This window comes from Melopsittacus undulatus, chromosome Z, assembly GCF_012275295.1.
Source record: "Melopsittacus undulatus isolate bMelUnd1 chromosome Z, bMelUnd1.mat.Z, whole genome shotgun sequence".
Lineage (NCBI taxonomy): Eukaryota > Metazoa > Chordata > Aves > Psittaciformes > Psittaculidae > Melopsittacus > Melopsittacus undulatus.
In genome coordinates, this window is record NC_047557.1 from 97,896,316 (window position 1) to 99,049,748 (window position 1,153,433).

Consider the following 1,153,433-nt stretch of genomic DNA (forward strand, 5'->3'; position numbering starts at 1 on the left):
AGTAAACACTGTATTTAATGGAAGTACCAAATTATAGATCTAACTAACTATGAAGGAAGTCTAAATTCAGTTTGCTTCTCACCTGTGCGAAACTCTGGTACTCTGAATGTGCTCAATACAGTATCCCACATCCATTTCTAGTTATAACTTAGTAGACCTTCGCTTTCATTTTATTTAGGCTTAATTTTAGCACAAGGTTGTTCTACAGTTCACCTCCCTGTTGCTAAATCCCAATATTTGCAATATGATGCACAACTATGTGAGTTCTTGTAGCATTTACTAAAACCAAAGAATGTACAATGGCTAGTAATGTATAGTATGCAAAGGAGTAAAAATACCCTATCATGGGGTATGTACCATACTCAAATATAGGCCACATGAACAAGAGCAGGTTTTAGAAGATAAGCTGCTAAACTGGCCTATCTCTGGAAGAAAGTCTAGCTAGCAACCTGCTAAGCTAATAGCTGAGTTGATCTTTAATCCATCTTTGTTGTAAACTATCTCAAAAGAGATCACTAGGCACCAAGTAGCCAGCATGGATTAGTTAAAACCTGGGAAAAATCACCGAGAACCTGAGAAAGTGAAGATTTTGAGGCCTAAAAACTACTGTAATGACATAACTGTATGAACTAGAAGGCAGAAGAAAGGCAACTTTCTTTTCTTCATGCCAGGCAAACAAAACACATCCGATGTTACTCTGGATTCGTTCCTTGATCTGGTTTACCAGATCTGTGCAAAACCCAGCTCTTCACTAATACTCTCCATCCAAATCACAGATTCACAGTATCCCAAGGGTTGGAAGGGACCTCGAAGGAGTACATCACACAGGAACTTGTCCAGGCAGGCCTTGGGTATCTCCAACATAAGACTAAAACCAGGTCTGTGCAAAAACCAGCACACTTGGGAAGAGCAGATGTAACTGGTGAAGGTGGGGTGAAGGCGTTTGGCCATGTCATGCAGTTTCATTTTCTATGATGGATGAAGGGCTGTGGCACAGACAGAAAGAAAGTGTCTCTTCTGGTTGTGGTAAGTTTTCATAGCTGTCAGAGGGCTGGAGTAGACCTTGTGCTGGTGGCTGTTGGGTTATCTGGAGGTGAGTTTGCTGATGCAGTTAGATTTAGCTGCTCAGTTATGTATGCCCTTTGAAAGAGACCAGTCTAAAAAGATGCAGTGGGTGCACAGCATGAAGAAAGGCACCGAGGAGCCAAGCCAGAAACTTGTGAGCTTCTGCTGAAATAGCAACATTTCTACTAAATGACTCTCAAGCAGAAAGCCTGTTAATACTGGATGTAGGCAGAGAGTGGCATTGTGGTATCACAGAAGAAGCAGCAAATAGATTAGATTATTAGACACAGCATAGAGATGAGAGGCTGAGGAGGGGTTATTCTCAGGATGGGGATACTACCTCTATTACAGTGTCCTGTTCATATGCCCAAAGGTAATGCTGCATACAGTGCAGCTTATGGAAATAAAGTCATTTGCCTGAGGAGCTTGTGTTGCTCCTTCCTCTCTGCAGTCCCCAGTGATAAGAAAAGCAGTCATGTCTCCTCTCCCCCTGTGGAGTGATGGGCCTTCTTCATGGCTCACAGAAATGCACTACCTAATAGGTTTTGATGATGGAAACACCTGGTATGTTCGTAGTCACTGAGCCATTACTAGTTTATCATTAAAAGAAAGGCTGATATGGATGGTACTAAAAGAAAGGGCATGAATCCTGGCTTGTGTAACAAAAGATGTGTCAGAGTGCTCACAAATAACACAGGTTATACTTTAACCTCCTGGGAGAGGAAAACTTTGGGGATCTGAATAATGCAAAGATGCTCACTGGTGTTTCTGGGTCACTGGCTTGGAACCACAGTAGTCAGGAGCTCATAGAGGCTTGCTCATTTAATCCACATGAGAGCTCCAGGCAGGAGGAGTGGAACTGAACCTGGACTGCGTTTGGTGACTGAGGCTTACAGTCTCCACACAATAGACTTCTAACTTGAGGAAATGCAACCGAAGTGACATACAAATGTAATGTGACATATATGAATAGGAATATTACTTTGACAGTCTTCTCCTGTATTATATTCTTAATGGCAACACTATAAATCATCTGCTCTGATACGTTTTATCATCTGTAAGTACATGATAGCACCAGGATTGTTTTAAAATTAAATTTATCACACTAATTTCAAACCTCAGTGCTGTAATATTGAGTTTCTTTTTATTACATAATCCTTTGCCTTCAGGAAACTAGTATAGAAGATGCTAAAGCTGCCATCAACAACTGCTGTTTTAAAACAGTCTTTCTTTGCTAACATGATTCTGTCGTACGCTGGCTGAGAAAATAAGAATATAGATGAGTATAGCTAGAGATAGTATTGGCCTCAGTATCACAAATTGTTTTTTAAGTGCTACACTCACACAGATTTAGTTTCTAAATAGAGCAACATAATTTTTGTTAGCATAGATTCCATTCCAGCAGTAACATAATAGCCATGTCATTTGTAATGATAATACTAGCATTAGCAGGGTTGTCTTGCTGATAAGTACTGTATTTGCAAATACTGCCTCCTGTACTCCAAGCAGATCCCAGTGAAGTATTGTCTTCTCCGTTTTACAGCTGGGGAAACGGAGGCACAAAGTGGCTTGATCAAAGACACCCAAAGGTGTTTTAGAGCTGGGGAGAGAAGAGGGCAGCTGCAGACACGATCCCAGGAGGAAGTCTGCCCCGACATGCAAAACCTGTGCTGTGCACAGCATCTGCATCTATGCAGGGGGTCTGCCCAGGGGACTGGGAAGACCACACTGTAGTGAGATGCTTTGAGTCTGAGTCCTTGAAGAAGGCTTACAGTCTTTCTGAGTGCTGCCGATGTCTATGCAGCTCTTTCTGCCTAGAACTGTTCCTATCCCCTTTGACATCTAGACCTCTATCATATCTGCTCAAAAAATTTGAGGAAAAATAAGGAAAAAAATACCCCTTGTTTTCCATAGAGTTCACTGTTCTCCCCTGGATGCTTTGTTAGAGTTTTGTTTAGCCCTGTTCTGACTTCCTCCTGTAGCGGTATGAGCAAGCAAATGAGCCAGAACTGTTCATCTCAATATGTATGTATGACCTGACAGCGGCTACACAATGGCAGCACATCAGATGGTGGTGTCTGAAGTGTGACCTGATGCTGCAAAACCACAGACTCCGTTATGTCCTTGGCCATATTATTATTATGGTCTTTGTTCTCAAGGGCCTGAAGCAAACCCTACATAAATAAAGAGTGCCTGTGCTTGGATTTTAGGGTATTTTTCTGAACAAGATGTTGCAAATTAGCTGCTAAAAATATGTCTGTAATTTCTTAAGAAAACCCATTTCCTGTGAAATCAACCAGGATTGTACCCTGCCTGGGCTGCCTTCTCCTCCTGCAGTAGCCTAGCACTTCTGTACAAGTACAGCCCTATCTCCCATGTCTTTTCTCGCCTCAAATATATCCAGAAAGACTGCTGGTCTTCTCCACTTTGTAGGATGACCAATTAGAAAACATCTTCATTTTGCTGGTAGAACCACCTATCCACAAAACATCCACCTTTGCTTTGAACGGTAATAAGGAGAAGAGGGTAGGGCTAAACCAGTGTGATGTAGGAGCTCCATGGACTCTGAAGAGCAACTGCAGCTTGTTTTATCTCCATCTGACCCTAAGTTTTCTGCATAGCCTGATTTTTGATAGAGTGCTTAAACACTACTTTTGATCAGGCCTGGGAAGGCAGCAGATCTGTTCTCAGCACACACATAAATAAAACCATGATGTCTGAAGGTCTAAAAAACTTTGTGAAAGGTTTGTCAGCAAGAACAGCTTTCCCAAGGCAGCTCTACTCTCAACTGTTATGAACATTCTTAAACATTTCAACAGAAATTGTAGTGTGGACTTATTTTTAACCATCGTGGAGGTTTTCACAATCATGGAGGTTTTCACAAAACTTGGTGATTCTTCTTCTGTTTGCAAAATGCTCTTTTTTCTAGTGTTTTAGTATATTATTGACAAATGGCTTACACCTTTTTTTTTTTTGTAAATCAAACGTGATATGTCTTAATGTATTTTAAGGTGCTCATAAATGTTTTGGCAGAACAGAGCTTTTCCTTTTTCTCTTTGTCATGACAAGAACCAGTTGTAGTTTTTCATTAACAAATTTTAAAACACACAATGCTTTGCTTAATTACAGAGTCACTTTTTTTCCAGCTTCTTCATCAGAAGATAGATGTAACTACCTGTGTAACATGCAGATTGAATTCTGGGTATTTCAGCCTACTCTGCTGTTCAAGGACTATTGTTGTGAGCTGCTGAGTGGTTTTGTTGCATTAACTTTTCATTAACATTTACAGCAGTAATGACTGTCAGCTAGTTTACTGCTAATAAGTAATGATCATGGAAGGCCAGATTAAAAGCTGGTTTGTAATTTAAAAAGACATGCTTCCAGCCGATTCCATCTTTTCCACTACTTGCAATATTCACAATGTCAGTTGTGGATTTGTATTTTCAGACACCTTAGTCCTCTTCTTTATTATCTACATGGTCCAAGTTGGGGTAGAGACAAGAGGCAGTCAAAGACAGCAGAAGCAGGGACTATCTTTTTTCATTATAAGGGCTTTTTTTCACTGCATGTACATGAAAAAGCTTTAAACAAATTATGCCTCTGCTCTTCACCTGTAGGGGGAGAGTTAATAATCTCTCAGTGTTTCCCTGTCCTGTATTCTGCTGTTATTAGTGCTATGATCCAAGTATTTTAGCTCTTTGTCATTTCTATAACAATTACAGATGCAGATGCAACTTATTCCACCTGAAGTGGCATTCTTCAGAGTGAAACATGATGTCCATTGATAACTCAGCTAGCTATATGAACCCAAACTTTGCTTTTTTTTTTTTTTTTTAGCTAAAATAACTTTTCTTGTATGCTTTTGTTCCCTGAGGGAAACAAGAAACAAAATTATGTCTTAAATTCCGAGCCCCACACTTCCTGACTGACCCAGTATGAACCACTGCTACTCTGCACACATTATTTCCTCTCTTTGATAAAAATATTTGAAAGAATTAGCCACTGTGCAGCAACACCTTGCTTTCCCACTGACCTTATCTCTCATCTTTTGGGGTTAGCAAGCTGCTCTTCACGAGAAGGTAAGCTAAAGACAGAACAGAGCGTATGTGTGATGCACAACGGAGAAACATTGCAGCCTCTTCTGCAGATGCAGAAGATATCTGCTCCTGCAGCCCTGGTCATTTCTGATCCTGTTAACTCATTTTTCTCCCTGACATCAAAGTACCTTGCTGATGTCCACTATAGGAGGAGGCTGAAAACCTTTTGTTTTTCTTTATCTGCATTAGCAAGGATTTTCTTCTGCTGCTTTTTTGGTTCGGCTATTTTCTTAGCAAAATATATCCTTTCTGCAACAATACTGCTCTTGCAAATGTGCAATGCCAAGTGCTATAGTCTGGCTATTGTTAGATTACAGAAATCATCAAAAAGCAGCTTTAGCTCTTGTCTTTGATCTGTAACTGAGGCTCTCCTTCCACAAGAGTAGCCAAGGTCTCCACATTCTGCTGAAGACTTCTGTTATCAAGTCAACACTCTGCCTGTTACCTCCATCTGTGCTGCCAGACCAGTGGAAGCTGGTGCCTGTCATGTACAGGAAGATGGCTGTTCTTAATGGATCCTATAAAGGACCACTTCTCCAGTTATATTTCTGCATGAGTCTTTAAATTGATTTTTTTAAATTTTTTTTTTCTTTTTGGTCAAATGATGTCATATTTTCTTTTGTTTTCATAAAATAACTTGTAGAATGAGCTCTGTTTTACCATATTTGAACACCCTTTTGATACAAATATTTGGATTTTGTTTTAAACTGTTAAAATTATGTTTATTTATAAATAGCTCTATCTACAGTTCAATTTATAAATTAATATTACCATTTGAGTATAAATAAATAGAAACCTGGTATTACTCAGCTTCAACTTTTTCATTATTTTTAAAATAGAACCCAAAATTGGTGCAAATCATCAGCTGTTGACGAAGGGAACCTTCTTTTAATCTGTTTCCCTCTGAGGTAATAACCCAGCAGTTGTCTTTTGGTCTAACTTTTAAGTCCTCAATTCCACATTTTTGCCCTGACAGCACATGGCTGCTGTTATACATTATACATAACTCAGAGCAGAAATGAGCGCTTTCAATTCTCATGTTTTGTTTTGCTGTTGTGTTTGTTTTAGTTTGTTTCCGTAAGGATCAAAGATAACAGATATTTTCCTTAAAGCCCAGCTGTTGGAATAAGCAGAGTCCATGAGACTCTTAGTGTTTGTTTAAAAAGTAAATTACAAACTCCCTTGGTTACTAACAAAGCTTAAAAACAGACAGAGAAGGCACCCACGGGTTTAGAAAACAGAAAGCAAAGAATTCAAAATTTGCCTAGACAAAACAGAAACTGTAACAATTGGTGTGTTGATCTCAGGTGGGGACATTATTAATATATTACTGCATTATTAATGTGTGATGCAAGTGACAAAGCATGAAAAAAGCTCAGGCCATGAAGACGATAGAAGAAGTTTGCTGGTTGGAAGTGGCATATTTCAGAATCAGTGTTCCACTCTCTTTCTTATGACTTCCATTTTTCTTTTTTTTCCCCTGTTAACCATAACAAAATCTGTCCTTGTGAAGGAGAAGAAAATACTATTTTTTTTTAAATTTAAATTAACTAAAAGGTCCAGGCTGAAAACTTGATTAGAGATTCTGTATGCTTAAGGGGACTTAACAGTGTGCATTTACCCAGGTGGAATCAGAATACAAAGAGGAAGAAACCTCCATTTCATACTGCCTCACTAATCTCAGCAATATATCGTTCATTATTCTGCACAGGATTAAAGGTAAGCTCTGTACTGCTGCCTTTGGGACTCAGCAGGGCAGCTCTCCTTTGCAGAAATGGGGTTAAATACTTCTTGATGTGTGGCAGGAAGGTTCTGGAGAGAAGACAGCTGAGCTTAAATTACTCGGCAGAGCATTCTGTGTTCTAGCTTTTGTCTAATAAAGTATTCTGTAGCTCAGCTCCAGAATAAAAGGAATTTGTTAATCATAAATGAAGTCTAAAAAGCATTTTCTTTGAAAGAGGGAATGGTATCTTAAAATTACTGGCCTAGTCAAAGAAAGAAAGGTGGAAGAAACAATTTGCGTGTATGAAATTTTTAATATCATTACAAACACATACAAATAGGTTCCTGGATGCTCAGCTAAAGATAACCAAGCTATTTTTAATTCACTCCATTTTGGAGATCAAGCTAAATAAGCATTTGTGAATTCAGTTGTTAGGTTCTCTATTCTAAACATTGTCTCATGTTAAATGAGAGATATGTTATATAGTTTCCACTGAAAGAAGGTTGGTTGTTTATTCATGTTCTTCTCTCTGTTGGTAAAGTTCAGATTTAGTGTTTGTTCTTAAAACAGCTCATACACCGTGTAAGTTCAGATTTGCAGTCATATGTTACTGATAGGGGTGAGGGGGAGCTGGTACTTACAAACTGCTGCCAGGCTTCTGAATTTCATAGGACAAAATCTGTTGGGAGATGCAAAAGTCTTCTTGTATGTAGTTTTTAATATGATAAGTGAAATAATATGACTCTGCCTATATGTGAACATATGTATTTGTGAAAGAGCCTCTCATGGTGTGGCTGGTATTTGCCTGAATGTCTGAAAAATGGTCCTGGGTCAACAGAGGCTCTTTTGATGCTGCAAAGTTAAATTTGCTCTACCTGGTACTCAGGAGACCATTACTTCAGACTAAGGGCCTCAGCGAATTTGCACAGGTTGCAGCATCATGTCTTCTCCATCTGCAGGCCCCTGAGCAGAGTATCCAGCAGACTCTAACACAGCTACTCTGTTTTGTTCTGCAAGCTAGAAGGCAGTCTGAGAGACTAGAAAACTTAACCAGCCTACAGTAAATATCTAATTTATTCAGTATTTTAGTCATTAGTAGATATATTGTCTAAATTGACTTCCCCTTCATTTATTCCCTCTTTTAAATCATTAACAAACAGGTTAATAGGATTGGGTTTCCCTGCTTTGGTCTGTGTACCTCACCCAATACTAACTCCTACCTCGATCTGTTGACGCACAGGATCTCTAACACTGTATGTTAAAAAGATGCTTATCATAAAAAGTAGAACAGAAGGTTTTGACCCTTTAATGTGACTCATTCAGTTATGACTACAGTGCATAAAGATAACAGCAGTTGCAATAACGATTTGCATTCTATACAACTATGCTGATCCTAGAGATAGACCAGATGGATGCTCTTCCAAGGCACAGGCATCTGCAATGCATATCCCAGAAGAGTATTTCTCATTCTATCCCTATTCGGAAATTACCACCCAAGTACATCATTAATTTTTCAACCATATTTTGATTTTAGTGAGATTTTGACAGGTGTTTTTACATGATTACATTCTTATTTGTATTAAGACCAGTGTTCTGTCTCCATGCCTGGATAGTTCTACTGTTTGATTAGCTAGAGGGCTTTTCTAAACTTTTCTGATGTAGCATGTGTTGGATTAAAGCTGATCTTTGCATGAGTGCGCACAGATGGATGGAACTTCTCCTCCCTTCCTGTGTGCCCTGAAGGAAGGCCTTAGACAACAATAAATCCCTGCAGTCAGCCATGTATAAAGTGGCTGTATAAAGCCATATATAAGGAGAAAGTCCTGGGTTATGTCTTTTTAGTGGTCCCAGGAGAGCTTTCACCACAGTAGCAGAGTCAATGTTAAGAAGACTTCAGCAGAACCAGAGGAAAATGGGTAATGACCAGAGAGACAGCTCATTGCACCAGTGCTCAGTGTATGTTCTTGTCAGTGCAGCACACCATAAGATCCCTCCAGGGCCCGCTGTGATGAGTTCAGAGCAGTGGCTAACTGCTCCAGCTCTGCCTTACTCATTGCTGTGCCTAGCCTGACTTAAGTTACCCTTCTTTGTACCTCTCAGAGCTTACAAGGATAATGAGTGAGAGTGGGAGGCTAAAGCAGATGATAGCACAGCACTCTTCTCTCCTAAACTCACCCTGGGTGCTACTCTGTAGAGTGGAAGAATTTAAAGGCTGAAAGGTAACAAAGGGGAAGAGCTGGACTTTTTCTTGGTCAGCTGCAACTCACTCCATTCAGAACTATTGTCAAATGCTGCATTTTTCCCCAGTGCTTCCCACTTGCAATCATACTGTTTTTAGGAGAGATTTTAATTTTATTAGCTTAGAAGGCACAGGAGAAAAGTTTTCTGGGTTCCCTACAGAGCCTCCTGCAGTTTTCCTATTCTGCTGAGGTCTTGCTAACATTAAATTTCTCACTGTTGATAGCACAGTTTATCTCTGTGGATGTATTGGCTGTAGTATTTTAGATTTCATCTGAAGGTGTGACTGCAGGCCCTTTAAATACACTGGTGGTCTGTGCAGCCAGCAAAACCAGCTCAAGACACTGAATAAATAGTATGTGTATAGAAAAACACACCTGGACACTTAGTTCAGATGTCATCACGTGTGTTTTTATGTTTCTGTTGATCATCCCAAGTCACAGAGCAAAGCTTCTGCCCAGCTGAAAGTTAAAAAAAAAAGAATTCTGACAAGTGAAAAGTTTTCTTCTGGCATAGCTTGCATTGCTATAAGGAAATACCATTCCTAAGTCAGGATACTAGCATAAAACCTGGAAGCCATGTTCTGTCCAAGGCATTCTACTGCTACGAGATCTCTGGCAAACCTCCTCACTCGTTGGGCCTCATGCCTTTGAAAATGTGAAATAATGATTTTCATTCTTTTTTTAAAAAAATTTGTTTTGACATCTAGAAATTAAAATTAGTACAGAAATTGGAAAGGACAGTGCTGTAATTTGTGTATGAGGGCAGAGAGCAGTAACTCCTCAGAAACTGCAAATCAGAAGGGACAGGGGGATTGAACTGAGTAGCTGAATGTTCTAGGATTCAGACAAACACCGCAGCAGGCAACAGGCCAGCCACTTAAAAGAACAACCTCCCTTCCTTCATGTCAGCTTTTCTGCTAGCAACTCAAGTAGTTTATTTAAATCAATATTTACTTTAAATATTATGATTAAGTGACAATAATTTATCAAGATTAAAATGAAGCTGCGATAAGAACGGAGCCAAGCATACACTAGAACACTTTTAACAAGAAATACACTTTGCAAGGAGGATGGATTCCGTTATGCTGAGATGTGCTGAGTGTGTCAGACCTGTCACACCATATGATTGTGTTTGAAGATGGGTCCCCGTAAAGGTCATTATTTAGGTTGTACTTCTATGGCTGGAAAATATTCTCAGAGGTCAGCTTTGTGCTATGAAGGCCCTTTGAGACACTAAAGATGACATAAAAATCTGATCAAGGCTTTTCAGCATAGCTGAAGCTATTGCTGTGAGGTGCTGGGATGACATGGGACTGCTCCAGTAGTGAAAATAGTCACTGGAAGAGGCATCCTTTCCCTTCTCCCTCCAGACAGCAGCAATTGGTGCCATCTCAACTGTGGAATAGGGCAGCTGGGCAATGGCTGCTGGGCCACCACGAGCAGCCTCAAGTTCAGCACTAGCCTTATTACTATGTCTTGGACATAAGCAAAATCATTTTCTTTGACAAGAGAAAAACTTTACAAAACAAATGAGTTTTTGAATAAAACATATAAAAAAAAGCAAGATGTCCTCTGCATTCACTGGTCCCTAGGATTCCAACAGCCAACTAGTTCATGTGGTTGTGTATGTGAGTGCCCTATCACACATCCATCCAAGAAGCAGTACACATCTCTGCAGAGGTAACACCACTCCACTTACAGGAACTGTCTTCAGATAATCTTGCATGATCACAGACTTCTCTCCCACAAGCTGGCACTTGCTTTCTGATATGAAACAGGAATGACACCTAGTCCTCAGAAGGTGGTATGCAATTTTGTTTGATGACCAATGTAAAATCTGCTTCAGAGTCCTGCAGGTGAAAAGCTCATAAAAGAAAAGTTTGAAAGTGAAGTTTTCTCCGTGAAACTTCTGCTTCTAGGTTTTGTAACGAGAAATTCTACCTGAGCTAGCGTACATCCCGCTAAGGAGTGTAAATACTATGAAGGTGCTAGATAATCTGTCAGTAAGAGTCTATTAAACTGTTGTTCTCCCTGCCTAATGACTCTTTAACATTTCTTGCAATTGATGGGATAAAGCTATTCCACCTCTATCTTCTACACAAAAGCTGTATTTTCTTTTTAGCTCCTGTGAGGAAGTGGCACCAGTTTTGTGATCAGAATTTATTACATCCATGAGGCCACATAGCCATAGTTGTGACTCTGGTTCACACCTTGCTTTATTCTCCAGGGGAATTAATAAAAACTACATTACAAAACATGACAGTAAGGCAAGGCTGAAATTTCCAAGGCTGTAATTAGGAAAGTGTCGGTGTCAACACTATAAATTCAATTTTTTTGAGGGATTTGTAATTGAAATGTAAAAACGTACTCCCAGCTGAAAGATTCTCTTTTCAGTTCTTATAGTATGAACTGAGATTATATTTTTTAAGAATTCAAGGAACCTTTTAAAATTATTAAAAAATGTTAAACTGGTGGGAAAAAAATGAGAAAGAAAAATAAAGAAAAAAGGAAGGAAGATTTTAGTCTAGTGGTTAACCTTCTTTTTACAAACATAGACTTTGCTGGGGCCAGATTCTTCAACTCAGAGAACTTGATTTTCTCACACCTCTCCTCAGCATATGTATACAGGGTTTTTCCTCTGAGGACTGAACCCATCATCGGATAATTATCCGTGACTGTGAGGTCCATAGTCTCTACAGGGAATTTTGTTTTCTGCCTGGTTTTGAGGTTTGACAGCTGGATGGCAGAGCTACTGATTCTGACAGCAACTGGAACCTTCAGTTGTGATTGCGAGAGTGTCTGAGTACACTTCCTTCTGGAGTAGTGGATGTCCTGAATAACAGCTGGTGTTTCTAAGACTTACCATTTAATTGGTTTATTTTTAAAGATTGCTTGCTTAATCTCTATATGGCTGAGATTTTGTTACATCCAGCAATTCAATGTTATGATCTCCACTGCAGCTATGATATTCTTCCATAAACAAATTCTCTTTGACTGATGACTCTTAAGAGAGAGTTTTATGAGGTAACTATAGGGTTATGCAAGAAATGTTGGGAGGTTTTAGTCTTCCTTCCAGGACAACACTGAGGCACAACCACACTGAAGTATGTCTAGACCAAAGTTGGGTATACTTTGCAGTAGTGCTTCACTTCTGCAGCAAAGTCTCTAAGTATCATAAAGATGGTCAACTCCATGCCTGTGTGGCTTGTGAGTTGTTCAAGGGTGGTTCCTGTGCTGAAGCTATGCCATATGAGGAGGCTGTTGGTACTTGGCCAAGTGAAGCAGAACCAGGAGGGGCTGCTGAGGTTGGTATTTGCTGTAACTCACATTCACTGCCAGTGTACCCAGAGGAATTCTGGATCTGATACCTGGAATTCAGAGGATACTGTTATCTCCTGCTTATAAAATGCCCATGATCACATGTACCCTTTGGCTTTCTGTGGTGTGCAGTGTGTACTCTGTGGCTTCAACCATACGAATGTTTTGGTATTAGCTTTTGCAGCTGGGGAAGTTGGCTGCTTGGTGCTAGCATTCTGTCACCACCCTTCATGTAATTTCAAAGGCAGCTTCAACAGGAAACATTGAAGGCTTTAATGATGAAAGGGTAAAAACAAAGCATGGGAGAGGCATCTTGGTGTGACCGATACATATTTTACCATTCCTGTTTTTTTGACTATTCTGTCTCCTGTTAAGATGTTCTGTGAGTTTGTAATTGCCTCACATGTTACAAAGGGGGTCTGATTTGTGAAAAAATGTGAAGAGTCTTTAGCAAAGCAGCTCATGAAACAATGAGCTTGTAATGGTCATCTTTTTATTTTGCATTGAAAATGATCCACACCCTTCACAGGTATTGGGTTTCAGGCTTTGTTTCCTTTTGTGGTGGTGTATTTTTAACATACTCTTCAATTCTGATCCTGGTAAATCCTACTTATGTAAAACTTGCTGGTATTTTTAACTGTGATAAAGGCTTGCTAGTTTGGCTTTGTGAGGAGTTTTCCAAATTGCCCCTACAGCTTTTGCTGAGTACAACTGATGTTTTCTTCTCTTCCTAGGTAGCTAGGTAATAGTGATGTTGATGTTTGTTTGCAGAACCTGACCCTACCCCATTCCAGGTACCATTTTGTTTCAGTTGTTTCTGCATGTCTAGGGTGGAAGTATTTATAAAATATAATGTTTGGCTACTGTTTAACCATTTGTAAAGCTGACTGAAATTATGGGAAACATTTATTTCCTCACAGTAGATTAGATTCTAGCATGTTAAAAGGCACGTCCTTCTTCCTCCTTTGTGCCATCTACCAGTGTTGGAACAAGAGGAAATGAAGGGCTACCTCTGCTACTTCAGTGCTTGGGAACCAACATTTGGAACACGGATTCTGCTGTTGTAACATGGAGCAGCCCTTACAGAAATGGCCAAGAGCTTCTTCTGCACAGGGAAATATGTTCCTTACAAACACTGTGACATTCCTAGGTTTGGCTTCTAGGCATTTGTTTTGTAGTCCTCTGAACTTTGTAGTCCAGAGGAGGCCACGAGGATGATCAGGGACTGGAGCACCTCCCGTATGGAGACAGGCTGAGAAAGTTGGGGCTGTTCAGCCTGGAGAAGAGAAGGCTGCGTGGAGACCTCAGAGCAGCCTTCCAGTATCTGAAGGGGGCCTACAGGGATGCTGGGGAGGGACTATTCATTAGGGACTGTAGTGATAGGACAAGGGGTAACGGGTTGAAACTTAAACAGCAGAGGTTTAGATTGGATCTAAGGAAGAAATTCTTTACTGTTAGGGTGGTGAGGCACTGGAATGGGTTGCCCAAGGAGGTTGTGAATGCTCCATCCCTGGCAGTGTTCAAGGCCAGGCTGGATGAAGCCTTGGGTGATACGGTTTAGTGTGAGGTGTCCCTGCCCATGGCAGGGGAGGTGGAGCTGGATGATCTTAAGGTCCTTTCCAACCCTAGGTACCCCATGATTCTATCAATTGTCATGCCTTGTCCCATTTTCTGCCTATGAACATGGGAATTTTCCCCAGGTTTATCAAATTGGTCTGGGACAAACCCCGATACCTCAAATTCTGCAGCAGTATTGGGGCTTGATCTCAAAACAGTATGACATGTGTTGTCACTGCTCTTCTGAATCCTAACCCGGTAAATACTTTTAGTACTGCTGATTGTAAGCTGAAGTGGTTGTGTTATATTGCACTTTTTAAGCGACCCACTACAATGAGTAAGTTTTGACTTGAAAACCTGAACTCCAGTGACAGTGAAGTTTTAAAGCCTTTGCCTAAACTCACTCTCTCAAAGTTCCGTCCAACATTTCGCATTCCCACCCGTGCTACAGACCTTTCCTCTCCGCATGAGCGGAACATAAGAACTTCTAAGCGGCAGGGCAGCACGGCGCTGCCCGACATGGCAGGAAGGGCACAGCGCGGCTCTCCCTCCTACCTCACGGTGGCTGTGGGGCCCGGAGGGAACAGTGGCAGCAGGGAGCTCGTTTAGACACCCGCGCTGGGGGGAGGTGGAGAAAGGGTGAGGGGGCAAAGAGCCCCGGCCCCCTTAGGAGGGAAGAGCCAGTCCGGTCCGGGCTGAGGAGGGAAGAACCGGTCCGGTCCCGGCTGAGGAGGGAAGAACCGGTCCGGTCCCGGCTGAGGGGGGAAGAACCGGTCCGGTTCCGGCTAAGGGGGAAAGAACCGGTCCGGTCCCGGCTGAAGGGGGAAGAACCGGTCCGGTTCCGGCTAAGGGGGAAAGAACCGGTCCGGTCCCGGCTGAAGGGGGAAGAACCGGTCCGGTCCCGGCTGAGGAGGGAAGAACCGATCCGGTCCCGGCTGAGGGGGAAAGAACCGGTCCGGTCCCGGCTGAGGAGGGAAGAACCAGTCCGGTCCCGGCTGTGGGGGGAAGAACCGGTCCGGTCCCGGCTAAGGGGGAAAGGTCCGGTCCGGGCTGAGGGGGAAAGAACCGGTCCGGTCCTGGCTGAGGAGGGAAGAACCGGTCCGGTCCCGGCTGAGGGGGAAAGAACCGGTCCGGTCCCGGCTGAGGAGGGAAGAACCGGTCCGGTCCAGTCCCGGCTGAGGGGGGAAGAACCGGTCCGGTCCAGTCCCGGCTGAGGGGACCCGGCACGAAGTGCCCGTCCAGCCCCGCGCGCCAGTAGGTGGCCGTAGGGGGGGGTGGGTCACGTGACCCCGCCCCTTCCCGGTTGCGGCAGAAGCAGAAGCGGGAGCCCCGGGAGCGCAGCGGGACGCGGAGGCACCGGTTACCGGTAGCGCCGGGACGCAGCTCCTCGGTGCTGCGCAGGTGAGGGCGGTCCCCTCGGATGGGGCAGCAGGTGCCGCGGGGCTGGGGCGGAGCAGCCGCATCCCGCGCAGGTTTCACTCGGTGGGGGCGGTGGGTGTGAGGGGAGGTGAGGGGTGAGGCATGGGCGGGCTGCGCAGCAGGTGCGAGGGAGGGCTGTGGCAGAGTGCCTGGCGCTGGCTTGAACGGGACAGGGGCTGCTTGAGGGGACTCTGCCACCCCGCACCTTGTGGCCGCTCTCAGCCGTAGGCCAGGCCGCCATAGAAAAAGGAAGGAAACCTTCAAGTTGTGCCTGACAGCTGCCCCGTGCCATGCATGGCTCTGCCCAGGCTGAGGGCCCCAGCGTGGGGTCTCCAGGCCATGACAAGTGGGCAGCCAGCCTTCCTGGTGTGGTTCCACTGCCCTGTGTTGCTCTGAGGGCCACAGCTGCGTCCATGCGTTGACTGTAATTTATTAGCTCTGTGGTACTGAACTGGTGTGTTTGGTGGTGGACATGCATGCTGTGATGTCCTAAGTGCATCCAAAGGCAGAGCTAAGGGCAGGAGATGCAGTGGTCCTTTTGCAGTGCTGAAAGCACAAAGAAACTTAGAAACTGATGAGTCAGACTTTGAATAGCATTTCTTGGCTATACTCATGAACCTGGAAAGTACCTGCTGTGTCATGTAGGTGAAGTTTTAACAGAGTATCAATTTATCAGTGCTTATCTGTGATGTGCTTTACTAGCATGTACATTTGTAGTTTGCCTGTAGTACAGTTTTCCTTTCTTTGTGTTATCACAAAGGGAGTTAAGAGTTGTAAACTGATCTTTAGATAAGAAGGGTTTGTTTCTGTAAAGTACTGTAATAAAGTAAAACTAAATATGCAAGTTTCTGGATAGATTTAAGTAGCGTTTTTTTTCTGTGTCCATGTTCACTTGTTTACTTATAGTGAGTCCTTCTGACTTTTTAGTCCAAATCAGTCTAGCTTTTCAATAAAAAAAAAGTATCAAAACTACTCTTATTACACAAACAGTAACAAATGGTCCCAGTTCTGTATGTGGTACAGGACACCGTCAGTATTTAGCTCCTATAGTACCTGCAGTCAGAAGGAAACAGTTATGTATTAGTGTGTGCATCTGAACTAGAGTTTATGATATGTTTCTGTGATTGTTAGCTCACTTGTTGAATTGTGTAAGTGAAGCGGGGGATCTTTCTACTTTAGGCTTCAGTGGCTCTTTGGTAGAAGAGCAATAATGCTGCTATTTCTCATAAGGGTGTCTTTAGCTCATACCGTGCTGGCTTAGATGTATCCAGAAAATGGGGTAAGGAGGCTCATTACAGAGTTCTGCTGTGTGAATAGGTAGAAATATTGTTGATTCAAATAGTTGTGCAGTGATGGGTATAAGAAGGCTGAGGGGCACCTGTGGGTATGCATAAGACTCTTAATATTTAAAATATTAGCTCTAATATCAAGGGCTTCTATTAGTTCTTTTGGGAGGTCTAATATGTTTTACTGTCAGGCAGCTCTATGTGACATTATTCTTAAACTGGAGCAGGTTGCCAAACCAGGAGACAAGTGGTCATTGATAATGAGCAAATGTAACAAAACTCTTTCCACCTTTTCTGGTGAAGTGGATATCCTCAACTACAGTATTGTTTCACAGTAAGTTAAAAACGACGCCTTATGATTTAACTTAGTCTAAAACTGCTGTTTGCTCTGTTTTTTGGAAGAAAGAGCTACTTTAAAAGGGGAAGTCCAGTATTTTATATTCAGCGGAAACTGTTTAAGAAGCCACCTCTGAGAGTCAGTTCCTTTGTACATAGGGACTAATTTATCAAAAATACCTGCTGCATTGCCTTTTATTAAATAGCTGTACTTAGAAACTCCTTTTCTTATTGTTCTCAGTCATGTCTCATTTTACATCTACACCTTGTTCTGTGAAAAGCAGAGATGTATAATTTGTTATAGTCTCCTGAAAAACAATGCTCATTGAAAAGTTGAGGGGTTACTAAAAGTTGAAGTGTTACTAAAATGGTTAAACCTTGTTCCAAATCACAGCATATTCCTTTTATTACAATTCTTAATGTAAAGAGCAAAGTAAGAAGATGGGGTTTCTTTTTGTTTGTCAGAAAACCAGACACTCTAAAAAGATTCTATTTTTTTGTTTTCCCTTGCTTTCATTTCTGTTATTACAAGTCAGTGTAGCAAGACGAGTGTGGCTGTCTTGTTAGAGGCAAGCCCATGCTAATTTAAATGATCATCTGATTAGTTCCAGGGAGTCAAAGAGGATCAGTTACATTCTGGCTAAAATCTGCTGTTGCTTACTACACTTAAAAGTTGTCCGCTCTCTTTCACTTGTAGGATTGGGATATATATATATATATATATATATTTTCAGTATTGCAAGGATAATTTTCATATTAAAATAACAATTTATAGATATTAAATACCAAATAACCTGTGCAATGTTTTGCAAAACACGGAGATATGGTTCATGCTGTAGAGTGCTTTAGGTTCGCTATGGCCAGTCCTGAAGAGACCACTCTGTAGTTAAGAAGGGACTGTTGTTCTCTGTTAGCTTACAGAAAAAAAAAAGGAAAAAAGGTGTTTATTGAATTGTTAGAATTTAAAAAGGGATTGGAATGGTTGCACCAAACTGCCTCAGACAGATTGCATGGAAAGCTAGTGACACGCTGTTGAAAGACAGTTTTGTGGTATTAATGAGAGCAGAAGAAAGCACTCTTAAGTGAAGAGTAGGTCAGGAGGTAGTGCCATGGGGTGAGGGGGAGGAGGGTCAGAAGAAGGGGAAGTGAGAAGTGGCATGGTTGAATTAGCTATCAACACGGAAACTGAAACTGCTTGTGACGGAGAGTAGTGGACTGAGGAGAGAGGAACAGAACCAGAGGAGATGCTGTGGCTGGTGGCTGCATGTGCACAGAGATTTTTTAAACTTGTCCTATTCAGGGCTGTGGTTAAGGGGGTGTTTGGGAACTGTGGGGCAGCAGCTCCTGCTACTTGTGTGAAAACGATACACTTCCTTCTTTGTGCATGGATGAAAGAGCAGGTTCCAGGGCATTCTGTTTGCAAATAGTATCACAGAGGAGTATTTGGGCTTGTAATTAGCTTTTGATGCAGTGATGTGTGAGAGACCAAAGCACAGAAACTCATGAGAGCTTCTGCACGTGCATTTCTCTTTTGCCAAGATGTGTCCTAAGTGCATGCATACAAATACCTGCCACGTGACATGTGAGTAAGGAAAAGTAGACTGTGTAGGAGAAACAGCCATGAAGTTTCAAAAGAGCATAAACTGAGTCTTTTTAGACATAGCCAGATTTGTTTCAGTATTTGTATTTACTCATATTTTCCCCGCATTTTCTTTACATCTCTTGGGAGGACCTTAAGATGGTTTAAATTTTCATATACCTCTCACATAGGTTTAAATTCTCATATAATGCAAGAGTTCACACAAGCTGGTGTCATTATTTCATGTGTTATCTTGTCACTGGATTGGTAGGCTTCCATCATCAGCACTTCCTCGTTCCTGATGTAATATCAAGACGGCAGCTCTGGCTGAAGAGCCTGTGATGTTTCTCAGACTTTAGAGATCTCTTCAGGCAGCAAGCTCATGCTTCATTAGTAGTACCGGACAAAGAAGAACAACAAATTTGCTGCTGTTCACCATGGAAACAGTATTTTGGTTATCTGAAAATGGCATTAGGAATATAAAAAAAATCATGGGAGTAGGTAAAGATGTTTTTAGTATGATTCAGATCTGTTGCAGATATTTCTCATGTTAACATGTAGTTTGTCAATATTTAGGACAAAATGAATTTCCAGATATTTCTTACAGTAGTGGAAACTAAATTATCCTTAGTTTCAAGAATGTAAAAGTTCACTTCCAGCTCACAGAGAAATTGTGAGTTTTTTAGGGATCATTATTTTACGAATATCCTAAAGCAATAAAGAAATTCCTATAAGAATGGTGATATCTCATAAAAGTTACTTCTGTCTCTGTGTCAGAGAGTATCTCCATGAGCAAAGACCTCTCACTATATAAATTATTAAAAGCAGATTTGATGTTGAAAGAAATTTGCTAGGGTTGAAGTGCACATTTTTGATGTCTTGGGAGACTCTTAGTAATACATTTTGCTGGAGTGTGTCTACCACAGTGTCACTGGTACCTCCGTCTGTGAAGACTGTTCATACTTTCAGGATAAAATGGCAGGGATGCTGTTAATGTAAGCCATGTGTCTACTGTTTTAAATACTGAATTTTCTCTTTCTTTCTTTTTTTTCAGACACTGAAACCCCATAAACGTTTGACTAAAAAATATAAAAATGCCCAGAAAGAGTGTATACGGTGGAGCGCTTCCAGAGTATGAGAAAAGCCAGATCAAAAGGACCTTGGAGTTGGGAACTGTTATGACAGTATTCAGTCTTAAGAAGAGTAGTCCAGAAAGGAGGACTATTCAGGTCATAATGGAAACCAGGCAGGTGGCATGGAGCAAAACAGCTGACAAGATTGAAGGTTTCTGTGAGTATTTGCAAAGTAGACCTGAACTTGCAGTTACTAATAAATTGATGTAATTGTCAAGTGTTGATTTAATGATTCTTTGTTAACATAATGAAGTTTTTGTGTGAAAGGAGTTTGATAGTTTGCTGAGAATATTCTGAGTCATTGCAATGTAGATGAAGAATCTTCTACAACTTGTTATTTAGGTATTTAACGCTACTTATATATGATTAATGTGCTTTTGCCCTAAGCCCTGATCTTAAAGTCTTCATCATTAAATATGACGGTGCTTGTGTTATCTGAATTGAGTTAGTGAGTGACAGCTCTTTTACATCAGTAAGCATCAAGATGTCTTGTAAATTCAAACAAGTAATACTTCTTTACACTCTCTTAAAAAAGAAACCTTTCCAAATTCAAGGAAACTTAAGTGAAGTTTCTGTTTTTTTAGGGAATTTGCTGTTTCAGTATAGAAATCATTATTTATGACCATTATTGGAGAGTACCAATGACTTAGAAGGATGAAGCTGTGCGTTATAAGGCATAGTTTCAGGGTCCTGAGTTGATACTGTCTTTTTAGTTAGTACCTAAACTGATTAAGTAAACCCATTACTTATAACAAATTTGGGAAATAGAAGTGTAAAGCTACATAGGACTGCAAAAGCTATGGTAGAAGAACAAACAGACTTCAGTTTTTACTGAGCATGGTTGATGTCAACCAAGCTCAGCCTTGTACTTTCTGGTATTTGTACAGCTCCTGTTATTATAATGTAATCACAGTGCTTTCATATGACTTCTTTTATTTATTTAGCTATTACCATGGACATGATTTTACTACGCAACTGCTGAATGGTGTTTGTCTTCAATAAAGGAATTGAATAGTTTTTTGGGATTGCAGAATCATTTATTGGCCAGCCAGCTAATATGAGAAATGTAGAGTTTAGGAATTGTGGCTGTTTGGGAAAAGAAGTTGTGATAAGATGTTGGACTTCGGAGTTGGAGAGCTGGGAAAGCTGAGCAGGTATATTGGAGTGAGGGAACCTACAGAGGTGAGAATTGAAGTTACTCAGCAGACAGCGTTTTCAGTGAGGAACAAGTTAATCAAGGCCCAAGAGAAGAAAAATGGTTAATGAACACAGGTGTCTGAAGCACAATTAAGGGAGGGGGTGCAAGATATGCACCAAGAAGCTGCATGATTTTTGAATTGTGTAGCTTGCCTTCATGCTCCTTACTTAGAAGTATTAAATCTCTGCTACTGTTTTGACTGGTTCCTGTCTCATTCCTTGTGCAATTAGAAATACAATGTAGTGGAATGAAAGACCAGTTGTCTGGAGGACGTTTTTATTATTGGTAGTGAAAATATGGTCATACAGAGTGTTCTGGGGAAAAGCAAACAGGTCTGGACACTGTAATTAACAAGTACTCCGGATCATAATCTTTCAGTGTCCCAGTTTCTCATGTGGAAAATGAGGGTAATTATTGCTTCCTGTAAAGACCTGTTGGAATGTAAATACGTTATTGGTTCTGATATGCTCAGATCCCAAAGTGAGGTGTGCCAAAAAAGAAGTCCTGAGAGAAGACAAACAATTCAGTTATGAGAGAATTGCTTGAATATGCTTACCAAATAAAGCTTGGTTTATGCATAGAGCAATAAGATTAAAACAAAATAGAAAATGACCACTTAGTGGGTGAACAAGGCATTAGAGTCCTCTGATAGAAACAGTTTGTGATCATGTAGTTGAAGGCTTAGAAGTCCCCAGAAGGGCTGAATTAAAAGTTATACAGACTGTGCATTCCAGATTTCGGGGTCAACTTTTCAGTGTTTGACTTGTAATCTTCTATCAAAGCTTCCTGGGGATGTTGTGTGTTTGCAGTAGTGCATCCTGATAATTAGCTTGCTGTATGTATAGGTTTTAACCTTTTTAAAAGAAGGTGAATATTGTACTTTGTCTCTTACACCTGCATAATCCAGCATGGTAATGACTTGCTTCCAGTTGCACAAGCAGTCATTACTAGAACTGGGAATATAGCTACAGATCTGTAATTTACCCAAAAGCTGTGTGCCTCTCTCCCTGAGAATCGTAGTACTGAAGTTCTTTAGCTGATCAAAATTTAAGTGACCTTTATAATGGTGGAATCTTTAGATCTGAGAATATATCCTACTGTAAAACATGAATATGTAAAATATAATTTTGTTGCCTAAAAAGCAATTAATCTGTCCAAAACCAAGCTGTATTTTGCAGGTATTGTTTCAGAATATGATATGAACAGTTGTTACAATTTACCATGAACGGTATCTGATCTGCTTAAAATGAAAGTCACTGCAGCTTTAACCTGCTGACAGTGTTTTTACTGAAGAGCAAGGAAATATGGAAATATTTTATTTATTTAATTTGTTATTTAAATGTTGCTGTTGCTTCTTTTAACTGGAACTCAGGCTTTCTTTTGCTTGAAAAGTGGAAAAATGACGGATTTGAAGCTTTCATATTTGGTAATTGAATGGCTGAATTGAATATCAATGATGGGGAATTAAAACTTTTATTTCTCTAGAGCTATACTGAGGACATGGTACCAACTTTGTGGTAGGAGAAAGGTTATTTTGGCTTGAATATATAAATATAGATATGACCGACTCCAAGTGTTCAGAGGCAGATTTTGTTGACTTTGTAAAAAGTAAGAAATACATACTTTTTTAGTGGCTGAGGGCACAGTTTTATTATCTCCAGTATTATATTGCTTAATATGCTTGTGCTGTACAAGAAACAGTATTTGTGATGCAGTCTTAATGGTTGTTCTTTGCATGTGCTACACTCCAGTAAGAATTAATATTCAGTATGAGTAGGAAAGGTAAGATGGCTTCCTGTTGAGTGTGTGCTATTTTAGCTCAAGCAACTGCTCTTTACAGAAGGCAAAACCCCAAATGTTTGCATCTGTTGTGGGGTTTGTGTGTCTAAATCAGGTAGTGAGGACAGTTCACTTTGAGACACAAAAATAGGCTGCTGATAGAGAAGATGGAGACTGACTTTTACATTTTATTTTAATGCTCTTCCTTTAGATATTAAGAAAAAATTTTGTAGTGTTGGGAATTTTGGATGTCATAGTGCGTATTTCCTTGCTGGTAAACTGTAAATGGGTGAAAGACACTAAAATCCACTAAGCTAGAGTTGCTCATAATTATTACAAGGGCCTTTTTCAAGTTTGGTTAATATTATTTTGGAAGTGATTTAAGTTAAACCTCACAGTAACAAAAAGGTATCTACTCTTAATTTTGGAACCCATGCAAAGGAGATGCAGGATTAGGTATACTGATCAAAACATTTAGACATCTCCATGGCCATAAATGTAGCAGTACTGTGTATTTGAAATTGCATTACTCTTGAAAGGGTCTCTTTCATTAAAATCCTGTTAGCAGTTCTGTTTAGAGTGGAAGAGTTGCTAAAATTATGGCTGTTTCCTGCTCAGTGCCGGTGTGGTTCTCTGTATTAGTATGTAAAATGGAGATAATCTGGATGAGAAAGTAAAATGGAGATACCTTTCTTTAGATAACTCTTTCTAAATCCATCCCTTCTGTGTGGAAAGACGTGAGGATATACAAAGGCTAGGAAATCTGGTTTAAACTGTTTCTATCTTCATTGTATGACCACACCATGTCTAAGTACTGGAGATTTTACACTGACTTTCTGAAAGACTTGAGTTGCCATTTAGAAAAGGAATTTTCTAACAAAAACGATCAGGGGGGAAACTTCTGTATTTTCCTCTAAATGAGAGAAGACAGGTTATTTGTGTCCCTTAGGGCAGGATGTCCTATTTTGAACGTAGATTAGAAGGCCAAATTTTAAGCTGATACATACCAAGTAATATCAAGTAATTCCTCTCACTTTAATAGAGCAGCTGCAATTTTTGGCCATGTTTTTAACTTGGCAAGTTACTGTGGTACTGAGAATGATGCTATATGATTTTTTAATTCTTCAAATACAAGACTTTATTTTAGCTTTTGGTAAGTTTTAGCTTTACGAATCTGAGACATAGCATTATGTACCAGCTCTTCTACTGCTAGTCCTCCCTGCCCACCTGCGAGAGGGGAAGGAGCAGCACAACAGTATCTGCTCACACCCTTTCTGAGTTGTCCTAACAGTGTTGATAACCTGTGCATGAGAAGCTGTCCTTTAGCTGTGCAGCCAAGAGTTGTGCAAGTCAAGTGAGTTCTTGGATGAGAGGGCAATTTTTGTGAGATCAGGCTAGCTATTGAGCTTTGTCCAAGATAATCAGGCTTGATGGAGACAGTAGATTTGCTCTCTGTAAAGGAACTCTGATCCTCTTGTACATCTGCATTTCTGCAGTTTACTGTGATTCTGCTGTTGTAAAATGTGATGCTTTGTAGGACCAAACAAAGATTAAATTAAGTGACTGCTGGTCATCTTTCTTTTTAGCCTGTAAAGTTAGGAGGCACTAGTAAATAAGCACCTTTCAAGAAAAGTTAAATAAAATTTGTCCATGTTTTCAGTCTGTTGGAGCCTCAAGTTTCCTTCTAGGTGAAAGGAGAAAGATTAGCAATAGAAAGAGAGGTGCTGCCCATCCTGAAGTGTTTTTCAGGTTTAGTGGAGGCCAGAGAAGTTTTTAGTGCTCCTGCTCTTTGGTCATTTGCTAAAACTGCAGAGTACATTACATACACCTTGCCTGCGTCAGATGGGTCCAACACAACCTGTTGTCAAAACCAAAATGCATAGAAGGGAGCAGTGATCCTTTGAGAATGCTTTTATCGTGGATGTTTGGTATGCAGGGTTTCATTAGTGTATTAAAATGAGTGCCAGCAACATGCTTCCTTATGTGGGCCCGCAGAGAGCTATGCGAATGGCTGAAGGAAGCTAGATGTGACTGTGCTCACCTGTGTTTGGGCTTCTTTTAGTCATCTTGCTATTGTTCTATACATAGAGGCATTTAGGTCGGACATAGTCTGAGGGAAATGCTTGTAGACACTGGCTACAAAATGTCAGAGTTTTTTCTTTTTCCTCTTACTTATTAACAACATTTCCTTGTTTTCTGCACTGTCGTTATTTTCAACTGTTAAAGTTAACCTGAAGTTTGCTGGGTGGACTATGGGACTGCTTGTAGGGCTCAGCATCTCAGCACTGTTTATTGTAAGTTACCTAGGTCAATGGTGATTGATATAACTTATGGTGACAAATATTTTTCCCTTGAGGAGTTGTATGTGTTTTGTTTGATTATTTGTATTGTGGGTTTGTTTGTTTTCCCTTTGTTGTGCTTTGTATGTTGCAGAGTGGTATTAATGCTTTATCAGATCACCCATGCCTTGAAGCCCTTGTGGTTTGTACTACCCCTCCATTTACGTTTCTTGGTATGCACATTAGCCCTATTTTCAGTGGAGCCCCTGTCATTGATTGCAGTAGGAGAAATCTGCTCCATTTCTTTGATGAGAATTAAATTTTGCTGACCTTTGCAACGACCTGGTGAAAGGGTAGTGACTCATACAGAGTGCAGAATGAGGTCTTGGGGACTAAGGGTTATGCACAGGAATGGTATTTCTGATGGTGAGTATTAAGCAGGTAACTTAAAGGCTAGTTCACCTGTCTGCCAAGAGACAGCTGGGAGAATGAAAGGCTCCTCCAGAGCAAAGTTTAGTTCTTGCTCTGAATTAATGTCTGCTGGAGTCTATTCCTCTAGCCATTGAATGTATAAGAAGCAGTTGGTTTAGGTATGGGAGTTCTGTTGCAAAGCATTGTAAATGTAAAAGTGTAAATTGAACTTTGAGAGGAATTTTGAGTGTAAAAGCGCAGAAATACAGGAACACTTTTTGCAGGGCCATGGATCTAAAACTGATGGCACTAAATCTGCAGCTGGTATCAGATTCCATTGCCAGGAAAAATAAGCAAATCTCTTGGAAGTTCAGGGTGGACCACACTTTTTTTCCTCCACACTTTTTCCTGCTAGCACAGCCTGACTTGGAAGTTGCCTGGTGCTAGCAAAAGCATTTGGCAATTTGGATTGTGTAGCAGGAAAAAGCGTGTGGTGGGGACCATTGTATGTTCATGAGTTTGCAGTTTAAGAACTACAGATCTTGGTAACTATAGTAGAGCCAAGCTAACTTTTGTTTTATCAACACATGAGAGAAGGAAGCCTCAGATTCCTCATAGAGAGGGAACAAAATTCCTTGTTTAATTTGTAATGGGCCTTTTTTTTTTTGAAGAAGCTAATTTATGCATAGTAGATAGCATGACTGTGAAGCTGTGACTTACCAGGATGATTTATTGCAGTGTTGCTCAGCGAGGCACTTCCTTATGGCTCTGCTGTGTATTTTTGTATGTTTACCCTTTGCAACTGTGCGTGGGTCTGTGTGACGGCCTCTGGGTCACACACACCCTGTGTTGTTTCTTCCCACTTCAGACTGTCACAGGCCGGCCATACAATGGATGTGTGTGTGTTGTGCATCACTGTGGTATCTGGGGGTCACTTCTGCCTCCACATCAGCTACATTGCTTTGCTGTGTCTTTGCTAGGATACCAAGTGGCCCACAAACAAATGTACTGTCATAGCTGAGAGAGCGGTGGAGGGAACTATGGAACAGCAGTGAAAGGCAGAGGGGAAGGAAGAGGTGGCCAAGAGTGAGAACTGCTTGTCAGTACTCTGCTAAGAGACATGTCTGTCTTGGCTGACTGAGGTTTTGCTGACTGAGAGTACCTTTCAGTAGCAAACAGGGCCTCCCAGATTTCCTCATATTCTGGTATACACATTTATATGCATGTGACTAAATTAGAGCCCAAAGAGGTTATGGTATTTAAGGTTGTAGAGCAAGTAGGTGACAAGGAGTAAATCTCCAGGAAGCTGCGCTATAATTTCCATAACCTAAAATTCATTCTTTATCAGATGCAAAGTGCTTTAAGGAAAATTATTAAGGGAAAGTTTGTGGTGATTAGAGTTTGATTAGTCACTGGAAAATATATGAGTTTCTTCATACTCTTCTGTGAATCCTTGCGTTAAGTGGTGATTCACAGGCAGGAGAATTTATGCTCCGAGAAACCCTTCTTTGAATGTGCAAGTGTGTGTTTCTCTGTGATACAAGCATGGGTGTTTCAAGGAAGAGTCTGCTGAGGACTTAAGATGATTTATCTCTTTTTTTTTTGTTGCCTTTTATGTGAAGAGGCAATCTGCTTTTGTAAAATGATTTAAAGCACAATTTAATCCCTTAAGATTCGGAAAAGTAAGATCACCCATCTTTTTTTGATGGTTTTTATTCATTGCAGACTACTCAAGAAATAAAAAAAGGCAACTAGTGACCATTTAAGCACACAAGAAGTAGGCTTAAAGCACTGAAGGGTCATGTTTAGGATAAGTTCATGTATCAGCTGTTAAAATGCTTTCTGTGTATGTGGAGCAAGAAGTTAAGGTATAGGTAAGGTTGAAAGAGAAAGGGGAATAGATGTGTTAGTACTAATCCAGTCTGAAAACTTTTTGTTTCCCAGAGGGTGAGATACCAGTGTTTGGGAATGGCAGAGATGCAGACCTCTTGTCAATGTAATTGCAAACTTACGAAGCAGAGGAATAAAGGCTAATTAATTGAGGCTTTGGATGCTGATGGTATGCCTCGGTATAATACACAGTAACCATATCTGTTTTCCTCACTCCAGAACTTTATTAACGCATTAGAGCTGTCTTACACCTTTTTTATTTTTCAGAGAAAGATATGACTGACAATGCATAATGTTTCATTTTAGGGTTAACATGGACTGCTAATTTCACATTGTCTCTTCTCCTGTTTTTTTTTTCTGTAACATTTTTACTGAGTTTGTAGAACAGAATGACTGTGGCTCACTTTTAAAATCCATTTGCCATCTCGAAGTCATTTGTTGTTACTGATCTTATGTCTAGCCTATGAAAAAGAATTATTATAGATGGTTAAGTTCACTTGAGATTTTCCTCCTGCTGAAAAGAGGTTTTACAGAACTTGTACTCCAGAATGTGATTTAAGAAAAAAACCTCCAGTATGAAACAAAGTTGAATTTTTATGTTTCACAGGTATATTAAACAAGGGAGTGAATGGAAACCGAGCTCTTCCCTAGTAGATTCATGCTATGTGTAGAATTAGAGCCTGTGGGAGCTGCTCTGGTTTTTCTTCATCTGAAAGTTTGCACTGTGTTTGTGTTTTCAGATTGTGTTACACTGCCAAGCAAAAATCACTAGTTTCTGTAAAATGTGGCACCTGGATATTTAATGATTAAAGCTCATTGGAGGAGCAGTGCATCTATAATACAGTTGTGTAGATAACATGACCAGGTAACAGGCTACATATAGTTTACAGGGTGAGGTGAAATGTGGGGATGTATAACTTAATGTAATGGCAATCTTACGTATGTTCCCACAGGCAGTGCTGTTCCAGCTAACAAGGTCTGGGGTTTTTTAAAACTTCTTGTTGTATTTAGTGAATTTTATCCCTAAAACTGAATTTTCCTAATTTGGCTTTTAAAATCTTTTCTAAAATGACCTGCCAAAAGGAGCAAATTTTGGTTCTGCACATCCTTTTGCCTGTTATATACATTGGGAAACTTAAAAAACTAACCTCTAAAAGACTATTTATGGGAGTGGCTTGCATTCTTTAACATAGATGGGGGGTTATTTTTTTTTTCATAGGTTAAACAGCTAAGTTATTTAATTGGCATTAACAATTCTACTAATGTGAACTTTCTCTATGGGGGAAAATATATTCCCTCTCACTCCCCCCCGATAAGATGGTATGAACATTTGTAGTATTTATATATATACTATATATATATGTATAACATATATAGTATGAACATTTATTGTCTTTTTTGGGAGAAGTGGCGAATATCTATATATTCTGCTGAGGAATGTGAAATGAGGGCTTCCTTTGGCTTGAATGTTAGACCTGACCTTGCTAGTTTCCAGTAGTGACTTTGGTGGTTTATTTTTCCCTGCTAGCACAATTTCTGTCTGAATTTTCTTATTGTTTCAGATGTAAAAAAATAAATAAACTTAACTCAAATTTGCTTTGTATATTCTGAATACTTTTAAAAATCGGGATGTCATTGCACAAGCGAATCCACATCTTGCTCTTTGTGGAGTTCTTTTGTTCAAAACAACATTAAAATTCACCTTTTTCTGTTTTGAAATTGCTGTGCTCTGGTTGTTACCCAACGTATCTTTTTGTAAGTCTTCTGCTGAATATTTAGAGCTTGGTTTCTGTGGTCAAATGAAAAAATGAATGTGTGTAGCCTTTAGCTGTTTTCAAATTATTTCTTCCCTTTAACAGCTCAGTTCTGCAATGTTTAATGCTAACTTAGACCAACCAGACTTTCTGTCAGCAAATAGGGGCTGGAATGAACTTCATGGACCTGAATATGGTTGATACTGGGCACATATATAAATTTTACCCTATTCTAATCTTATTTTGTGAAGGTGCCTTTTAATTTTTTAAATACGAAACCAATACCTATTTGATAAATACTGCCCCTTGAATTCAGAGCTCAGACTGGGAAGGGCTATAGTATATTGTTGCTCTATTAAGCAGTCACGTTCTGTTTTACTGCCTGCCTCTAGGTGTAACTGAAGGAAAGGTAACAGGAATTCAAACCCATAAGTATCTGACTAAATGCAATTGCAGCCAGTTTATTTGAATGGAGATCAATGGAATTGTTGAGTATCAAATGTTTATTGTTAAGTTTATGGCAGTAAAGAGCTGTAACAGGCACTCTGGAAGGCACTGAGCAATTAATCTGTGCAGTCTCTGAAAAGTAGCTATGTAGCAGTGTAATGATGCATTGAATTAACCGATTTGCTGAACAACACACAACAGCAGAGCTGAAGTTCAGCAGCTTTTGGCTCTGAACTGCAATGAATACTGCACCTCCAGACAAGAGCCTGAAACTGGATGGTAATTCAAAGTGCTTTGGTGTCCAGTCTTGTTAAAGAGCCACTTGAGGGGGTTGTCAGAATCAATAGGTGGCTGATGAGGCTGCCAAGGAGACCCTTCTAACCCGTGGAAATAACCACATGAAAGAATGGATGAAATATGAGTTGGTGTTGTCAGTTTTCAGAGTGACACTAGACTTCTGAACTGTTTGGCTGGACATTGAATGCTTTGGCAGTGTCATCCTTGTCTTGTTGTGTGTGAGTCAACTTCTCTACAGAGCATACTTTGATTTATGCTTCCTTGGGAAGTGCAGTCACACCTGCAAGCATATTGAGTTTCATCTGACACTGCAAGCTGCATATGTCCAGGTCTGTGCCTCTTTTCAGGTGTGTCATGGCCCAGCAATATCTGTATGCAAAGCCTAGTGAGTGTACAGCTCTGCAATTAGCATGTGGGATTGAGAAAGAGGAAGGCTCCAGCAGTGCAAGGCAGTGAGAAGATACAGGCGATGTGCTTGCAGTTCTGGCACAGACATGGAGTTGCATTTTAACTGTTCAGTGACAGATTGTGCTATAAAAAGTTCACAGTAACTGCTTAACAGCTAAGTTGGTACAGCTGATTTACTAATCTGAGTCTGAAACATGCTGTGGCTTTTCCTGGCCTGTTCCTTTCTTGGTTCAAGTTGGGATCAGCTGTTCTGGAGTTAGGGGGCATTGTGTGGAGGGTGCAGATGACTCCAGACTACCTGGGGAGACAGAATTGAGTGCCGGACCAAAGTTTATGCTTGTACATGTGTCTTTTCCCTCTCTGATTTTCTGCCTTGGCTTTTCTTTCAATAATACAGAATAATACATCCTAAATGGCATTATAAAATGTCATTAAAATATATGCAGGTAGTTTTCACTAATTTTCTGAAATTATAATGTATTATTTCTTCCTTTCTGTAAAAATCTAAAGAATGTTTAATAAAACTTGAGTTTTATACATCTGTTTCATATATTATTTGAGTAAACATAATGATAACTTGGCATGACATACATAATATGTTGTCTCTCTTTACTGAATGTTTAATGACTGTGGTGTAGTAATCTCTTTTTTAAAGGCCAGTTGGGGAAACAATAATACTGTTATCAGTGTGAAACCTGTACGTACAAAAATCCTTGTGCCTATGTTTATATATCATATGTTCACACGGGAGAATGGGATGGTAGGTGAATGGTTGTAATGCAAGGAAAAGAACTGCAGTGAGTACATATGTAACGGAGGGAAGACATTGAGTAAGTATGTTTGTTTCAGAGGTCAGTATGAGGTAAGAGCTGCTTGAAATGACAACAGCAGTGCAGGTTGTGAAATCTGTTTTATTGCTGCTTATAGTTTATACTTTGAGGGAGACTTTGTGTTGTGGTGTTCATGTGTATGGATTTATAGGAGTCAGAAGTGAAAAGTTTGCCTTGATTTGAAGTTACAATTGTATTTTCAGCAGGGATTTGCTGAGTGAAGGAAAAGAAGAGAAGGTGACACTTGTCCACTCTCAGAATGAGCCAGCATGGTGCACAGTTTTCTGCAGCCATGAAAATCCTTCCCTCTCTGTTTGGATACTTTCTGTCTCTACGTCCTGATTCTTCTCTACTGATATTAATGGGAATTGGTGGGCTTAGATCATAGACTCATAGAATAGTTAGGGTTGGAAAGGACCTTAAGATCATCCAGTTCCAACCCCCCTGCCATGGGCAGGGACACCTCACACTAAACCATACCCCCAAGGCTCTGTCCAACCTGGCCTTGAACACTGCCAGGGATGGAGCATTCCCAGCTTCCTTGGGCAATCCATTCCAGTGCCTCACCGCCCTTACAGTAAAGAGTTTCTTCCTTTTAACCAATCTAAACTTCCCCTGTTTCAGTTTGAACCCATTACCCCTTGTCCTGTCACTACAGTCCCTAATGAAGAGTCCCTCCCCAGCACCCTTTATAGGCCCCCTTCAGGTACTGGAGGGCTGCTATGAGGTCTCCACGCAGCCTTCTCTTCTCCAGGCTGAACAGCCCCAACTTTCTTAGCCTATCATCTTTTTCAGGTGGATACTCAGACACACTGCTAGGGATCTAAGTGAGACTTTGGATGGTAAGAGGGTTAGAGTTATCAGAACGAGCTTTTGGCTTCTGGTCATTTATGGTCATGCCATGAATTTATTTTAGAAGTTTGCATCTGAATTTAGGGGCCTTGGCCAAGCAGATACACAAATCTTAGGAGATGTTTTCATGGTTTCAAAGGGTGGCAGAGACATGGAGGTTGAGATATGTAAAGCTCTATCTTGAAGATAATTACACTTGGAAAGATTAGTTTAAGAAAGATGCTTGTGTCCTATGACTAGTTCAGGTTAATCTTTGAGGTCCCATTTTCCCAGTGTAAGTTGTGTAATGACTGGGAGAAAGGAGTGTCTGGTGGAAAGTTTGGCCTGGGATACTTTGCAGAGAATAAGAAATTTCAATATGAATCAATGTTTTATTATCAGGATTTTACTGATGAACTTCCTTGCTTGTCTGTCCCTTGTTTCCATGTTGACATCAAAGAAACCCAGCATTACACAGGCTGGAGCTTTAACCAGTGTTCATCTCCCACTTGTTGGCAGCAGAGCTGCTTTTTCATTATGTTATTAACTGTCTTCTGTTTCTGATGAGGTGCTCATTTAAAGCAGGGGTTATATTGTGGCATTCTTAAATGCATAGACAGAAATCCGCAGCTATTTTCCTTGGATCTTTCTAAGTCTGATAAACACATTTCAAGAGCAGCTATGAAATATTTTTCTTCATCCTGTAGCTCATAAGTCAAGGCTGTCCAAAAGTGGGAAGAGCTGTTTATTTGTCTGGTCCACAGGCAGAACAAAACCACTTCCTCAGTTTTTCTAATAAGTATCTTATCTTGAGAGTGCACATATTTCTATTTCAGTGCTGCCTCACTACTGTTATGTAGGCCATGTAGCAAGGGTTTGTTGAAAAGGGAGCTGCCTTAAGAAAGTACTTGCTTGTACAGTGTTTCTATTCTGCTATGCTCTAATAGGTACCTGTGTTCTGTAGAAAGCAGCAAGTTGAAAGTACAACATGTTAACACCAAAGAGATCTCTGTCATTTATCCAGGAAGAAACTGAAACATTTTAATTATTAGGCTGGGTTTTTCCCTTTATATTACTACTACAAATACTTTTCTTACAAGTGTCAGTGACTATACTAGCTGACTAGCTGACAAGGTCAATATCTGGTGCATAATTTTTAGGTGGATAAGTTGGAAGTTGTATCTTTTCTTTTTGTCTCTGAAATGTTGTCATGGCAATTGGAAATTTCTTGCTCAGAGTATATGTCATTTGTGAAATCATGTTTTCTGTAACCTGAAGGGGCCGTGTGTATACACTTTGTGGATAATCAGTGATAGTGACATGATTAAGTTGGTGTAATCTGCATTTCTTGAGCAATAAAAATCTCTAAGTTTATATATAGAGATATTCCATATATGTATGCATGCTTTGAGTTGTTCATCTTATTGTATCAGGCTCTGTTGGAATGTATGTGCAGTTGTACTGACTGAATGTTGTTTCCTTTCAGTGGATCTGTTGGAAATAAAAGAAATTCGGCCAGGAAAGAATTCAAAGGACTTTGAGCGTTGCAAAGCAAAACAAAGAGAAGAACACTGCTTTACTATTTTTTATGGTACCCAGTTTGTCCTCAACACCTTAAGTTTAGCAGGTACTTTTTTTCTTCTTTGTTTCTTCTTTAAACCTACCAGTAAAACAAATCAAATACATTGATAGAACAATAATGCAGAGTGCTGCGGTTTTGACTTGTGCAGTTCAGGTGTTTAAAGTCTGGAGATATACCTTTTACTCGGCCCTTCATATCCATGAACTGCTATATTTCTAATGTCTTAGAATCATTGAATAGTTAGGTTTGGAAAGGACCTTAAGATCATCTAATTCTAACCCCCTGCCGTGGGCAGGGAGCACCACTTCCTTTCAAATAATGTATTGTGTGAGTGTAATTTCTGACTTGCTCAATCATTTCTAGAAAGGTAGACTTTTACTGGTTAAATATCTCCTGTAAACTTTTCAACATGCCAGCAATGCATTTGCTGTTGTCTTCATTTGGCCAGAATATTGCCCTGGCATTTTCAGTCTGGAAACAATAAGCATAAGAGTTATAATACAGCTGTATCACAGAAATTTTCCTGTCGCCTATGAACAACTGGAAACTAATTGAGAAAAATGAAGTTCTAGTTTGAGTTATGTGTGTGTGTAATACTAATCACCTAGTAATACTAAACCTTTTCCAAAAGAGGCTTACTAGGGGATCGTAAATAAAAGTGGAAGGTGATAAGCTGAAAATGAAGAGTTCTGTGTGAAACAGGGAAGTTGTATCCTGTATGTATGGAAAGGGTTGGGGCACTTCTTACTTCAGGTGAGATTATCCATGGTCACAACCCCAAAATTTTAATTGTGAAATTAAAAAGGATATGAGTTCTTACAGTGCAGGCTGAATAACAGTTTTCTACTAATGGAGTTTATTAAGAGATGTATCTTCTGAATAGTTGTGATGGATCCTTGGTTTAGAATCATACAGCCCATTTATTTGAAGTGGCGTGTTGCTGCACAGGACAGTGGGAGCTACTTGTCATTTAAATAATTAAATTAATTGCAACATTTTAATGGGAGAAAAGGGGAGTGTTTTGTAAGTGTTTTATTGCTAAAATTGCCCCTTTTAAAATGGAATTAATAGATTTCTAAAATTTCTTTTTTGCAGTCTGATGCACTGGAAATTAAAAAATGCTCATGACTAATCCACTGTTGCAGGCTTTTCACTTTAAATAAATTTTACCATTGTTGGCTGAAGTCTGTGAAAATTTTCAGTAAGTGGCTGTGGTTAAGTTCAGCTGTGCCAGGTTGACTTCCCCTAACCTCCATCTCCATCCCTCTTCCATGGCTGTTCTCAAAACAGGCCTCTGACAGTGGTTTGGAAACTCTTGGTGCCGTGAGATATGTTGCTGTAATGCTGAACTGCAGAACAACGTGTTATAACTTTCAATTAAGGGGGAAATCAACAAGGAAAAGGAAGTGTTTTGTCGTAGTTTCTTAAAACAATATAAAATAATTGTTACTTAAGGGGAATGGTGGCTGTCACAAAGGGCAGAATTGTCCTGGGAGCAGAATTGGGTTGGCACTGGTAGCGAGTGTTCTTTCCGAAATTGTAACAAACTGGAAAACATTTCCATGGGGAGCCAAGGGTAGGCTTTAGCTTCATTCTTGGGGAATAAAGCATTGTTTGAAAGTATGTTTAAATAAAAGGTAACCTTCATCTTTTGAGAAACTGTTTTGCTTTGAAGGCAGTTAAAAGAATAGCACAGATTACAGTTCCTGTTGAAAATAATTTTTCATAACTGGTTTAATTGAAAATGCCTTCATGAAATTTTAGAGCCAGCATGCTAAAGAGAATGGACTTTCCCAGCTGAAGGCTGTAATGATAGCATCTCATCTAAGGGCACAAAAGGGGGTTTCAACTTAACTGTGGTATTCCTTAGGGAAGACTATACCGAGCACACAGTTCATCGTCTTGGTTCTGTTAGGTCAAAGCAATATCAAATGTGATCACATTAAACGATGTGGACGACTCTTCTGGTTTGGGAAATGAAAAGGCAAATTACACCTGAAAAAAAAAACCAAGGCAGTGATAAACTGGTTTGTAAGGTTGGGAGGAAGATGTATCTGGCTTCCGGTGTTAAGCTGTGTAAAGAATTTTAGACCTTGTTTAAACTTTACTTGTATTAAATGTGTTCTATAAGCTACACCAATTTTGTACATTGCTTCCTTCCTGTTCCTCTTGCCTAAGTGTAATCTGGAATAATTTGTATTTAAAGGCAAGGTTAGGACAGACATGAAGTGGTTGTCTACCAAAAACCAGTACTTTACAATTTATTTGTTGGTTGCTTGGAATATAATGAACTAGCTTTATGCTACACCACACTGAGTTCTTTTGTTGTGTGCTTCAAGCTGCTCTACATCTAGGTCCCTGGGCTTTTGCCACTTGGGAGGTAGGAGAAAAGAAAATGGATTTGACTGTGTTACTACAGGAGTTCACCAGCACTTTTGTAGTCTCTGTGCTGAAATACTGAAATTTGCATACCCTGATAAGCAGACTTCTAAATGGAGGTAATTTTTTGTCAGAGCTTCCAGAGTTAACATCCCACCCCCAAATTTATGCTGTTTTAATTAATTTTATCATTAGCAATGTGAAGCAATGCAATGAGGTTTATTAAAGAGAAAGGTTCATCAGCCACTTTACATACTAGGGTTTGTCTAAACATCCCAATTTTGTGCCTTGGTTTGGTGCTGATTTTGTTTCGACGTTTCTTATAGCATATTATTTTTTTCAGCTGACTCTAAAGATGATGCTGATAAATGGTTGTGTGGCTTGAATATCTTGTATCAAGAGGTCATGAGTGCTCCCACACCTGCGATCACCGAGAGGTATGTGGACATGTTTTCACTTTGTGAGACTTGACGTTTCTTTGGAATTGAAAGTGGAAAACCTGAAAGAAACAACTGCTCTCCAGTTAGTGTGTGACACAGAAAAGATCATGTGTAAACTGTTTGTCTATTTTGCTATATATGTGTTCTGGAATGCCACTCTGCTGCATCTACTAATGTAGACTTGCAATTTACCTTATTTTGTATACCCACACCAAACCAAAAGTCTCTTAATGAGATCACAAAAATAGCTGGTGTAAGTGTTCATTGACTTCTTGAAAAATTGAAGTGTCTTACGCAGTCACAGTAGGCTTGCTTTAGTAGACGTCCAAATGCGTTGTATGGCAATGTGACCAGCTGACTCAGAGAGCCAGGTTGAAGACGAGCCTTTTTAAGGCTATCATTTTAGCATCCAGCCATATGATGGTGGAACTGTGCCCTTAATGCTTTGTAGGAAGTTGCACATGAAACTCCTCATGCTCAGAGTGCCAGTTTTGTTGAAGAGCTCTTTAACGCTATCTCTGTACCTGATCGCTTTTCATCACTGCTGACATTTTTGTTTGTGGTCACTGCTGTTACTTGTTGTGAGGATATACCCTGTCCTTGCTTGTTATTTGGCCAGTTTTGGCTTTGACACTGATATTATCTTTACCTGCTTGCTGTTCCATTTGGGGAGACAGTATTCTTATCTATTCTCATCTACTCCATGGTAATGCAGCAGGCTGCTATACAGGGTGCTACTGGTTCCAGGCTGTGTTTGTGCAGCAGAGTGATTCCTGCAGAGGCTGAAGATAAACTTTATTAGTGACATTTTAGATCACAATTGTGTATGTTCGTGTCTGTGTATTTACTCTTAATGCTGCTAATAGTATTTTGCTGTGCACCTAATACAGACATGCACTCTAATGAGGATTTTCTTTAAGATTCTCTAAACTCCTTTCCTTCCTTTCTAAAGGTGAATTTTTATGCATCTAACATATCTTTGAGCCAGCAGCCTCAGCTGGCATAAATTTTGGCTTGATGGAATTACTCTATATTAGCTGAAGTTTTGTCTTGCTTTACCACTTAGATTTTTGCAGCTTCTCGTTGCTCATTTGCTGCTGTCCTGCCCACCCTTCCTGTGTTTTTTATGTGGCTTTAAAATGCAGAATTAAGCAGCAGAAAAGTATATATTTACAAAGACTGTTATAAAAGTGGCTGAATCATTAGATGCTACACTGGAAATGTTTTACTTTATTATAGAGATGTATGTTATGACTCTTAAGTATTTCCATTGAATTTCCTCTGTGGATTTTGGTATTCATTGGCTGTGTTTTCTCTATAATTCTTAGATTAAACCTTTTTTCTTTTTTCTCTCTTTTCCACAAGCTGGCTGAGAAAGCAGATCTATTCTGTTGATCAAACTAGAAGGAACAGGTAAGAAGCTCTCTCTTTGTTCAGTATGTTTTTAGTGAACTTTTGTTGCAGGTTCTAACATGAATCAAAAGAAATAAATATTTTTTGTCCAGTATGTGAAATGAGAGCCCTGAAAATGGTATTTGCTCTTGCTTTAACAACTTGAGTTTTGCCTTTTGCTAAACAAAACACAATGTGTTCATAGCACTCACTCATGTTCATGCATGTGGTATAATGAAGCAAATGATGAAAAATATATAGTTCTGTTTTTTGCCTATAATTACCGTGCCAGAATGAGAGAAGGGAGTTGTCTTCTTCCAGTCTTACTGTAGAGATTAAGCTCATCTGTGCAGGCATGTTAGTTTGTTTGCTTCATAGAGGTCTTTGCCCTTTCATAGCCAAGTTGGAGCCCAGCAGGTTGGACTGTATCACCTGCTGTTCATTGTGTTCATTGGAGTGACTACATTCTAATATAGACAGATAGGAACGAGTTTTAAAAGCTCATTTGGGCATTCATAACAATGAAAGTGCATAAGCAACATTCAGCATGGGCTGCCAAAGATCATGGCAGATGTTTTATTAATTAGCCTAGCTTCAGTCCTAATGTGGCCTGAACATGGCTGGTATGCATGGTATCTACCTTGAAACTGGTCACAACAGCAGTGTCAGATACCTCCAGAGATAGGGTTGTCCCAGCAGTAACTTGAATTCTTTCCTTCAGGAGTCAGAGCTTTGAGGAGAACAGAACAGAATATTAAGAGGAAGAGGAGATAGAAGATATAACTGAGGATATTAGGGAAGAGGAGAAAGAGGCTACTGGTATACAGAAGATACATTGAGGATACAGATAGAAGGAAGCCAAGTTAATGGTTTGGAATAAGGGCAAAATACTTATTTGTTTATTTATTTATATTTAAGCAGTTGGCCTGGCTAAATGGGTTTGTCTCTTTCCCACATATTCAAGCAGAACATTAGAACAGAATATAATTTGAAGTCAGAGAATCACCTCTGACCTGGTGCTTCTCATGTGAAGGAAGTCCCATGGGTTATAGCTCCCAGTGTGCTGTGCAGCTGCATATGTTTGCATTTCAGTAGTTTGCTTCAGGTCCATGTGTATGGGTCTGTAGCTCTTTGAACAACAAAGGAGACTTTTTTACCTCAACGGATTCAGCTGCATACCTCTCCTTAGAGTTGTTATCAACCATGTGGCAATGAGGAGAATGTTAGCCCCTCCTCTCTCAAGTCTATTACTTTACCATGATTTTGCTCTTTGTCTACAACATGCATTTTATTCTAAGGTGTAATTCAGTATAGAAAAGTACATGTGTTTCCTCTCATTTAGGCCTTTTCCTAAAAGCAAAGTAAAGTATGATGTTTCATTGTGTGAATAGGACTGTATTACTGCAGGAAATAACACCATTCTGCAGGCAGCTTCTGGCATTGTGCACCTGGCTTCAGTGTGAGCTGAGGAGCCATTTCAAAGCAATGTTTCATAAACTGGCCAGAAGCGTGAAGGGGCAAGTACCATCCTTTGCTGGATATTGGCCTATACCTCCTGAAGTATTGGAAAATTAGCCCTGCAGCAGGGACATGATGGTGGAGATCATGAAGCAAAAGCTAATCTTAGGGTAGAGCAGTTGGTGTTGATGATGTTATGTGTCTACTGAAAGGGTTTCCTTTGTTGCATTAGGGTTGTTTCATCACTACCAGGCAGTCCAGTTAGGATCAAGGAGGGCTTGCACTGTGTGGAGGGCAGTTTTCTGTTGTCTTGATAGGTGATTCATGCTTTCAGAAAAATTCAGGAAAGGAGTTTGTGCAGAGTTTCATTGTGTTTAGGGTTGCAGTTTCTAGGGAGGTTAATTGTAAAGGTTAGGCTTCCAGGCAAGTCTTGTTTCACAGGTTGAGTTTTTTCCAGTGCTGATGAAGTCCCAGCTCTTTATTTTGGCTTGCATTTGTTTTCCCTGAGGAAATTGCTTGTGCTTGGTGTTTAGGGTACAAACAGAGTGCTCTTTCTTGCCCTAAAAGCAGTGTTTTTTTTCCAGAGGTCTGGCGACAAGGTGGAAAGCCAGGAATTTCCTGAGTTCTAATCTGGCTTTGGCATGGACTTTGGCTAAGTTCCTTCTTGCTTTGCCTCTTTCCCTCTCTACACAATGGAAATGAGAGTATTGCACAGGGTTGATAGAAAATCTTAGTAGCTGACTAGATACAGCAGGACTGTGGAGTTTTGATATATTTGTCTTTTTGCCTCCCTTATTTTTTCCTCAGTATCAGTCTTAGAGAGCTGAAAACTGTCCTTCCCCAAGTAAACTTCAAAGTGAGCAGCATGAAGTTCTTGAAGGATAAATTTGCGGTAACTACCTGATAACTTCTGTCTGTTCAGTGTTGTTATTTCTTTTCAGGATGCTGCCTATATTCTTGCTTCCTTACTGTGTATGGTTAAATAAATTATATCAGTTAATTTCTCAGCTTGGCTTTGCCTGTATCCAAGGCTATAAGAAAATATAGGCATAAATGTTCCTTCTTTTCATTGTTCGGTTGACCAAAGCCAGCACTGTGTTTTGAGCTGATACTGTGCAAGTGCACAGGAAAGTCTTAATTTTAAAATTAATATATAAAAAAAGAATATTTTGTTGTGGTTTTTTTGCAATTTGATCATGTAATAACCTCTTCACTCCAACTTGTGCTAATATGAGTAACCTCTGAAAGTCATTTCCATTCCTACAGGAATTTTAAATATCCCCACCTTTTCCTGCTTTCCAGCTCTCCACCCTTAAAGCATACATTCTTGCTTCTGTTGCTCCAGCTAACAATGACTAAACGGGGCACTACTTCACTGTTTTTAGTGGAAACAGAATCAGGGTGCAAAATGCAAGACTAAAGCTGTGGGCTGGGAGCACTAGGTCAGAAACCAATAATATGTTTACTTGTTTGTATTCTTAAAAAAATAACTAAATTAAAAAAATCCCTGTCGTGGTTTAAACCAAGTCCCCCAACTCCCTGAGAGTTAGGAAGGAAAATCCAAAGAATGTAGCCCCCACAGATTGAGATAAGAACAGTTTAATAGCTAAGGCATAACACAGAATCACCACTGCCATTACCACTACAAATAATAATGATACAGCAAACAACAAGTGAAGAGAATACAACACCCCACCAGCCACCGACCCATAACTCACTCCACCCTGCCCAGCCAAGCACAGCGTGCTCCCTCCTCCATTTTCCTCTAGAGCTCTACCCCTCCAGCCCTCTCCTTCCCAGTATGCATCCTGGACATCATGTGCTATGGTATGGAATACCCCATTGACTAGCCTGAGTCAGGTGTCCTGTCTCTCCTTCCTCCCGGACTCCCCTCCTCCACCTGGCTGGAAAAAACCTTGAACAAAAACACCCTTAAAACATGCTCAAACCATGACAATCCCAAAGGGTTAAGACAAATGAAGTTGGAGTAAAACAGAATGCATGAGAGGGTGGCAGCTGGAGTAAGAGTAACTTATTTGCTGTTTGCAAATGTAGTTCAGGGAATTCTAAATTCTCTATGTGCTGCTTTCTGTTGTAGGAAATAGGTGCTCACAAAGAAGAGCTTAGTTTTGAACAGTTTCATTTGTTCTACAAGAAAATCATGTTTGAACAACAGAAATCGGTAAGCTTTGTCATAAGTAGTCATCAGACTATTAAACTGCTTGATTAGAATAGAGTTAATGCTGATTATTTTTGTTTCTGTTAGTCACTGATTTTCTTTTCCCCCCATTCTTGTAATAGAAAAACAATATAGTCCTGTACTTGAAGTGTGGATAAGTCACCATCAGCAACTGTCTTAGGATAATGACTCAGTTATTTGTATTGCTTCTTGTGTGTTGGCAGTACAGATAGGCACATATATAATGGGTTTTCTAGGAATAACTTGAAACTGTAAGTTTATTCAGGATGTAGAGTGTCTTTTCATTGGCTAATCCTTCTATTGATAGGAACAAAGGTTTTCCATACTTGTATTAATATTTTATTGCTAAAACATTCTGTAAATCATATTTATCCTGAGCATCAAATAACAACTATTGTTCTCATTTTCTGTCATGCTTGGAGTTTACGAGTGGTGAGTCCATTACAAGACATGCATCAGACAGTTCTTGGGAGGTGGGAATTCTGTGGAATTACATTTCAGCAACTGTTTGACTACTGTTTCCATTTATTCATTGCACAGATTCATAAAGCTGGTGGAAACTGCATACATTTAGTGACTCTGAAAGTTAGGAAGCCTTTAAATCTATGTGAAACGCAGATTTTGAAATTACTTGCATAATGACAAGCACATCATCAACAGACATTTGTTCAACTGGTTGTTAAAATAGAAGGTTCAATAGTCAAAGTCAGTGCTGTTTCTTTTGCATACAGCTTTCTTATGCTGTTTAAAAGCAATGCTGAAATTATTGTGAATTAATAGAGTCTCCATTTACTGTCAGGGTTTTAGTTTTGGCCATGAAAGTCTAGTTAATTAGCTTAAGCAGAAAAAGTTGAAGAGTGAAACACCGAGTAAAGAGGGTATCTGACTTCCTTAAACTCTTGTTATCATCCCTAGTGCATCATTTCAAAGAAACTCCTCAATTTGCTCAACAACTGCTTTGGGCCAGTTGGTAATTTTCCTGTGATCTGTAACTGTGCTGTGCCATGCTGGAAGCAATTTAGGTTTTATATTCACACGAATAAATGTAATGGATAATAATTAGTTCCTTTTTTTTTATATCAAACAATTAAAGCTCCCAAGAAACTTAACTTGACTGTGTATAGGAGGTGTGTTATTGACAGCTAGTTTTTTGCCTCAGCATTGCATGTGTTCACACTGAAAACCCTGAAGTGTAGTTGTCAGCCTTGGCAGTATGTTTCCTATGTGTTTAATTAAAAATGCATCTTGCCAACTTCTGTGAAGCTTCTCTAAAAGAGACAGGCATATATTTCCCCTTCTCAAACCAAAGGATATTATTAGATGAAATTAGATAGAAAATTGCGTATTATTTTATTATTTATTATCTTTTCTCCCTTTGTTGTTTGTTTTAAGATTCTTGATGAATTCAAAAAGGATTCCTCTGTGTTCATCCTTGGGTGAGCCTCTTCATTTGTATTATTTTTCCACATTTCTATATGTTTATAGCACTGCAAGACTGTCTTTTAATTACATCAGTGTTTTTGTGTTCTGCTGCTTTAGTAAATAAAATGAAATGATGCATCTTTTTGCATAAGGAAGGTGAACTTTCGTACTTTCCCCAGTTAATCATTTTCAAAAGTACATCAGGAATCCAGGAAGCTTCTTAAAAGCTTGAAATACAGTAATTAGATAATACAATATTACACTATTCTATTGACATCATAAAAAGTTTCTTGGTGGTGGCAGCACATTTATACTGTAAACCCAAGATACAACTCTGTTATCATTTTCTGCTATAACGTCTGGTGACACTTGCTCTCTTATTTCTTTGCTTCACTTAACTTTTGTATTTTTGTGGTTTTTTTTTTTTTTTTTTTTTTTTTTTTAAGAAATACTGACCGTCCAGATGCTTCAGCAGTTCATCTCCATGACTTCCAGAGATTCCTGCTACGTGAGCAGCAGGTGGGAAGGTTGCAGTAATTCCGAATTCTTTTTCTTAAGGTTGTCAAGCACATTCTGTGTCCATTAAAAAGAAATGTGATGTGTCATAGAATATGATTAATGTCAGCTGTGCCACTGGGCCTTACAAATATTTCTCCTTTGCTGCCACTGAAGTTCGTAAGAACTATTATTTTTCATGTACGTAAAGACTCTGAAGGTGCACCAGAGGACAGGAGGGAAGACAAAGTAAATACGGTTTTAACAGATCTCCATTTAGTCATGTAGATAAACAGACAAGGATAGAAATGAACCCTAGATATGTGTCAAAGATGATAGCCTGGCCTAGTTACAGCTGTCATCATAGGTACATCAGGGGTAGTGCCTTGGCCATGGCCCCATTTTAGCAGCTCTTACATAAAAAGATGAGCTGACTGCCTACATTCCAGTCAAAGGTGATTTTTTGTTGAATGGAGCCAGTTCAATGTCCCAAGTCAGCAAGCAAATAAGTATGGATGGAGATTGGAACTGTTTCTTTACAGTCTTTTCTAATGTTATTTAGCACAGATACCATGGGAGAAAGTTGTGCAGTATTTGTTAGGTGCTGCTACACTCCAGGTTTTCATATATAATTGAAAAGTGAGACCTACCCTTCCTGTATAAGCTTGCTACTTTCTTTTTCTCCCTATTTCACTGTATTAAAAGAAAGTTCAGATTTCACTTAAAAATGATAAAGATTATAGTAGTATGTATCTTGTGGGCCTCCAGTCTTCATAAAGGTACTTAGGTGGAGATCTTATTTTCCTCCCTTAGACTTCACAGAGGAAGTATATTCACAAGTATACTGGCAGTAAATTAGCTAGATAATGGAGAAGTAAGTCACATCTGTAGGTCTCCCTGTTCCTCATGCGATTTTATAGAGAATAACACCACTTCTAAAAGTTTTACTATATTATTATTGTCTGAAGGAATCTTGGGCACACGATCTCAGTAAAGTCCGAGAACGAATGACAAAGTTTATCGATGACACTATGAGAGAAACTGCTGAACCCTTTCTCTTTGTTGATGAGGTAAGATAGTGATACTTCCTAGTAGCTCCTCTTGGACTTTTCTTTCTTCTTAATAGGTTTCTTTTGCTACACTGGATTTCTTTTAGTCTTTTGAGGCAAAAACATTTAAATTCAATATCTCTCTTTGTATTGTAGTTCCTTGCTTACCTTTTTGCAAAAGAAAACAGTATTTGGGATGAGAAATACGATTCAATAGACGTGCAAGACATGAATAATCCTTTGTCTCACTACTGGATTTCTTCCTCTCATAACACGTAAGTTACCAAAAGTCCCATTCTCTATCCCTGTTCAAACAAAGCTAGTGTGTGTTAGGAGAAAGTAAGTTATGCCAGATATACACTATGTGGATGTGTGAAACTTTCAAAAGTGTGATGTAAATGTAGCAAATACAGTCTGTGGGACTCGGTTTTCCCCTTCCCTTAAGATCTTAGAGGTTTTGAGATACAACTGAGCTCAGCTGCTAGAAAACCCAAACCCTGAATCCTGTTACAAAAATAAAAAGAAGTCTTGAGTTGAAACTGTTCCAGACTCTCTGCTTTCACAAATTAAAGTTACTGAAGGAGTTTCCATTTTTTCCAAGCACCAACAGCCTCATTGAGCTAGTGTCAGCATTAATTTCACCTGAACATAAGAATGCCATAAGGACTCCACTTGTCCTGTGAGAAAATCTGATACTATTAGTGTGATCTGAAGGGCATTGGATTTGTTGCCTGGGGAAAGGAGGCAGTCTTGCACTATTAATAGATACTTTGATAGTTTACAGTGTCACAAAGTGGAAAAGATAGGTCCTGAAAAGGAAAGGAATATGGAGACCTTAAATTACCACATCTACGGACCAGGGACTTGGTTACTCATGGTCTTTGCCAGCATAAGGATTACAGCAGAGGTGCCTGAGGCAGAGGAAGAGTACAATTTCTATCCATACTCTTTGTTATTTCTAGTTTACTTTACAGTGAGAACTTCAAAGGCCTTTTTTTATTGTCACTGGTTTTAGAATTTTGTGCTTAGTAACTTAGATGCTGGTTTCTGTGGTTTGTGTTTAAAGGTATGTATCTGTCTCTTTTCCTTGGCAGTCTATAGTATGCAATCTCTTTAGCCCAAATACAAACCTATGTGGTTATGAATTTGGACTATCTTCAAATGAAGGAGATCTGCTCATGTAACACTGTAATAAAAAGAAAGAAGAGGAAGAGAGATGAACAAATAAAATATTTCAGGGAATGAAATAAAGTGTAGATGGATATAGCTTATAGGTATACTTTCAAGTATAGGGTGGGTATTACTCTAAATACCTTCCACATCCCTCCAACATGATTATGCCTCAGCATGATGAGGTTTAGGTAAGTTTCAGAGCTCATGATTTCCTCTCCAGAAATGTGTCAGTGTTGGTTGATGCTTAGATTGAGCCTTTAATTACCTATAATTTGGTGCATTCAAAAATCTGCTAGCATCAGGTTCAGCAGAATCCAGTTCTTCCATCACAACTAAAAAAAAAAAGTGATAATAATAATAAGGAAAAAATCAGCATGCACTGCCTATGACAAGAGAAAAAATGTTATGAGTGAGTGGGAAATGGTTGGAATTGACTGCCTGTCTTCTACAATTTTCTTTTTACTCCTTAGATACCTGACAGGAGACCAGCTTCGAAGTGAATCCTCCACAGAAGCTTATGTCAGGTGCCTTAGAATGGGCTGTCGATGTATTGAGTGTGAGTAGGGACTTTGTGGAGTGGTTTGTAACTTGCTGCCCATACAAGTAGAGTTTCCCCTGTTTACCAAGAAAGAAAAAAGAACTGAAATTAAGAAGTAGTTTGTTTTCTGAAGCTAAAGTTAGTCATATAAAAAGTACTGATTCCCTAAATTGTTTTTCATATGCCTCACTGTTGCCCCATCCGTGTTCTGTGTTTTTTGTTCCCTTGGAATTTTAAGAGTGTATTTATAAATCTTATTTCACTGTACACTAAACCAGTCTTGGCTCTACGACAGCACAGGACTTGAACTGGAATCACTTATGTAGCTTAGTTAGTTTGTCTTCATTGTAATACAAACCTAACACACAGAGATTTTTGTAATTTGGTGCCATTTGCCATTGTGTTCAACTTGCTTGTAAATTAATTGATGTCTTGTGTATTTGTTTTCCACCAACTGTATATGCATCTTCATCCCTATACCTTAGTGAAAAGTTTGAATTTTGTGTTATTTCACAAGCCACTTGCTAATGCAAAATGTATCTCAAATTAGTTTCAGGTTTAAAAATGACAAAAGAGATAAACTGTCTACTTGCCACTTTTTGAGTGTATTTATCCCTGGATAATTACTGTGAACTAGTATGCTGACAGTATAGCTACCTGGATTCCTTACTCCCAGATTCCAATATGATAATGCTTTTGGAAAATTTTATATTGTATTTGATTTGTATTGCTCTTACTTAACTGAGCTTAATTTCCTCTGTGAGAAATATAAATTAATTTATAGAATATTTTATTAGAACATGAAAGTCTGTGGCTCAGAATGTGCAACACCAAAGATTTGTGTGTTTCTCTGTAGTAGAATTATTCAGGTACCTGCTTAGTCTCTTCCTTTTTCAACTGCTTGTCTTTCCTAGTGGATTGCTGGGATGGTCCTGATGGGAAACCCATCATTTACCATGGATGGACACGGACAACAAAGATCAAATTTGATGATGTAGTACAGGCAATCAAAGATCATGCCTTTGTTGCATCTGAGTAAGCTATGATTCATTTTCCTTAAGCCTGTTTTCATGCACTTAGAACTTTCTGAACTTTATCTATTCTTAAGCAAAAAAGTAACAGGAGAATAATGACATTCCAGCAGTTTTCATTACTGACAAATGTGGGTCTTCAATAGATTCTGTTTTGAGGAAAATTCCTATTACATAACAATTTTCTCATCAGGAAGATAGTGTGTGCCCTAAAGCTATCTCCTTGCTAGGGTCTTTTGTTAAATTGATGTGTGAAACATGCTGAAGGTTATGCCTTTTTAATGATAAAGTACTACAAGTGACAAAGTTATATCTGTCAGGTGATGTTCATGTTCTCAGGGAGGTCTTAGCTGAGAAGATGTAGAATTCAAAGCATGCTTCCTGAGCTGATAACCTGGGTTTAAATCTGCGTCTCTGCTTTGCCCTTCTATAACTTGCACTGAGATATCTTTAGCATGAAAGCAAACACTGCCTAAAAATTGGGAAAGAGATAAAGCTGTAGTGTCCTGTTTTTCCACTGTACCAGCTGGACATAGAGAAGTGTTATTTTGTCACATGGGACAGTGTCTGCACAGGCATATTGTGTTAATGACAACCACGATATATGATGCATTATGGATTCAGGCCATCAGTACTAGGAATGCAGTGTGATGCTTTCCCTACTTACATTAAGGGATATGCTACCTAGAAAGAATATTGAAATATTTCCTGGATACAGTGACATTAGAAAAGCCAAAGCTCATCCAGAGATGAAATTGCTGAGGGCTATGAAGGACAGCAGGAAAGACTTCTGCAGTTACAATTGCAACAAAAGGAAGCTGAATTAAAATGTGAGCCTGCTACTGAATTGGACAGGAGACTTAGTGACTGGAGAAAGCTGAAGTATTTGGTGCTTTCTCTGCCTCAGATTTCAGTACTGGGGCCAGAGCACATCATAGTCACAGGGAAGTTCACAGAAGCTTGTTTAGGTTCAAGAAGAGGTTAATGAGGGGGTCTGGCTGCTGTCTTTCCCCTCGTGGATTATTATAAGGAAGATGGAACCAGACTTTTCTCAGAATGCATGTGAAAGAAAACAGACACTGTTTTAAGCAGAGGTGAAATAAATTGTCACATAATGGTGCTTTAGCCCTGAAACTGTGCCTGAAGAGCTTGCAAAGAATCTTTGTTCTTGCAGATATTCAAATCTTGGCTGGACAAAACTGAGCAACCTGATCCAACTTAGGAATTTGGCCTTCCCAAAGAAGGGGTTTTGACTAAATGGCCTCCAGAGGTCCCATCTGACCTTAATAATTCTTTGATTGCAAGTCTGTTATTAACTGTTGTGTGTCTGTTCCTTTTGTCTTCTTGTTCTAAATATTTTCTTTGATAGGTGAGGGAGGGTGTGTTTTTGCTTGCCTTGCCAGTCATAGGAAAAAGAAATTGTCTTCATTGACCTTTGTTTTCTCCATCAAAGATACCCACTCATTCTGTCAATTGAAGAGCACTGTAGTGTGGAGCAGCAGCGACACATGGCCAAAGTGTTCAAGGAGGTATTTGGGGATCAGCTTTTAATGAAGCCTGTTGAAGCCAGTGCAGATCAGCTACCATCACCAACCCAACTGAAAGAAAAAATCATCATCAAGGTAGGCTCGCTTTGTGTGCTTGTAGGTAAAACAAGAAAACAAGAGCAGGATCCAGAAATCCTACTTCTGGCTTCACAGCTTAGCTGCTAATTTCTGTTGACAGACAACAAACCCCATGCTTTAGGGGTGTACTAGGAACAATTTGCAATATTGCATAAAATTCTGTAAAACTACATATTAAAGTGCTTGCTATTGGTTTTCTTTGAATAAGTGTTGCTAGTTCAAGTGTCAGATTGAATGTCAGCTCTTTTCTGAAGTTCTTCCAGCTCCTTAAATGTTGTTGCAAGGGTTCACTACTGCAGGTGCTCGTCATAATCTTACACAGTGTGGTCTGCTTAGAGATGATTGAACTATGTTCTTTAATAGAAAGCTAGTTAATATTATTAACTTTCTTTTTCCCCCAAAGAGTGCCTCTCATTCAAATAAAACCCATAGTACTTGCAGGTTGCACAATTACATTGTCAGAATTGCTGGCAAGCTGCAAAAGTTGATGGGTGTTTACTAGCTTAGTGTGATTTGTGAACCTCATGAAATTCAATAAGGCCAAGTGCAAAGTCCTGCACATGGGTCAAGGCAGTCCCAGGCACAAATACAGGCTGGATCGAGAGCAGCCCTGAGGAGAAGGAACTGGGGGTGCTGATTGCCAAGAAGCTCAACATGACCCAGCAGTGTGTACATGCAGCCCAGAAATCCAAACGCATCCTGGGCTGCATCAAAAGGAGTGTGACCATCAGGTCCAGGGAGGGAATTCTCCCTTTCTACTCTGCTCTCACAAGACCCCACCTGGATTACAGCGTTCAGCTCTGGGGACCGCAGCATAAGAAGGACATGGACCTGTTGGTCCATGATGATGCTCAAAGGGCTGGAGCACCTCTCCTGTGAAAGCAGGCTGAGAAAGTTGGGTTGCTCAGCCTGGAGAAGGGAAGGCTTCAGGGAGACCTTAGTACATCTTCCAATGCCTAAAGGGGCCTACAAGGAAGCTGGGGAGGGACTTTTTACAAAGGCCTGTAATGACAGGTGAAGGGGGAATCACTTTACACTGGCACAGGGGAGATTTAGGTTAGACATTAGGTGGAAGTTCTTCCCTGTGAGGGTGGTGAGGCGCTGGCACAGGGTGCCCAGAGGAGCTGTGCCTGCCCCATCCCTGGCAGTGTTCAAGGCCAGGTTGGATCTGGGGAAGTGAAGGTGTCCCTGCCCATGGCAGCGGTTGGAACTGGATGAGCTTTAAGGTCTCTTCCAACCTAAACCGTTCTATGATTATATTTAAATATGCAGTTTATGAGCCACTTGTGAAACACATGGGTGCTCCTGTTAGAAGGCAGTCACTGTTAGACTGTCTAGGCAATACAGATGTTTTACTCAGTGCTGTTGTGTCGCAACATGAGGCAGATAACCAAATTAAGATCTCTCATATTGAAAGCTTTAGTTAGAACCTTTTACAAAGCAAAAATCAGGTGGAGAATGCGTGGGCTGCTCATGATTTCTTTAGTAAAATAATAATTACTTTTGTCTCTGCTTCAGTTCTCCAGCTTTTATAACAGTACTGCATCCTGGTTATCAAACTTCTGAACAGGTGAAATAAGGATAGATATAAGCATACAGCTCTTAAAGTAGCTCTTAAATCTACCTCTTAAAGTATGACTGGAAATAATATCACCCCACTATAAGGTGCAAAAGTTCTGTGCTTAAGTTTTTGGGTTTTTTATCCCCTCCAATTTGTCTGTTGTTACCCTGCAGAACATAGAGGGGAGCTGGATAGGCACATGAATGATAACATGACAGATCTGATTTAAAGGGAATTACCAACTAATATGAGTCTTCACAAGAGAACATCCATATCACTCTGTCCTGTCTAAAAGAGTGTTGAAGAGTCCTTATGTGCTTCAGCACCTGCCAGTAAGCTGGTTGTATTTTTTGGCTTTAGTTTGGAAAATGTTGTCAGTAAACAGCCAGAGGCTACTCCTGCTTCAGGGGCCCTTGGGGTTTTTGAGGTAAGCCTGTCAAGTTGAAATCTACCTATAGCAGGTTATGTAGAACTGAGTGTAGTTGAGAACTACTAGATATGAGATGATTAATCCTATCATTAACTGCAGTTAAGTGTTTGAAGTTATTCTTCGCCCCTTGAGCTGCTGTTTTTAATGAGCTCTCTCAAGAAAGCAGAATTTAGACCCTCTTTTCATAAAGTATTTCTCTTCTGCTCATTTTTTGTGTAGAACAGTGAATTCCCCATTCAAATTGAATTCCTTCTCACTTTGTTTTGGGTTTTGTTCCTTATGTTCTGCTTTCTGCAGAGGGATTCTTGTTTTAGCCTTGTTTCTTGGTATTTGTTACTTCATGTTTTCTGTCCTGAAGAATGGTGAGCTCATTTTAAACTAGTTGTTTCTTCATTCTTTGGCTGGTACCTTCACTAAATCTTTAACCTTTAATTCCAGCCCTGTTGCATAAAGCCTTGTGGAACAGCTGTAGTTATGGTAATCACAGAAGGTGGCTGTGCAGTGGAGAAAAACACTTCCTGTAATATTGTTGTCTGTGTATACTGAAATATTTTGACCAATTTTATATGATTCTATGTGAATGAATATGGTGTTTTGTTTTGGGTTGTTTTTTGTTTTGTTTTTAAGCACAAAAAACTGGGGCCAAAGGGAGATATTGATGTGAACTTGGAAGACAAGAAAGAAGAAAAAAAACAGCAAGGAGAACTTTACATGTGGGACACAATAGAGCAGGTATCACTTAATATGACATCTGCTGTAGTCTGTTACTAGGTTGTGTAATACTGGAAATTTACATTAATTTTCTCAATATTTGTGTAACTAGTATTGTCAGTTGAATAGGTGTGAATGAGGGGAAGAAGTATTCTGTTTGTTGTTACACCTAGTTTTGAAATGGTGGTTGTTTTCTTCTGTCTTAATGCTTTTAATATCTCTCAATTTTTAGAAATGGACTCGGCACTACTGTGCTATTGCTGATGAAAAGCTTTCATTCAGTGATGATATAGAACAGAATGCTGATGAAGATTTAACAAAGGTGATGGCTTTGTTTTGTTATTTAAGAATGTTCTTTTTATTTATTCAGATTATTTGAGTGTCTAGAGATGCATATTTTTAATGCCAGTGTTGAAATTGCAGAGGATGTGTGTCAGGTAACAAGTGTATGTGGAGATAAAACCCTTTTAAAAAGGTTTTTTTGCCACGGTACTCCAGTTAACCTTATTTTTAATAAAAGAACATTTTCCCTTGGCTAACTTGCAGAGGAGTACAAAGACAAATATAATTGTATTTAAATGCCAGTGCTGATGCATGTGCTGACAATCAAAGTCTTTATATGCCTTTGGCTAGACATTATTGCTGTTCTCAAACTAGACAGAATGATGAACTAAGGTTTGTTGTGTTAGCATTACAGCACACCTCTTGCACAATACACGTTCGTTTCATGTTTGGAAAGTGTTTGTCATAGGTGAGCATGTATTACTTGGCTGTTGCGCATGAGAAATATGAAGCTCAGTGAGGTCTGCAATAGCAGTGATGTGCAGGGTCGTTTATTGTTCTGACCTTTCAGGTTTCCATGCATGCTCTTATGTTGCTAACATATATGTGCATGCTTCATAGATCTCTGCACATGCACAGCATTTTACCTATTCACCTAGTTGTTAATGTCAGTAAAATAATTAAGGAAGAACACAGATGAATCCTGGGAAAAGCTGATTAGAAACTCTGTAAATAAGCAGTAGGCTTTTTTTTTCCCTTGAAAATGTATATTGGTGTTTGCATTGCTGCATTTTTTCAATATTTGAATAACACTATAATTGATCACTGTTCCAAAGAAATGGCTTGACTGGGGAGTAGAGTCAGGGGTGACTATGAAGGTGATTGGCTTGTTTGTGGAAGGGGAAGATCAGGGCTAGGAAGCTGAATTCCAGAAATAGTAGATTGTTATATCAGTAAAAGTATTTTGCTTCAAAATAATAAAATTAGAAATGTACTGTAAAAACTCTTATTTTCTGGTCTAGGAGGTGAAACGTACTGAACTGCACTTAAAAGAGAAATGGTTCCATGGGAAAATGAAAGAGGGGAGAACAACTGCTGAGAAACTGCTCCAGGAATATTGTGCTGAAATGGGTGGCAAGGATGGGACATTCCTAGTTAGGGAAAGTGAAGCCTTCCCTAATGATTGCACCTTGTCGTTCTGGTATGGTGATTGTCATAAAATTTTTATGTGGGTTTTATTTGTTTTATGGCATTGTACAAAAAATGTATGTATTTTTCAAGTATACATTTATAGCTTAGAGGAAATGTGAATGAAGAGTTGTTAAAATTACTACAATGTTATTGATGATATTGTGAAAGACTACTTTCTAAATGAAGCTTCAGTCTTAACATAGTGCAATTTGGCAAAGTAGGGTTTATGAAGTGTTACAGTTGTCAAGAGAGGACTGAGTTTAATTTGCCTCTCTCAACCACTAGCTTTTCTGGTGCTCAATCAGGATATAGGATTTGTTATATCTTCAGGGCCAAAATTCAGTCTTTAAATTTAGGGATAAATTACTGCTTTCTATGCTGTACAGGTAGTCTCATGAGTGTACCTTTATTATCAAAGATTGATCTTTTTAATGAAAAGATTCTCCAGAGGGAAATTAATAAAGATTTTTGGGGTGTGTGTCTGTGGCTTTATGGTAGTCTGGGTTTGTTTTTTCTTCTGGTTTGGACAGTATGAAGAATAGTGTATCAGATTTATTTCTGACCAAGAGAACTGTTGGAGCAAATTTTGCAGGGAATAAGTGTATGCCAAATTTAAAGCCATTGTGGGTTGAAAGTTACTATTTTTGATCCTGTAATATTACTTGTCAGGATTTTTGTTGCTATTCTTCGTTTTTTTTATGAGATGACAGATTTCTTGCCTCTTCACAAGCTCACCAGGTAGTTGGCCAAGAACAGGTGAGGAAATGCTTCAAAAGAAGAAAAACTGTTATAAAACCTCTTTTCCTTCATTGCTTTAGGAGGTCAGGTAGAGTCCAGCACTGCCGGATCCGTTCTTCAAGTGATGGGGACACTGTGAAATACTACCTGACGGACAACCTCACTTTTGATAGCATCTATGATCTTATTCAACACTACAAGGAAGCCCACTTACGATGTGCTGAATTTGAGCTGCGCCTGACTGATGCTGTCCCTAATCCCAGCCCTCACGAGACTAAAGAGTATGTACAACAGAAGGCAAGAACCAGGGTTGTTATGTCAGTGTCCTTTACACTGTTTTAGATGGTCTTTGTTTTTTGCATAGAGAATTCAGGAGCACACCGTTGCTTGTCAGGTGGCAAAGGAACAGGCTTCCCTGAAGGATGCTAAGATCACTGACTTTGTGAGAACCTGGTACAGCAGTGAGCAGTCACTGGGAAAGCGATTGACTAGCACCAACTAGGAAAATCAGTGAGAGGTGTAATGCTGTGGAAGTGTGCCAGTTCCTCCTTTCTCTGCTCTATGTTCTACAGCACCCAGTCGGTTGGCTTAGACATTTAGAAGTTGGCTGTGGCCTGGCAACTAAGTAGTCATGATCTGTGCCATCTGGAAACTCTACTACTGGGGCAGTGAGCCCAGTTTCATTTTCCTAATCCCACCCTCCACCTCACCCCTGTTGCAGTTAGTTAGGCTGATTTTGCCTCATGCTGGTAGGAAGTAGTACAGCTCGGAGTTTATTTCCAACAGGCCTTTGCCTGATGTAGATCCTGAGCAGAGCTTGCTCTTGATTGCTGACAGTGTAATCACTGCCCTTTGTTCTGTTTAGTTTGCAGTGAGAAAAAGTAAATCTCCTTTGCTTGTGAAATATTGATCTGTGACTTTAAACTTAATTTTTTGTTCCCCTGCCCTGAGATTTGGGAGTCACTGACCACCTATAGATAACTTTGGAAGCCAGTGAGAGAGGAGAGTATTCTCACAGTGGGGTTTTCTGCCTTTCTGTATAAGGTTGAGATGTACTGCCAGTATAAGTGGCCAAAGCTTCACTAAAGACTCAATAAATCCAAGATAGGTGCACCCCTACAGTGAAAAAAATAGAAAAATACAAACACCTGGTGTTTTCTTCTTTATCTGTATTTGGCCTTTTCCTTAAATCTACTATGTCAACACTGAAAACTGAATGGCTTATTGAAAGGAAGAAATGCAGATTTATTATTTCAGACAGACAAGATGTTCTGATATATTATTGATTCTTTCATCCAAAATAAGCTGCTGTGTTACAATGTCTTGTAATAAGCTGCTGTCACAGGTGGCAAAATGGGTAAAATCTCATGCATATTTTTTCTTGTAATATTTGAAACTATTGTTAATAACACTGCCTGATATTACCACTGAATGGCATTTGGCAAGCTTTGTCATCCTTTGTCCATTTTAACTGTTGTAGTTGGTACTACAGCAACTTGAGTCGGGGAGAGGCAGAAGACATGCTGATGCGAATTCCTCGAGATGGAGCCTTTTTGATTAGAAAGAGAGATGAACCTGATTCGTTTGCCATGACTTTCAGGTAAGAAAAGGCAACTATGACTGCATTACCTAGTAGCACAACAGTGTTCTGATTTCCTTACTTAAAAAATAACGTGTTTTTTTGTTTTGCTTGGGCTTTTTTGGATTTTTTTGGGTTTTTTTAGAGTAATAAGTTTCTTGCTTTCAAACATGGAGTAATTAGCATGGTTAGTTTATATAGTATGAGGATGAATACAAGAGTTGATTTGTGACTGGAATAAACCTTTATGCTTTTATAAAACATATTTGGGCATCGACTGTCCCTTTCTTCTAATACAGAGCTGTGCATGGCTCTTTTTTCTTTCTTGACACTCCCTAGCACAGGGTGTTATTTTGAAGTTTTCTTTGGTGCTGGTTCAGCAGTGATTCTAGGTCCTTATCCCCTGGAAATCCTACCCCATCATGTAACTGACGGAAATGAAATGTTGAAATGAAATTGTCACTTTTATTACCAGGGAATACTTTTGAAACTGTGGTTCTTGGAATAACGGTAATAAAATGTATAGAAATGTGGTATTCTTGATTGTGCCTTCAAATCAAACAGCAGTTGTCTGAGAATGTCTATTTCTACAACATATAAGATTGGTTTTGAAAAAGTAATACTTTTCCCTCTTATTTACATGCCTTATTGTGTATTGAAGGTGGCCAGAATTCCCCAGTCCCCTCTGTACTTTGGTTTGAAGCTTTCTGCTGTTACCAAGGTGAATGTTGAAGTAACTGGAGCAGCAGCATCTCAATAAAACCATTTCACAGTGGGGAAAACAAGAAGCACCAAAACTTCAGCAGCTTGAAAAGGATGCAGGGGTCTTCTGTGGGTGGGATGGTTGCCAGTGTTTCTACTGTGTTACTGTTATCACGACAAGCACAAATCTTGTATTCAAGCACAAGAATTGTTTCCTTTCAAAATTGATTCCTGCAGTTATGAGAGAGATTATAGGGAAGAGACAGCAACTCGCTTTGAGGGGAGTGTGCCTGTCACTTAGGAGCAGTGGAGCATCATCAGCATCAGGTTCCAGAAAGACTCTGATCATTCGTGCATGTGTGAAGGTGACAGATTACCTATGTGTAGGGGGAAAAATCTAAGCAAAATATGGATATGTTTCAAGGCCCTGTGTATCGTAGAAAAGTGAGAATGTCTTTTTGTGCATTTAATCAGGCCACTGGAATTCAATTTGAATGAAAGAGGCTTTGGAAGAGGGAGAAATTATTTCATGTGATTCAGATGCTCAAAGGCATTTGTTCCAGTTTACAGCACTTGTACTTTCACTGCAAGTACCAGTACCTCTTAGAGCACCTGCACTTCTTTCACAGAGCGGAAGGGAAGGTGAAGCACTTCCGAATTCAGCAAGAAGGTCGTCACTTTGTGCTTGGAACCTCGGCCTATTTTGAGAGTTTAGTGGAGCTGGTAACGTACTATGAGAAGCATCCGCTGTACAGGAAGATGAAATTGCGTTACCCAGTGACTGAAGAGCTGCTGGAGCGCTACAGTGTGGTGAGTGATGGTCATGGTACAGTTGCTGTAGTGTACTGTGTCTCAGATCTAGTGGTGCTGGGTTTGATTCTAGCTGTGGTAGATGCACATGGTTTTCTTAGCTGTGAAACTGAGGTGGTTATCCTGACTTCTCTCATGAAGGTTTTGAGATGCGTGAAGGAAAGATCTTCATCTTTGATTACAGGTCTAGTTTTGCCTTCCTCATGGTTTGATTAACAAACAGTGCTCTGTGTATTGGGGGATTGTTGCTCTGCTAAAATGAGTTTTTGATAACAGCCTTGCCTGCATTTGGCCCTGCCTCTGTTACTGGAGTGGGCACAGATCTTAAAATGATCGTGCAGAGGCCAATTCCTAAGCATTTCAGAAGAAAATGGAGTATTCTACTGTGCCCCTGGCTCTGTATGGATGGTGGCTTTTGCTTCACCACACTGGAGCTGTTTCAGAGATGGCATCCAATTGCTTTCTGTGGTAAAAAGTGAGAGGTACTTAAAAAGCTCACTCTTTGAGATACACATGAAGAAATCTCCCTGAGACATACTTGCCTCTGTCCATAGACTAAACTAGGAGCCTGGATAATTAGCTTAGAATGGATGCCTACTTTCTGGATTTATATGTTTCTTGATGAGTGAGCTTTGCTGAGGTAACTGGCTTTTGAAAAGCCTGAGATGACGTCTTCTGTTTTCAAATATATGTCTGCAGGGACATGTTAGAAAAGCTGCAGGGAAAACACTTCTGGCATGTTTGAGAAAATTAAAACCTAGGCTTTTATTTTTTCTGGGGAGACGAAGAGGGATTGAAAATGTTTTAGACCTCAGGATTTTTTATTATATTGCCTATAGCTAAGGTTCTGCATCCTAGGATCAGGTCCAAATGGGAACTCAAGGAGAGAACAAGATTGAATATATGACTCTGTGTATTGTTTTAGAATTTTTCTCTAATAGTGAAACCAGCACTGGGACTAAAATACATAGTCAAAATAACACATAGTTAAAATAACACAAAATACATAAATTAAAATACATAGTCAACACAAAAATCGTAAGTGTAGGTATTGTCTTCCCTGGTTGCACATCAAAGGGTACTCACAATCTCACAGCTATTTGACTGATTGAGAGATACCTTTATGAGGTATTGCTGTTTCATTGTACTTTACTGTTCATTAAACTGAGGCATAAACAGATTAAATAACAAACTCATATTCAGCTATATTCAAGTAACATAACAGGGGTGTCTTGCTTCCTTCCTCTTCCGTTTGCCTAGGTATTGTCAAAAGGTGGTTTCAGCAATGAATGCTCATTCAGTACTTCTATAATTTTTGATTCCTGTAACTTCATATTTTTTTCCTTTTCTTCCTATTTTTAGGAAAAGGATATTAACTCCCTTTATGATGTCAAGATGTATGTGGAACCCAGTGAAATCACCCCTACAGTGGTATGTTTAAAGAGAGATATTCACACTTACTGTAGGCTTCTGAAAATTATGAGACTTGCTTGTTGATTTCCTGTTAGCAGTAAAGAAAAGAATTATTGAAAGCATTAGGCTGCTTGATTTATGGGGGACTGGACAGCAGAAATTTAAAGGCTGTGACACTGTTCTAGTATTTCTTTAAAAGTTGCACCCACACGTTCTTATTTATATGCTTTCTGCATAAAAATGGTGGCTTTGGGTTATTAATGAATTATTAAGGTTTATCCTCCTTTAGGATATATATATTTTGAAAACAAGTGGCACAGCAAATGTCTACTTATCTCTGGGTTTTATTATGCCCTGCCAACTTATAAATTCCCATAAAAATTTGCCTGCTTGTAAATTTTGTTGGTTGTAATTCTTTTTCGTCTTCTTGGCCAGTGAATTTGCATTGCTGCTGAAGAATTTGGGTAGTAGCAAATCCGAGATAAAGAAATTGCTTGTCCTGCTAAAACCGCATGTCTTCGTAAAGGAAATGTGACCAGCAGGATAGCTGGTGTGGTTTGGAAGTGGAGGCTTTGTAGCCACCTAAGCCTACAGCCTCCAACTGTATGAATACATGTAATGAAGATAGAGGATTGATATTTCACTATGTGGTTCTCCTTTTTCCTTTTTTCCCCCTTTTTCTGTGTGTGTCTTGCAGTAATTATGTTACAGCACTCATAAAAGAAAGATTCTTTTTTCCTTTTATCTAAGCTGATAACTTGAATAGCATTTAAGCAGCATCACTTGCTACCACCAATAGATGTCACTCTGGAACTTTAGTATTTTAGTACTGTGTTTTCTGAGCTTCATAACCAAAAAAAAAAAAAAAAAGAGGAATAAAAAAAGCATCCAATCCACTTTTTAAATTTTTTGTTTACTTATTTTAAATAAGATTGCATTATTATTTTATAATCCATCCCCTGGATAACCCCTTTGCTCTGTTTCTCTTAAAGCCTCAGAGAACTGTGAAAGCCTTGTATGACTACACAGCCAAAAGAAGTGATGAATTGAGCTTCTCTCGAGGAGCTTTAATTCATAATGTCACAAAGGAAACAGGAGGCTGGTAAGGACAAAGACTCCTCATAGGAGAACTCCTGGTGACTTCCTAGATGGGTTCTTCGGGTAGTAGTTTTCAAAAGATTTGCCTATTGTCTGATTGCTGCTTACTGACTGTGGCCTTATAAATCTTAATGCCAAAAAACCCCAAACCCTCATCCTCAAGTCTTCTTTCATGTCTTTTCCATTCTTCTATCCTGCAGCAGTAACCTCAGCCTGCAGAACCTCCATAGCCCAGTGTATCCAGTATTTCTCCTTTACTACATTAATCCTTCCTGAACACTTGGGTATTCTGGGAAGTCATACATCTGGTACCATTGACATCATTGCTCTGTTTCTTCCCTTGCTCTGCTAAGTACTTCTTGTGAATCAAACCCACCTTTTTATGTTATCTGTACAGTCTCCTTTCATAACAGGTTTTCTTTCTTAGAAGGCTTGTAAATTGCTTGGAAAGCTTGGGAATCCAATGTTTCCCTGTAGTTTCTGCAGGGTAATCAACCATATAATAGTATTTTTAGTACTGGAGGGGGAAAAAGCCTCTTAAGTAATTAATTGCAGTTTACAATAACTGTAATCCCTCTGAAATACTGTTAATGATCACTTTGTTAGAGCTTTTAGCTGCTTCATCACTTATATTTTGGTGATAGCCAGCTAGACTGTCACCAGTATGGGGTTATTAATGACCAATTTCTTGAAGATTATTGCCTCATTAATGGCCTATTGAACTATGGTTTTTTTTGTGCTTGTATACACACACACACACACGTACACACACACATATATATACACTTTCCTTTTAAAATTCAGGTGGAAGGGGGATTATGGAGAAAAAGTCCAACACTATTTTCCATCTAATTATGTTGAAGACCTCTCATCTGAAAACTCTGCTGAGCTTGAAAACCAGGTGAGGGTTACAGTTTGTCTGCTATCTTACCCTAGAAGTTTCTGCCTACTGGATGTAGAAGTCTGCTTTAGAGAATTATGACTCTGCATGCTGTGTTTGAGAGAACATGAAATAAAGGAATGAGTGCATTCTTCACCATTCTCTGAATGTTATTGTCAGAACACGCCTTGTAAAAAACTACTAAAGGAGATGGCTGGTTTGGTGGGGTTTTAGGTGATAATGGTTTCCTGCTAATGTAAATCATACCAGTTTAGATTTTTCAGATTCTTTGTCTAAACAATAATGTACCTGAAACTTTTAGCTAGTTTGCCTGTGTAATTACTGCTTTAATATTTTTAAATAAGAAAACTATGTGTAAAACCACATCTTACTAGCCATTTCACACTCCATTATTTTTATGCATAACTAATCCTATGCTGTTTATTGGATCAAGTTCTCTTCAAGAAAAGAAAACAAAACTCCGCAGTAATCAGTTTTTAACATTTTGGAGTTTTAAAAATAAAGTGTTGAATTGTGCTGTTCTGAAGCACTCCCAGTGATTTTCCAGGAGTCTTTGGAGGAAAGCACATATTAGATTTCCATCCACAATCACTGCAGGCTTAAGCAGACAAGAAAAATGAGCAGTTGTCAGGACAGAAGCTGCACTCACTATAGTGATTTTCTTGTGTTTGTCAAAGTAGGAAATTCTTGAGATGGAAACAGGCTTTTAAACATTATTGTGGGCATGCTTTCAGTGAAACTGAAATTAGGTTTAATGGTGCGTGTTTATTTCTGTTAATGTCCTGTTTATATTCATTCAAGAGAAGATTTAGGGTCAGATTTACCTCGTGTTTTTCAGATTATTGAGGACAATCCATTAGGCTCTCTGTGTCGTGGCATACTGGTACTCAATACTTACAATGTTGGTATGTATTTTCTGACACTTACATATGGACTCCTGAGCTTTCTGTGTGGAGTAGACTCTTCTATGTTTCACAGGAAAGATTAAAAAAAAAATTAATATGATAAAACTTTATCATACTGACTGTTGCAATAAATCAACAATGACAGCTTAGAAGAACAACTGTTGCCTTTCAGTATAAATCTCTTGCTCCTGTGTTGCTCAACAGTGAAAATGCCACAAGGGAAACACAAAAAGCCTTTTGTGTTCATTCTGGAACCTAAGAATCCAGAAGATCCATGTGTTGAGTTTGCAACTGATAAAGTAGAAGAACTCTTTGAGTGGTACCAAAGTATCCGTGAAATCACTTGGAAAACTACAGAAGAGGTATTGCTAAAAAATCTATCCCTTATTGGTTTTTATAATGTACTGCTATAAATTTGCAATCAGATTTGTCTTTAGCTGCCCTACACTGCCAAACCTTGCTAACACATGGTGCTTCGTTCTGCTCTTGGTGGCGTGTTGCTCTTTGTCTGTTCATTTTATTGATGCTGTAAATCTTATTCCCCAAACTCTTTTGGGAATGTAAATTAGCATTTTGTGTAAATTTGTTAACAGGGTTTTATCAGAGGTATACTGTCTGTGTTGCACTCTGCACCTCAGTGAAGTGCATGTAGTAGCACATAGTAGATACCATTACAGTTTTACATCTGGTTACACTGGTTCAGTCCTAGAGCTAAGCAGAAAGAAGCTCAGATATCATGCTGTTTCTGTTCAGAGTTGTGAATCCACTAGTGAGTATATGTGAAATCTGAGCTGCCTTTACCTAAGCTCTTCTTAATTGTGATTACTAACTCTGCTTCCCAGTGAATGCAGTGGCACTGGTAGGGGATTGTTTGAATAATTATTTATTTGTAGCTAATAGACACATTCTGCATTTGCCAGATCATCAGTAGTAGTATTTCCAAATCCTTTTCTAAAGATTAAAGGATTCTGCCTAAGTTTAGCCTCTGTGTCCCTCAAAAGGGACATATGTGCCACTTAGAGACATTCTTCAGTACTTGCTTTTCCTGTTCTGAGGTATTAATTTATCTCCCCATCAATCTTTTCTAGTATTTAAGAAGTCTTTGACATGACCAGTAAGCCCTTACAATGACTATGCTTAAGTGTACTCTTTCCTTTGTTGCTTTTATTCACATTTCACTAAGTGGGTGGTATAAGTGGTAGAAAACATGTTTCAGTATCATGTTGGTTCATGCTGTTTATCTGTCATCTGGAGTGGTAATGCTCTGAGGGTCATCATAATCCTATTTATAGCATTCAGGTTGGTGTTTCAAGCAAAGAACTGCAAATTCAGCAAGGGAAGAACCAAGAGGAGTTGTTGGCCTATCATTAGGGGAGGAGGAAGGCAGTTCTTATGCCAGGCTTCCATTTAGAAATAAAGATAAGAAGAGAAATGTGACCTTGAAGTGTCTCTAAATGGAATGTTTTTAATGTACAAGCTCTTCAGGAGCTTGGCAGCTTTTTCTCTCACTGTACAGTTAGAGGAGTATTAAACACTACGTATTCAAAGATGCTCTAAAGCTTGTTTCTGTCAATCAGGGGGCTTTTCTCACAGCATGGCCTCTAGAAAGTTCACATGATAAACTGCTGCATGGAGCAGGGATGAAGCTGTCAAGGAAAGGCCCTTTTTGATAGTAAATAGGCTGAACTTTGGGGAAGGAGTAAGCAATGGTGAGACAGCACTATGCTGCAATACAGGTTTTAAATGACTTCATTTTTGGGCAGTGTCCATTATACACAAAAAGTAAAACTAAGCTTCACATATCTTGTCATCTCTGCTTAATACTGACACCATGCTCTTAGTAATGGTTGTTCATTGCCATCTCTCCTGCTTGATTATTACTAGAGGGTTATGTCTAAAGGTGAGCTCATGGCATCTAGAAGTATCCTTTGGTATTTGGAACTCTGATCACTCGTAACAAATGTCTGGGAAACTGTGGTGGATGACTAAGGACAGTGAGGTTCAGACAGCTTTTTCCCAAGGTTATTTCCAATTATAAATACCATATTCTTCTTTGCTTGTCTTAGACTTCAATGTATAATCTCTGGTTCAGTGAAACATTCTGGAAGCCCGTGACTTCCTAGGTCTGATTTTCATTCCTCTTCAGTTTGTCTTGTTGAGGAAATTCTTTTGTGAGACTTCCTAATTGCTGCTGCTTCATAACCTCATGGACCAAAGCTAATCACTGTTCTGTATGAGACTCTTCTAATTGCGCAATTGCTTCTTATGTCTGAAAAGCCCCCAGCCCCAATGTCTTCACCCAAGATAAGTCTTGATGACTTTAGAAGTTCCCAATCTCTGGTTGCACAGACCATTGCTCAGCTTCCACAGAGCAGATGCTGGCAAACATGGAAGTAGATAGTGGGTTATTACTGGTGATAACAAGATTACATGTGATTTTTCCACACATAACATTATTGGTTTGGTGCGCAAATAGAAAGCTAAAGGAATAATTCTTATGGGGTTTGGATTTAGTTATTGGGGAGTTACTAACAAGACGAAGTCCTGCTCAGGTCTGTAAATAAATAGATGCTTCACTACCCATTCCATTTTTCTGCATACATTTGCATTTGTGTGAGTTACAGAGTGGAGAATATAACTAAAATTGAGTAGAGTCACATGAAAAATAAAAAAATAAGTAGTTGTTGCCGTTTACTGAGTAGGACTAATCAGGGAAGCACTGAAATACTTGCTTAAAGAAAAAAAGCCCCAAGAACACAACCCCCTTCAAAACATACCTCCAGCTACACCCCATACCCACTTGGTTAGCCTGTTCTCTGAACTGGGTCTTAAAGTACATTACATTTGTGCAAGTGGCTAAGGTATCAGGTAGGAATCTGAGCAACAAAGAATGCATCAACTTTGTCATTTCATTAGAGTGTACCCTGTTGTTACTCTACCATAATGCTCAGTGTGTCTGTAATCTAAAACTTTGCTACGTTTTACAGGAGAACAGGAGGAAATACTGGGAAAAGAATCAACTGATTGCTATTGAATTATCTGATCTGGTAATCTACTGCAAGCCAACAAGCAAAACCAAGGACAACTTAGGTATTTCCTTTGACATTACATCTGAATTTTACCCTTTCTACTATCTTTACAGATGATAGTTGATATTTTAGAACTGAACATAAAATCTATCCTTTCTCTGCTGGAAAACAAGCTTCTGCCTCTCCCATGCAGTTTTCAGTGGGACTTTGAAATTGTGCACTAGGAACTTGGTGCTATTCAACTGTCACAAAGAAACTGTCACAAAATTCTAACTAGTACTAGATACACCCTCTCCTAGGTCTTTTATGGGGAAGCTCACTAATTATGTGTCAACTGACTTCTTTGAGATGAGAAACTCTGGCTGAACACTTGTGATTTGTTTGTAAAACCCTTCAAAATGGATGTGCTGTGCATCATATAATTTTACTGTAAGAACCTGCCGTTTGTGTAAGCTGTTGGAATGGTATATATAATTTCATAATAGAATTGAGCACTGGGGTCTCTGTAAGTGCTGTGTGGAATCCAGCACTGAAATATGTACTACTTATCCCAGTTTTTTGTCATTGCTGCCTAAGGATCCAGCAAATGTGGCCTTTTTCTTTAAGTTTCTTTGCAAATGTTTTTAATATGCTGTCAGTGTGGTTAAGACATTGTAATTTTAGTCATTGTTTGAGGCATTGGCTAACCTTGGCTCACCCTTTCTTCTCCCCATTTAAACTCTGGAAAAGATGTCTCATTTAAATATGCTATAGTGATCAGAAGTACATTATTAGGAATGATGAGAATGTGACTATAGACTCTTACTTGGCCTTCTGCAAACTGTGTGGCAAGCAGGTAATTTTCACTTCCAGACTTGATGCTCACCCAGTTTGCCTGTGTGAAAACTGTGCCAATTATTGCATTAAAGGACAAAACAAAACAAAGTGAGACAAAGTATTAGTAGAAATGCAGTAGAAATGTCAACTTCTCTCTTCGTGCAGTAACCTCTCTTTTTCCTCCCTATCCTATGTAGAAAACCCTGATTTCAAAGAAATCCGTTCTTTTGTGGAAACCAAGGCAGAGAGCATTGTCAAGCAAAAGCCAGCTGAGTTGTTGAAATACAACCTGAAGGGACTGACACGTGTCTATCCTAAAGGACAGAGGGTCGACTCATCCAACTATGACCCATTTCGCCTTTGGCTTTGTGGCTCCCAGATGGTGGCTCTTAATTTCCAAACTCCAGGTAATGTTTTTGTTAAAAAAGGATCTAAAATCCACCTTCTGTTTCACTATAAACAAGCAGCTTTCTGGCCCCTCTGCCATCCTGCTCACTGTAGCTGTCCTATTTATTTGTGTTCCCCTGCAAGAAGTGATGTGCAAGAACAAAGTTGGGTTTTGAATGTGTGGATTGCCTGATAGAGCTGGTCCCTCAAAATCAGCCTCCAAAAGCCCCGTTTCTGAGCTTAACAAGCTGCAAACTCTAAAACGTTTACTTCACCTTGATTCTTGTTATAAGTAGGCAAAAATATTTCTACAGTATGTTTCAGATGAATGAACAGTTGTTCAGACACAGGGAAGGCTGTACTCCGTTTTCTGGTAAGGGCCAGCTAGCTTGTGACACATTGATAGGAAACTAATTGTGAATAGAGATGGGTTTATTGGGATTAAAATTGGTGAGAAATTGCCTGTAAGGTTCCATTACTGAAGGGAACTAAGTCTTCCAACTTACCTTTCCAGGTCTTTCTGATAAAGTGGTGAAAGAATTGCAGAGAGTAGCCATTAGTCTGGTACTTCCTTAGCTTTATTCAAATAAGGATCTTCTTCTGTTATGACTGTTTAACTCTCTCCTTAGATAAATACATGCAATTGAACCATGCCCTGTTTTCACTTAATGGACGCACTGGCTATGTTCTGCAGCCAGAAAGCATGCGAAATGAAGAATATGACCCAATGCCAAATGACTCGAAGAGGAAATTGCAGATGATTATGACAGTGAGGGTAAAACTCTTTTGTAAATTATGTTTTTTACAAGTCATAAATATCTATAAAACTAAAACTAAAGCTATTATGTTTCAAAGCAAGATCTGACAGATTGTCAAAATACTGTTTTTAAATGTCAGCGTGTTTGAGAATAAAAACTTAATTCCCCTGGTTTCTGAAAAGAAAGCTATACCTTTATCATGCTAATGAAGCACATGCTATAGTGCTGAAAACAGAATCCTGGGATAATTTTATATAATTGCTAATACAAATTCCAAATTAACTAACTTGCATTTCCAATCTAATGACTTCTCAATAGCAGGGTCCTAATGGAGATTGGTCAGCAGCAGACTAACTAGTTCAGAGATTTCCAGTGAGGAAGATAGGTATTTATAATGAAATACAGAAACTAAGCAGAAAAAATAGTAAGCTGACCATCCCCTGCATCATATTTGGTTCTCTGTGACTTAATCAAAATGTCATTCTCATTTTTTCATGGAGAAATGGGTTTATAATTTGAAAATTAAGCCTTGTTATCTTCTTTGTACCAAAGAGGAATTCAACTTCTGTTCTCAGTTGCTATACAGTAGGAGATATCCTTCAAAAATATGTTTTCTGAGAAAAAGAAACACATTGACTACTTTTTATTACAGTCTAGAGAAGAGGTAAACAGGGGCTGTGAATGTAAAGCAGGAATGTCTTAAAATAGGTACGTACTAAAGACAGAAGAAAGATAACAGAACTTATATTACAGGCCTGCCTGGAACCACATACTGTGTGTAGTGAATGTCAGCTACGGTATCTTGCAGTGAAAATCACTGGGTTACCCAAATGGACAATATTATTAATGGTGGCACAGACAGTAAGTTTAATACATACAAACCTATTCAAGACAGGGAGTGTGTATTTTTGCATGTTCTTCTGGATCCACCCCCTCTAGTTCTGTAGGCTACCTTTTGTACAGAAATAATGCTGACAAGTTTCCTTTGGAGGTGGTTATAACTCACAATTGCTTTTGCAGGTTTTAGGTGCTCGTCATCTCCCTAAGCCTGGCAGAAGCATTGCTTGTCCCTTTGTAGAGGTAGAGATTTGTGGGGCTGAATATGATAACAACAAATTCAAGACAACAGTTGTGAGTGAGTATCTGCAGTTTTCTGTTGTAGGTGTGCTTACGTAAAGTGAGTAGAGGATAACCATGAATTTATCTTGACTGTAATTGGCCTGTAACCTGTGTAGGAAGGACTAAGTTAACTGTCACCCTGCTTATTCTCTTGCTTGCCTCAGGGCCAGATAATTCGAGAAACTTCAGTGTGCATCAAATTCAGAAAACTATTGCAGTTTGTAACCCCCCCTCCCCAAAGTCACAATTCTGTTAAGGTTTTGCCTATGTACAAGCTTGTGTATTTGCATACTTTTAAAAACTGTTGTCCAATAGTGGTAGTCAGTTCTCAACAGTCTGGGCCAAATGGGGAGTTACTACTGTGAGATCCAGAATGTGTTTAGTTAAACTCAGGGTCTAAGACAGGCTTGGAGACAGCTTGGGTATATTGGGCTGTGAAACAGCATAACTTGCAACCCAACTGAAGTTTAATCAAAGCTGAATTGGTGAATTCTGCATAAGGGATGTGTGTTTGCATGTACATTAGTTTCATTTAAGTGCACTGAACTGGGGCAATATCTCAGCCATTTAATAGTTCACTATTTAATATTTCTAGATACAGCAGTGTTTTTCCAGTAGACAAGGTTCTAATTATCCAAGCCACTCATCCTAGTGGAAAATAAACATGGAATCAGGAGAAGAATGTGCACTGTGACTGATCATACTTCAGAGAAGGGGATTATGATTTTAACTTTTCTGGGAAGTGACCAAGACTTTAGAGAGCAAACCTGGCTGTGTTTCACATACCGAATTACTCAGCGTTCTATAAATGACTCGAAGACTTGGGCCATGATACATTAGTCTTCTCAGTGGTTTTCATGTTTTCACTCTGACATGGAACATGAGGATCAATAATATAAGCAATGAATGAGCTTTTTTTTTGTTACAGATGTGTCCAATTATATGTTTAATTACAAATAATAGCTTTAATAATAATAGCTTTTCTTCATGTATTTCCATCCCTGCCAAGTTTCCTCCTATCTTCCTGCCCAAATAAACAAATACAAAATTTCTGAAGCAAGGTTACAGCAGGAGACAAATGGTAAATAGGATATTTGGGTCTCTGTATCCCCAGAAAATGTCATAGAACACATACTCATACATGAATGAAGTCATTGCTTCATACTGCTACTGTTTCCTTTTGTTACAGATGACAATGGCCTTAATCCAGTTTGGGCTCCCTGTCCAGAGCAAGTGAAATTTGAAATTTATGATCCAAATCTAGCTTTCCTGCGCTTTGTTGTGTATGAGGAGGATATGTTCAGTGATCCCAATTTCTTAGCACATGCCACTTTTCCCATCAAGGGAATCAAGTCAGGTAAGATCAGTGGGTATAAAAAGGGGCTAAGTTAGAAAGATGCTGCTCAACATTGATGTGTTGCGACTTTGCTGTCAGTAGCAGCTGTAACATGTCAAAGGACAAATGATCTTTTGATCTGAATTCCTTGAATCCTATGGTTTTTAGGATGCTGGGTGTGTAGTGTATAAATATTTAAAATCATCCTCTCACCCTACTGAAATTTCTTCTTTTTAAAGATAGGAAAGCATTATGTAGAATAATTTGCACTGTCTTTACGACATACTCTATTTCAGCAACAGGGTTACATGCTTTGAGTAAAATCTGGGAAGATTTTTTTCTGTTCTGGTGTCAGTGCATTTGTTTTGTTAATTATCTTAGATGTGGACATACGTACAGTAAGTTTTCTGCTTTCCTCTGCTTCTGGCTTCAGTTTTCAAGAGCATATGAAAACATGTCTCTCCCTTTTGTCACTCTTGCCTTTGTTTCCCTGTAGTTGTTGCAGCAAAGCCCACTTTCAGCAGCAGAGCATTTGGGTGATGGAGAATCTGCTAGCCCTTAGCACTAGGGTATATACCACTCTTGTGACTGCAGATAACCCTCTGCCTTGACTCTAACTGCCCTTTGCATGTGTTTCCCCCACTGCAGGTTTTAGATCAGTTCCTCTCAAGAATGGCTATAGTGAAGATATAGAGCTGGCCTCACTTCTAGTTCACTGTGAAATGCAACAAATTCTGGTGAGAACTACTGTTTTTTTTATGCACTTAGAGAATATGTTATCAGTTCTTTGTGGAAAGCAGGAAACTAGGATTTAGTTTTCATTCTGTGTCTGATGTGCTATTGTCAGGCATTTCTTCTGCAGGTTCTGGGAAGGACCAATAACACAAAATGAGTTACTCTCCCCCTGGATGGATAGATTATATAGTTGTTACAAGAAATAATGCACTAACAAAGCCTCATTACCTCCACTAGTTTTTACTATAATAGCATGGTCATTGTCTTCCCTTGTTAGCTGACTGATGCCATGCAAAGCTAGCTAAATTCAACTTTGACTTCATAAAATAATCTTTTTTTTAAAGGTCCTATATGGAAAGATATCACTTTAGAAGAGAAGATAGTAATTTCTCTCAGTACTTCATTATAATAAACAATCCATTAGGTGGAAACATTGTTTCCTGCAGAAGTGCTAATCTGCTTCTTTTAAGTCTTTCTAAAATAACTAATTGAAGTACCAGTATTTTTAAACATGCATGGGAGGAAGTAATGATGCATCCTTTCTCATGAAGCCAGGCATTAAAGTGGCTGATCTGTGAACAGCATTTGTTGGTGTTCCAAAGGTACTGGCTGTATATGTTGATTTGAAGCAGGATTATTCTCAGACTCTCCGTATCTCAGTAATTTATGTAAGTTAAAAACACTGGTGTCGATCCCATGTGATGAATGTTTAAAGATGCTTCTGGGAAGTGGGTATTTTGGGATGCTTTCCAGTATCCCTCAGATTCAGAGAGAGAGAAAACAAAGAGTCTAAATTCTTATTTGTGGTCTTTTACAAGCATTCAGGCTTATGCTGCAGTTCACACTAGTATACATTATTTTTCCTGATTAAAACACCCAACTTCTGCTAACTGTAAGTCATTATGTCTCTGAGGCGATTTGTGCCTGCAGTTGCATACAATGAAATGGAAATTACTGAATTCAGTCACATTCTTCTTCACAAAGGAGTGGCAGTCTCTTTCAAACATCTGTTGTCAAGGGTTTTTCAAAGCCACCTTATAATGCATGATGTAAAATGACTGTGTAGTGACAGTGTTTGGCAGCTGTGGTAGGTTCTTCTGTTGGCTAGCTTAAGAGTCATGACAGCAAGACGGGGCTAGACGGTGAGACCATGTGTGTGTGTAAAGAAGAGGCCTATGTCCTTTGAAGATAAAGTTTAAAATGTGCATGTTTCGTAGACACAAGTCTGATAGAGGAAGCCTGAGGAAGTTCTATTTTCTGGCTTGCTGCCTTTGAGAAAAATGGCAGCAACTCACCACTGCCTCATATGTCGAGCATGGACATCACTTGTAGGTATACTGTGAATTCCTTCTGCTGTGGTTTCTCTTCAGAAATTCAGATCATTACTTGCCTGGGGCAGGAGAAGCTCTTAAAGTGATGTTCATAGCAGCAGTATGTCTCCCAATCTGTCAGCACCGAGTCCTTTGACAGTAGTACATTTCGCACTCTTGAAGCCCCTTCTGCTTGTTAAGCCAAATGAAGATACAACACAGCTCTGTATTTTTACAGTGTCTGATGTCTCCGGGTGCCAATGCAGAGGCAGAAGAACTTTCAAAAAATTCCCCTTTTGTTTGGCAGTCTGCAGCAGATCAAGTCTTGCTGTAGTTAATCAACCTCTAGAACTTATGCCAGATCACTCAAGAAGCATCAGAGAAGATCAAGACTGGCTCCATCTGTTCTTTTGCCCCCTTTTTTTTTAATGATGACCCTCCATAAAATGATATAATTGCGTAACAGGCCTGTTTATATACAGAGCCCATCTGCATACTCTTAGCGATGAAATACAGAATTATGAAGGGGAATTACAGATGGCTGTGGAATTCCTAAGGAATAGAGAAGTAAGAATATTGTAGCTGTAAGCATGCACATTTGTGAATTATTACATGGAGCCTTGTGAAGTTTCTGTTGAAGTTAACGAGTTTTCTTGATAATGTAGAAATTGTACCATACTGAGGTGGTTCTTACATTTAGAAGCTTGTCTTACTTGCTTGAAAATTTATTTACTCGCTTCAGAAAGTGTCTCTCTTCATCAGCATTTTCTGATTACACTCAGCCTCGATACTGTATATGGTTTTTAACATAAAGATTGAAATGGACATTCTTAAATGGGGTTTTAAAGTTTATCTTTGTGGATGCATTTATTTACAAGAACGAATAGTAGTACAGTATACATTTGATGATTACACCTGCAAATTGGTAATTGTCAATCTGCTTTTCCCTTTGCAATTTGTGAATACAAAGTTTCTTTCCCCTTCTAAAAAGATACTTCAAAATCTTAATTAGTAGCATAGCACTAAGGCTGTTCCAGTTGCTTCAATCCATACCTGGGTAGGAGTGTGTTTTGGAATGACACAAAGGATTTACTGAAACCCCTTGGGTATGTTTCTAACCTATCAGGTTTCCTAGATCTGGACTGAGTGCAGAAAGAGGCATTTTTATTAGTATGCTGCCTCTGAAAATGTTTGGATTTATTATATTTATTGATTGCATGTCATTTCTTGTAGGATGAGTATCTTGTTTTGCTGCTGATGTGAAAATTAAGACTTCAGTTCTGCCAGTACTATTCCCTACAAGTAACTCTATAAAGGAGACAGGTTTTGCATCCAAAGTGTTGAAGTATTAAAATTATTTGAAGTCACAAATGGAATCATAATGATTATATTTTATGCTTGTGGAATATTTGGAGACCTGACTGTGGGCTGTATGCAGCAACAGAAACTGATTGCTGCACGATTCTTCAGATACTTAGTTCCTCTGCAATTATTGAATTGCCATAGCTACATAGAAACACAGGATCTGTCCTTTTTTCTTGATCATCCAAGTACCTGCCATTCTTAGAGGCCCCATTTACTGGTCAGTACCTAGACCTTTAGTATAGTTTTCAATAGAAAGACACCAGGATTTCTACTATGTTGTGTAATACACAAATATGATGGCAGAGTCAAAAATAAACTTAAAAAAAGTATTCTTAAAACTGCTATAATCCTGTACTCCATCATGACGCACCATTTGCTGTCCTTTCCTCAGTGGACTGACATGCTTTTTTAGGGAAAAATATTCCAGTGAAAGTGTTCAGGTACACATTTTATGACTTGTGCTGAAATGTCCTTTATGCTCCCATTAGAGGGTATTGTTGGCCATGCTTGGGGCTGAGGCATTTTTTGCGCTTTCATAGTTTGTTTCTGCAAAAATTACAGAAACATACTTCTATAAAACTTTCTTAAAAAAGTTTTAAATAGTACTTAACACTACTTTTATAACATTTTATAAAGCTAATGGAATATGTTTAAGAAAACAAAATAATCCCCCAAACTATGTCGATTCCATGTAATTTTGGGTCTGTGTCTTATAAGTTACGCTGATTTCCAATATTTTTTGAAGGAAAGTGAAGAAGAGCTTTACTCCTCGTGTCGGCAACTTCGAAAGCGCCAGGAGGAGCTTAATAACCAGCTGTTCCTTTATGACGCCCATATGAATTCAAGGAATCCTAACAGAGATGCTATATTGAAAGAATTCAGTGTGAATGAGCACAAACTACAGATATATCAAGACACATGCAACCGCAGGTGGGTGGATAATCATTCTCATTTTCAAGGTAGCTCTATCAAGACATGATTTATGGTAAGGAAATCTCAGATTTATCAAAATGAGCATCTAAAGAGTGGTGAGGGTAGAATGAACATATTTATAGGAAGGCAGGGTTGCGGTGAAGCAAGGCTGGGCTGCACGCCACTAGAGGCCAGCAGATGCTGCGAAATGTCTGCTGAGTGAAACAGTGGTTTCCGTGGCCACAGTGAAATATGTATTCCTGTGAGTTTGTATTCCTTTTTTCTCCAGCTTTCCAGTATTTGTAGCCAAATAAATAAACTGCCTTTCTCCTTCTACGCTATTAAAGTTATGTCCCTGGAAATGTTGTTAGGATATTAGGTATGTGGGAACAGAAGACTCTTCCAGATACACAAACCATAAATAAGATGAAAACATTATTGAATTGTGACAGCACAGAATTGCTAGTTAAGTATCAGATCATTATCCAGAGCTTAGAGGAAGGATCTTTCACACAGCACCCAAAGTTGGCAGCAGAGAAGACAGACAGAGGCTTCATGTACCAGGAGGAAGACTTGAGTAGATCTCAAGATGGGGTGGGAGGAAGACTTTTCTATAAATATTTTTACTCTTTTTTTATGTGTGCTGAACAGTACATGAATCACTGGGTTACTCCCATTTACTGAGGGGAAAAATCTGCAATGCTTGTAGTTCATACTGTACTTGCCATTCAAATCTAAGTAAATTGATCTTGGTAGGCTGTTTTCTTCTGAGAAATTCCTAGTAGACTTGACTTTTTCCTTTTATTTTCCCTTAAGGCTAAAGGAGAAGAAAGTCAGTAACAGCAAATTCTACTCTTAAAGCAGTCATTTTTTGATGCGTGCTTTATGGTGCAAATCGGGAAGAGATTTAACTTACCCTGGTCATCCTACCTAATGGCAGTCTCATCAGACTGAATGATTGGAAGAAGAAGAGGCAGAAAGACGGGTTTCCTTAACAATTTCTTGTTACAAGAAAAACTGTTTTAATTCCTAATATTCTGTACAAAGCAAACCCTCTGTGCAGACCAGACCTTCTGTGTATTCAAGATTTATAAAATTTGAGGGCATGCAGTTGGATAGACCTTGCGTACATCATTATCAATACCTGCAGTACAAGTATAAATCATCCACTCCATTTGTATATGCAGGCTATAGATAAGATGTTCATAACAATTTACATGCATGGAATCACACCACTTCAGCAACCTGGCTATTTAAGATTAACTGGTAGTCAGTTTTTAATTTATTAAATGCTGTAAAAGCACTTCTGCACCAGCAATGTCATGTCATGTATGTTACTGTGCCCAAGGCAGCAGACAGTACTTCTGATACTGTATAAAATACTTTGGGCAGCTGGTAGCTCATACTATATTGTGTCTTATTAAAAGTTTTCTGTTACATTTTTGAGACCTAGATAATATGTAAATCTGATTGAAATGAAATGTCCTCTGACTGTAGTTGTGTTTTTTCCTGTTGAACTCTGTGTGAAGGTTTAAGAAGGTAATGATGTGTGAACTTGTGTTCAAGGCACTTAAGGCACTAGAGAGAAAAGTTTTATGGTATGCAGTAGGAAATATCACTTTGTTTGTGGAAAGGTATTTCAAATTCTGGAAAGCATTTACTTTGGAATGGCATCATTTTGCAAATCCTTTCAGCTGCTAATGTGCTTAGAAATGAATTTTTTAATGAACTGTCAATTTTTAATCTTGCAATCCTACTTAGGCGATAGTGTCAAATGATAGTGTTCTGTAAATGTAGATAATTTCCCCAAAAATGTATTTAATCCAAGAATGATAGTTCTTGCAACTTTAATCAAATGAAGAACATGGACCTCCAGATGAGGAAACATGTTAGATTAGCTAAGTGTGTTTTCCTGCCAAAGCAGAACTAATTTCCTTCAATGACACATTTAACAGCAGTTATCATAATCTGTGTTATGGGTTGGTTCTTTCTGCTAGTACTATCTTATTACTGTCAAATTCCAGCTAGCTTTAGTTGGAGTTTTGCTATCTATATGTTTGACTTTAACTTTCAAATGTGTGCAGAGGAGGTAAGTTTTTCTAAGTGATTTCCTGAGGAATCAAATGGTGCATTCACAGTGCTGTATCTATGATCAGAGAAAACTTGCATGGATTTGGGATTCATGGCCTGACAAAGCTGCCTCAGCAACTTTCAGTTGCTTTTGCTCCTCATGCTGAAATGACTTGTGCTGTTCCAAGAAGCACTTAATTGATGCCATTGTGCATTCACAGATGATGGTTTGAGGAACCCCCTAGAGGTTTTAGTTTCTGTAAAGACAGTCTTGTCTCGAAGATGAAAGTGCTATAGTAGTGTATCCCACAGTGGGGTGGCTTCTGTAATTTTTTTTTATTATTAAGAAAATAATAACCAATCACCCAACTGAAAAAAGAACAAAGTTAAATGCATTCTTTGCTTTTCTTTCTCTTGCCTGAAATCTCTTCAGTGCTCCACTGTGATTAACCTGTTTGAGGATTAGATGGGTGCAGCCCCCCACCTTAAACAAATTATAACCCACATCTACTGTGGGTTTGGTTGGAGAAGCTGTAACCTAGACTGCTGTACGAAGCTAGGCTTGTCTGCAGAATCCAGGTGTAATATGGGGATCTAGTTGCTGTTCCTTGAGGTGGGGATACCTTTCACATGTGTGCATTTTGTAGCATGTTCCAGGACGTGGTTAGTTCGCCTTATGATCAGGCCCTGTGCTATTTATTTCACGCAACATCCTCCACTCTTCCCATTAAATGTTGTGAGAACACTGCACTGTTGATCAGAAAAGGTCTTGTTTGGAAGGTCCTGAGGTTGTTGCTCCACGTGGGATAGGCAGCTGAGTCCTGTCTAGGTTTGGACTGATCACAGAAGACAGGGGACTACAAGATGCTAGAGCTTAGGGAGATCAAACCCTAGAGCTGGGGGCTGTTGCTGTGGGATTTTCCTTTCCTTTTGTGGGGATTGTTTGTTAAGCTCAGTTCCAGGGTAGACATAACCAAATTGTCCATTTGTCCTGGCTTCTTTTGTTGGTATATATATTCCTGACACAGGACAGCCACTGTGTTATGAACACAGGAGTTACTTGTGCTGCTGCTCTGCAAATACTTAAAAATTAGCACATTTTATAGTCCTTTGAAAAGTTCTGTGCACGTTCTTCACACATGATGTCAAAAGTGGCACTCTCTCAGTATTTAAGGAAATGCATTTTATTTTACAGTAAGGCTTTCCCCTGGAGGATGTTACACTGTACTCAGAAGGAAAATACTGCATTGACACTTCTGTTGATTTGCAAGTGATGTGTAATAACTCTCCTGTTTCATGCACTCTGTGTTTTAACTCCAAACCCGCACCCCTCAAATCTTAGGCAGGGCAGACTCTGTAGCAACTCTTGCACAGTCGCAACTGTTTTAATATGAAAGAAGGTCTGAATGTGTGTGCTAATTTTATAATCTAGGAGGAAAATCAGTTATAAATTTTTTGAAGTGAGTATCTGTTAAACTGTTTTGTTCTTATATAGTTTAAAATCCTTAAGATAACTTATTTTTAATGAATAGTTTTTGAATATTGTTTGTAGATGATGCCAGGTGCTTCTTTATTTAAGCTTTGTGCACTAGATTTCATGATTTTTGCCAATCATTCGAGGCATTTCTTACGGAAAAGTGGTCTGCTGGCATATTCTAGCGGCTGGAGGAAGGGCATTTGGGTGTTTTTAAGATGAACTGACTTATTGATTGTTTCCATAGACATGGTTGCTGTTGCACTTCATCTGGCTGCAAACAAGCAGGGCAGAAGGAAAAGGTCGAAGATTATGTTTAACTTGCAACTCTGAACCAACTTTTTTCAGTGATAGGTAGAAACTTCAGCCGTGGTGAGCATCAGATTTATATCAATTCCAACAATAAAGCCTGAACAAGGCAAAGATTAAGTCTGTAGTAATTTCAAGAACATTAATTTTGATGTTCACCATAAAACATCTGCCCCTACACTTTCTACCCCAACGTTACATGGGCAGAAGTGCTGCAGGCTGAATGCATGTGGTCTTTATATTGTGATTTTTTAAACTGTTGGCAGTATTGGAAAAAGAAACAACCCAATCTTTTGATAAAAATCATACACATACTGAACAGGAATCAACATGAGGTATCTGCAGCTGAAGCTGTCTACGAGGTCATGTTTGAATTTGTGAGTAATGGCATGAAGTCCACAAAATTGCTTCATTCTGGTGTTTTGTTGCCTATATTCTCACTTTTTTCCACCCCAATGCATCTGCGTTCTAGATGGTGAGATGGCATTAGGTACGTGCCAACGATTGACTGTCCTTGAATTCTTCAGACTGGTTGTAAAGATTTGCATGCTGCATGTAAGCTGAAGTACTGCTGCTGAATTCTGCTGTGGTCTTGCGCTGACATTTCCAACTGCAGTCATTTCTTCCAGACTGAAATTCCATTTATTGGCATTAGAAATAGTAGTTTAATATAATGAAAATGAACCTTCAGAATCAGTTGGGAGCCAACTTTATATTCTGATCCACAACAGCATTTGTACACATGCACAGCTACTAGTTTTAACAGAACTTTAAGTGCAGTGTCATTCATTGCTAGTCTATGTTCTTAGCTATTACCCCAGCAAAACACGGAATTGTGAGCTTGACTAGAAGAAAACAAAAGTAGATCCCTTAACATTTGTGTACCCCTGAACTGAAGTTTAATCCCCAGATCTTTTATAATATGTGTAAATTATCAGTGTTCAGGATGCTTTTCTCTGAAGATCACATCATAAATAAGTACACCACTATTGTTGAAAGTATGTGGAAATTGATAAATAGGAATAAAGGAAAATTTTGTTTCGGTCAGTTACGAGGCAGCACTATAAAATCTGGTCTACTTTAAGGATGATTGACATTTAAACTTCTAAAATAAATATATTTAACTATGCACTAGAAGAATCAGTTCATGTATATCTAGCAAAGTCCTACCTTAACACACTGTATGTGAGGTTAAGCAGCTGACCAAAGACTCTTAAAACATCATCATCATCATTCTTTATAGAGAGGCACTTGTCAGTTGTTAAGTAATTTTGAGGACTAGGTAAAACTGAAGCTGTGCCATATTTTCAGTTCCACTTTTTCAGTTTTTAGATGACTTTCTGGTAATTCACTTTCGGGAAACAGGTAATAGATTAAAATTTGGAAGCAGACAACACTTGAATTAATTACCTTAATCTACTCAGCTATTCATGCAGGAATAGCAATAAAGAATAAATAACAGGAAGAAAGAGAATTCTTGTTGTAAAACACTTAAAATAGAACAGCTGTGACTGGCTTTATATATACATAATTTTCAAGCAATTATAAAGTATCTCCTTAAGCCACAGATTTCCTGGTTTTATTGTGGAAAGAGGAAAAGTATTCTTCACCTCTGCAGTAGTCAGAACTTTGTTTTTTTTACTAGGAGCAGCTGAATGATGGGGATTTAATGAATATACCAGCACACTGTGGATGGGACTGGAGTGGCCATTGCCAAGCTGCTGCCTGTTTCTCTTAACAAAGCACCTGATTTAGTATCCTGTGCTCCAGCAGAAGTCATGGGCTGTTAGGACAAAATAAAGCCTCCTGTTCTGTTATCAGTGAAAAGTTCCATCCTTGACTCGAGACAAATGGAAATGTTCATGTGTTGAGTCAGCTTCTGCAGAGTGCTGGTATTTTTGGGCTGTTTTCATTTAATTCTTTTTTTTTTTTTTTTTCTCTAATGTCTTCTTAGAAGGTTCCTCTCCTCTGTACCCAAAAAGCTGTCCAGGGCTTTGACTTCAGCTGATATTAACAGTGTAAATTTAGGCTTCATAAGTTTAGGACCCTCTCATAGATTTTCTTCACTAACTCCACCACTGAGCTAATTATGAATGGCAATAGTGAGAGTTTTACTTAATGAAAAGATCACAAATAGCAGAAGAAACTCCTCTGGGGCAGAGGAGTTATGTCCCATATTTTTATATGACTTAGGATGAAATACTGTTACTACGGCTCTGTACACCAGGCTTGTGCAATTTATCGTACATTTTGTTTTTGCCTCTTGCTTCTGCTGGCATTAAAATTTCTTATCTATTTCTGATAACACTGGGTCAAAACCAGAGAACTTAAAAGGGGAAAATAACCCAGTGGCTTTTGCTTGAAAAAAACAGGGCTTGTTGGAAAGAGAACAGCGGTCCAGTGCTTTCATAGGGTCACAACTGTCTTTTTTCTGTTTCATTAAAAATGTTTTTTCTTCTGCAGACTATGATGCTGTGTATTAATGACTTTTGGAAAGTGTCCTTTCTGCCATCCGCACTCTGCTGGAGGAATATAAGCTCTTTATGCAGGCCTATGTACAGTATATGGGGGGGGGGGGTTGGAAGTCAGGAGAAACAGGTTCAGTTCTCTCTTGAGCTGTCTCCCAGGCTGTTATGTTTCTGTCATGGTGGTTTCGTTACATACTGGTGGGAGAATGAAGGAGGAGAAAAGCCAAATTGTTGTGTTTTTTTTTTTTAAGGTAAAATTCTCAAAAAAAAAAATCTAAAAACCAATGCTGTCTTCAGGCATCATACATACATTAACAAAAATCTCCATCTTTAAACATGAATAGCAGCAGACTCTTAACCTGGTCTCTCTATTGAGGCCTTTTTGTTCTCTGAGAATCCTTTACCAGTGTGGTAGAAGTACTGTTTTTCTCTCCAGTTCCCCATTTAAATCACAGTACAGCTTAACAGAAGGGAGTAACTGCAACTTACACAAAATTCATTGAAGACTGGTGTAGTTTCAGCTATTAAAATGGAAGGACTAAAATTTGAACAGAAGTGTAAACTTCTTGAAGGACTGTCCTTTCCCCAAGAGGTACTGAAACCATAATGCTCGTGGATTAAGGGAAAACAATTTAATGGATTTAACATTTTGCGGTGAAGTTTCTCCTGCATTAAACTGACAAGAGTTAAGCAAGTTGCTAGGGACAGTAGTGACCTGTACTTAACAAGGTCTTATTTTCTATTCTCAAAATCTCCACAAAATTATGAGTATTGTCATTTCAAGTGTTCATCATCCTACTAGAAAGGTGAAGTTCTATTCAAATGGTGTCATGTGTTAATGAAGTATTATTAAAGGCTAAAAATGCTGCATAAACAGTGGAACATGAATGTAATCACTTCCTGAATGTCTTTGATGGATTATTTGTTTAACCATTCAATAATGCTGGGGAAATCATAGGTCTTATTTATGAATGCACTTTAGCTGGCTCATTCATTTTAAACAGGCATATTTTACTGTTAGAAAAACCTGCAGATCTGTGCTGCTTCAAGTACTTTCCTCTAACTTAGATTAACACGTGTGCATTTTAGAGAAGTGTTGTTAGGTATCACAGAGGTAACTCAAAAATACACCAGAATGCATTCATTAAAAAAAACCAAACAAACAAAAAAGGCATTTATTTATTGTCTAGTTGTTTATCAGTTAATCTTGGTTAGGCATATATACATTCAAGCTGGAAACAGAATCTGGTTTTGGAACATGGTCAAAGAATAAGTTTATTCTCCGCTAGATCATGTAGCACAAACTCTTTAGGAATACGTGCATGGATCAAGAGTATCATCCCATCAGGGAAGAAGAAGGGTCAGTCTGGGGATGTTTGTTCTATTCACTGTAGTGTGCTATTATACCTGGAATAAAATGCTGTTACTGTAATACTGAGCTTCATGATGTTAGTGATCTGATCAATTTAACTTTGAATGGAATTATTTATAAAAATTACACCTTTGTATGCAGCAGTTCTGTTCTTTGGGGATAAAACTAGTAAAGATATTTACCTGAATGGCAAAAATATGTGGTTGATTTTTTTATTCTCCTTGATTTCTTGTCAAAGCCAAGAGTACTCAGAGAACACAACTAAATTCTGTCCTCTGCACTCAGCACTTTACCTTTCAGAGTGAAAACGTAACCACAGATGGAAACCACGAGACCACCACAGCAATCAGCAGCACAACCAGTGCTCCATCCCTCGTAAGATGGATAATGGTGTATTTTCTTGGCTTTGCTCCACACCCCTGAGACTGGAACCACTCAATCACTTCCTTCAGGCTGTATTGCTGAGGCTCGTACCCCAGTTCCTTTCTGGCCTTCTCCATGCTAAAATAATGTGTGACCCCAGTTTTGTAAACCTCTGTGCGTGTGAGGAGGGGCTGAAAATTATAAACATGGCCTACCAGAAAATGAACCACTTCAGTAAGGAATGCAAAAAAATAGACAAGGGAGAGAGGAAGACGGCAGGTTGGGAACTTGTAACCTAAACCTTCCACCAGCGGGCGGAAGAATTCAAAGTTATTTACAGGCCTGCCATCTGAAATAAAATAGGCTTGGCCTGCAGCTATGTGCTTTTTGTTGGCTTTGAGCGCCTCGGAGGCAAGGATATGAGCCTGAATGAGATTGTCTACGTGTACAAACTCTACTAAACTAAAAGGATCTCCATATACAAATTTAAACAGTCCCCTTTCAATGTAACTAACTATTCTTGGAAGGTGCCTTTGTTCTCCAGGCCCATAGATGCCTGCTGGTCGGAGAGCACAAGTCCTTAGTACACCTTTCCCATTTCCAAGCTCAGCACCATTTGCCTCCAGCACCTTCATTTCAGCTAAAGATTTGGTCCGGGAGTAGTGATCTGGATGAAGGTGAAGAGGTAGGTAAGGCAGAGATTCATCCCCATTTTCTATGATCTGGCCTCCAAATATTACGTTGTATGTGCTTGTATAAACCAGACTAGGCACTCCTGTGCTCTTGCAAGCTTGGATGACATTTTCTGTCCCTTTTACATTAATTTCTTCTATGAGTTTTCGGTTCAGCTGCTCCCTGCCAGACATTCCATAGGAAGCAATATGGAATACACAGATTACGTCTCTAAGAGCCTCTTCGACTTCAGACAGGCAACGGACATCCCCTTGCATGAACTTTATTCCCTCTGGCACAGTTTGAAGTGGCTTCATGACATCAAAGAGAATCACATCTACTCCCTTTTGGTATATGGCACAGCCTAAACTAAAACATGATAGAAACCATATGTTAGTATACCTAGCACAATGATGCGTGAGATGTTTCACCTGGAGGTGAGATTGTTAACTATTTTAATACTGATTTCTTTTTTTCCCTTTTTTTTCTGATAAGAGCCTTTAATATTCAGCCATCTACTACAGATTCAACTGTAATACTTCAGGTACTGAATGACCTTCTCATGATCCATCAAACTTTGTAAAGAAGAAAAAAAAACAGAGGCAGAACTGCTGCAAAGGAAAAATCAGAAAAAGAAATAACTGAAGTGCTTTCAGCAGCCTTTTGGAAGAATCCAGATATTTCTCTGCTTCTGCCCCCAGCAGATCAGCAACAGCAAACCTTTCAGATGTAAACCTGCAGCCAGATATTTAAATCTTGCTGTTTTTATCTTAACTGCTTTTGTGCCATCCCAATTCTGCCACAGCAATAGGTTGGTCTTTGCTGTTGTATTTGAAATTGGAGAAATGAACAAGATGCTTCTATGCTGGTCTGAATACTTTGCCACATGTCCAGGTTTTACTCCAAGTCACAGGTATAAACACAGGTATTGACAAATAGTATAAAACTGGTACTCCTTTCCCACAACCTGTATTTTCATAGTTGTTTAAAGGGGAGACAGTGGAAGAAAAAGCCAAACAGAAGTCAGATCTTGGGAGACTGCCACCCAAGCCCCACCTTGAAATTTACTTTTTGGTCATGACTATAATCTCTCACACCAGTGTAAGCAGTTATAACTCAAAATACTCCAGAATATAGTCTAAGGCTCAAAATGGGGTTTTTCCTTTGCATGGTGTACACAGCCATCTGCAGTAAGGTGAAAATGGATTTCACTGCAATGCATGCCTTATTAACAACTCTAACCCTAAAACATCACTGTTGATGAAAATAAATATATCCTTAAGAGTAGATGGAGTATTTAATCAATATAACTAAGCACATGTGTGCAGGACATAGCTTACTATCAAAAGTGTCTGCATATAGGTGTAGCCTTACTCTGCAAAATAGGCTGAAAGGTAGTGATTTAAATCCCCTTTACAAAGGTGATCAGAGAAGGTAAATGTCAGCAAGTCAGTTGATGCTTGACATTTGGAAACAGAATAGCATATTTATTTAAAGCAGGTGGAAACAGTAGAACATGTTTGTTTAAAACTGAGATCATCAGAAGATGGGGTGAACTGGATCAGGCATTTCAGGCCCACAGATTTCTCTTTTACAGATGGATTTTGTTGCCTTGCAAGCCACAATCTTTTACATTTATTCTGGAGTGTAATAATTACTTAATGTACTAACCGGAAGCCAAAGTAGCCACCTCCTCCAGTGATGAGGACTGTTTGCTTGGCAGCTTTCTCTGGTTCCATCCTCTTTCCTTGGGCACTATATAAGGAAACTGACCTATAAAACACATTGCAAATATACACATTAAAATCAATCAGAGTTTTAACGTTGCTACACATTCTGCTCTTCACCGATCTACTGCATGTTTTAATTGAAGCCCTTCATTTCACCATCTTGTAGGCGAGGCAGAAATACATTCGCAAAGGAGAGTTTATACATATATATATATGTACAAACGGTAACTGCTGTGGGAAAATCAAGTCTGTAACTGCCGCTAAAAAGAGTTAAGTGTTCAGCTCCCGTCCCCGGGCCTTCTTCCACCCCCTGCACACCGGCCGCATGCGGAGCGGTGAGGGTGGGTTGGGCCTTCCCAGAGGTCACAGCAGGGAGCGCACAGCCGCGCTGAGGAGCGGAACGGAGCCTCCGAGGGGGAGAAGCGGGTTTAGGACAGCGGCTCCGGCCCGAAGCTCCCCGGCTCCTGCCCCTACCTCTGCTCCGCCGCCGCCGTCCCTCAGCGCCGCGGTGCCGCTAGGCCTCCCGGGAAATAGAGTGCGAGGGGCGGGAGCCCGGGCAAGATGGCGGCGGGGCGGTGTGAGGGGGAGTTGTGTAGGGATGGAAGCTTTGTCCCTGTGAGCTAGCTCGGTTAGTGGGAGTTTGCCGTGTCCGTTTATGCGCCGGAAAGGTGCTGCAGTCAGTCAGCGCTGCGTCGTTTTTCCACCACCAAAACCACTTCAGCCTCCGCACCGTGTTACAGAGTGCTGGCTTGTGGTGGGTGCACCATGGGGATGCTTTCTCCTTTCTCTTCCCTGAGGACACTCAACCAGCGCTTGGCTCTCAGCGTGTGGCACTTTAAAGTGGGGAATCTCTGATTGCCTTTGGAGCCTGACCCTGTGCCAGCTGTGCCACATCCCAGTGTTTGTTTCCTTCATCAGTGGGTGCCTGCGAGTGTCACCTCAGGGGTGTGAGGTTGGACCGGGGACGCTTGGGAGAGACCTAGTGGCTACAGAGACCTTTGAAAACACCTTGAATTGGGTGTGGGTGGATAGGGTTGTGTCTGGCCTTGCTGCTGAACGTGACAGTGTGAAGATCCCAAATGATCTGCCATGTATAGGAGAGCTGTGCCCTTGCAGTATCTTAGGACCATGAGCATGCACCCTCCTGGTGCACCCATCACAAGTACCGTGTAACATGCCGACACAAATGTTCTGTGCCTCAATCAGAGGCTGATATATGGGTAAAATAACCCACAGTGCTGACAGTGCTGCAGAATTGCTCCTGAGTCAAGCATCAGCAATCCACTGCAAGCTGCCTGCGAGAGGGAGCTGTAATAGGAAAACTGCAAAGAATTACATGATCAGAGTCTGTTTTGTGGTATTTTCCTTGTTTCTTTCACAGAAGTGTGGTTTACTTCGGGAGTGTGACTCAAAAAGTGGATTCAGTGTCAAATCTGCTTAAAAAGCACAAGTTTCTGTTAGCAAAACCTTGATGGAAGCAGGCGCGGTACGCAGTGGTTTTATTATGATTGATGGCTGGCAAGAATTAAAGTGAAGCAGATTCTAAAAAGAATTCTGTGGTCCATAAGGATTTTTTTTTAGCAATGAATTCTTGTTGGTAAACCTCTGGTGACTCTTAAATAGCAATTTCAAGTGCGGAGCTTGCGCTGCACAACCTGACTATGCAGAGCTGCTGCACCTGTGTAGATGTGCAGGGTGTCTAGTTTGGGGGACATACTTCAATCACAGCTGATTTCTGTCTGTATGGGCAGAAGAGGCAGCCTTGAAGCATCCCTTGAAATGCCTTGCAGGCATATAATCAATATTGTGTTCGTAGAAGTGTGAGAATTGTAGCTCAGAAGCAGAAAAAGCAGTCATGTATTCCTAAATGCTGAATATAGGAATTCTGTAGCACTGCATATATTTGTGGATTAATGCATAATACCTCTGTCTTGATGACGAGTTTTGGAGAATTTTCCCAGTATCTACTTACCTGGGAAGTACAAAAGAATCCTGAATTCTCACCGAGGTTGCTAACACGACGTGTTTTCTTGTTGAGAAGTTCCACAGTGAATTATGACAGTTGATGTCTGTCTTCTGATCCTACAGATTGTGTTTGAATGGAACATCTCAGGATTGTGGAATAGTTGAGGTTGAAAGGAAGTGCTGCACAAACGGCCTGCACAAAGCAAGTTCAGCCAGAGAGATTACTCAGGTTGGTATTTAGTATCTCCAAGAATGGAAACTTTTCAGCCAACTTTTCTCCTTATAGCTTATAGAGCTTAGTGCTATCTGCACAGCATCTCTAACCTTGCACTCTGTGTTGTGTAGGTGAATCCTTGTATTTGAATAGGCAGATAGGCAGCTGTTGAACTCAGGATGATGTTTTCTCCTTTGGGCTTTGTGGTATGTCTATACAGGACAGTTTGCAGGATTGAGACCTCTCTTTCTCTCTGCATGCTGCTTTATCTTGCCTTCTGCCTAGTATGCTATCTACAGTGAGTGATTTGTGTCAGATAATCTCAGAGTAAATAATATGGATATAATGAAGCTGTAGTTAAGGTATAGTAAAGCTTCTGCTCTTAAACCACTATCAGTTTTATTTCTCATTATAGTAAATAGCCCTTTTTGGCTTCAAATTATAGTAAGGAACATTCATTCCTTCAGAATGGTGACATCTGTGAAAGCTGTGGTTAAATAGTGTCCTCATTTTACAGTGACAGATTTCATGCGAAGATGCAAAGACTTGACACTCGGATCTCATCATTCTGCACAACCGATTTATTCATGCTCTTTCATTTCCTATGAGAACCTGCTTTTCCCAAGACTTCATGGACTTTCTGAATGTGTCAGAAATTCTATATTGTCATTAAGTAAGTGGACTTCTAGCTTTCCTTTATATATAATAGAACATTTGTCCTGAGTTTTGTTGTTTCAGGTGTTTTTTTTTTTTTTTTCCAACATGTAAACCTGGTCTCTGCTACCAATTTTCACTTTAAAGAACCAGGAATTTTGGAGGATGCCTTGCATATATCCCAGCATGCAGGGAATCAGACTATATTACAGCCACTTGGAGAGATCAAATTTATATGTGGACTTGCACCCTGGGGCAAGATGTGTGAGGACAGAAGCATTTGCAGTATAAATGGGGGGAGGGGAAGTATATCTGACACAACCTTAGTTGCAATTCACCTGAAATAGGCTGCATATAAATCCTTAAATCAGCAACTAAACAGCTAGATAAGCAGCAGTAGTGAGCAATGCAAGTTAGAAACAATGAGCAATGAGGTCATTAATTACTGTTTCATAGTATGTTAGTTCCTTTGGTTCCGTTTGCAGTTTAAAATACTTAGCTGGTAAAATTCTTTTTGTCATCTAAATACAAAGCATGCCCAGAGTAATGTCTTGGGAAGCAGGGCAATGTTTCCTCTGGAGAAATACACTTTAGTCCACTGGTTTTGTATTATTTGATTGATTTCTTTTTGTATTACTTAATTGTGCTTTTCTTCATTGAGCAGTGTGACAAGAGAAGAGGAAAAAACTCAAAATAGGTCAGAACCAACTACATTAATGGTCTTACTAAAATATTTAAAACCAGTTGGTGACAATAGTACTAAAAAGTGCAAACAGCAACTACATTGTGAATGGAGGTACAGAAAATTGTAATGTTCTAAATTAGAATCTTCATTCAACCTAGGTTAGACTGGAATATTTTTAAAGGAGGACAGGGTTATGGATAACAACATTAGTCTGAGTTTTATTTTGGGATCTGACAGATGTTTCCTGAGTTACCTTCAGATCATCAATTTGTGTAACAACGGTGGCATTGCACTTCTTCGCTTCCCAAGGTTGTGGTGGTGCTTGATTCGTTTGTGTTTCTGATACTTGAATTGTAGGTGCTGTACAAATATCGATAAACAAGGAAATCAGTAGTATGGTGCTTGAAGAGTTTAGGCAGGTATGCAAGTTGGACCCTCTGAAAATATGACATTGACTTCTTAAGACACCCATTCATAGTACAGCGTTGTGTGTGGAAACTGTCACACATTTGGTGGTGCAGAGACAGCAAAACAAAGTTTCTTTTTCATGTGAGTGCCAATAATGGAAGAACTTAGCGTGTCTCTTCCACACTGAGAAAGGAAAAGGATTTCAGCATTAATTGTATTTGCTGTTTAGTGAACACCATTCACTAAGGCTGAGTCAAATTGTTCCTCTGAACAGATGTTTTGTATAGTTTTCCTAGTCTAATTCTTCTGTGTTCTCTCATTTTAGGAAATATGACTTTGTAAGCATTTCTAGTCCTGACTAGAAGGAGGTGCATGGAGTAGTGAATTCCTTATCAAAACTGGAATTCACAAAATGGGAGGTAGTTTCTACTTAACAGAGCTCTTGCAAAGGGTTTGACTGCAGATAATTTTGAGATCATTGGGTGAAGGCAGACGTTTGGTATATGTTGCACTGAGGATGTGTGGGCTTTGTTGTATCATTCTTCCAATCTTGTTTGGGAAATTAGTTTTGAGATCATCTTGAATGTGGATGTAGGTTTTGGGGGAAATGTTAATGTGTTTGTAGATTTTCATACATGTCCAGAAGCAAGATCCAGCTAAGATTCCATGAAGGGACTCGGACATGATGCTGGCAGCAGCAGTGCGGGGCCCTGCTCACAGGTTTCTGTCCTACCTCATTTGGTTAAGGCAGCTTTGCTTGAGCTGTACACAGTCAGGAGCCTTCCACAGCCTCCTGTCACCAGTCAATGGCAGCAGCTTGGGTCTGTGGTGCTAGGTGCAGAAGAGTACCATCAACTCTTCAGAAGGCACAAACTGCTCCGTCTTTGGCTGTTTTCACCCCAGAAGATCAGGTTGGGTGGAAATATTGAGTAGTTGCCAGCTGAACCAGCTTAAAGTGTCTGGACGATTCCTTTTGCAGTTACGTATTCTTCAGTGTGATCTGAGAGAGGGTGCTGTTGTACCATGGTGCTGGTGGAGCACAGATACCTGACATTATTAGTATTAGCGCTATATTTGATGTTACGGTACCAGATCTTACAGCTTAGTTATTTCATCCTGTATTTTATAAACAACAGTTTTCATGCCATATGGCTTTTCAGAGATTGGAACAACCTGGGCTTAGTGGTCATGCCTTGCCCATCTTGAATTTTATGGGTGGGTTTCACTGTGGTCATCTTTAGTGTGGTAATTATGAAAAAACATTACTATAGAAGACACTAAAAATGCTTTGAATTATTTTTGCAAGGATTCTTAATGAGCAAGCTTGATTCTGAGGTGTCTGTTCAGCAACATGAAGTGATGCATGCACTCTGAAGTAATCTGAAATGAACTTTTTCTCCATTCTGTAATGCTTCAGAAATGTAGATTAGCATATTTTCAAAGGTAACATTTAGTTACTTATCCTAAGGGCAAGGGAAGAAAGAAAGTTTACGTATTTTAGGAGAAACAAATGGTTAGAACACAGAGCTGAGATTACCCTATGTTCTCTCTTTTTACTTTGATAGCAAATAGCTGTTTATGATCTGTGCATCTCTTGGGCAGTTTGCAGAGCACACTGATAAACCAGTTTTCAGAATGAGTGGATGTTAATCTTCATAATCTCCATGGAGTTAAACAGTCTCAACAGACTCTTAAAAAGCCACTCCTAAGCATATCCCTGTTTGTGTCTGAAGTAAGTGGTTGCTCCAACAATGCTGATGTTAAGCTCTCTTAAACCTAGCATGTTCCTTTTAAATTATAATTTGACTTGATATATTATCTGCTTTTCTGAACTGCTAATGCCAGTTTACAAAATGTGCTGCAAACATATAGAATCATAGAATAGTTAGGGTTGGAAAGGACCTTAAGGTCACCTTGTTCCACCCCCCTGCCATGTGCAGGGACACTTCACACTAAACCATGTCACCCAAGATTCTGTCCACCCTGGCCTTGAGCACTCACAGCTTCCCTGGGCAACCCATTCCAGTGCCTCACCACCCTTACAGTAAAGAACTCCCTCCTTATATCCAATCTAAACTTCTGCTGTTTAAGTTTTAACCCATTACCCCTCGACCTACCACTGCAGTCCTTAATGAAGAGTCCCTCCCCATCATCCTTACAAGCCCCTTTCAGATACTGGAAGGCTGCTCTGAGGTCTCCACGCAGCCTTCTCTTCTCCAGGCTGAACAGCCCCAACTTTCTCAGCCCGTCTTCATACAGGAGGTGCTCCAGTCCCCTGATCATCCTTGTGGCCTCCTCTGGGCTTGTTCTAACAGTAGCATGTCCTTTTTATGTTGAGGACACCAGAACTGCACACAATGCTCCAAGTGAGGTCTCATGAGAGCAGAGTAGAGGGGCAGGATCACCTCCTTGGACCTGCTGGTCACGCTCCTTTTGATGCAGCCCAGGATACAGTTGACTTTCTGGGCTGTGAGCGCACACTGAAGCTGGCTCATGTTCGTTTTCTCATTGATCAACACCTCCAAGTCCTTCTCCTTGGGCTGCTCTGAATCTCTTCTCTGCCCAACCTGTAGCTGTGCCTGGGATTGCTCCGACCCAGGTGTAGGACCTTGCACTTGGCATGGTTAATAATGCTTAACAGCATAAAATGGTGTTATCCAGTATAATTGCAACATCATAGAGGCAAAAAACAAATTTTAGCCCATCCTATAATTTCACTAATAGCTTCAGTAATGCAGAGGAGCACAGAAGACTGCACGGGCTGAAGGACTGAACGTCTTTGTACTCAAAGGGATTATATGCTTTAAAAGCTAGTACAATAAGGAACATCTTATGAAAAGACTAGCAAAATATTCTTGAGAAGATTTTTGCAGGTGTTTTTGCCCTCAAAGTGAGGGAGGACAGGTTTTATAATGCAGTGCTGAATGTCTTTTATTCTTAAAAGCAAGTCTTTTCTTAAGTTTGAATAGGCAACTGTTTCAGCAGGTAAATGTGTACTTAACCTTTCAGTAATTGTCTGATTCAGTTTCAAGAGTGATTTATGTGTATCCAACTGTCCTTATTTACTGCACAGATAATGAGGAACGGCTTTCCTGTTGTAGTAATTTATAATTTAATTCAGCTATCTATAGGTTCACAGAAATCTTACTGTCTTAGTTAGCAAAACCAAGGTGAAGTCAGTCTGCTATGAATTGTTGACACTAATAATTGAACATCCAGTTGATGGTTGGAGTTGTACTACTTTGATCTTTTGCCTGCTTCACAGGCAGCTAATAATGTGTTATGCCATGTGTAGAACAAACTTAAGACTTAATGTGTTCTTTAATCTGTAATTTATACTGTGTTAATTTTCTGTGAATAAGAAGTCTGCAGGCAATAGTGGGGAGGATAAGAAGAGATGTGTCAGCAAGAACACCAAAGCCTGAATTTCTTGTAACATTTCTGTGGGTTTCTCAGTGGAAGCTGTATTTGATGAGGGGGAAAGGAAGCATATTTGGTGAGGAAATGTTATCCATCTTCACACTTACTTCTGCTGCTTTCATATTCACTGTGTTCAAGGTCTAAGCAGTGGTCTACCATTTTCAGGCACTTAGCAAGAAAATAGAACAGACACTGGCTTAAAAATTGACCCATTTTAGTTCTGTAATTACCTTGAAAACATTGCAAAAAATTGCATAATTTTGCACATGAAGGATTAGGTAAGATTTTGAACACCTAAGTAGAGTAAAACAACCTCAGAAAAAGGATGCAATCTCTTTCTTGCTTCAGCCATGTTTAAGTAAGATAACGCCTATAAGGCTTACTTAATGACATCTTGGTGTTTACAGTAGCACTCTGTTCGTATGTATTTGTGATGCTGTTTGTTCTGTTCCATTACACTAATGACTGTAGAATTCAGAATTTGAAAGTATTTTATCATGGCATGATGTGTGAATTAATTCTGAGCTATTTTAAATCAAGTGTTTCTGGCACAAACCTGAGCTTTCTTTTGAAAGGATTTATTCAGAACCAAAAAAATCGAAGGTTGAAGGCACTTGGTCAAAGCAAGATAATGAGCTAGCTCTACAATGGGGCAAAGTTACTAAAGTCACAAAGATAAGAGTTGTAACATGCATTTATCTGTGGTTTATAAGCCTTATGTGGACATATTTTGTCCAGGAATGATAACACAAAGAACATGTTCAAAGTAGGAGCTATTTGACTGAGAGTGTGAGTGTACTGTACTATTAAAGTAGTTTACCGCAAGGGATTCTTGCTCTTCTTTTTCATTCCACTTAGAAGTTGTGCAGCATCTGGTTATATCTAATTTTGGATTTTTGCTACTTTTGAGGGAGAAGCAAGATCTGAATAGTCGGGGAATTCAAGTATATATGATTTTTTTTTTATTGTTGTAGTGAAAGAATTCTAACTGAGTTTTGCATTTAAAATGCTGCTTCTTTACCTTTCAGAAAGTATCCAGTCCACTGAAACAGAATTTGTGTGAGTTGAACATGCTGGATTAATTCCAGGACATGCAGCAACTTAATTCCTTGTTCATCCTAAGAATATGGAAGAATAAAACATCAAAGACATTATGAACATGCTTTATAAAATGAAATGTTCTTTTAAATGACTTAGGAGACCAACATGTTCTAGTAAGTGACTTCATGGATTTGTTGTGTAATGGAATTTCTCAAGTCTAATATGTAATCTTCAAGTTATAAAAAAAAATTAAAACTGTACATAAGGAGCACTTTAGACATTAGCTGAATAAAATTGTATAGAGGAAAATTGCTTAATAAATTTACGTGTTCAGCTGTAACAATTTATTATTATTATTGTTGTTGTTATTATAATTATCATCATCATCACAGGAATGCCTATTTTAGTTCTCCTTTTATGCTTTCAAAGAGAAAGCATTATCTAGTACAATTCTTTCCCCAAGTCTGTCACTGACATTGCCTGAGCTCCTTTGCCCTTTTAAAAAACTCTGGGAAAGCCTGGGAAAGCAGTTTGAGTGGCCAGTAGGAATCCCTTGGGTGCCATATTCTTAACAGTAAAGCCTAACAGACTTCACCGTTTGTGTTTCTCATGTAGTTCCTGGCTCCTTCCCCTACCATCATAAATAAAGGTAATCTCTAAAGTGGAGATTAGGCAGTTAATTACACTTAAGCAACATGTGCATTATTAGCTTATCGAGCAGCATCATCCAGCCTCCCATGAAGTTTTATCTGTTTATGAAGAAGATGCCTTCCATAATTGTAGTTGAAAAAACAAAGTGACTCACAGTTTGCAAATGTTAATGAGAATATATTATACTGCCAGCCTCTCCTTGTGTGTTTGCAAAGGGGTCATGCATTTGGCTTTTCAGTCAGCTTTTTGTCAGTGATGGGTTTCCCATCATGCCCTAATGTTTACTAAAGTTTACTAACTTATAGAGAAGCTCAAAATTAGAATGATCCTCGTGGGAATAGACTACAAATGTTCTTCCATTTTGATATTCCCCTAATTATCTCAGGTAAGAAATGAAGCAGCCCAACTTCACTCAGTCCAGGACTGAGTAAAGAGGCAATACTCCAGTTCCTGTAGATTATACTTTAAGAAAGGGTCTCAGTTAACATCTACTGCTTCTGAATCCAGCTTTTACAGGTGCAATATTACATCATTAATGTGTTCTATAATTTAGATTTCCTAAAATTAGAATTATAAGATTGAGGTTTTGAACTTCTTTAACAAGTTGACCACAGGGTGCTTCCAGCCATAACAGCCGAAGTTAATACCATGGCACGATGTCTTGAGATGAAGCTGCTATGGGTCATGAACTTTTAATTCAGTTTCTCCTTTTCTGGAGTAAAAAAAGGAATGTTTAGTACAAAAAGTAATGCTTAACTAAACATATGTATCTAAATACTACAGAATATACTTCATGCGCAATGGTTATAGCTTATTTAGTGCATCACAGAATCATGCTGGAGGGTTGGTTGTACAACAGCACTCTGAGAAATGTTGTCAAAGTGATTTTATTGTTTTTTCTTTCTGATGCCTGTGTTCTGTGTTCTGTTGCAGCTGTCATATTTCCGTTGCATTTCCGGAGTCTCTGGATGCTGGAGCTGTCCAATTTTGACTCTTAGTAGTTGAACTGTACTCTTGCGGGTGAGGTACCAAATGTAAACCTTTAATACCATTCAGCTAAGTCTTCATGTGCCCTTGCTTTTAGTACTGATCTTATAAAAGCTTTATGTGCTCTTTGGTATTTTAGAGACTTTAGAGATTACAGAGACTTCTTTATAACAGCACAACATGCAACTCATGTAATGGCATTCAAAAGAAAATAGGTGAAAATAATTGTTGCTGCTTCTCACGTTTTAATTAAAAGTTTTTGATTTTCTCTTAATATTCTGGCTTGCATTACTTGAACTTTTGTTTTAATGGATAACTTGTTGAATGTATCCCCCCATTTTTGCAGGTATGTTGCCATACAATGCTGGGCTGTGGTTTAGCCTCATGAGATTTCAGTAGATGTTTAATGTGCTGGCAAAGTTTCACAGATTCTAAAGTTCCAGTTTTAAAGATTCCTGTATTACATCATGTATTGACAATCTCAAGGGTCTTTTCCAACCTAAATGGTTCTATGGTTCTTAGCCCTTAAAAATACTGAGCAGAGGCTCAGCTTTGTACTTCTTCCATTCTGTGAGAATGAACTCTCTGAACTCTCTGAACTCTGTTGGTTAAATGCAAAGAGTTTTCCGCATGGAGCATCATTCCCCAAAAGGGCACAGTGGGTGGCAAGGGTCCTCCTCAGCTTCTCCCATCTGGACTTAGATTCAAGGAAGGTGCCCAAAAGATGAATAGAAAGGAGAAGGGTGCACAAACATTCCTACTGGAATTGTGAAATCGAGGCAGTGCTCAGGACTGAACTTGTAGCTGTTCTGGAAAACAGCATCCTGTAAAGAGCCTGCCCTGGCTTAGCATCTCACTGCTACTTTTTCAACAAATTCTAGCAGAACATGGCTCTGCTGCAACGTAGATACAGCTTGTACCTGAGTGAAGATCTGGGATTTGAGTCTTGTTCTGCTGGCAAGCTGGTTCAAGTCTGAACACATTGTGCCTTCAGAACCAAAAGAGGAAGTAGGAAGAGCCTCACATTTAGAACTTTATAGACTCCTGCAATTAAAAAAAAAAAAATATATATATATATATTTTAAGCTAGCAATTATGCTTGGATTTAGCAATACTGAAATTTAGTTTATAACAGATGTGAACTAAGAGGGGGTGATAACATCAGAAAAGGTAAATAGGAGAAGAAGAATATCTTGTTTGTAGAAAACCCTTCTGTGAATCAGACCAGTGAGGTGTGTCATAGTTGGCAATTGCCCATGGGCAATATCTTCATACGGTAATATTTTTAATGCACGATATTTCCCTTGGATTAGTAATATTTTTTTTTCCTTGCCCCTCTTTGTAAAAGCTGTTTTTTTCTTTTTTCATGTCTGTCCATTGACATATGTATGTCTTGATCTACAGTTGCCTCTGATTCATCAGGCATGCTAATATCCTCTTCCAATGACCCTGCAATCCCAATTTCCAAAGCCCATGTGTTTTTTTAGCTAGGCATCATTGTACTTTTCCCCACATTTCTTATCATTCTCCAGAGGAATTCTATATAAGCATCTACAGTGTGATTCTCTGCTGACCTTTAAAATTGTTATGATGTCTATGAAACATCATTTGATGGTCTTTCTCTTACTTGCACTCAAAGAGTACTTCCTGTCATGTTGATTGCTACACCCAGCATATTCAAGCAGCAGGGTCCAGAACTGACTGCCATGATACAGGAATTTTCATCTATGACTTTCTGACTAATTAGAAGATAATAAGGGGGCTGAAGCACCTCCCATATGAAGACAGGCTGAGAAAGTTGGGGCTGTTCAGCCTGGAGAAGAGAAGCTGCGTGGAGACCTCGGAGCAGCTTCCAGTATCTCAAGGCAGCCTACAAGGAAGCTGGAGAGGGACTCTTCAACAGGGATTGTAGCAATAGGACAAGGGATGATACATTCAAACTGAAACAGGGGAAGTTCCGGCACAAGCAATCCAGGAGGTTTATTGATTGTGTAGAAGACAACTTTCTTCTGCAAGCAATAGAGGAGCCGACGAGGAGAGGTGCCCTGCTTGACCTCGTGCTCACCCACAGCGAAGGGCTCATTGGAAATGTGACATTCCAGGGAAGTCTTGAATGCAGTGATCACGAGATGGTCAAATTCAAGGTCCTCAGGACAGTGAGAAGAATCATAGAATAGTTAGGATGGGAAAGGACCTTAAGATTATCCAGTTCCAATCCCCCTGCCATGGGCAGGAACACCTCACCCTAAACCCTGTCACTCAAGGCTTCATCCAACCTGGCCTTGAACACTGCCAGGGATGGAGCATTCACTACCTCCCTGGGCAACCCATTCCAGTGCCTCACCACCCTCACAGGAAAGAATTTATTCCTTAGATCCAATCTAAACCTCTGCTGCTTAAGTTTCAACCCGTTACCCCTTGTGCTATCACTGCAGTCCCTAATGAAGAGTCCCTCCCCAGCATCCCTGTAGGCCCCTTTCAGATACTGGAAGGCTGCTCTGAGGTCTCCACGCAGCCTTCTCTTCTCCAGGCTGAACAGCCCCAACTTTCTCAGCCTGTCTTCATATGGGAGGTGCTCCAGTCCCCTGATCATCCTCGTGGCCCTCCTCTGGACTTGTTCCAACAGTTCCATGTCCTTTTTATGTTGAGGACACCAGAACTGCACACAATGCTCCAAGTGAGGTCTCACAAGAGCAGAGTAGAGGGGCAGGATCTCCTCCTTGGACCTGCTGGTAACGCTCCTTTTGATGCAGCCCAGGATACGGTTGCTTTCTGGGCTGTAAGCAGAAACTGAAGCTGGCTCATGTTCATTTTCTCATTGACCAACACCCCCAAGTCCTTCTCCGCAGGAATACCATGAATTTCCTTTTTGCCCAACCTGTAGCTGTGCCTGGGATTGCTCCGACCCAGGTGTAGGACCTTGCTCTTGGCATGGTTAAACTTCATGAGGTTGGCATCAGCCCACCTCACAAGTGTGTCAAGGTCCCTCTGAATGGCATTCCTTCCCTCCAGCGTGTCAACGGAACCACACAGCTTGGTGTCATCGGCAAACTTGCTGAGGGCACACTCAATTCCATTGTCCATGTTAGCAACAAAGATATTAAACAAGACCGGTCCCAACACCGATCCCTGAGGCACACCACTCGTTACTGATCTCCATTTGGACATTGAACCGTTGACCACAACTCTTTGTGTGCCGCCATCCAGCCCGTTCTTTATCCACCGAGTGCTCCACCTACCAAATTGATATCTCTCCAATTTAGAGACAAGGATGTTGTGTGGGACAGTGTTGAATGCTTTGGACAGGTCCAGGTAGATGACATCAGCTGCTCCACCCCCATCCATCAGTTCCATAAGCTCATCATAGAAGGCCACCAAATTGGTCAGGCAGGATTTCCCCCTAGTGAAGCCATGCTGGCTGTCACCAAGCACCTTGCTCTTTTTCATGTGCCCTAGCATGCCTTCCAGGAGAATCTGCTCCCAGATTTTGCCAGGCACAGAGGTGAGACTGACTGGTCTGTAATTCATCCAGGTCATCCATTTTCCCTTCTTGAAAATGGGGGTTATATTTCCCTTTTCCCAGTCATTGGGAACTTCACCTGTCTGCCATGATTTTTCAAATATGATGGCCAGTGGCTTTGCAACTTCATTCGCCAGCTCCTTCAGGATCCACGGATGAATTTCATCAGGTCCCATGGACTTGTGCACGTTCAGGTTCTTAAGATGGTCTTGAATCAGATCTTCTCCTACAGTGGGCCCAAGGTCTAGGTTTTCACAGTCCCTGTGTCCGCCTTCCAAGACTCGGGTGCTGCGAATTGCGTGCAGCAAGCTCACTGCCCTGGACTTCAAGAGAGCAGACTTTGGCCTCTTCAGGAACTGCTTAGTAAGGTCCCATGGGATATAGCCCTAGAGGGGAGGGGGGCCCAAGACTGTTGTTTGAGATTCAAGGATCACCTGCTACAAGCTCAGGAGTGTTGCATCCCGACTAGAAGGAAGTGCAGCAGGAGGGCCAGGAGACCTCCTTGGATGGATAAGGAGCTGCTGAGAAAAATTCACAGGAAAAAAGAGGCTTATAAAAGGTGGAAGGAAGGACAGGTGGCCTGGGATGAATACAGGGATGTTGTCCGGGAAGTTAGGGACCAAGTTAGGAAAGCTAAGGCCCAATTGGAGCTAAACTTGGCTAGGGATGTTAAAGATAACAGGAAGGGATTCTATAGGTATGTAGTGGCTAAAAAACAGACTAGGGACAATGTAGGCCCCCTCCGGAAGCTTTTGGGAGAACTGGCTACACAGGACTTGGAGAAGGCCTAGGTTCTGAATGGCTTCTTTGCCTCGGTCTTCACTGGCAAAGGCTCTGACCACAGCACCCGAGTCTTGGAAGGCAGACGCAGGAACTGTGAAAACCTTGGGCCCACTGTAGGAGAGGATCTGGTTCAAGACCATCTTAAGAACCTGAATGTACACAAGTCCATGGGCCCTGATGAAATCCATCCGCGGGTCCTGAAGGAGCTGGCAAATGAAGTTGCAAAGCCACTGGCCATCATATTTGAAAAATCATGGCAGACAGGTGAAGTTCCTGACAACTGGAACTTCCCCATTTTCAAGAAGGGGAAAATGGATGACCTGGATGAATTACAGACCAGTCAGTCTCACCTCTGTGCCTGGCAAAATCTGGGAGCAGATTCTCCTGGAAGGCATGCTAGGGCACATGAAAAAGAGCAAGGTGCTTGGTGACAGCCAGCATGGCTTCACTAGGGGGAAATCCTGCCTGACCAATTTGGTGGCCTTCTATGATGAGCTTATGGAACTGATGGATGGGGGTGGAGCAGCTGATGTCATCTACCTGGACCTGTCCAAAGCATTCAACACTGTCCCACACAACATCCTTGTCTCTAAATTGGAGAGATATCAATTTGGTAGGTGGAGCACTCGGTGGATAAAGAACGGGCTGGATGGCTGCACACAAAGAGTTGTGGTCAACGGTTCAATGTCCAAATGGAGATCAGTAACGAGTGGTGTGCCTCAGGGATCGGTGTTGGGACCGGTCTTGTTTAATATCTTTGTTGCTAACATGGACAATGGAATTGAGTGTGCCCTCAGCAAGTTTGCCGATGACACCAAGCTGTGTGGTTTCGTTGACACGCTGGAGGGAAGGAATGCCATTCAGAGGGACCTTGACACACTTGTGAGGTGGGCTGATGCCAACCTCATGAAGTTTAACCATGCCAAGTGCAAGGTCCTACACCTGGGTCGGAGCAATCCCAGGCACAGCTACAGGTTGGGCAAAAAGGAAATTCATGGTATTCCTGCGGAGAAGGACTTGGGGGTGTTGGTCAATGAGAAAATGAACATGAGCCAGCTTCAGTTTCTGCTTACAGCCCAGAAAGCAACCGTATCCTGGGCTGCATCAAAAGGAGCGTTACCAGCAGGTCCAAGGAGGTGATCCTGCCCCTCTACTCTGCTCTTGTGAGACCTCACTTGGAGCATTGTGTGCAGTTCTGGTGTCCTCAACATAAAAAGGACATGGAACTGTTGGAACAAGTCCAGAGGAGGGCCACGAGGATGATCAGGGGACTGGAGCACCTCCCATATGAAGACAGGCTGAGAAAGTTGGGGCTGTTCAGCCTGGAGAAGAGAAGGCTGCGTGGAGACCTCAGAGCAGCCTTCCAGTATCTGAAAGGGGCCTACAGGGATGCTGGGGAGGGACTCTTCATTAGGGACTGCAGTGATAGCACAAGGGGTAACGGGTTGAAACTTAAGCAGCAGAGGTTTAGATTGGATCTAAGGAATAAATTCTTTCCTGTGAGGGTGGTGAGGCACTGGAATGGGTTGCCCAGGGAGGTAGTGAATGCTCCATCCCTGGCAGTGTTCAAGGCCAGGTTGGATGAAGCCTTGAGTGACAGGGTTTAGGGTGAGGTGTTCCTGCCCATGGCAGGGGGATTGGAACTGGATAATCTTAAGGTCCTTTCCAATCCTAACTATTCTATGATTCTAAGTTCAGGTTAGATATAAGGTAGAAGTTCTTTGCTGTGAGGGTTTTGAGGCAGTGGAATGGTTGCCCAAAGAAGTGGTAAATGCTCCATTCTTGGTGGTGTTCAAGTCCAGGTTGGACAGGGCTTGGAGCATCCTGGTCTAGTGGAAGGTGTCCCTGCCCATGACAGGGGGTTGGAACTGGATGAGTTTAAGGTCCATTCTAACCCAAAATATTCTACCATTCTATGACCTCTCTTTGCTTCAGTTTTTTCAAGTTCACTGTGGGAACAGTAATTCTATCATGCCTCTTTAGAGCATTTATGAAAGCTGAGTGCTGAAGGAAAAGAGTGTCATTTAAAGAGAGATCATACCAATATAATTTTTCCTCAGAATATGTCTTCTCTATTTGCTGCTGTAGGGTCCAATATCCAGAGGTATTAAGGCTGCTAATTTTTGCCCACTTTTCCAAGTACACTTGGGTGCTTCATTTCCATTTGAATGTATCTGTGGGGCTAGAAGTCTAACAGATGAACCAGTTATCCACAGTTAAATATGGGGAGGCAGAACTATATTCCTGAGTATGCAAAGAGATTCCATGTTTTAAACTCCTGTAATTTTTAAAATTTCATTTGAATTTGACTCATGAAATTTGGCCAATGTCTGCTGATTTCTATCGGTATTTCCTGTGGTCCAGTTTTCATAACTACTTTGAAAATCCACTGCCTAACTCTTTTCTAGAGTCATTGAATGGCTTTCTCTAGGACGGTGTTTCCTAGTTTTGCACAACTCATTTTCAATCAAGTTGTTTAATCTACATTGTTTAATCAAAAGTAATAGCAATAAATTCTTCTTTGTATCCAGTTATAAAGGTGAGAACTCTAAAACTTTTATACAATATTAAAATTTTAAATTTTAATGGCACAAACGCATATTTGACATGAGATATTACTTTATTTAAAAATGACGTAAACCCCCAGTTTGAAGGAAGCAAAAAATTGCCTCTAGGTTGATACTTTTAAATCCTGGGTTCAGTCAATAGATTTGATTGTAAAATTAAATTGAAAAACCAAAATATTTAACAAGAAACATAAAATTCTTAAGAATTGGAGATGCTCTCTGCTTTAAAATATTATAATGTAGAAAAAGGGAAATTGAAAACACATATGAGCTTATTATCAAAAGTAATTGAGATCTAAAAACTGCCTTGGATACTTGCGTATACCTGTTTAAAGTTAATAGAAACCATATAATATATCTGAGAACTTTCCTAAAAGCACATTTGGAATAGTTGTCTGGTATGAGCTATCCAATTGTATTCCAGGTAGTTAGAATATAACTCCTGTAACTTGGAACATCTTTATGTTGACCCAGAACACTGTTAACAAGTTTACAAAAAATGTTGCCCTTCAGTTACTCACAAAGATGTGGTTCAGCATTTCATGAGTGGAAGTAAGTGCCTACTGATGGCCATTTGCATCCCATGTCTCAGTTCAATTCCCAGTGACATTTGCTTGCTATAGAGGAGATATCCTGACTTGCATCTCTAAAAGAGAGAGAAAAATTATACCAAATCATAGAGTATGGGTTCTCCTAACACTGCTGTCATTGCCATGGGTTAAGAGTGTAGGATATAGGGATCTGTTAATTTTAATTGTCATGTCCTGAATCTGCCCATATACACATATATATACAAATATATATATATACATAAAGAAATAAATATAAAAATCCCAGAAATCCCAAGGACAAGACACAGAACCTGTATGCCATCTGACATTTTTTACAAGCTCTCCAGAATTAATCTGTCTAGGAGCTACTATGCTCAGCTTAATTATGGAAAGGCTGCATCTGTGTTCAAAGCTGTTGAGAGAGAAAGAAGAAAGTAAAAATGTCCACTAGGTTTGATTAACTGCTTTCAGCCTGATGAATAAAGACAGATGGTTACTAGATATTTTTCCTTAATGGATTTTGGAGATCCATTTGGTGGATGAATTAAAGTTATAGGTCCCAAATCTGCCTTTGAATCTATGCCTGCATAGACCTTAGTGATTCTAACAAATTTTGTATGCATCCAAGAGAGACGTTTGCCCTAAGGCTGTTAAATATGTTGTTAAAAAGCAGTTTCAAAATGAAAACTAAAAGTCAAATGATAGTTTACAGTATTAATAAAACAAGTTACAAAATATGTAATCTGGGAAGGAATTCCTTGCAAGGGATAATTAGGGTGAAGTGCCTGTGCAGACTTATTCCCATAGAATCTGTGCCTGTTCAGATGTGACCTCTGCCTGAGGCTTGACAATGTTTTAATGTTGACTTGAAAACTTGGAGAAGTTCATTAAAGTCGCATTTGATAGTTTTATAACATGGAAAGAGAAATAAATACTTTTATAGTGTAGGTTTGTTTGCATGAATCTATTAGCAGGTGTCAGCTCCAGGTGGAGGAGGTCTTTAAGACAGGGTGTAATTCTGCAGGTGGGCACATGTTTCAATTCATGGGTATGAATATTTCTGTCCTTTACTTGGGTGTGAATGTCTGTGTTTATTTTTAAGAATGTATTTGATTGTCTATGGGTTCGGGCTCTCAGGGAATATTTAGTCTTGAAGGGTATTGGGACATCATTCAGCAACCTCTTAAATCATCTGTCTAGTTTTATGTGTGAATAGTCACAGTGATTTCAGTTGGATTAGACATAACATAAACAATTAGATCTAAATCTGAACAGTTTTTGAGTCAGGGGTTGAGGTTACCATATGATATAAGATGTCTAAGATGACAATAAAGAGAAACAAAACAACAAAAAATTGCACTGAGTATCCTGATTTTTCCATAGTTGGTAGGTTGCCTAAAGTATAAAACACCAGTTAGCTAAAATACTACCTGCCATAGAACCATCAAAGCCCCCCACAGATCCTGAAAGGGACCTTGAGGGGGTCATCTAATTTGTCCCCAGGCACCACTTGAGGATCGTCTGTCACTAAGTCATTCCTGACAGAGAGCTGGTCTCATTGACAACATTTGAACGTGATTACAGCTGTTTACAAGCAGCACAGACATTTCTGAAAAGCAAGGGGAATGCCCTTCTGATCAGCATTAAAGGTGAAATCGGCGACATTCAGTATGTACAAAACATACATTAATCAAAGTAATAATGTAAGTAATTGATTACACACAGAGTGAGGTCACGACTCCTCAACAGGAAAAATACATGGCTTCACCATTCAGAAGTGAGAGACTTGTCCTTCAAGTGACAGAAAACAGAATGTGTTTAGGGCAGGTGACTCTTTTTCGTGGTTGATCACTTAATGCTTTTTGAATCATCACCTCATTTTTCATCTTATTTTGCTTCAGCTTTCATTTTAAAGACTAGCTGATATAACAGAGAGTAAAACCTGCAACTAAGTGAATCCATTTATGAGAGGCAGAGATGTTTTTAAGAGTTTGCAGGTGGGAGGGAAGGCATATTGCAGATGTGCATAGTTAATAACCCAAGTGATGATGAGGAGATACTAGCACCCATTTTCTTTAATCCCCTTTGCAGAATCCATGCTCAGAGTTCAGAGACATGTTCTGGGGCTCCAAGTTTTATGTGATGTATTTTTAGCATTGTCGCTATCTACCAGGAATGACAAGTGATGTTGATGGTGTATTAAACCTCCCCAGTTTGAAGGGACAAAGAGAGGGAAGTGCAGACAGACTTGGAGTTGAGGATTTATTTTTATTTTTTAAATCTTGCTTTAAACAATATTGGTTTATGTCTAGGTTGCACTCAAAGGTCTGATTAAAGGTATGCGTTTATGCTGGCTGCAAGTTAGCACTGCTTGGTTAAGTATTTGTAAGGCTGCTATAGGGCCCAGATTTAAATGGGAACTAATAATCTACCACATGTACCTGGAGTCCCTCATGAGCTGGGATTGCTTTAGCATCTCCATCACTACTGTTACCTGTCTTAGCTACTGAGTTTGTCTACCCATGCCTTAATCAGACTTTTGGTTACCATGTATGGCTCACTTTCTGTTTGCCTCCACATTCACATTGCTGTTTATGAATTTAACTATGATAAAAAAATGTGACTTTTGCATAGATATTACCTAAATATTTGAAAATGCTTTGTGGTCTGTTATGAAGGTGGGTGGAAAAGGTCAGATGTAAAACAGATGTTTGTCCAACCTGCCATTGTTTGGAGACACGCAGGAGAAGTTACAGGAAGAAGATGCAGAAGTGCATTTTTTTCTGATGTATATATAGAGAAACTTCTAAAAGAGCAGCAAGCAAAACAGTGGTTGTATTGCAAGAATTTTAGGGAAGAGTCTGTTGCTCTCAAAGAAGTGGATTAAGATAAATTGGTACATCTTCTCTAACACTGATGGTTCTGTGAAAGCTGTTTCATATTATCTTATGGGAGAAGGAAGGCAGGCAAGTGTAATTTCTCATGAGGATAACATCAAGATGATTCCTGGCTGACTTGCTGAGGAGTACCTAATTGCCTTTAGGTTTTCTGATTCTATCCTCTTTTTGGAAAATAATGACAATTTGGTTGATAAAAAATTAGTTTGGAAAGAGTACAATCCACTTTGAGCTGTTCCTGAAAGCCTAGAGATCCACAGATGTCCACAGAGAAGAAAACCTCCCTTACAAATACACAGGAGTGCTCATAATCTTAATGATTTGTCTGATTTAAGATGTTTTGTCTATTTCAGAAAATTTAAAAAGGGTGATTAGGGTTCATGGAAATACCAAGGAAGACTTACAGCCTATGGCTTTATTTCATATGGCACGTTATTACAAGACCTACTACTTCAAAGAAAAGATAGAGCTGTTGCAGGCATTGAATTCACAAGGGAAAGGCAGGCTACAAGACTGTATAATGCTAAGATGTATGTTGCACGGGTCCCTGCCAAAAGGATTTACAAGCCCAGTTTGGCCATAAGTACAGAATTTCCTCAGTCTGAGGTTCTTACACTTGAGAAAGTAACAGGAGATTTAGCTGAGGAAGTAGTTACTATTAATAGTACTATTTTTTGTTAAAATTATTTCTTAGAATATCGAGAAATGGTGTGCTACAGCTGTTTCTTCAGTGCCAAGTGAAGATCTCCAGGAATTACTATCTTTGAATTTACAATCTTTACTATATTTATAAAAACAAAATCTCCTTTAACTTGGAAGTAAAACACATTTTTCACTTTAATGGACACATACTTCATTTAACAAGAATTATTTTCCCAAAGGATGTATTAAAAAATAGTTTGAACATGAAGGAGAGGTTATACAGCCTTATTTCTTTTTTTTTCCCATATTCATGCCTGTGAGTTCAGAGATCTTAATTCACAAGGTACTTGGCTACATTCCTAGCTTTAGGCAGACTAATAGATTTGCTGCCTTTACTGGATAATTCATGTGCTTCAAGTGGAGTGCATGAATAGATAACTGGCTGAAGGAAAAGAATTATCTCAACCTTTGTATAGCAGTTCAATAGTATTTGTAAGAGCAAAGTCTGTTTGCCTAAATTAGTTTTGTGTATGTGAGTTCAATAGTTCCTGCATCCAGGATTTATAGCCTGAAAAGTGCTTGTGTAACCATTAAGTCCATAAAAATCCGAATGTATGAAAGTGTTTATATACTCTCAGAAATTGTAGTAAACCAAACAAATGATTTTGTGTGTTTTCTGCTCCTATATATATTTAATCAGGAGAATAATTTTTATCTTTTTGTTAATGACTCATTTGTTGAAACAGATTCTAACCTATTGTCTGCTGAAATTGTTTTCCGAGAAAAGCCTTGTAGCCAAGAACCTGCCTGCAGAGCTCAAGATGCAAATCCCTTACCCAAGCCACAAAAGCACACGAAACACACGGAGCAGGGACCCTTGGGAGTAGCTGAAAAAGCCTGAATCAGCAAACAGAATAGAACAAAATGGAAAACTGAAGAGTTCTGTGGTAAATCCCTAGACTGAACTGAAAAACAGGTATGTGACTGGCAGAGACAGAGGAAGCCGAGGTGGAGATTGGACACGTAGACATAATGGTTCATGCTTCTAAAGAATGTAATTTATGTTGCAACAGAGACAGAAGAATATCAACAGACAGCAAATATTGGGAATGGTATGTGGTACTTTGGGATGAAGGGAAAGTGCTTAAAGAAAGAATGCAAGTTGACTAGCAAATTAGTGCAAAGTGCAAAGGAAGCACAGGAGAAATGTGGCCAAAGAGGTGAAAAACAATGCAGGGAAAGGTAACAGAAACATTCTGAAGGCCCTGTGGTTCAATTGGAAGCTTCTACTATGCTGAAACGTTACAGAGGCTTTAATAAAGTAAACAGCAGGAAAACTTCTAAACAAGAAATGAAGCTATGAAAAGACAGAAGAGTGCTTATTACCAGGGTAATACCAGAACAGAAAAAGAGCTTGGCACTGCAGTTCAAAGAAGTTGTGAACAGGCTCAGCTTCCCCACTTTAAAAAAGGAACAGGGGAACCTGAACATTTTGCCTATTTTTGTGTTAAGAACAGAAATCAGAAGCACAGCCTGTAACTATCATGTTGAAAAATACAGAGCCAGAAAAGGATGACAGCAAAAACCTTAAAGAAATGGGAAGGAAGTAAATTAATATCTGGGAAGAAGTGATTTTGCCTAAAAAATGAGAATGTGGTATCAAGGAGTGGATGCCTACAATAAGGATCCCACACATGGGCGAGGTGTTCTTGCGTTTTCCTGGGGAAAGTCTTCTGCAGTGATACTATGTGGGGTGAAAGATGCTGTGACTGTAAAATTCGGGGGTATAAAAGCTGGATTTAGACTCAAGAAATTCTACAGAGACTAGCTGTTCATGTTGCAGATTACCATGCAAGGCTCATTCTGCATGAAAGGCATCTTGTTTTGCCATTGCTTTAATTGACCTTCCATAGTTAGCACTTAGCATGAAGACACTTGTGTCATGGGGCATACTTGAGATCTGCAAAGTCCCAGTTAGAAATATCAGAAACAGAGATTGAAGTGAGGGTAAGTAACGGCACAATGGAACAGTTCACCCAGGAGGCTTGTCTGAATCATGTATCCACTGCTGTTTGGCATTGGCATGGACTGACTATGTAATACTATATTCAGTATAGAATATATAGATTACCAAGGCATAAAGGGACAGGGCACTTGAGTTATTGTGTGATGGCTCTGAAAAGCTTGGAGGACGGACAAATGTCCTGGCAAAGGTAGGTCAAGCTTGGCTCAAAATCAATTAGCTCAAATCCATCCTCCGTGTAACAAGATGTTATGTAGATGCAACATCCTGATAATTTAAAGAAGCCACATCTTCTCCAGCAAAACTATCAGGAAGTGTGAGATAGGGTGTATATTCATAGCATAAGAAGGCATGGCATAGAGAAATAGGAATTAACACAAACTCGATCACAATCTCGTGTTAATGTACAGCTGTTAGAACTGGAGACATCCCAAAGTGGTAGAGAAGGAAGTAGATGCTTTCTTAAGATGGATACTGGGCATATGGTGATAAAACTTAACTTGTTGTGAAATTGTGCCGAAAAGTCCTCAAGCAGCAATCTGTCACCACTGGTTCTTGAGGGAGTTCATGAGGTGGGTACTGCAAGTTAGCGTTTCTCAGCCAGCTTTAGATCTTACCCATCCGAGAGCAGCCCATCTCATGGTGTGTATGCACTTACGTGTAACTTTATTCACACACCAGTGTGAACACGTGGTCAGTTTTTTATTAAAAGAAGCCTTCACTAGTTCTATTTTATGTTAAAAATGTAAGTTCAACTTTAACTCAGACAGAGATCAATCCCCACCAGTTCTTCCCACGGTTTTTCTGCAGCACTGTAGATGCAGATGGGTGTTGTGTCAGTGTGTGCATATGGCATCCCCAGCAGCCCATATATTCACCCAGCCCTCCAGTGCAGTGTGTGAGGGAGAACATGTACACGTGCACATATGCATTCAGTGAGGGACGTGGCAGGGGAGCACAGAGTGGAGGTGAAGACTCATGCAGAGATGCTCTGCAGGGATCATGCATGGTGGCCACCATAGCCTGGCTCCTTGACCACCTCTGTCTGCTCCCCATAGACTAAGGGGAGCCAGGGTGGACATCAGGCTGGAGGTGGTCACTTCTGCCCCTTGTCCCATTATGCAGAAGTTACAGCTGGCTGTATCCTCAAGTGTGAGAGTGGATGCTTTAAATGCCAACACACCTGTGATGATCCAAATAACATAAATAAGGAAGAGGAAGCAAAATTGTCCAACAAAATCTGTAAGAAGATGCCTTACTGGGGCAAGGCATAATTGACCTGGAAACCAGTGTGCCATTAAAAAGCAGAAGCACCAAATGGCAGAGAAGTGAAAATAGTTTATACTTCTTGCACTAGTGACAGGATGGATGAATGAGTGTTCACAATAGTAATGAATGACAGCAGATCTTGATGGTAATGTCCCTTTAAGAAACTGACCTCATCTTTTATGTAAACTACCTATAGAGGTATGCTTTCATTTTCACTGCCTCTAAAAAATTTATATTCAACAGATTCATCATCTCATAAAACCCCAAAGGAATCATGGAATGGAAATGTGCTTGTATCTCATGTTAGGTTTGCACCCTGTACTTCAGTCTTCCAGTGCCTAAAGTAAAATAGGTCAGCACTACATTTTGTATTGGAAAACCAAAGCATGTTGTCTGTGTGATAACTTAGACTCATTCCCCCAAAACAATCAGCAGGGATTTTTAAAACAGGGTTAAATATGGCTAAATTGTATTTCAATCCCTTTAGCTGGATGGATTTCAAAATTTTCTTATTGCTCAAGTAACTTTCAGAGTACACGACAGAAGGTGTTAAATCTCTCAAATGTATTTAATTGATTACATCTTGTAATGCAACTTGCTATGGGTACTGAACCAGTTATTTCTGTCAAAACTAAGTTGAATGTCTTCACTGGAGACAAACTGAAATTCTGTTTCATGTGTGTTACATGTGTTCACTTCATGAAGTGTTCTTAATGGCAAACCAGTAATTGCCCTTTCTCAGCCTCTTAGGCTGGCTTGACTGTCAATTAACTATAGATATTTTCTGAATGAGGAGTAGGTGACTAGCCAAAGGTTTGTGCTAAAGCAAGGAATGTCATTTTGGGCTTTTTGTTGTGAGAGGAGGGGTGGCCCATGTGTGCTAAAGCACAATTCTAACCACACAGATTGCACTACAGAGAGTAAATAACCCTGTCCTGACTCGTTTTTACTACTGCCCATCAGAAATCAGTTCCACTGAAACTACACTAAGTTTTTAGACAGGAAATTCCAACTGTTTGCTATAAAGGAAACTGTTATTTTTTTTCTTCCCCATGTCTAGGAAAATGTACTTTAAACTTATAAAACGTATAGCAGTTAATTTTTTCCCGAAGCCAGCGCTCGCTACATCATGTCTGTTCCCAGTGCTGTCAATCATTATCCAGTCAGCATAGTGTTCAGAAGGTGGAGCTGTCAGGCAGAAGGAATAAAAGGTAAGAAAAAGAAGGCTTCTGCTTTCTTTCTGATGCCAAGGGTAAGTGAGATTATGTCAAACCTTTAAACAGAGTCCCCTTTCTCTGCCCCACCCCCTGCCTGTATATAACACATGCTGCATTTAGCAATACCTGCTTTTACCCAGCCGGTGGTGGGGTGTGTGTGTGCCTGCTTCTCACCCTTGCTATGGATGCTCTTGCTGACAGCCCCCTTGGATGGCTCTGTGTGGGCATCACTGCGCTTTTTGGGGTGACTGTGTTCTGCAGAGCCAAGAGGAACCCAGTGGGTAAAGAAAATGTACTGGTCTGGAGCCTCCTGCCTGCCTTGCTGGGGCTGCTGTGCGTGGCCATGCTGGGCACTGGTGAGGGGCTGGTGGTGTTCTGTGCCTCGTGCCTCATTTCCTCCATATACCTGAGTAGCACGGTGCTGCTGCCTGTGGGTGACAAAGCTGTGCTTATTACAGGTAGGGTGCTGCAGGCGTGCTTCGGGAAGCAAAACTGGCTTTTCTCACAAGTGGGCTAGAAAACTTTGTGTCCTTGGGTTAGGTATCTATGAAATGCATGCTTGTAAGATTTCCTTTTATTGTTTGGGTTTTTTTTTTTTTGCTAATTTTATTTGCTTTGTCTGAGATTTTTTTTTTTAGGTAAATAAGTGTTCTGGAATTAGGTAGAAAAGCGTTTTAATAGATGCTATTATTTTTTAGTGTCTCATTTAATCTTTACAAGTAGCTTTTTAGATGTAGTTGTGAAATTAACCATTCTGCAAAAAGCAGAAGAATGCTTATGGTGTTCTAGCTTTTTAAGAGGGACATTAACTTCTGGGAGCCCTCAGAACACGCTATTCATACTTTACTTGTATTTACTTGAATTTATTGTACTGAATATGGATGTTTGGTTGTCTTTTGGTATGCTCATTTAGACAGTGCATGCTGTGTCTATCCTGCATGTATTTCCAGACAGTAGTTTGGTGACATCTCTTTGAAATGATGTATGAAATCGTTCGACACTGAGTAATTTCCTTCATTAGCAGGGAAAGTTCAGAGCTAATTAATTGAGTCTCTGTTAACACTGTGGTCTACTTAAACCTCACTTTTGTTTTGCAAGGATGGCATTTTTGTGGCTTTATGTCTTTTCTCCCGCTTCTTCTAAAACTTTAGATGTTGTTTATTTGTGTTAATCAAGCCTTTAAACTGGAGTGCTTGCCAACTGCTTCTTCTATTGTCAACTTGCTCTCTTTTTTATTTATTTATTTATTTTCTTTGTTTTTTTTTCTCCTCTGGAATGCTTCATTAAGTCACTTTAGTTTACATAACTATTCCGTGCAGAATTTCATTTTTATAGGGACACCTGAAAATAACTTAGATTTACCTAGCAAGCATTAATGTGGAGGTTAAATGCAGAAGTTAAGAGAGAACAAGGTATGTTCTCCCCTCACAGCTGGGTTTCTTCCTGCAGGTGTATCAGATGAAGATGGATGTTGGGCAGGGGTATTCCTCTTTTCCCACCATTGCAGACATGGGGGTTGTGCTTGTACTTGGGCATTTCCTTGCTTTTTGTAAGACTGCAGTTCTCCAGGGAAAAGCAGTCTCTGAGCTGACCTGCTGTAGAGAATATGAATTAGAGCAATACAGGGGAGTGAAGAATAGTTGGGGATATTCCAGGAAGTGATTGTGCTTTCTCTGTATCCATGCTGTAACTGTCCTGAGGAAATGCAAGTTTGGACACCTCTGACAGCTGACATGTCTGAGGAGGCTCTTCTTGGTCTTCCTTTGAATCCAGACTGTTATGCAATCAATCAACCCCTGCATCAACTGGAACAGAAGTTTTGCTCAGCACATTTCTTGGTTGAATTGTTTTGGCTGTAGTACATTTCCCTGCACCAACCATAGGATGTTTTGCAGGTGTAAGGTGCATCTAAATCAATTTTTGATGTCATATTCTCCAATTTAAAAAAGACCTGAGGCAGGCACTTAATGGGAAATGGTGATTCTATTTATTTATTTATACTGCCACCACCACCCCTTTCAGCTCTGCAGGGCTGAGGAATGCTGCTGTGTTCTGGGCAGCTACCACATATCACTAGTGAGATGGTTGCCAAAGGATGGAGCAATAATCTCTGTGCTTATCTCCCTGGGTTTTGTCAGATATTGTTCTGGCCCTCTTTAGGTGTCCCTTGTACAGATACTGCTCTGTGTTGTTTATTTAACCTGACAGTTCACCAGAGTACCATGGGAAGGGAAAACTGTGTCCAGTTGTCAAAATGCTTTTTCACATGAATAATTGTGCGCATCTGAGCCATTTTAAAGCCTGCTTTAAGTCACTGGTGAAACATTAATTCTGATCCTCTTCCTGAGAGTGAGCACTTCAGTGTCCTAAAACAGAAGCTCCTGGACATGCAAACACTTTCGAGTAGTTTGGTAGATCCAATACCCAGTTTCTGTAAAAAGTTAGATTCCCGTGAAGATTCAAAGTAGCAGGAATTGTGAAATTCTTGCTTCATTTATCCTGTGTGGAGTGAGATGAGTTTCTGCGGTTAATTTGGTCTTTTCAGTCTTGATGTGGGACTTCCCATTTCTGATGCCTAGTGTGAGTCTATGATAAATGCTCAGTAATAATTTGGTTACAGTCAGTAGCGACTGCCTTTCCTATGATAAATCTTTAGATCATTCACAAAGTTTTGGTTTTGACATACAAGTAGGGAGGAAGGAATTCTCTCTTTCTTCCCTATAGGGGATTAACAACTGTTCGAATTTGATGAGTTGAAAGGTATGGGTGTCAATAACAGGTCTGAAATTAAAATCAGACTTGTTTGGATAAAACCTGGGGACAAACCCAATGATAAACACTGCTTTTTATTTCCTTCTTGGAGCTGCTGCACCCATCCCTCTTTGGGAAGTGGCAGAGTGATCAGCAAGTTAAAGCTGTGTTGTAAAACTTAATTTACATCTATATCTGTGGCTGTGTACTTGCTGGAAAGGATGAAAAGGGAAGGATTTGATCCAGAAATAGGGGTTTTCACCAAAAAAAAAAAAAAACCAAAAAGGAAAGACACCCCACCCCCAAACTCAGAAATCTGTCTTATCTTTGGGATGTTTGCAGGCCCCTTCCTGTCTCTTTAGGGAATTCCAAGAATGCAGGTTTTTTCTTCCCTTTTGGGTCAGGGCTGCGAGAAGCTAAATGTGATATATGTGGTTCTCTGGTACATCTTCAACAACCTGCAGACTTAAAAAATGCTAAAAAGCAGGTATTTTTTCTTTAACGAGTTAAAAAGAGCACAAGAAATTCTTTTCAACATCTTGCACTGACTAATCCAGGCATTTAGCTTGTGTTTCTTTCACCTGAAATTAAATATTTTCACCTGAAATTAAATATTTTCACCTTTTGGGACTGAAGATCCAGCTAAAAGGCAGAAATTAAGATCTAGCATGATTGTAGTGAGTCTCTATTGAGTGTGGATTTTGGGTGCAGGAACAGGCCTGTGAATAACTAAGATAATATCTGCCTCTGTGTGGCAAAGTCAGAGATTAACTCTGATAAATTTATGGTAGCGTTATGTAGGGAGTATCACAGCTCTTTCAGAAATGAGGAGATAGTAAAAGATCTGGTAGGAGTCCCAGCCCTTTGTCTGACATTCAGGTTTCCAGACATGTGGGTTTGGAAGCTGAGCATTTATGTAATAAATTGCTATTGAAGGAGATAGCCAAGCCTTGGGATCGCTCCATGGATCTCAGTGCACATCAGCATCCAGGAGCTTGCTTTGCCGCAGTTAGAGTGGAACGTGTGGTGCACAATCATGGTACATGCTGATGTGTGTCTGCTTTGTTGTGCAAAAACTGCATTAGTTTCTTAAGCTCCTCATTTACCTTCTGACATTGTCCTTTGTAAATCTTCTGCAGCATAGACCCTATAAACTCCTTCCCTCTCTGTAGCAGAGCCCTGTGTTGCCTCATTTCGGGTCTTGGTGGGCAGATAGGTGACATGTTTCCTCCCTTGCTGAGCAGCTTCTCTGCAGGTGAGAAGAATGGAAATCAGAGTTAAAAAAGACACCAGGAGAGAAAACACCTTCTTAACATATCTTAAGATAACAAAACACTGCGACAAAGGGTGAGACTTGTGAATCAGCTGAATTATTTGTTAAATATTTCTCGTTATGTGGTTGGAGGAATTGCGCAATTGTTATCGCAGCAATCCTTGTGTGTTTGCTCCAGCAGTGCTTCCTGTGTTTGGTAGTTCAGTGCTTTATTATAGGCACAGTTTGGAATAAGTCTGGATAGACAGGATAAGAAAAACTCTGATTAGTGTTAGCATGAATTAAATAGCTGGTGCTGTTTGGCTTAACCTAAAAATGCTACTCAAGGGCTTTCTTGGGGCTTGAAAGCATTGAACTCCTTTGCAGGTAAAGAAACAGTTGCTTGGCTTTGCCTTGGTTGCAGCCTGTGACAAAAAAATGTATTTATCAGAAGGATCTGGACAGTAGATGTTTGAATGGAATAATGCTGCTTCTTTGAAGTAAGAAATAGAACCCAACAATTTCAATTCCAATGTCTTGTAATTGCTTTCTCCATCTGAGATTTCAGATTAATGCATGTTTTCTTTTTTTTTTCCCCTAGACACTTCTGTTAGAAAGTTTCAGTCTGAATAGTTGAATAAACCCAATCTATGGTTTTATTTCCGCTGTGTGTATGGAGTAAGTCTTGGAATCTGTTACTGGTAGAGCATGAAGTGGTGCTGTTAGCAATAAGCCAAGAGCACATGGTCTATCAAGCTTTGTGGAACATGCAAAGGTCCAGCTCTGCAAACCTTCATATCTGAACTTCCAACTGTCATATGTATTTCAGTGACTTTATTTCCTCACCCTTCTGGTTACATTTGCATATGTGTGCCTTTAATGATGTTTTAGGACAGACCTACTTTTCAAGTCTTTGTGATGCTTTCAGGAAGCGATACTGGGATAGGACATGCACTGGCTAAATACCTGGATAGCTTAGGCTTCATTGTGTTTGCTGGGGTTTTGAATAAGGATGGACCTGGAGCTAAGGAACTGAGACGGACCTGTTCTCGGAGGCTTTCTCTGCTGCAGCTGGATGTAACCAATGCCAAACAAGTCAAGGAAGCCTTTCTGAAAGTCTCAGAGAGGGTGCAAAATACAGGTAACAGCTTATTTTTCCCGTTATAACAGGAGTACTAATGTAACTGCTTACAAGCTGCATCTCTTAACTTCTGGGTGCATCATGACTTCTGTGTGTCATCTCCATTCCACCATCTGTGGGCAGTCCAGGGTATTTATATCCATGACTCCTGCTTTCTGGGCCACATGGAAAATGGTGATGGCTGTTCATAGAGTGGGTACTGTGTGTCTGCAGCTGCATCAGTTTGACCTTTGTGGAGTATGAAGATAGACTGAGAAAGTTGGGGCTGTTCAGCCTGGAGAAGAGAAGGCTGCATGGAGACCTCAGAGCAGCCTTCCAGTATCTGAAGGGGGCCTACAGGGATGCTGGAGAGAGACTATTCATTAGGCACTGCAGTGACAGGACAAGGGGTAATGGGTTAAAACTTAAACAGCAGAGGTTTAGATTGGATCTAAGGAAGAAGTTTTTTGCTGTGAGGGTGGTGAGGCACTGGAATGCATTGCCCAGGGAGGTTGTGAATGCTCCATCCCTGATAGTGTTCAAGGCCAGGTTGTACAGAGCCTTGGGTGCCATGGTTTAGTGTGAGGTGTCCCTGCCCATGGCAGGGGGATTGGAACTGGATGATCTTAAGGTCCTTTCCAACCCTAACTATTCTATGATTCTATGATTTCATGCTGTTAACAACCTTGTGCCTTTTCTTCTTCCCAGGGCTCTGGGGAGTCGTGAACAACGCAGGTATCCTAGGCTTCCCTGCCGATGGCGAATTGCTCCCCATGAACACATACAGGATGTGCATGGAGGTGAATTTCTTTGGGGCTGTAGAAGTGTCTAAGACCTTCTTATCATTGCTCCGTAAATCCAAGGGGAGGCTGGTTAACATGTCCAGCATGGCAGGTGAGCTGAACTACAGCACCAAAAAACTGCTGGTGCAACAGGAAAACACCTAACTTCCTTGGCAAAAATGTCGAGGAAGGTGTTGGTTGTTGTCAATACACCAAGGGAGTTAATATCTATGTAATAAGTGCAGGTTTTTCTTTTGGTTGGGAGACTATTTCCAGAAATCAGCCCTTAAAGAATCAGCTAAAGCAACTAAAAATAGGCTGTTATATGAAAGATGGTGAAATTCAGATCTTGTGTTACAGATGCTATGAATGATGGCTGTGTGAGCTTCCAGAAAGATGGGTGGTAAATCACAGATGTTGCTATAATATGTTCCAGCAGAAGTCTGTGACCATGTCTGTGTCATTGAACCACACTGTGGAGATGCTCAAAAGCTTTCTCTGCCTTCTGCAGAGAAAGGCTTTATTCCATTTGGGCTGGTTACATATAAAGTTTCAAACTTTTCTTAATACTTTAGGTTAACCAGAGCATAAATATCTTTTGGGGAAGTTCATGACATTTGTAACAGTCTCTAATAAATGTTAGATATTTCACTTGGGCAGCTCCACCTCTCCACCCTTGAAGCGCTCAGTTACTATAGTCAGGGTGAGAAAACACAATGATGAATCAGCTGCTGAAGAAAAACATTAAATTCTTCAAAACTGAGTTTTAAATTTTTGCTGCATCCTATGGTTCGTTTCAGAGTACACAGTCTTAGAGCATGGTCTGCTATTAACGTGGGAACTGAAGAGAGTGTATGTCTGTATTTCTGTAAAAATATTTTCAATATTTTCTTAAAAATTACTTTAGCCTAACTGATTAAGAAGATTGTATTTTTTCATGAGTGAAAAAATACATTTTTTTGCATCAATACAATGCATCAATACAAGTGAAATAACTTTTTAAAAATTAATAGCATGTGATATGATTTCTAGTTTTGTCCCATAAATTGTGGTTGCTATATATATATATATATATATCTGCTTTTATAACATGACCTTCTATTCTAAGAGAACAGCTGAGATTAAGATGTAGGAACTGAAGTACTACAGTATCTGGTAGCCAGCAGCTGAGGAGCAAGAATGCTCCTTTGAAATGAGACCTGCTAGAAGCAGGATGTTGTGATGCTGGAAAGTATTTTAGTTTAAGACCTCTTGAGGATCTACTGTATCATTTGCTTCCCAAATGCTCCTTTACCCTGTCTGCTTGGACCCTTACTTCTGCACAGCTTCTGTCCACCCACGCCCTACTGTGCTGCTGGGGTAACTCGTGAAGGTGTTACCTGGTGTTCATGGCTTATGCTGAGGATGTGGCTGCAGGCTAGCTCTGACACTGTAATCTTCTTTTCTCATTTTATAATCCCAAGTATTTTTGTTGTATCTGCATGCCTGTGCTTATGGTTTGTTGCTGATGCTTAAAAATATCAGCACTGAACTGTCAGGACTTTTTTGGTGCTTCTCTGCCCACCAGCCCTTGCAAGCACAGACCTGTTTTCTCTGAGCACCCAAGTGAGGCTTGTACTTACTGTGTTTTGGGGCAGAGGTCTTGATTCCTGGCATGAATGCCTGAGCTTGTTTGCAGGGTTAAATGGAGAGCTGAATGATTTGCCTTTACAGGAGTTGATAATGACCCTGCTTAAACTATATCTGTTTACACAGATGTTCTTGCTTGCGGGCTGCTTTGAGTAAATAACTTTCTCTTAATGCCAGGTCTGAGGGTCCTTTGGTAAAACATTAACAGAGAAGTTAGTGAGGTCTCATTGTGCTGGATCTATTCCTGTCTGTGCAGAGCTAATTTAACTGAATTTGAGGTTAGCCTGACCTCAGAGGGAAAGAGTCTGTGATTCAATTGGCTGAAACCAATTGAAACACAAACTTATTCAGATGCATACAGAAGAATAATTAACATAAAATTGGCCTGAATTCTTCAAAGGTAAGACGGTCCAATGGTACTTTGGTTGTTGTGGTAGAAAACCCAATAAACAGCACCAGTGGCTCACCTGAAAATTCCCCTGTATCAAAGTATTTTGTTTTAAAAGATTCAGACACATTGAGATAAGTATGTAATGTTTGAAACAGGCTGTACTGGAGCATGTGGCCAACTGCTTCCTCAAGAGGAAGGGCTACCCATTCTGTTCCCTCCTCCCTGCAGTGCTAGCACAGCCCATGGGGGCTGCGATGACCCCTAAATCTGCAGTGATACTCTGTGTGGTGATAACACCACACTTGTGGAGAAAGTAAAGAGGGGGATGATGCTCAAATTAAAGCATCTTGATATTTTTCTAAAGCTGAAGAAGTGACAGTCTACCAGTTTTTGGAACAGAATCTCTGTATTTGGAAGGTACTATTTTTTGGAAGATTTGGGTTTGTAAAAATACAGATTTATTTTAAATCCGCCTAAAATACTGGCTGTTTTCTATCTTTTCCATCTGAACAACTGCTGCTGGGATTGGAGAAGATGAGATATAACTATAGGCAGGGGGTCTGCTTCTGTGATGGGTGCTGGGGAGTCCTGTTGCCCCAAGGGGTGTGATTCCAGCCAGAAAGGTTTTCTCCCCACTGTTGTCTCTAGTTTTCTGAAATTAGATGAAAACAACTTATAAGTTAGCTTTATAAAGCTAGAATTGAGATTACTTACCCTGTTGTAACTGTGGTTTATAATAAGAGCTGGAAATTCATGTTACAGTGACAAGAAGAAACAGCGGCATTAAACTGTTGATCCACTATTTATATGAACTAAAACATCATCTGTGTTTCTGAAACCAACAGTCATAATTTTCAGCAGTTTTTATGTTTAAATGCAATAAGGTTTATTTTTTTCTGCCACACAAGGTGTCTTGTCAGGTGTTAGTGTGCATAACTGCTATAAGCAACTGCTAATTTATGACTTTCACTTTTTTTTAACCTCTAGAAAGAAATCAATCCCTTACTGACTTGTCTTTAACCTCAGTGAGAGATGCATAATTTTGGTTGTGCTATAATCTTCCTTCTAAATCATTAAAATAAAGGCTGGAAAGATCTACCATTGAGCTTCATTATGTTTATATTGCTCCTGCAGGAGGCATTCCACTACCAAGGTATGCTGCATATGGTGCATCAAAAGCAGCTCTGGCCATGTTTTCTGGAGTAATGAGGCAAGAGCTTTCCAAATGGGGAATTAAAGTTGCTGCAATTCATCCATCAGGCTTCCGAACAGGTTGGTATTTGACATTTTGAGTAGTTCTTTCTTCCTCGCTTCTTTCTCTGTAGTCAGCATCCCCAAACAGAGTCCTGACTGATTCTCAGCACTTAGACTTTTTCTCCCATTCTTTATGTTGTTTATGGAAATGAAGATCTGCATTTCTTATGAGATATCCTCTCCAGTTCTGCATCTGCTTCCCTCTGCCTTGCAAGTGCAGCCTTTATCCTAGGCAGAGCTTTCCTTGCTTTGAGACAGGGCAAGGTTCATGCAATTGGTGTCTTCCTGTTGCTGCAGCTTTGTTGAAGTTAACAAACAAAGCATCATGGTGTGTTGGGTTTGAGTGTTATCCCTTGCCTGTCCTGCATGAGCACTTCGGGGCTCACTGTTGGTCCTACCTTTCTTAATACCAGAGCTGTCTTTGTTGAACTCTCTCATCTTGCATTGGTGTGTCTGCAGCTATACCTCTTATCCTGCCTACTTGCTGTTCATGTTACTGTGGTATTTCCTCACCACTCCTTCTCTCTGCTGTTCTCCTGCTGCTTTCTGTTCCAAACCCTTCTCTTTCCACTGCTCTGAGCACCTTGTGCAGAGCCTGTCCAGGTTACAGACTCACCTCCTGCTGCACCAAAGAGCAGGATGGGTGTCATACATGTCCCTGCTCTAGGACACGCCTGGCAGCTACCTGAGGACATGAAATCCCACATCTCTCTTCTCAGCATGTCCTGGTGACTTCAGGGAGACCTTAATTCTTAAGCTGATGGAAAGCAAAATGGTCATGAATCCCTGCTGTCCTAAATGCCTCCCCACCAGGGCAGAAGCTCTGTGAGGCACTCTGATAGTGCCTGTGTGGTCAGTGGTACATGCCTGAGGTTTTACTGCCAGGGCCCCATTGTCAGACTTCTGGATGAAAAATTAATGCATCAATACAAGCCTTGATATTTAAGTGTTTATTTAAAGGTTTTATTTATTTACAATGCTTAATAAACGATAGATGGGCAATAAATGCACTGGAAAAGCCACTGCTTTCATTCCCACATGATGCAGATGGGGGGGAGAACAGGAGGGATTCATAACTTTTAAAGAAATCTGGCCTAATACAAGCTTTCTTCTTCACAAAGCTAGTTGTCACTTGTCACTTGTGAAAGAGGAGGAGCTTAGCACTTGACCAACACAAGTAAATCCTGTTCACCTTAGTTTGCCTGTCTTGCCTCAGTCACTCGCACATGTTAATAAATATTGATTAGAAACACCCACAGAATAAGGGCAGAATGGTGAGGGGTAGAGGAAGAAAAAAATGCTGACGTGGCTGTGAGAGGCTTTTTAGGTGGAGCTGGTAACCAAATAGTGCATGAGCCCCATGCTTTTCTAAGTAGTCTGTGCTTCATATTGTCCCCTCAGCGTAAAAGCACTCACAGCTAAGTGGCACTTTTCTCTCTTCTTCACTAACCCAATTTAGAACAACTGTGAATCAGGATCATGGTGAAGAACAACTTATAGATAATTTTAGATAATAAAATATAGTTATAGATAATTTTGTTTAATTTGGCCCCAAACCCACTTGCTGTACTTTGATGTTGCTGCTGCAGGTATACAAGGTACATCCGACATGTGGGATAAGCAAGAAAAGGAGCTGATGGAGAACCTTCCAGCGGACACAAGGCAAGCCTATGGTGATGAGTACCTCCTGGGGCTGAAGACCTACCTTGTGCATATGCCTGCCTACTGTGACGCCAACCTCTCTCCTGTGCTGAATGCTGTCTTGCATGCTTTGCTGGCCAAGAGACCACATGGCTTGTACACCCCTGGCAAAGGGGCTTACATGCCCCTCTGCATCTTTTGCTGCTTTCCTCTGTGGTTCTATGACTTTTTCATTAGTAAGATGCTGAGTTCTGAGCCTGTCCCAAGGGCACTGAGAACATCAGAAGAAGAAAGCAAGAATCTCTAAGGTATCCATTAACATTTGTCTTACTTGATGAGATAACTGGGGAAAACTCTATTTTAAGACACTGCTATTTATTGTCCTGTCTTTGTTAAATTACATCTACACTTCCTTACAAACAGAAGTAAATCTTTGTGTTAAAAGTAATGTTCAGGAAAAGCAGTGGATAAACAGAAATAGAAAGATATTCCCAGATGGGACATTTTTGGAGGAGTTTGAATGTTTTCCTGATGGTTTTGTATCCCACCTTCTGTGTAAGGTATCTCATGAGGTTATATAGTTCCTGTCTGCTTCAAAAGGCACCACCATCACACAAACAGATGTATAACCTTTTTTTTTTTCAAAACAACACAATCCTTGAAGATCAACAACCTTCTTAAACATCATGAAGAGTTACGTGTATTTCTATCACTGAAGAGATTTAGAAATGCTCGATGCCAATCCTTCTCACTGCAGCTTCAGCCTTATACATCGCAGGCTGTTTTAGTTCTGCTGCTGTTGAACCTGAGGAATTACTGACCTTTTCCCCATCAAGTTTTGTGAAGTATAGTTGTGATGTTTATCATGTATCCTCTTTGCTAGACTAAGCAACATATATTAGTTGAAGGAAAATGAACAAAGACAGATCAAGACTTTCATGAAGAAGCAATCAATCTCCTTCCTACAGTATTAGGAAAAGTAATGATTAGGAAAAGTATCAGCTGCTACTTTTATATGACTGTCTTTGGTTATTCTGACCCTTGCTTGTTTATGACTGTGCTTCCTTAATTATTAGTAAACTCTCATCTCTTGTCTGCTTTTTGTACAATTCCTTGGTTGGTTGTGGTGTTATGAAGAACTCATGGTTTTGCCCATTACTCCTGACACCTTCGTATGTCACCCTCTGTTTTGGGGAGAGTGTGCTTACTCCTCTGAGTCAGTTTTCAGGCTGGCTTTACTGGAGTCCAGTGTCTATCTTCTGCTGGATTTTGGTCATTTCCCTAAATTAATTGTAGAAGCATTAGGTGCCCTCCCTGCTACTGGTTGTCCCTGTGCCCTATACCATAAAACCCTCACTGGTGCCAAGAGACAGGGCAACTCGCCTATATTTCCCCTACCCCACTCCCATTTTTCATTGCCTGTCACATCCCCTGGCTTTGAAAGGCTGTGATATTTTGAAAGCAAGCCTCATACTCCCCCTTCATTCCCTGGTTTGGCCATCTGTCCTGTGCCTTGCTTTGACAAGATGTATTTCTTTTCTGATGATGAAAAAGTAAAAGTTGTTACATTCTGGGTTTTAAATGTAGATAGACTTTTTTTCTCCTTCTTTTCTGAGCAAATTCCAGTCTTCTGTCATAATCTTCCTCATGTGATATAGTCTTGCAGTCAACTGAACAAAATCACAATTTCATTTTTATCTGTAATATTTCTTCTCGTAGGACCTCCTTACATCTTTTACATTAGTGCAGAACTCTTGTTAATGCACAGAGGATAGTCAGCAGACTTGGCCCACCATTTTAGTTTGTGCCTCAGTATGGAAATCATCCTGTCCTGTACATTTTGTTATGAGTACTGCTTTTACTACTGAGTCTGATGTCCTTGCAGCTTCATATCAGTCTGCTGATTATAGACATTTTTTTTTTCCAGTGAGAAACTGTAACCAAATGTTTTTCACTCAAAATCTGGGACTATGTCTATCTCTGCCCATTTCTTCATTTATTTTACAAATTTTATTATTTGTCAGCAAAAATGCCTAATAAAATATCATTTAGTAACTGTATTGTTGTGACTTCTTCTTTCTTATCTTACCCTTTGAGCTTTGTGCTCCCTCCCCATGCTGCCCTTTGTTCCCTTAGCAGGAGAGCATTGAGGGGAAAGGGGCAGGATGACATTTGGTGCCTTGTTTCGGGCAGGACGTGATCTCAAATGGCTCAAAGGCAGCTTGTGAGCTGAATGGAAAGGCGGGTGCAATGGGATAGAGAACAAGGGCGGCAGCCTCTGAATTATGGCTACCTTCAGGGCAAGGGAATTTACTGCCAGTTAGCCTATCTCCATCCCCATCTTTGATGGATGTAGTTGTTTTGCATTTCACACACAATTTAGGTGTAACTTAGGTGGGCTGGAATTTTGCCCTCAGGTACATTATATATTATACAACCAAAATTCCTCTTAGCAGCCAGTTGGATGTTTTGAGTAGCAATCTTCATGACAAACTTTAATCCATAGAATCACAGAATCACAGAAGAGTTAGGGTTGGAAAGGACTCTAAGATTATCCAGTTCCAACTCCCTGCCATGGGTAGGGACACCTCACACTAAACCATGTCACCCAAGGCTCTGTACAACCTGGCCTTGAACACTGCCAGGGATGGAGCATTCACAGCTTCCCTGGCCAACCCATTCCAGTGCCTCACCACCCTCACAGTAAAGAACTTCTTCCTTAGATCCAATCTAAACCTCTGCTGTTTAAGTTTTGACCCGTTACCCCTTGTCCTGTCACTACAGTCCCTAATGAAGAGTCCCTCCCCAGCATCCCTGTAGGCCCTCTTCAGATACTGGAAGGCTGCTATGAGGTCTCCATGCAGCCTTCTCCAGGCTGAACAGCCCCTACTTTCTCAGCCTGTCTTCATATGGGAGGTGCTCCAGTCCCCTGATCATCCTCGTGGCCTCCTCTGGACTTGTTCTAACAGTAGCATGTCCTTTTTATGTTGAGGACACCAGAAGTGCACACAATGCTCCAGGTAAAGTCTCACAAGAGCAGAGTAGAGGGGCAGGATCACCTCCTTTGACCTGCTGGTCACGCTCCTTTTGATGCAGCCCAGAATATGGTTGCTTTCTGGGCTGCGAGCACACACTGAAGCTGGCACTTGTGAAGTTTCTCATCAACTAACACTCCCAAGTCCTAGAATCATAGAATGGTTTGGGTTGGAAGAAGCCTTAAAGATTAAATTGTTTCTTTGTTATTTAGCTGTGGTTGTATGATGTAATTTATTTTTTTCTCCCTTTTCTTAATAGGAATATTATCTTCCACATTGCAGACATATTAAACTAGGCATCTACATGGAAGATTCGACTTATTTTATTTTTGCTTTTCCTTGCCAGGAAATTTGTGTTCTAAATAGCCATTTTGCATCTCTTCACCTAACTACAAAGGTATTTTAGCACGCATCAGTAATTGTGGTATCAAAAATTGTTACGGCTTTGTTCCTACAGGGATCTTATTTTGTCTTTCAAAGATAATTCTGTTGTAACACATTATTGAATTGGGCTGTAATTTCAGAGGTAAATTTCTTATGCTGACGGGTTTCATTGCAAATAATCCAAACTGTGAGGCTGGAAGAATTGCAGAATAAATTGTGGGTGTTTGTGGCCAACACACCCATGCAGCTGTTAATGACAATGCCAGCTTGTGCTCTCAAAGACCAATGCCTACGTGTCATGCTCCTTTGGTTACATATATACCAAATGCAAAGCTATTTTAGGTGTGGGAAGAGAGGATGTTTAGTTCTAGCACTGGAAACTGGTGTATTAAAACCCCCAAACTAATGAACATGATTTGGGTCTATTTTCAAAGATAACATTTCTAACAAAAAGCATATGGCATGAAGAAAAGCATCTGATAAATTGAAGAAATTGGCTCTAACCCTAAAAAAGGTCTAATAAATAATACTCTAGAATATAACTTAGTGCCCCAGGCTAGTCAAGTGTGTATGTATTAAACCCACATGTGTACAGTTTAAAAGGGGTTATAAACTGCAGAAATTGTTATTAAAGAGTGGGTTTTATACACATTCCTCTGATCCAGCCTCTGGAATGCAGGTTGTGACTGAGACATAAATGCTGTTGGATGCTTTTTACCAAGCAAATCCATGACTGTTGTCTTGAGCCTCCTACTCTCCCATATTGCTTTTATTGCTCTGGTCGACATAATGCTCTTACTTAATGTGAACGATTGATTTTCAGATACATAGCTTCGTGAGGCAAAAGATGAATTGAAATGTAGTTTGCTTCTGTAACTGTTATTCTGGATCCATTTGCCCTCTCTGTGGGGCCCCTAATGGTCACCTTATCTAATGCTTGCTTCTATCATTGCAAGCTGGAGAAGACAGATAATATATCAGGCCTTTTTGTGGTTATGTCAATAGCTGGCCATGGCAAGAAGCCATGGTAGGGAAGTTTTGGTGGCCACTTGCCAAAGGACGGCCTCTGCATTTCAAGAAGAGCAGGAAGTGTCAACATGTCCATGTGACTGGAAGTAGGGTAAAGGCCTGGAAAGTTTAAAGTGTGTTCAAACAAGAGCTTTGATAGTGAATTTTGGGTTGGATATAACTGGTGGCATAGGAGAGTGGGGAGTGCTGGGTCACTGAGGGATATGGACTCGTGAGGAAAGGGATTAACTGTAAAACTGCTTTCAAGGTCTGTAGAAGGTTGAGAAGACAATTTTGTGCTGGCTGTCTTGGTAATGGTTATGCACAACTTCTTTGTTATTCAAGACAAAGCCATCAATATAGCATCAAATACATACAGTAATCCTAACACCCATTTTTCAGTAGCAGAGGCAAAAAATGGAAATGGGGAGAAAGGGAATAGTTGCTCTTTTTATAATTTAATGATCATGAAAAGAAGCTTAGGTATTTCTAAACTGTAGTATTTCAATTTTGACTGTATGACCATTAAAATGACTTCTTACTGTTAGGGCATACATAAATATAAGAGAATCTCCAGATTTTGCCAGTTTGAGTGTCTGCTATACTGGGAAGAGAGGGAATAACATCCATGTTCCTATGAGTGCATGCTCTGTATACAATGGGTATGTTTTGTTTATAGTTTCCTAAACAATGTCATTATAATATTTGTATGTATTTTTTGCATCTAAAGGATGCTTCCAGGGAACTTTCAGATCTCAGTGATATCAAAAGCCACTGCTTTTGCTGTAAATTAACTAGTCTGGGCACAGCATTGCACAGATACAACTAAAATGGGTCACATTATAATTGCTTGGATCAGCCATCAGCATCCATCTGTGCATAAGTCAGTTTTTCAGTGTGTTTTGGTCAAATATGTGAGTTTGCTCATTTTTAGAATCATAGAATGGTTTGGGTTGGAAAGGACCTTAAGATTATCCAGTTCCAATCCCCCTTCCATAAGCAGGGACACCTCACACTAAACCATGTCACCCAAGTCTCTGTACAACCTGGCCTTGAACACTGCCAGGGATGGAGCATTCGCAACTTCCCTGGGCAACACATTCCAGTACCTCACCACCCTAACAGTAGATAATTTCTTCCTTAGATCCAATCTAAACCTCTGCTGTTTAAGTTTTAACCCGTTACCCCTTATGCTGTCACTACAGTCCCTAATGAAGAGTCCCTCCCCAGCATCCTTATAGGCCCCTTTCAGATACTGGAAGGCTGCTCTGAGGTCTCCACGCAGCCTTCTCTTCTCCAGGCTGAACAGCCCCAACTTTCTCAGCCTGTCTTCATATGGGAGATGCTCCAGTCCCCTGATCATCCTCGTGGCCTCCTCTGGACTTGTTCCAACAGTTCCATGTCCTTTTTATGTTGAGGACACCAGAACTGCACACAATGCTCCAAGTGAGGTCTCACAAGAGCAGAGTAGAGGGGCAGGATCACCTCCTTGGACCTGCTGGTCACGCTCCTTTTGATGCAGGCCAGGATATGGTTGCTTTCTAGGCTGTAAGTGCACACTGAAGCCGGCTCATGTTCAGTTTCTCATTGACTAACACCACCAAGTCCTTCTCCTTGGGCTGCTCTGAATCTCTTCTCTGCCCAACCTGTAGCTGTGCCTGGGATTGCTCCAACCCAGATGCAGGACCTTGCGCTTAGCATGGTTAAAGTTCATGAGGTTGGCATCAGCCCACCTCACAAGCATGTCCAGGTCCCTCTGGATGGCATTCCTTCCCTCCAGCATATCAACCGAACCAGACAGCTTGGTGTCATCGGCAAACTTGCTGAGGGCACACTCAATCCCACTGTCCATGTCACCAACAAAGATGTCGAACAAGACTGGTCCCAACACTGATCCCTGAGGAACACCATTCATTACTGTTCTCCAGCCGAACATTGAACCATTGACCACAACTCTTTGTGTGCAGCCATCCAGCCAGTTCTTTATCCACCGAGTGCTCCACCTATCAAATTGATGACACTCCAATTTAGAGACAAGGATGTTGTGTGGGACAGTGTCGAGTGGTTTGCACAAGTCCGGGTAGATGACATCAGCTGCTCCACCCCCATCCATCAGTTCCATAAGCTCATCATAGAAGGCCACCAAATTGGTCAGGCAGGATTTCCCCCTAGTGAAGCCATGCTGGCTGTCACCAACCACCTTGCTGTTTTTCATGTGTCTTAGCATGCCTTCCAGGAGAATCTGCTCCCAGATTTTGCCAGGCACAGAGGTGAGACTGACTGGTCTGTAGTTCCCTGGGTCATCCATTTTCCCCTTCTTGAAAATGGGGGTTATATTTCCCTTTTCCCAGTCATTGGGAACTTCACCTGACTGCCATGATTTTTCAAATATGATGGACAGTGGCTTAGCGACTTAATTTACCAGCTCCTTCAGGACCCTTCAGGATGGATTTCATCAGGTCCCATGGACTTGTGCACATTCAGGTTCTTAAGATGTTCTCAAATCAGATCCTCTTGTACAGTGGGCACAAGGTCTTCTTTCTCACAGTCCCTGTGTCTGCCTTGCAAGACTTGAATGGTGAGATCAGAGCGTTTGCCAGTGAAGACCAAGGCAAAGAAGTAATTCAGAACCTCAGGCTTCTCCAAATCCAGGGTAGCCAGTTCTCCTGATAGCTTCCGGAGGAGGCTTGTGTTGTCCCTAGTGTGTCATTTATTTGCAATGCTTATCCTAAAGAGACTGTTTCTGGGATCCCTTCTGGGGTAAAACATTGCCTGGTTTAGCCTTTTTATGGCTGCGTTTTAAATCAGCTGGATTCCCAAAATGTTGCAACACCCAAGCGTGTTGTGGATCATGGAGTCTTCGTATTTCTAGGAACTCTCAAAGAAAATTTCTTTGAAATAAAACTCATGCAGACTTCAAAGGAAAAGCATTCAAACAAACGATCTTGGCTCCTGCAAGGACATTAACAGGAGGGTGTCTTTTTTTTCCTGTTTCTTTAAAGTGTTAGGATACATAAATGGAAAGTATTGCCTCTGCCAGGAAACACCCAGCATATTGGATTCTGAGATGCCTGAGGTGCAATCATTCCTGCTGGAACTTGTCAACTGATGTAGTGCTCCCTGGAATGCAGACACCATCGTAGGCAGTATTTCAATAAGCAATGCTTGTGTCATCCAAGCTGTTGCTGTTCAATTATAGATGCATTGTGGCAACCTTGAGGCAGTGGGCTTTTACCATGGTAAGAGAGGTAATTGCTTTTGCTTTTAAAGCATGACCCAATAACAAATCAAGAATCACAGACGTCTCTTGACAGGAGATAAGTTTTAAATCTTTTTAATAGGATGAATGTGTTTTAACCATGTTGTATCGGTCATTGTAATTTAAGCTAATGAATCTGGCTTTAATAACCTGCATGAAAGTAATTATGGTGATATAAACAGTCTCCACAGGTTTAATGCCTAGAATATGTAGGTTACACAATCCAAATTTATATCCTTGTTTGGAGAGAGCACTGAAAAGCTGGAAACTAATTCTGTGAGCTAAGAATTTGGATTTTGGCAGCTGCCATGTGTGAAAGAACAAAGGATGGCTCAGTAGGCAAAGGATGGCTTTCAAATCCTGGTGGAGCCAGCTCAGTCTTTGCTAGTAGTCTGATAAATCAGGAGAGGTCTGGGAGGTGTAGAGTGTGTAGCTCTTTCTAGAAGTGACCTCCTATTTAAGCTAGTTTTCCTCCATCAGTTTTGCCTTCCAGCCATGTTTCCACCCTCTGGATTTGGGACTTTCCTCTTACGTTGTAAAAGGACAAGTTTCAAACTTCAAAATAGAAACTGAAAGATGAGGCAAAAATCGAGGGGTGTGAGAATGAAAGATCTAAATAAAACAAAATTACAGTGATTAATATAAATGGCAGATGGTGGAGGAAGGAAGGAAGCACAGTGATAATCAGCTGGTTCAGCTCTGTTGGCATGTCACACGTTTGGTCATGTTAACCTACCTGCTGTCTTCCACACCTCCTTCACCAAGGGAGATGACTAAAAAGTGCCATTTAAGAGACTGTGAACTGTGGTAAAATTCTTTACTTCGGATCCTTATTTGTGCTCCTTGATTTTGTAGCTTCCCATCCCACAAAACCTTGGGGTGGGTTTGCCTGTTCTGACATCAGTGAGGATGCTCCACGCTTGACCTCTCTCAGTGGCTTTGGGTGGCAATGGGAGAAGCAGACCTGTTATTTCCACATTCCTGGGAATGGGGAGAAGATGTTGGCAGTGGGACAGTACACATCAGCACTCCCACGCTGAAATCTGCACAAGTCTGGCAGTGCTGACTTCTTTGTTCTCCTTCTTTTGTGGAAAGAATATCACACTGCACTTTGTTTCATAATGGAAAACCAACCACATTATTGCCCTTCAGCCATAACAATTTCCATAGCAGCAGTCTGAGAGTAGCCACTGTTGTCTGTCCTGGGTTTCTTATGTGCATGCCTTTTCAGCAACAAGCGCTGACACAGATCCACCAGTATCTGTGGAAATCTCTGATGTGTGTATGACACAGTGAACAAAGCAAACAAGATGAAGATGTGCATCTGAGAATGGCCCGAGGGTGATTTTTAGCCCTGCTGTGCTGGTGAATGTTACCTTCTTCAGAAAAAGCATTAGAAATCACTGTTATGGCTTCTGCATGTCTCAGAAAGCATCTTAATGCCTTTAATTTCCCTAACTCAATTCATAGAATAATAGAACGGGTTTTGTTGGAAAGGAAGTGAAAGCTCATCCAGTTCCAACTGCCTGCCATGGGCAGGGACACCTTCCACTAGACCAGGCTGCTCCAAGCCCTTGTGTCCAACCTGGCCTTGAACACTGCCAGGGATGGGGCAGCCATAGCTTGTCTGGGCAATCCGTTCTATTTGCTGCCTGAAGGACAAAATCCTAAAGGGCTAATTTAGTTAAAAAGATTAATGGGGGAAAAGAGAGCGAAGGTAATACAATTATGTTTTAATGTAAGGTAAGAGTAAGGTAAACTTGTTGCATGCTTGGCACAGGTTAATTAGTGAAGTAGAAGGTTAAAAACTTAGCAACTGAAAAAATGTTTTTATCACATAGATTTATGTTAAAAGTTCTTGTTGGGAGCTGGCTTTTTCATAGCCTCATTTGAATTACATGTTCATGCAATAATATAGAGTTGTTTATATCCCTTCCCCCCAGATGTTGCCACTATGATTGTAAATGTGTTGTTTTAGATGCTGGAGTGGGAAGCACTGTCCTTTAAAGGAAAAAAGAAAACACACACAAAAATATCCCCAAAATGCTACCCTTTCACCAGGGTTGGCCTGAAAACTGGATTTGGGGTCATGCCATTGCTTCCTCTGCATTTTTTTCAAGTGTTCTAAAGGGTAGGGAAAGGCTAACAGTGATAATAAGAAAAAATAGATGTTAAAACAGAGATAAATGACTCTGCTCATCCTACTGGTTTAACATATGGTGTGGAGAAGCAAATGGGAGGTGGTGACAGACCCATATCCACCATAATGGACATCTGTGTCCAAGGGGCAGCAGCACAGCAGCCCCTCTCCAGTGGTGTTGGCTGAATTTGAACATCAGGCAGCAAAAGGTGCCTAAGCATGAATGAGTGCAACATGATGGATGTGCCATGTACCAGGTAGAGCTTAAAGCTGAAACCTAGCAATGGCTTTGTGCAACGGAGAGGAAGGGAGCTCCTGGTCTGGAGAGGCTGTGTCTTCATCAGTGCTGAGGTGCAGCAGTGGGGAATGCTGCCTCGAGGGTCATGGGGTGGCCTGAAGTGGCAGGTTGATGTGGGATCTCTTGAAAGCATTGCAAAGCATCAGAGATTTCCTCCATGAGACAGGGAGGAAATGTGAGCTTTTCCCCTAAAGTTATCTGACACTTTCAATAGCAGTACGTGCTGTCTGCATTTCACTGTCTTTTAGGGGTTAATGCCTTAAGATGTGAGCCTTTCTGCCTATGTGGAAAAGATTCTGGGTAAGTTTGTGAGCTGAGAGGCAGCTCTTGAGACCTTTTGCGTCTCTTACTGCAACAACAATACCCAGTACATGCAAAAAATACTCAGTCCCAAGCATTTTGGGGTAATTGGCTCAGAAGTGCCAGATGCCTCTGTGAGAGTTAATCTTCCTTGTAAACATTTGCACAACCTCCTGGTATCCAGTGAAAGGTATTGGTTTTGGGTTTTCTCTTCTGACTCCACAGTGCTTGATCAGCTCAGGAGGACACTCTGTCCTGGCAGCGTGTGTACCTACGTAAGGAGGGAAAGCAGGGCTGATGCAATAGACTGTGCCTGTGGTCGTCTGTCTGTTGAGGCCCAATAGCCTCATGTTCATCATGGAAACTGGTTCCCCAGAGCTTCTGGTTGGTCTTGATCTGGTCTGGTCTTGAGAAGTTCTTGCTCGGTTGCTGTTTGGTGTTTAGCATCTAGTAGAAGCAGTATTGCTATGGCTAACATGAAGGGACAGCCACTGTAAGACTGATCCTGGCTCCACTAGAGCTTGTGGATTCCCTGAGGTACCTGGCTGGGTCCTACCTGAATGTGTGATATATCTTTAGAGGCCTTTTTCATTCCAGAGTGCCATTACTACTGTTTGCTCAAGCAGGACAACAGTTGCACATCAGAGCTATCTTACAGCTGCCTCCATCTGACATCTCCTGAGTGTATTTATCTCTAGGAATGGAGTCACTGGGAGTGAAGATAAATGTTGGTGTTCCTGCAGGAAATGGGCAGTTAAATTATGTCTGTCAGTATGTCACTGGCGTGCAAGCAGCTTTACAGGAATGCTGCCAGAGCATCAGCTGTGCCTGCAGGATCCCTGGGCATCTTCACCAGGACAGCTGAGGGCAGCATCCAATGCATGCTGCTATTGCAGGAGCCCCTAGAGATACAGCTAATGCTTCCACTGAGAAATCAAAGCTCTTCAGGCTTCTTTTCTTTAACCTATTGAAGCCCTGTTGTAAGCTGGCTTGTTCTTGGTTCTTAATGGATGCTTGTAAATGTAACAAATTCTTAGTGCAGTAATTAGGTTTCCAATGCTGCAGCATTTATGTCAAGTGTCTTAATTTTTATACTACTGAACTGGGATTCCCTGTGGGTTGTCATACAAGCTGTTCACATTCACAGACATCTCTCAGTGCCAAGTATCATTGGTATCTTTTGGGAAGCAGCAGTGGCAGCAGTTTGCTCCTCCTGTGACCCCTCCATGCTGTCAAGCTGTTTGCTCTCTGCTCGTGTCAGGGGTGACTGACAACCCAATTCCCTTTAGGCAAGAGTGCCAGCTGCTAATTTTTCCCCTGAGCAGCTTTTTCTACCCATTTTTAACCTAAACCCAACAAAGTTCCTTTTTGTCCCTGGTCTGATTTATTCCAAGACTCCGGAATGACTTGGGACCAGTGTTAACTGTGAAAAGCAGGCAATGCTGGGACACAAACTGTCTCTTCTGTGGACTGTATGGAGAAACGTTGCTGGCACCCTATGGTGCTCACAGGGACCTTGATAGCCATCACTCACTGGTAATGCGTGGCAGCAGAGCATGCTGCTGCCTGCTTGGGTGGTACCACTCAGGTGACTGTGTTTAGAGAGCAATCACAGCTCGCAGCTCTTTGCCAGCATCTTAACTAAACAATTGACTACACTTAGCTAAATATTTACAGTGTATTTGCACCTGGATTTTAGCAAGAAACCCTCTTGCATACAGAGATGCTTGGGGCTGTGAGGAAAGATGCAGCACAGTGAAGAAAAGTAATCCCAAGAGTTCCTAGAAGTCATGCTAATTTTACCAAACATAAGCATCTCCTCTGCAGCTGAGCTATGATATCTTTAACTCCAAGCTAATTCTTATAAGGGGGACAAGCAGATGATTTAGCTGTTTTTCTGTTGTAATGGTAAATGAAAAGGAAAATCAGGCTGGAACAGAGGTGACCATCTGGAGAATTTGAAGAAAATCAGGGATTTCCATGGCTGAGCTGCATCTGGGGAGACTGGTGTTTTGAGAATGTGTCACCTTGATGTGTGCCACCAAGAGAGGCAGGCAGAACAGCTCCTGTCTCCAAATGATAGAGGTGAAATTAATGGGAAGCAAGGGAATGCATCCTAGTGTGTTGCAAGGAGCTGGCAGGAGAAAGCTAATGAGGCATTCTGGATGCCAGCACATTAAAATTAGAGCTAGCTGTGGTACATCTCTCATCAAACCTAATGCTGCCTTTCCAATAGGAAAGGGGGTACTGAAGGTACTGAACTGCACCTAGCCCGGACTAGTATCTATTGGACTTACGAATCTTGCAATAATCTTACAGCTCCAGAAAGCAGCTTGAAGGCTTGTCAGCTTTGAGGTCATTATGTAGGAAGATTTTCCTGTTTTAATCAAATCATTGCATTCATATGCATTTTGGGGCATGTGTCTGGTTGCTGGTATTGCAGGGTTACACCTGAAGCAGGTAATTCTCACTGTCTGTGTCAGCCTATGGGAAGCTCTTTGCAATGAGCAAGTTTGGGCTTCTTTTTGTTGTCGGTAAAATATATGTTTGTACACTCCATGAATGTAAAACTAGTGATAAAAACAGCAGGAGCCAACCTGAACGAGCTATGGAAGTAGTTTGCAATCAGGTTCTTGGGATGCACTCTCCCCACCTAAAGCTTTAGTTAATTTGAGCAGAAATTAACTCCGCAAATTTTGTTTCTGGGCTAGGAAAGAAACACCAACCATTCAACCTCCTTGCAGTCACACTGCCTCTCCTTCTTTAGCTATACTCACTGGGCTGAGGCAACGATATTCTCATCCTGAGTAAAGGCTTACTGCCAAAAACACTTAGAACGGGATTCACAGGATGTTCTGATTCAAATCCCTGCGAACAACAAAAGCCAAGGGAAGAAAAAATAATAATACATGGCTTGAATTTGCAAATGAAATCATGTTTCATGCATAATTCAGAAGGAATTGTTGAATCTTCCCAGACATGAGAACCACTGCGGCTTCACGTGCGTGCAGCTGGCTGGCCAGAGCCTTGCCAAGGCTCCCAGTTTGTTTCTTCTAAGCAAGAAGCATTTTGTGGCGAGGAAGCCAAGCCCCAACATCAGCAGCCTCATTTCTTGTGGTCAGATAATGCTCATCCAGGAAGTACAAAAGGTTCAAAGCTGATCAACCCTGTGGCTGGACTTAACTCTGTTCATAAGCTCTGAATAGATAACATAGGTATGAATCAGCCAAACCCAAAACAAAACACAAAGGAATGGGGAAAACTCTCTCATCTTATTGACGCTAAGGTTAAACTAGAGAGAACTCCCTCATCCTTCTCACCTAATCCATCCCTGACAGCGGGTTCCTGGTTTCTTTCTTTGTGCCCATAATACACCTCAGGCTGTGTCTGGGTAGAGGTCCTCATCAGGCAGCATTAACTGAGGTGCATCCCTCTCCCTGGAGCCCTTTACACCCCTATCTTTGGTCCAGCTATGCATCCTGAAACTGCTTTTGCCGCTGCTTCATCTGTGTGACTGGCTGTGCTTCATAATTAGGTGACTGACTTTTATTCTTTCAAATCTTGCCCAGAAGTACAATTTTTTATCAATTCTACAGAGATTCAAAGAAATATGAATGACAGCCTCTTAAATATTCCATGATTTCACAGCAGCTGCCACCAAGGGCTTGTACGATGATGCAGTTTATGCAGCCAGAAGGGCAAGTTGTTCTGCAGTTAAGTGGGATATGCTGTAGTTGTGTCACAATCTGCCATCTGTCATGAAAATACAGCTGAAAAGGCAGAAAGGGTGGAATTTACAGCATTATTACATCCTTGCAGTGCCTTGGTGTCCTTTTTGTCCTGCAGGAATACCACTCGGCTTCAATGAGGTAAAATTGTGGTTGGACAAAAGTGATGGATGTCTGTGAAACCAGCCGTATGGTGGTCAGTGATGAATGGTTGGCCATCTGTGTGCTGATGAATGATGCTCTTCCTGGACTTACTCCCCAGAGAGTAGCAGGAGAGGCTCAGCCCTTCTGTGTCTGGCTGTACATGATCCTGTCATGGATCAAATGAGCAGAGCGTGAAGGGAGGGGAAAACTAAAAACCTTCAGTTTTCTAAAACGAAAGTTTTCTAAAACTAAAGGTTTTTAGTTTTCCCTTCCCAAAGTAATCCTGTCAGACACTAATTCCTGCAAATCCAGCCAGCCACCCATCTGAGGAAGTGCCAAGTGTCTTGGACTTCAGAGCAGTGTAATCATAGAATCGTAGACTGGTTTGGGTCGGAAAGGACCTTTAGATCATCCAGTTCCAACCCCCTGCCATGGGCAGGGACACCTCACCCTAGACCATGTTGCCCAAGGCTCTGTCCTGCCTCAGTTCCTGCACATGAGTCCCATGGAGTGCTGATCTGCATCATCAGGCCCACGGCTCCTTCCAAAAGGGTTGTGTGTTAATGTCTCTATCCCCAGACCGTTCTCATCTCCAGCACAGCAACAACATTTTTGTTTTAGCAGTTGGTTTTGCTGCATTTTCAAGCATGAAGTCAGAAGGAACCTGGATAATGCAGTCATTTTAAATGGGCTGGTTCACTTAGAAAACCTAAACAGCTAATTCCTGTTTTCCAAGCTGCTAAAAAAAATTTAAAAGAGAATAATGTATGCTGTTGTAGACAAAATAGCAAAATTGATTGCATTTTTTTAACCTCTTTCATCTTCAAAAATTCCAAGAAGGTTTAAAATCAGATGAAAGGATGTGAAACAGAATAATTAAGAATAATAGATAGGCAGGTTTTTTACTTTAGTGGGATGTATCAGACATCTCTGTGTAGAAGCATACATACCATTTTCTTTTTTTTTGCTTAGAATCACAGAAGAGTTATGGTTGGAAAGGACCTTAAGATCATCTAGTTCCAACCCCCCTGCCATGGGCACGGACACCTCACACTAAACCATGCCACCCAAGGCTACATCCAACCTGGCCTTGAACACCGCCAGCGATGGAGCATTCACAGCTTCCCTGGGCAACCCATTCCAGTGCCTCACCACCCTCACAGTAAAGAATTTCTTCCTTATATCCAATCTAAACCTCTGCTGTTTAAGTTTCAACCCGTTACCCCTTGTCCTGTCACTACTGTCCCTAATGAATAGTCCCTCCTCAGCATCCCTGTAGGCCCCCTTCAGATACTGGAAGGCTGCTCTGAGGTCTCCATGCAGCCTTCTCTTCTCCAGGCTGAACAGCCCCAACTTTCTCAGCCTGTCTTCATACTGGAAGTTCTCCAGCCCCTGATCATCCTTGTACCCTCCTCTGGACTTTCCAACAGTTCCATGTCCTTCTTAAGGGGCAGCCAGTGGGCAAAGAGGGAGTAAGAAAACAAAGGTATTCTCATCTGTGCAATTTATTTTTAATTTATTTTTAAGCATCACATGAGCTCCAAGATACAAGATGGCACCTTCTCAAAGGAGCATGCTCTCCACCCTCATCCTTTATTCAATATGCTGTTGCTAGGATGAACACCATTGCCTGCTTTTGGCCACGTGAGCTGCAGCTCCAGCAGAACATAGCTGGAGATGGCTGTAACCTGTTTCCTGGCTTTGCACTCCTCCTCACCTCCAGCTGTACAGTTGCTTGTATGGAATGCAGATGGTCCTGACTCTGCAGGACATGGATGCTTACAAAGAGCAAGCCAGCCTTGCACAAGCGCGTCTTGCTTCTTGGCTCAGGATCCCTGCAAGGTAGTGGAGCTGCTGATAGTCTTTGAGACTGGATATGTACAGGAGTAATTCAGTGGAGCATCTTTCAGGCACTCTCCAGAGCTGCATTTATATCAGAAGTGAATGAGTCAAATTGTATCACTTTTTGTGATTTTTTATAAGTCTATAGGTACTTGGATTGCTACAGATCACTAAATTGTTTAATGTGTCCTGCTGGCAGCAGCATTCATCAGTTCCTGTTTGTTGAGCCAAACGATTTGTGCTTGACAAAAACATATTCACCCCTTCTGATGTGAAGATGTCCAGAGATGGATCCTACTCTGCTGCAAGGTGCAGTCCAAGCTGTCCCCATCTTGTGTCGCCTTCTGAACCTTCTCCTCCAGGTACAGCAGTGGGGCTGTGTTTTATACAAGTGAGCTCCAGCCATGATGTGAAGGGAAAAGGAGAATGTTGTTTCAGTTGGCCATGGCTGCCCCAGTAAATCTGTCTACAGAATGCTACTGGAAATACGATGATGAACTTCAATTATTTAGCTAACTGGGAGATGAGTCAAGTAGTGCAAATTGATCAATGGTTTAGAGTTATTCAATCTGATAGCATTTTCCTTTTCATTTTTTCCTCTGTTCTAATAGTGAATGTTATTTATTCTTTCCAGAGAGAGAAAAAACAATATCGAGTGTTCTAAAAGCTGTGACCTGAAGCATTTCATTTTGTTGTGAAGTCAAGGGCAAGGCTTATATTCAGAATTGCAGAGAGGTAAACAATAATGTGGATCAACGTAATGAAAATTATTCAGCTGAAAGAAAAAGCTCAAAAAGCTACACCACAAACCTGGAAACAAAACATTTGCTGGTAAGTGCAGTGGAACTTCTATAAAGAGAAGGCTGTGTTCAGAGTGGTGAAGACCAATTTACCCTCCCAGCAACAAGGCCACTAAGTGAGTTTTCTACCCCACCAGCAGCGGCTTCTTGCTGATATTGGTGGCTTTTCTATGAAATAATGGGGCAATTATGCCTTGTTGACCTCGGGGGTGTTTGTAGGGAACAAGGGGAGAAGCGTGTGTTGGTCAGGGCACACCGCCACAGCAGCAGAGCATCATCCACTGGCAGGAGCTCCAGGGTGTCTCTAGGACAGGAAACTTGAGTTGTACTTTTATACAGTTCCTTGCAAATAACATCCCTGGGTGCTGGAATGTGGTTAGCCCCATATTACAGCTTTGACCCCTACAAACTGTATGAGGAGGTCCCCAGGATGAACTGGGGCTGATGGAGGTGGTTGTTGTCCTCTCCCTGTGCTGTGGGTGCTGTCAAATCTCCCTTTCCCAGCCACAAAGGGCAGTGTGTGATGCAGGAGCACTGCAGTAGTGCAGATGGGCTGAGCTGCACAAGGTAACAGAGCACTCCCCCAGATTTCCTCTCTAGTGCCTTAGCTTCTGAGGCTAATGAAGCTTTGAGGGGTAATGTGAATTGCTGCATAAATTGATATCCTTTGCTAATTGCATCAGCATTTTGCTTTGATGAAAGCCTAGGGTAAGGTGCCAAGAAACTAATAACATGCAACATCAATAGCTACTTTACAAAAATCCAAAAGTTGATGATTGATTGAATGTCTGATGATTCATGGAGCCATGAGTCAGGTCACCAGGAGATGTTCCTGAAGGGTTCGGTGGATGATTATTTTAACATGGTAAAGGAAAAAAATCAAAGCAGTAACCTTGTCTGAACATCTTTCAGGTTACTGAAAGGAAGGTCACTGTGTTCTGCTCGCTCACATGGGACTCATCCTCACTCACAAGCTACTTCTATCTTCTTCTAGCTTTTCCCCTCCCCTGATGGCCAGACACTTGTCTCACCCCATTTGCAGAAACTCAGGTGGCCAGAAATACTGCTGAAGGTCTTCAGGGCCAGATCACTCACAGGCCAGAGCTGCTGTGAATGCTTCACAAGCATTTTGATGGCCAAACTGGGATGAGGCACATTGCCTCTCTTTAGCTTGTGGTCTGATGGAAGGAAAAGTCCTGGTATTCTTGTATGACGCTGCCAAGCACCTCTGTGTCAGATGGTTGGTAGCAAACAGATTGTTATTACCTGGCAGTTGGCTGGAAATTGAAGCTCTTCCACTCAAATTTTCCAAGGACATTAAAAAGCCTGTTGAAGCTGTGACATCCACAGAGTCGGAGCTGCGTTCTGCATGGTTGTGACCATTCCTGCTGGCTGCAGCCTCCCTTGCTCCTCACTTCAGCTTATTACACCGATTTTGGACACTTTCATCTTGGCCTCGTGATAACCTCCTGTTACTGCTGTGGTGTTGACAAATGCATTTGATATCTACAGCTTCTTTGCTCCAGCCACACTCCTCTCCATCACCACTATATGAACCAGAGATGTTTGCATGGGCAGCAGGATCACACCATGGTCTCAATGGAGACATGTAAGCCAAAGGCTGATTTTGCTTCCCCACTGAGAGGAAGCCCAATATGGATTCAGCACCCTTATTTTCTGAGGCATAATTTCTTATACAAGCATTTTGTGATGGGCCATGAGGAAGCAGTTGGTTCCCTCCTGGTGCCAGAGGCAGTGTGGGTGATCGCTCAGCCGGCAGCACAAGAACAGAAACAAACACCCTAACAGATGCTGCAAACACGTTACTCCCTGTTACCCGCAGCCAAAATCACTGCTGCCTCATGTAAATATTTAGTGATGCCAATGGAGCATGAGAAAGTCTGAATGAACAGAGAGCAAGAGATGAGTACAGAGGTGGAGGGATGCAGGATGGTGTTTTGGGGATGCACACGCACCCACCTACCTGTTGGAACCAATGGTTAGAAGACATGTCAATGCTCCTGAAGTTTAAGACCAAGGTGCATAAAAGCACTGCTTATGTCTGAATGAAGCAAGAAGAATGCCATTGAAACCACATAGGGAGCCATGGAGGGTTGTCCACTATGGTTTCCCCACCCTTCAGCTCCTAGTTTCACTGGTTCACCTGTATGAGTTTTATTCCCATCTATTCCTTCTTTCTGTCTTATCGGTACCAAGCATGTTACTGGAAAGCCTTACTGAAGAAGACATCAAAGTCTACACAAAAATACATTGCTAAACAGGTTTCTGAGAACAAATAGTTTCAAGCCAACCCAATTTATTTCTAAGATGGAGCTGCAGCATGCATTGATCTGTCTTTATCTTCACAGCAGTTTTGATGCTGCGCCTGTGACCTCCCTTTAAACCAGTAGAGGAAACACAGGCCAAAAACAATTGCAATGAGGTGAATGTATTAAAACTGAAAGAGCATTTACAAAAAGCAGTGAGTAATGGTCCAGTCAGTGCAGTGATTTAGAGGCAAAGATGCGCCCAGTTCTTTTGCACATCATGAAGGTGGTGAATGGGGAGAAAGCGTTCCGGAAGAGAAACAACAAAAATGATTCAAACTTTCTTAAAACAAATTAAAATCCTTTGTCAAAAACTAGAACAGAACTAGAACAGGGTTTAGCTTAGTCCACAAGAGACACAGGAGGGGAGGGATAACAGACTTGTTTGTCTGAGATGTCTGGAGGCGAGCAGTGAGCTGACAAGGGGAGCAGAAGGGAGCAGGGGCTAATGGAGGTGAGAGGTACATGGGGAAGGCAGCTCATGGGGCCATTGTGCCAAACCTGGTATTTGGCTTTGTAATATGAAGGATTTCTTTAGTTCTTCACCTGTATGGTGCAGCTATGGTCTGCTTGAATCTGCCCTAGTGCAGGGAGTGGGAGACCCACAGCTCTTGCTGCTCCTTCACATCCTGCATCCTTGGGACTCATAATCTCAGATCTCAATCTCTGAAAACCATCCAAGTCAAACTTCTGGGTGTTCTGTGCAGCTGCTCAGGCTGTGATTGTACTGCAAGAAGTCAGTTCTCTCTTGCAGAAGGTATAAGCTGGTTAAACTAAGTGTATTTGAAGTTACAATGGTCCTGGGCAATAGTGTCTAAATCACACTGAGAACTGCCATAAGTTCTGGCAGCACAAAGAATCTGCACTTGCTTAACCTGACTCCACTTTTCACATTAATTCAGTTAAATGAATGCAACTCTGAGTGTATTGAGAGGCTGGCTGATTTTAACGAATCTTAAACTGGTTGCAAATTGAATGTGATAAGTAGGAGCAAGTCACAAAACGGATACAAGCATGTCTGTATAGGGATTTCCATGTTTAACTAAATGGGGTACAAGTCATGCTTTATTTAAAATGATGCAACATTTATGTGAAACGGCTTGACTGATTTAAGCAATCTTAAAAATTTACTCTAAAATCTTGCAAATAAAAATGAAAAAATAATCAGAGAATGAAATAAGCAGAAGAAGCACAGGAGAGAAACCCAGGATGTTATTTTCATTATTTAGCTGGTTTATCCATTGAGTTTCCCTGTCCCTGCCAGCCCTGCAAGCTGCAACACTGCAGTTACACAATGTAGATGTGAAGGAGCTGAAATGTGGTCTTCAGCTTCTCATTTCCTCCACATGTCTGAAACATAACGGGTTTCTTCTTGCTTTTTAGAACAGTGTGAGGGAACTGTGACATTGCATGTACTTGTATGGCCTGAATTTGGTCCAACTGTAGGGGTGACTTGGATGTAAGTACATAACATTGATGATGCATCATTTGCTGGTACAGTGCCTGTGCTTTGTGCTGTAAGGGTGCAGTTTCCATGTGAGTGAATCCCAGCCTTGTTCCCCCACAGCTAATAATACAGCTCTTACTTATTTTACATGTTGTGTGGACTTGTGTTAAACCAGAAACAAAGGAGGTGTGTATATATGGATGAAAATTGATAACAGCATCATTCATAACTGTGTTATGACTTTATTCATCTTCCCATTTATGCCTCAACTCTTGATGTTACCCATTATGCAGAGATCAATGTCAAAATGAGGTAGATTTACAATGAAGACAAGGCTGCCTCTGATACTGGGAAAAAAAAGTGAGATATTTTCACTGAGTTAACCAAAGGAATTCAAAGGGAGTTTAAATCTTTCAATTTTCTTTGGCTCATGAAGAAGATGAAAAGTGTTTGACCTCCAGTAAACCAACTGAATTCATACAGTGACTCTGTAAATAAATAAAATGTCCACACAAACAGAATAGTGATTACTTAGGTACTAGTTGCTGAATTATAAATAAGACCATCAAAAGCAACAGCAAGAAAGTATCAAAAAATACATCAGGGCATTCAAAGCACTGGGCTTAATGCAAATAGACAAGTTAAATAAATGGTATTAAACTAACAAAGCTGAGAAGTAGCAAGATGCCATTGCTCCATTGCATTATTCACAGCAGCAATAGGTCCTTTACATCAGCTTGCCGCCCCAGCATCCATCACTCACTTTGGCACTCACTTTAAGGGCAGATCGTTAGAGGGACTGGGGCTGTCATGGAAAGTTTGGCTTCCAAATGCTTTTATTGTCTACCTGACATGAGATACTAGGCTTTTGGCTGGGTCATTTACTAGAGAAGGAATTCCACTTCTGTGGCCATTGCAGTTCATAGTAGACTGCTGAGGCAACCATTCCTGGGGCTTCTGGTGATGCTGCCAACATCATAACTTGAGGCAGAAGTTACCGCAGTGGTGGCCACTATCACTTGGTAGTGTTAACAACATGTAGAGAGGATCCATCACCTCTTGGTAGAGATAAGGAATAAAATGGCATTTTTCCTCACCTCTTTCGAAGCCCTAGCCCTGGGAGAATACACCTGCCTAGTCAAAAAGAGACAAATCTCAGTGCCCAAATCAGGGCATTTGGGCAATGTCCGATTTTTAAGCAAAGACCTTGTGACTGTTTCTGTGAGGGGTTATCTGAGGTAGGAGCTGTGTCTCTGGGTGGGCAGGAAGAGCATATAGGATCAGTTTCCCTGCCTGGCAGGGTGATCTTTCATCTGTTGAGCAGGGTGATGTGGGAAGCAAGAAAAGAGAAGAGAGGATCACAGGAAATGAGGCATGTAATGCCTTTTTGGGGCTTTCTTAGGGAAGCAAGATCTGGCCAATCCCGCTGGGTATTATACACGTTTTTAGCATCAGAGTGAACTGAAAATCTTTTGACAAAAAAGGTAATTTGAAATTTAAATGAATTTCTTAATCCTAACAGAAGAATCATTCCTAAGGAAAACTGTGAAATGAAAGATAACCTACATCAACTTCGTAGCAAGTAGCAGGCTACAAAGGGACGAAGTTACAGACATATTTGCATGAAAAACATTAAAATAAGCAACCTTTGCTCTTTTTATATTTGTGCAAGAAGTAGTGATAAAATGAATACTCTGCTTCACTTTCTTCTCTACAGGAAGTACACAAGCTGCAATTAATTCCAAGTGTAACAGCACTGCTGGAAGAGGTGATCATAAACAAAAACCTAAGACTAATAACCTGGATAGTAATATTTCTGAGTTGAGACAGTTTTGGACTTGTCATTATTGGCTAAAGTTCAGAGCCAGGCAGATTTTCTTTTGTATTAAATGAAAATAACCCTGGAGTTCATTTAAAAAGCTGACTTCAGACAAGTCTGTAAAATCTGTTTTGTTTTGTTTGACTTCTCTTGGAAGACAGCAGCCTCCAAATTGAAAGAATATGTGCTGTAGGAGACCAAGAATGATGCTTTAAGCAGACATGGGCACCTCCAGTAGTTATCACTGAGGGGTATGTATCTTTAGCCATGAGCACAGACATGGGATGTAACTGCGGCTGATGGGAGGACAGACTAAGGGTTGACTATGGAAATCGTGAAGGAATTTTGTTCAGAAAGTGACCCTTATTTACAGTAATTTGCACCATTCAGGGCTTATGAAAGGCAAATGGTTTCACAGGGTTCTGCTGAATTACTGCATGATTTAGGAAATGAGGTATTGACCTCAGTTCCTTTTGAAGGGTTTTTATGTTGCTGGTCTTTGATGTAAGTAAGTGTGCTGGGGAGATGAACTTGCACAAACATCTTCTTGGTTCTAAAGGAGCAGAACAACAGGACAAGGATGAGCTGATTAAACAAATGAGCTCAGTGGAGAATTTAACAGCCAAAAAGGAACAGGCAGGCATTAGGGCTTGTGCTAGCACGAGGCCAGTGAGACTATCAAATATATCTATTAAAGAAAAACCCTCAACAATTAGAGACCATGGATTTTAAGAAAAAGCAAAGAATCCTGCTCAGTTCAGTATCTAAACATCTTAAGAGCAAGACCTCAAGTTCAATGTCTCATGGATAGATATGAGCTAGTACTTGCTTCCTTAGTGTTAGAGAAGAAGTGAATCACTCAAAGCAAAGATTGATTTTTAGGCTCTGTCATGGCTATGGCACGGGCTGTGCTGCCACCATTGGAGGCTTCAGCCTGTACCTGATAGGGTTTGAACATACAACTTATATTGTGCATCCTGTCTAGCACATATATGGGGAGGGTTTCTGCCTTTTACGCTGGCACCAGTGTAGGAGTTGTGACACTGCAGTTGGTCTGCAATGCTCACCAAGCCTGTGGTGGGCTCCTAAGGTCCCCCTCTGCCCGGGGCTGCCTTTATGTGACTTTGTACCTGTGAGCTGAGAGATAAAGTGGAACACAATTCCTAATCTTTATCATCCGGATTATGTATGGCATGGTTACAGGTTAATAATTCACCAGTGAAAGTTATTGGATATGAATGTGTCAGCTGCACTGATCACTGGAGCCTTTTGTTTTCCTATGGCTTCACATGCTTTGGAAACAGAGGTATTCCCAGAAATGGCTTTGTTTGCATGTGGAGCCATTTGGACCATCTCATCCCCAATCTTTCATTGTCCACTTTACTTCCCAGGTGATGCTGCTGTCCGTTAGCTGCTTGTCTCTGTGCAGGAATACCAAGGAAAGGATATAACTTTAAAGTTAGCAGTGTTAGAGAATTAAATAGGGGTCTGATAAATGCATTAACAACAGTAAGTTTTAGCCTGATATCTAGCTGGAGAAATTTGGTCATTATGGTATCAAACTATCCTTCTGCTATCAACAGACAAATTTAAAGTCATATCCGTATGTACAGGTGCTTGGGCTAGATGGCACACACAAAAGCAGGAGTCTGGGTCACTTCCACCTCCTCCCCCCCCCGAGCTCTGTATTCATTGCAATAAGTAAATAATTGTTTATTATTAATGATTAATAATTTTCATGTGTTCTTATGGTCCCCGGTTGGGCACAGACCAGAAACCAAGTAAAATCGTGGTGACATCTAGTGGCTGTTGGGAATTAGCAGTGATACTAGGGGCGAGAATGCCTTTGCTCAGGAGGTTTAAAGATCATAGAATCATAGAATAGAACCATACAATCCTATGTAGAAAACGGTGGTGGAAACACCAAAACTTTCCAGACTTACACGACCTGGATTTAGAGACCTTCCCACCTTGTTCAAGGGCAACATTGCTGGGATTTCTTTGAACAGTGCAGTCCCTGCCATCTGCATGCTCCATGCCCAGCACAAGGGATGCTTTGGAGAGACCAAATTAGGTCTCTCCAAGGTGTTCTTTTGTGCCCCAGATCCTGCTTTCCTTTATGACAGCCTCCTGTGTCCCACCATCTCACCCTCTGTGGGTAGTGTACTCATCAGCATCCACAGACTGGCTGTTTGCTGAAACACGACACAGGAAGACTGCTTTGCAGATGTCCGGTGAGAGAAATTTAGGCCAATTACAGAAATGTTGTGAAAAGCCAATTACAAGGAAAGTAATATGGTATTATGTGTTAATTAGCAAATGCACAAGGAAATAGTCTGTGAAGCCAGAATTTTCGGGGTGAGGTGCTACAATATAGGCTGATTTCATGCCAAGTGGAACCAGTACTTAGACAAGAAACTTCGATGTATTTTGAGTTTAAATTTAGCCTGCAAGAACAGGTTACTGACAATACATATCAGAGGCATGTAGGTAAGCATGGCTGAGGAAGTGTTTGAAATGCACAAATGCAGAAAGGAAGCAACATCTGTGTATTGGAGGGCTCTTGGCAGCTGTTTCCCCCAGGGCAGGCTCAGAGAAGGGCTATCCACACTGTATGGCTGAGCGCAGATGCCAAGTTGGTCTTTCCCCATTGGTCTCCACTCTATGCCTTGAATGGGGGAAACATCCTTTGATTTTTGTGGTGATGAACAAGTGAGACTCTATTTGGGTTCTGCTCAAGCAAATCAGCCATAATTCCAGGGTGACTGATCTGGGGACAAGGCTGGCACGCATGGCAGCACTGAGTTACTGATGATGTGCTCTCTATCCTTCAGTGTGCAACACTAACTAGAAGGTGTTTAACCTTTTTTAACTAGACACTGCCTCACACAGTCAGCATTTCTCAGGATAGAACATAAAGTAAGCACACATACACACAGGAGCTAGCATCAATTAAATGCAATGAAATAAACAGCTGTCAGAGGTGTCTCTGCAGCCAGGTCATTCCTCCCCTGCACCATCTGCCTCTGAAGTTACACATCTCCATGTGCTCCGTGGCCATCCAGCTGGCTTGGCTGTGGGTGGCTGGCAGCAGGTCAGCAGCCCATGTGTATCCTGCACTCACAGTTTGCTGGGGCAGTTTGGAAGAGAGAACATTTGGGAAATTCTAAGGGAAAATGAGGGTTACGATGATGCCATTGGTAGGCTTCAGTATGGCCAGTCTGTGCAAGGTGTTGTGGCCCATTGTGCATAATTCATAAGGAAATGAGAGTTGCATTTACTATGGGTTTGCACAGCAATATGACTGTAATTGATGGGTATATTTACAACCATTATCACTCAGTGCAGAGAGAAGTGAACCCCTTCCTCCTTTCTGTCTGGGACACAGCACTTAGAGCCACCACACACATCCTCTGGTGCATCAGGACTCAGACCACCAGCACATTCCTAGGAGGAAAAAGCAAGCTGCCTTCTTTTTAACAAGAACCCAGGTTAAAAGTGATGATTTAGTTGTCATGAAGCATGGGGATACAGGAAGCCTGTAAATCAAGAGGATGAAAGGAAATCCCTAAAAGGAGGTGGGCTGCAGAGGTGGGAAGGCAGCACACACAAGGCAGCAGGAGAAGATGAGGCTGGAAAAGGTTGTTGCCTGCCTTCCCCCCCCCGTCTCTGCACTGCATGTTACGGATGGCATCTCCCGACAGGAATTTGCCTCCTACCTCTCCTGCAAAGCATGTGAAAATGGAAACTGCTGGAGGTGAAGGATATCGCCTCCCACACCCAGCATAAGCCTAGTTGGTGCAAAACACTTGAGATCCTCTTCATGGGGAGCATCATTTCATTCATGGCCACTTGCATAAAGTGCTAGCCAGAATGAATTATGGAGGAAAGATCTGACCATGAATAAAGGTTTTAAGACTGGGGCTTCACTTTCATTTATAAGCACCTATGTTATTTTTGCATTTAAGTCCAATTTTCAAAATAGAGTTGAGAGCAGCTCCCTGGAAGCCCTAACCCCAGGGCTTGTCTGCATGAGGAACTTTACCAGCGTTTGTCCTGTAGGCAAAGTATAAGCGAATTAAAATAAATCCAATTATGGCCACATTTTGTCTGATGGAGCGCATCCACACAGGCTCACCATCTGCTTTAACTTATCTGTGCTAAGAATTCATAGCCCTGTATTGTTCAAGTTAGTCCTTATGGTGTATCTCTGGGTAAACAAAGATTAAGTCTGTTTAAAAATATGATTTGCAATAATGCTTATGGAAAGATTATTTTTAACTTTTAGTCTCATTTTTTACTTTCTTACATGTAATAATAATCTTTTTTTTTGACTGATTAAATTAAATTAAACTCTAAAGATGTAATCCCTCACTTTGGAATCACCTGTTTATGTTGGGTTTGGTTTAAAGGGTTCCTGTTTGAGTTGAATTATGTTGAAATAAGTCAATGATCTGGAGAGAGATTCTATATGGAAAATGCCAATCTTTAAACAGGGTGTCCTTACATTTGGGAAATTCTAAGGGAAAATGAGGGTTATGATGATGCCATTGGTAGGCTTCAGCATGGCTTAAATTTGTCACACCTGTAATTGAACTGTTTCAACACTTATTATGCATGTGCAATCAGTCTCATGGGTAGTTTGTAACCCTTCAAAACAAATAAGAAAATTCAAGCAGTTCCTTAAGAAGAGTTTGCTATATATACAAAAACAGATCCAGGATGTCATTTTCATTTGTTAGTCACTTTAGTCTTTTTGTTTACCTCTCTCTGTTTACCTTTTTTACCAGTTATCTTGATGAAAGACCTGTTCAGTGCCTGTCCCTGACAGAGGAAGACAACAGGAGAGCTGATGTGATTGCAAATGTCCATCATGGACACTGGCCCTAAGGGCTGTGAGCTTGACAAATGGGTACCCGCAAAACTGGGGTGCTGCACCCAACACAGCCTAAGAGCATTCCTCCTGCCCTAGGCATAGCACTGGTGACTCTATATTAGCTTGAACCCAGGACTAAGAGGTCTCCAATTAAGTAGGAGATATATTTCTGTCTATTGGGCAATAATCTAACATAGATGTCATTGTACTAATAAAGTTCCCAGTAATCTTTTAGGATTAGCAGCATAGCCCTGAAATTTGTCTAAGAAGTTGGGAGGCAAAACCTTTAAGTCTCTGTATCTTCTGATTTGTGTGTTGCTGTTACTCATTAGGGAAAAGGCAGTGTGTATTGTTAGGGGAGATGTGGAGGAGAGTTTCTAAACAGAGGACTGTATCTCTTCAAGTAATCAACGGAACTCAAAGGAAATTCAGGACTTACTTTTTAGGCCATGGCTGGCTTGGAAGATGAAAGGCTTTTGACCTCATGGGAACCAATAAAGCTCCTTTGGTGGCTCCACAGAAAACTGAAATGCTTGTCCAGAAGCATTATTGCTTATTTAGGCTCTCTTTAATGAAACCTGGATAAAAAGGCTCATCAAAAGTGAGATGGTGTCAATACTGGAATGCAGTGGATTAAAGCAGGGGAGATGTTGGGATTAATAGAGGTGGACAGTTCATATGATTTTGATGAAAGTAGCAAATCAGAAGGTGCCTTTCATTTGGGGCATCACCCCCTGCCCAGACATCCCACCTCTCATTTCCCTACAGCAAAGCTGTCATGGATATGGCCAGCCTCTGGCATCCATCCCTTGCCACTGTCAGGACAGCTGTGTCCCTTGGTCTTTTCTTCTTCTTCACCAAAAGATGCCAGCAAAGAGCTTTAGTTCTTCAGGCTCAGCTGCCAGTGCTGCATTAGGAACCCCTGCTCTGCACACCCAATAACTGATTTGTCTTGAAAGACCTGCTTTTGGCACTTTAGCAGCAGGTCTCAGAGTTCAGAGTGAAGACATTCTGCTGATCTCGATAATGCTGTCAGATGGATATAAATGATTTTTAAGCATTCACCACTAAATTCAGTGGTCATTTTTTTCCAGTTAGGGAAAAAAAAGAAATAAAATAAAATAATCCCATGTGTAGCATTGCAGGAGTGTGGTCTGTAATTTAAATTGTCATATCCCAAAGGCTGAGTACAATGGAGAAATCAACAATTCAGGAAACAGGGGATGTGGATTTGAGTTGGCCTTGAAGAAAACATATTCTGTAAAATCATTTAAGGCCAGTGAAAGAGGCAAAATACTTCTATAGAGATTTTGGGGTCCTAAAACCTCTGTGAATAACTGAAGTTAGGGGATGATTGGATGAAAAAGAAGGAGGTGCGATGTGAGTTCTCAGATTCCATGAAGGAATCTGGGCTATGTGTTTGGGAGAGCAGTGGGACTGTTATTAAAGGACAATAATTTCCTGCCACAGGAAACTCTCCATCAGGGTAGCAGCTGGGTATTCTGATCACTGATAAATTCTTCAACAGGATTTTAAAGATGCTGGTGAGGGACTCTTCATTAGGGACTGTAGTGATAGGACAAGGGGTAATGGGTTGAAACTTAAACAGCAGAGGTTTAGATTGGATATAAGGAAGAAATTCTTTACTGTGAGGGTGGTGAGGCACTGGAACGGGTTGCCCAGGGAGGTTGTGAATGCTCCATCCCTGGCAGTGTTCAAGGCCAGGTTGGATGAAGGTGGCATGGTTTAGTGTGAGGTGTCCCTGCCCATGGCAGGGGTGTTGGAACTGGATGATCTTAAGGTTCTTTCCGACCCTAACTATTCTATGATTCTATGATGACAGGATAAAAAAGAAGGAGGTGCAATGTGAGTGCTCAGATTCCATGAAGGAATCTGGGCTATGTGTTTGAGATAGAAGTGGGACCGTTATTAAAGGACAATAATTTTCTACCACAGGAAACTCTCCATCAGGGTAGCAGCTGGGTATTCTGATCACTGATAAATTCTTTAACAGGATTTTAAAGAATCACATTGGTTTAGCAGGGCTGGAGACAGTAAAATTACAGTGACATCTAGTGATCATAAACATATTCCAGTGCTGCTACCAGTGAAAAAATAAAACATTTATTGTTAGACAGCGTTTTAAATCCAAACACACAAAATCAGATCATTAACTGGGGCCAGGCAATGAGGTGGGTTACAAATGAGGGTGGATGATGTGAATTAGAGTGCTGCAGGGATGGGAGCAAAGCACTAGCGCTAGGGAAAGGCTGTGGGTGGGTTTCCGCAGGGATCTTTGCTAGCTCTGTATTTCTCACTACTTCAGCAGAGTTTGCTGCTGGTACTAAATTGCAGCATATTCATATGAAAGAAGCTTCAACGTTTTTGGGACTGGGAATAGAACTAATAAAAAGATGTACAGCTTCGAAAAGTACGTGCTTGTCCCCAGGGAAAAGAAAGGAAAATGAACCCTATTCCGTGGTAGGAATATGTGGTGCTTCAGCAGCTCTGCCTGAGCACAGACCAACACTGAAGGAAAAATCAAATAAAGAGGGAATACCAACTGGCCATCGAAGCTACAAGTCAGGTTTGCACCTTGAATGAAAGTGGGATTTGTGTTTGCATTTGGCAGCAGTAGGAACTCACTGGTTTTGTGATGTTTAGATTGAGTGTTTTACACTACAGATTACTGGTTTTTAGCTAAAAAAAAAAAAAAGAAAAGAAAAGAAAAGAAAAAGGGTGTTTTTCTTCTGGTTTTCAATATCAGATGGGCAGTCTGACCACAGTCATGCTCACTTGGTTAAGCTAGGCTTAAATTCAGCTGTCCTCCTGAAGATCCCGCTGTTGCCTATTCATGTCTTCATCACCCAAAGTGATGGAAACTGAATCAGCCAGGTTAGCTGCTGTAACAACAAAGGCAGATAACTGATGCAGATGGTGAACTGATTTTGTGGTTTTAAAGCAGGTATCTTTGTGGTCCTATAAATATGCAGTCAAATTTTCTTATGATGAAACATTCAGGAGCTGCTTCAATAAAAGTTGAGAAGGAAGCTCCCAGGCAATTTCTGAGCCCTTCCCTTGAGTCCCTAGCAGCCAGGCAGGTTTAGTCTCTCAATTATTAGCTGAAAGCAGAATATACATTCCCACTGTCTGGTTTCAGATGCCGCTGGAGAATATGCCTCAGATACATGCATAAGGGAGAGACAGATTCAAGCATATCAGATGTTCTGGCTGCCTCTGACTGTTGTGAGCAATAACAGCAGAATGGAAGTTTACTAAAAATGGGATCTCAAAATAGCTATTGGGTTTCTGTGATTAGGTAAGAGATTTTCTAGAAGGAAGGAATGTGTAGTGGGATTTCAGGTGCTGCATTTCAGGAAAGCTTTTGATACAGCACTATTTGGAAAGTCATTAGCTATGCTGGTCTAGGCAGGAGTGGGAAGAATAATTGCAAAGTGGATAAGGACCCGGTGCAAGACAGAGGACCTGCTTTTGGTGAGGTTGCTTAGTGTTTCCATGGGTGATGAAGGGGATGGGGTTTGCTTGCTGAAGGGTTCAGAGACCTGCTCATGCAGGGTTGGGGCACAGCTGATGCCTTTTGTGGAATCTGAAGGATTGGAGGAAAAAAGGCATTGCAGCTATTTTACTGCAATGACTCCTGCTACATCTCAGGAATTCCCCCAAGGGTTTGCACAGCCCTGTTATTTTAGCACAAAGCTATCCTGAGTGGAAGCCACTTACCTCCACTGCCTGCTGGGTTCAGGGTCCTGTTCTCCAGCTCCAGCGACATTAGATTTGTCAATATTATATGTGTCTTCATTTGCTCTGGCCAGGGGGGATCATGAGCTGCGATGAGACACGAGGTGCAGCACCCAGTGCTAGGCAGGCTTGGAGCACAACTGCCAAGAAAGCAATTAAAAATAACATTAGTAAGAATCGACAAATTTAATGTTGGGTTTCATCTCAGCGGGACTTCACAGTGTGTGGTCAAACCACAGGCTTGTTTCCATGACAGGTCTATTTATTTAACTAGTGGAACAGCGGAGATGGGTCTCTGGCTGCTTAAAAAGCAGGTGGCTACTTTTCAAGGACTCTTTCACCAGCTCCCATTAAATAGAGGGTGGGAAAGGCAGAACTTCCAGTGTGATGGCATCTTCAGCATCTGCTTGAGGGGAAACACTGACTGGGAAGTGGCATCAGTTTGTAACAGTGTCATGAGGAAGAGGAAGTACCATTGTTGTTGCATGGAATTAGTTCCACTTTACTGTATGGGGTGAAAGTAGATTTGGTCTATGTCGCTTCAGTCAGGTTCATCACACCACAGCAAAGGCCTTTCACCAGTTCAGACAATCAAGGGTCAAACTGGTCCTCACTGGAAAAAGAATTATTATGGGTATCAGCCCTGGGGCAGCACAGCATGCATGGAACTGGATTTTGGGAAAGGACTGCCTCTTGGCAGAGCTTGATTCCTGGAACACGATTTGATTCAGTAACTTGAAATTACTTTTAAAAGATTCAGTCAGCTCCCAGATGAGCAATGCAGAAGTGGCTGTGATTTTAGATCCCACCAGCTATGACAATTTACCTTGTCAATAGATAGTTTCTTTCCCCTCTCTGCTCTCCAGAATACAACCCGCTGCACGGACTGTGTCTAAAAGCTGCTTCCCAGCTTCCAGCTCATCCCTTAGCCCTGGAGGGCTGCATTCCTCCTTCCATTCCTCCTCAGGTACAGCTGAACACAGGGTGCCAGCTAGCAAAATCATGGGCAGTTTCTCCCAGCTCTGTTTTCTCCCCTCCTTCTCCAGATGCGAATACTTTGCCTTTCTTCTTTCCATACACCTATATGTGGTGTGCAGTACTTCATGCTGTATGTGCTCACTGTGGGTGCATAGGGAGGCAGAAAAATTCATGTGAAAAGGGTTTCTACCTGTCCACGAATCCCTGCAGTGCCACTTAGAAGTCATAGCAATGTCCCTGTGTGTAGCAGGGAGGAAAACCAAGAGCTCCAGATTCCGGGTTGCCACAGTAACCCTTGCTCTACCGCCTTTGGCTTTTATACTGGGAAAAGCCTTTCAGTCTGTAAACACCAGCTCCATGGACATGCCTGACATTGATAATGTCTGGGGGGGGGGCTATTTATTGCCAAGGTTCAGTGAAGAGCCCCACACATCCATCTTCTTGCTTCTGAATCTTCCCATAACTCTCCTTGACACATCCATAAACACCCCAATAAAGGTAAGTCTGGGGAGCATTTTGAACCCAGTGCATTTCTAATTTCTTTTCCTGGGATGTGTGTTAGTGCATTGTAATTAATATGTGTTTTCCAAAGATGCAGTTGCTCTTTTTTTTTTCCTTTGCTGTGACTGTAAATCTGTTTTCTACTTTTTCAAGGGGATACAAGGTTTTCCCTCCAGAAAAATAAAATAAAAAAAGTAAAAAAATGTAAGTAATGGGAATGAGAGAACTTGTGTAATTGTTCTTCTTTTTGCCTGTTTCCAGGCTGATTGCCTGAATTAGGGCTGATACGAATTCCCACAGGAATCTAGGAGAGTCTTTTCACTGAAACAACAGTTTGGTTTTGTAGGAGCGGCCTCAAAGCTGGGTGAATGGAAGTAGCATTGCTTCAAGGGTACGGTTGAATTAGGACAAGTTAACCCTGCTGAGGATGGGGCTTGATAGTTTCACTGCTCAGAAACAGTCAGAAATGGTGTCTGCTGCTGCATTTAGGCACATGCACAAAGATATTTATAATTCAGAGCTAATATACGTGTGTATATATAAAAATATATGTCCATTAACATGAATTAGATCTCCATATGGAAAACATATGAATTATAAAGCCAAGATTTCTTCCATTTAGTAAAATTAAGGAATATTTCCTTTTGCAGTGTTCTTTCTGTTATTTCACAACCCAGATGCAGAAAAACATCATTCACAACTGTCTCATCACTATCTCTCTGCTACCCCAAATGTGAGCTCACCTGAGGAATTCTGGAGGGTTGAGTGAATGCTCATCTCTCCCCCATGTATTTCTACATGTATATAACTCTCCTTCAGTCAGAGCACCTGCTCATTAACTGGGAATTATTTTCCTCTTAAAATATATTGCAACAATACTTTTTTCTGCATATAGTACACAGGTTTGGATACCCAGCCATTTATGTGCCTCATAATGACAGAGACTGTTGACTTGTGGATCCTCTTTGAGCAAACAGGTCGTACCTAAATGGGTGGAATTACATTACCTGTGCCCAGGTCACAGGATGCTTTATGTATTTGTTTAGCAACTGTACAGAATTCTTGCAGATGATCAGCTAATTAAATTTAATAGAATGTCATATGTTGACTTCTGGACTAGACTAACATAGCATTTTCAAATAAGGCCTTTCTGTCCCCGCACAGCAAAATTCATTGCTCTGCAATTACCAAGCAATGGTGAAAACATGGTGAAATTAAAGAGAATTATGAACTGGTCTTTAGCAACTGAGTATTTCCCCATAGACCATCTGCTTCGCTTGCAGGCTTTGACGTGGATGCCCATTTTGACTGGATGAATCTCTGTAACAGCACTTCCCCAAATTCTTCCTAATTTTGCCATTTAGGAAACATCCAAAGAAGGCCTTTGACATTGTGATGGACATCTCTCATTAGAAAGCATGAAATGAAGCTGTCTCAGGGTTCAGCCAGCAATGCTGATGCCCCATTACACATTACACTGTTGTACTTCCCTTCGGCAATGACAGCGTAACATGATGACAGTTATTAACTGGTTAATCATGGGAGCATTTATCTGTACAAGAAAATCAGTGAAACAGAATAGATCAAATTCCTAGATAGGGCACTGAAATGAACAGGGAAAGATTAACACCCTGGGTCTCCAAAGGTGCTCTGGGTGCATGTTACATACTGATTTGAGAAGCACTGGAATGTGTTTGCAGCAGTGTGTGCAATGGTTGGACTCAGAGTGTGAGGGAGGTCATGCTGTTATTGCAGAGTTAAGCTGCAAAAGTAAAATCTCAGCCACAGGCAAATGCTGGGTGTGCGAGCTTCTGTGGGAGGCTGCTGAGAGGCAATCCCTTCTGCCCCGACGATTATGGGAGGGAGCAGAAGCCTTGTGCCCCACAGCAGGATGGACCCTCTCTGCCAAGCAGTGCAGGAAGCAGTGGAGCTGTGTGATAATGTGGTGGTGGTTTGACCCTTCAGGAAGGGTGAAAAAAACCCCGCCATTTGCTGACATTCATGCTGAGGACCAATTACACGGCAACCTCCTGCTCACAGGAATGCTGCCCATAGCTGGGCAGCTCCATGGCTGCAGGCAGAGGTGCCCTGGGATGGAAATGGAGCTGCTGGCTCTGCCCTTGGCCCCCAGGAAGGAGAGTTGGTTTCATATGCTTCTCCTGCTGAGATGCATTTCATGTTAGAAAGCACTTTACATGTGCTGGGGCTGCCTTCACTCTGGTTTGTTAAGGAGCATTTTGGGCAGCACCTGTGGGAGTTGAGAAGCAGGGAAATCAGTACAAAAAAGAAATGCAAACTGCAGCTGTGTCTTACAGATATGCCCCAAGCCAAACATTCAGCATGGAAAGGGTTGTGCATGAGCTCTCTTCTCTGCCCAGGATGGAGGCCCCCTCCATGCCCAACCATACAAGTTGCAATCCCAGTGCTGCCTTATTGGTACATCTGAGTGATGCATGAGTGAGTTTTGGGTTATTTTGCTTCCAGGACCAGTACCTGCATACCCCAGAACCCAGAGGAGACCAGTGGTCATTCTGTCTTGAACTGGATCTTTCAGAAGGAAAAACCAGAGGAGTCTGTCTGTGGTTATGAGGATTGTGGATGTAGCAGGCTGGCAGCAGGAAAAGTAGATGAACCCAGGTAGGACAGCATTTATCTCATGAAGGAGCTAATGGGGATGGGGCAAAGCTGGCCAAAGAGCTGTTGAGAAAGCCTGAGTTACCTCAACAAATATTTGGTAGGGTTCACTGGCTGCATTAGTGAGTGGGCAAGGTGGGCAAGCAGATACAGAAAGCTGTTAAAGAGGCTGCTGGCTTCTCCAGCCCCTCCTCCAGTTACCAGGACAACCACCTTTATCTCCTTGTCTTCATCCTCCTCTTCAGTTCTCTACATCACTCCTCCTCTCCAGATGCCAGCAAAGCCAACACCATGGCTCAAAGCCTCCCCAGCCACAGACCCAGCCCTCACAGACCCCAGCTACTGGCACATTTGGAGAAGCCAGCACAACTCTCTGCTTTCCAACCTGAAGGACTTTCCCCTCAGCGTTTTCATAGTTTGACAACACTGCTGGCATCTCCAGGAGAGGTGTCCCACGAGATGGAGACAGTAACAGCACAGTAAGGATGCAATTATTGCTTGTGAAATGGAAGACAACTTCTTCCCACTACACACCCTGAACGCTCACGGTGGAGTGGCAGAATCGCCTATAGTGTGCCCCTATGCATTGTGACCATGCTTCAGTGAGGACCTCACTCTGACATGTCCCATCACAATGATTCATGAGAGAACAGCAGCCAGATATATAGGCATATTTTTCAGGGAAGCCGTTATCTCATTTTTTTCTTTTCTTCAAACCCTCTATGAGATAAAGGCATCCATGTAGAAAAGCCAATTGTTCCCCTTGTAGGATCAATGATAGAATCATAGAATGGTTTTTCGTGGAATTTAACTAACTGAATTACGACCATTTACATGTGAGAGATTTACACTGAAACCTTCAGGTGTGGAAAGCCCTACAGACCAATGTGTTCTCTCAGTCTGCATCAACCCTTGGTGTTGCCTTGTGTTGAGAAACCTGTTATTGGCAAGGTGAAGATAAGCAGAGGGGATTATTTCTGACCCTCACCAGCCCTCATAAAGATGCATCAGATGTAGTCTAGAGACTAAAATTGAGATTTGGTGTGTTCTTCACCAAAAAAACCTAAAGAGGAGCAATGCCCAGCACAACTACTTCCTTCTCATGGGCAAAAGTTGTTGCTGTAGTTGCAGGCTCATCCTTTGGCTGGTGGAGCGGACTCCTTCAAGCTGCACGTGATGAATGCCACAGATACAAATCCAGGAAGATATGTAGCCACAGACATTTGATATCTATAATTACATAAGGCAATTAATATAAGGCATGAGGGACTTCTGCCATTATGAATATGTTTATAGATCATGAATATCTTTTACCAGTCTTGTATTAACACAGCCTACACCTATTAAATCCCCTTTGGAAATGAAAGGCTAAAGCTAGTCAATTGGTTTAGGGTGTGCCTAATGTACCCTTTTCCAGCAACTGCTTGCACAGCAGGATGAGGGAATCTGACCTTGTGTAAGAATTCAAGATTTTCATAGAATAATCAGGATTGGAAAGGACCTTAAGATCATCCAGTTCCAAGCCCTCTGCCATGGGCAGGGACACCTCACACTAAACCATATCACCCAAGGCTCTATCCAACCTGGCCTTGAACACTGCCAGGGATGGAGCATTCACAGCCTCCAGGGGCAACACTCGATTGTTTTATTACTTTAAGTCTTTCTCCTCTCTGGTTATGTAGAATACCACGCAGTTTGTATATTAAGCATCTAACCAATATAATTAATAATATAATATAGTATAACATAGTATAACACAATATGATAATAGAATATAATATGAGAAAATATGATAGGTTATGTACTATGCTATGCCATGCTATGCTATGCTATAATACAATATAATGTAATATAATATCATGTAATGCAATGTAACATAGTGTAATAATGATATAATGATATAATAATATATATAACCTAATGTAACATAATTATATCCTTGGTTTGTTTTACAGCCCATCACAGAGGTCATTGTAGAGGGGACCCTATGCTTTTATTTCCTCAGGCAAACATTGCAGCATATAATAATCTATTAATACAGGGAGGGAGGGATATTTGACACAGCTTCTCAAGAAAGTTAGAATGAGAGAATAATTTCAGTAATAAATCAAATGCTGTCTGCAGTTTATCTTCATAAATACATAAAAGTGAGTGTGATTACTTTGAGGGTCTTCTGGATAAAGCTCAGTGAGCTTCAGCTCCTGCCAAGGTTGGGAAACTGCAGTACAGCATCTGGATGGACAGCCACAGCCTTTCTAAGGACATTCCCATTTCTACCTTTATCCTGCAGTCACACTCCCCAAAACCCAGCCAGCCTAAGCTGGACTTTGCCCTTTGTTGCTTCTGGGGACAGGCACAGGCGTGTCATGGCTGCATTACGCAGCAGCTGCGATTGCAGTTTATTGGCCATCAAGCCTGAGATTAGCCCCCATGATCTGGCACAGAACTGAAATACTATCAGACTCCAGCAAGGCTCCTGCGTCAAGATCAGCCTTTTCTTACCTTCAGTGCTCACTGAGTGAACTTTTCCCTCTGATGGCCTTTGGCACATGTGAGTGGGGATGAGAGCTTGTGGATTTACTGGCTGAAGGAGCAAAACATGCAGGATGGGAAAACATGGAAGGAGAAGAAGGAATAACATCACAGGATGGTGAGTTGGGATGGCGATTTGAAAGACAGAGGAAGAAAATAATATCAGAGCTATGTTTTAGGGAGAGGAGTTGAGAAAAGCTGAGTGTTGAAGTATCAGGAGAAACATGTTTTGGTTAGAAAACACTTGTGGTTTAATGAGGCCCCAAAATTAGCTAGAACAGATCTCCAACCTCTTCACATGTTTGCCCAAGGAAGAACAGCAAATGTCCACTTCTGGCACCATCTGTGGTCCCAAATGCCTCTGGGCAAGGAGGATGGTTGGGTCTGCTCTCACACCATACAGCAACGTGTCCATGGGCTTCTTTTCAGTATGTCTTCTTTTCAGTCCTGGTTCCCTTCAGGGTTGTAAGTTTGCCATCTTTTGGCTTCTCTGTCTCAAAATGAAGGGCTTTAGACTGTGGGAAGAGAAGAGATTATTCCATGTGCAGGAATACCCATCCGGGAATATGAACTTTGTACTGAATTGTATTTGCCCAGAGGAACTTGATGAAGCCAGCTAATCCATTCCTTTCAGCGCCTCTTGGCTTGGGCATTGGTACTCACTTGTGGGGTCAAGCACCAGCCACTGATGGGATGATAAAGAGCTAGATTTTGATATGGGAGTGGAGCTGTGTAATAGGTTACCACAAATATGTCTGTTCAGTCCGATTTTTACCTCTGCTAATCACTCTGATAAATCAGTGTTTGAACAAAACTTGTATTATTACTGTGAAAACCTGGAACTACCATTAGAGAACTAACAGGAAAGAAACTGTGTTTGTGAGAGAATTAGTAAGACTTAGCTTGACAAAATACAAGCAAACTTGGTAGATAAAAAAGCCGTATGAAACACACCAAAAGGATGGAGCCCACTATATGTTAGCAGTCCATAGTCATTACTTTGCCAATAGCATCCTTACCACTGCGATATGCTCATGAGTTACCTGTGGGCAAAAAAAACAAAGAAGGCACACTGCTGTCTCCACGTATAATTATATGTGAAATTCACCATAATAAAAAATGCATGTAAATCATAGAGAGCAAACTAAGCAAAGGCAGTGCTGAAGTTCTTGTGTGTGCTGGTTGAGGCAAGGGGGCTGCATGTGCAAATTGTTGTGCTGAAATCTTGCTGGTTTTTAGAAACAATACAAAAACCTCCTGCAATTGAACATGTGCAAGATTTCTTCCCCACATTTTAAAACAAATAGAAGCCTAATACCTGGGGAAAAATACACATGTATTACCTGAGTGCATTCTGCTAGCTACTGAAACAAAGAAATACACTTTTCCTCACACCCTAAGCTAGCCCCTGCAGAAAGCATGAAATGAATGGCAACGTGAAGTGGCTTCTGCTGTAATAACAGCCAGGTTTTGCATGTGTGGAGCCAGTGCTGTTGGTTTTGCTCGCTCTTTACAGCTCTCATGCTCCACCCTTCTGTTTTTCTTCTTTATTTTTCCCCAGCTTTAGCAGTCTGACAGAGGCAGGTGAAAGGGAGTTGAAGGAAAAGACATTTCCCTGAAAAGGAGCTGGAGAAGAGTCCTCAAGCCCTACCTGTACTAGGTAAAGGACAGCCAGCCACACCACTGTAGCTTAAAGCCATAACCCCCAAGCCCCAGGAAGTACACTCGTGGTTGAACTGATTCTCCAGGTAAGTCTGCTTTTTGAAACGCTGAAACGTGGTAGCTGAGTGCTCCCTAAAAAGGAAGTTGAATCTGTTTGAAGGCAGACCACAGCAGAAAATGGTGTAACAGAGAGTGGGGAATGCTCAGCTGCTTGGTGTAATGTGTACGTTGGATTATTTACTCAGTTATCAGCCTCAAGCAGATTGGGCATTTTTTGCCATCTGAATTATTTCAGATACCACAGTTGAAAGGGCCTTATAAACACATGCAAGAGATGGACAGACAGATAAAAACCTCACACCAACATTTTCCCTTTAAGGAAAAGTTGCTGTATGTGTTTTGCTTGGTATGGCAAAGTGAAAGGATGGAAGAAACAAAGGGAAAAACAACCCATTTGCTGGGGAAGCTGCTTTAAAGTTCACATGGCAAGAACTAGGTTCCTGTCAAATTTTCAAAGTTTAATAGAGTTTTAATTCTGGAGATGTGGGGGAAAGCTTGGGAATGAGCCAAAAGCTGACCAAATACAATCCCCTGAATAATCATCTGATAGTGGATCATTTAGAATCATAGAATCATAGAACAGTTAGGATTGGAAAGGATCTTAAGATCATCCAGTTCCAACCCCCCTGCCATGGGCACGGACACCTCACACTAAACCATGCCACCCAAGGCTACATCCAACCTGGCCTTGAACACCAACAGTAATGGAGCATTCACAACTTCCCTGGGCAACCCATTCCAGTGCCTCACCACCCTCACAGTAAAGAATTTCTTCCTTAGATCCAATCTAAACTTCTGCTGTTTCAGTTTCAACCCATTACCCCTTGTCCTATCACTACAGTCCCTAATGAAGAGTCCCTCCCCAGCATCCCTGTAGGTCCCCTTCAGATACTGGAAGGCTGCTCTGAGGTCTCCACGCAGCCTTCTCTTCTCCAGGCTGAACAGCCCCAACTTTCTCAGCCTGTCTTCATATGGGAGGTGCTCCAGTCCCCTGATCAAACTTGTGGCCTCCTCTGGACTTGTTCCAACAGTTCCATGTCCTTTCTATGTTGAGGGCACCAGAACTGCACACAATACTCCAAGTGAGGTCTCACAAGAGCAGAGTAGAGGGACAGGATCACCTCCTTGGATCTGCTGGTCACGCCCCTTTTGATGCAGCCCAGGATACGGTTGCTTTCTGTGCTGTGAGTGCACACTGAAACTGGCTCATGTTCATTTTCTCATTGACCAACACCCCGTAGTCTTTCTCCGCAAGAATACCATGAATTTCCTTTTTGCCCAACCTGTAGCTGTGCCTGGGATTGCTCCGACCCAGGTGTAGGACCTTGCACTTGTCATGGATAAACTTCATGAGGTTGGCATCAGCCCACGTCACAAGTGTGTCCAGGTCCCTCTGGATGGCATTCCTTCCCTCCAGCGTATCAACGGAACCACACAGCTTGGTGTCATCGGCAAACTTGCTGAGGGCACACTCAATCCCACTGTCCATGTCAGCAACAAAGATGTTGAACAAGACCGGTCCCAACACCGATCCCTGAGGGACACCACTCATTACTGTTCTCCAGCCGGACATTGAACTGTTGACCACAACTCTTTGTGTGCAGCCATCCAGCCAGTTCTTTATCCACCGAGTGCTCCACCTATCAAATTGATATCTCTCCAATTTAGAGACAAGGATGTTGTGTGGGACAGTGTTGAACGGTTTGCACAAGTCCGGGTAGATGACATCAGCTGCTCCACCCCTGTTCATCACTTCTGTAGCCCCATCATAGAAGGCCACCAAATTGGTCAGGCAGGATTTCCCCCTAGTGAAGCCATGCTGGCTGTCACCAAGCACCTTGCTGTTTTTCATGTGCCCTAGCATGCCTTCCAGGAGAATCTGCTCCCAGATTTTGCCAGGCACAGAGGTGAGACTGACTGGTCTGTAGTTCCCTGGGTCATCCATTTTCCCCTTCTTGAAAATGGGGGTTATATTTCTCTTTTTCCAGTCATCAGGAACTTCACCTGTCTGCCATGGTTTTTCAAATGTGATGGCCAGTGGCTTTGCAACTTCATTCACCATCTCCTTCAGGACCCTTCAGGATGGATTTCATCAGGTCCCATGGACTTGTGCATGTTCAGGTTCTTAAGATGGGCTCAAACCAGATCCTCTCCTACAGTGAGCCCAAGGTCTTCATTCTCACAGTCCCTGCATCTGCCTTTCAAGACTTGGGTGGTGCGGTCAGAGCCTTTGCCAGTGAAGACCAAGGCAAATAAGTCATTGAGAACCTCAGGCTTCTCCAAATCCAGGGTAGCCAGCTCTCCTCATAGCTTCAGGAGGAGGCCTGCATTGGTGTGTCATTTATTCCCTACATACCTGTAAGGCCTTCTTACAATTTAGGCCTTCTTGTTGGATGTCAGAGACGTGGAGGTGGCCATAACACAATAGTTAGAGATTTCTGTAACGCTTCCATCCAAAACGTCAGAATTATGGATGCATTGAATGGTTTGGGTTGCAAGGGACTTAAAAGCTCATCTCTTCCAACACCCTGCCATGGGCAAGAACACCTTTCACTAGACCAGGTTGCTCCAAGCCCTGTTCAACCTGGCCTTGAACACTGCCAGGGAAGGAGAAGCCACAGCTTCTCTGTACAATAAAGGACACAAGAGCCAACCCAGGGTACCCTCTGCTTCTGCCAGGATATTACACCAAATGGAAATTTTTCATTTTCATTGCTTTCTTTATATATTGAATATATTTGTCCAAAATCCCCATACAATTTGGGGTGTGTGATTTTTCACCAGATTAAGAATTTAATCCTGTTGGAACAGTTGGTCTTTTTCTTACGATTTTACCTTAAGCATTGTATACAGGAACATGAGAACATTTTGTGACCTTTCAGGTCAATAATCTGAACAACAATAATCTGAACAACATCACTCCATATTCAGAGACATCTGAAGTTTAGGAGTGCTTGGGGAGGAATACCGAAAGTACTTGGCTATATCAATATCCCTTCCTTGTTTCCTTACCCTCAAAGGCTGGGAGGATTCAAGCTGCTTTCCACCCCCTGTGCTCATGACACACAGCCTCCCACTGAGCCCTTCTCTTGCGCTGGGAAGGGTGATGCCTGGTCCCTTACCCATGGGGAGCCATCCCTGCTGGGGAGGCTATGAGTTGAAGGAGCAAATACAACCCCAAAAAATGATGTAAGAAAATGTGAAGCCCGCTGAAACTTGTAGTTTTGGCTCAAACCTTGGTTTCCTCCTGCTGCTGGTGTAGGGTTGTGATTAGCAGAGCTAGGGAGCTAAGCTGTGCTGCAGGGAGACAGCTCACAACAGATGAAGCAAAAAACCTCCCTCTGTGCTGTGTTTCTGCCCTAAAAATCGCCCCAGCTCTGTGCTCCAGGTCACATCTGCTACTGCCAGCATGGCAAGCAGGAGCAACCGAGACCAAATCATGCCAGGCTGCCTAAATAATGAAGAAAATGCCACTTCAGGATAGATTTCTTTCAGATCTGGCTGCAGAGGAGGCTCTGGATTGCTCTGCAAGAGTGGGAGGGTTTGTTTTCTGCTTCTGGTTTGCTGAGTCAAACAGAGAGTAAGGCAGTTCAGATCTGGAGAGGCTTGGTTCCTGTAATTTCTAGTGTGGAAACAGTGCTGCTACTGTTTTTGTTCCTTCCTACAGAGATTTGTAGCTTTGCTGGGCAGGAACTGTACTGAAATGTGCTTAGCACAGCTGGAGCCTTTCATCACAGCTGTAAAAGAAACAATTAAAAATAACATTTGTGCTCATCAGCAGTGTCCCATTGGCTTCCCTCACTGCTAATACTCACTCAGCTGCCTTTGATGGGGCCATTAGTCAAATCCCGCTCATCTTCTGAGCAGGTCACCCATAATAATGAGTGCCCCATTATAAGAGATGGGGAAGATCCTTCCACCACTCTGACAAAACCTATCATTTTTTTCCACCATTCTCTTAGCAGCAGCATGAGCAGCAGCATGGACATCAAGGAATATTTCACCAGGATTTCTTACCAGGGCTCCTATGATAACCCAGACCTGGCTACCTTGACCGATATATTCCAGCATCACATCCGAGCAGTCCCTTTTGAAAACCTCAGCATCCACTGTGGGGAAGGCATTGAGCTGGACCTGGAAGCAACTTACAACAAGATAGTGAGGAAAAACCGTGGGGGCTGGTGCATGGAAAACAACTACCTTTTATCTTGGGTCCTGAAAACCCTCGGCTACAATGTCACCCTCCTGGGATCAAAAGTTTATGTCCCGGAGTACGACGCATATGCAGATGAAATTGATCATTTGCTGCTAAAAGTGGTGCTTGATGACAAACCCTTCATCGTGGATGGTGGGTTTGGGATGGCTTACCAGATTTGGCAGCCAATGGAGCTGATTTCAGGGACAGACCAGCCGCAGACTCCTGGTGTCTTTCGCTTCCTGGAGGAGAGTGGGATCTGGTACCTTGAGAAGGTGAAAAGGAAGCAGTGGGTTCCCAACCAAAGCATGTCCGCTTCCCATAACACTGAAAAAGAAGTTTGCCGTCGGGTTTATCTCTTCACCCTTCAGCCACGGGACATTGAAGAGTTCCAAGCCTGTAATGCCCACCTGCAGACAGCGCCTGACTCGCTGTTTGTGAAAAAGTCTATCTGCAGCCTGCAGACCACAGATGGCATCAGAGCTCTGGTGGGATGGAAATTCACTGAGATAAAGTACAATTATAGGGATAATATGGATCTTGTGGAAACCAGAATCCTTGGAGATGAAGAAATGGAGAAAACACTGAAAGATAAATTCAATATAACACTAGAGAAGAAATTTGTACCCATCAATACAAGCAGGTTGTCTCTATTTTAACTCACTGTCTGAATTATAATTCAACTCAATAGCATTATATGCAATCCTCCCTCATTTCTGAGAAGCATTTAAAGGTTAAGCTTTCTCTTTCCATCTACACCAGTGTAAAGCAGAACATGTTAGCATGAATCTGGAAAATAAATTTATTTTTACAACTGCCCCTGCCTCTCTTTTTGGTTTGGGCACAAATAATTTCTTCCCAGCTCAACCAAATCTCTTCCCTTCTGTTTGTGCTTATCTGCAAACAGACTCTGCTCATCCCCTTATTCCTTTCATCTTGTAAAAGCTCTTCTAAATACATGCAGAGCAGCAGGGCAGAGCAATGGAGCTGTACGTCTCTTTCTTCATTACTTTGTGCTGCCACCTGGGGAAACCATACCCACCTCTTTAAATTAATACCTTATTACTTCTGGAATTTAATAGCCGGGAAAACAAAGACATCCAGCTCCAAGTTTGCTATAGTTAAGCCGTAAGCCGCTCTTCGCTCTCGCATTCACAACGCCCTCTCACACACCAGCTGGACAGTCCCGTGCCTCTGCCACTCTGTGCAAATACTTACAAATGGGCTGTTTATGCCCTAAAACTGATGAGAACCATGAGCAGAAAATTGTCTGGTGTCAGACTTGACACGACTCCTGTTCCCTCAGCGTCATAATCAAAAAGCAGTATTTCTTTGAACTGAAAGCCTCTCCCATGCATTCTGTTTGCTATCACCCAGCAGCAGCCTGCTGGGAGTAGATGCTCCTCTCATAAGACTCCACTCCAAGTGTTATTGCACATTAATTATCACGGCTCAACAATTTATCTGAATTATTTTTCCTGAATTATTTTCCTGAAACTCATCTGTTCTACTGAGGATGTGTTTGCAGTGATACCAATTATATTGATATAAGGAGAAATGATGAATCTTAATCAGATACCCAACAGCTAAGATTTTTAGTATGAGAAATCGCTCAAATGTGATCAGTTATCATTTTGACCTCTGAGAAGATTCTTGAAGTTCCTTTCAGTACAAATGGTGGAAGCATTACAACTATGCACTCATGATGAAGAAAATTATATAAGTCAATTACAATTAAATTAAAAAAATAAGAATTATGAAGTAGAACTATCAAGTTGTTTTTTCCCCAAAATACAACATGTATTCCCTAAAGTAAAAAATGTCATTAATCACTGCAGTTGTCCTGATTATTTGTATGCACTAATATTTTGCAGCTATGACTTTTAAAATACAGTAACTCACTGCTTCTTTTTATTTCTTATGCGATGTGTGCAGCTTTCTATAACCAACAATTTATAGTTAATAAAGCTGCTGCTATTCTGCATGCCCAAAATTTACTTCTTTGAGACATGGTGAGCTCCCAACTCCATGTCTTCCCAGAGTCAAACACATCCATGTGTGCTTGGCTGCGTGTGTGCAATAGTTCCCTACAGCAAGTGAGGTTCCCCCATCCTACAGGGAAATGAAATGTTAACTACTGACCCTGTAGTAGACTGCAGAAGAAAAAGGGGCTTCCTATAGTGTGGACCAGCAACTTGCAACAGATTGTTAGAGGAAACCAGGATCTGGCTTGTTTGCAATCTGTATCCTTCTTTGGTACCCATATTAGTGGAAGAGCTAAAGGAGTTAAACTCGGTGGGTTTATCCTTGCATCAGCCTGGAGAAGAGCAGCAGGACAGAAATAAAAGCCCAGCAGGGTCTTGCAGAGGTGTGGGGCAGGGAAAAGCCCACGTAGAACCAAAAATGTCCATTGTTTGTGGGAACAGACATGGGAAACACCTAGAAAGGGCTGCACCCTTTTTTCTCCCTAAGCCTGGGTGTTTCTCATGCTCTGGGTTGTTTCATGGGCTGAGGGAAAAGGTATAGAATCATAGAACTGTTTAAGCTGGAAAGACCTTCAAGATCAGAGTAGGGCGTTGTGTCCATCTCCGCAGATACTCAGCATGTGAAGGACAAACAACAATGGCAAAACCCACTTTCCTTTCAGCTGGCTTATCCAGGGCCTCTGTGCCTGCTCTGGTTGCTCTGGCTGTTGCCTGCTTCATGGCACAGCTTGATGCCTCTGGCCCTCCTGCTCAGCATACCCACGGAAGCAGATTTTATTGCAGAGTAATTGAATGAAGCTCTCTGTTGGACATTAAAAACAAGAGGCTTTTCATCTCAGAGTGCAGTAGTTTGCTTTTTCCCTGTCACTAACTTTGGAGACAAACACTTAAAGGCATAGGAGGCTCAGGGAGCACAGGGTTTTCCAGGAGCAGCGTCCTTGCTGCCAAAGGACAGGGCTTCTCTTTGAACCCTAAGGGACTTGGCTAAATGACTTGGCAAATCTGACCTTGTTGCTTTCGGGATTGGGTATCATTCACAAAGAATAGCTCAGTGCAGTGTGATTAACTCCGCAGTGGCTATCTCCCACCAGTAAATCAGTGACATCTTGGCTTGGATGACTGTCTTCCTACCTAAGCCACTTCCTGTAGGGCTCCAGGCCACACAAGTGTCAACAATGTAAAATGTGCATCAAAATTTGCACTGTTGTTTTGCTGCTGTTGTTTTTCATGGGGTCAACCATTGAGGTGCCCCAGAGACTGACGCACCCAGTTGACCTGTGGGGTTGAGGATGGGTTATAATTGCTTACAGAAGCTGCTGGATAGACCCATACTGTATTTCTCCTTTGCACTCCTGAAGGGCTTCAACTCTTAATCAGTAACATGGGAGGTTAAAGTTTACTCTATTGTAAGCAATCTGGGGACTGGGTCATTTTTAGGCTCTGTGTACGGCACCTAACACAATGAATTGCATGACAGGGCTTTCTGTGCAGATGCCAAAACAAATAAATCAACTAAACAGTCAGAATATAAACTATTAGAAAAGAAGAAACCCTTCGTCCTCTTTTCCTGCTCTGCTAGAGGACAAGGCTGTCTTTGCAGGCAGTAAAGGCAGCCTGGACCTTTAAAAGCAGCAGTTCCAGGAACAGCGCTTCCTGGGAACTTTGGAGCAGACCAGGGCAGCAAGGCTGAGCTCGCTGGCAGAGAGGTAAGTGCTCTGGTGTCTGATCTTTAACTTTATCTTCCAGCTGCAGGTCAGCCTGTTTGGAAAAGCCCACCCCTGTGGGACTGCATACCATGTGCTTAGCACTGGAGGCATATTAGCAAAGTATAAATTACAGCAGCTCTAGGGCTGACAAGTGTGCGTTGCATTGCAAGGACATTGTCCAAGTGCAAAGATCAATTGCTGGAGACTTAAACTAACCCCTTTATGCTGAGCCACAGTGTATGAAAAACCCAGCAGTGGACTCACAGAGTAGCTTAAAATCAAATGAATGGTACAGGCATTGCAAGAGGATCCAGCCTTGGAAGCCTCTCATGAATTTTAGCAGGGAACTCTTCCTGATATTCAGCCTAATTCTGAAAGGAAACAGTGGTCCCCAGTGATACTTGCAGACAGGCACAACCCACACCTGGATGTCACTACCCACCAGCCTGCATGAATGCTGAGTTTATCCTCCTGCTGTTGCAGGAGCAAAAGCAAACAAGGCTGAGATCTGGACTGAGGCTTAAGATATTTGGCAACTTGGTTTTGGAATACAAACTGTCCCTAGTGAGGGCTTGCTAGCTGCTGCAGGCCCATCACTACTGAGATAGAAATGGTTGTGCAGAGGGGAAAAGCTGTCTGTGGCAAGGCAAAGGAGTAAACAAATTTATGTGAGTATTCCCCAATGCCAATGGTTTTGTACTGCAGGTTTATTATACTTCAACCTCTCCTAGTATTCATTGAAATCAGAGCCCATTTTGTCAGGCATCACGAGGCTGTCTCTACTATACAGGCTTTAAAGAAATGAGGCCAGATAAGGGGCAGATAGGGAAACAGAGGTATGGGCTGAGCATTTCCCAAAGTATGTTTTCCCAAAGCCTCATTGCCAGCACCCTATAGAAGATCTTGATGGGGAGGTTGTGGTGGCTGGAAGTGGGGAGCTGGTTATTCACTGCTGGGGCAATGGGGACACCCAGCCCCAGGAGACAGGTTGCAGAGAGGGCATTACATCTTCTGCTGCTGGCCCAGAACAGGGGCAGTGTATCAGACCCACCAGGCTAATGGACTCGCTTGAGCGTCTCCTGGTCAGATGTTCAGCTTGACACTATCTCAGGGAACAGATGTTTCCATCAGGCTATGCAAAATGGCTAGGACTGGGAATAGAAAAGAAAATGGGGACTGCATGATGAGCCTGCTCCTGTACATGTGTGCTGTCTGTTGGGGAGGGAATGGCTTTGTACAAGCAGTGTTTCCAAGGAGATCCTGCCAGAGATGGGTGCCCTTGTCGTAAAAAAAGTATGGAAAAACCCATAAACTGCAATATCAAAGGCACATTGCTGTTTTTCTGTGTAAGCTCTTTGTGTTCTTTTGAAGAAATGATGTTTATTTCTTATTCTTTTATCAGGATTGTCCTCTATTCTGTTACATTTTCCCATGATTTTGCATCAGCCAGTCTGAGTTCTGTACCAGTGCAGATCTGGAGCAATACAACTAAGTCAAGTGAGTTGTGCTGATGGCATCAAAACTGGGGTTAAAGTCTAGAGGTTAGGTCATTTGATGTGCTTGCCTGCTGGTTGGGGGTATTTCCACCTATGTATTTGAGATAGGATTTTTAAGAGCTCCTGGAACTTGATTGAGTGCTGGCATGGACATCAGGACAAACTGCTGGTCACTCCTAGGGGAGCAGTTGGACCAAAGCTGAGAACAGTTGCTGGAAATCTCACACCTTATCTACATCAAATGATTTTTGGAAAATCCTCCCAGGGAACATATGACCAATTTCAAGCAGCACAAATCATAAAATCATAGAATGGCTTGGGTTGGAGAGCACCTGAAGATCATTTAGTCCCACCCCTCCCTTGTAGGCAGGGATGCCTCACCCTAGACCATGTCACCCAAGGATCTGTCCAACCTGACTTTGAACACTGACAGGGATGGAGCATTTATCACTTCTTTGTGAAGCCCATTCCAGTGCCTCACCACCCCCACAGTAAAGAACTTCTTCCTTATATCCAATCTAAATCTCCCCTGTTTAAGTTTAAACCCCTCACCCTTTGTCCTGTTGCTATAGTCACTGATGGAGAGTCCCTCTCTGGCACCCTTGTAGGAAGCCTGCTATGAGGTCTCAGAACTTCTGGAAATTAATACAGTCCTTAGCAAATTATGAATGATTCTGGAAAACAAATATTCTTGCATGGAAAAAAAGCAAAGTTAAAACTAAATTAAAGTAAAAAGAAATCCTTGCAGATACTAGGTGTGTCAGAGGATTAGATGTGTTACAGGGAACCTTTTGCATCTTGGCCCGTATGTAGCCAATGACAATCTCTTTTGGTTAATGAAAGAAAAGGGGTTCAGAGACATGAAGACATAAAATATATCTAATAAATTGAGCTGAAACTAAGGGTTTTGGTTTGTAAAACATGGTAAAAGAAGCCAAAAGCTGATGAATATACCTTGAATGTATTCTTAATAATTATCAATTCATCTGACCCCTAGGTTAGGAAAATTAACAGTTCTTTCCTTTCAACAGCCAGGGTCAAAGCTCTGTCTGAACTCCACAGGGTAACTAAAGAGATTAAGAAAACAACAATCTACTTCACAGAGAAGCCTGTCTAAAACGGTGACACACTGAGATGTTAATCCCAGCTAGCTGAAGCCATGAATGTAAAACTTCCCAACTAAATTACCTGTGGGATAAACAAAGAATTGCTTACCTATTACAGTAAAAGAAACAGCAAGAAATTGCTGTGACTTTCATGCTGTTATGGTCCAGCAGTTTTTCTGCAAAGCGGATTTTTATCCTTTTTATAAATTTTTTGTCACGTGGGACCCCCATCCAGAGCTAGAGATTCTGTTGTGCCATGTCTTCCCATAGGAAAGACATCCACCTATGTTGAAGACAATATCTGAGAGAGAGAAAGCATTATTGTCACCTGCTCCTATCCTCATCTCTTTTTTAATACAGATGACACAGGCAGATCCAGCCTGCATTCATCTATCAAGGGTACAGGTTTCTTTCAAACCCTCAATGAAACAGCCTAGACTGCATTTGCAGACTGGTTAACCTATGCTACAGTAATAGGAGTGAGCCCCTTGACAGCCACACAACAGTAATTGGCTATTTTTCTACTCACACAGGTAAAATGAACATTCAAGAGTATTTTGCAAGGATTTCTTACAATGAGTCCCATAAGGATGCAGACTTGCAAACCTTAACAGTAATTTTCCAGCATCACATCCAGGCGATTCCTTTCGAAAACCTCAGCATGCATTGTGGGGAGACCATCGAACTGGATTTACAAGCTATTTACAATAAGATTGTGAGAAAGAAACGTGGTGGATGGTGCCTGGAAACCAATTACCTTTTATTTTGGGCCTTGGAAGAATTAGGGTTTGATGTCTGTATTCTTGGAGGAAATAGTTACAAACCAGCAGAGAGAGCATATGCTGCTGAGATGAATCATATCCTACTGAAGGTGGTGATCAAGGGAAATTCCTATATAGTAGATGCTGGTTTTGGTGGTGCCTACCAGTCATGGCAGCCGTTGATACTGATTTCTGGGAAAGATCAACCCCAGACCCCTGGCATCTTCCGCTTCATGGAAGACAATGGCACCTGGTACTTTGAGAAAGTCAAAAGGAAGCATTATATTCCCGAGCAAAGTGAGCCTGCCACTGGTACTCCAGAACCAGGAAATATCAGAAAAATGTATACATTCACACTTCAGCCACGACATATAAATGACTTTCAGGAGCTAAACACAATCCTACAAGTGTCTCCAGATAACATACTTCAGAAGAAGTCAATCTGCAGTCTCCAGACCTCTGAAGGGATTTATTCCTTAGTTGGATGGACCTTCATTGAGGTTAAGTATAAGTACACAGAGGATACGGACCTGCTGCAGTTCGCAACTCATACAGATGAAGAGGTTGAGAAGATACTGAAAGACAAATTCGGTATAGTGTTGGAGAACAAACTCACACCAGTAAATGTTCGTGGCTTGCCACCTAATTTAGTGGATACAATTTAATCCTAATGCTGTTTTAGATGAATCTTTATATAGCCAATATAAAAAGTTCTAAATTAACATTAATGGCATTTAATCTGATTCTAAAGTTGAGCTAGTCAGGTGGACACAAAGCTTGGTAAATTCAAGTATATTGCTAATTAACTGCATATACCAATTACATGTTTTTTCTTAAGCTACTCATTTAGAAACTGAGATACCTTACTACCTCTAATTTGCCTGTATGGAAATAGACTTTTGACTCCGTAACATTTTGTTCCACCTCTCTGGATCTGCTTTTATTTCAGACATATTTTGTGGCAAAAAACCCCGAAATGATACAGAAGGAGCAGCTGTGTTACCATTTCACACAAAAGACCTCTAATCTTTTTTTTTTGTATTATTTCCAATCTTCTCAGCAGAGTTTTAAGAATTATTCACTTCCTTTAACAGGCTGAAATGAAAGTTGAGCTGAATTTGGCTTTCAGACTTCATAAAAAAAAAAAAAGAAGGGTTAAGACCTTTTCAAAACAAGCCACTATTAGGTGCTGATTGGCTTATGATGAAATAAGTTTAAAGACTTGAGTCCTATTCCCTTACCAGAAATTGACGCAAAGTGAGCTATTTATGCAAGATCACTTAAACAATCCCCAAAGCTCTCTAATTTTTCTGATTCTGATTTTTCTGTGTATCCGAAACAAAATCAATAGAAGATGAGATGATTCAACAGTTCTTAAAAACCAGGCTTTTGGTGGCCAAAATGGAAACAATCAAAGTTAGATCAACCTCTGTAAACTATAGTCTAAACTTCTGGGGCCTAACCTTCCTGAGATGTCAAGCAGAGATGACAGCATTACAGATAAAACTCTTCATGTTTATTCTAAACAGCATTCTGCACAAAAGCCACGTGAATTAAGTAATACTGCAGATGAAAAAGAAAACAATGGGAAGTCAGAACATGCCACCGGTGTGATTTCGCAGTGTATTATATATAACACAAAAGCTTTTAACCTTTACAATACTTGTGGCAGGTACTGTATAGGATGTATTATTAAAGAGGGCAACAGGAGAGCATCTGTCCTTGGCCAAGAAAAAGACTTTGACGCTTGTATTAGTCAACCACACAGACTCATGGGGCACTGATGTGCCTAAAGCTCTCGTGCTTTCCCAGATGCAGTCTGATGCGCTCTCTGACTTTCCAAAAGGGACCTCTGACTTCCTACCTCCATCAGATGAAGAGCAGATATGCTTGACAGGGAGAGAATTAAGTAAACAGCTCTGCAGCACTTTGAAGATGCAGAAGACCAAGTTTCAGGGAGGAAAGGCATTACTTTGTGCAAATTAGTATTTGTCATGGAATTTGTTACGTGTTGGCACCTCCAAAATAACTCCCTGCTGCAGTTGAAACTTCGGGCAGATAGCAAAAACTCCTTTGTGGGCAAAGAAGGGTCGTTTTGTACATCCGTGGAGCATGGGAACATGCAGCCTGCAACACCATGGCAGTGTACTCTCAAGGAAGCAGATGACTGTCCTCCACCCCAATGTGCTGGCTTCTGAAATAACAATAATTTAATTTTTAAATGTTACAGAGCTGTTTGCAGCTATCACAGTTATTTTACATGGAAAACAAGTTCATTCTGGTCTTGACTGGGGGAAACATAAACATCTATTAAAAGAAACAAAGTTTAATTTGCTCATGGATCAGTGAAGTCCAAAAATGTGCCTCTATGTTGGATGGACTCTGCCCTTTCTCAGCATTTAAGATTCAGGAGTAAGGGCCAGTAGAACTTAGAAGAAGACAACCCTTTCAGTTTGTACCCACTCCTGGCTTTGCTGACAGTTGCTTCAGTAATAAACAACCCAGAAGCTGAAGACCTTGATAAATAAATAAGGCTATGTTAAGAGGTAAGTTTATTTTCTTAAAGAACCCTCCAATGAAAAGAAAACCTAGTTACTTTATGATAGTAAAGGTTGTGGGCAACAAGACAAGTAATAGTCTCTTTAGGAAAAATATACAGAAATGTGTGGATATGGAGCAAAAATATCATCTGCTAAGCACGGGCTCTTAAAGAGCATAAATTAGTGATAACGCAGTTTCAAATCTTTCATTTCTTGCTCTTCAGGAGGAGATTCATTTGACTGAGATTCTTTTGTTTAGATAAAATAGTAGATACAGATTTTGAATTAGAACCTTTTGTTGGATGTTATTATTTTAGATTTTTAAGTTTTAAAATATTGCAAATGCAAAGGAAGCAAAAGATCAATCTAATAGTAGATACTGCTTTATTTGGAATAAAAGTACAGTCCTCTAAAAACAACTTAAAAGAATTACAAGCTGGTTGCTGTACCCCAGAAAATCCATGTGTTAATGTATTAGGATAAAAGTAGACAGATAATGTATTTTAACAGTGGAATTGCTGATAGTGTGCATAGTATTGGTAAAGAATATTTTTATAAGAGTATCTTCATTTGCACATTTAGAAATAGTTCTTTAAAGTTCTTCTGCTGATGTTTTTCTCTGCATAAATCACAGCCACATTTGTGGATTACCTTTTCAGTATCTAGTTTTTCATCTGCTCAAAATTCAAAAGGATAGTAGCTTTTATTTCCTACAGTCAAGATCTAATGCTGATCAATCATATTATGGAGCCTCAGAGAGAAATTATAAATAAGATAAACTCAAAAAGCAGCTTTATGTTGGTGTGATTTATTCAGCATTCACAATTTGAGCAGGCAGAATTGGATAGATTTGAATTCTGCAAATCAAAAGAAAAATGTGCCATGAGTCTTACATTATAATTAACAAATATTACATTGAGAATATCCTCCAACAATATACTTAAATTTCACTGGAAGCTCAATTCCTCTCTGTAGAAAGGTTTTTGATGGTGCTCTCTATCACCTTTGTACAGCTGCTTCTATACCATGCATATGCAAATCATGAATCTGACCCTGAAAATCATCTTGAGAAATTCAAGCTTGACATAAACATTCAGCAGCTCACCACTGAATTTATCTGAATACAAGTCTTCCTGAGTTGCTAATATTAAGTGTCTAAATCTCAGCTTACTTTATGCACAAAAGATTTCCAAGTAGCTTTGCAGGCTGTCTAGAAGTTAAGTATTTGTAGTAACTCCCCACTGTTGAACCACTTAGTGCTGTCTTTGTGAAGGTTCAAGCCTTCAAAACTTTTTGTGCCCAGCTCCATATCCAAGCAGGCAATCCACAGTGTGCTGTACAAACAGCATCAGATACCTACAATACATCCAGGTCATAACTGTGGCCAGCAGTGACGGGCCATTGCGAAAGCCAGATGACTATATGTGACTTGCTAGGGTATTAGACGGCAAAAAGTAAGTTCAGTACTTTCTCATGCAGCAATCTCGCTCATGAGGAGTCCTATCAAGACGGTGCACTGCTGGAGGCAGGACAGACAGGGATGCACTGTATGAGGCTCCAGCAATTCTCAGTTATGCCTGAAAAGGAAGGAGTTTTGAGAAAGGCCAGGGCTAGAGAGATGTAAAGCAGCTCCCGTTCATTTTCAGGACACCCTGCGAGACGCAGGGCACAGTGGAGAATAGAGATGTGCTCTTTGTCTTTTAGGTCACTCACCTCCTTTCAGATTAATTATTCAGACAACAAAATAAGTTTGTGCAACACTCAGAGCAGACAAGAGACTCGGTGGTCTGTGACTTTTGCGAAGGTCACAGTTTTCTTCCAGTTATAGTTATCTGAATAAAACTTGACACTTTACAAAATGTGCAGGGAGTATCATTCTCGCTTTTTGTAATTGGAGGAAGAGTGACATGTACTGAATGAGCATTCATTTACCATCAGTGAATCAGTGGCAGACTCATGAAAAGAACATGCGAATCCTGGCTTAAATTATCCTCCCTCTGACTGGCAGATAACACTGCTTCCCCCATTGACACTCCTTTCACTGAACAGTGGATTTAGACTGATTTTCATGAACCCTCCTGAACACTCCCTAGTGTGATCTTACATTTCTTCTCAACCCCTCTGTTACAATGCAAATGCAGCAAATCCCCATTTTGTAGCATATCAAGCTGAAACAGCATCAGCTCCTTGCCATAGGGATGACTCTAAGACAAACAGCAAGCCCTCGTACATGCTGCTTTTCTTGCTGGAGGAACCATTTGATATGAATACTTGTTACTTTTAAAAACTGCTCCATTGAGGTTCAGTACATTAAAGCATCTTTGCTGGCAGCAGCTTGGGCAGTTTTTCACAGCACCATACATCACTGATGTAAAGAAACAAAACCAAAAAACAATTCCTTCTTTTACAGGTGACATGAACCTTGAAGAGTATTTTGCAAGAACTGGCTATAAAGGTTCCCTTGAAAAACAAGATTTGGAAACCTTAACCGATATATTCCAGCACCACATCCGTGCTGTTCCCTTTGAAAACCTCAGCATCCATTGTGGGGAGAAAATTACTTTGGAGTTGGAGCATGTGTATAACAAAATTGTGCGGAGGAAGCGGGGTGGCTGGTGCATGGAAAACAACCAGCTGTTGGGCTGGGTCCTGAAACTTCTGGGGTATGACACCAGCTTTCTGGGAGCGTATGTGTTCAATCCACACCAAAACGCATATGCCACCCTCATGACCCATCTCCTTGTAAAAGTAGTTATTGATGGCAAAGCCTACATTGTTGATGGAGGCTTTGGTGTATCCTATCAGATGTGGCAGCCGATGGAGCTGGTGTCAGGAAAAGACCAGCCCCAGGCTCCTGGTGTCTTTCGCTTCACAGAGAAAAATGCCATCTGGTACCTCGAGAAAATGAGACGGAAACAATACATCCCAAATCAAAACTTCTCTAACTGCGATCTTCTGGAGAAAAAAGACTGTCGGAAAGTTTACATGTTCAGCCTCGAGCCACGGACAGTGGAAGATTTCCGTTTCCAGTGCACGTACCTTCAGACCTCTGCAGACTCCCTCTTTACAAAGAAGTCCATCTGTACCCTCCAGACCACCGATGGCTTTCGAGCACTAATTGGGTGGACACTCACTGAGACCACATATAACTACAAGGAAAATATGGATCTGGTGGAATTTGTAACTCTTGAAGGTGAAGAATTGGAAAAAACCCTCAAAGAAAAATTCAACATAACCCTCGACAGGAAACTTGTCCCAGTTAATGTTAAAGGATTTTACACAATCTAGGTGACCAGGAAAACCTATGCTAATGCTATGTACATACAGTACCTCCCACTGTCTGCACAATCACTACTGAAAATCATGGGATTCTTTGCAGGCAACTGAAGGAAAAATACACTAATATGAGATTAAAGTGAATTTTGTTCTGGGAAAAATCAGTCAGGTAGATAAAAAAAAAGAAAAAAAAGGAAATCTGAAGTCAGGTGGATGGAATTAATCTGTTGTGAGATGACTGCATTAAATTTTCGGCACAAATGTAGGATCTCATTTGAATTCGCTTATAAACTTGGGTGAGAAATATGTCTGGAGAATTTTGGAGTGCCTATAGCACATAAATAGGACTATGGATTATTAATTGTGAAATGCTGCCAACACATTTTCTATGGTTATTATAGGGAGAAATGTAATCTGTGACCATTTAGACAATGAAGTACACATTTAGAACTTCATTTTTCACAGGATCTAACCACTTGCAGCTCATCTCACTTCTCTATCTTTAATATAAGTAAAACAATGTCATCCTTGAAAGGAGCATTAGGAGCCATAATTCTTTCACCATCATCCTTAGACAAAACATAGTACAAAATGAAAATTACCATCATGTGCATTCCTTTTGCCATTACTGCAGTAAACTGCCCAAAGTAATTTTTGGTATGTACGTATTTTTCTGGTGATGAAAACTGAATATCCTGCAGCATTATTGTGGCTGATGGGATCTATGGGGATATCTATAAACTCTGCTTCTGAGAAGTAATCTTTCTTTAAAGGGTGAACAAGGCTTAAATGTCACAACTGGCTTAGATTTACTTCTGCTTCAAAGGGGTGGAAAATCGGTATTTTTAGCATTGCAAGTTATTTGTACAATGAAAGTAGAACAATGAAGCTAACCCCACTGTACTGTTAATTGTGCCTCTCTTGTGTATAACAAACATGGGAGTTCATGCAGGTATCCTGAATGAGTACCACTTGGCACAGACGCATTCATGTCACAAGTGAGTTAATTCAGCTGTATCAAAGTGAAAAAAAAAGTCAAGACAACCAAATCTAAAGAAGCCTCCTTCTTTAGAATCATTTCACAATCACATTTCCCCATTTATAAAAACCTGTTGTTCCCTCTACCCTGCTGCTCTGCAAAAAGCCCAATCAAGGGAAACATTCTCAAATGCATCACAAATTAGCAGAAAAAATGAAAAATACTCTTTCTTCCTAATCTACAATAATCCTTGGTATTGGTCAAATGTTAAATTTGTCCTACTGATGTGTTTTTGCTCAAAGACATCATGTGATCATGAGTCTCACAAATCCTGCAACTTTATACCTGAAAACAAATAAAAGTAATAACATAAATGAGTTGCTTTAAGTACAGAGTCCCTAACTCCTTCACTGCTGCACACACCATTTGCTGAGTAAATGAGGTCTGTTCAATCATGCTATCGATCTACTGGACAACACTTCCCACCACAAACTTCTTGAGCCAAACAGGACAATATTGAACAAATCTGGCAATGGTGTTGGTGAAGGTAAGTCCCTACAGGTTCCTGGATAAAGACCTCGCAGGCTGAGGATCAAGATGATCACCAAAGAGGAGGCCCAGTGGTGAGATTGGCAGCCAACAGCTCTGGACTAGTCATAGTGAGTGTCAGCTCTTTCCTGTTATCAGCTGTGGTGGCAGCTAATGGCTTGAGTACTCACGTACTTGCATAGGGACAAGAAACCAAGGGCCAAGCAAGAGGTAACAGGGGACAATGGAAGCTCTGAGGTATGAACATAGTTTTTCTATGGAGCTAAGGACTTCAGGCTGTAATTTGTGCTCATATTATCCTCATACTCATCTTAAAGTCCAATTTTACCCCTTTCTAAATGATTGTTCGAAACAAGGTGGCCCACGAGATCTCAAGGAGCATTACAAGATTCAAAACACCACCTCCGTTCTAGCTGATGGCAATTCACCCAGGTCACCAAACCATACAGAATCATAGAATAGAATCATAGAATAGTTAGGGTTGGAAAGGACATTAAGATCAAGTTCCAACCCCCCTGCCATGGGAAGGGACACCTCACACTAAACAATGTCACCCAAGGCTCTGTACAACCTGGCCTTGAACACTACCAGGGATGGAGCATTCACAACTTCCTTGGGCAACCCATTCCAGTGCCTCACCACCCTCACAGTAAAGAATTTCTTCCTGATATCCAATCTAAACTTCTGTTGTTTAAGTTTTAACCTGTTACCCCTTGTCCTGTCACTACAGTCCCTAATGAGTAGTCCCTCCCCAGCATCCCTGTAGGCCCCCTTCAGATACTGGAAGGCTGCTATGAGGTCTCCATGCAGCCTTCTCTTCTCCAGGCTGAACAGCCCCAACTTTCTCAGCCTGTCTTCATACAGGAGGTGCTCCAGTCCCCTGATCATCCTTGTGGCCTCCTATGCACTTGTTCCAACAGTTCCATGTCCTTTTTATGTTGAGGACACCAGAACTGCACACAATGCTCCAAGTGAGGTCTCACAAGAGCAGAGTAGAGGGGAAGGATCACCTCCTTGGACCTGCTGGTCACGCTTCTTTTGATGCAGCCCAGGATACGGTTGCTTTCTGGGCTGTGAGCACAAACTGAAGCCGGCTCATGTTCATTTTCTCATTGACCAACACCCCCAAGTCCTTCTCCACAGGGCTGCTCTGAATCTCTTCTCTGCTCAACCTGTAGCTGTGCCTGGGATTGCTCTGACCCAGGTGTAGGACCTTGCACTTGGCATGGTTAAACTTCATGAGGTTGGCATCAGCCCACCTCACAAGTGTGTCAAGGTCCCTCTGGATGGCATTCCTTCCCTCCAGTGTATCAACAGAACCACACAGCTTGGTGTCATCGGCAAACTTGCTGAGGGCGTGCTCGATCCCACTGTCCATGTCAGCGACAAAGATGTTGAACAAGACCGGTCCCACCACCGATCCCTGAGGGACACCACTCGTTACTGGTCTACAGCTGGACATTGAGCCATTAACCACAGCTCTTTGTGTGTGGCAATCCAGCCAGTTCTTTATCCACCGAGTGCTCCACCTATCAAACTGATGTCTCTCCAATTTAGAGATAGTATTTGTCTATGCAACAAACTGCAGTTTTCTCATGCTCCTGCCTCTTGTCATGAGAACAGCTTTGAACAGACTGGTTATTTTGCCTCCCAATTTGTCTAAAGATGTTCCTGCTGTTGCTCCCAGCTCAGGTTATGGTAAGCAAGGGTTTCTTACGCAGAGGTCTGTGGTCTCATACCAGCATTTTTAACTGTGCCTGCAGTAATGGGCCGATTCAAGCCAGATTTCCCTCTTCTGATATTCAGCTCTTAACTAAAGATCTGCTGGGCTTCAAACCTCTCCCTGTCTCCATCTGTTCACAACTAGTCTCTTAACTGGGATTTTTCCTCTTGAGATTACAATTATAACCAGGTCCTCACTGTGCAATATCAAATCTCACAAAGACATGTCAACACATACAGCTGAGGAACAGTTTCACAGTTTAACTAGAGCTCCCCAAAGCTGACAAAAGCAGGTTACCTAGGTGTGAATGCCAGACCCAAAAATGCCTCAAAGGTTTGTGTTGAGAAAGGTGTAAAACCAAACAAAACCAAAGAAGCCCTGAAGCCTCATGCTGGGATTCCATTAGGCAAGGCATTACTGTCAGAGGCAGATGCTTTCACAGCCAGAAAGACATGACCAAGTCCTTAAAGCATCAGCTCTGAGAGAAATCTGCATTTGAATGCAAAAGGAAACATAGGATATTTGATGTCCTTCACCACCACTACGCTTTATTAACACTGAGAAAAGTTTAATGAGAGCCTAATAGATTGTGCAGTTTTAGTTGCTGACTGCTGTTGAAATGAACGAGAACAAATGGTTAAGAGCCCCACAACCAGGACTTGTCTAACTCCAAATACAATTTAAACTTATGGTATTTCAACTAACAGAAAGACAAGACTTCTTTTTAAGTCTGAATGCTGGATTAAATCCCAGAATCCTGGCCCAGCTACCTATTAGACACACATGCAATGCCCAATAGCACTGACAGCCACCCTTGACTAGGATTGCATTATAAGAGTGTCTTACTAGAAAGCAGGACACATAACAGAAGAAAGTTGGTTTAAATTCCATGGCACCACTAAACAGCTTCCTCCCTACCCAAAGAATCAAAGTTTAATCAGCTCATGCATTACTAAAGGGAGGATACAGGACAGCTCACTTCAGTTGGACTCTGGTCCTGCACTTCTCAAGATCTAATACTAAAGAAAATAAAAGCAACAAAACCAGAAACATGAGCAAGAAAGATGAAGCTATACAATACTTCATGTTCCAAAGTGAACATTTATTACAAGAAATAAGCACTGTCAGCCTGTCAAAGAGAGGGACAAAACTTTACCTGAGAAGACACATGCTTAAACTCAACACTGTGTGAGCTGTCAGTGAGCACAAACGACAATGCACGCGTTGCTTTGTTCACTTTAATAGGTGCCTTGGTGTAACAGGCACAAACACTTCTGGTGTCTGGTAACTCTTTTCCCACTGAATTTTGCACATAGCCATTTTAACAACCCAACTTGCTTTTGTTCTCAAAGAAGAAATGCTTTTCTTTTAGAAACAAGGCTTAGTAGGAAAATTCTACAGCTTAGGAAGCTGCACATGAAGACGCATCTGCATTTGAGACTGTTTCACAGCCAAGAAAGCTTGAATTAATGTAGGTTCACATGAGGAGTATTTCACTGCTAAACTTACGTCTCTGTCAAGAGTAGCTCAAGCACAGATTTTATACAGCAGAATGTTTCTACCCTGGCTAGGAAGCTACAGCCAGACTTAAAATACATACATATACATATTTATAACATTGGAAATACAGATGGGTATTTCAGAAGATCCCATCATAAAGTGTCTGCTTGTAACTTTGCACACTGAAAGCACATTTTTAAAGTCAGGTGGAGATGATTTTTAGTTGTCTTGCTTATAATAATGTACGATGAACGGTGCTTTTAAAGGCGCATTGTGTAACTCCCTATGAATAAGAGATTACGCTCAAAATTAGCATTGTCTCACTGTAGCACTACAACAGCTCACCTAGCCATCAGCTAAATGTCAATGCCGAGCACCCAGATTTGAAGACAATAAATCAAAATCTGTAATTTCTTCATGGCCAATGTTGTGCATGTTTAGGAAAGAGTAGAACCACCCTTTCCCCCCAGTCCAAATTTCAAAATCATCAGTTTTCTACAAAGCTGGTTAGAGTTGACCCACACTCATACCATGCCATGGCACTCACATTTCCAACTCCATTACGTGACACCACTGGAACCTTCTCCAATCCACTGCCTCTCAGACTGTACAATTGCAGTGACGTGTCCTGGTTGCCGATGGTTCACTAGACCACACTTTCCCTCCCTTCAACTATCAGCTATACAGAAATTCTCTCTCCATTGAAGGAGCATCCAAACAGAGAGCAGTAATTTTCCTACTAACAAGCAGGAAAATTAATAGGATACATTTTGAGTTTTTCTTGGGATGACCAACAATAAATCATTTCTGAGCTCAAGTCACATCTTCCATGGGAAGAAAAACATCTTGCCATCAATAACTTCTTTTCAGCTAGCAATAATACATGATGAGGTTTTAAGTAATTCAACCGTAGTGTTTAATTAGCTCTGAAATGCATTTCAGATCATGAATCACACCCTTTCTACCTGCACGAGGTCCCCTGACTAAGTTAAAGGTGTATTTCACTTTCCATGCATAATCCATCTTGAACATCTAATGAGATGCTCTTGCTATACAGACAGTTCATATATCACAGGCAAAAAACAGCAGACGCGCAGTCTCTCTCTTCATATAACTGACTTTCATGTCTTGCTTCACAGAAGTGTTAAAGAAAGAAACCCCAAAAGCCTCTTATGCCCATAACAGAATGGCCACTACTTGCTTCAATTTAAAAGGATTTCTCTTTGTCCAGAGAACCAGCACTAAGGATGAGTAACTCAAGACATCTTGCTGGGGAAATGAAGTAACAGAAATATTTCCTGTTGAAAGGTGGGATACAGAGAATTGCTACAATTTTAAGCAAGACCACACTGACATTTTTCAGAGCACTGACTGATCAAAGAGCAGGATGTTTCTGTCCTAACATTACTTCAGGTGGCTTCATCACACACTGGGCAGGAAGAGTCATGCAGTCAACTAACGTTTAGGGACATCTGTGACCAGCATAAAACAGGATCTCTTATATCAGAATTTATTAAGCATCATTTTTTACATTAAATTACCTAAACCACAAGCATTAAACATACAAAAAAGTCAGTTTTTATTCAGCTGTCAAATGTTTCTGAAGTCATTATTATGCTTTTATGACAAGATCAATAATTATGACTGCATTTTTTCCTTTTGCTGAAAAAGAGACAAGATTAGCAAACTTCTTGTTGAAGACAAATTCAGACTCACAATCTACTAAAGTGTCAAATTGTAAATGTTGCCCAATATTTGGCTCGCTCTATGTATTATTAAAAAAAGTTTCAGTACAAGTCCCTCTAGTTTTAAATAAGCTTTATAAAAAGTAAACAAAAATGATCTTATTTCTGTTTTCCCATCTTATTTATAGAATAGTAAAAAAAAAACGACACATGTTCACATGTTTCTGAGGTCTTCTTTCAATTTGAAGACAGCAAAGGTTTCATTTTCATAATAAATAAAGCAGTGAAAACTGAACTGCCCTACTGGACTGGACACAGCTTTACTCCAAACACTTCTTTCAGATGTTACCATAAACTGTAAATAATGTTGCTCTCAATTGCATGTGACACTTCTCTAGTTATGCACAACATTTATAAAGAATGATGGGATTAGTGCACAGTAGAAGCTGCTGAGTGGTTAAGTACGTATGACATCTATTAAATACACATCCACTCTGAAAAAGGTTTATTTATGCAGATGGTAAAAGTTTCAGTGAGAACTGACTCAGATTCACACATCTATCCTTTACACTAAACAGAAAGTACTTCAAACAATCTCAGTTTGTGGTACTGTATTTGGTAGAAAACGCTTCTATTGGCTCCAGTTGTGCAGCTGATATTAGTCACGAGGTTTTAAGAACTTTTTCTTAGCTTTTTTGCTAGGCCTTATTTCAATATTCTCACAATTTTCTTCATCCATTAATACACGCTGGTCTCTTCTTCTCATGAATTTCTTCCCTACTGTCCCCACTAATGTTTCATACCTGTGAAGTTAATAAAAAATTTACAGCTTTTACTAAAAACAGACAAAATTTCAATGGAGCAAATCATAAATCTAATCACCAGCTTAAGTGGTGTAAAAAAGCTGGTCACCAGAATTGTAAGAAGCACAAGTACTACAAGATCACTTAGTATACTATTAATTTTGGCAATTTGGTTTTGTTAGTAATTTGGAACAAGGAGGAAATTAGCATGAAATACCTGGATAACAAAGACCGGAAAACCCTTTCAAGATATTTTACCCCCAAAATATCTTATATGGGGTTGAAGATTCTGTGGATAGAGATTCCACTGAATACACACCAAAATTCTTTGAAAATCACCCTTGTAAAGTACCTTATCCGCTGGTGGTTTTTCTGTTTTTGTTTTGTTTGCTTGCTTCTTGGGTTTATTTTCCCCACATATAATGCATTAATATATCATATTCCTAGCTAATATTGATTATGTCCTAAAATGTAACTTACCTTCTGGCCATTTCTGCATCTGACACATCAGCCTCCATTTTATCATCCACTTCAATTTCTTCTTTCTTATTCTTAGAGTTCATTTGGATCATTAACTTCTGAGAATGAAGAAAGAAATAGCTTAACCACACAAGAAATAACTTGACACAATGGCAACTATGCTGAAATTCACTGGTAGGCGAAATGCATTATAGATAAGAATCAAATTTAATAACTCTTTTGTTCCTAGTCAGGCTAGAGCATACTGCTAGGAAAACTCAAGAAGAAAAGGCAACATGTCTGTCTGTTATTCTGCTGAGCTTAGAGTTTGCCTTTGGGAAAAGGGGCAACACAGAGACAGGGTATTAAGTATATTGTACTATTCAAACATCCTAAAGGGGATGCCAGGCATCTTTGGGAGACCAGAGAATTAGATTATAATTAATTTTTCATTGTTATGTTAGCATACAGTCCTTGGTTTTGTTAAGAAGGAAAAATATCTGCAAGCATACACAGTAAAAACCATGTAGCAATAATGTGCCAAGTCAGTGAGAGCAAGTTCAAAGTAACTAGAAACCTCCCAGTAATTCACCTTACATAGCCTTTTGCACATCTCAGTCTTTACACCTTCATTCTCCTGCTTCAGTCCTGGGTTAACATTTTTATTACTATCTCAGTGTAGTTCTACCAGCATGAATTATGTGAGAAAAAAATCAAAGAGTCGCTTGCTCAGAATTTTTACTTTGGAACTTTAAGCCCTTACTTACACAAGTAAGTGTTGAATGTTTTTAGATTAAACTCTAATTAAATAGCAGAGGGAAAAGTGAGCTATTGTTATGGTGAGCAGCATGTGGGACAGCTTCCTCACTTCAGGGAAGTAAAATCTGCAGGAGCCATGCAATTACTGGCCATCAACGCAAGGAGATAAAAAGCTTGTATTTACCAGATGCTGCACCGATCAACATTTTGGTTTCAATCATGGACTTCCTGTACATGGAAGGATTTATGAAAGGGGCTAAAAAGGCCAAACAGCATGCAGTCTGAAAACTCAAATCCTCATCCCCAAGAGCTTCAATCCTAATGTGAGATCACCTCAAAACACTTAAATGGTACCTCAATTTCTGGATTGAATCCGTTGAAGGACATCCTGCCATAAAGTAGTTCCTCGCATACCACAAAGCTTTGCTCTTCTATGATAAAGCTCCTGCATGAAACCCCAAACCCAGCATTTTGTCAAATGGAGCACCTCAAAATGATCAAATTAAATGAATGAATAAGCAAAAAAAAAACAAAACCAAAAAACAGCTTCCTCCCAGTAAACGAAAAAAAAAAAACCTTCCCCCCAATAAACAAAACCAATGTGTATTTTGAACAATCAACTACTTTCTGAAGCTTAACTGCTCTGATAAATCTTCCAATACAAGGATCTTGGAGTGCAAAGGAAGAGTTCTTGCCAGTAAAGCTGTGCCAGTTCCACAAGCAAAATTAACTCTCCTGACAAAAAGCACTCTTTGCTGGTATGATTCCACCTACATGAATGTTTTTGCCAGAATAAAAATACCACATAAATATCACTCTCCAGGTGGCATTACTATACCAGCAAACGCTTCTAATTAATTTTTCATTGTGATGTTAGACTTGGCATTATTGAGTCTGTCAGGATATAAAACATCGTGCAATTCTCTGTTCAGTAAAGATTTCCCCTTTCTCCATCCTTTTTAGCTCTTTTGATGAGCACAGAGTGAGAAAAGAAACATAACCCTGAGGTGTTCATAAACCACACATTTGGTATAAGTACCTCTGTGAATTGTTCCTTCTTTTCCTCACACATACATGCTTTTCTTCCCTCACCCTCTTCATCTTCCATGTAAAACAAAATCCTACAGGAAGTTAGGCTAAAGTAATCAAAGCTCATTCTCCCACCTCAGGTAGGATGAGTTAAACACATACCACAAACAGCAGAGATCCATTTAACCTGTCCAATGACAGAGACTCCAGTGTCTCCTACACCAATCTACTGCAGTGCCCCAATAGCCTTACTGTTGGAAAAATTCTCCCAATGTACAGCTTGAACCTTCCTTGCTGCAGCAGAAGCTCAAATACCTATTTTATCAATGACTTTGTTCAACTGCAGCTCCTTGGATCCGAGCTTTTTGAAAATGATGTATGCTCTCCCTCAGTGGCATTTTTGTCCTCTTCTGAATGGACAAAAAATGACCAATTTTAAAAGTAGTTCTCTTGCTATTTAGAGCACCCTTCATAAATAGCAGGAATGGACATTTTCTTTGTTATTAGTTAAGCCTTCCTTTATTTTTTGCCATGCCCTCTTCTATTTCAAAGCAGGATTTGAAGTGAGCTGGACTAAAAAAAAATAGAACTGTCCTGAATGAACCTAACCATGGGACTGGAGCTGAATTTACTAAGACAGGGGTTTCAAACTTCCTTTTGCAAATGAAGGGAAAAAGCAGCAGTAAATGAGTTGGCCCCTGCTTGAAAGACTAATTATATACATCCAGAAGAATGTGCAAATGAAAAAACACAACACACACAAGAAATGAAAGTAGGTCAAACTTCCCTAGGCAACCTTGAAAATGTTCCTGGAAACAGATAATAAAGCTGTAATGCCAGTCTGCCACTATTTTTGTTTCAATTAATTGGTTATTAATAATACTCCTGTTATAGAAAAAAATTATGTATATTCTCTTTCTACTCCACAACAATCTAATGATGATAAGAAGTATAAAAGGGTACAGGCTTACTCTTTTGCCTTTTTAACTGGCACATCAAGATACCAGTGTTCATCACTAATGACCTTCTTTTCTTCTTCTTCTAGTTCTTTTTTGGTTTTTGCGTCCAAACCCTTTTGCATGAACTACAAAGACAGACACATAAACAGAGTTTCAATTTTTTGCATCATGAATATGTTCAAACATCCAACAATTCCATGACAACAATTATCCATTACATAACATTTAGCAGCTGATAAAAAGTAAAGGGTTTTTTGGGGATTTTTTCCCTGGGCTTTGTCTAAGTTTGGGCAAAGAGAGAATGGAAAAGTAAATAACTAATCACAGCTATCGGCTGGAAGTCAACAGTCATCCACAGTACTTAGAGAAAAACAGACCTTTCCTGGTTAGTTTTAATTCTACAAGCTATGGAAAGTCTCTAACTTTGCTAAGAGAGAACATACTGATGTGAGTTACTGCTGCATATCAGACACCAACACCACTCATTCAAACAGCACTGGAGCTCAGAGTTAGAGGTAGTTTATATCAGATTGCCCGGTTTTGGAAACATCTATACTTTCAACCATCCTCTTATTTTCTACAATTTAATTTAATAAACTGGCTTGCATTTGTAGCTCTGAAGGTGCCTTTGGAAGTAGAAAAGAAACAGAGGCTATGAAAAGAAGTCTTCTGTAAGGAGTTGTACCAACTCTTAACTTATCACTGATGACCTACCAAAGTAGGAGTCAAGTGGTATAAGTATCTTAACTCACTGCAGAAACAGCCTGCCAAATTAGTTGAGACCAGTAATGTAGTTGAGTGTAAGACTGCTATTTTTGCCTAATACAAGGATATTCCTGCAAATTGCTTCCTCAGTGACAACCTTTGGCAGAGGATGGAAACAGGCAGAACGGCAGTCTCTCTCACAGCTGCAAGTAAAAGAGGACATCTGCCACAACCTATGTAAAACTGCTGAGTGCAAAACTACGGACCTATGCGAAACATCCCTTTTACTTGCAGTTGTCTCAAGTCAGGTGCCTGAATTGAGTGATAATTAGGTATTAACAGTGTTAATCGAATATGATAAAAAGCGCAGAAATCTCCAGAACCTTATGGTGATAACTCTCACATTCTCACATCCCTAAGAGGTGGCACCTCCCTTAAGGTCTATAGAAAGTGTCTAAATAAGTTGATCTGTCAGAGGTGTACCTTTACATCAATGTAATTCCCAGCTAGAAGATAATCTACCAATACAGTTTATATGCACCCCTGCAGAAAAATTGTTCTGTGGGTATCAAAGCATACCTGTATATTCAACACTGCAGAGGAATTCTATATCAGCTAGTTTTACCTCTGTCTTTTAGAGGAGCACCATTTTCTGTGTTTAGATAAGCCTGAAGACTGACAAGTAACATGCCAGTGGGGAACACTAGGCTTGGCCATACTTTAGGTCCCAACTAAAATGGGCTTGGCTGAGGACAGATCCCAAGAAGGCATCACAGAACACTTCCCTCCCACAAAAAAAAGACCTTGTTTGAAATATAAAGGCAACACAGATCTGTAATATAGGTATTACATATACCCCACACATCTTTTCAGTTTTTACAAAATGCCCCAGTAAACCAAACTCAAAGGTAAAAGCCTATACAAAGCTTCTGTGATTGTGAAACAGAAAATAAATATTTTCCATTTCTATTTGCATCCAGTGTACAAGATCTTTAATGAAATAAAAATTGACTTTCGCTTTCTGAGTCAATTCAAAATCCGTCAAGGCTTTCCAATTAAAATCACACTATCTTCTCCAGGAAAATAAGTGAATCTATCATGTGGAAAACCACACTGCTCAAGGAAATTGGTTAGCCAGTCAGAAAACTCAACAGAAGAAATTTTGCTACAAGCACCCAATTAAATAATCATTTCACATTACATTTTAAAGATTATGTTCCTAAAGATTAATACACGAATAACTAGATAAAAAATGTGATCACATTTATCTAAAATGTAAACACACACGGATGGATTAAAAAATAGACCCATTATGGTCAACAGAGTACGTACATCAGCAACAGGGGGATTATTTGGATTAAGTTTCCCCAAGCACCTGATGGCAAAAGCCATCCTTTCATATCAAGCAATGAGCACAGGTAGCCTAGTATTTAGTGCAAATGGTCTTCACAAGGCTACCACTGACCACATATCACTCTTTGATTCCACTCCACCAGCCTGCTGAATTGTGATAGTACATCTTATCAGCACCTGTGGAGGCAGCTGCTAAAGGATTAATTAAAGCATTTGTAAACAAGAAGATCTGCAGAAGGGAAGTGCTAAGTACAAGATCTGTGTATGACCTTTTCTGAACCTTTTCATCTCTTCAAAGCTGGCTACTGCTGCCTGGACTGTAAACCTGCAAATGTCATGGCAGCACATCCACAAGCTGGCTCTCCACAGGCTTTTATGGAAGAAAATCTAAGATCTGGGTTGTGAAATCTCCAAGGGGGTTAATTAACTGGCAAACAACAGAGGAGTGGAAATTAACTCTAAAACAGTGTTACCAAAAAATAAGAAAAAAAAATGATGCTGCAATCCAGAACTCTTATTCTATCATACACTGATGGCTAATTAAGCTCAACATCTACTCCCTTTTGACAGTGAGGCAAGCTGTGTTCCATTCCCTCTGTGTGCAAGTTTTAGTCTTTCATTAGCAGCATCTGTTAACTGGGGTAAACATTCCACCATCTTACTGTAGCAGAGTACACTTTATGTGAAATATTGAACTGAAGTCAGCCAAACTCCAGTGTCTGAAACACAGTCCAGTATAAATATGTGGAGGGAAAAAAAGGTGAATAAAACACCATAAGCAAGAAGCCACAAAGACCCTGTCATACTCAGCTGTAAAAAAAAATAATGGATATTAACATTTTAAAAGAACTTAATGGCAACTCATTTTTTACCAGTTGTTTTCCAGCAATAAAGTACCATCAATCACAGCAGAATGTACTCTACTGAATTAAGGTGTTGTGGTGCACAATCTGAAGCAGAATCCATTAGCCAGTAAGTGGGGACTAATTTCACATTGGTTTTGACATGATAGTCACGATTCCAAGGGTAACAGGCACATCACAATGTTACTAACAGCCCTCGCATTTACGACTTGGGAAAGGTGGTTAATACTGCCATTCAAGCTGGGTACTTTATTAGCCAGCAACATAAACAGTCAAAAAATGGACACCGTAAGAGAAAAATAAACCTTTTATTTCCCCTCAAGACTAAAACCACTCCCAAGTAAGGTAAACAATATTAATATTTAAATTTCAACGTGTGTGCACGATATAGGAAGAATTCTCATACTTTTTGTATGCACAGCTCTAAACAAGCTGGGTGAAAAGAAAAGCCTCTCAAATGGTGCCCTGAGGGTTGGCTCTTGCAGGGCAAGAGCTCCTGCGGCAACCACGAGGCTGCTTTCCTGGATGAAACCCTCCAGCATCATACAGGTTATAACCGACGCCTCTGCCCAGCGCTTAAATAGCCCGGAGTTGGGCAACAGCCCTCTGAAATTGACCAAATTGGAGGGGAGCTGCCTACACTGCAGACCTGAGTGAAAGGGCAAGCGAAAATACACAGGGATGTACTTTAAAGTGTGATGATGGGGGAGACCCGGAACAGGCCAGGGCACACGCTCAAGATGGCTGACGCCATGGCAGGGGCTGGGTCCGTGCCTGTCCCCGCTGCTCGCGGCACGGCTCGGGCCTGCTGCCCGCACCGGGCTCCGCCGCGGCCTGGACACACGGTGCGGCCGCCAGCCCCATTCCTCTGTCCCTGCGGCCGCCTCACGGGGCCGGGCCGCTGCCCGGCAGCAGCGGCCCCACACCGGGCTCGGCCGTCCTCCCCGCACTCTACACCGCGGGCCAGACGCCGGGCACCCGCTGCCGCCCCGCTCCAGGGACCCCTCCGCCTCACCTTCATGCGCAGTAGGTTCCTGGATAGCTTCATCTTCGCCTCTCCGGTCATCGCGACAGGCATTACCACCAGGCCGCACCGAATCCCCAAGCTCGCGTAGTGCCGAGGCCTCATATACCGGAAAAGAAGCGGGAGGAGGAGGCGGTGGCGGCGGTTCAGCTCCACCCTCCGTGCCCAGCTGCAGTGACAGGCCTCCATGCACGCCCCGGAGGAGTGGCGGAGCGGGCGGGGATGGAGGGTGCAGGAGGTGTGTGTGGAAACAACGTTAAAGCCCCCCAAATGTCGTGTGTGGAGCCGCTTCTGTGAGGTGTGGGCGCTGGAGGTTGTAAGCAGGAGGTAAATCTGACTCGGTATGAGATGGTAATGCACCCGAGATTTATCAATGCTTGTGCGTTCTGTAGTGCCTCAGGGTTATGGTTTCATCCATAATATTTTGATATTGCAAAAACAGAAGAAAAGAGAGCGTGAAATGTACCTCATATTGGCGTTTGGAGGCTGCTTAACTTATTTAGCTTTCATTTTCAAAATGGGCACTTGCAAAAAAAATAATCACAAAGCGGTCAAATGTAATTATGAAGTGTGTAAATTCGAAGGTACTGCAAAAAGCCTCAAAGCTTTGTTAGTCCTGAACCATGATCTTTGAACCAAATCTTGGCAGCCCTGTCTTTGGACTTCCAGGCTGGGCTCTGCTAGCTGAGGAGGAAATGCTGCTAGGAAATTGCCAGCTGACTCCCAGTCACAAGCAGGGACCACAATTTCTGTATATATCCTCATAAATCCGATTTCTGATGCCTGTTTTGACATTCAGCACATAAACCAGGTGATAAAGCAATAAGAGTGAGGGTTCAGTGTGAAAAACTTTAATGAACTGGTGTGCTCCAAAAGACAATGCAGGCAGAAAAGTTCCTGTATTTGAAGATGTAGATCAAAGCTTGAAGAACTCTGTAAAGATTTATGCTTTAATAGAGTCCACAAAAACATACAATGAAGGGCAAAACCTGGTTGTACTGAGAAAGGACAAATTAATCCACATCCAGGCATCCTTATTGCACAGTTAAGCTGAGAGGGTTAAAATCACCACATCACAAATATGAATGAAACATGGAGCCACAATCACTTCGAGGCAAAGTCATAACATTGCGTGGGAATATTTGATTTTCATATAGGCAAGGTCCCTTCATTTCCAGGCTCCATAAATGAATTGAAGATGCTCTGAAATTCAGGGTCACAGTGAGAAAGTCTTTGTGTAAGTGCAGGAGCTCTCCTGCTTCATTTGGCCCCATCGTGTTAGCTCCTCTGCTCACTTTCTCATTAACAGCTATTAAGCCTTCCCAACAAAAGAAAGCTGGGAAGAAATTTGCAGTTTTGGGAATACAAATGTTCATTAAAGAATGAACATGTTTGAGTCTTAGTGAACAAACCAGTAGGGGAAAGATGTTAATTTATCGAATGGCACAGTACAGCCATAATCTGGACACTTTTTTTTGTTATTTTTCTGTTTATCATGCATCCTAATAATGTATTTGCTTTTTGTTGATCACTGCAGATCAGAGCCCTGTGTTTAATTGCATGGTCTTTAATGTCACTCAGGGCTTTTTCTGAGCATTTTAAGTTCATTTACAGTCCAGGAGCGTACTTTAAATGATTCCATTGAAATATGTTTCTGCACAGTCATCAGCACTTCTTCAGCCATTGAGTGCCTGGCTCTGCTTGATGGCCTCTGCCAGAGCTGTTCCTGTTGCCCTGTCCTGCCTGCAGAGCAGTCCAGCTTGACACTTCTTCAGCAGGCTGCTTAGAGCCTTATTCTGGATGCATGTATCAGCTGCCCAATACTTTTGATGTGCAGGAGTATGATACCACCAACTCTTTAATCTGTGGGAGCTGAGTAATAATGTACAATGCCATGCAGTGTCTAACTGGGAGGGGACAGTGCAAAGGGCTTTTAACTCATCACAAGGATTATTCCTGGTGCTCCCTGATGAGAAAGGGCTCTGGATCCATAGCTTGAGTCCCATTGCACCTTGTGTCTTGGTACCATGCTACAGGCTCACATGGAGATGCTGCCACTGTCTTGTGTGTTAGCACATCAGCTAACAACCCACCACAGTACAGGCAGGGTGAAGTGTTTTGCAGTAAAGGCAGTACAGACTGTGATATTTATTTAGAAAAGTGGAAACTGTAAAAAGGCTGCCATAGAATTTGATGTATTTTGGCAGTAAAAAAGTCTGAAGGAAATTTTTGGATTACATCTCCCATCACTTGAATTGGATGGAGTGGTTACAGATAGCAATCAGCTGTCTCCTGGACCAGATTATACTGTCTGGTAAATCTGAAGACACTCCACTGATTACAGGAGAAATTTTGTGTGATTTACTGGTGGTAGTGGAGGTAACTCAGAGAAGAATCCAGCTCTATAAATATGCCCACTTCTAAGGCAGAGCAAGGTGGGAGAGATGCTCTGCTTAGGAAAGAGTCGAGGGTCATTGTAAATGACAATTAGACACCTCTCCCATAGTTCTGACAGCTGTACAGCAGCTTTGCTTTCGACCTGGAAATCCATTTCTTTTTCAAAACAAAAGTGCTCAGGGAAATAACTCAGGGAAATGGAGCTCCATTTCATCAAAGACTGTACATGAAACAGGCAGATAAAAGATTTTTGTTCCTAGGAAATGCAGTCCCTTCTTCCTTTAGTAATTACAGAAGTCAAATCAAAGTTGTCATTAACATTATTTAAGAAATGATCTGTCTTGGAGCCACTGAAGTGACAGCTGTGAACTGATTTCATGCCAATGGGATCTAATTTGAGGGAACTTGTGGGTTACTTTTTCTGTAGCTGTTTATTTATTCATATTCTCACAGTATTGTGATTTTAGTGAAAAATATCTCAAACCTTACACCAGCCTATCTGGTGATGTGATTTTTAATGAGCTGTCTTTGAATTCTGAAGCAGCTTTTTACAGGTCTCAGAATACCTGAAGCTTTTCCCCCCTCCCCCCTTCAAATATAAAAATTCTTATAGTGTGACAAGTGAATCATTAATTTGTGTCAAAATCCTTCACTGTGTTTTAAGCGAGAATATGATGTGTTTTTCTGTATGAATGAGGAAAAGAAAATGAGAAGTAGAGCTGCCAGAGGTCTGTTTGCAAACCTGAAAGGAAGGTGTGAAGTGCTACATATGACTGGGTGGGATCAGAAAGGTACTTTCATACCCTATGCTCCCTACAGAAACAGCATGAAACTCTCAGTGGTAGAGATGGCACAGGTTTCAAGTGGAAGACTTGGTTTCTATCTCTCTTGCTCCCACCAAGCTCTGAGCTGCTAATACATGCAGCGTATGGACAACTGCTAAGGTCCTCGGTGACTGGAGATTTGTTAGAATATTCATTACCGTTTGATGCATGCATGTATAACTCGCTGGTCTGTGTGCGCTGCTCATCCTACTTTGTACCTAATCCACAGCGGATATGCCACAGCTCTCAGCTTCAGCGTGCGGTGTGTCAGCTCTAGGCTGCACTGAGTCATACTCTTAGCTTTTGAAGTCCCTCTTCAGTGTTGGCACTGGTTTAGGTGGCAGCAGACACATGCAGAGTGTTTTAAATCCCTGCCCCATGTACCTTTGTTGACCCCAAGGTTTCCTGTGGTTGGGGACAATATGGAAAGAATGAAGCAGAAGCCCAACTCCTGTAATTTGGGTAACACAGATCCATATGCACACTTCACCTCTTCAAATGGCTGATGCTTTCCTTTTAATAGCCTTAGATGGTTCACAATCTGTGCAATGTGAAAAGGTGTACCTTAACAAAGTACTTTTAGCAAAATAGAGTTACAAAATGTCCAGGACAACCAAGACGTATCTTTGGCGGAAATGCCTGTTGTCAGTCTAGGAGAAGACAATTTACCATGAATGCTTTTGGCTGTCTGGGTGGCAGGGTGCATTTATGGGAATAAATACAGTAATTCCTTTTTGATTATAGAAAAAAATAGCTTCATAATGGTAGCTCCCTATCTTCTCCCACCACCTCAAGTGGTGGGGGGAGCACACACCTGTCTGTCATTTTACTGGCATACAGAGATGCCTGAAAATTTGATCCTGTGTTGCAATTATTTGATATATCCCAGTGCTAGGAGTCAGAGCAAAGAGGACTGAAGAACAGTGTGGACTGTCCTTCTCTTTGCTTGCCTTTAAAAATTGAGAGGCTTTTAACTTTTGGGATTTGACGGAATCACAATTAAAAGAGAAAAGGAAAATATCACCTTCCGTTTGTTAAGTATAAAAATGCAATCCAGCAGTGCTGCTGGTGCTTTGCTATTTCCCAGGTCAATAAATGGCTCCCCTGACTTTAATAAACATTGATGCTGCAGGCTTGTTCTACAATGATTGAACCTTTTTATAGTTTCAACCACTCACATGGCATCAAAGCTTGATGATTTTTTTTTTCCCTTTCTTTTTCAGAAGGGTTTCTTCTGATTGATTAAATTGTCATTTTCTGAGTTAGTTGCTGAATTATAACTTGGTATTTTAACTGTGTGATTTGTTTAAAGAGACAGCGTTTTGATATAGCATACCAGCTGAGAATTTTTAAGCAGTAAAAGGGAATTTTACTCACTTTGTTCTCAGCCTTTCATCACTGCCTGACAAAAATGCTCCTGAAAACAATGTAGAGGCAATGATATGAGAAGGTACTTAGATTCACACTCACTTCTTCTTTATTCCATCATGGAGCTGATCTGTGCGGTATTATATTGCTTTCAATTAGTAGTGAGACACCCCGTTGTTGTTTATCTTTCCAAGAAGAAGGGAAGGAAGGGGGAATCAGAGACATAAATGTGAATGCTACCCAAGGTGATACTGAGAGTAACTGACATAATTGTTCTTTGGACCAACTTATTTACCCCTTAATAGGCACAATGGATTTCTTTGCACCAAAATGAGGGGCACTGAACACACAGAAGTCAAATAACTGCAATGCTTTCACCTAAATCTACACTGGGGCTGGTTCAAATGGATAACCACCTTGTAATTCTTTAGAAACGAAGAAAATCACATCCATGTGATGATGCATTAATTGTTTTATTTAACCAGCTGCAACATTCCTTCCCTGTGGATAGCTGCTTGGTTTCAATGTGTGACTTATATTTTTAACTTTTCTCTGTCCTCCCAATTTAAATCTGGGTTTGAGACAGTAAAGATGAAGTGAATGAGACTCATATAAAAAACATGTCTGTTCAAAATGTGTTTGGGAAGAAAAGCCAACAAAACTGTCTTGTAGCACATAACAGGGTGTCTTTCGCTTTTGATTTACAGTGCCTGCAGGGGAAACGGCGTAATCTAATGGTCTGAATATGTGAGATCTTATTTCTGTTCACTGCAGCATTTCCCTGGTCAGACTCTGAAACAGTGCTTAGCAGTGGAAGTCTCCGGGTATCGGTATGAAATACTGAAGTCCAATTATACTTCTGCTTGTACACTTTCCCCTCTCTGGTCATTTCAGCTTCTGCTCTGAAATAATAACTTATGACAGCGCAAAGCTGAATTTCAGCAGTGAATTATAACCCTGGCCTCTATATTTAATTGCATGAGACTGCAACTAACCCACTATCCATCTTAGTACCTTGAACTCTTTTTGCCTCTTTTCCTCTGTTTCTATACCATTCATTTAAGACCTTTTAAAAAAGTGCTAAATAGGTGCCCCAGAACAAGGGGAATTGTGAAGTGAACATTTAAACTTCTTACCCGCTGTCAATTTCTGAAGGTCTTTTGCTAAAAAGAGGCGAGTGGAGTTCACCAACATGGGGTCAATATGAAGTTCTGTAGGCTTTGGCTGTTTTTCTTGCAGTGCTGCTGGTGCTGGTTACCTGAAAAAGGGTTCAGGAGGACCCTTTGCAAGCAATGGTTTGGATATGATCCCATCAGCCAGGTGCTTTACAGGATATCCATTTTCCCCCTACAGTGCCAAATGAAGTGACTGCTGGAAACAGGGCCGGGGTTGATGTCAGATTAATGCTCTAATTTAACATGGCAAATCTGGTGTTCCTGGCATCTCTGTTTTAATCATCTGAAGATTTCATGGCAAAATGTTGATACATGTACAAACTTTTAGTGATAAAAGCAAAAAGTAAGGTATTCTTTTGCAATGATCATAAACACAGTATTATAATATTTTTAGGAGAGCTGCTCATGCTGATTTCAAAATCATCTTGAAGCCATTTTGTAGGGTAGGAAATAAGCTATAACATGAAAAAGAGTAAAATATTCATTAAAGCTGTAATGATTTATTGCATTATGAGGTAGCACACTTTACCTTAGTACAGTTCCTCACTGAATGTTTTTCTAATTTCCATAAGTAATTGACCTCTCATTAGCAACTCATTAGAAAAATTGAGGTCATATGAGAAACACAGACCCACTGCAACAGAAACTCTGCATGAGAATAAATTACTGAAAACTCTAATGAATTCACAGTAAAGGACCACAAGAACCTTCCTTTCCCTGACTGAAAAAGTATTTTGTTTACATCTGTAAAATGAAACACTTTTCTCTGACTATATACATATGCACACTCAATGGTCCTGAAATCCATGCTTTGACTCATGGCTGATTTTCAAATGCAGTGAATATTCACTACTTCTTGCAAGCAGCTTAACAGAAAAAAAGACCTATCCAAATAATTCCAACACATATGAAAGATCATGTAGCAACTATAGGCACCAAAGCTGGAAAAAGTAAATACACTTTTGGAATGCTAAGTATATGGCTTAATTTTTGAAGGAACTAAATACCAACTGATGCTTCTCAGTGACTCCAGCGTAAATGCAAATACTTCCCAGAAAAGGTGTTTAGTGCTGAATTTGTGTCCATGAGCAGTTGTTTCAGGAGGCAATCATCTGACATGTCCTTTGTATAGCCACTGTTAGCCAACACATGAATGTTAACAAGCTCAAATAGTAGATTTTGCACATATTGAGGTGTTAACTTCGATAACCTTATATATCTGTCTTTTTAGGGATCAATAAATCAATTTCAAGCTAGTTTTTTGTCACTGCAATGTTGTGAAAAGCAAGGTTGATATTCAATGTAAAGTTTTATGAGTCCTGGATGCTCCTGGATAAACCCAGAAAAAAACCCAGCTCATTTCTTTTTTAATATGTCCCTTAAAATCCAGATGCCTATCTGAAACTTACTTGAAAGTGACAGGATTTATGGGTTCCAAGTTAGTGTTTCATTACAAAGCTACATGAGGATGAGAAAGGAAGAAAAATCCCTGTCTGAAAGTCTGTACAGCAGAGAAGAGATGAGCTGATGAACCTCCTTGACCTTTAGCAATATTGGCTAAGAAACTGCAGGGTCTAAAAGGAGGATAAAAACAAATGGGCTAATAATGTAGAGCAGTGGGAAAAGCGACTGGCTTTGGACTCCCCTGGGAAAAATTCCAGTTTGAATCTCCTTTTCCTCATTTGGGAAGTGTACCTGTTGCCTGGTTACCCTTGTCACAAGTTGTTTTTTCAGTTTTCTTAATGAATTCTCCTTCAATGGGCCATTGCATAACACTGTTTCAATATAGGTGAATATCTGTTTTGTTTTGCCTACTAAACTGTAGAAGAAAGAAAGCACACACGTGATCATGAGGAATTTCCTGTTATGGAAGAAAAATGTAGTTTTAAAAGCTCCCTGGGGAAAATCAGACTATTTAGCTTTCCATGACATTTGAAGATGAAAGACATTTAAAAGAGAAAAGAGGTGGTATATAAACAGTGAAGTTTCATGGCATATTGATTGTATCATGCCATGGGACTATTGCAAGTAATTAGTTTTGTGACATTGCTGCTGTGTCTTCTTTTCTGCATGGCTGCAGGAAGCATGATTGCATGGTTAAGCCCTGATGCTTTCAGTCCAAATGTAGAGTAAAATATGCTCTCTAATTGCTTTTAGCACCAGAGAGCACCTCCTCCTAGAGCTGTGACTGAAGTGAACTGCAGGGCCAGTTAAGAAACCAAACGTGATACAGTCCCAGAAAGGTGAGACTATATTACCCAAACATCTGTTCAACATCTCTAGGATTTTCAGGACTGCTATAGAAACAGAGCTTATAAAGACCCAGACAACTAAGAGATTGGTGTAAACCATCAGAATCAAGTTTATTAATGTGTCTCTCTGCATAGCACTCTGCTCTTCATTAGAGCCCACCCTTTCCCACACAGTTTCACACTCCTACACTGCACTGCCAGGATGACTCATGGGCAGAATTTCTTTAGAATTTAGGAATAGATTTGGATTTCAGTGAGTTGTGGAAAATATACATACTTCCTCTTATGCCCACGCACATACTCTATATATTTCATTACATATGGGATCTGAATCAGTAATACTAAAAGCCTGAAGTTGAATGAAGAGCAAAATGCATTTATAAGCATATTCTTTGGTAAGTTTTTGTTGGTTTTATTTTGCTTTTCTGTTGCTTTTTTTTTTTTTTAATTATTCAGTCATTTTGTGAAATACCTGATACATTTCAAGGTGGAAACAACACACCCCAAAAGAGGTAATTCTCCTTATACAAGTTGACCTTAAAGAAGACATACCACTAGGCATAAAATTAATAATTTAACTGAAGTAATTAATAACAATTCCCCTCCTTCCCTCAAAATAGAAGGAAAAAGCTCACTTGTGGCACATGTGTGTTTTTACAAGACTTTGGGGTTTCACCTAGTTAATGGGCACTAGGGTTACACTAACACTAGCTGTGTCTTGCTTCTTTATGCTGAAAGCTGCTAATGAGAAAAAATAGAGTGTTATGGTTATGGATTCAAAAACTATTTCCAAACCTTCAGTATTGTGCTAGTATCTAATGGGGCTAGCAAAATTGGAATCCACTAAAATAGCTAGGAAGGGGACCTTTAATGACACCATCAGAAGTAAACAGCTACTGTTTAGTTGCAGTATGCTTTTGGTTGTTGTATGCAAAATGGTTTAATATCACCTTAATACCAGCTTGCCATGTGAAAAATGACCCTGTCAACTTGATACAGAAGTAGGATATTGAGAACTGGAACATTTTGTCTAATAGGGAAGAGGTGACATAGACAAACTGAATAATGTTTAATTGGATAAAACTGACTTGATTGTAAATTCCAAACAAAATTAAAAATATTGCACTAAGATTTATAGGATTTGTTTTCTTTTTTTTTTTCTGTATGTTAGCTGGACTTTGGTTGTGTCATCAGTATTTCAGTTTAGCAACAGTTTTATATTCTTTACTGATAAAAGCCAAAGTCTAAATATTGCAAGACATTTAGCAATGCCAATATAAATGGGAATTCTCAGTTGTGCAAGGTCCAGTTATTGATGTTTTTATTAGCAATCCTTATATAAGGCACAGAATGTCTTCCTTCTCACTGCCATACATGGAAATGAGGAAAATGCCTATTGCACTTAACTAACAGTTCTGACTGAACACATCTCTGTCCTGTGAGTAGCCACAAGCATAATGTAAATATGTTTAAGCACAGTGTCTCAGCAATGTGGCTTTTGGCATCTTTGCCTATCAATGATTCTTCTCCTGTCCTGGCTACGGGAATGGAGTAGAACAAAAATCAGATATACAGAAGTTATTTCTCCAGCTGTTTAAAAGAGCTCTCAAGTTCAGGTACATGAACCCCAACCCTGCTGAGTTCCTTCAGTATATATTATTGTATCTACTCAGGGAAAGGCTTGTGAGGATACTATAGGGACATTCTTTGAGAAAATTGTTTTCTTAGAATTTTGAGTAGCCACTATAAAAAACCTGAACTTTTATCTGTGTTATTTTTCCTCCTGCTCTACTTTATAAACAAACATGACACTTTATTCTGAAAAGTGATTTCTTTGTGAGTTATAGAACCACGCAAAAAGCATACAAAACCCACAAACCTTATTATTTTTGGATTCTTGAAACTCAAAATTGATTTAAACCAAGTTCAGACAACAATATTTCCTCTCTGTCTGAGAAACTATATCCTGGGTTTCAGATTAAAGTAAATTTTTATAGGCATGTTGTAATTATAAACCCTTGAGTAACGGATTTTGTAACGGGGACACTGGCACAAAGCTTCACTGTAGTTACTCTGCTGAGTACTGATGCGAAGAGGGTGAAAATCCATTCTCCCAAGAAGGAGCTTATTAAAAGACTGCAGTAGTTTTAATGACATTTCTTGTGACATCAAAATTATTTCGTTTGGAATCACATAGCATCTCTGCTTCTGCAGTTTTGAAGGTCCAAGGAGAAAACACTGCTGCAGCCTCAGAGCTATGAGCAGTGACTGAAGGAAGCAATCCAGAGATATAAATCTCTGCTGGTGCACGTATCCTCTCATGACAGGAGATGTAAATTAATCTGTTTAATTAGAGCAGCATATAATAATCATCACCAGGAAGGCAGGAGATGTGTTTGGAAATACCATACAAGCTTTACAAATTATCTGGGTTCAGCTTTTCCTCCTAAATTGGTGAATAATAGCTGAAACATAAGTAATAGCTGAACTCAAGATGAGGACTTTTGCCTTACATCAGATATATTTGGTGGCTTATGTTTTTACCCAGTTATGTAAAGATCCAGGATTGATTTTTTTTTGCACTATATCAAGCCAAATGGGTATTTTCAAGCAATATCTAATTCTGATTGGGCTGATCTTTGTGCTAGTTATCTCATATAATTTGTTCACATAAATTCAAACTAAATGATGGTAAAGTGCTTGGCCCGGACATATTGTACTCTCCTGTTCACTTGATCAACCTTAAATTACACTTCTCAGCTATACATGTATGCAGATACTTTACAAAGATGGATAAATAGCTTTATCATCATTTTAGATGTGTTCAAAGGCAGCATTTAGCCCCAAAGCAAGTACCAACTCAGAGGCAGAGGTCTAAACTGCATCCTTCTCCACTGTAACACATAGTCCCATTCTACTTCCTATATCCACTGAAACAAAATGTTCACCTGCTTCAAAGCAGAATATCCAGCCTCTGTCAGCAAGTTCAACTGGTTTTCTTCTGCCCCCCTTGGGTTTACTCACACGAGGAAGGGGCTAAAACCTTACATGGTCTTGAATGAGATGTATAAGACAACAAGTTCTGGAAACAGGATACAGGGAAGGGAGGAGTGTTTTACAGGGAAGGGAGGAGTGTTTGGTAAAGCAGTCAGACTGTTGCAGGCTGCTGTATGTGAAATGGCACAGTTTGTATTACAGCCCTTGCTTTTTCAGGGATTGTTGGCATTGGTTATTTAATCAGACAATGAAGTGGAAAATGGAAAACCACAGAAAACTCAACCTCTCCCACTGGGCACATGGGTAGCCAACAATAGCTGCATGAATTGAATAATGGGGCTGGGCAAGTTTTCCAAAGTTTCTCAGAATCTCCAAGGAATTTTTGGCCCATATTCTGAGAGAACCATGTTAGTCTGCCTTGCTCTGTGCCAGTTCACTCATACATGCACAGCTAATGCAGGCACCTTGGGAGTGAATCCAGCTCCTTCTGAAGTCAATAGTAAAGCTCCTACTGGCTTCAGTGGAGGCAGGATTTGTCCCTTTGTGAGACTATCATATTTATATTCAACACCCTGCAACTCAAAAGTGAGGATTAGCAGAATTAAACTCTCTTAATTTGTATATCACAGACTGCCAAACTGCAATTAACTTTTGTGTGTTTGAATTAACAGGGAAGATTATTAAACACCCTTTCCTCGTGTAATTATCATTTTACACTTCTGGAAAATTTCTTCTAAATACAAAAAGTAGCCCACACCCCTATGAACCTATCCCTCTTAATATCCTTTAGTTATTAGAGCAGGAAACAATTTTTCACCCCATTGCTTTCATATGCAAGAGATGCTTGCCCAACACCACTGCTGTGCTGTGCACTCCACTGGTTCTCTTTGCTTTGTATTGGCCTAAGGCTGTCCACTTTTCACAGGGGAACAGGACTCAAAGCTTTAAACTCACCCAAGGATGACACCTGTGTGCATAGCCTTTGGCAAATATTACAATGAGCTTCTATTTTGTGCTGGTTTTAACCACGCAATGTGCAGGCTCAAAATTTCCCCCCTTTCTTCTGCAAATCTAAGGAGGACACCTCTAAAAACCTTACATTTTCCCTGGGCACAGAGCTACAGGTTGGCATGGCAGAATAAAACCAGCATAAAGCAAACAGCTTTCTGCCTTATTTTCTGCTCTTCTCTTGCATGTGCTGACAGGACTGTGCTCTTGCATAGGGCTAATGAGGGTCCAGTCAGTGCCAAAAGTTTGCAGATCATCTGTTTTCCCATGTGAATTTTCCTTGAGTTCTAGCACACCCTCTCCACTGTATAAAGAGCTATGTCCATTTTTCCTTAAAATTTTAGTTTACTGGGAAAAGTACCATCTTCTTTTTATTTTATTGGTGGTGGGGAAAGTGTGCAGGAATTGGCAGGTTTTGATTTATGTATCACCCTTTTATAATAAATACGTCTATAACAACATAATGAAATTGTTGAACAAAAGTTCTTTTCCAGAAGAATAATCTTCAACTGGTGCGAAATGCCTCACTGGGATTTTGTCAGGTTTTAATTTCAGTTTGAATAAATAGTGTGAGACACCAGGCTGGGTAAGATAAAGGTGAATTTCATCTGCTTCCAGCTTGTCATAATGGAAATAATAACTACATTAGCCGAAAACAAGTTTCCAATTAGTTTCTCTAAAATAATATTATCCTTCTTTTTTATAGATACTGCAGCTCATTTTGGAACCTAATTTTGCTAATATATAAACATTACTAAAACAGCTATTCCCACTGAAAGAATGACAAGTACAGACTTTGGCAGCACATATTGGGAGCCTGCCTTTACTGAAAAGCAGTCTTTGCTTTTCTTGAATTGAATCCTAAACAATGAAGAATAAAAAATCAATTTAAAATCTTCTTTAGGGTGAAGACCTCTTTTCTGATACACTTTATTTTAAATGGCAAGATAATGATAATTAAAAAAGACATTCTGGAATTACAAAATGCATCTTTTCTGGAAAATACTTTTTTTTTTTTTAAAGAAAAATTAGTGTGCTTTAGGGGGGGGTTCTTCAAGACACCTGAAAGGTGAAACAATGCTTGCTCTTAAATGAAGCTGAAATTGGCTGATTTATAGATCACATTAAATTCAGAGACCAACACTAATATGGTGCAGAAAAAAAATAATCACAGGACTAGGTTAATATGCCTGAAATGATCCTTTGCAGGGATGTAATAGGTCTGTATTCTGTTCAATCACACCCAGTGATCTCTTCTATGAGAACTGTCATCTCACATACCTGTACAGTGTAAAAAAAATAGACTGTTACTGTTTAGGAAGTTGCCTTTTTACACAAAAAGAAAAACCCAAACTCTGGTGTCCTGTGCAATACACTATACTCAATGAAATGGCGTTCATGCAATGGCACTGCATGATCTGGCACTCTGTCCAAGCCCCTCTGGAGCCTCTAACAGGTAAGTTAGCTGGTAAGACACATCCCTGCAAACATCACGTTAATGCTGAACAAAGCTCCATGGTTAAACCTGGATCTTGCGTGGCTGCATGTGTTTCCCAAAAAATCCCATGCCTCTGGCCTCTGCACTGCAACTGCATTCCATCAAAACACATCAGAACACTAAGATGAGTTTTAAAAAGCCCCCAAAAGAAGGGCAGTTTGGTCAAATGCACAATGGCTGTAGGGCACACCAAGGGCTTTCAGCTGCTTAAAGCTGTGGGGCTTGAGGCACATGCCATGGCAATAACTATTTAATTGAGCATAGCATCACAGCACAGCATTACTTTGCTAGCTGTTCTGACTAAAGCAAAGTCAGTGTGATTGTTTCTGTCCCACAATGGTTAATAACAGCAGCAGCACTTAAGGTATCATGAGCATGGCTTGAGCTCTGATCCTATGTCAAGGAAGCCAATATGTGTGTCTCCATTGCTTTATTCCCCCCTGGTAAAGTGAACTAAAAGGGATGATATTGCACAGAATTTCAAAGACTCAATGCAACAAGGCAGCGTGAACTAAACCAGATGTTTTAAACCCCACATATTTAATTTAAAAGCTATATTCTATAGTGTATAAACCTGTTATTATTGCATGTATATATACATGCAAAACTATAGGGGGAAAATATCTTCTGGGAAGCACTGGTAGTTCCAGTGATGTTTTTCTAAATTTTGATGTTTTACAGCTGTAATTATGGATCTACATGTGGAAAACAATGGAAAATTATGATGAAAGACTGGACAAATAGCTGGTATCTACATTTTGCGAATGTGAATCATGCTGGGTCATACTGACTCAGATATGAGACTCTTCTAATTCAGTATGTTGTCTCTGCCAACAGCCAACACAAAGTACTGTGGATGCAAGTATAAAGATCATGAAGGAAGCAGTTGTAAAATAATTCACTCTTCACACTAGTTCTCAGCCTTCCTTTGCTTTGTAAAGTTTTGCTATCCATGTTTTATAGAAAGGAATGATTACAGCAAGTAAACCTCAGCCTTCTGGTGTGACATGGTGTTAACAAGAGACTTTCAGCTCTTGTGATGGTACAAAAAAAGTCTGTCATAAACTGCCAGATAAACTGCCTTGTCAAAAACCAGGCTGGCATTTGCCTGTAGAGGCGTTCAAACAAATCTGAAGTAAAACATTTACAACCATCACGTGCTGTTTGTAGATGTAGATCTCTGAAAAAAAAGCCTCACCGCCACACGAATTGCAATAAATAATTATGACAGCACAGGTAGCTTTTCATGAAGAGAAAATAAGGAAACAATAGCAAAGCAGGAAGTTGGAAGTATCAGTTGTTGTTTGTATAACATGAAAAGTCTACCAGTTCACCTATATCAAAAGCCACATTTGCATTTGCTTCATCTTGTGTTGTAAAAGATACTGTGTGTGTGTTTTCCAGAAGTATGGAGTGCACAAATGAAAATATGGCACTAACTTTGCAAACCTGAGCAAGGTATTTTTGCAATTAAGAAGATGAAGAAAACCATACTTACAGTGCATAAGATTGTGTGAAAGCTTCTCTGCAGCACCCAATCGTTCATCGTTAAGCCAGATGTTGACCTGTTTTGATTTTTACTACCTAAGTAAATGGACATTACAGGGGAATTCTATAATGCAGTTAGCAGAACCTGATGTGGTGTTGAAAGGAGCATGCAGGGGGATTGTATTGAGGCTTTTGACACCTAATCAGCTCTTTAATCACAGTCCTGAACTTCTTCCCTGGAGATACAGCAGTACTAAACTCAGCAAGAGCAGCAGCATTCCTCAAATGGGATTAGCTCATAGATGTGCTATGTTGAAATCCCACCTTGCCCAGCAGAAAAATGAAGGTATTTTTTTACAGACCTCTGTATTACTCAGTGGAAGGTAAAACGAATCCTTTACTTGAGAGCTTAAATGGAATATGAAGTTTATATTCCATGAAAACTGTCTTGTGACGATGTGCATTAAATGGTTTCTTAGAAATGTGCAGCCCAATAAATAAAACTGGTAATTTTCCCTATACAATAAGGGAACGAGTCAGTAATGGTGTGGAAAAATAAAGGAATGACAGGGAAGCTTCATCACCGGTATGCTGAGGGTCTTCTGTACTTTAGGCAGGGAAGGGGACGTGTCATTTTGTCAAGTTTGCAAGTAGAAATCATTGTCTGGAAAACCAGTAAAACTTATGCTTGATGAAATGGAAACTTAAACCCAGCATAAACAGAGCCACTCAAGAATAATGAAATGAAGTCTTAAAAGGCTTTGGTGCATTCCAGGTTCAGCACCAGCAGCTGAATTTACATACTGCAGAAAGGCAGCTGCAGAGGTGGGAACTAAGAAAATGCTCTTAGAAATTGAAGTGCAAAGCTAAAGGAATCCCAGGAGAGTGATAGCAAATTCAGAGCTGCTGAATGTCTCCAGATAATCCTTGAGGACTTTGAGTTTCTCTCAGTACCTTCCAAGCAGAAAGAAAAGAGTTAATAAATATTGTTCAGTGCCTGGGGAATTGTTCACAAGGCATCTTTTGGAAGAGTAACCTTCATATTTAGAAGTATTTTCTCATTATGGGTAATAGGATGATGAACTGAGAAATGATCTCAGCCACTTACGATTCTAAAAGCCCCTAGCCTGAATAATCTATGCTGATTTAGAGATAATAGCATCAAAGACATAACTCATTTAGCACAATATCCATTTACTTACTCTGAACACTTTTTTTACTATCCTGCACCTATTTTATAGGCACTTATAAAAAGTTGATAATGATATAAAAAGAATAATGTAATCAAAAAAATGACAAGTGTGCAATGAGAAATACTCTGTCCAGGACTGTTCTATAGACATACCAAACCTGCTTTTAATGATGTGCAATACAGATATTGAGAGAGAGAAAAAGAGAGCATTTTCCATTGTGGTGTGTTGACCCTGGCTGGAGGCCTGATGCCCACCAATGGCATTCTATCACTCTCCTCCTCAGCTGGACAGGGGAGAGAAAATATAACCAAGGCTGGTGGGCCAAGATAAGGACAGGGAGACATCATTCACCAGTTACCTTCATGGCCAAAACAGACTCAACTTGGGGAAATTAGTTTAATTTATTAACAAACAAATCAGAGCAGGATAATGACAAATAAAACCAAACATTAAAAATACCTTCCCTCTACCCCTACTTTCTTCCTGGGATTATCTTCCCTCCCAAATTCTCTACCTCCTTCCCACCAGTGGCAGAGGCAGACAGGGAGTGGTGGCTGTGGTCAGTTCATCACACGTTGCCTCTGCCTCTCCTTCCTTCTCAGGGAAGACTCCTCATACTCTTCCTCTGCCCCAGAGAGGGGTCCCTCCCTTGGGCTGCAGTCCTTCAGGAACGGACTGCTCCAGTGTGGGTCCCCTGTGGAGTCACAGCTCCTGCAGCATGGGCTCCTCTCTTCACAGGGCCACAGGTCCTGCCGGGACCCTGCTGTAGCATGGGCTTCTCACGGAGTCACAGCTTCCTTTGGGCATCCCCCTGCTCTAGTGTGGGGTCCTGCACAGGCTGCAGGTGGGTGCATATGGACCTCCATGGGCTGCAGGTGGAGATATGCTCCACTATGGACCTCCATGGGCTGAGTGGCACAGCCTGCCTCACCATGGGATGCACCATGGGCAGAGGAACATCTAATCCAGTGCCTGGAGCACCTCCTCCGTCCTTCCTCACTGACCCTGAAGTCTTCAGAGTTGTTCACATAATCTCACTTCTCTCTACAGCTGCAATTGCTCCTGTGTAGTAATAATTTTCCCTTCTTAAATATGCTTTTGCAGAGGTGCTGCCACTGTCATTGATGGGATCAACCGTAGCCAGTGGCAAGTCCATCTTGGAGCTGTCTGACATCGGCTCTGCCAGATGCAGGGGAAGCTTCCAGCAGCTTCTCACAAAAGCAAGCCCTGTATCCCCACTGCTACCGAAACCTTGCCATGCAAACCCAGTTCCCCCATTCTGCACTCATTAAAGTAAAACAGACTAAGAGGATGGTTTTGTGTGCAAGACACTGCAGCAGCACTTAAAAGATGAGAGTTGCATACTCCCTGTGCCAACGAGAGCACTTGCTGCTTCACTGTTGGGTTTCTCTTTGGTAAGGAAATGATGCTAAGCCTTGATTTCACTGCTGCACCTGCTTAGACTAAGCTTTTGGAGACAGAAGTCATCTTTTATCACGTCTCTGTTCAGGGTCTAGAAGAACTGCCTTTACTGTGGGCTCTATGTTCTCCTGTGACACATGTGGTAGCACACTAGCAGAGGCAGCTGTTCCTAATTGCTCAGGATCACAGCCAACAGTTTCCCTATTTCACTTCCAAGTTCTTATGATTGTAACATCTTATTTTCAGCTAGTGTTTTCCCACACAGGCTGACCTGAGGAACTCTCTTCCTACATTTCCATTGGGCTTTTTCAAATGCCAATTAGGTAATCATAAATCATCTTTCACATCTTTCTTTTTTTATCCACATCATAGAGATTGTGCTTCCATGTGTCCCATTGTTTTTAGGCAGGTTTTGTGTCTCCTGAGATGATCACTGCAGAGATTACTCATAAACTGCGTCATCCTGGGTGACTTGGGTTCAGGCATATGGACAATGGAATCAACACTTGCAGCACTGCAGTGACAAAGAACAAATGTTTGAATTAAGACAGGAGGAATATTAAGAAAGGAGACTGTGATTTATGTTTCTGTGTTTTTAGGACAGAGCTGATGACACAGCTGATGGCACAGCTGAGCCAATACAATGCTGATTGCCCCAAAAGGGGCAATCCTTATCCCTTCTCCACTCTCAAATGCCCACTCCCAGTGGAAATACTAAACTTTGACATTATGCTTGAAAAAATGTCTGTCTACATTCAAACTGATCCTTCCACAGTGGAGTTTTGGCATGTTTCTTTCCTCTAACCAACTCTTCTGTGTTATGAACACAGCCTTACACACAAAGACCAAAGCTGAAGACCAGCCTGGTGGTGCAATGCATGTATGAGCAGCTGCCCATCTCCACCTCACTTAATACCCTGAGGTTTTGTATTCCTCCAATTCGTTTTCTCCTATGCTGAGGCCTTCTGCAGTGAGATCCTTGTTTGATTATGTAATAAACCCATGAATTATTAACAGTGTATAAAATATTGACAAACTGTTCTCTGAGATAGAACAGCTTTAAAGTATTGATCATGAATCCAGAGAATTATAATTAGCTTCTGCATAAGAGATAATTATTACTGTTTCTCTTTCTTCTAATATGGTGATGGATATAAGGTATTTATACCGAACTCTATGAAATCTTATTAAAATTAAGGCAATAGGTTTATGAGCACTCAAGATAATGAGAAAATAAAGCATGGTGGGGAAGCGTTTGCATTTTCAAAGAGCTCAGCTGGCAACGTCCCCTTGTGGAAATAAATCACTTCAAGGTTTGCTCCAAGGAAACTCCTGGGCACAGAGAAGTGATTGACTTCATCAGAGTCAGAATCTTGTTTCAGTTTGGTTTTACCAGAAATCAAGCTAAAGCTACCATGCTTTGTGTATTTGTTCACGCTTTGGACATAGGGGCTGACTTCAGTCAAATTTAGCTGGGGGGGACAGTGTTACAGATATTTAGCCTTTACAGGTTTTATGCAAGCTTGCTGGCAAAACCACTGCACTGTTAGTTTAGCTCCCATTAGGCACCGGAAAATTCATGCCAGGGCTCAATTTCAAGCCAGCATGACACTGGTAACTAGTTTTTGTGGATTCTGCTGGTTCCAAGTGATTTGTTCATCCTTAAAGTTACATGGTTTTGCCTCTAGACTGTGAAAACCTAATTTTGTTCAGTGGTATTTACAGCTTGGACTGAGAGTTCCCAGGAAGAACCAATCAGCAGGGACTCATCCTGCCTGATGTCTCCCAGTGTTGTGTCACAGAGCTCTTGGCTGTACTGCCTCCACAGTGAACAGGGAGAAGGGTCCTTCTAAGGTGTAATTCAGCTGAGCAAGTCTGGGAAGAGACAAATCATTGTAGGCATTTAAAGTTAGGGAGGGTGAATCCCATCCATGGCGTGTGATGTTGCAGTGGAGCCAGTATGAATGTCAGGTATGAGAAGCAGAGGGCTCTGCTGGAGAAGTGTCTGCATCTCAGTTGATCCAGTTCTCACCTGCCTGCTTCTACTCTCTTTGCCTTTTTTATGCTGTTTGTAAGGAAAGAACAAACTCCAGTGATGTGCAGGTTAAATCAAAGAACTGGATGGGAACAAGTGTAACAGCTCCTGGAACATATTCTCTTTATTGAGAATTTGCTGATGCTCTTTAAATACATATTACCCCCTCGTGGGAGGTCCCTTCTCAAGCTGGTGCAAGAGAAAATAGGGTAGAAAGAGAATTCAAGAAGGTGACTCTTTTACTCCTGTGCACCAAGGCAGGATCATTGATGCCAAAACCCTTCCTCATTAGACTGTTTGTTCCTGAGCCCCTCAGAGATCGAGTCCCCAGCCTCCCATAAATCATGAATTTCGTGAGCTGTCCTTATGATTACATCTCCTAATGTAATCATTTTACAGCCAGGAACCTGAAGCAAAGAGAAATTAAGGACAAGTTAAATTCACAGGTGAGTTAGTGCTACAATTTATCTTGAGAGGGTTGTATGACATACTGGGGTACCTGATGCTTCACTTCGGACAAGACTTGCAAATTCTGGACCTTTTTGTACGTTTTCAGATGCTTTTAATCATTTGTATTTATGAGCTATTTGGCATTTCTATTTTCTTGCATAACACAGTTAGATCATACCCGTCACCCAAGAAGGCCTAAAGGCAGAGCTGAAGTGACTTACTTCAAGGCACAGCTTCTTCTCCAGAAAAAGAAATCTCAGCAACGGGCAGACACGTCCCCTCCTGCAGGCACAGTACTGGGTGCAGAGACTGGAACTGAACCATGGGTTTGGCTTCTCTGAACAGCCACTTTCTAATGCCTCTCACCACACCAGTCCTTCCAGCTCCCTGCAGCAGCTGCCTGACCTTCCTTCCTGCTGAGCTGAAGCTCTGAACTGTGCTCAAAAAGCTACTTTTAACAGCTCCTCATTTCCAAGCCTTTCCCTGTGGAATCTGGTGTGGGTAAATTGCCTTGTTAGGCTTCTGTGATCCGGAAACAGATGCGCTGCCCAAGCGATGTGAGTGACAACAATCCCAACAAACTGTTCAGCCACAGTGTCCATGGACATCCCATGGTGGAAATTTAATCCAAAGAAATACTGTATTAAAGAAGCTGTGAGTAGAGGCACATAAGGAATATATTTGCAGACCTCAATAACTGTCTTCAGCACATCAGAAAATACATGAAGCCTATAATGGAATATGCCATTAGGATTTCCACGAAGTTTGTAACAACAAAATTCTTAATCCCACCCTCTAGGCCAAATCCACTCTAATTCTCTGAAAATTACCTGCTAATGACAAACAAGCCTTAGATACAGGTTTTGCTACTGTAAGAAGAGTCTGGAGAAAGGGCTGAGTCATGCATGTGATAAACATCTCTGTTACTGTGAAATAAAGTTGAAAGTGCAGCTATCTGTCAGGAAAAGGGATGTGATGGTGTTCCATCAGCCGTTTAATAGGCATGTGTGGCTGCTTTCATTATTTAGCATTTGTTTGAAAGTACCTCAATTTTTTTCTTTTGTGTGGAGATATGAGCATCTTCACAGAGGACACTGGTCCTGCGCAATCACTGTCTGCCTAGAGAACAGTTTAGATTTAAATGTCTCCCCACCCCTGCAAACAAAATAGGGTGCCTAATTGAAAGCTGCGCCATGAGTGCTTTTCCATCCTCCTACTTCCCCATCACTACATCTTCATCACATCTTTTGTCAGCTCTATATCAAATGGGCCTTTTTCTTTCTTGCTCTGAATAAAAACAACCCCTGGTTCCCTGCAGTGAGCATGAAAACCTCTTCACAGAGCATGAGCACTAAATGAGAGCTGTGCTCGTTCTGTGTACTTTGGAAGGCAGGAATATTTCAAGGGACTAAATTAATTCCTCACATTTTCAAAGTGCATGGCACGGATTTGAACTTCAGCCTCTACAGCAGTTAAATCAAGAGAGAGGAGATGAGGTTCCCTTGGGTTTAATTCCCACCAAGTCCTGGTGTGATGTGTGGCACAGGTTGGCTCTGCTGTGCTCAATACCATAGGCATGGGCTGTCAGACAGCTATCCTATCGGATCCATCCTCCTGCTACCACTTTGGGAAAAGCTTTTTCCTAATCCCCCAACTGGAAACATCTGGACTGTTGGGAGAAAGGGTTACTAGGTGGAAAAATTGTCAATATGATGACATTTTGGGAGTGCACACTGCCTCTTGCTCCAAAATGTGTCGTGTAGGCAAAGAGTGCAGCTGTGCTGCATTGAAAACTGCCTCCTGATGCTCTTGCCTTTGAGCCAGAGGCGTTTATGGGCTCAAAGGACTGAAGAGGCAGGGTCTGCTGTGGCTCGGGGAGAGCAGCAGCCAAGAGATAGAGACATGACCACAAAAAGCAGCTGTGTCCTGGATTTGTCAGGCAGTAGCTGCCTTTGTGGAGGACAGGAGCAAGCTGGAAAGACACTGATTCAGCAGAACAAGGCTTGCCAGGCTGCCTCTTATGCAGGTGTGCCAGCCTGGCTTCCACCCTCCTGGCCACAGGCAGAGCCAGCAGCCCTTGCCCGTGGTTTGGTGCCATCTGGGTCTGTGTAGTGACTGATGGCACTGTCCAGCTCAAACATTCAGCCGCAAGGGCATTCTGTGTTGAGAGTTTCTCCCTGCTTTGCCTTCTCTGGCAACTTTTTCTTACGTGATATTCCCTGCCCCTTCTTTCACAGCAGAGAAATGTCAAACCTCTAGCCGTGTAATTAGAGTGAGGAATTCCAGCTCCCCACTCCCAAACAGGTTGAGGGCAGTGAATCCATTGAAAATCAATGCCCTTTATCAGCAGCAAAATTGTTGTTGCAGGAAGAAAGTCACTCACATCTACTGGGTTTGATGAGTCCCTCTTTCCTGGCTGTTCACCTGCAGGGGCTCAGCTGCTCACTAAGGGGGAATGGTTTTATCTGACATGGAGGTGTGAGCACAAAGTGAGGGTTCAGAGAAGGTTACCTTGAAAAAGAGAGGGAGAAACTTCTCCAAAGAAAAAGAGGGAGCTTTTGATGCAATGCAAGCTTCTCCCTGGGTTGTCACAACAAGCTGCTTCTAATCGAGGTTGCCCTCACAGAGTGCAGTGTCTCTCAACAGCAAAAAGGCAGACGGATGTGCTGCTTCAGAGCAGCCGTTATTTGAAGACAACAAGTAACTACATGTTTTGCTGCATTTTTCCCAGTTTGGATAGGAGTGCAGTACCTTCTGCCTCTGTAGGGAGAACAGAAAACCTTGCATCCCACAGTGCTGCACTATACATTTTGTCTCATTATTAAATCCCCCAACTCTCATACTAATTGCAATTGTCTGTCTGGGTGTTAATCATGAAGATGGGATCATTAAAGATATTAATCAGTCGTGTTTTCAAATGGTTACACTGTGGAGGGGGGGGTGGCTCACTTTAATTTCAAAATTGAAATTCCAGTATATTACTCACCCCTTGCACTAGAAAATAAATTGTCCTTATTGTGGAGGGGATGGACTTTGCTACATGGGAATAAACAAGGTTGTAGCCACAGTTCTTTCGGGCATTTCTTCTATCTTCCCCTTCCTTCCCAAAGATACACAGATGCATTTGTCTCGATGCCGTAAAGCCAAAGCTCAGTTAATCATTGTGCCCAATGTATCATGCATTTTGGATGGGCCAATTTTTATTAGATTACTCACCCTGTAAAGCTTCACTGTGTCTAAATTCTTAAGTGCCTCCTGTGCTCTCCCTTAAAGCAACACTTGCCACCTGCTTTTTACCACATGGACTTTTTCCTCTCTTCTTTTCAAATGCTTGACACAACTGGGCAGAGTCGACTTTCCATTTTCTCCATGTGTGACACTGCTCAGTGGCAGCTGCTAAAAGAAAAGCCCCATCGTAATCAGTGTGTTTTGCCTGTAGCATAAGGCATTTCAGAAACATTGAAAAGCTGAAAGGAAATAGAAGATAACTTGGAAATCACGAGCTGAAATGTGCACTTCCATTTTGGAGATTAAATTAGAAAAATATATTATTGTGAATTTAGAAGAGCATCATCAGCCAGCTTGACAGCTCATCTGGGCTCATGCTGGGCTGTTATTGAAGGAACTTGGGCTAGCGTCCAGCCTTTAGATACTCATATCTCTGGTGTTCAAAGCCTGGATCAAGCTTTAGGGCAATGCTTGGTGGGGAGCAGGAGAGGTTTCTGCTGGAGCAACCTGCTGACCACAGCACTTTATAAACTTGGTGACAGGCCAGCATTTCCATGTTAAAATGCTGCTGATCCACCAAGAGCAAGGAAGAAAAGGAACATAATAGTGGGAAATTTGCACAGATGGAATAACCGAGATTGAACAAAACAGCCCCATGGAGTATGTAGCAGACAGGTAGTTGTAAATGAACAATCATTTCCTAGTCATCAGGAGTACTTCAGTCCCACTTCATTGGTGACACAGCTGCAGGTTCAAGTGACAACGTATGTCCCCGAGTGACAGCATATGGGAAGAAAACCAGAGGGTATCTTTCTTAGATATCTCAGCCTATGTATCCTCAAAATTAAACTAGGAATCAACCACAGATCTCCCTGGGGAACACATGCAGCACAGCAGCAGGTTTGAACACCTCTGATATGTGGTTCCTAGATTTGTGCCTTCCCATGGAAGGCAGGGACTCTCAAAACAGTTTTGCAAAAAAGATAATGAAATTTGGGAAGCTGTGTTCCCTCACAGTGGTAAAGGTAAGAACTGAATCTGCTTCTTGTTGTCACTGCTGGCCCATGACAGAGCAAGAATTCCTCCATGGATTATCCTTTCTATGTTTTTCCTCTTTTGACCATTTTCTCCATGTAGACAATGGAATAAGTGAATACATTGCTGTATGATACTAAGCTCAATCCTCTTTCTGGTAAAAGCAGAAGAAAATGGAAACAGAACATTTGTTATATGAGCCACATTAGGGAGATGTCTTCATTTCATCATCTCTAAAATATGGAAAAGGACCTGGCCTTGACCAGTATGGTGTCTCATCTATGGATAGCTGTTTCATTGGACCTTTCAAGGTGCCCAGTGTTCATGCGGAGAGTGAGCTGAAAGTCCTCAGGAAAGGTTCACTTATACATTGATGAAAAAATCAAGCTGCAAGGCTGTGCAAAGAAGGAAGACTGCACCTTCAAAGGCAGTTGTAGCACCAGATTGAGAGTTTAGAATTAGAGTTAATTTACCATGGCTCAACAGGCTGCTACTGTGTACGAGCTGAGCCAGCCATACTCTTTGGCTACTGTATGTGCAAGGTAAAATGTGTAAGCTTAAACCTCTACATTTCTTAGTCTTCTTCTCCAAGTAGAGAATTAGCACACAGAAGGTATGAAAATAACTTCCAGAAGGCAAGCCAGGCCAAAGAAGTGATACACAGGAAGGAGGCTGCTTCACAGCTTGCTTTGAATGAGACAGATGCTGTTCAAGATGGGTTAACAAAGAGAAGAAAAGAGAGGAGATGTCAGCAGGCTGTGCATATGGAATAGGGTTAGTTGTCCTGAAGAAAAAATAAAAATAGGTAGCTTATTGTGACAAATTCTCCTGGCTTCTATCATAAATGGTCTCAATATCTAGCTGGGAAACCACTGGGAAGATAGACTGGAGGAGCAAAACAGCACAGATTGTGCAAACAGGATTGCTGAGTGAAGACTTTATTGAGGTTCTGAACCTATAGTAGTGGTAGGGACCAAAGCCTTGTCAGAGAACAGGCAGGTCTCAGACTTGATTATTTATTCCTTCAAATACAGTTGAAGGATGTCTTTTCTCCTCTGGTAGTATGACTTTTGGCACCGGCTCTATGGTACGAAACCGTAAGAGAGATTTTGTTCCCATCCCAGCAGGACTATAGGTCAGCATTCTGTGGGATGGTGACATACCTCAGCAGGATCTTAGCATCTGCAAGTTGCACAATGCTAGAAGAAGTACCAGTGCTGCAGTGAGGTGTCTGCATGCAGAATGCAGGCTCACATACCAGCTCCTGGATAATAAATTGAGGTTCCGCTGTCACAGAAGAAGCAAGTGAGAATGTGAGATTTGTGTGTCATGTGAAGAAAAAGAGGCCTGCGTCTGAATGGCAATCTGCAGTGCTCTAAGGTCATTGCTATAGCCAGAGAGGGAAATGTATTTGTACAGATTAACCTTTCAAGACTTCATTCTATTTTCATTTTTATTGAGGCCACCAAAACCAGTGTGAAGTCTTTCTATGATGACAGTTGCAAAAGAATTTAGATGCTGTATCAGCAAACAGCTGAATTTTGGCTTTTCACAATTAGTAGGAAAAGTCACCGAAGGCCTTTATTTATGAAGAAAAACAGGGGAAGCCCAGAGAGCATTCAATCAGCAGCAAGACCCAACAGAAATAACCCCTAAGAGAAGATCGTGAGTTGCCAGTTTTCAGTTGAGAGTCTGTGTTGAATGACTCCACCACTAAACATAGTATCTTAAAATCATAGAATGGTTTAGATTGGAAAGGACCTTAAGATCATGTAGTTCCAACCCTCTGCCATGGGCAGGGATGCCTCACACTAGACCATGTCACCCAAGGCTCTGTTGAACCTGGCCTTGAAACTTAGTGGTAGACTGCTGGGACTGTGAGTTTACATCTGGAAAATATCACTGATTCTTGCCCGTTTGCACTCTGGGACTCATGCTTTTGGGCACAGTTAGAGTCAAGAAGATGTGGGAGGCGCAGCTTAGATGAATTTTCCTCCAATGCCAAAATAAAGACACAGTTCGCAATAATACGTGCTGATGTCTGTGTGTTTCCATTACATGGTTGTATACATCTGTAATTATTTCCTATGTAAATGAATGAGGGGACATTTATTTCAGAATCGCAGATTGCTTGCCATCAAGACGAGTTGGCTGGAACCACCCACAGAGCCCAGAAATGAAGCATTTTCTGCTGTCAGCTGTCTCCTAAGAAAAAAACAAAACAACATCTTTGGCTGAACTGATCCAAGTTGGGGATCTGTCACTCAAAAGAGAGAAAATTAAAGCAAGTGATTGGCTACGGGCTTGATTTCACCAATTCTATTCCCCTAGAACAAGGAAGCCTGTCCCTCTGATGGGCTGCCAAGCGTGGCAACACAAGGAGAGTGAGCAGAGCTGACACCAGATCAGTACTGTATGTATATACCGAGCATACAGCTCAGTCTTTTTTGCAAGGAGCTCATGTGGAATAATTACAGCTTTCATCTGATTGATTTTTGCTTTGTCCATTTTACATTTTTCCAGTAGTGCTTTTAATATTATAAAGCCCCATGGCTCTTTGACTTTCCCATTTCAGATCCTGGGCTCCATTCAAGATATGATATAATCCCCAAACCTTGAACATAAGCCAGGCTCTCTCTTTCCCAAACTGGCAGGCTGCATGGGAAGCAATGAACACATTTTTCACAGTTGCGCATCTTGCATCTGACTCAGGTTGTTGTTATTATGCAGTAAGTGTTTCCATCTCAACATTAAAGAAAAGAAAAAATGTTCGAGTCCTAAGGGGGGAATAAAATCCACTAATCCAACACAGGTTTTATTTGCTCGTTGACTAGCGGCTGGTGTTGAGAACAGTGGGACTCCCAGAGCTTCAAACAAGATTAGAGAGTAGGAAATAGGACATTTATTTCAACTCAGATTCTTATTTAAGTCTTCATTCTAACTACACAGCTAGGTATTTGGACATCTGGCAGAAACTCTTGGCCTCACACAAGCTCTGAAACTGTTAATCTTTAAAATCAATATTGCATTTAGGAAATTGCTCACCTACCTGTCTGTTTGTGACTGCTAATTCATCCATATGCCATTTTGTTAGTCATTAACTGCACAGGAAAAGGCATTACTTTCTCTTCATCACTCTTGGACAACTTCAGCCACCCTTATATTCATTAATGTATAAAATACATTGTTACTGTTTACTCACATCACTTGGAAGATGTAAGAAAAGTGGTTTCCATAGCTGGGAAACAAGTGCTGGTTAAAAAGTACTTGAATCAAGTGCTGGTTAAAAAGTACTTGAATATACCTAACTGATTATATGAGAGCATGCTGTGCATCAATATGCTGTGGTGTAGTCCCTCTGACCTCAAAAGACCAGTTGTCCCACCCTAACTGATGCTCTGAATCCCTTACTGTTAAAGTACTAAGCTGAATCTTGCTTTGCTTGAAATAAAGCAAATAAGGCTTGAAATAGAGATTGTGGAAGGCTTGAAACAGAGACTGTGGAAGTAAGACAGTGGGGCAGTTGCTGTAACTTCCTAAAGTGGCTGTGTTTGATTTGCCTTTAACTCAGTGAAGCATCTTGGCAAACCTTTAATTTGAAACCTGAGGCTGAGCATTCCACCCTGCTAGGCCTACCAACAGATGGAAGAATTACTAGAGGCAAAATGTGTATCTTTTGCTACTTTTTTTGCATCATTATACTAATTATGCATTGAAATTATTAGCAACCTCAGAGACAGACAGATTTCTTTGCAGAAGAGGGTGCCCTGGAAAAATGTGGGACTAACAGACACAGGTGGCAGGGGTTTTCCCAGCATGGGCTGACTTTTGCTGTGGGAAACTTAAAAGCTGATGGTAAACAAGAAATTCAGGTTTGTATCTCAGATACCAGAGAGTTTTGAAAATGACATAGAACATTTCATAGAATCATAGAACAGTTTGGGTTGGAAGGGACCTTAAAGATATCTAGTTGCAATCCCCTGCTATGGGCAGGGGCACTTCCAATAGACCAGGGTTCTTCAAAGCCCTATTCAACCTGGCCTTGAACTGCCAGGGTTGGGGTAACCTAAATTGGGTTGGATGAAGTTGGATTTCATCCAAATATGAAAGTGTTTGGATTGCACACAGTTGTGTACATGACATGAGATCTGATCCAAGCTCTTCCTTGTCTCTTGAGTTCAGACCAGAGTGGTCAGCCCCATGTGCTGGCTGGGGAGGACTAGGCATAGAATTTGCAGGGACATCATGTAGAGTCCATGCTCTTTATGGAGGAAATCAAATGTTATTATCTCATGATGATCTGATACTGAGCCCTCCAAACCTGGACCAGTGTGGCAGCCGTCCTCATTCATATTATCGCACTTAGTTCATAAAGGAGATCCTGAATACACCAGGTTCAGTATAAGGCCTAGCAAAGCCAAAGGAATAAAACACCCTTAAATTCAGTCTGCTTGCCTCCAGTGTACATGTACTGCTCAAATGAACTGCAAGGAAATTAAATAAATAGGTCTTAGCTTGCTAACCTCTTCATTAATCTTGGAGCTAAGTGAGTTACTGTGGGAGTGAGGTTGTATTATTCCTCCTCCTCTCCCAGTAATGCTGTTCATTGCTGGAGTATCCAGTGATGGCACCAGCTGAGGTTTGCTCCTGTGCTCTCAGGTAAGATGTCAGGATTGCAGAGCATTGACACCCCACAGCAAACTTCTCTGGCTTCCCTCTGGCATAGCGCCTTTTCATGCATCCTCCCCAGAAGGACAATTCTCTTTACAAGCAAAGATCTTAACAGGAGGCACATCCTGGAGAACTCTTTTCTCTACTTTTCCTCTGTGATGATACTGTTTTATTAAAAAAAAAAAAAAACAAACAAACCAAACTGTCCAAAATAGTCTCACTAAAAAAAATAAAGTGGAGGTGAACCTTAATATACAACATGGATGTGAAATGAAATCCAACCATGCAGAAAGCACCAATGGCTTATTACAGATGAATGGGATGGGAAGTACATTTTGTCTAATCCCAAGGCATTTCAAAGTATCTGTTCAGCATCTTCTTACTTGAAATGTATCATCATATTCATTTTGAGCTGACTTTTGCAGATTGACTCTGTCTGCCTATTTGGCTTTCATGCTTTCTAGTCCTCAACTGCCCAGAAAATGGTGCCACTGCCATTTTCAAAGATGTTTTCAGTGTAAGTGGTTTAAGGTGAACTAGAACAATAGCCCAGAATGAGAACAACCAAATAATAATGCCAGCCAGCTGGGAATAATGAGCACACAGCTACAGCTGAGCTCTTCTGCTATGGGATGGAAAAATCTGTGTCTGTTTACGGATTAACCACCTACACAAGCAGAAGGATTCAATTTTTAATTGAAACAAGACTTTGTCAATTTTCACAGTGCAACATGGTCCGACACAAAAGAATTGTTAGGTCACTTATTACAGTGATTTATCTGCCAGCTAAATTGTTCCTCCTCAGGCCTTCTGGCAACATTCAAGACTTCCTAAGATATCTTTCAGATTGCCCCCAGATTTTCTTTTGTCAAGTATATAATTCTTTGCAATGAAGAACAAGCCCCATCAGGACAAAAAAGCAGGGCAGAAAAAAAGGGGGGGGGAGGGGGGGAAGAAAAAATAGTAAAACTCTGCAGATATGGGAGGAAAATGAGAGCATATCTCACTTTCAGGACTGGAATTGCATTTCAGGGTTGGTTCACTGAATCATGAACTTGGGCTGAAAGAGTTTCTTGTCTGTGCATTTAGCAAGTCTATTTGACTGAGCATGGGGGACGGCAGGCTGGATGTGATTTCCCTCTGCAAGTTTATGTTTAATGTAATCTTCTTATGTTTAATGTAATCTTCAGTCCTGATGCATTTATGTAAGTGAGAACGTTTCAGACACAGCAAAAGTGAATGCTACCCAAATACCTCAATGCCTGACAAACAGCACGGACAGAGTTCAAATATACCTTGGAGAAACATAGAATCATAGAATAGTTAGGGTTGGAAAGGACCTTAAAGATCATCCAGTTCCAAACCCCCTGTCACGGGCAAGGACACCTGACATTAAACCATGTCATCCAAGGCTTCATCCAACCTGGCCTTGAACACTGCCAGGGATGGAGCATTCACAACCTCCCTGGGCAACCCATTCCAGTGCCTCACCACCCTAACAGTAAAGAACTTCTTCCTTATATCTAATCGAAACCTCTGCTGTTTCAGTTTTAACCCATTACCCCTTGTTCTATCACTACAGTCCCTAATGAATAGTCCCTCACCAGCATCCCTGTAGACCCCCTTCAAATAAATGTTTGAGCATCACAGACACCTGAGCTTGTGCAGTACCTGGTTCATGCCTGCACTGGTGCGGGAAGCTTCTGTGACTGTGCAGAGTGTCCAAGTACCATGAAAATGTGGTTGAAGAGCAGGATGCAAAATCCCAAGCTCCTTCCAGCAACCCCCTTTGCTGAGGCACTGAACTGTGTGCCTGGGGGACAGTGCTCCCAGCAAAAAGCCAGATTTCCCTTTCAGTCTGAAGGGTGCAAACTGACCCCGAATGTTTGATGATCTGGAAATATCCAGAAGGGGATTTAACCCTCATAAAGCTAGGTTAGAGAAAGGTTTCTACAAAATTTAATGTGTCTGGGATTATAATTGATATTCCAGTTTTATTGTCCAATTACATATTAGATATGCAAGGGGTTTAGAGCTGTGGCTTGAATAGGCTGTAAATACTTAGGCATAAAGACACAGGAAGTGGCAGTTCATGTGCTGACAGCCCCTCTGTTTCATTTGTGAGGGTTTTTTTACTAATTAGGCAGAAAAACATTCAAAATATCCAATTTTCTGAGTTTTCAGGAGGGCATTATAAACAGCAGGTATGTGGGCTGAAGGAAAACACTTCTCAGCATATCTGATTGTAAGGGTTTCAAAGCTGAATGAAGGACTCAACATCCAGCTACTTTGGGGTGGTGTAAGTTATTTTTTTTACTCTTATTCTAGAAGTCATTATACCAGTGGAAATCTCCCCATCCATTGCATGGACGCCTTCCTCATAATGGTGTTCTATTGCACTCATCTGTTTCTGTGGCATGTACTCATGACCCACACACAGTATGCAGATGGAGCCCCTCACTCAGCACAGAGCTGTGTCAGCCTTCAACCCCCAATTCTGCTCTATGGATTCATGGGTAGAGGAAAACAACAGAGGTTCAGCAGCCTGGCAGGAGAGGTCAGGGACTGGGGTGACTGTGTGGGTAAACTGATTTGGCTGACCTGGCCATCCCCTCTCATCTGTATGCTCTCAGCAAATACCTTCAGAATAGTGGCTGAGGCAGAAATGATCCTGGAGCCTGGCAAGATGAAGCAGGTGATTCTGAAAGCTTCAGCAGCAAAATCTCAAACTCAGATTTCCCTATTCTATGTAGCCTGAGAATTCCTTTCATCTCTGTTGGAGAGGATCCAGCGCTGCCCAACAGCTCCTGTAGCTCAGCAAAACGAGCAGAACAGCATGCCAGTAATTCTGACATAACAAGAATGACACATTAATCTCACAGCTGGGCATAACTAGCAATGGCCAAAACTCTGCACAGACAGAAATCAAAGGAACACTGCACCATTTATAGGTCGTGCCGTTCAAGGGAACCAGCGAACCAGTGCCTCAAAGGGGACTGATGGTTTTGAACTCAGTGTGCTTTATGTGATGCAGAGATGAAAAATGGAACATTTCTTTGGTCTAAATTGTAGCTTTGGTTTTTGAAAATTAATCATAGCGGGTTGGAGGGCCCAGCATATTTTTAGAAAGATACAAAAACCATGATAATCTTTCTAAAAAGAAAAAAATAAATAGTGTGTTGTAACAGTAACACGTTACCTCTAATGTGGAACAACAGAGGCTCTGCTAAGCAGACATCACTTCACCTGAAGTATTAAGCTAATTTCCCCCTACCATCAGAAGACAGCTTTCCTGTCATCACTTCTGTGTGCATGACAGCTTATGGCTTAACTGCTCCTATCTTGTATCATTTAACCAGATAATATCTGTTTTGACATTCATGACTGAGATACTTGGCTTGTAATTGGGAATGAGTACAACAGAGCGGAACAGAGTGATTTTCTTTCCCCAAGGGTGGTTGTTAGGGTGACGTGGCACTCTGGTGCTTTACTCACTGCAGGATAGAAACCCTCCTAGTAAAGCTGCAGAGTAGGTCAAGTGAAGACTCATGGGTGATTGAAAGCTCGTTGGAAGAAAGGGACATGCCCTGGAGGTACACAAGCAGGGTAACACTGACTGAGTGCCAGTGGCCTCATCCATACTTGTGATTGGGCTCTCCATTGGCAGGATCTAGAAATCCGCATGGACCTTGCACAAAGGACACGGAACAAAGCATCAGCATACCGTGAGCAGGAGCTGCATTTTCTTCTTGAACAGTGTGTTATATTGATTTTTATAATATTTAATAGACTTTCTGGATTATAAACATACATCATCTCCTGCCTTGGTTGTTATTTGAAGTCCTCCATTTACTTAGTGAAGCGTGATGTGCAGATATCATGATGAAATCTGCTACGGTGTTTTCTGCTTTCATCTGAAGAGGACAAGTGGCTGGTGTCTGAACAAGGTGAGCGAACACTGCCCTATTTCAAAGCCCCCAGACCCCGGATTTTCCCATAATTCAAATAAGACAACACAAAAAGTGGTGCTGAATACTTGCCATTTAGATCAGAACCAAGATGGAGAAAGAAAGGATTTTGCACTTGCATGTCAAAACAACACTATCATTCTTCCTGAATATGTATGATGTAAGAAAACCAATAAAGCTATTGACAACACAAACCAGAAAGAATTATGAAACCAGAGGAGGAGACTGAGTTACTTGAGCTGTTTGATGTAACCATTACTGTCAGGTGAAAATCCTAATTAATGCTGGTATCTCATTCTAATTGCATGGATCAGGCTGCTTTGTCTTTTCAATAATCTATAGAGCTGTACCTGGCATTAATCTTATTAATGGCACTATTACGCTGCTTACAAATTAATTTCTAGCATGAGGTTATCTACTGGATGTACCTGTGTGCAGAGGGATTTCTTTCCGCTGAACTATAAGAATGGGAGTGCCCTTTAGAGTCTCCAGAGTTGGAGGTTTACACTTTCAAAGTTGATCCCTGATATTGAAGCTTTGAGCAAAGATTCTGAATGTCCAGATACAGGAATTGTAGTCTTGAATTTCTGCTCTTTGAAACAATGCTGCTGCTTGTATCACACAGCATGTTGTAAGGGGAACAGTTGCATTGCTTACAGTGCAATTATTTCAGATTAAAAGAAATAGTACTGCTTGGTGGGAAGGTTCTGTAGCCTGGTGTCTACAGGGAGAAACAGCCTGTTGGGAGCCCTCATTGAAGCAAAAAAAAAAAAAGGTTTTGAGTAACAAACCCCAAGAAAAGTCCATATAGGAGTGAAACGTGGGGATGCAACCCTGATTTAGTCACTTCCATAAGCAGGCTGCTTTGTAGGTCTCCATGAAGTCCCCAGTTGCCAAAATTGTTGCAAGTGATGAAGTTTCCCCCTTTCTCAAAAGGAGACTCTTGCAGCATAAGAGGTAAGTGACTCTACCAAAGTGCTGAGAAGCAGCAGGAGAAACCTGGAGCTGAATGTTGCAGCCAGGAAGAAAAGGACACAAGAGAGTGAAATTAAGACTGTGAAGGAAAACTCGGTTAATGACTGATGATGCCTCCTTAGCATGTTTGGATGCATGCACTCAATCTTTTAAAAAATGAACAAGAAAGAGTAAATTGGGTTTTACGAAGTATTTAACACTGAAAAATTAAACTGCATCTGTAATGCACATCCCTGTATTTTTGCAAATATGTGTTTAGATTGGCCATATCTTTTGTCAGGATTTATTAAAAAAAAATCCATATAAAAGTCATACGGATGAAATCATCTTTCTGGAGGTGATTACACTTCAGATGCTGATTTTCTCCATATATACATGTGTGTTTTGCACACTTGGTGGCATCCTGTTCTCACAGGAGTGAAGCAACCCAGACAACAGCAAAGTTCTCACCTCTGTCTCACCACTTCTGGAAATAAAGACTGCAATTGGCTTTCCTCATGTAACTTGGGGCGTTAAGTTTAAGAAGACCCTTTTCTTATGGATTCTGTACCCACCACCCTGCAAGATGAGTAATAAGCAGGCATTAGGATGTAGACCCCTCAGAGGCATGCTTACTAGCTTAGCCTTGCTGACAGCAGTGATCTTGGCTGGGATACACAAGGGCACACAGCTACAGTGCTGCCACAAGCTGAGTATTCACCCCTGAACAAAGTAATAATCCATCCTTCCCTCTCTGGAAATAATCTGCCCAGTGCCTGGGAGTCCCCTCTCACCCAGAGAGGGACAAATAAAGTCATATAACCCAACAGCTGAGAGAAAATCCGTTCATGAAAAACACCATTTCCAGACCTTAATATAGGCAGTTGTATTTTTTTCTGTCTCACATTGGTGGAGCATGAAAGTTAAACACCTAATCACTTAGATTTCTATTAGAAACACAAGCAAAAATTGAAGTGACAATAATATAATAGTACTATGTTTCAGCCACCGTTGCCACGATGTCTGAAGCTTGGAGCTGTCAGGAAGTCTAATAAAGTAAAACTGAAGTGACAAAAGAAACAATTCCTTGTTTAAAGCTTTAATTTCTGCATACCTCCTTGGCTGCTGTATGTCAAAATGAGCAGGAATGGGAAATACACCATCCCAGTTGCCCTGAGACCCCGATGCTTGGAACAACTCATGCCTTGACCAAAAGATGTTGAGCCTGGCTGTAGTACAACTCCCAGAGCAAACACATACATCTCCATGCCACAAAGCAGAGGTGGACACAACCTATGTAAGTGAAGGCACTTAATTTCAGCCTGAAAGTCACTGTGCGTTGAAGACGTATTGATTTCCTTACTGTGCTAGTACTTTATGAGTGATTTCTTATGTAAGTGTCAGGTAAGAGACATGAATGGAGACCTAATTAAAGTGTATACAAAGTACACGCAGTAAATCTCTTTGGCAATGTCAACCTGCTTTAGAGCAGCCTGAGAGAGCAAACAAGATGGCATAAATGAAAGATAAAGAAATACTAATGGTTTGCGACATTCCCAGAACAGCCTAGCTTGTGAAACACTAATGTGAAACAGCTTGGGATACCAATGGAGAAAAAGTGCTCAGCCCTAAAACACAAAACAATGGGAATTTTTTTCTCTTATCTTAAATAACAGCCCAGTGTTTTTCTCCTGTGTCACAGCCATTATTCCATCACTGTTTTAAATTAATACTGTCTCTCCAACTGTGATCCGTCTCAGTAGATTTTTTACCCACAAGAACATTGCACAGACAAAGACAGTGCAGAAAATATTAGGTATGTGAAGAAAATAATTATTATTTTTGTATCAGAGATCCGTCAGTGTTAGGACAATGAGCTATTGTTTGTTTTATTACAGTCCCCAGCAAAGCCAGTGCTACCATCTTTGGAGGAGGAGCGGACCCTGCTCACAATGAGCTGGGTAAGACACAAGGATCCTCACATTCAGCTTTTGGATGGGTTGAAAGGCTCATGACTACAATGAATTATCAGCTTTATGGCAACATTTTTAGTGGCAGAATGATTTTGGATGTGTCTATCAGGACAGATGAGAACAGATGCAAGTTTCCTCTGCCTACAGTCCTGGCTAGTTGGAAATTCTTGTGTGGAAGTTATACACAGCTGCTTTCTGCTCCTGGGAAATACCACAGCCAAGATAATAAATACTAGTGGAAATAAATACCACAGTATATTGGCTTGGGCATACCACTGCACTAACTTATCCCTACAGCTTTTTGGACTGGAGCCTGCTTGTGTTTCTACACAAAGAAGCTAAAGTCCAGGTCAAGGTATTAAACACCTGACTCTCCCAAAAGACTATCCAGAGATGAATTACAGCAGGTTTGAGATGGCTGTTTTTTCCTTAGCTCCTCCTGAAGCTAGGACTTGGGAGTCTTTCACAATGGCATCACTTTTCTCTTATAGAAGACTTGTCCAGAATATGCGCCATATTCCCTCTAAACTCCTGCAGTGGTCCTTGGACAAGGAGAAAGCTATTCCCAACCTTTTATCTTGGCTGTGTGGCCTGGGACCTATTTAAATTTTATTCATCCATTCTCTTCATTAAGTCTGCATTGGAGTGAAAGTCTTCTCTTTTAACCTCTGGGTTTCCTTGCACTGTGCCAGTGCCCCTCCTAGATGATGTGATGGAGTGGTGCACACTAAAAAGTCTGCTCATTTATAAAGCTAGCCATTAATAAGAAGCAAGATGGCTTTACCACAGGGATGCCAGCATTACTTGGCTGACAATGTCCCTTATGATCCTGGAGAGATTTTAATGGATTGAACAGGTTGATGTTGTCATTTTCAATTTGCCGAACCATCTGACAGTGTTCCCAACAATTAGCACGTACAAAATGCGGAAATATGTTACCTTTTACGTTAAAAAAATAATATGGGAAGCTGCCTGGTCTCTGGAGTTGTGTAACAACTTGTTATTCTGAAGTGCTTGCTTTGACTTTAAATAGATTTCACTATAGCAGAGTCACCCTAACCTTGGGATAAATTTAGCTGTCGCCTGAGTCTGTAGAGGGGTTTGGGATCATTAAAAGCCGATCAGGAATTAGCATGTGCCTCCTGCGGTTGGGGCTGTGGGATGCTGTGCTTGTGCAGCTCAGCATGGGCAGCACTGGCAGGAGGGACAGGGGTATATAGGGCGATTGCTGCCAAGACCCCCATGTGTAGTGCCCATTGCTTCATCTCTTTCACCTCTGCAAATCCCACCCTGCTGTTACAGCAAAGCATGGGATGGAGCAAAGTGACTTGCCCAGGGTCATGCAGAAGGATGGATCCAAGCTCCAGTCACCTTGTCCTCAGATTCCTGTAGTGTAGCTGAGAGAGAAGAGGAAAACCAGAACAAATTAACACTCATGAATCAGGAGGTGCTACAAGAGAGGTTGTTCACCCTGGCTTGCTGGGATTAAAAGGTTGCTTTTGTTTCTATAGCAGACATGAGACCATGAAATGCAGCTATCAGCAAAGGAGAAACTGAAAGCAACATCTAATGTCAAAAACATGAAGGCAGCAGACATATTTTTTAATGCAATGGCAGCTGCAGTCATTTTAGATCCTCTGCATCTTACATTACGCAGAAGTAAGTCCCCTGGCTCCTGACAGCAAGGCTCATGCTTTCATTGCCTGTGACATGGGATGACCTTCTCTGAGAGGGCAGGTTGAATGGGCATCCAAGATCTGCCACAAACCAAGGGTTTCACGTTGAATTTCTAGTGCAAAGTGACAGGAGGCTCCACTTATGAGAAGCAGGGTTCAGCCCCAGGTTTTTCCTTCCTGACCCTCAGTGGTCATCTCGCACAGCCATGTGTTGGGATGCAGCTGTGATTGCAGGCATATCCTCTCCTTCCACTGTGCTTCTTCCCTGCCATACCAGCTCAGAAGGAGAAGGGATCTGGGGAGCAACAGGAGATTCATTCAGCTTCCACAAAAGCATTATACAGGCTGAAACCTTCCTTTATATAAAGCAGCCAGGGTAGGCTCTGTGATATATTCCCCACCTAGGACAAAAGCAGGAGTAAGACCTCTCTCAAGGCCCTGTCGGCAGGGAAGTGACCCTTATTTTTCACTGTGTAACAACAGATGATGAATAATGACTTAGGTTTTGCTACCTGTGGTAAGGCAGGTCCTGTAACCTGGAAGGTTGAAGTTGTGCTTGGCAGGCTGCATCTGTCTCAGCACTGAGAGCAGCATGCAGAAACTATCACTGCCCCTAGATACACATAGCTCGCAACCAGGAGAAGGGGACTGAAAAGGCACAGGGGAGCCCCAAATCTGGTACCTGACCTCCATGGGTAGATTCAGCCATGCTCTGGCAGCTTCAGCTTTCCATACTTCAGGTTGCTTTTAACCTCCGGGGACTCATCCAGGACTTTGGCGCAATCATCTATCATTGCTGTAGGAAAAAAGAAGCGCAGCCAGAAGGGCTGTGTTGCCACAGCCAAACACTCGAGCCTTTGAGCATCAGCCTTATGTGCATATAGGAAATAAAAGTCTTCTCCTCAAGCACCTAAACCCTGAGCCAGAAGTGTAGGAAGCTTTTTGTTTCTTTGCAGGTTTTTATGCTGCTTTTCCTAGAGACAGTTTTGAGAAAGACTGTCAGAATATCTTCAACAAAACACTAAAGAAACACACTGGGAACTGTGAAAGCTCAGATTTGAATATAAATATGAACTGACAAGCTGCTTCATGTGGTATCATTAAACTTCACAGTTAGACCTTTCTTTAAAAAAAAACAACAAAACCCCAACAAATTATAGTGTAAAAAATATGCCTGTAATGTTAAGATTGAGATGAAAACTGCTTATTTTCATGTTTGGTGTAATAATTAGTAGAAGGAAGAGTTCCTGTGATCTAATGTTTAAAAGGGTTTTAATTTATTTTTGTATTTATAACAGCTTAATTATGAATAATACTCACAATGCTACAACACTTAGAGGCTATAAAACTGAGGAGAACCAGGAGGAAGTTAAGATTGTTCTATACTCTGGGGTTTAAAACAAAAGCTGAGTAGCTGTTAAGAGGCAGCTGAGCTTGCGTTAGGGCATCTCGAGAGAGAGGGAACGGCTCGAACACAGTTAATCTGGTGCCGATGGACAAATATCCCTACTCTTATAGAAGAAAAGGGACTTTGTTCCCGAGCAGGGCGATGTCGGAGGGACCTCATTGACCGCTGGATGTCACTGTTAAGTCGCACAAAGGCCCCAGGGCTCAGCATCAGCAAGGACCGCTCCTGGTTTAGGGGGTAGAACGCTGCTCTTTTCTTGTTTCCCTTTTCTCATTATTTTTGAGTTATGCAAAGTTCTAAGTGCTGCGGCAAAGCTATTCACAGGCGGGGTGAAATTTCGGACAGCAGGAAAGCAAAGCGAGATTTTGCTTTATCCTTTCTTTTCCAATCAAGTCTCCATACCTAAATCACTGTTGTAGAGCAATGCCTAGGATGTGGGTTTGTTTGGATATACAAGGTGTGAGGATTTGTAGGCGACTTGATTTTGCTGCTATTAATGCTGCAGGAGTGAAGCAGAAAAGTGCCTTTATTCACTGGCAGAAACAAATTGGCTTAATATGATATCAGAGCAACGAATCCTGCTTCAGCCTGATGTAGTCCTCAGGACTTTTCTTCTCAAGTGCATGGGTATGTGAGTAAGTTCCTTTCATATCTTAAACAGACACTTTATATTAAGCAGATATGTTCTTCTGAAGGAGGATAGAAATGCCTTTCTCCATGTGTCTCCTATTTCTCTTCATTCACATCTTTGACATGTCTGTACAAACTCTGGACAGAGTGCACTTCTCTGTATTTTTAATGCCAAACCCATGGAAAACGGGCTCATTTTGTCAAAGCCTCAGTCAGGAACAGGCCTGCTTGCTGGCCATTTTCACTAGAATGTGGCCTGTTTTTTCTTAATATGCCATCACAGAAATTTCCTTTGAAGGAAAGCCTGTTCTTGAATTCACAATGGGCTGAGACAAGCTCTGAATTTCAAACAGTTCCACATTTTGTTGCCAAAAATTTCTTGCCTTTCTTCACATGAGAAAGTCAATGTAGATGTTTGCTCCAGCCCTGTTATAACTCCTTATTGGTTCCTATGCTGATCCCACAGATGTCAACTCAGGGGAGCTACCCTGGTGGCAGGGGCCTCACCACCATATAAACAAGTTCAGCCTCCAATCCAGCACATCTTGCTTTAAAATGCCTGGTGATATCTAGGTGGCTGAGGACTGGTCTGTCATCACTGTTCTGGCTATCCATCAAGGTTAACCACTGTTGCCTTGCAGTGTTTTCCTCTTAATGCCCGATGACGATATTCAGATGTAATTTAGAGCAGTAAGGGCTGGGACTGGAGCTGCTGAAGTACATGGGTTGTTCTTACCTTTGGACAGCATCTTTGTAACAACTCTCTGTCCTTGTGTACTAGTTAATAAAGGGGGGTAATGACTCTCTGTGAACCACAGTTGCTGCTTCAGAACAAACGTACAATAATTTAATCCTTTTGGGACAGAACTCGTAAGTGCTCAATCTTTTATGATGGACAAGGTTATGGCTTCTTTCTCTTTTTTCTCCTTAACACCAGTTTCCCATGACCCTGGCTGCGTCACAAAATCACAGCTACAGAGAGGGGACCAAGCACTCATCATGCTACAGCAGCTTCGCAGAGGCTGCAAAATCCCTTCTAAAACAACCCATTCCTCACAAGCATCCAGAGGCACCCAGACATGCTTGTGAGGTAGGCTGATGCCAACCTCATGAAGTTTAACCATGCCAAGTGCAAGGTCCCACACCTGGGTCAGAGCAATCCCAGGCACAGCTACAGGTTGGGCAGAGAAGAGATTCAGAGCAGCCCAAGGAAAAGGACTTGGGGGTGTTGGTCAATGAGAAAATGAACATGAGCTGGCTTCAATGTGCGCTTACAGCCCAGAAAGCAACTGTATCCTGGGCTGCATCAAAAGGAGCGTGACCAGCAGGTCAAAGGAGGTGATCCTGCCCCTCTACTCTGCTCTTGTGAGACCTCCCTTGGAGCATTGTGTGCAGTTCTGGTGTCCTCAACATAAAAAGGACATGGAACTGTTATAACAAGTCCAGAGGAAGCCACGAGGATGATCAGAGACTGGAGCACCTCCTGTATGAAGACAGGCTGAGAAAGTTGGGGCTGTTCAGCCTGAAGAAGAGAAGGCTGCGTGGAGACCTCACAGCAGCCTTCCAATATCTGAAGGGGGCCTACAGGGATGCTGGAGATGGACTAATCATTAGGGACTGTAGTGATAGAACAAGGGGTAATGGGTTAAAACTTAAACAGGGGAGGTTTAGATTGGATCTAAGGAAGAAATTCTTTACGGTAAGGGTGGTGAGGCACTGGAATGGGTTGCCCAGGGAAGTTGTGAATGTTCCATCCCTGGTGGTGCTCAAGACCAGGTTGGACTGAAGCTTGGGTGCCATGATTTAGTGTGAGTTGTCCCTGCCCATGGCAGGGGGTTTGGAAGTAGACGATCTTAAGGTCTTTTCCAACTCTAACTATTCTATGATTCTATGTTGATAAGATACGCCTTTTCCTGGGACTGACTTATCCCTTCCCTTGAACTGTGAGTCCAAATTTGCTTCACTTATTTCCTTCGTCTCATAGGTCTCAAATCAAACTTCTCACTTTTGTTATTTGCTTTCATTGGTGTCAGCTGTAATAAAACATCCTTGCTCTTCAAACTAAGGAGAACTTAGGAAGGTGTCTGGGGCTAAACAAGGTGTTTTATTCCCCCCAGTGGCTGTCAGCTGAAGTAATGACAAAATAGATCTCCAGAGAGGAGAAAATACTCTGAAGCCCTGAAATATGTTATGAGTGTATGTATACAAACACAAGAAATGAGGAGGGTTTAGATCGCAGCTCATCTTGCTGTCATCTCACCAATTTCTTTTATTGCCAAGACTCCTTCCCACACTCCTGGCTCTGCTTCCCTGTTTATTCCTTATTCTTCTCCCTCCCATCCCTGACATTGCCATCAATAGTTCAGCCCATTATGTTCAGGAAAAAAGAAAGAAAAATCATCTTGTGCTGTTCGGGCTTAGAAAGCAGCAGAATTATGTACTTGAGAAATGGCTCATTTTTAAGTGTAGGGTGTGAGTATCGGATGCAATATGTTTTCTAGATCCATGTTAGAAACTGGGGAGACATCAGCTGCAGTAATTGTTTCTGTCTTCAGCTGAATTTTACTCAATTAAGCTACACTGTATGTGAGATGAACTGGGGGGTAAGCTGAACTAATTGCACTGTCTGGGCTGCCTTGAAAGCTGGGATGAGGTGGGAAAGCAGGGTGGTTTTCCTGGGAGACACCAGGCAATGATCAGGCAAAATTCTGTGCTCCATGGGGTCAGAAGAGCAGGTAGTCACACCAGGAGAGCCAAGTGGAAGAAGCAGTTTCCTGGTAAAGAACAGACATCCGTGGTAAGTAAGGGTGTTAAAGCTCTCAGCAGATGAAGAGGAGATGGAAAACAGATATAGAACTGTGTTTCTAAATAACTGGAAGCTGCATTGTGATGAGAAAGGAGAAGTCATAGGTAGTCATGGTTTAGCAGGAGATGTTCAAGAAGGCCAGGTTCTCCCATAGTGAGGAAATAATAGAACAGAAAAACACCATCAATGGGAACCAGGCACAGAACAAAAGATAGTCAGGATTGCCCAGTGATGGTGAAACATAAAAGAATCAAACTGAGAAAGGGCAGAAACACAAGAGCAGAAGAGATGAGAACAGCACCCAGTCCAGCTTGCCAGAGCAATAACTCAGTCCAGATTGCCACCACTGCAGATGATTGTGAGATCAATGTTTGATCCAGAGAAGCCCGTGCAACATAAACCCTGTACCTCCAGCTGTGAATTCCCCTTTGTAACAAATGCAGACCTGCAGTGAAAGATGAAATGACACAACTGTGAAGTACTGCAGACAGGAGAGAAAGATCACTTGTCTGGATGCTAAAGCCATGCACCATGAGAAAGAGATTGCAGTGCTTTTTAAGGAGTAGGCAAGAAGATCAAACCAAATCCTGACACTCTGGTCTTTCTCTTGGTGGCAACTTTTGTCTTGGCTCTAAATCTAGAACTCAGCTTGACCTGAATGCCCAAAGGCACACCAGCAAGGGACCAGTTTGCCTACCACCTATACTGAAAGTAAACGGTAAGAAAGATACTCTTCAAGGGAGAATTCTGTAGATTGGTGTAATTCAAAGTAAAGAGGCTACAGAGATGACTCTGGGGTATGAAGACGCTGTGTTAGGAACATTCAGCATGGGAAAAACATAGTAGAAAGGCAACCTAATAGTAATAATTTTTATGAAGATCACAGATTGACAATGGAGAGGAAATCAGATGCAGGAGTCTGCATAGATGGAGACTATTCAGAGGTCATGTTGGTGCTGTTAAGGTTCAGGGAGGGACTTGGTGTAGTTTTTTGCTTATTGCTCCTGAGGAGAAAAGCTGTGGCTCTTCTAAGCACTCAAAAGCTTTCAGCCATGTAATGTTTGGATTAGGATCCACTTGAAGGAGCAGGGTGCACACTTGCTGAGGTCAAATGTGGCAGAGATTTGCTAGTGCTTATTATAGGGCAAAAAGGAAAGAGGAAGAGTTCTTATTGCTCAGTTATTCACAAGTAGAAGAGGAGATTCTGAATGGAGAAATGAAAAGTATTGTTATCTGGGCAAAGCCATTCCCCCAAAAATTATAGCAATGGGGATAAGATACATAGAGCTGCCATCAGGAGGTGGCAGGGGAGCAGCATATGGAAAACAGGACACCTTGAGGTCAGGTGTTCCTGACAGGATGCTCTACCCTGCAGGTACGTGGTCCTGCTCATTAGCAGCACATGGACTGGAGGGAGCTCCCAGTAGAGCTGCTGCATAGCTCTGATTAGGGGGCAGGAAAGACTGATTTATGATGAATGAATGAAGAGGCAAGATTAAAGTGTGGCTAAATGGCAGGGAAGGGGGAAGATCCTGTAAAAATTTGGAGGGTATTAACAGAGAGAAGGGATAAATTAATGTGGAACAAGGGGTTTTAGGTATGAGCAACAGGATGAAATTAAAAAGAAATACTCAGGTTTTATATCTGTGGCCTTACATAAATAAGGGGCAGCCTAGAATAGCTGCTTCTCGCTTGCTCCCCAGAGGATACCTTGTGCTGCACAAAGGCTGCTTTGAGCAGTCTGGATGTAATGCTAGCCACGTGAAATATAAGGCATTTGTACAGAATTGACAGTGCCCTTCACACTCACTTCAGTTTGTTCCTCACTAGCCTCCCCGTGTAGACAACAAGTATTTATCAGTGTAGCATTCTTTTTTTAGCAGTGAGATTTAAGCCTGTGAAATAATCCCCTCATTGGACATGCAGAAGGAGCTGCAATACTTGGCAGATGTGAAAACAAGTTGGATGACAGAGAAATGGATTTAAGTACAAGAACCTAAGGAAGGTTGGCTCCCAGATTTACCACCCTGGAGGAGGCCATACACCAAAGCAGCTTCATGCCTGGGCATGTGGCTGGAAACATGCCTGGGCACTGCCAGCACAACTGCCCACCCAGTAGAAGTTTGTGAAATTTCCCCAGCATTTTTGCACCCTGGTGATGTCCTCCCTTGAGAGGAAAATAATGCTTTTGTAGAAGTCACAGAGAACATACTTATTATGAATACATGGACTTAACTCCAACTCATCCATCTTAATAGGACTTAGATCATTTTCCTTGATGGTTCTGATTTTCTATCCCATTAATAATAAAGAAGCTTCTCTGCTTATATATATTGCAATTCAACAATAAGTCTCAAAGGAGGATCAAGATCACTTTGGCTTTCCATCAATTTGATACTGATGCCTTTCTAGTTTAATAGCTTGTGTGTGAGACAGTGCAAGGGACTGGAGATTCATCCCCAGCATACACAGCTTTGAACCTGAATTGCTCTGAAGACAACATGAATCTTCCAACCAAAGTTAATGGACTTTGCATCACCTCCTAAAGCGTCTATCAGGGAGATTAAGGCCTCTGTTTCCACCTGATGGAAATCAGGATTTAGAGGAGTGAGGCTGATCTCTACTACCTGAGAACTGGGCCCAGAAGATACCACTGGAAGGGTCTGCAATCATTTTTCTGGTGCACATGGTACAAATTGGTGTCTGGAAAAGGGCTTGTTAGCCAGTGTTTGCTGAATGGAATACTTCCTGACAGTGCTAATTAAAATAAATGAAACTTGACTTTTCAAGATGATGGATTTTTATAGCAAAGTACAGTAGTTTGAAAACATCTTTAATTTAATTGCAAAATACCTTCTCTGGTTATTTACTTAAAATTGTCTCCCATTGCAGAGCTGCACCAGTATTTCTGGATGTACATTCTTGATTTCGACATTTTACATTACATTATCAAGTTAATCTACCCAAATCATTAACCCCCAGCAGGAAATATTTTTAATTATGTAGATTCACCAAGTGTTTTTCAAGAACTGTTTTGTTTCTATGAGTTCAATCATAATGAACTCATCTCGTGGGGAGAGCAAGGGCACTGTCCTACACTTGATTTCACGAACACATCTTGAAAGAGGCCTCTGAGCATCAGCACATTTCAGCAAATATATCTTATCCACAGCAGAAAACAGTCTAACACCCTAGAGAACCCCTGGCTGACTGGAAAGGAGTCCTGATGGGCACTTTAGACCAAACTGAGACTGTTTTTTCTCTATAAAATAAGCCAGCTTTATTCCAGTGTATCTCAGTTCTGATTTACATGTCAGGATGCTGTATCTGAATCAGGCTGAAGCTAACAAAAAAGTGGTCATGACCCTATTAGAGTCGTGATGAGTCCTGCTCTTACATAGGTTAGAAAACACATCAAAGTTTAAAACAACATCAAAACCCATTTCTTTTGGGAAACCAAAGCTTTGGAAAGAAGATGGAGGGATGACACTGCATTAGATTTTAATAATCAGCAGCATTAATAAGTGTTGATTTGAGCCTTTATCCAGTGCCTTAGCTCTCTCATATGGCCTCTCACAGTGGGCACGGCAGTGTGGGAAGCCTTGCTCAGAGTGTCAGCAGGGACTCAGCTGCTTGTTCTGGGGTTGGAGGGATTGATGCTGGTTGGAGCTTCTTCCTGGGGGACAAAAACATTGGTATTGTAAGCGCTGGAAAAATCAGTGAGTCACCACTGGCAGAACCCTGTAAAATTGTGCTGATTTACCCATCTGAATCACTATCAAAAGCTGAGCAGCAGTTGAGAGGAAGCAAATCCACAGAAGTGTGGTGTTCTGTCTGCTAATGTCATTGGTGGGGTAAGGAGCAAGGATTCATACCATTGCATGTACTGCATATACAGGATGATAAATGACACCAATAATCTGATGGGAACAGAGACATTTGAAGTGCCAGGATTTGCCCTCCAAAAAAGAGGACACCAAATTCTTCTGCCTTGTGCAGCCAAGCCCCAAACACAAAAGGGAAGTGAAGCACTTCAGAAAGCTGAGTACATTTTAGTTGAATCTGGGGGACCTATCCTGTTCCTGGAGGCTCAGAAAAATGAAGACATCAAAGCACAAATGGGAAGAGCAGAGCATTTTGTGAGCAATTGACTTTGCAGGTTTGAGAGTGCCAGAGTACCAAAGTGATCCCCATTATGGGAGATCATTACGTGGAAGTCCCAGAAGTGGACTGGGAGGCATCTTAGTATTTTATACAGTGAAATGTGTCATGAAAGCTTACACAAACACTTCTCTATTTTTCTGGTACCTGTCTGTCCTTACAGAGAGGTGCTCCTTGGGAAGGGACATGAGGAGGGACAGAACAACTGATAGTTCAGAGCTGAATTAACAAGTTTAACTCTTTTTGCATGTAGGGGTGGCCAGTATGGTACAGTATAGATCACAAGTCATGCCTCTGAATGCAGTGAGTACAAACCAAATCAGCCATTTGCCCTCTGAAAAAGCTTTAATGCTCTATATTCTGTAGTGTTCCAGATTCATAAACCCCCAAGTTTATTAAAAATTTATGATAGAACTACAGCTCAGTTACTACAGTTCATATTTCTACATTGAAGTACTGGGTACAGTCACTGGTAGGAACCACAGAGTGTTTTTACAGGTGTTTGGAAGTTTCTTTCATGACTATTTTTATCAAAGAAAGTTAACTTCAATTTTTGTTTTCTTTATTATTTCATGTAAAGCAAATGAAATCTGAAAATCTCTAATCTGTTAACCTACGTGATGTTTTGCCCAGTGTTTCTCATTGCTGTGTCAAATTTAGTAACAGCATCTCTATCTAGTGCTACAGACATGATTATTTATTTGCCCTACGCTGCACTTAGAAGTCCCATGTGCAGAATTATCACTGAGTCTGTACCTAATTTAAACGTCAGTCTAATATCAGACAAGCCACTGTACTCTGCTTATAAATATGTGTTCTCTGATCGTGAGAGTGGACTTGCAACAAGCAGCCCTTCCACGCATTTCTGTCTTGGTTCACATCTTTCTTGCATTTCAAATTGGCCAGGATCTTACCAAAGACAAATTTGACACCATCAAGAAGAAACACTTGAAGAAGCACTCCTCTTCACTTTTGTTACCTTCCTGTTGCTATCCCCAAAGCTGAGGATGCTGGTACTATGAGCAGACATATGACTATTGAACACAGGAATGAAAGAAGGGAGACAGAAGAACAAAACATAATTACTTCATTGCAGAACCCACTAGTGCAATGGCCGAGGACATGTTGTCTCTGTTGGGTTGTGGCAGAGATGTGCTGCAGCATTCATAAGCTTTCCTTCTGGGAGGTCTCTGGAGACAGCACAGTCTAGCCATGGCGATATATCATCATATGTCTGCATATGGGAAGACAGCATCTAATTTAGAGAACACAGAAAAATGCAGTGTATATAGTGGTACAAGGGAACTTTGCATGATAGTTTGCCATGATCCTCCTGAGGCCCTTTGGGGAGATCAGGGGATGTTCTCAGGAGCTGCTGGATGTGTGAGCTTTATAACAGGAATGGAAGCTGATCAAGACCTTAGGAAAAAACCAGTAAAACAGTTGTTCAGCTGTGTATTGTTTGACATAAATGAGGTAAAGGGTATGGATTTAATAGCAAGAGAAAAAAAAAAAAGAAACAATAAATTAACCCTTTATCCTTTTGCACTGGCATAACACAGGAAAAGCTTGGAAAACAGCAGCCGAAAACTTCAGCTATTACCAATCTTCCTGGGATTTAAATGCAGTTGAAAGAGTTCTGCCAGTTTACAGGAGCTGAGGATTCGGCCTGCTGGAATTACACAAGCATGAATATCCTGTAAGCCGAAAGAGAATTAGACCCATTATTTTTTAAAAAAGCAGAGCTTGATTAAGGATGTTCAGTGTAGGTTTAGAAAAAAGAACACTGTCACGCCTCACTAAACTTTGCTGTTCTGTTGAAACATGACTACTAGGGAGATATTACACTGCACTGGGATTTTCTGAAGCACCAATCAAGGAAGTGTGGTTTCAGAGAGTGAGGGGAACAGCACTTTTGTCAGTGCTAATTGCAGGCGTTAATAGGAGCCCTAGCGCAGCTCACTGCCTGGTACTCTGAGGAAGTTGGAAGCACAAGTGCACTTCACTTTAAAGGTGCAGACATACAGAGATGGAGAATGGAGAACCAGGATCTAAGCAGGAGAGGAGACATGCTGATCACTCCTGACATGATCAGTCAGAGGTTGAAGAGTTGTGATGAATCAAGGGGGGAGTTCAGAAGGCATTTCTTAAGATTTAAATACAACTGATGTGGATGCCCCCAAGGCTTGGTTCTAAAATTTGTGAAATTCAAAGCAAAAGATTTACAGTTTTTAAATGTGTTGGATAAAACACAAAGTTCTCAGCAGAGGTGCATCAGCAGGTATTTAACAGTAAAACACAATGTTGGCATTGCAAATTAGGCATGTTTTGGATGCAGCCCTGTAAAATAACACATTAAAACCTATGGAAGATGTCAGTCTGCTGAGTCTTGGGTCCAGACCTGACAGCAGCCACCACTACTACATACAGACAGGGACTCTCACTGGGATGGGCTGCATCAGGTACATTCAGTTTGCTGTTAAGGTTCACTGTTAGCTCTTCAGCCACTATCAGAGAGCAGGTACCAAACATGTCCTACACAAGCCCTTTACTTTAAAAGTCTCCGAGTTATTTTCATAGTGATATCCTGCATCAGAGAACCTCACAGAATCACTTCATACCACCCAAAGTATCATTGTGTTATCAGAGGTGTTTAAGCAGTTGAAGTTGATTGCTCTTTTTGTTTCTTTGGTGTTATTTTGGTGTTTGTTTGTTTGTTTGTTTGGTTTTGGGAGTGTGTGATTTTTTATTTTTTTGTGTGTTTTTTTTTGTTTTTTTTTGTTTGTTTGTTTGTTTTTTAATTTTTGTTTGAGTGAAAGTTCCAATGTAAAATACTGGGCAAATGAGGCCAATATAGAATTTCATCACTGACTATCAAGACGTCTATTTCAATTCCCTGGTTTTAGCAGCAAAATGCAAACAGAATCAAAATAGTCTTTTAGATGTGGTATTTTACGTTACTTACCACATCTCCTCTTATTCTGGTTTCTATCAATTCATCTTTAATATTGAAAGATTCCCTTACAATGGAAAGTTTATTAAAGGCCAATGCCTCCTTTCATCCTTGCATCCACCTTTCCCTCCGCTGACGCAGCTCCTGCGGGTACTACGTGCTCTGTCTCCCTTCATCATTTCTAGAGATAGGAAACACAGTCAGAATATCACAGGTCCCCATCTCTGGGAATTGAAGCAGCTGCCAGGGATTTCAGCTAACACCACAGAGCTCCTGAAAAGTCGAGTGTCTTCAGAAGACGTCTTCTGCCATTCTTACTGCAACTCACCCATGTTTTTTCCCTCTCTTCAGATTAACTGCTTCTGTCCCTCTGCATGTCTTGTTCATTGAGAGAAAGCCAGGGCTTGAAGGCATTTTTACTTTCCCACTCTTTCAAAGGGCAAAAAAGAAAAGAGGCTTAATATAGACTGAGAAACAAAGACAACAGCATGGGTAAGTAAGAAAGCACAGGTGTAATTTCTGGGCACAGTAAGAAGTCTTTTAAAAGCTCTTAAAAAAGTAGTGTGTACATGTTTACCACTACTGCAGCTGACGTATAACCACAGGAGCACTGCACTATATGGATAAAATGAGAACTTGTAGAGGGCTATTGAGCACCGGAAATCTTCACAGTGAGGCAGAACAAAATTATTTGGCACTGGGGGGTCTCTAATTTTGGTACACTACAAAAACAAAACAGTGTCTTTGTCCAGACTAATATTTGCTCACCAATGGACAAACCCATCTGCTGCCTTTGTCAGATGTGACCTGGGACATGAAGGCTAGCCTTTGTCATTTGGATTGGTCAAGAAAATATGCAGAGATATTCACCCATGTCTCACTAAAGGCCTGTTTGATTCTAATTTGTTTCCTTTTCCTGCGTAACTTCTCTTAATTGTCCCAGGGATTGCACTTTGGCATGTATTTAAAAATGTAAACAGATTTTCAAGGCTAGCTTTGAACCTCAGGGAGTCTCCATTATAAACAACTGAGTTGGTGAAACCCTCGGAACGTTTGCTGGGAAAGCAGATGGAAACGCTCCTGAGATGTGAACAGTTTCAACAGTGACTGCAAGGCCATCATGCCTTGCAGCCCAGTTCCATTGCACTTGCTTATTATAAAAGGTGATTGTGCACCACCTTTGTAGACAAATACAGATTTTGTGGAGGACAAAGCCCCAGTAACTCGTCTGATTGGTCCATCAGGCTAAAAGCTATGGACCTACTACATGCATTTTGCAGTGGGTTGCAACTTGTGCTCCGCACCTGCTAGGGCTTCACCCTACTACTGCTGAGGCTGGTGCCAGTGATACCATTGATTAGAAAGGCTGCAGAAAGATGCCTCAAAAGATGATCCCATTTTTACAGCTGAAATTAGAGTATCCACAGCTATTAAATGACTTTTTCTTCTCATTAAATTTTGATAATTTTCTCTGATAAAATATGACTTTGGAAGATTGCTGGGGTCCAGCTTTTGCCTTGCTCCTGATGTTAAGGTTTTAAAGGTGTGATCCTGCAAATTACTCCCTGAGTAAGGATTTTTATGCAAATGGTCCTGTTAACTTTACACAAGAAAGAGTTTGCTGGATCATGCCATTATCCCTAGGCTTACAATGGAAACACAACTGACCTTTAGCTGTAATGAGCACCAGTAAAAAAATAAATGTGACAAAATTGCCTGGATCTTTGCAAGCTGATACAAGCTATGCCATGTTCTGGTAGGGGCAGATCTCCAAACAGGCTGAAGGAGTTAAGTCATTTCACGGTGTTAAATAACAGCTAATTGACAGCAGATATAATGCATGTTGATAATCAAGTGTGAATCGACAGCTAAGGAGGAAAAAGCCCAAATATCTAAACCAAGCTGTATAGGAGTTATTATAGGAATGCTCCCAGAGCTTTTGCAGCTGCACCCAAAAAACCAAAAATAAATAAACCATGATGCTGGAATGTAATACAAAAGAAAGAGGAATCAAAACAGATGGTGCAGTTGGTATGTAAGGCGCCAGTGTGATTGCACCTAAAGTGTGGCATGTTGAGTGCTGCAGTCACTGTGCAATGTAAATATGCAGCAGGCTATGAGAAATGCAGCTGAATACAAGCGCTATGACACTGCGTTTATGAGACTAAGGCAGGATGAACTATCTAGTGAACTTGTGTGTGTGAAAACAGAACAGAAAGATCTCTAATATGATATCAAATTAAATTCAGCTATCTGGTGGTGAAGGACAGTGAGCTAAATGTCCTCCATCAGGTGAGCAGGTTACCAGCACTGAAGGTAAAAGTGCAATTTATGGGTGGGTTCTCGGACCAATGGTTCTTAGCCCAGATCTTTCTATCTCTTACCTCTTAGTGCTTTCCCTCCTGTTTTAGTCCAAGTGATAAAGGCTCAGCATGGCTCAACCGTAACACTGACCAAAGGCATCCCTGACACCAGCTAGCCATGGCTCCCATCTCCTCTCATAGCCAAGTATTAGCATTGCTAATTCAAACACTTGCCATCACTCTGCAGCTCCAAGAAAAACAGGTCAGCAGCATCACTGCCACTCCACAATTCCCTTTGCTTCATTTCCACTCCATTTCTCCTCCCTGTTTATGCCTGTCCGTGACTCTGCTCCATCATTCACTGAGTGCTTCTTCTTCATTTTTTTTGCACTGCTCTCATTCTGCCTTCCCTACATCTCTTCTTTGTCCTTTGCTACCCCATTATACAAGTGGCTTTTTTTCTTCATTTACTCCCTTTTACCTTTTCTCCCTGTCTTCTTTCTTTCCTTCCACCTGTGACAGTATTTTTTGATGCCTTCCCTTTGCCTCTCTCTTTATCGCCTGGCTGCATTGTCTATTGTATTACCTGCCATTATCCCCAAATATATTTTGGTATATTTTCCCCCTTTTTCCAGTCCACCTTTTTGTTCCCTTTAAGGCACCAGAAAGCAATGAAGGTTAGAGAGGGAAACTGAAAAGCGTTCCAGTAGTTTTCCATCAGCCTGTGTATAAAGCACTTCTTTTCCACTTGATGAGAAAGCAGTAATCAGTTTCCCCCTGCATCAAGCTCTTTTACACAAAGAGGTGGCTGCAAAAAGAAGCCAAATAGATTTCTAACTGGCCTCTCCCTTATCTCTGCCTAAGAGCCCCAGTGAACCCGCAGCCTTTTCGTTTGCTGTGGCTGCTGCTGCCATGTGAAGCAGACACAAGGTTGAGGGGGATAAGCAGCAACATGGCTTGTCAGTGCTGATGCTGGCTGATGTTGGGAGGGATTGTGGCTTGGGCACTGCGATTTATTTCCCCCCTGGAAAACTTGGTGCAATGGCAGGGAAAGGAGAGCTCTAACTTTGCAAAGTCTGAACTGATGGGAAAAATGGAAGATAAAGGAGAAACTACTTCAGTACTAAAATTCAGCTTTGATCGTCAGAGTAAATGTGTCCCTTAAATACACTACCTGTAGCAATGGGAATCCAAAAATGACAATATGGGTGCAGAGAATGGGTCCACTATAATGCCGTATGGACTGAAATGCAGTTTTCAACCTGTTAAATACGACGTGCTCCCCTATTCAGCATTGCTGAAGAAATCAAAGCACCATCTGGAGACCAATTGCTGCTCCTAACATACATCCTATCAGCTCCCTTACTCTTCTGCACCAGCAGCCATGGACCCAGCTGGGGCAAATTGTCCTCAGCAGAGCCATTCCCTGCACCACAGAGCCACTGATTTGGAGGGGTTGAGGCTGCCAGAGCCCACTAGATTTGCTCCAGACCAGTGTATCCTACAGGTAAGTGGTCAGGGCCAGGTACACGTCTTCCTTGAGCTGTAATAACTAGGTCAGAGCCCCAGGGCTGGCCAACTACTTCTCCCCTTCTCCACAAGCTATTCCATGTAGCAAGGAGGTGTGTGCCTACTGTGGCCCCCAGTGAGCCAGGCACTGCATCAGTGCTGTAAGCATTTCTGCAAGTTTAGGTAGAGATGAAACAAAATGTAATCCTGAAATTATGCCTAATAAGGGGAAGGGAAAATGAGAACATACAGCCAGAAGGCAAAAGCCCCATTATGAAAAATTTGGTCTCCTGTTTTTCTTTAAAAGACAATTTCAGTCAAATGGATCTTATTTGCACAGTTGCAGTTGTTATTTTGTCTCTTTTCTGCAGTCACACAATACTTTTATCTCTGATGAGGAAATAGTGTAACTGTCTTTCTCTCATACTCTACCTTTGCTATGGTTCTCTGCTTTCTTCCCCAGCACCAGGAAAAAAAACCCACCAAAGACATAAATATGAGTCCCTCATCTAAGGCACAGTACCAGAGGTTTAGTGTTGACAGTGTGCTTTGTCGCTTTGGCTCTGGAAAAGGCTTACAAAAGCTTTATTAACAGGCTCATTAGCACGGCCTGATTTACTTCTGCAGACTTTACTCTTTTACTAGTTTCCAGGAGCATCAGCATCAGTTGCAGGGCTAATGAATTCACTCAGATTTGCATGCTAATGAAACTCCCATGACTCTCTGTGCTCTCTACTTCAAATCGATCTTTGCTGTTGCTTGAGGAATATTAATAGAAATAAAAGGGGAGTACCAGGCATTTCAGTTGGTCTTGCTGTAATCCAAGACCGCTGTGTAATTCATATTTCATACATTACACTGTTTCAGATCTTATTTCTTTCATGCCTTATTGACTCTACTGTATGGGAGACATCACCTTAAGGAAATTCCTAGTATAGCAGCTGTCCAGAGACTCAAGGGACTACTTACCTAAATCGTACTTGAGCTCTCAATAAATAGGTCAGTCACCTAAAAGTGCTTCCTTGCACCAGTGCAATTCCAGGTATTTTTCTCCAAACACATTAATTTTCTTTGCCTTCAACAAAACCAGACACTTTTCGACTTCATTCGCCTATGCTGCCTGGTTGTGCAGAACATTGTGAAAAATGGGGTGAGGAAGCTCCCCTAAATGAGACCTTAAACTCAGCTGGGGTGTGGGACCTGATCCAGGGGTACTCTGTCTTCAGATGGGGGCTGCAGCCAGGCAGGGAGCAGAGACATTTCTGGGGATATGGCAACAGGCTTCCCAGCTTGAAGCAGCAAGGGTGCCAGTGCCAAGCTTATTCCTCAGCTTCTGGAAACCATTGGAAATCATCTTCCCTAAGCTATCAATTCATTACACTGCAACTGCCAATATATAAATCAATATATCATCCTGGAGCATAATGATTGCCATTTCATAAGCTGAAAAGTCAGTTTGTGCCTGAATGCCTTTTTAACAGGGGCTGCTTTGCTGTGAAAGAAAAGCAAAAAGAATTTGGAAGTGCAAGGAAGGATTCAGAGCCCCAAATCCTCTGTTCTGGTAGGTCTGTAGGATGCTTACCCCACAGGATCAAGCTAGCAGACCCAATCAAAACAAACAGATGTGATGTTCCTCTGTTAATTGGAGGTGTTTCTCTTTCACCTCTGCTTTAATTTTAGCAATAATGACTGAAGCCCTAGAAAGAAATCCCATTGTGCAATTGTGTTTTTGCAAGAATATTTTTGGCTTCTGAAAGTGCACTTAACACATCCAAATTCATGGAAAAGAGGATTCTTCACTGAGCAGCCTCCCCTGCCTGCTTTTCTTAATTTGATACAATAGCAGAGCCTACATTGAGATTAAAATGCTCTTTTGGATGCTCAATTGTAAGAAATCATTCAGCAAAAAAAAAAACAGGGCACCATTTTCACGTTATCTCTTGTGAGTGAGAATAATCAGAAAGCTCCATTTTCCTTGCTGCAAAAATAATACAATTCCTACACACTTTTTGTTCCCCCTGCCTCCTTTCTTCTTTATTTTTTATTTCAAACAGAAGTAAAGAAAATTAAATAAAATGGAAAGCAAACCACAGACTAATTATCCTTTTCTAAATGACTTCATATTGTAAAATAGCCTATTGAATGCATAATGAGCATCATTACCACCAACTGCTTGCAAGTGGAGGAAAGCAGAGCGGTCATCCTGTCATTATTAGCACTTGTTTTGTGAGTGATGCAGAGTGCCAAGACGAACAAAGAGCAAGCCAAGCTCAGAGCCTAAACTTTTATTTACATTCAGTAGCACCTCAACCTTGCCTCCAACTGCAGACCCTTGCTGTCCTCTAATGAGCTCAGAGGGCCTCAGATTCTGTTTGCAGCATGGACACGTGTTTTGGGGATTGGCAGCTCTTCCAGCTGGGAGCAAAGGGCTGGGCTTTATCTTCTGCTGTGGGAGGTTCGGACGGGAAGTGTGTGCTAGGGCACTCACCAGGGTGGAGGTGAGGATTCCTGCCCATGACCCTGTGAGCATTTTTTACTGTTTATAGCAGCACTCCCTGCAAAGTGGAATGATTTCCTGGGAGAGGCTGGAGGAGCAGAGCCTAAAGCCCATTTCTCCTCCCAGTCCCCAACCAGGCATCTCCCATGGGCTGATACACCCCCTCCTCTGCCCCACCTCACTGCAGTGCTGAGGACAAAATTCCCGTTTCCCCTCCGTTCCCACCTTTCCAGCCAAATGGAAGTGAATGAAGAGCACAAGGTGCTCGGATTGCGCTTTTACAGAAATGAAAATATTCAGAGAGATTAAAATACTCCTCCTAAGTTAGGAATGTTCCTAAATCATACGTGCTGGATAGTTTTCCTGTTTCCAAGCATTGTAAATCCAGTTGCACTGCCTCGCCAGTGCTGTGCAACAGAGGTGCAATGAGAGGCCATGAGAGACGGATGCTCCCGTTGTCTTCCCTTCAGCCTCAATTTGGTAAATAAGTTTCATACTTGAAGGCTAAGAGGTCATTTGGAACAGTTTGGTCTGGATCACCCTGAATGAAAACATCCAATCAAGCCCTAATTGTGACAAATTATATTAGTCTGTATTTGTGCAACTTGCATTGCAGCAACTTAATTCAGGCTGTGCTTAGGTTGTGGAAACCAGATGAGGCTAAAGTGGTCTCTTCCACAAGCAGGGAGGTGTGCATAGGAGATCTGAGCTTCCCAACTGGCTCCATCCTGCTTGGATCCTCCCTGGCTTGATCATGAGCATGCTGTTGTCCCAAAGCACTTATGTACTGTTACCTAGACACTGCCTTAGGGTTCCAAAATATCACCCAGGTTAGTCCCACTTCGAGTTCAATACTGACTGAAAGTCCTGAGAAGAAAGAATATCTGGCCTGTGATACAGAAAAACATTAAAATGAGGTGCAAGAAAGAGGAGCGTGGTGGGATTGTGTCCCTCAGAGATTGGTGTTGGGACCGGCCTTGGTCAACATCTTTGTTGCTGACATGGACAGTGGAATTGAGTGTGCCCTCAGCAAGTTTGCCGATGACACCAAGCTGTGTGGTTCTGTTGATACACTGGAGGGAAGGAATGCCATCCAGAGGGACCTGGACACGCTTGTGAGGTGGGCTGATGCCAACCTCATGAAGTTTAACTATGCCAAGTGCAAGGTCCTACACCTGGGTCAGAGCAATCCCAGGCACAGCTACAGGTTGGGCAGAGAAGAGATTCAGAGCAGCCATGCGGAGAAGGACTTGGGGGTGTTGGTCAATGAGAAAATGAACATGAGCCGACTTCAGTGTGTACTCACAGCCCAGAAAGCAACTGTATCCTGGGCTGCATCAAAAGGAGCGTGACCAGCCGGTCAAAGGAGGTGATCCTGCCCCTCTACTCTGCTCTTGTGAGACTTCACCTGGAGCATTGTGTGCAGTTCTGGTGTCCTCAACATAAAAAGGACATGGAACTGTTGGAACAAGTCCAGAGGAGGCCACGAGGAGGATCAGGGGACAGGAGCACCTCCTGTATGAAGACAGGCTGAGAAAGTTGGGTCTGTTCAGCCTGGAGAAGAGAAGGCTGCATGGAGACCTCACAGCAGCCTTCCAGTATCTGAAGGGGGCCTACAGGGATGCTGGGGAGGGACTCTTCATCAGGGACTGTAGTGATAGCACAAGGGGTAATGGGTTGAAACTTAAACAGCAGAGGTTTAGACTGGATATAAGGAAGAAATTATTTACTGTGAGGGTGGTGAGGCACTGGAATGGGTTGCCCAGGGAGGTTGTGAATGCTCCATCCCTGGCAGTGTTCAAGGCCAGGTTGGATGAAGCCTTGGGTGACATGGTTTAGTGTGAGGTGTCCCTGCCCATGGCAGGGGGGTTGGAACTGGATGATCTTAAGGTCCTTTCCGACCCTAACTATTCTATGATTCTATGTTCACAGACCCACTATTCCCTGTGCCTATGAGGAAGATTCACTGGACCTTCAAATGCTTCTCCCTAGCTGAAAATGTGACAGTGAACCTAAAAAATAACACCCCAAAAGAGGAAAGAAATCCTAAAATTAATTTTCTTGCATGGCATATTTTAAAGGGCACTGTCAATTTGCTTTATAATTACATTTCTAAATCACTGGAAGATTACACTGAAGGGTGAACTTTACAAAACTTGAATATTATTTTTTTTTAAATTGAAAACCTTTTTGGGGATTTAAATACAATCCTTTGGTGCTGTAAGTGCATGTAACAGCAAGAGCAAGGAAATGGCTAGAATATGCTACCCTTGTTCCTGCTCATTTGTACTTCTGATTTCCCATTGAGGCCACTAAACCTGATGGGATTCAGTGGTTCCTTCTCTATGAATGAGGAACGTGGTTAATCACAAGTGTTCAAGTGTCCCCAAAACTATGACACTGCCCTTATTCCTCAGGATCATGAGAAAAGGCTTGAAGTGTTAATATTTGAGGCAAGAGGTTTAATTTGCTATCCAGTTTTTGAGCCTCCCAAATATCCCTACTTCATGCCTTCAGGCTTTTTTCTGCAAGGAGGAAAGCTCGTAGTATCTTAACGAAGAACTGAGCTTCTCACCTTATCAAATTGTTCCAGGTCTGAGAGAGAAACTGGGTGTCAAGAGACTCAGCAGAGATATCTCCAGGACTGCCTTTGGGGAAAAATTTGTTCTGGAAACACTGAAATGAGCCAAAGGGATAAGATCCTGCATGCATGGGCACCTTCCTTGTGCCTCAAGCCTGAATTCCACCTTGTTTCCACACCCTGTGAAAACACAGCAAATCTTGGCTAAATTTATGCCCTAGCTCTTCAGGGGCCACTCAAGGACAGGTATCTGGGTTAAACAAAGATGTAATTTAAATGCACCCTGGCTAAAACGTATTAAATTTTAACATCACTGCTCAACATTGAAATCAGGCTGCTTTCACCTGAGCTCCCATTGCAGCAAGATGAAATCCAGTTTAACTAGTTAACTTTTCCATGTGAAAAAACTCACCAACTGGTCTTAACAAGGCAGAGCAACAAAAGCACAAGGCTGCTTGACTTTGTAGTGGTAAGGCTTGCCAAATGCATGTGAGAAATGATGGAGCTCCCTGTGCTCATCCACTACAGGAGTCTATATTAGGTTCTTCAAAGTCTTACAAACACAAAAAGCTAATGCAGTCTCTCAGTGCAGGTAAGATTTACTTCTCTCTTTCTGTAATATATATGGACCCAGATTCTCTGCTTGTATAATCCATTGGCTTACGTGGATTTACAACAGATATTGGCATTTGATCTATGACTGGTCTTGGTCTTTTGGCTCTATTTTGAGTGAAAGAATAAAGTTCAGAGGACAATTAATAGAGAAAAACTAGTTTTATGTGTATTGAAGACAAGAAAATTGCAGTATGGTATCAAATAGTCATCTAAATAAATAACCCTGAGAAAACCAATTACTTACATGGGAGGAAGCTATTGGCAGAGGTGTGAGTACACTCATGCCCTATCAGACTAAAAAGCCAATACTGGTGTATAAAAAAGGTATCCAGTTACTGAAACAGTATTTCAATTCACTGATTGTAATTAAAAAAATGAACAATCAAAATTTAAGGTAATCCTTCAGGTGATTGAAAGCTGCATCAATAGCACATGCTAGGAGCAAGTTGTGCCTTTGCTGCCAAAGCTACCAGGTAACACAAAGCTCTGATTGCTAAAGATTGGAGGTGACAGTGTGATGACTAACAGGGTAGCTGTAGCCTACCGGAGCATGAGGTAATAACCTGGAGAATTTGGGGAGACAAGAAGCATCCTCCACCTGCAACAGAGCACCTCACATAAACTATGCAAATATATGTATATACAGCACATTTAAATTAATTTATAGGCTGCACTGAAAATTTAGGTTTCATGGCTCTGAACAGACAAAGAGCTTCAAATGGTTTTGCTCCTAATATGAGCATGTTGGTGGTTTTAACAGCATTTGGTCTACTGAAACAAGATGTGGCCTGTAATAATAAGCAGCAGTTCAAAGATTTATCTAAATATGTTTGGCAGTTTCCCCGCCCTTTGCCTCTCAATATGTACACAACACAATTGAGATTATACCCTGCAAATTACCACCCTCCGTGGGGTTCTCATGTTAAATTATTTCAAATAAGCAAGGCCAAATGCTCTCAACTTAGCCAGAGATAATCAACTAATGTAAAGCAATTTTCAACAGTTATATTTTACTGCTTCAGGCTCTTAAAAAAAACCCAACAAACCAACAATCAAACACACAGAAAATGGGGGTGGAAAGGAATAACAAATGTCATCTATTGATTGCCAGTGTTGGACCAGCTATCATGTGCATTGCTATATATCAAAGTTAACAGTGCTGGATACCAAGCCCAAGCCATCCTCTCTGATTCAACAGCAGCAAGATGGGGCTCAAAACCCCCTTGTACTTGACATTGCTACGGAGACTACGTGGTTGAGATCTTTCTCATTAGTTGGGCAATCTGTCTCCTACTAGAAAGCTGCAGGAATTAGTTTCAGTTCCAGGGACTTGTAATTGTGCTCAAATACAAGTGCATCAGTCAGATGAAGAAGTTGCATTACCTCCAAAATTTCAGTTCATGGCACTCTCTTCTTAAGGCATTATGTTTGCTGTTTGAATTGACTTTCCATTTTCAGTAGCCATTTCCTGCTGTAGTAAAACACAACAAATTTCAGTATATCCAGATACTTAGTGCAATAGAGATGAAATTTCATATTTTACACAATCAAGTTCTGAGCTGAAAGTCCTGATTTTAAACATATCCCTGAAATAGAATGGGGGTGTCTTTTTACTTGTGTTTTGTAAGATATGAGCCATCATTTTTTAAATAATAGTGTAATTCTGCTTTGCTATTACTAGTATGCCCTATTATCAGTCAAACTAATGGGGCTGGAGAATGAAGCCCCCAAAAGAAATCCTCCAGATTAGAGAAATAAATACAGTTAATGGTTATAATTAAGTCACTGGGGATAATAGAGAGATTATCCAATTACTATCTATAATACTTTGTCTTGCAGATAAGATAAAAATATGTAGAGCTAATCCATTCTAATAATAATAGTAATAATTGAAAAAAGTACGGGAAAAAGGCACAAAAAGCCCCCAACCCAGGAATTATTAGATTTCTTCACAATTGAAGGTATGTTGCCAGAATAATTGCTTAATTTCAGGTTTTTCAGGTCTAGAATACTTTTATAGGCAGCTGTTGCAACACTTGGCTCTGAGGAGGTGGAGATACTCTGGGTCAGGACTGAATTCCCTGCTTTATAGGTCCTGAGGAAACTGTGTTGTTCCCTGTGCCCAAACTAAGAAGGCTGTATGGACTCGTAGCACAGGACTTAGAGTAACAACAAATGAACTAAAAACGAAGAAGAGATGGGTTCAATCTAGAGTTGTGTTCTGAATTCTGATAACAAATTTAGGACAGAAGCATTATGCTAGCAGACTGTGCTGTACAAATAGACCCTCAGATCCCCCATGAACTGCAGTGGTATTCTTTTGTGGGGGATTGCGTAGACATTCACTGCCATGCAGTCAAGCTGTCACTATGCTAACGAGAGGTGGCTGACCTCCTGTGACCAGACCAGGTACTAAGGGGAGGTTTTGGTCTCAAATATTTATCAGTCTGAGACAGCCTATATCATAGTAGCTAGAGTCTCTAATTTAGCAAATGGACTAGGGACATAACCCAAATCCCAGAAGGCATTGGGTAAGTTTATGTATCCAGGATAAGGATAAGGCTGCTCCACTGTTTAGGAGGCCACTACAGTTTTTTTGTTACTTTTGTTATAAGTCAAACTTAGTGTTAAGTTTGACTTTTGTTATAAGTTAAACTTAACTTTTAGGGTCCCTTTTGGCACAGGTGATTTAAGGAGATCTAAATATGGCATCCAGCAAGTCAATTAAGGATGTGTTTAATTTTAACATGTGCATAGTTCCGTTGGATCACATCCATGGAAATCAATGGTGAGGCTGCTGGTGGTTTGATTGGCTTCGGATCAGGGCCAGCAATTTTGATTGTAGAGATCGAATGCTTAAAATTAATTATATGACTAATGCTTCACTGGATTAAGGAATCAATTAATGGAAGTGGGGAGCTTGTTATAAGGTTTCCATTAACTTTCATGCAGATTTTCTTCCAAACACAAACTGCATATTCATTGCTCTTGAACGCAACAAGGTAACTTGGAAAAAAACATGAGAGAGTTGTTATAACCAGAATCTTCTAATGAAGCCATTGTAAAGGCTATGTGATTCTGTACAGGAAATTGAATATTTGCATTTAAAGATCTCATGCCAAGACCTCATACCAAAAAAGTAAGTACCAGAAAGCTGTTCCAATCCTATTTATGCCAAAAGCTCTTCAGAGCAATGTGGGATAGACAGAGCTGGAAGGCAATCATCTTCACAAGCAAATCAAAGGATCAGAAATGATGTGGCAAAGTGCAGCTTCTTCTCCACACATCTTTTCTCATCTCTGAGTAGCTTCTGGAGAGAAAAGCATCCTTCAATGGCTCAACTCCTCCCTAACATGAGCCTCTACAGGAGCATCCTTGTTTCCACCACCATTTAGTCTTACCAGCCCAGTAAAACCCCAATTCATGTTCAAGGCTCCTCATGCATTCAGAAAAAAAGCCCCAGATCAGGAGCTGGCCATCTGCTGCAGCCCAGAAGCTGATGTAGGAAGGGGATGGCTCCTAGGGCAGGTCTCAGTCTACCCAGCTACCACAGACTTTGATGGGCTGCACTTTATAGCAGTATGGTTTTATTCCTTGGCCCCCAAAGGAGCTCTGGAGGAGTTCCACTCTTAACGGCCCTACAACACCAGCCTTTAGCTGTGGAAGGGGAGCTGCCTTTGGCCAGCAGAGCTGGTGTGCACATCCATACGTGTGCAGATGAGTGTAGCATCAGAGTAGCATGTTAAGCCACAAAATGTTTCTGTAAATATTGTTTCACACTTGAGTGAACAAAGCATGCTCTTATCTGAGAGACAGAGCAGGGTGTAAATTACATCTTAATTGAGAAATTGCAAATACCAGCTTTAGCTTCTTTTATTTTTTTTCTCTTGGTTTTATTTTGTAACTAAAAAGGCCTGATTGTTAATGGGGATAACTCCCTGCAATGAGCCCACTCTCATTTTTGCAGACTTTCCCTCCTTCCATCTGGCTTTGCTTGCCAGGATTCACCTCCTCCTTCCTAATAAAGATGTCTCCAGGCCTGCATCATTCCTGAGCCTTGTTCGCTTGCAGCTTGGCAATCTTCCCCTCCAACAGTTACCGGCTGAGAGCGGGTGGTCTGGCTCTCCCTTTGCCCTGCTGCCACTTCCCTCTTTGCTGTTAGGCAAAAGACAGTCTGCTGAGACCCAATCTTGTCACCTGGGAGTGGAAATCAATAAAAGAGGCTCCATTGGAAGCCTTGGCATGAAATGGTTTTTGCTGTACAATCTCTGAGCATGATTCCCCCCTCTCCAGAGCATCTGGCAGCATTGCATCCATTAAGGAGTTCACTGGAGCATCTCTCAGATTCGACAACCAACTGCTGCCATCCGTATGGGCCATGGTGTGGTGCAGATTTTTTCCCATCCTAAAATATCATTTGTCCTAATATTCCTCCCAGCATTCCACGCAAAACTGGGAGCACAAGGAACATCTTAACATTGTGTATCTTCACAGGTCTTTGCATTATCCTTATTTCATACATGTCACTGCTGCCCCCCAAAGGACCACAATTAATCTAAGACTTGACAGGATTGTGAGGTCCTGTAGGATCTCTCTTTTTTCCTGCCAATAGTTTGTAGCCCAAGAAGACAGCATCCTGATTCCTGGAGTCTCAGATGTCCTCAGTTGCTGGGAAAGTTCCATTTAGGAAGAGAGCTGAGAACAACCTCATTCCTCAGTTCATTTGATGAGCTGTCAAGCACAGGAGTTGGACGTGGCCAGACAGGAGGTAAGGGCAGGAAAAGGAGAGGAGGACAGAGTCAGCTGTACTAAATCACTGCTTATGGTGGGCAGGTTTTGCTGTCAAGGCTCTGAGAGAGCCCCAGGCTGAAGGCACAGAGCTGTGCACCCCTGCTGGGGGATGCAATGGGAGCATGAAGCACTTCCAGCTGGGAACTCAAAACCGCAACTGGAAATTGCATCCTCGGTGCTCAGGGGGGGTGAGTCAAACTCATTAGCCAGCTAATCCTCACAACATGCTTTTGTAAGGCTACTCTTCTGTTCTGGAGAGATGTATGACCTACTGATTACACAGTATCCTAACATGCCAAATGTATGCTTGAAATCAGTAAACAATAAATATTTAATTAGCCAGTCATTTTGACAATAGCAACAGGCAACAATTATACTGGTTTTTGATTTCCCGTTGATTTAGTTGTCAGTCTTATATAGTTACAGTTAAAAGGCAGGTCCTACCTTAACCACAACCTTTATCACGCTTGTGAAGAGGATATTTAGGTTTGATATGAGCTTTTGATCTATTCCTCTGATTTCTCCTGCCTTTGGGCAGACTATAAGCATGACTCAAACAGCCATTAATATAATGTGGGTTCAATTTGAAAATTAGAAGCTTATTCTTTCTAGTCTAACAGTGTCAACCAAGATTTCAGAGAGCAGTCTCACTTGGGAATAGGTATGATTTAACCTGAAACCGTGGATCTACTCCATTCCCCTCAGGACATTTCTCACCTCACCTGTCCATGTATGCTCTGTTTTTCCACATTGAACCTTCTTCCATCTTCACCTCTCTGAGTCCTCCTTAATTCTCTGTTCCTGTTTGAATACAGTCCTTCTGCGGAATCCAAAAGATGCTTGCCAATGGGATATCAAGTTTCTAAATGGAAAATAGAAGAATTAAGCCAGTTATAGAATCATAGAATTCCAGACTGGTATGGGTTGGAAAGGACCTTAAGATCATCCAGTTCTAAGCCCCCTGCCATGGGCAGGGACACCTCCCACTAAACCATGCTGCCCAAGTCTCTGTCCAACCTGGCCTTGAGCACTGACAGGGATGGAGCATTCACAACTTCTTTGGCCAACTCATTCAAGTGCCTCACCACCTTCACAGTGAAGAACTTCTACCTTACAACCTTCCTTATAACTTGAACTTCCCCTGTATAAGTTTAAACCCATTACCCCTTGTCCTGTCACTACAGTCTCTGATGAAGGGTCCCTCTCCAGAATCCTTGTAGGCCCCCTTCAGATACTGTAAGTCTGCCCTTCAGATACTGGAAAGCACCAAACTGAATTTCCATGACATCTATGTTTCCATCTACAGACTCTATATTCCAATTAATCTCCATTCTTTGTCTTTATGTGAATTTCAGGTGGGATGCCTTCTTAGCTGGTTTCGTGGAGAAGCCTAGGGCTGGAAACCAAACTATTCTTACATATCAAACCTGTCCCATCCCATATTATACACCTTAACAGAGCAGTGTAGGAGCAGGATTAGGAGGGACCTTCTCTAACTGCAGATGAAGCTCTTCCTGCTACTGATGATGCATCTACTCTTACAAATTAAACAGGGCTTCTCTTACACAACTGTCTGCCAGCGGGCACAGGTATGATAAGGAAAAGAATGGGGATTTTGGCTGGTTGAATTCAGAGTGCCAGACTATAAATGAGGAGACTTGGTTGTAACCACAGGTCTGCTGAATGGCTGTCTGACTGCAGACAAGTTGTTTCACATCTGTTTCCTTTTCCATCCTTTTCCGTGCTGCCTAAATGAATGTGAGGTCTTCACAGCACATTAACGTCTCCCTAATGTACCCCAGTGGCATTCAGAACTGTGCAGCTATCACACTGTTTGAGACACGTAAGCACCATTATAAAGGATGGCATAAGTACTAGACTTATAAATATTACCCCTTTTTACATATTTTCCTTTCACTACCACAATGCCACATCCTCCTTAAAGCCTTCGTATAATGATAAAGTTTTAATTCCCTTTTTACCATGTCTTTTTAGATTTTAGCAAATGTCAAAGTTTGTTCCAATTTAATTTTGCCATTGACAAGAAATGAAAAGGGAGCCCTGAGTCCGCCCATACAACGGAGGTAACATCCTGCTAAGTGAATGGATTGAATTGTAAGAATCAGCTTTGAATTAAATCTGTCGTTTAGACCTACTAATCAAAAAGCATTTACAGCCATGAGGAACTGATAAAACATGTACACAGTTTTAAATATCCCATTGTAATGTATTGTAAACTTTAATTTTAAACAAGACAGCTTAAAAGCTTTATGGATTTGATTGATGATATACACTCTATATTGATGGCTGAAACCAACATACTGTTATTTCTGCTTTGTCTTGCTAACAACAAAGTTCAGAATGATAATATATCTCATAAAAAGCTTTACTATTGTGCTAGTGCAAAAGTGACATTAAATAATGATAATAGGCCTGAGCCACAACTTCACTTTGAAACAGTTCTGGAGATTACGTATTTATATACCACAGGCTCAGAGGCTGCTGGCAGCATGGGGAAAATGCTCCAGCTCTTCAAAATGTTAACATGAGAACATTCTATAGAGGAAACGATGGAATAATTTTGGAAGCTGAACTATGCAATCCTCCTTTGCCAGCAGTACTGTGGGGCTGGTGGGGAACTTTGAGGTTCAGGGGTCTCCAGCTGGGCTGGTTGAGGTGAAACCCCAAGAGAGTGAACAGCCCATGGGGCACCTTTGAAAACCCTGCTAGAAATGATGAGCCTTGTTCCCATGCAGAATTCCACTCCTACAGGCAGAAGAGCAAACCCAGCAGTTTTCTTTAACAGAGCAGCATTAGTACTTCATTTTCCCTGATGATCCCAGCTTTGTATTGCGGTTGTAACAGAGCCAACACCCGGTAGAATGGAGCAGCAGCTGATCCACATGAGCTGCAGGATGTGCTGCATTGCCTGTCTATGAAAAGAGAGCAGGGGCTTGATAAACACCTTTAGAGCCTTTGCTCCTTCTCTCAGTCTCATACTGGTGGCATCAGATGAGTGTGATTTGGCTGAAGTTGGAGCTGACGCTAAGTCTGAGCAGTGTGACAGCAGTGCCCGCGTGGGGATGGGAAACTGCACTTTGCCACTGTGGTACATTAATTTCTGCACACTTGAGCCTTCTAAACTGCTTTGAGATCATCTGAAGAAAGGTTGTCAAAACCAGGAAATCATTATTGTCTAGCAACAAACTCTGTCCAACTCCAACAAATACATGAAACATGTGCAAAGAGAAAGAGGAGCAGGGAACTTGTAGCTTCAAAAGGCAACAACTTTCCACATTTAAGGGTCTAGTTCCAGTGGTGCAGACCACATGATGCCCTTTAGTTAGTTAAGCAAAGAGGCGGTCATCTTCACATGTCTGATCAAGACAACATTTGTGCTGCTACAGTTTGAGAGACCAATGCCTCTGTTGCACTGATAAATCAAATGCAACCTTCTTATAGAGATCATCAGTGAAAAACTTAAAATTCATAGTTATGGGCAGTCACTCCTGTGCAAAACAAAGTGGCAGCTAATCACATTCAATTAGAAATAATTATAGCGGGAGAAAAATTCACCCTGAGAAATAACCAGGTCAAACAAGAAGTTGGAACACTGACAGTAAAAAGCATTTTTACATTTAAAAAGCTGTATTATTTGTTTAAGCATAGATGAATGGTGAACTGCAGATTTGGAAATGACACAGGTTTGCAGTTGTATAAATTCACATTATGATTCCACAAGGCAATATAGTTAAAAAGTAGACAATGATTCTTGAAACATTTTTCAAATACATAAATTAAAAAAAAATGCATCTACATTCAAAAAGACTTGCTCTAAGCTTTATGTGAAATACTGTCCAACAATAAAATATTGTGGGCAGCCTCCTGAACAGCTAACAATTTTAAATTCCATTTTCAGTCTTACAGGTACAGTGGATCAAGTCCCTGCCTATTATGTTATCACTGGAAATACGTAGCAAAAAGTACATTAAGCTCAAATTGTTAGGCAGACTTAAAAGTGGCACTTTCTAAATCTACATTTTGAGTTTGTAAGTCAAGAAAGTAATTGGTTATCTTTAAAGAATATGTAATTAACATTTACATGTCTTTACATTTAAAATTTAAGCAAGCATTTACATTCAAATTTACCTTACAAAAACCATACTTATAATACTTGGGGGTGTGAAGGAAGTAGTTGGTAGTTTTTCTTTCTGGAACATTTTCAGAAGTCAGATTTTATGATCTTATGAACTTGCACATTGTAGCCCAGATTCCGTGCTTGAAATAAAGTCAAAACACTTCAGCACTGTAAAATTACAGTTTTATCTATGCTGTTAAGGGTATGGTTTGTTGAACTTCATCGTAAGATTGAGGTTGAAAGGAATCTACATTTCCCATTTCATGTACGCACAGATACAAAGAAATGCAGATTTTCTTCAGTATAGATACACATACACATGCATGTATAAACAGCTGGAAGACTACCAATACAGAAAACGTGTTTGTGTGCAAGGATGTAGAAGGCTTTCATTGCATGGAAACAGGGTTGCAGCAGATCTCACTCTTCTCTGGAAGAGTGAAGATGTGGGTTTCAGACAGAGGAGAGCTAAAATCGTACCTCTTTCATACAGGCTGGGTGCTGTATTACAGAAAAGCAGGTAGAAATGCAGTGAAGGGAAGCAATAACAGATGCTGGGGTGTGTTTGGACCCAGAAGAGGAGGCTCTGAGGATATTTACTGGAGAAATATCCTCAGCAAAGAAATGCCGGATTTCTGCCTCCTGATGTAGACTTGGTGTTGGATACCTATTGGGTATTTCCAACATCATTATGGTTAAAAACTACCACCAGGGCTTCTTGTAAGGTCTCTAAGAACTGCGGATTGAAGCAGCTAAGACCTACTTTAGGCACAAATGTTTTTATGTCTGGAGAACATATTTCAGAAGTGTGATTATTATCATTACTGTGCTAAAAACGTGCTAGGCAGTTCATGGAACAGAAACCATGCCTCCTGTCCTGACAAGCTTGCAATCAAAGGTGCCAATCTTGCAGTTTTGTGTACACAGGCAGACTGCAGTGGGAGCACAGCAGTGCCGTCAGAAGGCGAAATGGGCTGCGAGACCCCAGACAAATATACAATTCAAGTGTGGGAAGAAAACTTTAGGGGTGGGAAAGACATGGCAGGACCCTTGTATGGAAATAAGCTCCCTTCAAAAACTGCTCCAAGTCGGAATAAATGATCACAATAGTCTCTTCTTGTATTAAAATCTATGAACTTGGGAGAGAGGAAAGATGAGGGAGATAAGAATTTACGATTCAGGCTTTTGATTTTACATATGCATGCAGGCTCCAGGAAAGCTGTACTGCTGCTTTTTAATTCTTCCTCAAATGGACACTAAATATCTCATCACAGTAGTTCGTCATTATTTTCCATCTTAAGAGAAATGCTATTACCACTTTTTGCATAAATGTTCCTCACTGAGCCATGCAATTTAGGGAATATCTTACTTCCTCTGGTTCTTTTACTTGTGAATCCTGACAGTTTTAGTTTCTGCTCCATTCCCCCAATGTCCCTTTGGCTCCTATGCATCTGTTGTCCCAGGACACACCACATTTAGAAAACTGATCACCAGCAAGTGGTTTTTCCCCCTCCTTCCCTTGTGGAGAATACAAAGTAATTTTTTAGGTAGCAGCTGACAGATCTGTAGGCACCTCTGGATCGCTCCATTTTGCTAGATTCAATGAACCACTTGACAAAAGTTAATTAGAGTATTACTGTCTGGGATGGGAAGGCCCACTGAGAGATGGAGTAAGCGTCCCGTTTCTCACAGCAGTTCAGCCAGAAAGCTGCCCACCATGACTTTTATTATTAATAAACACACCACACAATGATTATACCCTTTGCAAGCAGCATGGATTTGAATCCCATGTTGTTAAGCCTCCTTCATCACTCTGAAAACAAGTTTGTGCTGTGCCCCAAATGCTCAGCCAGTAGGTATTGTACGTGTAAAATTACTACTGGTGTCAATAATCATGCCAGCAATAGATAGAGATGTGAATCTACTGCAAAAACTCCCTCGTGCTGGGACAATTTAGAGTACTTCTAAATGCACAGCTTCATAAAGCTTCACTTGCTTAATTTGGTAAGCAAAGAGGACTGAGAGTAGAAGCAGGACTGCTTCCCCTCTCACACATTTGGTGAATTTTCTTGTATTTACTCCTACCTTACCCACTGCTCAAACTGACCTATGAGCCAGCTGATCAGAAGAACAGAGAAATAGACGTCAGCCTGTAAATCTTAACAAAACCAATATATGAACAACTGAGAAAGACCCAAATAAATAACCCCCTAACTCTGGCATATGCTGAGTGGTCATTTTCTCTGGGGTGTTGCTTTCAGTTAATGGGAGAAAGCTCCATCTCCCAGGCTGGCCTGGCATGTCATTAAACAGAGCAGAAGCTATCCTGACACCAAGTTCCTGACAAACAGTTTGTATTTGTCACTAAATAGATGCACCTTATTCTGTATGCTTTAGTCTATCATTTAGATGAGGAACTGCAAGCTAGATTACAGTATCTCCTAATGACAATTATCAGTATCACTACTCTGACTTTGCTAACTCTTCAGAACCCCATTTGCAGCTCCCATGTGCTACCAAAGGCTTGATCAGGATTTGCAGTCTCAAGGCTTTGCCATGCATGGGAGAGCTGCACAGTTACAATGTCCTTTGTGCAAATGATGTTCACAGTTACTCTGCCCTGGTTCCAGTTCTCTGCTTCTTTACCATGCAAGAGGTATCCATGTTTCCACGTGAACTTTTAAACAACATGGAGAAAGCCTGTCTTATTACCATCTTGCACAGGTAAAATCAGGGCTCTTCACTGATCCCTTTCTGTCAGAGGAATGGTATTTAGCTCTGCAAGCCAGCACCCTGCTTAGCTGTAGAGTTCAAAAGGAACAGAAATAGGGCCTCAGTCCAGAGGAGAATATTTTGCAGAGGCAGCTAAAATTAGGAGCTGGCCCTGGGAGTGCGCTTGCAGACATCTGGATATGGTGTGCAGCAGCAATGCTTCTGTGGTTCGGTGGCATAATTGCAATAAATTATTCAAGAAACACCAAATGATGCTAAAAGTGAGCCCTCCAGCTATGTGACACAGCTGATCGCCTGCAGAGGCAATGCCTGCCAGGGCAGGCATCAGGCACTGGGTTGGGAGCACAGCAGGTCACCATGGGACTGACAGCGATGAAATGGGGCTGCAGATGCAGAGCCAGTCCCTCTGACAGCCTGGCTATAGCCCATAATTATATGACTGCAGTCTTTGCGTCCCAAATGATCTCTTCCACTCCCTTAAACCCCGCATTTTTCCCCAAACTGAGGAACATCTAGAAATGCAGTTACTCCTTTACCGCTTCTGCTTCCAGCACCTTCTCATAAGTCCCCTGATATGTGGTCCCTAAAACATCACCACTCATAACTCCTAGCAGTGCCTGATGCCAGTGAGGATGAGTTGTGACATCAGAGAATATTAAACAACTTAGCAGGATGGAAGGATGTTGGTCCCATTTTGTTTGCTTTTGTGTTACCTCCCAGCCATTTTGGATCTTCTTTACAGCAAACAAAACCTTAAAAGTGCCTATAAACAGCTCTCCTCTACCTTCTCACATTTTACACTAGTGGGCATTTGATATTATGTGATATTATGTGAAAACAAAGAACACTATTATGTAAACCAGCAGTGAGTGTGCTGCACTGGGTCACTGAAGGTTTAAAGTTTTGCCACAACTGAGTTGTTCTACCTTGGTGAACCACCTCTCCTTTCCCTTCATGCTAGATCTGTCTCATTTACAGAAGTCTTCAAGGCATGAATGGTCAATGACTAGTATCTGTGGTATGGAGCCCTCCACTTCAGGAGGGGTTGTTAGGTCTGATGGTGACACAAGTGAGATCAACGGTAATTACACTGCAGAGAGGGTTGTAAAGAGTAAGGTGGCTTCATGACTAGGCAGAATCGCACCATATTGGATTAAGAAGTGACTTTATGTAGCAAATTAAGTCCTATGTTCAGCTTTCCTGTGCACAGTCCGGGTGGATGATTTGAAATAACCACCTTCCAGATTCCAGGATGAAGCCAGATAGGAATTTTCCCTTGTGCCCATTACTCTTTTCTCAGGCAATCAAGACCTTGGTCAGGATAATATGCAATAACTCACAGATGCAAGGTATAAATACAGAGGGAGTGGAGAGGAGAATTTCTCTCTGTACAGGTGACACTTCACCATACATCACAAACCCTTACACTTCAGCACCTCTAGTCTAGCACAGGAACTCAGGTTCACTTCTACTTATAAAATAAATCTGAACACAGAGCTGTGAGTAAAAGACTTCTTTCTCTGGCAGTGTAAGACCTTCAGTCATGTAAGTGCAGCAGCCCCCAGCAATTTTTTCTTGCTTAGAATTCAAACAAGCAGAAATTTCTTGGTTTAATTTATTTAATCAACTAAGAAAAAAAAAGTATATATACATATCTATAAAAGCAGGTCAGATGGCACTACCTTCAACCATAGCAGGAGGAGGATGGTGCTACCAGAATAATCACATCCAACAAAGCTCATCTGACCTCCCCCACCCAACACAGCCACCCTCCATCTGGGAGGGCTTAATATAAATGGCATCTTGGAGACCCCCCCTTTTCCATCTGCTGAGCTGTGGCAGAGCAGAGCACTCATTTGTAATGAATTGAGCTGAATATACCACCCAAAAGTCTGGCCTTTCTAAATGATTAGCAGGTTAACATGGAGTCATTTTGTCCCTCTAATGCATTACAATCTTAGTTTCATAAAGTCTGTAATTGTGGCTCATTCCTTGGAGCACTCACAGTTCTGAGTCATATTTGAATTACAGTTTCACAAAGACTCCTGACACACATAATGGGCAAAACCAAATCTGTCTCCTTCCTCCCCTGCCTCACAACCTACATGATTAAAAATCTATATACAATATGTAGCAGGTGAAGTACATTTCTGGTGAAGTGTAAATGCATTCAGAACAATGAACATGTGCAAAAGATTCTTTTTTGACCCAGTACCTAAGTTTTGTGAATCTGAGTCATGCTGGACTCTCTTTCTTCACAGCTTTTTCTTCCGTTTTTATTATTACTATTAAGCAACACGACTCTGGACAGAAGGATCTAGGTTTCATTTTGCATCCCCAGTTATCACCAGCAACGTCATCAGCTAACCTGCTCTTGATAATGACCTACTTCAGGATGCAGAAACAAAGCTTGGTGTTCTCAGATCCTGAGTTGAATTCATTATGCTTCGTTATGAAATATCATATTTGTCTTACGAAATGGTACAATTCCACCCAAAAACCATTGAGAGACACCAGAAATGAGAGCTTATAGAGTTTATAGAATTCTTTCTTCATGCTCAAAGAGAAAGGCAGCAAAGATAGCTTGACCAGAAATTAGGATGAAGTGTATTTTTTTCCCCTTATCTAGAAAAAATACTGCAGTACAAATACGTAAAACATCCAATAAACTTACTGTTAGTGATCCTAACTTTTCTCCTCAACCTCTTTGCTCATTCCAACAGCTCTGATCTTCTCCTGACGCACTACTATGACACTTGCTCCATGAAAACATAGAGGAGATGTAGTGGCAATTTCAGCAAAGGAATCACAGAGAAGCAGCAGACAGGAATATTACCGATCAATGGCAAAAAAGATTAAAGGTAATAACAGCCTTGTGGCACTCTGCCGAGCAATGAGTGAAGAAGATCAAAGGGATTATCAAGCGCAAAGAGAGAGCTTGTGGCTATTAAGCTGACAAACACACAAAAAACTCCCAAACCCCACACCTATGGGAAATAGGAACAAAACTCTTAGCAAAAGATAATAATTAGGTTTTCTAGTTTCACAAAAGTGAAGATGTTGGAGGGAAAGATATCAGGAACTGAAGTCTTCTAACAGTGCCTGAAGGGCTGGTCCTTAAAGAGCAAAGAGAAGGAGATGTAAACCACAGATGAGACATCACAGGCTACGGACAGAAAATCTTCTGCAGACACTGGAATGCAAAGGCCTCCATAAAGCTCACAGATCAGGTCTGGCAAAGGAGGATGAGAACAGCTGGGGTGCAGACAGCATTTAACTCTGAAATCATATTTTATTCATTTGGACCTGACCTGGCTAAGAATGGGCACAATCTCATCTACCTAAGTTTAAGCTCTTTTTGCTGTAGAGGATTTAGCAGGCTTAAATTTCAACATATTTTAAGTTTTTTTTGTGGATAACTTGAAGCAGGAAGAAAGGGTGAGCTGGATTATGAATCTACTTACACCCGCATTTATAATCAACTCTATTTTTTTTTTTTGCTACTGTGAAGCAGTATTGCTGTAATCTTTAATTAATTAATGGCTTGATAAATCATGAGATCCTTTGTCCATGGGAAACTTACACATACTGTCAGAAATATTATACTCTAAAACCGGTAGTAGACAACCCCATTTTTTTCCCTTCTTCTTAAATTTTTTAGATTTTTATTTATTCTTCATTTGAAAACGTTAAATGACTAAATTAGTCAAAGAATTTATGCAGCAAGGGCTGGATATAGTGCTGGTTAAAATCTGGGTGAAAATTCTCATTGACACCAAAGAGCTTTGGTGATCAAAACCATTAAGTGTGATTCAGCATCCAGGATGATGCAGGAGCACAGCCATATCAATGGCAGACACCCCCCTGGTGGCTGAGGAACCAGAAGGCTTCTGGAGGGCATTCCCACAGCACACACTATGCAAGAGCTGCTTGGGTTATATTCCCATGAGAAATCCAAGAAAAAGAAATCCTTAGATAAATATGTAAGCCTTGCGGTAGGGTTTTGCAACACCGTGTTGCATGTAGCATCACTCTTGTCATGGTTTAAGCTGAACCTAGAACAACTCTCAATGCAAGGGATATCCCACATCACACGTGTCTGGCTGTCACTTCATTCATACATGTTTCTGGAGAAAAGCCTGGTCCAACACACAGAGAAGAGGGGAAAAGTGCAGGTGATAACGGGCTTTGCCCCTCATCTTGTGCTATGGGCATCCTGCTCTACCTGGGCTTGCCTCTGTCTTCTTTTTGTCCTTGGCTCTTTGATCTCTTGCTCAGTTAAACTTAAAGCTCTCTCACATAAGGGCTCTCTCTTACTCTGCTTGCAATGCTCAGGTTACTGGGACATGAAATAAAAGAGCAAGAAGACTTGGCATGGAGCAGCAGTGACTGACAGGGACTTTGTCATTCATTAGCCAGCTTTTCCTCTAGTCACCACCTCAAGTCCACTCTCTCCCTCCACAGCAGTGTTAAAATAGGTATTTGCTGCCCTGTGTTTCTTGCTACTCAACACACATAAACAAATGCCTTTCACTGTTTTCTCAGGAGGGAATTGACAATCCTTATCTTCATTCTCTGAGTGGGGATGTGAAAGCAAAGACAGACAGGGCAAGACTTCTCTGTTAAAACATGCATCCCTTATTTATGTAGGCAATGGCTGTGATGTGACAGCCCAGGGGTGCACCAGTGCATGTGAAGTAGTCCAGCACTTAGTAGGACATGGAGGCTAACCTGATTGCAGCCCTTCCTCCTGCATTTCTGCTTGTGTGGCACAAGACAGAGGAACCATAGCATGATGCAAAAACCTCTGTGGTTTAGACCAGCTCAGAAGGATCATAACTGCAGTAAGACCCTGAGAATTGACAGGAAAGAGCAACTTCTTAGCGACGTGCTACAGGAGCTCACATTTGGAGGGCTCTTAATTTCATCTGGTGATGGCCTCTGTCAGAGCAGGTTTGATGGGCTTTGGGCTCTATCCCTGTGCAGGGTTTCCTTATGTTTTACCATCCACAAAAAGAGAAGACTTTATTAATGAACTGTGCAGACTGAGTATCACATCTGTGTCTGAAAGCTGCAGCCACTGCAGCTGGCTGTGACTCCTGGGGGAAGGTGGTTGCAGTGCCTGTGGACATGGCAGGGCACACAACACAAAGCAAAAAATCAGCCCTATTTCTGCTATGTAAAATACAACGTCTTTCTGAAAAGTTGTGATATTGAGAAAATGATAGCACTGCATTCAAGACAGCCCCTGAATGTCAGGGGAACATCAATCATTCTGTTTGTTTACACCAGTAAAGACATAGCTTCCTATACAAGTGTTGATAGAAAAACAGGGGGGGATGTGAAACTGTTTCTGTTTGAAATCTTAATTATTCCAGAAATCTTTCAAATACAGCTCATCAACTGGATAGAAACACTATCCTAGCTGCAAGCACGAGTGTGAAGAGGGAAGAATTCCTATTATCAAAGTAATCTGCAGCTCTGAAGACTACCATTTCCTGTACCAGCAAATTTCTAAATGTTCCTCATGACTGGTGCTGACAATAGTTTAGGAAAGTGAATGAGCTCCTAATGCAGGATGTAAGGTATTCATTAAAGACCAGGTAGAACATTAATTTACCCTTTAAAACATATCAGGAGACAAATAAGGCAATGAATTCATTAGTATGCATACATTGCCTCTGCTAGATCAAGGCAGACTGGCTCAGTTGTGCCTCCTAATGCTTGCACTGCAAAACAAACTGCAAATGCTTGGTAGTCTTAACGTTTTAATAATAACTGCTATTATTTACTGTTGTTATTAAAATGTTAAGACTATCAAGCGTCCAGGCAGGATGTGATTTACTGTAAGCAGAAGTCTTGGCTTTTCTATCTAGCTGGCACACAGGTTCACACTTAACTCCTTTTGCATACCATGGTCAGCAGCAAAACAGGTAAACCAACAACAGCCTGCTTGAAAGCAGCCCAGGGAGTCTTAACAAGTTGCTATGGTAAACATCCTGCACTAACCAAGAAGGCAAAAAAACAGAGGTGAATTAAAAAAAAGGGAAAAACTCTTTTGTTTGGTATATACAAGAAATAAATAAACTCTATTCTGCCCTGCATAAAAATGAGTACACTTGCTATCATTTTTATATTTTACTGAAATCCTCTGTTCTAAGATTTGGTCCCTCCTTCTGAGATTCCCTTTGGAAACCCTTCCCATGGCCCCACAGTCACCAATGGACAGTGATAAATCACTGCTTCAAATGCTGAATTATGCTCTTTTCTGGGGTCTCCAAACACAAGGTGAGATCCTCCTTCATGTATTGGCCTGATGCAGCACTAGTGCAAAAGATGAAACAACACTTGAGCACTCTTTGATGTGGGTATTGTCATGCGGAAACCTGTGTCCTGTGTCAGGAAAACTGCTGTGGGAAGGGCTGGGTAGCAATTACCTGAAGATACTTTAAAGTGAAGTTGCCTGCTGAGATTAAGCAAGGAAATGCAACAATATCTGCATATATTTATTCTGAAGAGAATAATCAGGAGAGGCAAGGATTTAAGAGGTGTGATCCTATTTCACTGAGCCTGAGCACTCAGACTATGAGTTGTCAAAGAACCAACTTCAAAGGTAAAATTCTGGGGAACAGAAGGTAGAGGCATGAGTGTGAACTAGACACTGATGTAAGGGAAACCAGGCTTGTAGAGCTAATTAATTAAGTGCACTTCTTCACCATATTTCCAATACAGCAACTCACAGAGACAGAGGGCAACCCACTGCAAGACAGAGGATGGAGTCATCTCTATGGTTGGCTGCTCCCAAGCCTCTCCCCAGTCCAGCAGCCACTCTTACACATCATTAGGAGACAAGCTCCCCACAGGGAACGCCACCAGTCTCATCAACATGAATAGTAGCCCTCTTGCTTTGCATCACTGAAGTCTTGAATATTCCCACATAACCTCTATCTGAAACACCACAGCTTTTTAAGGCAGCTCTGGGATTTTCATGACTAAAATAATACATCCAGAGAGGGTCAAATCAAGGAGATCCCTGATGTTCAGGGCAGCATGGAAGCCAGGTGAAAATACAGTAGGGTCCATTCAGTTCTGGTTTATCAAGGATCTGTCATGAATGGTTGTGGGGTGCTCAGAGGGAGCCCTATAGATATGAGTTGTAATTGAAAAGGGATTGCAGGGCATATAAACCAACATAAATGTCAGGATACTGTTACTTTCCCTAAAGGTCAGAACAAGCATACTGAAACTGTGCCTGAAAATGATACCTCTGAAAGTGCTGTTCCAGCCATCAGTGGTTAAATAGCAATGGTCATCTATTCCAGCCTGGAAACTGGCAGGGAAGGATGGGAAAACAGTCTCATAGAGGTCTGGGGCCTGGAAAGATCTTTTCAGGTGCAGCTGCAATAAAAGAGTATCCAGATGCCTTCCAAAGGCACAGCCTAAGTTATAGCAGCATTTGTTTGCCATTAGAGCTTGTTGGAATCAGAGGAGAAGATTTTGATTTTTACAAACAAAGTCAAAGAAAGACATAAGTGAAAAAAAACCTCACATTCCATCTTTTTAAAGTCTGACCTAAAAAAACTTGCAGTGTAAAATAAGCACTAAAATATTTATGTCAGGTTTCCATGGTTATATGTGTGTACGCATATGATATAGAGCAAACTCAACCTTGCTCCTACTGGCCTTATACACCATGAAACTCAAAGAGTTCTTCCCAGTGGAAGGGTAAAGCCTGACTGTGGTCAAAAGAGACAGCTGCATTAGCTGTGTGGATGAGCCAAGTGGGATAGTACAGCTACCAGATCATTGATCCCTCCCTCAGGAAGAGTTTGTTAGCACGGATAAGAGAGCTCAGGGCACCTCTTCTGCTCTCCAGTACACCCTGGGGATATTGTGAAGCTCTACTACAGGTTACCTGAACATCTAAGCTGCAGAAGCATCATACACCAACATCTGTTGGGACAAGGTGGTTCAGTGCATTCTCTTTCCCTACAACAGCCTGTGTTTTGGAGGCCTGTACTAACCTTATGATCCTGGTGGTAAGGGCTTAACTTGAAAATGGATGTAGGGTTACTGGATCAGTGTTAACTCATATCCCTAACTCCTGATGAAAGTACTCCCATGGACTTCCATGATCAGCTTGTTATTCCTGCGTGCAGAGGGCCCTGTGCACAGTATGTCAAACCAGAACAGTGTCAGTGTGAAAAGGGTGGATCTATTTGGTGAAACTTTAACAGAGGCAAGAAATTTTGTTTGCTTTATACCGGAAAAAAATTATCAGTCCCCTCCATCCCAGAGAAAGAATTCAAGTCTCCATAAAAACAACAAATGCTTAGTTTTTCATGGAAACAAAGGACCAGATTCAGACCTTATCCATGGAAAAGGGGGGGAAAAAAAAGGAAAAAAGGAAAAAAAAAAAAGCCAGGGTAAAGCCTCAATGTTAATGAGTTGATTCACATTTCAAGCAGCGTAACGGAGCTAAGCCTCTATATGAGTGTGCCTCTTGGTTTCTAAGGAGCCAGCTGTTATTTATGCAGTCTATTTACACGTTCTCTTGGCTTTTTACGCAGAGGAAACATTTTATAGTATGAGCTCCTCTCTCCTTTTACCCCTTATATATACACACAAGCACACACTACAAACAGAGAAGGTAGGACAAAGATGTTTAAAATAACCACATGTAGGAATGTTTTAAAGAAAAAAGATATTTCTGGTTGTCAGTATGAAATTGTCATAGAATGTAAATTGTTATTGTCTGTGCGTTTTCCCCTCCTAAGAGGATTGTGCTAATTAAATAAGAAGAGATTATCAAACTTTGTCTACAGCTGATAAAATCCAGCTACAAATTAAAATGCATGTTAAAGCTAATCCATCACAAAGGGAAAATTAAGCTAGCGCATTTGTAACATTTCTAAGCATCTTTTGTCCTTCAGACAGTGCCCAAATACCAGATTTTGCTTGAGTTTAATGTTTTACACTTTTGTAGGGATTTAATTTGTACATTCCATACAGTTTCTAAAAGCTCATCTTTTTTCCATGTTTAAGATTATGTCAGTAATTTGCATGCTCTTTTACAAATGGAACTGTAAAAGAGGGGAAAATGTAAGCAAGCTGGATTAAAATAAACATTTACCTCCTTCCAGTGCCAATAAGTTTTGAAAAGTTTCCTCCTGTTGTTACATACCTCTTTATGATTCACAGCAGCAGAAGTGCCAAAATGCCACCAAAGGAAGGCTTTTCTTTCTTTGTTATTGGAACAAGCAAGAACAAGAAGTTCTAGAATTTCAGAGGGAGACACATACTCCTTGGGTCCCAGTCCTGTTTGCACGTATGTGCCTGAGTCATTTTAGCTGTGATTAACCCAATCAGAATGATGAGGGAGTTGGTCCAAAGTGGCACACCCAAAGGCAAGCATTGCTGAAATAAAAAGGCAAAGCTCAGGGGTGCTAAACCAAAGCACTCAATCTTCAGATATCCATCTGGCAACTGATAACTAAAGGGCACTTTCCTCCTGGCGCAAGTCCAATGCAGTCCAACATGGTGCTGGGTTTGAGTATGACAATAGCTAAAGAGTGCAGAAACAGATCTGAAGAGAGAAGATAACCAAGAGGCCGTGTAATCTGGAAGAAAAAGCACAGCTCTCAACCATGGGGCCCAATATATGTTCCTTGGTCTGCTGCTTGCTTATGACATAACCCTGGTGCAAGTCACGTCGCCATTTTCCTTCTAATTCTTTTTGTGTTCTCATCACTTGACCCTTTTAAATCCTTTTTAAGCAGGGGCAGATTCACTGGAGTTTGGTCATACTGAATACTAACCTTAGTAGAGACCTTTAGGATCTATAAGGATTCAAATAGTAATAGTACTGTGAAGAAAAAGTAAAAAATGTGGCATCTTTCAACATAACGATCTCGTACCTTTTGAAGTAGCTGTTAAAATGGTTTACTCATTGCTGAAGTTTTTATTATGTTAGGTTTTTTCTGGCTTTGAAGGATATCATGACTCTGATGGAGTCAAAATTACAAAGAGCACAGCTCCCCCTCAAAACCAGAGGACACACAGTGCAAACTCTTTGCAAAATCCTTGTTTAAGAGAACAAGGAGGACATGGGTAAAATATTTTTGCCCACATTATCATCCTCTTAATTTGCCTTTTGAAATTTCAGCACTGCTTTCATATTTGCCCACCTCTCACCTTGACTGATCTTCCCTGCTGGTGAGAAACCAGCCTGAGGTGCCTCCATTCTGCAGCTTACCTCCTGAAGACCCCTCACCTCTAGTCCAAGACCTTGGGCACTCCTGCAGCTTCCCAAATGCACCAGCAAATCCATGCCATCTAATAAATCTGTCTATACCCTTTGGAGCTCAGGCTGGGTTTAAGCTGCTCTTACATAGAAACCATTATACACCATCACTGTTCACCTCATATCATGGGGAATTATTCAGTTAGGCACACAAAGGGTGCCCGGCTCCCCATGCTGGTTGTCTGCTCACATGGACTCCATGGTGACTCAACATAGACAAGGTACAGGTTCACACTAGCCATTAGAAGTTTTCTCTCAAAAAGTCATATCTTCAGGTCTGTTATTTGTTAAGACCTGCTCCAGCTTCTTGTGTCATGTCCCCCCAGGCAGAAATCAAGATCCTCTTAATATTCGTGGAAAAGAGTAATTGCAGGTTTCTGCATTTTCTCCAGTTTAAAGCGGAGTTAATTCGTCATAGTTCCAGGAATCAGAATAACAAATTCTACGTACCTCCAAAATTGCTTTGACCTTGTACTATGATTTGTGCTGGAGCAAGGTCCATTTAGACAACAAAACACAAGGGTAGTATTTATTTAACTGATTATGCTGCATTCTTTTCTTATGAATCACTCTCTACAGATGGTACTTATGCCATGTCCTACTTTCTCACTTGACAAACAACTGCTCTAAGACTCTCTTATATTTGCTCTTGCATGAATGTAACTGCACTGAATGCAACGGATTTAGTTTTTATTTATATTGGTGTCAACAAAGTTGGACACAGGGCCTGTAAAAGTAAAGAAATGCCCCAGATACCTGTAGAATTCAATATGGCATATTCATTATTTATAAAATGATTGTTTCTGTTGCAGAACATTATTGATATTGTTATTCTGTGAGCTTTCCACATGTACAACTGGTATGTACAACTGTACATAGTCAATACCGTTTGAGATTAATAAGACTGGTAGAAGGTTTTTTAATCAATATATTCTTTCCAAAGAATATGCAACAGTGTGTATGAGGGAATTGATTCTGTTTTCACAGAGGTGTAAATAAGAAACAATTCTTGGAAGTGAAAGGAATTGTAAAAGCAGGAAACAAGAAGGCCATATGTGTAAAGATTAACATACATTTTAAATACAACGTTGCAGCACTTTAGAGACCATTTGGGGATTACGGTAATTTTATATTCAGAAAAAAAAGCACTTTTCAATTATAGAGCAGTGAGTTACTTCTAGGGAGGAAAGAAAAAACAGAAAAAGTTCTGTTTTATATTGGTTTTTTTTTTCCTGAAAAAGGTTTCATCAACTTACGCTTGCAAATGCCTACTGTAGAGAGGCTGGTTGCATGAACATCCTTGTCTCTAAATTGGAGTGTCATCAATTTGATAGATGGACCACTCGGTGGGTAAGGACCTGGCTGGATGGTCGCACTCAAAGAGTTGTGGTCAGCAGTTCAATATCTGGCTGGAGAGCAGTAACGAGTGGTGTCCCTCAGGGATCAGTTTTGGAACTGGTCTTGTTTAATATTTTTGTCGCTAACATGGACAATGGAATTGAGTGTGCCCTCAGCAAGTTTGCCGATGACACCAAGCTGTGTGATTCAGTTGATACGCTAGAGGGAAAGAATGCCGTCCAGAGGGACCTTGACACACTTGTGACGTGGGCTGATGCCAACCTCATGAAGTTTAACCATGCCAAGTGCAAGGTCCTACACCTGGGTCGGAGCAATCCCAGGCACAGCTACAGGTTGGGCAGAGAAGAGATTCAGAGCAGCCCTGTGGAGAAGGACTTGGGGGTGTTGGTCAATGAGAAAATGAACATGAGCTGGCTTCAGTGTGTGCTCACAGCCCAGAAAGCAACCGTATCCTGGGCTGCATCAAAAGGAGTGTGACCAGCAGGTCCAAGGAGGTGATCCTGCCCCTCTACTCTGCTCTCATGAGACCTCACCTGGAGTATTGTGTGCAGTTCTGGTGTCCTCAACATAAAAAGGACATGGAACTGTTGGAACAAGTGCAGAGGAGGCCACGAGGATGATCAGGGACTGGAGCACCTCCCATATGAAGACAGGCTGAGAAAGTTGGGGCTGTTCAGCCTGGAGAAGAGAAGGCTGCGTGGAGACCTCAGAGCAGCCTTCCAATATCTGAAGGGGGCCTACAGGGACTGTAGTGATAGCACAAGGGGTAAGGGGTTGAAACTTAAACAACAGAGGTTTAGATTGGATATAAGGAAGAAGTTCTTTACTGTGAGGGTGGTGAGGTACTGGAATGGGTTGCCCAGGGAGGTTGTGAATGCTGCATCCCTGGCAGTGTTCAAGGCCAGGTTGGATGAAGCCTTGGGTGATATGGTTTAGTGTGAGGTGTCCTTGCCCATGGCAGGGGGTTTGGAACTAGATGATCTTGAGGTCCTTTCCAATCCTAACTATTCTATGATTCTATGAACAGCACCACGAGAAGAAGAAAGCAGTGAAGATGAGCTGTCTAAAGTCTATATGCATGAAAAGCAGCCTACAAAGTTCAAGGAGTAATTTATTATTGCAAAAGCCCTTCCGTTCTCTAAGGGAGAAAAAGAGGTGCTACCACCCCATGACCCAGGGAAGAGATTAGAAGGGCTTTGTGTCTACTGTAGGTTACCCCTGCAGGCTCTGCATTATGAAAGTAATGTGCAATGGCTGTAAAACCCTGACATTTACTGTCTTCCTTTACTTTTTTTCTTCCCCTATTGTTGATTTCCTTCACTCATCCTGTGCTGATTACAGTTCATGGCTTCAGAACTGGTTCTTTGACTAAAGCAAGATCTCCTAACTAACCCCCAGATAGATGAGTTCTCTTGTCCCTGCGGGAAAGGAAAGATTAGGCATCACCCATGAGGCACTTCTTAAAAATAATTAATGCATGCACAACATTACCACTTGCCTCTTTTGCCTAATCCACCCAGAGAGCATGTCTCCACTCCATGGAGCAAGTGTGGATTTAAACCACATAAGTGTTACTCAAATGGAAGGATATCATATATCCTTCAGCCATGCTTTTAAAGGCAGCTTTTGTAAGGTTTGGGTTTAGGCAGCTTTGGTAAAGGAATCTGTTGAGCAAAACAGAAAGTATTGCATAAAACGGGCTGAGCAATTGTGTTGGTTATACTTATCCTTCTGTGTAGAATTAGCTGCACTGAGGGAGGTGCTGTCTCTGGAGGAGCTGTTAGATATGTGTCCTGGACACTGAAAGGAATTGACAACCTGGTGGCATTTTATACCGGATATTTTAGGTGTCCTGGCCAAACTACAATTTGAGTAATTACATCCTGCCCACCTCTGCTGCTGTTATACTTTCAATCAGATTTAATGTTATTCACATCCTGTCCAAAACAACTGTACATTGTAAAAATAGCTATTTCATTTTTTTTTTCACAGAGTTTTCTGCTGCAGCTTAGGGCTTTTTGCAGATGCAAAAAAAAAAATAAATAGGACTTCCGAATAGAAATATTCTGTGCTGGCTGTATTCTCTTTTCACATCAACTGTAATACCCGATCTTCATGCATTAACCCCCAGACCTTATTATTTTCTACCAAGTGCCCAGAAATGCAGAAATACTCAGGACCTTTTCTGCTTGGCACTGTGTGAATCCATAGTGACAGTCCCAGCTGGGAAGAGTTTGCAGCTTGAATACCTAAGACAGTCCAGGCAAAACATAAGCCCAGGAAAACCAAAAAGTCTTGGACAAGGTCATCCATGTCTCTTTGTCTCTGTGGCAGCATGGGGACCTCTCCTGCTGTTCTGGTCCCTGCAACTTTTGAGTGAGGCTTCTGTTCAGTTACCTTTCCCCGTTGCCTGGTTTGTATGTGTATAAGTTGAATTTGATTTTGCCTTATAATGATTTTTATTTCCCTCTTGCCTTCCTCCAACAAAACTTGAAGTCACTGAAGTCTATTTTTTTACCTATTTGCTGCATTTTTAAAGTGCACATTACTTGACTCTGCTTCAACCCTATTGCTGTTTAAAGTTGGATGCTCCAAGTCTTCTGACACCTGTCTGGAGAGAGTCCCTTTGCTAGTGGTTAAGGCTGCAACTTGCTTACCAACAAACCAAAAGCACTGGAAATCCCATATGAAATTTGTATTGCCCCTTGCTACAAGTGTGCCCACTGGGATGGACCAGGGAGGGAAATCAAGTTTCTGACAAAAGCCCCTTCAGTATAAGGAGACAAACATCACAAACTAGAGGCAAAATACCCCAGGACTCCCACAGATGATGTGATATATAGCTCTGCCTTGTCTTCTTTCTTTTTCCTCTCCCTTTTCCCCCTCACTCTGAAGGGGTGAATTAAAGCTGATTAGCTTTCTGGCAGCAGCATGATCCAAGAAGGGATAGATAGATAGGTAGATAGATAGGTAGATAGATAGATAGATAGATAGATAGATAGATGATAGATATAGATAGATGATAGATAGATGATAGATGATAGATTAGATAGACTAGATAGATAGATAGATAGATGATAGATAGATGATAGATTAGATAGATAGATAGATAGATAGAAGACAGAGTGGATGGTGAGCATGGCAGGATGGTGTGTTACCGTGGCAGATGAGGGGGGGAAACAGAAAAATCCTTATGAGCAAGATCTGGAAGTTATGACAAAGCTCCAGTGGAGCTCAGGAAGAGCTTTGCCTGACTCGAGATCTGATTCATTAAGAGTGTTAAAGAGTTCACATTAAGCTTATGGCTCCATTAAAGCCTTTTGCTATGTGCCTCAGATACCAGCATTCAGGTTGGGATCAGATATGGCAATAAAGCATAAGCTTTATTTTTAGGCCTGAATATAGGTTTTTAAATTTTATCATTAATATTATTATTTTGTTTTAGTAGAAATAGTCACTTGGTTATATTCAAATATATGTCACTATTTTGCAGAATCTCCTGTAAAAACAGAGGAGAGAAATCTAAAGGACAGTCAGCATCAGCAATTTAGCACTGAACTGTTAACAGGAGAGCACAGATTGTATAGCCCACAGCCCTAGAAGGGAACACTACTGGGTTGGAGGGTGGGTGTTATTACAGGCTTAAGGATCTGTCCCATGACCATTTTTTTATAGAGGTGCATTTCAAAGCCCTACAGATGATCTCTAGGCCATCAGAGAGGCAATATTGCCTCTGTAAAACCTGCTGGCTGCAGCAGAGCCATCAACCAGTCCTAGCTCTGCTATAACCATGCTGCAATAACCGGTGTTCAAAATAAATTGTCACCTCCTTTCCCCAGCCACTATTACCATTTCTGTGCATGAGAAGTAAAAGGATGTTTCATTTCATTTGCTTCTTGTGGGATTGAAGTGTTCTTGTATGTGCCATGCTCTCTGTCAGAGGAGTAATGGTAAAATACAGCTTGAATTCTTAAGCTCGGTCTGTACTTTAATTTTTGCTAGCCCAGCTCCGACACAGAAGCGTGAAAGAAAAGAAAAAATCACAGCCTCTAGCTGATATAACAGCAATGTACAAAAAATCGTTATATAACTTTTGCCAAATTACTTGGAAATCTGGTTTAATTTATCAGCAAAGACCTTTCTTTTTTCTTCTTTCTTGTTCAATCTCTTCTTTGCTAGAAAGATGCAGTAACTATCTTTGCTAGGGAAGATTGCTAGGGCAGCATGGGCTTGGTCAGTATGGCTGTGGAGACAAACTTAAATTCTGAAGTAGTCAGCAGCTCCTAGAGTTTCTGGACCCACATTTGCTAAATGCCAGACTGGTTTTCACCTGCATTCAGCCTGCAAAGGCCAATGGCACACAACAGTGGCTGCCGCTGAAGCGGGATGAGGACACAGCATTTCAGTGCAGCTAACAGCCACATTTTCTTGCTAGAGAGACAAAGGCAGGAGCACAGGAGTCAGCTTCTATTAGCCCAGCTGCTACAGTAGGAAGAAATGGATTCTGTACAGACACACACTCTTTGATGTTTCTTTTTTTACCTCCCAAGCCATTTATCAGTTTGCTGACTGTTGTACTGATGGCATTACAGAAACCCATGAGCCATACTCCCAGTTTTGCTACCTTCTTCTTGCTATTGCTTTCTCCAAAATCCCAACTTGCCTTCCCTATCTACATGCCAGCTGCATAACCCAAAACAATGGTTTATACCATTTATATATGGATTTCTGACTGCAAACTTGAGCCAAACCCCTATGAAGGTGCTGTGGCCTGTTTTCCCCTGCACTGCTGCTGGGGCTTGATGGGATGTCCATGCCTTTGGGATAAAATTCAAGTTGCTCCATCTGGGTTGTGCTGAGGCAAACACCATGTCACCCTCTGCATCACAGTCCCTGGGACAGCCCTGTGCCAGTGCCTGGCACCACTGCTTGGGGAATGCTGGTGAGGATTGGGTCAAAAAACTATGAAAACGGAAAAACTGGCATGATCACTGGACAGGATAACATCCCCATATGCTTTCTTCAGAAAGTCCACATATTGTTTTAACACTAGCCAGGATCTATAAACAGAACAGAACTGTTCACTGCTGCCTGAGTCCAGCTACAGAGGCTTTGGTTGAGCACAGACGTTCAGCAAGGACATATTCATCTGCAGTTAATACAAAAAGAGCTTTCCAAAGTACACATCAACTCACCAGTGCACCACTGTGCTGGTACAGCTTCACTTTACGTAAGGCTTCTAAAAATAACCTCTTACTATTAAGCTCAGAACGTGGATGTTGCTTTTGCCAATTTGCTGTGTTACCGCTAGAAGAATACTACCAAGAAAAAGTTTCCTGCAATCTGTTCTTCTGATTTGCTTTATGCATAACACAACAGTAACAATATAACACTCTAAAACAAGTGACTGGGAAACATCTGCAGCCCTTTCCTTAACTGGTCCTGCAGTGCTTAGATATTATGCTTAGACAGTCATATCCAGCAGAAATCATCAGTGATGGATGCACCTCTGTATATGAAGGTGGATGGGCTACAGTCATCTTTCCTTATGAGATGTGACACAAATAGTCAATTTATTGCTGCTATAATCAACTGAAACAGCATAGACCACGGATCTGGTCTGCCCTTGTAGTTTAATCACCCCCAGTGTCCATCCACTTCCACCCAGTGAGGACACTGGCTTCAGCCCAGAGGTGTACACTGCAGTGAATCAGTTGGATTGCACTGGGAAGGATGACACATGCAGCAGCAATGCTGGAAGGAGAAAGAACTGATGCCCACCTGCAGCTCACACAGAAGAAGAAACAGAAAGAAGCCTGTTTCTTTCTGTAGTTTCATTTAAGTTTAACTAAATGTCAATTGTCTAGAGGGGAAATCTGCTTTTACTTTCACTAGACCAATTACCTTAATAAATAAATTCTCTCTCACAGATTCACAAAAAAAGGTAAAGCAGTTTGTTTGGTGAGTAGATAAAATCACAGTAAAGAAACACCAACAAGAGAGCCACACAAGAACAACACAAACATTATCAGGGAGAAAATGATCAGACAAGGTCCCCAAAGGATTTTAAATGCCATGTGCTGCTTTGAATGCACACGTTTCACCAATAAAGTGCTAACACACTCCTTCTTCACAGCATGAAGAAGCCAAAGGTCTAGTTAAATCTCTACTCAAATAGGAAGTTTAAAGATAAAGACCTACCTCTATTAAACACCCACATAAACACATACACATGCATGCCATGCACATACTGAATACTCTCCAGCCTTCCAGAGTTCTCCATTATGTTTAGGATAGCAAAACGCTAATTGAAGAGTTGACTTATAACTAGGCTCTGAAAAATTTTGGTCCCCACACTATTAAAAATGTGACTTCAAGTCAGAAAAATGTCTCTGCTGACAGTTTCTAGCTTTTTAAATGTAAAAAGAGTTGAGCTTATTTAAACTTCTGCCTTTCACGTTGCATTTTATTTAAAGATGATTTTAAGATCTTGAGAAATTTTCCTTGTGAATATAAGAATACTTCTGTGGGCTTTTTTAGCTGATTTTTTTAACCTTTCTGTTCACAAACAATATCATAAGTTTTGCTTGGCCAATTTAAGAATGCACAACTGATAGAAATTGTCAAATTTTTTTTTTCTATTTTATTAATGACATGTATCACCTTCTTAGCAAGACACTACGTATTCCTACCTGCCAAATTTCCTTTCTACCCTTTCCCTTTAGCACATAAATAAAGGAACTAGCTTTTCCCACTGCTGTGATGAATTATTTCTCTGTCCTAAGCAATTTGTGATCACATACAAGGCGATACTAGTAAGGACATTAATTAAAGGTGTCAGATTTGTTATTATTAGTGGTGTTTGCTGGTGGACTGTGATGCACAACGTACAATTATTTTCAAGAGGAAAAACACAAAGGCAAAACTCAAAGCCTATAGCGTCCCTCTTTCAGTGTAGTCAACAATAAAATTTAATTTTCCACTTTGGCAAACCATCCTGGTCCTGCCTCATTTACTGGAAGTGCTCTGAGTGGTGGTGTCACAAGCCTCAGAAGTATCACAGACATCAATGCCATCACCTCACCGAGGGATGTGTTTCAGGATGTCACCCCAGAAGCAGGAAGGATGAGGACTGGGAAAAGAGAATAGAAAGGCAGTATAAACTCCAAATAGGATTTATTTTCTGTACTAAGTACTTTCAAACCCAAGGTACCATACAGGGTATTTGTCCTGGGCTGATTTTCTACACCTTGCTGAATACAGAACAGACTAAAGCCTTGACCATTTCTGGACCATCTTCTGATACCCTTATTCTGGCCAGCCACTAAACCCAGAAACACTGTTGCTTGTAACTTCTTTCTACTGAGTGCAATGTAAACCCTCCATGCCTCATCAGCTACTCAGCTTCAGACACCAGGACACATTAGCGTGTCTGCATTTTGCTTATATTAAGGGTATAACCAAACCATCACACAGCCACTCCAGATTCCTTCTAATTTCCAATGCATTAAACATTTGCGCTGCCTTTAAGTATATTTTAAAAGGCACACATTGTATAGACATTGATGGCACAGTACTATGTGTGTTTTAAAGGTAGACTAAGTGAATGGAACATTTTTTTCCCCACAATAAAACGCTTGTTAGTTGATGATCCATGTCTGTGCAGAGGTAGCAATTGTTCAAAACTAATAAAACCAAAACAAAACACTTAAAGTATTTTCAATGTTATTTTTTAAGAATGAAATAATGCTTCTAATTGTATCTGCCTTTAAACTATTTTTTGAAAGTCAGAAGTAACAAAACCAGCCAAAGCCTAAACAAATAGAACAAGTTTTGGTTTCAGATGAGTGAAAAACTCTATATTCTCCAAAATGATTTTTAATCAGTCTTTCTGGTTGAAGAATGTGCATTCTTTGCCTGTATAACATGACCCTCCTCCACATTTTTAGTCTTTCCCATTTTCCAGGTAAACCTGGAAATCAAAATAAGAATAAAAGGAATCAGTTATCCAGTTTTTCCCAGTTCTGTAGCAAGGATCAGCCTTACCTGATGAAGTACCTACAAAGCATAACTGTAAATTTTATCGTGTACTACACATGTTTGGTTGATTGAGTAACAGCTATGAGCTCTTAAAAAATCAATCTATATTTATCACGTAACCTAACCATTCTGAACGAAAAGCAGGACACATTTTCTGAACGTGTTACGAGCTGCAATGTGTGTGTGTCAGTTTGTGTACGTCGGAGAAGGTTCTGACCACAAATGTAGCTGATTATCGATATAATTATGCTGCAACCACACTAGAGGACGGTATCCAGTAAATCAAATCCAACTGTCCTCCCACTTGCAGTGAAGAGACTAAAACCTGTCAAATCAAGGAAGGAGGAACAGGTGGCCTCGTTTGCAAAAAAAGGCTGCTCCTCGCACCACTGAGTGCCATACATCAGTACCCACACACATACACGTTTATTAAATAAAGAATATCACCTCTTTGTGTGCTGCACATTAAATGTGTTTCTGGTGCAAGCATGGATATAAAATCTGACACACAGGTCTCTTCATACACCGAGCAAATAACCTGGGACTAGCTAAGCACTGCCATAAGTTTTCACCTCTTTAATTCTGTTTTAATCACTGTTGACAACAGCAGGCAGCCTTCTGTGGCAGAGCTGCCTGGCTTGCGTTTCTTCAACTGCATCAGGTCCATCAGCGGGTTGGAGGAGTCTCCTGCTATGCTGATGTGGGACATTGTCTCTTCCCACCCTGGGGAATGTCTACCATGTTTGGAAACTGCTGCCAAGCTGGGGCTCTTGCATGCTTGAGTGATAGTTGCTGTTTCACCTGATTTTAGGAATTCTGAACACTGACAGAAGAAATTTCCTTCATCTTCTCTGATCTCTGATATTCTGACATGGTGGGCATCAGGAGGCAGGGCGTGAGCAGGAAGAAATGTCACATTTCTTTGAGTGGTGTGTTAAAGGGAAGTTAAAGGCTAAATGTAAGGAAGAAGTTCTTTAGTGTGAGGGTGGTGAGACCCTGGAACAGGTTGCCCAGAGAAGTGTTAGGTGTTTCATCCCTGGCAGTGTTCAAGGCCAGGTTGGGTATAGTCTTGGATGAGATGCTGTGGTGTAAGGCGTCCCTGCCCATGGCAAGAAGGTTGGAATTAGGTGACTTTGGGAACAAGAAAAAGGAGGAAGAGGACAATCAAAAGCAAGTGGCTTCCTCCTAAATCTGATGTCCTCAGCCAGAACAGCTTTGCAGTTCTACAGGAGGCTAACAGGGAAACACACACCATGAGCAACCGACTGATGCATGGGTAAAGAAGATCTCTGCTGATGCTGCCAGGAAAAAGCGGCGGGTCATAGTAGTAGGGGACTCTAAAAGGCACAGAGGCACGCATATGTTAGCCTGACCTTGTCTCAAGGGAGGTGTGTTGTCTACCAGGGGCGCAGATCAGGGATGTTGCAGAAAGGCTGCCTGCTCTAGTAAGTCCCGCTGACTATTACCCTCTTCTAGTGATCCATGTGGGTGTTAGTGATATAGACAGCAGTAGCCCGGAGAGCATAAAGAAGGACTACAGAACCCTGGGAGAGGTGGTTAGGGGCTCTGGAGCTCAGCCAGTCTTTTTTTTCAATTCTCCAGGATAGAAGGGAGGGCCTTAAAAAGGCTAGGTGGATTGGGCAGGTTAATAACTGGTGCCATAGTCAGGGGTTTGGATATCTAGAACACGGGACTCAATTTGGGAGGCCAGATCTACTGAGGACTGGTGGAGCTGGTCTGACAATGAAGGGGAAGAGTGGTTTTGGTAGGAGACTTGCCAGGCTGGTCAATGAAGCTTTAAACTAGATGTGTTTGGGAAGGGGGCATCATTCCATTCCAGCACACCCAGTCAGCTGCCAGCATCTATAATAAACGCTTGAAGCAATGCAGAGATATTCCAGCCACTCCAGCCAATGAGCCAGCTTCATTTGGAGCTCAGCTCATATACTGCTGTACAAATTCCTGTAGTATGGGGAACAAACAAGAGAGATTAGAGATGTGTGCATGTCTACAGGAATATGATATAATGGTGTTGTGGCTTAAACCCAGTCATGCAGCTCGTTCACTCACTGCCCCCCTTCCTCTCCCAACTCCTGGAGAGCTGGGGAGGAGAATCAAAAGAATGTAGCTCCCATGGGTTGAGATAAGAACAGTTTAATAACTAAGGTATAACAGAAATCACTACTGCTACCACAAATAATAATAATGATAAAGGAAATAACAAGGGAAGAGAATACAACACCTCACCACCCACCAACTGATAACTCACCCCACCCCACCTGACTGAGCAGTGACCAATACCTCCTCCAACCCCACAGTCCCCTAACCCTTTCGGATAACTCTCAGTTACATGCTGGGCATGACATGCTGTGGTATGGAATACATCTTTGGCTAGTTTGGGTCAGATATCCTGTCTCTACTTTCTCCTGGATTCCCTCCTCCCTGGCAGAGTATGAGGCTCAGGAAGTCCTTGGCCAGACCAAACATTTGAGCAGTAACTAAAAACATTGGTGTTATCAGCACCATGCCCAGGCCAAAAGTCAAAACCACAGCACTGCACCAGCTGCCAAGAAGGAGAAGAAATGACTGCTACTGCTGAACCCAGGACAAATGGGCATCACAGAAACATGGTGGGATGGTTCCTATGGCTGGAGTGTTGGAATGGAAGGTTACAGGCTCTTCAGAAAAGACAAGCCTGGCAGATAGGGAGGGGGAGTTGCTATTTATGCTAGGAATAGACTGGAGAGTATAGAACTCTATCTGGGGACAGGTGATCAGTTAAGAGAGAGTTCGTGGGTCAGGTTTAAAGGGAGAACAGTGATGGGGGACATTACTGTGGGGATCTGTTTCAGAGCGCCTGATCAAGAGGACTCCGTGGATGAAGCACTCTATGGACAGATAGGAACAGCCTCATGCTTGTAGGCCCTTGTTCTCACAGGGGACTTCAACCACCCTGATACCTGTTGAAGGGATGGTATGGCCTGGCACAAGCAATCCAGGAGGCTCCTAGATTGTGTGGAAGACAACTTCCTACTGCAAGTAATAGAGGAGCCGACAAGGAGAGGTGCTATGCTTGACCTCGTGCTCACCAACAGGGAAGAGCTCATTGGAAATGTGAGGCTCCAGGGCAGCCTTGGATGCAGCGATCATGAAATGGTTGAGTTCGAGATCCTCAGGATAGTGAGAAGAGCATGCAGCAAGCAAGTCATCCAGAGGGACCTTGACACGCTTGTGAGGTGGGATGATGCCAACCTCTTGAAGTTTAACCATGCCAAGTGCAAGGTCCTACACCTGGGTCAGAGCAATCCCAGGCACAGCTACAGGTTGGGCAGAGAAGAGATTCAGAGCAGCCCAAGGAGAAGGACTTGGGGGTGTTGGTTGATGAGAAAATGAACATGAGCTGGCTTCAGTGTGTGCTCACAGCCCAGAAAGCAACCATATCCTGGGCTGCATCAAAAGGAGCGTGACCAGCAGGTCAAAGGAGGTGATCCTGCCCCTCTACTCTGCTCTCATGAGACCTCACCTGGAGCATTGTGTGCAGTTCTGGTGTCCTCAACATAAAAATGACATGGAACTGTTGGAACAAGTCCAGAGGAGGCCACGAGGATGATCAGGGACTGGAGCACCTCCCATATGAAGACAGGCTGAGAAAGTTGGGGCTGTTCAGCCTGGAGAAGAGAAGGCTGCATGGAGACCTCATAGCAGCCTTCCAGTATCTGAAAGGGGCCTATAGGAATGCTGGAGAGGGACTATTCATTAGGGACTGTAGTGATAGAACAAGGGGTAATGGGTTCAAACTTAAGCAGGGGAAGTTGAGATTAGATATAAGGAAGAAGTTCTTTACTGTGAGGGTGGTGAGGCACTGGAATGGGTTGCCCAAGGAAGTTGTGAATGCTCCATCCCTGGCAGTGTTCAAGGCCAGGTTGGACAGAGCCTTGGGAGACACATTTGAGTGAGAGATATCCCTGCCCATGGCAGGGGGATTGGAACTAGATGATCTTAAAGTCCTTTCCAACCCTAACTATTCTATGATTCTATGATTTTAGGATTCTATGATTCTATGATGTGTATTTGTAGAGTGCTGTGGATCATTCTATGGACAGATCTATAAGAGTGCTTTGTGGTTTAACTATGGTTCACTATTTCCTCATGGTTATAGTGCAGCCAATATCCAATGAAAGAACAAAAAAACAGTCAGTGTCATAAAACAGAGGCAATAAGAAAACACAAATCTCATAAAAGTTACACTGAATTTAGTCCTTACATTGAAAGGAAAAGGCATACAAAGCACATGTCAACCAATCTATTTTGGCAGGCAGTGGCAATAGGAAAACACTACCATGAACTGGGATGCAAGCAGCTGCATGTGAATGCCTGTTCATACAAGACTGATCTCTAAGCTGTGGATATTGTAATGACCAGACTATGAATCTTCGAACTCAAGGTTAATTCCCATTTTCAGTAATGGATGGGAAAAGCTGAAAATCCATCAAAACTACAAATAGGAGCAAAATGCCTCTGAAAGCAAATGTCTTGAGAAAGTACGAGGTATTAAATGAACTGCAGATATGACAAATGCTGTGGGCTCTAAAGATTCAAGTATGCTCTCTTTCCACAGTTACCCAAAGGAAAGGTTGAAAATAGCTGAGATATGTTAGAAGTGAGGTTATGGCAGCTGCCCTCCAATAGGAGCTTATAAAAGGCTTCCAGTTTTAGGGACACCTCTATTGTATGTTATCTAAAGGGAGAAAACTAAAAGGATTGAAAAGTACAGAATGTACAAGACTGGGATATACAGGAATTTCAGTTATGAGCATTAAATAAAAGAGAATGGTGATATGAGGAGTTGTTAAGTGCTTATTTTCCTAGTTGCAGATGATTTTGTCTTACAATTGCTTTTGTAAGCATAAACCATCTAGTTTTAAGTCCTGGTACTGAGGTTGTAACCCCAGAGATCTATAGAAACATTACAAATCTGGAATATGTATATGTCCCTTATGCCCAGGGTTAAAGGAATACTTTCTTTCTGATGGTGGAAGACTCTAGGAGAAAAAGCTCTATAAAGAGGTTTAAATGCCCATCTGCAGGGAAAAGAAGGCATTCACCTCAACAATGATTCATTTTTAATTGTTTTGTGTGATTTCAGTGAACATAAACTGATTTAGGAGAGAGACAATTTGCCAAGTACTCTTGGTTAGTAGCAGTGTATGCTCACAATTTAACCTGTAAACTACTTCTCATAATATCCTGTCATGTATTCCTGCTCTCAGTAGCATAGCAAGCAGTTGCCCATGTAAATCCTGCATGAGAGAGGTGACCCCTTTATGATCCAGCACATACAGTAGATGAGAGAGATCCTGCTTCGCTCATAAAACCAATCATTCTTCCCTAATAGTCTACAATTTGCAGCTATCATAAAAAACACCCTAATCATATTTATCAGGCAGGGGTGCAGTTCTGAGCTAGAAGGTTAAAAACCTGCACATGTCCATCCCCATGGCTGGCCTGCTAACAGAAGTCAGTATTTCACAGCAAACTACCAGCAAATGGCATTGAAAAATAAGAAGCCCTAATATAAGAGCAAAGACCTCCTAGAAGTTGTAAAGTTATGTGCTACTGGCCTATACAGCATTGGAGGATGTTGATAAACTTTGCAGCCAACACACTCACTAGTAACAGTGGGAACATTTTCTTTCCACAATAGCCATTGAAGTCTTTAACGCAGAATATAACATTTTCAGCAAACTCAGTATCTTGACACGTTCCTCACCAAGGCAAGCCATACTGATGACATCTTCCTTAGCATCAGTAAAAATGATGTACAGCAGACTGTGGAGTTATTCAACAAGCAATTTCCAAAGATCACCTTTACTACAGCGTATAAAACAGATCTAGGACTCCCTTTCCAGGATGTCAGAATTTTATGAAGCATCAACTCTACACTTGCAGCTACCTGGTATGAAAAGAATGGTGCTTCAGATAGATATACAGTGTTTTGCTTTCCTCAGCACATTCCCATGACCGTGCAAAAAGGTTGCTTGTGATGAAGCTCGTTATTAAAAGCACCATGGAGGTGATGCAATAGATGGGAGACCATTTGCAAAACACACCTAAAAAGAGCTGAGAGGATGCTGCTGTCTACTTCCTTATCTTGTCTGAGCCTAAAGACCACTCTCTATGCAAATTGCCCCACTAAGCACCATGAACAGAGATAAGCTCTGCTACTGATGAGCTTTTTCCTAATTAATGTTGTTAGAACTGTAAAAATGGCCCTAAGAATTGATTATGCAAATCCTTCAGATAGGTAGGAGGGTTTTTTTCCAATAAAATTGAGCATCTCAGAGTGATTATTTCTGCCATCAGTGGAAACATTTAAGAAGGTGACTTGTCATGATCCCAGCAGCAGTGGGGACAAGCTTGTAGCTAAGCAGATGCTTAGAGCTAAGCACAGACTCCTAAGGGCATTTCTGAATCAAAAAGTGAATCTCTTCCTGAAGATGCAGTGTTTATTCCTCATTGTAGAAATCAGTCATGAAGAGTCAAAACGCAAACTAGAAATACATTTATTACTCTGCTGGTCTAAAGCAGAAATATGTTTGCCACCTCCGTATTTCACACCCATCTTTGCTTTTTCCTATCAGCACCTCTTTTCCTGTAGCTATGTTTTCAGATCCAGGGACATCACCATTATTCAGGAATAGGCCTTCTAGCAAAGATGAATTGAAACCAATATTACCAGCAGGGCACTGCCCAAGTCTGTTAAGTCCTACTTTACCTGAAACAAACAACCACCTTTCAGTGATTTCTGCATCCTCCGATTTGCATCTTATTTAGAAACGGTAAAAATAAAAAGCAGAAAAATTTAATACGTGATTAAAAACAGGGTACCGTAATAATTGTCTTTCACATTTCAGAGCTCAGGTAGTAGAATATACTTTATGGAAGAAAAGGTAAATGGGTTTGCATTTAAGTTTCATCACTTTTAAGTTCTCCAGTATCCAAGCCTCCCTTTAAAAGAGCCCTAGTGGACAATAAACTCTTCTAGAAAATATACAGCAAAGCAGCAGTGCCTGATAAACAGACATAAAATTAGACTGCTGTAATGTTTCAGCTGTTCATTTCCTTTGATACAGGCAGCTGGCACCAAGATGTTTGAAAAGACAGAAGAACAAGTAACTTCGAATGGATAAATACATTTTTTCCATACCATATATATTTTAAACATACATAAATGCACGCATTTACAGACAAGTGCTAATAGGATAAATTTACAGGGCAAACAGAAGTGAACAGTTACCAATACAGACACTGAGCTACCATTAAGCATTTAAAATAATTACAGCTTTTAAACTGTAGAAACAATTTTAAAATAATATTTTGGTATATTTTATTCCAGAGTGAAAATTTCTCAGCTATCTCCTGCTATGTGAAATCAGAATTCACCAGTGGCATTATTTTAGAAAAGCAAAAGTTTTCTGCTGAAGATCTGTGGCAAAGCTGTCCCCAAATTACACCCCCAAAATGGCCCAAGAAAATGATTTCTGCTAACATCTCCAGACACAATTAGGCTTTTATTTTTTATTAATAATGCTTTTCCACATATTGCTTTTATGTGAAGCCATAGCAAAGCATTCTACCTTACATAATGATGATATTAACTCACAGAAATACACTTCCATGTCTAAGTCCCCATAAAACTTCACTCAGTTCAAAGGGAAACAATTGGATGTACAACTCTTTACAATGAATTTCTCAGTAAGATACTTGTGCAGGAATCAAAGGATATTCATTTTCCAAGAAAGCCAATTTCCCATTGTAAGTATTTCATTCAGCAGACTAAACTGACCTGCCTTTATGCAATAGTGCTCAAACAGGGAACTGCTAAGGAATAATAATAATAATAATAAAAAAAAACAGCACAAAAAAAGACCCTACAAAAAAAAATAAATTGAAAAAGAAGTCATTGAGTGACTTGAGTTAAATAAAAAAAAAAAAGTATTCACCATAAGCAGCCAGGAACCCATTATACTTTGTGCAAGAGATCTTTGGCCTTGCTTTCCTCTTCCCTACAGCCCTGGTGTATTACTTGGGAACCCTGGGAGGTCCATGCAGCCTGGACCACACCAGCTTGCATCATCATCATGACCAGGCACTGCTGGACACAAAGGTTTTGTTTGGTCCCCAGGAGCCCATTTCCTCCCCATAGGAGCAAGGAAAAGGGTTTTATTTTGCAGTTTGTTACTGAGCTTTGATGTGCCCTATTCTGCTTGTGTATTATATATTTATTGTCATGAGAATCTGCAGTACCTCCCTGCTACGGGGCAACCTGCATTACATGCCAGGCAGAAATAACAGTATGTTATCAGGTACCACGTGTGCCATTCCTTAACCTATAGCTGAGTGCAAGCTCATCCTGAATCAACCAAAAGAGATTATCTTTTCTCAAAGAAAAAACCCATTATGTGTATTTGTCTTGAAGGCACAGTCAAATAATTTCAGGTGCTTCTTTTAGCATCTGAACATAAAAAATACGAAAACCCTGCTTTCTCATGGATATGGTTTCTTACCCCCTCTGAAACACTGACTGTATTTTTTATGACGTGCATGCCATGAAGGTACAAACTCTTGAGTCCTTTCCTCAATTACAACCTTGGTTTTTTTTCATTATTTGTGCAATGAAAATAAAAATAAACAGAAAAATATACTTTTGCACCTTTAATATGAGCAGGTGCCTATTCAGAAGGATGGGAAGGCATTAATCAACACATGCAGCTGTCCCTCTGCAACGATGTGGGGCAGTAGGAGTTTATTCTGGTGTTTGATTAACAAGCCTGTCCTGGCACCTCCCATTTCATAGAGGTTGGAAAGGACCTCGGAGGCTCTGAGCAATGGTGATTGTTGAAGTAACTGATCCTTATTAACAGAGTTATAGTATGATACTGAAATTCCATGCCAAATTTCCTCCTTCCAAGATATGTGAGGTTTTAATGATAGGGTAAAACTGTATCATGAGCTGAGTACACAAAAGCATACAAAATATCTACCTACGTGTGACCCACACTACCATGAAGAGGGGACTTTAGGACATGTAAGGTAGCCCTAGGAGCTAGCCAAGACACCAGGTTCTCTTCCACATGTTTTGATAAGGCACAGGGCCGAATTGCTGCTTCCTACGAGGAATCTGCTATACTTTGTGCATTCCTCAGATGCTGCTGTAATTATTACTGCTCTCTTAATCATGTTATGCAAATAGGTTGAAGAGGAAGGAGGGAAAGGAGGCAGATACAAGAACTGAGGAGTAAAGTGTAATGTTTTTGGATGGTTATAGCCTCTCTCCCTGGTTGAAATTCCTGGAATTCTCAATTGTTCCTGATCAAAAGGCTTGAAAAGGAAGACTTTTTTTCCTTTTAATAAAAATAAATGAAGAAAAATGGATCTCTCATTTCCAAGGGATACAATGGAGATCACCTTGTAGTCTGGCAGGAGAATTGATATGATTTGCATTACCAAGGATGACTAAATGGAGTGTTAAATTATCTCAAAAAAAAAAAAGGCAATAAATTGATATTCATGACATCAACAAGGTTAGAAGGGGGAAAAAAGATAGCGAGTCTTTACATGTATTCTTGTGCTATACAAGCACTAATCTCATATTCCACGGGCACTACACTACTCCAAAAGGCATCTTCTGCTTTTGCATGACACCTCTAGGAAACGACTTGCAATTATATACACTAGTGCTGAAATATGATGCTGCAGCAATCAGTGTCAGCTATAAAAACATTAATTATTTCTGATAAATTCATTCTCTGGGTGCATTCTGAACACACAAAATAAGTTTAGCAAGCTGTAAATTCGATTTTGGAATAACAGATTGCATTTTGAAGGTTTCTGGTGAGAAAGGGGTAAAGGAGGAGATGGGGGAACTGCCTTTGGTACATCAGCACTGGAATCTTTAAAAAACATTTTTAAGCAATATTTAAACTGTTTTATCATTTTAAAGATGTTTCACTGACTGTTCAGTTAGATTCCATCATCATTTATGTATATGGTTGCAATTTTACTTGGAATCACACTTCTAGAAAGTTAGCTCAAGTTTAATGGAAAAAGAAAGATTATTACCTCCCACTAGTGTTACTGAACTTCTTCATTCAGCTTTTGGGACATGAGTTTGAAGCCTGTGATCACTGAAGCTTTTTTATCAAGTCTTTGCTTGGAGTGATGGGATTACAAATGATGTTGCCAATTTCTGATTTTATGACTTCACAGAAATGTGTGACTTTAGTAGTTCAGACTATCTAGATGTACATTAATTTTAAACATCATAGTTTTAAAATCTACTCTATATTATATTTAACTAGTTACAAATGCTTACGACTTGCCATAAAGCATAAATTTTGCACACACAAGACAGTGTTACCTTTTACCAAAAGAAGTATGTATTGCTGTAGTGTTTTGCTGAAATGCTTGTAAAATTATTGCTCATTCATCCCTCACCTTCTAGACCAGTGTGTGCTTATGACTGAGAGTTAGCAACTCTAGTCCTTGGTGGCCAAGATGCAGTAGGGATTTCACCTAGAGCACAAATCCCAGCCCACCCAAACAGCACAAACCAGTCTGAGCATCAAGTACCTCCATGGCCTGTGTTCTGCCCCTGCTCTGTCTTTCATGGTTTGTGACTAATTTTTCCCTTGTTGCAATCTTCATTTTCCTATCAGTCTTCCATTTTGGCAGCTTTCTGGGAACAGCAGGCATCTGACAATATTTGAGGTTTTTCATCTCTACTGTGCGTTAATGAGAAAAATTAGGAAAGAATGTAAGAATTAGGAAAGGATATAACCCTGAAGTGTCAAAACAATTAGGCAAATAATTAGGTAAATAAAGTTATCTACTTCTCATTCTTTTTTAAAAAGATGAGTTACATTTTTTATCTTTTTTTTTTTTAAGTGAAATAAAAATTTTGGGGGGCTTGAGGATGGCAATGCTGAATCAGTCAGAGGCTTCTTTCTTCACAACCAGACTTGCTGCATCTCCATTCAAATACATTAAGCCCATTAAATCTGTTGCTCACCTCTCTGCCAAGTATAAGAGGCGACTGAAAAATGTTTTTTTTTTTAATTCAGAATATCAGTGAAAAGATTTATTTCAACTTTTTATCCTCCAACATTTCTGTATAGTTGGTTATTATTATATTTTATGTAGATGCTACCTTTAGATTTGTAGATACACATTTATGAATAAAATATTTTGCAGATGAGATCATAGATTAAGGATAACAAATGCAGTAGCAATTTTTTCATTTGTAGTAACACAGTGACCTTTTTTGCATTGCAAATTTTGCTATATTTGGGTTAGGGTGAGGATATGAAATATGTAACATCAAATAAGGATATATAATAAGCCAAAAGAGGTATCTGAGAAACAAGACATCTGAAATTCCCCTTGACTTGGACTTAACAGTGTTCAGTGTTTCAGTATCACACCATCCTAATCTGGTTCTTGATCAAACCCAAGAATTTACCTTCTGATGTCCTCAGATAACCTCTACGTGATGGGTTTGATGGATGCAATCTCTGACACAGTTTTATACCATTCATCTCATGTCAAAAAGAGCATCATTTTCTGCAAAGCCCTTTCATACCTGTGGTCATTAATGACAATCAGCCCTGAAAAGTTTTCAGCAGCATGGTGCTGTTTGCAGTGAAATGTAAAATGCCATATTTAACAACGTGTCCATTAGCAGACCCCAGATGAAAGCTAAATTAAACACCTGCATTCAGATTCTCCTAAACAGTGTTTCCAGCTGTACTGACAAATCATACCTAGTTATTTTCCCTGAAGGATATTATCTCTTTAGAGGAAATCTGTCAGAGAGAGCAGTCTGATATTCTCCCATAATGGTAACTTTGAGCTACAGACCAAGTGCTCTTTGCAGATTTCTGAGTGTCTTTGCACATTCCTGTCCTCAAATGTCACTGCTTCATGAAAGAAACTGAGCCTCTAATGTCTTCTTAAACCTCAGTTATGGCAGGATGCAGCAGGGATTTAGAGAAATGTAAACACTCCAAAAGATATGAGAAAAAAACAAAATTAATGCTTTGCGTCTGGGATGGGAAACGTTTGCTGTCAGTCAACCAAAATACATTCTAACTCCTGCTCGCAAATACACATCTGAATCATTTCTATGGAATAACTGAGAGTAAAAGAGTCCACTTAGACACTGCTATATAATAATCTTACATGCTGTGTTCACTGTATTTTAAAACCTAGTACTTCTTTTTGAAGAATAGTCCTCGGCTGACCTTCATCCTAGGATAGGACTGGAATTTCAACCTTTATTTTATTTGATGCTCCAAATGTTCTCCCTTTAGATCTTCCTGACCCAGGTTCAGCATTGCAGTTTTTGGAGCTACCCATAGGTAACTGAGGCTTAGGCAATTATCTAGCCAAACATCCATACAGTCAACGTGTAGTCAATTGTTTTAATATTGTCTTTAAATGAATCACTCTAATCATTCTGGTTGCCTACCTCAGAGGCCAAATCAACTTGTCAGCTTCTTTTGTATTTTAAGGGTCAATTTTAGAAAGGTTTCAGCAATGGTCCAAACCTACTCCCATTGAATTCAATGGCAAAGCTCCAGGGTTCCTCACTGAAATCAGGCTTTGGCAAACATTATGAAAATTCCAGCCTTCAGGACAAAATGTCCTTAATATTTTAATGTCTGCACTCCTCCGTGGAATTAAAGAGACATCTACCTGTGACACACAGAGCACTGAACTGCAGTGCCTTTTCTGTGCTCCTGCTATGCATGGCAACATGAACTCTCATTTTGCTTTCCACAATTGCCTAAAGTCATTACTGCTTCCTAAATCCTTTTTCCTCCTCCAAATGATTATCTACCTCTTAGATTATTCCTTTTGCAATTGTGTTAACTGCATATTATGATAACCTGAATTTTACCATGTTGACAAGGCTTCTTCTTTTTTTTCCTCCATTTATTCTTCCCCTCTCACCAAAGTGATGCAACCCTTCACAATTCAGAAGAACCCTTGCATTAACCTGCTGTTTACCCCATCTTTCAGTTCATTAAATAAAATGAGGTTTTACACCAATCCCCAAAGTACCCTAATGATTATTTCTCTCCAAATTGATACACCACAGTTTGTCCTTCAGCCAGTACAGACTCCATGTGATCACGCTTACAGCCAGCTTCCTTTGCACTTTTCCAAGCAGGATTTTGTGAGGCTCTGGAGCCAGCTTGTTATAAAATGTAGACGGATTATAAGTGCTGCCTTTTCTCTAATGACCAGTTTTGTAATTTTAATAAAGAGGCAATCAAGCTAACAATGGTTTGGCAAACCTCTTCTCTGAGGATCCAAATTTCAACCTTGGGTGCACAAGGCTGGAAGAACAGATCTACATGCAGAAATCAAAGTGTTCATTTTAGCCACCTATTACCTATTATATCTTTTGTAGTGGTAGTTAGTATCCCCAAATTGGAATATTGTGCTATGTGCCAGGACCAAGAAGGGAGATTTTCCCAATGGTAATTTTAATAAATTACTTAAAAGTCTAAATTAAATACAGGTATCAGCAAACTAAAGGCAAGATCAGGGTTTATCTGTAAAGGAAAAAGAACTTGGGATGCTTACCACACAATATTACTTAGTGTGTAAGTCCTTGTTAAGAAGCAGTGTTTGTTTACATGGGACAGTAAATTCAGATTATGGATAGATGCAAAGTCAAAGCAGAAAAACTGTGTGACAAATCCTCAGCTGTGGATGTTCCAAGTTTAGACTACTTTTCTTTTCTGAATTAGCTCCTGACTTTTAATTCCCTCTAGAAACAGATCCATTTAAATGAAAAGGTGCTTAACAAAGAAGAACTGTCCACATAGAAAGTAACCGCAGAGTGCTAGCTGGTAACTCTACAGTTGGTATCATGAGCTATTTTGCAGTCAACCTATCAGATAGTCAAGCCAAAACGTGGCAAACGGTAGAAATTCAGGCTCTGAATATGAGACTTGTAAAAGCTATCTTAAATATGACAGTTTAGGCCTTCTAGTCTTTATGTGGGTTTCAAGGTACTTACAAATTTTATTATCTCAGTATTTCTTATGTTACTTCATCAAGGACTGAAGGCTCAGGATTGCTGGTTACTGTTACTCACTTGTTCAAAACATTATTACCTCATTTGTTCTCATACTTAACCATTCTTCATAAACTGAAATAATATCATGAGGTGGGCAAGTCAGCCTTCAGGGAGCCTTTAGAGCAGCTTCCATCTTGAGCTGCGCATGCTGCTCTGCACGTATGGGATCAGCAGTGTCCAGAAGCATCTTCACTACCTCCCATCATTTCTGATGGGGCCATCCAAGGTGGCACACGCTGCCTAAGGCAGCCCCATGCCCTATGCCATTGCCATCTGTGTTAGAGAAGGCAAAGGGAGTGGCTACCTCTTCCCTGGCCTTGCCTCTGGAGTGAGGAGTTGCAACTTGTGGTTGTCCACCAGCTCTTTACTGTGGTTAAGATTCTGGAAGATCTGGTTCTCATCCGGATTATTATCTTCAGGATGGCTTCTAGGTTTCCCTGATAAGAAGCTACCAGCCATAGGTGGGGAATTACACTCATCCCTTGGCAGATACCTGAGCTGGGAAGTGCGACCTCCTACCCTCTAGAACACAGAGTCCCTTGGTTTCCAGTTTCTCTGCAGTGGTTCCATGAATATCTTGCCTTTGCACTGCTGTAAATACTAGGAAACCTATGGGGCTGTGTTGCAAAACGCAGCTGACAACATTTAAATCAATGTGTCAAGCAAGCCAGAAGCATTTTGCTTTCGCCAAAGAGCTGGAACAACCAGGAAGAGTAGAAATATCACATTGATTAAAAATGGATAAAGTTTCTTATAATTTTTCATTTTCATTATATTTAGCCCACATACGGTAATCATCCATTTAATTTCTTATTCTTTACAAAAAGAGACCACCCCCTAATACCACACACAGAGAGGAAAGGCAGGCAATTTATTCTTTAACATATTTTTCTTGAACTGACCATGACCTCACTGGCTGTATATTTCTCTCCACTTGACATTATCACAGAGTGAAAGAGTAGTTTTACCTTGCACATAAGGCTTGAAAAGAGTAAGCAATTGATCTCGGTTTTCATTTCTGCCACAAAGGAATGCACAGGCATTTTTTCTTCCACAAATGCGGATTTGGGTGAAAGCCAGCTTTACTTCCCTGGTAATATATACCACCAGTTTGTGTGTGACTGGCAAGCGATGCTCTTCCCCATGAAACAGGAGAGCAGTGGCATTTGTCCTGGCATGCCTTTGACATTTTCCACAGCAAGGGGCAGATAATATCAAACTCCTGCTCATCCATTCAACTTCCTGGGGAGAAACAGACTTCAAAAAGTAAACCCAAGTTAAAATAGACTGTTAGGCAGTTGTCCTAAATGCTGCAAGAAAAGCAAGAAACTGTATAAACGAGTTTATCTTTGATTTACCCTTGTCAATTCTTGTCTGTGCAATTACAGACCACCCTCTGCTAGGGCAAGGCTTGTCCCCAGAGTCCTGATGAAGAAATAGATTTGGGCTTGGTCCTCCAACAGACACCCCCAACAAAATGTCCACACTGAAGAAATACAATATTTGAAAGCTTTAATGTATCACCTATTGGCAGTAGAAACAAACACCAGCAAAAGCAAGGCTGAGTATCCCATAGGGTCCATCTATTACTAACTCCTCATGTACCAAATCCTCTGAACCACACAAACAACCAGGGGATTCACAATAACTTTAAGTGTCCCCATATCCACAGGGCAGCCTGATGATTACAAGCTGTGCAGCCCCTGTTGAGGGAACTCTCTTGAAATAGTCCTGAAGTTTAATTCCTAAATATTAATTGATTCCCCACAATACTGACCTTTCAGTCTTGCAATTCCCCATGAGCTCAGGATGTTCAGATGGACAAGCGGCATTTTGTGTTAAACATTTGCAACATTGGCCCATTTAACTAAGCAGGGGCTGCACTTCAAATCCATCATGGTCTTCAGGTCCTGCTGCTGAGGGAAGCAGGCCAAAGGCTGAAGATGCCAGCAGCAGTGCTTGGCATGCCTTGGGTTGGGTTCACTGATACAGAAGGGTCTTCCCGCTTCCCTCTTGATCGTTCAAATAGTATTTCATTCCTTTCTAAAACCATGGTACTTCAAAGCAATTAATTAGTACCGACAAGCAACATAGATGTCTTTTATAGCTGAGGCACCATTATTTATATTAAATCTTCTACAGTTCCTTTTCTAATAAAGTACATTTTACTCTGGGTTGTTTCAGTGAATTTGTGTGCTTACTTGACAATTCACAATAGTTGCAACCTGAAGCCATAATTCAGCCATATAAACTCACATTAAAATGATAAATTTGGAGAATCTTCATCTTTGCCTTAACCTCTGTGAGTTCAGGATATATATTTTTTCATTCTCTCATTATGATCACCTCCTCCTTTCATTTACTGTATTTAGTCTCCAGGCTGCAGATCCTTATGGGTTTATACCCATGCTAATGCTGCAAGTTTTCACTGAAGTCTACAGTGTGCAATGCTAAACATGTACGTAGCCTGTTTGTCAACTCTTTGCAACAGAAGTTAATTTTCTGTGTATTTGGACACTGCTTTGTACATGTGGCTGTTGATATCTATGAGCAAGTAAAATCTCTAAGATGTAAAAATTGCTGAACAGTAATAATCCCACATAATCTGCATGTGTGGTGCATGTTCAAACACAGAATATATAAGCACAACCTAGTTGCAGTTTCTAAAGTAGGGAATACAAGATTTAAACAGGATCTAGCATAGGATTACTGTCAAGAAAAGAGTGAAGCAAAAAATGATCCAGAGCTGAGCTTCAATGACCTCTCATCCATGGAAGTATGAGAAGACACAATGCCAGAATCTCTGCATAACAAACACAATAAATTTGACAAGAACAGGAAAATAATCAGGTGCTAACCTGGGGTAAATAAAATTAAACCTTCACCACCTGAATGTTTTTCAATGAATGTGTTTTGCAGGTAGTTACTTTAGTTAGCATTACAAATTTAAGCTAGAAAGTGTTGCATATAAGCACATCCATATTTCATGCACCTCTGTGTAGGTTCATAGCATTATCATATAAGTGGTACAGATTTCTTACCTGTCTGTAATATCAAAGTGTTTTCATTTTAATGTTCCTTAATGCTATGCAGACTACAGGAACTCACAAGATCATCACAACTTGTACCTTACATATTTCCTTACTATATTTTTTTCCTCTCTGGATGATCTGTGTGGTTTTGCCTTGATTTTTCACATCGAGCCATGTTCCCCCACCTAAACAATAACTCTGTTATGGGCTAACTTTGTAGCACCTATTCACAACTGAAGAATCATAAATTGCAGGTAGGTGGGATGCAGTGGGGCAGAGCACTGGGTTTCAGCCAGCCTATGGCTGGTGGCCTTCAGATAGTCAGTATCGTATGATTTACTCCCATCTGATTTTCAGATGTGTGAGTTTTCTGAGAGAGAATAAAAGGAACCTTGATTGAATGTAAATGATGTTTTCGTATGATAATATATTACTTGGCTTGGACTGAGAATACAGTGGCACGAGGTGCATTTGAGAAGCAAAAGAAAACAAAAATCCTTACACTGAAGAATTTATAGCCTGAAAGAATGAGCCCTGGAGTCTCTCCAAGAAAAAAAGAGAAAAAACTCCTCTTGGGAGTAAATCACAGGATATATTTATGAGAAGGATTTTCAGGATATTATATCTCATAACACTAACTTCTAGGAAGCTCTGGGCTCCCATCATGTAATGTGAGTGCAGGGCAATGCCACTCCTGATGTTAACCTTGTGAGAGCCCTGCAGCAGAGACTGTGCAGGTCAGATGATATCAAGGGAAAACACACAGCTAACTTTAAAGCACTGCTGAAACTTAAGGAATGTTGTATGTGGAAGTCAGTGTTGAATTTTGGGGCTTTCTTCCCTTTATCTTCCCAGTTGGAGATGGGTCTGAGAAGGGGGCTCTGAAACACACCGCACATTGGGTCATACTCATTATTCAGTACGGATGCTTAAAGTGCTCCTAAAAGGGGAAAAAACGCTAAAACCAAACAACCTCACCCTCCCTTGTTTGCAGGTCTTCTAAATCAATGCAGTATTTGGCCTTTGTGCTGCAGTCTCTTGGGTACAAACCTGTCTGCAGCCATGTTCCTGAAGTAATTTGCTTCATGCTGGGCATTTGTTTTGCTCGAATGTGAAAAACAGTTTTGCTTGGAGCCTTTGCCATGTTGCTATTTGCTATGCTACTAAACGTGTGGCACTGCTGGGTCAAGCTGCCTATAGAAGAGAGGCTGCTTCAAGGTTCACACATCTGGAATTGCTGTGTCTTCGTGCCCCACTTCATCATATGGAATCCAGCAGAGCCCACCTTTGTGTTAAAATGGTAAAAGCAGGGAAGAATTCGGCCACAATATCTGTAGTCCTATATATAACCCATGTGGAAAGCTAATCCAGCTCAGTGGAGCATGCATTATTAGTTAATAGGATATTACATCCCATCTATTTGCTTTTAGCATCTTTTAAAACAACATAATTATGCCAAATGCATAGTTAGGGTGGGATTTACCGGAATGTTCACCCTAATGTCTCCCTGCAAGCAAAATCTACTCCAAGATTTAAGTGGAAACAACAACACACAAAAATAAGGATTCCTGAAGAGGACAAGCTGTTGAAAGGATGCCCTTTTTATTGCCAACATGTTGAGCATGTGCTGTCAGTGTCTCATATGTGACTGTATCGATTTAAACAAGCAGGAGTCCGGTGAAGAGCAGAAAAGCCAGTAGAAAGAATGATTTAAAGTGAACCATCCTTCAGCAACTGTGAAAGAGATGGTTGGAGCCATAGCCTGAGTAACTGGATCACAGACTCCACTTTGAGCCCTTGCTGAGAAGCAGAACTAGCTGTGGTCAAGTGCACAGCCAGGGAATTCAAAGGCAGAAAAATATCAGCAAGGCTTAACTTAAGATACGTGGTCCTGGTAGTAGATGAGCTGGATCTGAACACAAGTGACTTATCTGAGACAGAGAGAAGGTTTTAGGTGAGATGGATGTGTACAGACTGCGTATTGCTTTAAAAGTACTTTCTAAGCTTTGTTCCTGCTGCAAAACAGAGAGTGTCTCTGTGTTATTGTTTTATTGCAGATCAGCAGTGCGCTGTTGAACTACACCTTTCCATCATCCCCACTGATTTGGTTCACGTTACAGAGTGGCCCCTGAGGATGTAAACAGTGGGATGAAATAGTCCTGGATGACATGCTCCAAAGGTGTGCTGTATACTCCTAGCAGTAATGGCCTTTCAGTTAACAGGCCAGATTCGAGCTATGCAGGAGCAAAATCCCTTGAAATCAGTACTGTCCCCAGTAGCAACTGTTTGCTCTGTAAATCTGCTCCAATGGGACTGCACTGTTTCCTAATGTAATCAAGCCATACTGATACTGCAAGAGTCTGTCTGGCAGTCACAGATGTCCCCAAAAAAGATTTGTGAAGGGAAGGAGCTCATGTGCCCAGACCCAGTTAGACACAGACATAAGACTGGGGCATTCATAGCGATACAGGCCCCTTTCTAGTCTTAAGCAGAAGTGAATAACAGAGAGAGGATACAAATGTCACCTCTTTAATCCTCTTAGTCATAATTCACCCACCAACAGGATTAACAACACCCCTGCTTAACTTCTTTCGAAGAAATGCACTTCCATAAAACTTAGCTCTATTCAACACAAGATCAAGAGTGATGAAAACCATGGTGTAGGCTCTACTGTAGCTTTCGACAGTAGAAGCACTATTGAGAGGTCACAAAAACCTGATTCTTTTCAGCAATTTAAAGTAATAGACCTCCATGATGATAATTACTTGGATTTCACAATAAATATACCCTTCTGATAGAAACAAACATATTATTTGGTCAACAGTGAAATTGTTTAGTGGAAAACAACCAACTCATTTGAAAGAATGCTGCCAACTCTGCCTGCCCTGTAGCACAGAAGGCAAAAAAAAAAAAAAAATCTAGTGCAAAGAAAGAACTCTAAAGGTGAAAATTATAAAATATAACAATATATCTCTTGTGAGCATAAAAATTATAAAAAGGAGGTACTCATAAATAGCAAAAAAATATTCTCATGCACTTTATGTGTGGCGTTCCACTACCTCTCACTTATTCAGTTTAATTGATAATAATGCTACCTTCACTGATCCTACTGTCCAACATACAGACTCAAGGTGTACTTCTAGAACAGAAGTAAAAATTCTGTTAATCAAACTGCAAGAATAAAGCTACCTTAATTAGTCGTCTGCCCTTTAATAATCAACCAGAGCCAAACATGTGGTTTTACAGATGTGAACATCATTAAGTAGGTCTGAACCACTAGTCTGAATCCAAGGAGACTCTGAGCAACATCAATAATGTCCTGATTTAAACAAACAAAAAAACTCCCCAAACCTCCAAAAAACCAGCACATTCTGCCCTAAAAGAGAGCACTATTAATTTTTATCTTCCCTTTGTTTTCCTAACAGCAGAATTAAAAAAGGAATCACTGAGCTGCACAAGCACCATGAGCTGACTCCATGCTTCCTTGGTCCAAGGGCAGGAGCCCAGTATCCATGTCCAGGAACACTTTTCCAGCCTGTTATGGCTACCTGAACCCAAAACATCAATGCACATACAGTCCAATCTGCCATAAATCTTACCACAAAGCCACCAGAGATCATAAAGAGGAACAAATATCAAATAATAAAACTCACTCATAACACATATACATGCTACAGAGTTTGACCATGGCAGCAAGAAGGTAATATTTGAAATTTACAGAAAGAAATTCAAGTAAGCTTTAAGTCAATCACAAGTGACTGAAAACCACCTTGGTCCAAATACATGTTCAGAAAGGTCACAGCTGGTGTAATTATCCTTTCTAGACCTAGCATGCTTTCAGCTGTATGCTTAAGACTGCCAAGAGCTGACACTCAGAATGCCTAAGTAACTGCCATCTTGTTAAAAAAAAAATTAATGGATGGGTCATTAAAAAAATTATAATTTAATGATACTTCAGGTTAGCTAAGAGGAAATAATTTCTTTCAGAAAGCAGCTGGAAGATTTTTTCAAAACAAAACTCTCTCTTTCCTCAACAGAAGTTCCTGCCTGCAGAGACAACCCTCGTCAGAAATACAAACAAGATTTCACATTGAAAGGGATCATGTGTGAATGACAATATGATGGAAAGAGAATAGAAAAACAAAGCCTTTAAAATGTTAATTATATCTCAAAGGGAGAGTAAAATCAATAAATATTATTTCTAAAAAACCCCCACAGTATCCAGCAGCACAGATACATGAAATAAATGATCAAAAGTCCTGTGTTATAAGAACGGTAATTTCAGACGTTTGTTACTGTTGTGGGAATGGGTTCCTTTTATTTATTGTTATCACCATGGCAGTCTTTACTTACCTCTTTGCAAATAGCACTTGTTACAATTGTCTCCCTTGGTTCCACCCCGTGCTAAAGACAGGCAGCCCCAGCAAATTACAATGATGTGACCAAGCATGAGTCTAAAGCCAAAATCATAAGATTTTAATGGTGACCTCCAGTACTCCTAAAGCAGGAGGTAATGAACTCAGAATCTATAGGGGTAGAGATTACTTTGGACAGAGTAAAAGGCTAGGGGAGAGGTTAGTCTGAAATGTCAGAAATATTAGCTGCTGAGAAATATAGTAAGTGAATCAATGAGAATGGAGCTACTGGGTAAAAAGATAAAATGGCTAATAAAAGGGATATGCTACTGACCTCCAGCATAGGAGGGAGCTGATAATGAGATAAGTAAAGCTTATGAAGATAATAAGGGTGTAATTATGGTCGAGTTCAAACTACTAAGTGTATATTAGGAAGCCCCCAAGATATATATAGATATAAAATTCTGAATAGCCAGTGGTAAATGATTACCTTTTAGTCCAAAGTGTAAGAGCCTCAAATGATACCAAAAAATATGGCTGGATTTGAGTTTAACTTATAACCCAAAAGTGAGACTGCATAAACCATTTTATTCTTATTTCTTAAGAAGTACACAAGAAAGCACAGAGAATATGCAGTGATTTATCCACTGCAATTTCTGTTGCCACCAGGCTGAACCAAGATGGGGACCATACATGTAGAGATGTAATGGGATACAGCCTTTGCCAGATGAGCACCTACTCCAGAGATCCAAACATGCTAAGGAAAAAAAGGGGAATGGGGCAGGGTGAGTTTCTTGCCCAGTTCTTACTTGTAAACTAACAATAGGTATTTACTACAGGTCAACACCATGTACAGGGCTCAGTGCTACAAGATCACCCCTTGGCTTCCTGCAAGCAACTTCTCTACATCCCCACAGTGTTACATTTTGTTTCCTCACTTTTTAATTTAATTTCTTAAAACATGAAGCAAAGGATACCATCCACTGCTGAAGGTGTCAAACCAGACAGATAAGCCAGCAGTGCATGACAAATCCTCTGTTTCTTGGAGAAGTACAAGTAAGCCTCAGGGCCATATTTTTAGAGGAACTTCATCTCAGGCTCCCACATCAATCCTGCAATCAACTGACACTGAGAATAGTAGGATTTGATTTCTTATCATCTAATCTGTGGGTGCAAACAACAGCCTTACACTGAGAACCTCTGAGCACTTAGAGTTCCCATCGATTTCATTTATACTTGCTATTTGTGCTTACAAATCAGGGAGATGCTTGATCTTTAAGTTCTATAATTTCCTCCTGCAATTGGTTGTACTCACAAAATTGCACCTGCTGTTGATTGCCAGAGCAGATTTAAGGGCTGGTTCTGAAGATGTAGTCTATGATTTCAGACTAACTTTCAAGGGATGTTGGAAGAAAAAGAAAAAACAGCCCGCATAGAAATGGGAGTCATGCTTTAGCAAAAACAACAGGTACATTATTGAATAAAATGAAGATGACAGACAACCTGCAGTCTTAATAGATGCAGTATGCAGTTCTATCCAGAAAATAAAAACAAACATAGCCCAGAGAAACACTTTTCTGAATAACCATCAATCAGAGAGTGGCAATAAAAGGAAACGAAATAAATGCAGATCTCAAATATTAACATCTAAACTCTATTTTGTCCTAGACAGAGCATAAATAACTGTGTATTATAGCGTACATGTAGCACTGTGTATAGAAGAGAGGAACTTGTATGGACAAATGCCTATTGAATTGCATAAACTGTAATTGTTTCTCCAACATTCTGTGATCAAATTAGGTATATAACCAAGTGCATGATTCTGCATTTATACTGCTAAAAAAAATCCATTCTTCCGTTGTTTGGTGTGGTTATAAAACACTGGGACATGTGTAACTAAAAAATTAAACAAGATTATTAGTTTTCTTTTTCCTTCCAAAAGCACTTTTCAGGTAACAAAAAATACAGAAATAGTGGAAAAGAGTTGGTGGTAAAGCAACTTAACAAACATGAGTCATTTATTAATACAGTACAAGTGCATGCTCTGAAAGGGACAGGCAAGAACTTACTGGGGACACAAGGCAGTGAATTATTTAAGTGAAATGCATTTTAGGACCATGAAAGCTGCAGCTGAAAAGAGGCTATTAGACCACTTTGTCTGTACTCTGCCTCTAACCCAACAAAAAACTCTTAGTGCTGATCCAAATCATTCATTTTTAATACTTTATTCACTATTTTTAAATGTTCCTAGTGATGATGGAGTTTTTCTCACTTTAGAAGACAATTCTACTCTCCAGGTGAAAAAAACAAAATATATATATGTATTTATATAAAAATATAAATCACCTACAGAAGTAACTTAAATCAAATCTCTTCTCCTGCCAGCATCCCATGGCTGCTCTTCTATTCCGTCTGAAATGTCACACTGCAGAGAAACCTTCAAAGGGTCATGGTGAAGAACTACAACAAACTAAGGAAGCCTTATGCCTAAGTTTATTTTCCAGTTAACTTATTTTTCCAGGTAGTGGCAAGTAGACAAGAAATGAAAGCTTGAAGGGAAAAAAAAACTTCAGAGAAGATGAACTACAACTTCGCATAAAACATGAAGATAGAAGTAACACACAGGAGACCAGCATTAATATGCTCAAACCTCAGTATCAGCTGTTCCTTCTTTCCAACTCAAAAACAGATCTTCAGGGTCCATTTTCAATCTGAAGCTCACATTGATTTCTTCTCCCATTTTCTCTCTTTTCACACTTACAAATAGCAAAGGAATTTTAAGTCAAATTGGTCTCCCAAATCATCAATTCACCATTTTTATCAGACTCCTACAAATTTAACTTGTTTGAGCTTGTGTGAGTGAAAGTGAGCGCAGGTGTGCCTAGAGCTAAGGTCCAACAGTTACCTTGTACTCCTGTCTGGTTTCCATTGCATAATGAGTGATCAGGGAACATACATTTTGTTGCTGACATGGACAAACAGAGCTTTGAGCACAAACAGAGGCTGACCTTTTGCCAAGAGTTTGGCTTTCCAGAGGAAGATTGTGCCTTAAATAAGAATATCAATAATAAAAATGTTTCACCATGCAATGTACTTTTGGGTAGGTAATCAAGAAGTGGTTGAATTTCTAAAGGTTGCACCATATGGGAGGTCAGACAAGTTGACCCAGTGGTCCATTTAGTTTTAGGTATTTAATGAATCGCCCAAATGTTGTCCCTGTGCACCATGAACTACCTTGTTTCCTCAGCAAGGTCCTCTGCTACAGGGAACTTATTGCCTCCCTGTTCAGGTGTATGTGGGGTAAATTTTGCAAGCTGGGTCCTCACTAGGTTTGGTTAAGAAACTGAGGGTTGAAAAACGTGCACAAAGAAAAGACTAAACAAACACCAAAATTATCCCAGAATATTTCAATTGCTGTGATTTAAAGAAATTAATAATTAAAAGTGGCCAAAAGAATTCAGATAAAAACTGTGGTTTTATTTTTTAAATCAACTCCAATGCTGAAGTAGCTCATCCAACAAAACCAGGGAAAAGAGCATGGGGGAGGCTTTTCTGGGCCTTCATACCATTTACACAGGTTAGCTTGTTTATGCCAAAAGGGAAGTGAGCCAGTGAACAAAGCTCTTGACTCTGTAAGCAACCAAAGGTTGAGAGCAAGAAGAGTTCTTAATCACCTGATTACAAGCAGCTGGTTCAAAGTCTGAACTTACATAGTCAAGCTTAGAAGTTCTTGTTTTTATTGTATCAATTAAAAAAAACCCAAACCTAACAAAACCAGAGATGTGGATTTTCGACGAGACTTAAAAACGCTGTTCTTAACATCTCTTCATAGTCACAAAAGGAGAAAAAACAGCTTCTTAGTATTTAGTTGTCACCATATTTGCTTTGCACTTTTGAACACTACACAGTAAACCCCCAGGGTTGAATTTTCTTTCGCCTGCATGATGGATCATCAGACATACAATTCCCATTATTGTTAATGGCAGCTGTGTGTCAAATTACTATACACGGCATTTAGATACTAGTCCTCTGAGCTACCCATTTACCTCTTGCAGTACAAGCACATAGAAAAACACACCCAGATATTGTTCCTTTTGAGGGTTGTCAGTTGGGAAAATTTGTGAGATAAAAAATTCGCTGAAAGATGTTATTACCTTAATACCAAAAAACTACATGTAATTTTCACTTTTTACTGCAGAGCCATCAATACTCTATATTGTGAAGGGGTCCAGAAAATGCCAGGAAACAAAACTTAAAGTTGATCCATAGGCCACCACCAGTGATAATTCCGGGGGACTCTGCTAGAAGTTAACACCAGTGTATGAGATATAAAATGCTATTGAGACTTGGGATATTTTTCTTTCTTATTCTAGTACTATCTTCCAAAGAAACAGCCTCGCGTTGAAACTGCTGAATAGATGAATCAGGAAGTCACAGAAAGGGCAATCATTACTAGAGACATATATGTTACTTTTGCGTTTGACATGGAATAAATGCTGAGTGTTTGTGTATCAGAAACAACACATGGACACAGCTCTCCTCCTCCAGCATCACACAGCACAAGTGTGTCCTGCAGTGCGATGCCACAGGACCATTCCCATTGCTACAGTGAGCGTACCCCAGGTGCAAGTCAGAGGTAGCAGATGAGGGTTGTTATGAGCTTTTTGATTACATGCTTGTCTGTCTTTAGAGGTGAGTACAAGAAAATTGCTGTTAAACCCTTGAGGTGTCTTTTCCTCTCTTCTTCCTCTACACTGTACCACGTTTTCACACTCTGGTAGTGCAATTTTAGTCAACCTTCTGGTGTTCAAAGGAAAATCGAAACAAACATACATCTGCTTGAAGCTGCACTCTGTTTTGTTTAAAACATAAGTAGTCATCTGTAAGGGGAACAGACAGGTTACCGCTCTAAGCTATGAAATATTCATAAAAAAGCCAATGCAAAGCCTCACCTTTGCCCCTTAAAATAGGCAATGCTTTGACTTTGTCCCCAGAGACAAGTTCCAGTGTCAGAGAGGATAGTAAGTAGCTTACTGTGTCGTTAATATGTGATTATGTCATCTCTCTTAGCTCTCTTCTATTAGAGATTGAAGCCTACATGTCTGAAAATTCCTATTTGAAATGAAGTTGGGGGATTTCTTTGCTCCAGTTTGTAAAGTAGCTCAATTGTAAGATGACCTGAATGGAGATTCTTAGGGAAAAGTTTCTATGGCTCTTTTGCAGGAATCCTATATAATAGGCTTCAGAAAAGGAATTCTTCAGCACATAATATATCTTCATACAGAAGGAGGGAAGAGACCCTATGGCCACTGGTGCTTTCCTTTTGATCTGCAGAAAGACAGTTGTTTAGGAAATACTTGTTTCTAAACTAATTGCATCTTTCATTGAGCTGCACTGTCAATTACGCCTGAATAAGTCAGGAAATCCCTGCTGCAGCCTCAAAACCGCAAACCTTAAGGCCTCTTCCCTCTGGAAATGGAATAGAAACAGACCATTTTCTTCTGCAACACCCTAATAAAACCTTTGCAGCATCTATCTGCTGAACCCAAGTCAATCCCTGTTACTACCAAGCTGAATTCCTGTTTGCAAGGATTATGTCAGATGTAAATCCCTTCTAACCTGGTTGCACAGCTAGAAATCCAGGCCAAGCTTCAGTTAGCATTTGAGACCTCTACCTTGTCAAACACAGAGTTCTTGAAAGATCTCACTGCAACAATAGTGAGATACAAAGTCCTTAAATGCTGTAGGTCATACCAACATCTCAAGAGGACTGTTGAAGTCATTGTTCACTGTCCAAAAGTCCTTGGGAGTTTACGATCTTGCACTAGAATCTAAATCTTTTCATTTGAAGAGATGCTTCACGATGGATAGTGTAAATTACTTTAAAGTAACTTTTAGTCAGCCAGAATTCATGATCTAGATAAATTTAAGCAATGCCTTTTTAAGTGCCTTTATGAATTAACATTTTCATAGTTCCCTCCTGGAACCTGCAAGAAATAAAGGTCTACTGGTGATTATTTTCCTACTTTCCAATGTCCCAAGTGGAGTTTTTTATTATTATTATTAAGATCCAGGGTAGAAGGTATCCTATTTATCTAGCTGGCATGTTAATTGCCACTAACTTGAGACCATTTTTCTTATCTTACAAATTAGATGTTCTGAAACCTGTCAACTTTTGTTTTAGGAAGAGACTGAAAAAAAAATAATCCTTTCAAAAGCTTTTTCAGACTTAGGGAACTGTGGATTTGAGGAAGAAATAAGCAGTGGCACTTCTGTTTCAAAGTTTTGGCCTAAAAATGGCTCTCACATGAATTCATTAAGTCTGTGGCTCTGGGGTGCTTCACATAGATTTTCTTGGGTCATATTTTTCATAAGAATATCAAACATTAGCAAACCAGCACTCAAATTATTGGCTACTGTTAATCTCCTGTTTCAGATGAGTCACTTTTGACTTTTATTAGGAGGTGGGAAAATCTCTTTCATCTAATTCCCAGCATCTTCATTCATGCATGACAACTTGTCTCCATTCTCCGCCTCTGCAGTATGTGTGAAACAAGATGTCTCAGAAGTCTAATTCTAGAATTCAAGTACTGAGCTTAAAAAATTGCTGAAGTTTCTCATATATTTCTGTAGCACAGGCTAGAATTATTAATAGTGATAAAACACAGAGCCCTTTGCCCACTGCTGCTCTGTAGGTAGAGATACAGTGAATTTTACAAGAAACTGGCTTCTAAATATTCTATTTGAAGTGCTAGAGAAGAATAAGGGGTCTAATCTTTCAAGGACATACATAACTTAAGCCTTGTGCCTGCCAGCAAACTTCAGTAGGATGAGTGAGGATGATAAATTCAATTGTATGTCTGGGATGTTGCAGAATCAAGGCCTAAACTCTAGTGGTTGAAAGATGATCTAAATTGTGAGGCTTCATGGAACTGGCTAAATAGCTCTTCCCAAATGCAGCTTGACTTCTGCCTTGTAAGATGATAATGGCAGTGTCAGATAACATTCGTGTGTCTGCAAAATAGAATTGGAAAGGAAAAGAAATGTCAGACTGAGCAGAAAAGTCACTGTATTCTCAAGAGGCTGGTGATATGTTTCCCTACCAGGACTGGATGCTTTCATATTTCTGACTGCCCAGGTCGACCCAAGACATCTGCCTGGGCCAATCCTTGCAGCCCCCAAGAATAAAGGGCACTGCTTAACGAAAGACCTTAAATTTCCAGAACACAGAGGAGTATAAGTAGATCTGTTCCATTAAGGGCTGACTAAAGCTGGCTGAGGACTTTTGATGGAGTATCTTTCTGTTCAGAAACTTCAGTATGTCAAAAAAAAAAAAAATCAGCTTTTACAGCAAATTCATCAAAGTGTCTGTTGGGAAAAGTTTCTAACCTCCAAGATGAAGTATCTTGAGAGAAAGAGGTAAACATCTATTTGGGCCACTTACTTAACAAGTGGGAAATAATCTTGGAAACAGAAAGCTGTTCTACATCCCACAGGCATTTCCCTGCCATTGCCCTGGAGCAGAGCTCCAGTCTCTCTTTTGGGATTGTTCCATGTGGAGAGGCAGCTGCATGAGCACACGATAACTCAGCCCAAGCCTGGCTTCAACTCTCATCTCCCACATCCTGGATGAGTGCCTACCATCACAGAAATGCTCCTTTACAGTCACATTCTTTCAGCTCTTATTTTGGAGAAAAATTCAAGAATATGCTACTGTAGTTCCACTAATGTAGAAAATCCATAAACTCTCGATGGACCACAGAAACAATTTCTCACCACATCCACTGCACATACAGCTATTATCCAAACACATGCCTCTGAACCTCTGTTCAACTCCTGCAGAGACCAGTTTTCTTCTGCAGAGGTCTGCCTTATGTATTCAAATCACAATCTTTTCAGAGGGATTTCCTCTTACCGGCTGTATTGGGTGTCACCCAACTCTGAATGCACTACGCTCTCACCAGTCACTGCTGGTGACCTACTGTGCAGTTCAACCTACATATGCGCTCAAACCATATTTTTGGCAAGTAATTATTTCTTCTCCTATTTCAGAGAAAATAAACCAGTGCATGGTGAGAAATATTCCATCCTAATTTTTGCTTTCACATGGTTTTGTTTGGACGAAGAGGGACATGCTAAAATACTGGCTTAGTTGCACACCTGAAAAATTAACAATGTAAAATTTTCTTTTAGTAGGCTTGATTTCATTGAAGCCATATATCAGAAATTATTCTGACTTCACTTTCTCATTCTAGACTTACTTAGAAAATTTGCTTAAGTTCTAGAAAACCTCCACAGTTTTGGTAAACCCCCAATGGTTCTCCTGAGGGAAGTTTCTGTTGAATGATGTATCTTTATTCACCTCACTTAGAGTTTCTAAGAATAGGATTAATTAGTTTTAGACATCCCACTACCAAAAGGTTAAGTTCTTCTTCATTAGGAATGACCTCATCTTGTCTTCAGTCTCACACTGCTATCATCTGTAACGACACACCAGAGAGGCATCAGTTGTACCATGACTGAAAAGGCTGTTGGATGACTTGTTTATAACCAAAGCTTTAATTCATTAAATAATGGAGAAAACAACTTTTTAATGCAAGTTGTGTTATGCCTTTGCAGACTGACTGCTTGTCTCATTGCTGCTGTCACATTTGGGGGTAATTTAATGAATAATTAAATAATTTAGCTTTTAACTAAATTAATCATTTAGTTAATTCATTAATAATAATCCATTGCACTTCTACGGTGCCTTCCAGGCTAAAATATCAAAGTATTTCACAAGCATTATGGGGAAGTTCACCCTTCTTCCTCCCGCACATAGCCTGGGCAAATGGATTTTATATGATAAACTGTACTAGTCAGCTTCAAAGACAAAAGACTCCAGTTCTGAATATGTGGTTGAAGGCAATGAACAGTTCAAACAACCAGCTTGCCATTTCCAGCTGAAGTAGACTTTCCTCTCCAAAGCCCTTTTCACTTGTTAAAATGGCACACATGATGGAAGGCAGAATGTTACAGCACATGAAGTGATGCAGGTTTGGGTCCTTGCTCGGCTAGAGACTTTCTGGGCTATCAGTAGTCCCCAAATGCCTCAGCTCTCCACTGACACAACAGGATGGGTGCAAACAAATCCTCAGTTCAAGAGAGACACATTTAAGGCTGTGAGGATTTTGCACACTACGGTGAAGCAACCAAACTGCAAATTTGTAAATGCCAGCTCAAATTGATTAGGCATCATCCCCATGAATTCAGGGCTCTGCATCTCATATCCTTGCACGGGGGAAAAATTGAGACAAAGGTCTGCTAAATTCAGACAACAGGCTGGTGGCAGAAAGTGGCACAAACTGAGTATTTCTAGTCCTTTGTGTGCCGAGTTGGTTCACGCTCAACTCACATCTCAGACAAATGCCAACCCTTACCCCTAGCTCAAGCTAAGATCTACCTGGGGGCCATTAAATTTTCAAGCCATTAGTAATATTTTCCTCATCAACACCCCATTGTTCCTCTTATTTTTCTCTCCTGGATACCTGAATAACCTGTGAAGGTAGTTTCCATATATTTAACATCATCTTTCGGTTTGTAATAATTTTAGTGTCTCAATCTGTTTCAACAAGGTGCTATTTTTAATACAGAACAGAAATTAATTTTTTCATATGCATTGAAAGGGGCTGATTACATGGAACACCGCAGCCTGTTGTGCAGGAGAACAATTGTGAATCACTTTGCTCTTATTTTTTTTTATTTTTTAGGCTTAAGAAATGCAAAAATTCTTAATGACCCTCCATAGTGACTATCTATCTATCTTAAGGAAAAAGAAAACATAAAATAAATCAGTATTCAGGGAGAGTAAACTGACAAGAAGCCAAATGGATCCAACTGTGTAATCCTGAAGGAGGGAGAAACAGAACAGCTTAAAAGAGCTATTGTGTTCTGAAGTGAAGAGGTGGTAGTGCAGTTTTTAACAAGGGCAGAATGGTGGCTGAACTGATGTGAAAATGGGAGGTAACATAGTGGCCCAGAAGGCCTTGGGAAAGATGCACAGCGTAAGCCTGTTCCCACCTTCCCAAACAATATGATGGTCAAGTACACAGTTCATCTCTAAGGGGATGATGCTGCAGAACAAGCATGATGAAACGCCTTTGACACCTACTTGGCAAGACAGTAGAGAAGGAGAAAGTCTCTGAGAAAGGGGCAGTGGCAGTGCTCATCAACACCCATAGTGCTTATGAAGATAAGAGTAGCATAAAAACTTCAGACACTGCAAAAGCCAACTTTGAAAGCATTGAAAACACCCTGATTTTTTCAGTGATTGAAATTTTTGTATGCATACCAAAAATATTCATCTAAGGATGCTCGAGGGTGGACAGAAATGTTGTGTAGAGCATTAGAGAAATAAGAAAAGTACCTGTAAGTTTCCTGAGCATCAGCTTGATTGAGGATGAAACAGCTCAGAGGTAGATAATGCTCATCCAGTGTGAAACATTATGTACAGCTTCAGGACTGGTAAAACTGCAAGTCCTAAACACACACTATAAACAGAAGCCTTCAGCTTCATATCTTTGCAATCTTCATGTTCCACCCTAGACTTACCTGGGGAGCCACCAGTAGACTACTATTTTGGAAAAATAATGGGAAGGACAGGAACGGTATAAAACTTTAATGCTATTTTAAAAAATTGAAATGGAACTAATCCTGCTTTCAAGAGAAGTGCAGGAGGAGTGGGGTGATCTAAACTGGTAGCTAAGGAAATCCTGACAAAGAATAATACTGGCTTGTCTCTTTTAAGGCAGGTATGTACTTAATGCAAGGCTGCTGAAATTTAAGCATTTGCTTATGTGCTTTGCTGGACAGGAATGTCATTATCCTCAGGTTGAGCATATATTGAAGTGTTTTTGCTGAACAGAAACAGGGCTTGCAAAAAGCTTCAACCATAGCAAGCATCCAGTCTACTTATGCAGGACCTACAGCATATCAGCTTAGGTGTTCCCTTAAGCAACAACTGTAAATCATAAGAGTTCTAGATAATAGCTAGATTTTAGAAAAGAGCGATGCAGGAGCACTCAGAGCAAATGAACATTTATGTCTCAGATATTCAATTGGGATTCTCACCGTACTGTTGTGGTTTTGACCGTTGCAAATGCAGATATTTACTAATTTAACAATTAACATCCACCTAGTTGCATCAGTTACCCCTTCCCTGATAATTATTATAGAAGAAACAGAAACACAGATAAAAGACAGAATTAACTTTCTGAAGACATGCCACTGTACTGACTTGCTCAAAAGATGAGTTTGCTAATTATTTGTTACTCTGAGTGCAGTGATAAAGGCATGCTAATATGCCATAGAAGAGCTTTTTTTCCCATGGTCTAATTAAAGGCAAAGTGAAACTCATAGAACTCTGGCTGGTCCTATGGAGCATCCCTTGTTAGTTGTCTCCAACAATTGCCATGAGGACCTATGAAATTTTTGCTAATGTGCACATCAATGGATTTTTAGTAGCACCATTTGCTACTCCAAAGGTCATGTATGTTGTCTATTTAACCTTGAAGAGCCCATTGGCTAAAAGTATTTAGGAATATGAGGTGCTTTTCTGCCTAATTTGTTCTGTAAGTATCAGATGGAAGATGTGTCATTTGGAAATTCAATATAGCATAACAGCTAGACAGTCCAGCATAGGACTTTTCAAACAACTGTTTAAGTATTAGCCATCTTATTTATTGACCGTCCAGACCAGAAGGTAAAAAAAAAGCAAATGCTATTCTTCATTTTGAAATATGGTAAGATTACTATTGCAATAAGTTTTAAAACTCCAAGTTTGAAAGGTAAGTGAATGTAAAAGCTCTTAACTGCTCAATTTTGCACCATTTGGAACAGAATCCTTAGTCAAATCCAAACCAAAAATATAATGTGAAGCTTGTATTTGCACTATTTGCACTTAATATACATCACTTATTAAATTATTAATTGACTAATGTTTGCTAAACTCTTTGAAGATTAAAAGTACTCAGAGTGTTAAACACTATACTTCTCACCATTATGTATGCTAATTTGCAATGGTTTAGGACATAGAATACTGTTTACTCATATCTAGAGGATGCTTAAAATTGGCTCATTTATACGTTTTCAGGATGCATTTAATTTAAGCAGGTTAATGATTCCTGTAGCATATTGAGGATGCTGCCTGGCAAATAAATGAGATTGGAAGCTGACTCACATCCAGTAAATGGAGACTTCAGGATACTGTCAATTCCCAGTGACAGTAAAAATCTCAGATTAAACCCTGCTTCTGGGATAAACTCCCTTGGTTGCATGAACATCAGAATTCCACCCCTTTTCAGGCTGAGCACCTGTGTGTTTCTGAAATGATCCAGCATTCCCAAAGCTGAGCTCTCTGGCATTGGAAGCCCTCTCCCAGTGAGGGAGAACAACGAGACCTCCTGACTTCCACATCTCCTGTCCCACTCGAACAGCATTAATTATACCTGATGTTTGTGCCCTGAAGCTGATCCAGAGAATGCTTTCACTCACCCCAGTCTCAGTTGGATTACTTGGATTTTACTTGGATTACTCAATTACTTGAATGAGATTATATGAAGAGAGGAGATGCACAGGACCTTATATGCAGATTTCTGTGGAGAAGAGGAAAAAAACACATTAAAGGTGATTAAGGAGCTTACCCTCCTCCCCAGAGGTTAAGAAAAAGCTTGAAAAAGTGCTAAAAAGATACTTGTAAGGACAAAGAATTGCTGCAATTCCCTTTGATGGAGAAGAATCAATACTTAAGTAGATTTACCACAATCAACACAGACATTTGCATTTGTTCATGCACAAAGCTGGGATAACATGCTGGAGTTTAGAACATGTAAATAAATCTCATTATATTAGAGCTTGGCAAAAATATGACCTTTCTGGGGTCAGGAAGGACAAATCTGGGCTCAGCAGCTGCCATTCACCTAGGCTAGCTCAGAGCCTGCTATAAGGGAGCTTTCTTTGGAGATGTGGACTGGAAATTCTCCAAAGCTGAGGAAAGACACAAAAGTGGGTTTTTCATTTCCTTCCTAGTAATAAAATATTTAGGGTAATACTAGCTGGGGTAAATCCATTATGTTGGTTAAATTAGACGTTTGTTAGTAGATTTGCAGCTATGTTTGTGCTAAATACATATTACATTCCCTGCATTGAGAAAGCTTGGTTTTACTACAGCAGCCTCCCACCCAGTTCAGATACAAATTGATATTAGTGAGGAAAAGTTGGTCTCTTTATATAGACCATCATTTTGGTAACTCAGATTCACTGCAGAGTGGTGAGTGGTTGGATGGCTGCATGCAAAGAGCTGTGGTCAGTGGCCCAATGTCCAGCTGAAAAGCAGTAATGAGTGGTGTCCCTTAGGGATCAGTGTTGGGACCAGTCTTGTTCAACATATTTATTGTTGACATGGACAGTGGGATTGAGTGCTCCCTCAGCAAGTTTGCCGATGACACCAAGCTCTGTGGTTCGGTTGATACGCTGGAGGGAAGGAATGCCATCCAGAGGGACCTGGACACGCTTGTGAGGTGGGATGATGCCAACCTCATGAAGTTTAACCATGCCAAGTGCAAGGTCCTACACCTGGGTTGGAGCAATCCCAGGCACAGCTACAGGTTGGGCAGAAAGGAAATTCATGGTAGTCCTGCGGAGAAGGACTTGGGGGTGTTGGTCAATGAGAAAATGAACATGAGCCGGCTTCAGTGTGCACTCACAGCCCAGAAAGCAACCGTATCCTGGGCTGCATCAAAAGGAACGTGACCAGCAGTTCCAAGAAAGTGATCCTGCCCCTCTACTCTGCTCTCGTGAGACCTCACTTGGAGCATTGTGTGCAGTTCTGGTATCCTCAACATAAAAAGGACATGGAACTGTTATAACAAGTCCAGAGGAGGCCATGAGGATGATCAGGGACTGGAGCACCTCCTGTATGAAGACAGGCTGAGAAAGTTGGGGCTGTTCAGCCTGGAGAAGAGAAGGCTGCGTGGAGACCTCATAGCAGCCTTCCAGTATCTGAAGGGGGCCTACAGGGATGCTGGGGAGGGACTATTCATTAGGGACTGTAGTGATAGCACAAGGGGTAACGGGTTGAAACTTAAACAGCAGAGGTTTAGACTGGATATAAGGAAGAAGTTCTTTACTGTGAGGGTGGTGAGGCACTGGAATGGGTTGCCCAAGGAAGTTGTGAATGCTCCATCCCTGGCAGTGTTAAAGGCCAGGTTGGACAGAGCCTTGGGTGACATGGTTTAGTGTGAGGTGTCCTTGCCCATGGCAGGGGGGTTGGAACTGGTTGATCTTAAGGTCCCTTCCAACCCTAGCTATTCTATGATTCTATGTACAGTGTTTCTTCTCAAGAACATCCCAGATAAAACACCACCGTCTCTAGCCCTACATTTTCATACTTCCACAACATTTCCTTAAGCTTCAACCATGCATAACATGCTGGCAAACTTAATTAAACATACAATTAATTTGCAGTATACACTCTGTTTAAAATTGTCTTGTTTCTCTTTTATATTCTGTAGCAACTGGACTCTCTGATTTTCTCACTTTTTTTCTACCTTGGCTACCTGAAAGATAAACTTTCGTTTTCACCAGTGCATGCACATCTGTGTTTCCATATCTTTAAAAGGCCTGTTCCTGGTAGCAGTGAAAACATTACCAGGCTGTATGAAGGATGTATATAGCATTCAGAAAAGTTTTAACCAGCGTAATAAAAAAAAGAATAGAGAAATAATCCTTTGAAAGCCATGTTTGTGAATACAATTAACCTCTGAAATTCTATGCTTTTTGTCTTGCCTAGTTCAGCACTTCCAAGGGACCATTTATCTCAACAGGAAAACATAAATACTGTGTAGTACAGACTCTATCAGTGTAACTTTAACTGAACAGCATCCCTAGAGTCACTTAAGGGTTAATCCTTTGCATCTCATGAAAGGTAATGGATTTTGATAAAACAGAGCACATTAGCAGCTTGTAAGTCTAAAGCAGATGCACACATTCCAGCTGTATATTTAATTTAAAACCAGCACCCTCAAAGAGGAATATAAGCCATTTACACCACCAGCAACTAATCCTAGAAATGTAACGCAACTGACCTCAGTGAAATGGAAATTACAACCACAGCTTAGCTGTAATAATGATTTGCATAAGGTTTTAGTGGCATGTACATTTAGAGAATAGTGAATGGATTCTTAATGAAAATAAGCCAACATCTGGGATAAGAACTCAGTGCGCTTCTTCCAGGTGCGTTTTGAGGGACATGTTCCCCAATAACCAGAAGTTTGCCTGCTTGTCTGGACTGAGAGTCAGGAATCCAACACAACTTTCCATGGTAACAAAGCAAATAGTGGAGCCACAACTATTTTACTATCAACTTTGTCTACTGCCTTGAACTGGCCTTGGGTCTGAGGCCAGCTCAAACTAAACACATTAGTCTTTACTCATTTGCTGGTTGGAGGGAATGAAATTCTTCACCTTCATCTTCTCTGCGCAGTGACTGTCCATATCATAGGAAATAAAATCAGGTTATTGCTGTTTGATAGCCAGCTCCAAGCACAACAGAGACCTCCTGCACAACTGGTGGTCACTCATAGCTACTGGAGATCAAGCAAAGAGGGATGAGATGCATATGTTGGGACAACATTGCTGGAACATGTCTGATTTAGACAGTGACAAGCAAGTTCACACAGCTTTTCACACCAGGGTACTCCTGGGGGGGGGAATTCCTGCATATAGAAAGCTCATCTACATGTGGTGTCAACTTGTGTTGCACTGGCCTGAAAAACAGCAATGGGTTGTGTCCATGTAGACAGAAAGGTTTCTCATCCACAGCTCATCTGATCCTTTCACTGAAGTTCTTCAAAAGTTCAGAGATTGATAATGGCTTGGGGAGGAAATCTGGGGAGGAAAAAACCCCAACCCAACCAAACAAAAAAGCATGATAAAACCCCAGACTATGTCCAGAATAAAAGTCAACCACAAGAGAAGAAAATAAAATAGATGTGAATTATATGGTTTGCAAGCAAAAGGCCACCCTTGCTTTAGATTTTAATTATTAAAATTTTTCTCTTCTGACAACTGAAATGAATTTAGTCACTCATGCATGGTGTGAAAGTTGAATTGTCTGAAAATTAAATCAAAATAAAAAATGAAAACTACAAAGAAGGTTTTCACTGCTACCAACAAGGGAGCCATTCTTTAGAGGTGACATTTCACAGCAGTCCCTGAGAAATGCGATTGTTCATAGCATTAAGTAAATTATGGTCCCTGAACAGTGTGGAAGTAATTGAAAATGTTTGCTGTTTTTAAGTAAATGCTATAAATCCCTGAAGGCTGTTGGAGTCTTGAAGTAGAAGAGAATAAAATGTTTCTAGCAGGAAAACATATGGGTAGAACGCCTGATGGTTTGGCTGACAATCATAAAACTTCACCCTAAATATCAGCTGGTAGTAGTTTTCCCTTTTCTGCTAACAGGCTCACTTTTAGAAAGTTTTCCTTTTCTCCCTCCTCTCTAGCAAACACTCATATGTGAAATGGCAATACTTAACTAGATGTGCCTTTTGCAGAAACAAAAATGTCAATGCATAAGCTCAAATGTAACATAAATAAAGGCCATGCACCATGTAATGCCACTTGTGTCAGAGAGGCAGAAAATATGATTCCCTGATTGCTGCCCTGTGGCCTCCAGAACTTCTCTTTGTCACTCCAGGAGCAAGGGCTGAGTTGGGTTTCCTGGTGCTTTGTTTGTAAAGAGCTTACATCTTTGGCAGCAGGATTCTGCTGCAGTCCTGAGCCAGCTTTTTCTGTTTGTACATAACCTGCTGCATCTCACGGCTAATCAGTAGCTTCTGATATTCTTCTTGGAATGTTTTTTTCACCCTTATTATACTATATCTGCTATTTCTTCTAACTCCCTGATTATTGTGAACAAGGAAAAGAAGCTTCTACATTTTTGTTGAATGCATGTAAGATTGTTGCTTTGAGTACACTTGTCATTTTCTCTTATCACAACAGTGTAAGACTCCAGCCCCAACACAGATATATTTAATACATCCAGATTGTGACACATTCTTTCAGAATGAAGTCTCTAACACATCCACCCCACACCCTTCCTGACACAGCCAGTGTTAACCAAGCTGGCTAGTAAACATCCACCACGCTCTAGTCATGTATGTAATGAGCCATTCCTAGAAACCCAGGCTACCATTCCCTAGTGCCAAACACACACGTGCTCCAGCAAATACACTTGTTCCCTCTGTACATGCAACACACTTTCATACCATGTCCAAGCAACGGCAACAGAAGAAGGAGAATTCAGCTACTTGGCTCACCAGCCATGACCCCACCTGTACAGAGCAGCTGCAAGATGTGGCATTAGCTCCTGAGAAGTGGATTACTCACAGCAAGAAGACAATTCTATTACTCAGAGAAAGGAACAAAATATGTCACCAAAAGGTTTAAGGACCATAGAGCGAATATATAAACATTGTTTAGGCATCTATTTATGCATATATGAGCCTCGTGGGATTCACAAAAGCACCTGCATAAGTTAGTCACCTAATTTGTACCAGTCATAAAGGTATTCAGAGGCTAATTGCTTAAGTGTTTTTGAAACTCCCGGTAGATGTCAAAAGACCTTTTTAAATCTGCTTTCCTGCGCAACCAGATTTTTATGGACACTGTAAACACCAATGTACAAATGTCTGTTCATGCAGTCACACAATTCAGATCATTTTTTTAAGGACTGTTTGCATTAGAGGTTTATGTAGTCCTTGTATGTGGATTCATATGAGTCCTGTCACAAATTTGTTACTAATCCACATGTAAAACTTGGCTGTGTGTTGAATCATTGCATCAACTGTTACGGTTTAAATAGAACTCTGCCAGAAAGGAAATATTACTCCATCCTTCAACTACAAATGTGGAGGCTTCCGCTGAGACAGCATGACTGCTCCTGTGTACTTATATTTGAGTTTTGATTTAAAAAGCAAGCTTTCCTCTTCACTGGTTACAGCTTTTTATCCCTTACTTGAACTAAATTCCTTTACAAACAACATACATCTTGTGCACAACTCGCAAAAAAAAAAAAAAAAAAAGAGTCTCTCCTTTTTCCATTGCAAAGATTTGTGTGGATAGCCTGACTCCATTAATTTCAACTGGATAGACTCTGCACCATCTGTTTTCTGTGCAGCTGCTTTATTGTGGGGAGAGAAGACAAAAAAGCGCCCTTCTAAGCTCTACCGATGACATCCAGAAATAAGACTATAATTGGTGGGAAACCTTCTGAAGTCTGATGTAATCATAACAGTCAAAGGGATTAGGGTGTGATCTAAAAGAAGAGATGCAGATTAGGTTTTTTTTTTTTTCCAAAGGCTTTGAAACCTACATATCAGAACATTTCCAGACCCTCATCCCTAAGAAGCAAAATAAAATAAGCCCACCAGCATGAGAAGCAATTAAACTCAAATTTATACAAACCTGTGTTTCTCACTGTTTTACAGCATATACCAGACAGGTAATAATCCATTAAACAGTGATTACAGTGCATGTAACAAGAAAGCGGTATACTAACATAAGCTCACTGCATACAGTCATTAGAAAGAAGGGCAGTACATTAATTTTGGAACACAATCCTGATTTGGAGTAATCTTAATCCCTCTTTATACCAATGATCTTGATGATACACCCTCACAGAAGCAGAACAGACTGAGTTCAGCCCAACTATCTCCAGAACAGAATACAAACTCCCAGTTTCAAGAGGGTGACTCATTTCCAAATAGGAGCTGGGAAAACAATCCCTCAAAACACTGCACAACTGTAGTGCAAAAGATGTGTTCAACTCATTACATGTAATATGTCACTAGCAAGCCACATAGTCTTTATTCTGGTTTTTATGCACACCATTGTGTTAAATCTGTGACAAACTACCTTTATTAAACATACCTAGCACTAATATTAATACTGCCTATTTCAGGACTATACTCAGTATCACTCATTTCATGATCTGAAACCCACTGCATTTTCATCTTAATACTTCCAGTAGCTTCAGTCACATTTGTAGATGTGTTCTTGGTCCCAGAAACTATTTGTTTTATTTATTTGTGCTTTAACTTTCTATGATAAGAGCACTGCCTTTGCAGGATTAAGCGATGTTACCCATCTATTTATGATTTAGGTAACCTGTTTTTCCCAGCTTTAATAAATAATGAAGTCCGGATGGTTTTGCAATTGGGTTCTCGCCCTCCTGGAGCCATGACATGAGCCGGAACAGAGCACTGATGCCAGTCAGAGGCAGAAGCTCATTCCTCCACCAAAGTAATTCTCAGCAGAACACAACAACCACATAATGCAGACTGCTGCTATAAATATAGCAGCAGCCTGGTAAGGAGTGGTATGGGAAATGTGGGCTGTGGTTCAGCATCTCCCACATACTGAGTGTCTCTTCAAAGGCTGCTGTCTCCTTTGAGATGCTGAGCACCCTCTGTTCCTGCCTACTTCAAGCTCTGCCTAAAAATCAAACTGGGACCCTTAAACAAAACAAAGAGTGGTGTGCAGATAACACCTCAGTAAACCAGACAGGAACAACTGACTAAGTACGCACACTTCCCATACAAGACACTCTGATTTGCTGCATGCAGTGAAGCTGAGGATGGATTTTGTTGTTAAGGAGCAATGATTGCACTCTTTATCTAATACACGTTCTGAGGGAGGCAATCCTCTTCTTCTGAGCAGGATGGTCATTGTGACTTACATACACAGATCGATAGAGAGGTGGGAAACATCCTCTGAGAACCTACATGTTCACAAAGACATTTTCTAAAGGTTTTTCAGTTCCACGCTTACATTTTCAGTGCTTATTGTCTACACAACCTTGTGGTCAATAAGCTTACACTGGTGATGGTCTAACAACCATCACGCTCCCTCAGGACCGTCACCTGTATGGCACTGCTGGAGCTCTTTAAACAATTTTGTTTGAATTTCAGCTGCAGGCACTGTTGATAAAAACCCTGAAACTTTCTTCTGAAACTTTGTCCCAGAGGTGTGTGAAGTCCTGCATGACCCTGTCACACTCATTCAGCATAAAGCCTCCCTCCTCTCTGCAGACTTCAGCAGCAAACGATTAGCAGAACAGAATACACCTCTGCCAACACAGCCCTGTTACCTCCTATTTCAGGCTTTCACAGTTTTCAGTGTGTTTATCTCAACTTTCATCAGGAATGGTGAAGCCCTTCTGGATGAAAGGAGGCACACAGAGAATTAAAGCAGATTTTAGCAGAGCAAAGAATTCAATCTGAGTCTTCTGAGATTTTTGCTCACACCACATCCAGTAAATACGCACCATAACCAAGCAGCACAGTACCTGAACACAGCCCACCTGGGCATTAAGTCTCTGCAGACTTAAGCTTCTGCTTCGAGAGAAGGGAATTTTTATTTCCCCGTGTTCATTTACACAGCCATTTTGTAGCTGATCTCAATTCACCTATATTGAAAACAGCACATGTTTGTGGGAGGGGGACTTAAGCACCAAGGACTTTAAAATGTTTAAACCATAGAAATTTACATGCTCTACATGGCAGAGTAATACTATATTTACCTCAAACATTAAAAACCTGAAGTGTTTCAGATACTTAAATACCTGCCTTAGAGCAAACACTATAAACACCTTGTAAAAGTAAAATTCCCAAGTGCTGGTACATAAACAAGCTGCAGGGTGAAAACAAAGAAAAGATAAAAAAAAAGAATCATTGCAGGATAACAGCAAGTAAATAAAACACAGCTGAAATTGCAGAGTAGAAATTCAAGGGCTTCTTTTAATGGGTTGTGTCTTTCTAGCCTGCTTACTTCAGTGGGCCATGAGCTATTCTTAATTACATCAGTATAAATCCAGAGAAACTCTATTGAAAGCCTGAGCTTACAAAACCACATTTGAGAGCCAGTATAACTGCTTTTCTCATCCATATCCTCCTTCTTCTGGTTACATATAGCATAGATATTGATAGATCAGGCTCAAGCTTTCAAAACCTTTGGGACCACATTACTCCAGAATGAATATAAAATTAAAGCAGCAGCATAAAGAATAAAAAGGCTATGTATTTATTACAGAAAATAGACCAAAGCAGTCATTGTCATCAAAGAAGGGGAAAAGCCAGACCCTTGTATTACCTCCCATCCCAACACCTCTGTGTGGCCATTGTTACCTCTGAACTGCTTCACCAGCATCAGCAGGGCATTGCAAGATTTTGCTCCAATAGATGGATGGGATAGTTAGAGAGATGAAGGCTGTATGTCCTGCCTTGGTCAGAAGGAGAAAAACCACTTTTCTGTGGGCTATGTGCTGGGGCAGGGGATGCCGTGATATGGGAAGTGGTCAGAGCCATTGTAGGCATACATAAATGCATCATGTCCCTGTGTAGGCTAAGAGTTTCTTATAATTGCCCTAAAGCCTTGATTCAACAGAACAGCCAAGAAGAGGGAAAAAATCACGTAGCCCTGTACTGTGCATATACACATCCTAAATAGTGGTTTGCAAACCATTAAGTTAGAGAAAAATACTTGTTGCAACGTAGATAGGAACACTACTACAGAAGGGTTTTCCTAGTGTTACAAGGCTCCTCTGTGTTATGCAATATGGCATAATTTACATGTAATTTCCTAACTTCTGGGAGTTCCTGAAGGAGAGAGGTTTCTGTTTGCAACTGTCAGTGTCTGTTTTCTGACAAACTGACCTGACCCAAAACATTTGCTTAGTATGTACTAAGTAAACCACCAGCTTTGGTGGTCCTACTGTGCATATAAAAAGTTATCTTTATTATTACAGTGGCAAGAAAAACAGTGAAGAGACTTTACAAGGAAGAAGAAACACATAAAGACTGGGTGCATCTGGACTTTGAATAATGTATGAAATGCACATTTTAAGGCTAGCTTGTAAGACGAATGCAATTGCCAAGAGAAACTGGAATTGCCTGATCACTCTGGCTCATTGATCTTCAAGGGGTTTAGTGCAAATACTCTGGTCCAAGGTGCTTTTCTCCATCAAACCTTCTCTGAGTCAATATTTAGATGAATTTCAAGCTACAGTGAGAATACCACAGGCTCCTCAGGCAGCTCTAAATCTTTCTACACAGCTTTCAGGGAGTGAAACAAGCAAAAGTGTGAAGCCACTTATTGGTCATGCAGCTAAGAACCAAACCCTAACCCTAACCCTAATGCTCTCCCCCTCCTCCAGGCTTCCAGACTCCTGCTCCTGACTCATTGGTAGCTTCCAGTTTCAGCTGATTTCACATGGAATGCAGAAATATTCTTGGACTGGGACATCTCACCCTTCTACCCTCCTTGAATCCTGAATGCTGGGCAAGGAGGAATTCAGATCCTTGGTTTCCAGGAGGGTTCTCCAGCTCAAGGCTATTGCATAGCAAGGGTGATGCTGTCTTTATCACCTGGGTACATTTCTGGGGGAAGGAGGGGTCCCTTCTTTCATGACCTCTCTGTGAGTACCTCTGGTGATCCTGGAGCAGACCAAGGCAGCTTGGAGTTGGGATTCCACAGCAGCTTTCCCCTCTTTACAGGTATGCTGTTGTGACTACTTTGCTGGGGTTTTAAACCAAATCCTCTCCCAAAGTTGATAAATGGATGCATCTCTACATCAGTGGTAAAAGGCTAAAAGAAAACGTGAGTATAGCAAAAGGCAAACAGTTAAAATTAAATGCTTGGGAGTCTTCCCTGCAGCTTTTGTTCCACTTTACATGGGGGGTATGATCTGTACTGTGAGCACTGGCAAACCTTTCAAATGTTGAGACTTTTCATAGTGCTGAAGCATCTGTGTCAGTGTTTTGGATTTGTGACTCTACAATTTGCTCACCACAATGCCCAGAGGGTACAACAGCAGCATTTTTCTGGCACAGGTACCAAAAGGCTGCCTAACTTACATTTGCTGATACAACTCCTGTGCTGTGAATTGCATGTTCACCAGTGTTGGTCATCCATTCTTATTCATCTTTTTGGCTTTCATAAGTGGTATTCTAAATGCTTAGATCCACATCTAAGTATGAAAAATAGTAATGAATGGAAAAAAAAATCTGTGGACTTTTATTTGTGGTGGCAAAAGAATGAAGGTTATAAATGTACTTCAGAATCAAGTATTTAACATGGAGAAACTTCATAATCAGCAAATGTTAAAAAGAATCTCTTCATCCTCTAATCTGTGATGCTCATTGAATACAAAGTACTAAATGATTACCTCAGTAATGGGCAATCAAGCCATGGTCAGGAACTAAAAACAAAACAGCAACGGACTTTGAACAGTTTACCATAAATATAAAAATCAGATCCCCATGGGTAACGAGGGATATGAATGGCATTGATGTACCAGAGGGTTTTACATCCCAGAAGACTTTGTTTCTAGTGAGAGAGTAAAGATAGTATAGTAAAGAGGGCACATGATGGACAATACTGCTTCATTCTCTTTCTCCACATCACCTGGATGAAAACAGTCATTAATTATCTTGTCCTTGCTATGACCAACTGGACCAGCTGGACACTGCACATCTGAGGTCACATCTGATCCCTTTCTGGCAGATACATGGGTTAATCTGTGTGCTCTGTGAACCTGTTATTGCATTCCTCTCAGATATCAGGAGAAGCATCTGTGAAAAGGTTTGTCTGCAAGTCCATCCTTCTGAGCTAAGAGCTGCCATCATGCTCCAGATGGTGATAGGATGTGACAGTTGAGAGGTGAAAGGTAGTGGGAGGGCAGCCCATGGCCAGTCTGCTGATGGGATAAAGAGAGACATTAGTGGTGTGTGTAGAAGACCAGCTCAGCAGACTCTAATTTCTAGGGGTTTCCTGGATGCTACATGTGCTTACATGGTGCCCTCACAGTATTTCTAATCATGCACATGGTTCTCTGAGTGGGGACAGGACCCAAGGTACTGCTCACTGCAATGCCAACTTCTGTATTCCTTGGGAGAAAGAGGTGGTGAGGTACAGAAGTGATGAGATTGCTTTATAAATTATTTCCTCTGTTCATCTGACACATTTTGAGCTTCAAAAGGGGCATAGGAACTACTCATGGGTTTAGACTGTAAATCTTTTGTAAAAAAATCCTAGAAAAGCAAAGGCAGACAATGGCAAAAACAAAACTTTCCTATCTTAATTTATATTTTAAAATACTTGAGCTTGTCAGTAGGATATAATTTGTGATCCCTGCTCAGAAGATGCTCAAAACTGTCACAAAACTGCCACAAAACTGCCAAACGACACCAACTTTTGCTTTATTTTGCCCTTGCTGCTCTATAGTTTTAGAATGGACCAATAATAAACTATATTTAATGTAAAGTATTAAAGTTTTTTCAAGGTTTAAACCCTGTACATGGACTTTCAGGTCTTCATGTTCAGGTTATAAATCAACTGTAAATTAAAACTCTGTCAAAACATAGGATAAAATGGCTCTTCTAGATGTGCTATTGTTATATATGGTATAATACACTGTGACTAGTTTCGGAATTGAATTTCCTGCAATGCTAACAAGTGTGTTTCCTATTTGGGAATGATGCCCATTAACAGAGATACTTTTATATAATAGCTCAGGCAAACAGCTGCCCACTACTGAGGTTTCTGTTGGTCGCAGTTTCATAGATCTACAGATTTTAAGTCATTGTAGCTAATTTCCTCTGTACTACTCATTTTAAAAGTCTTTTACAGAACAGCTTCCTGTAGTTGTGCATTACATTTAACCCTTCCCCCGAGACTGGCTAGAAGTGCAAAAGAAAATGTCAGGGAAACATCATAGTTTATCTGCTGCCAAGTGTTAAGACCCCAGTACAGTAGGAACACTAGATGTGTGATAAGTTGCCGTGTGTCTGCACATACATATTCAATAGACGTGTTCTCTCTAGCCACTTGTTGCTTATGCTTTTGCCAAAAATATCTGTGGCCAGATTTCCATTAAAAAATATCAAAGTTCCAAGAGAAAACTTTGAGGAAAATGACATTATTTGGAAATAACGACAGCAGATAACTACTGCTATTTCCTTTATGCATCAGAGGTTACATTTTGCAAGATTGATACTTAAATTCTACCTGAAAAATATGCCTATGCAGATACGTGCAAATAGAGGTAATTACCCAGCTGCAAATATTCTCTATTCAGAAGCCAAAATGCTGAGCAAAATGCAGGTGGCCAGATTTGGCTCAGGAATTGCATATGAAAATGGCAGTCCAGTGTATCGCTGTCTACCTGGGTTCTGTACTTCTTCCTTTGCTGTTTCTTGCCATGCTGTGATGTTCTTCCGAAGACAGGACATCCAGGACATCAAAATTAAACTCTTGGGAAGGAAAATGGTCTTTTTCTGTTTCCTCTCTATAAGGCTGAGTGCATAACCTCAGCTCATATTGGTGATACTCAGCCAGTGAGTACTTCCACCAGTATCAGTACAAAACCATGAAAGCTGCTCATAGCATGGACATGATAAACTGAATTACAGATGTAATTTGTTCATATTTTGGAGAAATTTACACAGATTACATGCATATGAATAGCTACCACTTGCATATAGATATCAAGGACCATGCACAGACATTTTCTCATGCAGATAGAGAGGCAAATTAAGCTCCCATCTTTGACATCTGCTCCTTAAATATAATAAAATTCTTATGGATTACAGGTGCATACAGCTTAGGGAGGACTGAGATGTCCAAGTCCTAGTTTTACAATAAACTATTTCTGTACTACTTGATATTTTGAGCTCAAACATTCATCAAATTTATCTCATTATCTTTCATGACATAAGAAAATGCAGTTAAATAGCTGTCATGGTCTGGAGAAAGCAAGGAGCAGCATCCCATATCACCCCATCCTTTCTCACTCTCCTATTTTGTGCTGCAGCAGGGCACTGTTTAGAATAAAATAAAATAGGGCAAGGGAAGATTTTGGGTGAAGGTTTTGGTGTTTGACTTCTCCCCCCCCCCAATAGGAAAATGTCCAAAACCAAAAAGGTTTCATTTCTCTCTGCTAGATTTTGGCTGGCTGCTGAGGTGCTGTTATGCCCAGTTTGGCAGCATGGGAGCAGCTCTGTATTTGTTCCAGGTATCCTGGCCCATTCACCAGCCCAGAGGCCTCATCTCCAGAAGGGTACCTGTAGCCCAGGCCTAAAGGAGCCTGAAATTTCATACCAAACCCAAATCATGGGTGCCTTGATTCAGTTCAGGGTTGTCAGACCTGCCAGACCAGGTTGCTTCCCACAGCTGGTCACCTGGCTATTCCCAGTTGTGGTGGATTATCAAGATAACACAGTTTGATTTACCAGGATTTTCTTTCTGATAGGAATTCTCATGCGTTCATTGGTTTTATCCCGATTTTAAACAAAACATTTTTGAACTGCCAGAATAGCCAAAGGAAGGGCTTTTCCAATGGCTTTGCACCATTTCTGACTTTGATTTTTAAAATAACTTGTTCATGTCTCTTCACATTTATCCCAGTCAGTCTTTTGTCTTGTTGTATTCTCATTGTCTCCTTTTCCCCATTGTATCCTGTGTCTGATTACCATTTAAATTCAGCTCAAAATTCTACTGCACACAAAGACTTTTCTTGCCCTCTACACTGCTCTCATCTCCCTCCACCCGAGCTTTTCTTTTGTTTCTTCAGCTGCAAAATAGGAACCTCAGAAATCAGCCTGAAGCTGAACTACATTTCCTTTGGATGTTTCTCCTTTTCTGATCTGGGCGCTCTTGGATCCCATAATTCCCTCTCGCTCCCAGTGTCAGATCTCCAAACTTTCTTATAAGTGTTTATTTCTTATGGTGGGAAAGAGAAGAAAGTCAAGCAAAGGAACATGCTCTCAAATAGGTCATTCCTTTAGCAGAAACTGATCTCAAGAATAAAAATAAATCACATAGCTCCGACAGTTACTCATTTTAAAGGGACTGATGGGAGACAAGCATAAAAACAAAACCCCAAAAGCAGATTTGAACAACAGGGAGAACAGCATAGATCTAAAAACCTAACAAAGCCTCAGCCAAAACAATTTTAAAGAGGAGATAGTTCCAGCAGGAGGTAGTAAATGCTGGACTCAGCCTGATTAGAAGGAACAAATAGAGGCACAGTCATCATTGTGAGAAGGAAACTTCCTGAGTCAGCATACACAGACCAGCCAGGGGTGAGACCATGAAAAAGAAGTACAAGACTCTCAGTAACCTTGTATATGCCATGTGCTTAATATGAGCATTCTTGCTTCAAAAAGAAATTCTGCAAAAATAGACAGAATCCAGGGAAATTCCTTTTATTTTCCAACAGAAAAGGAAAAAGATTAACATAGGTGGAACTTTAATAAGAGGAGGCATTCAAGATTTACTCATTTTTATAACAGGGAAATAAAAACAAGAGGAGGTTTTCTTATTGAATGAAAGAGACTACAGTGTAGCCAAGCCAAATGATCCTATTCATCATTTCCCATAACAAGATGATACTGAAAATAATGAAAAATAATAGGACCCTTTGTATAATGCGTAATTAATTTATGTAACATATTCTAACTGGATTTAAGGGGAAATGCATGTGGGTATGATCCAGCACCATTGCCAGGAGCTACATTCATACATTGGTTTCAGTCTTACAAAAAGAACATTCTTGTAAGTTTTCAGGCCTTTTTTTTTCTTTCTTTGTTTGCAAACAAGATCTGGATGACCATTTAGATGTTAATGAATTGCAAAATAAAACAATTAATTAGCTCAGAGAGGTTACTAAAGTACAACCCCTTCCAGTGCATGCTCAATAGGCTAACAAACCCAGAGTTTATAAAACAGGCACATCTCCCAGAACTGAAACAATGTACATTGAGGCTGGAAGAAAGATTTCCATTGACTTAATGGATATTGGATCAGGCCTTCAGGAGGAAACATAATGATCACTTTTAATGCCAAGCACCAATTGTCAAACAAGTACCAAGTGCGGGAGAGCACTCCAGTCAGGTAAGCCTGCCAAATTCAATGTGCCTCAGTGCTCCCACTTCTCTGGAATCCCAAAGTGCTTACCAGAGCTGTACTTTTTCACTGCATTTAAGTCCATCAGAAGCTGTAAAATCCTAAGAAAAACTGATAGTATTTAACTGTAAAAAGAAATAGAAGACAAATGAGTAGTTTTGCAGGGAGCTTTTTAGACTTGAGGGCATCCAGTAATGGCTCCATACAGAATAAAACTACTTTTCCTTTTGGACTTCCCAGCTGTATGCTCAGAACATCCATAATTTCTGACTTAAATCCACGTAAAACAGAATTGATTGAAGTGAGCATCAGTTTACACTGATGATATAAGCAGAAAGGCAGTTTATTCCTAATTGGATGGGAGCAATACAGAATGGTGAATCCAACAATAGTTCTGTCTCAAGGCTGATAGAGTTGATCTGCATGGCTAAGATGTGTCTCTAGATGAACAGCTAAAAATCAGACACATTTATATGTCTCTCTAGTGTGTTGTGATTTCTTCTGGACTTTTGCTGTGGTTTAGTTAATATTTTTGGTAGCATATAACATTTTATATGTATATAGGTATATGTGATATTTAAACAAATAATGAAAAGTCATTCAAAATAAAAATCACCCTAAAAAGAATCTATAAAGAGTATAACCTATGTATATAATCAGATAAACAACATATCTAAAACTGTAGGAATCTCATCTGCAGCTAAAACACCACCTAAAGATGTAATTCTCTATTCTTTTTAAAGTCAGCTTCAGCTAGCCCTTAAAGTTTCTATAAAGCACAGTTCACAATTCAGGGTTTTGCCGAGATGTTAAATTATACTTTCAAAATATTTAAGATTCATTTCCTACTAAGTGCCAAACTATATTTCAGGAAAAGAGATGTAAATTCATAGTGAGAATTTAAGTAATGTATTCTGTGAGAGAACAGCAGAGTGCCACATTTCTTTTATAGTGACACATTAACCTCCTCGTATTAGTATGTTGAAAGGAAAAAAAATCCCCTCACTCAGGAAAACCAAAAGGCTTTATTTTTCTCCATTACTGTTTGTTTGCATTCTTAAGATTCCTTCAAAGAAAAAAGCCTGCTGCGTCCATGGGAAGGGGACTAGACCATTTCCATGCTAGCCTTGTTGGGCAAATGGCAAAACAAACTGCAAGGTCTGGCAATAAACAGCTCAAACCAATACATGACCACTGTGACTGGAGAAAAGCAAGTAAAATATCAACAGTAGGTGTTTTTATTTAATCCAGGATGGGAAGTCATTGGTTGTTCAGTCATATTTGCCACTCAGTGATTTCGGATGCCACCAGGGAGAAAGAATTACTAAGCTTAGAAAATATGTGTATTTGTCACAGCATACCAAAAAGGTTCCCCATTACTATTACAGCCTCTGCATGAAGTTCAGAGTTAATCATGGGGGGAAAGAAAAAACTTTTGGTGAGTGGAAAACAGAAAATGTATATAAGATTTACTAAAAACATCTCATACCAAACAATGCCGATATTTTGTTTGAAAAACAAAGCTCCAAAAGCAATAGTTTAAAAAGGAGAGAAAATGCAACTGATGTTTTTTACCTTAGTGCCTGTAAAGCAGCCAGTGTAAGGTGCTCTGGATGCTGGAGAAAGTATGGAGTTTTGAAGTGGCGCTGATTGAAGGTAGTCATGAGAGCAGATGGGAGACTAAAAATAATGCCTGACATGGGTCCTGCAGGACTTTCCCATGAATGATACAGACACAAGGAAGAGACGTCTGGGTTTTATTCCCTAAAGACCAATGTTGGGAAGCTCTGCCTGTACAGAATATAGGGAGAGGGCTGGAGGACACAGGGCTGGAGGAGACTGAAAGAAATTCAGCCTTCTGCAAAGGCACATAAATGGAAGTTAACAAGAACTTCAGCTAATATCCAGAAGCTGCTGTGTTAAGTGTTTCATCCAAAGGCTTTCCTGATGTAAGATGAGAGCTTGGTAACAACAGCATGCACAGGGTGCCTGTAGCAGTTCCTCTGCACCACCTTCTTCCTCTCACCCCATAGACTTTACTCACATGGGCCCTGAAACAGATTTTCTTCATGATCAAAGCAGTTTCCTCTTACCTTTATACCTGCTGCATCCCTCTTTACATGACAGAGGTGAGTGAAGCATAAGGCTACATGTCCTTGCAATCAGCTAAGGCTCTTCACTTTGCAGGTCACTGAAGTGATCATGATGTTCATTCCTATTTCCTGCCCTTTGGCTGTTTTCCCTTTTGTAAGCAACGAGTCCCTTGTAAATAAGTTTAAAGAAGGGGTAAATATTCTGCAAATGTCTGAGAAAGAATTGTCCTTCAGCAGGAAAAGGAGGTTATTCCCCTTCAGATCATTTGGATCCAGGCATGGTTTCTGAATTCAGGCTGTCAAACCACAGCAACATGAAATGCACTCAGACAAGACAGCAGTCTTGGCAAAACTTAATCCAGTTCCCTCCCCAGAGGAAGGCAAACATGTATTTTCCAAAGAGGATAAAATTTAAAGTGGAAACCCATCATCAGCTTTGGAGCGAATCTCAGGTGACCCCATTCATTATTCAATTGAAATATTGTTCTATACACTTGGATTGCTATAACCTGAAGTTCCATGTAGTCTGTCTGTGTTTGAGACCTGGTAGCAAATCTACCGACTGTTTTGCCTGCTCTCCAGTCTTCACAACAGGTCTCAGTCAAAGTAGGGAACTCTGAATGACAGTCAAGTCAAGCAGATAAGAACTATTGAAAAAATATAAATGGTCATGTAATAAAAGTAATCATCAGTAACATCGCTGTTCTTTAAAAGTCAGCATAAAGAGCCCAGACACAATAAGCAGGTATTGCTTTTGCTCTTTCTCTGCTTCAGTTATTTCCACACTTTTGCTTGTTGCATCTCATGGACATTTGCCATCCTCACCTATCGAAGGGAATGATGTGCAAACTGAACAGCTTCAGACTCAGGAATGTTTCAGAAATAAAACAAATGCTTTTAGCTGTTTATCATAAAAAAGACTACAGGCTAAATCAGACCTGCTTAGCATGATGGTTGTGACCGTACAAAGCCAAATCTAGGTGGCTGGGGCGTTCTTGAGTTCTCAGCATTTTCACTCCTGATAAGGAAGCTTTCCTCTTCACATCCCTTTCAATGAGGTTTTAAGAAAATTATTACATATATATATATACATATATATATGTATTTAATATATATACATATATATATATTTAATTACTATTTTCTCTTCTGGTATCTTCCATCTGCCATGAAGGTTTATCTGCTTAAGCTTTTCCAGAGCTGCTGCTCAATAAGCACCAGGATTCATGGGACACTGGAGCTCTACCAATTGAGAAATGGGAGCACTGGTGTTCCCTGAAGTTCCCTTCCCATTGCACTGGCTTTGGGTCATAGCTGCACACCAGTGATTTTCTGGCAGTGCCTTTGATTGTGTCTGTCATCTCATGAGCCCTAAGAATCATCCCATTTTCACAGCTTCTGAAAGCTTTTATAATTAGTTCTCCACCTTCCATAACATCTCCTTGTCCCTTAGTTAAATAGGCTAAGTGTAAGTGCCAAGAACCCAGCTGTGTGAATAAAGCAGGACTGAGACTGAACGGAGAAAATCCTGGGAGCTATTGATCCAGTTGATTTCCCAACATATTTCACCATGCAGCCCAGCCTTTTAACAACACCCAGGAACACAAGACCTGACTCTGATGGTCACGGAAATTTAGCACTTAAATTTTGAAAGACTTTATTTAAATGAATTTTCCTTGGTGTTTTCTTTATGAGTTATAAAAGCCTCTCTCTTGCTTCAGTAGTTATAATGCATATATTCTCTTGAACCTACAAACTCATTTTTCCTTGTTTAGATGCCAAACAAATTTATCTCCAGCTTTCATCTACTTCAAAAAAGGATTTTTTTTGCAACTGTTATGTCTGCTGTATATACCAGGACTGTAAAGGTTTATCAAGTGTTAACAGTGTTCATTTCTAGGTTTTGCAATTGTTTTCAGATATATTTGATGTGTTTTTCATATGTGCAGATATATTTCATTAAGAGAATGTTATGGTTTTTATAATCTTTGAGTGCTAGTTTTAAGATAGATGTATGTGACTATCTTGTCACATTTAATTATCTCCTCCATCAAATTCAGTAAGTGGCCTATTAAGACTGAAATGACTGGTTCAAATACTCATTAGAAAAGGGAGATTCCATGGTACAAGAAAGAGGAAACTGATTTTTTTATTTCTGATTCTACAAGAAAGAAAGAAGAAATCACAAAGCTTAAAGGATGTTAAATCTATGAGATAAAACAATCCATAATATTTGCTGATTGTTACTGGCTATATGCTATGAGTTATAAATGTGATCACTGGTTCAAATCCAGCTATGTAAACAGAGAGTGAAAGTTATCATAATAAAATAGCTAATTGGTGGCCCATATAAACGGGTTGTTTTCAGTTTAGTTTTCCATTGATAGTTCACAAGAATCCACTTGGGCTCACTACGCAAACCAGGCGTGATTTTACACTTACTGGAAATGTCTGAACACTATAACAAAGCACCAAAGTAATTTTTCCTTTTGCAGTATAGTCAAGGGCAACATTACATCCCTATCTGGACTTGACCTTGAGCTGCTGAGAAAGCTAGCTGGATTTCTGTCCACTAAGAAGTTATTCTATGATCGATATCTTTGCATCATGAGCGTAGCTCACTCGTGCCACATAGGCACAGGGTCACTGGTCATGTTGCCATTGATCCTGACATCCTTCGGTTCACAGATGCTGAACTTTCCTGTCCAGGCTTAGCTGCCCAGCAGTGGCTGTCCCTGAAGTCCATGTTGGTGGCTTATGGACCTCCCACCTCCTTTCATTCATCTCTCCTTGCCATATCTTCTCTGTGTGTAAGGATACATAGTGTATCATAGTGATACATAAGGATACATAATGATACATAGTGTAAGGATACAGCATAGTATAGCTCAGTATGGGGTCGTTTTTCTTTCTTGCACTTGCTTTGCCTCACCTCAGAATCTGTCCATATAACATGAAAACAAAATAGATAATGTCCTTGCTCATTTTGTAGAGGCCATAACTGAAGTTATTAGCGTTTGCCACTTCATGTAATCTCATTTCAGGCCACAGTTTCTCATGACCCCAAAGAAGAACGATGGCTTTATCGCTTAATTATTTTTATAATTGGATACTTTTCCAATTATGATAAGTTGCCCTGTTGTTTTCCTATACTACGCTACCTCTTCTGTTTTAATTCCCTCTGGTAAATTTCTGGGTATATACAGGGTTCCCCTAAAGTGTTCTCTTGCTGCTGAAAAATTGGATTCACTTGAAGGACATACCAGGGACCAGTGGGCTGTGGAGATGGCTTGAGAATTTATTGAAGTGATGTGCCTCCCTCCTACCTCTTTTTTTACTTTTCAGACCTCTGAAATTATAGATGTAAAACTTCCATTTCTGTTTGTCTAGTACCCCAAAACCCCAAATATTCCTTTCTTGCGGGAATGGGCTTTTGCAATACACAGTGACATCTTCCCATCATTTATCTCCATGTTATGAGCTGCCAGAAAAATACAGCTAAAGTTTGCTTTTTTCACCCATATCCTTCTTTTATACTCTAATTTCATTCTCTTCCTCCTAATCTCCAAGGCCCAGTTATCTCCATCTGCCCTTCTGTTCAGTCTCTTAGATTATACTGCAGGTATTTCCGCAGGCAAATAAACTCACTTCACAATTTAAGCATCTAGGTAAAGTGGATCAAGCAGCAGTTCAGCTGCTGTGACTAGTGAATACTATTTCTCACCATCATCAACACTAAAGTGCGTTTTCAAGTACTAGATTTGCTGCTGTGCTTTGGAGTATTGGATTTATAACTTTAGAAAATCAGGATCTGAGGATGTACATATATTATCTACAAAGAGCACAGCTATCTGTAGTAATAAGGAGATTTTTCTACAGATGGCTTGTAGTGTGACACTAATAAAACTTTCATATAACAAAGCTATGCAAGGCTTTAAAGCCAGATTTCAATACAAGTCCTAATTTATATTTCACATTTAAATAAATGGCCAGATTTTCAGAAGTGTTAACAAAAAAGTTTGCATCTTTTGGGCTCATGAACTAGATTCAGAAGCGAGAATATAAAAGATATGCACATTGCCTGGAATGGAGAGCTTGCTTGCAGGAATAGCCCCAGAGTGGCTGCTACAGGCAATAACAACCCAGATCCTTCCCATTTCCCTTTGCTGGTCCTTTGTATACAAACACCACAGTGCTTGGTTGGTACACAAAAGAAAGCAGGGGGAAAGGTTTTAAGAAATCTGTTCCACTGTCTGTCCCCCCAGTAATTTTTGCCAAAAAAAAAAACAACTATGCAAGCTGTCTGACATCTTTATTTTTCCTAAATACAATTTTGTTTAAAAGAAATTAGACATAATGGTTTATAGAAAACCTACCTGCTGCTTACCCTGATAAAACAATACCTATGTGCTTGCAGGTGTTACACAATCTGCTTGGAAAATCCGTAAAACAAGCATCATACTCTAATAAGAGAGGGAGAAGCTGCTATGTTCTTTTTTTTTCTTTATTGTTTGATCATTTGATTGTTTTGCAAGCCTTACACCATATGTTGCTAATTGACATACAAAGGATGTGTGCTCTGTTGTCCTCATTAATTTGTAGAAACTAAATATTTTGTCTTCCACTTAAACTCACTAAGATCCAGACTGAAAAAAGAAAATCTATAATTAGGCTCATACTGTTTGTGAAGTGCAGCAAGGGTGTCCTGGCTCTGTCAGCTGGAGAGGAGGAGGAGAAGGAAGAGGAGAATGAAACCACATGAATGAAATCTGCAGGCAAAAGAGATACTGGCATGAGCAAATTACATTTTGCAGTGTCCTTCAGACAAGTGTGTGAGGAAAAGGGAAAATCAAATACACGGTTAATATACTTTTCCTGTAATGAATTTGTTGCTAAAAACAAATCAGCCCAGCTCATAGGAATGCAAAAGAATGGAGCTCTCAGGACTGCTGGGACCTGCAGTCTGTGATGACTCCTTGCCTTTAGGCACTGCTTTTGTACTAGGAGGACCTCACACAGCCTCACTCAACCAGCGCAGCCTTTGCTTCTTGGATGCGTCAATTCTGGTAACTGTCAAAGATGGTGCTGACAGGTCCTGATGTATCATGGAGCACAGGCCCTAAAACAGGAACAGTCCCATCTTCTGAGTCCCTTAGATTAATTAGAGTGAGATTGAACAGACGTGGTTCCTTCTCTACTGTGGCTGACTATGCATAATGCTCATTGTAGTGGGGAGGTTGGCAATCACAGCAATGTGATAGAGCCTCAAGCAGCTGCTCGTTTTCTTCCCTTAAATCAAAATGATTTAATAGCTAATTTAAAAGACCACAACTCTGGACAGTCAAACTCTTACCCAAGCTCCACTTTTGCCCTCGCCACCATGACTTTATGGCACACATCTCTGGGAAGCCTGAATTCATCCTCCATAAGAAATTCAATATCACTGTTATGTTACAAAGCCCCATTAACATGAGTAAAATGCTCTCGTGAAAGGCATCATAAAATGACAGAATTTTATCTTTTCCCTTTCTTGCAGTGATTACTTTTCTATTCTTGTCATTCAGTGGAATGAACTTCAAATTTATTTAGAACCTGAAAATTCAGATTTACTATGCAGAAAACTGCAGAGTTGGTAGCTTACTTTTCTTGTAGATGAGCTCCAATGGCTGCATGAAGGCACTCCACCATCTTCTCCAACAAAAATTCCGGGTAGTGTCCAATGTTTTTGCAAATTATTATCATTTATTTTATGTCTTAAAAGCAGGAAGTAATCAGAGGTCTAAAAAAAAAAAAGAAAAATTGACAACCTATCTCACTGACTATATATCCACAAGAAGAACTGAACACAGCAAAGCAATAGCAGAAATTGATCAATCTTATGTGCTGTGGCACCCACAGATATATCCTCCCAAAGATGAATTTTCTGTCACAAGTCCAAACCGCTAAAGCATGTGGAATAGCAGTAGCAGATACCTCTGATTATAAGAAGCAGGAGTTTCTGATAGTTATCTAAATATCTCATAAAGAATGATTATTTTCTGTCTCTAGGCTTGCCTTCCAGGTAGAAATGGAACATGGCCTCTAAACTTTATTAAGGAACAGATGGGTCTCTACTCAGATCAGCTTTCCTTCCAATAGCAACAATGCTCTTCATCACTGGAACATTGAACACTTGCCTGAAACTCATGAATTACTAACCAGTGCTCTCTCAGGAAAGGGCACTGTCAGTATATTTCCAAGAAATAAACAATAAGCACCAAACAATGGCCCTGAAAAGACACCCAACCAAATATTTTGACAGCAGCATGAAACTGCAGTTAGAAAGCTTACTTATTTCTCTATAGGAAAGCCAAATCAGCTCAAGTTTGTGGCAGCTAAAGGACACAGACTTAGTCAGCAGCAATAACATACAAATGAGAGCAGCAGCAACTGTTGTTGCTGGCACTTTTGCAGAAGTTTCAGCTGTGGCTCTGCAGCATGACTGGCACGTCTCTCAGATGTGCTTGCCCTGGCAGAGAAGGCAAAGGCTGGTTTTGCTTTGCATTGCCTGCAGATGGTTACATGTGGCCTGCTGAAGGAGGAAATCGTGTGGGCAGGTATCATAGACCCGGGTTGTTGTGCTGATGCAGCATAGCTTAAAGCATTGCTGAGACTACTGTAAGCTGTGTTGCATCATCATTAACCAACACTAAAATTAGAGAAAAGGTGCAGGTTCTCTGAGTTGTCCTAGATGCTGGCTATCCAAAAAAATTAATCATTTGGCTTAAAAAATGACTAAAGTCTTTGCAGATATCATGGTTTAAACCCAACCACACAGTCTCTCACCTCCCCCTTTCTTTCTCCCCTGCCTCCCTGCCACCAATAAGAATAATGATAAGGGAAATAAGGGAAGAGAATACAATACCACCAGCCTAAATGAGCCCTACCCAGAGAGAGTGTGTGATTCCGAGTAACTCCCAGTTAGTTCCCTGGGCATGACGTGCTGTGGTATGGAATACCTCTTTGGCTAGCCTGGGTCAGGTGTCCTGTCTCTGCTTCCTCCCAGCCTCCCCTCCTCCCTGGCAGAGCATGAGACTCACAAAGTTGTTGGTCAAAGTAAACATTACTGAACAATGACTAAAAACATCAGTGTTAGCAGCTCTGTTCCCAGGCTGAAAGTCAAAACACAGTGCTGCACCAGCTACTAAGAAGGAGAAAAATAACTGCTACTGCTGAACCCAGGACAGCAGAGAAATATGGCAAATTATGTCCTTTGTGACAGACGTCTTTATTCCTTCTTCATAGAGGACTATGCAGAAGCATACTTATCTCCTGTTCCAAAGCTTTTGGAGTTTGATGGAGACACTCCAACTGGAATAACTAGGTGTCACTTAGTGAGGAGCACCTTTTCCTCATTTTATGATCTGTCCATTAGCCCATTCTAAAACTGTAAATTGCTGAATCAGGTTTTTGTCAATTCACATAATGGCTGTGATCCCTCTGTCATTAGACATATCAAGTCAGTTCTCAGACACTTCTCTCAGGTGATTTAAAAACAGAATTTGATCTGTTGAAACAGTGTGCTGCATCCCTGGATGTTGTTCCCACCTGCATTCTAACATTGAGGTTTTGTTTCATGACAGCTTCTCTAACTTTCTTTCCCATTCTCTATATAAGCATAAGTTTACTTTCTTTGGAGTAGAATACAGTAGAACATTTCAAATTTACTGTTTGTTTTCTGGTCAGAAAAGAAGCTTGCTTCTCAGTACTAGCAGTGCACCCTGGTTTTGTTGAAAAGGAAACTACTCCATGGGTCTTTAGGTGGGCAGCTTTTGGTCTCTCAGGATGTCTATTAATTTCAAAGCTGTGCATTTAAATATATATACATAATTCCTCCCTCCACCCCCCCCCCCTTATAAACACCTCTGAAATCAAAGGGTTACATTATCCCCATGCTTTGACAGTCAATTTTGAAATGAATGGGACAATTGATTTAAAGTTCAAATCGAAAGCAAAGTCTTGAAACCATTCAAAAGCCTGGCAATATTTCAGCCCAAGCCATGATGTTTTAAGGGCCTCATTCATCCCATGAACATTTTGTGCTGGACAAACCATTATGATTTTTGCTGTTCGTTTCCTCTCATAAAAACATCAGGAGTCCCTTCTTCTATCCCTCTTTAAGAAAAAAAAAAATCCAATTCTTCCAGTTAAGTCATTCTTTGGCACTGGGAACACATGAAGTAATTTCTCACTGCCATCTCAGAAACCATAAAGTTTGACTAGGTCAAGCCCTTAATCCTTCTTCAGCATCACTGATCACATTACCACCATTATAGCAGCACTATATATAGGAAGAGGACAGGAAAGATGGTGCTAACATAGTCTTTCTCTCCTGACAAGTGGCCATTGACAACTTTGCTTTCAGCTCTTAGAGCTGAATGCAACAATGCACCTTTTTGTCCCTACACGGTTAAGAAATGCCTGAGAATAAGAGTTTGGGAGAAAAAATACAATTTTGAAGTCCTGAGAGAAAATATTCACTGAAGGATTGTGCCAGGTAAATAAATGAGCTGCAGTCTGCAGCACAGATAATTAATGCTGAAAAGTTGCAGAAAATTAACATTTTGACTTTTAAGGTACCTTTCAGATCAAGTAATTTCTGTAGCTCCTTCTCCAGTAACTCGGATCCCACCAGCTGAGACTGACAGTCAGTGTTTTACACACCACAGATTTTAAATATCAAAATGACAGTTTCTCACATGTTGTTGTCCATCAGTAGGAGCCATGATTGCTGTTTGGAGAAGATGTGATTGCCAACCTGTGGCTGGCGTGATTGCTCTTTGCAATCTGCTGTTCCTGAATGCTTTTTCTGTGGAAGTGTGGGGGAGGTAAGTGGCTGGGCTGGATTGCACTTCCCTTGTTAATGTTTCTGTCCTGGTGTCTCGCTGTAATGCTTGTGCAATTATACTCTGTGTGCATTCTGATCTATTGGTTTCTTTTAAATATTTGTATATCCATTTCATAAGCATTGGTTAGTCTGATTGATAGGTGTTAAATTTCTCTAAGTTTTCTATAGGCAAACAGAGAGAACAGAGGCACTCTATTAATATTCCCATTGAGATAAGGGAGAATATTAATATCCCTATTGAGGTAAGGATTACCATGTATGACTAAAGCCCAGGAATATTTTTCCTGGGATGTTTAGATTTTGGAGAAACAGAAAGAAAAAAATCTTTTCATACTTGGTGAGAACAGTGGTAGTGAAAGAGATTTCATACAGCAGCTTTGATTTAAGACAGCTGCAAGAAACTTCATTGGTTCCACCGTGTGCAGAGAGATATGTTTCCAGACATTGTCTTGTATACTGAGTATATATGCAAAGTTTTTTCCACCCTCCAACATAACTATATACCTACAGTGAAAAGCACAGCTATAATTGCTGGAAGAACACAGGAGTTATTGGCTTTTTAATCTGCCTAGTCCAGAGGAAAATGATCCTAGAGAAAATTCTTCTAAGCCTTATTAGTGGCAGTTGACTTATGACCTATACACAGTAATTTTTACTTGATATGAACAAAATCAATAGCATTTTTCTGTAATGTAACTATCCACTGTCACATTATTTGCATATCTAATCTGGTTTCAGATTGAATTTGGTTTTACTCCTCCCTGATATTTCACTGTGACTAGTGTTGCTATGGATCACAATGTGCTTTCTTTTATTTTTTATCATTTGTGGCTTTCAGATCAACTGATTGCAATTTAATAAAGTGAGAGGGCAAGTATTAGTAATAGATGCATTTTTCCTCATCCCACTAAATTGTCTCCCTCTGTCCCTTCTATGGGTTTCTCTTGCCTTCAGATTGAAAAGTCTATTCTTTTTCTGTCTCCCTTTAAATGGAAGCTGCTCCAAGCTGCTAATCACTTTTATTGCCTATATCTGCACATTGTGTCTGCTCTAAGAGAGGGTGGTCAAGTTCATAAAATTTTGCAGAGGAGAGCAGGAAAAGATGTTGTTGAACTGATGTTAATGAAGAATCTCATAGGCCAGTGGTTCTAATTCAAGCTACAGTGTCACAGCTGAAACAATGTCAGGACCCGTTTCACAACCTATTACAAAAGAAAAACCTCACAACAGCAGAAGCTCATAACCCTTTGTATGTTTCCCTGAGACACATGCTTACAGACGGGTTCTGCAGGATATTGGATGTTCCTATCTCACTGAGCAGAAATAATCTGGTGTTTTGCAGGGAGGGTTGGGCTTCTTGAGAGTTTGAGCCCCTCTCTGCTGCTGTAAAAACAATTTGAAGAGAAGGTCCAAGGCCTTGGGTAAATGCCAGGTAAATAGAATAGAAAAAGCAGAAAGAAATACAGAACTTATTGCTTCCAAGAAGTGGATTTGAGCTCATGCCAGGAAAAGAATGTCTATAGACATGTATAGAAAGGAATGTGTGCAATGTTTTATTGCAATTTAGAGCAATCATTTACAAGGTGTTTTGTTTTACCACTGAAAAACTATAGATAGGCAAATAGCAAAGACCTTCATCTTTCAAGAGAATGAAAAAGATTCTTAATTACATTGAACTTAGGACACCTTTTGTCCATTTTGTGGAGGATCACTTGTCCAAGAAGCTGACAGGCAGGGCTGCAGTGCCACTAGCTGCTTTTCTGTGCACATTCATGTATTGATTAATGTCCAACTTGATTTTAGAGGGCATAGGCAATGTCCTGTAACACACACTTGTACTAAGTAACTGTTGATTCATGTTGGACATATGATCAAAACCATTCAGAAGCTTCAAAGCATTTTCCTTTACATTTGTAAGCTTTTTTCCCCCTCGTTTTGTCCTTGGGGAAAAAAAGAAAAAGGCAACAAAGGCTTGCAAATGCAATCACACTAGCCGCAGATGATGAATATTTAAACTTCAATAGGTTGCAGCTTTTTTGTGCTTTATGTTGACGTATATTTGTTGCCATGGGTATATGTGGGCAATGTGTAGGTGGCTTTTTTACTGCTTTGCAGCTCATCAGAAAGTCTATCTGTTTTCAGCCAACAATGATTATTGTGGTTGTCCATGTGATATTTACTCTTATGTCTCACTTTGTACACTAATTAAACCTATGTAAGAGTGAATAGGTCGACATTGTAAAAGTTAATGGCCCACTACTTCAGAACTCGACATTTTTAGGGTCATATTTATAGCATTAATTTTGAATGTCAGGCTGTTTGAACTCTGCTGAGTGCACTACTCAGGAATATGTCAAAGCAGCATCTTAACCTTGAATTTAGTACTTGAATATTTCCCTTTTGTCTACAGAGAAAATCAACCATATAAAGCAGGGTAAGTTAGGACAGAGTTAGTTCTAACTACCTATGATGCTGATGTTCTGAATTGAAATCAGTAACTGTACAATGCTAATGCTGTAATTAAATTTCATTAGATTTAAAACTCAACCTTTTCATGGTGAGTTAAAGAACACCCCTATATTGTTTTACTGATAATTGCAGTAAATTCCTTGAGAAACTAAGGTTTGAAGGCCAGGATTCTCAGAAGGATATCTAAAAGCTAAAAGGGACTCTGGCAGGATTCAAATGTTTGGGTTCAAGACTGCAGCTCCCCTTCTTACCTCTCTCCTTAGGGACATTGGTATAGGTGTGTAGGAGAGGCCAGAGAAGTGTGAGTGTGACCTGGAGTTACTCTGTCTCTCCAAGGCCCCTCCTCAGAAAGAGTTTTGTGTGGCTGGGCTTATGGCAGAGCCTCTTGAGGACTTGAAGTGCAGCTCAGGACCCCACCAGCACCTCTAAGATGATAGGAAATACTGTTGCATTAGTACAGAGTTGCACACAGGCTAATCTGCTGTTATTACTGGCAGCCTCTGACCTAACACACAGCTGCGTGGATTCCTGAGGGTTTTCAAAATCCAGGTTTTGTATTAGTCTTGCAATGTTTATATCCTTTTGTCTCTTTTGTGCTTAGTTAACTGATACTTAGACCCTCTCTGAAGAAGCTTTCTGTTGACACCAATTGTCTCAGTGGCTCTTAGCCTGTCTCTCACCTTTGTGCTTATTGGAAAACTACTGAGACAAAGGTAGCAAGGCAATTTGGACATCATCTAACAGGCTCTGGTTTCCATCAGCTCTTCTGGACAGAGCCGGTGTAACCCAAGTGGCAAGCAGAGGTGAAGAGCCCGTACTAATCCAATTATTATGACTATCTGTACTGCCCTCAAAGGTTTGAGGTAACTTGCAGATCAGAAAGAAAGATGAGCTTGTTAATCAGCTAGGTCCAAAAGGCTTCTGAGGCCAAGAGAAATCTTTTCATTGAATTCAGTGAGCTGTACATCAGGGCCATGAGGGGAGCTTTGACAACTGGGCATACAGAAACTTTAGAGACTCCTCCCCAACTTTTAAATAGCGGTGGAAGGGAGAAACTGAACACAAAATCACCTCATCAATATAGCAGTTACTGTATTTACACCTGAAGAAAACAGGTATATATTCTATAGTTATCCTGGATTCATAAGCTAAGTCCATGGCTCTTTCCCTTTCACTAATACATTGCTGTACTTTGTAGGTGAATTCTCAGAAAGAAAATATTGTACTTGCAATTAATCAATCACACTGTGTTGTAATTAAATGACTATATCAAAGAGGAAGAGATTAAACTTGTATCCCTTAAAACAACTATTCAGTGATATAATTACAGCATGCCCTATGAGCAAATTAGCTTCTTCCTGTGTGAGATCTGACAAACTAATAAACAGCTTGCTGTGTAAATTGAGACCAGGTATATTTTCAGACTCTTAATCACTGAAGCTTACAAAAGAGTGAAATAGCCAATCATTTTTTTTTCTCCTTTCTGACTGAAGCACTCATGCAATGTTAGTCTTATTTTTCCACATATCTTTGGCTAGGTCTTTCCATACGCCTTCGTAATATTAACCATCCTTTCTTTTTGCCATCAGGATGTTTGTCACTAGAAGGAAATATCTAGTCTGCTTATTCACTGCTTCTTGGCAAGCAGAAGTTATCAATATAAAAAATAGCATTTGGCAACAGTAAGGGTTGTGAACCTTTTGGCCTGTATAATCCCCTGATCAGTGCTGTTTAGAAAAGAAATACATTCAAATTTCTGTGAATGCATCAGAAATCATGTTAATGTTAACAATACTCACAAAGCAAATAATATTCAACAGGTAACCCGTTCTCAATATAATTGCAAATATCTCAATATATACAAATCATCCTACTACAGAACAAATGAATTCAATAAAATGTTGGAAGTAATTATGTTAGGAAGCAAATATAAAAAGAGAAAATCAGAGTTCAACAGATCATTTTAGTTTACTGTCACAAGAGACATAAAGCTAACAAATGAGAAAATACCATATTTGTGTTTAAATGTGCAGTAAATACGACAGTGCATCATAATAAATGTTCTGATATAATTCACTTAAAGCTTCCTCAAATTAATATACTAGTTGTCAAAAATGTGTAGGAGCTGTTAAGTTTATTTTAAGGAAATAGATTGGCTTAAAGGAAAGAACAGTCACTATGACAGACACTAAAACACTTCAGTGAATTAAGGAACATTACACTGAATGTATAGCAGATGAAGGCATGATATCTCTAGAAGGGTTTTACAGTCTGAGAAATCTTTAATGAGGCATTTGAACTGCATGGGAGAACAGCTCTCATAGCCTTTGGAACGTGACTACAAAAAAGATATTGATCTGTAGATGTTATCCGATCGTATTCCAGATTAAAAGATGACAAAATCTTCAGGAGGTAGCTGAGAAGATTAAACTGTCAAGGAGATACCCCATAATGAGATTATCCTGAAGTGAGACTTCTCACAACAAGAGAGATTATTAAGAGGGAGAACCAGTGTTTAAAGGGATTTTTAGTGTGAGCTGGTTTTTGTCTATGTGCACATGGGTGCATGTGTACGTGCTTCAGTTTGACAGCTAGGGTTGAAATGCATAGAGGGAAAACATTGATCCCTGTGTCAGGGCATACTGAAATGAAGCTCTGAGAATGCTTTGTTTTTTAAGGTTCATTACAAAGCCCACTAGTCACTCTCCCCATGACCTCAGCCAAGCTCCACCATCGCTGTATTAAGCAAACTACATTTTACAACTCCAGAGAGTATTTCTGAGAAATAATCACCTCTGTGCATTTGTGACTAGCTGCCGCAGCTACAGGTCAGTAAACTACAACTACCACTCATACTTGACTACTCTTCCAGATTTACAGAAACTAAATAGTACATTTAATGCATTCTTTTATATATATATACAACCATATGTATACACATATCAGTTTTTATGCAGGGGTGATTGGTAAGCCTGTCCCCTTGTCTATTAATCTATCAGACTATTTACAGCATTTGTGATTGCTATTTACTGCTCATACAGATTTTGCTCTGATTTTGCAAATCTCTGTGTAGGTGTTTGCCTTGTATTAGCTTTTAGATATTTTCATTCTACTAATAGATACAACAGCTCCTATCCTGCATCTCCTGCTGTTCTTGCATGGAACAACTACACCTGGCTAGTTGCATTTTAATGTTTGCCATTAAAAATTTATCAGTCACTAAATCCAGACCAAACGTTGCCTTCTGTGTTATGGTCTAGCACTATATCTATTTATTAATAAAAGGCAATGAACTGATTAGGTAAGTGCATTTTCCTAGTGTGTCAGGACATTTTGTCATCTTGACTCATTGCTTTCTAAGGATGAGGTTATACTATAGATCGTTCGGCTTTCCTCATGTCTGTGTGCTGTGGTAGCTGTTCAAATGTTTATTATTGAAACAGCATGAAGGTGCTAGAGAAAGACAATGTATTTTAACAACCAGGGCATGTCAAGGAAGTTACAACAAGGATTAATCAGATCTCTTTGCTGATTTGCTGCACTGTAATGAAGCGATATAGTACTGAGTTAACTTTGAAGCTGGAATGATTACCATTCTGTATTTGCCCTCTTGTTCCTGGCCATCATTTATACTCTCAAGGCTGAAGTCTATAATTCACACGCTAAACAATCTTGTGCTGTCTGGGGAGTCCTGACTGCTCGTAGATGGCAGTACTTCCAAAGACACTACCGCAAAACTAGACCTGGAGCAAATCCAGGAGAGTTTATTAATTGATTCTCTCTTTCATAAAGATTGCCACCTATCTTTATTACAGTTTCCCCCTGTGAATACTTCGTGTGTCTTCTGGAAGTAGCTCAGAGGGCCAGACCTGATAGACCTGAAAGAAGATGCTCCAGCTTAATTATATGGATGTAAAAATGCTGTCAGTCTCAAGAGCTACCCAAGATACCTGACGATCTCATGAGATATCAGGCTCTTCTGGTTCAGATCTGTCAGGTAGCATGGGAAGATCATTCTTCTGTGACATCCTGACAAATATACAGCTAGTGCAATGATGGAATTCCTCTCAAAGTGTCTTGAAAATTCTCCATTTGAAAGTCTGTTTTGCTTTGGAACATGTCATGTGCCATGTCTTGCTTTTTTCCATTTAACCCATCGCAGCACTGCTAAACCTCCTTTTTCCCCCTTCTCTGAATGCACAGAAAAGCAAACCCTTCCCTAAATATTTGATATTTTATTCTGGATTTTGTTTTGCTTTGTTTAGTAATGAAGTGCAGTGAAACTCTTACCATTTGCTCTCTCCAGGTGGAATTAAGGTATCGCTCCACCGGATAGCCATGCTGAACTCTGCGCACATGGCAATTCTTCCCTCAGCTCCTGTAGGGGATGTGTGTAACATTGCTGAGTACATTACAGAATTAGCAGACAGGTGAAGTAGATGATACAAATTATGCAAATTCAGAAGCCATACACCACAAAAGGTTAATCTACAAAATCAGTGCACATGGTAAGCAAGGAGAACTCCTGATTTGGCTCCAAAAAAGGTTTCTGAAAGACAGTGAATAAGTCATAGCAATATTTCAAAAGGGTGAGTGAGGCCATAGTACAGGTCCCATCAAGGATGATTTAGGAATTACTATTTATATTAAATATGTAAGCTTGGCAGCAGGTGTATTTTGAAAAGACCATGAATTTATTTGTATCAGGGAGGAAGGGCAATAAACATGATGGAACAAAGCCAACAAATTAAAAATAATTTGATGAAATTAATTAGGCTTATGTGCAAGCAAATGTGTGATATGCTTTTCAGTTGGGAAGTGTAATATAAGAGAGCAGGGGACAGAAAATAACTATATGGTTATTCTTTTAGGAAACATCGATCATGGTGGGGGAGTAAAGATGATTGTTGATGTTATACTAAAATACTGTGTTATTTATAAGGGTAGAGAAAGTCCAGCAATGATTTCAAGATCATATTGACTGCAACATGAAATGTAAAAGGTGAAAAGGAAAGTAGGTTGATGCTCATTTATTAATATTGATTTGCATTATAGTAGCAACTTTATATACCAGCCAAGTTCAGGATCCCATTCTGCTAGACACTGCATCGACACGCAGTAAGAGGCATTTTATAATATAAATAGATGGGAGGAACAAAAAGATAGAAAAGAATTATAATCCCAAATGACAGACAGAGAACTGAGGCAGAGAGGTGGTAAAGCTTGAGCTGCTTTGAAAATATGACCTTTTAATTAAAAATAGAGCTGAAAATTAAAAATATTTAAATTTTGTCAGAATTCTCATGGGAAATCTTGAGTTGCAGCTAAAAAACTCAGTGTTTTGAGTAACAACAGAAAACAATGCAAATATTTCTGCATTTCTTTTCATGTGCTTTCCTCGTAAAAGGGTTTTTTCAAAGGAAGCAGAAGAATTAATTCATTAATATGCACATTAGTTTTCTGCAAAACAAGCTTCCAATTTAAGGAAACCCTAACTTGAAAGAAAGTTTTCAACCATCTTATGCTGATTTATTTGGTGCCTACCCAACAGGAGGAGTACTTAGACACAACTACATTCCACGCTACCATAACCACAAGAAATCTTTCTTAGAGACAAGAAAGAAGCTTCTTAAGTATATAAGACTTCTCTGCTACAGCAGGTAGAGAGCTGTTATGGATTTCTCTGCCCTGGTTACTACTTTCTAAAGCCCCATGCACATTTAAGTTCATGGTGGCTTACTCCACATTTAAAGTGTAAGAAGTCATCCGCTACTCAGTGTGCCCTTAAAATGTCTATGTGAGAAGAGAGGAACTATAAATTCAGACCTCGCTTTACTGTGTGCTAGTTTTTTTTTTTGGGTAGACAAGCCCACAGACATTGCAGTTATTTTAGCATTATGGGGAAATAAGATAGACACCATTAACATTTTATGAGCAATTTTGGTCTTTGAAGTATGGGGTACTCAGTAGAGATTGAATTGGTAGAGCTGCAGCAACAACAAAAAAAATAAGGGTTCCAAGGTTTGTGAGATTTAAGTCAAAAGGAAAGATTAGCCAGTCATAGGGGATTATCATAGAAAAGAGGAAGATAAACTCTTGACAAGGGGGACAGATTCATGCCAATAAGTTATCTGCAGTACTAAATAATTCAAGGGAAAGAGAAAAGTCATTGAAGCTAAGGGAAATGCTCCCACAAACATAGTTTCAGAGCAGTTTCACACAAAACTTCAACTACCCAAAAGTCATCAGCAGAACTGAGAGTTAGAAAATGATGCCATGTAAAGGAAAAAGAGACCAGATTTTTTGCTTAACAGTTTTTCATGAGTAAGAAACAATTTCAGAACAGCTAGGGATTTCCTCAGTAATCAACTCACAACTTTTCCTGTTTATATGAAGAAAGTAACCCCTGTCATGGCAGTGGGTATTTCAGGCAAAGGCCATCCATTATTTCTGCCCTATTGTGTCTTAGGTATTAATTATTTCATTGCATCCCAGTGCAGTGACTTTTTCTGTCATGAAAGCTCTTCATCTATGAGAAAATACTGCAGGAAACATTTTCGCTTCTTGTTTTCAGATACAGCACTCTATTCAGGAAAAAATCCATCAAAAGCATATTATTTTTATGAAGGGATATATCAGAAAGCAAAATCAGTGAAACTGTTCGTTGAATTATTCCTTTGCCTTTCAGAGATGTTTTAGTGGCATCTATCAGTGTCCATCAAATGCTAATAATCCTTTAAGGGAAACAACTTTAAATTGCAGCTACCCTTCAATAAACTTTTGACTTTTAGTGAATAGCTTATGAGCCTGAGAAACTCAGGACGTGATATGTTTCTATCTCTGGCTACACTGAAACCCTCATTTTTAAGGTTTTAGGACATGACAAGAAAACTATACCAAGAATAAATTGATTTCTGCTTCTTCACCTTTTTTTCCCCCCAAAATTGAAAGTTCTGTTCTTTAAAAAAGCCTAGCAAAAATGGTTTACAACTTGAAAACTGCAAAACTAAAATGAGCTGGAACATGTATTAATTGAGGGCTCTATTTTCAGTTGTAACAGGCTGAATTCTGACACAGTCCTCTCCCCATGCAAATATTAATTTCCTTAGCTCCCAACCTAGTTACTAGGTGCAGAAAGTGGGGTGTAAAGAGAGAACATCTGAGAAGCAGGTCTGAATTTATGAGAAGAATTATACTGAAACATTAAGAACTGTTCCAGAGTTAAATGATTATAGAAAGATAAGGGCTTACATTAGCACTCATTGCGAGACACAGTAGATGTCAACACCTCCCATGAATCATCGGAATAAGGCATTGTCATGCCTGTGCATATCAAGTGCTCCATATGAGAGCCTTAGCAAGCACGGCTTTCTGTCCTGATATTCAAAGCAGTAATACCTGCAAGGCTGCTTGTTCTTCCAATTGTAAGTCAGCTTAGGATTCCCAAAACCATCAATATACTACCTAAAAATGACAGAAAACACAACGAGGTTCACAAGTGGAGGGAACAAAGCTCTGTTGGGAATGTTATCTTGTGTCTGTTTAAATATTAAGTATCTAAAGGTGGAAGCTGATTCAGGAGGGGATTTTCAAAAGACTTCTAACAGCAAAAAAAGATAAAAATGGCAGCAGAAAGAACCACTGCATCACTGCCAGGCCTGTCTTGTACTCTGTATGTGAGGAGCAATAATTTGATGCCTGTGCATCTCTATTCCAAAATCCAAATGCTCTGGGTGCTAATATGACACTGGGAATGTGTCTTGAGGGAGGTAGGCAATATAAGGTACGGGTGCTCTGTATTCACAAGTACTTGTTGTATTTTCTTCTAAAATATTACCATTTGTTAAAGATAACTAAATAATGTTTATTCTCCCATTGCAGTTGTGGAAAAAAATGGAAACCTGTGTTTCAGACCTCACTCTCAGCTTATCAAATAAATAATACATATTTACACCTGTATACCTATTCTCCTGTGTACTTAGCAAAGGAACATGAGGGATAGGAGCACACATGGGACCAGAAAGAAGTGGTAGCCAGAATATATTCCTCCACTTGTGCCTATTGTTTTGATGTAATAAATCATCCTGAAATGGCTTTCTGTATTCAAAATGTTGTTTCATGGGTCCCAGAAAACAAGTCAAGAGCTCACCAGAGGATGACATTACAGAACACAACCAAAGTTCTATCTCCTTAAAAAATCTTCTCCATCTGAGCAAATATTTTGTCTGCCCTTCTCTGCAAAACAGGGAACAAACACAGCCCAAAAGATTTGGGTAGCTCAGATCCTCAGAGGATATAAGGATATGCAAATCTTAATTCAAACACATACACTCCTAAAGTGGTACAGAGTGTACTAAGCCATAGTCAGCCTCTGGAATTCATATTTCAGATGTCAAACAACATGGGAGAAGCTCCATTGCCCAAGAAATGGAAAAATCAGCAGGAAAGGCCAATCACAAGTGAAGCATTATAAGTTTCATAGTGTGTTACAGCCAATTTGAGAAGCAGCCTGCTTATTTTTATCATCATATCGTTTACTTGGCTACAGATGGAAAGCACAACAAGGATTATTACTTCTTCTTTATTTTGATTTGGAAAGATGTTTGACATCCAGTCAATAGTTTCCTATCCCATTCTCTGTACATTTCCAATTTATATCCTCACTAAATATATAAATATACACGTAGAGTAGAAGAGCAGATTGTTCACTCTTCATGAATAAATAAAAGCGGTGTATGATATGTTATAGTAAAAGTCTCAGCTCCTGCAGGCTGCAAGTCATTGCACTAGTAGGTACATATATAATAAATCAAAAGGACAAAAATTTATTCTTAACCACAGAAGACAACTCAAAATGGTTTCTTTACAGTTTTGAGACATAGCTAAATACAAAAACTTCTGCAGCAAGTTTGTCCCTTCATATGCATCCTTCAACATGACTGAATACAGAATGCAGCACCTGGAGAGACCTTTTCCAGCCAGTGTAAATTCCTGCAGTGCTGTCAGTGAAGAATTCATGGCTCAGCACAAAACTCATGTCCAAGATGACTTGAAAGGAGAAAGAGAATACTTTTGGGATACATGTACAGTGGAAAAATGCATTAAAGGTATCATTTGGACCCATGAGACATAAAATGACCCTGTAGTTACTGGCTTAACTCTCCAGTGACTTCTCATCAGCTCCAGGACTTGCTACTTAAATTCCCACGCCTTCTCCTCTGGCTTTAGCCCTGTAGAATTTTTTTGTGTTCAGCCATTCCAGAGTTTTGTTAGAAAAATATAAACACAGCTGCAGTCACAGCAAGTTCAACTTTTTACTTCAGTGCTTTTCCTGCAGCTCTTTCTTGAAGTGATAACCAACCACATAGCTATGAAAGCAGCTCCTTTACTTTTTAGTGCTTCTCCAGTGCTCTACAGAAAACCTTTCAGCCTTTCCTGTTTCAGAAGGCAGACTGCCATCCAAGCATCAGCATATGGCCTAGGTGCTGTCTCTAATCGCCATGTACTCTCCATGCATCATATAAAGCCAGGGTTTGAGTACAAAATTCAGCTCATATGTTGGGCTAGGACAGCAAGGAAATAAATTAAACTAAAGAATTTGGAAAATCGATTAAGCCCATTAAATATATCTTTCCTGGTGACTGTCAGAAGAAATTATTTCTGCATTTCACCAGTATTTATGACTGCGATACTGTCTCCCAGACACCCCACAAAACAGTGTTCCCAGATCTGCCTCTTCCAGTCACAGACTGTGGATTCATCTACAGGAAATGATCTTTGACACAAACAAGTTAAAAGGAAAGCATAACATGATCCAATTGATTTGAATTGCATAGGTGCAGAATACTTGGTTATTAAACACCAGCCAAGCATGTTTTTCTTGGGGCTTGGGTCGATATTGAATATTTTGTAAATGTACGAATATGCTAAGATAGGGAAGGAAAATCACACAGTATTTAACTAAAACCAGACTCCCCAAGTCCTTTATGAACCACCTCTTTTCTTGTTACCACTTCATGCATTATGAAAACTGTACACATACGGAGGTGACTGGCTTTTTAACTTAAAATAATTTCGCATTGAGTCCTGTTACTTTTTATAAAAATGCATATTCTTACTTTTTTTTCCTTTTAGTAATGGATCCTGTCTTTGAGAATTGGGGGCAACAGTAAGGTTATTGGGAGTCACCAGATGGTGCTATTGTACATTGTCTGTCTGGTTCTGTTCATCTGGATATTAAGGGAATCTCCTGAAATGCAAAGCATCAGCTGTGGTGCAGTTCTTACCAAAATCACCAGTAAACTTTCACTCTCTTGCCCGAACTTCCCTGATGAAGAATTATGCCCATGGGTATGAAATCCATGAGTCTTTTTAGTTCCTGTATTAAAGTAACAAAGGATTCTCTGAAAACAGGTTGTCTGCATTGCTTATATGAGTAATGGTCAATGCTATGAATTGATTATTTATGCTGAAGTTATAAATCAATTAAAGCAAACTCAGAAAGTAAGAATGGCTGTAGAAGATGTGACTATAAATAAATAGCACCCATTCGAGTTCTCTGGTGGGGAATAAAACTATTTTTGGCTGCTAGTCCAAAATGGAGATAAAGATGCGGTGTTTAGATACTTTATAATACTTGGATAGGTCTGTCAACTGAAGCAGCTGTGTACATACTGTAAAAAGGACTGAAAAATATATCAGCTTGAATGTATTTTCATGGTGCTTGTTTCATAGCAGATTATGGAACAAGACAACACGTTGTCTCTGATGTCATCTTACTTGCTGACTACTAAGGTCAATGTACTTGGTATGGAAGAAATAGTTTAGGATAAATTTCTTACAAGCTGAATAGAGCAAGGAGGCAAACTTGACTGAACGCACTGCTGCTAAAATCCATGAAACCACGTGAACTCAGGCAAAATTCGTGTTCAGCAGTGAGTGTTGAAATCAGCAATATCTCATCAGGCTTCTGTGTAACCACAAAACCATAAAATAAGAGGTATGCCAAGACACAAAATCTGGCATAAATATGTGTCAGCATTGATTTCTCTAATCAATGTCCTCAGGATGTATTAGAGCTCTGCCTCCTTACTCCTTTGTGGTTAATCAATAGAAACACAGTTTCCAGTTAGGCCAAGTGTCACCAGCAGGCACAGTCAGACCTCCAGGGCTTTTTCCTCAGTGTACAAGTCAGTTTCGCCTACTCTTGTTGCGTGGTTTACAGTCTGCAAGCGTTTTGCATAAATGCAGCAGCAGGCAAGCTGAAGCCAGCTTGCTTTCTGCTGCAGGCTTGGACTCTGCTTGGGAGGGATGGCCGAAGGAGATGGTGATTCTGGACCCAGTCACATCAGCTTATACAGATTTGGCAGCTTATTCCTTTAGTCCATCAAAAAATTGACTTCCCAGATCCCAGTATTTTAAATCTGTCCAGTACACAGACAATATTAAGTCAGAACTGAAGGGTTTGGTTGAAAGAGAACAATATTACACATTTTCCTGTTTGTATTTTTGCATCATCATCCAAGTAATGACACTGTGCAAAAGAATTTTGAAAGAGGTAGAGTTTTTAGGGAGAAATTACATATATATATTACATTTTATATATATAGAGAGAGAGAAAGAGAGAGAGGGAGGGAGAGTGAAAGATGGCTTGGCTTCACTAGCAAAGATTTTGGGAAGGGCTTTAACCACTCTTACTTCAAACACAATGACCAAGGGTGAGTGGGATATACAAATCTGGTTGGAAAGGTGCTTAGGCAATCAGGAAGTGTCTGACCGGGACTGCCATCTCCTGAGTAATCTTGAGCTAACCATGCATTTGTCCGCCTGCATGCAAGGATGGATCTGCTGCTACCCCTGCACCTTGTCACCTACCGGTTCGACCCTTGCCCATCCATACCGACAAGTGAGAGCAAGCCCTTCCAGCCTGCACAGTGGAGTTTTTAGGTAAGGCACAGCTTGTGCAGAACTGTTCCTACCTGAGGTTTAACTGCCACAGCCTAGTGAGCTAGGACGGTGACAGCAAAGTCTGCAGGTCTTAGGTAGACTGTCATGAGACAGGTTAGTTTTACCCTACTGATGATGTGTTGCTGCAATAGTAATCCTGCTTAGTACGAGAGGAACCACAGGTTCAGACCCCTGATGCATGCACTTGGCTGAGAAGCCACTGGCACAAGGCTACCATCTGCGGGCTCATGACTGAACATTTCTAAGTCAGAATCCCACCTAGACATAGTAATACCGCAAGGCACCTCGGTGAGCTCTTGTTAGCGGTCGCTTGAGATTGACCCAGGAAATGGCAGACTTGCTCAGAACATAGGAGAAGCAAAATTCCTATCTTCAAACTCTGTCTGATGGAGCTCGTCCAGCCTTGTATGGTCTGCCATCTAAGAGAAGGACACTCTTATAAAACCTATGACCTGTGGACTTTGCTGTCAACATCCTAGCTTTCTAGGCTGTGGCAGTTAAACCTCAGGTGTAAAGGGTATAGACACTTCTGCACAAACTGCACCTCACCTAAAACCTCCACTGTGCAGACTGGAAGGGCTTGTTCTCACTTGTCGGTATGGATGGGCAAGGGTTGAACCGGTAGGTGACAAGGTGCAGGGGTAGCAGCAGATCCATCCTTGCATGCACGCGGACAAATGCATGGATAGCTCGAGATTACTCAGGAGATGACAGTCCTGGTTGGACACTCCCTGATTGCCTAAGCACCCTTTTCAAAGCAGATTTGCATATCCCACTTGCCCTTGCTCATTGCACATATATATATATATATATTACATATATATACAACCAATTGAAAAAACAGGCTCTAAGTAAGGAGCCTGAGTCCAGTCCTACTTTCGCTACTGCCTTGGTCAGTGCATAGCTTTCTCTCTTTCCCTTCAGCTCAAAGCTGTAAAACCCTGGAGCAGCTCCCATGTCAGCTGGCTGTGCATCTGCACAAAGACATCACCTATCTGAAAGTTCCTTGAAAGTTACTGATCAACAAATGTCCCTCTATGCACTCCTATTTATTAAGTGGAAAATATTGCTCTTATTTTCTTTTCCTATATTTGCCATCCAATATTCTGTCCCAGTAGAACAGGGCTTCTAATTCATGGGCTGACATCTTTTGAATGATGTGTAAAGCTGTAACCTTGTAGCTCTTCTTTGCAACTGTTTTTAAAAATTGAAACATCATTTGTCTACAGTGTTTCATTCAGTTTCATTGCTTTCTCCCTTGTTTACTTGATTAACCCTATCTCTCCTGGGCTTCCCAGGCTTAAAACCTTTATTTTTCATTAAGTTCTTCAACAACTCCTGTTTTCTACTTGAAGCCTGATGGCACCCTGTCAACATTACAACTATGTGCTTTGAAATGGTATTATATATAGATATATGACAACTATCCCAAAGAGCATGCAATCTGATTGCTTACTTCAGAGACCAGTTTTTGTCACTTTTTACTGAACACACTGATTTAGTAAACTCCAATAGATCTCAACATAAGTAGATATCCTGACGATTTTTTTCTGCTGAATTTACTAGCACTTTTTTTGTGTCTGTTTTGACTTGGATCTAATCATAAGTATTTTTTATTTCTTATTATTAGATCTTGATTGCATATGATTATCCTTTGAGACACTTGGCATGTTTAATAACATTTGATTGCTGTTACTTATATTGCTGTCTTTTTGGTTCAGTAGACTGAAAGAGTTAATTACCTTAATTGCTTCCATTGAACTGCCTTTCTTATCCCAAATGCACCTCTGACCCACCGGTGATCAAACTCATCTGCACCCATTCATTTTAGTGTATCTCACTTAACTACTAAAAGTCTGCTCTTAGAGGGAAATAAGGGAAGTGCTGATTCTTGTAGCTGAGTCAGCATTTCTACAATCTCTCTTCCAAAAATAAAGCACTATTTTAGATTGTACATTCTGGTCTGGAGTTTTATTTTAATCCCTCTTTACTTAAGGCGAAGAAATAGAAATAAGATATAAAAAGATGCAAAAGGCTTGGAAAAAAAAGGTTCTCCTTCGCCATGGCACAAAAACTTAGCATCTCTCTTGAGTGAGCTGCATTTCAGGCATGGAGCCAATACCTTAAGCTAAATGTTTAACATGAAATGCCCTTCTTGCAGTGCCCTGCATGTTTGGTCTTTCACTAAGGGTGAGACTGACTTGATAGACAGCTCACCCCCTTTACTGCCGCAGTAGTTTAGACCTCAGATAGAGATTCATGGACTGTCCCCATGCTGTACCACTCAGGCCATTCTAGGACAGTTACTCGAGATGCTTTCACCTGAGCTTTCTAATGAGAGCTCTTGTTGTTTTGACACAATTGAAAGTTTCTGGGACCTGCTAATAAGTGGAAAACTGGCACCTCTCAGCATTCTAATACCTTTGTTGTAATGCCAAAATGTGATGCAGAGGGGCTGCTTTCCCTCAAGCCAGGGCTGGGCAGCCCTGCTAAGCAGAATGTGGTGTTAGGGGTTTTAGGAGCTCATCTAGGAGCTGATCTTGGCCAGCTTTTAGAACCAGACACTGATCACTGTGAGGAATCTCTCAGAAAATGGTTTTGGTTTCACCAGATTTAAGCTGCTGTCAGAAAACAAACAAACAAAAAAAGTTTCTTTTATTTTCTAAATAAGTAAAAAACCTAAAAATTTCTTAGGAAACACATCTAATTCTGTAGAATACTTTCAGTATTGCAAAATAATTCTTATTTCTTGGGGAGATATTTCTTTACTAAGATCTGTTCCACACTTAACACAAGAACAGCTGGACTGGCCCAATTCATCTCACCTGCACTGCTTAGGCTAATGTCATCCTGACAGGGAACATGTCTTTCCAGTTTGCAAGGCACAGTCCCTGCCCTGCAACTGCACAGACCCTTTCATTTCCCCTCTGTGCAGCAAGCTGCCTGTCTTGGCTGCATTGACAGGACAGAACAAAAGGACCCTTTCCCCTGATTAATACTAAAGAAGAAGAACAAAGCGTTGACCACCAAGCAGAGCAAGAAGGGTCAGCCTGCCTTCCTCCTGTTCTTCTATAGGGAGGGACTGTGACTTGCAAGAGCTGATCCTGCCTTCTCATCTGAGATGGCAACCTCTGCCACCACCATCACAGCTATACAGGTGCCCTTACACCAATTCTTTTAGAGTTCTTTAGGAATGCATTTACACTTGCATCTCAGAGGACACCAACAGCAACAGTGGCTACAAACAGATGCCTGAGAAAGAGCAGAAACATGTGTCTCTCATATGATCTTTCTCCTGAGTGTTTTTCCAGCTTCCAACTATTTGCAGCTCAGGGATTTCCTGATCTGGTGTTAACTGTAGCATAAGGAAAAAAGGTATTGTGGAGCTGACTGTGGCTCCTTTGATCCACTGCCTTGTCTGTGCTGGGTTCAGCTTCAAGTTGAACATGGCCAAAGTGACTCTAATATATGCCCCTTGATTGCAACTCCTGGGAGACCGATGACCTGCTGATACTGGCTATATGACATGCACAACAATATGCAGCACTAGTTTTTATCAAGCATGGCCAGTAGGGTTTCTTAGATTATCAAAGTCCTATTTTGAATTGGAACATAGGAAAAAATAGGGTATTAAATACCCGGATGTAGGTTATTGTCATAGCATTCCATGCCTCCAAGTTAAGTGCTTTCTTCCTGCACCAACAAAAGCAAATTTCCAACCCATGCTCCATCACATGAGCGGCTGACAAGGGACCTCAGTTCAAGAGCTTTGTGATGCCCCAGAATGACCCATTGCAAACTGGTTTCATCTCTTCCAAGAGGACCATTTAGCAAAATGCCGCTAATTTTACGGTCAAAACCTGACCAAGGCAAGATGAGAATACTTTGCTCTAGTGCTAGAAGATCCAAAACCAGCCCACACTTTGAGGCCAGCCCTAATAAAATGCCCTAGGCTGCCTCTTCCTTCCAGTACTGTATACATGTAAAACTAAGCCCAAGAGAGATATTACAGCCTAACAGGAGGCATGGTAACCTTCTAGAATCCCAAGGGGAAAGCAAAAAGGACAGGGTTTTTTTTCCCCCTCATGTTTACAAAGGCTTAATGAATTTTACATAAGAAAGATACAAAATTGAAAACAAACAATGAAATACAAAGAGATCTCAAGATACATGATAAAGCAAGAATTCATGCATAATATACAATATTTCAAAGGCATGTAAAGAGGCAGTATAAGAATCTGGTGTATACAGAGTAGTTTGAGTGGTATTCCTCCTTAAGGAGCTGAAACTTGAAGACGCAGCAGGCACAATGCACCTTCTGGATGCAGGAGGGCAGAAAAGGTGCTGTAGTTTAGACTGAGTTCTGTATGGATGTAGTTTTTTGAGGGTAATTTCAATATGCTCACTAATAACTGCCTTTACAGATACTTACATATATTGTTACAATGGAATGTTCAACTAATTTAAAGGTAACTAATGACCTATTGAAACTGAGCCTGGCTTCTTTTAGCTGCTGTTTGAGATGCTGCTAGCTTAGTTCTAAAGTAATTGCACAGTAGTATTGTGCTACTTTTTATCCAATCTGATCATCAGGCCTGCCTATTTAGGTTGATTAAAGCACCAGGTTATTTTCAGACTTATAAAAACAAAACAGCTTTCTGGTTATTCAAAGAACATCCAACTTTCAAACATTATTTCTTTTTATCCCTGCATCACAGGGACTCTTTTTCTCAAGTTATGTCAAGATCTGCAGAGGCAAATTTCCTCTAATGCTGCATAGTATTGACAGCTTTGTCAGAGCTGGTTTGATATGTACAAAAATTCCATGAGAAAGGGAAATCCAGAACATTTCCCAGTGTAATTCCTACTTTTCAAGACTGACAAAACTGATTTTTGAAGAGGATATAATTATTTGAGTTGGCAGATCTGCCAGTGATAAGGAGATGTATCCCAAAATCATTTTTTGAAGCCAAACATGTAAGACTAATCACTTTATTTCCATGCCTAACAGGTGCTGATACCAGAGGGAAAACACTAAATAGCATATGACACCCTTGAGAAGCATGTAAGATATTTATCTGCCTAAAAGCCATGACAGTTGAATAGAGAAAAGGTTGTGAATATGAATGGAGAAGAAAGAGTTTAGGGACTGAAAGTGAAATCTTGATGCTGCTGAATTCTATGGCATTTTGAGTTCACCCTGAGCTTGACTCCATTACAGAAATCAGCCTACCCAGCCTGTTCTTCCAGGTCAGGTTTTAAATGTGCTTTTTGATTTTATAAGGGAGGTTTTGCTTGACTCTCTTTTGCAACAGCTGTGTCTTCCTGCTGAAGCAGCAGTTAGGACACAACACCTGAGCATATGACCCTCTATTTAACCCAACAGTTTGATTGCTGCCATAGCCAGTGCAGATACAATCGTGATCCTGGTGGAGGGGTTTTGCAACCATGTCTTTATGAAAACAGTGTCTGAAATACAGAGCTGCACTGGGCAGGGCAATCGCAGTAGCTGAAAATAACATGAAACAGAGTGGTGCACCACTCTCTTAACACGTACAGTGCAAGTGGCTATGCCCAAAGTCAGGAGGTTTAACAGCTCTGGGACTATGTGTCAGCTGAAGTCCTGTGAACAGAGATATTCCGAGACTGGCACATTCTCCCTCTCTCTCTCAACCATTTTATTCTCCCTAAAATATACTTATGCATCTGCTGTTTCTCTGCAAAAAGATGAAAGATTAAGCTGGCTTCTGGCTTTGTAAAAATGGTGAAATGTGCTACCCCTAAGTAAGCTGTATATTCATGATGGAATATTTTAAAAGACCCTTATATCATAAGAAGTGATTTAAAAAAAATAAATCTATAACTGTGGGAATTAAGAGTATATCTCCTACATTTGAATTCCCCAGCTCATATTTGGTTGGGCTTTAGAAACTGTCACACAATACAGCCATTAAAATTCTGTGGTTAATTTATTCCTGCAGTATTAACTTTCCCATAACTCATGATGAATATCTTGAGTTTGGGTACATCTTAGAAGAACTTCTGACAGTGATAACTTGACTTTTCTTCCATTTCCTGCTTTTTTTTTTTTTTAAAAAAAATGATGTATAAAAGAGTAACTTTTCTAATAAAATTGCACAGGGAGTTTTTAAATGACTTTGACTTTGTATAGTTGCTACCAAAATAGGGAATGATAAGGTCTTTTGTGCATTTATTTGGTTAATTACTTTGATATGTATTTCTGGTCAGAATTCAGTATAACAGAGCCTTGAAAAGTACAGATCCCATTGCCAAAACAAATTTTCTCATTTCCTAGACAATAGGTGAGGTCAGAAGGGAAACAAGGAGTCATTCCTTTAATACGGGCAAACCACTAATGAGCTGCCATGCATCATATTCTCCTCCAAGGGAGCTGTAATTGCTTCCAGAACACCTGCATTTAGGCCAGAGACAATCATACATACAGGGGGAGGGCAAAGGAGTAGTGGCATTAAAACCAGGAGGGAGAGGAACATGTGTGGAATGGAAACAGCCCAGCCAATGAAGGCTTCTTACATTAAACTGCATTCAGCTTTGGGTTTGTACAATAACAGAGGAAACTCCCAAGTCCCCTAGGGAGGCTGATGGATTCTTTCAATAGACGGAAGGGCCAATGCCTAAGGTATTTAGCAAGCAGTCCAATTTTTAGCTGTGTTTGACCACCTTTATGATCTTAATCAGATCCCTTTGCATCTTGTGCCTCAGTTTTCCTTCTGTGACACTGCAGAAATATTTCCTTATATCCCTGTACTGTTATATATGTGCTAAAGTGTGTGTGGTAACTTTGTCTTAATGAAAAGTGGGTAAATTGAGGGCCAATATCAAACTACCTGTTTATGGGTATGGGTGTAGGATTGCAAGTGATTTAATTACTGTGGACTACCAAAAGAGCACGTGGCAGCTTCTCAATTGGGGTGAGCTCTCAGGGCAAACTCCATTGCTATGACTCAGCTGAAAGGCAGAAGTCCATAACAGATATAGGAAAATACCTGTCACCACTCTAGAAAACAGAGTTACATGCTGGAGGTCAGCTGAAGAGAAGGAGCTCCTTCTACACAGGGGCTCACTGGGGGAAGGAGATAGAAACAAACTCAATTTCATGAAGCAGATGCTGTGGAGCATCCCACATACCACACAGCTAAGTCTTATCTCAATCTTTCCCCCACTTAGTTCAAACAAAGGTTGAATTAAGTAGCAGCTTGCTTCTGGTCCAAGTAATGATTAGAATATTAGATATACAGCACTGCAAATGATCGCTCTAGACTGCTTTACAATAGCTCAGTTTTAAAAGTTGAACATACATTTTGTTTATGCACAAAGGGCTCAGGGATGCCAAACCAAAAAGTGACAGGGTTTTCTGCTTTAAGGATTGAAGTAATGGCTCCTGTAATCATGATAAACAGGGAAAGATTTGGAGACAAATGGGTGTGATGGTCTCTTAAGGGTTTTTCTAAAATGTAAGATTCCTGTTTGACTCACCAACTGCTTTTAATTCTCTTTTGACAATGAAACACACCCTATTTCTTTTCACTGAAGTATCAGTTTGTTTTCATTGCTTGTGACTTGCCTACTAGAGAGTAAGAAAACAAGACCCATATACTACACTAGAGCTTGGGCTGGGATGTAGGGAAGCAGTAGACAAAGCATCCAGCAGTCCCACAGGTTTTAAAGAAAGCTGCACTAATGCCAAACTCTCTGCTGCCAGTAAGCCACTACTGTTAGAAATACTGGTAAGAGTTTGAGATGTTATGGATGTACTAGGTTGGATGCATAATGAAGAGCTGTGGGCTTACTTTCAAACTGCAAAACTCTTCTTTCAGTGTTTTTGTGAATCTTAAAGAAATTTCATCTGCACTGAGACTGAGAATCCCTACCCAAACCTATTTTGGCAGATACCAAGCAGAAAGCCACCGTGTCTGGAAACACATTACTTAACTCTTCACTAAATCAACTCTATTGCAGTCTTCTGAATCTCTGTCCTCTGGAATAAAACATTACTGCAGCCAGCTGCCTCACTTTTTCCTCCTGGAGAACCTCAGGCAGTAAGAAGGGTTTTCACTCCTGGTACAGATTCCAGCTCCAGTGAGGTACACTTCCTACAAGTTCTTATCCTCAGGAAGTGGTGGTGGCTCTGCAGGCAGAGCAGGAGGGTGATGTGCCAAACCTAACAGACACAGCAGGTCGGGCTTGCTTTCTCCTGTTCTCTGGCTTTCTTCTGTTCTTGGGGTGAACCCAGTAGGATTTCAGATGCATATTTCTTTTTTTAACTAATAAAAAGGGCAATGTCAAATGCACCACAGATAAACTTACTCTTTGTGTTGGTTTGCTTAACTGAATTTCTGTTCCACTGTATACTTGGCCTATCTGCCCTAGAAGAAATTCAGCTATACCTGCTCTTTCAGAGCTGATGCTGATCTGATGAGGATTGAGCTGTCTTGGACTGCATTACACTCCTATATTAGGAGTGTGCCCTTTTTGTCCCTTAAGCTTACACATCCCCAGTTGCTGGCAGGTGCTAAAACCTCGAAGGAATCATAAGCTGCAGTGTGGTGTAGCAGCCAATAGTACATAGATTACGAGTACCATGGCAGTGGAAATTAGTCCCCCTTTCTTTCATCAAAGTTTCTTATATGACTCACTTTAATGTGAGATTAAACTTGCCTTGTTCTGATAGATTCATAGCAGCTAATCTTCAGCTTTTACAAAACAGACAGGGCAAATCTTCTAAAGGTCAAGAGGCATTTCTGGCAGCATACAGTCACTCCCTCATCTGCTAATGGGTTTATCTTTGACAATACTTTATGTGTTGCAGGCAATTAATACTCTTCCCATTAGCCTCAGCTCAGCACTGGCCTCAGTTTCCAGAGTATGTCATGGAGAGTGAGCTGAGGTGTCAAGTTATTCAAGATTTTTTAGGTGAAAATTATGGCATCTTGCATCTGAAAACTAAAGAGCATGTTAGATCCATCAGTTAATGTAAGCTAGGAAAGGTATCAGCAGGGGTTTTCTTTACTCATGAGCCAAAACCCTTTGATGAAACTTACTATGTATTTTACATCAGCCTGAAACAGGCACAACTTGCCTTGAAACAAGCACAGCCTGCCCTAAAAGCAGAGGCAGAGAGCCTCTCCTTTAACCACAGCATAAACCCAAGGCTGTTATTTCTGTCACTGTTGTTCCATGACCTCACAACTTCATGTTTCATTTAGGCAGCAAAAATCTCTTCAAAGGGAGAATTAGAGAGCAGCCATTCTTCATCCCCTAGAGCCTTGCCTCCCAGCCTGCTCCTGTTTTAGACAGTTTGAACCCTGTCCTATCACCCAACACTGAGATGGACTGGGGTGTCAGCACTTAATTTCTAATTAATAACCTACCAGCCTTTCATTAACAATCTAATTAGCAGAGAAGACCCTGCTCCTCACCACTGAGGATACCTGCAAGCTCCTCCTGAGCCTCAGCATCTCTGACTTGCAGCTGAGACCTGAAAGGCCTCAGCTCACACCAGTGAACTCACCCAGCCCTCACACTGGTGCATCATGGCTGGCCTGGGCTTGGCAGCAGCATGTTACAACCCCTGTGATCTGCTAATTACCACTCCAGGGATTGTTAATTACTCCTACATGGCATAAATGAGAGGTGAAGAGGAACAACTGGCAGTATGAGGATATGTTGTGTGGGACTGGAGGAAAGAGGTTTGGGACTGAGGTACTTTTATAAACAGTATTATTAATCATAATTAAAGGGTCATTGTGTTCTTGAAGGTGAAGGGTTGCAGTGTGCTCTCTTTGGCTGGGAGGAGATGGAAGGCTGGGGAGGCGGGTCCTACTCTTGACCTCGCTGTACTGTCTGATCCCTATATAGTGAGGAAGGGGGCCATGGCAGCAGGCATAGCCTTGCAGCTGTGAGGGCAGGGGGAAGACCTCACAATCCTTGTTCCCTTCCTTGGTGGTGATGTGGCTGTATGGGTATGTTGTGTCTTTTGCAGAAATTAACTGCTCATATTGGCTCAGTTCTTGTGTTGCTGCAAGCATTACCTTAGAGTGAATTACTTGAATCCTTTTTAAACTTGTTCTTTTTCTTTCTCCACCCTTATTCCTCCCCTCAATGAGTCTTCTTCCTGTGAAACAGGATGCAGATGCCTTTGTTTATTTCAGCCACCAACTGTTTCTTGTTGATCTCGTAATTTATCCAGCTGTTTGGACCCAGTCTGTGGGGTGTAAAGGGCTGCCCAAATCCCAGTGCTCCCATACAAAGGTTGTGCAAGCTGTGGTACAGCTAGGGCTGCTGTTTGCAGGCTATGCCCTAATGGAAACCCCATAGCCTTGCTTAGAAACTGATGAGGTGCTTCTCTTGAGGCTGGCAGTTACATTTGGTGGACAGCTGGGATCCTGAGGGAGTGATGGTGACATGGTTACTCATTTTTAATCAAAGAGAGCTCTTAAGGTTTTCTTTTTGTTGTAAGTTTTATTATTATTATTATTTTTTGGGGGGGTTCTTTTTTTTTTTTTTTTTTTTTTTTTTTTTTTTACCCTGTTAAACTGGCATTCTGCCGGAAAAAAATAAAATTAAAAAGAAAGCAACCTACATGTTTTTTTAATACAATCATGGTGAACCTTTTTTAGTTATATAAAGCATTATAATTGCTACTAGTAATTCCTATTGGCTTTGATTTGAATTCTGATCCATCTCCATTATTAATTTATACTTGTTCAAGGAAGGTGCTGATGCAGAGCTGTTGCTGCATGTGAGGGCTTAGACTTGGAAGGACAGTGCTCTCCCTCACTCTTGGTCTGGTGTGTAAGTAAAAGATGTGAGTTGTGAGCAGTAGACTAACAGCAGAAGCTATCAAACAACATCATTCACAGCAGGAAGCTCCTGCTGAGGAGCTCAAAGTGGTTGGCAGCTCTTTTGAATGTGTATCCCTTCATGGATCCCTTGGCAGCTGGCTGGCAGCTCCCCTGAATGCATATCACTTTGAATGTCTATCTTTTTCCCCTCCCCAGGTTTCTGCTTATGTCCACTGGTGCAGCAGCCACCCACGGTGGGGCATAGCAGAATGTGGCAGCAGCTGGCCCTGCTGGATAAGCAAGCAAAGGAGAATCATCAGTCATGAGACCTGAGGAGACTACTGAAAATGAGGGAAGGGTACTGCTCAGTAACCCCACTGACTGCAAGAAGACAAGTCAAAAGGAGGACTGGTCTGTTGTGATAGTGGAGAACAGCAAGAGAGGACCTGGAAATGAAGATGGGGGAATTAACTTGTGATCTTCAGTCCATCTGCCTGGGTTGCAACATCACCAATCCAGGCTCTTGAAACACCAGGTCCCCTCTTCCAAATGGAAAGTTTTTGTAATTGAAGGACATGCATCTTTGAAACTTTGTCCTACATTCAAGTTAATTGAATCAAAAGCCAGTTCTGCCATTACCTGAGCAGTTAATAAAATCTATTGCCTTATGATGGATTTTGTTTTCTGCAGGCTAGAATGGATCTGTCTTTGTTGTGATTTGTGAGATTGAGGGGAAAACACAAAACATAATCTGTGTTTCTGCTGTACTGGAAAAATTTCACTGTGCTCTCCTAGGGATTGGAAGTAACTAAAACTGCAGTGATCCTTTCTTCCTTTATTTGATTTATTGAAAATAAAGCATACCTCATTAACATTTTAATAAAGAGAATCTCTTTGCAGTGGTGCTCAGAGTTGTTCTTATTTCTCTCTGTGCAATTCCATGCTCTGAAAGGGAAAATACTATTGAGATCTGTAAGGCATGATTTGTTAGACTGAAACTAAGCACACAAATATACCAAAGCAAAATGCTCTGTAAAGGTGCTGTGTTTGAGAGAGGTGCTTGCCCAATATGTGTGATGCAAAATGGGGTTGGTTTGTGAAGAAATCATCCTTGTAAAGCCATTGGTTCTGGTCATCAGACTCTATCCAATGCTTTAGTGATGATGCTGCTGATCTATTTGGGAAGTTGGCTGGCTCTCAAGGCAGAGTCTCTCCTCAAAGGCTGTTTCACAGTGAAAATATGCTCAGTGCTGCTGAGTGCATGAATGAATAAGCCTCTGGTACCTTCTAGTCTGGCAAAATGCAGCACGAAACTCAACTTGCTCTGTCCTTTCTCCTGTCCCAGGTAAGAAATTTGTGTTTGTCCTTGCTTTCTTTCATCTTGCTGCTTTTGTGCATTTGGATTTTAACGTATTTGTAATTCAGGTCTGATTTCTGAGTAATTATACGCTGCTTGAATTACTGTTTAAAGATGCACGATCTCTGCTACAAGCCAGTTGCTAGGAATGTAGAATCTCATAGTTCCTTGATTCATAATTACAACAAATTTGCTCTGTGATATATAACATTTCTTTTTGTTTCCCTTCAGGAAAGGTGGTAGGGGAATCTTTAAAGTATCTCAGTTGCAGCTGCAGCAGCAATATTTTCTGTCATATCAAATGCTGCAACTTTGATTTGCTTCTCTCCTCTGTGGCTTTTGCTGGGTCGTAGGTTTATAGGCAGTTATAAGCAGCTCACATTATTTATTGCTTCTTTAAAAAAAAAGGAAAAGGGGTGAATATGGAGGAAAAATAAAACCAGACCTTGCAAAAGCTTCCCTTCCCCGTACTCTCCTGATGTATAATACTCTGTTAGTGACTTGCTATGTAGCCTTTCTCTTATTAAATGTAATAGATCCCCCTCTGCCAGAAAGCAGGGGAAAAAACACCCAGCTTTAAAAACACAGAGTTGCTAAAGCCCTGCTGCTGCTGCTGCTGTCTGTCTGAGCAGAAGGACTCGCTGGGCTTTGACTTCTCAATACCTTCTGGTTGCTCTTTTCCTCTTGCTGCTGTTACAGGGCTCACTTTTTGGAAGCTGTGGAGAGGTTTGAAAATCCTTTGTTGGTGTCCAGCTTTGTGTTAGGAGCTCTATAAACTCCTACATCTAGCAACAGCGGCACTGGCATCCTGTGCACTGAGAGAAAAGTTAATTCCTTTTTGACTTGTGATCGAGAGTGTTTGTTAACCCTTAGGGAATTGGTAGAGTATCAAACTAATGCTTGAGACACGGAGTCTGTGAGCTCCTGTTTGTGTAACTGCAATCTCCAGCAGGGATTTATTCTGTTTTTTAAAATAGGGTGATAAAGAGAGAAATGATGGGGGGGGTCACTGTTGGGAGAGCTTTATTGCGGAGAAGTAGGAAACTGTAGGGTGAACCGAACGTATACATGCTGTGGATTAAGCCTGGGATATTTGGGTCCTGGCTTAACCAGATAAGGAGTAGAAGCATGAATGTGGGTGGCTGAAGTTTATAGGACAACGGGAGACTCGGTGCCTGGGGATGGGTGTGAGCAAGCACATAGGCATTTGGGTGGGTGCTTCGGGGAGTGTAACAAATGAAAGCAGCTGCTTTGGGCCGTAGGTATGGTGTCTGAATGCACTGGGAAAGGGTGAGTTTTGAGGAGCCAGAGCAGCGTGTGCTGGTGTTATACAGTTACTTGCCTACCAGCTTGGGCTGGTAGCAGTTTCTTCTCCCTGCCAGTTCGTGCTGAGGCTCTGTGGGCTGGATATGAAGGCTGGGCAGCTTCCCCCTTCTGCTGAGCCTGGCTGGAGCCAGTGGGCAAACTGCCCCTAATGTGGCTCCCTGAAGGGCTGAGGATCCCGGGAAGGCTCCTGGGAAGCAGGAGTTGTCAAAGTGGGCTGAGATCCAGGCTGGGCTGGCAAAGATGGCTGTGGGGGGCACTGCCTGGAGAGCCAGGGAGAGTGTAAGGGTAACAGAGTGTAAGGGTAACTGACAGTGTAAGGGTAACCTGTAGGTATATTGGGCTAGTGTCCCCTCATCATGGACTTGAGACCTGCCGTATGGATTGTAGCTTGCTTGGCTTTCTCTGTGTTTCAGTCCCTTTTTTGTTCATGTTCCCTAGCACGCCTCTGAGTTAAACAGCTTGAGTTTTGGTTTTCTTTTTCTGTCCCTTGTAAGAAAAGCACTAAGTATATGATAGATGAGGACAGATTTCTAAGGCTTATTTAACTACATAAATGGCTTTTTTTTTTTTTTCTAACATTGGCATCTACATGAAAATCTGACAAGGTGCAGAACACCTGATTCCAAAAACAGCTGCCCACGTTATTGATAACTCTCAGCAAAAGTTTCTTCTCACTGAGCTGAGCTGAGTTCTAGTATAGTGCAAGGCTGAGCTCATGGTGCTTTAGCATTGTTTTGTATTCAAGTGCTCAAACTGCACATCACCTTCTTTATTAGCATATGTAGCTTTAGCTGGCAATGCCTCTACCTGGTGATATAACATATCTCAAAGTTTACTTTGTAGGTCATGTCTAAGAGCTAATGAATTAGGGAACAAATTAGACTATAATAAGGAAGTGCACATAATTCTGTCTTCAGGTATTGGTGGTTGAGTATTGTCAGGTTAAGTACGAAAAGAAAATGATTGCGCTAAGGAAAGAAAAGGGAATTACTGAAACGCTGTTTGGCTTTTCTCGTTGACACACCACACGAACAACTTTCATGTGACAGGAAAAGTAAACAGAAGAATGTGAGAAAATGCAGCCATCTGTCTGTGTAGTGGTTGTATCATATTTTGGGATTTTTTCCATAAGTTTTCTTTTCTCTCCCTCAGCAGTAGCAATGATGCCTCATACAATGCAATATGATGTTTAGTGGAATCAGCGAAGCTCGATTTTGATAAACTGACTTCTAAGCAATAGCTGTCTAATAATGCAGTACTTCCAGTGGAAGCAGGAGACAGGAATAACTTCATTTCAAAGTAATGATAGCAAAGTTTACAGCATAAAAAAGTTTGAGGAAATTATAATGTTCATGGGAACATGAACTGAAAAAAGCTTATTTTCTTATTAAAAGATAGTTTCTAAAATTATTAACTTTGTTGGTTTCTTTTCTTGTTCTGCATGTAATTCAATTGCATTTCTTAAACATTAAAGAAAATGCCATTTTAGGTGTTAAAATGATGAGGATGGGGAATCATTTTTTCATCTCAACAAAGCAGCCCATTAAGTATGTTGTAAAAATTGTGATTAACAGGTGGGTTGTGAAGGAATTTTTTCCTTTGCAAAGGTTTGCTTTATGCTATTACCAGCTGTTTGCCCCTTTTTTACCAAGAGGGAAACCAAACATTAGCCGGAGTAGCAAAAGAAGATGTTTTGTGTAATCCTTTAATTCAGGCTTACCTTTAAAACTACAAAGCATATCTGAAATATACAGCTTTATTGATCCCAAGATGACAATAAAAACTAAGTGTACTTTAGTAGCTTGTGAAGTTCACTATACAGAGTATTGTAAGCAGTAAATGCATATGGATTTTGAAGTCTATCTGATCAGTGTTTTGTCTTTTACTCAAAGGATATTTTCTAAGGCATATACCCAAATATTTCTTTAAGACAGAAGTCGTTCAGAGTCTTGCTTTGGTATGTTACGCAGTCCACGCAGACAGATGAATGAATGTAATATCTGCAAGTAAAGTTTACCAGATGAGAAATCTTTTTTTTTTGATAGCTTTAACTGTCATGTTCCACTGGATTGCAACTAAGTCAACTGGAGAAATTTATTGATTTTACAATCATTAAATCGTTACAATTGCCATTATAGTGAATAGAGAAACTTAGTGCTAAAACTCCCAAAATGTGTAGAACCTCACTGCTGTTCTTAAGCTTTTATTTTTCCAGATTTCTCCAGAAGAGGGCTCCATGCACACCTTGAAAGTCAGCACTCACGTATTAAAACCAAAAGAAATTCATCAGCTTCAAGAAAAAAGAGAAGTCTTGTTCATGCCAAGTCTGATATAATATTAAGGATTATGCTCAAATTCTGTCCAAGGATTTCCTTGTTGTATTGTGTTGCTGTAGGTCTCATTTTGTTTAAGACTGTTCATTATCTGAGAGTTCTAGAGGAAAAAGTCCTTATCTTTTGTGCTATATCTGAGTTGCAAATATGTTAGAGAAACTCAATTGCCAGTTATTACATATGATTACTTGTACTGATGAGCATTTTGCGAGCAAGCTATGCTCCTGAATGTTTCAGGCCATCAGTTTTGGTTATGTAGTCAAAAAGAGCTACTATTTGTCAGAGAGTGCACTGGAGGGAAGGTTGGCCCCTGGTGAGTTATTTTTAAGGTATTCTTGTATAGGACCTGGCAACACTCCCTACTGCTAAGCATAGGGTATTTATTGAAATAAATGCAGAAACTGGTCATGAAAATGCTCCTAGATCTACAGTATTACAATTAAACCCACTTTGTTGTGTACCACTTGAGATATTTAATTTCAGATGTGTCTCAGGCAATATACTGGGAGCTGTTTTCTGTTTCTGATGATAAAAAAATTGAAAAAGATTATTCTAGAACATGTAATAACTTTGTGCTTCGATCCATTGAGGGTTATCAACTCGATTTTTAGTGGCTTGTCAGCTAGGAAATGACTATTGTTAAAGAAATATCTTCACCCGAGGTATCTCATAAGCAACGTCTCGAGCTTAAGTCCAGACAGGTAATTTGAGTGGTACAGTGATAGAAAAAGCTTGAGCTGGGTGCCTCTGAGGAGGATGGCATTCAGAACAAAGAAATCCCTGGACCTTTGTACAATCTATGTGCCAGTTCTTCGTACTTTCTTCTTGTGCTTTGAACGTGCCTCTCAATCCAGTGGTGATTGGATCCAGTGGTCCAGGGTTGTCTTGTTCCTGATTGTATTTTTTGTCTCCAGGCAGGTCATTAGTTGATTCTTATCTTGACAGGTTGCATCTTCTGCTCATAGTCCTGGCTTCCTTATCTTCCAGTTTGCACTGGCCTTGGGGCCTCCCTTCAAAAACAAGCTGTTTGCCAAAGCAACAGTTCAACATAAGATTGGTCATTCACAGCTTTTGGCAGAAGGTTCCAGAAACTTTATTTACTCATGCTGAAAGAAGCTATTCAAACACACAGTTAAAATGTTTCAGCTAACAATTTCCAACAGTATTTCTGAAAGGTATCACAATAGACCAGTGCAACAGGAACTATTAGAATTATGTTGATGGCAACAGTGGTGCCTGTTCAAGAAGAACATAAAGTTCTGCATTTCATTTTCTTCCTGTTCTATTTTGTCAGATAAATAGGCTCTTCCCATTCTATTAATATGTAAGGACAAGCTAGATAACAGAGCTGTTAGTGTTATACTCTTCCTGCAACACTGCTGTAGTCACATCTCTAATCTTCAGCTGCTGGCTTGTACTGATGTGCTGTGTGTCAGAATTTTGGCCTCCGGTTTCGGAGTTCCTGTGCCAGCATAAGCCTTTTTTGGGGGGGGGACGAAGGAGACAGAGGATGACTGCCTCATATGGGACTTGAGGCAGAAATGTGAGGTTAGAGGGGTTTCAGCTGTTTCATTGAAATATCATTGCTCTGTCTTTGACACATGCGAGCACCAAATTAACATTTTTTTTTTGTGTATCACTAGTATTTTAACCAGAAAAAGTTCATCTGTAAAGGAAAAAAAGACAAATCTATGATGCTCGCTGGGGAGGAGAGACAGAATGAGAGAGATTTATCATCCATAGGAGACTAAGTGGGCTATAGATCTTCCCAGTTAACTCTGGACGATATTAGTGGGTTCTTGATCATGGACATATGGTTATGGCCATCACTGTGCCCTGCCCTAATCAGTAGATGGATGGGATCAGCCCAGATGGGAAACTGTGTTTTTCTATCACTTCATGTGTCCTGCAGCTAGCACAATGTTATTATATACAAATCAGTAGGATATTAAATGCCAAAAAGGAGTGAAAAATAAGACTTGCTTTATTAACCACAGTTTCATTAATTAAAGGGTTTGGAAATTTGCCCACTGCATTTTTTTTTTTAGTGTTGTGGACCACATTCTCTGTCAAATGGAAGAATCTATTTCTTTGAAATCCTCACTGTTTTGTATTAAAGGAACTAGCTCCACTGCTAACTTATCCAATATTCTACTGTTTTGCACCATTAATTTTCTTGGCTAAAGAAAAAACAAGGAATTTTTGGTGTGATAGGGCTGGTTAAAGCTGTTCTAAGAACAGACTAAAATAAATATGAGCTATTAAAAGTCGGAAGGGGTGGATCTTTTCAGCACACAGCAGTTATCAGTATCTCCAACCACTTGGAAAAGCTGATTAATGTGTTTAAATAACTTCTGATACTTATTAATATCCATATATGGATGTCTAATTTGGTATTCTTTTGGTCCTTGTTTTTAGATATAAGAACATCCACCTTCAAGCTTTTGAAGTGTCTCAAAATTAGGCAGCCATTTGCTCAAGCAAATACGTTTTTATTGCCTAAGGTTCCTCAGACTCCATTTGATAAAGGTTCTACTCTCCAAGTTATTTGAAAAAATCCCTAAAAATAGTTTTTTCTTTTTATTTCAGTCTAAATTCTTTAATCCTATTGTTGCGAACAATTGATATTTAAGTCCTTTTTGGTAATGTAGTGCATATATTTCTAAAAGCTAATATTTAATTCCCAAGGACTTTGCAGTCTGATATGTAACAAAGAACAAATAATTCTTGTGTGGATGAAGGCTAAGTTAATAGGAGTACAGACAGAAAGTGGGTTTTTAAAAGTTTGCAGATGGTTTTGGTGAATGAGGAATCACAGCAGATGGACCTTGTATTACTTGAGTGTAACAAGGACTCAAAATGCTGAAAACCGCAGGTTCTAGGCCATTAAGCTGTCATGTGTCACAGTATTGTTAAAATGACTGCCTGCAAAGAGGTACATACACATAAACTTGAATTTCATGTAAGAGATGCCTGTTTGCAAATATGTATTACTACTGAAGACTACAGCTGAATGTTACCCCGTCTTCCTCCCTTGAACTATGTTAACTGTGAGTGCTCCTTACTTGCTCTAGGGCAAAGTTAGCAAGCTTGGCTGGAAACACAGATAGGGCTGTGTTTCTGTATTGATTCTGTACATTAATGGCTATCTGCCACATGGACAGTAACACATCTGTGGCAGAGGTAGAAAGAGAATGAATACCTTCTCATATTGCTTCAAATCAATCCATAAAACAGCACATTTAGATTTGTTTGAATTATGATGGAGCAAAAAAGCATGTTACAACATATCACACTGATAATCGGCTCATCTATTTTATAGATACTTAAACTATCTCTTTTCATCGTCTTGGGATAACTTGAAATTGCAAGAAAGACCTCTGTGCAAACTGTTTTTAAATAAGAGCCTTCGAGTCAAAGACAGAGGATTTCTAACCCATAAGAGTAAAATAAAAGCTGGCAAGTGTCCACAGAGTCACTGTATAGAGGCAGACATTCTAAGCTGCTGTAAATTCATCTGGATCCACTAGGGAGCCATACCAGCATGTGTGAATTAGGAGTATGATCCATAGCTTGTACAGGCAGCATACAAGGATGGAGGATGGGAGGATCATGTAAAGTTGCCCCCTTTCCTAGCCTTTTCTAGTTTTCCTCATGTAAGATGGTCTTTGAAGTGTCTGTCATATTTTAACTTTGTACCAACTGCTGGTAACTGCTTGGGAATGGAAAAAACCCTGGGAACAGTGTTCCGAAGATCTTGTGTTTTCCCATAGTCAAACTTGCTGGCTTTGAGTTCCCCTACTGCCGAATAAGGTGTGTTTATACATTCCTCTAGAGACAACCCTCTGGTTTCCCTGAGGAACATGTTTTATCCAACAACAAACAGCTATATCAAAATGTGAAAGCTGAACATAGCATTGCACTATAGTTGACAAAGCAGGAAATCCAGAGCATCTGGTACCTTGCTCCCTAAATGAAAGGATATGGAATTATCCATTAGGTTGGATGGGCATTTCCTTCCCCATTAACCCATTGTCTCAGAGCCTTGTCAGAGGAAGCTGAGCAACTCCAACTATGATATGCAGCAGGAATGGTTATCTCAGCTGCAGGTTTAAGCTGTTCAGTACCATTAGATAACTAACCAAATTAGGAGGTGTTCATTTTGACCTTTTGCCACGATATTTGTTGGATTTACACAGATTAGTTATCAACGCAGAAGTGCGGCATTCTGTGCAGTGAGAATATTGATTATTGCAATCTGAGTTTAGTTCAGTTCTGCTCTTTAGATTAAAACTTTGGACACAATGTGTTACCAGGAAAAGAGATAAGAATGCTAGGAATAAATCATGAAACTTTTGTATCTTGTAGAAATTACTCCTGGTGTTGCACATCTCTCCACTTTAGTTTTCTGATTTGCAATAGCAAAACCCTGTTACTTGCTCTAATATGGGAGCAGGTCTCCAGTGGACATGGATTGATTGCACTGTCCTGCTTTGTGTTATCTAGGTGAAGGATGTTTAGTATCGATGTCATGCACATTTCTACTATGTGCATACTGGGAGGCTTACATGGCTTTTATTAGTATTATATCTGAGCACCCTGCAAATGGTAATGAATTTATCCTTGCTTCCCTAAAGTGACTGCTGAGTTACGACAGGAACATTACTCTGAAATGGGAGACAGCCTCCGACATCTGTCCATTTCAATGACTTTAGCTCTGTTATCTTTGTTGAGTAATGATGTAGGCTTCTGTCACTGGTGCTGCTGGTGTTGATTCAGTACTCACAGTTCATTGTGCTATACAAAAATTAATTCTGATTGGAGGGAGCCCAGAATAAATTTGGTCTTAAGCCAATCAGAAGCTTGTGTATGTAATACTATTTTAATAATATTGCTCAACTTTCGAGAATATAATTAGGTATAATTAGCCAGAGAACCATCTATATCTATACAGCCAGATTTTTGTGTACATAGGAAATCAAGGAGAAAAAAAAATTAGCGAATAACTGCAGAGAGTTCTTAAGCATAGAGAAAACAGAGTGTACTTGCCCATAACTGGTGTTTATGTGATAGCTGCCGGTAAAATGATCAGCTGAAGTAAAGGAGAAGGATGAGGCTGGCAGTGCTATATATACTCACAGCATTTGAGACTGAAACAGTGTGGGATAGAAGACAGGGGCAGATAATATACAACCAAGTATGCTTCCAGTTCTTGGGTTGGATATTTCTGCTGCAATGTGAAACATTTCTCCCACTGTCTGTTCACTGGTAAATGTTCCAGTCTTCTTTCCTTTCCTCAGAATGGAGGAAGCAGAGATACTGAACATCTGGGCTTCTCTGGTATGAAGTAAGCTGCTCTTCCACTCCTATGTCTAGCTTCTGGAAGTGTGATGTTGTCCTCCTAAAGTGTTATTGTTAGTGAGAAGCACCTAAATATTTGAAGTCCTTGGGGGAGGGTGGAGGGGGGGAGAAATCATGCTACATGGATGGACCATTTGTTAAAAGCTCCAAATAAGAGAATCTGTAGACTTGTATAGGTTATTGAAAGCTGATCTCTGACTTTGCGGAACAGCTACCTCTTCGTATATGGTTATGTCCTTCTGGAATGAGAATTCAATCTTACACTTGCTTCCCAAGAATACAGTTTTCAAAGTGTTTGCTTCTTCTTGTGTTCAAACACAGAACCTGTTTCTTGCTGTGCATGGGAGCTAAACGTTGATTGTTAAGTGGCTGAAGGAGTTTGGCTAAAATAGAAACTGACTTGATTGTCTACTGTAACTCATGTTGAACCCAAACAGAATCATTTCCCCAACTTGTTCTTGGCTTCTGATTTCTGTGTGCTCTGTGTTTGTGGGGTCTAGCTGGGATATGAAGGAAGAAAAAGCAATCATGCAGAGCATGAGTTGTTCTCCCTGCCTTACCTCCGGGCTGACTGGAAGCATCAGCATTCCTGTTATTTCCTTGTTCAAATTACTTTTTCTCTGTTCCACTTCATCTGCTCAAGAAGAGTCAGATAGTCTGAGTGCTTTTAGTTTTTCTATTCACTCTCTTCTGGAACTTCTAATGTTGGGGGAAAGAATGAATAGCTTTTACTACTGTAGTTGAATTTAAGCTTTGACAAGCCCTTTTGGAAAGTCCATCTCTGTTTCCGGTGCTTAGACATTTTCCTTTTGGTGACAGATGTGAAAATTATTTACCTGCAGCAAGAGAAACACCAGATGCACCTAAGGAGTCTCTTTTAGCATTTTCTGTAGGTCCTGATTATTTTCTCTGGGTAATCTGCAGATTCCCTAAAGTTAGTGCAGTGTTAAATTGTAACCGTTAGCTAATGTGGTTAGGCTGCTCTAAGTCTTGTACTATTAGTACTGGTAGACCAGTACTAACAGTGTACCAGATCCATATTTTGTGTGTTTCTTCCTATGTTCATATTACCCTACTCCTTTTTCCCACAGTCCTGTAAGGTAGTCTGTTTGCCTACACATGTGGGGAAGAGGACTTAATTTAGCTGCCCCATTAAGACCTTTATGTTGGTGATCTCTTAGAGCCAGAAGTGCTGGGATAGTTAGTAATAAGCATGCTGATATAGCTGCTGAATTTCTTCTCTCCTTCCTTGTCTGACTGAGGAATACAAGAAAGATAGTTAAACCTTAACACACAAAAAAAGGAAAACAAAACCAATGGAGAAAACCAAAATATTGTTAAGTGTCCTGCAACTTTTTGTGGCTGTTAAAGTTTGAAAATTATTAAATTATATTGAATAATTTATATCTATACTTATATATTAATAATTTATATTATTTATATTTATATTAGTTAACAGGTGTATACAGGAATGGAGCACAGCATCTAGTTTGATTCTGCTTGATTTCCACATCTTCATTTTCATTCAGACTTAACTGCTAGTTCAGGCTGACACCCGCATCCCGAACCCTTGCTCGTGTCTGGATCTGAAGCTGTTAGCATCAGGAAACAGCAGTACTTTGTTTTATACACATTTGTGTGTGTATAAACAAGGTGGTTAACAAAAGGCAGGAAACTTCATCTGTATCTGCTTCTAGCATTCATTAGCTCTCCCGTACACTTTATTTTGGCGGGACTTGTTTATTATCACTTGCTGTAAGCCTTAATGGACAATGTTTATCTCTGTCTGCTGCTTTGACGTTGTTGTGTTCATCATCATTAAATCCATGTTACTGAAACTTTGCAAAACTGGTTACTGCACAGATGAAATAAGACTCAGCGATATCTTCAACTAATTGAGTACTGAGGTTGCAGAGGGAATGGGAAAGGGCACAAGAGAGGGCAAACCGTGCATACGCCATGAGGCCAAACCAGCCTTCATTGCAGGAGACCATATTGCAGTTTGTTTTGAAACTTTCTGTGCCACTTTAACAATCTGAAATTATTTGCTGTGTATCAGAAAGGTTGTTTCCCACATGTCCTCTGTGTAACACAAGCATACTTTCAGACTGCATACTCATGAAAGTATGTCCCAGAGGAAATTAAAAGGCAGGAGAGGGCCAGAGAACCTGGGAGGAGAAGGACACCAGTTATGGCTTTCTAGTAATAAGCCAGGAAAATCTGTGCAATGTCTTTCTGAAATAAGTATTATGGGGCATCTGTTATGAGAGATAAATGCTCCAAAGTTTTGTCAGATATTACGCTATTTTCCCTTCCCCAGACACGTTTTCTAACATATAACTTCACAGACTTATCCTCTTTCTTTTTTTTTCTGACATCTCTTAGAGGCCAGCTGAAGAACAAAGATTAAAGGGAAGAGAATCTGACTTCAGGCACATTGGCAAACTGTTAGTTTTCTGCAGATTCTTCCATCTTAAAACGGAAACAACCCTCCCCTGACAACTGAGCATACACTTCACCTACAATGATTCTACTTCTGAAATTGTATATCTGGGGTGTTTGCGCGACTCACCATTCATCCGGCAATGCTTGACTTTAAGTACTGATAAAGAGAACTCAGCACAGTCCAAATACATTTGACCTTTCGAAACATTGGAAACAAAAATAAAACAAGTTACTTTGCAGTTTTTCCTTGCACATGTCTAATGGCTGAAAGCAAACTAGCATTCTTAATTCTCCTGTCGTAGCATAGAGGCTTCAAGGCCTGAGATCCACCGTTTTATATCTGCTGTTGCCAGGATAGTGTGTGTGAGTTGGCTTTGATTGCTCCAGTTCAGGAATGGGCCTGTAGTTCAGGTCTGCTGGATCCTCAGATCTTTTATTGTTTCATAAACTATATTTGTATGGTTGGAATGCTGGCCTTGGTTCACTTGCCTGGTGGACAGGAGTCTGTATTTCAAGTATCACTGCCACTGCCACTGCTACTTTAAATCAGTAATACCAACATAAATGTAAGGCTTGGGTAGCAGTGGAAAGTCTCTGCCTAAATCCTCAGCTAACCACATCTTTAGTTAATTTGGTTGCAGCCACCTTTTAATACCATGGCGAGCAACTTGAACAAGTGAGCAAATCCCCTTGTTTAGTTAGCACTGCAGTAGGCTTGTTACAGGGTTTATTCTTACCCTTAGTGAACCTCTTTGGGAAGGGCTGGTCTTTTAAATAGCAGCCTGTCTGAGTCAGGGACATGCCAGTCCTCTTACGCTGCCACTTCCGATTTTGGGACTGCTCCTGGGGAATATGTGTAGTTCTGAATATGGCTCCAAACATGATGGGAACTGAAGATCTCCTTCCTTTCCCTCATAAAACTGTTGTTGATTTGTGAGGCATTCCTTTGGTTTAAAAGCAGGGGAAGTACATGCAGTACATCTCTCCCAGCCTGCTAGCTAGATGTACATGGTGTGCAGAGACCTCTGCCAAGCACTGGGGATAGAAGAAGGTTTTGAATGATCAGGGTGTACTTTCCTCTTAAGCCTCTTTGAAGAAAGGGAAGCCTACATAGCACCTGATGTAGGGTTCTGGCATGGTATTGCTGCAAGTACTTTCGGTATTTCAAAAACTACTTTGCAGCTGGTGCACTGGAATTTGGCTATTGTTTGGGTCTAAATCTGCTTGACTCTAAACAATAGTCCCTCCTTCACATATTTGTACTACCCTGCTGCCTGTCATAGGTCGGTCAAACCTACTGCAGCAGAGAGGAACATTTTTCCTTTCTCATCCCACCTTCTTATTTCCTGGTTCACTGTATAGTTGCCTCCTGTGGCTGTGGTTACACGGATTTCATTAATAGCAGATCTTGAACAATCTGCTTAAATAATAATCAGTGTGTCTTTTAATTTGCCCTTCTTCCATATGTTTGCTGTGAATCAGTGAGCTACCTGATCAGCTAACTACCTTAGCATCTGTAAACAAATTTCTCTGGTTTTGTTCAGTGCTATGGGCAAGGCTTCTTTCTGAAGCAAGGTTCCTGGACTGGAAGGTGTCTACCCTGAATAGAGAGGAATGAAAGTAAGTGTGTAGTTTAATGGATAAAGAGCATCCTTCATGGATGGGATTCCTTGGTATTCTGTCTTGCTTAGTAGCCCTCTGTTGTAAAATAAGTAATTAGTCCCTGGAGAAGCAGCACTAATACGTTGAAAGTTCCATGTCTCCCAGACAAGGATTTAGCTGTTCTCTTCAAAAAAAAGCTGCTTTTTGCTTAGTCTCCTTCTGGCCAAGGTATTTTATTTGTGCAACAGCCTAGCTTTGGCTGGACAAAAGTAGGGCAGGGGGCTTTCTTAAGCAATGATTGTGGATCCTTGGGCTGAGGAGGCTTTTGAGCTTCACTGAGAATCTGAACAGTAAAGCAGTGCCTTTTCCCACCAGCCACATGTTTAAGGCTGACTTTTGGCATGAATACAAAGTTTGGTGTCAACCATCTTCCATTACCAAATATAGTGTAAATCTTACTGACAGGGTTTCCAGGCAGCTGTGCCTGGGGAGGATGTAGGCAGTGAATGTGTCTGAACAACAGAAGTAATTTCTGATCTCTGTGCTTAGCACTGAAGCACACACACCAACAGGATCAGGAGAAAAGGGTTCTTTCTTTCTCCATCTCTTGCCCTGTTTCCATGTGGACCCTCTCCCTTCAGTTGTGACATGCCTTACTGTGCTTGGCTAGTGCTCCTGTGGGCAGAGACCACCCTGGCACTAGGGAATGGCTGCTGGATAACTGCACTCAGAATGTTTAGAGCCTCACTTCTCTCTTAACAGCCTCATCCTTCTTGAGCATCTTGATTTCAAGTGTCTGTTGAAGCACTGTAAACAGATTTCCTTCGGTTGTGTGGCACTGCATGCTGTGTTGCAATACATTTTGTCTACTTTAAATCTGTTAGTGATTCATTAGCTTACAGTTCCAAAAACCAATTCCAAAGGGATCACTCATCTCCCTAGAGCAGTGAAGATATTTTCAAGTTGGCTACACAGTGTTATGGCAGTGTGTTTGAGACTTGCATCGAGTCTCAAATCATGTGGCAATGATACTGCCAAAGGCTGCCAATTCAATGGGGGATTGCACACAGATTCCATGGGTGGGAACTTGCAATATTATTAGGCACAGCTAATAATAGTTCCTCTTGACTTCTGAAATGTCAGAATGGACTCATGAGTAGCTGCACTTTGGAAAGTATTAACCTTTTTTTTTGCCATCAGGAGTAGTCCATAACTTGTTCGGTGCTGCCTTATGCAGTATATTAGAAATGAGGAGTCTTAATATATCTGTCTGTGAATTGACTAGTGTCAAGGTCTGAGTTGCAGCATCTGTCTGGATACTGACGACTGTCTTGTACCTGTACTATGACTAGTAAAATATACTTCTGCTATCCAGAGATTCCTAAGATCTATTGAGCATATGTTTGCCTCTTTTTACCTATCTGCAAAGGGCTTTGAAACCTAATAGTGAGAAACCTCAAGTGTACTACAAAAAAAACCACACACCCAAATAAACTGTATCATAAACAAGCAGCTCTGTTTTCTTTGAGAGGAGCCAGTTACTGTCTAAGATACCAGTCCCTGAGTTTGGTCTCCAGGGTTTTTGGAGTTTCTGGGTGTACCTGCCAGACCAGTAGCTCTAGAGCTGGGCCTTTGGGCAGGGAACAATAACTTCTTTGCTGAGAATGTCAAGTTTTCAATTGCTTTTTGAACCAAGTGAAACAAAAAGTAAAATATTTCTATATGCTCTGTGGAGCTAAGTTTTTTACTCTTTCCTACACTAGCCATTTATTTCTTTTTGCTGTCTAGTGCATCCAGCACGGTATGAGCAGTATGTCTCTAGCTGCAGGATTTACTGGACTGCTGGAAGTGAATCAGTAAGGGATTTTGATATGTTTGCTCCAGAGCTGCAGAAACTGATGAATGAAAAAACTACAAAAAACAAGTTCTTTTAGTCAAAAGATGTTAGCATTTAGAAGACTGAGAAATTAAGCCATGAACTTTTGTGTCCTTTTGAGGATATAACTAAAAGCATAGCTCCAAGGCATAGGAGATGAGTTTCAAGAGACACTGGACACTTGTCTCTCCTTGTGATTGGACTAAAGTTGTGGCACTTGCCTCTTGCCAATACAACATTGCCTGGGAATTTTATGAAACTAAGCCCTTAGCTGGAAAGCAATACAAAGACAAGGGAAAGATGGATACCTTATATTCAGAGTGCCTCTTCTCAATTGCCTGTTACAGCTATTTACTACAGTTAAGAGCACCTGGTGCATTTATCTTTCAAAGCAGAGTTGCACCACTGTCGGCTATGGATAACCTTGCAAAATGGAGGGGGGCCTCACTTTCTGTATGCTGCTATACCTCTTATTCTCTTTTTTTTTGATTTCTGTGAGAAGTTAGATGATAATATCACTTAAGAGCAGGAAAAAGTACAAAGCAAGAAAGTAGATGGTGCACAGTGCTATAGGAAGTCTTTACTAAGTAGGGTCATAGTTCAGGAGCCCCAGATTGCACATCAGTACACATTTTCCCTGGTATTAAGCACAGAGAGGAGCATGTTTTGTTGGGAGGGATCTTGGAAAGAGTCCTCACTCTTTCTATTTATTGGAAGTAAAACTTTAATTAAACTAAGTAGTTTGTATCTTAATGGAAAAATCCATCCCTCTGTTTCTGCAGAGCATCTATCTGCCAGTATTTAATCCTTGCCTTAATGATACATTGCAGTCATCCCGTGACAAAGAAGATGTATTTTTAGTTTACTTGTGTAGTGCAGTGAACAGAATGACTTCACCTGAAATGGAATCTTGACTGTTGTCATTATTGTTATTGTTCAACAATCTGAAAAATATCATTGACATCAATGCTTTTCTAAAAGATTAAGGATCGATGAATATTTTATTTTTTCCTTTCTGAGTTTCTATTTTTTTTTTTCCTTCAGGAGAAGGAAAATGACAGAATTCTATCATTTTTCTTGGTTGGCACCTTGTGAGTGTTTAAAGCAAGTTGTGTGCTTACAAATCCAAAAAAAACAACCCAGTAAATATTTCTCTTGTAATAAGTTCTCTTATTCGTCGTTCATTTGCTATACCTCATCCCCTCTGCTCTTTAAGTCATGGTAACCAGGCACTAGAAAACATATTTTATATGAGGATCTATGTGAGTTCTGGCAGAGGGACAATGGATTCCTATCAGCTCCTCTTCACCACTGCTGGATAAACCCCATTTTTACAGACTCACAGAAATCATCACACTGTCCTTCAATTCAAGATCATCCTCCTTTGTAATCCTGACAGGTACTAATATACAAAGGCATTAATGGAACTATGAAACTAAATTGTAGGTATTCTTAAAGATGCAATGTCAAACAAGTCAGTAGCACATATGACAATTGTTGGATCCATGTTTCGATTGTGCATTAGACTTGTTGAAAGAATTAGGTTCTTATTCTGTCCTCATGAAGTCTGCAGGTAGCTGTGATGAAATAAAAGAGTGGGAGTGGTCTATGGGGAATGCTTCTCAGTCTCCACAAAGGAACAAATCACTACAGTTTTCTCCTTCCCTGGAATGATATGTAGACTGAGCTTTGAAGTAGGTACACAATCAACCCTTAGAAAAGTATTGGTGAAGACACCATATTCTCAAATGGCTCAAACTGCCATGTAAGTCACTGCTTCCCATTGTGTGCAGTCTTACTATGAGATGATCTGAGGGCAACTGTGAGAAGTGTTTCCTGGCCAAATCTTCCCACATAACTAAGTTAGTATATGTGTAGTATCCTATGCAGCCCAGAAATATAACATTTAATGTCCTCAGTGAAATATTAGCTAGAATTCTAACATCTTACATGCAATAACTTGAAGCTGGCTACTGCAAATTATTTTTTTCTTTTTATAGCACAATACAAGCTAAAGTTTAAGACTGATAGTTAAGAATTAGTTATTTTAATAGTATTTCATCAGACTCCTGTATGTGAAATGCTTGGTAAGAAACACAGTAATATTTCTCAGTATGAGTAATACAATTCAAATATGAATTTATATTTATAGTAACCGTATGTTTATATTTCTTCAATGCTAGCACTTTTTTTAGATATCTATTTTAGCAGACATAGAGCATTTGGAATGAAAGGCTTGATTTTTAAAATTTGTCATTATTTTGGCTTTATATTTGAGAGCAATTATTGTAATTGTTTCTAAAAATCCAAGTTGTATATCAAAGTGTCAGTAACAGTTAAATATTTTGTCTGTTTTCTTGGTTTAATATTTAGGTTAGAAACACAAAATAAAAATCAATTTTAATTCTCTGCAGGGTCTTTAAAATTCAATTAGGCTAGGGTATTATAAACAAAACTATGATACAAAAAAAAGTAAACATTCCTGAGCTTCTAGTAAACATGCATATGGCTGAATGTCATTGTTATTCTTATATCTTTAATAGTAAGTTGCAAGGCTCTTCGAAATATTATCTAAATACTGACAACATTTTCAGTGTTAGTACAATGCATTCAGGTCTTTTGTGCAGTCTCTGCCTATTAAGGACAAACCACAGAACTACCTGACCTGCCTATAACACACACTGTTGTACTTCTCTTTGTTAAGTACAAATTTCAGAGTTCAAATTTGAGATTTTGGAATCCGAACTAGAGTGAAGCCTTTCATGGTAGAGAGAAGAGATGGAATGTGAAGGCATTAGGTACTGCAATCAAGAGAATGTTATTTGAAGGTATAATCATTGTGGGTGTGTGTGTATACAAAATGTGAAAGTATGGGGGAACACATACACTGCAGGTCAGGCAAAAACAGAGGTAAGCTTTGCAGATTTTCTCATACTACAGTGTCTTTTTTTACAGGGTTAATACTTGGTTTGTAACTTTGAAGTCTCTTAGCTTGCATTCACACTTTAAGATTGAAGCTTCTGAAATTAAAAAAATATGTGACTCAATTTGGGTTTCACTTCAGATTCCTCTAAACTGAATCTGAGATATTGATATAAAATCCAGTCAGAACAGTCCTAACTCTTGCTCACACCAAAATGTGCATTATTGCTACGAAAGCAAGCGCTCACATAAGCCGTTATGAAAAGCAAGGATGGAGTGTTTTTATCTTCAAAATAACCTAGCCCAGCTGTATACTGGACTTGCAGATTTATGCTTGATAAATACTTACAATGACAGCACTGGTAAAGAAACAGCAACCGTGACCAGAAATGTGCATGGAGTAGTTTGAAGACTGGTCTTTTATAAGTACAAATAAAGACTGTCTAGGTTTGACGGCTTTTCAAATGTCTGGTTGTTATCCTAAAGAGCATCATTCAGGACCATGAGGATTCCTTCCTTCCTGTAAAGTTTTAGGAGGCTGGATCTGCTAATTTTTTAACACAAGTGCTCCTTGCCTTAATATGCAACTTTGCAGAAGGATTTCTTATTTGGAAAAGCATTAACCCACATGAATTCTAGCTAAAAGGATTTTGGCCTGTATAAGCCATAGCAGTTGCCACTTTGAGATTCTGGAAATACTTGCTCACAAGAGAATACTGATGTGATGTTTAGAAAGAGCCTGAAAGCGAAATGTCAAAATATGTGCAGGCCTTAGAGATGCATTAGGTGTAACTATATGCAGAATTACTTAGAGCAGACTACAGAATGGTGGTTTTATTTTCCCTTGTGGTGTCATGTTACAGTAGAAAATTGTGTGTAAAGGATGCAATGGAATGTGTTTCCTTTTTTTCTCCTGCTTTTAAGTACAGTGACATGTCCTAATTTAGACCTAATTTTCGTTCCTGTAACATTAGTTGTAATAATGTCTAACGTCCTCAGAATTAATTTGACTGGAAAAATTCCAGAAGGACTTTCAATTTTTCTCATTAAAAACATTATCGATGTCTTAATTAGGCACTGTTATTAATGGTAATATTACTCAATTTAGAACTACACACTTAAGATGTGGTTACCTCTAGCGTGATTAGTCAGAGAAGCTCTGCTACGCAAGGATGAACACCAGAATTTTGAACAGTTAAATATTTAGAGCCAGATGCTCAGCTGTGTAAACTGTGTGTCTACTGTGAACTCAATGGAGCTAGTCTAGTGTCTGTTAACTGAGGGCTTGATATCTAAAGCTGTAAACAATTTTTTCTGGCTGATGTCCCTCACTGTTTCTCCTTTTCCTTTCTGCCATTTGTAGCTTTTATCTCTAAGTGATGTACTTATGATAAAGTAAGTTTATGTAATAATACTTATATATTCTTGTCTCCAGTATAAGCTGTTTAACTGCTGAAATTAAGCTGGAGTCACTCTGTACTTTTATTTCTTCTTCTCCATGTTATCCCAGGGGGATTTCACTGACTTATGTGAACTCGCTCCTCATTTAGAACACAGTTCAAGGACCTTTTCTCAATTTCTTCGACACTAATGGGCTCTGTTACAAGCTTCAAGTTGTGGTAATTCACTTTACTTGATGAGGGCCTTCTGCTGCTATATATAAGGGTAGAATTAGGTGGAACATGTTATTTGCTTGCCTAGACACAGATTTATACAAACTTTTTAAGTATTCTGTCGACCAGTTAATGTGTGTGTTTTCCTGTTAGAAGACTGAAAGGAGCTATTTAGATTTACTATATTTGTGCCTGGCTTCATTAGGAAAAAAGAACCCATGAGAGAGTTCAAGTGTTCAGTTCTGTAATTACTGGCTGTCACTCCTGTTTGTTACTTATATTTGTTGTGATTGTGAGTGGGAAAGGCTGCTGGCCACGTTGGCTGCCACATGTTGCTCTGTAATTTTAATTGGGGGAGCTTTATAAAATAAAGCCTGTGTTTGATTATCATAAGGGTGTAAGACTTCACTTATCTTCCCCCAGGCCCCCACAACGAATGTTTCAGCTTTTTAAATTATCTGGAAAGTGAGGTATCTAAATCAAATGGAATATAACACTGCAAATTTTTCTACTTTCTGCTACTCAATCCTAAGAGTTTTCAATGTGTAAAATGTCACCTTAGCTATGTACAAGCTCATTTGCCTGGCAGAAAAAGATAATTCTTATGTAAACTGTATGAAACCCAGGTTTGAATCACCTTGCAGGTAGTTTAACCATGAAATGAAGAGTTATCATGTGTTGAGGTTAAGATGGACAGATGTGCATGAGGCTGTTAAAGCAAAAGGCATCTGGATATATAATTGGTATATTGGATAGTATTGAAGTCTCAAAATGGTACAGACATTTGCATCTGTGCACTGGTGTATATAATGACAAGTTATTTGGGGTAGTAGGGTGTGAAGCTTAAAAGAAGCTTAATGGCTTTTCTTTCAATAAATCATTTCACTACAGCAGTGTCATATTATATTAGCTTGTAATTCTGTAAAAGTTAAAATTGAGCATAATGTTGCATATAATTCTAGAACATCTGGTAGCAATATCTAGTAGCAGCTGTTTAGTACCTGAAATATAAACAAAACATGATTTTATCCATAGTTGTCATAGTTAATTTTCCTGGAAGTACTAGTTTTTGAGAAGGCGCACTAAGAAATAGGTCTTGTCAGAAGGAAGAATAGGTGGAAAATGAGATACTGCTTAAAACTTGAGCAAACAGAGCAGAGAATTGCATAAAATTTAGACTAGGAATAGTGGTATGCTTATATTTTTTTTTCTACTGAAATTAAAAAAAAGCTTTAGAAGAAATCCTAAAATGAATTATAGTTCTTAAGTACAATGTGCTATGGCACTGAAGAACATAATATTAATACAATTTTAACAGATTACAATTTTTTTTACTTTTTTTTTCAATCCATACCCTGATGGGAGAAATTATCTAGTGCTTTGACTGTGCTGATGTACATATAATTGGGTTACTGTTACTTGAAAAATGAAAAAAACAAGCAAAAAGAAACTCACTTCACAAACAAAACTGAAAACGAAGTAAAGATTATGTGATGGCAGTGTTTTTGCCCTCCTGCAGTTCACTTATTACTTTTGCTGTCTTGTTCTAACTTTGCAGTCAAAGGAAATGTGTGGATTGCATTGTTGCATGACAGGAGAGCAGACAGAAAATGTGCCTTTAGGCTGCTGCAACTTGTATTGCAACCTGTAATACCACCCAGATGCCACTCTGAAGTTTCATGTTTCAGGCTCTCTCTTTCTGTCCTAGGGCATCAGACAAATTTAATCATTGAGGGTGAGATGATGTAGCATCAGCTGAGTCTCCTCTGGACATGGAGAATTTAACTTTTTTAACATAAATCTTTCTTGTCCGGTGTATTTCAGATACTGCTAGCGATAGTAATGTGGTGTATGGTAGAACTGAATGTGCACAATCAAGTACCTGTTCATGTGGCATGTCCCTATAAATTGTGCCTTTTAAATCTTGCCACTGTAAGAAGCAGGGACATTAGCCAAATAATCTGACTTCATTGTAGCAGCTGACTTCTACTTGTAACAGATTCTGGCCATTCTGGAGTCAATGATGGGATTTATACAGAAGCAGATTAAAATCTCGGAATACTGCAGAGGGCCAAAAATTGTGCATGTGGTACCAGCATCTTTTCTTTCTCCTTTGATGCCCCTTTCGTGATTCCTTTGGGGTATGAATTCTATTTGGGGCACAAATATTCTAGTAACCCATTTATCCAGTCATGTTTAAACTGTCTGTACAGAATAATATCACTTCGAGAGTAGACTAACGTTGATATGACACACAAATAGGTTTTCTCACTCTGTATTTCTGACAAGGATCCCTGTTGAGAGCAAACAGTTAACTGTGATACCAACTGTGTGTTTTTCCTTTTCACTACCCAGTAAGGACACAAGAGGACTTTTTAAGAACATGAGCATAATGAAGTTTATTTCTGTCTGGGGCATTGGTATTCTTTTGATGTTTGTTTATTTCCAGATGTGATTAACAGTCACCTATCCAGCATCTTGATATGTGTCTGCTATGAGCCTGAATGTATGCGTTGCAGAACAAGTAGATCTCTGTGGCTGTGAAGGAACAATTTTTGTGTCATTCTCGGCACATTTAACTAGAAAAATTCCTTCTTTTCTGTTACAGTGAAGTGACATTTCAATGGATGATTCAGGAGCTATACCTGTATGTTCAATTTAAAAACATTATGCAGTATGGATATTCAAGTGTAAATAAATTATAATCATAGTCTTATTATGAAAGATGCTAAATATTAGTAATTTTATATTATAATTCATTATGGATGACATTCTGGCTCCCAGTGGGCTGATTGTAAGACTCTCTTGGCCTCAGTAATGTTAGGATTTCACCATAAACGTTACTAAAAAATAAAATGATGACATTTCATTTCTTAATCTAATTAATCTTAATTACTTGCATAATAATTTTGTGTGTCATCTTATTCTAAAGACTTGGAAGTGAACTGCAAACTGTGACCTAAATCCTGCAGTTTTTGACTCTCTGATATATGACTCCTTATATCTGCATACATACTGTATTTGTACTCATTCCTCAGCGCTTACAGGATCTTTGCTTGATTGCATGTACAGTGTAACCAAACCTTAGCTGTTGCTGTCCAGAAAGTGATGCTCTTTCAAACAGCAAATGCAGTAAATGATCACCAGCTGCAGCTACTGCAGGTTGAACAGCAGTGCTAATGAATTAGAGTCATGGAATTGTTTAGGCTGTAAAAGACATTTAAGATCATCCTAACCATTAACACTATGCTACCTAGCCCACTGCAAGTCATGTCCCCAAGTGCCATATATCTACACATCTTTTAACTACATCCGGTGATGGTGACTCCACCACTTCCTGTGCAGCCTGTTCCAATGCTTGACAACACTCAAAGTCCAATCTAAAACTACCCTGGTGCAACTTGAGGCCGTTTACTTTTGCCCTATCATTTTTACATGAGAGAAGACTGACCCCACCTTTACAGTACTGTCAGAGGGAGGAAAACTTTTGGAGACTTCAAAACTTAATGAGAAATGTAGTCTTTGAAGCTTTGAGCAGGAGGTTGCACTCACTGACCTCCAGAAGACTCTTCCCATGTGAGTAGCCTATGACTGTGATGATCTTGTTATTTGTAGTATCCTTCTTGCAAAATTCTCTTCTTTTGGACATATTTATCTTGAACTGAAATTGGATTGTGGTCTTACTGTAGTTTTAAAGATGGGGAGAATAAAACCTATATATTGCAAGGGAAGCAATTTTCTGGTCTGACCGCAAATGAAAATAGGCTTTAAAAGTATGATAAACAAGAGGAAAAATTTCTAATGCTGTCAGTATTTCTGCTCATGACTTTCATTCTCTATAATTTACTCTGCCTTTTAAATGACAAAACATATCAAATACAACGTAAGTAAATTCTCAAGTGCTGTTGGTAGCTTGTATCATGATGTAATACCAAATAGCAACTTACAGCTGATAAACTTTGAATTTAACTTTGTTCCCAGAAAGCTAATATATGCTTTCTATTTTGCTGGATCTCTGCTCCAGTAAGTGGGTTGGTATTGTGGAGGACATTCTACTGAGTTGATATGTCATGATATTTCTTTTCTGAAAGAAAACAGGGAAAGGGATCTGTTTGATCTCATTAAACAAATGTTAAACTTGAAATTGACTGCATCAGGTGAATTGGACTTGGATTGTGTATGTATTCTGAAGAGGTTCAATAGCTTTGTTAAATAAAAGTTTTGATATCACTAAGGTATGGAGAATTATAATTCCAATATTTGGTAATATTTTTGCTTGCATTGCAGCAGAATCTAGATATTCTGTATTAGACACCAAGCATGTTTCTTTTTTAAAGACAAACAAAACCAGCAAAAAAAAAAAGGGCAAAAAAATCCCAAAATGACAGTTCTTGTATTTCTCATCAAGAGGAAAACACATGTTATCAATGGTGAGGGCATTTACAGTGCAAGTACTGTTAACACAGCCTTTTCAGATTCTTAGTAGCCCTTGATAGTTCCCTGCTGCAACAAGCATAAGTGAATTATGACGAGATTTTGATTGAACTACACAGTGACTTTGTATACTTTTTATTTTTCAGATATTTTAGGATGGGCATCGTCAGTCTTCACTGAATATGAATACGGGCATTTTAATGGCCCTTTATAATCTCTGCCCCTATTTATTGAAATGTCAGCAATCTCTTTTACCAGTGATGGGAGCAGTGATGCAAATATTTTCTGCTATGCTGTTAATCTGATCAGGGAGCAGCTATCTGAGAACATTTGCAAGGCTGCTTTATTGTCCCCATTCAACTGTTCTTTAAAATTCCCCTCTCTTGTAATGAATCAGTAACTGCTCTGTAGTAATTGGAAAGTAATATTTATCAGTACTGTCTTATGCTCCTCTCTGAATTATTTGTTGTATTGTAAGCTGGATGTCTGGGGCATGTGATTTTTCTTCTGAATGGACACTGGTGAGGGACTATTCATTAGGGACTGTAGTGATAGGACAAGGGGTAACGGGTTGAAACTTAAACAGCAGAGGTTTAGACTGGATATAAGGAAGAAGTTCTTTACTGTGAGGGTGCTGAGGTACTGGAATGGGTTGCCCAGGGAGGTGGTAAATGCTCCATCCCTGGCAGTGTTCAAGACCAGGTTGGATGAAGCCTTGAGTGATATGGTTTAGTGCGAGGTGTCCCTGCCCATGGCAGGGGGGTTGGAACTGGATGATATTAAGGTCCTTTCTAACCCTAACTATTCTATAATTCTATGATTCTATGGCACAGGTAACCTACCACTAATCGTATAAATAAGAAACACAAATGCAAATCCCAGAAACCTTGTTGAGATATTAGATCAGTCTAAGCAAGCGTAGTATGAAACATTGATATCAACTCTGAATCTCAGTCTCTTGAACATATTCATGCTACTTCTCATGTATTCACAGGCAGTTGCTAATGGTGTTTTCTGTTTTGTTCCCTCCTGGTACTTACCAATTAGTGACTAAAAGACAGCTTTGAGAGCAAGATAGGAGAAGGAGATGTATTCAAACTATCCAGATTTAAGAGCTTAAGCTAGATACCTAAGCTTTCTGATGGTAATTGAACCTTTAGTAGACAAATGAAGGCATCTAAATTAGGAATCTGCTTCTTTCTTCTGACAGTCTCGTGAAGATGTATGCCTAATTTTGACAAGTTCTGTAGCTTGAATGATCTAAGCTACAGTCTCATTTAATTTTTTAAGCCCTTTGAGCCTTTGAAAAAAGGGGAGATTGAGCTATGACAGACCTATGAACTCCTTCACTGGGGGGTTTAGGGTGCCCTTGTCTGCATGCAAGTTGTGAAAAAGTGGATTCCTCTCTAGTGAAAGACCCAAGAGACTGGCTATGGTGGGTGGGAATGTTGCTGGAAGCCCTCTACACTCTTTTTATTCCCCTTTTTATGAGAACGAGGCAAATACCTACCTGGAAAGATACAGTTAATGAACAGAAAAGAAATGAGAGTCTAACTAATTGCTTTATAGTGCTTTGTAGGCATCTTAACTAAGAGACAAAGTGTAATTACACTTTCTTCTTCTTGTAATCATTACAAAAATAATGATTTCATTACATGTACCTTTCCAATGTTTTCTTGGACCTCGTGACATCACTTATGGCTCAGATAAACAAGCGTTTGATATAACACTCTGGTGCAAAAATGAGGGTTTTATGCCATTTGCATGTTATGCTGTGGTTCTTACAAGCTTGACCCTTTATTCTGTTGTATGACATGGGATGCATCTATGGCTGATACACTGGAGGTCAGACTGCTTTAGTGCTGTCAGCCTCCATTAACTTGTAATTTAAATGAATATAGATCAAATGGAGATATATAAATAACACTCTCAAGTGGCAAAATGACAGAATTCCACAGCTTGTCTGCTACAAGCTGCAGTTATTAACAATTAGATACAAATATGTTATTCAGAAACAACAATACACTTTGCAAAAAAGGAAAGTGGAGACAATTGCTTCATTGTTTGCTGGAGAGTTTTTCTTAGAAAGCAGAAGTTTGTGTCTTTGTAGGGATAATTCTGTGGAACTGCTAGGAAAACTGAGAATGTTGGATGGTTCTCACTAGGAAACCTGTTGAAATACATAAATAGAATGCAAGCTATTGATGAGCTTGTAAATGTCTGAATTTGTGGCAGCAGCTTTATTACATGTTTGACTTGGGTCATCATCTTCAATGTTTATCATCAGCACCATGATTGGGCAGCTTCTAGTTCTTTGGTGAATTGCTGTACCTAATCAGGAAGCTGTTAAGCAAAAGCTGTCATAGCCCTATTTCCCACAAGCTTTAGCTCACTTGACTCTTCAATCTCTGGACCATCTTCTCTTGACTACTTGGTTAGAAGAGGTTCTTGAGGAAAGCTACTTCTCAAAACTTGTCTCACTAGAAAGTACATCCTCTTTTTCCCAATAATTTCTAGTGTGAAAGAGATGAGAACATAGGAAGGAGGAATAGCAGCAGGAGAGCAGGTATGCAGTAAAAATATGGTTGATATTTGTGAAAAACAAGAAACATATAGCAAAAAGGAGCTAATGCTAAGATGAATAAAGATTCAGAGGCAGCTCTCAACCAGGGGTTTCTTCCAATTCTTCCATACAATATAGGGATTATTACCATGCAGCAGGTCTCATCCATACCTACGTGGTTTGCTACCTGGCATGCTACACATGGAGGAAAAAGCCCTCTCTGCTTTTACTTCACTCACTTATTCAAGCAGAATGGGGCTGCTGTTCCACAGGACAAGCTTTGCGCATTGGAGGTACAGCGGAATTCTTGTACCAAATGCAGGATGTAATCCCACTGCAGCATAGCTGTGAGTGTGTGCCTCTGTGTATGGTTTGCTTAGCTCTAGGGGTAACAGTATGCCATCTATTAACACATGTTGACAAACCACAAGCTTTGCAAATCCTGTTGCAGCTCACTTCTGATGCTCACACTAGGAGTATTTGGCTCTGCTGTGCTCTCACCAGCAAGAACTTTAATAGGCTTTTTTCCCCTGTCTAACTGCTCATTTGACAGTTTATCTCAGTGGTTTCTTGGCATCTTTTGCATAGTTTACATGCCAAATCAACTAATACCTGCTCAAACTTGGCTTTTGACCTTGCTGCCATAAATTCACCACCAGTAAATGGCTAATTGAATGTTGAATACCAGGTGTGAATGTCAGTGTATGCTACAGTGAGTATATGGCAGTCAAGCTGGTACAGCTTTGCTTCTCAGGGATGACTAAATAAGGGGGGCTAGGAGCTAGGGGAGATAGGATGCTCTTTTCTGTTCTCAAGTTCTTTGGCTGATATGGAGCAAGATGTTCCTGATATAAGCATCAATTGGTTTAAAAACCGAAGTCTGAATGGAAAAAAAAAAAGGTAGACACTATTCCCTGTTAGAGTTTTAGATGTTTTCTTTAAAAGCTAAAGGAAAATAGCATTCTTGTACTTGCTTTTAATTAGCAGTCTCATTAACCTGTCTTTAGAAGTTGATATAACTTGGTATAGGGTTTGCTGTAGGAGTTAGGGATGACTGCCTCTGGTGTTGCAGGATCTGTTACCTTGTGTTACACATATCAAGATGTGGAAAATGGTACTAAGATCTCTTTTAAATCACCTTAAGCTCTACTAAGGCACTATTGAAGCTCTATATAAGAGCTAGCTATTCCTGTCTTATAACCGTAACTGTATAAACAAAACATCTGGGGTGTTGCTGATACTAGGTTGGGTGGCAGGATAACAGTTGCTTTCAAATTAGTTAACTATTTACAGAGTTTTATAGTAAAAGGTTTCTACAAATGGGACTACTTGAAAACATCCAGCTATGACAACTCTAAATAATGAAACAAGTCCATTAGCTTCTAGGCTTCCACATGATTCCAGAATGCTTCCATTTTTAGGTTGAGTACATCCACAGGAAAATTATTTCTGAGGGAATTTAAATAGCTGTTATTTTTTTTCCTGGGTTTTACAGGCAGTGCTACACATGAATGACTGGTGTTGATATAGGCTCTAACATATGTGAACAGCTGGAATGAGCATGGTGCAAGATTAGTCCTTATTTTTGTCATTTAATTTTGTAAAATCTGTCACTGTAACAAGCTTACCTTCTGTTTCTTCATTGTCTCTGTGCATGACACTGATCACTTGCTGCAGTTTTCTGCAGTTTTACCCTCTGTTTCTTTGTATCTAGGAACTCTTATAATGAGAGAAAGGGAATCTGGAAAATAGAGGAATATCAGTAGCTGTTCTCAGACTAACATGACTGTTGAAAAGGTTGACAGAAATGTTCTTTGATCTACTTATCTGAGAAGTTTTCTTCAGTGCTGAGCATGTTAGTCTGACATGTCTGTTCCTGATCCAAGCAGTTTGTAGTCCATCCCATTATCTGACATTACTCCTTTAATAATGTCATGCTTTATAGAAGCCATAATTTATTCTTAAAATCATATACATGTATTGTCAAAGTTTTCTACAGCTTGGTAAGACATCTGTCAGGTTTTATTAATTTTCTAGTCTTAAATCTGTGCAATTCATTTGAAGTCACTCTTAGATTTCTTCTTGCTGTAATCATCTGAAGTTTTAAACTGTAAACCTTTCTCCAGGAAGAGCTCCTCTACTACTGTAGTGAGCTCTGGGACCCAGCTCCCAGTGGTAACATGAAAAATGGAGAATGAGGACCTGAGACATTATCTTTTCATCAAACTGCCTGCATTGGGAAGGTCAAGACTTTCTTATTTGTTGGCTTCTCATATCCTCATAAGGAAATGTTGGGCAAACTGACCCCTCTCCACCATGGTCATACTTGTATTAGTAAGGGAGAGCAGGGAATAAGAATGGGAGACCGTCTTGCTGCTTGTAATATCCCTGATGCTACTTCCAGCAGCTTATGGTGGTTTATATTAACTGACCAGGAAAGTTTTAGCTGCCAGTTTTCATGATATGAAGTACACACATGACAAGATGAAGAAACTGATCTGGATCTAATGTTGCATGTAGGAAGTATGTAAGACCAGAGATGAACACGCCTGACTTACCCTAAATCCTGATTCTCTCATATTGGCAGCTTCAGGTGATGATGCTCAAGAATTGGTGAAAATGGGGAAATACACATATGCAGTAACATTCTTTGGTCTTGAGAATGCCACAGCTGCTGTTAAAACAAACCAACAATTCCCAGAAAACCAACCAAACAAATACAAAAGCCACCAAAAACACCCTGATGCAGAGTTATCCAGGAGGTGCTTGTATTTTGTATTCCTAACAGGTGCCCTGCTTTAATCTTTGTTTAAGTAGCTGGTAGGAAACAAACTGTGTATTCATAAGATAGTTATTCCAGAATTCAGTATATGCTTCACAAGTGTCTTACTTGGAGTAGCTTAATATTCTTTTGGCTGGGCATATTGAAAGGAGATGGTCAGAAGGTGCATGGATAAACAGAGCAAATAATGAAAATATATGGAACAAATAAAAGGATTATTTGACGAGTAATTCAGAAGCTAAACATGAGAAAAGTAAAGAAATTCTTGTGGAGTGAATTTCTGACCAAACAGTCCATAAGAGAACTTACGAACGGAAAAATCAAATTCCCTTGATCTGTGCAAGCAGATGGGAGTGGCAGCTTGGGAATTCTGAAATAGCAATTCCAGGAGAACTCTAGGATTTTAGACATGTCCTAATTAGATAAGTGAATCATTTAGGTAATGCTGGACCATATTCATTCTTTGTGTAAGTCACTAATTCCACTGATACTGGTGGGACCTGCTGATTTTTAGTGAGCTGAGGTAAAAAGGTATTCGGTATTGGTAAATGGAGTTTATGGTATTTGGAAACCTTGTGATTAAGGCTGCCCAATTTTAGTTTCTTTAAGAATTTAGCAAGACCTGTGAAGCTCAAAGCAGTTAAGCCTGATCATTTGAGAGGCATGGGAAAATCTGGACAATGAAACAGGGAAAAACTGGGAAACTTATAATATGCTCTTGTTGAAAGACTATCAAAAGTTGAAATCTGTCTCTGCTGCTTTTTCTTTTATATTTTCTGTTTTATTCTCAGGGAGGACAGAGGACGAGTTGGTTTTACTTTTTTTTTTATTATTTTCTCTGTTTGCTTACTCTCTTGGCACTGTTATTTTCATCCTACTCTGCTATATGCAGATCATTTGGTTGTGTACAGAATAAAGGCTGTCTCTCTAGCATGAAAATAAACTTTCAACTTCTGTAAAAGTACTCCAAGTACTGTTCCTACATGTGAATTCAATACCAGTGTAACTCAAGTGAAAAGCACCATAGGTATGAAGTGACTAGGAATTTTCTCAGTGCAATTTACCCAGGCTATAGAATAGAGTTAAAGTAATAGTTTCCTCCTTACTCCTAAAAATAAGTTTGTATCAACTATTCAGTGTTTCTGTATCTCTTACAGAACTGAAGCATAATGAAATAGTCATATAGCAATTTAAAAATAAGGCACTTCAAACATGTTATTGCTAAGCAGTAATATGAAATGTAGTTTTTCAGAGGTAGTGGGGAAACATTCAGCATCTTCCACAGCAGGGACTGACAAACCACATCAAACCTTGCTCTGTGACAGCATTTGACTCTAAGCAATGGAATTATACAGGATACACACAGTGTGAGCCAATTTGATATAGCGTTTAAAAAAAGACTGAATTGCTTATAGTCTTTTTTTGTTGGCTTGAGTGTGGTGCATAATATTTTGTGCTTAGCAATTATATTTGCACTAGATAGTTATGAAAGAGTTGAGGTTACACTGGACTAAACCAACTGTGAAATTTTAATTTAGCTGCACTCCCATGAATCATCAGCCATGGTAAACTAACATCTATCTTTGTTATTAAAAAGAAAAAATCAAAAAGGAAACTTGTCGTATAATAACTTTGATATAATTGAAAGTACGAGAGATGACTTGGAAAGGCTTTTCTGTTCATTTAATTAAAGCCCACCTTCCTCATGGAAGAAGAGTTTATTAAAGTAAGCTTGATTTAGCCAAGTATAACTTCTGGGTAATACTGCTTACAACTTTTGAAGTGGCATGACTTGTATCTTTTAATAGGTTGGGTAATACATTGGTTTGTGTATACATAAAAACTACCAGGATTGTTCTCTTTAATGCTTGCTTACAACTGAAGTAGTTGACTGGTTCCTCTACTGCTGTATAGGATGATTATTGCAATAGAAAAGTTTTGTCTGAGTGGTTATAAAACATGACAGTTTTCACAACACGCAAGTTAGGAGCAACAGTGTTTTAGCTACAGGTGAGTCTTATGAATCCCATTCTGAAGCTCCAAGAAAATGAAAATGGAATATATGAATGCTAAGTGAGCTACAAGATGAGTAAAAGTACAGGATTTTCAGGATACTAGAGTGAAATCGTACATCCATACGTCATGCTCTATTGTAGTCTGTGTAAGGAAAAGGTTTTTGAGAGATTTATTATGCAAACAAAATATCATGAGTGTTGGCACTTCAAAGGGTTGTGCATGCTTTTGCCATATAATTGCCTGAAGATGTAGGCTGTTTTGGATGTTGAGCCTTTATTTGCATTTAGAGGATTAGCATACTGTTTATTTTACTGCCCTTAGACTTTAAGTGCACTTAAGCTGTTTTTCCAATGGAGCTGAATTTATTCAGTGCGAACTTCTTGAGTGACATAGCAAGAAGAGCATACCAACAAAAAGAACAGGACCTTGCAGCAAAAAGTTCATCTGTTTGTGACCTTGTAATGTGTAATGGGAACTAGTGTGTTTGAATAAAAAAATATACAGATAGTTACTGGTCTTAGAGATTTCTCAAAGAAAAAGATGTACATAGATGAAGATCAGAGCAGAAAGAATAACATTTTTTTTCACCTGCTGGAAGTTAATTTTATCACGTCTTTAAAATTTTCAATGCACATCATTTTCATTATCCCTTCAGCTTAGATGGCAGGCCCATCTTCCATAGACGTTAATGGAAATATGAGTATTGACTTTAGAAGACTTTAGATCAGGTTCTAAAAGGAAACAAATGAGCCCCAATTATTTATGCATATTTATGAACTAAAAAAAATTTGTTAATGAAATGTTCATACACGATTCATTCCAAGCTGGCTGTGCATTCATCTAAAAAGGCCTGCAAGTGCCTTTCTCTAGCTGACCAAAAGGTCAATAGGACTTTGCTGGAGTGAAGTGTTAGGGATTTGGTCAGTATTCATGTACATAAGCTTTAGTATTTATTGCTAAGAACTAATGCTTATGTGTTGACCAGGCACTTCATGTGTGGGATTAAAGTATGTAACTTATAGCTTGATCAAAACCATGCTCTCTGTTTCCAGTGTCCGAAGCTCTGACCAGCCCTGACTTTGGGCCTCAACAAGAGCTCAAAGACACCATTACTGTTTCTAACCTACTTATGTTTGCTACGAAACCTAAGTAAAAAAGAAGCACTTGACACTGTCAGTTTAACGACATATTGGCTTATTTACACTGAATCAAAGCTCTAGCATATGACAGTGAAGCATTTGGCAGCTGGTAGAAAAGTTAAATCCTTGCACTTTAAAAGGATGGATCTTCCAGGTTAAGCAGCTGCTGTCAGGACATATCAATCTTTGTGCCAAAATACCTTAACAGTACCTTCTTGACTGTCTTTTTCAAAAAAAAGAGTTGGCTTAGGTATGAAACAAAAGGTGGAAAAACTAGCGTGCTTTAGCCTGAACAAATACAGTTCCTTTGTATGATCTTAACCTGATGACAATGGAATATGATTTTTCCCCCTTCATCTCCTGTGGAAACAAATGGGCTTTTTCCCTTTTTTGTCCTTTTAGAGTTATTCACAGAGCATTTAATCAAATTATTTATATTGGTCTTTCTATTTTTCTGACTTTGAGGCTCTGTTTTGAGTTATCCCTTAGTATAATGATTTGATTCCACCTTTCTCTCTGGTTTTATAGTGAACTCTGCAAAAATGAATGTATCCTTACTTCAGCAGATGAAAAGGCATCTTCACACAATACCTAATTAGGGCTGGCTCAGAAGGAGGAGGTCACTGCTCAGCCTTCCTATTGCCTAAGGTAGATTATGTACAGGTTATCAGTACCTGACTGTGGAATTCACTATAGCTTTAGCAAATTACATTTAAAAATAGAGATAAGCAATTGCTCTCATACACTGCAGTTTAGCTCCCTCTGTGTGCATATTTCATTATACCTGGACCACAATCTGATGCTATGCTAATCTGAGCCCTGTTTGAAAGCCAGAAAACATGATCAATGCAATTTTCCTGAGGATTAGACTGCTGTGGTAAGGTTAAGAGTTAGAGCCATTCTGCCTTCATAGCATGGCACTCACTCTAGAGATGGTAACTGTTAATTTTTCTCTTTTCAGTGTGAATTTTTATTACGTTAACTTAGTTGGTTTCATATGAGTCTTTATCCTAGAGACTTCTCTGCCAATCTTCAATTAAATGCATTCTTGCTAAAAATTCCAATATTCCTTACCCTGAAGAAAAGCCCCTGGGATTCAGCTTGTGAGACAGAACAGCTCCGTTTGAACAGTCATTACTGATATATGGCCAAAATTGTTCTGTTTATGTTTCTTGATTGGAGTGTGAATGTTGGTGGTACTATCAGCTTGTACTTGCAACCTTGTGATTTCAGCATAAGGATTGGTGGGACAGATGACCTTTCTGATAACTATAATTTAATGGATTCCTCGTAGATGAAGCAGCTGCTTGTTTGTGTATTCAATCTGCATTTTTACCAGTCATTAAGTGTACAATTAGGAACATGCTTTTGGGAAGACTGGTGATGTAGTTGCTTGTGCCTTTGGTAAACGCTGAATACCTCACAGCAGATGCCTATTGCCTAACAGGAGTGGATGTTTTGTTTAAATTTAAACTGAAGGTGCTGCAAGTGAAACAGAGAAATTAAAAAAATATCCTTAGCTCTCAAGCAAGCCTTCTATTACCCTGTGGTCAAGAAGGAGAGGTCTTGTGAGAGGATGACAGGTTTTATAACCTGGTATTTCCTTGTGTTATTTTGCACTACATAGAAAGCAAGCTGTTTCTTTAGGCCTAGCACCTATTTGCCTGCAGAAGTTGTGTTTCAAGCAAGCAGAATACTGGCTCTTTTCCAGCTAGCAGATAGAGTCTTCTAGAAATCCCCCTGCAATCCTGCATAAAGATGTCATGCAAAACCAGAATGAATGTGCAAAAAGGGGTAACACTGAAGCTATGTTTGTTATGGTTAGGGTATAGCCAGCGCATAGGAAGCTTTTCTTTATTAGCATTAGGAAATGAACATTAAGTATGTTTCTCTTCAAAGCATGAGTATCTCACTTGAACTGAAATACCAGACTCCACTAGTAACTGGAACAGCAGTATCATCAAACTGTAAATGGATCCACCTCTCTGGAAGATGATGCAGCATCCTGATTGCCATTCTGAGGGGCTGAATGCAGAAATTACTTTTATGTTTTCAACAAGTTAGGAATTGCTTTTGATCCATCCGTTATTATCTGTGCTCTGGGCACATTATTAAAAGGTCTATTCAGCAGTTATCATATCATGACCAATAGTATGTAAAGCAAAATATGTGTTGCTTTGGCAGTCTACTGAATCCCTTAAAAACAGAGGCACAGCCATCCTCAGAAAGTTATCCCTGCCATTACATTGTAGAAAGCAGGACACTGGGGTATGTTCTGTGAAATGATTAATAGATTAGTGAATAGCACCGTGTGATTTATTGTGACATCTACATTATCTTGCTTGAAAATTGCCTTTTGCTGATGTAGAAGGGCAATGTTTTCCCTATGTAATTTATAGCCATTATAAACAACTTCTACCATCATGAAATCCTGTCTCTCACCTTCTCTTTCCCTGTTTTTAATAGATAATGTGCCGTTCTTTCTGTAAACCCTCAGTATGGACTAACTTGTAAAATCCCAGGGCTCTGCAGTGAAAGCATACATCTTCTGCTGACTCATCAGTAAGGACATACACTGGAGTTTTACAGACACAGAGTCACTTTTGCTGACTTATTCCAGTTTTAATTTGGCTAAGTTTTATTTGTTCTGGTCACTGTTATTCAATGTGCTAATATATCTTAGGTGTGAAAGGAAATAGAGCAACAGCAGCTCTCCAGGCTTAGCCTTATTAAAAATAACAAAGGTGAACTTCAGAGAAATGTATAGCTTTGACTTGCCTGTACTTGGTTTAGAGCAATCGGGAATTCTATATGCTTATCTTACCCAGTTATTTAAATTGTAATACAGCTTGTTTGCATATCAGAGGTGTTTTTGAAAATCAAAACATACATCCATCGTCCCCCTTTTTTTTTTTTTTGAATATGAATGGTTTGTAAATGTTTAGAAACCTATTGAAAAAGGTAACGTATTTGTGCTTTTTCTTTTGGCTACATTTTCACTTATTCCCATGTTTGTAGTTACCCAGCCTATTTCAAAGCTTGTCAAAGAACTGAGAAGGAAAAAGTAGTTGAGATGATACATGATGACATAAAACGTGTTTGCATCCCCTTTTGTTGTCATCATCTGCTTTTGTTCAACAGATGCATTTGGAGTTGGGAATTTGAGTTTTCTGTCATCTCTGTCTCAAGTGTTATTCCTGCTCTCCACTTCCTAGAGTCTGCTTGCCTTTCAGAGTCAGGGAATGACTTGTGCTAATGGTAATGGGAGTTGGAATGTGTAAATTCAGTTAGTGCTAATAGGAGTTAGTCTTATGAACTTCCTGTGCATTAATACACTTTTTAGACCCCCTTGCATTGTAGCTCCCCCTTAGCTAAATTTCCTGATTTCCCTTTTCATGGTGTGTTGTCTGGTTCTCTATTCTTTGTACTCATTCAACAGTTAAACAAATATCTCAGGCTTACTATGTGTGGAAGAGCAAACTCTGACAATAGAACAGTTTTTGTTAAATTTATTTGATTGCTTGAAGCTAGCAACATGTGCCTTAATCACACCTGGTATACAACTAAGCTTTTGGGTGAGGGACAGGAATAAAGTAGGTTAGTTTTATATTACAGTAAATTTATCTGGGATTGCAACTGACTAAAAACTAGAAATGTGTTCTTTCCCTTTAATTAGAGAAAAATTTATACCAGTTTCATTCTTTTTCAGTCAGAAATGGTCAAATTATTTTAAAGATTTATGTCCTGTTCTTTAGGTCATCTGTTCTCACCCTACATGCTATTTTGTCTGCTCTCATTTTGGTAACATTTTCTATTGTATATGTGAATTCCAATTCAAGGCTTATTTTTGAGGTGCCTTTTACAATATGAGAAAACATGTTCATTCTGAAGAATTTTTTATATACTGTTATACATAGCAATCTGTGAGGGACAGACTAATCTTATTTTATAGAACTGCAGAAATTGATGATCATTGCTGCTGGAAGTTAAAAGATGCATCACTAAGTACAAAATATCTTTGCTTACCATTTTCATTAAAGGTGTTTCTGACTCCTCAAAAATATCTTTTTCCAAACACTGGTTTAGATAGTTTTTTTGCAGTCCTTCCTGCATAAGGTGTGACTCCCTCCTAGGACCAGAATTGGAGGTACCCTTGAGGATAAGTAGGCAATTGCCTGTGATAGAAGACTGGTGGTGACAAAAAGGCTATGGAAAGAGATGATTGTGGCTGTGCTCCTGCACTGTGTGAGCTATGGCAGATAAGAACAGGGTTCCTGAGGTCTCTGAAGAGCTCAATCTGCTTTCTGTGCAGCTGCTAATGGCTTTAACAGCTACTGTCGGAGACAGGCAGCGACATGTGCAGTGCCACCTCATGTGGCAGAGACCAGTTTCTTCTTTCTCCTCTTGCTCCTATTTTTCACTGCTTGGAGCAGGTTTTACACCTGCAGCACCACAGAGCTCTTCTCTAGGCTTTTTATTCCAGTTAGGATGATACTTCATCTTTGGGATGCGAAGATTCAGATCAACCAACACTGCTCAGAAGCTTTAAAGCAGCTCTGTGTGAAATACACGAAAAAATATTCGGAACACTTGATTTCATTTCCAGTTTGCCCCTAAGTCTCCTAAATGGCATTCTGAATACAAATGGGCTTCTGTTGTGTTGCCTGAATTTGTCTTTTTTAATTTCTGTAGGTGCTCATTCTATACAATCTTAATGCATCATCTATGCTTGATAGAGCAATAAACAGAGTTGCCAACACAACACTCTTTAAACCCAGAAATATATATTTTCTGTAGAGAATGGGAACACAGTTATATCTATTATGGTAGTGAATATTCTACTTACCAAACAGAAGTGATGGCAGGTTTAAATGGAATCCTAATCTTCAATTTCTGTGTTCATGTAGTATGTTTAACCCCAAGGTCTAAATGAAACAAGTATATTTTTAAGATCTTCTCATAATGGCTAGCAGTTGAAAGTGTAACTTCTCACAAGGTTCAGCAAAGAGCATTTAATCATAAATTGTAAAGCTCAGGTCAAAGTATTCTTAACATGGGCTTTCATGGGAAATAATTTTCTCATGAAAATGTGTGAGATTGTAATGGTTTTCCTTTGGCATACTGTTATGGCCCCAAGTCCTTCTAAAGCTTTTTGGATTTTTTTCTTAAACAATCAATGTAGGCACTCTTGAATAGCCAGGAGAAAAAGAAAACTAGCCGAGCTTTAACTGATCTGCTGTAACCATTGATTTGTTGTCTGCCTGGGAGAGTACTTACCTGTACCTTCCAAAGATATACAGTTAAGGAATGTTTTTTTTTGACAAAACCTGAATAAAATCAGCCTATTCCCACAGAAAGGTTGAGTTTTAACAGCTGTACATCATTCAAAAGGAAATTAAAACCTTCTAGTAATTCTAATTGCATGTTATATGATAGATGTGAATGGTTGCTTATATGAGTACAACACAGATGTAGCATCCCCATGACCTTTCCTGTGGTTTCACTCAATAAAAATTGTACTCAAAAATATTTCTTTCCTGAATTTTTATGTCCTAGAAAAACACTAATGCTGCTTATCTCACTGAGGAATTGAAGTCAGCTTGAGTCAAACCTAGTCCATCATTTTTCATGTTGTAAGCCAATCATTAGTGTCAGTAGAAACACTAATATACTTTGACTCCAGAAACGTAGCTCATTAACTCATGTACAAAGATTTAAATGCAAAATAGAGAAGTTTAATGCTGGTACCCCAATTATGTATTTTAATTCTTAGATTGTCAGTGTTCTCTTAGATTTCAGTGTTTTACTGAATGTGAATGCATACAATTACTATGCTGACAAATGACAGCTTGAAGCATTAAAATGTCTAATGGGAGTGGATTAAAACCTAACATAAAATGTATTCCTATACTCAGCGTCCAGTTAATATCAATGTGATGGTATTAGCACTTAATACCTGTTATTAATTCAATTTTGGTTTTATCCCACTGCTCTCCTTTGGACAGAGACAGAGTGACTCCCTGTAACAAAAAGCAAGTAGAGAATGTGTTTGAATCTGTCTTTTGTTAGCATCAGCTTCAAATAAAGACAATGGCTCCAGGATTCATTCAACCATTGCAAAATCTAAGTCTATGTTCAAAGGACATTGACATTAATCTTAGTGTTGAAAACGGTTTTGCTGAAGCCTTTATGTTAGTCAATAGGAAAATAGTGAATGCAATCTGAGTCCAGGTGATGTCTAACATCTCACTGGCAGAAAATATCAGGTCAAGGCTAAGACTGCACAACATGAATTCCTGTATTTCTAAACAATGAGTTTCTTGATCACACTGCTGCTTAATCTGGTTCATGGTCATGGCTGTTATGTGGGAGAAAAATCTGTGTCTCTTTCTTTCTTGTAAACCTAACTGCAGCAGTACAGTGCCCAGAAGAGCGATGGGAAGTTTGTTAAAATTTCAAGACCGCCTTTTCATGCATGTTGCTTTCAAGTTAGAAGTATTTTGACATAGATTGCATCTAACTTAGAACAACATGAACAAAAATAAATAAATAATGTAGCATCAGTGGGTGATCAATCTTAGACAAACTAAAGTATCTTTCCATGCTTCCTGATTTACACTATATGAAACTTCAATATGTTAGGGTAACATTTAAGCAAATTCTCTGTATTTCACAGAAGGGCAGGAGTGGCTGTGGAAACCTAAGCAATTAGTTTTGCTCTACAAGAGTTAATTTACTTGCCCTTCAAACCTGTTCTATCAAAAGGCACAATGTCCCTCACAAATCTTAGAAGAATCTCCTTGCTTTGTAGTGAGGAAATCCCGACAGTGACTTGTGTATGTGATTTGAATGAATTAGGATGATAGTGTTTTATGCATGCTGCATGAAAGGCTGACCTTCATCTACTGCTTCATATGGATCTGTGGAGGGATCATACTCCTAGCACTTCTTTTCATCTCCTGACTGTGCTTGTCGGAATAGAACAGCTGATCGCTGCTGTGTGATATAATCTGTTCTATGTGCTAGCTTTTTCAAAGGCTTTTTATTGTCATCGCTCTTGTAATAAGATGGCTATGAACATGAGTGAGAGGTAGTAAAAGGGGAGAGAAAGGAATATTAGGCTCCATACAGTTTATAATTATAATCATAGAGAGCAGTAGCTGTGAAGTAAGTAAAAAAAGATACAACAAAAGCAAGCAAACAGAAAACTCCACTTGATCCTAGAAAGCACAAAAGCAGACTGCTTCATTGAAAGGCTATTTCACCTTATCATTCAGACAGCTTTCAATTTAAAATGACAAACAAAAATACCAAAGGAATTCTTTCCTTATTCTTGGGGAGAGACAAACCTTTGGTGATGATGCTTGGCACATTTGAGCTCTGTTCCATACTAAGCAGTGTAGTTTTATACCTCACTGCTATTTTATGATACTTTCAAGGGGATTAACTTGGCAGGGTGAAAGCCAACAAGATGTATATTTGAATAGAGATTAAAAATACAACACAGAGTATTCCATTCTCCTGTCAACAAATTCAAGGTGAAAAGCCCAACAACATATCAAGTCAAACACTTTGCAGAGGTTAGCATAATGTAACTGAAAAAAGGAGGTAATGAGGAAGAGTGAAACATCCTTGGTATGCATTAGAGCACTTAGTCGTGGTCTGAAAATCTATAAGGCAGAGTATTCTTTTCATTATATATTAATACTGTGTGAGCAGAACACATGGTAACTACTAGGATCATATGACTGTCAGATGTACACATTTTTCCACTCTGTCAAGACAAGTACAGTTAGAGTTTTACTCCCTTAGCTTGCATACAGTTAAAGCTTTCAGGTCAACAATGAGTTTTATACTTTTTCATAGGAGTCTGAAGAGAATAAAGAACGACTTGTTACATCCTTCCGTTGTCCAAGCAACCTCCTGAAGCACTTTCCAATGTAGCCTTGTCGGAGACTGACAGTGAGGTGTTAGATGTTTGTACGTAAAGAAGTTTCTGAGAACAACTGGATGAAGACAAACTTAGAAAGTTAAATGACCCTGGGAGTTCCATATTTTCATCTTGGTGTCAAGTTGCTGTCTTGTTTAGATTTTTTTATAAAGACTTGAACCTTTATTTAAAGACCACAAGGGATGAGGCAAAATCTATCACATCTGCCCATAGTCACCAGCAAACTGAGGGTGCTTGAAAACTCATTGGAATTTGTTGTCCTTCAGTTTTATATTATGCTGCAAGCTCAAAGTAGACTAGAGTATGCTACTGAATTTGTGTGCCTTTCTTCTTTCAAGAGGTGACTTTGCTGCTTGTAAGTGAAGCTTTGTGCCTCCTATTTTTCATTGTCAAGATACGTATTTTCAATAGGAATGAGAAACTTGACCTTTAAGAGAAAGACGTATATTTCATGCTTTAGCACAGATATTCAGAAGTAGTTTAGCAATAATACACCAACAAAAATATTATCTGTGGGGTTATTGAAAGCCAATATTGCAGATAATACTTCTTTTTCATTTTTTTAAATTATCTTAACAGCAGTTAACATTGCTATGCTGGCCAAGTTTTTTTCTTCTGTAATTAAATTGTGCAGTTTCCTATCACTAATTATGGTTGTTTGAATTACACTTCAAGACCTTATCTACAGCTGCCTGCAATGCTGCTTCTGTTACAAAAGCTCTTAAAAAGAAAGCTAAATGATTATAATACTCTTTTGTGAGTACATACTAGGAAGATTCTGTTTATGAAAAAAGTTTATCGACTTGACAGGTGCATTAAAAGTAAAATGTGTTTGCTAAAGTTGTATATCAAAAATGACATTATTGCTAGTCAATATGTTGACTAGCTAGAACTATGAAAGTAAGAATTCATCAAATAGTTTAGTGGACCATCTGCTCTACTGAAATTAGTTTAAAGTTATACTGTTTGTTGTATAGGTATTTTGAAACAATGATAAAACTAGTGACCAGAAAATGAGAATTCCCATATAGCATTTTATGAAGAACTTGAGCAAAAGACTGAGGGTGATGTTGCAGAAAGTATGCTGGTCTTCCTGTGCAGCTGTGTAAGCCAACAATAAAGGTCCTAAATGTTTCTGTTGTGGCAGAGTTAGGCTGATAACAAACACAAGATGTAGGTTAATGCAGAATGACCTTTTACTTACATGCTTTAATATGTTGTTCCTTAATTTCTTGTAGGCTATAACAAAGCTCTTCCATTCAAATGTGGGATAATGACATATTACATTAGGTACTTCTACAGCACACACAGCCATAATTCTTTTATCTTGTTTTCCCTGTCTGTGCAACAGTCAAAGCCATATTTTTGTGCGCATGGATGTAAGAACTGATTAATTCATGTTTGCAATCCACTTGAAGATTATCAAAGGGAAAGTGCTAAGGAAGAAACAATTTTATTTTTAATCTGGACTGTTAGTGTGGTTTGTAAGCTAGTGCTTAGAGTGGTAGAGGTCTGGTGTTTGCTTTAAGCATAACATTTCAGTTATACTGCATGCAGTTCTTCCCCTTGCAAGAGAGAGATCCATTTGTGCTCTCTTACAGGAACAGTGACAACACTAAACATTTAATGATAACGCTGATTTTATTTTTTTTTAATTCTGCTGCAAACAGTTAAGAATTACAAGGATTACAATCAATATTTTTATTTTAGTTGTGGCTAAAAGGGTTTTTCAGAATAAAATGAACTGTTGCAGTTGGGGCCCTCTGTGGTGTGTCTGTAGACCTAAATGGCAATTTCTGTCTCAAATCTTGTGATTAAAATACAGCTTATCTAGAAAGACATTGAATATTGATTTAAAAAGTCTGCGCTGAGGGTCTAGCCACTGCATATCTTGGAAAACAGGAGAGCAATTCACTTACTTAAACTGTGATCCCATTTCCAGTCAGACATTTCTAGCTTGAAATTCTAGCACGTAGATCTTGTTAAGATTACAGTTTAAGGGCTTGCACCTAAACATAGAGGAGTTTGGGGGAGTATTTCTATTGAGTCTGACAGGCATAAAATAAGACCTGTTCAGAACATGACAAATCACACTTGTAAATCTTTGCAGATCAGTATCCATCATTCCTTATCTCTTGTGAATGTCTCCTCATTATTTTCATTGTCAAAACTTGAAGTTTTTCAATTTCAACTCTCTTGGTTTGTGTCTTGATAAAACATATGTAAATTCATTAAATCAATGTCATCTTCTGATTTCAGATAGCGAAAATAAAGATGGAGGGAAGTGAATGTTGTGCTACACAGTATGGGGTGTCAGGATGAATATTTTTGTACACTGTACTTTTATTTCAAGTAGAGTAAATTCTCAGTATAATAGCTCTCAACACTTTATATTTGAGGGATAAAAGATGTGTGCATGGTTCAGTGTGAGGTGTCCCTGCCCATGGCGTGGGGTTGGAACTTGATGATTTTAATATCCTTTCCAACCCTAACTATTCTAGTTCTATGATTCCAAAGAATGATTTATCTTAAAGACCAAAAGCTGTAGATGATCTGAGTACACTAATGCATTTGAAAGCCACTACTGCCATGATTATAGCCAAAGAAATTTTTTGTTACTCTCCAGTGACATGTTACCTGTTTGACGCTGTCATGTGGAAGTGCATAAGTATACTGGGCAGACTTAGGGCAGGTTCTGCTTGTGAGGTGCAAGTGAATGCAAGTTTCTAAATGGTAATGCATCAACTAAGAACTCCTACCGTGATGGGCTAATCACATACACATCTCAAACTTGAAATGCACAGCCCAAAGTGCTGTTCCTGCATGTTTGTGATTACTTTGAGTGTGTTAAGCCAAAATTCTTGTCTAAAACTAACAGCCTTCCTCTGTTTTATGGACTAATATCCTCTTTTATCACCCCTATTCACCTCTTTTGAAATCAGACCTGTTTCACAACTAAATAATTTTCTACTCCCTCCCTATCTCTTGAAAGATAACAGATCTAGCCTAGTAACAAAATGTGAGCAGAAGCCTGGCCTCTGGGAGGGCTCATTCTCATTTTGCCCCTTGTCAGTTTCTTTAGATTTCTGGATGTTTCCTACCCAAGTATTTTTGTAATCTCCAAAGTTCCCTGTTCTAACAGATCATGAAGTAAAACAGTGGAACATGTAGACTAAATACATGCTAATGCCACTGGTGGTTTTGTGGCAAATTATGTTGTTGATTTAGTCTTTGATAGCTGCATTCCACTAATGGTACTTTCCAGTGAACCTGTATAAGCAAGAACAATGTTGAAGTCTTCCAAGTTTTACAGTTTTAATAAGTACTTCTTAATTCTGTTGATGCTCTTAACATTTGGATTTAGCCCCCTAAAATAGGAAGTGTGTTCACTGTAAATGGTCAAAAGTCCTGCAGAGACAACTCACACTGAAGTAAAATGCTTGCTTTGCTAGACTGGCACTTAAACGTTGTAGTAGGACGGTATTGGCAACCTTCACACTAACTACAAGTATTTTGAATAGTGTTATGCGTTGCTTCCATGATATTATCTTGTTATGCAAAACTTTCTCAGGGAAGAAAAACAATCTCTCCTTTCACTTCCAAAATATCAAGAATGGAGCTGGTTAAAATCTTGGGTTTTTTTTCTGTTGTGTGTAATATTTTAGATAATTTTCATCCTGGCTTGGAATTAAAATAAATCCATCTATTAATATGTATCTTAAATAACTTACATGAAACATGGAGTGTTCATGAAATGCTTCTACTGGTGTTGTAGTTTACTCTGTTTTGGTTTTTTTTACCCATCAATTCATTTCCATCCATTCAATTTCCATCCAATTAACATATTGAGACAGTGAAATAACTGAGACCCTCATGAGTTGATGCAGCAATGAATACAAAAAGCAAAAAGGAGTATTCTCTGCCAACTGCTTTTTGTTAATGTTCTTTAACAATTTTTTTTGTGTAAATTTTCTTAGTGACGCTTTCAGAAAACAATGTAAATATATGGGCTTTCTTCTTAAAATTAGGATGCCCATAACAATAGAGATGAAACTGGTGAGACTTCTATCCCAGTTTAGCTCACAGTAGAAGACACCTAAGGTCTTGCATGCAAATAGCTAACCTTCCATAGCTACCACATTTTTGGCTAAATGAAGGGAAAAAGTCAGTTTAGTCTAACAAAATGTCCTTCAAAAGATGAAGCACTGTCAGGCCTGAACTGTAGCTAAGTGGCTGCTTGTAATTTGTGATGTATTAGAGGGATAAGCAGCTGTTGTATGGAATGTGTGCAGCCTGGCAGAATATAGGATGACTTCCAATCCTTGTACTCATAAACATTGCCAGGGATTTGACTGTGGCTCTCCTGATGCACTGGAGTGCCAAAAGGCTAATTGATCAGACTTGCTGCTTAGCCTCTATAACAGTGTTGCTACAATGGGGTTGCTATGTAGTACTGCTGTTGTTGGGTTATATTATCATTGGATGAAGCTCTGCTTTAGTTTCTGGTGTTGCCATGGGCTGAGCACTAGATATCAAGTGTGAGAATTTAGGATGTGCAGAAAATCCCAACACCTGTGCTGTTGTGGATTGTTTCATCATTTACTAAGCTAAGACATTTCTACAGATCTATTGTAGTGAGCTGAGCCAAATAGGTTATTTGAAATCTTGACTTTTTATGCTTTAGGTCACTTTTGATAAGGCAAGTACAGAATTAACCATGCTTTCTTTAGCTGTGTGTTAATAACCCTAGATACCTGTCTTAAGCTTAATTCCCTGATTTCAAATATGCAACCCTACTTAACCTCAAGCTCTTTACACAGTATTTATGTCAGGTTTGCGGCTGCTATAAGTTGGTATAGCTGTTCTAGTGGTACTGTAGGACACGTACCATGTTTATTTACAACAGTGTTTCATTCTGTCTTACGAATCAGAGTCGAAAAAGGAAAAAAATCAGCTTTATTAGGCATTGTCTTAAATAACTATGTTCAGTAAATTTTTAAGAACTTAAAATATCTGATGGAGAAGTGTAGACGGCTCTTGGTTTTAAGCATAAATACAAAGGATGCAGTGGGGTTCGATGGTTTGTTTTGGGGGGTGAAAGAAGGTAGCTACTTAAACTTCTATTGTTCAACACATAAAAATATGTCTAGCACATAGTCTCTACCTCTTCAGAAATTCAAAACTAATTACATCTTAATTTGCATCTCAAAGCAAATTACAACCTAATGAAACATTTGCCTGCCAAACACTTCTTTATCTTAATGAACAGAAAAAGAATACCTATTATATCCTGATTAAAATGTCTTTGTACTTGTCCAACAGGTTACATTCTGTACATATAAAAATATTGTTTCACTGTCTTACTGGCAATGGGAACAAAACAGTTTTTAATTTACAGCATAACTTTTTATTGTTTGTGTCCATAGATACATTAACTGATGGTGAGTGGGAAGGAATGCTTTGGATTTACATTAGAAGCAGATGAGAGAAACAGTTTAATTCTGAACAGATATTAGTCAAACTATTTGGAATCCCGTATAACGGGTATCTAGAATCTGAGAAAATTTGTACTCTTAGTTTATATATTACTACATGCATGAATTTCCCCCCCCAGAATTCAGTGAAACTTGAGAGAATGCCACATAAAGCAACTAACACTAAAAGCCAAGACTTTAGGGAAAAATTGCTTTAACCTAGGTTACAATTAATTTAGGTAATACACGAAAGTTGTTATAACTTTGCTTATAAATACAGTTTGATTGTATTTCTACTGGGGGGAAAATATGTTTTATTTACTTAAGAAGTCTACATACTGTTTTGGATTTTGGATTATTCTCACTACTCTTTAGCAATTAACCAAAACCTAAATTTGTTGAACAGGACTGTTCATAATACAAATGTTAAATCATTTTTTTCCCAGTGCAATTGTACCTGAATGGATGCAACTGTAACACGAGCTATAAAAGGAGATAAAGCAGCAACATAATGTACAATTTCCCTCTGCATAATGGTAACTCTGAATAACACATGCTTCAGAAAGAAAAGTAATTTAAACTGTATTACAACAAATGTCATATTTTAAAATGGAAACTATACATCATATGTTGGAAGTGTTGGTGAACTACAGTAAGTCTAAGGAATGTACTTAAAAATTCTTTTAGGAGTCCATTAAAAATGAATTGATTGACTTAATTTCAGGACATTTTAATAAATTATGACAGTAACATGGTGGGGAGGGGACATGCATGTATAAAGTTAATATTCTCAAACTTAGTAGTTAGCAGCTGTATAGAATATCAAAAGTGGCAACTATTCTATACAGGATAAAACCTTCCCTTTAGGAAATGATTAGTGCATTTATAAATCATGTTGGTAAAAATGCCTAATATTTAATTTAGATTTTCATTCCTGTGTGTGTTAGATTTACAGCTGCAAAATAATTTTTAAGTGTGAAAGCCAAAATGTGGAAAGCGGTTGTAGGAAACATATGTACCTAGGATTTGTAGTGGTTTTCTAAAAATAGAAATCAGGAAGTACACTTATTAAATATTTTTTTCACTCATAGATGATTCAAATATATATATATGTTATTGTCTTAAATGAAGACCTCTTGAAGAGTGAAAAAGCCCTTTTTTGTAGTCGTTTTTCTATAACATTGTGAACTATCACAGAGCAAGTGTTGCTCACATCCTGCTGACATGAACTTACTGATGCACATCACTAGAGAAGTGTTTGAGATCTGCAGTGTGCACTGGGGGATATCTTACTGTGGAAGCACTGAAACTCAAGGAAATCAAAGGTTTGTCCCCATGTAAATGTTTCTCAGCTGAAGAACTGAGGTGGCTCCTGTCAGCATTGTGCTCCTACCATCACAGTTGTACTGTTTTTCTGGAAGGTATTTCCTATTCTATCACATTGCTTGAGATATTTTTAAAGAGGCCTTAATATCGCTTAAGAAACATACCATTTATACAACCTACTGCAACATAAGCCCATGCAAATATTTGGAAGAAAGAAGGCAAAAATATTGAGAACTGTGTTAGTAATGAAGCAGGTTTTTACTTCTAGAGCTTGCTGAGTATATGGTTAAATGTGTTGTGGTTTGGTTTTCTTTTCTTGGATGGTGGTGGTGATCAGCTTTTGCCTTTCCTAAAGTAGGATACTATCTTGTCAGCATAAAATAGACAAATAGGCAATGTAAAGATTGTTTGAGGGCATAATACTAGAAAGCTTATGATGGTGACTGCTTCTATATAGTAGATGAACAAGGGATGTTTGGAGTAACTGACATTCATGAAACCAAGAAATTATGGAATTGTGTTGAAGATGGGAGCCAGGGTTTGGTGAATGAAGGTAAAAACTGTAGTGATTCCTGCTCTTGGGTTCTCATTAGCAAAGAGCATTTGTAAAAGCAGTGTGAAGTACTGCAGAACTGCATGTTTTGGTCCAGAGAAGACTATAAGGAGAAATTAGTTGATTTTTTTAAACTGTCCACAATATTTTGGCTGAAAGAAGGTCAATATTTAATATTAATGTAATATTTCAATGGGGTGTGAAATATTTCTGTATATTCTGTATCCTGGGGAAGCAGGAAATTGAAACCAACTGTCCCCAAAATTTTGTGGCTTAAAAACAAAATTCCAGGGCCATACCTTATGTAAAAGCCAGCTTCCTGTTCTTGAAAGTTGGAAGGCAGTGGAAGAAGGTTGTTTTCTCCTATGGGTTTTTACCTGTGTCACAAGGAATTTACTAAGCTTCCTGGAACTGCAGCTGACTTAAGTATTTGTATTCAAAAAGCTGGAGGTTGTAGCTAAAACATTCAGAGATACACCAATTCTGTCCTGGAATGAAATTTGTTGTATCCCTACTGGGCCTAAGCTTCACCAAACAGTAAAGAAGCTTATTTGTTCAGATGGTTATTAGTAAATGCTAATGAAAATTACTATGTACTATGAGCCAGTAGGAAAAAAACTTACATTTAAAGCAAGGCTAAACAAAAACCTGTGAAATGCAAGAGACAGGAAGAAACCACAGTTTGGATGAGATGATTTCACAGGTATGGAATTTTGGTTTAATTTCCTTTTCCTGTAGTAAGTTTTGAGTAAGGAATATTTTTTGTTTAGAATTGAATACCATGTCTTTGAGTATCTCATATTTTCTTGGCAGTGCCAGAGCCTCAGACTTTGTTCTTCAACTACCTGTGTGTAATACATAAAGAATAGACAGAATTGTCTCACATGACAATTAAACTATATGGCTCTAAAATTATTATTTTAAAATTCATATACTGTGTAATATCTTTATACTTAAATCTGTCAGTGTCTATTAATTGCTTATAGAGTACAGAAAAGCAGTGGAAAGTGTAGTTTATGTACAATATTACTGAGAAATCAAAGTTTCATCCTTTGTTCTTTAATGTGTTGACAGTTTGCATTGCTAGGTGTGAATTAGCAATTATAGCATTCATATATCTGACCTCACTAGCTTATTAATTAACATCAATTATCTTCCTCTCATGTTCTCCTGGAAAGTGTATGCAGACAGGAGTGCAGGTTTGCTGTTATAATTATGGTGATAAGCAGCATTAATGTAGTGTGAATGATTTAGGAGACACGTAACCAAGTGGGAGATAGGACTAGTTCTGTGAAGACAATCCTAGTATCATTACTACAGACTGAAGAGCTTTTTAAGGGAACAGTCTACTTTGAGGTTATTGGCTTGACAGCCTGAGTTTATTCAGATTGTTACTTCTGGCAGAAGAAATGTATCACATCTGAAACAGACTTTGTCTGCCAGTCTGAGCAGGCTGTGAATATCTTTTTCCTTTTTCTTTTCTCTTTTAAACAAAGCGTTGAACTTACTTCCCAGCCACAATGAAGTATTATGCGAACAAATTCTTAAAATAAGAAGACTTTCAGGTTCCATAGTGGTTTAACCTGTGTAGAAAAGAAAGATCTGAATGAAAGCTAAATGACACTCATAATTTCAGGCATTGTTAACGATGGTCTATGAGACAGATGATCTGGTTGGAACTAACTTTATGATGTGACTTTTGTTTCCAGCATTATTACTTTCCCTACTGATACTTAAAATATATTTGTCTAAAGAAATTCAATCCTGTTTATTGGAAAGTCTTATTTTTTAGTTTGTTTTTCTTTTTTCTCTTTTTTTTTTTTCTCCAGGGTATTAAAAAATAAAGAAACCTGATCCCAAATGTAGGGATGGAAGCAAAAAATAAATATTAAATATTCAGACCTTGAATTTTGAGAGACAAAGATAAATGTTCATCTTGGCAAATCAAAGGAAACAGGAATGAGAATATTTACGTGGACTACATAGTCCAGGAAATTTGGTGCTCATGTTTCCAGTACAGGGGAAATCAGCATTTAATGCTTCATCAGGCAGTATTTTTTTAAGTGATGTGAGAAAAAGGTAGAATTCTTTGTAAACAGGACTTTGTGAATCTAAAAAAGCAGAGGTGTAGTATGTGGAGATGGCGTAAAATGTGGAGATGGACAAGAGCATTCACTCCGTACATCTGATATGAAGCTATCTTTGCAAAATATGGTTCTATTGCTGTAATCCCTCTGCTTTGACAAGGTGGGGAACATCATCTTCACTCTGTGCTCCTAAAGGTGAGCATCTTCCTGTGTTGACAGATTTTCTCTATATTTGTCTTTCAACAAATCATAAACTGCAAGATTTACTTTCAAAGTTTGGAAGATAACTGTTTCATGAAAAAGAAAGTGTGACTTTATTGAAGATAGGATGGTGTGAACTCCAGGGCACTTTTGTCATACTTATATATTTGAAGAAAAAAATTTCCTGAACCTCATCACATAGTATAGACGAGTACAGGATGAACTGTGGAGAATGAGAATCGGGGCATGTTTACAGAACTGTTGAGCTGCTTGACAGGTAGTGCTTTTAAGCAAGCCCCATCAAATAAACCATTGTAGCTTTCTCATATAAAAACATTCAAAATACTCCGAATGTGACTACTTGAGTGTTTGGACAATTTGTATTGGATATATTAATGGAAAAGAGAAATATTTCATAGCGTGTAATGGAAGAAGACTTCTTTGCCTCAGTCTTCATTGGCAAATGCTCTAGCCATGCCACTCAAGGCCTGGAAGGCAGATGCAGGGACTGTGAGAATGAAGACTTTAAGCCCACTGTAGGAGAGGATCAGGCTCGAGATCATCTTAGAAACCTGAATAGGCACAAGTCCATGGGACCTGATGAAATCCATCTACGGGTCCTGAAGGAGCTGATGAATGAAGTTGCTAAGCCACTGGCCATCGTATTTGAAAAGTTATGTCAATCAGGTGAACAGTCTGATAACTGGAAAAAGGGAAATATAACCCCCATCTTCAAGAAGGGGAAAATGGAAGACCCTCAGAGCTACAGACCAGTCAGTCTCACCTCTGTACATGACAGCATCATGGAGCAGATTCTCCTGGAAACAGTGCTAAAGAGGTTTGTGACAGCCAACATGGCTTCACTAAGGGGAAATTCTGCCTGATCTATTTGGTGGCCTTCTATTATGAGGCTATGGAACTGATGGACAGGGGTGGAGCAGTTGATGTCATCTACCTGGATTTGTGCAAAGCGTTCGACACTGTCCCACACAACATCCTTGTCTCTAAATTGGAGAGACATCAATTTGATAGGTGGAGCACTTGGTGGATAAAGAACTGGCTGGATGGCAGCACACAAAGAGTTGTGGTCAACAGTTCAATGTCCTGCTGGAGACCAGCAATGAATGATGTCCCCCAGGGATTGGTGTTGGGACCGATCTTGTTCAATATCTTTGTTGGTGACATGGACAGTAGGATCGAGTGCACTCTCAGCAAGTTTGCCAATGACACCAAGCTGTGTGGTTCGGTTGATATGCTGGAGAGAAGGAATGCCATCCAGAGGGACCTAGACACACTTGTGAGGTGGGCTGATGCCAACCTCATGAAGTTTAACCATGCCAAGTGCAAGGTCCTACACCTGGGTGGGAGCAATCCCAGGCACAACTACAGACTGGGTGGAGGAGAGATTCAGAGCAGCCCTGTGGAGAAGGGCTTGGAGCTGTTGGTCAATGAGAAAATGAACATGAGCCAGCTTCAGTGTGCGCTCACAGCCCAAAAAGCAACTATACCCTGGGCTGTGTGGAGACCTCATAGCAGCCTTCCAACATCTGAAGTGGGCTTACAAGGATGCTGGAGAGGGACACTTCGTCAGTGACAGTAGTGATAGGACAAGGGTTTAACTGTAAACATAATTAGAAACCAGAGTAATTTCTTGTCCTTTTAATTTTTAGGCAATAAGACAACTTATTCCCCCTTACAAAGACTGGGTCATATGTCTGGTTTTTTTTTTAGTTTTTTTTTTAACCCTTTTTGACCTTCTGTTCATTTGTGCAGGAAACCTTTTTGAATTTGAATCTTTCCTATTCCAGGTGCAGTATATCTTAGAGCTAATTTTGGTAGATATGCTTAACAGGCGGTCTTAAGGGTACTTTATTGAGTCTGCGTGTTATCAGCACAGCTTCAAAGTGTTAAGTTTCAGAGTCTTCATGTCTTTCTCTTGGGTTGCAAATTTATTTGCTAAAGTGGGATATTCATCTTTACATACTAGTCTTCAGCATAGCCATGATCCTCATTATCAGTTAGGCTTAGGAAACTGGAGTAACTTTACTTCTGCTGTATTCCTGGGTAATGCTTTGTTGCTTTAACCTAGTATTTGTTTTAGTTGGAGACTGGTGGATGAAATTCCATGGACCTACAAAGGAACAGAGATGCTTATTTTCATCATCAATGAAAATTCAAGCATCCTGGGTGGCTGCAAATGGTATGTGCTAGAGGTCTACCTCTGCCTACTTTGACAAGTGGAGTTTGGACTCCAAAGTGGAGTGTACTCCAAGCTTTGGAGTCCTAGCTGTATTGCATTACTCTGTTTTCTAATACTTAACGATGCTTACATAAGGTTGGGAGAAGCTGCTTCAGTACCAAAATCAGGATACATCTACTGTTTCAAGTGTCAGCAGAAATGGCCTCAAGTACTCTGACTGATTAGGAAGGACTGAAAACCGGCACAAAGTGCTTTGTTTATCAGATGAGTCTTTTTCCGCTCATATTTGCATGCACATAGCCATAAAATGTCATAATTCAAGTGGCAATTAAGGCAACGTGCAAATTGGGTGATTCTGCATGCAGCTGGCCAGTTGTGCATGCACAATTACCCAAATTATAAGCGCAATCACAGTTATTCCATGCACAAATAAGGCAAATAAATGTGCCTCAGCAGTGTAAAAATTGCCTCTATTTTTCATCACAGGATAGTTTCTGAATAAAGCTGTAATAAACCTGAGGTTGTGTTTCTTTTGTCATCATTGGGAAGTTACTTGGTAGCGAAAGTGTCATTTAAAGTTGTAAACTACCGATTTTCTTGTGGCTTTTTGAACTAGAGGAGTTATGGCTATAGATCAGAACTTTCCTTCTATAGGGCAGTATATTTTACTTGTTATCTTCATATGCAGAAATCCACTTTATTTAATTATTGATCGTAAAGGTGGCATATGTATTAAACAAGTGAGTTATCTACTGAATTAATCCTTATCCTATTCCTTACTGATTCTCTCTAGCTAGGCATGTCATTTTTGTTGCCTTCTGTTGTTAATCTGGAAAGGGCCAGACTCTAAATGTGGGCATCTGGTGTGATTGAATTACTGCTTCGAAGTATATGAGCATTAAGCTTGAGATGAGGACTGAAGTTGAATAAAGCTCTGGAACAGGGCTTTTACAACAGCCATAATATTAAAGAAATTTATCTATTTGATATTTTTTTACATATTTGAGACAAGACAGATTCTTGTAATCATTTTGGCTACCACTTCCTAAGTCAATATAAGCATATATGTTTTCCATATCAGTCTTGAAAATAAAAAACTAATGTATCCCCAAACGTTCCAAGTAAGTACCAAATATCAGAAAGCTAGGAAAGGGCTTTCAGGAGAGGAGATGCTTTCTATAACAGCATGCAAAGAAATCCTACGAAAGCAGAGGGTCTCTAAGATAAAAAGGTAGCCAGTGGGAGCTTTCTAGAACTAGTGTTTGTAGTAAGAAATGTAACTTATAGCTAAACAGCACTGTCAAAGTAGTTGCTATAGAAGCAGTTGCTTAGCTTGCATTTTGCAACAGAGAATAACTGAGTTGAGCTTTGTAGAATTAGAAGTTATGTTTTTTTTTTCTGGTAGTGAATTGGCCACAAGACAGCAATTTCCAGGTATGTAGAAATGAGATTTATTTTCAACTTTAATGTTAGAAACTATTTCTATCCCTAGCTCCCTTACAAGAACACTGGAAAAGTACGTAGAACAGTGACATAAAATTCTGCCTGAATAAGAACCTTCTCTTTGTCTTCCAGAAAAACTCAATTTATTGATTGAAACATTTCATATGGTTAAACAAAACACAAAATAATGAATGAGTTTTAAAATTATCCTGTCTAAGCAGCCTGATCTTGAGCTAAAAAATATCCTTGTTGATGCAGTATGGCTGCAAGTGTTTGCTGTTAATAGGATAGGAGTAACAAGGGACTAACCATAGGACAACTGCTGGTCTAGGGATGGGTGACATGATACTCTAATACTCCAAGACTTACTAATGCTAGTGGAGAGTAGGGGGGTTGTGTGTGTGTGTGTGTGTGTGCGTGTGTGTGCATACTGATGGAGGTTTACTCTTTGGAGCAAGCCTTCTCAGAACAAATGAATCTCTGCAGGGGAAGCACAACACAACTCACAGACGCACAACTTGAGGAATTGTCAGCTTGAGCATCTCAGCTAAAATTAATTAGCTGAAATGATCACTGCTGTGTGCACTAGTGTAGTCCCCTCTGACTATCTGGAGAGGATCACATTGCTAATGAAGAGAGAACGCCTTGCAGTTTGTAGTCAGTAGTGCATGCCTTCGTGAGCTACACTGGAGTGCTAAATGTAATCTTACAGATCTGGGATGGAGGCAAGATGTCCCTCAAGGATACAATACCCCTTTTGCTGGATACATTTATATCTAGGTTATCCTAACATTCAGGAAAAAGAAAGCAAGCTGACTAAGGAATTATTGCTTCTTGCAGTTTTTATAATTGATTTTCATTTAGAGAAATTCTCATTTAGTTCTACCTGAGATGTCAGTCCTAATTCTCTTTGTGCCTGGGCACAGTCTAACACAGAATTGCTACTTCAAAGCATTTGTAATCCAAATAGTCCTGATTGACTTGAATAGTAGATTTATGTTTAAAATAATTAATAAAGTATTCCGTGTCAGAGACTAAGGGATAGGAAACTGAGATATCTTTGCCTTAGGGTATGTAAGTAACGATAGAAACATTGGCCATCAGCTCTCCCTCCTTTCAAATTTCTCTTTAGCACTCCAGCTGCACACATCAGCTTTTTCCAATCATTCAACTCTTGGTTACCTAAAGACTCCTTTATATACTATTCGGACATTTCAAAGGACTGTGGACAAAGCCAGTGTCACTAGCATAAACGAAGTCAGGATAACAAATAGCTTTTTGGGAAAAAATCCTCATGAGAAAGTCAGGAAGTGGACCCTGACTACATTTAAGTCCAAAGAGTGGGGGAAAAAAACCCTGAATGACCATAATTAAATCTGGTATCTGAAAAGATTAACTTATTCATCAAAAGGCTGATTTGAGCCCATCAGCTTGATGTGCAGAGGGACATTTCCTATCCCAGCCACAGGTATTTGAGCATGATTTCGAGGGCTCAGTAGAGTTAAACTGATTGCCTGTAAATGTTATCTGCTGTTCGTAAAAGGAAAATTGCTCTTTCTCCTTTTTGGCAGTAGATTTAACCTTGTTTCACCTAAAACATGGTTCCTTAATGCATGCCATTTTTAAGTAGTTTGGCTTAACTATGACTGTGTATCAGTGGTAAATGTGACTGTAAAAGGTTTCTGAATAGACTCCAAGTGATAATTTATAATGGCCCAAAATTATTCCAGCCCAAAAATCAGGAGCTGGGACTGTGTGGTTCTTGCTTCTGATACCATGCCCTGATTTGTAAGCCCGTCCTGTACCTCTGCTGCCTCCGAATGTTACAGAACCTCCCCATCCTTACTTCATCCACCCAGTAAATCCCTCTAGGCTTATTGAAATGATAGTAGTGCAGACACTGGCCTGGATCCTAGTCAAACAGTTCACCTGTCTCTAGCCCTTCCACAGTTGGAAATACCTTGTATAAGAGAGGGGGGTAGTGTTGCTGATAAAGCATCCAGGCTTATACATACTGGTACGTTCATTACAGATATTCTCAATTCATTTGTCAGGTTAAAGAGCAAGCAGAGTTGTTTTCTCTTAATGGTTTATCACTCTAACACAGGTGGTGTTTTAACTGACAGTAGGGTTTTTCAAGACAGCATACTGTTCTTTATTGTTTAGTAGGTTATTCACTTTACAGCAATTTAAACATAATCTAAAAAGTAATATGACTGTATCTTAAACTAGAACTTCTTCAGCAATTTTACTGAGCTGAGCAATTCTCAGTAGAATAGTAATTTTAAAAAGCTTCTTGTAGCATAGAGGCACACAAAATTATCACATTTCTGGAAAAACATTTGCTGTTGGACAATACTAACCCTGCTTCACTCACATCATTTTGTCAGTGTTCCTAAGTAGCTGTGAACTTGCCCATGCTCTGCCATGCTTCCAGTTCTATGCTATGGCTGATATTTCTGTCTGGGTGTGTGTCCTTTAGCAGGTTGTTATGATAGTAAAATGTTAATTGATTTACCCATCTCTGGTTAATATCCTTATGCTAAAATGCTGTTGAATGATCATCAATGTCCTGAAACCCTCCCCAGAATGAGTGTAGTTGTAGGAAATATGAAAGGAATATTTGATCTGTGAAAGTGATTAGGAAAGAGAAAATATTTATAAATAACTAATAATGGAAAAGGTTTGAGATTTGCTTTAAACTTTCATCATGGAATCACTGCAGCACCAGCTGTGAGTCAGTTCTGTTCTGTGAGATGTTTTCCCTCTTCCTGACATTAAGCAGTTGTGGTGCATGAAGCCCTTTGCTAGGCTGATGATCACTACATGTCATGGGCTGCATGTATTCTGGAATGGGCTAAAATAATAGCATTCAAATGGAGTGAGATTATCTCTTCTCAAAGCAGGTTTCAGTGCATAACTGTAAAGTAAGGAATGCAGAGGTGGAAAATAGAAAGGAATTAAATTCACTGATTACAACAGGCAATAGCTCCAGTACAGTGGTGATTTCTGCTTTTGTTTGAGTGTGTGCTAGTTTCTGTTTGTGTGTTTTAGCATCATGGCAGTGTCATGGGGGCTACAAACAGAGAATTGAAGTTAAATGATGAAGCTTAGTTTTTAGCCTTGTTGGACTAAACACTTCAATGATGTTTGAAAGCTAACCTGTGACTGGCCCATTTAATACTCGAAGGAGATGACTACCTTTACTGCAGATGAAGTCTGCAAATGCCAAATAAATGTCTGAACAAACTGAATGATGGTTCAGCCTACACCCTATAGCATATTGAGTCACCCCGTGCTGCCCTGCTGCTGTGCTCCCAGGGGGGTGCCTGACTTCATTCTGCTCTGTTCTTCACTTTGTATTTGAGATTCCTCCCTAAGGAAACCTGGGCACAAGAGGTAGCACATTAGATGGATGAGAGCTGTTGTGCACCCTGGGAGACCTGATAAGGTACCCTGAGGAGACAAGGACTGTGGGACATGTCACAGTGCATTCCTACTGTGTATTGTAGGTACACATGGCCCAGGCAATAAACTGGCTTAACAATTTGTTTGTTAATTCAACATAACTATCATGGAAAAGCTACAGTATAGACTTACAGGAGTTGCTTTCTAGTGTATAAACCAGTATATTCAACAACCGTGGGTGAGAATCTGATGCTCTGAATTAATCAGAGGATAGTATCAATCATATCCTCTGTGAGTGCAGAAAATAAAGATTCTCTTTAGATGTTACAAAAAAAAAATATTAGTGAAACTATGTTTCTGTAATTTTAAGTAACTGTTACAAACACAATTTCAAAGATAATTTCAGATGGCTTATTGGATTTGCTTCTGAAGCAAAGTGTGTCATTACTGAAAGAAAACAAAAATCACAGCATTATAGCTACTCTAATTGCCTATTAATGTGTGGTGATACCAAAAGCAGAAACATGATGAGAATGAAACAGGTTTTTAGAATCACAAAATAAAATAGTATTCTTCTTAAATAGTATATTTTTTTTTCATTAGTGTTATAATGTTTCCTTGAATTATTTGATTCTTGAATTCAGACAAAAATGTAACTCGTTGAAATAATCCTTTTAGGTCTCAAGTGACCTATCATGGCACAACAAACAGATCTGTTTAGAGGGGTTTTTGCCTTTCCTGATTTAGTTGGCTTCTGAAGTGACCTCTAATTCACTCATGTTTGAAATTATCTTGCAGTCTAGAAATCAGAGTACTGCTATCTCAAAAATTGGAAATACTATGGGATAAATGCCTATATAATATTAATACCATTAATGGCATGTGAATGAGATCATGCAAAAAAGACACAGAGAGGTGGTTTCTTTTTACCTGTGTCTTTGAGTTAGGAAATATAATATGAAAGAAAGATTTAAAATGCTCTTTAAAATGCACCTGCTCTGAAAATAATGTAGGCAGAGTCTGGACTGTCACATGTGTTTGAACACTAACAGAGCTAATGACTAAAAGGGATCCATGAAGAAGTTGCCAATGCAATATAGTTGTGTCTTGGTTTTATTATTAGCTTATTTAAATTGCAGCTCTTTACATTTTCCTTAATGCAAAATTATGGAAGTCTTCTGGTTTTATAGACTTGCGAAGTCATTTGTGGAGCAGGATAACAACGGCTCTTGGCTGTGATCCTGTCGTTATTCGGCCCCTTGTTTCTCTTGTCTCTCCAGGCTTCAAATTCTTGAGGGCAGGAAGCATGTCTCCTTGATGTTTGCTCTGCTTAAACCAGAGGAGCACAGGTATCTATTGGTGGCATACAGACTTTAATGCCATGCTGCTTTCCTTTCTTGAAGGAAGGCCCTTGACTATCTATGAGTATTAATTTTTATGGTGTTTAATTAACCAAAGTGATACCAAAGGGTTTATGCTGTTTCTTATTCCAGATATAGCGTCAAAGGTATTCCAGTAACCCTTTTTAATATCTCATAATTTGATTAGGAATGTAATTAGACTTTTATGCAATTGAATCTCATTTTTTACTACTGATAATTATTGAAAAGCAACATGTGTATATTCCACACTAAATATCAAGAACCCCTTGTATTTCTATATGTTTATGTTGCTTTGATTTATTTCATCACTTTTGCAGTACAGGAACTGATAAGTAATTTTTCATTAAAACTAATCTCTGAGATCATACAAAATTACACACGCTGTGTCCCCTGCCTTCTTGGTTAGGAGTTTACTTTTGCCTTACAGAAACCAATTAAGTTTTCTTACCAGCAATTTTGTGCTTCCAATCTTATCAAATCAATACTTACAGCTGTAGAATGATCTATTTGGCATTATTTCAGAATCTAAGGAAAGGCTTTCACTTTATTTTTCATAGCAACAAGAGAAAAACTTAATTATTTTAATGTTTTTTAGCCTTTTATTAAAGAATTTAGCAGCAGGAATTCTGGAAAACTATTGTGGTGACATGGGACAACCCAGTAAATAAACTTCCATCAAATCCTAGCTTATTAAACAGCTCTTTCATGTGCCATGCTGCCCATTTGATAGGAACTTGAAGAGAGTTTTTGTGTTTCTCAGTTCTGCCTACAGTTATACAAGTAGATTCTATTTTAATCTATTTTATTTCTCATTAGCTCTGTATTATGTGACATGATGACAGTCTTTTTCTTCCCTTTTTGGACTGGGGATTTGTTTTGGTAGAAGGTGGTCTTTTACTGAGGTAAGAGGAATGAAAGCTCTCGAGCTTTTACAATAATTATTTAATTACACTGTGATTGTGCCTTAATCTTTCCTGAGACCCCATCATGCTAAATGTGATGCTGAGCAGTGAGAACCCCTCCCTAGAGTTTTCCAAGTTAATTGCTCATAGCCAGCTGTAGTGGAAGTTTCCACATGGGGTCCTTACAGAGGCTGATGATAAGGATTTCATCTGATTTTGTGATTATGGTATGAATTTGAGGTATTTTGGAGCTGGTGGTCACTGTTCATATGTTAAAGGGCTCTCTTCGTATTACTTTGTAAGGAAATACTATGTGACCTTACATAGATGTTTTCCTGACACAAATAAACCACCGTCCACCTTTCCCCTAAAAAATCTTTCTTGTGTTCCTCAAAAGATAGAGCTATGCTGCAAACTCCCTGTGGCAGAGACCCTCTTGCATATTTTCATTTTAGATTTGAGTTACAGAGAATGCAAAAGTATAAATAACCTGGATAATTTATGCAAAAGCTTAAGTAATTGGATCCCTATGGAAGACGGAGCACTTGAGCAAAGTAATGAGAATGTCTCAATGAAAACATTGTCTTCTTTGAAACCAGCCTGCAGCAATGAGGAATGGAAGCAACTGTTAATGTTGAATGTTGGCTTTGTTGTCTCCTATTTCAACTTCAACACATTTAAATTTGGTGGGGTGAAGTTTTGATTTACTATTTCTGAGTGCCAAAACACAAATCAAGTGGTCAGACAAGTCTGGTGTAAAGCACACATACTTCTAGAGACAAATAGGGATGCTACAAAAGCTGAACAGTGCTGTGTAGGTGCTTTGTTCTGATGTCTTCTGACATCACTCCTGTGTTGCTACTTATATGGCAGGCTGTACATTAAGGCAGGTAAAACAATTTGTTCATATGAAAGTAGTTTGGCTCAGTTCTTCAATGATGTTAACAGTGAAACGTTTGGTTTTCAATTAGGTGGAATTATGCCCAGTTAGAGAATTACTTGAAGCTGTGGGGAGTTTTTAATGAACTGTTTAGCAATCAGCAGTGCAAGAGAAATATCCCCTGCTCCTTATGCTCTGGAGAAGCAGAAAGCCCCTTCTTCCCAAACATTGATTAATGTTGCTTTTTCTAGCATCTTTTCTTTGCCCATCATCTATTAACATCTCTTCCTTTAGGCTGGATGCTTGTGACAGGAAAAATCTTAGACAACTATGAAGCAGATATCTATAAATATTGTCCTGCTATCCCTGGGACTGAACCTCTTGCAGTCCTTTGGACTTCTCTTTTGCCTTCTACCTCTTCAACATCCTCTCATGCTTTTGCCTCTTCCCAACACAGTGGGAACAAACAGAGGGAGCTGAGCCTCTGCTGCTGGTGGCTCTGCTGCCTGCTGCTGTGGTGGTAATGAGATAAATGCACAAAGATGTTTCCAGGGACAAAAGCCTGTCATTTGCCATTGTGTTAGAGCTGGCAACCTGCTGTGTGTACTGAGCTGCTGCCCATGTCTGCCCTGAATGTACCTGTATGTGGAGCAGGGCTAAAAAAGAGTCTACCTCTCCCCATCTGCTCTGCTGCTTTCCTCCCCTTCTCCTCCCCATTCAGATGTCCACTCTGGATTTGTCAGGGCTATTTTTTTCCCATGTTAAATGGGACATCCCCAGATCAAAACCTCTCAGTGAGATCTGAACCTGAAGAGCAACAATTCATTTGTGTACACTGTGAAAGAATAAATAAAAACCTGCCTTGAGTCAACCTTTTACCAAGTCAGATCAATTCTTATTTCAGATGACAGTGACTGAGTGCAATTCCAATTCTCTTTTTGCATGTATAACAGTTATTTCCATAGTTCCTGCTATTGTGTGGCTCAAAGTTATTTCTCTTATTTTGACTTCAACACACGGAATTTTGATCTGATGATCAGAGCAACAAAACTCTGTATACTTGCAGCACACGATTTGGGAACAGTAATGTTTAAAGTCACAAGTCACAGTTTAACTGGTGTCGTGGTTTAAACCAAGTCCCCCAACTCCCGGAGAGTTAGGAAGGAAAATCCAAAGAATGTAGCCCCCACGGATTGAGATAAGAACAGTTTAATAGCTAAGGCATAACACAGAATCACCACTGCCATTACCACTACAAATAATAATGATACAGCCAATAACAAGCGAAAAGAATACAACACCCCACCAGCCACCGACTCATAACTCACTCCACCCTGCCCGGCCGAGCACCGCGTGCTCCCTCCTCCATTTTCCTCTAGAGCTCCCCCCTCCAGCCCTCTCTTTCCCAGTATGCATCCTTGGCATCATGTGCTATGGTATGGAATACCTCATTGGCTAGCCTGGGTCAGGTGTCCTGTCTCTCCTTCCTCCCAGCCTCCCCTCCTCCACCTGGCTGGAAAAAAACCTTGAACAAAAACACCCTTAAAACATGGTCAAACCATGACAACTGGGTACAGATCCCTATCATTGGTGCTTCCAGAGGAATAGTGGCTTTTAGCTTGTGAATATGCTGCAAACATGTGCTGTTTATTTTAGGCAAGATTCCATCTTTCCGAAGTGAATCACTGTCATTTCTGCCCAGCCCCAGTATACTGGCAAAATTAGTTGCATTGTCTTGAATGGTAGAGGGAAAATTTTCACATTTTAAGTGATAAATGGTTATGTGTAGCAGTAATCAGTTGCTGCAAACATTATTCTAAATCAGACTGATTAATGATTACATTATGATGGGTTCTATTTGGACACAAATTTGGATGGTATCGTTTTGGCAGCTGAGCAAAGACCATGTGTTTTGACTGCTTGGTTTGGTTCAGAAATCAATGTTCTTATGATTAGCTCCTGTCAAGATCTGACTTTGCTTCTGAACTGCCTGTCATGAGTCAGAACGATGCATGTTTGTAAATCCAACAGAATGAATTGTAGGCGTTCTGGGTCAATTGGGTTGATTTCTTTTATTTTTTTAACTTTTTTGTGTTGCTCTGCTCTAGACCTAGTGTCAGAGAAAAAGGCTAGGTTTTATTTATTTTCATGTGTTATTTTAATTAATCTCTTTTTTTTCTTTACCTTTTCAATTGTATCTTCTTCACTGCAGCTTAGTATCCTTAGCTGCCAGGTGTTTGTCAAAATTTCATGCTATTCTTTAATATCTTTTCTTCTTTTATTGACCAGATGAATGACAACATAGGAGCACCTAAACAAGAAACTACAGCTTATTGTTGGCATAGCAGAGAGAGATAAAATCAGACTAAGTGATCCTTCGAAGCCATAAAATCAATGACTTCTTCAGAGCCTTTCCCACTGAGAGACTCCACTTCTCTGTGTTAGAAATGTTAACGCTTGCACTACTTGAGCCTAGGTCCCACCAGTCTTGCCCTGAGGCATAATGATCCTTGCTGTGACTGTTGTAGTACCCCCTAGTTAGGCAAGCCTAAGCTTTGACAGCTGGGTAATATCTGTGAGAAACACAGTCTCTGAACATTCAAGTTTGGTGGTGTTCACCCAACCTAGTTGTGTGACTTTGTGATCTCAGGAGATTCTGCAAAAGTAGATGTATGTAGCTCACCAAGACTAATTTGTGAACCACTGCATATTCCACGCTGGTGTAGAATGACACTTCTCTGTCACTGAGGGAAACAAAGTGCTGCAGGGAATAAAAAAGAAAACCTTTCCCCTGCCTCTTTCATTGGCGTTTGGGATTCCTTATATTTTTTAAGCTCTGGTGGTGTAGGGAAGGTCCACTGGCACATGGCTGAGAGGACAGTGGAACGCCAGCTCTGCATGCTGAATTCCAGTAACAGCTACTGTTTTTGTGTGCCCCGTAATATATCCTTTATTTCACATTCAGGTTTAGACTTTGGCTGATAAGCAAACCTCCCATTAAGTGTGGATTGACTTAAAAAAAACCAAACAACAACATTTTAATCTTATTAGAGAGCATTTGATTATAGACTAATCTGCTCTGCAATCTAAAGAATTTGGATCCATTCTGAAGAATGTGGGCTACTGTAAATTACCTCTTTCTTAAACAAAACGTTGACTTGTATCTCCCATGCCCTTAAGCAGTAGTTATCAATGAATGCTCATTCCATCAGCTTTCCAGCAGTGACTTTATCTTGGCTATGTTGCTGTTAGAAATAAAGCTTTTGAGAAATTAGCTGAGTTTCAGTATGAGTGGTTTTAGCAAATAAGGACAGGTAAAAATATGTATCTTTTTAAAGCAGTCAAAGATACCATTGTGGCTCTAATACGAACTGAGGAATTGCATTTCTCTGCAATAAAAAAGATGCATTTTTTATTAATTACAGGAGCAGTTGGATTAGACTAAGTGTATTTATGCATGTAAAAAGACAAACAGATTCTCAAAAAAGACCCTTCTTTTGAGCTCCATCACACACATCTTATCTTATGTAGGACTTTGTGTATGTCTGTGCTTGACTTAGCTCTCCTGGCTATTTTAATAGTGGAGATGATCAGGTATTTTTTGTACCTGAGGTACAGTCCTAAAACAGGTTTGAATGTCTCTCTTCCTGTTGATCAGAATTCTAACAATGGATGACTAATATTCTTGGATGTGAATTTGTTTGAAGGATAATAGAGCATCAGACTGATGCTTGACATTATTTCAGTACTGAGCTTCAGCAAGGAGAAAGATTAAGTACTGGAAAACATGGTGCTTTACTGGAAATATCCACACCATTTTGCATTGAATCTCTGCAAATCATGTGTGCTTCATTTGTTCCAACAGGTGACTGCCAACTATGATTATCTCATTGCAGTTCTCTAATATATTTTATTCTTCTTCAGACATATTTCAGTTAGGTCAAATTCTCTAGTGAACTATTCAGCTGTGCATGAGAGCACAGCTGTTAATCCAGAAATTTTCAGTAATTAATCAGGACAATTTCTGTATACATAAATGTCACTGTAAGGTGTATCCAGCTGGATGAATCAAAGTGACCAGGACAAACTTACTTTTCAGCACTTGGTACTACGGGCAAATATCTAAATATAACTTCCACGCACCTTGTATACATGGGTAATTTCACCTTCAAAAGCAATCTCTAAATGGGCTTTTAAACATTTCTCTCAGAAAATTAGATGGTATGTGTTTGAAACAATTTAGCCCTCAACAGAAGTTATGCCTACCTGCATTAGCAAATGTATTTCTTTTTTTTCCACCTCTCCTTTTTTTAAAAAAAAAATATACACCATTATCTGCTACACCAGGGAGTAAGAATAAGTTAAGTTAAGTAAAAGAAAATCATGGTTAAAATCAGAACGTAACAATTAGCTTTCACTTTGGGGGGGGAAATTGTTGAGCACAATGCAAAATACACTTTAGTGAGCAAAATAATGAGAAAAACACTTAGAAAAAATACAGTCATTTTCGAAAACCTTATATACAGTGAGTAGTAATCAGTGTTCTATAATATTAGCCAGAAGGAGCACTTAAATTTTTTGACGTCCCCAATCATGGAGCCTGGGGAGCACTACAGATCATTTTCATTAAATTACTCCTAATTTTCCAAGCCCTGTCTGCCCCTTCCCATAGGTTTTGCAGCCAGTATTTGTGAATTGACAGAAGCCTACAGGTTTCATAGCTAATGTTGTTATCTCCTGCCTGGAATATCAGAGTAAGGTGCATTATATGCTGCATGACAATTAAGGGTTGAGGGAAATCATGCTGATTTTTCAGATGTGGCCCCCAGGTGTCATCATTTGTATCAAGTTAGAGAAATGGTGTCAAAGAAGATACACAGGACAGCAAAAATGATGAATGTTGAGTGTTTCTGCTAAGAGTTCAGGGGAGCTTTTGGGGGAAGGAGGTGAGCCTACTGATTCCACAGCTGCAGTGGCAGGTGGGATGGAGAACTTCTGTTGCTGTAAGGTGTGTGCAATTGCATGTGCACAGTGCTTCTTTTCATTTGATTATATGTGTGCTGCCACTTGCTATTGTCACCTTGTATTAACTTTCCAAGTGCTATTGTTTGGGCTTCCACCTTCGGAGTGATAAGTGATCTTTTTCAGAACCATTCATTCTTGGCCTGATTCCACTTTCATTTAATGTGTTGCAGATACAACAAAAGATGTGCCAGTTTAGCTATATCAGCAGAACATCTCTCTCCTGGGGCAGATGCAGCCCTTTAGGATTGGACTATAACTGTGCATTCCCTGCATTGCCGATTAAAAACAGGTTGATCTGCATCTAGCTTTTTTTTAACCCATGTAATCACATTGAGTAGCAACCAATATAGTCAGTGTTGAAAACTAGTTAATTTTTGGGAATAAGCCATAGTTGTATAAGTGGGTTTAAAAGATGGGAGCGTTTATCAGCCTACTTCACCTACAGTTTACTATAAACTTTTCAGTGTCTTTGGAGCAATGGGAGACTGCTTTTGAAAATAAGAGATAAATATGCCTGAGAACTGTGTAATGAAGATAAGTAGTTCAGGTAGTGCAGGTGTGTATATTTAGAGTACCTGCAAGGCTTGTAACTTAAGTTTATTTTGCTGGTCAGGATGCTACAAGTTAAGGAACCTCCCTCTGCCTTTTGAATTAACAGAGGTATGTGTGTTTCTTCTCAGGGTTACAATTAGAGATAACACCCCTAGGAGATAGATGATTTTAGAGCATCTGGGTTGGAATTTCTGAAACTGAGTGAAACAAATTTTCGATTAAGTGGATTGGATTAGTAGTGGCTGGAAAGTGTGACTGCTTTTCTGAGGGAAAGGAAAACACTTCAGGAAAATGGTGTTCTGAAATTTTCCTAGTAAAAATTACTGTGGAACTTAAGTGCTTAAACAAACAAATCCTCTGGAAAGATCTAAATGTTGTATTTTTCTCATTACTGAAGCACTGTATTTTGATTTTAAATATTGAATACTTTGGCATTATATAATTCAATATTATGCTGGTCAAAACATCATTAATTTCTTTTGGCATCACTGAAATTAGGTTTGAACAGAAATACATGCCCTTGAAGTGTTTTATTCTTCGCAAAACTGCTTCTTGTAATAAAAAGCTACTATGTTGAAAACTAACTGGTCAGCTCTGCGTTTTGGCATGGATTATCCCATTTGTGTATTACTAGATTTCTTCCAAGCATATTCTTCTACCAGAACGTTAATCTCTATTTTCTAGGTAAAAGTTATCTTTTGGCATGCATGTGTTCATGCATGCTGTGTTAGAAGAAATAATAATAATAATAAATATTATCCACTGGGGGCTCTATTTGTTGCTTCCTCTGTTGGTATAAAGATATCAGCAACATAATGTGGCATAGCTTTATTTTTAAAATATGCTATGTGATAAAATTTTCATATGGACTAGTTTAAATTATTGTGGGCTTTGAAGCTATACACCATGAAACGCCCCTCTGGGTTGAGGTAGGTAATTCTCATCTTCCAGTGACTGGGAAGAAGGTGTTAAGTCCTTAAGTAGACTATTTCAGTGAGAAAACATCTTCTCATCCTTGTCATGCAAATAAAGTCATTGAACTAGAAAAAGGAATTACTGAGGGAAAATATTTGGCATTTGTTATGTAGTAGTTTGGACCCGGATAATCATTGTTTTTCTTTTTGACTTTAAAAGTCCATGTCACCTTAAGAACTGAAGAAGATTTATAATGGCTTCTTTGGAAATATTCCCAGTGTTAGTATGGCTATAGCATTAAAAGGGATCCAAAGTAGTCTTGGAAGCCACGAGTCATCCTACGTCATGTAGGATTTCAGTCTATTGAAGAGCCCTCAAGGTAGCAATTTTGGGGGAGAGAAATTAAAAATGCAATCTGAAACTTGGGGTTTTGGCTGTAATACTCCAGTGATTTGCCACAGAGTTTGCAAAACTGCCAGCTCTTCCAAGGGTACCTTCTTTTGCAATATCTTTCTTATTATCATAGCCCTTCAAGGAGTTTCTCTTTAGTAATACCCAATTCCTACTTAACTATTATGTCTCCTTATTGTGACCATGAATCCAAAGTACAGAAGAAGCACTGCTAGATGGAATTCTCTTTTGAAAGGTGGGGAAGTTGCCTCAGGTGTAAAGTTACTGGTTTGATATTTTTTTTCATCCATATGTCTTTCTGAAGACACAGGTAGTGCAATGGTATCACTGCAGGGCCCAATATGTGGCACTGAAATCTCTGCTGGCAAAGTCAACCCTTTCTTTTGAAAGATGGCTTTTGTTTGCATATAGGTAGATTTTGTATTGAAGCTGGCTTCTGAAAGTGAGCTAGGAAAACAAAGCTCCTTGCTGTATAGTGGGGTGACAAGGGAAACATCATGGGTTAGTAAATAAACCTGACTAATGTATCTGAGTAACAAGACTAGTAGCGTAAAAAGGAATGGATCAATTTGATTGCTGTTTAATGCTCATTCCATATCTGTGCGGTATATCATCATCTCTGGTGGTGGACACATGGGTAGGTAAGAGAAAAAAAACACTTTGGGCAACTGAATATCTTCCTGATGTGATTCCTGTGTCTACTCTGGGGGTATGTTTAAGTGAATGAGGAAATGAAGGAAGTTACCACCAAATTACATTGATACAGAACATTTTTATAATGAGAAACATTAAAGGGAGTTAAAAGAAAGGTGGGATGGGTGAGAAAAAATGTTTAGAGACTAGGTCAAGAAGACATCTGTTGCTTTCTTCTGTTGTAAGCCCTCTAAATGAAAAAGTCCAATAACATTGCTCTTTATAGCAGTGAAAAATACTGCCTGAGGAGCTGCTGAGTTTCATTATTCAGTTGAGTACAGCACCTTGCTTCAAAGACTGCTCTTGCAAATGATTATTCTCTACTCCTGACAGCCTGTCCTTGCACTTGAGGGACCTTTAATGAGCATTGTCACTTAAAAGTCAAAACCCCAGTAACTGCTGGTTTTTTGTTTGTTAGGTTGGGGTTGTTTGTTTTCTTTTTTGTTGTTGTCTAAAAATACTGGATATACCAGCACACATCTCTGCATCATTGTTTTATTCCTTAAATGGTATTTTTGTTTCATGCAGCTTACTAGCATGCTGCTAGCACATATGAAAATGCAGAGATTTTCACTCAAATCCTGTTTTTAAGGCTATGAAAAGAAACTGAGATGTCTGGTACAGAAGACAGCTTAAAGAACTCTTAAGATGAAAATGGGTGGATGTGAGTGTGCTGGCAATAGGAAGAACACCCAGAGTTCTTATCTGTGCCCTGGGAACAAATGATCTGATCCAAGGAGAGATTTCCATTAATGTTACCAGACCTTGGATAAAGTCAGATACAGTCAGTGTTGTTTTAGTATAAGTGCTTTGAAAAATATGATAATTTCAAGGACTAATATGTCTTGGATAATCAGTGTGCCTAAGCATCACCAGTGTGCAAATATGCACTAGATGTAAAAATATCAGTAGGTCATCTACTTCTCATGCTCTGCACCTGTCCTTTCTCTTGTAATATTGTACCAACAATATTAAAACCTGTTCCAAGATGAAGTAGGCATTTTGAAGCACCTACTGTTGATTTAGGGAGTAGGTAAAACATCAAAGAGGAAAAGGAAAGGCACAAACCAATGTCACTTATTCAATGAAGTTTTCAAAGTCTCAGAAAAAGAAGACAGCAATAGTTCTATTTGTTTTTTTGCTGGGATGAAATGTAAGATAACAAAAAATATTTTCTATAGTAAATGAATGTTCATATGAGTATAAAAAATTAATGACTCTATTTAATAGTCTTTCCAGGGTTTAACATATGTCTCATTTTAAGATCCTCTGCTTTTATCTGTTTATATTATTTTTCTATTGTCAGATCCTACATTATTTTCTCTCAATTTATTCTTTTTTCTTCTCCACATAGAAGGTACCATGAATCCCTTCACTTTGTGTATTGGTGTAAAAATCAAATAGCCAATGTTATGTATGTACTGCTGTCCCCTGGCAAACACTATGACAGATGTTTATAACACTTATTACTCTCAGTTCATGATCTTATAAATGTGATCCTTTTCTATTATGAGGAAAAATTTTGTTTGTCTGATCCAAGAACCATTATAGTTTCTGGGCAGATTCCCACAGATTTACTGAAGTTTTGGAATCGTTCTTAAGACCTTCAGTTCAAAAACACCTGGTGTTGATGTAGAAAAAAGACTATGGGGACCTTAGCAGCTTTCTCCCCATATTCCCTGTGTCTCTCACTTTCTAGAGTCAAGTCACAGCAACCTTTGCTGCTTCTGCCATCCAGAAGTGCTTTTCTATAGCTCTCTGCCTCATTGATTCTCCATCTGTTTTAGTCTGAACATCTTTCTGGTGACCTATGTTCATATCTGGTGTAAATATGTTACTATTCAAAGAGTTTTTACACTGTCAGTTACCATTTCAGGGAATGATTTATAGCAGGAGTTGTGCACTCTGCGCTGTAGAAAAGGGAGAAAATATAGACATGGCCTCAAGGATTTTTTATGTCTTGCTTGAATGAGATTGAGAAGCATAAAGCTATATGCTGCCAAGAGAAGTAACTGATAATCTGTCCTCTCAAGTTACCGGGTAAATAAAGGAGATGTGGATCAAGCAGGCAGAGAAGGCAGCTGTTATCCACACTTCCTCAAAGTTGTGAAGGACCTGAGCCAAACCTCACCGATGTCAGTCAGAAGTCTGCCAGCCACTCTGAAAAACATTTGATGCCAAATTCTGGAGACTTGACCCACATTTCTAAGAGTACATTGCCTTAATTACAAGGAATTCTTCCCATCCTTCTGCAGTTAAAAACCCATATACTTCATAGAGATGGAACAGAATGTTACCATATACAACTTATAGTCGAAGGTTGTACAGATTTTTCTTATCAATGCCAGATTAACAGGGGAAGGAATTACAACAGAATTTATACTTGAAAAGGAATTTAAATATAGACCAGGAGGTTAATTTGCTCACATTAGTATGTTTAACAAAGAAGGGTGCAGCCTGCAACTGAGTTTCTTGAAGAACATCTCTATTACTGTTTTGCATCACTGTACAGTTTTGCATTTTTACCCATTTTCCTTTGTGCTATAGTCTCCTTTTTTTCCAAAACATTAGGCAAAGAAAATAGGAGAAGTAGCATATCTGATCAACTATGTATATCTATTATGTGAACTAGTACAGAAGAAAAGGGATGCATCACCGTGCTTTGATAACAAGCAGAACTGTACAATTGCTTTTTTTCTTTCAGAGAAAAGGAAATCTCTTACCGTACTTCAAAATACGATGGTTTATTGGTTTTTTTTTTCCAATAATAGTAATTTTGTATGTAAGTTGAGACACTTCCATTTCTTTCCATCTTGCTGAGTGTGAGCCGTTTGTGGTGTATGAATGCATCTCTGCAATTAGGAAATAGATTGCTGATGTGAATTAGGTAAGTTGTGGTGTTGCCACTTCTAAAATATCATTAACTCCTTATCCAGTTGGATCAAGTTTTGATTCTTATAACACATCCTCTATTCTGAAGGAGAAAATGAGTAGAATAGATTGTTTTCTGTAAGATTTTGGCAACTTGAAAACATACGTGCAGCTGTTACAGAGTGACTGCTCATATCTGTGTAGTTGTATGCAGAATGAAGTTCTGGATTGTCACACTTGGTGACTGCATTACCCATATAGCAAGTGTTTTACTCACAGTTTCTCTGGGCAAAGCACAATGTGCTTGGCATGGGTGACAGACTTCTTCTACAGCAGTGCTTATTGTCAGCCAATGTCTGAACTTATGTGAGTCCTAGACATGGAAAACAACTGAGCACCAACAGCCTGCATTCACTTTAGAGAGAACTGCAAGTGCTCAGCAGTCCTGTGGAGCAGCTTAGTAGTTACATTGCTTAATAAAGAAAGCTCTTTATTTCCTAACAGAAGCTCATGTTAAAAGACCCACCCTAACATCTAGATAAATCCTGCTTATACATCGCAAATCAAAGGTAGCAGGAACTAAACATGTTGCTATTGGACAATAAACAGCATGGCACTATGGAAATTTATTTTAAGAAGAAAAGACAAATCTAAATCTCAATCTGGTAAAAGCATTTCTGCATATAAACACTTATTCTTTCATTATTCTTTCTGTATGGATTTATTCGCATCTATTTGCCATTTTCCAATGAGAGAAAAACTCACACATTTTTGTGGCAAGGCTTATTTCTTTAATACTTGTAGAGGCTGGATGAAGAAAACACATTGTGTTGATTGATTATAAATGGTAATACATTATTAATGAAATAAACCCAGTTTATTGGTTAGCAAATATTAATACATGTACTAGGAAAAGGTAATGCCTTGTTGTTAGCAGAGGTTTTCTGTGCATTTTCTTTCACTTAGCCTTACTGCATCCCATCAGGCAACAGATATGTCTGTATATGTTGCTAGGCTGCTGCCAAAAATTAATAGAGCCTCTTTCCAGGGCTTTTCTTTGGTTGGCTGTAATATTCATACTGTCTTAGGTACTTTAGCTCGTTGTCTTTGTTAGTGCCCTGGTGTCCTACTGCAGAAGTGTTTCCGCTGTATCTTCAGTCAATGTAAGTATAGTTAATCTGTAACTCTGATTTGAGGTTTGTGCCCTGGAAGTACCAACAGTCTGCAACCATCTTGAAACCTTCATTCATTGATTGAATCAGCCTTTTTTCATCTTTTGATATCTCAGGAAGAACTTAAGTTTAGAGCCACCTTGTTCAGTACAATTGCCCTCTTTCTGTTGCTATTATCACTGACATATAGGATGATAGCATTACAGTGGTTTTTACTATGCCTATCAGAATTACAGGAATCAAGGAAGCTGTAAACCCTGTGCTAAGAGGAAGCTAATGATGGAAAAAATAGTCATAATACTTGTCTTTTGGTGTCAGTCCTATAGCAGTCGTGTGCAAGACACAATAGAACACCTGGAAGCAGAACCCTTCTATTCGGATAGCTGAAATAGCTGTTCTCACATAAAAACAGGATTAGATTGACTGACCTCCCCACTAAAATGCTTGCTTTTGAATTATCTTGTCAAACGAAACAAGGATTGTCATGGCAAAACTTTCCTGCTTCTATTTCTGCTGTGAGGAGAGCGCCTGTTTGTGTTATGACAAGACGGCTGTGTTTAATTGAGTTGCATTTTGGTTCTGTCTGCTGTAGGTAGATACAATGAAAGGGGACAAAGGGCAAGCTCAATTCATTGCTATTAAGCTGCTTCTTTCTTTTATTTTTATTTTTTTTTTCCCCAAAAAATAATTACTGCATCTTTAAAACAGGTGTGTTGTAGAAAGAATTCAGAGGGGAAGCAAGAAACTGCTGCAATAGCTTCACATTAATTTATGCTCAAGATAGATTTGCCATTCTTTATGGCACCGTGGGGGACCCTAAATATAATGGGGAATATAAACTAAGGAGGATAATGGAGAAGGAAGGCATCCTGCAATACCCTTAGAGTTCATGTGTTATTCCTACTTGCCAGAACCCGCTTTGGTGAGCTTTCACTTACACACAATGAAAGTGTAGCTTACAATATATGTATTTAGAAACTAGGTCAGGTAAATTGAAGAAGCTATTGCCGCTTTACTCACTCTTCATCTGTAGATATAAAGCTCAAATCAACAATTTTTAAGAGGGTAGCTTTCATTATCGGCCATTGCAAGACTATCATGTGATTCAGAATGCTGAAACTCAGCACAAGTGACAATTCTGGTACCAAAATTACATGTAGGCAGCTTGGCTGATACTTGAGCAGTTAGAAGTGTGGTCGTGATTGGGAAATGCCAGTCTTTACTCTTTAATTGTTGTTTCTTCTCCTAACATTTATTCCTTTGTTTTAAATAACACTGCAAGAAAATATATTACCACTCTCACAACCTTGGCTGGGGGTTGGAAAATTGTCTCCACAGCTAGGCAGTGCTTCACTGTCTGCCTTACTCAGAATGATGTAGTTTATTCACCAGATACAGATGTGCTACACTTGTGCAATTTTCCTTGTGAACTGAAGTTTCATCCTCCTTCCTAACAGAATTGTTCAGCTTGCATTGGGATGCCTTGCTGATGTCTCTTATTGTTGCTTGGGCCAGCTTGGTATGTCTATAGAATGATATGCTGAACTAATACAGGTGTTAATTGCCACTGTAATGATGAATCCATGAACTAAAGTGATTTTAAACAATGACAAAGGTAACTAGGAGCTAGTGGTTAATGAGCCAGGGCAGTTGAGCCATACAGGCAACTCAAAACACTTTATCTGTAACTTCTTTCTGACATTGTCTAAAGAATTTTACCTTTTTTCATCCTCAGTTTGGAAATGGGAATGTTTTAGATTGTGTAATCTCTAGTTGATGCATTTCAGTTTTGAAAGATGAGGAAGCAAGAACTTTTAATTTTGTGCCAGTTTAATAGTGATTTTTGTTTCCTTGGTTAGGTCAGTGATCACTAAGGCTACAGTTTAGGTGCCTTATTTGTAGATCCAATTCTTCTTTGTGTCTGAATGGCAAAAACATGTCCAGAGTTATCATTCAGATGGAGACCCTCTCGGACAGGGCAACAAAGGCAGAATTACTGGCTTCCAGATCATACAACAGCAATTGAAGTATAATGCCAACCTAAAGTGAAGGAAATCATCCAGTTTGGCTCTTGAACCAAAACTGAAACACTCTGATAGGGAGTGTTTTAACTGCTCAGTTTCTTTAAAAAATGATAAACCAAAATGATACAATTTTAAATTTGAAAAAAAAAAGTTTATTGTTTTTTCATCTGTTCCAGTGTAAACAGTAATATTGCCCAGGTGAGAGGAGAAAAAAAAAATCCTGCTTTTCAATTATTTTTATAGAATATTTTATTTACATTATGCATAATAGATGACAACAAAAGTCATTAATATTAACAGATTTGGATAGTTTTATTTAATTTCCTATTTGTGAAGTCTTATTCATATCTTGGCTTGGATCTGGCAGCAAAACCAGTTTAATACAGTTTCTGGTACTAATTTACTCTTTTCTGGTCTCAGATGGACTCCTGCTCTCTTGTTGTAGTGCTTTAATAGTGACCCACCTTAAAGATACTGACTTTATTGTTTGTTCCTAAGGCTTTTCACAGACAGAAAGGTGGATATCAATTATTCAGTAGAATTTTTCTCCCTGACAAAATTTTCCCTTGATATCCTAACTGAAAACAGACCTTTTAGCATTCTGATTTCTTGCTTCATTTATCTTTCACCTTAGGTAATGGATAACTACTAATGAGTTAACTAGGCTAATCATTTCTAGCTCTTCAAATCTTAATGTTACTTCACTAAGATTTAGATTGGGTTAATACTGTTTGGGAGGTAAAGGTTATAAACTATGAATTATAGCAGTCTTGTAGTCAGCTGTTCTGCAATTTTCAGTGAAAACTTAAATATGGTTGTATTTAAATATGATTATGTGTGTATTTGTATGAAATCCTCTCAAGCTTCTTCACTATAATGCATAGACCACCTGTGTTTCTATAGCTGGCAAATGAACACTGCTTAAAGTGAAATGGATGTGCTTGTCTTTGTCATAGCTGTGAGGGGAATTCATGCACATGTGCCCCTTTCAAATGCCCAATAATCCTGGCAGCCTCTGGGATGTAGGATAAGGGAGAAGAAAATAATGCCAAAAAAAAAAAAAAGAGAGAAACCAAATCTTAGGACACAGAAATTAACTAATAACAAGAAGTAATTTGCCAAGTGAAAAGGCATGGAGTTTAAATAAAAAGAAATAGGATGGGATTCTTGGCCTGGCACAGATGAGACTTCCAAGAGGGGGTAGGTTTTTCCCTTGCAGGTTAGCAGAATTCTCTATTGTCTGAGCTGATTAGAGCAAGCTAAGTGAAAAGCACAATTATTTCTCCTTCCTTTACCATCTTTTGACAATTTCTGGTAAGCACGGAAACAACATGAACTATATTAGTGAAACAAATTACATGCCAAGAAACACTGATGTGTTTATATTCGATACAGAAGTATGTAGTCTACAGCATTGTCTACGAGTGCTTTGGGGGAGCTGAATATAAAACCATAACACACACAAAACACTACTAAAGCTGTACTGTGAGCTTTCAGAGCAAGTATGACTTTTTTTGTGTTGCCCTGTCTGTGCTGTCTCTGTCTACCCCCAAGTCACCATTTCTCCCTCAAGTTGTCTCCATTATGATATGCTTCCCCTTTGGAGATTATTGATTTTTACTGAGTTATTCCCCTAGTTCTTTACTAGTTGATTAAAAAAAAACCCAAAACCTAAACCCAAGTGCCTTCTTATCCCACTATATGGGGAACAAATTGTAGCACTAACTTCTTGCTTTGTAGGCACTTTTCTGGTAGTAGATATCCTGTGCTGAATCTACTGTATCTATTGTTTTCTTCCTGGATTTCAGTGGGGGTTATTTTATAATAAAAGTAGTAAAATGGATAGTTTCCCTGACATCTGATCAAGCACTTTCTCATTCTCCATCTGCTCCATACAGTGTTTGTTCCTGTTGCTACTTGGCATTAATTTGTGGCCAGTGGATACAATAAGGGATTGTAATGTTGCTGTTGGCAGAAGCTAACATAGCTTTCTCATTTGCATTATGGATTTGTTTTTCAAAATTTCATGTGTCTTACAGTGTAGATCACTACTCTAAATTAGAATTTTAAAATTGTTCAGTGTGGGCTTAAAAGGGAGTATCACATCGAGCATAAACCTGTTGTGAGACTTTTATTCTTCAATTTCATATATTAACATTGATTTAACGTTAGTTACTAATGAAGCCTTTGCTGTTGTCAAGGCAGTAATGAGTGCAAAAGGGAAAAGGTAACAATGTAGTATACATGAACTTACTGGAATGACTCTTCTAATCAATGAGTTGCATTTTATCATGTATAAAAGGCAATTCTGGCAGCTGTGGATAGTATGCTCAGTTTTCTTGTTATTTCTTCAGTAATAAATAACCTTCTCTCAGTGCTGGAAACTGCAGAACTAGAAGTTGGGCTTTGTCATAATTTCAATGGTGCTGAAAATTTTGTAATGCCCAGATATTTGTCTTGAATATCTCTATATAAATACAGCTATTTAGCCTGACTAGAAAACAAAATATAATTTGGAGTTTCAAATTTTTAAATCCTGTGTTTTGTTGATATTTCTTCCATCCTATGAAGAAAGGAATGAATCTTTAGGGGTAATGAATACATAAAAGAGCAATATATACACAACCTCCTAGTGTATTTTATATATAACATTTTTTTTTAAATAAGAATTCATCTAAGCTATATCTATTTCTCAACAGCTCAGGTAACAATCTGTGATTTAATGTGATGCATGAAAAAGTAATTCTTCTGGATAGTAGTTATTCTACTGACAAAGTTTACAGCTTATCAGAAACTATGTAAAATAACTTGGAAGCAGAAAGAACAGATAGTTGGTTGATACTTCTTTTCTTATAAGTCATTGCATTACAGATACTGCCACCAAGTAAATTGTGCTCTTGCACAGTATTGTTGCATATCTGTATTAACTAGGGGAACTTATACATAAATTTTTACTGAAAAATTGCAGGATCTTACATGAAATCCCTGACACTTCTTCCTGGTAGATTCTATTCTGTTGTCTCTCAGTATTTTCCCACTGCAGAGAAATACACTTAATGGAGAAAAAAATCTAAACTGATCTTTGCAAAGGAAACTTGCTATGCAAGTGGTATTGTTATTTTTGAACTGATGTGCAGAGAGAGGGTATAACTAAAAGAAAAAAAAACAAGAAACTAAACCAGGTTTTGATGTATTTGACATGACCTTATTTCTTGTGTGCTCAGAATGGTTACTGGTGGTGCCTCAAACAGGCAGTATTTGTCACCATTTATACTGTACTTCTTGCTGATTTCAGATCTCTTAAACACTTGGGTAAATCACAGAGCCTCCCTGCTATGTGTGTTAATTGTATTATTTTCATTTACAGATGGAGGAACATAGGGAGGTTAAGTGGCTTGCCCGTGATGTGTGGTCTGAGACTGTCTCTTGCATTAGAATTGTGGAAAGGAAACCCTTATCTCAGGGACTGCAAACATTGGGACTGACCAACAGATCTAGGACTGCAGCCTGGAGCTTGCTTACACATTCTCTGTTAAAATGCAACAAAACATAAGTAAAATACAGGTGAAAACACTAAAAAATTAAAATGAGGCACCTAATGACCTAATTTGGTGTGCCTTCTGATTTGCTTTTGGCTCAGTTCCTAATCTTGTTTCTTGCAAGAGAAACTCCTACTGTGAGTAACTGCTGCTTAATAATAGAATATTACTTTACTGATTAATATTTGTTGGACACTTAGTCTAATTATGGTTTCTCACAGCGTCTTTAATTGCTATAATATGAGGCTTTACTTAAGCAAAATATTTCAGATTAGTTTAGTGATGCTTTGCAACTTAATTCTGTACACGGAGCATAGCAGCAGACTCTTGGGAGAGAGGAAAACACAGTTCTTCATGAACTTAGCACACTTGTTTTTGAATTTTAAGTTCTCAATCAAAAGGTGCAATACTGAGGATTTACCCTAGCTAGGAACTCTGAAACCTCAGCATAGGGAATAGCTGCAGTGAACATGATTAACTGGATAAACAGGAGCTCGATGCAGTGCAATTGAGTATGTCGGTGTTTAGTTACTAATTGAAATTGGATAGGCAGAATTAAAAGCCTATGATTAGTAAGGTGTGCCGATATCTTTAAGGACTAACTACTATCTTTTCAAATGAATGTGCAGAAGAACACCGGGTTGTTTATCTTGATGAGAAATTATCCTATTACTTCTACGTCATTTGTGCTGAGAAGCAGGAGATGAAATATAAAGACTAGGTATTTGAAGAAATTAGTCACTAGTTTTTTTCTTTCCAGGTTGTCACATTTTAAAATAGAGGTTCAGTTGCATTCACAATTGTTGAATATCTCAGTGGAAAGTACAAAAACAGTTACAGTTTTCATACAGTTGGATTTTTGTTTGGTAGTAAATGTAAGCAGATGGGTAGAGTATTAATGAAGGGTACTAGGGAAGAATAAAGTGGAGGGTCATTAATAATGTAATTTGTCAACTGTATTTCTCAGTTCTCTGTACATGTCCAGTGCTATTTTCAGGCGTCACACCTGAATTTTCCCTACATTCATAAAGAAATGCTTAAGAGCTTTCACCCTTGCAATCTGGTTCTTATTTAGGAGATGAAAGATTACGTAAAAAATAAAATTCCTGTATAATTTCAAACTATATTATAATGCACTATAGCCTCCCGGTATTCAGTCCCAAACATGAAGCATTTAAATAATTGAAAATTGTTCAATGCTGAGCATGATCAGAACCCCAATCATTTTCAAATGAAAGTACCTATAAAAAATTGAAGGGGTTAAATAATTTTGAATTATTTTATACTGTGTAAGCACAGAACCCCAGTCACTTCCAGGCTGAATCACTTATTAAAAAAAAAATAATCCTTTAGATCTCTTATTCTTTCTGTGCGACTCAAAGATCTTTACTTTGTCAAAATGAACAAAAAAAAGTCTGATTATGTAAACTTCCAAAATATTAAATTAACCCTTGTAGCAAATGGTAATGGTAGGACATTCTACAATCAGATGCGCATATCCTGGCATAGGAATTCTTAGTACTGTCATTATTATATATTTCAGACAAAATAAAATAGAACCTTATGAATAAAATAGTGTAGGCACTAAAAGTCTTCTTTAGCCTGTGTCTCTGATTTGAAAAAAAAAAAGGCATTTTCAGATTCCCTCAGATTTGAATTATGTTAGGCATTATTACCTGCTCACTCTAGACAGATGTAAAATCATGTCCTTGTATGATTTCTGTCCAGAAATTTTAAACCTCTCTCAACCACTCTAGTGATGATATTAATATTTATATGTAGGTTGCAAAAGCAAGACGTAAGACAGATTTAAATTATTCACAACCTTTCATGCATTTTAAGTTTGTTACTTCTATCTGTTGCCTGTCAAATTTCATGTGGAACAGATTATAGACTTGGTAAATACAGATAATTGTAGAACTAATAAATGTGCTGAAAGTGCTGCCTACAATGCTAGAGAAGCTACAATAGCATATTGTTTCCTAACCACCACAGAAATCTAACTTGATTTAAAATATGGATTTCAAAAGCAAATGTAGTATATTGTAGAGATTTCTCAATGGAATTTGTAGGGTACAACCATATTTATGTCCTTATGTCTCAGGACTGACTGAACTGTGACTTCATGTAAGAAAAACAAGTCATGGGTACAGATAACTTTGTGATGATTGTTTCTACAACCAGTCAGAAATATTTAATAACCATCTTGTAGTATATTTCCCAGAATCATCATTCCTTGATGGTTGAAAGAAGTGAATGAACAGTAGGTATTCAGTATGGTGTTACTAAGGCATTCTCAGTACTCAGGAGATTGCATCCTCAACGTGTCCTGACTTTCTTTAACTTCCCAATACATATGGGTCAATAGCTGTATCTTTTACATGAAAGATTTCATTCAATTTTTAAATGGCAAGCAATTATGAAAAGAGAGGGCTACAGACCAAGGTCTTGCTTTCATGGTATTTATGTTCTAATTAATTTAGCAGACTGATTTCCATGCCCCCTGCCTTCCCCACTTTGGCTGCTAAGTATTGCTCTTTAATAGTTATCATGTTCCTAGCATTAATGGATTTTATTTCTTTGGAAAGGTCATCCTTGAAGTAATGTCAGTGTTAGCACACAGAGTCTATAAGCTTTAGAGATTTTGCCTTATTGTGTTATGCTCAAAAATGTACAACTACATGCTGTTTTGGGAGAGTTAGTTTAACTAAACAGGTTCTTTTAAACTTTTGACTGTGTTATTGCAATTCACTGGAAATATTCCTCAAGCAGCAGCTCACACTTGCCAGAAAGACCTGGGCCCTTTATTTATTTATTTTTAAATCCTTTTCTATTTATTTTTGATTGACTGTAGGAGCTTGAAAATTACTGCCTGTTGTAAATAACTGCACAAGCCTTTGGTAAAATGAGCGGTGATACAACTTGGGGCATATCAGTTAAATGAATTAAAAATATGTATGGTAACTAGCTCGCTAACAATAAGGTACAGTCAATGCTCTTTAGTAAAAGGAAATAAAATAATTTGAAAACCAGCAATAAACAAGAAAACACAAAAGTGCAAATTTTAATAATTGTCTTTGGAATTGAATTTTAGGCTGAAGTAAGATTAAATTATACTAAAAATCCTCTGAATTTATCAAACAATCCTTGTTAAAACAGTTTAAAGTTATGTGTATATTTAAATTTGTATGTGCAATATAGGAATACATGTATATATTGCATAAATTTTCATTTCATTCAAGTATATTTCTTCCCCTGTTGTAGTTATTTCAAAGTTGATCAGTTATGGTCTTTCTATTTTATAGTCTTTCTATTCTATTGAAACTTTGATAACTTCTTATGCCAGCTGATCAGCCATCAAGGTTAACTGGGAATAGCAGTGCTTTATTCTGACAGGCATAAATGGGGAGGGGTGGGAAGGAGCACAGAAGGCCTTCAATGAGATTATAGAGTAATTGTATAGCTCAATGTAATGTGCTGATCTATAGAATCGTAACCATTAAGTAGGCTGACCAGGCAAGTAACAGCTGATTACTTCCACATTCCTTCCTGGAATTTGTGTTGTATGCCTTGTAAGGAAAAGGTAAAATAGGTAATATATATAAGCATAGTGTACTTGACCACAAAGGATAACTGACTGCAGTGACAATTACTTCAGCCTGTACATCTAATAAAGGTTTAAGTTGAGGACTACTTATTCACTATGTTTTAAGGCTTCATCCTGAAGGAAAATTTAACACATATGTGAGCAGTTTCTAGTTCGTGGTTTCATACTTTGCTGGTTTCTAAGCTCAGTTCCCTCTCCTATAGGCATGTAGTCTGTGCATGATGTAACAATATTTCATCCTCTTAGCTAAAAAGAGATTTATTTTGCATTTAGTTTACATTCTGAAATTATTTATGTCCCTAAACTTTACCAACCAGAACAAAAACTGGAATAAACCTTTTCTTTTTTTTTTTTTTTTTTTCCCTGGAATTAGTAAATAGGACAAGCAGAAGAAATACCATATACCACAAAGAGCCACTTACATGGGGTTTGGCCTGGTTATCTGAGACTCTGTAAGCCTTATCTCTTATTGCTTGACCATATCTTTCCTAATTCCCTCTTGCAACACTTGAAAATACTGGGTAATTTTAGTTATGGCTACTAGGCTGAGTTGTAAGTGATAAGTTCTTTCAATGCTTCATGAAAATGGAAAGTTGATCAGAAGATAATGTGTTGAGATACCTACTGGGAGAAAGATCAAGCTAATTAATGAGCCCTGTCCTTACTGAAAGAGAATCCACTCAGGAGTTTAGTTTTTTTTTAAGCAGAAATCTCTAGGAAGCAGGTCTTCAGAATTATTTATTTTAAAACACTATCATACTACTATTGCTCAGTAAGATTTGTAGTAAAGAAAAAATAACTATGTGATAGTGTCATGGTTTGAGCATGTTTTGAGGGTGTTTTTGTTCAAGGTTTTTTTCCAGCCAGGTGGAGGAGGGGAGGCCGGGAGGAAGGAGAGACAGGACACCTGACCCAGGCTAGCCAATGAGGTATTCCATACCATAGCACATGATGCCCAGGATGCATACTGGGAGGAAGAAGGCTGGAGGGGTAGAGCTCTAGAGGAAAATGGAGGAGGGAGCACGCGGTGCTCGGCCGGGCAGGGTGGAGTGAGTTATGGGTCGGTGGCTGGTGGGGTGTTGTATTCTTTTCACTTGTTATTGGCTGTATCATTATTATTATTTGTAGTAATAAATGGCAGTAGGGGTTTTGTGTTATGCCTTAGCTATTAAACCGTTCTTATCTCAATTCGTGGGGGCTACATTCTTTGGATTTTCCTTCCTAACTCTCAGGGAGTTGGGGGACTTGGTTTGAACCACGACAGATAGACAGATAACTTTGTGCAAAAATAGTCTGTAGCTTGTTCCACAGAATATCTTGTCCTCTTGTTGAAGTCAAATAAAATTGGTAGACATGTCTGCACTGGGCTTCTTGCCTTATAGCAATTTCCCAATTTTTAAGAGTCTTTGGATGTTATAACTGTATTTCTCCCAATACTCTTGAGGGAACTGAGGGAAACCATTCATTTTGGAAAAAAAAAGTCTTGCATTTATGACAGTGTAGGAGAAGGTCAAAAAATGTTCAACAAATATTTTGAAGTTGAAAACCAGACATTTTCACTTGTCCTTTTATTTTTGAGTACTGGGAGTTGGTTCCAGATTTTTTAATGTTTCAAGGTGATAGCACTGTGCATGTGTTTCATACTGAGACTCAAGCTATTCTGTGAAAAATTGTTTTCAGCAAGCTCATTTTCAGTTTTAGCTTAGCAGGGCAGAAGACAGATGTTCAGTGTTACACTAAGTTCAGTTTTGTGGTGCAGTAATAATTGCTTTGTACTATAACTCTGTGAAATATAAAAAAAGATAGGTGGAAGGTTGCACTTTCTTTGATAATGATCACACTTTTGGGAAATTAAACATGTATTCTATTCCTTACTGTTACCAGACATCCCAACAGAAGACCACTATCTGTTGTAAGAAATATGATTTTAATTTTTTTCTCTAGTGTCTTTTGCCACATCAGTGTTTTCCTGTGTTAAAAAATGACTTTGTCCCATGCAACTGCATGTGAAATGTTATAAGTGTGTTTAAACATTTCTTATTTTTTTCCTTTTTTTAAGAGAAAACCATACTTTCAGCCATTTAAATGCTTCATGAAGTCATTACAGCTGGTAAATAGGATAAACCTGTTTATTTCATTATGTAATAAATAACTAAAATGTTTGGTATAAGCAGATATTTGAAGAGGTTATTGTTTTAATGCATCTTATGTTTCAGTAATTCCATACCTTGCAGTATAACCAGCTCAGAACTCTGACTTACAATGTCTCTTCTTTATGCCTCTTTCACCAGTAAGGGAGTGCTATTGAATGGCTCATTTGCATTACTCTGTGCCCTGTAAAATGAATTTATTATGCAGCTTCTCTAAATAGGCTAACCAGTTGTAATCTCATTCCAGTGGTGAATGGGTTTCAGCAAAATATGATTACTTTTTTCATAATGTCTAAAATAAACAAAAAGCAACCTTGGAGCCCAATCTGCTCTTCTGATTGAGGAGCTAAATTTGTTAAAGGGGTTACTAATAACAAATAGTAGGTATTTACTTGTTAAATGATTGAGTAATTTAAAATATTACTTTGGTTTCTGTTATTAATCGTTCAAATACTTAATGAATCAGGTTGATAGTTATTGTCTGGATTACAAAAATCTGGACAGTATTCAGATATGTCTATGTAGATGAAGCAATAAGTTTCTCTTGCACTCTGAGCCATATGGGTGCAAGCCATCTTAAGCCTGGAAGCTGTCTTCTGTCAGTATACCCAGTCTCAGCTAATAAGCTCTACTGAATGGGAAGGTTAAAATTGGGGTCCGCGCTGGAAGATGTCTGTCACTAGTGAGCAGGGTTAGTTCACATCTGGTCAGAAAGGGCATAGATTTGGCAATGCATGAAGGTTTGCATCTGTGTTTGTATTTCATAAAGATTAATCCTGACACTGTTTGCTAAAGCTGCTTAACATTGTTGTAGCTAAATGGAAGTAATACCTCCATTGAAGTAAAATTTTTCAGCTCATGTTGTATGTTAGTTAATTTTGGAATGATTGTGATCCATCAGTATGACAAGACTTTAAAAAGAAAAAGTGGATTTTTAGGGAGCATTAGACAACATATTTTGGGCTTAAGGAAATATTATTGTCATTTACCACACCCTGGAGAATGTTTATCTGGATTTTTTTTCTGCATTTTGCACATATGCAAACTTAAGCAGACACAATGAAAGGCTGCTGAGATGATCAAAGAAATGTATCCTTACAGAAGGAGATTGAAAGGGCTTGGTTTGTCTAGCCTAATAAGTTGAAGATTTAGAGAGGAGAAAGGTTAATTAAGTAATGAGACAAGCCTTGTACTAGAATAAATGGCTGTAAATTGACCATGAACAAAATGACCATTAGATTAAGGATCTAGAGTTGTGGAATGCAGGAAGAATTATTCATGGTCAGGACCAAATGATCCAGCTGGGAGACACTAAGTTGTGCCTGCTTATGACACCAGGGGTGGGATTTTCTTTCAGGTCTGTATAAGGCTTTCATGGGTTCCCAAGTCAGGAACTCTAAGCCAGCTCAGGTTTGAATGGGTGGAAGATGTATTAGATGCATTAGATGTATTACAGTTTATCAATGAACTTAATTTTATGGTAACCAGATTGTAGTGCAGACTATGCTGGTCTTGCACCCAACCATGCTTTTGCTACTATGCTGTTCTGCAGGCACTGGCTTTCACAGGGTGACCCAGTGACTTCATTCAGGGAGCAGATGTGGCTGGAAGAACATGAAAAGTGATTAGTTTCCAGGCAGGTGAGTGCCTGGGGAGAGACAAATCTTCACAGTTCTGGTTTTAAACAGCAGTGACATGGAAGTGCTCCCATATTTTCCAGTCCAGTTATCATATTATCCTGCACCCTTAGCAGTGTGGGCTCCAGAGTTACTCTAGGCTCTGAACAGACCCTCAAGTCGTACCTGAACAACCTGATAGTGCCTCTTCCAGAGATCTTGAATTTCAGAAGGAAAGTAGCTGTCTGTCCAGACACAAGTGCTGGCAAATTGCTTCTTGAATAACTTAACAGGATTTCCAGTGTCATGAAAAAGCCACTCTTTTTACTGAATATGTGACAAAATTCTTATAGTAAACACATTTACAGGGAAAGTGCTCAAAAAATGAAAGCTCCTGTTCTAGTCTCACAAAAGAGTTTGTCATATTTTGTTTCCACTTAATGGATGCCTACCACAGTCACACCACTTAGTGACAGGAGAACTGAATTCATCTGGACCAATAAGGTTATTCTAATTTGCATTTTCATAGCCCACTCTTCAGTACTCCAAGCGTGACTTTCACTTTTAGGACAGAGCTGTGTGGTAAATGGATATGTAGGCCCTTTAAAAGAATATTTATCATCCTTGAAGAATCTTAGTGCCAAATCTTAATAGCATTTCTTACAAAAATGACTGGAATTCACTATCAGATGTTGAGGTAGAGCTGTAGAGATTGTGAATACTTTTTTTGTGAACCTCTTTCCTGATAAAAAGGAGAGAGGTTAAAATCTAAAACAGTTAAAACTTTCCATCGAAAATGAAAATAATTGAATAAAAAGTCCTCAAATTGTAGTACCCTGGAAATCAAATTATTGCATTTTGTGTTTTACTTAATTTCGACATTTTGATAGATAAATAATTCAATATAACTTTATGCAATGTTAGAATACCTTAGGTGATTATGCCAATCAGAGGATAAATTATTCAAGCTTCTGAGGCTTTTTTTTTCTGTTCTAATTGAAGAATACAGAAGACAAGGAGAACTTCAAATCCAGTCTGTATGTGATTTGATGAAACAATTTCCTTAGGACCTGCTGACACTGTAATTGGAGTTTGAATAATACAAAATCAGAACCTTATTTAAAGCAGTGCTCTTTTTATTCTGTTAAGTGTCTGTTTGTTAATTTCATTTAAATAACTCATTTAAATCTTTAGTAGAAACCTAAAATCAGTGAATAGCTCTCACTGACTTCAATGAAAGCAATATTTCATCACCCCTCTGTAAATACTTGTGGTTGTGTGCTGCTTATTTCTTGTTTTTCTTCTCTAATGGCTCCCTCCCTACATGCTTTTGTGGGTCTATTGTTGCAACACCTGAAGATAGAAAGAGATTTTAAGATTCAAAGATCTTGATCTCCATGATAAAAATATTTTGTCATGTGCAATTAAATTCAGTGTTGGCATTTCTCATTATTCTGATTCATTTGTTTCCCTCTCATTTCTGTGTTTAGGATCACTGTTATTTTGTATGAAAATATGAAGTTTTTGTATGCAAAAAGCAAATTCCTGGTTCTCATGTTTCCAGATAAAAGCTCAGAAGCATTAATTTTCAATACTCACTTCCAAGTAAATGAGTTGAATAAAAAAGAAACGCCAAAACCGTACTTTCAAGAAAAACCTTACAAAACCCAACTCACCAAAAACTCTGAACAAAAAACCCCACAAAGACAAATAAACCCTTAATTTCTCAAGAAGTGGCTCCTGAGGTTTGAACCCTTAAGATTATTGATGTTATTAAAAACAAGTGTGATTTCTATTTTGACTCTTCTTTTGTGGGGTTTTCTGTTGGCTTTTTTACCTTTCAGATTGCTCTCCTAAAGTCACAGGTAGAATGTGGTCCTACAGAATATTGCCTTATGGAATGAGATCTGTTTGCGTTTATTGTGTGTAAAATTCATGTCTGGGCAGATGAATTTCACAGGTGTTTGCACAATTTACATCTCTGAGTAAATAAAGCCTTGCACAAGGATGAATTTCACACCATAAGAATGGGTGCAGAATGCAGTTAATATCCTAAAGCTTGCAGTTTTATGACAGTTGATCTCATACAGCTAGGAGTAATGAAGATGTGGGAGGTTTTTACAATAAAAAGTGGGGAAATTAATTTCCAGAATGAGGATGTGGCCAACCAAACAACCTGAATGTCATTGCTTTATGTACAGTGATTGGACAAGTCAAAAAGGACTTGAAGATTTTGGAATTCTTTGGAAAGTAACTTCAGAAGATAACTTTCAGTCACTAGCAGAGGAGCTAGAAGAGCCTAGGATTTTGAGATGTGATAATACTTGAAGGCAGTTTAACATCAGGGGATTTATGAATTTCCTCTGCAGTATGGTATAAAATGGCCATCCTCATTTGCTTTCCAATCCGTGTTCAATGTGAGCAGCTTTCAGTGTAAATGTTGAGGTCAGTCAGGGTCACCAGCATGTGTGAGCTGTTTTATTAACTAAGAAAACCCAGTGGTGTTCCATAGGCTTCATAATTCATCAGAAGCATAGTTCTAGCCCAGTGACCAAACTTGCAGATACGTTAACTGAACTTGTGACATTTCCTCATAGTGACTGGCAATAAAGTCTGAAAGACAAGTGGTCAGGATATTAAAAATGAGTCTTTGCTCTGTACCTATCTGAAAAGCAGTAGGTTAGGCAAGATTTGATTCTGCTTGTCAGTGGATGTAGGATCTATAGGTCTGGGTAATGAGGACTCCCTGATTTGCTTTCAGACTTCCACTCGTTTAGATTTTCACGAGTGAGCTAATGATTGCTGCACAATAGTCATTCTTTCAAGAATGTCTCTTTTACTAGTGGGTGAAGGATCATTTTGTACAACTTGCTGAGTACTTACTTGACATGTGAACAATATTTATATATTCTGGATTCTATATACGCGAAGTATAAACTTTATTTTCAGTGTATTAAGCTGATGTCTTTCTTTAAAAAGCTATTGGCCCATAAACCCTTTTCTAATAGCCAAAATTATGAAAACTACATACTGCTTAAATTCAGAATGTATTCTGCTTTGGACAATATTCTCTTTGCTTTGAACACATATCTGCTTGGCTTTTTTTCAAAGTATATTTAAAGACATTTTTTTTTCCCAAAGTGAAAAAATGAAACAGAAATTATTTTAATGAGATATATTAACTTCAACAGAAGTAGTTTCTTCATAAGAAAAATAAATTAAAAGAATGATTGGGCTTTTAAAAGATAATTAATTAAAAACTCTGTGTGATGACAAATTTAACATCTTGTCTGACACATTGAGAAAAAGAAAGTGCCTGGAATTGCACAAGTAGAATTAAATGTTCCATTTCACAGCAAGGCCAAGCCTGAGTCTTGTAATTATTTCAAAGGGAGTAAAGGTCATTTTCTATTTGCTACATCTGTATTATGTGAGGCTTCTGTACCAGGCTTATAGAAGCTAACTCATGACCCATTTAGATTGCCCAGATTTCAAAGTCAACTTGTACTGTCACAGATCTGACAAAGTAGACATATTCCCTCTTTAAGTACTCACATACATAATGTCCAAGGCAGGCTTTTTATTTATAGCTCCATAAGACAAGAGTTTCAACTTTAAGCTGCCAGTAGCTGGGAGATCAGAACATGATTTGTCTCTTACTTGCTGTGTTAATCCTTTAGGGGAAGCGTTGTTTGTAATTAGATTCCAGCATCTATTTCTTGGGCTGTTTTTCTGGTGGGAGCTTGTTATATAACTTTGCAGCAGTTGTTGCTTGCATTTTGAGATCAGAAGAATTTTTCTTCTGCTGTGATTGTATTTTAATGCATATTCATTCAGTAACACCATGAGTCAGACAGTACCTTAAAAATACACCTGTGTACAGAAAGTGTGTGCAGAAAATGCACATGTAGCTATCTTTCTGGGCATGTGACAATTTAAATGCATATAAGGCTATATAGCCTTTTTTATGATCAGTAATCAAGCTTTATGAACAATATTGAGTCTGGGCTCTGAATATTCACATTTGCAGATGGTGCATATTTAAAGACCAAAGGTGACATGTTCATTTTTCATCTCCTGTAGAGCTCAGAACTTCCAATAAAATCAATAATTCCAATGAATAATAATTCCAATAAAGTCAATAATTAAATAAGGGATTAGGCACTGTGCTTTTAAGCCTCTGTAAGAAAGGCAGCAGTTATGTGGCTATATTGAAGTGAATAGTAGTCAAGTGTATTGTACTTTGCTTGATGTATTACTTCAAGTCTTCCTCTTCTTTCTTGCTAATCCTTCAAGGGGGCAAGCATAGAGCAGGTCAGGATGGGAGGCAGATGTGTCCGTATGCCAAATTTGGCTACCACCAGCTTAATGAATGTGAATTACTCTGCCTGCTTCTCACAGTTTGCTAACAGTTATAGGCAAGCTTTTATGGCAAAAGTCATTGACATGAAACAAATTATCCAGCAGCTGGTTTTAATAAGAACTAATGCAGACTAGGTGCGGTATTGCTGGTTTTGGTTTTTATAAAGGGGATCACATAAGACTCATAGTGAGTGAAGTGCATGAAAGGACAGAGCAGATAATGAATTGCTCTGATTTAGCAAATGGACTGTGAGTAGTGGTTAAGAGGCAAACATACAGATGTTAACATTTTGCAGGATGTCTCTGTAGGATCAGCACCAGCATACCTAAACGATAATGTAGTGGAAATAGTCGTGTGGGATGCTGCTATTGGGCATCCCAAGAAGTGAGAGAGTGGATTGTGAGCTGGGAAATGAGAAAGGAGCTTTCAGCATCTACCTGCATGGTATAGAGGAGAAATTGTCCTCACCTTAGAGCTCGAGAGCTCTTTACATTTTTAAAACTGTAATTGTGTTGAGGATGTCTTGAGTAAACAGACCCATCCGTGCAGGGCCACTTAAATTTTAGAGCAAAAGTAATTTGGAACCCCTGTGTTTGACCATTTTTTCCTTGGTTGCTATGTGTGCTTTCTCTACTTGATTTGTCTTCAGCTGTCCGACAAGCAGGGGTTGGCTATGAAGACTTTGAAATCAGAGTGCTCTGTACACCACCTGAATGTCAGGATTTTGAAAACATCTTTGGAGGTTCTGAAGCAGAAAGTACTTTTCAAAATGTGGTTACACATATATAGGTTGAAAAATACAGATTTAGCTTTTCCTGCTCTTGAACTTGCCTCCTTATGCCTCTCTCTTTAACCTTTTAAACTTAATGATTTTTTTTTCTTGCTGCTTCTTTCTTGGACATTCTTACCCCCATGTTCTCATTTAAAAGCTGATGAGAAAAAAAGGCTTTCAGGTTGTTGTCTCTATTCAGGGACAGAGCATAAACTTTCAGAGACAGATTAGCATCGTACCTGTTTCCAACCAGCTTTATTTTGCTTTGAATCTTACTCCTTTGCTATAGTGTTCCTGTGGTGGTAGGGAACTTTGATCATGTACTAACATTAACACAAACTGCATTCAACTTTAACCTTCAGATCCACCTCTACTATGATTTTTTTCCCACACACATCTCATTTTCAGTCTTCCCTGGGTGTAAACAAGCTTCTGATTACAGGTAAAATGGGCAAACTGTGGTTCAGATAGTTAAAAAAAAACAGTTTACATTTGTTAGCAAAAAAAGTTGGTTTATAGAGAAAACTACTGTGATGTGAATGAATAATTCCTTCTCTAACTTGGTGATTATCTTTCTGAAACTAAGTTTGCCCACTCTTACCTGTTTAAACTTAAAAGTTCTTAATTCAAGTGACATTACATCCTATGTTTTCACTAAAATAAATGTTATCCTTTATCGGTAATCTGAACTGAACCTTAAAGATACTATTTTGCAATTTCTGTGCCAGCCCACATACATAAAAGCAAACCTTACATAAATAAATGGTAAGCAAGATCTGAAGAGGATGTTTTGTAGGGATGGAGCACAATGTTTTCTTTCATAATTACGAAGCCTACATGATGGATGAACGAGTAGATGCTAAATTCCATTTCCTTTTTCTTTTTCCCTTAGGTTCTGCTGCTTGCATGTGCAGATTTAGAATGCATCCCTGGATTCAAGCAAAAGGCTTTTTATATTGAAGAACCATTTCAATTCACAGAGGACCAACCAGTTCTGAAACGTAAGTTATTTTCATATGTTATTATCGTGCAGAAATAATAATTTCTTATTTATTGATATCACTCCTGCCATTTATCAGAAAGCTGGTTCTGTACATAAGATTTTGAATATTGCCATGATTCTGTCAGGGTTCACCTGCATTAATCCTATATCTCTATAGAGTTTTGTCCATGTATTAGGGGTGGCAAAATACTATATGTAATGCACTAGGATAATATGAATATTATAACAACTTATGACCATCCACTTAAAGTAAATTTACACTGAATTTTTTTATAGACTTTCTTTTAATCTGGAAGTCAGAGCTTTCCTATAAACATTTCACTATTAATTAATCTCTGAAACTCAGATATAGAAACTTGCATCTTAAAACTTTAATTCAAGGTGGTGCAAAACAAAGTCTTTACATGAGGTTCAGAGACTGGATAAAGCTTGTGATCATCAATGACAGCAAATTGTTACTAAATGTATTGTACACCTATTCAGTAATATTTCCAATGACCAGGTGTCACATTAAAAAATCCAGTCTTGTGCTGTAAACTCAAATCATTAAACTGAAGGAGGTTTAAGATAACACCAGGACTTTCCTTTCAGTCCTTGTCTTAACTCATTTGAATACTTCGGTGTTACAACTTGTTCTTTCAGTTCTTTTGTGCTGGGACTTCAAGACTGTCAGAATAAGCTAGTATCTTACCTAATGGTCAATGACTTTGAAGACTTAGATACCGAGTACTCTAATTTTTTGTAACTTTCAAACACACCAGTATTTTTACATGTGATACCTATTATTAATAGTTTCTTTCTTATGCTTGGTTGCTTGGTGTTGAAACACAAATTCTTCTAGGTATGCAGCATGAGACAGTAATGCCTGGCTACATACAATCTGCATACGGTATTCAGGTTCTACTATGTGGTGTCATAGCAATATCAATCTAATGTGCACATTTTCCAGCAGGTATTACTGCTATATATTGCTATATTCTCCCTATTACGCATGTTTGTATGGAAGCATAATTTGTGCATGCTCATTTAAAAAACAAACCCAAACTTAAGTGGTCAAGATGTCAAAATCAGTTGCCAGGGTCTATTGAAATGGCTGTGTTAAAGTTGCTCAGGTGCTAAAATAAACCCTGAGGACAATATTTTTAGTCTAAACATTTTGATAAATTATTTAGTCTGAGTTGCTTTTCTAGAGGAAATTTAGATCACAAGTGTTCACAGAGATACAAGATTTGTTGTTCAGTTTGGAAGAGAGATTTCAAATTTCTGATCTCTTTAAGCACTTTTGTTTACTTTGAAATGCTTATTTTAAAGAGTTGATGATCACATTTTGGATACTTTGGAACTTTGAGGCTGTAGCATGGACAGATCTGCTACTGATTTGTGCCTGTCCTCCCAAACACCTACAGGATGACTTGGTTAAGCCAAAGTTGACTGGACTGCTCTGTGGTGACCCAGCAAATGGCATTGACATGAAAGTAGCACAATAAATAAGATGCCGTCATTAATGTAAGGAGGAGGAAAAAGCAGGAGATTTAGAAATACCTGGAAACAATCTTCAGAATTAAATTATTTTAATAAGCAAACTCTAGATTGGACTAATATGTAATGTTTGACAAAGGCAGGTTGTCGATGCATGATTCTGGTTAATTCAATCTCTTGTAAACAGTATGTCCTTCATGCAGCAGCATTAAACCTCTGCAGTTTCTTCATTTTATCTGTCAACAGAATTGATATTTTTAATTGTCTGTTTGAATACACTTGGCATGCTTTTGCATCTTTTTATACCCATTACCCAAAACTGATGTAATTTAGCAATTGCATTGCAATGTGGGACTTACCAGGGCTGTGTAAATTAATAGAGTGAATACGCAGAGCAGTCCTATAGCAGGGATTATTTTAGTAGTCTTCAATAAGCCAAGGAGATCCTTATTTTTTTTTTTTTAAGTGCAATAAGTCTTTCTTCTTTAAATCTTCAATTAAATGCAGGACATTCTGTACGTTTAATTGCTAGTACCTCCATTGTAATTAAGTATAGGTTATGGTTTATTCTTATGTATTTATTACTTTTACAAATGCAATGTTAAATATATTTTATGTTTAGTGATGGGAAGAAGAAAAGCCCAAACTGAGGTTACAGAATCTTATTCTCATTTGTTTCACTTATCAAAACCTACTTCTAAGTTTGTTACTACAATTACCTCAGTACCCAGACTATTTTATTTTCTTGTTTTCATTTAGTTTTTCTAAATCTGAATTTTTATTTTTTCCCCCATCAGATTCCTTTATCTCCTTATAACTTGTGCTTTCTATGACCACAAACAAAATCAGACATTGCTTTCCTGCTTCTGGTCTAACCATGTCTTTTCCGTCAGAGCAAATTATTTTAAACCAGATGTTCCCTTGATGTGATGGGAGAGAATTCAGAGTCATTTCCTGAAAATGCATCATGATTGTTTTAACCGTGAATTGTGTTATTGGATTTTTCTTTCCTATAACATTTTTGGTTTAGACCTGGGACCCTCTTTATAATTAACTAGAAAGGATCATAAAGACTGCCACATTTTTGATAAAGTGGCAGTTGACAGCATTTAATTACAGCTTTTACACCTTTCTGAAACATTTGTGGCCATGAAATGGTTCCCCATCAGAAATCGCGTTGTTGTCAAGGCTGACAGCTCACTGATAGTGACAATGCTCTGTCATGCCAGGCTGATAGAAAGTTCCTAATCAGACTCATCAAATGTGGAAATGTAATTGTGTTACATTAATCATGTTTATACTTAACATACATAAGTCTTGTCTTTTGGGGGTATTTTTAATTGACAATGAATCAAATAGTGCACTTGAAAAATTGAGGCAATTAACATAAAAGCGTTAGGCAACGTGTTGTGCATGCTAAGCTGGGGAATACATTGCTAGTGATTTAAATGTCAAAACAGAGGAAGTTTTGACCCTTACTCAAAGCTTTAATTTGGATGTTAATTAATGTCTGACCTCCTGTTTCTTATGTGATAGATTGCATGTTTCAGAGCTCGGGCTTCTTCAAGATCAGGGTTTTGTCTGTCTGCGTTTGCATACTTTTTTTATTGTGTGAATTTTAACAAATACTTTTTTGTTCAACCATGTTGAAAATCTTTTTTTTTTTTTTTACCCATATGATGGGAAATATATTAGTCTGCTTATCGTTAATGCTTAAAAGTATTTCTTCTGTTTTCTAGCCAAGCTGCAGCTTCTGACAAGGTTTCTTTTGTTCAAACCGAATAAAGCCCATGGTATGATCAGAGAAGACCATTCCTACTATTACAATATCATGTGTGTACATGGATCACAGCTGAAATCACGTTCAAGTCAAAACATTTCCTATTGATTCTCAGATGATGTCATGGTAGATTTGGGATTTATCACATCCATACTTCCCACTGATAACCATGCTATTGAATGTGCCAACAGCTTTTTTCTGTGACTGTTTCATGCTCTCAATATTATTGCTGTTACTCTCCTGTTTACTCTGATCCATACACTTGATTCACACACTTTTGATCTCACATGCTTGGTATATCTTCCCCCCTTCACTACTTCACCTTGTGTAAAGCCAGTGTGGCAGCCACATTCACCATATTACAATATGCAAAGCTCTCTACAGAATTTTAACATGAGGTTTCACATATAAACACGTATTCAACACTGAGTCTTAACTCTCAGTGCTGAAGACTGCAGATTTAGGGTAATTGGAACTACAGGTGATAGTTGCAGCTTGCAAAAGGGCATGTTCAAAGAAGGTGAGGTTTTTGAATTAGTGATTTCTTGCAGGGAAAACTGTCTAAAAAGGCCTTCGGATAGTAGCTAGATAGCTATGGCTTTTCACCAATTAAGGTGCACATAACTGTAGTTCATCCTTGTTGAAACATAATTATGGCTTTTCAAAATAAAGTAGTCTTTAATACATATTCAATTCTACAAACATCTTAAAATTGCTTTCATTTCACATAAGTCACTATGCTAAGAAATGTTCTCTGAAAACGCTGAAAAATTACTTAGTTTCTGTGTTTGGCATGTGGTAGCAGGTTCTACAGAAATGTCTCAACTTCTCTACCCAGATAGCTGAATGCTTTTTATATTCTATATGTTAATGTGCATATATCAATGTACAGAATTTGAATACCAGAGCTTCAGTTCTGACACTTATATGCAGGATTAAGACTAGGCATCCAGGGCTCCTATGACATGTGGACAGAAATACTGGTCAGGATTTAGAATCATAGAAACATAGAATAGTTAAGGTTGGAAAGGACCTCAAGATCATCTAGTTCCAACCCCCCTGCCATGGGCAGTGACACCTTGCACTAAACCATGTCACCCGAGGCTTCATCCAACCTGGACTTGAACACTGCCAGGGATGGAGCATTCACAACCTCCCTGGGCAACCCATTCCAGTACCTCACCACCCTTACAGTAAAGAATTTCTTCCTTATATCCAGTCTAAACCTCCGCTGTTTAAATTTTAACCCATTACCCCTTGCCCTATCACTACAGTCCCTGATGAATAGTCCCTCCCCAGCATCACTGTAGGCCCCCTTCAGACACTGGAAGGCTGCTATGAGGTCTCCATGCAGCCTTCTCCAGGGTGAACAGCACCAGCTTTCTCAGCTTTTTTTCCTCCTGGAGGTGCTCCAGCCCCTGATCATCCTCGTGGCCTCCTCTGCACTTGTTCCAACAGTTCCATGTCCTTTTTATGTTGAGGACACCAGAACTGCACACAATGCTCCAAGTGAGGTCTCACAAGAACAGAGTAGAGGGGCAGGATCACCTCCTTAGACCTGCTGGTCACGCTTCTTTTGATGCAGCCCAGGATACTGTTGCTTTCTGGGCTGTGAGCACACACTGAAGCCGGCTCATGTTCATTTTCTCATCAACCAACACCCTCAAGTCCTTCTCCTTGGGCTGCTCTGAATCTTTTCTCTGCCCAACCTGTAGCTGTGCCTAGGATTGCTCCCACCCAGGTGTAGGACCTTGCACTTGTCATGGTTAAACTTCATGAGGTTGGCATCAGCCCACCTCACAAGCGTGTCCAGGTCCCTCTGAATGGCATTCCTTCTCTCCAGCATATCAACCAAACCACAGAGCTTGGTGTCATGGGCAAACTTGCTGAGAGTGCACTCGATCCTACTGTCCATGTCACCAACAAAGATATTGAACAAGATCAGTCCCAACACCAATCCCTGGGGGACATCATTCATTGCTGGTCTCCAGCAGGACATTGAACTGTTGACCACAACAATTCGTGTGCCGCCATCCAGACAGTTCTTTATCCATCGAGTGCTCCACCTATCAAATTGATGTCTCTCCAATTTAGAGACAAGGATGTCATGTGGGACAGTGTCGAATGCTTTGCACAAGTCCAGGTAGATGACGTCAACTGCTCCACCCCTGTCCATCAATTCCGTAGCCCCATGATAGAAGACCACGAAATAGGTCAGGCAGGATTTCCCCCTAGTAAAGCCATGCTGGCTGTCACCAAGCACCTTGCTGTTTTTCATGTGTCTTAGCATGCCTTCCAGGAGAATCTGCTCCCAGATTTTGCCAGGCACAGAGGTGAGACTGACTGGTCTGTAATCCCCTGAGTCATCCATTTTCCCCTTTCTGAAAATGGGGGTTATATTTCTCTTTTTCCAGTCATTGGGAACTTCACCTGACTGCCATGATTTTTCAAATATGATGGCCAGTGGCTTTGCAACTTCATTCGCCAGCTCCTTCAGGACCCGCGGATGGATTTCATCAGGTCACATGGACTTGTGTACATTCAGGTTCTTAAGATGGTCTCGAACCAGATCCTCTCCTACAGTGGACGCAAGGTCTAGGTTTTCACAGTCCCTGCGTCCGCCTTCCAAGAGTTGGGTGGTACAGTCAGAGCCTTTGCCAGTGAAGACAGTGGCAAAGAAGCCATTCAGAACCTCAGCCTTCTCCAAACCCTGTGTAGCCAGTTCTCCCAATAGCTTCTGGAAGAGGCCTACGTTGTCCCTAGTCTGTTTTTTTAGCCACTACATGCCTATAGAATCCTTTCCTGTTATCTTTAACATCCCTAGCCAAGTTTATCTGTAACTGGGCCTTAGCTTTCCTAACCCGGTCCCTAGCTTCCTGACGAAGCCAGACATTAGGGATATCTCCTAATCACATTGCTCTCATTTAAATGGCTCTAGGAAGCCAAATGTGAGTTACTGAAATTCCAGGAAATGCCTGGAGGCATGCAAACTGGTTGTAAAATTTTTGAAGTACATTTTGGAAGTGGCACATCGGGAACTTTACATGCTCGTGGAGGCAGAGTGAGAAGGATCTTCAAAGAGAAGATCCTTCTGCATTTAAGTATTCAAGGTATTGCTTCTTAGTTGGAGTTTGATATCTAACTCTTACACAGAGGGACAAAGCTGCTTGCTTGTGTATTGCAAATGTGTTGTGACTACGTAACGTGGAACATCTCATATGTGTCTCTGAATAGATGTACGCAGATGGATGTTGCAACATAACAGAATATTATATCATCTGTTAAACTGCTTTCACACATGATTAAAAGAAAACAGGAAAAAATTGTGCTTGAGTGCCAGGTGGTCAGACAGTTGCTTTCCAAACAGTGTGTGTCAGCTTATTAACAGGACCTGAGGGGAAATGAGTTAAAAAAAGATTGTTTGATTTTTATGCATATGCATTTAATTAAACTAGTTTTGGAAAAGGCAGGGCATTACAGTGAACAATTGGAAAGAATTGTTTAGTCTCTAAAAACATCTCCAGAGCTAAGTCAGAATCTCTCAGGGATGTAGTCAGCCCTTGTAGAGTAATGGGGGAAAAGCTACATGACTTGGTGAAATCTTCTCCTGACAATATAATTCCAAGGTGGAGGAAACAAAGATCTAAACTCTGGAAGTGCCTTGTCTGTGTTGTTAAGGAAAGCCATGGAACCCTGGTTTAAAAAGTGGGTGAGGATCTTTGTGGTGACAGTGAATGCTGAGGTGAAGGGTTAGTCTGGATTTAGGAAAACAAAAGTAGCAGATTACATGGTTTGAGATTTGATTTGTTTCTGGAGACTTTCCAAGAGCCATAATATTTTGCAGATAATACTTTTTGAAATATGTACAGGCTTTGGTTGGCTGAAGCACACCAGCTGTTCTTTTAATAGTCTAAATCAATGACCAACTGGTCAGTATTAGTAGGATGGGTCCCTTGCTCAGTGCAGTGCAAACCCGGTATTAATGATGTCCTCAGGTGTTTCCTTGGAAAACTCTGTTTCCAGCTGGCAACTCCAAAACAAAAAAGATCAGATTAAGCTATTACTCCTTAACTGATTAACAATGGAAGCCAAGAAGCAACCACGTTCTCTGCAGGTGTATAGATATGTTGGAAGGTTGTAGGAAGATGTGTGTTTAGCTTTGTCACACTCATCAAGCAAATAGTCTGACACACTTATGGCTGACACAATTTAATAGGGTCATCTTTCTGAGGAAACGAGGGGCAGGGGCATATGACTTCTGGTTATAGTTTAGAGCTGGGCTCATGCTGAAGAATCTTCGACATCAGGCCAGCCTTGTCAGGAGGAAGCTGCTGTTCATATCTGACAAACAGATGCACTACAGATTACTAAATGCTGAGATGTTAATGCATTTCTGTAGTACGTATCTTTGTATTTTCACAGACTGCTTTTCTGACAGATCTTTTAATTTGAGGATTTCAGGAAAACACCATTCAAAAGAATCATGGCTAGCTAAACTTCTCCATTACATTTCAAAGTGCAGTGTAGACATTTAGCATGAATTAATGGGAGTATGTGAGGTTAAATCTTCCTTTAAACACAGAATCTCATTTAAGTTAATGATATCTTAAAGCTTGCAAGTATTCTTGAAAATAAATGTAGATGTAGTTCATAATTAATTCCTAGCTTTTAGGTTTTCTCTCTGCTAATCCAAATCAAATTATAACTTTTCTAATGTAATTATGCTTATGCTTCAACTTGCAGATTTTCTTTCCCTTTGCTTATTTAAAGCAGTTTTTCCTGGGCAGAGCAATCTGTATGCATCAGCCATGGTATGCTTTAATGGACACATATCCTTTTTACATAGCTTTTTTTGTGGCATGTGATCTCTCAGTCTTGCTTTGGGAATAAGTAATGCCAGTAGTAAACTCATGAAGTCATTCAGAAATTTATTAGATTAGGGCTTTTTTTTGTTTCTAGCTGGAGGCTAGTGTTCCTGGTTTTGTCTTATGCCCCTGTTCCGCTTATCCATCCAAATTCTTTCCTCTAGTAAAGCTAAAGAAGTAATTTTTTATGGATTGATTCTAAAAAGCCTGGTCATTTCAGAACAACTGTGCATATTAGTATGCCTTGTACCTCCTGCTTCTTCTTGGTTAGACAACTGTAACAGTAGATAGTAGAGGAAGTGCATGTCATGTTCCATGATATGAATACTAACTAAAATGTTCGTGTTGTTTTTTTAACCCCTGAAAAAATACCAAACCTCGTGAGTGGCAGGATTTGCTGAAATAAGAAATAGCCTAAAGAAAGCCTGCCTGAAAGGGATTAACTTTAACAAAAATCTGGTTTCTGTACCAAGTAATTATTTTTAAACGTCATTAAAATAAAATTGGGAGCCCTGGAAAGGCCTAAAACATGATTTCTATAGCAATCTGGGATGTTGTTTTTTTAGAAAGAAACTCCATTTTCAGTGCTAGCTTTGATTTGTTTCCTTTCTTTAAAGAAAAAGTTAAAAATGAAAATCAGTGTAACCTTCTCTCTCGGCTGTAGAGAGAACTGAAGCAGAGCTGAAAGGCCTTTAAAGAAGGCAGCAAAGCAGAGGTAACACTGGAGCAGCTTACAGGTAGCTGATGGTGAAAGAGAAACTCAGTGCTGAAGATGTAGCTATTACTTGAATATCTTTGACACTTTCAAAACACTTGCTAGCAATTACCAGGACTTAAATGCAGGCTAGACTGAAGGGCAAACTGCAGATCCCTCATATTCCTTATCAGCTGCAGTGTGAATGCTTTGGCTAGACCTAGGTTTATGTGTGAACTGAATTGTCCTGTCTCAGAATTTCTACCAAAACACTGAAAAGCAGGTTGTAGAAAATGGGTGCATTTTTAATATTAACTTTATTTACACTATATGCTATAACTAGAATATATTTATATACTCTACCAGGCATTCTGATGAGAAACATTGTGTAAAATGTGTTCAGGCATGTGGGTTTTGTTTACCACCTTTTGTGTAGCAGTGAACTGATGGCAATAGAAACTGCTCTGGTTTGCTAGAAAACCAAATTGCCTGATTACAAATGGGATTCCTGCAGACTTTATTTCAGCTGAAATTTTAATTACAGTGCCAGCTCTCAACTCTTACAATAAAACAGTAGGGAGACAAATATAATTTGACCTTTATAAAACATTAACACCAACCTATACAAAAATATAACTTCAGCTTTAAAGAATAAATACAGTGGGAGGCAGAATTCAAAGAATTATGAAAATACTGCATGTAATATCTTTACTTGTGGAAAAAAGCAGTGTGGACACCAAAGTGACGGTGTGTTTGCTTCCCCGTAACCATCTTCACATGCAAAAATGTTACACAGTGGGCAGAAGTCTTTTCATGGCTTTATCATGCACTGGAGGAAAGCAATCCTACTATGAGACTTAGAATAAAGGATACTATACAAACCATATAGGAAATGTTGATTTACAAAAAAAACAAACAAAGCTTTTTTCTTTCACTTGAAGAACCAATTCAGGAAACTTCAGGGGTCCACTTGTTCCATCTCAATCTCTTCTTGTCTTTTCTCCCTTGCTATATTCCCTGGAGGGTGAAGTATTCATGGTTGCCAGCTGTTGAGAATTGCACCCTGGGCCAAGAGCTCCTTTCTCCTGGAGTCACATAAGGAGATGGGGCTGAATAGGAACAAGGACAGTGTAGGACAGTCCTATGACTGTGTTGCAAAGCAGTGTCAATGCAACAGCGCTACTGGAACATGAAATGGCTAATGATATCAGCTCCCAGCCATATTCACCACCATAAACAGTCATGAATATGAACACATTTTGGGTTAACTTTGGCTAAAATAGTCTTCAAGTTGTGGTGTGGCAGCTCAAAGTATTCTGTAGCTCTGTTAACATGGAAAGAGTATGCTTCAGGTCACCATTGTCTTTTAATATTATTCAAAGCATAGTTTAATCAATTTTACCCTTTCCTTGTGAAACTGAATTGAAGCTGTAAACAAAGGATACTTTAAATGAATTGGGTTTTATGTCCCATAATAGAAATCAAATTTGAAGATATTTGAATCCCAAGGTTATAAGTTGCTTTTATGTGCCCTATAGCCTCTTTAGATTTAATTGCTTGTTAGACAGGTGAAACATTAACTGCCCAAATCTGTTGTTCTCTAATTGCAAGCCTGATGTCATGTTTCACTGCACATTATATTATGGATAGCTGCTGTTAGTAAGGTGCACTTATTTCTGTGATGCATAAAGCTAAATACCAGGTATACTGGGGAAGAGAAAGAGTAAGAATATATATCAATTGCTGGAAAGGGAACATTGCAAGAGTCAAGCTTTCACCAATCTAGCGGTTCTTAGGCCCATTCAGGGTGAAAGTTGTCCTGGAGAGCTGTGAAGTAATATGTCTGTATTGCCATTGGGAACAGCATAATTCCAATAATTGCGCTGTTTGCACTCAAGAGGCTTTCTCTGCTGTCCTTGAGGAAGGATGAGATGAAACATCTGTGGCAAAATGGAGCTGTTAGACAAGTCCAGAGGAGGCCACGAGGAGGATCAGGGGACTGGAGCACCTCCCGTATGAAGACAGGCTGAGAAAATTAGGGCTGTTCAGCCTGGAGAAGAGAAGGCTGTGTGGAGACCTCATAGCAGCCTTCCAGTATCTGAAGGCGGCCTACAGGGATGCTGGAGAAGGAGTATTCATTAGGGACTGTAGTGACAGGACAAGGTGTAACGGGTTAAAGCTTAAATAGGAGAGGCTTAGACTGGATATAAGGAAGAAATTCTTTACTGTAAGGGTGGTGAGGCACTGGAATGGGTTGCCCAGGGAGGTTGTGAATGCTTCATCCCTGGCAGTGTTCAAGGCCAGGTTGGATGAAGCCTTGGGTGACATGGTTTAGTGTGAGGTGTCCCTGCCCATGGCAGGGGTGTTGGAACTGGCTGATCTTAAGGTCCTTTCCAACCCTAACTATTCTATGATTCTATGAAAATGGCTCCTGCATTTTGGTGTGCAATGCTCAGCCTCATCCCCGTTGACCAAAACATTTCCTGAGGTCTGAAGGCCAGACAGAAGCATAAGGGAGCTTTCTGAATTCCTCTCTATGAGTTTGTGTTCAAACATGATGCTGAATGCAAACAAATGATAAAAGAGGGTATGAAGGCATCTATTAAATGTAATGGTCAGGGAACTTTCCAGGGGTTCATTGTGGCTAAAACAAAGTCTATGAACCCAATTGTCTATGAATCCTAAAAATCTGTGTTAGGTTGTCTAGTTAGTATTGCTTTGAGGGTGATTTTGGTGGTTTTCTTTGGGGTTATGTGTTTCTGGTTTTCTGGGTTGTTTGTTTTTTTCATTGTTTTGTTTTGTTTGTTTGTTTTAATCTTAGCTCCTCTAGGCAAAAGTGTTATTCAGCTTGGTTTGCATTTGTGAAGAAACAACTCACGCGACACAAAAGAAAATGGGAAATAGTGATTTTACAATATTTTCCTAGAGAAATGAAAGCAATGCTGTGGGAGTTATATACTGTACTTTGCAGCCAAAGAGCTCATTTAATTTAAATTTTTAAAACTTAGATTAGTGACACAAGAACTGGTCTAAAATTTTAATAATTGAACCAATCAGGTCGTTCTTCTGATTAGTAACAAAATGCAATGCTCCTAATGCTCTGTAAGGCTGGTTGTTTCTTCTGAGAAATGTCAGATACTATGTAGGTAGGCAGAGGTTTTTGGCATAATAGAATAACAGTTTCTATTGATTGTAAATTAAAATAAAAAACTTTATTAAAATATGACATTATTACTTCTGGCACTTTACTTTTATTCTTTGAGACACTGTCTTTAATAGTTTTTCCAATAAAGTTAGAAGAGATTGGAGGATAGAAGCTCTAACACTTAAATAATAAATCTATTAATCTTAATGCTTCTGGAAATATTAGGCACTGACTACTAACTACTGTTTTTATAAGCCAGCATCATTTCCCAGAATTGTATGTTACTAACTACAGTTAGTGCTGATAATTAATTGATATGAAATTACTTGCTCAATGAGCAAGTGCTGGCCATGTTTGACTTAACTCTTTCTAGCATTATACCTAGGCTTTAGATCCTGATTTAATAAAGTATTTAAGCAGCACCTTGATTCAAGTTCCCTCCATACTATTGATATAAATTTGACTTTAATTCAGAGTACCATAGGCCTAAATTTATTTAGCTTCAGCACAAGCTTTCCCATATGCAAAAATCTGGGAAAAATGGGATCCATATGCAAAATTTGGGAAAAATCTGGCAATGGCAGAAATGTAAGTTAGCTGTTACCTATGCAGAAAGAAAAGGCTCACAAGTTTTCTATCACGTGTTCTCTGTGCTGAAACAAGATGTGAGGTGATTATGCTCAGAACCATAAATACAGTAAGAAGTTCTAGTTTCCACAGATGAGTATCATTTCTGTAGAAGTTTGTTTTCACTGCATAAATCTGTGCCAAGACTCTCATTCTTCCTAGCAGTAACTCCTACTGGATTTTAGGTAACTGAAAAAACAAATCTAGTCTAGCTTTTTGTATGTTCTCTTAATGACCTCTTAAATATGATGAAGCTCTGGATAGGAATGAGTACCGAAAATAGCTAAAGGAGGCTCATGCTGTGCTCCTTCTGCCTGCAAGGATGTAGGTGAGAGCCTCAGGAAATCAGCCTGCTGGCAGGTCTCCTGCTGAGGCAGGCTGGGGGGAACAGCCCTTGCTAGAACAGCTGGCACTGCCCCCAAGAGAACTGACAGATTTAAAAGTTTAATAAGGATATGAATATTTGCTAAGTAAGATTAAAGGACAAGCTTAATGTGACCAGATTGGAAATGATAGGTTACAGGTAAAGGCTGTAAATTTGTTCTCCGTCTAGCTTTACTGCTTATACTGGTCTCTAATGCCAGGTCTATAATACAGTATTCCTGATGGAGCTGGGGGTTTAGAAAACCCAGGAGCAGTCCCTGCTTTCAGCTCATTCTCTGTGAAAATATCTGCATGAGTTTAATAGAGCATTGTCAGTTGGGAGGAAGCCAGTTTCGCACAGCATGAAATCGTGAGTGCTTATTTCCATCAAGACAATAGAGATAGATAATGCCCACAGAGATCAGTCCAAGAGCTTACTTAGAACAAAAGAACTTTATAAAGTATCCAGGCAGTGCCCACTTTGGATGGCCTGCACATAGCAGCCTCCTGGGGTTGGGTAAGTGTGAGGTGCAGTAGGTGTGATGGCACACACTGAGCCAGCTGCAGATGAGACTCAACACAGTGGTTGGGTTGAGCTCCGTAGAGTGAGAATGGCACCTGTTGCCTCCCTGGGTTGTAAAAACACCCCTAACCCAACCAAACACCCCCCCCCAGAAAAAAAACCAAAACAAAACCAAAAACAACCCCCCCAAACCACCAAAATACACAAACAAAAAACCTACCAAAAATCAACCAATTCCCTACAAAGCAAACAAACAGAAAACCCAACAAAAACTGAATAGAATGCTCAAAGCAATATTCAGGCAAATACAGCTTAGTAGACAGCAAACCTCTGCTTCTCCCTGACCTCTCACCTCTCTGTCATGGTCTTTGGGATTTTATGTGCCACGTAGTTTTTCTCATCCAAGCTTTACTGAGGAGCATAGCTTTGACATGTGCCATATAACCAGCAGAGTGAAATCTAACTGTGCACATATATGGTTTCTGCTGAAACTTTTATACTTTAAATTTAATTACACATGGGTTAAATTAGTGACTCTGTAGCCTGATATGTGGAAGTTTGCCCACTTCCACAAGAGTGAGAGTTGTTGTTTTGGTGCCTGTTCACCTGAGTGCTTATACTTCTTTAATGCTTAAAATTAATAATAATAATAATAATAATAATAAACTGAGATGCATTAGTGATTTTAAAATCAGTCTTTTAATAGATATTTTAAAAAGAATTCAGGGAGCTGAAATTGGAACCTGTTTGTGATATGTGCAGGAGAATGTTTGAATAAATGATTTCAAAGTACTTAAAAGTGTTTTAAACATCCGTTACAGCAGGAAGCAGAGGAAGCAGTGCCTTGCTCTGGATTTTGAAGCCACATGCAAACGTATTATCCCTATGATTTGCTTTTTCATTTTTCCGGTGGTGATTAATTCGATACAACTGAAATGGCTCCAACACATCTTGTCAGTCAGGAGGGTTTTCTGGACTGTAGAGGGCATAGTAGAGTCTCTACTAACTTTAAACAAGCAGAGCAGCTGAACTGGAGCCTTCCAGATCCTAGTGGAATACTGAAGCTACTGGATACCTGAAGAACTCATGGCTCTTTCTCCTCCACCTTACAGCTTTGTAGTCCTGGAACCTTACTTGTTTTTGCTGCACCTGCTAGAAATCCAGCCTTTTTCAAGAGGAATGCTTTCTGTTGCATTAAACTTTTACATTTTATTCTGGCAAGTAAATATATTTTCTTTTGGATTTGATTCTGGTGGAACCCTTTCCCTCAACACCTCTGCTTGGCAGCTGAACCAAAACTAAATTATTTGCACAGCTCCAATGGTGTCAGTAAATTGATTTCTGTAGAACATGAGATTGTATTTCCTCTCTGGAATGCCCAAAAGTGATCATTATTAATGATAAATGCCAATAGAAATTTTTCAGAGAAATTAATAACTTAGATCGTGCTATGAAATGAGAAAGGCAACATGGATGCCCTTGAAGGATTGCGAACATTTCTCCCTTTGTGCATCATCTGCTCCTTGTTCATGAATAGATTATAGGAAAGCCATTCTTTGATTTATTTGCTATCTGGCTTACCCTATTAAGAGCAGTGTTATCAAAAGCAAAGGAGATTATGTAGCTGTGTTACATGGGCCTGCTGTCTTGCATGCCAGCAGGAGACATGGATTTCACTTGGAACAGATTTTTGGACAGAGCCTAAGACCTCAACTCAAAGTGATAATGGTTGATTTCCATGAAATCAGTGGATCTAGGAAGCACATATTTCCTCAGCTGTGCTTATTTCAGAGACTTCAGATGCAAAGACAATGGAGAAATCTTCCCTTGAAACAAGGGAATGAAACAAGGATGAACAAATTATCTTAAAAATATAATTTTTGAATAGACATATCTCATTTGCTTCTAATAAATTAACCTGATTCTAAACTCCCTTTTCTGCAATGCTGAAACTAGCAGTGCCGTTTGCCAGTTGTTCTACCATCAAAAATGAACTCTGCAATCTGACGTTCAGTAATGAATGCAAATAGTGTTGTGGGTACTTACCTCCCAATTTTGTGCTTAAAAAAAATCTAATTAGAAGGATTACAGGAACTGAAACAAAACTTAGGAAGTATATACTAACTTGTTTTTCAGCTGAAGAAAGATAGAAGTACAATCTATTATTTTGATCTGAAGCTTTCAAGGGTTTATTAGAAAACTCTTGTGCTATACTCAGGGAATCTTACAGGAATTATAAAAAGTGCTGAACGCTGATCAGGGAATGCAATTTGTAGCTCAGTTCATGCAGTTTTTCTGTTTTACCTTTTGGGAAGTAAAATCAATTTCAGATTAATTTTAACAGGGAAAGTTTGAAATGTAAGTCAGCATTTGCTCAAGTTTCTGCTGTGCTGCTGGGAAGACAAAGAATTTTGATGGTTATTATCAATAGCAGTGCTAGCCTCAAATTAAAACTCAGTTAAACACTTTCTTGCCTTGTTCTGGCAAGACTAAAAGCTAAATTTTAAGTTATCAGTGCACAAACCCAAAATTTATTATGAGATTTAGTAGTTTTTCACCCTACTTGTCACCGTGTTGCAAAAAATCCCAAAACCACAGCTATTACTGCTTTTGCTGTGTTAGAGGTTCCATTTTGAAATCTGGAACAGGGTTTTTTTATTGTTTGAAAATGTGTTTGCTGTAAGTCAGTACAGCATAATTGAAGCAATAAGGTATTTTGTTCTTATCCACAATCTTTGAGCTATATTTAAAAATCCTTTATAATATTTTTTCTGCTATACTGAATTATATGTTTATTCTTTTTTACAGTAGCTTCACTGCAGAATTCCAGAAGGAAAACAGGCTCTTAGATGTCAACCCAAAATTCTTTACCATTTTGAATACAGTATTACATATAATTCTGTAAAGACCAAGTCATACATCACTTGATTTCAATGGAACAGCTCTTACTGACTTTACTGAGAGCTGGCTGAGGCTCAGATTGAACTGTTGCCATGCTATCAAAAGCATAATAAGCATTTTGAATCAGTTTGAAATCTCTTTCATGGTCTTTTATTTTAGCTCAACAGCACATGCAGTCCTGCTCCACCTAGCAATATGTAGGGTACTGCAATCCCAGACTGGAGATTTCAAAGAGGCACTTTAGAGTTGATTTTAAAAGTAAAAAGTAGTTAATTTCTTTTTAATTGCAAATTTTGTTGATGGAGCCATTGCAGATGTTGTGTTATACAGAGGGGGAGTCTGGAAGATGGGTTTATGTCTCTGGTTGCACACATTCCTTTGGCCAAAGTTCCAGGGGTTAATGGCTCTGCTGCATGCAGAAGTCTCTGATCATTGATTTTTAGTGGCTGCTGTTACAGAAAGTAAGAGTGGCATTTAAGAGTGACAAAGCACCTTATTAAAGTTAATGCCTTTGATTTGCTTCAAATCATCCACAGTCCATGTGGACCTGTCATAATTTATAACTTGCTTGGTCACAGCAATAAGTCTAAAAACTGTCATGTAATCTGCATCAATGCTTGTGCACAAGAGAAATTAGACATATTTCTTAGTAAAGTTTGTATCGTGGCATTTATCTCCCTTTGCTCAGAAGGTTGCCTTCAGCTTAATTGCTGTGTCTTATTATTTATATTGCTAGGAAAAAAAGGATTAAATACAGGAGAGAAAGATAACAGAGGTTGTGCTTCATAAGATAAATAAAAATCTATTTCTGTTTGTTTTTAAACATGATAAATGTGGCTAGGTTTTTCAGTCTTCCCTGCCGCACCCCCCCCAAAGTCTTGAGCCTCCTGAGGATAATCTTAATAGGATAAAGTGGCCTTTGAAAAGCAATTAGCAACATCCCTAAGAACTGGTCCATGACATGTGCCATGCTCAAACCCCTCCTGATTAATGCTCATCTTAATTCCATTTCTTGGGATTTATTTACTCATTTCACATATAATGTGTTTAGTTCCTTTAACTCTGCTCTGTGATTTGAAAGCATATTGCTGTATTTCAGTTTCACATATAGCTGTGCTTCCACTTTTTGCTCTTGAGAGCAGATGGCAGTCTGCATGCAGGCTGATCGGTCATTCATACACTTCTGCTGCCCTGCAGACAGGAAGGTGAGACCCAACATTCTGAGACTACTTTTCATTAACATGGACTAACTAATGAGCTTGACTGCTTCAGGTTCAGGGTAGTTTGGGATAGGTTTCTTAGGTAGACACAAAATTTTTTCTAGCATAGCGGCAAGAGAGTTATATGGCACTCTGAATACTATGTGTTTGAAGGTATTTTGAACTAGGATCCCTAGTAATTGAAACACAAAAATCACTATTTGTATTAGATTTTTCATGAGAATTTGATGCAGCAGCCACATATGGACTACATACCAATGGAAAGGGAGCTTAGCTCACAGTACAATGTATGATCAGTACGAATAATTAGTATTGTAACAATGTTTATGAAAAATGGGATCATTGAGGAAGACACTGGGTTCCTTAGGATGAAATTTAGCTTCTTTAGCAACCTTGCTTTGGCTCCTTTGATTTTATTCTAGAGGAATCATGCTTCTTAGGCATACGAGCTCCCACTGTAACAAAGTTCTACAGGAGGCTGCTTTTTCTTAATATGTACTGTATGTGCTATACTCATGAAATTATTTTTTTTTTAAACTTTCCTATGAAATTCCAACATTTGTCACTCCTTACCCAGTCTCCATCCACTGCCGCATTTTGAGAATTCCAGGAAAAGCAGGAATCCTTTAAAGTGTCTAATCTAGCAGATACTATTCAGATATAGTTAATGCTCCATTAGTGTACTCATTTCACTGAACTCATTTCATATGCTTGAGAACACCTTTTGTGAGCTGCACTTCTTTTTTTTATGTTTATTTTGTTCTTCAGAAATTAGTGCAAAGGAATAAGCGAGGTCCCTGCCACCCAACAGCTTCCTTAAGCTCAAATGCTTCAAGCATCAGCCCACCTACAAACCACAAATAAGCAAACAAACGGATTTGGCCAGAAGCTTTCAGCAAGCAGCATGTCTCTCTTGTTCTAAAATTAAATGTGATACAGAACCTATATCAAAACAGCCTGTTTGGGAGGAAGAGAGAAGGAAGGTCCATTATTGAAATTACATCCTATTTACGCCACATACAAGCATCCTGTAGGTAGTAAATAATTCTAACTGCTTTAAGTAATATGACCTTTGAGGCAGGGAATATCTTCCTACATCTGTTTTCAGTTAGTAAGAACCTTGTAGATCACGTCTTTAAATAAATGGGGATTTGTACATCTTGCAGGCTTTACAGTACTTAATAAGATGTTAAAAACATTAAAATAATTCAATATGATCTTGAAAAATAAATATGAATAAGGCACTTGAGGCTTGGGAGTTTTGAGTTGGGATGTTTCCCAGGGTAGTTTGTGGCACATTGTCCTGTGCACTGGCTGTTTCTGCCAAGCTGGAAATCTAATGCTGAAGGGACCTTTACACCCAAACGGTCTCCTTGAGCCCATTATACTAAAATAGGTATGGGTCACATCTGAACTGTGCTAAGTTGTTGTCAGCATCTGCTGTCATACTCCTTTATGGGCTCTTTCAAGATCTTTGCAGTGTTTTCTACATGCACTTGCTTTTCTTTAGGTAGTTTCTCTGTGTATTGATCTTTAGCAATATGCTTTTGTAACTATGTCCTGGACTGCATCATCATCAGTGTGACCAGCAGGACAAGGGAAGGGATTCTGCTCCACTCTACACCTCTCTACTGCCTGAGGGGTGCTCAATGGCACTAGGGCCAGCTGGCACTGAACTGCCTGTATCCATACCATTAAATATTTACTCTCAAAACCAGGGTGGCTGCATGCAAGCTACTTATTGTGTGTGATCCTTGACCCATGCATGCTCTCAAACTAGCTCTGAAAATGTATGCAAGCAGGCTGTAACAGGGAAGCACAAACAGAAAATAAAAGGAGTGTACTAAATGGTATTATGAGTTTGGGTGTAGTATTTACCAAATGTTGTGTTTCTCTATTGAGGACTAAATAGGGAGGGAAAAATTTAAGAGCAGTAAGAACTGAAAAAAAGGCATAACATTACCGGAAATACATATGATTTTGTGAAATTAAGACCTTAGAAAAATCACTGCTTTTCCTTGGCCCTGCTTATTACACAATGTACTTAAAGTACTCCCAGTTAAGTCACTAGGCTGCTGGCAAACTTAAGCAAGCACTCATGAGGAAAGCATATGATTATGTAGAATGCTGACTGGAAGTTTAACTAATGATCTATTCAGCTCTGGGTGCCATACACAGATCATGAAGCATTTATTTCCAATTATTAACTGTTTTGTAGTTTTGGAGGTTTTATTTTTTTTGTCTTTTGGGTTTTTTTTTATTCCTGCTCAGGCATACTGACAAATATGGCTTTTTGCTTTACTTTTAAAGAAAGTTGCAGCTGCAGAGGTTCCTTGAGCCACGTCAATCATTTACAGATGTTCTTTGACAATGAAAATTAAATAGACTTTCTTGATTCCAATAAAGTACAGAAAAATGTTAGATACACTCATCTCTAAAAAATGCGTGCTGTGGTCACAATGCATCAAATACTGCTAGTAACATGATGACCTTTTAAAAGAAAACACATTATGCTGTAGCTGTCTTAATATTATAACTGTGGAATACAGGCGAACAAAAGTCAAGCTATTAAAAACTGGGAGAAATGGAATGAAAATAATGTGTTTTGCTTTTGCCTAATATTGCTGTTCTGATAGGTACATTCTTCTATTTTTTCCAAACTGAAGTCGTGATTTACTTGAAATTATTAAACACAGAGATAGATCCAATGCAAGGTAACATTTTGGAAAGTCAAATCCTACTAAATTTTGATGATTTGGATCAAAATCCCAATGAGCAAAAGCTGTTGCTCAATAGCAAAGATGACCAGAACTGCTGGGAAAGAAATACAGGATCATTGGCCAACTTCTTCATGGCAAGAGTATTAGGAAATGATGAACAAATATCAGTCTAGAGACCCAAGCATTTGCTCAGAACCAAGAAAACTTCTGTTTATTCCCCAGCAGCAACAGATTTCCTGAGGGAGAGTTATTTGGGTCAAGATCCTCAAAAGGTGTTAAAGTACTTTTTGATGATCTGTGAGTAGATATTCATTATGTCCATCACATAAACGTGGAATCAGAACTTTCCTTGCAAGTTTATCATGTGATTGCTAAAACTCACGTTTACAAGTGATTTGGGTGCTATGAAGGAAAAGTTGAAGAAGAATATTAAATATTTGCAGGTGTTTAGTAGATTCCAGTCATTTTTCAGGTATTTGATGGAGAAGTAGGACTCCATCCTACTCCAAAGAAGTAGGACCTTCTAAGTTCATTGTTCTGATGCTGTTTCTACTAGCTTATCCACTTGGAAAATATTTTTTCTTTTATTATTTTTTTTCTTTTATTCCTTTTCTTTCCAATTTCTCTTTATTCTCTGCAGAACAGCAGAAAAATCTTCTTTCAATCTGGCTTCCTATCCCATGTTATGAAGGATGCAGAGAATCAGACCTAGTCTGAAGTATTTATGAGCTATATTTAAGAGGAGAAGACTATGCTACATGGCATGGCAATAACATAACTATGGACTATATTAATTATTTTCATGGGGATGGTGGGGAGAATACAGTAGGTGCTTGATGTCACTGCTTCTCTAACCATTAATTTTGAGGTTTGATCCCAGTGAATCTCAGCTCCAGACTGTGTGATGATTATAGTAAGGAGCAGGTGTATATGATTTTGTACTTGTGGAGCTGACAGTAATTTCCCATGCTTTGGTGTGTGTCTGGTGGACTGCTCTGTGCATAGCCAGCAAGAAGACAGCCAGCAAGAAGACAGCATTGCTAACTGTGAGCAGCATGTCATCTGTTGTCACACCATTTGCGAGGGGGCTCTGAGGCAGCGTAGGTAATGGAAGATTATGTTGTGTTTGAGTTAAACATCTCATTCTGTTACAATTTTCCTGGTTTTCCCACTTTATAAACAACTTTTGGGTAGCTTGCTAATCAGCTTCTACTTTGGTGTTGCTAATTACATGGAGAATAAGTGGAAACTGACAAAAAATGAAGTTTCAAGGCTCGTATCAGATAAGTTGAAAGGTTCTAAAGTACTGTGTTTATCTCCTTGCAAGATAAAGCTTTTTTAGAGGACTTTCAACCTGGAGGATCGAAGGCGGCATTGTGTTTGTAGTGTGTACCCATCACTGCCTATTTAGTTTCACTTTAATTGCCATTCTTGTTGGCTGTCTATTAACAAAACGCACCAGACTCTGCAGAGGATTACATTAATTTACGTGTAATGGACAATGTTGTGTGAAACATATTGCTGAATATAATTCATTCAGTGTTTGAAGACTCAGACCAAAGTTATGCTTAGAATATTATTTGTTTCTTTCTCCCAACACAGACTAATTAACAGCAGTGTTTTGCCACTGTAGTCAGTAGGAGATGTTGAATTGTCTCCTTTGAGAACAGGGCCCTTTTCTGTTGCTGCTTCCTTGAAAAGGCTTCCAATATCTCATCCAGTTTTGTCTGGAGGAGACCTAATTTGAATTTAATCTGTTCTCCAGAGCCCTTTTCAAATTAAGAGCCCTCAAGTCTCTTAAGTCTCCTGAGTGAACTCTTAATTTTAAGATACAAATGAAGCATCCCAGCATCATTTAGATCTTGTTGCCCTAGTAGTTCTATGGACTCCATGGTAGCTGTTAGAGAGACCAGATTTATCACTTTTATTAGCAACATTGTACATCAAAGCTATTGTTTGTGTGCCTGGCAGTAGATTTGAGCACATATGGCAATGCCAGCACATCCCAGGCATATCAGGCAGGTTTCTGCTCGTGCTTTCAGCAATCAGAACTACTACATGTGTAAGGCAGTTGATCTCTGCCTGTCGAGAATACTTTGCATGTGAGTAGCATGTGAGTAGCCTTACTGATGGACTTGTTAACTTGCCTGGAATACAGGGCATGCATGGCAGGTCCCTACCTGTATAATGACTAAGTTGAAATGCTTGTAGCATTGTTTTTAAACTGATCTGTATTTGTAAGGTTATAGCTAGTTAATTGGAATTAGCTACAGTATAGAACCAATGTAATGAATACATTAAACACTGTAATTCTTTGTCTATCAATAAACTGAATATATTGGCAAAAACCTACTAATTACAAATGGACAAAGTTTAAGTGTCCTTTCCTCTTTTGTGGGTCTGTTCTTAAGTTCTCAGAAGTCAGCCTTTTCCTGGAGAATTCTCTATCCTTCCACTGCATAAATTTGTCAGGATTAGTCTCTAAACCAGTATTTAATTTGCAATCCTTGTAAATAGAAGTCATCTTCTGTGGATGACTGCATTGTTTATATTTCTTCCTTCCTTATTAATTCATAGTGTAAAACTCTTTTCCAAATTATTTACTTTTAGAAATCTTACTACAAGATAAACTGCTATTGCTGTTTTGACTTTTTCATCAAAAAACCTGTTGGTTACACATCTGCAAATTGGCTAGTGAAGTGTCCAGATTTATTTATTTATTTTTTAAATCTCTCTTGGAAGTTCAGAAGAAGTTTCAGGACGTCCATTTGTTCTATAACTTCTGCTAGATGTTTGCCATCTATGTTAATGGTGAGCATCTCTGAGTGTGAAGATAGAAACTCAAGGTAAACCTAACTGAAGATGAAGATTTTGTAAGAATTTTCTCTCTAAATTGGCACTTTATTTCAAGATATGTAGGGAAGAACTGCTGACACTATTAGAAGTCATGGAACATGTTATTAAATTTCAAAGTCTCCAAGACTGTTTTTATCCATTTTTCTTTTATTTAAAAGACAAAGTTGTTATCTGCCAGGCTAAAGCTGAGTTCTGCTCTAAAACCTAATGTTGAAAGTGCTGGTCATTTTAAGTGAGAAAAATTAGAATAAGCAAAAGCTCATGAATGTGCTTTTAGTCCAGAGTTGTAGTATCTTTCCATCAACACTGTCTCTCTTGTGTATCTACTTAACTATTTTATCATTTATGTTCATTCAAAATAAACAGTTGATTAGAGAAGTTATTACTGTATACTAGGAAATTTTATGTTTTGTATATTGTAAGCCTTTCAAGAATTAATTTCCTCTCTCGAAAAGTAAATTAATTTCTTCTGTCTTCCTCATGTAACAGAATGTTGATCACACATATGAGGATTTTGAATTGTACATTTCTAAATTTCAGCTCACGATACCTGCCACCCTCCCCTCTGAGTCTGTGAATAGTACAAATAGTAGTGATTTATAAAAACCCAACTAAATAACAAACTTAACACCTTCCCCCCCTGCTCCCAAGTCAAACATCAACATTTACAGTTTTGTTAGGAAACAATTCTATGAAGTATTCATAACCTATTTATGATTATAGATTGCAATTATTAATTTACCTTAATGTATTTATTATAAAGGGAAAAATAAGTGTAGGTACAGCTAAGGTTTCCTAAGCATTTGTCTTCAACTTATTTAGTAGTTTTCTTAACTTCTCACATCTGAGGCATTTTTCCTCTGTTGTCTGTATTTTTCTTGAGTTTGCTTTTTATTATATCTTAAAAAACAAAGCCCAAACCAAAAGGATCAAAACACTCTTCAACTTAAAAAGGAAAACAGGTATTTTTATATGCGGCAGGAATAAAAATGCCCATTTTGTTTCTGTAGAAGCAAATCTTCTATAGCATACAGTTCAACAAGTGTAGGAGAACAGTTGAAATTCAGTAATGCAGTATTACTTATTGTTAAGAAATGTTTTTATTTGGGTGAAAGCTGCTTTTTATTTGGCTAGGGTAGAGAACTTCATGTAAATAAATAAAAATGTATAGAGTGTGTTTGTGGCTTACTTTATTGGGCAGTAAGTTCTTCCAACAAAAGTACAAAATGCCAAAGGTAAGCTTTAATGAAAATTCAGCTTTTATACCCTGTAAAAATGTTCTGTAATTCTATAGCTGCATCCTATTTGGAAGTGGAGCTTTCTTAGTTGTGTTTTCTTTTAAGACCTCAGCAAAATTAGTAGCCATGAAATTAATTTATATTTTAGATGCCTTTTAGTTGTAGGAAAAATGTTGCCTTCATGTTCCTGTGAAATCACTCTACACAATTGTGCTAAATTGTATTGAAAAGCTCTAGGATAGAGAAGACTGAGCATAAGGATAAAGGTCATATGTAATTTCTCCTCTGCAATTCAAGTGAGGCAATTTGACATTGCACAGTCAAATGAAAGGCATCTTTTGCAACAGAATAGTTAGAATGTCAAGACCATTGTTTTGACTGCTTATTCCAAGTCACACTTTGAATGGTGATTTGTCTAGAGAGACTCTGCCTCCTCTTACTGATTCACCTGGGGAGCAGAGTGAGAGCTAATAAAAGGAAACACTGCAATATGTACAAATTGAGAGGTGTAGTATATATGTGAAATTGCTTTTAAAACAGGTGCTGAATGATTTGCTCCTGACTGGATGGGTAAGACAACTACTGCACTCATACAGCTTTCTTGGTATGCCATTTGTCTATTTGTAGTTTTTCCAGCATGTACTGAAATTGGTTGTGATGAATGCTTTGGAGTTTCACTTGAGAAAGAAGGTGTATACACACCAGTGGAGCAACCTGCATGGAACTCCAGAAGAAAAACAGACAAGTCTATGGAAACACAGAGAAATCAGGGCAAAATACAGTATCTCTGAGTCATTTTCTTGATAAAAGGTTCTGTGTCAGAAACATGGAGTCTTCTGTCTGTGTTAAATGTCAAGTGTAATGGCAGAAATCAGCCCAGCTCAACCCACCACCAAGAAGGGATGGGTTGAACAACAAATAAAGCAACATATAGAAGCAAACTAAACAAGCCACATGTTGACTTATGTATCCCTGAGATTATTGGATAGCAAGACGACTGACAAACTGCAGAAGCAGTGGAACTATTGGTAGATTAGGCATTCATCCAGACCTAGAAAAGAAAGGAGGGTGGTGCAAAGAGCATGCTCTTTCCCTTTGTCTCTGAAAGAGTAATCAAAGAATATTGCCTGTAATATCTCTATTGCCTAGAATAGCTAACAGTCTGAGGTACTGTCTCAGCAATTTGGGGAACAGATAAAACCAGCAATTGTTAATTATTATAGACGAAGTCTCTAAGAGAGTGTAAGACAAGTATGACAGACATGAGAATCCAGCCATCGTGGCACAGGAGAAATTGAAATGCCCAATTATGGGTGAACTTGTCAGGGGTCAGCGACTTACTTTGCCTTAGAAGGAAGAAAGACATTTGTAACGTGCAGTAATTGAAGGACGTTTCTGGTGGAGGATGCTGATAAATGCTTTGTCAATATCCCAAACATTCAAATGACTGTGTATCTCAAAAAAGATGCCAAACTTTCAGCTGTCCTATCTGCAACAAGGCCACTGTTTCAAATACCTAACTGCTGCCAGCTGGCCTCTGGGCTGTGATTGCACAGGCCCAACAGCACTCTATGCAGAATTATCAGGTTTGAGAACCATGGTCTCTTAAGAATGCATGACAAAATCATTCCAAGGACAATGTATAGATAAAGCATAGTTAGCAAAATAGCCCAAGTGATTCTCCAGGGTGAGCAAAGTTGGAAAACTTCCGAGACTTAAACGGGAAATATCCTATATTGCAGAGTAACAGAGGGGAGTAGTCAGCTTTCTGGAGGAAAGAGTTCAGCCTGCAATGATACATAAAGAATATGAAAGTTCATTAAAGAGTATGTGATGCATACAAACCTTTACAAGAGAGGTATTTATAAAATATTGAAGAGGAGAGCAGTAGAACAGATCTAGAGAAATAATGAAATTGAGAACTAAGCTCATAAGTTTCAGATTTGTGTATCTTTGTTTTAACAGTGATTCTTACCTTGGTTTTTTATACTTAATTGCTGTTTCCAGTATATACTTAAGACAATTATATTCAGATATTTACCTTTTTATCTGCAAAAAGGTTTTAAATATACACTGTGCATATTAAACAGTCACCACAGCCAGTTTTTGTCAAAACAGATGATTATGAACATAGTACAACATGTTCTTCAGCTCACTTGTGTTGGATTAGCTTACTTTCTTTTCTTTTTATGTTTATTTTAAGATTCATTTTTTAATCCCATTTTCATGGAGATAAAAGATTTTCTTTCTTGCAGCATTTTCTGGTTTCTCTGTCTGTCACCTTTGCTGGATATCTGAGCCACACTTTTAATATTTCTGCTTAGACTGTCTCTCAATAGTTCAAAGCTACATATTTTAAATTGATCAAGGTTTCTGAAGCAATTATAATAACTGCTTTTGGAAGACACAGTTGCAGTTTTCATTTTGATACTATATGAAAGTGTAAGTTTCTTCAAAGCTGCAAATGTAAGCCAGTAAAAGGCTGCTGGTAATTATTCTCTAATAAACATAGTAGGGAGTACAAGAAAAACCTTAGGGGACATATATATTGCCTGCAGAGTGATTAATAAAATCTCAGAACACTTAAAAGAAGATTCAGCCTGAAAATAAATGTGCATTTATCTATGTATTTGAGTCCACTGAAAATTAACAGGTCTGTTGTGATCAAATTTGCTTTTTGTTTACTAACTCTCCCTTGCTTGTTATCTTTCAATAGACCATTGCACTGCAGGGGGAAATTGTTATTATTTATGAAGTCTTTATTTCACTTATAAAATCCTTTAAGCTTCAAATATGTAGTTTCTCTCAATCCAAAATAATTAAAGTTTTGATATCCTAATTATTTCTTTTAATTTTTTATGCTTGTAAAGACTTGAGCATAGGTAAAACTTAATGAATTTCCATGCAATAGCCAAACTACTCGCAATTGGCATTAAGCCTCATTTTTTTTCTGCTACATTAGTATCTTTTTTGAACACCTCTTGCTAAATTGAAGGTGTTTAGTAAAAGACATAAGCAGAAGAGATAAAAGCATAACAGCTGGAGGGCTATATCCACAGTTGCTACAAGAGGTTTGATTTTTTTAAGGCTCAGGCTGGGTTCAAAAGAGAATGTTAAACCAAAACTGGACCCTGAAGATTGCAGAAAGGGAGAGGGAATTTACGTGAGCTAAGTAGTTTTGTTCAGGGGTGGTAAAATACCTGACAAGCATACAATGTTACAATGTCAAAGAAACTTGCACACTGCCATTAACAGTCTTGTAAGCCAGAGACGGAAGTAATTGGATTAGGAGAAATGCATTCCAAATGTTAGAAAATACTGAGCGAAAGGTAAAAAGAAGAAAACAACCAAACCTCAAACTTCTGTAAATTTTAGGTTTCTCTATGGATGGAATAATAACACTTTTGCTTTGATTTATTTCTGTGACATTCACAAACATAGGCTGTCATGACTTTCTGAACATAGAATTGTTAAAAATCCTCAAATCTTGTTACTACTGTCCAAGGACCAGACTGTGGAGTACTTACTTACAAGAGGTGAAAGACTAAAATTGCAGTTTTACCTTCAGCCTCTGATGAAATTGAAAGTTGGGTTTTGACATTTGAAACTGAATCAGTGTGGTTTTGTCATTTAAATCCAACTTCTTCATCTTGCAGCTTGCCATAGTTTCATGTGAAAGCTCTTTTATGACCAGCCTAATGTTTGCTATAGTCTACCTTGCCAGTGAGCCTCCATGTTGTACCCTTTTGTAAAATATTACAACACATACACTAAAACTGTGATAAATTGTGAGAGTTGGTATTTTTTTAGACTGCTAAATGTCTTCCAGGTGCTGCTGGTTCTCCCTTCTTAATTTCTGAAGCTGAAAGCGTGGGTAGACTTTAGCCATTGATACTGAAATAAAAGCAGATAAACCACGTGCACAGATGCATAGATTCAAGCCAGCTTTCTCTAGCATTTCAGATACCAAAGTGAGTTGCACCAGAACTCTAGAAAGCGATTGTGTTATCAATGGAGATAAAGCAAGTGCCATCAGAGAGTAGTTTTAACCTTCCTGAGATCCATAAAATTGTCATCTCTGGAGCTGACACATCCATCCACGGACTCTGGAGTGACCATAAGCTGTCTCAGCCCCTGTTGGAGGTGTTTTATAAGCCTGAATGAAGTGGAAAAAGTCTACATTTTGGTGCATTTTCTTTGGTTGCTTTTCTGATTCTCATTAGGAGAGTGCATTTTCCCAGTGTTTCAAGCTGGATTGCATTGTTTTCTTATAAGAATGAACACTGACTGAACCACTGTTTTGTGGGTGCTTTCTTCCTGAGGAAAGAAACAGCTAAGGCTGTTAAACAGAGCTGGTAGAGCTAGGTATAAACTGGTGTTTGTTAAAGTACCGTAAATCATGCTGTCCCCGAGACACTAAAAATTGCACACCATGGCCTGCACCCAGCAAGCGTCTGTTGTTTTCCCTTTTTAATGCAAACCATCCCATTATGAAAAACAATGTAGTTTATCATGTACTGATGCTCTTGAACCATGCCAAGTGTGCTGGCATGAAAATCAATGCAACAGGCACACCACCACCTTTCATACTCTGGTTTCTGTAGTTGCACTGTGAGCTAGATAACCAGTTGAAAATTGCTGCACAATGTTTAGCTTTTGTGATTTTATTTTATTTTTACAAATAACTAGCATTTTAAAATAAACTGATAAAAAGCCTGCTCCTTGCTGATATGGTAGTCACATTTGTTATTGCATTGTATGTTAGGTGGGGGAGAGAGTTCTGCTACTAATGGTTTCAGTCATGACTAATGCTATGTGCCAACAACAGAGATACAGATTCAAATTTAAATAAACTACCCAGGCAGTGTTTTACAGGATGTGTTTCTTGTTGGCAATTTGTTGTTTCTGACAGCATAGGTTCCTCAGGCTGTTGTTACACCAGCCATTGGGACTAGAACACACAGGCTGAGCTCATAAATGTTTCAAAACTGCTACAATGGAAAAGCAGAATTCTAAAATACGAGATTTTTTTTTTAATCTAATCAGATATTCTTTTGGAATTGTTTAATTTACCATAGCCAGATTTGGTGGAGTTTGATTTTATTTTTAATGCAGAATCTATGTTAATACCTCAGTATACAGAATTCTAATGATAGATGATGGGACAAAGTGAGCCTTGGTGTAATGAGGCAACATTATGTTACCAAGCCAGCTTTCTGTGTTAGATCTGAAACATTTTGTTAACCCATGTAAACAAACCTGGGAAGCATTCTCAAAGCACTGCACACTTTTGACTACTTTCTGGTAACAAAAGCTGTGACTCTGTTGTCAGTTCAAAATAGTTCTGAAAAACATGTGGGTCATCCATTTTCCCCTTCTTTAAAATGGGGGTTATATTTCCCTTTTTCCAGTCATCAGGAACTTCACCTGACTGCCATGATTTTTCAAATATGATGGACAGTGTCTTAGCAACTTCATTCACCAGCTCCTTCAGGACCCGCGGATGGATTTCATCAGATCCTATGGACTTGTGCACATTCAGATTCTTAAGATGGGCTTGAACCAGATCCTCTCGTACAGTGGGCCCAAGGTCTTCATTCTCACAGTCCCTGAGTCTGACTTCCAAGACTTGGGTGGCATGGTCAGAGCCTTTGCCAGTGAAGACCAAGGCAAAAAAGTCATTGAGAACCTCAGCCTTCTCCAAATCCTGTGTAGCCAGTTCTCCTGAGAGCTTCTGGAGAGGGCCCACATTGTCCTTAGTCTTTATTTGCAATGTAACTGTAAAATCCCTTCCTGTTATCTTTCACATCCCTAACCAAGTTTAATTCTAACTGGGCCTTAGCTTTCCTAACCTGGTCCTTACTTTCCTGGACAACATCCCTGTACTCTTCCCAGGTCACCTATCCTTGCTTCTACCTTTTATAATCTTCTTTTTTCCTTTGGATTTTCCTCAGCAGCTCCTTATCCATCCATGGAAGTCTCCTGGCCCTCCTGCTGCATTTCCTTCTAGTTGGGACATGACACTTCTGAGTTTGTATCAGGTGATCCTTCAATATTAACCAACAGTCTTGGGCCCCCCTGCCCTCTAGGGCTATATCCCATGGAACCTTACTAAGCAGGTTCCTGAAGAGGCCAAAGTCTGCTCTCTTGAGGTCCAGGGCAGTGAGCTTACTGCACACTCTTCTAACTGTCCTGAGGATCTCGAACTCGACCATCTCATGATCGCTGCATCCAAGGCTGCCCTGGAGCCTCACATTTCCAACAAGCTCTTCCCTGCTGGTGAGCACGAGGTCAAGCAGGGCATCTCTCCTTGTTGGCTCCTCTATTACTTGCAGTAGGAAGTTGTCTTCCACACAGTCAAGGAACCTCCTGGATTGCTTGTGCCGGGCCATACCATCCCTTCAATAGGTATCAGGGTGATTGAAGTCTCCCATGAGAACAAGGACCTGCGAGTGTGAGGCTGTTCCTATCCGTCTATAGAGTGCTTCATCCACAGAATTCTCTTGATCAGGTGGTCTGTAACAGATCCCCACAGTAATGTCTCCCATCGCTGTTCTCCCTTTAATCTGACCCACAAACTCTCTGTTGACTGATCACCTGTCCCCAGACAGAGTTCCAGACTCTCCAGCCTATCCCTAACATAAGTAGTAACTCCCCCTCTCTATCTGCCAGGTCTGTCTTTTCTAAAGAGCCTGTAACCTTCCATTCCAACACTCCAGTCATAGGAGCCATCCCACCATATTTCTGTGATGCCTATTATATCATACCCCCATAGATGCTGTTGTGGTTTAAGACCAGCAGGCAACAAGAACCACGCAACCGTTCACTCACACCCCCCCTTCCTCTCTCTGGTCCTGGAGGGATGGGGAGGAGAATTGAAAGAATGTAACTCCCACAAGTTGAGATAAGAACAGTTCAGTAACTAAGGTATAACACAAGTCACTGCTGCTACCACCAGCAATAATAATGTTAAGGGAAATAACAAGGGAAGAGAATACAACCGCTCACCACCTGCCAACCAATACTCAGCCCAACCCAAGCAGTGACCTAGCCTTTCCAGGTAACTGCCCCCAGTTTATATGCTGGGCATAACGTGCTGTGGTATGGAATACCTCTTTGGCTAGTTTGGGTCAGGTATCTTGTCTCTGCTTCCTCCTGGCTTCTCTCCTCCCTGGCAGAGCATGAGACTCAGAAAATCCTTAGTCAGAGAAAACATTACCAAGGAACAACTAAAAACATCGGTGTTATCCGCGCTGTTCTCAGGCTGAAGGTCAAAACCACAGCACTGCACCAGCTACTAAGAGAAACATAACTGCTACTGCTGAACCCAGGACAGATGTGCACACTTCTCTAATTCTTCATTTGTTCCCCATGCTACAGGAATTTGTATAGAGGCATCTGAGCTGAGCTCCAAATGAAGCCAGCTTATTAGCTGGAGTGGCTGGAATATCTCTGCATTGCTCCAAGCATTTATTATAGGTGCTGTCAACTGACTGAGTGTGTTGGGATGGAATGATGCCCCCTTCCCCAACACATCTAGTTTAAAGCTTCCTTGACCAGTCTGGCAAGCCTTGTACTAGAACCGCTCTCCCCCTTCTTTGTCAGACTAGCTCCACCAGCCCCCAGTAGACCTGGCCTTCCAAATCGAGTCCCATGTTCTAGATACCCAAACCCCTGACTATGGCACCAGTGTTCTAACCATTTATTAACCTGCCCAAGTGGCCTAGCCTTTTTAAGGTACTCCCCTCTACCCTGCAGAATTGAAGAAAAGACTGTCTGAGCTCCAGAGCCCTTAACCACCTCTCCCAGGGCTCTATAGTCCTTCTTTATGTTCTCCGGGCTTCTGCTGTCTATGTCACTAGCACACACATGGATCACTAGAAGTGAGTAATAGTCAGTGGGACTTACTAGAGCAGGCAGCCTCTCTGCAAAATCCCTGATCCATGCCCCAGGTATGCAACACACCTCCCTTGAGATTGGATCAGGCCAACAGATGAGCACTTCTGTCTCTTTCAAAGTAGAGTTCCCCTACTACTATGACCCTCCCCTTTGTCCTGGCAGCACCAGTAGTGATCTTTACTAGTGCATCAGCCAGTTGCTCATGGTGTGAGCGTGTTTCATCTTTAGCTCCCTGCAGGACAGCAAAGTGGTTCTGGGTGGGGACAACAGATTTAGGAGAAAGCCTCTTGCTTTTAATTGTCCTCTTCCTCTTTTTTTGTTGCTTTTTTTTGTTAACTGTTTTCCAGCTTCCCAGGTTAATGGCCTCCTTCTTCCCTCCATGAGGTACAGGGAACACTCAAGGCCCCTGCACCATTTGGCCCTGGAGCAAGCAGTCCTGCTTCTTCTCAGCTTCCCTCACATCTTGCAGCCTATTAATAGCATCCTGCAGCTCAGCCACATGCTGCAGGAGGACCTTCACCACGGAGCACCAAATGCAGCCCTGCCCATTGTGCACCGTTTCCTCACAACACCAGTGCAGGCAAGCCTGTCAAGGACTTGAGGCTCCCTTGGTGGCTCTTGCCATTCTGAGTTTAGGCTACTGGCCACTGAGCTTCCCCCCGTTCAGGTGTTGAAAGCATCCTCTCTCGAGCTACTCACCTCAACAATTGACCGGCAAATGTCCAATTTTCAGGTGGAATCATATTGTAATGTATATTTATAATATAATTAGAAGAAACAGATGTTCTTTTGGCTTCACAAGCTAGTCTTCAGCTTTGAATCAGAGGTAGCAAGATTCTTGCTCAAATAGATCTAGGAATAGTTGTTTTCAGTTCAGTTTAGATCAATTAACTTTGTAAAGTGCTGATTGATCACAAAAGTTTATCCATTTCTTGTACCATCTGTATTTATTATACCCAAGTGACCTGGATTATGATTTGGTGTGGTATGTGATAATACAGAGAAATAGGCTAAAGCTTCTGTGTGCTGGATGCTATGTAAAGATAAATATAAATGTATGTAAAGATAAATATAAATGCAGCTCCTGATTCAACTGTTTATAGCTGCCAGATGATGTATTGGTTTTCTTAGGCTGCTCCCTAAACTCTATCAACTTTTCTTGTCCACTAGAAATGAGAAAGCTAAAGCAAACCCAGAAAGCTACAGGACGAAAAACTTTTGATGCTGCAGGTCCATAAATCAGTAGATTTTGTGGGATTGTTCTCTTCGAGACAGACATGCTTAAAATGCTGCTTCACAACATTGTTCGATTATTGAGGGCTTTTTTCTTTGACACGCTACAGAAGCATTCATGATTTCTCACTGTATCTAATGACAAGGAAGCATGTTTTTAACTTTAGAACCCTGGGGTTTATCAGTCTGACTTTATATGTTTTTAACCGGCGTAAGACATCATAGCAAGATTAAGCATATGGAATGTGGCTGTTTGAAATGTACACCCCTGGGGCCTTCACCTTTATCACGCCAGTGCTTCACAAGCTCCCATCAGTTTCTCACAAACTCTTGTAAAGTGTACCCTATTTCCTTATCTTTCACTGGCAACGCTTCTCAAGTGTTTGTCCACAGTCTTTCAATTCCAGATCTCCAAATTAAAAACCATTCTAAGGAGCATACATGATAAACTGGTGTTTTTTTTGTCTCTCGTATCAATTCACGAAGTGAGATTAAGTAATAGTTGGGTTTTTATGCAAAAATGAGGTCTCAATTTTTTATCTCTCCATGTATCTAAAATGTCAAATTTATCAGATATTAATGCTTTGTAGTAGCATGACATACAGTTTATCAATCTAGTTATGAATTTATTAAATCCTGTGATACTCCTGAAGCAGTTGTTTACTTTAATGCCAAATATTATTGGTACAATTTTTTTTTCATTTACAAGTCAAATTTATGTTAGACTTGGTATTTTGGAATAGTAAAATGGCATATATTTGTTTCATGATTATAGCTTTTGTTTACCTATTTTTTTTTTTTAAACCATATAATTTTTGAATTAAGTTAATAATCCACTGGCTCATGGAACTAATACATTGTTAACGTGACTATTGCAAAATAACAAAAAAATATAAAATCATAGAATCATAGAATAGTTAGGGTTGGAAAGGACCTTAAGATCATCCAGTTCCAACACCCCTGCCATGGGCAGGGACACCTCACACTAAACCATGTCACCCAAGGCTCTGTCCAACCTGGCCTTGAGCACTGCCAGGGATGGAGCATTCACTACCTCCCTGGACAACTTGTTCCAGTACCTCAGCACCCTAACAGTAAAGAATTTCTTCCTTAGATCCAACCTAAACCTCTGTTGTTTAAGTTTCAACCCGTTACCTCGTGTCCTATTGCTACAGTCCCTAATGAATAGTCCCTCTCCAGCAACCCTGTAGACCCCCTTCAGATACTGGAAGGCTGCTATGAGGTCTCCACACAGCCTTCTCTTCTCCAGGCTGAACAGCCCCAACTTTCTCAGCCTGTCTTCATACAGGAGGTGCTCCAGTCCTCTGATCATCCTCATGGCCTCCTCTGGACTTGTTCCAACAGTTCCATGTCCTTTTTATGTTGAGGACACCAGAACTGTACACAATGCTCCAAGTGAGGTCTCACAAGAACAGAGTAGAGGGACAGGATCACTTCCTTTGATCTGCTGGTCACACTCCTTTTGATGCAGCCCAGAATACGTTTGCTTTCTGGGCTGTAAGTGCACACATATGATATTTACCACCCTGTTACATTCCTTTTTTTATAGAGATGCTGTATACTCCAGTTGGCAGAGAAAGAACACCCTGCTCTTTTTCTGATGGCATAAGTGAACCATATTGCTCTGGGATGCAAACTCTATCAGTAATTATGAAGTTATGTTCTGGTGTTAATTTGCTGGTTTATAATTACTGAAAATATTTTCTTTCTCATTGCTGCAGAATTACTGTTTTGTAGGTATCTTTCTCAAAAGAATCTGCATTAGAATCTCTTCTTAAAATGCTTTTGCTTTTTATTCAGTATTTTCACATCTGCCCATGAAAAGTTTCAGGACAGAATTAGTTGCTGCTTTAATTATTGTTTCCTTTTTATAGTGATGAGAATTTATTTCATAACAAACCCCCTCCCCTCCCAGTTCTGCAATTTTGAGCCCCTACGAAAACATGTTTTTGTAAGGCATATCCCTAGCTATTATAAAGTGGTGGTATTACACTGACAACTGGGCTGATTGTCCTCTCATTTTAGAGGTCTTGGATAATTCTTACACTGGCTTTCAACAGTAATTGCATTTGTAAGACTCTAATCCTGTTCTCCTGGGAAAAATATGGCAAAATTCCAGTTAAATTCTGTAAAGTCAAGAATAAGGTGACAGCTCAGAATTAGGTGACAAGAATCTCTTGGTTCTTTGTGTGGCGATTCCCTTAATGTCATTTCTTGCACGAAGCTGTCTCTGAAATGATGCACTAAAATAGGCGCAAGTTCTTGCTTTCATAGTTACTCAAATTTGACTTGTTCCAGGGCTTGTTCAGAAGATCACTAAAGGAAAAGGGATTACTGTTTCTGTCAACATTAGACTTTGGTAAAAGTTTCTTATTGTACTTTGACAGCCAGGCTGCCTGAGCTGACCAGAGCCATCTCCTGCACAGCTCCATGTCAGAGCAGCCCCTATGAAGCCAGAGGAGACAGCTAGCCTGTTGGAGAGAGCATTTCAATACACTCTAAGTTCAGAATTAACTGCTAATAAACCCAGTTTGGGAGAGATCTATTCCTCGCCTTGGTTCAGTTTGAAAGTTTTACCTCTTCCTAAGCCGGAATTACTACTGAACATCACTGTTATAGTGTGGAGCAGGTGTTTTTAAATGCCGGTTTGAACAAAAAGCAAATTCTACACCCTAAAACAAGTACCCCAATTATGTGCAATTCCTATGTGCAAAGACTTTGCTCTTCTCACTTCCCGGAAACTTGGATGTAAATAGCTGTTCTGCAATTGTGATGAAGCGTTAGACCCAGGGAGCAATTCATTACCTAGTCATGATTTAATTCATGACAGTCACGAAAGCAGAGGATAATATCCTTATGAGATCTCACAGATGAAGTGACAGTCCTAAATTTTTCCTTAAAATAGTAAAAGTGGTGAGCCTGTTAAAGTATTCGTCCTGATATTACTATACAGTATCTAACACCTGCTCCTGCATAAGATACCTTTCTGTGTAGTTTTGGTGATGAATGGCAGATTGCTGTGCAACATACAGACCAGTGATTTTTTCACACACTGTTTTGAAAGTCTCATGCTTTCATTAATTTTGTTTTGTCTGGAAACAAGGTGTTACTCGCACAGTTATATAGCCTAACAATGCAAATGTGAGACAAAGCCAAAGTTACCTTAGCTTCTGGGTGGAGATACCTGAAATGCTTATTTTCTTTGTGTCTCAGTGCAGACTGCGCACTGAGTCCTAGCTGGAACATTCACATTAACTAATTGCTCATAACACAGAAGTTTATTAGTCAATAAACATCTTCTGCATGTAATTAAACCATAAAATGAAGTTGAGAGACTTAATAATCCCTAGGTACGGGAATATTTGTGACTATACTGCAAATCATTGTTTTCTTCCCTACTGGATGATTACAAAAAGAGACATTCTGTCTACTGCAAGGTAAAAACAATAGGGGGAAAAGCTCATTATCTCTTACTCTGGAGCACTTGCCTCCTGCTCAGTTGTTCCACTGCTATCAATTAGGTTGGTGTCAAAAGGTCTTTATACTTAAGAAAATAAAGCAATTCTCTTCTGCTCCACCTTGCAGAATCGACAAACTTTCTGACATCTAGAAAAGGTAATAGAAAAGTTCTCCGAACTTCTCAAACATGTTTTCTTAATGCTCTCAGGTTATTCCTCAAAACTGTGCAACAAAAGTAAGGTTATCTACCTTTAGGGTTCAGAGTTGTTTTGTTTCAGGCATTTAAACACATGCAGAAGAAAGGAAGCTGAGAAAAGTCTGTCACCAAAGCTTTTTTTTACATACTTTTCAAACTGCTTGTGTTAAAAGGTCTGCTATAATACCTACATTTAATAGATATTTGGGAAGAAGGCATAATCTGTAACAGATTACAAACAAAACTCCAGCAAAGCCAACATAACAGCACTACTGTAATTTATTTTTCTGCAGGTAGTACCTTACTGTTTAGGTGTGTGCCTGAGAAAATTTATGAAACCATTTAAGGTAAAAAATGTATTCTCCCCCATCATTAGGCTCTCTTGTAAGAATGCCTTATTATAACTTTGGCAGCACAGCAGGATTTATAATATTGAATACATTGTGTCAACTCTCTTGTTTGCAGGAGGATAAAATTCCATTATTCAGAGCTTTGCTTCAAATCCTTCCATTGTTGTACAATTAAATGCAGACCATTTTTAGTACTAAACTCATACTTCAAGAAAATAAGCTTTCAAGATGAAGTGTATGGGGTTTATGTAATAGAGGTAATATATGAGCTCATACTGTGAACCACACCAAGCCAACGAGAACAGCACATGGCTGAGGAGTCAAGGATGACCACAGTTCCTGCTCATTTAGGCCCTTTATTCTTTGCCTTGGCTGAAGATTGGAAGGGTTGTTTTTTATCCCCCCCTTCTGTATTTAATCATCACACTGAAAACAATGTAAGCCACATTTTATGATGTAAATAAGTGTTGGTGAGGTGAATTATTATTGCAGTATACTTGAGCTATTTACTTGAGCCTTGGGGAAATATACATCTAATTCTGAAGAAGACTTATAGGACTTGATGTTTTCAGTTTTTCTCTTTTAATTATTGAGGGCACAAATAAACATGGTACATGCCTGTAGGGCTTTTGAGTGTAGTTATGTGTCTCAGGAGGCGTGCAAGAATTTGGGTAGTGCATGAAGGAGATATGGGATTATTGATTGTACTCTTTTAAACTGGGATTAGTCACCTCAAAGGAAAATCTGTATATTCACTGATGCTTCTTCTTTGGTCTGATTTCTCTTTTTTCATCAGTACATTAAGCAAGAGGATGAATCTTGAACAGGAATGGTCCATGTCTCACCTAGAGCTGGAACATGTGTTTTTCCTTGCTCTCAGTTACTCAAACTCAAGTCAAACTGAAAACTCACAGTTTCATTTTGATCTATTTGAAAGTTATTCTCCTTGAACAATGGGCAGTCTACATAATTGGTGTTTTCTTGTCCATGTGGAATTTGCAGTCGTAATACCTATGACTTAGTCATGTGACATCAGAGCACCAATTTTCTGGAAATCTCAAGGAATTTAAGTTTTTGTAAATATTTTTTTAAGTATTTTTTTTTTCCCACCGAGCTCCAGGAGCTCTTTGAACACACTTTATTTCTTCTTATGAATTGAAAATAAACAAGTTCTGAAACATTTGAGAAACTAGAAAAAATATTCCATCTGACAAGTTCTTTGCCTAATGTAAGTCCCAGAACTCAGGCCAAAAACCCATCTGTCACCACATATAGTTAAAAACAAACTTGGAAATAAGTAGGTATTCACAGCACCATAACGAAGTATTGGAGTGCAGTAGGAAAAAGTCTCCTGCATTGTGATTCTAGTGCAGACTATTGTATAAGCATTGCTCATATTCAGTTCATATAACGTTTTTCTTTTGTAGTAATTTCAAATATATAACTTAGAGATTTTATCGTCTGATATGAATGAGCACTGGAAAATTTACTTCATATTATTTAATATTGCCATGATTTAATAACTTAAATTCCTCTCATAGTTTAGACATACAGAAAATCATGCTGGTTTTCTTGAAGAAGGCTATTTGGTGAACTCTTATTGCTATTGCTTTTCTTCTACTAATGTTCTTGCTGCAAGGGAATTTGCACAATTGGAGGACTTACAGATTGCTAGTATAGTAATAAAACAGATGTTCCTGTAGATTTGAAAAAGTCTCCAGATTAAACTTTCTCCGTACTAGATCCCTAATGTGTTGGTATCTGCAATTACATACAGCCAAACCTCCACTGCAGTTATGCGCTTCCAGCCTAAAGCTTTCTAACAAGTGAAGTGTTGTTAACTAGCTTAGTGCATTATTTATAACCAGAACATCAGTTAAGATAACGACTCTAAGATGCTGTGCCCTGCCTAGAAGAGTTTTCAGCCTAATTATGAAGTCAAGTGTTTTTTGCAAACAAGGAGAAAGCCACAGGGCAGCTCTGTGCATGGCCCAGTTGGTTCCAAGTCAGTTATTTGCTAGCTAAACACTGAGTTTTCCCCTGCATTCTCTGTGCACAAACTTCTGCTAACCAAAGAGTAGATTTGTTTTGGAAAGAAATGAGGGTGCCCCTGCCCCTTTTTTCTCATTACTGCTTCTGATTCTTCTGTGAAAGGCCCTAAAGAATTCCATTCTCTTTGTGAAAGATGCCCTTTTCATGTGTTTGTTCAAGTTTACCCAATCCTACCTTTTGTTTTCTCTTAGCCAAGCTTGATATGTTTGGTGCTCTCAGTCACTACCTGAAATCGATATTTCTAACCCCTTGATTATTTGTATTTCACTTCAGTGACTTGTCAATATTTTTGTGCAGGGTAGGGCAATATACCAGCTGCCATCCATTGGAGCTATAAAAGGCATGATCGCTATCTTCCTATGCTAGGAGCGTGATACCGCTGCGTAACTTGTTTTAGTATGTAGAGTCTCCCTTTGTCATGATGTGTTTTTCCCTGTGCTGGTTGAACTCAGGGACCTATTCTCTGGTCTCCAAAGACACCAAGAAGCTGAATTACTCTACTTATATTTATGGTTAATCATTACAAGTGATGCCTAAACAAGATACTTTGGAAAACTAAGTGAAGACCTGGCCTAAACTGTACTTGGAGTAATGGAAGAAGTCCCCTGTGACTTCAGAGGTTTTACAGTCAGGCCCTCACTGTAACACTTCAGATACAACTGTCAAGTAATTGTTTTGTAAATTGTTGTTTTCTGTTGGTAGCAATTGCTCTTTCATCTTGGATTAAGATGGATATTTTGGGTCTTGTTATACCTTCAAAACCAATATATGCAGAAGTTACATCTATTCTTGACTTTTGCTTGTCTTATTGAATATACTATAATCAGAAAAAATAAATTTATACTTTATCTTTGGGGGAAAAGTGTTTCTAGAAAAAACAAATCGTTATGTCAGAGGGATCAAAGCCAGGGAAAACTGTGAGAGAGAGTGAAGGCAATTTTTTTTTTTATTTTTAATCAAAGTGCAGATTTTATTTCGAAAGGCAGGAATGAGAAAAAGAATTTCTATAAGGTGATATTAGGATATATCATTAAGGGAAAGTCCATTTGTGGCCTCCAGACACAGGGTTGGTATTATTTTGTTTGTGTCAAAGGTAAATTTGATACAGCAACAACTTGGTAACCAACTGTAGTGATCCTAAAGAATGCAGGATTTTGATTACAGCAGTATATAATGTACCTATAGTGATGACCTAGTTAATACTGTTTATTATTGTGATGAAATCCAATAGAAAATTGCAAAGTAAGTAGGGTTTATAATTGAATAATTAAAATGGAGTAATATCTCTAATGTGGAATCATCATGTGCCAGAAGTACTACTTTTCAAACAACAGAAAATATAATATTGTTTGGGAAGTCAACAAATTATGATCCTACGCACAAGGAAAAAAGCATAAATTTACCTCTCTTTTCACAGATTTGTGTCTGTAAAAGATTGGGAATATAAAATTGGAAAGCTGGATACTTGGCCTGGAATGACTGCTTAATCCATTGTTTAATTTACCAAAATAACCAAGCTAATGAGTAGTTCTTTCTTAGATTTTACAAGACCCCATGCATTTAAGGTTAAATATATGCTTGAGTGCTTCACTGGACATTAAATACTAAATGCATGGATAGATCTTTTGACTTCAGAAAGATTATTAGTGTACTTATACAATGGATGGTTTTGAGCATTTTATTAAATTAGGCAAATAATGCTTGATAGCTTCTTAGAGAATCAGGTCCAAATCTAGCACTTCACTTGCTAAATGTAATTTTTTCAATAAGATTAAGTCACATCCCTCATTGCTTTATGGACTGGTTTATATTCTGGCAAGTTTTCATTTGCAACAATAGAGCTAGTTTACTTTATGCTGGAGGATGATTTGGTTAAAATGGTTTATAATAATTTTTCCTGACTTTGTTTATGAGGAATTTTGTAATGAAAAAGGGGGCTTTTTGTTTTCTAATTTATTTAAATTAATATTTTAGTATTACACTTGTTATATACAAAGATATAAGGTGCAATCATTTCATTTTCACTTGTAGGATTTTCAGTAAGAAAATACTGAATAAATCAGGTATTATGAACTGAGCATTCTCTGCTAGAAGAAATAACCTTTTCTTTAGGGTGAGATGCTTCTCTTCTGGTTTTGCCTGTTTTGGAGGCTTTTGTTTGGTTGTTTTTGTTTTATTTGTTTGATGGTGTGGGGCTTTTTTTTTGGCTGCTTTTGCTTTTGTTTGTTTGTTTGTTGTAAGGTTTTTCTGATTACTTGTTTTTTTTTGGGGTTTTTTTTTTGTCTTTTAAATGATGCAGAACTGACAGCAAGTTTAAAATTGCATAACTTTTTCCTAACGACAGGCTACTATCATTTGTGGCTTTTTCTTCTGTCTCCTCATCAGTAGCACCTCCAAATCATGTGGTTTTCAGCCTTTTTGCTCAGCTATGGACTTAAGTTTTGATATACAATAGCACAGAAAGAATAAGCAAAGACTTCTAGTTACCAGCATAATTTGTATATCACCCTAGTGGGAAGAACACTTCTTGGATACGTTTTTGATGCTGTAATTGTTGTTGTCAATATATAAAATAATTCTAGAATGACTGAGGAGGCATGTTATGCATCAAATACACTAAGAATGTGCAGAGGATAATTATCTTAAACTGTGTTATTATTATATATCTTAAATTGTATTTAGCTAGATGAATGGCAAGGGATCATGATTATATTGGATGGGCTCAAGAACAGCGTCATCATTTTCACTTAACTGTGCATACATATGTGCATCTGGGGCCTCTGTTCAAACAATCAATACTTATTACTTGCATGGCAATAATATTCAGATACCAAAGCAAAAACCACACTTCATTTACATTTCAGATAAAAGTAAAAGCAGATTTGATCCCTTCCCAGATTAATTTAAAGTCCAAGTCCCCACGCACCAATAGCTGGGACTTTATGTCAATTTCTTTTAAATTATGCATGTGGCTAAATATTCTGTTAGTCTGGATGCTGGATAAAGCAAAGTGTTGTGGTAATAGACTGACAAAATCAAATAAAATAGCAAAACTATGAATCTTGTTAATTGCTTTTTTCCTTCTGATTTTTATCACTTTCTCTTGTTCAGAAGCTTGGAAAACTTGCTATCTCAGTAAAGATCTGAATCATCTCTTTGAATCAGAATATGAAAGAAACAGATATGCTTCCACTGAATAATTTAAAAAGAACATTGTCTTGACTAGTTATTTTTAATCAAAATCTACTTTTGTATCTAAAATATGAGATTATGTTGTGTTGATAACATGTTCAAGGGTGAAATTTAACATTAAAATAAGAAACAGAGATGTGAAATCTCCTAATGGTGAATCAATAATCAATCAGTAACACTCTCTAATTAAGTGCCAATCAGTTTTAATCATCGTATAATGTACTGTAAAACTGTTTAGCCTAGAAAAGACTATCTCTTTCAAACTGTGACTTGTAATATCAAAAAAAAAAAAGAGATACTGGGATAGTTGTGAGGTTTTCCTGGAGAAGTAGAACATTAATCCTAATATTTTGTAATGCAATTAATTTTCTATTTTCTATGTATCTTAGCTTTAATATACAGAATCTTCTGATTTAAAGTGAACTATACAAGCCTTTACTAAAAGTGTGAATATGATTTGGGAAAGATCATCATGGCTTTATTTACCCTGGTTGAAATGAGGTTTTCCTGCCACTTCATTATGAAGCAAACATGAGCCCTTGGCAAAAATCTTACCCTGTACCATCTCTTAGAACTGATCCAAATATTCCATTAAATTATAAAATCAGAACAATCACTAAGTAGTTCAGTGTCAGATAGTTAATTCCAGTGAGAATCATGTCTTCAGTGTAGCAAGCATTAAACATATAACTGGTCTTGTGCTTCTCACCTCCTGTCTTTGGAGATGATCCATGAGTTACTAAAAGGAGTGTATATTGTCCCCCTGAAATATAATAGAAGACAGCTATTGCTGAAGATCACAAAAACAGGTGAATTTGACTGCTAGAACATGCAAGGATTAGATTCTTGATTACAGATTAATAGTTTTGTCTTCATCAATGTAGCAAAGTCTTTTTCACTTCAAAGCAGAAACCATTCATTTTGCAAGACTGGTTATGTGTCTGTTCAGTTTATCAAACTGAATAATTTGGTAATTATTCATCCTCAGCATACTAGGAATGAATGTTCGTTCTTGTTGCACTGAGGTGGTAGGAATTATGGAAAGTGCATATATTGAGCAGAGGATAAGTATCTGGCTACTATAATTCAGATTTTGGTGAAGACTCAGTGAAATATTGTTAAAGGGGTGGAACAGAGGTTTGCAATGAGCTGAGGAATGTAATCCTAGGAAATTTTTGTGAAAGTTCTTTAAGTGTCTTTTCATACGAGAGATTTCTTATCAAACTTCTATCAAGAGGACCAACATTATTTTTACAGTTCTTGATGAGCCATTTAATTCCTGGTTCACGTTTTGCCTTGAGAAGGCATCTTTTCTTGTTATGTTGGCATGCTCCTTGGAAAACAGGATAAAGTTATGTTAAAGTGGAAATGTTAGTTTTGTGTTAATCTTAAATTTAATATTTTCTTCTCAATTGTGTTTTAAAATAAGGTATTTTAAAAAATTGATAATATCACTTTTGTTTTAAATAAGTGCTAAGTTGGAGGAAAGAGTTGCTTTATTGAACCCTGCTTGCCTCTCTTTCCTGTTCTAATGAGACTGTTATTCCTATTTCATAATTAGAAGTTTGTGTCTTTCATTACATTGTGATTTCAACAAGTATTTCTGGTTTTACTAATTAAGATCTTACTCTGGAGGAAACTCAAAAGTCATATATCTGTAGAGGACCCCATGATCACTTCCCGGTGTTCACAGATCAGGGGATTTGCCTGAATTGGTTCTTATTTGACCCTGAATATTTCTTGTTATGCGAAAAAAAAAAAAAAAAACTAAAACAGTTAACATTATTGGAGAAGGGAGAAGCAATTAAATTTCAGCCTTTGCACATAGTATCTTACTCTTTTTTTGTGTTTTAAAGGAAAGTGTACTCGCTGTATTGTTTGCTTACAGCTTCTGATCAGGTAAAGCTGTAAACATTTCAATGGGAAACTCTCTAAACTAAACAGATTGCTTTTCTTGAATCTGTCACTGAAAAGCATACCTTGCAGTCCTTTAGTCATTCTTTTTGCTCTTCACTGACTACCTCATTTCATCAGTATCTTTCCGGAAGTTAAAATGGTCATACAAGTGTAAAGCTAAAGTGGAGTCTGTATGGGACAGAATGAACTGAACATAATGGGAAAATATTTGTTGCAGGATTTAGCTACACTGCATGACACGGATGACACAGTCACATCCCTGACTGTTTGCTATTTCCATTATTTTCCTTTAATGTACATACTCCTTTGTCTTGAGATTAAACAAAGCACTTAAGTAACATGGATGTATTCTGATAATAAATATGTTTCTTATGAAAGGATATATAAATTAAGCTTCCTTTATTCTGCTTCAGTTAAATTTTGTTAGAGGTAGTTGAGTCATAATTTGTTTAATCACTGTATTAGCAGCTGATAAAGTTGGAAAACAGGAAACTGAACATATGTTCCTCTGCTATTCTGATCAGACTTGTAAAACCACATCAGATAAAATCAGCATCTAAGCAAGCAACCACAGGGACAGCTTTATGTGAAGTTTTTTGAAAAGGAAACTTTAATTTGTTACTAATTTAGCTTAGAAACCAACACTTTTCTACAGCAGTGGCTCACCTGCTGACATTGGAACAATGCAATCTCAGAATTCGTTTCTGTTCTATGTCACACTTCTGTAGTATGTATGAATGGCTTCTATCAACTTTTAAAAGCCAAATTTCCAGCTGAAGAAAATGAGGATATATCTATTATAATCAGTGTTCTTCTGATAAACACCAGTTGACCTAAATACAGCAGGCATGCTCTAGCATTTTATTTTGAAGCACAACTCCCCTGTTGAATTAAAAGGAGACTTCTGCTAAAAAAAAATCAATGGCACAGCAGACCTCCCTGACATTATTTTAAAACACAAATGATTTTTAGTTCCAAATGTGGATACCAAAATAGATTTTGTTCTCATTTTTCCCACTTACTTGTAACAGTAGTGCTGTATTTACATAAATGTGTTGGAGTGCATCTCCATCTCAATTTGCAAGAGTTAAACTTGAAGTTTTGTAACATGTTTTTTGTTGTTTCTTGATTTCTTGATAGAAAGATATGTAAAAACACCGGATAGACTGATCAAATTTGTTTTCAGATGTGCTGCAATGTATTGTTTGTATTCAAATCCAAGTTTAGTTTTTGTTCTTTTCAGTTATACTTAGAAAACAGTAGAATAGTTATGTATTTACACACACTGCACTTATTTTGAAAATTCAGCGTCCATATATGTGCGATGTAGTCGGTATAAGGCAGAAGATTATTTCTTCTGTGCAAAATTGTTTTATTTAAAATAAAGATGTACGCTAAGAAACAGATTATTTTCTGTTAATTAGCCCTAAATATGGCATTCAGTGGAGCAATGATAAAATCCTAGCCTTTTAGATGTGATTATTGTGTCCTTCTTAAGAAAAACATTTAAAAGAGTTAATATTGACATAGTCTTTTGCACGTGGAACTACTTTGAATCCATTGAATTTTCAGCTGAGAAACTGCTCCAGGTATTGAATTTATGACCAAGATGAAATAAGGCAGCTAGTGATGTTTTTCTTTCTCATGGATTGGTTTGATTCTGTCTAAAGCAAAGAGAATCAACTAATGTATGCCATTTATTAGGAACAAAACAGATAGATAGGATTTAATTTTTCAAAAACAGTTCTGAAATCTTGTATAAACTTCTTCATATGTTGAGTGAACTGATTTAAATTCACACTGATTTAATCAAACTGTGAATTCTAAAAGATCCTCCACACTTCTCATTGTGAGTTTGTTGTACTTAATACAACGCAGAAATTCTCTTGCATTCTGATAATTCACTTCTTTTGAATTGAGAAGCAATTAATTACATTAAACAGCAGAAAAATACCCAGAGATTTTTGTAAATTTTAGGCAATTTGGAAAACTTTAAGCAAATAATTCAGTCTGTGAACTGGTCTTTTCCTCACTTAAAACGGAGCCCTACTATAGTTTAAAGCACTGAAGAAGTATTAAAAAAAAAAAACAAATCAACTAACATGCAACCCACATTTATTTTTGCTAGAATTATACCATAAAAGACAGTGAGAAAAAAAAAAAACTTAAAATAGGCAGAGCTGGTACATAATATTAAGGTTAATTTAATTTCCACACTCTGTTAAAAGGTGTATTTCGAGTATCATAACACAATCTGATAAAAAATGACATGTTCTGCAAAATTGTTTCTAAAATACCTAAGATGACTTTTATAATGTGAAAATTTTTCATTGACTTATGTATGTAAAAAATGCTTGTTCATATACTTTTTTTTTGCAAATATTGTATTAGTCAAGACAATACTGCACTATCCATTAGCTATATCTCACACATACATATTTCAAAGCAAATGCAAAACTCCTGACTAAGTACGTGCCACTTACCTGATGCATTGTCTGTATTCTGGAACACGTTCTAGAATTAAGTGGTGCAAGTGAAACTCAGGACAATAGAAATTTAATTTAAAGCTATTCAGTGATGAATAAGTCTGTTATTTGGCAGGAGAGAAGATTTAAAAGGATCTCAGAAAATAAAGTTTTTTAAAGAGATTTGATGCAGGGAGAAAGAGAACGTTATGCAAAGAAGGAAAAGTGGTATAGGATGACAGCATTTCCAGCTGTGGGGAAATCAGGTTTTGGAACGTGCAATTTGCAAAGAGGTCAGAGAGATATAGCCAGATACTATGAAGAGAAAGCTAGAAAAGAACAAGGCAAAGTCCATGGGATGAGATTTATATCCATGTCAATATACAGAAGTGCAAGAAAAATCTGCATCTGAATTTGATGGGACAAGAATATCATCGCATTAAAGACAAAGGTACTTATGGCTCTTAAAGACTACTGTGATGTTTCACCTTTTTCTGGCTATTCTGTCATCTGGATAGTTGTTGCTAGAGGACAAGAGACAAGAATATTGTATCAACTAGAAGAAGTTATAAATTAGGGTGTTATTTCCTCTTTATTATTAATAATAATAAGAAGAATAATTTTCCCCACTGCAAAATAAACCAGAACAATACATTTTGTTAAATAATACAGAGGTAACATTTTCTCTTTGCACAGAATATTCTATTATTTTGCTTATGTTTATAGTTATGGGAGATGACATGTTGTGGTTTAAATCCAACCGCACAGCTCATTCACTCACTGCCCCCCTTCATCCCCCAACTCCTGGAGAGCTGGGGAGGAGAATCAAAAGAATGTAGCTCCCATGGGTTGAGATAAGAACAGTTTATTAGCTAAGGTATAACACAAATCACTCCTGCTACCGCCAACAAGAATAATAATGATAGTGATAAAGGAAATAACAAGCGAAGAGAATGTGACAACTCACCACCTGCCGACCGGTAACTCACCCCACCCCACCTGACCAAACACAGACCAACACCTCCTCCAACCCCCCAGAGCACTAGCCCTTCAGGGTTATTCTCTATTACATCATGGGCATGATGTGCTGTGGTATGGAATACCTCTTTGGTTAGTTTGGGTCAGGTGTCCTGTCTCTGCTTCCTCCTGGCTTCCCTCCTCCCTGGCAGAGCATGAGGCTCACAAGGTCCTTGGCCAGAGTAAACATCTGAGCAGTAACTAAACATGGATGCTATCAGCACCGTGCCCAGGCCAAAAGTCAAAGCCACAGCACTGCACCAGCTGCCAAGAAGGAGAAAAAATGACTGCTACTGCTGAACCCAGGACATAACGTAGAGAGCAAGTAACAAAATTTGAGCTAGAAAAGCCAGCAGTTTTGTGAGGCTTTTAATATTTGAGATACATTTTAACATCTGCCAAACAGGAGACAGTGATTGAAAGCACTTTGCAAGTTGATGTTTGCTTTGCTACTTATTGATTCCCAGAATCACAAATTAATGGTTCCTAGAAGAGGGAACTCTCTTGGGAAATTCAGCTGGGACAATGGATGGAAAAGGAGCAAGTGCTGACTGAAGCTCCATTTACTAGAGATGAATACCAGAAGATACTGCTTTACTTTCAGAAAACAGCATTTATTCCAAACTCAGAACAAGGCTGTTACTAGACATTTCCTTTAAGCCTCATATGAAATAGTTTAGGTACATCAAAAGCTTATGTTTGTATTGCATGACTGCCCAGTGTTAAAAAGCAACTCACTATCTGGTTTTTTTTTGGCTGCTACAGAATATAGCATTAACAGAGCTGACACCTACATTGTATTCAGCACCCTCCTGTGTGTCTTTGGCTGTATATGCATTTTCATTCTGTTTTAATCATAGAGCCTTAGAGAGTACTTGTTAGTCTAATCAGCTCTCTATGCTTGTATAGTCTGATTAATGCCTACCAGGGCAGGTTGTTGTGTTGTAGTAAAGAAAGATCTTCGTGCTCTGGTCTCAGTTGTGGTTTTTATAGTGCTCCCTGGCTAGTAATAAAAGGGGCAACTGCTGAACAGTTACATTAACCGTTGTTACTCATTAATGCTGCTTCAGCTTGCTGGGATGGAGTTGTGGCAAGATGCTGTTGTGTCTGGGTCTTCCTTCAGGGTTGCTGGAAGGTCTGCAAGTTGTGGTGGGTTCTCAGCTATGAGAGGTGTTGTTAGACATGTGTTGAGGATGCTGAAGATGCAACATTACTCTAGGCAACAGTTTTCCTAATATTGTAAAGTGAGAGCTACTCCTTGATGAACACTCCTCGATGGGACGTTAACAAGCATATTGTTCCATAGTTATCTTGGAAGCTTTATCTAATGTATAGCTCTTTCTGTAGCAAGGTACAGGTAAAAGATGTGGTAACACCAAAGAGTTTTGAAAGTCTGACTGGAAAACAAGCAAAGTTTTTGAAGTTTTTGTATTGCTTTTGCTCTCTTTGTTTGAAACCTGTATGGTTAAATGGTACAGATGCTGTGTAAAAGTTACGGGAAAAGTATAATGTCAGGCATCACCAAACCCCTGCTAACAGACTGCTTCTTAAGAAAATTGCTGCAACTGCAACATTTGCATCACTGTGTATCTCAGATGTTTGTCAGGCTTGAAGAAAAGGGTGAAAATATTTCCTGATGTGTAGCATATCTTTTGTCATTTGATTCCTAACCTATCTGTGGATGTAAAATAATTTCTTCACTGGAAAAGCTCTTAGTCTAGGCTTTTTCATACTGTGTCCATTATTTAGGACCTTCTAGGATGAGCAGGGCAAAGAACATACTTAATGGACCTTTGTGTGGATCATTTTGTCAGCTTCTTGGAGGGTAGGTCTGTACAGAATTTCTTGTACCTATATTTTGCCTTTGAAGTTTTAAAACATCTTCAATTATCTGGCCAGGATTTCAAAGATTAACTGCCCGGATACACTGTCTTTTTTAGACGAAATACTTTGCCTCAGCTAGTGTTGCAGTTCAGGCAATTAATTTAATTTAAATATCTCTAAAACACTGAGCTAGCTGTATTTTGTCTAATACAAATGTAGAAGGCTTTAAAGACTGGCCACTGGAGCAATCTCATTTTAATAGAATACTTTGAATTCTCTTTCTGCTTAGCACTGTCTGTTTTAGGATTGCAGCCCTGGGAACTGTATTTAGCAAGCTATTGAATGGGGTAATGGCTGCATTCAAGTAATATAAGATGCATTACATCAATCTTAATGTGTGAGGGCTTTTTAAGCTACAGGATAGGATTTTCTTCTTTTTCTCAAGCACTTCAAGTAACTTCTGTGTTAGCTTTGGAGATTTTCTCCTGATCTGTGGACTAGGTTGCAGATCTGATGCAGTGTCCAATGTAGCTGTGCTGCATGTGTAGTTATTACGGAATCTAGTACTGCACTTCCAAGCCCCAGTTTTTTGATATCTTTCTTCAGAAGCCTCTAGACACTAGAGCAATGTCCAACTTCAGCTGAAGTGGCCTTCTTTAGGAAAGAGGGAGAGTGAAATCAGTAATTTTCTTTTAGATTGCTTGCATTCCCTTCTTTTAATTTGGCTCTACTCTGTATTTTATAGATCTGAATGATACGTGTTTACACTTTCTGTGGAGAACCTAAGGGGTTTTAATGAGTTTGTTTGGAATAGCTGTTCTAGAGTCCAAGGCTCAAGTCTGAGAAGACCTCAAAACTTTGCGCTTGGCACTATCTAGTAGCCAAGAGTAGAAGACCGTCAGAAGGCTACGTGCAACTCCTTAAACACTGATTGTTTTGCTTTTCAACACCAAAATTTACTGTAAATAGTGGGTTTTTTTTTCTTCCCCTTTGGATGTTCATATTTTTATAAACCTGCTTTCTAAGCTATTTATATTAAAGTTGTTCTTGAAATCCCCCAAAAAAACCCGAAAAAAAACACAACAAAAACCCCCCACAAATCCCAATATATTTAAATATTTTGGAAGGAAATCTACCTTGGAATTAAACGGAATTATTTTCAACAACTTAAGGTTTTCTTAAGGAGCAGAAGAGGACAAAATATGCCCTCATGAACAGATATATACTTGTATCTGCTCTTTATCCTGAGCTAGAGAAATAAGAGTTTTAGTTGCTGTAACCCTTGTATTATAGACCACTTTTATTGCTACAGATTTTCTTGCACTGAGAAAACAACCCAATGCATTTATATTGAGAAGTAGAATAATTTAAAGGCTTAAAAAACAATTGGGCAGATTAGGGTCAATTTTGCTCGATAAAATAATGCACTTATGGAGAAAAATATTGATGGAAATCATAGGGGTTTTTGGTTTTGTATTTAATCTCACATAGGCATAAAGACCTTAAAGACCTTAAATTAATGGGAAATGCTAGTAGGAAGCTGGGGAAAGTACAGCTTCTCAGATTGTTCTGTTGCTGTTATGCCTCTGTCTACAGGCTGAGTCAACAACACCCTCTGTATCCTTTCTTTCAAGTCCATTACTTGTTTCAACAGTGTTGTCCCATAAATTAAACAAACAAACCCCCACTCTCTTCTATTTCAAGTCACTTTATCTATTTACTGTGAATGAGGAGAGCTTTTGTAGAAGGCAGTAGAACTACTGGCTAACATATGTGACAGAGGGTGGGAGGAAGCTTTTAGATGTGGGTCTTTATGCCTGCTTACAAAAGAAGCATATTGAATACTGTGTGATAGTGACTAACAGGGTCAAAGCTGACAATTGAATTTTCAACGAGAGGATGATGACTTCTGCTTTTAGCCTCATGTTACAGTACTTTCAAGATATGCAATCAAAGTCTGTCTCACGTTCTTCGGTTCAGGTCTAGGGGAATATTGACTCTTGCCAAACTTAAAGGGGACTCACCCAACTACAAGATACCTGTTCATACACTACTGTAAGGCTAGTTAAAAAGCTAGTGAATGAAAATTTATTTAGTCAGGCATATCTATCAGATGAAAGAGCTGGATGGTGAGAATTCTTTGATCTGCAGGTAAAGGTACAACTGGGTAGTCGTGTGCAGAAGTGAATTTACAAGCAACTGGAAAATGAGAAATTGCTTAAATAGTGTAATGATATAGTTGATTAAAATTTTGATCTCTTCTTGCGTGTACAAGCTGTTGACTGTACTAAAGGGATATGCTTTTGTTACTGAATCCAATATGGAGACTGATAACAAAGCTAATGGGAAGAGGCCAACTGATAAAATGCCACAGAAACAGGCCATTATATGTCTATAGTTTCCTTTCAAAGGTGAGTTAGTCACCAAGGCAACTGTTTTCTAAAACTTTAAAGCAGCCTTTCCCTACTAAAAATGCACAAAACGGTACATTTATGGTCATCCTCACTACCTCCTCGTTTAATTTGGCAGCATCTTCTAGTCAGTACACTTTGAACATAAATATCTGCAGCAAAAATAATAATGCTAATAAAGGGACCAGTTAGTAGTTACATGCTCATTTGTAGATGTTTTGTACTACTTTTTTGTGGAACAACATTGACATTTTATGCTCTTCTGTAGCAATATATTTTATGGAATAATTGCTTGGGGCAGAATGAAATTAACTGTTCAAATATTTGATTTTGTTTTCTTGCTTCACTTTATAATGTACAGCCTTGTATTCTTTCCCATCATGAATTCCTAAAGGACAGAATTGTTTTTTCTCCAAGATTATAAAAGTGGGATGCAGGGATTCATTTTCCTAGTTGTACCATTTTGCAGGCTAGAGGAAGAGAGTAGCTGAAAATATCAACCCTCATGCCCTTGATGTTAACAGGAGGAATTGTTTTACAAAGGGCAGGAAGATTTGACACTAACATTATTTGTCAAAGGGTAAAAGTTTATTTTATTTCCTATACCTCTTATTATCTGCTGTTACTTCAAAACTTACATGCTATTTTGTAGTCTATAAGAAAAGAACAAAAAGGACCATATTCCGAAAATTGTGTAAATTGAAGCTAGCAGGGAAATAGAAGTTTCTGATGGTAGTCAGCTAACAAAATACATGCCAATAAGAGACAGAGGCAACCCCTTGATATGTGGGAAGAACCTTGAAACCACTGCCACACTTTGTAAAGCAGGATTTCAATCTTTTTTCCACTACTTTTGCCAAGTGGCTGAGTTAATGAAACAATGAGATTATATAGGATATTGTGTCAGCTAGATATACCCTCCTGTTTTCTTCTCTGGTCAGTGCTTCTCTTTGTGGATGTGGTCCAATGGTATGCCTGTATTCTCTGAGATCTCTGTCCCTTGCTAGAGCTTTCCAAGCCTGAGGGAGATACTCATAGCCCCAAAGTTGAAAGCAGAGAAACAGGAGTGTGTCTGAATATACATTGAGACTTAAGGGAATCAAACCTTAAGCGACTATGCCAAAAAACCTTTAGGTCCCACAGCTGGATCTTGATACTGAGGAGGTTTTTGTGTGTGCTCAAGCCTGACTTTATGTCGCCTTTTGAGCTTCCATTCTTATTCCTTTGATTTAATTTCTGCTTTCATAATCCTTAAGTTTCTCTCTCATCCATCTGATTTGCATCAGTTTACTCTTAAAGCTCTGTTCTGTCCTCCTGTTTCTTTAAACCATTTTTCACAGAGTATCTGGAATAGAAGGAAAGTTGTGATGCCTTCTGAGACATTTTTGAAAACTGCATTGAATATTTGTTGTATCTAGTTGATAATACTTAAAGGAAAACGTGGCCTTGGTGTTACACAGGAATTTTCATGTGCATGTGACCTTGATAGTAGTGGAATCAGTAAGATGATGCTATAACGTATATAATGTGTTCTTAACACATAAAAGACCTTGTTTCTGAACTTGTTTCAGAACAAACTTTCTTTCTTTGTGATGAAGTCAGGATGTAGTCTACAGTGCTCTATAAAAACTTGTGTGCCCTGTGCCTCACTGCAGAAGAAATTTCCTCAAAAGTCTCCTTTGTTTTACATTCTTTGGTATTTGCCAAGACATCCTTCCTTGTTACACAGAATTTCCCTCAGAATAAAAAAAAGTATGGCAGACAGCAGTTATGAAGTCAGCCTTCAATAGCCCTTCTTTTATGTCTCAGAGAGCTGGAGGAGTGGAATGGTCTGTTAATTCACTTTCAACCATTCCTTGAAGGGTGGTCAGTGGTAAAGCTTCCTGAGCAGGCTGATCCATTTCTGTGTGTATTGAAGTGTTGCTGTCTCAGTCTCCTTGGAGATATTTGGGCGAGAGCTTTCTTTTACACTCCTTGTGAGCATTGCCTCTTTCTGGAAGAGTGATGCTGTGGATGGGTGACTTGCTGCCTATATGGAGCATTAGAAGTATTTTGGTAAATGCTCCATGACAAATACATCTCTTGCAGTTCTCAGCACAGTTATTGAGATACTTAGTTCTATTCCATGTGTAGCAAGCTGGCTTCAAATTCTGCTGTAATAATGCACACTACTGCTGCTAAGATCAAAATAATTTTGCTTTTGGGGAGTATTTTCTGTAGCCACCAACCATGAGTCTTCGGTCAGCTTACTAGCTATCAGAAACACTTGAAAAAACAAGTATTAGCTGATAAAGTGTAAGCTATTAGTGAAGAACAGCCATCAAGGAAAGAAAGGTGTTAAGCAAAGGTGGACTATAATGTGCTGCTCACAATAATATAAGAACAAAGCTGTATTAAACTCAAGTTAACAGTGTTGTGTCAAAAGCAGCTGTGAAGTCTATAGAAAATAGAGTTATGAAACTATCATTTACACCTTATTAATGCACAACTTGCAGAAAAGCATACAATGGAAAAGCATGATAACTAATTGACAGCTTAGAGGTTGGGGTTTCTTGTTTTTTCTTCAGCTTTGTAGAATCTGTTAAACCCATAAATGTTTGCTTTTTATTTTGTGATCTGAGATAGGAATTAACACAAGATACTTTTATTCCTTTGGTTATTTATTAGGTGGATTTATAGCAATCTTTTTACCTAGTCCTTAACATCCAAATTGGGTCTGTTTCCCAGGTCTTAATGACATCTGATAAACTGTTGTGTTACATAAATGTAGCAAGCTGGTGTGTTTTTTAACTCTCCAAATTCACATTTACAACAGAAGATAAGTATCTTTCAGTCTTGAACAGAGTCCTAGTATGCAACACTGCCATAAAACTAGGGTAGAGAAAAGGTCTCTTTTTGCTGAAAAAAAAAAGTGCCTCGTGCCTCGTATTTAGAACTTTGTGTGCTCCTAGGTGCATGCAATTCTCAAAAGTACACAAGTAATTATGGCGAGTAAATACACAATGAACTGTTAGGTATGCAAATATACATCTGTACCTGTGACTGAGGGGAGTGCATGCCAAACATCTTCAGTATTACTTTAAAGATATTGGGACTTTACAAAAGATCTTATTAGGTGAGAAGTTTTTCCTAGTGTGTGCCTGAAGAACTGTGGAGAGCATGTGTATTTTGTAAAAGAGTTTAGGCTGGGGAAAGAGAGCTGTCACTTTTTGCAGTTGATGATGAGAATGCATAAAATGATTCATGTTTAAGCATTCAGGCAGTGGTCAGTGGGTCAGTCACAGAAAAACCGGACAAGCAAGATGTGGTTTTAACCACAGATTCATGGGAACATCACAAAATCTTTATGCAAAATTCATTAAATATTTAATAAGCTTTGGGAGATCTTCAAGTGGAGTCAACACTGTTAATTCTAAATGAGATATTTGCACATTTTACATCATCTCTATTGAATATTTCTTTTCTGCAAAATTATATGAGAACACATGACTATTTAGAGTTAGAACATGGAATAACTAGTGTAAGTTAGCTTAAAATATTGTACATCTGAGTGTTTATGATGAAGAGATTTCAAGTGATCCAAACACAAGCATACAGAAAAATGTTTCATAAACTTCTTGTGATTGTAGGTATTCATATTTGGTTGAATCATTAACATATTATTTTAAAAGTGTGCTTTGTGCTTCACCATTGGATTTTCACCTACAATTTCCAACAAACTTGAATTTAGTTTTGAAAAAATCTTTGTCCAATAGAAAGTTGACCATTTTTTTAAAAAAAGAAAACCCCAAAGCATCAACAAATTAATTATGCTTAAATCCAAACAAAAATTTAAAACTGTGAAATAATAATGGAAAAATGCTGAATTAAAAACATTATTGTTAACATAGTAAACCAGTTAACAATTCTAATAAAACACAATTTTTGCATATTTACCAGATTCTGAATAACATCATTATAGGATAAGTTTATGAAAGCTGTATCTAGGACCACAAAGATCTTGTTGAAATGAACTGGAGTGAAAAGGAGATTGAAACGAAGCTGTGCAATAAAATAAAGAGGGAAACAAACCACTCTTTCATTTTGAATTTTCAAAAGAAACATAGTTTTGTGAAATGTCTGTAGTTTGATATTAAAAGAAAATATTGAATTTTGTTTTAGTTGTGAGATTTTTGGTGGTATTATTATTATTATTACTACTATTATCATTACATTACTGAGCTTTAGATAAAGCAGATAAGGAAGCAGTGGTTTACAACTGGTTTATAGAAACATACTTGCTTTACCCTGTTAAATCCAAATGTAAAATCTAAACATGTTGATGCAGAAAAAAACTCAATTCATTTAGTAAAAAAGAAAAAAAAAAGAGATATATTATTTTCTATTACCTTTCTAGATTCTTTATTTCTGATGGAAATAATTTGTTTTCCCCAGTAAGTGTCAGGAGTCGTCAATGTACTTGGAATGGGGTTCATTCTAGGACTAAAATGAATGGTGCTCTCAAATGAGAGACTGTTCAGAGGTGTGAGAAAAACAAATAATTTTAATGCTATTGAGAACAGGGCCTGACTAATCAGTGTGTTGTTTGTGGATCCTTGCTGTTTGGAGGACTGAATAGCATAATTTAATGAAATATTTGCACTACAATGCCTGTGAATTTGGGGAAATGGAATTTGGATTAAGCCAGGATTATTTTTGATCTTATCCCTCTCTGCTTCTGTTATGTTTTTATGTTTTGGTGAATGTGAGCAGTGCTGATGTATGTGCATAAAGAAAATGGTTCCTTTTCTCTGAAGTGTTAATAACATTGTCAGGCATTTATCTAAGTAAACACATAGCAGAATGATTAAGTTGGGGTGAAGCTGAATGCATGAGATAGAAATTAATTTCAGCATTGTTTATAATCTGTACACTACACAAAATACAGAATGCTTGGCACAGGGGGAAAGTACTGAGCTATGTAAAAAATGTCAAAATGAGATATGAGAAATTAGTTGTTGTGTAATGAGTTTTGGAAAGAAGCCCTGGTTTGAATCGGTAAAAACATTAGCAAAGACATTTCCTTACACTGAGATGATGTAGTCATCAAGTTTGAAGAATGGCATTTCCAGTGCTTCACAAAGTGATAAAGAATCTGTATGATGTTGTGGCTAAGGGTGAGATGTAATCTGCTAGGGGTGCGTCCTATATGTGGCACCGAAAACCAATCCGTCTTCACCAGCACCTCTGGGTACTACCAATACATATTTGTGAAAATGAAGAAAGGTGAGAAGGAAAAGTATTTGCGAAGATTATGTGTTGGTACAGTTACATATTCATTCAATAGAATGTCTTCTAATTGCAACCTAATCAAAACTTTCCAAGACCAATGCACAAACCACTTTGACATTAGAGATCTGAGCTCAAGTCTATTCTGTCAGGGGGTATGAAAGAATTTAGAGCAGGCAAGAATATGCTCTTCATGTGGGGAAGCAAAAGCAGAAATATTTCAATTAATAGAGAAAAAACCATATGAAGACCCATATGTCCTGAGTCTCCCCTCTGAAGGAAACAAGTAAACAAACAAACCAAGCTGTGCTTGTGGCAGCAAAGAGATTCCCTAGAAAGAACATGCAGAAGCTTCCAAACTTCAGACTCAACTTAAAAAACCCATCTAATAATGTAACCTGATTAATTACATCGTTATTTCTTGTTTTGTTAAATAACTAGTTAATGTTTGAAACTTCAGCACATGTTGTATGGCTAATATAGGAATCCTTTTTGAATGTATATAAGACAGTTACAGGTGTTTTGATGCTGCTTATCATTTAAAAGAAAATACATATATACAATATAGGGATCTATTTTTAGTTTTATGTTTACACCATTTATTTAAAAACACACAGCAAAAAACAATTTACAAAAACAGAGGAGAGAAGTTAAATTACTTCTTCAAGGAGGCATCACCCTGTATTTATAGTTTGGTAAACACAACATTAATCAGCTGGAAAATGTTCAGCAAAATATAAAACCGTTATGGGCTCTAGTTCAGAGAAATATATGTAGCAAAATATATCTAGCTCTCTACTTCAAAAGGCAGTGCAAAGCTGCAGAACCTGTGGGAAAATCAATTTTCTCTGCCATCAGTGTCTTGAACAAAATTTTGCAGTACACCATCTAGACTTTTTTTATTATTTTTTTAATTTAGTTGATTTACTTCTGCTTCTTTATTTAGTATCTGGGCTGCAAAAGCATCCAGGTCGATCCTTCAAGTACTGTTGAAATACTTGTTTGAAAATGAAAAATAAAAGCTGAAAGAAATTGCATGAAGCACACGTTTCTTCCTTCATTTTGCCTTCCATACATTTACAGCTCAAGCCTGCTTTCCACTAAAAATCAGGATGTAGTGATGCAAGAATCTCTGCTGACTCCAAATGGCCCCAGTAAGATGGCTCATTGGATAACCCTGAGGGACATAACATGTTCCTCTGTCTTTTTGAAGAGAGGTGACTAATTCCTCAGCCTGTATGCTCTTCTTTGTGCCAAAAGGTAATTATCAGACAGCTGCAATTTGATCAAACCTTCATTGAAGGCTATAGACAGAACCTGCCCACACACATCTGAGAGGGGAGACAAAATGTCTCCCCAATACAATTTTCAAGGGTCCCTGTTCTGTGGCAGGATGACTTTTTATGAATCATCCCTAGAGAATAAGCATGGTCTATTCCCTTCTTTGAAGTGCCGCCCAGGGACTTCAAAGACAAACTTATGCAAAATACATCCTTTTAAAAAATGCTTTGTTTATAAAGCCCGGTTACCATTACTAAAGTAATTTTAGGTTGAATTTTTAGATTACAATATATTTAATTTTAGATTATATTACTATTTCTTTGACTGTCTTTTGTCTGAACCTTTATGAAGATTCTTTCCTTATGTGAACTTCGCTCCTTAAACAAAAAGTCTGGATATAGTATATAATCCATCTGTATTTCACATGATGATACTTTCTTATTTGGATCTTTTCAATTGAGTGCTTTCTCATCACTGCTGGAGCTTACTGTTTTGAAGAAAGAGGAATGTATTACAGTAAGCAGTGTGGCTTTACTGGTTTGCAAACATTGTTCAATCTTGTGAAGCAAGATCAGACTCTCTAATGTAAAATTCATTGCTGCTAACACTCAGAGATTCAATTATAATCTTTCTCGTCCAAGACATATCTTTTGAAAAGTGATGTGGAAAAGTAAACTGATGAAAGTTTGAAAGAATGGTGAATTACCATTTTACAGCTTTCAATATTTTCTGTGGCCCTGCTTTTTTTTTGCCTGCCTCTCCTCCTGATTTGTGTTTAGGTGAATGGTAGTCAGGTCATTTGACTTTCGACATGTGTATAAGAACACACTGGGTATAAAACAATGTTCCAATTATAAAGGTGAAAATTTAGATTCACAGGTAGCTTTAGAGATTTTGAGATGAAAATGTGATGATCGCTAATGCTAACATTGAGGTAAAAAGCTTCTTACATTCACCCTTCTGCTTGAGTTCGAAGCGGGTACAGTACAGCATTTGGGATAAACCCCTGGAAAGAAAACATAATAAGGGGACTGAAGAAGAAGAACCCTTAGGGTTCACCTTACATTAGCAGAACACTATTTTTGGCGTGGCCTTAAGCTGTCTCTGTGTCCTCAAGTCTCTTTTTTGGCAAAGATTTGCAGGGGCAGTACTGAGGGCTTCCTGCTGAGCACATGCATGAGCTCCAGGTACTGGAGAAGAACAATGGGGACTTCTGACTGTGGGTGGCATGGTCGAATGCCAAGGTGCTTTATCTAAAGTGATTAACAGCTCTGTGTGGCAGAAAAATCCCTCTTGGGTGGAGGGAATCAACTGGTGAGCTGAGGTCTGAACCTGCTGTCTAGAAGGTCTGCTACTTAACATTCCCTTGCCTCTCTTTTGGACCCTTGGGATGTGATCTGCTGTTAGTCCCTTAAGTACTGGTTACATGGTTTAAGGGCTGTTTGAACAGCAACCAGCTGGGATTGTAAGTAAGAGGCCTAGTGGTGAAGGCACAGGCGGTACCTTAAGGAATAGTAGAAAACACAGAGGCAGTTAATGTAAAAAAACCTTCTTCTTTCTGTTTTATGTATTTTGGCAATGACTTTGGCACTGAAAATAACAGAAATAAAGCCACTGAAATGTCCATTGACACAAGATAGAGCTGTGCCTGCACTTGAGGTTTTGTCAGTATGGAAATGTCAGAAAACATTATATTCAGAGCACAAATTGCAAGTATAGAACTGACAAAGTAAATTTTGAACCGTGTAGTCAAGTGTAATGCTTGAAACATATTCCAAATTGGCAAGTTGCAACCAATCATAGAACGGAAACAGTGCTCCAAAAAACTGACAGAGCCAATGTTGAAATCTGAATAATTGCAACTACATTTTCATAGTAATTTAAATGGAAGAAGCATTGGCAGAAATTCATGAATAATTTACATCTAAGAATTTATCAATCTGTGGTGAATAGAAAAATAAATGGCAAATCCAATAAATAAATGATTGTTCTGAATTATTTGCTCTGCTCTGATATTTGCTAAGAAGTGTCTTTTTGTGAGCTTTCTTAAAATGCTGGATTTGAGCTCCTGTTTTTCAGGTAAACGTTGTCTTAAAGGAATAGCAGAAATGCACACATCTGCAGCTGGGACACCCCCAACCACAAAGTCTACCAATTTGTAACATAGCCTATTTTATGAGGGGTGCATGTAAAAAGACCTTATTCACCCTGCAGCAGCTACAACTGCAAAATCTATACCTTTAATGAGAAATGATAGCTCATATATATAATGATGAGTTATACACTGTAAGACTTTTTAATTAATTATGTATAAAGTTTTAAGATATACAGAGGAGGTAACATCTGAAAAGATAAATCCCTAATTCCCTTCTGTGCCTATGGGAATGTGATACTATTTTAATAAGTGAGAAATTAATTTGCACAGCACCAGTATTTGTTTCCCCATAGAATAGATACTGGGTCCATGTAAAAAAAGTAGCAGAAAAATAGTTTATCATCTGGTTTGCCTCACACAGTACTCCAAACAAGATAAAGAACACAACATAGTTTTAGTAGTTGGAAGATGGTGGGGTTTTAATGGAGCATGAGTGCTTTCATAAATCTATTTAATCTCTGTTTATTTAAAACTACTGAAGTTCTGTTTCCAATGTCACTCTCAACTAGTATTAGTTCAGTATACGTTAGTTTATTGGGCTAGCACCTCACAATGCACCTTATGGACCTGTGAAAGCAATTTTTAATTATGTCCTCTTTCTTTTTTAATTTAAAAATCTGGGTTTTCTTTTTTTTGCGTGTTGTTGGTGTTTTGGTTTGATTTCATTTGGTTTGAGGTTTTTTTGTGGGTTATTTTTTTGTTTTCCCTTGCTTAAATTAAAAGTAAAAATCTTCTTAATATACTGGCATTATTTTGTTTGACCTTCAGTGAAAAACCATGTTTGGAATAACTCATGGAGGCAAAATTAATTAATTAAACAAACAAACAAATAAATAAATAAATAATCAAGGGTTACCTTTACCAAAGTATTGTGCTGACATTACCTTTCTCTGGGAGCTCAGCAACAGAAGCACTCATTTTGGATGCAGTATTTCTGTAGCTTAGTATCAAACACTCTCCATTAATGAAATTTCCATCTGTCCTATGGCCAAGGTACTAAAGAATTCACTCAAGTGTCTGGTAACAATTTCCCTTTCAATATGTAAAATCATACTCAAATTATTCCAGTGTGATTAGATTCACATTACAGAATCTAATCTCTGGTTCTTCATTCTCCCACTGATGTTATTCTATATTATATCATCTGTATGAATTGGAGAAGAGCTGGTGTCTGCCTGTTGAGAGGATTGTCCACATTATATAAATAATGCCTAGCTGGGAATGGAAATAGAGCTATGGTATTTGAACCTTCTTTGGTGCATTTTATTCCATTCCTAATAAAAAATAAATGCACTAGTTCAAGTTTGCAAATGTTAGTGTCTAATTATTGTCCATATTTAATATTTGGATGCTCATTTTGGTACTACTGAATTTTAAATATACTTATATAATCCTAAATGCTAATATGAACATCCCTGTCTAACATTTTCAACACTTTATATATGGGCTTGACCTTGAGATGCACATTGTCAGGTATTTTCTGTAGCTGTGCCTGATTTCTGTAGACCATAGTATGCATTTTGAACAAATGAATTTTCAGTACTAGTAGCCAAAAACCATTTCAGTGCAAATAAAAAGAAAACTGATGGCTTCTGTACAAGGAGAAAATGAAGTAAATTTAACACTTCTCTGCCTATGGAAAGCTTTGCTGTTTCTGAGAATGAGTGTCTTTGCACCACTGCCTAATGTCAAACGGTACTTTCAGGTGGTAGTTGCCTTTCTCAGCTTATTCTATGTGCCGATAAACTGTCCTTGTAGTTCCAGATTTCTTCTCAAACAAGCATTGATGCTTGGGTGAAAATGCCTGCTGTTATTCTGGGGTGTGTGTAACTTCAAGTGGTGTGCTGATTTGAGCCATTATATATGAGCACTGCCCTACAGACCTGTGGCAAGTTGGCAGATCCCTGCACTGAAGACAGCCTCCTTAGTTCTTGCTCAAATGAGCAATTTACAGGTACAGAAGCTGGAACTCCTAGCATGTTAACATGGCATAAAAGCTGATTTATTTTCCGTAACTATAAAGGAAGGAATTCTAGGTACTTAAAAAGAAAGAGAAATGTAGAATTTTCTCCTGGAATAGGAATAGTCTTTAATTTTTTGGTGGTTTGGAAAGCTGGAGGAGGAATGTAGAACTGGTAAACAGCTCTGGAAAGGTAACCAAGTTCAGCAATATAATTTACTGTTAGTTATTGTATAGAAGTCTTGTGTGGAAAGGTAGTGTCAGCAGAAGAGCTGACGGAAGGCAGGCTTGTAAGTTGTAAATCATGGTATGAGAAACACTTTCTTACAGAACGAAGCACATTCATCCTTGTGCTTGTTCCATCACGTGCTCTCAAGATGTGAGACATGAGGAGTAGCTTAGAGACAGTATATAAACAGTATAAAGGCTTGGTCTGCAAAGACAGGCAGAGATGTGAGTGAAGGTAGAGACTCTCTTTTATTTCTTGATTGTTTGTTGTGATTGGGCAGGTAACAAAATATCATCAAGCCATGGCTTCTGGACTCTGATTCCTTCTGCAAGGAAGTGCTCTACTATGGAAGAGAAGAGCACTGTCCTCTCCTGCCCATGTCAAGGCTTGGGTTGGAAATAGGTGACCTTTAAGATCCCTTCTAACCCAAACCGTTCTAATTGTATGAACAATTCTTAATATAGGAAATGGATATCAGGGTGTGTTGTTTGTCAGTTCAGGATCCAGCACTCTGTCAGTAATTTAGTTTTCTGTGAAAACCTCCATGTACTCATTCTATACTTGTCTCTGGCAGAACTTTAAAACATTAATGAACAGCTACCAGCACTGGAATGAAATCTGGTTTTGTTTAGCCTTCAGCTTTGCAAGGAACTTTTAATAAAGAGGTTTGCAAAATAGGTCTTGGAGGTGATGACTGAGAATTCACTTTACCAAAATAATATGAGATAAGCAACTTTAAAGCATGATGGTAAAATTGCACCTATATCACTGTTTTGAAACACTAATAGCAGGCATTGCCTATACAATAATATATATCATCAGTTTCAAGACAGCGGCAGTTTATAATAATAGAGTATTTATGCAAAGCAATGAGGGGAGAGAGACAAGGGGAGGAAGAGAATGAAAGTTGTCTAGCAGGCTGAACATACAAACCCTTTGGTACTTGAAAGCTAGTTTTATTTTTAGTTAATATTCATTGATGCAAGTTCTAGCCTATTATTAAATGATTGTAGTGAATAATTACATCAATCACTTTGAAATGTTTAAGACAAGTGTGGAGTATTTAAATCAATCTTTGTACTGGAATCATCACCAAAGTTGCATTGCAGAAACCATGTTGACATTAGTTTGATCATGCTTCTTGGAGTCTGTGGGGCTCTCAGCATGTTCTTGGAATTGTTTCCCTGTGTTGCATTTACATACATTATGTAACCAGTCTGGTTTTCTTAGGAACTGAGGCATTTCTGTATTGTCATTTCCTCAGAATCTGTCAGCTTTTGAATGTGACCCATCTGTTGATGAGTGAATGGCAACTGTTTATTCTAGAATAAAGCCTGTGCTCAAATGCAAACATACAACCTACAGAAGCACTGAACTAAGTTTAATTAGCTGTAGAGTTCATTTAAACTTCAAACTACCAAGTTGACTCACTAGTCAGTGGAGTTTATAATGTATTTCTTGCTAGATACTTGCTAGACAGGGGAGCTGATTATATTATATTTGTTGCTAGGTGATGAATTCTGATAACCTTTATGTTCCTAAAACTATAAATACCCCATGTGCACTCCCTGATATAGCATAATTCTTTATTTACATCTTAATTCTCGGATAGAACTGCTACAAAGTTGTTAAGAAGCTATGTGTATGGATATATAACACTGTAACATGAAAATTTCTGGCAAATCAGATTTATACATTTGCCAGCTGAATTCTCAGTTTGTCGTGAATGTAGCCATTAGCCAAGTGCAAAACCAACGAGTTATATCAGTGTTTGGAATTATGGTGCTTTTTTTGTTACAAGAGACTAATGCTTTGGAAGGGGACTTGATATGGAAAAATGCACAGATTGAGTGGTTTGGCTTTTTTTTTTTAATGGGTTTATAACTAAAAGACAAGTAAAGATTGACGGATTATTTTTTTACCTCCTTAAACTTCATATGCATTTCAATCATTACAGTTACTGTAATGTGAAAGACAAGAGGCATTTATTCAAACAGATATGAAAAGGTTTCTGCATTCTAATGTTGCAAAGTCAGGTGATAATGTAGGAAATCCATATCCCTAATCCTCAGTAATAATCCTTAAAGCATCTGCAATTAATGGTATCTATATCAAGTCTAAGGAAAGAGAAGGGAAGATAAGGAGTCATGTTTTTTGTCATCTATTCAACTGGGAAAAATGAAAGTAAATATTTTAAAGATTAAATGACATGAGTAGATGTAGAACTGCCACTGAATGGCTGGCAAGTTTTGTGTTGGCAGCTATGATGGTACATGGAATTCATGCAGTTTTAGAGATAAGTAGTTTATTAAACCTAAGAGAGTACTTGGTAATAAAATTTTAGTTATATATTGATTACCAAGTCAGTGTTGTAACTACTGTGTGGTAAGCCAGCTTCTTGTCTGATCTCTCTCCAATGTGATCACTGAATAAAAAGCATGACACTAATAAGAAGTAATATAAAACTATATTACTTTAAAGAAATATTATTCACTAGGGATATTCTGGTGTCCTTAATCTCCGTACTAGAGCTGTTCCGTTTACACTTTTTGTGTAATGTTTTTTTCTACAAGCAGCTCCTGTTGTGGATGTTCATATCTGGTATGCTGGCTCAGATGGCTTTTCATTGCACGCTTTTGCTAGCTATAGGGTTGAATATAAGTAAAAATTCTATTTATTGGCCACAGTTTTCTACAGAAACTATCAGTTATTGGCCTGATCCATATTCACAAAGTTGACAAAAAGGTTTTGTGCTTGTATTGATGTAAACTATTAGCTGGTAACATTATGCACCCAGCACTAAATGAAAGAGGATATCCACCTCTGGAAACCAGCAAGAAGACAAGTGGCACTACCAGGTGTAGTGTGTGTTTGAAGTGTAGCCTGTTTTAAGTACTTGATGTGGCTTTTCATTGTCATTTGCTTCATATGTCATGATATTGTTGAAGTATGAGCATGTGTAGCAATGCCAACTACTTAAGTAGCAAATGCGAATAGCAGTGTCACCTGACTGGTCAAATAATCACTAAAACACTGTACATGGTAGTTGGGTTTTACTTTTTTCATTGTTTCTTAGTTATTAAAAAGAGGTAGTAACTTCAGAAGCTAGGTGCACTTGCCTTGGTTTATCTACGCAATCAAAGTTCAGGTTGCTTGCAAATGATCCTGACTGACAGAATATGCTTTCCCTCAGGTCAGCTCTTTTGTGGAAGATGCCAAAGCCTGTCTTTCTTTAAAGTATAAAAGCCTGTGTTTGACGTGAATAGAAACTGTTTGGGGAATGACGGTGCACAGCAAGATTACATGGTGCAATTTTAATTACATTGTTCTCAGCAGTGCTACTTGTCTGATCTTAGTGCTAGAGTCAAATTTCAAACAGGTTATTTGGTTCTGTAACTGGTAGTCAAGTGCTGATATTGTTTGAAAGGGACGAAAATATGTTAAGCAAGTTTAAAAACCATCAAAGTTTTGACTCTCATTAATCTCAGAAGTTTTGCATTGTAGCAGTCTGTAATCATGTGGTTGATTTTTTTCATGGTTTATAGAATAATCTGTGTGTTGGAACTGGCTTGATACTTGAGTAAAACAGCAGCTTAAGTGCCAATTAATTTTGTAAATTTAAATGCAATTTAAGTTTGTAAAGGCAGTTGGAAAAGCTATGCATAAACTGTGTCCAAGGGTTATATTTTAACAAACCAGTTTTTAGACTGAGGACTGAAAAGGAATGTAGGTCCATTATTTGTGCTTTTATCAGATATGCCTGGAAAAATCAACTTTCTGCTGGTGACTCTTAAAGAAAGGTCGAGGGAACACACTTAAGAACATTTGGTAAAAAGCATTAAGAGAAATTGTTATTTCTCTGTCAGGTTCATTGATGAAGAAGATAAGAAGGCAAAAGATTTCCTCTAGAAACAGGAGGAAATCTGTTGCAGATTTTCATTGGGAGTGTTGAACAATCCACTAAATAAATGGTTTGAGTAGATTTTTCAGATGTGATGCTATTCACTCAGCAAGTGGCAAAACAGGCTGGCAACCTACAGTATCCATTTTGAGAGGACAATATTACACAGAGCATTTATTAGTCACTCTCATTTCCTTTTATGCATTGTAAGTGATGCATCATTCTCTATTTCGGAAACAAGCTCCTGCCGCTGAGTGCTATTTGGAAATTAGTTGCACATGGCATAGGCTGAAAGCTTTATTCCTGGGGATCCCTTTTAAGAAAACATTATTGTACATTAGGAAACAGTTTTATAATTATTATTATTTCAGAGGAAGTGCAGCTGTACATAGATTTCCGCATATTTGATTGTTTGTTTGGGTTTTTTTACATTTACTAGCATGTACTGATAAGACAAAGGGTAATGACTTTAAACTGAAAGAGGGTAAATTTGGATTAGCTGTTAGGAAGAAGTTTTTCCCTGTGAGGGTGGTGAGTCATTGGCACAGGTTGCCTGAAGAAGCGGTAAATGCTCCATCCCTGGCAGTGGTCAAGTCCAGGTTCGATGTGGCTTGAAGCAACCTGGTGTAGTGGAAGTTGTCCCTGCCCATGTCAGGGGGTTGAAACTGGGTTTTTAAGCTCTCTTCCAACTGAAACCATTGTATGATTCTTTGTGCTAACCAATAGTTTAGCTTCTTATCAATGTGCTAAGGTTAAGAAGCAGTCGATGCAGCTCTCTGTTGAATTACAGATTAGTTGTCATTTCACACAGAAGGTGAAACCAAGACTCAAGACTGAGGCAGTGGAGGCAATATGGCCTCTGCACACTATCTTGGGTAATGTGTAAAAAGTGCTTTGTATTGATAGCTTACTTAATGAAAAGCTCCTGCACTTTGACTTCTTGTCTCAATGCACTGCTAGTCTAAGAGAGAGATATCAAGCAATATTCTTTTCTCCCATCTCTGAAAAAGAGATTGTAGAAGTGTGTGAGTTGCTGACAGATTTCATAGAGGACAATAGGAATATTTTTAGAACTGTAATTTCTTTTATCATCCCCAAATCACTGAGTTATTTTTACTTCCCACTGAAGGAGTGGACAAAGCATCCATTCCTCCAGTGAGACCAAATATTTCATTTCTGAATTTAGTGATGTATCTTACTAATGGCCCAAACTTCAGGCAAACATAGCTGTGTGCATAATTTGTGAACCTTTGGCTCATGTAACAGTATATCATAATTTCAATTAAGACTCAAAACAAAAATGGTCTTAGTTGGGCATTGATGGAAGCTTGTGCCATTAAAAAAAAAAGGAAACAAGGAGTTATGACAGATCACGTTAAGAAATGACGTATCACTGTAATTATAACAAACTGATCTTGAAAACATGGAGTTTTAATTGTGAACTTGAGGGAAAAGTAATTCTCTTAACCTGTGGCTAAATGTCCAGGTAACTGAAAACCCTTACTAAATAAATTTGTGGTTTTGGAGACATTTTAAACACATACTGGTGGTGTAAATAAGGTACTTTGTGTGCTGGATGCAGTGTAGTTATTTCCTGTGAGTGATTGCTTGTTGTTACATTTTGACATCTGCTGGCAGCAATTTATTTACATAGTTAAATCTCCTGGGACACAGTTTCTTCTTCTGAATGCAACCTTAACTTATTAGTTTTCAATAAATTACGTATATAAAGATATTTTGTTTTGGTAGGACTGAGGGTGACTGCTCTAACATCAACTGTATGCTTGTGCAGAAGCCAAGAAATTCATAGTCAGTTCTATTCTGCCTTTTGTGCTTTATTCAAAGGAAATTATCCATTATATCCTATTGGGAATTCTTGTGCAAACTCAGACTTCTGTCCCGTCTTCTACATTGAAGAATACAATTAATCTGGTATCGACAAACTTCTCAGCAATTTGCAGAGCCACAACACATTGAACACACTTGGATGTCTTTGATTCTGTCTGCTTATGTCTCAGACTCAGTCAGTGAAGATCTTGTAAAAATCTGAAGTTAATTTCATCTTGTGTTCTCCTGGGGTTCTTAGCAAAACGTTATGTGAAACTGCTAAAATGGAATCATATCGATCATTTACATTGCAGTGGGAAAGTTCTTCACTGAGACTAACAAAGTTTAAAGGATTCTTTTCTACATAATGCTTCTGGGCTTGGGATCATTTGTACTGTTCAGCATCAACACAGGGTTGATCATGAAATGTCATATTCCTCTACAGATATGGCAGTTCGTTTGAGACTGTGGCTCTACAAAAGCAGTATCAGTTTAAGCATCCTCCACAGTTCCAAAGGGACAGCAGCTCAATTTAAACTGAACGATGTTTTGTGCTCAGAAGATCAATGACTGTGATATAACACCTAAGGTTTAGATTTTATTTTTTTTTCAGTCACACTGACATAGTATTTTTTTTTTAACAGTAGTTTTTCTCTAGGGTTTGGAGCACAAGTTATGGTATTGCCATGCCCTGTAATGCTGCCACTGACCCAGGAGATCAGTCAATAAAGTGTCTACATTGTAATGAATAAGACAAGATAACTTCCAGCTGAGAACAACTCATTACAACTCCTTCCACTTGATTAGATTTTTGCCCTAAGTGAGACAATGTGCAGGAAAATGCTGTGTGAAGGTATCAGGTAATGTGATTTGGTGAAATCTGCTGTCAGAAGGAAAGGATGCATTCAGTTTTGTTTGTGTTTATGTTTTCCTATAATTTCAAGCAGCTAGAGACTGCTGATGGAACCCTGTTGGTAGAATAAGTTTGCTGAAGAACACAAGATGCTACTGAGGGATTTTCCTTTCTAGAAGAAAGAAAAGAAGTGGGAAAGGCAAGAAGAGGTGAAATATCTGTGATGGAAAAGACAGAAATCCCTGAGATTGGTGCTGGTGGAGCCATTCTGTTCACATAGTATTCTGTGCTCTGTGAAAATTCTTGCTAGAATCCTCAACTCCACTGCTGCTGTGCTAATACACTTTGCCTCAGACCTGGGTTGATACAAGTTGTAATGCTTTTGGTTTTAGGGCACGGTTGCTCAGCTTTAGCTCAGGGGACCTGATGCCATACTTGTATCTGGCCAAGCGGTGGTATGATGTGTCAGAAGAGACCCAGAGCTTGGCATGATATGAAAAGATGCTGGAGGAAAGTATTGGATATAGCAGAAAGTGAGGAGAGAGATTAAACAGAGCATTACTAATGTGGGTCTTCAGTGGGGATGTTCTTGTTCTTCATGTTGATCTTCACTTGTTCTGGAATCACATACTGTATCCATTCCACAGTGGGAGCAGCCTTTAGCCTGGTATCAATCAGGTGAACCATACTACCGAATTCCAAGTAGTTAGCAGCTTTTACACCTCCTCTGGGGCTATCAGTGATAGTCAGATAACACAGGAGAGGTGAGATTCTTCCAGTGAAAATACCATACCTTTTACTGGTGGCAGTTGGTTTCTCAGTGAAATCCCTTCTCTTTCTTGATCTACAGGAGGATTATCTCCCATCTGTGATACATTCTTGCTATGCAGGTTGGGTTTGTAGGCATTAGAAGTGTGTGCAAAGATGAAGGCTGTTGTTTAGTACTTGTTTTTCCAAAGAAATCTAATATAGGTATGTATTTGTATTAGGCAATCCTTGTTATAGTTTGATGAACATTGTACCGTTGATCATGTTTCCTCAGTTTTTGATTATTTGGATGCTAAATATGTCATTATAATTTATTTCAGGGGCATATGAAAAATTTATATAGGTACAAGGGAATCATAAACTTGCAGTGGGAGATAATAAACTACTGTTGTTTACTGTGTTTTTTTCTTAAATAATTCTGTAGACATTCTGCTGGCTAGCTGGAGTTTAGCATTAAGTTATTTATAAACCTTCAAAAAGGATTTTAATGAAATTAATTTTGTTAATTTTCTTAAACATTCAATAAGGTTTGTTTGTATGTGCATGTGTAAAACAATATTTTAGTAATGAATTGTAGCTTTACAGAACCACAAATCCATTCTTTCTAGAGCACTGTTATGAGAAAATGATAACCTTGTATCACAAGGAACAACCTGTCTGACTTAACTGTTGACAGTGTCTTGTCTAGACTTTAGTCTGCCTCCAAAAGTGTCATGGGGGACATAATTTCTCTCTTGAAGACTCATAACACTTTGCATTTCTATTAGTTTCTGTTGGGCTGATGTGTGATACCCTTTGCTAGTGTCAGGCATTTGGCAGTAGCCTGTTACTATCCCCTTACCTACTTGTGTGCTGTTTTCAGTCAGCTTCAATGTTTATGGCTAACAAGAGCTTTGCTAGGTCAATGGTACTTATGAATTTTTATGTACAACAGCACTCAGAAGCATTTCTGATTGCTTCAACCATCATTTTTATCTCTTTGTAGTTAATGAAGCTCAGCTTTGCCAGTTTCTAACTTACCACTATTGGTAGTATCATTGAGCAAGGACTTTTGAGCAGAGCTGAGGGATCCCTGCTGGGCTGGAAAGTTAAGTTGCCTTTGTGCAGCTGTAATGTGCTTTTGCATCTAGATTTCTCACAGCTATAGCTTCTGACTTGTGGTTTCAATATGATCTAAAGTTATTTGTTAAAAAAGATAAGAAAAAATACACAGGATAATGTTTGCTTGCTGCAGTAATTCCTGCTGATTTGAACAAGGCTAAATTGTATTTACAAGAAGTATGTGAACCTTCATTGATAGAGAAATTAAGACTCTGTGTGTCTGTTTTAATATGTGATATTTCCTCACTAAGGAGCCATTTTGTTGCTAGCTATCATAAAAATACAAATAGCTGTACACAGAAACATACAGTGTAAGGGGTTTTTTTTGTGCTTATAGGTAAATATTTATATTTAATGGTTCAGAATGCCTCTGTAGATTTCATCAGAGAAAAAATTATAGATTCTGTCTTTCTGTTCAAAACAAGTTAAACTTCTGAGAATTAAATTTGGGGAAAATATTACTTTGGAAGAGAAATATATCAGCTTAATACATGCTTTTGAATATAAGAAATTATTTCAGGTTGTTTTCTTTTGTATGGTTTACAAGAAATCCAGCTGCTAAACTTTTGATGTTTTAAAACGGTTTTCTTTAAGACATCTGTGGTTCATTATCATAAATATTACAGTAGAAACCTCACATATGTGGTACATCATAACAGTGAGAATGGGATATACTGAAATGATGAATCCCAGGAACTAGAGTTTTCTTGCTGAGATGTGTAGGGGGTAATATTTCCAGCTACAACTTCAGTTTCCTTTCATTATAGTAATTGATTGTTGGGATCTTATACAAGAGCCCTTTTTTCCAACAGATCCTTTGATAATAAGTTATCCATGGTTAAAGTCTTGAATTCAGTGATTAAAGCCTTGAGATTCCTAATGCTGAATATTGCTTGGTGGACAAAAATATTCTGTGCAATTCACATGTGAATAAGTTTTGTTACAGAAAGGAGAAAATGTCTAACACAGGAGGCTGAGAAATGAACAGGGTGTGATGAGTGACATGCACATTGTTTTTCACTGGGAGATGCTTGGCAGTATTTTCATTTTCCTTCTGTGGAGTTTTGGAGCCTGTCTCATACCATGTGGCATATTAGGCACAATAAAGATGTTCATCTGGCAGCTGGAACATGACTAGAAACATTAAAAGAGTCATATATGCAGCAATAAATGAGGAACTCTGCCTTCATGTAAATAAATATTACATCATTGTGTTAATTGCCCATTGAGTTCTTGAAAATAAGACACAATCACTAGTCCTGTCTGGTACAGCATTATGAAAACTTGAGGACTATAGCTGAACAGTTACTATTATTAACCTTTTGCTTCTCATGTTTTACTTTTGTAGCAACTTGGTCACCAAACATGAATCAATTAGTTGCAAAATCAGACTCAGAGTGAACAAGTGGTCTTTGCTCTAAAGAGCTTACAGTCTAGCTAAACTCCTTCAGATCTAACACAAAAAAAGTGTGCAGAAGGATGTGGGATGTTTTAGTGTCCACTCTCATCTGGCTGCTGTTTGCTGTTATAATGCTGCTGGGTAGTTTGAGTAACGTCAGTTATCCAGCTCGTGGCTTCCTCACACATCATCTCTGTGACAAATGCATAAACATTATTGTACATCATGAGGATCACATGCCATCATGGTTGCCAAGCAGCAAAGTGTTATATATTGGAAGACTACTTTTTCGATTTAGGCAGACTGCCAGATGGTTTGGTCTCTTCTCTCCATGGCAGGCTCCTTAGAGCATATGTTATCCATCCAACTGACATAGATTTTAGTAACTGCCTTTACTTCTTTGGTATCTGGAGATTGTTTAAATACTTATCTGAAAGGATTTGATTGAAAGAATTCTTTGTAATGGCATGTTTTATTTCTGAAAACAGACATCCAAGCCTTCTTCTTGAAACCTGGCCCTTTTGATCATCTAGATAGCTTCTCAGTGCAACATTCTAAGCTGATTTTTTTTGCGTGTGATTGTCATCTTATACTCAGAAGTTCCAAGTCCCATGGCCAAATTTCCTTCAGCTTTGGGAGAGAGTTCAGTGTCAAAACTTCACCAGATAAATAAACTGTGTGGCAAGAGACATTGGTTAGTACACTGCATTTTTGTAGTTTTAATATTGAATGAACTGCACGTGCATAGGCCTAATGTAGAACTGAAAGACCAGGTCATTAATTGAATCTACAATTTCAATGTGTGAAAAAGACTTTAACTTAGTCCATCCTCTTGGTTTGTAGCAGGACCAGTTAATGAGATCGGTCTTGAGTGGTATTGGATTAAGCTGGTATTTGATTAACCTTGTGTTAAAATCCCTGCAACAGTATGTAAACAGCATGACCTCAACACCCTGTTTTAATAGTTAGCTGAAGGCTTTCTTCAATATCTGTTTGGGATCCCTTCTTTTGAGATCCACAAAACCCTGCATACTTTCTTGTTATGCTGGTTAGTACTTGGAGAACACAAGAAGTGACTAATTAATCACTTTTTCTAATTTTAACATAAATATTTGTACACAGGTTTTGTGTACAAAACAAGTTCTCTTCACCAGAGAATAAGAACTAAAAATCGTGTTTGTTCATATTTAACAGGCTATGCTTTTTTTGAGCATCAGCAATGTGTAGCTTTGTTTAAGGGATATCTGTAGTGACATGGGTGAAAAATCTGAGTAAATTGATGAAGTTGAAACTCCTAAGATCCCTCCTCAGTGCCTGTCAGGGTAAGAAAGAGTGGTCAATGCAAGGGCTGGCTTGTTAGGCTATGAAGCTGCCACTGGGGCCAGGTACAGGCAGCTCAAGTGCTGCCAACTTTGAGTATTTCATTGGATTTTCTCCAGAATCTACATGAATTTAAGGAAATAAATGATTCCCAGTGAGTGGCATTGCGAAAATGACTGGGAATGCAACACAGATTCATAAGATGTTCCCTGGTTATCCTAGTCCAGGAGAAGTCATCATTCTGATTTCACATTTGCCCCTAACTTAAGACTAGGGATTTTATCTAAGGTTACAGTTCTCTTCAACTCGTTTAACAATTGGCTTCAATTTCACATCTGGCCCTTGGTCAGAATAATCTTCAAAGTTCTCTATCCTTATGATCACTTCGTCTTCTACCCACTTCTAATTTCTGTCCTACATATCAGTACATCTCAGAGCCTTTTCATTTTCTTTCCCTCTCCTTGTTCTTAACCTCATCAAATACTCTTGTTTCTGTGTTAGAATTGGGAATTGAAAGAATCAGTGCTTTTGGATGAGTTACATGGTAGGAACACAGTTTCTTACTTTCAAAAACTCTGCTTCTGCTTTTGTTGGAGAAAGTTGCAAGGTTTCATAAAGCAAGGTCAACAGATGAGCAAAATATAGAAGGTCTACAAGTGTCAAACTCATAACTCCAAGGGAATGCACAATACAGATCCAAGTACTTCTGATTCCATGTGTCAAATCTGCATGTGGTCTTTGATTTTCTGCAGTGTATGCAGATGGCAGCAATGCAGGAATCTCAAGGTTTGCAAATGCTGAGCAGCAAGGTGGGAGAAGTATACTCCCAGCCAGTTTCTCCCCACTTTCTGAACCATGATGCAGTGTGGCCTCATTCTGAATGTGACCCGTAGTATTCGGCTGGGTGATGCTATTGCCCTGAAATATGACATTTGGTTTTAGGTGATTACTTTGTTATAGTTTTATTAGGCTTTTTTTTTTTTTTTATTTTACTCTTGACATAATTAATTTCTCAGAGTGATGCCAATTTTTTCCAGTTCTAAGCTATTAATAGACAGCAGATCAGCAGCAGCTTTTGAGAAGCATATATTTATTCATTATAACAAGGTACTTATGAAAGAGCCTGGTTCATTGTTTTGTTTTGTTAAAGGAGGAAAAGAATAAGCTAAAAGAGAATCTACTCCCAATTCACCAAGGCTGCAAACTACACAGTGATTAGTAAAGAGAATTTCAACTTCCCACGTTTGCGGTGACAGGAAAGTTTTGTCTTTTTGGTAGGTTGATAGCTTTAGGAGATTGCAGTAAATCTGTTAAAATGCCTGTCATATGAACAACATAAATTGTGACAGACTGTTCTGCACTAGGGAGGCCTTACTAACAGAGAGCCTTCCATTAAAATCCCTACCATGAGCACAAGACTCTTCAAAAAGTGAATTGCAGGCTTGGAGAGCAGCATGGACACCAGAACAGCCTGGGCAGTGTGAGGTTGATCTGAACTGCTGCTGCTCCCACATTCTGTGTCTTCCCCCCTGCTTCCACTGCAGTGTAAGACTTTGCAAGCAGGGGTCTGTGACATGACAGACTGAGATAGGTTTGTCTGGAGGGATTGGAGTATCTGAGGGAAAAGATCTTTTGTGTCTTTTTTATTTATAATCTTGCTTGCTTTCAACAAAATTCAATGAAATGGCAAATGAGCTGATGAAATGTGGGTTGGTTATCCCACTGTGAATCTAAGGACAGCTCTTTTTGCCCTCAAGTAAAGCAGAGGAAATAGGAGCAGCTTTTAGTCAAAAGATGTAAACAAGGCTAAAACTTGATTCTTCAGGTGCCGGGGTAATTTTTATGTGTCGATTATAGATTTTGGACTCTTGAGGATAGCCATGAACAGTCACAAATTAACACAGTCACAACTTTGGTTTTTACAATCCCATCTCAGCCTCTAGAGCTGTTGTTGATGGTCTGTGTGCTGTTGTTGGGTGACACCTGCGAGTTCTCTGTGAGGGCATAGTACTGGTTCCAGCATTGCCCTGGCACAGAGCACTACTGAGCCTGTCAACAGGGATGGGGAAGGGGCAAAATGCTGCTTGGGGTAAGCAGAGATGGGTGTGAGAGTGTGTGAGCCCCATGGGAGGAGGAGGAGGAAAGGGAAGAATCAGGACGGCTGAATATGCAGGAGCAGGACTCATCAGAGGACTGGAGCAGGTGGGTATGTCCTGGAGGAACCTGCAGCCTGTGGAGGGGGAGCTCAAGCTGGATCAGAGGAAAAGTGTGAGGAGGAGGAAGGAGCTGCAGAGACCATAACCCTTTGTTCTCCATCCCCCTGTGCTGCTCTGGGAGAGAAGGCAGAGGAGCTGGGAATGAAGGAGTGAAGCTCCCCTGGGGAAAAGCAGGAGGGAGAGAATGTGTGAAGTTACATTCACATTCTGGAACTAGCAACAGTTCTTTTTCACTGTGTTGGTTCTACTTTGGGATTCAAACCCAGTGAATGTGCAGAGAGGAAGGATCTCCGAGAGATCCCCTGGCAACCCTGTCCTCACTTTGGTATGTCTAGAAATATGCAAAATCTCATAAAGAGGATTTTTGTGTAACTTTCCTAGAGTGTCATGTAGTCATCCACTGTGAGATTCTGTCTGTGCACTAAGGCTGATTATAGAGTTTGCATAGTCAAGAAAATCTTGGGTATTGGGCAGGCTGTAAAAAAAAGTCTGGGATTATGTTTTTCCTTTAAAGTCAATGACCTAAAACAAGAAGTCTATACTGTGAGTTGAAACAATTACCCAAAGTGCTTTATTCTCAGGAAAACTCCATTGTCTTTGATCTTCTATAGTCTGTATCCCTGTCTGTGTTAACTTCTGAAATTGTAATGCTGTTATTAAAGATCCAGTAGAAACGAAATGTAAAATCAAAATACCAAGAGCATATAGATAAGCGAAAAATCTACAACAGTAACTCAAGGAGCAGGTAGAGAATACAGAACAGATTGTCTGGAAAAAACCCTTCTCATGCAAATATATTGTTCAGACATGTCAAAACCTGAGAAATATACTTAGCAATTACAAGTCTGTGGTGAAGACCTTAATGATATAGCTGGTAGTTACATGAGTAATGTTTTCTCCTATGTTTTGTGCAGAGTGAATCTACCAGACTCAGAGAAGAAACTTGAGACAGTCTCAAATCTCTGTACTTCAGAGATACTTTTCTCTCTGTGCCAGCTTTCCAAAATATTTAAGATCTTCCATGTAAAGTGAAACAAGATTATTGACAGCTAATTTTTGATTAAAAGTTCTCATAACCCTTAGCTACACTGTGCTGCCCATGCACTCTATCACCATCCTGGTACATAGTAAGAAATGTTACAGGTTGGGTTTTCTGTTACACAACACAGTTACAGTACGCTGAGGCTGAATATTCTATAAACAACCAGCTTAAAGTTTTACTGGATATCTTAAACCACTTTGCCAAGAGAAAAGCCTTTGGAGATCCTGGGTTACAATGGGTGTGACAACAAGGTTTCTACTGTTGCTGCCCAGTTTTTAGAAGTAGGTGTGCATTTCATGCAATGTTTTTAAGTGATTGCAAATTTTCATGTCCAAAGTGCTCTATCTCCTACCTCCTCAGTTAGCATAGTCAAAATATCTTCATCCTTCTGAAAATGAATATTCATATAATTTGTCCATAAATTAGTCACACAAATATAAACCTTCTTTGAAAGTTTTTCCTCGTAGATTGTAATACATTTTTTCCTAGATCTGTAGATAAGCCAATAACATGTTTGAAGCCTGTGTTCCAAAGTAGGTACTTATAATTGTTTATTTTTTCCTTTTTTCCCCAGTGAAATTTGATGACTGCAAGGGGAATAATAAATTGACCTTTGAAGTTTCTAACCCAGATTTTAAGGTGGAACACGATGGAACTTTAGTTGCACTAAAGAATATATCAGAAGCTGGCAGAACCTTGTTTGTCCACGCACAGTCTGAGCATGCTGAGGATCTGGCAGAAATTTTGATTGTTGAAGAAAAGGAAAACCATGGTGCATTAAAGGTAAGATATACACAAAAGATTAGAAGAAAGTGTTAGGAGATGCTGCTGGGTATTTGCATGTGCTATCTAGGACTGTAAGTGGTTTTAATCTGTCAGCAGATATCAAAATTAGTCTTCAATTCAGATATTACTGTAATGCTTTAGTACTTAGTTTAATTTAAAATACAGATTTTCCAGGTATTGAAAAATGTATTACATCTTCAGGCATAAATGCTAAACATTCGTAAAGAAATGATTCAATGCAAAGAGCTCCAAAATTGACTGTCTCTTCTGGTGTACATTAAGCCAGATGACCACAGTTTGGCCATAACTGAAAAAGAAAATCATAGTCTAAGTGTGTAATTTAGAATTCACAGAACCTTCACATTCATTCCAAGTCTTAAGTACATGGAATTGAATTCTGTGCTGTGGAATTAATTTTTTGTATAGGTCTGCTTACCTGGCATCGCCTTGTGTTAAAATACATTAACATCTGCCCACAAATAGCAGCACATGACTTGCACCCTGCCTCTATGGGCTAATGATTTTTGTTCCATTCTGTCCACTGAATGACGTGCCCTTTTGTTTCCACTTCTGAATTTCAGTGTAATACTAATCTCAGTCTAAGGGGAGAAGTGCTTTACAAATTGATTGTTTACTTCACATCCATGAAATTAAGGAAAGGACACATAAAATAGCCTCTGCTTCTGTATCATGGTGTTTAGGAGACAGGCAGGCAAGGCAGTGACGTACTGGGCAATTAAACCTGGTACCTTTGCAAATCTACAATTTCAAGGAATTATAAAGAAGCCATGATAAAAATGACTGATCTATTGTCTTATTTGGGCATTTAAACTTTTAGCTACCAGCATTGTCGTTGTATTTCCATCAGTAGCTTAGTATAACTTCCTTGTTACATTAAAAAAAAACCAGAAAAGTTATATTTAGGGGAAAGGTTGAACAACCTTCTGAAAGTCCATGGCTGTGGAAAGGTCTTGATCTGCAGTTCGAGCAGCACATGTTGTGAATACAGATTGCCAGCAGGAGAGAAAGCACCAGAAGTCATAACTGCAGAGAGCTGATCAGAACACTTAAATGGAATTTAATTGTATTAAAATATGCTGTTTCTTCACAAAGCTAAATTTTAACAGGTTCATACTTAAGTAAGTCTCTTACATGGTGGAACTGTGGATTTAGGTCTGCTCACTGCCATATTCAGGGTAGGAAAGCTACACTTGCAGGAGCTGGGCATTTGTCTGTCTTGTGTCTCAAACTAGCGAGCCGTGCTCCTTCTGGTGCATTCCCAAGAACATTCAAATGATTTTGTTTTCACTCCAGGTTTTGAAATCTTAGGAACAGTTTCGAAATGGAGATTCTCATTCCCCAGTTAGAAGTTAGTGAAACCACAGAGGAGTTTGAGACATTTCTGACAGGAAGTCTGGAGTTAAACTTCAGGGAATCATTTTATGTGTGAAGATCTGACTCCCTGAGAATCATATTCTGAAGTTTTATTTTGGTTTTAGTATGGAAGCAGCCCTTCAGTGCCTTTGAGAGGAGGCATTCAATGGAAGTTACAATCTAGGGGAATTAAGAGATGTGTATTTACATAGACTATGACATAGCTTTGCCAGTGACCTTTTCCCTTTATGTCTTATTTGGGTTCTGGTAGTCTCCCCTCAAAATGTTCCAGCAATATTAATTAATGCCTAGTGTTGAAATCTATCACCAGACTACATTCAAAAGCCAAGTCTAATTTGGCCCCACTCCCAGATTCTGTTCCAATCACTTTGTGCTGCTTCAGAGAAAGCCAGTCTAAATCTGATGTATTCTGCCACTTGCCAGTCTTTCTTTATAGGTGACTCCTCAAAGCAACATCACAGTGTCATCTCTACCTGCCTTCATCACTTCTTTATGGATTTTGATATTCAGCTCATGACTAGAAGGTTACCTTTTTTAGTGTGGTGATCCTTGGTGCCTGCAGTGCCATTGGGTGTTACATGATGTATTAATGTGTCCCGGGAAATCCTTCTAGTGAGGACCATCCCCTTATTCAGGGGAATATAAAGAACTTTGAGGCTGACTGTCCTCGTCTGGCCTCAGGCAGTACTCTGTTGCTGTTAAATCAATATTTTTTTTTACCAGCCATTTCAGCTATTGTTTGCCTATTTTAAACACAACAGACAGTCTTGTCTCTGTTTGTCACACTTGAGAAGGATATAAAAAATACAGAGCCCAATCTAAAGTGATTTTATGATAAATTTGAACTTAATCCTGTACTTTTGCAATCAAAATGTGTCATCATGGAAACAGCAGAACTGCTCCATCTGTTTATGCAAGTAGTTTTGGCTAAGAAATGCTCAGATGGAGCCTTTGTAATTGAGGAGCCTTAGTAATTCAGCATAATTCTGTAGGGTTAAGATGAGCACATGTTAGAACATTGCTTAGCATCAGTACTTAGAATACAGTACCTTATTTAATTAGGGGATAAGTAGTTCTTAAGTATTTCCCCACTGCCAGGAAGTGCCATTTCTCTTCTGAAAGCATGTAACCTACATCTGTGAAATCCCATTGTTAATGTTTCTAATTTCAGATTCCCAACATGTTTGGAAATTACTTTCAACAATGATCTTTAATGTGCTGACTGGCAGTCTTAGCCTAGGAAGATATAACATAATTCTTAAAACTCACTGATTGTTACCAACCATACTTTAGATGAATATGGACAATATTTAGAGGTCCAGTCTGCAGCATGCAGAAAAGCTTTTGGTATTCTAGTGATGGAGAGGTATTGTTCTTTCCTGCTGAGGATAAACTGGCCTCACTGATCAGTCCTACATGATTAACTTCACGGCCATAGCATAATCAAGGGCTGTTAGAATACCACTCACTGCTTTAATGTTGCTTATTGAGTCTGAAGGGCATGTTGTCTTACTCTTGTGCCAGAAGCGTATTAGATCTGCAGAGCCTGCATCTTTCTGTCAAAGGGTGGCCATGACTACAATATGAAAGGATAGGTGGTTCTTCAACATCGTCAGCCAAGTTGGCTCTTTCTCTCTGATCACAGAATCTTTTGCAGGGTCAAATAACAGAAGAGCAAATTCAGCACTGCTGCTTTTCCAGAAGTCTGGATGTTTCTGCAAAATAGCCTAAACCTCATGAATAGCTCTACCTACAGATACACATACATGCTATTGAGAACAAAAATCTGCACATCAGATTACAGTTAGATTGCTTTCTACAACATGTTCTTAATGCTCCTTTCCTCCCATGGTTTTGGCTAGATGTACAGCTTCGTTTCAATCTTGGCAGAGGGAAGTCTTCATATAAAAACTGCTGTGATTTTTGAGAGACATGTAAACTATGAGTGCGCAGATTTGCCATGGGCCTGTGTAAGGCGTAACATTACAGTGTTATCTTTGTAATAGTTGTGTGTGCATATGCTTGTACCCTCAGGCAATCAGAGCACTCAATACAGAAAATGAAGTTCACTTGCATTCACTGGTAGCGCTGGTGAGGCATGCACATCTGTGGTCTGGCTCTGCTTTGCCCAGTGTTTGCTTAATACTCTTTCACAGAGTCAGGACTTGAATGCTTAGTGATATTAAAAATAGGCATGGAAATATTTTGATTCACCCATGATCCTAAAATGAACTTTGGGTTCATTTGGAATAATTCATAGAATCACTAAGGTTCAGATCGCAAATGGAAAAATGGATCAGTTGCAAGCCCTAGTTGGGAACAAGCTGAGCTGATGAGTGACAGTCATTACTTTGTTTATTATCTTACGTCTTATCCAATGCTTGATCCCTGCTTTGTCTTATGGAAATAGTAGGACAGCCAAAAGCTGTAAATTTCATCAGATCTGATAACTTGACCAGACATTAGTGTATTTATTTCGGTTGTCTGCTTTTGTGGAAGACAAAGTATAGCCAATTTTTTGTAGAGTCTCAGATCGTGAGTTACAAAAGGCAGCAAGCTGGGAATTGAACTGTGTCTTCCAAGGCTAAATAAAATGGCTTCCCACTATGTCTCCTCCCCCTCAGTAATCTAGTCTGGTTTTAATGAATATGCCGTTAGAACGCTGGGAACTAAAAGAAAACCTTGGGAAACAATATTTTTCTGTCTTTTTGTGTGTGTGTTGGCAAAATGCAGCTTTCTCACCTTCCCATCAAAGGAGCTATTTAGAGATTTTATTTGTTACACCATCACAGACACGGGGAGGGGCATGGGATATCAAGAGTCTGGCACCAAAGCAGGTAAGAGGGCATGAAGGTACTCAGAAATTCCAGTCTGGTAGTAACTTCTCTGTATGGTGCTTAGCAGTCTTCCATACAGAAGGATGAAATTATTAAATAGAAACTGTCAAACCCTCAGGACACTTTTCAGGCACTAGATGGAAAAGGAACAGGAGAAAGAAAAGAAGAGATAAGAATGAGGAATACACCCAGAGACAGCATGTTGTAGATGAAGTTTAAAACCATCTTCAACAGTAGCTCAGATTGAAGAAAATGAAGTCACACTAGTCCTACTACTCTGTCCAGTCCACTTTGTGGCTAAGGGCTAGTCAAATATACAACTTCCACTTTTCCCTTCGTCAAACCATTGCTTCTCCCAACATCAGTACCCTGCTATGTTCATTATTATTATACTGGGGACCTGAGAGGCAGCTTAGCTGAAAAATTCCACAGATACCTTGATGACCTGAATTTTGTTTTGTACTAAGTCACTGCCTGGATGTGTATGTTTGTGCAAGTTGCTTTATGCCTGTGCCTCCTTCCTAAAGCATCAAACAGAAATAATGAAAGTAAGCTCCTTGGATTTAAACCTTAGCATTTCTTGTTTGTAGCTTACTCTCTGCTTTATCCCTGCAGGATACAGATTGCAAATTTTATTGATATGAGATAAAAAATGCCTAGAGCCTTAAATCCTACATGTATGGTTTTCTGCCTTAAAACAGATGATAAAGGATCAATAATCTTATTACAAATCAGGATTCTCTCACAGAAAAATATTCATGCAAGGAAGTGAATAGTTGAGTTTAGTCGTCTGGCAGTTCAATAATTTATTTGGAAAATAAGATCAAGAATCAGCCTCTCTGATATAGCAAGCAATCGTTCCCATTAATGTATATTAGCATTTTTTCAGTTTAGAATAGAGTTCCAAATAGGCTGAAAATGACTCTGCAAAAGTCATTTTGCAGAAGACAGACTCTCATATGAGATATTGACAAACAGGCTCGAAGAGTTCCATGTTATTAGATTTTGCATATAGCAGTTGCTGCAAAAAGTGATGCGCTGCATAAATAAAACACCATGTTTTGCATTTAATTTTAAGGCACAAAATAGAGTAAGTCACAGGGGTACATCAATATCTATGATATATTTATAAGTCATTATACTGATCAAAACAGTATCTAGAATACCATTTCAGAAAAGTTGTGGCAATATTTTGTCTTAAGATATGAAGGTGTCCTTCAGGCATATAAAGATGTCTTTTCTTAAAGAGGAAACAAAAGAAAATTCATTTTCTCACTTTTGCATTCTGTTTGGAAGAAAGCTTAATATGTTCTACTGGCCGTTAAAATATTAACTTGTCATTACTTTTATTTTTGTTTGTTTTCACACTGTAAATGTCTACTGACTAGGAATTAATGCATAAATATCTGATGTAGAAGTAATTTTAGAATGCAGTACCTGTGTGTGGATGGTGTTGTGGTAAATGACATTTTCCTGCTTTAATCATCAGTGAAAGGTTGAAGTTTTTATTTTTTAAAGTCTGCAGTACTACATTGCAGGTTTCACAGAATATATCTTAATTAATGCCAATGAAAGCAAGAGCTTGTTCTCATCGAGGGGTCATTCCTTATAGCATCATTTAGCTGTCTGTTTGGCTATATTTTTATAAAAATCCTCTGTGCAGACCACTTGCTGCTGGGGAAAAAAAACAAAGAGCTCCTTTTATGTAAGAAATCTCCTCAGTCCCTGAAATAAGCTATTTTCACAGAAATTCCAGTCACCTACTTTCCCTTTTTATCCTTCAGCCTGATCCAGAGCCTGCTGAAATAATCAGATTCCAGCAGACTTTGGATCAAGCCATCGAGACAGGAGTTTTGTCTAACACTGTTTTACAGACATGACTCCTGTACTTCTTGCTGGGCTGTTTCTGAGTGACCACGAGTCCCATGGCAGAGCCCAGTGCTTGTGATTTTTCATATATAGCCCTTCTCCCCTCCTTTCACTCAGCTCTGCAGCAGAGTTTCACCTCTATTGACAGGCTTGTGCTTTCCCTTAGGTCTGGGCTGAATTTATTCTTCCAACTCTGCAGATTCCCACTACCAAAGAAATACAGGTTTCATATACACTGGCTTTGGAGTTTGCTCTGACAAAGATCCATTTGTCTGAGAATTATTATGGTGCCAAGAGATGTGGCAGTTGCCATAGCAACAGTTACATAATTGTGTTAAATACCAGACTAAATACTATAAAGAACATGGCCCACTGATAGTTTTCATTAATTTAATGTTCCCTTTTTGGGGTGAAGTGTGCCTTGTAAGTTTATTCACTGTAGATATAGATGCCTAGTTCAAACGTGTGGGTTAGCTTTCCTTCTATTTCTCTCAGTATGCAACTTCAGCATGTAAATGAGAAGTACTTGGATATTTAAGGAGAGAAAAATGGTCTTGTAGACTGGAAACGTGAATATTTGACTGTGAAACAAAGAGGTGTTAGCTTCTTTGAATGTTCAGTGCTTTTCTCCATGAGTAGTATACATTCAGATTTTATGTGAACTAGGGAAGTGTTTATCTATGGAAAGGGACTTTGTGCTTTTCAGTAACAAACAGAGCTATGACAATTGTAAAATATGTCTGACAGCAATTCAAGGTAAAACGAGATGAATTTTTTAAACAAAACTTGTTAATTATTCCAAATTATTAACAGGATAATGAAGGATGTCAGGCAAAAATATTTAAAATTAATATTATTAAAAAAGCCTAAACCCATAATTTCTTTCAGCCCTGAGCTGCATTTAGACTTCTCAGTTAGTTTCACTGTTGCTTGATGGCCTTCTTGTATAAAGTTTTTGTGGAAGCTCAGAACTAAAAGGAGCTCTGGAATGCAACCAATTTTATCATATTTTCTTTTAAATCACACTTAACTCTTAACTTTCATCCACAGGACTTAATGACAAAGCTTTCATAAATTCAGTGAGACATATTATTCAGAGATTGCTGAAGTCTTTTATCTGAACTAAAATTCACCCTGGACAGTGTGCCAAGAAAATACCGATTTACCTTTTGGCCCTAAAATATTTTTAAGAGAGTTTGAATGGTAGACAAGTTGTGTGAAGACATTTTGAATTGAATTAGCTTCTTTTTATGATCTAAGGATGCTAACTCTATTAAAAAAAATCTACTAAATTTTTTTGGATGAGTAATGGATCATCATGTATTGACATATGATTCTTTTTCAAGTTATTATTGTTTTGAGTCCAGCATGAAAACATTCTGATATAGACAAAACTATGCCAATCCTATGTGCTAATTTCCATAGACTGCTGGAGTTCTGTGGAAATTTGTGCCAGAGGTATGGAGAACATTTAAAAGAACCATTTGGAAAAGGTTTAAATTTAAAATTCATTGTAGTAAATGAGCATATAAGTGGGAAAGCAACAGACTAAGCATGATTTAGTAGAACATTAAGCAAGATCATAAAGGATAAGTAGATGTCTCTTAGGATATGTAATATCTTTCATTTATAATGCAGCTTTCATCCTTTAACATCCTTAAAGTGTAGCTATTAGGTACACAGAGAAAGAATATGTGTGTGCATGTCTATATACATACATCTGTAAGAAAAGGTATTTGCATAGATATCTTTATTGTTGATACTTATTTCATAATGCTTTCTCACATCAGGATAATAACACAGTAATCTTTAAATAAGGAGTTTGAGAAAAGGATGTGGTGATTTCTGTAAGATATTAAAATCACCATTACATCCTTAATGTCCTCAAATCTGTAATGAACAAGAGGTGTCACAGAAACCAGAAGAACCTGCAAGACTTTCTTCCATTGTTGTTCTCTCATCTAACATACAAGAATGATGCAGTCAGAATATGACAACTACCCCAGTTTCACCAGATATATCTTGGATTTATTAAGAAACTGAGACATTTCCAAGAGGAGATCAAACTAAGTTGTGTCCAAAACTAAACTCAAGGTTCTTTTTTGTGTCAGAGACACAAAATATTGCTGGTGTTTTCCCCAGTATAATCTTTTGCATCAGCTTCCAGATGCAAGTTGGATTTGAGGGAAAGCCATAATAGAAGAAATTATTCACATGAAAAGATGATTCCTTGAGTAAGAGTTTAGTCATTTCTCTCCATCAGATACATCAATATCATCTCTAATGATTGTCCCAATAGTTCCATGCTGGTTTTCACAAACCCGAAGGAACATTTATTATGGTCATTACAGCAACACTTATCTCAGCACACATCTTAAGCATTTAATGGAGCATCACAGGGTAAAAGTCTACATTTGTCCTCCCCCAAGAATTGATTCTGTTACTGCAAGGACAGATAGCTCCTTCTGGACTTAAAATTCCTTAGTTGTTGATCATCACAATCCTGTTGCTTTTAAGAGCAGACTTTTGCATCTTTTGTATACTTTAGATTTCTTAAATATCTAGAATAAGCTGGCAAGTCAAAGCTTAATATAACTGGTACCTCCATAATAAGCAACTCTGCTAACATTTATAGTTATCTTAGTGTTATTAATCCTCCAGCTCCTCACTTCTCATTTCACTGCCAAATCAAAATGACTAACCTTTGCATTAAGTAGTTGATTCATCTTATAAAAAATTGTTTTACTAATTGTTTATATATTTAACCAACTTACTGAGAGGGCACCTAGGGATGGTGATTACACTGGAAGAGAGTGGAGGGGCATCAGGTCAAATTGAACTGACAGGTATTCTTGCAATGTACAGTAATTAGCTGCTGCTAATAATTTTGGTACCACTAAAATTCTGCATTGTCCTTCGTTACTATGGAAAAATCTTGTTTAAGAAAGGAGAAACTGAATTTGGCCTCTAGTTTCTTAACAAACTCACTATGACTGTTTGGTGCCCAGCAGTAAACAAGAAGTTTCCTGATGAGTAAAGAGAAATTTGTTGAAATCTTTTTTAGAAAGTGTTCTGGTAACTTGTTTAAATTCTAGCAGCACAAAGTCATTTGATCAGCAACTGTTCAAACTACCCTGAAAGGGATGCACTTTTGTTTACCTGCAAATTAGCAAACACCCTTGTGGTTGATGATGTTCAATACTTGGACCATTTAGTATGTGTTTGAACTCAATAGGAGATTATCTTGAAATAATTTTATCTTTTGTTTCATTTCTATCTCTAGAATTATCTTGTGGCTTTGTGATAAATGAATAATGTGTGTAGTATATGTAGCTTTTTAAGATAAGGAATAGATAATAATTCTTTCAAAATGAGCTGGATTCTAGTTCTTAGTGTACTGGCCTTCTTGTGTCTAAATTGTGTGATCTTAGTACAAGATTGTAACTTCTCTTTAAGACAGTCTCCTTAAGAGAGCTTACTCTTTAAGACAGTCCTTTTTTATATCATCAATCAGAAATGGGCTAAATATTTATTTTAAGTATATTTATCTGTATAATGGTACTAATCACACTGGAGAACTACTGAATATTTTATGTGGCCAAGTACAAGTTCACAAATGGAAATTTAAAGTCTTTCTGTGTATGTGAACTTTGTCTTTACTCACATGTGTACACATATCAATATTTTCTGGGGCTTTAAGGACTTTGTTAATAAGAAACATCACAGTCAAGCATTTTCATATCCTCCTGATGCCCAATGCCTTTTTAGAGTTACTAGAAGCAGCAGGCATGATGCATTAATCAATTGAGGACTTATACATTTTGCAGATTTAATGATAATTTAGAAGTTATTAAAAATTAGAATAATATTTAAAAAATTCTTCTAGACCCCACTTATACTACATGTTAATATGTTGAGTGTTTATGGGGGAGGTTGCCCTTTGGCTTTTTATACAGTATTGAACAGTGTGCTTTTTGAATAAAGATCTATCCTCTAGTGATCTGGAGGGCAGGTGATAGTAAAATGTCTTTTGGGATCTGGAAGACTGAACCAAAAGTTGATTTTCAGGTATTGTCATAGAATTTTATTTTTTTTTTTTGCACTGGGATTTTAAGGGTACAATTCTGTGAAATACTGGACTCTCCTAAATGATCCTGAAGAATTTATACATGGATTGACATTAACACACATTAGTATCACCCAACTTTTTTGACTACTTCTAAAAAAATTCTAATAAAAATCTGCATTGCTAATAGTTTAAAAGGTTGTCTCAAAATGCAAAGGGTTTCCTTAAAGCGCAGAGGTGAGTTGTTAAAACATCGTGTCAACCCCTGTGAAATGGGACACTGGAATGCTCTTGCAAGGTGTATTATTTTGGATTGGATATTATTGAGCACTTTAACAAAAATGCCAGTAAACTCAATACTCCTGACTGCCGGACAATTACTACACTGTAGCTTCTTCTCTGCACAGGGAGAATATTCTCATACCTGTGACTTTTTTCCTTTTCCCTGAAGACGAAACAAAAAGTCTACTAGTTTGATAGGAAATTCATGCCTGCTGAAAGACTGTATGAATAGACAAAAATCTAGGTGGGACCAGATGGGCTCAGTCATCATGCTTTCCTGTGGCAGCACCTGGTAACAAGAGCATTCAGACTAGACTTTCTGTTCTTACTGATGTTCTTGCTGCAAACTATATACCCATTCCTTAGATTAAAATGATTATTACACTAGTATTCTGTATTTTTTGTATCAGCCTCTTCAACAGAATTGCCTTCTAGAAGTAAAAAACTTAGAGTGAATTCCTGATTTAGGAAATAAGCATTTCATTATTTGTTTTCATACTGGCTCAATCAACATCCACTGGTTGTAGATTCATTCATTTACTGCCATTAATTATGTAAAAAATTGAACCTCTATACTGAGAGGTCCATTGTAACGGTTCACATATATTTAATTTCCAGCAACATCTGTAAAAATATTACTAACATATTATGGTGTGAGATATCATTCAAGAGAGACTTTAAAACATATTCTTTTCAATGCATACATTGTAAGTTTATGTTGAAAATTATAAGAATATGTATAGATTGGGTTATTTTACTAAGAAAAAGGAAAAATGTGACTTTTTTCAACAAAGTCACATTCTTGCTCTTTAATTAAAATCGTAATCTTAACATTGATAAAACTGATTGTTCTATCTACTCTGTTTCAATAATGCTTGCAGTTCGATACTGAGCAATTTATGTCAGTTTACTCCCCCTTTTGGTTTTCAACACAAAAGAGTTTTTTCAGCAGCAGGTTAAAGGAAAAACTGCACTTTTTTGTGCAACCAACTTAATATGATACAAATTCTACCTATTTCCTGGCTTTGGTTGTTCTATTGCCATGTGAATCATAGAATCATTGAATAGTTATGGTTGGAAAGGACCTTAAGACCACGTAGTTCCAACACCTTACACTAGACTATGTTGCCCAAAGCTCTGTATAGCCTGGCCTTGAGCACTGTCAAGAATGGAGCATTTACTGCTTCCTTGGGCAACCCATTCCAGTGTCTCACCACCCTCACAGTAAAGAGCTTGCTCCTTATATCTAACCTGAACTTCCCCTGTTTTAATTTGAAGCCATTACCCCTTGTCCTACTGCTACAGATCCTGATGAAGAGTCCCTCTCCAGCATCTTTGTAGGCCCCATTCAGATACTGGAAGGTTGCTCTGAGGTCTCCACTTAGCTTCTCTTTTCCAGGCTGAAATTTCTTAGCCTGTCTTCATATGGGTGATGCCAAAGCCCACTCCATATCCTTGTTGTACTGAGGATTTCTTCTATGTCTGCCAAAAAAAATATGGCTCCTTATTACACATGTAGCTATGCATGGCAGGTTAAGTAACTTTCTGACTTTATCTGGAAACAACTTTATTTCCTCTGTGCCATCATATTGTGTTGTCCTTTTGTGGTTTGCTCTCTACCCCCCACTCCCCAAATCCATCCTTTTTAAGCTTATGTGGTCAGTAAAGTCAGAAGCATCTGTTGTGCTTCATATTGACCCTCAAATTAGGAATTAAGGTAGAGGTAAGGGGAGGGAATGTTAAAACTTCATTTTAAAGATTAAAAGTAAAAATCGGGGAAAATTTGATTCTGAATGGCTCACATCTGCAACAGTCAAACTCGTTAACAAAGTTGCTTGCATATGTGATGTAAGGCTTGAAGCTTACAACTTACAGGGTTGATCTTAGGCATGATTATTCACAAAACCGTGTAATTAATCTGTCATAGGAAAACACAGAAAGCAGTACACCAAATGCAATCTCCATTAAGTCAACAGGAGTCATTCCATCGGTCTTAATGAGCTTTGACTCTACTCATAAATCTGCTATGAGGAGTGTCCAAATCAAAATTTATTTGAGGGTGACCTTGATGTTAATTGTTAGTGCTTCCATGTTTTTTAGTCACCAGGAAAATGGAATGTGTTAGTGGGACTATCATATTGTACAGCCCTTTCCACTGGATACTATTAGTATCAAGTTTATATACATATAGTGATAATTGTGCATAATGTTATCGGACAGTAACAGTGTGCTAGTTATATTTTGTGTCTATGAAATATGAAAAACATATTTCTTCAGTTATTTTTAATGTTGATTGTGTCTTCAGCTGAATCCCTGCAAAATGATTGCTTTTTTTTTGGTCAACTAGCTCTTTAGAGGATCTCAGAAGTTTCACACTTATTCAGTGGATTTTAATGCCAGATTTTGTGTATTGACTATAATTACTTTTTTTTATCTCAAATTTGTAAATACCATAAGGCAGATTCTGTTCAGTCCTGTGATGTTTAATAAACTTAACATCTGTCAAAAAGCTGAGTCATCTGTATTCAGTTATAAGAAAAGTATGATAAATATATTAGAAGTATAAAGGGAAAGGATTCCTTTAATATTTGGCTATTAAAGAGGAAAGTATCTGGTTTATTTGAGGGACATAATTACTGTATCTTCTAGTGGTACAAAAGTATGGGATAGAGAGTTATGAGAGAGAAATTCTTTTGGTTTAGTTTAAAGGCGTTCCCACTTCCTTCTCACTGCTGGTAATTATTGTGTCCTTTTAGTTGGCATTCAGTACATTAGGATGTATTTAGGATCATTTTATTAATTGAAAATGTGTTTCATAGCAATGGTGAATTAGATAAGTGACTTGATTAAAATTCAGTCCTTAAAATTATAAAATAAGAAAATAAGTTGATGGAAATTAATCTTGTCTCTAGACAATCAGAAGACTCTGGTTTCTGTTGTAAGGTTGTATGTTTAAAAGAATTAAGGGAGAGCACAAATCCATTCAGCGTTTGTGTTATTTCTCTGCCATTTTACTGTAGGAGTACAGAAGCACTGTCAAGGACGGTGACTTTTGAGGTCTTATATATATAGTGAAAGACAGCATTTGTCCAAAGATCTTCCAGACAAAAGAGAGGTTGGGCAAAAGGAAAAAATGTTATACTATCACCAGTCTTCACTTCTATATATCTCTCTACCTCATATTTCTGTCTGTAAAATGGAGATACTCTATAAGTATATTAAAGTTATTTAGATACGGGGCAATAGGGAACTTTTACCTTTTGCTGGTGGAAACCGAGCTATTTTGAAATTAAGGTTATTGCACTTAGTTGTTTGATTTAACTATGCTACAAGTCATTTACTTGATGGTGTAACTCTGAGCTCCACATCGAGGATGCATGAAGTGGCATCTTGGAGGTATTTCTCTGGCCTGCATTTTACCAGGTAGAGTTTTCTGAATTTGGTTCTCTCCGGAAAGGTAATGAGAAATTCAGTATGTATCAGAATATACAAATAGCTCTTTGCCTTTACCTTATGTTTATCTCCAACAGATTTCCTCTGGCCTTTGACACTCTATTATTATCATTTCACATACCTAATTTGTAGTCCTTTCTGATAAGAGCATGATTTACATGAGTGAAACGTATTTCCCAAGAATACGTCTGTGAACTTGTAGTGTTATACTGGGATATATGGAAGTCCTTTTAGCAGATGTCTGTCTGCTTCTATAGACCTACAGATGCACTGCACAGGTTTTGTGTTAACTAAAGAACATGAATTATACATTCTTGAATGCTTCTCCTGATGATTAAGTTTAATGCAATTTTAAAAGATACCTGTAAATAAAAATAGAGTTTAGCAGATTTTCTTAAACGTCTAACGTGCTATAACTTTTAGTATGGGATGACAACTAGCTTAATTCACTGCAGCAATTCTTTTATTTAAAAAATGGCATACTAAGCATGTTTTTCCACCAAAAAGTTTCTTTATAATTCTCAATACTTCATATCTGACACTGTGCTAAATGAGAACATGACTTAACAGCTGATATTGATTTGCACGTCATTTTTTCATTTCATTTTCCTATTCAAAAGGAATCAGCAGTGACAAGTTAATGAACTCCAACTCCAACTACATAGATAAGCTAAGGGATAGGTTTAGTGGCTGCCTTGTTCTAAGTATGAAAGGCTTTCCTTAAGCGACTGTTTCATGTTCATGAAAGGGAAACCAGAATGCTCTGTTCTTATAGTAACTGTCAACAAAGCCAACTATATGAAGAAGTGAAATTATGCAGGGCTATTTATAGAAACCTTTTAGCAAGTCTAAATTAATTTATCCCAGTATATTTAAGTATTTAATACTTGCACATAGAATACAATCACTTTAAATGAAAGTACACTGAGCCCTAGGGCTCTACATTTATTTAGTAAGTGTTCATAAAACTATGCTGCATTATATCTTCTGGTTTTAAATTAACTTCTTGGCTAAATAGCTTTGGTCAGTACTAGTGGAGATCGACCACTTCTCAGGGTATTTTTCACTAGTCTGTTAATCTTTTGCCCTTTGTACACTGCCAATGAATATATCTGGTATCTCAGAAGTTTTTCCTTTGTGCTTTGTATATATATACATATATATATATATATTTATATATAATATTCCAATTTCAGTTTTGCTGGTTTTTAACTAGCAATCTGGTGAATCTGATGCAATTGACCTTTTGACTGCTGTCTGCTGCTGATGGGAGTTATGATCTTATCTAATACGGATCATCATAAGAAAAAGCTGTAAATCTTACAGTCTGTTTCTTACTCTTATGGGTAGATTTTTTTTTATTTTATTTTTATTTTCCTCCAGTAAACTTGAAAGTTTCAGAAAGGAAACAGAAAGGAAGAACTATAAAACAGGGTAAAATTAAGCTCTACTTTAACTCAGTGATGCCAATCTATAGTTTGTGAAATCCTGAAGCATTTCTTTCAGTTGTAAAGTGTGAACAGACCATGTTTCTCTTCTGTGGTTTAGATTTACTTGAAGATAAATGTGTTCCAACTGGGAATTTTCTGCTACTCACTTTCTCCATTACCAGCTGTGATGAAGATGATAGTTAATCTGATCACAGCATTTTGCCACCAAAGTAATTCGTGGACCTTTGGAATTAAAGACTTGTTTTCCAAATATCTGCATTGGGTTGCAAGACCATGGAGAAATGGAGTGATAGAAGAAAGAGAAACTATATATTAGTTAGCTTGTGAAGTAAATTTCTGGGGTGACCTTAAAAGGCATGGAACAGTATGTTTCACTTTCCATCATAATTTCTCTTTTCAGAACAGGGTGGAGATGTACTCAGGCATGCTGCCTGAATTCCATATCCATGCCTTGCCGGGAGTTGATCTGGCAATGGGAATAAACTGTTGCCTCTGAGGAAAACACCAATGGTATTTGACCAACCAGGCAAAGTTCTGCCTGCACAGTACTGGAAGCCTGTTCTGTTCGTTCTGCCTCCCTGTCATTCTGCTGATGCTGACAGGCAAAGTCAAGGTGCACTGAATTATTGACTTTAGAGGGAGCTCTGATTTTTCAGGAGGCAGCTAGATGTGCAGCAGCAGCAAATACCTTTTTCTCCCTCCTACTCCCAAACAGAACTCAAAACCATCTAAGGTGCAGCAGCACTAATATTATTTATCAAGGATGTCAGGATGAGAGGTTGAACAGGATGTTTTGCCATTTTTTCCCCCCAAATTTTTATACTAGTCTTGTAAGTGGATATGCATGGGGACAAATCTGACACAGGATTCAGGTTTTTGTCACTTTAGTACTGTTCATGTTTTCCTAACATGAGAAAAAGAAGTAAGAAAAAATTGATCTACATTTCAAGATTAAAGTTTCAAAAGCTTAAGATTTGAACTTTACTTAAATCTTTTGAAGGAGTTTGAAGAGCTATTATGTAATATATTTCATTTCAGCTATAGTTGGAAACAACACTATCAACATAGCATAAAAATACTGGTTTTATCATGTTTCTATTTGTATTGCAGTACAATACAAATGTATTTGTATTGCAAGGGTAAATATCTCTCAGGACTTCTATCTGAAATTTGCAGGCTCAGGAAGGTTGTGATTATTCAAGATAAGCTTCAGATAAGCCTTAAAAAACCCTGCTATTAGTTTTGTGCAGATGTAGACCTCGTCATGTTTTTGAGGTGCAGTCATATGTGACATGAGCAACAAGTTCACTTAAGCATCTCTTGGGGTTAAGTTAATGTTCTTTTCAGTGTATTTCTTGTACTTTCTTAGAAAGTTTAAATGCAACAGTTTTGTTGCACTTTGTGGTGTAAAAGCACAGATTTAGTAAAACAGAACTAATCTATATCCCCTCAATATTTAATACAGAAGTTGAAGTGGTTATGATAACAGAGAAAAAGAAAGGGAGATGTGAGGGGGAAGACCTGTCTGAGAGTGGTCTGTTTGTAATCCCTGTATCTCTGTAGCAAACAAAATAGTCTGAAACTGCAGGCTTCAGCTGAAGTCTCATGTGGATGTGATGCCTGAAGAGGCACATGGCTCTCTGGCAACTCAGTGGGATGAGGACCTCCTGGTCCTGCTTCATTACACAGCTGTTCAGATCAGCATCTTTAATCTGAGCTCTTTCTTGTGCTTAACTACTGTAAAGATTCTTAATAGTGTTGACAAACTCTGCTTTCATACTGTCCTCTGCACATCTTACTTTAGAAGTGCTGGTTTTGAGGTCTGAGTGCTTCTTCACAATGGGTTTGTAGCCAGCTACGAAGGGGTGGCTTCAAATAATCTTTCTACCAGGGAATGCCTATCAGCTCAAGGAGGTGGAAATAATTGAAAACAATGTCGTCAGAATTCACAAAAGAATAATAGGAAGGAATCCTTTTGTACAAATATTATAGGAGAGCAACTGGGAAGGAGGTCAGGGACAGAGAGGAGGAGAGGTGGAGAGTCATAATTAGGTAGAAGTTGTGGCAGGCAGAAGGGGTCATACGAGATCTAAAACTGTAAAGAAAAAAATGGGTAAAAACAAAATGGGAGCTCAAAAAGGAAAAAAACAACAAAAAAACCCCTAATATAATGTAAAAGAAAAAGGCTATATCTATTCTTGCAGGTTTCCTCAAGCTGTTCATGCCCCCTCCCTCTTTTTTAGTTTCACTTTGAAGCTTGTAACATGAGTCTCATAAGACTTTGCTAAGATTATAATGCAGTTCTTCAGCACCAATCTCTCTTGTTTATGTGTCCATTAGTTCAAAGCCATAGACAGGCAATTTATTTGATATGAAAAATGTCACCTATGGCACCCTCATTTGCATCTGAAAATTGATTTTTGTCACACTGGGATTTTAGGACAACCTCTTTTGGCAGCCAACATTGCCACAAAGCATAATAAAAATAATTAGGTGACCACAAAAGCAGGTAAGGTTCACTGTAAGTTTTAAGTCTCTGCAGAATTATAGCTGGCAAGGCATTATTGATGAGATTGTGAGATTACCTGGGATAATCCTTCTTGATGATTTGATGTTGACACCTAAACTTAAAACATAGCTTGTGATTGCTAACAAAGAGTATAACAGCATAATGGTATTTGATTATGTTTAGTCAAACATTCCAGTATGACAGCAGAATATTAGAAATGTCAGTTGGACAATGGATGAACTATTAATTAAAATTTTTAAGATGACAATTATTGAGTGATGGAACGTTTCTTAAGAAAGAACTATAAACCACCTTTTGATGATCAGTTAAAATATTCCACCTACTTGACATTTTTGCAAGTGCTGTTAGTTCATTTTCCACTTCCTGATGTATTTGGCATTCGAAGTCTGCCAATTTTTTGTCTTTTCACTGGTGAGATGGTAAATGAACATGGGAAGATGCTCTTGTCCATTGTGATACTGAAAAATCCTATTAATTGTCAGTGTTAAGTTGCTCAAACACTTTCATTAGTTATTTTGGCAAAACAATTCCCCAGGGTGAGATATATTTATATAACAAATTCCTCTAAAGCTGCATCAACCATAAATGGATTATGCAAACTTGCTTCCTTTCTTGTAGATAAATTGTTTTACAGCAGTGCTCATTATGAGAAAGTTCCTTGCCTACTGTAGTACTTTATCAGCACAGAATAATCTACAGCTCCAGTTTCAATAGTAAAAAGACACCATTCTTTAATATGAATGCAGCTTTTAATCTTAGCTCAAGATGTTGATTGTTCCTTTATTACTTTTTTTCCCCTGCTTTCTTTAAAAGGCAGGCAAAGGATGGCAATTTGTAAGCTTGTATTCCTTAAGCCAAATTTCTGTATGCAGCTATGAAGGGAGCAATGTGCTATTAAAAATGGATGAGCATGATCTGACTGAGGTGTGTGTTACAGAAAGGAGGGAGGAAAAATGTGGTTCTTTGTTTGTTAAGAAATTCTTAAGTCTTTATGCAAACACTGAGAGTCTGCACTGGAGAGCTTTGGTTTTACTGAAGACTGTTTTTGCTAAAATCAAAATTTATAACTTTGTTTACTTATCAAATTCATATTCACTATTTGAATATTTTATTAGTTACACTTTGACATTTGACTGAATATTGAGAGAAGTGCTCAGAGTGTGACACCAGTTCTGGCTGGTTTTGCGAAATGCCTTGACTAGGATTTATGAGATTTGCCGTTAAACAGTAAGGAAGGACTTTACATAAATATTTCACATCACTCAGTGCTGTTTCTGCTAGCAGAAGGATTTGATCATAATCATGGGTTAGTCATAGTTCATCCAGAACTAAGCCTGTTTTAAACACCAGTGACACAAATATTTTGCACTGGTGTCAGGCTTTAGCTGCTAGGCACACTTGTTGTCAGTTGGCAATCTCACTGGCATTAGTTTCTAGCATTGCTGCTGGCTGGCAAGGGAGTACCATGGTAGCTAGTTAGAGACTTTACTTAATTAGTAGTGGGATGTGATGTAACTCTGTTGACTGTAACAACTGTTACTAGAAATCAGACCTAGTAATTTTATCTTTGAATATCACACAATTCAGCAGAAAACAGATTTGTTTTCTTCTTTGGGAATGGTTTTACTGTCCATTAGTCCTTGCAGTCTGGGTTTAAATATTTACAGGGGAAAAAAATATTACTGTCGTTTTCTTAGTTTCTCTCCATTGTTTTAGCACTATTTCTTCCTTCAGGGTTTGTTTGGTTTGTTTTTCATTACTTTGGCTATGTTTTTAATGTAGGCTTTATAGTTTGTAGAAGTAGCCTGGATCTCATTCTGAGAGTGTGCTCAGTAACATAGTTTTACCATATATGGCTCTCTTTGACTGAAAGAAGCAGCCTCTGCTAATAAAATTCTATATTTAGTTTTGAATCACTGATTTTGTTTTTATAAACTGTTGTATACAATAGAAAAATCATTCCTCTTAGGAGAAACAGGCAAATACAAGTAGTTCCTTTACAGAAGCAAAAAGGTGTGAATTTCAATATTTCTCCTACTGGTAATATCAGCAGAAATAGCACTCTACTGTGTTTTTATATATTCTGTTATGAAATACTAGTGAGTACTTTTTCAACCTTATTGAATAATACTTCGCTGTTACTATCGATATGAACAAGACTACTTGCTTCTCCTTCTTTAGTTGCCCAAATTTCTGAAAAAGGCAAATAATTAATTACTTGACACTCTATGACTTTTTTTCTGATTTAACTACTTGTTCTTTAATCTATGAAAGTACTAATCCCTGGAAAGTACTAATGGACAGAAGAGAAATCAATTTTTCTTATGTAGATAACTAGGAAAACAAATTGCTGCACAGGTTCCATTTCATTCCATAGCAAGTTTAACCAAGCCTCCATCTCATATTGTCTTCATGTTTCTTCTTTTCAGCCAAATAAGCTCCCTAGGCCATGTTCTCCACTGATTCTACACGATTCCTTTTTTAAAATATTGGGTTTTTTTTGTTTGTTTGTTTGTTTTTGCAAATTATGCCACTAGTTCTTCAAGTGACACATGCATTTCTTCCCCTGTCGTGTCATTCAGATCAGAGACAACCTTTTTGTTTTCATCTCGTGCTGTAAATGTAATAAATCAAATCCTTGCCAAAAGCAAGTTTTGAATTTTCTATCATGAAATTTGCATTTCATGCTCTGTTGCTTATTCATAGAAGCCATCCAATCTGAAGAGAAAAATAAATCCACATGACTTGTGTAACTAATACAGACAAATGTTTCTAAGCAACTGCTTGAGCAATCTGAAGATCAAAAATTACTCATCTGAGAAACTTGCGTATAATGGTAGATAATGTATTTGTTCTCAGATTTCAGGGTCTGTTAATAGAAAGTCTGTAAACTGAAACAGGACCAAAACCGTATCAAATTATAAAAGCTTCAATTTATTAACCTGCTGCTATTAGATAAATTCAGCAAAATAAAGCTATTTTACTATGCTTCACTGTGAAATGGTCAGACAATAACAACCACAACCTGAGGTGCCATGCTGATAGTTTGTAGTGTTATGTTCAGATACCAAAGGGGGTTGTGCAAAGAAAGTTGAATAACACAGAGTAGAATTAATTTTCTTACATTCCATGGAAATACTCTACTTCATAGAAGCAACATGCTGTGCACAATCTGATACACACAATGGGTCTTTGGTTACGTTTTGAGGCAGAACATTTGTACTTGGCATGTGTGACAAGAACTGACAAATTCATCTTACAAATTCATAAAGCCATTTAAATACAGTCCAGTCTGGGGCTAGCTGCTTGATAGATAATTATAAGAAGTAGAGAGAGTCTGCTGATTTAGCTCAAGCTGTGAGAATTTGGTTTTTTTGATTCTTGAATTGTCCTGTTTAAATTCAAATATGTCAGTAAAGGCAGAAGCAACACAGGTCTGACTTTAACGACTTCAGTGACTTTGGGAGCAAGGCAATGCGTATAGATAAAAATAAAACTTATCAGACAGATCTGAAAAAATATGAAGTATGAACAAAAAAGTTAAGTGGAAATTAAGGGGTTGATATACTCTGTTTTAGTTGGAAATTAAGGGGTTGATATACTCTGTTTTAGTTGGAAATTAAGGGGTTGATATACTCTGTTTTAGTCAAAGCCCAGTTTTTGGACGCACTTGAATGTATCACTTCCTTCTGAAAAAGACACAGGATTAGAAATCAAGATATCTGAGTAGAGGTTTTAGATTTGTGGGATATAAGTACTAAATAATAAGGTTCATTGGAAGGTCTCTTGAAGCAATTAATAGAACAATACTGAATCTCCTGCTTGTGAATGCTTTGCCCACCGATTTATTCAGTCACACCTTTGTAGTCAATAAAGAGCTATGAAGTGCTCCAGTACTGCCCTGGCAGTTTTTGGATTATTCCTTTGTTTTAACAAACTTGGATGCTGCTTCCCAATGACTGGAAAAAAAGAGTAGGAATTCCATGGCCAATGCTAGAAAGACAAAGTAGTAGGAGTAGCAGCGATGTTGTCCAACAGGTAGCATGCAGGCTGGGAGTAAGGCTGAATTCTCTTGGTCAGGAAACTTCAACAAAACCTCTTTACTTGTTGTTTGGAAGGAGTGACTGTTCTTATCCCATGAGGACACTCAGTTAAAAGTCAACAGTTTTCCAGTAGGGAATATAAATAATTCTACACTACTATGTCTGCATGTTGTTAGGGTCAAATGCTCAGATCCAAATGTAAATTTTAATGAGGCACAGTACTGAACTATCAATGTCACACTTCATGTATTGTACTCCAGTTTCATCAGCTATAATCCAGATGAAAAAACCTTAAAACCATTGTAAACGGTACATCCTGCCATTGTAAGCTCTTTTCCCTGAAATATGTGGCAATTAATATTGTTAGCAGCTTGATGTTACAGCTCATGAATCATTGATCTGTTCCAGTATAGCAATTAATTTGCTCCTGATTCCTGACAGGTACATTCTTTGAATTTCCTGAATTAGACTTAATTGTCAGCATGTGATTAAGGAGAAATGTGAGAATCCATTGAGATCTCCAAGCCTATGTCTGAGTCTCCATCTTTCATGTTTCACTTTTCTTTTGGAAATGTTCTGCAAAAGAGGCGATCTTTGGTTTCTCACCCCAAAATAGATACGGGGAAAATCAAAAACAATATTGCTATTTCTAACTAGCATATTTTACAAGTTCTGTGGAAGTTGGATCTAGAAGTAAAATTTGAGTGAATGACTGGGGGTTTTTAAGTGTCTTGGTAGTCATACTTTTGAAAACTCGATTTAATGCATGTGAGTTTTTCGATACCTAAGTTAGGACTTCACTTGCATGTTCTCGTCTTCAGTAATAGTATGTGGGTCATTGAGACTGTCCAGACTAAGAAAAGGTTGAGAATTTAGCTGGGTTGCTATGATGGGGAATGAATAACACAGGTCATGTTCAAATCTTGGATTTTCATTTTTTGACAAATGCAGTTGGATTCCACTACAACTCCTGTTCCACACGGGTAGATAGTAATAAGAAGTTGTCCACAAGACTCTGCAATACTGTCTATTTTTCTCACAGAGTAGAATTAGGCTTCAGGTATCAGACAGTTACTCTCTGTTAATTTGTTTGTATTGAAGAGTGAAAATACAGCCCAAGTTGTGAAGTGGATTAATACACAACAATTTCAGCTCTTTGGACTCAGTTAATGCTTGTTAATTAATTTGTTCTGAGTAGCTGGACAAAGTGGTGAAGTGGATTAATGCACTAACATTTCAGCTCTTTCGACCAACTTACAAATCTAGATTGGTGAATGCAGAGTTTTGCTGTAGCCTGGATGTAAGAGGGCATTTTGTCTTCATCACAGACTACCGCTTCATTTGTCAGTCTGGCAGCTCCTGTACAGGAAAGCGCAAGAAACCAGCCTTGTAGAGCACCACACATGCACAGTCAAGTCTAAGAGAATATATCCAGATTACTGTGCAGATCTATAATCTAAATATAATTCATTCCTGCTTTGCTGTCCTATATAACAAATTATTTTTTGCTAGGAGTTAATACAGCCCTGATCTAATGGAGGAAGGAAGTGGTGCAGGCACACAAGTGCCACATTACATTCCATTAATGCAAGAGTGTACCAATACTAATGGAAAGAAAAGTACTGAAACTCCCTCGCAGTTAATCTGTGCTTGATTTTGTCGTGATATAAACCGAATCCGCACAGTTCGCTCACTCAGCAAGAGTTAGGAAGGAGAATCCAAAGAATGTGGCCCCCACGGATTGAGATAAGAAGGGTTTAATTGCTAAGGTATAACATAAATCACTCCTGCTACTACTACTACTACTACAAATAATAATGATAAAGCAAACAACAAGCGAAGCAAATACAACATCTCACCAGCCACCGACCCATAACTCACTCCACCCTGCCCGACTGAGCACCAAGCGATACCTCCTCCATCCCCCCCCAGAGCTCCAGCCCCTTCCGGGTCTCTCCCAGTTACATCCTGGGCATGACGTGCTATGGTATGGAATACCTCTTTGGCTAGCCTGTGTCAGGTGTCCTGTCTCTCCTTCCTCCCGGCCTCCCCTCCTCCCTGGCAGAGCATGAGCTCAGAAAATGCCTTGAACAAAAAACACCCAAGCAATAACTCAAAACATGCTTGCTATCAAGCAACTGTTCCCAGCCCAGAAGTCAAAACACAGCACTGCACCAGCTACAAGAAGGAGAAAAAATGACTGCTATGGCTCAAACCAGGACACTGCAACAAGAAGCAGACTTCTCAGATTCTTAATCAAAAGGGTTTTGTTTTTCAGCATGAAGCAACTGGTAATTTTTTTTTTTTAATTTTTTTTCAATACCCATGCTGCTGTCTCCTATATGCAGTCTTTGCTGTGCAAAAAGTATGATTCATCTGGGTATGTTCAACTGACTGCACATAGACAGTGCACATTGCCAAAATGTATTGGGTAGGGTTGTAGGATACACAGTCCATGTCTGCTTAGTGATCCTCCCCACAGCATCCCCTGGGTTTTGTGAAATCTCACACCAAAGGCTAAATTCCTTTCCCACGTGAGAATTTTATAGCATGGGAAAAGAAGAGGTTTTTCTGGGCAGTCAGGATTATTGATGTATTGTGAGAGAAGGAAGAGACAATATTTAATATGTGTATCGGTCCAACAGGATAAGAATTAATTCTTATTTTAAATAAAGATCTGTTCTTATTTAAAGTGAGAAACAATGACCTGGAAGCTTTGGAACCCGTGGATCTGTTGGTAGCTGAAGGGTCTTTCTGTTGTCCTGCTTCTTGAGTTGCTGCCTTCACCAATGCCACTGTTGTGATTTGACAGAACTTGTACATTCCTTGAATTATCTTGGCTGTCTGTAAATTGAGAAGATGACTGGGGAGGGGAGAGCAGGGTCATGGATATGTTCTGGTGTAATTTCATCAGCTGTAGACTGATCTATTGCATGTACAAATCTCTCTGCTGAGGCATTTTGTGCATCTTATGTCAGCTTCCAATAAGAAAATCAAGGTTTAAAATATGGTATTGTGAGGAATTGCTGTTACTTTTCTTGTCTTGAATAAGTTGAAGGAGCTGTACCAAAAGCATTCACAAAAGTACCAGGATTTCAGAAATGTTGACACTGGCTTTGCTCTTGGTAAGGGAATGGAACTGGCTATCTGATAAACATGGGTGAAAAAGGGAAACTTTGGAGTGGTAATGCCAAGACAGATTTTGCTCAAAGGAGTGGGGGAGTGAAAGAATATATAAAAAGTAGGTATTTCTGGAAACAAAAATGCAAATTTGAGATGACTTCAGTTTAGGTGGAATTGTATCTTCAGTGTTCAAGAAAAATATATTCAAAATGAATGTTAAGGAAGAAATTTTTTAAAAAAAAAAAGTCTTGCAGAATTACACTGAGACCTGGAACAAGAGAAAGTGAGGTTACTTTTAAATGCAGCCAGTGCAGAAGAATCATGCAGTGTTTGGGAAAGTATGTCAAGGAAAATAGTGTTTGGAGTTAGAACGTACAAGGGCATGGAGTTACAGGACAAGGGGAATGGCTTTAAATTCAAATAGGGTAGATTTAGATAAAATGTTAGGATGTTAAATGTTCTTCACTGTGAGTGAGACATTGGCACAGGTTGCCCAGAGAAACTGTTGCTGTCCCATCTTGGGCAGTGCTCAAGGCCAGGTTGGACAGGGCTTGGAGTAACCTCGTATAGGTGAAGTTGTCCTTGACCGTGGCTAGGGGGTGGAAATGGATGAGCTTTAAGGTCCCTTCCAATCCAAACCATTCTGCGATTCTATAAAATGAGGGCTTGTTTTGTTGAAGAAATGGAGATGATGAAGAAACTGAGAGATAACATGGAATATGTGGCAATAGAGCTTTAAAAAATGGTTAAGGAGCAGGACTGAGAAAGTTTTAATTGTAATCACAGGTGGGAGCCTTGTAAGGGGTAGGAAGAAGTGTGTTTTATGCATCCATTCAGAGATGGGACGAGGACTGCAGCTACTAGATCTAGTAAAAGGTATACATTACTTGATTATTATTACTTCAGGGTACCATGAAATTTCTTTCATGCAGCATTGATACAATGCATTGAATTTCATAGCACTTGAGCAATTCTGAACACAGATCTAAAACGGGTTAGTTTTCTATATACTTATAGCTGGCTGCCCTGCAGCAAGGTATAGAAAGCTTTTTTTTTCAAAGCAGGGCAATTTCTGCTGCAAACAAGGTTTTTTTTTACATGTGCAATAGTTTTTTACTAGAATTTGTCCTTATGCCAGCAGTGAAACATGGAACTTCTTGTTCTTGGGTACTTGCATTTTCCATACTTGGAGTTGTCAATTGTCTGTTACTGATCCATACATGTTGTGGCCTTATAATGGTTACTACCCCCAAAAAAGGTTCATCTTTGATTCATTTACTATGCCTTAAAATTGAATATGTGTTGTATGTGTTCTTTCTCCTTCTGACTCTGGAAATCAAGGTGTTTTCAACATGTGTGAAACTTGCTGGGTGCTAAAGGGAAGCCCTCACATTTTGAATTCCTCCAGTATGAGTGAAGAAAGGGATCCACCCAGTAAACTCAGCAGGAATATTAAGTGTAAGAAGTTAAGGCTTTGTGTCCATGCTGTGCAATGAATTTTCCATGTAGCTTTGGTTAAGCCTCAAAGGGATCAGATTTGTGGAAGGTTTTGCTTCAGAACTCCTCTAAGTGTCTGGTACTATATTCAATAACAGTTTGGTATCTGACCCAATGGAACATGCTTTTGTTTAAAAGAAAAAAAAAAACCAACCCACCAAAAATTGCCAACTGTTTTTAATGCAATTTTTTGTTACAGGACGCTTTTCTAAGTAATTTCTGTTTTGGCAATTGCATCAGCAAGTACTTTCTCTATTTATGCTGCATTTACCTAAGGTGCGGAAGGAGTGGGGACGTCTTTAAGAATTTTGTTGTTTTTTTTTCTGACATGCTATAAAAACAGTCTTTTGTTTGTAAAAGCAGTTTTTGTTTGCTTTGTGACCAGTGTAAACACACTAGAGATGGGGAGAATGATATTTTTAATGGGGATAAGTGATGTGTTGTTAGTGTATCCTGGTGAAGACAGAGACAGAAGGTCAGCTATTGTCTTTACTTTAAGCCCATATTTGCAATGTTGTTTGACACAAGCAGTCAGTCAGAACATATTTGGTTGTGTATAAGGGATGCATCATTATATTTAATGAGCAGTGTGGAACCAATATGAGATTTCCTGAAAGAAGGGATGATTCACATATGGTTCAAATGAAAAAGACACTAACTAAATGATGACAAGAAAAGTCTGAAATGTTAATTTAAAAAAGGAATAGGCACTTGGTTGTCATTTCTGTATGATTCTCAGAATAACTCCTATGGTTAATGTGTATGGAAGGAAAGTTAATGGCATTTAGTCCATTATCATCTTAGAAAAACTTTTCCCTGACACAAAATAAGGCAGGTGTGAAGATAAATGAAACTTAGAATAGAAACAGGACTTTTCCATCACAAAAGATACTGCTGAGGTTCAAGGCAATAACAGAATGTGTGGCTTCTCAAAGCAAAAGTTCAGATTTGTCTCCATGATAGCTGACCTTTTGTCATATATGCATTACAAAAGTACTTTATAATAAATTATCATTAAAATAGTAATGATTTACACATGATCAAATAATTTTAAAAATAATAATTCTTTTTTCCTAATATGTTTTCTTGACTCCCCTAAAGACAACCTCCATTCTATATACCTATAGCACAGCTAGATGAACTGCACAGAAGCAAAACTGTAGTCTGAGATTACCAAGTGTCTATGAAGTGAATGGGTGTATTCGTTAAGCAGTGTACATATCTATTTCTTTATTTGTGTAACAATTATAATAGTAGAAACATCCAGTCTAATTAAAACAAATTCCACCAACAATTTCCATTACCCAGATGTTATATCTGATAATGCTTCACAAGCCTGGAAGCTTATGTTCTCCAGAATACCTGATTCCCCTTAGCATGCTAGATTTTAGCTGAATTTGTTTTTCTAAAGTATACTTCAGGGTGACATTTACAGCACTGAGGACAGCCTACTTTTGAGTAGTTGTTTGTGTGTATGCCATTGACCTTTATAATTCTTAATTCACTGAGTTAATTATTTGTTTAAACAGTTTTTCTCTAACTTACAAGTAAAGTTCCAGCACATTTCTTAGATTTTCATATTATAAACAATGTGAGAAAGTATTTTCCTCTTTTGACACATTTTAGAAAAATCTCACTATTAATACTTCTGATGATAACAATATTCTGATGATAGAAACAATGTAGATAAAGCAACTAAGTATTACAGCACAATTGTGAAATTTCAGCTGAGAATAATATAAATTTTTTTTTCTTAAATTGATCTGCATGCTGGTTTAGTTTTTCAGTTTTATATTCAGTTTATTATGTTGTAGGAAGACCGATATACTGCTGAATATTACATCCCATTTGCTATTTCAGAGGAATTTTGCTTGCAAGAAGCATCCAATTAATTTTGTTTATTTTTTGGTTTTGGACCTGACCCCGGTTTGTGCCATCAAGCTTAGTATACAGAAACATCTAAATGGCATGAAACTCAACCAGTTCTCTGGCCACCATAGTGGATTATAGATTGCCACTCCAGCAAGGTTTCAAGCCCTTATTGTGACAAATCAATACCAGTATTCAGCCACCTTATTCCCATGACAAGTTCTAATGAAATTTTCTTTGCTAAGAGTAATGGTGTCTGCTACTGGGTAGTGACTAGGCCATTCATTCAAATAATCAAGTACTGCAATGCTCCCAAGAACCCCTGGTAAAAAACAGGGAAAAAAGAAAACAGGGTGGCGAGTTCTCAAGGGATCTGGGGAAATTGCAACTGGCATAGCAGCATAGTTTGGGCAAATTGGCATCTTTCAATAGCAGCCTAACTTAAATGCTGGGAGAAATGAAGAGGCTGTGTTTGTAGCTTGGTTAATGTGAATAGGGAATCAAGCTTTATTGACAGTGAATCAGAGTATTGGGTGCTGAACTGCTGCTGTACTGATTCCACATCTAGAAAAGGAATTTGACAAAGTCAAAGATAAGCTGTAAAGGCTGTTTACAAAATGGCGGACAGTGAAATGATAGTTGGATTCTGATCACCTAACTCACTGACCACGGAAATAGCAGCTGAAAGATGATGGTCACAGATGTGAAATTGCAGCTAAATAGCAAAGATAAAGAAATTATAGGATTTCTCTACAATCTGTTTGTCTTAAAAAAATAATTAGAAATCTAGAATTTTTATTTTTGGTGCATTTTTCTTAAGAAGGCATATATTCATTGTAATAGATGTATTTTGCATTTTAAATTTTGCATGTGGTTGATGATTCTGGACATGAGGTTCCTCTTTGTTATACAAGTAGCAGGCATGAGAAAAGTGGAAGGTAATCACAGTCACAGGCTCCCTGGGTGCTGAGTCAATACCATCCATCTGGGACATGCCATTCTAAGATCTACCAGATTCCTGGCACATAAATACATGTCTGGAGTTGTGGCTGCTACAAATACATAGTAGGTTCTATAGCCTTTGATCACCAGATTTGAGTAAAGATGACTGGAAATTTCTTTGTGGGTTTCACTTTTGTCAAGGGGCAAAAGGAGACTCCTGTTACAATGCTAGCCTAATATTCTAAGAAAATTTGAAGCAAAACTACCAATTCTGTCTGGAGTAATTTAATATCCTTTGTGAGTTGCTTCTTCAAGAAGAAGTGAATTCAGTAGGAATTATTATATATGAAATATATTTACCATAAATGAGAACCTTTTCAATTGTTTAATTTTGTGCTAAGCACACAGAAATACAGATTCCTTGGATTCTGTCTTATATACTGGTTGAGGACTAAACTGTCAGTTGCAGGTGCTTGAAACTAAGCCAAATGTTCTTTCTTTTTCCTGTTCTTTAGAAATGAGGAAATCATTATGGTAACCATAATAGCAGTGAATTATTAAATACATTGGTGAAGTACTCTTGACCTTGTATTTCTTTGTCTTTACCTGCGTTCTACAGTGATGCTTTTGGCTGCTCATTTAATCAGTCATGTTGTTGTTAGACACCAGGGGATGAGGAGAAAGTGAGAAATCATAATGAAGAAATAATTATTTAAAAAACAGCAGTAAGATTGAAGAATAAACAGCATGAAACATACTCAGAGAAGTGCTTTCAGTTCTGTTCCCAGTCTGCAGAAACTATCCACAAAACAGACTTATTTAGTGTTTTAGAAACAAAACCAAACAAATAATGCTGTTTTAACTTTTATTTGCTCCAAAGTCCTTCTCAGAAATAAGGATTTGAAGGCCATAAGTCTTATCATCCTGTTTTTTTTAGAACTTTACTTCTTTGTATTAATTACTGCAGTGTTGACCATGGAATATAGTTTGGTTTGTACTTCCACTTGTGGACCTTCAGAGAAAGTGTGAGTGTAACCTGTCGTAAGAAAATGATGTATTAATTGCTTAGGGGTCTATGACTACTAAAATTGTGAGAACTAGATACTGAAAATCTGAAAATTCATTTTACTCCTAAAACTAGTAAGGAAAGAAAAAAGGAACATTGAAGATCAGGCTGGATGGGGCGCTGAGGAAGCTGATTTGGTAGCAAATGTCCCTACTCATTTCAGAGGCATTGAACGAGATGACCTCTAAAGGTCCATTCCAATCCAAACCACAGGGAGATGCAAATGGGAGTCTCTCCCATTTCCAGAGAGCCCTGTATCTGGGAGTTCTTTGCATTTTAATGACCTGAAGGGTAACCAAGAAGGTAGGAGTTAGCGCAAGTGAAAATTGTAATCAGTGGAGCACTGCTGCTGCTAAGCTAAAGAACTGATAGTTCCTTTTAGACACATTGGGAGTCACTTTTACTCTCCTTAGAAATGTCATAGACATACGCCAGCCACACTGTCTGCTATGTTTACAGTGTAAGTGATTTTGAAAGCTTACTGCTCTGTGCATTTGCGTTTGAAAAGAATTCAGCTCTTTCCTTTTTATTTGACACTTCAAATGTTTTATCTTGAACTTTCTCATGAATTTTTATTAAGGAAAATTCTTCTGGGAGAGGAATAGAGAGACAAAAATAGGGACCCAAGTGGCCTGCAGACTGAAAGATTAGAGAGAACTGGTAAAGCCTTTGGGAGAGATGGGAACTCTGTTATCAGGGTGAGCCTCAAGAAGTTACGAAAATTAGCAAAATTGTGAGAAGGGATTCTCTGCATGGCTCCCACTGCTGTTTGACTTTATCGTGACAAAAGATAACTGTTGAAAACCTGAGTTTCCCTTGCTGCTGTTTGTTGTCAGCTTTGACAAGTGATGCTAAAGCTAGTAGAGCAGTATTTTGGTGATGATAGGCTCATTAGGTGGGAGGCACCCATATTGATGGCAGCAGGGCAGCCTGTGGATTTCTTGACTGATGGATATACAGATCGTGCCACCAAGAAAGCTCAGTCAACTTTACAATTTTATCAAAATATAGCCAAGGGTTTGCAGCTCTCCTTTCTTAATAAAGTAGTAGCTGTTAAAACAGCAATGTGGATTCCAGAACTGTTTTCGAAGCTTAGGTTTTTGGAGTTTCTGCATTAAGAGGGCAGAAAAAAAGTGTTATCTGTAACATGTAACTCCCTTACTGGAATTAGGCTTTTAATTTAAGCTATGTTTCCTTTCGTAAAACTGTCACAACAACCTGAATGAATAGTAATGATTTAAATCTTTCCGTTTCATAATTCCTAGCACAGTACAGATTTATTCCTGGGTTTGTTGTGTGTGTGAATTTTTTGTTTGGTTGGTTTTGTTTTATTTTCCAAAAAGGTGCCTGTATCAAGGGGATTACTCTGGGAGTAAGGGATAGGCTCTTTCTGACCTTCGTAGTAACTGTGCTTGGAGAAAATTGTTGCAGAGATAGTAGGAAGAAGCAAAACGAAGAGGGTGGTATCAGGGAAAATGCAGCTCATGCAGAGAGAGTACTGAGAAGATCAGAGAACAGAACGGGAGGGAAGGCAGAGGTATGATGGGCAGAGTTTTCAAGGGGCCAGAGGCCAATGTGAAGAGCTTGTTGTAGCTCATAAAGTGCTGAATTGACTGAAACTCAGAACTAAATAATCCAGAACATGCAGCAGAAAAAGGAAGGCTTGTATATAAACCATTTCTACTCTTGTTCTTTCTGATCTGATAGCATAAAGTTTCCTTTAAGGAAAAAAAATAACAACAACCAACCAACCAACCATACCATACCGAAACCAAACCAAAACAGAGCAAAACAAAACCAAATCAAAACAGCCAACTGAAAAAAAAAAACCCCTACTGATTGATATTCTAACCTACATCTTGTTTTTGGTGTCTAGTTTTATTTTTATATTTCAAGTTTTTTTGGTATTTATTGGGTGTTCAGTAACTGGGGACAACTTCAGCAAATTCACCTCTAAATTCTGTGGGATTAAAAGCCTGGTCTGAGAAGCAACCAAATATAGATATAACCTGGGGTATGAAAGACATTTGAAGTGTGTTTTTTTACAGGTGTCATACAAATATTTGAGGTAAACCACACCTTGCTTACAATTTATGATTTAAACAGTTGTCAGGTTAGGGTGGTAGCTACATTTGCTTTGGTTTAAATGTAGCCTACAGGAACACAAAATGAGCATGGTGTGTTGACTGTTAGTGTAATAAGTGCAATAACCTAACTGATTTAAATAAATAGTTTGATGTGTTGTCACTAGTTGCTGGAAAACATATAATACAAACCTTGGAATCTGGTAGTTTATGTTAATTTTGCTTAAAAATACAGGGAATGGAAATAAAAATTAAATATTATTTTGGAAGTTCCTGTAATTGGTCATTTTCTTTTTTTAGGAAATTCTTAAGAGAGAAGACAACCTTGGATTTCTAAGACAAAAACGGGCTATTTTGTCATCTCCGGTATTAGTTCCTGAAAATCAAAGAGGACCATTCCCCAGATATATTGGCAAGGTAAGTAAACAAAGAACTGGATTGAATTTTGATATCAATTAATTCATCTATTTCTCTTAAAAATTTGCAATGCCTACCATGTTGGCAGTAATACCCCATAAAACAATAAGAAACATGAAAATGAACAGAGAGGACTGTTTTTCTGTCTCTATTGTGTAGACAGATAAACACAATGTAAATAGCTTTGTGTTCAGACAAACATTAAAAGCATACATCGTGGTAAAAAGCATTAATCAGAGATATATGTTTTCATTCAGCTGCTTTCTTCAGTAGGGGTTGTTACCTACATGTATATCTGTGTGTTAGACTGAGCTGAAGTCTAGACCAGGAATGTTATGAAGCACATCCTGCTGCATAGTGTGGATTACTTCGTTTCTATTCTAGAAACAAGACCTAAAAGGAATTCATATGGTGTTATGTGTAAAAACATCTTTATTTGATTCCTTAGTTAATTTCTAGTGTCCAAAGGTGAAATAAGTATTTGACGATTTTTTAGTTTTATTTTTTGTTGTTTGCAAAGGTCTGACACAGAAGAGGAAAATTTTTTCTTGTGTTTGCAGGCAACCAAATAAATGACAGTTTCCCAGAATTTCAGATAAACATCCTATATATACCAGATACCTAAAACTAAAATACCAATATTGTTTGAACGGCCATTGACGCATCAGAAGTTAAAAGTGCATTAATATATTTTTCATGTTGGCAGTTTTGATTTTGCTCTGATTTCAGTAGGTGTATTAACAACATGACAGCCTATGCAGCTGTGGAATCTTTTCCTAATTCCTACCTATATTCTCACTGGAGCTAAATGCACAGCATGAGGGCAGAATTTTACTCTACAGACAATGTGTAACTTAGCCAGCTGGCACCTGAGCAGTTATTTTAACAATAAGGAAAGTTTGTTTTCCTACTAACAATGAATAATATATAAAGATTTCATTTTCTCTTCTTTACCTGTCAAAAATTTATACCAATCTGATAAATTTCTGTAAGATTTTATCTTTCTGAAATATTTTTTAATGTGTCCTAAACTTTTTAAAGCTATTTCTGAACTTTTTAGTTCATGTTTCAGTATTTGAGAATTAACAATCAATAACTAAGCGTGTGGTCTGGTTTGGATGTCCACATGAAAGTTAAGTTTCCAGTTGCACCGTGTGTTATTTTCCCTTTCTTCAGTAAATTACCAGTGTAGTTTATTCATCTGTCTCGACTGCCTTTAGCTTTCCACCCCATACTACATTGCCTGGAAACACACAAGGTTGTTTGGAAGTGATTGCAGCAACCACCACAGTTGAACTGCTTGTTAGCACTTACATGGGAGCAGGTCATATACAAAAATAAGGGAGCAGGGGAGAACAATGCAGTTTCATTTTGCAATTAGAAAACAATAAAATAAACAAAAATATATGGGGACTGTGGAAGCCTTTATTCGTGAAGGTTTGGTAATATAAACCAGCAAGGAGTTATTGCACGGGACAAATGAAAAAATTAGTTTGCTTTAATTGACTACAAAAATTCAAATTAGTATTTAGCTTAACATGGAAATACATGTGTAGAGGTTGCTCTTTGTGCTGTTATTGGCTTTCTGGCATACCCATTTAGGAATTAGATTATTGTCCTGCCACTTCCACACCCTTCGTTAGGGAAACTGTTAATTAAATAACTATCATAGATATGTTGTGCTTGTAGATAGGCAAACCTTGCCTTTTAGCAGAACTTAAACTTTTGCACTTTTTCCTTCATTCCTGGGGGAAAACAGCAAGATTAAAATATTTTAATAACATATTGGTCATATGAGCCTTTGACCAGATGGCCCAGGCTACAGCTGTTGACTGTTAATTGTTGTGTTTTGTTTATCTCTTGCTGATATGGCACAGGGACGTGATATTCAATTTTTAGTCTCTCTCTATGTTACTTTTCTAGTTTATTTGTCCACATCAAGGAAAATTAAATACAAAGCAGTGGGATGCAGTTTTATCTTGTAATTATGGTGACAGGTTATTTGCCACTATGCTACAGAAATGTCTTCTAAGGCTAACTTGGGAGTGGTGGTTCTATGTATCTATTTAATGACAATCTCCAAACACAGTTTAACTGCTGTGATAAACTGCATGATGGTACTTCTTGAAGCTTAATCCTTACACTAATGCAGAGCTAAAGGTGCAAGAAGCTAACTGCAGAGAGGGCCAACAAGTTCCAGCTCTTGTTCCAGTCATTAGGAGAGAAAGACATCTGCAAAGTGAGAATGTTTTAATATAGACTAAAAAGACTTGCTTGGATTTTATTGACAGACATGTGATGAACCCAAGATTTTATTATTCATAAGAAAGAATATTTTAATTGTTGACACAGAAGATCCAGAAGCCATGAGTGGCCTAGGAAAAATTGGCAGGACATTTTTATGCTCAGTGAAAGCCAGAAGAGACTTTTTTCTTTGTTACTTGGCTCTTTTGTCCTTTCGGAAGGAGGGGGTGTTTGTTCAGATGTTTTTCATCACAGAGTATATGTATACTCTCTGCCCCTGCTTTGGGCTCTTGGACAGCTAGCTGCCAAATGACAATTAGGTGGCAGAACTGACCCAACAAAAGCTCAAAAGTAAAAGCAATGCAGGATAGCAAACAAGATAGAAATATTGAAGATTTGTGAGAAAGTGTTTTTTTTTTTTTCCTCCTTCAAGCATTTAAGAATTGTAGGCAAAGAGAAAACACAGCTTCTGTTAGTGTAGCAATAGAAAAAACCCAAGGAGAGGATAACTGAAGATAACTGGATGGAAAAACTGCTGGAAGCTTATTATTTCTGAGTGGCTATCTGATTGAGGCTATTTATATGTGATAAATTATATGCTTCACAGAAAAGAGCTGTTAAGTACTGAAGATGCAGCTGGAAAAAATGCCAAACTTCAGGAAAATGTTTGAAAAGAAGGTGATAGAGGTATTAAGAGATGATCATGATCCACCAGTGTGTGAAGAAAACTTAGAGAGAAGGATTGTACATAATAGGAGGACATGTAAATGACAACAGAGCAAACAGTGAAATATAAGCTGAATTAACAAGTCAACAATTAACAACAAAATTAACAATTTGTCCTAGTGGAAAATTAAGCATAAAATGAGAGAATGGGGAAAACAAGAAGTGGAGGAGGAAAAGGACTTAGCTTATAACTAGGATGGGTGTTCAAGTCTGGAAGATAATGGTGTGCACTAACAGAGGACAGAATGATGTGCACACCAGAGGAGCTATACCTAAAAGCCTTTCCAACACTAAGAGTGTGTCTGCTTAACCAGCTTCTCAGTTGATAAACTTCTGAATCTCAACTTTTGGCCTGAATCATCATGCCAGTTACTAAAAATGATGAAGAAGCCAGAGAGTGTTTCTTACTATGGAACTAGTAAGTCTGAGGTCTAGAATAAAAATCCACTGTATCTTTAATTTTTTTTTTCATATTGATTTGGTTGTTTTCAAATTGATACTACATCAGATGTAATAAGACAGTCTTAACAGATAAATTTCTTTCTAAATCAGCAAGAAAGAAAGATTGTGATTAGAGAAAAATCAAGTTATGGTATTAGTACAGTAAAATTTGAAACATAGAATCATAGAATAGTTAGGGTTGGAAAGGACCTTAAGATCATCCAGTTCCAACCCCCCTGCCAGGGACACGGACACCCCACACTAAACTTTATCACCCAAGGCTCCATCCAACCTGGCCTTGAACACTGCCAAGGACGGAGCATTCACAGCTTCCCTGGGCAACCCATTCCAGTACCTCACCACCCTCACAGTAAAGAATTTCTTCCTTAGATCCAGTCTAAACCACAGCTCTTTAATTTTTAACCCATTGCCCCTTGTCCTATCCCTACAGTCCCTAATGAATAGTCCCTCCCCAGCATCCCTATAGGCCCCCTTCAGACACTGGAAGGCTGCTATGAGGTCTCCACGCAGCCTTCTCTTCTCCAGGCTGAACAGCCCCAACTTCCTCAGCCTGTCTTCATATGGGAGGTGCTCCTGTCCCCTGATCATCCTCGTGGCCTCCTCTGGACTTGTTATAACAGTTCCATGTCCTTTTTATGTTGAGGACACCAGAACTGCACACAATACTCCATGTGAGGTCTCACAAGAGCAGAGTAGAGGGACAGGATCACCTTTTTCGACCTGCTGGTCACACTCCTTTTGATGCAGCCCAGGATACAGTTGCTTTCTGGGCTGTAAGTGCACACTGCAGCCAGCTCATGTTCATTTTCTAATTGACCAACACCCCCAAGTCCTCCTTCTCTGCAGGGCCGCTCTGAATTTCCTTTTTGCCTAACCTGTAGCTGTGCCTGCGATTGCTCCCACCCAGGTGTAGGACCTTGCACTGGGCATGGTTAAACTTCATGAGGTTGGCATCAGCCCACCTCACAAGCATGTCAAGGTCCCTCTGGATGGCATTCCTTCCCTCCAGCGTATCAAACAAACCACAGAGCTTGGTGTCATCGGCAAATTTGCTGAGGGAGCCCTGAATCCCACTGTCCATGTCACCGACAGAGATGTTGAACAAGACCGGTCCCAACACCGATCCCTGAGACACATCACTCATTACTGGTCTCCAGCTGGACATTGAGCCATTGACCACAACTTTTTGAGTGCGGCCATCCAGACAGTTCTTTATCCACCAAGTACTCCACCTGTCAAATTGATGTCTCTCCAATTTAGAGACAAGGATGTCGTGTGGGACAGTGTCGAATGCTTTGCACAAGTCCAGGTAGATGATGTCAACTGCTCCACCCCTGTCCATCAGTTCCATAGCCCCTTGATAGAAAGCCACCAAATTGGTCAGGCAGGATTTCTCCCTAGTGAAGCCATGCTGGCTTTCACCAAGCACCTTGCTCTTTTTCATGTGCCCTAGCATGCCTTCCAGGAGAAACTGCTCCAAGATTTTGCCAGGCACAGAGGTGAGACTGACTGGTCTGTAGTTCCCTGGGTCATCCATTTTCTCCTTCTTGAAAATGGGGGTTATATTTCCCTTTTTCCAGTCTTTGCGAGCTTCACTTGACTGCCATGATTTTTCAAATATGATGGCATGGTGAGTCACCTCCTCGCCGTAGCTGAGCTGCCGGCTCCTGGGCAAGTCCTGTCAAGGACTTGAGGCTCCCTCCTCGGTGGCTCTTGTTGCTCTGAGATGAGGCTCCTGGACGCTGATCTCACCCTGCTCCACTCAGGTGTTGCAGGCATCCTTACTCAAGCTACTCACCTCAGCAGCTCAAAATTGTGCAGAAATATATATGAGCTCAATTTATTCAGCCTAGTACAATGTTTTCTGTAATTCCAGAGTAAGTCTAATGATTTAAGTGAAAGGAATACACTGAAGTAATACTAATGGATATAAATTTTGGCTTAAGATTAGAGAAAAATTTCTAGTCCCCAGAGAAGAGGAATTCATTTCCAACAGAAATACTGAGGAGGGAATACAAAGTTTGATAAATATATGATCACAGTTGCATAATACAGTTGCTTCTGATCCTGAAAGAGCAGACACCTGGAGGTTTCCCTCTATTCTAGTGTTCTTGAAAATGTGTAATACCCTGCTGAGTCAGACCTGAATGGACCACTGGAGTTGTCAGAGTTTAACATCTGATCAAATTCATGGCTTGCAGGAAGGAATGGCACACTTCTGACCTTCATGGAAAAATACCAACCTACCTCAGCAATGAAAATGATGAAATGAGTAGCACTCCATTAAATTAAAAGGCTTTCAATGCAAGAACATGAATTATTAAACTACGCCATATTAATTTTCATTAAAGGGCGTGTATTTGATGTACTAACAAAGTGTAAAGTGAAAACAGCACTTCAAATTTATCTCTTTTTGTGAAAGGTTTCTCTCTAAGCTTCCTTTTTTTTTCTTAAAATATTGGTAGTCACACAAACAATTCCAACAGAATACATTTGTTCTCTTTAAGCAAACAATCTTAATTGAAAGCCTTGTTAAAATACTCCTGTTTACTTGGGATATTTCAGAAGAATTTCCTGAGCATCAGATACTTTGGAAAAATGGCAAATAATAATAATTTACTGTTATTTTTTACTGTTTTGTGTTGTTAATAAGATAAAAAAAAAGTCTAAACATTTGAGGAATAGTTTCTATTCTAGTTACTATGGCTACAAGTTTGCTGAAGTAAAGCAGTTCTATGGCAACAATGGAATTAATTTTTCTGCCCAATATTGAAATATCCAGCACCTAATTTCATAGTAAATCATGCTAATGACTTTAAGGAGAACACCAAACAGAAGAGATCTTACACTCTGAAGCTGTTCAGCAAAGCATACTACAGTTTAACTCTCACACTGTTTATGTTAATTTTGATCTCAGAAGTTGATATCTTAAACTGTGTTACAGACAAAGGTAAAGGGGAAATCAGTTTGTCCCTGGCAGTAAATTACTTATATAAAATTACTAACATTAAATAAACCCCTGACAACTTATTTTCATTGACATAGTAATTGAATTTTAGACTCATGTTTAAGGAAAATGTTTTCATTAACTTTAGATGCAACAGCTGTTTCGCCTTTTCATAACGTGAGTGGTTTGTGTGCTTTGTAGTTTTTTTGGTCTTGTTTTGTTTTTTGTTTGGGTTTTTTTATGTATTTTTTTATTTTTTCCTTAACTGGTTATAAGCTTCTCTGCAAAAACAAACCCAAAGAATCTCCCCAGAAGTCCAGGAGTGTTCCGGCTTCCTCATCCCAAGTAAACCCCCAGGTTCATGTTTTAAGAATCACATCTAGATTGTGATTTTATCTAGTCTTACAGAGCATACTATGAATGGAGGGTTGTCATGGGTTCAGCAGTAGCTCATGCTCTGCCAGGGAGGAGGGAGAGATAGGGCGCCTGGTCTGGGCTAGTCAGGGAGGTATTCCATACCACAGCACGTCCTGCTCGGGGAGGGGACTGGAAGCTGGGCAGGAGGGGAGGGGTTAGCTCTCTCCTCCGGGCTGCCCTCGTGGCGGCAGGTGGTATTGTACTCTCTCTCCCTGTTTGTCTCCTCTAACATTGATTTGTTATTGGTACCGGTGGTTATTTCTGTTATACCTTGATTGCTGGACTGATTTTACCTCAATCCGTGGGAGTTGTATTCTTCTGGCTCTCCTTCCCATCCCTCCGGGAGTGGGAAGGTGAGGGGGGGGGGGGTAGGGGAAACAAAGGGGGAACTGTGCAGATTTAGTTTAAACCACGACAAGGGTGCCATCAACAGCAGCAACCAGAAAGTCCCTTCTAGGAATGCAGAACAATAGTTGCTAAATTGCCATTCCCTGCCTTTATTCTCTATGGTTTTCATGAAACTATACTGATTTATTGTTTACTTTAATTTTTATCGTCTTCCAAGATGATTTTATATCCTGAGCTGATTAATGGAAAGTTCTTTAACATTGTAATCAGTGATCCGTTATCAAAATAAATTTTTAATTACAGAAATCTCCAATTTCCTTTTGTTCTTGAAAGCTAGTCTGATCACTCTACTTTCTTTAAAATCACCACAAAAGAGAAAAATCCCTTTCTGACTTTGAAATGTAGCCTAAGCAAATGAAAATTCAGACAACTGTATTTTGGATTAACGTGATTTCCTATGTTCTGTAATTACATTAGCAAGAATGTTGATTCTTGGTATAGTTATTATATTCTTTAAATTTTCAGTGACTGTTTATGAAGTCATGCTAATTGCTGAAAATTATGTATTTGGGATTTAAATGCAGGACTCATGCCCTTCATACTGCACTTATATACACATACATGCTTAGAGATGCAGAGCAATACATGAGAACAGAATTGTACACACATTCCAGACTTTCATATACTCTCTTCTTGGTCAATGCTGTTGACTTTGTATCTCCCTTTTCTCCCCTTTTAATCTATAAGATGCTGCTGTGAGTACATATTGCTACTACTGGAAAGTCTCCCAGTTTCATCTCCTCTTATGTCAACAAATATCACTTGCATTATTCTCCCATATCTTATTTTTCTGCCATGTTACTATCTCCCTCATACTATTAAAGAACAGGTGAATAACATAGAATAAATATGTATACACATTCTCCCTCAAAATTATTGTTCAAATGTTTGCACAAACTTGCCAGCACAGTATTTTAGCAATTTTATTTAGCTTGAGTTGCAAGTTTATGCTGAGGTGTAATACTCCTCATCATTCAGCACTTCCATGGAGTGCAGTCTGTTTAAATACAGCCTAAGGTATTTTACCACATCACTGTACAATGATGTCTGACCTTAAGCACATTGAAGCCAACAGAAATTCTGCCATCAAAGTGGGAAAAGACTTTTGATAAGAACAACAATATCTGGATATTGTAAGGCAGAAAAAAGGACACTTGAAGGAAATGCGAACTAACCTGATAGTGTACATATCAGGTTATACTTTATTTCATTATGTTTATAGGGAAAATTATTTAAGTACACTTGGAAAATAGGATTTCCATCAAGGTTCATTTTTCTTTTTTTTTTTTTTTTCACTAAGTATTTTTGTCCTGCTTCAGAGGTTTTCCTTTTCATTTCTACAATCTGTGGATGAAACTATTAAGCTTACATTTTCAATTGTGCTTGCTGGAGATGAGAATGGATTTTGATAATAGAAATCTGAACAACAATTAAGCCCAGAAATTGAAAGTAGTAGTGATCCCTATAATCCAGTAATGTGTGTCTTAATATATTTTTTTACTTAGAATTGTCTGAATGTAGCTGAGTGTGGCAAGAACTGAGGGGCTATATTAATTTAGCAGAACTTAATGCTCAAACCTGATTTAGAATGTGCTACAAGTATTTTCACACGCAGTAGAAGTGATGATGGCTGGCTTCCTGCAAATACTAGTTTTCTGCAACAAACTCTGGTCCTTATATCTGTGATAACACCTCATGCACAATGACTCTAATCCCATGGTGCCCTCAGCACCCACTGGTGTTATTTCCAACTTTCTGGCATTTCAGACTGTCATGAGAGAGGGCAAGTCTTGGAGATACAGGCTGACTGGGCAATAACTGTACATGTGCTAAACAGAAGATCTTCACAGGTTGGGCAAAAAGGAAATTCATGGCAGCCCTGCGGAAGACTTGGGGGTGCTGGTCGATGAGAAAATGAACATGAGCCAGCAGTGTGCGCTTACAGCCCAGAAAGCCAACTGTATCCTGGGCTGCATCAAACAGAGCATGACCAGCAGGTCAAAAAAGGTGATCCTGTCCCTCTACTCTGCTCTTGTGAGACCTCACTTGGAGTATTGTGTGCATTTCTGGTGTCCTCAACATAAAAAGGACATGGAACTGTTGGAACAAGTCCAGAGGAGGCCACGAGGATGTTCAGGGGACTGGAGCACCTCCTGTATGAAGACAGGCTGAGAAAGTTGAGGCCGTTCAGCCTGGAGAAGAGAAGGCTGCGTGGAGACCTCATAGCAGCCTTGCAGTGTCTGAAGGGGGCCTATAGGGATGTTGGGGAGGGACTATTCATTAGGGACTGTAGTGATAGGACAAGGGGTAACGGGTTGAAACTTAAACAGCAGAGGTTTAGACTGGATCTAAGGAAGAAATTCTTTACTGTGAGGGTGGTGAGGCACTGGAATGGGTTGCCCAGGGAGGTTGTGAATGCTCCATCCCTGGCAGTGTTCAAGGCTAGGTTGGACAGGGTTAGGTGATATGGTTTAGTGTGGGGTGTCCCTGCCCATGGCAGGGGGGTTGGAACTGGATGACCTTGAGGTCCTTTCCAACCCTAACTATTCTATGATTCTATCATCCTGTCTTTCTGTCTCTGCAGGTGTTAGCAGTTTTGTTTTTTTTTTTTTGTTTTAAATTGCTACAGTTTTCATGAAGCTCTAGGAACTTTGTTTTTTTTTAATTTTCTGGGGGGTGAAATTTGTTCAACACTGGCTTGAAATGGGTCAGACAGCATGATCATTAAAATGATGTGTATTTGATTTCAGAAGACCAGACTAAAGAAGCAGGTGTTTAGCATGATAGCCTTTCCTCAACAGATTCTTTTCTACGTGATAAAAAAATACTTTAAATATTATTGAAGAAGCTATAGTCCTTGTAGTGTTGGGATAATGGCTAAAGCAGGCAAATTCAGAGCACTGTCTGCAGTAGGGAACTTGCAAATTTTGTGAAAGAAAAATTGCAAGGATCTGTAAGAATTTTATCTTTGATAAAAATTAATGAACAATACAGAGGATGATGAAATTGTGTAAATAGGAAAACATAATAAATCAACTTCATCCATTATTACTGTGCTGTTGGGCTTTCTAATCTGAATTTGCTAAGGGTCACCGGAACATGAAAATTAATTTGAATTAATAGAATCTATTATACATGGCTTAATTTTTTAAAAAAGTCATACAGTACCATTACTGAAATGTATTAGTTTATTTTCTCATGAGAATCTTAATTATTATTTAATAAATTGTCTCCTTTAAAAAGAAAAATGAACACAGTCATAATATAGTCAATAATGCTTTGGAAAAAAATGTGATTATCTGTTAATGAGAAATGTGAGAAACCGGGCCTATTTTTTTCCTTTAGGGGGTGAATGAGGAAAGGATGTTCTTTGTAAGTAATAGAAAATTTATTGTATTCCCCTTCTGTCCCCCCAGATTCTACAAAGATTAGAGATTTCAAACTCTTCACATGGGCAGACACAAGTGTAGTTCAGTCAGCTGCCACAAGCTCTGAACAAGCTACCTGCTGAATGTATAGAATCACAGAATAGTTAGGATTGGAAAGGACCTTAAGATCATTTAGTTCCAACCCCCCTGCCATGGGCAGGAACACCTCACACTAAACCATGTCACTCAGGGCTCTGCCCAACCTGGCCTTAAACACTGCCAATGATGGAGCATTCACAACTTCCATGGGCAACCCATTCCAGTACCTCACCACCCTCACCATAAAGAACTTCTGCCTTATATCTAACCAGAAATTTTCCATGTTTAAGTTTTAACCTATTCCCCGTTGTCCTATCACTACAGTCCCTGATGAAGAGTCCGACCCCAACATCCTTACAGGCCCTCTTCAGGCACTGAAAGGCTGCTCTGAGGTCTCCATGCAGCCTTCTCTCCTCCAGGCTGGGCAGCCATTTGCCAGTTGTTTTTCTTGTTTAAAAGAAAATAAGTTCTGACCACATTTTATTATGTTCAAAACTTTTGCATCCTGAAAGCTTTTTAATTGTTGAAAAAGTAAGACATGTTCACTGATTATAACCTATGTGAGTACATATATGTATGTATTTTATAGCAGATGAAGACAGATACAATGCACTTTGATGCAACAGAGGGAAGAAAAAAAGTATTTTTTTCTTCACATGCTTTTAAAAAGAACAATTGTCTAAAATTACACTGAGTTAATTATCAACATTTTAAATCAAGTACTAGAGGCAAAATACAGCTAGGTTTCCAGTTTTGTGTCCTTCATTCTCTCAAGGAGGGACTCCCTGCTGCTTGTGTAATGAACCATTTGGACCCTTATGCAGTAGCTTTCAAAATAAGAAATTATTGTGTTGAAGAGCTAGGGAAATTGTCTCATTGCAAATAATTAAGTTGCAGGATCTGCCATTGGTTTCAGTCATGAATCTACTATCAGAAGATTTTGGTTTTCATAAATCTGTGTGACAAGCAAATAGCTGACAAACAGTTAACATAAACCATTTTTACTCCCACTGAAGGTTCAGAAAAGCTGTAAGAGGGTTCTTCAAAGGTCTCAGCCTCCCTTAAAAAGTGAAATTCCCTTCAAAATATAAACTACTAGTAAAATTTTTTAAAGTATTTTGGAAACTAACATGTTTCCTGCAGTGGTTTTTGTGTCACATTACAGATTATTTTTCGTGATGGAAGGGTATAGGCATCGGAAGAAGCATCTTAAACTGTCAAAAGAAATGGGTGCAGAGCAAACCAGAAAAATTTATAATATGAAATATCAGAGACCAAATATGAATAGACTTCAAACAGGGAAATTCTGAACTCCTAACCATGGCATGTAACTATTCACAAGCCTTGGCCTAAGTTGCACTGGAATGTGGGGTGTCATATGCTGCTTGTTCTTTTCAAAAGGTACCTGAGGAAGCCTTGGCATGTATTAGGAAGTACAGCCCACTGAGTTCCACTCCCACATGAGGTTTCAGTTCTGAAATCATTGTGAATTGGTATCTGCAAAAGTCAATTTAATCCTAAGAAGTCACTGGATGTCAAATAGAAAGTTGAATTCTGTGTTCTTGTCATGCCATCTTTAAAAGAATGCAGTAGACTTAGAGAAGCTTCAGAAAGAGGCAGTGTAGACAATGAGACAAGAAATAGGGTTTAAACAGAATAGGGCTTGTTAGAAAAGAAACAGGACTAAGGATGGATATGATAGTGCTCTAAAAACCTGTTGATCACATGGAAGAAACACAGGGTGGAGTCATCCATTCCTTTTCCTATTGAAGACATAAGGAACTTCCATTGACTAGCAAGTGGTGGATTGAATGAAAAAAAAATATTATTTTTGTCAAGAATTATGATACTTTACACATTGTTACAAGTTGTAGAGGCCAAAATTAAAGGGTATACATCTTGCTACTATACCTGATATTTTTGCCTCTGAGGCTGGTAGCAGATGTTATCAGTCATCTGGCATCATTACAGGCAGAATAGAAGGGCAGATATATCCTAGGACTGACACACCACCATCCTTGTGCAATTTGTTGGCATGTACCATTTTTGAATTGCATACTATTTTTACTGATTTTTGCAAACATAACAAACTGCAGAAAGATTTTAGGGTGGCTGCACTAATACATCCTCTGCAGATCTGTATTCCCACAAACAATCCCAAATCAAAGCTTTTGCTCTTCTAATGCAATTTATATTGTGCAAATGTGTCTGGAAAGCAGAGAAAGGGTGAGGAATGTCTGAGTCATTGTTTGTATTCAAATATTGCTTTATTATTTACAGAGTCATTCCACATTTCAAAAGCATGTAGGCAATGCTAGAAATAAAAAGCTTTTTTTCTGAAAGCAGTGAGATTCGAGTTAACAAAGCTCACTTCTTCAAGGGAGTTTAGGTGCCTCATTTCATTCAGCATGATGGTTTGTAATCCACTGTTACCAAGGGAGCTAAAGAAAGTGAAGGTTTTTTGGCATTTTTGGGCATCTAGGCACCTCCAGCTCTCCTGTAATGTGCAACAAGGAGGGCCACGAGGATGATCAGGGGCCTGAAGCACCTCCTGTATGGAGAGAGATTGAGAAAGTCTGTGCTACTGAGCCTAGAGAAGAGAAGGCTGCATGGAGACCTCAGAGCAGCCTTCCAGCATCTGAAGGGGGCCTGTAAGGATGTTGGGGTCGGACTCTTCATCAGGGACTGTAGTGATAGGACAACGGGGAATAGGTTAAAACTTAAACATGGAAAATTTCTGGTTAGATATAAGGAAGGAGATTTTTACTGTAAGGGTGGTGAGGCACTGGAATGGGTTGCCCAGAGAAGTTGTGAATGCTCCATCACTAGCGGTGTTTAAGGCCAGGTTGGACAGAGCCTTGGGTGACATGGTCTAGTGTGGAGTGTCCCTGCCTATGTCAGGGGGATTGGAACTAGCTTATCTTAAGGTCCTTTCCAACCATAACTGTTCTATGATTCTGTGATTATAATGTCTGATTACGGAAATAGGTAGAAAAATAAAGTAGTCAATAAGAGCCACTCTGTCTTGAAGTGAATGCAGCTCCCTGAGCGGGCCCCCAAAAGTCCCTGGAGAAGTTCTGGATGCTCCAGAGTATTGTGTAGTTCCTTGAGGTGTTTAGAAAGATGTCCCTTGTCTTTGGTGTGACTTCTTCTGGAGAAAAGTACTGGGTTTTGGTTTTTTGTTTCCTGTTGGGTTTTTTTTCTCTTTTTTTTTTTTTTTAAAGGATACTGTTATTTAATTTGGTTCCTTACGTCTGCTTACACATGGGCTGCTGTGCTAATTTTCAGGTAAAATTGCCTAATGTGTTGACCATCAGAAACTGTCCATGGAAGAAAGGGTCATGTAAAGCTGGGCCTTTTAATTGTCTGATTTGAGGTTTCCATTCTGCTACTTCCTCTACAAGTCACTGGAGAAGGGATAAATTTGGCAACTAAGTTTTCTGATACTTATTTTCTAGATGTATAAATTTCCTGTTACTCAAGGAAGTGAGAGACAAGGAGTTGCTGTGTGTTATGAGTGAGAAAACTGTAATATCTATATTTCAGTGAAATGTAGAGCTGTGATATGTAACAGAATTTAAGGGTACAGAATATGTCTGACATCCATTAAATAGCATTATTTTTGTTAGTGTGTAGTAGAGTCATGTTGTACTATAAGCTGTTTATGGATCCTTTGTTTTGGAGTGAAATATCAAAGCAGTTAACAGACACCAGTGCAATCGAATGACATATCACTCCTTAGATCTGTGGTTGTAATGGGAATATATCCCTTTCACTGGATAAATGGAGAGTTTTGTAGGTTTAAATTTTTGAGCACAGTGTCATGTTTAAATTGTTGTAAAGCTCTGTAAATGTAGTTTAAAACTGATACACTGTGCTGTCAAGTGAAACTTGTAAGATATGCCAAAGTGATGTAGAGAAGTAGACCTAATTGTCAAGAGATCTGTTTTCTTGCCTATTGATTTCTTTGGCTGAAATTGAAAGGAGCAATATGTAATTTACAAGACTTGACTGTTCTTTCTAAACATCAATTTCAGAACCGTCTCCGTTGTTCATATTAGTTGATAATACTGGGACTGTTTTAAGATCTTCCTGTAGTCTAGGCACAAGTGTAGCCATAGAAACATACATCTTAAGTTGATTTTCATTAATAGAGTTAGCAGACCTTGTTAATTTTTTTTTGTAACTCCACAATGCATTGTTGACTAATTTCCAATAAATAAATCGTTACTAATATCATTACAATTTATTTTTTTTTTACATTTTTGAGAATAGTGTTCATATGCCTGCAGCCTTCTTTTTCAGTAAAAATTAAATAACCAAGAATGGCTCTGGGGAAACCAACTTGTTTCATTAATATAAGGGTTTGTTTTACTTCTTGATTTATTCCTACAGTTTCAGGCTTACATTTCCATTAGATTGGAAGGGAAAAAATTCCATGTTTTTTATGTATATTGCTGAATTTTTTTATGAAGATGTGTGAGCCCTTGTGCCTTCATCATTGTATGTGTCAACATATTATTCAGATGATCTCCAAATATTTTGATTCTACTTTCATGAGACTTACTAAAATTCTGGATGAGTCCAGTCCTTTTTTGCTGAAACTGCAATATGAATGCTTCTATATGAATATATGTGGTTAGATTAAAACAGGTTTAGTTTTACAAGTAACTTGCTTTATGTTTGTTGTCATAAGATGTTCTAGTCCTTTGATAATTGCAGTTAGAGGCAGACACTAGTTAATTACATATGTAGTCGTAGTTAACTTTCTGTTCTAAATCATGTTATGAGTAATAATTTAAACTTAGGTAACGAAGTATGGATTCGCTTACTTAATAACACTAAATTGAAGAAATGCCTGTGAAAATTAAGTCTATTTTGTACACCTATGTAATTGAAGTCAAATATGGCCATAGGATTGTACATTGTGATGTAATAATGTCAGTTACTATCAGTAAAAAGTGTACAAAACCAGGGAAATTAAACGAAGTTTTCCTCTTTAGGAGTGTGTTCTCTTTTCTCTGTGTTAGCTGTAAGCCAACGTTTTGTTATGTCCTGGTTGTAAATCCAGGGCTTCATTCAGCCTTGTCTGTTATGAAGGCATAAAACCAAGGCCCAGAATAGTTGTTGTTACTTACAGTAATTACACAGTAGAGGTGGAACAGGTACTGGTTTGATATTTATATTTCGCCATTTTAAAATGGCACAAGAGACCTATGTTTCTATTTGATTTCTGGTTTAATTCCATCATTATAGGCCAGATTACATGTTTATTGAGCATAATAGGATAAACCCCTGATAGTAATGAATTAAGTGAACCACTAAAACCTCAATTTTTAACATCAACTTCATGTTTGTGACTGATGGGCATCAGAAAGCCATGTGTGTGCAGATCAACATCCATATAACTGCTGGTGTGAATCAATCTCTGAGGCCCTGTGGTGCCAGATGCTGTCAGAACACAGCTCAATGTAGTTCATTCTGTTGGACTCTGATGTATGTCTCAGCAGAGCCAGGCTATATCGGATTCATCCCTACTAAACAGGTTCAAACCGCTTCTTTTCAGCAGGTTCAAAATTGCTTTAATTTGTGCTGGTGCATGCAACAGAACCTGCTTGATACATAAGCTCATCTAGAAGCAACACCTTATTGCTACAAGAGAGTCAATTCCTTTCTAATATTTAGAATACTTTATACAAATATACCACTTTTTGTTTTCCTTTTTTTTTTTGACTCTGGTTTATTCATTGTAAAGACTTGACTGCTTCTTGAATGTCTTTGTTGTGTTTTTTTTCCTTCAATCTCAAGCAAAGTTTTAAATTAATCTTTTTTTTTTTTTTTACACACTAATAGCTACATTTACATTCTGAAATATGCGGAATGTATAGATGTTATCCAGCAAACTTATGTAAAATTTCAATATTTCAACAGCTTAAACTTTCACAAAATCTTACCATTAGTTTTAAATTGCATTTTTGATATTAAACGATGTTATGGTAAGCGATTGTATGTGACTGGAAATAATTTAATTTTTCAGAGTTGGAAAATATAATCCTGCTATATGTAGGGAAAAACTCCTTCTCTGTAGTCATAAAAGGATTAGAAAACCTGGAAATGTTTTGTTTGTTTCTTTTGGAAAAAGAGGGGATATCATAATTATATAAAAACTGTAAATAAGATTTATGTATTCGTAATTAATGAATTCACAGACTGATGCAAACAAGCAAGTTTAGAAAATGTACTGTTACCTTTAAAAGAAGAATGAAGTATTGAATATATTTCTCTTGCTTACATTTTTTTCCTTGGTTTCAGGAAACCATTTGGCAAAATCAAACCTTTAATTAGAGGGCCTTGTGTGTATTTACAGTCCATTTCATCTCCATAAAATGTAAATTTCATTCAACTTCAGGAACAGAATTTTTTTATTTCTATTTATTAAATGGGCTCTTGAATGCTAAAGTTTTAACTGTTAGTAGTATGTCATGGGAGCCTGAAAATATAATTGTTACATTAATGAATTATATTATGGAATACTTTTTTTCTCTGCAAGCTTGGATATTATGAAATAACGGGATTTTTTTGAAGGTGTATTTGTTATGAAAAGACATAATCTGTGTATAGATGGATTAGGCTTCAAAGAAAACTGCAAAGTTCAGTTGCATATAGGATAGAATCAGAGATAATTGACCAAGAAAATATCTTTGAAGCTTAATTTTTTTGCTGTAGTATTTTTATTGGTGATGTTACACAATAATAGTAAGGCTTGTTAGGTAGCTTAGAAAATTATTTTCTGAAAAGAATAAAGTGTAGAGAGCATATTACTGGGTTCTATCTAAAACTTCCTAAGGTCAACTTAAACTTTGGGAATGTTCCGTATCTAGACAAAGCATTTGCAGTTTAAGCCTATCTCTAATGATTATTGGTTAAAGAATCCCAAGGGTACCATGTGTAACCTTTAAGGACAAGAAGCTGTTATTCAATCTTTTGACTGAATTGTGAGTTTGTGGATTTAATTTTCTTGCTGTTGAAATATTTTGCAAAAGTAGGCAGTGCTGGCTGTGACAATTATAGCTTTATGTTATTCTATAGTAGTTTTGTTGCATAATGGAAGCTCATGGAAAGACCTTTATCAATGAACTTTGACAATTAGAAAAATATATTTAAGAATTGTGCCACCTGACTTAAAGACTTTTTTTTTTTTCTGATGCTCAACAAGATGCTGATTTGGTTGAATTCTTGGATAAGGCTTGCAAAAGAGATTCCATAAAACTTCAAATACAATGGAATTAATCAGTCAACAAAGTCAACATTATATATTTATTTCTGTGAATTAATTGTCATTTATTCTCAAAGAGATATAAATAATAATTTTTAATCTTACAGTTGTATCTCAGATCTAAAAGCAAACAGTTGTGCAGTTCTTTTCAATATTCTTGAAATCATCTCTATGTTTAAGATAATTTTTGGAGGATATTTTTGGAAATGTATAGAGTTCCTTTTCTAAATGAATCATTAGATTAAATCAGGTTAGTGCTTATTTGTCAGCAGAGGAAACCAGAGGCAACTGGTATATTTAAGATAAACACTTGATAAGTACTGTAATTGTAACAGATTTCTCTCTGTTAAAAGGATAGTTAACAGCACCTGTATTTTGTGTTCTAGATTTGGGCTTTTTCCACAGTACAAAAGCTCTGGTAACCTGAGTTATACACAATTACCGCTCTGTGTTTTACTTCCTTCTTAGGCCATTTATTCCAGCAGAACTATAAGTTTTGATAGGCAGTTTGGTTTATTGCACTCAGCTGAAGAAGGGATTCATATAACCACAGGTGATGAGTGTGTATTTGACTTGTTACCTGCTAGCCATTAGGCATCTGTTGTTTCTCTTCCTGACCAGTGTAGACTGAAGTGAAACTGGAATGCACATACATTAAAATGTATTTTAATATACAGATGCCAGTTTTTGTATGCACATGCATATGTTTATGCATAACTATATAAATTTCTGTGACAATAGGAGAAAAGACTAAAACAAAGACACGTTTGGAATGGAGACAGATTTTGGCTAGTCAGAAAATGTAGATGTTATGCGCAGTTAAATTTTATGGCTCGACTTCTATTTTTTTTGAGGAAGAAAATTATAAAATTTGAATGAATTATCACACTAACTTAGAGTGACTATTTTCTGCATAAATTAAGTTTGTGGAATTGATATTGTTGCAAAATTGAATTAAATAGTTTTGCAAGTTCAGAATTATGTGCACTGAGGAATCTTGATGCAAATAAACATGAATAATATCTTATTTTCTATGGTTTTGTTGGAGAAAGCCCTTATAAAAGCTACAAACAGGTGAAGATTTTTTTAGTGTGTACATGGACATAAACAAGAATCATGTGGATTTTGTGACAGTGTCATGGTTTAAACCCAGTTGGCAACTCAGCCACGCAGCCCTGTCAGTGTCCCCCTTCCCCCTGCTCCCTCAGGGATGGGGAGGAGAATCAAAAGACTAACCCCCATGAGTTGAGAGAAGAACAGCTCAGTAGCTAAGGCATAACACAAACCACTGCTGATACTGCCAATAATAATAGTGATAAGGCAAATAACAAGGGAAGAGAATACAACTGCTCACCACCCACCAACCGATACCCAGCCCAACCGAGCAGTGATCTAGTCTCTTTGGGCAACTGCCCCCAGTTCTACATCCTGGGCATGGTGTGTTGTGATATGGAATACCTCTTTAGCTAATTTGGGTCAGGTGTCCTGTTTTTGCTTCCTCCTGGCTTCCCTTGACAGAGCATGAGACTCAGAAAGTCCTTGGTCAGACTAAACATTACTAAACACCAACTGAAAACATTGGTGTTATCAGCGCTGTTCCCAGGCCGAAAGTCAAAAACACAGTGCTGCATCAGCTAATAAGGAGAAAAATGATTGCTACTGCTGAACCCCAGACAGACAGCAACCAGCAGTTTGTGATTGCACTTGATTCGTTTGTAGGTTTATAAAAATTTAGCAGTAGGTTTTAAAGGACATTCTAAAATGTCAGGTACCTTGGAAAGAACAGACATTCAATTTTCTGGGCTCTACAAATGCGTTAAATTACTATATGTTTAGCATGATTTATCCTGAGAAACAGCATGCTCACATTGAAAACTGTTACGTCAAAATAAAACTACAATGGAATAAATGGCAAAACCTCCAATGAAAATGTTAGGCTCAGAGATTCATCCTTCAATTTTACTACTTACTTAGGTAATGGTTCTACTTTATGAACTGATTACTTCTTTTGTGCAAACTAAGCAAAAATCAGTCTGGTAGATCCTTCATTTGTGGTTTTTAATTACTTACAGCTATTTTGAATGTTAGCATGAATAGGTTTTGTACTAATATAAAGCTTAATAAAATATTTTAAAAGCTACCTGATTTTAGATTTTTTTAAAAAAATCATTAATGCTGTTCAGTCATGACAGACTGCTTTTGTCTCAAATTAGAAGCAGTCAGATTTATCAAGGTGTAGTTATAACTTTCTTTTCAGTATATAACTTTGTCACTAGTTACTGCCACATTGTCTGTGTCAGATTTCCAAACACATCTAAGCAGTGAGGACCTGAATAAATAGAAGTGACAGGAGATTTTTTATTGACTCATAGGTTTAGAGTTGAGGATGGTCACAGTGTGTCCTGTAATGTCAAATTGAAACTGTTGGCTGAAACTAACTTTAAACTGTACTGCAGTAATACAAATTGGATATAGGAAAGGAGACACATGGGAAGATAACCTTAACAAGTGTTCATGGGTATTTGTTTCTTGAATTTAGATATTACTTTCACAGGCCTTAAGTTTTAGGACTTAGTGTTTTCTCATAGGTAAATACAGCAAAAACAGCTCCTGTTATGTTTGATTGTTGAAACATTATGTTCTAATAATTGCCAAAATTACTGAAGAGATGGAGTATTGTGTGCATTTATGGTGTCCTCAACATAAAAAGGACATGGAACTGTTGGAACAAGTCCAGAGGAGGACCACGAGGATGTTCAGGGGACTGGAGCACCTCCTGTATGAAGACAGGCTGAGAAAGTTGAGGCCGTTCAGCCTGGAGAAGAGAAGGCTGTGTGGAGACCTCATAGCAGCCTTCCAGTGTCTGAAGGGGGCCTATAGGGATGCTGAGGAGGGACTATTCATTAGGGACTGTAGTGATAGGACAAGGGGTAACGGGTTGAAACTTAAACAGGGGAGGTTTAAATTGGATATAAGGAAGAAATTCTTCACTGTGAGGGTGGTGAGGTACTGGAATGGGTTGCCCAGGGAGGTTGTGAATGCTCCATCCCTGGCAGTGTTCAAGGCCAGGTTGGATGAAGCCTTGGGTGACACAGTTTAGTGTGAGGTGTCCCTGCCCATGGCAGGGAGTTTGGAACTGGATGATCTTCAGGTCCTTTCCAACCCTAACTGTTGTATGATTCTATAATAAAACTCAGTGGTGAGTGAGATTTTGAATGGGATATTGGACTCAGCTATACAACAGTATGGGTTTATAAATAATGGTTATTTTTCACTGTTATTTCAGAGTTGTATTTTTGTTTCAATCTTAAAAACTTATGAAAGTCATTTGTGCAGATCTGCAGAGGTAGGACAGGTTGCTTAGATGCAGTGGTTTTTCTGGATATCTGGCTTTCAAGCTACTGCTGCCTTTGCTGGCTTCCTGTTAGTAAGGTTTTTACCATGTATGGATGTTTCTTTTCCTCTCTTTAAATCTCCCCAAAGAGAGGAAAACAACAACAACAAAAAAACCCCCGAAAAACTATTACTGAGCCTTATAATTCTTCTTGTATTAAATCTAAGATTTCCTCTTAGTCCAAGTTTCTCAAATACAGGTCTTGGAAGGCTGTTTCAGATATGTTATTAATTGAAAATTTAAGAATACAGCTTTTTAGCACAATGAATGGATATTAAATTTAGATAACATCTAATTCTGACTTCTTGAAGACAGTAATGATGTACCTGGAAGACAATAACTGACATGCTGGGCAAGAGAGTACTATATGTATTGTAAGCTTTTTTGTTCCACTACTCCAGCTTTTTGAAATTCAAATCCAGGTTCTAAGTTCTGCGTTTTGACAATGACTAGTTTGGAAGTTGTGTGTTCTTTTCAGCTAATTTTACCTTGATTGATTCCATAATTCCCCAGCATGATTCCTTGAAGTGGTATACGTATAAGAGTATTGCAATTATATAATAATCCAAAATCTTCGTAGAAGACTGATGTAACTTTGTCACTAATTACAACTCTATTAAAATGTTTGCACATTGGAAACTTTACTTTGATTGCATTTCTAATTCTAGCCAAAGTCAAGCATTCAATAGGTTAACAACTGACCTCTTTAAAGTGGGAAAGTAAATCCAAGTTTGTGGTAGCTTTTAAACTCAAGGTGATAATATATGTGAAATATACTGTGGATTTTGAGCCTTTATCTTAGGGGGGAATCTAGGAAAAGAAGAGCAGACTATTGAAAAGATCATAGTAGAAGACTGAAAACATGTTTCACCATATTTTGTTGGCAACACTATTACTGACATAACCAAATTATTTCAGAACCTCAAGTCTAGATAAATTTGGAATCTGAAGCTTTATTAAGGGAGGGAAAGTCACTTATGGAATTGCCAACAAACCTACTTTCAGTTAGTAAGTGTTCTCTGTCTTGGTAATCATCTCTGTGGCACCCTGGCAATAAACTGGCTAACCCCTCATTCAGCAAAGGAATATGAATTTGAAACTGGGAGTTATTAAGAGATTTGAAATGCTCTCTAGTTGTAGCATCTTCACCAAGAATGTGGATTTTTCACCCCTAGCTAATGAGAATTCAGTCCACTAGAGCTGCAAAAACAAAGGCAATGTAGCACAATCAGTAGCACCTGCTGAAGATAAAAGAGGAAAGATGGAGGTATTTTTAAAGGCACATTGGAAAAGAATGTGAATTTAACATAATAAAGTAGGGAGCCAAAAGCATTTCTGAAAATCAGGTATTTTTGCATTCACTTATGTACCTATCTAGGGGGAAAAGCAGACCGGGTTTGTGCTATTAGTTGTGGACTTGGATCTGAATAGTTGCCTTTCCATGGAGACAAATGGAATAGGGCTTGGGATAGGCCTTGGGGGTCAGCTGTGACGAGTCGCTGCATGTTACTTGAGATGTGCTGACAATGTAGGCTTCTGTGCTTCCCACAGACACTCTGACTTAGCTTAAATCCTTTATTTGATGTTAAGTCAGACTGAATATTATAGTAAGTGAAGCAGGATTGCTGCATAATTACGTACCTTTTAAGCTGTCATTGTAGATGGGTCAGAATAGAGCTGAATAGTGATTTTGTGTTATAAATGAGGATGACGACTCTTGACAAAGCTTCCCTCTGCCACCCTTGAATTCATTCTAGTTCACCCCTGTTCAAATTACGTATTCATCTGTATCTGAGTCTCCAATAAATTATATTTTGCCTATTTTTCCAGCAATGAATTAGAGTAAAATCAGAAGCAGAGTAACAATAATTATACCTTTTTTCCCTAAGGCTTTTGCAGTTACATTCATGTAGGTAAAATTACTGATGTGGTTTGTGTTGACATTGTTAATTTTAAGGGCCAGTATCAGAAACCACAAATTATATTTACCATTCACAACTTCAAGTTGAATAGCTGCTTGTCATTTCTATCTATTTACAGCTGTTTTGGATTGACCTCTGACGGTTAACCAGTTAAGGTGAAAACTGAGGTGGACCCATTGTTAGAAATTATTTTAAAGAACAAAAAATCCTTTATTTACATCATAAAGCACCATAGAGCATTATTGCTAGTAGAAGTATGACGTGCTTCATCAGATTAAAATGTTTAAAAGTTTTAAATATCTCAGCCATCAAATATATCCACCATCTGTCCTTGATAGAAGCACCAGCATCTGCTGAGATGCAGACCTGTGACCTCTAGATAAGTTTTTATACACAGAAAAATATTTGTCTTCCTACTTTGACCTCCCATGCACAAGACATGAGCCATGGATTTGTTTCCTAGGGAACTAGTGGCTGAGGAAAATCTATAATTAGATCTGTGGGTTGTTAGCTACAAATGGGAATTGGGTGCTAAGCAGGTTCTCAGAGTATCCAGAAGTATTATTACTGACTTCATGTGATGGAACTGAATTAAAAAAACAAAAACAAAAACAAAAAACACACAAAAACCAAAACCAACCAACCAAAGGAAAAAAAAAATACAACCCAAAAACACCCAAAAAACCAACCCTTCATCATTTTATTTTTTAATATCTTCAATTACAAATTAATAGTGCACTGATTGCTCTAGGCTCAACATGCAAAATATTTTCAAAAGTAAAGACTTGACAAGTTGTTAACTTCTTCAAATGAAACTGAATCTTAATTTTCAAGAGTGGTTTCAGATGAATCATTTTCACCAGCTCAGTTTTTCTCACTTTACTACTCCTATTCAGTTCTTCAGTTTGGCTCTGCAGCTTCCATGTCTTATTCTGCAATTCCAATTACTCTACCAGTCTGGAAGTTCCCTCTTAATCCTGATCTTGGTTTCTTTCTTTGCTGCATGTATGGATCTAAAGATAAAATTTGTAGCTAAGTCCCATGGGCAGTAATTGTAGCTGCAGGGGAAGGAAATGACTGGGGTTTATTATGTTCTCCAGATAACCCAGGGCAAACTTCTCTAGACCTTAGCAGCAGAATATTTTAGTGGGCACAGTGCACCTGAGTTGCTGCTTTCGGTCTGGTATTAGATCGGAGTGTTTTTTCCTGTCTGAGATACCACAAAAGAGTCTTTAAGTAAGTAATAAATCAAGACTTTGACCTTATTTGGAATAGATAGTCCTGTGAAATACCTGGAAAAATGTACTCTAAATTGTCTCTGTTCTCTTTTTTTCCCACCGCTTGTAGATTTAGGTACATGTGTGGTGATTACACATTATATATACTGTCACATGTTGATAATTCTGCAATTAGAAACCATTAAATGTTGTAACTTATCTGCATCTCTACCTGTTTTAGATCAGTGATAATTTTGCAATTAAACACCTCTTTAAATCTATTTTTTTATTACTTTTTTAAGGGCATATTTTTAGTTGTTCATTTAGTATCGTCAATCACAGTCAGATTTTTCTGAACAGCTAACCATAGCTTTTGAGCTACTCCGTACTCTGACTGAATGTGTGGTCATCACATTCCTTCAGCTAACTGGGTTTGTTGCCAATTAATAACTTAAACAGCAGTTAAAGTATGGTGATAAATAGTTACTGAAAAGACAAATCAGCCAATGAAATATCCATCCGTTCTGTGATGGGTAATACTTGTAGGGCACTTTCAGATTATATAAAGTTGTGTTTATAAATTCTGTGCTGTCAGCAGGAAGATACTGTTGTGTGATGAGTCTGGAGTTTTCAGATATGTACGTGAAATCAACCACTACCTAGGAAAAACGGAAGTGAAAATTGTTTGCAATGAATATTCCTCCTCTTTGTAAATTAGGAGTATAAAGAAACTGAAGGATTACCTGTTGCAAAAGATAACACACATCTTGATGTATTCATTGAATTACTCTGAGGTATGAGCAAATGCTCACTGTTAGTTATTTATATTGGTTAAATCTTCAGATCTGGTGCAATTGTAGATGAAGCTTGCAGGGCCTAGAGCTGCAACTGATTCTTGAAGGGAGATTGTTGCAGCTGTGTCCAGCTACAATAATGAACCTCAGACTGAAGAGATCTGCCTCTGCACAGGGCTTTCACATTCATAAATTCATTTTGTTGCAGTTGGACACCTGTACATCCTACTACAAAAATGATCTGAATTTTATAAATGTTTATGGACAATTATGATAAGAAGCCTTTATGCTGAGATCATATTTTTTGGTTGACTATCAAATACCTGTGTTGATTATTCAAAAAATACCTCAAAAAATGAGCACTGGTGGTGAAACAGCTTGATCAGCTTTTAAAATATTGTGTTATTTTCATACATTAAGATGTTTTGTGGATATATGTCTATGGAATTTATTAATCTTGCCAAATTTCAAATTTAGTATTGTTTTTATTATAGTTACTACAACAGTATATTAGTCCGTATAGTAACTTCTATAGGAAGTAAAGCCCCATCCAACGAAAACCTCGAATATACCAACTGCGTCTCAAGCAGTATGAGTTCTGTTTCCTCCACATACATGCTAGTTCTGAATATGAGACCTGTCAAGTGTATTTATGCAGTTTTGTCTGGCTTGCTTCAGGCAAGGAACATTTGTACTATTTGCAGCCCCGAATCATTCTTGCAAACATGCATCAAAAAATCAGCTGAAAATATGTGTTTTTAATTTTCACAACATTGGTCCTAAATTTGACACTTCTTAAAGCATTTTCTGTGACAAAGCTCATAATTAAGATGGTGAAAAAATACCTGTGAAGTATATTGGTGTGCAATTTTTCATTTTCTTTTTTTTTTTAAAAAATTCAGCTCCTATGGGATTTGGTTGGTGGTTTTTTTTGGTTTTGGTTCTGTTTGTTTAGATGGTTGTTTTTTTATTTTCATGTTACATCACTAGGAATTGGTATAAAAGGTTCCACATTCAAGGTTTTAGTACACCCAGTACTCAATAGTTGAAAGATTTTCTATTGCTATTAATAAGATTTCAGTTTGCAGATGCACTATGGTAACAATGAATGTGTTTCAGTTTGAAGTACTTTTTTCTTCAATAAGAATTCTGAAATAAAAAGTAATGGCTGATCTTGTAATCATAATTTTGCCCACCAGCCTCTGATCTTTAAATGTGTATGCTGGGGAGAGACCCTTCATTAGGGACTGTAGTGATAGGACAAGGGGTAATGGGTTAAAACTTAAACAGGGGAAGTTTAGATTGAATATAAGGAAGAAATTCCTTATTGTTAGGGTGGTGAGGCACTGAAATGGGTTGCCCAGGGAGGTTGTGAATGCTCCATCCCTGGCAGTGTTCAAGGCCAGGGTGGACAGAGCCTTGGGTGACATGGTTTAATGTGAGGTGTCCCTACCCATGGCAGGGGAGTTTGGAACTGGATGGTCTTAAGGTCATTTCCAACTCTAACTATTCTACGATTTTATGTAAAAGTGCAAATTTCAGATACTTTCTAATCATGTGTTTTGCCCAGTTAAATGTGTGCCTTGAGGATCTAACATAGAATGTGATAGATTTAAAATAACTGAATTATGTCATTCTCTGCTGAGTTAAATCAAGTCTTTTGTCTATACACATTTTTCTTTGTCTGGGAAATGTATAGACATGTATATAACACACAAGCATATACAATACTGTATATTAACAGAATCAAGCCACATATCTGTAGTTAATGACACAGAAGCAATGTCTGCTGTACTAAACATTGTTTTCCACAGCTTTGGTTTCCTCAGGAACCAAACTCTTCACCTTGACTTTGTGTCGTTTTCTATGATAGGAGGTTGGGTCAGGGTTGTATATTTCTGTCGCTGGTCACACTGGGTTTGTGCTTTCTTTTCACTCTGGGCTTGTGCTTTCTGTTCCAGTGCAAGTGAAAATATTAGAATCTGAGTGATTGATTAACTGCCTGGTTTAAGCTTTGCGCTGATACCACATGGTCTGGGAGGTTTCGACAACTTTGAAAATCTTGCCTCAAGCATACACTGAAGATTCAAACCTGATCTGAAAATGTTTTTAATTTTAGGACTGTGATATTTGCCTACATAATTGTATTTCATAAGCATCTTTAACTGATGAAGTTCTGTTGTTTGAATTTTGCAAATATTATTCATACTTGTCTCCATTAACTCAGCTTGTGTTTTGGAAAACATACTGAATGAGCATTTGTCCAGATGTGTGTTGGTTGATAATAAAATGAAGCTAAGAGCAAGTCTTACTATGTACTATGTTTATGAACAGCCATAGAATCATGGGTTAGAAGGAACATTAGAGATCATCTAGTTCCAACCCCTTGCCATGGGCAGAGGTACAGTGTCACCTAAAATATATATTGTTATTCATAATATGTTTGGTTTTATCCTTAATTATTATGACCAAAAGACATAGTCACTTAGAGGAGCTTTATAATTTCTGTTACTGTTAGCGATGTGAAAAAAATCACCTGGATGTTCTTGGCTGTTACCCATATACTGAATGATTTCTGAAGAAAGTCCTAGTCAGAGACAAAGCAAAGGTAAAATTTGGCCAATGTGCCTCCCTCTGACAAAGAGCAGAATTTAGTTCCCAAGTTTAACTATTTTATCCAGTATCTTTTAATGGTGTCTTTTGAGTTGTTCTTCATTTAACATTATCTGTCAGAGTCAGATTTTTCTCTAATGCAATATTTGTGCTGGCCTGAGGCTGACTTCAGTCCTTTCAAACCACTGTTCTTATACTGGATGGAAAGGTGCACTTGTAAAAAGTGCAGGTAGAAGTTTTGAGAACCAATAGATTTCATAAATTATTAAACTCAGCAAATTATATATGTTCTCTTCTAATTACAGTTTTTGTATGTTTAGCTTACAGCACTGAAACAGTTTCTGTTGGTTAGTGTTTTTTGAATAATGATGGGAATATTTTGCATCTGTTTTGGTTGAAACATGATTTCAGTCAGTATAGTCAGAAGTAGCCTCTGACTGCAAAGACTGATCTTCAGTATGGCAGGACAGGAAGCATTTGTTTAAATGCTTATATGAGAGCTTATAGGCCTAAATAGTTGCTTTGCTCCTGTGTAGTAGAGTGATTAAAGGAGAAAAATAGTTCACCTCTTACTATTCCATGGACAAGTTTGCTTCTTAGGAGGCATGGGGAGTGGTAATCAATTAAAACCACCCCCAAAAAAACACAAGAGACAGAGTGTAATGCTCTGGAATGAAGAGTAGTGGGTTATGAACCAAATATTCCTGTCTGAGGAAGGGATTTGTTTTCTAATTAAAAAGTGAAATTATTATAATGTATCTCTCATTCAAATGGTGTCAAGGACTAAGAAGTTATGGAAATCATTGAGGCAAACACTTCTTAAAGAATGGGACTGGTAAGCTGGGATGGTGTATTTAAGGATGATTTTGCTGGGGATGCAGAAATGTGAAGTCTCTCTCCGGGGACATTGTGGCTTCTTGTATTTCTCTTCTTTTGAGAACACTGATTTACTTTTGCAATAAACTTGCAATGGGATCACATTGCTGAAATGAGTTTAGCTGGAAGGGATACATAATGTCAGGTGAAAAGCAGCACTAGGTAAATATGTTTTAGCCATGGTTCAGCAAAAAAGCAGATTCTGTCAGCTAAATACCACTGTTTTCCTGAAAGTGTCTTTTAGTTCAACAGAGTCATAGAGTTTCTGCTTTTTTTTGAGGAAAAACAACCCCCAAGAAGAAAGAAAGAAACCCTGGTTTGTCTTGGGTTCTATACATGTGGCCCTGACAAGGCTAGCATTGATCACTTCAGTTTTCAATACATTTATTCTCCAATGTGCCCCTGACATGGAAAGTGTTACTATGTGTGGGAAAGTGAGTAATGTCTATGTCTTTATCTCATACTGTCCTTTGGATCCTGGATGAGGAAACAGCCATCAAGAGTCTACATTATTGTGGGTTGCCCAGCTAGCTTCTATCCTGTCTGTGTCATCTGTCTATGCAAAGCCAAGAGCCCTTCTGAATTGTGAGATCATAACAAGGGAAAAAATAAATAAGCATGAAGTAGGAGGCCAGATCAAATATACCTGAATTACCCATATTCTCAGTAGGTGGCTGCTTGGGTCTGTGCTACTAGACCATGTTCTAAGAATGAAGATTCTTTATACGCAATACCTAGCCACTGTCATACAGTGCAGATATTTACAATGTTATAACTTGCATTGAAATTCCTAAAGCTGAGAATAATTTGTGGAAATAAGTGTTTCTGTCTAGGCTTCAGGTAGCAATAACTGTTAGAAAGTCCTTAACATATTTTAGAAATGTGAAAGAATGACATATGAAAGCAAACATTCCAACAGAAATAATCTGGCTTTGTTTTTTTTTTTCTCAGCCAGTAAATTGGGGAACTATCACTAGGTAAATACATTGCAAGCTGGAAAATTTTCATATGAACAGTGCTGTGTTTATGGCAGTGTTCAGAATAGCAGTCTTGCCAAAGGATGTATCAGACAATCCTCCTTTCTTATTTGCTCTTGTTAAAGCACCAAACCATATGGCAAATTAAGCCTGATTTTTATTAAACTTTTCATTGTACTGATCTTAGTGTGAACTGGGAAATGCACTTTCTTTGAACTATGCAGCCACTCTATAAGCATCTTAATTGGGAGATGTTAATGCTCATCCTCACATTCCTGGGAGTTTGTAGCTCCCTCTTGTGGCTAGTTAATAACTTTAAAGAATCTTCCGAAAATTACTTTCTGTGCAATCACTACTGTTCTTGAACAGACAATGCAGGGGTACTTGGAGCATCTCTAGCCTGAGCTTCTGATTATTATATCAAGCATAACTCACTGTGCAATAGCTACATGCAAAGAGGGGTAAATAGTTTGGAAAGCAAGATCTGCAAATGCTTGCACCATGAATGTGACGGTTTCCTGCAGTTTTAAGCAAGTTGTAAGGACACAGCACTCAACTAGAAAAAGGTTCTACTGTCTGGTATCCTTGTTGGTCCTATGCAGTATATGCTGAAGAACGGTTTACAGCTAAGGTGTGGATGACATATGAGACATGGGGTGTGTTGTAGTTCCATGAAGTACAAATCTCTTGAGATGGCTTACCGTCAAACTCAGGGTTAAGGTCTTCTTCAGATTTATAGTTGACAGGAAATTTCCCCTCCAGTCAGTTTTGCAGGTACCCTTATTACTGTTGTTGTTTTTATTGCACTCCTGTCTTTCTATCTGGTGTAGAGAAAGATCTGTATGTGATTATCTGGAATTTTTCTGATAAATGCCCTTGCAAGGCCCATTATTTGTTTTGCTTGCTTTCCGTGGCTTGTTACAACTGGGGCATTGCACCTAGACAGCATCCTAAATTTGCCACCAACAGGTAAGGTTTGATGGCTCTGGTGGAAATGACTGTTGCATAGACATCTCTGAATTAGTTTTTTCTGCTGGCCTGTGGCTGACTTCAGGCGTTTCAAACCAGTGCTCTTACATTGAATAAAGTGCACTTGTCAAAAGTCTCAGAAATTAGGGCAGAAGATGATCAATTAATCTTCTTGCTGAAAAAACGGGCAATGATGACGACATTATAAAATAATAAGCTTAGCCTTATGTTAAGAAAAAACATGTATTTTTAGGTTTGGTGTGAAAAATACCAGAGATTGGTGAAAAAAAGTGAACTGAGCAGAAGGGAATTTTCCATTAGGAGTTATTAGGTTTCAGTTTCATCTCAAAATTGAAGTTACAGAGCTACTTTGCCCTTTCGTCACTTGAAGTGTTGTCTGCCTTGGTGTTTTGGCATGGTATATTCAGAAATACATGAGGAGAAAACTTCATCCATTAGTGTTTCTGACTTGGAAGAAGGAAGAAAAAAAACTGAAAGAGGTTTTTACTTTAAAATTTCTCCCTTCCCTAAGGGGTTTGAGAATTTGAACATTATCTCTGAAAATGCTGGTTTCCTATTTCATAACTTGTGGCAATTTTTTCTCAATTAAAATAAAGGTATAATGATTATGGAGTTTAGTCAAAACCTCACTGCCCAGTAATCTGCAAACCAGCATTGCTGAACCCACCGCAATAGGGCAACAAACATGTATTTCCTTAGGGACATTATTAAACACCCTGCACATTTATTATCTCAAAATGGGAGCAAGTCCAAGTTTCTAAGGCCAGTTTTTCTGTTCCTCTTCCTGAGCTGTAATTCAGACCAGCATATAAATATTTGACTTAATGTTTCTGTGGAAATATTAACTATATAAAATTGTGAGAAACAAAAGAACATGAAACAGCAGAGGGAAGGAAAGGCTTGGCAAGATTCTTAGCCTTAAAAGGCAAGATTAATTTATAATCCTTCTGGATTCTGGTGTACAAATAGAAATCTGCAAAGCTTGTAGCTTATAACAAACATTGTGTAGCTCTGCAAGTTTACATATGTACTGTCACTAATGTGAGACAGCCTTGAAATTGGATTTTTAGGGATTTTTTTCTTATGGGGAAATAAGATAGTGATAGTAACAAGGAGTTTCCATACACATGTGCGTGTATATATAAACATACATATAAATTTGGAAAGTGGAGGAATTCCAACTGCATTACTAAGCAGAGTTCTGGGCAGGATACCCAGATATTTTCATGAGGAGGTTTTTTTTCTTGGTTTAAAATCCTGGGAAAGGAAGAGAGTAGAAGGGTACAGGAGGGGGAAAACCCAACATAAAAATAGTCTATTTTGTAATGGCTTTACAATAGCTAATAAAAAGGACTGACTAATTGGAAAATAATGTGTGATGGCTCTCTGGTATTGCAAACGTTGTGAAATAAGTATGCTTTATGCCAGTGGAATATGCTTCTTTTTTCTTTTTTTTTTTTTTTTCTTTTTTTGTCAATTTGTAGCTATTTTATTAATTTAATTGAAAACAAAAAAGAAACAGAATTGAATAAAATGCCAAATTCTAGACACAGAGTGAGTGCAGTAGCAGTGGAATAATAGAACCTTTAAGTAGTGAAATAGAAGACAGTAAATATAAGATAGGAACTGGCTAAGGACATGAGGAGCTTTTCCAGGGTTTAGCACAAGAATTGCACAGTGTTTTCTGAATGACTGAAACCATATTTTATAGTTATGTGTTTGTATTACTATGAACCATATTTTATAGTTATATATTACCATGAACCATATCTTATACTGATATAATATTGGCAGGGAATATACCTTCATTTTAGGTAAAGGATCAGAAAGGCTTATGTGGTTTTAGAATTATTATAAAAGTTTCTTTAATATGACATGTATCTTGTTTTCTGCCATGCAGGTCGTCAGTAGATCAGTGGGAGAGGGAGTAAGATTTCGGCTCTCTGGTAAGGGAGCAGATGAAGACCCAAAAGGAATTTTTAAAATCAATGAAAACACTGGGGATATCTCCGTGACCCAAGTCCTTGATAGAGAAGCAGCTGCCAGTTATGAGGTGAGTACTCACAGCAATAGTATATCTGCCTTTGTGTAGATAACACATAATTCCAGAAATGGAATGTGTATTTGCTTTTCAAGAGGCTGAAGTTATTGAAGGCTAAATTGCGGATACTGTTTTACAAAATTTCCAGAAAAAGTATTAGTCCTTTGGAAATGGTAAATTTGTTCATTCTTATGTGCAATTGAAACTCCATTCTGCTTTCTGCATGTAATTCCTGTCATTTATCTATAGTAGAAATCCTGTCTGAAAATCATGTATGCATTTGATTTGTGAATACAAAATTCTGCTTGGACAAAAGCAGATCTTTTAGTGAAGATGCCATTAAAGTATTGCATCGTTATATTTCTTTCTTTTTTTATTGTCAAGCTGTCAAAGGAACTTATAATTTAATTCAATTTTTAGTAATTGATATCTTTTAACAGAGATAAAGAAGACTCTATTAATGTGAAAATGTTAGCAGATAAATCTCTGTCACATGTGTGTCTCACACTAGAACTTCCTTTCTTTTTCAAGAAATGTTGTTTTTTCCCATTGAATTTCTAACAAACTATCTCAAAAATCTGTAAAGTAACTGCATCACAACGTTCTGAAATGCGTGGTGTAAATATCATGTCAAGTCATGTTTTCTATCTATCTGTTGAAATGTGCAGTCAGATAAATTGTGTCTGGGCACTCTGATACAGATGAGCAGCAGAATGTGAAATGCAAAAAGGTTAATACATTTACATGTTGACACTTCTGCCATAGCATGAGGGACCGACCCCTTGTATCCTCATGCAGCAAGGAGTGTGTGGTACTCCAGCCATGTAGGGCACAGGCTCTGGTGGCAGCTCTGAGGGCCATCTCTGTTCACTCTGTATTGGCTTCTGCCATGCAGTAATCAATAACTTTACATTCAATGCTATTTGTTTCCTCCTCTGGAAGAGTTTGCCAGTTAGATGACTAGTCATACTTGCTAAAACAGTACTGCTAAAATTTACCATATGTTGGTTTTCAACACTTAAACATCTATTTCTCATCTGGGTCAACAGTGAAATGCATGTTTACCACTCATACAGGATTTATGGTAGTTACTGACATCCTTCTTAAAAGAAAAACATTGCCGTTTCTCTTTTTAACAGTTACTTGTCCTCATTTACCAGCTGCTTCTTACTTTATTGGTGGCTTTCCACCTTAATACATTCTGTATAAACCTTGAATATTTTTTACTGGAAAATCATAGTATTTTTTTTTAACCTAATGCATCAAACCACAAATGGCCCTCCTATCTGTTCTGGCAAAGTATACACTTAATTAAGACAAAAACATTTCCCTAGAGGATCCTTTTTCTGAAGCAATGCAAGTTATATGCAAGCAACATAGTAGATTATCCAGAGCAATGTGAATGTATACCCTAATAGGCTATAGTGCTTTCTAACCTGTTAAAGAGCACTCTGCTCAGCATGTTCACTGGCATCCTGTTGTGCAAAATGTAGCTGGAAAGTTCTGTAGGAGAACACTCAACTTGATTAGTGTGTCTGTGAATCCAGCTTTTTGTTTTCCAATAAAGATGTATCACCATGTCAGGAAAGCTGCAGGATTTTGTCCCTGATTTCCCTGGTATGCCAAAAAATGGAAATACCTGAAAGACACAATTTTGTTTCAAAAGCATTCTTTTTTTTTTCCTGTTTTTGTTTGAGCCTCCCTCTTGCCCAGTGTTGTTTATGTCTTAAAAGAAAAACTTGAAAGCATAGGGCAAACAAGGAAAGACCAGAGTTCAATGAAAAAATACAAGTTCTTTGCAAGCCATCATATTAATAAATACAGAATCAGTGGTGGGGCAAAGACAAAAATATGAAACCTGTACCAATCCTTCTTGCTATACGGGTGGCTGCGGCACATGAGCACCGAGCACTGATTTGTTTCCCATGCTTAATGCATAGATACTCAAGAAATGAGACTTAAAAGTGATAATAAAGCACAAAATAGAGCTTTGGTGATCATAATATTCCACAAAACTTTGCAGATTTTGCCATCTGTGCACCTTAAAATGTTTTAAATTAGCTAAGAATATTTAATATATTTTTTAAAATGTTGATTCTTTCACTTAATGTTTGAAATTTTGCTCTTCGCTGTCCTTTTTTCTCCTGAAGTAATATTGAAAAAAAAAGTAGGAGTTTTTCTGTGTATTCATTGCGAGAGAAATGTGGTTAAATTAGGAGTACTGAATTCTACTCAGACAACTGTTGATTGTCTGAGTTAGTTCTCACTTTCTACTGTTTATTTTTAAATATTTTACTTTTTAATAAAAGACAGAAAATACTTTAAAATAGAGTGAAAAAACCTGTCTGAAGTTCAGTGCCTGCCTGTCACTTTGGTGCAGACCATTTGTGTGGCAGTCATGCTTTCAGATAAGTTTAGATTTTGCTTGTTAACAAAAAAAACTCAGCTGGCAAGAGGAATGTAAAGCAGATTACATTAATGACACCCATTACCTACTAAACCCCAAATTTATTTATCCAACTGATTTATGAGTTTATTTTTCATAAAATCAGTTAAATTGCTCAAAAATGGACAAATATGTGGAATTCCAACAAAATATTAATGTTAGGCTGATTAGTTGTCATAGTATTTCTGACTTAATCATCTGCATATTTGAAAATGTGATGGTTTCTATTGAGGAAATGAAACTATGCCAGAGGGGGCTGGGTGACACAGCAGAAACCCAAAAACCACTATGTTGAAATTAGCCATTAATATTTTTTTTTTTCCTTATGGGTATGGAACAATGCTAATGAATTGTGTTTGCCAATGGAAGCATGCCAGATGTTTCTGGTGTGTTTCACCTTGTTATCTTTCTGGGGTGCCTCCTTAAAGGTCAGAGCATGTTGGTCATCTTTACTTCTAAGTGGAAGCTGTTCATGAAGAAGAGCAAGAGGATTTAGGGATGTTATTACTCCCAGCAAAGACAGGTTGCTTTAGAAAAGTGTGTAGTAATTCCTTTTTTTTTCTTCTAAAGAGGTTTGATAAAGAGCATCCTTGTAGGAATCCTCTGGGTTAGAGTAAACCAGTGGATTTACCCTGAATGGGTTTTTTAGGGAACTTGTTTTATCCTGTCAATGAAACTACTAAACGATGCTCTGAAGAAGGGGCTTAAGCAGAATATGGGCATACTGTTGAGTTGCTTCTGGGTTGGTGAGATAAGCAGGTAGCCTAGAGCCCTTAATTATTTGGAACAAAAGGTGTTCAGTTGTACAAATGTGCCCCAAAATCATGTCCTAGGTTTTCTCTCAAGATTTGAATAAATAAAACTAGTTGGAAATTTCAGAAAATAGCAAATCATTTAGCATTTAAAAGTGCAGTTGTGGAAAAACAGATGAAGGAACTTGGTACGGAGACTTAAGATGGATTTTCTTGTTGAAATCACTGAAGTACATAGGAACCAAAGGTTGCCAATTCAGAGTTTGCTTCAGATCCATTTTTCTGACTCTGTCAGAGCAGAAATATCCGCGATTTTCAGTTGTATCCTTCAGAAAAAACAAATGAACAAAAAAAAAAAAATCAAGTGCTTCTGAAAAGAGCTGCAATAACAGAACTAAAGGATTCTAGTGAGGGTGAACTCTAGTTGTAATAAGTGTTGGTAAAAGAGTAAAAGATGAATGAATTGGGAAATAGAAGTTCAAAGTCCAGGTCTACAGCCTCTTATACAGCAGTGGCAAAGTGCCAGTCAGTTGACAGGGGGAGTTTCAATTGGTTATCAAGATTTTAAAGGGTATTGCTATTGTCTTTTCATGACTGCTTACCAAGTGAAAATACGTGTAGAAGATAAATCATCAGAAAGTGATCTATCGCAAGCATGAAATAAAGAAGCTTGATAAAAATATTCAGTGCCAGTTTGCAAATTAGAGCTGTGACCAAATTTACCTAGGCAATTTTAACTGTTAATGAAGAGTTAGTTTTAATTATTTTTAAGTAAAGAGCTTTATTTGCTTTAGAAAATACTTAACAAGCAGAGGTGTGAAATCAGCTTTCGGCTTTTTTTATCATGACAGATCACACTTCTGTGAAGGGATGCTTTGCAACTGGTAGTGACAGACTGAGATACTTAGAAAACTTGTGTTACCAGGACTGAAAAGCAGATGAAGAGTATTCACTTTATGTAGTATTGTTTCAATATGTTGAATAACAAGTAGACTGAGAACAAGTTACAGAATTCAGACCAATCAACAGCAACCTAATCTCTAGTGTGAACTGCTTCAACTGAGGTTACGTGAGACTTGTTTCTGTGACCTAGCCAAACATTTAAGATGATGCTGCAGTCCTAATGGACTCTATTTCTGTGTTTAATATGAAACAAATAATGAAAATACTTCACAATCATGAGGAAAACTAGCTTGGTCAGGTGCCAAGGATTATTTTGTGAGAAAGATTTTTAAGTACCTGAATGCATTTTTGCTGATATTGAAAGGAAGTAAATGAATTTGTCTTCTGTGTAAGTACATTTTAGTGCAGCCACATCCTTTTCAGAATGATTTATTAAACTGAATCTCTGCTATATGTACTATGGAGATATATAAATAAACAACACACAGAAAACATGCTTCTCTTTGAGAAGGAAAACCATAAACTTGCTTCTAACTTCAAGACTGGTCTAAACTGTATTTTAATCTTGATTATCTGCACTGGAGGAATTGTCTGAAGTGTAAGTGATCTGTTCTGTCTTGAGCTCAAAGCAGTAATGAGGCAAGTCAGACCTCAGTCATCTCCCACTCATACCTCAAAAAAAAATGGCAGCACTCAGCCTTCCATGGGAGAAGGGTTTGGTCTTATAGAGACATATTTCAGTAAAATGTGCTTGATTTTAAAGCATCAGTAACACAGAGAATACTGTGCTAAAATATTGATGCTTTCAAACTGTATCTGTTGCATCAAAAAAACCTTGGAATAATGGCAAAAAACTTTCAGGGAGGAATCCTGATTAGGAAGGAGAAACAAAAAGGAAATTTCCCTGGAGGTAGAGGGCAAAGAGGTAGCTCTTGTGCAGCTATAGGATATGAAGCTTATCTATATGAATGAGCTGCAGTTAGATCAACTCACACACAGCAGAAAATTCTGCCAGTGGAAGAGATTTCTAGCTTGTTATATGAGTGCATGCAGACAATGCATGAGATTTTATATATTTTTTTCTTTATATTGATATGTTTACATATACATTCATCAAGGTGTTCACCTGTTGGGGCATTGGGTGCATTCAGAGAGTTTTACATTGATTTCATATTTTGACTGCAGAGGGAGAAATCAGCACTGACTGAGGAAATGCCATTAGGTTGTTGCCTGGCAGCATTACTTCAAATTTAGCTGTCTCTGCATGGACTTCTCAGTAAGCAAGCTGATGATAATGCCTATGCAAAAGAGGAAAATTCATCACTGTGAATGCTAAAAATAACAAATTACTGAAGGTAGGATCTCTAATAACTATGGGCAGTTTCTTGAAAAAACACTGAATTCCCTCTGCAGTGGCTGCACTTGAAGGCTTCTGCTTGATGTAGGCACAGTAATCTTAACCTAGTGCAGAGACTTGTTTCTCAGCAGTTACACTCCTGTCAGTAGAATAGTCACAAACTATAATTTCTATAAATCTATGTTGGCACAGCATGAGGCTTTTCATCAGAAATTGGACAATTCATAGTTGAGACTAGATTATACTGGTATTGGTCCATTTTAAGCCTTTTCATACAGGAATAGGTCTTGACGATGCAAAATGGGGGAAATTCAGGCAGTCTGTACTGGGTGTAACGTTACTCTGGGGGTAATATCGCTCCCTCATTACACTCATTTCTGAAGCATTCACTATGTCCAAAGTTTTGGAGCAGTAAACCTTCACTGTTGTTGATGGTGTGTTAAGTTGATGTAGTGTGCGCATGTCTGCACAGATTCTGTTACTGATGGAAAACTCCATCAAATCTCATCCCTCAGCAACGCCTTTATTCCTGTGCAGCTTTCCACCATATCTGGGTTGAGATGCCTTGAACAAATTGAAGGTGCTCAGTATGAGGCTCTGTCTGTCTCTCATTAACAAGCGACTGTAGGTGTCTGTAATCTCAAAAAAACCCCCCACATTCTGTCCATAAAATAGTGTTCTGCTACAGAGGAATCTATGAATCTGATGGAAACTTCTTTGTTCTGACAATAGTGGCCTGACACTGAACTTTGTATCTAACATGATTGTTCAGGACTTAGCACTACTTTAACTTGTGTAAGGAAAGGGTGAAGTAAATGAATCTTTCAACCTAAAACCTCAATTTTTCATCTGGAAACAGAGTGATGGATTAGTAAAAACAATTGCTGCTTCTTGTTCTTTGTTGTGACAAATAGAAGGCCTTTTTTAGGATGCCATTGATGAAAACAGGTATTGTTTGTTAAAAGATAATTCATATTTCATTGATCTTTTTACTCCCATTGAGATTATAAAATAGCAAGATTAAATATTAACAGATATTTCATCAAACTTGTAAGCAGAAATGCAACAACAGGAACAAACCCAGCAGAAACAAAAGTCCGGATCCTTTAATAAAATGTAGATGGGCAGACTCCAGTTCATGGGGAACTTTTTGACATTGTTTCCTAGGGTCATAAACAAGACAGTCACCATAACAGTGTGCATAAATCAAATATTTAAGCGAACACATTTTATGTAGAGTCACATTTCTTAAAAGTATAATTTAAATAATTGCTTGCACAGCTGGGATATAAATGACATTTCCAGCTACTGGAAATATCCCTCTTTCTCCCAAGGTTGTCTTATAGGATAAAAAGAAAACCTGACAGGAAATTAAGTTAAAAATCATGTTGTTTTTATGTAAGTTCTCCTATTTTGTCTTGGGGGAACAAGATATCTACTTTATATAAACTCTCTAATTCACCATATCTTGTTCTTTTTTGCTGTAAATAGTCTATTCAATACATACTGTAGATCTTAATGTTATGAGATATCAGCAAGATACTGTGATTCATTTCAGAAGCCACTAGCATGCTCACGTCATTTATGTGGAAAGCATGCAAAAGTCAATAGTTTTGTTGGAGGGCATATGTTTATTCTTAGATCTAACTGCTTGCATAGCTTTGACATTCCTGCTGTTCAACCTCACTATTGTGTCATTTGTAGGAGGAACAGAGTGAAGTTTCATTAAAGGGAAAAAACAGCAAAGGTTTGTTTATAACCTATAACTGTCAAGACAAGTTAGTGGGCTTGGATTTCCATGCTAAAAATACTCATCTCCAAACACCAGGCAAAATGAATGTTTTCTCAGTCAAGAGTAGGAGGTGAAAATGCACAGCAGTAAGAAACAGAGAAACTAGAGTTTATTGACACAGTAACAAATAACACAAAATTTGCTTTCATTGTTGTTTTCTTTGTTTTTTATTGTTATTATTTTCTAATAGAACCCCACTCTTGGAAAGAATAATGATGTTTTCAGTAAAACAAAAGGAGACTAACAAAAATTTTGTCATATAATGCTGAGTCTTTGAAACTACATTTGTTATTACTTATTAATTGCATTTTACGCCATTTAAATGTTATTATGATATCTCACTCTTTAGCGTTATCAGTTTCTTTTCCTTGTCTATTTCTAACAACTCCCAAAATATCTCGCTGTGATAACTCACTGTTTTAGGAGCAGCATAAATGCCTGGGACACATTCTCCTTTCCTCAGACCTCATTTTTTCCTACAGTGAAAGGAAGGAGTCTTGCTTTCCAATCATAATTGTTCCCAGCCTTACACAATGATGGACAAGACAGCAGATTCACAATGACAGGTCTACATGGAACAGAAGGCAAAGCTGGGTGAGCTCCTATAGTTTAGGTCAGTACTGACGGTTGCTTTGTGTATCCCAGGTCTCACAATGTCACAGTTTTTGTCAGCTGTATACTCAGATATGCCTGATTTTTTCTCAGTATGCAAAGGTGTAGTTTAGGAGCTCAAGAGAGAGATAGAGCATATTTTACTTTGTTAGCTGGTGGGAGTCAAAGTAGGAAATCTTCTGCTCAAAAACTTTTCTTGGACCTATTTTGATATACTGGCATTCTCACAACTAATCATAGATTAAGTAGAATCATAGAATCAAACAACAGTTAGGGTTGGAAAGGACCTTAAGATCATCCAGTTCCAATCCCGCTGCCACGGGCAGGGACACCTCACACATGTGTCCTGGTTTGAGCAGTAGCAGTCATTTTTCTCCTTTTTGGTAGCTGGTGCAGTCCTGTGTTTTGGCTTTCAGGCTGGGAACGGTTGCTGATAGCAAGTACATTTTGAGTTACTGCTCGGGTGTTTGGTTTTTTTCCAAGGCCTTTTTTCTGAGCTCATGCTCTGCCAGGGAAGAGGGGAGGCCGGGAGGAAGGAGAGACAGGACACCTGACCCAGGCTAGCCAAAGAGGTATTCCATACCATAGCACATCATGCCCAGGATGTAACTGGGAGAGACCCGGAAGGGGCTGGAGCTCTGGGGGGATGGAGGAGGTATTGGTCAGTGCTCGGTCGGGCAGGGTGGAGTGAGTTATGGGTCGGTGGTTGGTGAGATGTTGTATTCTCTTCACTTGTTATTGGCTTTATCATTGTTATTTGTAGTAGTAGCAGCAGTAGTAATTTGTGTTATACCTTAGCAATTAAACCGTTCTTATCTCAACCCGTGGGAGCTACATTCTTTGGATTCTCCTTCCTAACTCTCCGGGAGCCAGGGGAACAAGGTGGGGAGTGAGGGAACGAGTTTGGCAGACTTGGTTTAAACCACGACACCATGTCACCCAAGGCTTCATCCAACCTGGCCTTGAACAGTGCCAGGGATGGAGCATTCACAACCTCCCTGGGCAACCCATTCCAGTGCCTCACCACCCTCACAGGAAAGAATTTCTTCCTTATATCTAACCTGAACAGCCCCTGTTTCAATTCGAATCCATAATCTTTTGTCCTATCATGGCAGTCCCTAGCGAAGAGTCCCTCCCCAGCATCCCTAGAGGCCCCCTTCAGATACTGAAAGGCTGCTATGAGGTCTCCACGCAGCCTTCTCTTCTCCAGGCTGAACAGACCCAACTTTCTCAGCCTGTCTTCATATGGGAGGTGCTCCAGTCCCTGATCATCCTCATGGCCCTCCTCTGGACTTGTTATAACAGTTCCATGTCCTTTTTATGTTGAGGATACCAGCACTGCACACAGTGCTCCAAGGGAGGTCTCACAAGAGCAGAGTAGAGGGGCAGGATCACCTCCTTGGACCTGCTGGTCACACTTCTTTTGATGCAGCCCAGGATACGGTTGCTTTCTGGGCTGTAAGCGCACACTGAAGCCGGCTCATGTTCATTTTCTCATTGACCAACACCCCCAAGTCCTTCTCTGCAGGGCTGCTCTGACTTTCCTTTTTGCCCAACCTGTAGCTGTGTCTGGGATTGCTCCCACCCAGGTGTAGGACCTTGCACTTGGCATGGTTAAACTTCATGAGGTTGGCATCAGCCCACCTCACAAGCATGTCCAGGTCCATCTGGGTGGCCTTCCTTCCCTCCAGCGTATCAACAGAACCACACAGATTGGTGTCATTGACAAACTTGCTGAAGGCACACTCAATCCTACTGTCCATGTCATCAACAAAGATGTTGAACAAGACCGGTTCCAACACAGATCCCTGAGACACATCGCTCGTTACTGGTCTCCAGCTGGACATTGAGCCTTTGATCAAAAGTTTGTGCATGTGGCCATCCAGCCAGTTCTTTATCCACCAAGTGCTCCACCTATCAAATTGATGTCTCTCCAATTTAGAGACAAGGATGTCACGTGGGACAGTGTCAAATGCTTTGCACAAGTCCAGGTAGATGACATCAACTGCTCCACTCCTGTCCATAATTTCTGTAGCCCCATCATAGAAGGCCACCAAATTGGTCAGACAGGATTTCCCCTTAGTGAAGCCATGCTGGCTGTCTCCAAGCACCTTGTTTTTCATGTGTCTTAGCATGCCTTCCAGGAGAATCTGCTCTGAGATTTTGCCAGACACAGAGGTGAGACTGACTGGTCTGTAATCCCCTGAGTCTTCCATTTTTCCTTTCTTGAAAATAGGGGTTATATTTCCTTTTTTCCAGTCATCGGGAACTTCACCTGGCTGCCATGATTTCTCAAATATGATGGCCAGTGGCTTAGCAACTTCATTTGCCAGCTCCTTCAGGACCCGCGGATGGATTTCATCAGGTCTTGTGGACTTTTGCAGTATAAACAATCTTGTCTTTATGGATGTTGAGGAGGTTCTTATTTAATTTGTTCTTCTGGGAAAAGTTCACAAAGTCTGAAGTTCTTGATCTCTTGCTAAGTATGCAAAAATCTTATAGTGTGTATTTTGAAATAGAGTACCTTTTCTGTGGCTGAAGTCAAAGTCATGAATGCCTGGCTTTATTAGTTTGCAACACTAAGGTTTTCCTGGTCCATTAGTAACAGTTAGAATATAATACAGTTATTTTAGAAGTCTGGTTTCTCAAATCTCCCTGTCTCTTGCTCCTCCCAGTAGAGAAAGAAGTCTGTCTTATTTAGATGTTTGGTCAAAATTCAGAAACTTAATCTTCTAATTGCTGGTAAGACCTTGATTTCTCTGGCTACTTCTTCATGTAAGAAATGTGAATCCATAACAATCTACAGCTTTTTTTTTTTTTAATGAAAACTGATGTATGGTATTTAATAACTTTTTTCTATTATTATCCTTTTTAGAACTAAGGCAATGAATTCATTATATTTTTTTTTCCATAATTTCCTCTCTGAAGCTAGAGGACCTGAACTTTCCTTTCTGACCTCTTGTTCTTTATGTACTTGAAGAAAAACATTACCTATCTTCTCCTTCAATCTTCTCTTCATTTTCCACCTTGTATCATTTTTTTTCTTGCACTTTTAACTTATTCCATAACCTTTTTACTCCCCTGTCTGTCTCAATGTTTTATGCCGTTCACTTACATTTTTTCTACACTCTCTACATTTCCGTATTCATATTTATTGACCTGGTTTATACTTTTCATAGATAGCGTTGCTAGGGGTATGCATAACCACCACCTAAGTGTAAATTTCTTTTGCTAGTATAGAACCTTTCTACTGTCTTTGCAAAAGCTGCACTGCCTCATCAGTTCTAATCTGCTGTGCTCATAAGTAAATCCCTTTAGAAACCTATGTTCTGAAATCCCTTGACTTTGGATTAACTCATTACATGACCCTAACTTTTCTTCAACTTCCGTGAAAGAACATAGGTAGTTAATATATAATGCAAAGAAATTTCAGTGGAAAGTTGAGGGTTTTCCATTTTAATGCTTTTTAGACTACATGTCAGTTCCATCAAATTATGAATATTAAGTAATAAACAGTTAGCTGGAAATTACTAGCATTTGTTTTTTTAAAAGTCAACACTGGGATTATGTCTGCTTAAAAGTGGCCAGGTTTAAACAAGGAGCTGTACCATAAAACCAGCTGTTATAATTAGTTCTGTGATTTCAGAAATGTGGTTTAAATGCTTGATCTCTTTAAAATTATTGTAGGATAATAGGCCACTGTTTTAAAGCTGTATATGCCTCTGTGTGTGACAAAAACAAAAGATAGGTTTGTAATTTTTATGCAAAAGTGAGTTTTAATTAATGTGGAGGGTATGATAGTTTTGTAATATATGTGAAAAAATTGTATGAAATTAAGAAATAAACATGGTTCAGTGATTCAGTTTGTGGATTTGGTATTCCATTGTGCATGTTTCTCTAACATCATTAGAGGAAATTAGACTACAACAAATCTCATCATGCTCCAGTTGAATGTGCAGTTAAGTTATCCTCAAAATCCAATCTTTCTGCATCTTCTCTTTCTTGCACCAAGGTTTAGGAGCTGTAATATGATGTAATTGTTTCACAGGGTCTCTGCTATGGCATGTTCATTTTTATTCATTTTTCCACATCTGCAAGAGACTTTGAGGAAAAATGGCAGTATGGACCATGAAATCTCCATTACTGAAATGATACAAAATTTTACTGTGTGTTGTAAAAAGATTAAAAAAAAACCAAAACAAAACAAAAAAAAGAAACAAACACCCCAAAAGAGATGGGGGTTCTGGATCCACATGCCCATTTTATCTTCAAAGCTTCTTTACTGTCTACTGCATGTTTTACCATTTTCTCAGGTCCACAGATGCGGCAGGTGACCAGTTGTGTGGGGTAGATAGTAAAACTTTTTATTTTAATCTGTCAAAATGAGATTAGACCTAGTTTTGTGTCATCTTCCCCCTTAAAATGTATCAAATGCCTTGTTGTTGAGACAGACATGTTAATAGGAATTAACTGTTCTTGAGTAATGTGCCATGTGTTCTTTACTATAGCCAGCAACTTAGTTGTCCCTTCAACTATATCTAAGTCAACAAATTGACTGATGCTGCATAAGCATATATAGAATCCATTTTCCTCTCATCACATCTGAATTCCATAGTGCTCACAAGAGATAAAACTAAAAAAATGAATCTTTCATATAGTTCTGATAACATTTACCAATCAAACAGTAACTTCAGTTTGTTGCATATATGTGCATAAAGGTTGCTTTTCTGTTATACTTTGATTACGTGCTATTACTTTAATACCTACAACTACATAATACAGAATTATGTGTCACTAAATAAACACAAATGTATGATACCATAAACTTTAATGTATCTTAACAATTTTATGTACAGCTACTCTGTCTATTCCACTCAAATTTCACTTCTATTGCAGTCAAATGGAAATCTAGTTTCCATGCTTGACAGCATGAAATCGTTAGTGCACTAATATTATTCCTTAATTACAGTATTTTTAAGTTATTTGTGGAAACTTCAGCCATGCTGGACCTTAGGGATCCTACTTTCACCATTGGAAATGTTACTGTTCCCAAGTATTTAAAATATGTCAGAGCCCCAAAACTCGCATCAAGCTGAAGTGATGTACTGACCTTTTTTTAATTTGGCTTCTGGCATTTTATTTTCATCCACATAATCTGAACACTTGAGTTCTCTTTGGCAATTATATATTTATCTCTTTAAATTAAAAATATGAGAGGACTCAATAGGTGATTTTCAAGAAAACCAGGAACTGTAATGAAACTCAAAAATGTAAGAGTTGGCAACATCAGACATTGCAAGCAGGACTGTGAGAATCTCCATTTTCCCTTTTATTAGTAGTTGTGGTGAAGGCATTTGTAGAAACAGGTGACTCACATTTTCCCGTTTAGATCTTTTTCAGTGTATAATAGAAACTGAATAAAGTGTGGGGGACTACAGTTATAAATATGTAGGGAGCATTGTGTGAAGACACTTCTGATACGGAAATTTTACTTGGCATTGTTTTGTTAACATGTAAATGATACAAGTCTTGCTGTATTTGTCCTGGTTTATTCAGGTCATTAGTAAATATTTCTTAGTTAGATATATTCCTCAAGCTGTATTTATGTAAATGTCTAGATTTACTTTTTTATTTTCTTGAAGCTCATAACAAGAGATGTGACTTTGAACAGTTTTTTCAACAGGATGTTTGGTCATATCAGTTAATGTGAAACACTATATTTAGACTCACATGATGGACCCTCTTGTTTTGAGGGCTTGTTTTGTATTCTTGTTTGCTAGAATGGGTCTCAGTAGCTACTAGCAAAACTCATCGTGCAGGTGTGTGACCACAAGTTTCTGAGGACAGGTAACTGTAATCCTGATCCTTGTGAAGTTACCCCAAAATGACATTTTTTCTCTGAGAACATTTCTGTCATATTTGATTTGTCATGCTACTGGCAGCAGGAGCAGAGGCTGATAAATGCTCTAAAGTCCAGCACTACAGTGTGGAGGATCATGAAGCAGTCCAGTTGGGACTAGAAAAGCACAAGAGTAAAATATTGGAGAAGATGGTATGAAGCCAGAAAATTTCTGTCTGTAATAGTTTTATCCAGGAGAGGCTTGGAGAAATATTAGCTATATATTTTAGGGTTTTGTTTTTTGTTTTTTTTTAGTTTTTGTCATTAACATGTGTTATTGTGTACCCTATTATGCAGTTGTAGCTGTCAGGTTAAATTTGCAAATATAGGAATATTTCGTCTTCACAGAATTCTTCCCAGCCTCTGCTTTGACATTCTTAATATTTATTTTACAGAATGGTAATTCAGGTATCTGAGTGCAATGCACTGAAAATACCTATTATCTATTTAAGGCTCTCTTATTATATGTATTTCCTAAATGTACTGTGTATGCATAATACACAGGTGATATGAATACAAATTACAGATTTTATTTGTAGATGGGAACAAATAAAGCAATGTACTGCTGTTATATTTCCATTAGTTTTACAAGATTTAATAAAGTTAAATAATTGTATTATGTTTTACTACTTAGGAATTACTAAGAGGGAGGAAAACCATGACAGTTTTAAAACACCAGTTTTTCTTGTTATCGAAAACAATTTGTAAAAAGTTCAATATTTTTTCTTGTTGCTAGGGAAGCATAATGGAGAAAACAAAAAAGGAGGAAGAAAATTATTCTAAAAATAACATACATTATATATGTATAAGAATATATACTCCTATCACATTTTATATATAAATATATAAAATATATAGCCATATCACACTATTATATATGTAGTGTTACGACAAGGGGTAATGGCATTAAACAGGAGAAATTCAGGTTAGATATAAGGAAGAAGTTCTTTGCTGTGAGGGAAGTGGGTCACTGGAACAGGTTGCTGAAAGAAGTGGTGAATGCTCCATCCCTGGCAGTTTTCAAGGCCAGGTTGGATAGAGCCTTGGTCTAGTGTAAGGCATTTCCGCCTGTGGCAGGGGGGTTGGAACTGTATGGTCTTAAGGTCCTTTCCAACCCAAACCATTCTCTGATTTTGTGATTCCCTTAATAATTTGCAGCTTAGTCATATTTAATGTTTTTTCCTCTAACGAGGAAAAAGAACATTTTCTATGGAAGAATACCCTCCTGGCTGGCCATTTTATGAGCTTCTAGTTTCTCCATGATCAGTGCAACAGTTAACCCCCACTGTATAGAGACCAAGTTTCATTCAACAGTCTTGAAATTCACAGGTCTAAAGGCTTTATTCCCAGTAACTGGAGTTTTTCTGTCAGAAAGGGCTGTGATCTCTATCTCACTCAGAAACCTACAGCTTCCAATGGAGACTGGATTTAAAACCAGCAATTTTGGTACTTGTCAGGACTAAGTGCTTCTAAGTTGAAATCTTGGGGTGTGAGAATTTGTTCTGTTTGCTGTGCGTTGCAGGGTGTATCTAATGATACTGACCTTATTGAACCATGGATTTGCTGTACGTGAAAACAGCAAATTAAGCACAATCCACTATGTTTATGGGCTTTAAGGGACAACAAACTGATTCTCCAAATATGTAATTCACTTGTCATTCAGCTTTGCCAAACACAGATGTAGCACTAGAGAAATAAGTGACTAGAACTGCATTCATAACCTTTGATATATTAACAATACACCAAATTAAAAAACACCATGCATTTTGTCAGATTTTAAATTGCAAAATTAACATTCACTATTAATTTTAAGGTACTAAGTAAGCTGCTGATGCCAATATTCATTTCCCATTAAACCTGTTTGCAAGTGATACTTGCTATGTATTTACTAAAGTAAGCACATTAAAAGAATTGAGATGTTCGAGGATATACATTTAGTTTCACTCAATTTCTTTATTGGCAGCTTTGATCAACGATGGGCTTACTACATGTTTACCACATGTTTTGAACTTGTAGATGAAAACGTATAAATAATTTCCCATGTCAGTTCTTCCTGATCTATCCAGGCTGAAATATGAAAAGTAGGTTGTCTCCTGAATTGTGGGCTGTAGTGAGTGGGCTTAGTGAATTGATCAGTTGAATATGGAATTAAAATTGCAATTAAAGGCAAAATTGTATCTCATAGAAAGGCTTCAAGTAATTTCCACAAGATACAACGTTCAGACTAGTGGCTTTTGACTAAGGTTTGTGTTGGAATAAAAACTGTTTTCAATAGCTTTTTCTCCCATGTGTAAATCAAACTTTTAGAATAGCAGTAATTAAGCCACAAAAAAAAAAAGATGTGATATGTTTTTTGCATTTTTTCATCTTACAGATAAAAGTCCATTGATCTTTGAAAATACCGAAGATGGTATTCAGTGCAGAAAATTACAAATGCCATCAGTAACTTATAATGATTATTTTTCAATAGCTTTGGCTCAAAGTATTTAAAATGACAATGTGGGCTTTGTATAGTCAATTGCAATTAGTATTTACAGTGTACTTTGCTGTGACAGTCTCGGGATATACTTAAGACACATTTTTGCATGTGAGCCTTACCCAGAATCTTCCCCCATCACAGATGAAATGCCAAGAATTTATGGGCATATTTATTCTTAATGCTGGCAGTATTTTGGTACTCTGTTTGGGGGTTTTCCCCATTTGTCATTCTTTATGTTTTGCTCTGGGATTTGTTAGAATAGCTTTATCTGCATTATTTGTCTCATTCAGTCAGTATATGCACTTGTCCAGTGTTATTAAAAATGACCACAAGAACCTGACCTATTGATCTTAACACTTTTTGCACAATATAACTTTTTTTAATCACCTTATCCTACAGCCATCAAGAACACATTCTAATCAGCAAAGTAGTTTTAGTGATTTAGTAGATGCAATTCCTCATGTAGCATCAGTAGTGACTCAAAGTTGCATCTATGTTGAAGGATCTTTTGCTCCTGCTGATTTTGTCAGTTGGATTATGTGGCAACCTAATGTGGTCATATTAGCTACTCCATTTTAATTTTTGCTATTCAACACCATAAATTATGGTGATTTATGACAACCTTAAAAGGTATGATTTGAACCAATTATGCATTCTACTCTGAATCCCAGAACTTGGTAGAAGCATATAATTATGGTAAGTCATATACACCAGGTCAATTTTCTTTTATCTTTTCACAAAGAATGTTAGGGCATATGTATGAAGAATATAAGCATCATTTTAAACTAGAGATATTAAAGCTGCTTATTACTGAGAATGTTTTCCTTCTCATAACACGAGACTTGTCTTACATGAGTAGCATGGAGAATTTACCAGCTTCTGCATAGGCTCTTTTCTTTATCCTAAACAGGAAAACAATGGAGGAATTAGAACGGTAGAAAAGGAAGCCAGGGGCTCATTACAAATTTGAGATGAAATGTATAATTTTCAAAATGCAATCCCCCCAAAGCACTTAGTGTTCAAGTAACAATACTGCACATTGATTTCACTTAGTGTTAGATTTTTAGATACCAGGAATCTCTTAAAACAAGATTTAGCTTTTTAAAAGATAAAGTAGATTATCTTCCAATTTACTGTATTTTATATAACTTTGTATATCTTTTTTCTACAGCTTCCTTAGGGTCAAATATGGAGGGAAGTAAATAGCATTTATTTTCCCATATGAAGTCAGTATTTGTGTTTCACTCCTCTGTTGTGTTAGATTTGGTTGTGATTTTTTTCTGACAGTTGTTAGGAAATTCGAAGGATTAAAAAACATTTTCTTAAAGGTGTTAGGATCAGTTTTCTTTATTTATGAGAACTGTCACCTTAATTTTACAGATTTGCTGCTTAAAGTAAGATAGTAGTGTAGGTAAATGATAACTTACTTAGTAAATAATGACAAGTGGTTTCTGTCATGCACGCATTCAACAGTGGGGAGGATGACAATGGAGTAGTAGATGTTGTTATCTTAATCTCTAATCTTTGGGGTAGCATAATTGCATCAATATTCTGATACTGAAGGCTACTTGTTATCTAACTGCTTCCTGCTGAGACTCTAACATATTAAGCCAAACCCCAATAATTTCAGTGAGAGTGCTCACAAGCTAGGGTTGAACTTCTAATATGAAAAAAGGCAGAAGAAATGGATCATCCAGAATAAACTCTACTAACAAGCAATGATTTATTGTGTTAAATATGGTGCTCACTAATAGACATGATTTCTTTTTATACATTTGTTATGGGTTTTTTTTGCTGTATAATAATTTTTGTTGTTGATGAGCAAGTGAGTAGAAAAATGAATGTAAAATTAGGGATATAAAGAAATGGGATGTTCAAATTTCTAAGAGCTTTTCTATATAGGAATGATTGCAGAATGAGCAGTGCAGTAAAGTATTTGGCTAGTTGCATTTAAAATCAGGATAGCTCTGACAAGCACAGTTTTTCAGGAATCTCATTTCTGGTGCTGTGTCTCAGATACATGCAACACTTGAGGTGCCAGGTCCAATTAGCAGTCTGATGGTGGTAAATCCATTATCCTTGGAAAGAAAGTCCACCATCAGGAGACATTAATTCAATGTGACACCAACTGGGGTGTTTATATACAGCTAATTGCAATGTCAGACATTCTGCTCAAATTGAGTTTAATTGTGGTAAAATTGGAGTTAATTAAAAGTTAATGGTATAGAGCACATCATGTTGTTATAAACTATGGGTACATGTTTCATATCCATATTATTGTTATTTGAATGGTGCTTTCAATTACTGTAGCTAATAGTAGCACTTTGGAAATGCACTGTAATTGTTTTCCCATTACAGAAAGTTTTTGTTCAGAGTAGGCATGTAGAAACATGTTTATTTTTAAAAAAACTTGACAAAGTTTGGGTTGGTTCATTATAGCACAATGTGTCACTGTCGTGTTTTAAACACATACACACAGTCTCTCTCTCTCTCTCTCACCTCCCACCCCCCTTCTTTGTTTTCTTTCCCCCCCTCCCTCCCCACTCCTGGAGGGATGGGGAGGAGAACCAAAAGACCGTAACTCCCACTGGTTGAGATAAGAACAGTCCAGTAACTAAGGTATAACACAAATCACTGCTGCTACCACCAATAATAATAATGATAAGAGAAATAACAAGGGAAGAGAATATGATACCACCCTCCAAAGCGAGCCCAACCCAGAAGAAAACGTGCCCTTCCGGGTCGTTCCCAGTTACCTCCCCGGGCATGGTGTGCTGTGGTATGGAATGCCTCTTTGGCTAGCTTGGGTCAGGTGTCCTGTCTATGCTTCCTCCCGGCCTCCCCTCCTCACTGGCAGAGCATGAGACTCACAATTTCCTTTGTCAAAGTAAACATTACTTAGCAACAGCTAAAAATATAGAACCATAGAATAGTTAGGGTTGGAAAGGACCTTACGATTATCTAATACCAACCCCCCTGCCAAGGGCAGGGACACCTCACACTAAACCATATCACCCAAGGCTTCATCACAGAATCACAGAATCCAAAGGATTAGAAGGGACCTCAAAAGATCATCTATACCAACCCCCCCGCAAAAGCAGGGTACCTAGAGTACATCACATAGGAACATGGCCTTGAATATCTCCAGTGTAGGAGACTCCACAACCCCCCTGGGCAAATCCAGCCTGGCCTTGAACAGTGCCAGGGATGGAGCATTCACAACTTCCCTGGGCAACCCATTCCAGTACCTCACCACTCTAACAGGAAAGAATGTCTTCCTTATATCCAATCTAAACTTCTGCTGTTTAAGTTTCAACCCGTTACCCCTTGTCCTGTCACTACAGTCCCTAATGAATAGTCCCTCTCCAGCATCCCTAGAGACCCCCTTCAGACACTGGAAGGCTGCTATGAGGTCTCCACACAGCCTTCTCTTCTCCAGGCTGAACAGCCCCAACTTTCTCAGCCTGTCTTTATACAGGAGGTGCTCCAGTCCCTGATCATCCTCATGGCCCTCCTCTGGACTTGTTATAACAGTTCCATGTCCTTTTTATGTTGAGGATACCAGCACTGCACACAGTGCTCCAAGGGAGGACTCACAAGAGCAGAGTAGAGGGGCAGGATCACCTCCTTTGACCTGCTGGTCACGCTTCTTTTGATGTAGCCCAGGATACGGTTGCTTTCTGGGCTGTGAGTGCACACTGAAGCTGGCTCATGTTCATTTTCTCATTGACCAACACCCCCAGGTCCTCCTCCTCAGGGCTGCACTGAATCTCTTCTCTGCCCAACCTGTAGCTGTGCCTGGGATTGCTCCCACCCAGGTGTAGGACCTTGCACTTGTCATGGTTAAACTTCATGAGGTTGGCATCAGCCCACCTGACAGGCACGTCAAGGTCCCTCTGGGTGGCCTTCCTTCCCTCCAGCGTATCAACAGAACCACACAGCTTGGTGTCATTGACAAACCTGCTGAGGGCACGCTCAATTCCATTGTCCATGTCAGCGACAAAGATATTAAGACTGGTCCCAACATCGATCCCTGGGGGACATCACTTGTTACTGGTCTCCAGCTGGACAGTGAGCTATTGACCACAACTTTTTGAGTACGACCATCCAGCCAGTTCTTTATCCACCAAGTGCTCCACCTATCAAATTGATGTCTCTCCAATTTAGAGACAAGTATGTCATGTGGGACAGTGTCAAATGCTTTGCACAAGTCCAGGTAGATGACATCAACTGCTCCACTCCTGTGCATGATTTCTGTAGCCCCATCATAGAAGGCCACCAAATTGGTCAGACAGGATTTCCCCTTAGTGAAGCCATGCTGGCTGTCTCCAAGCACCTTGTTTTTCATGTGTCTTAGCATGCCTTCAAGGGGAATCTGCTCTGAGATTTTGCCAGACACAGAGGTGAGACTGACTGGTCTGTAATTCCCTGGGTCATCCATTTTCCCCTTTCTGAAAATGGGGGTTATATTTCCCTTTTTCCAGTCGTCAGGAACTTCACCTCTCTGCCATGATTTCTCAAATATGATGGCCAATGGTTTTGCAACTTCATTTGCCAGCTCCTTCAGGACCCACGGATGGATTTCGTCAGGTCCCATGGACTTGTGTACATTCAGGTTCTTAAGATGGTCTCGAGCCAGATCCTCATGTACGGTCAGAGCCTTTGCCAGTGAAGACCGAGGCAAAGAAGCCATTCAGAACCTCAGCCTTCTCCAAGTCCTGCGTAGCCAGTTCTCCTGAAGGTTTCCAGAGGGGACCTACCTTGTCCCTAGTCTGTTTTTTAGCTGCTACATGCCTATAAAATCCCTTCCTGTTATCTTTAACAACCATAGCCAAGTTTAGCTCCAATTGGGCCCTAGCTTTCCTAACTTGGTCCCTAACTTCCCGGAAAACATCCCTATATTCCCCTCAGGCCACCTGTCCTTGCTTCCACCTTTTATAAGCCTCTTTTTTCCTGTGAATTTTTCTCAGCAGCTTCTTATCCATCCAAGAGGGTCTCCTGGCCCTCCTGCTGCACTTCCTTCTAGGCAGGATGCAACACTCCTGAGCTTGTAGCAGGTGATTGTTGAATATTAACCAAGAGTCTTGGGCCCCCCTGCCCTCTAGGGCTATATCCCATGGAACCTTGCTAAGCAGGTTCCTGAATTTATGTTATCAGCTCTGTTCCCAGGCTGGAAGTCAAAACATAGTGCTGCACCAGCTACTAAGGAGAAAAATTGACTGCAACTGCTAAACCCAGGACAGTCACATGTGATGTTTCCATCACCTGCTAAGGAAAGGGCTGACTTTATGAGAATTTAGTAAAATAGAAGAAGAAATTTCTAGTTCACCATAAGAGAAGGATATTATTTTTGACACTACCTATCATACTTTGATGGTGAAATCTCATTTTCTTCATCTTTCATTAATCCATCTTTTTCTAATTGTGTCTTATGTCTCGTTGTTCTGTCAGCATTTCTTCTGACAAATCTCTTTTCTGTGGGATTTTTCGTGAGCTGTCTTCACCTTCTGTCTCTGCACTCCTTGTCTGCTCCTGTAGCTTCCAGTTACATATACACTGACTGCTTCATCTGTATTCTGATCTCCCTTTTGGTGAAATTTTATATGGAAAAATTTTGTTTGACACATCCTCCTGGTTGCCTTACTCACAGTTGAGGAATAATTGTTACATATTCCCCTTTTTCTGTCAGTATAGCAACCCAAACATCCTCCTGCCAATTAGCCTAATACTGTCTTCTTGCACCACACACATTTGCTATGTCCAAGCCTTTCAGGTCTGTCTCCCTTATAACCACAAATCAAGTTCCTCCTTGCATGCTACATTCCTCATTCTAATCCTATTCTTCTCAATCTTAACATCTCTTCCAGCTTTTCTGCAGCACAAATACCTTCTATCTCTATTCACTGCAAATGAAACTACCATTTGTCTCTACTACCAGGTACTTGTACCACACTGCCACAGAGTTCTACCCACTGTATTTCTTCCAATTGGATTAAATTCAAGCTATTTCTAGACTGAAATTTTGGACAAGTTGGTCTTTCCCAGCTACTGCTCTCTTCTTTTTCAAGAAGTTGGTTTAGCTTGAGCTCTCAGGAGTTATTTAGCCTCACTCACCTTCTCACTTGAACACTTCTTTTGGAAGCACACCAGACCTCCCACTTATGTCATGGCTCACAAACTGCATGAGTAGTCTGAGGTGAGAACACCATTGCTGCTTCTTTAATGCATGCAGAAGATAAAAATATATATTTGAGTCCACTGGTCTGTGTCCTGTCTTGTAATACATTTTCCAATATTCATTAAGATGAACTCTCAGATTAAATGTAAAGTCTTTTAGTTCAAATGAAAACTCAGAATGCAGGTTTGTGTCATACTGCTTTAAAACCTCTTTGCAAAATGTTAGCAATTACCAATATGTTCCTTGAGGAAGCCCAGCAAATTGTTTCAAAGAAGCCAGGTGTAAATTTTGTTTTCTTTTGGAGGAAAGATAATATAAATTTTGAGCTTTCCCAGCTCATATATTGGATCAATACAAGCATTTTATTCTGTTGAATAACAAAGACTTTTTCAGGGTTGTTTCAAGGACAAGCACTGTGACTATTCTAGCAAAATCAATGTCATGTTACCTCAGTGAAGCCAGGGGACAGCCACTGGCTCATGTGTTATCCTTACTGCAGAAGGGATGGGGTCAGTCTGGTACTGGGTGGTTACCAAAAATTTGGGGATTTTTGGGTCTCCATTGTTCCTGCTGCTGAACTTCTGTTTGCAGATTCTGGTTTTGTTCTTTATTATTTAGTGCATTTTTATGAAACATGAAACACTTAAGAACATTTTAAGTCATACAGACAACTTCTAATGCAACTAATCCTCCTGCGTTTTTTTAATCTCTTGCACTCAGATTTTCCTCAATGCTGTTTTCTAATTATGAGGCCTTTCAAACAGGTTCACTACAGGGGATACTATGATACGATTTCAAAACTCAGGTCCCTCTTGCATCCAATTTTGTGGTTACTTGCTAGCAGCCGTCACTGTTCTTCCTGGTCATGCACAAACTCTGACCGTAACAGGAATATCATATATCTAGGGAAAGATGGACAGTGTTGACCGAAGTCTGAGCAGCTGATGTTATTTAACACATCAGGAGGCACATATTTGTGATCTAGTCTCTTTTAAAGATGAAATATTTCTCTTTAGTATGTTTGGAAATTAGTCTAATCTTCCTTTTGTCCATGCAGTCTGTTACAGAGTTTGTAAAGTTTGGGAAGACGCAAAACATGACAACTTCCTTATTTTACACTCTGATTCAGAAAGTTTTTATATCCGATCAAGGACTGTTTTGAAGATAATATCTATGCTTTGATAAACATATGGAGCCATGAACATGTATTTGTGCTTAAAACACAGTATCTTTGCATTCAACAGAAAAGCAATTACTTATTTTGCCAAGAAATGAAGTGGCAAGTTGTCTAGCTTACTTTGTGATTAAAGAGTTTATGCTTTACATAGAAGAGCTCATGACTTATATAAATCAAATACTAAAAATATATTAATTCACCTTAAAAAGCATAAGGAACTTTTCATTAAATATAATAAAAATTGTCCCATTGTTCCATCTTCCGCAAGTATTCCTCATGGTTCTTTCCAACAACACAATGAAGTGGTTGCATACATGTGGGCATTTAAATGTGCTGGTTAGGATTTTCTTTGCTCCCTCATGTATTTTTTTTTTCACATGACTTATTTGGAACTGTCTAAATACAACAAATGCAATGATATGAAATGCTTGGCTCCAAGAACTATTCTTCCATTTACAAATCTGACATTTTGACTTGACAAGGTTAATACAAGGCAGGTAAATGTTGTTCTAAATAAATAGATGAGCAAATAATGTTGTATTTGAAAAGGCTCCTTATGCTAAGAAAATTATGCAGTAAAATTACTGCTTTTCATCAATTTTAAATAGGCTAACACTTTCTTCCATTGTCTTTATTTATTGTGGGCTGCCAGTTTCTTCAGTGCTTTGTTCTGTAAAGCTAAATAGCCTGGAAGAGCCGAAGTGTTTCTGTAACAGATAGTGTAGTCACTTAAAACAATTCCAATGACAGGAAATTTGGCATTGCAGCTGCCAAACAGAATTTTATCTTCTGCGTTATATTTCATAAATCTTTTTTGCTAAGTAAACTGTTTTCCCTGCAGAAATCAATTAACATGGTATCAGGAGTTTCAGTTTTCAGAATACACCAGTGAGACGTATTATAGTTCCTTTAGATACTGTCACGCAGCAGGGCAATAATATAAAATAAACAATGGAAAAAACCCTGGTAACGAATATTCTCTTAGATTTCGTGAAGGCTGAGAAGTCTTTTTGCTGTTTACTTTTGTTTAACAGTAAAAACTGACCTGCAGAAATGAGTAAAGACTAAGATGAAAAAGTTGTCATAGTTCAAAAAGTGCAATGAAGTTCTCCATCTCTGAGTACAAAAACTGGACACTGGGCTGCAAGTTGATCTGTGTGCAAAGTTGTTTTTTAATTTATCACAACCAGCAGACCTGGCTTTGTATATTTTGTTTGATAAGTTATTTTGGTTGTTTTTTTTTCAGTTTTTTCTGGTGAGTTTTATATTTGGGGGGGGGTGGTGTTGTTTTGTTTGTTTTTTTTTTTTAATTTTAAGAGAATCATTTTACTGGATCATAGATGCATCTAATAAGATAGCTTTTCTCATGGTCAGGCTTCAAGCATTTTCTGTATACTCAATCAAATAAAAAGTAGGGCAGCTTTTACTTCAAATCTTTGGATGATGCTAGATCCAACATATCCAGTAACGGAATAACTGACCTTCTCTACAGAAGGAATTGGTACCTGTATGGTAATAGATACATTTTTTAAAAGACCCATTTGAATGTGAGAGACTCAGTTTCATTCCATCTGCTTAGGCTTTGATTAGAGCCCATTCTAAATTATACTTTTTGCTCTCCATGTATTTAAAATTGTGCTTTGGGTGCATGTAGAATAATTAAATTCCATAGACCTCCCCATGTAAATTGTTTATTGGGAATAATACAGGCTTCTGAATTGTAGTCTCATCTGAGGGGCATCCTGTGAAAACTGTGTCTTTCTTAATACGCTTCTTGTAAAGAATTAAAGCCTTTGTGGGTAGATTCGGAACAGTATGTATGAACAGCTAAACTGTAGTAGAGACAAATACTCTACCATGGAAGAGGAGAGCTTTCCACTACCCATTGTGATTTACTAGAATCTAGTAAATATAGATAAGACTAGAGATAGTCTAAAATATAGATAAGACGTGAGATAACTTTTGGTGAAAGACCAATAAGTAATTGAAGCTGAAATATTTTGATTGTTGGGGTTGGAGGGATCGTATTTTGAGAATTTAGGTGAGGAGATCAGTAGTTAGAATCTATGGGAAAAAAAAAAAAAACAGAAGAAAATGGAAATTTCTCTTAGTGGCAGTAAAATCAATGCTGCAAGTATCTTATGTTTCGAGCAGCAGAGGTGGAACCCAATAGTGAGTGCTGAAATGAAAATTCTGTGACCACATTAGGAAGCTTGTGGGATACCTAAGGAAAATTACTACTAACAGAAGAATTCTGGTGATACTTTAAAGATTTGAAATTATACTGAGATTAATTGTATTGCACAGCTTTAACTACCAGTCTTATGGGGAAGAATTATTTATTAATGCTTTCATTTACATATGTGGGAATGTAAAAAATACCCAAGATATTAAAGGCACAAAAGGCTGCTACAATTTTGTGCTGAAGTAGGACAGTTATGGAACACTGTATGTTCTAGAACTTTTTTCTCTAAAAATTAGGTCAGCTTTCACTTCAATAATCAATTATGGAAAATGCATGTCTTCAATGAGCCATTTCCAGAAAAATATCAAAGAATCTGACCAGGAAGAATGGCAAGTCCAGAGGTTCTGAGTAGTGTTGAAAATAGATCTCTTGTTAGGTAAAGTTTCTGCTACTTTTTTATTCATTATAACATCATAGAATATTAACATGAGCATGTACAACCCTATAAATGGCAGTAACTGTCAGAAATATGACATAATTGGCCACCAACAAAACATAACACCATGAAATGTACCATTCTTCTTTTATTAATGAAAATGTGTAAACACTTGATAATGCTTGAAGGGGAATCCTGCTGTTCTAAACTAGCTGTGTTTGGTTTTCCTCTTTCTTCATTCACCCTCAGAAATACTTGAACAAGTATTTTCACTTTTATAGAACAATTCTGTAATATATTTGTATAAATTTTTTACAGGTGCAATTCTCTGCGGCTTTTGCAGTAAAATAGATATGGTCATGCTCCTCATTTCTGTATTTTCCAGAATATTAATTTATTGCATTTCCCTGGTTTGGCTTCTGCCAAATGTTTGTGTTAGCAGAATAGTTTCTTGTGAGGAGGAAACAAGAATGAAAGCAGATGGGATGTGAAATATGCTTAGCTGCTATAGGATCAGCAAAACTTTAAAAATTTTCAGAAATTAAACCACCATCTCTTTGATGTTAAGATTAAACCAGGTGGTTTACAACAAGCTTAAAGTAATACCCAAGCTGCCAATAAATCCAGTATAGGAAGATCTTCAGTGAACTTCAAGAGAATGAGTCAATTTCCTAGCTTGTGTCAGATGTAAGTTGTGTGGTATAAGAAGCCGTTTCAAAGAAGTTCCCCTGTTTTGTCATCTGCTTCCAGCAGGCACAAAGAGCTTCCTTTTGGGGCACTTTAGCAATCCATGGGGTCTTGATGCTTTTCAATCCCCAAGCTCCTCCTTCCTTTATAATATATTTTAGCAGAAAAAGTTCAACATGTTTAATTTGAACTTTGGCTTTGTTTCTGTGTTGTAATGATATGTTCTTTTTAATTGGGCAGAAAGGCAATGCATTATCTTATGGATCATTTATATTTTGGACTGTGAGAGAGATTAATAGTCTCAGTAATGCAGAGTGGCTCCTGCTGTGACAGCCAACCATCAGGATCCTGTGGCTTGGGAAATAGTCTTTTTGCTCTTGTTTGTCTGCTTTCTGCATTCTCATTTACTTGCAGTCTCAGCCACAGAAAACCTCTCATTTCAATGTTGTATATTATTATTCACTCAGAAGAAATACACAGCAACATGAAAACAAAACTCTCTTTTTGAAATTGATGTGGATTGTTATTTTTTTGTCCAGCCCATTCCAAGTCCTTTATAAGTTATTTAGCAATACAAATATTAATACTTGAGCTGAACTTAGCTGCCTTATTTGTCTGTGGTCTCAAAGGAGAAGCGATAAAAGAGAGATAAAAAAAATTTTTAGAGTATACATCATGTTGGTTTTGCAAGTCATGTCAAACCTGGCAATGGCTTCCATTAGTTTCATCTGCATTCACTGGAATGCTGTGATTTATGGTTTGGGTGAGATGCACTTAAAATAAAGCTTCCTGTTAGAAGGTTTTTTCATACGGAAAGACTTGTATAAAAAGTGCTTGCATTGTTTTGCATTTAGCTGGAGAAGAGTCTTTCTCCTTGCTTCTTTAACTGACAGAAGAATATTATAATCCTTGACTCTTAGGCACTTCTACCACTTAGATTTTTCTGCCACTAGCAAAAAGTCTTTGAGCAGCCTCTCACTAAGAAACTGATGGAGTAAACCCAGATGGTGGCAACATTATTTCCCAATGCAGACAAGTTTAAAACATTGTTGTTTTTTTTCTGCTTCTATTCTTTGTGTCAGAATTTATTCAAAACATGAAATACTTTTTGGGCTCAGAGAACCTTTGTTCTGGTCCAAATATGCTAAGAAAATATGGTGACCTTAATGCAAACTAAGTAATTATCTTAATAATTTCCTTTAATTATCTTTCATAGATATGAAATTTGGGTTTGACTCATTTGAGTCAGAAAACAAATTTCCAATTTCTGAAATATTCTACAGAATAGAGGTGCTATTTCTGCAGTGTTGTTATTTCTTTTTTCTTTATCACCTACATCTACTGCAACTGCATATTTATGTTTTATTTTTATAGCAGAATATTGCAATGGCAAGTTTCATACTAAGGCATTACACATTTGTTTTGCCCGCAACCTGTTACTACAGTTGGAGATTAAAGTCCCAATGTTTCAACCACTATTGAGTTCCCAGGTTACAACTTCACAGTTTGTGAAAACATAGATTATAACAGTAATCATTTTATTATTTCAGCTTGTTTTTTTTTTTTTTTGTTGCTGTTGTTGTCTTCATGTTTTGGAAGTCCTGGTGAGCTCTTTCTGTCTTAATGTGCAATTTATTTTTTTTCATGTTGAGAATAAACCATACTGTGATATGAAATCACTTATTTATTACATGTACTGAGATAGATCTCAGCTAATCTTATTCTTTGTATTAAAGCTAACAGTTTTAAGCTCATTAAGTAACCATTAACATGCTGAGCCTTTGGAAGCTGCATACTGGATATATCTTCTTGGAAGGAAATTTGGTTCAAACATAAATAAAGAAGTGATTAAAGAAACTTTAACATAGTTGACAAAGGGTGGTTTTACCTTAGGAAAAATGAACCAAAATTTAAAGTGTGGTTTAAGTCACTGGCATGAGGAAATTTATAAAAAGCATAGAGATAAGAAGTTGATACAAGTAATTTATAGTATACCTCTGAGATTGGAAGCTTCTTAATGCCCACACTTTAAATCGTGTATTTCACAATTCATATATTTTTATATATGGTGAGCTGCAGAGAGATGAAAATTTATTTTGTGGTTATAAAAAACTATAACTCTGCATGGTTTATGTTCTTAGTTGTGTTTCTACTTTATTATTAGGTTTTCCACGAACAGCCTCATCTTTTTTGTTTGTGGTATTACACCTTCTCTTGATCTTGAAGGTAAACAGTTTAAATGAGCTGTTAGCACCATAAGAATTCAGTTCCAGTGGTGCTAGAAACCACGCTGATAAGTAGATGATCAGCAGAGCCATTAAAAGTATGAATAATAGAATTAGTCCTTTTAAATTTTGCCTCATCCCTGGCAGCGTTCAGGGCCAGGTTGGACAGGGGCTGGAACAACCAGATCTAGTGGAAAATGTCCCTGTCCATGGCAGGGGGTTGGAACTGAATGAGCTTTAAGGTCCCTTCTGACTCACACCCTTTTGTGATTGAGTGCCAAATTTTCCCAAGAAGTCCTATATACACTATATAAAACCTGATAATTTTCTGTGGGTTCTGCTTTTTCACTTTGTGTAATATTATTTGACTAAATAGAAATTTATACAAGTGATCAAATTGACTTTAGTCAATGGCTTCAGCTGAAAGTGTTTGAATTCCCTGCCTTTTTTTTTTTTAATAGTTCTTGCTTTATAGTCTTTTGGACAGTTATCTTGTTGATGATCACCTTTATACCCCTACATTAAACAAAAATTATTTATAAATACGTATCAACTTGTATGAACACATACATATTTTATAATGGAAGTAAAGTATTTATTAAACAAGAATTTGGAGAATATTTTTTGTGGCCCTGTATTATAACAGCAAGGAATTGGATATACACCGTATCTTAAAATGGAAGCCCTTCATGTGACAGGGTAATGTTAAGTTTTCCTAAATTAAGTTTAAATTATTTTAATGACCACTTTTATTTCACATCTTATCTCAAATTGTAAAACTGCTTTAAAGGGTCATTGAAGCAAAAGAAAAGCAGAACGGAAGTTTCATGAGAAAAATGAAGTTACACTCCACATCAGTCTATTTCTGTTAAATTTTGCTTATGTCAGCAGATCCTCAATATCAGATTTCTGTTACTGTTGTTCTTCAGAACACTTATTTGTTCAAACTTCCATTATTTGAAGTTAGAGGATCACAGGAGATATTCTACTGTGCAATGCCAATGAATATTCCTAATTTAAACAACTAAATATACACAGCTCTGACCAGACAGACTCTGTTGCTACACAGTATGAAGTAGCCTCTATAGCAACTGAAAATTGAATTGAGCATGTTTGGTGTACAACTGCAGCACTAACACTGGGATCTTGCAGTTATCATAAAGTTGTCACCAGCTCAAGTGCAGCAATTCAGCCCTAATTAATTAAAGGTAACTTGTTATATAACTTTCCATTGGAAAAGGCTTCTTATAAAGGCTGATACCTTAAGAGCAACCACACTATGGTAAATTATGATTGCTGAACTCCTAACTTTTGTTATAACTAAGGGACAAGACATTTAATAATCAGTAAGAAGATGAATACTCTTCCAGAAAAAAATTAAAGGGATTTAATGAAACTGAAAAGGTGGTAGTCTTATTTTTCAATTTTATTACAATGAGTGATAATGTAATGCATTATTAAAAAGAGATTAATTTTCCATGTCTATTTTAGATTAATTAACCCTTCCTAATATCTATGCTTTTGACTACTATTAATGTGCTGGCAAAAAATAATCTTATTAAAAGAGGAAATGCCAAACCATCTGAAAATCTTACTGTCAAGAGAAGCACACACTTTAAGATGTTGTGATTTTATGTATTTATTTAGTAGCTTATTTAGACCTAGAAGAACATAATCTCTTTCAACAGACCATGCTTTTACATTTTCTCTAATAGTCATCTGCAGTTATGTGTAATTTATTTGCTGGTGAAGGTTAAAGGGGTCCACTTGGGTGGACAGCATTTACAGAATGTAGCCTTCACATTCTTCCTGTATAGGAGAAATAGCATGACCCTGTTGAAATAATTTTCTTCAGCAATAACAGCATCATGAATAGAAGTCTGCTCCAGACCAGCAGTAGCACATCTTACTGCTACCACATAGAAACATAGAATAGGTAGGGTTGGAAAGGACTTTAAGATCATCCAGTTCCAACCCCCCTGCCATGGGCACAGACACCTCACACTAAACCATATCACCCAAGGCTCTGTCCAACCTGGCCTTGAACACTGCAAGGGATGAAGCATTCGCAACTTCCTTGGCCAACCCATTCCAGTGCCTCACCACCCTAACAGTAAAGAACGTCTTTATATCTAACCTGAACTTCCCCAGTTTAAATCTGAACCCATCACCTCTTGGCCTATCATGACAATCCCTGATGAAGAGACCCTTCCCAGAATCCCTGTAAGCCCCCTTCAGATACAAGAAGGCTGCTATGAGGTCTCCACACAGTCTTCTCCAGCCTCAACTTTCTCAGCTTATCTTCATATGGGAGGTGCTCCAGTCCCCTGATCATCCTCGTGGCCTCCTCTAGACTTGTTCCAACAGTTCCATGTTCTTTTCATGTTGAGGACACCAGAACTGCACACAATGCTCCAAGGGAGGTCTGATGAGAGCAGAGTAGAGGGGCAGGATCACCTCCTTTGACCTGCTGGTCACACTCCTTTTGATGCAGCTCAGGATACGATTGCTTTCTGGGCTGCGAGCTCACACTGAAGCCAGGTCATGTTCAGTTTCTCATTGACCAATACCCACAAGTCCTTCTCTGCAGGGCTGCTCTGAATTTCTTCTCCATCCAACATATATGTATGTACAGACACAGAGACAAGATAAACATGTATCATATGCATGTATCAATTCCATGTTTGCTCAGATAATAAGGATGCAGAGTTTCAGCTTCTAGCTTAATGTAAAAAAGTATCCTTCATAGTAAAGGCTGAATCTAATTGGCACAATGCACTTTTTATCTGTCTTACCACACTGGCAACAGCTAAACAGGCATTTCACGTTTTTAAATGCATTAGTCAGGTAGCATGGTTGGTTATGGTGTGAAACACTGAAAGAAACAATACATACTGCTCAGCCTGTTTCTGTGGTTGTCAATCTGTCAACATATTAATGTCACAAAGAAGCACCTTTTCATAATATGTATTTCAAATATAACTAAGTACTGTTTCTTAGCAACAGGAGCTCAATAGCTGGTGATCCTGAGATGAGCCATTGAATAGGGGTGGAATATGTGCATGTGCTTGTGAACCATAGGGCTTCAATTAGCAGGTAGCTCACAAAGGAAACAAAAGTATTCTGATACCAAATTTCTCTCAATAATTTTTGTAACTTTTACTTAGAAGAGTAAAGGAGCACTCCTCCGACCCCAGCAAAAAAATACTCTTTTTCGTCTTGGTGAATGGAATAAATCAACCTGAATTGCACATAAAAATATATGTGGAATAAATGTGACCTGACTACGAACCTGATGCTTTTTATGAGTAGAACCTCAAGAAGTAATTACACCTTGTTTTAGAGAAACACACTTTCTTTCAGTGTAAAAGGAAAATGTGTGCCTGTGTGATATCATAACAATGGTTTTGTGTTTCTGATACTGAAGAACTTTAAAGTTAGTTGAGCATTTTCTGACAAGTGGCATTTTTGTGGACTCCTGTTTTTACTCTGTGATGTGTAAAGACAGTGTGGGGAAAAAAAAAAACTGAAAGAGATAAATTATCCCAATCCTATAGCTCTCCCCATGTAGAATTTTCCATCATGGATACACATTTTATTACTTTTTCTCTTTGTGAACTGTTTTTACTGCTTGAATATATGCTTTTGAAACCAGTGACATTCATCACAGATCAGAATATGCAAAGCCTATGTAAAAAGCTTTAGGAAATTAAATATATGTCGTATAAATTGTCCTTTTATATGGGTTTTCTATTGAACAGAAGGAGATATGAAAGTATGTGAAATGGCTGTTTAGGTTAATTGACTTTTGCAGGCCCAAATGACAATGGCAGAGATACTGAAATGGTAGGGTTTTTTTCCTCAAGAACTGGTTCCTGTGGCTACTTGTTCCTGTGGCAAGAATATAAAACAAACTCAGCATATTACAAGACATATTTCTATGTTTTCAGTGGAATTTGGGTTAGCAAGTAATGTAGCAAAATAATACAAAAGGAATAAGGGATGCTTCCCTTGGGTTTTATGCCCTTTGGATTATATTCTAAACATGATGAAGATGAAAGGAGATGAAGCCATAGATAATTAACATTAAGAGATATTTATGTGGTCCTTAATCTTGAATTTCATTTCCTCAATTCATGTCAAAATTATAAAAATACGGGAAAGCAACTTTTGATTGGAAACTTATTTAGTGTCCTTCAAGTCCACTGAAAGGGACAAATTACCGGAATCACTAAGTGAATTACTGTTTTACTGTCCAGTTATTGGTGGCTGTTTGGGTACACCTTTAGCTTTGCTTAAACTTAGTTTGACAAAAATACATACATGTCTTAATTATTTGTCTTGTTATTTTTAAATATTATCTAACTCTTTTTTTGTAAAGAATCACTCTCCACTAATTGGATAATAATATTTGATGTGGTGATTAATATTAAATAACAGAATCCATCTGTGATTCAATAACCCTAGTGAAGTGATAGCACAGAGCAGTCAATTGCCAAGTGTTAACAAGTAGTGCGTTAGACATTTTAGATACTACAGTAATAATTTTAATTCTTATGAAATGTAATACTTTCATACCCTTATAATGTTAAAAGTATATTCATGAAAAGCATTCATTATTGAAAAGTCATAGAATTTATGCAGACAGTAAATGTCTGCTGTATAGTCTTTGAAAAAAAATTAAAATCCTTACTTTTTGTTCTTCAGTTCTATGTGCTACACCTGTGTTAAATGTTACCACTGATTTATTTTATTGCAAGATGCTATGTAATGTGTGTTTGTTTATCTGTGCAAAACCTGTAATTATAAGGGGCAATGCCATGAAATATTAAGAGACTTGCCATCTGCTTGTGCAAAGATGTTAGGTGTGGCTGTAGTCAAGGCTGATTGCTCTGGAGTGGGAGTGAAGTTGTTATATTTACATTACATATGGTGTGAGCAAAATGTGGCAAACTGAGTATTTTCAGATTGCATACACAAGGTGAAATCCTTGCTTTATTGCACTCCATCCGTTACTGCTTTTGGTGAGTACACCAGTTTATTTTCCTAGCTATTCACTTTTCAAAATTTTGAAAAGAATTATGGTATTTTCATTTTAGCTATCATTATCACTTTTAACAAGTTCTCTGCACTTGCAAAATCCAGCAACTCACAGCAATAGAGTAGAAATTTGCAAAGACTGACAATGGAAAAAAAAAACCAAGAAGAAGTGTTTAGAGCAAAGACTGAAGAGTTACATCATTGGCCAGTGTGAGTAGAATGTGTTGAAAAATTGTGTTTTTTTGTTTGGGTTTTTTAATTTAAATATAGCATGAATAAAAACATCTTATTTTTATTAATCAAAAAGGAAGATAATCTCACTTTGTGTTTCACTGTGTTTTAAAACCTCTCTGCCAAATGATAAGGAAAGTGCAGAAAGAGACAGAACAGAATCGTAATGCTCATAAATCTGAAGAAAGGAACTTAAAGAGGTCTTGTGCATGATGATCATTACAAATCATTGCATAAACTGATCCGGTTCCATTTTTAATCTGAATTTTGAACACTCAAATTCCCACTGAAAACCTCATCCAGGCTTTCATTGCTCCAACTAGAAATGCCCTGTGTCTCCATCTTAAAAGCATTTATGTTCAATTATTTGTTCTTGCACTTCTATCATAACTATGTCTTTAATTCTTGTTTTTATTTCCTGATGTCTGGCCACTGGTAGGTTACAGTTAATTTCACATTAATCTTATTTTTCTAGGTAAATTAACCATCACATTTTGAGTGTTGTGCTATCTTTGACTGAAACCATGGCAGAGTGATGTTGCTTCCCAGTTCTATTCAGCTTTTTCAGTAACTGATTACCTATAAAAGAGTCTGGTTTATGCGGATGGTTCACTTTTGGCTAACTTGCTTTTAGTGCTTTCTATGTGGATGATGAAATAACTAAGAAAGGATCTACCAAGATCTAGGAGAACTTACCCATGAGTTTTACAAAGGACTTAATTGATAGTATTAAGACCTTAATATTAATTCTTCCCAAGTTCGATGCCACAGTGTCCAGGCAGTACAGCATAGGTTGTTTCTGAGAGATTAGTACAAAATTAGGCATAAAGATTGTATTTAAATCGAAATAATAGCCCTGTGATATCTTCCTTACAGTCACAAGTGTGTCTTTAAATTTAGATTTCAAGCTTATTGGCGTGAGGCCTGTCTCTAACCATGGTGGTTAGTTTATATGCTGTTCATCCCAGTAAGGATCCTGATTTATTCCTGCTGTTACCATAATAGAAATAATAAGCAGCAATAAGGTGAAATAATGTGAAAATTGAGAACATATTTGAAGCAGCAGTCTTTCAAAATGTCTTTCATGTTTTTAAATTCTCTGCTGACGGTTTACTGAAGGAATGAGGGAAATTTACATTTTAAAGCTTAGTTTACAAAATTGGCTTGGCTCATCAGAAAGTCATGGTTGGGTTTTCACAAATCTGTTCCTTTTCCCTATTTATCCTATCCTCTGCCCTATTCATGTTTAATCTCTGTGTGTATGCATAACATTCCCACCTTCCAATAAAGGAGAAAACTGCTCTTAAACTCTTCATTACACAGGTAGCTTGAAACAGCATTATCCTGCAACCTGTGGGAGAGATTTCACTGATTTCTGGACTTCTTTGCTAATGTCCATTTCCAAGCAACCTGCTTGCAACTACAGACATATCAAATTTATACCTACTTCATTTTCTAACTGCATTACTGAGAATTCCATTTAATCAATGTATATTCCATTCTGACTTAAACATCTTCCTGAAGCTTCCATTCTTATCAAAGACTTTTTTTTCCCCTCAGTTAATGACTATACAGAATCCACATTTTATGTGAAAAAATATTCAATAATATTCTTTTTCTCCTGGACAATTTGAAAAACAGGAAAGCAAAATGAACATTAAAACTTGAATTCTGACTTGCATACAGATAAAGTTCAATATTCTGAATCTTCTGTGTGCTCTTTTCATTCCAGTTTGTATGGGGAAGTATAAATTAAGCCCTATCTACATAATAGCCTATTTTCAACTGGATTTTGATCTCCATAAAGGACAAGCAACTTTGTATGGGGTTTCCTGCACACCTGTTCAGTCAGGGTGCAAACTTTTCACAGTACAAGTTTGTCTTTTAATATGAGTAAAGGAAGTCATTATTAGGCATCATCCAGAACTGAATTAGGTTGGAAGGTACATCTGGTGACAAGTTGCGTGAGACTTTGAATCTCAAAGGTGCCAAACCAGAGAAGTAGGTGGGACTGTAAAGTTGATCTGAGGGTGTTTCTTCATGAGGTTATAGTTTAGATTGAGAGGGAGCTATTGAAATGAATCCTCCAATTGTCCCCTCTAGGTGTGTTTTGCTTCAAATGAAAGCAAACGGGAAGTTATGCTCAGGAGCACATCTTTCATACTTGAGTTCATCCTCAGAGTGGTGCAAGAGGTGCAGAGTGTGGTTGTCAGGTCTTCAATACTGACTTTACTCTGTGCATCCCCTATGGGCCTGTCCTGGTGTCTGTGCTCCTATTCCTTGGGTGCTAACACCATTTATTGCATCACTATGAATGATAATTCTCTTACTAAAGATAGATGCTAGTTTGCTAACATGGGCTCCTTCCATATTATTGAAGGGTTCCATAAAATGAAATAAAGTTCCCTGAGGTCTGCAAAATTGTTTGTGAAAGGTGTTTCTTACAATTATGCAGGAAATACTAAAATGATGACCACCTGTGCAGCAATTCAGCTTTTTTTTTTTTCTGAGTATTAAATGGGACATTCATCTCTTCTTTCAGCAGCAGCCATTTCTAAGAGAAAGATTTTTCCTCTGGTATTAAAAGGTTCATACTTTATCCAAACCAGAAATTAAACACTTAATGTATTGCTGTTTATGTTTTTTTTATGTACATGTGTGTGAATATTTTTGTTGCTCTCTATAATAGAAAGTGAAGAACGCTGTTTCGGCATATGGGTTTCCTGTCAAATATACAAGACAAGTGATCGCTAAGAAATAGGCCACAACACAGTACAAGAATGAACAAACAGCAAAATACAGGGGCTTTTTTGTTACTCAGAAACCTTGAGATGTATGAAAGTGATTTCTCTAGAAGTCCAAGAGTCCTTCTTTTCTTCCACTTGTCAATTTTTCATTTCTTTGTAACAGGCCTTGATCTAAACCAGCTTTGGTGAAGGTACTGGATGAAAGTTACGGACTGAGAAATTGTAGAGTTTTAAGGATTCTGGTTTGACAATTTGGTTAGTTTCTCCATTTGCTGTTTAAATCAGTGAATAACAGTTGGGATTCTCCAGCTGTCAATAATTCTTTCAGGAACAAGGGAGTTGCTGGTTACAATGCACAATACAGCTTGTCAGTCTTGTAATAACAATGGCAAAGTGCAATTCATGGTCGAGGTTATCCCTGATCTTTGCTGCTGTATCGTATACTGGAGCACACACTGTGACAGAGGGGAAAACTGGTTCTTTGTGTACAGAGTTCTTCAACACTAGCAAGTCTTCAGATTAATTTTAGATTCAGATCCTCAAATGAAATACAAATGTTCAATTGACAAAAATCAATGCATGATGTCATTGAACTGTTGGAATCTTAAGCAGTAAGGACAAGAAGATGATGTTATTACCAATTTTATTGTCTGATGTGAATTCCCTAACTTCTAATACCTACGTATAGGGTCCATATCCTTTATTGAAGGATTACACTTTGTATACAGTAACATCTGTACTATTCTTCAAAAATCAGCTCTAAGAAAGCTAAGGTTAAAAATTAAGAAACTAGTAACCTTTATTAACCTTTATAAATTGTGCGTCAAAAATTAGGTATTTTTTTAATAGTTTTTCCTGTACTGTTAAAAGTAAAGAAGGTGTATCTGGAGTTGCAAATACTAGGTGTGCTCATGGACTGTATAAACTTAAAGTGGTTCCATGTGATGATCAATTGTTTAAGTAGCATGCATTTCAACAGTGCTTAAAACTTGTACTCACATGATTGACACTAATGATCCTGAAGGAGACACTAGAGTCTGTCAAGTGGGTAATTTGTCTTTTTAAAGAATTGCTGGAATACTTGTTTGTGCTGTGGACTATAACAGCGGGGGAGACATTGTGTTGATATAGCCAATAAATAGCATAGAATCATAGACTCATAGAATAGTTAGGGTTGGAAAGGACCTTAAGATCATCCAGTTCCAACCCCCCTGCCATGGTCATGGACACCTCACACTAAACCATATCACCCAAGGCTTTATCCAACCTGGTCTTGAACACTGCCAGGAATGGAGCATTCACAACCTCCCTGGGCAACCCATTCCAGTGCCTCACCACCCTCACAGTAAAGAATTTCTTCCTTATATCCAGTCTAAACCTCTGCTGTTTAAGTTTCAATCCATTACCCCTTGTCCTATCACTACAGTCCCTAATGAATAGTCCCTCTCCAGCATCCCTGTAGTGTGGTTACCATTGTTTTAAGTATCTGAAATACTTTCCAACAAAATCCAGCACGATGGCTGTGAAGAAATGGATGTCCTCATACCTGTAAAATTCAATAAAGACACAACCATGTTTTCAGTCTATCTGCCTCTATTTTTTGTCATCAAAATTATTAACTTTTGACTATTGCAGTGTGATAAGCTTCAGTATAGGGAATCATAGGATTATTGCTTACATTGTCTATAATGCAGTTATATAGGATATCTGTTTCATTTCATGAATGGTTACTTCTTAGCAAATTGTTGTCCTGATCCGAATGTGCATGGAACTTGTGGGAGTTTAAGCAAGGTAGTGTTTGTCAATACAGTTGGTAACTTTCTTATATCTACTAGTCCCCTTTGGAGCTGGATTAATCTAAATTACAGGTAGTCATTATTAGTGGGGAACAAGCTGCATGTGGAGTAATGTAAGAAATTAGTAGTGTCCTCTACATTTATGTTTACTTCCCATTTGTAATCTATAGTAGCTTTCCGGGGTAGGAAACACAAGGACTCTGGGATGGACCCACCCACAGGGCTAAATGCAGCACCCAGGACAGTGACCCACCTCAGCAGTCTCCAGCTTTTCTTTCTCTCTCAAAGTGTTCTGTGAGGGTGGTGTGGATTAATTGATTGCAATTGTTGTATGGCCGTCTGTTCTGCATGGGTAATTTTGAAGATGCATACATAGTGAAGTCTCTTGATGTTAGCCAGGGCTTTATACTCCCTAGAGCTGGCAGGGTTTTGCAATGCTGCTATATGTTAACAGCAGAATTCTGCTGGCAGCATTAAGTAAAAGATAGCTGTGTCTCTAAGAGGTTGTAAGGTAATGAAGAAATATGGGACTTGCTTGCTTAATATATCCTCCCTGTGCTTATGGCATAAAGGTCTACTCTTTGTAAAGTTACCTTTCAGAAGGTCTCTTCATCCTTTGGACACAGAAGGGAAAGAAGAAGGTGGGTGGGTGCCACCCGACCTTGTACTTGCTTGACTTCTCTGCTTTTAAAAACAGACTGGAGGATTTCAGTTCTACCTGGTACCTGTGCTAACCATAATGAGAACTGTGCTCTTTTGTCAGTAAATGCTTATGACCTTTTGGAGTTTTTTATGGGCAGTTGTATGGAATAAAGTAGAAGAACTTACATGCAGCCCTTACCAGTAGTTTGCATTAAGAATTTTGAACATAAAGTGCAGGCTCTGCTTAATCTATTATGCGTTAGAAAATCAGGTTTAACAAGATTACAACTTCAAGCATCTGATACTTGTTGAAGTTTTTCAATTTCTGAGCAGTAATCTTTTGTTTAATATTCTTAGTGAGTTAAACCTCCTTGAATTTCAGAAACCTTTAATCTGTATATGTAATAATAAGGTACTACTGCCGAAGAACTAAAGGCTTTATTCACATATTTTTAAGTTTTGGGGATCTGAGTTGAGAATACCAGAATGTTCTTTGTAGGAGATTATTTAGATCATAGGCTTTATTGACTGGTGAAATAATGTTTATCTTCACAATATGAAAATGCAGGAGCCTTAAAGCAGAATAAAGAAAACCACTGAAAAGAAGTCTCCTTCCACTCCAATCTCATTTGTTGAAAGAAAATGCATATTAATTAAAAATTTAGACACTTCATTTCTGTTGCAAGGCTCCTTGCAAAAGACAAATTATTTTATACATCTAGTATGTGTTAGAACTGACAGATGAGATTAATATGCTTCTTAAATTACCATTACCAAGGGTCAATTAATAAGTGAACTAACCTTGTGAAAGTCATTCTGAAAGTCTAGTTACGGATCTGTAATGGTCCCTGTCAAATTACGTAGAATTGAGAAAATGAGAAAGCTGTCAAATAAATACGATACCTACTAATTACATTCCTCATAAGGTAAATGAGCTTTTGTGGTTGTTGGTGGAAGGAACAGGAAATAAGTCTAAGAACCGTTACCAATACTTATACACAGATTTGGAGTAAAATTTAAGTGGGAGGACTTCTATGTGCAGAGAGATGTCTTGGTAAGAGAAAAGTAAGGTTTCTTGGAAGTCACAGAATAGGTGATGTGAAGGTTCAACAACAATTACAGAAATATTTCTTACTCTATTGTATTGATTATCACCTTGATAAATGTAAATTCACAGATTTTTTCTTTTATTCTTTGATTATAATACACTCTTTAGTTGTCCTCCTAGTCTTTAGATATTCACAGAATCACAGAATCCCAAGGGTTGGAAGGGATCTCGAAAGATCATCTAGTCCAACCCCCCAGCAAGAGCAGGGTAACCTAGAGTACATCACACAGGAACTTGCCCAGGCAGGCCATGAATATTTCCAATGTAGAAGACTCCACAACCCCCCTGGGCAACCTGTTCCAGTGCTCTGTCACTCTTACAGTAAAGAAGTTCTTCCTGATGTTAACGTGGAACCTCCTATGCTCCAGTTTACACCCATTGCCCCTTGTTCTATCATAGAATCATAGAATCATAGAATAGTTAGGGTTGGAAATACTTTAAGATCATCTACTTTCAACTCCCCTGCCATGGGCACGGACACCTCACACTAAACCATATCACCCAAGGCTTCATCCACCTTGAACACTGCCAGGGATGGAGCATTCACAACTTCCTTGGCCAACCCATTCCAGTGCCTCACCACCCTTACAGTAAAGAACTTCTTCCTTAGATCCAATCTAAACCTCCCCTGTTTAAGTTTCAACCGTTACCCCTTGTCATGTCACTACAGTCCCTGATGAATAGTCCCTCTCCAGCATCCCTATAGGCCCCCTTCAGATACTGGAAGGCTGCTCTAAGGTCTCCATGCAGCCTTCCCTTCTCCAGGCTGAACAGACCCAACTTTCTCAGCCTGTCTTCATATGGGAGGTGCTCCAGTCCCCTGATCATCCTCGTGGCCTCCTCTGGACTTGTTCCAACAGTTCCATGTCCTTTTTATGTTGAGGACACAAGAACTGCCCACAATACTCCAAGTGAGGTCCCACGAGAGCAGAGTAGAGGGGCAGGATCACCTCCTTTGACCTGCTGGTCACGCTCCTTTTGATGCAGCCCAGGATACGGTTGCTTTCTGGGCTGTAAGCGCACACTGAAGCCGGCTCATGTTCATTTTCTCATTGACCAACACCCCCAAGTTCTTCTCCGCAGAGCTGCTCTGAATCTCTTCTCTGCCCAACCTGTAGCTGTGCCTGGGATTGCTTCCACCCAGGCGTAGGACCTTGCACTTGGCATGGTTAAGCTTCATGAGGTTGGCATCAGCCTTCCTTACAAGCGTGTCAAGTTTTATTATAAAGAGAGAAAACAGCCACGTATAACACCCATGTATGCTGTGTGATTTGACAAAAAACAGCACTGTGATGAAAACTTCCCAGTCTCTGTGGGAAGGACTTGGCAAAATAACTCCATACCTGTATGCTGACCAAGTGTCATATGATTCACTAACCTTGTTTCTTGTGATCAAGGTACAAAACTACGTCAGATATAAAAGTAAGAACACAGAAAGACAGTTTGTGTTCTTCCAGAAAATACTGAAGATTTAAGACACTTCCAACAAGAAAATAACTGATAAAAACAATTTTGTGTGAAAATTTGGCCTTCACAGCTGTTGGCAGCTACAAATAGGTTTTTGCACTTGAAGTTTCCATGTAAGCCCATTTCTAGGTTACTGGGTTGTGTCTGTTAAATTATCCAACTATATCTATTACTTACTATATATTGTTATACTACATATACTATAAAAACCACAAACTATGGCATTCTTGAAAAACAGCAAGTCAAACACCTTCTTGTACAGCAAACACCAGGTTTGCTCTGAAGGCAATAGTGGTTCTTCATGCATCTCATTTCTAATAATATGAGTTTAAGGAATTTGGTATCAACATGCATATTTATGGATTAAAATAGTAGTCATGCTGTTGGATAGGATAATTATGCTACAGCATGCTGCCATGGAGCTTCCAGATAGAGATTACTTTTTCCAGCCCTATAAATGTTTGTAAGCGAGGTTGAGTCAGAATGTACCAGCAATGCTGTGTGACTGATCTGTCAGCATGGCCATTCAAAATGCAGAGGCTGAAATGTGTTCAATTACAGCTTTTAATGATTAATTTTAAATGATAAAAGTGGTTCTGAAAACGAACCTGTTCAGACAAAAAATTAAAAACCCCGGAAGTTTCCATATGTTTGTTTAGCTCTCCTCTCTTACTCTTCTGCTATGTAAAGCAGAGAAGTAAACTTAATGACACTTTTCTGTTGTTTCATTAGTAATAGAACATTTTTCTAATATTGAAAATCCTATCTAGATCAAGATATTTTTGGTGAGCAACTTCGTTTTAGTTAAACTCTTACATGATGTAATTTACCTGCTGTCAAAGCCAGTTGAAGTGACATGGTTTGGTACTAGCATATTCCGGAATATGTCAAGATTTGATGAGCTATGAAGATTACGTTTAGTAGTATGCATTTTTATAAGATTTTCCCATCATTCTACTAGACAGACAATAGATCCTTCTTTGAATATAATTTTTTTTTCCGTTGGGAAATGGTGCTGTTGTAAAATTTTGGTTCCTTGCTGAACAGACAATCTTCAGACAGGCTTGTTTTTTTTTGACCTTTTAATGAAAAAGATTAAGGTCTGATTTTTTAGAATGCGTTTCTATCAGGCGTGTTTTCTTGGTTAGGACATGCCTGCTTTTTGGATTGCTTAGTATGAAACATATTTCTCTTCTGATGAAGAGTTATTCTTTTTAAGTAGTGTCTGTAGTAAAATCAGTGCAGGTGACTAAAGTCAGTCCACTCATCTCTCTCTGTCTCACTTTAGTGATGTGTATAAACTCTTTGTAGAAAAACAGAGTGACATCTATTGAACTGTTATGTGGTCCTGCAGCTCTGGTTTCTGAAAGGTGAGTCACAGCTGTATTACAAAACATGTAACATACAGAAAAATGAATAGCCTACTACAAATTTTAGTATGTTTCCTTTAATTTTCATTTCCTTCTTTCACATAAATGAAGCAAACAGAGAGCCTCCAAAATAATTACTCTTGGCCTACTTTACGTTTGAAGAAATATTTGGACATCTTTCCTCGTTCATAAGTAGGCCTAATAATTTGAAGTTTGGGGTTTTTCAGTAGATTCTGCATCCCTTGGGAAGGAGTCCTTGCAAATGATAAATGTGGCTCTATGGTAGGAGTTCATGCAACATTCTTTTTAATTTATCTTCAGTATCTGTGTTCAATGAAAGATTTTTACATGGCAAGTGATCACATTCCAATGATTTATTGTTTGTTACTTCCATATTTCTTAAGATATTTTATTACTTGTAGACATGGTTTGTCTATGGTTTTAGGTGGCTTTGTCATTCAGATGCCATAGAATTTATTTGGTGCCATACCAATGAGTCCTTAATTCTGCAAGACTCTTCAGTTACAAACAAAATAGTTTTACTCTTTCTGAAAGGCTTGGTATGGTTGATGGTTTGCTACTGATTTCAGCTCAAAAATCAAACCCTTGGTATCGACTGGACTGAGTTTCTGTATGTGTTTTGCATTGAGCTATCAAGTTACTTAATAATGATGGATTTATATGTGGGCTACTCCAAATAAAAGAAATTATCTCATATTTGAACCAACACTGTATTGATGAAAATTGACCTTGCCAAGTAGGAGAAGAACGTTTTCTGGTGGTGTAGCAGGAATGAGTGAAGAAGAACTTTTACAAAATTTGCAACTAATAATTATTTTATTGAACAATAAATTCAATAAAGGCATGCTGCATATAACAACATAAAAAGTAGGAGGAGACAGGAACAGTGGAATGGAGATAGAAGTCATTGTCCCAGACAACACCAGAATTTAGTAAATAAATACTAGGTGCAATCTTATCTTCCTCTTTTCAGAAAGGAACTTGTGCAATAAAGTATTATTTGTACTCATTGGAGCTACAAGTGATTACATTGTTAACAATTATAATTAAATTAATTTAATGAAAATCTTACTGTACTGTTAAAATACCTCACAATTTTTTAAAAAAGCTCTGATTTTAATAGACACAAGCCTATTATTTTTTCGACAATATTTGTATTGTAACTTTAAGTCCATTAGTTGACATAGCTATGTTCAAGGGTAGTGTAATGGTATAAAGTACCACAAGATGGATTTCCCTACCTTGGTGAGTATATTGCCACTTTGAGACTAAATACATAAAGGCCAAATAGTGTCACCTACGCAAGAAAACACTGTGATATTTTGGAGCATAAAATTCAGAGAGTCTGTTCTAGGACTTCCTGTTCTAGGTCAATGTCCAACTGGAGACTAGTAACGAGTGATGTGTCTCAGGGATTGGTGTTGGGACCGGTCTTGTTCAACATCTTTGTTGATGACATGGACAATGGAATTGATTGTGACCTCAGCAAGTTTGTCAATGACATCAAGCTGTGTGGTTCAGTTGATACGCTGGAGGGAAGGAATGCCATCCAGAGGGACCTTGACAAGCTTGTGAGGTGGGCTGATGCCAACCTCATGAAGTTTAACCATGCCAAGTGCAAGGTCCTACGCCTGGGTGGAAGCAATCCCAGGCACAGCTACAGGTTGGGCAGAGAAGAGATTCAGAGCAGCTCTGCGGAGAAGAACTTGGGGGTGTTGGTCAATGAGAAAATGAACATGAGCCGGCTTCAGTGTGCGCTTACAGCCCAGAAAGCAACCGTATCCTGGGCTGCATCAAAAGGAGCGTGACCAGCAGGTCAAAGGAGGTGATCCTGCCCCTCTGCTCTGTTCTCGTGAGACCTCCCTTGGAGCACTGTGTGCAGTGCTGGTATCCTCAACATAAAAAGGACATGGAACTGTTATAACAAGTCCAGAGGAGGCCACAAGGATGATCAGGGGACTGGAGCAACTCCCATATGAAGATAGGCTGAGAAAGTTGGGTCTGTTCAGCCTGGAGAAGAGAAGGCTGCGTGGAGACCTCATAGCAGCCTTCCAGTATCTGAAGGGGCCTATAGGGATGCTGGAGAGGGACTATTCATTAGGGACTGTAGTGATAGGACAAGGGGTAATGGATTGAAACTTAAACAGGGGAGGTTTAGATTGGATCTAAGGAAGAAGTTCTTTACTGTAAGGGTGGTGAGGCACTGGAATGGGTTGGCCAAGGAAGTTGTGAATGCTCCATCCCTGGCAGTGTTCAAGGATGGATGAAGCCTTGGGTGATATGGTTTAGTGTGAGGTGTCCGTGCCCATGGCAGGGGTATTGGAAGTAGATGATCTTAAGGCCCTTTCCAACCCTAACTATTCTATGATTCTATATTTTTGAACTCAAAATAATTCCTAGTGAGATTTGTGACTTATCAAAGGCTTTGAAAAGGGCAAAAAAAAGAAAGACAAAAGACATTGTGAAACTTGGAATTCAAAAAATTGCTCACACAGGGTTCTCATGACAGAGAAGAAGAAATGTCTGCTTTATCTCCAGAAACAAAGTAGGAGTAGAAATACAGCATGAATAAAGTCCTGAACAGCAGATACTCAGTAAGAAGCATGTATATTTGGTTTGACATCTAACTGTATGAAAATGCAGCACAAGAACAGCTGCTGTTGTCTCCTGTAAAACCTCAGGTGAGAGTCCAGAATTAAGGGAAATTGGTGAGGGATATTGCGATTTACTGGGGGAGCACCTTTTCTGACATAGTCAGTGTGGTAATTTAGGGTTGAATGTGATCTCAAAAAAAACCAAACCAAAAAACCAAACACTAAAAAAGAATCCAGTGAGAACTGCTGATTATACTTTAATAGTTTTAACAGGCAATGTTGCCATCAGATCTGAAAACTAGTGAAGAACCTGAATTCTTGTGCTAAATTCTTGTGCTAAATGTAAGCAGTAAAAATAAAATAACAAGAAATAAATTCTATCTTTTAATGTGTCACTGTATAGCAGACCCCTGTTGATCCTTTGGGAACTGCCTTAGACCTGAGTACTCAGAAGGGACTATTCTTCTGTTAATTTAGCTAATTTGAGGCTCATTGACTGAATCTTTACCGATAATTAATGTAAAGAGATGGTCCAGCATGTTAAGACTTGCAAAATTTAGTTTGAGAGAGAGAAAACAGGTAATTAAAATCAGCATTTTATTTCAGATCAGATTGCCTTTGGCATATCTCTCCATCTGACACATGTCTGCAAACTGTTTTTCCATTAAAATCAGATAGAAACCATTCAGATATTTCTTTTTTTTTTTTTTATAGGTGTATGTCATGGCTTCAGCAGTAGCAGTCATTTTTCTCCTTCTTGGTAGCTGGTGCAGTGCTGTGTTTTGACTTTTGGGTTGGGAACGGTTGCTGATAGCATGTTTTGAGTTACTGCTCAAATGTTTGGTTTGTCCAAGGACTTTCTGAGCCTCATGCTCTGCCAGGGAGGAGGGGAGGCCGGGAGGAAGGAGAGACAGGACACCTGACTCAGGCTAGCCAAAGAGGTATTCCATACCATAGCACATCATGCCCAGGATGTAATCAGGAGTTACCCAGAGGGCCTAGTACTTTGAGGGGTTGGAAGAGGTATCTGTTGGTGCTCGGTCGGGCAGGGCAGGATGAGTTATGGGTCAGTGGCTGGTGAGGTCTTGTATTCTCTTCACTTGTTATTTCCTTTATTATTATTATTAGTAGTAGCAGTAGTGATTTGTGTTATACCTTAGTTATTAAACTGTTTTTATCACAACCCGTGGGAGCTACATTCTTTGGATTCTCCTCCCCAACTCTCCGTGAGTTGGGGGAGCAAGGGGGGGGTGTGAGTTAACGAGCTTCATGGCTGGTTTTAAACCACAACAATGTAATATACCACTCTCCATTGTGCAAAGAATTAAAAACTACTCTGTTACACTGGAACAGAGAAGCTGCTAAATATTTGTGACCTGGAAAGTGCTAATCTGTTCAGCTGTTGTACCAGGAAGATCAGCTGTCTGAATTATAACAGTATCTGCCATATACATCCTCTTGGAAGAAACAACCAAGCGTAATGTGAAATTCAATAAAGCTGACTGTAGAAAAATCAGCAAAACTCATTTAGTTCAGAGTAACAGGGAAACACAAACAGTGCTTTGTTAGCTCCTGTGCTGATATGTCATTGTAACTGATCAGGCTCAGGGAAGAATATGGGAGTGAAATGAAGATAAAGTTCTAACTGTGAATAGCCAATCAGATGTCAAAATTCAACCTTCATAATCAAATAGTTTAAAACCACTTATGATGATTTTGAGGAAGATTGACAAACTCGCTTTTACTGGAGTTAGAATTAGATTTAATAGAGGAATAAAAATAAAAAAAACTAAATCTAGATACAGCAACAGGACGTTTTGTACCAAACACACTTCACAGTGAAGACTCTTGGTGGTGTTAGGTTTTCAGCTCTGCAGTTTGAATAGGTTTTATAACATGGCTCTTATGATTTTCAATACAGTTATCTAAATCATGCAAAGCAGATGCAAACAAATCTCATTTAGCTCCAGGGAAGCTGTGAATGCTCCATCCCTGGTGATGTTCAAGGCTAGGTTGGACAGAGCCTTGGGTGACATGGTTTAGTGTGAGGTGTCCCTGCCCATGGCAAGGGGGTTGGAAGTAGATGATCTTAAGGTCCTTTACAATCCTAACTATTCTATGATTCTATGATTTGACATCTACAAACTAACCTTTTGAAAGGTGAAATTTAAAAAGACACTAGAATTGTATCTTCTGAGGGTGTGGTGAATACCATATATAAAATATGCTGATATTTTTTCAAATTTTGAAGAAGAGAGCAAATTCTTTACAGAATAAGTAAATTTCTCAAGAGGAGAAAGTCTGCTAGGAAAACCTTGGTTTCAAATTATCAAATTTTTCTCTTCATCAACACTGAGATCTCAAGAAATCTTGGTTCCTTTTTGAATGGATCTTTGAAGGACTCCTGACTGCAGCTCATCACTTGAAAACTGAGAGTGTAAAGAGGATGAGATGTCACACCAGGAATGCTGACAAAGCCAGAAAGGTGGGCAGGAAGGCAGCAGTACACTGCGTGCTTTCCAGCCCAGCTTGTAATGTCGTCGATGCAAATGCTCCTGTAATTACATGTTTTTTTTTACTTTAAAATAGATAAACCTGTTTGGCTAAATCTGTACTAGAGTGGTATAAGCTTGAGTGATCCTTAACTTCTAAGACCTTTTCCTGCTCATCTGTAGGAACGGATATGTTAAGCAGTAATAACAAAGAAAAATATATGTGTGTCTGATATATACCTGACATTTACACTGACCTTTATTTCTTATGCCTAAATAAGTCAGCTTTCTTGTCACCCATGCATTTTAGGTCTTGGATTGTTATTGTTGGTCTGATTAGTTATGGGTTCTCTCTGACCCTGTTGCTTCTTGAATCCTTCTGTGAGATGAAATTTGTTAAACTCTTTCTACTTCCTACATGCCATTTGGAATTATTTTCAAGTGGTAAGAATGCTGAGCACTGCTAGAATACTGTTAGAAGCTATTTAAAAGCAGAAAGACATTTATCTTTTTCTTGTTTTTCTGTTTCGTGTCTTTGTTGTTGTTTCTGTGGTGCAGCATAAAGCCTAAATATTGTAGCACAGCTTATGTTTTAATCCGTTATTTCAGTCCTACTTCCTCTCTCTTTGATTTTCTTTAATTCAATATTTTTGTGGTGATTAGACTTGATTTCTTTGGTGAATCCTGATATCTTCTCTCTCTTCCCACTCTCTCCCCCCCACTTTTTAAGGGACTCAACATGTGTTCTCATGTGATATGGGAAGATTTTAATTAGTATTTATATGATAATCCGTAATACTTTTGGTCTGTGTGAAGTACACATCAGTTCATTTGAAAAGCTGCATTGCTCCACAGATTGGAGGGATGTCCTTTTCATTTGTTCACTGAGGTTATTTTTGGAGTGAGCATTCTAATTTCAAAACTCCTGGATAATATTTAACAGGAAATATGCTTCAGAAGTTACTTTAATTCTGTTTTGAATTCTGTATAACAGACCCTTAGAAATATCCAGCTTTCTGTTGTGAGGATGCAGAAAATTATGTTCGTTTGTAGTTTTGTGTCTATACAGCTGTAAAATAGTGCATAATGAGAGAAAAATGAGACATTGAGACGACAATCAGGTTTTCAAAGCTCTTTCAAAGGTGTGTTGATTTTAATAAGATATATTATCCAACCTTGAAATGCAGTCTGAAAAATTATACTGTGTGCATGATGGTAGCTTAATAACCTTTGTAAATCTAATTTTATATCGCTTGCTCAGCAAGAGATAGAATTTAGCTATCAGTCTTATATTCAGAGATCAAAAAACCCTAGATTCAATCTTGATTTAAATTTGGCTTGTGTATGGCTTTGTAGAAGTCATCTTTGTTTCTTCTCCCATCTTTTGCTTACCTTATCTATGTAACTGATTTTCTTTTGAAGCATTCTGCTGTATTGCATCAGTTGGTTCTACCAATTCCATCATAATTAGGGTCGTTATGATCAGTTGGAATACCTCGTACCTCCTTCATGTCCAACTCTAAAGGGGGGTGGTTTTAAGCCTTCTTGAAAGTCCTTCTACTGCTTGCACTTCAATAGTCCTTTGGGAAGCTCTGCCAGGATATCAAGAGCTTGGAGCAGCCCATGGCTACCTGCCCTCATGTGCCCTGTAGGTGGTCAGGGTTTCTTGTACCTCAGAAGAGGAAGTTTTGTGATATGCCGGTGTCTGCCACTGTCTGCTCCCAGTTCCATTGTTCACTGTGGCTTTTGCGCAACTAACCATTTAAACCCAGTTTTGTCGCATGCAGCCTGAGTGTAGTATCCCCAGACAGTGTTGCTTATCAGAGGGACTGGATATTATGAGGCATGGATCTAGGGCACAAGATGAGCTGAAACTTTGAACAGTTAGCTACTAGTGTTTGTTCTTATATATAAAACTAAACATTCTGCGAATATCAGAAGAAATCTGGCATAGACAAAGACTTACTTATTGCAAATATTTAAATGCTAAAAATATGAAATCTTAAAATAATAGTCACAAGAACTCACAAGAGTAAATCTTGTCAGCTCCAAACTGCACAAATAACTGAAAATACCATTTACTGCTTGATTACTAGCTTTGTTTTTAATATTGAAAAACCACTAAAATAAGTAGTAAAAAACATGATTGCTGTCTTTGTTGTGGGTTCATTTTTCAGAAGCTTTTATTTACACAAAGCTTCTACAAAATTGCAGATTTTCTTTAATGACCTGAAAACCTCAAAATAATTTTTTAATTTGGGTTTAATGCTATCCTTCAGAAGAGGCAGAACTGATTTCAATATAAACTTTCTATGTGTATTCTGTTTTGCTTATTTTCTCTGAGACTTATGCACTCCCTCTCTATATTTTTTCTGCTTTTATGTTCTGTGATCTTGTTCACAGGAAAGGCACAATTTTATACTCACAGCAGAGAAAAATTTTCAGACCTGAAGTTCTACCAGAAAACAACACCTTTTTAGCAATATCGCGATTCAGACACACAGCTGTGGAAGAAATTACATTCACTGTGACGCTAATAGCATTATGGTGTACACATTCAATTAGATAGTGAATTCATAATTGCTTAGCTTAGTACTATGGAGTAATTTAATATATTAAAATAAAAAATATAATGTAAGGTATTTCAGTTCATTTTGCAGCAATGAGTGTATTTCACTGATGGAAACTTCCAGGTATGTTCTGTAAAGTGAACTGCAAATCCAGAAGCATGCTGATGCTAGAAGACAATTGTAGTACTGCCAGTACAGGATAAAGAACCTGGAAAAATTACAAGTACAGTTATCACTACTTTAACCATTCAGGATTTGTTTTCATACTCCCACTGAGTGAGATCCTTCCCCCAAGATGTGGTTGCTTTTCTAGGTTGCCAGTACCAGGTATTTCAGAGAGATGGTCAATTCCTGATATTATATCAAGTCAAGAAGGTGCAGCAGCAATGTGCTTTTGGAGGTTGGCCTTTACTGAGTGTAAACTGGCGAAGACAATGCTCTTGCACTTCCCATTTCAACAGAAAGATGAACAGTAGGTATTCACAATAGAGATGTTTACTGCACCAGAAATTAATGTGATAATTATACAGAAAGTTATAAGTTAATTAAGGCAACTTTCTTGACTTGAGCTGCTTTTATTTAGAGAAAAAACATTTGAAATAATGTGGGGATCTTGTTATGACTTATTCTCACATCTAGATAAACCCTTCTGCTGACAGGTTGAGATGCAAATTTGGTTTTGAAAAGTTAGAGGTTCCTGATAGCAAAAGGTATATAAACTATGAAAATACAGTTTTTACTTCTATTTCTTCTCTTCAGTGCCTTTTTTTCTCTCAAAAAGAAAGACAAGAAACTTGACAGTTCTATTTAGGAATGATCTCATGGCAGCTGCCCCTTGGAATTACACGTTTGCAGGGATCAGTCATGATTGCATTAGCTGAGCACAGATGGCTTCTGCCATCAGCAAGCTACCATATAGTCCCCTGTTAAACAATGGGACAAGTCAGGTTGGTTCTGTAGAGTATACCTAAATTTAACTCAGCTTGGACAAGGTCTCCTAGGAAAGTTTATTGGCATTCATCATCATTCACTCTGTCCTTACATTAGTGTTTTCTATTATGTTGCTCTTGTGGCTTATCACTCTACTCTTCAAAGGCTTTCTTAACTAAAAAAAACCCCAACCAAACAAACAAAAAAACCACCAGTTTTTCCGTTCAATGACATTTAGCTTCAAACATAAATTACAGCACAGTTGACTACCTTAAACTCATTTTATCTTGCTCTTCTATCAGTGTATGTCCTTGTTATGAAACATCAGACAACTCACTTCAGTATGTTTTGCTCTTACTTCCCCACTGTAATCTTACAGTATAGTGTGAGCACATAAATTAAACCTCTCTTTCTTCCTATTCTAGCAGAGTAAGTAAATGAAAATTCATACTGTCATGCAGGGTTTTTCGCATATTTAAGCTTAAGTTCTAGGAAATTTTTAAAAAGTTAAGTCATATAAAGAGTACCAGTTAAATATTTTTTTCTTTGTACTTTCTCAGAAGCACTTGTTATGTTATGCTTCACAAACCAGAATATTATGACATTGACCTTACTGTCTACTTATATGACTAATGATTAAAAATAGTAAGACCACTATCTTTAAAGGTTAGGTTTTTATAATATCAATTTCCTCTTCCTTTTCACAAAACTTCTATTAATGTGTCTACAAAGCCTTATATCTGATGTGATCAAAGAAGATAAAGTGACTGTTACCTAATGAAGAATTCATCCTTTGTCAGTCTTCTGGGAGATAGAAGTCTTGGATTTTTAATTACTCTTTTTTGTTGTTGTTTAATTAATGCACACAGTTACGAGGTAATTGTGCTAAGAAAATAGGGACTAGGAAATAATTCTAGGTTTGTAAGATAGGTGAGTGCAAACCTTTATTTTAGTGAGTTCTTTGATGAAACTTTTCAATCTTTCATTTATTTTGGACGTACAAAACAGTTTGATGGGTTGTTGCAAAGTTTATGCTGCTTTCTAGGACAATACTGCTCATTTTATGTAATTGCATAGCTGTACTGGATCACAGCTTTGTGCTTTTCTATAAGTTACATCACTATTCAAGTTATTTCTTTTTCAAGAAAGGCACAAGACAACTAGCATTTGGAGCTTCATTAAGGTTAAAAATAAATAAGATTAATTTTGCAAATGTCCAATAAAAGAAATAGAACAGAGTTTAGGAACACCTGAGGAGAGGATTTTCTTGTGATAAGCTGATTGTTACAAAGATCTAGTAAGAATTCAAAATACTCTTTGCAATTCTAAATCTAATGGCTATTCAGACATTGAATAGAACCTTCTTAGGACAGCAATGAACCAGAAAACTTATAGCAGTTGTTTAGTATGTACAATGTTTTACGGTTTAGGGTAAAAGAAAGGCTGCATTCAGGAAACTCTGGCAGCCTACATTTTCTTCCAGTAGTGTTTTTCCACAAAAAATATTAGAGATAAAATATGAATAATAAAGACAGACAACTGTCTTAAAATAAAAGCCAAGACATAGCTTCTTCGCTTCTAGTCTTCATGGGTTTGAAATGTGCAGAAGAATATAATACCTAAAATCACTAAGGTAATTCTTTATGCTTTCAAAAATCTTTGTATTGAACATTAACTGAAAGGAGATGTTACATGTTTCCGTACTGCAATGATCCTTTCAGTCTGGAACTTCTTAGATTTTACTTGTGAGAGAACTGCAAAATGGCACATTAATAAAAGGTTACATGGCTGTTGCTGGATAAAAAAACAATAAAATTAGAGTAATGGGTTGTATATTTTTAAGGAATCAGAATTCCTTTTTTTTTAAGTGCGTGAGTTAGCGAGATAGAGCCTCTATAAAATGCTCATAGGAGCGCTTAAAATGACTAGTTAATCCCTTCCAATTTGGGCTCTAACTCTGAGTGTGAGGCTAAATTGTCTCATTGTAGGTAGTGGTGCTACTTTTTGCTACCATCTAGACAATCTTTTCATCAAGCAATTTTAGATAGAATTGTACATACCTATTAGAAACTGTGTATCTAGGTTTCACATACTCTCCATCCACTTCTTCATGTGCCATATAAAAAATTAATGTTTTACTCATATTCTTAAACCAAGGAAATTTGTCAGTAATTTATGTTTGTATTATTGCCTTGAGTTGTTTTAGATAATTACATCATCTTTATTAAAACCTTTCACCATAAAGATAATTTCTTGTCTACTTTTTATGACCCAGAGATGGCCAAATATTTTTCTTACCAAAAAATTGTCTACATGAAAGATGCATAAGTCTGTAACCTTCCTTCTCTATCGATCCACACTTAAAAATTGATGATAAATAAGCCTAACAAGTATTCTCCATAACAATTCTAATCAAGACAAGAATAAATAAAACCAGGAGTGGTCTATATCTATAGATACCTCAGAATAACTGAGATTGGGGCAGGTAAAGGTATAGCAGTCTTTTGCATATGAGGGTGCTCCTCTCAGGTATTTGAGCATCTGGTTCCTCTGTCTTGGCTGTGTTTTACTTGTCTGCTTTTCCTGCCATGATGCATTGACTTTAAGGGATTGGAATGCAATGAGATTAAAAGTTCGCAGATCGAGATGAAGACAAAACACCCACGCAGGGTTTGGCCCATTCCTGTACATGTTTTCCCAGAGGCACCACCAGCATCACTGATGGCTCCACTGTGCCCTTCAGTGGTGCTATGTGGAGCTGGCACAATACAGCATTGGTGTTCCCTCACAGAATTCTGTGAAGAAACATTCTTATCAGTAACAAATTGGAAATTAAAATTAGAAGGCAGTTAACGACTAAAGAACCTGTATTAGACTTTGAAGATAATTAAGTACTAAAATATATCCCAGATTTACTTACGAAAACTTTAAACTTATAATGTAATTTTTTTGTGGGCCATTGGCTGGCTGGCTGAAGAATAGACATTTATATGCAGAGAAGGAAGGTGGCTATTCAGAATCGTTTTACCAAAAGTAATAAATAAATGAAAACAACCATTCTGTGAAGAGAAACCTTTGAAATTACTTTAAGTAATAGTAAGAATGAGACTGGTTATATTTTCCTGTAAGTGTTGCTGACTGCAGAGTGGAAGGCAATCAAGAGTTATATAAAACAAAGCAGAATGCTTAAAACAGGTTTGCACAGCTTGAATAAGTTTACTATTCTGATAATATAATTATATTTGGGGTGCTGACAAAGATCCTGGCTTCAGATATGGTGAAAAATATTGGATAGGAAGTCAAGAAGTATCTTTTGAAAAGGGAGAGTATTGAGTGTTTACTTAGACAAATAAGCTAAAACCTGCTCCTGCCTGCAGTTTTCAGTTTTATATTCCTTTTCCATGTTTTATTGGTTTGTTTAATTTTATCAACATTTCTTAGCTTTACTGGATGCAGTAGCCAAGGTCTGCTTTGCATCCTGTCATGGAGACTTATGAGGTGTAACAGTTCTCATATATTCCTGCTTATCCTTTGCTGTTCATATGTATAATTTTGTCAAAAATGAAATTGGGATTTAGCCTCAAGTGTTCTTGAAAATATGACTGGATAGATTATGATGAATGTAACTTCATCATTAAGAACATAATTCTATAACTTTAAAGTTGGGACATAGAAAGCACAATCTGCTCAGGTGTTCACATAAACAGCTGCAGAGCTCACAGACTTTATTTTTTTTTTGTCAATTTGTTCAAATCTGTCTTTATACTTACCACTTTTACTTATTATGTTGTTATAATCAGGTAGAAACCCAGATACTTTCTGAATGTTCAGTAGCAATCTCTTGTCATCAAAAGGATGAATGCAGTACCTTTCACACATCAGTCAAGTTTTACATGAAAACTAGATAGACTTTCCTGCCTTTCTTCTTTATTGAAAGACTGAAATCTCACTCCTCTGACAGTTAGGCACAATCTAATTTTCCACTTGGTTTTATTTAGAGCTTGTTCAAAGTAATTTTTTTTTTTTGTGGCAATATTGTCTTTCACTCGAATGCTTCTTTCCTTTGTATGTATTGGGTTTTTTTTAAACAACAGTATATTTTTGTTCCTTTTCTTTGTTGCTTCTTTGCTTTGTTGTTTTTGTGAGCAGTGGGACTCTATGGATTATTTTTGGTAGGATTTTTTGTCTGTTTTTTTATTGTACAAGATAAGATCTAAGGCAGCTTCTTTTACAAACTAGTCATGTAAGGATAGATGGCCATAACTGGTGCTGCAGGCTTTTGTTTTGAAAATACAGTAGAATAGTAGTTTTAAATGCAGCTACTGACTTAAGCCGTAATGCCTGGAAATTATTGTGTGGAGATTAATCCTTTGTCATTTTAATAAAATGAAACAGAGATCATCTATCTATTCCTATGAGCCTGTCATAGGAATAAAGACTGATTTGAACAAATTGACCAAAAAAATAACAGTGATTTTTTTTGGCCATTGGTCTTTGACAAGGTGGTCTTGGTAATAATAGATGAAGATGAATAGCAAATTATCTGGAATTTGAAGATGAATTTGCTGGAATTTCACAGAGAAATATTACTATTATTGTGTTTCCCAAAGCAATTAACATAGTTTTGACGAGTTAATATTGGCTAAGATAAAGTGTTTATCTCTAGACCTCTCAGCTCAGGAAAAGCATGGACCTATTAGCGTGGTCCAGATGAAGAACACAAAAACTCTCAGAGGGCTGGAGCACCTCTCTTACTGAAGGAAGGCTGAGAGAGCTTGACTTAGCCTGGAGAAAGGAAGGCTCCAGGGAGACATCCCCACGCCCCATTCCTGGGAAAACTCAAGGCCGGGCTGGGTAGGGAACTGAGCAATCTGATCTACTTGAAGTTGTCCTTGCTCACTGTAGAGGGGCTGGAACTAGATGACCTTTAAAGTTATCTTCCAACCCAAGAATCCTATGATTCCTTTGTCAGCAGTTTCCAACTGTATCTAAAACTATCTAGCTTTAATATAGCTCAGTAAAAAAGACTGCACTTTCCTTCTTATTCCCCATCACGTCATATGCAATCCAAAGATTACTACATTGACTTTAGAGTACAGAATTGAACAAGCCCTGGATATTGAAGGGGCATGTATCCCTAAAGCTTCAGTTGTGCCAGTGCCACATGAATCAGTTGACTTTACATCAGAGTTTGCTTTTAAGCCATTAAACTATATTTCTAGTAAAAAATAAGGCTTGGAAAAGGCTTGCAAGAACAATTGATCAAGAAGTGAGGATAAGCAGCGAGCAGAGGCTAGAATGGGCTATGACACTATTTACAAATAACCTATATGAGCAGATAGTGTACTCTTAACAAACACTCCTGCTCACACCTGGCACATTGAATTATAAAAGTGGAATGTATTTATAAGCATAACAAAATACAGGCAGATGTGATAATAAGCTATCCATTTTAATAAGGGATTAGAATTCTGACCTAATTCTTTCCCAGTAGGTTTTATCACTAACTTATAAATAACTTACAGGTATAAGCATGGCAATGAAGAATAAATTAACACAATAAACAAATGCTCAGAGACTTCCAGCCCCTGCTGCTGCCACTTTTCTCAGGGAAAGACTGGAAGAGAGTGATATTAGAGTTTACTCTCAGGTTCATTTTCTGTCTGGCTTAACTCCATTAAAGACTTGAGTCTGGGGATGCGTAGGTTAGGTGAATATGAGAGCTGTGTCTCTGATTTGTTTATTGCTGTGTTTTACTTATTTGCTTTACTGCAGGTACAGCATGCACTTACAATCTCATTTGTCCTTTTCTATTATCTAAGAAGTTTTGGCATGCTTTGCCCTAACAGCTGATTAAGTTTTGGTAGCTCATTGTGATTCCACATTGCAAGCAGATTGGAGAGTTGAGATATATAGTATGATCTTTCTTGCCAGTTTTATTAGTAAAGGAAGTACAAACAAATCTTCAGGTGCCTATATTAGCTGTGCCTTTGTTCATTGGGATGTGAGTGTGCATACATGTATATGTATCTTTTTATATAAGACCATGTTTGTTGTTGTTTCCATACTTTATTAGAAAATCTGGAGAACTGCCAGTTACCTGACATAATACTCCATAGTGTTATTCCTGAGAAAATGTATTTAATATGTCTAATGTGTTCTAGCCTTCAAACAACAAAAAAATGCCTTTAGCTGAGCATTAGGTGATATGTCAGTTACGCTGTAATAGTTCTATATATGCCCCCTTTAATGTGCTTGAAAAAAGGTAAGAAAAAACAAAACTAAAACCAAAACCACCTAAATGGTCACATGATTAGTTTTCAATTTATAGGGGGTCTTTTTCTTCTTACACTTTAGTAATTTTTTTCTTCAGGGAATCTGGCATTTTCAGGTTGCCAAGGGGTATTTTTATTTGAATGTACATCTTTCTTTTTTGCTTAGGTTGAAAATCTGCTCTGAACTTAGTCCAAAAGAATGGGCTATGAGTGATACCCTTAGCAGGGTTTGGTTACAGCACCTGGTTTTATTTTTCCTTACTCTTTGCTCACTCTGATAGTAAACTAATGAATTTATTTCTCTCTTTTTGTTCATACAGCTTGAAGTTGAGATCACTGATGTAAATGGGAAAATAATTGATGGTCCAGTTCGCCTAGAAGTTTTAGTTATTGATCAAAATGATAACAAGCCATTGTTTAAAGATGGACCCTATGTTGGCCATGTCATGGAGGGATCCCCTACAGGTAAGTCCATGCCAATCACATTTCTGCAAATAATGACTGAGCAAATTCTGTGTTGATAAATGCACTGTTTTCATATTGTACAACTTTTCTTGCTGATTCTGTGGCTTATTGAATCCTTCCCCCCATAAAGAGGTGGGAGCAGCCCTTTAGGACAGCAGATAATGATTTTTGAAAAACAGTCAAGTCTCTGAAGTAAAAAAAAGAAAGACGGGTTAAAAAAAAAGTAAAGTAAGTTTGGAATGAAAGCTTCAATTTCAGTTTACGCTTTTTTATTCACATCTGCAATCAAGGAAGACAACCCCTGGGATATGATTAAGATTCAGACCAAATAGTATGTACAGTTCCTGTTCAGAGTGAGAATTCCAGCTTTATAAGGTTAGCTTCTGGAAGAGTGACTTTGTGTATATAGCATAAGGTTATATAGTATTCCTATATAATAATAATAATAAATAGAAAGCACATTATTGATATGCTAATATTGTAGGTAAAATTGAAATACTGAACAATGTTACTTCTGTAAGTACAGATACAACAGTGGCAACAAAATAAAAACACATATTGGGAGTTAAAGTTAATAGTGAAAATGTTCTGATTAAATTGATTCTTGATTTTGTCTGATGATGAAATTCTGTAAGTATAAGATATTGTTCCAAATTTCAGTTAAACTCTCCCTGCAGATGAAGGCTGAATTAGTTTTCTTCAGCTGTTATCCTCAGCTGCTGTGAAACTTTGTTGTGAGTTATTACATAGCTGTTGCTTTCCATTGAAGTAGTACTTTCGCTGCATTCATAAACGATAATTGTGTTATGTTATGGAGTTAATGTGGATCTTGGTGAAAGAAATTGAAACCAGTCAAAGCTCCTGTTAATATCAGTGGAGTGACAGTGATCTAATAGAGATCAGATTTCTCGGTTATATATTTGTAACATATACATCACTGAACACAAGGCAACTTAAAGAGTTGAAGCTGTGAGTGCAGATGTAAGGTTTTAGTTGTATGGGTATTCTGGAATATTTTGAAATGAAAATGGAATCAAAGTATATTATGTCTTTCTGAATATTTAACATTCATAGAAGCTTAATGCGGTGATATGTGCTTTGTTTACACTGAACAAGGATAGACATTACCTTTCACTTTTTTGTATTATATATTCATAGGACTAGATGCTATTCTTTGTCATTACTTTATTATTTATGTAGTTTCTAGAAATCAGGTAACCTTTTTAGTGAGTTTTGCACTTTTACATATAGCTGCCATTGTCTGTTTGAAAAGCTGTAGGTAGGAAATGCATTAAGAGCTGCTCCTTCATCAGGTTCAAAAGAGTTTTCAGGTAAAAGTTCATTTACCATACTTGTGACAAGCATGTAATGAACCTGTTGACAATCTTTTAATTCAAATAAGAAATGTATTTTGTGAGTAAGGCTGCAAGTGGAACACTCTTTTCTGTTGTAGGTCTCTAGTGCATTCTTATTTCAGGTATCAATCCCTTATTCACAATTCAAAACAAACTTCTTAGATTGTCCCACATCCCATTTCCCCTGTAACAAGAGTTCTGTAATTAACTGAGACCATATTGCTAACAAAATGCACAGTTAATAGTATGTAGCAGAATGTGTCTATTAATCAGGTCAAGAGTCCTACTTTATCATTTGAACCAGAGCAGCATCTTGTCATGCTCACATAGATACACATTCCTATATCACTGAGTAGGATGGTGTAGCTTAGATTGACAGCCCTTAAATCCAGCATTTTTGTAAAAGAAGTGGTGCCAAACAGCTCAAATACTGCATTGTTTAGGCTTTACCCAGCTGGTAGTATATGAACTCTGTGTATGAGTTCCTGCAAGTCTCAGTGGTCTCATCTCTCTCCATCAAAACAAAAGTCTACACTGCTTACACACCGCATGACTTTCTCAAGCAATATTTAGTCTAATATTTAGCTTTCACTGCTAATTATGGGTTATGGGACAATATTTACCCATTATCTGTTATATGTTCTATCTTAAACTCTATACTGTTTCTTTTCTCTGCCAGTTGTTTTTGTTGGGTTTTTTTGCTTGTTTTAAACTGGCAGTTCCTTATTTTTGTTCATCTATAAACTATCCTTGCTTTTCTTTTTTTTTCACTTATTTTGTTCAAGTTAATGTTTCTGATTTAAGAGAAACATTTCTCAGTCCAACTTCCAGTGAATTCTTCTGTAATTGTTTTCATCCATTTTCTTTTTATGTACTTCAGTATTTATCCGTGTCACATTTGGCATTTTGGTTATATTGCCTACTAGTCAAAGTTTGAATATTTTGTTTTCAAGTTTATCTTTTCTTATCCTCTCCCTTTTTCCCCCAGGTATTCATCACATCAAACTTCATAACCTCATTTTCCTGGTGTCAGGAACACCACTACCTGCAAAATTATTTTGTATAAAAGTGAACCTGTAGAATCAGTGTTAGCTAGAATCTATCACAGTTCTCTACACAGATGGCATCCAGTCAACCAAGGTTTCATGTCGTTTACAGCTGTTTTCCATAGTTCTTCACATTTTATGGCTTATATCTTAAAATCATTCATCAGGTTCTGCTGTCTTGCTGCTCCCAATCAATAGCTGCACTGCACAGCTTGATAGAAATCTTTATGTGTGTGTGTGTTTGCATGTATGATTCCTGATTCCTTCTTTTTGTGTTAAAATTGAAGAGTTGTATTGCTTTTTTGAAGTTCCAAAAGATAGGCTTTGCATACATAACCTTACTTCTATCACAGCCACCTTCATCTTCATTCAACTTTTGAGTAAAACCCATTCTCTGAAAGAGTATTCTGGTGAAAAGTAAAAAATGCTCATATAGGTATCTTGGACTTGTCTTCATGATCACTGCTCAAAATGTAAATGTCCTTGTATTCCTATAATTCAGTTATGAGAGATGTATAATTATGTACAGAAAGATATACTGGACTGTGAAACCTGCCTGAAGGATTCTGAGGCCTTGTAGAAGGGTTCAGATGATGCTGTTACCTTTCTTTATTGCTGTCTTCCTGTGTTTTCCTGTGAGGCCATAATTTCAGTATTCACAAACCCAGTGGAATTTTCTAGTGACACTCCACTTAATATTGATTCTGAAATTGCACCTACACATTGTCTGCTATTCATGAGAAATACCAGAAATTTACTAAGAAATAAAACTTGGAGAAAGTTAGTATCACAAATTTAAATACATAATCCTTAATTTTAATATTCAAGTGAATGTTCATGTTGAACTTCCTTGATGTTGCTGTACAACACACATTCCAGCTTTTTATTTTCTTCCAAAACGATGTTTTTTCCTCAGTGATTGGAAGGTTTAGTTCTTTAGTTAGGGGTAGACAGAGAAGTTGAAGTGAAATGCTGGGCCAAGTCCTCCTTTCTCTGTCCTTGGAGACAAGTACAAGTAGAAGAAAACAAAAAGTCCCTAGGAAATAGTATGTAATTTTTGCATTTATTTAATCTGTCAATTAATAAAGAAAGAATTATTTGTGCAGAGTCCCATTGAGGATGTATTTTGGTGGTGTTTTAACTCATTTTCTCTGTTACTAAGGTCATTAACTTTTTTTAGAGGGACTTTGGAACTTGGAGGGAGCACCACTGCTTTTTTGGACATGCTCAGTTTGTGCATTATCACTTTACCAGAGAGGCAAAAACCTGGGCATAAATACTGAGAAGATAAATCTGTATTTGCATTATGTGAATAAACATTCATCTGAATTTCAAGCTAAGGCTCGTCACAACTTCTAATTAATTATAAAAATATGTAATATAATAACGTATTTCTTTCCTGATATATCTTTCTTGGAGAAATTTCATTACATAATTAAAGTTAATTGCTTTTTTTCTTGGAAAATTATCATATTGGAAATAGCCTACAATCAAATTCTAACAAAAGCACACTGAAATGTACACCTAAAGTATACACTTAAAGAGACCATAGATGTTTCCAGATTTAGGAGGTGTTTTCCTGGAAAAACTGCAAAACTTGAAGATATTTATTACATAAAAAAGAGAGGGGAGAGGGGAAGCAGGGGAAGGGTAAAAAAGAAGTAGAGAAAGAGTCTGAATTTATAGAATTAATTTGTTTTGTAATTTCTTTATGAGACTGAAGTCAGCATATATAGACCAGGAAAATAACATCTGAACCTTATTCGGTGACACCTATGCAACTTTTCCACTGACTGTAATGGGTTTTGTGTTAACTGTACTTCTGATTTCTCACAGTTGTGTTTTCTAGGTTATGACCCAGTTAATTTCCTATAGATCTTGGATGTATCCAGCTGCCAGATCTAGAGTTTAGGATGTGTCCTGCTGCAGATTTACCTCAGTACATTAGTGAGGATAACTCTAATCTTACAGATTACATAGGCAGGCAGAAACATTTGGATGTCTTGCTCTTTAAAGGTTGGCAAATGAAGACTGGTTAAATGAACTTGGCAGCCCTTTCATTTCACTTGCTGGAGGTGTTAAACAGAAATTATTTTGAGCACATTTGACATTATGCGACTTGTAACAGTATGCTGCAAGCCCAGTGGGTTAAAATCTTAACTGCAGTGGTTGAGAAAATTGTTTGAGAATTGCATTTTAGAGAGTAACTTGTTTTCCATGATGTACAACAGCCTGAACCCATTGTGATCCAACCATGGAGGCCAAAACAAAGGCTGAGAAATGTTTATAAAAAATTACTAGAAATAAATGAACATTTAAAGACAGAGAGGAAACAGAAGGAATTAGGATGAATAAGCTAAAGAGTTGTTCAGTGTCATAAAATAATGTAAAAATGGATAAAGCATGAGGAAGGGTCTGAAGCACTTATTATTGATTGCTATGCATTGTGCATAGCTGAGATTTGGATAAATGAAAACTTGTTCTGAAGATGGTGTCTTCTTATCAAGAACAACAAGCCAGGATGCAATTTATTTTTCTGTTTGGTTGGGTTTTTTTGTGGAGGAAGTATTGTGTCTTTTTGTTTCTTTGTTTATATGCGTAACCTTGCAAAGCAAAAAAGATTAGTACTTAATATAAATGAGACTTGATGTGATAGATGAGAAAGATACAAGGAAAGGCAAACTGCAAGTAGGCTGCCTTAGCAAAAGTGGCAAGGATAGATGAAGTATTTCTGATATGCACTTGTCATCTCTAACACATTTCAGATCCTACGGTAGTATTTTCTGGGCTATGCTGTGTTTATTTTGTTCCTCGCAATTTCTGCTGGTTTATGGAATAAGAAGCTGTAGAATGAATAAAATTGTGTTGAAAGTGGTAAGTTTTCCAAGCCTTAATGAGGCTGTGGCCTAGGAGGCCTCTGAGATAAAGGAAGTAAAACAATACAGAAAAGTCTGTCTTTGGAAAAGAAATTAAAAAGGCTTTTTTGCAAACCTCTTCAGTCCTCCACTGCTGGTGATGGAATGCTACGCTTTGTGTATAGCTCAGCCTAGCAGTTTTTTATTTCTGTGTACAAATATGTGTAGTTTTGTACATACTTTAAAAACCATCAGTAACAAAGTTTTAGCAATGTTGTGATTGATCACCTTCATTTCAGAAAAAAATGTACTCTCTGCCTTGAAGGTTTTGTAATCTAGCCTGTAAATGTAAACTAGGTATGAACTAGGGAGAAACATCTGTAATGTCAATATTTTATTTCTCAAACAGAAGCCAGTTGGCTAATTACAGCTGCTTAATATATCTCAATAGGAATTTCTTCTCAAATCTCTGTGGGATAAAATGTAGCTGTATAAGAATATGGTATAGTGTGTGTGTCTGTAGTATGCATATTTTCATACATATATATGCATATATACACAAGATATGTATAACTTACAGAGAGTTGAACATATACAGACACACAAGTACTTATCTTTTAGTAGGACCTAGGGATCCTGGGATGTTCTAATTACATTACATGCATGATGAAAAGATACATATTTATTAGTAGTATATTATATTATGGTGGAGAAAGATGTACATCCAGTTTAATCTGCCTATGTTTTTCCGAATTTGAGAGGAACAACCCATTAAAGTATCATCTAGTAATTACCAGGTGTCCAGCAGTGCAAGTGCAGTTAAACCAGCACATTTTGAGGAAATTAAAATAATCTCATGTGTAGCAATTAGCAGTTCACTCAAATTGAGTATGTGATATGATTGGAAGCAGGAGTATGAAGTTCACTCCAGGGTTCAATTATACTTTATTTTCAGCAGAAACAGGTTAGACTCAGGCTCCAGATCAGTTTAGGTGCACAGGTCAGAATTAGAGGCTTGTTTGTGAGAACAAGAAATGATGAGCCACTCACTTCTTCAGCCCCATACAGAAAATTCCCTTTGATTTTGTTCTTTCTACTGCTCAGCTAACTTGTTTGCTCACTGTCCCTCCTGCTGAAATGAGCTTTCATCTGCTTTTTTGTAGTTATATGTGATGATATACCAAAAATTAGTGTTAAGGCCAGATCAACTTTCATGCCTAATGCTAAAGGCCATAAAAGCATCATGGTATCTTTACCCTGGACATTTCATGCATTATTCATATTCCACATGCAAAACAGTGGAAGCAATGATGGTCAACTTATTTGGCTCTTTTAGCATTATAGCCCAGGTTCATTAAATAAAAATAAGCATCTTTCTTAGTTAAAGAACAAATAATTTTTTTAAAAAATGCTGGAGTCCTTGTTGGGTACATGTTTAGGGGCTTTTATACCTGTTTTACATATCTACTCTGTCCTCTTAGAAAACAGAAGGGTGATCTTTAAAGGCTGAAGTAATCTGGACACATGAGACAACTTCATCTATATAATCAATAAATTGAAAGATACTGTAGTGCCAAGAAAATGTTGTCTGGAAAAAAATGCATCAGTGTGAGGCATCCTGCAGAGTGGTACTGCAGCTCATTTGATAGGTTTTGTTAGTGGAATAAAACCTCATTTTGTGTTGATATACTTGTAAATCCCCATTCCTGGATATTGTCTTCCCATCACGCATTTGCAGACCAGAAGCCTTGAAGGTTATATGGCCAGCTGTGCTTTAAGTCAGTAGATTGCCAGCATCAGCACCACTATATTTCATCCATAAAAACCTTATCACTGCAGAATGGCAGGGTTATTTATGTGCGTGCAAGTTAGTCTGATTATTTTTCCCAATGTTATTTGAAAGATATTATCTGATAAATAGTGTCTTTAAAAAGAGACAGAAAAGAGGTGTTATTTTTAAAATGTGGGTTCGTGTTTCTCTTTCCCTTTTTCTCCCATTTCTCCCTTTATTTCATGCCCTCACAGTCTTTCTTTTCCCATCATTAAATACAGTGCTTGGGGTTTAAATTGCAATCTGTAGTCCCATGAAGTCAAAGATAGTTGTACATAACATTTTGAAAACTGAAAGCAATTACAGCAGGAAAGGAAACATTAGTGAGAATGGCTGAACAGTAAAAATGAAATGGAAGAAATAATGGCAGATAATCTATTTTTTATCATATAAAAGTTTTTTTATTGATAGAAATATTCAAAATATCTCACTTGTCTTGGATATGCAAAAATTCTAGAAAATGTAGCTTCTTGATCTCTTTATTCAGATACATCTTTTAAGTACTGAAAATGTCCACCTTTTCATGCAGCTATTATTTGCACATAAAGTTGCATTAAGTGCAAGCATATTTCTGAGTAGCAACTTTCCATGTCTGTCCACCAAAAATAGTTCAGGAATTACGTTTATTTTTGGAAATCAAGTCCTGTTAGCAAGCACCTCTAACATGCTTGAAGGTTTTCAAGTAAGTAAGAAAAGTTTTAAAAATGGCACGTTTTTGGTACCTCAAGAATATTCTGGTAAAGTTAAAAAGCTTATTATCAAGTTTCTTGGGGGGGGGGGGGAGGTTGCTGTCTGCTGGCGTATAGGATATACAAAGAATACATGACTGAGTTAGAATCACACATAAGAAATGAGATTGGTTTTAGGTGAAATCTCACAGTTCCCATCCATCTTCTGCTGGTGTATTTTGTAAACTGCCAGTAGAAATGTCTTTTAAATAGGAACCTGAGAAAATATTAAAAGATACTTATTCAAGACTGTAATTTTTCACATTACAAATGTAGCTCATCAATATTATGTTTTAAGCCTACAGAAATAAAACATGGTTATAATTATTGTAGTTATCATCAAAAGGATATCTTACAGTTTTCATGTGGCTCTAATATTATTTCATAAAATTCTAAACCTATAAGGGGAAACCAAGCAAACAAAAGAAGTAGCAACAAAAACCCCTATAATGATCACTTATCTGTCAATCAGTTGAGTTTAAATTCCCTTTGCTCATTTAAAAAGTGTTGTAATTTCTCCAAGGTTTAAATTATGATGACCACTGTGTCACAGAATGACACAAAGGGTTATTCTGAAGGTGTCTCATGACTGAAAAGCTTAATTATATTCACCTGAAGTAGATGAGAAACAACTGGATAGGAAGGCCACATTCTAGTTCTGAATACATTCACTGGGGTATTAAAAATGTTTTTCAGGAACACTTAGTCTTATAAAAAGGTGGAAAACCATGCAAAAGATAGTGTGGTAGATTTTAGAAACCATTCACAGCTAGCAAGTGCTGCCTCCAAGGTGATTTTATTGAACATTGAGTGTATACAATAAACAGATGCCAGAAACAGCACATTTGAAACCACTGTACATGTATATTTGTTTTCTAAATATAAATGACTGGGATAACAGACAATGAAGGTCTATTTGAAAAATATTTTAAGAGTTTGAATCTTGGCTCTGTTTTTCAATTACTGTTTAAAGCAAAATTGCCCTTGAAGAAAATTAAATCAATGAGTATAAATTAATTCATCTTTAAAGTAATTTTAAAGTTATTGGTAAGAAAAAGTCAAAGTGAAACAGTGTTTGGTGGTTGCCTTTTAACACTATGAGTTGTTTTTTCTGATTTTCTCTTTCTAAAAACTATGGAGAAATTCACCTAGTCTTTCAAAATGTTTCAGTAGTAACAGAAGTGCAACAGAACTATAAACTTTTCACATTTTCTTTCTAGGAATTTTTATTTTGATTCTTATTACCTCTGTCTCTACCACACTGTAGGTCAAATCACAGTGTAAGAAAAGCAAGAGTTGGGGAACGGTTGATGTAGTCTTCAAATGTATTAACTTACCTGAGAAAGCTGTGATACACCTGTTCCTCCGTTAAGTATTCCAGCTCTTCTGTTGAGTGATCTGCTGCCATGCTTGTATTTGAATCTGATTCCAGGATTGTTGTTTCCTTCCCTAACTATTGACCAATAGTATAAGTGCCCTTATTCTCTAGAATTGTGTATCCCATCATAGTAAGCAAGTCAAAGACAGCACATTATACATATCAATGTATGACTGTCAGTAGAATATTCCCTCACATCTCAATTTTTCAACTAACTGGCCATATCAATACACCAAGGTTCAGCACCTACTTTCAGAAATAGGTATCATCAGCTTCTTTTTAGTTTGCAACACTAAGTCAACTTCCCAATTCTTCTCAGCAGTGATTGTAGATAATAAGAGTTTAAAATCCCAATCAAAACAACATGACCGATAATCTCACTTTTCTCACGTAGCTAATGAAATATTTGGAGTAATTTCACTATCAATCACTGACGTTCATGGCTGTTTATCTAGTAAAGCCTTTATCATCATCATGATCTTAATCTAGTATCAGTACAAATGAATTGCCTGCCTGCTTCTTAGGGAAATAGTTGACAACAAAAAATGGGGAGCTAGGATTTTACGTATTCAGACAGGAACAAGAATATTCTTTTCATTTACTTGCAGTGAATGCATTCTCCATGGAGAAGATGGAAATACTGCTATTCAGGGACAACATGATTTCTGTCTGTTTGTGGGCAGGGATATTATGAGTATCTCAGTTCTCCCAGTGTTAGTATATGTACCTCTGACTTTCATATACTGCAGAGTCAGGGACTCAGGACTAAAACTTATGTAGATCCAGTTTGGAAAGAATTCCATTGACTATATTTTAGAAGTAGCTATGCTGCCCCTTTGTATCCCAGCAATTTAGACAAAAAATGAATGGCAAAGATTTTCTTCAAGGTTTTCCAGAAAAATGAAAAATTAAGGGATATTGAGTTTTCAGATGTAAACCCTATGACTTTGTTTTCTGGTTTTAAGTTTTGTACAGCAAATCAACATCATGAAGCCAAAATATTTTTTTATTCAAAACTAAAAGATAATCTGGTTAAATTCTTTTAGCTGATTTTTCCATAATCCTTACTTATTATATTTACAAACTACTTGTACTTATAAAAATGGATAGTATGATGTTTATGCTAAAAATTATCATGTTGGTGAAGGTAATGTGTGTGGTTTTTTGGACAGCTCCATCTCAGCTTCAGTTTCCTCTGTGGAACATCTCAGAGGAAAGCAAAGTATGATGATCACTTTAAAAGAAATTAGTACATTCTATTTCTAATGTCTTTTAATTTTAAACATCAAAACCATTGTCATGAACCTTGCCAGGGAAATTTATTTTTAACGTGGTTTTGAAATTGAGAGACACTCCTCAGGACAAAACTATTTTAATTGATGAAATAATCTGTGGTACACTGCAGCTTGTCCATAGGGTCATATATACATTATGTATTATCTTCCAGCCTACCTGAAGGTGTAATTTTATTAAGTACACAGGCAAACAGTGTTTCTTGGCCTCACTGCTTTAGGCTTTACAAGGTCAAATTACACTTGATCTTGAAGAGACAGGTACACAGATTGGAGGGCCCAAAAAATCCCCTAAACCAAACCAAAAACTACAACACCTCCAAAAAAAGGCAACTCTGCAAATTGAATTTCTCAAAACTTTTTCCTTTCCTTAGATGAAGATATGTTGATTTGTTGCTTCAAGCTGTAGTCGCTCATCTGTAGTGACATACAGCTCTGTTGTGCTTTGAAAATATTGCCAGTGTCTCGGTATGTTTTTACAATCTGAATTCCATGTTGCTTGATTAAGTGCTTGAACAATCTTTTTCTTTTTTTTTTACCATTGCCAATTATAAATGCAGTATCTTTCTTTAAAGGAGTTTTCAATTTTTTTAAGATGTCATTATTTAAAAATATTTCAGCTCTTATTTCTTGCCATCAACCCTGTGCTTCTGTAGTGTATCTAAGTTTGGGGGAGGCATCTCAAACACTCAGGTTAAAGGGTGTGTCAATGAAAGATCTCTTTGTGGTTTCTTGTTAAATGACAATTCCTTGCGTCAGCTGAGATTGGCATATTGTGAAATCAATAGGTGTAGGAATGTCAATGAAATACATGCAGGCTTGTCATTACTAAAAACCGATGTGCTACAAATCCAAGCCTTTGGAAACAAAATTTGCAACCAGTGATATTTAACATAGCAAAAAAAGAGAAAAAAAAATCATTCTTGCTGCATCATCACATATTTAAGTCAGAATATGGAGATAATGTAGGTCTGGTTCTGCTGGTGGAATGTACACTGATTTCAGAAGGGCATCAGCATCTCAGCTGGATTCTGTCCAAGACTTTTCTTTCAAAATTTAATTCACTACCTTAATTTTCTTTTTTATTATGTTGCGTGAACCATTAATTAGTGTCAGTGATTTTGTAGTTTGAATTCTTTAGCACCTGCAGCACCTTTGCTGGGAATCTTCATAGCAAAGTACTGCTACCCAAAGCACTCTAGTAAACTCTCTGATTCAGCACCTAGGTAGCATTTTTCACTCTTCAGAAAGTTCTCCTCTGGGGTAGAGCACCAATTATAAAAATGCAATCACAGCAGTTGCATGATATTAAAATAAAACTTATGCAGTAGCATATAATAGCAAATCAAACTATTAAACAATATGGTGTTCCTTTCTGTATGCAAGAATAGGTTGTTACTCCCACAGGCTATGTTAAGTGCCACAGTCAGAAGAATTGTAAACGTTTGCAGGATTGGGCTGGTTTTGAGCAAGCCCTGGAATGAAGCCAAGGTGAATGTAAGATGAGTAAGCATCTTGCTGATCTGTTTCAATTGAACTTGCTTTAGATTCTTTCACCAAGAGATATCAGTTAATTGTTTTAAAACAGAAAATTGATATCTAGGTACTTGGAATCCAGGATGTGCATTACACTGAGGTATAATAATGGTAGTACCAGCAGCAACTAAATGGTTTAAAGCGTTCGTCTCAGAAATTCTGCAATAGTTATATGAATAAGTTTTAGAACTCCTCAGACAAATCCTATGAGAAATGAAGCTCATACCCTGAAGCCACTGAGAGTTTTTGGTCATTAAACAGTGGCCAAAAGTTGAACGGGTAGTTATATAAATAAAAAAATGTAAATAACACCCAAAGAATTATGTTAAAGGAGGTGTACTGACATACTGAAATGTCTATGGTATAGGTATGAATAAATGGGTTTTTCATTATCAATTATCACTTTTGTATAGGAGCAACTTTTACAACGTTAGCAAAACAAATGTTAGAGAGCAAAGTTTATGACAGATTTAACAAAAATGCTATGGGCACTGCTGTTGTCATTATGTCAACTTTTTGTGCAGATTGGGCAAGTGGTCCTAATAGCTGGTTGGGCACAATTTGTCTTAGGAGTTCAGTTGCCATCTGCAACAGGGAAGGGCCATTGATATGGAAAACCAAAGCCAATAGAGGCACATCAGCATTTATTAGCAGACAGTGTAATGGGTCATGAAATTGCATACATTATGGTTTGGACACATTTGCAAGCATTGTTTTGCACACTTTCAATTTAAACAGTTTTGCCTTCTTGATTTTAGGCTGAATTCTATCATAGTTTCTGTTAACAAAAACCTACTCAAAATAAGTATGTGACAGAAAGATAGACATGTCTCTTGGGCTTCTTGTCATCTTGCTTATTTGGCAGTTTAATTTTGGGAGGTTACACTTTCAGCAGTCTTGTTATATGCTGGAGGCTTACTAAATGAGAACTAAGGAACTGAAAATTTCTACATATTTTCTTAGACACGGGAAAAAGTTAAGGGCATTTACCTTTGCTAATTTAGATAATAATTTATCTCCCCTTTGGACTCTTATTTTCTCATTGTTATAGCTGTACCCAAGGAGGTTGAATTTTTCGGCTTCAGGCTTCATTGCTATTAAATAAAGTTTTAACTAAATTCTCATATTTTAATATTTTTTCTTTTCCTTTTTTTTTTTCTCCTTATATCTGAAGAATCATTTTAGTAGCAAGCAAGCAAGTCTTTCCATTTCCCCCTTTCCTTGGTTTCCAGATTACAATTTGTTTCTCAGTTTCTTTACAGGTAGTTACTCACAACCAGAAGGTGTAGGTGAAGGACATCAAGAATTCAAAATGCTTTCCTCAGTCACTGTATCTATTAAACCAGGAGATGAAGTTTCATTAGCATACACTTCAGTCTCCTGTGAACAGATAATCCCATGCTCAGAGAAGCCTCTGCACAGAAGCATTTAGAGATGCTGATTGTACCATCTCTTGTTGTACCCTAAAATTTGGGAATTATTTGCCAAGGAACCTTTGTTTTTTATGGTTTGCAGCTGAGTGTAGATATCTCTTTCTTAAATGAAACTAAATCAGATTTCCTGGTAAAGGCAAGGATTATTTTCCCAAACCTTACCCAGAGAGGGATGCCCTACTGCACTGACTGTGGCAGAGAGTTTGTTCCTTCCCACCATAGCTCTGTATTAAATATACTGTTGTGTATAAAATGTCATGATATTTTCTCATCACTGTGTTACTGTGGCCTGTCCTCAGGGTTTTAAACAATGTGTGGTAGAGAAAAAAATTTTTTCCTTATGTGTTTTGTCATTTTCATAAGCAAGTCTGTTAGGATGGGTAGTGGTAAGGCTGCTTAAACACTACTAAACTTACATGAACTGCAGCACTTAAGAAGTAGAAAACATAAAAAAAAAATAAGTAATTGAGAGAAACCAAATCAGCTAAGGGTTTCTTTGTTACTGTAGCTGATTTCAGTACTTAAATGATATTTTCTCTTTTAAATCTGGGATATCTTAGCTGTAGGCTAGTCCCTGACATGGTCCAGGAATTACATCCTGTTGAATGTTAAGTAGGTGGTGTGGACCAATACTAATGAGGGTCTGCAGAACAGTAGCCTTATTACTGCTAGCCATAGGGGAGAAAGAAGGGTATTTGATGATTTGCTACTCTGCCTAGGGATACCAAATTTACATATGGCCTAAAACTGCTGATCAGAGCTAATCTCCATGATCGTTATAGCTTGAGGAAAGGTTTAATATTCAGGATTTTCTGAGTTTTTTTCTAAACAAAAATAGGCTGCATGAAAGTGGGATGTTGGCAAGACATGAGTGTCTGCTGCTGCCAAGAATTTTAATGGCTTGATATTAAGAAGCAAGGACTTGTGCTGCAGTAAAACTTTGCAGTTGTGTTCACAGATATTTGCTCAGTTTGTTTTCTTAAGTCTCCACTAAAACACACTTTTATCCCAGACATACCCAACAGATCTTCCCAGTACAAGAGATATGGGGACTTGGCTGCTTCATAGAGTCTTGGTAGCAGACATGGTGGCTCTAACTGCCATTGGATATTCTTAATGTCTCCTTAACAGTTTTCTGGTAGGATATGTCAGTTTGCAGTTGACACTGCCATCATTCTCATTAGGGCATGGGAGAAAGAGGTACAAAGCTTTTTTGGGGTGGGGAATCCTTTTTCATCACCTTTGTTTTAGACGTGTGCAACTTCATTACCTGCTTGTGTTTCATTGTTTATGATCCTGGGCCAAAGACAGCTGTAAGATAAAGGTAATGTGCCAGCTGAGAACTGTGCTTGGTTTCCAACTCTGCGTGCTGTGTCCCCGAATTCTAATTCAGAATTTGCTGTTATGCAGCAGCTAAAAATTTAACATCTTTCTCATGGATATGATTGGTTTATATTGCAAAGGCGATGTTTTTAAGAAATTAGATTCCTGGTCAAAAAACGCAAAAGAAAAATTTTGCCAGCTAAAACCAGGAAAGATTTTAGGAAAGAAGACTGGAAAAACATGCAATGTAATATTTCCTGGGGACAATAAAAATCAAAAACCTGAGAACATAAATGCTCCCCTCTACTGTCTACTCACCACAGCTGTGGGGGTATTATTTCAATATTTGTGATGATGAGAGCTGATGGTGAGTTGATGTGGCCTCTTGTGATTGCTGTTTTTGTGCCATTCAAAGCAAATGTTGTTTTGTGCCTGCTTTTTGATCCCTGTGTAGTATCTTTCCTTCCCTTTGCTGTAGCAAATCTGGGATGCCTTATGCCTACCAAAGCAGCAAGTTTCTTCATCTCTCTGACCCTGCATTGCTTCTTTCATAGTTCTTGTTATGAACAGTTGCAAAGGGTTTCTGAGCTATGAGAGCACAGGTTTAAATGTATACAAGTTAGGAGCTGAAACAGTTTTGCCTTACAGCACTGTTGACCTCTTTTGCATTGCATATGTTGTGTATTTTCTTATGTGTTAGACTGCAAAAACCAGGAGATGTATTTATTTAAACTTCTTTTTTAAAAAAAAAAATTGTTTCTTAAAGAGTACAAATTTTGGCTTTTTTTGGAAGTATGTGTAAGGATTTTTTTCAAGTGAGCATCTTGGATATATTAAGTGGCTTTGAAAATCTCAGCTTTGATGTGAATTAACCTTGACAGTGCTATCTGTGACATGGGAAGAATTTTGTTGCCCATAAGCTGCCAAGCAATGTATATATGTGTTGGTAAATGGCACTTTAAGAAATACATTCTTGCTCACTTATATACATTTACAGTTTGTTTTGTGCCAAATCACCACTGGAAATGGGTCCCAGGAAAGATGATCTGAGATACTGATTCCTAATTTTTCATGAGCATGCTGACCATCTATATCTTTATACATATACTTTTAAGCACATTTCTTGACTTTTCAGAACAGTTTTGGAGACGGCTGACATGGGATACAGATGTTGTTGCTACTAATTTTGATTTTTCAAGTTAATTTTCAAGAGCATAAACTCTTGCTTGCTAATTTATCTTCTTGCATGGTTGGAAGTGACTGCCACAGTTGGCAATTACAAGTTTCAATGGGGATATTTTCTCTGGGCTCTAAAGGTGAATGATGATGTTTAGATGTATTCATCACGTACCTGGAATGGGTATGTATAATTACATCTTAATTTGTAAATTCTCACTGTGTGGTTGAAGTTTATTATTTATCATATTTACGTAAAGTGGCTTATATTTTAATTTAATTCTTTTTTAGATTACTTTCAGAGCTGGGACCCATAACTGCATTATCTGCATCAGTTTTCAAAACGCTTATGAAACATGAAGGTTACCACTTTATAGGTCACACAAATTCACTTTCTATTTGGGATGTTAACAGAGACAGTTCACAGAAAGTACCTCAGCTCTGTGTAGGTCTACTAGAAAGCGGTTAGGAAAATTTGTCCTGGCTAGATTTTGGAATATATTTTTTGTTAATAAGAAACTATTGACTACTTTACATGTATATTATCTAGTGAAGTGCTATATGTTTGAGAACGAACACTTGCTGGTGTAGATTGAAAAGACACTTAGGAAGGCATTTGTAAGTGATGTCAAGCTGCGACATGTCATTTGGAATGACTAACTGTAAAGTGTGGTTTACTTCATTTAGAGTCACAGAATAATGAAGGACAAAGGGCCTCTGGAGGTTTTCTGGTCCAACCCCTCCCTCAAAGCTGGGCCAACTTTATAGTTAGATCATTATAAAGACTGTACATGGAAAACTCCTTCAGGACATAGAAACAGTTTAAACCATATTCCCTGAATAGTTTCCAAAATGCAAATTGGCTTTAGATACAGCTTATTTAGATGGAATAAAGGCTGCACAAATGCCAGAAGGATCTTTACACTTATTATTCAAATTCTGAATGAATGTTTGATTTGACCATATTTGTGGGCTTCTTTGCTCATAAAAGTTAATGTTAACAGTTTGCTCCAGTTAATAGAGCTGGGAGGCAGATGCTTCTCATTGATGAAATCTGTCCTTCTGCCACATGTCAGCAAAGAGCCTATGCACTATTTAAACTCCTGGAGCAGTTTCCTTTTAAAAGATTAAATGAACTCTAAAGTTTCTGCTTTACTGTGAGATGAAGCAACCATAACCTCCTCCCTTATGCTGTAAGATGGTTGTTATTCAGATATTATTAATTACTTCCTATTTAAGTCATCCTATAAATTCAATGTAGTGTCAGGAATCATGAATATTGCTACAATTTATGATAGAAGAGAGAGCTGCAAGTTGATACATATTTTTCTTATAAATTTAGTTCTAGAAGCAAAATAATAAAAACCTTCAACTTCTACAGCTTGCAGAAAAAAGCTTAAAAAATACAACCGTAATTTGCCCAAGAGACTAATGAACTAAATTGATTTTGATACTCCTGCTTATTAATTCATTTTAATCATGTGGGTTTGAAGTCAAATTCTGTATACACAATTCTATGTGTGATAAGTAATAATGTTGATGATTTCACACAATAGGCAAATCATAAAGTTAACAGTGTGTAAGGCTTACTCATGAAATTTCTTGGGTATATTCTTTATGTTTATAAGGAAACACAAGCAAACTGCTATGAAGCCTTTCAGGTGCTGCAGTTTCTCTTCGTACCTAATAGTTCACCCATCATGTGCATCTGTTTGGCAGAGGGACAGAAAAGCTACCTCAGAGCCATGCTAGGAAGGCAAAATTCCATTAAAATGATGGAACCATATGATATTGGCACTAAACCCCCATTTTATTTTTGACCCACATCACATGCACTCTTTTTTTTTTAGGCGGGAGGAACGGGGTGAATTGTGTATTTCAAAGATAAAAGAAGTCAGTGAGTTATATTGGCTTCAAATGCAGTTTTCTGTTATGAAAGACTTTAAGAGCCCAGCTGTGAAAAAGAAATATTTAACACTCCAGCCTTCAAGAGAATACTTCCATATCAAGCCCATGTTTTACTATTCTCATTTGTGTCTAAAAAAAAGCAGTGTTCAGTATAAGAAGAAGTGTCATCGTTTCTCTGTTATCAATAATATTACTCTATAGGCAGAAGTCATAAATCCTTAGGATTTATAAACCAAAATAAGTTTGGGAGAGATCCAATGAAGAATACTCACAAATCTTTTAACAATTAAAACCAAGGTCTATGGAAATGAGATCATTAAGGGATATTTAAGTTGTTATAGAAGAATGTTCTCAGTTTTAAAAAGTTCTTGTTATATTTTATCAGTACATAACAAAAATGTCCCTAGTGTCATGCAATATGCAATTAGCTGCAATATTAGAAGTAACAAAATGCACAGTGTTCAGAATTCCTTACTCCTAGAATGCTAAAGGCTACATGAATATTTACATTATGTAAATTGTTTGTTAGATGCTGAATAAGGTTGAACCTAGTACTATATAGCTTCTAATATAGAAAGCATGAAGAATTCTGCAGAAGGGTACAGGGAATTCATAATTCCCTTTAATTATTGGAAAAAGATGTAATGCTTTATATGTAATATGAGCTACTAATGCTTTTTACTTTTTGAAGAATAGTTGTCAAACCCAAATTATCATGTTGGCACACATAATTGTTATAATAGAAGCTATATTGATATAAAAAAGCTGCTCAAAAAGTTTGGGGTTTATTTTCCTGTAAAGATTTCTTTCACTCCAGGGTGAAACACTGATTGTGATGAATACACTGTGAAACTTGCTGTCAAAGTCAATACTCTAAAGTTCAATCTTAGAAATATAAAGAGTTAATGTCAAACTTCCAAGTACAGTCAATATCCATAGATTAAAAGAAAAAGGCAAGAATTTAAAATGTGTGAGATCTTGGATCGTGCATCAACAAACTTCTGCAACCATCTTGAAAATAAGACAGAAAACTTGACAACTGTGAAGTGGGAATGAGATGTTACTACTTGGTCCTCTACTTCCCTCTAGAGTCAGTGGGAAGAAACAGGTGTCTCTAAAGGGTGATTGATCCTCTTGTGAGCTAGTGTGATCCATAGAACTGCTAAATATCTAGTCATCAATAAACAAAATGCCAACCTAAGTAACTAAATGTCTTTAAGCTGGATGTCATCAAGCTAAATGCAGACAGCTTCTTAAGTCAAATCAACACTTGTGAAAGTCGTTTTCACTATATAAAAGTCTGTCAAATACATGTTTAGTAAGAGTAAGCATTAGGCTGGCTATGCAGACTTTTGAACAATGCGCTACTATGTCATAGATGCCTAATTCTGGTAATGCCCATGTTGTGCTATAGAAACAGAAAAATGGAAAGCCAAAGTTCAAATTCTCTTTTTACTCTTGATTCCTCTTAGGTCTGTTCATTTATTTGTTTGTTTCACTGTTATTACTGGAAGCTGGAATCAATCATGATGCACTATCTGTACACACAGTAGGCAGGAGCTCAACTTTGCAGTTTTGGCACACTGCACTTTTGTACTTTTCTTTTAAAGAAAATTTGAGGGCTAATTTTTACTTAATAAAAAAAAGAAATAAGTATTTTCTTACTTTGAATGACAGGCTCACATTCTGAAGTAGACCATTTAATTTATTATTTTTTTTTTTTTTATTTAAGAGGAAAAAACGGTTGGTTCAACTATGAGGAACACTTATATTTAATTTCTTTTAATTCTTTAATTTTATTAAGACAATTGATCTTCTAATTTTGAATAGTTTTTGTTTCACCAGTGAAAAAAAAACATTCATATTCATATGCACTTAACAGTCTAAGTCTTACTTTAAGGAGGTTAGACTTGGATTTGACTTGATCTTTTTTCACTTCCTGTAAGCTTGTGTACGTTTTCAGTTGACGTTTGCTTTTAACAGATATTTTTCTTTTACTTAACAAAACTATGGTAAAAAGGCATGAAAGCTGATGCCATTAAAGAAACTACCCAATTCTGTAATGAAAATCTGAAAGTTAAAACAAAGTTTTTCTTGTTATAAAAATATCTTTAGGCATATGTCAAATGCAGCAAAACTAAATTAGTCAGTTTACTTTATTTTTTTATAGTTTTTGACATTATATCCACCTGTTATGTAGGGCAAATGAAGGTGAAAGAAGGCTTAAAGAAACAGCAAATACTATGAAAATAAGGCAGTTATATATATTACAAAGCGTAGAGACCCTGTTTCCAGATGAGCATGTAGCAGCACTGTTTCCAGTGTCCATGTTGTAAACTTAAATATAGCAGAAATATTGCAGAATTACCAACATTTTTGGATAACAGGTCTTGAGTTCCTTCCTGTGAGATAATAATCTGTATTACTTTTGTTTTATACACCGTGAAATTAGAAAGGTTAGAGTCTGTTTAGTTTCTTTTGCGTATATTAATTAATCTCACAAAGTATTTCTGAACTAGGTCTTTTATATCTCGTTTTTATTATCACAGCTCAAAAGAAAAGCCAGGAAAGATCATAATGAAGGTTGATTGTTTGCCATTACCTCTCTTCGTTCCATGTATGCATTACTTCATTCCCTTTTCACTTCACGTAGCTGAAAACTGTGTCCTCTAGTATACATGTCATTTATTGTAAAAGGCAGATGAGGTGAAGGGAGAGGAAATGGACAGCAAATAAACCAGGGACTGAGAACAGATTAAAAAAAAAAAAAAAAAGAAAAAGAAAAAGAAAAAGAAAAAGAAAAAGAAAAAGAAAAAGAAAAAGAAAACTTTTACTGCTTAATATTAGTTTATGCTTAGCATTAATGACTGTAGCCCTGCTAATGCCAGTGGCACGTGTTTTTCATTTGCTTTAAGTGCATACATAGTTCTTGCTTTTCACATACTTTTTTTTACTATTGCTCAAATATGAGTTAATAGCAGACTGGAAATATAGCTTCTGTTCTAACTCAAGTTGGTTTTTCTATCTACAATACCCTTTAATAAATAACTATCCTCTAGAGGTGGGTGACACAATAAAAACAATCAGAACTGAGTTGATAATGTATTTAATTTGCATTGATTAACAGGCTTCTCCTGGTATAGTTGATTATTCAGGAATTCTATGGACCACAACATAAACTATAAAATTAGCTGTCCCCATTTCTTCAAACAAAAAAACTCATGTAACTAACTCTTAATATGATAATCACTAATCCATTTATTTTCATGCAGAACTATACAACCCAGTAGAATACTGAAATCAGTGGAACAACTTCTTAACTCAAAGTGTATTTTATAGGTCTAGGACTCTCCAAACAGTTTCTATTTTGTATAATTCTAAAGTCATGGTGACTGTGGTCAGATAGGCTATTAAATGTAAAAAAACAGAGAACTTACAGGGAATGGGACAAACATCTGACTTTGTGTACAGGAGACACGAGGCTCCCCTGGCAAAGCTTTGTGCTGTGTCCAGGCACCATTGCTACAGCAGAGTCCTCTGATGACACTTGGCCAGGGAAGTTCATTTGCAGGAAGACAAGATGAAAGAGCTCTCCAGAAGGGTTGTCACATCTGGATTCTCCAGATAGAAGGACTATCAGGTGTAAGAGACTTAAAAGAAACAGACTTTTTTTCTTATATCTTTCCAGCTGTATGAGTTTTTGAGGTAGTTGTGGAAGTCTTTAATGCTAAGCCAGTACTGAACAATGAGAAATTGAATGAAAGGGAACTTAAAAGATGTTTCTTCCTTACAGAGACCTCAGTATGAATTTTTTAGTGTGAGGTTACAGTTTTGTGTCCCAAAGAGTTTTGCAATGCTTGCAGGATTTGATACTCTAATTCTGATTATTCTCAGTGTTATTCTAAGTGTATTGCTACCACATGTTGATAGACGAAAACTGTGTAGTTTAGCTAGTATAGATCATTTCACACACACACAAACACTATTCAAGAGAAAGTGAAGATTTATTAGTTATTTGGGGGGGGTTTGGTTGTCTTGTTGGTTGGTTGAGGTTTTTTGTTTGTCTTCTTCAAAAGAGTGTGAGTAAGGAAGCAGTCCTGCTAATCTCAGGTCATACATTGACTATGAATGTCAAGTAAAAAGAAAAACACAGCTATATATCTGCATACCGTATATGCCTGTATTAATCATATCTTATGAGTACTTAACTTTCTCTTAGGAGTAATTGTAAACATGTACCTATTTTACATAAAAGAAATGTCCAGTCTAATCTTAAAATCCAGAAGTACTGGAATGAATATTTTCCACAGTGTGCTTTCTGTGTTAATTTTTCCTTCAGACAGTTAGTTTAGCAAAAAAAGTCAGCAAATGCATCTCTGGTCGATTCAACCTGAAGTTAAAATGCATAATAAAATTAGTATTTGGATTTAATTATACTTTCTACCCTGGAAATAACACTACAGGCATCTATTAAGATTATTAAGAAAGAAACCTGGTCATTCATTTACCTATAAACTCTGTCTATTATGAATGCTGGAACATAAGCATAGCTAATATATTTCTTAGCTGCCTCCCTAAACATTAAAGTGGCATGAAATGCTCAGTGATGTGGAACTCCTTTTCCTTGAGATCTCTGTTAACAAGAGTTTCAGCTGTGGCACTGGAGAAGTTATTGGGTGTTGTCATTATGGAGTGAAATTATCAAATGTTTGATTATAGTTGACTATTTCTTGTTTCATGGTTTTTATATGTTAACTCATCTTGGAATTCTTTTTAAAATTAAAATACAGGGGTCCAAGTTCTTCCACTGTGTCATGGACAAAGCTCTTCTTAAAGACTGTATTAAAACCTAATGTCACTGGATACTAGCAGGGATTGATTTTGGCCCATTATTATAAATAAGAGAGCCAGCTACTGAGAAAAACAAATTCAGGCTTCCTCTTGGGACTTTAGGAGTAAGATACTTTTTCTGAACAGAAGCTGCATTAAGCTCACAAGCCAGTTTGATGTTGGTTTTGAATAAGTATACACTTTGAAAAACTTCATTACAGCAGCCACTCTGTAAAACATTGAGAGTTTTGATGAAAGAGTTCATTTAATTGAATTTTTAGGACCTAGGAAAAAAAAATAACCAAACTTTATCACTTTCTCTGCATCCTCTTTCAACGACACTTTTATAGAAATAGTACCTTTTATAATCACAGGCTCAGTACATGAACTTGAGGACTTCTACAAAGGGATTTTTTTCTCATTGGTTTCTCATTGTTTTGATGTGCTAATTTCTGTTAAGAATAGTTTAGGAATAATTAAAGCATCTTCTGAAATAGACCTCTAGAGAGGCTGGGAGACACCTACTAATGATTCAAGAACTACTGAAGGTGACATCATTCCAGTGTATTAAATATACTGAAAAACCCTAGTGTTATAACTTTATATGCTATTTAGTGCCTCACTTAATCTGTAACTGACAAAAGAAAAAAGAATAGCAAAAAAGAGAAACATTATAAAGGTATGGTTATGGGATTCCCCTATAGAATCATACCCTTTTCTCAATTCCTTTGTCTCATTAACCCTTTTTTCTGGATGCTAGCTAGCAAATTGTAGACAACTAAAGCTTTTAATAAGGTTTTTAGCTGCTCATTTTCCCCTGTTTATCTTTAAATCTACTACATTCTCTAATTTTATTTTCTTCAGTGATCTTGGATGTCAAATGCATTTATTGATGTAATATAGGTTCTTTAAGATGATTTCATATAGTGGAAGAAATGCTTTACTTTCTGGACTGCTGGTACAGCACTGTACATTGAATCTGGTAGATTGATGTTATGGTGGCACATAGTAACTGACCCAGGCGTTAGTTTGTTTTAGTTTTGCCCTTGCTATCCTCCCCCACCCTGGAAGTATATGTTCAAAAGGAAATGCTAATCTGGATCAGAGCAATCCCAGGCACAGCTACAGGTTGGGCTGAGAAGAGATTCAGAGTGGCCCTGCAGAAAAGGACTTGGGGGTGTTGGTCAATTAGAAAATGAGCATGAGCCGGCTGCAGTGTGCACTCACAGCCCAGAAAGCAACCGTATCCTGGGCTGCATCAAAAGGAGCGTGACCAGCAGGTCAAAGGAGATGATCCTGCCCCTCTACTCTGCTCTCATGAGACCTCACTTGGAGTACTGTGTGCAGTTCTGGTGTCCTCAACATAAAAAGGACATGGAACTGTTGGAACAAGTCCAGAGGAGGCCACGAGGATGATCAGGGGACTGGAGCACCTCCCATATGAAGAGAGGCTGAGAAAGTTGGGTCTGTTGAGCACATCACCTACATTTTGATCAAGCTCACAACAGCTTGCTGAGTGCAAGCTAGTTAAAACTTTGCTGAAATGTTTGTACCAGCTATGGTGTTGAGACTTGCCTAGGCTTCATTATACATGTTTACAGACTCTCTGCTTTCTGATTATAAATTGCTTACAGATTTCTTCTTCAGGAGAGCTGTCACTCTCTGGACTATTTTTACCATAATATTCAGAAGCTGATGTCCTAACAAAGAAGTAAAGCAGTATGAACTGAGTATAGTAATATAGTATGAACAATTTAGAAATGTCTTTACAGTGTTCTGGGATGATGCTCTCCCTGATTTTAGGGAACCTTTAGCCTTTATCTTGTTTTGGTAAGATTACTAGGCAGAGATATGAACCCCTCACTTACAATAAGAACGATGTTAAGAGTGCAAACCTTAAATGTAATGTGTTTTGAGCAGGTACAACTCACATTGTGCCATTTAACTTGTGCTACAAGAAGTCATCACAGGCATCAGTTAGTGACAGTGCTCTTCTCCCGTTATTAAAATGGAAATGAAAAGCTTTCAAAAATCATAGTGGACAATTGTCAAAAGGTTATGTCATTTTGGATTTGAAGAGGCATATGTAACTTTGTTTAATATGTAATGTATGCAAAGGTAAATTTTAAGTGCAGGATGACTGTATAAAAAATAGTCATAACTTTTTTTATCTCTTTTGTGCTATGATTGTTGGCTTCTGATGGATTTTTTTATTTCCACCAGAATGTCATTTGCCAAAGAGTTTGAATCTCACCTTCATTACCTGAATAGAGTCAAATATGAATGAACAGAGTTAAAGTGTATTTACATTTCTTTACTTACTCTTTACTTCATTTCTTTACTTAGTCAGGTTCTGTGGAACCCAGAGCTGACTTTTTTTGTAAAGTGTTTGTAACTTGTCTCATGCTGCATTTTCTTTCTATGTAGACTGGATGTTTTTGTGCCTTTTGGCATATCACTTTCACATCTTAGAGTATGGCAGTTATTTTCATTATGGCACAGCCTTTGCTACCTTTCAAAGTAATTGTGATAGATGTAAAACCAGAAAGACAGACACAGCTGAAGACCACTGCAGGGGCAGGAAGAGATCTTGTTATTCCATTTACAATATGGACTAAACCTTAACTAAGACACTGGTTCTTTAATAAATCACTCCTTCATAGGTGTATTTTCAGATCTCATTAAGGAGCAGTTTTATTTTGGGGTTTAAATTTTGCTCACAATTTCTGTGGGTTTGTCCTAAGGTTTTAGGGCAAGTGAGGAGTGTAGTTTTATTTAATTATTTTTGTCATGTTTGTTTTGGTTTGATTTTTTTTTTCTCAATTGAAACTAAAGCTCAATGTGGCAGATTGCTAATGGAATTTAGCATCTGCTTCTTCCAGGATTTGTAAAGAGACAAAGTTCACTGACATCTAAATTATCAGCAAAGTCTAAAACCTTGTCCTGCTGTTGAGTGACATCTTTTCATTGCTTTAACCACTGAGGAGGCTTTATAGCCTCAATTCCCAACAATGTATTTTCCTGCAATGTTCTCATTTTTCCCAGAAATTTCAGATCCTTTAAGATGCTGAAGTGCATCTATTTTACTCTGTGGAAGGAAAGAAGCTCAGCTTTTTGCTGAGGTTGTCTTGCACCTCCCACGATTGACGTGATTGTTAAGTCAGAGAGAAATAGAGGTGATCTAGAAAGTGATTAGAAGGAATTAAAGTCAAATCAAGTGAGGGTGGGTGGTGTGAAGGTCATGTTTTCCTGACGCTATGGGTGGTGGAAGCCTGATTTAGAGCAAAATGATTATAACATGAGTGTCTCTGAATTTCAGCTGAATAAAAAAATAATTACAGTTTGCTTTTAAAACCTACTCAATTTCATCCTCAAAGAGGTTTTAGGGCAGCATATGAGCTACACTACAAAAGGGACTCTTGTTATCCTTGACTTCAACAGAGGCATGGGTTATTATATTAGAATGTATGTTTGAGATTTCCATAGCTACAACTTGATCAGATTAATTTGGTTATTACTAAGCTGGGATGTAGCTACTGTGCAAAGCTGGAGACAAGGATCTCTTCCTTTGCCATTTCAAGATGACTGTTAGGAATATGTTGAGTTTAGGCTTGATGCTTTGCCAGGAGACATTCTTTCTTGGAGTTTTACAGTGATCTTTACTCATCTTTATTGTATTTACCAAACAAGTTAAGAGCTCTGCTTCCATACCACTCCAAGAGTAGGATGTGTGTTTGAGGACTGATACTATACTATTTAGATCCCTTTCTGATTCATCACCTGCTATCCAACACAATGCAGAGTCAGCACTGACATAGGGAGCTCATTGGATAAGTCAGTGTCTTGACACTGATGTTTTACTTCAATGATTTCCTAGGGCTTTCTTACTGTCACTTCAACAACAATTTTAAGACTGGACAAACTCTTCAAGTTTCAATATGGTTGCTGCCTCTAGTCCTCAGTAAAGAAAAAAAAAAAAGTAATTCTATCTTACTTGGACATATTTTTATTATTTTTAACAATATAATTTTAGGTTGATATTTTGACAAGTGAGTTGCAGAAAGAATGAATAAATTACAGTCATTCACACATGCCATTCAGGAAATTTCTTTTTTAATGACATATAGCCAGTGGATATGCCAATAACATAAATGATTACATGCATGCAATGCATTCAAGAATAAATTCTCTGTCACATTTAACCATCTGACAATCACATGGATTATATAGCGAGTAATAGGGAACCATCATTTTTAGTATAACGTGTTAATCACTGATGGCAAGAGGACATGGATTATGGTGTCAAGTTGGAAATTTTAACTATGTGTTGACCAATTGGTAATCGTTCTAAAGAAGACAAAGGGGATCCTTTTATAGCAGGGTGAAAGGCTGCAGAAACACCAGAACTGTCACTGATCTGAGCTAGCTAACTATTCACATCTTATTTAGCAGCCTTTAAATAGGTTTCACAAGTACTTGCATCTTTTCAGAAGAAAAATGCAGATAGTACATACCAGGTTTTTCCTCCATTTCTTAGTATGCTAGGACAAATTGAACATCTCTTCCTGATGTGATCTTCTGCAGCAACCAATAAATCAAAAGACTTAAGGAAGTTCCAGTTCCAAACATAGACTGTGTCTAACAATGAAAGTTATGCAAATAATTCAAAACCCAACAATACCCTGAATAAACTTGAAGATGCATTAAATGCTGAGAAAGCTGCCACAAAATGTTTACTCCCATGAAAGTAAACATGAACCTGTATGTTCAAATGTTAGTACGTGAGAATGTGTGACATGTGAAGGAGAAAACATGAAGTGAACATTTTTCCATTACTAATTTTTCTGTACAATTTTCTAACTGGAATCTCCAGCAGCAGTAATATTTTCTGCTCCTTTTCCAAAGTTGTCTTTCTGTGTGTTTGATGAAGTTTTGGTAGTTACAAAGTTTTAATAGGTGTTTGTTGGGTTTTTTTGGTATACAGTGATAACTTGTTTGTCACAGATTTTATGATGAGAAAATTATTTTTCTCGTTACTTTATATTTTAAAAAGCTTTTTCTGTTTTTGTTTTGTTTTGTTTTTTTTTCCTCTCTGTAGTTCTTTGGTAAATATGTAAGGCAGGAAGATACCTCAATTCTAAATAATTGGGATTTTATATTGTAATTTCATTTGTTTCTGAAAATATTTTAAAATTATGATTCACTGGGGATGAATTTCTACTAACCTCTTTTTTATTATCTCATTTTATACTATACCTTTTTAAATATATTTTAATGTGCTATTAGTCATTCAAACACTTTCTCGTTTTTCCCCACCGGCTTTGCAAGCTGTTTTAATCCAAAACAGCATTTCTTTCTGTGGGTTCTTTTTTGGATACTTGGGATCAACCTGGGGGATTTTTGCTCAGGAGGAGAACACCAGAAATTAAGGATTCATTGTGCAGGTCTGAAGATAACAGAACAATATAAGTGGCAGTTTTCTAGTGAGTGGACCCTAATAAAAGTGAGAAAATACATGGTCTTCCCATCAGGAGTTATGTTCACTTATCTGTTCTTCGATCAGGTGAGAGACACAAAGCACAAAGCTGAACGAGCACATAGTAAACGTTTTGAAGAGACATCTTGAGGCTTTTCTTATGTGTTTTGTTACACTTGATTGGTATGGTAATTGTTCAGTGCTTGTTTGATTAGCGATAAGAATTTATGGGAAACTGGCTAAAATAACTTACAAAAGAATGGCTGATAACCCTGAAACATCTAAATTTTACCTTCTATTTTGGATGCCTCGGTGAGCACAGTCACCAGCTCCCACCATGTTATCTGACTTGTCTTTAAAATAACAGACTAAACCTGCTAAAAGAGGTATTTTCCTACATTTGGAGACTTCTGATTTTGTAAAAGTGATGTGCTGTGAGCACTTTAATGGTGACTACATTAACAACTGTTCCTTTTCATGTACTTATTGATATTTCAAGCCACCAGCTATTGACATCTGAGGCATAGTCCTGAGCATCAAAACGTTTCATTAAGAATGGAACACCTGGTGGGGTTGTATCACTGTACATGCCTGTTGTGGTTTCTTTCGTTAAGAAAAAGTAGCCTTAAGACAATAGCATTTTTATTGAAGTTCAAATGAAAAAATGAAGTTCAAATCCAGCTGTTGTTTTCACTAAAAATTCATCATTACCTTGGTCTCTCAAGTCTCCAGATGATCAGTAAATCATTTTGAAACCTTTGTGGTTTCTTTCATCTTGATGATAAATTATGATACCCTTAATGTGGGCTTGTTCATTGCTGTTCTTTGTCCTGCTTTAGAACAAATAAGAGATACTCTTAAACTGTGATCTTTAAAATACATGGACATTTATTTTATTTTGGTTTTGGGCTCTTTTGGTAAATTGTTAGAGTTATCTTGTACTTATATATAAGCTAGTTATGCTTAAGTAGAGGATATCTGTCTGCTACAGTATTTCTTACACTTAATACAGGGTCTCCCTCATGTTATGTCATCTTATCTACCTCCATATATTAATAATACTGACAAGCTTTATTTTTGGTATTTACAATAAAGGTAAATATATTGATAGAATTTCTAAGTTGTTACTTTCAAATTCTGAGGAAGAAAAAAAACAACATTGTAGAAATAATGTGATTATTGAAGTATGTCACCTTAGAAACATCAGAACCACCTAAAAAACATAATGTTAAAGGAAAACATATTCCCAACTGTTTTAATCTTTAATAGGTTCTGTAACAGAATCCTTATTCTTATAAACACACTGCTCTGGGAATCTCATTTGATGTCAGTGAAAATTCTTCTTGCAGAATCTTCCTGTAGAGAAATAGTCCCACTGACCACCTTTGGAACTAGGCATGTTTTCAAAAGCAAAAAAACTGGGAGACCCTGTACAAAGTGCTTTAGAGTTTGCCTTTCTAAGAGAAGATTTCAGTGCAGTGTGAAAATCCAGTTCTTTTAAATTAGTTCTAATAGGCCAACTTCGAAGTCAAGGCATGGTTGACTTTCTCCTTCTGCTTTCTTACTATTTGAAGGAAAAATCTTTCAAATAAATAATTTAATTATACTGGATACTGTGCAACAATGTACAGGTTTTGCCCATTGAAAGGGCATATCAGTAGTTAGTTTTAATTTATTTATGTTTAGAGTGACTATTAAAAGTATTTTAAATAATCACTTTATTGGGTCTACACACTGTTTTACAACCCACCATCTGTATTATCTTCAGGTATTGACCGTATTTTACAAATGGGGAAAAATAACAATAATGAAAATGATTATACTTTTTTTTGAGGTCACACTGGATGTTCAGCAGAGTTGAAATGATCCTTTTGTTCTCATTTCAATGTTATATTTAGCTCAAGACTACTCTTTTTACTTTTGTTCTGTCTTATCAAGTAAGAGCTGCTCTGATCCTACTCACTATAAAGAGAACTTCACAAAAGTGTACCTTTATGTATGAAAATATAAATATATTTGACCAAATAGATTTAAATATTGTGTATCTGTTCTAAAGACTCAAATCCTTATTTTCTTTAACTTCTTACTTTAGGCAGTTGACAAGTTAATGTGATAGATATTGTGTAGCTTTTAATGCTAACTAAATGGTAGGTGTTAGTAAGTTGTAAAAGGGTATCCCTGATAATAATTAAAAACATTAAAAAGCATCATAAACAAATAAACACTTAATCAGCTGCTTTTCAATACTACACTAAAGCTCTTATAAATTAAGACTGTGCTTGCTTGTTTTGCCAAGTTTACACTGTATTCAAAACAGCCAGCTTTTATGAATCCCCATGAGAAACATAACCTGGATGAGCCCAGTAAGTCCATTCCTCATTCTGTTTGTGATTTCTGTGATCAAAAGCCGAATTTCTGATAGTTCAGGAAACTGATAACTTATTTGGCATTTCATTTTTGTGGTGACTTTTTCTTTAGTTTTCATTGTATGTTTTACATGTCTTTTATTATGGTTCTGTTCCCAGTGTAGTAAATGCAGGAATGCCCTGCTCTGGTTTTAATATTGGTGTTGTTGTAAGCTGCTGATTATATCACCTGAATATTTGACTCTTATTTTGTACTGTTAAGTTATACAGGAAACAGACTGCTCTGACAGAGCATAAGCTTGCTACAGGAAAACTTCACTCTATTTTTTGTATCTGTTTTTTACCTCTTTAATTGAATAATTTAAGGAAAAGGAATAGGGGCCATTCCTGTGCTCTAGCTGTCAAATGAGTAACAAAGGGAAATATTTCCCATTCACAAGTCTACATAGAGGGCTTCTGATTATCACTTCTCAAATCTCTACATGTACTGCTTTGGAGTTTGATTCCTACAGTATTTCTTCACTCTTACTGTAAATCCTCCAAAACCAGAGGAGCAGCGCTAGTCCAAGGCTTTGAGAATATGTGACTACATTTTGCCTGTTGATATTGTTCTTTAGTGTTCTCTAGAGTTCCTCTTTTCTGAATTTAGAGGAATTTAAAAGATGCCACCGTAACGTTTTTAATCACAGAGTCCTCTTGATTAAACACTTTTTAAAAACAGTCTGTTTTCAAAGAAATGCTGTTGACTGACAATCTGTGTTCTTTTTGACAGAATGATTTCTCTTTCTTTCAAGCACAGTTTATTATATGACATAGAAATTATAGTACTTATTTTTTTTAAAATTAACTTCTCACTGTATGCTTTCAAGTTTGTATAGTTTCTTTAACCATAAGATACTGAGGGTAAAATATTAGCTTTTCAAATTAGAGGTGAACTGAAATGCCCTCTAGCTGGTTTTGCAAGTCCTAGACGGAATCCAGGGCAACATAGAGTACACTTAAACTGAAACAAATCTTTTAGTTACAACCCACCTCCCACTGAGCCACCTTTGAGTAATTGCTGGACTACATGCATTAGGGACATGTATCAGAGGTGAATATCCCCCCCTCACTGAAATTTGTGAGTATTAATTACAAATACATGACTCGGGACACAATACTCTGGTACAGCTGCTTCCTACAGCCCCAGCTAGATCTCATTGATCTTATTGGAAATTTCCATGGGATTTGGTTAGGGTTGGATCAAAGCATGAAGGAAATGACCACCTGCTGGGGAGAGCTGAAGTCCTTGCTGTAGAGTGACGAGGTGTCTGTGCTCAAATGTTGGTGTTCATGTCAGTGTTGTGTCATGTAAAGGATTACCCCTGTAAGAGGTAGGCATATTTTTCTTATTTTTTTAGTGTATTTCCCCATAATAATAGTCTGAGAGCAGTTGAATGGATGTGTACGTATGGAAATGTGCTTGCCCCTAAGAGAAAAACCAGTATCTGACACTTTGATGCAAAGATAACAAGCTGCATGAGTATTAAAAATGTGCTTTTTACTTGTTAGAGGGAAATCAAAAGTGAGATTTTCTACTAATGAGAGTTGCTCTTATTTGTAAGGGAAGCTAAGCTATGCAGTGCTTCTTAAAAGTAATACCTTTCTATTTCTCTTTCTTCTCTTGCTTTGCTTTTTCTTCCTTACTTTATTGATCTGATGTGCTTTTGTCCAAATTGATCTCTGAGGTTATAGACCAGCCCTTTAAAATATCTCCTTGATAAGTGTGGAAACTGAGAATACTCTACAGCAAGTATTTGGTGAATTTGTCTACTTACAAGGTGTGGAATTTGAACAGGATCTTCAAAATACCTCGTTACACGATGGGATTGAGCTGGTTTTAAGAAGCCAGTAAAAGACTTGCTTAACTGGTGCTGGGCAACTCAGTAATGCCAACAGTTGCCTTTAGAACTGAAACCTAAAATGTCGAAGCTTCATGTAGTAAATATTGATTACAAAACAGTATATTAATCAGAGAAACCTCTGATGTTTTCTCAGTACTAGAAAACTCTTAAAATCGTTCTTTTTTTTCCCCCTAGAGAATTAAATTAGACATTTCAAAAAAGGTATTCACCAAGAAAGATAATTAGAAAATAATCTTTAACATTGCTCAAGTGCTATGGCACATTAATATATAATTTCTCTGCTGGTTTCCCTTAAATTGGGCTATTTTATGCATGTATCAGATAAAGTAATTTCATCTGCCAGAGGTGCATTCCTATTACTACTCTGGCTGGACAGTCAGCCTTACACTTACTGAAATATCTTCTTTATTCCAACAAGCCTTTTCCTAAATGTATTGATTAATTCAAACGTAAGGGTTTGTGTGATTCACCAACTTGCCTCACTAATAAATATTTACTGCTTTTAAGTTCTTGTTGCCACACAGGTTACCTATGCTGGGAGTGGTTTGTGCTCCAGACTTGCATCTTGTTATTTCATCTTTGCCAGAGAAGAGTATTTTGCCAGTGAGCTGCACTTAGTCTTTTGCCACAGGCAATTTCTTTCTTCAAAATGATACATAAATAAATATTTGTTCATGCTTTTCTCAGAGTGAAGCATACAGAAGAAAATCTTTACTCACTTATGCAGAAAGTGATATCTGTTGAAAAGAGTAAATCCTCATTTTCATATTTAATGTAGCTGTAATCAATGGTAATGGATGAAGATTGCATTAAAGAAATCTTAATGCTCCTCTCAAGGGAAAATAATTTTACTGGAAACAAGCTAGTTAATCAGCCTCAGAAAAACTATCTATTTTATTTTACAGGCAGGTTTTCCAAGAACAAAGTAGGAAATAAAAACAGTTTTCATGTCACATAGTACATTATGTATCTGAAACACACAGTATTAGTTGTCTTGTTTAGGTTTACAAACAAAAAAGGCTGACATGAGTAAAATATATCTGCCCTACTCTCTATGTGATTTTCATGCAGTTAAATTTCCCTATTGAATGAATCTTGATGAAATAGCTGAACAGGAAAGTGCAGAGAGCAGTAGCCAGTCAAATATTTCCCTCAGCATGTATTATATATTTACATCAAAATTTAACTTCAGTGGTTTTGCCCACAGAAACTTCAGAGAGGTCTATGCAATGTGATGCTCATGTGCATACCAAAATCTTCACTGCATAAGGGAAATGAAGATTAATATTTTGCACAATGTGCTAGCTGGCAGAGCGTTAGCTGCTCCCTTCATGCTGCTGAAGGACTCAAGCTGAGAAAGAATTGCTGGGCTCACAAGCTGGGTAGGAAGAGACTTGCAGTTAAACACCCTTTCTTCTGTTTGAATGTGCGCTGCCAGTCCCATCTTCCCTGTGGCACAACCACACAGGTATTTAATGTGAGCAAGAAACATACAGAAAACATTTTGCTACTGATATTCCACCATAGGACTGAATGGCCACAGATAATACATTGTAGACATGAAGGACATGTTAAAGGACAAGAAATATTTGGCTAAAGATTTCAGTATAAACTTCTTTTGTACAGTGTATAAATCTCTTGTTCAGTAGTATTCTGTGATTGAGATGGTCTAAGAGTGCAAGTACCATATGTTTGTAAAGGAAAATAATATTTTGCATTTGTCCAACATAATTAGAAGCAGAAGACTATGTTTGAAGAAGCAAGCTGTTTTGAAAGGTGCCCTTGAAGTAAGACGTGTGCTCACAAGCTTTTTTGATGTATTTGATATTGGGTAGTCAGTTAAAAAAAGACTTTTTTTTTAATGAAAGTTGATTTGTTTGCTTTGGAATTCAATGGAAATTTCAGTTCACACACCTAGAATAAAGAACCTCTTAATGCAGAAGAGTTACCTGGTCTGAGATTCAGAGTTGTTTGGTGAATTTAACAGCCAAAGGCACCACTCTGGAATTGGTATTACTGTTCCTATCTGTACAAGGAAAGTTTTAATGGAAAAAACAGGCAATATAGCAGCTGTGGAATAACCACAAGAGCAACCAAGACAGTGCTGGCTTTGTGGAGTTTGCATTTTATAAGTTTTGCATCTTTCTTTGGCTGGAGAAATGCAAAGGCATAATATATTTTCATCTCCTCCAATAGTGAATAACTGTTACTATTAGCTTGATGTAGCTGAGAATGAAGTTCATTTCTTCTGCATTTGGAAGGAAAGCTGAATCCGCCTTTTCAGTTGATATGTTCAGAATGAGCCTCATTTCTTATACACACTTCTTGGAGCAGTTTGTGTTATGTATACATAAGAATAGATTGGTTTATGTTTTTGTAATTAAAATGCAGCTGAAAATCATTGATCTGGAAAAGAACAGTCCAGGGAAAAAGAAACATGCTTATGGTTATGGTTCAAATGAAACTGTTGCTTATGGTTTCAAGAAGAAGCTGAGAATAAAGCACAATCTGTAGTGTGGTGGGGGACTGTCTCATTTCTAATGTCACAGACTATAAATGCTTTACCTGCTGGTACTCACCGATGCCTGCTGGAGAGAGATGGAAGTAAGGAAAGGAAAATCTGGGCTTAACATCAGCAAAAAAAGTTTATTAAGATTCTTTTAAAAGGAAATGCGAATGTTCCCACATTACATAACCTGGAAAGAACAAGAAAGTAACAGCATAGTGACATAGACTTGAACTTGATGATCTAATCAGTTTTCTGATGCCTTCATTTTTATAATTCATTTTAAGAAGTCTTTTCAAGCTTGTGTACCTGTGAAATAAATAGAACAAATTGGAAATGTGGAAATCAAATAAGTAGTGATCTGCTCATCATGTTAATATTACTGCTGTCAGCAGTTGTAATATTAGTTTAACAATTCTTCTGAACTAATATGAATATATGTATAATAAAATACGTTCCATCTTTCAAAGAACTCAGTCTTATGCCAGCAACTCTAAGTCATCCTCCATTTGGAGAAAGATGTGTACATAGCAGGAAAAGTATCACTACACTGGACATACTTCTGTGGATAGTGCTTGTGAAGCAGTTTGATTGCTAATGTGGATTTAAATTTAGGACCTTAAAAGTCTATGGTTACTTAACATTTGAAAAAAGTTGAAACCTGCTAAAGCAATACCCCTTCAGTGAACTAAAGGGCAAGAAAGACAATGACAATTTGGATTTATGTTGGTCTTGTGCTGGTATATTTCAAGAGGCTTTGTATTTCCTTCTAAAACCTTGGCCTCCACTCCCTGCATAAGTCATACATAGCAAAGTAAACATTTTTCATTTTATGGAACTTCCCAGCAGTACAATAAGAGACCACTACCCAGTGGTGCAGTGCATAAAAGTGCAGTGATTCATAAAGCAGTATGTCTCTGCACACCCCTTGAATTGATCACCATCAACAGCTTTTCATTCCTTTCATTTCCATATGATGAAACAGCCTCTGAAAATTATGCAAGGATAAATAATTTTGGTTTTCAGGATCAACAGTAATTTCCTAGATTGCCTTTTTAAGTTTCCCTGCTCATATTTCCACTTAGTTTCATCTGTCTTAAGCATATTTCTGTAGTACCCTCTGAATCTAATACAGGAGAGCTTGAGTGCAAGCATGAGAGCCCTTCTTGCCACTAGCTTAACACTAACCGTGCTCACTTTACCCTTTCTTTAAGGACAGTGCTGCAGCTATTAAGAGTACTGGATCTGAACCACATCTCTGTGTCAGCATCTTCTCATGTGATGTTGCCATCACAAGGATTCTTGATGCACTAAGAGGTCATTCACTTCTACCATAACTCTAGGGCCATTCAAATAGCCATTTTGTGCATTATTCCGTTCATTGTCAGCAAGTAAATAGTATCTAGTATGGACGAGGGAAGATAACAGGCAAATCACATGTTGTCCTTCTAGTAACAGGTATAATGTTGTACCTTGTTATGAATCATCCAAGCCTGAACATCACAACAGTGTGCAAGAGTCTACCACTGGACCCAGAGGGGTAAAGGTTCTTGTTAACAGCACGAGTTAGTGAAGTGGATGCAAGGGTCATGCTCCACATCCACTGCTGCTGGGGATGAAACTAATTGTCTGCTTTTGCCTTGTCTTTGATTTCTGTTCAAAGTTATTTTGTTTGTTCCATGAAGAACAGGAGGCAGAGATTTCAAACTAGTTGCTTTAGCAGATTCAGCCAATTTAAACCACGTTCTAAGGTGGTTAGTCCTAAGTACAAGTATCCTTCTATCGTGAAAACTCTCACTTGCTCTTTTACAAAGCATAAATCAGTTACTAATTATATGGATTCTGTTTAAAGGAAGGAATGGAATAGTTTTATCTTAAGGCAGGATGCCAGGGATATTAGTACAGCAAGTACTCATTTTGTAGTTTAAAACAGCGTTTCATTACTGAGCTTGGAACTTTTTTATATTGCTGTGGGGAATTCACTGATCAGGAAAACATTCCAAAATGTCATAAAGGAAAATTAGACTTGTAAGAGATTATGCAAATGAAGCTGTTTTCTTACATAGTGAAGGGATCTTTACATTTCCTTTTGTTTGGGTTCTGTATGTTTGCCTATATGAAGCAAATTGGTTAACTCACATTTTTAAATTTCTTTGAAGTCTACTACTGGTTAGTATTCTGTAATTATTATTTCTCTCCTACTATGTTTGGGAATTGAAACATTAAATGGAAATTTTACTTTCTAAGGTGCCTCTGAACATAAAAGTCAATATCTTACATTTTGTAATTATTTACTGCTCTTTGCCTTACATATTTGTATATATTTCAAATAATCTAATTGAATAAACCTCATAAAGAATCAATACAACTAGTTTTGCAGGGTAAAGTTGCAAAACATACAGCCTTCTGAACAATAGATACATTTATTGTAATGTCACATTTCAGTTTCCAGAGATTGCAATCAAAGTATTTTCAGAGCAGGAACAGAAATGTTGTTTTATTCCTCCTGTGAAATACTTGTACTGTATTTCTCAACATCTATAATTTTTCATTGCCACAAATTGCTTTCAATGCATGCAGCAAAACATGAACAATATGAATGCTGTATTTTCACTAATTATTTTTAAAAAGCATATATAGTTTTAATTACCATAGTTGGCTGATCAGGTATGAGTTCAGGTCTTGACCACTGCCTTCAGGTGAAGATAATATTTTTACTTCAGGAAACAAAATCACAAGACCTGAGTTTGTCATAAATTTGATGGGCTGTGTGATATTCCATCTTTAACTCACTGGTGCAAAGCCGTATTTATAGGTCAATGTGTCAATAGTGAAAAGCTTTGATGCTATGTGAGATTTTCTTTAGGTCCCAGTCTTGTTCCCAAAACCTGCATCAGAAAGAATAAAGTTTTTTAAAGCTACCAATTTGGAACTGACCTTCAGCAGAGTGGGTGAGGATAGTGTATGCCATGGGTGATAGTGTTATTCCAACCTGTTCAGGGCACTATTGATGCGCATCAAAAAAACACAAAAAGAGCACTTTCAGTTTTGGTTTTAATTCTGTAACTGCTTTTTCCATCACTGGACAGTTATGTTTTCTGTTATTGATGATAGAGTATTAAACAAATGAGTGCCTGAAATATGAAAAACAGAAAAGGAAGTGTATTGCACTTTGCAGAAAGAATGACCTTCAGGGTAGGTACATTCTTCTGTAGGGCTGTATGAGTTTATGAGGTCAGTTAGTGGTTGAGTATCTTGGAGCTGCACAGGAAGCAGCATATGGAAAGGACACTGGCTACAGCACCTAGGAGAGGATGCTAAGCTGCTTCTTTCATGACAGTTTCTTTTGGTATTGTTGGAGTGAAGCCAAATCAATGTAGATAATTCAGCAGATTAAAAAGTCAATAAAAGAACCCAAGTTTGAAACTCACTTGCACTAATACAATCTAAAAGCAACTTCATTAAAATCTACCTATTTATTTTTCCTATATCTATACATCTACTGTGTATATGTTATACCAAGTATATGCGTATATAATATGCAAAATTAGCTACATTAGATTTTTACATAGTGTTATTCAAAATGAAATTATGTAAAAAAAAACCCAAACACATAAGCAGTTACAATTTACATATATTAAAAGTATATCTCTTTCCTTTAGAGCAGTAGATTTAAATAGATTTTAGATTTAACAATGTATGCACTGTCAGGTCCTAGAGCATAATTTATTTTTATGATCCTGCACTGCTCCTGTACTATTACCCATGGTGTCGTTCCAATATCACAAAGTCAAAACTTGCAAGAAATTACCCCATGCTCAGTATTGAAATGTTTCCACATGCAGTAACTAGGACAGAAGATAAAAACAAAGTACTTTATCTGAAAGTACTAGAAAATCAAGAGTCATCATTTATACTCTGTTTCTATATGCCTTATAAATGGTTAACCAGTTTTGAATAAATCCTTCATAAATGTTTATTTGAAGGTCACTGACTTGATTTTAATTATGGCTTATAAGCATCTGTAGCATGCTTAATTTATAATCTAATTTGTAGATATGTACAGAGATCTGACTACTTTAAAAACATGCATGCAACTAAAACATGAAAATTTTTCTCAACTCCTTTTTGCTAATGGCTTTCTAACTACTGTACACTTGTGCCTCTTTATAGTGTTTCAATTCAAATCCTGATGAAGCAATACCTTCACAATGTCCTGCATAACACAGCTCAGAGGCATTTTTATCGGGTGCCCAGCCCTTGGTATATTGGTAAACAAAGCTTAAGTTTAAAAATAAGATTTTCGAAACAAACTGTAAGAGTGCATTAAATTAGTCATCATACAACTTTTTTTTTCCTGTACAGATGAACGCTGCTGTTTTGAAGCAGCAGGAATTGTCTATATGTGGAGCTCTGCTAGTATGCACAATAGATTCCATAACTGACATGCCAACAGAGCATTTATTCTATACATAGAAATGATAAAACTCCTCTGAAATTAGTGTAACTATGTGTCATAGTTTAAGCCCTGCCTGTAATTCAGAACCATGCAGCCGCGCATGCACGACCCCCCTCTTCTTCCTCCCATGGCTTCCAGAGGGATGGGCAGGAGAATCAAAAGAATGTAACTCCCACAGGTTGAGATAAGAACAGTCCAGTAACTAAGGTATAACACAGACCACTACTGCTACCACCAATAGTAATAATGATAAGGGAAATAACAAGGGGAAAGATACAACCGCTCACCACCTCCCAGGTGATACCCAGACCGACCTGAGCAGTGATGTAGCCCTTCCAATTAACTCCCTCCAGGTCATATACTGGGTATGATGTGCTGTGGTATGGAATACCTCTTTTGCTAGGTTTGGGTCAGGTGTCCTGTCTCTGCTTCCTCTTGGCTTCCCCTTCTCCCTGGCAGACCATGAGATTCAGAAAGTCCTTGGTGGAAGTTAACATTACTGGGAGTAAACTTTGCTAAAAACATCAGTGTTGTCAGCGCTGTCCCCAGGCTGAAAGTCAAAACCGCAGCACTGCACCAGCTACTAAGAAGGAGAAATGACTTCTCTTCCTAAACCCAGGGCACTTGGTCTTTTTGCAAGTGGGGTGCAGATTAAAATTATTAACTACTGCCAAGAGTGTTAAATTAGAATAAAATCTTCAGTGTGCTTTTCTGCAGGTTCTACTACATACTAACCTTGCAAAAGAAAAAAAATTATTTATGCACAGTCTAAACAGAGAATGACAGCACTTTCCGTTTTTTTCTGGTGCAGAGCCCAGGTGTGAATGTTGTTTTTCTACAAAGCCTCAATATGTGTTATCAAATATATTCTATTTATTTGGGACAAGTATTTATATATATTTTGATACAGATGGAGTTTTACTTACCAGGAAAAGTCTGAGTAATTCAGAAAATATAATTAAGAAATCACATGGCTGATATCGGTAGATCTTAATTTCTTTGAGAACATTGCACTTAGCATAGTGCAGAAAGCTGGGGTATTAGCACCTGCATTTATGTGCTTTTGACAGCATAACCAATTTGTCCACAGTTGTGGATTTTAAAAGTCAATGCCGCATGAGTAAACATTGTTTTTCTTCATTTTTTAAATTTTATAGCTGTTCTGTGTCATTACAGTGCAACTGTGAAACGTGCAAAATATGCCACCTTTTATTTGCTTTAGTAAATTATCCATTTGTTTTAATTTTTCATTACACTGTGTCAACAGATAAAGTCACTGCAAAGAAGATCATTATCAGATCTGTTTTTTATAGGCATAGTAAGTATGATATACTTAACAGAATGCTGCTGGGATTAGTATCAGTGGGTTATTTTATAAATGGCATGCAAGTGAACAAAATTACAAATTGGTCTCTCTTTAAAGTAGTATATTTGAATAAAAAGCTAAGTGAATTCCCTGAACAAAAGATTTTGCAACTATCATCTAACGCATGTTTCTGTTAATGTAATAGAAATACAGAATAACTTCGTCTGACATTGGTACATTTCACTGGAATACTTATCTCCTCTTTGACTTTCAAGATCTGTCATGAATGTATGATTTAAGCTACAATTTTTCAAATTTGACATGTAATCCATAGATACAAATCATTATGGCTCAAATGCTGTCATAGCTATTTTTCTGTAGATAAACAGACACAAAATAGTTATAATTTAAAGATATCAAAGTTGATAATTTTTGGGTTTGGTTTGTTCGTTCCTTGAGCAGTTGCTAAGTTTTTGAGGTTGGTGGAAGTCACAGGTCTTTCCAGAAGTCAAGGAATTTACAATATAGCTGTAGTGGGGATTCTGTGGTCCTCTTCCCTTGAGTTCATATAAATAACACATATAATACTAAACTGGTGATCTCACCCAATTTCAAAGTGAATGGTAACATCAGGGGAAGAGCATCAGGGAAAGCAGACATCTTGGAGACAAAAACTATGAATCAGAACTGACCTTGACTTTGTTGACTAGCAGAGAGATTTACACCTCCCATCCCTGACAAGTAGGATTTCATATAAGCTAGTGGCAAAACAAATTAATAAATCACAGAAGTAAAATATTTTTTGACTTTTCTAACTAAAGTTTTGTATAGAGGAAATATGCACAGACTTTCAGAGATTGCATTCTCAAGGTTGTTATAATTTGAAATTGTCATTCTCTCACACACCTTGCATCAGGGATTTACTCAAAATTATAACAGAGCTGAGGCAGGGGAAAAGCTTTATGCATGTATTTGATAAATTGTGTTTACAGATTGCTTCCAAACTTGGTGGTGTACTGCTATTGACACTTTCAGCACTGGAAACTGTGAGGGCAGAATTTGACAGGCAACCCAAGGCAGTCTGCTCCCAAGTCCTACTTGCTTTTCCATATACTTCTAATGGGGAAACATGGGTGGAATAGATATTCACCTGTTAAGACTCCATTCAGTGTGCCCTTTACACAGGCCAAACCTACCTTCTCCCCAAGAAACACTGTTTCATTGAAGTCCTGAATTTGAAAAGCAAAAAGAAAATGAAATTTTCAGTCGTTATTCCTTATATGCCTGATATATACATCATTGAACACAATAGGGCTGAGCTACCAGTATGTGCATGATGGCCTTGCTTACAAAAATTGTCCTAACTTAAATCATATTCTGGGGGGGCTGAAAATTTTTTTCTCGAGCCATCTCCACACCAAAGCCAATTTTGCCAGGTTCACATGAAGTTATTTGCAACATGAGAAGCTCATCTTCAAAATCAGTGAGTAATGAAAGTTAAGGCAGAATGAGAGCTTATCAGCACTCTGTAGAGATGATTTACAGCTCCTGAACTTTGTTTAGGCCCTTGCCAGCCAGGTTGGAGAGCGAAGGAACAAACCCACTTTTGTCCTTAGCTAGCCAAGGCATAATGGAGGGATGTTAAGGAAAAGGGACTCAGTGAATTGGGAGGTTTTAAAACTTGAAATCAGCTCAATGCAAGCTATATGACCTATTTGAAACGTGTGTTCAAGTTGAGGGCTGTGTAAAAGTGCTTAGTGAAAAGGTAGAACTGTGTTGCCATTTAAAATCTGTTTCTGAGTCTTTGTTCTTGACACAATATAGCATAGACTGATGCTTGTTTTCTTTGGGCCTCATAAGGAATATGTGCATAAGGATAAATATACTTGAACAAGCCTGTGACATAATGAGACTATATTTGCACATATCTCTGCAAATCTTTATGATCTCTAAGTATCCAAGAGTTGACAGTGATATATTTTGAGCAGTTCCATGTTTAATTATTAATTTTGCATTAAGGAGTTCCACAGTCAATATTTAGATGTTTTATGACTTACAGAGCCTTTTCCATACCAATATTTTTTTCTGCAGGCACATAATGTAGCCCTTTCAATATTAAATCTATTAAACACAAAGTTAAAATAATTTGATTTGTTGCTTAAGGTTCTTTCCTACCATGATGCACCAACTCTAATGAAGTAAGAACAGTGATATCATGGCCTGTGGTTAATCCTTGCAGACTTTTTAAGGGTCAGGTATTAGTCCAGACTTTAAAGCTGTCCAGCCCAGCGCTGGGCAGGGCTCAATTGCACTTCCTGCAAGCATATTTTCCCTTCAGCTCTATGTAATCATGAGGTGGGAAAGAGGATGTCTTTCAGAGTGTTTGTGATACTAGAACAAAAATATAGAAGAATAATTTTATTTTAACCCTGTTTTCCACATCTGTAGAGATAGACAGAATTAATAGAATTATTATCAACTATTTTAAGCACCTGGGATTTTGATTTCTTTTCTGAGCTAGATTTCCTTCAGAATTAATAATTTTAAAGATGCTTCATCTCTCCTTTCTTAAATGTTTAGCTTAGAATAGGATGAGCTTCATCTAAAATTGACAGTCCCTCTCCAGTGACTATTAAGAAACCTTAAAGACTAGATATCTAAATCTAAAGGGCTTGTAAGTGAGTGAAAGTAAGCACACTGCCTAACTCAAAGTTGCTGAACCTTGTAGCTTAATCAACTTAATTCAGGAAAGAATATCAAGGCCCCCACTGAAAGCATATACAACAAGCTCCAAACTGTGCTCTTATGAAATATATGGATATAGGTTTTGAAACCTGTGATTTATAGGGCAGCTTCAAAGATCTGGTTTAAAAACGTAAAGCATACTTTTTTTTGCATCTGAATCATTTATTCAACTCAGCTATCAGTGACTTTAAAATATAATTTAACCAAAAAAAAAGGATTTTGGGTAGGGTTGCAAGGGTTTCTATGTGCAGATATTTCATTTTCAAGAAAGGGAAATGGCTTAAGAACATTCCATCTTTTATTTTTGAAAGCTCTTGGGAAATGGCTTGCTACTATGGACATGATTTAAAGGCTGAGCAGTTCAAAGTGTAGGTTTCCAAAAAAAACTGAGCGTATTTATCCTTCTTCTCTGTGGACTCCTTTACTGTAGGAAGCTGTTGTATAGTGAAAGAATTAATTCTTTTTAAGGGAAAAGATATCTTTCCAACACACACCTTGTGATCCTCTGTGAGGATTTGTTCAATACTAAGTTTGAGAGCTAACAATCAAATACTCCACTTCTGTTTGTAGTTTTAACAGGAATTACTGCATCTTTGGTATGATTTACCCAGAAAAGTGCAATGGACTTAATACAATTCTCTGGATAAAGAATAGGGAGAAGTTGCCTAATTCACTTTTTTTTTGTTTAGCAGTAAAGAAGTTCATTATGATTTATATTCTGGGCAGGATGAATTTTAATAACTTGAACAGAGCAGATGCTGGGAGACCAACAAAATAATTTATCCAGTGGCTCATCTGCAGGAGGGGGAAAGGAAAACAAAACTCACCTTAAAAGATCTTGTGTTAAGGCAGAAACATTTATCTCTCAGATAAAAACTTTCAGATGTTTAATAGATCAAATGGCTAGGACTTGACTACGAAATCAATACAAAGATGAAATTATACATTAGACTAAGTGTGTGCTCTGGTTCCTACAGATGAAACTAGAAACTATATAAAAAGATTCATCTCCTTATTATGAGGTCTGATTTTTCTTTCATTAGCACTACTTTTATAATATTGAAGCACCCCTGGCTTATATGAATTAATTTTGGATTGATGTAGATGATAAGAATCACAGTGACAGAATCATGGATAACAAGGATAGGTGTTTCAATTACATCTCCACTTTGTAACATGAGATTAATGCACAGTTCATGTTAGCTAAAGAAACAAAGAATAAAGATGAGGACTTCTAAGGTGCACTTACTGTTGAAGTGCATGTTAGTGTATTGTCGTTATCTGATATCCTTGTGGAAAAAAGTGATACTTGAATAAGTTGCTGGTAACAGGACTGAAAAATGTCTGATATAGAAGAGACACAAAAAGGGTGCAGATCATACGTTTGCTTTTCTTTTTCATTCCACATATTCTTAAGTGAGAAACTGGGGAGGTAAAAAGGGAATAAAGGCAATGTAATGCTGTCAATACCTAATAAAGACTTTCAAGGTCATTCCTGTCATAGCCTCACTTAATATAAATCTTTGCTTTAGTAATGCTGGGCTTATTTAGATCAACAGAAATTCTGGCCCACTCTCTCAAAAAACATTTCTAATCAGGGAAGATTGATCTTACCCTAACAGATCTTATTAAAGTGGAACATTATTACTTTTAATCAGGAAGGATGCCAGTGTACCTTACTTGGACATAGAAGAATCGTTTAAAGTGATTTCTGTAAAGTAATGGCATGTTTCTAATTAAAGCCCACTACAAGAGGGGAGTATAATTGCTGCATTTCTTATAAGATATTTTTAAGTCACCAGTCAATTCGTTCACAAAAGAAGGCAGTTTAAAGAATGAGATCTTCCATCTATAAAGTTTTGTTCTGGTCAAAATGCTATTGAAATATGTAGAAACACCTTCATAGAAAAAGTTCTCAATTTTGTTGTTCTTGAGCAAGTCCTAATGCAGAGTATGCACATGGAGCAGGTAGCCTGAGTTTCTTATTATCCATTCCATACAGACTGTATTTTTACAGTGTTTTGAAAAAATGAGGCACTTGCTTTCAATACACTTCATTGGGGTTTTTTTGTGTTTTTTTTTTTTTAATAATTTATTGTTGGAATTAAAGGAAGAGTATTCTTCTAATCCCCTTTTCATTCTCAAGGTGTTATTAGATTTTGCTTTACTACTGATTTAAAATCTATATTTGGCACCAGTGTATTTCAGTTCCATGAATTTTACTAGTTTCAGCCTCCATTACAGACAATCCCAGCTTCAAAAGAAAATATGCCTGACAGACATCCCTATGTTGAAACTGCTATTGGCATGGAATTTCTCTATTTAAAACAAATGAGCAAACAAAACTAACTCAAAAACATTATCTTGTTAGTTTTCTCAGCTGAAGTATTCTCCGCACAGTCAGGGTCTCCATAAGTTCATGTTGGTGGATCTGTTAAAACACACTGCTGTTTATTTCCTCACTACCAGTGTCCCCAAGTCTCCTTTCCAGGAGACTGCTGCTTAGTTTTCAAACTCAGAGGAATTCCTGGCTCAGTGGCTAGATGAATGTGACCTGGGTTCCCAGTGTTTAAACATGTTTTGTCTAATGAAGACTAAGAAAAGAGTCTCTACTTGTTCTTGTTGACATTCCTGTAAATATTCAGAATCCTAACTCTTCTTGACAGGACTGGGTGGAGACAAGGTGAAAGCAGCTTTGACGTGAAAGATGGCCAGTTCTCTCCCAGATGCTCAGAGTAAAAATAATTGACAATCCTTTATAACTTACCTAAGTGAAGTCTCTGAAACATTTATTTTATTTTCTTCATATATCTTGATTAAAAATTCCTCCCTGCTTACAGGCAAGGAGAAACTGGATATTAACTTTTTTTTTGGGGGGGGGGGGGGGGGAAGAAAATGATTACATTTTTTCTGTTTCACTTTCTGTCTTGAGGTTTAGGGGAAGATTTTTACCACATTCAAAATGTAATTTCTAATGAATATTTCTGAATATGAAATTTACATCAAGCTTTATGTATTTGTATTACTTTAAAAATTGCTGTCTATTAGCAATTTACATTGCTCTGGCCAGACCTATACAACCCAGATAAACAGGGAAGAAGAATGGAAAACTGTTAAAGAAAAGGTAGAGAAAAGCTAAAAGAAAATATTTGTATTACATAACAGAGATAACTGCAAAATATGTATTTTTAGTAAGCTCTTTGCTTGGCTGTTAATGATTATAAGGTTTGTATCTACATTTAAACAGCTTGCATGCATCTGAAATAAAACTTGAACGATTGCAGATAATGCAAATTTTACATGGGAGCTGGGAAAAGAGCATGGTGGATGACATGAGTTGTAAACATCTCTGACAAAATGTTTCAGCTGTCAAACAGATCAGATCAAAGGGCAGACTAAATGAACAAGTCACTGAAGGTGGGAGTTGTTGATTTTCAGGCATTTTACCTCTGGTAGCATCCTCCATCTCAACTGGTGTAGTGACAGTCTAGAGTCTGCCTGGCTATTTTGGGCATCTCCTCTTAGGATCTGAGGTAGCTCCCAGCAAGTGTTTGCCAAATGCATTTCTCATGGTTGTAAATTACATAGGGATTGTGGAAATTTTTCTGTTGGAGATTTTCATACAAGAAGCCGATATTCTTCAGTATCTTTCCAACAGTGGTCCTGCATTGTTTTTAGGGATGTGAATTTAATAATGTTTCAATATCTCATCTAATTTCATATTTCCTATGATTTTTCTGATTGACTTCTAGTGCTAACCAAACTCCAGAGAGCATGTGGGTCCTCTGACTTTTCTGTGTGCCTAAGGCTGAATCTTACTCTCTGTATGTTGAATAGCTATTCTTTCATTCATAAATCACTGTTCTGTCATATTTGCCTGCTGTGAGATGTTCAGTGCATATCATCATTTACATTAAACCATTTACTTTGAGAGAATGTGTTATATTGCTTTATGAATTATGTTATCTGACATGTAAGATTATGTTATGAATTGGCAGTTAGATTATTAGAACAGTGGGACTTTTTACAGCTTATGGTCATGATCCAAGACGTAACTCACACCTTTTCTTAATAGACTTAACTGGTCAAAAAGAGAAGCAGACATGAGAATGCTACATTTTTATTACTGATCCAGAACTTAGAATACTAGTTAAGAAAAAAAACCAACTTTTATTGTTTGTTTAAATCTGCAGCCTGTGTACATCTGGAGGAGGGGTATTGTATTTTTCATCTACAGCTCTGTTTTGTAAGTCCTTTTTCACTAAATTCACAACTTGCAGTCCATCTGAAGAGGCTGTAAGTGCACAAGTGATGACTTTCCCAAGATGACTTTCCCATGTCTGAGCCAAGAAATCTTGTTTCCTGAAGTCTTGACAGTGATGTAGAGTAGAACTGGGGAAATTGTTTAGGAGAAGATGGAGTTGAAGTAGGTATAATTTGGTGAGGAGCTTCTAACAACAGCAGAGTAGTCGCTATTCCTTGTCCTCTTCTATTTCCCTTGTTCCTGTTATCTGGGTGTTCAGATTCACACTGAAAAAAAAGGATAAACTAAGTTCAGGAGCCCATCACAGCAGTGAATGATTTATTCTACCAAAACAGCTGTGTTACTCATGAGAAAAAAGGTTAAATACTAGAATTTCTGAAGGTTGACTTGCCTGTGTATCTTTAATGTTTTGTCATAATGTTTATTTAGGAATGTTCTTACTTAATTTATATCCTTTCTGACTGCATGAAGTCTCTATAGGTAGCAGCAATTCTTAACAGTTCTTCATTGCTATTTAACATTAGTGAAGTATCTTTTGTGTATCAACAGAAGTTTATTATTCATTCTACAAATAGTTCACTAGTGCATCTCTCTAATCCTGCTGACTGCAGCTTGTTGGCATGCCTGGTGTAATGATCAACAATGCCATCTATGCTCTAGTTTAAGAAGTAATCACATATCCTGACCTTACCACACATCTGCATAGACAATGTGAAAAAGTCCTGCAGGGCATAAAATTATTGCCCTATACAAATGTAAGATATGCTAAAAGCCTGAATACATTGATTCATACTAAATGTCTTCTCTATTGAGCAAGGTCTTCAAGTTTTCATTAACACACATAATAACTGTAGTTGCAATTCAAATACACTTGACTGGAATCACAATAGACCTTTCTTCTTATGTTTGCTTTGCTTCCCTGGGGCTTGTTGTCTTTAAAGTGCAGAATGACCATCAAACACATAATTAGTTATGTAGTAGTCAGGAGGGTATTCTCCTTTGCTCCATTTTCTGGAACTTGGTGTAATTTTTTCTGTAGCAATAAACGCAATATGCTCTAGAGATGTAGGTCACTCTCTTGATTTTTTTCCCTTTTAATCCCATTTTTCATTCTTTGTTCTCCTTCTTGTGTTAAAATAGCTCTTCGATTTGAAAGTATACCATTGTGCAACTGATTATTATCAGTGTATGGAGAACTACATCTGAGCTTGCAGAGAATGTGGAAATACAACTCAGCAATCCAGTCATATTAATTAGGAAACTAGACCACTTCCTTTCTGTTGCACATCTAGGAACAGTTTAACATACCAAACATGCAGCACAGACTCAGAAAAAATGTGAAAATAATAGGAGAAAACTCCAGACTAAGGTTTTTTAGCACTGTAACTCTCAAAGTTAAAATAGTTCAGTTCTTAATTATTTTATTGTTAGTATTCAAACCCAGAGTCTTTTAAGGCTGTAGGCTTAAGACACATGTTCACATTTCAGCAAGCTAGAAATAGGTCTCAGTTCCACTACATTCCAGTCTTTTTGTAAACCCAGCAGATGAATAGACTAAATAAATAAAAAGGATGGGGGTTAGTGGTAATCTCATCCATCAGCTGAATTGTTCTTGATGTTCTCTTGGCATCTTGACAGAAAAAAAAAGACACCAAAACCAAAGAGTTTTTTTCCCAAGAAACCATCTGCTCCAATCACCACAAAACTGTGCAAGCAGTGTGTTTTACATCTAAATGCCTAAGGGGAGCTTTTTGTCTTTATTTCAAACAAACATACAAGCCAAATGAGGGATCAGCAGATTGATACCTGCAGTCTCTGGAGCAATGACCTGGCTGGTGGGTTATACAGTTGATCAGCGAGAAACTGTGGGAGGTACAAGAGACATTTTGAGTGATTATGGTAGTAGTGAAACTGCTCAGAATATATGACAAATAAAGCATGAATGCTGAAACACACAAAAGCATAACTATACCTTTACTGAGAGAGGCTGCCTCAATGACTATCTGCACATCATCAGCAGAACTATAAAGTTGCTGATTTTGCAGACTTTTCTTCCTCAGCTTGATAAGTTAATATATATTGTTTAACATGATAATGTAGCAAGCTGTTGTTTTGTGGTTTGAAAGCCAGCTGCATTTGATTGATGCCAGGAATGGCAGTATTTATAAAATGACACTGAATTAGAAGTAGTCAGTTTATAGGTCTGGGGAAATGAATCTTTTATGAAGAATAAAACTTTATGATGAAGGAGAAATGCTGAGGAAGTGTGCATCTTGAATTAAACTCTTTTGGACCGGATGTATGCTGTAAAGATTCTTAAAAAAAAAAAAAAAAACAAAATCTGTCTCACCATATTTATAGGAAAGGGAAGTTTCTAAGCATTTTTTTTTTTTTGTGGTGGCCCAATCCCAAGTGTACGGTCATGTGTATTCTCTTACATGTGAAGAGGGAAGTCCAATAGCTATATTTCCAAGGAAGAACTTCTCATGTACTTATCTTTAACTGGGATAGAAATTTCTTCCCCAGAAATACATAGCCATTGGACTTCTCCTGGAATATATTTCAGCTTCTGATTTAAAGCTGTTGTGATTTTTGAGGCATCAAGCACAAATACTAGACCATTCTATCTTTTTGTATATTTAAGGATTTTTGTTTGCTTTGTCTTAATGTTATACAATATAAAGTAGGTACCACCGTGCTTTGAAATGAATGGGCAGTCTTGAACTCTGGTTAGGGTTTAGCTTGCCAACCAGCTTGTGAGCATAGGAGCATAAAAGGTAAGTTTCTGAGACTAAGGCACTCTCACCATGGCTACAGAACCCTAGCACCAACTTTCAAATCAGTACAAGGGCTTCCTTTCAGCCACATTATTCAGCAGTTCCTCCGGTTGCTGTACCGATGTGGACATGTAGGTGATGTTTAATGTGGTGTAGTTTTCTGTATTGATGTTTGTGAACGGGTACAACCTTATATTGTACTAGTGCATAATGACACCTAAGGACAACCTCAAATTTTACGTGCATTTTTACACCTGTTATATCAACTTGTGAGACTATAACAACTTTTACTTACATGTAAATGTCACTTTGATGGTAGTTAGAAACTAGTGTCTCAAAACTTTTGACAGAAGCAACATTAGAGAAAAATGGATCTAATTCTCTATAGCTTTCCTCCTGGAGCTAGCATTTCTGTGCAAAATGAATGTAAAATTCTGCTTTTCTGGGTTTGTGGAATTTCTTATCAGTATTCACCAAGGGAATGATTTTGCAGAGCAAGATAATGTCCAGTGAGTTGAAAGGTTAAAGAACTGCATCTGGCAAATCAGAATCAGATTGAGCCATTGTATTAAGCCAATTTTATGACAGAATAGAGATTTGGGGGTTTACAACTTAAAACCTACATGCACTTTCCAGTCTTATCGGAAGTGTTTCAGTAAAACTGTCAAGGACAACTGTATATATAGTATTTCTACTTCAGTATATATTTTAATCTGTTTCTAAATCTCTGCTGAACATCAACTCCTCTAGTGGATTAATAATGGTAGTAACTGTATATTCATTTAAAATACAGTCCAATGTACTCAAGTATAGCATTTTATTCAGTTGCATTTGTCAAGAAAGAGTTGCATACCAAAACCCATTCATTCTCACTTATACTTAGGCAGTATTTAATATCCCTTGAAGGTTTGCATTCATTGTAGTTTATTTCACTGAATCACTTGATTAAATGTTTGTGAAACACATTACCTAATATGAACACAAATAATCTTCTCAAAATGTGTTAAATATGTAAAAAATACTACAGTGTGATGTACTCATGAAAAAAAAAGAGTGAATTCTCATTCTTAAAAATAGAAAGCTGCTTTTTTCCTTCTGAAGAAGTCTCAAAAAAAAGTAAGTGAAAATACCAGGGCTAGGATCATCTTGTAGTATTGGAAAACATGGCATGGTATTCAATGGTAAGCTTCTTTTTGAGTTGTCTGACCTTTAATCATTGGTGAATAAAACCAACATGCTGTCAGATCTCTGTTATTTTTCTCAAGGGTGTAACACTGCCTGAAGTAGCAATGAAACAAAACCTTTGAGAGCTTATATTCAAGGTCACTACAACAAGAGGCGAGACTTTGGGAAATACAACAAAAGCGAAACAAGAGGAAACGTATCTAAACAAGCAAGCTGTGCTTGTTGAACAGTGAACCAAACACTTGTTATAACAGCCTGTAAATGAATCTAGTTTTTTTTTACTTTTACTACAATATTACATTATTATTTGTTCTTTTTAGTGATGTGTTCTTCAAGATCTTAAAAAAGAATATATAAATTCATTGTTTATCATTGGACATGAATGACACATATTTCTGTTCTGCAGCCACTTCTAGTGTAATGTCCCAGGCCTTGTCTGTAGCAAAGGTTTTAATCACTTGCAGTCTTTTTGCCATGAAAGGCTCCATGGATACAGAGAACAGAAGATATGATCTTACAGACCTGTTAAGGAATGTAAATCTTGTATTTGAAATGTTTTTCATCATGGCATTTTACAATAATACTGAAGGTCTATGGGGAAAAGGGTGGGTTAACCACCATAGAAGAATTAATCTCCAACAAAGAATTACAACTAATTTTGACATTGTGGTTCACACATTAGATAACATGGTTTCAGTGCAAAGTTATTTAAATGCAAATTGTATATTTGAAATGCAAGTTGATGGGATTTGATGAATTGTTTCAGTTGGGATTTTTAGGCTAAAGAATGGACACTTTCCTAGATTCCTTATTTATATAAAGCTTGCTAATACTTTTTGTATTAATTTATTACTCTACTTTGATTCACCATTGAAACTAACATATTGATTTGAACTTGACTTTTTTCTTAGTAGGTAGGATTTTACTCTTTCTTTAGCTCAGTATTACAGAAATATTTTCATTTTGATATAATGACATACTACTTTAGGGGTTTTGGTTTCTTTTTTCTTTTTTCTGTTGTTGCATTGGTTTTTTTTGGTTGGTTGGTTGTTTTTTGTTTATTTTGTTTGTTTGGTTGTTTTATAATGCTTACATTTAAACATACAAATGAACTCATGAAGAAATTGTAATGGTCTAGGAATGAATATCTCACAGGCCAACCCAGGTGTCTAATTACTAATTTTCTTTGGTTCTCAATGTACTGTACAAAGCAAATAAAAGTTTGATGTGACAGATTTGTATAGGTTATGTGAACCTCTAGTGTGCCTACTTAAGAGAGAGTAAAAGACTTGATCCTTTGTTCTACTAGTTGCAGAAGTATATGTTCCACTAGCTAAACAGAGAATTGTCAGCATCTGCATTAACTGTAATGTAGAAGAGTGGGGTTTTTCCCCTGTATATAATTTAGGAATCTGCAGTTATTATCATTTGCCTTACTGTACTTTATAGCAGAACTGTGTGCTACAGGATCTTCATGTTAAAAAAAAATGTTTAATCACTTGAAGATTAGCCTAGCAATAGAGGTGTTTGGGTATTTTTGGATTGCGGCTGACACAATAAGCCCATAAATTTGCACAAATTGAAATAAGAATAAGGTAGGCTTTAATCATTAGAAAATTTCTTACTGACAGAATTTATAATGTCCAACCAATTCTGCAGCTGTACAAGACTTCAAAGTGAAAATAGAGACATTTCTTTCAGCAGTCATCTTGATCATATGTATCCTGAAGACTTTAAACCTGTAGAATTTAAAGTGAAAAAAAGGAATCCATAATTAATTTAGTGAAATGCGATTAATAAGCATGACTATAAGACAAACAAATATGGGGAACTTATGTTAGAGTCATATGTCAGCTGCAAACAAGAAACACTGGTCTTGTTGTTGGCTTAGTAGAAGGCAAAGTAACAGATACAAGTACAAACTATCAGGTGAAACTACTTTGATGTCTTGATGAGATAATTACATATTGCATCCATCTGGTTCTCACATGTGAAGGCAGCATAATTTTACATTTTCTGGCTAATTCCAATCTGTTATCTGTCCATCTTTCCCTTAGGAACGACTGTGATGCGTATAACAGCAGTTGACGGTGATGATGCTAACACAGACAATGCTCTTATCCGGTATGACATCCTCAAACAGACACCTGACAAGCCATCTCCAAATATGTTCTTTATTGACCCAGAAAAGGGAGATATTGTTACGGTGGTATCATCTGCACTGTTGGATCGTGAGGTAGGTGAACATTTTCTTATTTTCTTATAGCCAGTGTGATATTTTAATGTTTGTGCCTGTAATCTTCTGTGATGTGAAAAGAAGTACAGAGCACTATGGGGGTGGGGGTTCAAATGCACAACTTTGAGGAGTCTTAAGAGTTTTGTAAGAAGTTTTGTAAGAAGTTGTATACTTAGATCAAGATTTATGAGTCTAGGAGCTCATAATGCCTGGGCGAGACATAGTGTTGGATGACAAGAGCAAAGATCTCACGAATAAGTGGAATTCAAATCATAGTTGCCAACTGAGTGCTTGAAAGGAGGAAAAAAATCCCCAAACCTAATTGTGCATATAGCTTGCTATGAGGTTGTTAGAGTTTGGTGGCTTAAATCCTTTTCCAGAATTTTATTGAGTGGGCTTAATGGACTAACTAACTCGGAACCCCATGGGCAAAAATTTGTTTTTAAGGTGAATTACCATAGTGCCGTAATTTATGTTTATTATACGGTATAAATTGATAGCAAAGAAGACTTAGGTATGACTATTCCATGTTCAGAGGACAGCAAAGTAAAGCAAATCTGTTTAGACAAAGGTCTACTTATTAAAGTATATAAATTCCAGGCACTAATACAACAATGACCCTACAGAGTTACCCTATGAATTACCATTCCCTTCTATGATGTAGCCCTGTGTGTTCTAAGTTTCCTGGAGATGATCAGGTTCTTTCCTTGCAGGCTGTTTGAAGTGTATGTTAATTTACTGAACTTGCCTTCTAAGTTGGTTAGATTCATGACTGTCCAATGTTCTCAATATTCAGCACATTATGTATCATTTTAATCAGATGAAAATGATGCCCATATCACTTTCCATTTTAGATGAGTTTTTTTCCGAAGGCTTTTGTAATAACAGACATTTAATAGGTAAACCAGACACACATTCCAGGTACACAGTGTAGTAAAACAAAGGTCTAGGCCTGTAGATCTGTCTCTTAAGTTTAAAGAGATTCAAATTCTTTCATACTTGTGTGGCTGTCCACAGAGTCAGGCCCAAGTTAAGATTTATATAATCATTACCTTTTTGCCTGAAGTCTCCCTTCTAAATTCATTGTTTCAGTTCAAAAGCTTTATACTGTTTTTAGAAGTCAGTTTTGGGTATTTTTTATTCCTAATAGATAACCATTCCCCAGGTTAAACCAATTTACTCAAAATTAGAAAATCAATGGAAGGGAATGAACAAGCCTGCTTTTCCTAGTATCTTTCAAAGGTCACTGGTGATTCATGAAATAATGATGCTGTCTCCATACAAGAAGGCTGGCCTCAATTGAACAGGTAGTATGGCTGGCTAATATATCCTGTAAGCAAGATGTGACTTCCTCATGATTTTTAATAATACTTGATTCAATACCTTCACTTTGAAAGCAGCATGACAAGCTGCAGTCTTGTTGAATCTGCAAAGACATTTGTGTTGTTCTTGCAAATGTTTTATGAGCCAAAATGTAGGGCTGTGTAAAAAAAAAAACAAAAAAAACCACTAAACAGAGCATTATCTGCAGTTTAAGTCCAATCTAATATTGTCTTATTGGGTAAGAGGCTTGGGAAGATGTTCTCCTTTTTTTTACAAGATGCTCTGTCTTGTACTCTCAGTCATCTTTGTGGGTTCAGCCTCTTCTCCCCCTTTCTGCTTACATGTTTTGTGTAGAAATTGTTAGTCATGCCTCCTTTTTTAGATCTGTCGAGTTAGGCATCCATGGTCAAAGATATTTGTCTTCTACTTTAAAGCTTAATAGCAACTTTTAGGAACAAGCCGCCTCATGGTCTTAACCTGAAAAATTCTGGGTACCAGCATGATCTTGATACTATATAATTAACCCTTATGTATATCCATGTAGCTCATGAAATTGAATGTTTGCAACAGAATTGTCTGCCTCCAGTGGATGAAGACTGAAGTAACACTGGGAGGAAACCTCTGTCTAGCTACTGCTTAGGGAATAAAGTATCTGCATATTACCAGGCTTGAAGGTGATGCTGAAAAGGTGGTAGGCAGAAAAGATTACTATTTGCTACTCTTTTGTGGGAGTATCAGCTGTTATTACTGTTATTATATGTTCTGTGGTGAACCTTTGTAGATCTAAAGTGCTTTGGCTATTTATCACAATCTTCTAAGAAGTGCCTTGTAGAAACATGCGAGAAAGAAATGGTCTTTCCCCTAAGAGCATTGCCAATAGGTACATAATATCAGAAACCAGAAAAGGTAAACAGAGGCATAGAATGGTGGCTGGAAAAAGACTCAGTGCAGTAGTGTTTGTGAACAGGAGGCAGCAATGCTTTTATCTCCTCAGTTCTTACCCTTCTCTCATAGCATCTCAGCAGAAAATGTATTGTACTAGACACACATAAGGAACAGCGAAATTTTTGCAACGTTTTCCATTGCTTGGAAAAGAGAATAGATATTAAACAACTCAGCTGATCCTTTTTCATGACTTGGGTTTGATAGCTCTGTTTGCTAACAACTGGGTGTAGATCATGAAGGCGTACTCAAGTTATTTATCTGAGGAGGAGGAAGAGGGAAAAGTGCATTTCTGCTGGGGAATTAGCTGAAGAGACTGAAAAAATGAGTCCTGGTGAATTTGGTTATTCATGAGAAGCAGCTTCTCCTAGATTTTACTTAAACTCCAAATTGGGTAAACTGTCTGTGATTTTTCTGGTTTTGTTAGCTCTATTTATTTTCTATTTGAGTCTAATAAGTGAGTAACAGTCAAAAATTATTAGCTGTTCCTTGTAGATGTACTGTTTAAAACTGCTTTAGCCCTTATCACCAAGTAAGAAGCTAAATTAAAGTAAAAACTTCTCTAGGATGTGCATGGAAAAGAGAGAAAATTATTTCTCATTTATCATGTGTATATTCTGTACACCATAGGTTGATATGAACTCTGGGGTTTTTTAAGTATGTTAAAACATTCATTACTCATATTTTCCACCTCTTTTAATAAGTTATGCTACTGCTTCGATATTTAAGCTTTTGTGAAATGAATTTAAGCATAATTTATTTCATGTTTGTACATCAGAGGGAGCAGGATTCTGGGGGTATTGCCTAGTGGGAGATGCTAATATGTGAAGATGCAAAGCATCTGGTGAGTTTTGCACATATAGTGTATAGTCCTTATGTTTTCATGCTTCAGCACTTTCAGAGAGTTTGCTATGGCATAGCCTTAGAAATTTTTGTTTCAGTGCAAAGAATCAAAATACAGGTATTTACCCTAAAGAAAATAACATTTGGTTGTCTTGGGAACTCAAGGAGCCCAGCTGAATAACTGAAATTTTAGGATTTAGATGTTAAATAAACATCTAGGTTAATTATTTTAAGGAGATGAAATCAAATCAAACTTCTTTTTTTTTTGTTTTTTTTTTTTTTTCCTGCTAATACTTTAGAATGGGAGTAAATTCTTAGTAGACACTTTTAAAATAAACAGAATTTAAAAAAAAAAATTAACTTTTTTTCTACTTGAACAGCAACTGTGGACATGTTTTTCTTTTAGCCACAGAGGATCAGCTCAAAATTAAGTCAAGTTTGTTAAATTCCTACAAGCCTTCAAAATGTCTTTTTCCATGACTGACATTTATTGGGTCTTTTGCTAAATTGAGGGTATGGAGATGAGAATGCTCCTTGTGTGTTAGGTGACCTCTCCTTCAAAGGCTGTTCCAAAGCTCTTTTTTGCATAAAGTAGCAGAAGGAATGCATAATGTGAAAGGCACCACTCTCTCTTAAGGGCTGCTTTCTTGCACTATCTAGAAACAGAAAGGTCATCTTAAGTCTTTTAAGTTGTCTGTCTGCTTTCAGATACCCAAATTATCTTATTTTTTTTAATTATTTTTAGTAATTGAATGGGTGCTTGGTTTATCATGGATAGATGCCAGTGTCTGTTTTGGAGTTGTTTTCATATTATAGTATCACCCACAAAAGCATGAACCAAAAAAAACTGTTATCTCCAGTATGCAGAAAAAGTGTATGTGGGAATCCCACAGATTGCATCCAGGAAGCTGCTGAGTGCTTTTGATTTCTATTAACATCTGCTGAGGGAAGCTGGGTGCTTCATGCCTCCATGGAAATATTTAGCACTGTGCAGGGTTTGTATTTATACACCAGCATATTTTTATTTACAAACTTTTCAGATTCAAATTTGTTTCCTAAAGTGCATGATCCTCAGGGTTTAAGCAAAACTTGATAATTTCAAAGAGCATTCACTTTCATTTTAAGAAGGAAAGGTAAAGACATGTTTTTAAAGATTAATGTGGGTTGTTTTTTTTTTTTTCTTGTGGGAATTAGGCATCCTTGAATGTGTCAGCAATAAAGATTGAAGAGTGTTAGGGGGCAAATTATACCTCCAGATATTCATTGGAGAATACATTTTGATTCATAAGTTCAGAGAAGGATGCCCTCCATCAAAGTGTGTGGACTAAATGACCCAAAATAGAGAAAAATGGGGGGATGGGGATTGGTGATGAAAAAGGAGAATCAAAAAAAGAAGAAAGAAACATTGAGGAAATGTCCTGAATTCTGTATTTCAGGGATGAAGTGTCCACTTCAAAGTGACACTTCCCTGCAGTGAAAGAAAAATAATGTTCTTCATGAGCATAGGAGGAGATAACACTTGTACTTTTGTAGAATCAACTCTTAAGTTTCCATTATGGATTGGTAATCGGTTTTTCTGCTTACCCACAATGCTATTTTGTCAGTGTTAGACCCCTCTGCTCTGCAGGAAAGCAGCTGTAAGATTTTATGAATTTTATCTGACTAAAGTAATAGAAGAAAGCTGCCACCACAGTTGCTTAAGTGAAATATTTATTTCTCACAGTTTGAGGAGTAATATGCTTTTGCTTTGTATAGGAATGTCTGTGTTTAATTTGCATTGAAGTTAACAAATAGTTTGAGATATCTCCTACATGCTGACTGTATGGTGTCACATATGTTTTTAAATATCTCAAGAAAACTAATTCAAGTATTCTGTGATTCTGAGAAATCCTAGGCTGGATTCAGTCAAATTAAATGTGTTCTCCAATGGGACAGACTCTCAGTGTGCCCATGCGTGTCATGCCACCATTTCAGTCAGCAAGTGTTATATTCTGTAATCAATTGAACAAATCTTGGAGCATCAACCTGCCATTATTTGAGCCATATATCCTTTTACCTCTCTTTGTTACTTAGAAACATGGAGCTGAAAGCCTTATGCCATAAGCAGCAAGAAACATGGTGTTACATTAGCCCATCCTGCCCATGTTTGTTGAACACTTGGAATAATGTAATAGATGGTTGAGCCTCCTGCTTAAATGGATGGCTCTAGACTTCAAACAATGACTGCAACTAAAAGCAGTGTATAACAACTAGCAAATACCCATTCATGTCTGTACAATGATGAATGACTGTATGGTGCCTAGCAATTTTTCAAGTCAACAGCAACCCACCAATACATATCCACCAATATGTTGCTCGCATGAAGTGAATGCTTGCCAAAATGTTCTATAAGGTACACAACCCGGTCTGCTGTGATAAGTAAATCACAGTGTTTCTGTTGATAGGGCTTAAGTTCTCTGAAGGGGTAGCAGAAGAAAATAAAAAAAGCTTGTCCACTTATGCAGATGGACACTACTCTCTTTATCCATACTTTCCATTTTGGAGATAGGTGTCTTAAGCAGTGAATGTACTTATTACTTACTCAATTTAAATGCAAATGCTGAACCAACAGTACACTCTCATTTTTAATGAAAAGATATTAATCTTTTCAGAAAATGCATTCTACATTTGATCTTCATATTAACCTCTAAAATATTCATATTTACAGTGATTGTGTAGAAAAGTATACCTTGGAGCACATCAGCTCTGACTGAGAATAATTGTATCATTTTGTCTTGTCTTCTCTGACAGAATTCCCACTTGCACACCTTTAACTTGTTTTTCAATACAGCAAATTCCATAGCCGGACCTCAATTTTTTTGGTTTGGGGTTTTTTAGTGACAGATATGACGACATCTCATATTTCTTTTCTGCTTAAAATACAAGATAAATAAAGTGTTCATCCATTTCCCTGGATTAATGCATTTCTCATACTCTGGTTTCTGGTGCCTGTAAATGTGAGGAGCAGTGGGTCTTCAGAGAAAAATTCGTGGGTCTTTGGTCTCTTTTCAGAGATGATTCCATAGTCCATTGTATCTCAAATATTAAAAAAGAATAAAAATTAGAAGAAAAGTTCCAGTCATAATGTTTGCTAGCTTATGGACAAATGGACAGAGAGGTGGAAAGTGTTAGCGAGATGTGAACTCTTATTTAAAATTAAGGTCATGACAAACTTTCCAGCATTTGGGTTTAAATGTCTGCAGTGAAAAAGAATCTTATTGTAATAGATGTACTAGTAGTTCTTAGTTTGATTCCTATTATGTTTTTGATGAGAAAGCTCGCTAACCCATTCTTTAATCTTGAAAGAGTCTGTGCAAAAAAAATAAATAAATGTAAAAATGCTATGTCAAAATATCAGTAGTACCATTCAGGTTAGGAATAATGAAGATTCCCAGTGCCAGTACATTAAGAAAAAATGTTCATTTAACAAAAAAATAAAAAAGCCTGATCTGCATAAAGCCGTAGTGGCAGAATTTCCGCAAATCTTTCATTATATTGTTATTATCTGTACCTACTTTCATTTAATTCAACATGTAGCTTGAAAGTCAGATTTTGTTTAAAAAAAATAAATTATTTTACAGTAATAAGGAGCAGATTTTCTTTTCTATAAAGACCTGTGAAGAAACCTCACAAGCAGCCATTTCAGCATAATGTAACTGACTCTGGGCAGTGAATATAATATCAAGATCACAAAGCAGATAAATCACTGGATGGCTTTTCTTCAAAACATTAAGCATGACATGTAAGAATACTACCTCTGGGGAAAAATAAAACCATTGTGTGAGCAAACACGTTTGCTTTCTTTGTAAATGACAGGCTATCTGGCTTACATTTACCTTTCTCAGTCTGAACTGAGCATGACTGCCTGTGAGACCCCAGGAATCACTAGAAATCCCTTGCATTCATGCACTGGCTCTGCAGTGCAGGTGGCTGAGGCCTCGGCAGGTTTTCCTTTGTAGCCCTAAACTCAGGCCTGTTGACAGCTTTGTAGGTAGAATCCCTAGCCATTACCAACTCCAGGTTATCCTCCTGCCAGATCTGCTGGGCAGCATCTATGTGTAGTTGTCCTTTTACAATTTCATTGGATATAAACTGGGGCGATTGCTATATATACACCTAAGCTTTTTAAAATGGAGATTGCAGGTAAAATAAAACCACTTAACAGGCAGAGGTTTTGCAAGTACATGTTTCTCTCCTCTCTGTAGATGAACAACACGAAATCCCAACCAAAGTATCAAAGGAATCTTTCTACTTTCTTTCTCTGTGTTCCCTCTGATCCTGAGGGAAGAAGAAAAAGCGTTTCCAGCTCTTCATGAGGATCTTGGATTTATTTATTAGATAAGTTACTGGCTTTTCATTCCTCTAGCATGTTATCCACCATAGTATGAAAAACGTGATTCTCAAATATTGATGACTTATAAAATATACATTCCTATAATAGTTTACTTTCTGGAAAAGATCCATATTTTCCACAAGAAGATGTGACTATGATTTTTTTTTAAACTTACAGTTCTTTAGTTGCACTGGGAAATATTTATATTCTCTGTTTCATGTTTTGGGTTAGGAGTTTTGGTAACGCTCCCTTCTATAACAGGTAGTTTCCTGATGGTCTGTATGCCACTCATTTAAACATCTCAAGTTTCTCTGACACTGCTGTGCTGAAAATAGATTTTAAAAACGTCATCTTTAAGACACTTACTTACCAAGAGTGACACAAAGAATTATATCAGCTGCCCATGTACTTTGAATAGAGGCTGATAACTGAAAGTTATCCTTTTTTGTCTCAAGTTTCTTTATAGAAAAACTGAAAGAAATATTAGCTTTATTGTTGTTTATGTGTTAAAATCCCAGTGTGACAAGTGACTAACTCTTGTACTCATAACAAAAGTTTTGAGTGGCAGATTTTTTGGAGAGAGCTGATTAATTAGTAGATGCTGGTACATATCCGGCTAGTACAAAGGACCTGATGATCACTAAAATTGAGCTATAATGTGAGATTATAAAAATTAGGCATTCCATATTGGAGACACAGCATTTATTTTGCAGATGTCTAAGGCAATGTTTTCAGTTCAGGAGAGCAAGGATTGGAAAGGTCAAAAGGTGATAAAAATGTGAAAGATTCTCACTGCCCATATTTTTCAATTCTTTCTTAAGGCTAAGGACTATGACTACAAAAGTAGAAGGAAGTTCCTATTGATTAATCCAAATACATCTTTATTTTCTTTCAAATAACCCTGGTTTCCAAACAGGTTTTGCTGGTGGGATGAAATTAAGTCCTTGCCATAGAAGTAGTAAGGAAGTGTATTTGAAAAAAAAATAAACTTTTTGAGTATCAATACTTTCAGAATGCTAGGTACTTAAGAGAGTAAAAATGAAAACATTTGTTTACAACCAGCATGACTCAGATAGAGTTAGTACTGAAAAGTAAATGCAATTACTTCAAAGTCACTATAGGAAAAAATTGCTTATTTGTATCTGAGCTGCAGCTCAGAGTACTCGGAACTCTATGAATTACTCCAGAGATGCTTCAGGAGAGAAAGTTTTGTGCACCTTCGTATCAAAATCAATCACTACTCCTTCTCTTCTCAGAATACATAAAGCTTTGGAAACCAAATGATTCACACCTATACTTTTAGTCAATATCAGTATCAAATGCATACTTACATACTTGTGACTGTAGTGAGCACTGAACTCCAATATTGCTGGAAATCCACCAAACATATATGTTGTGTTGGCAAGTGAGAAAATTACTCAGTGCCAGAAGTGGGGATTAGGTCAGCTTCTCAAAAGAAACCCTTTAGATTATTGTTTAATAGCAAAAAGGAAAAAATAATATAGCTTATGGTTTTATAGCTATAATCTGGAGTCTGTAGACTCCAGATTCCTTAATTTTTTAATTTTTTATTTTTATTTTTACTTTCTTAAAACATACAAAAAAGGAATTGTCAAATATACACGTGGTTATGTCTAATGTTCTGCTAACATAATTTGGATTTCCCGGTGCTGTTATTGTGGAATAATTGCTCTGGCATCAGTGGGGTGTTACTTTTGATTCCCCAAATCAAACCAAAAAAGCTGTGTGGAGACCTCATAGCAGCTTTCCAGCATCTGAAGGGGGCCTGTAAGGATGTTGGGAAGGGACTCTTCACTGGGGACTGTAATGATAGGACAATGGGTAACGCATTAAAACTTAAACAGGGGAAGTTTAGATTGGATATAAGGAGGAAACTCTTTACTGTAAGGGTGGTGAGGCACTGGAATGGATTGCTGAGGGAAGCTGTGAATGCTCCATCCCTGGCAGTGGTCAAAGCCAAGTTGGACAGAGCCATGGTTTAGTGTGCGATGTCCCTGCTCCTGGCAGGGCTGTTAGAACTAGATGATCTTAAGGTCCTTTCCAACCCTAACTGTTCTATGATTCTGTGAAATGTCAGTCAGATAACAGAGTCATCTTTCTCACTTTTTTTTTCGCTTTCTCTTATCTTTCTTGTTTTTTTATGAGTTTCTATTTTTAGAAAGTAGCAAAAATTATTTAAAATATGCTGGCTTGTAGGAGATTTTCTCTTAATACCATTAATGAGAAAAAAACTGCCTAATTGTGTCTGTCCTTAGTGCTGGCATATCTAATTACAATTACAGAAATTAAGATGACAGGGAAGAGAGAGAGAAAGTTTCAAGTTTTACTGTCAGTGTAATGGCATTCTTTTGGCATTTATGAAGCATTAGGTAGCATTTCTCTATTTAGTTGTGCCAACATCCCATAGTCCTCAGTCTGTACTATTGCTATATAAAATTCTATTTAAGGTAAAAAAAAAACCCTTTTAGTCTACATGAATAATAATCAGTTTTTACTTTTCTGTTTATATACTCAGTAACTCAATTAAAAGGCAAAATGAGAAGGCAGAGTGTGAATAATGTTGGTATATTTGAATAAATCATGCATTTTAATTCTTAAAACCAATAAACACAGGTGAATGCACAGAAATGTCAGAAGAAACATCCCTTTGAAGAGATCTGGAGATGGATAAATTGTCGAATTAAGCTTGCATAAGCATAAAGAGTCTTTTTACTCAAATTCTCCTCTGCTTCTCTTTTGGACTAGAGAATCCACCAGTGTTTCATTTGTAACAGTTGCTTATTTGTTTTTCATTTCTATATATTAAGTAAAGTGTGAAAATTGAAATCTTAATTAAAATATAGATGGAACATCTCAGAGGGGCTGGTGACAGCCTTTGAATCTGTTTTTAGTTGTAAGTGTTGGACATTACATCCATATTATGCCTATAAAAACATTTTGAAAGCTTAAAATCTAAAGCATAAATGAAGTCATTCAGTCTTCTGGTTGATTAGTGTAGAATGAAAGAAGTTCAATTTACCACAGAGGTTGAGCCTTTCCTTTATATATGCTATACAGATTTTTGGCTATGGCTATGAAAATTCCCTAAATTATCTTTTTTTCCTTGCTGGAAGATCACTTTCACTGACTGATCAAAATGCTGTTGTTTATGAGTATAATTCAGTTTTACTGATTGCTTTTTACTGTTTGCTTTTGACGTCTCTTACTTGATCTGTCTCGTGTCATGGACTTTAATTTTTTCTATTTAAAGGAAACTCAATTTCCTTGAAAGGAAATCCATAAAGCATCATTCTCCCTCCAGAACAGGTATAGGATGACTCCTTCAAGACCATATATATATATATCACTCTTAAAGGAAGATACTGTTTGCTCAGAAAAGTGATTTATAAATTCTTTAAGTTTGAACCATATTATACTACCATCTTCAACTAGAAGCCTCCATCTAAAATATGAATTCTTCCTTGCAGGTTGATGATACCATGAAGCAGTATTTATGAATGTTGACTTTGCTTTTTCTGACATCCACCATATGATGTTTTCAGACTATGTTGCCTAACGTTGGTCATTTAATAATTTTTAGAATACTGGCTCACAGCCTGCCCTGGATGAGATGTTATTTTCAACATAAAAATTGAGCACCCTTACCATCTTAATTTTTCTTTGTAGCATGTATGTTAGGATGTTGCCTTGCATAAAGTTTGAGAGTACATTTAGATGGATCAAGCAACACACACTGCAGATGAAATACACAGTAGGGGAGAAGAGTTATGGTCTTTAAAATGCGGGATTATTCCACTGACAATCATGAAGATATTTCAGCTTTAAGGGACTGCAGCAGAAGAGAGGGCCTAGAATCTGGCCTTTGCTTCTGCAGTGAAGAGGAGGGGAAGCAAATTTTATTCCAAATGTATTTCAATTTAATAAACATCTGTCATGTATATTTAAATCTGCCATTTCAGGATTGTAATTATATCATCTGGAAATAAGTCCTCCTCAAAAGAGATTTGAAGTGACAGGCTGAAGAAAATGAAACATGACGTTGCTCGTTCTCCTTTCGTCCTAGAGCTGAAATTTAAATTAATATTCTTCTTCTTGTCAGAAAGTATTTTAATTGGAAATTATTTTTGATTGCAGTTTTCAGAGAGGATGGGATTCTTCCTATTGTGTGTGAACAAAAGTTGTTCACTGTCTCCATAATATTTTACTAAACTAATAATTTTCAGATATTTTAAATACTTGACAGATGTATTGGTAACTGTAAAGAAGGGTAAAACTATAAAAAACCCACCCTGAGATAAATGTAAAGTTTTTTACTTTTTTGTGTGTGTGTTCCTCAGCACCTTTGCATACAGCCCTGTTGTGTTTGTTGCATTGTGTTTGTTGCTATAGTTACCTACTTGTTGGGAGAAATGAATTTTTTATATTAGCAGTAACTAGACTATAAAAATTAGATATGCCACTTCAGTTCAATTTAAATCTATCACAATTTTTTTTACATAGCTGAATTTCCTTTACAGTGTTAAAGAAAAGTTATAGAGCCATGTTCTTATGGAAGGTACAAGTCTCTCCAGTTCCAAAACTTCATTCAGACTCATCCTGCAGTCCTCTGATGAACTAAAAGATGCCAACTAAATTTTCTTCCAATATACTGTCATGTTCACCTTTCAGACCTCCTTTAATAGGAGTTTCTCCTATTAATGTCTTAATTTAAGTATCACAATGGACAGTAGTAGTCATGCCATGACCATCACAAGTGGTGGCTTTCTGTGATGAAACACAGTGACCCAGGCTACAAGGGAACAAATATAGGTGTTTGGCTCAATACCTCATTTCTGAATTATTTCTGGTTTGGCACATTGTTCTTTTGCAACCTAATTCAGTTGTCACCAGACAGTGAATCATATAATAGCATCACAGAATAATTTTTTCCAAGGTTCCATCCAGCCTGGCCTTGAACACTTCCAGGGACGGGGCAGCTACAGCTCTTCTGGGCAGCCTGTGCCAGGGCCTCAGCACCCTCAGAAGAAAGAACTTCTTCCTAATATCTTATATAAACCTACCTTCTTTTAGTTCAAAGACATTCCTCCTTGTCCTATCACCGCATGATCTTGTAAAAAGTCCCTCCCGAACTTTCCTGTAGGCTCTTTTAAGCACTGGAAACCTGATGCAAGGTCCAGAAGGATAGGAATGCAGCTTTAAATAGTGACCCAGGTAACAATCTGGTGGAAGATGCACATTAGAGAGGAGAATGGTCTGCATGGTAATAGGAAGAATATATGGGTTTATTATAAAAATTGAAGTATCAAAGCAGTAGTTACTTTGACATTTACCTTAGCATTGGCACTTTACTACACACATGAAAATCTTTGTCAAAAAATGTGACTTAAGCAAAAATGTTGCTGATTTATGTTTTCATGCAATGCTGTCTCACTCATGAAAAGTGACAGAAATTCTGTTGGCTGCATTATGTTTCACTACTCTAACTTCTGTTGTCTTAGATATTTCTGAATCATATCTATGTGCATTCATTAAAGTATCCTTGACAAAATATAAAACTTATCGAAGAGATGAACTAAAGGCAGATCATGGTTTCCCTGGGGGATTTTTGCTGTTTAAATGAACCATGAATGATTGATGCTAAGTACTGAAATGAGAGTTTTTCAGGGGAATTTGTCAAAAGTGTACTTCTAGTACGTGGAATTCCAGAGATTTCCACTAATGCGCTTAAATGTTTGAGAATACAAAAGACAAAAGACAGAAAAATTAATAAAAGTGTGATTTAGGTTTTCTTGAGGTAACTGGAAAGTTCCCTCCATTGATTTTTGTGTCAGACTTTGCAGCAGGTCCAAGGGAGCTCTGCCAGGGAAATTAGAGATAGCAGAGCTTTTTGATGGACTCTTGCCTTCTCACCATAGCCTAATTATAACATTAAAGCATCATGTTCCTGCCTTAAAGGAAGAACAATCACCGTGTTCTGTATGTTGTTGTCACTTTTTAAAGTAGCAATTTTAGATAACAACAGGTAAAAGCACTGTTTTTAGTGATGTGACTAAAGAGATGACTGTAATGTCAGAGGAGCAAGCAGTATGGCTCAGTTACAAAATTCCAGCACTTCAAAATGGATTGCTTTTTTCAAGCCTGTTCTTCCATGAGAACTGGAAAAGTCTAAGTCCAAACAGAAAGTTTCAGAAACTTATGAGTTGCTTTGGTTTTGGCTGTGCTTACAGCAGGAGGTGGTGGTGAGGTTGTCTGTGTTGGTGCCTGTTACAAATGGGTACGGTGACTTCTCCACAGCCACTTGTCTGGTGCATTCTTGTGCTTCAAGAGGAACGTTTTCCTACCCCTGTGTTTCGTGTTGGATCTCTCCATACATCTGTCTACTGACCTGGCCACAGGCTAGCCCAGCAAAAGGAACTTATGGGTTGAATCAACTCATAGAAATGCCTGGTGCCTCTCAAAACTGTCACTGGGATGGAAACATGTAGCTGAGCAGAGCGGCAGAAGTGAAGCCTCTTGTTTTCAGCAGTGGTGAGCTACTCCTTAGCTCAGCTGCTCTGGGCAATCTGCTCCCCTAAATCCGTGACTTACTGGAACTTTGCACATAGCTTTATTGATATAAACTATTCCTTCTTTCAAGCATGTGTAATACCTGCAAGCTTATTTAGAAACCCAATATAAAGATTGCACTTGAAAATGCTGTGCCAAAATTTTCCACACCCTTCCCCCTAAATAAACAACAGCTTCTTGAAAAGGATTTCAAGAATTACACTCCATTTCAACTAATAGCAGAACAGCAGATAATGCTGGCAAAACACTTTTACCTCTCTGGGTAGCAGTTGTAATGTATCAAAGATTGTACTGCCATTCTGAATTCACTGTACAGGGCTCTGGCTCTGTAAAGTGCATTGATTTCCTCTCAAATAGAGAATGACACAGTTGAAGGCACTTTCCTCCTTGTAAAAAATGCTCTCAGCACTATGTCATCACTGACAAAACAGCCCTTCTTCCCCAAAGAATAAGGAATTTTTTTCCTAAATAGTAGAAACTCCACTAGCAATACCCTCAAGCCTGCAGTGATTTTCCATCTTTCCTAATTTGTTAAAGCCTGGGTGAGTTTTTCCAAAGAACTGTCTCCAGGTAACAGGAATTCTTTCAAATTCAGTTCTTTGGATACATTGGTAGTGGGGAGGACTCAAAACTTATTGGGTGACAAGGATCCTTGTGAACTGTTTAAGTACCTGTAAATTTATATATATGTAAATCTATCTAAGTACATGTATATTTATATATATTTTTCTTTTTCTTGACAGTTCTTTGAAAGGCATTTTATAACTGGCTTGCCTTTAATTGGAAAATGGGGAACGGAATTTCATCCAATTGTGTTGTGGTTGTCATATCTTAGCATGAAAAGTCAATCACATCACATGGAAAGGTGTAGATGCAATTAAATTAAGCTTTTACAAAAGCTGTGTAAATGAACAGCTTTTTTTCAGCTGAAGAGTCGGTCTTGCCTCCTTCCAGTTGGAAGGAGCACAATAATAAGTGCCTGGGTTCAAAAAGTTTAATAAAAACTCCTGCCTTGTTAAGCACTTTCCATTAACATCAGTGTTATCAGCTTGTTATTTTTTTTTTCCCCTGTAGTTCACATACCATGTTTGGTTTACCAGCCGCCACAGGAGGCAAAGAGGATTTGATTAGATGATGTGACATGTCAGTGTTATTTTTGGGAGGCAAAGGGGTTTGATGATTTGATCTTAGTGACTTGGTAACTTACTCCTACTTGAAGAGATGGGATTTAAATTAAGCTGAGGATATTAATTTCCAATAGATAAAGCAAGATATGTTTTTCTTCTTTCATCCTTGAAATGATAGAAAGAAGTATGTAATTTTTGTTTCATGAAGATGGAAGACAGAAACCTGACACAGATTTTGGAATATAAATTAAGAATTTAGATGACACTTTGAGGAAATGGATAAGCAGAACATACCTGGTGCTTTAGTTGGAGCAAAGCCTGTCTTTTCCAATCCTATCTGGGAAAAAATAAATTATATAGTATAATTCAGACTATTGCTGATAAGTGTAATTGATCAAACAGGACATTCTAATTTTCAATAAATAGTAGTGAGAAAGGTAACTTTCTAAACACTTCTTTATTTTCTGTATAGCCCATCTCAGAAAATAATAGTTTCTTTGAAAAAATTCGTACAATGCACTGAGGAAACATACTTGGGTATCTTATATCATCTTAAACCTATTTTTTACTCAGTTAAAAATATTGGAGAAAACTGGAAAAGTGTGTTATAACACTTTGCATATAAATATATTTCCTATTCATCTATAGGCATATTATAACCACTCAAAGATACGACAGCTGATTTAGGATTTGTAAACAAAAAGGAATGTTACAAATAAAAAGAAAAGGCTAAGAAATAAACAGTTGCTCTTGTAAAGATTCTAGGAGAAAGTAGTGAGTGAAGAAAACAAGTAGCAAACACAAGTTGTTCAAGGATTTGCAGGGGGATTCACAGTACCGAATGCAGGCTTTTGAGCGAAATGTGTTCCAGTTTACTTAGTGAACAATGGAAGTTTAGATGTTAGTGGGTGGTACGGTCTATTACAAAGGATTGTTTCTCTCCACTGATATGGTAAGCCAGACTGTGCTTAAAATACAAGATGGTATGACCCCTCTCCCCATAGATGCAAGGGGTGACTACTCCCATCAGCTAAAGCAGAAAAACAACACGGGGAAAGTTAGGGAAAAAAAGACCCCAGGACAAATACTGGTTTGCATGATCATTTCCTTTCTTTATAATACTGCTGTGTGGCTTTTTTATGCTTGTGCAAACATCTGGAGAGGTACAATTATGTGTATTCAGAATCTCAGTCACATTAATTCAGTTGAAAATAATTCTAGGATTTTCTTCTTCCTTCTGGCTTTTAGCTCAGTGTACATCTGAGACTGAGGAGTGCAAAGATTCTATTTTTGTGGTATGTGGAATATATTATCTAATAGCAGTCTCTGTCATAGCAGAAAAGAATAACAACATCCTTACCAGATAAAAGACAATGCTTCATCTCCAAAGAGCCTCAACTAGTCACATAATTCATGGCTTTGTTTTCTGTCTACTTGTAAAAGATTCATGAACACTTCTGCTGCTGTCTGCATCCATCTGGTTCCTAAATAATATGAATTAAGAGCAGTATGTCTAGTTGCTATTCCTATTCCATTTTTCTGTTGTTGAATACTCAAGTTGCTAACCTGGGACCAAACTGATGCGGAACCATCCATTTCTGCTTTTCCAAAATTCTGCAGTATGTTGCATGCTGATGTTGGTAGAAAGTGACTGAGAAAAGCACAACCAAGATTTATCTCTTTTTTCAGTCATTTCCTGCAGTAAGGAAAACCTCAAATGGCCTGTCTACACATCTACCTTTTCCTGGGTCATCCATCTCTGAAAACAATCTTTCATATGTGTAATTGTCTCCTTGGGAAGACCAGAGACTCCTGTGCTGGTGCCACACTGATTTATTCCTCTGCTAATCCTTTTGTATTTGGAAACAGAATATTGTGGTAGCTGGCACATTAGAAATTTATATCTTGAAACAATAACTGGATAGATGATGACAGAATAAAAAAGATTGGCTTTGAGCTATTCATCTTAAAGCTATTTTCTTATCTATTTCTATTAATTTTTCTTTTTCTTCTAAAGTTCTATTCTGATAAATAATATCTTTACTGTGGTTCTCACCTTCTGATGAACTTTTCTAAACAAAGAATATTTTTAGGAGATGTTTTTAAAACATCAGTGAGGTTGAAGAAAAAATAAATAAACAGTTAGAATTTTATTACTGCAATGATAAAGCACAGGTCATCTTATCCCTCTGAAATAATCAGGGGCAAAAAAGTCAGAGAAGAGTAACTGGGATAGGGGAGTTTGTAGAAGACAATGAAGTTCAGTTTTGTGTATTGTATTTACGAATAACAGAATGAGACTAGCTAAAGAAAAATATATAGGAACATTTTATATCAAAGATTAAATTATGAAATTACCTTCTAGACATGTTCACAGGTATGTTTTGAAGTAAAACAGAAAAAGATACAACTACTTCCATGTGTGCACCTTTTTCATGAATGAGGTTTTTTTGTCAATATACCTGATAGAAAAATAAAATCAGGCTTCAAAACCTTGCATTTCCCACACTTAGATGGATTTCTTAAAGATATGTTTTGAAGTAAATGGACAATTTTTACAGTGTGGAACTAAAAATACTTAGGTTTGAATCTCTCATGCATAGCTTTCTCTTTAAAGATTCAAAAACATGGAACAAGTGATCAGATAGGAATATGTATTTTAAAAGACCAATTACAGTAAGTGCTTTAGGAATGTACAATATAAATCAATCAGTAGATAGCAGTGTTCCTCAGATATGCGTGAATATCAGTGGATGTAATGAAAAATAAACAGGTGAAAATCATCCATGCCATATCTGAAGAACATTGATGACTTTTGTGAAGAACATTTACTGCTGAATATCCAGATGTTCACATAATAAGGTGCTATTTAAAGTTAGCACACGCTTTGCTCTATCTCTCTAGATAGCATCAGCCTTTTGAAGTGTTTTAAAAGATATAAATTAGGTGCTTCAGAAAAAAAAAGGCAAATCAACACATAGAAAAGTGGTGGAAGAATAGAAGCAAGAAAGGGTTTAAAGTGGTATTTTTTTATCCATATTGTTTTAGAATTTGTGAGTCATCCAAGCTTCTTCTCTACTGTAGAAAATTGCTTCAGATATTGCTCCAGGCGGTGAGCTCAAAAATCGTGTTTCCAGATTTGTCCATACACTTACTACTCTTGTTCACATCTGCTTACTCTAAATGGACACTAACAGATACTTCAATTTTAGTCACAGACTTTGAAGTTAATCACAGCTCAAAATTTTCTGAAATCTAAGCATAATTTTTTAATATAAGTATTTGCATGGCCTGTGTTGAGAAATTCTCTCTGTTCCTCCTTTTGTTACCAACAAACCAGCTCCCAGTATGAAAAAAGTGATGACGAATTTACTAGAAGGTAAAAATCCGGTAAGGTTGGTACCTGTATTTGCCCGATTCATATACATGAATCCAGTAGATAAATAATATTTCAAACTTCTAAAAATGCATGGGACATAATGAGGATCTCAGTGGAAACAGAAACCTTTTGGCAAGTGCTTTGCTGCACTCTGACCCTGTTCGTTGATGAAGAGAACACTAATGAATGTTGAGGATAACTCTCTGTATCCCCAAAGAATTTCTAGTTCCAAGTCACTCTGCAAAGGTTTGCACTGGTATTTACAGTTTAAGCTTCGAGAGAAGACAGCCTTGGTGAGAAAGTCACTGATCTATTTAGGGGTACTTTTTCCCACCCTAGCAAAGATGAAATATGACAGATACAGTGAATATGCACTTCACCTGGGTGAGACCATGTGCAATAGCATGCTGAACATCAGAGACTGGAGGAAAAAATTCCAATTAGATATTTTCCTCCATACTTTATCATTTAAATAAACTGGGTCAGAGATTCAAATTACAGATGTTGTCAAGAGATGGGACTGCTCAGCACCTTTGAAATCAGACTGTTTTCTACATGGTTGAAAGAAAGAAGCAAGAACCGAATGACAACCAGAATGTCAAATTCAATTGCACTGGCTTAATCTTAACTATCTCTTGAAAAGGAAATAGCAATGGAATGAAAATATCAATATTCCAGGTATCAGCAGATGGGAAGTAATATTTTTAAAATATAATTTACATGAATAAGTTCCTCAAAGACACGTATTAGAAATACAAAGGATATGAAAGATAGCAAATGAGCTAATAGAAGAAGGAAGACAGCAATACATTTTGTTACATGCCCTTTAATCCATTTTCAGCGAATCAGCTATTGATATGCAGAATGGTAGGTTCTCACAAGTTCAAATACATGTTTCAGCTGATGTACATCTCGTCTCATCTACATGTCTCATCTGAAGATGCCCTATTCTGTAGCTTGTGGTTCACTTGATCTGTTCCTTTTGCAAATATGTTGGCAGATAAAGAAGTAATAGTAAATAATTGAAAAATGTTTGCCTAGAAAAAACATAGTATAACACAACAGATCACAAGCTTAAAGCTAGCTTTCATGAGTAAAATGTGTTTATCTTACTTCCAGCCAAAGTCTTTTGAACCTTTGTTTCATCAACAAAATGGAAATGTGTTTAACAGAGCATAGTTTAAACCAAATGGATCCAAATGCTGGCAGATCTAGGTGACCTCGGTGAAAACCACAAACTGCTTGTCTTGAGTAAAGTTTTGCCCCATTTATACCAAGGAATCAAAACAAGTAAAATGAATAAATAAATAAATAAATATCTAGTGAAACCAAAGCTTAGGTTACAGCTTTCCAGAGGAATAAGGACATTCACATTCAGTGGAGGTTTATTCTGCATTAAGTTTAAAATAGACTTGCAATCACTGGTCTGGCTGCTGGCTCAGAGCCTCAGGGGCAGGCAGTGTAGTGCTGCAGGAAGACAGGTGACAGGATTCCCAGACACATCACCACTGAAGTTAATGGGTCTTGGACAGAGGAAAGCAGAAATGGATTTTGGGTGTTAGGCCACAGCTTTTGGCATTCACAACCAGGGCATCTGTAGTCAGATTTTTATATATAATGGTTTCCTCATATCCAGTGTTCTGCTCATTCATATTTGTTACTGTACTTCTTTACAGGTTACAGTACATCCTTCATTTCTGAAATAAATATTCCGCCCCATGGAAACAACGACTTTTCTTATTCTGTTAATTAGAGTGTCAGAAATTATCATTCTCTGAACTGAAACGCTGGAGAACAGTACTCATTTCAGGAAAATATTCAACTACTATTTTTAATCCCTTCTTTTTGCCATCTGAGACAGAATGCTGTATTCATAGTATTTTGAAAAAAAAAACAGAGGCAAGTTGAGGAGAAATATTTTACAAGCTTTTAAATTCTCATGCAGCTTTTCACACAAGCCTTCTCCTTCTTAGAGGATGTTAGATAAGTCTGCTTATGAAGAGATTTTATTTAGCTGCATTAAAAGAGACTTTTGATATGTCCCAGATACCACTCACCTTTCAGAAACTTTCTGCATGGCCTGATTTTAACTGGGCCATTAGATTTCTTGTTAACTTTGGTCTGTACAACAAACGAAAGACAGGAGACAAAATCAATTTTAGAAATCATTTTAAGCATGGGAATTTTAGCTATAGGGTGAAGCATCATTAATTTTATCAGGCCATAAGAACAGAAGGAAAAATAATTCTAAATAATAAAAAGGTCAAAATCATGGATATCTATGGCAGAGTTTTATGGGACATTAAAAATTTATATTCCCTGGTGATACATAATCCTATATTTATAATTGATAAATAAATCTAATTTTCTGGCTTACAGCCATAATATTTTTGTTTGTTTTCCTAGAGCTAAGCACCGTATATAGAGAAAATAATATTCTCAGGAGTTTTAAATGTTATAACTGAATGTGATACCTGGGCCTCTGTTTGAACCTCCATTCGTCTTGGACCTTTGGTGTGGTAAAAGAGCATTTGGGAAAGCTAACAGCACTCTATCTTGTAACATTAGGCTCTACAGGGCTAAGAAGAAGATATAAAAAACTTATTCTTGCAGAGCTTATTTTAGGCAAAGATGGTAGATCTGTTGAGCAAGAAGAATCTGTGTCCCATTTTCAGCACAGAAATATACTGCAAGTTTTTCTACATGACCAACACTGAATATGTGTTGTCATGTGCTTGAAGACTGCAAAATGCTTGTCCAATAAAATTTGGTTGCAAAATAATCTTTTGTGAAGCTGAGTTGAATGCCCATGCCTGCATATGCATGGACCTTGGTAACTTGCTCCATCTAGGGGATACTTTTCATAATTCATGTTTTCATATGCACTTTAAGACTTAAGTCTTTTAACACCGTGTAAACTGGATTTATACTAGTGTAATGAAATAAAAATTTAGCCTGTGAACAGCAAACATCTATTTTATTAATACAAAAATATGGTCATAGCACTTGTTTTACTTACTGGTACTCATTTTATCTACTGGCATTTGGCAAATGCATGAAGCCAGTTCATTGTCTGAGGGTCTGACTTCCTGTTATCTCAACAAAACTTCAATTTAAGCTGCTCAGTATGTTTGGCAAAGTATAGGGTTTTAGGGACAACACCATCTTAAATTAATGCAATTTTTTAAGATTTGTAATACAAGAATGAAATCTGAAATGTTTCAAGGTGTCGGAAAATAAGTTAAACATAGATTTAATGCTGGTTGGCTGGGGATGATCATGTTTGAAATTGCTGCATACACTTTCTGGTATGGGGTCTATTAGATTCCAAATCCAATTGACTCTTTCCACAGAGGTGTTTCCATTGGTGTCAGCTATAGCCGTGTTGGTATTCAACAGAGTACATATCCCATGCTGTCCTGGTTGGTTTTGTGCTTTCTGAGCATCACTGGGTCACTGGGGGTTGCCAGCTGGTAACTTTGACTTCCAATGGTAACTGAGCTGATGAAGATGTGGCAGCTGAAATACAACCTAAATTTGAGCAGATTAAAAATATATGTTGAAACCAGGTTTGCATCTGATTGAGAAAGGAAATCTGACTTTCAGATCATTGTGAAGGAGGCAGGACATTGCTTTCATGAATGTTAAATGCTCTGCAACAGCACTTAATTCAAAATAGTCCCTGTTGTTCAGACATCCACTCCCCCCCCCCACCCCCGGGACTTACACAGCTTTCTTAGCCTGGAGTGCATTGGTGTTCTCCCCTCTGCTCCAGACATGACCTCCTTAGACTCTTCATCCTGCAATTGCATAGCCTGGAGTCATGCTTTCCCCTGCCCTCACCTTTGCCAGGGTTTGAACTTTTCTACCTGTCTCTTTTTGAATGAGTAAGCTACTTGCAGGTTTGGCATTTTCCTTTAACCTTCCCTTGGATTCGCTTGTGGACAGATCTCTGCATGTGCTCTGCCTGCTCTCTGTTAGACACTGAAAATATAACTTGTATTGTCTTGCAATGAAAATGGCAAATTACTCTTACTACTCATTTCCAGTCCTTTGCTGCAGAAAGCCATTATAAAAGAAATTGCTATTAAAACTAACAGAAAAGGACAAAAAGAGCAACTAAGCTGAAATCACAACTACCTTTCAACATTAATGACTGTCTGCTTTCAAATTATTCTGCTGTTCATGGCCCTTCTTTTTCAAGACTTCCCAGGTGCTTGCCCCATAGTGAGAATATCTTTGATTGCCTCTAAGAGCAAAACCAATTATTATCACACTAGTTTCATAGATGGGGAGGATGAAGGATGAAGCATACACAATGTTTAGGCCAAAATGAGCTAGGAAATTTGAATTCATGAAATTTACTTAAATCACTATTAAATGAAAAGAAAAATATTCAAATACCGTACTTACACAGTTTTCTAAACTTTACCCTGTAAGTATTCATTTTCTCTTTTAAAATGCCTACCAGATGTATAATTATGATTAATATGGAAAGAACTTGGTAATTTCTTGCATTATTTTATATTTTTACAGTTCAGTTTTGTACTTTGACAATCCAGTAAGTTAACAGCAATGAAGAACCCAATTCTTTGGAGCATATTTTCCATTTATCTGACACTAAAAGTCACTAACTGCAAGTTCAGCCAACAGAGACCCATAGAATACTTGGGGCTGGAAAGGATCATCTTCAAAATGAATTTCTAATTGGGCTTGAGAACACTCCAAAGTAAATGTTTTGTGCAATCTTAGCAGTTCCTTTTTTAGCTGGGTTAGAAGTGTGCTACAAATGGTTCCTTGTGCAGTAAGCATCAACATTTGTGTTAGGAGAGGTAATTAATATTAAACCTAACCTGTATCACTGGTACAGATGAAGATAAAGTTGTCTACTTTAAATGATGTTATTGTTGTAAACGGCAGGTTACAAGTTTCGGTGTGTGTGGTACAAGGCATTTGATTCTAAGCATAGTTGCATATTTTATAGACTTTATTTAGAAATCAAAAGTAAAGAATCTGAGTACATGTCTGTATGTCTCAAATATTTATTTGTAATCCCAACTACTGCATAGCTGAAGCATTTGGAACTTCTCTATCTGATCCCATGAGATGTCCCATAAAAGAGTGTTGCCTGTGGGTATCAATATCTATATGCAACACAGCTGTTAGACTCAGCAGCGTGATAGATTCAGCTTTTATGAGCATAATGAAATGGAATTTTTAAATGTAGTAAAAACAGACATAAGACAACACATCAAACAGAATAGAGTCCTTCTGTGTTCTCTGTTTCAGGAGTGCTGCACACTTCTGTCACTTTCAAAACTAAGAACTGCTCAGAATATTCTGCATTCTACTTTCAGCATGCTGAAACAAGGACTGCTCTGCTATGCACAAGTCAAATTAGGCTGAATTCCATATTAATCAGAGCCCCTTTAGCAATGCTTGCCACTCAGTGAGACTGTAACACTTTCATCCTTGCACAAAATGTGCTGTCATAATTGGTTTGTGTTAGGTGTTAGAAACATCTTGTGACTGAATGACCTGTAACTAATAAGAAGCAATGCTCAAATGAAATGAAGGTCCTTGTCTTCCAAGCACTATACAAATGGGTTCCATCTGGCAGTACAGTGACTTAATGTGTGATTTATGTTGGACTCTTATGTGTTCCAGGGTGTGAGATTTAAAGAACCTCATCAGAATGCAGGGCTTCCTATGACAGCTTTTTTGAATCTTACTGGAATCTTTAAAGACAGAAGTTTAATTAAGGAAAAAAGAAGAAAATTTGTATTAGATCTATTAAGAAAAGTTTAATTAGATTAAGACAGAACACACATTTCCTGTTTAGTTTTCAACAATTATCTGAATCAGAACGAAGGTTAAGTAGAGACTGTTAAAATCATGAAAGCCAGCAGTGACATGGCTAAAATATTCACCTGGAAAGCTTACACTGTGTCTTTCATAGAAGTACTTGGACCTCAGTCTGTTTTTAATGAGGCCATACTGTTGAAATATTTTCTTGATACATATTTCATTGAAACTGATTCTTTCTAATTAAAATCATGGTCTCGAAAGAACAGTGTTTTCTGATCAAATGTTTAATAACGAATTTACAAATTGGTTGTTATAAGAATAAAGATTGTGTCTTTGCAGGTCTGGGCATTTTCCTATGGTAAAAATGAAAAAATGTTTATTGAAATAATGGAATAATTCTTGCCCTCACATGTTCAAAGTAAATGTGATCACTACGTTAAGTTGTACTTGAATAGAATTTGGAAGAATCACTGGTGGCTTCATGACTGCTGATCACCTTTGACACACTTTGATTTTCACCCTCACACTGACTGTTTTCCTCTTTTCTCTTTCTCTTAGTTTCTTGTTCCAGCAGTTTTAAGGTTCTTCATAGTAAATCCTTGTCACAGCAGGTATTTCTGCTGTATTTTCTTAGTCTTGCATGGGAACAGTATGAGTTGTTAGTACAATAGGTTGGCAGCTTCCCTCTTTTGGTTTCCTGCACATTGTGATGCAGGGAATGTGGCATGGAGAAATGTGGCTGCAGAGCGGAGCAGTGGTTTATTCTTTCTCTGGGGAGAGCAACAAAAACGTGGAAACAGAGGGAACAGGAGTGCAGGCATAAGAGCAAGGCAGCAAGCTGAGAGCATCTCATTCAGGAAGCAACAGGAGACAACACAAAAAGAGGAGGGAAGATCATCAGCCAGCCTCAATGATTATGGAGAAAAAGAGAATTCCTGGGAGGTCTGTGTGAGTTTGTTACAGAGAAGGCAGTGAAAGTTGTTTGAGGGAGAGTAAAACTGATCCCTCCAAGAGTGCACAGTGCTCATGGGGAGAAATTTTTAGTTTTCCAGGCTTTTCTTTTAAATCCATTTCACCCACCAAAATTGAATTTTCTCTTTCAGAAGTGAAGAGTCTCTAACTGCCCACTCACCACACATCCCAAACTTTGCTCTATAGCTTCTACATTTAGTATTCTAATATGATACAGTTCACAGACTAATGATTTTGTCTCTATCTTGATGCCTGGCTGACTCTGAAGCCTGTTGCATTCTTGGGTAAAAACAGTGTGCAAGGAGCATCTGCTTGTCTGAACCACGTCTGTCCCCTATCCAAATTAACTTTGATGGATTCAGTTTGCTTTCCAGATTAGATTCCTGGATTTTTTTTTTTTTTGTGATTTTCCCTTTTAGGGAAGAAATAGAGAAAGTAGAAGCTCTCACTGAAACAGCATATTTTTCCCCTTTTGTGTTTTTTTGTTTCCCACCCAGGAGGCCCTGGGATTTTAATTCTATCCTCAAAAAAAGGGTAAAGGAACTGGAACTAGGATTTTCAAAGAAACAGTATAGTAAACTTATTTTCTTGTTCTGTCTGCATCCGTAACCTATAAAAAGAATATCATATTTATTTTTTTGTTTCCTGCTCACCATCTCCTTCCCTTTTCTCTTTGGTATAAAATTTGTAGATTAAAACCCGGATTTGTAACTGTTTGTTGAAGATACAGCTAACTATTGACCTGCAATATTGCTGTTATCATATCTACAACTAAACCAGTTCTTTGTATATACTCCTATGTCTTTACTGAGAAATTAGCTAATTACAATTTTTGCTGTATTTGGGCAACAGCTGTGATTACATAAATGATCCATGTATTGCACTGCTACATTTCCAATAAAACCTCATTCTTTTGCTTTTGTGATGAGGCTTATATAAAAGCTACTAATTAAATAAGAGCAAGATAGATTTAATTCATCTCTTTCGGTGTGCTATTCACCATTGGTAAACTGAGAAACCTTTCCAGACATACCACTGCAGGGAGCTTAGATGCTGCATACTAGCCAGCTGCACTGCATTCAAATATACTTTCCTAAAGGGCTCAAAACTAGCAGCAGAGCTTCGTTAGTCAAGCTAATGCATCTAGCAGAGCAATAGGAAACACCTTCTTTAACTGATGGCTAGCAGAGGCAAATCATGTTGTCCAGTCTGAATCTCCATTATGACTGACAGGCATATCTAGCTGTTGCTTTTATTGCGTTTTTTACTTCCATGTCCAGCCTGGACCTTGTCACAGCTCATTCTTCAACGTATTACTGTTTTACTGTTATCTCTACTAGTGTGCAAGAATGTCAGTTTTGGACCAGGCCCCCAGTTTGTCACATAACTGTATGAACACAATATGAAAATTCTTTAATCTCTCCTTTAAGAAACTATTATAAACATATAGGAGAAGCAAAGCCAATGGGAAATTCAAGTGAAACCTTTGACTTTTTCAGCATGGGGGACAATAGTGGAAGCATCCTAGAAGACCAGATTTTAGGGGAGCCTGAAGAGGATGTTGAACAAGGATACTGAAACATCTTCCTAGATACTCTGAGTATTGCCTCAGGTGACATTGGGCAGCACAGAGGAAAGCATAAGAGCCTGCTCTTGATACTAAATGAGAGGTAATAAATTGGATTATAATAGACAATAATACACCTTGATATAGAAGAAGCCTCTTCTCATTTCTTAACTAGAGTTATCTTGTTTTTCCTAATTTCCTAGCTTATCTTTACTAAATGTGTTCCATCTTGTTCCAAATAGTGAATTTTGGTCTGTCCTTTAGGTATCAAGATCCTCATTTCAGACTCAGAATGTGCAGAACTCAGCATTTTTTCAGGATTATTTTATAGACAGACAGCTAGCTGTATTGTCCTGGCGGCACTTTGTCATGATGTTGTCCTGTAGTAACCAGTGCTCTTCTACTTTTTTACTACTTTGAAACACTGTGGTATAACAAACTCCCCTTGCTGACGAGTAACGAGTGGTGTTCCTCAGGGATCAGTGTTGGGATCACTCATGTTCAACATCTTTGTCGCTGACATGGACAATGGAATTGAGTGTGCCCTCAGCAAGTTTGCTGATGACACCAAGCTGTGTGGTTCTGTTGATACGCTAGAGGGAAGGACCTGGACACGCTTGTGAGGTGGGCTGATGCCAACCTCATGAAGTTTAACCATGACAAGTGCAAGGTCCTACACCTGGGTTGGAGCAATCCCAGGCACAGCTACAGGTTGGGCAAAAAGGAAATTCATGGTAGTCCTGCGGAGAAGGACTTGGGGGTGTTGGTCAATGAGAAAATGAACATGAGCTGGCTGCAGTGGGCGCTCACAGCCCAGAAAGCCACCGTATCCTGGGCTGCATCAAAAGGAGCGTGACCAGCAGGTCCAAGGAGGTGATCCTGCCCCTCTGCTCTTGTGAGACTTCACCTGGAGCACTGAGTGCAGTTCTGGTGTCCTCAAGATAAAAAGGACATGGAACTACCAGAACAAGGCCAGAGGAGGCCGCGAGGATGATCAAGGGCTGGAGCACCTCCCATATGAAGACAGGCTGAGAAAGTTGTGTCTGTTCAGCCTGGAGAAGAGAAGGCTGTGTGGAGACCTCATAGCAGCCTTCCAGTGTCTGAAGGGGGCCTACAGGGATGCTGGGGAGGGACTATTCATTAGGGACTGTAGTGACAGGACAAGGGGTAATGGGTTGAAACTTAAACAGCAGAGGTTTAGACTGGATATAAGGAAGAAGTTCTTTACTGTAAGGGTGGTGAGGCACTGAAATGGGTTGCCCAGGGAGGTTGTGAATACTCTATCTCTGGCAGTGTTCAAGGCCAGGGTGGACAGAGCCTTGGGTGACATGGTTTAGTGTGAGGTGTCCCTGCCCATGGCAGGGGGGTTGGAATTGGATGATCTTAAGGTCCTTTCCAACCCTAACTATTCTATGATTTTATGACTCTATGAGTGGTTAGACACAACATGGGGATGCCCCTAAATTTTTTAAGGTATTCTAGAAAAGGGGCTGTAGCTAAGAGCATTACTTTTTGAAAACCAAATCAAAGAGCATATTGTAGTTCTTTTTGAAAACCAAAGAAAAACAGCATAGCGTAATTCTCATTCCCTGGTGGCCTGTTTTTATAATAGATTTCCAATCGCCCACCTGCCTTCTGTGCATAGCAGGGGATATAGTTTGTATGATTTGAAGTGATAATTAGAAATGATGATGGGTGGCCACAGGAGGGACTGCAGATTCAAAGAAATAAATGTGTCTCAACAATGTGGCACATTACTTTCTCGTGATATTATTTAATATCACAGTTCTTTGGTATTAAACCTGTGAGTTCCTAATCAAAGATGTTTGAAGTAAAATAATAGAGTATTTATAATTTACTGTTAGCAAATGGTAGCATTACAAGTGCATATAGAAATATTCCAAAACAGCATCAATACTAGTGTGAGAATAGAAACTGGTTTAGAAGATGCTTTCAATATGATGATATATATTTGAAGGATTCCAGTTTAAAGAAACTAGTTTTAGGAATTTGCGGCTTGTTATTTGGTGACACAGCTATTCCTTGATATACCGTGGAGAAAACTCCTTTTACCATGTAATGGGCAAAGGCTGCTGAGGTGTAGTGCAGGAATGCAGGCAGTCTATAATATGTAGCCAGGCTCTTGCAGCAGTGGTCTTGTGCAGAGCTTAAATCCATTTGGATGAACCTGTGATACCTTTCTGCCTTTAATATCAGAGCATGTTATTTCAAGGTGCAACAAATGCAATTCAGATGGAACCTGTTTAAATGCTGCCTTGACTAGAATTTAATTCTGCTTTCCATATTAGCATGTTTCATTACTGTCCTTTTCCAGTGACACACCAGATAATTAATTTTGGGTATTTCTGCACCACAGAAACATAAAAATTTGTCAACTGTAAATTGCTGGAGGTGTCATTAAAATTCTCACTAAACAACCAAATACATTCCACATTTTTTTTCAGAGGCAGTTGTAGCTATTTTTAAACCACCTGCAGTGCCTATACATATTCAGACCACAATGGGGAGGCACTGCTGAGCAACTCAATAGAAAATCATTTAAATAGAGAGGGACACAAGAGTAAGTGATAGAGAGTTCAATAAGTTAATGCACTAGTTTTAAGTCCTTCTACCAGCTGTGATCTTCCATGCATGTTCTTTTCTGCATGGCAAGGTTCAGATTTGGCTTGAGTTCTGCTAAAATAATTTATGCTTAATTGCCATCCAGCCTTACGGATTTTTCTGTATTAGGAACCAGTACCTTGTAACGCCAAGGGGAAACCTTATAGTTGGTCTTCAGAGAGATGTTAGTGATGATGTGCAGAATGGCTGCTTGTAAGCACAGAATTATAACAGCTAAACAGCATGGAAGATTGTGCAGTGTTTGCCTTGTGCTTTTGATTATAGTGAGAACTCTTTTGTATATTTACAGAGTTTCTCATCCTCCTCTATAATATCTGCTTTATGATCACATTTGTCTTTACTAGCCATGTTCACGAGAGCCCTGGAGGGCTCCTTGAGCTTACTCTAAGTAATGTTCTTAAAAGGCAACTCTTAAAAACAAAGAATGAGCTCTTTTTTTCTTACCAACTTCTTCCAATAGGAGAAACCAAAAAAGGAGAAAAGGGATCTTCTTTTCCTGGAGGTTTAGTGACTTCTGTCAGGTTCTGGACTCTTATATATATATGAGCATCCACATCAGTCAATATTATCCTTGTAGCAAACAGTTTTTCCATTCATACTTTATATTAGAGGGTTATGGGATTTTGTTTCTCCCCTGTTTAAGATACAAAGTGATAATAAATAATGATAAAGAATTAAAGCTAATCTGACCATTGATCATTGGTATGTGCTGGTTGGGTGGTAAAATATCAAGTTACTCGCTATTTTTCCACCTCTTTCTCCTGTCTCTTAGTTCAAGCATATTTTTATATGTTTGAAGTATACTGCAGCTGATGACTTTTACCAATAAGAAATTCTAAATCCATGAAGCAGTAAGATAGTGACTGACAGTTCCTGACATTAGATACTGCCCAGTGCAGCTGCAGCTAATTTGGAGAGCCACTAAAACACCGGTAATGATAACTTGCACTTCCTAATTGCTTCTCAGATGTACAGCAGGAGCAGTGGCAGAGTGGGAATAGTGTTGGATAAATGATCTAAAGCAGTAATCTGAAGCTGACTTCTGCTTGCAAGTTTAGTAAGTCAGGACAACCTGAGATAAAATTGCATTATACAGCAGCCTCAGGAGATGAACTCCTAGCCTGTGGTCTTACGTGGATTTTGAGAAGCTGTTAGCAGTGCCGCTTTTATTTTTCTTCAGTACTTGTTCAGTCACCTTTATAAAAACTCACTAGGGCAAAATATTTATAAGCATCATCAGGCAGCTTTGAGCTAGCAATGAGACTGGAAACAGCAAAGCTACATCACACATTGAACTGCTGCTAATTAGCTCTGCTGCCAGGCAGGACTGATTAGGTCCAACAGGCTGCTGTATGAACTGCCCTAGCTCTTACAGAACACCAACCAACAGCTCTTCCTCTGCTGCCCTTTGCCATGTAATAACACACTCTGGGATCACTTTTTGTGCTGGGCTCCGCTGCTCTTAAATGCGCCTCAGGGTGTTTCGGTGAATTGGACTCATTGCTAGGTCTTAGTTCTTTCCAAAAGCAATGGTGCTACAGAGACAGGAACAATATTCAGGCCAGGGTCTATAATCAGTGTCAGATCCTGCCTTGAAGACTGCATAAGACAATGCTGTACAATGGTATTTTGCTGTCCAGTTCTTCAGCAAAATGTTTATAATTGAGATGGTATGTTTAGAAAAAAATATACAAATCATCATTTTTGGTGGTCCAAAAGTTGCTGTTGTGAAAGCCTCCAGCTGTGCTCTACTGTCAAACAAGGTGTTTTGCCTGTATGCAGCCATTACTGAAATAGAACCTCTCCCTTTTCACCTTAAAGATAAATATCAACTAACCAGATGAATGCAGGCTTAAGGCTTGTGTTTGCAGATTGAGGAGTGAATGGTTATATATAATATTAAAGAATTCCTGGCAACATAGATCACAAAATATTTAATTGATTTCTCACATAGCTTAAACTAAGTGATATACCAAACTACCTAAATGAGGAAGGCTTTATATTTGTTTAATCTTCACTTTAACTTCTAACCAGAGGTTTATCATATTTAAACAATCTTTCATCATTTGGTCAGTGATGGAATGCAGTCTGCACTGCTGGTGACTGAATTTTCATTATCCTAGGATTTGGTCTTCAGATGGCCATTATTGTTTATTGTGCCCTTTTTAAGAGTGAATAAATTAAGGGAAACCAAATCAGAGGAATTTGTTATCAGGGGAGACAGATATTACTGCGTTCAGGTAGAAAATAAGGGAAGGAGATTGATGGAATGAGGTGACAGTGTTTTGAAATTCAGTTACACAAATATGAAAGAGAATACAATCTTTTTAGGGGACTTAAGTTTGATATTTTCAGTTATAATTCAGTCTATTTCATGAATCTCTTTAACTCTTTCATGCTCGACTTTCATACAAATGTGTGATTTTATTTTTTTTCCTCTCAAAAGAGTGTCTGTGTTACTCATGTAATGATGGGGACAGAATCAAAGTCTAAGAACTCAAACAAAACCCAATCCAAAGCACTCAGCTTTGCATGAACAGGGGAACATCATCTGGCCTGTCATAAAAGTCAGGGTAGACAGAATTTTCCACCACTTTCAGTCTCAAAATTCAATATATCTGGAACCACATGTTCAGTTATTGCAAATGCCAAAGTGTGAGATCACTTGTCAAAAAGACTGCTACTTGTCTAAGCCAAACAGCCCTTCTTTACCAAAGCATTCCCGAAATAGGAATAAAAAAGAAATTCCCCCTAAAGAAATGTTTACTTACTTTTGGATGGTCTAAGTCCAACTAAATATCCACTTATAAAGTGTCTGCCTAAAATGGACAGGTCTGTCCAGATATGTGCGGGTTACATGCACAAGCAGTCCATAAGAATAGCTCAACCAGTTTGATTTCTTTACTTTTCTGTGTAAGATTTCAAAGTTCCAGACATGTATCAACAGATTTTCAACTTAGACACTTTTGTATCAAGCCAGTCTTCCCTGATAAATCCTACCCGCGTCACTTATATTGTATTTCTGTTTCCAGGCACAGCCTTCAACAGCAGTTGAAAAGGTTCCCATTGCTGAAAGAGAAATTGCTTTCTTTTTGTTTGTAGTTTCAAGTTAGTGCATGTTTGCTAGAGTAAATACATACGATACCTTAAAAAGCTCTTCTCCTTCTCATCCTCCTATTCCCAAATATAAACCTAGGTGGCTAATATTCATGCCTCATTTTAATCTCCATATAGGGTAGGGTAAACGACTAAATGTCTTTGCTAAATAAAAAGCTGTTTTGTGTTAGGAGCCAGAAGCTATTCCAAGATGCATATATTTGCAATTATAGCTTTGTCCTGAGAATGAGGATACTAGAATCATCTGCTGACACAAATTTGCTCTGTGACCTGGGGAAACATTTAAATACCTCATGCTTCATTTTTCTCCTGCTGCTACATGAATTTTTCAGTGTTGCTGTTTACACCAATTGATTTATATTTTCTGTTTAATCTGGCAATGTAAAATTCTAGCCTTTTAGCTACATAATGCAACTGAATGACTTTGCAATTAATACATCAGATACTGGCGTGATATTTTTTAATTTTTTTAATTAATTTCTATCTTGTCATTACATGCCTGTTGCTTTAGAATAAATTGAAACAGTTGGAAAATATGTTCCACTACTAATTTATATTCTGAGTGTTTCTCAATGTCAGACTTAGTGGCATACACTTGTCTTGGTGCAGGTGAATCAAAGTTTGCAGTGTCAAGTCCAATTCTGCTTCTATTTAAGATGATAATAAACCACAGACTGAGCTCTGTTGTGGCCTACACTTTGTGTTGTTACAGCTTGTTTAAATTTCTAATGAAGGCACAGGATAATGTATGCTCGTATTATGGTTTCATTATACAATGTAAAATGTCTGTAGGAAAGCACACCCCTAATCAATCATCAGTTTGAGAAGTTTTCTCTGTCACTGACTAATACTTCATCACTTTGATACCTTGCAGCTTGGTTTTATATTCACCTCATGTCCTTGGTGTCTACAAAACAGCACAGAAAAATAAGCCAGTGTCCAATACTATTACAGTGTATGCTGTTAAAGCCCATATGGTGTTAGTTTCTCAAAAATAAATCACACTGAGAACTGTTGGATACATACAGGAGCCTTTTCCAGTCCCTCTTGGAGGAAATGTTAACAAAAATATTTTAGAAGAGCATTAATGTGTGCTTTATGAGAATTATATTGAAAAAAAAAAAGAACTTGGGGTGGATTAATATTCACAGCATTAATAGAAATTAAATTTTAATTACTATTTAGTAAAACACATTATAATTTAATAGCTAATTTAAAATCAAAATTACTGTACTTAGAGCAAGTTTCTAGACTGAGACATTGTATGCTGTGCATAGTCAGCATGTTTATGCCAATGATTTAATGCATGTTTTAGATAAGCCTGACTGTCACCTCTATTTTCATGCAACATATAGAAACGTTTCTTATAAACAAATATTTCATCTTTTAGGAAGCAGAATCATCACCTCCAGCTCTAGAAAAACAAGTGGAAGTTCAATACCTCCACAGGGTTTTCTTAATTTTCATCAATTCTGAAATATTCCCCTGGGTTCACAGGGGTCATACAGGCGTTGGAAGGCAAAAATGCTTTTAAAACTGCATGCTCTTTCATAAAATGAAACAAGATATCCTTTTCACCATCAAATAAAATAATATTTTCTTCAAAATATCAAAGCTATCATCTAGGTAGTATTTTCAAGCTTCTGTGGGCTGATGCACATGAGGACACTTGTTATCTTTGAGCTGATGTGTACTTACAGACCATGGATACCCTATCTTGACTTGTGTGACAAGTTAATCTGCTGGAATCTGTATTTACAGATTCAGCTGATTTTATTTTCTCTTAAATCTGTGTTTGATATTTCCTTTTGGCATAGCAAAACCTTCAGAAACAAGTACCTGATAGGAAAAGGTGAAAGGACTTGAGTGAAACAAGCAGCTTGTTTATGCGTGTCACTTCAGTGCGAAGATTTTCCATTATTGTAAATCTCAACAGGATTTTGTGAAATAATTCTGAATTGTTAAACAAATTGCCAGAATTGATTAAAGAGGAACTGTTGGAAAGAAAGAAAATAAGAACAAAAAGAACCTTCCTCAAGGAAGCTTCATGAAGCCTCATGAAGGAGATGAAATGAACATCATGAAGGAGATGTTCATTTCCAACAGAGATGGCTCTGGTTTCTGAGTTGTATTTCAACTGGGTCATTTGAAAAGTCAGTGGTTTGTTGTATGACACTAGAACAAAAGAAGACTAAACTAAAACGGGAAATATTCTATAAAATACAAAATCTGTCTGAATTTCACGGCCTGTCAAAGTGAAAAATGAAGCCATACGTTTGGCCTTCAAAAATATTAATGTATTTTAAAGATTAAATATAAGAGTTCTGGGAAAGAAGTAACCTGATCTTCAAGAAGAAGCAAGCAAGACTAAATCCCTATCACTCTTCCTAGGTCACTTCTTTGCCATCCTTAGATCTAAAAAACAGGCTGTAATCATCAGTTCTTGCCACCAGAAATGCCTGAAGGATTTTTGCTGCATTATTAATGATGCAGTTGTCAAATGTACTAACCAGGGCTCAAGGTGTTATATTTTCAATGGACTTCTTCATTGGTTTTCCTGAGTGATGCAGCTTCCGTTCAGTGTTGACCTATGGCACTACTTCTGAATTACAGCCATGTTTTGTTGATAGAAGAAAATGCTAGCCATTAGGATGTATAAAAGTTAATTAGTGAATATTTGGCTAGCAAACTGTCAATATCCAGCTATATCTAGTGTGTATTTTTACATGCATTCATTAAAAGCCTATATTTAATTATTTTTTAAATATAATTCAAGGTTTTAAAGGATCACTCTGCTTGTTTGGTGGTATTGTTTCCACATAGCAAAATAGACTCAACTGATAAATCTATGATCTTTATTCATAATAAAATAATACCAAAAAATGGATATTTATGCACAGATCTAGATATTGGTTTTGTCAAAATATATTGTAGATGTTTCTCAAAAATTATGCATCTCCATTTTCAATATTTGGGGCTTAGGATTGGCTTTATTACTTAGACTACATCGTAAAAGTGAAAAAAGAAAACCTTCACTAACATAGACTGAAGGAGATGATGAAACAGATGTGCGTATTTGCTGCTGCAGTGGACTGGTTGTTACAGGGTTCATTTACTATGGTTGTCATAAATAAGCCCTGATGCTTAAAATGGGTATAAACAACTTCACTGCCAAGTGGCTGTCTTTATCCTCACAAAGAGTGGTCTGATTGTTGGATCTCTTGCTGTTGTCAGAGCTGTTGTCCCTGTGTCCAGCAGAACAGCAGCTCCTGAAGATAGGGACAGGAGGGCTGTATCCACCTCAGATGTAGAGCACTCTTTAGTCAGTGCATTTTGAATTTTCTAATTAATAATGCCTTCGAATTTGCCAAAATAAGCTGCTAGACAGGAGTTAGACTGATCATAAATCAGTAATTTTAGTAGCAAAACGTATATTATAGTTCTGCAATTAAACATGAAAGCAATGTAATATGCAATTCAACATAATTATTTTTGAAATACTGTCTGTGCCAATGGCTGTCTTTCTTATTTTTTTCAGTGATTTACTGTTACTTTCTTTTTTTTTTTTTTTTTTGTTTGGGTTGTTTCAGTAGTTTTTTATTATTTTTTTAATCTCACATCCCACATATCCCCAGTTTCTGTTATTAGGCTGCCACCTAACAATTGAAGTGAATGAGAAGCTCTTGGGTAGATAGAGGAGTAAGCTGATAGTGAAGAGCACTTACAGTATAACCACTGCAAACCAAGAGAAATAGAGCCTTTAGTTTGTCTTTTGCATTCATAAATACACCTGCCATTTCTCTGAGGTTTAATTTTCCTTGCAGCTTGTTTTAATTCTTCAGCCAAGTGGAAGTTCAATACAGGAGAGCATTATAATGAATAGTTCCCATTGTTTTATTTCCTAGCACCATAACCAATGAGGCAAATAATCCATGGCCATTCAGATTTCTGTAAAAAGAATTGGAAGATATGCAGAGTTTACAATAGCATGAATGACAGAGATCTTTCTTTAGGCCTTCAAAGGCTGACACATGCACAGCATTTTTCAAGTGCGTGTGGTGATCCTTTTTAAGGTTAGAATTTTTTATTGCTTTTTCAAGAAATAGTCTTGTGCCATTTGGCCATTGAAAAATTTAAGGCAAGTGGCTTAAGAATTACAATTCTTTTCCCCATTTTTTTTTATTTTTAGTTTTACAAGTACGGTGAAACTCAGTCATTATCCTCCAAGTAAAAACAACAGGGAGAAAAAAACTGAACCATCCATTTCAACACTTACATATCAAACAATGATCATTGGAGAGCTCTGTCATATCAAATAAAATATAACAGTTAAATGGTAGAAACAAACTACTTCCTAGAGGCTTAGAGGATTTAAATTCAGTCTCAGGAAAATAAGCATATGTGTGTTGATTCCTTAGATCTAATATGCAAGGGCATACCTAAACCAATCTAGCTATGCAAATACCCCCAAAGCTTATTGCCTTTAAAATTCTGAGGTAAATATTCCAATTAGAGTCACTCAGTAACAAGCAGTCAGCAACTGACCTGATCTGAAACCCTGCCACAGCAATTGAACTCCTAATTTTACTGAAACATTCAGTGAAAATTACAATATTCAAAAAGGAAAAATCACAAAACCATGGCCACTAGAAACTATCAGGACACATGCTGTTTACTTTGACCATAATGTTATGTTTGTGGAGAACACAAACTTCCAGACCATGGGCTCTCAGCCAGACAGGAAAGCTGGCCAATAAGTGAGGCAAAGGAGTAACAAAGGAGTGTATATCAGCCATGTAGAACAAGGAAATTATGCATGTCACTATAAAAATAGGCAGACACTCTTAAATCTCCTTAATTTATGACTAAGAGTGAAGAAGTGGTTACAGTTACAGACTAAGAACTGGAAATCTCTCTACTTCTATGAGTGATTCTCAGCACAACCATTTACCGTTGTTTCAATTTACCTGTCTATAGGGTGTATCCCATTAAAGGATGTTTGTGGTGGACATCAGGATCATCATGTGAAGGTGTATCATTACTTCTGGTTATTCTGCTGCACGCTGAATAGGTGGCTATGCACAATATGAATGTCTTTTACTCTCATAGATTGTAATAGTATATTGTTGAATAGCTGAATACTTACTTCAGTGCAAGGCTTGGTTAAAGAAGTCATTTTATCTACCCTGTCCTACAAATAGGGCAAGACTTTAGGTCCAGGGAAATCAGTGGAGTCCAAGCTCATTATCCTCTGACACCCTTTTGTAGGTCCTTCTTTACAAAAGACAATTTTAAGTAGCATAAGTTATGCCAGACAAAGCTGCACTTGCACCATATATATTTCTTTACGTCTCCTGATTAGGTTCATCTGGAATGATCTTCAGACAGCAGTGTAAGTGAGCTCCCATGGTATAGTTCTCATGATCCATATCCTGAGGCACTGGGATTGTGCAAACTGCTGACATAACTTTTTATTAAGGAAATATTTTCTTTTTCTATATCCTAATAGCTGAATTCATTGCATTTCTAAGTCCCAAGAAAGTGTAATGCATCCATCCTGGGACACACTATGCTCCAGGGCATATTCAGACCTTACAGACAGTTTTGAACATGTTGCATATATCATTAGTTGAGAATCATGTGTTTCATTCAGCATTTCCTTGTCAAGCCTGGAGTACTGCAGACAGTTACGCTCCCATGGAGAGATAACCTTGCTTGATGTTGTCTCTCATTGTGATATTCTTCCTGACAGGAAACACAGCTGAAAGTGCCAGTACCTTATTCAGTGCCTTTGGAATAGTTTTGAAACAGGGATAGATGCAGAGAAGGCAAAGCTCAGGTAGAGGGAAAATAGAAAATAACAAAATTTTGCCTTGATGATCTGTTACTAACATTTGAATTCCCAGAGAAAGAAACATAACTATTTACTTAGTTATTCTGCTTTACTTTCATTTGTGTTCCATAGTTCTACTTTAGTAAGTTAACTCATGTCTAATATAAATTCTATTTTACATTTTCACCAGTGATTGCATTCCTGCTTTGATAAACAGGATCTTACCAGGCTTAAGGTGCTGAACATTTCACAAAGGCAGTAATTTTAAAAATGCCTTCTCCATCTGTTTATTAAGCTAATTGTTTTACTTGTAACCTCCCTTCCAAGCATTTCTATTTATTGTAATGTCAACTCAGCATTTTCTACCTCTAGAAATCTGTTTAACTTAGAGTGACCTAGATAGTCTTTTAAGGCATCAGAAAATTAAATTCAACTTTGCAGTTTTCTGGTGAATTTGATTTTTTTTCTGTTAGTTTTCTTCATGTCTCAATAAAGTTTATGCAGATAATATTAAAATTTATAACAAGGCTAATATTTGTTAATCTCAGTTCAAATACTGGATGTGTATTAAATCTTAGTTTCAAACACTTCTGTTCAGAGAGAGACTGAAAGGGTATTGCTTTTAATACCTTCATTACTGTGCTACTCATTAAGCTTAAATTGTCATTATGATTATACACCCTAAATTTTAGTAATCGATATTAATTATATTTAAATCTTGTTAGATTTACAGTTGCCATTGCCACTTTGATTTGCTTTTTTACAAAAATGTTTGGAAGTAGTTCCAGGACATTAACTTGCTCCTGCAACTCTGACTCATTTGTGGTTTTCAGCAGGATATTCGTGCATAGAAATTAATTATGTGAATAAGAATTTCTTAGATTCAGTAAAGGCTGCAGGGTGTTCCAAAATGGCATGTAATCTCTGACCTGCAGAAATGTCAGGAATTAGATCTTGATCTCATTGAGGTCAGTATCAGATGTACTGTCGATCAGAGAGTGTAGAAGGGCATCCTGACATGTAATTGTGGGTTTCTTACATTCCCTTGGTTTGCATTCTAGACACAGAAAATTATTATCTGCAGAGAACTGAAAAAGTTTCTCAGTCATTTTTTTGGTATAATGGCAAGTCTTTGAGATGTCAGATGCAGATAAAAAAAATTGCATTTATCTACATGTGTCTACAACAAACTGAGCTGAAAGAGTTTTGACCCAGTATGTTTCATGCTACCTAAAGATCTTGGCTTGCTTGTGGGCAAACTTTCGATCAAACACCACCAGGGATGGAGGATTCACAGCTTCCCTGGGCAACCCATTCCAGTGCCTCACCACCCTCACAGTAAAGAACTTCCTCCTTATATCCAATCTAAACTTCCCCTGTTGAAGTTTTAACCCGTTACCCTTGTACTATCACTACAGTCCCTAATGAAGAGTCCGTCCCCAACATCCCCATAGTCCCCCTTCAGATACTGGAAGGCTGCTATGAGGTCTCCACACAGCCTTCTCCAGGCTGAACAGCCCCAACTTTCTCAGCCTGTCTTCATACGGGACGTGCTCCAGTCCCTGATCATACTCATGGCCTCCTCTGGACTTGTTCTAACAGTTCCATGTCCTTTTTATGTTGAGGGCACCAGAACTGCACACAATGCTCCAGGTGAAGTCTCACAAGAGCAGAGGGGCAGGATCACCTCCTTTGACCTGCTGATCACACTTCTTTTGATGCAGCCCAGGATATGGTTCCTTTCTGGGCTGTGAGTTCACACTGAAGCCAGCTCATGTTCATTTTCTCAGCAACCAACACCTCTAAGTCCTTCTCTGCAGGGCTGCACTGAACCTCTGAATGCTCTGAATGCTCTGAAGATGGGTGGATTTGGCAGAGTTGAGATAACCAAAATATACTGTTTAAGAGCATGGCGTAGAGAACAGAGAGCAATGTGCTTCTGGACATGCAGCAAACTACTAATACTTCACCTTGGTAACAAGAAGCAAGGGGATCCAGACAGGATCTGATTTTGAAAACTGTCTCTGTGACACAGTTCTTCCCATGGCTAATCTGAGTGTGGAAGTACTTCTCAGATCCACAAATACAGCTACAACATAGAACTTCGTAGCTTTGAAAAGGTCTTTTAATTATGTTAAGGGTGCCTCTTCTCAGATCTCCAAGGAAGTCTTTACCTGCTTTACCTGTTCTTTACCTGCTAGCAGTGCCTCCTATACCATTCTCTCCTTTGTTGGTTTTACTGCTTTTAGTCTATAAGAACTGCCTAGAAATGGGACTCAGTTGTAGCTCGCTGACTGCTCAGCCCCACACGTGCTCATACCCTACTTCATATATTCACCTCCCCTCTGCCTCTCCACGATGGTAGTTGTTATTCACTTAATGTAGTTTGTCCTTCCCTAATAGAAAACAGTGGATTTCTCTCAGTCATTAACTCTTATCTTAATTTATTTCTTAATTCTGCAAATTAGCAGTGATTATTTGTTTTTCTTTACAGGGTATTTTGGGAATTCTCCTGAAGGAAAGTTGTATCAGAAAAACACTTTGTAGAGCAACAGGCCTCCAGAAATTTCTGATAGAGTAACATAAATGAAGGATATTTTGGTACCATGCTTGGTACAAAATATGCTACGAAGTCTTAGCTCACTATAACTAAATTGGTACCAGTTCTATACTTTTTAATTTTATCTTATATATGATATAAAGCAGTTATAACAAGGCAATATTATAAAAGATTAACTAATGTCTCATTAAAGCAGACTACGTGAGATTTCTTAGGATTTTTTCTTGTGCAATAACCTGTTTAGAATGTTCAATTGATTAAAATGAAGACTGCATCACTGAGTGTTTATACCTGAGTAAACAGTTGTACCATCTGTGTCCCATGGGAACGTGTCGCCCAAACCTCTTGAAGCTGAGGGGAACTTTTCCATTAACTTTGATCTCTTGGTGGGGATTATCACAAACCTGTAAGACCTGTCATGTCTCAGACTTCCTGGCAGAATATTTCCTTGAACAGGAAGACCAGCACAACAAGTTCTCAGGACCTTGACATAAATATTTTATGGTGATACTTCAAGGGGGAAAGCAGACAAAATCAGACAAATGTTTACTTTTTGAAAACACTTTTACTTCAGGCAGATTTTTTTTAAGAAATGGCATGGCATTGCAATGGATAAAAATATCATGTACTTCCTATAAAGCAAAGTATATTTCACTGAGACACAGTCTTGAGCAAGATTTTGGGCCAGAAAACCACGCTGCTAAACATGTAAAAGGAGATAGAGCTGCTGAACTGTACAGAAGGGAAGCTGTTTATACCGCATTATTATTTCTTATTATTTGAGCAATGTGTCCTATATTTCATATCAAGTACTTGCCAGGGTTCTGATGATTAGGCCCTTTTTTTCTTTTTTCTGTGAGATTTTTCTAAATATCCAAAAGCGAGGCATGTACTTAATCGTTCTAAGCCCTTGAAAGGAAAATTATTCTACATACATGATCTTTACACACTTTATTTTAAGTTTATTTTCTATTGGTTTTCCTCTAAGTCACTACACTAAATTGAAACTACTAATAGATTGTATCTTGGTATTGCTTATAAAACAAATTAATTGGAAATCTATTCCTCCTTTTATAGTGCATGTGAAAAGCTTTTGCGGATTGATTTATAGAAAGAAGCTATGTACAATTCTAGTGCACAGACATCAATTTATAAAAGGAGCAACCTCTAGCAGGTTAACTTCCCTATTGTCCACTAAAGCAACCGTACTACAGTACAGAATCTATACAAAGCAGTGACAGAGCCTGAAAGTGAGAATAACTTAGAAATCTTAGTGTGGTTGCAAGAAATAAAGCCTGACTTTAGTGGGGTGGAGGGGGCCGCTTTATTGGTAGATGCTTTTAGAAGATATAAGTAGGATTATGAAAGTTTAGTTAAAATACCACTTATTAACGAAAGCAGAAAGTACAGGAATTCCAAAGAAGGCATTTAATTACTTTTTATCATGAAAGAAAGCTGATAAAAAGATATGTAGGATTAAGTAAGAAAAGAATAAAACAAATAGAAGAATTTTTAAATAGAAAATTCCATTTTTACATTTTTCATTAGAAAGTAAATCCTGTGGAGGTGGATTATCACCCCATAGTGCTATAAGCTTTTTGGTAAAACAGCAATAGTGTAATTGAAATCCATTTTACACCATTTTCCCTTGGATGACTTAGAATTAGATCAATTTATATTCTGTGGGTATAACCCAACAAGGGTATAAATGCAGTCACTAGAAATGTTTCTGTCTATGAGCAAAGCTAGTATCATTTACTGATTCATTACACTCTCAGCAGGGTCCTTTATTTCAAAAGCTACCTGGAATTATTACTAGCAATAGAACACTAAATTCTAAAAAAAGATTTGCATAAAAAATCAAGTTAAAAGAAATCTTACCATAGTGATTAAAAGTAACATTTGGTGACTATTTTGATTAAATACCAAGTTTAAATGGTAAGTACCTCAAACGGACATGGAAGGTTTTTTTTTCCTCCAACTCCAACTTAGAATGAGCCTATTTAACTAAAATACTATGTTCCTCATAATATGCCTGAAATAATAGACAGTAACCCATTAATATTTAGTAATCTAAACATCAGGCAAAGGTTATACATCTGGAATCATAGAATATGTTTTTTGCATTAGGGTGCTAATGTTAGATATAACCTCTCTCTGCCTAGGCCTGCTGATGTATGGTTGTCATAGCAAGTCAGTAATTGAATTTTCTGGGCATTTTAACCACTGTTACAAATTTGCAAAGCAGATTACACAGCAGAAACACAATTTCCATCCTCACCTTTACAACACTGCTTTCTGTTGTGGGAATTGATATGTTTATGGAGGGAAACATAATCTAAGTGCACCTAATTTGTGAGAATGTGATTTCTGACGTTAACCCAGTATGCTTCATTTTGATTCATTCAATAACTGATTATGTAAAAGATTTGGCATTAGGGAGGTATCATCAAACTTATTATGTTTTCTTACCTAGGCAGAGAATATTGGCTTAGGTTATTATAAACTCAAAGAAAATGTTCATTTTCAGCTGCTGTGCAAAGTTCCTCAAGAAACTTTTTTCACAGTGATCAGTTGTAGACCTTAGTGAGCAAATGGCTTTGTTCAAATTCTTCTATATAAGCTGGGCCCAGAAATGCTAAACTCTTGTAGATCCGGAGGTGCTGTTTGAGGGTAAGGATGAAGCACCTACTTGAAAAGCCTCTGAAAAAGGTACTGTCAGATAGTTTATCAGATGGTTCATCCTTGTCTTGTGACTGCCATGATCTTGTGGTGTCTCAGACACAGTTTCTATCATTTCTATCATTCTGTATCAGTTAGGGTTCTATTATTTCTTGTTCTTGCGTTTGACTCCTTGCCTGGTCTGGGGTAAGAGGGTGCTGTGATAGTTAGATTCTATAATCTCCATAGCTGTCTAGTTTATAGGGGATTACAAGGCTATTTCACCATTAGCAGGTAGAAGCAGATCTGTAGAGCAAAATAGTTTATGCTGAGGACCTCACTACCATACTGTACACTGTAGTTTTTCATTTGAGGCAGCTTTAGTATGGTCCCCTCAAATGAATCACACTGGTGGCTGGAGAGAATTAGGACACATTTTGCAGTTGAATTTTGGAGGAAAGAAATTCAGTTGCCACACTTTGAATATGCACCTAGGATTTGACATTTAATGAAGTGAAGAAGGGCACTGTATGGGTCTGTGATGCCTTGGAGTCATGGGGCAGATTAGTACCAAGTGGTGCATTGGCATCCAAGCAGATCTCAATGAAATAAAATTGTTTAATCTAAATTCAGCCCTGGTGAGATCATAGATGGCTTGATGGTGGCACATAATAAAACAATCAGCATTAGGTTTCACTTTGTTTTCTGCAACGCATTCCTTCAAAAGTGTGTGCTTAGTGTAGTATGGGAGTAGAGAAGCCTACACTGTCCAGGATTTAAGCTGTGCTAGAGGTTCGTTGCTTCATTCAGAGATGATTTTCTGAGGAAAGAGGTGTTGGGAATAAGATTAGGTTGAACTGCTTCAGGTTTTACATCTGCCTTCCTTGTTCAAACCCACTTCTTGGCACCTTAAGATGAAACTTTAGCTTCCCTTTGCCCCCTTTTGAAGATGCCTTTTCTGGGACACACATTCCTGAAAGGCATTATTTATCTTTCAGTACTCTTTGGTATCCTCCCCCAAAGTCCGCAGGAACCACTTCAGGGCTTCTTGAGCCTGTTCCAGGCTCAAGGAGGAGCAAATTGAAGCAGTGATAAGCATGCTTGACAGAGTCTTCTTTTTTCTGTCTTCTTTGAAGGATTCCTGTGTTGCAGGCTGCAGGTATAATGTGTGCTTATCAATGAGATCCCTGATAACTGACATTGGCTGCTGTCCACACAATTTAGGAAAGTAATTTGTTTCCAGTAAACAGAAGGGAGTTCTGACAAGCTGCATGTTATTGCTTTTGTATGAAATATTTATACCGTTGATTGATCGCCTTCTCCAATGGGTTAAATGCCTAGAACTTCTCATTAGCTTCCAGAGTTTCTGTTGCAAAAACACAGGCACAGACATCCTCTTGTGATTACTGATGAGCAAGAGTTCTCTAATTCTGATGTGACTGTACCTGCAGCAAGGCAGTTATTATTGCTATCATCTTCCTCTAATGAGGAATTTGGGGATGTCGTGGTTTAAAAACAAATTGTACAACTTGTCAACTCACTCCCCCACCTCGCTCCCCCAACTCCCGGAAAGTTAGGAAGGAGAATCCAAAGAATGTAGCCCCCACGGGTTGAGATAAGAACGGTTTAATAGCTAAGGCACAACACAAATCACTACTGCCATTACTACTACAAATAATAATGATAAAGCAAACAACAAGTGAAGAGAATACAACACCCCACCAGCCACCGACACATAACTCACCCCACCCTGCCCGACCAAGCACCAACCGATACATCCTCCATCCCCCAGAGCTCCAGCCCTTCCAGGTAACTCCCAGTTACATCCTGGGTATGACGTGCTATGGTATGGAATACCTCTTTGGCTAGCCTGGGTCAGGTGTCCTGTCTCTCCTTACTCCTGGCCTCCCCTCCTCCCTGGCAGAGCATGAGCTTAGAAAAGGCCTTGGACAAACCAAACATTTGAGCAGTAACTCAAAACGTACTTGCTATCAGCAACCGTTCCCAGCTCGAGAGTCAAAACACAGCACTGCAGCAGCTACCAAGAAGGAGGAAGAAATGACTGCTACTGCTGAATCCAGGACAGGAGACTTTTTTTCAAAGCATGTTTTTTGGGACCTTTGGCTCTCATGCTTTTGCTGCCATGATGATTTGGAAGGCAGCCTCTTGCACTTTGTTCTGCCTTGTTTTAAATGTGAAACATTGAAATGGGAATCTGCCAGTTTTACAAGAGACACAAGCATCTTATATTGTGGCATGAAATCATACATGCACATTCACACCCCAGTGGAGTGTACTGATGCAGACAGTTATTTATTCTGAAACAAACCTCTTGATATGGTCTGTTAACTGTTAAATTTGTAAAAATAATCCAGTATGAACTGGCAGAATGCATAGTACTTTCAATATTCCCTTAGAAGTGTATTAATCAGGAGATAATCCTGGAGAGAATGGTGGCTCCTACCCCCATCAGACTGTTAACATTTCTGATTTTATGTTCCACATTTAATGAAAAAGTCCTCAGAATGTTTTGCTTCTTGGCACTGTTATAGTGTTCAGTGTTCCCAAGCCTCACTTCCAGGTAAGGCTTAGGAAGTGTTAAGCATCAGGGAAATTCTGTCACTCATTCCATCAGTAGTTTTATCTGAGTGAGGTTAATTAATGTGAATAACATGCAGTGTTTTGTATCCAGTATCAGAAAAAAAAAAAAGGAATATAAACACCAGTAGGTGTATAGTCAATGAGGAATAGATGTAATGCTATCATTTCAGCAGTATTTTGGTACTTTCTTAAAGGACCAGATTAGCAGAACATTAAGTGTTTCATATACAAGAATGGTCGAGTGTTTCTCTTTTGTGCAAGCTCTGTGAAAGGGGAATTGCTAACTTGAGGAACATGCAGCACATGGGGAGGTGTGTTAGGACAGTGTGTAACTGTGTAAAGTCAGAGCAGTGAATAATTAGGGATAATAGAAAGGACACCCCAACTTGGGAAGGCTTCATGACCACATTATCTTTATAAGATTCAAAAGAAGCTTACAGCTGCCTTAGCCTCCAAGCTCACCTCCCTCAGAGTTACATGCTTCATCTCACAATGTGACTGCTGGAAGGTTGTGCATGCTTGAGGCAGTGAGTTGGACCACCACATACTGGAATTTGGAACAACTTGGATCTAGCAACCATGAATATACATGTCCTTTAAACTCAAGACAATCCTTGGAAAGGCGCATCAGTAATGATAGTTTCAGTGACATATAAACACAAAGGGAATGTTTGCACATAACAGGGTCTATAGTTGCATGTCGACTATAATGTAGTTCTCTTTATTCAGACCTAATACTGGGGAGTAGACACTCACTATTCAATAGCTATAGCTATTGTCTGTTCTTGAGAGAAGGTTTAGGTGAGATGAGTGTGTTAGTTGTGCTCCTGACACCTCCAAGGATGGAATAAAAGTGAAATGATTAAATGCTCTAAAATCAGCAAGAGAAGTTACATAATAACTGATGCTTTCACACTGGAATGAAAGGTTTCTGCTGTACTGTTTAATTATGAAGAACAACAAAATTTGTTCCTAGAAAAAAAAAAAAAAAAAAAAAAAAGAAATTGCATGCATTGGTCTAGAAGGAAAGCTGAAACATAGCTTGTGTTTTAAAAAGAAAAGAATGATTTAATGGCATTTGACAGTAAGTATTTTCATTGGGACATTGTGATTCATGTTCTCCATTTCTATTCAAAATTATTAGAGTGCTTTATATTTGTAGCACAGCTGACATGGAAAATGTTTCTTTTCCCAAAGCATGAGCATCTAGTGAATAGCTGTTGCAGGTCAACATGCCACTCTGATCCACAAAAATTATACTCTGGAAATATCTTGGCTGGTAAAAATTAGTATTAGGGGTATTAACGTCAATGGTGGCATATCTTTTATGATAATTGAGGATTTTGTTTAGAATACAGAATATTTGTTCCCTTGGGGCTTGGTTTTGGTAGTAGCTTAGATAACAATCATAATTTAAATGAAAATATATCAGACTAAATGGAGCTTCGACCACTGTTCTGTCCTAGAAACTGGTGTTCTCTACACAAGGAGAAATTCCTTATTAATAACATTCTTAATGTAAGGATGCTCTGTTAGGTAAAACTAATGTCTTCAAAATTCTTTGGTGCTTGTATGTAACAGTCAAGATGCACATGTTTGTACAGTGAGTGAAGAGTAAAAGATAGTTTTTCGTTGCAGATCTGTAATATTTGTCAAAAGAAAGCTTGTCACCCATCATGGCTGGGAGCTTTCCCCAAAGTGATATGAATTCCATAGCAAGTCTAAATCCTAATTTACATATCAGTCAAAAATAATTTTACACAAAATATTGGAAACATGCACATACTGTTCCTGTATTTCCATGTAAAAATAAACCAAACATATCCTTATGTATCAGCCCTATAGTTATGGCATTCTAAAGAATTAAAAGTCTTGATCCTATACATCATATGTTTTAAAAAGTAACAGATTTCCTCTTGATGGAAAACAAATATTTCTAGTCAGGAAACCTGTTTATATTTAGCACATGGGAGCAATTTATTTTCATTTTTAAAAGCAGCTCCTAAAGGAGAAATTTAGTCTTCTTTTGGATTCCAGATATACCTATGAACTATATATCTCCTAAGGGTAGTAAATAGGTATTGATTTTCTTCATAACAGACTTACATTATTGCGCTGATTAAACTTTAGACCTTCCGTTGTGATATAAAAAAATGAAAATGGGTAACCAAAAGAGGATTTACATTACAAAATTGTTTGGGCTTTTGTATCCATCAAACTGTAATTCAAGCTCTGAATTTAAAGCTTCTGTGTATATTACACTTTTTATACTGCAACAATTAGCATGTAAAATACATGCTGATATTACAATTATAAAAGCGTTATGTCTGTTAGAACTGCTAATAGTCATGTTGCTTCATTTTTTTTTGTTCTATATTTGTTAAAATCCTGAAAGCGTAGTCTACAACAATGGTAGATTCAATGTTGATATTGCTGCTCAACAAGAACATTGATTATGTCTTAATACGAGATATTCAGTACATAATATATGCGTTATCATCTTTAATGAACACAAGCATTTATTTAGCATCAACTGAAATTATTCAAATCCTAAGAATTTTTTTGTCTGGCTAGTATTATGAAGGCATTAGTAAAAGCTATGATATGATAGAACACTACTGATATACTATTATGCATGCATACATAGTTTATAAAAAGAATTGCAAATAGCAGTGTTTCATTATTGCAGAAAATACTAATATCCACAAAAATAGTAGACCCCCTTCTCTACTGGCAATAAGTATTAAAATAACCTAAAAAGATACTTCAAATCCTTACAAGAGTTTTGAATATTCTATGTGGTGTTTGCTTCCCACCCACTGTTTACTGTTTACTTTGATTTTAGCAACAGAGTACTTAATGTAAAGTTGGGAATTCCTGTTCTCCCCAGTTGGTTTTAGATGAATCACTGAAGTATCGAATGAAGGCTTGGGTGTGCTGATACCTATGGATGTACAAATGGAATGGCACATCCATTGTTTTTCTGGATGTGCAATTCGCAGGCGTGTTACAGTAACTGAAGAGCAGTGGATGAAGTTGTAGCTGTAGGCATTTCATGGGGTTCACCCAGCCAGGAAGAAACACTGGAGAGATTGTTTCTGAGTCCATCATCATCTGGTTTAATTCAGCACTACCTGAAAGTAGCCGCTTTGTTTGTTCCACCTGTGTGTAGCTGCACTGAACTGTTTATTTCCCTCTGTTGTGATTAGATCCTGCTGGCTTTGTCAGGAATCTGAAAAAGTGCCTTTTTGGCTTCTCATTGCTTTGCTAGTGCTGAACCAGTTATGTCAAGGCAGCAGGGGAGAGAAATCTGATCAGAATGCTAACACTGGTGAGAATGGCAGTGGGAAGACCTTCAAGGGAAACACTTAGGGCACAGCTCACCTCCTTGGCAAACCAAACAATTTGCCAGTGTCACCCCTGCAGTGGCTAAATGACTGGAGCGAAAATTTATGGAGACAGGAATGGTTCTCCTGCTGTAATTATACAAACCCTCTCAACAGTGTTTCACTCCACAAAGTCACAGTTGATAAATAATAAGCCACAGAAGCAGTGACTTAATCTTCATTTATTAAAATCATCTATTATCCATTTTATGTTGAGGGTTGTTGCAGGTTTATGTTGCTAGAATCTCACTATCCAAATGGAAGTAATCAGATTGGTTTTGCAAGAGGTGCTAGGTCACTGCTTTGAGAAGCAGGAGGCCTGGGTTTAGTGACAGGCAACATCATGGTGGGATGACAATCAGAGCAATTGTGGCATCCCAAAATGCTACTGGGAGTGAGTTCTGCTCAATATATACATGTGTACATATTTATACATATGTGTATATATGCATATATATTTTATACATATCCCTTACCTACACAGTGTATCAGGGATGGAGAAGATGAAGGAAAGATGCTTTTCTTCTCCACTGCCCTCTCCAGGAGCACTCATTTCTCACAAGATGGGACCAAGTGCTCCCCTTTTATCCCAGGTACTGGAGTAAAGGTCCTGAGCCTAGTGAAGAGAGAAAAGCCAGGGAGCTGCTGTGGCAGCTTGCACTTCAGCCCCAGCCTTGGGGATGCCCCAGCACAGACCCGGGCCCTTCACATTACCATCAGCTGAGAAATGGTTAGCAAGGGCACAGGGGACCATGCTCTATCCACAGATCTCCACTCTCATGCCCCAGGATTTACCAGTAGTGTGATAAATGACACAGATCCAAATTGCTGCTAGTGCCTGAATTAACTGGGCTGATGTATGAGAAATGCTAAAAAACCTGCGCAATTTCCTAGTGTAAATAGATGGGAACACGCCTTTGCTCCGGGTTTGGATCTGTTAGGAGCTGCTTTCTCTAACAAAGCAAATATTTGGTGACAGAACTAGACATAGAAAGTGTTGCTTCACAGGAAAGTGTGAAGTATTCATAATGATATGAAATACTACTCAAAATTCAATGTTTTTCACATTCTGTTGTGAGCTTAAACATTAGATTCCTGTCACAGAGATTTCTGCTGCAGTAGACAATTTCTAGCATAAATGGACCTGCTTTCAATAGAAAATTGGACAGTTTTTAAAGGAAAAAAGGCCAATTTGTGAATAAAAATGGGCTTCATTCTGAGCAAAGAGGCTTATAAACATGAAATGATAAATGGCTTTGCAAGTTTTCCATACAATAATAACAACTTCTTAATCAAAATAATGAAAAAGCTGCTCCTAGGGGAGGGGGGAAAAGCTCCATTCAGGTTTTAATACACTGAATGCATTTTAGAAAATAAATGTATAAAAACTGTAAATTTTGTTCTACTCTGTCATCTGAATTTGTGTCTGAGGCATGTCAGTAATATTTCTTTGTGTATATTTATGATGTTATAAATCAGAATCCTGTTTGTGATTTGCTTCCTTCTGAGATTAATTTCGTAGAATAATGTTGTAAAACTTAAGAAAATCCATTTCTTAGGATCCCCTACGTGGCAATGGCATCTGATTTTCTAGTAGTCCGTGTTTTTAGAACTAAGTATATCTTCTGGCTTGACTCGTGGACTATACATGCAAATAAATAACTTTCTAATATGTGATCTGATGAACACGTGACATGGTTCTCTCCTGGCCTAAAAACGATTCAGGATCCAAGCCCTAAAGAATTGGGATCTCTTTATTACATGTGCTCCTTTGGACCTGTTCAAGCGAGTCCCGAGTAAAGCCACAAAAATGCTCAGTGGGCTGAAGTACCTCTCCTATAAGAAAAGGCTGAGAGAGCTGGGGGCTGTTCAGCTTGGAGGAGGTTCTAGAAAGACTTATTGTGGCCTTTCAGTACTTGGAAGAGACTTTAGATGGGGACAGACTTTTTAATAGAGCCTCTTGTGATTAGACAGAGAGTAATGGTTTTCAACTAAAAAAAGGGTAGGTTCAGACTAGGTATAAGGAGGAAATTTTTTATGAGAGTGGTGAGATAGTGGAACAGATTGCCCAGAGAGTTGGTAGATAACTCATCCCAGGGAACAAGGTCAAGTTGGATGGACCTCTCTGAACAACTTAATATAGTTGAAGATGTCCCTGCTCATTGCAGGGCAGGGTCAGCTAGATGACGTTTAAAAGGTTCCTTCCAACCCAAACCATTCTATGTTCTCTGCTATGGGATAAGCCCTACTTCAGCTTCCTTAATTCTGCTTCATCTATGGGTGGTAGACAGAGATCACTGTGCTGCTATATGGAGTTTCACACAAGTTTTCTCACTGCATATTAATTCTCTGGAAAAGCATTAGATAAAGGACAGAGAATGTGTGATATCTAAGATGTGTGACCTTGGTTCTTATAAACACAGTTAGCTGCTAGAGCTGGTCTGAAGTTCAATTAGCCCTCTAGCAGTGGTGCGTAACCACCCTTTCAGGCATCACTATGTTGCTTTGCCCCTGTGATCCAGGCTTTATTTTTCAGGGCTTGAAAAAACATTCCTGAACACACCTGACATTCTTACCATATAGTTTTAAAGGTGTCTGCAGCACTGTCTCATCTGTGTCCTCCACTGATGATGCACCACATATGACCTTTGGGCGTAGTTCCTTACAAGGCAGCCATACAAATGGCAACAATATTCATTTTGATTAAGTGCCCAGTCTTGTCTCCAGTGAAATCCATGTCAAAATTCTCTGAGTTCCATGGGAGTCGGTTCTGATTCTGATCACATCTCACTTTGATGGGATGTATTACTATCCCCTTGTCCAGCTTGCAAACAGATGTGCTTTCATGCCTGATGCAAGAGGTGAATAAGAAATACTGTCACATTCCCTTTGCAGAACAGTAGCCACAATTGTTTTTTTCCAAGTTATAGGTGTTTTTCAATGGAGGGAAATTAAGTATGGCTTTTACAATGGACCTGTGCTGTCTGGTTCTGCATTAGGTAGGCAGTTAGATAAGTAACCATGCCATAGGAATTGGATATTGTAGATGTAAATCATTGATTTTATTATACACATTTGCTTTGTGCAATAACAGGCAGTCTACCCATTTTAGAAACTGCTTTCTTGTTTCTTACAGTGAAGCAAACTTAGATTACCATTCTAAATGCTAATAAACAGAATTAATGTTATTTAATAAAATAAAGTGAATTTATATGTAGATTGTGACATTAGTATTTAACTTTATACTTATAATAACACTGAAGAAGCAAGCTGCTAAATATTGGTGCACTGAAGTGTAAGTTTACTCTTTGAGCACAGGTATATATTAATTTCTTTCCTCTTTCATAATCTCCTTAAATAACAGGATAGATTATGTACTGTTTACCAGTATTATAATATTCCTTCATACTGTATTCCAATTAAGATTTCCATTGTAGAAGCTGAAGTCCATAGAAAGCTGTGTTTCTGATATGGTAACACTGTGTTAGCCATGATCTTTTCTATGCTATGTTTTAGCATGTAAAATTAAGTTTTAGGATATTCATTTATTATTTTAATGTGAATTAAAAGTAGATTGCAATCTGTTGTGGGTTGGGTTTTTTAACCTTTCTTTTTCTGTTTTTGTCTGTTTGGTTGGTTTGGTTTGCTTTTTTTTTCAGACAATGGAAACTCCACAATATGAGCTAGTTATTGAAGCTAAGGATTTGGGTGGCCATGATGTGGGACTATCTGGTACAGCAACTGCCACTATTGTTATTGATGACAAAAATGATCACGCACCAGAATTTACCAAGAAGGAGGTAAGAGTTTGCAAAATGGTGTATGTAATTGTAATTGGTTTATTTCTAAATATAAAACTATTCCTTAACGGAAGAGAATACTTAAAGACACCTTTTTAGCTCAATGTGACAGACTTTCCTGGAGCTGCTCTTTTCTTTTTTTACATTAATAAATTTCAAAACTCCCTCTTGCCTACATTCCAGCTTAAGGCTTTTGATGGTCAGGAACATGGTTGAAAGCAAAAAGTTTTGTCCTGGATTTAGTGCTTCACCTGTGAGACAGCTAGTCTTGTCAGTTCTGTAATGAAACTCTAGTCCTAAAAGCTCTACATTTAACCTACTGGTGGAATTTGCAAGGAAAGTTTTTTCCCCTGCAAGTTGTATTCCACTGAAAATGCTGAAAAGTCTGTAAAAAAAAAACAAAAAAAAAACCACCTTAAACCCAACCCAAAATATATTCACTGCCTGCAGGAGAGCATAATGGTGCTACAGCAACGTTTCTGGTTTCAGGCAAAGTGTCTACCAAATTTCCTGCCCTTCTCACACTGATCTCTTCCTTCTCCTACATTTATTATTAATCTGATTTTTTTAATTGTTTCTTTTTGCCTCTGGTATCTGGAGAGGGTGAGGCAGTGTCAAAAGTTTTACCTAGTAACAGCCAGTTTGGATTTTGCTGTAGAAGTTTTCTGAGGCTCTGCAAATTTTAAAGAATATTCCCAAAAAATGAGAAGTAAGCTTGGGGGATGCTGACTTTAGGGTAGTTGTAGAAGAAGAAAAGGAAAGCCTATTGCTATAGAAATCTTGAGCTTCTCCTTAAGGTATGTTTTTACCTTGTTTAATTTTTCTTTTCTAGCCTAATTTTAGCAATTTGACAACAGATAGCTTTGTAACAAATTACTGCAATTTTACTTCAAAAATTATTTATTTTATAAATGCGAAGTGGATAACCAGATTAAAAAAAAAGGTTATATAAGTGTTTGGGGGGCTTTTTTTTTTTTTATTCTTGTTTTGTTTGTTTGTTTTGGATTTTTTTGTTTAGAAAAAAAGAAGAAGTAACAAGAAACCATGACAATTTTTGCCTACAGGAATATAACAGTATGTTCTGCTTGACTTCATAGTTTGGTAATTTTGGCAAGTATGCTAAAAAACTTGTGGGCCTGCCTAAACAGTATCTATTTCTGTGGAAATTCAGACCGTAAAAGGTACTCTGTACCCTTGAAAGTCTGGTGGCCTCAGTATAGAAATAAAATAGCAGGTGTGAAGAGATAGCATTATGTTGCTTTCTTGCACTTTATATCACATGCAAATTTTCCCATAGAGACATCTTTTTCTTTTTTTTTTTTTAATGCATCGTGATATGTTTTTGAACTTTTCACTATTTAGAGATGTTAATGACCTCAGAAATCTTCCCTCTGCTTTGCTAAGGGATATTCTTACTCCATGAATAAGGCAGGAAAAATCTGTCTTTAGACATATGGTGCCAAGCCCCTTTAGAAACATATGTTCTATTTAAAATAAGAAGTGTAAGAGGAGGAAGACTGTCTATTAATAGAGTTAATAACACTTTATTTGGCTTACTGCTTTATGTATTTAGCTGTGTTAAAAACCAGTTGTATACCACATGATGCAATGCTTCTGAACAAGACTTGAAAGAGAAAAACATATTCTACAAGATAACTTTTGAAGTAGAAAGCTCAAATTCATTAATTCTGAAGGTTTCATTTCAGAATGCAACTTTTTTTATTTAGTTTGGGATTGGTTGCTTTAGGATTGGGTTCTTGTGGTATGGACACATTTTTCCAGCTGTCTTTCTTCTATTTAAAGATACTTTTTCTCAACACATTTTTGCCTTTTATGAAACAAAAGTTTATTTACTGACCTATGTTTTCTTCTGACAGCACAATTTCCACCTAAAATAACTCTGCCTTTATTTGTCATATAGTGTTGATGAAGCTTAATCAAGCCAAGTTTTCAATGTCTTCCCTTCCTCTGTAAAGGCAGGGGTTAAATACATTCCTGACCTGACACAGTGAAAGCCAGTGAAGTTATGAAAGCTGGATGTGCTCAATAGACAGGGCAATGTATGTGTACAAGATTGGGTGCCCCAGACTGTTCACTAAATGGTGTCTTGTAGAATGCAGAATGCATTTCTATATGTTTCTTAGTAAACACATGTATTATTTAAATAATGTAAACATAAAGGCACGAGTTTAATGATTTTTTTCATAGCTTTTTCCAAAATTGAAATTTTTTGCATATTTATTTCCAAGAAGTCTTGTATATGTTAGCAGATAATTCTTTGGTTTCTCAGTGGAAGGCAATCTCAGCCATGCATGAACATGGTTCTGTCCGCTGAAGATGAGTTTTACTTTTTGCCACTTGACCAATCTCTTCTTTTTTTTTGGTCCAGAAACAAGCTTATGGATCTACCCCTAAGCAATGATACATTTCTGTGCACTTCCATTTACTATAATTTTCTCCTGGGAGGTCAGGCCCTTGCACACCTATTAAAAATATTCATAGAATCATAGGATCATAGAATTGTTAGGGTTAGAAAGGACCTTAAGATCGTCTAGTTCCAACCCCCCTGCCATGGGCAGGAACACCTCAAACTAAACCATATCACCCAAGGCTTCATCCAACCTGGTCTTGAACACTGCCAGGGATGGAGCATTCACAACCTCCCTGGGCAACCCATTCCAGCACCTCACCACCCTAAGAGTAAAGAATTTCTTCCTTATATCCAATCTAAACCTCTGCTGTTTAAGTTTTAACCCGTTACCCCTTGTCCTATCACTACAGTCCCAGCATCCCTATAGGCCCCCTTCAGACACTGGAAGGCTGCTATGAGGTCTCCACGCAGCCTTCTCTTCTCCAGGCTGAACAGACACAACTTTCTCAGCCTGTCTTCATATGGGAGGTGCGTCAGCCCCTGATCATCCTCGTGGCCTCCTCTGGACTTGTTTCAACAGTTCCATGTCGTTTTTATATTGAGCACACCAGAACTGCACACAATACTCCAAGTGAGGTCTCACGAGAGCAGAGTAGAGGGGCAGGATCACCTCCTTGGACCTGCTGGTCACACTCCTTTTGATGCAGCCCAGGATACGGTTGCTTTCTGGGATGCAAGCGCACACTGAAGTTGGCTCATGTTCATTTTCTCATCGACCAACACCCCCAAGTCCTTCTCCATAGGGCTCCTCTGAATTTCCTTTTTGCCCAACCTATAGCTGTGCCTGGGATTGCTCCAACCCAGGTGCAGGACCTTGCACTTGGCATGGTTAAACTCACAAGCTTGTTAAGGTCCCTCTGAATGGCATTCCTTCCCTCAAGTGTAGCAACAGAATCACACGGCTTGATGTCATCGGCAAACTTGCTGAGGGCACACTCAATCCCACTGTCCATGTCAGCAACAAAGATGTTAAACAAGACTGGTCTCAGCCAACACCGATCCTTGAGGGACACCACTCGTTACTGGTCTCCAGCCGGACATTGAACCATTGACCACAACTCTTTGAGTTGTGTGTGGCCATCCAGCCAGTTCTTTATCCACCGACTGCTCCACCTATCAAATTGATGTCTCTCCAATTTAGAGACAAGGATGTCGTGTGGGACAGTGTGGAATGCTTTGCACAAGTCCAGGTAGATGATGACAGCTGCTCCACCCCTGTCCATCATCTTTGTAGCCCCATCATAGAACGCCACCAAATTGGTCAGGCAGGATTTCCCCCTAGTAAAGCCATGCTGGCTATCACCAAGCCCCTTGTTGTTTTTCATGTGTCTTAGCATGCCTTCCAGGAGATTCTGCTCCAAGATTTTGCCAGGCACAGAAGTGAGACTGACTGGTCTGTAATTCCCCGGGTCATCCATTTTCCCCTTCTTGAAAATGGGGGTTATATTTCCCTTTTTCCAGTCATCATGAACTTCACCTGACTGTCATGATTTTTCAAATATGATGGCCAGTGGCTTTGCGACTTAATTCGCCAGCTCCTTCAGGACACACGGATGGATTTCATCAGGGCCCATGGACTTGTGCACATTCAGGTTCTTAAGATGGTCTTGAACCAGATCCTCATGTACAGTGGGCCCAAGGTCTAGATTTTCACAGTCCCTGCGTCCACCTTGCAAGACTTGGGTGGTGCGGTCAGAGCCTTTGCCAGTGAAGACCGAGGCAAAGAAGCCATTCAGAACCTCAGCCTTCTCCAAGTCCTGTGTAGCCAGTTCTCTCGAACGTTTCCAGAGGGGGCCTACATTGTCCCTAGTCTGTTTTTTAGCCGCTACATACCTATAAAATCCCTTCCTATTATCTTTAACATCCCTAGCCAAGTTTAGCTCCAATTGGGCCCTAGCTTTCCTAACTTGGTCCCTAACTTCCCGGACAACATCCCTGTATTCACCCCAGGCCACCTGTCCTTGCTTCCACCTTTTATAAGCCTCTTTTTTCCTGTGAATTTTTCTCAGCAGCTCCTTATCCACCCAAGGAGGTCTCCTGGCCCTCCTGCTGCACTTCCTTCTAGTCAGGATGCAACACTCCTGAGCTTGTAGCAGGTGATCCTTGAATATCAACCAAGAGTCTTGGGCACCCCTGCCTTCTAGGGCTATATCCCATGGAACCTTGCTAAGCAGGTTCCTGAAGAGTCCAAAGTCTGCTAATGGTATTCATTAATGGCTATTAATGGTAATTAATTACTATTAATGGCATTAATGGTAATTCATTAATGGCTTTATTTGATGTTTTCAGAGAGGTCTAAATGTTCCTTTGTTGCTGTATGCAGTTTTTCAATAGCTTCAACTACCTCGTTGGAAAAGGGGGCACTTACCTAGTGAACCTATTTTTCCATCTGCTATTTTTTAACCTGTACTCCACACCCATGTCATTCCGATGCAGTTATGGCCTTCGTGCTTAGGGAAAAATTTGTTGATGGTGTGTCAGAGCATAATCACAGAAGAAGCTGAGCAACCTGGCTGTGATCCAACAAAGCACTTCCATTAACTTCAGAGAAATAGTTTAAGCCCTTGAGGGTATAAGTACCTGTCAAGTACTTTGATGGGTTAATGTATGAGACATTGCTTTATGGGATTCAGCCCAGTAAACTATTTTGTTCCTATCCCATCATGCTACACACTTTTGACTTGTTCTATTTCATGTATATATAGAACCACAGAATCATAGAGTAGTTAAAGTTGGAAAGGACCTTAAGATCATCTAGTTCCAGCCTTTCCTTCCTGTTCATAATAGGCTCTGAACAGAGCAAAAATCAATTCAGACATGCAAACAGTAAGCTGTTCCCTCTGGGAGTTTAAATAATTTAATCTCTAATGCCTAAAAGAGCAATGTTTTAAAAGCTCCTCCAAAAATCACAGGTAACAAGGTCTACCTTTTAAAAGGTCACAGTAGCTGGGATATTGTGCCAAATTTAAATTATAAAGAATGAAAATAGAGATACTTGTAAAGTTAGTGACCTCTTTAAAATTTACAACCTTATTTCTAGAATAGAAAAGAGTTTTTAAATTAATTTTGTGAATTATTACTGAATACAGCATGTATATTGTATCACAAAGAGCAACTTGGCATTTCCTTTCCAGCAAGTTAAAGCCTTAGGTTCAGCTTTCTTTCAGCAGCAAGGGATTACTCATGTGCAAGTAATAAATGAAGCAAAGTAATGAATAGGAATTGATCATTCTAGAAAATCTGATACCTGGTTTGTGTACTGCAGGATATTTAAATTGTGTAGAAATGAGTTAGAGTGAGTGAATGTTATTGGGCAAAGTATTGTTTTTATACCTAGCACGTTAACAAACATGAGAATTACTTTCTAATGTCATTTTAACTATTGGTGATTGACCATGGCAGTGTAGTATGACTGTAAAACAGTCATTTTAGTCTACATTTAATAGACTGTTTTAACTATATAGTTGTTATTACATAGTGGTTATCATGGTTGAAGTAACCACAGTTACTTCACTTTCACTACAGTGACACTATAGTTGAAGTGTGATGAAAAATTAACTGTATCATCTGCTGAAAGCCACAGGCTGGCAAATCCTTCTCTTGTATCTGTTCCTGTAATCATGGTTCTGCCTAGACCTTCCCTAAAACGTAGTGGAGGAAAAAAAACATCATTTCGGTATAACAATGGTATGGATTTGACCCATTCCTGTCTACCTTTCCTCCTTTAAAAAAAGCAGTCCAACAATTCCTTCTTCTGGTCTTACATCATTCCTGAATGTACATGCTCAAAACTGGGAGTCCACTGAGTATATTTGTCTTCTGGCTTCTGTCCTGTTTTTTTAAAGTATCTGTTCCCAAGGAAGAAGCTTTCATTGTTGCTCTATAGTAATACATTCTTTTCCCTTGATAACATATATATTGTCTTTCCTTAATAAATGATTTCAGACACTTGAGAGAAGAATGCAATGATGTGACTTAAGGGGATGATTTCTCTACAGTCCCCCTAGCTCTCCCATCTGTTCTTCATCACAGATTTGGGGACAGCAATACATCCCTAAAAGTAGTGGAACACTGAAAAGTAGTAGGACTTGTCAGAGTGCTTCCAGTTGCACTTAAGAAAGAGGGCCTTCTTTGGGCCAATTCCAGTGTCACCTTCAATGTCATCCATTTCTGGAACAAAGCAATGTAAAATAGAAAGATTTTTTCACATCAGGGAGAGTAAGTTTTGGGAAAATATTTTTCCTAATTTAGATTTATTTACATATGTGTTCTTAGAAATTAATTTTCCAGTTAGACAAGGAAGCTTGCCTCCTGTGAACAGAAAAAAAACATCAGCAGAGTGAAATCTGAGCTATACTAGTGCTGCAAGTCTTAAGTCTAAAGTATTATTTCCTCACATTTTGAATGCCTCCTGTTAAATGGTTTATAAAAGAGTAATAAATGACTAATGTATACTTTAAAAAACGATTCATCAATTCCTATAGAGACCTGTAAGTGAATAGGTTGCTTGTCATCATGATTTATGATGGCTTCCAGCACTATCTTCTGATCCAGTTATGTCACCCTCTGGGGTAAGACAGCCCCTGGAGTACAATATGTATCTCCGTCTGCTCATGGTTCAAAGAGGATATGAGACTTTCAGAGTACCATCTGGAGAGATTTATTTTGCAGCTCAGTTTGTGGAGAAACATGCTTGTAGCTTTGAGAGTCCCTGTTTTGATTCTTGGCATTGGCTAAATCATGATGAGGAACAAGTACTCATATAAAGCGCTTTTAAGGTTCCTCCAGGCCACCTTTGCCTTAATTCTTTTACAAAAAGGTCTCTCTCAGATATTATATTGTTTTTCCCATGCTAGACATACCTTACCAACCAGACCAGACCTGTCCATTCAGTTTTCACATTTAAAAGCAAGAAACCACACCTTCCTTTCAGTGATCTGAACAGCAGCCCTGGTCCTTTTTATCTTGTCTTTCAGTGAAAATGTTTCCCTTTGGGACTCCTATTTAACTTTATTCCTTTCTCTGTGGGTCTTGCCAGTGAGCAGGACCCTATCTTTGGACATTAATTCTGTTAATGGCTTATGATTCTCCTTCTTTAGACCCTTATATCTGATCTGGGGGAATCACTAGGGAGGATCATATTGTGCTAAACTGAGCAAAGAGTGCTGTCCTTCAACTAACACACAGTTCAGGATCATGGCCGAGAGACCATGATCCTGATTCATTTCCCTGCTGGGAGGGAAGTTACTGAGTCATCCAGACTGAATAGAGGCAAAGACAGGAGCTGCCAGTGTCACTCAGCAAGGTGCTGAGAACAAGCTGAGCTGGCTTTATCCTATTTCATGTACCATTCTCTCATGCTGGATATTAGAAGGCCAGATGACTGAGCTGGGGTACTTGAGCAGCAATCAGCAGATCTGAATAGATGAGAAGAAGCCATTGCCAGGTTAACAGTTAAGAAACAGAGCTGTACTATGGCCTAAATGTTATGGGAGCCACTCTTAAATTCTAACAACCTGTTCAAATCAGAGCAAAGTGTCTCCAGTACTACTTTTGTCATAAGAAAGAGTTTTGTGGCATGAATAAAACCATTGCAGCAAAATCACATGGACAAAATGCCCACTGGAATTTCCATTTGGCTCCCATTTTTTTTGACTGTGAGACAATTTACATGCAGAGAAAGCAGAATTCATACAGAAACTCAACAGAGCAGGGCAAAGCCTCTACAGATGCTAGTAAACTTTGGCAGCTTCAGGATGGCTGGGGATCATCAGAGATGAGCTCTTTGGCCTTCTTTGTTTTTTTCTAAACCTGTAAATACAGATGGGAAGGCTCCTAAAGCATATCTTAACCTTCAGAAGCCCCCTACACTAGATAAATATTTGCACTGACCTTTTCACTCAGCTTTACTTCCACTTTATACCCTTGCAGCAGTTCACTAACACACTTGACTTATCTGAAACTCCAGGTGCCCAAAAGCCTCTTGAAAACAAATGGAAGACATTAGCTGGTATATATTTTACACCTGAAAGGCAGAATTTAATTTCTTTGGTCATGGAAAATAATGGAAATGTGTTCAAGGATTAGAATTCCAAATGTGTCTGTTGTCTTAACCTAACTACTTTCAAGTAACTTGGAAAAATGCCCGTGATCAAGAAGAATGTTTGTCAATATTTCTGAATGATATTGTGGTGATACCAAGCTAAGGACATCTGGAAGACTTATTTAAACAATCTGGCTAATGAAATTACTTTTTTTGTTACGTTTTTTTCTTATTCAGTATTGCATGTCAGTTCTTATCAGAATTAGCTGGTTTGGGTTTTTTTGTGTAATGCTAAATGCTCATCATCACTCAGGATTGAATTACCAATGACCTTAAAAACAAGCACTTTGCTTTAGCATTACAAGTGGAAACAGAATAACTTTAGAGCAAGGAAAAAAAAACAAACATGCTTATTCTGTACACTGACTGAAATAAGAGGACTGTTCAGCAAAAAAACAGGGTTTGGAAGACCAGTGTTTCCTGTACTCATCCAGATTCGTACCGTATGCATGATAATTTGTATTCATGTGGCTTTCAGCAAGCTATCTGCATAACCAGTGTAAGCACTTTGTTCAAGAACTTTTGTAAAATATGTTTAACACTGAGTCCATCCACTTATCACATAATTAGAGCTGGATGCACTGCATAGCAGTAGGAAGCTGACTTCTACATTTATCTTTGCTTGTGAGGGGTGAGTTCATTGCTTTGTTTCTCTCCACCAAGGTCATGAAATACATGAAATTGTCGACTTAATCTCCAGATAAATACATTTCAGTGGTACATAAAACAACAGTGTGCCTGCTTTATAATCTGAAAGAAACACTTGTATAAGTAAAGGAAAAGTCCTATGAATAGAAACGATCACTCTAACAGTGCGAAACTGGGGAGGGGCATAAAGGCACTTCACTGTCTTTCTAGATCTGATCTTTTTCCCAGCATTCTTGTTCTCGAAGTCAGCTCACATAGTACACTTGTATTTTTGCTGGTCCTTTTCTATTTTCTGGTTTCCAGTGTCCCTTTCCTACCTTTTATTTAATCTCCTTGATTTGTTGTGACCAGCTGATCAGAGCAGTCCTGATGCAGACCTCTGTGTGAGTCCTTTTGTAACCCTTAGGTTATGCTTGGAAGGTCAGCAGCAAACCCAGTGGTAATAACAGCAATTCTCACTACAGCTGGTAAGTTCTCACCACAAAACCATTCCAATGCTAACTATCCTCTGAAGACTTCTTCCATCTGCTTCTGCTAACAGCAAATATCCAAAAACTGTGAGCAACAAAAAAGCCACAAAACCCCACAATTTATTTCTCTCTTCTACAAGAAATGAAGGTTAACATGCTTCCTCAATGTGGTCTATGAAGTGAAAACTTTACAATATATTAAGGTCAGAATTAAAAGCAAGCAATAGCAATAAGACTTTTGACTACTAGCACAAATACATGTGGGCAAGTAACTTGATAGCAGAAATTAAAGAGGAAGGAAGGAAAGCTCAAACAAAGGCTCCTGAGAGAAGCGTGAGCTAAACAATTTCCTTTTCCTCTAGAAATTTACTATTTCACTCTTTTCCAAGAGTAGTTTATAGCATGTTGTACTTCGTTAACTGTCCAAGGAGTTTCATTTTCAATGTTGAGTGCAGGCAGGTGACATGCAAACTTCAAAGAAACTTCATACAATTATTTTCAGGTCAAGATGTGACAGAATGCATCAGTCTCTTGTGTCAAATTACCTCATGGTTTCTGAATTGAGAGACCTCATTTGACTACTTAACATCCAGTTGAGTGAAATCCTAAAGTTCTGTGTAGAAACACTGTGGTTTCTGTGCAGGGTATTAATTGCAGAGTGGGTCCTAAATCATTGTTATTTCATTCAGCCTTAACAGTTTGTAAATTGGTGGGCAGGCACTGGGGAAGAGATGACCAGGAATTACTTCAGTGATGCAACCTGCATATATTTTCTGTGTCTTAAAGGGACTTTTATGTGCATAAAGGGTTACAGTTCCTCACATGTGGAATGTGGAATCTTAACAGAAACACCAAGAACTCTAAATCTCCTTGTCTGACACAGCACAGATAATTTGAGGAGTAATAAATAGAGGAACTGTTAGATGTGTAGCAAAGTATCACTAATCCCATGAGTTAAGAAACACACACTGTTAATATGCCACTAGCATCTGTAGGAGTTCTATTTTTAAAGTAGGATTAAAGAAGATAACACACTATAGATCTTCACATATTCAATTTGCTCCAGACAAAACCCTATTTAATAGCAATTATACAATATGTGTGAGCTGGTATCACGGTTGCAGTTTATATGAGCAGAAGGGATTTATAAGGCTGAAGTATATTCATACAAAAATAATAGTTATATGACGGCTTAGGTCATTCCATTAAAGTAGAATGAGTTTGGGATCAGTTTATCAATTTCTTCACTGACAAGTGAGTTTTTAAGATTTTTGTCAGCAACACTAAAACTGATTTGTCTACTACAAAATTTGCTAACCATCTGTGCATACGAATCAAAATGTCAGGATTATTTAGACAAAATATCCTTTTTCCTTCTGCTCTGAAACAGTAAAATAGTGAACCAATAAAAATCACCATGCTAAAAGGAGCTTTACATTTATTCAAGCAAAATTGGTAGTAAGTGTTATGAAGGAGACTCATTTGGAAAGCAATAAAATACTGTAGGGTTGATCATCTCTTGAACTTACTGGAATAAAAACAGTGTTGAGACATTTAAAAGAAAAAATAAACACAACAGATTAGGGGATTCATACAGAACTTTGCAGTTACAGTCTTTTGAAGAAAATGGCTCAGGACTGTAATTTATACAGTACTTTTTACTTTGGCTTGTTTCCAGGACTTGTTTGCCTTAGAGTCCCAGATGCTTGTTTTCTTAAAGAGTAGCCATTTCTCTAGCCAGCTGCCTAAGAGTCACTTAATATTATTTGTTTTTACAAATGTTCTCCCCTGTGCTCCCAGTCCATATGTCACAACAAAAAGTATAATCCCACCACTACAGAGTCTCAATGTTATCCTCACTTTCCCAGTCTAGACTTTGATCCCTATGAAAAATCCCTGAATCCCTGTTAGTTACCTGACTACATTTGCCTCCGACACTGTTGCTCTATGGACGGTCCTTCTTTGTGTTCTAACTCCTGTTCTCCTCTTCCACTTAGCTTGATGCAGCTTTTATAGAGATATATTTCTTCATTTCTCTGCATACTATGGAAAGTTTCTTCCAGCTACTTGCTTGTCTAGTCTTCTTGATACATAATTTGCCCAGCAGAGAAATATATTGTTGTCTTTTTTGCATTATCCTTCAAAATCCCTTCTTCCTATTTCGTCAACCAACCAAACAATACTCTTGCACTTTGTTTTTTCTCCCTTTCAAAGCCTAGCAGTTAGTCAACAACTTGTAATGAACCTTCTCTGAATTTTAGTAAGTAACTTATTTTTAACTTACTCTCCAAAATCCTTGAGCCTGTCATTTGACTCACAGAACCTGAACACTCAGTGTCCCTTAAACGCACCTCTACTCCCATTTCCAGGTCCCACTTCACTGAGATTACTTTCAGTGATATATCCATTGAATCCTTTCTGCTGAGTGTGATGTCCCTTTTTCTCTGTTCCTATGTTCAGCACTTTCTCCACTGTCCTTTTATATGGAAAACTCTTCTAGTATTTCATAAAAACCTAAGTTTCTGACTATTTTCGTCTCATGGTTACCTTTCTGTTCCATGGTTTGTTTTTTTTTTTTTCCATCCACTACTCCTTCAGTATTATTTTTTGGAGATCATCTTTTTTCATTCCTTGATGTTGTCCTCCAGTGAATTCTTCATGCCCTTCCCATCTGCTTCCCTTAGGAACCACCATCGTGTTTTCATGACTTACTTAAACTGTCTGCTATGACTCGCAGAAGTCTATGAACACTCTGCCTGCCTTCTATAAACCAAGTACCATCACTGTCTGCTGCCACACATCACCTCATTTTTTTCTTTTATGCTTTATTTCCTCCTCCTCAGCTCATTTGTTTTGACCACCTTCAGTCACGGAGGCCAGCAGTGCACATACGTTATGTAGTACTGTCAGATATTCTTAGATCAATGATTTTTCTTCATTTAGAAGATGGATGGTAAGCAGAGTGCTGCTGTCCTCAACAAGTTTAAAGGGTTGAAAACAGTCTTTTAGTTAAAAAAGAAAAGTTTGAAAAATCTAAGGAGTTATGTGAGAAACTTCTCAAAAGATACATAGGAAAAATCAATCCTGCTAAATAAATCCAAATTTAAACCAACAGTTGTCTTTTGCTGAAATAATATAAAGAAAAAAGATTTATATATAGTATTGATATTCTTAGCTGTCTCTACCCAGGATATGGCTTCCATCCAAAGTACTCCATGGAAATGTGTATGTAGGACTATGCTATAATGTAAATCTTATTTTATACACATTCATATCTATATGCACAGGAACATACACACAGATATTTGCCTACCTAAACTGAGGACCAGATGTTTTATTGTCTTAAAATTGCATTTTCTAATATGGATTAATATAAAATGAAATTTGATTTGATTTTACTAGTCTATTTGAAAATAACACAGCTAGTACTTGAAAAGAGAGGCCACTCTACCTGATTAATTGATTCAGTGTTGAACTAAGCTAAGAAAAAAGTGTATGTCTGAAGACAAATGAAAGGCATGCTTTCTAAGTTAGCAGCTGTGACCTTTTCAAGTTTTCTATCTTAAATAATAATCGAAACCATGAGTAAATAAATTCAACTTTGCCCGCAGATGTTGAACTCTTTAATGTCCTTTTACTCTAATATAGCCACTGCCTCATATCAATGGCAGAAACAGTTTTATCGTGCCCCATGCTGGGGTTGACTGGCAGTCTCTAGGATCTGTTTTCTTTCCTCCAGCCATCTAATTAAAATGCAGTTCCAATCAATAAATCTGTACGGTTTCCATCGATGGTAAGTGTTTGCCTAGGGGTCTTGTGTGTCCCAGAGGTATTTCTTTTCTTCGGTTCTTCTGTATTCATGAGAAAACCAAATTACAATAAGTCTTGTTTACCTAGACTGCCTGTTGAGATTGTTTTCGGACTGCCTGCTGTATCTGGAGTGAGCAATACAGAGCACACAAACACACTCACATGCTGGCAGGTGTAGATATAGATGTTAGCAATAAGGTACCACTTTTAAAAACACTGGGTTCCAGCATAGCCTCTGTGAAGTCTTTGCTTTAGGAAGATTAAATATTTAAGCAAGCGATCATTTGGCATGTAGTGGGAAAGAGTGGAGGATGGATTACAAAGAAATGTCTCAAATTCTGACACCTGATTTCAACTGAACTTCATTATTCAGGGATTTCAGGGTTGCCTGGTTTTTGTTTTCTTGAATGAGGATTATCTCAACTGGCGAATGATGTAATACGTGACCATCTAATCAGAGAAAGGTAATAATCCTGCCTGAGTACAGCAGAAGGTACTATGTACATCAAGAAAAGCATCTAGTTTGTTTCTTTAAAAAACTATTTTCAAAGGGGAGTACTGTAGCTGCCTATAAATGCAAACTCTAGGTACTAGTCAGCAGAAGGAAATGCATTCAGCTACATGTTGCACATCTGAATTATTTATTCAGAAATAATAAGCATGGTCTGTGAACATTTACACAGATAGTTATGTGTGTTACATAGGTAAAGCTTTTGTAATGTCTTTACTGGTGTAATATGTAAGTATTCAGGAAGCATCTTACTTACTTTTAAATGCCCGGCGTCCAGACCACAGGTTGAAGTTCATTGATTGCATAAACTTATTTTTCTTAAGTTCATAAAGTATGGGCAGCATTGCAAATGTTACTATTATAGGATCATAATTTAAAAATACTAGCATTCTCAGAAAGCTCCAGCAGTGTGTCATTTCCCTGCTTTATTAAAATGAATGAACAGATGTACAATATATTTCTGCTGAACTATCATCTAAATTCATAAGCTATTTCTCATGTGTCTGAATTCCATGTTGGTTTCCAGTTTTCTTTGCCTTAGAAAAAAAAAATCACATTCTCACATTTATCACTCCGGGGATATAAATGAGAAGTATACCCTCACTTCATTCACTTTAGACTAATACCCTCAATACAATTTAAATCCCATCTCTTCAAGGCTATTCAGCAAAACCTACGCACTGGAACACCCGGGATCCAATTGGAAATTTCCCTTGCCATCTACATTGAAGATTGGCAAGTGGGCTCTGAGGACACTGTCTGTCCTCTCTGACAGAATGAGGTGGCACTCAGCTACATTCAGTCTCTTTGGCTGGCATTAATAATAATAGCAGAAGCTTAGCAACAAGTTGGGAAAAAGCAAGGAAGAGATAAATAGTGACTGCTAAGTAGGAGAGATGAGAAGGCTATGTGTAACTAGTGAAACTCGCCGTTAGGGAACACATCAGCTGGCTCTAACCACTCATGAAGGTACGTTTTCTTTGCCTTGTGGCAGCATAGGAGCATAGCAGGTGCTCCCTGGAAGTGGTAAACAAGCTAAACAAGACAATGCAGAGATTAGATGGAATAAAATTCTGGAGCCTTAAAACCCCATGAAGCAGTGGTGTTTCCATAGGAAAAAAGGAGTATAAAAATCAGAGACAGTGTGCGACTGCTGCCAGTCTTATTTTGTTGGCAAGGTTTGTGGGCTATGAAAGGGTGATATTTTGCACTAATTTCATGTGAGGAACAAGTGGATAATATGCCCTAGGAGTTCTGGCATAATTTCTTCTGCAAACCCTATTTGTAAGGGTTTATATTGTAAGCAAGCAATAAAAATGTTTGATGGTTTGAAATTGACAAGAGAATTATAAGGCTCAGATTGTGGTTTTTCAGGGTTTTTTAGGGTTTATGGGTTTTTTGGTTTTTGTCATTTTTCGGATTTTTTTTTCTCTTCTGTCTGATAAAAACCGTTTTGGCAAAGAGAGTAGTGGAACAGAATGTGAATCAATCTGCTTTCTTTATTTCCTAGCTGTTCCGGAATTTAAGTGCCTCTTTGCCAGACAATTCAGGAAAATTATGAAGTAACAGTTGAGATTTGTAAAAAGCATGATTTTCACAAGAAACCTTTGCAGTGGAAGGAGCAGCTTGTCCCTGAGGGACTTCTAGGAAAGAGTTGTTAATTCATTAGTAAGAATGGTGAAGTGTAAATGGAGCAGGTATTTTTTTTATGGTGGCCACACTGCAGATAGTCTCAAACTGATTAGATTTGAGTATCTATTTCTGTTGTTCTTGTTCTGGTTTAAAATTTCCCCAATATGAGATTGTAATTATTTTCCTGTCTCCTTTCCTTACATTTTGTTGCCAAAAGAGAATATGACCAGCTAGGGAAGCAAATGCCAGCCACACCATTTTCAACTCTTTTTATGCAGTGAGGAGGGCAAATGTGATTTTGCAGTTACACCCTTTATCTCTAGCTATCAGCACCAAATCCAGTGCAATGAAAGATCTTGTATGAAAGGGAGTTTGAGACTGGAATCTCAGCTAGGGAACTCCTTCCCATCACATGTTTTTTTGGTACAGAAAACAAAATAGGGTTTGGCTATCCAGTGAACTTCAAGGCAATTAATGAACACCACAAACCTGAAAAATACTGGAAAACTATGCAAAAGTACTTAATTCCCCTTTCTGCTGTGTTTATATTATTGGATTTAAGCTTATAATGAAATCTGCAGGGGAAGGGTTCTCCAGATGTTCTCAAGTCCCTCCTTCCTACTTGTATAATTTCCAGTATTTGCTTATTTTTGCTTCAAGCGTGTTGAAGATACAGTCTCGGTGATCTCCCAGCAATCCACTACAGTACTGAAGCTATCCTGATAGTAGCAAATTTGGCCTTATCTCTGATGAGAACTTTCCTTCCCTTCACTGAAGCCCATCGCTTCTTGGCCTTGTCCACTGTGATGGTGACACATAAACAATCTTTTTATCTGCAATAGCCTTGTGTGCATTTATTATACAGGTTTGCTCAAGACCATGAGCTTTAGATATCTGCTGCTCCAATATCTCTTTGCTTTCCATGCTGTGGGAAGGAATCAGGTGCTATAATACAGCTGGGGCTCCCCAGTGCTGAGCAGATGGAAAAATTAGTGCTTCTTTCTGGCACACATTACTACTTTTTACACATCTCAACACAGTTTTGCTGGGTTTGCAACATTAAATTGCCTTTATTGTCCACAATTCTTTTCCAGTAGCAGAGTAAGTCACAAAACTAACATCTGCTATATGTGCTTCCTTCTTCTTTCATCCTCACCACAGGAGAAGAGTGTATATATTTTTGAGCATTTTGCTCTGATGGGGTTTTGCTGCTGTTTTCTTCTATGCATATGCTTTTGTATTCAGTATGGATAATTAAATTATATCATTTGGGTGTTTTCATTTGTTTGGGGTTTTTCTGTAGAACAGGCTGAGGATATTTCATTCACAAATGAGAATCCATAAGCACTGCATGGGGAGCTTTATGTCCCATCTAGGCACATTGTGACCTTCTACCCATCTCTCTGTTCATACACCTAACTGCTGACCTGAAATTATCCTGCAGTTCCTACTTTGGGTTTCTCTTAAGGTAAGCGAGTCTGACAACTGTGTCAGATTTTGTGCTGTGGGCAAATGTACACAGGAGCTCAGGAGGAGTTTCGTGAATGCCAGCATTAGTTCAGAGAGTTTCATTAGGAGAATGCTTTACAATAATGTAGCATTTTTCATTCCAAAAGACCCCAAAGGAACATAGAGAAAACGGATCCTCTCCATGGGCAAGCACAAGATTTCTGCTGCTTGGAAGAAAAACGGAGACTTCATTTGCTTTGCTCAGGAAAGTTGTTTTAGTTTCTAAAACCAGCTTCGTTTGGAAATAATGACAAACCTTAGTGTTACAATGTTACATTCAAAATCTTGTTTATGGGCAAAGGAGAAGCTCACCTTAGATATAAAGCCAAGAATTTATCAATAGCAAACTTGAAAACTAATCCAATATCATCCTTAATACTTGAATTATTAATCCTGATTGTATTACTGCAGAAGAAACAATTATTCTTCTATTCAGAAAAGAATTCATTAGCTACAATATGATATTATTAAACTGTTGTACAACCCCTTTGTAGCTTCTACCCCTTTTCCTCCTGTCATTCTTAGCATTCCCTGTAAAGTTGGTGGTTCCATTCCACTGTTTGTGGTAAGGGTGTTATGGCAAGCTGTCAGCACTTTGAGTCCTTTGCCAGGACAGATGTAATGCTCATGTAGGTAATTTCTTCTTCCTCCCTTTGAAATTATTTAGGCTCACTTTTATGTATTTTCTAACACACTTTTCCATGTTGCTCACTTTTCATTGATCTAAAGCCCCATGTTACATCCAAATTTACCATATACTATGTAGGCAGATTAAGGAAAATTCAGGCAGAGCAAGCCTGACAAACCTCCATCCTGAGGTCTGGAGCCTTGTAAACTTACAACATAGCCTGTTGTTAGGAGTGGCAATACCATATTACAGAGCTACACGGCTTCTATATCATTCTGTGTTCTCCAGGCTGCAGTTAGCATTTAACTATTGGGACAGCCCTTGAGTCCCATACACAGCAGAAAGAAGCACAAGTATTATGGCTAGTGCAGACTTTGTGCAACTGTGGCTCTGGCCCTGTGCCTTGATGTGGAAAACACTGGCTGATGTGCACTGACTCATTTTGAAATGTAATGAAAGCTCTCCATCATCATTAGTCCACTGAAACTGTGATAACCAGCCTGTCTCTAGGTCACAAGTCAGTCGGTAACTGTGGAAGTAGCCTCAGGACTCACAATAAGGATTATGTGTGTATCAGCAGACTTGCAGTTGTTATATAGGATGCAAAACTAACTAGACAGGTCAAACTGAGTTGCTTGGCGTTTGTATTCATGTGAGAAATGCCTTGAGGCTTTCAGAGGTCCTCTTTTATATTTCATCCCAGACATAGTACTTGCTGCTTCAGGTGACTGAAGTACAGTACTGGTATCTTTAATGAGCTCCCCCAGACTCCATCTGAGCACACACAGGGATGCTGGGCTGTCTGAACATAGGATGGTGGCGTATCACAAGTGATTGAAGTCTCTGCTTGTAAGATAAAGGAAGTGATACTCAGCTAAACAATGTTAAAAATCCACTGAAAGTAAAGGAAGAGCTAAAATCTGTCAGTGACAAAAGGGTCAAATGAAGAGAACCAAGAGGATTTTTCTGAGCCACCTATTAGAGTGTGTAGCCAGAAAAACCACAACTGAGGTATTAAAGAGTGCGTGCCTGTGAGAAAAGTTTATTATACAGGTTAATACAGGCATCTCTTCTTCCTCTGGCTTTCCTTTCCTCCTCCAAGCTCAATGCCCTGACTTTATGAGTGAAAATATCATGAGTAATTGAAGTTGCAAACCCCAGCAGAATATTAAATTAGAAATTAAGCAAAAATGCTCATCTGCTGAAGCACAAAAATCCTGGGCAAATTTTCTATTGCAGTATTACAGCAATTGGAATATTTTATTTTTTTTTTCCCCAGCTGCTTCACTAACTGAATTGATTGAATTAAATGTGTTCTGCGGTGCTAGCTAACCTCTGGCCCCAGTTACTCCAGATAATCATGGGGGTAATCAGCCTGCCATGATCTGAGCTCCAAAGGCACAAGAATAATGCAAGGTTCAGGGAGCTTATCCTGGCATTAATCAGATGTCATCAGGGTTTGATTATAAATCCTAAAGACCACCAAATTTATACAACATGGTCTAATTCACTAAGAATTAGGTATCTACATATTAATCACCAAGCTGAATATCTGAAAGTGATTGCCTTTCTAATAAGCGAAGTCAGGTGTCAATGCTTTAGAATGTGCTACAGTTTAGTAATAAATATAGTGATCAGCATCAGCACAAAAGTAGCATTAACCAGATTAAAAAAAAAGATTTTGTTCTAACCTCAAATAGATTTTTTTCATCCTGTTGCAATTTACAGCTCCATTGAAACTTTTCCTCATCTTTCTACTCTAATTATGAGCTTATTCAGAAGCAAGAAATAGTATATGTTTGAAGCTATCTGCAAGCACAGCATTTTTCTGCCTTCCAAGGGGAGAAGGGTGGCTGCCTACAGTATATCATGCTGCTGTGTATCAAAATAAAATGGTATTTATTGTCCCTTAAAACGATTTCCCCTAGAACTGGCAAGCTCAGTTGAAAAATCAGTATCTGAAAATGTTTGTTAGGAAACATCCAATTAATTGTTAGTGTACTCACTTGCTCTCCTTGGGAAGAGTTCAGTGTGGGAATTTTGATGCAGATATTGTACATTATGTAGGGGTTTGTACATTGTACATTGCACATTATGTAGAGATTTTCTACAGAAGAAAGGGAGGCGACCTTAAGAAAGAGGTACAGCACAGTTGCTTAATAAACTAATTTTCTTCATATATCTTGATTTAATAAGCATTCAACCCTGTGAAAAAGCTTTTTTGACATAAACTAATGATAATACCTAATGCTTATTCATCTTATTGATGTCACCTTGTTACCTTTATTTCCTGGGAATTACCTTTATTTACATTACAAAGTTGGTCTGCTTGGAATTGGAGAACACATATTGCAGCTCAAAGTTTTCCAAGCCTAACACAACATTAGCTGTGACCAGGATAAAGAGATTGTATGAATTCTGGACATCTCAGCAAGACTCAGCTTGAGTGATTAAATGCTGTGTAGATGAACTTTGGTCTTTGTGCTCCTACCCAGACAATGGAGTACATTTGTTTTAGGTGTGGTGCTTCTCAGCTTCCATCACATATTACAGTGGTGGTCTGCACAGACACAATAACCGTGATGTGCCAGTGGGACAGGCCACATTTGATGTTCACATCCATGTAATCTTCAGCCTTGACAGGGTAGGTCTAACAGGTCTAATCCACTGTATGTAGATTAGACAGTGAACATGTACCTCTTTCTGTCCAAAGCTCAAATGTGATGCCTTGGCTTGTCTTGACCTCCCTCTTAATTCTTGGTGCCCAGACACATAAACTTAGGAGCACTGCCATCAAAAAAGTCATTCATGTTCTCCAAATAGATTGGAGAGAATTCAGTATACAGATATATACAAATCTTTAGTTTATTCTTTATCCTTATTAATAAAAAAGAAAAAATGAATACTTATCTATTTACAGCAAAGCATATCTAATTAAAGCTGCATCAGTGTTTGTGTTCAAAGAAGCTGTGTGTACAATGAACGTATGGTTAGGAAAAGACAGATTATAGTTGAGAAAAAGAAAGGACCCTGAATGTTCCCTCTGTAGCAAGAAATCAACATATACCAGACACTCAGAAAAAAAAAAAAAAAAACGCTTCATTTTCTTTTATTACAAATATTTTTCTTTCAAGAAAAGATTAAATCAACATTGGCTAAAGGAGCTGGGCAGTGAGAGATGGAGACCACATGTATCCTTAAAGCAAAAAGCAATAAATCCAACTTAGCATGCCTTTGCTTTTTTCCTTTTTCCACACCAGTGTAATGCCAAAACATACATCTGTTGCTCCCTGCTTCAATCACTGTTCAGCACTGCATGTCTCAATATATGCTTAAACGCATGTGTTTTCAAAGAAGGCCACCCTGGGTGCAGGTTAACTCCTCTCAAACTGCTTTTTGAAGCCTCCATTCACAGAGCTCTATGGGGAGGCTCAGATCGCTCCTTAGTCATTAGTCAAATAAGTTGAATTTATTTCTATTATTCTTTCTCCTTGGCCTTGAGAAAAGAAGTTTTCTGTGTTAATAGGGCTGGAGACACCAGGAACTCTTTGTTTTCTATTAGGGTAATGAGACTTCTGTGCTTACCTGGATATTCAAGATATGAGAAAGATTTTTCTGCTGTAGGAGGAAAACAGAAAATGAAAGAGGCCAATAATCATGAAATGCCCCCTATGCCTGTGATCTCTAAATTATATCTTCTTGTATATTTGATATAACAATAATATTAATGCTCAATGAATGTTAGGCAAACTAAATGTAGGCTAGAGAATTTGAGAAAAAAATATGTATATCCAGTAGAAGAAACTACATGTGGTGGAGTCCATTCATCACTTTGTTGCCAGACTTGGAAGATTTATTGTGTTCAGATGGATTGAAATATGGAATGTTCAGCCCAAATTTTCCAGTCCCCACCCAGTTTTCCATAGAAAATGTAAGTCTGGCCAGAGTTTTAATTTTTAAAATTAGAGCAAATTTTGTATCACTGAAGATAATACTGCGCGTAAACTTCCGTCTGTACCTCCTGCCTCCACTGGAGCAATGTGAAACCCTGCAGAGTTCTTATCTGCTTCCAAAAGAGAGTTTTCAGACAACTCTTAGCTGGAGGGGCTTGTAAATCTAGAATGTCATCCCCATCAGTTGGCACAACCTAAAATGCTGGAAATGTGGGGAATTGATGAAATTTGTTGCTAAAATATTCCAGAGATGTAAGTTGCCTTGAATGCTTTGAATGGTGCTTCTAGGCACTGATCACCAAAGACCATGTGAAGAAGCTTAACCACTGTCAAAACATCTGTTGTTGGCATCCTGGCTTGTAATCAGCTGTAAACTGGCACCACAAATAACTATCTTCTTTGGAAGCAATGTCCTTAGGGCAGAAAAAGATAGATTTCTCATTTGGATGCATATGCTTCTTTTTATCAAAGATCCCAAGGATTGCGCCATAGAGAAAGTCTCATTTACATTGTAATTTCCACCTCTCTCCTAAGACCAGGCTTCTTAACCAGCTAAGAATATGGCTCAGTCTTGTAATATTAAGGTATTAAAATACACTGTTTTCACGACATTCTAAAAAGTGCGCAAAGGGCTTGAAAAAGGTCCATGTCAATCTGTGATTTCATTACAGAGAAATCTTATTTAGAAATACTGCTAAATCTCCCATTTAATAATCAAGTTGTATTTATCCTACCTTTTAAAAGATAATAAACTGCTAGGTGCTACAAAATTTGGTGCAGAAGATTTTGGTCAAGAATTGGTGCTTTTTCAGAAAAGCGTGCTCAACTTCAAGTCGTCACATTGACGCTGGGTTACTGGAGATGACTACTCAAAATGTGTGTGACCAAGTATTTGAAACAGTCAACAGCATTACAGAATTCACTTATGTTAGACTATGTACATTGAAAAAAGTGAATGCATTTTCTAGTTGGTGTTCATGTAAAGCCAGAGAAACACACAGAAAAATCACTCCCAGAACAGGTTACATTTTAGGTAATGATTTCCTGAGTAGTAAAAGCATCGACTTCCAGGGCTTTTTAGTTTTTCTTTTTTTCCCATCAAGTCATGTATAAACCCTTGCTTGTCAGAATGGATTTCTTGGCATTTTATTTTTTCATCACTGTCATAGTTCATGCCAGTTCTAAGGGTATGTATAGTGAGGTATTCAGGAATAACTTATTCATTGCTAGAGTCTACAAATAAAAGAATAAGGGAGTTAAGAGATTTGTGTTAATAAAAATGTCATAAATCATGAAATTAGGATTTCACAGCACATTCATTCATAACTGTAGTAGTTAACAGATGAACATGACACCTCTAGAATTATATCTAGGAATTTTTTGTTCTTTCACCTATTTAAAATTAATTTATTTTTAACTTTCTCCATTAGTTTGCTTCTGTATAGCACTAAAATACAGGTTTCAATACATGTATTTAAAGAAATCCTGTGACTCACTTTCCTAAAGAGAAGTCACAAAATCCCTTCTCTACTTCCTAAATGTAAACATGACAGTAATTTTAATATCATCAATAGCTTTCATGTGCTGAAGCTCTTGTCATTGCACAGCTCTCTCCCCATCAGTACAGAGGCCACATTGCGTTATACATACCTGGGAGGAGACTAAAGTCCCTGGAGTAGTTTCTTCTTTAGTTCTCTAAATCTCCCAGACTTTATAGCAAATTAAGTGGTCTTTGCATAAGCATGTTACAGTTAATGGTATCAGAACAGTCATAGAATCATGGAATACTAGGCTGGAAAGGACCTCAAGGATCATCAGGTCAAATCTTTCTTGGCAAAAGCACAGTCTAGACTAGATGTGCCAGCACCATGTCTAGCTGAATCTCAAAAGTGTCCAACATTTGGAGAACTCGTGACTTTCCTGGGAAGATTATTCCAGTGTCTGGCTGTTCTCATTGTGAAAAATTTTCCTCTTGTCTCCAATTGGAATGTCCCCAGGACTAAGTTGTGCCCATAACCCCATCTCTTCCATGTGACTCCTTGTAAAAAGGAAGTCTCTTCTTTCTAGCCACCCTTTAAATACTAGAGTTGCATTTCTGTTGTCATAAAATCACATTTTATCTGCCACTTCTGTATTTAAAGAGGAGTTCATTTTCCTGTTGTTGAGGAGCCTAAATGGTGCATGTAGCTTACCATTTGCATAAAGTTCTTGTACTACAGGCTGATAGTTCCACACTTTTTTGTTTTAGTAAGGCAGTACAATAAGCTAAACCACGTATGTTCAGATGCTATGTTCAGCATCAGAAAACCTTTTTTTCATATGAAAATGTCTCTGCTAGAAATGAAAGATGAGTCTTTACGAAGGCCTCCTTCTTAAGAGGCTTTCTTCCCTTCCTTCATGACCATAACTAGCAAAAGTGAGAATGGTGTAGATTGATGGGGGAAAAAGCCTAATACAACCTTTCTGCCCCTGAAATGCAGTGGATGAAAACAAAAGGAAAAAGCAGTAAAGTCTGTTCTATTTAGAGTTCATTCTATTTGAAGAAGACAACCAGCATCTTTCTTAGAAAAAAAGACAAGGTTAGCACTGCTCTTGATGGGAGGTGCACTGAGGGAGAAATAATGCATAGTTGGGTTGGCTGAATACAGCACAAGTGGTCTCATAAATGTGAAAAGCAGATCTATCCTTGGTCCCTAGGCAACACTGATGCTCTGACAGGTGAATAGGTGTAGTCTGTTCTGTCAGGCTTGGTCAGATCATAATTTTCTCAGATGCTGTTGTTTTAAACATAAGGTTTGTTCTACCTGGGGGAAAGAATTTTTGGTAGATAAGAAAATAACATCATTATTTCTTCGAGTTTTTCTCAAAAGTACCTTCAGCGCAGTAAATACTATTGAAACCTTTTACTGTCCTTTGTCCATCTGGAGAAAGAGTAGTTGTTTTTCTATGATATGACCATCATTATAGAAGTGTCCGTTGTATTTATGGGTACCTGATTTATTCTAGAAATGATTGAATGCATCTTGTGTTTATAGGTGGAAAAATGAAAAAAACCCAAACAAACCAACAATGAACTTTTTCTAAATTATTTATATATTCTGAAAAAAAAAAAAAGCTAGTATGTTTATTTCTTTTCTGAATCTTCAGACAACTGTACTACACTTGATGTATACCCTGGAGGTAACAGGCTTTGAAGCAAACATTCAGCATATGATTAATACATGTAGAATTATCTTTCTGGCTTTACTCAGTGAGGCCAGGATTTGGGCTGAGAAAGAGACATAATGTAAATAAGTGTCTTCGACAAGATTCCAAAAAAGTGGCTATTTTCAAATATACTTCACCATCACTTATTTACAGTCCCTGAATGGCTTTTTAGTCTTCTGCAAACACATAAACAAGAGAACTGGAGTACAACATCAGCTCTGAAAGAGGTTTCATCACTTTAGTGGGAAAGAAACAGAAAAGAAAGTTCTTTAAATTCATATGTGAATCTTTTGAGGCTCTTACTCTGTAGATATTCTGGTTTTCCAAGGTTTGTGATCTCTGTAAGAAAGATAGAAGGAGTTTTCACATTGCCACTGCAGCTTTACAGGAAACTCTTATAGCACCCAGAAGTTTATTCATCCATCCCATTTCACCCAGTTAGTTTTGCATTCTCTTCCTGCCCTGTTCTGTCCTAATACCTAGAAAGTCCTTGAAGTGGTCCCACTGAACCCCAGAGACAGCTTAGCTATATCACAATGGAAAACTGCTCACAGAGGGCTTTCCACATGGAGCGTGGGGAAACAGCCTAATTAGTACTGTTCTATTTTGTCATTTATTACATTACTGGTACTCCTGAGCAGAAGTTTTCCAGGCAGACTCATGAGCAGCAAAACAAGCCAAAGTCATGTTGAAGCTTGCCCCTTTTTTTATCATTTGTGATTTCTGTCAGTGATAGTAAGAATCTTTGTGCTTTTCAATAAAATGCACAGATTTATAGATCCTGCAGAAATAGTAGCAGTGTTACAGAGAGCAAAATTTAATCTTTGGCCTTCCATTTAGTTAATTAATCTTTTGGATTTGTTGCTGTTGTTACAGGCTGCAGTATACAGTGGACAAAAATATTAATTTGTTTTTTCACTGTTGAGCAGTACTTTTGTTTTGTAAAATAACTGATGTGTGCCTTGAAAGAGCACAAGGCATTCAGAATATGTAGCCTATGAAAATCATTCAAATGCAAAAAGTGAAAATGCATCAAAAATTATTATGGTCAATTTCATACATTTGGAAAGATTTTTTTTCTAAGCTACAATTTTTTCTTTAATTACACAAGAGAGGTGGAAAAATAGTTTTTATTTAGAAAAAATACAGAATAAACTGAAAAAAACACTCTAGATTAAGAAATAATAGAGTGTCTACAAGGCAGCATTATGGCAGTAAGAGAATGACAATTACTGAAAAATGTTTAGGTGACTCATAGCTTTAATTTGTGTTTCCCATCTAGTTTACACCACTAAATCCTTGTCATACTACAATAATGCTTTATATTTACATAGGGTCTTTCATCTAAATGGTCTCTAAAGATCTTCATATATTTCTTCGTGTACAGTTTACATCAATTTAATCCATTATGTTAATACAGCTATCTCTTTAATGAATTATAGCAGCTATCTGTGTCCTTATAGTAAAAGCTATGCATGATTTTAAGAGGGAAAATGCCTTCAAAAACTGTAGGAGAGATTAGGAAGAATGTAATACCAAGCTATAATTTGCCCTGACTGAAAAACTGATAATTAAATTGCTCATGCAGAGAGATTGGTATAAACTGCAGCTGGTCATGTCCTGATCAACCCCTGATAGCAGGCCAGCACATTTGGTCATTGTGCTAAGATGAAGAGTCATCATATTTACTTTGTTCAGTGCACAAATATTATGCTACATATTTCCACCTAGTACTTCACCTGCCTAGTTTGTGAAACCTGATGAGCTCCAGGAATCATATTATTTGGTTTATTATTAGCTGTCAAGATGGGCTTTGTGTCCCAGTGAATTCCATCAGAAATGTCCATTGTTGTCATTTATGATTCTCATTCTTGATTTCTTGAGAATGCAGATATTTGTGATTGCTCTGAAACTTCATTTGTCCTTGTGGATATTCCAGACACAGAGCTACAGTAAACACACTGTTTCCTTAACAAATAAATATTGGCCACTCATGTAAACACATGATGACAGTGTGCCAAGTAAAAGACACAAAGAACAATCAGATTGCAAGAGATTATATAGCTTGTCTTCATATTTTCAAAAAAGTAAAGAGACAAATGATGGTTACAAAAGCAGTGGTTTCATAGAATCATAGAATAGTTAGGGTTGGAAAGGAGCTTAAGATCATCTAATTCCAACCCCCCTGCCATGGGCAGGAGCACCTCACACTAAACCATGCCACCTATGGAGTGAGTGAAGGACAAATGCAGTGATACCATTTCCCTGGGGAATTTCTGATAGAGACATGTGAATTAATGTATCCCATTATTTTTCATCTTTTTTGATATATAGATGAGAAACACATACATTATAGTAGTGCAAAATACCCTCAACCGGAATATCACCCCGGTAAATGCAAATGGACATGCAGTTTTAATTTGTTTGCTCTTGATTGGGGATCACAGCATGCCGAATATTAATGAGCCATGGTGTAGCGATCACCAACCCCAGACGTTTATCTTGCATTGTGTTTGCTGATTATGGCAGCTCTTTGAGTATACCAGTACCCCACTCTGAGATGGTTTTTCAGTGACTTCATAAAGGTATTAAGTTTATTAGTGCATGCTCATGCTGCTACTGGACAATAGACATTAAAGTGATTCTGATGTAGTTAAGTTCATGTGTTCCTCTGCTCTAAGAAGCTAGTAAATAAAATCTTACTTGTTACAGAAAGCTTTAAATAAGGCTGTCAGACAAGAATCCAGTTTTCATACAGGTTAGGTACTGTTTCCAGTTTTGTTTGAGGCTGAGATGAGGTTAGTGTTTAGATACTTGTCTCCCTGCAATCCCTTTTCTGAGTCCTTTGTTGTAAGAAATGTCAGCTGCTTGTTTTCAGCTTCAGAGACCTCCATGCCCAGTGAAACCATCTCATTGATCTTTCACAAGAATGTCCAGTGGTCAATACCTGCTTCCCATCAGTTCATCATGACAGCAAACATTGCTTGCTCCTTACATTTTCAAGTCTGTTTTTGCTGCTTCCTCACAAGCTATACTCACACTCTTGAAGGAAATCTTCATCTATAACTATATTTCCTTGACATCTTTCATTTCCCTGGTAAAAGCCCCCTTTGCCTACAAAAACCTGATGATTAGTTTAAACTGCTGGCAGCTGTCACTCATTTTGTCTTTCTCAGTCATGATCTGTTTGTTGTCTGTCTTCTGTCACATAAGCATTTGGGGGCAGAAAAAGAGGAATTGCATCTTTTTTCCCCCCCCCGGTCTTTTAAAACTCTAAATATAACAGAATTACTAAAATTTCTAAGCTGTGTGTCTGATAAGCACAATAAATGACAGTACAGCATATCACTCCACAGAGCAAGTTAAGCTTACATATTCAAATACGCAGTACTAGTAAGTGCGTAGTGTATAGAGCTCCTTCCAGCCAAATGCAACTCTGGCCAAGGTATTTGTAAGGTGGGTTTTTTTTTTCTTAAATGGGTCCAGATAATAGCAGTTTAAATAAAGTACAGAACTCATCTATTTTATTCTTAATTTATACTGTTGCTTAGGGAATGTGCAGATATTTAAAAAGAGTAAAATCAATTAACTTGTGATCCAATTATTTATGTTAACCACTATGGGGTTTTATTTTAGAGCACTGAATCAGATTCTCCCAGTTAAGCACTGTGCTTTGAGAATATAAACCTTGCATTTGGAAATATGATGAGCCTGCCGTTATCTTTTCTCTATTTCCGAATCTAATTGATATTTTTGTCCTTTCATAGTTTTTTAAATTCCAGTCTTCACTTTTGTTTTTTGAAAGGGACACAGTATAAATATAACAGATTTTTTTTTAAATACTGTGAAGCTTATTCTTAATATAAAGGTGGCTGAACAAGCAAAAGAGTTCACCTTCTAGATAATATACACTATATTTTTCTGGGCCTCTCTATTTCACAGTAGATATTTGTCTTCTGCAATCACATATCTGTGATTTATGACACATTTCACGTTATAAGTTTAGAGCAGGTCCATGTGACAACTTCTGCGATTTGATCATTCTGCTTTTTCATCCAGTTTGAACAGATTTTCTTCTAATGTTCCAGACAGCTTCAAACACCCTCAGTGTTTATATGGTCATTTCTAAATGCAAAGAGTACTCAGACTGTACCACTACATTTGGATTTCTTTGGCTTGGCACAGTCTTCAACTGTAGACGTTATCATTTCCTTGATCTGCGGGTGTCACAAGCTGTGCAGTTTTATACCCTCAGCAAGTCTATGTGCCCTTTACTACTAACTCACTGCAACTGAGGCTACTGAAAGCCCTTCTTAAATGAGGAGAAGGTAGGAATGTAAAAGAAAGCCTGCTCCAGCTGAGATAACCTTGATATTTTTAAAGTGACATTCAACATATTTTTTGAACTAGCTGACACATCATGGCAACCTTTTCCATTGTAGTCAGGCACTGGTGGGGTAATCATAATAAATTCATCTCACTGGCTTCACAATTATGTATCTGAATAAAACAGGCAGATCTTTTAAGTATTTTACCTTAACAGCTCTTACTGATCCCAAGTGATGCAGGGAGTATAGAACACTTAATTGACTCAGACTTGTGGATTAAGGAAAAGGTCTTTCAGAAAGATCAATATGAAATAGGAGCAGATGCACAGTGAAATCAAGGGGTTCTGTTCTGTAGGTGTATATTCCTTGAAGTCTAGTCACCTTTTTACATGGCTGAATAGGAATTATTTGGTACTGAACATTTGTTGGGAAAAGTTCTGGCCCTTACGGTTCCGATGTCTTGTTTTGCACATCCTCAAGCTGAGACAATATGGAATAATACAAAAATATCAATCAGGCTAATTAGTTATTTTTAATTAAAGTAAAAGGTGTCCAAGTGTTTTCCAGTGACAGCATTTTGCTGAGCAGGAAGGAATACAATCATAGTAATAATTCCTCTGTTATAGTCAAGATTCTTAATAAAGGATTTTCTTTTGATTTGTTTCAACGCAAATGAGAATATTGTTATACTGTCATTTAGAGTTAATTAAACTGCAAATGAGCTTAATGATCTGTCTGAAACAAAGCTCAATCACAACCTGTTACATATTAATGATCAAAATCAAAAGAATCTTTAAATTCTTTGTTAAATATACCAAAGAAGATAGAAATAGCCAGTCATTAATGTCATCCTTCTATAGCATCAGGTTTGAGGCTAGAAAACTCGAACTGAATGCATGCACTCAAATTATACAGCTAAATTAAAAAAGGATTTAGAAACATAAATCTATTGGAAAAAATTAAAACAAAGATAACTGAACACAGAAAAAGGCAGTTTTCTCCTCTGTACTTTACTGTGTGGAAATCCATTTCGCCTAGTATTTGCCCAGATTGTGAAATCCATATATTAATAAAATGCTATTTTCTAGATTTAATAGTCTCACAAAATATGTAGTGTTATGACTTCATGTAGTCTATGAGACAGAGAAAAAGATATTTAGTCTATTTAGGTCTTAAAGCCACTTGGGTAATTTTTGCCCTAGAGTTGCCACTGGCAACATGGCATTTCATCATGTACAGGAAAGACTGCACCATTAAAGTTTGTAATTTCAGAGTTTTGAAGGCTTGACCTCTAAAAGTGTTAAGATTTTCTAATGTTCTGTAATGATACTGCTGGTGTTCAGCACTTTTCAGGACTAGGTATGTTACCATTCTGGTTTATCCACCTACAAAGCAGGTATTATCATTCATATACAATGCTTTTAGCGTGTCAGCCTCAAGTACTTGAGAGAGGAGGAGTATTATTAAGTCTGACCCCTAAAAACTTTTCCAATGGTTTGCTTAATATCTTTCCTACATAAATGAGAATGATGTTGTGCACCGTTTGTCTGGATGGTAAATTAGAATTTTCTCATAGGGCTTGGCTAGCTGAATAGTACAGCAGTGTGAAAAGATCATAAAAAATTCTTCCACTGAAAGAAGAAACCAACACTGACTTTAACTTATAAAGACAGAGTGGTAGAATGAGGTCCAATTATTTTGTAGCCTCTTGGAGAATTCTCTCCAAAACAAGTATGGTAAAAAATTTTGTAAAATATGTTTTATATATTGATAACAGTGTCGTGAAAAATTAATATGTGCAGTGTAACTTATGAAAATAATAGTCTGAAATGCAAAATTGGATTATTTCTAAATAATAGTATGCTTGAGGGCAAGAATGAGCTATATTTGTGAGTTTTTGTTCTACTTAGCTATGTGTATATTTCTCTTTCTGTTAGCATATGCACATATGAAACACTACATATTTTCAGGGTTCACTTTTCCAGTAATTTGAGATGAACTGTTGTCTTGCGATCAGAATCTTCCAAAGCTTGATTCCTTTTACATTGCTGCTAATCTCCCATCTATTAAATAGGGAGTACCTGTAATGTGTTACCTTATATTTCATGAGTGAGAATGTATTATTTAGAGCCTATAACAATCCATTTCAGCTAAGGTTTACATCTTTCTCCTGTTGTGGTAAATAATTAATGTTGGCTTGGATATTTCATGTGTGCATGTGTGGTCACTAATTGAAAAGAGTAACAATTTCCTCTATGTTGGTTTTCTTTTTTTTTAGTTTCTTGCTACAGTAAAGGAGGGAATCACAGGTGTAATAGTAAACTTAACTATTCGTGACCAAGATGACCCAGCAACTGGAGCATGGAGAGCTGTCTACACCATTATTAATGGAAATGCAGGGCAAAGTTTTGAAATCCATACCAATCCCCAGAATAATGAAGGAATGCTTTCAGTTGTCAAAGTAAGAACCATTTGCTGTTATACTGTATTATAGTAGGTCCACCCATTGGATTTACTGCACAGGAGAACACACAACAAGGTTTAGTTACTCAAAAACATGTAGCTGTCTACCAGCCCCTGTCCAAACAATATGCATAACCCTTCTCTCACAATAACCTTTTTTCTTTAGTCATAAGGACACGTCTGTTGCTAGCTATATTTCCATTGTGCTTAAATAACAGCTGGCTTTACGATGAGCATTGCAATTAATAGTGAGACTATTTTGTTTGTGACTTAGGGTATGCTTAGAATTCAAGGACCATATATTGCTCTCAGAGAACACAGATGCTGACACCAGGGAAATAAGGGGATGTGGCTTCTGATTGAACCCTTTGTTCCCTTGTTTCTAAAGTCTCATGAAAAAAAAAATAATTTATTGCCTGTCTTTGTATGACCATAATCCTATACCTCACACTTGAAAAGTAAAAAATAAAAAAAAGAAGAAATTAGCTATGTTTGCTGCCTCTATCAGAATTTTCTCTGTTTGACTCCAGATGAGGCACTTTCAGTTCTTAAGACAAATGGCATGTATTTCCATGGGGATACTTTTGATTTCAAGACAGGAGTTGAGAAAAAAAACCCATAAGTTATTTAACATATGTAGCTACTGAGTACAACTGACCTGTTTGCTAAATATAATTACACCACAAATATATGAGAATTATATGTATGAGGTGTGGCAAAAAAGTATATGCCCTTGGATAGAGGGACATCTCCATCTTTCATTAAGTCTATATTCATTACCTTAAATGTACTTTAAAACTGTCATTATGCCTAATGCTAAACTCTGATAATGTATCAGATGTAAGGAATGCTGTTGTCTTTTTCTGGCTAATTCTATCTTCTGAGAGTTTTCAAGGGGGTACAAGGAAAAAGTTGTTAGTATTGTCCTAGCACCTTGCTCGCTGATTTTTTATATGTTTTACAGCCTTTAGACTACGAGATTTCAGCATTTCACAGGCTAATGATCAAAGTGGAAAATGAAGACCCACTGGTTCCAGACATAGTATATGGCCCCAGTTCCACAGCAACGGTTCAGATCACTGTTGAAGATGTGAATGAAGGCCCAATATTCCACCCGAACCCGATGAGAGTGACAAAACTAGAAAACATCCCTATTGGCAGCAAGGTGTTAACGGTAAATGCCACTGATCCAGACACTCTGCAACATCAGACTATCAGGTGAGTGCAGTACCCTCTAATTTTCATCCATCAGCAAGTGAGCATGCCTTTTGTGCATGAGAATTTGCTTACCACTGCAGAATTAAACTTGCTATTCTACACAATACCAGAATACGAAGTGGCAATTTATCTTTTTTTCCTGCAATGGAGAGACTTAATATGATGGAAACAAAGCACTGCACTAGACAGGGGGCAGTGGTTTTCTGGTCTGTGAGATTACTGCAGTAGAATAATTGAATGCCAGAAGCATTAGATATAGTTTTGCATACAGTTTCGAAAGTACTTTTAACCTGCTTCTTTATTCCTTTTCCTTCATGAGAACCAGAGGAACATGTAAACATTGAAAATGTGTATAGAAATAATTATGTCTTACATATGCTTTAAGTCAACATATGTTCATTTATATAATGTCCCTCAGTGAAATAATGACCATTCATCCACGTTCAAGGGGAGAGAAGATATTTCTCAATGAAACACTGAAGCTTACAGCTTAAGCTTTTAGTGAAGCTGAAACGTGGCCTTCAAGTGGTGCCATCATCTTACATTATTGATCCATCTGCTCTGGTCTTTTAGTTTTTAGATTTGATGAAAAAAAGAGATAAACAACTTTTTTCCCTAAAACTACATTAACTTTCCAGACAGCTTTTCTCAGCATTTGAGTGTTGCAGGTTAAGCACTACAGCTAGAATCTATACCTATGTTTAATTTTTCATTCTTCCTTGTGAGTCTAATTTCCCCTAGATATAAATGTATATAAGAGAGTATAAAGATCTTTGTGAGAATTATTTTAAAGCTTTACCTGAACAATGTGCACTGTCAATCTATACCATAGATGCATGTTTCTTTACTCTCACAGGGTTATTTAACAGTGATTGTGTACTTCTTAAAGAAAGTTTGATATATGCTCTACAAAAGAACCCCACATTTCTAATCTTGAAGATGTTCTGTGTCAGTAACAAATGATGGTAAACACGCTATTGCAAATGACCTCACTGACAGCCTTGGATTCGAACAATGAGGTGAATTTAAGCAAGCGAGTGTGCTCATCTCCAAAGTAAGAGGAAATAGACAAGACAGATAATTATAAGTTTAAATTCTCTGCGTCACCTTAGAAATACCTCAGCAGCATTACTCAGAACCCAGCTTGTGTAGGGAAAAGATCTTTATTCTCCTAGGGACTGGGACTGAGTTTAAGAATCATAGAATCTTAGGATAGTTAGGGTTGGAAAGGACCTTAAGATTATCTAGTTCCAACCCCCCTGCCATGGACAGGGAAAGTATACATATTAAGAAGCATACATACTGAAGTTATCCACAACTTTATTTTCATGGGAGATAAGAGAAGTTATATTAATGAATGTAACAGTTGATTTTATGATGTTAAAAGAGAAAAAACAGGAAAAATATAAGGTTATTAAAACCAACAGTCCAGAAACTGTTAGCTGAATTTTCCCCCTTGACCTCCTGATTTTGTTGAGCTTCTCCCAGTTGCATTCATACTGAAATCATGGAACATACCAATTACTTACTGAAAGCTCTGTTGGCTTTAACCAGTTGAATAACATAAACACTTTTTGCAGACCACCGCATCTCACAGCTGGCTGCAAAGGAACTTTCAGATCTTGACTATAACTAGCTCATAATCTAAATAGAATTTTCCCAGAAGATTTTCCATACCAGCATGGCCAAATCCTGGAAAGCTTTTAGCCAAAAGTAAGATTTTTCTCTTCTTACCCTCCATGTGAAGAAAAGAATAGCAGAAATAAGCTAGACTGAATTGAGAAAAGAGCATGATCATATACGGAAATGCAAATATGTAAATGAAAGTGGCTGTATAAAAGGAAAATAACGCAAATGCAATGGAAATCTGGGAAATAAGTAGAATGATTCAGGAAAGGCTAATCTTATTGCCTGCATGTCCTTTTGCTAAAATAACAGGAAAACATAAAACGTCATTTTTAAAAGATGCTTTTAATCTTGGCAGGTATTATTGAAACACAGAGCTACTAGCAGTGAAAATGGAAGCCTGTAGTATATCAGAATAGCTCCTAAAGTCAGGTGTGTGGTTAGAGTTTGGATGTAGGTCCAGGACTTCAAAAAAGTGCGTAACAGGCTACACGGTTCTCAAACAATGCTGATATAAATTATATAATCAAAATCACTGGTATGATTATACTGGTAAAATAAAGGTGAAGCAGGCACAATATGTTCTTTTAAATGAGATATTGCACTAAATATTGATGATCATGGATAAGCAATGTTTTGTGTCTGCAAGAAGCAACAAATACCAGATTTGGGTGTTGTGTGCTATGTGAACAATGTACACCAACCCCAACAAAGTATATATCTGTCCAAAATGCGCAGACAGATACAAAAAAAACAACAGAGAATTAGTAATGTTTTTTTTTTTTCTTTCAAACTTTTGCAACTGAGCTATGTCTAACCACAGGGATATTTTTAATTAGTTTTCTATATAAAGCTTGTAGGAGGGGCTGATGACTATTTATAATTAGAAAATTTAGTTACTCTACTAGATAAAACATTATAAATGCATTACAAGAACCATGAATAGTGCATAGTACCATTGTCCACATCTAGATTGAATTTATTCTTTGAACATTGCATATTTGAATCAGATTCAAATGACTTATCTCTTGAAAAGCATGGCTTATTTTGTAAAAATTTTGAAGACAGCTGCACTTTTGAAGCAATTTTCTTTCTTATTCTTAAGCTTAAAGTGTTTTTTGAAGACTGAAAAGTTTTTTTCATTTGAAAGCTCAAACACACTGGCAAAAATGTGTTACACTGAAAAAAACAGGTTTCCAATATTTATAAGACTCAAAAGCATGCACCTTGAGCTCTGGTTATTTCTTTACATACAATTAATTAGCAGTGAACTTTCATGGTATCAGGTCTTCTCTGATCTACTGATGTTAACATTCCAAAGAAACTCCAGGTAGGGGTAGGGACATCATTCTGGAAACAAGAAACACAAGCTCATTTTGGCCATCTAAATAAAAATGTAGGGACATCATTCTGGAAACAAGAAACACAAGCTCATTTTGGCCATCTAAATAATGTAGGCATCAAGTTTAATCTTAATCTCACACCTGTTTAAAATTAGATTAACATTGACTTTCACAACTATTCTCAGCTCTAAGATTTCCTATGAAAAGTCTACAATAAGTACAATGAGTTTTGTACATGTTGTTTGTTGATGTTGTAGCAAGGAAGGGGCAAAGAGAACCAGTGTTTTATTCTAAATACGTGCCTTTGGGTGGAAAATAGTTTGTGTTTCACTATGATAATTTGCAGAAAGAAAAGGAACCTGTTCAAGTTAGAGTAGATAGATAGGAATGCTGGGGATGGACTCTTCATTAGGGACTGTATTGGTAGGACAAGTGGTAAGGGGTTAAAACTTCAACAGGAGAAGTTTAGATTGGATATAAGGAAGAAATTCTTTACTGTTTAGGGTGGTGAGGCACTGGAATGGGTTGCCTAGGGGAGTTGTGAATGCTCCATCCCTGGCGGTGTTCAAGGCCAGGTTGGACAAAGCCTTGGGTGACATGGTTTAGTGTGAGGTGTCCCTGCCCATGGCAGGGAGATTGGAACTGGTTGATCTTAAGGTCCTTTCCAACCCTAGCTATTCTATGATTCTAAGTTGGATCATTTTTCTTAGATTCATTAACCTATTTCTCTTTTTTTTAAGTATTTAATTCCCTCTACAGTTTCCAACTTTTTCAGAATTAAAAAATGAAAGAAATCCAGCAGGCCCCATTTTAATTATAACAATTTATTAATAGAACAGTAATGAAGTTTCTGAAATTTGATTTCTTAATCAGGGATCATTGTTATTTTTGTGCCAGATTTAAGAGTTTAATTTTGGGTACTTCTTCCCAACCTCTGAAATTTTAATCAGAAGTTTCAAGTGTACATGTCAATGAGAAGTTAAAGGCTAAATTTAATAACATTTTCTACCTTGGGAAATTAAAAGAAGAAACTCGCTTTCCGAAATCTGTTATTAACAGCAGATCTTAATTAAACACAGTTACGGTCCTCAATATTTGTCTGTGTGAAGAGATTGGTTTCAGTATTTTTCCCTTTTCTGGATTCAACAAGTCCAAAATATTACATCGCTAGACTTTTAACTATGTGTAAATAAGTTGTTTACTGAAATGTGTTTGTAATTTTTAATTAAAGCAATGCTGTTCTCTGGTTTCATGCTTCATCATGGCAATATATTTTTATTACCTACTGTGCTCTTGGATTTTAAATTATTTATATGAATATATTATCGTGGTGTTTATTCTCAGTAAGCAATGTGACTCAATGCTCCAGAAATATCTTCACAAGAAAAGTTTATTATAACTCTAAAATATATTTAACTCATTAAGTAAAATTAAAATGCAGTATTTGAAGCTGAAGAAGTTGGAAATAGAACCAAAACTCCAGTGGGTTTCATAGGAGTATGAAATACTGCCAAAAATATCTGAAGCAATATATATAAAAAATATACATATTTGGGTATATGTGTAATTTTCATGTCTGCACCTCTGTCATGGGTTCAGCCGTGGCAGTCATTTTCCTCCTTCTTGTAGCTGGTGCAGTGCTGTGTTTTGACTTCTGGGCTGGGAATAGTTGCTTGATAGTGAGCATGTTTTGAGGGTGTTTTTGTTCAGGGCCTTTTCTGAGCACGTGCTCCAGCCAGGTGGAGGAGGGGAGGCCGGGAGGAAGGAGAGACAGGACACCTGACCCAGGCTAGCCAATGAGGTATTCCATACCATAGCACGTGATGCCCAAGATGCATACTGGGAGAGAGAGAGCAGGAGGGGTGGAGCTCTGGAGGAAAATGGAGGAAGGAGCACGCGGTGCTCAGCCGGGCAGGGTGGAGTGAGTTATGGGTCGGTGGCTGGTGGGGTGTTGTATTCTTTTCGCTTGTTATTGGCTGTATCATTATTATTTGTAGTAGTAAATGGCAGTGGTGATTCTGTGTTATGCCTTAGCTATTAAACCGTTCTTATCTCAATCCGTGGGGGCTACATTCTTTGGATTCTCCTTCCTAACTCTCCGGGAGTTGGGGGACTTGGTTTAAACCATGACAACCTCCATCCAACAGACCCCACATAGTATAAGTGGCTTCTGGAACCATAGGTACATTGAATTAGTGGTGAAGTGTCAACTGCAGAAATTTGAAGGTCAATTTTTTGCTTGGAAGTTGGCACCTTTTTTTTTTAGTTTTGGTCTTCTTATACCACCTTATCATTAATTTCCAATTTCCAACTGTTTCAGATTATTCAATTCAGATTAGAAAAGTCTGTGACAGATACAGCTACCTAGCTGCTTGCTAACCCACAGCTTGGACATTTGGCTTCCGTAGCACTGCTGTTGGAGTGGCTGTGTGCTTGATAGCTCTGCTAGTCTGGAAATATGAGCAAAGTCACACTTATTGCAATCATTTGCAAATAACAAATACTGGTCTATCAGAAAGCTGGACAGGCTCTGTTTCTCTTTAAACTAAGCACATTTTTCCATACAGCAAAGTAAGTGTATACATTAATGAGGCTTCATCCTTGAACATCAGACCAAAGGGATGATAAGGCTAAATCTAACACAATTAAAAGTGTGTGATCACTTTTGTTTATTTGCCATTTTACCAAAAGCAACTGGACAATGGACTTGCCATTGACTTTGAGAATGGAAACATTTACTACTGGACCACATTTTGCTTTATATTACATCATCATAACTTTGGGTTTGGTGCCCATGAAGTTGGTGGAAATCAGTGAAAATGTTCCAAGCTTCTGTTGAGGGCAACCACGAACTGCATATTCTCTGTCAAAAAAAAACGCTTAAAATTCTGTAAAATAGTGCTGAAACTACACTGAAGGGGGACTTATAGCTCAGTGAGTTTCTTCCAAATCTTAAATACCCAAGAAAACTAAGGAGACTTCACTTGAAAAGGCAAGTTTATTTCTATTACTTCCTTTTGCTGCTAATCATTATCCTCATACGTAATGAATATATAAACCATGAATTGCAAAGACAGTTCAAAAAACCTTTCTCCTGTCTCTTGCCAGGATTATTTTCAGAGATCCCAAACCTCCTCTGAACAAGGATGAGGCTTCAAACCACATTTCTGACAAACACTTAAGGGATCAATTTGGCATACTGTGTTGCACATCAAGCCTTTTCAAAGCACTTTTGTTGCAGGTGGAGGTCAATAAACTTGCTTTTTGAGATAACACTACAACCACTTACAGAAGTGCTATATAATGAGACGGAAGTCTAAGAGTGAATGCGTAAGATGTGACATACTTAGTCATTGTTAAATATGTCTTCTAGAGTCGGAAGGACTTGCCTTTAATTCCTAACAATAGGAGATTTGTTTTTCATGTGCAAACAAAAGGATAATTCTATTGTTATAAATGATTGGCTGAGCCTTGCTCTCAGTATATGGCATCAAAGTTTTTCACTGTAAGTTAGACCCAGGAGCATCTTAAGTTGGCTCTGCAGTTTTATTTATAGCCTGCCTGAACCCCGGCACTGGGAATTTGCAGTGCATATCTAGATCAGAAGTTTGTGTATATTGGACAATGCACACTGTTTTTCTTTTCTCTAAGTTAGAAAGAAAGACAGGTAGAGAGGGAATCTGCTCGAATCTGCTCTTCTGCCTTTCCTGAAAAATTGTGAAATACAGAAACGCTAACTCTAGAGAGCTGCACGCATTGGGATATCAAGGAAACTGTGCCAGAAAAGGAGAGACTTAATCACTTCTGAAAGAAAGAGTTTGGGCAATTCCCTCATGCTACAAAACTATCACCTACAATAGCAGATACTCACTAATCAACTGTTAGCTCAACTATATTCTACACAGTCTTTATACTGAAACTGTTTCTTGAATATATTAATACTATTTGTGTAGGTAACCACTATGATATATTTATGTTATTGTCATGGTATTAACAACCGAAGGAAAAAAGAAATGAAAAAAAGTCATTGTCTTTTTTTTCTGTTGTTGTTTGACCAAACTGACTTTCGCGGTTTTTTTACCAAACAAATTAGAAAACTTCTTTTTCCCTTGCAACAAACTCTAAGCCTTCATCATGTCCTGGGTTCAGCAGTAGCAGTAATTTTTTCTCCTTCTTGGTAGCTGGTGCAGCACTATGTTTTGACTTTCGGGATGGGAACGGTGCTGATAGCATGTATGTTTTAAGTTACTGCTCAAATGTTTACTCTGATCAAGGACTTTCTGAGCCTCATGCTCTGCCAGGGAGGAGGGGAGGCCAGGAGGAAGGAGAGACAGGACACCTGACCCAAACTAGCCAAAGAGGTATTCCATACCATAGCACATCATGCCCAGGATGTAACCAAGAGTTACCCGGAAGGGCTAGGGGTTGGATGAGGTATCGGTCAGTGCTCAGTTGGGCAGGGTGGGGTGAGTTATCAGTCAGTGGGTGGTAGGGTGTTGTATTCTCTTCACTTGTTATTTCCTTTATCATTATTAATATTATTATTGGTAGTAGCAGTAGTGATTTGTGTTATACCTTAGTTATTAAACTGTTCTTATCTCAACTCATGGGAGCTACATTTTTTGGATTCTCCTCCTCAACTCTCTGGGAGCTGGGGGAGAAAGGGGGGGAGTAAGTGCACGAGCTGTGCGGCTTGGTTTAAACCACAACAGTGGGAAAGAAGCAAAACAGTTTCTAGAGTAGTAATGTACCTCTTTTATTTTCCCCTTATACCCTTGACCACAGTGATGTAACTCTGGAGGGGTGATAATGACTTAAGAGTAAAATCAGGCCCCATTTTTCCCTGTTCAGAAGATGATTTGTAGCTGGCCAGCACTGTGCAGATATATCACTGAATCTGAAATAGTGTGGAGCAAGAAGCTAGTTAGAAAAAAAGAAATCTCTAGTAGGAACTACTGAGATGAAACTGAAGAGAACAAATTACTACAGTAAAATCCCAGTGCCAAAAGAATTAAAATGTCTGCCAAATTTGGAAGCCAGATCCTGTAAAAGCTGTGAACAGCATCTAACACTGACCATTCAAGAAAGCCGCTTTCAACTCTGTCAGCTTCAATATTGGAGCTGTACTATTACAGGACCTTCTTTTCCTAAGAGTAGCGAATGGATGTTGATAGTCTGCTTCCCAAAGTCTGTTATTTGGTCCTCGCAGGCATCGCCTGTGTTGCTCAATTTACAACCAAACTGCCAGCACCTCCCCTTCAGCACCTTGGAGAGTCCCCAGGAGTCTGATTCCTAAGTTGCTCCCAGCGTTTCACCTATGTTGGACACCTCTAAGTCTCCCCTGTTGTTTTTGCCCTCTTACTGACATTCTCTGCCTGTATGTTGTGGCAGAATTTAGGACTCTCCTCTCCTTGTCTGCTTTTCTGTATTTTGACTTTTACTGCTTAAGGACAATCCCAGCTGACCAGCTGGTGCTGAGTTTTGGATACGGTATTTTGCCTTGCAAGGAGGTGGGGAAACTCTCAGACTTTGTCTTGTCTATGCTAACATCTTATCTTACTGCTTGGTTCTTCCTAGCAGTTGCCAGCTTGCTATAACACCCATTTTTATCTACTCTCTGTGGTAGAATAGGAGGTAGAGCAGACAACAAATTTTCACCACAACCAAATGAAGCAGTTCACCTGAAGAGCACTCTCCCTTTCCTGGGGAAAAAAAAAAAAAAAAAAAAAAAAAAGAGATTAATCATTCTCTCTTGATTAGTCGCCAAAATGACAGTCTGAATTAAGTTATTAAAGACTACCTAAAGTAGGGGTCCCAGGAATTCTCAATCCATTTATTCATACTTTTGCAGGAAATGAAGCTGCCTGAAGCTAGACTTTATCACTTCTGACAATACTTGTCAGAAGATCATATTCCTAAAATTTTCCATCTGCTCTACTCTGTTGGCACAAATCATACTTAATATGTTGATATTAAAACTATAGATGATAGAATTGAGAATCTGTGTTTCCATGTAATCAAATAAGCCACAGAAACAAATTTTAACTTCCCTTGATGTTACCTTAAGAATCCCAAATTCTTGATTAATAAGGATGAATGTAACATTTAAGGGGAGTTTAATTAGACTCTCTGTCTTTATCCTGCATAACAATATTATGCCACATTATGATTTCAACCATGTCAGCACTCAGAATGAATGGCTGTGAACTGTGAAATTACAGGGCACATTTTTCATGTCACTGACTAAATGATATTGCAGATCTTCTTGAGAAATATAACAATAGGATAGATCAGTCACAAGTTATGCTTGCAGTGGAAGTCAGATCTTGACAATAACTTACTTTGTCATTACGGTTCTCTTCTAGTTTTAGAAAAGGCAGGGTTTTTGCCTCTGGAAGAAGTGAAGTATCTTGATTATAATAAGTTAGCTATCAAGTCTGAGAAGGCAAGTTGACAGAGAAGGGGGTGGTATGAATTTCTGTTAATATTTTAAAGCCATAGAATTCTTAAGTTCCACTCAGTCAAGTTAGATGGAGCGTGTGCGTGTCTATGTAGTTATAACTCTTGGTGGTGCTCTGATAGTAATTTGTTTGGACTGGTAATATGTAAGATTGCAGTTCCAGTGACCAGTTTGATTTTAATCAAAGGCTAAACCTGGAAAACCAGGCTCTCAAATAAAAGTTTTCCAGGAAGACTGTAAAGCATCTAGGCCAGAATCCTGTCCTCAAGTGGGAGTACATAGTTAAGCCATACTTGGTCTTCTTGTGGAATTCAGCACTTCTGTCTTTAAAGCAGGAAGAGATTTCAGATTACATAGGGCAGGTGTTGTCTGACATTCATGTCCTGGTTAGAAAAGGAAAACACTGTAAGTCCTCTTATGAAGATATGCGGTTTTAATGTTACAGCTATTGTTTTGCCACCTCCAGAATAAAGAGAGAATAAACCATGGATGCACTCAAGTCAGTGGCAAAATTCCCACTGAATCTGCCTGTAGGATTTCATCTGAGAGCAGAAGCTTTCCCAAATGCACAGAAATTCTGTTGTATGTTTAGAGCCACTGCTCAACTGCAAGACACACTTACTTTGTGCATTTCAAGATGTAATGAACCCCATATTCTCTCAGACTTACAGACAGTTACTCTTGGAGTGGAATTTAGGTTGAGTGAAATTCAAGCTCAGTGAAGAAATTGTCAGAAGGTTTAAGCACTCAATTTTGCTAAATGGAGCTCTGAAATGTTGCTATAATAGGAAAAAGTCTTGTGGAGTTCAATTGAATTTTTTTTTATTAACTTAGTAATAAGGATGCCAATTTCTGTAAAATGGTTTCTGAGTAAGAGTGGAATTATGCACTTTGTTAAGAAGCAGTAAGCCTGCAGATTCATTCTTGGTTCAAATGTGAATTGCTAGGGACTGACTTTCTAATTTTGTGACAATTATGCTCTAGGTAAATATGCATGCCTTCTCTACATAGAGCTAGATAATTATTATCCATGTGATCCCTTGGGGCAGCTCCATTTGGGTAGTACTTAGCATAGCATTGCCTTGGAGATTCCAACCTGTATCACCCAGATTTCAGTGCACAGTCCAAGCCCTGCAGAATTTTTACACTTTTACCTATTTTAATAGTTCTGTAAAGGTAATGTTTCCTCTTTTTTCTTTCAAATGGAAAATTTCCAATAGAATTTTACCTGCCTAAAGCCCATCCTCTCTGAAGACGTAGCCTTAGTCACTGGTAGCATTTTATACACAAAAAACAAATGCAACCAGAGAGTTTATCTGGCATTGCTAAATCAAGAAATTTCTACATTGTAGAACACAAGGTTTGCAGCTTCAAAATGGAGCACTCAAAAGCTGCTTAGGGTTCTGAAATCTTCAAAGATATTAACCAGTGTTTAAAATACATTTTACTGGAGAAACAAAACAACACTGTCTCAGATTTTCATTTCTCCATGTCAGCTGCTAATTGAGTTTGACTCACGGAAACTGTTTACGATTTTAGGTTTTTAAGTACAACAAAAGAAAAAAAAGAAGAAAAAACCCACAATAACTTTAATCATTGTATGACTGTAGCCTTGAATGTGTCCTTCTTTGTGCAGTTCAGTGAGTTTTTTCATTTCAGCTTCTGTCATTTCAGGGAAAAATAGCAAATACTTTAGTTTTAAAGGTCTTGAGACTTCCATTTTTTTGTCTGTCAAGTTGAAACATTACAGTTCTTCCCATAGAAGAATATTATGGACATGCCTTCAGCTCAATGGACATGAGCTGAAGACTGTTGGCAGAATATTTGGATCCCTAATGACAAGGTGAAAGTGCATGAGAAGTTTAACTGTTGGGCATCCAACCTGGGATTAAATAGCATAGAGTAAGTAAGATATAATAAGAAGCTTAGGAGAGGATTTGATACCTTTGATTTACAGAGCACTATATATTGTGTGTGCTGAATGCAAAAGATACCAAGCAGAAAATAAAGCTATATATGACCAAATAGTGGAAAACTTTTTTGCCTCGTAGGTACTAAACTGCAATTAGGCACCACCTTGATGTAACATTTATAAACAGCAATCAGTATGGCACATTAAAGTTAAACAAACAGCTGTAATTCTTCCATTTTCTGTGTTTTAAGTACTTAATCATGTAGCATCTAATGAAAGCTCTTTTTGTCTCATAAGCAAATGCTCACACAGAGCTTTTTGCTCTAATTTCTTCACATTTTCCATCACTGGACAGCAGATTTCTTAAATGACACACATTTGTCATGTTGCTTAATGTATGTCTAAAAGGGGCTTGGTTATTATGGTGATGAACATGGTATAAAAACTGTGTTGTATAGAGTAGATTTATTGTAGGCAGTATATCAAAGAAAGTATTCAGATGTTCACCATACACTTACCCAGACAGAAAAGATGGTTTCTAATCTCCAGAGGAGTATTACCTAGAAGTGTTCAGCATGAACTCACCTTTTAGCAAATAAATAATAATTTTCTCTGTAAAGAATATCCTTTAGTTTTCTATTTCTTTGAAAAGACACAGGACATTTTTCATTGGTTGTATGTTATAGGCTGATATATATAAAATGGCCATTATCTTAATCTGGCTGTAACCTGTGACATGCTTTTCAGAATATGCAGCAGAACTTAACTTCTGTCAGTATTCTGTATTAATATTTATATGTAAAGGACCAAATTTGTTTTGTAGTATCATGAGTTAGACAAGGGTTACAATGTTTATCCCAAGAGTGAATATAACTGGGTGTGAAATCTGACTTTTAGTGGTTTTGGTCAACAAGTGAAAAGTAGTATTTCATTTTTCTAGCATCTCTTGAAGGCACAGGCAGCAAGGGGGGAGCAGGGTCAGGGAGTAGAATTCAGTGCAGCAACTTGTAACACATGTAATGACCTAGAGCTGGTTATACACAGTCTAAAAAAGTAACAAGGGCCAAAGAGTTTAAAGGGAAGTCCATGGTTTTAAAAGTTCATTTGGACAGCATGAATGTTGCTTCATATCTGAATTCATAGAATCTGATTCACAGAGATTAGAAAAGGTAAATCATGCTTCCTTTTACATCTGTCATGGTCATTAAAGATAGTGAGTTAGGCAAAGAAAAGAAATTGACCTAAAATAAAGGAAAAGATGTGACACAATATCCCACATTGCTCCAACATTTAAGACAGAAAGTGGCTGCATGTTTTTTGTATAGCTGGGTGTACTCAGGCAAATAAGCCTCAGGGGATTGCCTATTATTACAAAAAGAATGAAAGAGAATTAATTAAGTTTCTTCTGTGAGAACTGCACCCATGAAGTGCATAATGTATTCTAAGTCAGCTAGAAAAAAATGAAAAAGTAATTTGTGTTATTATTAGCCAGGAATAAATGTTTCTTTTTCTTCGCATTATTGGATTGGATGGTAGTTTGTTATTTTTTCTTTAATATTGCATACTTATTATCATAATGCTACTGAATTTCTCACACTTTCCTTCTTTGTTATTGTATACTATAAGGCTGGAAAGTATTTTTACTCAGTGGGTATTAATTACTTTGGGACACATAACTATACAAAAGCATCAGACAATCTATTTTCCTACTATAAATTGTTATTTTTAAACAAAGCAAAACTAAAGAACTAAAAGGAAGAAAACTTAATTGCTGCAATAATCATACCAGAGTGATACATTTTATGGAATTAATTGAGTTCTGTTTGTATGGAAACGAAGTTATTAATTTTTTGTCTCTTTACTAATTTTTAATACCCTTTGAGAATTTCCAGTGTTTCTGGACAAAGTCAGCCCATTAATCAAATGCTAGACATCCTTGCATGTATGCTTCACATAGACATTGATATGAAATCGTCATGTTCATGTATTGTAATATGCAACTGAAAATAAGGATAAGTTTTTTTACTAGGACATAAATTTATCACAGGTTATACCCAAGTGCCTCTATATTTTCCAAATGTAATGCCTACAAAATATAATTCTCACATATCTGTGTGAATAACTCATAGAATTTCCTTTAGAAATCCTTCTTGGACGAAATTATTTGCATGCTTGTGTGTATATAAAGTATTTTTCATGAAGAAATACTAGGAATTTAGAGGACGCATAGGAAAATGTAAGCTACTAAAAAAAAAAAAAGAAAAAAACCTAATAGAAGGTTATTTAGAAACCCACATCATTATTTCCCGCTTTTGCACCAACCTTTAGAGAATTCAACTTTCATAATAGATGCTTGGTAGATTATATAGGCAACAAGGAGTTGGTTGGTAACCGACTGTGACCAAAATCATTCTGTTTTGACTCTGCTTCATTCTGAAATATTTTGACTTGGGCTGGAACTCCACATATCTCCTCCCTAAAGGTAGCATTGTAGGAAGCTTTGGGCTTGAGCCAGAAGAAGCCTTTCATTCTACATCTCCTCCTCCCAGTGCCATGTACCAGGAAGAACTGGAATTTCCAACACACTGTTATTGCTTCTGTCAGGGATGTGGCAGCAGGCATTTTATTAGGTTAGAGCTGGCATCAGTGTCATGGTGGGTACAGGAGATGTGCATATACGGGTGTGCTTGGGCCGACATAATGGGGTGTCAAGATGGTTCAGTGGGAGACCATGGGCTGCAGCACCAACAGCAACACATGGCTGTGGGGTGGCAGGAGAGGCTGAGGGGCCATGCTGCTTAGTACTTTGGTCTCACACAGTTCTCCCTGTGGACCAAATCCTCTCCAAGAGATGTCAGGTATTAATTCAGTTGTTATTGTGAACTGGGAACATGAAATATACTTCTGGGGATCCCCTCCACACCCAGCAAAGGCTGCAAATAGTGGCTCAGGCAGTGCTTTAATGTGAGAAAAAACAAAATTTAAACCTTTTTTTTTTCATGGATCAGGTTCAGCTCAACTCCCAGGATCGGTGTTTTCCTTTTATTTTGAAATCCAACATGGATCTTTGAGCCTCAAGATTATGCCTGTCAAATACATGAAAACACACTCATAATCAAAGGATTTGCAACCAATATCTCACCAAAATAAGTTCCTGGAGAGGGAAACATGCACCAGCTGCATGTTTTACACTAGCTTTCACATACATGCAGTTTAAACAGAGCTGGGGGCAGTGCTGAGTGCCTGACGGAGAAAGGAGAAGGAGTGAGCAGGAATGGAGCTGTTTTTCTTGCCAGGTCTCTCAGAGGCTTTTCAAAGTCAGCAGAACATTATTGCTGTCCTATCATATCTTGTGTTACGGCACTCGCCTTAGAAATAGCTGAATCTTAGAAATAAGATCCTGTGCAAGTTCAGCCAACTCAGGAACTCCCCAGCTCTGTCAGCACAGGAAACTACTTCGATTACTTTTCTGGCAGTCTCAGCTTATTCAGAGATTTTCTTTCTGAATTGCTACTTATTGAGCAGTCAATTTATTGTGTATTAAATTTTGTCCTTTCTCATGATGGCATCTTTTTTTCTGTCTTTTGTTTCTAAGTTACGAAAATGCCAGTGAAAATATTTATGCTGGGTCATCACAGCAAATATGTATGTAATTTATTTTCTTTTTATCTGAAATACCTGATACAGTTAGGAGAGCCCTAATTTTCTTGAAGAAAAACCTCATGGAATTAGGACCCAAGGCTCAAGTAACTTTATTTTTTTGAAGTATTTGGCCTTTGTAATGACATTTTTGTGTCCCACAGTTATTTGGGAAGAAGAAAACTGCCATATGATTATATGATATCTTTTCTGTGAGTAGCTGGGCCTGATCTTTGCTGTAGTTACACATTATTCATAGCAGATACTTCACATTCCTCTTAGAGGGGTGAGTGTTTCCCACGTTGTCTAAGACAGAGTCTCAGTCTCTAGTTCTTCATTGCTTGGAGCCTTTCACTCTCTCTTTTCTGACCTTAACTTCACAGATTAAGCAGACATTTTCTTCATTGAAGAATTGCAATCTAGTGATTTTAAGGTTGAGGTTTGTGAGTCTGGAACTTCTTTTCTAACAAAATGTGACCTCAACATAACAAGGACATGGAGTTGTTGGAACAAGTCCAGAGGAGGCCACAAGGATGATCAGGGGCTGAAGACAGGCTGAGAAAGTTGGGGCTGCTCATCCTGGAGAAGAGAAGCTGCATAGAGACCTTGGAACAGCTTCCAGTGGCTGAAGGGGACTACAAGGAGGCTGGAAAGAGACTCTTCATCAACGACTGTAGTGATAGGACAAGGGGTGATGAGTTCAAACTTAAACAGCAGAAGTTTGGGTTAGTTATAAGGCAGAAGCTCTTTACAGTGTGGGGGGTGAGGTCATGGCCCAGGGAAGTTGTGAATGCCCCACCCCTGGCAGTGTTCAAGGCCAGGCTGAACAGAGCCTTGGGGAACATGATCTAGTGTGAGGCATCCCTGCCTGTGGCAGTGGGGTTGGAACTCAATGATCTTAAGGTCCTTTCCAATCTAAATCATTCCATGTTTCTATAACAAAATGTTTGTCTTGTTAATATTTTTCTTTCTGGGGATATGATCCAGCTATCCATGGTAGATTTCACAGAATTGCTACACTTTCAAGTTCTCATTAACTTTAAAGTAACTGTCCATTCAGTAATGTTTACAATGTCTTTCAACTGTTAAAAATCCATCATGTTCCTTTATTTGGAATTGCACTGTGTTGGCTAATGCCCATGTTCTGACTTCTGTATGAACTACTGAAGCAGTTCATCTTTCCTATTTCCCTTCCCTCCCCCACTTCCCCTTATTTTTTTAAGCATATTAAAATAATAAGAATATTTTTTAAAGCTATTGTTTATTGATACTGCGCACATATTCCCTTGTAAAAGTTCCAGTCTTTAAAAAAGAAAAAAGAACTGACAAAAACACAATCTTTCACCTCAGGATCATAATTTTATCTTCTGCTAAAGATTATTATTTTCTTTATTAATGAGCATGACAAAAATATCTCACATTTTTTGTCTTTCAAATTCCAGAGTAGAGTCCCTCACATAAATCAGGCAAGCATTTCAGTTTTAATTCATATGAAATTCCTAGTTTCAGCACTCTTTCCTTGCATTTTCTCTAGCACTGAAGAGGTGATAATGACTATATGTAGTAAGGTGTAAGATAGAGGAAAGCCTTGCTATTTATAATTCCGAATGCCTTAAGGTTAGCCAGAAGTTGTGCTCCCAGAGATCCCACGTGTGGATGTTCAGATTTAGACACTGCTCTTTCCATTCGTGTCATTGTGCTCACTCTTCATTTCCCAATGGATATCTGTAATTAATGGGAAATTTTGCACATGTTTTGTAGCAAAGGAAGTCATTCTGCTAAATCTGTGAGACCCAATTCAAAAAACGTCCTCCTTGGCACAGCTTGCTGCTCTGGCAATAGGGAAAATGGCCTATGATAGTTCTCGACATGGAGTTATTCCCCATCTCTGGCATAATCAAGTCTTGATGTCCTCTAGATTTATACAGAACTGTAATTCCTTGGAAAGACTTGATGAGAGAATGGCATGCAAGAGGAAAGAGAGTGTGAAAGAAATAGCAAAAGGAGTGCACAACGGATGCTGGTCACCTGAACTGCTTTGAGAGGCATCTATACTGCAAAGGCCCTAGGTTAGCACAGGACATAAACTGTGATAAAATGATTATTCAACATATTCACCAATTTGTTACACTTTCCATTTGGAAATTAATTTGCAGAAACATTAATTCTCCTCCTTCCTTATGATACAAGTCCCAAAGTTAATAGAAGTTAATAGGGTCCCAATCTGGATCTCTTCAATATGTATTCATAGGCTGAGGTTGCCAACCTGCACTGGAGCTAGGACTCATGGTCTCCCTGCCCTGCCTTTCTGGGGAGCAATTCCAGTCCAAGGGGTGGTTTCTTTGTGACTTTAGTATTATCTGTGGCAAAACAGAGGTTTTCTGGCAGCTGGTAGAAGCAATCCCTTGCTGTGACCAGCCAGCTCCTGGCAGCAGGACCTGCAATCCAACAAGAGTTGTATTCATCCAGGTAGACTAATGCTTCACAGTAGTGAGCCACTTCTTACCACTTTTCTGACCACCCCTTAGGAAAAAAAACCAGCTCTTACTGAATCTGTAGAAATGTGCTATTTCATGGCTATGTTCAATAGTGACATTTCAGTAGTGAGTCTGCTGGGCTCTTATAAAAAAATATCCAATCTTTTCAAGAGCTACAGGGACCCCTGCTTGACAGAGAACACAGAAAATGGATTTGCAGTAGGAGAAGCTGCTTTTGCTTGAAGCACAGTTGCAAAGAACTGGCATGTGCAGAAACTCGATAGAGTTTTACTGCCAAAAACCATCTCTAGGTAGTTTACCAAAGAACCTCCAGCTCATCTCATGTTGATTAGCTTTTCAGGCACAACTGCTACAACAAAAAAACTATTGCTGATTTGCATGTGTTGACAATTATTCTAACAGTAACAACCTGATTATACTAGTGTGTTAGTCCCAGATATGGTGTATTATTCCCTAGTTTTAGGAATAATTTAGATAGTTGTAGCCTTTGGGTTCATTTAACTGTAGGGCTAATCACTTCTGATTAAAAAATACATAAAAGAGTTTGTGAACTTTTTTGTTACACCTCAGCTTTTAGGATTATTCTTTTGCCTTAAAGGACAAAAAAAAAGTCTGAAAATTAAATCTTGGCAGTGAGAAATGTTTGAAAGACTGTACAATAACAACATATTTCTTCTCATCACATTTTACTTAACTGCTTAATTATTACAATTTTAGAATTTTCATTTGATTAATTGCTGTAGGTTTTGTGGTTGGAGTTTGTTATTATTCTAGTTGCAATGACTCTTCTGTTACTTTCTTCATGTTTACCAAGGGTTTTAATCCTATTGTCTCTTCACACAAATAAGTAATTAGTCCACCATTTTCTCATTTGATATTTCTTGGTGGCAGGAGACTGGAAACTGAATTTCATCTCATTTTTTATTCTGTTTTGATCATATTGTATTAGATAGAGAGTTGCAATGAAAGTCAACCTGCTAAATCACTGATGTGACAAGCAAAATAAAGCTGAAATGATAACTCTTTTGCTTGGGTGATAAGGTGGGGTGCCTAATTTTAAAAGCACCCTACAGATGGAAACAAGCAAATACTGTGTGCAGTGTGGCCACAGCCCCTGAGACAGAAGAACCACTTCCATGCTAAAATCCGTGCAGTGAGAGCCCCAGCCTGACAAATGATTGGTTCCTAGTGTCTGAGCAATGGGGCTTGCTGTCTCCTAAGTCTGATGCAGAACAACACTAGCATTTCTTTTTATAACACTAATTTCCACTGCTTCCTCTGTGCTCCCTCTTATTCAGTGAGTAGCAGGAGACAATACTGACTATGTATTGATCTGTCAGCAGAAGGGATGAGCAGCTGAAGTCCTCGCGTTTGACCTTTTCTGCTGTCCTATATGCCTCGATGTGCCTGGGTTGGCAGTGCTTCATTTTAACTTCAGTGAGACAAAATACATTTCAGCAAGAGGTGTGCCGCTGATTTCTGCCCACTGGGCTGGCACTTGGCTCTGAGTGAAGCCATAAGAAAATTCCACAATAGAGATATCTCGGCATTATCATCTTCTCTCTATAAAACAATGTTTATATTGCAGCCCACTTAAATGCAGCTAAGACTGAAGGAGAAATGTTTTTTGTTTTTCCCATTTGTTAGCTTTGTTTTTAACCAGAGTCATTCCTGCCAAGATCTGTTGCTTGTAGAAATTATACTTTGGGGAGAGGGGAATTCAATTTTCATTTTTTCTACCTGAATTTCTTCTTAATTATAATTTTAAAATGGAAAGTGGAAATAGAATATTCCAGTGTTTCTAAGTGTATTGGCATATTGGTGTAGACCAAGTAGAAGTCTAGAGTTTCTATTTCACTATTTTGCCTGTCTTTTAAAATACATTGTTTCAAAAACAGTACACTTTTGATTGTAAAAATAAAACTCTGAAGCTAATAGCTGAAATATTTCTGAAAAAAATTAACTACACTTTCAGCACTTTCCTGTGACTTACTGGTATAGAAAAGGCACCAGTGGAAATGCTGCAAAAAGATAATCTTTCCTCCAAAACATTGGGCAGAATCCTTTTATTTTGCCATAAATATCTATATATCACTCATAAACCAAAAGGGTGACTGAAAGGAAGTGGCTCACATGAAAGGTTGTGCTAGAGACTATTTTGTGTTTATACAGCACAGAGGAAAGCTAGTGCTGAGCTGCTTCAGAGGTATCTCAGACCTGATGTACCACAGCATTCCCACTCTGGTTCTCTGTAAAATACACATTTTTTTACACCAAGCTGAAATGAGTTTTTCTTGAGAGTGAATCATTGGAAAGCTGATATTAACAACAAATGTCAGACCAAAACACAAATGTGTATAAACCTTACAGCCTTTAAAAGCAATTTATCAGTCTTGTGCAGCACCGCAATACATATTTTAGCAGTGTATTTATCCTGTCCACTGTACATCCTAACTGATGTGCATGCACTTTGGAGGGGATTATTATATTGTTTCATGTGCCAGACTGGCATTGAAGCCAAAGACATATGATGCCTCTTCAGATCAGAATAAAGTACGTGCATGCTTATGTTTGTATGTAAACTCCTAGAAACTTGAGAGATGCATCAGGATTGCTCAGGAAAAAAGGGCTGCAGTGAGTTACTACAGATTGCCCTGCCCAGCCTGCAGAGCTGAGCTAGGCACTAGTGCGTAGCTAATGAATTCACCCTGGAATATGTCCAGTTTATCAAAGAGAAACATGAATTTTCAGTGACCAAAAATGCACAGAGTGACTCGTGGCACAACGCTGATGGGGATTTTAATTTTTTTTTTTTTTAAATTGTACTCCAAGTTGACATTTGCAGCCTGTGAAAATACAGACAAGTCTGAAAGCCCATAAACCTGTTCTATGAGGCTGAAAAATGTCTGTTGCATAAATCCTCTACCTTCAGCAAGTTTAAGCATTCATCTGACCAAATATTTTTCTCTACAATGTTGCCAGAAAATGTGATTTATTTCAGGTTTTAGATAGTGTTAATGATATTCTTATCCTGATTAATAATAGTATATACCAATTAAGTTGGCTTTGTATGTTTAAAAAATTCTTATTTTACAGAATCTAGCCAAAGTAATTTGAGCATGTCCAAATCTCTGCAGGAGAGCACTGCAGGAGGTACTTCTCAGCCTGCTGCACATTTAGCATATAGCCACACTTTTAGCAACAGCACTCCAATCCAAATTCAAAACCAGACATTTTGTGTGACCATATATTTAATGGGAAAAGATGGCTAACTATGTTTAGTTTGCTGACTGGTGAATGTGAGTATGTCAAATATGGGGACCGGAAAATACAAACAGGGGACAGTTTAGATTCCTGACTTTTTAATAGTGTCTCTTGAAGCTTGTTGGGGGGTTCTTAACTCTGTGTTAATAAAGCATGTTTGGAAGGGATTTGTGTACATCAGAGTTTTGGCCACACACAGTAAATTTAAGATTCAAAACAGGTCTAGAAACTGTCAGTGATTGTTTTGCAGAACCACAGATTTAGGTCTTTAGAATACAGTTTCTGAAAGCCTCGAGGACTAGTATGAGCATGTGCATTTAGATAATTGACCAGAAAAGATCTGAAAAAGCACATTAACATGCAACCAGTATGGTCGTCTTTATCATTTCTCTTTTAACCTGAATAAGCTGGAATGTTTTTGTTGTTTTTTTTTTTGAGATGAATAAATGCTTACATTTTGTCTCAGTAACATTCTGTGATGAAGCACTTGGGCTTCTGTTCTACAGAGGAAATGCTTTTTCAGGTTGCATCAGCAGAACAATGTGTACGGTGGGATAGTTTGAAATTAGCTGGTACTAATAGCAGGTCTCTATTGAAGAACTGAGCTTAATGAAGGGGGAGTATTTTTCCTCTGATTCATGTTACGGGGTGAAAAGAAAAATGCTGCATCTGAAAAACCATTTCAGCTGGTGTCTTGGTAGGGCTGTGTGTATCGTTATATGAGTTATGGGTGTCGAATACATTGGATGACAAACTTATCATTGTTATTCAGCAGGGATCTCCATTAGTTCTATTGTGGATACTTAATGCTACTAGTTCTCCAAAACTGCCAGACTGTTATTCCTGATCCTCAAAGGTCACACGCATACCTGAATTGCGTGGTAGACAAGTCTCTTGTGTACAAACTGCAGACCTCTTGCAAACAGCACATTGAACAGTCAATAAGTCTACAAACAGAGTGAAATTGCCTGCTGCATTCCCTCAGGAAGCGCAGGACCTGTACACTCAGGGACAGAGTAGTGTGTTGAAAGTGATGTGGCACAGGGGATTTTGCAAGTGCTGGAGTAGCATTGCATATCTGCTTGCCAAGAGCAATACATATACATACTGTTATGTACAAAACCCAGCTATGATCTGTTTTTGCCCCTCTCTTCTGCTATGCGGCCACTTACCTGCTGACATGCTTTTGTTGTTTCAAGCAATGGTATTTGAATTGGTAAAAAATCAGGGAGAAAAGGGCTTAACTTTGAATTATTACTCATTTATGCCTGCGTAACAGAACACTCTCAGCAACAACAGAGTTGCGTTGAAATTTTCATTGATCTTATGCCCATAATAGTAATTTTATAGTTCACAACACTGTCACTTTAACTGTATGCACTCATTTGAGGGGAGCTGCAAAAGAAGGCATCAGACTGTTAAGGCAGACCATTGCCAGCTGCAGAGGATATGGGTGGTTGGCATTTGCACGCTGTTGGACTACAGACCATCCTTGGCTCTTGAAAGAGATATGAAGCAGTATGATGTTCACATGCAGGCTCCGGTCCAGGCATTTCCAGGTTGAATGGCAAGTTGCCAGCCTCTGAGTTTACCTCACAGAGAAGGATGTGAAGACATCCTGTCCTATGGATCTCACTAGCACTTGTAGAGTTCTTCTGGGATTATAAAGAAAGAAAAATATATTTGGATATTCAAATGGAAAGCACATGTGGAAGTAGTATTGAAAGGACATATGAAAAGCCCTTTGGAATAACTGATTTTTCACAGAACTGCTTACTGGTAGTATACTTGCAGCTAATGTGATGAAATAAATATGAGTCTTACTGGCAATTTCTCTGTATCTCATTGCCAGAATGTTTTGTTAATACAGGGAATTCAATTAATCCTGCTAATAAATGCCTTCTATTGTGGGGACATGCTTTGTCACGCTAAACACAAGGACCGTGGATCACGTTGTTGACCTGTACAACATAACGCTTAGGGGTTGCAGCAGAAAATTTTAGGCAGTAGCTTTATACCTAAGTATAAAACTAAAAGCAAACCTGTATATTCACTTGCATTTTGGTATTAATCTATTTTATGTATTCACATTGTTTTTCAATATCTGAAAGTAAGTGAAAACTCACAACTGCTAAAAACACATTCTTCCAGTAGCTTTAATGACACAAACACTTAAAAAAGTAAAAGAAACTTGGAAGTTGCATAAAAAATATCTTTACAAAATCAAATGTTAATACACTTACAGTAATATCTGTTAGAGAATTACTATTATTGCTTTCATTCAGGCTGGGTTAGCAATTAGCCTGCTGTGCAAGTCTGTGAATATACATATAGGAGATGTAAGTTGGGCTCCCAAAGCTTATAACTTTACCAGTATGGGAGCAGGAATGCCTTTGTTATCATATAGTCAAATAGTAGAAAAATTCCAGTGTGTCATCGTTAATGAGTTTGGCGTGTACTTCTGCTGGAGAATTGCTGTGTTGCAATAAGGTTTCCTTTCTGTTCTTTCTGGTGCCATATGGTGCCCTAATTAGTGCAGGTAAAAGGTAATGATAGCACGGCAGAAAAGATAGAACATGATGGGAAGCAGGCTGATCTCTAGAGCTCTACACTATGTCATCTATATATAAAGCATATGAAGCCCAATGCAGTTTAAATCCAGATTTTTCATATTACTTCTATTATGGGAAGTATTTTTGCCTTTCTCTTAGAACTACCACTGTTTGCATAGACACATACATTTATGTTGTACTTCTCTGCTGGTCTCTTCAACTACCTGGGAATCTTTTTTCCAGAGGTAATAGCTCTTGCTTTTTCAGGTGGACTTGATATAATGAGATGAAATTCATATTGGCTTTATTTAGAGATTATATATTGTCTGTATTTAGAGATTATTTTTCTTATGCAGAGGCAAAAAGAAGTTTTCATGCTGAGCTCTTTGGCACAGGCAATAAAAAATAACCTTCTCCACTGATCATTTTACTTGAATAGTTCATGAAGAGCTCATAGAAAAATTTCAGAGATTGCCATCACATACTATAGTCCCAGCAGGAGCAAGACAGATATGGTAACTTCAATATGTTACCTAATTGTAGGTGAACTGCTATGGATTCGTACACGTGGATAATGTGAATGCTTTTCATTCAAAATACAAATGTGTAGCTATATTTCTTTGGTGAAATACTGGCTCCATTTAACTGATATTTTTTTCACTTATGTCAGTGGGACCAGAATCCTTAAAAGCAGTAAATATGATATGGAAATGTAATGTATGAAAAATTGTATTTCTGATACTGACTCCTGCTGATCAGATTGAAACTATCAAAATGAATACTGTCAATATTTTAATAGTTTCAGTTTCACCCAAGACCAGTAAGCACACACACATATATGTATGTATGTATCACAGAAAATATGAAGTTTTACTCATCTGGATTTAACTCTATTTTTACACATAATTTAAAACAAGGAAATGAGCAACCATACAATTTGAAAATGCCAGTAAATACCTTTCTGCACCTTTAGAAAGTTATTAAAATTATTATTTTCTATTCTGTCTATCTGGGTACTCTTTCTGTCCCTCATTGCTATGCATTAGTCCTTTCATAATGATTTACAGGTTTTAGACTTTAAACAGCTTTTAAGGGCAGAAATACATCCCCACCATATCAGAGCAAAGCCCAGCTGGAGAAGCAGACATATATTCATGGGGCCAGTGTCACTGTACCACTTCATTCTGGCCATTGGCAGTTTCTGCACAGCATGACTTGAGCTGTCTCCAGATGTGCAAGGCTGAAAACCCTGCCAAGCCTATCTAAATTGCTCACCTTTACCCCTGTCAATGCCACACATCACAGTGGTGCAGATGTATGATTCAGCACAGATTTGGCACTGCTTCATTTTGCCTTCCTTCTCTTTCTGTTAAAGTATAACGGCCAAGACCACTTGACTCCACATGGGAAAAGTCTGGCAACTCCCAAGCTCAGGAAGTCCTTGCCAAAAGCAGCATCTTACCCTGTGCCTGAATGTCCAGCTGCTCTCCTCTGGCACCATGAGATATTGCACTGTTGGCTGTGAAATTCCTTTTGTGGCTAGTGCAAGGTTGTGGCTCTGATTAGATTTTTTGCATCCACATTATAACCACTGTTCTGTGTAAGGATCTTCTGTGCTAATCAGGCTGCTGGCCACTGGCACCACACATGTCTGCTACCAACCCCAGGAATAGAATCATAGAATCATAGAATAGTTAGGATTGGAAAGGACCTCAAGATCATCTAGTTCCAACCCCCCTGCCATGGGCAGAGAAACCTAAAATGATTTCCCTATGCTACAAAAAGGGGAAGATGCCATTTATAAATTTTAAATTATTTCCATGTATTTGTTACTTGAGTTCTGCACCAAATAGTCCAAATGCATATTTTGGTTTGTGCGTCTTGTCTGTATCTACAACCTCTCCATCTGTGGGTCTGTATTTAAGTTGTACACTTCAACCTTACAGCAGATGCTTTCCAGCCTAAGGAAATTGGTTGTTTTCTGCTTCCTTTGCAATATCTGGCTTATAGATAGTTCAAGGTCATGAACCTAGTGCAAGGAGGTCATGCTCAATAAGTTAAACCCACTTGCCCATACCTTGTTGTCGTATAATCCCTTGGGATCAGTAAGTTATTGGTATGGTTTAAAATTAAAAAAAAAAAAAAAAAGAAAGAAACTCCACAAAGGACCACAAAATTTCACTACTGCAATATAGAGTAAGTCCAAACTAGACCATAGTTGGCGCAGCAGGGAGCACAGTTCTGTATACACCCATACAGATGTATTGGTGTGCTTATGGTGGTTTTCAAAACTACATAGCTACATGTGGGAGTGTAAGTTGTTTAACCACCTAGAAAAATGGTCTGATTTTCGAAACTGCTGTGCAATCAGCAGATCCCACTAAAGTTAGAAATAGGAAGTGAAACTTCTTTGTATTCTATAATTCTGTTTATTATAGTGCTTTTCTTAATGAGTCTATTCTAAAACCATTGTGAGCAGGGCCCTCAAAGAATTGCACAAGGAACAATCATCTTAACCGTACTGCAATAAACTCTTACAATAAGTAAAAAATGTGGTGGGAAAGACAAAGTACTACTTTTACAATATCCTGTGCCAAATCACAGGTTATACAATTCAGTTTTTTATTTGCACAGCCAACAGTGCTTTGTAGAGCAATCAGGAAAGATAATACAATCTATTTTAAATTCTCATTACTTTAGAAGTGTTGAATCTTTTTAAATTGTTTCAGGGTTAATTGAGAATTTGCAGTTTTAGAATAGATGAGGAATTGTTCAGGCTGCCCTTGTTTCATATTTTTGTGCATACCTTCATTGCGGAGTTGTAAAAACAACAATAAAAAAAGAAACAATGAAGTGAAGTGAAATGAAATGAAATAATGATCTGCATTGTTACTATTCTAGCAACTCATTTTTATGGGAGATAAAGTTCAGGTATTGATTAATGTTGAAATGGTTATTAAGTGGAAGGACATTTTGGGTTGTAGAATGTCTCACCGTGGAATAGTGTTTGCCTTTGATTCTTTTCCATATACTCTCTAAAGGATAATTTCTGCTCCTGGGAAAGCCAGTGGTGAAACTCTGAATGACTTTAGTGGACACATGAGCAAGCCAAGTGGTTTTAGCATTTGTCTTTGTTTCTCATAAATTCCAAAAGGTTCTGAGTTCCAAACTTGTCCTTTTTTTTAACATAATAACAGCTCATAAGAGCAGATTTTTGATCCTGAAACAGGCTGCCTGAACACCAGTGTGGTCTTGCATACCCTGGCAAAGTGAATTTGGTTCAGCAGCCCTGAAGAGGTCACGTTTTTCAAGCTTGAAACAAGGTCTTGGTAAAAAACAGCAGTTGTGTGGACAGGGCTGTCTGTTAGCACCTCTGAAATTAGCCATGTTCATCTTCTGGAGGATAATATCACTTACCCTGGAGATGCACCAAAGAAATGTTGAGGAAACTGATGATTTTTGGGTGAGAAGTGACTCTGATGTGTTAAAAGGAGGCTTTGTGCTAAAAGTAATTTCATTTTTCTATAACAGAACTTAGAATCTTTTCTTTGGACTATTAATCTTCTTAAATAAGAGTACCTCAACAATCTTTGAAGTATAATGTCAATCTATGTAATAGTTTATTTAAATGGACCTGTGGGCCACTTGGCAAATTCACAGGGGTTCTGGACCCCTGTTCCTTCTAAAGCACAAATAAATTCAAGGCTTGGTCTGCCTCTAGTTAATGCAGTTATGATGGGTACCTGATCTGTGGTCTGGGAACAAGATGTCAATGTTTCTGGCCTGTATTTCTGCATATATCTGTACGTGTATGGCCTCATTTATGCATGAGGAAACCAGTTTGCCCAGAACTTTTCCCTTTTTAACAATTGTATTTCCTTATTTCTGAATAGTACCGTGTCCAAGCCTAAAATTTAATATTCAAAGCTCTAAGTTCATTCTAACCTCTCCTAACTTGCATGGGAGAAAAGAAAAAAAACATCTTAATGACTTCTTCCCATGGCATTATTTCAGAAGTTGGAGGGGAGTTTCATGGTATGAGGGGCAGATGAGATTCATTCAGTTCATTCAATGGTCTCTAACAATATCATCTTAATGACAAAATTTAAGTTTGAGCCACGCACTAAGTCGTTTACTTTTTGTTATCTTTTACCTTCAGCCAAATGATCAGACCTAGTGCTCGTGCACAAGAAAATCTGCTGCATGAATAATGAATGTTGCTGATGGCTTCTGACAGCCCAGAGCTGTGGCTCTGCCCGGCTCTTCTGAGATCCCTGCAGAAATTCAAAGTTCTCAGACTCCATCTGATCAAAATAACTGGGCAGTTCAAAAGCACAAGTTGGATGGGACTGAGAGGTCTGACATGAGGGCTACGAATAAGAGGCAGATGGATGGGACAGCTGTACATTGTTCCTTGTTAGCTATGGCATTGGCCATACCTTAACAGTCTACTAGAGGGATCTAGCAGTGAATCACAACTTATTTTACCTCTTTCTAGCAGCACAAGACACCAACACAAGCCTCTGCAATAAGCATTCAGTGAGACAATGTCTGTCTTTGTTGGTTGCAATTTATTCTTTCCTATTCTAGAAACTGCCATTTTATCTCATTTTGCTTACTCAGTTTTAGCCCCCTAACAATCTGTTATTTGTGATTATCCCCTCAGGAAACAGTTGCACTGACAAATTATTTTTGGCAGCATTATCTCATGGGACACCTTTCAGATGAATGTCACTAAGAGGCACTGGCTAGGCACATACTTATTAAACAATAACAGGTTTCGTATCAATTACTTACAATTTAAAATGACTATAGAAGATTGTATGGCTGTTTATGACCTATAACAGTTCACTACAAAAAAGATAAACAGGTTGTCATATTAAGCATTGTTGGAGTATATGTTTGGAGCTTTGGTTTTAAATATTCACACTTTTCATTGGAGAGGGAATTTGTGCCAGTTAATCCAGCTCTATGTTGTTATACAACTTAATATATTTAACTGATTATAGAATTAGGCCCCAATCATGAACATTCTTATGTATGTTACTTAAGGCAAGCAGGGCACTTCTCAGTGCATGAACTCTACAATCTAATATTTCCAGTAACATGGTCTAAATATTTGTGCCGATTAATACAAAGAAAGCAGAACAGAGAATTTTGTATTGAGGCATCTTGACAGACAGCATTTTTAAATCTGCATTTAGACAACATGTATGTGATTGAATTATTCCAAGATTCTGAGCATCTCTCTGAATCAGTATCAGCAGGAAATTGCAGATCACAGACTGCAGAACACATGTACAGAAGCTGGATCTGCATATAGTCAGTTTGAGTTATACCTGGTGAATCCATAATCCAACACTCTTTTTGTTACCATACCTCACAAATTATTACATTTCTAGCCTCATCCAAAATAATGAATTGTAAAAAAAACAACCAAACAAAAAAAGTATAACAACTATATAAAAAACTCCTCTTTTAGTACGACTCTTCTTACAACTCGTATAACTATAACTCCTAGTCCAGACATGATTTTGAGTCTGGAAAAATGAGGACAGGAGAGTATTCATGAAGTCTGTAAATGCCAGTGTTGATGCTGAGGCCATGACAAGAGTCCTGGTACACAGCTGTATAACACAGCATTAGGAAACAGATCCTACAAAACATTTTAAATATTGATTTCTACGCTAAGCTTTTGGGGGATGTATGTACCCAAAGAAATTGACTCATACCGCTCTGTGTCTCCATCTGTCAAATCAGGTTGAACCTGATCCACCTGAACCACCTCAAATGGAAGGCACAAGTTTTAAAGTGTGCTTTTTAAGTATCAACCCTGTGAAAGCCAGTGAGTACAAAGGCATATTCTCTGTAGTAATGTAATGCTTTTATGTCTAGATATGTAATCTGTTAACAACTTATATGTTTTTGTTTAGGTATTCAATTTACAAGGATCCAGCAGGTTGGCTAGAAATCAGCCCTACTAATGGTACCATTATTACCACTGCTCCTCTGGATCGGGAATCTGTCTATGTTCAAAATGACACATACACGGCTCTCTTTCTGGCAATTGACAATGGTGAGTAACTGTTATGGACCATATTCATTAAAGTACATGTCTTTTTTTTCCCCTGCTTGAAATTTTCTGTTCAGAAAGGTGCATGTGTAAAGTTCAGCACGTGCTTCAACACTTTGCTGGGTGGCCATCTAAGGGTATTAGGTATCGTTGTGACAAACAGAGGAATTAATTTAAAACTTCAAGCTTAGAAGAGTTTATTCCTACACTGAGATCTTAATGCTAGATGTAAACTGTCTGTGAACATTCTCAGAAAGTCATAAATCGTCTTTATCAGAGTTAATTTCTTCATAATATTTGAACAGATAGTAAGCCTAAGGCACCTAAATACCAATAACAACTCATCACTGATATGCTGGATTCTGTTCCATTCAATACAATGACTGTGACAATAAAGACGTGAGTAAAAATCCGTGTTAAAAATAATTTTTTTTTACATATTATGTGGGTTAAAGTTCCTTCTGTCAAATATAATAAAAATTAAACTATCTAGTGAAAATTCAGTGAGTGACTTCTTTGGAACAGGGAAAGGAAGAGAAAATCCTGAATGCTCCAAGTCTCCAGAGCTAAAGACACAAACTAAATAAAAGATTTGTCTGTAATATAACACTCGCTCACAGCTGCAGCTGGTTTAGCCCTAGTGATGAATTGCAAAATGTTCTTTTTAGGAGAGTAATTTTACATTTTTGTAACCACATGACTCAGGGAACATTTGCAGGGCCTGACAGGAAAAAGAAAATATCGCCTTAAGTATAAAAGAAAAAGAATTCTGCTGAGATGATGATTTACTTATATATTCATATACATATTTTTCTTAGGACATTTCCATAGAAAATGTGGCACTAAACTTATTTCTGTGTTTTACTTGCTGTTGGATAAAGAGTTTTTAAATGCATCTTAAAATCTGATACACTGGGAAATGTCATTTTACAATTAAAGTAAAAATTCAGGATAACATTATTGTGGGACTGTCAAAAGGGCAAGGTTGAATGTGGTTTAAAGGTGAAGTCAAGTATTCTCAAAGATGATAGATAGAACAAGAAGCTGAATATTCCCAACTGTGGAAACTAGCCTGAATGAAAGCGGATTTGGGGGCATACCTTTAAGTTGTGCTTAGCATGATATAATATGCATTGCTCATTTATTCTAAGCCAAGAACCTCATTGCTAAGTGACCATTCTTAATTCCCAGATTTTTTTTTTTTTTTTTTTTTTTTATTCTGGAAAAGTGAGAGAAGGGAAAGGTGAAGAGCAAAGCAAGAGAAGATATTACAGAAAGGAATCCTGTTAAACTGGGGCACTGAGTCAGCACCTAATTCAGGTGGCTGTTGCTGTGTCCATTTGTATTTCTGCAGTACAATTAGTGCAGGAGCTAATCTATGCCAACATTATTGATTTCTTTGAATGAAGTAATTGGAAACCACATGTGTACATTTAGTACTGTCATGCTAAAGTGTTAATAATGATCATTCAGGAGTATTGTACTACTTCAATGTATGTAGCTCAGCTACATGTGGAAGTGGCAATAAATAGCAGAACTTAAGTAGCTGATCTTAACCTTGTGGTCTGTATCACCCTGGATTAATTATCCAGCTACTTGTGAAACACATTAAACATAGATACAGGTTGATAACTGGAAAAATCTCTGCTGGTCTGTATTAAGATGTAAGAGTGGAATGCGGGGAGGCAAGAGGAGCAGGAGCAGCTCCAGAGCCCCAGGCTCAACCATGCAGAGACAGCTGCCTCTGGTCACTGCAGGCCAGGAAAGTGATGCTGGGGTCTGCAGTGGATCAGTGCTGCTCCTTGGGCAGACCTCAAAAGGGACAGGCAAGCTGCAGTTCCCACACTGTCTGTTGTGGCTGGACTGCTCCTTTCACAGTTTGCTTCATGTGGTGCCACTCTGCAATCTCCTTCTATTCTGTGGCTAAAGGAAATTTTACAACTGATTTCAAGGGGTAGGTCTGTCTTGTCCCCGGAAGTTATGACTGGAACAGATAATACCTCTGGGAATGTGTTCCCCTAGTTATTTCCAGACCACTAATAATGCTAACTTGCAAAGCTGCAAAGCCCACTTCATTTTTCTACCAATCATAGCTAATGTCTGTCTCGAAAAGGGATATTACATTAGATGACAAGCCAAATTATGGTATGACAATATGGAAAGAATGCAGAATTCTTTCAGGACTATAAGAGAAGGTTATGTTAACTTAAAAAGGAAGAAAATTAGATTGAACATGTCTGCATGCATTTTCTTTAAACCAGCATTTTCTGTGGACTGCAGGTCTCTCTGTTCAGGTTAGTCTAATACCAGCTAATATGGCCAGGAGTTTTATGTGAGAAGGCAGAAAAAGACAGGATTAAGAATCGGCAAATGAGATAAAATGATAAAATGAGCATTCAGAGGCATTTCCAAAAAAGCAAATCATTTGCTTTGGCAAACAGGCTTGAGGTGAAAAGGAAAGAGAGGAAATTAAAAAACATACTTAATCAGAGACACTATTTCCAAAAGCATTAAATTCAACTTATTATTTCTTTTGCCTATCTGCTTATCTCCAGATCAAATCTGAGATGAGTGTCACATGCACTGAGAAAGTCTGAACTGCCATCGACTTCCCTTCTTTTAACTGAGGAATATAGAAGAGCGCTGGTAGTGTCCAGTGCACAGTGCAGCGGTGTGAGCTGGTGCCCAGTACAGCTCCAAGCATAACACAGCACCTCAGTTCTTGCAAGGCTTCCCAGACAAGCCAGCTCAGTTAGAGGTCTACATGTCTGTGTGGCCACATCAACAGCATCTCATCCCTCTTCCCCTGCTTCAGTTTCTGACAGCACTGGCACAAGTTTCGGCAGTGTTAATTTTGCCAATTGTTAGTATAAGGGACTGCGAACATGATGCTTACTGGTGGAGGTTGTCTGAGCTGTGCGCTGCCTTTTAACAGCACTTGTAATCAGGTGAGGTTCTAAAATCGAATAAGACCTTAGACATTGCTGAAGGACCTTAGATATACACTAAACTGGTAAATAATTATATTATTTTCTATTAATATTGACAACGTATATTTATATAATTACAGAAAAAATACTGTTGTCCTATTATGGCCTCACATTTGTGTGCTATTTTGGGTGAAGAGTGGAGGCAGCTGAAAACAAAACCCACAGTGATACTTTTTTCATCCTCTTTCCCTGATGTCAATAGAGAACCTGTCATTGGATTCAACACGCACTGGCTTCTTGTTGTTGCGCTTCAGCACAGGGGACAAGTGCCAGAGCATTTTTCTTATTTGTAATATGTCGACGATTTCTGTCAGATGTAAAACCAAGAGCTTCATTCTTGATAGCTTTTTACATAAATTCATCACATCTTTATCCTTTTTTTTCAGTAAATCACCAAACTGTTCTTTACCAGTAACCATGAATGGACGATAGAAAATAGTTTTTCCACTGAAGGAAGTAATTTAGTCATTTATGATATTATTTTAACTTTAGGATATTATTTTTCAGCATTATCTGAAATTATCTGATTTCAACATATTAACTGCAGTAAAGTGTGAATCATGTTATTTCTGATTTCAGTGGTTACTTTTTCTGTCTCTAACATAATTGAGACAATATGTAAGAACATTGATGGAGACAGTATTAATTTTGTAGATAATAAATTCTGACTTATTGGGGGAAAATTCACTTAAAGGATATTTTTGAATTATTATCCTAATTTTCTCTGTACTTTTGATTTCAGTAAAGGTCACATTAGTGCTTTAAAATTTTAAACTTTTTATTAAAGACTTGTGTGGACATAGAGTCTCTGGTCTATTAAAGAAGAAGTTAAACACCAGTAGGAAATATCATGAAGCAGAGTTAACACATTAAAGTGTCATAAACTGTGTTTAATCTGAGAATGAGCTCATAATGGGACAAAGTCAGGTTTGTGCAAACCTGGAAAATACCAGATATTTCATCTAATTAACAAAAGTGCCAATAATGGTAATAATTTTATTTCCTGAATTTAGAATTTTAATCACTAAAACCAACTCAGTATAACAAGCGCACAGTGCAGTTATTGGGAATGTAACTATAAAACACAAGTTAAATACAGACAGGAAATCATCTGAGTTTCAGAAATCCACTTGGAAAAGACCAGCAAATTTCCTGTGTTACAGTGTCATCCTACAGATTTCATTCTACAGTGGGGTATTTGGGATTACCATCATAAAGCAGGAAACCTGTTTGTTATCTTCATAAGGTCAGTCATGCTAAGAACTCTCCAGGAATGGTCTTTTTTCCCCTCTATAGTGAGAGTTTGATCCACAGTTTAGAAAGAGAAAGGGAGGAGCAAAACACAAACATTTTAAAAGTGAAGCTAAAATATATCTGGGAAATGTAAAATCTAAAAAAGCTAAAATGGGCTTCTCTCTTTCCTTTAATAAAACATATCTAAATTCACCATAGTTATGCAATAATCACTCACGTTATCTTGCAGACATGATACCCTAGTTAATGTTTCCTTTATGCAACATTTTCTATCTGTCTAAGAGAAAAGCTTTGGTTACCTTTGTTTGCCTGATACATAGCTGTCGTGGTTTAAACCAAGTCTCCCAACTCCCGGAGAGTTATGAAGGAAAATCCAAAGAATGTAGCCCCCACGGATTGAGACAAGAACGGTTTAATAGCTAAGGCATAACACAATAATAATGATACAGCCAATAACAAGCGAAAAGAATACAACACCCCACCAGCCACCGACCCATAACTCACTCCACCCTGCCCGGCCGAGCACCGCGTGCTCCCTCCTCCATTTTCCTCCAGAGCTTCACCCCTCCAGCTCTCTCTCCCAGTATGCATCCTGGGCATCACGTGCTATGGTATGGAATACCTCATTGGCTAGCCTGGGTCAGGTGTCCTGTCTCTCCTTCCTCCCGGACTCCCCTCCTCCCCGGCAGAACACGTGCCTTGAACAAAAGGCACTTGAACAAAAACAAAGGCCTTGAACAATAACACCCTCAAAACATGCTCACTATCAAGCAACTATTCCCAGCCCAGAAGTCAAAAACACAGCACTGCACCAGCTACAAGAAGGAGAAAAATGACTGCCACGGCTGAACCCATGACAATAGCAAATCCACTTAAGCTGTTCAAATATGGCAGCTGCTGGCGACAAGTGAGGAAACGCTAATACTCAGTCTTGCTGATCTGGTTAAATGCAGTTTTCAGCTTCACTTTCCTCCTGCTATGGTGACTCTGGAAAGCGCAGCAGTAATGGGCTCCCACTGAGACCTAATGGAAGTGTGATGCCTTTTTCATCACCAGGGAACCATTGAGACAAAAACTGGGACTACAAGTACTCTTAGTACATTAAAACATAGAGGAGAGTAAATGTCCTTAAAAATGTGACTTGTCTTCCAGGTGGTAAACATGCTCAGAGATGGAATTAAGGGTCCAAAAATTTAACTGATGTAGCTTTAAGAGTGCTAAGTCACAGTGAGCGCAAGTTCTTACAGCAACTCTGCGTGACTGAAAGGAGCTGTTTCCTAAAAGTACTTTGCTCCCTATGTAACACCACCACCCAAGAGTCTGGCAGGAGAAGCACTGGCACAGAAGCCACCTGCAGCCACAGGCAGGGCTGAGCTGCTGGAAATAAGCTCCAGGAGCAGAGACTTCTGTTTAATGGAATTTGAGCAAAGTAGGAGTTAGGAGAGATGGAGGCACATAAAAAAATGTGACTCTAAGTTGGTGTGATTCCAGTTCATGTCTTGGGCTACACTGGCCAGCTAAAAAAAGCCACAACCTGATATTGCTGTGTCCAGTTCCATATACAAAGCAGCCAGTTGAGTGGCACTACTGCCCTTCCTCTGTGGCATATGCAAAGCAAAATGAGGATGAAGTGAGGCAGGGTCTTCTTTCTCTGTTTAAAAGGACCAACTGAACTACACCAAGCAAATCGAAATCCCATTTATTGTGCAAGTTTTGTTACTCCAAATCATTAAAAAGAAACATATCCATTTTGTACTATGTGTAATGAATAGTAGCAGATGACATCTAGAAAGTGCTGGAGCAACAGAGAGATGTGCAAAAATTTGAAGTTAGAACTTTTACTTACATGTCTCTAACCTGTCCTCTTGCTACATGTTGTACATAATTAAATTACCACAGATTGATTCCACCTAAAACATGCTATTTTGCAAAAAAAAAAAAAAATTGGGCAATTAGTTGCCATGGCAACCCAATTAAGCCAGTTTTATACCCCTTATCTTAATTGCTGTATTAATTGAGAAGAGAAAATAAATTGAATACTCATCCTTTTCTTGCCATTTTAAATTTCGGTAAAATATGAATTGCACGCAAAATATTGTTTTAATTTGTCATCACGGACCCATGATTAGAAAAAGAAATTAGAATGCTGAAAACAGTATTTAAGACGGATGGCATATGTCAGTAGCAATTTGATATGCTGAAAGAACTCTGCTCTTTGGAAATGTAATTACTGAAAAATAGGATCTGCATATGTTATTTGAGTGACTGAATGAAAGATTGTAACTTTTAAAGACTATTTATTTTACACATTTTGACAAATATCTATATGCAATACAGGCAAGAAATGCACAGAAAATTTCAGCTCATGGGAAATCTAGGACCTCTTTAATGCAAAATGTCAGCATATGGCATTTATGAGACCTGTTTTTAAATATGTCAGATTCTGAGGAGCACACCCAAAACTTGTTATCTTCCTGCTCTACTAGATCCATTTACTGCAGTTGAACCATTAGCAAACTGCAATGGAACATGCCTACCTGAATGGGATTCATGCCTGTAGTGAGGGTACCTGCTGCCAAATCACCTTGGATGCACACATTTTCTGATTAGAAAAACAACATGGGGGGGAGGGGGGATAAATCAGTAAGGAGGCAGAAATTAGTGTTTAGATTCTCATAACTGTGTCATTAGAAAGCATGAAACATTCTTGAAGCCCATATTTGAAGTACAGTAATTTTAAAGAGAGAACTGTTACTCAGCCTAACCACATAGTGCACAGACCGGCTGCTCCTTAAGACAATTTGAGAACTTCTACAATGCTCTCTTCATTATTTACTCTCTTCCTTTCTTGCTGTATTCTCCTCCAGGAAGATATAGAGCTGAAAACAAGATAAACTGGTGAAAATCTATATCCCAGAAGAAATCCTAGGCAGTCTTACATTTTACAGGCACTTACATGGGAGTAAAATGAAGGAAGTTCTGTAGGCTTCATTGCAGTTACAAACAGCCCTCAATATCACCATGATTCATGTGTAGTTTATAGAGATAAGGCTTTATTCATGATGGTTCAGAGGAAAGGTAGTTGTGCCAGAAATTAGCAAACCCACATTCTCAAAGTTTTTTTTTTTTCTGCTTAAATATGATGAAAAATTTTTCTTACTGTGACTGATGACCCATCTTGTACATGTGTAGCTTTGTTAGGCAGCAAAAAATTTGGAAGTGGAGGAAGAAAGTTGGAGCTGAGCTTCAGGGTTACATAAGTGATAGTGCAAGTGGATTAGCAACTTCTGCTAAATTGTAAAGCATAAATATTCCAATAATATTTTAAATAAATGAATTTCCACTCAGCTTGAGAGGGAATCTGTATGACACTCAATATCCCATTGCTTGCTCTAGGAATTAAATGGTCTTGTAATTTCAGCATCATGGCATAGAAGGGCATAGATAATATGTATTAATTTGATGGTGCTAGAAGCTTAATTTAATAAGAAGAAATGAGTACAGAAGTCTTCCTACCATTCATAATGAGCATGTGAAAAGGGACAGTTCATGCTCAGTTCTTCCCAAAAACTGTTCTGGCCTCCAGAATTACTGTAGCTTAGATATGTGAGGAGGCTGGATTCTCTAGAATGGTTGACTTCTTTGGAAATCTGATAACTATCGCCAGAATCCAAGGTCTCTGATGTTCTTAAAAACCCAAAGTATAATAGTTCAAATTAAATTCCTTTATATTTGTTTCTAATTTGATTTATAAATCATTTACATAGATATTCCTTTTCTGTAATGACCAGGATGCAAACCATTAGAGCTCTAAGTCGAGATTTTCTGTATTTAGCTTTTGTTACAGTTAGGTGTACTTTCTAAATTTCAGTGAGAACACACAATCTCATTTACTCAAGGACTTAACACTTTTTGCTTTGTGTGCTTGGCATTTTTCTTGTTAGTTGATTACTAAACTTTGTTCCTTAGCCATGCCACTAAACAAATTATATTATTTACAAATAAAGCTATTTTCATATGATTTATTTAAGCTCATTTTCACATAAGACATGGAGATGTACTTCTTTTTGTTTGATAATTCTTTTTCTCCCTTGTGCAACTTATTTTATTTTAGATCAAGTCAAGTTTGGTGTCAAACTAGAAAAAAAAAGTTAAACAAGAAAGGAAAGTATTTCTGAGGATTATCCTGTTAGTTGTCACTAATTAAATGAAATTTTATTTGCCCAATGAAAATTATTGTTGTATCCAATTTGTTTAGTTTACAATATCCTTTAGATTTTAAAATAAAAATATTTTAAATGACCAATTCTAAGTGAAAAAACCACAAAAAAATACACCTCAGTTATTCTAAAGAAGGATTTAAAAATTTTAGAACTCAGAAACCTCAAAGTGGGACAGACAAACATCCGTTTAATTCCTTGATTTAGGGTGGTCTGTTGACCAAATATGATTTTATACTTAAAGCAGCATTGTTCTTTAGAAACTTTCCACTAGTTTAAGGAATATGCATCTCTTCAAGAGCTATCTAAACTCACCTTAAGTTTTTGCATGCTTGGAAAAATCTAAGGATCATTCAGGGTCATTTAGGCTAATACTGAGATTTGTTGCAAATCAAAAAAAGGAAAGCTGGAACAAAAGGATTAAAACTTTATGATTTATTTTTCTCTTCAAGATGCATTTAAACAACTCTATTTTGAAACATAGCTTCTCTAAGTACACTCTAGCAATTTAGTGTTGATGGATGGCTGCTTTTACCTACACTCATTCTCAGCCTTACTTCTAGAAAAGACTAGTGTGCTTAAATGTGATAACTGTTGTGATTCCAACAATAAAATGCCTAAATTGTTTCTCCCCTTATTGCTGTTGTTCACAGAGCTCAGTTAGTAGAGAAGAACACTACTGAATATGAAAATAACAGGTTGACATGGCCCAGACACCTGTAGCCAGAGTTGTATTCCTCATGGCTTCCTCAGCATTAAATGAAAACATGTAGGAACCTAAAATGATCCATTAAAGTCACACTTTGAGTTGAAAGATATGAAAACAACTTTGACATTAATAATTTGATGCTATGTGTTTATTAGCATCTGCATTGACTGTTTTAAAGCTGCTGTAAGTATGCCTGACCAAGATATGGTGAGACATTGAGACATTACTGCAGACTTACTCCTGCAGTGCAGGTCCCTCAGTCAGTCTTTTTTTGATGCTAGTAGTAAGAAGGCAAGATAGAAATGCAGGAGTGTTTACATTGTGCTAAGAAATACAATGCCATATAGGCAACCCTCAGTCACACAGTAAGTTTTTCTTTGGATATGCCTAAAAAATCAGGTTCCCAGCCTTCACTGAGTTTTTAGGGGTGTTTGACTTATTGTGTGAGTCATACCAGAAAATCTCAGTTCCTAACTCTGCATTTTTGCTGTCAACTCAAATAAATGAAAGCTGTTGGCATTTCAATGTGAACTGATTAAGAATGTCTTAATTCAGATTCAAAGCAGTCCAATTACTGTCTTTAATTTCACAAAGCACAGCTCAGCCATGTTAGAAATCTGTATATAACAGCATCACATTTCTGTACGAGAACTAGAAAGATGAACATAAAATGCCTTTTCATGTCTATAAAAATGTTATGCTCAGATTAAATGCATCATCAGCCATTCAACCATGTGATGGCTTGTTAGACATGCCATTTTATTAAAGTTTTGACACTTAAGAGAAATGTCATCTTGGTTTATGGCCATCATTGTGCATAATTGGTATCTTTTAAGAGACTAAGTACCTGATTGACAGTCTCCTTTGAGTAGTTTGATGTCTAAATGCCACTGCTGTTCCTACAGGAACCTTTTGGACCTCAATTGAAGGCCAGTTTTCAAATTTCTTGGCTGTGTATTTCTAGAGAGGGCTTAAAATTTAAGGTTTTACGCTAATAATTCTGATATGATTTTGCATGTCTTTTCATTGAAATTTAGAAGTACACAAACAATCTGTACCTATAATATTTCTTTTGAAACTATTTTTTTTCTTATCTAAAGGTAGCAATGTGGTCATTTATATTGACAGCACTAAAACCTTCTGCTAACACTCCCTTGCATTACAGATTCTAGTTCCCAGACAATAGACCTCGTCATATTCTATGGCACTTTCTAACTCCTAAAGTACAGCTACTTTGTAGTTTCATCTTACAACAGCAGCGGCTATTGCCTAACTGCAGACTACTATTAGAAGCTTTGTATGCAGTCTAAAGCCAGGATATGAAGAAATTACCAGTCCTGATCTAATCCAGATAAGCATATCACACATTTCTAACTACAGCATGTTCTAAGATGAATATGTGCTATTTTAGTGATCAAAAAACTTTGCTGATCAAAGTTCCAGTTCCAGTCCTGCAGACCTTAACTAACTTTGAAGACCTTACTTGCATTTCAGTCTCATTGAAGATTACTTGTAAAGGTGCTCAGTATTACCCTAGATTATTAAACTCAGGATTCAACACCAAGCTTCCACTTTCAGTGTGAAATTAGTAGTCTCTGTTTTAGCAGCTTTTACACACTTGAGTAATGCTGTTGCATTCATATATTTGTCATAGCATATTCATGGCTGTGCCACTTGTGGGAGCCTTAGCAGAAGTTTGAAATTACCTGTGTACCAAATGGCCCTAAAGGCACTGAAAGGTTTAAAACATTCAGCCTCAGGAGAACTGGTCAACAGAGAACTCTTTTGAAAACCTTCTCCCAAGGGTTGTTGGACAGAGGCCTTTATGTCTTAGTTTGCACATTAAGTCTGCTTTCAAGGTTTTACAATACAAATTAAGAGAAGTTTTATTTCGGAATTAAAAATCTTTCATTTCAAAGCTAAAGCTGTCTGGACATCATCCGATTTTTTTAATTATTTCAAAGGCATAATACTGTCAAATTTATGAAAGTCACATATTTCCAGTGGATCTGTTGTGACCATTTTTCCTTGACTCATTTTTGTTGTATTTTTTTATGACATGCGTATTAACAAGCTTCAGTTTTTGACCTTCACATTTGCTTATTTTTCTTTTGAAGGTCTTCATAAATCACCAGAAGATTTTGTTTAAATCATTATAAATAAAAGCCAACCAGAGAATAAGTCATCGAAATGGACAGAAGCAATTTCCTTTCTTTCTATTTGTGCATAGCAGTTGGCTGGCCCATAAGATATACAAAGAAGGTGAAATGCACAGCAGAGAAAATGCAGCCATATCTGTGTTTGACAAAGTAACAGTACATTCATAATGCTGTTGGCTTCTTAATTTCAAAAGGCAGATTTTAATATTACTGACTTCAGAGAAAGATAAGAAGGGCAGTGCAGAAGACATTATCAGTCCAGTGTGAAAATAATGCATTCAAAATTAAAGACAGCAGTTTAATTAAGTGCATGAAAGGCTGGCTTTTATGATCATATTTCAAACACTCGAACGTCTTTTCATCCATTCTGCCGTATGACTTTACTTAATAATATATCAAGAACAAAAATATATTGGAGTCTTTCTGCAAATTCAATTAGTCCAATAAAAAGTGAAAAATAGTTTCTTTTTCATTAAAAATAACTCAACCCTAGCCCTTCTGATGACAAAACGTGAGATGAGGGGAGGAGGAGAGCTAAAGAACTATGAAAACTCTGTTATGCATTTATGTGTGCGTGAAACAGATGAAGTGTCACCATTAGTAACGTTTGTTATTGGAAGGACTAATTACATTCTGATACAGTCAGTAGTTTATCAAATCCAGACCACAGGGTACTTACTTCTTTCTTAGGATGTACTCACAGTGCAGCAATAATTCCAGTGTTTATTGGGCTACTATAGGCAGGGTAATTATGCTAAAATGCACCTCTTTCAGTACTAAACTTAAAACTACCATGACACATTGCACTAGTGCTTTACAGGTTAAGTGAAACGTCTTGGATCCTTTCTACCTGCTAAGGGTTTATAGCTAAGGGATGTGCAGAGATCATAGATCTTATATCTAAATCATAAAAATGAGTAATAAAAACAACCCAGAAGTGCAGCATTTCAAATGAGGAATTAAGTGTGGTATACAACGAAGGAAGTAATGTGCATTTAGAAAACTCTGACATCAGTTAAAATGGGATGGCAAAAGGATAAATGATAAAGATACTGAGCTTTTAGACTGAGAGCAGTACGTTACTGGCTCAACCATGCAAACATCTGTAGTAGCTGAAACTTATTACCACTTGTCAGCTCCTCTCTGACCTCTGTGAAATGAGGTGCTAGTTTCAGTCCTGCTCCCAGTGGACAGATGTCTCTTTACAAAGGCTTCCAGTGCCACGGCTGCTTTGTCAGTCACAGTCTCGGTGCAAAGGCTTGTTGTGGTACCACAGTGAGTAGACAATGTCCTCACCTCTGAAGCAGATTCTTTCAGGTCAGGGCTGAGGCTGGCAAATCATTTGAGAAGGACTGAAACTCTATTGCTAACACAGGGTGACTCTGGGTAAACAAAAGATACCATTTTCCAGGGTTTTTTTCCTCTTACTTGTCTTGTTCTTGATTCTTTTAATACTATGCCTTCATTCTAGACATGTTTCTCTCAGTATGTGTTTATGAACAGATTCTTTTTCAGATAACTATTCATGTCCTAAACTCATTTTAACTTCAAAACATTCCTCTCCCAGTGGTTTTCTTAAAATTATTATCCATACTGTAGAGAATCAGACAGGCTGCATTCTGAAAATAAACCAATAAATTTACAATAGCTACTCATCGATTTTTTAATTATTAAAATTTAATTAAATTTTTAATTTTAATTATTTTGATATAACATGGATAAGAACTATAAAAACTATCGTCCTTCACAAGCATGCAGGTACAAATAAGAGCAGTTGTTTATAGAAGTATGTTTTAATACACATATATTTGTTTTTTCATATAGGTCACCCTCCCGCTACAGGTACAGGAACTTTATACATTACCTTGGGTGATGTCAATGACAATGTCCCATCCCTTTACCCAACACTGGCAAAAGTTTGTGATGATGGGAAAGATCTCAGGATAGTAGTACTCGGAGCAACAGACAAAGACCTTCCTCCCAACACAGATCCATTCACGTTTGAACTGAGTAAGCAAACTGGCCCAGAAAAAATGTGGAGACTCGCCACGCTTAACGGTAAATCTATTACTTCTTTTAACTATGCATTTTGTACCCCTACCCCTACATCCCCTATACTCACTCTTAGGCTTCCCATTTTGTAAATTTAGGAGCAGTTGTGAGCAAAAGTCTTGTAGGATGGACCTATTGAGGGTGCTTAATACTGTTTCCTTGGACCGGCTGCCTGGTGGGACATACTAAGAGTCTGCCTGCATTTTCTCTAAAACCAGACCTTTTTTCTTCCTCTTGTCATCTTGAATAAGCTTTTTTCTTTCAGTTTTGCACTAAAGAAAGTCTGCTGATGACTTGTAGTTTTGTAAGGATGACCATACTTCATGGCATGGCATTTGTTCGCATGAGATGCACAAGGCTTTGCATTAGGACAGCATGAAACTTCTGCATGGGCTTTAGCAGATTATCGTTACAATATACAATGTTATGATTGATTAGAAGTTAGTAAACTTCCTGATTTTAAGTGTTTGAACTCTTCACAAATAAAATACTCCGACACACTGGGACCATATGCTGCTGGTAAGAGGATCAAAGCACATGCTATGCAATTGCAGAAGGTTCTTATACCAAACTGCAAACACAAAGTAGTACATTGTGTGATTTCTTTTTAATGTATATTATTTCTGTTTGTTTTCTAGCATGTAGTATCTATCTCTGTTACTACTGAATTCTTTTGCGGTTTGTTTCATATTCATCTTAGAAAAAAATAAAGGTAGATGTAGCCAGGATGTAGTCAGGATGTAGCCAGGATATAGCCAGGATGTCTGTAGCTGGTTTCAGGAAAAAGTGGAAGATTAATTTTCTTTGTTGTTCTCCAAACATCAAACCACCTCTTTGTTAACACAGCTAGAAGAACCAGTACACTCATCCAGGTATCAGTAGCTGTTATGACCCACTCTTTCTCAGGCAGAGAAGATCTGTTTATTTGAATGGGCATTTTTCTTTTTGCTGCCTTCTCAGGCAAACTGGGGAATCATTTAAGCAGCTATACTTCCTTGCAATAAGGGTTTTTTCCTTTAATAAATACATATATTCTTCCTTCTTGTGTTGCCTTGGGGATGACATGCCTGAGAACTTGATTAGTGTATTAGTTTCCACAGGTGAATTCTGCCAATAATTTTCAGACATTTAAATACTGTATTTAAAGAAAAAGAAGCTCTTAAAAATCTTTCTTTTGGTGGGGTTTGGAATAAGTTTGTGATTATCTCTCAGCCCAGGAAAGAATTTCTGTACTGCCTCTTCTTACCTCCAATTAAATTCTTTAATCTTTTCCTTAGGCTGTGGTCATAGTCTTCTTAATTTGCAGGAGTAACTGTATCATGTCTGTTTGTAAATTCTTCTTTCCTTCCAGACAACTGCGTTTTGGCTAATTTTCACCTTATCCTTTGCAGATACTCATGCCCAGATCATCCTTCTTCAAAATCTGCAAAAGGCCAATTACAACATCCCAATCTCGGTGACAGATTCTGGGAATCCTCCTCTGACTAACAACACAGAATTGAAACTGCAAGTGTGTGCCTGCAGGAAATCCAAAATGGATTGCAGTGCAACCGATGCCCTTCATATCAGCATGACCCTTATCTTCCTTTCGCTCTTTAGCTTGCTTTGTAAGTCTTTTTCTGAACTGTAAGTAATGAAGTATTATTTAATGTCTAATTTACACACTGTGCAGGAACTGAGGGAGAGGTTAAATTCATACATTGATATCATAATGCAGTAAATTTGGTTTTTTTCTGAGGAAGTAGCTTAAGAAAGAGGGAGAGAAGGGCTTTTTCATCATCAAAAATAGCAACGAATGCCTGGTTGTCAAATTAAGAAATAGATGCAGTAATTTTAAGAAGAATCAAAGAGAATTAGAGCTAGCATATGATAAACCAAGAAGTACCAGCTGTAGTAGCAGATTAGTGAGACATTTCCTTTCATCTCTCCCTACTTGAATTCAGTTCGAAAACAGAAACAGGAGATTAAAGGTGTTCTTGTAACAATAGCTGTTCTGGGTCACCATGAAAATGAGTACTGTCTTCTTCAATCTATTCCTCTGTACAAAGTGTGCAAGCAACTCGAACATGAGAAACTTTGAGACTCTGGGCTTAGAGCCACCCAGAACTGATAATCAAATTGCAGGTGTGGGTTGGAGGGCAAAGAGACCTGGTAGGTAAAAAGAGCTTCTGCTGCTTCCAAAAAAGCTTTCTAAAAAAGGCTCACGAAATTCCTTACTTCAATTGGAAGGAGTAAAGAAATCCCAGAAGGACTATAGAATATCTGACCTAGACTTTCACTAGCTTGTCCTGTGACAGCTCCCAGCAAATTTTTAATGCAAAATTGTTTTGAGTTCCTTATCTGTTAAAAGAGAATAGCTGTGTCCTATAACTGTGACAGTAAATCTGTTGTTCAAGGATTATTACCATTGTCTTATGCTAGTAAAATACATTGCATGGTGAATTAATACATGAGCCTTGGTAAAAGTCCTTATATTCTTGCTGAGATAAAATCTAGTATGAGGCAGAGATAGTTTACACATCTGAGGTTCAGTTTGCGCTTGATTACACATCTTGCCATGTTTTCTTTTCTTATAATTTCTTGCTTTTATCCCAGAAGGTTAGCAGAAAAGTTGTTATGAAAGAATTAGAATTAGCTAATGTTTGTGGATGCTCTTTGAAGATGAGAAGGGCTATATAAATGCTAAGTGCAAATTCACAATGTTTGCTCCAGTCAGTGACATCTGAAGTATCTCCATTGCTTTTGGTTCAGTTAGTCTGGGTTTTGCCTGCTGGAACCAAATGCAGATTTCAGCTGTTAGAAGCAGCATGTTAAAAATACTCAACTGTACATGACACTATGAATCAGTCACACCAGTGATATAGATTCGCAGCTCATTGATCCACATGTATTCTTGTTACCACTCCATAAATGTTGCTGGTGTTATACTAGGCATGACTTTAGTCACTGGAATTACTTTTTTATCTGGCATGATTTGCACATGGACTTTATTTACATTAATGTATCTGCTCAGAATACAATGAGGTAGAGAAAAGCTTTTTGTTTTTGAAAGCAGGCATGTTGCTTTTATCTAGCCCGCAAAGAAGTCTGATCATTTTCTTAATAAATAATTTCTTAATTTCCTAAAATGAAATGATGAAAAGAAGGTCTAGGTATTGGAAAGCTCTTCTTGAGTTGCTTTTCTTGACTACATATCTTCTCCAGCACAGCTGTAGGTAGAATATATGCTCTGGCCCTCTGATTGGTGCATGCTGCTCTGGATGACAGGGATTTTCTCGCCTACTATAAAAGAACAAATAACACCAAACAGTCTTTTCTCTAGGAAGAATATATACATACCTAGAGCCTTTCTTCAATCTTACATTTATTCAGAGAACTGTAATAAGTATGGGGAGAGTTGTAATTTTAAATAAAGTGTAGAGTACAATTACACACACAATCTACCAGTGATATGATGTTCTTGTCTGTGGCCTGAGAAATAAAGTCAAAGCAAAGGGAAATAATGGGTGAGCTGAAAGGTAGGGAAAAGAGAAATCTCCCTCTTAGAGTAGAGGCTGTTTTATACACAGCTGTGAGTGAGAGTGTGGATTCCACAGACAGACTTCAACAGAGAGAGACCTAATCCTCAACACAGGACCATGGTTTTGTGTTAAAATTTACTGCTAGTCAGTTATTTGGTTTGCATTCACCCAGTGACACACAGTGAGACTGGTATTCCATGTCTGGTACAGTGACCCAATTATGCTTATGTAAAACCAGCAAGCATAACAACTTTCATAACCATTTTCCTCAGGTGTAAATGACTACATAGAGACATAAAAGAACGAGACCAGGAGCCAGTTAAAATAATGTGGTTCTGTATTTGAACTTCTCTAAAATATGCTGGTTTCATTGCATTCCTAATTCATTTTCACACATAGGTTTTTTTATAACCGTGATTAGTTCCATTGCAATGTTTTGTATAGTCCAAATATTTATCAGAGTAATCAAAGATTATGATACCATAAAAACAAAGAGAACTTTAGTGCTTATTGAACAGATGAAACATCCCATTTCTAGTGGCAAGTTATGGGTTTAATTTTTGCAAAAGCCCTTACGTGGCTCACTTTGCTCCCAGTGTTTATGTTTTATGAGGCTCTTGTTCCTAGGAGGTAAATCCTTCAGTCAAATGAACTTTGTTATTCATGCCAAAGTATTTCTTTTCATATTTGACATCTGGTGTGAGGATACATAGCCCTATGAATAAGCTGTTCATGGTAAAAATGCCCTGCATGAATCTCCTCCCCATACAAAACATCTTGGTATTATCATTTAAATGGTGCAATTATTATCTATACTTAGAATATGTGCCTCCTTTGTAAATCGTGAAAGAAGTCATATGTGGTAGATTTCTGAAGTATCTGGGCATAGAACAGGAAAGCCTGATTAAAACTGTAATGCATGCAGAAAACAGCAGTTTCTCTTATTCTGTAGCTACCCTACTGCATTCAGTATATTGAGGGATAATGGGATACAGACTGCAGAGCTCCCCAGGAACCATTGGAAAGGTGGATATACTTGGAACAAGAAAAATTTAGCTCTTGACAGAAATAGAAGGCACAAGACACCAAAGTATTTGGGCAGATTGCTAGTTTTCCACAACAAAACAGTAAAGTGTTTGGTAGAATAAAAGATGGCAAACAGAGTTGACTGATTGAAAAAAAAGGTACATCTTTGTATACTTCATACTTAGTCTAACTTATTACCACTGGGAATTGATGAAGTCAATCTGGAAGGATGTATAGTGGACAGGTAGAGGCCTTTCCAAAGTTATAATAGTTGATGCTAACAAATATTGGAAGGAATATTAAGTCTCAAATTACTTAGTTTAATTTCCTTGTTAGAAAAAGACAGGGCTTTAAACATTTCATGATGAGAAAAAGCATGACATCTTAGGCGACTGTCAACCACTGATAAGAAACTACCCTTAGTGAAGCTGGCCAGTGGACTACAAACTTGTAAGTTGACTTTGAACTTAAATAAGTAAAGAACTCCATTATTATGAGCAAAAAGTATCGTAAAAGACTGGGGGAAATACTACTGTAAGGAAATTAAATAAGCTGGAGGTCTCTACATTGAAATTAATTTGTTAAACTGATGGTGAAAGGCCTCAGGTGTGTTGAAAAGCAGACTCACACAGATGTCTGTACTGTGATTGCAAAGAAGAAGCCTTAGAGACACCCTTTAATTTAACTTCCTGTTAATTTCCACTAACTTTCCCTGATTTCATGCCTGCTGTCACCCCCCGGAATGTTTCTCTGATTCGAGGAATGCAGCTGCAGGGTCAATGACAAAAAGGTGGTGAGTTTTTTTACTAGAAAATGAAATGTTTGTTAATAAACCAATACAAAAATTAAAATCCTATTAAACTGTTGGATTTGAATGTACCTGAACATAGAGTTAAAACTGCAGTGTTACCTTTCACCTAGTTCAGTTTTCAAAACCACAGAAGCACCTGTATCTTTATATAACCTGTATTATTCGTGCAGGGACATCAAATGTCTGAAGATTGAAGCAATGCATTCTTGAATGGCTTAAGACCAAGGCAAATCATAACAGCTTTCAGATGGAAAAGACCTTTAAGGTCATTGATCTTTCCATTACAAGGGCAGGTTTGTTACCTGCACATTCAGTTTTTAGCTTTTATGGTGAGTTACTTGGATTAATTTTAGACAATTGAGTAAGTGCTGGGTTTTTTTCAGGGCCCAACTACTGTTTAGTTTTTGTAGAAGGAATTTTGGTTTTCCCAAAAAATTTCATCCTTTTTCCTTTTAGCTCCAAAGAGGAAGCTGCATTTTTTCTGCTTTTAAGAGCAGTTTAATTTTCAAGAGTAGGAAAGTTTGCAAGATATTTTTTCCTGTTTCCGAGAAGTAAAATATCCCTAGATTAGCTATAATTTCAAAAACTACCAAGATGGGGGGAGTTTTGCTGTGAAAGGGTTTTGGGGATAGTGGTATGCTTTGCACTACTCTATTTTTAAGTTGCGTTCTTACATTAGAACACATATTAGTCCTTAAAGTAGCACTTAAATGATGCTGTCTAAGTAATTAGAAAGACCTGACATTTAGTGAATTTCAGTGATATAAATCTCACAATAATAACAGCAGCAATAACCACTGTTACTTTGATATTAATATCTTTGTTACAGATCTTTTTGTCCATATTAACATTATTATTGTCACTGTTCAATTATCAGTGAATCCAAGTGGTTTCTCAGTTGCATGTATGAAAAAAATGTCACTGTTATTTTTCTCGTTAAAGATCTTGGTCGAAAGGAGAGTAAGGAAAGGATGTTACCCCTCTAGTAAAGGGGTTAAGGGACCGCATTCAAAATGAGATCACCTGGAACTTGCTTTTAACACAGACCTCTGTGTCCAGTCTTCTAATTTCTATGCAGGTGTACTCAATCCTGCAATTTGTTGTGCAGTTGGCTTTAGAAGCCCACCTAAAGTTAATGGTGCTTGAAATGGCACAGAAGTCCATATGTATGGATGTAATTGGAGACAGAATGTTTATATACCTAGTCATGTAGACATGACAAATAGAAATATCCTCAAATCGTAGATCAGCATATTTAAAATGTACTTAATGACATTACATTTTATGGAGTCAATTAGGTGGGAAATGGCATTTTACACACATTTTAAACCATCCAAACATGTTCCAGAAGTATAGACGTGAAAAAAATACAATACGTTAAAAGATGCATTTGGAATGCAGCAGAGAAAAATGTTACTAGCAAATATAACTCCCTCCTTAAGAGCTCTAATACTGTTCCTGATGGTCATTCTGTAGACATGAAATGAGCATTTAATGAAATTGGTTTGATAGACCATTCAGTGTTTTGAATTCAAATGAACATTTTATGTTTTTTCTTCACAATAACTGTTGATATATACTATTTTGTATTTCTTTTCTGAACAGCCTCTTAAAGTCATATGAATATATAACTTCAGATAGTTATCATCTAAATTGTTCTGTAATGGACTATGACTAAAAACTAGAACTGAATAAATGGCCAGTTCAAATATTTTTTGTATTTTTTCTGTCATTAATGACCACTATACACCATGGGATTTTTGTTTCCTTTGACTGTCTCTGTCCTTGGATATTTCCCTGTTCTATAACATACAAACACCTCAAAATGTGCTCTGCATGTGGTCAGCTTGCTATTCAGCTTCAGATGTGAAATTAAAAATGAATGAGAGTGATCCGTTGTGTCTAAAGGTTAGATGATGTTGCTTTTTCTTCTCTAGTAGACATCTGATACTTACAATGTCCTTTAAAAGGCCATTGATGTTTGCAGTATTTCAAACTAGGTCTTAAAGTCTCATTTTACCCTTGCACTTCAGTAGCAGATGTCATTGGTTAGTGCTTATGTATGGTGTCATGTTTTTGAGTTCTTCTTGACAAATTTTGAAATAGTCAGGTTAATTCCAACATATCCAAACCTGGCAATTTTCTAATTTGATTTTTCCTTTTCCAGTGTTTCTAAGTGTAATACTTTCCTCTCATTTTTGTTCTTAATTACTTAATAAGATTTTTTTGGGGGGTTATTCTTTTAGTATTTCAAACTGGAATTAATGTATACCTGCAGATCTGCATGTGGCAGGACTATTTATGTTCATGTTTCAATTATTAAAAACTGGTAATAGACTAAGCCATAGTGCTGTCAATGATGAGATCTGACTGCTTAAGCAGTTATCCTTTGCTTTAAAGGTTGTGTAGTTGTTATGCTTGATGCATTTCATTTTCATCATAAATATGAAAAATTATGAGACTTGTTCAATACTACTTCAAAATAGTACTTATTCATTTCACTAACTGAATATTTTCAGCTATTCAGCTAAATTTATTAGATTAGAACATGAGAAAATATACTTCCAAACTGCAGGCAGGCATCTCTGTAATTGTTTTGGTTCGGAAGAACCGGAAAGGAAGCGTTTATTTCCTATTGGTCAAAGGAAGATGGCATTGCTTTGTCAAAGTATCCAGCTAAAATTCATATTTATTAAAAAAAATAATAATCTAGGACATTTTAGCTGCTTTGCCTTAGAACCTCCTACCACTCCCAGCCCCAGTAAGATATTTCATGGTTCTAGAAAACAGGAGTGGTATTAGAAGAGGAACTTTTCTCTCAGATGGTGTTTCTTATATGCCTATACATACATTTTGCAATTCATAAGAACAAGCCATTACATAGTCAGTATATGTGGGTACATGGCAAGGAAGATATGAAGCAGAAACAAGTTTTCAACAGCAAGAAGTTAGAAGTATAGGAGCACTTTGGCATAAATCAGCACAGTTTCAGATCTGTGAGCATAGTCTTATAATAAATGAGTTCTAACTGTGAGAAAGACTCTTGGAGACATCAGCTGCTGGTGTCAGACAGATACTCTGAAAATTACTTCATCCTTGAGTAGAATTATGAGACACTCATTTTGCAAGCACAGCACATCCTGTGTTTTTTATATTCTTAAGAAATTTGAAAACATTTCCTCACATAAATAGGAAACAAATTGTATATGATGGTATAAGCTGCAAATTTTCAGGATAAACTCCTTATCTTGGAGTCTCTTCCTCATAAAGTTTTCCACAAGGTGTTACTGTTCAGTGAGATCACTAATTAAAGCAGTCGCAAGGACACTTACTCTTTGAAATTAAATTCCTTAACTGTGTGAATAAGGACACATGGTAGCTGTCTGGAGATAGGTGTTTGTCTTTCAAACTCAGTGAGATTTGGGGTGAAAAGATTCCTTTGTTTTTTTTAAACAGTACCAGGGTAGTCAAAACTCAAGGAGCATTAGATTTTGGCACTTGCAGCAGGGCTTTGGAGCATAAACAGGGTCATAGAAGAGCATAGCTTGTAAATTATTATTTTACACAGAAGTGAAAATATTATAATTTGTAGACATATGGTACAAATATTACGATACTTTTGGTGTCAGAAACTATCCATGACAAATCAACAAGGGGTGTACATGAAACCCACTTTGACATTTCAAGTTCTATGTAAAGTCTAGACTAATAACTGTGTATCTAATCAATATCCTCTTATAGACAGCAAATCCAGGCAAGGAATACCTGGATGTTGATGAGTTGCCTAAACAGAAACACGGTTCTGATCTTTTCTACCATTTTCACATTACCTCTTTAATATCACTGAGGTTTCAGTGAAGCCCATGATGTAATGTAGACTTTTAATTATGCAAAGATTAATGTAATATTTCTGATGAAAGGGTAATTGAATAAAATCTGGAAGAAATGGAGCATGCATGAGTTAACTCCAAGCTCCAGCTGTGTTAACTCTCTTCTCTATGTTAAATAGGAATTAGAGGATGAATATATATCGAGTAAAGTTCATTCCTGTATAGCAGGTCAGCACGAAACTTAAATGCCTTTAATTTTTATGATGTCTTAACTGCAGTATGGGAAGCATAGTCTGTGTAATGAGGAGTGAATTTGGTCTCATAAGGAACACATCATTCAAAGGCTTTCAATTATGCTTTTTAGATCTGTTTCTTTAAAATAGGCAGGGAATTGAGACACTAGTATGTAAATATGTTCAGAGAAAACCAGAACTAGGGCTGCAGTAGGGAAAGCTAGAGTGCTTGGAAGATGTCAGAACATTTTCTGAAATCAGAAGTCATTTTGCAAACCAGATTGTTTATTAGCTGATTAGAATGTTTCTGATGGAATATGAGCTCTTGGCTACCTGAACAGGAATGAATGAGAATACATGCTACCAGTTGCCTTTTTCCTAGTATGGGTCATCATGAAATCATTGTCTTCCAGTTATGTGCATTTATTCTCCATTTACTTCCATCAGTCATGTGGATCACTGTAAGAAGTAAACTTTGAATTAGCTCACTGTGAAATAAACAGAGAGCTATAGTCATTGACCAAGTCAATAGTATGAACACTTTGTATTAGGCAGCATTCTTTTCCAATTCAGCATCTAAAACCCCAGGATGGGGTTAGATGACCATTCAGATCTATGCTGTAGTGTTAGCTACCAACATCAACAGCTCTTTTGACATCCCAACTACAGCCAACATCAATAGACTTTAGTGGGGGTAGGAAGGGGTTGGTTTTCTTTTTTTATCATTTAAGTTTCTACATCATGAATCTCCTGACCCTAAACTGAACACTTAGAACTATATGCCTATAGCATTATTATACTCCATACTATTAGCACATTAGATCAGATAAACATGTACAATGTTTGTCAGTTTTCTTGACCAGCCAAAGCAAATATCATCTTCCAATGCCAAAAGCACTAATGCCAACAGACACCATCTGCTTCTGATAATGAGCTGTGCTTTCTTATCTGAGACCCATTAACCAGAATAGTAATAATTCAGGCAGCTAGCACATAAAAATAACCCTGCCTGTTTCATTGTTATCTCACTATTTGACTGTTATCTTAAAAGGAATGTGGCTGAATGTATCTCTCAAGTAGAGAGTAGAGAACTGTGAGATAAAAATGGTGAAGATCACATTAGAGACTTCAGAGAGAGTGATTTCTGGAGAAGTTCTATATAGCTATACTAGCTGTATGCGGCTTATGCATTCCCCGGACACCCTCAGGGAAAGGTGGGGGTGATCACATGAGGACAACGATGCACTCACTGCCGTTGTGGTTTTCATGCCTGCAAACGTGTGCAGCACATTACTTGTTGTAGCTTGACAGAAATCACATTGAAAACAACACATGTGTTATGATTCTTGAGTGCTGAGACCAGCAATGGAGACAATGTTGCTCTTAACAACCAAGAAATGAAATAATTACTAGGCATAATGATCATTAGTGTACAGATCTAAACCTGCCAGGCACAGGCTTACCAGGGTATAAAGTTCCTGAAAGAGATAGTTAGCATGCATCAGCAAATGTGTTCCCTGCACACATTATTTGCACATTTTATGCTCACAGCATTCCTTAAATACTACTATCTTTTATGTGCTGTTGCCATCTGCAGACTTTACATCATGCATGATATAAAATACATAACAGTGGATTAAAAAATTAAATGAACAACACAATCTCATTGAAGTCAGTGGATAAGCCCTGGAAGTCAGTAATCTTTAGGTAAGCTCTTTAGACATGGGGCTCAAAAAAGAAGTAGAAACTAATAATTTGGCAGTGTGTGAGTGCTTCTAGAACTTTCCTTTGGGTGTTCTTCATGGGGAGAATAAAGGAAAAAATAAAAGGCAAGCAAGAAAAATTGAATTTCTATTAAAAAAAAAAAAGAGCATTGGAAATCCAGTTGGGGTAACAGAGAGGCTTTAAATTTGGAGATCCCCAAAGGATTTACAACAGAGCAGTCTGTTGATTTAATCATCAAGTTTTCTGCCCAATTCTTTGTTTTTTGTTGATTTCTATAGATTTGGTATTAGGGAGTTACTGCCCAGAATGATTGTCAGTAACAAACACATGATATCATTGTAACAGAATACTTTTAGAAAGTATATTCGTAGCTGATAGATTCCATTATTAACAGCAGAAACTAAATGTAGACTAACTTCTGTAGTGGACATAAGCAATTTTGTGTGCAATGGAAAGAACAATCAAGGATTTTATGTCAAGCACTCTTACTGGAACTACTAAAGATTATTACTACTGAATTTTATAGCCCATAATTTTGAATGTTGAATCTGATTTTAAAAGCCAAGAGTCACTCTTTCAGCAACCCACTTTTATAAAAGGGTCAAGTCATCATTAACGAGCAGAGGCATATATCCTATTCTTCCAAACAATGTCTGGAATAAGATAATTCTTTAACCATAACTTAAGCTGAGGCTGGTGAAAGGGCTGAGCTGAATTCATAATACTCCTGGCACCCTTTAACCATGCCAAGATTTTTGTAGATGTGTCAGCAAAGCAGATGTTAAGGATACAGCATTTTATGGAGCTCCTATTATGTGGGAAAGCCTGGGTAAAACCCCAAACATGTCAAGGAAATCTGGCATCATGGGGTGTGAATGAGAGGAAAAACAGCTAATGAAGTGATAATACAGGAAAATATGTGAAGTAGAGAAGAGGCCACAAACGAGTGCGTTAACAGAGGTTTTGTCAAAGTGGCAAGAGTGGGAAAATGCTCTGTACAGCAAAAGACTGACAAGATATGAGCACACAGTAGCTTGAATTTGTCAAGGGCCATGAAAAGTTGTTGCAAAACTGCCAACTGAAGGGAGCCTGGGTAGGAGATTGAACTGTTTGAATGGCTAGAAAAAGCCCTTTGGGACAATGTGTGAAAAAAAAATCCTCTAGATCCAGACATAACCAAAATATACAGACCTAGAAAGGAGATTCCATGCAAAAAAAAAAAAAAAAAAACTTTTCTAGTTTGTTTCTGGTTTTAGGCTTGAATGAGAGGCAGGATGATACTGTTGTCCTGAGCAACCAAAGGAAGAACTGGAAGGGAGTGCTTTAGAGGAAAGACATAAGAGCTCAGTTTTAGCATGCAGAACCGTCAGCTAAGCATTGAAAAGATATCAGGGTTAGAGCTCAGCACTTCTGGTCTAAATGGAAAAGCAGGCAAAGAAAGTAAGATCTGTGGACTATAAGGACTGAAGTGATTGATGAATGTGCGTGAATGGTGTCACAAATAAGGGGAAGAAATTAAAGTGGAGGGATAAAAGGGTGTCCCCAAAAAGCTGAGGTGGAGGAAATAAGATTGAAAGACATGCTGGGAAAGTGATTAGAGAAATCACAGTAAAGGAAATAGTGACACAAGCCAAGGGAACATCAGATTTCCAGGCATGTGATTAAGTGGGTCAAAGGCAGATCATAGGACAGAAAAGATGAAGTTGAGAAGCAAATTCAGTAGAAAAAAGAATAGGCAGGGACTGTAGAGCTTTGAGATGAAAGGGAGAAGGAATGGGATGGTGCTTAAAGAGGCAGGTGGGGTAACAGGGAGAATCAAAAGCGTGCTTGTATTGTGAGAGAGAAACTCGTCTTTAATCAACAGAAATAGTTAACTCGCATAGGACAAATAATTTTCATAATTAAACCTGAATTAACTAGTTTTAATATATAGTTTACCCAGACAAAGCAAGGTGCATGATGAGGTAGTAACATCCGTTATGTCCGTCAATACGATGTAAAATATACAAGCTTTTCTTCAGGTCTGTACATAAGTCAACATCTATTGCTCTATATTTACAAGCTGTTGGTGAAGCAGTCACTAGCTTCTTGAATCCACACGATGTTTACTAATTTTGTGCTGACAGATTCATCTGGTGAAATTTCAGCCTATGGTTTGTACAAAATCCAATGCTACAGCTGCTGTTCATTCATCATCTACAAGTGCCTTTTCATAGCAGGAAGACCTCTAGGGATCTCCTAAAGATTCAGAGCAGCTTTGCCAATTCAAAGGCTGGTGTGTTACTTCGAGTCAGGAGTAAACAAATGCCCTCTAATGACACTAAGCTCCATTGTGATATGGAAATGCTATTTTTTGGATGGTCTGTGAGGTTAGGGTCCTGAACTCTTGCTCTTCATTACCCCAGGAGATGAAGCTGTTTGTCAGAATTTAGTCCTAGCTGGAATCCATAATCCAAATATGCCTAAAATTTGACAAGTCATGATCATTAATTTCCTGCATGTAAGTCTGGGTCCTACTTTTGTGGCCAGACCTTTTATTTAAACAGCATGCTAAAAATCTATGAGCCAAGCAGTTACAGATTTATCTTGTTTGGAAGTCTCAGTGATACATCTCACTTCAGTGAGCCACATCCATCACTCCCTCTGTGGATTCTTACACTTGCTTAATTTACTTTACTTACCTTTGTTTCACAGAACTGAGGTAGTGCTGCAGAATAAAGAATAGGCTGTTCCATGCTGTCCAGGTGTCTGCCTGCCTGTACAGCCCATTTGGACAGGCCTCCAGCTGGCAGAATTTAATACTGAAGTCAATTCAACTAATACCAAGATAATAACAAGAAAGAAGCAAATAAAGTGAAATAGTCTTATTGATAATTATATTAAAATTCATTTGCCCCAAAAGAAAAGCAGATAATTGAAAATGACCACAAACCAGCATCTAATAATGACCACTATTTAGTCTCCAGTAAACACCATAATGACCAGCTGTTCGTGCTGCGTGTGTCTGTGGCTGCAACAAAACTACTGATATTGCATCATTTAAGTGTACTAGACAAACATTTCATGAGTGTTTGTGAGTTTTGATGTGCGTGTTTGACTTGGGTTTTGGTACTTTGACACTGGAGTTGTCTCCTCCCTGGGTGGTGAGTATGAAGCCTTCAGTGCATTTTAGTGGTTTATACCCAGAAGGCAGCTGAGCACCACAGTGCTGCTCATTCGCCCTTGACAGATTAGGGAAGAGAATCAAGGGGAAAAGTGAGAAAACCCATGGGTTGAGATAAAGAAAGTTAAACAAATACAGCAGAAGGTGCACAGACAAACAAAACAAAATAATTAATTTGTTCACCACTTCCCATGGGCAGGCCAGTGTTCAGCCATTTGTAAGACAGCAGGGCTCCATCACACTTACTGGTTACCTGCGAAGACAAAAACCATCACTCTAGATTTCCTCTCTTTTCCTCCCCATTTCCCCCAGCTTTGTATGCTGAGTATGATGCCATAGGGTACGGAATATCCCTTGGGTCAGCTGGTCCTTCCCAACTCCCTCTGTACCCTCAGCCTGCTTGCTGGCAGGGTGAGGAGCAGAAAAGACCTTGACTCTGTGTAAGCACTGCTCAGCAATAGCTAAAACATCCCTGTGTTAACAACACAGTTTCCATCACAAACCCAAAATACAGCCCCATGCCAGTTATTATGAAGACAATTAACTCCATCCCAGACAAAACCAGTATGACCAGTAAACCAGCACTGTAAGGTCAGAAGTTGTATTTGTTTGAGACAATTTAGATAAAATTTAGCTATGTATTTGTGAATATTATTTTTTCTATTCTTACATGTTTTTTATGGCAAAGACAAATATTTGCAATTTACTAGCATCTAGGCAAAACTGGAGGAAAGTGACCCATTAGCTACAGCTAATGTTACATTTGCTCCTAATCTCTGCTTTTCTGATTTTCTTTACTACCTTTGTATTATCAGAGTGCCCATCTGAAATAGCTAAAATCATTCAGGTTGTGCTACCTTCACTTTATTGAAAAAGAAAAAAAGGTAGACAGTCTACATAAGATTTATACTTCTGTAGCAACATTAATATGGTATGCCAGCTCTTTTATTCCACAGTATATGCACAAAATATAAGGCACTATAAAAGTGCTGTTTTTCAAGATATTGTTTGTTTGCTTTCTTCTCGTCAGAGTGTGTTCACACAAGGGACTAACTCTCTGGAATTTTACTTGCACTCTCACACTAGCATAAGTGATCAAGGTGTCAAGTGGGGAGAATCAGGTCCTGGCTTGAGATTTATGCACTACATCTTCTTGAATTGCACTACAAAGGACTCTGAATACTCCAGGCAACATATGGGGGGATTACTTTTGGAGATTTCCATCTTCACACATACTTGGGTAACACATACTTCATTACTGGTGAATGCGTATGCACTCAATCAGTATTTTGAAATGGGGGGAAAAACCCAAAAAGTTAAAGATACTGTGATCTGTGTAGTAATACTCACATGCATTTCCCATTGCATAGGTCTGTAAGAACTCCTGCCATTTGAAGCTGTCTACCGAGTTGCCATGACAACAAGAAAAAAGAAAGGATCAGATCTGAAGATTGCAGTTTTCACTTACTTTCTTCACTACTAGGCTTCAGTTGCTCCAAATTCAGTTTAATTTGCAGCCTCACTTACTCTGTCCAACTGTACATTGGTGTTTGACAGCCTTTACCTTACCTGCCATTTGTTAACGTTTCCATCTTGCAAGACGCAAGGCTGATGGGAATTTTCTCTGAATGTTATAAGAATAGGATACCTAAACAGGAGTTTGGGGAAACAGAAAACACAGTGGCTTAATTTTTTCTCTATCTATCTGTTGACTTGTTGCTATTGAACTGTTCAGAAAATATTTTGTCTGTGGGTTAGTATTTGTATATGTATGAGTGTATGTATATACATATATATTTATATAGAGAGAAGAGTTATACCACAGGTTTAGCTTTTGTAAAATATTCATCTGGAGTGAATGAGGGATAATACAGCTACAGATGAATTGTAACTGTTCTATCGTAGCTAAACCTACTATGTTTGCTGTTTCTAGTGTGGCCGGAAGGAGAGAGCCTATTTGAATCACAAGGCTCCAACAGCCACTTTGCTGACACAGTCACATCAGGCCCAAGGCTCTGTAGTGTCACTTGTACCTCAGGGTCAGAAAGCAAGAAATACAAGCCCCCTTAGGCTTGTTTCTGATCTGAACTGCTTTCCTTATGTCTCAGAAGGAACTGACAATTGGGCAGGAGCACCACTTTGCGCTCTCCATGTCAGTGTGAGCCACACTGGCAAGATCTGGGAAGCAAAGGTCTGCGAATGGGAAAGCAGGACTGCATAGTCATGATTCACAGTGGTGGGAGTGCTGGGCCTGGTTTTTAAAGGGGATATAGTCAGCTTACGTTATGCCCTTGTATTTGCCAGGGCAGGCTACAAAATGTAAGTCTTTCATCAGCTCTGCAGTCATGCCTCAGGTGGATGTCTGCACACGAGAAGGTGATTAGAACAGCAAAAGCAAAGGATTGCTCAGAAGCACTGGTATTTCTCTCAGCCTCTATGCAGTTGTCCTTACATGCATAAGTGCGAGGCAGGAAACATGCCCTCATATACATATATTCACACACATACTCACAGTTTTGAATATATATATACATACATACACATACGCACAGTTTCCAGTTAAGAGTAACAACAGAATTTCTTTGTGTGTGTAAACTTACCACACTTGTTTGAGGACATGGAGAGAAAGTGTTCGTTAGATATGAATATGAATCGTTTCTTATTCTGTGAGCATGTAAGATAAAAAAATCCCTTCTAATTGTATCAAGATGATCATCTTGTTATTAAATCATGAAAGATCCATTAAAGCTCACACCAAATTTTTTTACAACACAAAAAATATGCTAGTGACAGACTGTGGCTTTTATTAGAGCTTTCCAGTGACTAGGGTAAGGTAAGTGTCTTAGAATATTTTACTAAACTTGCTTATTTAAAGTTTAAACAAGAAAGCTTCTTTATGCAATAGAACTTTGCAGCTGCATTCTTTAGTTAGCATCCTTACCGTAGTTATAAGTCATACTGTATGTTGTCTTTACTACAGTGAGATTATGAGCATATATTCCATAACACGTATATGTTTCAGTAGGAAAGATTTTGAGAAGTATTATGAAGTCCAAACATGCATTTAGTTTGCATAATGCTACACTAGATATTAAATGTGTGTTGGTGGATAAAATTTGCTGTATAGTAGCTTTTCTCTAACTTCCTGTATTGTACCAAATATGAAAAAGTTCCTTTTTTTTTGTCTTATTTTCTGGTTTTGTTTTTTGTTTTGTTTTGTTTTTTTTTTTTTTGTTTGGGGATGATTTTTGGGTTTTTTTTTTGTTTTGTTTTTTTTTTGTTCTCATCAGAAGGAGTAAAGTGACAGAGGAAAAATTAGTTTTTGTTGTGGACTTCCCTAACATCACTGATTCCTTTTGTGCGGTGGACTTTCCTAACATCGTAGATTTCTTGCTAAGACACAAGCCACCCTCAGACAGGAGCCTGTTTTTCTCTTCCAGGTTAACTCCTGCAGTCCTGACCATGCACAAGCACCCACTGACCTTGTTTCTCTTGCAGCATGCTTTAGGTGTTTCAGTTACCAAAGTGGTACTCAAGTTGGTGGGAGGTTCTGCTGAGCTAAGCCTTCAGGTGTGGGCTGTTAGGCAGCTGCAGGCATGTCAGCAGGGAGATGCCTGATCTCAGATGTTAACATGGGCATGCTTCTAGTTCTCTTTCTCTGCCCATGCTTTGTAACCTGCTACTTTATCAACAACAATCATGTCTTTAAAAAAATATATAGTATTTTCAGGCAAATTTTGCAAAAGGAAAAAAAATCAACAAATGAATAATGTAACTGCATTTTCAATGTGGTTATTTACTGAACACATCTAAAGGCACCTAAAGATAAACTGCACTCTGTGCTTTGATCTACGAAACCTCTATCTTGAATAAAAGACATTATAATGCTTCCCCACACACACAAATACTCTTTTTCTGCTTGTTTTCTTCCTCTCTCTTTCTTCCTGCAAAACTCACCTCTAGGAAGTCACCCACTGACATTAGTGTCATTTCTATCAAGTTCCAGATAAACCTACTCTTTTCTCATTTAAACCAAGGTTTACACAGTGTTTGGTGTATCATGAAAAGGGCATCCAAAATGAGGAACAAAGAAAAATCCCTTCTGCCTGGAACTAGACTAATAGTGGGAAGACTCTGCTCAACGACAAGAGATCTTTCTTGGATAACACCACAGCTTTTTGACATGTAGAGAGGTAGCCTCATGGCTGAAACTCTGAATCAAGATAGATATGTCGAAGCCTCCATTCACCATTGTCCTGTTACTTTTACACCTATATTAAAGCCTCCAGCCTGAAGATTAAAACAAAGGGATTTGACCTGAATTTCCTACTGAGTGTTGAGGAAGATTAAGTAAGAGTGGGACACTGGCTCATGCACTTTTTGAGCCCTGTTCTCATCACATTTACACTGATGTAAATCAAAGAGCAACTCCATTACTAAAATTGTTTTTGATTCAGTTAATCATATTTAGATGAAATTTTTCATCTAAACCTCCCCACAAATTGCTTTCACTGGTCTGTTGTAAACAGTAAAGCAGCAATATTTGTCACAGAATTATTGAGCGCCTATATATTATCAAGAGTCTGTCTTTCATGACATACAGAGAAACCTACAGCTTAGATGCCTCCCACAGATGACTTGCTTGCTTGACTGACCACTTCAACGTATCTCTAAGGCACCAGCATAAATTGGTTTAATCTTTGCTTGAAATGGCTGTGGCCTGTAGTCATATAATCCATCCTAGTCTCTTACTTAGTCATTTAAGTTAAGGATCACTATAATACAAACTCATTTATTATTCACTTACAATTAGCTTGTAGGGCCCCAGCTTAAATGTTTAATCAGTACAGAACGACAAACATATATTAACAAGTGTTATGTCACTGGTCCTTCCCTTGCAAAGACCTCCTGTCTGAAATAATGAGAAAGCTGTCAATTTTCTTCAAAATCACTACTAATAGTCTCAGCCACATGAAACAGCAGAAATTTGTACACATAATTTTACATCACTGTTTGTCTAAAGGTTAAGATTCTTTCTTAATGGTTTAATAATGTCTTGTTTAATTAAAAAAAAAAACCAACCACGAGATAATATTAAAGTCACATCAGCTTAAGAACATCAAGTCTAAGGCAAAACTCTGATCCTATCTTCTCTTTATCACACCTCTAGAAATTCTGTTGTCTGAGGTACACTATCTGATGTTAACAAAAAGATAAAAAAGTAAAATATTAATTATTTTATCTGAATTAACTCTATGATCTATAATCTTTAGAATTAACATGAAAAGTACATTAGTTATTGCCATTATTTTATTTAAAGCAGATATAGCTATTTTACTACGTAAATCACACAACCCATTAACTACACTGCTCTCTTGCCTCACACTAAGATATGCTAGTTGATTTGTATCTGTCCAAATGAAATAGATACACTCATACATTAAATGGAAAGTTACTAGTTGCACAATTGCTATGTGTGTATATATGTAAATATATAGAGATATACACATACACATATATATATAATATATGCAGATAGAGGGAGATACAACATGAGGGCTTGGAATAAACAGTTTAATTCTATGACTTATGGATGAATACATAAGGAAAGGAATAGCATGGGTTATATATATGCCAAACCAGTTTGATTTAAAAAAAAAAAAGAAAAAAGACATAACCCCACATCCTAAACCCCAGGCTTATCCCAACTCTCATGTTGTATTTATGCTACCTTTAGTTGTCCCTTCCTGACACAGTTATATAATTTGAAGTTATACATCATTGCTTATTGACTCATTTTTAGTTTTCTATGTGTCAGCAGGTCACCAGTAGTGGAAAGGGAAGATCCTATAGCCAGAATTCTGCATTACTGTTCTTTCAGTAGGACAGCTGTTTGGAAAGTTTCATCCACCGTTTGAACATTACACTACTCCTCTGCATCAGCAAATGACTGAATTTGATGACTTGGGGTTAAAATGAATGTAGCCTGCAGCCAGACTACATGTATGTCCATGCATACGTACGCCCCTGTGAGAGCACAGGTGGTGGGTTGTGGTAGTAAATTCAGTGCAAGCTGGCTTGTTACTGCTCTTTCAGAAAGAGCCCTTCTGTAATGTCATACTGTCCCATTACAAACTCTGTCTCTTAAGCTACCACGGGGATCTTTCTTACTATGATTTTCTTTTTTTCTTTCTTTTTTTCCCCAGAAGGAAAATACTTCAATTTTAAAGATACGTAATTGAGCTATTTTTCAAATTAATTGTCCTTTGGGGCCCTAGTTGCTGAATTGCTTGCTGTTTTTGAGGTGTAAATAAACGTTTCAATTTATGATGTGGTTGCAAAGAAACTTGTAATTTATTTGTGAAATGCTGAAATAAAAGTTGTATGGGCTTTTACCTTCTGTCTGGGCATAGACCTTCCTGATGCAACACAGCAGGAATAGAGAAGTACAGAATGACCTTGTGCCTCTCAAATGGCTGGAATAGCTTGCACCAAGTGCCAGAAACTCCCATGTTGCTCTAAGTAAAAGATAAATTGCAGCCTTCATTGTCACCACGCCATGGTCATAGAACAAGAAGCTGGAGGTTAGAGAAAAAAATAAAGGTTTCACTATGCAAGAAAGCAGCAGCAGAATATTCAGCATCCATTCAGGTAACAGCCATGATTTCTCTTCCAAAGCCCTACTTCCATTACAAAGAGTTGCAGAGTTGCATTCACACAACCTGGGTCAGATGTCCCTGGGCTGGGCTGTGTGCAGGACCTTTAATGGATTTTGTGTTGCACTGCCTTTCTGCTTCTGATTTCACCTTCCCCACCTACCAACATCACTTCCACTTACAGAGAACAAACAGGCACAAAGAGCCAACAATGTAAACATCACAGAATCAGGCTGAGCAAAAACTAATAAGGACCAACATGGGATGCTACAGGAGTGCATCTCTGTCATGGCCAATTACAGTATGGCTTTTAACAGCCAGTAGTAACACAGTCCACAGTCATGTCTGATGTGCTCCCTCCTGTGCTTAACTCCTCTTGACAATGCATATGCATATGTGATTTACTTGCAGCCGTGATTCAGAAGATCTTCCTACAAAATTCAGAGCTCTTGCTGCCTTCAAGCACAAACCATTCTGGGTGAGGATGCCTGAAAATAGCTTGCAGTGAATTAATGCCCTTCTGTACCAGTAACTGCAGAGGTCACTGACAAGGCTTAGCACTTTAGCATGATGTGTTTCTTGTGAGGACATGAGGTTTATAAGACACTATTTTCTGTTTTCACTAAGCAATTATAACCTGCAATTACGAAGAGAAAGGAAGTGGGGTATAATCTCCTGTGCTGCCAGATATTCCCAGGCATTGTAGAAGGGCCCAGTAGGTGAAATAAATAAATAACAACTCTGGCCCAGAATCCAGGACAGAAGGAAGGCTAGCTGGGATGAAAATCCTGTGGGAAATTTGCACTATAGCACTATGACATTATCACCTCTTTACCAGGGAATACTTTTTCTAGCACAAAGCTAGAGCCTCTTGGGTTTCTGAAATTCCTACCAGTTGTCTTTTTTATACCTTATAGGAAGTTACCTAAATTGCCAACGACACATAAAGATAGAATACCCTTGAAAATAGCCTTTTCCTACATCTGAGAATACAGGAAGCTGAGGAGGGCATCACTTAAAGGAAAAATCTGAGTACAAGGCACAGTGACTTGCTTTCACAGAGACCCACCTTCAGGTTTTGCTTATTGCCAATGATTTATCAAGACTTTGAATCTAAAGGGGTTTTTTAATGTGCTCTGTAATAAGTAGAAGATGAAAGATCGTACATGAAACTTGTGGTGGGATTGAGCAAAAGGTCATTATCTGAAAGCCACAGCAAAAAAATGACGCCTGCTTTGGTCTCAGTTGAGATCATTGTCCTAAACCATTGCTGTGCTTTGGACCTTAAAAGAGGTGTTTGAAACAGTCCAAAGTTAAATCATAAGGAAAATAGTGAATGGTTTTTAGCCAGGTAGAACTTTTTCCGTTGCCCTTTCAACCTTCTCTCATCTAACAAACACCACACATTCTGGACTGCACTCTACAGTTACTCGGTAACTTTGCACAGTTCAATCTAGTTACATTTTTTTTCTCCACCAATAGTAGACCAGAAAAGTCCCTTCTGGCTTCAGTACAACCTTTTTGTCTGCAGAAACAAAGCAAAGGTCATTGCTCCTGCTGTAAAACTATTGGGATGATCTTCCTCAACCACCACGCCTCTGGCCAGACTCCACTCATCCACCTCCCAGCACCTGATGACCTTCACTGCGCCTGTTGTTACAGCAGAAAGTAAGTTACTCTAGTCCAGTACACTTCAGCATTATACGACAGTATATTTTATTATTTATGACTTACGCAATTTACTGTTTAAACACACAGTTGTGGGATACAACCATTGCTGTGCCTGGATGTACTTTTTATGACTAACTGTCCAAAACAAGCAAAACTTTTAAACAAAACAACCCAAACAAACAAACACTACGGTAGTGTTGTCTTTTCAAACTGATCACGTATATTTTTAACAGAAAGATAGAATCATAGAATGGTCAGGATTTGAGAGGACCTTAAGATCATTTAATTCCAACACCCTGCCATGGGGAGGGACATCTAAGTCTAAATTATGTCACCCAAGACTTCATCCTTCCTGGCCTTGAAAGCTGTCAGGGATGGAGCATTCACAGCTTCCCTGGGCAGCCCATTCCAGTGCCTCATCACCCTCACAGTAAAGAACTTCTTCGTTATATCTAATCTGAACTTCCCCTGTTTCAGTTTGAACCCACCACCTTTTGTCCTATCACTACAGTCCCTACTGAATAGTCCCTATCCAGCATCCCTATAGGCCCCCTTCAGACACTGGAAGGCTGCTATGAGGTCTCCACGCAGCCTTCTCTTCTCCAGGCTGAACAGCCCCAACTTTCTCAGCCTGTCTTCATACAGGAGGTGCTCCAGCCCCTGATCATTCTCGTGGCCTCCCCTGGACTTGTTATAACAGTTCCATGTCCTTTTTATGTTGAGGGCACCAGAACTGCCCACAATACTCCAAGTGAGGCCCCACAAGAGCAGAGTAGAGGGGCAGGATCACCTCCTTTGACCTGCTGGTCACACTCCTTTTGATGCAGCCCAAGATACGGTTGCTTTCTGGGCTGTGAGCACACACTGAAGCTGGCTCATGTTCATTTTCTCATCGACCAACACCCCCAAGTCCTTCTCTACAGGGCTGCTCTGAATCTCTTCTTTGCCCAACCTGTAGCTGTGCCTGGGATTGCTCTGACCTAGGTGTAGGACCTTGCACTTGTCATGGTTAAACTTCATGAGGCTGGCATCATCCCACCTCACAAGCGTGTCCAGGTCCCTCTGGATGGCATTCCTTTCATCCAGCGTATCAACCAAACCACACAGGTTGGGTATCGTTGGCAATCTTGCTGAGGGTGCACTTAATCCCACTGTCCATGGCACTGACAAAGATGTTGAACAAGATCAGTCCCAACACCAATCCCTGAGGAACACCACTGATGAAAAGTAAGTGGGCAGTGCTTATGAACTGAATTAAATCCTCATATCACTACCAGGTATTTAAAATTTTACCTTTTATAGGTAAGTAACCCTTGTGGTTTACACCTCTCATCTTGTTTCATGCCAGCAGCCACTGGGGAGCAAACTTTATGCCTGATTACTTTTGCCATTCCAGTTACCTTCCAATCTTCACTCTTGCATGTAAGTGATCTGCTGGGGATAATGGTAAAATAATGAGTCAAGCCTGCACTTGGAAATGGCAGCAAAGCAAATAATACCTCATTGTACACAAATAAAGAAAGAATCACATCAACTGTATTGTGCTATTTGATCAGCTACAGTAAAGCAACAGGGCGACAAGGCACCTTCCAAGTAGCCACAAAACAGGGGTTATAACCTGACATAGTGTTACATGTATTATTGACTTGGCTGGTACCAAGGGAGTCAGCCTTTGGTGGTATTGGAACACCTGTTTCCTACTGGAATCACTAAAAATCCAGAAACATAAAAGCTGAAACACCCACCCCAAGAAAACAATAAAATAATTACTTTTTTTTAGTCATCATGAGATAATATACACTGAAATTTCTCCTGTATTTCCAAGGTAACTTAATTGTCATTACCCTTAATACTGAGTGAAACATCTAGAGAACAGGTACCCTGGTTAACAGATATGCAGCCTTTCATATACTAGATTGCAGAAAAGAGAAAGAACAAGATCAAGGATATTTAATTCATACAGGGATCATAGAGTACATGACAGATTCCACAGATAAAGCAAAGTAGAAACAATATATTGTAGCAATTAGAATAACCCTTATGTGAGACAGTAAGTCAAAAGGAAAGATTTAGTTTTTTTGGTGCAATAAATTTCATATGTGCAAGCTGTGACTATTAGGTACATCATGTAAGAACTAGACCAGTGCTGGAAAGCCCAGTCACAGTGCCTGACAAGTTTGCCATTGTTACTAGCAGCAAAAACTGCATTAATCTATATGAAAATGTCTTGCCCTTGGATCCTGCACAGAGACATTGAAACATTAATGGCTCTAGATGAGAAATCCTTTGAGCTGGTCAGAAACCATCTATCCTCAGCCCTGCCAAAGGCTTAGTGCCACTGCTCACGATTATACTGGCAGAGCTGACTGCAGGATTTTAACCCATGCGTACCCATCAAGTTGTGCTCTCTTGTGTCTTTAGTCCAATCAGACCACAAAGTGCCCTTTTCTCGCTTTATTCAGTAACAGGGACAGAACTGCAATAAGAAAGCAACAGACAGAGGGCATAGTTGAAAAACCTCCTGGCAGAGATTAGACCCTGTCAGCAAACCCTCCTATCAAATGCAGCCACCACAGCTTGATGACCAAAGAGCCAGGATGCAGAGGCACCTTTTGGTTTGGTTATTGTTTTTGTCTCCCCTCTTTCTCAGTTAAGACAGCACTTATCACCTGGTTTCTGTGCCATTGAAATACCCTCATCATTCTTGCACTGATACTTTAGCCTGGCACCTTATTAAAGAGCCATCAAGGGCTATTTTTTTGTCAGTTATGTAATAAACCTAGTTTTAATTGTAGTTATATGTCCTCATTTACACAACTTGCAGGCTATGGTACTTTCTCACACTTAATTTCTGCTCCTTGGCACTGTGTACTTTGTTCTCTAGCAAATGAGCAATGATTACCTGAAGCTAATGAAAAGGCGTACGATACACAACTCTTGTCTTCTGGGATTGAGTGGATGCAATCCAAGGCTTGCTTTCTTCAGTTCTTTTTTCCTTCAATTTTAAACAGAAGACCTTTTGCTACTGCAGCTCTTCTTCATCTTTTGTCCTGCTTAGGCTTAATAAGGGAAGGAAGCAGTATGTGCATTTAAATGTCATTATTTAGTGAAGGTATGACTTACTTATGACAAAGACAGATACGTGGGTTTATTGTATAAATCAAAGTATTAAAATATGTGTATAAATAAATATAAGCAGCTAAGGTGCTGAGTTTCATTATCCCATATACACAATAGTCTGGTTTTTAATTGGTTATTAAATAGTGAATACTCATTAAAATCTCAGTTAATTAGAAAAAATTGTACAATGCAATTAAACTGTACTACAGACTAATTAATAAGGGAATTGGGGCAATTCAAATACCTTTAAAGAGATAGAAGTGGGGGCAGCAGGCAGCACACGCTTGTACCAGTCATCTTCATTAGCTTAGTAGATGGATTTTCTGCTATTTTAGAGTTTTGCTGAGGGTTCTGTTTTTTACATTTAGTTTCAAAGGAAATCTTGAGAGTGGGAAACTTTTCTGATGTGGATCTTCACAAAGTCTGGAAAAATGCTCTTAAAACCAAAAAAGATAATGGATTTATATATAACTTACCCCCATAACACAGTCAACTCTCATTTTGCTTCTGTAGACCCATTCTCAGTACTCTGCATCTTTTATTTAAGAACACCATTGAAAAAGCCTGCTAGACCTTTTTGCTTGTTTTAAGCACTCAGTCCAAAAGCTAACCTGTTTAGAAGTAGGATGTCACAAGTCAAGACTATAAAAACTTGCCACTCACTGTTAACACCACTAGTATCACACAGTTAAGTAGCAGAGGGCCCTGTTGCAGAGATTTGCTAAAAATAGTTGTTTACACCCAAATTCGGGATGGGCTTCAGACTAAAAGCCAAATTAAAGTTTGATTGTGTTGCTGGTGCTTATGAGGTGTTCCCCTAAAACTCTAGGTCTCGTATATCTGGGTGGGAATGTCATTTCTGCCCTTAGGAGGTTAGTCTTCTGTTACACAACATAGCTTACTGTTTGCTATTCTAACCAGAAGTAAATCTTAGATCTGAGACGTTCTTAGCATCTGATGTTTAATGGACCTATGTCCAGCTGGAAGTTTAATTGGCTTACTGTCTCTTGCTTTACACCTTATGTGTATTGCTGTTACCATGTACTTATTTATGCATCAGGTGCATTTACACTGAAGCATAAAGCTGTAGATCAAATCAGCTTTGATTCACTAGTATTTTACTCCCAGTTTGTAGAATTGTAAATTACTCTGCAGAACAACAAGCACTGATCTGACTGTTAGATCACTGTGTTATACAGTTGTGTTACGAAGCAAAACCCGTTCGTGGATCCTCATTCATTTGAGAGACATGTCACTGACCTAACACAATGGGTTTCTTTCATGACCTCCCTTGTATTTTATTCTGTTATTTCTCTGATAATAAATAAATAAAATCCCCAATTGGTTTATGGCTGCAAGAGATGAAAGAACTCTTTTTTTTTCATGTCAACACTGTGTACTGTTGATGGATTCTGGCAACAGTCAAATCCTGGCTCAGACTTCTGTTCTGTTTTCCTTATTAGCATTTCCTTGGTTGTCCCTGCCAAAGTCTCCTGGACATTTCTGAACTCTGTGAATTGTTGCAAATATTGCAATGTCCAAGTGTGAAATGAACTGCATGGAAACTCCAGGGAACCTGTTAGCAGTGTATTAACAATAACCCCAAGTTCGCCTAAAACAACAGGCACCTGTTCAATGGGGAATGTGTTCTTAAATTGACAGTCAATTATCACTGCATATTTTAGCATAGTTTTTTGCACCTTATCTAAGACCTACCATGAGCCTCGAAAGCCTCTTTACTAATTTAAAACCAGTCTTCACAAACCACAACAAAAATAAGACTATGAAGAATTGGAGTATACAAATAACAGCATTTTAAAAGGATTATAGCAACATTGATATTTGTTACAATTCTGGTTTACTTGAATGGGAATTGAGATGACAGTTTATAGAAGCCAGGCACTTAATCTTAATAATTACCTCTAAGGTATTACAATAATGCAAGAAAGATTTGCTTTTTTTTTAAAAAAAAAAAAAAGAAATTAAGCTGAACAAACAAAACCACAAATAACTCCACAAATAAACTCCAGAAAACCTTTCTTCTAAGACTGACATGTCTTAATAATTACAGTAAACATTTTCAGACTGGGAAGCTAAAACTTAATGTCTAAAAGCATTTAAAAAGTCTTACATGTTTAAAATGATTCCTGCATTATAAATACATTTGTATTATCAACAGCCTACGAGAAAATTAAAAGACACCTATATTCATATGGTGGAGCAAGAATGATGTGCAGCCCTATATTCTATATATGAGCCCTTACTCATATATAGAATATGAGAGCTCTCAAGGAACACATTTTTGGGATTGCATTCATGCAGAACAAACCCCTTTCTCACTCTGGAGATATTTCATGCACTATGACCATGTGTCAGGAGCTGACACAAGGTCTCTTTCACAGCTCTCATACAGCCCCTGCAATCATCCTGTCAGGCCTTGTGTTCTCCCTGTAAGAAGCCGGTCAGGAAGATATCCCTGAACAGAAGGAATTCTGTCGGAATCCAGTGGCCTCTCCAGCCTGCTGCCATGCAGACAGTCCAACATCTGTCAGTGAATGACTCTCAGGAGACCAGTGGAGTGTTGGGACTGCGGACAAGTCTAGAGAGCAAAGTATTTATTAAGACCTAAGTAAATCCATCAGCCAGAGAGCTGTTCATTCATTATAGTACATGGGTCTATCACTTGTGCAAGTCTTATGTAGCTACAGATTAGGTTTTTCTTCCTGTCTACTTGATAGCTTTGTCACCCAAACTCAGCTGGCTTCTTCAGAGCTCATTTATACTTTTTATAAGTCCTCCAGCCTGATCCAACCTGCCTCAGAATAATGATTAATGATTAATGTCCTATTAGCCATGTTTTTACTGCTGAATATTTAGCTACTTTGACAGCATGATGGTGTATTTCCATTTTACGATAATACTAGACAAATTTAACTTCTGAATTGAGTCTAGAAGCTTCAAGATTGACATGTATTTCTAGTCACAAACAGCTGTACATAATCTCAAATCCTATCCTTCACATCCTTCAGGATTGGCACACAAAATTATTTCAAGTAATGAGCATTTCTAAGGATGGGGAGGTGAGAGAGATAATTTGCCACCACATGATTGAGTGACAAATACTGAATGCTTGATATCTGAATTACTGTCTCTTATATGCTACGCAGATTAATCTGTGTCTGAAAACATTTTCCACTTACAGAGATTGCTCAATAACACTTGAGAGGTATGCACATACACCCCATATATAAACGTATACTCACTAAATATGTATGGCTTATTTCGAATTAAGCTTCTAAGCAACAAACAGAAAAGCCAGATAATGGATCCAGGTAATTTGCCTCACAAACAGACAGGTTGGATTATAAATATATGTTATTCTTTATTGTGCCTCCAAATATTACTGAAAATTACATCCAAGCTATTACTCAGGATGTTTTCTCCTGTTACAGCAGAACACTATACCATTGCCTTAATAATGCAAGAAATACTGAAACTGAAGTAAAATCCCCCTTGCATCACAACAAGGAACAGCATTTAGCAGGGAACTCTTGTAGCTATCAAACTTTAGGGTGGTCTAATAGTATTAGGCCTTAAGTAAAGAAGTTACATGTACAGACATACATGTTCATATGTGAGAGAGAAGAAATCTTTTTCATGTGCTTCTGAGAGGGAGATTTTTTAGTAAAATATTGCTTTATCTTTGTCAGGTTACATTTACTCACACATAACAGTGAATGTCTGCAGTTACCATGTTCTATATAACAGAGTAAGAAATTCTGGCTGGCACATATAATAAACCAGGAATAGTTTTAAAGACACGATTTTCATCTTGTGAGAGATGTAAGGGACTGTATTTGGGAGAGCAATTAATCCCACAGCAAAGATATGTTTCCTTTGATAATGACGATTAATGTGTACTTTGGAACCTACAAGTTAAAATCACATAACTTGATAGCTAGAGTTATGTTCATAAGGGACTTTTGTTATGCTGGACATAGGAAAGATCTAGAAACACATATACCAGTAGACTGCAGATTTTTCCTGATCCATCCCTCTTTGGTTTTTCTTCCCCTAATCTTCTTGCATTTCCCCCTCTCCCACCACAATTGATGCTCTGATAATTCTTTCCCTGCTTTCCTGTTATAATTTTGGATTCCTGTTCTCCCCTGAATCTTCATTCAGGCAAATCACACTGACATTAACGCCAGATTTGTAAGGAGAAAGACGTGTTCTCTTTACTGCTAATTGCTATTAGTTGCCATTGTTTCCTATTATAATCCCTACCTTGCTGCATGCTTGATCTCTTACCTCTGTTATTCATCTTCTGTTAACCTCTACCTCCAATTCATTTCTGGATTACATATTTGATGGATCAAGGGATAATTTGTCAGCCAATGATCCAATTTACACATAAAGTAAAATATCCCCAAAATCATTCATGATTGCCTTCATTTGAAATTGCCGAATTTTACACTTATGGATGGTGTTTGCTAATAGAGCATCTCATTTTCTCCTTTCTTCTCAATTCTTTGCAGTCAGACCAGTTGTAATCTAACAATGAATGAAACAGATTGATGAAATGGTAGAGTTATGCATGAAACAGTCCCAACTGGAAAAACACTTAATGGTGGTTAAGTATTATCCAGTTGTATAAACTACCTGAAAAATGAGCATGACTAACACAAGTAACAAGAGCCCTTTGAAAATGCCTTTCTGGGCAGAATTCTGAAGGTTTACTGACATATACATTGTCATGCCAGCTCTAATTAAGCCTGTCTAATTACTTCTCCTACAAGGGTTTCAGGCTGAGCATATAAATTCTTGAGGACCTTATCTGCTGTAGGTGTATAAATGTCTTGCAGAATAGCAGGGAGGAGAGGTCTGTAGGGAAATTTAGTACTTTTTATTAGACCATATGACATAAGTGGGAAAACAGATAAGCATTTGGACTCACAGGACCTTTGCTAAGTATCCATGAATAAAGATTTTACTGTACAGCTAAATGAATGTCCATTCTTTTTCTTACCTGTCTCAGTTGGTTCAATAAAAGTATTATGAACCTTACCTGTCTCATATCCTTCTATCTTATGAAGCCATTGCTACATCCACAGCATATCCAGCAAAAGAAAGCAGGTATCTGATAAACAGACTTCTCTTTGTTTGGGTCTGTTTGCAGTAAAGTAAAAAGAAATTAAAGGAAATTAAGCAGCTTCTACTCGCTTATCATATTGCCCTGGGAAATATATAATTCTTTTCTGCAGAATGGAACACTTCCAGCAAGCAGTGTCTTCCCCAAAATTGCCATAAATTGGTGATGAGGACACACTGCTGTGAAATGCTAGACATTAGGTGCTAGATGTTTATACAGTCCCAGGTAATACAGTGTTTATTTTCTCACTTTGAAGGGCCCTTTCCTACATCCACTGGGTATCTTTTATACTGTTTGAGCTATAGATAGGCTATGAGGACACCTGTAATTCAGCTCTGCTCAGCCTTGCAAAGAATGAAGGCCTTCCAGGCATGTCTTTAAAAAAAATAAAAACAAAACTAAACAAACCCCTAAAAACCCAAACTCAAATAAAAAAAAAAAATACTACCAGTGCTTGAGGAATTTTAACCTAGAAGATGGCATTTACAGAGTGCAGCAGTTGAGAAATATACGTCTTCACTGCAAGTTTGGACTCAGGTATACAATCGCCATGAAATTATGATATCACATTCTCTGGATCTGTACAAGATTACGGAGGATTATCCTCTAATGAACTCTACTTTTAAGTACAAGTGGTATTGAGTGGGAGGTACAACTTATAAAGATTAAGCTTTTAATCTTTTACTTGCTATTGTTCACAGTAATGCTGCTACCATGCTTCCCTGTGCTTGTCACCAAGCCTAGAATTGTGACTTGCATTGATTTGATCAGTTGCAGTGGTCAAACCAGGGTTAAAAGTACAGTACTTAATGCAAGAAATGCAGGGAGGAGGAAACGGTCCAAAATAAATCCCACTTTGCAAACACACATGATAATTTAAATTGGGAGAAAAGGCCATAACTCTGTTCTCACGGGTGCAATTGGGAACAAGATTGGGCTGCAGGTAGAATTTAATTACCACTAGGTTTTAAATGATTATTGCTTGAAAGGCTGGTGCCAGAATCACAGTCAGTTTCCTACTTTATAATAAAAAACACTCAGCTCTCCCCGAGAAAACCCAACAAGAACACAAATAAAAGCCATCATACCCCACACACAAAGGACTACAATAACATCTGTAAAGTGCATACATTTAGTAACAAATGGATTTGTTGTACATAGTTATTATAATTTAGGCTGCCTTAGTACTTGAATGCAGCTATTGTATCTGTTTTGATGTGGCCTTGATTTTTCTAATTTAAATACCTTTGAGGGAACTTTAATTTTTTGGGGAAAAATATACTATTTGTAAAATACACAGGTTTTGACCAAGCTGATAAAAAAAACAAATATTTCTGGGTTTTAATCATATTCAGCATTTTTGTTTGTTTCAAGTGTACAAACATGATGAAATAATTACATAACATAAAGCCTGATGAAAGTGACTATTAAAAAGGAATCTATCCAATACATCCTGTTCTTCACATTAACATGCTCTGTAAAATATAAATCTCTATCTCCATTGCTAAAGCTTTAGTTTCCTATCTTGATTAGGCAAATATTGAAAACAATAATCATTTTTCACTAAAGTGAACCTTTAATATAGAGTAGAAAAAGTGCACTATGGATATTACATTTTGCACAGAAGACTGGCTTTTACATTAGTGTTTGCTATTAGCGTATTTCATGTCACTCCATCATACTGTCTTTCACTCAAATCCTACATTTGTTGGAGCAGATGGAAAGTTGGTTTAAATTAATTGAAAGCATGCTGTGCACAGCTTGTGGTATCAAGAACATGCAAAGAAGAAAAGAAGATACATCAATTTCTTTTCTAGCATACCTATAACTGTGAGAACTCTTAAGAAATCATCAAGGTATTATGCTTCTCTTTTTTTCTTTTTTAGAGAAAGCTCTATTGCTTTGATATTGACAAGAGGAGGAAGACATAGTGAAATTGGCTGGATATGCACCATTTGGAAAGCAGATTCTACCTGGAATGGATTATAACAAAATGACAGAGAAAGCTAGTACTTGTTCCTTTGTTTCTATAATCATATCTACAATTCTTAGAAACATTGACAAGTTTGAAGTCTAATAACTTTCTCGACTGTTTCTACTACATCCTGTATATGGATCCTCAGCTTTTCTTCTGTCATTACTGAAAATCCAGTTGTCTTCTCTGTTCTCTGAACCAACAGCCAAAAATGTTATTAATGCCTGAATCATTTGTTTATCTGAAACCAAGACGGCGACACTCATCTACTTCTCTAGAGTGGTCATTGCACAGCTGTACTTCAGTACCTTTACAGTTAAAACCAGCTTCAAAATTATCCCAGTATAAACCATCTAATAAACAGTGGCTTTTTGATCAAGCAATAATGGAAAGTTTGTCTGATTTATTAATTTGGTTCTCTTTAAAAAAAAAAAAAACAAATATTTGTTTCACATTGGTGCAAAAAGGGCAAGAGGGAGCAGACATTGGCATGGGAAGTGTTGCTAAAATGGATGGCATCTGTTTGGTTTGTATGCTATGCTCTGCTAAAAAGACTGCAGTGGGGTAGATGGTACAGGCCAAGGTGAGACCCTCTGACACGAACAGGAGATGTTACATCTTGTAAAACAATGGCAAATGAAAAACTCAATGAGGAAAAACAGACTGTGGAAAGCAAGGTGGGAAAAACAGGCAGGAAATAAGAAATCTGCAAAGCAAGCCTTTTGGTCTTGATAGGAAGCAGATGCAGAGTCAAAGCTTTAGAAATTATAGAAGGAAAGCTCCATGCCCCAGAGGGGCTTAAAATTGGAACTTGTCACCAACAAGAAATGCACTGAAATTTGCTGGACTGAGACAGATCTCAAGGGTCCTGCACAAAAATGGTGAGCTGTCTGTCATTTTAACCTGTCTTGCTGAGTTTTCTCCATTTCAAATGTTGCCCTGTTCTAGTTTACATTCAGATAAAAGCTGGGTTTGAGTTTTAGAACCCTTTTGCTAACCTTAGTTTCTCTTTCTTACACATCTTAACTCTTTGATGTCTCAACACTGGCCACAGATTCCTTTTCTTCTCCAAAAAGGTCAAAAGGGTAGAAAAGGGTGAAAAACACTTTTTGCTTTTGCTCTTTCGGTCTTGAAGAATTCCAAGGCTGAAATGGAACAAAACTAAACCAGTACATTTTGTGTTTAGAAAAGCAAAAAAAAAAATGTATGGGAAAGTTAAAAGAAAGCAAATACATCCCACATTTTTGTCCAGATTAGTAAAGTTATTTTACATTAACCTGGGGGGGAAAGGTTATTTTATATTGAGACATTCCTCCCCTCCCCATTCTGACTGTAAATATTGAGCTGCTGCTGTTGGCAGCCTTATTTCTGCTAGTCATTGCACACATTTGACCATCCCTACTCCTTGCAGGTCAAATACAACTCTAACAACTGCAAATGAAAAAGATAAAATAATGCAAACCTTCCCCAATCCTACCTGCCTGGTTTCTTTTTCCTTCTTTCCAGAGAGCTTCAGACACTGCAGCTGAGCTTATCTTCATTTTGTTTCATGATATGATGACATCATACATCCTCCACGAATGTTTACATGCTGTATTAGATATTCCTGAAATTCAATTGTATTATTGTAAGACCTGGCAGAATTTTCTCCCTCATTTACTTAATTTCTTCCACAGCTATCTCTATAGCTTCTTGCTCCTCCCAAGACTTTAAAATTATCTATCTTCATTTTTGTCTTTTAAAATGCTGCCTGCAGAATTTTCCTTTCACTTATTTTTACAAATTCTTTATAACCACCTGAGCCAGCATTTCTTCCTCTGTTCTCAAAAGACCTTATCCCAACAAGTCTTTCCCTGTAATGTTTAATTATTGGCAAAATTAGGCTTTTCCCTGCATGCCAAACTCCTTAATTCATAAGCAAGTTGCACAAACATAATGCAAGGGAAAATTTGGCTCGGAGATCATAACTTCTCTTGGGCACAAGAAGTGTCTTAGTTCATATTAACAAAGCTCTTTGGAAATTCAAAGGATTGTACAGGTAATCATTGTTTGATTAATAATTTACAATATCAACAGGACAGAAATGAAAACTGGAGAATGACTATCTCAAAGCAGCTGTATGCATGTCAGATATGTAAATTTTTTACCTTCCTTCCTCTGCTCAGGCACTGCTTAACCCCATGCTGAGCTGCCTTTCTAGACATAACCCCTACAACATTCACCAATAATTAGATAGTCATAAAGAAACAAAGAATGCGTGAGAATTAACTTCCCATCTCCTAATGTCACTTGAAGATTAATTCACCTAAAAACTAATTAGCCGGCATACCACAAGCACAGTGCCTAAAATGTAATGAATAAGGAGGAAAACACACAAAACACCCCAAACCTTGAAACAGAAACTCCATCTTTGAACCTCTATACAAGCAAGCTTAGTGATACTGGGAAAAAAAAAAAAAAAAAAACAAAAAACAAAAAAACAAAAAAAAACACTAGTAGATTAAATGCCTAACATGTATTTTTCCTGAAGAGTAAATGAAACCATGATGAGGCTGGGATGGAATTCTACAGCTATTTCACTGACATCGACAAGAAAAGTAAATGTCATTACATGGAACTTCTTTCTGAAGATAAAAGCATAATCTAGTTTTAAGATTACAAGAAGTTAGATAGCTGCGGGCATGTGGAGCAGTTTCACTGAGTTTGCCATTTAATGCCAGCCAGAGCTTAATAGCAGCCAAGTCGTTAGTTAGTGCTAGTTATTAAGAAGAATAAGTGAAGTCAGTAGATGCATCACAGAGCCAATGACATAATTAGCACTGGAGTTCAGAGGTGATTCTTCCCCCATCAGCAGGAGAAAATTAGGCAACAAGGAAGTTCCCACATAGAAGGATTGATTCCTAAGGCTGTAAACCGGTGCTGGGTAGTAATGTCAAAGTTGCTGAGAGTTGAAAGGAAAAGAGGGTGAGTAGAATCCAGAACACTAATTAGAGTTTTATGGCTTGCCGAGTTTTTAATAGGTATTGGAGAGTAAGCCAAGACTAACAATCTCAAATAGACTTTAGTTAAGTAGAGGTGAATGATGCGACTTTTCCCAAATCGCACCCGAGATACTTAGAAGTTAGCTGAAGTTCAAGAAAGTTCTTCCCAGTATGGGAGCCACTTCAAGGACGCAAACTGAACACAGGCCCTTTTCAAGCTCGGGGATATATAAAAAACCATCAAGGCTTGTTGGGGTTTTTTTTTAGTGAACTCTTCCATATCAACCTCATAAAATTACACTAAACACTCTAAAGTGGGCCAATCAACCATATTAAAAATCATTGTGATGTTGAGTATTAACTGGGAATATTTTATTTTAAACAGAGAAACAATAAAGTACATTTTCATAATAAGGTTTTGCATTTAAACTCATCTTGTCAGATCTTTTCATTAGAAACCCCTTGTAGTATTTCTCCTGTATTGACTCAAATAACTAAAGTCAACCATCCACAAAAAAGGAAATCTAGTCTTTCCTTGAACAGTTCAAGACAGGGAATCTAGAGCTTTCCTATGCACAGAGTTTATCTTATGTTTAAAAACTTTTATTTTACTCCTTTTTTCCATTTTTTTTTAGCAAAAACATCTTTTCGCACTTGCTGTACTTTCCCCCCACTAAATTATTTCTACATGGTAACTTAAAATATTGTCAGTTATTGTTACATGCTACTTACTACCTTTATTTCTCTCGAGTCCTCAAAAATTGTTTTAGAGCCTCTTTTTCCTGATGTCTCTAAACTTGCCATAAACTTAAAGAATCAAACACATTAGAACTAAACCATGATATTTGGTATTAATCTCAGTAGTGCTGAATTCCAGAGAGAATCCAGCTGCCTCTAAGGCAGAATTCCCTACTTTCAATTTTACAACAAAAATATGCAGCTATGCAAAGATGACTTTAATTGTGGTTGAGCACAGCCAAGGCTCCAAATTCAATAAAATTGAGAGCATGTGACCACAACAAAAGAGGATGGGGAAGGGAGAACCTATGAGAAAACAAGCTAGGTATTAGCACTTTGGATGTTTGCATTGATTCTATTTTTCTCTGGAGTTATTATATTAACATATAATGTCTTTAGTGCCTTTTGGTGAAATATCAACAGCTGGAAACAGAGGGAGTGAACCGTCATGTTGCAGCCAGTTGGCACTCAACAGCTCACCAGTGCTCCATGGAGACAAATTCTGAAACCTCTTTTCTATACAATGGCTGTTATGTATTAGCTCTGCAGTCATAAGAGGTCTTTTTAGCAGGGAAAAGGCTATCTGATGAAATGCAACATCACAACTACAATAAGGTAAATGAGGGAAATTTATAAATGCTTTTGTCTTATCCAAAGAGAGCAGAGGTTTCAAGTCCTGACAAATTCTGCAGTTGCCATAGTAACAGGTTTGCATTTCTAATTGCCCCTGAGAGCCTGGGAGATTGTACAATATGCCATCGTCTTCCACTGTCTCCCTAAACCACCTAGCTCTGGATGCACGCAACTGGTTTAATCTGTGAAATCAGTGGGACTTCCTGCCAAACATGGTAAGAATTTTCATGTCGAATGTCCCTGAGTAAAATTAAGAACAAATGTTCAATTAAATAGTGCATTAAGCCCTTCTCTTGGTATCACCCTTGCAAAAATGATTTGCCTTTCTGTTTAGAAAAAAAAATTCCATGAGTTTTAGCATGCATCCCCTCTGTGTGTGGGGGCTCAAATATTAGGAACTTTGATATCATATTATGTTAATTAAATCTGTCTCCTCTTTATGAAATATATCAGTCGCATCCAAGGATAGGTGCAATCAACAATTTTAAATTTGCTTTTAAAAAAAAAAGAAAGGGAAAAAAAAAGGAAGAGAACAACATAAAGGAGGAGACTTTTGTGAAACTGCCACTAATGAAACGAAGGTGAAACTATTAGAAAGAGAAGATAACAGGAAAATATATTTACCTACTCCTTTGAAGCTAGTTACCATCCTGTTTTTCCTCAAGAAAATTACAGCTATCAATGAAGTTGTTACATCTGAACAAGCTTGACAAAATCATGAGTACAGATAAGATTCTCCTTTTTCACAGATGATGTTCTTTTGTTTTTTTCTGTTATTTTTCCATCTTTCTATTATATTTCTATGTTTATGTCTATTATTTTCCTTTAAGATTAATTCTATTATATTAATTGAAGATATATTATTGAAGATATATTCCATTATATTTCTATTTTTCTCTTCCCCCATCCCCCTATTTTTTTCCATTATTTTGCCTTGAAAATAAATTAATCTTCAGAGAACTGAACTCTTCAAAGGGAATGTGTTGTCTTGCAAGTTCAATGCCATGCGGGTCAGCTTGTACCTAGGACTGAAAGAGATCTGGTTGAACAGTCCACAACTGTCACTCTCCAGGACACCAAGACCTGAGGTGACCACATCATCACTGATTGTAAAATGGCATCATGAAAAGGTAAAGAAAAGACTTGCCATAAAACCAGGAACATTACAGATTACTCCTACATATCACTGAATTCCTATACATATAACATGTTCTTGAAGACTTCAACAAATAGTCTCCACAGACATTTTCCCTTTGATGAGACTGGGCTGGAGCACTTCTGTTTAGAGAGACTGAGAGAGCTGCTTGTCCATCCTGGAGAAGAGAATGTTCCAGGGAGACCTTAGAGAAGCCTTCCAGTATATAAAGAGGGCCAGCAAGAAAGATGGACACAAGGGCATGTAGGTATAGGACAAGGGATCATGACTTTAAACTGAAAGAGGCTAGATTTAAATCAGATATTAGGCAGAAGCTCTTCCCTGTGATGGTGGTGAGGCACTGGCATAGGGTGCCGAGAGGCTGTAGCTGCCCCATCCGTGGCAGTGTTCGAGGCCAGGCTGGCAGGGTTTGGAGAACCCTGCTCTAGTGGAAGGTGTCCCTGCCCATGGCAAGGGGGTGGAAATGGGTGAGCTTTAATGCGCTTTCCAGCACAAACCATCCTGTATGGTTTGAACCTTTTATATTTGTCTTCCTGTAAACAGGTAGCTGAACAAAGGGTCATGTTCTGAAAAAAAGACAGTCACCTCTTGCCTATTTTATGTTTTGTTTTGTCAGTTTTAAAAAGTATAAATAATAAAAACGGAATGACTATCAGAGCAATGAGCACTTTACCCTGTTGGTGTAAAATAATTTTATTTTCAAGTTGAAAAGTAAAGGGTACAAATCATGACTTCTTATGAATTACCTTTAGCCGTTTTGGGAGGCAAAACAACAACAGGTGATTGAGCATCTAGTCATAATAGCTTGAAACTGGAGTGCCGGATGTCTACAACAGCTCATTTGTAAATGACTTGCAAATCAAAACTTCCCAGCAAAGAACAACATCTAATAGTTTAAGTATTTAAAGAGTCTAACTAGACTAAAGTCTGTCTCTGGATCTGCCACCTATAACTGACTTACGTATTCAACATTATCCTAGTTTTGTTATTAAATAGTCCCCTTTTTCTTAAAAAAAAAAACTAACTTAATTCAGACACAGAGGGAGATGAAGTAAAACAGCTTAACGTATTATTCATTAGAATTACTCTAACAGCATTCAATTCAGCCTAGTAGGATCTTTGCTTCAGGCACAGATAATCTTCACCAAGTCTTTCTGAATTAGGTGCAATATAATGCCTTTTCTGATATTGTCCATACAGTCCTGTACAGTACATGTAAATTAAAATGGTGCAGTGTTACACAAGGTACTCTATAAAAATCTAACATACGGAAACAAGGCTATAGTACTTATCTTCTAGCTACAGAGATTAATCTTTTGGAAGAATTAGCCCCAGCCATTGCCATCAGGGTGCTCTGCTGCTGAGTTACATCAGTAACTATAATTCTTTTTTTAATGGTTGGAGACCTACACTGTAATTCCATACTCAAGTCTATCGTAAAATTTATTAAGGAAGTTTCAGGGTGTTGGAGCTATATATCTAGATGAGATCTAATCTTCATTAACTCTCAAGAGGTATAGCTGCAGGAGAGCATTGATGCTACACCCTCAAAGCACTGGATAGACTCACTACACATGTTCACTTACATTACTCAGGGTGCTGATCTGACACATATGTTGGTGTCTAACTTCAGACAATTGAGGAGAGGCCACACATGCTCAGTAGACATACTCAAGCCTTTCAGGGACAAGTTCTATCCCACTCCTATCAGAAGACAGCTCATGGTTACAAATGAACCTTATAAAAAATAAAAAAGAAGAAAATAATCTACTGAGGTGCTCAGAAAAGCCTCATAAACCTCAACTACTTCTAGGTGAGATTGTGCAAACTTATTAAAAAGAGATGGTACAAGTTTGCAGTAGCAGAAGACATTAAGGAAGGATACAGGAAGGCCCTTCTACTTTTTGTTATATTCAAAAATTCACTACAGGCAAAAGTAAAACCACCTCATATAAGGATGCAAGAATTTATTGCTACTTCAATTAAAATCAAGCCAAAGACATTTCTGACCAAGTTAAAATATCACCTGAATAACATTACAAGCTATTCCATTAAAGGAGAAAACACTAATAATGCAATTTAAGCTATAATACACAGAGTATGCTACCTAATATCTGGCTCTGTAATCAGAGGTTTCTCCTTTCCTTGGGGGTCACCACCCGTGTTTTCTGGTGCTGCTAGCCATCCATGCCTTGACATGGAAAGATCAGTGGCAATGGTGTTGCTTTGGGGTCGGTTTATGGTACCTTTGTTTTTGTTGCCTGTCAACATTTTTCTCTCCTGATAATCAGCAGTTTCATGTTATACCTCACTTTGTTTTGCTTACTGGATGTTTTTCGCTAGGCATCTATGTTTTGTTTTTTATGCTAGATACATAGTTTTGCTGCGTATATATCAACCAGCATATCAACTGGATATACTGCAGGTAGACATTACACCACAAAATGCAGCAAAACAACTCGAAATAATTGCAAGGATGAAGGTTAGCAAACAAGGCCCATCATTAAGCAATAACCACGTACCTTTTATTTTTGCTACTAGACTTAAGCTACCTATCTGCTCTGCATCTAAGGCAAGCAAGAGGAGTCAAGAAAATTCCCTGGGCTGAAATGAAGGCATATGATCTGTCACTATCAGTGATAACGCCATATAGAGTAAGATATAAGGATACACAGCACAATGCTACCAGTCTTTTTGCTTCTTGTCTGTCTTGATCTCAAGACTACAAGGTGTAGCATCACCCTCCCTGGCTGTCCTGTACATGGACTTGGTTTCAGCAACTGCTCTGCAAAAGACTGAAAGTCAGGGGTGTCTGTAAGTACAGCCTCTGACTAACAACATCAAACTGCAGATTGCAAGCAGCCTAATCCACCTAATTTTCTGTACAGTCTCTCATTTTAGGCATGCTAATGACAAAAACATTCTTTCCAATTTTAATAATGCCATTTTGACATTCTTACCTGACTCAGATAGAGGAAGCCTGAGGATAACTTTATCACAAAGTAGCAGATGGCAGTTAATGATGGGGATCAGACTCTAGGTTCAGGGTGAATAAAATGCGAATTTCCTAGCAGTGATTAATGAAGTAAAGTGCATCTAATTTGGAGGTGCTGCAAACAAGAGTGGCTAAAGTTCTAGCCTGACAGAAGGTAAACATCACTGCAAGCACTCTAGTCCCTGTTTCCAATATTATGTAAGGCCTTGAAAAAGGACCAACCATTGTGTCTGAAGGAACCAAGAAGTCTGTTTACTTACTTTTATACTTGCCCACATGACTTACTATCATCCCTTAGAGTCACACATTTACAAATGTCGATGCATGTATTAGTCTGTTTTGATATGTTGAAGGATGTGTACTTGCAGGCAGAAATAGTACTTTTATCATTTACCTACCAGCACTGAAACACTTATGCCACAAAATCTCAACATGCTCAACATGTTATCAGTGTTTTCTGGTGGATGTGGATAATCAAGAAAGCTGTTGTTAGAAGCTGTTCTATGCCCCTGCTCCCTTTCAGAAAAGTATCTGAGAGGCATTCAGCTCAGCTTAGCTTCAGATAAGTAAAAAGCAAGAACTGAATCTAAACTAATTATCTAGCCTTCCTTTGCAGTCAGTATGACTCATTCCGTCTAATTTATTTCAGGATAGGGCAAACTGCCCTTTGGAGTGGGCAATTTCTTACTGATGACTATATTAGACTGGCTTATTCATGTATATAGCAAAACAATTTCAAGAAAAAAATGCATCCTAAAACTGCAAAATGTTAGATCAGTGCTCTCTGCATCCATTACTACCTGCTGCAACATGGGAAATCTCTTCAGCATTGTCCTGTGGAGAGATGTACCATCTAACTAACCTCTTGTGTTAATGCTGCCATACCCTTAATGATATGAATTTGAATATTGCCTACCTAGATGGGAATCAGACCCCGATTCTGTTGCAGCAGGTGCTGGCTGCCCTGCCATTCATCCAGCGAAGACAGAAGGGCTGAAAAACCTGAGCATTATCACAGCCAAACTAGGCACAATTATATATGAAGTACCAAAATAGCTAAACTACAATTCAGTGAAACAAACCAACATCAATGCTGTAAAACCAGATTGAGAAACATCCAAAATATTTGTAAACCTTGAATCTCTTAGGCCTCATGCCAGTTACCTCAGCTAATCTCATTTGCCCAATAACATGTTTGTTGCGGTACCTACTCACTGTTGTGTCTCCATTAGAAAAGAATCACTGAATTTTACTGTCCTTCTGTCAAAGAGCAACACGACGTCTTGTGTTAGGGCAAGACTATCAGATAGATAATGCTTTTCAAACACTGATGTTACAGAATAGTGCTCTGGGGCAAAGGACAACTCCTCTGGTGTTTTCCAAAAGTAGCAAAGGGTTACACCTCATGCTGACCCCAGAGTTTATCCTAGCTCACTAAGTTAATTTGTTGCATAGTGCAATAGTTGCTTTGCACTAACAGCAACTTAGAAAATCCAAACCAATAGTTCACACATAGAAAACTCTTTGCATTCCATGTTTCTTTTTAATTACGTGGAATTTAATTACAATTACTCACTGTGCACAATTTGGATAAGAAAATAGTCTCTTTCCATTATTAAGCATTTATGTTTTTTAGGGAAGTATGGGTTTTTTTAAAGATAACAACCATGGTTTGTGTTTACTTTCTAGAATACTTAAGGACAACATTTTCTGTTCCTCCATCTCTGGCTTTGAAACTGGAAATGCCCAGCAAGAAACCCCATCTGCTTCAAAGCCTTGTTTGGTGTCTCAGTACCAATGCCTGCAGCTTGTGGCGGTACATCATTACGCGCTTTGGTCATAACAAGGAGCATGCCATAACGTGCTCCAATTTCTTCGGAACTTGAAATTACTTACCATCAGAAGGTTCCAAAGCTGGAAAACCAATGTCTTCATTCTATTAATCTATTATTGTGACATGGGTACTGCTTTTGCTCCTCTCACTGCAACATGGTGCAACTACTAAGTACATTTTAAAACCTAGCAATATTTCTTTGAATCCTCTTGCTGCCATACCTGAATGAATGCCATACATTCAGTTTATTCTGAATGGAATAAACATACAGCAAATATGCAGTATTTGCCTTATGCTTATTCCAGCTTCTTTATAGGATGCTTGTTATGCATGACCAATTAATAGGCCCCAAGCTATACTCAACCTGTTACCCACTGTAAATTGTTCTTTCTGTTGTCTGTGTCATTTTCCTTAAAATACCAAGCTGTTTTATAATTAAAGAGTCCCTTGAAGGTTTTGTTTCAATAAACAGTCATTTCCTCCACTGTGTGAATTTCTTGTGCTAATAAGCAATTTAACAGCATATATTATTTTTCTTGTCTCCAGAACTAACATATTATGGAAGGCCCACTAAAGCAAAACTTGAAATGTGATGCTAGCTATATGTAGAGATCCAAGTCTTCAGCATGCTTTGTATAGCTCAGTACTAGATCTGTTCTTAATCTGCATACTGTGGGAGTTATAGGAGATTAATTGCTCACAGTAGTATTTAGACGCTTTCATATGTCACCCAGAAGATGGCTGAAGAGTTACTTATCTCCAGCAGCTTTATCCTTAATTACCTTTCTCTGTGATAGTTCCAAGTTTGGGATTCAATGCATGGTGAAAATCTCCTGTATTAATTAGAGATTGTAACTTTGCTATACAATGTGTTTTCTATGATAAAAGTTTTTTCCTTGAGCACTAAATGTTTTGTGAAAATGGCAATATCTTTGATAGTTTTGCAGTGCTGCCAGAAACTTCCTCCTAACTTTGCAGAATGTAGTACTGTGACACTGGGGCCTGTGCATAAATAATTAGGGTAGTAAAGGACCTTAAGATCATCTAGTTCCAACCCCTCGCCATGGGGTGTTGTCCAACTTTGTCTTGAACACTGCCAGGGATGGAGCATTCACAACCTCCCTGGGCAGCCCATTCCAGTGCCTCACCACCCTAGCAGTAAAGAACTTCTTCCTTATATCCAGTCTAAACTTCCCCTGTTGAAGTTTTAACCCATTACCACTTGTCCTGTCACTTCAGTCCCTAATGAAGAGTCCCTCTCCAGCATCCCTATAGCCCCTCTTCAGATGCTGGAAGGCTGCTCTGAGGTCTCCATGCAGCCTTCTCCAGGCTGAACAGACACAACTTTCCCAGCCTGTCTTCATATGGGAGGTGCTCCAGCCCCCTGATCATCCTCATGGCCTCCTCTGGACTTGTTCCAACAGTTCCATGTCCTTTTTATGTTGAGGACACCAGAACTGCACACAATATTCCAAGCGAAGTCTCACGAGAGCAGAATAGAGGGATCACCTCCTTTGACCTGCCGGTCACGCTCCTTTTGATGCAGCCCAGGATACAGTTGCTTTCTGGGCTGTGAGCTCACACTGCCACATGAGTATATACAGGTAGTTTTTTCAGACACTCATAATAATGATTATAATTTCATTTTAATGAGGATAAAAAAGATAATTCAAGTAACTTTTTTCATTTTAATATAATTTAATAAAACTTTCTATAAAGTTAAAAGATAACAAAGAAAATGTGCAAAATTAGGAAATCAGATAAATTTCAGATTCTGCAACGGTGCCTATGATACTGGTTTCTAATCACTGTTTTAATGAGCTATACTTTGGCAGCAAGTTTAAATTTTAAATATTTTATCATAACAGTTCTTTGATTTGAATGTGTTTGAATACTAGGATGTCTTATTTTTCTTTTCAGATGGTAATTTCAGTACGATTTCAAACAGATTCTTTAGCTGATCTAAGATGTCATAATTCTTCTAAAACATGGAAGACATAACAATTTATGTTAGATATGAATTTGCTCCAAAGACATCAGTTTTTTTTACATGTAAGTACTTTCTCTATGTAAAATATATTAGATATTACAATCCCCTGGTTTTTCAAATTACTTTCGATACTTACCTATCTTCCCTATAAATGACACACAGTTCTTATTTTCTACTAGTAACTATGCACTTTGTTGGTGTGATGCTCTTTTACAGAATTTTGCACTTGCTATATTTTCACTTTCTTCTGTTACATTGAGTAGCCTATAAATCTGTGGCCTACTTCAATATAAATATATACTTGACATATTGTAGAGTTCCATGTGTGTGCTTTCCAGATGCATCAAAGAGATAACATACAACAATGTCTATATTACTTGGTGCTAAAAAATATCCTTCAAAGACCACACATGAATGTTCCATCACCTGCAAAACTGTTACTGTTCATTTCTTCCTTTTCTGCCCTCAGAACTCTGTTTTTTGCAGTGGCATGTTGGCTTTCCATTTGTCCAGCATTCTTCAGCTTGGTATAGTTAGATAGATGGGTCGGATTTTTAAACTGCTGATTCCACTTCAGAGTTGTCTTTTAAAATCCCAGTGGAGCATCCTCATTCCTCATATTGAGATTCACTACTTTAGAGAATCCTGACACCCTGCGTTCAAGTTAGTATATAAAGTAAAAACGTTCTCACAAACAGCCTGAAGTCTTTCTTCAATGACTTTGAGAAGAGAATTAGGAGAGTGATGAGAATTAACTTGCCAGAAGCCCCATGATAATGTTGCCTAGTGACACAGGTACAGGGCAGATCATGTCTTGATAACAGCAAATCCTCCACCTGCTCCAGATTTCAGTTACTTCATTTCATTCTCCCCTCATTCCAAACTCATTATACAGATATGCCGATAAATTTGCACCTAATTTCTTTAAGAACTTATCCATTCAGTTCTCTGGCTTTTTCTATTACAGTTTCTTTTTGTTGATAATAGAGTAGTCTTTTCATGAATTCCCTAGTCTATAACCAGCATCTGAAAGCACATGCAATACTATAATATATTCATCTCTAGTATATATTTTAGCAGCTGTTGAACACATCCAATAGGAGAATGGGGTTTTGTTTTTTCCCTCCCAGGAGATACATAATGATATTCCGCCTCTCTATACCTTCAGTGACACCCAGATTTCAATATATTTCTGTGTAATGAGCAGCTTTTATCTTTTTTTTTTTTTTTATGAACCAGATTACATTAGAATTTATACCCATTTTCTGTCTCCATCCAGGAGACACTATAGTACTTCTCCCCAAGGGTATAAATTGCTCCAGCAACAACCAGCAACATGAAAATCTTTGCCACATTATTCAATAACCAGATCTCATTTCTTCAGGTATTTTTGTCTTTATGGCCATAATCTTGTAATTCATATCTGTGCCCATAGCGTGACATTCTGTCATCAATCCTTTATTTTCTCCTGTTTGATTTGCAGGTCAGTTTCCTGCCTTGTTGTTCATCAGGCAGATTTAGCAGAATTAGATATATACAAAGAAGGGCGCCTACTACAGAGGCATGAATCTTCTTGTGTACTGACAACAGTTAAATAAGGTAGGGCTCTTTGGTTAGTATCATAGGATGCATGACAGGAGCACACAGAAGTGCCGATGGTTCACGAAAGTTGAATGGAAAGCAATTGCTCTCTCTGGGACCCCAAGAAGCACAGTGATCTCAAGCAAACATGCTGCTCAGGCTGCAAACATCACCTGCCTTGTGCGGTGGGTTCCACTGCTGAGGAAGGGCTGCTCCTGGCATGGCTGTGCAGTCAAAGCACAGCTTGCATTAGACATCATTCTCCTCTGATTCAGCCCAGCAGACCATCCATCCTCTCCCTTTTGTCTGTCCAGGTGACACACTTCCAACTTTGCTTTTTTTATGTTACAGCCCTGCTCTACCTAGAATGCAACAGCCCTTCCTGCAAACTCTAGCACAAATTCCCAGTGTTTGGCTTTTGTTTGAGGCTTTGTTTATGTGACTTGTGACCTGCATTCAACTCTGTCTGCTGCTTTACTCCATCCACCAGATAGTTTATAGATTTTGGCATAAAATCTTTCCTTTCTGTGCTCATATCAAATTAGCCACATTTCCTAAAAAACACACTATAACCACTCCTGATCTTTTAGTGGGGTTCATCCCTGCCAGCCACAAAAGGGCATGTTATTAGCATGATAAACATGTCTCTACAGATCAGCCAGAAGCACCATGTAAATGCAAGAGCAAAGTTCAGGCAACATGGGTCTCCCAAATTCTTGTTAGGAGATGTATGATGCATATTTCAAAAGTAAAAGTGGGAAGATGTTCTTGGATGATCCTCTACAATAAGTAGAAGCAGCAGAAACCTTAGCATAACTAAATTAACCCTTTCTGCATTCAAACAAAAATCAGTAAGAGACCACAGGCGAGCAAATAAGTGGATAATTTCTATACATTAATCCTCCTTTGAAGGTTATCCCCCTTTTTAGTAGGGATTTTTGAAGATACACAACATTTTCACTCTAAACCATAGTGAACAAGGGGCCTTCATGCAGTGTAAGTGAAAAAAGGAGACTATCAGAGGTCTTAGAATGCTTAACAACTATTAAAAAACAAGCAAACAAAAGAAGAAAAAGCTGCTTTAGAAGAATGAGTCTGTCTACTACACCTGAATGACACAGGCTGTGAAACAGAAAACAGTGATTTGCTTCACATTTTCTAGAAAATGGAATATAAATAAATGAAAAAATAAAAATCAAAACTAAGCCCATCCAAATCTGCAGTTTAGTGTTATTAGTGGAAGAACAAAGCAGAATTTCAGTGGTGAATTCACTAGAATATATTGGTTTACAAATAGACCAGCTACAGAATAGTTTTCTTCCTCTGAAGAACAGAGAACCAAATCCCTTATCAGAGAGTGTTAAATTGTGTAAGAGATGAGTACTTAAAAAACATGCCTTTTCCTGGTTTCTTGTCTGACGTTGAGTACATTGGCAGCCATCTTCCAATGAGAACATTGGAGATTTGTAACAACAAATTGACAGAGGAGTGTACCAGGTTCTAATGCTAAGCTGGTACACTCTTCTTTGGAGTGTACCCGTGACTAAACCACAATTCAGGAAAACTGGGACCTTATGTGCAGTCAACTGCCATAAGCTACAGCCATTCTGCATAGGCTGAAGGCTTTGCACTAGCATAAGCAACTATTAATTTTGGTGAGTGTGTATATATATGTATTCATTTACCTATAAAATACACGTATACACAGGCCTATGCAATGCACTCTGGTGTCCTGACAGAAGGAAATCCCAATGTTAGCATTTTTTAGCTACTTCATGCAGTAATTTTATTTTTTTCTGTTGAAGACAAAAAAAGGGGGAGAGAATGACCTAAAAACATATCAATGATTTAAATAAAGAGATCCACTTCCTATTACCCTTTGACACTTCAGGACTTTTTGTCTTTCTCACCCCTCCCTTTTATTCCTCACCTTTGTTCTCAGTTTCTTTGTTCTCTTTTAATTATAAGCCTGCTAAGCCTGCACATCTCTGTCTATTCCACTACAGTCGTTCTTTGAATACTAACTAGAAAAAGAGAGCAAGCCATTTCTTCCATATGCACTCAAACATTAATATCAGAGAAGTGCTGAATCAAATGCCAGTCATGCCACAGCAGTAACTGTGAGACAAAAATGGGATGATTAACTCCATTCCCATAAGCAGGCTTGTTTTCAGAGAAGAGAGGAGGCCCCAGAAGAATAAAAAGGGAAAATATCATATCTAACTTCACAAAGAGGTGAAAAGAAAGATACAGGCAACTGGAGACGATCTAGTTTAACTTCAGTGACCAGAAAAATACTAGAACAAATTATTAGGGAATTAATTTGTCAGTGCCTGGGGAATAAATAAGTAACAAGAAATGGCTGACATCTTTCAAGAATCTATCACATTAAATTTGTCTGGTTTCCATCTCTGGCAAGGTAACTTGCCTAATGGATAGAACAGTAGAGTCATACAGCTTAAATTTAGTAAGACTTTTAATGAATAATTCCTACACAGCAGCACAGATTGTTGAAGCTGGTTTTGGAGGGTTTATGCTGCAGATACTGCTTAATGTGTACCTGGAATGCCTGGCATCCAGGCGTCATCTTCACCAGCAATGCTCCTCAGGGAAGAACGTTTTAAGGAAACAGAGCACCAAACTCTCTTGGTGAACCACATACAGCCCATGCTCTTTTTCTTACTCAGCATTCAGTTACTGAAAGGAGGGAGACATTAGCTGAATAAACCTACTTCAAGAGCAGTCATACGTTAAGTGGGGCACAGAACACTTCTCTGGGCATACACTGTAAAAATGATGCAAAGTTAGACAGGTAACGAGTAAGCAGTTTGTCACAAATTTTACTTATGAATCATTTACTGATGAAAATGTCATTGCTAGCTGACAAAAAATCCCTCTGTTTTGTTGTGAGGAGTGGAACAGTAATCTTAATGCAGGATCAATAACAGGAATTCTGCATCTTAGACCTTACTTTCTCCTATTTACTGAAGCACTTCTGTAATCCCCAAGAAAAAGGTGTTTTCCTTCTGTGGTAATTGAAACATCCATTATAGAGGCTTTGGGGGAACTGATTCAAAATTAATGAATGGATTAATTAGTTTGCTTAGTTAGGTATACCATGCTGAATGTTGTGCCATAAGTACCACCTCAGTACTCAATTATATTCTTGTTTCATAGCAGGTTATAAACTACTTGGGGCAGGGCCCAACTCATGATCTTATGTTGCTGTGTCTATCACTGGAATGCTGTCCATGTCCATTAAGTTGCTACTCCAATACAAACAATAAAATGGCCATAATAATTTGTCTACCAAAACGCTCTCAGCAGTTAGGAGAAGAGCTGATACAACACTACACTGATGAAACTAAATGAGACATTTTTGTAATCACCTTGCTTCTAAAACTCTTACAGATTGAGCTCAGTACTGTCATATTTAATTCCCAACACTGAAAGGAAAAGCTAAAAACCCAAACATTGCTGCCATTGTACCAAAACAAATCACTCAATCAATCATATTAAAGTTCTTCAAACTATTCCCAGAGTTAAACTTAGCAGGGCTGTTATGCTGAGAGGAATTTAACCCATAACAAGGTATGATGCCAACATATTTATACATTAATTTCCAGAGTGTAGAAGCTTTTGTGATTTGTAAGCTTTTCATTCCCCATCAAGATGCAACATAACGTGCCTCTGTAATGCTTTTCACTTTACTTACACTTTGAGCTACCTCAGCCTAACTAAAATGTTGCATAATCATTTAAATGTTCTTCTTCTATTCCTTCCAGTTGGATTCTAGCAAATGATATTTTTGTTCATGTAAGTCACATTTCTCCCAATTACAGAGTCTTTTCACAAAAATCAAATTAGTCTTATACAAGATCAGATTCTTAGTATGAATATGTCTGATTTCATTGATTTTTTCATTGCTTTATGCTCATAAGGCAAGCCAGTGAAATATAACTGAAATAAAATATATGGCAAAGTGATTAGAAAGAAACTTTTCATATTTGTAACAGTTTAATATATTAATTACAGCACATATTGTAGAAAAAGATTAAGTGTCACCAAAGTAAATTTATTTTTAACCAGCTTTACTCCTTGCACCTCATAAATTAACCAGCAGAATATGTAATGGAGAAGAATTCAGACACTGAGATTGCCAGAAATTATGCAAAACTCCAAAGTATACAAGGCTGCAATACAGATAACATCTTTGCTTTGAAATGAGCACTTCATCAAAGAGAATTATGTTTCCTCTGAAATATATATTTTTATAGACTACTTGCAGGTATCTCTAAAATACTCTGCAACAATGACAAAGCCAAAACAGATCAATATTTTAAACTCTATTTTTGTCATGTAACATATTAAGAAAGACTAAACGTTAATTCTAAGCACAATGTGAACACTCATCTGACATTAAAAAATTGCTGAAATTGTTGAACTTGCAATAATAACAAAGACTACAATACAATAATGTAACAATGAATCTTTAAACAGAACAACACATGTCACAAGATTTTGAAGGCTGCTTGAATTTCTCATTAATTTTTTAATTTGTGACTATATTCAAGCTGAAAAAGCCTTCAAACCAGAGTCTAAAATAATAGCTGTAATGAAGACTTTGGGAGTTTTGCCATGGATTTCAGAAAAAATAAGGGTTTGGGCTATTTTTTTCAGAAAGTTATATGGATTCAATTGTCACTAGGCTCATCAGAAGACTTTCCTTTACTTTTTGTGGGTTTGGAGATCATGGGATGGGAACAATTTGCAGCCCAAATTCTGATCCTATTCAAAAGCACAGCTTTTGCACTTCTCTGTACAGCTTGTGTATTGCATCATCAAAATACAGTCTTCATTTTGACATGCTCCTTGGGATGTATCAGTAGATATATGGGAAATACCTCTACTTAATTTATAGAACTAATGTAATTTACATTAAAACTAATGTTGTATGGTGTTTGGCTAACTCATGTTCTGGGCAACTTTCCAAATACTTTGACACATTGAGTATGACAAATAATTTCCTCCTGGTATAAAGCATTATTTTTATTACAAGAAAAGGAAAGTGATGTGCTAAATTACAGGTCCACTCTCAAGAATAGTTCTATGTCAATTGACATGTATAAGCATTCAAGTTAATATAACAACAACAAATTCCAAATTCATTAATCCATTATTGTCAATTATTCTAGTAAAGAATGATAAGCTTGTCACTTTGGGTTTTAAAGGACTATTGGTAAACTTTGTGTGGAAAGCTCCTCATTAGATGCCCGGTAAAAGATCAATTCTACTTCACTCTGGGGGTAAACCTGTAATCAAAACTTACAGGTTTGTTATCTGAAGGCATACCGAGATGATGATAGCAGACAGGAATATCTTTTTACTGCTATTTGGGCATCTGTTTCCTAACAAAACACCATAGCAATCAAAATCAGTAATCTGAGTTTTAAGATACTACAGACCATTCGCTTCTCTCATATGTGAAGCATGTATAGCGTTACTAACTGTGTTAATTTTGTTTACTGTTTTCCAGATTTCTATGGTGGATCAGGATCAGGATCTCTGTGCTGCTTTAGTTCATATGACAACACATCACAAAATTAAAAAAAAAAAAAAACCAAGATTTTTTCCCCACTTTACAAAATAAGGAGAACAAAAAGCCCAAGAGAAATTCTGCCTCACCTTGGCTGTCCCTGAGAAGGATTCAGAAAGAGATAGACATTGATGATAATTCAAGAGTTACAATTACAATTCATTAAAGCACTGTTGGAACATCATGAAAGAGAGATGACATCTGGTTTATTATTCATTAAATTAACTGGAAAAAAGTCTCAGAAACTTCAAAAATCTCTGGTTCAGGCTCTCAGAAGTCCTGCTGATGGCACTCCCTTTGGTACATCTTCTATCTATTGCTTTGCTCCTCTTCAAATAGCCTATTTGTAACTTGCTACTCTCACAAAAGATCTATATCCTCACTGGACCTCTGCAAGGCTGACAATCAAATCTGCTTGGCCGCTTCAGCTGCAGCCTCTGGAGTTTCAAATTGCTAAATAACTCTCAACATATCTAGAAAACCATTAAAGATCAATCCCCTTAGCTTATTGCAAGCATACCAGGTGTTATTCATTCTTAAAGTCTATAAACATGATGGTTTTCTCAGACACACAGCTAGTCTGTACTGCACCTGTAGGAATTGAGACATATGTTGGTCATTCTCTACAGTTGGCTCTTTCATAAAGTGTTATGAGAAAATCCAAGTCACTCTATGTGCAACGTAAGTGAGGCCAACCAGGTTGTTAAGAAGTAGGACTGCCAAATGCAGTTGGAAGAGAAACTGTTATATCTTCATTAAAACATATTTTCAGCTTTCATTTCCAGCTCAGTCATGTGTTTAAGGAGCCTTTGACTGATTCTCCCTTCCACTGAAAACAATCAAAACCAACAAACAGTTGGTTTTATCTTCATAGATTTTTAATTGAAACGCAGGTCCCACAGCACCTCATTAGTTCATTGAATGTTATATTAGTTTAATTTGCTAAAGGTTTTGGGTTCTTTTGCACCTGCTTCACACATTTACCCCATTAAACTTGTGCAGAATATCAGATAACTGCTCAATTAACCTAAGCTATTGTTCAAATTGAATATTTCATTATATTAACAAGGTAGAAAGCTACTTGGCATGTATTAGCAAACATGGCTTGCTTCACCAAAACATATTTTCAGATTAAACCGTAACTCAGACACTTCAACCTGCTAAAGTCAAGGAAAAAAATCCCATCAACTCTAATGGCCTTTGGATAAACTTTCAAATTGTGATGTTTCTTTAACATTACTTCTCTAAGGGAAGCTTATTAAAGAATGGGTTCATGTTAATCTTGTAACCTTTGTCTTTACCTGGTTTGCTATATCCAATGCTCTACAGATGCACTGTACCAAAAATTCAAAGTACAACTGATGAAAACTGAAGAGTTTTGCCCTGTTTCAATCCTTGGGCTTTGTTTGAAACTCGGCACCACTTTGTAGACTCTAATGAACCTTTTGCTTCAAAGACAAACTCAGGCTGACTCACACATTACATGCTTCAGCTGGAATATCTCAGAGAGCACTATTTTTGACAAGGGAAGCTCATTTCCCTGCAGAAAAGTGAGAAAGTGGTAGGGAGTACAATTTCAATTGTGGTAGATTTTTTACCTTCTGACACTTAAATTCTGTCATCCTCATTCACACTGAACAGTGGCTTAATTTGAATTTAGCCAAGCGATTCAATGGGGAAGCATTTGCAAGGAAAATATTATTTTATACAATTACGGTACTGCAGCAAGGTCAGGAAGCCTCACATCATAAACAGCTCCCAATGCACTAATTTCATGTCCTAGTTTTAAAAAAGACAATAGCTAAACAAAGAGGTCAGAAGGATGCATGTAGTCATTGCACATCACGCAAGCTCACTCTGGTCCTCTTCCATGACAAACAAAGCTTGCCTACCCTGGCAGCAATTCAATCAGACATCATCTAGTTATCTTACAGCTGAGTCAGAGCAAAGCAGACAGTGCTGTTCAGGGTGATGGGTAGCTGTCTCTGCACACAGACTGGGAGGAAATCAGTCCTTGTGAGTATTATTTCCTCAGCTCTGCCTCACTCCTGATTGGGCTACAAGGCTGGATATATATAATCACCATCTAATAGAACATCCTAAACCTTGGACCCTCATTATGCACTCTCACTTAAGCTGACATGGTTTAATCAGCTGTCTAGTTGTAAAAGGTACTTCACTAAATCAGTGCAAAAATGCTCTGTAGCCTATTACAGTTTCATGAAGTGCCATACAGCAATTATGAAATGGGACCATCTTCACATATTACCTAATATAACTTAGCACTTATTGGGGATGTAAGATACAAAGAGATACAGTGACCCACCTCACTGCAGCTCCATCTGATTTCTCAACAAAGCAAACCTGCACCCCAGCATTTTACTTATCAGATACTTCTGTTTGACCCAGCACAAAGAATAGTAGTATAGAAGCAGAGGTATACAGGGTAATGAGTACCCTTCTCAGGAAAAGTTGAAAAGGCAAAAAAAAAAAAAAAAAAAAAAGCTTTGACAATGCAGAAACAAAGCAGTAAATCAAATATTTGGACAAACCTGAAAAGACTTAAAACCTACATAAATCTTTCATCCGTCATCTTGCGCCACATTTGACTGGAGAATTTCCTCACCAGCAGGAAGGAACCTTCCTCAGCTGCCCCTACTACTGGCGCAGTTCTTTCTCTCGCATTATTTGTATTGGTTGCCAGGTGACTGGCATAACCAGATAGCTTGCAGCAACAGATTTAAGATTCACTTGACTTGAGAGCTTTGTTGCATTGCTAAAAATTAGTTACTGGAATTACCATATAAATTAAATATATCAAAACAGAAGTTTTCCAGGAAAATACAAGAGAAACTGGATGCACTGTCCTACTGTATTAACTAAATGGAGTAAGGTCTCAATCCTGTTGCTATCTTTCTTTTGGTGAAATGAAAAAGAAAAAAACCCTTCCAGATTATTATCATTAGGAATTATCCCATTAAAGACAAGGAGGCTATCAGCATGGACAAAATTAGCAGTATTTGTCTCCCACATGACAGGCTGATTAAATAGCTTTCCCTTGAGGGGCAGCAGTATAGAATTTTATCTACCTATCAGCAGACCTATCAATGGGCATAACTAATTAATGAGTTGATATAATTTAACATGGTGATGTGCTAGTTAAGAAGAACCCTGTCTCTTGCACCAACTGAACAAAACCTACAAAGCCCTTCTTCATTCAAGCATCATGACTGGGGTCTCCCCTGGACTAAATTCTTATGCAAGAACATATCTATTCTTGTGCAGAGATCTGCAACAATTCAAGAGGCTTTGAGGTTTGGGGAGCTGTCCCAGGGTAACTGCTCTGTGGTTGAATACATTCGTTTAATGTACTACCAGGGCAAAATTATTACACAAAACCTGTAGACTTTCCTTAGCCTCTGAAGATCCATAGGCATACTTGAAAGCAGGTAATTAAGAACCTAAATTAGAAATTTTGTGTCCAGTAGTTAATTTCAGTTAATAAACAGCCCTTGTGAGTGAGCCAGCAGAAAATCCCTGACTGAATTTTTGAGGACAGAATTACTGTAACTTCTGCAGAAGTCCCTGTTACAACTGCTAAAAAAATAAAGAAGAAAAAATCAGATTTAGTATTAATGTGCTAAAAGTGCAACTATTTCTCACAAGTATGTGTCCACTCATTTTACAATTTTCACCTTAGCCTTCCTCTTTATTAATCTACCTCTTATCATTTTTACACTGCACAGTCTCCAAAACACTTATCATGTCTTTGTCCAGAGCAGAACAGAGCAAAGACAAGATCTTTTTGTCATCTTCCAATAATGCAATGCAGACAACAGAAGTAATAAGGAATAAAATTCCATCAGGAATGACTGTAGTACACAAGTAAAGATATAGTGACATACCCCTTCACACAAAAGTTACTTAAACACAGATAACATGGAAAACATTGCTGAATGTTATTGCAGGAGATATGGTCTATATCTAAAAAGAATAACCCTGAGGTTTTCCTTCCCCATTCAAATAAAGATACTTTAACCCTGATAATATTAAGAACTAATTCAGACACAGCTCTGAAGCAAGTATATATTAAAAAAATAAAAAATCTTTTTTAAAAATGTAATATATTATTTCAGATTACTAAAGAGAATACTATATTGAAATTCATGTACCCAAAATACATTCAGGTAATGGTAGAAAAGTATTAGTGTGGAATCGTCCTACTTGAGTCATTCTTTTTTACTTAAAAATGCCATTTTGTCTTTGAACCCAGACTATTCCCTGACTTAATAAATGGGTCTTGTGGGAAGCAAAGCATGACACTGTGGCCAAGGTACTTTCAGCTTTAGAAAAAGTAAACCCAGAAAAAAAATAGAATTTACTATTTAAAACTCAAGATGCTTGACAATCCTACAGCCTTTTCTTTGCAAAGAAAAACAAACCGCAGAAACCTGAGAGTTTTAAACTGATAGCAGCCAAGGAGCTCTTGCAAACTTATACTCCTTGCTGCACTTCAGAAGAACAATAAGATAGAGGGAAGTAGACTCCAATTTCTACAGCTCAAAGAAAAAAACACTTTAACTTCATTGCAGTCAAAAGTAGAGGAGAGTGTGCAAGCAGATTCTTTCTGGAGTAAGGATCAATAAAGAAGGGGAAAATGGATGACCCACGGAATTACAGACCAGTCAGTCTCACCTCTGTGCCTGAAAAAATCTGGGAAAATACTCTCCTGGAAGGCATGCTAGGGCACATAAAAAACAACAAGGTGCTTGGTGACAGCCAGCATGGCTTCACTAAGGGGAAATCCTGTCTGACCAATTTGGTGGCCTTCTATGATGGGGCTACAAAGATGATGGACAGGGGTGGAGCAGTTGATGTCGTCTACATGGACTTGTGCAAAGCGTTTGACACTGTCCCACATGACATCTTTGTCTCTGAATTGGAGAGACATCAATTTGATAGGTGGAGCACTCGGTGGATAAAGAACTGGCTGAATGGCAGCACACAGAGTTGTGCTCAACAGCTCAGTGTCCGGCTGGAGACCAGTAATGAGTGGTGTCCCTCAGGGATCTGTGTTGGGACCAGTCTTGTTCAACATCTTTGTCGCTGACATGGACAGTGGGATTGAGTGTGCCCTCAGCAAGTTTGCCGATGACGCTAAGCTGTGTGGTTCGGTTGATACGCTGGAGGGAAGGAATGCCATCCAGAAGGACCTTGACACGCTTGTGAGGTGGGATGATGCCAACCCAATGAAGTTTAACCATGCCAAGTGCAAGGTCCTACGGCTGGGTCGGAGCAATCCCAGGCATAGCTACAGGTTGGGCAGAGAAGAGTTTTAGAGCAGCCCTGCGGAGAAGGACTTGGGGGTGTTGGTTGATGAGAAAATGAAGATGAGCCGGCTTCAGTGTGTGCTCACAGCCCAGAAAGCAACCGTATCCTGGGCTGCATCAAAAGGAGTGTGACCAGCAGGTCAAAGGAGGTGATCCTGCCCCTCTATTCTGCTCTCATGAGACCTCACTTGGAGAACTGTGTGCAGTTCTGGTGTCCTCAACATAAAAAGGACATGGAACTGTTAGAACAAGTCCAGAGGAGGCCATGAGGATGATCAGGGGACTGGAGCACCTCCTGTATGAAGACAGGCTGAGAAAGTTGTGTCTGTTCAGCCTGGAGAAGAGAAGGCTGTGTGGAGATCTCATAACAGCCTTCCAGCATCTGAAGAGGGGCTATAGGGATGCTGGAGAGGGACTATTCATTAGGGACTGTAGTGATAGGACAAGGGGTAATGGGTTGAAACTTAAACAGGGGAGGTTTAGACTGGATGTAAGGAAGAAGTTCTTTACTGTTAGGGTGGTGAGGTACTGGAGTGGGTTGCCCAGGGAGGTTGTGAATGCTCCATCCCTGGCAGTGTTCAAGGCCAGTTTGGATTGGGCCTTGCATTACATGGTTTAGTGTGAGGTGTCTCTGCCCATGGCAGGGGGGTTGGAACTAGATGATCTTAAGGTCCTTTCCAACCCTAACTATTCTATGATTCTATGAAAATAACCCTAATATATGGCATTTGATGGAAGGCAGTTTATCCATTGAGTGTATCCTTCAGAACTCACTCACATTAACTCCTGTGCTGGTTTTGTGGTCTGACATCTGTGATGTTTTGTGATTTAGTTCTCCAAATACATTTTTCAGCCTACAGTGCAAAGGCTGCCTCTAGAATCAGGTGCCTGACAAGCAAGGCTAGAGAAACTACTCAATGCACAACCAATTCAGTTTCATACTTGCATATAATTGACTTCTTTCTCAGATCTTGGCTTGCTTGGAGTTTCACTATGTATAATATAATCTGTCAACTGCTGAATAATTTTTATTATTCTTTTAAGCAAATTTTTGAGCTTTAACACAAAGCTTTTCGTGTCAATGATCCTAACAATTCTTTTCAAACTATTCAAGAAAGAAAGTGGTTCTAAAGGTCTTGGGAATGCCAGGATCAGAAACTCCCCATTCACATGTGTTTGGTTTGAAAGAACACTCTCATCACCTGTGGATCTGCAACTCATATCTTGTGGGTCTTTCAGAAATGGGGAACAAATTCTGTTACTATTCAGAGTGGTCCAAATCTGGGTAAGTTTTTCAATTTCACACTGTAACACCAAACTTCCTCGGGGAGTTTGGGTATCAGTTTAAAGAGAGAGCAGCACAAGGCATTTGGATAGGTCTTACACACAAGCTCCCAAGTTGTAGAGCAGAAAGCCAGGACTTACAGTAGTAGCCTTACAGCTGTAAAATACATAATCACGTGTGGCGAGCTGTGTGCAAGATAAAGATAATCTATTCATAAGAACTGTTTCATAAAGGAGAGAGATGCAGTGTGAAAACCAGTAGGGACAGCTCAATGTTTTCCTTTATTTTGCATCTAACCTCACTAAGCTGGGAAGCCAAATAGCAAACTTAACTAATGAAAGAACTATTTTGGAATTCAATGAAAAAAAAACCTTGAGAGATAAATCCTATTTTCAAATATTTACAATTGATCTGGAGAACACTTTACCCTTCCCAGTGTCTCAAAAATACGCATACGTCCAACTCCGCAAATACTGCTCAAGGTTCAGAATCTTCACAATGAGATAAGGATATTGTTGCATCATCTCTTAAAAGGAGATTCCTTTTTGATGCTTAGGTTTCTATCACGTTGTCAATTCCACTCCATGCTACTAGAGAAAAGTGTGGGGCAAATAGCAAAAATGCAGGATCAACATGAGAAGTCAGTTGGATGTGACTAGGAATCTCATGAAGATTCCTTCAAGGAAGATTTCATGAAAATTTCCTCAAGGGAAGGAACAGACACCAATTAATTTAACACAATATTACAGTATGAATAAAAATATACAGTAATAATGCTATCACGGATCTGTGCTTTGCACCTAAAATTACAGAGATAGCAGGAGAAGATCACCTTCTCTTCTGTGGTCTGCAAGAGTTACATAACTGGCCCCAAAACATGAAATGTCTTGCAATCAGAAGGAAAAGCAGACACTTTATTGCTGTTACTGAGATCTAGCAGGCAATGGCTTTTCCTCCTTTCTACGCACTTTTCTATCATCTCTTTCCAGCTGAAAACAGAAAATGCAGGGCAATATTCCTTGCAGACTGAATGTTTCTGTACATTTTAGTTCTTTCTAGAGTGCCACACATCTTTACTATTAGTGTGGCCTTTCCAGAGGCACATCTGTCCCAAAGGAGGTAGTAGGAAGAAATCTCATAAGAAAGCTGAGAGCTTCGTACAACTTTTCCAGCCCAGTCTGGCAGATGCTGGAGTTTCTGATAATCATCAGAACAGTTGGATGTATTCTGAAGCTTATCTGAGCCAAACAAAACCTCAGACCTTTTTGAGGTTTGTCCTGCATTGGTTTGAATAGGCTTCAGACAGTCATTGCATTGTATTTTGAAAGTGATTTTCTTTGCTGCTCTCAGAGCAGTAGCCAATGGAGTAAGGAGACTGCACTTCTGTACCGTATCACCCACGTTCATATGTTTGTTTTTTCAGCCTCTGCTGTTTGGTCCTCCACAATGGGTTCTATACAGGCACAAAAACTGGATGTGGCACTGGAAAATAGGTTCAAATGAAACAGAGGCTACTAGGAAAACAAAAAATAATTATTAAAAGAGTACCAAGGATGGGATTTCTCTGCTAAAGGCTAAATAATGTTAATTTCCTAGAAACTGATCCAACCTTTATAGTCAGTGGCTCAGCACTGCAGGCAGCACATCTGTTTGCTGCGTGAAGGTCCTGGGTTTGGGAAGAACTTGGCAATCTTCCTTGTATGGTCAGCAGGGTGCCTAGAAACTGATGCTTTGCTTGATGTGGCAAACTACAGGGTTCCAAGAATAATGATATCTGAAACATTACCCAGAGAATAAAAAAATAAATTTATCTCTTCTTCTCCCCTTGTGACAGAGACTAAACTTCAAAATTTAGGGTGGCTTTTTTATGATTTATAGATTTTTGCCTCGTATCAGGGAATTAAATACATCAGTGTTTGCACAACTTTGATTTTCTTCCATGAAACAGCTTTTAAACCTGTCCATCAAGTTGCAGTCAAATTTCATGGCGGAAACATCCCAAATACAAAATTTCTATAAACCTTATGAAAAGAAGAAGCACGTAGAGGAGAAGCTTTATGGGTTATTCACTAAGAAAAAGGCTGCACTGTGAGCCGGACCTCTATGGAACACAAAGTCATTCTCTCTTAAGGCTTCTCTCACCTCCAGTGAGGGAGAAACTTTGACAGAACCATTTTAAAGTACCCCAAGAATTTGCTCCATGTGGGGTCTGATGTATGATCAGGATTATGAGTACAATGTAACCTCTAAAGGGGAAAAAAAAGGTCTTCTAGATAATTAACCATAGACCCAAATACATGGAAAGCTCCATTAACTTCTCTACCCATAGGGCTACTTATTAAGTTTATTTGGACCAAACTTTTGCAAACAGCAATTTAAGCAATAAAGTGTGGAATTTTGGCTCTCAGCCTCTGCCAGCACATCACTTCCTGTAGTTTCTCTTCTTCTCTTAGTTTCTACTTACCTAAAGTAGCACTGAAATGACTACTCCAAAGGACTGAGAAACGGATGAATTTCCCTTTCTCAGAAGGATGGTATCACGGGCAAAGTTTTGATTTTATGCAACTTTACTAGACACGTGAAAGCCACCACTCTCTCAAGCATTTTTAGGCACTTCAATGCTGTCCCAATGAAGTTTTGATCGATCTTTAGTCAGCTCTGTCCTACAGCTATACTCTTGTTCCATCTCAAGGCATAAATATCAAATAAGTTATACAAAAACATCAGTTCAGCAAAAAAGGATGAACTGCAGTGCAAAAGCTAGCAGTATGCAGCTGTCAGCAGCCAACAGTAACCAGCAGCACGTAGCATACCTAGTTGTTACTCACAGCCCTGGACCCTGGTCGTTCTGGCTGTATGTTGCAGCTTATGCTACAGAGACCATAGAATCACAGAATGGTATGGGTTGGAAAGGACCTTAAGGTAATCCAATTCCAACCCTACGGCCATGGTCAGGAATGCCTCACCCCAGACCATGTCACCCACAATCCCATCCAACCCAGTCTTGAACACTGCTAATGATGGAGCATTTACCACTTCTTTGGGCAACCTGTTCCAGTGATAAATGCTCCATCTCTGACAGTGTGTTGAAAATAGATAGCTAAAGATAGCTGTTCAGATATCTAAAGCTGTCAGCATTCAGCCTGGTAACCTTGCCCTGTTCCCTCTCTCCTGTCTCCTTTGTTCCCTGCCTTGTACAAACAGCCTGTCAGCTGCACTAGGGAAATACTTGGTATTTCTTTAGAGCAAGCTACCACATAGTCATAGAGCCCTGTCCTCATTCTCAAATCAGCCCTTCTAAAGGAGTAGTTGGAATATGGCTTTAGAGTCTGAGAAACTGAGCACAGATCCATGCAAAGGCTGGCAGGCTATTCTGAAATCCCTCTGAGCAGGGCAGACCAGCTGCCTTTAACACAGTGATGCAGCCACTCCTCACTTTTTATCAAGGCCAAAATAACTGATAGGGAGAGTTCAGAGGGCAAAGCTAAAATTCCTTATGCTTCTTTCATGAACACAGTTGGAATAACAAATATAGCAGGGAAAAATGTATTCCCAGCCTGGAGTGTGGGTAGACCCTGCCGTTTCTGCTCAGCAGAATGGCTACTAACACTTAGATAGGAGTACCTCTCAGCTGAAGGAATCCAGCAGTTGTAATCACTGACCCCCACTCACCTAAGAGGGTGGTATAAAATTCAACCCTCATTCCATTCAAGCTCTGTCCTCCTCTTCAGCAGAGATGAGGTGCCAGGGCAAAAGTGAGGATGTGTGCATATTGAAATAAAGCAAGTTTCTGTTATAACAAGACCCTAAAAAGCTGAGAAGCAGAAGGCAAAATGATGCTCAGACAGCACCAAACCAGCACTCCTATAGATGTCCACCACCCCATTCCACAGCTACACTGGAGCACATGAAAGAATTGGAGATTGAAAGCTTGAGATGGGATGGGGTAAGAGCAGGACTAAGTGGCAGTTTCCTTAAGAACTTTGACTGTATAAGTATATACAGAATACTATATATACTGGCATCCCTGTTATCTTCTACTGGTAAGTGGTTCTAAAGACAATGATGGTTGTAAAAGGCACAGGACCTGTCAACTGCCAGTGTACTAAATGATGTTATTCTTTCTCATACCAGGTATCGAGTAGGTGCAGACAACTGTTTGATTGTGGTCACTATTTACATGAGAAGTGTATGAAGCTGAAGCTGGGAGGTACCAGGCTTTTCAGTTCACTCTTCATTCCCAAAGCTCAGCAAATGAAAAACAAGTTTATTTTTATTCTACCCTGATATCCAGGTCCCTAGCACAGCACTTGCATTACTCTAGCAAGAAGCTGATAGGAAATTTGTACATCAGTGCATGAAATGAAAATGAAACAAGGCTAAAATTCATCTAGCAAAACAGAAGTCAACTCAAGGGCTCATTGGATACCTGTAAAGGTGGATTTAGTGCCTTGACTCACAGAGAAGCACAGATCACATGTAATTAAAATTTGCACAAGTAAGTTTATGCCTGTCAACCCTGAAGTATCACCATCTCTAGATTATCCACCTCTCTGAGGAGAACAAAAGATTCACTTTGATTATGACCTACCCAGAGCAGTGGCAGTTGTTTTGAAAGCTCGTGTAGCGTTAGCTGCTGTGAAACACATCATTGGTTTTAAAGGTATTAAGCTTGGGTATTTTTATATGAAAATTAAAGCACAACCTCACTCAGTGTGATAACTGCTACCGTCACTGAGAACACTGGGATTAGGGATCATGAATGGATGAAAAGAAATTGTATAGTTTTGGCAGAAGCTTCTGAAACCCTGCAAAGACTCACGAAGCAAATGCTGCTGGCTGCCCAGGGGCCAAAAATTGCTCTTCAGAACTGAAATGGGCCCTTCAGCAGAGAGGCACTAGAGGAAAGCCAAAACAGAACTCCTAGCAGCAATTAGCATGAGGTGCTATATACAAATGAAGTGTGCAGAAGACTTTTCTGGTGTGAAATTAAAGTTCATTTCAGACTGATAATCATGTGTTTGTTGCATTTTTTAAGTCCTATCGTTTTAGTTTTCCTAATGTGTTAAGGGTGCTTTGACTTTTCATTTCTTCATTTGTTCTGTTTGTGGACATTTGAACAGTTGGGGTAATCAAAAGCAGTTTTGGAAAGGGTCATGTTCAGAAATAAAGTTACAAAAAGTTTTGGAGAATGGTAGGCTTACCACCTCTGTGCCATCACCCCAGAGCAATTTATCCATCTTCCTGTCTTATCCTAGCTCCTGAAATACATGAAGCACAGCATAGAACTGCATTTTAGCAGCAGGTTGGAGTAATAGATGCTACAAGGAATAGTGACATTCCTGATGTGTGATGTGCTGTGCACCACAGGGAGTTGAAATCTCACTTTGTATGCCTTATGGCAAGCCATAAATTCCCAATTTTATGTGCTGATGTAAAAACCTGTTTAACAAATCCATTGGAGCAGGCTGCCTGGATCAATGTTATGACAAGCACATAGAATCCCAATAGCATTCCTGTGACAAAATATCTGAACATCTTGATTCAGATATATATATTAATTTAATATGTTCATGAGAACATATGCTAGAATGAAAGAATTTGTTTCCATCTGCAGTGACTCAGTATTGTTGCAGCCATGCAGAAGCTGAACAGCTCTAAAAGGGCATATATTATTTGCATCTCAGCTGCCCTGAACATAGTCTGTGGGCAGCTAGTGACATGCAACAGCACTCTCCTGAAACCCATGATACTCTATATAGTTCATGTTATTTTCTTGTGTTTGTGTTGCCAGATGACAGCACATTTTTAAGAGTGGAACTCATCACCAGTTTGGATGCTCAGAGAGACAAGGAGAAAGTATAGATGAAATATACTGTTAGTTTTGAGAGACAACTAAGTAGGAATCATCCTGAATCCTAACTAAGTAGTGCACTAGCATTTTACTATCAAACATACAATGAAATGCAACATTATTCCACAATACTAAATTTAAGCGTATGTACCACTGCACAAACCAGAGGGGGTCTTTGACATAAGGGCACTTAGAAAGATAAGGGGAAACATGGAGAACGGACACATAGTAAGAGCTACGCATACTGAATATGTATATTATTGTGCACCTGGTGGATGACATTATTAAAATGTATATAGCTACAGCCCAAATATTCAGTCCTCATCCCATAAGTTTTACAATTGCTTTGTGTGCATAAACTTTAATTGACAGTTGATAACCTAAGGCACTCAAGGTTATTGCAAAAAACATGAGCTTTGAGATATTCAGAGGAAATACACACAGTATTAATTATTAAGCACTCAACAACCAGCCCACAGAAACATGTATCTTATGTAAGAAGAATAAAACCTACCTAAATTAGCTCAGTTTTCCAGTGGCTGTAGAAAAGTCATGGGAGTTGCAGGATAGTCCCAAATGTATGCAGTATCTCTGAATTAAATACACATGCCTTTTTGCGGTTGCTGCAGTGAAATAAAGTATGGTCTTTATCTGAGTGCTCAACATTTCTCAGCTTAGGAAAATCTTGAAAGCCCTGGCTTTGTGGTGGATTTAGCTGTCAGGAAAGAGGTTTGAAGAGAACTTTCATCTTTGTCACAGATCCTGCAAAGACTTGACCTTGCCATTTACAAAGCCATGGAGTACATTGGAAGGAGAGCTACCATTCCTGTAGAAGAAGCTATCGGAATGTAAGAGAATAAGCATTGCAAAGGTTAGAGTGAATGAGGTAAGAGTATTTGCCTCAGAATAAATAATCCTCACCAAAAGCAACACAAAGTTAAAAGCCATGGCTTTCCTCAATCAAGTCATATAGGTTTTTCTGCCTGAGAGAGCATGCATGTTATTCAAGCAACGTTCAGATGTACTGCATTTACTACCAGCAGAGTATCCATCTAAGCAAGCAATTCCTTGTTTCAGATGTCTTTTGGTACAGCACATAAAACATTAAGTGAGGCCAAGACTCAGCATAGAAATTAATGTACAATCCAGAAATAATTCTGTGCTGATGGCTTACAATGAAATCTCTTGCTAATAGAGAATATTGGTATTGTCAATGAAATAATTCTTTCCCCAGCACCATTTAACCATTCTCCCCAATGGCAGCCGAGCTTGTCCTTTGCCTGACAAGAATTAAACTCTTACATTAATTGTCACAAGATTAATCCAACTGATTGCCCAATTATGCTGTTGCTTGAATCATTAAGGTTCTGATGAACTGAAAAAGCACACTGTGGAAGCCCAAAATTTCCCAAATGCAGGTTCTCAAACACTCCAACAGGAGAGTTAAAAAACAAGACATAAGACAACTAAGTACTGCAGCAATACAGTGAATTGTAACAGGATGCTTTTAGCCAGCAGACACTTTCCAGAAACAATGATAGATACCCATGATCCTGCTTTGCTGTCTTCAGGTACAGGAGATGCACCCACATGTGCAACATTTTTAATCATACCTGCCAATATACCAAACAAAACAGCCAACTTCTGTTGCTTTTATTTTGTGCTAAAGTTACCCTATTTCCTTTGCAAAGCAATCTATTCAGCATGAACAATTTGTAAAAATATAGAGTACATGTTCTGTGATACATAAGCCCTTTCATATGTAATTAATATTTTATTAAATTTTTAACATTGAATTACTTTTTATGATATAAAAGATTATATTTTCCAGTTCACAGATGCAAATCTACATATAAATAATGTAAGAAATGTTAAAATATCAACAGATATCAGTTTACTACAAAATAAATTACTTACTTCCCTAGAGAATGTTTAATCTCAATTATTGCTCATGGAAAGCAAACACCATTAACAAGCAAGCCAAGAACAATTTCTTTTCCAAACAGCCAAACTACTGCACACATATTTTGATACCTAAACTGCAGTATATACTCAATAACTTCAATCTTGCTCCTAGGAATAGAGAATTCTCACAGCTGTTCAGCTCCTCCATTTAAGATATTTCTATGCTGCCCAAAAGTAAGACAGGTACCTAAGTGAGTGTTTGAGTGAATACTGCAAATCTTGTACTTATAGTGATTGTTAGAGCTTAGAGGCATCACAGTTTGTTTGGCACCTGACTTCTCAACTGCAGGATTTCATAGACTCCTGTAACATGATTGGAGGTGCTTCAAAACTCAAATAGGGGCAGGATAAGGTCATGCTGAGCTGACAGCTATTGTATTTACTTCTGCACATAGTATGGCAAAAGCAACAGATAATTTTTGGATAACTGCCTTACAGGTAAATCACACATCGTGTCACAAAAAAAAGGGAAAGAGGGCTCTATACTTTCTTTACCCAAAATGTGATTGACAACACCAGACCTGCAGCCCAGAAGAGTTCTGTAACCATTTGACTAATAGTCTATTTGCATCTTTTGTTGATGTGTTAGAAAAGGAAGAAGTGGTGCAAAATCCGTTCGGAATATTGGTGGTGTCTCACACTCTCACAGCTAAAACAGTGCTCTGACACCATAGCCTTATGTCCTGTTGGCCAACCAAGTCTGAGGGCAACACCAGCAAAAGCACAGCCTAGGTCTTCTTTTAGAATAGGTGCTGCCATCAGCTTTGCCAGTACTCCATAGTTCATCATGGAAGAGAATAAGACTTCAGGGTTGCATTGGAACGAATGTAGCCTGACAGTATCTGATAGCATTGGTTGCCTTATTCTACATATTCAATAGGACAGAAAAAGAGAGCGTTGCCTGTCACCAAAAGAGAAAATCAATACTGACTCAGAAAGAGTGCCAGGTCTATAATGACTGTACACAGATGTTACTAGAGTAAACTTGAGGAAAATATGATAAAAGCTTAACAATCAGCTGTCCCCCATTGGGTGAAAATATTCAGAGTAGCTGGTTGAGTGGGAACATGTGCAAAATGAATGAATCGTGCATGGATCCCAGATGCATGAGAACATCTGTGATGATGATGCTGGCATTGAGAACTACTTGCATATTCATGCTATCATTATCACTTTTGCTTCTGAGCAGCTCCTTATTGCACAGAAGAGCTACAACTCTCACACAGTCAGCAGCTCTGAGATCATTGGGATATCCAGTTAACAGCAGCATCCTCAGTTTTGGTCAGAGTGAAACAAATTACAAGACAAGTACGCATCGTGCTTAGTAATTCCAACATTGCATCTAGACAGACCTCTTGGTGGCCATTTTGGCTGCCTTCTGTAATCATCTTTCATTCATACTACAGCAGAAAATGCTGGCCTTTAGAAGCCTCACAAGCTGTCACTAGTTACATTTCCCCAAGAGAGTGCATACTGGTATTATGTGCTGTACAAGGTCATGTTCAAAGCTCCTCTGTGCTTCCAGAGTAGTGTTAAAGGTACCTACACGTAAATAAACTATTCATCTTTGCAGATGCAGCTAGTGAACTGAATTCAACTATGTACAGGTATAAGTATGAGACTGAGCATGGTCAGGCCCCTTGACTACAAGCTGCAGGCAATGGGCTGTTTAAGCCTGCACCATCAGTTGTAGAATCACAGAATGGTTTGCATTGGAAGGGACCTCAAAGCTCATCTAGTTTCATCCCTCCTGTCATGGGCAGGGACTCCTTCCACTAGAGCAGGTTGCTCAATTAAGAAAAGAATAATAAACCACTATGTGATATGGAGAGACAGCAGATCAGGAAAACAGTTGTAGAGCTTGCCTGGAAATAAACTCACCATCTCTCATATTCTTATTACAGATGTAACTGTTGTTTCCCCAGTGTTTCTTGTCTCCCACTGCTTAATAATACTTATGCAAGCTGGTTAGATTTATGCCATTTGCATGAGATAAACAATAGAATGAACTCCATTCCCACTCTTTGTGTCTCCGCTATCATTTGCACTTTCTAATGTAAGCTAACATATGGTAATGAAGATGAGGAGAGTTTCCACCTCTACCAGTTTTTGTATGATACATGTGTCCCACAGGTATCCCCCACACATTGTTATCTTGTGCTGCCTCTGACCAGCGTCATAGTGAACTACTTCATCTTTCACATGCTCCTATGCTCTGAGAATTATATTAGGAACTTATGGCAAGCTCAGTGCTGCAGCAGTTTCAGCATCTCCTAAATTAACCATTATTTGCTCCAGCCATAACATTTTGACATATGTGACACAAAGAGGCAGCCAAGGGCAGATGCCAATAAGCTAGGAAGAAAATTAAGAACTAAATCTAACCTCTTAGAGTAAGTAAATAATTTATATAAAAGTAGGGGTATGATCCTCATTGTCTGATCTAGATGAGTGAGTTGCTAAACACAGCCCGTAATGGAGAACAGAACACAGGATGATTAATTTTCATTAAATAATCTTCTTTCCTCAAAAACTCAAGAAATTAAAACATGTATTATGCAGCTGTTTCCTTTTCATTAAGACTGATCTGTGAGAACATTTAGTCAGCTCATACATGAAAATGTGCATACAAGTTTGGATTGGTTACTCTGGGGTATAAACTGGAGTGTAAGCAGAACCATAACAGGTAGTTAATATGGGCATTAATGCAACTTTAAGCTGACTTACACAGTTAAAACTTTTCTGTGTTTGACATCACTTTTGAAAGACAGATCAACCCTGATTAAAACAAAAGTGCAGCATTATCAGCCTTCCTCTGGGGTTTTTTTTCTGTAATGCCTCAGACAGGTCGAAAATGGCTGAGCAGTCACAGGCCGACACCGCTGTCCATCAGGCTAAACAACACTGCTGCTCCTTCACTTTTCCCCATCATTTGCCTATGCTGATGTGTTGTTCTTTCACCTACATGCAGGCTTCAAGCTTTTGAGATTGGAGATCTTCTCACACATACACCCTAATCACTGCACGAGTGAGGGTCCTAGCAAAACCACAAAACAAATGAGTGCATTGTGGTGCTAGTAGCTTGAAGAGCACTAATTTTAAAAGCTTCCTTTAAATTTGGGGCTGTTTTACAGTAATTTCTGCAATACAACCTAAGGCTTTTTAGATTATAACTTAAAATATTTCCATCAATATTTTAGATCCATTACTATCATTGTGAATTGCTGGATACCGATGCTTTTTGTTGCCTACAAAAGCAATGTTGTAGTATTTGTTTACTTCTGGGTTTCTATAGGAAGTTTTTTCCTCTTCTTACAAAAATGTTGTTCTTTTATTATTTGCCACCAGGAACTTAATTAATGAAACTGTTATGTACCTAAACATAGAAGACATCACACCTTAGAATGGCAAAATTGCAGTGCACAAGGTGCAGCACTGAGGAGAATCCCATCCTATACTGTCAGCTTTATCAGTACCCATGCTGTAGAGCTGAATTTTGCCAGGTGCTATATCATAATTCACAGGATCTATTGCTAGCCAGGAAAAAATTCACATTATGTCAGGTACAGGCAGACCTGACAAATTGGTGGCTCCAAAGCTTTTTTTTCCCCCTCCACTTTCTCATCCCCTTGCTTCTGCATCATGATGCAGAGAGAGCTCCAAGCTGCCCTCACTGGCATAAGCAAACAATATTGTTCAGGGGCCATGCCACTAGCTGGCACAGCCTGCATTGATCCTCAGGCCAGGCACAATTCACTTAGGGTACTTTTTCATGTCACTGAGTTACGTATGGAGAAAGAGCATAGTTTAGTAAACATTACAGTGTGCTGAGATTCAACAGTCTCTCTATGTAGCACTGCCACCTCTCTCCAAGTGGCTTTGGACAAGTCAGTAGGCTTTTTAGTATTTCCTCCTGAGACATGGAGGCAGATCTACTTCACTGAATTCTACTGATGGAAAAATGCTAAGAATCAGTTGCTTTAGCATCAAATTCTGATGTCTGTATTCTGTTGGACTAATCTCATCTGTGCACAGAAAGGAGGGGGGGGAAAGAAAACAGCAAGGTGTCAACACTTAATGCCTGATCAAACTAAGCTGCTCCTAATTTGGTTCAATACATCTCTCAAGCTGCAGCTTGTCAGAGTCACCTGAATAATCCTGGTATAATTCCAATCCATATTTCTACCTAAAAAATTGAAAATCTTTACCATGCAATTAATATAGCTGGCAATGACACAGTACATCCATCTGCCCTCTTGCACCAGATGAGGTTTAACAATCAATATGCCCAATGGGCTCAAATAATTTAGAGCCCATATTTGCTCTCAGGAGTAGCTCTTACTGGCTAAAGGTTTCAGCACTTCCCCATAAATTTAAGGACTGAAGCAGGGGGTGGAACAGGGGAAGAGATTTGTGGGGGAATTTCTGTGTATGTGAGTGACAATTTATAAAGATGGCTTCTCGTAAGGAGAACTTGCTTTTGTGCAGTCATTTTGAAGTATTAAATTTTGATAACTCCTTAATCACTGCAGTTTAATGAGACAGAGGCAGCAGGTGAAGGGGGAATCCATCATGTCAGTTCAAGTACCCAGCTCTCTTCCTGCCGTGAGCATTTGCCATGATGCAGTAGTCTGAAGCTCTCCTTTTGCAGCTGCAGTTCAGAGGAGGGATGTTGTAGTCTTCCAATAACATTTGATGTTCCTGAATAAAACTCCTTGTGTAATCAAAAGTAATCTTTTACTCCCCCCATCCACCCCCCCAAAAAAAACCACAAAAAAAAGAAACACTGCTCAAAAAAGTGCAAACAAAGCACCTTTAAGCACATACTTTTTTAATCTTAAAATTGGCCAAGACAGGTTATTTTATCCTGTAGAAGTGTTTGTTGCAAGTGTCACTGCAGACCTCTGTTTGAAGCAGTGCTTAGTTTTTAATTCACACTTAATACATGTTAGCTAATAAAAAGCAAAGTCCCCAGAGATACTTGTGGCCTCGCAGGTATTATTTTTTCTTATTATGAAGTTCTTCTATTTTTGGAGACCCTGGGGGACAAAATGCAAACACAAATTGCTTTCTGCAGATGAAAAAGAGGTGGAGGAGCAGACAACAGTCACAGATCCCATGATCCAATCTTAAACCCTATGAACACTGTTCCTTATGTTGGTAAAGCACACTGCTCAAAAGTCTGAGGCATTGGGGCCCACTAGTGAGGAAATTATTAACAAGGCATCCTGTTTTGCAATGGCTAGTGGAAACTACTCAGGCTGTTGCAGCAGATATACTTCATCAACCAAAAGTACATTCCACAGTGAAAGCTGCTGCTTCCCTTTATGGAAGGATATTGCTTTGTTGTTTCTGTTCATGCTGAGATTCAGCAAACTTATTCCATGTGGAAAGCACCTGATTAAGACAATATTGGAACAGCTATAGCTTGCACCTTTCTCCAATACTAAGTTTTTTCTTTAGAAGGCTGAATCTGGACACAGCCTTCAGTGTTGTAAAAGTATCTTTTTTTAGACAACATCCACATAGCCAAATATCTTCAGCCAGTTCTCAGCACCCACCCCTTCAGTCAACGCTTTAATTCCTTATTTATTAATTTGATATTAGATTGTCCCAGGAATCATTTGCTGCAATCCAAGATACAGAGGAGGTATAATAAATTTTTTAAAATTGAGTAATTGCCTTCCTCTATGTCCTGTCAGACAGGATATTAGCAGTCTGTCAACCATAAATCGCAACATGGCCAGATCTTCCCACCTCTTAAGGGAATATAATTAAATTTAAGGTTTCGCAGTTTCCATCATCTAATAATTCTTAACTTGTTCTGTTATTAATAACCTTTGAAAAAAATGGCATATATTTATAAGAACAGGGAGACAAATATTGTGACAGCTTCTACAGCAATTCCAGGACCACTGTTATTGAAGTGGTTCCATTATGAAGCCAGATTACTTTCTAAACAACTGTTCCGATATGCCAATCAAGAAATCAGTCTGAAGCAACTAAATAGTGATTATCTTGCTGCACCTCCTCTCAAGCTTCTTACATCCACTACCACAGTAGGAATGGTCAGTACCAGTTTGACATGCATACTCAGAGGGAGTTCAATCAATTGCTCTTTTTCTGTTACCCATTTTCTGCAGGAGTTAGTACAAAGAGCTTTACATGTCTCAACATTTGACATTGAAGAATGAGAGCAGTCACAAGGAGACCCAGGCATCACACCAGTGGGCTCACATAGAGAGGAGCTGGGATGGGAAACCTTCCCTGTAAAACTCAGTTCTACGACTGATAGAATGACACCAAATTTTAACACACACATTTTACAAGCCCAAAGTCTAAGCCAATTCATACCATATTTGACAACATTAGTGTAAATATTCCTCTGACACAGCAAACTCATTTGTTGCTATCTACTACATCTTTTGCACTAGGCCACTGTTGGTGCCTTCCTCCTTCTCAAGATTTCAAAACTTAAGTTTCCAAAATATAAATCCCTTTCAGAATCAGGTTCTGAAAAACAGGAAATGGGGAAAAGGCACCCCGATTTCTTTCTAGATCTGAAAGTACAAGATATTAACTGAATGTTTTTCCTTTCTTGTTCCCCTGATCACTCATTCTCCTTCCAACTGGCTATAAACCCCCATTATGATGCGTAACTGCCACTGGTTGAGTGGATACAATTCTGCTTGGAAGTCATTAGAAGTGTAATTTTAACCTCTTCACCATCAGCCTTCCCTTGCTTGGAACAAACATTTTGATTTCTCAGAGGCAAAAGCTTTTTTTTTGTTTTATCTCAACCACTCAAAAGAAAGTATTCCTTCATTTAAAGTCAAATTTGCAAAGCCACTCTAAGCGCAGAAATTACTGCCCTTCCTTTATCTTTTACCTGTATCATTTCTCATTTTTTCCTCTTTTGACACAAGCAGAAAAATTCTGTTTCTTTCCCTTTATACGCAAACTTTGCAAACAATATCCCTAAAACCAATTAGAAGTCAGGCCTGTCATTTCCAATCCACCAGCAGAAAAAGCAAGCAAGCAAGCAACACCACAGAGTAATGACACCTATTTTAACACCGATAGCTTTTTTGGAGAGAGGTTGAAGTGCTATTTAGAATACATATGCTTGCTTGCCTTTATTTTGCACAGAATTGGTTTTAAAATAGATAAAGCCTCTTGGGTTCTCAGGAAAGAATGATTCTGTTTCTCTCTTCCCCCCACCCCCAGCTTCTCACAAACAGCAGCCGGTTCAGTATTGTTTTCTGTGAAGTAAGTTCTGCTTAACAACAGCAACAGTCCTTTCCATCTTGCCAGCTTTCAAGGCCAACGTCTTCCACAGGGAATTACTTAAAAGAGTCCAGTGCAGAGCTGCAAAGATGATGAAGAGAGTGGAACACCTCCCTTATGAGGAGAGGCTGAGGGAGCTGGATCTCTTTAGCTTGGAGGAGACTGAGGGGTGACCTCATCAGTGTTTACAAATATGTACAAGGTGGGTGTCAGGATGATGGAGCTAGGTTTTTCTCAGTGATGTCCAGTGGTAGGACAAGGGGCAATGGGTGTAAACTGGAGCATAGGAGGGTTCCATGTTAACATCAGGAAGAACTTCTTTACTGTAAGAGTGACAGAGCATTGGAACAGGTTGCCCAGGGGGTTTGTGGAGTCTCCTACGTTGGAGATATTCAAGGCTCGCCTGGACAAGTTCCTGTGTGATGAACTCTAGGTTACCCTGCTCTTGCAGGGGTGTTGGACTAGATCTTTTGGGGTCCCTTCCAACCCTTGGGATTCTGTGATTCTTTCATATATTTCTCAAAATTATAGGTCCCTCACACAATCTTCCACCTTCATAAATTGATTCCAGGCTTTCTAAAAATCTCTCGAGCTCCCACTTCAAAGATTTGGATCAACAGAAAGGTACTGAGGCAAGGTGTACTTTACTCACCTTTCCACCATTGGGAATTATGGCAGAATTATGACACCTCTAATTCTTTTCTCCTCTACATAAGCTCCAATCTTCATCAGTGCCTGAATTCAGACCAGTTATTTTGATCATTCTCCATTTTATCTCAAAGTCTTTCAAGAGAGCCTGTAGGGCATCACTGTTTTCAAAACAAACTATAACCATCCCTATGAGCTGGGGATGATTACAGTTGAAAATTATACCCAGCAAGAGCTAAGAATACTACCTTAGGTCAGATCCTTCCTTCTGTAATGGTTATATGGATGACTCTATTCTGTATAACATTAAATATTAAACTTGTCTAAAGGCCATGGTGTCTTCATATCAATTTCTGTATGGACACCAACAGAGCACTTACAGGAACAATATGAATAGGCCATGAAGACTAGAGGGTCTTACATTGTTTAAAACACCTGTATGAATGAGAAGATGACATTTTTACTTTCCATTGTTTTGTTTGCATGGACATATCAGGATTTAAAGTTCTTGGCTTCTGGTTCTTATCAGAATACATTTGCTGTCAATAGCTTTTAATAAAAGTTATTATTAGGCAACTTTTCACATTTATCTCTTATCACTTTCCACTTCAGAAAACCTTATCACTCCTTTCACTAAGTGTATGATAATTTGAGCTTTGCAATTACAGGTACAACACACACAGATTTAATGGACCAATTTGACAAGCTGAAAGAATTCCAGTTCCCCTATCTATTTAGCATTTTAATAGTGCTTCTTCCTAATTAGTCTGTAGTTACAGTTACCAAAGTAATTGTCAATGACTATAACCATAAATAAGGCAGATCTGTCAGGGCTAGCCTGATCTTACAATAGATCAGGACCTTTTCCAAGGAATGAGTAAATGCACTACAAAGTTTCCGTCAGAGCCAAACATCTCCTGGGAATTGAGAATAAAAGTTAGATTAATAAACAACCTACAGACAAGACCAGTGAAAAGAGTCAGGCACCATTTTAAACAAAGGTCTTTTAAACAAAGGTTAGAACAGAAAGGTAGTGCTACTCATAAAGACTTAGTTATAGTCATGTACTAAACCAAGGTCACTTCTGTTAAGCATTCCTGTGTTAAGGTGCACTATCTAGGTTAGTTAGCAGATGTGCAGGCTGTATTACAGGATGCGTAAAGATGTGTGTCATTCTCTTTCAGATGTGAGGGAATACACCAACCTGAACACCACAAGGCTCCACTGCTTACCTCCTCCCATTTCCTTCCTGAGGTGTTGCTCCCTTTCTACACCAACACAGGCAGTGACTGAATGTTCTTTTCCCTGGTACATACACTTTACAGCCACTGAATGGAGGAGGATCTTGCAAGAAATTTATACCCTGTTAAGTCTTTTGCTGCCCAACCTGAAGATACAGGATGTTTTGAGAATGTGTAACAGGCTCTGACTTATTCCAAATGCAAATGCGCTAAATATTACAATACATCTGAAGTAGCTGTGACTTTCTACATGCTGCACCAAACAGTTCTGTCCTAAGAAACACTAAAGATATTTGAAAGAAATCAGCTTCTCCTCTGTACCATTTTGCATGCTCATTTGCACCTGAAGCCCTATGCCACACTTTAAATCACTGCATATAAGCTCTCATGAGAGACTGGGAAGTGTCATTTTCTTTTCTGACAGAGGTAGCTGTTGGCCCCACAAAAGGTTTATCAAAGATTAGAAAGGTAACATAAAAGAAACCACAAGGAAACACCCTTACCTTGGAAGTTTGACCTAATGCTATAAAACAAAAAACATCTGTTATGTTGTTCTTAAAAATCTAAACCTACAGTCACACAAAAACCAACACAGGATTTTTTTTCTCCCTCACAGGATACTTTTGTTCTTAGAATGAATCAATAGGATTAGGTTGTAAAATATTAGTGAAAATTGCAAACTCAAGACAGGGGAACAAACAAGCAGTTGTCTCTATATATATATATACAGTTGATGTATTTTGTTTTTTAAATTTCTACTTTGTTATGGCTGTGAAACATCTATTTTGAGAAAGTTAAAACAATGCAATGAACAGAATGAGGGGAAAAGGGATACAGGAGACCATTAGGAGATAGCAAACTTAACAGTATAGATACATGTGTATGTCTCCTAACCAGCCTCTGGAAGCTTGATTTGATAAACCAGGGACTGACAGGGGGTGTTTCTACTTCCACAGTGCAGAACAGCAATTAGCTCCAATTGGTTCAAGTCCCAGACCCAGGAAAAGACATCAGCTGCTGACTCAATACTAAGTGAACCAACATGTTTCATTGGAGCAGACAATATCTCGTATCTCTTGCCCCATGGCAAGCAATGAGGCACCTCACAGTCTTGTGGGAATAAAACTATTCTTCACAAGCCTCAGGCTCTGGAACAAAAGCAGAACTGTATTTGATAGCACTGCAAGATATCAGAATTATAGGTTTATTTTACCAACACTTGTTCACCTGACCGGACACTTTTCTTCTCTTACCCCATCTTTAGGCTCATACCTCTGAAGTGAATGATGCAAGAGGATCATGCATCTCACAGACGAACCTTTATCCTTCTTGTCATGGTTTGAGCATGTTTTGAAGGTGTTTTTGTTCAAGGTTTTTTCCAGCCAGGTGGAGGAGGGGAGTCCGGGAGGAAGGAGAGACAGGACACCTGACCCAGGCTAGCCAATGAGGTATTCCATACCATAGCACATGATGCCCAGGATGCATACTGGGAAAGAGAGGGCTGGAAGGGTAGAGCTCTGGAGGAAAATGGAGGAGGGAGCATGCGGTGCTCAGCCAGGCAGGGTGGAGTGAGTTATGGGTCGGTGGCTGGTGGAGTGTTGTATTCTCTTCACTTGTTGTTTGCTGTATCATTATTATTTGTAGTGGTAATGGCAGTGGTGATTCTGTGTTATGCCTTAGCTATTAAACCGTTCTTATCTCAATCCGTGGGGGCTACATTCTTTGGATTTTCCTTCCTAACTCTCCGGGAGTTGGGGGACTTGGTTTAAACCACGACACTTCTTTTTGTTCATCCTTTGCAAATTGCCCAATTCTTATCATGACCTTACTGAATACATTCAAAAAACACAATTATATTACTTATGTGAATGATTTCCAAGTTCCAACTGCAAATGACACAGGACGTGCAACTTGTCCCACAGCACATGCAGTGAAATTTAACCAGACCATCACAGATTTCTATATTAGTTGTTATTGCTTCTGCTGTACTATATCCAAATCAGAAACCAGAGACAGAATCCTGTCATTCAACCCCAACACTTAGAGTCCTGAGTGCCCACCCTGCCATCCTATAGCCAAATTCACTGAGAGTGAGGATCTGAAAATTCAGTCTAAAAATGTCATCTCTCTCCCACAAGCAAGAAGTTCTCATCTGAATATGGATTATCCAAAATATCCCCCTCCATTGCTATCAAAAGTGGCAACTGAATTTTAATCATTATTTCATCAGCATTTTTTGAAAATAAGACCACCTCTATATTGGCAGGGAATGAAGCAGTACTAAAATACAGAAAAATCAGGTTTCCAAGATTCTAGGTTTGAAAGATGTCTTCCAAATACTTTTCCCCAGCCTTATATAAGAGTGCAAAGGAAAGCTTGTCAACTGCAATCATGGAGATACTTATCACAGGGAACATGGGCCTTGGCTGGCAGTCCCTATGAGGCTGAATATTTAGTGAGTTCTACCACTACTTTAAGTTTCCTGTATGAAGACCAGCAAGAACCTTCCAACAATGCACAGTGTACTGACTCAGCTCTCAAACTGATTTATGTTGCCTCCATACCTACAAAGACTCTTGCTTACCCTTTTTCTGGATCTACTTTACCACCTATTTCTATCAGAGGAACTTTCTGTCATAATTAGGAAGCCGTATATTTTCAAGCATATCTTTTTCCTGAAGATGTGAAGTGTAATGATCAGCAGTAATAATCAGATGTTAATTCTTCCTACCTTATTACTCTAAAATGGGCAAATTTGTCCTTTTTTACCCCATAGAAGATGGGTGGATCTTGGTGTTTTAAAAAAAAAGCTTAAAAAAGTTAAGTATTGGAAACACACCTAAACCACACAAATCTAAACAAGCAAATCAATGCATGCCAAGAGACTAAATTTGTAATTCTTAGCTAATAAAAATCTTTCCAACTTTAATGAAAATTTTCTTGCATAAGGCTTGTGGGATTATGCATGGAAGAGTATAATTAAGGCCTACTGAGGACCTACATAGTGATTGAATTCCTAACTAAATATTCAATCACCTATCCGTCCCTCTGCTGCAGAAACTCTTCTCACCAATGAAATTCTTTTACATCTAGGATTATAGGATTAGGAAAAGTCCTTGATTTTGCATATGGAAATCAAACTCTTTCCTCAGAGGACAAACATGTCTGTGTACTCTGAAGAATTAAAAAAGAAAAACAAACATAAGAGAGCAATAGTGATCTTTAAATATATAAAAGCTGGGGAGCAAATTGTTCTATCCATGTATATGACAAACAAAGTAATAGATTTACACTGAAAAAAGTCACAACAGGTAATAACAAATACATTCTCAGACTAAGCAATGTATTGAGACAGTCTACGTCTGGAAGCTGCAGAGTTTGACAGATCTTGAGAGCATACGTTATTTCCCTGATGGAGAAAGAGTATGGACAAGATAACCTTTTGAGATCTAGTCTAGGTCTACAGTTACTTAAGGTCATCCCAATTTCCCTTTTCTTTGCAGCAGCCTGAGGTCTGATATGCACTGGTTTTGGGTCAGATTTGTACAATTTCCTAGATGCGTTCCACTACAATCAGAGGGAAGGTTCTTCTTACATCTTCTAATGAAGACCAAACAACTTCCCTTATATTTCTACTAGGTTCTGTCACAGTTTAAGCCTAGCCAGCAACCAAGCTCCCACACAGCCACTTGATCACTTCCTTCTGTCCCCAGTGGAATGGAGAAATCAGAAAAAGGTTGGTTGAGGTAAGAAGTTTAATAACTGAAGTGAAATACAATAATTATTATAATGAAAGAGAGAGGGAGAGAGAACCCAAGGGAAAAGAAAAATCCCAAGTGATACACAACTCAATTGCTCGCCACCACTGATTTTTTCTTCCCAGTTGCTACGCTTGTATTAAAAATAACAACAATAAAAAAAAAGTATTGCAGGAGCTGTCATTCAAAAGAAAAATTTTAAAGTGTGTCAAAATAAACAATTTCTCAATTTTTCAGAATCGTTCTCAACCTTTTTTGCTATCAAGACTGAGACATTTTTACAGGCTCAAGATCAGTTTATTACTTGGTTTGGATGACTCATCGTGCACAACTAAGATTGGGGGGGGAGGGAATTAAAATCCCCACAATTAAATTTCTTGCATTAAAAAAGGTTTTAATAACTCTGTTTAAGCATTCTTTCTTTTACCTTTCTCAATCTCCCACAAGAGCTGAGTCTAGTCTGTTAAAATCCTCTCCCATCTGAGATAACCTAGAACTTTTCATATAAGCTTTTTGGTATCAAAATTCGTACGATACTAAATGTGTTCCTAGGCCATGATCCATACATCTGAACTATGGAAGTATGTCTCTCTCTCGGAACTTTGTTCTATCAAAGAGAAAGAAGTTACAATCAAATGCTGAGATGGACATTTACAGCTAGCTTTTATTGTGGGTGCACTGCAACAGTAGGTATGCCATCCCATTCATAACCTCTCTGTCTTTATTTGTTGTATCTCTGGTGTTTCCACTTTCTCTAATCTAGAGCATTCTATTTTGCAGCTTCAATCTACAAGAACTGTAGTCTGAGGTCTGGCTGGTAGTGAGACATAGCTAGCCCCTGCCTTCTAGCTTGTGCTCTGCTTCCATCCCATCCCTGTGACTGCACTAGACTCACATGACTGCCTGGCAGGTCACAGCAGAGAGCTTTCATGGCTATTGCTCATTATAGTTGCCTTTTGTTGTCACTAGTCAGTCTTCAGCCAGATCTCTTCCATTATTTGCATGCAGCTACATGGCTGGTGATGGCACAGGGAATAAGGAAACTTTTATAACCCCTTCCGTTGTCTAACAGTTTCTGTCTGACCTGAAAACAAACAAAGCAAAACCAGGAAAAGCTGCTCAAATTCAACTTCTCAACACTGTAACAATGACTTCTTTTGTGCTGCTCACAGAGCTAAAAGCCATTAAGCACTTGAAACAGTGACAGTAAACACCTCCCCATAAGAAACATGAATATTTTCATGCTGTAAAGACCATCCTTACCTTTTAATGTTACAGGTATTTCAGGAGCATGAGTTTAAGGATAGCATGAAGAGAACAAACTTTTCTGTTTGTATTACATGCTTACACTATTTGCATTTCTGTATAGCTGCAGGCCAGTTAGAGTCTACACAGACACAAAAGAAAAAGCTCTCCCATGCCAATAATCTAACACTTGAGAAAACAGATGAACTTAGACAGATAAAGAAACAGAAAAGAACAGCAAGCCAGTACTAAATCCACATCGTATGCCAATGGTCTGCCTCAGCAGCAGCAGTTAAGCACCCATGGGTTTTAAATGCACTTTAACAAAACAGTTTTAGAAGAGAAATTTATTTTAAAAGAGGAATTTGAAAGAGAACCAAGATGTGGCTTTGCTGTGAGCATGGGAACCTTTTCCCAAGGATGAGGGTGATGAGAGAAAAGCAAAGTTGTTTGCTCATAATATTTAGCAGCAGGGATACAGGGGCTGGCATCTGATGCTGATCAGATAAGGGAGCTGACTTTTGATCATAGCCTTGAGATAAGGGTTAAGGCAAAGGCTGCAAATAGCTTTAAAAGTGAACCCGAGAGATTTGATTTGATGTGGTAAAGAGGCAAAGAAGGAATGTAAAGAAAACAGTGACACAGTCCGAGGGGTAGATAGGGAAAAAGATCTTTGCAAAAGAACAGATTGAAGTATAAGCACCAGGGGAAAATAAAGGGATGGTGACGAAGCTTATATATGAACCTTCTGAGAAGGTTAGGTGCAAGGATGGTTAGGAAATGCTATCTTTCCAGAAACACTGTAGAGAAGAAATATGATCATTCAAGCTAAATATGAACATAAGAATATAGGAAAAATATGAAATAAAGCTGTAAACCCTTCATTCTTTCACCAGTACTGTAGGCTTCCCTTAGAACCTACAACCTCTTTCTCTCTTTTTCCCATTAAGTCATAGTTAAATCTGAACCTGTAACTGTTGCCTTGGAACAGAGTATTATTTGAATAAAGCCAGTTTTTCATTTCAGTTTGAAGAATAATTATGCGTACACCAAAAGTGAGGCACAACAAACTCTAGGAAAAGGAGAACACGAACAAATGAAACTAGATTTTATCTGATTACTATTTCTTTACTACACCATCGAGGAAGAAAGAATGGCAGTGGGTAGCTATGTTTTTCATTCATTTCCAAAGGAAATTCCTAATAAGGAATTTCTCTATTTCAAATAGGTGTTAAAGAGGCAGCAAGCAATGTTCCAACACACAGAATAGCAGCCCATGTGCACCAGAGAGAAGGGAGACGATTTTATTAACATAGTTCAGACAACCCAGCCAAGTCACCCCTGGCATCCAATCACTGGCAACGAAGTGAGGACAGCACCATGTGCTCCCTGGGCTTCAGCTTTCCAACCACCCCAGGCTCCCTCTTGCAACTCTAAAAGGAACCACAGACACAGCCAGGCATGTCAAGGATTATTCTGACATTGAAGTGCTGCATCACCCTTTGGCAGAATAAAGCAAGAACAAGAAAGCAGCAACTTACAGATACTGCTATTATGTAGGACTTTGGGTATTACCGCACTCCCCTGCAGTCATTAATTATTGCCCTGGTGAGAATGCAAAGAGGGTTTTTCAGGGGAAGCATTCAAGCCAGTAATGTGGTTTACCTACATGGAACCACGGGTAGCACACGCATGTATGCTTAGAATAAAGACAGACTTTCCCCAGTGACCACCTCCCCAGGGACAGAATTTCTGCAGCCTTAACACAAATCATCTTTGTCATGCAAGAGGCAGTTTTTGTAAAACAAGCACCAACAAGACGCAGATAAAGCACAGCAAGGTCTCTTGCTGCACTTAGCATCTCAATGAAGCCAAAACCAAAGCACAGACCACTGCAAAAAAAAAAAAAAAAAAAAAAAAAAAAAAGCTAAAATTCTCCCCAAAACAAGGACAGAAACATTTTCATATTTCAGGTCCCCAGAATAACCATATTCTCCACATTATCTGCTAAAATAATGGTTATAAAAATTCATACTTGAAGGAACACAACAGGATTTTGCATATTTGTTTTCAGACAGGTGGAGATTGAAGGGAGTTTTAAAAGCATAATAAGAACTTAAAAAGAAAAATAATCTTTTTCTTCATGCTAGAGTTTCCTTTGGAAAACGGACTTGAATTTTTTCTCCACATTATCTAAAAATGAAGAACTGTAATTTCTATCTAAAAACGTTGTTTAAAATTCAAAGATAATTTGTTTGAAAGCAAATATTAAATAAGAGCACTAAATTGGAAATTAAAAACTGTTTGACAAGCAAACCCACTGTATTATGAAAATCCCGGGAAAGAACACTATTGAAAGAGAATAGTTTATTAAGATTCCTAATTTATACTTCTAAATCAGATGTTCAAAATAAGTGTATACTTACAGAAGTCTCTAATGTAAAAACAGCTATTGACTTCATTAGATTTATAATAAAGCTTAATTTTTATGATGTTCAAGCCTGGATTTGGTCATTCTCAGCACTGTTGCCAATTCAAGGTTTTCTAAGAAGCTAAGCTACAATTTATGTGTCCAAAAAATGAACAAGATTTTAGAAACTCCAAATGCTTCCACAGAAACTCTGTATTCAAAATATCCTCGCTGTGTTGATGCATTCTAAATACTGTGCAACTTGGCTTCTCAAATAGGAAATGAGATCTTTTGACAACACAGCCTGAAGGAGATTTCTGCTGTACCATCTTTGAGGTGGAAAGACACATGAAGGAAGAATTTGACCCTATGTATAAGAAATATTACCATCAGCTTTGCTGCAAACAAACAAACCCATCACAGAGGTGATGATTTTTATTGTATTTCCTTGAGGAAAAAAATCATTTCTTCAGTTTGAAAACCATGGCCAATTGAAATACTAAAGTTATCATGAGCTCTTGAGGAAGACATGCATTAGCCTTATGTACCGTCAGTCTGTCAGAATGACATCTAGCATAATAATAAATTGTGTTTAAAAACAAAATGTAAAATGTATTGAGCAGTAGGTCTTCAGGCCAAAGCCTCAGTCTCTACTTCAGAAGAAAAAGTTGAACTAAACCCATTGAAAAAGGCTAATCACCACACTAACAAGATATTGTGGTCTATAATTGGTGATGCCAGTACTGAACTGTATTAATATCCACAACAATAAGAACGGAAGCAGACCTGAAAGAGAATAGCCACTTACAAACACCAGCTTACCTGCTGCTGAAGACAGGATATGACAGATGTCTCCAAAGCAGAGAGTTTCCATGGCAGCTCACGTGCACCAGAAGAAAACAGGGAAAAACAAGGTCAGAACAAAACTTATTTCTGCTTTTTATCCTCTTCGGTTCCACACAAAGGAAACAAAAGGATGCAACTTGCAGAATTTTAATATCAGAACAGAAGAAAGGCTAGAATGGTCCTTGCTGCAACCTAGCAAGCAGTTCCATGCATGAGCACTATTGTCATCCATCAAAACTGAGGGTCTACTGAAGAGTAGACATTCAATACTGAATGTCTATTCATTGTCAAAACTACAACTTGCTTTTATTTTTTCCCTACTGACCTTTTAAAATTGTTATGAAAGAAATTAAAGAAAGAAACAGACACGCAAAAAACATTACTGCAAAAAAAAGCAATTGTTTGTAATTTAAGTAATTTAGTAGATTAATGCTTAAATGGGCAACAAGATTAAAAATAATTCAGGAAGATGTCTCCTGCCTTTTGCTGCACTGCCTTTATTCCAGGGCTGCACAAATCCCAAATAGCTTCATGAGAATGGTTTGGCATAACGTTACATTATGACTAAGTGCACATTCAAGATACAAGGCCAAAACACTATCAGCAGGCACTAAAAGCAGCAAATGCTCAGCATCTGGTGACAAGGCTGCAGTGTTTTCTTGATGCTCACTATGAGTTATTTTTTCCGCTCTTCTGGTCTGTTCCTGGTAACATTGCTTGTCCTTCCAGTGGCCTTTTCATGTTCCTTCGTGTTGACAAGGAGGATCATAAAGTTAACCTTTCACAAGTAGTAACGTAATTGTCTCACTAAGAAATGGCTTAGCTGTTTTTGTCTCCTTCTGCCCTTTCTTCATGATTTATGGTTTAAGACCTGGTTCATTCTGTGAGGGCTGAAAAGCACGTGCACATACTATTCTTTTCAGATAGACCATTGCACTTGCTAAAATCTTCCTTTAACATCAAGTGAAATTTTAAGATTATTTTACAGTAAACTTGTAATATGCATGACAAGGCCTGATAGGGCTTTGAAAAGGCTCAAAAAAACACTATTGTTATTTCTGGAAGGGATTAGTTTTTTCTTTGCATTTATCCAGTGGTTTTATTTTCAGAAAACCATGGGCTCACAGGAAGCCCATGCACATTTTCAGTACTACCAAAATTCAAAGAGGAGAAAACAAAATGAAAGTGCTTGTTACATTGAAATAAATCAGGAAATGTAATTAAAGATTTCTGTTACAAATGGAACAAATGGTATTCCCATTCTGCTGCTGTAGGATGCCATCTTGCCAAAATTGGCATGGAAGACTCCCTAGAGAGGTCCTGAACTGCATTTCAGACCACTTTACTGATTATTTCATCATCATCATCAGAAGAGTTCTATTTAAACTCAGTATTTAGTGGTAAAATGTTACACACTAAGGGCTGAATATACAAAGAGATCTGGTTCAGACTATTTGCGCGTGTGCAACTTTCTACATGCACATTTCACTTCCAGTTTTGCTGCACTGAGTGCATGGAATAGCTTATATGCAATTACATTTGAATATTAAGGCTGAGATGAATTATTGCAGAAGACAAGATTTCAGTCCCCTTTTTTCACATTGGAAAGTCCATTGCTGCTTAGCTGCAAAATTACAAATCAGTTCAAGTAATGTGGGACCTGACATTTATGTGCACAAAAGTCATCATGCGTATCTACAGAGAATCCATTTCAAACTTCATTTCAGGCTTTTACTAGCCAACTTTTATGTTATTACTGAAAAGACTGAAACATGATTTGCATTTTCTTCCTTTGGGGGTATGACACCAACAGAGAATAAGTGACTTCTTTTTCAGAGAGTAGTGGAGTCAGAATGGATGAAAGACTGAGGAATTACTGTGTTATACAACCAGGCTTTGTAATGAATGAAGCTTAGATGTTACTGTTACCAAGAATAAGTATGTATGTCATGAGGTCTTGTGCCTATGTGTATCTATCACTCACTTTCAGGTACTTAGACGCTATCACAATAGAATCTGTACAAGTATTTCGCAACCTTCACTGTAGTTAACTTCACATCTCTGCCAGCTCTCTATTATCCAGGCCAGTGAGGGAGGGGAGGGTTAGGACAAAAGGTTAGACAAAGGGAAAGCACTGACAATGCAAAAATATGTGTAGAAAGACACACAGGGAGGATGTAGTGAGGGAAAGGGAGAAGATAAAGATGGGCATCAATGTCAAATCAGGCAAAGTGCAATTCCCATATCACCACTAACTTCAGCATCTAAGTTTATAAGGCAAATAACACAACACACATTAACCCTGGGGATTCTGTGATTCTGAGTCTGTTATTTCCCAAGGAAAAATAGGTCCTAGAGAGTCAGCATTGGCATTTCTGTATGCAACCTTTGCAGCTAATCTACAGCCTGACATCCAAGAATTGGTGCTATGCTCAGTTTACAGAGAAAAGTTCTAAGTGCAGCACAATGAAGAATCCATCCAACATATGTAGCTAAATACGACCTGAATCCAGAAGCAGAGAACCTTGAGCTTCTCCACTGTAGAACCACAGCTACTGCTTTGTAAAATGCTGAATTAGTTTAGTCCAAGATTTCTTCACTGATCTAAAGACTGTAAGAGGAACTCTTTCAGCTCTCTACTTAGACACGGCTCAAGAAACTGCAGACAGCTTCTGCGATATGCACTTCACTTCTGCTGGAGTTTTAATACACCCTTTAGAAAGTCATCCCTTCTGAAATAGGTCTGATGTTACCTGCTTCTAGCCCCAGTCACTGAATTTCATCATAACTTTTCCAGCAAAAATTAACAAACTGTCTACTGTCAGAAGTGTCTTCCTCAGATGTATCTTCATAAATGAAAGAATTAGCATTAGGGCTGGAGTCCCACAGTTGAAGTAATTTACAGAGCACTTTTCTGAACCTTTCTTTTTTCCTTTGCATTTATCAATGCAGTCAATTTTTGAAAAATGGTACTTCTTGCTGTAATCTACAACTTCTTTTCAATTATTTAACAGTGTCTTACTTATTGACATGTTTTTTTGATAAGCTGTGAACTGAAGCAAAATTGGGTGCAGATTTCTCACTTGGCCAGAACATATTTTTGTGCTATTGCCAATTAGTGTTTCACAAACACTGCCTGCACAATGCAGTGTTTTGTTTTCAGTGGTAACTTCTACAAAGCTACAGGTTTAATCAAGACAGTTTTTCCTAAAGGTATGTTTCTAATGGGTGCAAGAAACATTTCTACTGGAACCTAATAAAATGCGTGGACAGTACCAGTTCACAAAGCAGACATTATGTCATAATTCAAATATCAAAGCAAACATCTTTGTGCAGCAAGTTCTTCTTTGCATTACTTTTTGGCTTTCAGCAGTTCAACATTTATTATAGAAACTGCCTATAAACTTCTTTTTTCTTGACGTAAAATAGTAATGTGACTTGCTTTCACTTTGCCTCTGTTTTAAGCTCTCTAAGCTCAACACTACATAAAAAAATCCAACAAAAATAAGAAACATTACAACAAACAAAATTCAAAAACTTATTACTTTTCTGCCTACTGTTCTTCTCAATAAGCATTTACAGTTGCTAACAAATTAATTGGATGAGAAATCAAAGCACTTGGAGTTTTCTCCCCCCCAGAGAACTTGTGACAAGTAAGCAACATGTCACAAAAGGCTGTTGACGGCAAATGAAACAGTACCATGATTTGACATAGTAGAATTAATCACAGGGAATAGTGTAGAAAATTTGACAAAGAGCAATATAGATTCTTTAAGGCTGACAACCCCAATTCCTAAGTCAATAGCAGTTGTTAGCAGCCAGTTTTATGCAGGATCTCCACGTGATAACAAAAGAAAGTTTATGGTCATGTTTAAGGAGCCAGTGAGAAACCAGTTTAAGGAGCCATCAACCCTCAATTGAGCTCAGCTCCTTTACAACAGTTTCCTCCCCTGTGTCTACTCCTCCATAACTGCTATAAACATTTCTATTCTAAAGAAATACACTTTGTTGAATTTTAGCTTATCACACTAGTTTTCTGTATGACCAATATTTCAGTACCCTAGAATGTGGAATTTGACAGAAAAGGCCCAAGCATTATTATCCAAACACAAATTTCCAGGATCTTTGAGGAGAGAATGGGTTCATGTCCATTAAACTCCTAGACCACATGCGATGTTCATCATGGTCAGAGCCTACCTCACTTCCGCAGGTAAACCTCAGTGTGTTCCAAGGTGCACTTTAAGAACCATAGCTCTATATCCATATTTTCCCCAAATTACAACAACAACAACAAAAGGCAAAGAAAAAAAAGGCAGCAAAAGATCAAGCAAATCCTCAAAATTTGGGTGAGAGGCAAGCTTGTCTTACACAGACATAGTGGCAGAATCAGCTACCTGAATAGTTGGTGATTATACAAAAAAAAATGTGTTATCCTGTACTTCATCTAAAAGATATTCTAATGTTCAGATAAATATAATTCTAAAAAGTCAATTGGCATTTGTTTGGAACTGATATAGACTGAATTATCTCAGTAGTGCCTTTGTGATCATCAGTCTAGGAAAACAGGAGCTCCTTAGGTCTTAACTGACGTTTGATGGGAAACTTTCTGATAGATAAATCTCTGGAAATCTAAGAAGGTTCAAAAATTAAATGAAGGATTTATTATGAGCTTTTTCATGGGCTTTTGGTATTAGAAGAGGAAACATATACATTTCATTTATTTTCTAGGAATTCTACATTGAGATCTGCTCATCAGGCATCATTCCAGCTACGAAGGCCCTCTAATAGTGCTAAGTGGACATCAGCAATTGTGTATCAAAGGAGAGGAACAATTTAATTTATAATAGTAAATTTTTTAAGGCAACTAACCAATTGAGGCTTCCCAATCCATTTATTCCCCCAAATCAGTAATTCGTGTACTTTATGTGACAGAAAATTACAACTACCCATCCATAGCTGATAGATTGGCCACTATTTTTTTTAATGGCTGTAGCAGTATTTCAGGCATGCAAATAATTTGAAGTGACTTTTTCAAGGCTAGGAAAGTGTTAGAATATGCTTCTGTGTGTCAACCACCTGCCAAACTTTAGCTGAATCAAGCAGTTCCAGATCATTGGAACTCTAATTATTATAAGCACAAGTGGCTTTTGGAACAGCAGTGAGCTCTACATGACAGTGTTGGCAAGCACTCTACAGGCAAATGAATTAAACTCTACTTGCTGATTCTGATTGCTAGATCATTCACTATTCTGTGATCTTTTGGTTTCACAGAAAATTAGTGTTAATGCTTAAACGTTTCTAACATGATAAAAAGTGTATTAAAAAAAAAAACAACATATTCAATGCATGGAAAGGCATGTGGCTCTTCTCCGTTTGTGCCTATGTGATAATGACAAACTAAATAGATGCTCTTAAAGAAGTTGTATTTAGACATGATGCAGTAAGCATTTTTTGTTGCATATTCCTTGCCTATTACAAATGCAAAGTAGGAGACATTAGCCAAAAACACCTTTGGTAGTTATGGTCCCTTCTCTATTAACACTATTCACACTGTGTGACAAGAAAGCGATTGTAACATAAACAGCTCATTTTTTGCCTCCCCACTGTGATTAAGTCTTTATTCTAATGTCAGATGTTCTCAGGCCACGATGGTATGTTCGGTCATGACTTCTTTTGCCTCTAAACAAAAGGGAATTCCCCACACATCAGCAAGATGGAAGACTTGGATCCTGGGAGAAGGCAGTGACTTGGAATTATTATTCCTGAGATATTTTCAGCAATTATTTTCAATCGAGATGCCATTAGAAATTATATATACACCTATTACCCAATATATCCAAAGATTTTTCAACTTGAGATGTTATTACAGCAAGAGATTTGAGTTCAGCTTTTTAGTTATGTTTTGGAGACCATAACTACTTTTCTCAAGGATTACTGCAAAATGATACAAGTCTGTGTATAAAGAACAAATAGCAGATCAAGTTCAGGATAAAGTCCATGAAACTAGACTGTCTTCTTCCATTGCAATTAACCAATCAACATCCTAAAATCAGAATATCTCAAGTCAGAAGGGAGCCATGAGGATCATTGGGTCCAACCCTCTGCTCCTCAAGGGACCAAGTAATGTGGAAGTTTAATTCCTTTTTAGTTTCTTAAAGCAGGTGAAGCACTTACACAACAGTAAAATTAGTGCTCTGTATTGACAGTGGTCACGAAGCTGCAGTAGAAATTGTAAATCTTACTGGAGTTATATGTCACTGCTAAATTAAAATGTTGCACATCAGCTATTGCATTGTTCTGCATTTATTCTTCAGGAAAGTAGTAAACAATTTTTCCTCTCTCCTGGAATTCCACTGCTGTGGCAAACCTCTCTGTAACTCAGTTCTCAGACTTTTTATACAGTGAAGGTCATTAAGTAGATGAAATGGAATCTATTCTAAAAATAGTTCTGTACTGCAAATTACGTGTCAAAAATAACACCTTTTGCTACTCAAGCAACATTCCAGCACAATATGAGAACTGCAAAGCAAGGTTTTAAGTAGTTTCTCATTTGGGGCACCAAATTTTAAAGCATAAAGATGTTATATGCAGACAGTAAAATTACAAAATGTTTTCCTTTATATCACAATATGATTAAATAATCAGACTAAAGGCTCAGCATTCCCTGGGAGACTTAAAACCTATGTGCTGTGTAGTAAAAAGTGATGCAGTTCTACATTCAGGCTTACAGAAAAAGCAATGAAGTATTTTATAATCCTTGTGCAGAACAGACTCAAATAAAAAGCAAATGAACAGCAGAATTAGGAAGCTGTCAACTTTTTCTTCATGCTGATGCAAGGAACTAGCATTCAGACCAACCAGCAGAGCATATTTGTAGGTTACAGAGTATACAGAATTTTATTGTAGGCTAAAAGAGGGGTTTTGTAGGTTAGAGAGTATAAAGATATTTAGGTTGGACATTAGGCAGAAGTGTTTCCCTGTGAGGGTGCTGAGGCACTGGCACAAGGTGCCCAGAGAAGCTGTGCCTGCCCCATCCCTGGCAGTATTCTAGGCCAGGTTGTATGGGGCTTGGAGCAATCTGCTCTAGTGGAAGGTGTCCCTGCCCATGGCAGGGGTTGGAACTGGATGAACTTTAAGGACCCTCCATCCCAAACCAGTCTGTGATTCTAAGACAGCTCCTGAATTTCTCTTTGCTAAATTTTCATCCTCTTTTCTGTTTTGTATGTTTCTTAGTATGTTATTCAACACAATTCAAACTCCATGTTGAAGATCCAACTGCAGGCAAACTACTGAAAATGTACAAACACCCTGTAATTCATAGCATCAGAAGTCAAGAGGATTTCCTTCTTGCAGGAAAGCACCTTTTTTTTTTTGTATGCATTTGAAAATAACTTTTTATTTGTAAAATACAAGGCTAAATACATGTTAAAGGGTACCCCTGAAAAAGAGGAAGTGATTGGGAAAATGCTGAGCTCTGTCTACATACCAGAAGTAAGACACCCAGGATGCTACCTTGGGTAGAAATGAAAAGTCACTTTGTCTCAAGTGGCTCAGGTACACTGGTCTATACAGCTTACTGCATCAATAAATCCCTAAGGATGTCAGAAGGAACTAGATGGTGAAACAGCAAATGTTTCCCAAGCTATCTTTAACTTTGCGTGCTCAGTGGAAAGCAACACAGTCACCCAGATTTCCAGTTGAGGTATCTTTTGCTGGCTACCTAACCCAAAGCCACGCTCTGGTGAAACACTGCTTTCTTTTGTTGCTCAGCAGGCTAGATGACAGAAAGTAGTGACTTTTATACAATCACTCCTCTAACTGCAATACAGACACTACTTCAGTCATCCCCAAGTGTTCCTCAAACAGTTGTGAAGTAGGACAGAAGTGAGAAAAATCTCTATCCAGTTTTGAAGGAGAGATGATGTCATAAACCACATTTCATCCACGTAAATAAGCTTTATTCGTGCATCTTTCATTCTGCACTCTGGGTCTTCTGTGACAAATAGTCTGACATCCATCTGGTGAGAGATAGCTGGGCACAGTTTCACTACACTATAATAAAGTTCCACTGCACTAATCCCCCAGGAATGTAGTAATTATATCCTACCAGACAGGTGTTAAATGCTGCCTTCCAAGAGATTATCCCATCCTGTCTCTTCTTCTGCCCTAGCTGTACAAGAGACAACAGTAAATAGAATATGCTGCTATCTCAATAAGTAAAGAAGATTCATTAGCTCCTGATCCCATGACAGGAATTCTGAGTAAAGCAAGGATGAGCCAACTTCATACCAACTTCATCCCTTCCTTACAGCAAGATGAAATTTTTTTCCATGGAAAGCTTTCAAACTGTTTCAGTTTTCAAGATTTGTATTATTTTCCTTGTCCTTTATTTCTCCTCCCATGCATCGAAATGGCAAAGGGTAAAAGAGGAAACACCCACACACACTCCCAAAAGAAGTAAAAAGTTGCAGAAAAACAATTTGCTTCCAATTTTATGACATGCGTCTCCTACTTCATAGCTGCTTAGAAAATTCATATAACCCAGGAACTTCTTTCCATTACCAGTAAATGGTACATGTTTTGGAAAAGTGGATAAGAAAATAAATTGAATCATCCTTCCTCCTGAAGCATCCAAACTTTTACTGATCAGTGTTTGAAGTGTCAGTTGCCTGAAGCCTGTATTTCTTGCCAAAGCCAGGGGTGCTTCTAATTGGTATTTTAAATATTTTAAAAAAAGAAAAGAAAAAAAAAAACCCACAACCAAAACCTGAAGAACACAACACAACTTTTTTTGTCCTCATCTTTTGTGCATTACAGTATTTTCAGTCATGTACAAGTACTCCATAGTCATCTATCACAATAGGAGATTAAAAAGCATTTCTACATGCAGTCTCCCATTCAGAAGTCTATGTAAATTATCAAATTCACATTCAGTATTCTTAACAACATTCCATGCAATAGGAGAGAGATTTGAAGTATTGCTCCCTGTCCTCCACTTCCCACAGTTGGCCTTAGCAAACATCTCCACCGCAGATTTTTACAGTCCTATATATATGCAAGAAACCAAAACCCACCTTTATTAGTACTTGCTCTATATCCTATTGCAGACCTGTTCCCTTAGGGTCTACACAGTTAGTACTGCAATTCTGACTACTGAAAGAATTCCTTTAAATGCTGTTTGACCCTATAATTCTTCAGGAGCAGGATATACCTGCAACATTGACTGTACAGGACCTGCTGCTTAATGCAAGAACATCATATCAGTTATAAACTTTATATAAAAGAAAATTCAATAGTAAAATCAAATGAGAAAATGGTTTTAACTTCAGGTTGTCACCCTTAAGATTACTTCTGAAAAAAAAAAAAAAACCCAAAAAAACAAGCAGTCCAGACATGGAAATCTGCATGAAAATGCTGGTCTTTCAAAAAAAAAATTACTTTGGGGATCTTTAAGAGTATAACCCATGGTAAAAAAAGTAAGGCAGAGATTTTCATGCAGGTATCTTAGATGTAGTTTTCTGTTTGTATTCCCAGGCTTTTTCTTTGCTTCTTTTTGTTTGGCTGCTTTTGTTATTTTGGGGGCAGTGGAGGGTTTTGTTTGTTTGGAAGTTTTTTGTGCATTGCTTTAGGCTTTCTTTCTTTAAGAAAAAAGTCCAGGATTATATTTCTTCATGACTATTCTTAAAAGTACATATTTTTCTTTTTTCACTTTGAGAACGCAATCTGTGTTGTCAGACATCAAAAGTTCTGTTTACCCAGAGTGAAAAGCTGTAACATGACATTACAATACTAGCGACACAAACATTCATATTAAAAAGAGCATGTTCTACTAATTCACTGTTCAACAAAATCCCTGTTTTCCACTACTAACCAGCTTCTTAAGGCAGATGTGAAGGAACTGCTTATTCAGCTGTCATTATAACTGTTCAAACTACAACTCCTTTCCTTAATAAAATTTTTTAACGCTCTTCTTTTTAAATCAGCAATGAGCTCAGTCCAATTTAGATACCTCCACTCATCTCCCTGGCCCAAACATCCCATCGTGCAAGAACTTAAAGAAGCTTTGAGAAGAATTTAGTTTGAAATGCCTTTGCTCCATTGTAGTTACCAATGTTAAATAAAGGGACTAGTAAAAAAAAAATCAAAATGAATCTCAATTAATAGACAACCCCTGCTGTAGCTTGTTAGTCACACTGTGACAAAAAGACTATGAGAGATATTCAGTCTCCAGAGCACAGCAGAACTTCCTACCAGTACAACTCTATCAATCCCAGTTCCTTCGGGCCAAGTCTCTTAATAGGGTGGCTGTTAGTCAACAGCTAGCATTAAAGGATGATAAAGGAAAGGATTAAGGTAGTAATCTGAAATCTGAGCACATGCCATAAAAAAAAATCATGATGTTAAAAAAAGGTTTAATGAGAAAGAAAATATCAAAATGAATATTTGAGTACTGCTGTGAAGCCACCTGTCATTACAGCAAGGAAAAAGTTAGTGTTGGAGCAACGGTATGGTTCCCACAAATGTGCATTTGTAATGTTTTTATGACATTCATGTTGACTTCACCTACTCTGTGCAGCAGCTTAAGCAAGGGAGCAAGAATGTTGATATTGCCAATTTTGCCACTCTCTAACTCAGACACAATATAATATCACTACTGAACTGCTGTTTTAATGCTCAGGGAGCCTGCAGCAATCTAGCAGTAAAAAACAAGTATACAGGGAGAGCAAAAACAGCACAAATAGACCTAGCCAGTTACAAACAACACTAAGAGCTCCTTTGGTGGGTTGCTGGTAAACTCACCTGTCAATTAATTAGCATCCCTCCAAGAGCCCTGCAGAGTAAGGAAGTACTTCCCCCAGAAAACCTACAAGAGACAGCATCACTTTGTGCAATACAGCCCTTGAGACCATTCATCTGAGAGTGAGTTTTGGGTGAACCAAAACTTAAAGAAAGAGAGCAAAGGAAAGGTAGTTTAGGTTTATGACTATGCTTTCCCTCTAAGGAAGCTAGGGGCCAGGTGCATAATCACAGGCTTTGTCTCCTGCAGTTCTTACACACTCTCCCTTTGCACAGCTCTTACCCATAGACTGTAACAGGATGTTTTCATGCAAACAAGATGCAACTTAAGACTGTCAAATACCCAGCAGTTATCCCACTGTCATTTGCCCATGTGGTGTCTATGAAATATATAAAGTCAGAGTGTCATCATCGTGTTTGTACTCAACTGTATTTAGAGATATTTTCTTTTCTATCAGCTCAGCATGACAATTTCCTTACAAACCTCACATCTTCTTCTGGCATTTATCTTCCATTTGTATGTTTTCCAAACCATATCTTCCCTGGAGATATGCATTCAATCCTAAGTATGCATTTACTCCTTTTTGACCAAAACCTACAGCTGAACTCATGGTGGCTGTTTTTCCTGGCACTAATTGCTATTCCCAGAAGGATTCACCATGAAAATGGTCTACTCATCTCTGCTTTGCCTCCTGGTAAATTTATGTCCTTCACCTACTAAAAACTTATCCTCCTTTTTATGAAACCAGTTGTTTTAAAAATAAAACAAAAACGGACTCAATTAGCACCAATTTCACACCCAAGCTGCCTGGACCTTCTGTCACCATGAGCACAACATTAAGAAGGATACTGGAGTATCACTTTTTCACCTGTAGCTTTCATCTTTTAGTGATCTAGAATAAATAAATGTTTTCATCAGAAAAAGATGATTACGTACTCAGAGCTTAGACTGGGAGGAAAGACTAAAGCAAAAGAGTATAGCTGACCTTTAAGATGAGATCTATGGCTGTGCAAAACATCATCATGAAAGTGCAACCACACTAAATTCTCAGATGTTTCATAAGAGATAGTGCATGATGTATAAGACCCCGTGAACACAAACATTTTTTTTGTGAGGCAAGTGAGACTTGGAAAGGACAAGAAAGGGCAAACATGCACCAAATTCGCAGTATAACAGTAAAGTTCTGCAATTCCTCAAGTTTCCTTAAAAATCTGAAATTTCAGGTACCTACAAAGATGACTCAGTATATAGTTTTCTGTAAAAACTATAAAAAGTTAAAGTCAGGGGAAAGTTGACAATTACCTGGTATTTTCCACCAAAATACATCAAGCTATCCATACTTGTCAGACTTTCAGAAACACCTCAGGTTTAGTCATATAATTTTCCACAATTTTTCTTACAATAATAGCAGCAAGGGATTTACTACTATTAACAACAAATGAAAACGGTAAGAATGGCTGTCAAGAGATATTGATGTGCTGTCTGTTTTTTTTTCCAAGTGAAACTGAATTAGTTGCCAAATACTGGTTTAGGCCAAATTCCTTTTAAATAAAGATTCTTTCTCTGTTTCCCTCACAACTCTTATGCTTCACTTTTGGATATACTGTAAATATTGGGATTCTGTGGTTTGCATATATACAGTTTCGGTTTTCTTCCTTTACCTGCCTGGTTTGACACTTGCTGAAGTTGTCACTGTCACCACTGTGACTAAGCATTTGACAGGAACCTTTGAACTTTTGACATTTATCTTCAGATGCTCTAGGACACATAATTGAATACATAGATTGGAGGTTTTACTTCATTACTAAATGCTGGAGGGCACTGATCCTATAAGCTAGCAAGGCATTTCTGCAGGAAGGTGGAGAATCAATACAAACTGCTAGAGGGTGGTCAAAGAAAAAGACTGCTATGTAGAATTACAAAGCAAATAGGCATCCTGCCATGTCCACCTATAATCTCTTTCTGAGATTCTCTGCTGTTTGTGAATTTGAGGCATCATGCTTCTCCTCTGCTCCCACACTGCGCAGCTTGATCTGCAGCAACTCGTCTGTCACCTCCACAAATTACCTATTGCCTTTCGATTGTCCAGGAAAAAGTGTCTTTTTTTTCAATACAACAACAAAAATAGGTCAGAAGCTTCATTCTTATGCAAGTAACACAGTAACAACTTTTCAGAATGCTTATAACTATATGGATTTTTCTCTCCAAGCCAGAAACTATCCCTACAGCAAGGCAATATACTTGTTTCCTTGCCAGAACCTTCTGTGACCCAAATTAGCAATCGTGCATGTTTTAGTGTTGATATCCAACCCACTATCATCCAGATTTTGCTATCCCTATTCCCAGTGAAGTAAGGAAACCAAGTGGTTGGACTGCTTGTGAGCAAACACACACTCGCTGTGATGTAACGTAGTGACAGAAATATGAAGAGTGAAGCGACCACAAGTGATCTAGAAAAAGACAATGACTATTTATTAAGAGGAAATAGCATTAAAATAATGGGACAGCACATACTCACATTATGTATTAGTCTTATTTGTCAGAGTTTAATCTTCCCTGTACTCTAAAGGACTGCCTTGCTAATGAAAGCTAGGTCAGCAGCACATGCAGCTACTGCTCAGCAAGATGAAATTGGGCACACAGAACCTTTGATCCTGACAGAGGCTTCTTCCTTCTCCTTCACTACAGACAGCAGGGCCAGAAGAACATTTACTCATCTATATCAGATGCAATTCCATGCCATCATACACATTATTTGGCATCAGCACAAGCTTGGGTTTATTCCATTTGGATTTAGTGGATTGTTTTTCTTGAGCTTGCCATCTACAGTTCAAACAAGCATGCTGTTCAAGGTTAACCACTGGTCACTTCCCAAGAGGTGCATCTTTGGTAGACATAGTGCAGCATAGGAAATACTAATCACAGCTAGTGTTTCAGCAACAAAACTTAATTTTTAAGTGGCACTATTAAAATAACATCATACAAAAGAGTAACAATTTCTCATTTTGACAGAAGCACATGTAATGTTATTATCAAAAGTAGCCTACAGTCTGCTTATGAGGAGAAATCTCACAGGCCTTTGATCATAGCTTTGCTCAGTCTTTCTATAATTTCAGCATGATTGTAGTAAGAATAGCTGTTATTAAACTCTTTTAAGGAAAACCAGGGGAAGGAGGTAAAAAAAGAGGGTGAAGGGGAAGAATAACAAACTTCAAGAATGCTGTCAGTGATGAACTGGCTTTTGGCATATCCCTGACTCAGTATTATGTCAACCTCCGCTTCTTCTCTCTTAGGAGGACTGAATCCTATGAACGTCAACTTCAATTCAACACAACTGTTGAGAAAAGGCACTCACCAGAGACTAAAAGTATAAAGGTCTACTTACAACCTGTTGTCAAATATCATACTGGAAATTTAATAACAATGTCCTTCGATCAGTAATTTCAGTTCGCAAATATGGGATGACATATTGCGTTATAAATCATTTCACTAGAATTGATTTTTAGAAACTACCATTCCTTCTGTCCTGCCCATGACATAGGTATATCAGGTGTACATTGAATATTTTTCAAATCATTGCTGGAAATACAAGGAGAACTTGATACAGTTTGTGTTCTGACTTATGTAGCATTTAATAACTTATTAATTAAACATAAAACCTAATGAAACAACCAGTTCAGAACAGAGCTTGATAAAGCGCATGCTGCAGCACCAAAGCACTCAGGAAATGCAGGCAGAAGGACAGAGCATCCATTTTGGCCTATCAGGAATATTCAACCACATTAACTTTCATAACAGACTCTTGCTTTTAATTTCATCATTTCTAGGGTCTGAAATACGGCAGCTCAGTTGCATTTCCATTCCAGACCACAAAAGAGACTTGCAGTCATCTTACACAAGAAACTGATTGCTAGTCTAGGATTCTAGGATTGTGGTCAAGCAGGGGAAGATTGGAGAAACATTTGCCAGATAATCCAGTAGTCTCAGATCACATTTCTAAGTGTCAGACACTCATCCTAAAATTAAGGTAAGAAGCTTTACAGACTTCCAAATGAATAAATACAGTTTCTTACTCTTGAGGATTTGCCCTCTAAAACTTTGGCCCAAAGTAGAAGTAGCTAACATAGATCCTTACAGAAAGTCTGGCATCTATTCTGCAAGTACAGACTCCTGTGCAGGACAAAGATAAAACTGTAGAAATAAGGCATTAAGTTTAAGCAAATATTGGTAAGAGGAACACAATTCTCCAAGAGTGCCATATGCACAGCATACTAAGAGGGATTTTCATCATTGGTATTCCTATTAAAGACTTCAAACATCTATGATGAGAACTGTTCAAAAATCCCATACTGTGGATGAAATCCTGGCCTCAGCAAAAAGAAAGCTTTGCATTTGTCCTCAACTGATCAAGGATTGCATGCTGTCTGCTTGTAATAGAGAAATCCTTTATAAGTCACTGTGAATTTCTTTGTTGAACCTTTAGAGCTTTTAACAACCTGAATTAGAATACCTTTGAAGTACAGATGAAGAATTAATTTTGCTGTAATTGACATCACTGGATGAGCTGAATCAAGATCTTCTCTACAGTTTTGAGATCTTTGAAGCAGCAGTATCAACCATTTAATTCAAGAAGGTCTGGAAACAAATAGTGATTCAGAATGACCATGAGGCAACTATTGTCACTCAGTATTTGACAGATGCAGGTGAAAGTATACAGTGAAGTCAGTTATTTCAAGTATAGAGAAATTACTGTCATTCAACAGACAGTAAAGTACATTAAATACAAGTATGAAGACCTACCAAGGATATATGTTATATGTGAATACACACACACGTATATATGTAGGTGCTGTCCTCTCACTAATAATTCTTTAATACTAACACCTTTAGCAGGGAATACCAGCAATAAAGAAGTCTGAAACAGGATAAGAAAAAAACCTTCATGTATTCCCAGATGTCATTTTAACAACAACTGATATATTACAATTGCATGCACTTTTTAACTGCAAGTAAAATAGCCATTACACTTGTAACATTTTATGTGCTATGTTATTGGAGAGAAAACGGCTTTGACAATATATATCTGAAAAATTGTTGCTCTTATTCACAATTCATGAATACAACCTTCCAGCAATATATCAAATCTATAGCCAGGCTTCCATCACATTACCTTTTAGGCAACAGCTAAACTTGTATCCTGTGGTTTATAGAACAGAAAACCAAAGAACACCCTACAGGAGAAGGGATGAAGGAAGAGGGGGCTCAGACAATTTTGTCTGGTGGTAAAAAGAGGTATTTAATTAAATTTTTAGCTGTTTTTCTTGAAGCCTTGAGATGTAGGGATATTGTGACTCACCTGAACATAGTCATTGTTACAAGTCAAGCACAAAATCCAGAGAATGTGAATGTATTAAATCCAAAGGATGAAAAATGCAACTGCCTCATTTCCATTTTATTCAGTTGTTGTTTCAGACAGTTCTTTGGCTGGTCAAAAAAGTATACACAAAAAATAAAAACCACAGGTTTTTAATAGAGAACAATAACCAGGGAATACAGACTGCCACACAGATGCACAGTGGTAATGCAACTAAGTCAAAATGCAAGAAACCTTCTACAAATGGGTAATTCTTCCACAAAGATAATTGTTTATTGCATAACATTTTTTTAAAAGTCAAAATTAAGGTTAAGAAGTGGAAAACAGAGGTAAATAACCTGTTAAATAATTTCAGGTCCTCCAAATCATTGCGATGTGAGAGTTAAGAGGACTAATAATGGACAGGTTTACACGTTCATTTCTGCTTTACTGCTTGAAATCTAGCTCACATTGATTCTTTTTTTTGTGTAAATTCAGCAGTACATATGAAACAAGTTTGGTAATTGGGACTCCTGCTCTGGAGCTAATAGGCTCCTCTGATTTACTGGAAGACCGCAGTCAAGCCTTATCTGTCCTGAGAAGTTCTTACAGCAAATTATTATCTAATCTTCCTGCATACAGTACATACTTTAATTTTCATCTTACATTGACAAAGCCTCAGAGATGGCAGCTGAGCAGACAGAACAGGTTTACTGCTTGTTGTGTGACAGCTATTAGAGATAGACTCCAATACCCTCTACTACAAAACAAGGAATTCCCATAAAAATCAAACCTGTGGATGATTGTAGATTGGACCCTACATACAAGCTTCAGCAATGGTGACACTATTGAGGAAATACAGTTAGGTAATACCAGGCAAAATTTAGACTATCTATCCTCTTACTCAAGTGTCATTCTGCTATGTGATCATACAGTTTACATCATTTGGGCTCTATATGAAAATTTCATGGGTTTCTCATATGCTGTACATAGCTAACCAGGGATTTTTTTGCTAGACATTAAAAAAAAAACCACATTATCTCATTGCCTTGTCTATTGCAGTAATCACATCAGCTTTTTATTGTGATAGTGCATCTTTAAATCAAGAAAAGCATTATGAACCTGGATATCTCCAGTGTCTACCCAAAGCATATCTCTCTCTCTCCTTATATATATATACATATATACATGCATATGTATACACACACACACAAAATGTAGGTGGAGGATTTGGAAAAAATGCTTCCCATTTTAGCAATAATTTAATTTATACTTTCTCAGTATAAACATAACATCAAACATATCCTGTGTCAGCACATCATAGAAAGAGCTGGAATATTTGAATATGGTTGCTGAGCTCAGCTCCGGAGGAAAGGGACACTCAGATCTGTGACCTTGGCTTAAATGTACCTCTGTACGATTGATTGCAGTTACTCACAGAAACCTCACTGGAATTTTCCAAATATATCCAAAATGTAATACTCACACATACCAAAGACTTTATTTCATTCTGTGCAGTTCTGGGGTCCTCAACTTAAGAAGAACATTGAGCAAGTGGAGACCTCAGAGCAGCTTCCAATACCTGAAGGGGACCTACAGAGGTGCTGGAGAGGGACCCTTCTTCAGGGATTGTAATGACAGGACCAGGGGTGATGGCTTCAAACTGAAACAGGGGAAGCTCAGGTTGGATAGCTTCAGGTTAGGAAGAAGTTCTTTGCTGTGAGGGTGGTGAGGCACTGGCACAGGTTGCCCAGATAAGAGGAAAATGCTCCATCCATGGCAGTGTTCAAGGCCAGGTTGAACAGGGCCTTGGGTGGCATGGTTTAGTGTGAGGCGTCCCTGCCCATGGCAGTGGGGCTGGAACTGGATGATCTTAAGGTTCTTTCCAACCTAAACCATTTTATGATTTCATGATCCTGCTGGTCATGTTATGTGTTCATGACAACAGTGCTGTCAGGGAACGTTGAAGGAGAAGTGAAGTCAAATTAAATTCAAACTGAGACTTATATGTGCTATTACCTCTAACTACACCCAAGGAAAGGTGTACACATGCTCAAACACACATCCTATTGTCACTAGCACTTGTTGTCTCCCTTTCAGAGAAGGCAAAATAAATTATGGCTAACCTAAGCCAAAGTACGTTGTGGCAGGAGCTCTTTAAAAACAACAGGGAAAAAAGTTTCAAAGTATGTTCTCCATAAATAAAACATACAAGTGGAAGCTGCAAGTGCAGTATTGATCCCAGTTGTAAGTTGAGATGTACAGAACTGCAGAGCTGGCATTCACAGTCTTCTGACTTGACAATAAATCCCTAGTTCACAAGTATCCAAATTGCTATTCTGCACCTCTCCAGTTGGAGGGAAGTCATTAATTAGTCTGGCTTCCTTACTTAGGAGGTAAAGGTAGAATTATTCCACAATACCCTACGGCCTGCTCTTTATTTACAGCTTGTGTGGGACCTTCTGTAAACTGATGGGTAAAATCACCTTTCAGTAAATGCAATGGAGTAATGTAACACTGTAAAATGGTCCAATAAATTTATGATTATTGGGATTATAAATTACTGATACTGAAAAAGTGAATGCTGCAAAGCTATACAGCGGTGCTTTTGAAACATACAATAAATGAGGTTGTTTTCCATTGTAAGCAAGAAGAGTTATTCAAATGTTACACCAAGGGAACAGAGCTACTGGTATTTTCTAGTATGCTTTCCTATGATAGGATTGTGAGGCAGGAAGTCTGCCTTATGGATTCAGCTGGGAGAGAGGAAAATCTAACATTAGATCCTTTAGATATTCCTGAACAGTAGCTTGACTGATGCACATGGTGTAGTGGCAGGTTGCCAACTGCTTTTCTTTCCAGAAAAGCATTTTTCTTAATTTCTGTGTTGAAGACATTTATTTCTACTCAGTTACTGCATCACAGTCAAAAAAACACCTTAGGTAGCTCTGTCATGCTTTTACATTTTGCCATCGCTTTGAAAATATCCTTGGATACAGTAGGTGCTGACTTGTAGGACACATTTTGCCATCCTATCATTTTGAAAGTAAAGAACTCAACATTCAGAAAACTTTATAATCCGACTCAGTATAAACCAAAGTTTTACAGCTTTCCACAGCAGAGTTTGTTTTGTTTGCAACTTCACTTTTGACAAGCTTCTGATGCCCCAGAGAAATATCTACGGATAAATATACAGACAAAGGAACCAAAACCAGGGAAAACAACTAGATCTGCATAACAGTTCACCAGATAGACCACAAGATCTGCATTGTAAATTCTGGCACAGCACCTCCTACAGCAAAATTTATTTCCACTCTATCAAAATTTCCATGCAGTCCCACTAAAGCCTCACCTAACTCTCATGATGAAAAGGTAAGTCTTAAAGATAGTCATAGAATCATACAATAGTTAGGGTTGGAAAGAACCTTAAGTTCATCCAGTTCCAACCCCCATGCTATGGGCAGGGACACCTCTCACTAAACCATGCCACCAAGGCTCTGTCTAACTTGGCCTTGGACACCACCAGGCATGGAGAATTCACAGCTTCCTTGAGCAACCCATTCTAGTGCCTCACCACCCTGTCGTGGTTTAAACCAAGTCCCCCAACTCCCGGAGAGTTAGGAAGGAGAATCCAAAGAATGTAGCCCCCACGGATTGAGATAAGAACGGTTTAATTGCTAAGGCATAACACAAAACCCCTACTGCCATTCACTACTACAAATAATAATGATACAGCAAACAGCAAGTGAAAAGAATACAACACCCCACCAGCCACCAACCCATAACTCACTCCACCCTGCCTGGCCGAGCACCATGTGCTCCCTCCTCCATTTTCCTCTCCAGCTTCTCTTTCCCAGTATTCATCCTGGGCATCACGTGCTATAGTATGGAATACCTCATCGGCTAGCCTGGGTCAGGTGTCCTGTCTCTCCTTCCTCCCGGACTCCCCTCCTCCACCTGGCTGGAAAAAAAAACCTTGAACAAAAAAAAACACCCTTAAAACATGCTCAAACCATGACACACCCTTACACTAAAGATCTTCCTCCTTATATCCAATCTAAACTTCCACTGTTTAAGTTTTAACCCGTTACCTTTAGTCACCACTAGACTGAATTAGCTATCCCTGTAATCATATATTAGATACAACTATAGTATATGTCAAGGTCACATGAAAATACAAGCCATACTATTTTCTGACATAATGCTGTAAGAAGAGAAGTTTCACTTTCTTGGAGGTAAATTAGTTACAAATTGAACCCAAAAAATTACCAGAAATGATAGACACCAGAAAATATATCAGCTTGCCTTTATCCTATTCTGAAGTTTCTCTTGTCTAGAAAGCAAATGCGGACCTTATGTAGTCCAAGCCCTACTGAAAGAATAAATTACCCATTAGACTGACTCTTGATGATCTATGTGATTACAGAGGTAATTTTATAGCACAGCAATTGTGAACACCACTGTCAATACTGACAGCTCGCTGATGGATAGCTTTTGCAAGCAATGTTTACATTCAGGAACAATAGGCGTTTTGGGGTTGGTTTGAGGTTTGGATTTTTGTGACTGCTGCATTATTACAATCACTTGTTAATTGGCCCAAGCTGGCTACACTAAGCCAAAGGTCAAAGCATCCTGGATTACACTTTGTAAAAGAAGTTTAATATTGACATCTCTAATTTTAATTAGACAAACTGCAACTTTAAAGGTCTCATAGAAGGTCAAGGTTGGAGCCATGGTGAACCTTTCCTCAAAACAATGAAGCTGACCACTCCTTCAGAAGGGTCACAAAGGTTAAGGACTTAAATATGAATGAGCATATTCTTCTCTTGTGTTCATTGTATTTGTCTCTTTTCCATCCATCTCTCTACCACTTCTTGTTTATTAGAACCAAAAAGATACTTTAAATGGACTTCCTCAAGGCTTCAGACCATATTTTGAGCAAAATGCAAGCAGAAGCAGGAAAGTAAAGAGGGGTGTGTGTGGGGAAAAGTAACTCACATGGTTAAGTGCCAAGAGGGGGATCAGGACTAGCAGTAGATAAAAATCCATAGAAATGTCTTTACAGAAGGTGGAAAGAAAGCAAAAAAGTGTTATACTCCCTTCATAAATTTCATAAGGGTTATATGGGTTGGACTGCAGATATTCTATGAACAGCAACTTCACAGCTGAAACACAAACTAGAAACACCACAAAGCAGCTAAGCCAAAATGAATGAGTACCTGCTTAGAGTGTAGGGAGTTCAGTGTGTTGCACAAGGAGGGGAAAGAAGTTAAATCTGAGAAATATTTGAAAGGAAGTGAAAAGCTGAAAGATTAAATAAACAAAAAAAAATGCTGTGTTCTGCTGGATTCCTATAAAAGTACCACTGAATCCTTAACATTCATGAACTATTTTTATAAACCCTAAAAATAAGTGATGTATAAACAAGTTACTGAGGCCATACCTGAAAAATCTGTGCTCTTGCTCAAAGTCAATAATTTACTTCACCTGAAGGACATATAGCTCATCTTGACTACATATATTAGTTTTCTTTCAAAGACTAGCCCATGGGAACTAGTACAAACAGGAACATCACCAGGTTTAGCTTTTACAAACCAAGATGAAAGCTTACCTAACAGCTGAAGCTGCTTAATATAGAGCATCACCTTTCCACCCCTTCAGGCAGAACCAGTAGGAAACCTCCCACATACTGCGATGCTTGCAATGCAACACAAGAGAAGTTTGTAGCTGTGCAGCTCCAACCCCTACAGAGCTGTATCTTTTAAAAAGATAATTTTTCATTTAATCTGACAAACAATTTGTAATCAGTAAAGGTGAAGGTGCTACTCCTGAAAGACACTGCGTTGGACTAGCCAGCACATTCAACACTGGCTTCAGTTCCTGCCTCAAGCAGAGGATTTCCTTGTGAACCAAAATGTAGTACCATCCTCCAAACACAGAAACAACCAAGAAGAGGAAAAAAGAACCCCAAGGCTTTCTCTGGACTAGGTCTCCACTAGAGAAGTTTAAATCATTGCACAGGTTTTAATTTGTATTACACAAAAAGATTTATCATTAAGGAGAGCAAAAAAAATAATTAAGCAAGTAACAGTCATAAAAATATGCAAGCTATAGGAACCAAATGCAAGGGACCCATTTATCTATTGCCATATTTCACTACTAAAGTTTTGGAAAAGCCACCAGCTCCTTATAAGCTAAAGTAACAAGTCTGCTTGCTTTAGCAACAAGACAGATCAGGTTACTGCCTGGCTCAGATTTTCCTGTGTTCCAATCAATTCTTCAGCCTCAATTAGTATTACCAAGTTGAAACATCACATTTGATATATTCAGCATCTCCACCCCCTTGTGCTAGGTGTGTTCATACAATTATTTCTGGATATTTTTTCACAATTTAGAAAATATTTTCAAGTGTATGACACCAACTTCAATCCACAAACTTATTCCAGAAGCTTTTTGATCTTGTCAAATCTTTCACCAAGTTAGGAAAGCACTCATGCAGAAGATTGCAAGGGAAAACATAACACTGTTGCTAAGCGAGGATTCCAGAACTTTCTTCAGCAAGATGCAAAAGAAAACTGAAAAACACTCAATTTTTTTACTGCCTATGTCAAACTTAGTGATTTTTTCCACCTTTTCCTACTATAAACACTCCACAAACATAACTATTAAAGATAACCTACTTCAGCAGACGCTAAGGACTTGCAGGATATTTACAGCTTCGCTGATGCTGTAGATCTAGATTCTTAACCAGTAAAAGCAAGAAAAGCTCTAGTGATCAGTGGAGGTGTATCCATCTTTAAAGAATCCCATTAAAACTCACCTCCAGAGATTGCTGTTAGATACCACAGCAGCTCCTCTCCCCACTAACTTCCCAGTCACCAAGAGGTTGAAATATTAAAAGAATAAAGCTTAAGAAATAGAAAGCAAATAAAAATCAGAACTTTTAAATATGCATTCTGAGAAAATGTCTGCAAGAAGCTTCTCTTCTCCCATGTTTCCAAAGAAAGATGAAGCTTAACTTTCTAATACTTGCTTAGGCATACCAGGATGCATAAGCACTAATGGAAAGTAAATACAGATAATCCTGCTGCAGACCATTAATGGGATAATGAGATATCATTAACATGTAAAAAAAAAAAAAAAGAAAGAAATGCTAACATAGTTTGAGAATGATTGACAAGTGGAAGAAAAATACCTATACATTATTTGCGCATTTCATTAAACTGTTTGGAAAAATCTTAAACCTTTAATCCAAATTTTCAGTCTCTAGTTCATGAATTATTCATAAGCAACTTTATCTTCTGCACTCCCAAGAAAGAAATGCTTCAGAAGAAGCTGAGAGAAATGAGAACAAAAATGCAGACAGTGGAAGGACTAATTGGTATTTTGCCCCCCACTCCCAACTTCAGCTTTCTGACTGTGGTGATCAACTACAGATCTTGAACTATATAAAGCCTGCAAGTTAACATCTCACTCACCTCTAATGAAGAGCTAGGTAATAAGTCCATATCCCAAACATCTGCTTTTCATCATCAGAGTCCTCCAGTAGCAGGAAACAGAAGTGTTAAGTCCAAGATCAGCACATCTTTATGTGAAGAAATAAGCATTGCACTCCAGGTTTATAACACTTCCATCCTGCTACAACACCCACAACCTCCTATCATGTGCAGCCTTTTAACTACACCAGAAGCATTACCCTCCAGAAAATATTAATAGATTTCAGGTGGTTGGTGCACATGTTCTCTCCTCTTATTAGGGGAAAACGTTTCTTAAGAGGCCTCAATTAAGGTCTGGAAAGCACTTACACATATAGGCTGTGCTGAGGACCCTCATGACATATGAGTCAGCAGAGCTGTGGGTAGCAACCCATGTGGAAAAAGAATATTTTAGACAAAATAATGTTCTTATTTTCCTCAGGGAAGTTCCACATTTGTTTTATATATATAAAATAGCTAAATGCAAAACACAAATAAAACCATCCTGATTGACCTTAAATAAGAACAAGCTTAAGAAGGCAGTTAAAGCATAACTTATACCTATTAAAAAGAAAAAATGAAGGAAACCAGTTACATGAGACACACACATTAAATTAGCATTCCCTTTTTCATAAATGCAGAACTTAGCAGTTTTGCATCAAGTTATGCTTTCTTGAACATACCCATGTGTTCTGATGTGTTGACTCAACACACCAGAGACATTGCCTGAAGATCTTGCTGTGCTTTAGGGACCGCAGCTGGGATGCAGGATAGAATATCTCCTTGCACTTACTATGAGAAATGACCCTTGTGTGAGTTCCTAGGCTGTCTCCAGGGAAGTGATTCTTTTCTATCCCAAATACTGCTTAAAGCAACCACTTCTACACACCTCACTAGATTCTCAGCCAGGGCAAGTCAGCACAGATGCTTTCATTTCAGTGTAATGACTACAGCTTACCTCCACCTGAGCTCTTGTTTAGGGTCTGCAGCTGATGGGCCCATTTAATTTGTTTGGGGATGATGTTATTTCAAGGAATAAAGGGCCTGGAAGAGCATTTAAAAGCCTATCTATCTGCAAAAAATCTTTTAAGAGACTTACTCTATTATTAAAATTATTTGGATCTGAAATGAATAAACTAAGAAGGAGACTTGAATCAAGATTATGTACAGTAAATATTTACTCCTAGAAACTTCCTCTGCCCTTAAAAGATCTTAGACATTAATATGAAAATGCCAGTGACATTTTTTATTGTTAGCTCAAAGCCTCTTGGGCTCTGTGCAGTGTAACTGAATGGCACAACTCAGAATTCACACTCTAAGCAAGAGGGAGAAAACCTATCCTATAAGGCAATTATACTGGAGAAGTCAGTGGGTGCACTTGCTCAAAGCAAATTATCCTCCATCTCTTCAACCCCCAAGAAAAGTTTTCCTTTCTCAGCTGCTGGCTGTGTGTTCTTGGTTTCCCCGTTTTAATGGTACTAACACTCACAAAACCGCCACCACCACAACAGGGCTGGTTTTAAACTGGATGACATCACCACATAAACGAACACCTAATGGTCAGAAGAGATGTACCAGGAGCTATAAGTACAACTATATCCTTTAGTGGCACTGAGTTTTAGACTATCTTCAGCCTATAGTACTGACTATACTCTCTGCTTGCATATACTACTGCAGCCCAGTAGGCAGAACACCCTTTTTTCTGTGGCTTACTAATCAGTGTAGGAACCAGATGGTTTTCTCCCTCAAGAATCACCCTTGCACTCAAGTGAAGCAAATTCTCAGGAGCTCACTGTGTTTTCAAGACAGATTTCCTTTCCATTTTCATTATTCTTCCATCTCTCTGGGAGGAAGGTGTAGGAAGCATTTAAGTAAATAACTAAACCACAATGGGGGTGGAAAAAGTAACATTTCTGGCTTCTCTTTGCAGTTATCTGTCAAGATTTAGGTTGCAGAAAATTAGAAAGCTTGAAGTAATAGTGGCTCAGTGTCCCTGTAAGACAGAACTTCTCACTGTGACTGGCTCACTGTCAGTTTATAACCTGGAGCATGAAGTTTTTTAAATCCTCTGTAATTTTTCAACTGCAAAGGGATTTGGGGATCTTATCAGTGAAGAAATAATATTGTTAAGTTTTCTTTCTTGCAAGTGTTTCAGGCTTCATTTTAAATCTGTGAGCTCCTCTTGTTAGTTGGATTTGTCTTATTTTAACATTTCAGAAGTTGTAAAGTTTGTGTGCTGCCAGCACCAGGCATTTGTGAGTCACCTGGGTTGCAGCTGAATGTGCGGACAGTTATGCATAAACATTACTATATGTGACATTACTCAATATGGGCTATAACATACTGCTTAATAACAACACTTTATAGCAACACTGCTTAGCCAGAATATCTGATAAAGGAAACTGTTGTGCAATAGCATATTTGAAGTGATGGTTTTGCTCCTCTGATGTTCTGATAAGAGCCTGTCACACCTAATATTCCATCTCCAAAAACGGCCTCATATTCCTGACTCAGAGGTAGAAAGTATCTCCACCTTGGCCCTCTGTTGAGACAGTATTTGCTCACCTCTAATCCACTGTACCTGCAGGTTTCCTATGTACCTATGCTACATGACATATTATCACTTCTGCTATAAAGACATTCTTGAATAATAACCTCATCTGCTGTTTAAATCCACCCATTGACAGATAATTCCTGTGCCAATGAGTTCCCTCAACCACTTACATACTGTCTATAGACAAATAGAGGTATATAGACCACGAGACAAATAGTACATATAGACCACGAGCTTTCCTCACTTGGTTGCTTCAGTATAAAGTCATAGCATGACAAAGCATTTCAGCTAAATGAGCTGTAGCACTGATACAAGGCACACAAGTTAGATTAGTTGCTGTGAAATGCTACATATTATTGTTGCAGGGAGTCTTTAATGTCTCCAAGCTAACTGTATTGACAAAAAGGGATTAATGCACAGTAACTTATAGTCATGTTTACCACATTACCACCTGATGCCATGAATAATAGCCTGTGCTGCTACTATAACCATGCTGGTACAGCTGCAAATACATTTTCCTATAGCTCTTCAACTAAAATAAACATCTATAGCCATGTGGCTTGAGAAATGCAACATTCAAAACCTTACCTCAGAAATGAAACCAATAGCCCCCAAAGAGATGAGAATAAAATGCTAAGCACACATCATCTCAGCCAGGGAAAAGGTTATTATTAAATGCTTTCACATATATATAAAATTATATATATATATATGTATTCATATATATATATGAAATCATATATATAAAAATATATAGATATCTGTTTAATCCAAGAACGGGTTCAAACTATTAATCAAAGCTATATTCTGGCTCATCTCCCAGCATTGCTGGTTGCATTAATTTTATTCTGTACACGTAAGCAAAGAAAACACAAAAAGTCTTGGCATTTGAAAGATTGATAAAATTTAATTTGTAAGTTTGTCTGATAAACGCTTCAAACATATCAAAATGTAGGGAAAAGTATTAAGCTTGACAAGCAATACAGTTAAGGCACAGCAAATTAAACTCTCCCATGCAAATCAAGCCTGCCTTCTCACCAGAGATGGCATATTCCAGAAAATTCAGGTCTGATCCAGAGCACACAATGGCATTGGGAAGACTCCAATTCCTTTGAATAGGCTGGGAAGCCAATTTTCAGGCAGCAGACTAAGAAGCTGTTCAAGTTATCCTTCTGTAATAGAATCCTTGTTTCTTTTATGGTTAATGCTTTATTCAAAGGAGGAGGTGGAGGAGAGACATAACTGTCTTTTAAAAAGCAGTTTCAAACAAGTGAGTAGCTGCTGTGCTGGTGTTAAATGCTGTAATAAATTGGGAGTGATTTGGTTTGACTTTCATGATATCTAAGGGAAATTAAAGTCTGAAGGAAATGTGTCAATTCCTCATACAAATCAAAATAGAGTGATTGTTTCTGTAACAATAATAAAGTTTACCATAAACATTCCTATTGGGAAAACATTCTTGTATTATGATCCTTCAGCAAATGGCATTAGAAAATATACATATAGCAGTAGAAATTAGTTTTATGAACTATATAGTTAAGGATATAGAAATGGTACCTGTGAGAGAGGTGGGATTTCTCTCTGTGTGTGAACACAGCACATGAAGCTGCACACAGAAACATATTGCAGGTTAGAAAACAAACCAAAAATACCCCAAAAAAAAAAAAAACAAAACAAAACAAAACCAACCAAACAAAAAAAAAATCAAGAATCAATGAGTAGATTTTCCTGCTGAACCAGAAAGGAAACAGGAACAATGAGAAAAAAGAAAGACATTAGCAAAATGCAATCTTTAAGGTGTTCTTTCTTGATACAGATAGAACTAGCATTTATATTCATATAAAGAAAACTAGCATTTCTCTTCATCCATACTTTAGGCTTCCAGCCATATTACCTGTTTTGTTCTGCATGTCTATATAATGTGACGCCTCATATTAAAAAAGAGATAATAAACAAAACTGTTTAGATCCTATAGCTATGGTGTAATTCTGTCAGCCTTCAAATTTTGCAGGAGCAAAAGCTGGCAAATACTTTCCTATTGCACATTCCACACTGATTCGCAAAGCTTCTGGTCTGAAAAGGATTGTTTTCTGTTTGTTTTAGAAATATGCAGGTATTATTTCCCATAGAAAAGGCATTAGTTTCCCGAAATAAAAAACTGGATCAGCTGTTTGTCAGCTGCTGCTAGCAATGCCCAGAAATGTAAGGAGTCATTTCTATAGCCTGGAATGCTCATGAAGCAAAGGATGGGATGGGCAAGATACTGCATGAACAGTTAAGTCTACCTCCCAACATAAAAGACCATTAGGGCTTTCTGCATGCCCCTTCTCTAATACGATAGCAACCTCTGAAAAGAAGAGCAAGGACATTCAGACACGCTCAGGCACAGGGGCAGTAGTTTGAAAGATGTGGCCTTCTGGAGATATTCTGGAGTTTGGGAAAAAGCCATAACTGATACAGGTGAGAAAATAAAAATGCGTCTTTAAGTGAAGCTACACACAAATGTAGTTTGCGTTTATGTTTTAACATCAACGAAACAGCCAACAAACCAGCTGTCCTAGCACGTACTTTCCAAGGAAAAACAGAAGACCATCAGTATTCCAATCTGCATCAAAAACCCTTTCTAACTCAAACATTTCACCTGGGACTTCTAAATAAAAAACATCTGGTTGTAATAAAACTAAGTGGGACTGCAAAATATTCCTATTTATGGACATAGCACGTCACAGTTTAGAACAACCTATAAATAAATTGGTATTAAGAAAACAGGAGTTCCTCAGTAACACTGTGGCACAAAAGTCAGTGTACTGGGTAACTCAGTTCTCTCTAAATTGCTCTTCTATGTTTTTAAGTTGGTAGTCAAGCTCTGTGTTTAGATGTGTCATTCACTTCAGTCTGCAGATTTTGCAATTAGTATTTACATTGCCTAATGTGGGATATAATCAGCAGCTCTGGAGAACTGAGATGTTTGGGTCTGACATGCTTAGGACATATCCACTGACGTTTAAAGACAAAAGGCTTGCTGCATCTCTAGACAAGATATTCAGTTCAAGATACCTCAAACTCCCATCCCCTTACAGTCACCATAAGTCTTGAAGTGTTCCCTTAAACTAGGATTTCATCATAGAACAGTAAGGAAAACAAGGATGATTTTATGATAAAGTGTAAGTACTGTAACTAACTAAAAATAATATCTACTGCTCAAAAAAAACAAACAAACAAACAAAAAAAGAAAACAAAAACAAACCCACAACCCACAAAAAACAGTGGGTTATGTAGCCAGAAAAAAAAAAAAACATAAAAATAATAGCCTGCAATCTGTTGGATGTCCTTGTGTTCCTCTGATATAACATAAGGTACAGGAATTGTTTTCATGAAAATCAAAGATAACTTTCCCAATCAAGTACAAATCTACCTGTCTGTACTCTATCCAGGTGCATAGTCACAAAGGCTAAAACAATTCTAACTGAATGGACACAAAATACTCCTCTCATGTACTAGAAGTATTTTAGAATGACAGCTGTTTATTATTCAGTCTGGCCTGCAAGCATTTCAAAGTATTAACTTGAAGGGTTTTTTTTATTCTTAATAATATTTAGGTACATTCAGCCCTCTGTGTAGCAGTCATGTAAGTTTCATGATGTGGACACGTATGGCTTATTGTCTATTTGCTGGGGTTTTCCTATGGCTGAAATAGATGATATTTATCAGATTAGATCCTTACTTTCACAAAATGTCCATGACAGGTCGTTTTGCTAAAGAAAACACCAATTATTATGAGCAACTTTATCATGTAGTAACAGGACGAGGGGAATGGGTTTAAATTTAAACAGGGGAAGTTCAGGTTGGATTTGAAGAAGTTCTTTACTGTGAAGATGGTGAGGTGCTGGAACAGCTTGCTCAGAGAAGTAGTAAATACTCTGACAGTGTTCAAGGCCAAGGTGAATGGAGTCTTGGGTGTCATGGTTTAGTGTGAAGCATCCCTGCCAATGGCAGGAGGATTGGAACGAGATGACCTTAAGGTCCTTTCCAACACAAAACATTCTATGATGCTATAATTCTATGTTGCAGGCCAGTTTAGTCATGGAGAAAATCATGCTTCCAAACTAAAATGTCTTTGATATTTTTGTTACTTCTAGAATTTTGTTCATGCTCAAATGAGTAAAAAATCTCCAATTCTGTTTAACTGTGCATCTCGGCAGGATCCAGCCATGCTGAGACACACAGTTAGTCTTACACTTCCCATTACAAACCTCTCAGCATGTGTTGTTAAGCTCATGGTTATGAGGTTATAAGGGCCAGATCATAACCTCTGCTGCCCAGGAATATGCAGCTCTTGCAAACAGCAGTAACTTCACAGAAGCCACTGAATCCATTACAACTTCAGCGAGCTGAGAGGTTTCAATGCTGTGTTTTAGTGGTGCCTAGCTGGTAACTTTTACAGCTACTGGATTCATTAATGCAGTATGAAAGTTGTTTTTAAAGAAGACAAGACATAATAATCCTGACCGTACGGCCTGGCACAAGCAATCCAGGAGGTTTCTTGATTGTGTGGAAGACAACTTCCTTCTGCAAGCAATAGAGGAGCCAATGAGGAGAAGTGCCCTGCTTGACCTCATGCTCACCAACAGGGAAGGGCTCGTAGGAAATGTGACTCTCCAGGGAAGTCTTGGATGTAGTGATCATGAGATGGTCGAATTTGAGGTCCTCAGGACAGTGAGAAGAGCATGCAGCAAGCTCAAAGAGCAGACTTTGGCCTCTTCAGGAACCTGTTTAGCAAGGTTCCATGGGATATAGCCCTAGACGGCAGGGGGACCCAAGACTCTTGGTTAATATTTAAGGATCACCTGCTACAAGCTCAGGATTGTTGCATCCTGACTAGAAGGAAGTGCAGCAGGAGGGCCAGGAGACCTCCTTGGGTGGATAAGGAGCTGCTGAGAAAAATTCACAGGAAAAAGGAGGCTTATAAAAGGTGGAAGCAAGGACAGGTGGCCTGGGGTGAATACAGGGATGTTGTCCGGGAAGTTAGGGACCAAGTTAGGAAAGCTAGGGCCCAATTGGAGCTAAACTTGGCTAGGGATGTTAAAAATAACAAGAAGGGATTTTATAGGTATGTAGCGGTTAAAAACCAGACTAGGGACAATGTAGGCCCCCTCCGGAAGCTTTCAGAAGAACTGGCTACACAGGACTTAGAGAAGGCTGAGGTTCTGAATGGCTTCTTTGCCTCGGTCTTCACTGGCAAAGGCTCTGACCGCATCACCCAAGTCTTGGAAGGCGGATGCAGGGACTGTGAAAATCTAGACCATGGGCCCACTGTACATGAGGATCTGGTTCAAGACCATCTTAAGAACCTGAATGTACACAAGTCCATGGGCCCTGATGAAATCCATCCGCGGGTCCTGAAGGAGCTGGCGAATGAAGTTGCTAAGCCACTGGCCATCATGTTTGAAAAATCATGGCAGTCAGGTGAAGTTCCTGATGACTGGAAAAAGGGAAATATAACCCTCATTTTCAAGAAGGGGAAAATGGATGACCCAGAAAATTACAGACCAGTCAGTCTCACCTCTGTGCCTGGCAAAATCTGGGAGCAGATTCTCCTGGAAGGCATGCTAAGACACATGAAAAACAACAAGGTGCTTGGTGACAGCCATCATGGCTTCACTAAGGCGAAATCCTGCCTGACCAATTTGGTGGCCTTCTATGACGGGGCTACAAAGATGATGGGCAGGGGTGGAGCAGTTGATGTCGTCTACATGGACTTGTGCAAAGCATTCGACACTGTCCCACATGACAGCTTTGTCTCTGAATTGGAGAGACATCAATTTGATAGGTGGAGCACTCGGTGGATAAAGAACTGGCTGAATGGCAGCACACAAACAGTTGTGGTCAATGGTTCAATGTCCAGCTGGAGACCAGTAACAAGTGGTGTCCCTCAAGGATCGGTGTTGGGACCAGTCTTGTTCAACATCTTTGTTGCTGACATGGACAGTGGGATTGAGTGTGCCCTCAGCAAGTTTGCCGATGACACCAATCTGTGTGGTTGGCTTGAAACGCTGGAGGGAAGGAATGCCATCCAGAAGGACATGGACACACTTGTTAGGTGGGCTGATGCCAACCCAGTGAAGTCTAACCATGCCAAGTGCAAGGTCCTACGGCTGGGTCGGAGCAATCCCAGGCACAGCTACAGGTTGGGCATAGAAGAGATTTAGAGCAGCCCTGCGGAGAAGGACTTGGGGGTGTTGGTTGATGAGAAAATGAAGATGAGCCGGCTTCAGTGCGTGCTCACAGCCCAGAAAGTAACCGTATCCTGGGCTGCATCAAAAGGAGCGTGACCAGCAGGTCCATGGAGGTGATCCTGCCCCTCTACTCTGCTCTCGTGAGACCTCACTTGGAGTATTGTGTGCAGTTCTGGTGCCCTCAACATAAAAAGGACATGGAACTGTTAGAAGTCCAGAGGAGGCCACGAGGATGATCAAGGGACTGGAGCACCTCCTGTATGAAGACAGGCTGAGAAAGTTGTGTCTGTTCAGCCTGGAGAAGAGAAGGCTGTGTGGAGACCTCATAGCAGCCTTCCAGTGTCTGAAGGGGGCCTATAAAGGACGCTGGAAAGGGCCTCTTTATTAGGGACTATAGTGATAGGACAAGGGGTAATGCGTTAAACAGCAGTGGTTTAGCCTGGATCTAAGGAAGAAATTCTTTACTGTTAGGGTGGTGGGGTACTGGAATGGGTTGCCCAGGGAGGTTGTGAATGCTCCATCCCTGGCGGTGTTCAAGACCAGGTTGGATGAAGCCTTGGCTATTATGGTTTATTGTGAGGTGTCCCTGCCCATGGAATGGGGTTGGAACTGGATGATCTTAAGGTCCTTTCCAACCATAACTATTCTATGATTCTATGGTTCTATAATACCAGAGGGTGTGAGATGTGGCTGTAACCATCAGTAACACACCTCAATCACTGCAGTGCAATTGATCAGCACCAGTGTTTAGTGATTTGACTAGTCTCCCTTGCACAGTGAAAGTACAAAACCAAACCAGCATTGGTAGAACAGCCTAACGTGTACAAAGTCTCAATGAGGAAACTTCACGTTTCCTCCCTAAAAGGGGGACAGGGGTATCAGAGGTTTCTAAAGATGCTGGAATAATAAACTAAACACATTCTTGAGACTTGTTGGGTTTCAGAGCCTTGTTTTGCCAAACTGTGGGCTGTATAACTGTATTTAAGTACAGGCATCTCTCCTGTTACCAAATATACTTTTTAATAATATCACATAGTAATTCCATTCAACTGTTCCCAAAAAATTTACCTCCACAGACATTAATTTTATTTTTAATACAATCCACATTGCAACACTTCAGGCTGAAAACAGTAACTTTGTATTTTCTGAGGAAAAAAAAAGCACCATTATTAGGCTGAGACACAAAATTCATTCAAAGGAAAAAACAAACAAAAATGTGCCTGTTACCACATTTTAGCTTTAAAGCAATCAATTCTAATGTATCAATAGTTCTTTGAAAATCAAAAGCTTTCCTAAATTATGAACTTCTGCTACCTTATTCTTGGCTGTTTCATGGCTGACTTACAGCCTTGAAGAAAAACCAAAGCAGCTCATTACAGAAAAATCAGTATAGCCTCAATTCCATCAGCACAATCAGTTACTTCAGCAATTATTGTGACCAATAATCATGTAATTATGGATAATTGGGGCCAAAGACAGGAGGCAGGAAACGCAAAGAAAACTGTGTATATAAATATACATAACTATCAGTGGGTGACAAAATAAAATATAAATGTGAGACAAACTTCTATTTTAAAGACTGCTTTAGTTCAGATTGACAAATATTGATTCTTATGGCTTGTACAGTTCAACAGGTAGCTTTAACAGCAGTTACTCTAAGGAAACCCAGGGGAGAGACCATCTTGGGTTGGTCATTTGAGAACTTGTTTTCCTTTTTTTCTTTGAAATGCAACAGGAAATAGTGTACAGTTGAAAAGGATTCTCACTGAAAAATGTTATAGAACATGTATGTCATAAGCATATACTTTCCAATATCACCCTCTAATATGCGCAAAAGTCCTCCTTTGTATGTATTAGGTACTGGGGAAAGTTGACCTTGGATGAAAATACTCTGCGTTTGATCTTTTTACACTTCCAGACATCAAGATATATAGCTGGATTGGGTCAAAGAGTTCAGGCTATAAAGAAAAATCTTAATCTTTTTATCATCTTATCACATCTAGGAAATGACTGTATCCACAAATAGTGGAATGTTTAAAAGCTGCTTAGTAACTTGAAAATTTCCAATTCTTTCTACTGGATCCTAAGCATACATGTTCACTGCTTTCAATTTCTATTTTCACAATACACATATGTGCAACACTTTAACACATGGTGCTTCTATGTCTATGATATCAATAGACAAGCAGTAAACTCTGTCAACTCCCCTTCCAGAAAAAACCACATATCAACAGAAGGAGATTAGGTAGGCCTCCTCCTCCTCTTCCTCATAGCAATTTTTCCAGGATGCTAACTTTCAGATTTGCCTATCATCAGTAGCTTCAGCTGAGTTCTGAAAACCCAAGTCTTCTAAAAATGAGACAAACTAGAGCATCCCCTCAATTTCAAAAGGCTTGTTATAACCACAAAAGATGCATGAGTTCTGCTCCAGGCCTTTGTAAGGATATCAGGATACGGTGGTGCTGCTTGTTGCAGAGGCACTCTAAAAGGCACTCCTAAAAGGAGGTTAAGTTCAATGTTTTATCAAATTCTTAGTGCAAGTGAACCCAGATTGTCTGAATTCCATAGTAGCACTTCATTTTGGACTCTTTTTGGCTTTTCCTGATTTCAATTTTAGAAACAGACTATATTTCATATTCTTTTACTATTAAGACAAAGTCTGCAGCTGTCAAAAAGATATCCAACAACCATTACTTTTTGCTAATATTTCCTGAATAAACCTCAACCATTCCACTCTGAATGCTAAAAAATATACATGTTTAGTGATTACATTTCCCAGAAAACATGCTCCATTTTTCAATTGAAAACTATTTTTCAATTATATATGTTGAATAGTTGATTTATTTATGATTACTTAAAGATAACTTAATTCATAAGAGATAAAGTACAATGACTTAAAACCGTACTTTTTCAGTTTACTACGAACAACCCCATGTACCAGTACAGGTTGGGGGTTGACCTGCTGGAAAGGAGTGAAGGGGAAAGGGACCTGGGGGTCCTGGTGGACAGGAGGATGACCATGAGCCAGTAATGTACCCTTGCGGCCAAGAAGGCAAATGGCATCCTAGGGTGCATTAGAATGGGGGTGCTTAGTAGGGCAAGAGAGGTTCTCCTCCCCCTCTACTTCGCCTTGGTGAGGCTGCATCTGGAATATTGCGTCCAGTTCTGGGCCACTCAGTTCAAGAAGGACAGGGAATTGCTTGAAAGAGTCCAGCGCAGAGCCACAAAGATGATGAAGGGAGTGGAACACCTCCCTTATGAGGAGAGGCTGAGGGAGCTGGGTCTCTTTAGCTTGGAGAAGAGGAGACTGAGGGGTGACCTCATCAGTGTTTACAAATATGTACAAGGTGGGTGTCAGGATGATGGAGCTAGGCTTTTTTGAGTGATGACCAGTGACAGGACAAGAGGCAATGGGTGTAAACTGGAGCATAGGAGGTTCCACGTTAATATCAGGAAGAACTTCTTTACTGTAAGAGTGACAGAGCACTGGAACAGGTTGCCCAGGGGGGTTGTGGAGTCTCCTATGTTGGAGATACTCAAGGCCCGCCTGGACAAGTTCCTGTGTGATGAACTCTAGGCTACCCTGCTCTTGCAGGGGGGTTGGACTAGATGATCTTTCGAGGTCCCTTCCAACCCTTGGGATTCTGTGATTCTGTGATTTTGTGAAATGTCAAATTTCCTTTGACAAGGTCTTCTTAGAAGACACATTGCTGTTCTACTCCAACAGTTATCAAACTCTATATATAGAAATTAATGATTTGCATATTTGAATTTTAATTTTTGATTTAAAAAAAACTGTAGTGCACCTGATAGGGAATATAACTCTCTTCAGATTTAAAGAATTTTGGCACTTTAACACTATATTTGAAAAAGACATACACACAAGTTTCACACATACTGGAATTCAGACCTGATCCAAAACCTGTTTAAATAAATACCTAATTTTAATGGCTGAAAAAGGGCTATGAAACTTATTCTTTAGTTTAACCTTTCTCTCCAGTTGCGCTGTGCCTCACACTGGTAAAACAGACTTTCAGTGGCTTCTCATTTCCTTGCAAATGCTAACAATTCCCACAGTATTCCCACAGGTTCAGGATTATCAGTGAATGAGATGCAGAAGCTCTGGTACTTCATAATTTGGTAAAAACAAAATCTAAATTGTATGGATACATTTATATCCTGTCCTTATTCCCTTGCCCTCACTGTTCATTCCATGGGATATTGCTGTGATTTCATTCTATTTTTAAAAACTGAAAAGCCCAGACTAAATAAAGGGAAAAGCATGACCCCTGAAGAGAACCAGAGAGGTAGGGAAGCATTTCTCTGCAATATGGTCCCAAACAATGCAGCTTTTGGATGACATATGTTATCACAGAGTAATCTCATCTGATGCTCTCCATTTCTTCCATGTTTCTTACTTTCCCTTGTAGGTCTCTGCTTCACTAACACTTAATAGCATCAAGTTCAGAAACATTACTCATAATGAGAGAAAATTTGGGTTTTGCTCAGCCTTCTCTGAGTAGCAAAACAAAGCAGTGACCCTCTGTTTCCACCCTGATGTTACTGATGCTGGAAGTAAAACAGAGCTGTAGCTCCAGAGGACTGCTGGCCTTTGGCACATTGCACACCCAGTCAAGACACAGTCAGGCCTGTACATGTCTGTGTTCTCACCATGGAGATTTTCCAACAAACAATACAGTCCAGTTAAAAGCAGATTAAATCCTACCTATTTTTTCTACTGAAATACCACTCACATCACTACTCCTGCAAATAACTGTCAGTGTCAGCCACTACGTACACTCAGGATGAAAAGCATGCTGCAGAATCAATAATAACAAGATCCATGTCGAGTCACAAATTAAAAGCCTCTTACCTCAGAAAAAATCAAGGGCTGACTCTCCCACACTCTTCTTTCAGTTCAACCAAAGGGAATAATTCAAGGCCCAGGTGTGCAGTGCTATGGAAGGAAAAAGAAATGTGCTTGTTGTATGAAGCAGGTGTTGAATATTGTCATAACTGAGGCCAAATTACTAACACCCTAATTAGCAGTAATAAGGAGTCAAAAACAATTAAAAAAGGAGAAAATAATCTTCAGAGTAATCATGTTTTATTCAAAATACTTGGAGAATGAAAGATATTGAATGGGGGAGGATGATGGCAACAGGGGGGAAGATGTAAGCAAAGGATATTGGAGCTTAGTAAAATTTTGTGCTGGAAAAACAGGGGAAACTGACCCTTTTAAGAAAACACTAAACTCAAAATTGTTATAAAAGTAGCGAATTTCCCAATACCGGCATGCAACGTATTTGTGATCCCCAAAGATCCTCTGGTGCTAGCTAGCATAAACAAAAATAATTCAATATCCGGTATTTGTTGGTCTCCTTTGATGTTTTGTTCCAACCTAACAACTTACAGAACCTGAGCCCAAACAAGTGTAAAAGCACATCTTCACAACTCTGTGCCTGGAACACAGTGAAGATGAACAAGGTTTCATACCATTATTGTCTGTGTACATTATGAAGTAGGGATTATTTGGGTAAAACATCTTTTACATTAATTATTCTTTGTTCACAGTAAAAGAAAGTAACTTTTGTCTGTGTGCAGGTATTAAGGGCAAAAATAAATAAACTGAGAAAGGAAGGCGTTATTTGCCAGAGTTTTCCAAGTGCTACTCTAAGGTACACACGCAACTGCAAACTGCAAACATTCTCACAAAAGATTATGGAGTTTCAGTATTTAAAGATACACAGAATCTCAGTCTATCTCAGAATGAAACATTTTTTTTTTTAAATCCAAAGACTTTCTAAGGCCTTTCCTCTTGAGAAACATCTGTGTTTCTTGATGATAATGCACGCAGAGGGTTCTGACTGGCATTTTCCAGCACTAGGCTTTGCCCCCGATGACATACAGGCTGGGCCAGCTATACATCATTTGTGTTATCATGTCTCACATACTTGCCCTGTCTCGTTGTTCTGTCACAAGCGCATAGTCCACATGCCTGTAACTTTGGATGGATTTGTCTAGCATACAAACACCAAAACACATGTTTACTCAAAACCCCTCCAATTCAAAAATGCAGTATGCTTAGAAGCTAGGTTTAAAAAATGGTCTCTCAACTTTGGTAACAGGTTTTAATCCAACATTGCTATAGTCCACAAGGTAGAATGTGTGATTTGCCTCCCTTTTGTGCACCTCATGAACAAAAGTTCAATTTGTCATTAAAGCGAATGCAAATGTAACTTGTCCACACAAGTCCCCTGTGGTGTCAGAGAATTATCTACTCTTATGAAGCAGACAGTCACTTTCAAAGACAGACTCATCTAAAGGCTATGAAAATCACTGGTGGCATTTAATGAATTTGAAATTATTTTGGATCATGACCTTTAAGAAAATACGTCTATTCTAAAAGTGGAAGGGAGGGAGGGAGGAGCAGAGAGGCTGTTGTGTGCCTTTGTTCATTTTGTAACTCTCATATTTATACTGCCGTGAACAAATATTCTGATGTCTCAAGCTGGCAGTGAAAAAAAACAAGCATTTTACCCTGTAAATAAAAATTGGTCTTTCTTTCTTGCTGCAGGAAATTAATTTTATTTGTCTGTTGTCAGCACAATTTGAACAGTGTTAAAAAAACTCTCAGCGGACTGCCTCAGTGAACATGGCATCCATATACTGCCAAAAAGTTACATACTTCTGCAGTAATTAATGTACTTAATATTTAGCATGTATATGTTCTGAAACTTTCTCTCAGCTCTGCGTTCTCCAGCAATTCCTCAGTGTATTGCTGATACTAACAACAAAGACACTACTGCACTGATTTGATGCTCTGACTCCTGGCTACCATATAATATAAAATACAATAAGACAGATTTCTCTATATGTTGTTTTAGAGTTTTTCATATCAGCTGCCTGCAAAAATGTCCTAGCTTCCTCCTGTCAGGGTTCTGAAGTCTTGAATATATGTCTTTCTCAGGGACTTCAGAGAGAATCTGAGCTGCCCAGAACTAGTGGAAATCAAGATATCTTTGACCTTTCAGTCTAATTCATTAGGTAAGAAACTAACCAAATTCTGCACCTTACCACATCCCTATCACTGCACAAAGCCAGCAGTGCAATAAGAGCCTTACCTGCCACTCCTTGACCTGTTGGTGCACTGGCTACAGGCTTAATATTTATGCCCTTATGGAAATGCCCAAATCCATATGCTATATGAGTTAGAGGGACAGCTTCAAGTCCTTATTCTAACTCCTGTTGTTTTACTACTTGATTTTAGCTGGAAGAATCTGAAAAGAAAACTTAAAAAGGATTCTGAGTTAGGTCAACAACTGTTTGGACAGAGAAGGCATGAAATTGCGCACACCATTTTCCTAACGTTTAGGTCTTTGCCTCTACGCTGTTAAGTGAACTTTACTCTTATGTTCAAAGTGTCATTATAATGCCATTATCACTAAAGCAGAATACTTTTTCATAACAGGAGAATGATTTAGGAACTAAATAGCTTGACACAGTGTCATATTTTAACCTATCACCTTCTGAAGATGCAAATGTACTCCAGATACTCATTTTCCAAGAAACTAGACAAAAAGTGACAGCAAAGATATTTAAAGAGAAATGAACCCAACTGGAAAAAGCATTAAAATACAGTGAAAGCAAATGTAATTGTTTTTAAACCTAGTGTTTTCGTAAGATAAATTCAACATTGGACAGGCTCTTTAAAAATCAATTTGCACTTCCTTCCTCTATAAAGATTTATCCCAGAGAAAAAAAAAATCCATTAGTATTAAAGTGCTTAAAAACTTGGCAGACTATCTCCAAAGGCATCAATTTCTAGTGCTAATTAACACTAATTATTCACTCAGCAGTCGTAAGTTGCATTCAGTCCCTGAGGGTGCAAAAGAGATTTGTCTCTCTCCAGCGTAGTGTGTTTCGTATATTTGTTTCAAGAGATTTTCACATTCAAACATCTAAATAGAGTGGACTTAGAGATATGCAGAACAGTCCTGTCTGTAACCAAGAGTGGATCAAGAATTTCTTGTGTGATACAAGGAGGCTGTATTGTCCCTCAACATCCTGCAATTGGCACGAAAGGTTTTATTTATCCCATTTCTCTGCTATGTGGTAGAGATTGGACCCCACACATTCTTTCAGTGCCTTAGCGGATTTAATTTAGCAGCTTACTAATTGCTCAGGCTTGAAGGTCTAGTGTCCAACCTGGTTCTTAAACAACTATGCATAACTGACTCAGAGCTTATTGTTCATGACCACAGTTACCAGAGAGGCCATCACATCCTCAGCCTTCAATGCTTAGATTTGCACTCCTACAAGACCTTCCTCAAATCCCTTGAAACTCACACCTTCAAGCACTATGAGCAGCTAATAGACTTGGACACAGATACTGAATAGCAACACCTAGAGATGATTCAACTCTTTTTCCCCAAAGGTGAATCAAGATGAAAACTGGAAAGGAAAACTTTTTAGGGAATTAAATGCTTCTAGGGATGTTTTTTTAGAAATAGCAAATTATTTCATTTTCATAATTTCAACCCAAAGCAATTAAATTAGTGTTGCCTAATTTAAAGGTTAGTCTTTCTGGTGCAAAATTAAACTGAAAAGGATCTTTTATTTTTCCCTCCCTCCACAGATAGTGACAGTAAATGAATCCCTGTGCTTTGGGAAAAAAATAGGGGGAAAAGGGGTTGAATGTCAGAATTTCCCAGCTTGCCTTTTAAAATACCTTTCCTGTTCCTGTATTTTGTTACACAGCCAAGCAGCAAGATTAAAGCTTCCTGATGCAAGAAGGCAAGAGAATGGGGCTGATTAAAGACTAGAAAGCTGCTGAGAAAAATATTAATGCAGCATGACACCCCCTCAGTCCAAGAAAAAAAAGATAGATGTATGGGAGAGAAAGTAGCAATAAAGGGTCAGTAATAAAAGAAATATATCACCTGTAGAATTGACTAGGCTTTACTTGAGATTTATAATCCATTCTAACTGTAGTAATTTGTGACTCCTGAAGACAGACTGCCTATTAGACATGATATTTTTGTAGGGCACCACCCAGGAATAAAACACCTGAAACGTGTGAACTATCTTGCTCTTCACTTGAGTTATTTTAAATAATACTCTTCATATCAGAATTTTTTACTTAATGCCATTTACTACCAGTCAGCAGGTGACAAAAGGAGACAGAAGGAGTTAAGTGACTTGACCCAAAATTATACAGGAAGTCAGCAAGGTAATTTGCCTGAATCCTTAAGCCTCCTAATTTCTACTTTTAGCCTTGTATATCAGAGCTTCTGGCTGTCTCTATAACTATCTTGGATCTACGGATCTGTCCAGCCCTATCTTGTATATCACAGAATACTCTACTTTTCATGTCTGAGGCACTCAGGAGAGTTAGGTGCTTTTCAAAGTCTTGGTTTTGTTTCAATAGTTGATTCAGACAGCCCGTCATAGCTTATACTGTAAGGTCACAGCACAGGGAGATACTGCACGATAAACTCTGAAGAGGTTAATGGTAGTAGCATGGCAGGAGTTCCATTATCCATAAGATGAACAGGACTATGCTTGGGGATCTCCAGGATTCAAAGCCACAGAAGATGCTTTGCAAGAACTTTTATACAGCTGTCTGTTGTCAAGGTTGTGATTTCGTGACATAATTAATCAAAGCCTCAGCTGATATAAATTACTAGGGTACCAGTGAGCTGGGCTGATTTACAGCTGGAGAAATTAGATCCACTGGTTATAGCAGAAGTATTTGCAGGGCATGGAACCCGTTGACATGATTCAAGGCACATATAATATCTAAGCATGTGGCAGATTTATTAGGTTAGGCTCAGTGTTATGTTAACACAGCAACAACTTCTGGTAAACTGAGACCAAGGCAGAGCAAGCTTAAGTCCTCTTCCAACAGAGGTCAAAGTTTCAGCTCTACAATACAGTTCACTGCTTATACATAGGTTTAAGTAGTCACGCAGTCTGACTTTAATAAGAAAATGAAGAAATAAAATGTAGGCAAAAGAGCAGAGAAACTTCACGGTTTCCAGTAAATGCTAAAATTTAATTCCTCAATGTAATATTGTCCTGCAGAAATTGAAGTGCTTGCAATGAAACCATTGCCTTCATGCGAGAGTTGTGAAGGAAGGTTTAAAGGATCTGATACCTGAGTTTAATGCAATTCAGGTGGGCTTTTGGGGTTTTTATCTTCCTCTCTTTACATCTCAGTTTTTCAACCAAATTTTTTAGAATAATCCTTGTTTTTCTCTTCCCCTTGGCTCAAAAGGAAGTGTGTCTTGCCTTGTTACAGGGTAATTAGAATGTTCTATTAATCATTTCATTACTAGGAAAGGACCATAAGTGACTCTTGAGGGTTTTGAAAGTCCTTATTGAAAGCAGGGAAGGTAGAATAACAATCCCCAATGAATATAACTTCTTTTCGTGTGTTCTATGAGACTGTTATTTAATTAAAGAACGCTGTACTTATGGTTCTGGTCACTGTGAATAAATTAAGGTGATTAAATTCAAAGCATCACACTAGTTGAATTGACAGTTCCACTCTATCAAACTGAAAGCAGAAATCTGCTGAGAATTGAAATCAGTCACAAGAAGTTGTTCTTCTATTGTGTTTGCAGACCCTTTAGCAACATTTTATTCTAATAGGACCTTAATTCTTTGAAAGCCAGACATCTGCATATTGTGCCTGCCTAACAAATGCAGCTTTAATGAATAAATAGTAATTTAAGAAATTATTAATTTCATTATTTTTAAAGTTTGTTTTTTTTTTAATAGCTGCTTCCTTGCACAGCCATGTCTCCCACTCTATTGGGCAACCTAAAGAACTTCATAAAGGACCAAACCTATAAAAGCAGTGAAATCACATACAACCTCTAAGGACCTGGATGGGGAAGATACAGTTTAACTCAGTGGTTATGGCTGATACTGACATGACATGGAATTATATAAAGCTTCTTGAAGACCCAATTAAAATCTATCTTAATCTCTTACGAGAGTTGTGGGAGATCATATAGTTGAGATCTATAGATTTCTGGCTATTTCTGTACTAGAGGATCAAGAATGGGCTCATGAAAAGACTTAGGCACAGGAAACTGGCCTGAGGCAATTCAGCTTTGCGGCAGCTTATTAGTCTGGCTGCAACTTGGTCATAAAGTGCATGCACTGTGCTAGTCCATGTGTTGTGTGCAAACGATATGGATGTCAGATGAGTCTGGACTTGAAAATTGGTTCAGAATTGGACTATTTAACACAAATAACGTTGATACACACAAAGATGGATATAATGATGATTTTTATAGCAGCTGAGGAAACAACCTCATGTATTCAACTTGTATGTTGGACTTTGTCAGGACAACTACCATTGTAAACACCTAAATTCCCCCAAAATAAGCATTTTTTGTGATTCACAGGAAACTTCCTCTAGACACTCAAATATTTAACGAAGCATGACAGGGAGCTTACAGAAAGCAATAGAAATTCAAAGCACTGAATTTATATTTTGAAACGAAATCCAGAATAAGTTTAATAAGAAATAATTTGATTAATCTGGATCTGGGTAAAAACATCAGTTCATCCAAATGGATACAGGTCCCATTCTTAAAGCCTACTGAAACACATCTGAAAGACATCGGTTGACTTCACCAGACTTAAATGTTTGGTCCTAAATCCACAAATTATCCACAGTTACAAAACAGTTGGATAGCAAAAACATGAATGGAACTCCCAAAATCTGTTTCATGCTCCACTGCCTTGCTTCATATCAACAACAGCTGACTTTTAGGAGCATTTCTATTGAAATATGCATAAAGAGATAGGGATGAGTCTGAGATCAATGACAAACTCTAATGTGTGAGAAAAGTTGTTAGTAAAGTCTAGCAACTGGTAAAAACTGATATTTAAAATCTTTTAGTAAAGCTGACTCCAAACCATTCTCCTCTCCTTTTCTCCTTCATTTTTATTACCTTTCATGAACAAATAGCAACAAATGGTTCATTTTAGCTCTGTGGCAAGTGAAAGAAATTAACTATTCATTTTTTTTCTTGGCTATAAAATATTTCAGGAGCATATTTATGAACATGAAAACAGTCTATAGCCAGGGAAAAAAGCATTTTCATAAAGATTATCGTAAGAAGACATCAAGCATGAGTCCAAGGTAAACATGTCTTTATCCATTATAGGGACTTGTTCATGCCATCAGTTTGAAAGAGGACACCATTTGCCATCGCCAATCTACTGCTCTCATTAGACATCAAGCAGCTGCTGGTGCTGGCAGCAAACAGATGAGAATGAGAATCAGCTGTTTGGCTTATCTGAGCTCATCCATATTAATACCTTGTTTCCACAGAGCAAAATTTAGGTGCTTCTTGAAAATGCCCTGGGTGATATCACCTCCTAAACCTTGCCAGGTAGTTTGCTCCAAACATTTATTACTTTTAGACAGAAAAGATGCTCCCCTGTGTCTTTATTTCAATTTAAATTCCATTTGTGCTCTTTTGTCAAATTTTCTGCATTGAGTTATGAATAATGCTGACATTAGCTCTACCATTATAGAGTTTGAGGTATTTAATTAGATTCCCTTATTCAACATTTTTTTCTGAGGTTAAGGTTTTAAACTAGTCCTTATAACTCATTCTCTTAAAGCTGAAGGCAACAATGTCAGTGCTTTACTATCATGTTCCTCTTTTTATAAGTGCCATAATATTCTTTCCAATGCACTGACTGGAACTGACTCCTTCCACTGAGGGTTGCCCACCCATTGTGCCAATGACAGTCACACACACACTATAGAATTTCCACCATTATTAAGCCAAGTATTTGATTTGCTCTTCTATTTGTCTCACTTTGTATATCCATACTACAATATATCCTCATTTTTTTATGCCTAAAAGCCATCTCTGATTTCATAGATTTCTGAACCTATTTTCTGTTTCTCTCTGAATCCATAATAGTTTTACAGTATGAAGAATTGAAACTCTTGGATTTGTTTTGTTCCTTTTGCTTTTCCCATCTTTTCTGCCTCTCTTATATGTAAACAGCCACCTTAAAAATCCTCATTCATGAGCAGTGTCAGGAACTATCACAGTGTTTCTGCATCTTTTAACCTAGTTAGAACTAGCTGTAGTTTGATAAGTACCAATAAGGATGCTCCTTATATACATATCACTAAGTACTCTTAAGGTGTCTTGTGAAGGACTCAGTTACAAGTTCACTTTCAAAATGTGCAAGTATTGTTGCTGCCATCTGGCAGAGAAACTTAGTCTAAGCATTGGAGTGCTATGGGCTAAGAAAGAGTAATACCTGAAAGTGTGACTCCCCATTTGTGAGTTCTCAGTTTTACCCACTTGAAAATAGTGCATCCGTGAAAATACAAGTCCCACTTGTCGTATCTACTGTGTCAATACCAAGTATCTTTTCATTGTTGCCATTGCTTCTGTCTTTATTCCTAGATGCGTATTTTTGAAGCTTATAAGACAAATCATTCCTGTCATAGGAAGCTCTCTCAAGGACACTTTAAGATGTAGACAGTAAGACATATTCATGTCTCGGTGTGCTGAAAGTAATGCATGAAAATCACTTTTTATGGAGAGTAGAACCAAGTCATTTAACTAGTCTGTCCATAAGCTCTGGGGGGAAGACATTACACTATTAACCCCCTGGTGGCTTATATGTTGGTAAGTGATGCTAAGACAAGATAATGTCCAGCCTGTAAAAGATTTGATGATAATGATTCTAAATGGTGGGTATGAAGAACCAACTCCTTAGGCTGTTTTCTAAGCTTTAAAAAGATCCAGGAGGAGGAGAGGAAGAATAGATAAACTATAATGTCTTTTACTTTTTACAATATCAAACTCACTGAAGAGATATGGAATCAGTACATAACAAAGATGTCATACCAAAAATCAAGTTGACATATATATTGTCTGTTTTAAAGTAACTTCTGAGGTGAAAATTAATTTTCTGTTTCTATTAAGAGGATCCCTGACAGCCTGAGAGAAGGGAAAAATCACGGTGTAAAATGATATGCTAAATCCCCCCAAACAGGCATTAACAATAATGATAAGGGACAAGCCACAGTTCCTTGGCAGAAGCAAGGCAGCTGAAAGCATGGCATCACCCCTTCAATGACTGCAGCCCCCAGGATGGATGTTCAAAGTGGTGACACAAACCAGAACTGGCATTTGCAGTCCCTTTGGCAGCTTGAGGAGCCAGGTGGAAAAGCAGAGTCTATCTGTGTCCAGCAGTCTCAATATGTAAATCCATTTGTATTCATTATAACCTAATCCTGCTTCTTACCTGCCAGGGCACATGGTAGGAAAGGAAATAAATCCATCAAGGAGAAACAAAAGCTAGTATGTGATTTCTCTCTGAGGAAACGGATGGTGGGCTAAATTCCTTTTTGGTGACAGTGAACGGAACTGTAGCAACATCTCCAGCATTGTACCCACTTCTTCAATGCGAACCACAAGAGATATTTATTTGGAGTAACATCCTGAGGGACAATTAAGAAAAGACTGAACAGAGAGCTGTAGTGGTGGTGTTAAACAGGAAAATTACTGTGGAGGAGCTGGGTGTTTAACTCCCCTTAGCATCCGAGAAACTCTGCTCCTATGTGTTGCTCAGTTTGGACAAAAACACATGTGTCTGACCCCTGCAATGCACCCTGGAAGAGGAACACACAAGAGGAAGACCCTTTTAATGTGAGTGTGTATTCCTGTTTCACGTTCTCACTAAGCTTGAGAGGGATGTATCCTGTGTGTACACAGTTGGGATTAATACAGCTTTTTAAGAGCAAAACATGAAGTAGGCCTGGCATTGAAGTTTCATCCATAAGATATTTATGTAGTGACTGCATGATGGAGAAAAGGGAAGCAAGTGCAGCTCCTGATCAGTAAAGGGAAGGAGGGAGAAGGCCTTAGGAGAGGTGAAAGTGTAGGCAGAAACCGTCTTCTTTTCCAGGTACTCCTAAGCAAGTGCCACGTTTTCTGGAGCTTTATTTTAACAGCTTCTTCCTTTCTTGCTTCCCTCCAGCCTCTCCCTCCTTCTCTTCCTGATAAACTGCATCTCAATATACTCGTGACCACTCAGGTGAATGTCAGTTGTTGTTCTGGAAGTGCTCTAAACCCCATCATTTCCTTTTGATTGCATAACATGTGCACTATTGATTTGACATTGAACATTGCTTGCAGTAGACTGTGTAATGATTTGATGCATCTGCTCACAGCAATTGCTTATACTGTGTGCAGTTTTCTTTTAGCAGGTCTGTGGTTGGACCACAGAAAAGAAGTCCTTGGTTTTTACTTTCTGATGCCTGCTGCACACAGCATGAGGAGAGAACTGCATCTTCTTCATAATGCCCAGAAAAATAACGTGCAGGATGATGTAGGTAGGTAAAAAGAGGTACAGCCAGCAGGGACCCTGCAATGTATGCAGAAGATGTCTGAGAAAAGGAGAAAGCAAACTCAAAACATACTTTAGGTGCAGTGGAAAGGGAAAAAATCCTCAGGGTATGAAAGAAAAATGTATTGAGATTGTGGCAGCCCGGGAAGCTGCTTGACATTGCTGTGCTGAGAACAAACCTGAACAGAAGGGCAGCTGCTGCAGAGCCACAAGGTGGTTATGTAGAAGAATGAGTTGTTTACATCACTACTCTGCCTCACTTAGAAATTCTCTTTGTTTCCTTCACAACTCACAGTTCTAAGCTCTCTTCTAACCAGACTTTGCTCTAGCCCTCTATTGTTCTGGGTATGTTTGCTTGAAGTACAAGAGGCAAAAACTCCAAGGCAGAGCCTAGCCCCTCATGAATAGTGATGAAATCAATTGTCTTAAGATGTGCAACTGGTTTACTACCAGCGAGAACTTGCTTCCTATCACAAGCTCCTTAGTAAATGCAAATATATAGGCAAATCTGTCAGAGCTGACCTACCCTGGAAGGCACATAGGTCTACCCTCAGCCATAGGCATGTGAACCCCAGTTTGGGGCTGTTCTGGAGCCTTGTCTGTCTCAAATTAGCACAGCACAGATAGCTCATTCACAGCTTCTCTAATCAATCAGTTATGCACATAGTCCTTGCATATCCAGGCACAGAGTATTTGAAAGTATAATTGCCACAGCAAGACAACACAAACTAGAAACATTAACAAATCTTATTTTTCACATCCCCCTGCCAATTGAGAATCTGAATAATTTAGTATGGCTTGGCAGTTCTTGATTACATTTCTTTGCGCCTTTTTAAAATTTCCAAATGAAATTTTAAGTAGTTTAAGTAGCAAGTGAAAATGAGACATCTTTTTGTTCTGCTTGCATAGGAAACAACACTGCAAGTGCCAGCTGTTAGCAGCCACAAGTCAGACTCTCTAGCATTTTTCTGCCAGGACAGTGAAATGCCTCACACTGCTCCTGGGCACAAGGAGGTAAGACCAGTGTTGTGAGTGAGGATTGTAGGGCTCAGTCAACAGAGAAAGAGAGTAATGATAATTTAAATATCATTGGCTGTGCGTCAGTTTACTTGGTTGCTGGGTGTAACAGCACACAGACCAAAAATGGATGAATTTAATGGGAAGACATGATTTGCAGGAGCATCTATATATCACTGGATATTCAGACCTGAATATAACCAGGGAATTAAAGAAAGTATAATTCCTGTAATTGGCACAACATTAAAAAGTTGCGTGCAAAATATCACGTAATGGGAGAAGCAGTTGCTACCTCTCATTACCAAGCTGCTTCCAACCTTGTTAGCTGCTTGTTTGGGCAGTAAGTTTATTAGCAAGGGGGCCTTGTCTTCTATCTATGAAAACTGATATGGGAGTATGTGGCATTACATAAATGAAATATTTATAATTACTGTTTATAAAAGTTTAGGCTATGTATAAACTAGGCAGACATCTTGGGGATACTCAGCTTGACTGGAAAGCTCATTAAAAGGTTTTTAAATTGTAGCTTTATACCTTAATACCACAAAGCAGATTTCCTGGTGGTATTTCTAATACACATTAAAGAAAAGTTAAGCTGACACTTGTTTTTTTCCTACTTTTTTTTTTTTCCTCTATAGGAAAGCCATTAAATACGATGAAAGAAGTGCTCGCTTTCAGCATTTAGGTGAATTTCACCTTTCAGCATCAAAAACCAAGAAATACAGAGAAAGTTGCAAGTGCTAAGCAGCTCCCCAAAATAGGTCCATTGCACTTCACAGAAGGAGGAAATAGAAGATTGTATGGCAGTGAATGCTTGAAAGATCTCTGAGCAGTTTTAAACCTGTTCTTCCAGATTCATCTCACATTCCAGGAAGAGCCTGGTTCATATTTTATCTTCTTTGCCAGGTCACACATCCATAATACACAGTCTTGAGGATTTTTATAATCTGACTTGTCCTTTTACTTAAAAGGAAAATGCATAATGTGATCGATATTTTTTGCCCTGCTAGAAACGGAACTGTCCAACTACAAATGAATCATCTGGATGTGACAGGCCCAGAGCAAATGAGAAAAACATTCTCTTCTACCCATTATATCCAGAATTTACAGGTTTTAAATGAATTAATAAAAATGGAGGGTAGAGTCACTTAAGAGTACTAAAGGAAATGGAGGAATCTATAACATGCTTTGTCCTTGTCGTTACCTATTGATTAACAATGGGACAATTTTGAGTATGAGCTGGAAAAACAAAAAGTCACATAGAATCAATGCCTCCTCCAGCTGCAATGAAAAAAAAATAAATTGCAGATAGAAGAAAGCCTGGATAATTTCTGCTAGGAAAGGAATTATACATTCCAATATCTGCATAAGATGCCATTGAAAATGAAATGCTAGGATCTGGACATAACTGAAAAAAGTACTAAGAAATTCATAAAGACTGGCTTTCATCTCATTTTACTGAGGTATCAACTCTTCACACAGTGAATTAATACCTGGTGTCAACACAGCCTTGTAAATTGCAGCTTTTTTATAATTTGCCCTCTTAGAACACCTTTCATTGAATGGTTTCAAGGACCATTAGTGAGATAGCACTGCATAGCTATGCCTATGAGGTAAGGTGGGTGAGAATTTCTTTATCTAAAAATGACTTTTTCTTGTTCCTCATTGTGATAACTAGGTTTCGGGTTCCTTGTAAAAAGGAGGAATGTGTTATTATCAGGAAGTTGAAAGTATTCATCAAAAATTAGTATATATTTTACTAACATGCTTTTTTTTTAAAAAAAAAGGAAAAGCAATTGTCAAAGAAAGCACAAAAATAACCAAAGAAAAGAATAATAAAAGTTATAAGAGAGAACATTTTGAACAGTTCGGAGTTATTCTCACTTGGCATTATGGAAGGTCCTTCAAAATATAAATTATATACAAGATGTTAACTTTGGAAATCTAATTTAGTTATTATTTTTCTTATATAAAGCAAATTAAAAGAAACAGCGAAGCACAAAAGAAATGAATCCATCACAAACTGAAGCATGTCAGCATGAAGTACTGACATTTCAACTCAATTTTGAAAATAAAAAGAATGTTTAGAGAAGGAAAGAATTTAGGAGTGAGTGATGAAGGAAAAGAGGCATTCATTACAAACACCATCATGCAATGCCAGATCTGGTTAAATACGGTATGCCACTTTCTCTATACTTATGTGCTATTCAGTTTAAATTGAGCTGAGTTATGACAGCCATGAGTGGAACTTTTTTATATAGTGCCACAGCAATCTAATCAGCCTCCAGAAAACTCTCACTCATCTGCCTACAAAGCAGCACAGCAGAATAGTACATGCAGAGATTTTCTGCAAGGCCACCATCATCTAAAGAACCACACTTCACGGCTCCTGCAGCATGCCTGACACACCTTGTTGAATTTAACAGAATTTGGTTGATGAAGTTGTTCGTTGACACTGACTTTCAAAATGAGCATTGGGATTTTTTCCCCCAAAACACAGTCATTTGACCATGAGGGACCCTCACCTGAAACCCTGTAGCACTACCGTTCCTGTTGTACGCGTGGTGGTTGTGTCTACCATAGGCTCTGCCTTTTAAACCAAACCTTGCAGCTTGACTCATAAAGCACAGATATGTCAGAAAAATGGGAGAGAGATCACATCAGGCTGATGAATTTGTAATTGCATTGGCTGTGTCTCTCTCTTCCCAGATATGCAAACTATAGAGAGTTGCTGCATGCAGATTACAAATTAGAGAGGAAATCTGAGCCCACACAGATAGTGCTCACTTGCTATAATAAAGAAAAGCAATGGCTGGTATAAGCAATGCTCATTTGTGTGTTTTGTCTGCTTGGCTTTGACAGTGTTCCTGTATGCATTGCCTTTTGCCTGCCGTGCATTTTCTGAGGTGCAATGCAGAATGACATCCTTATGAATGTAGGTATTATTGCTACTAAATTTTTGGTGATTCATGCCCACAAAATAGTGAGCATCATTAAACTAACTTTCAAAGTATTCCAGAACTCCTCAACGAGACCAGCACATCATATAGACCTTCTTCAAAGGACTCCCCTAAGCACTACTCAGGAATCTCCCCCATGACAGATAATTGCTGCAAACAGCAGCTGCTTTGCCTCTCCCTCTATTATCTCAGAGAGAGAAAAAGCGAATGCCATGAATCAGTCTGCCTTCATGAATTCAATGATAATGAAACAAGGAGTAATTAAGGTGCCAGAAGTACCATTTGGTACATATAAATTATAAGTAATTTTTGAATACTGGTTTTCCCAGCTCCATAAAACTTCTATTCTTCTGAGTGAAATCAGGACAGTATCACAGCACAGAAACTGTGGAACAAGTTCTCAAAACAATTATATTCTACCCATGTTTCTGTTTTGACTTGGGAACATCAAGGTTTCTGATGGAAGAATGAAGTTGCTTATATGTGTTTACAGATAGCTGTCTATTTGAGTGACAGACATGTGCTGGAACAGTGCTAAGTGCTGTCACTTTATGAAACAGTTGCTTTGGAAAGACATCATTTTAGTACTAAATAAAGGAGATCAAACTAAAAATAGGTAGGGCAATTATAAAGCAAACATTGTTCTTCTGTCAACGCTAGGCCAGTGTTAAAGCTAGGAAACATTGTCATATAGACCAAGATCCAAAGACACTTTAATAACATCATATTTCAGTTTAGGAAGAAACGCACTCTGCTATCCGGGGAACTGTGAGTATTTGCTTATCAATTTCTTCATATGAGATGACTGTTGCACCTGGCAAGTCCATCTTCTGCCACATCTTGTCACCTGAAGGATGACCATCCAATATCAGTCATTTTTTGACCCAGTGGTGCAAGCCCTACAGGTGATGGAGGTAACATGATGTATGAAATGAGTGTGCATCCAGAAGTATGAAAAAAATATTTTGCTAGGAAATACAAAAAATATATAACTATTTTTGTTGGCGGGGGGGGGGGGGGGGGGGAGGCTCTGATCCTTTTTCTTTTTGCCAGTAAAAAGTGGTTGACAACTGGCCTCAAATATAGAAAAAGAACTGCAACTTTTAGTGTTTTGCAGAAGGAATATCCAGAACAAAAGCAATTAAGTGTCTCTGCAAGAGTCTTTTCTGTCTTAATAAATGTATCCAGAAAAGAACTCTCTGCCTGCCAAAGGGGGGGTTTTTTCCTCCTTCTCAAACTGTTTTGGTCCTGCGGCTTCTCTTTTAAATTACCAGTGCCCAGCTGACTTCAGCTCAAAGAGTACACATATACTGAATTGACTGAAATTAGCATATCCAAAAAGTCTTTCCAAACCCAAAGAGTCTTTCTAAACCGGTATTGTGGAATTTTGCAAACGTGAAGAAGCCTGAGAGAGAGAAGGGCTCTTTCAGCAAAACAAATTCTTGTATTTGCGTTTTAGTTAGTTAGGAAAAAGAAAGAAAACAAAACCCACAAGTGCAAGGAGGGTTCAACAGCAAGTGTCTGGCTTTCTACATAAATTATACTTTTCTAAGGATTTTATGCTGTAATGAAACATGGAAATGTTTCCTGGTCATAAGGATTATTGCATAATTTCCAAGAGCATATTCAATAGAGTCTATCAGGAAATCCAAGATCAGAAAGAATGGATATCTTTTAAGAGTTTAATGAGAACAGGCTCAGGAGATACTTAGAATACTCAACTAAACCAGTGAAAAATACCGGAAGTGTGTACTAGTGCAGATGTCAATTCAGGATTCAGGAAGACCAAGTGAAATGACTCAGCAAAGACTTGTTGGTTTATCTTCAAAAATCTGAAAACAAACTCATCTTTTTAAGCACTAAAACGAACTGTGAGTCACCATGGCTCTGTGGAAAAAGTTTTCCTGGACTAACCTGATTTCATATCCTGGTAAACACACTTGAATTCCTATAAATGTAATGTCAGAGTATTGGGATGCAAAATATTGTTTAAATTTAGTATTGCACCTTTTAGAGGTAAACATTAAGTCTTTTAATAACCAGCCACATGACAGATTTTACAAACCTATACTCAAAGAAAGTCGTCATGGGAAAATGGAATTTTAGTGCTTCACTGCCTACTGGGATTCAATCTTTTCATCGGTGATCCAGAATTAAATATAAAATCACTACTGAGAAAATTGGTGGCTGCTGTAGCTATAGCTTCAGAGAAAAACGGGTTAGAAATCTTAACAGAACTGCTTGGTAAATTGAAGGAATTCAAGCACAGGACAATTATACACGGCCAAATGCAACTGGACGTAGCTAAACAGAAGGAATGCTGACCATGACTATCACAAGCAGGATTTGTAGCCTGGAAGGAAATTACTCTGAAAAGATTTCCTGCTCAAAGTGGCTGTGGAGCTGAATGGATGAGTTTCCAGGATGATGCTACACCAAAAAGAACTAATGAAATCTTTATACAAACAGAAGCAATGTGAGTAGAAGCAGAAACGTGATTTCTATCTCCTCATCGAACACTCAAGGGTCTGATAGAGAAATTCTTGTATTCAAATAGGTGCTTTACAATAAGGTGCTTAAAACCTCATTCCATTTAGCTTATCATAAAAAAGAAAAGGAGTGTTTTGAGGATGAAGAAGAAGATAAAAATATCATGTCCTGTAGTTTTTGAATGTGGTTGAGTAAAAGACAAGAAGATAACGGAATGGAATGAGACTCAAAAAAACTTTATTTCTTATTTTTCAGATTCAGTCTGCATGTGTCTTACAGAAGGTGTTTAAACACTCACCAGCAAAACCAGCATGGGAGAAATCCAGACTCTTTCACACTACAGATGGAAAATTTAGATCAATATAGGCTATGTGCAGTCAAAGGTCAGATCTAACCTACCAGGTGCTTCCATCCAGCCTACCATTTCCAAAGGATACAAACATAGGTTTCTGTAGGTATTACCACTACATTAGCAGCTGAAGACTCTTGGTTTATACCCGAATATTTTGGATGCCTCATCTGCTTCTATACATCAGCTAGGTAGAGGAAGAAAGGCAGTTACCCTACACTGAGATGTGTATCCATGTTCTAGACATTATACTGCATCCTCTGCAAATGCCCTGCAAATAAGTCAAAACCAGGCAACTGTTCCTCATGTCTTCTTGTGGCACGCCACTGTTCAAGGCTATGTTAACTTTCATGTGCTTTTAAAATATTTGCAATATCTGCACTCAAAAGTGGACAAGGTAATAAGTGTGCTGCTTTAGAGCCATCATGCCACATTGTTCCAAGGATAAACTTTTCAGCCGAAGAAAACACCTATTTTGACATAAACATCAAATGCTGTACCTTTTCCTCCACCTTTAGACCTTATAAAAGGTCTTCTGCAATTTTCTACTCTCAGAAAAAGCTTGTTTTCCTTTTAAAGATGTTCTTATCTGCTGCAACAAGCTAGCTTCCACTTCTCCTGCTGTGTTAAATGTTAACTGCTCTCAGATGCTCTCTTTTGGTCTGAGTGACAGGACTAAAGTTTGAGGAGAAAAGAATCCTTCTCCCTGCAAAGGCTATTCACATCTTGCTCTTAGACACTTGAGTCTAAAAGGAGTCTATCACAGGTCCCATTCATTTCTTCTTCTCAGTTTGCTACCCTCAAAAGAGAGACAGCACAACAGTTTTCTCCACTCACACTTGATCTGCTTTTCTATTTGTGCTAATGAATAGAGGAAGTAGAACATTAAAAAATGGGATCAGACCTGAATGACATCTATCTTTACCCTCTGGGGAAAAGGCAGAGTATTTAAAACTGATTTAAGCATGTTTTTGTAGAAATTTAAGGAAATATGTAGGTTTACTTGCACCTTGATGTGACTAATCCACTCATCTGTGATTTACCTTACAATGCAGCCTGGAATAAAGACACTAGATTCTGTGTTGCATTTGACAACAGCAGAGTAGTCTTTATTGACACAGTCATTCTTTTAAAAGACTTGAGTATTTAAGAAGAATACTATATTCTGACAGGAGATGGGCCTTTTTAAATCAGGGCCACTGGATGAACAGATGTGCATAGACTGATCACAGCTACTATTGCACAAAAAAGAAAGAAAAGGTGTTCAACAATTCTATTAGAAAGCAATGCTCAACAGTAAGAAATACAGTCTATTTCTATAAGGCTGAAAATTTAATTCTAAAGTGCTGCCATCCAGATAATGAGGTCATGGAAAAGCCTGTAGGTGCATGAGGACTGCAGTGGATAGAACCATGTGGTACTGCATCTAGTGCAAGGGTATGTGTCGGAAGACTGATTTCTTATTGAATAGCATTACTTGAAGGAAATGAATTTTATTTCTACAACATTTTAACTTGGCTTAGAAATTCATTTTTTCATATTTATGTAACTATTGTATGAGTTTATACCCGAAAACAATTGTGGCAGTTTATTTCAAATATATCCACAGAGCATGCACAGAGTCCATGAATAGATGAGCACTGTTAGGTCTTCTTTGAGTGCTGCCAACCAAGAATGAACGTATAGAATCATAGAATGGTTTGTGTTGTAAAGAAACTTAGGATCATCCAATTCCAACCCCCCTGCCAATATCAGGGCAGGGATATCTCCTACTAGACCAGGTTGCTTAAGACCCTGTCTAACCTGGCCTTTATTTCAAGGGCTGCTTTGGGAACTGCTGACAATCAGTTTAAACCAAAATGTCTCTTACCAGAAGTAACTTATGGAGAAACGTGATCCTCAGCTGTTGCTGAGAGAAGCACACTGCAGCACAGGAGGTGCTAAAGGTGACTTTAAGTTACGTTTGAAGTTCCCTGAACTGGTTTTACTTCTGCTAACAGTGCACTGGGTGCACACTACCTAGACCTGTCTGGGCAGCTGGGCTCCAGGGGCATTCTGGCCACAACCTATTGCTCTAAGTCACAGTTGTTGAAAATGAAGTGGCAGACATTCACTGAAGTTTCAGCCTGGAGGAAATACTTTTAGAGGTGAATTTCCCCTCCCATCATAATCTAACATCTTTAGACCGAGAGAGTGAAAATGAGGTATTTTACACCAGACACACCACCTAAATTAGTTGTAACACTAAGGGATCAGATATAAGGAGTCAGCTAGGCTTCTTATTAGTAATGTCTCAGCGTATTATCACTCACACAGAGCACCCTGGCATAGAGAAAATCTCTCCAGAAAGGAGATTCATCCTTTTGCTATTAACAGACAGAAAGAAGAGTAAGAGAGAGAGGGAAAGGGGGAACAAGAGAGAATCATACAGAAAATTCAAGTTACAGTTGTTATTCAACTCTTTCCTTCTGCTGAACTGTACACGAACAGCTCATAGGTTTCTGACATGTTTTCAGTGCCAGTAAATTTACTTGAATAGTTATCGGCTGGGTGCTCATCTGTAAATATTCAGCACTAAAAATACGAATTGTTTCAGCTGCATATATAGAATTTGTTGTATATTTGTGTTTCCCAAAATTTAACATTTAGATCAAGGTTTCTGAAATGAGCACTGACAGTTACAAATGTGCCTTCTGTTAAAATTACTCTTAGGTTGGCTATTTTGATTAAAATTGCTGGCAGAAGATTCAGAAGAAATGAAGTCTGAAAAAGGACTGAACTCAATTTTGTTAGAAGATCTTTTCAGAACTTAAATAAGTATTCAAGAGAGATGGTGGGAGTGGGAAATGAAAAGTATTCTACCAGCTTTCAGTCCAGTATGCAGAATAGTCAGTCATCAAAATCACACTATTTTCTTCAACGTTCATGATCTGAACCTCAGAATGCACACTGAGCAGATAGATATCTTGCACTGCAGCTGCACTTCACTAATGAATTCTGATTAACATCCTGAAATGCATTAGCTGGGAAGAGACAGCCATTCTGTGCTTGTCACATTTCATATATGGCTACAACCCCTGGTATGAGAGCATTGCTTTGGGAGAAAAGGCTAAACTGGAATCTGTAGGTATCTACCACTATTTGCTTTTTTAATCTAATCACTGGAAAAACAAGATTCCCCTTTCTGCTCAGGGACAAATCCTACAGGCTGGTAAGCACAATTCCAAGATCTTTCTACTATTCATCTTTTTGCAACCAGCCCTTCTGATGTTTCAAAGTCCTCTAGAAGGATATGTTCAGTCATTCAACAGATAATTCACTTTAGAATCTAATTCCTGATCATCCTTACTCCAGTGGCTGTTATTATAAAGTCACTCATACTATGATTACCACAAAGACTTGCCTGCAACTAAGGCTGGTGCCTTACTTAACAACCTATGGGGACTTTTATTAGAATAACATGGGCCACTTGAGTGCTGAAAATTGTGTGAATATTTCATTCCTTGCCTGAATCAAAGCTTAAGAATGCCACACTTCTTTCCCCTGCATTAAAGAGTAAATCATTGTATTTTATAATCCATCATAAATGTAACCTACCAACCAAAATAATTTCTCATTCCAGTCACTGTCTTTTTCTAGTCTCACACTAAATCTATGTACCTATTGATGCAGTAATCAGTTCATTCTGTTTGATTTCTCTTCTGAAGTAAAAAAACCTATGAAAATACCTTTTCCAATTTAAATCTTCATTCTAGCCTAATAAATAGAAATAGGCAATGTACCAGAAGAGTGAGAATATCCTAAGCAGCACTGCAAGCCTTTTAATATATTTTTGTTGATATTTTGGTTCATACATGATAGGTGATGAAGAAGAAGAATTAATAGAACATGTATAATTTATTTGTATGTGGATAATGTATGCATGATCTCACATTCAGACTCTCATCTAAGAAGCCATAATGTAAAGTCCATTTAAAATATGTATAAAAGTGAGCATATGTCCTTAGTGGAAGTACAGTGAAATACTGTATGGATTATAAATGCGCTAGAACTAGAAAATAAGCTCCTGCTGAGAATGGTTGCTCAAGTCATTCCAATTATGCAGGGGGCTTGTCATCTTTCCAAAGGATAAAAGTAAAATAGTTCTGCTTCTAATAACCTGTTCATCATTGTCTCACAGGTGAATGTTCTTTCACAAAAAGGTGAATGAAGCACAACTGAGAATCACAATGAAGGTAATCTGGAAGGTATTCTACAAAGCAGGTAAATACATTTTTGTTTTACCATCTGGGGCACAACCCTTGGCCCTACTGGTAGCCAAAAATCCAGAAACTACCAGTTAAAATGAAGGTGGATTTTCCCAGTAGCTTCTTCCACTGATGGGTCTGCAAACTTAGATGAGCTGGAGTTTAGATAGCATTGGATTGCACCCATGACAAGGAGTGACTAGCAGGAGAAGATCCAAGATTCAGGTGGATAACAAAATAAGTTTAAAAGTTCGTATTTTAATGATATGTTTTTTTCCCTTCAGTGAATAAAAATAATAGGAAAAGCCCCAGAGACACAGCTGAGCTCCAAATAACTGTGCTCCTTAGCAAGTCACAAAGGGGTGGATTGTTTGCTTCTCTAGTGGAGAAGTGATTATTTTATGGTTCCTGTTGACAAAGTTATCTGTTCAAAGGTACACAGCACAAAAAGCATACAGACAAATTATTCAAGAAGACATAACCATATTTCCAGAACATTTTTGAAATTGCTATAAATGTCAAAGAAAGAAAGGAGGAAACAAAAGAGATTACTTAATAAAGCCAAAAATCTGACAAAGATACTCTAAAAGCCCTTGAAGGGGACATTTAAGAGATCCAAATATCTCGGGCCTAGAGAAAAGGGAGGACAAAATCATTTGCACCATATGAAGACACATTATAAAAAGATCTGAATGCACAGGGCTAGTTCTCTCATCTCGAAAGGAATATATTAGAAAAATTTCAGAAAGTGGAAACTAGGCTGTGCAATAACTCTCCATAAAGGCAATAATAGAGTAAATTAGGACTATTCAACCTAGGAAAAGAATCATTTCGTAGGACATGATAGAAGCATACAAGAATCTGAAAGGATGGAGAGGGAGTAACTTTTTACAGGTTTCATTATCTCACTCATGCAAGAGCAGAGAACATCAAGTGAAGTAAAGGGGAGGGAGGCATGTTAAAAACTACTGAAAGGAGGTAATTTCTACAACTACAAGTAGCAAATCTGAGAAATTCTTTGCAAAAGGATGCTACAGATGCCAGAAATTTACAGGCTCAAGGAGAAAATGGACATAAACTTGGAAATTAATTGCATATAGCAGATTAACCACCAAATTCAGCTCTCACTATCAGTATGGTCATACTGTCAACACTGAGACTAAGTAGATACTGGATTTATTTCTTTACTCTGCACAATGCAGCCTAAGGTATAGCTCCAAGCGGATTAGTAAGTTCTGGGACTAGGAAACTGCTAGCAAGGTATTTCACTCAGGTAGGGTGAACAGACAGGATTACTGTATTAACACAGGAATTGCACCACAAGGATGTGTCAGCAGAGGTTTTTCAAGATGTAATTTAGCATACCCACTTGGTGCTATGCTCTACTCTCTTCTCTATGTTCTTCAATGTACCATTCAGGGTACATTGAAGAACATAGCCCCTCTTTGCGCTATACTAAGAGTACAAAAATACAATAATTACTAATTCTAATTTTATTCTTGAGCTAGTAACAGTGTGTCCATGACTGTGACTTTTGGGCAGATGTTTGACTTCACCTAATCGTGTTCATGGGGTAAGGTTTGCCAGTTAATTTACAGACAGATTGAGATGCCAGTGATGATCTTGCTGTTTCATAACTACCACAAGGATTCTGCGTAGCTTAACCTGATCATGTAAACTTTTAACAGCAGTACAAGATTCATTGTTATACTTATCAGGCAAAAGCACATGAACTTAGTCAGTACATTAAAACACCCTTTGCCTCATGCAAATGGGGATGCCATTCAGGGCCACAGGCAATTCTGGAAGCTTCAAAGAGCCTATTGCTTGAAATGTTGACCTAATATAACCATTTTGTATTTGAACTTAATTAGAAGTCTACTAGTTAGACAGCTTCTTTGTAAAGTAAATGTGCATGGATTGTCATATAAGGTTTAGAGAAAAGTTAAAATCAAGTTTATTTTTTAAATGGAATACAAAAAAAAGCCAAAGCAATGGAGATGGCAACTTGACATTTTCATGATGTGTCACTATTTGCTCTGCACAATTGTTTCTCTGTAGATTGAGAGAGCTACATATGTGGGCATGGTAGATAATTTGAATTGAAGCACACTCCGGAATATACTTTTTGTTAGGAGGATCTGCAGTAATAATTTTGACTAGCCATTCAATTAGTAGCGACTACATGAATTCCAATTACTCATCCAGTACTCGGAAAGTATATTTTCAATGAAAACTTTTAGTCCAAGAGTAGGTAAAACCTACCAACAGTCTAAGCTTCCATCAATCACTTAAATTAATTTGGGGGCTTCCAAAACTGTTGTGAGTATGCAAAGCAGTTTTCCACTCACACCCCTCAATTTAATTAATTTTCTTTCCCTAGAGGCAGCTCTATTTTCCCTCTTCTCCTACACTTTTATCTATTACTCACAGAAAAATCTTCTAGCAAAGGGAAGATTCAACTATTGAATATTTTTTAGCCTGGAAAAATATTAAGTTGTTACCAGAGGTGCTTCATGTACAGTGCAATAATATTTGCACATGTTCATAAAAACTTATTCTCATACTAAATATTTTCTCTGTATAGTGTTCCCTTGCTATCCCTCAAGTCTCTATTTATCTGTTTATTTCTTCCTAACTATTTTTGTTCCACCTGGTGAAAATAGCATTAAAACTCCTTTTTAAGGGATAGGTTTAAAGCACCATTGGACTCTAATGAGGCAGAAGCACATGCTTAACTGCTTTGCCGAATTAGGGCCCAGAAAATGAGGTAACTTGCTGTCATGTCTCCATAAGCCAATTGGGGTTAGGTCTTTTATCATCATAGGTTAACACTGGGTTTAGAATAGCTCAAGGCATCCTCAGTGGGAAAACTCTGCTTAGAGAACTGCTGTCTCGAAGGCAGCAGTCACTCTGAAAATCCTCTTCTGAGTAATTTTCTTGATGATTATTCAACTCCCTCTGCTCACAAGGTCTGATGTTTAGATCTGCAGCTAAGCCTTAAGAACATTTTCTGTTATTAATTGGATATTACTTTAACTGTGCATTTTGTAAATTGGCTAAACAAGGAAAAGGTATTTCCAGCAACAACCATCTGCAGCTACAAAGCTTTCTCTGCTAGATATTGTATCAGTATACTGAGAAATGGTACTAGCAAAACAATCCTGGTGTGCCTGTGTTGCAGCCTGCAGAACAGTGTACTGATGGAGAAGCCAGCAGTAAACAAGCTACGAGATACTGGAAGGAGAATAGCAACAGCAGTAGAGTGCTCACAGCAAGTTAGTTTGCCCCATTCCTCAGATGCACAAGCCAACAAGTTCTGTGACGCACACAGGTACCTCATTAAAACAGAATTCATGATAAGAATAAAAGTGGCGATATTTGTGTAGTAAATGAAAGTGGCAGTAATTGTAACCACAACAAAAAATATTATTAATTGTTAAGTCTGTTCAACTGGTACACAAATCAGGGCTGCAACCCGTAGAAATTTTATGTAATATAAACCAAATCCATTTGATTTAATGTAATTTTCAGTGGCAGGAATAGGAAGGGAAGAGAGGAGCAAGCAAAATATGTAATTGGTTAACACTGTTGCAACAACATATTGGGATCAACTCAGGGTAAATTCCAGGGAGTTATAGACACTGCAAAAATATTCTTATACTCCTCATTAAGAAATTAGTATGCTTTACTACTTAGAAAATTCTGGTGAAATACAGACAAGAACCTTCTTATGACCAAACTGCATCCAAATTGCTTCATGCAAATAAGCCTGTTAAAAAGTGGATTCATTCAGTGCACGCAAATCCAAACTGCTAGATCCAGAACTAGGCTCATCTTGTGTAAAATTAAGTTATTCTCCCCAAGTAGATGAAAGAATCTACAATGGCCAACACGTTTCAGAACAAATGACAATCTTTTCAAGTTGGCTGGATTAGCCTTTCCTGCATACAAGTAAAATGAAATTTGGTTTCTTAAAGGGACTTCTCTCAACTGTAAAATTCACAGGACATGGCTTATGGAGCAATATTTTCTTCTGAGTTTTGATTAAAAAGTATAAACTTAATAATCCGTAAGGCTATGAACAAGTTTTGTATTCAGTCAGAAAGCTTTTCAGTTAGCTGGAGTGAGCATTTGGGTTTAGACTTCCAGTCCATTAAACTAATTGAATAAGCAAGAGTTCATTCTTCCAGAATAACCAGTTGCTCCAGGAAGCAATGCTGACAATTAAGTAAGTGACACTCTTTCTTCTGAAGCATAAACAGCAAGTGTCCCAACAAGGAGCTCTGCAGAGCTACACATATCCTAGAACAAATCCTTAAATGGAGGCTCAGTAAACTTCACCAAAGTACTGTGTTTGTCCTAGTACTTTAATCAGTTCCTCAATGCATGTGCCCTAGGATCTTCTCTCTGACCAAAGGATATAAGTCTGCATATTTCAACATTATTGGGCAAGGATAACAGACGGGTTGCCATCCATCTCCACACGTAGCAATGGCTGATGATATCTATCTGCAGGTGTTTCTTATTTCAAGAAAAGCAACAGCTGGTATTTAAACTAGGGATATGAGAAAGCTAAAGTGATTTAGCATGATGAACTTGAATTTAACAGGATTACTTCTTATTGTTATTAGAAAACTATAATGTGATTCTGGTTTCTTTTTTCCCCAGAAAGGTCATTGTCGTAACAGAAGAATTATCTGCATTCTATAGAATTCCTGCAGCAATGTTATTGCACAGAATCGTAACGGTGTGGCATATTTGACTGGTTTCACCATTCATGATATAGAACCATCTACTACACACTCAAGCCTCTGAAAGATCTCAGAAAAATGAACTGCATTTTTCAGCTTTTTGCAAACTAAGAGCACACAGAGCTCAAGCAAATCCTAAACCCAATGTCCACGCACAAAAGAAGTTTAGATGAAGAAATATCTGAGACAAGAGTGATTAAAAATATAATAGAAATAAAACTGCTGCAATTTCCACTTTTCCCCCCACAGAGAAGGAGGCTGAGTTTCAAAGCACAGTACTACAATTATCGTTAGTAAATTGAATTGCTTCCTAATGAGAGATCAGCAGTCAAGGATGTCTACGTACATTAAAACACAAATTGTAGATGGCAGACAACGGGCGGTCAGAAATCACAATATACCCAGGGACCCCCAGTCAGCACTGGAGAAAGAAGACCATGGGTGGCTGGCAGCACCTGAAAGACGTAGCCAATGACTTTTACTAAAAATAGCAGCCACCTTTTTGTGTAATCCAAGGAAAAAGATGCATTTTCTGCTATGCAGGAGAGAGAAAGATACTCGGATGATTTGTATTGAAAACAAGCATGCATTCTCAATATCAGAGTACTATACAGCATGTGTGAGATAGAGTTATTAGCTTGTTCTTACTCTGTGGGTAACAGCCACAAATTCCATCTTGCAGGATGTTAATGGGTCACTAATGATGAAAGCTGCTCACCAACATGGGTTGGTGACACCATCTGGTTAATGCCATTCAGTTCCTTATATGCCTCTTTTGCCTCCTTTGAACTGGGATTTGTGAGTATTGCTCCATGGTTTTAATCATAATTCTTCTTTAAATACAGTTCTCAATAAGACAACTGTGGTTATAGAACCAGACACAAAAAAGGTAAAAGGCCTGCCCTTGTGGTTACTCAGTGACTCAGTTTTTAGGGCAGTTGTGCCAAGCTCAACCTCTGGAATGCTTTAGTAAACTGTTGGATTGAGCATGCTGAATAGATATCATACTTGTTACACTAAATTCCTTCAAATACCACAATAAATCCTATTCAAATCCAGCAACACAGCTTTCCTTTCTGGTTCTGGGGAACCAAACAAAATGTTTAGGAATGAGTTTTGAGAGACACGAGTTTCCTAAAAGAAAGATCAGACCCTTGTGAGCTCCTTTAACCCATATGAAAAGCAGCCACACTACCTCTTTTACAGTCTGATTGGTGCAGTGGTAACTTAATTTGGCTGATTCTATAATTAAGAAGATACTTAGACTTGTCAGCAACAACATAGACAGCTTGTTCTGAGTTTAAGCTCCATGACAAGGAAGATCGCAATCTTCAGGCTTCCGAGCTTAATACATTAATGCAATTATTCATGCCCTGGTGTAAATTTTTCTCTCAGTTTTATTTTCTTTTCCCCTCCTCCTTTCCTCTCTTCCATTTATTTTTTCACTATCAAGACAAAACTGCATTAGAAATAGCTCTTATCATTTTAATAGTCTTTAAATTAGGCTGGCACAGCCTTAAATAAAGAGATATTTTGTGGGAGAAAAAAAAATAAAATAGAGAAAATGTTTGTAAAACATAACTCTTGTGCCCAAAGGGACGTATCATTTTCATATTTTAAATCTGAATGCATTTTAGTTATTTTGTGTTTTTGCAGCAATCAGTTCACATTATGAGAATAGGGTAGTATAATTATGGAAATTAAGTACAGATTTCAGTTGAATGAACTCATCAGATGGAATTACAGCCTTTCTAGATTGGTCGTCTGGCTTTATGTCAGATGATTTGCATAAAACATTTAGCTTAATGAGAAGTAAACAACAAGACTGCGGAATGTATTAACCCAAGGGGGTATGAGCTGACATGTAAGAAATATTAAGGTTGCAGCTTTTTTATATTTTAAAGACAAAAAGGAAGCCTTGAGAGCAGATTAGGGATATAAAGGTAATTCTGGCTTGGATCATAATTCTTCATGACTGGTATTTTTCACCACCTACAGTCATTCACTGTAAAGTAATTTTTCAGTTTTATTTACTTTCAGTTGCCTGTAAGCAAAATCTGACATAATCTAGTTACCCTGTCAGATAGTGTTCATGGCTGCAAACATGTTTTTGTGTTCAGTAGTAGAATTTGCTTCTGGTAAGTGGTCTGGAACTTGCTCAGAAATGAGTGACCTCTCTAGTCATTTATCCATAGTCTCTGCAGGCTCTAACTTTCACCAGGAAGTACAAAACCAAACTATATTTTGCATCTTCAATCATTAAACTCAGAAATTCTACTATCCTAAATGCATATTGACAGCAAGTCTCCTTAATGCACAGCATAGGAAAAGGCTCTTTCTCTCTGTTCCCTTGAAATCATCTACTTCTAGGAGGGGGTTATCTAGGAGGCTTGAGCAAAGTACATGAGGGGTGTTTTGAAATCACTGTTCCTCCAGTTAAGATGCTTAGCCTATGGGCTGCCTCCTAGCCTGGTACAGCTTTGCATTTCCACAATACTGTTAATTCTATGCTTCATCCTACTGTTGATCACCTCTTGGCATGTCTCCGCTTATGCTAGATTTTAATGTGGCCATTTATGTTAACCTGCTGTCATACTAGAACCAAGGATGCCTTGTTCTCTGTGTACAGCACATAGGTTGTGAGGTATACTGTAGAACCAAGCAGAATCCCTTCCTTAATGTTTAAAAGACTGAGACTTAGGACTTAATTAAGCTTTCAGCACTGTGCATCCAAAAAAAAGAGTAAAAACATGGAGAAATGATCACAAGAGACCAAGTTAGCTTATCTTAAGACATAACAACTCATTAGCTGAAAGCTACCACCATCAGCAGATGGGCAGCATTGCCTGTGAATGCAATTGCTTTTGATCGTCTGGCCATACCTGTAAAGCCCCAAGGTCCAGTCACTCTGATTGTAAATAAGGTGCTTGATTACTTGAAAGAAATATCCCCAATTAAAAATGTAGCATTCACCATCCTCACACAGGGAAAAATAAAAGTCTGCAACAGCAAATTAATCCCTGTTGCTCAATCTTTCATTTAATCCACACATGTGAATGCTTCAGGAGCAACCCCAATTAGCCAGTAAAGTGGTAGTTAGAATTTCTATGGCAAGTATTTTGATTAACACAGTTCTGACTTAGGGGCGTGAAATAAACTACAGTGTTTAGACAGGATCCTGATGGTACAAATTTTAATTTCTTTTGTATTCTCCTAAAAAATCAGCATATGAGACCATCTGAGTAGAAGGGTATGAACAGTCTTTCGCATAGAAGGCAAGGCTTCTAATACCCTTGCCTAGGAAGGAACAGTACTGAGAGAGACTGTGTTTCCCCAGTTCATGATTGCCAATGACAACATACAGAGAAACAAGTTACCAATTCATTGAGTTGAAGAACAGTACGCCACATGTTCTGCTTAGATTTCAAAATAAAACATTGTATGGCAGTAGGAAATGGAAAAAGCCACTCTGCTTTGCTGCCACATGTGTTCTTTGTACTGTTGAGCATTCGTTAATGAAAAATTGGTCCAGGCTCAAGGAAGCAGAGCAAGAAATGAGAATGGTAATATAGAAAAATAATGACCCTTGTTTCTAGTTGAATGCAGAAGCAGCATAGGTAGGGGGTTCCTTAAAAGAGTATGGCTGAATCTACAAGCTTATGACTGGCTGCATTTAAGGAAACAAAGTGAAATGAGGAAACTTCGGTGTGCTGGATGAATGTGCAGATCTGACGAGAAAAGATGAACTACGGCAAATTATAGTGTGATGGTTCAGTGGCCACACAGCCAGAGCCAGGAGTACAGGATGGCTGCTCATTTCAGGAGCATGTTATATAAAAAGTCTTTGAGTCTTGTCCTGTAGCAATTCAAATCAGGGAATTTCGCTTGCTGATTTGATGCTTCACTTTGAAATCAGACCATGTGCCATCACCACGAGCACCCTGGAGACTAATTCTTCTATCTTGTCTGGTGAATGTCACTCAGAAAGAAATCAGTATCAAAGCTTCAACGGTCTCTTTAGAGAAGACTGAAGAACTCTCTAACTCTTCTTTTTATAAAATGGGCCCAGTTTCACCCTTGGGTAACGCTCAGATTCAGGGCCACCTCATCTGTCTCTGACATAGAATGGCCCTGCTCAAAATGAACAATTGCCCTCTTATGTCCTATGGGGAATTTCTTCTGAAAATTATTGCCCTGCACAGTCTCAGTACAGAAAGCACTTTGGAGTGATTGGGGTGAAGAAGGCTACAGGAGACTCTGGAACTGGTATATTCTAAAGAAGTGAAGAAAGCAAGTGTCCTTCCTCTGTTGCCAGAGATAATGAAAATTATGTGCATTTTGTACAGCTAGAATAAATCAGCAACAAAACCAGGCCTCTTTTTATTTGTAATTCAGCTGATTGTTTCTTTCTTTTTGCCTTGGTTTATGCTGTGCTATAAAATTGTACAAGGCCCTCAGCTCAATCGTCAACTAAAGTGATACTTCATGCTTAATAAACATATTCTACCAATTGATCACAAGATCCTTTCAAAAGGTAAATGAGCATTTGAGACATGTAGAAAAACTACATCAAATTATTGAAGATTATAAAATGAGGCTGAATTAGAATATAGGTAACTGAGTACAAAGCATACTCATGCTCCCTCTTCCTGCCCTTTAGGACCATGATTCCAGTGGTAAGACAGCTTTGATTGAAAATTTCCTTGAGTATCCGAGAGTTATATTTCACAGTGCAGAATCATCTTTTTTTTGGAGAAATGGTTTTCTTGTTCCTAGTTCAGGCTGAACAACTTACATACATGATTACAAACACAACATTCAGGCAAAAAACCTGGCAACAAGATAGCTGCTCCCTTGCAGAGGGGATGATGATACTGTTCATCACTTGATTGGTAGTAGACTATCCCCTCTAGACACATTATGGCCCAGGTCTCTGTGGAAGTTTCTAGCACCATCCTTACCCATAATTTGGGGAAAAAAAAATATATATACAGTCTTGCGTGTTAGCATTAAAGATTTCTAGCGCCTGCCTTAGCAATAACTCACACTTGCAAACAAACATAATCAGATACAGAAATTAGATGTTCATCAAAAATCCCTTAGATTGTTTTGAAGTGGTCTCCCCTAACCATTTCTCTCACAGATTTAGACTCATGAGATTTCCTAGAACGGCTACAGAAACTAGGGACTGGAATAGGGTCTGAAAGAAGAGATTTAGGAGGAAGAACGACTGCCACAAAATGAAGACTACCCTCCAACTGTCCTCTTAAAACTGCTCCCTGTGCAAAGAGGAGTTCAAGATTTGTTAAGACAGAAATGGAAGCACTAGAACACACAGCCTGGTGATTACAGTATTCAGCTGGAACAGTTTGGGGATGTAATTTAAAGATTGTGAACAATGCCCAAGTTGTTTGCTTCATGTGGCCCCAAGTCCGTTGTCCCATAAATCATAGAATCTGGTTTGCTACCTTTGCATCCTAATTACATCCTCCCTAAAAGCAACCACTGTGCTGCAGCTTACACATCACAATGGGAAGTGACAGGGACTGCCATTCTGGGCTTAGTTTGTTTTAAAACGTGACATTTGGGGCACTTTCCTATGATTGAAATCATGCTGAATTTTTAATTCTCACCTGCACACACGTTTCTATTTTTCATTTATTTATTTGGGGCAGGGGGTGAGGTGTACTAGAAGCACACACATTTGAGCAGAGAAAGTGTGATGTGGGCGTGCTTCCGAATTAACTCCTGCCTGAGGTTTCAATGAGGTTTGTAAAAATGTTGAAAAAGACCTGTTGATTGCGTCTGTTTGTAATTACTAGGTATAGAGTGTGAATATGCAGCATGTATTTATTGAATTATGCTCTGAATGTGAATGCTACACTGCTGCTTCTTAATTGCCTACTCCAATAGGTGTCTGACAATGGGGCTTTTCATCCCATCTCACTTCTTTCAGAAAAAATAAATACATTTTCTTTTCCCTTTTCTTATTGTTTAACATTATGCTGACGTTTTGTCAGCTAGAGCACATATTTTAGGAAATATTACTTCAATACAAGTGTGGTTACTAAAGTTTAAGGAGCGGATAGGTATGAACCAGCATTAACAGACAAAATTCTCAAAAGCAGATGTTATGAATAATTTCAGTGTTTCATGAATTGTCCATGGACATCACTGAGACTTATGAGAACTTAAAGAAATTTTGCATCAGGTTCATTGTCTGTTTTCTTTTGTTTTCTCCAAATCAGGGTCAAATTTTCTGCCAATGCTGAATGATGAAGGTTCACTGAAATCCCTGGAAATGCACCATCTTATGCCAGAAATACATGTCTGTAATATTTCTACAGAAAGACCAAATTCAAGCAAAATGTGTCCATATAAAGACTCCTCACCTGTGTCATAAAAGGAATTTTATAGTGATTATACTCATTTATCCACCTCTGCACACAAACACTCTTCATAAGTCTTAAAATGGCAAAATTCTCCTTCATCTTATGGCATACCCTTGGTTCCATTCCATAATAGATATCTTAAATGTACATAAAGATATATTTATTATATCTGCAGCTATTCACAATATTTGAAAAGGAGTTTCAGCAAAGGGCACCGTAGGACACAGTTTAGAGGTATTGACAAATCTCCTGATTTAATGCATTACCACATCCCACATGTGACTGTAGCAGTTTTGTATCTTTGACAGTAAAGGAGACATGCAAACTAATTGAGTTCAATTTAGAAAGGCTAAGTAAAAGCCAAATACAGTGGAAATTCTGTGTTGTACAGTAGTATTGTAGCAATTTTTTTAGCAGTATCTGAAACTCATTTCCACACTCTGACTTACAAAAGAAAACAGCCAGTGCTCCCAAGTAAAATTAAATTGGCATTCATCATTCAGCAATGAAGAGTAACATAGTACTGTGAAACAAAATCTCTTGCAGGAGGTATTAGCCCTTCTGTTTCAATTTCCTTAAGTCTGAGACAGTTGCAAGAAGATAAGCCAACATCCCTCCACAAATGGGAGATAAGAACATATCCCTGCAAAAGACTGCATAGGCAGTAGCATAGGAATGAAAATATTGAAGTATTTACAAATACTTCAGAGGGATGCTGTTAATCTGGGGAGATGGAGACTCTGCATTTAGATGGATAAACTCCATTTCTTTTAACGAGCTAAGCCAAATCCTCCTGAAATATGTGCAAAGACCTGTAGTTCTGGGTATATGTATTAGATAATGTCACATGTGATCTATTCCAGCTCTGTCACCCAAATTACAGAACCATGAGGCTACTATAATCATTACAGTATTTCCATATCTTTTATGGAAAAGTTTAAGTCACAGATATTTCTGTGCATCAGGAGGCCAACAGTCATTTCCTTTATACATTTAAATCACTGAAATAACCACAGAATTGTTCTTCCAAAAGAACTGTTGCAAGTAACTAAACCCTAGCAGTCTTTGAGCCCAGAAACAGACACAGTTGACAACAGGATTGGCTTGTTTTTGCTATCACTGTCATCCCTAACAGGAAAACAACCTGCACTCTCATTATAGGCAAGAGGTCTTAATAGCTTCATAATGCTGAAGTTTCTTGAGCCCTGTTGCTGAACTTCAGCGATGCTGAAGACAGTGCTAATAAATGCCATGTGTGCAGCATTGTCATCTGCACTGCACCAAGTCTGCATGCATTAGCAAAGCAGAAGATTTAATCATTTATGTAAATGTATAATGTAGCACTTGATGGCATATTGGTGAAGTATTGATTGCTGTTTGAGACTTGTGTTTATGCATTCTGTGCTAATGAAATTTGTACAAAAGATCAAATTGGACAGCGATGTCAATATACATACGTATAAACAAGGGTTCAGTCTCCACAATTATTTTAAGTAGTTTTATGGGAATTAAAGCAGTAAGCAGTAAGATAGTAAAATTATCCCCTAACAACAAATTAACACAATCCAGATTTTCTGTTTCAAATGATCGCTTCACAACATAAGCATCAGCCAAGCAGCCCTTCCCAAATCTTTTTGCATTGTGAAAGTGTTTTGGCTCAAAATGAATGCACAAAGGGTGGCTCCTGAGACACAGGCAAAGGCATCTGTTATGCAGCATGTTGCAACCAAAAGCCACTGTGTGCTCGTAGATAATGTGAAGCATTCATATGTCAAAATGGTTATTTTGTGGAATTTTCTGAAGTTATATCAAAATAAATTTCTTCTGCCAAGTGCATTTGATGTTTCCAACAAAATGGCAACATGATTTGTCCAATTCCCTATTAACTTGACTGCCTATCTGCTTTGATTTGCTGCTTTTTCTCTCTTACTTCAGGCAGACTTTCTTATTTTACTGACTCTCTTGCACAACCTTTACTTTACAGTTCTCTCATATTTAGCTCTGAAGTGGACCAGGATACAGACAGAGGGGATTCTGAACTGATGTTCCTCGGAAGCCAATAATAAGACTAAAATAGCCAATACTTTGGCATGGCAGCTGAAATTCTGGTCACCTTTCACCAGATTTAACAACAGTATTAGAAGAGTTACAAGAATAAGACTTGTAAAAATCTGGCTTTCAGAGCTGAATTCACTTAGGTTTCAAAAACATAACAGCAGTAAAAAATGCAAGACTTTTGGGGTGAGGCAGGCAGATTGTTTTGGTATGTGAATATACTTATGAATTAAGCATGTATGAAAAAGCTTTTTTGTTCTGTTAACATGTTAACCTCCTGCCCTCACAGTCAGTTAGGAATCCTGACTGATGGATGAAGCAAGCAAAGGAGTACACTGATTGTTGCATTGTTTCCTTTTGTTATTACGCTAATAGACTTCTGAAATTCTATGTTAGATTTGAGACATCCCTCCTGTCAAAACTAGCAACTATATACCCATGAAAAGTTTTTTATTTCAACAGCACTATACTTTAGCCACAGCAAAATTCCAAGAGGTTTGGCTGACTAGATGTAAGGAAGAAATTCTTTACTAGGAAGGTGGTGAAACACTGGCACAGTTAGCCCCATCCCTGGAAACATTCAAGGTCAGGCTGCATGAGGCTCTGGGCAACATGATCTAGTTGAAGATGTGCCTGTTCACTGTAGGGGGGTTGGATGAGTAGGCAGATGAGTGTCCTGTGATCAGCAGTAGCAGTCATTTTTTTCTCCTACTTAGTAGCTGGTGCAGTGCTGTGGTTTTGACTTTCAGCCTGGGAACAACACTGATAACGCCAGTGTTTTTAGTTGCTGCTCATTAATGTTTTCTCTGACCAAGGACTTTCTGGGTCTCATGGTCTGCCAGGGAGGAGGGGAAGGCGGGAGAAAGCAGAGACAAGACACCTGACCCAAACTAGCCAAAGAGGTATTCCATACCACAGCACGTCATGCCAACTATGTAAACTGGGGGCAGTTACCCAGAAGGGCTAGATCACTGCTTGGGTCGGGCTGGGTATCAGTCGGCGGGTGGTGAGCGGTTGTATTCTCTCCCCTTGTTATTCACCTTATCATTATTATCATTGGTGGTAGCAGTAGTGACTTGTGTTATACCTTAGTTACTGGACTGTTCATAGCCCATGGGAGGTACATTCTTTTGATTCTCCTCCCCATCCCTCCAGGAGCAGGAGAAGGAAGGGGAGGAGTGAGCAAACAGCTGTGTTGTTTCTGAGTGACAGGCTGAGTTTAAACCACAACAATGAGCTTTGAAGGTCCCTTCTAACCCAAAGTATTCTGTAATTCTATGATTCTAAGAAAATGTGTGTAACAATGCTCAGAGACAAGAGACAGGTGAGGACAGAGGAAATCTGATTTACCTTGCAATTTTAACTCTCTATCCTTTCTAAGAAAGACTTCAAAATGTTTTTGCATTCAATAAACAGACCACAGTGATTTAATGAAATTTGAATCATATTCTGGGTCCCAAAGTTGGACTACAGACATTAAAGACTGAAATCCTTTTTCCTTGCTAACAAGGTACAGCCTTGTGACAAAGCTCATCTGTACTGCCAGCCAGCACTACCCAGTTCGGTATAAAGGGCAATTTCCAGAGCCATTTGGTTTCCGTGCTGACACTATTAACAATGATGCCAATGGCAATAACACTTTCAAACAGTGGACACCTGTATGCTTGGAATAGGATAGAGAACATCAGCTCATTTCATTTTGGCTTGCAAAAGGCTGCAGGTGGCAAAGCTATTTGCTCGCTTACAGCACAGAATGGACTTCAAGTATGAAGGAAAATGCTCTATTATTTCACAGCCCCCTCCAGTCACTTCTATATATGCTCATTTAGGATTTAGTAAGACGCAGATGTAAGATGAAATACGTTCCTCATGAAAAATATAAGAAAAGTTACTTTATACAGGTCTGTAAATACTCTCAGGCCACAGAAATCAGAGAGCTCTGCATTGCGTGGCATGACTACTATTTCTCACAGTACAGTTTTGAAAGGCATTGCACTAAATTTAACAGGAATGCTCCAAAGTGAAATCAAATGCTAAAAGCATGGATAGGATCTAAGTTCTGGTTCAGACTCACATGTGAGTCCACAAAGACAGTTAAACCCCTTTCAGTGATTAATCTGTTTGTTTGATTATCAGGTTGCGTTATATCTCTTTCACAAACAACTCAGTTGAAGTGTGGGTTGTGGAAGGGAATGGGCATAGTGGGATTCTTATGGGCAGCTAAGAATGCTTTGGGGTTTGAAGGGTGGTGGGCAGGAGATGTGCAGCAGCACAACCAAGAATCTGCTGCTCATGACAAGAATGTGAAGAACAGATAACCAGGCCACAAGGGGAAAAAAAGGAAAAGCATTTCTAGAGCCATAAGAAACTGGGTTTCCCGAAAATCAGAAACTCATTGAATGAACCAAACCTTGGAGTCAAGAAAATGTCTGCTTGTACACAGTGGACAAAGAAGGCATCCTGTTTTCCCTCTGTGTTTAAAAAGGAGACAAACTACATTTAACCACATATGAGTTTGAGAAAACAGTAATTTGTGAAGCACTTTCAGATTTTTCAGAAAAAAAAAATGTACATTTTAGGGAGGAACCAAAACCAGCAAATGAAATTGAGTGTCGGAAATTAAATATGACACAACATTCCCATACAATTATTTTCTACGAATGGTCTCAGACAATATTCAAAACATGGTTAGTGAAAATCAAAATGTTTTTTTCAGCACAGGTAATTTCCCTATGCTTCATCTGAACTAATGTTTTTGAAGCCACAACCAAATGGGCTTTTTAGTTTATGATGCCTAGAGCAGAACAAGACAAGCAGGTAAATGTAACAGAAACTCATTTTTGTCACTAAAGAAAACTGTGAATGGCAAGACTTCCACTAGGACAGCCACAGCTCTACCTATCAACAGCTACCCAATCTTGCCTTTGAAGGGCCCCTGGTTGAAGAATGCTTACTCCTCACTCTACAGTGCAGGTGGGTACCAATTGAAGAAAAAGATTTTGGAGAGATCTCTGCAGTAAGACCCAGGAAAGCAAAAGAAAGCAAAAAAAGAAGAGAGAAAACCCAGTTTGTTCCATCTTAGCACTGGTGGGTATAGTGGCAGCTGTAAGGAAAGACTCAAGGAAGCAAAGTGACAGTGGCAGACACAGAAATCAAGCATGTGCTGAAGGAATCATCACAACACTGTCACTCAGCAGACATAGATGTCTGCCTCTACAAGAGCACTGAAGCAGGATGCAAAGACCCTGCCATCCCTAAACCAACAACTTTATGCATTGCCTTTGCAAAGCCCAGGACACAATCTCACCTTTAAGTGGGATTCTGAAAGGCAGATGCCACTCTGTAGACAGGTAATGCACCTGCACTGAACTTCCTCCTATGATTTGCATATGTCAGATAATAAGCCCTTACTTTTTTTTTTGTGATAAAGCTGCATGTCTTTAAAATATCCTAATCCTTAAATAGGAGTCATGGTTTTTCTTTTCATTTATCATATAATAAAGACAAATTTGTCAAGAAATTTGCCTCAACCAGTAGAAAATTAAAACATTTTCTATAAAAACTGCTATATGAGAGAATCATTATCTCTATTATTATATAATCTTCATTCTATTTTTTAAGCTACTTTTCTCTTACATTATAAAATGCAGAACTGTGTCTTGTTATACCTAAATTAGGAGCATCCCAAGCAGGTGTCTGGAAGACATGTTGTTAGCAAATAGATAATTATATGTAAATACATAATTTATCTGAGGAAAAGAAAGCTCTTTCATGCGATCAAGTATCACTTTAAAAATTTGTGTTAAAAAAACCAAACAGCTTACGAAATGGATGATGCAGGATTGGGAAATGTACTTCCCTGAAGGATCAGCAAAAGGAGCATATTGTGTGTCTCTGTGATCTGCTGGTGAAAGTTCAGGTCTGAGTACACCATCCCATGCCACAGTCTTCATTCCCGAGAAACTTTGGTTTTTGAGGAACTGATGAAATAGAACACGATCACTTCTCCACTATCTGCTCCTTAATACACAGTTATGGCAGAAACACACACACACACACACGCTCTTGGGATACTCTCACTGGCTCGGGATAAAAAAGGCTGTGAGAGGAAGCATGAGCAGACAGATAATGCACAAGCAAAGGTGGACTGATATGTTCTGATTTATGGCTGAAAGCCTATAGATGTTAAAACTGAGACCATGTGGAGATATTTTTTCCAGTAGGTTTTACCTGGACTTCTGTCCTCTCATAAAGGCACCCTTAACTTCATAATACCCAGAAGAGAAAGAGAGACATAGCTTTTCAGACAGCTGCAAACACATAATACCACCTGTGGATTTATATCTTGGCTTATAGAACCAGTGTAAAACTCTGTAGGAAATTTTTGAAGGATTTTGGAAAACTCTGGCACTTCACAACATCCTCATGAGAGACCAAGTGGAATTATTCTTTATTTTACAACTGGGTAAGCCACTGAGAAAGAGAAAAAAAGAAGCAAGCATTCTCTTGCCAAATATTAGAGGTCCATTGCTTTCCAAAGGAAAACACCCAACTTGAGTGTACCCTCAGCAAGTTCACTGATGACACTAAACTGGGAGAAGTGGCTGACACACCAGAAGGCTGTGTTGCCATTCAGCGAGACCTGGACAGGCTGGAGAGTTGGGTGGGAAGAAACTTGATGAAATTCAACAAGGGCAAGTGTAGAGTCTTGCATCTGGGGAAGAACAACCCCATGAACCAGTACAGGTTGGGGGTTGACCTGCTGGAAAGGAGTGAAGGGGAAAGGGACCTGGGGGTCCTGGTGGATAGGAGGATGACCATGAGCCAGCAATGTGCCCTTGCGGCCAAGAAGGCAAATGGCATCCTAGGGTGCATTAGAAAGGGGGTGGTTAGTAGGGCAAGAGAGGTTCTCCTCCCCCTCTACTCTGCCTTGGTGAGGCTGCATCTGGAATATTGCGTCCAGTTCTGGGCCCCTCAGTTCAAGAAGGACAGGGAATTGCTTGAAAGAGTCCAGCGCAGAGCCACAAAGATGATGAAGGGAGTGGAACACCTCCCTTATGAGGAGAGGCTGAGGGAGCTGGGTCTCTTTAGCTTGGAGAAGAGGAGACTGAGGGGTGACCTCATCAGTGTTTACAAATATGTACAAGGTGGGTGTCAGGATGATGGAGCTAGGCTTTTTTGAGTGATGACCCGTGACAGGACAAGGGGCAATGGGTGTAAACTGGAGCATAGGAGGTTCCACATTAACATCAGGAAGAACTTCTTTACTGTAAGAGTGACAGAGCACTGGAACAGGTTGCCCAGGGGGGTTGTGGAATCTCCTATGTTGGAGATATTCAAGGCCCGCCTGGACAAGTTCCTGTGTGATGTACTCCAGGTTACCCTGCTCTTGCAGGGGGGTTGGACTAGATGATCTTTCAAGGTCCCTTCCAATCCTTGGGATTCTGTGATTCTGTGACAGATGTCCCGTGCCTAATGAATGCATTTTAACATGACACACAACGAAAAGGGAGTAATTTTAATTCCCATTTCTGCCACTAAGTATTGTCACTTCATGGTCTCTGTGGGGACTTGCCACTTAAACTAGACCTTTGAGGCCCCAAGTAGATGAATTCACTTATTAAGAATCCCACACCAAATAAGTTGTAAAAGCAGAATATTTTCATTTTACCCACCCTAGTGTTTCTTGTTATTGCCTATTAGGCACACTGGTGTACTTACATCTTCTTAATAGCAAGACTAGAGGCTCCTATCAGCGCTGAAGTTTCCTCCTCTCTCAAGTCAGAAATCTTTTATTCTAGAGACTGTTACAGCTAATAATAGTGACCACAGTCCAACTATAATAAAGTGTGTCTACAGCATGATCATAACCATAGCAGCAGAATGTGGCTTCGCATTAAAAGGCTGCCTACCCAACCAACACAACCTGCTCAATCTAAGTGAAAATTCCCCAAACCAATTTTATCTATTTTCAGGGCCTATGAAATACATCAGTTTTACTTGTCTTAGATACAGATTGCCTCTCTCATAAGACAAGGAAAAGCTAAAGCTCAAGAAGTGTAGTTTTTCCAGTGGAAAAGAATGAGTTATAATGCTAGATCTGTTTTAAACATAACATTTCAAGATTCAAAGTTAAATACTTGGGTTTTTTCCTTAAAGTCTATGAAAATGAGTAAATTAGTTGGAGTTGTTGTATACTACTGTAGCTGATGTGCCTTTAGTATCTGACCTCACTGATTTGAACTTAGCTTGGGTATCTTTGCTATACTGCACTTTGCAATACAAATATACCCTGATTTAATTACAGAGTTGATGTTCTGCAAATATATTCATTGACCCTACTAACAACAGAAACTGCACTTCTTTGAACAGGGCAAAAATAAATCCATGAGTATTTATTTGGCCACCTCATAAGGAAATAAAAGTAATGCAGGAGCAGTAATTCAGTAGTGGTGAACTTGGAAAATCCTCTGACATTCACGCTTTCTTCCTACCAACCATCACATTGAACTTTTGTTTCTGCAACGAAGCTAGAGCAGTGCCTTGAAGACTACACCATGATATCATCTTAGTATTTGTGCTTGCCATGAAAACAGGCACTGGAAACTGCCATATGCATGTCTGTCAAGCGGGGGACATGCAAGTCTGAAGAACTGGCAGCTCCAAACCTTGGCTGAAAAAGCTACTGTCTTGTTTTACTTTGGAGCTTTGACTCTGCCTTGCCTTCAGAGATTACAGTATTGCACATGATGATTGCATATAGCAAATTAATATTTAAGAATTTAGCAACAAGATGTAATTACTCAGCTAGCACAGGCTCACATTATTGATGCTTGGCTTCTTTAGAGGGATTTTTTTCTGAGTGCTTATAAAATAAATTAAGACATTTAAAACATTTTAATATTACATATCATTAGTTTTCCTGGTTTGCATATTTTAGCAATTATTTATGTTATGTAGCATGAAAAGCTGTTTAGTGCCAGTCATTTCTGGTAAAATCTTGGAATCAATTATCTGTTTGTAATGTTTGGAAAGAAAATATCCTCCACATTGTTGCAGCAGTTTGCAGGTAAATGTAAGCAGTACCTGCTTGTAAGCATGTTCTCTAAAGGTGTATATTGGAGCACCTCCAGAGCTCTGGATTTCCTATGACCACAGTGCCCAACTACACCTCTCCCCAGTTCCTTAGAAAACATCAGAAACTGTGTGATCAGTCATACACACCGAAGTACAGGACACATTCCTGAATCAGAGGCCTGTTAACATTAGCTTTAGTCAAAGACTTATTTAGAATCATAGAATAGTTAGGGTTGGAAAGGACCTTAAGATCATCTAGTTCCAAGGACACCTCATACTAGACCATATCACTGCACCACCTGAGGGGTCTAAAGTTAATCTGGATAGGACAGGAACAGGAGGCACCCATTACTATGCTTCAGTTGATACAGAAATCTGTACCCCTCAGCTCAGTAGTACAGTTTTGCATAAGGCATCAACCTGGTTTTCCACTTGATTTCAGGTACATAAAAGTATGGATAAGGGTTTGAAGATTCCAGGAAGCAAGAATGGAGTCTTGCTGAACTAGAAGTATCAACACAGTCAATAGTCTGTGTCCAATATGAGGACATAAGAATGAGCGCCACAGTTAAACATCATTGCTTCTCTGGCACAAAGAAGAGTTTTATAAAAAACACACCTCTTTGGGTTTTAGGTTTATTTTTAGAAAAATTAACTGTTCTAAGAGCCAAACCTAGACACCATCTCCCTCCCTCCCCCCTTCCAAAGATCTAAATAGCATTAGCTGCTCCAAGTCCTTCTAATTCAAGGAATTTTGTCCTGGCTTTGTTTACTCAAAACTTTTCACAAATATATTATGTACCACTTCCTTATGAGGTAAAGTGAAAAACAAAAAACAACTCGGGAGAGGTGCTGGTCATACAATGGCTATGAAAGGGACCCCAGAAAGTCATCCAGTCCAAGCTCCTGCTTCAAGCAGTAGTGGGTCTGGACTTGTATAAGGTTGCCAAGGGCCTAGTCCCTTTCAACCCCATAAATGCCCAAAATGAAAATGTTGGCCCCTCTCTTAATGATTCTTTTGGCCCCTATCCCCTTGCTTAAAAATCCTGATGATGCTGATAATGCTTAAAAATGAAAAGTTTTGTCTTTGTATCTAGTTGGAAATTCTCATGTTAAAATCCACAATTGTTGTGTCTTACTGTTCTGACTTGTTTATAACTCCCCTTTACATATTGGAAGGCTGGAATTCCTTCAGCCTTCTCTTTTTCAGGCTAAATAAACACAGTTCTCTCATTCCTTGCTTCTACGTGACATTCCCTATCTCCCTTCTGAATTATGTGCTACTAAAAATGGATTTGGTGCCCCAGTCAGTAAAGGTGTTTTGGGAACATATTTTATTTGCTTGAATGGCTACTTTGTGTGTGATTCAACAAATGTATCAGGAGTTTAAATTCAGAATGACTCAATGGCCCCAAAAATAATCAGGGGCCAAAGAGGAGTAACAGTGTCACATAAAGACACTCAGGAATATAGAACTGAAAAGTGTTTCAAATGCATAGGAGAAATCTATGAAGAACTTACATTGCACAAGAGATTTGTACCAGTTTTTACAGAAGGCCACTAACAACTAGAGAAATGTTTGGATTTCCTTCCACATACCATTGTATGTTGAACCAAAAACACACAGACACTGGTCATAGCTAGTTGGATGAGAGAATTAAGATCCCGAGGGCCTTATGTGGAGTGGTCTTGGGACAGAGCCAGGTAGAGTTGGAATCACATTTGGATTAATGCCACAGGGCAAGAGGACCGCACAAAAATAATTATACCAACAATATTTTGCACTGTTAAGCAACAAAGGCATGATTTTGAGTGTATAATGTCTATTCACTTGTAATTGATCCAAATGGGATCTCATTCTTCATGAAAAGGGCTTGGAGAAGGGCCTGACAAATTGTCGGCTTTGTGCTCCACCTACATATGTTCCAGAGCATACAGGGGTATAATCTTAAATTAATGCATTTTATAACTCAAGCAAAACTCATCTAGTTCTGTAGTGTAGAACTGAATGACTGCACTTGGCAGGCATCCGTAAGCATTTAAGACCTCTCTTTATAGGCAAAATAACAGGACTCATCAATCCCATATTGTGCTCTTTGCAAAAAAACAAAACAACAAAAACACTGAAATTGGAAATTCCATTTGCGAAGTAACCTTGCGTTAAGCAAAAGGCTTTAATTGCCCTTGTTAAATTTTATCTGAATAGATGCACAACCAGTAATTCAGTAGCGCTCTCCACTCTATTACAATAGCTTCTCCAGCTATCAGTTTACTAAAGTGCGGGTTTATTCTGTTAACTGGAAAAGTCCCTGTTGTTGTTGTGGTTGTTTCTCAATTATTTATGGGGGGGGGGGGGGGGGGGGAGGAGAAGAGAAAGGGAACGAGTAATAATAAAAGACACCTATGCCTGGAGTAGGTGCCCAGACAGTGGCAAAGACCTTTGCCTCTGTTCTCTGTTAAAAGGCTTGCCTAAGACAAGCAGCAGGATCACAGGGGAGAAATGCAGGAGCCAGAGGACAGTCTGGTGTACAGTAGAGCCATCTACCGGAAAGCTGCTGCTGAGTGCTCCTCTCCACCTCACTCGCCTGCCTCCAGCCTCCTCACAATTAACCCCTCAGCATTTACATCCATCTGTTACTTGTTCTTCCTTGTGCTGCAAGGCACAGGTGAATATGAAATCTCTGTTGTTATTTGCCACCTATCTACTGCGGGAAAAAGAGGGAAACGTCTGTGTTCAAGCTGGGTTTATAGAGGAATAAGGTTCCCTCGCTTTTGTGAACAGTTTACTCGGGTATATGACTTGCCACTGGCCACACTCCAGTTAAGTTTAAGAAAAAGAAGTCAAAGAAATCTGTTATGTTGCAAACGTGTCACTTGTTTCTACAGGGAAATGGAGAAGTTTATCTTGCTTTTACAATGCACTAAAACTTCTTTTATGATGGTTTGATTCAACAGTGCTGAGAGTCATCCTTCCTGCTTTATTACAAGAAATACTGAGTAATCTCAGCTCCTACTGAAGTGTTTGGGTTTTTTCCTTATTCTTCCTTTTTTCTGACTTTTTTTTATGTGTTTCTCCTCTTTTTCTTTTTGAAAGCTGCTTTTCTACCCATACTAGTGCTTTGTCTAGGTAGCATGTGCTACTTTTTCCTCAGTACCTATTACATTTCCTGTAGCAATTTTAAATGAGGTCTTAGATTAAAAGAGTTATGATCAGCGACCATTTTAAAGATAGCCAGAGTTTAATTTGCATCTGCGTTAATCAAGGTGCTTGGTAAGTGAAACAGCACTCTTAAAATGCAGATGATTGCTCTTCATGTCTGCAAAATTACTTGGATAGACAACAACAGAACAAATACTCTCTAATCTGCTTCAATAATATTTTTAAATTTATATCTGAACTTACCATTACATTGATGTTCCCATGTAATAAACCTTCATCCTATGGAGAGGAATAGTTGAAGAGGTCAAATGATGCTGCAGTGAATCAGTGTAAGCATGCAATTATTAACGTTGCTGAAGGACTCTGTTCTTCAGATAACTAAGGAAAGAGCAAAACTGTATTTTAAACACAGTCAGTTCCACATAGCTCATCAAATTTTAATTTTAATTTCATTAAATAGTACATATAGTATGCAAATGTGTATATAATAAATGCATTAGCTGTTCTATGATTCTACATTTCTATATTTAGTATCACATGTTATTCTTTCTTAATAATTTTATGGAACCAAATGGGATGAAGTCCTTCTTTGTAGTCAACCTAAACTCTTGCAGACTCTAAGGGCAGGTGTACCAGAATAAGGGTGAAAAACTGCAGGGTTTGGATCAATACCAACACAAGAAAAAGAGTGGAAATTTCTACAGATGCAACATAAATAATAATAATGTTGATGAGGAAGCTGCTCTTTGGACCCCACACTAATCCTAAGGACATTGCAGAAGGGCACAAATCCAAAAGCCAAACTGGCACAAATCCTGAGATTGAATCGATAATCCTGCTTTACAGCTCAGATGGTGGGTATATCAAAATACCCACCATCTATCAGTGAGACCACACACTATCAGTGAGAAGTTAATGAGTTGTTCTTGGTTTTAAAGGTACATTTTCAGAAACATGTCAACAGTCCCCTAGAATTTAATGTAGAAGTCACCTGTCGGCCAGTCATTGCCTACTTCAGGCAGCCATCAATTATCACTGTTTGATTTGCTTATTTACTCTTGAATTTGACCCTGAGTTGGCAGAGAAGCGGTATTTTCTTACCAAACCTATACATACGATCTTCTCTGCCTGAAGAGTGTAGGCAGTACAGCCCTGCTATCAAATTTGGTCAGACGTCTTTGCTTCTGAGCATCCATGAGAGTTTTCCAGTGAATCGAATGGGTTGAAACCAATAACAAGGAGGATGAAATGTTAATCACAGGAGTGAAGCAAGGTTTTGTATGATGGGAGCCTGTGATGTGAGAAGAGATAGGTGTGCTTTCACAGCATTTGCAAAGGGGAGTTCATGCTGTTAAGTAGAGCTGACTATCAAACATAAAGAAATAGTAACTATAGGTTACTGACTTTCCTCCCTTCCATTGAAGCAATGTGCCCCCCGTCTTTTTCTTCTCTCCTAAGTTTGTTCCTCCCACAAACGATGCAGTTACAGGAAAGCTGTCAAACTATCTTTCTAAAAGAAAAAAAATGTTTCTTTCCACCATGTCATTTCATCTTCAAAAAAGCATCCTTACTTTCATTTTATTGAAGATTTTTCTTAGAGCCATTTTACAGCCATGAAGAAAAAGCACTTGATCTTTTTTTTTTTTTTCCCTCCCTTAAATCCTGAAATCATGATGAGCTTGTAATTAACCAGTTTTTTAGGGGATTTGTGAAACTATTATGCTGTACTATAAGGATGTACACTTTATCAAGGATTGAGCATAGTCTAATTAATAGAGATCACATGCAGCCCATAAATTAACTCAACATGGTAATCAAACATCCATAAATACTGCTTAAATAACCTCTGGTGTACCCAAGGGCAACGCATCCCCTGAAGATGTGGTATGTCATGTTGCCGCATGGGATACAACAGTGTTACCTTTGAGGGTGGGCTGCTGGGTGTTAATTTGACAGAAAGCATGAAATAGCAAAGAAAGTATTTTTTATGTGAATTTAAGTGCCCGTGAAAAATACTAAATTATCCTTAATGGAAAGTTAAAGATTTCCTGGGCAGCAACCCTTGTGTACTTGTCCTCTTGCTCTCATTATAACCCACCACCTCGCCATCCTCCCTTCATGCCCTTGCAGCAGGGAGTAGGACGGCTCTCCAGTGATTCACATCACAGCTCCACAAACAGCTGGTGCTGCTAAGTGGGCAGCATGAATGAGAAACCATAGGTAGAAAGAATAGCGCTGCTTAAGGCAGCACTGAACATTTTTCCTGTTGGAATCTAAAAGCTATGCACCTATTTAGAGTACCTCTAATGGCGTGCAGTTATGTAGATATTTCTAGAAGTTACGTTAGCTCATGTGTCTCAGGAACTTAGCTTACAATGAGATGATTATCTCTGGAAAGTCTTAATTCTTTCCACTCGACTATGGACAGAACCTATATTTCTAAATTAGACCAGATTTATTCTATACATGGGAAATTAAATAGCATAAATTCCCACTTTATCATCCTCATTACAAAAAAAGAATCCATTCCATGTTAATATTTAGGTCAGCAGTTTGTTGCCAGGTCCCTTGAATCTCGTTTATCCCCTTGGCAGATTTCTGTTTCACTAGTGCTATATTTGGGTGTATCATGACTTACAGAAAACCTTCACATGCCTGTTTTATAGGATCCCTTACACTCAGATGAAGGTCACTAGAAAGTCAGAAAAAAAAATCCAAAAATAACCAAGCTAACAGAAAAATTAATTCTGAAGCAGTTTTCCCTGCTCTGATTCAATGTACTTATATTACTAAGTAAATCAAACAGTAATAAAGCATTGTCCTCTGACATGAAATCACCATGCTGTAATTCTGCTTCTAATCATTTGTGGTGCTAGGAGACAGTGAATGCTATCACTGCATGCTGTGATCTCATTCAGCCTTATGGAGTTTTTATACCAGGAGGGAATACTACATTCATCTATGTGACTTCCAGTATAATCCAGGTCAAATTGCATCACTTGGTAACTCCTGCATCCTCACCATATTCTGCGGAAGGACTTGGAACAGATTTTTAGAAAGATAATAAAATGAAATAATGAAAACCCTTTAGGCCTTTACAAATTGTCCCAATATTTGGTTAGTTTCTGTGTGAAATTTTAGCACCTGGAGTCTGACCTGAATTTCTGCTGGCTCCAGTTGTCTGCCACAGAGTCTCATCCTGCTGTCAGCTACTAAGTTATTGTATTTTGGCTCAAAGTCAGTACAGGCCAGTTATTCTTTCCACTGACTTATAGAGCCAGACCTTCAATCTGAATAAGTCACTATAGTTTAAGCAAAATTAACTGGATCTTTGCTTGTTAAATTAGAGAAATATCTGCTGTGCCTCTTATAAGGTGTTCCCTCACATAGGCTTTAAGCAAACTGTATCAAACCCTTTGTTTCAATCAGATCAATATATTGATATCCTTGAGTTTTCCATATCAGGTTCTTATATGCATATTCTGAACCTTTTCAGAAAAGTAGTGGTGGGTTGATCTTTGGCTGCACCCAGACACAGACACAGCCATTCTTGCACTCCTCTTCCTCAACAGGACAAGGGGAGTAAATAAGATGAAGAAGCTTGTGGGTAGAGATAAGGACAGTGAGATCACTTACCAATTACCTTCACAGGCAAAACAGGTTTGGCTTGGGGAAAATTAATTCATCACCAACTAAACCAGATTTGGATTGAGAGAAAAAGACCAAATTAAACCCACACTGTCTCTCCTTGCCATCCACATTCCCCTCAACCACTTTTCCCCAGGGAAGCTTCATTCCTTCATTCTCAACTCCTCTTGATCCTCTGCCAGAGCACCACAGGGGGATAGAGAACAGGGGGCTACAGAAACTAACAGCTCCTCTCTGCAGCTCCTTCCTTCTCACACTTTTCCTCTGGTCCAGCTTGAGTTCCCCCTCCACAGGCTGCAGGTTCCTCCAGGACATACCCACCTCTCCAGTGTGGGGTCCTCTGATGAATCCTGCTCCAGCACATGCAACCCTTCTAATTCTTCCCTTTCCTCATCCTCCTCCTCCTCCTCCCCTGGAGCTCACATGCTCTCACACTCTCTCTCCTTTTACCCCAAGCAGCATTTTGCCCCTTCCCCATCCGTGTTGACAGGCTCAGTGGTGCCCTGTGCCGGGGCAACGCCGGAACCAGCACTATGCCCTCACAGAGAACCCAGGTGTCACCCAGAAACAGCACACAGACACCCTGCACAGAATCTTTGCAAGGAGGGGGCTGTTTCCAACATGGTGATCCTCTGTCAAACGTAAAGCAATACAACCCACCTCAACACACTTGTCTATATAGGCACGCATCAGCTGTCTCAATCACCACATTACTGTAGCAGTCACGAGCAGTTGGGTACCACGATGCCTGCTTTCCAGATTAACTCGTCTCTGTTACTCAACACTGAATGGAGAAGTGTGGCCTAAGCTATGAGGCTAGGTCTTGTTACACAGAAAGACATTGGATGACTTTACCCTACACACAACCCCAATCCACTACTGAAATCAGCCCGTCCCTTCATTTACAACAGCAGACCTCACCTGGGCTCTCTGTGCCCAACCCCTAATGAATTGGAAACCTCCCCTGAGAACAGAGTCCTGATTTAGAGCTTCCTGCTGCAAGCTATCACTGAGACGGTTTGGGAGCCATTTAATATGTACAACACCGATTTTGTATAGCGATAATTGTTTTTAATCAGAATGTTGTGCAGTACTAAGTCAAACACATTACAGAAGTCTAAATATATTATGTCAACACGGCTACTTTAAATTAAGCAGAGCTAGGCCCACCCCAGGAACTCTGTGGAAAACCATGATTCATTAGGAAGAAATGTTGATTTAGTAGTAACAATCTTCCCCAGAAGAACCATTATCCTAACAATGTTTCCTGGGATGGACCTACTGGGAAGGAAAGGGAAGAGTTTAAGGGACTCCGGTCCCTCTATTCACTGTGTGATGTAAGGTACAGTCTTTCTGCCTGCAGAGGACATAGCAGCATTTTATCTGCATCATACCTACAGGCAGTCCTGATGATGCTATCACTGTTATCTTTTCAATAGCAAAGATGACAGGCATCATCCCAGTTGTTCTGAAGCAATTAAACATCAAGGCACCTTTTCAAGGTGTAACTGTGTTACTGGGGAGAGGGACAATCTTAAAAGCTGTCCAGGGGTTAATTTTGTAGATATATTGCTTTTCAAAAAATGGTTCATAGAAACATTTTGTATAGACAGTAATGGACTCATTTGTCAAAGGTGCTGATCAATGGAGCAGCAGAGACAGCCCAGTCTTAAAAGATAGGGTCACCGAGGTACTGCCCCTGCTTCTTCCCTGCCATGAAACAGAATTTACTGCCACTCATTTTGAATAATTTAAATCGAGTGTTAAGAGTTGTAGATACTCTTCAGCATGCAGAAAACAGGCATGAGATAACGAAAAGGGGACATGGCATAAGTACACGGGCTCCTGCCTCCAGCCATACCCTCTTCTCAATGCCCTTTGTGGTCTCATCAGGTAAACTATTTGCCTCAGCTGGCAGGGACAAATTGTCTTTTAAGCCCCACTCTATGTGAATTAAAGCAACTAACTAACCTTAATGATCGCTTTGGAAGAGACAGAATCCTTCCTTATTTTACTTCTCCTTTAATTCTAAATGGAGGAACAAGCAACACCTGCTTTCCCTCGGTTTCATTCTCGCAGTGCTCTGGTTTAGCCTTCGTCTCCATGCCTGCATGAGCCTGAAGCATCTATAGTCCATTAGACTCTGTTCATATTAAAGATACCATTTTGATTCCTAAGTGTTTTAAAAGCTTAATAATTCCCCCTTCACAAAACCAATCCAAATCCACCTTCATAAAGATACATAGCATCTTTTTCAACAAAACAGAGCAAATATGATCATTTTCAGACCATATAAATAATAGAAATGGACAAAAGAAACATGAAACAAATGACAGCTTAAAAGCAATTTCCAGGTATTATTGCTATGCATTCATAAAAAAACTCTTAGGTTTTAGACCTGAGCCTAATGACATAGTTGTCTGAAAGTGACCTACTAGAATGTAAAACTGTGTAGCTTGGCTCTCAAACAGAATTTTCACTTTCCATCATCACTAATCTAACAAAGCCATCATCTCTAGGCCAAGAACTCCCCCTAACCTTTCTCATCCTTCTTACAGAGAACCTGGTGATCCAAAAAGCCTAATGCAGCAATAAATCCCATAGCATCCTTCACATAATTCTCTCTTTTTCCTATGCCACATGCCCACGCTGTCGTTGTCCCTCTCATGGCAGCACCAGACAATGAAGAACACAAGTATGCAAGACCTTGCACATGTTGAGAAGCAATCAGTGACTGTTACATAGAGCTGAGCATGTTAAAGAAAGAAACTTCCTTTAAGAGCATTTGTCCTTGCATAGTCATTTGCAACAAAACCTTTCAGCTCCATTGTGGTTAGGTGCATTTTCATTCAACTAACTATACGTTTTCAGGAAAAAAAACAATAGACACTCCAAGCAGCACGGAAGGAACTGACTCTTCATCACCTTTACTGTGAGCAGAGAGATTCTGCATAAATAGGAGGCAAGAAAGGATGTGTATCCAGCAGAGCTGTTCTCCCAAAACGCTCTGGGATAGTGCTAGGTTCAGCTTTAACAAGCCAGCAGGCCCCTAACCGCTGTACCACCATTAACCTTTTGCAGAGATGACTGTGGTTCACCAGGCAGGGAGTGCTGTGAGCCCAGCATCCTTCTGTGGTCTCCTGCATGGAGCTGTGAAATCCTGCACACAAACCACGTTTCCCTCTTTGTCAGGCCTTCCAGAACAGTAAGCAAAAGAGGAGACAAGAGTTGCCTGTTGTGTGACAACTGTTCAACATGCAAAGGGCAGGCTTCAGCTGGAGTCATTAAAGGCGACTCACCATCAAGCTCTCCCCATCTTCTATAATATTTTACAGGCTCCCATATACTCATGTTTTTGGACACAACCCAAGGTGCACCATGTGTGGTGAGTCTTGTGCTGTTTTGAACAGTGAAGTAGAACCACCCACCACCCTGGCTAAAATTCAGATTAATCAGGACCCCTCCAGTTTCTGCTTTAGGATGATTAAAGGCTAGAGATAGCCTGTAGAGATGACACCTGTCATCATGAGTTTTCGAGATGCATTAACTACACACTTAGTGGGGGTTGTTTAGTTTTTTAACTGAAGGAATCATTCTGTTTAACTCGAGCAGTTTTAAGTACCACCAGCATACTTCTTCAGCATGAGAAGTTATTACAAAGCTATAACCCATTTTGAATAGGGAAGACAGCAAGGCCAAATTAAACTGGGGGATTTCGAAATTTAAATTCAGTGGCAATTCAGGTTATACACTACATTTAGATAAAAAAAAAACTAATTCTATTTTAAAGGCTCATTTTCCACAAATGGCTGAGCTGTTTAAGTTAAAGTGAATAAATACCTAATAAGCCATTAAAGTCTCTTAGACTCTACGGCCTGCAGGCACTGGTACCTGGATTCAGCCAATTATAGTTCCATAAGATAAGATAAAGACATCAGTTTGTTATTGGAATATATAAAGGTTGAAGACACTGTTAATAAGTCACTACAGGATGTGATAAAATTGCTAAAACTGCTTAATAACTCTCAGTGTGTTTTGCTAGACACTTTTTTAGTGCTAGTATTTCTCCCTATCTCATCGTTTCTTTGCACAGCCTTGAGAACCATGCTTTGCAATATTGCATTAATACTACAAGGCGATTTGTTTCTACATTTCCATGTTTTATACTCCGGACATTTTGAAGTATTAATGGTGTCAATTCCTTGACCATGGCATAGAGAAAATAGGAAGGAAAAAAAAAAGAAATTAAGGAAATACCAGCTAAAACAAAACAAAACAAAAAAAAAAAAAACAAGCCAACAAATCAACAAACCAAAGCAGCCATCCAAGAGTCATAAATAGTGAAGGTTATATTTACATTTCAGCAATACCAGCCTTAGGGAAATTACTCACACACAATATATATATCTATTCTTGTATTTTTTCCAAGCTGAAGAAGTCAGCCTGTTTATAATTAGAATTTTCTGGTGATAAATCTCTTTATTAATCATTAATTATTTCCCTCCCTGCCAAGCTAAGCATATCAGGTTTGACTACAATCCAAATACATAATGAAAATGTGTGAAAAATCATGCTGAACACACCAGTCCTGCAAATATTTGCAGATATGCACAATTGTCATCCCACTGGTGTTGTTTTCCAGGGAGAACTGTCATTTGTCCTCTCACTAAAGCAACTACTCTTCAAGAACCTCTGAAACAACTTGTTTATCTTCTTTTAAACCCTTCCATAATACCAAATCTGCCAAAAGTCACGCCTGGCCAGACTTTTGATTCTCAGACTGGCTATAACATCTTGGCACTTTCCATACTCTCTCTGAACCTGCTCCTCTGTATCCATCTGTTTTTTCTTGGCTTTACCTGAAAGACTTCTGGGGCACAGACTGCCTTTTTTATTGTGTGTCTATACAGCACTTCAGACATCCTGATCTCTCTCCAGGGTTCCTTGCTGTTACCCAGCTTAAGTAACTGATATTAAAGGAGGACATCGGGGGGCTGTTAATGGAAAAATTGACAGAGCCCAAGGTTAAGCGTATGAATAAATATGTACAGAATAAGAGGCTGCCTGATGAAGGCTGAAGCATTTCATTTGTTAGATTCACAAAGCCCATTAACATGAGAAAAATATCTCAGTACAATTTTCTTTATGGCTTGCTCTTCTATGACTTAAGTGCCAGTTATTTAAAAAATTGTGATTCCATCCTAAGAACTACCATATAAAAGCCATAGACCATAGTATACTTTTACAAGCATATTACCAACCTCCTAGAATGATCAAGGTTTCTGACAGGCATGTTTACGCATTTTCATTCCCCCTGCTTTCTCACAAATGTACTTACTGTTAAAAGCACACAAGCAAAGCTTTATTTCCCAGCAGTGTATCTTGCATAAAGACTTATGTTCATGCCATGAACTAGGGAGCATCTCACCTAATCGCCGTTTGTGCCCTTAGTAGAGCTTCGGGACAGTGCTACTGAATTATCACCTATGACTAATTCAGTTTCCCACTGTCACATTTCTGTTTCAGCTCCAAGTCACCAAAGGGGAATAACCTTCCCTGTAACTTACAGGACCAGATCCTCAGCTTGAGTAAGCTGCCATAATTCAAGTGATATCAACAGAAATAAGGCCATATTATGTCATCTTAGCGGCCAGGGTATGGATACTCAGGACAAAGCATCACAGTTGTTGTATCAAATCATATAACAGCCTCAGTCTTGCACCATGAGATCTTATTCTAGAATATTTCCCATGTATGTGCTTCTTATCAGTTCAGCAAGAGGTGCCTACCTCCAAATTTACTCAAGCTTGTAAAATCTGAAATACCAGAGTACAATGGAAATTCCAGGTCCCTGTGAGAATGTTTTACTGTTCAGAGCTGTCTCTTGCCAATGAATATATGTATATTGATGCCACAGGTGAGAATTTAATGAAGCACTTCAGAAAGCATGCAGCTTTTCATGGCTGTGCAAATGAAGGGCTTGATAACACAGCCTTGGAAAATACAGTACCAATATTCTTCCTGTAAGATGGCTTAATTGATTTGAATATCCTGATTTTATACCTACCCCTCTCATTAATATCTTGTGACAGAGTCCCTGGCTTCACAGTGGTTTTATTTATGACACTGCAGTCTTTCCTTTAATGGCAACTCACCAGCCCTGAATTTGTCATAGATACAAAAGGAAGGGGAAAGAAGACATAGTCAATGTTACACAACAAAGTAGATAACAAATCTGACAGCATGAAAAATACATTCTAAAGTATAGAAACTGTATCCCAGACAGTAAAAAGAGGCTGAAATTTGGGGCATTTGACTACTTCCAAATTACTTTTGAATGAGACCTGCCTTTTCTGTGTGTTAGATTGCCCATAGCTGCAAGTTAAATATTTCAGGATTATAGATAATGGAGACTCCTAATGGCAATTGGAGCCATGACTATGTAATGCAATCTCTTTTTTATTAAGAGAAATTATTTTCTTCTTGATTATATTTCCTGGTTATGTCTTTGTCTTTTACTTACTGTTACTATTGTATATTGTAAGCACACAGGCCAACAGCATAATTTAAAACCTGCTTTGAACAGCTTTGTGCTGGTTGGCCTAAGACATGTTGTTTTATAAGTCCCAAGGAATATTAAATATATATAGGTGACAAGAAAGAAAAGTGTACCTTGTGCTTCAAAGAGAATACTGGTGGGATGTGTAAATTTTTTAAAGATTATTACAAATATTCTTTACAATGTAAAGGATAGATTACCCATAGGCTGGATAAAAAAGTAAATTAGGTTTTATTATTAGTATTTCTAAAAGGGTCTGTTCTTTGTTTTGTAAAAGTGGAATAATGTAAATGGCATTTAATAACAATACAGAAAAATGTACGTTCAGTTTTCCCCAATAAGAGAAAAACAGTCTTTCTTCAGTTTTCATCTATGAGAAGAAATTTAGAATTGTACAGATTGTGAAGTATGAAAATAATCTCAGGTAGCATAACCTACAACTGCACTACAATTTACTGCCATTGAAATAATGTAATGTGAGAACTACCTGAAAAGGCAAATTGAGCAGGTTAGGCAAAATTTCCCATCTGGAATGGAACCCAAAGAAAAAAGAATAAATTACTACCTATACTAAACACTATGCTGAATATGAAGACCTCAAATTCTCCTGCTTAAACCATTGTTTACAGCTTTAATTGGGACCTGCTTGGATGAAGCATTGGAACATTGTCAGATTGGGAACAATATACTAGGGCACTAACAAGTCATCTAGATGTAGAATAACAGAGCAAAACTCCTTTGGAATTTTTCAGTCTCCAGCTTTAGCAGCTGAATCCACACTTCCTGATGCTGCTTTGCTTTCAGCTCAACAAGAGTGGCTTGAAGTTAGATAGCAGCTTTCATGTCAGAATCTCAGTGTACCGTCAAACAGCGTTTACGTAAGAACAGAATGCTACCCGTTTTGCAAAGGAGCCAAAAGAGATTAAATGATGTCTGAAAAATCAATCAGCAAATATTAGCCAGAAAGAATTGAGGAAACAAACACTCCTATGCCAACCTGTGCCTGCAAGCCAGAGAACTCAGCACTCATCATTCCCAGGCTTATGTTCCTAAGACTACATTTCACTGCTTAATACATCTACACAATGAGAGCTCCTGTTTGCTGGATGAAATGCCTAAGCAGTGATTCTGCATTTATAGTGATTCTGTAAAACTGAACCTTTAAGAATACCATGGAAAGAAAGATCTCCAATTATTATAAAGCAGCATAATCAAGGACTCCTGTCCTCAAACCCATTACCTCTGTTGAGCAAGCAGTTGTAGGTTTTCAAAACGCAAAGGAGTAGAAAAGAAAACAACATATATATTCTCTTCAGATCTAAAGAGATGCTGAAAAGACTTTTAAACCAACATTTTAATGTGTTATTTACTTTTTTCCTTTCTTTTTAGAACTCTAAGATAGGTCTCAAAGGATAATTTATATTCTTGCTAACCCTGTTTTCTTTAACACATGTAAAAAAAAAAAATATCTGTGTTTTGATATTTACCACACTGAGCAATAGGTAAGCCTAGATCTTGGCAGCAAGGTGGAATGGTTTGTGGGTCTTGCAGGAAGCAAAGGCCATTGACACTGGCACAAAGGATCCATCTTGCACCTGAATGCCACTTCAGTTGTCATTGAGGGAGAATTACCTTCTATGACTGCATTGTCACTCTGTCCCTTCGTCTGTCCAGGTAGACAAAGACTATCTGCACAGAGCACATCCTAGCAAGTCTGACCCATGTTGTGCAGACTTCAGATTCCATCATCTCCATTTCCCACCCTTAATTAATGAGGCTTCTCACTTGTCAAAATAAATGGGACCTACAGACCAAAAAGTGAACAGTTATTTGTGCCATATACACTTAGACATGTCACTCCTTCTAACTAATGAACTAATGAGGAAAACAGGATTGAAAAGATGTAACTGACAAAAATGTTTGTCCTCAGATTTGTTGAATTTGACCAGATATGACTAAAAACCCACCCATCCAGCCAGTTTTTCCATATCTGTTTGAAGCAGAACCATCTCACAATGACAGGGAAAAGCTATCATTTAAGTTAGCACACGTCATGCGCAATCTACTTAGAGCTGTGAAATGTTTTGCAAGGTTTAAATAGACTGAGCATTCCTTCATTTTAATTATATATATATATATATATATATATATAAAGCATTTTACAAAAAGGTACATTGAGACATGCAAGATTAAGACTAACAAAACACTGCAGCTCAGCAGGTTTGCTTTTGGTGACACCAAGAAACCACCTCTCTACTTACATCAGTTGAAGTTGTAGCCTCTGATTGATTCTGCTTTACACTCTGCTTATTAAGCTGGATGTCTATAACTGGTTATTGGTGATTGTTTAACATAAAATGAGGGCTGCTGAAGTTAATCCAGGAAGAAAGTGGGAGGCTTAAAACCTGAATCTTAGCTTCCACATCTAACAACAAAACTGATCTGACTCCTAAAACAATACTACAAAAATCAAGATTGCTTGGAAGGCCCTCTGAGCTTAATAAAATAGGTAATCTAAGGAGAAAAATTAATAGACTTAAATTAAGTATGGGAACAACAAATAAAACAACAAAGACTATTTGTTACATGGTATGGATTTTGAAGGAAAGCATTACACCTATTATTTCTTATTAATGCTTCAGGAAAGAAAATCACAGTGAAAGTATAGAAATGGAATTAGCAATGATTTTTCTCTCATGAACCTTTCTCCAGGGATGAGTTAAAAATTAAAGAGATGTTGTCTGGAAGAAAAGAGAAAGCAAGGATTATCTATACTTATGTATTTAGTGAGACACTTGCACTATCACTTTCATCACTTTTCCCACTTTCTAACAGTAGGCAAACTGTTAAACAGCACTTTTACACCTTTAAAAAAACTTTTGTGCTGGTATATGAAAGAGTCTTTAGTCAAGTAGTATAAATTAATGTGATTATTATGGCTAGAGCTGCACCAGGCTACAAGAGATTATCCAGGATGAAATAAGCTCTTTCCAGAGTTAGGCTACACTTCTGTCATGCGTGAGCCATATATTCCTGTCTGGGTCAATTACTGGAGTGGTGGCATGTGTCTCGTGTGTGACTATCTCTTCCCAGGAGTATACTGCTCCTATTCATAGCTGAAGTAAAATATCCTGATTCTCTGTTGCTTATATCTTATATGAGGAAAGCTGAACACCAAGGCTCCCTAAATATCTACTGGTTCACATACAACCACGAACACTGACACAGATTGTGTAAAAATGTATATAGAAAAGGCTGAGGCCTTAAGGAAAAGTGAGCAGATGGGAAGACAGACAGCAAAGATGAGGTGTGCCATGATAAGAACATGAATATATTTTCAGATGCAGAGTGGTAGGGATAGGGAACACCATTAGAAAAGGTTGTGAAAAGTAGCTCAGAAATGTCATAGAGTGGGAAGTTAAAAATGATGACAGCATCTGAGGTGATAGTAGGCATTAGAGTAAAGGCAGTATTACATGAAGTAAAGCATCGAACATCACAAAAATCAGCAGGTACTGAAATGCAAATAAGAAGTAAATAGAGAAAAGGGTAGTAGAAATACAGAAAAGACAAATACGTGGAGTGAGCACACTATGCAGAGAGTGGAACAGCTAAAAACCCAACAGAAGCCAGTGCAAAATGAGATGGCCATTTAATAAGTTTACACCAGCTGCTCTGTGGAGCATGGAGGGATTATGTTTGTTGCTTTATAAGTTCATTTGCCAAATCAAACCTTAGAATCTTTGGGTATGTTTGTCTACTGCAAACACAGATAATAGTAAATCTTTTGCAGAGGCATGCAAATGAAGCAAAAATGTATTTTCTGCCTCTGAAGGTGGTTTGGAAAGGCATGTATCAGAAGCCTTAGTCCCTACCAGTCTAGAACCCTCCCAGTTTGCCAGCAGGCTAATGCTATACTAAGGCATCAGCATACATCCAGGTTTTGCAAGGGATGTGACACCCAAACTCAAGCTCACAGTGGTGCTGATTGAGAAGGAGACCCAGCAGAGCCCTTGGTAAGGCATTTGTCCACATACACAGTGACTCTGACTTCATTGCTTGTCCCTTCTGATCATCTCCCTTTTGCAGAGGTAAGAGAATTGCAAACATGAGTTGTCCATGTTACAGCTGGTGGGTTGTGAGCTGTCTCTGATCTGAAACTGTTCAAACACATGGGTGCAGGCTGGTACCCAAGTTAGCTCAACAAAATTCATGAGACTCATCCAATCATTTCATTAACATACCTGTACTGATTCCAAAATGGAGCTAGCTCACATCTGCCCAGCAGGGAGCATACACAACAGAGGCTGGATTTGTCTGATAGAATTTGAGACAACCTGCAGTCCTAATTCATCAGGGTGCGTCCATAATTAAGTCAAAGGAATGGGACCAGTCGCAGACTTAAGTCTCTGCACACACTTCCGTAGCTTGCTGTACTGGAGCGGATAAAATTAAGACTCTGAAAGATCCCTGGGCAGTGTGTTTAGTCTCACCTGGACCTTTTTCAGGGGCTTGTTTAGGAAATATCTCATGTTGAATTATTGATCTTGTAAATAAACAGCAATAGAGAGAACTGACATACTTCCAAATGGAAAACAGAGAATGGAAAAGAAAGGGAATGGTATAGAAAAGCTGAGGCATGCAGCAAAGACATTGTCTATATATATTAAAGGATATCCATATTATTCTATGACAGAATAACAACATTATGCCTTCTGGCTCATGCTAATACTGTGATTAAATCCCTTAAGCAGATTAGGAAGAATTATAGAAGTAACTGGATGAAAAAACCCACAAACAGGTAGTGTTCATGTTTTAGTACATACAGCTACCAACAAACTACTGCCATGGTAGGGAAATAAGTGGAGAAACAGACTTACTTGAGCTCATGAGGGGGAAGTCAGTAAGAAAAATGAAGTTTGGAATTTTAAGCTTTATGAGTTCCCTTCTGATGATTTCCATGCTCAGCAGCTCCCTGTCTCTTTGGACAAATTTCAAGATGAATTCCTTCTAAGTCAGTAACCCCAAGCCAGTTAAGGAAGGATTGCAAAAGCAATCTTCACGCTGCTTTATTTCATATCTTTGTGTGTCTTGCTGTGTTTTTTTGCACTTACTGAATTACATCTTAGCCAGAGAAGCTGGGAAAGTCCTACTTAATCAAAAAGGTAGTGCTAATTCCTCTAAAGATTCCTCTGATTTTCACTCTACAGCTGATGCTCTTGCAAACTAAATACATTACATTCTTCTCCACTTCTCTATTCATAAGAAAGGCTTAAAAATATAACCCACATCACTCCTATAGTAATTTGCAGTAAACATACAAACCCTGAACAGATACTCATGTCCTCTCCAAAATCTCAGAGATGTGGATGAGTTTACCCTAAAGCATTAAATAGTTTCGGGTGGGTTTTTTTTTCCCCAAGCATTCAAAAGCTCTGTTTTGTTGGTGCCTCTGGATATTTTCCATTTTTCCACTTCAAGCAGTGTTTATCAGACCTCTTCACGCTTCTCTAATTGGATTGTTTGCCCATTGGAAATGCACAGCAACATTCTACTCAGAGAACAATGCACCCAGACAAAACACACCTTGTTTAAAAATACATATGTAGCATCTTCTTTGAGCACAGAAAAAAAACATTTCAAATTCCTCAAGAAAAACATCAAGGACATCAGAAAACCCAAAGCAGACTGGTACTGACCCAGCAGAAGGGAGAACTGGGGTGAGTTTCGCTTTAATCCAGTTTGTCCTTCAATCACATTTTGCTTATTCTTCTTCATCAACAACTTTGTTTTTATTTTGATATCTTCCTTAAGACCTCCTTGCTGTATCCTGAAGCTTCTGTAGTCTCCAAGAAGCAGAGAAACACTTAAAGCTCAGAGCACCAAATACAACTGAAAACACACAAACCACACTCTCGTTATTTGAGGGGAGGGGTACATACATTTCATAAAATTGATTAAATATACAGAAATGTCTAGAAATATTTTTCCAGAAGATAATACTGCCTTACTATTACACAGGGAAGATTTGCTGTCTGCAGTATTGTATAAAGCAATTGCTAAAGGTAGGGGTAGGAGCAGCAATGCAGTGTTTTACAGTGCACAGCAAAAACTGCAAGTATGAGAGAATTGTGAAAGATGCCATGGAGACTGCCAGCTCTGTAACAATCCATAGACTGCTGTTGAGGATTTCAACTGGATGCCCCATTCCTGGCAGTGTTCAAGGCCAGGTTGGATGGGGCTTTAGTAGAAGGTGTCCCTGCCTAGGATAAGGGGTTGGGACTGGGTGGGTTTTAAGGCTCCTTGTAACCCAAACCAACCTGCAATTCCATGATTCTCTAAAAACATCTTCTTTGAGATTTGGGGTAGAACCACAGAGAATTACAAGGGAAAGGTGAATATTGGTGTGAATAGAGAACAAATGGGAGCATCTGCATGTGGAGGCACATGGCAGGTCTCAGAGCAGCCTGTGCTCACGGCACTTGGGTTAGCAGCCCATCAGGGCTCCAGAAGGATTAGGAAAAGGCATGTTCAAACCTTGCATGTAGTCATCAATCTAAGAAGACCCCAGGAGGCATGAGGGGAACTTGGCAGCTCCAGGTACATTTAAAATAGTAATAAAAATAATAACAATAATTGAAAAACTCAATAAAATGTTGCTGTTGTTAATCATTCACCTACTCCTGCATTCTGGCAGCGGTATTTGCTACACTGCTGATAAAATGTTCCAGCAGTATTTCCTACAGACATTATGAAAGAAGGTCTGGATCAGGACTTTAATCCTATTACTGATTATGACTATTTTCTGATTTACTTGGATTAGTCATTCTGCAGATTTCCCCCTCAAAATGTCTTGGTGACTTTTATTGCTAGAACATGTGTGACCACTCCTGGACAATCTGTCACTCACAGAACAAGCTTATGAAATTCGCTTGCTGCGTGCAGATGTACCCCAGTGAGAGAAGGTAAATATCATTTTTTCCTTTCTTTTTTTCTCCTTAAAAAGGGCAATCCCCTGGAAGTCTGCAGTAATATGCCATAGTTTCATGTGAAGAGCTCAGCTGAGACTGTAATATAAGTGTCAGTCAATTGATTGGCAGTGTGTGTGGGCCTTTTTATGTCCTCACCTTGATGAAATTCTGATGCTAGTAAATTTGTGCTTACAATGCTATAGAGTGGTAGTTAGTCCTCAATACCAAAACATTTCGAGGACAAATGTTGACTCCCCCTATAAAGAAAACTATCAGGATCTAAACTGGATATACATCCATAACCCTCTTAACTTTACAGGCCATTCCTATAGTGCAATGCGCTGCCATTAAGTGCATTATGCACCAGCTAACAGGAGTACCAAACTCTTGTCATGGATTGTCTGAGAAAGATCTTCCTTTAAAAATAAATCTTTTGGGGTTTTTCTGGAGGAGTTAGGATTATTTGTTGGAATTCTGAGCTTTTGAGAACTGGGAGTCAACAAAAGCATTTGAGAAGTAGACACTTTGGCCAAAAGCATGGCTTTGGCACTGAAGCATAGCTGTGAAAAATGTCCCTTTTGTAGTGGCTCCTGAGGACTTTTGGGCCACATTTACTCAATATATGAGCTGCCCAGCCTGTGAGATGATGCTGGGATACAGAAATCAAGCTTGACTTTGTCTGCATCTTTGTTCAGATGCTCCTAAAAGTCAGCAGACCTGTGTGTGTGTTAGTGTCTAAGCTGTGTATTGGTAATTCCTCAGTGAGCTGGGTGAATATAGACCTCAGAAATGCATGTAGTCCACCAGCTGGAGGGGAATAGCAAGGACTCGGGGCCCAACAGCAACATACCTACACCAGGAGAAATCAGTCGGGCAAGGCAAACCTGAATTTGACTCCACGCTGATGACAGCTTAGTTTCAGAAGGGTGGTGGCAGACACAGGCTGTGAAGTCCGGATTTGATCCATGGGTCTGGATTTCCAGAGGACAATACGGGCTTGTTCCCACCACCTTTTCCTCTACCAGCTGTGCTGGATAAGGAGGTTATTGCCCATACCCCTGTGCTGCATGCTGGTATCCTTTTGCTGGAGGAGGTACCCCATCTGATGCTCCACCTGATGCTCTTCTCCCAAGGAACAGGTTTGGTTCAAATAGTTTGAATGCCAGCAAAGTCTTCAGAACCCTGAAATGGATTCACGGATACACTTGGCAGCTGCTGAGCCAGAGGGCCTTAGGGAGAAGTAACTGCCTAAAGTGATGAGAAGAGAGGTTCATGGACAGCACCTCAAAGACAGACAGTGGGCATGGAAGTTTTTAGGGAATGTGGCATCCAGCTCCCACAACACTCACCTTATCAGGTAACATTTTTAGGCCCAGTTGAAACACTCATTCTAACATGGCATTCCACTGTTTTTGTTTTCAGTTTTCCTGCTCATCTATAGGATCCCGAGGCTATGTGAGAAGCAACATTCAGATAGGAATAAGAGGCATTAATCACTGTTAAAACAAGTGCATAAAATCCAGGACTCATTGAAATTAATAACAAAGCACTTTCACCAAGGGCAGGACTTCACTTACTGGATGTACTCCGGCATAAAGCCAGTGGCAGTAGATCAGTGTCAGGGTAGCTACAAACGACTGCTCTGGCAGTGATGGAGCACAAGCACTTCCCATTTTTTAGTTTCCTTACTCCTATTAACACATGCAAATGATGTGCATTTCTGTGTCTTTTCCGCTTTAGCAACCTCAATTAAACCCCTGTTAACAGAGTTTTTTTTTCAGTCATCCCCAGCAGATATTTATTTCATCTTTTTTCTCTTTTTAGGTAGAGGGAAGACAGAGCAACCAGCAGCAATGGTGAGAGATTAAGAATGGCAGGGTACCAAAGCACAGGAATGAATACTGAAGCTGCCTTATTCTTGCATTAAGAACCTGATCAGAAGTAATGGACTGAAATGTGCTGTAAGGAAACCTTCAAACATCAGAGGTGTTTGTAAACTCTTGAATACTCTTGTCAGGTAATTCTCTACCATGGTGCATTTGTAGATGCACCCTCATAACTGCTCCAGAACAATGGCCTTTGCATATGCCACAACTATGTTTTGAACATATTTTTCAGGCATATGCTATTCAGTGGTGGTTGTTAAATGCTCCATCCATAAACCATTATGTTCTTCTATATTGAGGTTTCACTGCAACAGGCAGCTGTTTGACAGAGAATAAACTCCCGAGGACAGCAGCAAATCAAATTAAATATATCTCCACAGAGCTATCATAGGGGGTTGCATGGCTTGATAGGCTGCATCAGGAGCAATAAGCACACAAAGGGAGAGCAAACCTGAGATAAATCAAGATAGCCCAAATGAGCAAGCAGACAGACAAATCACTGTTGGCTCCATGAAAGTCATTAGGAGTTTCAATGTTGATTTCAACAGAACCAGTGTTTTAGCCGTTTATCTGTGAGCAGGAAGTTTTTAATCCTATAAAAGTCGGAAAGATTACCTAATTACTGTTATTTTCTCACTCACTTTCATGAGCATTGGTATGGGAAATGACATTCACTAATATGGCAATAAATACACTCACTGAGGAAAACAAGAAGTGGAACATGCTGATAGTTGAGACTTTGCTCACTTTCTTTTCTTTCTTTTCCTCACACAAAAACCTGTAACTATCCTGGAGTTAAGTAGGGGCTAAAGAAAGAAAACAGCTTGATTACTTCAAGGAACAGACCCAAACACGCATTTCATCTCAGACATTGGTTTATTCTCATTAAAAAATTTTCTACAAGCAAGATAATATGAGTGTTTTCTTTCTTCCTTCTTTTCTATTATGTATGCATCAAAGCCTAGCAAATACAGACTGGTATTATATACATACTCTATCAGGGAGAGAGAAGAAACAGCAAGAGAAGTGCCAACATAGTAAAGAAATTCCTCTTAATAAATCCCATTACATTAACAGTGGCCTTAGCATAGATGTGTGCACTTCAGGAAACTGCAAAGTGCTCACGTGATATCTTACTTCAATATATTTTATATCAAAAACCTGCCCCTTTAATACTCCTTTTCCCAGCCACTTGTTTCAGCCTGAATACACTCAAATCCTCAGACTCATTTCCTTCTGGAAAAGAAATTATTAATCTATGCAGAAGCAAGAAAAAACTTGTTTTGTTTTAAAAGCATTTGCTCCTCCATCATTCATTCAGCTAATGCCTTTTCCCACATTATATTTCCCAGACTCCCGATCAAATTGTAACTGGAGTCTACCACAACAGCCTTTTCTTTGTGAGTGATCTTAATCAGATGCATAATGGAAACAGAAATATAGCTAGGTTGCTCTGACTCCCAGAATGATTTCTGCTAATCAAATACAACCTTTGTTTTCCGCGGTGGATCTGACAAGCATCCCTCCACAAGCTGACTGGGAAAAGGCAGGATGGAAACAGTGGATTGAAGTCCCTAATGAGGATAGTATAGTATCACTTCTAGAGTACTGTATGTTCATTTGCCTGTGTCCAAGCCAAACCAGTCCATTCAGGTGGAAAGTTCCTATGCAGCTCTTAGACCACTGTAACTGTTGGTAAATATCTTCAGCAAGGAGAAAAGGCCGAGATGCTTCTTTCAGAACAAAGTTATAAAGAATAGGTATCACTTTGCTCAAATGTCCGTTTCCCACTAGTCCACAGAGGGGCTTCAGCATCTTTCCGCCTCCCATTCCCCAGTCGTTTGGTGATGAAACTGGGCAATCAATCACCTCATTCCTGTGAAAGATGGATTTTAAGCCTCTGAAGATCTTCATTTGTGCTCAGGGGAACACCAGTCAGAGAGCTGAATTCTCTGAAGCACTGAGCTGTACCCAGCAAGCTCTATTGCTTGGGATCACAGAGCAAGAATTTCCCCTATAGCCTGTCCCTGGGCACTTCAACTGGGTGCAAGTTAACTGGCTCTTGTGACATCTGTCCTGCTGCTGGTCCCCAAAAAATAAAGGTGGTGGTTGGGGAGAGCCTAACCAAAGCAAAACATGAAGAAGAGTGGGGCTGGAAGGGGAAGCTGAGAAGCAGAGATCTCACGTCCACCCACAGAGCTGAATTCTGGGGCCTCTTCCTATATTTAAGATCCTGAAGAGCCACCCCAGTCCAGGCTTTCACAGGCACAGTTGGGCTTTCTTTTCCCATTGTTTTCGAGCATCAAGGAAAGAGCTGTGTCTCCACTCAAAAAGCTGTCAAGCAGTGCAGGCTACAGTCAACAGACAGGAACTCCACTTTGCATCAATAACGTGTTACAAAAGTACTAGCTTGAATCCAATTGCTGTCACCTCGTGTTGGGCTCTCAGAATAAGTAGGATGGTTCTATCAGGCATCTATCAGGATGGTTCTATCAGGTTCTCTGTGGTCATTATCCTGCTCCCACTGACAACCCTGCCAAGCACCACAGGGACAAGCATCTCATGACAAAATCAGGAACTGTCATGCAACAGAAAGGCTTCAGTAATGTGCCATAAATAAAGCACAAAGCTTCAGATTTTGCAGATGAGATCAAAGATCAATGGTGTAATACATATTTGGAACACAGAACTAGCTGGAGTTTAGGTAGAACTCAAAAGATGATTATTCAAAAATCCAATTAAAACTTTATCCTTTCCCTAAAGCCATCCTCTTAACTTTAACATAACTCATTATGAGAGCTTTACTTGCAGTAACTATATGAACTTTCAAGGCCAGCTTGTCAAAAGAATATTCTTGGGGGGGGGGGGGGGGGGGGGAAAGACCAAAACAACTTTTATATAGAAAATTTAAGGAAACATAAATATTTAAACTGCATTTTAAATACTGTTCTGGAACATAAGTTTTATCTATGTATATTCTTGGAAACAGACTAATAATTTAGTGATTTTTTTCACTAGTCAAAGTCCTTGCATCATTTCCTTTTTTTGCTATTAAGCAGAAACAACCTAGGTCATTTTAATTCACATTCTTTCCCTTTCTCCAACATTTTTACCAACTATCTCAAATTCCAGCTCTGGTTAAGATTCAGTAAATGATTCCAGCCTAATCCCCAGTAATTGGGTTCACGAGTTGTCTGGTTTAAAATCACATTCATGGGAGAACTCCACGTATCTGTTTCAGCAAATGAGTTACCTTAATTTTCCTTTGTACTTCCTATTCTTTCAAACAAAAAGAGACCATTAGTTTAAACTATTGTAGCAAAAATTGCTTTTCTGATTGCTATTTCTTAAAAATGGAAGTACAATGTCTCATTTCCTCACAATCCTACTCAACCCTTCCCTACCCACTTTATCTCTTTCAGCTACTGGTTGGAGATGCTGCCTTTCAGAGATTACAGTTGTTGATTCTACCCACAACTAAGAGATATGAAGAGGAAGACATGGATGTTGATAAGTATTATACATAATACAAAAATGCGATACAACCCTCTGTTTTTCAACAGGCGAGCTACTGCAGTGAGCTAATGCATCCTGCAGGACGTTACTGCACCTCCAGTAATAACCACAAGAAAAATGAATGCAACCCCTTTTAAAAAATCATTGAAATCTGTATTTGCACATTCATTACAGCCTTGGTAGCACACAGATCTTGGGTTTGCATTTGTCACTGTGACAAAACAATCGATACAACCCAAATCCTACACTTCTTAAGAAAACAAATCTCCCCCTGACTTCAACAGTGGCACTTGAAGAAGATGAGCAGATTCAAACCAAAAGGGTTTGAATGCAGCTTCTCCTTAAGCAGTTTGCACAGACAGGGAGCATCTGGAGTTGATACCAGATTTCAATACTTGTTGATAACACAAGAAAAATTGGCTAAAATGCCAGAAGCTGTTGTTCCAGCCCTGCACCACTGAAGGGATTAGAGAACCTCAGGAAAACAGCCCAAGCTCTTTCCTCTATTAGCTTTACTCAAGTAGTAGCTAATGATTAGGCTGGTTATCGAAGACAATGAACTGTGACAACTTGAGCAGGGTTTGACATATGTTTTGTGAACTCCCCTCTTCTGGAAGGCTTACTAGATGGGTAATGGCTTCCAGGCATTGCCACAACAAACCACAGTTGAAAACAGGAACTGGAAGACACAATCCCATGTTAAGCTGATCTCAGGCTTTCAGCTACAATCTGAATATAAGGTTTAATAACTTATCCAGCACGTCAGATTTCATATTGCTCTATCTGAGCATTCTCCAAGTACTTATCAGTCCTGGTACAGATTTATTTTAAGACGAATGAGTACATGTTCATTTATTAGATATAATGTGGCAACAAATTCTTTTTTTCTGAACAGTTTCAGGTATCGTCAGTAATAAAACCCCAAATTTAAGTCTGACTAAAAAATGCCTTGAATCTAACCCACTTGGCTATGCATAGTTCCATAACTGTAAGCATCTAGCTTGCAAATGCCACATTAAGGCAATTCAGCTTGCTTTCCTAAACTGTGCACCATGTAGTCAATACCTTAATGGAAGACTTAGGGCAGCTGCACATGGAAAAGTATTAGTCAACACACAGTGACTTGAGTGAGTGCAGGAACATGTCTGAACAGGTTAAGCCACAGGACTTCCCTTGAGGGCCATTTATCAGTCCTCTTTTGAAGATGTGTATTAAATGGTGGCACATGTCTATACAACATCCTAGTGGTGAGCACACTTGCTAGAGAAATATTTGGGGGTTTCAGCTCTGAGTGATACTAACGTAGTTTTTATCTTCCACCTGATTTTTGCTGGTTTTGGAAATTATTATCTTCAAGATATCTGCTGTTCTATCAGATTTGTTGAAAAATTCAATTGCTTTCAGAACCTGTAAAAAAAAAAGACAATAAATGTCATTGTTTATTCCTTATTTTCAAAAGAAAACAATGCTAACCCTATGTCAACTGCTCTGGGTATGCTGACCACAGCCCTGATCTCTCCCTTCCTCAGGAGTTTCCTTATCAAGAGGCTGAAGAACCAGACTACCGTTACCTTATTCTACCTGATTTAAACTTTTGTACTTACTTCCACAAGGAGACCACAGGAGGCACATTTATAGGTTATGACAGTCAATAACTAAAATAAACAACGGTGATAAACATGGAAAGCTTGTCGGATTCAAGAAGCACTTACTCCTTTATTTCAATAGGACTTTGTGATGGCTCAGCATGAGCAAATAAACTGAATATGGTCCATTCAAGCAACATTTTGGCCTCTCATTACCCATGCAGGTCACGTTAGAACACAGGTTCTGCTTGGCTCCATACAACTTGTACAAAGAGAGGCCCTACTTCTGTGACAAGAAAAATGGTGTAAGTTGATCATAAAACAAGCGTGACAAAGTAACATCATACAGCTGTGAAACGTGATGCTTTTACATGCTGTACCTAACAACAGCAGAGCAACTACCACTGCTTACCAAGGAAGTGTGTTACTGCAACCAGCCAGCATGTTATCCTTTTTGGGCACACAGTATAGAAGGTGTCCTGAAAAAGCCAGGGATGCAAGTTGGAAGGCCAGGGTCGATGGCAAAACCTACTGACGAAACCTGGGCTTTTAACCAGACCACATCGCTCCATTGTGTGTAGCAGGAGCTGCTGCCAGGTGCACTCCCCTGAGGAACAAATGGCACTGTAAATCATGAATATCTTGTTTGCTACCAACTGCACCGAGCAGGGCAGCAGAGAAAATAAATGACAGAAGATATCAAAGCAGCCCCTGACCTGAATACTGTATGCATCCTTACAACTCTTTATGAGCTGAAATAAACTCTGACTTAAGTGTCAAGTCCTACAGGCTACAGTCCTATCTAATGGTCCAGGTATTTCACATGCTGTGCTGCTGTTTATGGCCTCAGTGTTACATCATGACCTAGAGGGTCATGGTCAGTTCAGTACTGGTTAAAAACCTGCATTCAAAACCACTGCCTGCACTCAGAAACCTGAGTGTCACCCGATTCAAATACTAGAATACAACTAGAACTCTGAATGTGATGCAAGCCACTATAAGAAAACTGTAACTTTATTAAACAGTTCTCAGTCTCTACTATGCCTCATTTTAGAACCTAGCAATAGAAGAAGTAAGATTTTAAGATATTGTCCCCTTATTAACACCAGTTTCCCACCCATAAGACATACTTTTGGGTATTACTGTACAGCTGTTAATACCATTGCTTCTAACAGCTTAAGCCTCGATAACTACAGGGATACTTTTGCTAATACAGCAGTTACAGAACAGTTGACTTCCAAGAGGCACATTTAAGAAGCCTCTAATCTTCAGGATGGCAAGGGGAAGGGCTGCACCACGGATTTGATGCACAGAAGCTGTGCCAGCTCCTGGCATAACGTACCATGGCAGCTTCAACAACACAACAATGCGGCCATCTGCACAACATGACACACACATGGCTGCAAGACTTGTCAATCACAGCCAATAAACCAGTATTTGCTGAAATTACCTGGGAAGCCAGTCAGAAGAACAGGAATGTATCTACAGTCTGTTATCCAAAGAACAATCCACAAAAGGGAAAATTTACTCATTATTTCAGCCTTGGCACAGTGAAACACAGTACAGTGTTACACACCCTAAATTAATCTCAAAATACATCGTTTAAACACATTAAAATACAAGAACAGGAAGCAGCAACTTCAGGAACTTTCAGTATTTCAGGTTCTTTAAAGGACAGGCAGTTATCTCTTCTGTAACATTACATGCATGCCCTTCAGAAACAGTGGAAGTATTTACACATGAGACTCTTCTGAGCTGTGAAGACACATGTTGATTAAGTAAGATCTCTTTCTAGTGAGACAGTTATTGTCCTAGTAAGTAGTACAGATGGTGAATATTTATTCTGCTCTCTTCAGCATTGTTCATGCTCAAATCACTCCAGTAGCAAGTTGGAAAATCCAAGCACTGCTATACAGTTAAGAATCAATGACCAATGAAAGAATACTAATAGCACTTAACAGCTGATGGCTTTTACGAGCAGACTGTCCCACCTTCATCTTCAAATGGCCCTTTTGCACTTGAATTTGTACTGTGATTCTGGTACAGAACTCACTGTGGCCTCACACTGCTAACTTATCAATATAACAGATGAAGTGACCTCAGAAAGCAAAACACAACCGATAACTAAAACTGTAACAACTGTTTGAAAGGGAATAACTCTGCAGACGCTAGGCTTGTGATGGAGAACAGATGTCATATAACAAACGTACCCATCCATAATAGCTCCAGTAAGATGCTGCTACATCCTTGTCTGTAATCTGCTTTTCAGCTCCACACCTCAAACACCTTATAACAGCTCCTGTGGATATAAGTAAATTAAACTGGCTATTAATGCAGGAGAATGTGGCATATGCCTGAGGTGATGTAGAAGAGGTGGACCTGTTCATGATGCGCAAATGAACTACACTGGCTCAATGCTGAGGAATTAGTCCTGGAACCCCAGGGTACCGGTCTGAATTTGTGAGAAACTCCTGATTTGACAAGCCTGAGCAGCAGTACTTATATGGTGCCAATACCTACTAGATTTTAAGATTGGTAGGATGACTGCTTCCCTTAAGCAGATCCATGTATCTGTAGTGTGCATATTAGATACAAGAAGCCAGTGGTCTAGAGAAATAATTGAAGTGTTAATGAAGTGTTAGCAGCTTTGCTTCTTGTTCGTCATAAGCTACCCTCAGTCATGTCATTGAACCAATTCTCATACATTTGTCTGGGGCTCCAAGTGGAAAAATCTCATTATCCTTTGAGTCCAGCTGTTAAGAATATAGGATGATGCTGTATTTCCATCTGCAGTAAAGCAGGAGAATTAGCTCTTTTTGAACTATGGCCAGGTGGATACACATTTAATTGCTCAAAGTTTCTGTTTCAAGATGAAAAAAATATTTCAAAATCATTGCATTTTCAGAACTCTCTCATTTAAAGTAAGTGACCTGGCTTCCTCAAACTCGAAGAGCTTAACGTAACAAGGAAAAGAGGGTTCTCTTTATCTATTCCTCCCAGCCAAGAATAGCTTGTACATATTTACATAAGTAGCTAATTTCACCTTGAAACCTGAATTCTAAAGAAGTTCATAAAGCTTAGAAAACTCAAGAGGAGAATGAAACCATCTTTTAACATGTTAAAACAGAAGCAGTGTGTCTTGTAGCAATCTGCATGGTGAAAGTTTTAGTACCAATACAGTTAAGTGCCTACATTCACCCTAAGGCTCTATACAAAATACTGACTAGCAAAATGCATATGCTACATAGAAAAGAAAAAGCAACCTGTGAGTAGTTTGTTCAGTCTGATATTCTGATATGGGTCTGATATTCTAAACTGTAGATAGCTACATTTTAATTATAAATAAATCAGAAATTGAAAAACAGCATGAAATTCTGTTAAGATGGTCCCTCTGCTGTGGCAGTATCATTTCTGAAGGAGGGCTCTTAAGTGAAGGAAGGTACACACCAAAATACACAACACAGGATTTAGTGAGAAATATTGTTTTATTGGTTTGCAGGTCACAGCTACCTCTTTATAAAAAAAAAAAACTCTTTATTAACTTAAAACATTTCCAGAGCCAAAATATAGTATACATATTTGGACATTTTTCAGCTGATCCCGAAGTATCAGTCTCTCTTATTTCTATTTGCACATTTCCCCCTTGCTCATTATACTTTAGTGGACAAAAGTGCAAATATAGTACTACATACCTGCTGCACTGAGAGACCAAGATTTTCCAGCAAAGCAAGGATCCAGTGAGATTTTTAGTGGGTTTGAAAAATACCACAAGGTTTTACATGAGAGTTTTTGAGGGTGAAAAAGACAGATATTATTGAAATACAATTGTAGATTAGTGTTTTGCCATTTGAGAAAATAATTACCTTCATTTTGTACTTCTTTCCAGGTACTTTGGTACTGAACGATCTATACTACCGTTATGCCAAAAACGTGCAGTTCCTTTCAAAGATACAGTTTATGCAGGTTTATTATCAAGACTAATGGTACAGCTCGGGTATTTTCTATCCAAGGTACCACTGAGCTGTAACTGAGAGAAATTTACTCGTCCTTTAATACATTCCTCATACATAAGTATTTGCACATAATAGATATCCAGAACTTGCAGTGGCTCAATCAGAGTCAATCAGGTTTTGAATCTATGGCAAAGTAAGCCAGATGACTGGGAACCCAGGTAACTTTTCATTGCACTGTGCTGAGTAAATTATTACAAGTCTTTATAGGTGAGGGACAATTGCTCTTGGTTTTCGTAATATTTAATTAAAGCCAACTCTTTTGCTGGAATTGAGACACCAAGGAAAGAACCTGCTCTGAGGCTTTAATTTGTTTACTGCCCAGGTACGCTGCACTATTGCTGGCTGTATCCTCTAAGAAGTACCTGTAGTTTACCATCATGCCGCACGAAGCAGCGATGCCCCGAGGGCTTGTGTCCGCCATCCAGTTTATCCGCCACATCACAGAACCATTCTGAAGATGAAAATTTGCTACTGGATTAAGGGCATAGCCACGATGCTTCTCTCCATACAAGTACCAGGCACAGAGTCTCATAAATGGTGAATGGAGCACTTGAACTAATTTCTCTGATCTCACCCACTCATTGTTATTTAAGATCTTCTTCAGTGTTTCAGTAGTAGTGTCTCCTGTGATCTCAGAGATTTCTTGCCATTCTGATTCTGTAAACAGTTCATTTCTTTCCAGTTCTTTTGGTTGTGAGGAGAGGAGACCAACAAGCCATTTTGTGAATCCTGGTATAGGTGAAAGAGTAGAGAAAGCTTTTATCTGAGGAAGTTCTTTCTGCAGACAACAGGAGAGAGGAAAAGAAAAACATAAAACACTGGTTTTGTCATGATTGACAATGAGAAGCTTTGAGTGAAAGAACAGCTGATACCTTTTACTTGATGTCAAGTGATGACTGGGGATTCTGAGAATTACATGATACACACAGACAAACACAAAATAAAAGATCACCTGCCCGTAACAGGTTAGTGCCTAGAAAGCACTTGGAGAACAAAGGAGATTTTAACCCTAACTGAACTATATTCCACACACATCATCTATTTAAAAGTACTTCTGCAGTACTTACCAACACTATGTTCTGATGCAGGATTTCACAGGCAGAAATCAACAAATGCAATCACATGCTATAAAGAAGTTATTCGGAGGCATCAAAAATTCTAATAATTTATATATAAGTTTTCAAAACTTTTCAAATATATGTAAAAACCTTATGAAATATCATTTTTATATGCAACTATCTTTTTTAAATGAAAAGCAGTTTATTACTTCACTCTACTGTAAAATCAGAAAAGAAATGATTTCTAGATTTTCATGGAAAGAAGCATGTCCTGCGGATTTAAAAGAGGGGCTTTTTATATACAGGCCAGCTGCTTTTTATGTTATACTCGAACTACAAACTACACTGATAACATAGCAAGGTTAGAAATACATACTTGCAGTAAAAAAAAAAAAAAACAAAACCAAAAATTCACAGTTTAATACTTGTTTAACAAAATAAAACTTCACTACTCCTACTAATTTATGAGTAAAAACTGTTAACTATGTGATCACATAAAGCAAAACACATAATGCGTTAGTTTAGAACACACCAATGGGAAGAATAGGGAAGGTGGCTAAACTCACTGTCACTTGGAATTAACAGAAAGTACATCAGTCAACCTTGCTAAAGGAACATAGGGGCAAGAAACAGAGGGAAGATGGAGCTGAACTGAAACAATCAGTGTTGTTTTAATTACTGTTCATATAGGTAGAAGTGGTAAGAACCAAGACATTTATCAACATAATGGAAGTATCTTAATGTCAACAGAAAATTGTCTTTAAATGACTACAAAATGAATTTTTTCTACTTTGAGTGTTACAGAAATAACCATTAAAAAGTCATCATCACTCAGATGCTACCTCACACTAGCAAATGTTAATGGAACATACACTGCTGGGTTGTTGGAATTGCACCTGTGAGGCTGCATTCTTAGGTATCGCTGTGCCTCACACCACGCTGTCAGCTGCATGCTGTGCCATGTGGATGCAGAAGCCAGGAGCACAGGCTGGAGCCATGTACCATTTCTAAATACCTTTGGTAACTGAAATAACATGCAGCCAGTTATTTACAACACCTTTTTCCTTCCCACACAGAGCTTCCCAAATAGCTTAATGCTGTCGTGCTGGCTTCCAGCATTACAAAATACCAGCCAGCTCAAATCTACCACCTCTGCAGTTTTGTGACTTATAACTGTATAACGTGGCTAACCTCACTTGCTCCCCTTAGCTGAAGCTCTTTAACTATCACACAGATATGCAAGCCAAAGAGCTCTTCTTCTTCGAGATCACACAGGAACAAGAAAGATGGAACAAGTTACAAAGAAACACAGTCTCCATCATCTCCTTGGGGAACTGGATAAAGGAAAAAACAAGTAATTTTATAAACCCAACCATTTCTTTGTGTTATTGAACAAAAAAACCCATTTCTGTAACCAGAGCACCCACGACATTCTGACTGTGTCATATTCTCAACTGCTATTGCTACCATGGTTAGAGTATAACACTACCAAAGCTCATCTCCTGTGACTTTTTCACTAAAGGACATGATGGTATTTTATTTTTACGAGTAATTCTGAAGCATAAGTCTGTAGCAAAATTGCATATGCACTTCATAAAAGTATCATTTGTAAATCTACAGAAAGCAATGTCTGTGGAAGGCAGGTTCTGCTGATATCTTAGCACCTCTCTGCTCAATTTTTGAGAATACAGCATCTATAAAACAAAAGTTTATGAGGGTTGTGCCCTTACTGCAGACCATGGCTACAAAAACCATGGATATAGAAAATATGTTTTAATTAAAAGAATTTTTCTTGGATTAGACAGTTCAGACTTTTGTAGAGACGCTTCCCCTCTGATTTTGAAAAGATAGCATTGGCTGCAGTAATTAAAAATATATATTTGGGGGCAGGAAAAGGGCACAAACCCACTTTACAGACTTAAAAAATCTTTCCTTTCCAAACCCCACACTCAGTACTTCCCCATGGATATAAAGGTAATGTATCCACAAATTAATTCAAAACACCTTTACATAATTTGAATACAGAATCAAATCCACCCACTAAATCTTCCTTTCGTCACCTTTCATCCCCTTCCTGTAGTGTTTCTCAATCAAGAAGTCTATCTAATCATCACATCTGGAATATTACTTTTCTTTAAAGCAGCAGGATCTTAATTAGTACGGCAGAGGAGAATCATGCTCAGATGCCCCCTTGTCAGCTACACTTTCCTTGATTCAATGCTAGCTCCTATTACAGAACAGTATTTTGAGCCCAAAACAACAGATCTGGAGAAAGCGGAGGGAGAAAGATGTCACAAAAGGGAATTTTTAAAGGAGACTGAAAAAATACTTCAAGACACTTGTTCCTGGAGAAAAAGCTGAATGTTCCTAGAGAAAAAGCTGGTAGTTTTCAGTTTTGTTAAGATTGTAACAAGCAGCATCACTTGCTACCTTTGTTTCTCCATCAGGGCACTAAAAGCTGACCAGTGGGGACCCTGCTGCACATGGCATTAGCTTCACTGCTAAAACAGTCTGCTGTTAAGTAATCTGACCTTTGGCATGTCTGCTCTCACTGCAGTTAGATAAATTTCTCACCAGAAGAGAGGGCCACAATGCCCTTCTGATAATTCAGTGACGAAGCATCCTCCTGCTTCTCTACACAATAATGATGGATGACAAACTCAGCAACTGTCTAGGATGTGACAGACCTAAATGAACCTTGAAGTACAAAAATGCAGACCCATAATCTAGAATGAGAAGTACCCTTTTCACATCATCTTTCTTAGGAAGCAATAAGCTCTCCCCAAAAGAGACTGGATTTCAAACTGGGTTTCATTCTTTTGTGTTTTCATTCCTGTTGTGCTTTAAAGTTCCTCTTTAGTCCATAATACAGAGAACACAAGAGGTAGGAATCAATTGGTAAAAGCTTTTAAATTAATCATCTATCAATGAGAAATCCTAGATATGCTCCAGAGGGAGTATAGACGTTACTATTGTGCAGCTGGGGTGAAAAATAAGAAAAGAAAAAAAGGAGAGATAAAAGTTGTTAGAAACTATTCTCCTCTGGGTAGGGACTGAAGGAATTCAGGATGTGTTTCTTTTTGTCCCGAAGATGGGATCATATTTCCTTCAAGTTTTCCTTTTTTCCCAACTATATTACTTGTCCTAGAAAAGATAGTGCCTTTAAGAATATATTGCTTAGGTATCTTCAAAGAATTCTTAACAAATGTTTGTGGTTAAAACCTGAGAGGAAAGAAGGAGGTAATGCTGAAATTTGAGAAGCAAAAACTCTTTTTTTTCAGGTAAAAGGAAAAACTGACTGGGCCAAAAGAAGAGGCTGGTTACCACAAAGTCAAGTCCGAAGGTCTCCTGCAACATCACTGCTAAGAAAGCACAGGGTCTGAAAATATTGTTTTGCTACTGAGCATTTCACATGGGAGCCAAGTTTCTACAGAGTAACAATGTCAACCTCATCTCCCCATTGCAAAACCCAGAGGGTACCTATGCACCATTCCCAAGGATAAAAGCAAGAATGAAGGACTTTTTCCCCTATCTGTGGATTAATAACAACCCCTGCTAAGTTCCTACTTAAGGAACCGACATTTTGCTTCCTTGTGATGTTGACTGCTATTTGTCTGTCATTCAGTTTCAGGAGTGTTCTGTTCACCAGGACCAACATAAAATATTTAACAGGAAGTTAGTTGCTCCTACCCTACCAATATATACCATGTAAAACTGTAATTTTTACTTCTCAGGACAGATGAGACATGGGAAAGTGATCTCATTTTGAAGCTACAGTACAGATTACTACTTATCTGATAAATGCTCTAGTGTAGGAGCTTATCTGAGCAGCCATTTCTTGCAGAAAAATAAATAGATTCAGGGGAGTGTGCACATTTATGTTGCTGGTAAATTGATGTGCTAGTTTCTAAGACTATTGGTGGAGATCCATTAATGTTTATTTTCCTGTCAGAAACCCACACACCATTAAGAAACAGCTGTTCATTTTGTTTTCGGCTGGATTTCTAGGTTTGGTTGTCTTTTATTTATTTGGGTTTTCTTCATTACAGGAGAGTGCAGATTTATCCTATTATCCATATCTTATCTGAAGCTGTCTTGCGCTCTGAAAGCCAGTAGTCCAAGGTCATATTTTTCATCAATGAAAGCAAAGTGTTTTGGAAATTATGATCTCCCCAGGTCACCTAGATTAAATTAAGGTAGCAATTACCAACAGCCCAACCAGAAAGCTAAAATCTGCCACCAATTGTTAAGCATTTCTATTGAGTCACACAGTAGCTATCAGTTTTCTCCTCCAAATGCCACAGGCTATAAAATTCTAAGCAGTTTTCTCAAAGGCTTCACCACAGTTATCTGTGTCTGTCATCTGCAGACTGAATTGCTATGATGTACCTTCTGCAGAGCTAGAGACCATTTAGAGTGGCTATAAACACATTCTGAATTAAATGTGTGTCTAGTGAGAAATCTGTCTACGCATTCACCAGCACCTATCAGCTCGCTAAAAAAGCATCTGCCTGCTTGTTTCCCAGTGTCCAATTTGGGGTTTGTTTGTTTTCTTGCTCATTGTCTGAAATAGTTTCAAAATCCAATTCCTTTCTGGGAACAAAACAAGCTTAAATTAAGGACTACAAGAGATTATTTCAGTTGTCTGCTCCCTGCTTTACATACATTAATATAACCACAACACTACACAATGGACTCATGAATTCATCCTACTGCTCACCCAAACTAATGTAAACAGGATACGCTCAGAAAACAATGGAAGCTTGTTTATAAATACCTTCCGTATTATTTGTGTAGCAAACTTTTGTTAAGCAACTACCAAAGAAAGAAAAATCTCCTTGTTACAGCAGCTCACTTTCTCCAGGATGCCCTCTGTATGCGACACAAGGTCCTATTCTGATACCCATTATACCCCTCCCCTTCACACAATTATATTACTGTACTTGCCAAAAAATGCCTAGGCTGAGATTAAGGATACAAACTGCTAACAGTGCACATATAAAGAGAAGAAACTGAGGACTCATTTCTGTGACTCAAGTTCATACGTCCTCCATCTGCTCAGAGTAGTGAAAGACTCAAACGCAGGGGCCATTAAGTTCTATGTGGTGCCTCAACTAACAGTGCTCAACACTGAGGGCTGTAATCTTTGCCAGAGTGTCTACCACTGCAGTTTTCCTAACAGTCCTAATAAAAACCCATTTGCAAGAAATATTTTCATGAGGGAATCTGTACTTGACATTCTCTAAAGGTGAGAAGTGCCACCCTACACACATTCATGTTCAGCAGTGATCAGCTCAAGCAAATTAGCAAGATTGTGCCCCATCCGTGTTCAAGGCCAGGCTGGATCGGGCTTGGAGCAAGCTGGTCTAGTGGAATGTGTCCCTGCCTGTGGCAAGCAGTTGGAAGTGAATGAGCTTTAAGATCCCTTCCAGCTCAAACCAGTCTGGGATCCTATGGTTTCTAAAAAATAAAGCTCTACCTTAATTGTCCATGAATGAGATTTTAAGGAATGTGGTAACACTGAATTTACAGACATAACTTCATAGTGTAGATACCTACTAGATCAATGTTTCCATACAGGTTTTTAAAACCTTGCCAAGTAAAGGCTTCAATGGTGGGAAAAAAGGAGTGGCTACTAGCATATGTTTAACAGTGCATGTCTCCTTCTGATCTAATAATACATTCATGACAGGTCCAATTTAGAGTTTTTCTTATGAAGAATGACAGCTGAGAATTCAGTTTTGAGGTTACAAGTTGAAGTGTCCCAGCAGGTTAAGGCAAAGTCAGATAAAGGAATTTTAGTAGAGGATAAAAAAAAGTTTGAACAGTTTGCAGTGCCTTGGGAAAATACAAATGAAATAACATTCTGCAGATCAAGCAGATATCCACAAAAGTTAACTCAAACAGATGACAAGTTATAAAAGTGCACTAATCATCAATGACTCAGGTAAAATGTGTGGTGGTTTAAAATCAAACTGCACAGCTCATGCACTCACTCCCCTCCCTTGCCCGCCAACTCCTGGAGAGTTAGGAAGGAGCATCCAAAGAATGTAGCCCCCACAGGTTGAGATAAGAACAGTTTAATAACTAAGGTATAACACAAATCACTACTGCTACTACTACTACAAATAATAATGATAAAGCAAATAACAAGTGAAGAGAATACAACAACTCACCAGCCACCAACCCATAACTCACCCCACTCTGCCCGACCGAGCACTGGACAGATACCTCCTCCATCCCCCCAGAGCTCCAGCCCTTCCAGGTTTCTTCCAGTTACCTCCTGGGTAAGACGTGCTATGGTATGGAATACCTCTTTGGCTAGCCTGGGTCAGGTGTCCTGTCTCTCCTTCCTCCTAGCTTCCCCTCCTCCCTAGCAGAGCATGAGGCTCAGAAAAGGCCTTGTACAAACCAAACATTTGAGCAGTAACTTAAAACATACGTGCTATCAGCAACCGTTCTCAGCCCAAAAGTCAAAACACAGCCCTGCACCAGCTACCAAGGAGGAGGAAAAAATGACTGCTACTGCTGAACCCAGGACAAATGAAAAGCAAAATTCTTGATGCCTTCAAAACAGTCTCCTCTTCCCAAAGCATTTTACTATCAGTTAAATTAAGAGTCTCAACTTATGTAACCTGGATTATTTGGTGATTTAGCAGCACTTTTAAAAAAAGATTTGTTTATTGCAAAGCCATACAAAGGTTAGGTAAAATATCCTCTTCCTATCTGAGACTTCAGCTATCTATTTTTACAGAGTCTGCTAGAAGCTTGCTTAATGAGATGTGATTTCTGACCCAAGAATTTTTTGCTGAGGCTGTATTGTTTCAGCTGCTACCACCAAGTCAACTCAGCACTACCACTATACCATTTGTCCCTTTTAAAGTAAGTGGCTATAATGCTGTTCTGAAGAATTATGTCCAACCTGAGCACAGACAACCTTGGAAAGTCCTTTACTTACAGCAGATCAGAGAGAAAGAAAAATACATGTGTGCAATTAATGCACTGAAGTAAGACTTCCAGAATTTTGGGAGAAAAGTAACATAGACTGCCATAGACTCATCATATGCCCTGCCTCTGGCCTAAACAATCTAACTTTGTGGAAATTTCAGAGTAAGTATTTTGAAGCTGAAATACATAGGGCTTTTTTCCACTGAAAGGTGAACTCTGCTTAGATGGAAGTGACAATGTTTACAACAAAAGCTGAATGACAAGGCGTTACCGAAGTGTATTAGATCATTCTGGTAACAACAGCGTGATGGTTTAGGGTCGATTCACAGATGTAAAATACGCCTTGGGAGATGGCTCTTGCAGAATTTGAGACAATGAATTCAAGAACAGTATTTTGGAATGATGAGGAAGAAAACATCAAGGAGTGGGAAGAAAGAAGAAGAGAAAGGAAAAAAGTATTAATAACATCAAAGAGTGGAAGAAAAACTGAAAAGAACCACATCCATCATAAACATTACTGGATTATCATTCATGCATTTTTCCAGCCCTGGAATGGTACACCAACAAGGTTTATCATCAAGAAAAGGAAAGGTGTAGAGGTTGTTGTAGCTCTGAGTGAATATTAAAAGGCAGTTCAAGTTTTAATACAAATTCATAGTCAACTAAGTACACATCCAATTTTTTGTAAAAAATCTTACTAATAACAGCACATTTTTCATAACAACTTAAAGCAGTGTATCACATTTCAGTGGGGAGGAAAACTTCCATCTTTGACACTGCATGGAAAGCACTTAGCTTTCAGTATCAAATACATTATTTAAGCCTGAGGCAATAATTTTATGATTAGAATGCATTTAAAGGCATCTTAGCCAAAATGTTTCCATTGATCATGTAGTTGATGAACATGGAAAAAGGGCTGGACTTTACAACAGTGACATGTAGAAACTTTGTCCCAGGTGTAAATAAGAAACACATACTTCTGTTGGCCACATCAAGTTTTAGAATTCTATTTTTCTTTCAAACTTATAACTTTTCTAGTGTTTTAAGTAATCAGTGATGAACAAATATGTTGTCAGTAGTTATTTTATGAAAGCAACTCAATTATCCAGGAATTACTTTTCAGATACGAAAGCAGAGAACAGCATGAATTTGTTCCATTTTCTCTTCAGTCAAGATCAGACAGATGACATGGCCTAATTATACCTGGATGACTGCACTTTAGACAGTTAATCTTAAAGCCATTTTGAAAGCAAAAAGCAACAAAATTTAGCCAAAATATCTATATAAAACAAAACGAAAGAAAATAGTAAGAAAATACTATACTTCAGGGCAGCCAGCTATGATTCAGTAGTTGCCTAAGCAATCATTTTGTAGCTGCAGCAATTTGGTGCATCCAATTTCATTTTTGTAAGTAGAACTGAAGTTCTAAATCACAGGCAATTTTCCAAACACCATTACTATTCCAGATGTTGGAAGAATGAACTTAAACACAATTAGTGATCATTATTTTTAAGTGGTAGCTTTGTCAATAATTTAAGTAGTAAAGACCATAAAACAAAGTGCTCAACACAGAAATGTGATGGTCTCTTTCACACCACTCTACATGTAAATTAATTTTCATTCTTTTCTCCAGTTCCTAGCAACAAGCTTCTTCAAGAAATCCTTAATCTATTAACAATAATCCCATAGAATGCAATGATACTACACGAATTCACAGAACTGACTTGCATAAAGTAACTCATTCCTGTGACTTTCAAACATTAAAGACATCTTCTCTGCTATACTGCATGAAATGCCAGGGCAAAGAAACCTCTGTCCTTTTTTTTTTTTGGTGTGTTGGTTGTTTTTTTGTTAGGTTGGTTGCTCTGTTTTTAAACAGACATATTCAAGGTACACATGAAAACTGTATATATAACCAAGGGCACTTCAGGATAACAAACAATAAAACTAATTAATTAATGTACAGGAAGCACTTTTCTTACTGGAGCAGCTGTAAGCTTTGAAACAGGAACAGTCAGGTACATTGGAAAGAGATTACATTGATCAGGGCCTGGAAGGAAGCCTGACTGCAGGCTCCACTCACTCAACTGAGAGACACTAGTGAACCTGACAATACATTATATTGCAAAATACAGCTATATGAAAGCTACCTTCAATAGAAATGTACCAAATTTGACTTTTTGTCAACCTATGCATATGATTGGACAAACACAAGTAATTCACACAGTACATACCACCTATGCAACAATAACTACATGTGGTAGACATTCACCAATAGCAGAAGATGTTCTTCCAACCATTCTTTACACATCTTCAAAGGCTGACCTGGTAAGAAGCTGAAAGTGTTAGGGAAGACCTAGCAGTTCCTTGCCTTGAGCAATGACATAAAACGGAAACTAAAACACCAGTGTGAGGGGAGCAGGCTGGCCAAACAGCAAGTTAAGGACACTCTGCCACACATACCTGCAGCTCTTTCACAACCCGCTTGATGAGGTAAGTCCCAAGTTCCACACCTTGCAGTCCCTGCTGAGTCAAACTGATTGAGTAGAAAATTGCTGTTGTAATTTTGTCTGCATCTTCTGTTTCTAAAGGTGGCACCTCTTTCACTATGGCCTGGGAAAATGAGAATAAAAAAAAGTTAGTACTAGTTATTATCATCATTATGGAGAAAAGGGCCTTTCTTTTTAACTTGCAAACCTGTTAAAACTTTCCCCCACTGCTTATTCATTACTCTCTGTGAGAAACAACAAAAGTCTAATAAAAAAGTATAAAGAAGAGCTGCTTATCCATTAGCAGTGCAGGAAATAATTGTAATGTGGTTTAAAACTTTGAGAGGCAATCACTACTGCTTTGAAGTTTTAATCTCATTTGCTCTCTTTTCTTACATATATCTTATTATTCTTGCCCTTGAGCAAACCCCCAAAATGTCAACTTACATCATACAGGAGATAGACAGAATAATCCTGTAATTTTAAAATGTCAACTCTTTCATCTCTTAAAAAAAACTCAATCAAACCCAAATATTCCTAAATTATAAGGAATTATGGACTTCAAAAAAAGTATATTGCAATTAGAGCACTTTCTTGTCTATTTAATGCATCAGTGACTGTACCTGGATGCTGCTGGAGATATCACTGGTTAGTGCAACATGCAAGACTATCAGTGGTTCTCCTGGGATTGCACAGTGAGAAAAAAAGTAGCATCTTCTATATGACCCAACTCGACGCTTCATATCAACCCAGTTTCTAACAGGATGCACAGCTTCAGAACTCAATGGGAAAATAAAAACAAAGTAAAATTATGTATTTTTTTTTTCATTTAGAAATAGGGATCAGCTGCCAGCCCTACAAGCTCAGTACTTTTACCACTCATGTCAGTGACAAAACTCTCCAATCAAAAAAAGGAGAATCGGGCCATAAGTGAAAAAAGTTAAATTCATCAGCAAACTGTGACAAAGCAGATGGTAAAGGCACACTGCACACCCACTCTCTAGTTTTCTTTGGGATATGCTTATGACATATCTTGAGATTTTACTTCCACTCTCTATTCACTACAGAATATTTGACTGAGATGACTAAATCCTTGTATGAATCTGAACACAATTGCAAGGGAAGTGGGAAAAGTTGGAAGAAAAAGCAGCAGAGTACAAGGGCAGTATGTGAGCTGAAGGATCAAATTATGGGACAAATGATCCCCTTCCCTGTTTCCTTTATTTGGTTTTAAACAGTGTATTCTCTAGTATGTAAAATGCAGCTACTTCTCATTTAGACTTTGCCTTTCAGTATCTTGAAAATAGTGAATCTGTGCAGTCACAAGCATTTAATAACTTCTTCACTGAGCATCTGCAACTTTTAGCACTTACTCACTAATTTTCTGTAGTACTTCACAAGGTGATTGCCAAGTAACCCTTTCCAAGTTCAGGAATCCTGTTGAGAACCACTCTGAAAGCATGTTCTTTAGAACTCCATTCATTTCCTGCAAACAGAAGAAACATGGACTTATCCGCTAAAGAAGCTTTGTAGGACATAGGGATGTGAGTAAAGATAACCTTTTATTTCAAACTACAACACTGGGAAGTTCAAGCAAACTAACACATCCGTTTGAGAATATTAACATTGAAATGACAATGAAAATATTAAAGACACTGCCTATAGTAAACTGCAGACAGCGAAATGGAAGATAAAGCCAAACAATGTGGATGAAAAGCAGAGAATAAGTATTTGAGTAGTCTTGACAATAAGGCTGCACAGGTGCTCAGATTTAGATACTGTGGAAAAGAAAGATGGGAAATTTGATAAACATAAGGTCTTGAATTTCACTATAATTTTCTACATCTGAATCTCTTCTGAGCATCCAGCAGTTCATGCCTTAGGAAGATTATTAGTACTGGCTTATTAATTTAACATTAATATCCCTACTTTAGTAAACATTTTTTTCCACTGCTCTTTAGGAGAAAGATATTCTCCTTAGAAGAATAGCTATTTACTCAGTCTGCACATGATTAACACATGGCACTTTCTCCTTTTGACAATTCTCCAAGACACTCCAGATGTCACTCACTTGGAGGTTACTGGAACACACAGAGGCACATTTATGCACCAGTAAACTACAAAAATGCTTTAGTCTGGACCTCAGCATGGATTGTAGAACTCATCACAAGAGTTGTACATGCCACTCATGATACAAATTAGAAAATGAGCACCCTTCAATGGGATGAAGATAAACCCATAGGCTTTAAAGAATTCTTCTCTGGAATTATGAAAATTTTTGAGCAAGAAAAGCAAAACCAGCAGCAGATTACAGAACTCAAAAATCACAATGATATGGAAGAATATGATACAGAGTTAAAGCCAAAGGTAATATGAAACACTTTCAGGAACATTAATAGCAATAATGAATTTTATATTCCCTACTCATTCCCAGCTGCCTACATTATTAAGGATTTTTCTGTCTAAAATTCTTTGAGTTCAGAAAGTATTCTTGAACTCAGCATAACACAAATATCCCCTAAAGAGATTCTAGAGTTTATTTTTCTGTCTTACATTTGCTTTGTATACAGGGCACAGTGTGGCACCAGCACCAGTTTGCCAACAGTCTGATAAGAAACACAGGCTTGCTTACCTGAAACTAACTTAATAACCATTTATTTTAGAACAAAACCTCCCAACTTTCTATTCAGACTTTTATTAAGCCACAGCTGTACACAGACAAAAATTATGTTACAATGTACCTTAGCTTGCTACATTTAAGCAAACAACAGATAAAATACAGAAATCTATCCAAAAAACACTTGCTACCTTAAACATTTTTCCTAAGCTCAGATGTAGTCTCAGGACTTCCATAAAACAACAAAAAAAAAATCTTATTTTTTAACAAACATTTTTTAACTCTGTAACCTAACAAAGATCAAAGCTCTAGAAGCATGTGTCGTGAGACAAACATCAAAGCAGGTTCCCATTGGCCAAAGTAACTGCAGCAGTATTCCAAGGACAGTTTTATTCTTTAATTCAACATACTATAAAAACTAAGTTTCAAACCCTGACTACGCTTGCAGCCAACTGTGATCAGACACTTCAACCTACACCAATCCACCCAAACCCAAATTACATTAACTCCCCCCATAAAAATTCCTAAAGTTGATGGTAAAGACCACAGCCATGGAGTTTGCAAGGTAAATTCCTAACAAATCCTGTCTCTTTTCCGTGCCTGGAGAGTCAAGTTTTCCTTCAGTTCCCCTTTTTTCTATCTATTCCTGCACTAAGATTTGTTAGTGAAATACACGTTTTCAAGGTTTTGTCTGCACCTATCTTTGTTTGCACAGAAACAGCTGCTACACGAATGACCTAGAAGAAAACAGCCATTCATCTGCACAGAACAGTTGTCATAAATGAAAATCTTTCATCTTTTTATATGCTTTTTCAGCATTATCCCCCAATACAGAAGAGCTTATTTATTGAAACATAAATTGACATATGCTGACATGCATATATGAAATGCATATATTGACATGCATATATGAAATAGTGAAAATGTCAACTGCCTTATTCCAAATACAGGGAGTATCCATCAGGTCACCTCTCCCAAGATTTGTAAATTAGCTTTTTTTGATGGTCTTTCTTGGTAAAGCCCTCAGTTATATAAAAAATCTGTGCTCAAAGTCTTTGGTGAAACTGTACTACAAGACTGAACAAAGCCTGCATGTGCTAGTAGAAACAAAAATGTTAAATGAATACAAAACTGAAATACTACAGAAAAAGCAATCACCTTAAGTACATTTATATAGGGTAAATGGAAAACAATGGAAGCCACATCATGCGTGGCACTGCATAAAGAGAAACCTCTGTAAAAAATACACATATGTAACCATCTGCAGCAGTAACATTTCTCTTAGAGGAAATGAGGGATCACACTAATCAAAATCCACCCCAGGAATGGACAGGCTTCACAGTGTTTTACTAATGCCTTGATTAAAACGTTCCTGCTCTCTCATCTCAAGGTTAATTCCATCCTATGCAACAGTTGGTGGTGGAGGGAGTAACATAATAGATGACATTAAGAAGGAGCAGCTATGTCAGAACTTGCGACTATGATAGTTAAGAGAGACATATGCATTGTACCTTCCCTGCCTAATAAGGAGATCTATTGCACATTTATAGCGAGTTGCATGATTCAAGTGGCTTACTGGAAACATACGTTAAATCTGTGCTGTCTTACTACCTCAAAAAAGCACACAACTACTATAATATGATATTATAGGGAAAAATGCAGAATAACTGTTGGCTCAGGGCACCCTGACACTTGATGCACTCTGATAATAGATCACTCAACTGCATTTAGAATAGCTGTAACCTATGCTAGCAAAACTGCTTTTGCTGATGCTTCTGGGTCTAATGGATTAAAGAGAAAGCAGAAGGTAGAACAAGCTGTACCATGAAGAGCCCTTAACTGTCTGCGTAACAGCATCTACAAAAGAGGGCTCTTTCTGGCACAGCTAAATCACACAGGGCTTGCAGCTCCTGGGTAGCACCCCTCAGCGCATACTGGCTTGCATCCCCAACAAGGCTTTTATCAGCAACAGTTTATGCAGAAAAGCTGATTTTCAGTTCAAGTACTCTCTCATACACAGATTGGTTTTAATAGTCTACTGTCCCAAACAAACATATTCTGATTTTTGTTCATTCTGGCTTTAAGATGCTTCCCTTGTGAATGCCTGTTTTTGCATGGCTCTGAACTTTTTAGAAAATAACCATAAATCCTTTTAGTCCAATACCCCTCAAGGTAGTGAAAATCTCCAGGTATTCCAGGACTGCTTGTCTGCTTTTCTTTCATAAGGGCACACTGTAAACCACAAAAAATAAGCTAGAGTTGTCAGATCTATGGTCAAACTTACAAGTTCCTATTGCTCTCTTGTCATTCTTCTGCTTTTTGGAGCGCCATTTCAAGCTGCAGTCTAGCAGCTAGGAGGAAAAACTGCTGATGGCTGCACTCCTGCTAGTCATTACTTTGAACACACAGCTCTGCATCTATTGGCAGTAAACAGGGCTCAGATGGCAACGAGTGCCTTGGCGGAAAGCCAGCTGTACTACAGAGAGACTGGCAGAAGTGGAAAACACAGGAATCATTCATTTTGGTTCTTTGAAGCACCTACAAGTTTAATAAGCATGCTCCATACGACAGAATGTAATGATGCCCAACTGCACCAAAGGCTTCTTTTCAAGATGCAGAACACATTACAGAGCCACTTCAGGTCCAAGATACAGCCGTATAAAAGCAACACAATTGTAACCAAGGAAGAAAGTGGAGCAGATGTGTTTTCAGTAATGATCATGAAAGAAATGAAAGTTTTTGATGGGGAATTAAATCTCAATTCTGTCAGCTGTAAATAATAATGCTTTATAAAATAACAGGGCAGCGAACAGGCCAAAGAATTAGAATAGCTGCAGCTGTAACCACAATGATCTTCTCACCCAACTGCAACTGTGTATGTTGACAACACTTCTTAATGCAGAAAGACATAAACCACTTTATACTATCAAAAATGTGCTTAATTCAAGTAATCTGATCAAAACTCGAGCTGTGTTTAATATTCTAAAACATACTAAGTTTCTGAAAGGCTTGACTCCAACAATGATGGTCTTGGCTTAAGTTCTCTTATTTTGTAAACTTAGTTCTGAGTAAATTCTTATTTTCATTTCAGAGGCCTAATCACAAAATTACATATCCAACATTTCATTAAAAAGAAAGCACACATTTATTATAAAGCATCCCAATTTCAAATTTGAGCAACAATACATACTCAAAGTAGTATTTAAAATTACCAGCTATACTTCCGTTTCTATTAGCTAAGTATAATAAATTATGATTCTTTTTCTTTTCATTCTGTGTTCTTGCTGCAAGACAGGGAGTTAGAAGCTTTTTAACTTCCACATCAGGTCCCTATTTATTGAGCAACAAATAAAACTTATGAAAAAAAATTAATTATTTTTATTAACAAAAACTGCCTCTCTAACGAAGGAACTACCAATTTCCATTTAAAGCTACCAAAAAATAAAACACTCCTACAATGAAAATTCATATGCAGATGTTTAACACAAACATAATATGAACCAGCGGTAACTAACACTCCATGCATACCAAACAGATAGCTCACTGTTAGTTCCTGGTTAGATATCCAACAGGGCTACAAGAGAATTATCCTACCAGCCTCACAAGAGCTGTTTTTGCCATAGCTTTGGAATGTCTGAAGATTTTAACTTCAAAATATACACAGTGAATATCCCTGGTGAGATACTGAAAAAATGCACTCATCAGCAAAGCAGGATTCAATAGTGTGACACGAATAAAAGTGACTTTTTCTGCTTTTCTACTGCTAACAGTAATTACCGCAGTGGTAATGATAGTGCTGAAAACTTTCCTGGCTCTGTGTTTTATACTGTTTGATGCCTTATTCCTAAAAACAACATTAAAATATATAATTTATCCCCCCTCATTTCAGCTCATTTAGACAACGAGTAAAGTGCGCACTAGCATTTTCAAGTGACTTAATCACCTGTATTCGCTATTTGATTGTAACCTGTTGAACAAACACAAAATAGAAATGCTCTATCAACCAATACTTAACAGTCCAAGCTTCTTCTCTGTTGATATGTTTAGAGGAAATAGAAAAATATTTCATATTTACAACACAGCAGTGGGCAATCCTTGTTTTAATAGGCCTTTCAAAATGCAAAGTAAAAGCTAAGGACAGTATAAGAAATATTTTAGTCAGTTTGGGCAAAACCAAAATCCCAGTACACCATATAATGCACTCTGTAATTTCCCTGCAGCATCAAGAAGATCCATTTAGCTTTATTTCCATATTTCATTGTCACTGTGGGTGCAAACACACAGATGTTATAGAATTCTGGTTATGCTTTAGTCTTTATGCATGTTAGAATTTAAATCAAATTTACACTAATGAAACAGCTATGCAGAATTTTTGACAGGTAAACACCAAACTTTTTCCATAGAAAAATTTCTAACTTCATTTTGTTTCTCTAGTTAAATGCTTCTTAGGTTTTTAAAGGAAACTGTGTCAATATTCAGATTCTCCATATAGACACTGTTTCACCTGAGAGAACAAATGCTCTTAATTCATTAATGAATACTCATTGATGAGACCACAGTTCTTTCAATGATGTACAAATATCTGAAATAAATACATCCTTCTGTGGATGGATGTAGGCAAGACAAATATTTCCCCTCCCCAGAAAACCATGTACAGCCTACACACAAAATATTCTCCCTTGAAGTTGTTCTACTATTGCCAAATTCTCTTCTAAAATTTGAAAACATCTTCTTTGATTATACCCAGGTCAGTGTACAAATCTGTGAGAAAGCTTTAAGAAAAGACAATAATTCAAGGAAAAGTTCAACTTTGGGTGCCTGCTGTGTTTAGGAGCAGCTGCTATGAAGGGAAAAGTACACAAAACAATTGCAGTGTTTCTTTTTTTCTATTAGACCAATACAAGAAAATTACAGATACACACCAACCACTGCTTAATTATGGAAGGTTTAATTATAAATCAGTATGACAAAAGTACTATCTTTTTCATTATCTTTTGCCAGCAACTTGAACCTTCCTCTGACTTTTTCCACAATATATGGAAAGATGAAGCATATTTTAAAAGCAGTAAACTATTTGCTACCTGAAATAATAATGTGATTTTTTCCAACACGGTTCATATTTCAAATGCTGAAACTGAGTAAGCTAGCAAAATATAAAAGATCTCAAGAGGAAAATCCTGGCACAGAAGAAGTGAAGGAGAGAGGGTTCTGACCAGTAAGGGGAAGAACTACACTCAGGAAACAGATTTTCAGCAAATTTCCCTCTGTTGATTGCAAGGGCTCATCAGAAAAACAGTTCATTTATAAAGGCAGTGGAAAACCTATGTATGCTTTGGTGGAAGGAGGGAACAGAACACATGGGAAGAACATCAGAGAGAAAGGAAAAAAATTCAAACAGCATTATAAAAGAAGTAGGCCCAATTTTACTATAACTTAACTTTCAAATGTACCAGTACTGTGTATTTTTTTTAAGTGATCTTAACATTATCCATAAGGCTTACGATACTAATAACTGATTCATGTATTTAACAGAAAAGAAAACCCACCTCAGGGACAGATTATGAGGAAAAAATTCTCTTCACCATATGTCCTGTGGGCACTTTTGGTGGATTCTTTGGGGGAAAGAAAGGCTGAATAGCTTCAAAACTACACTTTACCACTCATTTTTTTGCCATCTGCTTATCAAGAATCTCGTGTCAACAGTATTCATCATCTTTCACACATCCACAGAAAGACATTTATTGTGTCATAACAACTTGTCACTGAGAACACCTATAATTTTTCTGTCTTGCTCTTGTGATGATTCTGCCTCGTAGTAACTAAAATATAAACTAAACCTTATGCACAGCATGTTCCTTCTATTTGCAAAATCCATCGTATTAAGTATTTCCAGTGCAATCTTCAGGGTTTATGTTCAAGATCTATGGAATTCCTCTAGTAATGTAGCCACCATTCTTCTCAATTTCTTATGAGTCAGCTTTTTCAACCTAGTTTGCTTTACTCTGGGTCCTGACAGTCAGGGCACTAGGACTTCAGACTCCATGGACATTGCTAAAACAATTCAGTGACTTCAGTTCTCAGAATCTTTCACAAGTCTAAGTGAGATATTTCAGAATGTACTGCAGCTAGGCACAGGTCACACAGTACATAAAATCTGAGACTGTATTTCTACATTTCGTTCAATTCAACTTAAGAGGTGATTTATGAGAGACAACTAAAGATGCGTATACTTGAAGGCAATACTGCACCAGTTTGCAGTACATCATCTATTTTGTTAAAGATTCAGGGACAATGAAACCAACAGAGAAACAGTGACGAGGTAATCTGCATCTTCCTTTTATAAAATAGCACCTTAAGAAATTTAGGGAGAGAAAAATTCATCATACGTAATAGTAAATCCTGATGCAATAACATCCATCCCAAGTTCCAGAACTTTTCCGTATTTTTTTTCATCTCTTTCCTTAAATTAGGGAAATCAGCAAAGAACCATTCTGAAATTGTTCACTACAGGATCCCAAAATATATTTTGTATCACGAGAATAGTTCCCCACTCAAATTCCTTCTTCCTTAATACACACACACACGCCACCCTCAAATCTATAGCCTGAATATTCTCCCATATAGTTTTTTTCTGTTCTTGGTATTGAGCCTCAGGTAAACAGGTAACATCTCACACCTACAGCTTAAGGTATCAAATGCACATGACCTCATAGCACTTCTTTGCAAATTATTTTCATCAACTAGTAATCAGCTCCACCGCAGAGACTGCAGGATGGGCGCTCCCTTGGGTGCTTATGGTTATTCTGATACTTACTTGTAATGGAAACAGATTCTTAAGGCTGAACAAGATGGTTCTTTAGGAAGCAAGACATTAGACCCTTCCCAGTCATGCTAGGAAAGAACACTAGAATAGCACATAGCTGTTGGCTGCTGTGGAAAACAGATGAGAATGATCTAAATGAAACTTCACATTGAAAAGGAACAGTATCCAGATCAAATTCTTACAGCTAATATGGTCACAAACAAACACCAACACAAACTAGTTCTAGCTTAATCTTTCCTGGATTATGCGCTACTTATCACCAGCTCTCATTCCTAGAATATATAATGTTTGAAAAATAAAACTGATCAAGTGCTAAAATGACTGCAAGAACAGATATGCAGAGCTAAGCCTAATCGCATGATGAACCCAGCTATTTAAAAAAGTATTTTGAGAAAACGATGTAACAGAATGCTTATGACAGCACTTTCATTGAAGCTTTAGTTCTGCAGACAGCATTTTTCTACTTTCAAACAGCTTTAGTGTGTTTCTGAACATACGGTATTATTTGATGCATGTACACTCAGCTGTTTTACACATTTCTATCTTGCTAATTTTGCAACTTCAGTCTGGTTGTACTTAAGATGATCCAGCTGGATGTGGAATCTTACCAGCACTGTTGCTCCTTCAGTTATATGATGATCATGGATGTTAAGAAACATCCTTTCTTGTCAAACTTAATCTGGATGTGAATTTCAACAGACAAGTTGGTCAATGCATCTGACCAACTTCCTGTCTTTCTTCATGTCTTCTGGGAAGTCTTGCCACCTCCTGCCACCATCATCTCCAATATCTTTCCTTCCTCCATACCCATGTCACCTCACTCTAGCTTGTAATCACTGGGGATCATGAAATCATAGAATTCCAGGTTGGAAGGAACCTCAAGGATCATCTGGTCCCACCTTTCTTGGTAAAGCATGACATAGACTAATTGTCCCAACATCTTGTCCAACCAAAGCTCTGATGGGAAATCTGTCACTTTCCTGGAGAGATTATTCTAATGGATGGTTGTTCTCATTGGGAAAAAATTTCCTTCAGTGTCCAACCAGAATCTCACCAGGAGTAACTTGTGAAGAACACAGTACAACCACCCTTTAAATACTGGAAAATGGTGATAAAGACTCTCCCCTGAGCCTTCTCCAGGCTTAGCAAGCCCAGCTCTCTCAGCCTTTGAACATATGGCAGATCGCTCAATCCTTTGTGGCTCTTCTCTGGATCCTCTCCACATCTCTTTTTTGTACAGTGGGCACCAAAACTGAACTGATGCTCCACCTCAACTATCTTCTACATACTACTCAGCTAAGTCATGACAACTTTTTTCTCCCATTGGTATGATTCATCATTAGCATTACATGGCCACTGTGTGACTTGTAGTCCTCTATCAGCCTTTGGAGTCTCACCACTACACATCATTCTGCAGTAAGCACTGGCTGGCAGCCCCATCAGCTGCATTATGTCATGCTGCATCATTGTGGCACTTCCTTCACTGTCCTAAGGCAGCCCAGCCTCCCACCACTACTTAACTGTGGAAATCCCATTGCTTTACACCATGAGCTGCTCCCTTCCTGAGCAATCAACAAACCCATCTCCCACTTGTGCCATGGACTATGGAAAAGGCTTCCCTCCTGCCACACCACGGAGACCCCAACAGTGAATCAGGGTCATGGGACACTTCCCAGCCGAACGTGGATGGTCCAGGAGTAGCTCCATGTGTAAGAAGCCCAAACCACACCCCCTCCATCCTTCTCAGGGCTCGATTTCAGATCCACCCGGCTTCAGCCCAGCCCTCACCTTGACATGCGGCCCATCCACTGCCTTGCTCGCCAGCCCCTCCACCAGGTCGCCCCTCAGCTCCACCAGAAAGCGCAGCCCACCCTCGAGGCGGCCCAGGTGCTGGAAGAGACCCCGGTACCGGGGGTTGAGGTAGTAGCGGAGCCGGTCCTCGGCCTGCAGCAGGGCGCCCAGCTCCCTCTGCTGCTCACGGGCCTGCAGCACCTTGGCGCTGAACTCCGCCACCCGCCCATGATCCACGCCGAAGTCACGGGCCAAGCGAGTGAGGAGCTCGGCACGGGGCGGCCCGGGCTCCAGGCCGCGGTAGTACCGCACGAACTCCGCGGTGCGCAGCTCCGCGGGGGGCGGCGCCTTCTCCTTGGTCTCGTAGGGCGGCAGCGGCGGCACGGAACGGCTCAGCAGCTCCTCCATACCCGCGACGGAGGCACTGCTGGTGCCCGGCGAGCACCGGCACAGACCGGCCGCCACCGAGAAGCGGCGAGGCCACCGCGGTGCCGCCGCCCAAGGACCGCGCAGGAGGGGCCGCGGGGACAGGGCCCACCCCAGGTGGCTCATCCCGCACCTCGGCAGACACTGAGCACCCTGTAGCAGGAAAAGGCCGCAGTACCGCCTTCTAGCGCGCTGATTGGTCAGCATCACTGACTGACAGAGCTCCTCGCCAATCGAAAGCGAGAAGAGTGTGGCGGGGCTGGGGTGGTGCCGCCGCCATGTTGAGTGTGGCGTCCTGTGAGCTGGTGACCTGAGGTCGTCATGGGGGCCACGCTCCATTATCGCTCGGAGCTACTCTCTCCCCGAGTGCTCTTTACAGTACAGCCCACTGGTCCCTGTATGTTTCTCACTTGTTCCCATTTTTTCTCTACCCACGGCTGTTTGTGTCGCAGTCTGCACCAGAGGGAGAGGCCTGAGGTGAGTGTGCACTAGGACAGGCACCACTATCACCATGACATGGTTCAGGTGTCATCAAAGGGTAACGGTGGCATCTGGAAAGGTTTGGCCCCACGCCCATACGAGGACGGCAGGTTTGGTGTCCTGGAAGCCATGGCTGGGTGCTGAGGGTTTTGGGGTTGCTTCACAGTTCCAGGAAGCCCAGGCCAGGCCTGCTGGCATCTGTCTGCTCTGAAGTAAATGCAGGTAACAGCACACATTTGATTGTGTAATCTGAGGGAACAGACCTTGAAGCAGTATGCACTTTGGGTTCCAGCTGTGAGCCCAAAGTCCCCTAAACTGGTACTGTTCAGCAACAAAGGTAAATGTACACATGCTGCTCTCAGTTCAGGCTTAGAAAAGACATATTTGCCTCTTTTTGGCATCCCATTACTCTGTCATTACTATTGTTAAGTGCCAGTGAAACCAAGAAAAACACATAGGTTGGATTGATGTTGGTGAGATTGCAGTTGAGTACCAGCTATCCTGACCTTCAGAAGCGCACTGAATTCTTGACTTTCAACATCTGAACCAAGAATCAAAGAGGAAATGAAGCCTTCTCTACCAGTAAAGAGACAAAAAAGGGGGAAAAAATGTTAAAACCCCAGAGCACTACCTACTCACAAACTTCCAGAACAATATATTAGAGCTTCCTAAGTAAGGAAAAAGATAATAAAAGCTATGTGAGCAGTGTAGCTGTGGGGAACAGAGGGTCATAACATAAGCAAATATACCCTTAAGAGCAGGAAAGCGTGACTCAGAAGCATTATAATATATAAAAATATGGGTTTTTTTTTTGTAAAGTATGTGGAAAAAAAGTTCATAAAGTGAATCCCACAGGCAATTAATTCAGTTTCAGAAATTGCCTTAAAGACTGTACAACTGCATTTTTAGCAAAACTGAAAGCCCTCAAAAGTTGGCTGGTTAGGCTTGCTCCCCCTGTACAAGAAACAGGCTGCCGAAAGAAAGCTTCTGTCTCTCAAATTCTCAAGCTTGTGTTTTCAGAGACAAAGGAATGGGTAAGTAAGAACTTTTACTCAATAACACGATGTTACTTATATGTGCACTGTTTATAGACATCAATGCTGCAATTTTAAATACGTATCCATTAGCCAGGTACAACTTTTTCCATTTGAAAGCAAACTAAAACTTTTTTTTTTTCCCAGCAATGGTTCATAACAAGAAGTGGACATATGTGTTTTTCAATAAAGGGTAACGAGATATTGGACTTCTCCATCTAGATGTTTAATAGTAATCCTTAATGTGCTGTATTTGTTGTGTCATAACTATGATTATATAATAAACTTATTTAAAATGCATGATGCGGATTTGCTTAACATAAGCCTAAAAACTGTGTTAAAATTCTCCATCAATCTAGTTAGTCTTTGAAGTAGTTTTGGTTAGTGCACAGCAGCTTCTGAAACCATTAGGACAAAACAGCTGCTCTCTACTCATGGGCCAGAACACCTAGATACCCTTATCCATATACATATCCACATCCACAAGAAACTAGGTCAATGTCTCTTTAATGTTTTAAGACTATGACTTAAGATTCCTGCAGCTCTTTGTAAAGTAATTAAAGCATTAAGGCATTTACAAAAATATTAGTAGAAAGTCTTGTGCACCAGTTCAGTTTCTGTATGATTCAGAGATTCCTGGAAATTACAAGGCCAAGGTTGAGAAGTTAGTACAGGGAAGTGGTGATGGAAGTGGAAGTGTTATGACCTCCCAGGAAATGGTTAGCATTGCTCAGGATCAAATCCCTTTTAAAATCCTAAATAGAATCACTGCTTTTCATTTTGACAACCCTCTCAGCTTGACCTTGGTTATGATTCTTACAGTAAGTATTCTCTTGCATAACACACAGGCCATAAAAACTACCTACCTATATTGTTCATCAACAAGAAACCCTTGTGGTGTGTAAGCTGTAAGGCTTTGTAAAGTAAGACATTTCTTTTGAAATGTTCTACAGCTTCTCTTTTCCCCCTAGGGAAAACTTACCTGCTTCAGCTGCTGCTTGAAAGATGAAAACACATCTTTCTGTTAGGATCTGAGGACACTAACAGACTGAAAGCACCAACCAGCCTCACCTGGAGCCTTCTCACACCCCCGCCCGTGGGCCCATGAGACCCATTTCAGCTAATCCTGGAGGGTTTTTGTTTCTAGCTTGGTTATGCTGTAGGAGTGTGGGTCTCCAGTAGATTCAGGGTTGTGCCTATGCCTGGCTGTGGGCCCAGACTCACCTTCTGGCCTGACTTTAGATCTGCCTTGTCCCTAGGGACATGCCTAGCAATTACTGGTTTGTGCATGGTTCTGAGTTCTGTCACTGGACCTGATCCTAATACATATTCCTGGCTTGATCTTACACTGTGGACATGCTTGTTGGACCTGGCTGTTACCTGGACCTGTCCTGCTCGCCTAGCTGAGGTATGGGAGCTCTGTTGTTCTTAGCTCACTGTATCAGTTCTTGCTGCTCCCTGATACTTCTTACCCACATGAGACTGCTGATCCAAAGGTAGATAAGTCCTTCAGGTCCAAGAACTTGTTTTCTTTGAAATGACAAAGACCTTGCTAAACTTCAGAAATTAATTTATTCTTATAAAGTTGGGTTGAAAACTGGATGTTATTATTAGAAACTAGGAGATTGGAAGAGACTAATTGCTCTTTACTAATTGTAACTTTTGTCTGCAAGCAAAAAGAGAAGCATATAAAAGATAAAAATTAAATCTGATCTTTCTTTTTTGCTCTTTAATCTCTTCAAATGTTAAGTAAAAATAAAATACATGTCCTGAATTCTCTGCTCAATAATTCTGCTGTAACGAAGACGACCTGATTTATGCTGGATGTAAATATATTCCTGTATCTTGGGTTTGGGATTTTTGTTATTTTGGTTTTGGTTTTTTTAGTATTTGCACTTATTGTAGAATGCCATTTAAGTGTAGAGTCTTAAATAAGGAACATGGCTACTATTAAAAAGAATAGCAGAGCTTCAAAGGAAGCTGAACAGAGCCATGTATTTCCAATAAAGTCTGTGGTTTTTCCCTCATGGTATTCATCCTAGGGGGATTTATAAGGAAATGTTACTCTCCATCTGTCGTGAAGATATCAGGACTAAGATTTTACTTTTGGGTGTAATAATGCGGTATATGTTCAAACTTTTTTTCTGAGCATAGTACTCAAACTAAAGATTTTTATTTTTTTTAATATCTGCTAGAAGATATTAAAAAAGCCTCTTCGTTTAATTGAACAACACCTTGTTAGAAGTTGATATGGGGAAAAAGGCTGAGAGATAATAAAAGGCCTCTCTCCCTGTTTCTTCTTTCAAGGCTGGTGAATTAGCAGTGTCACAGCACAGTGGTAAGCTGTGTTGCAAGCTCTAAATGCATTTTGCAATAGCTTGGAAAGGACTTTGTAAAATTATTTGAGATGAAAGAGCATCCTGTTTTGAAGATTTCATAAATTTCATAAGGTATTGGAAAAAGAAAACCTGCTGTAGTTACTTAGTAAAAGGCAGAATCTTTTCAGCTTTCACACTAGCTCTTCAATTATTTAGACCCTCCAGACAGACAGTTCTGTAGGGCATTCTGAAACTCGTTTTGTTACAGCTCACAAAGCTGTCAGTTTAAAATTAGATAGCAATGTTTGATTGTCAGAGATGTAGCCAGTGTTTAGCTTTAATCTTAATTTTACATAAGTATGATATTGTTTTATGGAATTGTCTGTACAAGTGCGTGAGGCTTGTACACAAAAGCTATAGAATTCTGTGCTCTCCACAGCTTTGTTAAGGGTTCTTTTGTGACACCAGCTGGGTTCAGTGTTTTGTTCCTCATTCTTCAGATTGTCAAGTGCTTGTTTAATTTTCCTTCAGTGAGTTGTTTGCTAGGTAATGAAGTAGTGAATAGACAGGGTAGGTGTTTGTCTTTGAGCTCAGACCATGGTAATATTAATTTTAAGTGATTAATCTTTCTGTATTAAGTAGTTCCCTGAATTAATGGGTATGAAGCTAAGGATTTTTACTAGAATCAGAACTTTTGTGATAAAACTCTGGTTTATATGTCTTTTGCTGTCAATGTTAAGAATATTTATAATTGACATTGGACTGAGTCTATTTCTCAGTCTATGTTCCATCTTTTCTTAAAAAAAAAAAAAGGAAAATAAATGCTTCTGGTGACTTTATAAAAGTTCTTTAAAATTTCAGTGTATAGTTAAAATGAATGTGATACTTTTTTGTTCTGACTCATGGGTCCTAAGTACAGTGTTGGAAGTTGCTTATTTTATGAGCATTGCCTTGATTTGCTTTATTGTTTAATGCTTGATTTTGCTCTTATAGGATTTGTTAGTAAATAGAAGTGGAATATAATATGTGGGTTTATATGTAAAAATAATTGAGTACTTCACCCTTATTACCACAGAGTTCTTGTAATTAGCATGGAGATTGGCAGCATGGAAGCTTCAAGCTGCTCTTTTTTTAACCCACTATTTGTTGGACTCATGAGAAGCTGCAACAAAACTCTAACTTCTGTTTTAGTGTGAAAAATAAAAGCTGAATATTAATGTTAGCCAAAGTTGTGCCCCTCCACCATTTTAGAAATAACCCTTTCCCCTTTATATGTCTTTTCTTCACTTTGAGAAGTTCCAGTTGATGATTCAGTTGCTAGATAATACTTCTGTTAGTATTTACGCAGTTCATTCAGTTCCTTGATACTAATACTTGTGATGACTTAGATGGCACATTAGAGGAAAATGAGGCCAAAGATTTATGCAGATACTCTCAGTTATGGCAGCCTCTAATGTAAGGCGGACAGAATCCTACAGGACAGAATATGAAGCTAATCTTGTCTATGTGAAATTTTTATGCTTACAGCATAAATCATACAGTATAGTAACAAATTCTTCCTTATAATAATTATTTCTAAACTCATGTTGTAATTTTTCTCCTTGATTGCTGAGACAGATTTTTACACTGGCATGAATTTGGACGTCAAAGCAGTAAGTTCTTAATGAAATTACCTCTAGGCTGCAGAAATAAGGCTAAATATAAGAGTAAGAAGCTATCTCCCCTTTTTCCTGCTTTCAATAAAAATTCTTAGATTTATAAGCATAACGGAAAAGAGCAAGGAGGAAGAGGAAGAGAGACTGTCAGGAAGGGGGAGTTGCATAATTCAAATATGGAGGCATTACAAAAAGTAATTTCTTATTTTATGTGTTTAGTCACAGGAGTTGCATGATAAATTTAATTAAATATTTGGGATTGTTCAGGGGAGGACACAGAACTTTTCACCTGACAGGATTCTAGATGCTGGGCTGAACTCATCTATGCTCTGACATAGTATTCTCTACTGTTCACAATCCAGGTGAACTTTCTGCTTTTCATTGCTTATTTTTAAATCTCCATCATAAAAGATTAGGTCACTAGCTCATTACAGCCCAGTGAGTCTGAACTCTGCAGTACTTAGGGGAATAAATGACCTGAAGCAATGATAATCCAAGTTTTTTATTGAAGCAGAGGCCTGGTTCCTTGTAACTGGATTATGTGTGAAGTGTTTGTTGTCCACGAGTGACCTTGGCATTGTCCTTAATGACCACTCTCTTACTGTGTGATTAGAGTGTTTTATTCCAGCCCCCTCAAATTCAGCTTCAGGTGTTTGCTGAGTTAAAGGATTTACCATATTGCACGAGGAGGAGTTCAGGATGCAACATAGTTTGTTTACTGTGTAAATATTGCTTCTTTTACAATTAGTACTTGAGTCTACAAGGATGAGTGTAGGCTGGCTGTTATAATTCTATGCAAATTTATTTAGTCTCTCTTATGCTATAAGCATTCATTAGTTTGAATAAAATAACACAAGAATTGGGAAATTGAGATGTGATGATTGCTTTACACAGCATGGAACTTAATATTCAGGAAACAAAATATTTTAAAATCTTTTGTGCTAGTGGCAATGGAAATAATGCTTTCACATTGTTGTCTTCAACAGGCCTGATCTTTAATGTTGCCTGAGTGTCATTGAGGAAACTATTTTTGAAAATCAGCTGTTGGAAAAGTTTGGTGCTTGGACTCAGTTCTCTTGTTGTGCACTTAATTGCTCTGTGACATGGAAATCTGCACATGGACTTATGTCATGGGGTAGTAGTGGTCTAATCACATGTGTAATGCTACAGCTGGTGCACTGAAGTGTTACAGTGCTTAGTTTGTTTGTGTTTAAAACCAAGATAGCAAAATTGCAAGGATATCTAAAAGTAGAATACCAACCTATTAATCTGTCACCAACTCTAACAGCCTCTAAAAGCTCAATTCAGCCTCGAGAAGAGAAGCTGTGTGGTGACCTCATAGCAGCTTTCAGTGTCTGAAGAGGGCCTACAAGGGTACTAGAGAGGGACTCTTCATCAGGGACTCTAGCGATGGACAAGGGGGAATGGGTTCAAACTGAAACCGGGGAAGTTCAGTTTAGATATAAGGAAGAAGTTCTTTACTGTGAGGGTGGTGAGGCACTGGCACAGGTTCCCCAAAGAAGTAAATACTCCATCCCTGTCAGTGTTCAAGGCCAGATTGGGCTGAGCTTTGAGTGACATGGTCAAGGGTGAGGCATCCCTGCCCATGACAGGCTGTTGGAACTTGATGATCTTAAGGGCCTTTCCAACCCAAGCCATTCTATGATTCTAGGATAATTTCCATTGGGGTATCTCCATGTTATTCCACACTTATGTGTGTATGAATTGCCAGTGAGGGAAAGTTGATGCTTATTTTAGTAGTTTCTACTGGATTTGTGAATTTACCACATACTATTTGTTTAGTTTCTGAAAGTTGCTAGGACTGTGAAATTAAAAAAAAATAAATTGATGCTTTTTTTAGCAAGTTAGTCTGGCCTTTTTTAATGTTGTTTGCAAAGGAGCTGTTACTGGTGAGTGGGAAATACAGACAAATTAGCTTGTGTTCTGTTCATCTCTCTAGGTTTACTCCCATAGCTCATGGGAAGATAGCGATTCTTCCTAGAGACAATTAAATGTTTCTGTGTCTCTCCATTGACTGTAGAGAGATTCTGGTGTTTGTAGCAAATGTTACCAAGCAAACTAGCGTTTATTCCCTCTATGCCTTCAGATCACAGGGAGAGACTTCTTATAACATGCATAATTATGACAGTCATGCTCCATGGAGAGTGAGAAGAGCTTTCCCTAAGCTTCAGAGCACGCTGTGCCAAGAAGGCAAAGTTGCTGAACTTGAGCGGCACTGGAGGTATGGACCCATCAGACAGGGCCCAGTGGGCAATGGAGTACTTGTTGCCAAACCTTTAAATCTTTCTTGCTAAGTAGATTTGGTTTCCCTGTCAAAAAATTGATCTTGTTCTAGTTTATGTACTAATAAAATGCATCTCAGAGATAAAAAGGGCTTTAGTGTGCTTACTTCTAAGTGTTGTAAATAACAGTACTATCAGGCTTGCTTTCTTCCTCCCAGAAGCTCACTACAACAGTTCAGAGTGGCAGATGTCAGTGGTTTGTTCCTAGAACCCTTTTTGCTGCGTAGTTGCCAGAACAATTATTACCTTAAGGCTTGCGCTCTCTGCTTTGCAGTGAACAATATTTAGGACCAGTCTTGCATTTGGTGACAGGCTGATGTAGGGCAAGGAGCTTGTTTTGAAACCACTGAGGAAGTCTTCACGGAAATGAACATGCTCAATGATGAAGTAATAGCACATCCATAAGCCTGAGTAAGTGTCTTACACCAGCAAACACTTGATTTTCAAATGGAGCTGCTTATTGTGTTCCCATTAAATAGTGGTGAAAACCAGATGCTTCTGTCTCAATCACTCCAAAGGCTCAATGTAACATATTCTCTCTCAAATCACTCAATGTAACATATTCCATGCAGGGAGCTCCTCCAGACATTTCGGACATGATGAAGTAGTTACTCTTAGGCCTGGATTTTTAAGCCTTGCTGCATGCAGCTGATGCAGTTACTGTATACTCCTGAAGCCTGTGAGCAGAAATGGAAGTGTAAATGTCTCTGCCCAGTTTTGGAAGGGGAGGGAAATAATTTCTGAGTTTTATACTGACACGTATGAAAGTGCTGTTATGTCATTACTCAGAGTTCTAAATGCAGCTGGAGAGTAGTTCATAGTTTCCATTTAAACTTTTATTGATTACTGACCCCAAAGAAATTGCCCACAAACAGGAACATGAAAACCTCTGCTGTGCAGAGGTGTATTTCATTAAATGTGATAGTAAATACAGCTGTACAAGAGGGAGAAGGTTCTTAGGGAAACTTGTCTCATGCTGTAGATGGTTTTTTGCAAATACTGTACTGGTGGCTGCTGAAATCTCCAAAGGATAGAAAAAAAAAAAAATAAGTCAAGGCCACAACCTCAATTTAAAGCATAACAAAATTAGAAATTGAAAGGATTTTAGGGGAATGCACATCTTGGGAGGAAACTGATTTTATGTCTCTTGGTGTGCTGCTATGTCCCTGCCCTTGTAATTGAGCTTGGTGCTGAGGATGTTCAATGTTTCTGGCCTTCCTCTTTGCAATAGTTAGAGACTGGCACTGATGACTCTTCTGAGTTTTATATTGCAGTCACAGTGCAGGATTTTAAATGTCGATGTACACAGTGACATGCTTTTAACTGATCATATGGTAATACTGAATGTTTATTTGATGAATTCATGGTACTCTGGTATATTCAAAGGACTTGGGTGTGTACTGGGTTATCTCTTTTCCTGTGTATGTATTACTTGCATCCACCTGGAATTACCTGGCTTTGAGCATGGATCAGTGTGCTTATATGCTTTAATAATGAGTGATGGATAGTACAGGAACTAGATGCTGAATCAATGAAATAATCTGATTTTACATACTAATTGTTTTACTATTTGATGTTTTCTTCAAAGTAGAATCTTTTATCACTACTCTAAGTTGCATTTGTATGGATTAACAAAGATTAGTAATGGTTTAAAAAAACATGAATTGTAATACTTTGTATAATATTCATCCAGGACAAGAAAACACTTAGATTAAGTTGCAGCATAATTTTCCTTGACATTAATTATATTTTTTAATAATTAATAGAGTTATAATTTTAATCTTCAGGACTTAATAAGTAAATGTCTATGCTCTAGGTGGGTTATAGGAAGAACAGCTGAATATGTTGCCTCCATAATATTCTGTCCAGGATCAGCACATGGAAATTTAAGATCCTTGTTAGGAAGCAGTGTGTCTCTGGAATTGCTAAAATTCTTCAGAAATGGCCTTCAAAGTGTGTAATTATTTATGTGAAACTAAAGAAGAAAGCAGGCTCAGTTTTGCCATTCTTTCATAGATGTGTTGTTACTGCTTATTGGAAGTGGGTTTTGTGGTGTTCTTCTGTTTTCCTTTCTTTGTGAATTCATCACCTGCAACTTCTTCCAGGGTTACTGTACTTTCTCAGGTGCTAAGAATGAGAGGTATAGGAGCAAACAAATTCATTGAATATTGTCTGGTTGGGTCATCTATGCAACCAAAGACAATGTGTTTAGCAATAATGTCTTTTATTCCACGTGTAGGACTTGCTCTGTATACAAACATACTTGTGTGTGCTTTCCTTAATGAAGTATTTATTTCAAACCCCTTTCCCATTTGATTTTTTTACTTTCATCCTAGCAAGATGTGATGGGGTAGCAGACTGGTAGAGCACAAAGACCTGTAAATAAAGGAGCTGTTCCGTCTTATTAAATTTGTGTGAGAACATACAAAATAAAAAGAGAACTGTTTCATATGCTATTAGATTTTTCCTCGCAGTTGGAGATATTTTAATGACAGTGTTTCAGATTTAGTGTGGTTTTAATGTATCAAATATCATTCTTTTTGTGTAGCTTTGTCAGTTGCTCTTTTTTAGATGAACTTAAGGTTTTTCCCTTGCTTTTTAATTATTTCACAGATTAATGTATTGTAAATGGCCTCATTTCTATGCCTCAAATTAAGCTAGTTCTGTTTTGGCCTTTCCTCAATTATTCCTGTAATTAAGACCCATAAACCCATGGCAGAGAATAAAATAAGAAAGTAAAAAATAATATTAAAAGGGGGAAGCATCTGTTTGGCTTCCTTAATCATAAATTGCTTAAAACTCTGAAACTGCCACTGAGAGGGAAATGATTAAGGAACTTGACGTTCTACGTGTAGTTTTGAAACGAACATGAAGTTTTCATACAGTAGTCTCATCAGGGATCCCAGTTGTAAACAGTCTGGAGTGTACCCACTTAATTACATGAAAACCTGGCATGGTGCTCTGGGGAAGAATTAAAAAATGCTAAACCTGCATCCTACACTGAAGTGGAATATTTAATCGAGTCAAAAACTTCATTGCACCCTATAGAAAGCCAAGTTAAATCTAAGCTGTTAAATATTTTATTAGTGTTGATGTTCATTCTAGCCATATATCAGATCATGGTAACAACAGCAGAAGGGTTTCTTTCACTTACAGAGTGTAGGACAATGATATGTAATTTTCCTTGACACTTAAGATGGTTACTATGGAAAGTGGCCTCAAGGAGAGCTGTGCTTGGGAGATGAAGTGGCCCAGACTAAAATGTGTTAAAATGGTCTGAGTAGCGTACAGGAAAAAACAATCTATAAGTGTGTACCATTCTTTACTCTTTTTAGACTGCTGGGTGCCATTAAATACATCAATATAAAAATGAGGCAATTGTGGTAATTCAGTGACATAGACTATTTTTACTTAAGCCCAAGGACGCATCTAAAGAACTGAAAAAATAAAAGAAAAAAGTTTTCTTTAAAGCAAGCTCATATAACTGGACATGTGAAGCAAGTCGGGTTTTTTTTTAACTACTTTTAGCACTTTTTCAATGCTTCTGCAAGAAAACTTGGGACAGAAAGTAAGCTTGTGTTGTAGTTTGGGTCAATACATACCTTGTTATCTCTATTTGCTAGGTATTTTTCATACTTTTGAGATCTTCTACCACATTGCTTAGGGATTAATGCATGGGTATAAGTACCATAAAGCTAAACAATAACTGTCATCTTCCTAAAATGTTTATTTTAAAATGCACTAAGCTCAGGTAGAAATATTTCTAGACTCTAATGACCATTCCACACATGTCATTGTCTTTAGCAGCATACTACAGATAAGCTTTAAATGGAAAATTAACAGCTCCTGTGTTGTAAAAAATAGAACTTAGTTTATGCAGCTTGCAAGGGACCTGTCTGATAGTATATGTAGTTTTCTAGTGACTTTCACAGTTATCATGCCACTGAACCCAAGTAAAAAATACTCTAGAAATGCCAGTTAATTGAAAGTACAAGTAAGCTATAGATAAGTGAAACCAGTGTGAACTTCAATCCCAGCTGGCATTTCACTCTATTTCCTTATTTCTGTTCCCACATGAGCACAACACTGGGTTGGGGCCAAGAACTGAGACAGGATTTATTCTTGTGTCCACAGTCATTTAATTTACTAAAGCAGAGTTCAGCTTGCCTTCTGAAGAAGCATGTCAATAATGTTTTATTATCATCCTGTCACTTGATGCCTGTTGAAACCACCTTCTCCTTCCAAAGCTCTGCAATAATGAAGATTCCAGTGTTGCCACTTTGTAGGTAGGTGTAGCCTTCTTGAACTAAAAGTGATCTCTTATTATGCTTTACAGAATTAGAGCAAATACACAGTGGGCAAAAAGACTAATTGCCTCATTTTGGTAATTATGAAAACCACACTAAATAGGCCCCTGACTTTTTTCAGGGATGAATTGTTCCAGTTAGTGCTACCCCTGAGGCATGTCCACATGGAAAGTGGGGCTGAGCTTCCTGACTCCAATATTGTTGGAATTTTCAGTCCAAATGGTATCTAAGTATAGAGCTGGTATATCTCCCATTTCTAAAACTTTAAAGTTCAGAACCTTAACTGTGTAAGTTTTGGCCCTTCTGTAATTTTATATTTTTTAGTTCAACAATTTGAAAATTCCATTGCACTTTTAAGTTGCTTTTTGTTGCCTTTGATATTTGATTTCTTCATTGTTTTGTTGTTGGGTTTTTTTCTTGTGTACAGTTTAAATGACTGCATAAAAGAAAACTGTTGCAGAGAATACATGTAATGACAGCCCCAGCATTTGCATGAGTGCAGGCTGACTCTACCAAATATTACACAAGTTACAGTAATTTCAGTGGCACAGTTTTTATATTTGTTTACTCCTTCATAGTCTGAAAAATTATTTCTCTTTAGACATGTTATATTGTTTGGGTATTGTGTTTAAGCCATCTGAAGTACTTGTGTTGCTTCTGAATAGGATTGTGTAATACATGTTTATACATAAAAGTAATGTATTTCTGGAAACTTAGATAAACAGTTTAGCTGTTAGATGGACAACTAAAACTTGCTTTCTGCATGCTGTGCATTTTGTTTCTTGTTGTGTATCTTCACTGAAAAGCAAATACCTTTTCACCCAAATCATTTATTTCACAGTTAAGTCTGTAGGTGTTACCTGCTGAACATAAACTAACAAAAATGCCTTTTTCTGATTATGCTATGAAATACATAGGACTTTGTAATATGCAGGTCATGTAAGTAGTTGATTTTTAACAATAGTATGTTGTGATAGGACAGCAATAAACTTAGCAGCTCTGAAAATAGGTCTGTTTCTGACTATAAGTGTGTACTTCATGTAAGTATCTTGTGATTCTGTGATCTGATGTCCTTATATTTGTTTAATTTTACCAATTTTGTTTGTGACTGAATTTGCATTTCTCATGTGTTTTGTAATTCACGTAGGCATTAGATAATTGTCAGGTTGATACAGTCCTTTGGAACAGTTCTTCCTCTGCCCATGAAAACAATTGATACCTAACACTGTTGTAGGTCATTGTGAGTCCTGTGTGCTCATTCATGCAGTGAGAAGACCTTCCTGATAAGCAGGTTTGTATCTTTTATGGGCAAACATGGTGCTGGCTGAAATGGGAGTTTCCTGCAAAGTGTCATTTTGATCTATGATTCCTCGATATAATGAGAGCAGAGAATAAAGCCACAAGAAAAAAACTAATGGAAACAAAACACAGCTGTAATAAGAGACCAGTAAGAACAGGATTTAGATAACTCCAGCTTCAAAAAGCTGACAGTTTAATTAAAATTCTTATTGGGAACACTATGCAATATGGCTTCGTGTTTAATAGGAATATTTTGCAAAACAAGTGTGTGACTATATTTTAATGTATAAATTAATTGGTTCCTGGCTAACAGAATGATTGAGATGAGGCCATTTGTGCCACCATCCTGCACTGGTTGGTGTCTTGCCGTGCTAAAGGTGCAATAAGATGGCAGTCTAATTTTGCATGACCAGTCTTACAAAACTGAGCTATTTCAATGTTTTGTTAAGATTTTTGGGTGCTACTGAGACAAGGCTGAAGCAGTGCATACTTCTAGTTAAGTCTAGAGCTGTATGTCTTGACAGAAAGAAAAAAATGTTAAGGAAAACAAGATAATTAGTGGTTTTAGTCTTACTGACACAAATCAAAGATGTGCATATTTGTCCTAAATGCTTTTAATAAAAATGGTCTGAATGTCATGTAGGATTCATTTGGAATGTATAATGAGAACCTTTTTTAATAAGAATATTGATAGTTTCCCTTCAAACCTCATAGACAGTTGTTTCCAAACTTATCTTTGCAAAGGTCATGCAAAGCCTAGTGTATGTCTTGCTTATCTCTTGCATGTTGTAGTGCTTCAGCATACTGCATGACAATCATCTATTTTACACCACTATGAATTAATCCAGCTTTACAGCTGGGCTGAAAGAACAGAGGCAAAGCGATTTGCTCAAGGTCATCCAGAAGATTATTGGCAGAGCTAGGATTAAAACTTACTTTTTAAATCCTAAAAGATAAGAATTTGTAACAGGGCCTGAGAGGGGGGTGAAATGGGGTGGTGGTGGTGTCTCTTATGGATTTTAGCAAATTCAGGCACTTTCTTATAAGCCTGCTTCTGTCCACAGAGTACCATGTACACATACAAGAAAAGAAACATAATTTTTCTTCTCTTTTGGTTTTCCTCTTTAATTTGTGGTACTGAAGATTGAGTGTTAGGGTCAAATTCTTCAAATCTTCCTTTCTTATGTCCCTGATAGGTAGGTCCCTTTGGATTTCATGTTTGCATAAATGAGGAGTGCAAAAACTTGAGTCTGACTGAAAAGACATATTTATGTATGCTTTATTTTTAACCTTCATATAAATTGCTAGTGTAAGAAGATTAGAGAATGCAGAAAGTTGAGGGTTTGAAGAAGTGTCTGTTTATATTTCTGTTTTGATAACTTTAGCTTTAGATAACTTTAGTTTTCTGTCAAATATAGTTTGATTCTGCCAGTGAGCTGCTTCTAAACAAAATCTGAGTAGTCCTAAAAAGATCCAAAACCCCGAAAGGGATATATACCACTAATAAGATGATTGTTCTTATTATGCTGCAAGGGTTAAACACCAGTGATTCTTCACATGGTTATTATAGTGTGTTGGTTTCTGTTTATACTGTAAAGCATATTGAAGGATCAGGAAGCTAAATGAGGAGGGAGACTTAATTAGCACTTGTTACCCCATTTCCTTCTGAGCAGACCTAAAGCAATCTATTGGCTGGTTCAGAGTTCAAGCAGAACTCCTGATAAATAGAAACATAAAAGCTAAAAGAGTGCAATTGTTACACAGTTAATTGTGCCACATATCACATAGTCTATAGAATACATACATCTACGGAAACATTGGCAAAACAACAGTACTTGGCCTATTTTGTTTTAAAATTTTACAGTGCTTATCTTATGTTAAAAACACGTTTAAGGTTCCAGCTTTAAAACTTTTAGTAATAAATTCTTCTTGAGCAAGCCTTGATATGCCCATTTAAAAGCTTTTGAAAACAGATTCCTTTTCAGCCTCTAGTGTTTATTCTACTTAACTGCTACATAATGCATCTTTGCTTTTTCTCATCAAAAGAACCCTCCAGCACAGATGCTTCCTCATGATTCTGAAAGCAGAGTTCCAGTTTTGGTATCTTGTGTTACTAAAGGAACTCCTTGGTTGTTTTCCTGCTGTGTCACACCACGGGATTCCCCCTCTTAGGTAAACCAGAGGCAACATAAACAATTCAAATATCAGCCAGAAATCAAAGGACCAGTTGATATCTCTTGCTGTTCAGAAAAAAAACCCAGCTCTGTGAACTTTTTGACAGTATGCATCTGTTTCTAGTAGTAGCCTTATGAAGTAGCTTGAGATTATTATTGCACGTTGGAGACAGAGTTTAACCAGATATTAAGATGTCTATTTATTCATGAAATTTGTAGATCTCAGTTGCCTTAAGGTTATGCAATAATTCAGGAACCTGAAAGAATAAATATTTCTGTGCAAGTAGAAAAAGGGCTGCCTGGAACGTCTGTCAATTGCTTGGATTTACTGTGATCAAATACTTAAGACTTTTCACAATATGAACTCCAAGGGAAACTATTCGTCTTCAGACTCATCTTTTGGTTATAATTTTGTGTGTATTAGTTCACAAATATAATGGGATCAGCAAAGCTTGATGATGCCAATAACTTCCCGGGGATTCCACAGTAATAATCTAATTAAAGGGGAGGTGATTTGAGGATTTGGTATGCAAATATTGGAATGCAGATTGAGCTGAATCCGTCAGTTTTTCAACAGTGTGCTATTGCAGTTTGCTGGACTTGAGGGAAGTACTTATTACAGCACATCTGGCACTGCAAGCCTGTTTGTTATTCTTCCGATAACTCACTAAAATGGCAGCTTGAGACATAGCTGTGCTGTCCAGTGGGCTGAAGATGATGACAGAACAATGTGTCTGTAATTTGGGAGGGACCTTCTGGCTATGTTCTGAAAGCACTTGATGAGCCACAACAAATTGGGAAGTGTTACACAAGTCACCAAGTCACCAATTTATTGCATTTGTGACATTTAACCATGGGTGATAATGCATATGTAATTGTTGAACTTCAGAAGTTCAAGCCCCAGAAAAAATCATCCTGGAACACACCTCATCTTTACTGGAGCTAAGGCATCCTCTTGAGCCTTGCTTGCACTTAACATGGCAGAACTTCACAGGTACCAAGCTTGAACGAACCAGGTTCTAATTTTTCAGCTGCCTATGATCTGTAGAAATGGTTTTGTAGTAGAGGTATTGTTTCCTGAGGCCTGGAAACAAAATCAAACTGAGGAGCCAACAATAAAGCCTAAATCTCAAATTCTTTAAATGTATCAGTTGTCACATTCTGTTGGAACAGAAAACTTGTTAGGCTTAGAAAAATTTTGGTCAAAAAGTAAGAAAATATATCTACTAAAACATTCAACTGCCTCAAGATCAGCATTAATTGCATAGTATGCTTATGTAATATTTACTTAATGTACTCATTTACAAGTCTTCTTTTCCCCACCTAAGACAAACATTGTCTCTCTCCTTCTAAGTCTGTACATACATCTACAGCTTTTACTGTGTTCTTCCAAAATGTGATGGAGATCTTGCCAAAAAGGAAAAAAGAAAAGGTTGAAAACTACTAGAAAAAAAAAAGTGTTCTTAAATCAGGGACCTGTCAATAGCACCATGCAAACTAAATTCAGCGGCTAATTTACTGGTGACAGAAATATAATCCATATAACATGCACCTAGTATAATCTGTCATTGGTGTTTAAGGGGGAGAGCAAGGCAGCATCTAATAAAATGTAGAAGAAAAACAAGTTTGTAAGGTGAGTGACAGAATGCTCATTACCTCAATCGTTTCCTGTGGTGTTCCTTCATTTTCAAGCAGGAACCTGAAGAGTTTGGTCCTTATGAAGTACAGAACTATTACTTTAAAGGATTTCTTTTGTCCCTCCTCTTTCTTGTCAAAACTTAAAATTGTTCCAGTTCAAAATCAATCAGAGAAGAAACAGAAGATTTTGACTGCATCCCTGCTCAAAGAGAGCTAAGTGAAAAGAGGCCAATAGGTGTTTTGGAGACGAAAGATATGTATGAGTTAATTTAAAATCTTCAGGAATATTTCCTGATCACATCTAGACCATGTATTAGATACTTAGACATGTACAAAAGAGGTTAGTGCCTTCTGCAGTCTGTGTCGGATGAGAGGAAATCCAAATGCTATGAAAGGCAATTGTAAATCGTGGTACTATGATATTATAGAACCGTAGAATCAGAACAGTTAGGGTTGGAAAGGACCTTAAGATCATCCAGTTCCAACCCCCATTCCATGGGCAGGGACACCTCACACTAAACTATGTCACCCAAGCTGCTGTCCAGCCTGGCCTTGAACACTGCCAGGGATGGAGCATTCACAAGTTCCCTGAGAAACCCATTCGAGTACCTCATCACCCTTACAGTAAAGAACTTCTTCCTTATATCCAATCTAAACTTCCCCTGTTTAAGTTTTAACCCATTACCCCTTGTCCTATCACTACAGTCCCTAATGAAGAGTCCCCCTCCAGCAACCTTATAACCCTCCTTCAGATACTGGAAGGCTGCTATGAGGTCTCCACGCAGCCTTCTCTTCTCCAGGCTGAACAGACACAACTTTCTCAGCCTGTCTTCATACAGGAGGTGCTCCAGTCCCTGATCATCCTCGTGGCCTCCTCTGGACTTCTTCCAACAGTTCCATGTCCTTTTTATGTTGAGGACACCAGAACTGCACACAGTGATCCAAGTGAGGTCTCAGGAGAGCAGAGCAGAGGGGCAGGATCACCTCCTTTGACCTGCTGGTCACGCTCCTTTTGATGCAGCCCAGGATACAGTTGCTTTCTGGGCTGTGAGCGCACACTGAAGCTGGCTCATCTTCATTTTCTCATCGACCAATACCCCCAAGTCCTCCTCCTCAGGGCTGCACTGAATCTCTTCTCAGCCCAACCTGTAGCTGTGCCTGGGATTGCGCCGACCCACGTGTAGGACCTTGCACTTGGCATGGTTAGACTTCACTGGGTTGGCATCAGCCCACCTCACAAGCGTGTCCAGGTCCCTCTGGATGGCATTCCTTCCCTCCAGCGTATCAGCGGAACCACACAGCTTGGTGTCATCGCCAAACTTGCTGAGGGCACACTCAATCCACTGTCCATGTCACCAACAAAGATGTGGAACAAGAACAGTCCCAACACCGATCCCTGAGGGACACCACTCGTTACTGGTCTCCAGCCAGACACTGAGCCATTGACCACAACTCTTTGCGTGCACCCATCCAGCCAGTTCTTTATCCACCGAGTGCTCCACCTATCAAATTGATGTCTCTCCAATTTAGAGACAAGGATGTCGTGTGGGACAGTGTCGAATGCTTTGCACAAGTCCAGGTAGATGACGTCAACTGCTCCACCCCTGTCCATCATCTCTGTAGCCCCGTCATAGAAGGCCACCAAATAGGTCAGGCAGGATTTCCCCCTAGTGAAGCCATGATGGCTATCACCAAGCACCTTGTTGTTTTTCATGTGCCCTAGCATGCCTTCCAGGAGAATCTGCTCCCAGATTTTTCCAGGCACAGAGGTGAGACTGACTGGTCTGTAATTTTCCGGGTCATCCATTTTCCCCTTCTTGAAAATGGGGGTTATATTTCCCTTTTTCCATTTGTAGGGAACTTTACCTGACTGCCATGATTTTTCAAATATGATGGCCAGTGGCTTTGCAACTTCATTCACCAGCTCCTTCAGGACCCGAGGATGGATTTCACCATTTTTATTACTTAATTATTTTTTAGTTGTGCCTGGAAATGCAAAACAGGAATGAGAAAAGTGTGGGACACAGAAAAAAAACTTGAATCAAAATGTAAGAGAGATTATTGATTTAAGTTCCTTAGTGTATTTTTGCTTTTGTAAATGCCATATGATGATAGTGATGTCAAAGTCCTAAAGAAGCTGTGGTACAGAGCAACATTCCCATCTGTTGTATAGCGGAAGCTGTCATACACTTATCACACTAATCCTAGCGTCGGTCAGAGGTCTTGAAAATCAAGGTATTGACTTCAGGGCATTGACTGTGGCCAAGAATAAGATAGATGTAAAAGTGTCTGCTGTAACTCTCTTTTTGACTAACACATTTCCTGTTGCTCTGTTATTTGGGGTTTTTTGCTATCTGTAGACTTTTGGATGAGTAGGAGAAGGCAACATGCATCAACCTTACAAAGCTGCTTTCTGCAGTTAGGAAAGAATTTGAGACTGTTAATATCATGTCTGAGGGAAGACAGGAGCCCTCCAGTTAAGTGCATTTTAACAGTGCAAAAAAAGCTTCTTTACGCAATTGCATAAAAAGAAAATTCTAAGAAATATAAATCTGGTGTAAAATCCTTCTTGCTGTGACAGGCATTATTTCCTGTGAAAAAGTTTCTATTTATTACATGTTGGCATTTGGGAGTTCAGAGATACTGTAGTGCATTACAGGCAATGTGATATTTATGTGATGTGATAAATGCATTTATCCACAGGCAGTTTTCTATTAGATTAAGAGATACTGTTGATTTTAAAATGGAAAAATGTTGTGTTTGCAGAATAGGCAATTGAGGAAAAAACCTATCACCTCTGGCTTTTTGTTTATTTATATTGTTATCTTGTGATGATATTCTTTCAAAGCAAAAGGCTAGCTCCCTTGCTAATTGAGTCTGTGGCATTTACCAACAACATATAATGAAGACAGCATATTGTCTTTAAGCAGTTCTTAAAGACATGGAAACCCAGAACTTGCTTAGCAGTTTTTAAAGCTAATATTTCTAGTTAAGTACTCTTTTAAATTTTAAATACTTCAAACACTCAGATATTTAAGCTTGAATAAGCAGTTCCAATTTTAATCACTTTTGCTTGAAATACAAGAATGAAGCTGGAGGTACTGTGTTTCAGCAAAATTATGTATGTATGTATTCCCTCATGCAGTCTTATTTCAGATGTTACTTTGGGGAAAGAACTTACTGCTCTAGATTTTCACAACGCCTGTTTTTCTACCACCATAATCTGCTTTTCTGGAGGCTCTTTTAATGCACATTCCTGTAAAAGCATCACTTTTGAACTGGTTTCATACCCAGCTCATTGGCCACTATCCAAGGAATCCAAGTAGTAGCTTGAGGAGCAGAGGGAAAAAGTAGCATGTACAGTGCAAATATCACTGCTTGAAACCTTTCCAACAGAACATTTTCTCACAAGAAAACAGTTTTGCCAAAAGGGTGACTTTCCAGAAGTTTATACCAACTTCAGTACAATGTAGTTGTGAAAGAGAAATCAGAATGAGTCATTTCAATAAATGTCAAAACATTTCTGAAAGAGAACTTCTAGGGGGTTTCTAAGTGTGCTAATTATTATTCTGTGTATTTTAAAATATAATACTGAAATCAAATGTCTCTCAAAATGCCTGACATGTACCTGTTAGCTTTATAGGAAATGCTAAGTGGCAAATTTAGAGGAAAATTGCTATGAAAATAGGTTTCATAATGGAAGTTTTTGGTGGCTTTTATGAGGGCTGAAAAACACAATAACTCACACACTCATACAGGCTCCATGAGTGTTTATGCTATTTTGGGGTGAAATTCACATCTTGGGTGTATACAAGGGCAAAGGTACCAGAAAATAAAAAGTTAAGCAGAAAGAGATAAGTGACATAATGCTAAACAGAATAAAGTTGAAAGGATAAAGCTAGAATAAGGCTAGAGTGAAAAGATGCAAGGGTGGCTGGATCAACCAGTGATGGGAGATAAAGAACACTCAGCAAATCCATCTGACATCAGTGTCAGAAAGCCATTGCTTTTCCTGTCTTTAGTTTTATCTCCATTTGGAAGGCTTTCTCACTTCTAAACCTCAAGCCTGATCATCTTATCATAGTGTTTAATACGATGTACTTAAGTACTTAATATTTTAAAATCGCTGAACGCAGAACTAATAGTAAACCATATATTTGTTTTTTTTTTAACGTCTCTGCAAAATGTCTTGTTCTTGACCTAATAAAAAGGATGACCTCATATCTTGCTGTGTCATCAGGTTAAACCTTTAAACAGCGATTGCCAGGTTTGTCACAGTCATTGCTGTTGAACGTTTAGTGTGTCTGGAGTGAATTAAGTGCATGCAATAATAAGATACTAAGCATTGTGAAGGAAGGGCAGGCTAGGTGAAGTCAGAACTCCCCTGTGCCCTCTTCAGGTATGACTGCCAAAGTTCTGTGTCTGTACTTGCTGTAATCCTTGCCATTACTGCAGTACTAATCACACCAGCAAGGGAATAGCTCTCAGGTGGACAAGAATGTTAGGCATCAAAATGGCTCTTATGCTTTCAGGTTTACTTTAAATCTGAGTTTGGTTATAGAGGAGAATATTCATTGATCCTGATACATCAAGATGAGTTCTTCAGATTAGGCTTCCTCAGATTTGATGAATCTAACTATAGCATAGAAAAATATTAGTAAAAAATCTTTTTTAATTTCAGCTATTTTCCTTTCTGTGAAGCTCTTTTTTATTATATATAAAATAATTTGAAAAACAAAGATAGGGAATGTTACTTGAAAATGCTACCAATTTGCTACTGTTAGTATTTGCTGTACGCATCAGTTGAATTTCCAGTTCTTTGTGTTACACATTAGTGTACTTTGGATAAAAAATAATATATATGTATTTCCCTCATGTTCAGCGGAAATGAGATCAGACTGAAGCAGAATTGCTTCTGACTGGAAAAGCACACTCTGCTAATGGAAGTGATGTTGCACCTGATTTTATCATTGGCAGTTGATTCAGCTTAACTATGGCTGCACAAAAAGAACAATCTCCAGTTCAAGACTTCCAGGAGAAAAGCACACCAGGATGAACCTCTTTAGACAAAATCATCCCCAAGGGAAAAAAAAAAAACCACCCTATTTTTTCCTTTTTTTTTTCAAATAGTCGATATCAAAATTAACTGTAATTTGGTTTTGAGTCAAAGGGTGGTCATGTATCCAGAACTGTCATTTCAGTCTATTTAAAACCATTTGGAATTGTTTATTTTTCAATTCTTAGATTTAATTAGATTTAACTCTTTATACATCATCTGGGAATGATGAAGTCTCACCTCTGTGCCTGGCAAAATCTTGGAGCAGATTCTCCTGGAAGTCGTGTTAGGGCACATGAAAAACAACAAGGTGCTTGGTGGCAGCCATCATGGCTTCACTAGGGGGAAATCCTGCCTGACCTATTTGGTGGCCTTCTATGACGGGGCTACAGAGATGATGGACAGGGGTGGAGCAGTTGACGTCATCTACCTGGACTTGTGCAAAGCATTCGACACTGTCCCACACGACATCCTTGTCTCTAAATTGGAGAGACATCAATTTGATAGGTGGAGCACTCGGTGGATAAAGAACTGGCTGGATGGGTGCACGCAAAGAGTTGTGGTCAATGGCTCAGTGTCTGGCTGGAGACCAGTAACGAGTGGTGTCCCTCAGGGATCGGTGTTGGGACTGTTCTTGTTCCACATCTTTGTTGGTGACATGGACAGTGGATTGAGTGTGCCCTCAGCAAGTTTGGCGATGACACCAAGCTGTGTGGTTCCGCTGATACGCTGGAGGGAAGGAATGCCATCCAGAGGGACCTGGACACGCTTGTGAGGTGGGCTGATGCCAACCCAGTGAAGTCTAACCATGCCAAGTGCAAGGTCCTACACGTGGGTCGGCGCAATCCCAGGCACAGCTACAGGTTGGGCTGAGAAGAGATTCAGTGCAGCCCTGAGGAGGAGGACTTGGGGGTATTGGTCGATGAGAAAATGAAGATGAGCCAGCTTCAGTGTGCGCTCACAGCCCAGAAAGCAACTGTATCCTGGGCTGCATCAAAAGGAGCGTGACCAGCAGGTCAAAGGAGGTGATCCTGCCCCTCTGCTCTGCTCTCCTGAGACCTCACTTGGATCACTGTGTGCAGTTCTGGTGTCCTCAACATAAAAAGGACATGGAACTGTTGGAAGAAGTCCAGAGGAGGCCACGAGGATGATCAGGGACTGGAGCACCTCCTGTATGAAGACAGGCTGAGAAAGTTGTGTCTGTTCAGCCTGGAGAAGAGAAGGCTGCGTGGAGACCTCATAGCAGCCTTCCAGTATCTGAAGGAGGGTTATAAGGTTGCTGGAGGGGGACTCTTCATTAGGGACTGTAGTGATAGGACAAGGGGTAATGGGTTAAAACTTAAACAGGGGAAGTTTAGATTGGATATAAGGAAGAAGTTCTTTACTGTAAGGGTGATGAGGTACTCGAATGGGTTTCTCAGGGAACTTGTGAATGCTCCATCCCTGGCAGTGTTCAAGGCCAGGCTGGACAGCAGCTTGGGTGACATAGTTTAGTGTGAGGTGTCCCTGCCCATGGAATGGGGGTTGGAACTGGATGATCTTAAGGTCCTTTCCAACCCTAACTATTCTATGATTCTAAGTGGTGGTAAATGATGGCTGGTCTGCTGGTATCCAAGTCAGTAAATGCTTATGATTGGGGTCAGGGGAAGAATGATGTGGAAAGTCCATGTGAGCAAATCACAAGATCTTCCAGGTGAAGTTTAGCTGACCTTTCCTGGGAAAACTGAAATTTTCTCAAGACAGATCTGATTCATTCATAAAATCATGTTTCCACTCCCATCTTAAATCCCATTAAGCTTTGAATTTCAAAAGGAGCCGATATGGGAAATGCAGATAAAGTTTCTTATGGAGGTTTGGAATTGGAGGGAATAAACTATCCCTTGATTTAGCATCATTAGCAATGTTCAAAAGACCTTTCTCCAAAAGAGCTGGTCACTGAGAGTTTTGGAAAGCAGTTGCCTCAATGTTCGTAATGTTCAGGAGATTAAAAACCAAATGAAAGTAATAATATCCCTGAGAAAGCTAGGGAAGCAAAGCCAAGTAAGTTGTAAAAGGCTTCCCTCATGATTGCTCTAATTTTGTAGAAAGTGCTAAACCTAATACAAAAGCTGTCTTGTATTCCAATTTACATAAAGTGTTTTAGTACCAGACAGAGTTATAATTTCTCCCCCTAGAGGATAGTAATCTTGCAACAAAAAAAGAGATATAATGGGTTGAAACAGTGGTACTAAGCTAGAAAAAAAAAACAACCAAAAAAACTAAATAATCCACTTTTGTCATAAGCATAAAAAGTGGAGAAATAAATGTTGTAGTAATTGTACTCATATGAAAAATACAGCTACTAGTCTTATAGATTTCCTTGCTTTCCAACCAGTGAGAAGTCCAAGAGCCATATTATATTGGCTACAGTTTGTTTCCTCCAAAGAAATAGTCAGAGCTCTTCAAAAAGGAAGTTACTACTTTCACTGAAAGGTTAGATGGTCTGTGTAATGTATACATAAAGGTCCACTCTTATTCTTTGCAGTCAGTCTATGTAAATCTTACTAAAGTGATGTTATCCTTGCTTTTCTTAATATTATTTCTAAAAAGCAAGAGTAAGTTGTGTCTGCACTTCTGGCTTTTGCAAGCATATCTCAATGGTCTGACCTACTAGAATAGATCTTCCAAGGTAAGAATACGTGTTTGTTGTCTGTAGCATCCAAAACAATCAGTGCCAACCCAGGAAATACCTCTGACTGCCCCAGGTGATGCTTGGAGAACTTGCAATTTCTCAACTTTTTATATACCTCTTTAGGAAAATATGCTGTCACAAAAGCTACCTAGAAATCTTACAGTATCCCTTTACAGCATAAGTATCCCTTGTACTAGTGTGATGTTCATGGACAGAAGTCTATGAAGAAATAAGCATTTTTTTTTGTCTGATTATGCTGCTTAGAACCAATGGCATCTATTTTTAATATCAGAAAAGAAGTTATTCATTAGCTTGTAAAACCCTGCCAGTTTATCACTATTGTTTATCTTGAGATGCTGTAGGACTACTAAGCAAAACTACACAGTGATAGGTGAATTCTCAAGAAGTGATATAGTTTAGTGCATTAAAACTGGCTTTTCTGAATTCTAAACCAATGAGATAAACTTTAAGGCCAAATTATAATACAAGCCCTGGTTTGTAGTCTGATTTAATTGGGTAAATGTGTGTAGGTTATTCTTTATTAGTGCTTTCGGTCGTACCATGTGACTGAGTTGTGACTATGGTGTTACACTACCTATCAGTAAACTAATGCATTCTCTGTTTATTCTTTATTATACTTCCAGTTAACTGTGATTTCATTTGATTTTAGTTAATAGTATAGATTTGAGAAAGATTACTTAACTGACTTGGTAACTTGCACTTTCTGAGTAAGAGACAATTCCTAAGAATTCTCAGAACAGGTAGGAATACTTCTACTTGGTAAGAAAACATGTGTTGAAGGCAGTGACTTACATGGAATGGAAACCTCCTCTCATAACTGAGGTGAAGGCAGGCAAACCTTTCTCCCTAACATCATAACCAGAAAGAGGAGAAAAGCAGTTTTGAAGTTCTGTTTGGCTTGATGAAGAATTTGCACATTTTCCTTAATCTCTCCAAAAATCAGCCTATTTCTGATGTACTTCTTAAGGAGATTTATGAGCAGTTCCTAAGGGCAGGCATTCTGCACTTGAATTGGCTGAGTAGGTTGCTGCCTCCAAACCTCCCTTCTCCCTGAAGCAGCCACTCTGCTAAGATTAGTGGTAAAGTGTGCTCCTGATCTGTCAGTAAAGCCATTTTATGGCTCTTGGGTAGTGATAAGAGCCCAGGGGATTGTTGTTTGGCTTAAGAACTTCACTGCAATTTCAAATTCTGGGTCTGCAACCTGAGATTCTAGCGTCTCAGCTGGGGAACTCAGATTTTCAGCACAGCACCATATATGTGCATCTTAACTTTACAATAGGAGAGGACCAGGTTTGCTTGTTTAGAAAGAATTTTGTGTCTCAGTGCAGGAAAAAGGTGGTCATTCTTGGCTTTGATTTGTTCTTCTGCTTTTCAGAAAATTAAGGCCCTTTCTCTGTTTTACACAGCAAGCATTTCATGTTTCAGAATTCAGTAATAAAGCAGTATCTTTAAATTTGTCTTAATGTTTCAAGGCTGCAAAGAGAATAAGGTAGCGAAGATTCCACTCTTTTATGGCTCCTGGTTTTTCTTCACTGTTGCATTGTAAAGCAAAGCTGCATTTATTCTCCTTTAGAGCAATACATTTTATGGTGGTTAAGTGATAGATGACTTCAGGCAGCACAATACGTTTTCCTTTCCTGAGGTTTTCTTATGTGTGTATGTATGCCTGTACTTAAACGGAAAGTGGAATTATCTAAGACATTAAAAAAGGAAGCTAAGGGATGAGTGGAGAACAGTTCTGTGGTGAAATTAAAGTGAGAGAAAGCAACAAAAGAAATGGTAAGTACATACTAGAATTTACATTCTGGTTTAACAGTAAAGCACCCAAATGAGGAAAATCTAGCCTCAGACTCTTCAGCTCTCTAGGTAAACATATGCAAACTGCCATTTAAAAGATACAGTTGTCTTCTGTTGACAGTATAATCTCTTCTTAAATTGACAATCACAGTTACACTTAAAAAACCCGTTTGAATACACTTACCTCTCTTCAAATTTATCACTGGCATAAAAGCTATCAAAAGAATAGAAATAGTTATATTTAGTACTTCAAGTCTAATTATTTCTACAGATTTCAATTGCTTTGTCTAACTGGAAGAAGCAGTGCTTTCTGGTTTGGTTGATTGGGGTTTTTTTTTTCCCCCTGAGCCGTCCTCAATATCCTCCCAACAGTAGATTTTTATCACTTTGCTTTGTAAGCAGAATCAAAACATGTTAACACCAAATCCTGACCATTTTGTAATGAACTGAGATGCCTTTTCTTCTGAAGCTTTCTCTTTTTGCATATTTACCATTTCTTGCAAGGAGGATATTCCAATGTGTTTTTATTCTGCTGCATGGACTATTGTTTTCTATCCAGGAAAACATAAGCAGAAGGATCAGGATGCTAGACCAGACTAATCTTAGGCCTGAAGAGTACTGTAATTAATAGAGAGGATAAGTTATAATGCTTATATAAAGCTTATATAAATATAATGTGTTTGTTGTAGATATCACTTTTCAGCTCTGCTTGTAACTAGACAACTAAAGCTAAAGGCTCATATATATGTAGTACAGAACACTGAATTTTTATTTAATGAAGGAAGGGTCAAAAGTAACCTTGACTCTTTAAAGTTGGTGTCCTTCATATGTTAGAGGACAGGCAATTGGAACTGTTGCACTCTGATTTGAGTATTAATCCAAATGCATAATGAAATCTAAATGATCAGTCTTTAAAAAAGTATCTATCTGTGGCTTTATTTCTAAGTCAGTTGTTACTTTGGTTTTACATTCTGGGAAAAAAAAAATCCTATCGATAGCAGATGAGGTTTGACAATACTGAAGAACCTATTAACTGTTCACCATAAAGAGTATTTTGCTGCCTTTGTACTGATTTTGCAGGTTGGATTAGTGTTTCCTTGTTTCCACTGTCGTGATTGTTAGCTTGCAGATAAATGGTCACTTCCTATACCTGCTTTCAATAAGATAATTAAGGCAGAATAGGTAATAGCAATTAGAAAATTGAAAGGTGACTTCAGTGGCTAATGTGTAAGAACAAATTTTTTGTGACTCTCATAAAAATCAAAAGATTGAGCTAAATTATTTCTTTTACTTCTAAATTTGCAGTTGCAACTTCACTGCTTAGTGTGCAGAGGAAGATGATAGTCTTTTACATGTAATGGTGTTTCATTAGCTTCCCTATTTATTCAAATTATGTTTTTACTGTTATAGAATGGTTGTGTTTATATTTACATTTTACAGTCTTATGTTTACTTAAGAGAATAACTTGAAAACATTCCACAGATGTAGCAACACTGAAACCTACCACAAGCCAGTGAGAAAATGCTTAGTTCGTAAATGTCATTTAATCAAAACCATTCACACTGTTAGGGGGGGGAAAGCCACACTTTGATGATAATTGCACTGGAATAAACGATATGCTACTGTTTCTTGCCTGGTGTGTAATTGGAGAGTCAGTGTTCGTACGTTCAGTAGCCTTAACAGATGGGTCAATGTCTGCAAGTGGCTAAGGCCTCTGAAAGAATATTTTAGTTAATATAACTATAAAACCTCTTCCATCAGCTGTGACAGCAGAAAACTGACTTGGTGAAGTATTCCACCTATTGTCTGGAAAAGGGCTTTTTTGGTAGCATCATCCATAGGCTTCAGGATGGAGGAAAAACGTAAATCAGTAATGTGCAGTCCTTACTACTTCTTACCATGTACTCAATTTCCTATTCTTATCTAGCATTCCAAGACTTGCATGGGCTGTTCTTGTCACTTTAGAAAGAAACTCTTGAATCATGGAATAGTTTGGGTTGGAAAGGACCTTTAAAGGTCAACTAGTGCAACCCCGAGACACTACATGGATTCATTTGTCTTTAGCAAGCAGAGTTTGAGCTGGCTCTTCAGGCTAACGAAAGTGTTAGAGGATGCTGAGATTGCTAAATTAAGATTATCTGGGTTAAAATGTGCTAATTTTAAACCATACAGCATAGCCTGAATGCATAGGCACAAGGTTAGTTATTACATTTTTTAACTAACGTGAGGAAGTCTTAACACTACTGATGGATTTCAGGCCAGTGACTGGCATATAAAGCAGAAGCTTGAACCCTACACTCAGGCTCTCTGTACTTGAGTTACTGGGTCAAGGTTTCCAAACTTTTTCTATCCAGGACACCCAAATCTCCAGTTTTCTTCCTAGAAGAGCTTCTGAGGTCTGACATTCTGAACCCCTCTGCATGAGGGATGTGTCAGACCTTTTAGTGCCAGTTTGTGCAGGAGGAAAATGAGCTTTGGGACCCTTACTACCTGGCTTTAGCATTATGTTTCCTATTCATGGGAGCAATGTGTCCATGGTAATTTTAGGTCAAGCTGCTGTAATTCCATAAACTGTCTTCTCCTCTCTGTTTCGGCTGCTCAAGGGCATCTTTCTTCAATCAGGGAGAGGGTTAAAGCAATGTATCCTCTATAAGGACTTAAGGATTTTACCTCTGCTAAAGCAAGACAAGTAAAGATCATGTTGCATAAAAAATCATTATAAATTTAGTAGTGTATCTTGCAAGTCTTCGTCTCATTCGTTAAGGAGGGGGAAATCTGGATGTATTAATTGTTAATTGACAACACTTAGAAATAAATTCCACGCTATGAGTTTTGGCTGAACTACCCATTTGGAGTGTCAGACATTTCCATTGATTTGTTACTGAGTTCAGAAGGTCTTTGTCTTAAATTTTGGCTTACTGAGTCTTTTTAAAGAGAAGTTTAAAAGTGCATTTTTAAACATATTTCAAAAGAAATACCACCCTTGCAGCTTCAAGGTTCATAAATGTTTTCAGACAAGTAAGTATCTATTAGAAAATATTAAACAGACATTACAAATGAAAGTATAGAAATAATTAATTTTCAATAATTTATCAGGAAGGCATTTGCGAATCACTTCTTGCATTACTCCATTATTTGTTCTTTTTTCACTGGAGCAGACTAAAGTTTTCCTTTCCAGCTACTTGCTGCTGTTTGTCTTGAAATGAACTGCTCCCCATACAGCACCCACAATCAATGCAAATATGCTTTGATTTTTTCACTAAGCTATCACCCATACATACCAGAGTTCATTGCCAGGTTAGTACATGTTGTACTGATGATTTAAAATTGGAGGACTCACTTGTAAACACTTCTTTTTGCATTATCATTTAGTAGTTGAATTATGTGATGCTCCATTATCAGTTTATTTCCAAACGCAGTTAAATGCTTGACTCCATCACCTGAACACAAGAATCCTTTTTCCAGTTTTTCATGTGTACAGAGCTTCTGTTGTAATGTTTCGGGTTGTGAGGTCTCTCAAAAAGAATGGATTTTTTTATACTTTTTGATGAGCTTGACTTAAATTCAGAAATCCTGGTAAGGCTGCTAAAAAAACCAAACATCCCTGGGGCTTGTTTTGGGCTGGACTCTAAAGTCACTACAGAAGGTGAATATGAGAAGAGCTAACTATGATCCAGCTATACTATGCCTAATCTGCATTTGAGAACTATTCTTTATCCTTTTGGATGTACAGATTCAAACTAAAGCAAAATAAGGAAGTGTGCATAGTGAAAACAAAGTCTCCCTTGTCGAGCTACTGGTCTTCCACCAAGGATACAAATAAATTTGTATTTCAAAGTATAAGTGGCTCTTATTTTCCTTTTTTTAAAAAAAAAAAAATTCTCCCCCAAAGAAACTTTTAAGAGAGTTTTCAAAAGAATTTTGCACAGTGTCAGTGTTTGGGGAGATAAACTGAACTCCAAGCACTACACTTTAGAGACATCATTCAATGCATAGGAAGGGGAAGAAGAAAACCATTTTCATATCTCAGTAGAGGATCTTGTGTTTTTTAAAGTGAAAAGTTGCCTTGTTTCTATCAGCCTTCAGCTTCACTGGGACATAATAAGCTAATTCGAAGGCTGCTCTTCAATACAGATTCACTATTCACAGATTTGCATCTATTTCATGATGGATTTTCTCCTGTGATATTTGCAATTTATAAATTTCTTTATGAATTACTGTAAATTTTTATGCTGTAGATAACACTCCATTTGTATTTTTTTTGGGGGGGATATCTTCTCCAGAGCAAGCTCATATTCATTACTTATTAAATCCCAAGGTTTTTTTTTCCACAAACAAGAAGCAAAGAGAGGGTTTTCTGTTTGAAATCCCTTTTTTATTGTTTCAGAGTTGTAAAAGAACTGATTCTGCCACTTTCTGAATGAAATACAAGTTAGTCGACTAAATCAATATCAAACCTGACAAACATGGGATAAATGAATTCCTGGGAACTCAATGTAAAGTTTTGATCTAGCAATTTTTGGACTTTTTACCCCAGAATTATGATCAAGTCAAAAGGATGTTTTTATTCCTGCATCAGCTTCAAATTAATAACTTATTAAAGCTGTTTACTTACAGCAAATTTCCTGACTCCTTTGGCAACACTTAAAAAGTAGTTATTAATGGCTTTATTCTGGATTCCAGCACAATCAGCACATCATTCTTAACCATATTGTATTTATTTGGCAAGACTTTGAAATGTCACATAGTAGATCATTCCTACAGGCTTGGTGAGGCTAGCAAGTGGCCATTTACTCACTTTTATTTACCCCTAAATAAAAAATACCCCTTGTCTGTATGGTGTTGCAGGCCTGGCAGTGAACATAGCTAAAAGCTATATTGCCCAGATAAGAAGCAAACTTGGTTTAATATTTACCCTTGACTCTTCTGCTGCAAGTAACTCCTTCAATTTTAAGGAAAAGTTTCTCTCCTTGATCTCACTCCAGTTACACTTTGGAGACCTTTTCTAAGGAATATATCTCCCAGGATGTAGATGTCACTTAGATCCTGATGAAAGCTTTTCCTGTGGTTCAGATTTATATGAAACCCTGTAATTGAGGTTTGTTCCCAAAGGCTTTAGCATTCCTAATGCTTGACACTGAGAGCAGTCTGGCTTTCTTCTCCCTTTTAGAAATGCTATTTCCGTCATATATAGCCTTTTTTCGTTTTTCCTTTCCAAATTTTGGGACCTTCTTGAGAGGAGGTTTGATTGTAAAGAACCCGAGAGCCAAATACTGTGTGACTTCTTGAACGATGGAAGAAACAACAGGAGACAGAACTGACCCAACCAATCTAAGCCCCCGAATTCTCTGATCATGTCCATTGCAATAGAAGAAAGGCAGCTTTTTCTTCTACCTAGCTGTTAAACTTCCTCAGATTTAAGATGGAAGCAATTTTCTTTGTTTTGTCCCACCTCCCCTCAAGCTTGATGAAATTTTCCATCTGCCCTCACCTCAATGTGCCATTGCCTTATGTATTCCAGCAATGATTTTTGAACTGTACTGAAGCACCACTTTACATTTATTACCTCAAGGAATGGGAAAACCTTTCAAATTGCTTAGCGCCTGTGGATTATCAAGCCTTATTGTATCCATATTCCTACTGCCTGGTACTAAAGACCATCATATTGTACTGTACAGATGTTTAGAGCCTCACACTGCAGTAATGATGAGATTTCTTGTTTGACTGCATAGTGCTACTCTGCCAGTTTAAATCTGCTTTTTTTTGTGCACATTTTGCTTCTGTGTATTGAACTCTTTTCTGCATAAAGGAGAAAATGAGGAAATTAAACCTCACTCTGTATCTGTAAACTTCTTCCATGAGTCTGCCTTCTCTTCTCATTCAGAGGTGCCAAATCATGCTTTAATTTAACTGTTGCATGCAAGGAGATTCATGTAAATAAATCTATGGTGAGTTTGTTGGACTTTATCAAGTGAGAAAAAAAAAGGCTGAACTTTCTGAAGTTAGCTCATGGATGGCAGTCATATAAGTGAATTGTAACTTCCAAATTCAATTCCATATTTTCTGAAATTAGGTTATCATATCTTGAAGTTAGATTGTTAGAATTAGGTATGGTTAATACATAAGGCTGAATTTTATAGCTGCTTATAAATCAATATCAGCATTCCACATCCATGATAACTCAGGCAAAATGGCCAGTCCAGCCTAATGATCCTATAGGATGAATGGAGTATTTTATCCTGAATGAGTTCAGTATAAAAACACTGCGTCCTCCATACTGCCACTGCCTCCTACTACTTTGAAGAGTCAGAGCAAGGGATTATTTAAAGGCAGATCACTTTCCCAGTGGGACTCCAAGTCAGTGGCAAAGTCAAGACTAAACACAGTGCTGAAAGCAGATGGATCTTTTCTGAAGAAACTATTTAATGCTAATATGACCTGTGTCTAGAGTATTTTTCTTCCCTGTTTGTGTGACTATGAGAAGTTCAAAGGTAATTTCATAAACTTGCAACCAAATGACTGAACATTGTTACACGTTCAACCACCCGCCGTGATTTAGCATAGCAATCAGTTTTAAGAACATTCTATATTGAAAGAAATGATTAAACATTTCCTTTTATTCAGCTCTCCAGAATTTTCCAAGTCTTTTACATTTATGCAAATATAAGGCTTTAATAAAAAAAAACTTTAGTGTTTTATTGAAAACAAGTACAAATTTGTGCCGTTGTCCTAAATAAATGCTTTACAGTAGGCTAATGCTATAGCTAACCTTTAGCTAACCTTCTGCTATGCACATTAAAATAAATTTCAGAGGAAAACTTCTTTAGTGATGGTGCTCTGCAAATTAAATTGCTGCATTACCTGAAGGAGCAATACTTATTTAGAGGGCATGTTTCTCATAGAACATTTTTCTAAGTAATATTGCATCGTTTGCCTTGTAAAAACAATAGCTGCAAAAGCATCATATCAGTGCCAAATCACAGGCAAGTTGTCATTAATGGCATGATAGTGAATTAGATTACATTAATTACAGGGTTGTTTTTTTTTTTTTGCATTTCATGAGCAGATATTGTTTGGTGGTCTAAGCATAATTCTGGAAGTTGTTATTTTCTGCTATAATACACATTACTATCAACAGCATATTGGACAGCTGATTCTCTGTATTATTGTAGTGACTAATAGCACAGACTAATAAATGTTTTCTCTTTTGTAAAATGAAGATACTTTCTCAATATTCCCTTAATGGAGAACTGGTATTTGGGCTTTTAGAAGTGAAAAACTCATCAGATTTTTGATTTTATGTTGCAAGATTGTGATAGTGGTGATTGTTTGTGTGGATGGAAGAGAGCAGGGGCAGGAAGGTGGAATCCTGATCTTTTCATTGGAGCAATCCCTACTTATAATGATGTGGCACACACCTTATACAGATGGAAAAATAAATAGGTTTAATCTAAAGTGTCAGAGCTTTGTCAAAATAAGTTCCAAACACGTGTTAGTTAGTTAGTTAGTTAGTTAGTTGGCTTTTGATAGGTAAAATATAGATGTATTGGTTATGTAGGTGTCATTTTACACAGCAGTTTCCAATTTGCTGACTTCCCCCACGCATACAAACACATATAATAAGCTTTGAGCATTTTTCAGATCAGGTAGTGTAATTGCCTATCCATTGAGGTTTGCCTGAATTTAGCAGTTGATTCAAAGTTAAACAAAACGTAATGCATGAGGAGAGAACAAATTAAAATTTTATTAGGTTCAGCAGCATCAATCCTGCTATATTTTCTACTTTATCTTTCTTTCAATCTGAATTAAAGAATGCTGGTTTTCTTAATTTTATTGTTTTATAACTTGCTTCAAAAATTTATGTAAACTTCAGATGTTCAGGATTTTTTGCAAATGTTGACCCACGACTGGTCAATTTAAATTGCTAAAAGGTCAGATCTACCACCTATAATTCATATAATGAAATGCCTCATAAAATCTGAAAAATAATGTACTAAAAAGTACAGAGGCAACATTACCTTATTCAGCTGGTGAAAAGGCAATAAAATATTACAGTATTTTTTCTGCATAAGAGCAGTAACAAACACCTTTCCACTCAATAAATTAACTTCATTTTAAAGAACATTCAACTTGTTTCATTTTCTGGATGTATTATATGCATAAACACTGAACTGGGTGCCAACCTGGATAAATAATACGTTGCCTGTTCTGATTTTTTTTTTCTGTAAAATAATCTCTGCTAGGCTTGTATTTCCATATCTGAGTGCCAATGACAGTAAATAGTGATTGGGACTAAAGTCAAAAATATGTTGTGGGAAAACAAAGGCTCCCAAAACTGCTTCGTGGTGTTTCCAGAATAGCAGTAACATTTGTTTCATTAATACCATTACACTTGCGTGGCTTTTTAGAACATGTCGGACTTGTCTTAAACTGTTGATTTTCTATCTTGAACTAAAACTGCGTTTTAATATGTTTAAAAAATGTTTTAAAAACAGTTGTTCAGGGTTTTTTTGACAAAAAAAATGTTCTGGAATTTTACTAAATTATAACTTGAGAGAATGCTGCAGGTTTTATTAATGCATTATGTGTATCAAATGCCATCTCCACTTACCAGCCAGAATTCACTGGGGCTCCTCTGAATTGATGCCACTTTAATTGAGATCAGTTGGGGTTTCTGTTGGTCCCCTGGGATAATTGCAGTTGTTGTGATGTGAAAACCTGCAGTTGCTACAGCCTAATCCAGACCCACACCAATCCGTGCAATATTGGATCATTGAATGATTTCATATATATGTTCTAGTGTTGTTTGTGGATTGGAATTACGAATGGGGTTTTTTTAATGTGAAACCTAGGGAAGTACCAACAACCTTTTTCTGTTTGCATAGATCTTGATCTGACAAAGCACATAAGTCCCATATTGATCAGCAGGATTTAAATGTGTGTTATGCATTCTGCTGAGCTTCAGACAGAAGTTTGAGAGCTCAGTGGCAGTGGGACAAAACTGCCTTTTGTAAGCTATTAAACAGGAAATTTATGTGAGGAAATGTCTGTCATATTTCTTCAACACTTAGAATTATTTACATTTCAAAGTAAAATGGGTTGCTCCTCTGTAAGTAAAATGAGATTACTTTGCTTCGCTTTAGGATTGAACAGACTATCATGTAGCTCTGGAGTCTTGGACAAAGACTGAAGCTCAAGTGGGAAGAGTATAAGTGACACATTAAAGTGGTGTGTCATGAAATCTATGATAGGTTTAGAAATGGATCCATGCTACCAAAAAATATATGAAAGGGCAATTGAAAAAATGGCATTACTGTAATAACAGCCACCATAGAGCTGATAGGGATAGCTAGTGGAACGATTGCATAGTTTCAGCAAAAAATGCTCCCTAACTTAACATACTGATTAAAATAAATATACTTTTTACAGCTTCAAAGTTTTAGGATTAAAAAAAAAAACAAAATCAAATACTGCTAATATTGGTTAGAACTCAGCTTCCAAACAGAACATCTGATATCACCGTGAAAGGCCTTTTATAAATACCAGTGTTGCAGTAATTCTTTCTATCTGTGAAGTGTGTGGTATGGTGTTAAATGAGCAGCCTCACTTGTTGCTCTTGCACCTTCCCACACCATTTTTATATGATGTGTACCAGTGGCATATAGTTGTGCTTTGGCTGTGTAAACCCTTCCCAGAGCTAGAAGCAATGCAGATATAAATGGAATCCGTGATCCTTGGAATCAGCAATTCATATAGTTGCAGACAAACATATTGTAACAGCTGTGAAGTTGCCATTAAGTTCTGATTAGACCATCTGAAATGAGTTTGTTGATCTTGATTCTGTTGCCTGAGGCTTATGTCCACCCATCACCTCACATAGGAGCTGACATGGTCTGCACCCAACATAGTCATGAACAAGCAAGCTAGCTGTAAATATTTGTGTGAACACTAATGTCTGGCAGTTGATTTTCTTCCTGGGCAGGAAGTGGCTTTCTGTTGCTAACAAAAATTAAGGCTGTTTGGTTTGGGTTTGGCTTTTAATGACTGTTCTGGTGAAAACGAGGTGTCTTTTTTTTTTGAGAAAGACAGAAATCTGGATACTCTGTAGCTCAATAGTCTGGATCTATTCATGTACAGAAAAGAGAAGGTCTAGGTTCAGCCTGGTCCAATGTGGAATAAAATTTGTCTCCTTAAATGTGACATTATTAGCTGGTTTGGCCAGATACTCCATTGGGGTGTTGAAGTATTCAAGAAATATACATTTTCGAAAAGTTGTTGATCTTCATGAATTTAGGGTCTAATGGAAGAAAAGAATGGAAAGTTCTAGCAGCCTTGTTGTCAAACCTCTGTTTAATGTGGGCTGAGAAGAGACAGGCAGCACATAATAAAGAAGTTGCTTTCAGCATTGTATTTGTTAGCATAAACAGAGAAATGGTTTCTGCGATTGCCAGAGGTATACCTTTCCATGCATTGAGTGTATGAGTTTAAAAAGGTCATTTCATTTATAGTGATTTATACACAAAATCACATTAAATGCTGGAGCTGGAAAACACAAATAACAGACAATGTATCTACTAGAGCCTGTGTGTTTAATGGTTATAGTAGTATATGAATTGGCTTTGAGGAGTTGAACCTGGTTTGAATTCACTGTTGTTTTCCTATAAATAACCTCTCTGGACTAAGAAGGTAGTTGTTTATTGTTGGAAACCTTACTTAGATATCACATAGGTTCTTGTAGTCAGAAGAACAAAACACAGCAAACTTGAATGCTGTCCAGCTGCTTCTCAGTAGTAGTTTCTGCATCTGTGGTCATCAAACACTTTACTGGATAATGTGAAGACACAAAGTAAACCACTTGCTCAGCTACCCTTTTATATAGATCAGCTTCCTAAGGTTTTGCTCTGAAATTGTCCTTTAAAGCAGCACAGATGTTAGTGCTGTTTGCCAAGTTAGTAAATTCTGCCCATGTGTGAAATAAGTGCTGGGGACAATGCATGCTTCATGTATAAATGAATCAGTGTGTGAGGAAAAAGGCACAGCAAAGCATTAGTATCTTAAAAGTCTGAAGAGGGAATCAGCAGTTAAGTCTTTGACATAAACAGTTTCTTCTAATTTTATCACTTTGACTTCTAGACTGATTGGAATGATATAGTTCATTGTAAAGGTGGTGGATAGATAATGTTAGTTTGATCATCATAGAAGTATGTAAGTAATAAGAGAAATAGCAAAGACAGTGTTGGCTTTCTACTGACTGAAGGAAAAAAACAAAAAGGTAGCCTCATAAACTGATACAAATAAACTTTATTGTTTGTTCATTTTTATATTGTGCCATCCTTCCCCAAGAAAGTGACTTGCAATGAGACTGTTAATCCAGCTAAATCCAGAATTCCTCTGCCTAAAGCAGGTAAAGAACAGACTATGGAATGTTTACGTAATTTAGAAATCCTGAAGCCAGGCACGGCAGAGCTCTTAATTGAGGTGGCTTTAGTCAGTGCTAGTGACTGTCTGGACTGATTATTTGGAATGGATGAGGGTCTAGAAACACTAGAAAAGGGGATATTATTCAGAGGGGTTCGGGAAAGAAAGGGTAACTCAGCCTAGCTTCAGCTCCCAAAAAGGTACTGAAAAAGTTACCCAACAATTGTGAAAGCAGAAAAAAGACATAACAACCAACATAGAATTGACAGGAACAAATTTCACAACAGCCTAGCTTGTTTCCTTGATAGCGGAAACATGTGTGGCTGCAGGATAAACAGTAGATAACCTGTCCTGACTTCAGCAAGATTCTCTTAGCTCTCCTAAGTGACACTTTCAAACAAAGTCAAGAAGTCTTTCATCTTTGATTCAAGGAATTTGATGCTCTCTTGCAGCTTTTCTTTGCCTTCCCCATTAGTCTTGCAAGTGGGAATCAGTGTTCTAATCCACATCAGCACTGGACCACTTCTTTTCTTACTGGTGAGCAAGGAACACTATTTCTCTGCAGGTGCCACGAGATCTCTGTCTTTGTGGCCCAATCATGGGAATATTCAGACAGAAATCTGACCACAACAGGGATATCCAACACGGAAAAATACAAAATTGAGCAATAAAAGAGCCAATGGAAGAGGTAGAAACATGTCTGACAGGCTGTGACTGCGCTGAAAAATTCCAGAACCTAATTCAGGCTTTCTCTACAAGAGCACTTTAAAGGTGCCTTTCACTGTTCTAATAGTTTTAAAAGGTTTTGAGTTGTTAAGCTTTAAAACTCGCTGCAAGAATAAAGTGAGAGGTAAATTTTGTCATAGTTAAATCCATGGACTTGCTCACTGATTTTTATTTTTATTTTTATTTTCATTAGTTGTGTACCCAGCAGCTCCTGAGAGCTATTGAAGACAATGATGTGTGTTGTGACAGATATCTGAAAGACAGATGTTGAGCTGTGACTTTAGAGCTGAGTAGTGTAAGTGCAGTTAATACACAGTATTCTTACGTATACAGCTATAGCAGCCTCCCAATACCTAAATGGGCCAACAAGAAACCTGCAAGAGGGGCTTTTACAAGGACATGTAGTGTCAGGACAGGGAACAATGGCTTTACACTCAGAGAAGGCAGATTTAGTGTAGATATAAGAAACAAATTAAGGAATGGGTGGGTAGTGAGACATTGAAACAGGGTGCCTGGTAAAGCTGTGGCTGCCCCATCCTTGGCAGTGCTCAAGGGCAGGTTGGACATGGCTTGGAGCAAGCTGCTCTAGTGGAAGGTGTCCCTGTCTGTGGCAGTGGGTTTAGAACTGGATGGACTTTTAGCCCCTGTCCAACCAAAACCATTCTGTGATTCTATTTGAGGAATGTTATCCATGTGAAACTTGTCTTGTATTGCTGGTGTTATCCTGCGAGAATGGAAGGACTGCACAACAAAACAGCTATAAATTAACTGCTTCACAGTCTGTTAATGGGGCCTGGAGGGAGGGAGTGATTCTGCAGCACGGAAGTACACAAAGTTGGCTGTCTCAGTGCTCAGCTAAAATGGCAGGCAGGTTTTGCTATCTGTCGACTCCAGATTTTGTCATGCCAGTGCTCTTGTCAATCCCTGCAACCTGTTTGCAGCTTAATGTACATTTAAGGGTTATGAGCTGAGTAATACAATGCTCAGTCAACTCCCTGTCAAATTTCTTTCCTTTATGTCACATGTTTCCATCCCCTTTGTCTTCCCTCTAGGCCTCTCTTCCCAGATACATACAGCATCAGTGAGTACTGATAGCAGGACTAGACTAAAGATGAGGGATTCTTCAAAGCCATATTGATCTCAGCAGCTTTATTATTGCAGCCAATCTGTCCATTCCACTCAGGCTGAAACGCCACCCCACTTCCCAGCTTTTCTTCCAGCCACCATCTAGTATGCCGGCAACCAAACATTTGACACAGTTCACAGGAGGGGGCATGATTGATGAGGGAAGCTAAGATTTCGTTACTGCTAGAGCTTTAAAACTCTAAAGCGGATTACAAGAACTTTTAAGATATATTCAATTTCCTTATAATCTGTATTTAAAAATAGATATAACCACCTGATAGTGAGAAACAGGGATGGCTTCCCAGGCTTTTTGTGTAGACTTGAGTGTGAAGTAATTGTTTTTTATGGGCATGATTTTCATCAATAAACCATTGAATTCCTTTGACCCAGTTCTGATGCATTTTTAAAGGCATTACAATTTCCCAGCAAATATTTACCTCAAGCTTTTGATACCTACAGTTTTGATATATTGTAATGAAGTATTTATATGAGGTTAAAAGCATATGGGGATTTTTTTTGTGGTATATCAGTTTTCAGCTAGATCCACATATGAGGCAGGATATTTTAGGAAAGACATAAGCATTGGTGATTCTTCCCAAACTTACTTCTTTAATAGTAATAGTTACTGGTCGTATGTTTCAAACATTTAATGTAACTTACTGCCTTTAGACTTCTGTTACTTGCTGCAAAGTTGTTCTCCTGTGTTTCGTCCAAGCACTGCCTGAATAGTTTGATCTTTGGCTTATCATTTTACTACTTTGTGCCTTAATGCATCTCTCTGAGAAAAAAGTATTAAGAAAGTTACTATCTGTATCTCCTACTGAGAGTAGGAGAGGAAATGCCTTCTGTTGGACAATTATGGAGCTTTTTGAGGTTGTTTAGATGAAAACAATCAAATGTTCTAATGCCTGCTGGTTGAAATGTGTTTTTTTGTCGGTTATTTTCATTTTAAGCTAAAAAGGTTTTAGTAAAATTGGAGAAGTAGTGTGCTGGAACTTTTAAAAATGCAGATAATTTGTATGTGTTCTTCCTGTTCCCGTCCAAGCAATATTATTCACAATGGGATTTCAATTTATAGTGATATTTTGGGGCTCTTAAGTGACCAACTGCTGATAACGTCTGTCCTGAGGCACAATGGAGAACAATGGAAAACGCCTTCTAAAATAGTGTTGCGTCCAGCGTAAGTACCACTGCTGGGCTTGGAACAAGCCTTTAAAAGCACCCAAGGGGGGTGGGTGAGGAGCAGCAGGGGCAAGGAATCTGGACAGCAATCACATTCCCATGTAATGGCCTGCTCTGACCTGCACAACCATCAGAGTTGCAGCCAGTGCTACTCATCCTCGTTCTCTTCCACTCTGCCTGTCTGCTTCCACTGTTCACAAGGAGTTTCTTGGCAATGTCCTCTTCTACCTATGTCACCATGCTAGGAAGCAGTTCAGCTCCTTGGTTGCCTTTCACGCTAGATTGTCATGGCTCTTTGCTGAAGTGACAGCCTCGGATTTCATGCAGCAAATTCTGCACACTTCTGGGTGGTATCAGTCAGCCCCCAAACCCTACAATTAGCTATCCTCCAGTGACTTGCCCTATCTGCTACTTACAGGCCAGTCCTTGTGCTGTCTGATTTTGAGTAACTGTAAGAACTGTCATCTCTTCTAGAAAGCTGCTACTACAAGACTTTGGCATTGCTGTACAAAGTGACTGCTAGTTTCTGAACTGCTTCCTTGTGAGCCCATTCACTCTACAGATGGCAATAGATCAAAGTCTGCCAGGCATTCACGGCTTTAAGGCTAATCCTTGTGACAGCACAGTTCTCCTCAACCACGGATGCTTTTGCAGATCTTAAGGTTGCTGCCTTCCAGCCATGTGAAGTGCTTTTACAGAAGTGTAGTGGTTTACTGCAGCACATACACATCCATCCCAATGTATGGAGCTCTGTTCTCCCCCCAGCCATAGGTGACAATGTAATGTTACCTTTCTGTGACATTTCATAAAGAGATAAAGATAGCGGCATTACCTACTGATAGCAGTGGTCTCTGTGCTGCCCATGTCAGTGTCCTCAGTGACAATGTGGAAAGCCCTGTGTGTGACAGTTACCTAGAAACAGAACTTTAAGGGAAAAGCGGCCTTTCAAGAGCTTGAGCTGCAATGTGACATCTGATAGACCCTGTTTCAGGTTCTTGTTTGGGGTGTGCTGATGTTACTAGCCTGAGATGCACAGATTCCTTCTGTCCCCATACATTCCTGTTTGCTCAGCTACTTATACTTTTTCTTATCTTTAAGGATGCAGAAACTTCCGATACAGATTTTTCCATTACATATCACTGGAGAACTACAGTGAAGGTGAAAGTAAAGCCTGTATTTTTTTTTTTTTAATTAACAGAGCAGTGTCTAGTTCTATTAATTTCAAGAATTTTTGGTATTTTTGCTTACATGCTAATTCTACTTAAAAAAGGTTTCAGCTCCTTCATATATTGTGATAACTCCACAGGAAAATGCATTTTTTCTTTCAAACCCTAGTTGCAAATTAAACTGGAATTATAGTACACAGGTATTTTTTAGACTGAAGTCTGTGTTTCTTCTTGGTGAGTGCATGCACTTTCCTTCTAGTTGTCTCCCCTCTGAGAGCTGTGTTTTCTTTCTGGGCCATTAAAGGGTACAAGAGAGAGCAAGAATACTTATTCTACCAGACGTGTCAGACAGACTGGCACCTTCTTATTGGTCAAATAACATGTTCTTTTTGAAGAGAAGAAAAAATAAAGGGGAGAGCATCAGCTCCTATGTGAAAATCAATCTTCCTATCTGTTGTAGAACAGGGTTTGCTTTGTAAAGAGGAAGAAAAAAGCTGTCACAACAAATATATGCTTCATTTGTGTGTTTGCTCATTGGCATCAGTGTCCTTTGCACTCCTCTTTTAACACTGCATCAGATAATCAACAGACTACAACATATTAGATGTAATTAGGACCTGTAGCTACCAGGGTACTAATGGAGTTATTGCTAAGTTAGTCATTCCCATTTTGAGGAGTGATTCCAGCTTGATACTTCCCTAATTACCTGCAGGGATCATTTCCTGATGGTTGCAGGCTTATACTCATTTTGAGAGAATAATTCTTGAGATGGAAGGTGTGTTTCTAGCTTGCTGGAACACAAGAAATCCTCTACGGAGTGTCTATTTCCATTTATTACCCTTATTAAGTTCTGTTGCAGAATATAGTATCTCCTACATCAATAATATAAGGAATCTCATGTAACAAAGTCAGTGTTCAGCATTTCTGAGCTAGGTTCTTAATGTGAATAAATTGAAACCCTACCAGGTTAGCTTGAGCTTCAGGAGTCTGCCTCTGCCCTGGAGTGTAGTCCCATTAATACAGCTGCTTAAAATAATTAGGCATCTCTTTTCCTGTCAGTTATGCTAGGGAACTATTCACTAGAAGGAGACCCTCTTTCTTGTCTGTAATCCAGGAGGCTTAAGTAATATGAGAATTTAGCAGGGAAAAGTTGGGAGAATGGGGAAAGGCAGAGAGATTAGTACTGCCTAATTTTAGTAAAATATATCAGAAGCTTAGAGAAGCTAATCTCCTAACATGATAAATAGAGAGCAAGACTCTGAAGTTAAACTCAGGCTCTGAAATACCTAATATAGGAACCTACCTCTCTTCCAGGGAACTGGAATCCAGACTTGGGTACTTGGGGTCTGGGTCTCTCCCTTTTGCCCCCTTTAAGATGGACTTACTGATTTGCTCAGGAGTTTGAAGAAAGCAACAGTAATGCCAAGCTGGCTGTTGAACACTGTGTAGGTCTGATTGTCGTGGGATGGATGCTCATCTATTTCTCTGCTGTAGCACAACCCAAGTGCTGCATCTGTCAACTGTTGTGGCTAATCCTCACCTCCCAAAGAGCGCTGCTGCAGGCTTCAGGATTGCTTGGCTGATTTCAGGAATAAGGGGGCTTAGCTGTACAAAATCAATAAAAAAAAAAGAAAAAAAATTTAAAGACCTGTCCAAACACACAATGCCGTGCACAGTTTTGATGGTCAGAATGCACCTAAGAAATTTTTCTTGCTATGTTTCACTTGGTGCTTTTGGCATCTCTGAATCAAATTGTCTTTAGTTTGGATCACAGCTTTCTTAGAATGCGGGTCACACAGGTAGATGGGAAAGCTGATGTTAGCAGTATGAGTTTCCTTGTAGCTGTTATATGTGTAGTAAAACAGCATATCAAACACTGTAGCATCTAGAACTGCATTTTCAGTCTTGATATTTGCAAAACCAAGTTAGTTAGATCATGAGAGATACCATGGGTGGTATGTGTTTATAATTTTCCTTAGCTTCCTTCCTGCCATTTTTTCTATTCACCTGTTCTTTTGATTAGATAAATAACATTGATTTTGACTATTCATTTCTGAAAAGAAGAAATCCTATATAGCCTGAAATAGCATGTCTATGCTGGGCAGTTCTTTTAAAGGAGATCAGAACAAAAGTGCAAACACGCATCCCTCTCCCACTTTTGCCCAGCCGGCTTTCCTCTAAATGGAGCATCCTTCTCGTAACCTTTAGCCCACGTTTTTCAAGCTGTTGTAAAATTTCAGCCCTTCAATAATCTTTGTATTAATTTCCTAATACTGAAAATAAGTAATTACTCACATTTTTCAAAATGTGCTCCAAATTAAGAGGCTAGACTGCATCTTCTTTTACTAATTATTTCAGTAGAGCTAATCTACAACATGTGTGACCTTTTCTGAATTTGGACCCATCTGGCATTTTCAAATGGAATTGAGTATTGATCTCAGCACTGTTAATTTATTGTTTAATTAAAAAATCATAGTGCACTGATGTGATTTGATTGCACATCCTTTTCCACATCAACCAATTAATGTGGAGAGCCATCACAAAGCTATCACTTTTTATTCTTTTTTTCTAATGGACCTTCCCAGAAATGTAGGTCTCCTCTCATATGCTATACTAATGGTTTGAAACGCATTTTAGCATAAGTGACCTGCAGGAACTGCTGTAGAAAGTAAATCCTCAGTTTATATTGTTTTGGTAGGACCGAGGTGCTATGCTTCTTAGACTTGATTGATTGTTTCTGGAATTCAACTGCACATCTTAGGTCCCCAGTATCTAGTATAAAATGTAGAGCAGTGGTTATTAAAGACCAATCATCTCAATCAATGGTGGGTTTGCTGTGCTGCCCTTGCTTATTAAGGAGAAAAAGCTGTATTTTTGACTAAGACACTACCATCCAACTTTGTACTGTCAAGTTCCCTCCCTATGGGTGAAAAATATGAAGAGAAAGCTTGCATTGTTGTCAAACTACCTATATTCTGTGTATCTGAAAATATGCCTTGGCAAGACTGAAGTGTGTATTCTGCAGAAAACTTATTTCCCAACTGTATTAAAAGACAGTTCTTAGAAGTGAAGTCCTTATTGTTCCTGCCTTGTATTTTTATGACTGAATAGCTTAAACTGAGGTCTTATTCAAAAGTGAGGTCATCTACCTTCTCATCCCTTACTTAATGCTTCATCTAGAATCTTCTGTGAATGAATATTTAATTCTAGGAATCCTGGGAGAGATACTTTAGCCAAGGAGTTCTTTTAAATTCAGATTTTTTGAATATATTACAGTTCTAAAATATTCTGGTTTGACCCTGAGCACACCCGTGCATAATATAACAAACCCAGGTACCTATTAGGTGTGTTCAAGTAGCAAATCTGATAATGGGAACTTAAATTACACACTAACAACTCTAAAGCAGGCATTTACTTCCAAAAGGCTGGAGAAGTGATGCAGGACTGGAATAAGCTGGCATGCAGCAAAGTTTCGTTTTGCCTGGGTTGCTTTTGACTTGTCTGATGTGAGGATTCCAGAAAAGATCAAAGGGAATTGTGAGGATTGAAAGACTGAAAATCTTGCTGTGCATGCCGGTTAGCCAGGCAGCATTTCTGTGGAGATCTTAAAGGGTGATTGCATCGTGGTTCACAAAATATTGTCAGGAGTCATGATACATGGACCAAAATCTTAACCTCAGTTGAGATTTTTAGCCCATGAGCAGTTTAACAAGAAGGCAGAAAAAATGTTCAGATCCAGCCAGGATTGGGGAAAAGGTGGGATGGATTTTTTGATCCTCTGCCTCCTTTTTAATTGATATTTTTTCAACGTAACATTTTTATTTTCACATTTATGAAAGCAGTAACACTTCCATAGTCTCCATTTATTCTTCAATAGTTAGTTTTGAGGCAAAAATTAAGAATATTTCATATACATATGAAGTCACTGCTGACCACAATTCAAAGTTGGCAATGATGGTGTGGTTTATTCAAAATAGATATATTATTAATCACCAAATATTTTTTCTAGAAACAGCACGATTGCATCTAGCACAAAGACATCCAGAAATAAATTACAGTGGTGTTAAAATTAATTTGGCCTAAATCTTCAAACAAAAATCATTACCAGATAATAACTCTGGCTTCGTTATTCAAGTCATCTTTGCTTTTCGAAATCTATTCCAAAATAAACAGCATGTCAAAGCAACACATTGCTGACAGATCATCCTTCAAGATATTACAGGACGAGGGGCTCCCATTTTATGGCAGTTTTCAAATGAAGAATAAACTACGTAATTTCAAGGAACGTTATTTGAAAACCATCTATCACTCTGGAATAGAAATGAAACCTCAGTGTTCTTTGCAGATGAAGGTATGTGTAAACATTAGTGCAGTCTATGTATTCAACCAACTAGAATCTAGTGGAAACAATTTATCTTTGATCTGAGAAGAACCTGCAGTTCTGAGTTATTTAATATCAGAACTATAATTGGAAATTAAAAAAAGGAAGGGAATCTGAAATAATCCCTTTCCATTGTATTACCCTTGGAGATTCAACTCTTAAAAAAGAAAAAGTCAACAAGTTTTCTCTTCCAACTTTGATAATGTCCTTTCTTCACAATTTGAGTGTCTGAGTTATGCCAAGCTGTGAGAAAAGTACACATGGAAAAGATTAAAAACCTACTGGTGAACCAAAGTTGTCATCTAAAGCTCACTGAAATGGACAAATGGAAGTCTTCCTTTGACATTTCTGGCCCTTAGATCAGGCCCTTGGTTTATTATCAGCGAAAGGTTCTTAAGAGTCATTTTCAGATGCAGTGTAAAAGGAGGTTTTCTTTTAATAGTCCATAAAGGATGGAATGTTAGAAAGCAGCAGAATGACCAGGTAAAGTAGAAAACCAACCGCTTTCTTAGCAGGTCAAAAGAAGGTCACTTGTTTTACAGTTAGAAGTAAGCCCTCAATTGAGAGTGACAGTAAGACTTTTACCACTCCAGTTCGAGGGAAGTAATGTGTATCAATGTAAACTGTGTTCTGAGGTGCTTTCACTACTCTTATAGCTATGACATAAATTAAAGGAAGCGAAGAAATCAGACAGGTGAGAAACAGAGAGAAGAACTGGTGTAAAGAGAGATAGACTGCCAGCAACAGTTATGGAGGTGCCTTTAAATGCCCGGGCTGTGTGCACAGTTGGTCAGCCAGGATTGCCGGCACATCCTGGAAGGAGATTGCAAATTCCCTGCTTTGTGATTCTTCCCATGGAGAAAATAATAGACAACGGACTTATGGGGAAGAGTTCCTGGTTTCCTTTAGCAAATATTGACCATACAAGTCACCTCCTCCCGTAGACACAGTTAGATTTGTTGTGAGCAGGGCCAGTTGAAATCACTGGTTTTAGGAATTGCCCAGTGCACTAGCCTAATGAGGGCTCTGTGTCCCCAGGTCCAGCCTGATGCTGAGCCTGTTTTCCCACTGGACACGCTCTCAAACAATGTGCATGCACTGTTGGCCATCCTGATCAACACAAGCAGCAGCATTGATGAAGACGAAAGCTTGTTAGTAAAAAATACATACTTATGTATGATATAGATTCCTTCAGTAGCTGGTCTTAGTCTCTGCAGTAGCTAGCTGCTGTATCCTCTGATAACCCCATTGCCCCATACAGACACAGAAGCACTCATGGATATGGTGACTAGTTACTCTTAGAGGAACTGTTTTCTCCAGTATCCAGCTCAGACTTATGGCTACCCCAATACTTGGCTCTCAAGCATCGTATGTCACTGGCTTACCTAGCTTGATGCTTACTAAAACCCACAAACATAACAAGCACACTTACACAATGTGCACACACTCTAGTCTCTCCAGTTGCTGGTATCGAAAGCATGTGGACCTGTAGGACCCTTGGCCCCATGTTCAATGGCTAATACTTAAACTTCCATATGTGCACAGATCTGAGAGCCTCTCCCCCAGGAAAATAAGTGGATATAGAGCTGGACAAAAGCTGGGAGACTTTGCTGTGATGAAGTACACGGCACGGCCATGCATGTGTACTGACCAGACACCTGCTTACCTGCAAGATCTAGTGCTGATTCACATGGTGAGTAACATGCATGGATCACAGCCTAACTATCCTTCCATTTTAGCTCAGGGAAGAGTGTTCCCTTTTCTCTGATGAGATACTGCTGTTCTCCTGTTGTTGTTCATTTGTGTATATGGGCAAACTCAGCAGCTCAATACAAATGTCATTCAATTTTTCTACTCCTTGGTCCTTCAGAGTTTTCATTCTGTTTCCTATGATCCTTCTCTGCCAGATGAGCCTGGAGTCCCAGTCCTGCATGTTTTACACACAACTTCCTATGACATCATTAAGGTGGGCATCTAGATTAGGCTGTTCCAAAAAGCTGGTTGGCATAGAGTTCAACATGAAGAGTTGTTATATCAGATACTTGGATATTATTGTACATTGCTTGATTTACTGCATGTGAACGTGAATGATGTAGATGTTTCACAGTGTGCATTTAGAAAGCATTCAGATCATAAAAACCCACTTTCTGTAACCATTTGACTATGATTAATTGTAACAATACAAGTTATTAATTAAACTTGGGAAGCAGCATAATTAGAACTAGCATTCTCAATTCACTTGAATGAATTTCAGCATTTATTCTGCAGCTATTTTAATGAAATGCTGAAATCATCTGCGTATCAATCTAGTCATTACCAAATGAGATTAATGCAACAGTCCTAAGTATTCATGGAAATATCTTCATTAGAAAAATCATGTAATTAACCTGGAGTGTTCTCTAAATAAAGCACCTAAAATGTTACATGCTTTCTTTCGTAATTGCAATTTGAGAACCTTAGTTTCTCATTCTCCCTGATTATATATAAAGCAAAAATAGCATTCAGCATTATTGAAGCACTTGGTACAGAAGAATAAACTTTAGAAAATGTTAGCAAAGTGGGCATTAACCTTTCCTATTGTGTTTGTTTTATTTTCTCATAATAGTCATTAGCAAAGATTGCACTTTGGCAAGAATTGTTCTTGTTGTGGGTCTCATCTGTGTGCTGAAGTCTGTCTGCAGCCTCTGCTCATGCTATTGTTAGTTGATTTATCAGCATTAAGGCCACTTCATTGCCTCCCCAAATACTTCAGCTAAAAGGTAAAAATTATCTCTATTCTGAAACTTGCCAAGAAATGTCACACTGAACCAAAGTGTTTGTCAGCTGTCTGTTCTTAAATGCCTTATTTTTAAGGAAACATATTTCCTTCTATAGAATTGCTGCTTTATCTGAAGTAATGTGCTTTGCATAGCCTGTACTTGCCTCTCATTTCCTTTTCAGTCAGTAGGGACACAAAAAAGTCCCTGCAGGGGTAATGGTGTGGAGCGTTTCTGGTGCTTTAAGGCTAAAGCAGTTCTTACAAGGCAGAATATAGATGCAACCTGTTCACAGATTGTCTAGCAAAGAAGAATTTCCCAGGAATACTTGTAGGGACCCTAAAGCTCTTGCATCGTGTTGTTTTCTCCTCCTTCAAGCATGTTATATCTTTATGTTATCTATTTCCCCCTCATCTTTGTGTTTTTCCTCTGATATGGCAGGCTCCTTGAGGCTGAGGATTCTTTCATGAGGCTTTGTTAACATGATGTGACTCGGTTCTAACTGAGCCTACAGTCAAACACATAGAACAGCCAGCTATGTACTGGCTTCAGCTGTGTTATATATGCCCCTTTTTTTAACTTAGGGAGATGAAAGAAGCAAGTGAAAAGGATGTGCAGGAATTTCTCCTGGATCATTGTCAAGAAAAGGTTAATAACTTCAATGCAGAATGATCCTGGCTTATTTTGAGGACAAGGAGATAACCCTAAATAAATGATGCTAAGAAAGGACAAACAAAAAAAGCCCACAACAAAACAAAAAAAAACCCAAACCCAACAAGCAGCCTGAAGACATTTTCATTACCTACTGTATGTGTTAACGTTTCAAGGACACCTGGTCTAACAGAGAAGAAAAGGTTATGTGAGAGGTATATGAATTCTGTTTATTTTTACCTTGAGATGTGAGGATAAAAGGGAATGGTATTACTTTAACATAGAGGAACATGACAAGTACACTACAAAATCTGACAACTTTTGGGTAGTCTGAGAGTAAAGCAACACTACCAATGTTACTGTGAGTTTCATTCATCAAAGGTTAGGCAAGCATTTGTCTAACAAAATTTGTAGCAACACAGTACCACTTAGATCTCATTTTAAGATCTCTGAATACATTGGAAATGATAACGCCCCAGCTTTCCCCTCCCCTCTTAATAAAGCATTATTTAATTGACTCTGCAGCTGAGTATTAGGGTATGAGTTAACAGTGTGCTTGTCTTTGGAAGTCTTCAGAGTTTTTATTATAAGAATACAGTTTAAAACATTAATCTCTGCTTATTTATAAGGGTGTAGCACACAAAGAGTGAAGAGAGGGAGCAATGCAACATGACTTCAAACAAATCTGTGCCTAGCTGTAACTAGTACCTCAATGTTTCTACTGTACCTGCTAGAGGATTGTGATCTCTGTTTAAACAAAAGATTTCTTCTTTTTGATCCACCTCTTTATCATTGTTTCAAGGAAAGATTCTTAGCTCATTGAATCAGAAGCTGCTCTCTAAAGATTATCTGGACACTGCAGCTTAACGTTATAGCTTTGAGCAATGAGAATCCACTGCCTCAAGGAAATTGACTGAAAAGCACTTTTAAAACTATGTGTCATCATTAACAGGTGAAATATTAATTTTCTAGAACAGGAATTTTTATTTAATGCAGCATGTTATCTTCTTTGGTTTCTTAAAGGAGCAAGATTTATGAATTCACTGTCTTTTCTCTGTTCTTCTAATAACTTTTAATCCTATTAGCTATTTTCAGTTAGACTTGATAGAGATGTGATGGCAACAGTGATATTTTCTGTTAACACTTCTGCAAAAACAGGCTGTTGGCCAGGGAGAAGAAAACCAAGTGGATGTTCTTATAGTGGAAAATATTGCAGTTTCAGTTCAGCCATGTTAACAGATATCAGTGAATATACACAAGGCAGTATAGGTTTATGAAGTCTGATGAAGAAACAATTAGTGTTGATAAAGGGTATGTTTAGGCAGCTACAACCAACGTATCTACTACTCCTATTACTTGTATAGATTTTCTACACTATCTTGCCAAAATGGGTTTCTGCTATTGCACTACATTTTGAACTTATTCCTGAAGTATTTCAGTTTCCTCAGGTTGATCATTTTTGCTTTTCTATGAATCTGAAGCTCTCCTTTGTATAACTCCTATATGAAGTCAGGGGAATTTTGCTTCTGATTTTAGTGGGAAAAGAGACAGGATGTCAGTAAGTATTCATACAAGCCCAACTTTTTTGCGTCAGGCCTATGTGGAGCATTAGCCCACCAAGGGGAATTTAGGAAGGCAAAGCAAGAGACGATCGAAGAATGGGTCCTGTTCAGGTACTGAAGCTGGACAGTGAAATGAAGGTGATCTGGAGCCAGGATGTAGGTCTGAATTTTCTACCAGGCAGCTCAATCTAAGGCTTGTGAAATCAAAAGATGCTCACAGAAAATTACTGATCATGTTGGTACACAGACTTTGTTGGAATAACTCCTGTTTAAAGATCTCAGATCCTTGAGGATCCTTGCATCTCAAAACCCAAAGTTCTTGAGCTTTACAGGGTGTAACCTTTTCAAGCTGAGAAACACGGAAGCAAATCAGAAGTTTGTTTTAACCTGAGGAGATGGGTTAAAATTAAGGTTTTAAAGCTCCCAATCGCTTTTCTTGGGAAATCATTTCCCACTAGCACTGTTGCCTCTTTCCTCTTCATGACCACAGCCAGAAAGTCTGTGACAGAGACCACACTGCCCACCTCCTCCTGATAGAGAAGACGATGTTTTATCACTTGGTGTCTCTACAGGGGTTTCTCAGTTGGCCACAGAGAACTGACCATCCAAACAGTGGGTTTATCTCCATCCCACTGCCTGTCGTTTTCTTTGACTCCAGGACCTCTCATACACTGATTCTGCAAGGTTTTTCTGCCCCTCTCATACCATGCTCTGATGACTTGGACAGTTTCCCTACTACAAATCCTGAGCCTGTGAATAAGCTGCAAGCTACTGATTTGACATTGTGAAATTTGTTGTGTTTAATGGGTTTTCTGCAAGGGGAATTGTTGAAGTTTTTTTGTCACTTGCTTTTCCTACAATGTTGCTGAATTAAAATGCTGCCAGAGCAACATTTTCAAGCCGTGAGAAGCTTTTTATTTTCAGGGCTCTAGATGGAGCATTCTGAGTAGCCTTAATCACACATATAAAGGTTTTAGTATCTCTTTGTATGGTTCTTTGTTGTCAACTGCTGCAGCCAGAACCATTTCTGAGATTCAGGATTTATGACATCAATGGGTTGAGATGAGTAACTTACATCTTTATGGAAGATGCAAAGAGAACTGAAATGTAAAAAATTGGGGCATTTTATTAAATGATGCGCTAATGAGACACTACATTTTCAGCATAGCACCTGTTTATACTGACAAAACTTGAGTTCATGGATGTAGCTTTCCATATCAAATATATGGCTTATTCTTGTTACAGCCTTATTATTCCAGTGTAAATGCATCACTGCAGGTAGATACCTTTTTATTGTAGAACAGCCATCTGTGTTTTTAAAAACTTGATGAGGCTTTGAAAAGCCAAGCAGCATCAACTACTTACAATAGCCAATTTTGATAACTGTAGAATCAGAGCATTCAGAAATAATCCTCAGCAATAAGTGAAACTAGATGGTGTAGTGCAACGGGAGGTTTATGTTCTGGTTGACTACATGTGTTCTCCTTAAGCACCTTTTCCCTCCACTTGCCAAATTTAGGTATTAAATGAAAGATTTTAGAATGATGCCTTAGGCTCCAGCTTGGTGGTCTGAATTATTTACTGCCTCCTTGCATACAGTCTTCCCCACATAAGTAATTGCATTAACAAATTACAGTATTAAAACGTTTGTCTAAACAATTTGTAAGCACAGTCTGATATTTAGATGCTTAAAGTGCTTCTCTGAAATCCGCAGTTTATTGTGCGTGCAAAATTGCACTTGAAAAAGTGGAGTGTTTCTGAAAAACCGGGGTCATTTATGTGAATATATCCAGTGGTTGTACCCAAAGTAATTTACATAATTACAGAAAAGAACTGTGCTAGAATCCACAGTAACTTAATCTGAATCTGTAATACCTGTCAAATGGAATAAGATGCATTATATAGCCTTTGCCTCTTTAAAAATATCCATGTAAGAGATGCTTCATCTTGACCTTGCCTCTTTCATGGAGGATTGAGTGTTCTCTGTAAACATTAATTTTACACCAGGTACTGCTATTGTGAGGCACTCTTATTACTTTCACTTATAGAAAATACTCAAGAAACTAACACAGCTAAGAGAAATAAAGTGACCTGCCCAGGGTGATATATACAATCAGTGACAAAAGCCAGGCAAAGAAAATGGATTCTTATTTTACCTCAATTACTCCCTTGGAAAAACAGATCTTTATGCCATGTCAGTGTAGGGTATCGTGTGTTCAGTACTGCAGAAAAGTGTGGGCTCTATATAACCCACACCTTTTCTATACATGAAAGTGAAGTTAAGGATTGAGTCATTCAGCCAACTTTACTTGTCCTCACAAAGGTGTCATCTTTAAGCTCTCTCTCTATAGGCAAATGGAAGATGGACATACCCAGAAAGTGATTATTCCATGCTAAGAGAGTGTATAACTTGCCCCTGGAGGCCCCTTTATTTCTCACTGTGAGGCAGTGCAGATGACTAGACACCCAGCTCAGGTGAGGAGAGTGAATGAGTTGAATCTCACCCTAAACAGACATTAAAGATCTTCTACTCTTTGCAAAGTCAGGGGTGAAAAGGAGCTTCCAGTAAGTTAAATTATCCAGTTTTTAAGATAGAATTCAGTTCCACTGAGCTTTCAAACAGTTCAGTTTCAAGCCCTGTTCTGGCATCCCCTCTGGGAATGCTGCAAAGCCTCCTTTGGAGATGTATGCTGTAGGCAAAGCAGCTTAGTGGCTCTCTCTTTTTATAAGCAAGACTATATGAATGCAGGCTCATAAGCATGTAGTGACTGAAAGACAGTGCTGGAAGATGACACCTTAGCTGAGGGTAGGATGGTGGATGTATATGAGCTTTTCTTGTGAGCATAAACAGAGGAAAGTGCTTTGACAAGTCTGAGCCCCATGTGACAGAACAATCTCAGCTTGCAGCTCCATCACTCTGCAAACTTGATCCTTAGCGTGACTCTCTAAGGAGCATCCATCACTGCCTGCAGGGGCAGGGATCAGATTTGCTTACTGAAGGCCACGGGTTTGGGTTCAAACATAGAAGATGGTACACCTCAAGTTAATTATCTGTAGCTAGATGGTGTGAGTGACTCAGCAAGCAGGAAAAAATAGGCCCTGTGTTCCTGTTGAAAAGATGTGGTCCTCCTGTGAAAGAGGCCTTAAAGTCTCTACCTTGTCATGGTTTATACCCAGCCAGCAGCTGCTCACCCACTGCACCTGATGGGATGGGAGAGAAAACTGGGAGAATAAAAGTGAGAAAAGTTGTGGGTTGAGACAAAAGCAGTTTAATAGGTAAAAGCAGAAGTTGCACACAAGCAGAGCAAAACAAGGAATTCATTCACCACTTCCCATGGGCAGGCTGGTGTTCAGCCACCTCCAGGAGAGCTGGGCTCCATCACACATGGAAGTGCCTTAGGAAGATAAACACCATCACACAGAATACCCTCACTTCCTTCTTCCCCAGGCTTCCTATGCTGAGCATGATGGTATATGGTATAGGTCAGTTGGGGTCAGCTGTCCCAGCTGTTCCCCCCCCCAACTCCCTGTGCACCCCGATCCTCTTTGCTGCTGGGGTGAGGAGCAGAAAAGACCTTGACTCTGTGTAAGCACTGCTCAGCAGTAATTAATACATCCTTGTGTTATCAGCCCTGTTTCCAGCACAAACTCAAACCACAGCCCCATGCCAGCTGCTAGGAAGGAAATTAACTCCATCCCAGGCAAAACCAGCACAACCACTATAGTGACTGGAGATGTGATGTAGGGCTGAAATGTAGCCATCTTTTTGCCCCTACCAAAACCAGATCTGTCTGAAAGGCCTCAGTAGCAGGTATTTCCAGCACAATTAAAATGAGCAGCAATTACAGCTTGAAGAAACAAGAACTCATATTTTTGGGGAAGGGGGAGGAAAATTCTAGCTGAAATGGTGGAGGTTTATCTTTAAATAGAACTATTTTGATACAGATCTGTGAGAAAGTTGGGGGGGGGGGGGGGGGAAGGAACAGAAAAGGGGTGGTAAAAATCTAGCAAAATGTGTTTTTTCATCTGATTTTGTAGACCGAACATTGACAGCTGATGTTTGGCAAGCATTTGTATGGAGCCTGTCACTAATGTCCACGATGTTACACGAGGTAATAGATGCAGAAAAGACTGAGTAAAGTGCATCCCATTCTGAATGCATCAAAATACTCCGGAAAAAACACTGAGGCAGTTCAGGCAGATGCACTAAAATACTAAAATTCACATTACCTGTGTGGTGGCTCATAGGAGATAGTGCAGAAGATGAAAGAGGTGAAAATTAGAAGCATGGTTTTCAGCTTTCTGGTCAGACACTTGCTATCTTTCCACTTAGTTCAGTACAAGAGGGGTAGGATTTGTCCATCCCTTGTGGGTGAGAGATGACCATATAGAAATCAGGGAAAGAAAGTGAGGACATGTTGCTGCATTTAGAGTAGAATGTCACCAATAAGAACTGTGTGTATTTACAGTCCTTTAGGGAAGGGTACATGACGGACAGGTGATACTGGTCTGTGATTCTTATTTCCAGCAAGCTGCTTTTGTACTTTACAGTTTCTCTAAGGATTTCTATCCATAGAAATAGAGAAAAGACCAGTTCATGTCCAAGTTCATATACTAATAGTCCAGACTATATTGTTATATTTGTAAGTATGATATTTTAATTTTTAATATTTTAATTATTTTTAATATTTTAATGTATATTTTTTAGGTATTTCTTGTATGGTCTCTCTTTCAGCAGAAGTACCAGGTTACCTGATAAAGCTCGTAGCTCTAGCAATTTGGGGCTTTGGCATCATGAGTTTGTCAACAACAGATTAAATCTGTTTCATCACAGATTCTGTTGTGAAATGGATTCACAGCAACTGTGAACAAAAGAGGAAAATGCAAAGAGTAATGGGTTCACCTCTGTGGTTTAAAATTCCTGACATCATTTGGGAAGAAACTAAAATTTGTTACTGAAGCAAGTATTCCCATTAAAAAGCAAAACCTTGCTTTGTCTGTGAAAGTGACTCATGCTTTCTGAGCTTGTCATTGCTGTAGGAGCTGCAAGGCTGAATGAAAGAAGATGACACCACCCAAGGCACTTAAATGTTGTCTTTGCAGGCTATTGAAGCTGAGAAAGATAAGAGTGATCTCAAGAAGAAAGGACTGAATGAAGAGCCAAGGGGCATCGCTTCATTTTTCCAGCCCTGATATGGTTTTCTTCAACTGTCTCAGGCAAATCACTTCATGTCTATGTCCATTTCTCTCCCTCTAGATTTGCAGTAGTACTTTTCCATCATATTTTGGTGGTGGTTTGATTTCTGAAGATCTTAACAGTAGAAGGATAAAGCATAAAATAATAGGAAAAATATTCTAATAAACGACACTTTGCCACTGAAGGTCATGATGAAGCATTATGGCCTTAAGGGACTGTCTGGGGGAAGAAACAGCACTTTATTCTTCCAAACTGTCGTGGTTTAAACCAAGTCCCCCAACTCCCGGAGAGTTAGGAAGGAGAATCCAAAGAATGTAGCCCCCACGGATTGAGATAAGAACGGTTTAATAGCTAAGGCATAACACAAAATCACTACTGCCATTTACAACTACAAATAATAATGATAAAGCCAATAACAAGTGAAAAGAATACAACACCCCACCAGCCACCAACCCATAACTCACTCCACCCTGCCCGGCCGAGCACCGCGTGCTCCCTCCTCCATTTTCCTCCAGTGCTCCACCCCTCCTGCTCTCTCTCTCCAAGTATGCATCCTGGGCATCACATGCTATGGTATGGAATACGTCCCCGACTAGCCCAGACCAGGCGCCCTATCTCTCCCTCCTCCCTGGCAGAGCATGAGCTACTGCTGAACCCATGACACAAACTTAAAGAATACATTGGTAAGTTTGAAACAGAAAGATACAACCCAACTGAAACACCAAGAATTTATTTATTCGAATTGCTTGAATAATGGGATACTTGCGGAGTAGTGGCTGAAAGATTAGGAAATACTGTGAAATTTAGATCCAAAGCACATATCTCAAGAATCCTGAAATAATATGTGAGCTTGCTGAAAGTGGGTGGTGAGATCTTCATCTAATTACCTCATAGGTGGAAGACTAAATCAGTTGGTTGATAATGATGTGAATTTGTGTTGAAAAGAGATATGCCTCGTAGGCGGAGTAGGATTGTCCTGTGATGAAAAATAGCCTGTTTCAGCCTTCATGTGCTTTTAGGTGTCTGTAAGTCTAGTGTTAGTGTGAACCGCTGAAGGAGAGAACACTACGTGGTATTTGCTTTGTTTTCCTACCTTTTGCTTCTGTTTGAAGATTCCCAAATTCAAGGTTTTTAAGAATGCCTCATGGGGGGTGGGGGGGAGGGGCAGGAGAAACAATTTATGTTTCCAATATGCCACTTCTGTTTCTAATGTAATGTGTATGCACTGAATAGCACGCATGTGTTAAGCTGCAGCCAAAATGCCTTGTGATGAAATTGTGTCCGGCTAAGTTCACAAGCAGTTTTAACAAGGCTTCTGGAACTGATGGGGCTGTGAAGTTAGCCACTGTGACAGCAATTTATAGGCTGTGACTAGAACACTGTGCTGATTATATTGATTTTGAAACCTACCACCAAGGCTGCTATTCATTGACGTTCTTGTTGGCAGTGTGTCATGGAAGCTCCATCTATGTTAAAAGTGAGATGTATTAATACTAGCCTTGTCAGATTAGTCTGGACTCAAATCCAGACAGTGCCGGCTTTGAAGTTATCATTAAGAAGATGCCCTGTGTCCTGGGCAGTTTGGACTATGGTGAGAGCTTTTTGGGTTTGTCTTTTTTTTTTACTGTAATCTGCATGCTTCATTTAAAATATTTTCTGCCTGGGTCTTACATGGACCCTGCTAAATGCAGCTATTAGAGCAGTCATAGACTCTAATTAGTCATTTTCTTGGCTGTGACCATCCATTTTCTCAGGTTGACAGTTGTGTAGACTCTAGAATTGTTCTTTGCTCATGAAGAGCATGCTTAGAATGTAATGGGGACAAAACATTTGGGTTGAAGTCAGCTGTGAGCATCTGGACTATGTTACCACAAGGGATGGCAGCTACACTTTCGTTAGCGAAGTAGGGCACTCGGCAAGGCTCTGGGCCCCATGTACTTCCCACAGCCCGCCAGAAACTGTCAGCAAAGAGGCAAAAATGAAATGAATTGAAAAGCCTTGATGAAAACCTTGGGGCCTGGCACACTCCCTTCCCTCCCTGCAATAAGCAAAGTCTTTAACTTTTTTAATTGCTTCCATTTTTTTTCTCCTTGATGGTGACATTTTTACCCCCAAGTGGCCATAATGGTAGTTCATTTATCATTTTTTTCCTTTCCCCAGCCCATGTGACTTTGTTTTCCTTAATTTTATTTAATTGATTATAACTAATTGACTCTCAGCTTAGGGAATAGAGGTTTGTGAGCTTGCTGGTCCGGTCTTAATTTATTTTTAGTGAAGTCTTTTCCTTTCAGCTTAGAACTGAGACACAAGGTTATTCCTTAAAAATATAAGGAAAAAAAAACCCAACTTCCCCACAAAAAACCCACAAACCCCAACACCACAAATAAAAATAATAATTAAAGAAGATCAGATTTATTAACTTCCTTTTAGATCAATAAAGGAAGAAATTGCTTTCAGCATCTCACTGGGTGGCCCAATTGTAGCAAAAAGGTGGCCTGCATTCCCATACTAAGTCTGGCTGAAGAGCCTGATTGAAGTTTAGAAACAAAGGGTTTAACAAAGATGGGAGTGAGGAATCACCTGAATGCAGCAGATTCCCTGCCTTTGGCACTGCCACACATTCAATCTCCAGCCTTGGAAGTCTCTTGAAGCTTACCTTAATATCCAGTGAGTCTTCTGTCTGCTTTTGATTTTACTACCCAGATGCAAGCATAATCAGATCTCCAGTGAGTCAAGCTTATGGATATCTATCTAAATAAATGTATATTTTCTTTCTTTCTGGACTGTGCCTATATTGAAACATAGGAACAAAGCACAGTAGCTTATTCCGGTGCATCATCTCCAGAGCACAGCAATTGTTTTGCTCTTTTCAAAGGGAAGGAAAACAGATTTCCTTGGCAGTAAAAATAATTCCATTTAATCTCTGCTATGTATATAACTGTATTTATTTATGTAAAATACTTGGAGATCCTTGAGAGAAAGTGTTGTTTATTTGATAGATGCAGTTAAAAATTAAGCACTGGCTAAATAATACTGGTTTATGAGGCTTCGCAATGCAGCTGCTTCCTTTCTTGATTCCTTGGGATTAACCAGTCCTGATCTGTGGGGAACAGTCAGAATTGGTGCTCTCTGCACACCAAAGCCCCTCACTAGTATCCCTGGAAAGATTATGTGATGACTGAGGGAATTGCTGGATGTGGTTTTCATGTTTTATCTGTTCCACTTCCTTGAATGATTCCCGTGGTATTTTCCACCCTTATTTTTAGAGGAGGACTCCGAACAGTCCCTTGATCCTGAACAGATCTTGATCAAGCTGCTGGCAAAATTGTTTATTTCTGCTATTTTATGGTTAGTGTTTATCTACTCACTGGGGTGAAGGACATTTCTCAATGGGACAGTCCTATTTCCATTAATCTGCCTGCCTCCTTATGCCTTCCTTTCTGCTGTTTTGTGATCATTACACAGGCTTCCTCGGTGGATTAAAAACAAAAGGTGCAAGAATCTTTGCTATACCGTGAAAACCAAAGGAATCTCAAAGAAACCTTTTGCATCCAGAAGCTGTGCTTTACCCAAGAGCACCATCTCCTGGATGTCATGCTTCTGTTTCTGTGAGGACTGTGGTTGAATTCCTTGAAGGGGAAGATCGCTATGGAGAAGTGAAACCTTGTAAGCTTGTGCTTGGTTGGGGACTCACAGTCATTTTCCATTTAGGAAATGGAAGAGCTCTCTATGAACTCTTTTTACTTGCTTGTGCAGCTTACTTACGCAGGCATGGCCTTCTGACCTGTCCATCAGTGGCAGAGCTGAAAAGGGTCTTCAGAATTCCTTGCATTTCTGGCTGGCCTTGAGCACTCCTTTGCATAGTTCTGCTACTTCTTGTATCCTTGCAGTGAGTTTCCTCTTCTGGGCTCTTGTTCAGTTGCTTTGCTCTTAATTTCATTCTTCTGGGCTGCTTTCCGTGTATCTTGACCAAGTGGCGAGTCCCTCTGAAACACTGAACACCAGAAGAAGAAATTATCTTAAGGACCTCATTTTGGTGCAATATGAGATGATATTGACCTAATATTTGGGGATTTATGGATAGAATTGGTGCTAGCTTATAAGGAAGCCTTATGAATCCATTTTGAATCAATGCTGTCTTCTGCCTGTGTCACAGTAAAACCAGGCAGAAACAGTCAAGTCATTAAATGTGAAAAAGGCCCAATTAACAATCACATTAAGATAAAATTTTAATTCATTTCAGTTCATACACACACTGTTCTTACAGGAACTACTTAAACTTGTTTCTATTGTTCCATTCCAATCTGAAAGATAAAGTCACAACTGGGAAGAATTTCATCCTGACAATCCTATCACTTGTCTGACGTCTTAGACAGACAAGATACAGGGATCTATCAAATACAAGTGCTGTGGTTTAAGAAAATGAATCATTGCAATGAAATGTGCAAGATGGAGACAAGAAGGTCTTTCTGACCCCATTTTGCACTGTTTTGCTATTTCGTGAGTCACTTAAACCAGGGGAGATTTTACTTACTAGGAGAAACTTTGGAATTGCAAGGGTGATTAAGCATGGAAGAGATTTCCTTGGGGGTGGTGAAGTCCTTATCCTTAGAGGCTTTCAAGAACAGATTAGAGAAACGTCTGTCAGGAATAGTTTGTGTAGCTGAGCGTGCCTTAGGCAGGAAGATAGACTGAATGACCTTTGAGGTTCTCTTCCAGCCCTATTTTGATGATTAATCCTCAGGGGAAGTGCATATACTCTGTGCTGCGTTTGATCTGAGCTAAGATACAAGCACATTGGTTGTTAGTGTGAAGCAAATACTCTGGCTGAACATTACTCATAAATTTTGCTTCGTGTGTCTGTACTGCAGAATGGGAAGCTGGCCTTATTTGTCTAAATGGAAGACATGTAAGGGTGAGGTGGCTGAACTCGCCAGGGTGCACTCTCATAATTGGATGGTGTTGACCTCTATTGGAGGCAAGAGAATGCCCCCTCTTAGTATTGTGATTAATCATGGTAGGCTCTGCTAAACTCTCTCAGCTACATGTAACCTTGCTGTTTTGCTCAAAAAGTTGGTCAGATTGTATTCATACCATTAAAATCTCTATTCATCCTGTGTTACCACTCGCAGTGCAGATACTGCACATGGCAGTAGCAAGGCTAGATAAGACTGAGTTTTAAAGGTATGTGTCTTCGTAGGTAAATCTAAAGAATTTAGCATGTCAGGCCCTCAAGAAAAGTTTTTTTTTAAGTCTTTGGGCACTGTTACAAGTGCGTAATATCACACAGGGAGCAATAAAATTGAGAATTCCTTTTGGAAACACTTTGAGACCTCCATTGCTGCAGTTATCACCCCCTATTTCTTCTGACTGACACAGATGCAGAGACAGAGTTACGAGTGATCTTATCATATGAATCTCATTAGAAAATGCCCACTGAAGTATTTTCAAAGAGCCTTTTCAAAGCATGCTGCCTTCTACCCACTTCCATCTCACTCTTACTAAAAACGCATCCACCAAAGTATCTGAATAAAGTTGTTGGTTTTTTTTGTTTGCAGTTTGCTTTGGTAAACAAATATATTGCTAGAATGAGTCTGGAAGAAGGGTGCTCCAAGTTTAACATGGAAAACATTGTTCAGCAGGACTCTCTTTAAGTCTTACACACTATAAATGAGATAATGTAGTCAAAAGGGATCTAAATGCTCAGGTTTAGCAGGTAGGATTTGTATTATGCTTTTGACAAACAGCCTTCCAGTACCTAACAGGGGCCTACAAGGAATGTGGAGAGAGACTTTTTGCAAGGGTCTGTAGGGACAGGCCAAGGGGAATGGCTTTAACCTGCCATAGGGGAGACTGAGATGAACTCTTGGGCAGAAACTCTTCCTTGTGAGGGTGCTGAGGCGCTGGCACAGGGTGCCCAGAGAAGCTGTGGCTGCCCCATCCCTGACAGTGTTCAAGGCCAGGCTGGACACAGGGGCTTGGAACAAGCTGCTCATAGAACTACATAAGCTTTAACATCCCTTCCAACACAAACCAGTCTGTGATCCTATGATTTATGCCTCATTAAAAAGATTTTCTTGCAGATTAAAGTTACAGTAACTGGTACAACCAATTTCTGGGTCTATTTTTAAGCTGCATAATGTACTGCTCAGTATCCTTTGATGATAGCACAGATTCAGATTTTATTTGAAGAATGTGTCTGTGTGAATGTGCTGCAAGAGTTGCAAATCTATTATTTGCATGAGATACAAGGTTTTTTTTTCATTGCTTTTTAAGCCAATTTGGTCTGGTCCCTCAGCTGCAGCTCAGTAACTGCGTATGGTACCATCTGGTAGCAGCTCAGTGCTGATCTTGGACCGGTGTGAAAGCCATGGGCAGAGGTTTAAAATTCTGGTGTTTTGGTTCATTTTAACAAATATCCTTTTGAGACACTGAAACTGCAGAGTGAAGTTTTCTGAGAAACCTCCTAATATACCTCTTTTAAGTGCTTAACAGCAGCTCTGAGATCCATCCCCTATGCCACATTATATGTAAGTGTGAAAAAGATGAAGATCACTCAAATTTGCAGCACTTGGGTCTGAAGGCTGGGCACCCACCAGTAGGAGTGTCTGGGCTTAGATTATTGGAATAGTAGCATCTCAGTTTCATAATGGTTGAAATGTGTTTCAGTTTGAAGAGGTGGAGTGATTGTTATTTAAATTCATATTTGGAACTAAGCCTTCCGAAAGCCCTCGAGACATTTTAAGGCAGATATAGCCTACACCAGCCCCCTGAAGTGTTTGAAAATTGAGGTTATTTTAACCTCTTTTATTCCCTTATTTTGAAATATCTTTCCCTGCCCCTATTTGTATTAATTCAGGGTGGAAAAAGATTTGGAAGAATATGGAGTTACTAGTAAAAAAGAGGCATAGCAAGGATACACGCCTGAATGCCGTATAGCCTGGAGGTCTAAGGCAATGGAGTTGTGATAGGAAGTATTTTTCTGTCTTTTGTTGACAAGCTATCTCTCCAGGCAGGATTACTGAGGACCATAAATGAACGTGTATCCTTACAGATCTGCTCGCTGTGGAGGTACAATGAAAGGCTGAAAATCTGTGGGGTAACTACAGGAACAGCAAGTGTAAATAAGGGGTGATTTGCAGTGATTTTGTTCCATTATGAGCAGAAATGGAGGGAGACCAACCTGCCATGCTGCCATATCACCTTAGTGAGTCAGCACAGCAGTTTCTTTCTGTACACTGTCCAGAAAGGACCTTTCTAAATTTACATCTCTTTACAAAATGTTCTTTTCTGTGTTATCTTTGAATACGCAATTACATGGCAAGCGTACTTGTATTCCTCTTGATGAGAGTGTTTACAAGACCAGCATTTGTGATGCTTTTAAATCCGAGATTATTTAGTCTTCTAATTTTAGAGCTGTTTTTTTCTCTCTCCTGTGCAAACCTGGCCTTACCAAGTGTGAAGTTGGCCTCAGCTTCAACTTATGGAATTAAAAACAAATTATGAGATTGATTTGTAAAACATAAAGAAATATTCTATTCTGCTACATTGGATTTCATGCACACATATTCTTCACTGTGGATTCCCACTAACAGTAAGCATATTATAGATTAAAGCTCCTCACAGCTCCCCAGATTCCATCTGAAGGATGTTATACAGGGAAATACAAAGGGGGCCCCCTCAAGTAAAGAAGGATTCCAATCAGCAGCTGATAAAATGGGTAAGGTTTTGTGTGACTGATACCCTGTGAGAGACTCATGGCCTCAATGAGTAACAAGGTTCAGTGGTCTGCAGACCTCAGGCTTTGCTGCTGCCCCTCAACAGAAATGGTTGTCAGCACGGAAGGACAGGGAGCTTACTGGTCATCCATAGGAAATAAGAAGCCCTTGCTGTGCCTGTGTCCAGGTATGGTGTGGTGGGGTGAACTCACGTGTGCAAGCTGCTGTCAGGATTCACCTGTTCTCTATCTGTACTACCTGACATGCAGAACATGGGGACACAGGGAGAGAGGTTTAAGACTCGATGGTGAATGTCAGACCTCTTCTTTGAGTTTGTGCTTTTGCCAGAACAAATTACGTGCTGCAGAAAGCTGTCAGCTTCGAGTGCTGGAGAAATGCATCTTCTCCAGCTACAGCTGTTATGGGAGGATCCTCTTGCTTTTGTTCTTTCATCAGATCAGTCTCTCCCAGATCTTGTTTTAGATGTGATTTCTTGCTCCAGACAGATACCACAAAAGGTTATTGTGCTGAGCCTCTTCACACCAAACTACATACGAATAACGCAAGGCCATCAGCATTCACCCACATGCCCACTAAGGTTGTTGCCCAACTGAATTTATTCCTAACTACCTTTCCCCCCCTGCTCTTCTCTACCTTACTCCCTCCTCAAAAGGCACCCATCTGTACCAGCTGCCTCTTCCATTAAGTTCCACAGGGAACACTGACTGATGCTGTGTGTATCTTGTGTAACTGAACCACTAACAAGAAATAGGTTGTAGCTGAACACACTAGCTTTGAATTCTGCTTTAGCACCAGAAGTGATTTCAGGAAGGGGGATTTCTTAGCAGTATGTTTCACATCCCTTGACCATAAACCTCCCAGCAGTGACCAGCTCTGTGACCTCCCATGCAGAAAACACTGGCCTCTATCAACTACCATAGAAGTCTTCCTGGGAAAGGCCTACTGCTTGTGCTAGCTCTCCTCTATTCTGGAACAAGAACCTATAATATTGTAATCCTGACCAGAAAGCTCTGAACTTGAGAGGCTGATAATGGGAGACACATCTTTGTTAATGGCCAATTTCTGTGGAGTTAATTGTCAGATTATTGCTCTGCTCTACCACCATTCATTTCTTAGCAGTCTGCATGGTGAAAGGATGCTAAAGCTATTCCTGAGTTTTCTATAGGATGTTTTCATTTCTGACCTGTGCCACCTTCAGTGGAAGAGAAACTTTGGCCCTGTTTCTTGTCTTTGCTATCCACAACACACCTCACTCCATGGAAAACCCATCAGCCCACACGTTGCTTTTTCTCATCTTTAGATTACTGTCTTAGTATGGTGCATTCTTTTGAAACAAACCTTGTGTGATTGTAAAGATATAGTACGTGCAGGAACATTAAAAATTCTGTTTTTTTTCTGTATAAAAATTCCTCTATAGGAACATTAAAAAACTGTTTCAGTCAGTTTATCACAAGAAAGCAAAGTCTTCCCAGCCCTCGGGCACAGGACCAGCAGCAAAGTTAGCTCTTTTGACTGTCAGTGACCTACTCAGTGACTACCTAGCAAGGACACCAACTGGCAGTACTTTAGTCCAATGGGATTAGCTAGAGACTGCTAAATTCATGTCATGTATGCCTCTGAAAGGCCAGCACCAGCCTGTCCTTCCTGGGTTGGGTACGAATGGGCATATGAAAGGTGAACTATTCTATATTCTATTACTTATCCCCTTGGGCCGTGCAGTCTTCCCCTGTGAAGCTGAACTTTAAATATGATAGTTATTAAGGCTTGTCTGAGCTTGAGATCTAGCTCATATAAATTCTGACAGGAACAAATGACTCTAAACTGTGACTAAATCTTTCTTTCTCCCCATTCCCTTGCCCATCCAGGTCTGCTGTTCCAAGAGGAAGCTGCGTCAGAATAGCTCAGGAAGATAAACAGCTGCTTTAAAGTAGAGTTTTCCAGTTCTCCTCCTAATGTAAAACTTCACTGCAACACGCTGTGCTGCAGCTGAAAGCAACATGGTTGTGACAGATACTTTTCTATTTTAAAACTGGCTCTTAGAGCAGGTAACAAGTGAAGGGGAGTGGAGCATGTCAAGCTGCATGCAGAGCTCCAGGGAGAAGAAGATATGATGGAATTCAGTTTTCGGGGAAAGGGTCTGTCAGATAATACAGGAAAGTATTGATGGAAAAGCAGGGGGGGCAAGACAAAGCCTTCCTTCGGAACCAGCTACATGTGGGAGTTAGGACAATAGGTGTTGGGCACGCTGGGAGGTTATTCTGACTATGCTATTGAAGGGTCTGTAATTTCCCCACTTTGTCCCTGTTCTGCTCTGCCTTTTTTTCCTCCCTATTCACCTGGCAAGAACCAAACAGCAGTGACGGTTGGGTTAACGTAAGGTCTGACTTCAAATCAATTGATTGACTCAAACTCATGTCAGAGGGCTACAATCTGCTCTTTCAGCTTGAGTGAAAAGCATATTCAGAATGGTGAGTGAAGGGCAGAAGCAGGAGCCTGCTGATTTGGGGGTAAGAGGAGTCACTCACTAACAGCACAGTCCATCCCAGCTCTTCTTCTGTCGGGAAGCAGCAATTGGAAGTCAGACTTCTCATGGATCTGACGGAGGCAAAGCTGGCAGGAAGCCCATGGCCATTTTGTTACTCACAGCAGTGTGCTGCTCAAGGCAACTGCCTGCGTTGCCTCTACCTAGAGCTGGCCGTGAAAACACACTGCTATTAAAGACAGCCTGCATAGTGCATTTGTCAGTTCAATTAAATTAGCTTTAAAACGTCTCTTACATTAAATAGATGCAGCTTTCTTACGTATTCAAGGACTGTTTTTCAAGGACTGTGTGTACAGTATCTAGCCTGCCAGGACTCTGATCTCACTGGGGATCTTGCAGCAGTATCGGGAGCTAACTAAATACAATTTTCCTGAGGTTGAAGCAACATGTCCTTTGACTTAAGATAATGGTGCTCTGCAAAGCTGCATGAGGCTGCTATTAGTCAACGATCCCCGCAAAAACACTTAGGGATGTTGCAGTGGGAAAGAGGATAACACCAAACTGTCTTGTGCCAAGCGATAAAACCTTCTGCATATGGCTATACTGCCATCCTTTGCCCTTATAATGCCTTTCACAGAAGGATCTTGAGACATTTTCCAGACGTTAGTTAATTAATCTCCATAACATCCCTGTGAATTAGGTGACTTATCTACTACTTTACAGACGGGTGAACTGAAGCACATAGAGGTTAAGTGTCCTTCCCGAAGTTAAACAGTGAATTAGACGGAAATGCTGGGAGTAAAATGAAGGGCCACAATTCTGTTTAGCAGCCATGTGCTCTCACCAATACTGTGATTACCCAAGAAAGCTGTGTCCCTCTCTACACCATGTCCTGTTTAAAAGGAAAGTGGTTAGGTTCAAATATTTCTCTGGGTGTTTGCAAAACATTAGCTCATTAGTAAGTATTTTACTTGTAATTTAAACACATAGCATGGATTCTTGGGTGTTAAGTGAAAGAGTACTATGTAGAACAGTGATCTCTTATTTTAAGCCAATTAAATCCTTCTCATGGAGGAATAAAACTGAGTTTAAAGAGACCAACTGCATGTGTACGTTTTGCCATGAAAGCACTAACACCTCAAACCAAAATGTGTATTTTTGAATGGCTTCCAAGCTTGATAATGTATAGGCTCTCTTGGACCTTAGAGAAACTGATTTGCTGCAAACATTCAGCAAACTTTTTCAGTCATGGTGCCCCATCTCCCATCAGAAAAAAAGGAACTACTGAATCGTTTCATATTTAAGCAGACATTCTGGAAGCCTGAGAATACATGTTTTCTATTTGCAACTCTGGAAACCTGGGAAAAGGCGGTAGGTATTCAATACATGTCCCACATAGTATAGCCTGTCCAAATCAATAAATACAACAGGAAGGGCAGCAGTCTCATAGAGTTTTGCAGTTATAGTTGCCACCTGGTTTTTGGCAAGTACTACATTTGCTGGCATAAAGCCCACTCATCTTTGAAATGCTCCAGCTGCTGATGATCTATTCTATTTTAATAAGGTGTTTAAAAATCTCCAGCTGTTTGTGAAGAACCAGCGCAAAGGAGATGATCTATTTGACAGGCAGAACATGAGTATGGGCCTCACAAATACTCCATTGTGACTCTGGTGATTAATATTGACATGTTGAATTTGGCAGCTCTCACTGAAGCAATCTTCTGCCAGATGGTGGAAGAATGAAGGGAGGCTGGAAGGAGAGGCAGAGAGACTTTCCACCTGCTGCTACCCAGTTGGTGGTCACAGTGGCTGGCACAGCTAGGGATGAAGAGGAGGATGGAGGGTAGTACTGCTACCTGATGGGCTGGGTGGGACGCACGTTCTGGTCCTTCATCCCAGTTTTTTCTATGACAAACCTAGGGCAGGTCATCAGTTCTTCTCCCACAAGGATTACAAGCATCCGTGGCCTCATTCCAACCCGCAACAAATTACCTTTGTTCTTCCAATTAATTTAGCCTTCTGCTTAGTGTGCAGCAAATGTATAATTAGCTCTAGAAAGACAGAAATGTTATTTCAAAAAGCGGTTTGAAATATCCCAAAGAGGCATTCCAGCAGGCTTTACCCACTGTTCCTTTATCTCCATTCCCACTTTAATTACCAATGAGCTTCCTTGTTTAATACTGTTTTATGGAGCTCTTCTTTCCTTCTCTGCTGCTATTAGAAAGTTGCTGATGTGGAAAAAAAAGATGGAGAGTGTCATGAGAAGAATCATGGCAGAATGAGTTCACTTTGAAAAATCACTCTTCAAAAGTAAAGTAGGGGCTTGCTTTTTTTTTTCTTTTGGTCTGAAACACCAAAAAAAACCTAAAGAATGAGGATGAATTCTCAGCAGAAGGTGGCTGATTCTGCCATTCTTTCCTCTTTTTGCTTAGAGGCTATAGGAGTAGTATAATGGGTGACACATCATCTCTCTTGACCAAGTATTTTCTTATGAGAGTGGAACAGAGCATGTATAATAGCATGATGTGAATTTGACTTCACTGCCACCAGAAATTGTGCTTATCATGTGTTTGCCAAGATGCAGTTTGAAATTCAAGTGAAGATAGGAGGAAGAAAGTTGTTGTTTTCATATAAAAGTGAGATAACAGTGTGATTTGTGCTTTTCATCTGTGGATTCCCTGCCTCACCATCTCTAAAGTCATGGGTCTTTAATATTCCAAGGGGAGGAGGAGGAGAAGATCAGTAATGTACCCATCCATCCCACCTCACTCACGGTGCCAGCCCTCAGGGACAAAAAGATTTATTTCCTCACACCATTCTGATCCTGCTTCATTGAAGTGAGTTGTTTCTGATTTGTGCAGGGGTAATAAAAGAAAATAGGATTTCTGCAGAGAAACACAGATATGCTGCAGGTTCTTGCATTGCTTGGAAAGAAGTTTGAAATCTTCTGTATCTATTTTTGTAGGACAAAGTGGGCCAAAATGCTGCTTCCTATTTGGTCACCAAATCAATCTCATTGCTAAGGTTTTGATCAGTCTCATTTCTCAGTCACCAAATGTAGAGTAAGTAAAATATCTTCTGCTTGTTATACTGGTTTTTGTTCAGTTTTGCTGTACCTTGCACTCCTGTTATATCCCTAAAATGCTGGACAAGCATGTCCATGTGGTTTTATCTGTAGCTGATATGCAGATATGTACTGGGTTGGAATACTGCTGTCAGCAGCAATTTAAGACGTGGAGTAAATGATGCTGTTCTGCCCAGTTTAAACACCATGGGGAACTTGGTTGCAGTCTAAGGTGTTATTGCAACAAGATGTCATGTTCAAAGGTGCTACTATTGAAATGTGTCCATCTGTCTCTCTGAGACTTAGGTGAGAGAATTACTTCCCTCAGCAAAGAAGGAGCAAAAGAAAGGGAAGCATGCCATGAAGGAGACTGGCTGTGTAAAACTGAAGGATTATGTCTTCATTTGCTTACTTACGTAACTTGTAGAGTGCCTCCCATAAGCCTAAACAAGATATCATGCTATTTGAGAGATCTCTTCCAAACTCATCCAGCACAGCCTGGAAAACAATTCATTGCTGCTTTGGGAAGTCACATGGAAATGACCAAGTAGTTTAGGACAGGAAAGGAATGATGCCATTATGCCCAATTTCCACTTCACAGGAATTTGGGGAGGCAGATTGTCAATACCCCTTCTACAACTGGGTCACTGGGCTATCAAGCCTGGAGTTGAAAAGCACCCTGGATGCTGCCATCTGTTAAGGCCCATCAGTGGCACTTACTGCCACGGTATCTGAGCATCTAATGACTATAAGGAGTAAGGAGCAATGCCGTACTTCTCATCCAGAACCTGATTCTTCCTTTAGCACTGTGCGGAAGCACGGCTTCATTAGAGAGGGTAGAGTGCCATCTACTGCATCAGGCTGACAATGTACTTCTGTATCCTCAAAAATGTGAAATGGTCTTGTACATTTATCGATTTATCTCTGCTGACTTCATTTAAGATAGCACTTTCTGCTCCTTCGGTTCAGCCTGAGTCCTCGTCTGTGTTCTGCAAGAACTGAATACGCTAAGGATAAATAACGGACAATAGCTTAGCATCAATAGTACACAATAGTCACACAAGCAATTTTGAAATCACATTAATCCAAGCACTTTCCTGCATGGCTTTGTGTCATTTTGAAGATCGTTTGACAGGCTTCATAGAAAATACCTAATCTTTATCTAAATCACATATATTTCCATCAGCTTTTAGGCTCTTTTGCAATTGTATAGCTCTTGAACTCTTAGCTGTTTGTGAACGATTATTGTATCTGCCACTTACATGAAAGCTTCCTAGTTCTATTGACAAACATACGCAGAACACAGCTGTTCTGAGAAAGGAAAAGAATATGGAATCTACTTGGTGGGCCAGCATCCTACAGTAAATGGAGATTGATTCTTAAACAAACATTGAGGTTTTCTACAGCTAATGAATTAAACAATACTGCGCTAGCTGGTTTCAAAGTCTATACATAGCTGTCATCTAAAGGGGAAAATGGATGAGATTTGCTCTTTTCATGTAACATGGGAGGTGTGCTGTCCCACAGGCTCTAGGTTTGACAGTTATAAATGCTATAGTGCTGCTTCACTCCTTCCCTTCAGGCAATAAATCTGTTCCTGCTCTTTGGAACAGAAAAAATCAAGGGATTGTGCTGTCATCATGAGCCTCTGACTCCAGTGTAACAACTGCATATTTCTAGGTTGTTGAACTTTCTTAGTTTGACTTTGAACCTTACCTGGCTAGGTTGGGTCTGGCCTATGTGTCTGCTCACTGATGTGATCTTTTCAGAAACTAACCAGTTCCAGCTATATCTGAAAAGTGTTAAAATCAAAGCAATAGCAAAAGTAGATTTATATATTTTCTATGCAAGCGGGTTTACAAGGACTCCCAAAAACCTGAACTAATTTCACACTGAAGCAAAACTCCAGCTGTAATAAGCTGCTGTAATAGAATTGTAGCACCAATCTGAAGACATCTGCTCAGTAGCAAAACATACTACTGAACCTATAGAAACATTTCTCTGTTAACAAGATTTTTTTTGCCACAGTTGACAGTTCAGTCCTATCCACTGGAGAACAGTGGGTATCTAGTTAGTTAACATTACCATAAGACTAAGAGTTAACAAACGCTCATTTCAACAAGAATGGGCTGATGTTTAAATAGCAGTAGATATTTGGGTGAAGATTAGAGGGGTTTTAGTCATAGATCCAAATTCCTTAGTTAAATAAAAATTCTAGTGGTATTTGTGCAATAATTCTGAGGAATTATACTGTGTCTACTTAGCCTGTGATAAAGCTTAACCTGTAGGATCTCTTACCAAAGTACAAGAGCCTTGTTTATCATTAGGAATTTGACCTGCTTGACCTGTGCTCAGTGTTTCTGGTCTTCCACTTCAGCATGAATCACGCAAAGCCCGAAGAATTACAGGCTGATCATCATCCTTGGGGCTGGTCCAAGTGGATGGTCAAGTAGGAGTGCCCCAGAATCACAAAACCTCACTGAAATCTCTATCGCTGAGCATCTGTAAAACAGTTAAACTAAATCTGTCAGCCTTTGTAGCATAGTTATGCTTTGTACATTGAGAAATAACTGACTTCTTAAAGTAATTCCTATTTTTTTCTATGATTCTAAAGACAGAATCATAGAAAACAGAACTAGAAAAGCCTTAATATAGCATAATTGCGGTTACCAGTTCCAGTTTCCCATTTGACATAAGCAGACATTTCCAACCAGACTCTCATTGCATAGCAATTCCATCTTTAAGGAAAATTTCCAATAATTGTGTGTTTATGCTATGCTATGAGTGCATGTTCACCCATCACCTTGGAGTTGGAGATAGTTCTCAGTCCCCTGAGGTGAAGCACATATCATCTGTATCCTTGAACTGAGGGTGTGCACCCGCGACCCTTTCCCCCTCTGAGAGCTGAAACTCCCTGTTTATCTCCAAATAGCAGTTTTTCCACTCGGACTGAGTTAATAAACACTAACTTTAGTGTAAACATTTTCTCATAGATAAATTCCCTCAGGAAAACTTTCTGCTTGATTTTTTGTGGAGTTACTTAGCTGTAAACATGCAGAATTCTCTGCGTTTCAAGCCGTGTGCCTCCTGCAGAGGTGTTCTGCCTGCTAATGATAGGCATTCAAGCTGTTCATTTTGTTTAGGCAAGGGCGCTTGAAGGACAGCTCTCTACTTTTGTCATCCTTCCCTGTCTTGTACAATAGAAACTGCAGAAGTTTTGCAAAGTGTCACAATTCCTTTGCTTAGTAAACCTTCCTTGGAAAACATATAGGCATTGCTATCAGGAAGGAACCACTTGCTTCTTTGGTTTTTAAGATGTTGCTATAGGCGGAGATTTCCATCCTTTCCTGAGACAAGCTGTAAAACAGTAAGAAAACACCAACTGATGCCAAAAATTAAAGCTTTCTGTCCTCAAACTGAAAATTCATTACACAAACTCCAGGCAGATCTCTTAAGAATGAATTTGGAGTAGGCAGTGAAAAGAACTATTAACTCAGTACTAGGCAAAGCTGTCTCCTTCAAGTTACTTACTGCTTTTCATAGGAATCAGGCTTATTTAAGCAGGGTTTCTGAGACAGCCCTGTTGCAGATATACAAAAGGTTGCTACAGTCTTTACTGTGCCACTGTGAAGACTGACAGCACAAATCTGCCTTCTCCAAAGCAGGCACCAGCCTTATAAATACCAATTCCAGTGCAAGTCCCTCTGCCACCTGAAATGGCAACTATCCCATAGGTAACTGCACTGAACAGTATCCACATGTTCATTTGAGGGGGTAAAGACTTGTATCTGTCCCAGCTGAGTTTTGAGACATGGATACACATGCTTTACACTGCCCCTATCTCTTGGTAACTCTCAAGGAATCAACTACAGCACCCCTCCTTTGCTGCAGGAACTTGGGGAGTACATGAACAGTTTCCCCCCATGCCTCATGCAAAGAGTGCAAGTGCATGTTAACTACTTGTCTAGCGGGATATATATGAGATGCTTGGGAATAGTAGACTATGTACAGTATGTCTTGAACAAGGTAATGAATCTAGCTGTGTGCATACAATTAATAAAGCATTAACAGTACAGGGAATGGTAGCCCTTGTGTTAATGTTGCCTGCTGGCTAAATTCCTATAAATAAGCTTCTCCTCAAATTTCACTCATTTTTTGCCGATGCTTGGAATACAAAATCATTTATCCTGCAACAATGATTCTGTCACTTTGTTCATCTATCTAACATGCTCTTTCCTTTAGTAGTGACTGGACAGAACTTGCACAGTGTTAAACACTTCAAAACATTTGGTGGGCTTTGGTGATCCAAATCCCTCCATATCTTCTCATTGCAGTGTTGTACACAGTGAAACAGGGTCAGCACAAAGGATAGAGGAAAGTTTGCAGGAAATGAAGTAATGCCAAGAGGAACGTGAGCAAATAGTCTTCACACCTTCGGACTTGGCTATCTGGATCCTAAGATTTCCATGGCAAATGCTTGCTCTCCCTGCCTAGAGAGACAGACTCTTTGTCTGACAGTTCAATTAGGAGAGATATAGTTGATGCCTGATAATTTCACCATTCACAGCAATGATTGCACCTATATACTCCCTGTAGAGCTCTACATTCACAGGTTACCAATGTCAAATAACCATTCTTTTCTGCTATAAAACATGGGGTTCCAGTGGGAAAACCTTCAAGAGAAGCCAGCAAGGTGAGTACATTTGGGTATTAAACATGGCTGAGAGAGATTTCATATTCTAATCATATCCTTTCCTGAAATATTTGTTCTGCCCTATCAGCTAATACAGCAATGGTGCGCACATTAACGTCCTGAAATTGAAATAGAGATCAAGGGTATAGGGTATAAATTGGTTTTAGGGCATAACGTTAAATAATCAGACCATGCCGGAGCAGCCTCTGTGACAAAGTGACTTACATTTTTGGTGCTGCTTTTGAAATGAGATTATGCATTTTAATTGTTTAACTTCAGTCTGTGGAGTAGTTTCAAAGATGTTTTAAAACAACTTATGGCATGAAAAGCCTCCTGATCTTTAAATACACCTCAGGTCCAATGAATTTGGCTTTAATTTTGTGCGATGTGCAGAACAATGATTTTGTTCAGTGTGTTCAGGGGGGTGGAGCAGGATTTCCTAAACTGCTCTGGATCAATGGGGCTACAAACAAGTAAAAACAGTAGAAATTTCCATTTGGTTTGTTGTCTTATATCACAGGAAACATGGAGCTCCTACAAATTTCCCAGTGTTTGAAAGAACGGGACACTCCTGCAAATCCAGGCTTTAGAAGGAACAGCACTGGGACATGAAGGGCCTCCAAATTAAGATGCAGATTAACTGCTTTGTCTTGCTCCACACCCTCAGCCATCCATCTTGCTGTTATCTCTATGAAGCAGAACCCCATCCCCACTTCCAGGTGGCCCAACCAAAGCAGAACCGATTACAAACAGCACTGAATGCTCTTCAGTAGTTTCCATATCCTCTCCCATGAACATGAGGCAAGAGAGGATTGCTCTGAAAACACTTCTCATAAGCTCAATAATATGTGAAAACTGAGATTTAAATCTGCACTTTATTTGGTTTTGCTCCTCACTATTCAGACAGCAGAAAATCAGAATTTATAGTGCCAATTGCCAGCATTTGTAACCAAATCTTTGCTTAAAACACTGGAAAGATGATACTAAAACTAAATAAATGGCAGATGGTGTCATTCTGCTAAATATTGTTTACTGTTGCCTGTTGTTTTCGAAGTGCTCAAAATGGAACTTTACAAGAGCCTTATTGCTCAAGCAAAAGACCTTACAAGGGCTTCAATTTACTATATTTCTTACTAATGAATGGCACTAATAATCTAACCTGTCAATCACCTTGAATCCCAAAGAGTGTCTTCAGTGGGGATGTAGGGAGGAAGGCTTTGGCCATGTCCGGAATCCCTGAGAAGCAATTAAAACATCACGGTCATTCACTTCCACAGTTGCTCAATAAAGTTTTAAACTGCTGCATTGATTTTTATTTAGAAGTTGTTCTGACCTAAAAGAAAAACAACATTAATGTGAAGGCCTTGTATAAAAATAACATTAAGAGCATTTTAGATGAACTTAAGGACCTTTCCAACCCTAATTATTCTATGATTCTATGATTTAAAACCAGATTATCAAGGGTACCCTGATCATCTCCACTGCCACCTGCAACACCCAAAGAATAAAAAGCTCTTACTTATGGATCCTGCACTGGTTCTGAATGTATTCTTTGTTAAAAAAGTGAGAATTGGGGCTACTCCTGAAGAGCAGGATTCTGCACCTTCTCATATAATAGGGTAACGCTGATAACATGGACAAAGTATTCACAAAGCATTTCTGGGGCAGTGAATGCTGTTCAACATCTATGGTTCATAGTCTTTTAAGGTGCACCTCATTCTCAGCTGCATGGTACACTTGTCAAAGTTATTAAAACGACACATCTATTTGTAACCCTCTCGGAAGAACCTGATTTAATTTTTTGCCTGGCTTGTTGGAGATCCCAGTGATGTCCTTTCTAATAAATGTCCATTGCATTTGTCATTAGTTTTAACATTTGCAGTCCCATTAATTTCATTAAGAAGTTTTGGTCTGATTTATGATGTTTTGAATGTCAATAGCAGGAGGGCTAAGGTTTCACTCAAAAAAATAAAAAAGCCTAAAGTTTTGGTTTGTTTTTTCCCTATTTATATCACAATAACATTCAGAAACAATCATTCTCAGTGGCTGGAACTAGGTATTTTTTTTTAGACATAATAACATGACTCAGGCCCTGTATTGCGTTTCTCAGCATGAGTTTAGGCAAACAAGCACGCAGGTGGATTTATCTTTGGTGACAAGCCATTTACATCAGAAGAATTGACTGCTCTGTAAAGCCAGGAAGAACAGACATGCTTTTTTCCCTTGAAGGGTCATCTTCCTGGTACTTCACAAGTGAACAAAATCCTTGAAGAATCACTCTGTTTGCAAAGATCAATACGATTTGCACTTTTGGGCCTTAGATATTTTACTATGGCAGTGCTCTTCAATCTTTTCTTACTGCTTTCTAGGTCTAAATAGTACTTTTTAGAATGAACATGTTTTGAAGAGAGGATGTCTAAGGTTTTCAAGTAGCCCTTTGCCTGTTTTCTCCATTTTGCCCAGAAGAAGATGAATTATTTTACTGTATTTTCCATATCTCTATGGAAACTTGCCCAAAAGGGTCATGGGTCTTCCATCCAGATTTGCCGCATGAACCTATGAATGTCAGACTTGAGGAACACTTGAGGAACAATGTCACTTGTCCAGGTGCTATTTTGAACAGGATTTGAGCTCTTGAGCAAGGATTGTACGTTCTGCAGCTTTGTAAACCGAGATATTTTTACATACGGATCTAACTACAAGAGCTTCATGAATAAAAATATCAAGTCTTTAGCAAAACGACATGAAAGAACACTTTCTATTAATACACGTGCATTTTTCAGGCAGACAATTCATGCTTAATCTTTCCTATCTCAGAGTGCTCGTAAGATGGAAAGTTTCTATTCCCACGCTTTATTTTCCTAATGACCTAATTTCATTAACTCTACATTGCAGTCAGAAAATAAATCTCAGCAAGCACCAGGGGTTTTCAAAGCACAGTAAGTCTCAAAGCTCAGGAAGTGGCTTGTGTATCCTTTCTTCATTGTAAACAAAGCCTTAGTGTCTTGTGTAATAACCACATTTCAAACCAGCATGTGGCTCATTAAAGTCCTAACATCTGAACTCGTACGTGAAAGGTAACCAAATTATTAATCTGAGTAGTGTTCTATTATTGAGAGTGTGCCCACTAGAAGGCACTATCTGCTAGAAAGTTGTCATCCTGAGGAAAAGTGAAGAGCTTTAGGTGATTCCATGTGAATACTTGCAGAAGAACTGAGGTCTCAGGTATAACGTTAGACAGTGGATGGACAGTGTTTCTGGCCTTGGGTACAGGCGTTTCACAGCAAACCGTATAGAATCAAAATGATTTTCTTTTTGAAAACACTGTGTCAAATGTATTTACAATGTGAAAATGAACATGAGCCGGCTGCAGTGTGCACTCACAGCCCAGAAAGCCAACAGCTTTCTGGGCTGCATCAAAAGAAGCGTGACCAGCAGGTTGAAGGAGGTGATCCTGCCCCTCTACTCTGCTCTTGTGAGACCTCCCGTGAAGCATTGTGTGCAGTTCTGGTGTCGTCAACATAAAAAGGACATGGAACTGTTGGAACAAGTCCAGAGAAGGACCACGAGGATGATCAGGGGACTGGAGCACCTCCCATATGAAGACAGGCTGAGAAAGTTGGGGCTGTTCAGCCTGGAGAAGAGAAGGCTGCGTGGAGACCTCAGAGCAGCCTTCCAGTATCTGAAGGGGGTCCTACAGGGATGCTGGAGAGGGACTCTTCATTAGGGACTGTAGTGATAGGACAAGGAGTAATGGGTTGAAACTTAAACAGCAGAAGTTTAGATTGGATATAAGGAAGAAATTCTTTACTGTAGGGTGGTGAGGTACTGGAATGGGTTGCCCAGGGAGGCTGTGAATGCTCCATCCCTGGCAGTGTTCAAGGCCAGGTTGGACAGAGCCTTGGGTAATATGGTTTAGTGTGAGGTGTCCCTGCCCATGGCAGGGGGGTTGGAACTGGATGATCTTAATGTCCTTTCCAACCCTAACTGTTCTATGATTCTATGAAGGAATTGGTTTCATGTGCTTTCAAGCTTGCAGGAAGAACTGTTGAGTGACTTCAGCCTCCCCCAGGGATTGAAAGACCAGTGGGTTTGGTCCCTCACAGGTTTCAATGGTAATTTCAGGCAAACTAATTCCCTGTGCTTCATTCATCTAAGGAAATGAACCAATGGTAGCAACGGTACTTCATTGGGAGTGTTGAGAAGGTAAGGCTAGAGGAGGCCGTACAACATCAATGTGCACAAATGTTCCTCTTCTCCTCCACCAACAGCAGACTGTGAGATGAAGTCCAAGTAATTTTTGATGAGCACTATCCCAAACCAGCAGCAGAACTTGCCAGGCATCTGTGAGACCTGGCTTCAGCTCAGGGGAAACAGGGCATAGAATCTAGCTCATGAAAATAGCGAGTGTCATCATTTAGTGTGTCTCTCTGGCCTATAACCAGCTACATTTAGTGCATGGACCAGATGGTGTTAGTTGAAGAGCTATGTGTATGCAGTCTTATTTACTGTACGTTGTCTTTTGGGCAGAGATTAAATGAAAAATCCTCTTAAGGATACCGTAATTCTGGATCACTTACCAGCAGGCCTAAGTGGTTCAAAATGGACCAATAAATGGAGTTATTATAATGCTTTTCCTCTGTACTGAGACAGCATCATTCCTGCCATAAACATATGAATCAAAACAGCAGAAGAGCTGAGATGCAAGTTTCAAATTTATTTCTATTATCCAGTATAAAATACATGGGCCAAATGGCTCCTAAAATCTTTGGCTTGCTCTGGTTCTCAGGTCTTAAGTGGAGCATTCAGGAAACAGTACTGATATTAAGGATGGGCTGTGAAAACTTTGGCTGAAGGCATATGTGGTGTCACTCATAGTTCCTGCCATAGAAAAGAACTGATTCTGTTTGCTCTTCCTAGTGTAGATCTTCTCTGGACAAGCATCCATATGTAGTAGTTTCCCGAAGACAGTTTGGAAACTAAAAAATGTTTCAGCAACAGCTGACATGGAGCTCTGAGGAGTTAGCATGGAAGAGAAGCAGGGGTTGGGAGGATGGTGGCAATAGAAATCCAGAGGAGTGGTATGAGGTGAGAGCAGAGACAATGGAGAGCTTGAGGGACTTAAAACAGGAGCAGGGGGTTCTGTCTCCTCCATCCTTAGCTGTTCTTCCTTTTGAAGGACCTGTAGACACTCCACTTGTTCTTTGTAGTTCCATACCTCATGCTCTCTTGCTAAAAGCTTTGCTATCCCCTTCCTTGAGCTTGGGCTGGGATGGGGAAGAACAAAGGATGTGGTACACTCTACAGTGAATTTTCCACCTATCTCACCTAATACGTATAACCCAAGTGACATAAAACCTAAATACATTAGTGATAAAATCCAAGTGTCTGTTACCATGAGGACAGGGAGCACCTTAAAGCGTCCATAGAGAGTTTAGCATAAACAACCAAAAAATGCAAATGGAAGTCTCCAAGGGTAGCTCTGAACAGGACACAGCACTCTGATTTCAATGAAAATACACAACAGCTTTATTCATATTCTATGAGTAAGACAGTCCTTATCAAAGAGCTTGATTCCTTTCAAGTGAGGCAGCCCAGTGGAAAAGACAAATATATTTGTCAGGTAAGATGTGAACCAGCATTTTCAGTAGAAAAACACAAAATCACTACTATTTGGTGGAGTTTTACCAAATTCATATAAAAAACACTTAAGAACAGTCATCATCTGCTTTTCCTTGGCTATTAAACTAACTGCACTTCAAGAAAGTGTGGCCAAAAAGGACTGTGCATTGGCTTCCACCTGCTGTTTGCATGAAGAAGCTCTGTCACAGGTTCTGAGTCGTAATAAAACTTGTTTCTACAAAGTATGTCGTATTGAAAGAGCTAAAGTAATACCTTCCTGTCTGAAAGGCCTGTTTGGAACTGAATTGTTACTTTTCAGGATCAGTCAAGTGTTAAATTTAAGAGGGACAACTACCCCTACTAGAAAATGGCTAGAATCTTTCCAGTGATGTGAAGAATCTACTTACTTCCTACAGCTGAAATAGTTTCCAGAAAGTTATTCTGACACAATAAACTGCAGAAAATCAGGGTGACTGCTGCTGTGTGCAGGACAGGGGAAGCAAATTCATTTCTCCCACAGGAGGAAGGCCAGGTAAAGATTTCTGGTTGAATAAACATGATACAAAATGATTCTCTACCTCAGTATACTTTCCTATGAATTTGGTCTATATTGTACTTACTGGGTAAAACCCAGATTTGACAGGTCATGAATTGCCCACTCTTTTGTTATACACAACACACCTGTATCCTAGACTATGTTCTATAAGCAATGGCTGTGCTAAAGTCATTCTATTACATGTAACTAAACACAACCATGCTGTCCTGGATTCAGCAGTAGCAGTCATTTTTTCTCCTACTTAGTAGCTAGTGCAGTGCTGTGGTTTTGACTTTCAGCCTGGGAACAGCACTGATAACACCGATGTTTTTAGTTGTTCCTCAGTAATGTTTTCTCTGACCAAGGACTTTATGAGCCTCATGCTCTGCCAGGGAGGAGGGGAAGTCAGGAGGAAGCAGAGGCAGGACACCTGACCCAAACTAGCCAAAGAGGTATTCCATACCACAGCACATCATACCCACTGTATAAACTGGGGGCAGTTACCCAGAAGGGCTAGATCACTGCTCAGCTTGGGCTGGGTATCAGCCGGTGGGTGGTGAGCAGTTGTATTCTCTCCCATTGTTGCTTCCCTTATCATTATTATTATTGGTGGTAGCAGTAGTGATTTGTGTTATACCTTAGTTACTGAACTGTTCTTATCTCAATCCATGGGAGTTACAGTCTTTCAATTCTCTTCCCCATCCCTCCAGGAGCAGGGGGAAGAAAGTGGGGATGGAGCAAGCGGCTGCACAGTTCTCAGTTACCAGCTGGGCTTAAACCACAACACACACACATATATGCTAATTTTGCTTTAATATATACGAGCTGAATATTTGTTACCATGATAGTTTTATTAGATTTTTAAGTGACATTACAAAGATCCCCAGGTTGGTATTACAATGTATAGAGATACATTTCCAATATTCACAAAATTCCCATTATGAACTTTTATTAGCATCCCCAGCTTTGAAAAATGACCTGTCATATTGCTTTCAGAATACATAGGTGCCAATGTGGTGGCATTCAAAGAGCAGTTTTAAGTGTGGTCCACATGTAACTGCTGACTGGCATCAGTGCCTTTTTAAATTTGCGTGCCAAGCTGGAAGAGCATTGCAGTGATTGTCAGTCGTGTCCAACATTGGTCATTTTTCTCCACAATTGACATAATACAAACTCTTCTATATATTCCATTGCCAAAAAATCCTAATGGAACCCATTAAACTCCAGACCCATATATATGGATGTGATTAGGAAAGTGAACATCTTTCCAAATCAAGTATTTTGAAGAATTCCAGCTAGCTGTTATTCAAAGAGAAGCAAGGATTTGGAATTCTAACTCCCCTTTTTTTGTTACTCCGTATGTCATTGTTTTGTTAGCAAACCATTTTGTGCAATGAGCCAGGGATTTAAACTGTAAGCCCACAGAGATTCTCAATCCCCTCCCTATTCTGCCTACTGTTCTAATGACAATTCTTGTTCACAGGTGATGCTAAATGACACAGTTTCAAAGCAGAATTTTACAGTATTAAAAACTTAAAATTCCACAGTGAGATTTTTTCATAGTCAATAGTTCCTTATCTGTCTAACAAACAGACCTGAATGGCAGTGGTCGCGCAACTCCATACACACATCTCTAGTATTAAATCTAAATTTCTGGTTCTAAAACACACAAGTAAGATAATACCAGGAATAGGAGATATGATTTGCATGTTAGTCTCACGTTTACCAAAAATCACCTTATTACGTGTATGAGAAAGCAACACACAGTCCTCATCTAGTTGAGTGACTGAGGTTTAGAGCTAAGATTAATGTTGAGTTTTAGTCTTGTGCATCACTTCACAAAGTTACACAGAACAAGTTAAGATTTCCATTTGATGGGAGTCACTATATCTTTAGCTATCAAAAATTAAACATCTAGAAAAAGTATAAGAAAGAGAAAAAAGTGACTTCACAAAAAAATACACCCAGTAGTTGAGATCCGTAAGATCTGTGTTTTAATAACACAACTAATTAATTGATCCTCATAACAAGAATTCAAAAAGTTAAATTACAGTACACAAATCAAAATATAAATTACCTATCTGTAGCTATACAATATACATCAGGAATGCAAGCTCTGTAACAATATAAAAATGCTTTTACACACAGTAGATGCAAAAAGCTGTTCTGTAATTTCAAGGATTTCTAAAAAAAAAAAAAGAAAAAAGAAGAAAGTTGTCTTTCAGGATTCATCTCCAGTTATTGGCAACCTGTTGGGGAAACATAATAATAAAAAAATATATTATTGAGAATTAAGAGAATCATGCTCATCAGATATTTTCATTTGTGAGTGCAGGCTAAGAGAACTGGCACTGAGGGCAATAAAGCCCATAATTATTTGTATTTCTGTCAAAGTTTTGCAAAAAAAGAGTACCTTAACAAGCAAGACGTGTACCTGTTGCAAACACACATGCCCACTAAATAGGCTGCATAGTACTCTAGACGTGACCTCACAATCTCAAGCCTAAGAGAAGCTGAGACATTTCAGTTCCATTAAAAAATAAAAAACTTAATCTAACATGATACATCTAGTATTTTAATTTACCTTTAATGGATGACAAAATTCAAGCTCTATACAAACTGAGGTGAAACCTGGCTTCTTGTGCCCCTCCTCACTGGCAGAGCAAGTGAGACTGAAAAGTCCTTGACAGGGTAAGCATTACTTAGCAAGAACTAAACCACTGGTGAGTTATCAGCATTGTTGTCAGACTAAAGCACTGCACCAGCTACTAAGAAGAACAATGCTTACAGCTGAACCCAGGACAATAATCATTGTCACACACCTGCACTGCTCCTATCTTCTGAAACACCTTTAGTGATTGCTGTAAGTGCTCTTTGTGGTGCTACCTGATTACTTGAATTTGTTTATATGTTTTTGTTGTACTCTAGTGACCTCCTAACTTACCCACATAGGAATTTACAGATGAGGGACAGTATCTCACTCTTCAGCCCCTGTGCACAACAGCAAGCCTACAGGCTCTTGCAGCTAAAAAGAAGCTGAACAATACAGGGTGCAGAAGATGGTGAAGTAGCACCACACTCCTACCAGCTTTCAAGCTATGGAAGCTGGAGCTGATGTTGGTAATGTACAAGAGATTACAGTCCTTTTCAGATCACTCAAATGCAGTAAGAGGAAAAATCAAGAGAACAGTTTGGTTTGTCATCAACACTTTTTTCCCACCTCTCCTCCTTTCCATGCTGCAAAAGCAGTCTTTTTCTCAGATTTCACTCAAGAAAATTAATTCAGCTTCCTCAAAACTAGCTAGATGCAAAGAAAATAACTTTCTTCACAATACTGATAAGGAAAACACCTTCAGTGAAGTGGCTAGTAGAAGCCTGCTGAGAGCTTCTTAAGGCTTCTTGTACATAATTCTATACAGTACAATTCTATACATGTAAGTCTGCTCTGCATAAATTTCAGACTCCTTCACAAGTCAAAGGAAAAAGTCCATCTACTTTAAAGTCAGTAATTTCAAGTAATACAAGGATTTATTTCAATGCTTGCAAGCAACTGTCTCACTTTAACTCTTGTTAGCTGCAGGGGTCTTGTTCTCGCCTTCCAACTCTTCCACTCCTGCCTGCGTCATAAGGTCTGCAATGTTCTTCTCCAAGTCGTCTATGCGACAGCTCATGTCATCAAGTTCACTGGAGTTAAGGAACATGATTGCAATACAGTACTGGTTGCATTGGTTTGGTTACAGTTTTGCTCAAACTCCTATGGTTACTTTAAATTTATCTTACAAATCCCACTATAAATATACTTTAAAATACTTACGATTCTATAGTGTTTACCACCTGACTTTAGAAAAGGATATTTCTTCCAATTATTTGGTCGGACATGGTTTGAAATTTGTCCTGCATTTGCTGAAGCAATGTCTGCACCTAATGGAAAGAAAGAATTCCATTTTGTTTTGTTTAAAGAGGTTGTTGAAGTACTTAATCCCATATAATGGGGTTAGTACAATGTTTTCTTTCATTGCTGATCTCAACTGCACACAAAAGCTGCAGTATAATGCCATATTTAGGTATGTGTACATGTGTATATACATACACACAGGAGAACTGAGCTCACAGTAAACAATTTTAAGACCAGAAAATGCCTACTCTCCACAGCCTGGACTAAACCCATCACAGCTGCTTCCAGCATCCTAATCCTAACACCTCTGGTATTAATCACAATGTTATTTGTTTCGGTATCAGAATCACAGAACAGTTTGGGTAGGAAAGGACCTTCAAAGCCTACCCCGTGCAATGAGCAAGGACATTTTCAACTGTTTCAGGTTGCCCAGAACCACCTCCAGCCTGGCCTTGAATGTCTCCAGGGATGGGGCATCCACCTCCTCTCTGGGCAACCTGGGCCAGTGTTTTAGCACCCGAAGTATAAAGGATTTTTTTCCTCAGCCTTAATTTCCCTCTTTTAGTTTAAAACCATCACCCCTAGTCTTCTCGCAACAAGCCCCGCTAACGAGTCTCCCTCCATCTTTCTTATAGGCCCCTTTTAGGGGCTCAAAGGCCACAAAGTCTCCCCCGAGCCTCCTCTCCTCCGGGCTGCACAACCCCAACTCTCTCGGCCTTTCCTCACAGCAGAGGTGCTCCATCCCCCTCATCACTTTCGTGGCCCTTCTCTGGACCCACTCCAGCAAGTCCACGTCTTTTCCATGCTGAGGACTCCAGAATAACGGCCCTTTTCCCCTCTCTCCCACACCACTGCTTTCAACCACAGCCCTCCGGTAACTCCTCCTTATAGGAGGCCTCAGCACCTCCGGGAAGCGCCTGGCTTCGTGCCGCCATGGGACGAGCCCGCACCGCTGTGGCAACGGTTTATAACAACAAAGGCTGAGGTAACCTCCCTTTACCTTCCCCACCCCCACGCCCCCCCACCCCAAGCCAAGCAAGCTGCCGCGGGTCCCGGCAGCAGGAGGTAACGATCGGGGCGAGGCCGAAAGCTTCACGGCTGCAGGGCCGCGCTCCGCTCGGCGCTCCCCCGGCCCCGGTGCCCTCACCACGGCGGTGAGGTCCTGCACGGTCTTCGGGTCGGTCTCGGCCATGGCGGACTCTGTGGGCGCTGGTCCCGGCTCCAGGGTAGCCACAGCGCTTCCGACCGCGCCTCGCCTCTTCCGACGCTTCCTCTCGCGAGAATTAGGGACCCCGGAGCACTCTGGGAGTTGTAGTCCGCGCTGTGGCCTGCGTCTCCCGTTGGATGCGGGTCTGGGTTCTGGCTCCTCTCCTGCCGGTCGTGGCTGGCCGCCGCTGGCAGCGGCATGTGGAAGTCAGGAGCAGTGGGCTCCCCTCGGTGTGCCGAAAGCGCTGGAGCAGCTGTACGGGGAAGGAAGGGGTTGGAACAGGTCCAAGGGAGTCCCATGGGAATGATCAGGGACTGGAGCACCTCCCGTATGGAGACAGGCTGAGAAAGTTGGGGCTGTTCAGCCTGGAGAAGAGAAGGCTGCGTGGAGACCTCATAGCAGCCTTCCAGTATCTGAAGGGGTCCTACAGGGATGCTGGGAATGTACTCTTCGTTAGGGACTGTAGTGACAGGACAAGGGGTAACGGGTTGAAACTTAAAGAGGGGAATCTCAGGTTAGGTTTCTTTAGGAAGAAGTTCTTTACTGTGAGGGTAGTGAGGTGCTGGAGCAGGTTGCCCAAGCAAGTGGTAAATTACAGCGTTCAAGGCCACGTTGGACAGAGCCTTTGGTGATCTAGGATGAGGCTTCTGCCCATGGCATGGGGCTGGAACTGAATGATCTTAAGGTCCTTTCCAACCCAAACCATTCTAGGAAAACACATTTTCCCCCCAGAATGTTAATCTGAAGCTGGCAGTAAAAGCTTTTCTCACACAGTGATTTAATAGTTCACTCAAGCATTTAGGAAATAACTTTGCAGGTTGGGGGGGATTACAGATATATTTTCCTAGGCTGAGTAGCGGTGCTGTGTGAAGAGCTCGTCTCCCCTTTTATCGTTTAATTTAAAAGGGAATGAGCAGTTAAGCCTGGCCAACAAACGTGCTCAGGTAATCTGGCTTCAGAGAGGGGCCGGCTGTGGGATGGGCGGCATTAGGGATTAGTGCTGGGAGCTGGGAATGTTATGTAAGTGGATTGATGATTAAAGGGAATATATTATTGTGGCATATTGTCTTCATGAAAGAAAGTACAAATAAAGTTCATGCATTAGATTAAATTCATGTCTCCCGCAGATTAGCGACGTGGTCCTTAAGATACTGTAAAGCTCTGTAGACTGGGTTTTCGCAGTGGGGATGGAAGCAGGATAAGCTTTTCCTAAGTGTATGTTTATAGGCTTTTCAGGTGAAAACTCCTCATTTGTAGTTTTCATTTGTGAAGTGGGTGGGTGTTTACATGGCTTGGTTATTGTGTATGGACGTAAAAGATAGCAGAAGCATGGAATATGAGTTTGTAAATGAAAAACATCTCCCATTAGCAGCAGATGACTCTCAAATGTCTCATTTCACCTGGAAGCCAATGCATTGCACCAACACACTCTGCCTTACCCCCTAACTAGCAACACATCTGAGATGCAGGGCATTTGAATTAATGATGTGCTTGTTGGAGTACTGCAAGAGTAATGGAAAAGCTCCTTAGTGCCATTTTGGGGAAATGTTGCCTGTTTAAAAGTAAATGCAGCTTTTGGTTTCGAAAAATGCTGAGAAATAACTCCCATTTATTTGTTTGATGTGTTTATGAAAATTGGTGGGATTTGTACTGCTCTTTTCAGTCAGATAAACTGTTGTTTTGAACAGGGCTTATCTGGTCTCTGGCTGCTCATCTGAGTGCAGATGCAATCATGGAATCAACTGGGTTGGAAAAGAACTTTAAGATAAGTCTGACCATTACCCCAGCACTGCTAAAGCCATCACTAAATCCTGTCACTAAGGGCCTCTCTACATGTTCTTTGAATGCTTCCAGGGACAGTGACTCCACCACTGCCCTGGGCAGCCTGTTCCAATGCCTGACCATCCTCTCTGTGAAGAAATCACGCCTAACATCCAGTCTAACCCTTCCCTGGAGCAGCTTGAGGCCGTTACCTCTTATTCTATCAACATGTTACCTGGGAGAACAGACTAACCCCATCATACTACAGCCTCATTTCAGACAGTTGTAGAGAGCAGTAAGGTCCCCCTGAGGCTTCTCTTCTGCAGACTAACCCTCCCCCAGTCCCTCAGGCATTCCCCATCACACTTGTGCTCTAGGCCCTTCCCTGGCTCCGTTGCCCTTCTCTGAACCCACTCCAGCACCTCAATGTCTCTCTTATAGTGAGGGGCCCAGAACTGAGCACAGGATTCGAGGTTCACCTCACCAGTGTCACATACAGGGGGACAATCACTGCCCTGGTCCTGCAGCCACACTATTGCTGATGCAGGCCAGGATGCTGTTGGCTTCTTGTCTTCCTGGGCACAAGCTGCTCTGTCAGTCAGCACCCCCAGGTCCTTTACCATTATCAGCTTTCCAGCCACTCTTTCCCAAGCCTGGAGCATTGCATGGGGTTGTTGTGGCTCAAATGCAGGACCCAGCACTTTGCCTTGTTAGACTTCATACCATTGGCCACAGCCCATTGATCCAGGCTTTGCAGATCCCTCTGCAGAGCCTCTCTATCCTTCAGCAGATCAACACTTCCAGCCAACTTGGTGTTGTTCGCATATTTACTGAGGGAGATCTTGCATCTTCTCCAAAATCTGGTGTGTCCCACGGCAGAGAAGGATGCTCATGAGGCCAGGCAGTGACTACTGTCCGGCTGCTCCAGACCCCACAGAATGTGGCATATCAGTGCCTGTTAGGAGACTGTATCTTCCCCAGGCCGCTTCTGAGCATGTGACTGTACAGGGAGGCAACACAGTGATCTCCTGTCTGCACAGTGTGTGGATCACTTAGAGAAGTGTGGCTTTCTGTATGAGCCCAGGAGGTGCAACATAGCAGGGAGAGATGTGCAGAGTAGCAGAGGTCTGATGGGTGTGCTTGTGCCTTCTGGCTCTAAGCAGAGGGTGGTCTTTATTTTATTACATGTTCTCCTGGTAAGCTAAGTTCTGGTGTCCCATTATCTTCTTACTGTTCTTAGGTAGTGCAGAAAAGGGGGAGATTCCATGAAACTGCTTGACCTATCAAACTATTGAGGCCGTTTCTATCACTTGCAGCATCCTGAGTAGAATGTTAAGGCTTTAGCCCATAGGCCAGGTGCCGGCAGGAGAAGATATATGGTCCAAAGTCCCTGCAGCAGTCCCTCAAGATTCAGCAGGTAACAATGAACATGCCTTTATTGGTTCTCTATCATTTAACAAGGAAAAGATATGATTGGCCTGATTGTCCAGTTAGTTTCTTGTAGATGATTTTGTTGTAGCTTGACCCTGAGAATGAGACATTGCTGATGACCATACTGTTGCCAGCAGTGTCAAGTTTAGATAAAGTGCTTTAAAGGTTCAGCTGGTGGTCCTTCTAGCTCAGACATTCTAGCTGTGGCCTAGATGGTTTTGACATATCACTTAAAGCTTGTGTTCCCTACTCCTCTGTAATGCAGGGAGTCAGATCTGATTCCTCAGGCCATTAGAGTTTTTAGTAAGTGTCAAATGGCTGTGCTTTTGTTCTCATAACTTCAGGAACTGTTTTCATGTCAGGATAAAACATTTTCATTATTCATTTGCTCCCTAGCATGGAACAGTGACTGAGAATTTACAGGATTTTGTCTCCTTTTTGAGACCGGATTGGAATAAAATGCTATGCAAGGAGGACTGCTAGGATTAATGATCCTTCCACAGTGATGTTTCAGAGATTACTAAAATGAATGGAATTCAGGAAGATTGAATTCTCTTGCTAGCTTTTTACCAATAAGGTCTTAATTTAAAGTATATGGAGAATGAGGAGAGAATAAGCCTGTTGTTTTCCTTAAAATCAAGGGAAGTTTACAAAGATAAAATTAAAACCACCTAGTGAAACTTCTTTAAAATGTAGGGATATGCAGTTCCATTGCAGAATTATTTGATCTCATGTAGCAGTAAGTCATGGTCAGGCTCTGTACAAAACCGGGCACATTTTCAGTTTTCCAGGGAACTCAAAATTAACTTTGTCCTTGTGGAAACATGATAGAGATTCCTGGTACTGGTATCTTTAGGTGTGATTAAGTTTCCTTTGGTGGTGCAGAATTAGAGTTCAACAACATGAAAAAAAAAAGGCTTTTAATTTAACAGCTTATTTATTTGCGCTAGTTAATGTCAAAATCACATTAAGTAGTTAATGCGGCAGTATTAATTGTATATTTGTTTATATACAATTAATTTTGTATATGTTGATGTATGTTAACGTTGATATCTTTCCAGTATAACAACAGAGGGGTTGGGACACAGCTAATAAAATGTAAATTTTAAAAGGCAGAGTAAAATTTCCCAAAGGCAACTTTTGCAAAGACCCTGTTTTACCAAACCCACTGCTGTTAATTGTGTAATGACCTCAAAGAGGTGGAACACTGCTATATTTACCTCTGTTTTAAATAGCAGCCATTCCAGAGGACTTTGTTCTTGGTAGAATTCCAGCACATTAGCTCAGTGGTAACAGTTTAGAAAAGATTATATTGTTACGTCTGTCTATTTTGTGAGGCAGTAAATAGCAACCATGCTTCAGTTGCTTTGACTATCTGATCTTATTTGGGCTCCCTGATGACTTTCAGATAGTTGTGGTAGTTCTGAGTATTATTCATAGAGTGGTCATGCACTCCAACTGTTGCAGCTGCTCTTGCCTGCTCCATTTGAGTATGAGTTGTGGATTTTAAGATATTCACTGTATAAAATCAGAGATTTTTTTTTATTTAAGCCAAAGACTTATGATGAAATCTGGAGAATCTTTAATGTCTCAAATGCAACCTGCGTTGCTTGTGGCAGAAATTCTTGAGAAAAGATAAAAATATAACAAATACAACTCATTTATTACTTCCGGAGGAATAAACCCCCTAACAGGCTGTCAAATATACAGGAGGTCAGAACATATTAAGCAAAGAATTGTGCTTAGAAAACAACTGTAATGGGAGAAGTAAATATTCAGTATCACGACCCATGAATATTTACCTGGATAAAGCAAACCCAGGTTTGGAATAAATGTGAAAGTGATTTGAATCAAAACAAAACAATTGACTGCTTTTTCCGCAACTAAACCAAATAACTTCGGTGTGAGTAGTTCTCACACAAAGTTAACTGC

General features: G+C 38.7%; 10 protein-coding genes across 13 annotated transcripts; 6 read left to right on the forward strand and 4 right to left on the reverse strand.

Moving 5' to 3' along the window:
* Nucleotides 1-19,714: 19,714 nt before the first annotated feature.
* On the forward strand, nucleotides 19,715-73,931 carry PLCG2 (phospholipase C gamma 2). Its single transcript, XM_005152154.3, has 32 exons — nucleotides 19,715-19,910; nucleotides 33,364-33,504; nucleotides 36,182-36,275; nucleotides 37,644-37,691; nucleotides 39,936-40,020; nucleotides 41,227-41,310; nucleotides 42,721-42,764; nucleotides 43,197-43,269; nucleotides 44,214-44,315; nucleotides 44,451-44,569; nucleotides 45,938-46,023; nucleotides 46,920-47,040; nucleotides 48,490-48,658; nucleotides 51,280-51,384; nucleotides 51,596-51,685; nucleotides 52,668-52,846; nucleotides 53,655-53,855; nucleotides 55,055-55,174; nucleotides 56,485-56,665; nucleotides 58,028-58,096; nucleotides 59,071-59,180; nucleotides 59,981-60,077; nucleotides 60,916-60,982; nucleotides 61,187-61,344; nucleotides 63,970-64,072; nucleotides 65,025-65,234; nucleotides 65,844-65,989; nucleotides 66,993-67,107; nucleotides 68,281-68,448; nucleotides 69,076-69,164; nucleotides 72,583-72,767; nucleotides 73,566-73,931. Exons 1-32 carry the CDS (start codon nucleotides 19,715-19,717, stop codon nucleotides 73,606-73,608), a joined length of 3,798 nt encoding a protein of 1,265 aa, XP_005152211.2. The 3' UTR covers nucleotides 73,609-73,931.
* A 6,283-nt stretch (nucleotides 73,932-80,214) lies between these two features.
* On the reverse strand, nucleotides 80,215-83,733 carry SDR42E1 (short chain dehydrogenase/reductase family 42E, member 1). Its single transcript, XM_005152153.4, has 3 exons — nucleotides 83,682-83,733; nucleotides 83,149-83,250; nucleotides 80,215-81,846 (listed from the first exon to the last, which is right to left on the reverse strand). The coding sequence occupies exons 2-3, from the start codon at nucleotides 83,214-83,216 to the stop codon at nucleotides 80,739-80,741; spliced, it is 1,176 nt and encodes a 391-aa protein (XP_005152210.3). The 5' UTR covers nucleotides 83,217-83,250; nucleotides 83,682-83,733; the 3' UTR covers nucleotides 80,215-80,738.
* A 25,124-nt stretch (nucleotides 83,734-108,857) lies between these two features.
* Nucleotides 108,858-120,630, forward strand: HSD17B2 (hydroxysteroid 17-beta dehydrogenase 2). The gene is made up of 5 exons (XM_005152152.3): nucleotides 108,858-109,159; nucleotides 113,633-113,845; nucleotides 114,533-114,718; nucleotides 117,761-117,898; nucleotides 119,470-120,630. The coding sequence occupies exons 1-5, from the start codon at nucleotides 108,883-108,885 to the stop codon at nucleotides 119,826-119,828; spliced, it is 1,173 nt and encodes a 390-aa protein (XP_005152209.2). The 5' UTR covers nucleotides 108,858-108,882; the 3' UTR covers nucleotides 119,829-120,630.
* A 42,325-nt stretch (nucleotides 120,631-162,955) lies between these two features.
* LOC101869450 (arylamine N-acetyltransferase, pineal gland isozyme NAT-3) lies at nucleotides 162,956-163,908 on the forward strand. Its single transcript, XM_005152151.3, is given in 2 exon segments — nucleotides 162,956-162,971; nucleotides 162,974-163,908. Coding segments are annotated over 2 exon segments (951 nt in total).
* Nucleotides 163,909-170,080: 6,172 nt separating this feature from the next.
* Nucleotides 170,081-170,968, forward strand: LOC101869284 (arylamine N-acetyltransferase, liver isozyme-like). The gene has a single exon (XM_005152150.3). The coding sequence runs from the start codon at nucleotides 170,081-170,083 to the stop codon at nucleotides 170,966-170,968; it is 888 nt and encodes a 295-aa protein (XP_005152207.2).
* A 4,290-nt stretch (nucleotides 170,969-175,258) lies between these two features.
* LOC101868941 (arylamine N-acetyltransferase, pineal gland isozyme NAT-10) lies at nucleotides 175,259-176,131 on the forward strand. The gene has a single exon (XM_031051925.2). It carries the CDS (start codon nucleotides 175,259-175,261, stop codon nucleotides 176,129-176,131), a length of 873 nt encoding a protein of 290 aa, XP_030907785.1.
* A 6,229-nt stretch (nucleotides 176,132-182,360) lies between these two features.
* Nucleotides 182,361-190,655, reverse strand: MPHOSPH6 (M-phase phosphoprotein 6). The gene is made up of 5 exons (XM_005152149.4): nucleotides 190,501-190,655; nucleotides 186,577-186,689; nucleotides 184,931-185,021; nucleotides 183,839-183,936; nucleotides 182,361-183,358 (listed from the first exon to the last, which is right to left on the reverse strand). The coding sequence occupies exons 1-5, from the start codon at nucleotides 190,612-190,614 to the stop codon at nucleotides 183,214-183,216; spliced, it is 561 nt and encodes a 186-aa protein (XP_005152206.1). The 5' UTR covers nucleotides 190,615-190,655; the 3' UTR covers nucleotides 182,361-183,213.
* Nucleotides 190,656-368,001: 177,346 nt separating this feature from the next.
* On the forward strand, nucleotides 368,002-878,140 carry CDH13 (cadherin 13). Of its 3 annotated transcripts, XM_031051836.2 has the most exons (13): nucleotides 368,002-368,076; nucleotides 458,910-459,018; nucleotides 537,362-537,570; nucleotides 570,381-570,497; nucleotides 603,128-603,280; nucleotides 662,000-662,144; nucleotides 715,881-716,059; nucleotides 769,441-769,581; nucleotides 801,090-801,272; nucleotides 802,239-802,492; nucleotides 831,720-831,862; nucleotides 845,016-845,249; nucleotides 846,635-847,326. In XM_031051836.2, the coding sequence occupies exons 1-13, from the start codon at nucleotides 368,032-368,034 to the stop codon at nucleotides 846,871-846,873; spliced, it is 2,151 nt and encodes a 716-aa protein (XP_030907696.1). In that variant the 5' UTR covers nucleotides 368,002-368,031; the 3' UTR covers nucleotides 846,874-847,326. The 3 variants fall into 3 exon arrangements, with proteins under 3 accessions (XP_030907696.1, XP_030907695.1, XP_030907694.1); XM_031051835.2 differs by lacking the exons at nucleotides 368,002-368,076; nucleotides 458,910-459,018; nucleotides 537,362-537,570; nucleotides 570,381-570,497; nucleotides 603,128-603,280 and adding an exon at nucleotides 878,038-878,140 and having other exon boundaries at nucleotides 662,006-662,144; nucleotides 846,635-846,850; XM_031051834.2 differs by lacking the exons at nucleotides 368,002-368,076; nucleotides 458,910-459,018; nucleotides 537,362-537,570; nucleotides 570,381-570,497; nucleotides 603,128-603,280 and adding an exon at nucleotides 860,923-862,665 and having other exon boundaries at nucleotides 662,006-662,144; nucleotides 846,635-846,850.
* Nucleotides 878,141-1,039,456: 161,316 nt separating this feature from the next.
* MLYCD (malonyl-CoA decarboxylase) lies at nucleotides 1,039,457-1,062,294 on the reverse strand. 2 transcript variants are annotated; one of them, XM_005152364.4, is made up of 5 exons: nucleotides 1,061,727-1,062,294; nucleotides 1,051,872-1,051,984; nucleotides 1,051,122-1,051,278; nucleotides 1,050,473-1,050,622; nucleotides 1,039,457-1,040,781 (listed from the first exon to the last, which is right to left on the reverse strand). In XM_005152364.4, exons 1-5 carry the CDS (start codon nucleotides 1,062,279-1,062,281, stop codon nucleotides 1,040,248-1,040,250), a joined length of 1,509 nt encoding a protein of 502 aa, XP_005152421.2. In that variant the 5' UTR covers nucleotides 1,062,282-1,062,294; the 3' UTR covers nucleotides 1,039,457-1,040,247. The 2 variants fall into 2 exon arrangements, with proteins under 2 accessions (XP_005152421.2, XP_030907800.1); XM_031051940.2 differs by lacking the exon at nucleotides 1,051,122-1,051,278 and having other exon boundaries at nucleotides 1,039,457-1,040,732; nucleotides 1,051,876-1,051,984.
* An 81,709-nt stretch (nucleotides 1,062,295-1,144,003) lies between these two features.
* Nucleotides 1,144,004-1,148,358, reverse strand: HSBP1 (heat shock factor binding protein 1). The gene is made up of 4 exons (XM_005152146.3): nucleotides 1,148,250-1,148,358; nucleotides 1,147,062-1,147,128; nucleotides 1,146,767-1,146,886; nucleotides 1,144,004-1,145,456 (listed from the first exon to the last, which is right to left on the reverse strand). The coding sequence occupies exons 1-3, from the start codon at nucleotides 1,148,292-1,148,294 to the stop codon at nucleotides 1,146,768-1,146,770; spliced, it is 231 nt and encodes a 76-aa protein (XP_005152203.1). The 5' UTR covers nucleotides 1,148,295-1,148,358; the 3' UTR covers nucleotides 1,144,004-1,145,456; nucleotide 1,146,767.
* Between the last annotated feature and the right edge of the window lie 5,075 nt (nucleotides 1,148,359-1,153,433).

Excerpts from the sequence above, each read along its gene's own strand:
- PLCG2 (XM_005152154.3), top strand. The coding sequence starts at position 19,715 with ATGCCCAGAAAGAGTGTATACGGTGGAGCGCTTCCAGAGTATGAGAAA. Across the intron at positions 48,659-51,279 it reads AAGAAAAAATCATCATCAAG|CACAAAAAACTGGGGCCAAA; the intron begins GTAGGCTCGCTT and ends TTTGTTTTTAAG. Across the intron at positions 51,686-52,667 it reads CTGATGAAGATTTAACAAAG|GAGGTGAAACGTACTGAACT; the intron begins GTGATGGCTTTG and ends TTTCTGGTCTAG.
- HSBP1 (XM_005152146.3), bottom strand. The coding sequence starts at position 1,148,294 with ATGGCCGAGACCGACCCGAAGACCGTGCAGGACCTCACCGCCGTG. Across the intron at positions 1,147,129-1,148,249 it reads TGCAGGACCTCACCGCCGTG|GTGCAGACATTGCTTCAGCA; the intron begins GTGAGGGCACCG and ends TCTTTCCATTAG. Across the intron at positions 1,146,887-1,147,061 it reads CGACCAAATAATTGGAAGAA|TTGATGACATGAGCTGTCGC; the intron begins ATATCCTTTTCT and ends ACTCCAGTGAAC.
- HSD17B2 (XM_005152152.3), top strand. The coding sequence starts at position 108,883 with ATGGATGCTCTTGCTGACAGCCCCCTTGGATGGCTCTGTGTGGGCATC. Across the intron at positions 109,160-113,632 it reads CAAAGCTGTGCTTATTACAG|GAAGCGATACTGGGATAGGA; the intron begins GTAGGGTGCTGC and ends TGATGCTTTCAG. Across the intron at positions 117,899-119,469 it reads TCCATCAGGCTTCCGAACAG|GTATACAAGGTACATCCGAC; the intron begins GTTGGTATTTGA and ends TTGCTGCTGCAG.
- LOC101868941 (XM_031051925.2), top strand. The coding sequence starts at position 175,259 with ATGAACCTTGAAGAGTATTTTGCAAGAACTGGCTATAAAGGTTCCCTT.
- CDH13 (XM_031051836.2), top strand. The coding sequence starts at position 368,032 with ATGCAGCACGAAACTCAACTTGCTCTGTCCTTTCTCCTGTCCCAG. Across the intron at positions 603,281-661,999 it reads AAGCAGCTGCCAGTTATGAG|CTTGAAGTTGAGATCACTGA; the intron begins GTGAGTACTCAC and ends TTGTTCATACAG. Across the intron at positions 716,060-769,440 it reads CTGCACTGTTGGATCGTGAG|ACAATGGAAACTCCACAATA; the intron begins GTAGGTGAACAT and ends TTTTTTTTTCAG.
- MLYCD (XM_005152364.4), bottom strand. The coding sequence starts at position 1,062,281 with ATGAGCCACCTGGGGTGGGCCCTGTCCCCGCGGCCCCTCCTGCGCGGT. Across the intron at positions 1,050,623-1,051,121 it reads ATATCTCCAGCAGCATCCAG|GCCATAGTGAAAGAGGTGCC; the intron begins GTACAGTCACTG and ends TCATTTTCCCAG. Across the intron at positions 1,040,782-1,050,472 it reads GGGTTGTGAAAGAGCTGCAG|AAAGAACTTCCTCAGATAAA; the intron begins GTATGTGTGGCA and ends TGTTGTCTGCAG.
- MPHOSPH6 (XM_005152149.4), bottom strand. The coding sequence starts at position 190,614 with ATGAGGCCTCGGCACTACGCGAGCTTGGGGATTCGGTGCGGCCTGGTG. Across the intron at positions 185,022-186,576 it reads CCAGTTAAAAAGGCAAAAGA|GAGCTTTATCATAGAAGAGC; the intron begins GTAAGCCTGTAC and ends GGTTTCATGCAG. Across the intron at positions 183,359-183,838 it reads GATGCAGAAATGGCCAGAAG|GTATGAAACATTAGTGGGGA; the intron begins GTAAGTTACATT and ends TTAACTTCACAG.
- SDR42E1 (XM_005152153.4), bottom strand. The coding sequence starts at position 83,216 with ATGGAACCAGAGAAAGCTGCCAAGCAAACAGTCCTCATCACTGGAGGA. Across the intron at positions 81,847-83,148 it reads GGTGGCTACTTTGGCTTCCG|TTTAGGCTGTGCCATATACC; the intron begins GTTAGTACATTA and ends ATCATGTTTTAG.
- LOC101869284 (XM_005152150.3), top strand. The coding sequence starts at position 170,081 with ATGAACATTCAAGAGTATTTTGCAAGGATTTCTTACAATGAGTCCCAT.